At 38.9% G+C, this 925,384-nt stretch overlaps 3 protein-coding genes across 4 annotated transcripts; 1 reads left to right on the forward strand and 2 right to left on the reverse strand.

Moving 5' to 3' along the window:
• Nucleotides 1–102,507: 102,507 nt before the first annotated feature.
• Nucleotides 102,508–300,303, reverse strand: ecd (ecdysoneless). The gene is made up of 13 exons (XM_067136676.2): nucleotides 300,056–300,303; nucleotides 272,937–273,054; nucleotides 241,229–241,316; nucleotides 240,968–241,134; nucleotides 224,337–224,478; nucleotides 215,904–216,083; nucleotides 194,147–194,284; nucleotides 165,632–165,818; nucleotides 134,574–134,745; nucleotides 134,284–134,468; nucleotides 119,306–119,407; nucleotides 118,261–118,397; nucleotides 102,508–102,959 (listed from the first exon to the last, which is right to left on the reverse strand). Exons 1-13 carry the CDS (start codon nucleotides 300,294–300,296, stop codon nucleotides 102,753–102,755), a joined length of 2,064 nt encoding a protein of 687 aa, XP_066992777.2. The 5' UTR covers nucleotides 300,297–300,303; the 3' UTR covers nucleotides 102,508–102,752.
• A 296-nt stretch (nucleotides 300,304–300,599) lies between these two features.
• Nucleotides 300,600–656,090, forward strand: oxt (Xylosyltransferase oxt). The gene is made up of 16 exons (XM_067136675.2): nucleotides 300,600–300,785; nucleotides 300,991–301,408; nucleotides 326,016–326,172; nucleotides 354,475–354,617; nucleotides 383,493–383,653; nucleotides 426,381–426,580; nucleotides 446,580–446,877; nucleotides 469,665–469,841; nucleotides 472,458–472,563; nucleotides 490,768–490,967; nucleotides 514,395–514,520; nucleotides 532,159–532,371; nucleotides 549,164–549,318; nucleotides 566,749–566,916; nucleotides 636,965–637,123; nucleotides 655,780–656,090. Exons 1-16 carry the CDS (start codon nucleotides 300,600–300,602, stop codon nucleotides 655,784–655,786), a joined length of 2,874 nt encoding a protein of 957 aa, XP_066992776.2. The 3' UTR covers nucleotides 655,787–656,090.
• Nucleotides 656,091–736,147: 80,057 nt separating this feature from the next.
• Nucleotides 736,148–789,085, reverse strand: LOC136857775 (uncharacterized). Of its 2 annotated transcripts, XM_067136679.2 has the most exons (6): nucleotides 787,935–789,085; nucleotides 786,161–786,377; nucleotides 769,227–769,359; nucleotides 755,964–756,102; nucleotides 737,131–737,234; nucleotides 736,149–736,273 (listed from the first exon to the last, which is right to left on the reverse strand). In XM_067136679.2, exons 1-5 carry the CDS (start codon nucleotides 788,842–788,844, stop codon nucleotides 737,212–737,214), a joined length of 1,422 nt encoding a protein of 473 aa, XP_066992780.1. In that variant the 5' UTR covers nucleotides 788,845–789,085; the 3' UTR covers nucleotides 736,149–736,273; nucleotides 737,131–737,211. The 2 variants fall into 2 exon arrangements, with proteins under 2 accessions (XP_066992781.1, XP_066992780.1); XM_067136680.2 differs by lacking the exon at nucleotides 737,131–737,234 and having other exon boundaries at nucleotides 736,148–736,273.
• Nucleotides 789,086–925,384: the final 136,299 nt, after the last annotated feature.

Below are 925,384 nucleotides of genomic sequence, written 5' to 3' on the forward strand. Positions count from 1 at the left end.
TCGGGGTCGCTGAGATGAATGGTGACACATCGGATATTTTTTGTCCAAGACGGCCCCCTTTTTGGTTGGGAGAGACGGGGAGTGAGATGTTAAAATAATCGAAAATAGTGCCGAATCCATAGTTTACGAGGTGTGTTCAAAAAAAGACCGAACTGTGGCTAGAAAAACTTTATTATGTAGCTTACATCATTTCACAGACTGTCCCCTTCAAAATAGTCCCCTGCACTATCAACAGCGTGTTGCCAACGTTTCTTCCACTTTTGGAATGCTTCCTAGAATGCACTTTCTTTGATGACGCGAAGTTGCCTCGTCGCATTCTCCTTGATCTCTTCAATGTCTTGGAAACGATGTCCTTTCAAGGTGGTTTTCAATTTGGGGAATAAGAAAAAGTCTGCTGGAGCCAAGTCGGGAGAATAGGGCGGATGGGGCACAACAGAAATTTGGTGTTTTGCCCGATAACTGCGGACCGAGAGAGAGGCATGTGCTGGCGCATTGTCATGGTGCAACATCAAGGATTTGTTTTCCCAGAGTTCAGGCCTCTTCCTGCGCACAGGATCTCTCAAATGCGTTAAAACATTCTGGTACAGTTCTTTGTTCACTGTCTGGCCTCGGGGTACAAACTCGTGATGGACAATGCGGTTTGCGCGCAATTTACAAAGTTCGGTCTTTTTTTGAACACACCTCGTATGGGGTCGCTAAGATGAATAGTAACACTTCCGTTTTTCTAAGTCCAAGGTCAGCCCCCTTTTGGGTGGGGATAAGAGGAAGTGAGATATAAAAATAATCGAAAGTAATTCCAAATTCCAAGGTAGGCCATTCGCGCTCACAGCGCTATCATTGGTTGATCGCGCATGACGTAGCCGGAAGGGCTAGAAGCGCGCGCCTGAATTGTCTGCATGCAGCATAAACCTCGATAATTAGGTAAAATAAGTTCAATTTCTTATAAATAATTAAAAGGTTGACATTATTGTAATAAAGTGGTACTTTATATACCACCTGCAATCACTGAAATAATACTGTTTATAGAAAAACAGAAGAAACTCTGAGTAATTACATCTTAAAATCCGGCCATAAGAACAATACATACATAGAAACACTGGAATATTTATTGGCTTAGTTGTATTTAAAACTCACGTTTTGATGACTTACGAAGTTGTTGAAGAAGCTGAAGCTGACAACAGTCGACACTTTTTCGCTGAATACTTCTTCATAGCATGTATATGATGGTTTTTTTTTTGAGGTGACGTATTCTAATAAAAGTCCTAGTTCTGATTTACAGTGGTATGATATTCTCGTCAAGTTCTGGAAATTCAGATTTAATTATATAAATCAAAGTCTGCATTACTCTTTCATATTCAGAAATATAAATACCGTGAAAAGTGCCAAACAGTACATCAAACTACATAACTTTTTGATACCATTCTTCGGTTGGACGAGTAAGGCCTCCTTTTGAAATGATTGATAACCAGTCGTGAGGCACTTCCTGTGGCAAGGCAATCATTTCACCTTTATCACCCAAGCTGTCATCAGCAGAGTGACATTCGAATGCCAAGTAGCCTGTAAAATAATTAATTGCATCCTGGTTTACGTCTTCAGTATCGAAGCCCTGGCTCAAGTCTTCCATCCTTAACAACTCTAACGTTTCTTCCTGTTCATCTACGGGTACATGTGTTAACGGCCCCTCAAAAACTTCTATACATAGTTCATTGCTTACGAAGCTAAAGAACTCTTCCTACTTATCAGCATCAGAATGAAAAATACCCTATCACTCGGCATTGAATTATTTTCAGCTTCCACTGATACACTACAGGAGAGAGGAATTTCATTACTCCCTGTGAGTAAAGAAGTCGAATTCTTTTAAAAACTTCAAAAGGGAAAATTCTCCAAGCAGTCTTGGTTTAATATGGCAATTAAAATATAAGACATATTTGCATGTTTCATGTCTTCAAAAAGTCCTAAGAGAGGGTTTATAGATATTACGAACCCCTTCTGAAACGGAAGTAAAGTATTCGGTTTACCAAATCTCACTTGTGTAAACACCTCCAGAAAAAACTTAAGAGTATTTTCCTGGCTCCTTAAGTTTAAGCCGTATCCATTCCTAAGGGGAGTCTTTTCATCTTTAGGCGCCCTGGAGTTCAAAATGTCGAAGGTGTCATTGACTAGCTCGATAAAGTTGCTTTCAGCGTCATTTGTTTAAAGTATACCGCACTGCCAGAGCTATGCGCCTGGAAAATAACTGCGCAGCCATTCTCACATTCTGACGGGATTTGCCTGTTAAACTCAGATGAGCCCCATTAATAAGATATGTAGCTGATAGGTCCCCTGTTTGAGTTTGTAATATGTGTTCTATTGTCTTCTGAAATACTGAACCATCAGCTAACGTCAAACCTTCATCTAAAAAGTGGTTTCGCAAAAATTTCAAGAGGTGGGGTACATCACAGAACACCCACACCTTCCTTTTACCATCCAATGGATTGGTAAAAAAGCTCTTGTCCTTGTGTACGCTTAGTTCCTTCCACACTTTGGCATTCCACCCCCCCCCCCAATGTCAAAGTTACTGCGACAAACTGAATGTCACAAGCCTCAAGTTTACTAATTATGTTTCTTAACAACTCTGACGACATTGTAACGTCGAAATCATAAAAAACCTGGACGTTGCAATGAGGCCATAGCATGAGGTCATCAGATGAATCGTATGAAATACGTCGGTCTATATTCATCTCATCAAATGTCAAAACCGTAATCTGTTCAGACTCCTTGTAATCTACTGCGCTGACTTTCAAACAATATAGCACCACTGTTAAAATTCCGGGCCTAAATTTAAAGCGCTGAATCCATTTTTGTAAGGTTGACCGACATGGTAACCGAATGTTCCGGTTCCTCGAATAATAATATGCTTTTTTCTGGAAAGCTATCTAAATGACAACGCATTTGCTATGTCCTCCGAGGACCATTTCACTCCTTTATTGCCTCCCAAGAGACATCGAATCTGCCCTGGCGTAAAACATTTTACCGAGCTCGATAGCTGCAGTCGCTTAAGTGCGGCCAGTATCCAGTATTCGGGAGATAGTAGGTTCGAACCCCACTGTCGGCAGCCCTGAAAATGGTTTTCCGTGGTTTCCTATTTTCACATCAGGCAAATGCTGGGGCTGTACCTTAATTAAGGCCACGGCCGCTTCCTTCCCATTCCAAGCCCTTCCCTGTCCCATCGTCGCGATAAGACCTACCTGTGTCGGTGCGACGTAAAGCAACTATTAAAAAAAATAGCGTAAAACATTTGGACAGAATCTTAACTACTTCCTCACTGTGTGCACTCTTCTTCACTTTCGCGGAAACGGTTGCTGTAGTCTTTTTTTTTGAGATTAGATACCTAGGTCCCTTGAGCTTCCTTGGAGCAGCGTCCCTTCGTCTTAAAATCACGTTTTCCTTTTCCAAAATCTCCACCCGCTTACGGAGTTTTAACATCTCCTCATTTTGAAGCGATTCAGTGCTAGTCGCTTTTCAACTTTCCGTTTTTTGGTGACAAAGTCGAATATCGACCGCGCCCGCTTCTTCACGTTCCTAACTTCGTGACACAAATCACTATCACTGGAAATCTGTAAAATGAAGATAAACCTTTATGAGCGTCCACGTTTTAAACAGATATAACATCGAAACTACGATCGGTAAGTAAAATAAGCCTAACTACTTAACGCTCGAATATATATGAATAGTTGTAAGTTAATATACTGTCGTAACTCGGTGTTTTAACATAAAACTTTCTGCTGGCAAACAACAGAACAAAGTAAAAACATTCAAAAAATTGTTCCAGTACCAGGAATCAAACCCAAGCCTTTTAAACGAAAGTCAGCTACCCTGGCCGGTATACAATACCGTAGCACAACAGAATCAGTTTATTCATACTTCCACGTCGCTGGTCAAATTTATTACGATTTATTAAATATTGTATTTATTAAATATTAAATAGGGCATATTATTAAATATTGTATGAAAAGCAGTAGACAGATGGGCCTACCTGCTCTGCTGTTTGGCTGGGAACGGTGCTAGTGGTCAAACACGAAGCCTTATCACCATGCCAATTTGCAATGTACAGAGACGGAACAGCATCTGAATAGAAGAATTTTCTCTGCGGTAATCCCAGTAGTTCATTTCTCAAGTCTCGTTCATAATCCTCTTGACGAAAATATGTGGAACATACTCTGGCATTATCAGGATTAAATTTGTCACTTCGCGTACAGCGCAACACCCACACTCGCCTAATCTCCTCACGTTTTGGAAATCTGTGGTATGAAGGCCGGTTTCCACTGATTAACATTTAACAACAACATATTAAATGATAAAAGTGTTAAATGTTAACTGGTGACACCATCAACATGTTAAATGTTGAATACTGTTTCATTTAACATTGTGTCCACACTTAATAAACATGTTAAACTTGACTTTCTTTGTTTATATATAGGTAGTTCATCATATCAATTTGCGGTAATATATTTAGGTGGTGTCTAGTATTTTCAAACAAGGACAATGGACTCAGATGAAGAGGATTTGGCCTTTGGTATTGCCACTGTTGCTTCTTGTTGTGATTTAGAAATGCAGTTTTATTACACACATTTCCTCCTCTCATCCTGCTCATTGCTTCAAAAGCGAACCTCTTTGAAGTATAAACTTCGTCCGCTCCCGCCCCCCGACTTCCGACTTTTCTTATTTTTTTTTTCAATACTCGACTGTACTGGGAGCGGAGGGACGCTAGATTTTTTCGATGAACTCACAGGAATAATAATATATAATTTAAAGTTCCTGGAAATTGTCGGCTTTCTTCGCTTTATCTCTGTATTCCTTTGATGAGACATCCCACAAACAAGGCCTTTCTATTATGTCATTACTTAAGTCCGAAGTAATCTTGTTCCACTCCATTTTTTACTATAAATTTTAGTACAGTGCAGAGAGAACGACACGCGTGCGCGTACTGGTACTGCATTTGTAGCTTATAACAAAGAGAATGAGTGTTGTGGAGTGTTGTAACTATAATCCTACTTCACGAGAAGCACGGCGTTTGCGTCGTTTGGCCAAATACTTTAATACACCAATACCGGACAGCTCTATCTCAACAGCATTGAGTCGATTGCGAACAGCGATGGTGGTGACATCTAGCGTGTTGGTGTGAACTGCATACTCGTCTATGCTACAGTTGAGAGGAATGCACTACACTCATTGGAAATATTTTTGTTAAAATAATAAATTGAATAACCATAATAATTAAGAATGGCATTTTAAAATATGAAATGCCTCTTTCCATAAACCTCCAAACGAGTATTATGTTAGCCGTGCCTTTCGCTATGTCTTGAAAATTAAAAGCAGCATTTGTTTGAGGATCCAACCATCCTCTGGGGGAAATATTTAACAACTACCTACTCTCTCCAGTTTTTTCTAGATTCGCGAAGGACGTTGTATGGACTTAGCCCAGTTTTGCCGCCGGATGCCTTTCCTACCACCGATCGTATATGGAGGGATATATATTCACTACCTCGTGTTTCTGTGGTTGTTTCTCGTGTGATGTGTTGTATATATTTGAAGATGCGTATGAATACGAACACAAACCCGTAGCCCCCGATCTACAGGAATGAACAGACGCGAATAAAATCTCCGACTCAGTCGGGACTCGTACAAGGGTCCTCTGAACCGAAGGCCAGTACGCTGACCTTTCCGTGGTGGTGATTATTATTAAGAGGAAGTACAACTGGCCAGCCATCCTCTAATAACACTAATCAGAAGGGAAATGGAAGAGATCCAACACTCCGAAGAATGAAGGTATCATAAAAACGGGGGGCACGAAGCGCTAACCATTCAGCCAAAGCGCAAGATCGGGCAGATAACTTAACAACGTCCATGATTTATTACAATTTTGGGAAAGAGAAGCTGTAATTAAGGAACAGGAGTTCTGATCCCTTATTTTGACTTTCTTATTCTTATTCTTATTCTTCTTTGATACGGCCAATCTTCCCGAATGCTACAGAAGAACTCAGCTCACGCTGCTCTCTCGTTTTTGCTGTACTTTGAATTTTCTATTTTACCTCTGAAGACAGAAATACATAATATGTATAATACATTGGAGTTACGGTGAGTGAACTAGGATGTTCTTGACAAGGAAGAAGTGTTCAGAATTTCCTAAAGTCTCTTTCACAATTTTATGCATGAAGCATTACCATACACACGTATTAAATTAGTTGGACTGGTGCTCAAGCCTATGCCTGTAATACACTGAAATAATTGTCTTGCCCGCTTCTGTGGTGTAGTGGTTCATGTCATTAGCTAATACCCCCGGAGGCTGTAACGATCACTCACCTATTTTCGGCTACCGTCATCTGGAACTCCATCTATGTTCATATACTCGCCGCTACTTCACTCATCTAACCGGCCTTGGACTTTCTCTGCTGCCTCGCCGTGCATCCGTCCTGGTGAACTGCTGAATACACACTGAGTCTCCTCTGGGTTACGTCATCCGCTACGTCAGTGTCCGATATTTCTCGACGTTTTGTGTACTTTTCTCCGGAACTTCCTGCAGCGATATAAAGGCTTCCCCAACATACTCGGTCTTCAGTCCAGCACTGATTCCGAGTGTGGTTGGAGGGTCGTCTGAGGACTTCCCAGTATTTGCTGGGAAGCTCCACTTCTTTTATTTGCTGTATTGGGTGAGCAACAGAGTATTTATTTTATAATTACCACTATTATTCTTCTCCTATGGATTTTGGAGTTATCTTCATTGCTGTGGCCTGTTTTCTTTTAAGCCTGATATGAGTGATATTTTTCCTTAACAAATGAACATCGAGTAATATGCAATTTCAAGAGTTGGTGAGTGATTGAACTTGTGGCCTGGACGGTACAACTTATCACATAAAACTGTTCCTGCATTTGGCAATGTTTATACTCAGGCGACTCCCATTATTGTGATCCCCGTCCTTGGTCCTTCCCGTGCCTTTCTTCTCCCTTTGTTTACCTTTTTGGAAATCTGTGTCCATATTCTCCGAGGCTTATAGGTTACCATGTTCATTTGATTAGTCACATATTATAACTTATAAATGGTCTAGGGATTCTATTCTAATGAACGTCATTCACGATGAGTGTTTTCTTTTGTGTGTCAGGTTACAAAATTTTGAGTTGTAAAATTTAAAATTGATTTTCTTTGTAGAAACAATGTACTGTTTTGATTAACCTTTTTTCTTCTTATTATTACATCCACTAACCTCCAATTGGTCCCAGCTCTTTTCTCCTTGAACGTCTTGTCAAAGAATCTTAATCAACCAATACGTTGTTGCTATAAATCGTCACAAAATGGTAGCAGAGTAACTCACCTGATTTATTTACTGTTATCTTTTTTCAATTTTTCTCTTTTTTTTACTCTTTGTTACTGTGCTCTCTTTTTCAACATGGCAACTTTTTCCGATAATTTTCCATTAAATTATTCTGATAATTCTTTACATTTACCCCCGATTTCCCGGTCTCTACCTAATCCACCTTGTGCGGATTTAATTACTTTTGATGACACTTCGCCCTCAGAACCTTCATCCACCATTTGTTCGTCTTCGCATTCTAACTCTTCAGACTTATTTGATCAAGACCTAAAACCAAAACTTCCAAGTACCACTTATCATTTAAATCCTGAATCTTCTAGGCCACTCACCTCATCGCCTATTTCTCCAAATCCACTCATTTCCACTTTAAATTTAGAGATTATTAAACAGTCATTAACACAAGTTCCTCCTTTAACTGATACAAATCCTCGAAATTTAACTATATGGCTATTTTTTGTCCGTAAATTTCTTAAAATTAACCTTGCCCCATTTTCTCAACTCATTCGTTTATTAACGTCTAAAACTACTGGACATTTAACGAATTTTTGGCTTGAAAATATGGCACATTTTCAGGATTGGGCTCAATTTCGCACATGTCTCCATAATTACATTCTACCTTATGAGGTACGTCATACATTGAGTTTGGAATTTGTCCGCCGTCATCAACGTACTGACGAACCTGTACACGATTATTTAGACTCACTTTTAGTGATGTTCTTAATATCGCTAATAATCCATCGGACTTAATTTCAATTGTTACATTTTATGCTGTGCCTTCTTTCCGACAACTTCTTCAGATACATTCTCCCCCTACCTCTTTGCTACAATTGTATACCGCAGCACAAGCTCATACGACTTACTCGTATGCAGGTATTTCCTACTATGCTCGTGTACCACCACCAGTCTTACCTTCTGCTACTACCTCTCCCCCGGTGTCATTATCATTACCAATATCTCGTTCTGTTACAGTCAGTAAACCTATTATTTGTTACCGCTGTAGAGTTACAGGACATACAGCTAAATTTTGTGCCTCCCTCATCTCGGGAAACGCCCCCAACCCCCGTCCGTAGGCAGTGGACGCGTTCAAGTGGCAAATCTGCCTAATCAAATACATGCTTTTCATCACGACACCTTTACCACTCGGCAACCATTTCGATCTTCTTACACTAAACCGAGCGTAAAATATGATTCTCACATGTTTTGCTCATTACCCAGAACTTCACATATTGTAGTCTTGCTCCACAATATTCCTACTATTGCACTTTTAGATTCTGGTTCAACGACTTCGTTAATTAGTTTAGAACTTTTCCAATATCTTCAGACTATTTTTTCTCATCTTCAACTTTCTCACTCTTCCCTTCGTTGTACTTCTGCATCAAATAATCTACTTCAGACCCTTGGCCAAGTCAAGCTCAACTTAAAAATTCAACATTTTTCGTGGACCTATTCTTTTAATGTTGTAGAAAATTATCATATCCATTAATTCTAGGATATGATTTTCTTCGTCATACTGGATTGGTACTTGATTCCTTTTCTTCCTCTATTCGTTTCACCTTTTCGGATATTAGGATTCCATTAGTGAATTGTTCTGATTTCCCTCTTTCACATCTTCCTTCGGTTCGTAAGGACTATGTGTATTGTAATCGTTCTCAATCTGCCCAACTTGATAATTTGTTAGTTGAATTTTCTGATGTTGCAACCTCTAAACTTGGAACCGTTTCCAATTTTCAAGCTCATATTGATCTCACTGATACCACGCCCGTTCGATCTCCCCCGTATCATTTGAGTCCGCGCAGAATGAAAATTCTTAATCAACTTGTAGAGAAAATGCTGGTTGATGATACCATCGTACCTTCCACTTCGGACTATGCCTCTCCCGCGTTCATTGTTGATAAACCTGATGGGTCCTTTCGTTTTGTAGTTGATTATCGTAAAATTAATTCTAAGATCCTCTACGATGCTTACCCCATGCCTAAAGTTCAAACTGCGTTTCAACATTTTTCCAACGCACAGTATTTTTCCCTTTTAGATTTCAATTCGGCCTATAATCAAATACCCTTAGATAATAGTAGCTCTAAGTATACTGACTTTATTACTCCTACCGGGCTGTATCAATTCACTAAAGTACCTTTCGGATTAAACCTTGGCTCACAAATTATGCAAAGATTTGTTGACAATCTTTTTTCTGACATAAAATATCAGTATCTATTTCCATATGTGGATGATCTTTTGATTTATAGTCCTGATTTTGACACTCATATTAAACATCTTCGTGAAGTACTCTCTCATTTACGTTCTGTTAATCTTACCGTCAATCCTTCTAAAATTATTTTAGCTCAGACTACCATTAAATTTTTGGGCCATATTCTGTCCAATAATGACATTTCTGTTGATCCGGATCGGGTTTCTGCAGTTGATCGTATTCCTCCACCGAAAAAATTGAAGCACTTGCGAACATTCTAAGGTATGGTTGGTTTTTATAGTAAATTTATCCCTCACTATTCTCACATATCTGAGCTACTTAATTTACTTAAACGAAAAGGCATGAAATTTCACTGGGGAGAACAGCAACAAACTGCATTTATTTCTCTCAAATCTGCCTTAACAAAAGCCCCTGTTCTTCAAATACCTGACTTTGATTTACCCTTTGAAGTTTTTACGGACGCCTCTGACGTTGCTGTTGGAGGAGTCTTAAATCAAAACCGAGACGGTAAACTTCTTCCTATTGCTTATTTTAGTCGCTTGCTTTCGCCTACTGAACGTAGGTATTCTGTTTATGAAAGGGAAGCATTAGCGTTAATCCTCACTATTGAGTATTTTTCGGAATACCTTGACCATCGGCAATTTCTTGTTCAAACAGATAATCAGGCCTTATCCTGGCTACTGAACAATGCCCCTAAAATAGGCAGGACCGGTCGATGGCTGCTCCGCCTTTCTCGTTTTAAGTTTTCTGTAAAATTCGTTTCAGGTTATCAAAATTCAGTCGCTGATGCTCTTTCTCGCCTTTTTGACCAATCTCCCTCTTCAAATTTAGATCAACTTCCTTCTTATGAAATCAATGCGATTTCTTCTCTTATTGATTTTCCATTATCTTTTGACACTTGTCATCAGCATCAATCTACCGATTCTTACTGTAAAGATATTAAGATTTCTCTTTCTGCTACTAACTATGATGGACCTTTTCGGATCCATAATGAATTGCTAGTTTTTAAACCAACTCCTAAATCAACCCCTAGAGTAGTCATTCCTTCCCCTTTACGTTCGATGCTGTTTCAGTATTATCATGGGTCTCCTACAGGGGGACACTTTGGGCGCGCTAAAACTTATTCTCGGTTGGCATCTCAATTCTTTTGGCCCAATATGCGTAAGGATGTCTTCACTTGGGTTAAATCTTATACTTTATGCCAAAACACAAAGCCCAGAACGCATTGTCCTTTGGTGCTCATTCCGCCATACCTTCTACTTATCCTGCTGAGAGGTATTATATTGATGTTGTCGTACCTATCACTAAATCTTCCCACGGCAATGCATATATTTATACTCTGCTTTATGGTTTCTCTAAATTTTTGATTTTCCGTCCGTTGCGTACGCTTTCTGCTCAGACTATTATTCGGCTTTTGAATGACCAAATTTTCCCTATTATTGGTCTACCGAAATACCTAGTTTCGGATAACGCTACCATTTTTACCTCACAATCCTTTTACAACTTTTGCTTTATGAATGGTATTAACAAGGTCTTTACCTCCCCCTACCATCCTCAAGCCAACTTTGTCGAACGATATCATAGAAATTTGAAAGTTCTATTGTCCATTTTTCATTCCGAAGATCAACGCCATTGGGATTCTGAATTACCTGCCTTTGCGCTAGCACTTAATTCTGCCATCAATAACTCCACCTCTTTTTCCCCGGCGAAATTGTTTTTGGGTAGAGATTTGCAAACTCCTTTAGATTTAACATGGGATCTACCTTCTTTGCTCCTTTGCCCCCCTAATCAAGTCACTCAAGCGGAGTGGAAAAGGGCCTTAACTAAATTGCACCAGGCACGGGAGGTCCATCGACGGGTTCACGACAGTGGGCACCGTCCATCAAAATTTAAACTTTTAGATAAAGTACTGTTAAAGAACCATCCTCAAAGTTCCGCGAGTGATCATATATCTGCTAAACTTTGCCCTCGGTGGACAGGCCCTTTTTCAATCATTCGCTTCTCTACTCCGGTTTCTGTATTATTAAAGGATGCAAATGATCCTTCCATTGTTAAAAAGTCCCATGTTTCGCAGTTGAAACAGTATTTTCAGTAATTTCTTTCTTTTTCTTTTCTCTTTTGCTCTACCCAGTGACCCTTCAACCCCACCTGGGTCAACTGGACTCTCCCATCCTGGTGAACATTAGGGAATGTTCCCCTTCTTTTGTTTTATTTTTTATATATTATGTAAAAAAAATGACCCTAGACCATATTGTGTTTGTTTATTGTAATTTTTTAATACCCCTCCCTTCCTTGTGCCTTTATTATTTGTTTATTTAAACTTTGTTTCTTGCCGAGTCTGCTTTTGTTCCAGCACCTCTTTTTCTTCCTTCCTCTTCGCCCGTCGCCATTCGTCGGGTCCATCTTGATTTCAGGAATCCTTCGGATTCCTGGCCGGCGGGGGAATATGTAACGATCACTCACCTATTTTCGGCTACCGTCATCTGGAACTCCATCTATGTTCATATACTCGCCGATACTTCATTCATCTAACCAGCCTTGGACTTTCTCTGCTGCCTCGCCGTGCATCCGTCCTGGTGAACTGCTGAATACACACTGAGTCTCCTCTGGGTTACGTCATCCGCTACGTCAGTGTCCGATATTTCTCGACGTTTTGTGTACTTTTCTCCGGAACTTCCTGCAGCGATATAAAGGCTTCCCCAACATACTCGGTCTTCAGTCCAGCACTGATTCCGAGTGTGGTTGGAGGGTCGTCTGAGGACTTCCCAGTATTTGCTGGGAAGCTCCACTTCTTTTATTTGCTGTATTGGGTGAGCAACAGAGTATTTATTTTATAATTACCACTATTATTCTTCTCCTATGGATTTTGGAGTTATCTTCATTGCTGTGGCCTGTTTTCTTTTAAGCCTGATATGAGTGATATTTTTCCTTAACAAATGAACATCGAGTAATATGCAATTTCAAGAGTTGGTGAGTGATTGAACTTGTGGCCTGGACGGTACAACTTATCACATAAAACTGTTCCTGCATTTGGCAATGTTTATACTCAGGCGACTCCCATTATTGTGATCCCCGTCCTTGGTCCTTCCCGTGCCTTTCTTCTCCCTTTGTTTACCTTTTTGGAAATCTGTGTCCATATTCTCCGAGGCTTATAGGTTACCATGTTCATTTGATTAGTCACATATTATAACTTGTAAATGGTCTAGGGATTCTATTCTAATGTACATCATTCACGATGAGTGTTTTCTTTTGTGTGTCAGGTTACAAAATTTTGAGTTGTAAAATTTAAAATTGATTTTCTTTGTAGAAACAATATACTGTTTTGATTAACCTTTTTTCTTCTTATTATTACATCCACTAACCTCCAATTGGTCCCAGCTATTTTCTCCTTGAACGTCTTGTCAAAGAATCTTAATCAACCAATACGTTGTTGCTATAAATCGTCACAAGGTCCGAGTTCGATTCCAGGCTCTGTCACGAAAATGAAAAGTGGTACGAGGGCTGGAACGGCGTCCTCTCAGCCTCGGGAGGTCACCTGAGTAGAGGTGGGTTCGATTCCCACCTCAGCCATCCTGGAAGTGGCCATCCTTCTCCAGGCAAATGCCGGGATGGTAAATAACTTAAGGCCACGGCCGTTTCCTTCCCTCTTCCTTGTCTATCCCTTCCAATCTCCCTATGCCCCCGCAAGACCCCTGATCTGCATAGCAGGTGAAGCCGCCTGGGCGAGGTACTGGACATCCTCCCCAGTTATATCCCCGACCCAGATTCTGAAGCTCCAGGACACTGCCCTTGAAGCGGTAGAAGTAGGATCCATGGCTGAGTCCGAGGGAAAAACCGACCACGGATGGTAAACTGATAAAGAAGAAGAAGAATTTTCTTACGCCGGGCTGAGTGGCTCAGACGGTTGATACGATGGCCTTCTGATCCAAATTGGCAGGTTCGATCCTGGCTCAGTCCGGTGGTATTTGAAGGTGCTCAAATACGTCAGCCTCGTGTATGTAGATTTACTGGCATGTAAGAGAATTCCTGGGGGACTATATTCCGGCACCTCGGCGTCTCCCAAAACCGTAAAATTTCTTAGTGGGACGTAAAGAAAATTAATATTATTATTATTATCTTACAGTAAAAGAATGACTGGTTTCGAAACTCATGGCCTTTAATTTTCAATTTCAAAACTATCGCGATTGTGAAATTTATGGTACTGTTTAACAATGTGGACCCTCAAGTTTGAGTATACTAGAGTTCCATATACGTTAATATTATTGTTTTTACGTCCCACTAACATTTCAGTAGAGTATTTGATTGATTTGCTTAATATAAGGGTCATAGAATGTAACTCAACACAGATGCGAGGTCATAACTTTGTTAATACTTGCTGTCCTTATCAGTTCCCATGCCCATTAGCTTGTGGGTAATTTGTTCAGCGCATAACACTTTTCTTGGTATATAACTGCAATGTAAGATTATTTAGTGACAAACACTGATACATTATAAACAACACGGCAGTGCGCCAAGAATCATAAAGATGACAATATGTTACTGATGAGTTGGTCACACCAAGCCAAGTAGGTAGCAGCACTATCGACTTTCTCACTGAAAACAGCAAGCTGTCCGGTATTATGTTTGGCTATCTGTTGACATGGAAACGGCAAGGAAGTTGCCGAAGATGTGCCAAAATCTCACGGACAACGAATTGACTTGACATGTTTTCCACTTGGAGCGGAAAACACGCCAAAATGTTAAAAGTGTTAACCTCAATTTCTGAGTTAACATGCAAAGTCAACTGGAAGACACATGGCCAACTCGAAATTCCGGCCTGCTACACATGACAGTTCCATAGTGAAGACGTCAGATTTTTAGTGCCGCGATGTCCAGGTACGAGTCTTGTTTACATGGTGGTTTCGTAGCACGTTGTTGTTATTTCAACGTTATTAGAGGCGTTCGTTCGTGTTCAAGAGTGATAACTGCATGAAAACGCATCAGTACAGGATGTATTTTCAGCAGTAGTATGTGTTAAATATTATAGCATTCTAATTTGAGCAGTCTGATGTTAGGAAGTATAGCTAGGTTAGGTGAACCCACTGAGCTATTATTAATTGTCTAAAGTTTATTATTTTATGATTATTATTATAATGTGTTAGTGTAGTGTATGATCCTCTCTGCAAAATGGGACGAACGTGTAGTGTGCCTGGATGTACATCCAATTACCGTTCAAATAAAGAGGTGGATATCTCAACATTTGCGTTTCCTAGCGATAAGGAGAAGCGAGCTAAATGGATTCATGCTATACACCGAGCTAATTTTGAACCCAGTAAATATGCCTGTGTCTGTATTAAAAAATTTCCGAAAATCACATAATTCGAGTTGATACTGCAAAACGACCAGATGGTTCCGTTTTAAGTGTACCTAGGGTAAAGCCAAAATTAACTGACGATGCTGTGTCAACTATATTTCCTGGGCAGCCTTCATATATGTCTCAACCAACACCTGCCAAACGAAAATTGCCAGAAAAAAAGGAGAGAGGATATTTTGAAGAATGACGAACGACATGGTGTGAAGGAGACAAGATATCAAATTATGAGGACTTGTTGGGTAAGTTAACAACCCTAAATGTACTTGAGTTTTCTACCAAAATTGATGTCGATAAAGTTTTATTTTACAAGCTTCAAACCAGAGACATTCCGACTGTCGAGGTATCTGTTACAATTTTCAAGGACTTAAGTGTGCAAGTTTGCTTAAATGGTTGCAAGATTCCTTCTAAAAAAATATAGCTGGCTTTTAGGAGATTGTCTACTGTGCACCACATGTTCAGCACTTTAGTGTTTACTAAGTCATTTGAATGCTTTTGGTTACTCGTCTACATCACGGGATACAGTTAACAAGTTAAATAATATGTGCTTAACTCTACATGACTGTATTAGTGAGTTATTCAATTTATTCAGTGATGACACGTTGCCACTTGCTCAAAAACTCCAGTTTTTAAAAGAGCAACTTGAATTCAGTGTGTCTAAAGAAAGGAAGTATTCATCAGAGACTTTTTTGTGGGCATCTTCAATATTTTTTTCATTTCCTGGTGCATATATTCAATTGAGAAATTCAGGTGTTTTGACATTACCTCATCCTTCCTACTTAAGAAGATTAGGTGCTGATATGAAGAGTGAAGCAGGGTTGAAGGACTCTCAAGTAAATTGTCTTAAAGAAAAAGCAAAATGTTTAAAACCACATGAAAAAATTTTCAATGTTCTTTTTGATGAAATTCACATAATACAGAGAGTGACATACAGAGGGGGTCGTTTAGAAGGTTTTTCAGAAAACAATGACATTGCTACTAAAATTCAAGCATTCGAGTTAACTTCTTTATTTTCTACAAATGAGGACATTATTGCATTATATCCTGTAAAAACTTTACAGGCAGAAGAATTAAGAGTTAAGGAAATTAACACTACAGGTACCGGTACTGAAAGAGTTACATGAATGTGGATTTGTTGTTTTGTCACTGATATGTGATAATAACAGAATGAACCGTAACACATTTAAGCTGCTTTGTGATGGTACTATTACACCATGTATTGACAATCCTTTTAATCCAACAGAAAAATATTTCTGTTATTTGATACAGTGCACCTATTGAAGAGTGTTAGAAATAATAGGCTAAACCAGGGTAATGAAGAACAGAGCTTCATTTTTCCATACATTGAAGACACCAGGGTAGTTCTAAGTGCTAATTTGAAGGATTTAAAAGTTCTTCATTTTTCAGAAGAAAGAACTTTAGTGAAGTTATCACCAACTTTGTCAAAGAAGGTCTTGTATCCCTCAAATATTGAATGCCAGAATGTCTCACTGGCTGTCCGTCTTTTTGATGAGAAGAACATTGTGGCTTTGCAGACATTTTTTAAGGATCATTGCATTGTGGGTACAGCAGAATTCATAAAGACTGTCCTCACATGGTGGAAAATTGTCAATGTAGGAACCCCAAAAGCAGGAAAACAACTTAGAGATCCATTACGGGAGCTAATTCGAAGTGCTGAAGGTGAAAGTGTGTTATTTCTTAAGAAGTTTGTAGAATTTCTGGAGTTGTGGCAAAGTTTGAGTGAACAAACATCTTCTAAGCATACACGGAAATTAACCCAGGAATATTTTTCGCATTAAGGCATACATCAGAAACTCTCATTAGATTGACTGAATATGTATTTAGAACATTTCAAGACTGCAAATATTTGCTGTTAAGGAAATTTCAGACTGACGCACTTGAAGCCAGATTTGGTCAATACAGGCAAATGTGTGGCTCCTGTTACCATGTCTCTGTTTCTCGAGTGCTTGTTTCAGAAAAAAATTAAAATTATAAGTGTTTTAAAGTTGAAGTCCTCATCATACGGAGAATTCTCATTGAGAGACTTTTCCTTACAAGGAGATCTAAATGAATCCGTGAAGGAAGTTTCATACAATGAAGATCTAAATTTGGCTATCACTAAATCCAGGGACTTAGAAATTGATTTCAATGCTGCATCAGTATTGCTTTACGAAGCAGGGTACATTTCAGAATGTTTATTGAGAAATGTCAAAGGATGTGCTGATTGTAAAACACTTATTACTTTGGACAAAGAATTGTGAACAGTACGACTGAATGATGAAACAAATTCATTACTTGCTAAACCTGAGCAGAGGGGGTTGAAACAGCCTACAGATTTAGTTTTTCAGATTGCTGTGGAGGGCCACACCTTATCTCAGATCTTGATATCTGATTTTGATGATGCCTTTTTGAACACTGGAAATCACAGGGACGTTTTTACAAACCTTTTGAAAATGAAAATTGAAGAAACTGGCAATTACTATGATAAGAGTGTGTGTGTGTGTGTGTGTGTGTGTGTGTGTGTGTGTGTGTGTGTGTGTGTGTGTGTGTGTGTGTGTGTGTGGTATAGAGTTCATTAGTATTGTGTCCATGATCTGCCACAATTTGAGAAACATTTTTAGTAACAATTACACTATGGAGTCTTGGTTGTAGGCAGCTCCACATCGTTCATAAATAAACCAGCCCTCATGGATAATAAGATTTATTTACACCACACACAGTTTTAGTACACCTTTGCATGTGAGATAGGTTACACTGATTACACCAACAAGACACAAACAGGCGTGATGGTCATGCTCACTCCACGCAGCCGAATGACGCTAGTTTAGCAAGCTATACCCTGATGCAATGTTGCATCGTGCACAAGGGTGCGTTCTGTATGTGGGGCGAGTTCATTCTTCCTGATGCCGCCACATCACATCCCCCCCCCCCCACGGAGAAGGAAAGTTCACAAATCGAATGGACGGGCAAAGCGAACTCTGCGTCCTGATCGTGTTGTGTACTTTCTGGGTGGTGATGACGCATTAGGTAAGTCAGGTGTAAAAGAAGTGCTAGGTTGACCGGATGAAATGGGGGTAGCAGATGTGTCAGGTGTGTTGGTGCGGGTAGGAAGAGCAAGGTTTGTTTCTATGTATGCAGGTTTAACACGGTCTGTACTCACTACTACTTCTTTGTTTCCGATCATTAGCGTCAACGTCTTCTCATTACGGCTGACTACAGGGTAAGGACCAGAGTATGGGGGTTGCAAGGGAGGCTTCACATGATCAACTCTCAGGAAAACATGGGAGGCAGTTGCCAAGTCTTTGAAGACGAATATTTTCTCTTGACTATGGCGGGAGGCAGGAACAGGTCTTAGTTCGGCCATTACCTTCCTTAGGTGATTTACAAAATCCGCAGAGTCAAGTGGAGTAGGAGAACTGGGCGAAGAAGTAACCATTTCTCCAGGGAGGCGTAGAGGCTCCCCAAAAACTAGTTCGGCAGGGGAAGCTTTCAGATCTTCCTTTAGAACCGCACGCATGCCAAGTAACACTAGGGGTAAGGCTTTTATCCACGTTGCACTATGACACATCAGAGAAGCTTTTAGCTGTCTATGAAGACGCTCCACCATACCGTTAGCGGATGGGTGGTAGCTGGTTGTACGGATTTTTGTTGTACCAAATTGTGTCATAAGTCTGCGAAAGAGTGTAGACTCGAATTGTCTTCCTTGGTCAGTAGTTATACGAGTTGGGAGACCAAATCGGGAGATCCAACCACTTATTAGCGTATCGGCTGTTTCTTCAGCAGTGATGCTGCGCATCGGCCATGCCTCTGGCCAGCGAGTAAATCTGTCAACAGCAGTGAGGATATAATTATAGCCTTCGCAGACAGGCAGTGGACCAACAATATCCAAGTGAATGTGGCTGAAACGGCCTGTGGGTGCTCCGAAATTCCCCAAAGGAGGTATATTATGCCTCGTCACTTTATTGCGTTGACAGGACAAACAAGCACGAGTCCAGGCACGAGTGTCTTTCTGAATAGATGGCCAAACAAATCTATCTGAGACTAGACGAGAGGTGGCTCGAATACCTGGGTGGCTTAAGTTATGGAGCTTGTCAAAGAACTTGCGTCGAAAAGGAAGTGTCAGGAACGGACGAGGTTTTCCTGTTGATGTATCGCATACAATGGTAGTCGTGGTGCCCGGAAGGGTTACTTTTTCTAATGTCAGCGACGTACCACCATGCAATAAGTCTTTGAGTTCGTCATCGTCCGCTTGGGATCGAGCCAGCGCAGCGTAGTCATCTTCTAGTGAGATGGCTTCAACACGAGACATTGTATCGGCGACAATGTTATTTGCTCCCTTTATATGCTGAATATCAGTTGTGAACTGGGATATGAAGGACAGCTGATTTAGTTGGGCTGGGGGTAGTTTTTCTCTGCGTTGAGAAAATGCATAAAGCAGAGGCTTGTGGTCCGTATATATGGTGCATTGTTGTGCTTCCAGTATATAGCGGAAATGCTGGACAGCCTCGTACACAGCTAACAGTTCCCTGTAATAGGCCGGCCACGTTGTTTGACGCGCTGAAAGCTTCTTACTGAAAAATGCTAGGGGCTGCCAATGGTGTCCAAATTTCTGTTGCAAACACGCTCCAACTTGAGTATTTGATGCATCGGTAAAGAGACCTAGAGGCGCATCTGGCAATGGATGAGCGAGTTGAGTGGTTTGCGCTAGGCTTTCTTTGCATTCGTGGAAAGCACGTTGCAATTCTGGAGTCCAGGGGACAGGTTTAGAACCCTTAAGCTTAGAATTGGCTAGGACGTTCACCAACGGCGCCTGCAATTCAGCCGCATGTGGTAGGAAACGTCTGTAGAAGTTGACCATGCCCAGGAACCGGCGGAGGCCCTGGACAGTCTTCGGTAGAGGGTATTCCAAGAGAGACTGGATTCTCTCTGGTGGAGGTTTTGTACCGTCCTTTGAGAGCCGATAGCCCAAGAAGGTCACCTCACTTGCACCTAATACGCACTTGGATGGATTTATGACTACAACGTAATCAGCTAATCTCTGGAAAAGTATGCGGAGATGGTGCATATGCTCTTCAGCATCCCGTGAGAACACCAGGATAACGTCGATATACGGGAAACAGAAGTTTAAATCTCTAGTGACCTCATCCATAAAACGCTGGAAAGTTTGTCCAGCATTTCGTAACCCAAACGACATATAGGGAAATTCAAACAGCCCAAAAGGGGTTGTTATGGCAGTTTTGCAAATGTCACTGGGGTGAATTGGAATCTGTTGGTAGGCCTTGATAAGGTCAAATGTACTGAAAATGGTTGACCCAGCAATGTTATGGCAAAAATCTCCTATGTGTCGTACCGGGTAGCGGTCGTGTATTGTCCTTGCATTCAATGCCCGGTAATCGCCACATGGACGCCATGAGTTGTCCCGCTTAGGTGCAAGGTGCAAGGGTGAGGACCAGGGACTATTAGAAGGTCTCGCTGTACCACACCTTACCATGTCCTCGAATTCTTTCTTCGCTATCTGCAATTTTTGGGGTCCTAGACGACGAGGTCGACAAGAGACTGGTGGGCCTTTGGTTGTCCTAATGTGATGTACAGTATTGTGTTTAATATCACGTTGGATCCCAGGTGGGCGAGTAATGGACTGAAACTCAGCGAGCAACATGCTGAAAGGTGAGTCGTTGGATACTGCAGCAGTCTTTACGCTGGCCTGTTCGATAGAAGCTACAGATGCCTTAACGTGTAGGCCGGTGGTGCCGTCGAGGAGGCATCTGTTACGGCAGTCAGGGAGTAAGTTATAGTAAGCCAGAAAATCAGAACCAATGATGGCTGTGCTAACATCAGCAATGACAAATTGCCAACGAAAGTCACGACGTAAACCAAGGTTGAGGTTCATGGAAAGGCTACCATATGTCCTGATTGTACTACCGTTTGCAGCGCTCAGCTCATACCCAGAAGCTTTGCAAGTGCTTCCCAGAAGCTTACGCGGGAAACAGCAAAGGTCAGATCCGGTGTCAATCAGAAATTTTGCTTTGGTATTCTGATCAAAAATAAATAGACGGCGGCCCGATGTAGAACAGACAGTTGCCGTCTTCACTGGCTGTTCGTTCCGTTGTACGCCTGCCAGGAACAGGGGCTAGTACATTTTACAGCTTTATCTTGGAACTTTTTGTGGTACCAACAAAGCCGGCTCTGTGGAGTAAGGGAACGGTCACGGCTTTTAGATCTCCTTTTACTGTGACTCCTGCCTTGGGGCTGGTTACGGGCCAGGGCATCGACTTTACGTGTCAATTCCTCCATCTGGGCAGCTAAAGTATTCGGCGCAGCTGTAGCATGTACGGCCAAGTGGCTATATGGTGGTGTGACAGTAGGTGAAAGTTCCAAGATCTTGTCTGCAAGCTCTGCTATATCAGCTAGAGGCATTAACTGGGCCGCTAATATAGCCTGCAAGTGCTGGGGTAGTCGACGCATGAAAAGTTGTTTTAATATACTTTCGTCATGAAGTGAGCTACCGGCTAATGACTTTAAGTGACGTAAAAATTGTGATGGTTTCCTATCGCCGAGTTCTTCGTCACCAAGAAGTTGGCGAACTCGTTGCTCTTCGGATACGGAAAGACGACGGACTAGTTCAGATTTTAGTTTTTCGTAACGTCCTGTGGTAGGAGGGTTAATGACAATGTCTTCTACCTCGGCTATGACATTGGTGTCAAGCTGTGAAATTACATTATCAAATTTAATCTGGTCGGTCGTGATGCCTGCGAGCCTGAATTGAGTCTCAACCTGGGCGAACCAAACAGTTGGTCTGTCATACCAAAACGGTGGTAGCTTTGCAGAGATTTTGGCAACTTGGCCAACATTGCTAGATGTAGCATCGGTACCAGTAGACTCATGCTCCTGGAGCCGGGCTAGTAATGCTTCGTTCTGCTCTTGCAAAGGCTTCGTCAAAGCAATAAGTTGTTGGAGTTGGTTCTGCAAGTTGTTATTTTGTTCCTCCAAAGCTTTTAATCGATCCTCTGCCATAATCAAGATGGGTACACAATACAAGGGCAAGGAGAAAAAGAATTCTGAAAATACCGGACAAGGTGACAAAGAAGTAGTCAGAGGTACGATGTGTAGTTGTGTGTGTAAGTGAATGAAGATGTGAGGATGAGCAACACAAGCACAAATTTACAAATGGTTTGAAACAATCTTATAGGTTAGCTGGAAAAGAAATATTATGCAGGTAGGCCTAGCATATGATAAGAGATTCACAAACATATAAACTATAAGTTAACAAAATAATCTTGCAGATGTTACACACTGATTTTGGTTATAAATGAAAATATTAAGCATAAACCGTGGGTTCCAATGTCCATTTTAAGTCTTGAGGAATGTCCATATATAGTGCAACTGTATGTTACACCTGTAATGTAACAACTTAGAAACCACTAAAAGGCACGATTACGATTTATATATATATATATATAGTACAACACTTCAAGCAGTAGTAATGCATGAGAAGTAGGTTATTTTTAAGTAATTTTACTTGTTTGAACAGCAAATAAAGTAGGCCTATATTGTATTGTATTGTATTGTATTGTATTTTATTTCGTCCAACTGATCATACAGTGATATGGGACACGTCAATAATCATATTTACAGTAACAAAGGATAAAACAGTAATATACATGCCATGATAAATAAAGAGAAATATACAATGTGGTAAAGAGGCACAGATTTAAAAAAAAAAAGTGATACATAAGTTAATTTTCAAGAGCTAAGTATTCTTCAATAGAATAAAAACAATGGTTAGAAACAAATTTGAATAATTCTTTCTTAAATTTTGAACATGGTTTTATCTGCTTAATGTAGTCTGGTAATTTATTAAATAAATGTACTCCTGCATAACTCAAACTTGATTCATATAGCTTAGTTTTGTGTGGTTCTATGTGCAGACTGTGTTTATTTCTAGTATTATACCTATGTACATCAGAGTTTATGGTGTAGCTGTTTACATTCTCCTTCATATATACAAGTGTATGGAAGATATAAAGGCTAGGCAATGGTAAAATAAAATAAAGTTTAAAGTATTTCTTGCAGCTTGTCCTCCTGCCGACACCGGCCATTCCTCTAATTATTTTCTTTTGTAACTTAAAGATGACTTCGCTATATCGTGAATTCCCCCAGTAAATGATTCCATAGGTTAGTATGGGATGGACATATGCAAAATACATAATTTGGCAAGCCTTTAAATTAAAACTATTTTTCAAAGATATTATCATGAAATAAATTCTACTAAGCTTTTTCCCTATAAACTCTGTATGTTTATCCCAGGTTAATGATTCATCCATCCACAAGCCAAGAAACTTTGTTGATGATGAGTACTCAATTATGGTCTCTCCAAATGATATTGGACTAACTTCCATATTGAAATTAATCTTATGGTGAAATCTAATCACAGAAGTTTTCTGTTTACTTAAAATTAATTTATTATCTTCAAGCCAGCTCAGGATATTACTCACTATATTGCCTGCCTTCAATTCCAACCCTTCAGAACTTTCATCAGCTACAAAAACAGTAATATCATCTGCAAACAAAGTTAATTGCACTCCTTGAATTTCATCAACAATTTGGACGATATCATTAATAAATACTAAAAATAATAATGGTCCTAAAACTGACCCCTGTGGAACACCATGATCTATGTTTCTGGCACAGGAATACACATTCTTAATTACATTTTTGCTCAAATCAGTACCGGTATATGATATTTCAACAATCTGTCTTCTATCCCCTAAAAATGATTTGAACCAGTCATAAGCCATTCCCCGAACTCCATACATGTATAACTTTTCTAAAAGCAAGCTGTGGTCAATTATATCAAAAGCTTTTGTTAAGTCCAAGAAAATACCTAAACATGCACCCTTCCCATCTAGTGTGTCATATATCCGTTCAATAAAGTTAATGAATGCTGTGGTAGTTGATCTATTTTTACGAAAGCCATTCTGGCAACCAGCTAATATATTATGCTGCTCTAAGAATGATAACAGTCTATCGTACATAATTCTTTCCAGTATTTTGGAGAATACAGAGGGGAGGCAGACAGGCCTATAGTTACCAGAATCTTCTTCACTACCCTTTTTATGTATCGGAACAACTTTGGTTACCTTGAATTTGTCTGGAAATTTACCAGTGGTTAGTGACAAATTTATCAAGTAACAGAGAGGCTTGATTATGTATTGGTAACAGCATTTAATAAGGTAGTTTGAATAACCATCTAATCCAGAAGACTTCTTTTTACCCATCTGTTTTATTACCTTATCTATCTCTTGCTCAGTCACAGGAGTAAGAAACATGGATGATACATTCCTGTGAACTGTATTCAAGTTTGTTCTTGTCACTGATGTTTGAAAATTTTCTGTTAACCTCAGAACTGCTTCTATAAAATAGTTACTAAATATTTCTGCAACTTCTTCTGGATCACTGATTTCTTTCCCTGCATCTGTAAGAGTAATATTATTTTTTAATGGAACTAGAGTACCTTTCTCCCTTTTTATAATGTTCCACATACATTTATTGTGGAGTAGTCTGTATCTTAGGCCTCAACTCGCAAAAAGAGAACAAGAAAATTGCACAGAAGATTGCTGGATTACGTACATCAATTTAACACCAAGATTGTAACTATGGTTATAAAACTAGGTACTGTCCATTGTAGGCCTATACATTTCTTTTTGATGTTCGTACAACTTCACAACGAATTTATGTTGTGAATAATTTGCAATATTCCGTAACAAGTAAAACGTAGGTTATATACATACAAGTTTTTAGATGATGTGATGCGTTCTTGAGGATTAGCAGATGCGGCGTAACAGAGAGAAGTGGCGTAAAGTTGCCGCGTGCGGACTGAAGCGATGCGTATCACCGACGGCCGTTAGGATTCTGGCGACTGTTTTTGTCGTTTGTCGAATTGGTTTCATGCTCGGAAGAGGTGGTAGTTCCAATGAAGTAAACAGTCTAATGCCTCTTTGAAATAAAGTGTGGTAACATACCGTGATCTGTGGTGAAGCACGTGGTCCAAGATAGGTTATGGTATGAGCGTGTTCTCCATACTCGGGGTCACCATTTATGGAGTCTTGGTTGTAGGCAGCTCCACATCGTTCATAAATAAACCAGCCCTCATGGATAATAAGATTTATTTACACCACACACAGTTTTAGTACACCTTTGCATGTGAGATAGGTTACACTGATTACACCAACAAGACACAAACAGGCGTGATGCTCATGCTCACTCCACGCAGCCGAATGACGCTAGTTTAGCAAGCTATACCCTGATGCAATGTTGCATCGTGCACAAGGGTGCGTTCTGTATGTGGGGCGAGTTCATTCTTCCTGATGCCGCCACAACTCAAAAATAATTAACAACACTGTGCGCACAAACAAGCATAAAATAATGACATTTTAGAGACAACAGTTCGCCTGGTGAGCATCAAATGTTTTATTATGGAGGTCTACATGTTAATTCAGGCCTTGATATCTGATTCAAAGCTCCACTTTTAAACAGTGGAAATCATAGGGATGTTTCTTTCAATGTTTTGATAATGAAGGTTGAAAAACCTGATAATTTCTGTGACAAGTGTGGGTGTGTTAATGAGTGTTGTGTCCAAGATCTGTCATATCATGGCAAATACTTTTCCTAACTGTCATTCATAAATAATTAATAACATTATGTGCTCAAGTGTAATATAATGGCATTTCAGAGACAGCAACAGTTTGTCGAGTGACCATCATACTACTTTTCAAATTGTGGAAAGCTACACATTAACTCAGACCTTGATATCTCATTCAGTAATAATTGTAGGGATGTTTCTTTCAATGTTTTTATAATGGGAGTTGAAAAACCTGGTAATTTCTGTGACAAGTGTGGGTATGTTAATGAGTGTTGTGTCCAAGATCTGTCATATCATGGCAAATACTTTTCCTAACTGTCATTCATAAATAATTAATAACATTATGTGCTCAAGTGTAATATAATGGCATTTCAGAGACAGCAACAGTTTGTCGAGTGACCATCATACTACTTTTCAAATTGTGGAAAGCTACACATTAACTCAGACCTTGATATCTCATTCAGTAATAATTGTAGGGATGTTTCTTTCAATGTTTTGATAATGGAAGTTGAAAACCTGGTAATTTCTGTGACAAGTGTGGGTGTGAGCTGCAGAATTAATGAGTGTTGTGTCCAAGATCAATCATATCATGACAAGTACTTTTCCTAACTGTCATTCATAAATAATTAACAACAGTTTGTGCTCAAGTGTAATATACCGTAATGGCATTTTAGAGACAGCAACAGTTTGCCGAGTGACCATCATACTACTTTTCAAATTGTGGAAAGCTAGACGTTAACTCAGACCTTGATATCTCATTCAGTAATATTTGTAGGGATGTTTCTTTCAATGTCCTGATAATGGAAGTTGAAAAACCTGGTAATTTCTGTGACAAGTGTGGGTGTGAGCTGCAGAATTAATGAGTGTTGTGTCCAAGATCTATCATATCATGGCAAATACTTTTCCTGACTGTCATTCAAAAATAATTAATGACACTTTGTGCTCAAATGTAATAAAATGGCATTTTAGAGACAGCAACAGTTTGCCGAGTGATCATCATACTACTTTTCAAATTGTGGAAAGCTAGACGTTAACTCAGACCTTGATATCTTATTCAGTAATAATTGTAGGGATGTTTCTTTCAATGTTTTGATAATGGAAGTTGAAAATCCTGTGCAAAGTGTGGGTGTGTGCTGCTGAGTTAATGAGTGTTGTGACCAAGATCTGTCGTATTTTGGAAAATACGTTTTGTAACTTATTCATGTGCTCAGACAAGCATAAAAGAATGACATTGTTTGAGAGAAAACAATTCGCCTAGTCACCATCATTATACAGTCCAGGTGAGTAGCCTTCCGTCCAACATTTTACAATATGTGATATAATACACTGAGTGTATATATTTGTGTATTCGTATGTATTCTTTTGATAGTGTTTCTTCGATGTTATGTGTTTATAGGCTTATTATTGCATTTTCTTTGTCACATGATGATAAAAAGTATCGTATCAACAATATAGGAATTACACGCGACGATGCAGAGTGAACACTATACGCGTGACGTCACAAGTCTTGGTAGCAGTCCTCTATATATCTAGATGGCCGTGAAAGGCACAATCACAATATACATGTCAATTGTAACATGTTAAATTGAACATGTTGGTGTTAAATGTTAATCAGTGGAGACCGGCCTTAAGACACCAGTTGTTTTCAATCCCCAATTAGTAAATTGCTATTTGCTTTACGTCGCACCGACACAGATAGGTCTTATGGCGACGATAATTAGTAAATTGTGCCATAGCACAATTAACTTTATATTTAAAAACCTTACTCATCTTCAACACAACAATCAATACAATACGGAAAATGTTACAAGACTGCGTACCGCAAAATAGACCTATACTGAAAGCGAGTTCCTTATCGTTCACCGCAACAGCTGCCGACAGGAGACCTCCATGTGACGTCAGCATGAGGCGATGCTACGCTGAAAGCAAAGCGCGCGAGCAGGGAATGAGCCCCCCGGCAAATCCGCAGATTTCGGGGTCGCTGAGATGAATAGTAACACTCCGGATTTTTTCTATAAAGTCCACGTTCAGCCCCCTTTTGGGGTGGGGCAAGGAGGAGTAAGGAATAAAATAATCTAAAAGATTGTCACAACCACAGTTTTCGCGGTTGCTAAGAATAATAATAACACTCCGGATTTGTTTAATGTCCAAGTTCAGCTCCCTTTGACATATGGGTGAGAAAGTCTGAAACAACAAAATGACCAAAATGACCGAGATTATCGAGGAATGTGTGTATTTTTCAGCGTATCTGTCAACTAAATTTGGTACAAGCATTACTTACTATATGTGAAAAACGCTTCTGATGCAAGACACCCCTCGAAACCGCTTAGGAGGGGGTGAAATATAAATAAAATTAAAAAGGACCGATATGATTGTCGAATCCATAGATTTGAGGTCTACTGGAGAGATTTTAACCAAAATTGGTACACTTATGACTTACTACCAGGAGCCAGGGGTTATCACAAACTTAGCGCCCCTAGGGGTAGGTGTTGGAGGGGGTGATATACAAAAATTATCGAAAATGATGTCGAATTTATAATTTTCGGGGTCGCTGAAATGAATAGTGACACTCCAGATGTCCTTTAAGTCGAAGTTGTTGCGCATTTTCAGCCCACATGTGCATAGGGATGAGAAGGAATGAAAAGGAAAATGTCCAATTGATAAAAATTACGCATGTATGTGTGTTTCTTCCAGAATGGCACTCATCCAGTAGTCTATTGGTACTCATATGACATACTGTCTGAAAGAAATACTTTTGGAAGAAAACATCCCTAGCACTGCTATGGGAGGGGGTGAAATACAAAAATGAGCGAAAACGACTGGTAATCTCGAATCCATATTTACTTGATCGCTGAGCCTAACTGTGGCACACTGGATGCTGCTTAAGATATACTTCAGCCGCAATCAGAATTGAGGGTGAGAAAGGGTGAGAATTGTAAAAATAACTGAGGTTATGGATGTGTCGGTTTGTTCCAGAATAGTTCTCAACGAAACGTGTTACACATATGACATACCATCTGGAAAAATATGGTGATGAAACATTTCAACCCCCACTACGAGTGGGAATGAGAGGGGATGGCATGCAAAAACAATGGAAAATAACCTATAGTAATGTCGAATCCATTCTTTATGTGACGCTGAGATGAAATGTGGCAATCTGGATACCGTCTAAGTCCATTGAGATGGGGATCTGAGACCGGCTTAAAACAGAATAGTATAAACTAACCGAGATTAGTGTTGAATTCACTGCTTTTGGGGGTGGCAAGGCGGATTGGTGACATTAAATAGGGATGTATCATGCAAAACTTGTCCGCTAGGCAGCGTAATGGTAATACCCGGTATGCGCTTTCCGCTGCTCGATTGTTTTACATGAGACCTATATGGCGTATTCCTACATTTTTGATCATCGAAACTAAATTATTGATTTAAATGGGTGAAAATGGAGTTACCATATTCTGCTAATGTTTTTAACAAGACGGGCAAAGATATAGGTGCAATGACGATTGCAGATTCGGAAGCAGAATTGAAAAAAAGGGGCGGGAGAATATCCGTAAAAAATCAAGAGTTGATTGAAAGGTAAGGACTAAATGCAGCAACTCCTTCTTTTAGCGTTTTTGTTAAGGTTGTATTCCTTACGTACAAATAGCATTTTGAAAACATTCCAAAGACGGTATTTCTCTTTTCTTTGCAGGTTAGAATGGCATATAAGCAAAGACATTGGTGTAACAGCAGTGATTGGGGCAACTTCCAGTACGACTGAAATTCATTTCCATGCAGCGCACGAGTTTCCGGATCTTGTTTCGGACCATAAGACATATAAAGATTTCAGATTTGGAATTAATGAATTATTTCGTGTTCAGGAAGTCTGAAACTGATGGTGCTCCAGTGTCAAATTATAGGTCACTGTGTGATTCAGGGTACCGTACCGCACACGGTGTTATGGCTGTTTTCCTACTTCTATACCTTCTTGCTCTCGGAGTTATTTCTAAGGTACCGGTGCCACACCATTAAAACATCAAAGGTAGGTACAGCGTTCTCCTTAAGTCTTCATCTTTCGCCTAAAATTATAGATATAGGTCATATTAACTTTTCAGAATGTCACTACCTTATGATAAAATTATTTCTAAATTAGTACTAATTAGCTTACATACCAGTGTCAGTAATTACATAATCATCAACTGTAAAATGTTTCGAGCAAACCTTGATATTAGGAGTCACATTTTTATTTCGTAGGTCCTGCCTACGAATCGCATGCAACCACCTTTTACGAAAAGTATCCTGCTTAGGAAATTGATGGTATGAATCCTATGGACCTTGATTTTGGGACATTGGGACACAGCAATAGCCAGGCATCACAATTTTCTTGTTGCCTTTGTTGTCGCAACGATGTATTAAATATTTAACTTCATCATTTAACTAGGTAACTTCCATTAAAAACACGTACAAGCAAATGACGATCGACAAGCGCATACCGGGTACTGCTCGTGAGACATCTGTCGGTAGTGTTTCAGTACATCCCTATTACAGTTGAAATCATGTACAACGTACATAAAGTGCAACGAGTAAAACTATATAGTTATCACATTACTTTCTTGACATAATCAATTTTTTTGCAGTCAATTCAAGCTTCCAAAAGGACGAAGTGTTACTCCAAAATATTAAATAATCTGGAACTAGAAATCAAGCACGTCAAAATAACTCTATAAAGCTACACTATAGATCATAAAATATAAATCAACACGTCAAAAAGGAATTCTGTAAAAACTCACTTCACACATAACTGTAAATAAAAAAATAAATTTAAATATTGAAAAACTAACCGCACAACGACGGGAACTACAGCTAGTAGGTTATAAAGATAATAGCGGAAAGTAGGCATGAAAACTTGCGATAGCGACTATGGCTCACTCTGGAGGTTCGCAGTGTAGAAGTAAAGCTGGGCATCAACTGCTGTGAAGTAATTCAGTGGCAAATGTTAGTAATATTTGATTGATTACAGAAAATATGGCTAGAATAGGCAATATTTGCCTTATACATGGTTGCAATAATTACAGAGGGCCATGTGCGTCAAAGTCTATAAACAGATGTTTGAAAAATGAAGAAATTTAAGCACGATATTATACGTTTGGTTAGTTTTATGTTTACACTTTTTCAGTTTATATAGAATGAATACTTGAATTTGCGACAGTAGACAGTAGTAGAAAGTGATGTACTGTTTGATATTACTGATTTTATTAGATGCAAGCAATGGGTTATTCGGAGCAGACGAGCAGACATGGATGATATATTAAAAAGAGTTGGACCAGAACATTTGAACAAAAGTTCTGTTGTATGTTCAGATCATTTTGTACAAGTATTTATTAAGTCAGGAGTATTTCATTAAAACTTCAGCCGTATTCACTCAACATTAGTACCATGGTTACCGCTTGCATCGCCAATATCTACGCGGTATGACTGTCCTAAGTTTATGTCTCGCAGATGACTCGCAGACGATGTGATCAAGTGAAGCAAAGCACTACCAACTACTCTACTTAGGAATTAGACCATCAGTGAGAAAAGGGAGTCAGGGAGCGTAAGCCCACAGGTTAGAGCCGCGAGGAACCCTTAGGCCTCTAATTACGTGGGGAAACACCATTAGTCTGCATCGGTTAGGGTAGGGCCTGGACAAGAGAGTGGCTTTTTTACTTCGCGGGTTGGCAACGCTATGTGCTTCTAATCACAAATAGCAATGACGTAACAACGCATTTTACGACAGCCAATAGCAATGCGCGTAGCGATTCCAGTGCTACTCTTCGTTAGGTTATAGAAGTAAATGTACATTTGAGGGTGGGTTGGCGGATCCCTGGACATGGCCATGGACATATCTCTTCACTAAAATGCATTCCACGTACCGGTAAGTTCTGCGTGCTTTATTCTACATCACCTCCTTACAAAACTTGCTTGAATAGGCTGAACTTTTACCATTATTTCGAACATATTAGAATTTGAGATTATGTAACCTTTATAAGATAGCTTTATTATTTTAAAATTTTAATTAATCTTGCCAGACTTTGGCATTGATCTATCCCCTCAGTTTTGCCATCTGCGACGGAAATCAATTCCAGGAGAAGCCCAAAGAAAAGGAAGAGAGAAGAAGAACAGGAGTCAGAAATAACAGTGGGTAGTGAAATTGAAGTGGTGAGTACCGTAATGACACTTTCAAAGTTAGGGAGAATGCACAAAGTATTCACAAATGGCAAAAAAGTTCAGAGCATTGAAAAAATCAGTGTCCAGATATAAGAAACAGAATTGTGTGTTGAAATCTAGGCTAAGTAGTTTAAATCATACGAAAATGAGAAGTAAAACTACAGAAAATAATATTATTAATGATTGTGAAGGAAATATTTGTAGTGATGTAGCAGATAACTTTATAAAACTCCAGGCTATACTTAAGGACAGAAAGGCTCAGAGGAGGAGATACTCAGATAAAGATAAGAATTTTGCTTTGGCTATGCATTTCTCTTCTCGAAAATCATACCGGTTCTTCCAGACATACTTTTGCTTAACTACTACTCGGTCATTGAGAAGTTGACTACAAAATTCAGAGGTAAAGCCTGGTATGACTGGCATGGTTCTTGATTTGTTACAAATTAAGTGTGAAAATATGAAACCCCAAGAAAAAGTCGTATCTGTGGTAATCGATGAAATGTCTCTTAAGTGTCTGATGACCTGTAGTACTCCAAATGATTTGTTCGAAAGGTTTGTAGGCATAGGTACAGAAATCTTGTCTGACTTAAATGTCACTGAAAGGGAGTTATATAATTAGCATATGGTCATAATGCTTTAAAGGTCTGTGCCACAATTTCAAGCACATTATAGGTTATTATTTGACCAGAGATGGCATGTCAGGGCAGATAATTAAGATATGTTAATTAATGCATTAGTGAAAATTCAGGGCACTGAACTACTACCCAAGATTGTAGTTTGTGATAAAGGGGAAAACAATGTTAAAATGAGCAAAAATTCTGGGTGTCAGTTCAGACAAACCATATATTGAAATACTGTAAATGATGAAAAAATATACTATTTTTCTATGATGCCCCTCACTTGATAAATCACTGAGAAACAATCTAAAGAAGTATGATTTCAATGTGGGAGGGGAAATTTTAGCTGGTCTCATATTGAAGAGTTTTTTTAAAAAAGATTCAACTATTATGCACAGAGTAGCCCCAAAATTAACAGATAAAGGTATATCACTTTCCTATATTTCACCAATGAGAGTGTGTTTAGCGGTTCAGACTTTGAGTCATTCTGTTACTTGTGGCTTAAATGTGCATGCTAAATTTAATTCTCTACCACCTCTGCAGCTATTACAGCTGATTTCATTGCAATGTGTGACATATTATTTGACATCTTCAGTTCCTCAAAATGTAGTAGCCCTAAGCGGTATTGAAAACGTCTTTGCAGTAATTCTAATAATTTAGGAAAATTGGTAGAAATTGAAAAATGTCTAAGGCATATCATTGTGTTAAGCAGAGGTGCTGATAGTAAACACTACCCAATATGTATTCAGTTTTGGATAGATAATATCACTTCTCTTAAGCTTTTGTTGTTAGAATTGAAGGAGTTATTTGATTTTCTATTCTCTTCACTTTACGCTAAAAACAAATTGTGGCAATGTAATATCATCTATAATGTCCTAAAGCATCATAATATTCTGGTTCTGGAGATTTCTAAGTCAGGGTGTAGTTATATTATTATAGCTGTTTACAATCCATTCACTTCAAACTGGACACAGGTATGTGATGACATAGAAATAATTCTCAACAAAATAAAACATAGAAATATAATTGTTGTTGGTGACTTTGACATAAATTTACTCTCAAATGCAGTATTAACTAATGAATATAAATCGTTCATGCAGAGCTATGGCCTTAAAAACTGTAACACAATATACCCTACCAGGCTGACTTCGAACAATTCACTAATCGACCACTTTCTATGCAGCATAAAACTTAATAACTGGTCTGTAGATAACATAATTGATGATATGAGTGACCATAATCTCTTGCTCTTTAGTTTAGATATTTCAAAAACATCTAATTATAGGCCTACTCCCAGTGAGCCAAAACGACACTCACATAAACGTATAGATTATGAAAGGGCTAGATCATATTTTGAGCAACACCAATTCCAGTGGGTAGATGTTGGGGGCATAAATGCTTCATATGCTGCTTTAACCAGATACATTCAAAGTGGTCTTGACTATGCATCGACAGTTAGAAAATTTCATCATCAAAATGCAAACACCATTCTGAATGCATGGTGCACACCAGAACTTGCATCACTCTGCAGGCATAAAGCACTTCTCTACAGTAAATTGAGAAAACACCCACACAACAGTATAATTAAAGAAGAATATAAAAGTTACTGCAATAGAGTTACAACCCTGAAAAGGACTCTCAAGAAGTCGTACTATGATAATCAATTTAAAAACAATCTACACAACACTAAACACACCTGGCAACTCATAAACGAAGTTCTTGGTAAGCCTTCAAAGTCAACAATCAATATTGCACGTATCAAGCTAGGGAATGAATGTTTTGAAGACAAAAATGACATTTGTAATGCCCTGAATAATAATTTTATCTCAGTCCCTGCCACACTATCTTCAAATATTATTCCAAATCCTGAACATACTGCTACAATCAATAATCATCCTAATTCCCTTTTCCTAGAACCATGTTCTCCAGAAAAAGTGTCCACAATAATCAATTCCCTCAAACATGCTCGCTCAGTTGCTAGTGATGGTATTTCCAGTAAACTTCTCAAAATCTGTAATCGAGCACTCTCTGGTCCAATATCTGAATTTATCAACTGCTCTTTGGCAAAAGGCATTGTCCCTGATTCATTAAAGATCTCTAGAGTGGTTCCTATACACAAACAGAATGATAGATCCGACCCTGGAAACTACCGACCCATCTCAGTACCACCTGAATTATCTAAAATCTTAGAAACTGTTGTCAAAGTTAGGCTTATTAGTTACCTCGAAAAATGCAATTATTTTTCCAGATTTCATTATGGCTTCAGAGAAAAGGCTGGGGTGAATCCTGCCTTAATGGACATTATAATTGAGCTTTAAAATTATATTGATAAAGGTTACAAGACTGCTGGGCTGTTTATTGATTTAAAAAAGGCTTTTGATACTGTTAGTCATGAACTTATGATATACAAACTGGAAAAGGCAGGTGTGAGAGGTCCCTCGCTGCTCTAGTTTAAGGATTTCTTATCAAATCGACAACAATATGTCCAGATTGATATGAATAAAAGTGAGCTACAAAAGAGCTGCTTTGGTGTACCACACGGTTCCATATTGGGTCCAATCTTGTTTCTTATATATATTAATGACATAGACCTGTGTTCTTTTAAGTGTAAAATATCACTTTTGGCAGATGATACTTCCCTGTTCTATTCATCAAATTCTGAAGATGAAATAGTTGCAGATATCCAGCATGACTGTTATATCTTAGATGAATGGCTGAGAAAAATTCTTCTAACAGCCAATTACTCAAAAACTGTCTGTATGATGTTCGATAAATCACAAAATGACCTAAATGCAACTACAAATATATTATTTGGCACTACGAAGTTGAAATGGGTTAAAGAAGTTAAATATCTTGGACTAATAATTGATAGCGCCCTCTCCTGGACACCTCATATATTAAACGTAAAAAGTAAAATCTCTGTCTTGGTTGGTATCATTGGCAAGAATAAGTACCTACTAACAATTGACACTCTTCGTCTAATTTATTTCACAGTGATACAATCTCGACATTCTTACTTGTGTTTCATTTGGGGCAAAGCAACACAAAATAACTTAAATACTTTGGAGGTCTTACAAAACAGAGTTATTAGATTTATGTATGGATTTCATCAACTATATTCTCGAAATAAAATGTACTCTGAAACAAATATATTACCTCTTAAGAAATTAATCTCATTAAACGCATCACTTCTTATTCATAAAGTCTTGCATAATAAAATGTTCAACAACTCTGAATTTCCTAAAGTCACTGACATCCATTCATATAAGACAAGGCAAAAAATAAATTACATGTTCATCAAATTTATACAACAAGGTTTGGCACTAAGGGAGTGCAACACTTACTAATATCTGAATATAACAGCATTCCTGACATTATAGCGATCATCTCTAAAACCGTGCCATTTCGTAATAAGCTTAAGAAGTACCTGTTAGGCACTATGAATGTGTAACAGTTATTTCTCTGATATTTTCATTTCCAAATCTTAAAAGTCAAAAAGTTGTTCGTCCTGTATTGTTACTGTGATAATAATCCACTTAGTATAATCCTGTCCATTAGGTAAATTGTGATAATTAAAGTATATGTAAAACCACTGTTATTACTCTTTCACTTTTAGACCTTATGCGCCATTGTTGTGATTATCTATGTATTGTTCCTCTTGACAGAGCTCTTGCTCTCTGGAACCCTATTGATCAATCAAATAAATAAATAAAAGATTGTCTTGAAATGCACCTGCCAATGTCAGGGGTAAAGGGGGCAATGATGTCACTCTATATGCATCTAAATTTCGCAGTGCATTAAGAACTGTTATGATAAATAACATACTATCCCCTCCACAGGATAGCAATTGTGAGTCTGATGCTGCAGGATTCCTAACCAAATACAATTATTTGAAAATGAGATACAATATCAATGACACATTAAATATTAGTGATAAGAGACCTAACTGTAATGAACATGTATTTGCTGAACATAACAGGCTCACGCCCAAAATACATGTTCACATAAATCCATACTAGCATAAGCAAGCTACATAGTGCCTAAAATAAAATAGAATATAATAAAGGCTATCTTATGGGCCCTGCTCAACCGTTAATGGCGATACCAGAGGCCATGACAAGAGGCAAATAATAACAATAGTGAAATAAACGGAAAAATAAACAGAAAATGAACAAAACATAATAATAATAATAATAATAATAATAATAATAATAATAATAATAATAATAATAATAATAATAATAATAATAATAATAATAATAATAATCAAACGAAAGGAAACAAGATACTCCTTGGAGATGCCATGAGGTTCATCGGATACTCCGGAATCGTGACCCAAAGGGGAGGGTCACCTCAGTAGTCATCCTCAGCCTCTGCATGCCACATCCAACGTCTCCCCTGGATATTCATATTGCCTTTTCAGAATATGCAATTTAAATAAAATAGAATTAAATGACATAATAAAGTTGAAATAAAATAAACGGCATCATGAATGTTAAAGACTTCCTTGACCCTCCTGAATAAACACACAATCCTTTGCACATTCCATTGCTTCTACCATCCTTCTACTTGACCCACTCTGGCTTGCTGAGTCCAGACTTATGTTACATCACCCGCCGCGTATGTGTACCTCATTCTGCTCTCGTTGCAACTTTATCCTTGTACTACTTCTCTGATACTACTCGTAATATTTAACCATGCTTGAACTCATTTAAATACCAAGCCATTCTGCACATTGAATTTTGCCATCACGTCTACCATACCAAAATTTAAATAACACAATCATTCTTTATACAGTATACCACCACATATTAAATTCACTATTCATGTCAAACACAGTTAACATACAGATAACATAAAATTGCCATCAATTTGCCAATCTCATAAAAATGCCATCAAAGTTCCCAATCACATACCGTCAACTTCATCTCTTATACATCATACATTCCAATCTCATACCTCTCACTCACCTTTCATAATCCATCTTCTCTACACTATTCACTATTCTTCTCAAACATCATTATCAACTACACTCTACCCTCAACTCCTCATTCAAATCAAACCATTCACCAAATTAAATTATGCACTCTTAGCCACAATCAACCTCATACACACCATACTTTTCAAATAAAATTAATCTACTTCCAACTCACTTAACTTCGACCCCAAACTCACCATACTTTTCAAATATTACCAATCAGGAATATACCCCTTTCACAACACTAACGCCTTTATCAACCATACATAATACTTCATTAAACTTCAAATACAGATCACCTACTCCATCTCTCTTACCTTCGACCCCAAAATCGCCACACGTTTACATTACTATCAATCAGAAACCATACATCATTATAATTCCTCAGTTGCCGAGATCCACTCACTTCTATCGATCACCAACCACATCAACACTAGCTCTCTTATCAACTATACATAATACTTCATTATACACTCTTACAAAGATCCATTCACCGTCTTTCACTACCTCCCTTATCATTCAGACATAATACCACATTACAATTACTCTCCTGCCATAATAAAATACCTTATCACTTATCACTAACAACACCATCTAATGCCTCTCTTTACTTAACTTCCGTTACTACACCCTCATCTTTATTATCTTTCTTACTCCACAGCCCTTTTAGACTCATACTTCTTCATTTCCTAAGGGCACCTCCTTTGCTAGGTGACAATTGTACCTTTCCCTTCCGCAACATCTCTCTTATATCTTTACTTGAATCCTCAATAATTCTGTTCTCACTTATTGCCTCTCTAAACTATCCTTAAGACGCTCCCTAAAAACTCTCGACATAGCACTACTGTAGCTCCATCTTGCAAACCAAGAACGTCTTCTCCGGAACATCTTTCTGGAACCTGACTTTCCTCCACTCTCACTCCCATACCTTCTTCCATTCCCTTCAGTTTGGACATAGACGAACTCCGCGTCCGTTTTCCGTTGGTAACAACTAGTGTCTGTCCCCTGATATGCGCTCAAATCCTTTGCAGCCTTGCTCTCACTCGATGTTTCCTTAGAATCTTGTACTTCTCGTACTCTTCTCTTCCCATGTCCCTTTTAATCCACATTTTATTACCCTGTAGATTCCCGGCATTCTTCACCACTACATCAGCCATCAGCGTGGATATCAACGTCACCTTTATTGGTCTACTCCCCCTTCTTCCGCCTACTATCACAACATCGTCTATATCTACCTCGCTGAAGTTTTAGATTTTATGTTGCAAGATGGCAACCACTTTATAAATGATCTCCACTTTAGATTCTGTCTTTTCTTACTTCATACGATTGATAAATATGGATTTTTCACTACGTTTTCGGCTAGTTCACTGTTTTAATTTCCTCACCTCCTCTTCCAAGATCTTTATCTTCTCCCTCAAAGATACGACTTCCTTTTCACTGCGTTCCATATCTGCTCTCGTTTCCTTCATGATCTCCTGGAATCATTGCCTCGTCTTCTCGTGTTCCTAAGGTTGCTCCTGCAACAACCTTCCAAACGAGCAGAACTCCTCTATTACTTCATTAACTATTTTCCTTATAACTTCAACGTCCTCCCAGCTCATATTACCACTGCTCGAGGGGCTAGGTTTTATTCTATTGCCCGAATCATCATCAACATTGCGACCACCACCGCCGCCAACAACTCCACCTTCAGACCTAACTTCACTTTACCTTCATTCCTTCTGGCTGCTCTCTTCCTTATACTACTTTGCCCTATTCCTACAGTGACCCTAAACTTCTCCACACCGAACATTTTCCTAGTCACACTCCAGTTGACCTTTCCGCTCCCCTCTCAACTCCACTCTTTACGACCACCACACTCGCCACAGTACGACCGCTCGCGTTACTAGGGGTATCTTAAGCCCACGTGGTTAATCTCCTGCTGATAGTAAGTAATAAGTGTACCAAGTTTGGTTCTAATCGCTCCAGTAGTCTTGAAAACTATGAATTCGGCAGCATTATTGGTTGTTTTAAGTTACATTTCCCCCTTCCCTAGGGGCTTTACGGGTGCTCTTCCCCCAATGCATTTTTCACGGATAGGAATTACTATTTGTACCAAATTTAGTTAACAACTAAATTTCGGGTTCAACACCCCCGAAAACATAAACTGACAAATTTTGAGAGAGGGTTAAAATTTGAAAATTTTCGGTCGAGTACAAAGGTCATTAACGAATAATAATGAACCAAAAGTTAATAATGTACATTTGTCTAAATATTCAGATCAAAATACGTATTGTTATATTATGTGATTGTTGTGTGATGTGACCTGTTATGTAGTTCTTTTCTCAGATGCAGAATGCAAAGGGAGATGGAAACATCTCAGGGGAGGTTGGCAAGATACATGAAAAAACGCAGAGGAAATAAAGCAAAGAAGTCGTACTACTTGTGGGAGGTAATGCAGTTCGTTGTACCTTATATGAAATCTGGTTCTTTCCCACAAGTGAATCAACCACATGATGATGATGATGATCATGATGATGATGATACGACACCAGCTGAACACAGCAGACAAGATGAAGAAGACTCAATGAGTGAGGGAAAATCGATCGACGACACTGACCCACTGACACCATTAACAATGAGCGAAACCTCTCCTACAGGAAGTGCAAAACGTCCTTACAAATTTAGTAAAGCCCTACTGATGACTATGAGAAAATGATTTCTGAATATAGTGCTAGCAAAACGGAGACAAAGTAGAACAAACCCGATCTTGATTTCTTCAAAAGCATTTTGTAGACATTCCTAAATTTAACCCTTCCAAAAAAGAAAATATGAAACAAGAGTCCTTCACAATATTGAGGAACTGCCATCTGAACATGACAACACCCCTACGGGAAGAGACAATGAAGAACATGTTCCACCACACGTTAATGTATGCCCTAACCAATATATGCCAATTGCTAATGAATCACAGGACCAGCCTCCGCAATTCTGCAACCTACAATCCTTCTGTGAACAGTTTTTATAGCGATACCTTTACCAATAAACAACGCTGTGGAAAATATTCCTAAGTGATGTTTTCAGTTTTGAGCTATATTCACACTATTCATGGGAAAATACAGCTACTTACCTCAGAAATATCAGTAGTCTTTCTTTCGCACATAAACACAACAGATAATTTGCATCCCGACAACTCAGTGAGGGTTCCTTGAGATCAAACAACTTGTTAAAGGACGAAATCTCCATTTTATAATACGTCGGGAACTTTAATGGATGGTTCTGTAATTACTGAGACAAAATAGCAGAGCTATGCTCTTCAGCATTATCCCAGTATGGATGCTGCCATAAACGAGTCCTTCTTTGTGTTCGTCTCCTTCTGAAAGCACAAACCAGAATTATAATTTCGTCGTTTAAAGAGTCGGATGATTGATTATTCATTTCTTAGACTCACGTACTAAACTAATAAGAGATAACGGATATAACAGAAGGTGCAATTGGCACGTGCATCTTTGGTATGAAAGCCCTTTCATCAAGATGCAAGACGCAAGATGCATTCAGCATGAGTGCAGGATGATCGTCTGTGTGAAAGGCGCCTTAAGCACTGGAGAAGCAGAATTAATCTCATTATGTCAAGCTACTGAAAATTCTATGTTCTTGAAAAACTGTTGGTAGACTTAAATATTAATACAGGGTGTATAAAAATATTTGAAGAATATCAGAGTACAATAAAGATTGTAAATTATTCAGGTCAGAAGCGAATGAAGCACACAGACATTAAGTATAACTTTGTAAAACATCAAGTGGAAAAGAAGCATGTATACTGTATGTGGAATATACTGAAACGGACAAGCAACTAACTGATATGTTGAGTAAGCCTGTAAACTATGTAGTAGTAGTAAGAGTAGTAGTAGTAGTAGTAGTAGTAGTAGTAGTAGTAGTAGACAATATTTATTTTTTCCCAGATCCACATTACATGACCTTAATGATCTATAACGGAGAAAAATAACAATGTCTAACCTTATCAACTTACGTTCAATAAATTTACATTTGCTGAAATATAAACAGCTAATAGACAAGTGAAAATAAATTCCCATGAAATCATCGATAGACACTGTCAAATTTCCCACGGTCACCTCCTTTTAGGAGATCCGTTAACCGTGGAAATACGAACTCTGTGTGAACACAAAACAAAATGGCTCAAATGGCATAAAATAAGGTAAAATAAAATAAAATAACGGCAGATCGGCACATGGCGCTTGGCCATCCATATGTAGGGGTAATATCCTCCCGTTCCTGTCCTGACTGACACACCAAGTCATTTGACATGCCACTCATACATGTAAACACGCGACCCATTACAACTTGCTGAGGACGTCCAACGTTGAAACACCTGCTGAATCAGTGTCCACTATTATTCTAATGTATCTGCCTAATATATTGTTCTACTTCCATTACTTACTATGACATTAACTAACTACTAGCCATTTAAGAAATTACAACCTAAATCCACCAGTACAATCCAGTACTACACTCTTTACCAACCATAATAATCATCACACTCTTTAATCATACTATATATTGTATTCTAATTGTAAACAAACGAATCAAGCCAAACTCCGCATTAAAATATACTCCACTACTTTCATTTCCGTCTCATAACAAGCAAAACTCCACCAAGCCAATACAGCTTCACAATTCCCATCCATAAACCAACACGCACAGAACCCTCCTCTCACCTTATACCACTGCTTAAAATTCAATACAATACAATTCAATTATAAAATCGAACATACTTACAATTCAATACCATTCAATTATCAAACATGACAACCTTGCGTTAACATCTGCCAACTTAATTACGAACAGACTATTAAAATAACAATCCCTCAATTCACAATTCACTCAACTCACCTTCCAGTTTAATACTTCTCTCCCTCGTCAGACCAGACTCCACATATCTACCACGTACAATTCAATTATCAAACCTGCCCATCTTCCTTTATTTATACTCACATTACGTTATCCATCCATCTTTGACCATACTCACTCTTAGCAACAATCATTCAAAATACCGACACATACCACCAAATCATCCTCTTATAGTATAGTATAGTATAATAATTTATTGAACTTTACAGCCATTTAGCCCAGATACATGTTCACGATGCCAGATTACATGCACAAATAATAATAATAATAATAATAATAATAATAATAATAATAATAATAATAATAATAATAATAATAATAATAATAATAATAATAATAATAATAATGGTGTCTTAAATGGGACCTTAAAAGCAAAACACAAACGAAACGGAAACACGAGTCTCCTTGGACATGCCATGAAACGTGACACCCCATATTGAGTGTCACCACAGTAGTTATCCTCAGGCCCTACATGCTACTTCCATCGTCTCCACTGAATTAATAAAAACAAGATGATAATAATAATAATAATAATAATAATAATAATAATAATAATAATAATAATAATAATAATAATAATAATAATAATAATAATAATAATAATAATAATAATAATAATCAAATGACATTACTACTGTCCGGCCGTGTCATCCCCCCTGGTGAGAAAAGGAGCCGCCCTCCCAGTTATGACACGCACGGCCCAACCCATGGGGCCCAAAGGGCAGACCCCAATATCCCCTCCCAGCTGACAGTGAAAATTTCTCATCATTCCATTTTTAACCGGACACATGTGGCGGAAATCCATCTCCTCATGTGCCCCGCATCCCTCCTCTCTCAACATATATCTCAGTCATTCTTTTCCAGACTCACTGCATACATTTGGGATAGGCCCGTCCTACCCCGTCCTCTTACGGTTATGTCCTGCCCTCCCCCTTTCCATCCCTCCCTACCATCTCTTATCATACATAAGACTCTAAATAGTGAGAAATGAGCACATGTCAAATGATTGCAAATAAATGCAACTTGGTGTTGTCCAACTTCTGAACATTCATCTGACTAAGCCAGCTCCATGCTGACCAAGTCAAAACATTAAAACCCGCTAAGTGAACATACTATCCTACATTTGCTGGCCTCCTTTCTGTTCAAATACCATACTATCTGAGCGATTAAGTAAGCAAATCTTGCTCTTCCGAATCCTGATAATTTCGACACTTATATCTCTTATCTCTAACCAACGACGTGAGCATCCAATACCCTTCACTTTCTTTATACAGAGTATCTTTTACTGAACATAAAAGTTTATTCAAGTTCCTTCATTGCTCCATTGTTTCACAATCCGTACTAAAATTTTTCTCTCATCGTTCTGACTACACATCTCCCGTATACATATTAATCCGTGAGTCTAGAAGGGTTTTCCTCGGTAGTTATTCCGTAGGATTTTTCACCCTTTCTTTTTATATATTGGGCAAGTAGTCCCAGTTTCACAAAATCTAAGTACTTGGGCACCATTAAAGATCCTGTTAAATAATGTAACTATTCCCTCCATCTGGCCATTTTTATTATTCAAATATTTAGAAAATAAATAGTTGATGCCGTTACTCCTACCTGGCGACCTACACCTAAGTTTATCACCGGGCGAGTGTGAGCTTGCATCCGGGAGATAGTAGGTTCGAATCCCACTATCGGCAGCCCTGAAGATGGTTTTCCGTGGTTTTCCATTTTCACACCAGCAAATGCTGGGGCTGTACCTTAATTAAGGACACGGCCGCTTACTTCCAACTCCTAGGCCTTTCCTATCGCATCGTGAACATAAGACCTATCTGTGTCGGTGCGACGTAACGTCCCTAACAAAAAACCTAAGTTTATCTAACACCTCCTGTACTTCCTCTATTGGCATTTCCTTATCTAGTTCGTCTATACTTATTTCCATATTCCCCATATGACCTGCCCCTTTCTCTATACCGGGCGAGTTGGCCGTGCGCGTACAGGCGCGCGGCTGTGAGCTTGCATCCGGGAGATAGTAGGTTCGAATCCCACTATCGGCAGCCCTGAAAATGGTTTTCCGTGGTTTCCCATTTTTCACACCAGGCAAATGCTGGGGCTATACCTGAATTAACGCCACGGCCGCTTCCTTCCAACTCCCAGGCCTTTCCTATCCCATCACCGCCATAAGACCTATCTGTGTCGGTGCGACGTAAAGCCCCTAGCAAAAAAAACCTTTCTCTATACCCCCATTAGTCTCTTTCTCCTAATAACTCACTGAAGTATGATACCCATTGATTATAATCGATATTTGGTTTGTCGTATCTCTTACCTCCCTTGTTAATTATATTTATTCTTTCCCAAATTCACTCCGTTTGGTTCATCCTGCATTACATATCTATTAGCTCAGATTATTCCTTCATCCATAACTTCTTCCTCTCCGCAATTTTAAGTTTGTACAATTTTCTTAATCTACAAAAATTTCTCCTTGTTTAATCCTTTTACTCTTTACTCTTTTAACGCTCACATCACCGCCCTTCTAAGTACCTCCTCACATTCCTTGTCATACCAACTTCCATCATTTACCTTTTTTCTTCTGCTCTCTTGATCTATCCGCACCACTCTCTTCATTGGATATTCAATTAACTCCAGTGCTCTATCAATGTTCTTCTCCCTCAGCGCTACTTCCCATCCTCATTCAATAAATTGAATCTCATAAAGCCGTATAGTTCATGTTTTCTATTCTCTGTCTATTTGACGTAATTTCTACGCCTCTCTGTTGAAATTATTGTTTCTCCCACCATTAATTTCTCTTTCCATCCCCCTAATCTTATCCATACCGGTGCATGATGCGACAAAATCCAATCCCCCGCCGTTATTCTTTTAATTTTCTCTAACATATCTTCCGAGTTCAGTACTATGTCAATAAGACTACTCCCCTGTTCGGTACTATAGATCAAATTTCCTTCTTTTTCACCCTCCCAACAACCATTTAAAGCGAAAAACTTCCCGACTTCGCAGAATTCCAGGAGTTCTCCCCCATAACTATTAATTACTTAATTCCTTTTTTGCTATTTGTTTTACGTCGCACCGACACAGATATGTCTTATGGTGACGATGGGATAGGAAAGGTCTAGGAATGGGAAGGAAGCGGCCGTGGTCTTAATTAAGGTACAGCCCCAGCATTTGCCTGGTGTGAAAATGGGAAACCACGGAAAACCATCTTCAGGGATGCCGACAGTGGGGTTCGAACCCACCATCTCCCGATTACTGGATACTGGCCGCACTTAAGCGACTGCAGCTATCGAGCTCGGTACTTAATTCTTACTTCTTTCTTTTCTTATTAACATGTCGTCTTCTTTACTCTACAGTTGACTTCGCTCACCAACTCTGGTGTTCTAACCTCCAAATAAGAATATTACATCCTCTTCTTATTCCCTCAAATAATACTCGTTTCTACTACTAACTCCTCAAAAACGTCTCATTAGCATATAAGGATCCCTTGGGGTGAAAGTAGGCAAAGGCCATACACACTTGTTTCTCTCTCACTTCCCATGTTAAATCTTAACCAAAAACGTCTTCCAAATCGCTCTAAGTATCTTCTACTAATCCACTGATCCCTTATTTAATTGTCACCACAATTCCTCCGGGATAACGCCTTTTATTATGCAATATTTTCCTTGGCATATGCCTCACTGTAATCTCCCAAGTTATTTCCTTACCTACCCCTAGCCCATGTTTCCGATAGTGCTACAATGTCAAACATTCTAGTATATTTTTCACTTTTATATTACTTTTTGCCAAAAAGACCTTCGATGATTACGCCTACTTTCCAGTCTAGATATTGCTGTTTCTCCCTACCTTCTCTACTTCCCTCTTTACTTTTGCTTATCGTCACTCTCTCCTTCTACCTCCATTCCACCGTACTTTTTGGTACGCTCTTTCCTTTCCTTTTCCCCTATACCTTTGTATTTCTTACCTCACAGTTCCTTGAGGCTCCTGCTTCTCCCTTTCATCACAGTCTCACGTCCTTTCTTATCGTCCCTCGAACTATCACACACCAAATCTGAATTTTCCTGATGAGCACTATTAACCACCACTTCCTGATCTCAAGAACTCGAATTTGAACCCTCTCTACACCGCACTGTACAGTCCATTTGTCTTGGCTCTTCGTAAGTCCTTATCACGTTCCCTCGCTCTTCTTGGATAACATACTGCACTCTCTCATGCGGTGATATTAGGCCCCCTTCATGCTTGAGATCCTCCTTCATAATTTTCAATTTTTCAACCGTCCAAGCACGCCAACATTTACCGTTAGAAACAACCTATTTTTGCTCCTTTATATATCCTCTGAGCCCCTCCAAACCGGCCCTCCCTAAATGTTTCCTACGAATTCTCAAATTCTCGCTACCTTCTCTTCCCAATTCTCTCTTAACCCAAAGTTGTAAGTTACTTCCCTTCCTTTTTACTATATCCGAAATTATGTTAGATAATAACTTCACTTTGACTGGTCTGTGACCTTTCACTTTTCCTACCCTCATAATATCGTCAATGTCTACTTCGCTAAAATTGATTTTCATTTTGTTTTGGATGACATCCACCACTTTGAATATAATGTCCACTTTCTTCTCGCTCTCTTCTTCCTGCAATCCGTATATGAAAACGCATTTTTCATCCTCTCTTGACTGGTGATTTCCGACTCCTTCTTCAAGATAAAGACTTCATTTACCAGAATTTTTACTTTTTTCTCAACCTTTCAATTTCATTCTCATCGCTTCCTACCTTTTTTACTAAGTCTCTCATTTTCTCTTGAAACCATACCTTCATATTTTCGAATGCCTTCATTTGGTCTTCCATCATCTCCTTTAACCTCTCGAAACAGTCGTTCTCTTTATGTACTTCACTCACCACCTCACTCCACGCCGCCTATGACTAGTAGCACGGTGATAAAAGTCGCTACCAGTAGCACCCCACCCAAGTACCCTTGCACACCTTTATTTGCTAGCCGCCACGGAGTCTTCTTCAGCCTTCGCTGCCAGATCCCGATCGCCGATCTGTATTGCTCAATTCCTACCATGCCTATTAGCAATCGCCAATCCACACGTCGACACCTGTCGCTGGCTTCCTCTTGACTGTCATCCTCTTATACAATTAACTATCCCAATTCATCACATTTCAACTTTATCTTGATTAGCAAACATTCAATATACGAACAGTCTTAGCAACCGCCTCTCAAAATCATACTGAACCCATAATTCTACGGTGAGAAAAATATTTTTTTCAATATTTATTTGATATCAAGAAGCTACTTTTATGTTTGAGGGCAGCCATGTTGCGCTCCTAAGAGCCCCGATGTCGCGTGGGAAGGATCTCACGGCAAGTTCGTGAAATACCGGGACACCTCGGTGGAACTCGAGTGCCCGACAATTCTTTAAATTCATGGAATTCTACATAACGAGGGATTTTGGCAATACAGCAAATAAAGAAATAAATAAGTCAAATTATTCGTACACCCTACGTGAAGACAGAGCCCCCAGGGAAAAACTTAAATGCAGTTAAACCTAAGTACATGTCAGTATCAGATCAGCGAACCAGCTACACGTGCCAAGGTCAGGGGATGAGGAAAACGCGCGAAACGCACGGGCAGAAATAATTTATTTCCCCTGTTGTGAGTGTGGTAAAATTATAAGATTAACATCTAAAATAAGTGCAAGCTTGTCCGGAGTTCTGGGACAAGTCTCATCAAAATCCGTCTATTAGACGCAAAATTAGCAGATTACACAATCAAGCCTCATAGTGGGGATAGCGTCCCTTCTGAGATTATAAAAGAAACCCCCCCACCGTAGATTTTTCAGTGTCGATCTGGAACTTGAAGCCGCGGGAGCTTGTGCCCGTCGTCATTGGAAATTCGCGCCAGATTGATCGACAAATAATTAAATACATGTCCGTGGCTAAGGTCCACATACTCGGTTAAGAAGAGAAAGTGATTGGAAAAGTTCTGAACGTTTGCCGACGAACTAGAAAAGTGTAGGCTGGTTGAAATATACACAGCAGGTTTTATTTATATCATCTCATGTAAGCTTGAAAGTGAAGAGGGTTTGAGGAAGCTATTCAGAGTAGTTCTGCTCCCCTTTATCTGTTGAACACCTGTTTTATTGGAGTAACGGAGAGAGACAACTCTGGGAACGAGTCAGATAGTTGTAGTCGACTGCAGAACGAGGGAAGTTCGTGGTTCAAATTACAGAGAAAGTGCCTGATTTATGTGTTAATTTTAATATCGTGTGTGAGAAGGGTAGTGTTTGTAAGAGTGAGATTTTGGAAATGAAAATGTTATCTGTGAAAATGTACGGCTAAGCACGAGGTCTGCTGGTGACGATATGACCAGAATGCTGGGAATGGTACCATGTGCAGGTCTGTCTATATTTATATTATGTTGTAGTTAGTTTAAATTGTTCTGTCCCAACAAAATTTTCAAGATGATTGTCGGGTTGATATTCGTAATTATCAGGCGAAAGGTGTTGTAATTTTTGGTCAGCGTGTGAAAATTTCAGTGTGTAAATTTCATGTCAAGAACGGTAAAATGCGACGCTTAAAATTTTGGTGTTAAATTTTCGATGAGATATTGTCCAAAGCGTGGATTTTTGGAAAGTTATAAGTGTAAATTAGTCGTGGCGAATATCTTAATCTCAAATGTCAGTTGAATTCAGATATGTTTGTCGATAATAATAATAATAATAATAATAATAATAATAATAATAATAATAATAATAATAATAATAATGTCTACCGCGGGATAAAGAAATTTCTCTATGTTAAAATTGCATTTAACCAGCATATTTAATTTTTTTAGGATCGCAGGCATATTTAGGTAATTTCAGTGAAATTTGATAGAGTTACCGTTACTAATGGGAAGGAAATTTTGAGACATCGTGTATATCAATGATACGAAAAGTCGCTGTGTGCTCTTGGATTCTCGAGGTCTGAAAGTCGTAATAATAGTAAAGTAAGAGATGTGTTTAATAATGGTTGTTTTCACCAGCGGATTGAATTATGAAAAAGGGTCTTGGAAATATAAGAGAAAGGGATTGAGAGCGACGAATTTATATGTATGTGGATATGAGAGAGATGGATGAAATGAAGCTTGGATTTTAAGTGATACCGCTGGAATAAAGCGAGGAGAAGGAGTTTGAGACAAACTATATTTTTGCAGAGGAAGTATTTAGGAAACAGGCTGTGTTGAGGCAGGCTGTATTGTTTTCCGCAATCAATCCGAATTTGAGACGACTACTGTGTGAAGCACCGTAAATTTACAGAAAGATCCCAAGTGAAAACGATTCTAGTAAAAGGTTAAAATCTTGGTAGTAAACGTCCAGTGATTTTGTTACGTAAAGCCTGTATGAATATTAAAATGATGCGACCTCAAGGATAAAAGAGCACTTTGGACACACGGTTGGTGTTGTATTGAATTTGTTCACTGGATAGGTCATTGATAAAAGTACTTGGAATTGATGATAGGCGATTTGAGAGTTTCGTTTGCGGTAGTGATGATTATTATTTTGTAGGCATCCAATAAATGGTAAACGTGTGTTGGGAAATTTTATTTGCTTCCCTAAAACTTCAGTGCACAGGCTGAGATTGTGTTCGAGGCGGAGAATTGTTCGTCACGTATGTTCACTTTCGAGTTCACGTATTATAACGATATAGAGACTTACTGTAATTTTCGACTTGCATTCATTTGATAGTAAGCGACGTGTTCCGGTGTATGTTATTTGTCTGACCAGATTTAGTATTAAATGTCGGAGTTGTTTGAAATTGCTAGTTCGCCTGATATGTTAAGGGATGCGTGGTACGACCCACTTTGACGCCCGACGATAGATTTAGGACGTCACATGTTATCCTTGGTGTCACTGATGATGAGACGTCCTAGTTCACGCCCGACGATAGAATTTGGAAGGTATCATGTACATAGTGATTAGTGTTAGGATGTACAGATTTCAAGTGAGCCCGACGATAGGTCTGGGATGTCAGCTGTACATACTCAAGTCTCAGTTTAGATGTTTCTTTTGTTTTTTTTTGTTGTTGAAGTGGCCTGGACGAAGGTAGCATCTACAGTATGATATGATTCATGAAGAGGGTCAATGCGTAGCTCTCCATTGAGATAACGGGACCGCTATCAGCGAATGAGGGTTGTCCAAATGTTGGATATCGGCCCGATATAGATTACATATTTTTACTGTGGTTCTCCGTGCGTGTTAAGCTTTAATGACTTCGAGATGTTAATTTATTTTACGGACTTTATTGTTTCCTCGTTTTGACGTCCGTTTCGTTTGATAGTGTGCATATTGACACTTAGTGTATTAATGTGAGATTTGAGTTGCGAATGCGGTTTCGATTCGTCAGCCAGTAACAATATTTTATTTTCAATCTTGTCGTACTGTCATTTTATTCATAGTTGAAGTAATTAGGTATCACTTTATAAGTAGTGTGTTGGGACAGACAATAAATAGATAGATCTGTACTGGTAGCATTGTTTTTTCAAGGGAAAGAATTCCTTAAAGCTGTAGTAAATTTTAGCGTGGACTGGTAATTTTATTAAGCATAACAAACCCGTTTCTAACCTGAAAATCGGTTCAATAATAATATTTTTCAAGTGACTTTCCACTTTTTAATTAACTTCAGTGTTTGGCATTTCTTCTAAATGCATGATTAGTAAGTGTTTCCTGCATTTCGCAGTTTTGTTCCTTTAGAACGACATAACGTTAGGTCCTCACGGATCCTGTTGTTGTTGGTTCCTTCCGAACAGCTGTTTTGGGTGATGCACATTTAGCATCGGGATTATCTTATCACTTAAGGGCGTCATGAATGACAAATACATGGTGGGATTTTATTTCAATTGTAAATTATGCTGTTAATTCGTAGTGAACACCATGCTTTCACATAATATTTCGCAACCTATCCAAAGCAACTGATAGTCAGTTTGGTTCGATTAAGGGTCCATTCGGCGGGTGTTCCGTATCCGTTAAGGGTATTCGACTGGTGGATAACCTTAATTGAGAGAAAATCAGGCGTTCTACTTGTTGAAAGTCAGATTTTCCACGGATCGTGTGGATTAACTCTCAGTTCTCGTTTGGAATAATAGGTGCCCGGTTTTCAGGTCTCCCTTTTTCAATTTTTCAGTTTCGCTGTCCACTAATATATTAACTTCTCCGAAGCAAATCTTCGATATTGTAAGAAACTAATCAACGCTATGTAATGTGACTGTGTTTGAAACGTTCAAAAATCAATAATTTATAATTTTTTTATTTTGCAAGAATGCATATTAAATTAATGGTGTTATCGTGCTATTTCAATTTAATAAAAGTTAGTAAGCACATTTTTGCTCCTCATTTCAAGTAGTTTGGCTCTCTTCTGAACCCCATCGTTTGGATAAGATCGTGACCGAATTTATTCCCGCAACGACCCATGATTTAAGAGTTCTAGATTGTTCTACTGTAGCAGCCGTGGCCGACCAACGATGGAATGGTAAGTTCAAGGGTTCAATACTTTCACTTATAATTCAAATCTGCTTAACTATAATCACACCTACCAATATTACACTTAACCACTATTTTTACTATACATTTTAAATCGCATTAACAAGCACACTCCCCCACCTACTAATTTCCACAAACTCTTAACAAACCAGACAATCTTTCCCTATTTACAATCACTCCAAATATACACCAAAGATCACCCCGCCAACTCCACTCTCCATCCAGCTTAATCCTTAAATCTACTTATCTATAATCACTCCTAACAAAATAACACTTAACAACTAAATTCACTATATATTTCAAATCCAATTCACCCTGAATTTCAAATCCTCACAGTCACTATACCTTCCTCTTTCTTAACCAACCGAACCACTTTCTTTATATTACCACCATGTCTTCATCCACTATTCCGTTACTTACTTATTACATTTACTTGACTTTTACTTCTTGTAACTATGCCCTCATCATTTCTTTTCATTACCCACAGATCCCTTAAGCTCCTGCTCCTCCCTTTGTTCATAAACAGTGCTATTCTCTCCCTGTCTGACCATTCCTTTTCACTCTGCAGTCCATTCCTTCACTGTGTTCACCTCTTTGCTTTTCCCCTTCCCTGGCTCTGTCCACAGCTGCCTCCTTACACATTTGCATTCTCACCCTGTTGGACACACTGCTCTTTCCTTTTCATTATGTGCGACCACTCTCTCACTATGTTCATCTCCCTGCCTTTTCTCACACAATTTCCTATTTCCCTTGGTTCTTTAATTATAACCATGTCCGTCTTTCCCGACATTGCTTTCTATAACTTGCCATTCTCCCACTCTCTTCCCCATCAGTTCATCTTGCTTCAAATTCGCTTCTAATTCCCGTAATTTATTCACTGTCCAAAACCTGGTCCATTGGCCATTGGTTAGCACTAATTCTTGACACCTAAATATGAGCTCTTAATCCTTGAAGTCTGGCCCTCACTAAATGTTTCTTAAATGTTTTTATATTCTTAATCCCTCCTCTTCCAATATCTCCCTTAATCCAAATTTTTGTACTCTGTAGATTACCCGCGTTCCTCATTACTATTTCCGCCATTAGGGTGGATAACTGCTTTACGTTTATCGGCCTTTTACCATGTGATTTCCCTATCCTTTCCACGTCGTCTACATCAACTTCACTGAAGTTAATTTTAATTCTGTTTTGGATGACTTCCACAAATTTGTAAATTTTCACCACTTTGTTCTCTCCTTTTTCTTCTGGCACACCATATATAAATAAGCATTTCTTCCTGCGTTCATGGGTACTGTCTTCTATTTCTGCCTTCAGCTTCACCACCTCTTCTTCCATATTCCCTATTTTCTACTTGAGTGACACAACTTCCCTCTCGTTGCTTCCCCCTTTGGTCATTATTTCGTCTGTTTTTCCCTGGATCCATAGCCTCATATGTTCGAACACTTTCACATATTCATGAAAAATATTTTTAATCTGTTCAAATGGGCATACTTCTTATACAACTTCCTTCACCCCCTCCTTATGATCTCCACATCTTCCCAATTCATATTGCCCATAGAAGTCGGACTGTGGCTTACTTTCACGCCCCCTATAACTAGCAGAACCATAATCACCGCTACCGCCAATATAATCTCACCCCCCAGTCTTATTTCCACTTTACCTCCGTCTCTTTTGGCTGCTTCCTTCTTCCCTGCCACCTTCGAATAACTACCAGATATGGTTCCACACCAATCACCTCCCACTTAACTCTCGTCTTCCCTATTGCACTCCCTGCTCACACTCCACTCCCGTTCTACCCGCACACTCGACCAAGCACGCCTGCACCCGATGCGTGTTTAGGCTAAGTAAACTATGTAATTCTTGACAATTGTATGAAAGTTCTTGTTGTGTTAAAATGTTGAGAAGTTCAGGTTATCAAAAACGTAAATGAGTTTAACATTGAGAGGGGAATGTCAGGGATCAACGTTTCCTCACATTTTGTAATCGTTGATAGCAGCGTTTATTCTGTGATTATCTATATACTCTTTGGGGTTGATCAGCTCTGTCCCACTTATTAATGTGAGTCAGTTGTATGATGTACCAGTTGGAAATATGTAGCAGTAGGATGGAAGTTGTACAAGAAGTCAAGATATAGTAAGCTGAGTACTAACAGAGTGAACGTGAAAAGAGATGTACTTCGTAGTATGGCTTTTGATGTTGAATAAGACCAGTCTTTTAACTTATAAGGGTATCGTGGTTATGCCACTTCTCGCATGGCCCGATAGTTCCCCTAGAGTACAGGGATGTCCGACTCGTTGGCTGAATGGTCAGGGTAATGGCCTTCGGTTCAGGGGGTCCCGGGTTCGATTCCCGGACGGGTCGGTGATTTTAACCTTCATTGGTTAATTCCAATGGCCAGGGAGCTGGGTGTTTGTGCTGTCCCCAACATCCCTGCAACTCACATACCACACATAACACCATCCTCCACCACAGTAACACGCAGTTATCTACACATGGCAGATGCCGCCCACTCTCATCGGAAAGTCTGCCTTACAAGAGCTGCACTCGGCTAGAAATAGCCACACGAAATTATTATAGCACAGGGACATGATTTTGCTCACTCCGAAAATATGATTTTGAGTTTAATCAAAATCCACTTTATTTGCAAATGAGGTGTCTACCTCGGTGGCAAATAGTACACTAAAATACATTATTGTCAAGCACTAAATTTTAAATTATCAAGAGAAGGACATTTTCCTAGGATACAATATTATACCATTTACACTAACAATTTTTTCTATTAAACACACAGCTCATCTTTAACAAATTATTATTGTTTACAAAATTCTACTTATAATATCTCCTGTACTTATAAACATAGTCAACTCATATACAGTATTTGGAATTACTTCAAATAATACTACACAACTGGTATAAGATTAACATTTTCATTGTATTTATTTACTTATTTTTACCCATTTTGGAACTTAAGTAGCATAACGACGTGCTGCGTCCTAACCAGAGCCCATTTTGCCACCATTTATCAGAGTTCCTGAAGGGCCTTCACAGCTACCGTAGCGGTCCCAGGGCCCTCGAAGTCCCCACTGTACTTCACCCCTACAGGCAGTCCCCTACTTTGGCAGTCCAAACTCCTTAGACCAGGGGAAGGAATTAATTTATTCACACACTTTTTTTATTTACAATAACCTGCACTGGTCGAATGCTCTCTAACACTTCATTTATTTTCTCTGTTGCTGTTTATTCTCTTCTTGAATATCTGTACAGATTTTGGAAAAGGATCAAACACTACCCCTGGTAAACTGTTCCACTCCTTCACACCCTTCCCAATGAATGAAAATTTACCCCAATCGCTTCTGCTAAAATTCCTTCTAATTTTATATTTGTGGTCAGTCCTGCCGATATAATTATTTTCCAACTGAAGCCTCTCACGGATATCTCCCCATGCTTCTTTTCCTGTATAGGCTCTATATAATCCTATAAGTCTAGTTTTCTCCCTTCTCTTACTTAAAGTTTCCCACCCAAGTTCCTCTAACATTTCTGATACACAACACTTTCTTCTGAAATCCCCTGTTACAAATCTTGCTGCTTTCCTCTGCACACTATCTATTTCTTTTATGAGGTATTCTTGGTGAGGATTCCAAACACTGTTTGCATATTCCAATAATGGACGAACCATACTCAAGTAACTTTTCTCTTTTAATTCTTTGTTGCATCCTTTAAGTAGCCTCATTATGACATGTAACGATCTGTATGCTTTCCCAACAATGTCATCAATATGACCCTTCCAGTGCATATTACTTTCAAATCTCACACCTAAGTATTGGCACTTGCCATCTTTTGGGATAACTACCTCATCTAAAGTATTTTCAAATTCAGTTTTAAAGCTCCTGTTTGTAAAAGCTGTAACAGTTGATTTGCCTCCATTAACCTTCATATTATTTTCTTCAACCCATTGTTGGATACTCTCAAGGTCCCTTTGTAATTCTAAACAATCCTCAATGTTATTTATTTCCCTATAAACAATTATGTCATTTGCATACAATTTTATTTTTGATGTTATACTATTCCCTAAATCATTTGCGTGTATTACGGAAAGTAACGGACCGATTATACTACCCTGTGCAATTCCCATCCAAACTTTCCCTTCCTGCAATACATTATTGTATAACTTACAGGCGAGAGAAAATCAGGTAAATTTTAGGCCAAAGGCTTCACGAAAGCAACTGAAAACTCTCCTGCCATCCGTTCAGAAGGCTGTAAAACATTATTCCAAAGATATTACTATACCCGAGAAAAATTTCGGCAATCGCAAATGAACACTGCAACTGAACGAAAATTTATCGGTCGATCAAGTTTTGGGCAAGCGCGTGCAGCTCGAGAATGTCTCGGACGTGCCAATAAATAGATGTATGAGTGATTCCGATTTGAATTTCAGAAATTACATAGCATGAAATAGTTGTAATTTCTACTGAATTTGTGTGTGGATTGTGTTCAGTGAAGGTCCTATTTTCATTAATAATGATATGATTCGTTCCACTTTTCGAAAACTATCGATTACTATCGATAGTAGAGCTTATAATATCGGAAAATATCTCTGGCGATTACTATCGATAATTTGCCCCCTCTAGTTCAAACACTTCAAAACGAGCGTGGTGTAACTAACAACGAGATACAACGGCTCAGATCTGAAAATAAAGAGCTCCAGCAATACATTCGCATATATAACCTCGAAATTCATGGGCTGCCTATGGTTATCAAGGAGAAGCCTGTCCAAAACGTGAAAGATGTTGCCAAGTGTCTAGGAGTAGACATAAACACCAATGACATTAACACGCGCCACAGACTTCCTCAGAAAAAAGGAACTACCGCCCCCTGTGTAGGAAAAATTTTGCAGTCGCTTGAAGAAACAAATACTAACAGCAAAGAGAAGCAAACTAAGGAGGAGTGTAAAATTTATGTTAAAACGGACGACAAAGAAGGACTAGGTGTAATAACAGCACGGATGACATCAGCAAACTTCAATCCGAAATAACGAACAATACATCTTACCAAGACAATGGAAGCCGTATTAGCATCAACTAGAAACAACATCTCTGTGGACATTCAAGATGGCCTTGGCGGTAAAACGCCGATGACGACAGGGACGATGTCGACAGACCACACTATCTACACTATGCCTACGACTGTAGGGAATTAAAATTTGTGAGTGTGCATGACTGCACTATTAATAGTAATAACATTCTTCCTGACTGTAATAAGATACAAATACTGTATATTAACAGTAGAAGTGTTAAAAATTAGCTAGACGAATTAGAAATTCTGCTCCATATCTTACGAGAAGTCGATGTCTAGTGTATATCCGAAACCTCGGTTAAAAGTAACGAGGCCAAATATTACAATTTAAGTAACTACTCATGTTTGTTTGTTCACAGAGACACACAAGGGGGTGGTGAGTCAGGGATATTTATCCATAAAAAGTGGAAATTTATAATACTAAATAAATGTGAAATGAAACATAGCTTAATCTTGGTTGAGATTTGGGGAGACATCTTAGATGGTAATTCCAATTCAGATAGTCTGCATATAATTGGAGGATACAATCCTGTGAGAGGCAATTCAACGCCATTTTTATCATCTTTGGAGAATTTCCTTTCTCAGACTAAAATACTCCTTTTTTATTGGTGATACAAATATTAACACTTTTACTGAATATCATTTAAAAAAGCAGTTTATAAATAACCTTTCATGCTATGGATTCACACTGTGTAGCAAAATTTATCCAACACGTACGACTGACAAAACATCAACTCTTCTGTATCATGTAGCAGTTAACACAGATAAAATATATTTCACAATTTCGAATGTAGATAATGACATAAGTGATCATAACTTCCTTATCACAGATACTGTATGGCCACATAAGAAAACCTATATTCAAAACAACACTTTGACTTTACCCTTAAAATGCATGTATAAAATTAATTTAAAAAACACTAATATCCTGTTAGAGAATGCAAGACATTCTGCCCAGGAAATTAAGATGAAGCACATTAACAACTCCCTTAGTATTCAAATATAGGCAATCATCATACCATAAAGCAGAAAAACGCATTCCAAACAAATGTTGCAACTCCCTGGATAACATTTGAATTGAGAAAACTCGTTAAGCGTCGGAACACTTTTCACTCTAAACTAAAGTTTGGGCAACACAAAGATAATATTCCCTTGAGAGAGGAGTACATTAAATGTAGAAATTCAGTAACATTCCTAAATAGAAAACTTAAGACAAATTATTATTCGGAAAAATTAAACGTGTATGATAAAAATCATAAAAAACGTGGGAAATCTTGAATGAAATAATATTATAACAAAAAGCGCAGCTCAGAAATTGCAAAACTCTGTGAATAGGGAACGTGGTAATTGATGATAAACAAGAAATTGCTAATGAATTCAATAAGTATTTAACATGCATAGCCGTTAATCTTGCATCTCAGATAACTACACATGATATCACAGATCTGAATAGTAACCGCCAGGTTGAATCCATTTTTTAATATCCAACAGATAACATGGAAGTCAAATGTATAATTAAGAATTTTAAAAGTAAAAAATGTTGTGGAGTTGATCGGATTACAGCTACTATTGTCAAAAGTTTGATGAACAGCTAATAATTAAGCTTCTTACATTAATTAAAGAATCCATGGCAATTGGGGTCGTACCGCAGGCTCTAAAATTGCTAGTCATCCCGATTATCAAAGGAGGGAACACTAGTAATGCAGGGGCTATATCCTATGTCCATACTATCCATCTTTTTCAAAATATTGGAGAGCATTATAAAGGTAAGATGAATGGCTTGTGTTAAAAAAACAGACATTTTTATCGATCCCAGTATGGTTTCAGGGAGAATTCCATCACAGAACTCGCAATTACTGATCTTGTGTCGATGCTTCAGGAAAGCGTTGAGGGTATCCAGATTGCGGCCGGATTGTTTATTGATCTAGCTAAAGCTTTTGACACGGTAAATCACGCAATTCTCTTACCCACATTAGAATATGCTGGAATTCGTCGTGTTGCATTAGAGTGGTCCCGCAGCTACCTTAGTGGAAGAAAGCAATTTGTTTCCGACAATCGCTATCAGAGCACGGACAAAGAGGTGAATTGTGGGGTTCCACAAGTGTCTATCTTGGGCCCTATATTGTTCCTGATGTACATAAATGATATAGATATTCTGAATTTAAAGTGTAAAATTATGCTTTACACTGATGATACAAATGTATTTTACACTGCTAACAAAGTGGACTCGGTGATCAATAATATGCAAGAAGACATCATCGCATAAACAAGTGGCTCAGTTTCAATAAATTAACTATGAACGGCAATAAAACTAAATATATGATAACAACTAAGCCGAGTATAAAAAATATTAATCATTCCAAGATATATATTTTCAACACGTAAACATGTGAGGTCGATCACTTTAAATATCTGGATCTAATAATAGATAAACATTTAAGCTGGGTAGAGCATGTTGACTACATTGCAAAAAATAGCTCCAGTATCTGGGCTTTTGAAAAGATTAAAATATATTGTCCGTAGGAAAGTTCTACTTACAGTATATTACTCAATTATTCACAGTCACTTACAGTATCTAAACGTAATTTGGTCTCGTTGCAGAAAGACAGTCCTTCATGAACTTATGGTAATACAAAAATTAGAGAAATCAAAATATCTATAATGTTCCTTTTGGCAAACCCCCTCGAGTTCTATACGCTAAAGGTAAAATTATGCCCTTATCTATATGCACTGCTTTAGATCATCAATATTAATTCTCACAATTAAACTAAACAGTGTCCTGCACGATAGTAACTACACACTGAATTCAGACATTCATAATTATAATACACGACAAACTGGTGACATTGCTCACTTTCATATACACTCATATAAGTATGGTAAATGTAGCTTTAAGTTCTCAGCCATTCAATCAGATAATCATCTTCCAAGAGATTTAAAATCAGTTTCCAATCTGCCATCTTTCAAAATTAAATTAAAGAATGTGCTATGTAATCAGTACGGTACCTAAGTAAGTAGACGACTTTCTTGATAAGACTTTGTGTAATGGTAACGTAAAGGATATATTTAGAGTAACGTGCAATATAGCAAATTTATGTATTTATTTGCAGCCAATGTACACTGACTGACAGAGCAAATGCAACACCAAGAAGGAGTGGTTCGAAATGGATGAAAGTTGGGGAAAAACAGAGACGGCACGGACGAATAATTGATGTTTATTTCAAACCGATATGCAGGTTACACAATGCGCACGGCATCGATTCAGTAGGATGTAGGACCACCGCGAGCGGCGATGCACGCAGAAACACGTCGAGGTACAGAGTCAATAAGAGTGCGGATGGTGTCCTGAGGGATGGTTCTCCATTCTCTGTCAACCATTTGCCACAGTTGGTCGTCCGTACGAGGCTGGGGCAGAGTTTGCAAACGGCGTCCAATGAGATCCCACACGTGTTCGATTGGTGAGAGATCCGGAGAGTACGCTGGCCACGGAAGCATCTGTACACCTCGTAGAGCCTGTTGGGAGATGCGAGCAGTGTGTGGGCGGGCATTATCCTGCTGAAACAGAGCATTGGGCAGCCCCTGAAGGTACGGGAGTGCCACCGGCCGCAGCACATGCTGCACGTAGCGGTGGGCATTTAACGTGCCTTGAATACGCACTAGAGGTGACGTGGAATCATACGCAATAGCGCCCCAAACCATGATGCCGCGTTGTCTAGCGGTAGGGCGCTCCACAGTTACTGCCGGATTTGACCTTTCTCCACGCCGACGCCACACTCGTCTGCGGTGACTATCACTGACAGAACAGAAGCGTGACTCATCGGAGAACACGACGTTCCACCAGTCCCTCATCCAAGTCGCTCTAGCCCGGCACCATGCCAGGCGTGCACGTCTATGCTGTGGAGTCAATGGTAGTCTTCTGAGCGGACGCCGGGAGTGCAGGCCTCCTTCAACCAATCGACGGGAAATTGTTCTGGTCGATATTGGAACAGCCAGGGTGTCTTGCACATGCTGAAGAATGGCGGTTGACGTGGCGTGCGGGGCTGCCACCGCTTGGCGTCGGATGCGCCGATCCTCGCGTGCTGACGTCACTCGGGCGGCGCCTGGACCCCTCGCACGTGCCACATGTCCCTGCGCCAACCATCTTCGCCACAGGCGCTGCACCGTGGACACATCCCTATGGGTATCGGCTGCGATTTGACGAAGCGACCAACCTGCCCTTCTCAGCCCGATCACCATACCCCTCGTAAAGTCGTCTGTCTGCTGGAAATGCCTCCGTTGACGGCGGCCTGGCATTCTTAGCTATACACGTGTCCTGTGGCACACGACAACACGTTCTACAATGACTGTCGGCTGAGAAATCACGGTACGAAGTGGGCCATTCGCCAACGCCGTGTCCCATTTATCGTTCGCTACGTGCGCAGCACAGCGGCGCATTTCACATCATGAGCATACCTCAGTGACGTCAGTCTACCCTGCAATTGGCATAAAGTTCTGACCACTCCTTCTTGGTGTTGCATTTGCTCTGTCAGTCAGTGTATATGTATTATATTAATTTTAGACGCTAAACAATTTGTATTTTACAATTCCTGTATATGAGTCTTTGGCTCGTTGGAATTAATTAATGAATTAAAATAAAATAATAAAAAATCGAACGTCATATGCACCCACCAATCTTACGTGTTCGATCTGTATAGGAAAGGAGTGTTCCCTGCTTTGACTAGCGGCATAACCGCAATGTAAACACAGCCAGTGCCTGCGCCCCATATTACTTCAGTCGTGTTTGCCCTGTTATAGTGTGCGGAGTGTAGCCTCCTAGACCGACTGGAAGCAGGCCAGACACAGGCCGAAGTCGCCGCATCCATGAATGTGCCACAAAGTGCCATTTCCAGGCTTGGGAGACGATTTCGAGACACAGCGGATGTTAGTCGTAGGCCAGTTCCAGGTCGACCAAGGGTAACCCCCCTACAGCAGGGCCAATATCTGGCCTTAACCACCCGATGAAATCGAAATGCACCTGGAAGACAATTGTCGGCTGTGCTTGCAGCCGTCTCAGGGGTTGCCGTTTCCCGGCAAACTGTGTACCGGAGGCTCAGCACAAAAGGGCTGTTTGCCCGACGTCCAGCGGTGTGCGTTCCGCTCACTCCAACACAGAGACGGGCACGTTTACTGTGGAGCCGTCAATATCGAAATTTGACCTTGAATGAATGGGGGTATATGCTCTTCACAGATGAATCTCGCTTCGGTTTTCTGAACGATTCCATCCGCACATTAATCTGGAGAGAACCGGGTAAGAGGTGCAACCACAGGAACATCGTGGAACGGAACCAGAATGGTGGTGGTGGCGTCATTGTGTGGGGCGGCATCTTGTGGAATGGTCGTACGGACCTGCACATCTTCATTGGCGGTCCGGGGAACACTGTTACGCTCGACATACAGGGCTGAGGTACTGGGAACACATGTTTGACTATTCAGAGGTACGGTTGGTCCAGACTTCGTCTTAATGGAATTTAATGCCTGACCGCACAGCGCTGCTCTGGTGGATGAATTTCTGGCTGGAGAAAACATTCATCGCATGGACTGGCCAGCGAGGTGTGCGGATCTGAATCCTGTAGAACATGCCTGGAATGCATTGGGGAGGCGAATTGCACCCGTCAGCCTCAACCAAGGACCCTCCAAGTCCTTCGCATTGCCCTTTCGGAGAAATGGGGTCGACTGCCACAAGAGCTCTTGGAACATTTGATAGAGAGCATGCCACTTCGCTGCGAAGCACGTGTGGCCATTACGGGTAACCATACACCCTATTAACAGCATATTTTGTTGTGGAAGACAACCAAATTTTGTTAGTTGTTTTCAAAGGCGTACCTTAGCTAGCAGAACCGTCCTGACACTGTTTTTTTTTAAAAAAGTTGTGTGACATGGTGAGTGATTCAGCGTCCGTTTGTTCAGCAATCCGTCTGACATTCCTATCAGGCCGTATGGCCTCGTTTAGTGACTATGCTTAATTTTGGACACTAATGAATTAAAAAGAAGGGGAACCAGAATGCTGCTCTGAGGAAGGCTTCTTTGACTCCTGCTTCTCCTGCGTTGACACTGAAATTCAACGTAAAATCATTGATTTTTTAGAAGAGTGAAAACAATTCTGGTGGGCTTGAAATCCATTGAATGCATGTCAAATTTGGAAGGTAATTTCCTGTTGTACAGTATCGTAAGATTTATATAGGTCAACAACTGCAACTCGTATGATCTTTGTTGTTGTTTGAGTCATCAGTCGATAGACTGGTTTGATGCAAACCAAACCAAACCAAACCAAACCAAACCAAACCAAACCAAACCAATACAAACCAAACCAAACCAAACCAAACCAAACCAAACCAAACCAAACCAAACCAAACCAAACCAAACCAAACCAAACCAAACCAAACCAAACCAAACCAAACCAAACCAAACCAAACCAAACCAAACCAAACCAAACCAAACCAAACCAAACCAAACCAAAATGTTTTATCTGCAAACGAGGTGCATCTTCGGTGGCAAATGATACACAAATGTACACGTGTTCTCAACAACTAAATTTTAAATTAAAAAGAAGAGAAGACATTTTTCCTAAATACAGTATTATACAACTTACAATTGAATCAGTCATTTAAGAAAGGGCACATGTCCGCAAACGCAACTTTTCAGGAGGAGCAAAAACTGATTAACAGTGGAAGAGGTTCATCCCATGACAAGACCTGCCATAAGGCAGAATACCTAGATAGATAGATAAAAACTGATTTAAAAGCTAGTCTTGCTAGTTACGTTATATGTATGTATTTTGTCCGTTAGTGTTAACGGTCGTGGATAGGTTACGTTATAAAATATGGAATAAAGATGAAGGACTTATCGGTAATTGGCAGAAGAAAAAAATGGTTATATGCCCTTTCTAAAATGATGGCTGAATGAAAATCTGTTTTGGAGCAAAAACACTTTGTTTATTCAGATAATTTAGGCACACTGTGTCGTTGTTCTACAATAATAAACATTTGAATTATGACAGTTAATCAGAATCATCGTCAGTCACACGAACAGTTGGCCATGCAAGTATTTCGTGGAAAATGTCTTTGTACTCCCCCGGAATGTACACTTCTAGACGCTTTAGGATATTCATCTTATTCCTGTCAATAGGGATTGGTTCGTCGTAGGCTAGTTCGTTAGGAAGCTGAACGTTGCTGTCTAGATGCAAACGGAAGGTATGTTCAATAAGGCCATTGATGAACTCTTTTGTCCGCACGGTTCCCGGAAAATTGGAAGAGTAAAGAAAGTGCTTGAATGATGCTGGCTGGAAACGAATTTTCAAGTTAGTAGGCACTCCTCTTCCTCGAGATTCATCGGACAACCTTCCCGACTTATAAAATTTTGGCCACCATGCAGTAAAGTTAAGAATACCACTCGTCTCTACCAGAATGATGGTGAACTTGTCATGACGTTTAGTTGCCCGTAAGATGATTTCACAATATTGTTTCACATCATACATTCGATCAATTTATTAACACCTCATTTTATGATAGCAAAGTCTCTATCACAGGCATTGCACGAGTGCCCTCGCATAGGGAAGTAATGGTGAATGGTTTCAAATCGCTTAATGTCAACAAGTGCTGCCCATAATCCGATCACTGTATGATTTTTCTTCTGCCCTACAGCGCCATCAGAGAACAGTCGATGTTATTTTACACTCTTTGGTACACATGTTTGGATATAGTCTAACAAAAAAACTACGCAATTCATTGGCACTTTTACGAGCTTTACCTTCGTGGTAAACATAAGGCACTGACGAATTTGTTTGCATATTGTGAATGCCAAACGTGTTCACCCAAAGCTGTCGCATGTAGAATATGCCCTGCACTGGTATTTTTGGCAGGGGAAGGTTTTGACAGTAATCAAAACACAGTCCTATTATTTCTGGATTACTCTTGCATTCTAATGCAGTTTTCTTCAGACAGAACAGGCAGATGTTCCTTCCGGTAAGCAAAGAAGTCATTCAAGAAAGGGCACTTATCCAGGGACATGTGCCCCAGTCGCAAAACTACTTGGAGTCATTTGAGGCAATGCCTACCCTACGAAATACGATTAAACATAAATATCGTAACAAATTTATCTGCTGTTGTTATTGTGTTAAATCAACAATAATCTCTTTTATATGTGCTACATGATTACAGCAGATGATGTGCTTCGCTGATCGCCCCGCTAGATGGCGACAGCAGACCACTTGTTCTGACTGGGAGGCAGTCTGTAAGTTGTCTCACCCAGGTTTTTTTGTTTTGTTTCCCTTCAGTCAGCTTGACGACTGGCGCGGGGTGGTGGAGGGAAGGTAGGTTTACCGCCCACACTCCTCTCACCGCAAAGTCTAGACCCCAGAGAGGCAAGTCTCATGTGTTATTTGAGTGCGTAGTAATTCCCAGCGCGAAGGTGACAATGAAGTAGCGGTACCCTATTGTTAAGTGTGTGCATTTCTTTGGAATTAGTGGGAAATCCGTGCATTAGGTTATTTTGTTATTTTTTTTGCTAGGGGCTTTACGTCGCACCGACACAGATAGGTTTGTGGCGACGATGGGATAGGAAAGGCCTAGGAGTTGGAAGGAAACGGCCGTGGCCTTAATTAAGGTACAGCCCCAGCATTTGCCTGGTGTGAAAATGGGAAACCACGGAAAACCATCTTCAGGGCTGCCGATAGTGGGATTCGAACCTACTATCTCCCGGATGCAAGCTCAAAGCCGCGCGCCTCTACGCGCACGGCCAACTCGCCCGGTCATTAGGTTATTGGCTTTATTTGTAACAATTCTAACATGGACTGTTAGTTGCGTAAAACGAGAACTTAACGAGTCTTTTGAACTCTTCAAAATGTAAACCGTTCTCATCTTGGGCTTACGAAGAGAAATGTGAGGCTAAATACAAAAGAAGTATGCCTAATCTGGTTATTAACTTATTAATTATTTTGATGGTAAAGTAGCGAGAAAATTTCAATTTTTCTTGGTATACAAGATATTCGTGGTTAACAGCCTATTCCAAAACCAAGAACCTTTTTTCGTTACACGTGCGTGTTGTTTGGTGGTGACACCTTAATTATGCAAATGGAAATACGGTTTGACGATTTTGAAAGCATCCGGTCTGTTGAGCTGTTACATCGAAATCAGTTGATAGTTGTCCAACTCGATGGCTGAACAGTCAGCGTTCTGGCCTTCGGTTCAGAGGGTCCCGGGTTCGATTCCCGGCCAGGTCGGGGATTTTAACCTTAATTGGTTAATTCCAATGGCACGGGGGCTGGGTGTTGTGTTGTCTTCATCATAATTTCATCACGACGCGCAGGTCGCCTACGGGTGTCAATTAGAAAGACCTGCACCTGGCGAGCCGAACCCGTCCTGGGATATCCCGGCACTAAAAGCCATACGACATTTCATTTTTGAGTTCATAGATTACATAGAGAGCTTCCCTGCTATTAAACTGAGCAGTCTTATAAACATTTATCCCTTTTTAATAGGGAAAGATTGGAAAATGGATTGATTAACATTTATTCTGATATAGAAAAATATTTGTCCCCTCAAAAAATTACATTATGTTGTCCTCAATGACCTTGAACCAGTGTATGAGGAAGTATCAAATTGATTCATTTAATATTAACATTTCCCTTACCGGGCAAGTTGGCCGTGCGGTTAGGCGCGCGCGGCTGTGAGCTTGCATCCGGGAGATAGTGGGTTCGAATCCCAATGTCGGCAGCCCTGAAGATGATTTTCCATGGTTTCCCATTTTCACACCATGCAAATGCTGGGGCTGTACCTTAATTAAGGCCACGACTACTTCCTTACAACTCCTAGGCCTTTCCTATCCCATCGTCGCCATAAGACCTATCTGTGTCGATGCGACGTAAAGCCGCTAGCAAAAAACTTTTCCTGTGGACACGGCTTCCTCTGTAAGGAGTATGATCACTCTGAAGAGGATAAAACAATTAGCGGCCTGTATCCAGTAATCAGGAGATAGTGGGTTCGAACCCCACTGTCGGCAGCCCTGAAGATGGCTTTCCGTGGTTTCCCATTTTCACACCAGACAAATGCTGGGACTGTACCTTAAGTAAGGCCATGGCCGTTTCCTTCCCATTCCTAAGCCTTTCCTATCGCATCTTACAACCAAGAAAACTCTACTTATGGAACTCCTCGAAAAGAAACTTCAAGGTAAGATTTCCTGCCTACCCATTATTTAACTAATAGCTTCGCCACTGATGTGCCCTTTCTTAAATGGCTTCCAAACAACACCCAAATGAACCTTAAATATCAGCATGTTACTGGCTGGATAAGTGACCTTTCTTTTATGACAACTTGCGCTCGGATGAAAGGAATGTTAATCTGAAAAAACGAAAACCGGCAATTCGGACAGGTGCCCTTTCTTAAATGACTGATTCAATTACAATTTAATTACAAGGAACCATAAAAGTGAAGTAATGATTTGAAGTGATATTTTCTTCTCATTGATACTGTTCTTACAGTACCTTCATGCCTACAGATATATACAAAACACACAAGCCAGCAACTTTATACTTTTATGTGACTGGTTATATGATCACATCCTTGAGACCTCGAGTTCTTCTTGGAATCCAAACCTAAGTAACATGACTTTCCCTGTAAGTAAATCACATGTTCATTGAACACAGTTACAATTGTCACCTTCGCCACAGTCATGTGATTTGGCTATAACAACCCTGTGTGAAGTGTTTTAAAGCATACATGACCTATAGAAGTGGTACTATGAGTATCATTATTTCCCACCTATGTGCATTTTGTGCAGGTATATCGTGCATTAATCAAACACACAAGAAGCCAGCAACTTTATACTTTTATGTGACTGGTTATATGATCACACCCTTGAGACCTCGAGTTCTTCTTGGAATCCAAACCCAAGTAACATGACTTTCCCTGTAAGTAAATCACATGTTCATTGAACATTTAACATGTGATATGATTGTGATGTGTGAAATTGTGTTTCTGATACTTTCGAAAAATGTTCACATTAACATTAAAGTTCAAATTTTACTTGGCCAGCAAATTGTCTAACTGTTGTGCTGAATATGCATACCGATGTACTATATTCAAGACATTTCTTACAACTTATAACAACATTCACCTAAATATGCTTATAAACATACCTACTGAATGAAACTGCAGTTACAGGTTGGCTTCTATTCCACTGTCTTCTACATTTGTTGAGGAAATTTTTCTGTGCTTAATGTTAAAGTTAAGAATGTGATACTTCAGCTTAATATTATTTCATACATTGCTGGCCACTTTTCATTTCTGTGTTTCATAGTAGTAATAATGCATTTCTGTATCCTTATTTTGTTTGTATCAATATTTGCCAGTTCTGAAATCTTATATTTTCTGTTTGAGCACACCTGAGGGGCTGGAAGCAGAATGATTCTATAACAATGTATTTCTATATATTTCATGTGTCAGTGCATTTAATTCTGTTATTTTTATTTTCATGTGGTACTTGGATATTGATGTGATACCCCATGCTCTTGCATTTGCTGTGCGCTGCTGTCTTGCTTTTGAAGGGATTTCTTATTTGTTATAAGATCAGCTTTGTGTTAATATGTCATTCATTCAAGTTAAAGCTGCTTTGAGGTGTGAGGTCATGTTCCCAATAACATAGTATGCCATACGAACTAGGGGCATCAGATCATTATTTACAACATAGTAAGTACTTGAAAATAAAAATACATGAATGACAATGTATTGGGCATGGACATAATAGAACTGCATTATAATCGACGGGCGGGGGGGGGGAAGGTATAAGGAGCGGTTGGGGGATCTTTAAGCATAACCGGATGTGCGTCACTGCGGGGGATTTTACTTCTCTGAGCTATCTGTTGATAGTAATACTAAGGTATTGCACACTGTGGCGCCATCTCTTATCGCGGACATAAACTTCTAGCGCCTAATGTCTTGGTACCGAAATTCATCATTGAGTTACATCTCTATTTTATCCTCTTTGGACCAAAGACAAGCACGCTAACCATTTATCGATGGTTTCGGACTACCTACCTGTAATGGTAGGGAAGGGGATGCAGGTAGGGAAAAAGCGTTATGTATCAGCTAATGGATGCCAAGGACATGAAGATGGGTTTTTTCTTACGTATGCCAATTTAAATAATAATTTACTTTAATTAGGTAATACTAATTTACATTATTTGATAGTATATTATTAGTATGTAATTGAATCAAGTCTGCAGATTACTTGGTGAACATTTGGTCGCGGATGAGAATGAATGTGGTTCTTGAAACATGTATGACAGCTCAATTAATATGAATTAAATAGTTTTTATTAGTATTGATAAGGTAGACACACAACATCACTAGCGATTTTTCGGTGTTGTGATTATTAGACTAAAAGCACAACGGTTCTGTAGTAACATATTAAACACACATAGGTCGTTAACAAATTCAATAACAAAGCAACTAGAAAAAGGAGTTAACTGTAAACCTGATGATTGTCGTACACTTGCCAGATTCACAGCAGATGTTGAAAATGTTTACTGAAAGTTTCAAGCATAGGGGAATGTGTTTACATTTATTGTCAAAAACTTTCACCAACGTTTCACCACACACAGTGTTCACAAAATTGGTTATGGCTACTTTCAATTCCACAATTGTTCTGCGAGTAGAGTGGAAAAATGAGGAAAGTCAGGAGGTGAGAAATTAGGACTAAGTGGTGGCCAAAGCCCTCATGAAATTTTGTGTTCCCCAAATATATCAATTAAAAACTGCACAGAGCGATTGGACATACGAGCTGTGGCTTCATCTTGTTGGAAAAATGAGCCCATAATTTCAGTTTCATTCATTTCCACATTGAACGGGTGTACGATTCATTACAGTAAACTTCTGAATCTACTGTGCTGTTAAAAATGACCAGCCCAATAAATCGTGCATGTAAGATTGCAATCCACAAACCAATCTTTTGAGAAATAATTTGTGTTTCACGAATTGCATGTGAATTTTCAGATGTCCAGAATCGGGTATTTTGACTGTTTTTGTAACCCGTTACGTGAAACAAAGCTTCATTGGTAAAAAATGTTCTGAAAACTCAACAAATTAAAAAACATTCCACCACTTTAATAATCCCTGATTTTTCTTACATAAAAAGAGCAATCTATTTAAAAACAGTACAGGTTTTATTTCCTTTTGAAAACATCTTCAGTCGTGTTCATAGTTCAAGATTAAAATACTGTACACACAAAGTACAGGTTTCATACATACGCATAATTAACAACACATTGTTAAGGATATCTTGTTCATAAAAACATGTTACATGTGAAATTCACTTTATCTCTCATCATACAATTTTCTAAAGTATGACGTATTATAACTATATACAACTATTCAGGAAAAGAGCATTCAGCAGGTCACTTGCTGCGAATGGAAATGGAACGTTTCTTAATTCGGCCAAAATGGACCAACTGTGTTTGAATTGAAAGAGCAACTCCATGTGCAGTTGTATCCGAATCTGGAAAAAGGAGAGCATAATTAAGTATCCGAAAACAGCGAGACAAACTAATTGTTATATGAGGTGAACGGTTAAGATTACTCACCCCGTGTCACATCCCATAGCTAACTCACACCTGATAACCTGCTGCACACACAGCAGACTTCCTTCTACGAAGGTAATACCAAAAATAAGGTCTATTTTTTATAAATACATAGACCTATTTATTTCTACAATGGTTTACATCATTTTACAGACTGAACATTTAGCTATTTTTCTATATAATCACCACTTCGGTTGATGTTTTTTGTAGACACTGTGACAGTTTCTGTATGCCCATGTCATACCAGCTCGCCGCCATGCTATTCAGGAAGTTGTGAACCTCATCTTTCACCTCGTAGTCGGTGCTGAATCGCTTTCCAGCCAAATGTTCTTTCAACTTAGGGAACAAGTAATAGTCACTGGGCGCCAAGTCGAGACTATAGGGTTGGTGGGTGATGATGTTCCAGTGAAGCTGTTGCAGGAGAGCAATGGTTTGCCGGGAGTTCCATTTTCAACGGCTGCCAAGTCAAGACTGAGTGCCTCAGCGCATCCTGCGCATGTTTATATGCGAGCGCGGGAAACACACTTCACAATGTTGGGACCAAGAGCCACATGAACAGAGTTCTGTACTTATAAACAAATAGGAGACCTTCTATTTGGCATTACCCTTGTAGCATTATATCTGTGTGAGCCAGCGGGCCTGTTTGCACGGTAGGAGGAGGGGAATTAACGGAAAAAGGAGGGAGCGGTGGGGAAATGCTCCGTCCAAGAGGGAAAATTCTTCCTTTTGTAAAATATTTTGCTATTAACGTCAAATTTAATAAGGGAGGAATTGATTCAAAGAAAGGATTCCTATTATCTGAACAGTCATTCAATTATGTATGTTGTTATAAAACTGATCAAGAAAGATGTGCAGGTTCTCCGTTGCATTCAAGAGGTATCCTTTCTTTATTCTCTTTATGACCTTCAAAACTTGTTCTGAGAGTAAAATTTATGTCCTGTCTCTACCATGTGGGTGCTCATGAGGGAGAATTTCCAATGTTTGCTGGCATTTACATGCTCATGTATCTAGATGCAAAGACTCGCCCTGTCTGACCAAAGTACGAGGCCCCGCAACTAGCACATTTAACTTGCGCATAGTGACAGCACCGACCAAGTCTTCATGAACATATTGCGCGTGCGTACAGGCTTCGGAAAAGTTCGTGGACTGTGCCAGCTCTCGGAAACTTTCCTATGACTGCTCATGAATAGCTGTCTTCCCGCGTGCACAGACTTTTCGGAAAAGTTCGTGCGGACTGTACCACCCCTCGGAAACTTCCATATTACTAAACGTGTATGGTTCTTTTCTTGCGGGCGTGTTTAAATGTGTTTTATCACTTGTGTTCTAATCAAGAACAGTAATAGTGCCAGGTCACGGAAACATTCGTATTGTTATCTTTCTGTGTTGATGTAATGAAATGAAATGGCGTATGGCTTTCAGTGCCGGGAGTGTCCGAGGACATGTTTGGCTCGCCAGGTGCAGGTCTTTTGATTTGACTCCCGTAAGCGACCTCCACGTCGTGATGAGAATGAAATGATGATGAAGGCAACACCTAGGCTACACCCACCCCCTGTGCCAGCGAAATTAGCCAATGATGGTTAAATTTCCTAACCCTGCAGGAAACCAAGCCCGGGACCCCAATGGCCAAAGGCCAGCACGCTCTCCATTTAGCCATGGAGCCGGACTGTGTTGGTGTGTTTGTGTATGTTACATGTGTTCAACCACTTGTGTTCTAATGAACGACAGTAATTATGTTCGTTTGTAGTGTTTGTGGTCGTGAATACGAACTCGAGAAGAGCTTGCGATCGCATGAAAAAGTGCTATCCTTCATTTGGCGTCTACATTTAGGAGAGAGAATGGGGAAAGTAGCTGCCTGTGTGAATTATGTGACAAATGTTTTTATCAGCTGTCAAATCTTCGTCATCAAAAGCAATACCATTCAGACATTTTTTCAGGTCCCAATAAAAGCATTAAATGCAGTATATGTTATTTTGCCTGTTCTGTGAGGGCAGATATAATTGCTCATTTTGAATATCGATATGATATTAAGTTGAGGTGTGAAGAAAAGCAGTTCCCGTCTTCTATAGACTTCACATGTTGGAAGGAATCGGTAGAAAAGGATCCAAAAGCTTCATTTATGAGAACCAGAGTTGTGAACATTTCCAGGGATGCAATAAAAAATACACTTACCATTGTCATCGTTCTGGTAATTACAATTCGAAATCTAAAGGAGAAAGACACCTAAAAATCCAAGGCAGCTGCAACATAAATGGTTATTGCCCAGCTAGCATTCAGATGAGAATGACAGCAGGTGACGCGTGCACGGGAAATACGAACTACACACCTAGATTATCACTGTGAATTAGTCCATTTGCCTTTGACACAGAAAGAACGAGAACAAATTGCATCAAAAATTGATGTCCGCATTCCTATGAGCACAATTTAAAAACAGTTCGAAGTTCCATATGTGATCAATTAGAAATACTGCACTTACTTTCTCAAAAGGATTTACAGAGTATTGAATGGAGTTTCAATCTAAGCTGTAGTATAATGCGACATCAGGACGACGGAATAAGTGTGAATGCGTGGGTGCACGCCATGCAGGATTCTGACAATTCTTGTATGCTATTCTATAAGCCACAATCCGAAGGAAATAGAGGGCTTAATAGAGATGACTTCTTCTTGTTGCTTATGAACGACACGCAGAGACGTATGTTGGAGAAGTATGGACGCGACTGTTTGTGCATGGGTAGTACGCAAGGTTTGAATAGTTATGGTTTTTAGTTTCACAGTACTCGTACTCGATAACCTGAGACAAGGATTTCGTTGCGCATTTATGCTTTCTAACATAATATATCAAACTGTGTCGACACTCTTTTAAAATCACATTTTCCAGCGAATTCCTGGTGTGAAGTTATGGGGCCTCCCAGGAAAGGATTGTTTTGTGCCTGACATTGAATGGAGTTTCAATCTAAGCTGTAGTAAAATGCGACATTAGGACGAAACAGGAAACTAACAGATAAAACTCACAAAAATAAAGAGAAGTGTAAAGCAGGAAGAAATGTACAAACTCGTCCGAACAATAATACAGGAATGGGACCCTGACACATTTCCAATTCTTTCAAATAAAGGACTGAAAATTGTGAATAAAGATCATGATACTGCCGAATTCGGAAATTATTTTCCGAGATCCTTTGTTCCCTGTAAAGAGTTGTGGGCTTACTGCTACAGAGTACGCACAGGGTTAAGTACAAATACGCATCTCGAAAGAATGCACGGAACACTAAAGCACAACTATCTCCAAGGAAAAAATGTGAAGCGTCTACACAAAGCTTTACATGCCATTATTACTTTCATCTAAGATAAACGGATTGATCGCTTAGCGATTCTCCATAAAGGGAAAGTAACATCTGAGCTGTCAGAAGCAACGAGGTACATACTAAGCGATTCAGAGCCAGTGTCGCTGGTTCAGGGAACAAAAAATGTCTGTCCACAGATATTTTTTCTACATGGAAATATCAGCGAAAATCTAAAAATAAAATGTGCAAAACTACTCTGGAGGAAAGTAATATTATTGCTCCAAACATTGCCCTTCAGGCACGATGTTCAACACAGGAGGAAACGTAAATATTAATGTAATTTTTTGCGGGTGTGTTTGTTATTTGGCTTGCATCCCATTTTTATTGTACTGTTATCGTTATCGCACATAATCCGATAGGAAAATTATTTAAGACAGACAAATATAGAATCACGCGTGATTTTTATTATTTAAATGGGAAAATGATTCCATGTGGACAATGTAAGTGCTTCGAGAGTTAAAGCAGGAATATTTTGCCACTGCTTTTGAACCTTCTGTCAATGCATCTAAAATCTGCGAGTATAAAAGTGTACATATTATTTAACAAGGATTGTTTTCTCTACATTTGTATGGAGTATTTGGTAAGCGTTATGCTGTAAAGTTGTTTTGACATTTCATGTTCGGGATTTTAAAGTTCCACAGATCATACTGTCCATTCAATCCCCTCCGACCACTCGCCCTTCCTGTAGCTCCTACGGGTGACTAGACTTCTTGCCCCCTCGTGTGTGCTTCTACAATTGTAGGGGACTAACCCTGGTTACCCTCTTCAATTAAAGATCCTCTTCGTGGTGAGGGGGACTAGTAGCTCCTTTCTTGCGATGCCGAATGGAGCCCCATTGGGTAACCGTTCGGTATACAAGGAGGAGGAAGCTAAAGCACCGCCTAACCCTAAGGTGTAATGCGACCCGTGCCGATGGGGTGCATGGCACATGGGAGATGTGTCTTGAACGGAGCCTTCGAGATACTTGGCGCCCTCTCGAAGTAAGTAGCCTTACCCAGGTATGCGGGGCCCTGCCTGGGCGGACATATATTTCGCTAGCTACTCGTGGGACTTGAATGAATACCGTAGCCATCCATAAACCGGAGAGCTCTTTTGGGGCCTCCGAGAGAAACATTAGTACAACAACAACCGAAGGGGACTCTTCGGAGATACCCTCGGATAGTTCATCTTCGACAGTTAGAGGGTTCACTCAAGAGGTGGGCAATCTACAGGTCCAGAAGAAGAAACAGCGCTCTGGCGCTGAGAAGAGGAGATATAAGAAGGCCTTAAAGGCCCGGGAGCAGGCCAAAGAGGGCTTAACTCCCGGAGCTGAGGGGCCTTCTAATACTACGACAGTAACAACTGTGGGGGGGATCCAATGGGCACAAGAGGCGGGACCCTGAAAAGGGCTCTGCTTCTAGGGCACAGAGGACCCCACCCACCAAGATGCCAGCGGGGAAACGACTTCTGTCGGGGGCAACCCCAGAAGAAGACCTGCAGACCCGCAAAAAACCCAAGGTGGAATATGCCAGGATAGCTAAAGCTGGGATCAGGATGGCATAGTACATGTAGGATATACTGACCAGCAGCTAACCGAGAAACAGGTGGAATCTGTGGAAGAGGCTATCACCAATCTGATAGACGAGCTTCCGGAGCAGGGGCCCATTAAGCTTCAGTTCCTGGATTGCTATCTGTCGAGAGGTGCGGCCGTCATTATAGCAGAGAACGACGAGACTGTAGCATGGCTTTCCAGTCTTGTTACAGGTATACAACCGTGGGAAGGAGCCAGGCTCACAATTGTGGGCATGGATAAACTTCTTTCCTACAAGAGAGTCATGGTCTGGATACCAGGACAACCAAGGACAATAACGTCCTTTTGGGAAGAATGGCACGCCAGAACCATGGCTTAAATCCCACCAGCTAGAGGGTCTACGACCGCAAGGAGGAGAAGAGAGGTGTCCAACTTGTGGTCAGCATGGACTCCAGAGACGTGGAGAAAGTGGTGGGGAAGAAGATCTTTTGCGGGGTGCATGTGGCTACCTTCACCTTGGTGGATGGCAAGCGTGACAAGCAGAGGACCAACCCCACCACAGACAATACCGAGACCAACAGGGGCGAAGAGCGAGAGCCCGGACAGGAACCTGGGCCAGCCAAGACTCATCGCGGGAGACGGAGCAGCACGTTCCGGAGACCGCATAAGGTAAAGTATTGCATGAAGGTAAGAATGATTACTTTCATACAAGCAAATAAACAACATTGCATAGCGGCCTCTAGGGCACTTATCAGAAGTATCCAGAAGGGCAGGTTTTCGGTCGCCCTGATACAAGAACCCTGGCTTAGACAAGGGCATACCATGGGACTAAAATGAGCAGGTTTCACTTTATTCAGTGGAATAGCAGAGGAGAAGCCTAGAGCATGTATACTAGTTAAAGATCACAACGCCTGGGCTATACCAGGCTTCATTACTAGAGTCCTGGTAGTAGTCCTAGTGAGATATGAAGAGGGCAGACAGCCAAAAGACTTGGTTGTCTGCTCTGCATATTTCCCAGGAGACTCTGAATCTCCACCCCCGCCGGAGGAGTTCAAGAGACTGGTGATATACTGTAGGAAACAAGGATTAAACCTCATATAGGATGTGACGCCAATGCTCATCACAGCATTTGGGGAAGTAAATATACAAACCGAAGGGGAGAGCACCTCATGGAATTTCTATGTACAACTGATCTTGAGATCATGAACATTGGTGATACCCCTACCTTCATTAATAATAGGAGTGAGGGAATCATAGATCTTACCCTGGGTTCCATGGGAATCATACAGGAATTTAAAGACTGGAAGGTTTCTTTGGAGCCTTCCTTGTCAGATCATAGACACATTGTGTTTTATATAGAGGGCTCCCTCGAGATCCCGTCTTATAGAAACCCTAGACGAACCGATTGGACGTCTTTTAGGGAGGACGTGAGGAGGGGACTGGAGGGAGGACCCTCAAATATAATTAAAAACAAAGAGGAGCTGGAGCTCAGTGTGAGTTTTCTCACACGGACACTGGTTTTCTCTTATGAATTAAACTGTCCTATTGTTAAGGCAAAAAGAGTAACAGGAAGCTTCAAGAGGAATAGTTATCTTGAACACCTGAGAAGAAATACACGAAGGCTCTGGAATAAATACAGGGAACTTCAGTATCAAGAAAGCCTAGATTCTTACAAAGAATCACAAAGAAGGTACAATTCAGAAGTCAAAAAGGCTTCTAGGAAATCTTGGAGACAGTTTTGTGACTCCATTGAAAGTCAACATGAAGCGGCAAGGCTTCATAAAATTTTAACCTTGGATAGAAGGGCAAGGCTGGGCTCACTGGAGTCGCCTTCGGGTGGATACACATCTACAGACAGGGAGACCCTGAACTTACTGCTTGATGCCCACTTTCCAGGTTCGGTAGTCACGAATAGTGAGGTAGAATCGAGCGGATCCTTCAGACCCGATAAAAGCGGCTGGAAGGAAGCCGCAGAGATTGTTACCCCAAGAAGGGTTAAGTGGGCATTAGAATCCTTTGCCCCTTACAAAAGCCCAGGTGTGGATGGGAACTTCCCGGCACCTTCAGGAAGCGGGGGGGGAGGGGTCCTTATACCATACCTGGTCAGAATCTTTAGAGCCTGTCTCACTATGGGGGTACGTGTACTCCTTGTGGCGTCAGGCGAAGGTGGTGTATATACCTAAACCCGGAAGGTCTTCATATACTAGACCTAAGGATTATAGACCCATTAATCTAACGTCTTTTCTACTTAAGACCTTGGAAAGACTGGTGGATAGACATATCAGGGAGAAAGTATTGAGACTCCCCTGCATTCTCATCAACATGCATATCAACCAGGGAAGTCGGTTGAGACGGCACTACACCAGCTAGTTTCTAGGCTGGAGAGTGCCTTGGATCAGCAACAACTTGCTATGGTTGTATTCCTAGATATAGAAGGGGCCCTTAACTATACATCTTTGGGCTCCATAGAACGTAGTCTAGAGAGAAGAAGAGTGAGGAGCATGCTCATACAATGGATTATGGCCTCACTGCAGGGCCGTCAAGTTCTGTTTACCCTCAACGCTGTAATGTTGAGAGCTAATATAGACAGGGGGTGTCCACAGGGAGGAGTATTATCACTAACATTATGGTGTCTGGTAGTGGATGAACTACTTACCAGGTTAAATGTTGGAGGAATATACGCCCAAGGCTATGCAGATGACATAAGCCTGATGGCGGTAGGAAATTTCCCCAGCACGGTTTCCGAGCTCGTACAGAGCTCTCTACGTAGGGTGGAAAGATGGCGCCACGAGGCAGACTTGTTGGTTAATCCCGATAAGACGGAGCTCGTGGTATTTACCAGGAGGAGGAGGCTAGACGGACTGTCACATCCTTTCCTATTTGGGAAAAAATTAGTTAAGACAACCTCAGTTAAGTACCTAGGGGTAATCCTTGAGGCAAGACTGAGTTGGAAGAAACATATAGATTATAAGGTGGATAAGGCTCGCAAGATTATGTGGGCCTGTCGCAGGGTCGGCGGGAAGACTTGGGGCCTAAGACCTAAGGTGGTCCAGTGGCTCTATATCTCTATTGTACGGCCCACGATCACCTAAGCATCTTTAGTCTGGTGGCCAGGTTCGGAGAGTAAAACTGTGACCACCAAGTTAAACAGTGTCCAAAGACTTGCGTGTCTAGGAATAACAGGGGCACTGGATACTACACCATTATGTGCAATGGAGGCCATCCTAGGTTTTCCCCTTACATTTATATGTTAAGGTAATAGCGGGAATGAGTGCCTATCGCCTTTGGTCACTCGGAGGATGGTTCTTCAAAAACCCGAATAGAGGTCATGCCTCTATTCTTACAAGGCTTTACCAGACTTGCCCTATGACAATGATGATCGGGGATCTGATGAAGCCTAGCTTTAACTTGAATTATAAATTTACAGTGGTGATACCCACAAGGGAGGAGTGGGCCGCGGATGCTGGGGCCCGTCTTAAGTCTGGGGGCTGTACATGGTACACAGATGGCTCGCGGACGGAGACGGGCACAGGCGCCGGGGTCTGGGGGCCTAAGACAAGGCTCTCCCTTCCTATGGGTAAATATGCTACTGTTTTCCAGGCCGAAGTATACGCAATACTAGCCTGTGCTGTATATATATGGAATATGCCTGGACACAGAAGACGCAACACTATTTGCAGTGATAGCCAGGTAGCGTTAAAAGCACTATGTGCAGTTAAAACAACATCAAAACTGGCATGGGAATGCCAAAGGATGTTAGATCAGCTGTGTGAATTTAGCTCGGTTACCCTATTATGGGTCCCTGGGCACACATGTATCAGTGGAAATGAAGAAGCTGACAAACTAGCGAAACAAGGCTCAAAAGGTTCTTTCAGAGGACCAGAGCCCTTCCTGGGAGTGTCACTCCGAAACGTGAGACTGGTAATATCCCAGTGGACAAACCAGTCTCACTTAGATATTTGGAAGAGGTTAACTATAGCAAGGCAGGCACGTGAACTTATCAAAGGGCCTAGCCAAAGTTATAAAAAGGTCCTAATGAATTTGAATAGGACCAGAATGAGAATGGTAGTTGGGCTGTTAACAGGCCACAATACCTTACAGACACACCTACACATCATGAAAATCACCCAGGATCCGATGTGTAGAAGATGCGGTGAGGAGGAGGAGACCTCCGCGCATGTGTTATGTCAGTGCGAGACTCTTGCAAGCACTAGACATCGATACCTTGGCTCACATTTTGTAAGCCTGGAAGACATCAGGAATGTCAATATCCGGACACTGGTATCCTTTATAGGAGCACTAGGGCTGGACTAGGCAAACCCGTTTAAGGGGCACAAATGGTCTTCATAGACCTACGTGTGGAGCTTTGCGAAGACAGGGCTCACCCATTTCTTATCTATCTATACTTCTTCTTCTTCTTGAAATGTTGTGTTGGGCTCTCTTTTATTTCTGTCCAGTCAATATTCTTGAGAGAATTGTAGAACACTTTATAGTTAGCATGTATACAAATAGATAAACAAATGGGAGCACTGCGTTATACACAAGAAAGAAAACAGTGAACTGTGAAGACGGATACACACTATGGACTTGATAAACTCGTAAAGCGGCAACTGTATAGGATACAAGGGAGACGAGTAACAGAATGAGCACTGAGCCGCTCCAGAAGCAAATATGAAAACTATCATGTTTGGTAAATAGTCACCATAAAAAAAACCGAGCAGGTTGTGTACACAAAGAAAGTCAGGAGCGTACCGACACAAACAGTTGAAAGATTAATATTGTATAGAGTTATACAGTGAGGTTGGAGTCATCAAGAAAGGTGTTAAATATAAAAATTGCAGTGGGTGTCAGGTTATACAGTAGAGAAAACAAGAAACGCTAGTAGGCAAGGAAAATTTATGTTTTACAAGGCGGTATAAAACACGTCGTCGGAATGATATAACGGACAATGGAAAAAATATGATTGGCATCTCCATAGGGGTTACCACATTCACAAAAGGGGTGAGTTGTCACATGAAATCGGTATTTATATTGCGGAGTAAGGACATGATTAAATCGTAGGCGGATAATAGCGGTAATATGTCGACTGGAGTCTGACCTGTCATAGCACGGTTGTAGAGGAATACGAGGTTGCAGTTGATAGTACGATCTTCCTTTGTAGTTTGCAGTAATGTTCCATTCTGATTGCCATTCAGAGTGGGTCTTGTCTTTGACATGTATGGGATAATCTGTGGGGGGAATAGCTATAGGAGAGGCAGGAAGCGGAAGACGTGCTGCTTGCTTTGTGTAAGTATGTGCCTGTTCATTGCAAAAGTTCCCAAATGCACAGGCACCCTGACGAACATGAGATATACATTTGAATGATCGAGTGTATAAAAACGATGTTTTACGCTATATCGGCACCTACCAATTGTATGAAAGTGAGGTGGAGGAGAGTGATTGTAATACACTCACAGAATGAGAGTAAATAGTTGCTTTTGCAAAAGCGTGTTGTTTAATATAAAGAGCTTGGCGTATTGCAAAAAGTTCAGCAGAATAAATAGAAAAGTTGTTAGGTAATCTAAATTGTTGGGCAAACTGAGTTTGAGCCCATCCGATAACTCAGAGCCATCTGTGTATACATTGACAGTACTTTCGAAGGTGGAAACACGTAATGGTTTCGGAAATTATGCCTGTGAGCAATGCTGGTGTGCAACGCGGCAGTAATTAGAGGCAGTAGGGAAGGTATATAAGAACGATGAATGAAACATTAAGAAAAGGAGTAATACGGCAGGATATGCGTGCGCAAAAGAACATCCCGGTATCCATGTAAATGATCATATGCTTGGCATAGTGCCGCATTTTTTTAGTACGATGATGGTGAAGAGTGGAAAGTTCATACAGGAGTTGGAATTTTGGCATGAGGGGAGTACCTATGATGGCAAATTTCTTTAATAGTTATTTATTAATTAACATAAGTCGTATTTTTAGAGGTGGATCGCCAGCTTCCACAAGTAAAGCGTTAGTGGGCGTTGTGGGAAGAGCTCCGAGACAGATGCGCAGAACATTGGGTCGTATTTAGATGCTCTAAAGTAGTATTCGAAGCTATATCTAAAACATGGGCACCATAGTCCATATAGGAACGGAGGGCAGCCTTATATCAGGAAAGAACAGTAACGGGACCCGCTCCCAATTTCGGCGTGTGATAGTTCGGAGGACATTTAAATAAGCAGTAGCTTTAGTGTGTAAATGTTTAATATGGCGAATTAGTTTATGGTCTAAATATAATCAAAGACATTTATAATGGGTACAGATAGGGATAGAATACGTATCGAAATTAAGAGGGTTCCAGTTATAATTACGACGATGGGTAAAGATCATAGTTGAGCATTTGGATGTTGCAAGTTGAAGGCCATGGGAGTCCAACCACGATGTAGCCTCGCTCATAAGTTGCGACATTCGCTCTCGGCATATACAGGGTTATTCACCTAACATGTTACACGGAAATAACTCCTAAACCATTAAAGATATCGGCATTCTGTTTTCATATTCGTAAATGGTACACAGAGTTTTATAAAATAACGTGCTACTTAGTCTCACGGGGTGATTAATAACCGAGATATTGATATTAACTCCATATTTTTAAATGGAACGGCACAAATTCATACAGCTGGCCTAAAAGTTCAACTACGTACAAGTTCAAATATGCAAGTATTTTCAAAATAGGACAATTACTTTTTGAGGTATAAATAAGAACAGCACGCGCGGTTTTGCATGCCGCATCTGACGGCGTGAAGTCGGGCAAGGACATATTGACGCGCAAGCAGTTTCGCGGGAGTGAGTTAAGCCTCAGAATGGATACCAGGCATGTAAGCACCTCGTACATATGTGATGGGTTTGCAAAGTGTGTATGACAGGTGAACTAATGACAGGACAGGTAGGGTTGATGTGTTTAAAAGGAATAAAGTAAGTACTTTGCGTTGAAAGGAACATAACGAAAACTATCCCACTGTCGGCAGCCCTGAAGATGGTTTTCCATTTTCGTGTAGCCGCATGTGCTTGGGTGTGTGTGTGCGTACTGTATGTCTGTTAGAATGTGTCTGATAACCTGTGTTATTGTGGTGTCTGTAGTACTGTGCTGTAATTCCGGTGACGAATTGGGACGGAGACGGCTGTTGTCGTAAGTAATCAACCATCCCGACATTTGCCTGGAGTAGCGGTGGGAAACCACGCAAACATTTCCAGGATAGCCGAGATGGGTACCGTACCCACCACTTCCCCGTTTTGCCTCACGAGGCTGAGTGTACACCGTTCCAGCCCTCCAACCAGAAGTAAATTGCTTATCAGAGCCGGGAATTGAGCCCGGACCACCGCGGCGACAGCTACGAATGCTAGCCGCTACACGTGATTAAGAAACTCGGCAGGCTGCGAAGAAGAGTGGCTGTTTGTTGTTATTTCATTTCCGGGGCTTTGACATCGTGGTCATGTAGTCCCGTTTGCTTGTGTGTGTGTGTGTGTGTAATACAAAGCGTACCTCGTTTTGTGCTGGGTTATTTCAGGCGAAGGTACAGTGTTACCAATGCTGGATTACTTGGGTTGGGGTAGGTTAGACATTAGGAGACAAACAGCTCGACTTATTATGTGGAATGTTCAGAGCTGATCGTGGTGGGGTGACAGCAACACTATTATCTATTTATTTATTTTACACGCGTTAATCTCCGCGGAGCTCAAGCGCGTCTGTAGTAGCGTGCATTCAGGAGAGCGCAGGTTCGAGTCCTGCCTCGCCCAACCTGAAAGTGATTTTCATGGTGTCCCATGTTCAACACCAGGCAAATGCCGGATGGGTGCCTTTGGGATAGGCCATGGCCGACGTCCTTTCCAAATTCTTCCCATTCCATCAGTGGGAAAAGACGCTAAACTGAGCGCAACCTATTAGACATGGATGTTACGGTACATCACATTATGTTTACAGTACATGCCTGGTATCCATTCTGAGGCTGAACTCACTCCCAGGAAACTGCTTGCGCGTCAATATGTCCCTGCCCGACTTCACGCCGTCAGATGCGGCATACAAAACCGCGCATGCTGTTCTTATTTATATCTCAGAAAGTAATTGTCCGATTTTGAAAATTCTTACATATTTGAACTTGTATGCAGTTGAACTTTTAGGCCAGGTGTATGAATTCCATTAAAAATATGGAGTTAGTATCAACATCTCGGGTATAAATCACCCCATGAGACTAAGTAGCACGTTATTTTATAAGACTCGGGGCATCATTTACGAATATGAAACCAGAATGTGTACCGGGAGAGTTAGCCGTGCGCGTAGAGGCGTGCGGCTGTGAGCTTGCATCCGGGAGATAGTAGGTTCGAATCCCACTATCGGCAGCCCTGAAGATGGTTTTCCGTGGTTTCCCATTTTCACACCAGGCAAATGCTGGGGCTGTACCTTAATTAAGGCCACGGCCGCTTCCTTCCAACTCCTAGGCCTTTCCTATCCCATCGTCGCCATAAGACCTGTCTGTGTCGGTGCGACGTAAAGCCCCTAGCAAAAAAAAAAAAAAAAAAACCAGAATGCCGATATCTTTAATGGTTTAGAAGTTATTTCCATGTAACATGTTACGTGAATAACCCTGTATATCTACGTTGTCGTGAGATAGGTAAAGAACATAGTCATCAGCGTACGATATTATGCGGGCGGATTGCGTTATTAACCTGTCAAAATCGCTCATATAAAAAGCAAAAAGCATTCCACTGAAAATGTCTCCTTGCGGTAAGCTGTTCGACGACTGCCGACTGGAAAGAGGGTGTTGAGACGATTTTATTATAAGATTACAGTATGTAAGTAATTGTTGTAAAATTGAAATATAGCCAGGTGGGAAACGCTTTTAAAGAGAGACAATCCAATATCATATGTAACGGAATAGAGTCATATGCTCCTTTAATATCAAGAAAAGTGGCTACGGTACTGTGGCGACGTGTCTTGGCCAAAAGTAGATCGAGTACAAAGGTGTTTACAGCATCTTGAGTGCTACGTCCTTTAAGAAACGCATATTGGTTTTTGGGTACCAGTTTATGGTACACTAGCACCCATAGAAATCTCTGTAGTAATATTTTAAGGAATGTTTTCCTCATACACGAACGTAATACAATTCCACGGTAACTGTTAAAATCAGAGGTTATCTTATTCGGTTTGAGGATTGGCACAAGGAAGAAGTCGTTCCATCGGTAGGGCACTTTCGAGTGTAGATAATAATATGGTGTTATAGTGATTTAGAATCACTTGTTTCGCTGTGGGAGGTAACAAGTGAAGCATGCTGTAGGTAATATAACCAGGGCCGGGTGCGGACTGAGATGTAGGGATAATTGCTTCAAATTCAGAGAGTGTAATGGGTTTTAATAACACAGAAGAATAACTAGTAGAATCACCTTGTGGAAAGGTACGACATAGTCTGGTGTGTGAGAGCGAAGGAACTGCTCAAGCACATCAGGCGGTATTATCGCACATGTTGGGGAACACGTGTAAGCGATCGAACAGCATTCCAGAGTTGCGTAACCGGAGTGGATGTTGCGAGTGATGAAATAAATTTCCTCCATACTTCCCGTCTCTTGATATTTAAAAACTCGGCGGGAATACACATTACGGTGTTTTAATGCGAAATAGTTATGAGGCGATGTTTTTTTCGATACAGTCGAAATAATCTTTTGCGCTTTTGTATAATCATCGCAAACGACAAGGTTGCCGTGGTGGATGGGTTTTAATGACCTTAAAAGGGTGATCGATATTGATATAGTGAAATAAGATATGAAGGAGGGAATCATACGTTAACCTATTAGATGGCATTAAAAAAAGTTGAGTCTCTAGAAAGTGACGGAAGGGGGTCGCGACAAAATTGTTAAGCGAACGTACATTACTGTCTCTTAGTTTGTGAAGAGCATGAGACACATGGTGATTATCTCCCATAAGTTGTATGAGAACTCCGCCACTAGGAATGACTCGGATTTCCTAGTGCCGGTCCCAAGCCCGGTAAAGGAGGAGGGTCAATGGCTGGTTGTTGAGTCTTGGGGGTTGCACTGATGTCGAGTAAGTGCTGCCATTAAAACTCAAGAAATGCTTTAGTTGACAGTCCATCTGTCAATGTAACCAGCAAATCCTACCCCTCATGGGGATGGGTGAGGGCGAGTACCTGGCGCCTTAAAACTGGGTCCCTAGGCTAAGGTATGGTAACCCCTACAGAAGAGTCCCTGGTCCTCCAGGTTGGGGGTTGTGCGAAGGGCTGGTAACTCTTCCACTTAAAAACTTACCTCACTCATAAATCTCAGATGAATAACCGGACGGATTCTATGATGGCAACAAAGGCAAGATCAAAGGCCAAACAATTTGGAATTAGAGATACATTAAAGTTGGGAACTTGGAACGTGAGAGGCATAAAAGGAAAAGAAGAAGAACTGGATAGAGAGCTGGCTAGGAAAGAAATCAATGTTGCTGTAATTACTGAGACAAAAAAGAAATTACAAGCAACAAAAGAAATTGATAAATACACTATGATTTATAGCGGAGTTACACAGGATAAAAGAGCTGCAGCAGGAGTCGCAATATTAATAGACAGGAAGTGGAAAAACAAAATAGAAAGCTACACCATTATAAATGAAAGGATTTTGGTGCTGAGGTTGAAGGTAGAGAGAGGGAAATTAACCTTGGTAGCCGTGTATGCTCCTGAAGAAAACAAACAGGAAGAATCTGAACAGTTTTATGAAGTTCTTCAATCAGTGTTGGATAACATATGTAAAAGTGACTTTGTTGTTCTGGCTGGTGATCTCAATGCTCGAGTAGGAAACAAACCAATTGCAGAAATAGTGGGAAATAAAGGTGAACCAACTTTGAATGAAAATGGTAAATTATTGATAGAATTTTCATCCTATAATCAATTAAAAATTACTAACACCTTCTTTGAGAAGAAAGATATAACTTACATAAATTCACATGGACTGCAAGAGGACAGCGATCAATTATTGACTATATAATGGTCAATAAAAAGTTAGGCCCAGATGTAACAGATGTCAGAGTACATAGAGGCAGCGATTTATATACAGATCATTATCTGGTCATTGTAAAAATCAGAATTCTTGCTAAATGGAGGAAAAGGCTGAATAGAAATATACACAGAAACCAAGAGATCTATAAGGTATATTTACTACAGGATGATGGAATAAAATACTTATATCAAAATCGGCTGCAACAGTATTTAGGTCAGATTCCGACAAGTACTGATATTAACAAAGAATGGGAATTCATAACCTCAGCAATCCAGAGGGCAGCAGATGAAGCCATTGGAGTGAAGAAGAAATTTAGGAGAAAAACTGGGCTTAAAATATGGAATAAAGAAATTTCAGAAGCTGTCAAGCAAAAACAAATATTATACCTGAAAATGATACAGCATCGAACCCCACAAAATGAGAAAGAATATAAAAACAGCAGGAACAAGGTCAAGTTACTAACGAGAAAACTCAAGCAAGAATCATGGGATAGGTTAATAAACTCAATAGAGGATGATATCCATGGTAGACAAGAGATGGCATATAAGTTAATGAAGCACCTCAGCAGTGATGAAAGAGAAACTGCTAATATAAATGTAATCGAAGAAGAATCGTGGATACAACACTACAAAGAATTGTGGTATAACGGAGAGTATGGAGAGAGTCAGGAAGATCAAGATATAGATATCGACATTGAAGGAATTGACCTAATAGATATAGAAGAACTTAATACTGTTCTGAAATCTTTCAAAAATAGAAAAGCACCAGTGTTAGACAACATAAATATGGAGTTGTTAAAATATGGTGGGATCATTCTTAAATTTAGAATGTTACATTTAATTAATCTTTGTTGGAAAAGAAGAAATATACCCGAAGAATGGAGAAAAGCTAAAATAATATCACTTTTCAAGAAAGGAAATCAAAGTTTCTGCAGTAACTATCGAGGAATAAGTTTATTAAATGTTGGCTATAAAATATATGCTAAAATAATAAATAATAGACTTAAAATCATTGCACACAATCTCTTATTGGAAGAATAATGTGGATTTAGGAAAGGCAGATCCTGTACAGATAATATATTTAGCCTCAAACAGATACTGGAGAAGAGAAGAGAATTTAACTTGAATACTTATGTCGCTTTTGTCGACTATGAAAAGGCTTTTGATAGGGTAGATAGAGAACAGTTATGGAATATAATGGTGAAAAATGGATACCCTAAACATCTTATTCAAGTTATCCAAAGTCTGTACAAAAGGACGAGAATTGTGTTAGATTTAGGATACAAACTAACGGAAGAAATATTAATTAATCAAGGTGTATGTCAGGGATGCAGCCTCTCTCCAACACTATTCAATATATATAGATGAAGTAATCAGAAATTGGAAACGAATTGTGCACTCTGGAATAAAATTGAACACAAACACATACATAAATACTATGCTCTTTGCAGATGACCAATTTATCCTGCAGGATGATGAAGATAAACTCCAGAAATCAATACATCAGTTAAACACCATTTGTAAAAGTTATAATCTTCGGCTATCCAGAACAAAAACCAAAGTTATGGCATGGCAAGGGAAATATCCTATCAGAGCGAAGATAGTAATCGACAATCAACCAGTAGAACAAGTCACAAATTTTAAGTACCTTGGTTGTGAAATATCTTTTAATGATGATGACGAGGTGAAGAAGAAGCTTCATCGATTTCAATATATGTGTGGGACAATTCGCCGAACACTGAAAGGAAAAGTAAGAGAAGATACTCAACTTAAATTCTATAAGACTTATGGCTGTAGCAACTTTGCTATATGGAAGTGAGACATGGGTAGATAAAATAAGCTATAGGAATAAAATACAATCATCTGAAATGAGATTCCTAAGATCAGTGAAAGGATACTCCCTAAAAGATAAAATATGAAATGAAGAGATAAGACAAAAATTAAATATATTCTCAATGAATGAAAGAATATTCCAAAACAGGATAAATTGGAAAAACTACGTTCTGAGGATGGATAACAACAGAATCCCAAAACTTGCCCCGGAATACCATCCTACAGGAAGAAGAGATATTGGTCGTCCTATGAAGAGATGGAATGAAATCTGAGGTCTGAACAGGCTATTAGCCTAATCCATGAAGAGGAAGTAAGTAAGTAAGTTGTATGAGTTGTATAAGTTTATTGGTAATATCATTTTGTATATGGATACGTTGGCGTTGGATATTGTCTAAAGAGGGTGGGTGTGACACAAGCTCTGATATACTGCGAGCTCCCAAAGCAGGAGGTCCGGATGGGGCAGCTGAATGGGAAGTGGACGGCATATAAAGGGATTGAGAAACTGATGCCAGGGGAACACGGATTAGATTTAAATAACCATCTCGGTCATATCCTGGGACAGGTAGAGGCCTAGGTTGATGGGTAACAATTTGAGTGAATTTGCATTTTCTTGGTTGTTCTACAGGAATAGGAGATGTAGTCCGAGGTAGAGGGGGAAAGTGTTGCTGATGCCACTGAGAAGAATAACTTGGGGGTTAAAGCTTAGATAAAGCATCAGGAGATATTCTCAGTGCTCATGATTTTCTTGATCCGGAGCTGATATTGTTCGGGACATGTGGCCAAATACTTTAATACACTAGTACCGGACGGCTCTATTTCAACAGCATTGAGTGGAGTGCGAACAGCGAAGGTGGCGACACCAACATACTTGTCTATGCTACCGTTGAGAGGAATGCACTACACACAGTGGAAATATTTTTGTTAAAATAATTGAATAATAATAATAATAATAATAATTAAGAATGAAATTTTAAAATATGAAATGCCTTCTTCATAAACCTCCAAACGAGCATTATGTTAGCCGTGCCTTTCGCTATGTCTTAAAAATTATAAAGCAGAATCTGTTTGAGTATCCACCCAGCCTCTGGGGGAAAATATTTAACAACTACTCTCTCCTCTTCTTTCTAGCCTTTTCACAATTACCGAGCGCAGGATTTTGTATGAACTTAAACTAGTTTTCCGGCCGGATGCCTTTCCCAACAGCAATCATATGTGGAGGGATATGTACCGTACTCGCTATTGCGTGTTTCCGTGGTTGTTTTTCATATGATGTGTTGTGTATACCTGAAGATACGTATGAACATGAACACAAACCCGTAGCCGTCGATCTACAGGAATTAACAGACGCAATTAAAATCTCTGATTCAGCCGGTAATCGTACCAAGGTCCTCTGAACCGAAGGCCAGTACGCTGACCATTCTGTGGTGGTGATTATTTTAAGAGGAAGTACAACTGACCAGCCATCCTTCATTAACACTAATCAGAAGGGAAATGGAAAAGGTCCAACACTTCGAAGAATGAAGGTATCATAAAAGGGGGAGGGGGAGGGCACGAAGCACTAACCATTCAGCCAAAGCGCCAGAGGGGGCAGATAACTTAACAACATCCATGATTTATTAAGATTTTGGGAAAGAGAAGCATTAAGGAACAGGAGTTTTGGTCCATTATTTTGACTTCTTCTCCTTCGGTACGGCCGATCTTCCCAAACTCTACAGTGGAACTCACCTCACGCTATCTCGCTTTTGCTAGACTTTGAATTTTCTGTTTTACCTCTGAAGACAGGAATACATTATATATATATAGCACATATTGGGGTTACGTGTGTGAACTACGATGTTCCTGACAAGGAAGAAGTGTTCAGAATTTCCTAAAGTCTCTTTCACAAATTTATGCATGAAGAATTACCATACACACGTATTAAATTAGTTGGACCTTTTAGCATCCTACATTCAAGCCTATGCCAATCATACACTGAAATAATTTTCTTACGCTGGGCTGAATGGCTCAGGTGCGATGGCCTTCTGATCCAAATTTGGAAGGTTCGATCCTGGCTCAGTCTGATTGTATTTGAAGGTGCTCAAATACGTCAGCCTCGTGTAGGTAGATTTACTGGCATATATTCCAGCACCTCGGCGTCTCTAAAAACCGTAAAGTACTTAGTGGGACGTAAAGAAAATTATTATTATTATTTTCTTACAGTAAAAGAAAAGGTGACTGGATCTGAAACTCATGGCCTTTAATTTTCAATTTCAAGACTACTACGATAACCATTACGCCACAGGCCCACAAGTTTTCGATTGTGAAATTTATGGCACTGTTTAACAATGTGGACCCTCAAGTTTGAGTATACCAGAGTTCCATATTTGTTAATATTATTGGTTTTACATCCCACTAACATTTCAGTAGAGTATTTGATTGATTTTCTTAATATAAGGGGCATAGAATGAAAACTCAACACAGATATGAGGTCATTACATTTTTTAATACTTGCAGTCCTTACCAGTTCCCATGCCCATTATCTTGCTGGGTAATTTGTTCAGCGGATAACACTTTTCTTGGAATATAACTGCAATGTAAGATTATTTAGTGACAAACACTGATACATTATAAACAACACGGCAGTGCGCCAAGAATCATACAGATGGCAATATGTTATTGAAGAGTTGGTCACACCAAGCCATGTAGATAGCAGCACTATCGGCTTTCTCGCTGAAAACAGCAAGCTGTCCGGTATTGTCATATTAAAGTATTTGATGTGGCATTACCAGTCAGATGGGGGCCTTGACAATGAACACATTTAAAGAATGTTTCTGTACAGTCTTCAGTAGAATGGGAGTGTGAGCAACGTCCACATCTGGTGGTATTAGCGACAATTCTTGTCTCTGTGTCCATACCTTTGGCACTTGTGGCAGAGAATAGGAACAAAAATAAAAGGTTCAACCTCCATATAAACACCGTCCAAGGGAACATATTGAGGTAGGTAGCGACTGTCCACGAAATACCACTTTAACGGAGCCCATGGGTAGATATTTGGTATCACCTTGTTGTGTGATATGACGGTTGAGGTGTTTGACAGATTTGACCGGGATTGCTGATTTTAAGTTTTTTAAACTGTCTGTAAGTGTTTTTTCAGCATCACGGATGATACCCACATGTATAATATTGGAACTTGGTATAAATGCTTTAACTTGAAGAGTAGTTAGCAGAGGATTATTTAAGAAGTCATTGGCTCGCACAGCATATGAGAATTCAATCTGAAGGCAGTTACGTCCTTTGCAAGTTAAGGATTTTGCATGTCAATTATTTTCATGAAATTTGCGCCCCCAAAGCCATCGGGTGCAAATTACTAATATGCTATATGCTGTGGAGTGGTGGATTTTACATATACAATATATAGGCCATAGTGGGTACTTGGATACATTTCAGGTACAACAGGAGTTGAATCAGAGCGGTTTGGATCGTTGGCTCCTGCCATGTTTTGAGAATTAGAATTGGATAATTGAGCTTGATTAGATAGTGAGTCATCATCATCATCCATACGGATTTCTATTTCCCGTTCAACCTGTAGCTGTGACGGATCAGGTGATTCATGACCCCCACTAGGCTCAGCCATGTCACACTCACTACGCTGCACTCAACTGTATGTCACCAGCAACCGCACACACTATACAAAACAACCGTTCCGATCCGCTGTCAAGCAGCAGCTCTTCCGACCACCCGCCCTTCTTGTAACTCTTACAGCTGAAAAGATGCTGCTGAAGCACATGCGCAAAATGAGGTGAAGACATGATCAGTGCTGTCTCTAGGCGCAAGTGCACAATTATGTCTGTATACTTATCTTTCTTTAAGTTAACGCTATTGTGATTGAAAAAATGTTGGATATGGTGTGGTGTGGTGTGGTGTGGTGTGGTTTCAGACCACAGAGAGGTTGTCAGGTTCAGATTTTCAGTATGCGACCAGTAATTGAAAATTGCTACGAGAGGAATAGGCAGTTATGTTTATGTTTCGTAGATCTAAAGAAAGCATATGACAGGGTACTGAGGGAAAAGATGTTCGCTATACTGGGGGACTATGGAATTAAAGGTAGATTATTGAAATCAATTAAAGGCATTTATGTTGACAATTGGGCTTCAGTGAGAATTGATGGTAGAATGAGTTCTTGGTTCAGGGTACTTACAGGAGTTAGACAAGGCTGTAATCTTTCACCTTTGCTGTTCATAGTTTACATGGACCATCTGCTGAAAAGTATAAAATGGCAGAGAGAGATTCAGTTAGGTGGAAATGTAGTAAGCAGTCTGGCCTATGCTGACGACTTGGTCTTAATGGCAGATTGTGCTGAAAGCCTGCAGTCTAATATCTTGGAACTTGAAAATAGGTACAATGAGTATGGTATGAAAATTAGCCTTTCACTGACTAAATTGATGTCAGTAGGTAAGAAATTCAACAGAACTGAATGTCAGATTGGTGATACGAAGCTAGAACAGGTCGATAATTTCAAGTATTTAGGTTGTGTGTTCTTCCAGGATGGTAATATAGTAAGTGAGATTGAATCAAGGTGTCGTAAAGCTAATGCAGTGAGCTCGCAGTTGCGATCAACAGTATTCTGTAAGAAGGAAGTCAGCTGCCAGACAAAACTATCTTTACATGGGTCTGTTTTCAGACCAACTTTGCTTTACGGGAGTGAAAGCTGGGTGGACTCAGGATATCTTATTCATAAAAGACATGAAAGTAGCAAGAATGGTTGCTGGTACAAACAGGTGTGAACAATGGCAGGAGGGTACTTGGAATGAGGAGATAAAGGCTAATTTAGGAATGAATTCGATGAAGTTGTACGCATAAACCGGCTTCGGCGGTGGGGTCATGTGAGGCGAATGGAGGAGGATAGGTTACCTAGGAGAATAATGGACACTTTTGTGGAGGGTAAGAGAAGTAGAGGTAGACCAACATGAAGATGGTTAGACTCAGTTTCTAACGATTTAAAGATAAGAGGTACAGAACTAAATGAGGCCACAACACTAGTTGCAAATCGAGGATTGTGGCAACATTTAGTAAATCCACAGAGGCTTGCAGACTGAATGCTGAAAGCCATAACAGTCTATAATGATAATGTATGTAGTATGTATGTATGTATGTATGGTATTCATTATCATCTTCATTTCCCGTTTCCAGCTTTCCGGGTCGGGTTGTGAATCAAGGACCTCCATCGTTGCCTGTCTCTCCACAAATCTTCTCCTTTAAGTACATCTTCTGGTTTTCCTCCCGTCTTCTCTATGCACTCCCACAGTGAATATGTCCACCTCTTTCAGGGCCTTCCTTGTGGTCTCTTTCCTGTTAACTTCTCTGAAAAAGCTTTTTTTGGCACTCTTTCTTTTCCCATTCTCATCATAAGCCCATACGACTTTAACTTTGTTGTTTCTATCCTGTCTTGAAGTTTCAAGATCCCTGTCCTTCTCCTTATCTATTCATTTCTAATTTTATCCTTTCTGGTCTTGCCCTCAATACCTCTTAGGAATTTCATCTCCGCTGCCTGTATTCTACTGTCCTCTTGTTTTATTGTAGTCTACGATCCAGCTGCATAGGTTAGTATGGGTTCATAATAGGTTGAATATAATACTTTCTTACATTTCTTCTGGACATCTTGGTTCCACAAAATACCCCTTATACTCTGGTAGAAGCTGTTTACTTGTTGTATTCTTTTCCCAATTTCCTCGGTTATTTTTCCATCTTCTGTGATTACACTCCCGAAGTACTTGAAACTTTTGTGGGTGGAATATGCCACCTGAAAGTTTCTTTTCTCAAACAATTTAGCTACCTGTGTAATCGCAGGATTATTGAACGAAAAAAACAACAACAAAAAACCAAAACCAGCTTTTTATGCTTGTCGGGGGTCTATTTTTTAAAAAGCTTCCTTTTTTACTTCACTTACAATTTTGTTGATGAAACATGCATCAAAACCATTAAAATTGGCTATGTTGCTTATATATTTCAGTTCTTTCAGAGGTTCGTCACAAGAAAGGAGTAATGTGAAAGCGCGATATACCAAACTCTAGTAAGCCACTTTCTTGTGGCCGGCTGGATGTACAGAGTTACTATTAATTGTAACGGGTGAATGTGTCGATTTCCTATGGACAATGTAGACAAAATTCTTCTGGTCTCTTGTAACCGTGACAACTAAGAAATTTACGCAATTGTTCACTTCATCTTTGACAGTGAACTTGATGTTTTTATCTAAAGAGTTAAGGTGTCGGAGAACATCAGAGCTATTATTCCTTCTCCGATCAATGATGATGAACGTGTCAATATGTCGTAATCAGATCTCCAGGCCCTGCACCTGTCCGATAATTTTCATATTTTCTGAGAAGTCTCAGAAAATATTGGCCAAACTCCTGGAGGCCGGAGCCCCCATCTGATGATAAATTTTGTGATTAAATGTAAAATAATTGTTACTTAAGACGAAGTTTAAAATGCTGATAAAACTTTCTATTTCTAATTTGCTTACGTCATCTTGCCAAGGACTACGCCTGTGTGTCTTTCCACAATATGGGCAGGATCTGCCCTCTGCCCTTGCTGCCGCCAAACACGCACATGAGGGTCATCGGAGGTTATGGAGAAGCGGGACTCATCGCTGAACATGATCCCACGCCAGTTGTCCTCTGTCCGTGTGTCCTGGGCAAGGCACCAATCCAAACGCAGGCGTTGGTGTTCTGGTATCAATGGCAACCGAAACATAGGGCGGTAGGATCCTAATCTGGCGTATGCGAGTCGCGGGACGCTGTGCGGGAACTCGCAGGATGTTGAAAATTGGGATGATTATTCCTTTTTGCAAATCCTCAGGGACGTCTTTGTTCTCCCAGAAAATCCTGAGAACTCGATATGTCCACCGCAGGCCTACAGCTCCAGTTGCCTTTATCATCATCTCCACTGAAATTTCATTTATTTCCACAGTTTTTCCATTCTTCATCTTTCTTACTGCCATTTCAATTTCATTCATTGTAATTTCTTTATACATTTCTTCATTAACTATTTGCCTTTCCTGGTGGTCCATTGAATGACTGTCATTAGTTCTCGTGTTCAGCAACTTCTGAAAATACTCTTTCCATCTATTTCTTATTTCTTCTGGCTTTGTTAATATTATGCTGCCTTCATCCTTCACAAATTTGGTGTTTACCTGATCTCTCTTTTTGTTTCTTAAGATACCATACAATAATTTCTTGCTGCCCTGCATATCATCTCTCAATTTCTGTGTGAATAAGGCCCAGCTTATCCTCTTTTCTTCCTCCACTACTTTCTTGGCCAAATTCTTTGCCTCCACATACTTTCTTCAGTCTTAGATGTCTTCCATGTCATTTTCTTTTTTTCACTTTAATCTTTACCCTATCATTCCACCAGTGTGTGTCTTTCACATTTCCTGATGTTCTACCAAATACCTTCTCTGCACATCCAACCAGCGCTTCCTTAAATCTTTTCCATTCATCTTCAACATTCTCCACCTCCGTCCTGGGTACTAAGGGTATTATTTACCTTTGAAACTCTTCTTGTATGCTTTTCTCCTTCAACTTCCATACTTTAATCCTTTTCTTTCTTAATGGGGGTTTTTCAATCTTTCCCACTTTTAATTCTCCTACCACCACTCTATGATCTCCACCAAAGGCTTCTTCAGGTATGGCTGTAACATCAAAAAGGTTCTTCCGGTGTTCTTTCTCGATGATTATATAATCAATCATGGCCTTTGTTCGTCTGTCCCCCCAACCATACCTTGTAATCTATGACTGTTCTTCCTAAATCAGGTGTTTCCAACAATCATTTGGTTCCTCATGCAAAAATCCATCAACAACTCGCCTTCTGGATTTACTTTTCCATATCCAAAGGGCCCCACAACATCTTCCTTTCCTTGTCTTTCCATTCCAACTTGTGGATTTAGATCTCCCATCAATGGCACTTCCTTATCTTCTGTCTGTCTCTCCACTTCCTCTAAAAAGTCCTCTAGATGTTCATTTATGCAACCCGTTTCTGGGGCATACACTGAAATAGATCTCTCATGCTGTTTTCAAACTGGAGTTTCATCACCATCATCCTATCGCTGACGCATTTGGTAGATTCCACATGTTCTTGAATTTCTTTTCTAAGTATAATGGCCACTCCATTTTCTGCTTCCATTCCTTCGCTGTAATACACCCTGTATCGTTCTTTCAGAGGAATCTCTCCTGTACCCCTCTTCATGGTCTCACATAGTCCAAGTATGGCTATTATCTTTTTCTTTCGTGAAGTCAACCAGTTCTTTTGTCTTTCCCATCAGCGTTAGGACATTTACTGTCACAATCTTGATGTAGTTTGGTGCTGATTACCCACTTCTCACAGTTTCCCCAGCACCCAAAAGAGCTCTGCGTCGCTTTTAGCAGGGGACGGCCTTTTCCGAGGCACCGTATCTGCTTTATCCATATAGGCTATTGTTACGATGGGCTCACCACACCCAAAGGCATTTTATATCTACTGCCAGGTTCAAAATTAGGCTGCCCCCAACATGGAGACAGACACCTTTCCTAGCTGCTCCTCCGGAGTACAGACGGTACGGGTTTGCCGCTTCTGCCATCTCTACCGCACCAAAGTTTATCTTCTCCACCATAGATGAAGTTGAGGACTACCCCCATAACCCAGGGCAAGGACCCTCCATATTTATGACCCCAGGAGAGAGGGTGTACCAGTATTTTAAAGCCCCCAGGAATTGCGCCATCTGTTGGTCCGTGGGTTGTATTGGGATTTCAACCAACCCTACATACTGTAGGGCCTCTATCCGCCACCTGGGGATGCGCTCTGTAGGGGTCAGGTTCCCCTGGTTACTTTTGGAAGTTAACCTCACCCAGAAAGGCTGAGGTTACTACTACTACTACTATTACTACTAAAACATTTTCTTTCAGTCCCTGAAGGAGACAGTGGGCCTCCTAGACGGTTACGCCATCTCTCAAGGAAATGTTATGAGAATGTGAGGGGGTTGGTGGCCGTGGCCTATACCTGGAACTATCCTGGCATTTGCCTTAGTGCAGGAGAATGGAAAACCATTATCAGGACAGCAGACGTTGGGTACCAGCCCCTCTCCGCCTCCTGAATACAGAGGTGTAGAGCCACGGACCAGCTGTGGCCATTTGTGGGCCGAGACCCACTCTGCATCTGCTGACATTAAATGGAGAAAGTATTTGGAACGATATCACTGATGACAAGTTTAAGAGCGAGTGATGGAGCACAACACCAGTTAACATGGTTAGACGTGAAGTCTGAGCTGAAGAACATAAGAAATGGCAGGTTCCCACGGTTTGATAACCTCACTGCTGAGATGATAAAAGGCAGCTGGAGCACAAGGTGGTACAGTGGTTGTATAGAGTACTTTCTGTCATCTAGAAAGAGAACAGCATACTAGAGGGCTGGATGTAAGTTACAACAACAACAACAACAACAACAACAATAATCGTATGGCCTCAGCTACCATGTGCAGACATTTCGATTTGACGCCATCTGGCTGCCTGCTCGTCAATTTTGACGTTCCGTTTTACTCTAGGCCCATTAGATGGCAGACTGAGTAAAACGAAACTCTCTTGGGCGTATATGGCTGAGATTTTATGAATTTTGTCGGGTAAATACCAAATGTATCACCAGAGATCTTTTACATGCCAACATCGTACGACATGGAGTGTCGAATGGACTTTTTTCCGCCCTTCAAAAATCCGACTACCTCTGCCGGGTTTGAATCCTCTATCTTGGGATCCGGAGGCCGACACTCTACCACGGATCCACAGAGGCAGCTTAAAGTTACCATTATCCCCCTGTATAAAAAGGGAAACAGGAAGAAATTTGGAAATAGGGGCATCACTTTACTTTCTCACTGACTTCTGGAGAAGACAATTAGAAGAAAAATCAGGAATATAGTAGATCTTTATTGCAGGAGCAATACAGGTTCATGAAGAGCTGAAGCACTACAGACCTGGTATTTGCCATCGGAATGCTAATAGAAAAGCACTGGGAATATGGTAAGAAAGTGATGCTTTATATGGACATAAAAAAGGCATACAGCAGTGTGTCTAGTGATATAATCTGGACATGTTTAGAAGGTATAGGTGTGCTAAACATCCTGATTGATAAAGATGATCTATTAAAAATGCTTTAGCTGTGTCCAAGCATAGGATGGAAGATCAGGTTGGCTTGAAACCAAAAGATGAGTCCAGCAAAGAAGAGCCCTGTCACTACTCATATTCATCATTGACATCGACTGGATCATAAAATCCATCAAAGAACATTGCAAAGAGCCTAACACTAATATTTGTAGATGAATTTTTCTTTTTTTTTACAACTGTGCTTTATGTAGCACAAACACAGATAGGTCTTATGGCGACGATGGAATACGAAAAGGCTAGAAGTGGGAAGGAAGCAGCCGTGGCCTTAATTAAGATGTGAAAATGGGAAACCAGGGAAAACCATTTTCAGGGCTGCCGACAGTGGGGTTTGAACCCACTATCTCCCAGATGCAAGCTCATAGCTGCACACTCCTAATCAAATGGCCAACTCGCCCGGCAGATGATGCTTTGATCTGGGGAGATTTTTTTTTCCAATTACCTTTACGTCGCACTGACACAGATAGGTCTTATGACGACTATGGGATGGGAAAGGTCTAGGAGTGGGAAGGAATCGGCCATGGCCTTAATTACGGTACAGCCCCAGCATTTGCCTGGTGTGAAAATGGGAAACCACGGAAAACCATCTTCAGGGCTGCCGACAGTGGGTTTCAAACCCACTATCTCCCGGATGCAAGCAGAAATACAGGGGAAACTAAATCTTTGTAATGGAAAGTTTAAAGAATATGGACTACACATTAGTAAAACAAAAACTATTAAAATGACTATCAACAGGAAAGGCACTTAAACATTTTTCTAGAGGGAATTCTGTTACAATCTGGTTCTAACTTTTAATACTTTGGAAGTATCATAACAATCTTCTTATTATTCTACCACCACTGCTTTTCCCACACTTATCGGGTTGCGTGTGCGAACTGTGTCGCACATGTGGATTTGACCCTGTTTCATGGCCAAATGCCCTTCCTGACACCAACCCTGTATGGAGGGATGTAATCACTATTGAATGTTTTTGTGGAGGTTGGTAGTGTAGTATGTTGTCTTAATATGAAGAGGAAAGTGCTGGGACAAACACAAACACCCAATCCCCGAGCCAGAAGAATTAATCATTTGTGACCCGTCCTGGCCGGGAATCAAACCCGCGACCCTTTGAACCGAAGGCCTCAATGCTAACAATTCAGCCATGGAGTCGGACTTCAAAAGATAACACAATAAACCAAGAAGTACTTAACAGCATTCAGAAAGATTCTCAATTTTCTTATTTTCAAGTGAGAAAATTACTCTGGGATGATAAAATACCCCAGAAAGCAAAATTTTTTCATACCTACTTCATTCCAATTCTGATCTAAGGACTTGAAACATCTACCCTACATAACAAGGCTAATAGTAAAATCCAGTCAACAGAAATTCATCAGAACAATGAACCAAAAGACTAGGAAAGACAAGATTAGAAATGAAGCAAACAGAAAGAAAGCTGGCATGAAAATATCAGTTACCAAGCTTTTAGGAATATGCAAGCTACGAAGGTCTGGACACTTATGAGAATGGACAGTATGAGAACAGCAAGGAATGACTTTGACAGAAGTGACTGGCCAGTAGAGAAGCCAAGGAATCGATGGATAGACAGTGAAATCTGAGGTTAGTACGAGGAATGTCAAATGGGAAGACACAGAGGAACAGAAACTATACACTGACAGGAAGAAGTGACGAGTGCTTATTCATCACACCTGGGAAACTGGAGCTGGAAAATGATGATGATGATGATGATGATGATGATGATGATACCCTTTTTATCAACCCAGCTATATCTTGTAATTATCCCTTTCAGACCTGAAAGAAAACTGCCCGTGTGAATTTTTGTTTATACGCCAAAAACTGACTAAAATGCTCTTAAATACATATATTTTTAGTTTATTCCACTAAATGAAAATTAACATCTGAGAAAAAGCACCCAAACAACTGTGCAGGTCAGGATTTAATTCACTACTTACAAAAAAGAAAAATTACCTCAGTGCATGGTGAATATACATATGTACATTATCAGATGTTCTATTTTACAGTGTGGAATAACTTAAAACAATTAACACAAGTATACATTACATTTTCTACAATGAGGACGAGTTTTGCTCTTACAGCCCTTTTGGTGGCAGCACCTTGTCATCAGACCTGAAAGAAAACTGGAGGTGTGAATTTTTGTTTGTACATCAAAAATTTACTAAAATGCTCTCAAATACACATGTTTACAGTTTATTTTACAAAATAAGAATTACTGTCTGAAAAAACAGCACCCACACAACTGTGTATGTCAGGACTTAATTTACCAATTTTCAAAAAAAAAAAAAAAATCAGCTCAGTACATGTGAATATAATTTTAAACAATTAAATTCTTATACATTACATTTCTCACGTAGAGTACGAGTTCTGCTTTCACAGTCTTTTGGTGGCAGCACCCAGCACTCCCTCATGCATTGTCTGTAGGGAAACCTAGCCCGCACAATTGTGCATATCAACATTCAAAACCTTATGGTATTACGTACGATGTTGTAAGCTCACAATTTACGTTCGCTAAACAATTTACGCACTTTATTGATTACATTCTGATATTCAGTAAAGCTTCTAGATTAATATGAATGGAACAAATAAATACTTACTTTTGGCATTACTGCTTTCACCATCCTGCCGATTAACTGTGTTTTTAAACTCTTCTTCCTGCCCCCTGGTAGTCAAGCGGTAAATAAAAACAACCAAAGTACATGCTACGTGTCCCGCACAATCATTGCAGTCCGGTCTAACGCCAAGAAAATGTCAAATAAGCTCAGACATAAATAAAATACGAACCCGCACAATTGTGCGTACACGGTCTGAAAGGATTATGGGAGTCCCTTTTCTTGAACCAAGTATTACTCACTATCAGATTGTTTCTCATGCATAGGTCTAGCATATTTTCTCTATCTTCATTTCTATTTCCCATTCCATGAGGGCCCAGAGTGGATTCACATCCTGTTTGTTGTGAACCAACTTGTGAATTAGTAACAGCCATTACAATTAGATTTTTCATACTTGGTGTGTTCTTTCAAGTTATTAAGGAAGTTGGCCTTTTCCTCTTTTGAGCATCCTACATGTGGGACACAGACTTAGATCAAACTAAATTTTCTTTTCTCCTAAGTTCAGAGATAACTTAAATATCCTTTTGCTAACAAACTCAACGAGACTACAAGCATGTATGTCTTTATTTGTTAACAATCCCACTCCGTTCTTAGACTCTACTTCATTTCCAGACCAGTAGAGACTTAGTCCAGTCTGATACTTGTTTTCCTAGTTTTCTTTCACTTCGTTCCACTCATCCCATGCTCAGAAATTTCCTCCTTTCCATGAAGATAACCAGCTCATCACTTTTGTTTTTCAATGTCAGGATATTTAACATGCTTGGCTTATTGGTATTTTATTAGGTTAGAGTCTACCAGTGGGGACAACAACATTTCAGACAGTTGTCCTAATGTAAACCTTCCTACATGTGTAATTTTGTGCAGTAACCTAAGAGTGGTTTTTCTTAATATACTGAAAACAATTAAAATACCAGTAAATAACTTAATAATTGTTCATACTTCAATAGATCACAATTTAAACTCCTCCATTTATTTTCAAACAGTTGCAAGAAATGAAATTCATATTTCAAACTATTCTTTGTCCACTTTAGGTATTGCACACAAATATGCTTATTCAGAAGTTCAAATCTTCACACTGTTGTCATATGCAATGCCCAACACTGTACGTCTGAACACACAACATTGACAGGATGGAGCATGAGACTACACGCCCAGTAAATCACAATTCTTTCTTTGGCGGAGGTACACACACCATATTTACATCAGGATTAAACACTCGTGAAAAACAGCATAACATGCCTTGCAGTTTTCCTTGCATGAGATTTTCAACTGAATTTAGCATCTCCATCCACATTTTGGCAACAAATTATTCCTTATTCCCACTTGATCCCTGGCTCAATACTTTGGGCTCAGCAACACTGTGGTAACAGAGCCAACTTCCATTATTTTCTGTGTCATATGTATTGTTAACATATACCCATAACTAGTCCATGACACATGAAAGACTATGAAAAATATCAGAATGATATCTAAGCAATATTTCTAAATCATAATCCATCTGTAACTTACACTTGTTGGCACTCAAATCAATGCTTTATTCTCGAGTATGGGGAGGGAAAACTAGGAAGGTACACAAGCTAGAGAACTGACAACAGAATACTAAACTCTTCCATAACCTTTACTGTAAATATTTCACTTGTCTAGTGTACAACAAAGAGAAGAAGAAACAGTTCTGAGAAGTGTTAAGCACTGAAAGCAAAAGAAATAATTTGAGCAAACTTACCACAAAAAGTGGATAGGGGTTATTTAAAATATGATACTGTACAGTGATGTCCAGCATCTCTTAAATTTCCTCTTAAGAGATCAAGTCCTCCCAGCAACTCATATTCAATGATATGACACTTCTCAAGATTCAGTACTTTCAATGGATGATGGATCTGGATCCAGTCTGACTCCCATTGGACCCAGTAAATTACTGGCCGGTCCAGCTTCACCCATCTGAGCTTGATAAGATGCCATAATATTTTTCAAGGCATTCATATCAATGTCTACAGGTTTGAAGTTCTCTATGTCATCAAAACTATCTTCTTCCATGGGCTTTCCACCTGCAACCTAACATTTTTCAAGGAAAAAGTAAACATATATTAACCAAGAATGATAAAGATAACAAAATGTCAAGTATGTAAATTGCAGGATGTTAATACTGACAATTCAGCTACAAACAGACAAATAATGTTTCAAGTATATGTCCCACAAAGAGAAAAAAAAAAAAAAATTGTAATAGGTACACAAGAAAAGGAAGTAGTGCTTATCGGACATGTAAATATACAAATGGGAAGATAGAGTAATTGAAGAGAAAGGGGTTTTCGGACCTATGAATAAAGCAGTAAAAATACGTAAGTGAATAAGTCATTTGACTTTTTGTCAGAAGAGCCAGCTGATTCAGAGAGAGAAACAATCACATTAGCAGGCATATTTTGATTATACATCCTTAGTTGTGATTAATAGCAGAACTTACACTTAATACTGTACAGATATTACTGCAATGAAGTAAGGTAGGGTCCACCCATTGAATACAAGTTCAATATAAACTTCTTAACATGAAAGCCCGAGTATACTCGGGGTTTTATATATTTATAAAAAATAAAATTGCGAGTATACTCGGGAATGTCGCACATTGATCGGTCTCTAATTTAAAAGCCTGAATATACTCGCTTCTTGTTGTTTCTCAATACTTCCGCCAGATGTTTATGAAATTATTACTTTAGGGTCCTATTTTTGCCAACAAATGTCTCTGACTTAACCGTAGTGGATGTCGGTGACTCAGGCAGTTCATTTTCGCGGCTTTCCCGAATGTTGCTATCTAAGTGTAGTTAGGTGAAAATGGAGAGTGAAGAAGAGTTTGACTTCAAGTTTAGCGAGTCTGATAGTTCTGAAGAAGTTTTTGAGGACAGTTCAGAAGAAGAAAGTGGTAGTTCTAGTTCATCTGATTCTAATATTGCAAGTGCCAGACAGCGGTGTGAAACTGATACTTCCGGAACACTACCACCTGCCTCACCATGTTTTCCTTTCAAGGCTAATCCTGAAATACATTTCCAGCCGTGTTGTGAGGATGTTATGCACTATATTAGTCAGTTCACTGACGATGATTTTATAGATATTTTGGTGATATGCAAGACAGACTAATGCCCCAGAATGGAAGGACACAACAATTGATGAAATTATATTTTTATCACGCTGACAATACTGCAAAGCATTGTAAAGAAACCTACATATTATCAAATGTATTGGTCCAAGACACCTATATTAGATACACCCATATGTAGTCAACTTCTTCCTTTTCCAAGATTTCTTAACTTGAAGAGGTACCTACATTTTTCGGACAATAGTACGTACGTTGCAGAAAATCATCCACAACCTAAACTAAACAAAATATGGCCTATCCTGAATCACATGTCTATTAAATTTGGAACTGTGTGTACCCCGGAAAGGGATGAGACAATTGACGAAAGCTTACTGCTGTATAAAGGACGATTGGGCTGGGTCCAATATCTGCCTCTCAAGAGAGCCAAATTCGGTATCAATACATTCATGCTGTGTGAGTCAGCTACAGGTTATGTTTAGTCCCTGCTCATATACACGGGCAAGGGCTCTAAATTTGATGATAACTACAAACATCTACCCATGTCATCACAAGTTGTAATGACACTGATGAAACCCCTGCTGAATAAGGGGTACTGTCTAACTGTGGATAACTATTACAGTTCTCCCCAACTGGCTGACATTCTGATTACCAATCGCACAGATATGTTAGGCACTGTACGCCCCAATAGAGCAGATATGCCTCCAAATTTCCAGAGCACATAACTCAAGAAGGGCGAGATTGCAGCATTCCAGCGAGATAAACTGACTGCAATAAAATGGAAAGACAAGAGAGATGTCTGCATCCTATCTACCATCCATAATGCAGAAATGGAAAGACGCGGAGGACGGAAAAAGAAAGTTGTGAAACCTAAATCTGTGTTCGCGTATAACGAAACAATGGGGGGTGTTGATAAAGTAGATCAACACACTGCTACTAACCCTCTGCCATGGAAGAGAGGAAAAAAGTTTTATAAGAAGATATTTTTTCACCTCATGGAACTAGCAGTATGGAATGCTTTTGTCCTCTTCAAAAAACATGGAGGAAGGACGAATGCTCTTGACTTTCGTGTGGCTGTCGTTGAGAAAATGACTGCACATCATCATAGAGAGGAATTTTCTCCAAAAGCAGTCAACAAAAGCAACCCCAATGCGACTTATTGGCCGCCGTTTTCCTTCGGTGATTCCTCTGACGGATAAGAAGCAAAACCCAACAAGGATGTGTAGGATGTGTAGCAGTGTGTGCAATGCTAGAGGGAAGAAGGCACGGAGGGAATCCAGGTACATGTGTAAGGAGTGCGATGTAGCATTGTGTGTTGATCCTTGTTTTAGGACATTTCACACAGCCACAAACATATGAACAGTATTGAGTGTTATGTTGTATTACTTGCCATCTGTTTAGTGCTGTGTTATTTATTTTAGAATCCGTAAAAAATATCACGAGTATACTCGGGATTTTAAAACAGGAACTTTTTGGTGGCTTATATTTCACTGTTAAGTTCGAAAAATGTATTTTCATTGCTACCACTGTCATTAATTTTCAATAAATAGCCCAATTTAACAATGAAAGAATTAGGTAAAAAAAGATCACAATTTTGTAAATAATTGGTATGTTAAGAGGTTAATAAAATATATTATATTTTGGTGCTAGTTTCAACCAACGGAGAAGTCATCCCCGGCCACTGACAAATTGGCAAGATCCAGATTAATAAGAAATATTAAAATATGAATGAAGGAAAATAGCTAAAGAATGGTTTAAACACATTTAAAATAAGATGACAAAAATAATCTGACAGAGATTATGCGTCAATTAAATGATGAAACTATAAGACAAAAACTATGGACTCCACTGTCCATTTTGAGTCTTCATAATGACCATGTAAAGCAATTGCATGTCAAGAAATTACAATATAACATTCAAAAAACATCCTCTCGGCTGTTATTCTTGGCTTTCTAGACAGGGGTCGCTATCTCACCATCAGATAGCTCCTCAATTCTAATCGCGAAGGCCGAGTGGACTGTGAACCAGCCCTCAGATCCAGTTAAATCTAATCTGCAGCCTCCGGGTAAGAGGCAGGCACGCTACCCCTACACCACGGGGCCGACTTACTTATAACTTACAATTTAAAAAATTACGGATTTCAGTTACTGTTTCATTCTTACCCGGTCTCTAAAGCCCAGAATAATGGCCGAGGGGATGCGTCATGCTGACCACATGGCCCCTCGTAATCTCCAGGCCTTTGGGGTGAGCAGCGGTCACTGGGCAGGCCAAAGTCCTTTCAAGAGCGTGAAGTGCCGTGGGTGTGTGTGTTTCATTCTTATAACCGTTTTATTTTCAACCGGAATAATTTATTCATCATCATCGTCTCTGGTCTGTTCGATGCCACAGTTCTACAAACTTGTACGGTGTATTCCTTACAAATTGGACGGTTATATGTCGTACACTTCGTGACTGTGTAACGATTTTTCTTTCTTGGGCACAAGTAACATCTTTGCCTTCCAATAAGAAATTCTGTTCCCTGTGGACCTGCTTCCTGTAGCAGCTCATCCATTCTCCTTTTTATTTACTGCCATAGTGAAACTGGCAAGTAGTCCATTGTTGCTCTTCTGACCATAAGGGGTTTACGGTGTTCAGTGCTGAGAGTCTTCAGGTAAACTCTTCTTGGGCCCACATACCCTAAGTAACAAATAGCTGTTCAAGGCTTCAATATCTAATAGGGTAAATTAAATGGCATATGGCTTTTAGTGCCGGGAATGTCGGAGAGGACATGTTCGGCTCGCCGGGTGTAGGTCTTCTGAATTGATGCTGCATCATGATGAGGATGAAATGATGAAAACAACAAATACACCCAGCCCCCATGCCAACGAAATTAACCAAAGATGGTTAAAATTCTCGACCTTGTCGGGAATCGAACCCCGGACCTCTGTGACCAAAGGCCAGCACGCTAACCATTTAGCTATGGAGCCGGACTCTATAGGGTGAAAAACAGCCTAAGTGGCCACCTATTTGTTTTTCTCGCAGTTGTATGCAGTACTGCCGTAAGTTCTGTCTGTAAAATCTGAACGCACTGTAGTATGGTAATTGTGAATGAAGAAGCGTAGCAACGCTGTATATCATTGTTCAAAAGGTCACCTTCACAACTCCGCCAGAAACCGGCTTGCAGTGTGCCAACAGCAGGCAGCAGTGAAAGATGGAGTGGGGTGTGTATGAGTATTGTATCGCTGTATTTGCATTATTTAGTTGCGGAAAGTGAGCTAAGGAAATTTTTTCCACGTTGAAACCTTTCTGGTATCAATGAAAAATTTGTGTTTCAGACAAACAGCACGGTTTGAACAAATGGGCGCAACTGTTGATCGCGTCAGATCGGGCCATCCTAGGTGCGTGAAGTTGTGAATGCTGTTCATACAAGGATTTGACGATGCTTTACGTAATGTAATAGACAAGAAAAATGTTCCACCGATCAATACATTTATTGTGAATGAATTATTGCACTAGTACCGGTTTCGGCCTATCTTGGCCATCATCAGCTAGCACACAAATTTATAGTCATTAGACAAAATTACAAAGATGTTACGTTAGAGCATCTGGATGTCTAATGAAAAATGGAAGTAAAATATATTGCAGTATGTTGCATTAAAATATCTCTGATTAGAAGTGGTGATGGTTATAATAAACTAAAACCTATTGATTGAGCATGGACATGAGTACATAAACACATTAAAATATATATGCCACATCATAAGACACTAAAAAATATAGCACATTAAACACATTAAAACATGGTATATTTAAAAACGTCTATTAAAATTTGAGTTCATGTTGTGTTGCATTCATTCTTCAATCCTCTTGTAGTTCTTGTGTTGATTAAGTTGTATTAGGTGAATATCGAAATTTTTCTCTCTTTTTTTTTTTTTTTTTTTTTTTGCTAGTTGTTTTACGTCGCACCGACACAGATAGGTCTTACGGTGACCATGGGACAGGAAAGGGCTAGGAGTGGGAAGGAAGCGGCCGTGGCCTTAATTAAGGTACAGCCCCAGCATTTGCCTGGTGTGAAAATGGTAAACCACGGAAAACCATTTTCAGGGCTGCCAACAGTGGTGTTCGAACCTACTATCTCCCGAATACTGGATACTAATTAAAAGAAATAAGTTTCATAATGATAGATCCGTATTGAACTGTGATTACAATAGAGTAAAATAATATATTATTATTGGTCCACCTTTTCAATACAAAATGAAAATTACATAGGGACTAGTTTCGACCTAGTAATAGGTCATCATCAGCCTGAAGTAAGTCAAAGATCGAAGAAAACATAAACAATGTAAACACAAGTACAGTCTCTTTAAAGGTACATACCAAGTGGGAAGTTGAGTAGAGATATATGAAAAATAATAACTCATCCAAATTGACGAAGCACTGAGCGGAATTTATGTAAAGTTCGGTGCGCCGTATATTATAAAAGACCACTGTGCACTAAATGATGCAATAAAGAAGAATAGTAGGTTGAATGCTGGCTTCTTCTTAGCTGTTGTATAATCGTCTATCAATACCTTATAAAACACGACGTAAATTTCTTCGATTATACAACAGTTAAGAAGAAGCCAGCATTCAACCTACTATTCTTCTTTATTGCATCATTTAGTGCACAGTGGTCTTTTATAATATACGGCGCACCGAACTTTACATAAATTCCGCTCAGTGCTTCGTCAATTTGGATGAGTAATTATTTTTCATATATCTCTACTCAACTTCCCACTTGGTATGTACCTTTAAAGAGACTGTACTTGTGTTTACATTGTTTATGTTTTCTTCGATCTTTGACTTACTTCAGGCTGATGATGACCTATTACTAGGTCGAAACTAGTCCCTATGTAATTTTCATTTTGTATTGAAAAGGTGGACCAATAATAATATATTATTTTACTCTATTGTACTGGATACTGGCCGCACTTAAGCGACTGCAGCTATCGAGCTCGGTGAAAATGTTCTATGGCTGATATACTTTGTATTGGTATGTTATAAGAACTCTTGTCACTAAAATTTGAAAATTGAGTACTGTGCAATTCAACTGTTGATGTAGTTAGGTAAGATTTATATATACACAGCAAGATAGGGTTTAATTTTAGAGCAGTTGGTGGTGACACCTCTCTCGTCTATGCACGTTGTGTGGTTGTTATTGTTGTTGCTGTGGAGGTTGTGTACCGATATGTACAGAAAAGAAACTTATAAATAATAATGCTTTACGTAAACAAACAATTTTGTCTCGTGAAATTAATATATCTCCACGAACTATGTCACATATTTTGAAGGATGATTTACGTGTTGGTACATATAAAAGATACACAAGGCATTTACTAACTGAAAAATTAAAGGAGTTATGCCGGGTTTGATCCAAGAGCCAGTATACATCCTATTCACAGATGAATAAATATTCACTGTGGAAGAGTTGTTTAACAAGCAAAACGATCATTTGTACGCACAGTCCTTCAAGGAAGCAAGAGAGAAAGTTCCATGTGTGCAGCGCGGACATCACCCTGCTTCTGTCATGGTATGGTGGGCAGTTTCCTGGTGGGGAGCATCAGAGGTGCATTTCTGTGAAAGGGAAGAAAGACTTCTGATGATATCTACCCGACAATGTTGGCAAAGTTGATAACACGTTTCAGTTCAAAACTGTTTGAAAAGAAATAGTGGATATTTTTCAGCAGGATAGTGCTCCTGCATACAAAGCAAAAAAAGATACAGCAGTGGTCCGCAAACAATGCCCCATGGTTTCAATACTGCTGTTGACTGGCTTAGTGGAATTCCGGTCCTCAATCTATTGGATTGTTCTCTGTGGCAGAAGCTTGAGGCAATAGCATGTCAAAAACGGCATTGCAATATTGAGATGTTAAAATATTCAATCACGTCAGCTGTCAAAAAAAAAAATTCCATTGGGCACGATTCAAGCAGCTATTGATGAGTGGCCTCAACGTCTTCACCGCTGTGTTGCAGCACGTGGTGATCATTTAGAATAAGAGTACATTCATTCTGTAGCATTTTCTGTGTTTTTTAAAGAATATATGTACATTAATGGGCTTGCGTAGTTTTATTTAGTAGTTATATGCATTGAAAGTTCTGACAGACCTTGTGGCAGTCCTGTGTATATAGGCTTTTTAAGCCATATACAGCATCAGCATCTCCTTTTATTAAGTTTAAGAAGGTGATGACCTTAGGCTTAAGCTTCTCGTCTGTAGTCTCGTCAATGGACTCACCCCCCAGTGCAACGTCGAAAGCATAAGAACATTCCTAGACGGGCACTTCTTAGAAACATAAGATACTAGTAGGATACCCTGTTCATGGACAAACATAGTGGTATATAAAGGGCCATTTGTTGTCAAGAAAAAACAGGAGGTATCTCCGCCTTATTTTTCCTGGGAGTTCCCATTAGAGTTAAGCCTTTCTGTTTCAAGTCTACAACAATAGGCACTTACGTGAAGTAATTGTCAGTTGTGATGTTTCTTCCAGTATGTTTAATCAGTTGAACCAAATGTTTAATGACTGCAGCAGCAGAGTTCTCCATTTCGTAAGGGCCAACCAGTTGTTGTATAACATACAACTTCCATGTTGTAAGTGTAGAATATCTGATCACTGAATAAAGAGAACACTTTCAGGCCATATTTGGCTGGCGTTTTATGGCATGAACTGTTCAAACCCACACTTTCCCAGAATGATTCTAGCACCTCATCGACCGTTAGGTACTCATGAGGTGTGTAATGTTCCTGGCATTAAGCTGCAAATTCATCACCAGGCAAGTTGGCCGTACGGTTAGGAGCGCGCAGCTGTGAGCTTGCATCCGGGAGATAGTGGGTTCGAACCCCACTATCGGCAGCCCTGAAGATGGTTTTATGTAGTTTCCCATTCTCACACCAGGCAAATGCTGGGGCTGTACCTGAATTAAAGCCACGGTTGCTTCCTTCCCATTCCTCGGCCTTTTCTGTCTCATCGTTGCCGTAAGACCTATCTGTGTCGGTGCGACGCAGAAAAGAAGCCAATTTGTCTTGTTTCACTCTTTCTTCTCTTGTATGTACATTATCGAAATGAAGAGCACGAATAAGAAGATGAAAATGCCTCAGGGGCATAGTTTTGCAGAAAAGATCATACAGTGCCATCTTTTACCCAAAAATCCTATGCATTTGTATAGGGCCTTTTAAAATTGTAGTCAAATAAAGAAGAACGAAAAGAGCCAAGAGGCATTCCTTATCAGTGTCCTTGATGTCTCTTTCTCGTTAGTATTTGCTCCTTATCTGCGCCACTTTAATGTCTGTCATCAAAACCATATCCTGTAAAGTTTTCGGGCGAAAGAATAAATTCCAGGACCCAAGTAGTGATCTGACAAGCTTTGTATTTCCTTTCATGCCTGGTAACTTACAAATGAGGATGATATATCTTGCCTTTGATGTGCCGGGTGCACAATGGATGTCCCACGCCGTGCAGTTGTCCTTTCCAATATAATGCGGCACTGGTGCATGTTGTTCCTCTTCCAGCTCTTCTCCTGATACCTCTGAATCAGTATTATGATCACTGTTTTCTACAGGGTCCCTCTCACCCTCACTTTCACTGTCATAAGCACACCAAATTGTGCCAAATCACTTTCACCAACCATATTTCTTACTTGCTTTAGTTCCTGTTCCACTTCATCCATCCATTGAAGGATTTGCTGTTTTTGTGGATCAGCCATTGAATAACTACAAAATGTTTAAAACATTTTAAAGATTCAACACATCACTAGTGAAAGTATACCCTAGCAATTAAAACAATACATTGGAGATACATTATTGTGTTCTAATAAAATAGTAACACTAGTGGTCACGTGCTGAGGAAATCCCTCACTGAGTGCATTGCATACTAATGAAAAGCTTAGAAGACATTTACATACAGTTGGATCAAAGAACGAATCCCAATTACAACATAAATGAAATAACAGAGAATGCAAATATGCTATGGAACATATCATACGCAATTCCTGGATTTGAATCACCATTATATTTTAACTTAATCCGACTTTAGACTGTACATAAAAAAGATTTTATTTCTATGTGTGTGTTCATATGGCTTGAAAGCATGGTGCTCAAGATACTATTAACACATTGGAGATGCCGCTAGTAGAAATTACAGGCTTATTATTTCATTGCTGCTGACAGAGCTCGGGGAATCTACGGGCACATTTTCACTGTAGCTAAAAAATAGTAGCTGCTGTTTCAGCGAGCTGCGACTTCACTACAACAGTGTTGAAAGCTTCTTTAAGCATACAATGTACTAGTTATGAGCATAAGTCGGGAGCTCTTCTTTCAAGGCATTGATAACACAGCCACATTCCTACATAACCTGGGGATGTGACATCACTGAGTCTCAGCTGTGAAATGGACGGTAAACTACGTACAGTACATGCGGACAGGAAGAGTGCGTGTTCGAGAGGCAGGCTTGTTCGTGTAATTCTTGTGAATATTTAGCATGTTCAATTCAAGTGTACGAAATTTCGACTATGAATTCATGATGGATGTTCTTATGGAAGACACAAGTTCTGAAAATGATGATGATAACAATTACACACTAAGTAAACATGATGATACTGGCACTTCAGGGAAGTAAATGTAGATAATGAGCAAATTTCAAATTGGTGTGAACTGTAACATAGTTTTATACCACTTCCTGAAGTGGGTTCTCTAATACTGTTTTATACCACTTCCTAAAAATGTAAGTGTTTTCCGTGTACAGATGACAACCTACAGCAACTCGAATGCAACCCCGTCGTCAAACAACTAAAAGTGGGAAAGCAAATTACTGGTCGTAAACAAGGATACCGGTGCAATTGACCAATTAGGTTAGAATCTGCATTAGTGTGTTTCAGTAGATGTGTCCAAAATATTAGACAGATTTCAAAATATTAATCGAACTGGCGGCCATAGCTGCGTATGATTATTTTTCCTTTGTTAAACATATTATCTTCATAAATTTATATTTTAAAATTTCTGCACTATTATGATAATTTTTTTTTTTTTTTTTTTTTTTTGCTAGGGGTTTTACGTCGCACCGACACAGATAGGTCTTATGGCGACGATGGGATAGGAAAGGCCTAGGAGTTGGAAGGAAGCGGCCGTGGCCTTAATTAAGGTACAGCCCCAGCATTTGCCTGGTGTGAAAATGGGAAACCACGGAAAACCATCTTCAGGGCTGCCGATAGTGGGATTCGAACCTACTATCTCCCGGATGCAAGCTCACAGCCGCGCGCCTCTACGCGCACGGCCAACTCGCCCGGTATTATGATAATTAAAACTCATTTTTATGTACAAGAAAGTGTGATCTTTCTAAATATTCCAAAATTTGTTATAATCATGGCTTACCCTAGCATTGAAAACATTTCAAAAACCATTACAAATCCTGCAATTTCTGGAGGGTAGCACATTAAAATATGGCCGTCTCCAATGTTTTAAGCCTAGACTTCAACCATTTAAAAACTATATTTGTAATAATAATTTTAAGTGTTATCCTTGTAATTTTATGCTAGATGTTTTTAAGGAATTAATGATATCCTCATAGGAGACAAAAATGTATTCCACAAAAATAATACATAAATGTATGATACAAAAGGTGATGAATAGGTGGACCTTTTCACTTCAGAATTAACATCAATTACAAATTATACCACAATGAATTGGATCACTTATTACAAGCCTTCTTTTTCAACTAGACATCTCCCTCAGCCTAATATTACATCAAATAACGTCAAGGATATGTCATGATAACCACAATTACGTCAACCGACTCAGTGTTTCACAATAAGTCTATTTCTCTATATAACTATTCGGTGCTGTTTTATAATCTGTAATCATGCCTTTCAGACTGTTTTTTGAATGTTATATTGTAATATCTTGACATGCAATTGTTATATATGGACATTATCAAGACTCATGGTAGCAGGTAGGGACCTATGGAGGCAGCCCTACCCAGGGAGTGGCATAACTTCTTTCTTTCTTGCTACCTCCGCAGTTTAACACGAGGGAAATGTCCAACTCTTTAGTTATGTAACCAGCTTTTCTAAAATTTAAGTTCTTCCGACTAACGTAAAAACTTCATAAAATCTTTAACTGTAAACCGGGGATAGAGAGTGAAGTACCTTCTCAAGCTCCCCTTCATCTTGGTTTGAGGTGACTACGTTTTTATAACTGTTTTTCATTCTGTAATCTGGTAAAGTAATTTCTATACGAGTCACCTCTGTAGTTTGGGAATAGCCCCTGTTTCATCGGTCTAGATCCCCTTAGGTTGTTTTAGTGTTCATATCTAGGAGTGCAAGTATACGCCTCCATTCAGTTTGTGTTTCGGGCCATTTACTTAACCTGTTCTTTTCCGCAAAGGCCCTGTAGGTTGCGTACAAGATACCCCTGTTTCAAATTGTAAGTTGGGCCATGGAAGGCCAGAGACTGTACGATTTTTTATATTGGCTCGAGGAGGCTGAAAGGAAACGGAGAGCCGGTTAGCTCTTTCTAAAATTTTGTAAATGTAAAGTGTGTCTCTGGGAGGCTAGATATTGCAAATTTAAGAGCAAGTGCTCTTTGAATTAGGGGATTTCTGCCCTTTACTTAAGTTATCCTTTTTTGAATTGTAAATTTAAGCTGGGAGCTCAAGAATTGTAAAGCGAGGGGCTTGAAGCCCAGGACCTGTTGAATTCACTAATATTGTATTTTCCTTGACTTGTTCCAAAATTGCTAATTGTACCTGTTATATTGTTATTTGTTGATTTTTGAAATTCTAAAGAAATATAACCTTTGTTAAAGTTTTAAATTAATTCTGAGACTGTAGTTAGACCCATTCAAGCCCGCACCTTCTTTAACCTCTTTCTGCTCCACGGGTATCCCCGTAACAATTACAATGGGGTCACCACTCCGAAGGTGATTTATTAATGACTGATAAATGCTATGAAACGATAATGGAGAGTGTTGCTGGAATGAAGGATGACAGGGAAAACCAGAGTACCCGGCGAAAAACCTGTCCCACCTCTACTTTGTCCAGCACAAATCTCACATGGAGTGACCGGGATTTAAACCACGGTATCCAGCGGTGAGAGGCCGACGCGCTGCCGTCTGAGCCACGGAGGCTCTCTTATTTCTTATGGCCTCTATTTGTTCTTCAAGCTCATAAAGGTTATGAAAATTATTTCCACCCCCCTCTACAGAGGACAAATACCTGCGTAAAACATCCACTGCTGCACTTGCATCAGCACTGGTAGACATCACTTCACTGTCTTCCACTGCTTCATCAATGTCAGTGGTGGGAGACTCGGCTGCTGTTTGCTCAGCAACCAACTCCTCCACACTTCTTTCCTCTGCAGTGATCACAGAATAATCTACCCGAAGAAAATCAGTAGTGCAGTCTGACTGCAATATTATCCATTCCTCCTCCGTGTCACGATAGAATGTGTCTTCCGGAATGTGCAGGGGTAGCTTTCCGTACATTCTTTCACTTCGGTGTGTCGACAGTGTGCTTCATAGCTGCTAAGTTCGAGTGAAATCGTAATTCTTTTGTATTCAGCGTTTTAAGGAACGCCGCAATATCACGTAACAGGGAGTGTGCAGAGAAGCAGAACCCGCGAACACTGGCGATGCCGACAGTTGGCGAAAAAGCGTGGCTCATAACTATAATCAATTCGTACGCACCGAACAATACTGTCAATGCCAATGAAACTACATTGTTTTTTTTTTATGCCTAGGCAAAACGGACGTTTTTAAAGGAGATGCGATCACTGTATTGTGTTGCAATGCAGACGGGAGCGAAAGACTTCCTCCTCTCGTCATAGGAAAGCTCGATAAGCCACGATGTTTTAAGGGCGTTGGGTACTTTCCGTGCAAGTACAAGGCATCTAAAAATGCAAAAAGTAAAGCACTTGCACAGGAGAGCCAGCATAATTTGTCCTCATCTTTGAATCGTGTTTTTTTTCTTTCGTTGCGTGAGGTTATGGTTGCCACCGAGTTATCCAAGTGCATTATTTGAATACTGTAAATGCACCTTGTTGGATATATTTTGGACATTTTTCCCCATGGCTTTTGAAAGGTTTATACTGTGAATCAATGTTAGTTGCATGCAGTAACGGGTCTTGAATATTTTGTCACGCAGCAAGGGTTGGCATTTCTGAAGCACGAGTTGGCAGTTAATTCGAAATCACATAATTCGAAGTAAGATTTTTTCATCCCAAAGAGTTTGAATTAACGAGGTTTTACTGTACCACAAAACTAACATCAGTGTTCACCGGTGTGTCTCTTACAATTGTATACATTTCATGAAAAGAATTATCCACCACCGGTCGTGTTAATATCTGAGTAAAAAGAGACCGTGTGTGAAAAGTGTTTTAGACGTGGAGTGTGACAATTTGAAGGAGACAATGAACGCACCCATGGCAACGTCTTCGCTGTTGACTTTGCGCGTAATGCACCGGATGTGTTACGCCACGGTGCTTCGTGTCTTCCATCAACTCATTGTCAGTGTTCAAGATGAGATCTCAGTGGAAGATAACTTCACAAACCAGATTCAATGTCTTGTGCTCCTCCAATATGACGGGAATATCACCAAAGTGGTCGCACTTGAGCAACCGATCAGCTTGCACGGCAGTGCGAATCTTTAGTAACGAACTACTGTTGTGCATTTTTTTCTTTCAGATCCTCCAGTTCGCCGTAGACACCTTCTATGTGCCTACTAAACAAAATAGACTTTACCAGCTTGAAATCACTCCCATCAGTTCTGGTAGCAACCAGAAAACTAGGAAAGCTGGATCCCATTCCTTCACGCTGTGCTTATTTCCAGGGGGTTGAACACCTCAGGAATCAATCAGGGACCTTTGTAGCCAAACCCAGCAGCCAAGGCAATACCCACCTGGTCGTAGCAGGTATTACCTGGGGTCTGATGTTGTACTATGCCTGGCAATGAGCATTAACACTCCCTTCCACAAATCACCCACAATGGCATGTATCCCATAGCGTGTACAGAGTAATAAATATAGATTTTTAAAAAAAATTAATAATAATATGTCCTTTTGGCATTTGGCTGTGCGGGGACCTGTGTTGTCAGGCGGATATTACTGCACAGGAACGTGGCGCTCCCAACCACAAGATTACTGGGCGGTCATGAGTGGGCTTTCGGGAGTAATCGCACATGTAAGAGGCCCATCTCTGAGCAGCACGCACATCAAGAATTTCAAACTGGTCTACAACTAACCCTCAAAAAAAAAAAAGAGGGGGGCCGATGGCCACATGACCCTTTTAGTCGTCTTTTTACGACAGACAGGGATTACCTGTGAATGTATTCAGCCCCTCCCATCCACAGGGGGTCAAACACAATTATATAGATGTTGATTCCCATAGGGAACCTGAAATATTTGTCCTGAATGAGTAAATTTATAATACGAATATAATGGTCCATTATTGGACATTATAAATTTTCCAGCTAACTCATTCTTGGTTGCCTGCGTTTCGCCCCCATGTGCTAAGTTGGGCTCATCAGTTGGTACTTAGCACTCCCAGCAAGACACATGGCTAGCGCATACCGTGGAGGCCACTGCACAGGCTACTTGAAGCCACCAGCCGTGCCAATGTACTATGAGAGACTGTCTCATTTCCAGTGTTCCCTATGGGAATCAACATCTATATCATCTGATGGCCAGGCAAGCATCAATTTCTGGAAATGAGACAAGGTCTCTCATATTGCATTGGCACTGCTGGTGGCTTCAAGTAGCCTATGCAGTAGCCTCCACAGTATGTGCTACCCATGTGTCTTGGTGGGTGTGCTAAGTACCAACTGATGAGCCCAACTTGGCACATGGGGGCAAAACATAGGCAACTAAAAATGAGTTATATGGAAAATTTATAACGTCCAATAACGGACCATTATATTGGTATTATAAACACATAATACCAAACTGCAATCCATGTCCATGTCTAGGTCGCCCCTTTTAGTTGCCTCTTATGACAGGCAGGGGATACCGGGGGTGCATTCTACATCTGCGTTCCCCACCCGCAGGGGGTAAAGAAAAAGTCATGTGATATGATCAATAATACAGTATTCTGCAACAATATAGTTCATAGTCCTGTAACTGCTTTGAAAATGAGAGTGGATCTAATGTTAACTGCAACAAAAAATATTTAACTTCATATATTAAAAAATCAAACTTAAACAAAGTATATAACAAATTCATAATTTTTACATCTGTCCCACAAAGAAAAATGACCAGAGAAGAATGAAAGTTACCTCTTTTTCGTCCTTTGTTTTGCTGGAGTGTATTTTTTCAAAACTCTTGCCTAAAGTTGAACTTGCCAACTCCCGATCCATTTGATCCATGTACTGCTTCAGTTCAGATTCTGGTTCTTTACTCTTCTTTCCTTTTCCTGAACAAAAATATTTTCTTTCAATCCCTTGTAAAAACAAGGCAATGAAAAAGATAATGACAATGAAGGCAACAAATGAATGCGCGCGCGCACGCACGCACACACGCACACACAGAGTCACACTCTCTCTCTTGCTATATTCTCCACAATATCATTGGAAATGAACAATATTGTACTGCAGTTAGCTTCAACATTCTTTTGGAGAAAAGGTTTAAGTACAAATGAGCAACGAAATATGTAAGGAGGAAAGAAAAGGGGTAGTTTTTACCAAAACAACATCAAATTTCATGGACAGAAACACCTGAATTGTCCTTCTCATTCATGAAAATAACTTCCTGACTCCTACAATAGTGGAAGATGGCAACAGAGGTTAAAATCCAGATCTTCTGTTTGTGAGCAATAGAACTGTTGCATGTTCCAGAGTTAGTTCTGCCAGTAGCCTGGTCATCTTAGCCCCAAAAGGCAGTACAGATGTGGTTTACAAGGAAGTACTGAAGTAAATGAGACTCTCTACATGAACAAAGCTGCGAATAACAGCTAGTCATCAATATGTAAACGAAGAGTTTTAAAATTCTTTGGACACGCTATGTGATGTCGGAATGACAGCATAGAAAAACTGATCATCCTTGGAAATGTTCCCGGGAAGAGACATTGTGTATGAGTTCCCAATCGAAGGTCAAATATTATCAAGAATGTAACTGTGTTGTACATCTTTGGCGTAGCATGTCTGGCTGAAGACAGCAAGAGATGGAGAAAACTGAACAACAGCTTTCAGAGAGATCACAATCCTTCAGAATTAAGGGAATGATGAGAGAGAGAGGGATTAAGAAAAAATGTACTATAGTTGTTCATTCACTATAGGCACTTGGAGATATGGGGAGAAAAGAAAAATATTTTTTGTAATATACCTTGTTTCAGCTGGTCAAGATCCATGTCGACTTCATCCTCATACGAACTCATATCAGAACCGTCAGATTCTAAATCCCAACTGTCTTCTGGAACAACAAAATCTGAAGCAAAACAAAATGAGTATTCTGTACTTCAAGTTTCTGTATGAATAGTAATACCATAGAAATTACACAAAAAACTTATAGCTATACATGCACAGCCATTAGAACTTACTGACTACCTGGGAACTGTGAGATCAAAGTTACAGGAAAATTATGCTTATATTCACCATCGTTGTTTTATAATTCTAAGTTTTCTTTTCCACTATGTCTTGCTGAGATATGTTCTGTTGTTAAGGAAGTCCTCTAGTGCCCTGTCCTGATCAGCAAGGTTCATCTTTATGATGTTCATCCTGTGGTTCTTAGTCTTCTCACCATACGTTACACATGCTTCTCCAAGTTAACATAAACTGTCATTGCTGGCTCCATCCTCATTACATGCCCAAACCACCTCAATCTAGATATGCTGAGCCAATTTAACAATAACATTTCAATCCCAAGCTTCCTTTCTCACCATGTTATTCCTTAATTTGTTCAGTTTTGTTTTTTGAATTGTGGATCTCAGGAACTTCATCTCAGATGCCTGTAACCTTGATGAGTCCTTCTTAGAGACGATGCACGTTTCAATACCGTATGTTAAGATTGGTATGAAGTATTGATTGAACATCACTAGCTTTGTTTTTCTTAGTTCTTTAGGGTCAAAAGGGGATTACAACACGTAACTTGCTGGTAAAACTGAGAGCTCTTCTGCACTCTATTCCCCACCTTCTTTGTTGCTAATGTGTCCTGAGATTTTACACTGCTGAGGTATGAAAAGTTTTGCATACTTTCCAGCAGATGGTTTCCTAGGATGATGTTTGCAGGTTGTCCCTCTCTGTTTATTGTCATCGCTACTGTTCTGGCTTAACTCACCCTGAGATTGAATTCCTAGACCTTAACCTTCCATTCATCGAGTCTCAACTGTACCTATTCCTCAGTTTCTCCCAGATCATGAAATCATCAGTAAAAGTCATTGCATTCAATTCACCAGAGGCTTTTTTGATGTTCTTCATTGTGTCATTCATGATGGTGATAACCAATAATAAGAATAGTCCACTGTCTTGCTGGATTCCACTTTTGGTCTGGAAGAAGAATGAATTTCAGTCACCAAATCGCACACAGCTGGTACAGAGCTCATAAAGCACCTGAACTCACCAGCCAGTACAGCACATTTCTCTTTCTCAGGTATTCCCATATACTTTCCCTTGTAATGCTGACATATGCAGTCTCAATATCCAGGAATACCATGAACAGATCTTTGCCTTTCTCCCAATATTTCTCCATTGATATACAGACACTGAATATTAGGCCTGTTTTGGACCTATTAGCCCTGCAGCCATATTGTTTCTCTTCTAAATGTGACACTAATATGCTCTCTATGATCTTCACAAGAATTTTATTCCCATGAAAACAGGAGTGTTACTCCCTGGTAGTTGGAGCATTTTTGGCAATCTCCCTTCTTAAACAGGGGGATAATGACACCCTTGCTCCAATCAGCAAGTATCTCGTCATCTTTCCACACTGCACTGAGCAACCTTTGTAGCCACTGTAAACCCTGGAATCCTGCTGCTTTAATCATGCCTGTGTTGATTTCCTTGATTCCTGGGGTATTTCCCTTGCAGCTTCATCTTAAATTCTGCTTCTGTTTCTGCCCATGTAATGGGAGGTACCTTGGCGTATGTTTCAGTAGCAGGTTCTTTTGTTCTCTGATCTGTTTCTGACCCGTTCAATAAGTGGTCTAAATGATTCTTCAGAACCTCTCTGATGTCCTCTTCTTTTCTGGCCAGGTTTCCATCTGAATCCTGAATTTCTTCGGTGGTTACGACTGCATTCCTTTTGTTTTGATCACTAAACAATATATATATATATTTTTTACAATTTGCTTTACGTCGCACCAACACAGATAGGTCTTATGGCGACGATGGGATAGGAAAAGGATAGGAATGGGATGGAAGCAGACGTGGCTTTAATAAAGGTACAGCCCCAGCATTTGCCTGGTGTGAAAATGGGAAACCATGGGAAAACATCTTCAAGGCTGCAGAAAGTGGGATTTGAACCTGCTATCTTCCGAATGCAAGCTCACAGCTGCGTGACCCTAACCACATAGCCAACTCACTCGGTAAAACAATAGTTTCACATTGCCTCTACTGTCTTCCTCTGATTTTTTAGTCAAGTTCTCCTCTTTGAGTACCCTTTTAACTCTCAATTTCTTATTCCAGTAAACTTGTTTGAGGTCTCTGATCTCCTTGTCCCTTACCTGAATCTCTCTCTCTCTCTCTCTCTCCATTTTATGATGTGTTCCTTTTCTTTATTGAGGATTTCACTCTTTCATTTCACCAGGGTATCTTTTTTCCCTTACTCTCATACTTGTCTTACCACAAAACTCAATTATTTCCTTTATCACACTGTCATTAAATCCGTGCTACTGTACCTCACTGCAGTCCACTACTTCTGTAGGTAATTGTCCTCTTATATGGTTCTAATAGTCAGCCCTCTTTCCAATCTGTTATAAATCCCACACTTCAATCTTAGGTCATTTCCTAGTTGCTATCTTTGATATATTAATGTTTTCCAGATCTGTTACTAATAAACGGTAGTCGCTATTGAGGTTCTCACTTGAAATCTAGGATGGTTGCTCAGTTGAAACAATAATCACCACAACCACTCACTTGGAAACACCTTGGCATCAGTCACAATTCTACTTCTTTCTTTATCTGTAATGATACAGTCAATGACTGTCTTGCTCTGTCCATCCCAGCATTATTGGGTAATCTTGTGACTGACTCATATGTTGAACTAACTGTTTTTACTACTAAACAGTTTCTTACGCAGAAGTTCTAGAGATGTTCCCCTTCTGAATTCATTCTCCCACACCCATGCGGTCCCATCACCTTCTCATGGTAATTCCTGTCTCTCCCGAGATGTGCACCGAGGTCCCCAATGATGATAGCCCTCTCTTCACTGATTATGTCTTCTAGGTCTTCCAGAAACTTGTTCCTTTTATCTTGAATGCAATACGTTTGGAGGACATACCTCAGTGTCAGTGTCAGCTTTCCTTATTCTAGGTGAACTGTTGTCTTTATAATCCTCTCACTGATGTATTGGATTTCTGTAAGACCATCAAAGACTTTTGTCAATACCAATCCCACTCCACTTCTTAACTCTCTGTTGTTAGCATTCCAGTAGAGGGTATTGTCCTTCCTCAACTTCTTCACTTTACCTTTCCATATAGCTTCACTCAGTTCTAGGATTGGTAAGTTTCCCTCTCTCCATGATACCCACTAACTCTTCACATTTCCTAGTCAAACTCCATACTCCATTGTCCCTATTTAAGTGTGTTGTCTTCTATGTTGCTGCATACTCACAAGGTGTAGTCTATTATCAGGCTGTAAGCAATCATACCATATATCCCTTAGCCTTTATCAGTCCCCTGCCACACCTGCAAGGCAGCACAGCCTCATGTTAAATGTATACGTTATTTCTCATACAAAGGCTTCAACAAGCCCCTTAAGGGTGAACTCTTCCGTCCATAACTATTGATTCTTCCTTAGTTTGTCGGGTTTGGTAAATGACCCCCATACCTGGGCCACACAATCTCAGGTAGCACTATCTACTGATGCATATGGTACCAGGATGTATGAAGCATGTTTTTTAAGTAAATACAATTTTGATATAGAAAAAAGGTAATGCAATTTTTTTAAACAATTATTTTTTTATTACATGTAAGCCTGTGCCTTAAACTACTTCTCAACGTAAGTTCCAAACATATTAAGGTACTTGTCATACCGTGAAACCAGCTTCTGAATTCAATCCTCATAGAAATCAGCCGCCTAATGTGCCAGCCACTACAGCACGATCATATTCAGGTCAACATCATAATCATCATCATGGCATTGACCTCCTAAATGCTCTTTTACTGGGCGAGTTGGCCATGTGGGTATGGACGCACAGCTATGAGCTTGCATCCGGGAGATAGCGAGTTCGAGCCCCAATGTCGGCAGCCCTGAAGGTGGTTTTCTGTGGTTTCTCATTTTCACACCAGGCAAATGCAGGGGCTGTACCTTAATTAAGGCCACAGCTGCCTCCTTCCCACTCCTAGGCCTTTCCTATCTCGTCGTCACCGTAAGACCTATCTGTGCCGGTGCGAAGTAAAGCCAATTCTAAAAAAAGCTTTTCTAAGTGGAGTAACAAGTGGTGGTAGTCACTAGGGCTAGGCCAGGACTATTCAGAGGATGATCAAATTGTTCCCAACCAAATGAAGAGATGAGGTCTTAAGGTTGATTAGTCGTGTGAGCTTGCGCACTGCCACGAAGCAAAAGAATCCCCCTTATGAGAATACCATGCCATTTATTTTGGATTGCATGAAGGAGTTTACGTAAGGTCTCATACTGTGTAACCCCGGTGTAAAAAATCCACGAGCAACACATCCTGCCTATCCCAAAACACAGTGCACATGAGTTTGCAAGCTGAAATTGTTTGCTGCACTTTACTTTCTCGGATGATGTTGAGCGTCTTCATTCCATGGATTGCTGTTTTGGTTATGCCATAACATAAGCCACCCATGTTTCATCGCCAGTGACAATTCGCCTTAGGAATGCATCACCGTCATTACTGTACCGATCAAAAAAAATCAAAGCACTGCCTATGCGCACTTGCTTTTGTGTACCTCTGTCAGCATCCTCGGTACCCAGCGTAAACACGACTTCCGATAATGTAAGCATCCAGACACAATTTCATAAAGAACACTCCTTAAAATTTCAGGCAACTCAATTTAATGATGAAATGGCCTCCTTTAAATGCTCCAACCCATTTTCTTACCATTCCTTCACTCAAAGTGTGTTCTCCATACACTTCACTAATCTGCTGATGAATTTCAAAAGCTTTCATGTGTTTCGCATTTAGAAAAAGAATCACAGCGTGTACTTCACACTCGGTTGGGAGTGTTGTCGGAGGCATTTTTAGTATTGTATGTGCAAAATGTAAATACGGGCGAATGCTCCCGTAATGGTGTCTGTAGCTAGCCTACAGATGTACGTACTGAGCGCGCATGCTCTGAATGACGAGATAAAAACCCGGAGATAAAAATATATTTTTACCTAATGAATGGATTTTCATGAAACTGTGGGAATGTCACCTACATAAAAGTAGAAATATCACGGAAATTTCATTCATAAACAGTTAATAGTTTTTCCAAAAAATATTGAATTCTTTTTGAAATTTTTAATTCCATTTTTTTCATGAAATTTAATTAACATGTTAATGTAAATTTGTAATTAGGTAGATAATACATCTTTTAAAAGCACTACGTATTGATTTTTCTGTACATAATTTATATAAGGAGATATATTGTACTAAAGTTTGTGTAACTTTTACGTTCTAAAATTTAGGACTTAAGAATCCTTACTACTTGAAAAAATTCTGCAATCAAAAATTCCATATGCGGGTTTCTTAATATAGTTTTGATACATACACCATGCAAATTTTGTTACAATTGGCTGTATATTATGGGAGAAAAATGGGATTTAAGTGTAAAAATTACAATTAGCAGGAAAATTAAATCAAAGTTCAAGTGACGTTTTCTTCCTGATTCATTACCTAAAAGTCACCAGAACCGTATGTTTTTCCTTCCCTTCCTTTCTTAGCAGCTTCTGTACAAATACTGGTAACTCTGAAAGCTTGTCTCCTTTTCCCCTTCTCCAAAGAACAGAAAATGATTCGCCTGCATTTTGTTTTTCACAATGCTATCTTCTCTGAGTCGAAGTTATGGGGATTATAGTTTTTGTCGTGTCATGATTGTTGGGTATAGGTGCAGGACTTACATGGTCTGAAGTTGATGCGACACTCTCCTGATGAGAACAATCTGATTCCGGTAACATTTCATGACCTCTTGTCCCCAATTTCTTCAATGGAGACTCCTGTCCGGTAATAGCTGATCCCCATCTCTTTCCAATCAAAAGTTCAGCAATTCGTCGCTTAGTTAAGGCTGATTTATGTTTATGCATATTGTTTATTCCCTTGAATACAAGCTATCAATTATTACAGCACACTGTCTTTCAATAATAACAGTATCTTGATACGCCACTACAAGATGTTACTTGCGAGCGTACTTCACAAAAGCAGAGACTGGCTACCACCGCAGAACCCACAAAAAAGATTAAACGTACAAGAATAATAAAACTTATAGTTGTCAGCACTATTGTAGTACCATCAGGAATACCAATACAAGCATAAAATGACAGTCGAGTATTGAAATATTAGTCCAAAACAGGCTTTATAAATTCATTCCGAAATATGGTAGATCTTACAGTACTGAGCTCGATAGCTGCAGTCGCTTAAATGCGGCCAGTATCCAGTATTCGGGAGATAGTAGGTTCAAACCCCACTGTCGGCAGCCCTGAAAATGGTTTTCCGTGGTTTCCCATTTTCACACCAGGCAAATGCTGGGGCTGTACCTTAATTAAGGCCACGGCTGCTTCCTTCCCATTCCTAGCCCTTTCCTGTCCCATCATTGCCATAAGACCTATCTGTGTCGGTGCGACGTAAAGCAACTAGCCAAAAATATCTTACAGCTTGAATCTGTATAAATATGTCAGGAGAAGGCAGGGGGGGGGGGGGGTTGCTTTTGACCCATCCCATAGATGTGTAATTGCAATGAACAGGCACATTTATTATTTTAAAAGAGCTAAAAAGAGTATTACACAATATGTTATGCCACCGTTTACTGTAATTGTACCGCAGATTTAACAAGTACTACAATGAAATAGTAGGCTACCATATTTAGGCTATCCTTGAACAACTCAATAAAAATGAACAGATCCATAGTAAAAACTTTTGAAAGACTAACGTAATGAAATTCAAATCACTGGCTAATTATAACACCATTACACCGGACAATTGAGCAGCTGCCATACATAGTCTACATTATACCTCCCAAGAGGATATCGTAAATGTTGTCAACAAGGTTGGGTTTACAAAAAGCACAACTTCTTTATTTGCTTCACATGTAAAATTACAATATTTACACTAACAAAACTGAAAGTTATCTCGAAGCAAATTGAACTATGAATTTGGAGAAAGAGTCTGTCTTTGTACACTATATACACGTTGGAGTATTCACATTCACTACTATTTCGGAAAGATAGTCTTTGTGACCTGAAAAGTTCTTGATAGTCGAAAACTATCAGAAGCACTGACGTAAATATCTCAAGAGAGTACTTCCTTGTTGAAGTGTCTGAGTTCATTAACGTAAGTTCAATGACTGAAGAGTTCCTACTTAGCGAAACTAAGTCGATAATGGGAGCTAGCATTAGCTAGGGAATGATAGTGGCATATAATGGTAAGACTGGGCATGGACAGCGGAATAGGCAAGAGGAGCGGTGACCCGAGGTGAGACCTCTTACTGCCAGAAATTCAGTCCACCTGGCCGAAGCACATTTTCAAGAGGAGTAGCCTCCGTGCTCGACGTAGGGTGTATTCTGGAGCTGGAAACCGGGGTCAGTGGGCGTCTGGACAGGCTAGGAGCTCCTTTATATAGCACACACGACGTTCCAGGCACGCGCACTGAGGGCTGCGCGTCGAGGCTCGAAGAATAACACACTGGCACGCATATAGCTGGCTGGCGGATCGAGAAGGGAGCGACGGACATACAACAGTAAACATTTAAAAAATGTAATACCGGGCGAGTTGGCCGTGCGCGTAGAGGCGCGCGGCTGTGAGCTTGCATCCGGGAGATAGCAGGTTCGAATCCCACTATCGGCAGCCCTGAAGATGGTTTTCCGTGGTTTCCCATTTTCACACCAGGCAAATGCTGGGGCTGTACCTTAATTAAGGCCACGGCCACTTCCTTCCAACTCCTAGGCCTTTCCTATCCCATCGTCGCCATAAGACCTATCTGTGTCGGTGCGACGTTAAGCCCCTAGCAAAAAAAAAAAAAAAAGTAATTAAAAGGAACTCTGACAATCTAAACATACCAAATGACAAATTAATATGTTATATATTTACATGGAGAAACACTAACCGAGAGACTAATTTTAGTACCCTAATAAAAAGGTTATCCTTAAAATAAAATTATGTAATTAAAGGGATAGTGACAAATTAAAAAGAACAATGGCAGATTAACATGTTACATATTTACATGGAATGAGAGCCTAATTTTAGTACGGTACCATAAATAGGATATCCGAAAAATAAAATTAATTAATTAAAAGGAACTGTGGCATATTAAAAATAACAAAGGCAGATTAACATACTACATATTTAAATGGAGAAACATTAACTGGGAGACCATTTTAGGAGAAAGCCTATTGTGTCTGTCTGATATCAATTGTCCATTTTTTGATAAAACCCTTTCACAAGGCATGGAAGTTGAAGGTATTGCCAGTCTTCTTGTTTACTATCTCAAATAGTCTTGGGTAGATAAATTGTCTCTCTTTCCACCACAAGAGAGGGTCTCCTGTCCTTGTGAGTGTTGGTTCCTGGAGGTATTTGTCTAATTCAATAATCCCTGCTGCAGTAGGATTCCTGTTTGTTGTGAGGTATTCTACTTTGGCATCGAATTTTCTCTAAATTCTTGATGAGCTGGTAGGGAGGACTGGTGTGCAGGAATCGGCATTTTCACCCCTTCTCTTGGAAATGACCACTTTGCTGGCTTCTGCAAATACTCTCATAGGTTGCCCTATAACACACCTTTTTTGAACCCTTGTCTCTTGAAACGAGTGTCGAGAAGTGTGCTTATGAAATACAAAATCTCTTCTTCAACTGGTCCTTCAGAACATTGACCGTTGCCCTGGTTGTGGAAGGCAAATTTGGGTCTAGTTCTAGTGTATGTATTTCAAAAAGCAGTTCGTCAACGAACAGGATCACTTTCAAAATTTTCATGGCCTTTTCTGAACTCGTTTCCATTGTCACTTCCTCAAACACTTTCAAAATTTCACGACTTCTGAATAACAGTCCAATCTTCATTGGTTAAATTGTCCAGTCTGGGGTTGAGTAACGCCAAAGCTGCAAGGACAGGTTCTTTCAAAGCCAGAATTCTTTGGAACATTTCTAGAGTTGAATTCCACCTCGTTGGCACATCTTGCTTTAATTTTAAACCTTCAAAACCCATCTGTTTCTGAAGGCTCACAAGTCTAGCAGTTGCCTGGGGACTCCTCTTGAAATATTCAACTATGGACTTCACTTTGCCAGTTACTGTTTGGATTTCTTCTTTAGCAGCCTGTATAACTAAATTCAATGAATGTACAAAGTACGGAATATGCCTGTACCCACACTTCCTTACAGCAGCTTTCATATTCGGCGTGTTATCCGTCACTACAGTTGCTATCTCATCGCTGACACCCCACTGCTGAAGTACGCGTTGAATTTCACTAGCCAAATTATCTGTAGTATGACTATCACTGTACTCAAAACACTCAAGTAAACAACACTTCAGTTCATATGCACTATTAATGAAATGGGCTGTAATGGCAAGGTAGCACTGATTACTCACTGAAGTCCAACCATCCATAGTAAGCCCGAGGATGTTGATGCCTTGTAAGTCTGCACAAACTTTTTGCAGTTGCTCATTGTGCATCAGGGGAAATTAGTGGACAATGTCTTATGGCTAGGTAGAGCGTATGAAGGATTGAGCATCCTCACAAACTCCCTGAACTCACCATCTTCGAAAATAGACAGTGGCTGGTACTCCCTAGCAATCATTTTAACTAACTGTCTAACTGATTTACTTTACTTACAGGGAGACGTTTGATAACGAAGTCTGTTACTCTTGCTTGGGTTACTCGCATAGGTGCCCCTGAAGTTCTTTAACTTCCAGCTCCACCGGAAGTTTCAGGAGGTCCTGCCGTTGTGCTTGATGTAGAAGCGGCAGGCTTGTCAATATCAATAGCAGATGAACTGCCCATTCTTGTATGAGCTGTCACTTGAGGTTGTGTTGTCACTTGCCCACTAAGTTCTATTCTGCAGTGTTTGTGTTTAAGGTGTCTGGCTAAATTACTTGTTGAACCCGATTTGAATGACAGAAGTGAATGACAGTGTCCACATTTTGCTTTTCCAGGGGCTACTTACGCAGAAGATAACCAAATATTACTACGTTTTTGCGACCAACTCTCCATTGTGGTATAGTATTCCAATCACTTTCATACAACTGCGGTTTCCCCATCAACCCACTATCATGTGACCTAGAGGAAAGTTTGCCGACTGCCAAATAATTGGAATTAAAAGCCATTGTGTTTATTTTAATAAGTGGCCTATATTATGAAACATAAGATATTATCATAGCAATATGTCCTTATATGTGATTCAAATAAATCTGCTCTTCATTAATTTCAGCAAATTTACAGAGTATGAAAGAGAGTAGAGAGTTTCTTTAGACCTTTTTTTTTTTTTTCGTTGACTTTATTTGATGAACGAACTAGCTATGAAAATATATTTTTGTTAGTTTTACTGAATTGTACTTGCGGAAGACAGTCGGTCATGTGCCCATTCATTTAGTTCAAGGGGTGAAAGTAAAAACAATGGGGGTAAACTCCCTATGTATATTTGCCAGGAATCCCTATATTATTAAGTCTACTAAAGAAAAACAGTCACCGAGCGAGTGGCTGCACGATTTGATTCACGTAGCTGTCAGCTTGTACTCGGGAGATAGTGGGTTTTAACTCCAGTGTCAGCAGCTCTGCTACCTTCCTACTCCTAGCCCTTTCCTACCCCACCGTCGCCACAAGACCTACCTGAGTCGGTGCGACGTAAAGAAAATTGTATTTTTTTTAAAGACAGTCAGATGCTTTACTATCTAACGCAATGACTTATTGGCGGTAATGCATTACTTAAAAATAATAATAAGAATAATGTTTGAATCGAAATATTCAATAATAACCACTTTTTCGGTTTTCGGAGACGTCGAGGTGCCGAAATTTTGTCCCGCAAGTGTTCTTTTACGTGCAAGTAAATCTACTGCCACAAGGCACCTTCAAATATCCCCCGACTGAACCAAGATCGAACCTGCCAAGTTGGGGTCAGAAGGCCAGCGCCTCAACCATATGAGCCAGTCAGCCCGGCAATGCATTGTTGTGCTTTTTTAAAGTCTTCGGTTATTTACTGTTCCTGCCGAAATCGACCATGATCCATTTGAGGATGACATTATATTCATAGTCTTACATGCGGGTGCAGATTTGTTTCCTATCATTTCACTGCCTACTACAGAGAGTGAGTGACCTGCCTAAGACTGCCATCTAGTGAGTAGCTTGTGAACTTAATGAATATCATAAGAACAATCGAAGTTCGAAACACCGTACATAGCAGCTGCTTTGTCACTGTCAGTGGATCACGTTTAGATATTTTAAAATTATTTCTTCACAAAAATATTAAAAGTAAAGAACTGATGGTGAGCTGCTGTAATATTCACTTTTGATTTGCCACAAAAATGTACAATCTACTATAAATTTCAAATTCGATTGTCGTATAGTTCTGAATGGTAGCTTTGAAGAATGTATGTTACTTTCTCAAAATCACCGTAATGTACATTGCATAGGCAATTCCTAACCCACTTAAGTTTGAGAAAGATTAGTCGCACAGTGGTGTAGCATTTTTCGACTGTAACTTCTAAAAAAAGGATATTACTCTTGTTAAAATGTTAGTGATTACCTTGAATATTTCATTTCTTGTAAGTTGTAAATCAGTAGCAGTTATAAAGAACATAACGAAATGGTTCATCTCATTCTGTGGCTTTGCTTTTGGCTCTCAGTCACGTGGTAATGGAATGAACGAATCATGGTGAATCATTCAAATGAATCGGTTCTTCTAAATGAATCTGATTCCCCATCTCTACATTAGACTGCTGCAAAAACTTAGTTTATTAGATTTTTCTACTTCAAACACTTCAGCAGCATTGTTTTCATTCTTATTTCCTACAAACATAAAATTAAACATTTGACACATAATTCATTTATTTTTATAATGTACTCAGATTATTCAGTAAAGCATTTTCAATTATCTTCTTACTTCTAATTGATGTTATTTTTCCACTGAAAATTTCCAGGCATGTGTAAAGTTACCCCTTGTGAGGCTGTATAGCCAAATATCTTGATAAGTACTGGTCTGTGTAAAGTAACCCCATGGGTGGCGTAACTTTACATATCCGTTTTTTTTTTTTTTTTTTTAATGTCTTAGGGATAGTTTGCATTCATTGTGACATTATATTCTTGTGTAAGTACCCTTAAAGCATACATAAACATGTTTCAATAAATTTGACAACATATCACAACAAAGAAATAAACAAATAAATGCATATAGATATAGTACACTCTTACTTCCTTAGTTAAATAAACTTCCTTTGAAAAATTGGTCTTGGCTTGAATAATGTCCTGCATTTAGAATGTTTGCTTTTTTTGCTACTGGTCTAAAGTCGCACTAACACATCAATGGTTTCTGATGACAGAAGGATGGGAAACGGCTATGACTGGGAAGGTGGCAGCAGTTGTCTTAATTAACCCTCCGTTACACGCGCCGCGGAGTGAGAGTCCGCACTTTACTATTCTTTGGTATCATAGGCCGAAAATGCAAGGCAGAACGGGCTGCCTTCTTGTAGATTCCTTCTGCAACAATACAAAGGCCGTGACGGCGTGAGAATGTCTGAGTAATCGCCGAGGTGTTGATTACGGAAGTTTATATTGTCAACTGCAGACTTGCGGAGTCTGAGTCCGCAGGCATGTATTGGTGAGTTGTTAATCTTACTCTTTTGGTAAGTCATCCATTCTTCCGTTACTATTTATTATAAAATTATATACTTTTATTACCTACAAGTGTAGTAGTGGGCTCATTTTTATTTTCTACTTGTGATTATTTACAGTGGGATGAACACGATATTACAAAATGAGCTATGAATAATTATTTTACGTCCTCTTTCCAAGGAGTTGGTGTGATTTATTCCGAGAGTTATGGATCAAATCGAGCAGTCATTGGACGACAATGAAGTTGGTGCAAGTGATGATAGTGATCGGGATGTCGTAAACAATAGTGATCATAATTCTGAGAGCAAACAATCCACGTACGAAGAGGACGTGACTGAAAGTGAGCAGCATGGAATATATGTTGGAAAGGACGGGGCCGAATGAAATCATCGCCCTACAATAGAAGGGTCAGGCAACATGAACATAATATTATAAAACACTCGCCTGGAGTAGTAGGAGTTGCCATGAATACTGAGACGCCAGTAGAAGCTCTGCAATTGTTATTTACCGACGAAATGCTACAATAAATCGTAACATGCACAAATCGCTATATATACCCTTGTGTTATACAAGTCGAGAAAAGACAAAGTTGTATTGGTTCTATCTACTTTCCATGAAGACCATTCTATTGATGACGATTCAGATGGATCAAAACCCTCAATGATTACCTTCTATAATGACACGAAATAGAGCGTTGATAAAGTGGATGAAATGAAATGCATTTACTCCACGGCAAGAACATCACGACGTCGCGACTTCTTCCGTGCGATATACATCAAGTAATAGAATGTAACGAATACAATTTTATTCCAAGGAGTAAATTAATAACCAATTATTGTTAATTTACAATTAGTTTTGCTATGTCCTGTGAAATGAAATGTCGTATGGCTTTTAGTGCCGGGATATTCCAGGACGGGTTCGGCTCACCAGGTGCAGGTCTTTCTATTTGACTCCCGTAGGCGACCTGCACATCGTGATGAGGATGAAATGATGATGAAGACAACACATACACCCAGCCCCCGTGCCATTGGAATTAACCAATTAAGGTTAAAATCCCCGACCTGGCCGGGAATCGAACCCGGGACCCTCTGAACCGAAGGCCAAGTTCAGCCAACGAGTCGGAAGTCCTGTGATTTGCAGTTGATAACTTCTAATTTATCCTAAAGGACTGAAATGTTCTTGTAAATGTGGATTGTATACACATTTATCAATATAAATAAAATCAAAGTAAAGTAATTACAATGTAAGACAGATTGACAAAAGAGAGAAATAAGGAATTCCTGAAAAAAGAATTGAAATGAAAGGAATGGAAGCTTACAAACAATCGTGGACAGTCAGTCCGCACGCGTGTAGTGGTGTTATAACAGAGCGCGCGTTTAATGGAGGGTTAAAGTACACCCCCAGCAATTGCTTGGTGTGAAAATGGGAAACCATAGAAAACCAACTTCAGGGCTGCATTAAGAAAATTTGTTCAAGGAAAGAATATACAGTATATATGATAATTTTATAGGAATTCAATGGAATAAAATTCTTAAAGTTTCCAGTCACTGAATCCTCTATATTCCTGTAATTTGATTTTAGGAAAGCAAATAGTCTTGCAGTTTCATGCAATTTCGTGCAAATATGCTTACAGCCAAGAGTACCGAGTGAGTTGGTTGTGTGGTTAGGAGCACGCAGCTATGAGCTTGCATTCGGGAGATAGCGGGTTTGAACCTCACTGTCGGCAGCCCCGAACATGGTTTTCTGTGGTTTCCCATTTTTACACCGGGCAAATGCTGGTGCTGTACAATAATTAAGGCCACGGCTCCTTCCTCCCCACTCCTGGCCCTTTTCTATACCATCATCACCATAAGAACTATCTGTGTCGGTGTGACTTAAAGCAAATTGTAAAAAAACAGCCATCAGGTTTTCATGGAATTCAAACTACAAAGATGTGACTATTCACTTCAAAATTTCCACATGCAAAGACTGTGACTGCAACCATCCTGGTGAGAAGCTAGCAACAATGTTACTCAGCAACCACATCCCAGAAAGTAGCCCAGATTTGACTAATACTTGCATATATTTCACATACACTGAGGAGAAAATCACAAAAAAAAAAAACACCCCACAATATGTTAGTGTAAATTTACTGGTTTAAAATGCCAACTTTAAAAATAAGTAGTAATGAAGTGTCACCTAAAATATTTTGAACTGCACACGTGAAATATTCAGGATCAAAATGTATTTTATTTCCTGAAGTAGATACACTTTCATCATCGGAGTGCCTTACAACATCTGAAATTGATGACTTCCCCTTGTGCAGTTTGATTCCTCTCTTGGGCCTAACAGGAGGAGTATCCTTATTGAGGGATTCATCAGGACTGGAAAGAAAAATCATATCAATGCAACAACGAATGAATGAATTAATGAATGAATGAATTAATTAATTAATCAACTGATAAGAAAAAAAGAGAAAATATCAATACCTTGGATATTCAGCTCCCTCTACGCCAGATATATGGTCCAAGAATTTGGCAAGATGTGCTGATATGTTGGTTGAATCAGAACTGCTACTTACAGTTGTGAACTGTCTCTTTCCATATCGCTGCTCCAGCATCATATCCAGATCTCTGGGGCAGAGTTCAAGCCAGGATTCATCTAAAACACAGTATCAGCTTTAGAAGACTTTGCAATAAATGAGTAAGTTGTTCTTAAGAGGAATGAATAATAAACTTCACGAAATACAAGGAAGTAAACTGATTTTATCCCTTTTTAATTTTTTATTTTTAGGATATGAGAGATTCATGTATGTATGTATGTATGTATGTATGTATGTATGTATGTACAAATGACAGGCTATGTGATAATTTGATTTTTTTAAAAATGGATAATTCTAGGAGCTTAAGTTTAAATAAGGTGCAGTAGTCCACTCCTATTCTCTACTTACAAAATCTTTGTCATAAGATATTCGTAAATTTCAACCACAAGCTAGGCTATTGTTCCAAAACCTCAAAATTACCTTTATGCAATAGAAACTTGCATCTAACTGAAGACAAAAGTACCAACATATCATCAATGTGTCAACCATAAAAACTGTAAGTACTGAGGCAATAAATAACAAATTGAACACGTAATCACATTCTGAGCACATAATTCAGTGAAATACACACACCGGCATGAAAAATGCAACACGTAATAAATGCTGAAGAAATAATGTGTAACTATTTAATTAAGGTTTAGCACTATTTAAACAGGTTACATTGTTGGCTTTGTTTTTTGAGCAAACAATGAAGTCTGGACTGTTTATTGTACTAGCTTCTTTTGCTTGTGCAACCTGGAACACATGGCAAGGGATGTGAGGCTGTTGAAGCACTTGTCTGTTGTAGTGTTGTGTTGTACCCCTTTCAATCACATAAGTTTCTACGATGTTTGTCATTATCATCAATTTTCTGTATTAAACATGCTGTTAAGCCCTGAAGATGCTGCAAAAGCTGTTGCTTTGGTGGAAAATAGTCATAGAATGCATTACATTGTAGAAGTGTTGAGAACTACACCTTCCATGATTTCTAGAACTGTAAAAAGATATACAGGGAAACTGGAGACTACTCAAGGAGACCAGGAGATGATCACTTCTTAATGGCTTCAAGTTCTCTGCAACAGGCACACTGCCACCATTGAAGCATGAAACTGACCCCACCAAATTTGAGGGGTCAATGTTTAGGGAAAGATATTCCCAAGGCATACTCCCATGTAGGATGCTTTTTCACGGTGGTTTTCTGATGGTGTGAGCAGGAATCAATATGACTGTGAGGATGAATTTGGTCTTCATGGAACATGGAAACATTACCACACATCTGTATGTTGAGGGAATACTTCTGGATCATGTTGTGCCTTAGCTCCATTTACTACCGATGGTTTCACATTAATGCAGGACAATGCATGCCCACAAGTTGGGAGATGTGTGCAACAGTTTCTGGACGAAGCAGAGAATCGCGTTATGGTTTGAAGTGAATTCTGTATTTAAATTCAAGGGAGGGGATGTTCCATCTGATCAATACACAAAGGTATAAATTCACATATTTTACACTTAAAACACTGGTACTAATTTTGACCCAGAGGTGGGTCATCCTCAGCTAGATTAATAACAATAATAGTTGTTACCATCTTTACGTGGAACAGAGAGATGAAAGAAGGTGCTGGCCTGAATGGGTCTATCTACAACAGTTAAAAGATTAATTTAAGACTTAAAAAATTAAGGTTATATTTTTTTCAGATATTAAATTTTAATAAGACATTTCGCTTGGAGACAGAACAAGATTTCAGGTACAGAGCTAGTTTCATACAAAGTAGAATAAAAAACCCAGATAAACCAAGAAATGGTTATTTACAATTTGAGCTTCAAGCTCCCAATTTACTGAAGTCCCTATATCACTACTGTTGCGTTTAGCTAGATAGGCAAGGAGACGAATCTCCCAATTTCTTTTACAGGATATTTAAATCACACAATTTTCAAGAGCACCTTTTGCTCCAAAGGTTGCAACGCGCACACACGCACGCACGCACGCTCCAGACACACCCTCTACTTTTTATTGGACAATCGAAAAGTTACAAGAAGCATGTGATTGGCTGATAATTAAATACACAAAATTTCTGATTGGCCAGACTCCAAAGCTGGCGGGATGAGTTAGAAATGTTGCAAACTTTGAAATATCAAAAACAAAGAATAATTGATTCAGTTTAGAAAACCTATAAATACAAAATTTCTTTAAATTTTTAGTAGTTCTACTTTACACCAAAGTGCATGACATCAGTTTTTTAATAAAGACATCTATGGAGAAAAGTCCTAATTTCTTGAAATAGTTGTTGCAAACTTTATGTGTTAGATAGCGTTCTTCAAGGCGCTTCATTTAAATACATGGGGCTGAGGTGTACCTCCCAGTACAATATTAATAATCCTTAAAAACTAAAGAAGCACTCTTCAAGGTAGTTCAAAAATATACAATATCACAATTTGTTGCTCTCTATAAAATATTCCCTTGGCTAGTAAAACAGGACTTAATATGCACCAGAAAATTATGAAATGTCCTTCACAAATTATATAAGCATTTATGCTTATACTGAATGCAAGAACTATAATATTTATTTAGCAGATACAGTTCATTACATTATTGTAGGATAGTTCATCCGAGGGAACATCCTTTAGATGAATAAACACTGATGGTGAAAATGAGAGATAGTTGTAGATTAAGGAATAGTCAATACATGTTGTAGCTATTTCATATCTGGATTGAAATAAGTCAAAGGATATCTGGAAAGAAAGAGATAAAATTAAAGAATACCGTGTCAAATAGAAATCTGATTATAAAGGATCAACGTTTTAACTTCCTCTGTCGGTTTTGTGTAATCTTGTTACCAGTGGCTGTGTTTGTGGTGTGAGTGTTATTTACTGCTCGAGGCAAGCTGTTGTCTGGATTGCGAAAGGGAGGGAAGGGAGAGGAAGAGGGGAAGCAGACAGAGGCTGGCAAGAGCATATAATGCATTGATTAACAAACTTTTCAGAATAACATTTAGCAATGAACAGGACAGATGTATTAAATAAAATATTTATTTCCTCTGTTATCTCTTTCAGATTGTGGTTCGGATTAGTATATTGATACTCAATATTCCTTGAGAATATTAAGCAAAGTGCCTCTTAAGTGCAATCTTGAGAATTTTAAAATCCTGTCAATGGAACTGAAACTGTGATTAAAATCGGCCATATCTTGTCCCATTGCAGAAGAGGTTATTATTTATTTACCACAAATCATACAGATTTTATGGATGATCTAGTGAAAAATGGCACTGTTTTAAGACATTGGTTTGTCAAGGTAATGACCCGTAATGAGTATCAAAACTCCTTCCCACTTGACCTATGTAGCTCGCTTCACAGTAAGAACACTTTAGTCTGTAAATACCGGAATTGTAGTATTTATTAGTGTTATTGACTGATATTTGAATGATGAAAAATGGAGGTTATTTGAAGTTTTGAAGGCTATTTTAAGTTTTTAAAATTATTGATGTGGAGGATACTGTTGTTATTGAAAGTAAATGTTAAGAATTCGTTTTTAGATTTAATTTCTTTAGTATAAAGTACAAGTCTTAGGGAATGGTGTAAATACGGGTGCTGTTACATAATTGCTTATGGGTTGTTTAAATTGGACTTGGGTTTAAGTTTGACCTTAAAAATTAATTTGTTGACAAAATATCTACTACAACCATTACTCCTAGCTATTGTATGGATGCTGTTTAATTCTTATTAAGATTTATATGGGATAATAGGATATTAAACGCTCTATAAATCATGTTTTAATATGTAGCCCTTTATTGGGAATTAGGGTCTGTTGAGTCCCATTTTATGGTATGATCTGGGTAGATTTTCTGTAAATGTTAAAGGACAAATAGTTATCATATCTGGTTATTGTTAGAGCCCTACACGGATATCCACAAAGTTACTGTCTTGGCAGATGCAAACTGTATGGCAGTGCGGATAATTTTGCTGATAATATTTACAACATCAAGTTTATTAATTTTCACTCAGGTATACACCTAGTTGTGCTTGTCGTTAGGTGACGCTTGACAGTGGTATGGGAGAACTGTGATATATATATATAAAGCCTCGAGACCATAAAGCCGTAAATCTGACGTAAGCCCAACTGGCTCCTGCCCGCAATTAATGAAAGGAAGGAACAACGTTCAATATGCTGGTAATTGTCACAAGAGAAAATCCCTCATAAACCTGTGACTGTGGGGGTCTGATGCCAGGTATCAATCAATCAATCAATCAATCAATCAATCAATCAATCAATCAATCAATCAATCAATCAATCAATCAATCAATCAAGAAAGATCTGCATTTAGGGCAGTTGCCCAGGTGGCAGATTCCCTATCTGTTGCTTTCCTAGCCTTTTCCTAAATGATTTCAAAGAAATTGGAAATTTATTGAACGTCTGCCTTGGTAAGTTATTCCAATCCCTAACTCCCCTTCCTATAAATGAATATTTGCCCCAGTTTGTCCTCTTGAATTCCAACTTTATCTTCATATTGTGATCTTTCCTACTTTTATAAACACCACTCAAACTTATTCGTCTACTAATGTCATTCCAAGCCATCTCTCCGCTGACAGCTCGAAACATACCATTTATAATACCAATATAAATGGTCCGTTATTGGACATTATAAATTTTCAAGCTAACTCATTCTTGGTTGCCAGCGTTTCGCCCTCGTGTGCTAGGGTGGGCTCATCAGTTGGTACCTAGCACACCTACCAATACGCTGGCTAGTGCATACCGTGGAGGCCACTGCGTAGGCTAACTGGAGCCACCGGCAGTGCCAATGCACTAAGAGACTTTGTCTCATTATCAAAAATTGATGCCTGCTTGGCCATCGGATGATATAGATGTTGATTCCCATAGGGAATCTGAAATGTTTGTCCTGAATGAGTAAATTTATAATACCAATCTAAATGGTCCGTTATTGGACATTGTAAATTTTCCAGCTAACTCATTCTTGGTTGCCAGCGTTTCCCCCTCGTGTGCTAGGGTGGGCTCATCAGTTGGTACCTAGCACACCTACCAATACGCTGGCTAGTGCATACCGTGGAGGCCACTGCGTAGGCTAATTGGAGCCACCGGCAGTGCCAATGCACTAAGAGACTTTGTCTCATTATAAAAAATTGATGCCTGCTTGGCCATCGGATGATATAGATGTTGATTCCCATAGGGAATCTGAAATGTTTGTCCTGAATGAGTAAATTTATAATACCAATATAAATGGTCCGTTATTGGACATTATAAATTATAAATTAGGTACCAACTGATGAGCCCACCCTAGCACACGAGGGTGAAACGCTGGCAACCAAGAATGAGTTAGCTGGAAAATTTATAATGTCCAATAACGGACCATTTATATTGGTATTATAAATTTACTCATTCAGGACAAACATTTCAGATTCCCTATGGGAATCAACATCTATATCATCCGATGGCCAAGCAGGCATCAATTTTTTATAATGAGACAAAGTCTCTTAGTGCATTGGCACTGCCGGTGGCTCCAATTAGCCTACGCAGTGGCCTCCACGGTATGCACTAGCCAGCGTATTGGTAGGTGTGCTAGGTACCAACTGATGAGCCCACCCTAGCACACGAGGGCGAAACGCTGGCAACCAAGAATGAGTTAGCTGGAAAATTTATAATGTGCAATAACGGACCATTTAGATTGGTATTATAAATTTACTCATTCAGGACAAACATTTCAGATTCCCTATGGGAATCAACATCTATATCATCCGATGGCCAAGCAGGCATCAATTTTTGATAATGAGACAAAGTCTCTTAGTGCATTGGCACTGCCGGTGGCTCCAGTTAGCCTACGCAGTGGCCTCCATGATATGCACTAGCCAGCGTATTGGTAGGTGTGCTAGGTACCAACTGATGAGCCCACCCTAGCACACGAGGGCGAAACGCTGGCAACCAAGAATGAGTTAGCTGGAAAATTTATAATGTCCAATAACGGACCATTTATATTGGTATTATAAATTTACTCATTCAGGACAAACATTTCAGATTCCCTATGGGAATCAACATCTATAACATACCATTTAGTCGAGCAGCTTTTCTTCTTTCTCTCAATACTTCCCAACCCAAACTTTGCAACATTTTTGTAACACTACTCTTTTGTCGGAAATCACCCAGAACAAATCGAGCTGCTTTTCTTTGGATTTTTTCCAGTTCTTGAATCAGGTAATCCTGGTGAGGGTCCCATACACTGGAACCATACTCTAGTTGGGGTCTTACTAGACACTTATATGCCCTCTCCTTTACATCCTTACTACAACCCCTAAACACCCTCATAACCATGTGCAGAGATCTGTACCCTTTATTTACAATTCCATTTATGTGATTACCCCAATGAAGATATTTCCTTATATTAACACCTACATACTTACAATGATCCCCAAAAGGAACTTGCACCCCATCAACGCAGTAATTAAAACTGAGAGGACTTTTCCTATTTGTGAAACTCACAACCTGATTTTTAACCCCGTTTATCAACATACCATTGCCTGCTGTCCATCTCACAACATTTTCAAGGTCATGTTGCAGTTGCTCACAATCTTTTAACTTATCACTCTATAGAGAATAACATCATCTGCAAAAAGCCTTACCTCCGATTCCACTCCTTTACTCATATCGTTTATATATATAAGAAAACATAAAGGTCTGATAATACTGCCTTGAGGAATTTCCCTCTTAATTATTACAGGGTCAGATAAAGCTTCACCTACTCTAATTCTCTGAGATCTATTTTCTAGAAATATAGCAACCCATTCAGTCACTCTTTTGTCTAGTCCAATTGCACTCATCTTTGCCAGTAGTCTCCCATGATCCACCCTATCAAATGCTTTAGACAGGTCAATCGCGATACAGTCCATTTGACCTCCAGAATCCAAGATATCTGCTATATCTTGCTGAAATCCTACAAGTTGAGCTTCAGTGGAATAACCTTTCCTAAAACCAAATTGCCTTCTATAGAACCAGTTATTAATTTCACAAACATGTCTAATATAATCAGAAAGAATGCCTTCCTAAAGCTTACATATGATGCATGTCAAACTTACTGGCCTGTAATTTTCAGCTTTATGCCTATCACCCTTTCCTTTATACATAGGGGCTACAATAGCAACTCTCCATATATCTGGTATAGCTCCTCCGACCAAACAATAATCAAATAAGTACTTCAGATATGTTACTATATCCCAACCCATTGTCTTTAGTATATCTCCAGAAATCTGATCAATTCCAGCTGCTTTTCCAGTTTTCAACTTTTGTATCTTATTGTAAATGTCATTTTTATCATATGTAAATAATATTACTTCTATTGTATTGTATTACTGTATTATATTAACAGATCTATCCATTTCAATACCTTTGGTGTCATATACCGTAGTTAATATTTACAATATCAGCAAATAACATTTCGCGGATGCGGATAACCATTTGCGGATGCAGATGAAGGAAGTGCGGATGTGGATAATATTTCGTATACCTGTGGAGGGCTCTAGTTATTGTTACATCAAGATAGTTCAATGAATGGTTTGATTCTAACTCAGGGTTCCCAGCCAGAAAGTCATACTTATTTCCCTGACCAAAATATTGTATTTCCCAGACAAAAATTTGGCATTTGCACAATTTTTAACAGCCTCCTCTACCCCCATTAGGTGTCCAACACACACCTGTACACAATATGTATTACTCAAATAGGAAATACAACATTTTGAATAGAAGAATACATTCAATTTAATAATGGTCTGTCAGATAATAAACTTATTAATGAACACACAATGATTTTTAAAAAAAAGAGAAAATGCAGCACAACAACAAGGTTGCAAACAAATTTTTCTGGTTTCAAGTAGGTATATTTTATCTTCAATTCTGGCTTCACATTCTTGTGACTGCATTCTTTTAACTTTATTTGTCTTCCAACTTCCTTATTTCATCACTTATTCTTCATTTCTCAGCTTTTCTTCTGTCCTCTTCTTCGACTTTCAAGCGTGCCTTCTCCAAATAAATCCTGGTATTTCTTATGAACACATCTCACCGATAACATTCTATGATTAACTGGCACGCATCTGACACCTCCACAGTACAAAATGGAATCATACACTTGTCTTTGTGCTATAATTGACTTTTCATGCATGTTTTCTATGAACATTGATTTATTTATAAAAAAAGCCACTCTCCACTGCAGCATTTCCATGAGAAAGTATAAGAAAGCTTTATTACTTGCCTAAGTTCACTATACTGTTTGTTTTCTGCTAAAATGCCAACAAAGAAAATGTCTAAACCCACACTATCATCAGATATTGAGATATATTCTTTGAATATAGTTTCCAAAGCTTTCTTTGATTTAGAACACAGAGAAATGTATTGTGCTTTAGCCCTATCAGCCACATTTTCAGTTATTCTGTTATCTTCATGCAACACTTCCAAGACACATTCCATTCGGGTCTGACTAAGACTTGGTTACTGATATACTATATATGTGGGTTCAAACTCGAAAGACCTTTCACTAATCTATACTTTAAAGGACTCTTATCCAACAGTTTTGTCACAACTGTGAGTAATATTTTCTGACATTCATGTTTCAAACCAAGAATTTTAGTTCTTTCAAGTACCTTTTTCATACTAAATCCAACATCAACTTTACCTACCTCAACTAAATTTGGTGGGTCCTGTAGATCAAGCAAAATCACACTCCTAATATAAATGGCATTTGTCATTTAACTACGCTTGACAAAGCTATTCATCAAACTTCTTAATAGTTCATTCAGATAGGAGTACAAAAATGGAGCAAGCAGTTTGTTACTTTGAAATTGCCTGAGAAAAGGCTCACATTCCAAAGAAATGGTTTTGAAAAATTCTAGTTTGCATTTTATTAAAGGGTCTTGGATTTGTTCTTTAACTCTTTGCCATCCCTAACGCTCAAGAGCGCTCTAATATCATCACCCGCCTGCCGTGCTGAATGCTCCACAGCGCTCATCACATTCACGTTCATTAGAAGTGAGTTGAGAGAGATATTGAAGGGTCTTGTGAAACCATACTGTATTCCCTTGACTCAGCAAGCTGTCAGGACCTTGTTGACAGCATTTAATGTGTATATTTCCTCATTAAATTAATGAACTTCATTGTTTGTCTGTATTGAACCAAGATTAAAACTTTCATTATAATTTTGGGTCCACCTTATTAAATACATAAAAATTGTTGCGTAGATGTAATTACCACATATATTTATGTGATTGTCAATTTTTTCTACAAACTTCTATCAGCTGATGATGACGCAGTGGGGCGTTGAAACTAGTACTGACTGAAATATATGTTGTAATTACATCCACGCAACAATTTTTATGTATTGAATACGGTGGACCCAAAATTATAATAAAAGTCGTATATTTCCCAAGCAGACCTATAAACATTGTCTTTAGTTAGAGATTATTCTTGTTCAAGTTCACACCATGTCGTCTAATCGAATCGCGGAATGGTATAGAAAGATTCTTATGCTGTCAACAAATTCACATTCTGTGAATGATGGTAAAGCGAAATGAAAAACCGGTAAAGGCAATGAAGAAACAGAAATTGCATGTCCTCGTGCTGTCATAAATTGCACAAAACATATGGGTGGCATGGAAATCAGTGATCAGAAAAGAGACTACTACGGGATTTGGCGATCGTCTAAAATATGGCTGAAATTTATTTTTCATTTTGTGATCAATGTGTGTGTGTTGTGAACAGTTTCATTCTTTATGATATGAGTAACCGAACTGCCCTCACAGATCATGGAAACAGACAGCTGAACTTCCGTCGCAACTTGGTGCAACAGCTAATCGGGTACTTCATGTCTCGCAAACGTATGAGCAGGAAAAGAAGTTTACCCGATGGCTGTCCATCCCCCAAATGATTTAATTCTCTTGTGAAGATACCTGGTCATGCCAAAGTGTGTGCTTTGTGTTTAAATATGAAAAACAGGGCCGTTCCTGGGAGAGGCAAACAAATAACATTCAAATGCATGCAGTGCGATCTACCACTGTGCAGGACAGGGTGATTTTTGGAATACCATCCCAGTGAATAAATTGTGGATATACAAAATTAGGGTGCATACACATTTTTATGCACTAATATTTTAGGAATGAAATGCAAAATGAACTACATTTATATCTTTATTCGTTTGACTTCTAGCTATTTTCTTTTAAAGGGTGGTATTTATGCTGCTGTGCCTACTGGCATTTAAAGGACTATGTCAGAAAGCACGGTAATTATGGCTGGGCATCTGCCTTTGAAGGGGGAACGGCAAAGGGTTAATATTTTTACAGGACTTGATTTCTGGGAACTTAGCATTTGCAACATATGCCTTGATATGATGAAATACTTCTAAGGCTCATTCCAGACAATGAACATTTTCAAGGCATAGTACTGTTCAATACTTCAGTGGGAACACTGTACTACCAGTCACTGCAGTGAATTGGGCCCAGCGAGCTGGTAAGTCTTTGAATAAATAATACATGTTACGCAGGAATTAATTAAGCTCCCAATTTACAGTCATTAAACCTGTTTTAACAGCTCCATTGATGACATGCAAACCACACATTCCCAGATTCAATAACTTTCTCCTATCAGAATTTTCTGTCTCCATTTTCACTTCAAGCTTCCGGAGAAAGCTCAAGATCACATTAGGCCCATCCATTGCGACCTGCAACAAGTTTTTTCTTTGAAGAGGTTGCAGTCCATGATTAAAATTCTGCAGCAGATCTTGGGGCAGTAGCACGACCCAGAAAAACACTGTTCCAATATCTAGAAACCACTTTATGAGTGTTGATATAAAAAGAAATCTGACAATGAGATCCATTTGTCCTTGTTGTGTTACTTTATTTAGTGACTCATAAAAAGAAAACTACATAGTCCACACAAGTTTTCAAACTGTTTGTTAATAACTCACTGAAATGTGGTGCAATACCATGATTAATTACATAGGAACACTTATTTTCACCAAAGGTGAATTTTGATGCAAGTGCACTATCTGGGAACCTAAGTTTAAATGTATCACGTATATCTGAACATGAACTCCTCTTGTATTTACGAGCAACAACTTTTAATGCCCATAAAATTCCTGCCTTGGCTACTTCATCGTCATTAACATACTAGCTGTTACCCACGGCTTCACTCGCGAGGATTTCTTAAGTTGATAAAAATTCATTGTTCCTCGGTACTGCATTAAGACATTATTTGAAAATCTCTAAAGTATAAAAACTCGCCGAAAAATTGCATTTCATTTACGCCAGAACCTCTTTGTAAACCACGTTTGTGGCATTGCCTTTTGGGGCTAAATTGACCAAGCTACTGCCAGAGCTAAATCTGGAACATGCGACATGGAACTCTACATGTGAGTAACAGTATAAACAAATGGGGGTTTCTTTATTTCTACAGGAGATTACAAATACCAATTTGCATGCCTGTAACATGTTAAGTTTATGAGATATACTGTAGATATACTAATTTTAAAAACTACCGAGTTCCGGTTTCGATTCCGGGCTGGGCTGGATATTTTAATCGCGTGTGATTAATTCTTCTGGCTCGAGGACTGGTTGTTCGTGTTTGACCTAACACTCTCCGCTTCATATTCATTCAACAACACCACATTACCAACCACAACAGGAATATGCAATAGTAATGACATGCCTACACATATGGTTGGTGTCAGGAAGAGCATCCAGTCGTAAAACAGCATCCAATCCACATCTGCGACACAGTTCGCACTGGTGTGGGAAAACCGGTAGGAGAGAAGAAGATACTCATTTTAAAATATCACCTGCTTTTAAAAAAAATTTCACCCCCTTAAGTGGATTTTCCAGAAAAAGTGTGTTCATTTAAAAAAAAAAGAGATTGCAAGTACGGCCTACCAATTTTAACGTCTGTAACATCTTCTCTTTCTGAGATATATGTATCCTTATATAAAGAATTCAACTCCTTCCTCACTTCTTTTCAACCTTCACCCCTTAAGTGGATTTTCTGAAAACAAAAGTTTGTGTTCTTTTATTTTAAAGGAGATTCCAAATACCAATTTTTATGTCTGTAACAATCTTACTGCTGTAAGCATACTGCAGCTGATGTTGCCATGGTTACGGCAGTTCATTTCTTTATCCGATTCCTAGAGCAGGGGTAGTGTGGTGCCAATATCTCAATAACAGTTGGTTTTAGGGCCTTAAAACATGGTTTTTGGGCCCACAGGGCTCACCGAGTTTTGTTCTTTGCATCGAGGGGCTTAAAATGAGCTTTATCTTGTCTTTGTACGACAAATTCAATATTTCCCCTATATTAGCCTAGTATTTTTATATCTCCCCCCATCCCCCCCCCCCATCAAATTGTTTTGAAAATAAAATATAACCTATAGCCTATAGCTATAAAATCGGTCCAGTAGTTTCTGAGATTAGCCATTACATACAAACAAACTTTACCTCTTTATATATTAGTACAGAAGAAATAGCACACAGTACTGACTCTCCATTTTCTATCCCTGCCTCAGTCTTTATTATTCCTGTTGAACTAACTCATGGTTTGACAGTGGTATTATCAAGAGATCCATGTCCAATGTCTACATTTCTTGTTTCTGTTGAACTAGTGCTAGGTTTGACAAAAAATTATGACAATGATGGCTGTCTTGATTTAATATTCTGAAGCTGAGTGTGTTTTGGTTCAGTTCTATGTGAACGAATCACCTGGTGCCCCAAATTGCTAAGTTTAAACTTCTTTCTGCACACATTACAGTAGGCTTCCAATTTGTTATCCAGTACATCATTGAGCCAAATTACAAACTCTGGATTAAGGGTTGAATCCAGCCACCAATAGTTGAAAGTTGTTTTTCTTGCCATCTGATGCATAGGCCTAATCTGAAACAAAACAAAAGCATGTTAATTGTACACAAAAACTATATCGAAGTACACATACATTTATCTCAGCAATGTAAGGATACCTTGTTGTGATAAAAATAAACTTGTACAGCTTGGTAGGGCCACAGCCGCCACATACGATTCAGTATTTGAACAAACTCATCTTGTTTTAATGCTGCCATAGCCCGAAACATGTACAATTTCAATTTTCAAAAATTAAAATTCAACTTACCTCATCAATTGATCACTTTTCCTCGCTTCCAAGGAATCACAGGTTGCAGTTTGTCATCAGTATGAATTACCTGACATATAACAAATTTGAGTCAATTTCCTTGACACACGTCAATTTTTAAATGACTTCCCTGATTTTCCCTGACGATTCTGTAATTCCCTGATAATCCCTGACTTTCTAGTTTCTGGGAACCCTGTAACTCCATAGTGAACTTTATATGTGGATCTTTTTTTTTTTTTGCTAGGGGCTTTACGTCGCACCGACACAGATAGGTCTTATGGCGACGATGGGATAGGAAATGCCTAGGAGTTGGAAGGAAGCGGCCGTGGCCTTAATTAAGGTACAGCCCCAGCATTTGCCTGGTGTGAAAATGGGAAACCACGGAAAACCATTTTCAGGGCTGCCGATAGTGGGATTCGAACCTACTATCTCCCGGATGCAAGCTCACAGCTGTGCGCCTCTACACGCACGGCCAACTCGCCCGGTATATGTGGATCTAACGTGTTAAGTGTTCATCTAATACAGCAAAGACATCATCTACATATCTAGTCCTAATTTATTTATTTACGTAGTTTACGCCCACATTGAAGCACTTAAATCAATCCATATTCACTACAGCCTTCACAATATTAGTTGTAATGTTTTCTCAACTTCCTCTTCTCTTCCCAGAACTTCATTTTTTTGACCTGGCCGCCCTCTCTTCATTTGTAATGGTGTACTGTTTTCGTTTGAATGTTTTTAATTTTAGTCCTGTATCTCTACTTCTCAGAATCCTGTTCTCTTTTCTCTCTGCAATTTGTTTCATTGTTATATTCAGCTCTTCTAAATCACTCTGGACCTCAACGAACTAGTTGTTCTTGGTTTTACTTTTCCAAAAGAAACTGAATATTTGTTTCAGTAGTCTGGTCTCTGGTAGTCTTACCGATGCAAAATTGGGAGGTTGTGGGTTCGGATCCCACTGGTATCCGGTTGGCCATTTTTCTTCTGTACTTAACATTTCTTCAACACGCACTAAATGTACGTAACATGACCTAACAGGTTGAAAGTCGACTATGATTACAATGCGGTCGTGAAAATTCAATATTCATAGTTAATCTACATTATTCGTACATGTTCCGAGAAATTTATACTATTCTCTTCATCACCATTATCATAAAAACCTTTAAAACATCCTTATAGAAAGTTAAAATTAATGCTATAATATATTCTTGATGATGATGATGCTTGTTGTATAAAGGGGCCTAACATCTAGGTCACCTGCCCCTTAAATTCTTCTTAATGATGACATTTTCAGGATATAATTCCTTACAATAGAGCCAAACTAATGTATTATTAAGGTCCACCTTTTCAATACAAAATATACAGAGTTTAAATTACATAAATGATTAGGGACTAGTTTCGACCTAATAGTAGGTCATCATCATCAGCCTAAAGCAAAATTAAAACATAAATACCAAAGAAATTAATCAATGTAAAGACATATAAGGTCTCGTAAATGTACATACCATATGAGATATTGAGAAAATATAGAGATGTGCAGCACTATGTTAAAAAATACCTCTGTGACAGAGATTCATAAAAAGTCCAGTGCACATTAAAAAGATGTTAAAGATTGGAATCCTTGAGTTGCTGGATAAGGAGATTAGTATATGCTGGCTCCTTTAAGATGCTGTTATCCAACTGAAGAACAACAGAGCCGAAGTCACGTTGTTTATTTACGATTTAAGTCCAGTGCGCCGTACAGCATTAAAAGTTGTTAGGGATGGAAATCTTTCAGTTGTAGGTCAAGGAATTCATTATATGCTGGCTCCTTAAATGTGCTGTTATACATTCGAAGAACAACTGAGACGAAGTTACATCGTTTTTCAAGATATTCATAGATGTAAAAACACACGGATGCTAGAAAGGCTCTTCTGTTTTCTGGAACTTGACGGGAGGGGATTGTTGCATGCGGAGGCTTAAGAATCCAGATGTGCTACACTATGTTAAAAAATAGAGATCCATAAAAAATCCAGGGCGCTGTATAAAAGTAAAAAGTTCTAAAAGCAATCCTTAAGCTGCTGGTCATGGAAATCGAAAATGGCTGGCTTCCAAGCGATGCTGCTGTTCATTCAGAGATCAATTGAAATTGTAGTAACATTGTCTACCCAAGATGGTTGTAACCTTTATATATATGTGGATGCGAAGTATGATGCTAGAAGAAACTTTTTCTGTTTCTAGAATCTTGAAGGACGATGGATGTTACGTGAGGGGGGTTAATATATATGGAGTTAAATAAAGGTGGATAGAAATTCGGAGTTCAATGCGGACCATATATCGTCGTCGTTCAGGCAGAATTCACTAAGCCAGAAATCTTACTTCTGAGTTATAGCTGTTTTAATGTTTAATCAACTCCTAAAATCAGTTTTGCATTATTAGTTAGCATTAACATGTTTTTTGGTGTTGGTGCCACTATTACTTCAACTTACTTCCATAATTTCACTATTTTTGCAAATCTGAAGTACCAAATTTAAAGGAAATCTAATAATTTTTTGACTTAGTGACTTCTGCCGGGAAAGGAAGGAACCTCTTCGTAGGTTGTTATAAAGACAAAAATAAAAAGTACTGGCTCACAATAAATGTGTAGGTGCATGAAATTATTTCTTTGAACTATTTCTAATAACTACACAGTATGATTCAGAGAATGAAAGTGTGACAATAAAAAAAAATTTAAAACACTCATGTCAGTAAATCAGTAAACCTTTCTGACGGTTATGTGTCATGTTTCAATCATTTTCATTAGCTTCACACTAACTTTCACTGTCAACACTTGGTTCGGGATTTCGATCCCTCACTGCACCTGAATGGGGTAAGGAGCGGTACCATGCTTCAAATTCTGTTGGAATAATTCCCTTATTGCAGAGACTAATAAGATCCTTGTACTTATGTTCTGATATAGGGAAAGTAGTTTTGTAAGCCTTCTGAAGGGCGATCTCGGCCGAAAGTATTTATCTCAGAGTATCTTCTAGAATGACCATATCAATATTTGAGAAAACCCGGTGCATCCCTTTTAAATCTCAAGCACTTTACTTTCAACCAGTTTACTTTATTTCCATCACGGTCCTTGGTTTTGTAACCCATACAAAGGGCAATAGGTAAGTTTTGCGATGTGAGTGAACGCTTCAGACTTTTTGAAAATAATTTTCACCACACTCAATACACTTCTCCATATGTCGAAACCAGTCACTGAACCAACTCTGCCACTTTTCTTCGGTTACATTTTCACACTCTTGTTTCCATGCTGCCAGAAGCTCCTCGTCGGATGCAAAACGCCACCCTTTCAGCTTCATCTTCACTTCTGGGAAGAGTGCGAAGTCACATGAGGCAAGATCAGGACTGTATAGAGGGTGACCAAGCACAGTCAACCCTGATCTGGCAAGAAAATCTATTGTTACATTAGCACGATGTGCTGGAGCATTATCGTGATGCAAGAGCAAAGTGTTGAGCCGTGAGCTTAGACGGAGCTGTTTGAGAGCCTGGATGACCTGAGGCAGACAAGTCTCACTGTACCACTTCGCAGTAACTGTCCTGTGTGTTTCTAGCACAACCTGAGTCAGTATGCCCTGTTTAGTGAAGAATACTGCAATCATCCTTTTCTTCAGTGACCTTGACTTTCGCACAGTCACAGGAGTACCTTCATCTTCAAACAGCCACACCATGTTCTGGGATTTTGTTGGGACATCGTAATAATAAAGGTAAGTTTCGTCACCTGTAACGATGCTATTGACATTACGCGAAGTTCCATTTTCAAACTGCTTTAGCATTTTTCGGCACCATTTCACTCGATGTACCCTTTGTTCCTCTGAAAGTGAATGGGGCACCCAAAGGGAACAAACCTTTCTAACATGGAGATGGTAGTGTAGAATTGAAAGAATAGCTGGTGCAGGGATGTGGAGGGTCTCTTCTACCTGCAGATATGTCAACCGCCTCTCTTGCTGCAACATTTTCCTCACAGCTTCAAAGGCTTTTTAATGCTGTACGGCGCACTGGACTTTAATCGTAAATAAACGACGTGACTTCGGCTCAGTTGTTCTTCAATTGGATAACAGCATCTTAAAGGAGCCAGCATATACTAATCTCCTTATCAAGCAACTCAAGGATTCCTATCTTTAACATCTTTATAATGCGCACTGCACTTTTTATGAATCTCTGTCATGGAGTTATTTTTTATCATAGTGCTGCATGAGAGAAACCTCCTAGTAGGGTGTATTTGCATGTGATATTGTTATACATCCGTGTCTCTCCTGGGCAACAGACTACGACTTTTTCCTAGACGGCTGATTCTCTTACTCCAGAAGTACCAAGATCAATTTCAATGGTTAATAAAATCCACAAATGGTCCTTTTCAGGACCAAAGCTGACAGTTGTATCAGTTAACACAGAAAGCATAACATCAAACAAGGGAACCCTGTTACAACAACTTTGCCAAAAAAAAACAAGTGTGACATTCTCTTTGTTCAAGAAACTCACAGAAGTAGCGACCAAAGACGACAAAGAGTATTAGGAATGCGTTTGGTAGCCGAGAGACCGCATGAAAACTATGGTAGTGCTATATTCACAAGGCCAGAGTTGAACGTAATATCTACCTCATCTACAGACAACAATGATATAGAAATCTTAACAGTGGAGCTATCGAAATGCATCATAACATCTGTCTATAAGCCACCGAGCGTTCCATTCCACTTTACTGATTCAGATGTACGGCAACAGGAGAAGGTTCGTGTCATTGTGGGCGATTTCAACAGCCATAGCTGCTTATGGAGATATAGAGAGGACAATGAAGATGGTGAAGCTGCGATTACATGGTCAGAATCTAGTCAACTGTCCTTAATACAAGACAGTAAACTTCCCGCTTCTTTCAACAGTCGTCGGTGGAGACGTGAATACAACCCAGATCTCATTTTTGTCAGCGATGCTATATCACAGCAGTGTGTGAAGTCTGTGAACCTGTACCCAACACACAACACAGATGCAGCAGTTCATCCACAATCTGTGCCATTCAGAAGGCAGTACAACTTTAAGAAAGATGATTGGTTGAAGTACACAAAGCGCTTAGATGAAATGGTAGCAGACATCGAACCTGTTTCAGAAGTATATAATGATGTGTTCATCGATGCTGTGCAAGAATGCTCTTGCATGTCAATCCCAAGAGGCTGTAGGTCTCAGTAAATACAGGGTCTAGATGCCAGTACAGTAGATAAATTAAATGAATACCTACTGCTCTATGAAGAAAATCCCTTCAGTGAGGACACTATTCAGGTTGGTCAACAACTAATCCAGTCCATGGGTGAAGTTAAGTTGATGGAAGAACTAAATATGGCAAGAAACAGCAGAGAAGCTTGGAAGCTACTTAGACATCTGAACAATGACCCCACGAAAAGTCATCTACATAGCAACATTACTTCCAACCAGATAGCTCAATCAACTCCTAATAAATGGCAAAACAGATAAGTGAAAAAGACCACCAAAACTTCAAAGAAATATCGAACAAGAAACACCAGTCTGTCCAATCCCTTCACTATGAACGACCTGGAAAAAGCCATAAAAATGAGCAAAACTAGCAAGGCAGCCGGTCTAGATAACATGCGTATGGAGCAGATATAACACTTTGGGAATGCTACCAAACATTGGATCCTACAGCTTTTCAATAATTGTCTGGAACAATGTCAAATCCCTAAAATCGGGAGGAAGACTAAGGTGGTTGCAATCCTGAAACCTGGTAAGCAGCCCACGGATCCAAAGAATTTCAGACCAATATCACTCCTGTGCCATCTATATAAAATTTTTGAAAGAATGCTTCTGAACCGTATAACACCAGTGGTCAAACCTCTTCTAATCCCAGAGCAGGCTGGATTTAGACCAGGAAGGAACTGCTGTACACAGATCCTTAATCTGACACAGCACATAGAAGACGGATTTCAGCTTGGTGATATTACTGGAGTGGCTACTGTTGATCTCTCTTCAGCATATGATACTGTACAACACCAGATAGTTCTAAGGAAGTTTTACCATCTTACTATAGATTTCAGGCTCACAATGATTATTGCCACGCTGTTGCAGAACTGACGTTTCTTTGTTGAATTCCAAGGACAGCGGAGTAGATGGAGAATACAGAAGAACGGTCTCTCACAAGTCAGTGTCCTAGCACCAATGCTATTTAACATATATACCAACAACCAACCTCTTCCAACTCACACAAGGAGCTTCCTGCCCTGGCAACTCAGAGTAAAAACTTTGAGCAACTGGAACAAAACCTTACTGCTGCTTTGAAGATGCTCTCATATTATTATGAGGAATATCACCTCAAGCCAAGCTCATCGAAAACTAATGTGTGCGCCTTTCATTTAAAGAAAAAAGCAGCCCCAAGGAAGCTGCGTGTGAATTGGAAAGGAATGGAGCTAGAACACAGCAATACTTCAGTTTACCTTGGTGTTACCCTGGATTGTTCGCTGACCTTCGCCACACACTGCACTAAACTCAAGGCAAAAGTTTCATCACGAAACTGCCTATTGCGTAAGGTAACTGATTCTGGATGGGGTGCCCATCCCCAGACAGTAAGAACAACTGCCCTAGCACTCTGGTACTCTGCTGCTGAATATGCTAGTCCCGTGTGGTACAAATCAGCTCACACACAGAAAGTCGACATTGCCTTGAATGAAACCTGCAGGCTAATCAGAGGCTGATAGGAAAACTTAAAACGGTCCACCTTTTCAATACAAAAATGTTATAGTTTATTTATAACATGTATTTGCACTTGGAACTAGTTTCAACGCTGTTTTGCGTCATCATCAGCCAAAATGTGGGAAATAGGCCAGCATGTAGGCATTTATATTACACAAGGCGTTACATTAAACAATACACATCTTACAAGGAGATAAAAACAGGGACGAATATAGAAACAAATGAATCGTTGAGAAAGCAAAAGTTATACATATTAAAAATAACCTTAACCACACATCTTGCAGTGCGAAAGTGTTCTTCTTGAATGATTCCTGAATATAAAACACATGCGCACACATTTCTGAAGAGCCAGCAGGCAGGACAAAGTAAAGTGAAACCTTAAGAGTTCTTCTGAGAAGAGTTCATCATTTTTTCTATGTTCCGACTAACTAATGAAGTCTCCCTTGAGTTCCTGATAAACACACACAACAGGAAATTCTCCTTCACTCTCAACAATAGCTATAAAGACCAACGGTAAAATTTCATTTTAAATATTGTGCAGAGACGTGAAAGCATGATCTTGAACATGATATAACTCCTTCATATAACCCAATTTTTTACACAAGGTGTTGCATTAAATAATACACATCTTACGAGGAGATAAAAACAGGGACGAATGTAGAAACACATGCATCGTTGAGAAAGCAAAAGTTATACATATTAAAAATAAGCTTAACCACACAACTTGCAGTGCGAAAATATTTGCCTTGAATGATTCCTGAATACAAAATGCACGCGCACACACTTCTAAAGAGCCAGCAGGCAGGAAAAAGTAAGATGAAACCTTAAGAGTTCTTTTGAGAAGAGTTCATCATTCTTTCTATGTTCCGACTAACTAATGAAGTCTCCCTTGAGTTCCTGATAAACATACACAACAGGAAATTAAACAATACACATCTTACAAGGAGATAAAAACAGGGAAAGTTATACATTAAAAATAACCTTAACCACACATCTTGTATTGCGAAAATATTCGTCTTGAATGATTCCTGAATACAAAACGCACGCGCACACATTTCTAAAGAGCCAGCAGGCAGGAAAAAGTAAGGTGAAACCTTAAGAGTTCTTCTGAGAAGAGTTCGTCATTCTTTCTATGTTCCGACTAACTAATGAAGTCTCCCTTGAGTTCCTGATAAACATACACAACAGGAAATTCTCCTTAACTCTCAACAATAGCTATAAAAGACCAACGGTAAATTGTATTTTAAATACTGTGCAGAGATGTGGAAGCATGATCTTGAACATGATATAACTTCTTCATTTAACCACCTTTGAGAGTCTCTCTCTCTATATTACATAGCTTCATTAACACACCATTCTGTAGATGCACAAAATAATCTTGTAATCTTCACAGGTCCGGTATTCAGCTCGACAAGAAATACGTTGTTGAGAGTTCGGAGGTTGACTGTGCCAGTATTTGTGGTGTATTGTTGCAGCGTTACGTGTAGGGTGGGCGCAGGTTTCTATGATGTTTATTGCGGGACATGAGGCGGTAAAGCTATGGCGCGAGATGAAGAGGAACAGAGCGTGTTGGATAGTTTAGGTCTGGGGAGGGTGAAAGTGTGTGGCGTGACAAAGTATTATGCATAATCTGAAAGACAGATCTGTTTTTCGGGATATTCATGTTTTTGAAAAATTCAATGAGAAAGTCGAATAGGATCTTTGGTTTCTCTGAGATATCATTTAAGTTTAGGTTGGGATTGAAATATTGGTCTAAATGAATATAGAGGTTTTCAGTGACGTCTAGGAAAGAACCTTTGTTTATAAAAATCGAAAAACCTTTACAAAAAATTCAGTAGCTGTGTTGAAAGCGTTATTGTCTTATATTACTATAAAATTCAATTCTTGTTTATGCTGTTTATAAACAAAGGTTCTTTCCTAGACGTCACTGAAAACCTCTATATTCATTTAGACCAATATTTCAATCCCAACCTAAACTTAAATGATATCTCAGAGAAACCAAAGATCCTATTCGACTTCCTCATTGAATTTTTCAAAAACATGAATATCCCGAAAAACAGATCTGTCTTTCAGATTATGCATAATACTTTGTCACGCTACACACTTTCACCCTCCCCAGACCTAAACTATCCAACACGCTCTGTTCCTCTTCATCTCGCGCCATAGCTTTACCGCCTCATGTCCCGCAATAAACATCATAGAAACCTGCGCCCACCCTACACGTAACGCTGCAACAATACACCACAAATACTGGCACAGTCAACCTCCAAACTCTCAACAACGTATTTCTTGTCGAGCTGAATACCGGACCTGTGAAGATTACAAGATTATTTTGTGCATCTACAGAATGGTGTGTTAATGAAGCTATGTAATATAGAGAGAGAGACTTTCAAAGGTGGTTAAATGAAGAAGTTATATCATGTTCAAGATCATGCTTCCACATCTCTGCACAGTATTTAAAATACAATTTACCGTTGGTCTTTTATAGCTATTGTTGAGAGTTAAGGAGAATTTCCTGTTGTGTATGTTTATCAGGAACTCAAGGGAGACTTCATTAGTTAGTCGGAACATAGAAAGAATGACGAACTCTTCTCAGAAGAACTCTTAAGGTTTCACTTTACTTTTTCCTGCCTGCTGGCTCTTCAGAAATGTGTGCGTGTGTGTTTTGTATTCAGGAATCATTCAAGACGAATATTTTCGCAATACAAGATGTGTGGTTAAGGTTATTTTTAATATGTATAACTTTCCCTGTTTTTATCTCCTTGTAAGATGTGTATTGTTTAATTTCCTGTTGTGTATGTTTATCAGGAACTCAAGGGAGACTTCATTAGTTAGTCGGAACATAGAAAGAATGATGAACTCTTCTCAAAAGAACTCTTAAGGTTTCATCTTACTTTTTCCTGCCTGCTGGCTCTTTAGAAGTGTGTGCGTGTGCATTTTGTATTCAGGAATCATTCAAGGCAAATATTTTCGCACTGCAAATTGTGTGGTTAAGCTTATTTTTAATATGTATAACTTTTGCTTTCTCAACGATGCATGTGTTTCTACATTCGTCCCTGTTTTTATCTCCTCGTAAGATGTGTATTAACTTATTTAATGCAACACCTTGTGTAAAAAATTGGGTTATATGAAGGAGTTATATCATGTTCAAGATCATGCTTTCACGCCTCTGCACAATATTTAAAATGAAATTTTACCGTTGGTCTTTATAGCTATTGTTGAGAGTGAAGGAGAATTTCCTGTTGTGTATGTTTATCAGGAACTCAAGGGAGACTTCATTAGTTAGTCGGAACATAGAAAAAATGATGAACTCTTCTCAGAAGAACTCTTAAGGTTTCACTTTACTTTGTCCTGCCTGCTGGCTCTTCAGAAATGTGTGCGCGTGTGTTTTATATTCAGGAATCATTCAAGAAGAACACTTTCGCACTGCAAGATGTGTGGTTAAGGTTATTTTTAATATGTATAACTTTTGCTTTCTCAACGATTCATTTGTTTCTATATTCGTCCCTGTTTTTATCTCCTTGTAAGATGTGTATTGTTTAATGTAACGCCTTGTGTAATATAAATGCCTACATGCTGGCCTATTTCCCACATTTTGGCTGATGATGACGCAAAACAGCATTGAAACTAGTTCCAAGTGCAAATACATGTTATAAATAAACTATAACATTTTTGTATTGAAAAGGTGGACCGTTTTAAGTTTTCCTATCATCCATTCTCAGTCCAATACGGACAAAAATGAAATTTTTAGGTTTAAATAATCACAGGCTGTTTAAAACCAACACCCACACAGAAGTTGTATTCACTGGCAGGTATAGCCCCACCTGATATCAGACGTGAGGTGGCCGCTAATATCGAAAGGCAAAATGTTTACAGCATCTCAGCCCATCCCCTTCATGAACATCAGCAACCACCAGCTTGACTGAAGTCCAGAAAGAGTCTTCAGTCTTCTGCTCCACTTGATTCTGACCCAAAAATGGCCAGGGTTAAGCTATGGAAACAAAGGTACCCAGACCATCCGGAACGTGTTGAAATTGAAGAAAAGTTGCCACCTGGTCACGAAGAGGGATGGTGTATATGGTAGTCGTTAAACAGACTATGGACCGGCGTTGCAAGATCTAAGGATAATCTTATGAAATGGGGCATCGTGCATGATGGGGACTCATTGTGCGAATGTGGAGAGGAACAAACTTCTAGGCATCTCTTGCACTGTCCTCTATGCCCAGATTCATGTACAGGGTTGGAATTGGCACTGGCTGGAAACAATGCCATCAATGTAGCCAAATACTGGTCACAACTTGTGTAAATAATGTATATATAGTATAGATATTTTCATGTAATACTTGCTTTCTCCTTTTTGATTTTTATGTACTGTATGTTCTTCCATTTGTTATACTTCATATGTAAATTTTTCAAATTTTTCAAGTGCTTCATTCATAACTATATACGATTAATTTGTTCATGTACATTTTCATATTCAGTAAATATATTCAGTATCTCTTTCTTGTATATGTTGGTACCCCTGACATGAATAAATAAAATCTCTATAATTCTTTTCTCAATATCCCACATGGTATGTACATTTACGAGACCTTATGTGTCTTTACATTGTTTAATTTCTTTGATATTTATGTTTTAATTTTGCTTTAGGCTGATGATGACCTACTATTAGGTCGAAACTAGTACCTAATCATTTATGTAATTTAAACTCTGTACATTTTGTATTGAAAAGGTGGACCTTAATAATAAATTAGTTTAACTCTATTGTAATCATAGTTCAATACGGATCTATCACAATGAAACTTATTTAATATACTGTAATTCCTTAAATGTTCTTGAAATTAACATTTGAAAAAAAACACACTTAAAAGTTTGTGTAATCCAGCACCAATATGTTGTGGAAAATCAGAAGATTGTGAATGTATTAAGATATATAGTAGAAAATGGTTGATGTCATTAAAAATCTTATAGGTCGGCTATAATAAATCGAAAAACCTTTACAAAAAATTCAGTAGCTGTGTTGAAAGCGTTATTGTCTTATATTACTATAAAATTCAATTCTTGTTTATGCTGTACCTTTTAACAAGCTTAAAGATGTGTAATAGAGTGACCCCATTTTGTGATGATGTTGACCAGAAATAAAAACAATGCGGATCCAAAAGTCCCTGCTGTAACATTAAATTTGTGAAAGTCTGCCACGTTGTGTGACGTTCTTATTTATTGTAGTGTGGCAGCAAGATGTGTGTCGGTCTGCAGCCAGACACACACTGAAAAGTAGTTATTATCAAGAGTAAATTTAACTATAATTAGCAATTCTTCTATTTTCAAGGTGCTTAACTTACTATGTTTTTTTCAAATTTATTTATGGTTTCTACAACTGGAATATTTGGAGACATATTAATGATGTCGTAAGAAATTAAAGAACCATAGTGTTAAACTTTTAAGTTTTTAGTGATGATGTAAAATTCAATGTAATTTTTTACGTTTTCTTAGAAAATAAGATGATGTGTCATTTTAAAGTTTTTTTGAATGAACTGTGAGATTCTATAGATGGGAGTGGGTCTGAAATTTACTATGGATCTCATAGGAATGTCGGCCTTGTTTGAACTGGGAAATGCCTTGGCTGTTGGAAGTCTCGGGTGCATTATAACTAACTTGGATGTTTCCTGTAAGGAGAAAGTTAATATTTTTCAGCTTTATTTTAAGGTTCTTTTGGATTCTGTTAAAAGGATCTTTATTAATAATACTGAATGTGGTTAACTGTAAGAAAGGGCCAGAAGCCCTAATTCCACCACAGATAATAAAGGCTTTTATCTATCTGATAAAATTGTTGAGTTCTATTTATACATTCTTGTTTATCCATGATAATGTTCGTGCTCCCTTTGTCAGCTTTAGTTATGATGATGTTAGCTTTAATCTTTTCCTTGAGATCTAATAGATGATTGTTATTGGTGATGCTGCTGTTATTTTTAAGATCATGAATATAATGTGTTAATCAATTTTTAAATTTCTAATTTCATTCTGATGTTTGATTGGGAGTTTATTGATGGCTAATTCAGTTGTGATGTTTATTGTAATAAGATTATTAAACAATGCAGTATCCGTCCAGTTACAGTATGTTTTGGTCCCTTGCTTAATATGTTGAGTTTCGCTTCATTACACGTGGTGTTGGAAAGGTTCTTAGCTGGAGGGTGAAACTGCATGGTTTTATCATCAGAAATGGGGCTGATATGATTAACATGGATAGAATAGGATTGAGATTGTTAAAGATCAGTTACCGTAAATCTTAAAAAAGTTGGGAGTTAGATTATTAGGTAAACATTCTTTCAAAAATGCAATATTTGTTGTTTTAGATTTTAAGTTTAAATACTGATAGGCTTTTTTGCCTGGTTGGCTTTGATATGATATGATATGATATATGATATGATATAAGTTTCGTAGTGATGATTCCTTAATTCAATATTTAAATTCAAGGGAAGGGATGTTCCACTTGATCAATACACACAGATATAAATTCAAATCTTATACTTAACACATTAAAACTCTAGTAATAGTTTCAACCTTGAGGTGAGTCATCCTCAGCTAGATGAATAAATAATCCTTAAAAACTATTGTTTCACTCTTTAAGGTACTTTAAAAATATAAAATATCACAGTTTGTTACCATCCACAAAATGTTCACAAGGTCAAACATAAACCCAAGTCCAACTTAGCTAAAGAAATTAAATCTAAAAACAAATTTTCAACATTTACTTTCAATAATAACAGTATCCATCACATAACTAATTTATTTTAAAAATGTAATTTTAAAATAGCCTTCATAACTTCTAATAACTCCTCCATTTTTCTTAATTCAAAGTCAGTCATTAACCCTAATAAATATAACAATTTATGTATTTAAGTGTTCAAACTGCGAAGCAAGTGCGTAGGTCAAATGGGCAGGAGTTTTAATACTCGTTACCTTGGCACACCAATGCCATAAAACACAACTGACCGGGCGAGTTGGCCATGCGGGTAGGAGCATGCAGCTGTGAGCTCGCATCCGGGAGATAGTGGGTTCGAACCCCACTGTTGGCAGCCCTGAAGATGGTTTTCCGTGGTTTCCCATTTTCACACCAGGCAAATGCTGGAGCTGTAACTTAATTAAGGTCATGACCGCTTCCTTCCCATTCCTAGGCCTTCCTGCCTCATCGTCACCACAAGACCTATATGTTTCGGTGGAGGGGAAAAAAAAAAAAAGAGAAACCTGCTTCTCTGCAATGGGTAACATATGGCCGATTTTAATCACAATTTCTGTTTCACTGAACAGGATTTTCAAATTCTCAATATTATAAAAAAAAGGGCACGCTTCATACAATTAGATCCATATGCTAACCCAAACCACAATCTGAACAGGATGACAGAGAAAAAAAATATTTTATTTAATACATCTGTCCCATTAATTACTAAATGTTATTCCAAAAAGTTTGTTAATCAATGCAATATACACTCTCGCTAACCTCCATCTGCTTCCCCTCTTCCTCTCTCCCCCCAACCCCCCATCCCTTCCCTCTCGCAATCCAGACAACACCTCGCCTCGAGCAGTGCTCCACAGATACAGCCGCTGGGAGCAAAACTACATGAAACCAAAAGAGTAAGTTTAAATGTTGATCTTTTTTAATCAGATTTCCACTTGATATGGCATTCTTTAATTTAAAAGTTAGAATGTCTTCTAGTATGAAGAATACATAGCAGCGTGTAGAAGAGTAATTTTATTAGCAACAAGTTACTTTAAAAACAAGAAGTGGAAATACTCCTGAAGAAAAATATCAATTCATAGGACTCTTCATATTTTATCCAAATATGTTTTTGATCCAATTTGTTAATTATGTAGTGTTTTAAGACCCATTCCTTATGTTAATTTCAATTTGTACAAAAGGAATGCAGCTGATGATGTCCACATAAGGATGAAACATGTCTTGCAAAAATTACGAGATTATAGCAATAAAATAATCAAAGGATTATTTGTTGTGGTGAAAAGTGTACCTTTAGCATAATTTTCTTATTATAATAGACATTCACTGTGGACCAAAAAAAATGAGATCCATAACATGTAAAAGATCCGCCTTGCCAACATTTTCAGTTACATACATACATTATAGACTGTTGTGACTTTCAGTGTTCTGTCTTCAGGCCTCTGTGAATTTACTAAATGCTGCCACAATCCTCTATTTTTAACTAGTTCTGTGGCCTCATTTAGTTCTATCTCTCTATCTGTAAATCATTAGAAACTGAGTCTAACCATCGTCGTCTTGGTTTCCCTCTACTACTCTTACTCTTCGTAACAGAGTCCATTATTCTCAAAGGTAACATATCATCCTAAATTTGCCTCACATGACCCCACCACCAAAGTCGGTTTATGCATACAGCTCCATCCATTGAGTTCATTCTTAACTTAGTCTCTATTTCCTCATTTCGAGTATCCCCCCGTCATTGTTCCCACCTGTTTGTACCAGCAATCATTCTTGCTACTTTCATGCCTGTTACTTCTAACTTAGGAGTAAGATATCCTGAACCGTGCGAGTTGGCCGTGCAGCTGCGAGCTTGCATCCGGGAGATTGTGAGTTCGAATCCCACTGTCGGCAGCCCTGAAGATACCGAGCTGGATAGCTGCAGTCGCTTAAATGCGGCCCGTATGCAGTATTCGGGAGATAGTGGGTTCGAACCCCACTGTCGGCAGCCCTGAAGATGGTTTTCCGTGGTTTCCCATTTTCACACCAGGCAAATTCTGGGGCTGTACCTTAATTAAGACCACGGCCGTTTCCTTCCCACTCCTAGCCTTTTCCTATCCCATCGTCGCCATAAGACCTGTCTGTGTCGGTGCGACATAAAGCCGCTAGCAAGAAAAGTATCCTGAGCCCACCCAGCTTTCTCTCCCATAAAGCAAAGTTGGTCTGAAAACAGACTGATGTAAAGACAGTTTTGTCTGGGACCTGACTTCCCTCTTACAGAACACTGTTGATCACAACTGTGAGCTCACTGTTTTAACTTCACTGCACCTTGATTCAATCTCACTTACTATACTACCATCCTGGGAGAACACAGTCCTAAATATTTGAAATTATCTACCTGTTCCAGCTTTGTATCCCCAATGTGACATTTAATTCTCTTGGACTTCTTACCTACTGACATCAATTTAGTCTTAGAAAGGCTAATTCTCATACCATACTCATAGCACCAATTTTCAACTTCCAACATATTAGAATGCAGGCTTTTGGCACCATCTGCCATTAAGACGAAGTTGTCAGCATACACCAGACTGCTTACTACATCTTCACCTAACTGAATACTTCCCTGCCACTTAATACCTTTCAGCAGATGATCCAAGTAAATTATGAACTGTGAATGAACCTTATTCATTCATAAAAAATCATACATGTTTCGAGAACAATAAATGTTCCCTTCATCACTGACCATACAAATTTATTTCAACTGTAGTAAACTTTCTCTTTATCAGCAACCATATAAATTAATTTCAATTCAATTCAATTGAAATAAATCTTTAGGATCGCTGATGAAGAGAATATTTATTGTTCGCAAAACATATACAAGTTTTTATGAATAAATAAGGTTCATTAACAGAAAGTGTAATGACAAGGAGGTTCTTAGCAGCATACTATTTTAAACAGTTTTCAATGAGATTATACAAGACAATACAGGAATAAACAGCACCTATTATGGTCAAATTTATGAACAGTCTCTATACTTTTACATTTTTCACTCATCCAATCCTGTCTGGCTTTTCTAATTTGATTATGAATCTGCCAATATTGATCCGTGTTGAATTTAACACTTCTGTGTTCCTCCATCAAATCCAGTATGTGTTCTGTCATCCATTTCTTCTTCTTAGTTCTACTGTCTGGCTGAAGGTTTATTTACTTTCTTTCTGGAGAGTGAGTTTCATTTCCTTCCATTAATTCTCTACCTATTTACATTCAATACTAGTTACTTTATTTTGTCACTGAGTTCATGAAAGAGTTGTTTTATTTGACAGTTCTTTTTCTTACATCTATGCTGCTCGAATGTTTGTTTCTATGCAAAATGTTTGATCTCATTTGAGCATCCACTTACTCGTGTAGGGCTGCTTGCTTCCATATTTCCTCTCTGACTTCCCTTGGTCAACTTTTGATCCCTTCCAAGCCTGGTGGTGAGGTGTGCTTAGTTGAATTCTTTCATTTTCACGCTCTTCATGGCCCTTCTCTTGCTACCATCATTCTTTGACAGGTCAGAACTCTTTCATTTTTCTTCCGATAAATTATAAGAGGGGATAGTTAACTAGTTGTACTTCTGCTTAACACTAAAATCACCATCAATCACCACATGTTTCAGAGTAATCATCAAAAGCTATGTAGTATTTATTATTCATGTCTCTGAACAATTCAAATTTTAAGTAACTGCCTGCCCTTACCACTTACCATTTTCCTTCCAATTATTCCAGTCTTATAAACAATATATTTTCTCAATATTCCATAGAGAGAAATTAATACCATTTTGTTTAAACGCAGAATAATAATTTCACAAAGAAACAGGTAGGCAGAGCACTGCGCTTCAGTCTCTAAAAGGAAATTATAGACCTGGTGGAAGAGAAATGAAGCACTTTCTCAAATGAACTGGTCTTGTAAAGCAAGAAGTACTGTGAATGTAATGCTGGAAAGTTTCCATAAGCTGAAGACTGCTTCAATAAATTAAATTTTACAACAGTTCAGTTTCTCAACATGCCATACTTCAAAGATAGAAAATAAATGAAGTACAGAACATAAAATTAGCCTCAAAATATTTTAAAGTTAAAAAAAAAAAAAAAAAAAAATTAAAAGCATAGTTCTTGGCGTACTTTTAAAAGGTGAGTGTATTACATGCCATGATAGGAAGACTGACTTCCAATTACAGATAAAGAAACCATGTTGTATAATTTGTCTAGGCTAACAATTATTCTTGTAAATTTAATGAGTAGTCATTAAAGAATAGACCATTATACATGAAACGTGTGAGAAGAAATATAAGAAGCAGCAGGATAACTTTGAAATTCTTAGAGTTTACCTACAACATAGTGTCAGGCATACTGTATGTTTGAAGACTTACCATCAGGAGCTGGAATATCTTCTTGTGTTTTCTTTAGTTCTTCAAGATCATACTCTAGAGAACTCAGCAGTGACAGTACCTCTTGACCAACAGATGGTTCATGTTGGATGGAATACCGGTGTCCAAGATAATATTCTTTTGCTTTCTCGAGAAGAGAATTGTAATCTTTCGAGCCTTCTAGAAAATCCTATTAAAATACAAGGAGCGATTAGAACACTGAAGTGGACATGAAAATCTAAGCTCACCAGACAAAAACTTAATCACACTAGTGAGCACGCACAGATGGGTCGTTAAGCCTGTACAGATGGCACAATGAACGAATCCCGTGTTCAATTGCACGCGCACTGCCTCTCCATGAGCATAAGACAGTAGCAATCAGTGAGACATTGATGTTTCAAGCGGACGGTGTACGTCAACATGGGTAGATGGAATGTGGTGGTGGTGGTGGTGGTGGTGATTATTGTTTTAAAAGGAAGTACAACTAGGCAACCATCCTCTATATAACACTAATCAGAGAGAAAAATTGGAATGGATCCGACACTTCGAAAAATGAAGGCATTGACCAAAGAGAGACAAGGGCCACCCCGAAGGGCATGAAAACGAAAGACTCCCTAAGCCTCAAGTGCTCGAATTACCGTTGGGGTCGGAAAAGAACAAGAGATGACCAATGGAGGTCAGATAGAATAAATGAAAGAGGGGAGCCTGCCAGAAATAAGTGGAAGCAATGCCATGACTCATCTGAGAGCCCTGTGGTTGCCAACCCAGCTCCAAAGCTAAGAGCCCCTGGGGCTTCCTTTAGTCGCCTCTTACGACAGGTAGGGAATACTGTGGGTGTTATTCTACCACCCCCATACACAGCGGGAGTTAGATGTAAGGATGTGACAGAGTGGCAAAAAGAGGCAATCATGTCTGTGCCCATGGCTATATGGTGTGTGAAGTTGCTGAATTGTTGGTGTTCGCAGCGGACTGTTCAACTTGACTACAAGCAGTGGTGTACTACATGTGGCCATGAAACATGATGTCAGAATTGTGGTTGGGAAAAGATCCTGACTGAAAGGGACTGGAGACGCGTTTCACGGCTTGTGAATCAAAATTGCTTCCAAACCCAACAGGAATTGTTGCAGCTAGTGAATGAAGGTCCATCCTAACCTGTAAGCAAGAGAACACTGCGATGGGAACCTCATGCAATGAACATTTGGAGTTGGTCACCACGCAAGAGGTCATTGCTCACACAGGCATATAAAGCTGCGCGTCTTCAATGGGTCAGAAATCATTGAATGTGGACAGTAGCTGCTGGCGGAATGTAATGGGTGTGATGAATCATGTTTTTGTCTGTATTCCAATGATGCACGTCGTCGAGTGCACCAAGGGCCAAATGAAGCAATTCAAGCCGGAGGTGGGTCCGTGATGTAGTGATAGGCAATGTTCTCGCTCGAGACTTTCGAGACTGACGTCGCAGATCTCGAGACTTTTGCGAGAATCTCGAGACCGATCCTCCTGTAGTGCAAGCTTTACGACGCACCAGAAACTACGACTGTAAACTTGATAGTATATCATTGGCAGTTATTGCGTGAAATAACATTCTCATATGAAAACGTGTGAGCCAATACATTTTGTCAAAAGCCTGGAAAAGTTCTGCATGTTCAACTATAAACCCCTTAACATCATTAACGAAAGTGAAAGCCGAATATCAGTATCTTAAACTATTCACGGCTCATTTGAGGTAGACATCTTAGCTGAATAACCCTGCATAATTTGTGAATAACTGTAGATAGGATGTACACCTACTTGGATAGTAGAGGCGTGCATTATTCGAACTTGAGACGAGGAGATTTGCTTTGCTACATATGCAACTCTCATTACACATGAGTGGAACGTGTAATCTAAAATGCTCGACTTCGCTGCAATTCTTTCAGCAGGGGTGATGGGCAACGCTCTCGAGACCGATTCTCGTGTTCTGCGAGCTATGCGACGCGACGTCCCAGTAACTACGAGTGTAGGCTTGATAGTTATCAGCAGCAGTTCTCATAAGCAAATGTGTGTGACAATAAATTTTGTCAAAAGCCTAGGAAAGTACTGCATGTTGAACTATGAGCTCCTTAATACCATCAACACAAGTGAAGACAGAATGCCAGTATCTTAAACTGTTCACGAGTTATTTCAGGTGGACTTCTTAGCTGAATGACCCGTATAATTTGTTAATAACTGTTATTAGGATGTAAACCTGCCTGGATGCCTCACAATCATTGTCGGCAGCATAGCTTCTTGTGATTCAGACCGGGCCGGAGGTGTTCTGTGACTATTCCTCTTCATTTATATTATGTGGTTTTAAGTGTTGGATCATCCCAAAAGTATTTCTGACTTCTTTTGAATAAACAACATTGCGACATAATCGATATCCACGACTTACAGTACGTTGCGTTTTGGACATCGTCTTCAAGTTGTCGCGTACAACAAGTACAATTTCACATTGCACCGTCATATATCGAAGTACCTAATTATGACGGGAATACTCTATAATATTGTAAGGAATTGTTTCCTTCGTCACCAAAATATCGGTAAACACAAGCAGTGGTCATAATATGATATCGAATGTGGGGTCTGATAATGATGTACGCCTACCTGTTGAAAGAATTGGAGCAAACTCAAGCATTTTAGATTACACATTCCACTCATGCGTAATGGTGGTGTCATATGCAGCAGGGTGCATCTTGCCTCGTCTCGAGTTCGAATAATGCATGCCTCTAGTATCCAGGTAGGTGTAACTACAGTAGCCGTCAATGTCTGTACTTAGCCTTTTCATTCATATACTTACCACTGCATACAATGCCAAAATGCGTATCCTTTACAATTATGTTATACTGTGTGAAAATAGACCTTGGTAGAAATGAACGCCCTAGTCGCTTGTTGACACGTATTTATGAAATGGAGAAGGCCCATGGTTGGCTATTCGCATTCTTGGCAGAAACAACATTCAACTCCAACTACCTGTAGGCCTACGGCATGCTGCTCGCCGCACAATGCAGGGACAACGTTGTCGAGATCTCTCGAAATTTATCGCGAGAAATAGTGCCTGCGCTAGTCTCGCGAAATCCCGAGAAATCTTGAGACCTAGTCTCAGACTGCCCATCACTACCGTGATGTTTTGGGGGCATTTTTTGTAACATGGATTGGGCCTGCCCACTGAGGTGAGCACCAACATGAACCAGCATGTTTATTTAAACATTCTGGATGATCAGGTGTTGCCTTTCAGTCAACATCTGCATGATGTGTATGCTATTGATACCCCGATTTTTCAAGATGACAACAGCCAAGTTCATCGGACTGGACGCAAATGTAACTGGTTTTATGAACACTCCTATTACATCTCGATTAGCCTGCAAAATCACCTAACTTGAACTCCATTGAAAATTGGTGGGACAGGTTGGAACAGTGGGTAAAACGCCAACATTAACATCCCAGCAATGTAGTGGAATTGTGCGATCAAATCCTGGATCAAAACCTGGATGTGACGTACCTACACAACCTTGTGCAATCACTTCCTAACCGAATCCAGGCGGTTATCAAGGCCAGTGGTGGAGTTACACGGTATTAAAGGATACTTGTAATTAATTCTCCGACGGTGACTAATTTTTTACTCTAGGACACTAATTAGTTTATTAATAATATCACCTATTCAATACATATCACATAGCTGTGCCAAAATGTGGGGAAATTTACACATATTGAGATCAATCATTTCTTTGTTTAAGGTACTAAAAAAGACGCCATGAGGTCACATTTTGTTCAAACTCTGGGAAAATGATCTACGTTAAAAATGAATATACACATTTGTACTTTTGGCCCTTACTTAATGAGTAGGGCCCAGATACATATGCACTCAAAACTCCAAAAATATGCATGCACATATGCACTAAAAATATTGAAAATATGCACGAATATATGCAATTAAAATAAAACAAAATATACTTACAAAATGCATTATTTAATTTCAACTCAGTGTTAAATTGATAAACATGATTCATTCCTTGCAAATGATGCACGGCAGTAGGTTACCTATAGTTTTTTCAATGTTTTCAGGAATCAATGACTTTCTGCTGTCGGACAGAATTTATATGCTGAAAATGATTGTTCTTCGTCGACAGACGTAACTGGGCAATACTTGTACACTGGCACTGACTGCTCGGAATATTCTTCTGGCATAGACTGCCTGATTCCACTTATGTAGTTGCTTATGGACTGAATCTTCTTCAGGCCTGGGTTTGAGTCCAACACCGCACTGAGTTTCCTTTTAACTTTTTCTACAGTTTCACCACGGACACCATTTAAAGAACTAATGGGCGTTTTGAATTAACTGAAGCGATTCGTGCAGGGGTGCACCGCGAGTTTCTAGGCCCTTAATCGCTTCGAAAGTAACGAATCATGCACATGGATGTAACTGATATATTTATATACAGTTTCAGATTCAAATGCACACTTTGCTTCACGAACACACGCAGTATGACTATTATCAATACTTTTAACTACACCTTTCACTTGATTAAAGTTCTCCTGGTAGAACGATATTGCAGATAACCAAGTTCCCTATCTTGTTAGAACAGGTTTCGGCAGAAGAGAAATCTGAGGAAGAGGAGTTTTGTACAACTGTACACGAGCTGGTGCTTTTAGAAACAGATTTTTTTCCACTTGAAAATACTTTCTTGACAGATGGAAAGAGAGTACGTATCTTTTCTGCATATATGATGCCATCCATGGGCCAAACATGTGACACTAATACGATTTGGGAAAATACTCTAAGAGATTTACCAGCTTTCATCATATCTGAAGATGCATCTGTGACTAAAGGCGCACTTTGTAACCATCACTCTCCAATTCACTAGACCACAGAAAGCGCAGGGAATCTTTACCAAATCTTGCAACTGTAGTGTGGTTGGATTTTTCTAGCACTTTGCACGAAAGTAAATTATGTCTAGAAGAACCTGACAAACCTAATTTACTCACTATGAAGCTTGCAATGTATTGACAACACGAATTGGTTGTTTCATCTACTGATATCCAGACACAGTTATCTCCTATATCAGATCGTATTGAATCCACGACAGAACCATGCATTGAAAGTAAACAGTTCTTCATGAGGGTACATTCATCTGGTATCCCTTGATTAGCACAATACTTTTCAAGAAACAAACGTAGATGTGGATTATTCAACCTTCATATAAAAGTTTTACAACTATCAACGGAAAATGTACTAACTTGATATAGATGCTGATTCCCAAAGGGAATCTGAAATATTTGTTCCGAATGAGTAAATTTATATTACCAATATACTGTAAATGGTCCGTTATTGGACATTATAAATTTTCCAGCTAACTCATTCCTAGTTGCCAGCGTTTTGCCCCCGTGTGCTAGGCTGGGTTCATCAGTTGGTACCTAGTACACCTACCAAGACGCTGGCTAGTGCATACCGTGGAGGCTACTGTGTAGGCTAATTGTAGCCACCGGAAGTGCCAATGCACTATGAGAGACTTAGTCTCATTACTAAAAATTGATGCCTGCTTGGCTATCAGATGATATAGATGTTGATTCCCATAGGGAATCTGAAATATTTGTTCCGAATGAGTAAATTTATGATACCAATATAAATGGTCCGCTATTGGACATTATAAATTTTCTAGCTAACTCATTCCTGGTTGCCAGCGTTTCTCCCCCATGTGCTATGCTGGGCTCATCAATTGGTACCTAGTACACCTACCAAGACGCTGGCTAGTGCATACCGTGGAGGCCACTGCGTAGGCTAACTGGAGCCACCGGCAGTGCCAATGCACTATGAGAGACTTTGTCATTATTAAAAATTGATGCCTCACACATAAGACGAAAATATATTTGTATAGGCACTAACGTTCAAAATATGCACTAACATTAAAATATGCATTTTTAAATAATCCAGGCCCTATCAATGAGAAAATCGCCCTTTACATTTAACAGCCTGTATAGGTGTTGGTAATTTGGGTGTTAGTTCCTGCTGCTTGGCTTGTCTAGTGGTCAACATCCCTGACTTAGAGATTAGCAAAATTGTGCCTGTTACCTGCTTTAGTGGTCACAAACTTGCCGTGTTTGTTTTGCAGAGCCCATGCCAACTGCCAGGCAAACTGATTCTACCAGAGTTTGTTTCACTTGGCTGATTCACTGCAAGTGTTAACAATCACCACAGATATGTGTTTGTGTGTACTTGTTTGCTGTGCATTGCTATTTTTATTTCATATCAAGTGTTTGTTTCTCCATATTAATATAATTTTAAATAATAAAATATTATAAATAAATATTCTCTGGCAAACCAAAAACAGGCACAGCCAGAAAACATTTTGAGGCAACCTCTGAGGCTCTATACCTTAGCTGTAACTATGAGATTGACAAAGATCAATCTCACCATTATCTTCAACTTACTAGCATGATGGCAACGTCAGTTAATGATACTACTACCCCAGGCCCCAGTATTCATACTAGGTTTTCTCGGTCATCGGATTCTGGGGGACCGAGAACATCATGCGCGAATGTATCGGAGCTTCCCAAATCTCTTCGCCCAAAGGAAAACATTTTATTGGCACTTTAAACATCAACATGCTTCACAAAATTGGAAAGTTGAAGCACTTAACAGACACATTAGACCAACTCAACATCCAAATTCTGGCACTCCAAGAAACTAGGTACAGTGACGAAAATCATTTTGAATCAGGAAACTATAGAATTTATAAAGGTAAACCAGCTACCCTCCTCCCTAACAAAATATTACAATTTGGCACTGGTTTTGCAGCGAGAAAAAATATCACAAATTCGGTATTATACTTGACATCTCCTTCTGAAAGAATTTCACTAATGACAATCAAATCAGGAAACAAAGCTTATACACTAATCAATGCACATGCACCTATAAACAATTACAATCATAAAGACCCACAGAAGGTAGATGACTTCTGGGAATTACTAGAAGAAACTAAGCCAAAATTCCAAAACATCATGTCAAAATTCTGCTGGGGGCAAAGAGAAGAAATTTAGGACCACTTTAGGACTTTACCCTGCTCACAAAAGAACCAATAAAAATGGAGAATGTTTAATTGGCTTCTGCGAGAATTTCGATCTAAAATTGATGCCAACCCATTTCCTGGCACTTCCACAAAAGAAAATGACATGGAGATCCCCGAACATGCATTTAGGAGAATTTCAACTAGACCATGTGGCTATTTCCAAGAAAAACCAAAAAGAAATTATGAACGTTAAAGTCAAAAAGGGAATTATTGACTCCAACCACCACCTATCTCTTGTTAAAGTAAAGTTTCAACCCAACAGGAAGAAAACCAAAACAATCAGAAATCTAAGAATCGACCCTGAATTTCTGAGACAGAACTCAGACAATTTCCTTGCGAATATATCCAATGATGCTCCTTCAAACTGGCTAGAACTCAAGGACACACTCTTGAAAGCTTCACAAAACATCAGCAACCCCTCCAAGGAAACGCAAACACAGGTGGTGGAATGACACCTGTGACAAGGCCATAGAAGTCAGAATTAGGTCCTGGCTAAACTGGAGTTCCCATAAAACTGATCAAAATCGTGATGAATTCTTCAAAACACAGAAACAAACCACACAAATCATCAGATCTGAAAAACGAAAATATGATCAAAACAGACTGGCAGAAATAGAAGAAGATTTCAAGAAAAACAATACACGGAACTTCTACAGAACATTCAGAGAAGAATTATCCAATTATCAGGCACCTAGTCTCTGTTTCAAACGTACAGATGAGACTTTGGAAACAAGTAATAAGGGAAATTGTGAACTCCTAGCAAACCATTTCATGGAACTTTTAAACTGTGAATCTCCGAAAGAACAATTCACCTATGAAAAACCAACACGTAATCCAGATTCAGAACCCCCCACATTACAAGAAGTCAAACAAATAATCAGAGATTTAAAAGACAACAAAGCACCAGGAGAAGATGGAATAATCGCTGAAATGTTGAAAATTGGTGGTGACAAACTGGTCCAGATTATTCAAAAAATCTTACAGGACATCTGGTTTTCTGAAGAAATTCCGGAGGATTGGAAATGTGCATTGATTCACCCACTTCACAAGAAAGGAGACAAATCAGATATTAATAACTACAGAGGAATTTCTCCCCTCTCATTCGTATATAAAATCTTCTCTAAAGCTCTACTTAATAGATTAGAGAAACAAACAGACCACCTGATTGGAGATTATCAGGCTGGATTCCGAAAAGGGAGATCCTGCGCAGAACAAATCCTAAACCTAAAAACCATACTACAGATTCGCAAAACCAAACAAACAGTAATCACCTTTGTTGACTTCAAAAAAGCGTATGATTCCATAGATCGGCAGACTCTGTTCAACATACTAGAGGAATTTCAAGTCGACAGGAAAACGAGGGAATTGATTAAACAAACTCTGACCAACACAATATCAAAAGTTAAGTTCTTGGGAGAAATTACTGAACCGTTCGAAATCAGAACTGGTGTCCGACAGGGAGATGGACTATCCCCACTACTATTCAATTTAGTTTTGGAAAAAGTGATTTGTGAATGGAGAAAAGAAACTAAAGGTATAAACATTGGCAGACTTCTTAAAGACAAAATTCACCTTGACTGCTTAGCTTTCGCAGATGACCTTGCGATCCTTTCGAACAACAGACAATAAGAAATCCGATCCATAGAAAAATTGAATGAAATAGCCACAAAAACCGGACTTCAAATTTCATTTGAAAAGACGCAGCTTATGGAAGGAACTAAATCAAGATTCGACAATCAACCATTAATCACCAGTTGTGGAATAATTTCCCAAATAGATAAATTCAAGTATCTAGGTGAAATTATTCATCCAGAAGGGTTAAATCAGGAAGCTAACAAAGAAAGAACTGCTAAACTGCAAAGGGCTTACAAAATCACACGGAACAGATACAACAAAAGATGTATATCAAAAAATGCAAAATTACGACACTACAATACAGTCATCAAACCAGAGGCACTTTATGCATCTGAAACACTGATCATTGGCGGCAGGTCACAAATGAAAAGCATTGAGAAACAAGAGAGGAAAATTCTCAGAAAAATCCTAGGACCAAAGTTCGAAAATGGAATTTGGATGAAAAAGAAACCACACAAAATTTTTCAATTCACAGAAAAAATCACAGATACCATCGGAAATAGACGACTAAAATTCTACAGACACCTACACAGAATGGATAACAACAGGCTGACAAAGAAAATTCTAAATCTAGCTCTATCCCTGAAAATCCGCAACAATTGGTTAGCAGAAATTCATGAAGATCTACAAGAAATGGGTATTGAGGACGAAACCATTAAAGATAGAATGAAATTTAGAAGCTTAGTAAACAAACATAAATTTGCAGAGAAACCAACAAGAAAAAATACAGGCTGGACAGAAACACGCAGAAAGGAACACAGTGAAAAAATGAAGAGAGATTGGGAAGAAAAGAAGAAGAAACATTGTGCAAAATAAGTTCAAACGCGCTCCGCAGTTGGGCACAACGAATCAAAAAAAAAAAAAAAGAGCCCTAATTTTCCCTAACCTTATTCTGATGTAAATTATTATTACTGTTGGTGTTTCTTTCATTGACCAGAATTAATATAAATTCCTCTTTAAAAAACTATCATTGCCTCTAAATGCTTTAAGATTATGAAATCTTCAACATTTTAGTAGCCAGGATTATGACAAAACAGTAAGTAAAATATACAGTACACATTGTAAAACAAAGGAATATATGCAACACCCTTTCCCCAATTAATCAATATCAGATGTAAGAATAAATAAATAAGAACATGTTTTCACTTCTGAAGTGGGAATTAGTAGATCCAATTTACTATCATATCCCATACTCAATCAGATGATAATAATAATAATAATAATAATAATAATAATAATAATAATAATAATAATAATAATAATAATAGTAATACCATGAGTTACGCTCCCTCGCCATTCATTTCTGTTTTCGGCTTTATTTATTTGCCCAGATCGATCTCTCTGTGTGTGTGTGTGTGTGTGTGTGTGTGTGTGTGTGTGTATTTTATATTTATGTACTGTATGCATTATTTTTCCTTGTTCCTTAATAAAATGTATTTCGTCCCTTCCCCCTTTATGACCCCAGGGAAAAATGAAATTATTTCCGCCCTGGTGGATTTTTCCATCTTAACGTTGGTAAGCATTCCTCCGATCTTCACACCCGTCTCGTTGCTTCCCCGCCTCGCCCCGCTTCTCCCGCGAGGGAGGGGCGTGGCGCGTATTGACAGAGGTCACTGCCTCTTGTAGAGAGTTGTTCAGATCGCTCGGTGCAAGCAAGCTGTCTGGTCGAAAAGCGGCTGGTCTCTGCTCATTTCATCTGCGGGTGTGGAGGTAGGGAGAATGTTCGTCAACCTTCTTTGGGCTGAGAAAAGGGAGTTACTTTAACTTTGGGAATGTAATGTACTTGTTACGCTGCAAGGAGAGGCTATGGGCCTCATTGATTGGAAAGAGTAAGCTTCCTGAAGGAATGTTAATGAATGAGACTTGTTTTTAATGTAATTCGTCACATTGTGTTTTATGGACATTGCTTACGAGGTTGAGCCTTGGTTTTTCTAGTATAATCAGATTTGTTGGTTGGGCAGTTAGTATAATTTTGCCCTCATTGAGGTTGAATTTGTATGTGGCCTAAAGCCCCTGAAGTTGTTGAATATTTGAGAATTGGGTTGTGATATACTCCTGTCATGTTATGAAAAGAATAGTGGAGATTTTGTATTATATAAGGGCAGGTCCCCCCCCCCCCATTGAAACGAAGTTTATTCTTGTTGGAATGCTTTGCAGTAATAAATATTTAGCATAGCAGATGGCCTCGGTTTTCGCTGACTTCACTACCGCCCCTCTCTCTTTTTTTTTACGTGACTGGTAAATGGCTCTGATCTTAAAGCCCGCACCTTCCTTAATTCTACTTCCGCTGCCAATTCTTGATGCAGCAGTCTGGTAGCAGAGCGTTTATTTGAGCTCCTACCAGTGTTTTCGGGCAAATTTGAGTGTGCGAGGTCTATCTCGGTTACGGTGTTCCCCATTCAGCTTGGTGGCCGGAGATATTTGCACTATGGCTACTTGAGACGTGGCTTACCCTGGGTATCTTCGAAAAGAGGAGCTATTATACGAATTATTAATTCGTAATTTAGAGTCTAAAGGAACAGTTAAAGTGGACGAGCTATTACTGCAAACAAATTTAGGCAAAGTCATCGTAGTGCCCAAGTTCTCTGAGACTGAGGCTGCAAGTTCGGCATCCCTTATGCAGGCCAATTTAACTGACAGATCCTCAGTTATGGATTTTCTAGAAAACGATGTAGCATCCCTCCATCGATTAAAACGAGTACAAAGGCGTCAAACCCATTACGTTCATCGGACGGAAGATTTACTTTCCTTAGAATTAAAGGAGGAATTAGCAAGTCAAGTTGGAGCTTTAAAAGACAAGGCTGTCCAACTTTTAGGAAAGGTTGAGGCTTGGTTAACCACACTCTCCGTTAAATCTAAACCTGTTATTCTTTCTGTCAATCGGGTTGAGGAGGAATCGAATAAGGGTATTTGTAATTTTGAGTCGGATGGGCCGCAAGGCTTGTTGGAGTCGCAGCAATGTTCCTTACCTAGGATTCTTCCCCAGGCTAATTCCCCAGTTCAACAATCAATCTGGCCTTCTGTGAACTTGCCCTTTTCTAGTATCCCTCACCCATTAAATAGCATGTTGAAAAACGTTCCTCGTTATTCGGTAAACCTTCAATTAGTGTTGGAAGTTTCTTTTTAAATAAAGACGCTATTCTCAATCATTCAAAATTAATTAAAGAGGTAAAAAACAAAGTAAAAGATAACAACATAATAGTAATTAAAGCCGATAAAGGAGGGACTACTGTTTTAATAGATAAGAAAGATTACATTGAAAAAACAGAAGAATTTTTCACAAATGAAACTTTCACAATAGTCAATAAAGACCCCACAATAAGAATCCAACGAAATTTAAAAACACTATTAAAGAATTCCACATTTTTACTAAATGAACAAGAACAGCAAAAACTAATCCTTATGAACCCTAAAACCCCCACAGCCAGAGCATTGCCTAAATTACATAAGAAAAACACACCCATACGCCCAATCATCAACTGTAGAAGTAGTCCGACATATAAAACCTCAAAATATATCCACTATTTTCTAAAAAGACATTACACGTTCAACAATAAATCCCCCTTAAAAAATTCAATAGACTTCTGCGAAATTTTAAAAAAATTCACCTTACTACCAAATCACATTATGTGCTCTTTTGACATTACTAATATGTATTCTAATGTACCAACAAAGGAAACTGTAAATATTATCAAAGACAACCTCGCAAAACACAGCAACCTCAGCAAGCTTGAGTTAGAAGAATTCATAAAAATCCTAAATTTTGTGCTAAAAAACAACTATTTCACCTTTAATGGTAAAATTTACCACCAAGATGGCCTAGCTATGGGTGATCCCTTATCAGGCATCTTAGCTGACATCTATTTAGATTCTTTAGAACATCATAAAATAATAAATAAAATAAAAGGCCTTAGCTTATGGCTTAGGTATGTAGACGACACATTCGTAATAATCAATAAAGATCTCAATAACAGTACCAATATTTTAAATTATTTAAACAACCTAGACCAAAATATTAAATTCACCAAGGAAGATGAAGTCAGTGGATCCTTAAATTTCCTAGATCTCACTGTAACTCATATTAATGGCAACTTCGATTTTAAAATTTACAGAAAACCTACTCACACCCCATTAACAATCAAAAGTACTTCTTTACATCCTAACTCCCATAAATTGGCCACATTTCACAGTTTAATTTACAGAGCTTTAAAAATCCCTCTCACACCCAAGAACCTTCAAACAGAACTAAATTATATAAAGGATTTAGCAAAAATCAATGGATATAAACCTGAAATGATTAACCGTTTAATAAATAAGGTCAAATTCAAATTAACAACAAACCTCATCCCTGACAAACCCAAAAAATCCAAATTCGTTACCTTCACCTACAACAATCCAAATGTTCACCAGATCTTGAACCCAATAAAAAACAAAAATACCAGCATAGCTTTTAGAACAACAAACACTAACCAAAAATTATTTTTTAATCACAACACAGTCAATTCAAGCAAAAACATTTACTCAGGATCAGGCATATACAGGCTCACATGCACGCAATGCAACGCCTCTTATATTGGTCAAACAGGCCGGAGTTTTCAAACTAGGTACTTAGAACACTATAATGCCATTAAGCACAATAAATTTTCAGCAATGAGCTCCCATATGAAAGAAACAGGACATCACTTCACAACAATAGAAAGAGACCTCACAATTATTAAAAGAGTAGACAAAGGAAAGTTGATGAATGAACTTGAAACCATCTATATATATTTTTGGACCAACACTACAACAAAAATCTAAACCTCAATGATTTAATTGAAGTCAAGAATCCATTATACGAAAGTTTACCCAAATTATTGCAAACTCTAAATTCAAAACATAACTACATTCTTAAAAATCTTAAGTTAACTTCTAGAACCTCCACTACTTTAACTAACTTGACTCCCTTCATGCCCGCCCCCACAATTCTCCCGCAACCCAACACGACTCCCTCCCTGTCCGACCATGTAAATCTCTCGCAACCAACAACACATAAATTTAACGCTCCGCCTACCCCCTCCCCTCAACCACACCCTCCTCCGCCAATCTCACATCGATACAATACCAGAAGTACAAATGTCAGTCATTCAACGCTACCATAGCAACTGCATTAACAGTCAAAGAAATAAATGAACCTACACATAACGTTATTTTTCTTCAACTAACCTTTCCATAACTGATTTACATCTTCACAGACGAAAGGGTAAGTGTTTTTATACATTTTCCATGTTTTACCTTTCTTTAAACCCACTTTCTCTTCAAAAATACCTTCCTAAGCATTCACTCTCCTCTTGTTACAGACTTCACACCAAAGAGCTCTATCAACGTCGATAAACCTTCGACTTTCGTCCTTCAAATAAGATAAATACATCGATAGACAACCGAATGCTTTTTCCTTACTCCCACAATTATGTAAGGAAGACTGTTATCTTATCATAACACATTCGACTTTCACTCCTTCAGCCAGTTAAATAGACTATAGGCAGCTGAACAGCCATTTAAGAGATCTGTTATCTTATCACAACATACGATATTGACATCTGTAACAGTGTATCAGCTTTGCTTTTTCTTATCATCTTCAAGGAGGCACATTTCTGTTTTATTATAAAGACTGAGCTGTTTACTGCCCTACCCCAACAAGTTTTTCAACGCTCCGGAAAGTATATTCATGTGAACTTATGACATGCAGCTTGATACTGCAATTTTAGCCAAGGACATTCTAATATTTTGTATGTTTAGACTGACACCTATAATGATATCCTCTTTTTATGGCTTGTAAGAGCAATCAGGATCCTGATTTTTCACCATACAGGTTTGAATTTGAGGCTGATGATGCCCTTAATATGGGCGAAACATGTCCCTTAACATTTTATAATAATATTTAATTTCTAAAAAGATCTCTTTGTATTGAATAGGTGGATATATAAATAAACACTTGTAACATACTTTGTATTTACGTACATTTCAATACGGACCTAACATGAGAATTATAACATGTAATGTAATAGGAGTGCTTTCCAATAAAATAGTCAATGCCATTTCTGATCAGTTGTCACTTCAGCAGTTTCATGCTCATTTGCTTACTCATTTTATTCCGACTAGGGCTCTCAACTCTTTAGTGCTGAAATTTTATTTCAGGGTTCAACGCTCAGATGAGCCATTAACTGAATTTATTTCTGATGTCAAATTTTACACCAATGTGTTTGTGTTATATTATACTAAGGAGGAGATCGTTCTTACGATCGTAGAGGGCATTTCCCCGTCATATTGCTCCTGTCTCTGCTTTGCTACCCAACCTCATAGTTTCGCGGAGCTTGAAGCGATGGTGGTATCTGCCGAAGGTGTTCGCCATGTGGACTCGCTTCGTGTTACTAGCTTGCCAACCCCCGTTGATTCTAATGTGAGGGAGTCTTCGGTTGCTTGTAAGCCTAACTTGTTAAGAAAGTGTTATAATTGCGGTGCCTCCGATCATTTGCGTAATAAATGTCCCTCTCGGTCTCGTAACAGTCAGGGTGTTAGCGCCGGTCCTAGGGTAGAGGTTCCGTCTAAAACTAGTAATATTATATGTTTTTGGTGTGGAGTCGCCGGTCATCTCACGCGGCATTGTGTCACCCCTTCAAATAGTTCTTGACTATAGCAGGAGGTCGTTCAGGACAATGGTGTTGAATCACCTTCCCCTGTTGACTATCGAAAATCTTGTTCGTTTGGTGAACCTTCTCCCATTTGCCCCGCGGGTTGTTTAGGGATATCCACGGAATTTAAAGGTTTGAGTCCCTTGGTTGAGGTTGAAATAAATAATGAGCCTGTCTCGGCCCTTCTTGATTCTGGCAGTGTAGTGTCATTCATTAGTGAAAGATGGTTCGCTTTGCATAAAGCTGCCTGCAAACTTTCCGATTTATCTCCGGTTTCGCTTTCCTTTGTGTCAGCTAATTCTTCCAGAATTGAGGTTCTGGGAGTGGTAAAACGTAAAATTTGGGTTTCCGTTTCACTTGGAAATTTCCTTTGTATGTTGCGAGTAAATTACCGTATTCTGTCATTCTTGGTTCAAATTTCTTTGATTATACTGGTTTGGTGTTAGACATACAGGAACGTTCATGTTGGTTCAAGTTTTCTCAGATGACTCAAATCCCTTTGCATATTGGTAATTCTGCTTCAGCGTTGTCAGCATCGCCGCCTCAGGACGGAGTGGTGTCAGATCTTAGCCATTTGACTGAGGATTAGGGAGTTGTGTGAGGCCTACCCGGATGTGTTTACTGAGAAATTGGGGATGATGAATATCTTAGAGTATAAGATAGAGGTTACGGATTCTGTTCCTGTCAGGTTTCCACCATACCGCTTATCTCCTCCAAAAATGCAGGCATTAAAAGAGATCATTAACAAAATGCTTGAGGAAGGGATAATCCAGCCCTCTACCTCGGCTTACTCTTCTTCCATTCTTCTCGTGCCCAAGCCCCAGGGAGGTTACAGGCCTGTGCTGGATTACAGGGCTCTTAATCGTAAGGCGGTCTTGCAGTCGGTCCCGCTCCCGGATTTACATACGTGTTTCTCACAGTTAAAGAGGGCTAGGTACTTCACCGTCTTGAATCTCAATCAAGCTTATTACTAGATTCCGCTCGCGGAGGAGTCTCGTCATCTTACGGCCTTCGCGACGGACTGGAACCTTTATGAATTTTGCCGCCTCACTTTCGGCATTTTGACGGGTGCTGCCGTCCTCACAAGACTCCTTGATCAGTTGTTTTCCGACAATAAGTTTGACTATCTCTATCGTTACCTTGATGATGTAGTCGTATATTCGGAGACATTTGAGGATCATCTCCAGCACTTCAATGAAGCATTGTCGCACCTGAGGAAGGCTGGCTTGACAGTCAAGTTATCAAGGTGTTGTTCGCCAAACCCCAGATGTCTTTTTTGGGGCATATTGTATCTTCTAGTGGTGTCTCGGTTGATTAGTCCCGGACTCAGGCCATTCAGGATTTTCCTCCTCCACAGGACGTGAAAGGGGTTGGCTGCTTTGTCGGAATGGTTAACTTCTTCCGAAAGTTCGTGCCAAATTTTGCCAGTCGGGCGACGCCTCTTAATGCACTCTGGCATAAGGGAGTAAGGTTTCAGTGGGGAGCTTCTCAGCAGGCTGCTTTTGATGACCTCAAGCTAGCCATTTCCAACGCTCCGGTTTTGGCCATGCCAGATTTTACTAAGGTCTTCATTGTAAACCGATGCTTCTTCGTTAGCTGTCGCAGCCGTCTTGCTCCAGGATTCTGAGTTAGGGGGGTGCCCTGTTGCTTACACTTCGCGCGCTCTTACGCCTCTTGAGGCTAAATACTCTGTGTACGAGCTTGAGGGGTTGGCTGTTCTTTTTGCTCTAGAATGCTTTCGTATGTCCCTAGAGCACGTTAAGTTCGAGCTTGAAACTGACGAGGCGTTAAGTTGGGTGCTTGGGAAACCATGGAAAACTGGTCGTTTGGCTATAAGCATTCCGCCTTTCAGTTTAACGTCTGTCATATTCGGGGTTCTGAAAATGTTGTAGCGGATACCCTCAGCCATGTTTTCTGATCAACCTATTCTAGATGAGGAGCCCTGCCTCTCCGAGTCCTTATTCTCATTACCTTTGGTTGGAGCGATTTTATCTGACACCCCTTTCTTGTAACACAACATAGGCAAATTTCAATTGGAAGATCCAGTCTTGGCACCTATCGTGCAAGACTTGAAGGATGGGAAAATCGTCAATCCTTACGTACTGAGGAACAGAGTTCTTTGTTGCCCTTCCCATCATGATCGTAAGATGAAGGTCGTAATTCCATCAGTGTTAGTACCTATGATCTTTAAATACTTCCATGAAACTCCCTTTGCAAGTCATCAGGGAGCATTTAAAACAAGGGAAAAGATCAGAGAATATTTTATCTGGAAGGGAATGGACGGAGAAGTTCGTGAACTTATGAAGGCGTGTAAGATTTGTAGGATTAGTAAGCCATTTATTAATTCCCAGGTTGGGTTGTTGTCTTCTACGCAAGCTACCCGTCCCATACAACGTCTGTATATCAATTTCGCAGGACCTCTTCCGAGATCGAAGACTGAATCTAATAGGTTTATTTTGGTGTGCGTTGATGGCTTCACTCGTTTTTCGTGGTTATTTCCGACGAGGATGGCCAACGCTGAGACAATTAATAGGTGTTTGAAAACTATATTTTCATTATTTGGTCCTAGTCAGTATTTGGTTTCGGACAATGCTAAAGCTTTCACCTCTAATCTATTCAAGAAGTTCTGTTTTAGCCTTTCGATTTCTCACGTCACAACTTCCCCTTAATATCCTCAGCCTTCGTACGCAGAGAGAGTTAACAGGAATTTACGTTCTGCCCTTATCGCCTTCCATCACCACGATATTCAGAGGTGGGACACCTCCTTACCGTGGCTCGCTTATGCATTCAACTCCGCTGTGCATGAGGCGCACCGGTTTTCCCCTTTTTCCCCTCATGTTTACGATTGTTCCAAACTCCCCGCTTTCTAATTTATGGCATATTAATGACTTGTTGCCCGAAAGGGTGGATCCCCTTAACATCCGGGCTAATTGGAAGAAAGCTAAGGAGAATCTTCAGGCTTCTTATCAAGGTAAAAGGAGCGCTATGATAAGGGACGTCAGCCTACCAGCCTGGCCGTCGGAGATGATGTATTTATTAAGAATTTCGTTCCCTCTTCTGGGAAGCTGGCTGCCCGGTTCTGCGGTCCTTTCCAGATTCTTGATTTCCTTACCCCGGTCACCCTGTTGGTGAGGGACCCTGCGACGGAGGGAGTTTTTCGCGTCCATCTTTTGCAGGTTCAATCCGCTCAATGAGTTTTCTCTGCTTTGATTCGTTGGCGAGAACCTGTGCAGTCTGTTATGTTAATTTCTGTGGGGGTGTGTTTCCCCTATTGGTTTACTAACTCCTCCATTTGGTGGGGGGTTATATCTTTCTTAGTCTGTAAGTTTTTTTAATTTGCTATGTGAGCCCTCCAGCAGCCCTACCTTGCCTTCGGCCTCCACACCCGGTGCGCCAGCCTGGGTCGTTTCCTTCCATCTCGACCCTTTGACCTTATCGGCTTTTGAGAGACAAAACTGCTAGCCTTAAATGTCTGTTTCAGCATTATGGAGTTTCCACCTTCGCCCGTCGCTCCGTGAGAAGGGCCCCTCATGCAGGCGTCTTGGCGTGCGCTGACTCCCTCGGCCATCCTGCTGGGCAGTTCTTCTGCATGTTCTGTGCTGGCCAGCATCCGCCGCCAGTTGTTGCACGTATCTTCCATCTGGCTTTCTGCATGTTGGTGTGGCTATTTGCCGCGCGCTCGGCATTTTCACTGATTTTGAGCCATGCCCGCTTGTCTCATGTTGGACTTGGAAGCCGGTACCTCGCCCGGCGATTGTATTGGAACCCATTCTAATCTTGCAATTGAGACATCCATTCTGGGATCTTGGCTCTTATGGACTTTCTTTCATCGCCTACTCATCAAGCAACATATGTGTATCAATCTAAATTATTGTTAAGCAAGTTGATGTTTGTGTATCGCAAGGAAGGACTCTTTCTTCAAGAGTTTTCAAGTGTGAAGCAAACGGTTATTTATCTATCGCAAGAATTAACTTTTTCATCAAGAGCTCTCATGTGCAAGAAATAAACTTTCCCAACCTGGTTGGGGACTAAGGTAGGGAGGTCTGTACCATGAGTTAAGCTCCCTCGCCGTTCATTTCTGTTTTCGGCTTTATTTATTTACCCAGATCGATCTGTGTGTGTGTATTTTATATTTATGTACTATATGTATTATTTTTCCTCGTTCCTTAATAAAATGTATTTCGTCCCTTCCCCCTTTATGACCCCAGGGAAAAATGAAATTATTTCCGCCCTGGTGGATTTTTCCATCTTAACGTTGGCAAGCGTTCCTCCGATTTTCACACCCGTCTCGTTGCTTCCCCGCCTCACCCCGCTTCTCCCGAGAGGGAGGGGCGTGGTGCGTATTGACAGAGGTCAGTGCCTCTTGTAAAGAATTGTTCAGATCGCTCGGTGCAAGCAAGCTGTCTGGTCGAAAAGCGGCTGGTCTCCGCTCATTTCATCTGCGGGTGTGGAGGTAGGGAGAATGTTCGTCAACCTTCTTTGGGCTGAGAAAAGGGAGTTACTTTAACCTTGAGAAGGTAATGTATTTGTTACGCTGCTAGGAGAGGCTACGGGCCTCACTGATTGGAAAGAGTAAGCTCCCTGAAGGAATGTTAATGAATGAGACTTGTTTTTAATGTAATTCGTCATATTGTGTTTTATGGACATTGCTTACGAGGCTGAGCCTCGGTTTTTCTGGTATAATCAGATTTGTTGGTTGAGCAGTTAGTATAATTTTGCCCTCGTTGATGTTGAATTTGTATGTGGCCTAAAACCCCTGAAGTTGTTTAATATTTGAGAATTGGGTTGTGATATACTCCTGTCGTGTTATGAAAAGAATAGTGGAGATTTTGTATTATGTAAGGGCAGGTGTCCCCCCCCCCCCCGCATTGGAACGAAGTTTATTCTTGTTGGAATGCTTTGCAGTAATAAATATTTAGCATAGCAGATGGCCTCGGTTTTCGCGGACTTCACTACCGCACCCCCCTCTCTTTTTTTTTTTACGCGACTGGTAAATGGCTCTGATCTTAAAGCCTGCACCTTCCTTAATTCCACTTGCGCTGCCAATTCTCGGTGCAATAATAATAATAATAATAATAATAATAATAATAATAATAATAATAATAATAATAATAATATACAATTGAAACTCAAAGGTGACGTCAGAGTCGATTAGTAATACTCGTCAACTGGTATTTTTTTTTTTTTTTTGCTAGGGGTTTTACGTCGCACCGACACAGATAGGTCTTATGGCGACGATGGGATAGGAAAGGCCTAGGAGTTGGAAGGAAGCGGCCGTGGCCTTAATTAAGGTACAGCCCCAGCATTTGCCTGGTGTGAAAATGGGAAACCACGGAAAAACATTTTCAGGGCTGCCGATAGTGGGATTCAAACCTACTATCTCCCGGATGCAAGCTCACAGCCGCGCGCCTCTACACGCACGGCCAACTCGCCCGGTCAACTGGTATTCTGTGAATACAAATCGAAATGAAAAAAGGTCATGTTTCTGTAATAAATGCGTAAATAACGTGATCGATAGCAGTAAATAACTCTTTAGAAATAAAGGCTGAAGTAAACAATTGCTGAATTGTAATGCTATGTACATAAATTAAGTAAGAATATGGTATACCTCATAATAATAAGAGTGGATGACTGATTTTGGATGTTAATTTATTCAGAAAAACATTGTTAGAACATTTCTGCAGGGGACAAGGAAAGAGAATGTATTAAACGATGGACGATACCTAATACCGTGATCACTGGACTGCCTGGACAGGGAAACACTCCGAGTTCACGTCATCAGCTCTGCCGTACAGGTAGCGATAAGCATATTGACAAAGACAGAAGAGTGAGAGGGATGGCTAAGTGTGACTGACTGGCTAGGAATGTGGCCTTGGAGCAGGGGTTGTGCAGCTTCTTCTTGTACTGTCAAGTACGAAGTGCCATAACAGCAATTGGTACAATCCTGATATTTAATGCAGGCACATCCACGGAACACCCAAACTTCATGTCGTGTATGTGCCGTATGTCTTTGTGACGTCAGAAATTAACACGAGTTATGTGCGGGGAGTTTTTCCCCTGCAATTTCAATGTTAAAAATGGGGTACGAGATATTCACGGTAGCGAGTTATATGCGAGCAAATACGGTATCTCATTCTGTGTGTTACTAAGTTATGTGCTAAATTTGTTTTTACTGATAAATTAGGACTTTATTTTGTGTTCTTTTATAAAAGTTTCCTTTCTTTCCTTTAATGTGTTTTTATAACCATGTGTATAGTTTAGTATTATAGAGTGTATGTGATATGTGTAATATATTGTTAACTATATGTACATAACACATGGTTTGACAGAACAGCACGCTTCATAGCCTGAGTCACACCACATAATAATAAAGCTTTACAACTCGGGAAAGTTACAAAAACAACATAATCAAAACATTAAGAAACACACAAAATGTCGACTGCTTTGTTTAACCTTGATTCCTCACTGAGGTAGCTGCTTTGACTTATTAAACAAATGCTACACGCTACAATTCACACTCACACTAGGCAACCAATGTATTGATTATAGTTATTGTTCTCCACACAATTGCCAAAAGGAGTGCGCAAAATATTACAAACATTTTGAGTCATTCTGCTCAACAAAAGGGAAGCATGTAATATATTCCAACCAATAACTTGTAGGATCAAGATTATTCCTTATCACAGGACTTTAAAATGCGAGTGTATTTTAGGGGAAATAGTAAAATCAAGAAAATCTAAGTACAAGGAAACGTTTATGTTAATTATACAGACTTGCATTTTATTACGTAAGGTTGGGGAAAACGTAAAATCCGACAACGTAAATTCAACGTTTTAATGTATTTCACTGTCCTAGTCATCTCTGACAGTTGTGCTCCTTCAGCCTAACACCCTTGTTGCATTTTGTGGTACCTATGTACACGTGGCTGCAGCTACAACGGACTCTATAGACTCCTACGGACATGCGAGGGTTATGCTGCCTTTTGGTGACCTCAGGAAGTGTTGAATATTCCTTTATCTGTCGTAGGTACGACATCATAATTGGTGTAAAACCTTCAATTATTATGTTTAATATATTTTAATTATAGTTTATTTAATGCTAAATTATCTTTTATTAAAGGTTAAACATGACTAGTACATGGTTTCTCTGTAAATATGTAGTATAAAATTGTATAGCCTCAAATACGTATTGTGTATAAGTTTAACCACAAAATCCCTGTAGTCGAAAGCGGTACAAAATTCCATAATGTTCGTATGTTAGACTTATTGTGCTATAATTTGGTACAGATGAAGGGTTCTGGAAACTTACTGTAAGGTTTTATTATCCAGATACATGTAGAGACATTACGAATGTTGTAGATGTTTCCATATAGATTAGTAAATAGTCAATGAATGTTCGAGTACCCATTCGATTAGCTGGTCGATCAATGTTTCGAGTGTGTTCCTTTAGAGTGTTGTAAGAACTCTTCTAGAAGTCGATCATTCTAGATGGTTGATCGAATGGTATATATATCGAGCTGTCAGTCAGTGAGGATGGTTCAGTTCTTAGTTCTTAGGACTCAGGCAAGTGATGGTCTGGGAGTAACTGTTGGGCTCCGAGGCAGAGTCTGAGTATTGGACTCGAGTGAGTGAGGCGGTGAATACAAGAGAGTGCATGTTATAGTGCACGAGTCAGTGTTGTTGATATCTGTACTGGTCGGAATCGACTTCAGGGTACTTCGCTATTAAGTGTTGTATATAGTGTCATTTGCGACTGTATAATTGAATGTTGTGGCGTACAGTAAAAACAAGTAATTTATACAAGGAAGTGAACGTGTTCTTGTGTGATATTTATTTACGTCAAATAAAATCGCATCGCAGAACGATATATCAACGGCCAGTATACAGTTTTAATGTCATGTGACTTATGCAGTCCCTCTATGCAAAATGATACTTTCCTCAAGTATGCATTTTTCTGTCTTTCAAAAATCCACTGGGTTTGAACTCTGCCATCCTGGAATCTGGAGAGGTCGACTCACACAGACTGATTCACAAAGGTACGAAGGTAATCCCAAAAATAAGATCTATTGGTTTATAAATACATAGACCTGTTTATTTCTACAATGGTTTACATCATTTTACAGCTTGAATATTTAGCTATTTTTCTACATAATAACCATTTCAGTTAATGCATTTTTGTAGACGCTGCAACAGTTTTTGTATGCCCATGTCATACCAGCTTGCCTCCATGCTGTTCAGGGAGTTATGAGCGGCCTCAGGAACCAAAGTGCAGAGATCATCCAGGGTGATCAGCTGATCTTCACGCATGATTTGCTCAATCTTCACGAGTGTCTCGACGGAAAATGATGGTCTCCTGCTCCTTTGTTCATTTGCCATGAATTTCAGTCTGACCGGCTGCAAACTCTCGACACCACTTACGAACATTTTTAACATCCATGCACGACTCACCATTCACTTCCGTCAATTGGCGATGGATTTCAATCCCTTCAGTACCTTTCGCGTTAAAAAACCGAATAACTGCGTGCACTTCGCACTTGGTGGTAACATCTAACGGGAGCTCCACTCTCAACGGCTGCCAAGCCAAGACTGAGTGCCTTGTGAACTACGTACAAATTTATCATTGTATTAGAGTTTTAATTATTTCAGAAACATTTTTATGATAAACTGTAAACTTTATCTCACACACATCATCTTCCAACATATCTTAAAATAATCTTTAACCAGGTACCTGGTAAAAAATAAGGTTTTGATACTGACTGAAGATGCCTCATAAGAAGAGGCGAAACATGTCTCATTATATCTTAACAATGTTTTAACTCATATGCTAACATTCTGTATTGTATTGAATAGGTGACAAAATAATAAACATTTTCTTATATACATTATAATTGAACAGGCAGTATCAAACTGTAACCCATGGAAAGGGGAGATCCTAAAGGTGGCAGATGCAAAAAAGGTGCTGAACACGACCAAGGTCATCACCATGTTCCCACCCCCTTTTGACAAGATGAAAGTGGAGGATGTTTAGTACGATACCAAACTTCTAACACAAGAGTAGAGAGTGCTGAATGGCACTTCAATCGACAAGACAAGAAGGACAGTCGTTTTAGCCCTTGGTGAAAGAGACTTTGAAGAGCTCAAAAAGAGAAGCTTTTAAGGCTAAGCTCGGACTTGGGCAGATCAAGTTTCAGGTCATCAGGGGAAAAACGAAACCCAATGTTGATAAAGCTGGAGCTGAAGGTTTTTCAGCCAATCTTCAGCATAAAAAAGCAGCTGTGGCCAGCTTCGCCAGGAAGATCAAGCCCGGGGCTATTGACGTGGCCCCCTTATTCAAGAGCCTTGGGTAGTCAAGGGCAGAGTAGCAGGACTGGCAGAATCTGGAGGTAAGCTGATGTACGATACATTGGAAAACATGTCTTCTTGTGAACAAGGAACTAAAATGTCGTATGTTGCAGGAACACTGTTCACGGGACTTCACCGTTGCCAAGATTAAACTTGGAAATTGACAGGGACCCAGCGAAATAACCATAGGCCTGCATATCTCCCATATGACTCAACTAATCTGCCCCCATCAGAAGAAGTTGAGAACCTAATTTGCAATGCAAAGAGGAAAGGCAAACACCTAGTCCTTGGAGCAGATGCAAATTCACACCACACGGCATGGGGCAGCACAAACTGCAGTGCAAGAGGTGAGCCTTTACTAGAGTTTATTACTGGAACTGAGTTGACTACACTAAACCTAGGAAACAAGCCTACATTTATAAATAAAAATCATACAACGGTAACAGACTACGCTAAGCACTACGCATATTGCAAACTTTATTAAAGACTAGAAGGTGCTGGAGGAACCATCATTGGCAGACCACCAGCACATCCAATTTGCAATAGATGCGAGATTATGTGGGATTGAGATGTACAGAGACCCAAAAAGAACTGGGATAGATACAGAGAAGTTCTAGGGAAGGCTGTACAAAAAATTCCAACTAACGTGAGAGGCCAGAAAGAACTGGATGAGGCAGTGGAACTATTAGAAGAGGCCATTACAGACTCATTCTATGACAACTGTCCTCTCAAAGAAAAGAAAAACACCAAACAAGTAAGGTGGTGGAACAACAAACTAGCCAAAATGATAAAAAGGGTTAGGATGTTGTATAGAATATCATCTAGAAATGGTATGTGGGACGTATATCATAGGAAACTCACTGAGTATAACCTAGAGATACAGAAAGCAAAAAGAAAATCTTGGAGACTGTTCTGTGAGAAAGTGGAATCACACACTGAAACAACAAGGCTCCAGAAGGTTCTGAAAGCAACCCATATAAATCAAGTGGGGATACTGACACAGGAGAGACCAGATGGGTCATTTACTCAGGCAGGGAGGGACATGCTGGAGATACTAATGGCGTGTCACTTTCCTGAGGCTGAGGGGATGACATAAGAAGTGACGGTTGAAACAGAGACCGGAGCTTGAAGAGCAGACTGGAACTGTGCCAACAGAATAATAAAACATAACCATGTAAAATGGGCAATCGACACGTTTCATCCTATAAAGACTCCGGGGCCAGATGAGATACTTGTGATACTCCTACAGGAAGGACAGGAGATGCTCGTCAATGCCCTGATGGACCTTTTCAGAGTTAGTCTAGCTTTAGGGTATGTGCCGAAATCATGGTCTGAAGCTAAACCAGTATTCATACCTAAGCCTGGAAGGGCAAATTATGCCCAAGCCAAAGCATACAGACCATTATGTTTAACCTCCTTCATGCTGAAAGCAATGCAGAAAATTCTGGATAAATTTATCAGAAAACGGTGCAACTGAACTCAACATTACATGAAAATCAGTTTGCATATAGATCTGGCAGATCCACTGAAGTAGCACTCCACCAGTTGGTTTGTAAACTCGAGGAAAGCTTAGAATATAAAGAAATTCCACTGGCAACATTTCTAGATATAGATCGAGCCATCGGCAATACAACCTATGACTCTATGATCAAAGCATTGGAAAAGAGCAAGGTGAATAAAACCGTTGTCAAATGGATTAAATCCATGTTAGGTGGAAGATAAAAGCAACCCTGTTTGAAGAAATTCTGATGGTTAGGGCCACTGAGGCTGTGCTCAGGGAGGAGTTCTTTCGCCTCTGCTGTGGAACCGTGTGGTGAAAAAAATCAAAGCTATGCTCAACAAACAGGGTTTTTATATACAAGGATACGCAGATGACCTAGTGATTGTGGTACGAGGTAAGGTGATGAGTGTTATCGAGGACCTCAGGCAAAGATCACTTAACCATGTGGAGAACTGGTGTCGGGAAGAACAACTATCAGTCAACCCGAATAAGATAACTCGGGTCCCTTTTACGAAGCTATTTGGACATATATATATATATATGGAAGAACAGGCATTGCACCTAGGTGTAGTATTAGATAAAAATCTAACCTGGAATCCACATATAGAAAGGAACATAACCTGGGCCAAGAACTTGCTGTATGCATGTAAAAGAGCCGTTGGGAAGAAATGGGGCCTAAGATCATCAATGGTAATGTGCATATACACAATGATCATTAGACCGTTGATGGCCTATGCTGCAATCATCTGGTGGCAGGAAGTAAGTCAAGGAAAAGTCAGCAGTAGATTGGATAGCCTACAGAGAATGGCATGCATAGCCATAACTGGGGCTATGAGAACTGCGCTGACAGAAGTCTTGAATACTTTACTAGACCTCACATCACTATGTAATTTCATAAAAGGACAGGCTAGAATTATTTCATATACAGTAGATTGGCACAATCAGAGTGCTGGAATGCACAAAGACCCAATCTACGACACTGTACAATGAACAGAGTAATAACAGACGAAGTTCTACACATGACTTCTGATCATATGATACCAAAGTACAACTTTGAAAAACCGTTTGAAACCCAGGTAATAAAAGAAAAGACTGGGATATCAACAAATGGAATATTGAAAAAGAAGACATAGTGTGGTGGACTGATGGCTCAAAGACTGGGGATGGCACAGGAGGGATCAATGGGGGACGACCTGAGAGATCAATCCAGATGAGCCTGGGCAAACACACTTCAGTCTTCCAAGCTGAAGTGATAGCTATCACAACATGTCTTGAAGAAAATCTGAAAATGAACTATATAAATAAGAACATTTTCATTTTTACGGACAGCCAAGTGGCCACTAAGGCACTAGAAGCAGTCCGGATAATATCCAGAATTGTCTGGTATTGCCATTCACTTCTCCTGAAGCTCTCGAATTACAACATTGTGAAAATAATATGGGTACCAGGGCATGCAGGTACAGAAGGAAATAAAAAAGGCAGATAAACTGGCCAGGAAAGGGGCAGAAACATATTTTGTATGCCCAGAACATGTAAGAAGGATTTCCTATGGACAAGTCCGACACTACATAGGAAAATGGGTACAAAAGAAACAAACGGAGAACTGGAAAAAATACTCCAGGATGCAGGCTTGCACAGGAGCTGATAAAAGGACAAAACAAGAAGCATACTAAAGAACGGTTGAAACTCAGCAGAGAAAATATAAGATGGGTAGTAGGACTGTTGACAGGACACTGCCATCTGAAAAACCACCTACACAGAATTGGAGTAATAAGAGACAATATATGTAGAAAATGCAATGAAGCAGAGGAATCAGCTGAACACATACTTTTCAAATGTGAGGCACTGGGTAGAATCAGACTCTCCACTCTAGGACTACCATGCGAGGAGAGAGGAAAAAAAATCCAAAAAGACCCAATAAAAACAACCTGCAGCTTTGTGAAGGGAGCGGGTATATCTAGGTGGGAATGAAGGAAAAACATGGTAGCAAAAGATCTTAAGAAATCGACGCTAATTAGGAACTAATATTTAGAGGTCCCATGAAGAAAAGAATAAAAAGGAGAGGGGATATTATGCAAATCATAGCAATACACAAGTAAATGTGCTATTAAGTTTGTGGAAAGAATTTCAGTGAAACATGGCCACTTCAATAAACTTGAAGTTTCTATACAATATACAGGGGGGGGGGGGAAAGAAAAAATTCACATAGAAATATACAATATTCCATTCACTTAACTATCATCAATGAATATCATTAGTGTAAGCGACTATTTAATATTTAATACCTGGAAATATCCCTTTTTCTTGAGACTCGTCAGATATTTACACCAACCTGGTTCACATGAAAAGTCTGCTTCAGTGGGAGAATTATCATCCTTTGGCTTAGGCTTGGCTTGTGCGACCAAAATCTCAAAGCCACATGCCTGTGGGAAATGAAATTTAAATGATTCAAGTAGTAATAAACAGAATGTTACAAAAATAGTGTAATATAAACAGATATCGATTCTCGTGTGATACTGATCAAACAATGTAAAAGGAAGTTCATCTATTCAAGAGAAGACAACCAGGAAAATATAATAACTAGCAGTCATTACAAAGTACACAGACCATAAAATAAAGAACAGAAAAATTACTTAGGAAAAAACCCACACACACTAAAATTGAAGATTAAATGTAAATTAAGAAGTAATCCAAAAAATAACATAGCTGCAATGGTACTCAACATAAAGATTATAATTTTATGACACTGTGGCAAAAATTCACACTTTTCAAACCAATTTTGAGACAATGACTGCTGTAGGTAAAATGTCTACACTTTTTCTGAAGTTTTCTCAAAATGATTGTTAACTTTCTGCCCATTAACCTTTACTGTAAATGATGTTTATGCACACAACTTAAGTACACACTTAAATAACAGAAAGAAAAACTCAGTATCTGGTGTGTCCCCCTTATGGCCTCCATTCTCTCAGGCAAGGCCTCAGTTAAGTTTCTGAAGAGTCTCTGGTCCATTCCTTTTGCAGTGCCTTCATCAGATCAACTAATATCTCAGGAACAGGATTCTGGTCTTGGATTCTTCTGCCTAACTTACCTCAAAAATATTTTATGGGATTTAAATCAGGGCTACGTGCTGGCTAGTTGAGTCAAACAAAAGCATCAAGATGCATGATACTCAACAAGCTATACAAGGACCAGCATTGTCGTGCACGAATAGGTACCGTAGAGCTGCAAGGATAGCACAGAGTTATGTTTACATGCTACAGGTTTCCATTACACAAAAAAGAAACTGCTCATTATTAACTATGGATGCAGAGCCTACTTTTGCCTTTGAAACATCTCTGTAAATAACTACTGAAGCTGGATACTGGCCAACAACAGACAGGAAGAGCCTCCCATAAACGGAGGGGTCCGTGTTCACCTTAGGCCTGATATGCAGATCCAGGATGATATCAGATCGTCGAATTAATAATGGAAGTATCTTACTTGGTTGTCTAACAAGACAAGAAACTGAAGGTATATAAAACGACCTGTAAATGATATCCAAGTGTATACCAACCGGTTGCATTGCTTGTGGATAAGCAGCATACTGCTGACGGTTTGCACTGTCAAATACGCAGGGATAGCTTGGGTGACATGGTATCTGTCGCAAATTTTCAGCAAAGGACAATATTATTTTTTGGTGCCTCAGGTGTAAAGGCAGCACACAAGATTCAGTGAGCAGACTAGCAATGGGGCTTGAACGGAACGCACATGCTGTGGTGGATATTATTCATTTTTACAAGGACGCTTGGCATTGTTCATCCATATGCTGCACTGCCATAGTCTAACCTGGATATACTGTATGCGCCTATAAAATTGTACGAGCACCATGCGGTCTGTCCCTTGGAATTTCCATTGATGTGGGACTGAAAGGATGCCATACCGCCATGTGGTGTATGAGTCTTTTTTAAAATCAAAGTAAACACCCACCGAATACTGTTTTTGGAGAAATGTGTCCTGGATAGAACTCTTCAGGCGTACCAAGTTGTCAGTGGTGGAGCGGGAAGCGCAAAAACCATAGTGGTACTCGGACAAAAGTAATCTTTTCTCCAAGCACCACACAAGTTGGCGATTCACCATTCCCTCAAACAGTTCACACAGACAGTTTGAGAGACAAATAGGTCTGTAACGTCCTACTTAGGATCTTTGTCAGGCCTGAGGAGAGGAATTACCTCTATCCAGATTCAGTTGAACACCCCAAGAAGACATAAAAGGCTATCCTCGATGAGGTGTTTCAACAACTAGTTATGGACATTATCTCGTCTAGGAGCAAAGCGCCAATTCTCCGTGCATTTCCCGACTTTCTGCCTCCTGCTTCAGAGCCAGGAAATCAGGACGGTAATTTCCAGAACCAGACACATCTATGAAATACATTGCTAGATGCTTAGCAATCGTGGGTGGATCAGTGACAATACAGCCTGCAATGGAAATTCCCAGTAATGAGGATGGTCCTTGTACTCCCGAAAAATATCAAAGATTAGTCAACACTTGAGATGAGGTGCATGTGACCTCATGAACGACACATATCTTTCCCATGAAGCTTTCTTACTCTGTGGAGTGTTGATTGTTACAGTGCAAGACTCTTTCAGAAGACTTAGAAAAGTGTATCACCAACAGGAAACTAAGAGTTGAAGGTGAACTAGTTAACTGGCTGACAATGAGATGAATCAGGATTGAGAAGGCTGAACAATTCACTATCAAATTTGAAACTACTTTCTTCACAGAAATGCCTTTTGGAAAAATTAATATCTGTGAAAAATGGAAACCTAGAAAGCCTAGCTAATGTTCCACAATATATCCTTTATAGCACATCGAGACTGATCTGCATCGCAAAGTGAAGGATATAATGGACCTCTTGAAGTTTATACCTCCTATTCATCACCACTATTATAAAAACTTAAGGACTGCAAGAGATGAACCTGTCAGTGATGACTGCATCATGTATGCAGAATAGAGGCAAAGAATAATGTATTTGTATTTTAGGCACTTTTTATGTGTATTTTAAGTACTACTTAATGACTTACAATAATACTAGTGCATTGTTCATGTAAAAGGGTTTTGTTTGTGCATATTTGTTTAATAAAATGACTTGTATACATACCACTCAGAATACTCTGTCAAAACTTTCAGTTGGCAATGTGACTAACTTCATAGAAAGTGGCTTTCTTAGGGGGGACAGAGACATTGAAATGTTTTTATATATTTATAAAGTGCCGAATACATAACTTTAATTGTAAGAATATAAATGGGTGTATTGTAAATATGCTGAAAAATAAACTGAGTTTTTTTACAGTTCAATAACTTCAACTGTTTGTACTGAAGATTTGTATTTGATGGAGTTAGTCGGCTTGGCTTCTGAACGCCTCGTATGATATACAGATCTATAGGGAGGATCAATTTATGCAAGTTTAAAAGTGCATGTTTCTATTTTTAAATGATAATACTCATTGATCTTAATGTTACCATCGGAAATACATCTCAGGAGCAAGTAGAAGACACCTCCCGTCTTGGAAGTATCCTCGTGATATACTGTACTTTCGAGAAGGATGCAAAAAACAGAATCTGCACTGCTCATGTGGCTTTTGGATGTTTTTTCCCCCCCTCACATTTTTATGAATAAAGATCTAAGGACATTCACCAAACTGATGTATCAAACTGTTGTGGTTTAACATTATTGTATGGATGTGAAACCTGGACCTTCTTACCACCATGACATCAAAAAACTGGAATTGCTTTCACCAGCAAAAGATATGAACCATTATGAACATCAGACTGGAGGATTATGAAACTAGTATGTCAGTTCTTGAAAGAGCACAGATGAATAGCATAGAAGCCTCCATCATCTACCACCAGCTCAGATGGCCTGGTCAAATCCAACATATGAATGACAACTGACTCCTTCGACAAGTCTTGCAGTGAACTTACCAATGGCAAGAGGCCTTGTGGTGGTCATCTGAAGTACTACAAATATATGCTCAAGAAGACCATGATAACGTAAAGCATAAATCCAAGAAACTGGCATGCTCAAGGAGAAGACCACACTTACTGGTGCACAAATGCCTCAGCTGGCGTTCTACAATATGAAGAAGTATTCAAAAGAGAAGGAATAGTGGCTAGTGAAACATGGAAATTTTGTCAAATTCATCTACACCCTCCACCTTCTATCAAGTGCAACTTGTGTACAAGCATGTTCTATACAATAATTAGATTAGCAGACATGCCAACTTTCAAAAGTAAATGCCAGGCTGAGTGGCTCAGACAGCCTTATGACCCCAACTTGACAGGTTCGATCCTGGCTCAGTACGGTGGTATTTGAAGGTGCTCAAATACGTCAGCCTCGGGTTGGTACATTTACTGGCACGTAAAGGACTAAATTCCGGCACCTCGGCGCCTCCAAAAACCTTGAAAATGCAGTTAGTGGGACGTAAAGCAAATAACATTATTATTATTATTATTATTATTATTATTATTATTATTATTATTATTATTATTATTATTGCACTTGCCTTGTTGAACTGATTTTAAGGTTAAAGGTTTCTCCAAAGTAACTGGGTTTCCGTCTTTGTGACTGCTAAAAATCCTTTCATATTCTGCATTGCTATTTAGAAATGATAAAATAAAAACATCACCTTAGAGATGTCATTCTGTCATATTTAAGGACACTATCAGCTGATTTCATGTGAACTACCAATGCCCAAGAACATGACTTCTTCCTTTTGCCAGGTCTGTTTCTTCGAGCTGAAGGTTACAGGAATGGGAGTGGGGAATATCAGTTTCTTTATCTAAATGTTCCGTTTCACTGGTCAGATGTTCGGAAACTTGTTAATGAAAAATCTAAGGCTACAAAATGATACACTACTTATAGCAGAATTATTTGCAACTTCTGCATTAATTAAAACATCTTTGAATGGAAATTTGTGTACCATGTAGTCACATGATGAAGAGAAACACTTTCTAACAGACTTAAAGAATATGCACTTTACCTCAGACTTCAAAGTGTTCACTAAGACAAACGCAGAGTTCCCTATCATCAGATCACAATCATCCTTTTGATTTGCTGGAGTATAATAATCAACATCAAGGAGAGAGGAGGAGCTTTTAATAATGTGTGGTTTCACAAACCTTGCCATCACGTTCTTCAATAGTTCCTCTCAAACTGACCTCAATAAGTCGATGTGTGGCATACTTGACTGAAGAGCTACGCTTGGATTCTCAAAGATATCCATAAAACTTGAGAGACAAAGGCAAAAAGATTTATGTAAATTTGATGAACGTAACATAAATAGTTGTTCATCACGTGACACTGCATGGCTCTTCACTTTTTTTTTAGTGAAACTGATGACCGGGTTTTCCTTTTAACTGAGGAGTGTGATGAAATGTTATGACAATGCTTCCACCATTTCAGACAAACAAGACACATCTGCACTTACACTGTGCTTAGGAATTGTGTTAAGTCTTCAAAGTTCCATCTGAGAATCCTTACTCACAATTTTTCTCCTGAATAAAGCAACCAAAGGGTCCCACTCCAGCAAAATCCTATCTAAACACCTTCTTAGTGATAACCATCGAGTAGGCATATGCTTCAGAATTTTCCTGATCTCTGTGTTGTGTAAAGTCTAAAATTCTCTGAACTTTTCTTTCCTCTTTGCACTCCTTTCCAGATAATAAAATATATCAATTATACTTTCATCTACATTTACGGGCAAGCACGCTGCACATTTCTTGGTAGCAAGATTAATTAGGTGACAAGAGCAGCCTACGATGATTATGTTACTATTTTCCCACTTCAAACATCCAGCCACAACATCCTTTAATCCTACCATTACTGAAGCACTATCAGCACCAAGAGCTGGAGAGTTAATGGAATGCGGAATTTCTGAAAAGTTCAGAGCTAAATATTGGCAATGTTAGCTCCAGTAGCATCCCCCTTCTAAACTAGGCCGATAGAGTAGACAAGTTGAATTTCATTGACTTCAGGCCTAAAAAAGTTACAACAATAGGATATATTTTCAAGTCGCTTTTATTGCTACCATCAGTACCAACAGAAAATGCATTCACCTACAAATGTGATACAATTTTCACTTTTTTTCCATGCTCATTTCTGTAATGATAGCCGCTGTCTTCTTTCTAGCACACCCATATCGTTTAGCGATTTCTGAATCAGGAAACGTTTTAATACCAATATAAATGGTCTGTTATTGGACATTATAAATTTTCCAGCTAACTCATTCCTGGTTGCCAGCGTTTCACCCCAGTGTGCTAAGTTGGGCTCATCAGTTGGTAAATAGCATACCCACCAAGACACATGGCTATTGCATACCGTGGAGGCCATGCGTCTTGGTAGGTGTGCTATTTACCAACTGATGAGCCCAACTTAGCACACTGGGGCAAAACGTTGGTAACCAGGAATGAGTTAGCTGGAAAATTTATAGTGTCCAATACGAACCACTGATATTGGTATTATAAATTTACACATTCGGAAAAAATATTTCAGGTTCCCTATGGGAATCAATATCTCTATCATCTGATGACCAGGCAGGCATCAATTTTTGGTAATGAGACAAAGTCTCTCATAGTGCATTGGCACTGCCGGTGGCTCCAAACAGCCTACGCAGTGGCCTCCACAGTATGTATTAGCCATGCATCTTGGTGCGTGCAGTAATTACCAACTGATGAGCCCAACTTAACACACAGGGGCAAAACGCTGCCAACCAGCACTTTAAAACATTGCACCATATTTCTTTCCTGACATTTTGGAGAAAACAAATATTAACCCTTTGACTTTCAAGCTCTCAGCTGATGAATGTGTGAAAACTGTCAGCCCTATTTACCCCACTATGCACACATTTCTTTTAAAATTACATGGAAGGCATACCAATAAAGATATCAACATGAATGTTTGTAAACTTATAGAGTATATACCACTTATTATCACTGCATGTAAGTCATGTTCCTAAACCAGAAGGGTTCAATTAAAAAATATAACAAATGCAGAAATTAAGTTTCAGATTTTGAAATTTATAGTGGAGAGTCGGGCGACTGGAGTGGGACATTGATGATGATAATGATGATTGATGACAATGATGAAATAATTCTGAGAAATGGTTTTCAATGCAGAAATTTGTGACTGATATTGGTAGAAAGGTTATTTTATTGTGTACTAGCATGATAAATATCAAGATTCTATGACCATTAGATCCAAGTATAGATTAAATTGTATAAAGTGATGTATCATTGAAAAAAGTCTGCCATTTTATATAAAATACACATTTCTTACTGGACGTGCTGGATTATTATCATCGTTATCTACACTTTCTAATTCAGACAAAGTAACATCACTTTAATAATTGCCAAGATATTCAGTGATATTGTCAGCTAAATGAACTCTCTTCACCATGTCACATGTGATAAATAACTAGCCCTAACCTAAGTAGGTAAAAATGGTTGTTTGATCTTGTGTTGACTTGTCCAAATTTATTACAGAACTATTTAAAATAGTTTTACTTGAGTCCGTCTTGTCAATACACCTTATAATGACACCTTGTTTTGCCATACATGTTTCGGGAAAAACATCCATTCTGGATGGCAAAATAAATAGTTTTCTATCATAAGGTGTATTGACAAGGCAGACTCAAGTAAAACTATTTTAAATAGTTCTGTAATAAATTTAGGCTATATTTAATACTTCGCTTACTATATGCACCTAATTACCTAAGAAAAGCTTTTAATTAATGAACTAGCAAATAAATTAAATATAATGCATATGATACTGCTTGGTTTCACTATATAATCAGAATCATCGACAAAAACAGAGAGAAATGCTCGCATGTTTGCCTCCAACTGACATAAAGAAGACACTGAACTCCAGTGAGCACATGTTTTAAACTCAAAGAATATCAATAAATACGGATAGTCGGAAGTTCCTGCAGTGTATAACGTGAGTTAAAACTGTGCTCTTCTTATCCCGTGCATAATGCTATCTGGCATGAAAATAACAAAATAATAACAACAAAGGCCAGTAACTATGGATCATTACCATGTCAGTTTTCACAGGAACCGTGGGTACCGATAGATCGTTACCTTGAAAGCATAAGGGTTAAGACATACAACACGAGCACTTATGCAGGTCCTGCCCTGGGTAGAAGTCTATGGTGTGTTACTTCCAAGGTTAGGTTAGTCGCTTGCGACTTCCACTTCCTATTCCTTTCGCACTCAGCGCGCCGATCTATCGGCTCGAGAGGTTATAAGTAACTAATCTCATTTTGCTCCGTATTGAAGATACAATAAGTAAAATTCTTTCAAGAATAAAATTACTGTGTCCACCTATTCAATAAAATTGTATTTTGTAGTGATTAAATCCTACATGAATTATAAACACTAGTTAGGAACATGTTTTGCCCTAATTTTGGGCATCTTCAGCCTAATACTAATCTCAACGTAAGTCTTAAATCTATTAAACATTGGAACTTAATACTAAATACAATGGTTTTTTGCTAAAAATAAAAATAAATAATTTTTTTTTTACAAAAGTTGTGCTTTAGGTGATATTTACATAGTTTACAATATGTACATTAATTAAAAGCCAGAATTTGTGAACAAGGAAGCAACTAAATTATTTTTATTTTACAATGACTAGAAAAATCCAAAGTATGGATGAAAGTTTATGCAAATGTGTTCATAATGACTAGAGATTGCATTTGCATAAACATGTTGTGACATTAATTTGTGCAACAGTTTATCATTGTATTGAATAGGTGGAACATCTCTCTTTTTAGCACTGTGATTCTCATTACTCCGTTGTTCCACGTGCTTGCGTCATCTTTTTATCATAATGGCTAGGCAATATTCAAGGCCGATATCCTTTTAGATGATTCAGACAGTAATAATGACAATCTTTTACCGAAAGTGACTCCCGTTATGTGGGAAGTGACACAGTCACAGCTGCTCACCATGCATCGGCCATCAATGACAGTTACGTGTACAGTGAATAAATTTGTGCCATGCTTCATGAGTGAATTGCAGCATTTAAAGATAAAAACTTCATTGTTCCGTATTGAAATTATTGATGTTAAAAATTAAATAATTGAAAAGGAGGTCTGACACCAGACTCAGAGTGGGATGTGTCAGACCCTACCCACTGACGCTGTGACGCTTGTTTTTGACATTTTTGACATGCTTTATGGTGAAAAATATTTAATTCCCTCCATGGGAATTTAGAATTTTCCAAGAGGAGCTCTTGGCGAGAGCCATCTTACTATTTTGACTGGCGACGGGAGAATTTCTCTCCTCCAGGTGATGAGTCTATTGCCCCCCCCCATAAGGTAAGCACTTGGCTATTTTATTTCTTGGGTAGTAATCTTCAAATGTAGTGTTCTGTTTTATTTCTCTTTAAAGCCGGAGCATACCCGCTTTTCTCTCTGTCGCCAAATTTAATTTCACATGACTTAGCACTTGTGGCTAGTCACATCACGTTTGTTTAGAGGCAGCTCCTTTTTTCCTTTCTTTTCTTAAATTGCGTTAAAACGTAAAATTTTCAATTTCCATTTTCTTTGGTTGTAAATGTAAATCGTAAATTTCCCCCTCAGGGCTGCCTCTAGTAAATCCATGTCCACTTAGCATACTCTCATTTAGGACAAGCTCCTTATTCAGAAGTGTTTTTGAAAAGGTTGCCTCCTAGAAGGGCTCTGTACTAAGATGTTTATTATTCAAATTGAATCACCACTGATTTAGCTTCATCAGCACTGACAATACCTTTTCACCCCCTGGGTATGGTCCTACCACTTCCCAATTCTGTTCCTTAGTCGTCATGTTGCTCAACCTGATCGTTACAGATTGTTTTTCTCTTGCGTTAAATGTGCGTCTGTTTTACATTTTGTTTGATCGCATCTTAAACATTTTTAGTCTGGCTCATTACTATTATAATTTTATTTTTATTATTATTATTATTATTATTATTATTATTATTTGTTCATTTGTGTTTCTGTATTGATGTATGCAACCGAAGGAGGTTACATAATGGTAGCACAGCGTGGTTGCTGAAGAAGGGAAATTGATGGTGATTATAACCTAAAAGCAATCGTTTAATATTCTGATAAGTACTGTACTTACTTACCTGAATTCACGTTTATCTCTCGAACAGCTGAAGTGTCTGTTGAAAACAGCTGAGCATTTGACCCACTGCGAGTTGTGCACACCCTACCCCGTAAAAGTTACTCGTGTCGTGATCTTGTTCTTCTTCCAGATGACGTAAATTGTAGTATTGTGTGTTATATACTGATCATCGTGTTCAGGTCAAGTTTTAGCATGGAGGCTCATTAGGTTTTCTGAAACATCTGTTTTGATAAATTGCGGCAATAATTTTGAGGTTAATGTTCGTAAATTTTCGTCTATTTCTTCGAGTGTTTTTCGGTTTGTAAATCTTGTGTTTCGGCAAATTATTTTTTAAAGTTTTGTTTCTTGTCACCGGTTGTGTTTTATTTGTTACTATTCTACGTGTGTGATATTCTAAAATTATTTTTGATATCCTATTTTAGCTCGGTACGTATTTAAATTTGCGGTCATGCGGTGCTGTGTTTGGTCTTTTGCTGTATGTGGGTTCGTTTCCGAGTAGGTATGGGACTATTTGGGATGATTCCCAGCCAGTTACTAAATTTGACAATCAGATTAGAGAGTATGGGATCTCTTAATCTGAGTGAAAATTCCCTAGTTTGTGTATTGAGCGTTTCCATCGTGTAAGGTGTCTTGTTTGTTTGTCACATTATTGTCATTTACCCGTGTATTCCTATACTTGCTAGGGAGGGTACTACGAGAGCTGAGATAGTCTTGTAAGGTGAAACATGCTCACCATATTAATAGTCCAGCATCCGCTGAGGCCATTTTTGCAAATTTCGACGGGTTACAGACCTGCACTTGTGCTCATGACATGTTTGAAAACTGGTGCATCTGGTATGAGATTCCTCGTAATCTTTTTCTTGGTATTAGGTGACTAGATGGAAAATGATGTCCCTTGGTATTGTAAATTATTACTAGGAAGATTTTCTTCAAATGTTCATTTCGGTGTCATTATGCTGAGCAATTAATTTCGGTTAAATTCATAGTTGGTTTGCGGGTCACTAAGATTTTGTTTCGGTTATTTTAATTTCATCACCAAAACTTTGTAGTAATATTTTGTAGGAAGAATTCTTCAATTAATTTTCCTGTTTTATTCTTGTTTTGTTCGATTTGCTCAGTGTTAAATTTTTGTTCATTTCTGGTTTTGTGTCTTCTAAATTTATTTACTCAGTTTGCCAGAGTATGGGATCTCGTGGGCTGAGTAAGTTTTCAAAATTGGGTAACCCTGCTGTATCTGTTCTTCCACTTTTGTAAATATTGTAAATGTCATGTGTGTTTGTCTTGGGTGCCTTGGGAAGGCACTTGTGTGTACTGAGACTTAGGGCTTAAGGTGCTGAGAGGCTATTCCTCTCCTGGGAGTACGATATTGGCCCTAAGAGTCTCATTGTCGTGTGATGGAGTCAGTGTTGAGGTCGTTTTTGCCTTTTACCATTGGTTGGTAATGCTGATTCAGGGGTCACTGCACTTGTGTTTCGTGAGCGTTCTTGTGTCGTGTGTTTAAGGACAGATGGGCTCGGTAGCCTTGTGTCGTCCTGTTATCTGATAATCTCTGGTGTGAAGGTGTTACTTGTGCCTTTTTATTGCTTATATCAGTGAGTTGGATTTCTGTATGCGCACTCTTCCATTGCTTTCGTTTTTCATTTTGGAGTTTCTGTTGGTAAATTTAATGTGATCTTAAATTCTGTATTCCTGGCTTAATTGCATCTCAATTTGACTGGCGTGATACGCAATGTATTATCTGTGTTAAGATCTTATCAATGAGTACGACACGGTATATGAATAGTGACTTCTAACCTCATTTAATTGAATATTGTAGCAAGGTTGCAAGCTAACGTAATTAGTTATTTCCCTGTTTTGTGATCCCTTGCAACTTCCTGAACTTTTCCTTTTAATTGTCTTTTTCCCTTCATGTGGGGCGACTAAGTACAGTAGAACCTCGATAATTCAAAATTGGTTAATTCAAAATCTCACCTAATTCGAAGCAGCTCTCGTTCCCGGAAGCATGAGGCATGGTTTTGCATGTTATTTAAATCGTTTAATTCGAAATACGCATAATTCGTAATTCGAAGAACAATGTCAGTCCCGTTACCGAAATTCAGACTTTTAATTCGAAACTGCCTTTACATTTTGAAAAAAAATATACTATTTTACAGAGTAATTTAAATTAAAAATTTCTCCGCGTCATGAAAGAACACGTCTTCCGGAACATGAAGGGGTAACTTTGCGCACTTTCTCCTATTTGGGCGTGTCTACAGTGTGCTTCATATCTGCTATGTTCGAGCGGAATCGTAATTATTTTGTATTCGGAGTTTTTAGGAACGCCATAATTCACAATATCACGTAGCAAGCAGTGTGCGGAGAGGTAGAATCCGCGAACTTTGGCGATGCAGACAGTTGGCGAAAAAGCGTGGCTTATAGCCTATAAACTATTCGTACACACAAATAGTGTCAATGCCAATGAAACTACATTGTTCGTTTGTTTTATTTTTTAAAATGCTCAGGCCAAATGGACTTATGGTTTTAAAGGAGAGAATTGCCAGCCGGCAAATGTACTTTGTTGCTATGCAGTGCACAGTGCACACGGAAGCGAGAGACTTCCTTTCCCTGTCATAGGAAAGTTCTAAAAGCCACGATGTTGAAGAGCGTCGGGCACTTTCCATGCCAGTACAAGGCATCTAAAAATGCAGACAGTACAGTAGGCCTAATCCAAAATATAAAGCATTTGCACAGGGGAGCCAGCATAAGTTTTCCTCGTCTTTGAATCGTGTTTTCTTCCTTTCATTGCGTGAGGTTATGTTTGTCATTGTTTTATACAAGAGCATTATCCGAATAATGTAAATGCACCTTGTTGGATAAATTTTTGAAATAGTGTTTGCCATGGCATTTGAAAAGTTTAAACTGAGAATCAAGGTGATTGCATACATTAATGGGTCTTAGAAATGCCATGGCGGGAAATCGTACAAGGATAGTCACTGTACTGTTGTTGTAATGTCGACGGAAGCTGTATTTGACGGAAGCGAGAGACTTTCTCCCCTCATCATAGGAAAGTTCGATAAGTCGCGATGTTTTAAGGACATCGGGTACATTTCGTGCAAGCACAAGGCATCGAAAATGCATACAGTACAGTAATCCAATTAATAAAGCACTTGCACAGGGGAGCCAGTATAGATTTCTCCTCGTCTTTGAATTATGTTTTCTTTCTTTTGATTTTATTGCGTGAGGTTATGTTTGCCGGCAAGTTATCCAAGTGCATTATTTGAATACTGTAAATGCACCTTGTTGTATACATTTGGAAATAGTTTTTTCCATTATATTTGAGAGCTTTAAACAGTGAATCAAGGTTAAATGCCTGCAGTAATGGGTCTTAGAATATACTGTTAGGCCGCAAGGGTTGGCATTTCCGAAGAACGTGTTGGCGGTTAATTCGAAATCACATAATTCGAAGTCCGATTTTTGCGCCCCAACGACTTCGAATTAACAAGGTTTTACTGTATGTACACAATAATTTAATGTAGTTATTTTCTGGTGTCAGGTACAGTGACTCTATATGTACAGTGTGGCCAAGGCCAGTCCAGCCGGCATGTTTTTGCCAAGTACTCAATCAGCTGATAGATGAAGGAGAGTGATATTATTATTATTATTATTTATTATTTCAATAAAGAATAGACTAGGTCAACGTTTTAAGATGTTATTTATTTTGCTTATGCTGTATGTATATAGGCCTATCAGTATTTGTTATATTCAGAGCCTGACTACCAGCCGTAAAACTTCAAAATTTAGAGTTATACGTGGTATAGGCCTACAAGTCACTATTATTGAAGAGGTTAGAAATTCTGCGATGGTAGCTAGGCCTATATAGTAAAATAGTATAGTCATTGTCTTGAATAATGTATGTGATGTATGTGATGACTGTAAATTTAGCCTACATTTAATTTTTTCTATTTGCTTTACGTCGCACTGACACTGATAGGTCTTATGGCGACGATGGGACAGAAAAGGCCTAGGAATGGTAAGGAAGCGGCCGTGGCCTTAATTAAGGTACACCCCCAGCATTTGCCTGGTGTGAAAATGGGAAACCACGGAAAACCATATTCAAGGCTGCCGACAGTAGGGTTCAAACCCGCTATCTCCCGGATGCAAGCTCACATCTGCGCGACCCTATCCGCACGGCCAACTCGCCTGTTTATTTAAATTTAAGAAAATTATAACATTACCACATATCAGGTTACATAGTTTTACATATAAGAATACACAACGCAGTATCATAAAACTATACATAGAAATTTACTTTTTATATATGACTTATCGGTATGTACATAATCTGAACACACACAGAAAAGAAAATAATATGACTAGTTAACCGATGGGTAGACAAAATTGTATTACCTAGCTCCATATTTATGTTAACATAATATAAGTTAACATAATATACTGTACCATTTTACTCGTGGTACTAATAGAAATAATAGCGAAAACCTGCTACTCTTTAGTGGCGAAAACAAGCAACTGCCATGGTCCCTGGCTTGTGTATAGTTGTCCTTTAATGATGGCTACGGTTCAATCCCTGCAACGAGGAATTAAATATTAGTATCACTATACAACAAGCCTAACGTCTGAGAAAATACTACTTGTTGCTCGGTGAAAACAAGCAGTTGTTATGGTCCCGGTGTACTTGTATTCAGGACTCAATTATCGACCACCCGCTGTTCGATTTCCGTGATGTGCGACTACTTCTGTGCCCCGGTTCGGTTAGTACTGGTAGATATCCGCTGTATTTTAAATATTCTATTTGCTACTATCGGTTTTGCTAATGCACTGTTATCAATACCTTCTTCTTTTTCTACCGTTCTTCCCACAACTGAGGGGTTGTGGATGAGAACTGCGTCACACATGTGGATTTGGTCCTGTTTAGCGGCTGGATGGTATTACTGACGCAAATCATATATAGAGGGATGTAATCACTATTGCGTGTTTCTGTGGTGATTTGTGGTGTGGTATGTTGTCTGAGTATGAAGAGGAGAGTGTTGGGACAAACGCTAACACCCAGTCCCCAAGCCCGACATATTAAAATACCCCACCCGGCCGGGAATCGAACCCGGGACACTCTGAACCGAAGGGCAGTACACTGACCATTCAACTACGGAGTCGGACTATTATTTTTATCATTATAATGTACGGGAAAACTCAACTGGATGCTAGGCGGCACTTATAACCATGTCCTTTAATAGATGAATAGCCATAAAAGTTTGAATTCGAGAATATATCAATCATAATACCTCATACGGTGAAAATGAATGAGACTTACAGTATATGATCGGAAGTGACATTTCCTGTGAGTTTTGTTAAGTACAGGTTTCAGATAAAACAGATATTTTCTGGGATACTTGAAAATTTGTAAAAAATAATATAATCGTGAACATCTCTGTTATTTACCTTACACAGTAAAATCGCACAAAACGTAAAATGTCGGAAATTATATTCTAAACAACTTTCCTTATGTACAGGTTTTCGATGCGGCGAATATTAATGGAGAAATCTGACATTTACTGTCTTGGCCTCTATAAAATTACTAACCCATTTTGTTGTTATTGTTACCATTATAACGCATGAAACAACTCTACTCGGTGTTGGGAGCGTCTTATAACATGCTGAAAACAATCAATTGCCTAATTTAATTTTAAAAACCTTTCCTGAATTGTTTCTACAACCATACGCATAACAGCGTGGCGTAATTTTCTTCAAAACTCAGACCTCAGAAATACGTAAATTCACACACATTTCTTAACTAATAATACTAAATAATCTTCCGTGTTTAATAAGAACATATTTTCGGTGTATTAAGGTTAAAACAGGTAGCCTGTACTTCGCTGAAATTGCATAATGAGTGATCTTACGCTGTGCTGAATAGATACGTTTAAATCAGTTGACGGGACATTTTGCTAAAACATGGCGGAGCCAATCAGAATGAAGTACTCTTGGCCACACAGTACATATAGAGTCACTGTAGTGTCAGGGTAAACTCCGGTAGAATTTTCTTTAGTTTTTCACTTTTTTTTATTTTCTTTATTTGAAATTATTATAGTGCTTGCCTCAGGGGAGGGGGGGGCTAATGTAGTCCCAAGTTTGTGGGGGGGATCTTCCAATGCAGGTCGTGGAGACACTAGTTAGGTGCCTCGAAGCTCCTGTCCACCAGGGTGGACTGAGCTTTTGGAATTCCCCGTCTGCTGCATATGAATTTATGTTGCAGTGGCCGGAGGAGGCTGCAATCCCTGTTTCTTCCTGTCCTATCTAGAGGAGAGGTACGTTATGTCTTGGGCTCTGCCGTTCTATACTAGAACCCAGTGGCCAGATGTCCAGGTGACGACAACCATTTCCTACCTGACAACCTGATGTGCCTAGTTGAGGGGCACCTTCTACGTTTTGGTGCTTTTCGTCCAATACCAGATGTCCAGGGGATGATAACCATTTCCTACCTGACAACCTCATGTGCCTAACTGAGGGGCACCTTCTATATTTTGGTGACTATCGTCCAATACTAGTTGTCCAGATAACGACAGTTGCATATTTACCAGACAATACTTGACGTGCCTATTGGTGGGGCACATCATCATATGTTTTGGACATGTCATCCAACGCCGCAACCAGATGTCTTGTTGACGCCAGTCATGCTAGACTGCACGATTTCGCTATTTCGTTGGTTCAAAGTATGGATGAACCGCATGACTACTTGCTTGTGAACCCAGTTTGAACTGAATTAATGTGGAGGGTGGTGACATCGGCCGAGTCGTCAGTCATATGGTCAGTACTAACCAGTGGTCAGCAGCAAATCCTACCATGTAAATAAAGTACGAACTGAAAATCTAATGCAGAAGATACCTTTGTTATTGTTTTCCACAGTGCTGTATTTTATTTTCAGTGGACATAATAGTGACAATCTGATTTTTTGAAAATTTGATATCTTTTTCACAGTGCTGTATTTTATTGCAGTTTTCTGTTGACACCAAAAATGGAATTTTAATTTTTTGAAACCCAATGCAGAAACTGGACTGCTAATAAACTGTAATAAAATAATTTTTATCGAGCTATGCTCGAATTTTAGGGCGGGGAGGATGTAGTGATTGTAAAATATTTAGCTGGACTTCGAAGATTGAACTGTGGGGAATCTTGTATGTTCATGTGTTTATTTATTATATTTTTTTTTTTAATGTCATCTGTGTGTAAAGATATCTAGGATTATTTCGTTACGGCACTACTTCAAAATTGTTTGGGTATTATTAAAAATTTTATTAGGTCTTAGGAACATCTAAAGGTAAGATGAAAATCTTGTTAGGCACACGGTGGTGCACGGCGCCACATCTGGTAGGATGCTTCAAGGATTTTCTGGTTGCAACTTCTCAAAGCCATATGTGGTATTTTGTAAGCATTTTTTTTCTTGGCCTTCATTGGGCATAATAAGACTATTTGCGACTGGCAAACGCAAGAAATGCGGGGTGCTAATTGGTTGTTTCACGATTTCACACATTTCCGGCAGAGGAGCTCTTACTAAATTTTACACTATTGGCGAGAGCCAAGCGGATCCAAGCCGTCCTACTATTTTGACTGCCGACGGGAGAAGTTCTCTCCTCCAGTTGATGGGTCTATTGCCCTCCCCACCTATAAGGTAAGCACTTGGCTATTTTATTTTTCGGATAGTAATCTTCAAATGTAGTGTTCTGTTTATTTCTCTTTAAAGCCGAAGCTTGCCCGCTTTTCTCTCTGTCGCCAAATTTAATTTCACATGACTTAGCACTTGCGGCTAGTCACATCACGTTTGTTTGGAGGCAGTTCCCTTTTCCTTTGTTTTCTTAAATTGCGTTAAAATGTAAAATTTCCAATTTCCTTTTTCTTTGGTTGTAAATGTAAATTGTAAATTCCCCCCTCGGGGCTGCCTCTAGTAATTCCGTGTTCTCTTAACATACTCTCATTCAGGACAAGCTCCTTATTCAGAAATGTTTTTGAAAAGGTTGCCTCGTAGAAGGGCTCTGTACTAAGATGTTTATTATTCAAACTGAATCAACACTGATTTAGCTTCATCAGCACTGACAATACCTTTTCACCGCCTGGGTATGGTCCTACCGCTTCCCAATTCTGTTCCTTAGTCGTCATGTTGCTCAACCTGATCGTTACTGTTTGTTTTTTTCTTGTGCTAAATGTGCGTCTGTTTTAGATTTTGTTTGATTGCGTCTTACACATTTTTAGTCTGGCTCATTATTATTATTATTATTATTATTATTATTATTATTATCATCATCATCATCATTTGTTCCTTTGTGTTTCTGTATTAATGTATGCAACCAAAGGAGGTTACAGCACGGGAGTTCAAAATAATACGAAAATTACTGAAACTGCTCTGAAAATCGGGGAATCGGTCCCGGCGATTGGGAAGAACGATGGAAAATCGGGAGTCTCCCGCTTAAATCGGGAGACTTGGCACGTCTGGACTAGCAAGTCATCAATAGCACCGTCACATATGAACAAAAGGAACAGGTACGAAACATATACTCAGACATAAGAATCGGCCGATGATGAATAGCCAATCCATAAATTGTGTTTTATGAATGCTTGTATAAACTAGTGTGCCAACACTTTGGTAAAGTCATGCCCTGCCACTGAGAAGAATAGGGGTTACCCGGAACAATGATGGACTCAACCATGGAGGCAAGATTAGCTTTACTACTGCCAATAAAATATTTTTGTGAACTCCAGGGTCATTACAGATAATTTCATTAAAAACTTCTTGTATATTCTGTCACATACTGGATACGAGAAGGTTTTGTAAAATTTGGTAACAAAATAATTTAAAGGTAAAAGATGAGGAACTCTATAAAGCCACAAATCCAGTTGCAAATAAAAGATTGTGGAGGCTCTTAGTCAATTTACAGATATGAGCAGATTGAATGCTGAAAGGCATTACAGTCTATAATGAAGATGGTTGGATGGACACTTAAACAGATCCTGATTGAGGACACAGCACATACTTTCAATAATATATAAGTAATAATAATAATAATAACGTAAATGTTTCCACCTTTTCAATACAATATATTCACAAAATTACAAAATTATACGGTACTAGTTTCGACCCATCTAGGGGTCATCATCAGCCGTATTGGAGCAAAGATCATTTGTGGCGAAATCCTAAGACAATATTATTTTAAAGAATAACAAGTGAAATGAGATGTTATGGTAATAGTTAATAATACAAGGAATATACATACTAAGAGGTTTTTAACAAAGAATAAAGTATAAATGGGGTGTTGTAAAAATTATAATCATGGAAATCAGTAAGTTCTTGTATTGAAATGAAATATGGCTTAGGAAGAGGGCTTAAGGTGGGGCTGAAGGGTGCGGGAGAAAGTGTAATTGTCTTGGAAAAGTACCTTTGATTAAATTTGGGATTGAGTTTAGGTTGGCTGCATTATTGTTTCTGAGGAAAGTGATAAATAGATCGAAGAGTATGTTGGGTTTCTCTGAGATTTCATTGAGATTGTGACTGGCATTAAAGTATTGGTCTAGGTGTATGTAGTAATTTTCCATTATGTTCAGTAAAGGGCCCTTGTTTGCTAATACGAGGATGTCCATGTCTTGTTCAATATTGGTGAAATTATGGTTATAATCTTGCATGTGTTGGCCGATGGCTGAAAACTTGTTGTATTTTATTGCGTTAGTGTGCTCGTGGTATCTGATAATGAAGTTTCTCCCGGTTTGGCCGATGTAGGTTTTTTTACAGGTGGTACATTTGATCCTATAAACTCCTGATTTTAAAAAACAGCTGGTCTTGTTGATGTGTGAAGTATTGTATAAAACATTCATGTTCTTATTGTTGGTTTTGAAGGCTATTTTAACGCCTTGTTTCTTAAAGATGTTGGTTAACTTGTAGATATCATTGTTGAACGTGAAGGTGGAAAATGTTAGAGGTTTGGTTATTTCTTTTTTGAGGGTAGTTTTTGGGCGATGTTTGTGTTTATTGATTATCCTTTCTATAAAATGATTGCTGAAGCCGTTGAATTTTGCGATTCCGCGGATTGTGTTGAGTTCGTTTTTTAGATCTTTATTGGACATAGGTATGCTGAAGGCTCGGTGAACTAGGCTGTTGTATGTGGCTCGTTTGTGGGACTGGGGGTGCACTGAATCTTGGCGAATGGTGGAGGCTGTTTGAGTGGGTTTTCTGAAAATTTTATAACTGAAAGAATCTGAGTTTCTAGTGATGGTTAAATCTAGAAAGTTGATTTTTTGATTTGATTCGGATTCTAGTGTGAATTTGATATGAGGATCAATATTGTTGAGTCTTAAGAGGGTGGTGGGTGCGTTAATTGATTTCTCATTCATGATTACAAAGACATCGTCGACATATCTGGCCCAAAAGAGAATGTTTTCGAATTCGTTGTCAATTTTGGTGTATTCGAGGAAGTCCAGGTATATTTCTGCTAAGATACCTGAGGCCGGTGACCCCATTGCCAAACCATTTTGTTGATATATGACATTGTCAAAAGTGAAGAAGTTATTGTCGATGATAAGTTTTAATATTGTGATAAAGTCTTGTATCTCTAGTTTGCTTAAGTGGCTGTTTTTGTTTAAATTGTTTATAATTATCGGAATTAATTTTGATACTTGTATGCTTGGGTACATGTTTACAATATCGAAAGAGTGGATGGAGTGATCCGGTTGCAAATTGAACTTGTTTAGTTTTTCTACTAGCTCAGATGTGTTTTTAATAGACTTTTTGGATAAGAATTGATAATTTTTTCTTAAGAAACATTGGATGAATTGTGATATTCTGTATAAGGGGCTCGGTCTATAGTTGATAATTGGCCGGATGGGAATTCCGGTTTTGTGAATTTTGGGAAGAGCTTTAGCAGTGGGGAGTCCTGGGTTCATATGTATGAGTTTGGATTTTTCCTGTTCGGTAAATAAAAATGAAGTGTTTTTAAGAGTTTGTTTAAGTAGTTTTTGAATTTTTTGGGTGGGGTCTTTTTTGATTATGGAAAATGAGCTGTCTGTGAAAAAGTTTCTTGTTTTTTCAATATATGCTTTTTTATCCATGATAACTGTTGCATTGCCTTTGTCAGCTTTGGTTACGATGAGTTCGTTGTCTTTAATTTTCTTCTTGAGGGCGTATATGCGCTTTTGTTCAGCAATTTTTTCTTTATTATTGAGGTTATTTGCGGGGTTGGTTAAATTGTGGAGGATATCAGTCAGTTTCCTTTTAACATCGGTTCTCACCTCATTTTGCGTGTCTTCCGGCATTTTGCTGATGGCTAGCTCTGATTCTGTGATCATAGTAGCGGCTATGTTGAGGCTGTTCAAGTTTGGCCAGTTGTGTTTCGGTCCTTTGGATAAAGTTAAGTGTTCACTTTCATTTAAGGGCGTGTTAGATAGATTTACAACAGCTGGATGAAACTGCGTACGATCGAACGTGTTACTATTGGAGTTTCTAGTTTGTTGGTTATGTAGTTGGCAGTTTTTTAGCCTGTTGAGTTTATTCTCCAAATTTGACTGTTTTTTGGCTAGTTCGTAGAATAATTTGTTCTCTACTTCTTGATAGAATAGTGTCCATTGTGCGTTTGAAAGTAGTTTAGTCGCTGCGAGGTGAGTGTCGTATAATTTCTGATTCAAAAAATATTTCTTCCTGTACAAGAATTTAATTTCGTCTCTTAACCATATTTTGTTTGTTTTGTTTTGAGTTTTGATGGTTTGAGGTGAAGTCCGATGTTTCTTTTTATTGCTTCTTAGAAAATTAGGTGTCAAGTTAAGTGATATACATTGCTTTAGGATAGGTACTCTACAAAATTCGATCATAAGAGGAGACCAACAGAATAAAAATGTAAGTATAAATAATGACTGAAAAGAACTCACCAGTTTAACACCAAGATTATGAGCTTTGAAGTCTGGACTGTTCACTGGTGGCATGTTCCAACCAGTACGGCGATCAGGAATATACTTGTGATGTGTTATCATAGCATACAAACACTTAGTAAACGTAACACAAGTTAATACTCTATTTTCTGGAGGAAAATAACGCATTGCTCGACAAGCCTGGGGACAAACAAAATGAGAAGGCATTACAATAATATCTAGCCCTATAAGAACAGATTCTAAAGAACTAAATACAGGGTGGAAGGTAATTGCTCGACCAAATTAACATAAGTAATAGATCTTGCGGAGAGAACCACAATGTTGCAAGTTTAAGGCCAGAAGCTTGCACTGTTCTTGAGGAAAGTCGTGTTCATGGAATTGCAAGAATTTCAACGCAGTGAGTGGCAGTAGCTACTAATGAGGCTGCCGAGATATAAAGTAAGTGTTTAAACCGGTTGCCGCCTGCTGTTGTATCTTCAAGGTCGAATGAGCACTGTCAATATAAACAACAATAACATGCATATCATCTTCCCAAAGGAATGACTAGCACTAGTGCATCGACGAAGATTTGTATCAGTACAGAACTTCACACTTTAAACTTAACAAGCGTAATGAACGTTCACTAACTAATCAAGAATATGGCATTAAGTGTAACTTGGCCTATTACAATAATGATGATGATGATGATGATGATTCCTATCCATTATTTGTACCCTGAAGGTGAAAACAGAAAACAATGGAACACTATATTCAAGACGGCTCGCAGTGGGACTCAAACCAATCTCTACGTGATTGCAGCAAACTCGCTGGAATACATCAGGTTGGCCAGCCCGTTAAAAAATAATACCATAATGAGAACACACTGTCCGGCTGCATAGCTGAATGGCCTTCCATCCCTCAAGCCATGGGTTCGATTCCTATCCAGGACAGGGATTATTACATTAACAAGTGCATTCCTACAGCTTGGGGACACAGGGTTTCTGTTGTCTTCAACACTTGTACGCAGCACACAAGACATGACAATCACTACAACCAACAACATATTAACACACAGAATTTCTCCTCTAATGGTTGGTATCAAGAAGGGCATCCGGCCACTAAACTCAATCTTCTACAACCCCTTACCCCGCAAGAAAAACGAAATAAGATGGGCTATAATAGAAAAAATCCCAGTGGCATCACTGCTTGCTTCTTACCAAGGCAGTCCGGATTTGATTCCCAGCCAATATATGTGGGATTTACAAAAGGAAATATGTTCTATGGGCCAGATTCCACATAAAAAATGGAAGTCCCATGGCTTATGATAACAAAAATAAAGGTTACGTAAAACTCAGGTGTAGTTTACCTGTTTAAAAAATTGTGAACACAACAGCAAAACATTTGTGTACCTTTTAGAGAGTGATACACTCAACCAGATTGGTTGTGGGAAATGGTGCACATTGTTGCAGCAGGCGTTTGAAATGTCCACCATTGGCAGAAATACTGTATAATACTGTATAACCCCAAATACCACCCGCCACCGAATAAGACCCGCACCCTAAATTTAAGACAGCAAAATACGAAAAAAATAAAAAACATATATACCTATTTAATTTTCTTCAAATATACCACAAATATATATTCAAACAGCTTACAATGAATAAAATCATCACAAAAATCGTAAATAAAATCGGTCCAATACTCAGATTATTCACAATTCACCGTAGCCATCTAAAGTCTCACCAAAGGAACTTTCGTTGCTGGCATTTTTCCACAAATAGTCGTCCTCACTACCATCCACTGAATTTGAAATTCTGCATTTCTTAAAGCTTTTGGACACTAGATTGTTGGGAATGTGTGCCCATGCGGTCTTGATCCAGCTGCATATTAGTCCCACTTCAGGCCTCTTCACTTGTCCGGTTGGCGTTAACGCGTGATCACCATCAGACATCCATTTGGTGTACAACTGTTTCATTGCAGTTTTGAAAGGCCGGTTCACGCACACATCCAACGACTGCAGAATAGAAGCGAGTCCTCCGGGAATTATCGCAAGATCGGTTTTTTCCTTTCCCCCAACATATCTTTTACGGCATCAGTTGTATGTCCTCGGCAACTGTCCAACACAAGCAGGTTTCGTTTTTGTAACAAAGCTCCCGGGCGATGCTGCCATACGCACTTCACCCAACCCTCAACTAATGAACTGTCCATCCAGCCGGGCTCGTGTTCTAACAATAACACCAGACGGTAAGTTTCCTTTCGGAAGCGTTTTCCTTTTCAGAACCATATATGGAGGGGGTTTTTGGTTCCATCCGCTAACACGCACAACATTACCGTGCATCGTTGCTTTTCGTTACCACCTATTCTGATGGTTACACTTTAGAACCCTTCGTATCCAACTGTATTTTCCAATGCCATTTCAAAATAGACAGGTGTCTGGTCAGCATTCCCAATTTGAGACAGCAAAGAAGAATTTTGCTTCCTAAAATGAATAATGTGACACTGAAAGGCCGTTCATATTTCTTCACATGCCCCAGGGAAACATTGCGAAATAGACGTATGTCTCCGAATGCACAATCCCTTTCTCTGATAAAAGTTTCGGATTAATCCGTTGCTTGGAGTAAAACCCTGTGTTTTGAGTTCTTTTGAGATCTCTAGTGCTTCCAATTGACATATTTCACTAGAAACACCATATCGTAACTCACGTTTATCTATCACAAATTTGTGGAGTCGTTCTTCAAATTTCCAGAAACACTGCACTCTGCCCGCGGAACGCTCTGCGATCGCCGTTCCTTTTTTTTTTTTTAGGTTTCCTTCTTCTCCTGCCAATCACAATTACATCTTCTTCTTCTTCTTTTTATGATGCAGTCTCCCTCTGAAGGTTGGCGATCCAATTGTTATGATTACACGCGAAATGGCAGCACAGAAGATTTATATCAACGCATGTCCATACCACCGCCGCAAGTCTTTCAGCCAGGAATTTCTCCGTCTTCCCACAGATCTTTTCCCATCAATCTTCCCTTGAATGATCAGTCGGAGAAGTTCGTATCGTTCACCTCTCATGATGTGCCTGAGGTAGCTGAGCTTACGCTCCTTGATGGTTATGAGAAGCTCTTTCTTCTCGTTCAAGATGTTGAGGACTTCTTCAGTTGTTTTCTTTTCTATCTACCCAAGATATTCGGAGTATTCTTCTGTATAAGTACATTTCAAAATATTCAATCCGCTTCTCCAATAAAGGGCTACGCGTCCACCCTTCGAAACCATACAGAAGGACAGGAAAGACATAACAACATAGCATTCGAACTCTGAGATGGAGTTTGAGTTCTCGGCTGGTGAATAAGGTTCTCATGGTATTGAATATATTTTTTGCTTGTCCAATCCTGGATAAGATTTCACATTTTGAATCACAATGCTGGTTCACTAGAGTTCCAAGATATTTGATGGAAGATACTTGTTGAATGATGATGATGTTGATGTAAAGGGAGGCCTGTTTTGGTGTTTTCAAGAATACAATCAGCTTGGTCTTGTTAATATTCAAGGATAAACCGTAGGTTTCACTGGTCCTCACGATGTTGTTTATAATGATTTGAAGATCACTAGAGTTGCTGGCTAACACAATCGTGTCATCAGCAAATCAGATGTTAATAATGACATAACCATTAATCTTGCTACCTAGATCAACATCTTCCATAGCCTCTCTGAACACAGCTTCAGAGTAGATGTTGAAAAGGAGTGGGGACAGGACACATCCCTGGCGGACACCTCTTCGTATAGCTATGTTCTCAATAGTAGTTCCGTTGATTCCAGTACAGATGGGTAATGATACGAAGATCACCAACATCTACACCAGTAGATTTTAAAATCTCAACAAGTTTTGCAAGAGATACGCAATCAAAAGCTTTTCGGTAGTCGATGGAACAAGCGTGCACATCTACATTCATATCTAGGCATCTCTGGGTCAAAACATTCAACGAGAAAAGAGCCTCACGAGTACCCAGCCCATTCCTAAAGCCAAACTGAGTATGTCCAACTTGGCATTCGCATTTGAGGTAGATTCGAGTGTGGATGATATGCAGAAATACCTTTAGCACATGGGACATAAGGCTGATCATACGATAATCATCACAATGTGATGCACTAGCCTTTTTAGGTATGGTGACAAAACTAGATCTTAGCCAGTCAGATGGAATTCTACCAGATTTATATATTACGTTGAATAATGTTAGCAGCTCTAGTCCTCTGCCATGGCCTTCAGCAATGAGTTTGAGAGTTTCTGCATGTATCTTGTTCGGACCTACAGCTTTTCCATTCTTCTGGAGTTTGATAGCATACAGTACTTCCTCTTGGGTTATATTTGGACTTGTTTTGCTGCCTTCGCCAATAAAAGGAGGTTTGTCTGGCCATACATCACTAAATAGTTTTTCAACATATTCTTTCCAACACTTCAACTTGTTTTCGACTCCTACCAAAAAGGTGTCATTGGCATCCCTCAGTATAGCTATACATGGCTTGTGATATTTCCCTACAAGTTCCTTGATCTTCTTGTGGAGATTAAACAAGTCATGTTCCTCTTGGAGAAGTTCTATTTCTCTGCATCTCTCCATGAACCATAGTTCTTTTGCTTCCCTACACTTCCTGCTCACTGTCCTGTTTAGTTCTTAGTATTGGACTTTGCTTACATGTTTCACTTTCCGTCATCAATATCGCACTTTCTGCCAACGGCAAGATTTCCATATATTTCAGCTTAGCTTACAACTTTGGTAAGTTTCTCACGCACAGTAAATGACCAGAGATGCCATTTTGAATCCATCGCTTACTAGTGAGACAACACTTTCACGGGACAGATACGGAACTCGAATGTGAGCGAGGTAGACTTCTGTAACCAACAGTCTCGACTCTCGCAAAGTATGATATCCTGGGAGATCAGCTATTCGCACACCTAGCATGCCAGCAACACTTGTGAAATAAAAGACGATCGAGCATCCGCAGCAGCAGTTTTCATATTTACCGCATATTTACCCATATTCTTTGATTTACCGTATTTCATTACCTTATATTTCGCGTTTACATGCCACTGAAACTGTACTGAGAAAAAATCGATCTTGTTTTCTAGAACACAATAAGACCTGAATGCCCAACTGCATGTGGTATATTGAGTATGGTAACCGTATTAAAATATATTTCAATACTCCATGTAAACATAGTAAATATTTACGTGAATAAACGGCTTGAATGTGACCTGCACCCAAGATTTAGAACGAATATTTTTGGGAAAAAAAGTGCGGATGGTATTCGGGACTATACGCTACATGCTTAGCACCTTCTGAGTAAATTCTCTTGAACTCGTCTCAGTCCTTCGTGGTTTTGACTGATGCCCTGAGCAGCTCCCAAGAAATGTTCCCAGAACTCTTGGAGGGTTTCCATTTCTCTACAATACACGTTAGATTTAATTACTCCCAAAAGAAGTAATCTAGGGGGATTGTTAAGGATAGGTGACATCCAAGTGGCGGCGCATTGCATTGATAATGTGCGGGTGTGCTCTATCATGTTGGAACAACATGTGCTGCTGGGTATGGGGTGGAAAATCATATAGTAGTAGTACAGTGCCTTCCAGAAACTGTAGATACGCCAGTCTATGACGTAATACTACAGGTCCTGTAATACTGCCTTTCAACATCACTGTCTACACAAAAATGTAAAACAAAACCTGGTGGTGGGAACATCTCATACAGGACTGTTCTCCGTCCACACGAGTTGTGAAAATTGAAGATGCCATTTCTCGTAAATGAGGCCTCATCTGTAAACAAGATATGATTCACAAAGTCTTTGGGTTGACGATGGGCCCATTAACAGCAGTGCATGTGTAGCGCTTAATCTCTCACCGATAGGCGCTAAACACACTACAGATGTACGGATATTGCCGGTCTTCCCGTAATGATTGTAGGGAGGTCCAATGGGACACTTGTACCACTGCCGCGATTTTCTGAATACTCCTACTGGGATCCTCTGTACGATGATCACGTCAAGCACCAGCTTCATACCTGGGCATGACATTTCCGGTGTCGGTTATTCTCTGTATAACTGCTATAATCATATGCCAATATGGAGCCCTTCTTTGTGGAAACTGTACAGCATACATCTCCGCAGCTGCATGAGAATTCTGTTCTACTTCGTAGTAAATTAAGATCCTGTTCAAATATTCCCTCGATTTGAACTGTGCCATGGTTAAGCTAAGCAGTATGTGTTCACTACCTACACACTTAGCCATGTCTGGATTATAAACATTATGTCACAGGTCGCCCCTCCCTTCTGAACAAGGCTGCCGTCCATGCGCACAGTCCAGTTCATCAAAGCTGCATGCCACACGTTCTCTGCTACCATTCAAGGCACAACTTGAAATGTTTTTACTGCTGAACGCATTGAGATACAGAACCAACCAATAAGCATTTGTTTCTGTTCTGGCACTTATTCCTAGGTGTTTGTACACTCCACTGTCTTGCATTTCAAGCCATTAACCCTTTCCATCACTGATTTCATTGTATTATAGTGTAACAGTGCAAGTGATCCTCTCTCTAAGATCCATTACTTGTGTTAATTTGATGCATCAGTTAGCTTACACCTTGCATATAGCATGGAAAAAATATAATTCATGAAGAAAAGAAAACGCTGCTCTAGACAACACATATACCTAGTCTTCTCATTTAGACAATAATAGTTGCACAAATGAACATGTTCATCAGCTCCAAAAAAAAAAAAAAGATTCTTTACTACCATCAATAAAATATTTTTGTGAATTCCATGGTCATTAACACGTTTCCTGCTATTGTTGCACTGTTAGAATTAAATGCGAGTGCATCACAAGTCACCAATGTCTCATTATTTCACTTTTTAATTGAGTTGCTGTTGTTACTGCTTTATATACAAGGCTCAGAAAATACCGTTGTTCAAACTCATATACCTGACATGTGTGAGGTTAAGTCTGATAATCTGTGTTAATATCATATACGTAACAATGCATAGCTAATTAGCTACGATTTCAAAGATAGGACGGCAAAGGCGTGTCCTACATCCTACATGTTAGGCATCATCCTCTACAGAAGATGGTAAGAAGTCAGATTTCTTTAGTACTAATATATGACTCATCCCAGAAATATGAAGAAAAATCATCATCATCATGAATTCCCCAGAGAAATAAAAAATAAGAGGAATTCATTGATTTGTTAAATATATGTGAATGTAGAAACAAAATTAACAAACACATTCAACTAAAGATGAAACATATACCGGTATGACAGAAGCGGTAATGGCAGTTAAAAAAATGAAAGAGTTGTAGAATTAGATGATGTTGGAGTAGATAATAAATACAGCCAGATCTCTGATAATGTGCAGATATAAATATTGCTTGAGATTGCAAAGAAAGGGAAACAAGCTCCAGAAAATAGGCAAAATGTAAAAAGAACAATTAAAGAGAATTTGAAAATGTAACAACAGAAGAACATTTTGGGTTTAGAAGTGGATAACATCAAAGCAGATTTTCATTGAGAGAAAATATGGAAACAGATTGGGAATAGGGTATGGACATAATAATGATTTACTGATTTGCAAGAAAGTTTCAAGAATAGTTTGATGTAATAAATGGAAAGAACAATGGTGCATGCCAGCAGTAAAAAAAGGCATGGATGATAAGAATGAAGAGAGGAGGAAAAATATCAGTAAAAATTACGAAGATCTTGAAGAAGTAGAAAGTGTATTAATGGAGAATTCAAGACTGGATTAGATATCAGTGTTTTCTATCAGTGAGTATAAAATCAAATTTGGAAGATTTCCACTTCTGAAGAAGCACAAGCCCTTAGGCGTACTCAAAACTGAGTACCTGATTCATTCCTGGGGGCCCAGGTGGCTGGGTATAGGGCTAACTACTCTATCCCATACAGTGCTGAGGTTATGGATAGTGGAAGCCTTTACCTTTCACTCCTTCAGGGGCCTCATGGTCTGTACAGAGAACTAACATGATATACACAGGCAGTCTGGCTAGTGAAAGATGATGAAAAACAGAAGTAGGAAGATAAAATGAAATTTCTAAAGTAGAAAATAAAAAATTAGGCAGAAACTGTGATAAAATGAAGACATGATAGATGATTTGGTCATATAAAATAGAAGACTGAACAGGGGGGTGCCAAATCTAACCATGAAATTACAAATGAAAGGTAAGAAATGCTGAGGAAGACCTATACGACAATACGTGGATTTAGTAAAAAAAAAAAAACAAAAAAAAAAAAAACAATATAAGGTAACAAAGTTACTAAGTGGACAAGAACAAGGTGAAAAGATGGACAGTGGTGGAGAGATGAGAGGAATTAATGAAGATGATAATGACGATGATCTACTGCAATGAGAGGTTAACAAATGAACTATTGAGAGTAATTTTATTTTTTGATAACTAAATCAATTTATTACCTTCATATCTATAGGGTCTCTATTGCAGAAGGCTAAAACTGCAGGAGCTATTAGACTTGGTTTCGCCTTCAATAATGCAGCAACTGCAACTGGAACATATGCAGTTGCTCGATGCAGAAGTTCTGTAATCTTCCCAGGATACCTAGAAAAAAGGAGGGGATAAAAAGAAATATTAAACAAATATCTGAAGGAAAAATCAGCTTCTTTTAAAGGTATACTATACTACTAATATTATGCCTGTAAGGAACATCACACAACAGCAATAATCAGTATATTACCCTACCTTCTCACCGATTTAAATTCAAAAGAGGATATGAGCTTGCATACAGCAACAGCCCTACTCCATTTAAGCACAGAATACAAGTTAGGAAACAGATTACAGGCAGCAAGATACTGAATTAGGCAAGCCATGAAATAATGTGTGTAATAATTAGAGGCCTTATTTTTTGGTAATAGCAATACACACACATTTTTTTCATATCTTCTTTCTTGCCTATATATGACCTTGTAGGTAATTAAAGCCCTGTATTTTAGCAAAATGAACTCGCAAAATATTGCAAAATCTGATTTACTGTAAGAATTGCGCAAATAATCACGAAAAATGCAAAATAGGACCAGAAAAGCTCCCCAATAAATGTTGAAATGCTTCTGAGAACTTGGCTATTGTAGTTTCCTTCTCAGTTGCTTGATAGGCTGTATATTCTATACAGAAACGTACACAAAGTGATGGGCACTGTGTATTGGAAGTATGTGTATTCAGTTCTGGAATCTCTATGACAATCAATAAAAATCGGTACATGTTATCGATTACAGCAAATGGTGTTGTGATCGTAGCAAGATCGGTCGTAGATACAGCAGTGTGCATTATGCTCTTTGGCAGTGAGTTCGCTACTGGCAAATCTCCAGCATTTAAATATAAAAATGCGGAAAACTAAAGTCACAACTCTTTTCTTCCATGGCCGAGGAATACAACAGTGAGGCATTCTATATATCTGATGCTGCTAGAAAGATTCCAATGTGTAAGTACTGTAATGTTCGTATTACGTGGAAACGGAAAGACATGTGCGATAAACACTGCAGAGGATCAGACACACACAAAAAGAAGGCGAATGAAGCCAAATGAACATAATTCTAAGCGGCAAATAATAATTGACGATACTTTACACATCACAAAGAAGTTGAAAAGTGACAGAGAGCAGTTAGTAATACACACAACAAAAGCATTCATGCAAGCCAGCATCCCTACAGAAAAAATGGATAACTCTGGCATGAGTACATGGATGATTACAAAAGGAAAGATAAATAATGCTGTCTTTCTTGTAAAATACCACGGTATTAGTAGGCCTATTGTAAATAAATCGCCTGGTGGAGTAGTAATAATGTTTTTGTCACACTAACTACTTTTACGGTTTTCGGAGACACTGAGATGCCGAAATGTTGTCCCGCAGGAGATCTTTTACATGCCAGTAAAACTAGTGACACGACGCTGACGTATTTGAGCACCTTCAAATACCATCGGACTGAACCTGCCAACTTGGGCTCAGAAAGCCAGCGGCTTAACCGTCTGAGCTACTCATTCCTGGTCGGGCAGCACCAACATATCCATGAAAATCTTCCAGGGCTATATAGCTTTGCAAAATGCAGTGAAAGCACATCTGGTACAAGAGAAGCAAGAAGACCTTGTTAGTGAAGTTTTAGAAGGTTTGAAAGAAGACCACAGTAAATTTGCATCCCAGTGTTTGCAAGCATTATAGTTTCCAACGTCTAATGTGGTCAACGAAAGGGGCTTCTCTGCTTACACAAAGATACTTTCTGTCACAAAACTCTGCATCCTGATAATGTTAAAACCATGCTTACTATGTAGACAAGTAATTCAAAATGTGAAAAAATGTAAGCTATGTATAAATTCATATTACAGGGCAGATCACCTAACTTCATTTCGACGTATCAGTGCTTTATATACCGGTATTTATTTCTATAACATTTTTTATATTTAGTTGTTCTAGGATTTAATAACACTTTAATATATTACAAGAGTTCACTTTAAAACCTCTAATCACAAAATTAGTTAGATTTACTCCACACTATAAGGAAGATATCACAAGAAACATCGATCACTATGACAATTTATTTCACGAAATACCTACCGAAATAGTGTCAGTTTTAACACCAAAATCAACAGTTTTATTTCACCAAAAAATAATGCCTTTAGTAATAATGAATGTTGTTTCATGCAGCACCTTTTTGTTTCATGTTCAAGCAGAGTGTCAAAGGTCAAGGAGTGATCTAAGGCCAAACCTGGATATTTTTAGGTAAAGCAAAGTTCTAGCTCTCTACCTTCATACTTTATCTTGAGCTTCCTCCTTGCCTCCTTGTTAGATGGGAACACAGACTTGAGCCTTGAAGGGGTTGGGTTGAGTCAGTTCTTTTTGTAAAAGCCAGTGTTCAAACAATGCAGAAGGTTTTTTGTTTGCTAGTGGTCTAATGTCGCACTAACACAAAGGTTTTCAGCGTTGCAAGGAAGGAGGAAAACTAAGATTGCGAGGGTAGTTGTTGTGGCATTAATTAAGGTACAGCCCCAGCACTTCCCTGGTGTGAAAATGGAAAACCACGGAAAACCATCTTCATGGCTGCCGACTGTGGGATATGAATCCACCATCTCCTAAATGCAACAAAGCAATAGTAAGAGCCTTGTATACCTTTCCAAACTTTCTGCTCTGTGCTGTCAAACAAAGTTCAATATAGGTAAATCTCTTGGTGGTGGTAGGTTGTTTGTAAGCATATACAGTATATTTTGAACAGCAGTGATGAGAGCCCACTGCCCTGTAATTGGCTATTTCATTGATTTCTCCATCAATACCTGTTATGGGGAAAAGAAGGGAAAACCATATTTTTTTAAAAATGCATCCAATTCGATTCCTGTCTGAAAAATATGAATGTGAGATTGTGTAAGAATGAGCACCAAGGTGGGAACTGTAATTTAGTAACATGATTTTTACACAAAAGGCTGAATACAGATAAGTCAACCTGGAAAAGGAAAATACAGAAAGAAAGAAAATCGAACTCAAATGACAATACAAAATTAGACAAGTTTTATGAAACAATGAGTGATGTAGTAGTTGGGCTCAACAGCCAGGATGGTACTATATAGTGATAGTGGGTCATTTCAATGCAAGAACTGGAAATAGAACCGAAGGATATGAGAAGTTAATGAGTACACATGGTGAAGATTTGACAGCTAATAGAAACTGGAAGTGTTGACTGCACTTCTATGCTATTATGTTGTCTGTCAAGTCACCAGCCAGAAGGCTGGTTAGATCTTCAAATAGCATCACAAAGGTCAAGTAAAAGGAACCATAAAAAACTGATAGTGTTGTCATTGTGAAGCGTATTAAACAAGATGAGGAGTGAGGTAGTTTGCCATTGCTTCCCTCACTCAGCCAGACACAAATGACTATGAACATCACCTTTCATAACATCCAGACACACTAGTCGTGTTCCAAATGGCATTATTTAGCACTGCCCATTTCTCAGTAGCCTCCACTCTGTGACAGCTGTAAATAAGACAGATTTCCGGGAAAGCAACATTCTACTCTGGCCTGTGCAAATGGATCGATACAAAAATACTGCCTTCATCATGAAATAGACACACCTAGATAATGACATTAGCAGCTGCTTATTCACTCTTCAAACATAAGGCACTTAAATACTATACACGGGAGGGAACAGGTACCAGATCAAACTACCTGGTGTGATGCCAAGGATCGCACGACAGTTCCAGATGTAACAGCTGAGAGGACAGAACAAAGATGGAGTACAGCAAGTTCAAAAAATATTGTTAAGGAAAATGAACTCAGAATTTGAACATGGATTTGTACTAATTCAATCACCCATTTTCAATCAATAACATACACGGGTTCAGTTCGACTCTTGCTATGGTACATTCTGGCGTCCCACAGGGCAGTGTCCTAGGTCCGCTTCTTTTTGTTTTATTTATTGACGATCTCATTAATACTATATCCTCCTTTTCTTGTGAAATTCTACTATTTGCAGATGACTGTAAAATATTCAAATAAATAAATTCATTATCAGACGTAAACTCCTTACAGAGTGGGCTTAACTCACTCTCTGAATGGTGCTCCACATGGCGTCTTAAGCCTAATCGTACGAAGTGTTCCTCTATTTCGATCATGCTTCGTAAATCCCCGATTCTCAGTAAATACTCCCTCCTCGGTAACCCGCTCCCATCTCTAACAGAACAAAATGACTTAGGAGTGTTGTTTGGCAGCAAATTGTTATTTTTCCCCCATATACAAAAGATAACCTCACGAGCAATGTCACTTCTCGGTTTGTTGTATAGATTTTCTGACATCACCGATGTCCACGCCCTCCGAGCCTACTATGTATCTTGCATCCTAATCAGATACTAGATAAGTTAAACCTTCGCCCATTATCTAGTCGCAGGAAAGTAGCCAACCTTAGATTCCTATATAACGCTGTTAACGGTTTATTTTGTTCTCCCGAACCTGCATCCTTCTTTTCCTTACATGTTCCAACTCGCAAAACCAGGACTAATCTGCCCCTTCATATTCCGTATTCCCGCCTCTCTCTCTCTCTCTCTCTCTCTCGTTCAGAGAAGTTTATTTATCTGCATACCAACCCTCCTTAACTCTTTATCTTCTGACAGGAACTTGGATGTTTTTTCTTCGTATGCCTCCTTTAATCAATTCTTCCTTAACTTAACCTAGTTCATTTTCTTCATATTCCTTTTTTTTCTCTTCTCATTGCTATCTTCTCTTTTGTACATAATATTCATTTATTTATTTTTTTACTGTACTATACCATTACTTATGTGTTATATCTGTATTTATCTTACTGTGCCTAGATATAAGTTCTTCTTCGTTTTACGTTCAATCTTTCCTCGTTTCTTTTGCTTTTATATTTTGTTCTTAATTGTTGTGTCTCTATTGTTATTTTTTAATTTTTTCCCCTATTTTTATCATTAGATGTTTTTTCCTCATTGATCTTCCACTTATTTTTTTATGTTTGCCTTGTGCTACTCCAGTGTAAATATATTTTTCCTTTGTGGAACTTTGTAATTCGGCTTCTCGCTGTTTTGGTTTCCCAAATAACTAACTAACTAACTAACTAACTAACTAACTAACTAACTAACTAACTAACTAACGAACTAACTAACTAATGAACTAACTAAACAAACAAACAAACAAACAAACAAACAAACATATATGCTAGCTGCTTCCCGCAGTTTCAATTGCGTGGATTTCATAATCTGATGAAAGTAACTGTTCCTCGGTACTGCACTAAGACGCCTTTGTAAACACCCCCCCCCCCCCTTTTTGCTAGTGGCTTTACGTCGCACCGACACAGATAGGTCTTATGACGACAACGGGATAGGAAAGGCCTAGGAGTTGGAAGGAAGCCCCGTGGCCTTAATTAATGTACAGACCCAGCATTTTCCTGGTGTGAAAATGGGAAACCACGGAAAACCATCTTCAGGGCTGCCGACAGTTGGATTCAAACTCACTATCTCCCGGATGCAAGCTCACATTACATGTTGCAAATCTCATGTTACGGTCCTATTTAAATGTACTTAAAGTCAAATAATAATTCTAGATTATTCCACGTGTTCAATATTTAAGAGTTTTAAAATTTAAATTTAAGAAATAGTTCTTAACATATTAGATATAGGGACATGTTTCACCCATAATGAGGGCATCATCAGCCTAAAAATCTCATACCTGAAAGAAAGATAGATCAGAATCCTGATTGTTCTTGTACCTAAATAAGAGGATACTGTTTCAGGTACAAATGTGTATAAAATGACTAGCAAGTAGAATATAGTAGTTATAAGTACTCTTACGACAAAGTCTTATACCGTAATCAATTCTTATTGTAGATCTTTATGAATGTCTCGTTTTTTAAAATGTGGTAACAAGTGGTTACTTTACAAAGGTGAAAAATGAGAGTATCTTCCTAAATCAATTCAATAAATATTCCGTCATTAGACGGTGAAAAATGAGAGTATCTTCCTAAATCAATTCAATAAATATTCCGTCATTAGACGGAGTAAACAAATTCAAATATGTTTCGGCTCGTTTGAGCCATCTTCAGTGAAAAATGAGGGGAGTACATAATATAAGTTGAAAAAATGCTAAAAAACATAATGAAGGAGCAAATGAAAAAACAAACAAAAGAGAGCCTAGAAGGAAACAAAATTAGCACAAATATACAATATTTACATCAATATGCAGAGCAAAAAACAACTCACTGCGACAAAATTCAGTGAAAAGGTGTTAATTTAAAATAATAATAGAAACTAAAAACTGTGTTAACCTAAGAAAACAAGGGAATGAAAAACAAATGATGCCGGCATCAAGACTGATTTTACTTAAGTTTACTACAGGTTGGTGAAAATCATTAGGCCTTGTGTTATTTGGGGTGTTATGTTTGCTAAGCGTTGTTTTTGTTTTTGAAAGAGCATTCCATTTCTTGTCAAGTGTGTTTTGTTTCTCTAACAAGGTGAGGTTAAGTTTGTTAGAGACGTGTAGTTGAAAGGACGTCCATTTGAGGGGGCAAAGTAGAGTGGAAACTTCTAAATGAGTTTCATATAGTTTGTGGTTCAGGAGAGATTTCTTTTTATGGAGAAATTTGATTTCCTCTTTAATCCAGATTTCATCGGTTTTAAGCTGAGTCGCGCGAGTTTTTGCTGTGTTTTGTATGAGTTTTCTTGGTAAATTTTAGAAAATTGGGGGTTACGTTATTAATCAAGCATTTTTTCAAAAAACGTAAGTCTTGCCCTAATTTGGCGACCTTTATTTTGAGATTGCAATAAGGGTTAGCTTTCTTGCTTGCCTGGATGGCATTTCCATTACAAGATATTAGAATCATTCCGTAATGACGGTTTTCACTTTACAAAGGTGAAAAATTAGAGTATCCTTAGTACGCTTAGCAAACATAACACTCCAAATAACATAGGGCCTAAAGATTTTCACCAACCTGTAGTAAACTTAAGTAAAATCAGTCTTGATGCCGGCATCATTTCTTTTTCATTCCTTTGTTTTCTTAGGTTAACACAGTTTTTAGTTTCTATTATTATTTTAAATTAACACCTTTTCACTGAATTTTGTCGCAGTGAGTTGTTTTTTGCTCTGCATACTGATGTAAATATTGTATATTTGCGCTAATTTTGTTTCCGTCTAGGCTCTCTTTTGTTTGTTTTTTCATTTGCTCCTTCATTATGTTTTTAAGCATTTTTTCAACTTATATTATGTACTCCCCCCATTTTTCACTGAAGATGGCTCAAACGAGCCGAAACATGTTTGAATTTGTTTACTCCGTCTAATAACGGAATATTTATTGTATTGAATTAGGAGGATACTCTCATTTTTCAACTTTGTAAAGTGAAAACCGTCAATACGGAATGATTCTAATATCTTGTAACAAGTGGTTAGTTAAAAGTTCAAAAAGAATACATAAATTGCTGCGCTGAAATAACACTTGGTAAATATGGTGCCTTATTCTGGAGATGGCGTAAGGAGCTTATAATAGGTTAATATTTAGGATAAAAGTCATTCTTAGCGGTAGTAAGTTGTTAATTTTATATGACAAGACAATACGACTAACTTCTTGAAGCACTTAGGAGCGAGGACAAGTACTCGTCAGAAACGTAGCTATTTTTATAATTAGCTCTACTCAACCTTGCACATTTTCCTTTCGACTTTTAATACAAAAAGCTACAACCACGTCTACGAGCTTTAGTGGCTAAGATGACCAGGCTACTGGCAGAGCTAACTCTGGAACATGCAACATAGAACTGTAGTCTACATGTGAGAAACAGTCTTTTCTCAAGTCGAAAACCAAAAATATGCCTTTCTTTATTTTTAAAGGAGATTCCAAATACCCATATCCATGTCTAAAACATCTCCAGTTTTAGATATATAAGTATCCCCATAAAAATAATTCAACCCCTTTATCAGTCCTTCTCCCCTCTCCCTCTCACCCCACCTTAGTGGATTTTCCAAAAACAAAAAATACATGTTCCCATAGGACATTTCAAGTACCAATTTTCACGTCACTACTATGTTAAGTTTTTGAGATAATAAATATAATTATTTTTTTAAAAATCACCTGGTTTTTCTTCTTTTCACACCTTAAGTGGATTTCCGAAAACAATAAAAGGCGTGTTTGTTTATTTTTAAAGGAGATTCCAAATACAAATGTTAATGTCTGCAACATATGAAGTCTTTGAGATATAAGTATCCCCATTAAAGAATTCAACCCCTTTAGGATTCCTTTTCACCCCCCCCCCCTCCCATCTTATGCGCATTTTCTGAAAATGTGACGGAAAATCCAAAAAATCTTCTCTTAGTGAGCACCTACATTGCAATATAAATGTATCCCCAAAATTTCATTCCTTTATGTCCAAGTTAGTTTTGGCTCAGTGATGATCAGTCAGTCGGTCAGTCAGGACTAAATGTTATATATATATATATATATATATATACTCTTCATTATAGATTGTTATGCCTTTCAGCATTCAGTCTGCAAGCCTCTGAGAATTAACATTACACTTCCACAATCCTCTATTTGTAACTAGCTCTTTGGCCTCATTTACTTCCATACCTCTATCTTTAAGTCATTAGAAACTGAGCCTGACCATCATTGTTTTGATCTCTATTTCTTTTACCCTACATGAGTGTGTCCATTATTCTCCTAGGTAACCTATCCTCCTTCATTCACCTCACACAACCCCACGTCCAAAGCCAGTTTATGCATACCACTTCATCAAATTCATTCTCAACTTAACCTTCATCTCCTCGTTCCAAGAACCCCCCTGCCATTGATCCCACCTGTATGTGCAAGTGATCATTCTCCTTGCTTTCATGTCTGTTAGTTTTTACTTATGAACAAGAAATCCCTAGTCTACCCAGCTTTCACTTCCATACAGCAAAGTTGGTCTGAAAACTGTCCCGTGTAAATGTAGTTTCATCGTGGAGCTAACTACTTTCTTGCAGAATACTGCTGATCATAACTATGAGCTCACTCCATTAATTTGCTGCACCTTGATTCAAGTCTCAGTATACTACCATCCTGGGAGAATACATATACATCCTAAATACAAGATATGATCTACCTGTTCCAGTTCTGTGTTCCCAACCTGACATTCAATCCTCTTAGATTTCTTCCCTACTGAAATCATTTTAATCTTGGATATGCTAATCTTCATATAATAATACTCAGCTTTTCAGCACAGTCTACCATCAGCATAGGCCGAACTACTTACTCCCTCCCTGCCACTTTATGCCTTTCAGCAGATGATCCATGTAAACTATGAACAACAAATGTGAAAGATTACGACCTTATCTAACTCGTGGAAGTACCTTGAATCAAGAACTCATTCTACAATCAATCCTCACTGTAGCCCAATTGTTGACAAACACTTTCAACCGTTTCTAATAATCTATCCTTAATCCCATAATAACATCTTTTCTCTCAGTAATCCCTAATTTGATTTCTGTACATCTACAAAACAAATGTAACTCTCTATTCCTCTCGTAACATTTTTCAATAACCTGGTGCCTACAGAAAATCTGATCCTAAGAGCCTCTCTGTGGTCTGAAACCACAATGGATTACATCTAACTTATTCTCAATCACTGATTGTACCTTCCCTTTCAAAATTCCAGTGAACACCTTGCCTGATATACTGATCAATGAAATATTGTACCTCGATAGTTGTTGCAATCCTCCCTGTCCCCTTTCTTAGAGATAAGTGCAATTACTGCTTTCGTCCAATCACAAGGTACCATACTAGAGTTTCCATGCTAACCTTATTACTTTGCGAAGCCGTTTCATTCCTTTCTTTCTTTCCACTATACTTCATCATTTCAAGTCTATCCCTGCTGCTTCATGACAATGAAATTTATTTACCACACTTTCCAGTTTTTTAAGGGTAATTTCACAAACATCACTGTCTTCCTGTGCCTACATGGCTCAGGCAGCAGCGTCACTCCATGTGAGATTTGTGCTGGAAGAAGTGGAGTACTCTGGTTTTCCCTGTAGTTTTTAATTCCCGCAACACCACTCTCCAATATCTTTTCATTTTATTTCATCTGTCAGTCATTAATCATTGCCTCAGAGAAGCGTGATAGGCTTCAGCAGCCAGCAGTATTCCTATCCTTGTCGCTAGATGGTAGCTTCATTCATTCCTTTCCTGACACAGTTGAATGACTGGAAACAGGCTGTGGATTTTTATTTTCATTTTTACTGCTTCCTCCCCATGAGCTTGGTTGTTCCTTTTATGTTGAGAAGATTTTCAAAATATTCCTTCCACCTGTTCAGTGATAACCTGGGATCTACTATGAGTTCACTTGAATTACCCAAAACACTTTTCATTCTCCCCTCCCTTTCTAAGATTCTTTATTAGTGTTCAGAAAGGTTTCTCTGCTGCTTCCAGGTTATTACGGATATCTTCCCACAACTTCTTCCTGGAAACAACATGATTTGTCTCGCTGTTTCTTTCAACTGCATACAATTCCCTGTCTGCATCAGTCCTTATTTGGAGCCATTTTTAATGTGACTTCTTTTTACGTTGACAAGTTGACCTCACTTCAACCTTCCACCAAGACTTTTTTGCTTTTTCCAATCTTTACACAGTTATTTCTAGGCATTTGTATCACTTTCTACTACAACATCCCTGTATGCCACCCATTCTCTTCCCATATCCTGATCCTGCTTACTGTCTACTGTTTGGAACTTTTTACCTATCGTATCCATGTACTTTTAATTTCTTCGTCCTGGAGATTCTCTACCCTAATTCGTCTGCAGATAGATTTCAATTTCTCTATTCTAGGCCTCAAAAAATTCCCAGAATACCTGCCCATTCCAAACAGTTTTCCTGACTTCAAAGTTGGTTATGATATAGTCTATTATGGATCTGCTGCCCCTACCCTTTATTTGCTTTACATGCCACTAACTACTTTTATGCTTTTCGGAGGCGCCAAGGTACTGGAATTTAGTTCCGAAGGAATTCTTTTACGTGCCACGTAAATCTACCGACATGATGCTAATGTATTTAAGCACCTTCAAATATCACCAGACTGAGTCAGATTCCAACCTGCCATGTTGGGGTCAGAAGGCTTAGTGCCTCATTCGCCTGAGCCTCATTCGCCTGAGCCACTCAGCCCGGCACAGTGAATAGCCTTATGCTTGAAAAATGTAACACCATACTCCATACTCCCACCTCATAGCATAACAGTTAACACTACTAGCTGTTATTCTCTGAGGCCCAGATTCGATTCCCAGTACTGCCAGAAATTTAAGAATCTGGTCATCTGGTAACTCTTCTGTACCTCTTTTACCTTCTGTAGACAAATCACAACGTTGTTTTCTGTGTAAACCTGTTGCTCATCTACACCATACATGCCCTAGGCAGCAATCCCCTAAACATAGCAGTGGTAATGCCGGTTCTCAGCCCCTTGTAGGAAGTCAGTGGGCATGCGCATTTATTTTCTCACTGTCCTACACTTCAAAGAAATCGAATCCAATCATCTGATGGTGAAATGGTGAACCAAGCAACAAGAGTTGACTAGGCAAACCATCATGTAACAGAGTAGCAGGAAAATTGATCCTGAAGAGATAAATCATAATCAGCCAATGCTCATTCCTAAAACGGAAGGTTATTCTGACCATTCAAGTTTGTTTGAATGCCATTCATTGGTGTTTCCTGATTATTTGCAACAATGGAATTGTGTTATGGCTTTTCATCCACCTAAATTGACCTATTTGAGTTTGGAAGTGCGTAAGGTACCCATGTCTGTCCTAACTGATTCTGGGAGCGTAGTGTCTGAAATTTTTTTAACTATATGAATTGCTGAAGTGTTGCAGCAAGTTTAATAGACTAGACTGTGTATCTTCTATGTATGTGACTGTGGATGAAAGCAAGTTGTATTCTTGGAAGATTTAGAGTTTCTATATGTATTGGTTCCTTTCCTTCAAAGTTCAGTTTAGTGGTTGTTAAAGGGTTACGCTGTGCAATCGTACTAGGGGCCAATTCCTCGTGCAATCTGAGCTCATTCTTAATTTAGCCGCATTATATATTCACTTTCTGTTTAGAATGAATCTTAAGGTCACTGTGTTCTCTCAATACTCTCGCAATGGGAATGTCAGGTGTAATAAGCACCTGTTGTTGTCCATTGAAGTTGCTCTGCCTGATTGACCATACCTGTCATCTGAACAAGCAGAGTCTAGTGTATTCACAGACTGTGTAAGGAATTTTCCTAAATCCTGATGGATCAGCTTGGATTAACTAACCTCCTGAAGTACAAAATTGACGTTACCAATCATTCCTCTGTAAAACAACCGCCGGTATCAGCCCCATCCAAAACAAAAGTCCTCAGGGAGCAAATCCAGACTATGTTAGATCAAGGTGCAATCAGAACATTCACACCTACACATTTGTCACCAGTATTTCCTCTTCCTAGGCCACAAGGTGGATTTCGTACTGCGATTTATTATTCAGATTCTGAACCAGAATATTGTTATTGAATCTGTCATGTACAGTAATGCCAAAGCCTTCACTTCAGTGTATCTGAATTAAGCTTACCACCAAATACCTCCTGCTGAGGAATGTAAGCATTTAACAGCCGACTGGAATTTTAAAAATTCAAATGTGTTCCTTCCAATCTTGTTACTAGTGCTTCTATGTTATGTTCTTTGTTGGACAAAATTCCTTTGGACAACAAGTTTAAGTTTGTTTTCCAATACCTTGACGACCTCATCATATATAGCAAGAATTTTGATCACTATGTTAATCATCTTTGAGATCAGGGATGCACAAAAAGGATATGGGAGTGGTCAGGTGGCGCTGTTGTCGATGTGTAGTATACATTCGACGGTCATCCAGTTGGGAGTGGTGTTGCTGTGTGGCACTGAAGTGAAGAGTGTCTCTTTCATCGCTCTAAAGCATGTTTTGAAAAGGTGATCAGCATTTGTGGATTAAAATCGAGGTTGCCTGTGGCAAGAATGCATCAGAATGTTACAGAGGATTAAGTGAAGCCTGTGGCGAGAATGCATTACCGTATAAGATGGTTGCGTGATGGGTCAAGGCGTCTAGTGCGGCTCAAAATGAGACTGCAGATTTTACACCGCACAGGTTGGCCGTCCATTCTTCAAGATAAGATGGACATCGTGAGTGGTTTCGATTCTGTGGACCATGGATAGCCTGGCCTGTCCGGGAATTATCCACAGACGTTGGTCTCAGTCATCAAACAATATGCCACATACTGATGAAATGTTTTAACTTGAGGAAAATTGCATCCCGTTAGGTTCAACATCAACTGACCGACGTGCAGAAATGGCACCAGTATGCACTGGCTGGCATCCACCTGGACAGATACCGCAACAAAGGAGATGCATTTCTGCAATGTACCGCCGCCACTGGTGAGACGTGGGCATGACCCTATGAGCCTAAATTACAGCATCAATCGAATGAATGGCACCATCCAGGTTTGCCACTTTCACAAAAATTTTGACAGGAACCCAGTCAGGTGAAGCTTATGCTGACTGTGACATATGACTACGAGGGTGTTATTCTTACACATGCTGTGCCTGAAAAACAAACCATCATATTGCCGATTTCTGGAGCGATATCTGCGTCCAGCTATGCAACGCAAGCATCCACATATATTGCAAGACATTTGACCTATCGTATATGACAATGAACGTTGTCATGTTGCATACAATGTCAAGCTCTTATTGCGACAGTGGCATTGGGAGGTCTTCGAACATCCTCCGTACATGCCAGACATGAGTCCTTGTAACTTCAACCCGTTTCCAAAGTTTAAGGACCCCTACAAGGTGCAGATTTCCTGACATGGTATCTGTACTCCACATAGTAGGGCACTCCATTATTGTCATCAACTAGAATGCCTTGCCAACAGTCCCCAATGGCTTCCCAACATTTGGCAAAAGGTAACAGACTTTGCGGGTGACTATACTGAACGAATGTAAAGGAACTGTACGTGTTAGTTCATTAAATATTGCATTCTATCAATATTGGCACTACTTTTTTTACAGCCCTTGTATAAAGTCTTATAACATAACTTATCATAAAATATGTATTAAAAGCTAGTGGGTAAAATATCATGTAATGACAGTAACATATTGTGAATAAAAATTATTAGGTCGAAGAATGAAAAAATATAAATTAACATGTTGAAAACAAAGTAATCATAATATACTGTAGTGGTATGGGTGTGTGTATTCAATGTCTACTCATTGACCAGTGGAGTATATTATGATTGTTTTTAACATAATTTATATTTTCTTCACTCTTAGGCCTATTTATACAAAATTACATGGACCTATTCCCAGACACCTTCTACAGTTCTGAATAATAATTTCTGTGTCACCTTTTCAATTCCGTACTGACTATATACAAGATAGCCACAAAATTACAGCAACATTACTTAAGAAACAAAAATTTCAGTAGATGGAGAGATTAATTTTTATTCACAAGATTTTACTGCACTAACTTTTAATACATATTTTATTTTATATAAGACATTGTGGACATACATTCAATAATATACACTAACATTAAATGCCTTTTCCAATGCTGACGATGGCTCAATGATTTATTTAAATATGATATGTTAATCAAATAACAGGCCTATATAAGATTACATTATGTAGTATTGCCGTATTGACGATCAATATAGTGTAAAAATAAAAGCTAAAGTTTTCCACCTATTCAATACTGTTTGTTGTAACCTTTAAAAAATATTACATATATTTGTTGAAACTAGTTTTGGTCTTACCAGAGACCATTATCAGTCAAAATCAAAGTTAACTGATGATCTAGTGGAAGAAGAGAAGGTTGAAGTTGTTAATTCTATTTTAGAACTACCCGAGTTGTTTCAGGGGTTGTGCAAACATCAAGGTAAAGATGAAACTCTGACATAATACAGCAAATTTCTGATGGAGAAGTGAAACCACATGTCATCAAAGATGGTGTGTTTTGTTGTTCTTGCTACAATCGTAAACTGAAGGTCGTTCTTCCATCTGCTTTGGTACCTATAATTTTCAAATATTTTCATATTTCTTGTATGGGTGGTCATTTTAGCATCTTTAAGACCGAAACTACAATTAGAAATTATGTTATATGAAAGGGTATGGATGGAGATATTTCAAAGTATATTCAATCTTTTAGTCTGTTCCTTAAGCCAGCTCAGAATATCCAAATAGGTTTTCTATCTTCTGAACAAGCTACTCGTCCCATGAAGCTTTTCATGGACCATGTAGGACCTTCCCTCATTCTAGGTCAGACAAAAGATATGTGCTAGTTTGTACTGATGCATTTTCCTGTTTCACTGATTGTTTTCCATGTGTGATACCACAACAAAAAGTATTGTCTTGGGTTTGAAACAGATTTTTAGGAAAGTCTGGTCCTTCCCAGGACCTGGTATTTGAATTCTTGCTAGAGGCTTTACGTCGCACCGACACAGATAGGTCTTATGGCGACGATGGGATAGGAAAGGCCTAGGATTTGGAAGGAAGCGGCCGTGGCCTTAATTAAGGTACAGCCCCAGCATTTGCCTGGTGTGAAAATGGGAAACCACGGAAAACCATCTTCAGGGCTGCCGATAGTGGGATTCGAACCTACTATCTCCCGGATGCAAGCTCACAGCCGCGCGCCTCTACGCGCACGGCCAACTCGCCCGGTTTATTTGAATTCAAGAGGTTCTGCTTTCCTCTAGGTATAACTTCTCCACACTCCAAATTTCTCATATGCATGTTTTAATTGCAATTTGAGCTCAGCGCCAACGGCTTACCACTCGAATGATCGATCTCATTGGGATTTTACCTAGCAATAGTTGTCCTTGGCATTTATTTCCTCTAAGCATGAATCACATGGGCAAAAGCCTGTCAAGTTTAGGTTTGCACTGTCTCCTAATCCACACTTAGCCTATCTCTAGTCAATTAATGACCTTTTGCCAGAGGTTATTGAGCAGCCTCCTATTTGAGAAACTTGGGCTAGAGCCTACTGCAACCTTCTTGCTTCTCACGCTCGTGTGAAGCATTATTATAATAAGGATTGCAAAACTGGTAATTTCAAGTTTGGAGATTCAGTCTTCTTGAGAGTTCTAAGGCCAACCATTAGGCTGCGAAACTTGCTTCCTGATTTTGAGGTCCGCAAAAATTATTAAGTATTTTACTCCTGTCATTGGTGGTTCGGGTATTTATCACGCCTTCAATACCTACGCTGAACCTAAAACCTACTCTGAAATCATTCACCAATATATGTTGTACATCTAGATACTGGTGCAGGATTCCCAGGAAATGCCTCAAAAGGATTACTGAAACAGTTACATAGGTGGCAACTGTTCACTTCAGAAGATCAAAATCAACCAAAGAAGTCAACCATTAAGACTTCTAAATACCTGTATGCATTTAACATTACTATAGTTTAAAGAGAAGTACACAAAGTATTCTAAAGTTTATGTCAGTCACTTCATCCATCAATCAGCAAGCCAGAAGGATTTAAATAGCAGAATGCTACACGAGAAAACATTTTCAAACTGTAATATTTAAATTAATTATATTTTATACCCTTTAATCCTTTCTTGAATAGTTCTTTGTATGGCCTGGTTTGCTTCCGTATGTTTTGGGTCTCTATGAATTTGTTCCAAGGCTTCTTCTACAGTCAGAGAAGGGATTTTATCAACATTCAGCTGTGATGGAGGGATGATATGAACAGCTCCTTTGTACAGGTAAACCTGAAAAAACAAGAACAGCTATATTCCAAAGATATACAGTACTACATACAAGAAATCTCACAAATATTGCAGAAAAAAGAAAATATCTACATACCCTTCGTTCGCAAGTTTCAGGGGTTGCCCAAGAAGGAAGAAACTCAGCTGCCTCAATGAGAAGAAACTCCCCATCTGAATCGATAACTCTGAAATATTTATAAAAAGTTTATGAACAGATTCTAATTGCAATAAAAATGACAGAACTGAAAATATTCAGCAAAGATCCTGACTGATTCAAAGGAGAGAAAGCACTACCTTTGAGAACTGACAAAACGCCTACACAGCTATCAACCACCACTTGAATATGTATGATTCCAATAATACTAGAAACAATTCTTAATTAGGTTTACTAGTCTATCTGTGGAAAGAACTTCATTTTCACGACTGAATCTCTCTCAAGTGAGGAGATCAACATATCAGGTTTAATATTGAGAGGTAAAGCTTGCACAATTACATGACAGCTGTGGCTGAATTTAATGGGAAGCATGAGTGCGTGTCTCTCAGGAGTTCCTCAGGCCACACTTATCCATTCCATTGCGCTGAGCCAGAACGCCAGACAGCTGCTGCTGGAGTAGGCAAGCTGTTGTACAGAAGAGGTTTGTCACAAGCGTTTGCATTTTGATGAGAAAAGGAAATCAAGTAGAGTAAATGCCTGTAATCAGCGCTATGTCCTCATCACACTATAAATCATATAATACAAAGAATATTCCCACAACTCCCACATAATCGTACATCCCTCACTTGAACGGACAATTATTCATAATTACATTTCCATTTTATACTGTGCTTAATAGAGGATGAATCACTTTGAGATTTAACCTGGTGCAATTCATATTCTCCTGTACCACAATTGGTAATGCAGCTACAAAATCGTGAATATTATATGCAACAGGAGTCTGGAATGTTTGGAGACATCCTTTGGAAAATTTGCTGTAATAAGTTTCGGCGACTACATTTATATCTTCACTAAGAAAATTTTCCAACGAAAAGTTAATTCTTAATAGTAGTAACAGTAATCCATTGCTATTTCACGGCAAATATACAGTATAGTGAGATGTTATCCTAGTCATTTGTAATGAGGGTCTCTAATGAAATTATCATATAGAAATCTTTGTTAAGAGAGTACACTGTTTGTGTGTTCTTAAATTTTAGAAAAACCTCTATTCATATGAAAGATAAATGGTCAATTATAGCCAGTATGAACTTTAATGGAAATCGAACCTCCTGTAACAGGCTCATTTTACAAAGATGGAAGAATGTACTGTACAATTTACAGAATAGCAAAAGAAAATGTATCTAGTATAGGCTACTATTCCCTGCAGCTACAATCACCTTCCATTTCCAATTTATATTTTTTCTGAAAGTGGAAAGTTTTATTTCCCACCACACAAGGTCCATTGCTTAACATTACGTTAGAAATGCGGCAATCATATACTACAGAGTCCGCCAGAAAAATGTATACACTTCTTTTGGAACAAAAATTATTTATTAATTTATTATTATATATTTCAAATATTGATCACACAGGTAGAAGTGTCTTCAGTAAAGCATATGGTTTATATTAGATTTTCAAAATTGTCACCATTGGCTGCCAGACAGATAGCAGGACAACAAGTGGCTGCTGCAACTACGTAGGTCAATGTTGCAATTGAGACTGCTACACATGCTGCAGTAATCTCCTGGCAAAAGGCCTCTAGTAAACGCAGCTTACGTTGAAACAGTAGACTTGATCTTCACAGTTCCCCACAGTTAAAATCCATACGGGTAAAATCTGGCGACCGTGAGGGGAACTCATGGATCCTCTTCGTCCAATCCAATGTTCCTGCAGATTGTCATCCAGGAAATTTCGTACTGCTACATGGGAATGTGGTGGCGCCCCGTCCTGTTGGTAGAAGACATCATCATCAGCTCTCCATAAACTGCATGTACAGCTCGTAAAATTTATGTGCACAACATTTCCAAGTACACTTCTCCAGCGACAGTACCATCAAATAAAAGGGGTCCTACTAAACCCCTAGATGACAGTCCACACCAGAAATTAATCCCTGGTAAATTGACCGCCTTGTCCACATGAACATGCAGATTTTCCAGTGCCCAGTAGACACAGATATGTCGATTCACTGTTCCATGAAGTTTAAACTCCACCTCATCAGACCACACTACCTTCGTCAGAAAGTGTTCATCTTGACTTACCATTTGAAAAATTGCAGTCAACGATCAGGATCGTCATCATTAAGCACATGCAGCAATCGTGGGACGTTAACTTTCCAATTAGTGCCATACAAAATTTGTTGTACACTTGTACTGCTAATCCCAACTTCCTGTGCACATTGCATAGCAGACTTCTGTGGAGAAATAGCAAGCCTTTCCAACACGAGAGCCGATGAAGCAGGACTAGTAGCTGCACACGTTCTTCCCGATCTTTCTTTGTGAATATCACAAATCGTTCCACGTGTCTCAAACTTATCAGTCATCATCACCATCATTTTACAGTTCCAGTTTCCTGGGTACTGTTGGCGAGTCTCTTCCATTCTGTCTTATTGAGATACATTCTGTTGTTAATGACGTCCTCAAGTGTCCTTCCCCGGTTTGCAATGTCCATCTTTACAATGTCCATCCAGTGGGTTCTTGGTCTTCCCACCATCCGTTTCCCTGCAAAATGTCGCTCCAAGTTAACAAATGCTGTCCAGGTTGACTCCATCCTCATTACATGAACAAACCACCTCAGTCTGGACATGCTGATCAGATCTAACAATGAAGTAACAATCCCAGCTTCCTTCCTAACCACATCATTCCTCAACTTGTCCAGTTTGGTTTCTTGAATTGTGGACCTAAGGATGCCTGCAACCTTGATGAGTCTTCCTTAGTGAGGGTGCAGGTTTCAATACCAAAGGTTGAGATTGGTATAAAATACTGATTGAACATCACCAGCTTTGATTTTGTTGGTACTTTGGGATCCCAGAGGAATGTTCGTACTCGCTGGTAAAAGTGAGAGCTCTTCTGCACTCTATTTGCCAACTCCTTTGTGGCTAGTGCATCTCGAGATATTACACTGCCGATGTATGTAAAGGTTTCCACACTTTCTAGTGGATGGTTTTCTAGCAGCATGATGTTCACTGGTCGTCACTCTCTATTGCCGTCACAACTGTTTTGAGTTCGCTTATCTTGAGACTGAACTCCTGGAACTTAATCTTCCATTCATTGAGTCTCGACTGTACCTGTTCCTCAGTTTCACCCCAGATCATAACATCATCAGCAAATGCCATTGCATTTGGTTCATCAGAGGTTTTCTTGATGTTCTTCATTATGTCATCCATGATGTTGAAAATAATGGGGATAGTGCACTGCCTTGCTGGTCTCCACTTTCGGTCTTGAACCAGGATAGATGTCCGTCACCCAATCGCACACAGGTGGTACAGTTCTCATACAGCATCTGAACTTTCCTCACCAGTCCCTCTGGCACATTCCTTTTTTCTCAGGCATTTCCGTATCTTCTCTCTTGTAATGCTGTCATATATCTGGTCAATGTCGAGGAAAACCATAAACAGATCTTTGCCTTTTTCTTAATATTTTTCCATTAACATATGGACACTGAAGATTAGGTCTATTGTGGACCTGCTAGGCCTGAAGCCATACTGCTCTTCTTCAAATTGTGGCTCTAAGATGACTCGCAATCCGCTCTCTAAGATTTTCTCAAGAATCTTTAACCCATGAGATAGGAGTGTTATTCCCCGGCAGTTGGAGCATTTTCGGTGAATTCCTATCTTAAACAGGGGGATAATGACACACTTGCTCCAATCAGTAGGTATCTTGCCATCTTTCCAAACTGCATTGAGCACTCTATGTAGCCACTGTAAACCCTGGACTCCTGCTGCTTTAATCATGTCTGTGCTGACTTCATCGATTCTTGGGGATTTCCCTTGAGGCATCTTCTTAAGGGCTGCTTCTGTTTCTGCCCATGTAATGGGAGGTACCTCTGTGCAGGTTTCAACAGCTCGTTCTTTTGTTCTCTGATCTGCTTCTGTCCTGTTCAACAGGTGATCAAAATGATTCCTCAGAACCTCTCTGATGCCCTCTTCTTTCCTGGCCAGATTTCTATTAGGATCCTCACTTGCTTTGATGGTTTCAACTGAATTTCTTTTGTTTTTGATCACTCTGAACAAAAGTTTCACATTGCCTCTGCTGTCTTCCTTCAGTTTTTGAGTAAATTTCTCCCAGCACTTTATCTTCTCCTCTTCTACTAATCTTTTAACTCTCAATTTCTTGTCCCGGTAAACTTGCTCGAGGTGTTTGATCTTCCCCTCGTACCCTTACCTGTTCAGCTTGGATTTCTCTCATCTCATTCTTTTTGTGGCATGTTCCTTTCCTTTAGTGAGGGTCTTACTCTCTCATTCCACCAGGGTGTTTCTTTTCCCCTTACTCTCACACTTGTCTTCCCGCAAACCTCTATTGCGTCTTTTATCAAGGTGTTTTTAAATCTTGTCCACTCTACCTCACGACTCTCCACTTCTTCCGTAGGCAGTTGTCCTCTTATACGGTCCCGATAGTCTGTCCTTTGTCCAATCTGTTGTAGTTCCCACACCTTAATCTTAGGTAATTTCCTGGTTGTTATCTTTGGTACTTTAATGTCTTTCAGATCTACTACTAATAACCAGTGGTCGCTATTGAGGTTCTCACTTGGAATCACCCTGACATCAGTCACACGTCTACTTCTTTCTTTATCTGTAATGACGTAGTCAATGACCGTCTTGCTCTATCCATCCCAGCTGTAACGGGTAATCCTGTGACTGACTCTTTTGTTAAACCAACTGTTTTTTACTACCAAACAGTTTCTTTTGCAGAAGTCTAGGAGATGTTCGCCTTCCGAATTCCTTTTCCCGAAGCCATGTGGTCCCATCACCTTCTCATAGCCATTTCTGTCTGTCCTGAGCTGTGCGTTGAGGTCCCGATGACGATTGCCCTCTCTTCACCGATGATCCCTTGAAGGTCTTCAAGAAACTTGTTCTTTTCATCTTGATTGCAACCCGCCTGAGGGGCATACACTTGCACCAAATACTTTAATAAACCAATACCGGACAACTCTATCTCAACAGCATTGACTGGTGTGCGAACAGCAACGGTGGTGACATCTAGCGTGTTGGTGTGAACTGCATACTTGTCTATGCTACACTTGATGCATCTACACTCATTGATAATATTTTTGTTAAAATAACTGAACAATAATAACAATTAAGGATGAAATGTTAAAATATGAAATGCCTCCCGCATAAACCTCCAAACGAGCATTATGTTAGCCGTGCATTTCGCTATGTCTTAAAAATTAAAAGCAGAATTTCTATGATGATCCACCCAGAGTCTGGGAGGAATATTTAACAACTACTCTTTCCTCTTCTTTCTAGCCTTTTCCCAATTACCTGGCACAGCACTTTGTATGCGGCCGGATGCCTTTCCTAATACCAATCACATATGGAGAGATATATATTCACTATTGCGTGTTTCTGTGGTTGTTTTTCGTGTAATGTGTTGCATATGAATACAAACACAAACCCGTAGCCCCCAATCTCCAGGAATTAGAGACGCGATTAAAATCTCAGACTCAGCCGGTAATCGTACTAAGGCTCTCTCAGCCGAAGACCAGTATGCTGACCATTCCGTGGTGATGATTACTGTTTCAAGAGGAAGTACAATTGGTCAACCATCCTCCATTAACACTAATCAGAAGGGAAATGGAAGAGGTCCAACACTCCGAAGAATGAAGATATCACAGAAACACACACACAAAAGAAGGGCCACGAAGCACTAACCATTCAGCCAAAGCACCAAAGGGGGCAGATAACTTAACGACAACCATGATTTATTAAGATTTCGGGAAAGAGAAGCTGCAATTAAGGAACAGGAGTTTTGTCCCTTATTTTGACTTCTTCTTCTACTTCTTCTTTGGTACGGTCGTCCTTCCCAAACTATACAGCGGAACTCACCTTACATTGGTATCTCGCTTTTGCTGTACTTAAAATTTTCTGTTTCACCTCTATACATAACCTGTATCTATATATAAAACACATATTAGGCTTACGTGAGTGAACTACGATGTTCCTGACAAGGAGGAAGTGTTCAGAATTTCCCAAAGTCTCTCTCACAAATTTACGCATGAAGAATTACCATACACACGCATTAAATTACGCGGACTGGTGGTCACCCCTATTTCAATAATACACTGAAATAATTTTCTTACGCCGGGCTGAGAGGCTCAGACGGTGGAGGCGCTGGCCTTCTGATCCGAATTTGGCAGGTTCGATCCTGGCTCAGTCCGGTGGTATTTGAAGGTGCTCAAATACGTCAGCCTCGTGTAGGTAGATTTACTGGCACATAAAATAATTCCTGCTTGACTAAATTCCAGCACCTCCGAAAACTGTAACAGTAGTTAGTGGGAGATAAAGAACATTATTATTATTATTATTTTCTTACAGTAAAAGAATGACTGGATTCGAAACTCATGGCCTTCAATTTAAAGACTGCTGCGATAACCATTATGATACAGGCCCCCAAGTTTTCTATTGTGAAATTTATGGTACTGTTTAACATGTGGGTCCTCAAGTTTGAGTGTACATAAGTTCAATATTTGTTAATATTATTGGTTTTACTCTAATGAAATCTGAGTGGGACGCATTCGATTGAATTTTTTAATATAAGGGGTATAGAATGTAACCTCAACACAGATGCGAGGTCATTACTTCTTTTTAATACTTGTGGTCCCATGCTATTATCTTGCTGGGTAAGTGTTCAGAATTTCCTAAAGTCTCTCTCACAAATTTATGCATGAAGAATTACCATACACACGCATTAAATTAGGCGGACTGGTGCTCACCCCTATTTCAATAATACACTGAAATAATTTTCTTACGCAGGGCTGAGAGGTCCTCAACTCTTTCCTCCCTTTACCTTTCCATTTAGTTTCACTCAGTCCTACGATAGATATTTTCCTTCTCTCCATGACATCCACTAACTCTTCACATCTCCCAGTCAAACTCAGTACACTGATAGTTCCAATTCGAGTGTGTTGTCTTCTTCGGGGTTGTTGCACAATCGCAAGGCTTGGCCTATCATCAGGCAGTAAGCCACCATACCTGGCGTGGGTCTGCGGGTGCTGTTGTCTACTCCGAGTTCTTTGTTTGCATCCCTTAGCCTTTAGCAGTCCCCTACCACATCCGCAAGGCAGCAGCTTCCAGCTGAATAGTCAAGCATACTCCAAACATTTTGTTTTTTTACTATTAATACAATGCGGACCGGTCCCGAGACAATTCGTGTTTGCCTGGCTGAGCGTTGCGGACCGGTCCCGAGTTATATCGTGTTAGCAGCAGACTGAAGTTTAGTGCTATCTTTTGAGATATACCGGAACTATTTGGAGGTCAAGGGTCATAGAACTCTGTTATGCATGGTTCTACACAATCGACAGTCGCATTTCTTTTCGATTATTCTTCATATCATAGATTTTCTTTGCATTTCTTGACAACATGTTTACAAAGTTCGAAGAGCCATGCAAGATGGCAGCGCCCAGCGATCGCACGCGTTTAGATAAGGATGAAATTATTTGCGAATTATGTGCCGATACAGGCTTCGAATATCCAAGTGATGCTGAATATTTAGAATTCGATGATGACATATCTTCTAGCGGAAATGTTTCAAGTGATGACGAGGATATAGCCTTATCTTCAAGGTGTGGAACTCAAGTGGCGCAGAACGAGTCTGATAATTGTGTTACGGGTGTAAATATTCTAAATCTTGTAAATAATGTAGTGTTTTCCAACAACTGGGTTATGGACAACAGTGAATCTAGGCTAGAGGATTTTGAAGGTGCTTCTGTTATAAAGGTATGGCCTAATGAATCTGGAAACATAGGACAAGTAGCAGGACTTATGTTTGGTGAGGGATTTTTTCAACATGTAGCAGAGCAGACAAACTTATACTATGAGCAGAATTCACATTCTCATAACGTATCCCCTAAAACACCAAAGTGGACTAATGTCACTAGCAGGGAAAATAAGAAAATATTGCTCTGGGTATACTGATAGGACAGGTGAAGAAATCATGTCTGAAAGATTACTGGCCAACCGATCCCCTAATAGAAAACCCCATATTTCCGGAAACTATGAGCCAAAATAGATTTCAACAAATACTCATCTACCTGCACTTCAACAACTATTCAGGAAGGCCACCATAAAAACACAGCGGTCCTTCAAAAGCTAGTGAAGTTCTAACAGTTTATTTGAATGCATACACTCCAGCTTGGAGGTAGTTAGAAATTGGCCGGGAACAGGACTGTGCATGAGGTGAAGGGCACCCGGTCTGCAATGTGTTAGGATGCAAGTATCAACACCTTTTGGGCGAAAGACCATATTACATCCCACTGGTACTTCAGAACAATTAACATTGTCAATTTCCCAATACATTATGATAAGGAGTCCACACATTTTTCTGGCGGACTCTCTATATTTTATTCAAATCCTGAGTAACTATGAAACCTTGACACAAGAATTCTGTTGTTGCTTTGCAAATAATTTACAAAAATTAACAACACATTAATGATTAGAGCTCGCCTGATAATGTCAAGACCTAAGGCTGGTGTTCTTCAATCCAAGCCATGTCAACTTCACTTTCACTATCAAAGGTGTTTTCTGACTTGCTGCTTGACAAATCTTGCTACCACTGCTGCTGTTAATCATATTAAATATTAGGCGCTCAATTTCAGGTTCCAGAAAGCCTTGCGACTGTATATATCGTTCCTCAATCTCTCTGACATGATGGCATACCGGACCCCACTCTTCTGCCCCCATTTCAGAAAATCTCTGAACGCAAAGATATCTTACATCACCTAGCTTGAAGGTTGTGTTTTGCTGTGCCACCCATTGTTTCACATCACCCCAAATTTTTTCGATGCTGTTCAAATCTGGATGATAAGCTGACAAGCAAAGAACAGTGCGCCCATATTTATGTAAAAGATGCTCCAGAATATATATAGCTCTTAGCTTGAGGCTTGTTGATATAAGTTCATAAAGTTTAGTCTTGAACATATCATCTCCCTAAGGAATCTTGTGCTGTGTCAGTCAGTTTTGCATTTCCTGTTGCGAGCATTAGATGTAGGAAATTTCTCATGATAGGATGCATTATCTATCACAAGAACAGATTTCAGAGGCAAGTTTGGCAAAAGCATTTCATGTAGTTCGTGGCATTGATATCTTGATGGTAATTGCCGGATGTCAGATTTAATTTAAATATCAAGAGGTCATTCGGAATTCATAGCCGGCATGAACAATAATAAGGCACTGTCCCTTCGATATCTGTGATTCAAGGTCCTCTGTAGGACTTGTGGTGTCACACCAGGCCTTCGGTGCTGTATGGGGGTTGTAAATATAGGTTTCATCACTGTAAATTATAGAGCAGCCCTCCTGACGATACCTAATAACAGAACGATTATATAGATATTGATTCCCATAGGGAACCTGAAATATTTGTCCCGAATGAGTAAATTTATAATACCAATATAAATGGTCCCTTATTGGACATTATAAATTTTCCAGCTAACTCATTCCTGGTTGCCAGTGTTTTGCCCCAGTGTGCTAAGTTGGGCTCATCAGTTGGTAAATAGCACACCCACCAAGATGCACGGCTAGTGCATACCGTGGAGGCCACTGCGTAGGCTACTTAGAGCCACCGGCAGTGCCAACGCACTTGAGAGACTTTGTCTCATTACCAAAAATTGATGCCTGCCTGGCTATCAGATAATACAGATGTTGATTCCCATAGGAAACCTGAAATATTTGTCCCGAGTGAACGCGAAACACTGGCAACCAGGAATGAGTTAGCTGGAAAATTTATGATGTCCAATAACGGACGATTTATATTGGTATAATAACAGAACGCAAAAGTGTGATTCATACACTGCCATTATTATATGTTCAATTAGAAAACACCTATCGGTTTGTACCCTTTTCCACTGAAATACAAGTTCTTTGAAAATTCTGTTTTAGCACTTACACTGCCATTCATTTTTTTCAGTTTATCTACACAGATATCTTGATTGTCCTTTATTCAATGCACATGTCAAGATCATCTAATCCAGTACAGGGGGGTTATTTGTTATTTGTTACTGCAAGGTGTACTGTATGATGCCAATGTTCCAGCCTGGACCTGTAGCATGTGTTTCTTCCTGGACTTCACGGAGCATGAATTTACACCAGTTGCAGCACACATACGCATGCGTGCGCACTCTCTGGAATGATAAATTTGTTTTCATCGGCTTCTTTCTGCATGTACTGTAAAATTAAACCCTATTTCTAGACCTGAGAACAAAGAGTTTTTCTGTACACTTTTGAAAGGACAGGAGGCACACACAAGGGACGATCGATCGACTTGGCCTCTCGATTGGAGTAGATCAAACTCGAAGGTTCGGTTAACGCTTACAAACACACATGGACATGTCTACAACATTCCTAGTATCACTACTATTTCGCAGAAGCCAACATGTAACTTTCAGTCAACACAAAGTGCATTGTTAGGGTGTGTTATCGCTACGCTTGCCAAGATTAATTATCGACTGTGCACACAGCCATGCTGCTCTGATCAAAATAAGGTGGCCAGAGGGAGGTGCGCCATAGATGAAGGATCATCGGCTAGTAGAAAAAAGAAAAGCAGAGCTGTCATTTAACAGCATGGGCTCTCTCTACATTTAACAGTCAGGACTGTCAAATATTTACACGCTAATCTCTCAATTAGTTCTGGTTTAATGAAATCACAAAATGTTTCATTCTCAATGCTATTTTATTTTGGTGTACATAAATATCACACGAGATACGTTCACTTCCTTACATAAAACCACTTTATGGATGCTATGTCTAGTCCTTAACAACACACAGTTATACACAATTATACACAACAATACACTATTAACCCCTTAAGCAGGAAGCTTGGTACACACTAGCTCACTCCCAGGTGGGGAGCGATTTCCCTGATTGAAGAAAATATTTAATTACTTGATTAAAAACAATCTTAGACTAAAATGAACTATTGAAGTGCCCAAAGAGAAATATTTATGGTACTTGAATATAATGTATTTAATTGTTGAAAAATTTGATTATTTTAATTTTTCAATACTTTGTGCAAAAACGTACTAAGTGCTTTCACACTGTGAAATCGAGATTGCTTCCTCCTAACAGCAAAGCTCTAATTTTCGTTTATACAGTAACTTTCACCTGAATAGTTTAGGCAGTTTACTATCAATCTCTACCTGTAAATAAATGTTTCTGCATATGTAAATTGTAGATTTACAAAGTTTACATGTACTTGAAAGATGTACAATGGAATAAATTATAACACTCACAAAATTTTCTGTTATGTTGGTTAGCGCTTTCGAGGGATCAAGTTTATATCGCCTCCCTACAATTCATAAGTGACATAAACGGACTATATTACACTACAATACACGTAATATTTACAGTATTTACAGTATTCACACTGTTATGTCTTTTACAGCTGTTCATTATGATACACACGGAAGCAGAGGTGCCAACCTTTGAAGTGGATTATCAGTAATCGTCCTCCGCCCCCGAGAAGAATTTCGAGTCAAGTCCAAAGCATGCTCCTTCCTTGTCGATAATGACACCCCCTTTGTCCTTCCCTCTAGCAATCTATTCGAAAGTATACCATATTACACAATAACATGTGCACACAACCTGTCAGTTCTGTGATAGGTTGTTTCTCACGCAGCAGCTGCTTTTCAGCGTAGTTTTTCTTTAAGCATCCTTCCCACTGTGATGGTATTTTCGTCCTCTGAACCATAAGCGATTCCAGTGCTGATGTGCTTAATGTAGGCCTTACTTCTTTCCAGGTACACTTAACACAGCAAAAACGACATTACTGAAGGATTTATAGTGGAGAAGGGCAGCGCCTGAGCTCCTTCATTCACAATGAATTTTACAGCGCTTGTGGGTAGCAAAGGAAGTCACGATCGAATAAGTATCGTTGCCAACTCACAAGCATTGAAACGAGGACGATTTAGGAGAAAGGCTCGAAAGGATTGAACATTTTTCCTTTTATTTTTACCGTTCAAAATTATTTTTTCGTGATGTCTGCTTTTCCGTAATAATTTCCCCTTTGACCGTAATTCCGTAATCGTGAGGTGAAATCCGTAATTATTACGGACAATCCGTAATAGTTGGCACCTCTGCGGAAGCAGGTCATGTTATATAACCTGTCTCGCTTTTGCATAATTTATATAATTCCTTTCCGAAACGTTAATAGTTTTCTTGTTATTTAAACTTTCCACCCTTTCTATACCAAGAGGTTGTCATCAATTCACACTTTGCCATCAGCTTCCGAAAATGTTGCTAACAGGTGGTCAAACACTGGATTTATCTCGTATATTTTGGGAGGAAGTTGTGCATTATTCACCTCATTGTCAGAGATATGTAAAAAGCTGTGGAGGTAAATCTAATAATAATAATAATAATAATAATAATAATAATAATAATAATAATAATAATGTTATTGGCTTCACGTCCCACTAACAACTTTTATGGTTTTCGGAGACACTGAGGTGCTGGAATTTAGTCCCGCAGGAGTTCTTTTGCACGACAGTAAATCTACTGACAAGAGGCCGACGTATTTGAGCCCCTTCAAATACCACCGGTCTGAGCCAGAATCGAACCTGCCAAGTTGGGGTCAGGAGGCTGGCCAGGCAACTCAATCTGGTGAGAAAACAATCTCTTCTGTGTCATCAGCTCATAGAAAATAGGCGTAGTGAAAAAGCGATTGCGAGAAATAGTGTCTTAATTTAGGTTTCTCTAAAATCCCCTGCGGCAACAGTATGGCCATAAGAAGCTTTATTTCATCCTTATTTGCCCGGACACGGTCTTGATCTCAATTCCTTCTTTTCGCCTTGCTTAACTGGGTTTTATGTGCGATTTCCTGCTCGGTATCTTTTGTCTGTTCAGCATGTTCTGGCATATCTCGTCATAAAAAACTAATTAAAATATTTCGCTCAGTTTTGTTTTCCCTAAAAACTCTCTCTTTACATCATGATGGAAATTTGGATCAAAGCGGGGATTTCTTTGTTCATTTTCAGTATAAGCTGACGAAGAACTTGCAATGCTTGGATTGTAATCAGTAATATCATCACAACTGTCACTGTCATGATCGCTACTTGAACTGGAATCGAACACGAGTTGTCTCTTTTGCGGCTGCTGAACATTCGCATCAGCTACGCCCAAACCCTGTATATTCGAACTTGCAGTACTTATTCCAAGTAATTTCCTGTCACTTACAAATTCCTCTTCAGCAGAACTTACTTCACTAATATCACAATTCTCCCCACTAAATTCCAACATTTCGTTTATCATGACCCGTAAATCATCTTCATGTAACAGTGGGGGCCGGTAATTCGTTATAGTTATTTTGGCGGGAAAAAATGTAAGAAAAAGGATCGAATAGAACCCTGGTCTCAGCAGTTTGGACGGAAATCATGAAATATGACTGTATTACCGATGCGTACGATAATAAAATGTTGTGTAACTCGCGATAAACACACACTCCAGTCGTGAAGGAAGAACTCAAGACTGGGGATAATAAATCAGGTCACAGTTCTAAAATGTCATCAGAGAGGTCTGTTCAGTGTCATAAACTCTAGAAATCCCTTCTACAACAAATTTATTACATCCAAGGGATGATTAGGCAATGAACTAAAGCTTCAGCGCGGAGCTATTAGGCCTAAGGTCGTTCTTGCCCGGAGTCAGCTGCGTTCTTTATGTTGTAACTCATGGATAACACATTGGTATTGGGAGAACATAGTTGAAAAACACATCAGAGGGCAGACTCATCCAGAATACACTGCTGAAAAGGAAACAAACCTCTGCAGGCAGGCAACTGAGAAAAAAAATGATTTGAATCGGCAGATTTATCTGCGTTCCCCACCGAGCAAGCTACTTGTACCCGCGGATCTTGCGGTAAAGTCAATAAAGATATCAACAAGTCTGTACAATGGTTACCGGTATTCACTTTGTCATCACAAGGCAAGATTGACAATCCTCTTATGCAAGCTGATTCCGACAAATACAGATATTGACTCACTCTAACCTACACTCTACATTCTCTTACTGCACCGTCTCTCTCTGCCACTATCTCATTGACTGACTTCACCACGGAGTCCAACTAACTCTGAGTTCAGCACCAAACACTGGCTCCACCACAGAGCCCAACACTCGCTCTGAGTCCAACATTTACTGATTGTCAGCCTGTCAGCTCAATATATATAATGTTCGACAAACAGTCGAAAACTATCGACTTCTGTAAATGTTCTTGCAAACCAAGTTGCAACACACTAAATGGATCACACAAGGGACGATCGATTGACCGGCCTCTCGACTGGAGTAGATCAAACTCGAATGTTCGGTTACTGCTTACAAACACTACCTACTTTTCTAGCGGCAGGTTAACAAGAGCGAGGAATAAGGAGGAATAAGGCAACATCCACCTTTACGACACTGTGCCATACAACCAAGGCCATACCATCATTCAACATTTACTGCAACAAAAACAATAACAGCTACATTTTCAATAACAAAGCAGATGTTATAAAACAACGAAGGATGTTCCCCCAACTCCTCAGTAAATTGTTTCAACTCCAAATTGTCTTAACATCGGCACTTTACAAGATTGTCAATTTTTATACATGTTTTTATCCTTAATCGATGATTCGACTATGAATATTTTAACATTTTTTAACAAATGTTCTTATATCCACAGCAAAAAATAAGAACTTCAGAGTATTCCTTAACTTCAAAGTTTTTATTTATCTTAAAACTCTGTTCAACAATGTACAAACGCACTACGGTTATCTGTGACCTGGATCCTAGGACATTCTTTAAATTTGAATGTGTTTTTATAACATATAACCCATGTCAACGATTTTAAACGTATTTAAAGGCAGATTTCATGTTGATTATTGTTTTCTTTTGATTTATTTATTTACTGTGAACTGATGATGATTCCAGGGGAATTGAAACCGGTTTTTCACTTAATGAATGTTATGTATTATAGTGTGTTGAATGGTGGAACAACCCTCAATTGATTCCTATTACAGTACAACCTGTGATAATAAAGTTTGGTGAATGAAGTCAGAACGGTCAATCCGGCAAAACTGGCGACACGCAACGCTGCACGTGCGTAGCAGCAGGTTTTGACCACCTGCTCCCAACGTTGTTCAGTTGAGCATCGTGTGTGTGTGACGTGTAAGACCTGTTTGACACAGTGCATGTTTAGTGCATTGTTCTGAACTGTGAACAGGAACATGAACGACCAAAAGATCAATGTACAGTCTTGTTTTAAGCTTGGCAAGACACCAAAAGAAACGCCTGCGAAGCTGGTACGTGTTTATGAAGATCAAGCACTGTCCTTGAAGTGTGTGTACAAGTGGTTTGCCTGTTTTCGAGGAGGCCGGGAAAGTGTCGCTGACAACCCCCGTAGCGGAAGACCGGCGACCGCCGTCAGAGACTAAAACATTGAGAAAGTGAGGACATTAATCACGAACGATCGGAGATTAACTGTGCGCAGGATAGCAGATGAACTGCAGATTACCCTGAATACGTGCAACAAATCGTTACCCAGAAGTTAGGGAAGAGGAAAACGTGTTCTCGTCTTGTGCCACATTACTTGACTGACGATCAGAAGCAGTCATGTTTAGAGGCTTCACAGGATTTTGTCGAAACGGCAGATGCGACACCAAATTTCTTGAACTGTATCGTCACTGAGGATGAAACCTGGTGTCTCAGGTATGACCCTGAAACAAAACGGCAAAGCATGGAATGGTGTTCTCCGGGATCCCCTCGTCGGAAAAAGGTCCGAGCCGAAAAGTCACGCATCAAAACGATGCTCATCACCGTTTTTGATTGTTAAGGCATTGTCCACAAGGAATTTCGACCCGAGGGAACGATGTTGAATGCTGCATTGTACAATGAAATTCTGACCCGTTTCATGAAACGTCTACGCAGGGTACGGCCCCAGTACGCACAACAAGGTTCATGGTTTTTTTTGTCCATGACAACGCTCGCCCACACACAGCCAATATCGTCAAACAGTTCACGGCAAAAAAAAAAAGGGTGGTGCAACTTGAACATTCCCCATACTCGCCAGGGTTTGATACATCCCACTCTGATGAGTCTAGTGTCAGACCTAAGATGAAACGCTGGTTGATAGAGTGAAAAAAAAAAAAAAAAAAAAAAAAAGGCCTACATCAGATCTCAATCCTCCAGACTCCTTCATATTCCCATGACTCAAACTCGCTTTGAAAGGAAAAAGATTTGACGATATTGCTGACATCCAATGAAACGTGACAAGGCTTTTGAACACCATCCCAAAGTAAGCTTTCTTGCAAAGTTTTCAGGATATGTACCGCCGATCTCAGCAGTGCAAGTTATGGGAGGGGACTATTTTGAAGGACAGTAAGGTCACTGTCGTGCATTGTTCATTTATGTTGATAGTACAGGACTACTCAACGAACTTTATTGACACAGGTTGTATATCAAATAATTCTGGTAAGGGTCCCATATGCTGGAACCATACTCTAATTGAATCGGACATTTCAGAAACAACACGTTACATTTTCTTAGTTTTGAGAATTAAAAAAAGAAACACCTTTCCATTTGAGTAAAACTTAAAATACTGACACTAACAAATTATATATGGTAAACAGGTGTGTTTTAGATCTACTTGTGAAAATATTTTCAAGTTGATTCGAACACCCACATTTAAATAATAAAAGAAGTGCACATATGCTATTTCTGCAGTAATGTGGTGATTCCCATACATTTTGACAGTTTATATTGTACCCATATAAATGGTACCTTACGGGAATGAAAGGATACTTGGTTTAACTGGCATTTTATTCATGCATACGCGCAGACCAGTTAACAGCTGAAAGGCAGGGCGTCCCACTGAGAGAAATGTGAGCCGGAAATGGGTCGAGCGGTCAAGGACATGTGGGCAACGTCACAGCGATGTGCTAATGTCATGCGAAAAGTTTGGGGAAGGGGGTGCCAGAATTCTAGAATGATCCGTACTCTCGTAAGAGGGAATAAATCACAGTTAAGCTGAAATCTCGACCAATAATAACTAATTGCGAGATTACGTCACTTTACTAGTTCATTGGTCGAGAGGTGTAATGTTAAGATGATGCGAAGGAATGAATATTCTTCTTTCTTTTTCCCCTCTCTGAAGAAGTAAGAAGATGTGAAGGGATGAACATTCTCTTTCTGAAACAGTCTAGATGATACAACTTCGTCTTGTATACTACATCTGGAAACTTCAAATACGTCTACGTAATCTTATGGACTTTGTCTATAAATGTCTTATGAGTTCGTATTGTAGCTTCGAGTTTAAATTTCATTCTATGATTGATTTTGTGTGGAGTACTTCGTTCTGAAGTAAACTTGGGACATTTCAAGTTGTAGAGAAGAAATTATTATTTCACGAGTGAACTTGTGAATCCGCTGAACATGAAGTCGTGCGTAAGTCAGCTAGAGACAACTTCAAGCAGTTTATGGTGAGAGTTATGCAATTGTAGGACATTGAATCAAGATATTAGCTAGGAGTTATACATACTGGACATTATTCCAAGGTGAACATTAACTTCTAACATTAACCTATAAGTCCCCTTTTATAAAAATGTAGCACCAATTATCTTAAAGTTTTGTGTAAACTGAATCTTAAAAAACTTTGAATGATATGTGACTAGATTAACAATGAGCCGAGGACAATAACTTCTATTTCACTATCTTAAAAGTCTAACACCATATTTCTTTTTCATGAGAATATTTGTATGCAAGTCTTCTTGATGAACATTCCCCGAGTCTTGAAGTAAATGATGCAAAAGTTAAGAACTTCAATCAAAAACATTTTGTTTTACCATTCATTGAAAAAGATTGGTCGTTAAAATAGCTTAACCAGTCTTAAGACGTAACAAATTATAAATCTAAGTAGAACATGAAGGAACTTCAAACTCCATTTTTACATGGTAAAATGCATGTCTTCTTTAACTTAAGAAAATTGTGGCTGGAGTCGGTCTACGTCTTCTCTAACATCTGGTTACATACGTCATAACGCGCTGCCAGAGGTCCCATTTTGAATCAAGAACATCGTTTAGCACCCTGGGGAAAACACGGCGTCCGCCTCATTTTCATGCAAAAACTTGCTATAGAATACTTAGTAGACCGACTCCAGCTCATTCTCCTAGAGATAGAAACTGTAAGTTCAATTCCATGAATTTCTCCTTCAAAGACTTTGGCATGATAGCACAGATTCGTTGTTTGCTTCATCAACTTCTGCAAAGTTTTAAACGGCGAGATGCTTTCTACCCCATCTACATCCAATGATGGAGAAAAAACCACGCCTTGAGCTTTTTTGGGTGCGGGGTTACCTCTTGTATAAGAGCCAAATCGATAGCCTCGGACTTGAACTTCCTGACGAAATTGGCCACAGCTGATTTTTTATGTTGTAGAACTTTCAGTACTATCCCCTCCAACACTAGGTTTTGTTTTCCCCTTAATTGCTTGAAATTTGATCTGCTCACATCTAAGCTTGGCCTTAAGGCCTTGAGCTCTTCAAAATCTCTTTGATTAAGGGCCAAAACAATTGTCCTTTCTGTGTCATGAGTAGTTGTTGCATTCAGTACTCTCCACTCTTTTGTCGGAAGTTTGGTACCATCTGATGTATCCTGACAAGTACATCATCAACCTTCATCTTGTCAAATGGAGGAGGAAGTTTGGTGATGACCTTTGTAGTATTCAGCACCTTCTTGGCTTCTGCCACCTCCAAATTCTCCCCTTTCCAAGGGTTGCAATTGGCCACTGTCTATTCCAGCCAGCTTTTAGTTTCTCGATTTGCACAGATCAGTACCATTGCTCCACTTTCCAGCCTTGGAGACTCGAGGAAGCCTGGAAGGCATCCGCCCGACAGTGGTTTCATTTGCGCTATCAGACCAGATGAAAGTTCCTTCAAGTCTTCCTCCTTCAGTTTCCCGTGTGGAAAGGTTTTAGGTATTATTGCTACATTGAATGCAGTTAGACTTTCCGAAAAGACATGACCATCTCTTCTTTCTGTTTCTTGGCGGGCGGTTTTGTAGCCGAACTTGATGGCATACTATTTCCTGACCTTGGCCTTTTGGGCGTTGTTGGAGGAATAGCCTCTCGCCGATCCCTCCGTCCAAGTTCCAGCTGCTATTTTGACTTCCTTCCTCGCTCCCTTCCGTTCCTTGTAATATGAACTGTTGCGACATGGTCTGTCGATATGATATCTGTTGATTTTCGATGCAGAAATCTTCAGTTCTGTCTCTACGGACGTTCCTGGTTTGCTTTTGGTAGCAGTCTGCTCTACTGGAGCTTCTGTTGCCATTTCTTGTTTTGAGTCGGTGACAGCCTGTCCAATTGGGACTTCTGTCTCTATTTTTTCATCTTGGGCTTGCTCCTGGATTAGCTCTACTGGAGCTTCCATGGCTTCCCTTGATGTCGAAATTTTTGAAATTGGTTCTTTATAAGCATCCATATTTCAACCAATCATAGAGGTTTTCGCCCCTTCTAGGGTCCTGAGCATCGTTCTCACCATCTGTGGTGAAGCATACAGCCAGACATTGTACTCCTGCAATTCAGGTTCTCCATAGCAGAAACCACGCCTCTCAGTCATCCATCCCCTCGCCCGAACCTAGCCAGGTTTGTTCCCCCTTCAGTAGGCCTACACACGTGGTCTCCACTTGGCATTATCATGACAGAGTTCACAGCCATGCCTTTTCCCCTAGGTTGGGATTGCCCTTTTCCCAACCCGCGGCTCGTCCAGGCTACGTAGAGCAAAGTGATGTCTTGGTTCCAGCACCCCGCAGTGAGCCTTCACCTCAATCACCAGCCCCACTTCACCTGAACCACTGTATCACCCATGTGGAGGAACCATGGATGCCTCTCTAGCATGTGTGGGTGAGTAATAAGTATAGATAAAAAATAATATGTCCTTCTGGCAATCAGTTGTGCAGGGACCTGCGTTGTCAGGTGGATACTACTACTGAGTACATGGCGCTCCCATCCGATTGGACTGGGGTATACAATCTGGGCTTTTGTGTGTAATTGCACATGTAAGGGAACCCTCCGCAAAAAGCACACACATAAAATTTTGATACGGTCTACAACTAACCCTCAAGAGAAAAAGAAAAATAAAGACAGGACCGATGGTCACATGATCCTTTTAGTTGCCTTCTACGACAGGCAGGGATTACCTGTGGATGTATTCAGACCCTCTATGCAAAGGGGTTACAATACATGGTACCAACGCCACAATCCATTTCCGCGCCTAGGTCGCCTCTTACAGCAGGCAGGGGATATCATGGGTGTATTCTTCGTTTATGTCCCCCATTCACACGGGGTAGTCCGGCTCAAATCATTGATTTACAGGTGTCATCTGCCCCGTTGTACTGTCTGGCACAGAGTTCTGGGCATCAACAATGGATAGCAAGAGCTCTCCGCATAGTGAATGCTCTGTTGGATACTACGTATCTCTCTTCATGACCATACAATGAATGATACCATTCGGAAGGAGTTCAGATTGTCACCAATTACCGAAAAGATGACAGAAAGCAGACTTTGCTGAAATGGACATGTCCTAAGGGTGGTACCCTCCACCATCGCCAAAACCACTTACCGCCAGGAAATCAAAGGCTACCGACTACATGGGCAGCCGAAGCAGGACACTATCAATGCTGATATGGAAATCGTAGGCCTGAACTCTCAAGATGCACTTGACTGAACAAAGTGGCATGCCAAGATCTGAAAAGCGGGCCTTGTATGTGTGGGAATATGCTAGGATGATGAAGTCATTTTTGTCTGAATTTTACTTTTAATTTATCAATTGGGTGAACAGTATGACTTTAAAAAAAATAAAAACATCTATGAATAAAATCCATAAATCAGATAATCTAAACACAAATTATTGTATAACCAAAATTAAAGTATTTTGATGATGATGATTGTTGTTTAAAGGGGCCTAGGTCTTCGGCCCATTAAAGTATTTTATCATCAAAATGTTTGGAAAACATAAGCAGTGCTTACCTAACCTCCATCTCGTACGTAATGAAATGAACAATATTGCTCACTTTAATGACAAATAAGTGTATGCCGTAAGTACTACATGTATATTTTCTTTGTCACAATACTGTAATTCATTGTTTCCGGGAAAAGTCGCCAAAATATGGCGAATTCTGAGGGCAGGGTGTCGAACTTGAGAGATAACATACCCCCCCCCCAAATAAGCACATGGTAACCTTGTGCTATTCATTCGTTTAATAGCCCAAATCATTTAAATCTAGCTGACCTAAGTCGTTCCTCCATCGATTCATTTAGACCTAGGTTAGATCAGATCTCGTCATTTTTCACGTGATGCCGTGTCTTTTGGAGGGCAGTTCTAAGAAATTTCATTTCATATGCTTGAATCCTACTACAATCATTTGATGTGTGTGTGTGCAGCTTTCCAGAGGATATATAAGGATGGGAATGAAATATGACTTGTACAGGATCATTTTTCTTCTTTGTTGGACTTTCTCATCCCATAGTAGGTGTCTAGCGATACCGTAAAAGTTAGAGCCTTTGGTTACTCTGTTATTTCTATCTCAGCTCTATTATTACTAGCCATTATGCTTCCCAAGGTGTACTACTTCAACTTGGTGGTCCTGTATTTATATGTTGCATTTTGTATTCTGTCTGTTGATTTTCAATGCTACTGTTTTTGATGGGTTCAATTTCATTCCTTAACTCCAATTTTTATTAATTACAAGGCAATAGCATTATTAAAACATACTAATTTGTATATTTTATGTCAGAGAACATGTATGGTTTACAAAACAAGATAAGTACTAGTAGGTCCTTTCTGTGTGTATGTAAGTAAGCAGTTATATGGCACAGGAGGTCTGAAACCAGACCAGTGTATAAACATGAGTAGTTTTGTTCAGGAGCTGACTGCCTTCTTACAGATACTATTGATTGCACATGCAAGCACATTGCACTAGGTTTGCTGCACTTAAATTCAATGTTGCTTACTATACTGCCATCCTGGGGGAATACACATCCTAAATACCCACTTGAAATCATCTACCTGTTCAAGTTTTGTATTCCCAACCTGATATTCAATTCTCTTATAGGTTTTTTCCCTACTGGCAACACTTTAGTCTTGAAAAGACTTTCTTTCATGCCATACTCATTGAATATTATTTTAAGCTGCAAGATATTAGATTGTACGGTTTCAGTAGACCAATGATATAGATGTTGATTCCCATTGGGGAATTTGTAGTGTCCAATAACGGACCATTTATATTGGCATTCAGTAGACTAAGTTGTCCGCATACGATAAACTGCTTACTACAGTTCTACCTAACTGAATCCCTCCCTGCCACCTTATAACTTTGTAACTTAGCCTTTATCTCCTCATTCCAAGCACTCTCCTGCCATTGATCATACCCACTTGAACCAGCAATCATTCTCACTACTTGTATGTCTGTTACTTGTAACTTATTAATAACATACAGGCCTACTGAGGGCATCAAGGTAGACCCATTCTTTTATTTCTTGTGCTGTAGATCCATGTAAACAATGAAAAATGCTGTAGATCCATGTAAACAATGAAAAACAAAGGTGAAAAATTCATTTGTAACTATTTTGACAGGTGTTTCTACAAAACAAAAAACTGCATTTTGTGTGACGTAATATTAAGGGGATATGATGGCAGAAAATGTATTTATTCAAAATATATTCATATGTAGAGTTACATGCTTGTAAATAAAAGGGTGCGTAGATTAATTACCCTGTAAGTTAATCCGAGATCTTACAAGAGCCATGCACCCTACTCTGTCAAACATTATTTTATATAATCAGTATTTACAAACAATTTTGACAGGCAATGTAAGATATAGCAAAATGAAATAATTTACCACCTGAGCAACAGCCCTAAATAACATTCTACTGTAGACGGTCAATAATATTTAATTGTTAGAAAGGCACTTCAAAAAATAGAAGGCAAGGTGCTTGTTATTAGCATCTATTATTGTTTTGCAGTGTTTGGTACTCATTTTCGGAGAAACTGAAGGCAAAGTTTTCATTTTCCTTCAAATGATTCATAAGGAAAATTATTTCAGGATGGATAGACAGGCTTGGTAGTGTTCAAATCAGTAAAGAAGATACATGTGCTTTGTGGAAAAATTTGTCACTCTGTACCAAGGAGTTTACCAGTAACTTGGATGGAAGTGCAGAATATAGATTAATAGGTTTATTACTGCCAAGTGAGCAATTAGATCAGCTTGCCAGTGCAAAGTTTGGAGAGACAGTAGTTTATGCATAGTGATGAGGATAATAAACAAGACCTTACGTGTAATTTACATCTAGTTGTGACAAGTATCAGTCTGTTACACTGCCAACTTACTCATTAGAACAATATTCCAGGAGCTTTTCCTATAGTTATTAAGCTAGTGTACAGAGCACTAGCCTCACCTGAACTCCTCAAGAAATGTATACATATGTGAATACACAGAACCCTAACGAGAATTTACTTTGGAAGAGATGTCCATAGACAACCTTTCTTCACAGCCATTTGGTAAAATGAGCTGCTTTTGAAACTGCTGTAGTCTTCAATGATATAAATTAAGACAGGATTGTCATTCCTGCAAAGTTTGGATTTGGACCTGGATTCTTTGGAGAAAAGACAGTACAGAAATTCAGCAACATGCTTGTCATGAAAGCAATATGCTACTATTCTGAACATGGCACAATAACAAAGAAAAGGAGAGGCAACACGAGATTTGCAGAGATCATGAGGGAGAGAAACAGCGTAAGGAACTCCACTGCTTTTCCTATTTTTCCCCCCTCATTTTCACAATATTCAGAAGATATGTGCATTTCTTTTTCTTTCAAAATTATTTACAGGATTGTAATGAAACTTGACACACTATTTCTACCTTAGGTAATGTTAATTTTGACTGGAAGCATTTCTTGATATGCCCATTATTTTGGTAGATGGGGTCTCACCAATTGGTATGAAAAATAAATAAATAAATAAATAAATAAATAAATAAAAAGCTGTTGACCTCCATCTAATAAACACCTCAAAATATCATTTGAAAAGAGTAATTATATCCCAAGAACCAGCATCATTAAAAAAAAAGCATAAATGGTATTAGTCTTATATTTGAAGTACAATGAGCCACTGTTATGAGGCTTTTGTTGGAATTTTCACCCTGTCAAGAATTCTGACTGTAGTGCTCTATGAATGGCATCACATATAATGGGAACAAATCCACTGATGTATTGTGAGCAATCCTAAATGTGTAAGATGCAGACATGTATGAGTCACCAATGTCCAGAAACCTGTAGGCCTAAATAAATATATTTCCACTGTTCATTGTAGTACCTTCAAATTGAAGACAAGGATGGAAGAAGGGCGTAACTCAAAAAACACTCTTTTGAGATAAATGAGTTTAAAGAATTACAATATCAAACACTTTTCTCAGAAATACAAAATTGTGGTATATTATACTTAACTACATTCTTGATTATTTCATAATATGTACATCAAAAATATTTATACATTTTTTGGTTTGTTGTCAATTTTGTATTTTGGAGTTACGCCCTTATTCCATTTTCAAGAAACATTTTCATTGAATTAATGTTTTTTACATTGTTGGAAGCATGTAGACAAGTTTTACAGGTTAGAACATTTGACAGGGCACAACATATTATTAGGGGAGCCACTATATCGAGAATTTCCTTCTCCCACAGATTCAGCTCTCCGGAAAATATTTTCAAACCATGCACGTGCACCTGCGCATACGAAGCTTACTAAATTTTTTACAACTTTTAATTTTCTGGGTTCAATACCTACGCGAGGGACTGGAAAGTTATCCAAATTATCTTACAGACCATATATCCTTCAATAACTGAAACTTGTCATGAAACGTAATATTATAATTCTGGCTTCCTGATACAGTTCCTTCAGGAGAGTGACATAATATGACATACTTAGGAATTGAAAACTGAAGTCCTTTTCTTTGTGGTGTTGCAAATGACAGTGGGCTGAGAACGGCAGATCATTCTGATAGTAAGGATTTAGTATCCGAATCATCTGAGGTTTCATTTGGTAAATATTCACTGTCATCTGCTGAAATATCAGATGTTTCTCCTCCTGACATTACTCCTGCGTCAGCTGTTTCGAGTCTGATGAGTGATGATTGCTGGATCGCCCTAAGTCAGCATTGGAGCGTATTTTAAGTCGGACATGAGTAATATTTGGAAGAACGGCGCAACTCAATATAGCACATCACACGCCATCTATTGACACTACCGATAAGCCATTTAGGTAGTATCTAGAAGAGCCTCCAAGGAATGTATATACGTAATTTACCGAATAACGCCACAACCTGACTTAAGCCCTTCTTCCATCCATGTCTTCAATTATGAATTCAAATTGATGTACATAAATGCATCCAGTGTTTTCAGTCCTTTTTTATCAATACTTTATTGCTTGTTGTTTAAAGGGGCCTAACATCGAAGGTCATCGGCCCCAATACTTTATTAGCAACCTGTAGAATGCAAAGAAATGTACCTGCCACTAATCTTTTATTTGATATATTTTGCCATGGGCATAGTTGTTTCAGAGGTGAACATCACTTCTAACTTTAAACCTTAAAAAATTGTTGTGAATAATGAATTTAACGATACTATCAGCCTTTCCTCAAAACATATACTTTTTCTGTAATTTGTTTTGTCTGATGTCTATTGGTGACTTCACTTTTTGCAGTAATTCCTTATAAGTAGGGCTCGGAATCAAGCATATTAGCATATTTTTTTCCCTGAATAGTACACATTGAAAGAAGCCTTTCGGTGGTATTTTCATCTCTCTGGGACCAACAGAATTTAAATTTATCCAGCATATAAATGCATAAAACAGCGATTTTCAGAATAGAAGCATATAAATGCATATTCTTGTGGTTTTCGTCTAAATAGTTTGTTTTTCTTTGAATCCCCCCCCCCCCCCCCCCCCGAATTCTGGCCTTGACCATCCTTACGGTTCGAAAACAGAAATAAGTATTGAAAATTCTATCTGGTGCGAATAATAGAACCACAGGTTTTTAATCTTTAACGAGGTCATTCACACACCCTAATTGTCCTCTGCCGGATTACAGTGCGACTCGTCAGATAAATTCTGAAGTCACAAGCATCCTTTCACTTTGAAATGTGAGGTATTTTAGTGGTGTGCCTATTTTCGAAACCAGTATTGTTAAGGTAGCTTTTCCCATGAAGTGGTGGAAGATCCGACCCGGTTAAGTGAAGTTTCTGCATTCTACTCTCAGTTCTCAGTTCGTAATTGTATCCATACGTACCTATCGAGTTCTTGTGATTTCTAAGTACGCGATGTCTAATGTCAAGGAATCTCTGAGGGTTTTACTCCGACGATGTGCAAAGGAAGACCCTGACTCGCTTTCTACTGACGGAAAAATTCTTTTCTGCAAAATGTGCGAAAAAGACGTAAGTTCTTACTGACATTTTCACATCTGTATAAGTACATTTTTGTTCATTTATTTTTCGAGCGTTTTGCCAAAGAAGAATAAGTACAGTCTGGCTATAATTTCAATGCATTCTACACATGCTCAGTGAAGACTCTGATAGTTAAATATCTCTTACAGTCGTATGACATGTCAGAGACCCATTACTGAACAGTTCACCCTTCATTTTATGCATTCCTGATCCAGGCTTGCTGTGGCCAACCTTTTCAGATGAGGAGGTAAACAAAGTACTCGCACTGGTGACTGACACTGTTTACTACATGATTAAGGCTGGAACGAGCCTCAAGCTTCTCTAACCGAAGATGTTACTTGTCTTGCCCATGCAATGCACAGAGTTGCTGAGGAGCTGCGCGAAAAATCGTCCAGCGTCAACAGCGTCATTTCTTCAGTGAAGAAAGTTTTCGTCAAGGCTCCTTCTCGCGTCTGTGCCTTCAAGACAATGCATCCAGAGCTGCCTTTACCTCACAATCACATACTGACGCGATGGGGAACTTGGATCTTGGCTGCCTTGTATTACGCTGAAAATCATAGGGAAATTGAAGAGGTAAGACTATTTGAAATGTTTAAATTCTTCTCATTTTCAAGGTTTTCTCTATCATTCTTTTCATGCCTTTTATGTTTACTTCATCATACGGCGCCTAATTTTGTAATTTTCTCAGTTATTCTCCTCGGCTAATGATTTTCAATTATATTTTTTCCAGGTGAGGAGGTGGACAGCAAGTACATCGCGGAAGCTAAGGCTGCTTTTAAAATGAAGGGCTTGATGCCATCCTTGACTTTCATAAAAGCCTACATGGGCGCAATTCCTGAGGCCATCCTAAGGTTGGAATCACGAGGGATGGAGTTGGTTGAAGTGGTCGCTACAATACAAGGAGTCATTCGAGAAGCCGACTCGTGGCCTGGAGAGACTGGGAAAACCACGAAACAAAAATTGGAGTTCGTGCTGGCTCGAAATCCCGGTTGGAGTGCAGTGTTGGACTTGGAGAGGATGCTGCGTGGGGAGTCTGCACCGTCAGATGATTTTCTGAACTACGCTGCACAAGAAGCAGCATCATTCAAGTATATACCTCTCGCGTCAGTTGACGTTGAGAGATCGTTCTCATCAATGATACTTTCATTCAAAAGCGAAAACATAGGAAAAATTCTTGTTGTACAGACCAATGCAGATCTACTTCACTGACTCGCCTAATTCTGAACATTTTGTAAATGAACTTTTAAACTGTAACTTTTATAAGAAAACTCCTCGTATATATACTTGAAAATTGAATTTGAGTATATCACAGTATATCATACATACAATAGGGAACGTGCATGATCCGGGGTTTTAATTAAAAATATGCTAATCTGATTCAAAATTGCATGCAGAATTCAAAAATGTGATCAGAATGTACAAATAATAACTCCAAACATGATAAAAATCTACGTAAATGTCACGTCACGCAAGTACGAGATCTCATTGGCCTGACGTCATCGTACAGGTTGACTGAATTAGCAGACGAAGTAACACATAGTGTGCTGTGAGAAGCAGGATACACTTCGCGTATTTCTACTTTACGTTAGTGTCTAGTATGGTTAAATTCGAGGTCTATACATTGAATAATAATCTGAGTGGTATATTTTAGACTTAAAATGAATCCTGCCCAGACAGTGAGGCAGAAAACTTATAAATGGTGTAGAGTTCCGATGTGCAATAGCACATCGCATACCATACCAAACAAATTGTTTATAAACGTTCCAAAGACGCTAAAACTAGGGAGAAATGGATTTTGGCGAGCTGGAGAAATGCTGGTGATATATCGGAAAAGTCTACAGTATATTTTTTTGAAGATTTTAACGTAAGATGAATTTGTTTGAATTTTCAAATCACTTTTCCATGTCAGCTGTTCTAGTGGCAAAACTTTAAATTTTAATGTATGATGCTTTCCGTGGTTTCCCATTTTCACACCAGGCAAATGCTGAGGCTGTACCTAAGGCCACGGCCGCTTTGTTCCCATTCCTAGGCCTTTCCTGTCCCATCGTCACCATAAGACCTATATGTGACGGTGTGACGTAAAGCAAACAGAAAAAAAAAAAAGTAAAAGTCACAGCACCCAAAGACATTCCTGTATTGAGCGACTAAAATGTCACCAGGACACTTTTCTTTCCTGATATGCTCAGCTTGTTAAAAGCCAAATGTAATTAATGTTATTGGCTTCACGCCCCGCTAACTACTTCTACGATTTTCGGAGACGCCGATGTGCAGGAATTTAGTCCTGCAGGAGTTATTTTACGTGCCAGTAAATCTACCGACACGAGGCTGACGTATTTGAGCACCTTCAACTACCACCGGACTGAACCAAGATCGAACCTGCCAAGTTGGGGTCAGAAGGCCAGCACCTCAACAGTCTGAACCACTCAGCCCGACTTGTGAAAACTAGATGAAGTCATATTTATCTTTATCATGTTTAACTTTTTCCCTCCACAAGGATATTTAATTCTCTTTCATGGGCCCCGAAAGTGGGTAGGCCAGTTGTCCCAACCATAAATATATATATTTTTGGGAATGATAGATTATAGCCCTATAGTACTATGATCTTTCTTTCTTTCCTTCTTTCTTTCTTTCTTAATCAGTTTATCCTTCAGGGTTGGTTTTCTCTCGGACTCAGCGAGGGATTTCACCTCTACCACTTCAAGGGCAGTGTCCTGGAACGTGAGAATTTGAGTATGGTGATGCAACTGGTGAGGAGGGTCATTACCTCGCCCAGGCGGCCTCACCTGTTATGCTCAACAGGGGCCTTGTTGGAGGATGGGAGGATCGGAAGGGATAGACAAGGAAGAGGGAAGGAAACGCCCGTGGCCTTAGGTGCCTGGAGGAGAAGTAGGAAAATACGAAAAACCACTTCGAGGATGGCTGAGGTGGGATTCGAAACCCTTCTACTCAGCTGACCTCCCGAGGCTGAGTAGATCCCGTTCCAGCCCTCGTACTATTTGTTTTCAACTTTCATGGCAGAGCCGGGAATCGAAACCGGGCCTCCGGGAGTAGCACACATTAACCACTACACCACAGAAGCGGACTAGTACTATAATGCAACCTATATGTTTATGTTAGTGCTGAAATCCGATTTCTTACTGCTGAAAGCCCTAAAATGTAATGTTATTCTTTAATAGGGGAATCAGTCTAGAAGGAAATGTTGAAAGTGATGTGATATCTATCCAGGTTCGTTGTTATCCTAATACTATGGGTTACAGTACATTGCACGTATATAAAAGACGCCACTTACAAACTTGCTTGTTATCCGCGAATTTCTGCGGCCACAAAAGTCACTATTTTTCAAGAATGATGACATTTACACATGATAGATTGTCTGATTGTGCTGTTTTGAACCTTTCTTCTGTCATTTTGAAGTTATTCGCGATCATGAATAATAAACAATCGGCTTTTAGCAACGGCTGATGCACAACGGCTGGTAGAGCTCCATGCGGTACTGGATCGTGACGTCACAGCGCGCCGCTTACGTCAGAGGCCGTTTCACTCGCCTTGCGGAAAGGCACTATTAAATATTTTTTTAATGGTAGAAAACAAGGCAACATACCACAATGTAATACGTTTACGTACTATTTCATTGGTGTACTTTTCAAAAAAAATATTTTTGAAAATGATGCATGTTCCCAATTAGAAAATAAAGCTCGTATGTAAAGATATGTTATTCGTTTCACTTTCCTTTCTATAGTTTTTAACGGTGTTTTTCGAGCATATTATGAACATTTAATCACATATAATGGGTTTCTCGAGCATATCTATGGAGCATATAACTTTTTTTAAAAAATCATATCTAACATATAACACATGGTTTTCGAGTATATATGTAGATTTTATCGAGCATATCGATCCGATCCCTACTTATAAGTATTGGTGGACATTCGGTACTGGTTCCAGAATTTTTCTTCGTCATTCCACAACTACAAAGGCACACGTTGGTGGAATTCTCCAAGGCTCTTGCGTTTAGGGAAAATTTGCCGTGTTCACTGTGATCATCTGGTTCTTTCCTTTCTCCTAATATATTCATACATTAGAATATTATCTTCACCTGCACTATCGTTTTCACAATGCATTCTTTTCTGCTCGTGAATATGAATACGTCTGTAGCTTGTACAGTACTGGGCGGGAGTATCAGCTGTTTCCGTGCAGTCGATCCCTCTTGATCGATGACCAGTGTGACAAGGCAAATGAATTTAGTCGTTAGTACTCGATGGCAGTTGGTTGCTCTTGATGGTTTTATGCTCTGTGTGACAGGGGGCTTAAAAACTTTCATCCTATTTCATTGCTCAAAATAAAACTCAGCATCAACTGCCATTTTTCACTGTGTCACAATGAGTTTCCAGAGCAAGTCACAACGATAATTTTGAGAACCATTATACAGGCATGAACTTGGCACTGGAACTAACTAAAGGTCAGTTCATATACTGTAGTTTATTCATGAACTTTTGTATGTTCCCTTCAATAAGTGGGGATATACAGCAACCCTGGCTATGGAAACACTATGCATAGGCTACTGACAATTCACTGGTGTTGGCAAGTAGCTGTTTTTCAGCCACAGTAGGTAGAAACTTACTCATACTCTAGCTGGATGTCATCCCAAAATAGGTTACAGGAAGAAATAAGGATTAAGGTCAGGTGAGTTTGTTTCCAAGATTAGTGCCTCCATCTTTGAATTATCTGAACCAATTTAATGTTGTTCTGATACTGACTCCTACCTCACATATCCATTCAGATTCACACCCTTAAACTTTTCTCCAAATGAATCCGAGAGGCACTTGAATTCTGTCATTTTGCGCATTCCTAAAAATACAACAAATATAAACAAATTGTTTATTGCCTAGCAATACAAAGACAAATGAACAGAACATGTAAAGGAAAGTAATTTTCAGCCATGTATTGTCTTTTGGTTGAACAATGTACTATTATGTACTTGACACAACCTAATAGCTGAAAGCCTACTTTAAGTATAATGCAGTTATGTACAAAGAGATCATTAAACCAAAATGTTCAATGTTAAGTCAACATAACTAATATCCCTTTTATTGAAGTTGCTGTGTTACAAAAAGATGTTGTAAATATACATGACAAGGAACCAACATTAAATCTTAAATCTCCCCTCACCTCACAATTAATCCATCAATTTCCAACGTTAACTGCCACAGTAAATAAACAAGGAACCATTCATCTTCTATGTTATCTCCAAAATGTGAAACGCCATAAAGATGTGATGGTAAGGAATCTAGAAGAAAAGCAAAATAATATTACAAATATATCAATAAGATGTTCATATTAATTACACTTACAATTGTAAATTTTAAGCTATTTGAATAAATTAGGTCTGGAGAAATTGCAGAGAGTTTCCTTAGAGATGCGTATACTGTCAATGCAGACATTGAAGATCCACAACCTGTATCCAGTTTCAACTGGGTCAGGAACGGAATGAATGAAGCCCCATCTAATGGCGAGGATAGGAACTGTGCTGGCTACCGAAGCCTGTAGCACTCCTCTGGGGCTTTGATAATGACCGACAGATGAAATGAAATGATATTGGAGAGTGTTGATGGAATAAAAGATGACAGAGAAAACCAGAGTACACGGAGAAAAACCTGTCCTGTCTCCGCTTTGTCCAATACAAATCTTACATGGAGCGACCAGGATATGAACCATGGAAACCAGTGGCGAGAGGTTGCCACACTGCCGCCTGAGCCACATAGGCTTTTTTAACGCAGACACCATGAACCTACTTAACTACACTGGCGTAGCAGGGGGAGAGGTGGTACTCCCACGTGGCGCGTCCCAGGTGGTGGATAAGGGGTCCTAACCGGCTTGCGGGTGGTGGTGAACTTGAGAGAAAGTAGCTCTCGCGGACCAAACACACATCCCCTGTGAGTGGGGGGTGCAGGCAAAGAATACACCCACAGTACACCTGCCTCTAGTAAGAGGCGACTAAAAGGAGCTACCAAGGAATGACTGAATTAGAACCATGAGACTACTTGTAATTAGTACCCTCATGCGGGGAACACCACAGGTCGCTTTTACTTGCGCGTAGTACCACTATGTTAGGTACACAATATGTTTGTGATTTGTAGCGAGTGTGTGAATCAGGGTGAGTTTTACAAGTACCTGTGACTAGTATCACTATATGAACGACACCATGGGCCTGCCTTGCCTATAAATAATACCCATTATGTGAGGAAGACCACGGGATAGTACAAGTCCCTGTAATTAGTATATCTATGTGAGGAACATCGTAGGTTTGCGTTGCCTGTAAATGGCGCCACAATGTGAGAAACATTATAGGTCTGAGTTATATGTGCGCATTACATTACCTGTGAGTGGAATACCACAAGTCTACGCTACTTTTGATTAGTACAGCAACATGAAAAATAGCATGGTTCTACTTTTCTAGCGATAAGTACCATTATGAGGGACCGATGACCTGGATTTTGGACCCCTAGACTACAAGCATCATCGATTCAGGATTGTGCTTTAGAAAGCAGTCCCTTGGTCAGTAATACTATTGTTTAATGCTAATTTCTGGGAATGTAGGACATTACGGGTCGGATCCACTGATTGTTTAAAATTCATATCCATTCATTCTTCGTCATCATGTTTTGAATTCTGGTCAGTGAAAGATTTTGGATTTTTAAATTGTCATTACATTTTTTCTCATTTCATACCATTAGAGGCCGATGACCTACATGTTACGACACATTAAACAACAAGCATTGTCATCAACATCAATGCAGACACTATACTACTGAAATATTCCACGTTCAATATTCACAATTAGGGACATCAACTAGATTTTGTACCCACTCAACATACTATAGAGCGTATTCTTGAGTTCTGTATTCAATTTTATTTTATTTGTGGTGTCTTCTGTTGTAAGGCCTGTTTCCTTCAGATTCTCCCTTACTTCTCTGATCCATTTACATCCTGTTGTGGTATTTTTTGAGGTAAGATTGTGTTGTACTAGTTGTTTCAGAAGTCTCTAATACTGCATTCTCATGATATGTCCAATGAATCCCAGTCTCCTCTTACGCATAGTATCTGTAATGGGTTCTAACTCTTTGTACATGACTTGGTTAGGTATTATCCACACTGTCCATATTTCTGGTATTTTTTGTTGATGCAGGTTCTTCCGATCCTCCTTTCACTTTTCTGATGTCTGCCATTGTTTGATTGTTTATTCAGGTGAAAAAGTGCTTCTGCTGCATATGTAGCTTGTAGCTTCTGGTTTTATAACTGTGTTGTAGTGTTTTATTTTTGCATTTATTGATAGACATTTCTTTTTGTACATGTCCCATGTTAATTTTTGCGCTTTAACTAATCTATTTGTTCTTGTATGGACTGAGATTTTTTAATTTTTTGCTATTTGCTTTACGTCGCACCGACACAGATAGGTCTTATGGCGACGATGGGATAGGATAGGCCTAGGAACTGGAAGGAGGCGGCCGTGGCCTTAATTAAGGTACAGCCCCGGCATTTGCCTGGTCTGAAAATGGGAAACCACGGAAAACCATCTTCAGGGCTGCCGACAGTGGGGCTCGAACCCACTATCTCCCGATTACTGGATACTGGCCGCACTTAAGCGACTGCAGCTATCGAGCTCGGTATTTTTTAATTTAGGTTATGTGTTATTACTTCTCCAAGATACTTAAATTGAGTTACTATTTTGATTTTATTATCATTTATGGTAACTTCTTTTAGTTGTGTTGATTTTTGGCACATAATTTCTGTTTTTTCAAATGATATTTTGAGGCCAATTTTGTTTGCAATGTTTTGAAGCTCTGATATCTGGGTTTTTGCTTCTTTTATATCAACTGATAGTAATGCTAAATCGTCGACGAATCCCAGGCGATTCGTTTTGATTTTTCAGCCAAATTTATTTTTGGGGACATTTCCTAAACCACTCCCTCATTACTGAATGATAAGAATTTTATTTGGTCCGTACTGAACTGAGATTACAATTAAAATACAAATATATTGTGGTTCCACTTCTTCATACAAGAAAACTTATTAATGCAAGGTTACATTATAAGTCAATCACAACTGGGACCAGTTTCGACCTCTAGTCAGTCATCTTCAGCCTGTCGTTCAAAAAGTGCAAGGTAAAAGTTCACTGGCGTAGAAAACAAACTTTTTTCAACTGATGAAAGTTCAAAATCGTATAAGAAAGATGCATTAGGTATTCAAAGGTCTTTTAAATATTTCAAAAGGTGCAAGGTTAAAAATTTCACTAGCAAATAACAGATGTAGAAAACACTTTTTCACAAGATAAAAGTTCAAATCGCATAAAAAAGATGTACTGGGTATTCAAAGTTTTTATAAATCTTGATGTGGAGATAAATAATTATCTCGATGTTGGATCTTGTAGTCATATGTTCTATAGATCTACATCATAGCTGAGAAGATTGAATAATGGTCTCCCTCAAGGCTCAGTCTTGGCTCTTCTCCTGTTCAATCTGTATACATCAGATTTGCCAGAAAATCCAGAAAATTTTGCTATGCCGATGATATAGCTTTAGCTACAAGTCATAGTAACCTGAAAGAGACCGAGAACATTTTAACTGATGACCTTTCCATTCTTAGTGACTTTTTTCGGAAACGGAGACACTAACCAAACACCAGCAAAACTGAGCTGTCCTGCTTTCATTTCCACGGATATCTTTCGTTTTTCTGCACTATTCCTTTTTTTTTTTTTTGGAGGCTTTCCTCACATCATCTATAGGCAGCTGTGATATTGTTCAAGAGTGCTTGGGTTATTGGTATTTTCTGGATGATTTCATAGAATCTTATTGCATTTTGAACCGTACGTTGTACAACTGTGTTCATGTAGATTTTCAACATACATTTTTATTTATTGAAAAACCACTCTTGACAGAAACATTTCCATGAGAAAATATTAGACCAAGTTTAATAAATTGCCACAGTTCCTGATATTTTATGTTCCCCATCAATAAGTCCGAATAAAAGTCATGAAGTCTTGCAGATGAACTTGTATTTTCTAAATAAGTTTTGAAATATTGCTCAAATGTAATGTGTGGTTCACAACAAAGACTACTGTACTGTGTTTTAGCTTTTTCAGCAAAAACATCAGAAATTCTGTTAGCAGTGTACAATGATTCTAATAATATGTTAACTCTGTTTTCCTTGTTTTGATTGACTGAATATTATGTTGGGTTCCAAAGATGACAAACCTTGTACAGTTCTGTACTTAGGCCTAATAGGACATTTTCCTAATAATTTTTCAGTGACTTTGATCAGTATAGTTTGTTAAGTTTGACACTCTAATCTGAACTTTTGAATATCAGTTTCCTTTGCTTTAGTTTAAAAAGCTTTTTGGTTTGGAAAACGATATCAATATTTTTCAAGTCACGGTAGTTGAGCTTATCTTTTAAGACCAAGAAGAAGAGAGCAGATGTAATAAAAGGTAGTTTCACACTTCTTATGAACCTCTCCAACAAACTATGTAAAATGATCTGTAAATATATAAACAAAAACCGGAGTTAGTAGATCCGAAGTTGGATATTTTCTTAGAAATGGTTCACATTCTAGGGAGATGTTTTTGAAAAATGCCTCTTTGCACTTGATGAAACTGCCTTTGTTTGTTCTGAAATATTTCTTAATGATTTTGTATTCAAAACTTATCTTGAATCAATGAATTTCTTAACACTATCAAAAATGTTAAGTCTGTCACTACAAGCCACATTATCTAACCATCTAGTGGTACAGTATTTTAAAGGAAATACTGTATTGCCAGCAAGAGTGGTATATTCTGCACGGTGGGCAGGAGAATCATTGAAAATGTAATGTGCATCTCGCAAAAAGTCATGCACATTCCACTTTGCAGCTAGCAGACCAGACCCAATTGCTCCATTTATCACATGTAGCCCATAAACTCCAATGTTAATAAGTTCTTTCCCATCAGGATTCTCTTAATTCTATCTTCTTTTTCATAAAACTCAAATTAACATTTGGGTCATCCATTGAAACTTGAAGAATTTTTTTTTTTTGCTTTTGCCCAAAAAAACACTAGGTTTGCTCAAACATGAACGGGAACAGTTTGCAAACTGGCTGACGCATGCGCAGTATGGAAAGAGCATTCCAACAAACTTCAAACTCAAACGAGGACCAGGTTGTTCCAACAGACTATGGACCGTTCATGAACCAGTTTGCAGACTGGCAAAGCAGTTCGTGCTCCAGAACAAGAACTGTTAATCAGTGACATGCGCAGTACATCAAAATAACTGTGAGCTGTGCATTGTGGTCCATAGCTGTCACTCGGTGAAGCGTGAACAGCTGATCGGTCATCACCTAGTGCGAGCAGAGGACACGTTACACGTACAGTTAAATAGAAGCACGACGTTGTTACATATACAGTAAAAGTTACAGAGTTAAAGAGTCATTTGACTGCACACTAAGAGACACGAGAATGATGCATGACGATTTTGAAGGCGATTCCGATGATGATCTTATGAACTTGGACTCCAGTGGAGATGACCTAGGGATATATTACAATATCCCAAAAGCGAAAAATGAAGATTATTTAGGCAAGTTATTACAATTTTTTTTTTACTTGTCTGAAATTATGTTTAAATGATATTTATTTTCACTACATGTAACTCATAATGTAATAACCAAAATCCGTTTTTTTTTTTTTTTTTCCCCTCCCTCTCTCTCTGCCTATAGAAGAAACAGTACCTCTCAATGAAAATCAAATGTTCAAGGAGCATTTTCGCGTCAGTAGGGAGACATACATACATTCATTATCCTTATAGACTGTTATGCTTTTCAGCGTTCAATCTGCATGCCTCTGTGAATTTACTAAACATCGCCACAATCCTCTATTTGCAACTAGTGCTGTGGCCTCATTTAGTTCGATACCTCTTATCTTTAAATCGTTAGAAACTGAGTCTAACCATCATCGTCTTGGTCTCCCTCTACTTCTCTTACCCTCCATAACAGAGTCCATTATTCTCCTAGGTAACCTATCCTCCTCCATTCGCCGCATATGACCCCACCACCGAAGCTGGTTAATGCGTACAGCTTCACCCATCGAGTTCATTCCTAAATTAGCCTTTATCTCCTCATTCTGAGTACCCTCCTGCCATTGTTCCCACCCGTTTGTACCAGCAATCATTCTTGCTACTTTCATGTCTGTTACTTCTAACTTATGAATAAGATATCCTGACACCAGCCACCTTTTGCACCCGTAAAACAAAGTTGGTGTGAAAACAGACCGATGTAAAGATAGTTTCGTCTGGGAGCTGACCTTCTTCCAGAATACTGTTGATCGCAACTGCGAGCTCACTGCATTAGCTTTATAACACCTTGATTCAATCTCATTTACTATATTACCATCCTGGGAGAACACACAACCTAAATACTTGAAATTATTGACCTCTTCTAGCTTTGTGTCACCAATCTGACATTCAATTCTGTTCAGTTTCTTACCTACTGACATCAATTTAGTCTTCAAGAGGCTAATTTTCATACCATACTCATTGCACCTATTTTCAAGTTCGAAGATATTAGACTGCAGGCTTTCGGCAGAATCTGCCATTAAGACCAAGTTTTCAGCATTAGCCAGACTGCTTACTACATTTCCACCCAACTGAATCCCTCCCTGCAATTTTATACCTTTCAGCAGACGATTCATATAAACTACGAACAACAAAGGTGAAAGATTACAGCTTTGTCTAACCCCTGTAACTACCCTGAACCAAGAACTCATTCTACCATCAATTCTCACTGAAGCCCAGTTATCAACATAAATGCCTTTGATTGATTTTAATAATCTACCTTTAATTCCATAGTCCCCCAGTATGGCGAACATCTTTTCCCTCAGTACCCTATCATATGCTTTCTCTAGATCTACGAAACAAACACAACTGCCTATACCTCTCGTAGCATTTTTCAATTACCTGGCGCATACTGAAAATCTGATCCTGACAGCCCTCTGTGGTCTGAAACCACACTGGTTTTCATCCAACTTCCTCTTAACTACTGATCGCACCCTCCCTTTCAAGATGCCAGTGAATACTTTGCCAGGTATACTAATCAATGAGATACCTCGATAGTTATTGCAATCCATCCTGTTCCCTTGTTTATAGATAGGCGCAATTACTGCCTTTGTCCAATCTGCAGGTACCTTACCAACACTCCATATTAATCTTACTACTCTATGAAGCCATTTCATCCCCGCCTTCCCACTATACTTCACCATTATTCCTGCTGCGTTATGGCAATGGAGTTTATTTACTATCCTTTCCACTTCCTCATGCGTAATTTCACCAACATCATTTTCCTCCTCCTCACGAGCTTAGCTGTTTCCAGCACCACCAGGAAGATATCTTTTTACGTTGAGAAGATGTTCAAAATATTCCCTCCACCTCTCCAGTGATTCCCTGGGATCTATTATGAGTTCACCTGAATTATTCAAAACACTGTTCATTTCCTTTTTCCCTCCCTTCCTAAGATTCTTTATTACTGTCCAGAAAGGTTCCCTGCTGCTTGACCTAGCCTTTCCTGGTTATTACCAAAATCATCCCATGACTTCTTTTTGGATTCAACAACTATTTGCTTCGCTCTGTTTCTTTCAACTATGTAAAACTCCCTGTCTGCCTCAGCCCTTGTTTGGAGCCATTTCTGATAAGCCTTCTTTTTACGTTTACAAGCTGCTCTCACTTCATCATTCCACCAAGATGTTCACCTTTTCCCATCTTTACACACAGTTGTTCTTCGGTATTCCCTTGCTGTTTCTACTACAGCATCTCTGTGTGCCACCCATTCTCCTTCTATATCCTGAACCTGCTTACTGTCTACTGTTCAAAACTTCTCACTAATCCATATACCATATACTTCTGTCTAATTTCCTCGTCCTGGAGATTTTCTACCCTTATTCGTTTGCAGGCAGATTTCACTTTCTCTACCCTAGGCCTAGAGATACTTAGTTCACTACAGATCAGATAGTGGTCTGTATCATCGAAAAATCCATGGAAAACTCGTACATTTCCTGAATTCAAAGTCGGTTAAGATGTAGTCTATTATGGATCTGGTACCCCTAGCCTCCCATGTGTAGCAGTGAATAGCCTTATGCTTGAAGAATGTATTCGTAACTGCTAAACCCATACTAGCACAGAAGTCCAGCAAACGCTTCCCATTCCCATTAGCTTCCATATCTTCCCCACATTTACCAATCACCCTTTCATACCTTTCAGTTCTATTTCCAACTCTCGCATTGAAATCGCCTATTAGCACTATTCTATCCTTGCTGTTGACCCTGACAACGATGTCACTCAATGCTTCATAAAACTTGTCAACTTCATCCTCATCTGCACCCTCACATGGTGCATACAATGAGACAATTCTCATCCTAATTCCTCCAACTGACAAATCTAACCACATCATTCGCTCATTTACGTGCCTAACAGAAACTATGTTGCGTGCAATGGTATTCCAGATAAACAGCCCTACCCCATACTCTGCCCTTCCCTTTCTAACACCCGTCAAGTACACTTTATAATCTCCTATCTCTTCCTCGTTATCTCCACTTAACCGAATATCGCTTACACCTAGCACATCCAGATGCATCCTCTTTGCTGACTCAGCCAGTTCTACCTTTTTTCTTCCATAAGCCCCATTAATATTGATAGCTCACCATCGAATTCTATTTCGTTCACCAAGTTGTTTCCAAGGAGTCCCTCGCCTGTCAAATAGGAGTGGGACTCCGTTATTCCCATAGGTACAAGGCTTGCTTAAAATGTTCTGAGCTCGGTAAATTCATGAAGCATGATGCTACCCTACTTATACACAGTCCAAGTGAGGATCTCTCCTCTAACGGGTTATGGACCACCGGTGGATTGTATAGTCCTAGCTGCCTGAGTACAAGGAGGGCCATGAGTCAGAATATGTCTGAGATGCCTACTCCCATTCCATAGAAACTGGCATCCTGACTCTCACGACCACTTACTAGGTCACTCAGCCGTTGCCCATGGCTCACGAACTAGGACGTGACTACAGTAACCCACACCATGAACCATTCAGTAGGGAGATACTGGAAAATATTGCAGAAAGGTATGAGTGACCAATATGGAAACTTTCTGCACCGAGTCAGGTTTGTCTGCAGCTGCAATAATAATAATAATAATAATAATAATAATAATAATAATAATAATGACAGTAATAATAATTATTATAATAATCATTAACTGTTGCTTTTCCAATATAGGTTCTCATTTTCCTATGGTTTATTAGGCATCAGACTGCAAGTTTCCAGGATGTTGCAGATCGGTTTGACATTTTTCTGAGCTCTCTGCATAGAATTGTCAAACGTTTGACTGTCTTCATTAGCAACTTATCTCCACAAGTGATCACTCGGCCTACTGAAGAAGAGAAAGTACATATTGAGCAGCATTTCAGGGAAAGGGGATTTCCAGGTGTCATTGGTGCCATAGATGGCTGTCATATTGAAACTGATAAACCTGCAAATGATCCAGGCTTCTACATAAATAGAAAAGGACACTATTCGATACAGGTATATTTTATTTATCAACATATGTTTTCATAGTAAACCACTGTTATTATTATTAATAATGAATGTTTATATAATGGGAGAGCAGTTGATTATTTACAGTATTTTTAATTTTCAGATGCAAGCTGTTTGTGACCACAGGCGAAAATTTTTGGATGTGTTTACTGGCGTATCCTGGTTCTGTGCATGATAGCAGAGTATTTAGAAATTCACCTCTTGGCAATAATTTAGAAGAAAAATGTGGTCAGTATTTTCTTTTAGGTGACAGTGGCTATCCTCTGAAGAAAAACCTACTAACCCCCTTCAGAGACAGAGACCAATTGAACGAACATCAGGTTAATTACAATGTGAGACTGGCTAAAAGTCTTTTGGTATACTAAAACAAAAAATTCAGGCAACTGTATCATGTAAAATTGAGAGATATACAACTCACTGCACATTTGATTAGGGCAGCTTGTGAGGGATTTGTGTTCAATGAAGATGTCGGGGTTAATGTAATTCCTCAAGTTCAGTTCCATTCGGAGGATGAGGAGGACTTAAATGACGACAGGGATGCAGCAATGATAAGAGAAAACATAGCTCTCAGATTGTAGAACTGTATTGTTCTGCATGTAGGGCTGTTGCCTAGTTATCAGTCCCTCTATCAATTGTTTACGTAGTCTTTTCTTAAATGATGTCAAAAAATGTGCAGAAATGAACATTTCCCTTAATAAATGATTTCATTCCTCTACCTGTAAATTAATATTTGCCCCCAATTGTTCCTGTTAATTCCAATTTTATTTTCATATTATCATATTTCCTACCTTTAAAAACTCCACACAAGGTTATTTGTCTGCTGATGTCACTCCACATCATCCTTTCACTGACACCTGGGAACATACCGCTTATCTTAAGCAGTTTGTCTCCTCACTCGCAAGTCTTCCAGCCCAAAAATAGTGTTTTAAATAAGGAAATGTTGATATTTTATCTGCGTAAGGGAAGAGAATTTTTATTTGTAACATACATACATCTTCATTATAGACTGTTATGCCTTGCAACATTCCATCTGCAAGCCTTTGTGAATATACAGCACTAAATGCTTCCACAATCCTCTATTTGTAGCTAGCCTCTGTGTCCTCATTTAGTTCCATACATCTCATCTTTAAATCATAGGAAACAAGTCTCACCATCGTTGTCTTGGTCACCCTGTACGTCTCTTAACCTCCATGATTGAGTCCATTATTATCCTAGGTAACCTATCCTCCCCTATTCGCCTTACGTGACTACTGCAGAAGCCAGTTTATGCTTACAGCTTCATCACAGGAGTTCATTGTTAACACAGCCTTTATGTCTTCATTGTAAAAATCCTCCTGCCATTGTCTCTGCCTGTTTGTACCAGTGAACATTCTCGCTATTTTCATGAGTTACTTGTAACTTATGAATAAGATTTCCTGGGTCCAGTCAGCCTTCACTCCCATAAGCAAAGCTGGTCTGAAAACAGATTGGTGTAAAGATAGTTTCGTCTGGGAGCTGACTTCTTTCTTACAAAATACTGTTGATCGCAACTGCAAACTTCCTGCATTTGCTTTGCTGCACCTTCATTCATTCTCACTTACTAGATATACTACCATCCCGGGAGAATACGCATCCCAAATTCTTGAAATGATCTACCTATTCCAGCTTTGTATCCCCAACCTAACATTCAGTTCTCTTAGATTTCTTCGCTACTGACATCTGTTTAGTCTTGGAAAGGCTAATTTCCATATCATACTCATTGCACCTATTAAGTTCCAACATATTAGACTGGAGGCTTTCAGCACAATCTGACAAAGATCCTGTTGTCAGCATAGGCTGCTCACTTCATTTCAACTTAACTGAATCCCTCCCAGCCACTTTATACCTTTCAGCAGATGATCCATGTAAACAATGAAGAACAGAGGTGAATGATTACAGCCTTGTCTAATCCCTGCAAGTACCTTGAACCAAGAACTCTTTCTACCATAATTCACTGCAGGCCAACTGAAATCCCATTGATTGCTTTCAGTAATCTACCCATAATCCCCTAGTACAGATAACATCCTTTCCCTCATATGCCTTTTCTAGGTCTATGAAACATAATTGTCTATTTCTCTCGTAGAATTTTTCAGTTACCTGATGCATACTGAAAATCGGATCCTGACATGCCCTTGGTGATCTGAAATTACATTGGATTTCTACTAACTTGCTCTCAACCACTGATCACACGCTCCCTTCCAAAATGCCAGTTAACACCTTGCCAGGTATACAGTTCAATGAAATACCTTGATAGTTGTTGCAATTCTTCCTGTTGCTTGCAGGTAAATTAAATTTTTGCTTTTGTCCAATCAAAAGTTCCCTTACTAACATTCCAAGCTGATCTTATTACTCTATGAAGCCATTTCATCCCTGCCTTCCCACAATACTTCACCAGTTCAGGTATAATTTCATCCATTCTTGCTGTTTTAAGGCAATAGAATTTACCATTCTTTCTACGTTCTCAACCATAATTTCACTGACATCATTGTCCTCCTTCCCTTGAGCTTGGTTGTTTGCGACGTCAAGAGAAACATATCCTTATATGCTGAGATGATGATGAAAATATTCCTTCCATCTATCCAGTGATTCCATTTGATCTACTACGAGTTCACCTGATTTACCCAGAACACTTTTCATTTCATTTTCCACCTCGAATATTTTTTATTATTGTCTAGAAAGGTCTCCTTGCAGCTTCACCTAGCTTCTTCAGATTATTACCAAAATCTTCCCATGAATTCATCTTTCATTCAACAATTATTTGTTTTGCTCTGTTTCTTCCACCTAAGTACAATTCTCAGTCTGCATCAGTCCTTGTTTGAAGCCATTTCTGATATGCCTTCCTTTTATATTTACAGGCTGCTTTCAGTTCATCATTCCACCAAGATGATTGATTGCTTTTCCTATTATTACACACAGTTGTTCCTGGGTATTCCCTTGCTGTTTCTACTACATTATCCCTGTATGCCACCCATTTTCTTTCTGTGTGCTGAACCTGCTTACTATCTATTGTTCAGATGTTTTCACTGGTCATATCCATGAACTTGTGCCTAATTTCCTCATCCTGGAGATTTTCTACACTTATTTGTCTGCAGACAGATTTTGTTTTCTCTATCCTAGACCTGGAGATACTTAGTTCACTACAGATCATGTAGTGCTCTGTCTCATCAAAAAATCCTCAGATTATTCGCACATTCCTAACATATTTCCTGAGTTCATAGTTAGTTATGATATATATATATACTGTTATAGATCTGGTACCTCTACCGTCCCATGTGTAGCAGTGAATACCCTTACGACTGAAGAATGTATTCATAACTGCTAATCCCATACTAGTACAGAAGTCCAGCAAACACCTGAGCCATGCTAATATGGCATGTTCATAATGATGATGTTTCCCATATTGCAAAGAGCTTGTATCGGCTTCACCTCAATTGACTTAAGTGTTTCCATGATTGTACCAGAGAGGGCAGCTCCCTCGGTCATGAGTACTGAAGATCATTCTTTCGGCGAGACAGTAGTTTTATCTCCTTGGAGCGATTCTTTGCTTTGTTAGGAATATAAACATGGACCCCACGCAGATTGGCATTTTTATGCTATAAATGGGTCTTTAAAAGATTTAAACTCGACCCATACTACCATCCTTCCTTTACTTTTGACGACGACTAATATATCGGGTATGGTAATCCTCGTATTTATATTATTTCTACGGTTAAATTGTACTATTCGCCTCTGTTAATGATGGCCGATTGATATGCGTCCTTGTGTTCTATAGCGAGAATGGGCTGTGTGTCTCTGGTTGACGTGATCGTGATGTGTTCATAGTTGGGTCTCTGATTGATTTTATTTACGTGCACTACTTTGTAAAGTATTTCGCCATCAATAAATGTATGCCCTGCATGTCGACAGGAGATCCATCGTTTCCACAGTTTCCAGTTCAGGGCTGCATATGGCCTTTCCTAGTTGTGGTCCACGCCGCGCATCTTCCGACGTCTGTGTTTTATGGTGAAGTAGAGTGTCGGTAAGGGAGGGAGTGCGGCTCGCACCTCCCTTTTCTATTAACTTCCATATCTTGCCCACATATACTCATCACCTTGTCATATCCTTCATTTCTATTTCCAACTCACACATTGGAAATGCCCATTAGCACTAACCTATCCTTAATGTTGACCCTCACTATGATGTCATTCACTGCTTCATGAAACTAACCAATATTTTGTGGATAATGTTATACCATATACACTAATAAATAAGTTACAGGATTGTGAGCGACTACCAAAAGACCTCAACAATGTTGTGAGATGAACAGCACTTCATGGTATGATGATAAACGGGATAAAAAGGTAAACAATTGATAGATAATCTGCTGCTTGGCAAAAGCCCTAAATGTAAATAAGTGATAGATGATTTATCCTCAGCTGCACCCTCACATGGTAAAACAGACTGAGACAACTCTCATCCTAATTTCTCCAATAGCCAAATCTACATACATTATCATTTGCATATATACCTGCCTAAGAGATACTACTATTTCCGATGTGCAGTCCTATCCTACAGTCTGCCCTTTGCTCTTTAACACTCGTTGAGATCATTTTATTATATCCTACTTATTTCTAGTTATCTCCCCCTACCTGAATATCATTAACTCCTAAAACATGCAGACAGTATTCTCTTTACTGACTCAGACGTTTCTATTTTCTTTCTTTCATAAGCCCTATTAATATTGATAGCTCCCCACTGAATTCCATTTTGTTCGCCAAGTGGTTTCCAAGCAGTCCCTCGCCTATCAAATGGAAGTGGAACTCGGTTACTCCCACAGTTCCGAGGCTTGCTTAAAACGTTCTGATAGTGGTGGTGGTGATTATTGTTTTAAGAGAAAGTACAACTAGGTAATCATCCCCTATATAACAATAATCAGGGAGAAAATATCAAAGGGATCCAGCACTTTGAAAAATTATAGTATCAGCCAAAGAAAGATAAGGGCCACAAAGGGGGTGAAAATTAAATACCATCTAGGCCTCGATACCTAATACTGTTGGGGTTTGAAAAGAACAAGAGTTAACCAAGGGAGGTCGGATAGGATAGATGAAAGTGAGGAGCTTGGTCCAAGTAAGTGGAAGCAATGCCAGGACTCAGCTAAGAGCCCCATAGGAGCCAACTCATACTCCCAAGTTCAGATCCCCCGGGGCCTCTTATAGTTGCCTCTTACACCAAGCAAGTGATGCCGTGGATGTTATTCTACCGCCCCCACCCACAGTGAAAGGTTCTGAGTGTCCTCAGTAAAAATTCAGTGAAGCAGGATACTTCTTTACTTGCGCAATGTCCCATTGATAATCTGTTGCCACCTGTGCACAAGGAGGACATGACTCAGAATATGTCCAACTTGCCTACTTCTATTCCATAGCAACTGGTATCCCAGTTCTCAGGACCATTTACTAGGCCACTCAGTTGTTGCCCATGGTTCACAATGTACGACACGACTACATTAACCCACTGTAATAGACAAGAAAAATGTTCCACCGATCAATACATTTATTATAACATACCAATACAAAGTATATCAGCCACAGAACATTCTCGATATTCAACTTAATCAACACAAGAACTACAAGAGGATTGAAGAATGAATGCAACGCAACATGAACTCAAATTTTAATAGACGTTTTTAAAATATAGGCCAACCATGTTTTAATGTGTTTAATGTGCTATATTTTTTAGTGTCTTATGATGTGGCATATATATTTTAATATGTTTATGTACTCATGTCCATGCTCAATCAATAGGTTTTAGTTTATTCTAACCATCACCACTTTTAATCAGAGATATTTTAACGCAACATACTGCAATATATTTTACTTCCATTTTTCATTAGACATCCGGATGCTCTTACGTAACATCTTTGTCATTTTGTCCTATGACTGTAAATTTGTGTACTAGCTGATGATGGCCAAGATAGGTCGAAAACGGTACTAGTGCAATAATTCATTCACAATAAATGTATTGATCGGTGGAACATTTTCTTGTCTATTACATTGAATCCAATCAATACGGAATATGAAACTTATAAATAATAATACATTAACCCACACCATAAACCATCTTTTTATGTTATGAGGATATTAAAATAGTCTTAAGAGAGACTGCAAAATGAAAGAAAATAAATGTTCTGTACATTGAGAGTACTGGAATAATGTAAATAATGCATGTAATATATTGAAACAGAAACATTAATTTCATCCCATCATTTAATTGTATGTAGTATCTTCATCAGTGTTTACATTTCATATTAAGTTGTAGTATAAGTTATTTCTGTATAATGTATAAATATTAAACAGTAACACTATTATACGCGAACCTTTTCTTGAGCCCGATTTTTACGGGGTGAGGAGTAGGGAGGGAGTGCTGCCGGTTCCGTTTATACGGCAAACTGGATGGAAATGAAATATGAATTGAATCGATAATATGACCGATCGATATGAATTTTCTAAACATTTATTAACTTACGCCAACAACTGTGTCACACGTAAATTATTTAACATTATATAACATTTCTCGATGCGAATCCTGTTCCTAGCATGACTTATAAGTTTGGCTTTGCCGTGTAAACAACAACGGTACTACTGTACTTTGTAAAGTGTACGCCAGATGGTAAATGCAGCACGGGTGAAGTTTAAGAAAGCGGAGATTGTTATTAGTGGAATACTGTGTAGGAGGGATACTGACTGGAGGGTGATTGGGGATTTAAATGAGACTATGGAGTGGGTATGTGGGAAACTGGGAGTGAAATTTCTAGATCCTAATGGGTGGATAGGAGATAGGGATCTGCGCTCGGATGGCCTTCATTTAAACCGCAGTGGTACGTATAAGTTAGGAAATTTGTTTGGAAGGGTAATAGGGAGGTACATTCAGGGAAACGGGATGGCCTAGGGAGTAGTGATAAGGGAACAGGGAACTGGAAATCAAGTAGGGATGACATAAAATTGTTAGTGTTGAACTGTAGAAGTATTGTAAAGAAAGGAATAGAATTAAGTGATTTAATAGATATATATTTACCAGATATTGTAATAGGAGTTGAATCATGGCTGAGAAATGATATAATGGATGCAGAAATTTTCTCACGGCACTGGAGTGTGTATACAATAATAAAGTTTTATTATGAATCCACCTGTTCAATACAATATAATGTTGTTACATTTAAAATAACTTCATTAGTTAAAAAGTTATATATGGGACATGTTTCGCTCCCTTATAGAGCATCATCAGCCAAATCTGAATCTCAAATAATTGTTATTTACGTAAATAAAGACTTAAGAACTATTAGAACATTTTTGACAAACTTAAAACTTATTCTATTAGAAAATCATAAAATATAAAATCTTTGTATACATGGCTTAATTACATGTGCTTAATAGGAAGATACATTAAAATTATGGAAAAGAGAGTACTAAAATATAAAATAAATAATATATATATCATGTCTAAAATCCTAGAAAGACGTGAAGATCAATCTTAGGAGCTAAAATTTGAGGATTTTCTTAGCAATGAGATCTGGTAAAAAATATATTTATCCCTTGTGGATAAGAGTCTATAAAGATTCAAATTTATCGTCAATTTGATGATTGAACTTATAACAGGATAAATGTTGGTCTTCAAGAAATTTAAATGCTTGTTGTCATGTGACCTCGGCGAATGCTGTTGAAAAGATATGTTCTTATAGATGTCAATGACCGTTCGTTGAACTAATGGATTTGATAAGGTGATTGAAAGGGACGTAAATCAACGTTATATTGAAAGCTGCTGCTTGGTTTATCTTGTTGAATGTCTGTAACAAGAAAAGGAATCTTGTAAGTAATCGGAATTTGTGTTGCTAGTTAAGAGTGTGCTTCTAGAAACTTCACTTACCCCTCCAATTGCTGTTTGTCGGTTTGGTGTTGTCCGAGGTTATGTGGTGACTGTCTGTTCTGTGTCTACTCCTTGTGTTGTAAGAGTGAGGTGGTGGGGGTTGAGGGGGGGGAGTAGGGGTAGGAGGAGAAATGTTTGTGGGTGTGGTTTTGGAGGGGGAATATCTAGTAGGAGCGCAGGGAGGGGTTGAGTTCTTTAATGATGGATGATTATTAGTTGTTTTGGGAATGAAAACTTTGGCAAAATTACTTTTTTCTAGATTAAGCGTCTTTAAGAGTTTCGGTAATTGTTCGTGTAACGGATTTCTTATTTCAATTTTGTCATTTAAATTTTTTTCCTTATTGAAATACTGGTCTAAGTGGATATAAATATTTTCTAATTCTGTCATTAGTTTACCTTTTTCTATCTTCTTTATAATTTTTAGGTCTTTCTCTATGGTTGTAAATTGGTGACCTGACTCTCTCATGTGAGCACTCATCGCAGAATGTTTGTCGCAGAATGTTTGTTGTGCTTTGTAGCATTAACGTGTTCTAAGTATCTTGTGAGAAAGTTACGGCCAGTTTGGCCAACATATGAACATTTACATTCTACACATGTTAATCTATAGATGCCAGAACTTAGATAAGGGTTCTTGTTGGAATTTATACTATTGTGGTTGAAAAAAATGTTTCTGTTTGTATTTTGTGTTTTGAATGCTACATTCACATCTCGTTTTTTGATAGGATTAGTTATTTGAAAAATGGCTGGATTGGTGAATGTAAATGTTGCGAATTTGGACTGCTTAGTTTTTTCGGGAGTAAGATTAGTTACTAACTTTTGTTTTACTTTATTGATGATCCGATTGACTATATTTATTTTATATCCATTAATTGAGGCCAGGTCTTTTATAAAATTGAGTTCCTTTTTTAAGTTACTCTCTGAAAGGGGGATTTTGAAAGCTCTATAAACTAAACTGTAAAAAGCCGCCTGTTTATGTGATTTTGGGTGAAGAGAATCATTTTTTATCGTTAGAGGAGCGTATGATGGTTTTCTAAATATTTGAAATTCAAAACTATCTCTTATTCGTGTTACATTAATATCCAGGAAGTTTGAGTTGTTAGTTTCATCTTCTTTGGTGAATTTTATATTTGGGTCAATATTATTTAAGAAAGGATTTTTTCACTATCATTTTTTTGGCTATCTATTATGACAAAGGTGTCGTCTACATACCTGATCCAAAGGCAAAGTCCATTTATTTTTGTGTTTATTTTGTTTTGCTCCAAATGATCCATATATATGTCTGCCAGTATGCCCGACGTGGGGTCTCCCATTGCTAGGCATGTTTGATGGTAAATCTTTTTATTAAATGTGAAGTAATTATTGTTTAATACAAATTTCAGTAGGTTTACGAATTCATCTATTTCACATCTACTTAATTTACTGTATGTAAGGAGATTGTGTTTAATGATATTGATGGTTTCTTTAACCGGTATATTTGGATACATGTTGGTTACGTCGAATGAAACCATTTTATGTTGTGGTTGTAAATTGAATTTTCCTAGTTTATTACAAAATTCTATAGAATTTTTGATTGTTGATTCGTTGTTAAATTTGTAATGTCTTTTGAGGAAATAGTGTATAAATTTGGATGTTTTATACGTGGGACTATTTCTACTGTTTATTATAGGACGTATGGGTACGTTGGGTTTATGTAATTTGGGCAATGTAATAGTTCTTAAGTCTTTATTTACGTAAATAACAATTATTTGAGATTCAGATTTGGTTGATGATGCTCTATAAGGGAGCGAAACATGTCCCATATATAACTTTTTAACTAATGAAGTTATTTTAAATGTAACAACATTATATTGTATTGAACAGGTGGATTCATAATAAAACTTTATTATTGTATATCAACAGATTTCAATACGGATTAAAACATGAGATTAGTCACTTGCACTGGAGTGTGTATCGTAGAGATAGGATAGGAAAGGTGGGAGGGGGAGTTTTCCTTCTGGTGAAAGAAGAATTTGTAAGCTACGAAAAAGTTAAAGATGAGACACATGAAATTCTAGGTGTAAGGCTCATTTCTAAAGATAATAGGCAACTTGATATATTTGGAGTGTACAGATCGGGAAAGGGTAGCAGTGATGCGGATTCGGAATTATTTGATAGGATAGTCAGCTATGTGGGAAACGACATGGAAAGAAATGTGATTGTAGCGGGAGATCTCAATTTGCCAGATGTCAATTGGGAAGGAAATGCGAACGACAGGAAGCATGACCAACAAATGGCAAATAAGTTAATATGGGAAGGACAGCTCATTCAGAAAGTGATGGAACCAACCAGAGGGAAAAATATTTTGGATGTGGTGCTGATAAAACCAGATGAGCTCTATAGGGAAACTGAAGTAATAGATGGTATTAGTGATCATGAAGCTGTTTTTGTGGTAGTTAAAAATAAATGTGATAGAAAGGAAGGTCTTAAAAGTAAGACTGTTAGGCAGTACCATATTGCTGATAAAGCAGGTATGAGGCAGTTTCTAAAAAGTAACTATGATCGGTGGAAAACGGTAAATAAAAATGTAAACAGACTCTGGGATGGGTTTAAAGAAATTGTTGAGGAATGCGAAAACAGGTTTGTACCTTTAAGGGTGGTAAGGAATGGTAAAGACCCACCTTATTATAATAGAGAAATAAAGAGACTAAGAAGGAGGTGCAGACTGGAAAGAAATAGAGTTAGAAATGGCTGTGGAAGTAAGGAGAAATTGAAGGAACTTACTAGAAAATTGAATCTAGCAAAGAAGGCAGCTAAGGATAACATGATGGCAAGCATAATTGGCAGTCATACAAATTTTAGTGAAAAATGGAAGGGTATGTATAGGTATTTTAAGGCAGAAACAGGTTCCAAGAAGGACATTTCAGGAATAATTAATGAACAAGGGGAGTGTGTATGTGAGGATCTTCAAAAGGCAGAAGTATTCAGTCAGCAGCATGTAAAGATTGTTGGTTACAAGGATAATGTCGAGATAGAGGAAGAAAAGATTGTTGGTTACAAGGATAATGTCGAGATAGAGGAAGAGACTAAAGCCAAAGAAGTAATAAAATTTACATATGATAAAAATGACATTTACAATAAGATACAAAAGTTGAAAACTAAAAAAGCGGCTGGAATTGATCAGATTTCTGGGATATACTAAAGACAATGGGTTGGGATATAGTACCATATCTGAAGTACTTATTTGATTATTGTTTGGCCGAAGGAGCTATACCAGATGAATGAAGAGTTGCTATAGTAGCCCCTGTGTATAAAGGAAAGGGTGATAGACATAAAGCTGAAAATTACAGGCCAGTAAGTTTGACATGCATTGTATGTAAGCTTTGGGAAGGCATTCTTTCTGATTATATTAGACATGTTTGTGAAATTAATAACTGGTTCGATAGAAGGCAATTCGGTTTTAGGAAAGGTTATTCCACTGAAGCTCAACTTGTAGGATTCCAGCAAGATATAGCAGATATCTTGACTGTATCGCGATTGACCTGTCTAAAGCATTTGATAGGGTGGATCATGGGAGACTACTGGCAAAAATGAGTGCAATTGGACTAGACAAAAGAGTGACTGAATGGGTTGCTATATCTCTAGAAAATAGATCTCAGAGAGTTAGAGTAGGTGAAGCTTTGTCTGACCCTGTAATAGTTGAGAGGGGAGTTCCTCAGGGCAGTGTTATCGGACCTTTATGTTTTCTTATATATATAAATGATATGAGTAAAGGAGTGGAATCGGAGGTAAGGCTTTTTGCGGATGATGTTATTCTCTATAGAGTGATAAATAAGTTACAAGATTGTGAGCAACTGCAACATGACCTCGAAAATATTGTGAGATGGACAGCAGGCAATGGTATGTTGATAAACGGGGCTAAAAGTCAGGTTGTGAGTTTCACAAATAGGAAAAGTCCTCTCGGTTTTAATTACTGCGTTGATGGGGTGAAAGTCCCTTTTGGGGATCATTGTAAGTATCTAGGTGTTAATATAAGGAAAGATCTTCACTGGGGTAATCACATAAATGGGATTGTAAATAAAGGGTACCGATCTCTACACATGGTTATGAGGGTGTTTAGGGGTTGTAGTAAGGATGTAAAGGAGAGTGCATATAAGTCTCTGGTAAGACCCCAACTAGAGTATGGTTCCAGTGTATGGGACCCTCACCAGGATTACCTGATTCAAGAACTGGAAAAAATCCAAAGAAAAGCAGCTCGATTTGTTCTGGGTGATTTCCGACAAAAGAGTAGCGTTACTAAAATGTTGCAATGTTTGGGTTGGGAAGAACTGAGAGAAAGAAGAAGAGCTGCTCGACTAAGTGGTATGTTCCGAGCTGTCAGCGGAGAGATGGCGTGGATTGACATTAGTAGACGAATAGGTTTGAATGGCGTCTATAAAAGTAGGAAGGATCACAATATGAAGATAAAGTTCGAATTCAAGAGGACAAACTGGGGCAAATATTCATTTATAGGAAGGGGAGTTAGGGATTGGAATAACTTGCCAAGGGAGATGTTCAATAAATTTTCAATTTCTTTGAAATCATTTCGGAAAAGGCTAGGAAAGCAACAGATAGGGAATCTGCCACCTGGGCGACTGCCCTAAATGCAGATCAGTATTGATTGAGATGCATAAGCGATTCATAGTTTGTGTTTCAAATGTTGCCAATATGAATGTCGAAGATAACCGAGGTCTACCGATTCAGCACTAGGGATCTCAGGGCTCACGAGAAGGTTCGCGTATAGTACACAGTATATGGTTTGCAGAAGATAAACCAAACCTTTTACTTTAACATGGAACATATCAGAAAGAAAAGAAAAAAAAAAAAAAAAAAACCACAATCCACTGTCAACTTACTTCAAATTTGAAGGTAATAATTTAGCACAATGACCTATTGGGATCCTGATCCCAATGGATGAAATTTATACAATGTATTTCCCTGATGCAATCTTTTATAATTATGTGACATTTAATATTATTATTCAACCACTACACTTGATTTGTCCATTTACTGGTTTGCATAGCTTACCGTACATTTCTTTCATACTTATTCATTTTCAGTTGACATTTATTGGCTGCACACCTTATTTTACTTTTATACCAATGAAATTTGCCTTTGACAGTGATATGTATTTTCATGGAATGCACGTTAATCTCACTTCAGTGTACAAAATCATAAAAGTGCTCTTGTTTAATGGGTAACAGTTCCTTAGAAATTATACTACTCTTTTAGGTATATAATGCTTGATAACTTTTATTTTAATCACCTGTAGTGACAGATTTTCGAAAGGAGGGAAGTAGGAAGCGAGGTGGAGTTTAATTGATTAACCTGTCTGACAGAAACTCATTACTGATTTGAAGAAGGATTTTGTAATTAACCAAACTGCAATATTCATGTAATGTTATGTTACATAATTGTTTTGCTGTCGACTTTAAACAGCACAGTTTATTGACACTTTCATGTACATTTATAGTACTAGAATGATTTAAGTAATGTTATATATTGAATTAGAAACATTAATTTCATCCTATTAATTAAGTTAATTACATATAGTAACTTCATCAGTATTTAGATTTCATATTTAGTTGTAATATTTCTAATTAATGTATAAATATTAAAAATAACAATATATAGTGTATGGATTCTGGAGGAGAAACCAGACCTTGTCGATTTTAAACAGTTACTTTAACGTGGAACATACCAGAAAAGAAAAATCTGTTAACTTACTTCAAATTTGAACATGTACAAACCATAAACACTTTCCAATCAAGCACAATGTAAAGAAAAGACAACAAGAGACAATAAGCAACATTTCACAAAGTGCAGGATTTATGAAAGAGCTTGAATTGTCTTCTATTCGAGAATGAATATGTTTATGTTGAAGTGCTATATATTTGTATTATATTTACATATTTAATAAAGGTACGTTTATTTGGAAGATAGTTATTTGTAAACTGTCCCCAATTCCTTTTTAAGTGTGTCTTGGAAAACGTAATGAGAGTATGGGAAGAAAAGCTGAAACAGTAACCCACCATAAGGCGAGTCAGCTTGACATGTGGTGTTTGTATCACTGGAAAAGCATTCTTTCGGATTAGACATATTAGTAAACCTCCTAACTGGTTTGACAGAAGGCAGTTCATGCTTAGAAAAGGTTATTGCAGTGAAGCTCAACTTGTTGGATTCCAGCAAGTTATAGCAGATATTTTAGGTTCAGGTGGTCAAATGGACTGTATTGCTACTGACTTATCACAGGCTTCTTATAGGGTATATCATGGGAGTAGTAATGAAAATGAGGGCTACTGAATTAGACAAAAGACTGGTTGATGGGTGGATAAATTTCTAGAACAGAAAACTCAGAGAATTAGAGTAGGTTATCTGATCCTGTAGGCCCTAATGATTAAGAGGAGGGTCCCACAGGACAATATTATTGGAACTTTGTTTTCTTATATACATAAATGATATGAGTAAAGAACTGGGACCGAGCAAGTGGCCTCGTGGTTTGCGTCACACAGCTGTGAACTTGCATTCGTAAGATAGAGGGTTCGAACCCTACTGTAGGCAGGCCTGAAAATGTGTTTCCATGGTTTCCCATTTTCATACCAGGCAGAGCTGGGGCTGAACCTTAATTAAGGCCACAGCTGCTTCCATACCACTCCTAGCCCTTTCCTATTCTATCATCGTCATTAAGACATGTCAATTCTTGAATCCGCAGTTATAAAAGTCTCTGTCAGCACACATAGGTCTGAGTCTCTAAATACACTGGTTGGCATATTATATATTACACTCCTTAACCCTTCAACATTCCAGTTCATTACTCTTATGTTTTCATTGCCGTCCTCTGTATTTACAGGGCGCATGAAATGGCCAACAGATCATGTTGGCTGGCCAGGGATATTCATCGTACACTTTATCAATTTCCTTCCATGGAATGCGTATGAACGCCCTACTTGTGTTCGTGTTGCTTACCATGTTGCAGGTGATTTTGCCAATGATCCCATTTTCCTGTAGATTTTCTACCAAAGCCTGTGTGGTCGTATTTGGGCAGAGTCTGCCTACGGATATCCAGCCATTCTTCTCAGCTGTTTGAAGTTTGTTTTCTCCTTGTCTAGTTCCTTTGATTAGTTTTAGTTTTTCTTTGTTTATGGCACTATTTTCCTTCTTTGCTATTGTCCATCCTTCCTTTGAGTCTTTGTTCATGCATAGCCCCCTGGACACCATAGCTGCCATATACACATGTTGCACTAGCGATGGTAGTGTCCTGTATTGATGTACAGTTCGTCATATTTGAAAGGCCCCGCTTGTACCTTTCTAAGGTGTGTCGTATGGTTGCCTCGCTTCCATCTTCATATATTGTTACCATCTTAATTTGCTCTTTCCCCTGGTTTTTATTCCTTCGCACTGCCTTCTGCCTGTTTATTGTCTTCATCTGTAGTTTATCTCTCTTTTTTATCTTTGCCATTAACCTGACTTGCATTGTACAGTTTGAATTTTGACTTGTTTTCTTTGCTTGGAGGGTAGTTCTGGTTCCCTGTATGATTGATTCCGTTTATATCACCTGCCTGGGTACAGATCTTGGTTACAATCAGGCTCAGTTTTTCCATAAGCCCCTGTTGACATATTCAGTGAACACATCAAACAATCCTCACAATTACTGATGGACATCACTAGGTCTACTGAACAAATGCTTGGAATTAGGAAAGATCCCTGACAGCTGGAGGAACTCGATAGTTAAAAGGCAGCGGTAAATGTGAACCAAATTTTTAAAAAGATTCAGAAATGGAGAACAATATTGTAGCATGCTGGCAGGGTAAATAAGTAAATAAATGAGTACAGAACCTGGTAGCATCCTATTCTAAGATTTATTAACTTAGCACTACAATTACAGATTTACACACACACGCTCACAGACGATAGCCGAGATTACAACTTACGCAAGTACACTCACACGGTTCGCATTCTCTCTCTTAGTTTCTCATCTTCCATCTACAATGACACACACACACACACACACACAGACTCATCGATTATGTACACTACACTCACTAGCGCTGTCACGGTCCACGGCCTACACGTCAATCTTGCAGGTCGGGATAGTATCCACTGTTCACTCAATTCGCCGAACCCCGTTCGCAGTCCGCACATGTTGGCACCCAGTGTTCCCTTCGCGCTGCTCTAGAACACTCCAGGTTCTCCTCCAGCAGCCAGCCTCAAGGGACACACACACACACACACACACACACACACACACATCATCAGGGAAACAGGAACGAGCCCTCGGCTGCAACAGGCAGATGCTCCATCAGGCTGCACTCTCCCAGGCCATCACTAACTGCGTTCCAGCGAACTCAATCTCGCTCTCACTCACTAACTCCGTCTCTCACTGACTGACTCTCCAAGTTACTCTTCTCCTTATATACCTGCTCTGGGCCTTCCAGAACAGTCCGGATGCTAGATGTATCCAGGAACCTTGCGAGATAGAAGACTCCAGATTAATAGTTGAGTAATTTCCGTCGTCCTCTGCTGTGAGACCGCAGATGGAGGCGAGAGGGCCGGCCTAGCACCAAGTGTTGCTCGTGATTGGCGCACACAAACGTAAGGGGGGTGGGGCCGATACGATGATGCCCCGGACGCTATAACCATTACAATATGTTAAAAACTTTCACCAAATTAATTACTAATAGGCTCACACAAGAAACCGGAAACCTGATTCCAGAGGGAAAATTCAGGTTCCGAAAACATAAGGAATGTACAGCAACTATCAAATGGAATACCTATGAACTTATTTTACACCAAAATATTGCAAACCTTGACAAGTGGTACTGAAATCATCTGACCTAAGCTAACACTAAACAACATCTGCACTATAGAGAAAGTAAAGGCTCACTTTCTGGAAACTACTCTTGGCTTGCCTAAATTCACTCCCTCAAGATTGCTGTATGAACTGACAAGTGAAACGTTCCTTATAGAAAATCTCAAGGTAAGGTATTTCTCCCATCCACTCATAACTTGATAAAGGTGCTCAATAAGAGGTGAAGAAAGGGAAGAGGGTTATGGAGTGATTTCTACTGGACAGATGCCATGATGACTACAGTCTGGAAACAAGCTAATAACAGTCTTGGACACTTTGTAACATGCTTCGCAGTCCATGGATTTCAAGATATGTTCAAACAAGCGATTTTACGAAACGTGCCCCGACTGCATCTATGATCTGTGCAACAAAGGTTGTGATCAGTACCAGGTAACAGTCTGTAAACAAGGAGTAGGCTCACTATCAAAATTGTGCTCAGAATAGTAAGTAGCCTACCTTTTGCACATCGTGAGCAATGCTTGTTAATTATTATCTGGTCATTGGCTGCAATTATCTTACATATATTTCCGATAAACTTATAATAATACCACCCCATACTTTTGATAAGCTTTCTTAATGACAAATGTGAGGTACACAGAACCTGTAACATAGTCTGACAGAATTTTGCAAGTTCCAAACACAAAATACTCTAGTGAAACACAAGAGAAATTCCGATCTACAATTGAAGGACTGAATTTCAATACATCAATTCGTCTACTATGTTATATTATTCGTAGCAGAGGTAGGAACATTATTTCCTTTCAAGAAATACAATGGATATACTGAACTCAAAACACTCGTTCTTCACTTTCATAAAATTAATACGAACTTCAAACATAGCAACTCAAACAACACTGGCCAAAATATATTACGCAAACAGTCCATTACAATACATGTAAAACATACCTGCGTTGTCGAAGTCAACTGACAAGGGCGTATTAGCAACCACCTTAGGGGTGATATTGAAACCATCCTTTTGCCATATATAATCGCGAGAATATTTGTAAACAATATTGTATATCTGTGAGGAAATTCTTTCGAGAACTTGTTCCACTCCTTCATTTGCGTTAACACCGTTTACTTCCTTTGGAAATAGAAAATATCTCACACAGTCCTCCTCTTGCACAGTTTCAAGTACTCCGGCCATAGCTAAACAAAACAGAAGTCACCCAAAGACTCAAAACAAAAGAGACTACGATCGATGCTTGATGTTTAGTAGATGTCAAATTACGAGTTTAGAAACATCCAAACTGTAATGCTGTATGCAAAATTGTGTTAATCTAGAAATCTAATTATAATTGTATATAGTTAGTATTGATTCTCTTTCTGGAAACAATATCCAATAAGATATTCTGTATTTTCTTCCCGAAAGAATACTGATATAATTTGACTAGTCCAATATTCCAAAGGAGTATATAACATAACTATATTCTGTGACATCGTTTAAAATATGGCTCCGACAAGGACTCTTGACAGTAGATGGGTTCGTAGATACCGTATATTTTTCATTGTAGGTAGTATCATATTAAGTATCCAAGTCTTCCTCGCTTATAAATATTTCCCCATCGATTCTGAAGGAGAAGAAACTCTACAAGAACAAAGGGGTATTTCAGGGAAAGATGACGTGAATTTAGAGGTTGGTGTTTTTTAATACTTTTTTTTTCTAGAGGATATTTTAAATAATGTTATCTCCCTTTCGGAATTTAATAACATAAAATTCCTTATTTTGCCATTAGTCTCCAATAGGTAGAGGAGTTAGTACAATGCTGATGAAAGTTACTGAATTGGTTATGTGATTAATGTAAACCGTGATTGTATTTTGATAATTTGGGTTATTTCAGGTAGTAAATGAAGATCCTAATGGAGGAGTATCATCAAGAAGATTTAAAGAAAGTTATTTAGTAGTAGACGATGAAGATAGTCCAAGCAATAGTAATCCTGTGAATGGTCTCTATAACAAACACAAAGTTCCTCCTGACAAATATGATCCTTTGTCAGATGGTAGACACAATGCAGCTGAAAAAGTGCCTCAACGAACAAGCAGTAAAAGTGGGGGGTCATTTGGGGTGAATCGAACTAGTTTAAGGTTAGAAGAGTTAGATTTTGTGCCTATGTGTGATATTGTTGCCAAGGAAGCGATATCAGCAATCCACCGTGCAAAGACACAACGATGTAAACAGGAAATTGTGAATATTACGTGCCTTATACAGCAAAATCAGCTGTACCCTCAGCATCTTCCCAATTCATGCCCATCATTAGGTAAGTCGGTAGAAATTCAGTAAGACTTACATTACTTTCCTAGCATTATAAGGATGTAATATGTTGGAAATCTTAAGTGGAATACCTTGTGGAGGAGCGATGTGTTCACTGCGACAGTTAAGAACCCACCCGCCATCCCCCAGAAGTAATTTTGCTTTTGTAACCTAATATAAGTTATCATGCGCCATAGTCCATCACCTAAGTACGTACCAGCATTTCCATTGGGTGAGACACTATGGGATATGACGTCACTCCTAGCAATGAAGTAAGTGAATTCCGTTACCAAACCACGCACAAGAAATACACAAGTGCACAGTAAATCCACAGACCAATGGAGGTGTCACACGGGATACTAGAGGCCTAGGGCCGCTTTGCGGCTTCTGACCTGGCGGCTTACGCCCCCAGACCCCCTTTTCTTCATCCAGACCAATGGCCTTACCAATCCAGACCAATGGCTTTGCCACTGACCAGTGATCTAACCAGTTCATATCAATGGCTTTGTCACTAACCTACCCTAACCAATCCAGGCCAATGGAGGTCTCACGCGGGATACTAGAGGCATAGGGCTGCTTCGCGGTTTCTAACCTGGGGGCTTACGCCCCCAGACCCCCTTTCCTTGATCCAGACCAATGGCTTTGTCACTGACCAATGGTCTAACCAATCCAGACCAATTGCTTGGTCACTAACCTACTGTAACGAGATTCGTAATTAAAAGTAACGCCGCTGCACTAGGACTAGTTCTTTACATGAACAATTGGCAGCTCTGTCCACCACACGATCAAGTCCTTCGCGAGCGAGAGAGAAACAAATGACAGTGCAATCGCGCCTGGATGTGTGGCGCTGGAAAATGTAAGCTGTTCTGAACTTTTGCCGGTAAGTCTAAAACTCTGGTGACATAAGTGGGTGTATTGCCAAAACATAGAGTAGCTTTAAGTTTCATTGTTTGTATAGGCGTTTTACTAAATGAATAATACTATTACAAAATGAATGAGTTGACTTTATGTAGAATAAGGTACATGTCATATAACAGAAAATATTTGGTTCCTCGCATCTTCAACAACATAAATCATTATTTTATGAATTTCTTTTTGACTGCTCACTGATCGGGCATTTTCTATTACAGAAGAATTAAATCAAAATAAATCATGTCGGTATTTTCCGGGCTTGTAGGCAGTGGTCCAGGAACATGTGATGGTCCCGACGTGTCACCGAAGACTGCGTTCAGAATTATCAAGAGTTCCGACTGACTTCTGTAGTTGTGAAGCTCTCAGTGGAATGCAGTGGTGTTGCAATTCCACCTCATTATATAGTGCAGACTATGGTGCATTGCACGCCTATTAGTCCGCCATGCTGGAGGGGCGGTCGCTGTTTGGCTGTTCTTTGGCCAATGATTGAAGCTCTAAGGAGCCGAATGTACCTTGACCTGCCTTGGAGGAGACAGACAACTGACACCCGTTGCTATTTCTGGTCTGCCGCAACCATTGTGTCCTCCAGGATTTAAGGCTTTCAGGACTGGAAAGCAGGCTTTATTTACCCGTTCAGATTCCTCCTTATGGTTGAAGCTATTGGTGTGCTTCAGGATTTCAATGGCTTCCCTTTGTAGCTGGGCATAAGATACAGTAGGTGACAGTACTTTCGTGTTGCTGTACTGTATGTCATGGCCTGCTAGCAGCGAGTGTTCAGCAACTGATGATCTTTCTGCTTGTCCCAGCTGGCTATATCTCTTATGCTCCTTCAGTAGTGTGGTGATGCTGCGTTATGTATTGCCTATGTATACACAGCCACAGCTGCAAGGGATCTTGTAGACTTGTGCTTGTCTTTAGCAAACCTAAGTATAGGCAAAACTGGTTAGGGCATTTTTGTGGGGACCAAAAAAAAAAGTCATAAAGAGGGAACGTGCTAATAAATGAAAAACAATTTTGCTGTTAAATTTCAAAGTTAGGTTTGAACATAAAAATAATTATGATGAAAACATTGAAGCAAGTGTTTACAATTATAATTAATGAAATAAATAAAGGAATAATACATTTTAAAAACACCAACATAGTAAAAGATCAAGGAAAAACGTTCATAGTAAATCAAACTATACACATTGCTTACAATTATATTTAAAGTTGTCATAGGAGAGTCCAACATCTGGGTGATTTGCACACTTTTAATAAATTTAATTTTTGATCATCTGTAAACTGTCTAGCTTTCTTCTCCGTAACTGAATGTCCTGAAAACCACTATAAGTACACTAGGCCTAATTTACATACTTTGTTGCACAATTCATTTACGAACATAAAATTAAGCACCAACATGTCAGACGCAAGGAGAATTGGGACTGATGCTCACTGCAGCTGTAGGCTGACCCGCAACTGTGCTCCGGGGCCTCTACCAAATCCTTACCCAGGCCAGTTGTTGTTGGCCCATTATGGGCGCAAGATGGCTGGGAACGCTAATTTAAATTTCTTATGGTGAGAGTTACAAACTTACTAAAGAGTTACGTAAATGTGCTATCCAGTGTTCTTTAGCATGTATTTAATAAGATACGGCCTGGGACTTTGGAATAACGGTGTAATAACCAAGGAAACGTGCTAGAGAGGGATGTATTATCCAATTTCGACTGTAGTTCCTGGATTTTTTCATTGGCCTATACAGTCGAAACTGGTTAAGACGTCCTTCTCTAAAACCTGGAGAGCACATTTACGTTACTCTTTAGTACATTCGTAACTCCCGTCATAAGAAATTTAAATTAGCATTAGGATTTGGTAAAGAACTTAATTTCATGGCCACGGAGCGTGGTTGCGTGTCAGCCTACAGCTGCAGGGAGCATCAGTCCCAAGCCAGTCTTATTCTCTTCGCGCTTGACGTGTTATGTTTGTGAGGCGTCTTTCAGACGGCGCGGGTTCGACCCGCTTCCGCACTTAGCCGCCGGTCTGCCTAGGCCTAAACCAAGAACTGATTGTTCAAACAGAATCTTTCAGGTAATGTTGAGGCAGAGAGTAACACGCGCGGGAGAAATGTTTGAGCGGGCAGACTGTGGTGAGTCGCTGCCCCATGCCCACAGTTACTTGTTATTTGACATTAGTTTTTATGCATGTCGTCATACACAGTGGATCGACTGTGCTCGCGACATCAGTACTGCGACCTGCATCAGTACCTGATAGTGTACCTACAAGAAAGCTGGAAAGTATTTAGACGATAAACAAGAGTAGGGCCAATCTCACTCATTTGATATTTCTTATTTTCTTTCTCATTTTCAATTTAAAAGTCATTCATGTGCATTTTTTCTTTTCCTGTGTGATTTGCACCGGTTGTTATAGAAACTGAAATAGACATTGAGAACATAATAACTTTAATGTCGGAAATACCAGTGGTCTCGTGTTTGGGAAAGCATGATATAATTATTTTAGATCCGTTATTGAGAGAGTATCCTCAAAATTGTACCCATCTCCTTCTCCAACAAAATTTGAAGGACACAGCATGCTTGAATTATTTTTGTATTTTCTTAATTGTAGAAGGTTAACGAAGACTATGGTGGTCCATATTTATTACCCACAATGAAAAGTGTGTTGAAAAGGATCTGCTGGAAAGCGCGGGGAGTTTTGCACCGCTCGACCCGCTGTGTGTGTGTGAGAGTCAGGGAAAGCGGGCACCGTACACCTGCACATAGACACAGGTGCAGTTTACTCCCACGGCGTCTGATATAGAGGCCTGAGTGACTTTTGTGATAACGTATATAAATTAGGCCTACTATAGTTATGTGTGTAACAACGTACGTAAATTAGGCCTACTATACTTATACAGCTGACATGTTGGCGCTTAATTTTATGTTCATAAGTGAATTGTGTAACAACGTACACAAATTAGGCCTAGGCCTACTCTATTTATGCCTAGTGGTTTGCAGGACATTCAGTTATGGAGAAGAGGAAAGCTATTCTCCAGACCACCTTTTGAGCAGATTAAAGCGGAAGTGACGTCATTGTCTCGTCACACTCGCTGTGGTTGCCAAATGAGCCGGCGCGTGATTCAGTGTTGTACTCCACCACTATAATACAGCACAGCTCACGGATTGAACCTCGAATGAATTTAAAATAATTAATACATTACCGTATGCATGCTAGAATCCCATACAGTTTTTTAACGGCTTACATCTTTAAACAATTCGTTTACTGAATTACATTTTAAATGCGAAAACCTACAATCTGTTTTCCAGTCAATGACCGGGTCAGGGATGGAATAAATGAAGCCCCATCTTGCGGCGAGGACAGGAATTGAGCCGGCTGCCGAAACCTGTTTCACTCCTCTGGGGCAATGATTAATGACTGACAGATGTAATTAAATGATACTGGAGAGTGATGCTGGAATGAAAGATGACAGGGAAAACCGGAGTACCCAGAGAAAAACTTGTCCTGCCTCCGTTTTGTCCAGCTCAAATCTCACATGGAGTGACCGGGATTTGAACCACGGAACCCAGCGTTGAGAGGCCGACGCGCTGCCACCTGAGCCACGGAGGCTTTCACAATTTTAATGTACTAACTACAATTTCACAGTACAATTTCAATAAATTAGTTATTACAAATATATTTTTATAAAAGTATTCTTCTTCTTCTTAATCTGTTTACCCTCCAGGGTTGGCTTTTCCCTCGGACTCTGCGAGGGATCTCACCTCTACCGCCTCAAGGGCAGTGTCCTGGAGTTTCAGACTTTGGGTCAGGGGATACAACTGGGGAGAATGACCAGTACCTCGCCAGGCGGCCTCTCCTGCTATGCTGAACAGGGGCCTTGTGGAGGGATGTGAAGATTGGATGGGATAGACAAGGAAGAGGGAAGGAAGCGGCCATGGCCTTAAGTGAGGTACCATCCCGGCATTTGCCTGGAGGAGAAGTGAGAAACCACGGAAAACCATTTCGAGGATGGCTGAGGTGGGAATCGAACACACCTCTACTCAGTTGACCTCCCGAGGCTGAGTGGACCCCGTTCCAGCCCTCGTACCATTTTTCAAATTTCGTGGCAGAGCCGGGAATCGAACCCGGACCTCCAGGGGTGGCAGCTAACCACTACACCACAGAGGCGGACTATAAAATATTATTACATATTATTATTATTATTATTATCATTATTATCAATATACAGTATATATATTTATATAATGTGTTATTATTCACTATTAGTATCTAAATATATGGCCTGATTTCTGATTGAAATGAGCTGCTACTCACGGGCGATTTATGAAAAAGGGAGAGAAGAGTGGATTATGTATTATGGGCCTACTCGTACTGGAATTAACTTGGAACTGACAGATGAAGTTGGGGATCCAGGCGAAAACCTGTCCCACCTCCGCTTTGTCCAGTACAATTTCAATAAATTAGCTATTTCAAATATATTTTTATAAAAATATTATTACATATTATTATTATTATTATTATGCAGAAGGTTTCAGCGTCATCTTACGTTGTGCTGCAGTAATTAATCTGTGTCGCTATCGAGTGGCTGCACACTCAAGTCGGAATCAGAACCGGGGTCAGCACACGAGGTAAACTAATCCCGCCGTCAATACTATTCGCTCGGAAATGCTTATAAACAGACAGAATCATATTTCTCTCGCCGGAAGTAAAAATCTTGCGTTTCTTCTTCAACTGATAACAGTCTGGTGAATTTTTGTTCGGATCCATTGCACAATAATATCCAGTAACGTGTAAGAAGAAACCTGCAAACGTACAAGAGACTACAAGAATTATGAATTAGCACACAATACGAACATACACTGTTTTTGTAAAAGCGAAGCACACTGATAAAATTCTCTCACTGCTGTTTTAAACAGACTGTGATTGAAACTGCGCCCACGTGTTCAGGACATCCACTGAGTAAGTATGGCAGCTCCGCATTGACTGCACCATTGCCAAATCTCGCTCTGAGTAGCGCACCCCCCTTGCCCCCTCACCTACCGTGTGACAACACCGAAGGTGCTACCCCTGTCGCCCCCGCCATCCCCTGGTCTATACACTCACTTCCGCTTTAGTCTGCTCAAAAGGTGGTCCGGAGAATAGACAGTTCATAGATGATGAAAAATTAAAGTTTATTGAGAAAGTAGATGCTAAACCACACATGAAACCTGTGCAAATCGCCCAGATGTTGGACTTTCCTGTTACAACTTTAAATATAATTGTAAGAGATGGCTGCGACATGCATAATTTGTTTCTAAGAATGTTTTTCCTTGATGTTTTACTATCTTGGTGTTCTTAAAATGTACTGGATTTCTTGATTTATTTCATTAATTATAAACACTTGTTTCTTTGTTTTCATTGTAATAATTTTTATGTTCAAACCTAACCTTAAATTTAACAGTGAATTTGTTTTTCATTTTTTAGCACTTTCTTTTTATGAAGTTATTTTTTTTCGGTCCCCACAAAACCATCCTAAAAAGTTTTGGCTGTATATGGTTTTTACCGTATGGGACTCCAGTAGCCTCCCTATTCTGTCAGTTGTCTTCCCAATATACGGCAGAAAGGCTTTAGCTGCCAGCCGCTCCTCTTCTTTCTCTCTCTGGTTGTTGGACGTCTGGATTGGAGTGTGCACTGGATGTCTGTATGACTGTACCCGTTAGCGAGTAGGGCCATATTGAGGTGGCTGATCTCCTCATTTAAGTGCTGAGGTTGACAAATTTTCCTTGCACGGTCATCTAGCGTCTTAATCACTCCGTAATTGTGTTGTGGGTGGTGGTTGGACGTCTTCTGACGATAGCGGTCTGTGTGGTTCGGCTTACGGTACACTGTGTGTCCCTCGTTTAAATGGGCCGTCTTCATTACCGTACCAGAACATCGAGGAAAGGGAGTTTTCCTTTGTTTTCTGTATCCATAGTAAACTGAATATTGGTATTTAATACTGTTCAGATGCTGTAGTTGTTCCTGTCCTTGGCTCCAGATTACAAAGGTGTCGTCTACGTAGTGAAGCTACACGTTAGGTTTCAGTGGTGCAGTCTCAAGAACTGTTTGTTTAAACTTTTCCATAAAGAAATTGTGATCACCGGACTCACAGGACTGCCCATGGTGATACCGTCGATTTGTCCGCTAATTTTCACCCTAGATTAATTGACAGATCAGGCACTACCTTTTCAAAGAATGGAATAAATCTGCTAGAGAAAGGTCTAAAATTCAATTGCCAGGAATGCCATAACGAAAACAACATAAAACAGCTCATCACTGACGTAGAAATTGCTTGCGACAAAATACCCTCTTCACAAAGAGAAACAATAAAACGTAGCCACCAATGAAGCCCTAAAAATAATCGCACAAGAAAATTCCACCAAACAACCAAATTGTGCCACTCAATACTCAGCTTTAAAAACAGTTGAGAACAAAATTAAAAATGACAACCTTATCGTCACAAAAGCAGATAAAGGTAACACAATAGTCATAATGAAGAAAGAGGAGTACATAGAAAAAACAGTAGAATTTATCAACAACAACGGTATTCAAGAATTACAACGCGGTCCTTCAAATAAATTTCAAAACGAAATAAAACAAGCTATCAAGGAAACAGACTTTATTTTCACAAAACAAGAAAAAGAAAGCCTCACCATCATAAATCCCATACTCCCCACACTAAGAGCCCTCCCCAAAATACACAAACAGTCGTGTCCCATTAGAACAATAGTAAATTTTAAAGATGTGCCAAGTTACAATTTAAGCAAGCAACTCAACCTAATAATAAAAGAGAAAATTTCACTTAAGGAAGACAGATCAATTAAAAACAGCCTAGAACTAACTAAATTAAAGAACTAAATAAACTTAAAATAACAGAGAGCACACGTATGATATCATTTGACATCACTAATATTACAGGTCGTTATCCTCATGGTTGTTCCGTATTGAATGATGATATTCACAGCAATTATAATAAGTATTATTTCTTGTCCACCTATTCAGTACAAATCACCTTTATTGGTGTTTGCACTTTCATACAATTAATTGTATGAAAGTGTAAACACCAACGAAAGTAATTGTATGAAAGTGTTTAAACACCAATAAAAGTGATTTGTATTGAATAGGTGGACAAGAAATACTTCTCATTATAATTGCTGTGAATCACTAACATTTACACCAACATATCAATAGATGAATCCATTAACATTATCAAAAATCTTCTTGAAGAAAAACTTTTCTACAAGAAACCAAAGAAATGATTAGCCTTCTTAGAATAACACTACACCAAAATTGCTTTGCATTCAATGACAAAATCTATTGCCAAAAAGATGGGTTAGACATGGGCTTACCATTATTAGGTCTAATGGCAAACATTTTCCTGAATAACTTTGAAAACATCTTCATAATGGGCCAGCATTCAAAAGGAATCCTACACTGGAGCAGATACGTGGATGACGTCATATGCATATATGATAATGACATCACTAATGTACACCAATTATTAAACACACTAAATTCTTTACACAAGTCCATTAGTTTCACAATGGAGCCAGAAACTAACAAGAAAATAAACTATTTAGACATTGCAATCAACAGGAATAATGATAACCTATCTTACAATGTAGGCTATACAGAAAGCCCACTCGGACGTTGCACACTATTGACAACAAATCGAACCATCCATACACACACAAAATAGCAGGACTGAATACACTATTTCCATACTGATGAGCACAACGGATTTCAATGAAGAGATACAAATCATTGAACAAATCGTGAAAGAAAACAACCACCCTCCAGGAACAGTAGATAAACTATTAAATAAACATAAGAAAAATAGCCAGAAAACCACCACACATGTTGTTGTTTGAGTCATCAGTCCATAGACTGGTTTGATGCAGCTCTCCTTGCCACCCTATCCTGTGCTAACCTTTTCATTTCTACGTAACTACTGCATCCTACATCTGCTCTAATCTGCTTGTCATATTCATACCTTGGTCTACCCCTACTGTTCTTACCACCTACACTTCCTTCAAAAACCAACTGAACAAGTCCTGGGTATCTTAAGATGTGTCCTATCATTCTATCTCTTCTTCTCATCAAATTTAGCCATATCGATCTTCTCTCGCCAATTCAATTCAGTATCTCTTCATTTGTGATTCGATCTATCCATCTCACCTTCAGCATTCTTCTGTAACACCACATTTCAAAAGCTTCTATTCTCTTTCTTTCTGAGCTAGTTATCGTCCATGTTTCACTTCCATACAATGCCACGCTCCACACAAAAGTCTTCAAAAACATCTTTCTAATTCCTATATCAATGTTTGAAGTGAGCAGATTTCTTTTCTTAAGAAATCTCTTCCTTGCTTGTGCTAATCTGCATTTTATGTCCTCCTTACTTCTGCCATCGTTAGTTATTTTACTGCCCAAGTAACAATATTCATCTACTTCCTTTAAGACTTCATTTCCTAATTTAATATTCCCTGCATTACCTGCCTTCATTCGACTGCACTCCATTACTTTTGTTTTGGACTTATTTATTTTCATCTTGTATTCCTTACCCAAGACTTCATCCTTACCATTCAGCAGCTTCTTGATATCATCTGCAGTCTCAGATAAAATAACATCATCGGCAAATCTCAGTGTTTTGATTTCCTCTCCTTGGATTGTGATTCCCTTTCCAAATTCCTCTTTGATTTCCTTTACTGCCTGTTCTCTATAAACATTGAAAAGGAGGGGCGACAAACTGCAGCCTTGCCTCACTCCTTTGTGGATTGCTGCTTCGTTTTCAAAGCCCTCGATTCTCATCACTGCACACTGCTTTTTATACAGATTGTAGATAATTCTTCGTTCTCGGTATTTGGTCCCAATCACCTTCAGAATCTTAAATAGCTTGGTCCAATCAACATTACATGTGATAAATATCATTCTTGATCCGTATTGATGATACTTGAATGGAATAATATCAATAAGTTAATTTATTGAATTTACCACCTAATCAATACAAAATGTCATACTTTAGTTGGTTTACTTTGGCATATTAATTAAAATGGTACATGTTTCGCCTTGAATTCAGGCATCATCAGCCATTATCTTAACTTAAAAATAGAAATAGGCATCTGATTTATATATACATGAAATAAAATTAAAAAACCTTGGAGAGACTAAAATTACAATTAACATATAGTAAAAGAATTAAAGTTAAGTTGGTTATAAAGATATTACAATGAGTCAGTAAAATTACAATTGGTGAAAGTAATGGTAATATGACATTAGAAGGTTTCTATTATGATTAAAAAGAAAGAACAAAGCAACAGTTTGTCATAAACGAGTGATAGGATTGCTAAAAATTATGTTGGCCGACCAGCGGTTACAACGAAAATGACAATGATGGTCGTATTTAATAAAAATGTAGCTTAAAATAATAGTGAAATACGGTCATATGACCGTCAATACTTGTTGACTAGAGATAAATCGAAAGTCAATGGCATATGGTGATATGGTTCATTTAATAAGAATACGAAGTTGAATGATGTTTAAATAGGGCCTTTATGGACCATCTCAATTTGTGCAAATACTTCAGTGTTCTTAAGAATGTGTGGATGATTGACATTCGAGTCGATACAGAAGTGTTACAGTTGAATCATTAGACTAAGAGAGGGTAGTTTGTTACGTTATTACGTTATTAAACACTTCACACCTGTCAGCACCGGCTTTCTTGAGGTATAACAACATTCTGCCAAAAATCGGATGGGACTTCTCCTGTCTCATACATCTTACATGCTAAATGGAATAGCCTTGCCATGCTGGTTTCTCGTAAGGCAGTCAGTAATTCAGAGGGAATGTCATCAATTCCAGCTGCCTTGTTCCTATTTAGGTCACTCACAGCTCTGTCAAACTCAGACCTCAAAATTGGGTCTCTCATTTTATCAGCATCAACAGCCTCTTCTTGTTCCAGAACCAAATTATCTACATCTTCACTTTGATACAACTGTTGGATATGTTCCTGCCGTCTTTCTGCTTTGTTTTCTTTCCCTAGAACTGCCTTTCCATCTGAGCTCTTAATATTCATACTCCTAGATCTCCTTTCTCCAAAGGTTTCCTTGATTTTACCGTATGCTGCATCTACCTTTCCTAGGACCATACAACCTTCGACATCCTTCCATTTCTCCTTCAGCCAGTCTTCCTTAGCTACCTTGCACTTTCTATCCACTTCATTCTTTAATCGCCTGTATTTTTTTCTGCCCTCTTAATTTCTAGCATTCCTTTTATTTTCGTCGTTCATCAGTCAAGTCTGGTATCTCCTGAGTTATCTACTGATTCTTAGTTGATCTTTTCTTCCTTCCTAACATTTCTTCAGCAGCCCTGCTGACTTCATTTTACATGACTATCCAATCCACTCTTCCTCTATTGTGTTTCCTTCAGCCTTTTTATTTAGTCCTTTTGCAACATTTTCCTTGAAACAATCCCTCATGCTCTTTTATTTCAAATTGTCTAGATCCCATCATTTTGCATTCTTTCCTTTCTTCAATTTCTTCAGCTTCAGATGGCATTTCATGTCCAGCAAGTTGTGGTCAGAGTCCACGTCTGCTCCTGGGAAGGTTTTGCAATCCAACACCTGGTTTCTGAATCTCTGCCTAATCATAATGAAGTCTATTTGATACCTTCCAGTGTCTCCAGGTCTCGTCCACGTATAAAGCCGTCGTTTGTGGTGTTTGAACCAAGTATTGGCAAGGACTAACTTATGACCAGTGCAGAATTCAACCAGCCGACTTCCTCTTTCGTTTCTTTGTCCCAATCCGAATTCTCCTACTGTATTACCTTCTTCCTTGGCCTACCACTACATTCCAGGCTCCCATCACAATTAGATTCTCGTCACCTTTTACATATTATATTAAATCTTCTAGGCCTATCTCTTCATATGTTAATTTCCTCATCATATGCTGAGCTAGTAGGCATATAGACCTGCACTATTGTGGTAGGCATTGGATATGAATCTGTCTTGACGACAATAATTCTTTCACTATGCTGGTCGTAGTAGCTTACCTGCTGCCCTATTTTCTTATTCATTATTAAACCAACTCCTGCATTTCCTCTGTTTAATTTTGTGTTGATAATTCGGTAGTTGCCTGACCAAAAATCCTGTTCTTCCTGCCAGTGTACATCACTTATACCAACTACACATGACTTTAGTCTATCCATCTCCCTATTCAGATTCTCTAATCTACTACAACGGTTCAAGCTTCTAACATTCCACGCTCCGACTCGTGGAATGTCATTATCCATCTTCCTGTTGATCGCCCCCTCTCGTGTAGTCCCCACCCGGAGATCCAAATGGGGGACTAGTTTACCTCCGGAATATTTTACCCGGGAGGAAGCCATCATCAGTACATCATTCATACAGAGAGAGCTGCATGTCCTCGGTAGTTAGGTAGGCTACGGCTGTAGTTTCCCGTTGCTTTCAGCCGTGTAGCAGTATCAACACAGCTAAGCCATGTTGATTATTATTACAAGGCCATATCAGTCAATCATCTAGACTGCTGCCCTTGCAACTTCCGAAAGGCTGCTACCCCACTTTCGATGAACCATTCCTTAGTCTGGTCTCTCAACAGATACCCATCCGATATGGTTGCACCTGCGGCTTGGCTATCTGCTTCATTGGGACACGCAAGCCTCCCCACCGCGGCAAGGTCACATGGTTCGCAGGGGAGGCCACCACACATAACAAAGAAAAATACGTTAACGAGAACACATACAAAGTAGCTAATACTTCAAGAATCAAGGTGTAAAAGTAGCCTTTAGAATGAACAACACACTACAGAGATGCATCAGCAAGTGCAACCTAAACAATAAAGACCCTTTGTCAAAGTCTGGAGTATATGAACTCAAGTGCCAAGAACCTAACTGTAGTGCCACATATATAGGTCAAACGAAAAGTAATTTCCTCACAAGATACAAAGAACACAAAAACACGATCAGATATAATTGGCATTCAGCCTTCGGGGAGCACCATTTCAGACATCAACACAGATGTAAAAATTTTGCACATTGAAAATAAAAGTAAATCTTTTTGAATATAAAGGAAGGAATATAAATCTACATCACAAAAAATGCTAATGTAACTAACCTAAATAACCATACACACTTAAAAAATTCCCTGCTCTTCTCTCTACTCGCACAACATCTGGACAACACATACTCATTAAATTAGTTTTTATCATAATAATAACATTATGGTTAGTCTCTATTTCAATTCCTTACCTTATTCATCCAAAATCATTAATTTACATTCATCCATGTTACATAAAAGTACATTTTAATATGAAGTAGGTCAATAACCTTCTCTCCCCTCTCCAGTGTTGATAGAAGGTTCCACAGCGCTCCATTCGCTCTGCCCTGCTTCCCCCTCCCCTCTGACGGTACAGTATACTCAATTTTATCATCCAATAGGAGAGATCCACAAGTCCCCTCCCATGCTTCCTCTCCGCGAGCAGTGTGCTTTACCCAAAACTTTCCATGACCACAGTCTTGAAATAGTGTTTGGTGACAACGGACTTAGCGTCGGCAGTCTAGATAAATACGTAAATTTTTCATTATATTAATACTTGTAAATTTATTTTTTGTCATTACTGCTTCATGGTATCACTAAACTCTCCATCATTGACTGGTTTACGCAACGTAAACAATACTGTACATATATAAGCAAGTTTTATGTGATTTGATAGAATCTGAGGATGTTCTTGTAGAATGAAACATGTCATTCTGTCTCTGTATAATAGTGTGTATTTTTACGGGTATGTTTATAGTGTTGTAATTTATATTGTAATTGCTGTTTGTTTGACAGACTGAAAAGTTTTCGTTAAATTCAACCACCAAGCAGCCTGAAGATCTGGACGAAGAGATTTTCATTTTCCCTCAAGCGGATTATTCAGTTGATAATCAATCGTCATTCATCTGCGTTTAGGGCTGTCGCCCAGATGACAGATTCCCTATCAGTCGTTTACCTATTTGGTAATTTATCAAATAAGTAGGTGACCTGCATAATTCACAAAGACAGAAATGTGCGTATGAAGAAGGTAGCACCCGGACAGGAACTGAGTGTGTGAAGTTTTATATAGGACTCTGTGTACAATGTTCATAAGCAGTAATGTTCACTGCCTAATTGTGTATACGGTATTTCAGATTGCTGTCTCCATTCCTTGTAATATATTAGTTTGTTGGAATAGATTTGGTAAGTTTCTGCACAAGATTGAACTTGTCTGTGTGTTTTTGAAAAAATGCAATCATCAGTTTGTAGTAAATTTATTCAGTATATTATAAATCATGGAGATTATTGCCTAATGCAGTGGTTTATACTGAAAGTGAATCTATAATAGATACGATGAGACAAAGAAGAATGCCTTTTTCTGTCATCTTTCTAGATTAAATGATAATAGGATAATAAAACAACTATTTAATTACTTTTTGAAAAGTAAAACAAAAACTAATTGGATTAAAGAAGTTCAGAATGATTTAGGAAAGCTGGATATTACAATGAAACAAATTGAAAATAGAGAAGAAAAAAGGATTCTCAAGAACAAACAAATAAGATTGTCATTAAAAACTGTACAACACAAACAATATGTCATATCTGATGAAGAAAGGGCAGCCAGGTCAGCCAGAATGAAGAGGTTTTGGGAAAGGAAGATGATGATGCAAGCTAAATCTTCAGTTAATTCTTTGTTAACGTAAATGTATTTGGGTTTGATTTAAGTGCTTCAATGTGGGCGTAAACTATGTAAATAATAAATAAATAATATTATAAATCATAATAATAACAATAATACCCTTTCTACTTACAAATATAACACACTGAGTAAATGCTAGCCAAGTTCTTCCCATACTGCAACAGCTAAGGGTGCATTGCATCTATTGACTACAGGAGCATGTAGCGGTGCTGTACGGCACCTGCCTGTTTCTTGCAAACAGGGGTACCGTGTGACACAAAATAAAAATTTCACAAGAGTAATTATTAGGTACAAACATGAAGACAAAAAAGGATTTTGCAGGAGAAAAAGTTCAGGTGTTCAAGGGTTAATGCAAGCATATCACATCTCCCACTTTCCGTCAGTTGATTTTGAATTGCATCTCTGAGGGAACTGTAACCAGCCCAGATTTTATTTTGTGAAAGAATTGATGCACCAAACAGTTTCTCAAGCTCACTTGCTTTCCTGTTATTCAAGGTAGTTTTAGAATGCAATGCTTGAGAAATTGTGACAAAATTATTGCAGTTAGGGTCTTTGACTTCAAAGTCCTGTAGCTAGCATTTTGAAGAATGAGCTGCTTTAGTCAAAATGTCTTTGTATGCATCTTTCCCTAAAAGAGTGAGCTTCACCAAGGCATTGTTAGTTGTTGCAGAAAAATTCCAGTCACAAATTGCTGAAAATGTTACCTCAAGATTATGTTTGGGGTACTCCAAATGAGAGGTTGGATACTGAGATCCCTCATGCTCAGTAAGAAGCTCTACAATCTCAACTGCATGATCCTCTATAACCATTTATAATATTTCATAAGAGAGGGTCATATTTGGAGCACTGTCACTGACAAAAGACTTTCACTGCATCAAATGGTACATTGTAGGTTCACAGTGCATCCAGGATAGCACAGGAGCAGTTTTTAGCATTTCGTGCTTCAAGATAATTCACTGCAGCTTCCTTTCAGACTTGGCTGGAACTTGGAAAATAATTACAAAAACAAACGCCCCATTCTGTCAGTAGTTTCATCGCACAGGGTGTTTATTTTCCTCCCAGCTACAGTTCTGTCCTCAGTCTGTGGTGATCAGGGGAAACTTCTAGAAAAATTAAAGAATATTTTTTTAGAATTTCATAGACTTAATATTACAACAAAAGAATCTAGCAATATTTACAGAAAACATAACACCCCAGTCTGTCAGTAGTGGTGCTGCTTTGGTAACCGGGAGACACCAATTCCAACATGGCAGATTGAAAGAAGGAATGGTCCTTGAACTAAAATAAACCAAGGTATTGAATCCTGGGCCAAAACTTGGTGTCTCATAGGGAGATTGCTAAGGTGGTGGCCTATGAGCTGCTTTTACTAATACACCTAATCTGATCTGTCGTTTCCATTTAGTTTGTCCAGACCATAACCTAACGTGCCACTGCTATTTGGTTTCTTCTGATCACAACTTCCAGCTATCATATAACAGTTCTGTTCATTGTGTCTGTTCACTGTATTGTTGTGTAAATAGGCCCTGGACCCAAAGTAATACCAGTGGGACTTTTTAGTTACCTCGTAAATAAGTTCCTTCTCGCGTAGAGTTCATTCGAAAACTCTGTAATCCATGCTCATAAGTCGTAACACTTGATTTTCAAACTTTCTGAAAAGTGATCTTTGGAAGTTTGCCGGTGTTTGCAGCTGTCCAAATACTCCACAGTACTGTAGATGTCCGTTTTCTTTGAGATTGAGATGGACGAGCGACAGCGATAGAATCTTCTGGTTGCTTTGTTACATTTTTTTCACTATTAATATCATTTACAGTACTGTCCTTTTCCCACACAACTCTGCAATTACAACATTTGCAAAACACGGTCATTGAATCTGCGGCATGTAAACCTTCATTTTAATATTGCTGAGCACTCTCATGGGTATTTATAGCCATGCACCCCGTAACCTCAACGATTAATGCAGATTTATTCTCTTCCCCTTTTGCACAACGGAGTTCAAACAAGAATGACAGGAAGTCAGGAATGACACACATCTCACGTCTTGTCGTGTGTCAATATAGCTTTTCAGTGATAATCAGTAGGAAAGTTGTATGAAACCAGAAATTCAGGAGGAAAACAAGACCAACTATTTTCCTCAAGTCCAACTACAATTGTAGGTTGTCGTTGGTCTTGAGGAATATGGCGCACATCTTGCGTTTGTAGATGTCGTTTATCAGCAGTAATCGATAAAACTTCATATGACTGTTGTATAAATCGATTATGAATCGATCAACTCAATACTAAGTGATAGTGTATGTGTGTTCAGTCTTCAGCCCGAAGGCTGGTTGGATCCTCAACAGCTCTGCCATCAGCTGTCATAGATGGCCTAGGCATCACTGAAGAGGCATACTAGGGAAATGAGGAGTGAGGTAGTTTCCCGTTGCTTTCCTCACCGAGCCAGAAGTTGCTATTACATATCAGTCTGCCAAGCCCACTGAAATGCATGCACCAACCGACCCTATGAGCAACATTTTCATACCATTCATAGCAAGGACTGGCTGCAGAAGGAATGCCATTACTAGCATCACTCATACCTCAGTCACTTTCATATTGTCAAAGCCAAAGATAAGACAGAGACAGATCAATGAAAGTAACAAAATTGTCTAGCCCATACCAGAAGATATAGTGCACTGTGAACACTACGTCCCGCCAGCAAAGGCATTAAGTGATAGTAATGGTTGAAAATAGTTTTGGATATTTTTCTGCTGATAAACATGGTTTTCGTTACAAAATAACACATTTACAATGAATTAGCTACAAAATCGCAAGTATTTGCTCATTTCACATTATTCGCATTTTCAATTGAAATTCACATTAAAATTCATGGCTGTCGCAAAATGCAAAATCTTCCAATACCTAATTATCAGGTACAAATATTCACACATGCCTGAAATGCCTTCTTACAGTCGCTCTAAAGGATTCCAGTGTTTTTTTGACAATTGAATATATTTTCCTTAGAGGATGTTCTACTGCATAGATTAGGTTTCATGTTTCTCTGATCTGTGTAGGAATTTATGAATTTAATACATCTGTCAGAGAGTTGAAATTTCTCATGAAATTTTCAGTTGTTTTCCTACCTTCTAAACCCTCTGAATTAATGCTCTAATAAAAACGTATCCCATTAGTGACAGGTCTACTGTATAGCTGAAATGCCAATGTAACGTGATTTCATCGGAATAAGTTTGGATCCAAATTGGCAGATGTGAGTTTAGAATAAGCTTTCTTACCAGAGAATTTGGGAGATATATCACATCCGTAAACTTGCCTATAAAAAAAGTAATCGCCATCATTACCATTGCAGTATGCCACTTTGTCATGGAAATGATTTAAATATCCAGAGAATTTGGGAGATATATCACATCCGTAAACTTGCCTATAAAAAAAGTAATCGCCATCATTACCATTGCAGTATGCCACTTTGTCATGGAAATGATTTAAATATGCACTGAGTGGCCAAAAGTCACAGGAAGGAGTGTCCCATTAGAAAATGTGCTGCGTATGACCCCTGAGCGTTGTGGCTAGCTGCAGCATAGCTGAGCAATCTGTCACAGACACCAGTGTCTGAATTTACCTGTAAACTCCGCAATGCTATGACCCGTGCACCGTGCCGTGATCATCCCACGTTCAAAGTCGGTTAACTTGCGATGTGTTGCCGTTTTCACGACGCTGATGTCTGTGACGAACTGCTCAGCTACGCAGCTGCTAGCCGCAACGCTCAGGGGTCGTACACAACACAGTTCTTTCAGACCATCTGCATCCCTTTCTGGTCCTAGAGTACCCTGATTGAGATCCATGTTTTAACAGGACAATGCGCCATGTCATCACTGTGGTAGCTCGCAGGTGATTGCAGGAGCACTCCAGTGAAGTTACGGCCATGGATTGGTCCTCCAGATCCCCTGATCTTAATTCAGTTGAGCATTTATGGTATGCTGTCGATGCTGGTGTATGCTCCGTGCACCCTACACCATATATACAAGACCAGCTGTGGGTAGCAGTGCAAGATGCGTGGGTCCAGATTCTCCCAGAACGATTCAAACACCTTTTAAAGTCGATGCCTCACTGTATTGCTGCCATTTTGAAGGCTCACGGAGGATCAACTCATTAACATCACATTTAGTGCCTTTCCATGACTTTTGGCCACTCAGTGTATATGGTGTCTCTGAAAATTAAGATAATTTTCTAATTTAGTCGTCTGGCCTTGGTATTGAGTACTTGAGGTGTCTTATGTTACCGGATATTCTTAAGCATTTCCATAACGTCTTATTAAATTGGCTACCGCCTGATATGAAACCAATAATTCTAACACTTTACGAGGACCTGGATGTGAATTGTTAATATTACAGTATGTCACCAGAGGTAGCGGTCTGTCTTTGGGCTAAATCCAGTTACAAAAGAGACAAGAAAATTAGAGCATGATTTGCCAATAAATCCTTGTTCTCCTCAGGAGTAGGCCTAAAATTTTCTAGCCACCCAGTTTCACCGTAAGACTTGCAGCTGAATTTCTTCCTGAATTTTAACTTCATCGACATTCAGCATTTGGACTGGTTAATTCTCCTCTCTTTCACTACAAAAACAATTTTGCTCAGACTGTTGTAGCACGATCATTTATGCCATAAAGAAATTCAAGGCCCTTTCACAAATTTTCATAAGTGAGCCTCAAAAGGCAAAGACAGAAATTCATGATTAAAGCAGTGCCTTTTGGGAGACCTATTTTTAAAACTAGTGGATACAAGAAAATCTCACTCTCGTTCCTTTTTTTAATTTTTTCAGTTGGCATTTTGTTAACATTGTATCGACTTCCATTTTCTGCTTTTGCTGAGAGAGGTCAAGTTTTGTTTGTATGAAGCTAGTCTTTAATTTTACATCCAAAATCTATTTTTTTGAAGTAAATGTATCCTACCTTTATGGATTTGAAAAAGGCCTATGACAGAGTGCTATGGGATCTGATTCGATGGGCCTTTAAAGCAGAAAAATGTTCCACATTCATACATCACCATCCTTCAAGATACGTATGATAAATGTCAAACATCTGTGCACATTTCATATGGCTTCACAGAAAATTTTTCAGCTAAAGTGGATCTGGATTAGGGATCTGCATTGAGCCCATACATCTTCATAATGATCATTAATAAATTGTCCAAGCACATCCAGAAAGAAGCCACATGGAATATGTTATTTGCTGGTGGCAAACATAATGAGTGTTCTTCAAGATAAATTTTTACCGGGTGAGTTGGCCGTGCTGTTAGGGATGTGCGTCCGGGAGATAGTGGGTTTGAACCTCACTGTCGGCAGCCCTGAAGATGGTTTCCCATTTTCACACCAGGCAAATGCTGGGGCTGTACCTTAAATAAGGCCACGGCCGTCTTCCTTCCCACTCCTAGCCCTTTCGTATCCCATAATCGTCATAAGACCTATCTGTATCGGTTAATAAGCAAGTTATTAAAAAAAAAAAAAAAAAAAAAAAAAAAAACTGCAAGAATGTATTGGAGGAAAATGGGTTATAGATCAGCGGAGCTAAAACAGGGGTATATGCACTGCAGTTTTTTGATAGGTGGCCAAATAAGTGCAGGACTGCTTCTGGACCATAAGTTTATTCAAAGTAGTACCTTCAATTATCTGGATCTGTGGTGCAGGCTGGTGGAGACATTGGTAGGGATGTTGCCAACTGGATAAAATGCAGATGGTCAAAGTGGCAGGCAGCAGCAGGATTTCTGTGCGACAGGAATCTGCCTCTCCACCTTAAAGGCAAAATACATATAACTTAATGCGCTCAGCCATATTATAAAACAAACCAACCCCATGGCACTACAGCCCTTGAAGAGCCTTGGCCTACCAAGCGACCGCTGCTCAGCCCGAAGACCTGCAGATTCCGAGGTGTCGTGTGGTCAGCACGACAAATCCTCTCGGCCGTTATTCTTGGCTCTCTAGATCAGGGCCGCCATCTCACCATCAGATAGCTCCTCAATTCTAATCACGTAGGCTGAGTGAACCTCGAACCAGCCCTCAGGTCCAGGTAAAAATCCCTGACCTGGCCGGGAATCGAATCTGGGGCCCCCGGGTAAGAGGCGGGCACGCTACCCCTACACCACGGGGCCGGCATTCAGCCATATTATACGGCTCTAAATTTTAGGCTACAGCAAGAACAGATGAACAGAAACTCCATGTTGCAGAAATGCGTATGTTAAGATGAGCTCGTGGAGTAACTCAACTGGATAAAATTATATGAACCTAGATGATACAGTCCAATTAAGGGACCGAAAATGGCCAGATTTGTCAAATCTTATTTGCCTCATCTATAAGGGTAACTCCCATTGAGAGGAAGATTCAAGAAAATCAAATAAATGGTACATGTATCTCCGAAGACGATCTGAAGATTATGTCGCACGCATTGAATCGACCAGCTAGAGGTGGAGGGAAATCCAGTGATCAGACGACTGAAAATGAGATGGGAAGTTCATGTTTCAAAAGACCTGACACAATACTACATATCCAAGGATAGGTTCGAAGGCAGTATTGGAAGAGTGACCAGGAAAGCCGTCTCCCAGATGATTGGGAGAATGGCTAGGGAGAAGTAATATATTCTAGCTTTAGCAATGTTCAGTTTATTGTGTGTTCTGATCAAATTACATTTCTGATTATTTAATCTCTTCTTAAACAAAGTAATTTGTTATTTTTCTAGCATTTACAACATCATGCTTATCTTCATCTGCCACGCTTGTGAGCTTTTCACCACATTTTAATTAGGGTTTTTATTACTGAATAGGACTGCTGGGTGGAAATACCAGTATCGAAAGAAAAATATGTCTGCAAGGATTGTCTTTTCACAGGAGAGTTCATTTTCTTAACGGTCTTTGAGAAATGTCTTACAAGGGGAGGTCACTATGTCCACATCACCAATTTTGTTCAGACTTTGTAGGTTGGTAGTACTACATCACAAAAACACACTGGTAAAGTAGTAGCACGCAACTCTCAAACATTTCTGTAAAAAGCGATTTTGAAAATGTTGAGAAAAGTTACCATAGGTTTATCATGCCAAGTACCATCAAGTGAGAGACTGTGGTGCGGTGGTCGAGTGGTTAAGGTTCTCCACTTCAGTTATGAAGATGTTGAGTTCGAGTAACGCTGCTAGCAGCTTTTTACACCCCTCCCCCTTTCTTCCCTTTTTCATATATTACAAATTTTTCTTCTTCTATTACTGTCAAAATAGATTTAACAATGTTATTTCCCAATAATTTGGCCTCTTCTGTAATCTCTACAGAGTTGCCGGGATCCAGTAAGAGATTTATACAAATAAGGTGCTCGACGTAAGCCATGGTCCTTTTCAACTGTTTATTTGTTGTTTGCTCCCCCGGGAAATCGTTTGCACTTTGCTTAGCTTCACATTCAAAAACACGTCCTTCGAACATAATTGAACATGCGAGATCTCCATGCCGATCAAACTTGTAATCAGCACGTCTGGTTACATCTCACACAACCGTTACACGACACAACGCGGTCAGACATTCACTAACTGCTGCTCTCATTTGCAACACGAGGAAAAAGGGGGAAGGGAAAAAGTTGAGACGAGTGTGACTCGAACTCGCCATCTTCATAACTGAAGTGGAAAACCTTAACCACTCAACCACCGAGCCACATTCTTGCTTGATGGTACCTGCAATGCTAAACCTCTCGTTACTTTTCTCAACATTTTCAAAATTGCTTTTTTTGGAAATTTTTGAGAGTTGTGTGCTACTACTTTGCCAGTGTTTTTGTGATGTAGTACTACTAACCTACAAAGTTTGAACAAAATCGGTGATGTGGACATCGTGACCTCCCCTTGTTAGATAGGTTAGGAATGATATGGGGGACTGCTTCTGGCTTTAATTTTCACCACTGTCTTGGAATATCTACTCCTTCACCATTCATCAAGAATGAGTGTACTTTTACGAAGAAGATATTGTACTAATTAATATCATGCACAAATTAAGAGTCGGTTTTCTGGCCTTTCTAGATATAGCAAAAGAAAAGAGATAAAGAGTTGCTGTCTTTACATCTACATCTGGATTTTTTAAAACAAGGACATGTTACAATACCTACTTTTCCCACATTGCTCTCTTCAAACCAAGAAATAAGGTGACAATTACACTGTCTAGAAGTTTTCACATTGCCAGTGAATAGCAACAAAACAATTAACGATTATTATGAAAACTTGAGATAACTGTGACCGCATACTTGTGGCAATACAGCGGAAGCTCAATTTAATGTAGTTGTTGGAGGAGATGCTTTACCCCATGTACCACGTCTTCATTTGATGTTGGCTGTCATCAGGGCAATCTGGGACAAGATGGGGGGGGGGGGCTACAAGAGAACCCAATTTTACAAAAGACACTGTATACCTAAAATATGTGTAAAATTATGTGTAATATTGGTAGACTGAAGAACCTAACAGTTATATATTAAAAAAAAAAAAAAAATACATAAATTTTACATTCCATTCTTCACAAGATCAATTACGTTCAATTTCTCATTTTCAGAGTACGCTTTTATTTTTTGTGATATCACAACACCTGCACTAAACTCAAGACTTAACAAAGAGATTGTCTGACAAAAGCTAAAAACCAACACTGTCACTTGTTTTGCAAGTGTGGGTGCAGGCAAACTAATTCAAGTTGTTGAGGCAGGTGGGGAAAGGTCATCTCAACTTCCCCCTTTGTACACAAAAGCTTGGCCAATTGGTCATGTCCTGTTATTGCTATGAATAGACTGATAAGCAATTTCTAAAACTCCATCCAGTCCTCCCTTGAAGTTCTGTTCAGCGCAGAGTCTGTAACAGTTATAGATTGTAATGCAGAATCCCCCCTATGTAGTTCATTACTACATTTTTAAAAATAATTTCATTAATGATTTTTTTTTTCCCGGTGGCATACTTCGTACTGCGTTCAACCCTAATCCGCAGTTAATCAGGCCAGATTTAACTGGGCTTCCACTGTGCTAGCATACTGATGTCTGAGGCGACTGTGCTGTCGCTGTGTGGTGAGCGCATGACTCTTCAGTTTGCTTACGGGTAGAAGTGCTATTATTATTATTATTATTATTATTATTATTATTATTATTATTATTATTATTATTATTATTATTATATGTTGTGCCTTCAGATTTGATTAGTGTGTTCATAAACCTGGTATATTATTATATGAAGGTGCTACATGAAGAGATTGTTCAGCCTCAGTGGCATGTAAATTATCAATAAATTAAATTTTCTCTCTCACACACACACACACACACACACACACACCTTTAACCAGCAATGCTGTGTGTGAAGAAACTAAATATGTTCTGAAACTCCACACAGTGTGTGCGTTCATATCTATCATGCTAATTTTACTTGTATAGTGCAAACTGTATAAAATTCAGTGCGTAGATTCCCCTGTACATCCAAGGAATGCTTGAAAACGTGTGTTGTGACAAAAGAGTAAAAAATGTATGAAAAATCTATGTGCAGATTATAACAGTGTGTATGATTTGTTACCAGATAACACAGAATCACAATTTTATGCTTAGTCACAGGGTCTGAATTGATGGTACACCAAAATTGACATAAGAAGACAAAGGGACTATTACAAATGCAACTGAATTACTACAGGGAAAACCACAATTTAAAACCTATTCTTTTGTGAAATATGTGCAGGAAGAGTACTTTCAAAACATGAAAGTTAATATTTCACATGGAGAGTGTGTTTTATAGGCGTACCTCACTGAAATTATTTAAAATGGCATTTATCCTTTTACAATTCCCTTTCTCATTTTTAAAACCAAATTGTCTCCTATTGTGATATGGCCAGTACTTCTTTCTGCTCATTTGCTGAGGTTTTGAATCTTAAGTTGTTGTGTTATTAATATATTTTTCTTCATTGTATACTATTTCGTTTATTATATCCAACTGTTCTCTTGCAGGTTATACTGCAGGAAAATCGCTAGGTTGTTATCGCGACGAGAAAACCTTTCGTTTACTGTCTGGTTACTATGCAAATTTGAAAACTACAAATTCACCACAACACTGCATCAATATGTGCCTTCAATCTGGTTTCCCTTATGCTGGTGTACAATATTCGTAAGTATGTTGCAACATATGTAAAACATTTTTAAAACATGTTTTTTTGTTGTTTTTTCTTTTCAAATAGACTTGGGCTGAACTGATAAGACACTCTCATTAGAAAGTTCTAACTGTATTCTTGGACAGTCTATGGACAAGAGTTCATGGTTGAACTAAGATCTGTGTAGAAATAGTATGAAATTCTATACAATCTCTTGAACTTACATACCTGTATCTTAAATGCTGGCAATCTTATTTTTTAAATTATGATTTTGTTAGAATATTCTAGCTTATTTTTAAGGGGTCATCCTCCAAAGCTAATTGCAACATATGCATCACCTTATGTAGGTTTAGATTATAGGTTCTCGCAGCCTAATAATGATTTTATACAGTCGTTGCTACTAGTAAGAAGTGAGATTTTTAAAATACTTCCTCTTAATCATGTCTTAAGTGTAGTAGGGTCATTTTTCATTAGCTGTTGTGTAGTCATTGTCAGTATACGATCTAAGAGTTCGTGCACTCCAGTAGCATGGTTTTGTTGTTCTTGTCTAAATTCAGTACTGGTTAGTCTCACGTTTATGAATACTTACCAGTTTATTCCAAAGTAACACATCTAAGAAGGCTTCCTATTCTCTGGGGACACCATGGCCTTGATGTCATCATAAGAGCTTGTGTGCTTGTTGATCCCAAGGGCTGTGCCAGATAAGGTTTACCTGTGCTATATTAGCCTTGGAGTAGAGCCAGACTAAAGATATGTCTCCTAAGTTATATTTTTCTTCATTTCTATTTCTTCCCTTTCTATCCTAAACTCCTAAAATTTCACTTCTCTTTCCATCTAGCAAGCCTCTCTGTATCAGGATAGTATGATTTTGTGTATGTGTGTCCGTGCATGTGTGCAGGTTTCATCCTCCCGCAGTCACGAGTTTCAGATTGCGGTGATGTGATGAATGGCTAGTAGGTGAGTAGTTGCTAATGGCTCACCTCCAGATAACAGGCGCCATCTGAAGTATTTAGCTTTACCTTGACACTGGGGCACTCGTAAGCAATACCATATTTCACTACATAATCATCACCACCATGTAATCGTCGCATCCTTTATTTTCGATATAAAAATCAGATTTAAAAATTTCATCGCATAATCGTCGCATGTTCAGAATTTGTTCTTCAAGCCACTTAAAAGTTAAACGAAACGGCATAATTGCATATGAAATTCTTTATTCATTTCATTCACTTAATTCCTCTTGTTCCCACTGGAACATAGGACATCCGTGAAAGTTCTCCATTGTGGTTGTCGGCTTGCCAATGCTTTAACTTTCTTCCAAGTCTTCCCTACTTCAAGGGCCTTCTCCTCTACAGTCCTCCTCCATGTCTTCCTAGGATGACCTCTCTTCTGTGCACCGTGCGCTCCTTTCCAATGCTGTGTGTTCTATAGATCCCGCTGCCTTTCTCAAAGTATGATTTTTCCATTTCCTCCTCTTGATTTCCACTGCGACTGGAACTTGGTTTGTTGCTCTCCATAGTTCGTCATTGGATAAAATTTCAGGCCATCTGGTGTTTATGATGCGTCATAAGCAGCGGTTTATACATGTCTGCAAGAGATTGGTGATAGTTCGTGTAACCTTCCAAGTTTCACATGCATATAGAAGGACTGATTTAATATTTGGATTTAAAATTTGTATTTTCGTCTTCCTTGAAATGTTGTTATTCTTCCACACTATGTACAGTTGCATGAAATCTCCATTTGCTTTCCTTTTTCTGGCTCTCACATCGTCTTCTACCCCTCCTTCTCTTGTCACTACACTTCGCAAGTAGGTAAATGTTTTAACCTCTTCAATCTCTTCTCTTGCCACAAACAATCTTTCATCAATTTTAGCATTTACTCTCATTTCCTTGGTCTTAACAACATTTATATTGAGTCCTGCAGCCTCTGCTTCCTTCCGTAATCCTTCTAACTTGTGTTTCATATTACTAATTCTTGAAGACAAAAGAAAAATACCATCTGCAAATTATAAATCTTCCAGTTCCCATTCCCCATTGATTATGAAACCACCGAGATCGATAGCTGCAGTCACTTAAGTGCGGCCAGTATCCAGTATTCGGGAGATAGTAGGTTCGAACCCCACTATCGGCAGCCCTGAAGATGGTTTTCCGTGGTTTCCCATTTTCACACCAGGCGAATGCTGGGGCTGTACCTTAATTAAGGCCACGGCCGCTTCCTTCCCACTCCTAGCCCTTTCCTGTCCCATCGTCGCCATAAGACCTATCTGTGTCGGTGCGACGTAAAGCAACTAGCAAAAAAAAAAAAAAAAAAAAAAAAAAAAAAATAATTATGAAACCTCCCAAAAAAGAATTGAAGAGGAATAACACTGTTGTATTCCTCTTTCCCTTCTACCCAATATTTTTCTTATGACATTATCGAGCACCACTTATAAAGATTGTTGGTGAAAGAATGCATCCCTGGCGAACTCCACTTGTGACATTCGCATAATCTGTGAGCTTTTTCTCATGTACTACTTTGTATCTGTACCCTTTCTACATTTCCTTCATGAGATTCAAGATCTTATTCAGTATTCCATATTTCACCAAGGTCTTCCACTATACAGTCCTGTTTACTGAATCAAATTCTCTTTCGAAGTTTATGAATGTCAAATACAATGTGCCCTGTCATTCCATACTTTTCTCTAGAAATGTTCTTAGCGTATTTATTAAATCAACACAGCTGTGCTGTCTACTGAAACCAGCTTGTTCTTTTCAAAGACGCAGCCCACTTGAGTCCTTTACTCTGTTTAGATATTTCTATAGAGAATTTTACATGGTATGCTCAGTAGTGTTATTCCTCTCCATTTTTTTTTGGGGGGGGGGGGTTCATAATCAAGCCCTCTTTCCAATCAGATGGAATTTTCTCTTTCCATATTTTTCCCAACAATAGTAGGAGCAAATTAAGATTTCTTTTAAAAGATAATACCCATCTCCCATAATCTCAAAAACACAGTTCAGGGAGAAGGTATTGTTTATTGTAATCTTTTCTTATTTTTGATACATGCAGTATACAAATATTGATATCCTTTAGCATAGTTATACATTTAAAAAATAAAAAATAGAAATAAAGTAGTGTCAGGAAAAATCATAAATCAATTCTAACACATAAATTATTTAGGAATTGAACAGAAAACAAATGTTAGAAAAAATTATTTTAATAAATGGAACTTTAAAAGCAAAGCACAAACGAAAAGGAAACATGAGACTCCTTGGACATGCCACGAGGTCCATCGGACACTCCGGAAACGTGACACCCCAAAGTGAAGGTCACCACAGTAATCATCCTCAGTCCCTGCATACCACATCCAACGTCTCCACTGAATATTAATAGTCTTTTCAGAACATGCAATTTAAATAGAATGAGGCGGTTCATAGTTTATATGCTATAAATATAATCTGCGTATCTAATAATTCTATACTTCAACAAAGTTATATTATGTAGGTTACGTTGGGCACAATTCTGTCACTAACTAGCATGCATCAATTCGTACCTGTATCAATTTATTTCTCCACATTCCCTTAACAGTGTTGAAGAATTTAGCAATTCTTCCCGGGTGCAACCACTCTCTGTTCAATAACTTTACAATGGTATGCAATTGAGTATCATTGTCAATTTTCCTCCTATCCTCCTCATCCATAAATTTTTCCCTTATTTCCCTTGTCTCTAAACAATCCTTGATAAGGTGTGCTCATCCCATTTCTTTAGAACATAATAAACTTGTGTTATCATCCTTGTTCTTCCTGTATGCTTTATTTGTGTGTATTCCCATTAGCCACCATATTATTCCCCTCATTTTCCTTTTTGTTATATTATCTACATTTATCCTCAGTCTCCCAATTACATTACAAAATTCCGCTAGTGACCTTTTATTTTTACACTGTGAAACAATTTCTGAATTTTCAATGTCTTTCACTCTTCAGACTATTTTTTTACATATTCTTTGCTGCTCTAAGCAAGCCCTTTCCCAGTAGTACCCCATTCCTACCGTTTCCAAAATATTCTTTACCCCGTCCACCCAGCATCCTTGGATCTGATATTTCATTTGGTGTTGGTAGGCTATCTGTAACATTTTGCCTCCTGCTCCTATCTTCAATCTTAACCAATACTTAATTATCTTTGTAACAATATCTCCCTGAAGACTTACATCATTGCATATCATTCTTACACCACAGTTGGCTGTACAATTGGGTAGTCCCATTGTTATTTTGGAAAATTTACTTGTGATTACCTGAAGTGTAGAAACTTTTACTTCAACTCCCCAGATCTCTGCTCCGTACAATACCTTTTCTTTTCAGTAATTTATCATTTCATTTATACTACTTTGCATACTTGCAGGAGTCAGTGTGACTAGGAGGATATAGTCTGCAAAAATGAGGTCCACAATATTCTGATTCTCAAGACTTGGGTAAACTCCCTACGTAAATCCTTTCGATTGAAATATATCATTTATGAAGAGCAAAAACAGTATAAGGGACAACTTACATCCCTGTTTCAGCCATACTTTGGAGAATATCTCCCAAATTACTTTACCCTCCTTAACTTTAATTGAGCACTTAACTGAGTATATGCTTTCCACCAATCTGATCATTTTGTGTGACATCCCTATTCTTCCCATCTTTGCCACAACAGCCCCTCTAATCACAGAATCAAAAGCTTTTTCCAAATCAATAGTAGTGATGTACAATTTTTCTCCTTTCTTTTTTACATATTTATCCAATATTGTTCTCACCACAAATATATTGTCAGATGTTCTCATCCCTTCTCTGAAACCCGACTGGAGTCTCTCCAATATTGAGCCCCCCTATGACCATTTCATAATCCTTTTTGTTAGCACCCCTGTGTATATTTTACTTAAGGCATTTAGCAATGTTATGCCTCTATAACTATTTGATTTTGATTTCTCTCCTTCTTATAAATTGGGCAAATCACTCCCTCTTGTCAAGATTTCAGAAATTCTCCCCCTTCAAATATTTTATTAAATAATTTAACAATGTTTTGTAGCATACGTCTGTTCTTCACCAATTGTTTCCAAAATCCGCTTGATATCCCCAAAATAGCTCCTGCATTCCCTTTCTTAGCTTTCTCTAAGACCTCTCTTACTTCTTCTACCGATATTTCCGTATCTAACGAAGGTACAGTATATCCCAATTCTCCTGCTTGTCCACTCCCTTCTATTTTAGGTCTCCATCTGTCTTCACCTCCTAATAATTTCTTATAGTACTCCACCCAGTCAGCATGACTTATTTCAGTTTGCCAAGCAGCTTCCTGCTTACCGCATAATCACCTAATCGTACTCCACACTTTCCTACTTTTGTTACGCTTAGAATTTCTATTCAGCTCAGCAACCCTTTGCTGCTGCCATTTAGATTTTGCTATATACATTTCTCTATATTCTTTCTTCTTAGTGCAGAATTCCATTCTCTGATTGTCTCCCCCTTGTTTTTTGTACGCCTTTAGTGCTTTCATTACTTCAAAATTTTTATGTCTACAGTCATGATTGTACCACCCCTTCTCCATTTTCCTCATCGCCTCCTTTACCCGCATCTTCTCTCCCGCCACTTTAATGGTGTGTTCTAGTAATTTTACTGCCCTGCCCATCTGATTATTCTCAATCATTAAGTCTATTCCAGTTTTCACTATTTTACATATTTCTCCTTCATAATAATTCAGAAACTCTTTCCCTAGCTCCTCCTTTCACCTGTATTTTGCAATTGGTCTTTCTTTACAATTTCTCGTACAATTCGTTAACGCACTACCTTCTATATATTCTATTGTGATAATAATTGGTAAGTGGTGTGGCTCTCCCCAGTCCTGAACCTTCATACTCTTAATCATAGGTAAGGCATTCCATGAACATACTACCATATCAATCACACTGCCCCTTGTCTCTTATATATGTTAAGTTCCCCATTTCATCACCACACCACCTCCCATTTAAAATATATAGTTCTTCAGTACCACACAATTCTAATAATTTTTCACCATTTTTATTAAATCCCTTATCTTGACTTATTCTCCTATGAATACATCTGCATCTTTGTAATACAACGACCTATGGTCCGCGACCCTGGCATTGAAGTCTCCCATCAATACAATGGCTACATCCTCAAAAAGATTCTGTATCCTATTCATTGCCAGTGCTAACTCATCAAAAGAGTGTTTTTTTGTAAATGGAGAGGCTTCGGGCGAGTTGTAAACGAACAAATCTCACTCACTCTCTCCAGAAAATTTTGCTTTTAATCAAATCGTGTTCTATTTTTTTTTTTTACCTCCTCCCTGACCAAAGTCATTATATCAACAAGGTATCTACCGCTTCGCAACCTCTTTTGTTTTTCCTTGGAATAGACTGTAAATTCTTCTACTGTGTTGAGTTGACTGATAGGGCCACTTGGTGTCAAGTCTCGCAATGCGTATGTGCGAGACTGTAAATTCTTCTACTTTACTTCCCGGAGCCATCCAGCTTTCTACACAAGCAAGTATCTGTTAGCCTCCCATTAATTCTCTAAAAGATTCATTCCCTAATTTAGTCATAAAACCTTCAGTATTCACACACCCTTGCTTACACCCACTTCATCTGCTATCATTCGTAAGGACAGTTGCCGATCATTCGCAAGCATCTGTCGCACTCGTTCGATGTTGTCTGGAGATGTGCCTGTGTGTGGTGGACCTGAATGCGGCTCATCCTCAACACCTTCCTTTCCATCTCGAAAACGTTTAAACAAATCAAAAACACACTTTTTACTCGCTGCTTGAGCTTGATAAACTTGCACTAACATTGCGTGTGTTTCCGTTGCCGTTTTACCTAGGTGGAAGCAAAACGTCATGTTAACACATTGCTCCGTTTTGCACTGTACAATGACACGAGTCCTCACACTGACTCCGTGCGAAGTGTTGCAGCATTCAACTCTGTTTAACTGTGTTGAGTTGACTGATAGGGCCACTTGGTGTCAAGTCTCGCAATGCGTATGGGCGAGACTGTAAATTCTTCTACTTTACTTCCCGGAGCCATCCAGCTTTCTACACAAGCAAGTATCTGTTAGCCTCCCATTAATTCTCTAAAAGATTCATTCCCTAATTTAGTCATAAAACCTTCAGTATTCACACACCCTATTTTCAAATCTACAACCTGTGTCTGAAAAGTTCGGTGAATGGTCTCATGAAATAAAGACAACGTAAGTTACACACAAAACTCCTTTACAGGCCTTCAAAGTAATCTCCGTTAGCTACAGCACACTTTTGACACCGACTGTAAAGCTGCTGGAAGCTGGCAGCAAACGCTTCTTTTGGAATCTCCCAGAGAACCCTTGTCAGGCGTTGTTGGATACCTGCTACACTGTCGAACCGGTGGCCTTTCAGGGCTAATTTAAGATGGGGGAACAAAAAAAAATCTGCCGGCGCCAAATCCGGAGAATATGGAGGGTGTGGAAGAACAGTCACTTGGCGTTCAGCGAGAAACTGGGTCACGCGGATTGCGGTGTGTGAACGGTCATTGTCGTAGAGGAGCTTCCACTGTCCACTCCTGTACAGTCCAAGCCGAACCCATCCGATGCGTTGCAGTAGCCGTTTCAAAACTCCTTCATTGAATTCCGCATTGACAGGTGTACCCTGAGGTACAATTCATGATGAATGACACCATTGCTGTCAAAAAAAAGTGATCAGCATTGTCTTAATCTTGGACTTTGTGCGCCGACTTTTCTTGGGAGGCGGAGAAGACGCTGAACACCTCGCCATTGACTGTCTTGTGGTCTCCGGATCATACTGGTAGCACCACGACTTGTCTCCTTTAATGATGGTTTTCAACACTTCCGGATTTTGGTCACAAAGGTCAATGAAATCTCCCAAAGTTTCCATCCGAGTTTGCTTCTGCTCGTCTGTCAGGTTGTGTGGTACAAACCGGGCACAAATCTTCCGCTTTTTCAAATGTTCGTGAACAATGGTCCTTACAATGTCCTTGCTTACACCCACTTCATCTGCTATCATTCGTAAGGACAGTTGCCGATCATTCGCAAGCATCTGTCGCACTCGTTCGATGTTGTCTGGAGATGTGCCTGTGTGTGGTGGACCTGAATGCAGCTCATCCTCAACACCTTCCTTTCCATCTCAAAAACGTTTAAACAAGTCAAAAACACACTTTTTACTCACTGCTTGAGCTTGATAAACTTGCACTAACATTGCGTGTGTTTCCGTTGCCGTTTTACCTAGGTGGAAGCAAAACGTCATGTTAACACATTGCTCCGTTTTGCACTGTACAATGACACGAGTCCTCACACTGACTCCGTGCGAAGTGTTGCAGCGTTCAACTCTGTTTAACTGTGTTGAGTTGACTGATAGGGCCACTTGGTGTCAAGTCTCGCAATGCGTATGTGCGAGCGCATCGTCCGAACTAGCACGGTGTACAAACTAGGCGACCATTCACCGAACTTTTCAGACACAGGTTGTAGTTATTGTTTCTTCCCCTGCATTTCACTTAGAGTGCCAATCATACCCCTCGTAACCCTGGTTACTCCTAGTTCACTAGAATTCTCCTCTAGTGCACTCATCCTTTCCTTCTCACAAACTTCATTTGAATTACCTTTCTTTGGCCAGAAGTCCTTCAGGCTCATCCGTCTACGTTTGGGCGATACGTCCTTACTTCCAATCTCTGTCCTCTCCTCCTGCTGAAGGTCGACATGGCTGTTCTCCCTGCTGATGTCTTCCGAGTGAGCAGTTTGATTCACTTCCTCGTTTGATGTACTTGCCGCTGCTAAACTGGCTGAGCTCAGCTGTCCGCTACGTTCACATTCTTCCTCGGCCATCGTCCTCTCGGTGTTGCCGCCTATCTCCTTTAGCTGATCCACTGACCACTTTCCATCACCCACCACTAATTGATTTCCTCTTATATAGGCGATGAAACCAGAACGCCAAGCTTGACCCATATGGAACTGGAGGAGTTTTTGGCTCCTAAATTATTCTCTCTCCATTTCCTGTTTTTTCCATATTCTCCCATCTTTCAAGTGCTGCATGCTATCCAAGATCTTCTTCGCCATTATGGTTGAAACAAGCCTCACTCTCACTGGTCGCTTACCATTTCTCTTTCCTAGTTGCTGAACATTGTCTATATCAGCTTCCCTGCTGCTTATCTTCAGACTTCCATTTATTAGCTCTAGTACTTTAGCTACTGTATCTTCTCTGGGATCCTCCGGTAGCCCGTATATAAAGATGTTTTTCTAATGGGTTTCCTGCTGGAGTTTTTTCCTTGCCATCTCAATTCTTTGATCTCATCTTCCATTCTCTTCACCTTATCCTTCAAACTTGCTATTTCCTTATTGTTCTGGAACACCAGTTCTGTTACCTTTATTAGTTCCTCTTTCATAGAGTCCTTTATTACTCTCAGTTCACTGGCTTGTTACCAGAGAAGCTCTCTTGTTTGTTCTGCTTGGCCCTTGACAATTTCTCTTATCTTCTCCATCTCTTCCCATCCAACTGCATTGGCAGGACCAGGTCCGGGGTTCATCTCTACCCCTCCAATGACTAGGAGCACTGTCATCACTGAAGCTGCCCTAAGAATCGAAACAAGTCCCATTTGCTGTCTGGCACTGTATTCCGTATTATCCCTTGCTGCCCTGTCTCTACTGTGCCAACGACCTATCGTCACCCAGTACTGTTCAGTCGAAATCACCAAGTCAGCACTCGCTCAATGCACAACCTTCCTCTTTTGAATAGGAACAAATTAATGGTGGCCTCTTCATTCACTTTTAGTATTTCTGGATCTATACCTGCTACTTTACCATTTTTTAATTGTTTCAATGCTAACCTAACTTCATGCCTTGTTTGGGGATCTCGCTTTATTCTTGACTCCTCCTTATCTAAGCCTTCATTTACTTCTTGCATTTCCTGCTCATTTCCATCGTCTTTGTTTAAAATTTCTGAAAAATTCTCTTGCCGTCTTCTTAATTGTTCTTCTTGTGATAACATATTTCCTTGCTTATCCGTCACTGGTTTACTCTTCCTATAACCTCGTGATAACTTCCTTGTAATGTAAAGTTATTTCGTATCACCCTTCTTCTCAGCTTCCTCTGCAATTTATGCCTGCTGGTCAGTCCATCTTCTTTTATTGCTTCTCACACTCCTTTTAACCATTTTGTCAATTTCCGAATATTTCCTTTGGGCTTCTGACTTACGCTGTCTTGCTCTGCTTTGATTTACAATAGCTTCTGCCTCTTTTCGTTTTTCAATTATGTCCCATGTTTCCTTAGACATCGAGTCTATCTGTTGATAGCTTCGATAACCAATTACTTTTTCACACATTTGTATATAAGTGTTCTTAACATTTTCTCAAGTTCTTTCCATACTCAACTCTGTCTCGAGATTTGAAAGGACTTTCAAACCGATTTTTCAACTCCAAACTAAATTCTTTCCTTCTGTTTTCATTGTTTAACCTCCATATGTTGAATCTCTTTATTCTAGTTGCAAACTTCCTTGATGCAATAATAGTTAATTAATTAATGTTGTATGGTCCACCTTTTTCAATACTATATTATGCAATATTCTTGAATTACATTACTAAACTAGGGACTAGTTTCGACCTGGGCTGGCCATCGTTAGCCGTAATGTAATACATCTAATAACTAAACAGATGTAAAAACACACAATTAACATGAAAACTACTGTACAAACACACAATTAACATTAAAATCTGGAATGAACTAAGTGTAAAATCTGAAAAATAAGGGAATATGTGGGTAGGTGTTTGGAATGGGGTTGTGTGTTTACGTATGTTTGTGGGGATCTTGTTTAACAGTATGATGATACTTAGTGGATGGAGATTGTACGGTAAAGTTAATGGTAAGTGGACTATTGGAGATGTGTAAAGTGTTGGGACTTTATAAGAACAAGGGTGGGTTAATGGGGAGAGATGAGTCAGAATGTAAAGGAGGCTTGGTTAATAGTATGATGATATTCAGTGGGTGGAGTTTGTATGGTAAATTTAACAGTAAGTGAAGTGCTGGTGATGTGTACAGAGTGAAGAAGGTAGAATTCGAGCCTGGAGGTTAAGTAAGACCAAGTGATAACAAAAAGCATTGGGTTAACGAGTTTGTTGAGCAGGTAAATGATATGGTAAGTTGGAAATGTAGACGCCTTACTGATTGCGATATTGCAGGATAGTATGAAATTGTTGTCATTTGGTGTGCTTGAATCCAGAGAAAGTGGGTCAAGGAACAAGGAATGCGAAGTAAGCAGCTGTGTAAACAAGAACATGAGCTGAATCTGTTGCAACGCGAAGTCAGCGCTTCTCGCAGCAACTATCTGTTGTGACGGTCATGTGGTGAATACAAGGACAGGGTGGGGTAGATTAGTCGTTTTGTATCAAATTAGTATATATAGATTCTTTTTTATTATTATTATTATTATTATTATCAATGCTCCTGAATAAGATTTGGAGTGGCCAACCCTGAAGGCGTTTAATCTTCACCCCTAGTAAATTTCTTTACTAGTTCGCATACGATGATAAACGACGACGCAGATGTCACTACCCCAGGGAGTATCCAATCTCCCGTCACCAATGGTGGCGCATTCAGGCCTTCGGATTCTGGGGAGCCTGACCTCATCGTGCGGGGAAAGTCGGAGTTCCCCAATATCACCAACCTATTGAGACCCAAAACTGTCACATACTTTGGAACTATCAATATTCAAACCCTCTGTAAGACCGAAAAACTCAAGCAATTGACCGACATCCTGCATAAGCGCAAAATTGCAATAACAGCAGTCCAAGAAACCCGATTTACTGATGATGTGGCTTTTGAGTCAGAAGGTTATAGAGTAATCAAGGGGAAACCAGCGTCTAAGAACACACATGGCTCCAGTGTTTTTGGTACAGCTTTTTTAGTACGACGTGATATAATGGATTCTGTCATTGGATTTACATCAGCTAGCGAACGCATCTCTGTGTTTTCTCTAAGATGTGGCAACAAGGGATACTCTATTGTAAATGCACATGCTCCAGTTAATGATGACAATAAGAAGAACCCTGAAAAGACCCAAAGTTTCTGGCAGATGCTAGAAGACGAGATCGGTAAGATCCCCGGTCACCATGTCAAAATACTCGTAGGTGACCTCAACGCTCAACTGGGAAAAGAACGACAGTACCAAGATATACTGGGGCCTTACACAGAACATAGATGAACAAACACCAACGGCAAGCGCTTAATTGAACTGTGTAGATTATATCAGTTGAAGATCATGTCCACAGTTTACCCCAGAAACCCAAAATACCAGACCACCTGGCAATCACCGAACGCAGCTATAGGATCATTTCAAATCGATCATGTTGCAATCAGTGTAAAATGCAGGAAAGAGATCATGAATGTCAGAGTTCGTAAAGGTTGGAATGTTGATTCTGACCATTTCTTCACACAAATAAAGACCAGATTACTGCCCAAACGAAATATACCTTCTACCACAGTTCCACTAAGGATTGATCCCCAATTCCTGTCGGAGAATAAAGAACGTTTTGCAACTGACATCTTGCAGAAAGATATGAAAGACTGGAACCAACTGAAGTCCACCATATGCGAAACGACCAATAACCTCGGATAACCTCGAAGGAAGAGACGACATAGATGGTGGAATACTGAATGCGATCTTGCAGTTGATGAGCGCGCCGCAGCGTGGACGAAGTGGTACTCGACTAAACGAAAGGAAGACTGGGAAAATTTCAGAATGATGCGGAAACTGTCGAGTAAGACCATCAGACGTGTGAAAAGATCTTACGATCGGTCAAGACTGGAGAAGTTAGATGAAGAATTCAAAATGTACAACACCAGGAACTTTTATCGGGCCTTCAAAGAGGAACTCTCGGGTTATAAACCACAATGTCTTCACTTTAAGAATACGGACGGGGAGTTGGTCACCTGTAACCGCCGGAACGTGGAACTTTTGGCAAACTACTTTGAGCAGCTGCTCAATTGCGAAGAGCCCACAGAAAGATTACCTGTTGAAGACCCTCCAGAGATACACCTCCCATCTAACCCACCAACAAAGCAGCAAGTTGCTAATGCCATCAGACATATTAAGAACTGCAAGGCACGCGGGGAAGATGCCATCATTGCGGAAGCTCTAAAAGCAGGTGGAAATACGATCACAGAGGCCATACACCAGATCTTGATCGACTGCTGGGAGACTGGCAGGATCCCTGATGACTGGAAATCAGCTATCATACACCCTTTACATAAAAAAGGTGACTGCAGTGATGTCAACAACTACCGAGGGATATCTCTGCTGTCAGTAGCATACAAAGTGCTGTCAAGGATTTTACTGGACAATGTAGAAAGCCAATGTGATCGAACGATTGGTGAATATCAAGGAGGATTTCGGCGGGGAAGGTCCTGTACCGAGCAGATCTTCAACCTAAAAACCATTCTCCAACTAAAACAAGTAAGGAGTATGAACATCGCTGTGGTTTTCGTCGACTTTAAAAAAGCTTATGATTCCATCGACCGCCAGACACTCTTCTCCGTACTGCAAGAACGAGGTGTTGATTACAACACACGCACCCTCATCCAACAGACTCTTACGGATACAACATCTAAGGTGAAGTTCAGGGGAGAACTATCTCGGAGTTTCAAGATAAAAACTGGAGTACGACAGGGTGATGGCCTCTCACCCATTCTGTTTAATCTAGTGCTTGATAAAGTCATCAAGAACTGGGAATGTACACTGAGGAATCTAGAAATCAAACCAGTTACCATTGGAGCCGGGACCCGAAAGATTGAGATCAGGTGCCTAGCATTCGCAGATGACATTGCAATCCTAACCAACAACTCTAAGGATGCTGTCATTGCTATTGAAGCCCTGCACGAGATAGCGGTGAGGGCAGGTTTACACATATCATACGACAAAACTAAGTACTTTGAGACTCGGCATCCTGGAAACCCCCCTTTGACGACCATAACCCCTTTGACGACCATACATGGTGTTAAAAATTAAATGATTGAAAAGGAGGTTCAACCTATTCAATACTTAAAAGAAAGAAATGCAGTAATCACATTCCTATTTAAATGGGACCGGTTTCGACCTTAGTCCAGGTCATCATCAGCCGTAAAAACATGTACAATGTTTATGAATATAGAGAGGTCAGTTTCACACTTTGATAGGCACAAAGACACGACACCACATTCTGTCATACACAAAGTCACAACACTATCAACTAATATACGAAGATCAAAAATAACTTGAAGTCGCAGACGAATAGATTTGTAGTAGAAAGCCGCCAGCTCTTGGTGATCAGCGCGGCACATTCAAGGTCATGCGCTGCGGTCGGACGCCAAAGTAGAGTGGAGAATGTTTTGAAGGTCTAGAATTTGTCACGGTATAATCATTGATGGTTATGAATTTCATGTTTTTGGTCCGTATTGAACAATATATAAGTAATAATAATAATAACTTAAATGTTTCCACCTTTTCAATACAATATATTCACAAATTTACAAAATTATACGGTACTAGTTTCGACCCATCTAGGGGTCATCATCAGCCGTATTGAAGCAAAGATCATTTGTGGCGAAATCCTAAGACAATATTATTTTAAAGAATAACAAGTGAAATGAGATGTTATGGTAATAGTTAATAATACAAGGAATATACATAATAAGAGGTTTTTAACAAAGAATAAAGTATAAATGGGGTGTTGTAAAAATTATAATCATGGAAATCAGTAAGTTCTTGTATTGAAATGAAATATGGCTTAGGAAGAGGGCACCCTTCAGCCCCACCTTAAGCCCTCTTCCTAAGCCATATTTCATTTCAATACAAGAACTTACTGATTTCCATGATTATAATTTTTACAACACCCCATTTATACTTTATTCTTTGTTAAAAACCTCTTATTATGTATATTCCTTGTATTATTAACTATTACCATAACATCTCATTTCACTTGTTATTCTTTAAAATAATATTGTCTTAGGATTTCGCCACAAATGATCTTTGCTTCAATACGGCTGATGATGACCCCTAGATGGGTCGAAACTAGTACCGTATAATTTTGTAAATTTGTGAATATATTGTATTGAAAAGGTGGAAACATTTAAGTTATTATTATTATTACGGTATAATCAGTATAAGTTCTTGGCACGAGTACAAGTACTCATTCAATTATACTGATTTGTGTCGTATATTTATATACGTACTTAACTTCCCGCAACAGTATTATTTTATTAAAAAACAAAATATTTCCACAAACACACCAAAAAAACAAAATAAAACTTAAATTCTCACGCACGCTTGTGTACAGAACAGTACTCACATCACTCACAAACACATGTATCTGTACATCTGAAAATAGGACATTCATTTCGATGTTACCAGTGACAAGAACAAATATTAACTTTTTTTCGTGAATTAGATTCTCAGTGACGCATTTTGTTGCCGCTTGCCTATGTTCTGATACACTGGTTACAAGGCTTTGAAAGCTTTAGCAGTAGACAAGTGTGCGCAGTGGCGGTATTTTCCAGCAACGTTGCCGACAACCGATAACTTACAGCCTTACATATTTCAAATGGGAACTCATAATATCACTGGTGAATAAATTGTACATCGTTTTGCGACTAAGTTGTCAAACTGCAAATCGTGCTATTTTTCATTGGACTTTTTTCAGGTTCTCGAATCAAGTCATTTTTGTGAGGTTCCCGTACATTGGAACCATACTCTAATTGTTATGTGTTGTACGTACAGCGGTATCATTTATTTATATGTTTGATTTATACTGTTTTAATTATTTTTATGTGTATATGCGAGTATTACATGCACCTAACACTTACATTAAATACAATTTAGTTATAAATTACTTTTTTGAGTAATACTAATATTGGTATTAAAAATTCTTCACGTAATGGTCACACCCTACATTTTTTCCGAAAATTTTGGTGTAAAAGGTATGATGAATTTGCGGTGAAATACAGTAAGTTTCATAGTGATTGGTATTGAAATGCAATTACAAATTAAAAGCTAAAAATGGTTCCACCTATTCAATACTTTGTTAGTAATATAAGAGCTAAATTATTTTGGGACTGGTTTCGACCTCATGTGGTCATCTTCAGCCAGAAATTTTATAAAAATTGTCAAGTCATGACATAAAAACATACAATGGATAAGTGTTAAAATGTTCTTTTACACAGTAAAAAGATTAAGTTCACTATCTTGCTTGCTAAATGTAAGGAGAAGCAAGAGAGGGGGAGAGAGAGAGTAGGGAGACAGCAATGGGAGTGCAGTGAGGCATTGTGAGTTGAGTACGGGTCGTTCCAAAGTAAGCTTTTACCTATAAAAATCAACCCTTTTAACGTAGTGAATGCGTTATATAATCACTTTATAGGATATAATTTCCAGCTCTCCATTTTAACCAAAGAAGATGGAGACAATGTTACAGCATTTAGTAGATATATTAGAGTCTGAGAATGTAATGGGACCTCATGGATATGCTGAAATATAGAAGGTGAACATCTTGACTTCTCTGTGAGGAATGGGTTGGTGGCGAAATATGGTTGGTTCAAGAAGAGACCCCCCCCCTGTGGGTGGGGGACACAAACGAAGAATTCACCCACAGTATCCCCTGCCGGAAGAGGTGACTAAAAAGGGCGAACATGGGCTGATCAAATTAGAACCATGAAACTACTTGTGATTAGTACCACCACGCAGGGAGCACCATGGGTCGCTTTTACTTGCGCGTAGTACCACTATGTTAGGTACCCGATAGGTTTGTGATTATTAGCAACAGAGTACGTTGGCGGCTTCTACAGTACGTACCCCTATATGCACAACACCATGGGATTAGCGACACCATGGTTCTGCCTTGCCTATGCTTAGTACGCACTATGTGAGGAACACTACGGGATAGTGTGGGTCCCTGTGGTTAGTCCACTTTTGTGAGGAACGCCATCGGTTTGCGTTGCCTGTAAATAGCGCTGCAGTGTGCGAAACACCATAGGTCTGTGTTACATGTGCGAATTTCATTACCTCTCAATAGTACCCTAATGTGTGGAATACTGCGAGTCATACCGCAACATGACAAATAGCATGGTTCTATTTTCCTAGCGATAAGTACCATTTTGAGGGGCCGATGACCTGGATTTTGGACTTGTTTCGATTACAAGCATCATCGGTTCAGTATTGTGCTCTGGTCACAGTCCCTTGGTCAGTAATACTATTATTTAACACTAGTTTCTAGGAATGTAGGGCCTTGAGGGTCGGATCCACTGATTGTTTTAACTTCATAGGAAAATGCCAAAAATCAAAGCACGGGAACACCAGAAAACAGATAAGAGAACTGAGTGTCAGAACAGGATAAACACCCTGTTACCAAGAGATGAAAGGAAAAATGGAGAGGCAGAATGGACCAGACTAAGGGACACATTGGTTAAGGAAGCAACAGAAGATTGTGGAAAGACAAGTATGAAAATGAGGGAGAAGGAAACACTGTGGTGGAACGAAAGAGGAGAGCAGCAATCGGGGAAAGAAATCTCTTGCAGAAAGAAAGGGATTGGGAAAAAAATAAACCAGATCTTACTAGAGATGAGGCAAAGATCAGAAACGCCCCTTGTGTGTGGGGGACGCAGACGAAGAATACACCCACGGTATCCCCTGCCTGTCATAAGAGGTTACTAAAAGGGACGACCGAGATGGGATTGTATTAGAACGATGAAACTACTTGTGATTAGTACCACCACGCGGGGAACACCATGGGTTGCTTTACTTGCGTGTAGTCCCACTATGTTAGATACCAAATAGGTTTGTGATTAGTAGAAACTGAGTGTGTTGCCGGCTTCTACAGTACCTGTGATTAGTACCACTTTAGGAGCGACACCATGGTTCTGGCTTGCCTATGATTAGTACCCACTATATGAGGAACACCACGGGATAGTGCGGGTCCCTGTGGTTAGTACACGTATGTGATGAACACCATAGGTTTGCGTTGCCTGTACATGGCACCGCAATGTGTGAAACACCATAGGTCTGTATTACATGTGCGAATTTCCTTACCTGTGAGTAGTACCATACTGTGTGGAATGCCGCGAGTCTACGCTACTTTTTGTTAGTACCGCAACATGACAAATACCATGGTTCTACTTTCCTAGCGATAAGTACCATTATGAGGGCCGATGACTTGGATTTTGGACCCCTTTAGACTAAAAGCATCATTGATTCGGTATTATGCTCTAGACGCAGTCCCTTTAGTCAGTAATACTATTGTTTCACGTCAGTTTCTGTGAATGCGAGACATTGCGGGTCGGATCCACTGATTGTTTTAAATTCACATCCATTCATTCATTCTTCGTCATCATATTTTGAATTCTTCTCAATTCTCAATCCTAAGATTGGTTGTTAGCAATTCGTCTTCTCCATTCTCTCTAATCCGCTGATCTCTTCATTTCCACATATGAACCTGTTCCTACGTCATCTCTGATCTGTCTTGAATATTGCAGTCTAGGTCTTCCTCTTTTACCTTGAATCATTCCTTCCATGACATTAACTATGAAACCATTGTGCCTATAGAAATGGCCAATTAATTGGTCTCTTCTCTTTCTTATTGTTGCTAAAAAGGATCTTTTTTTCACCTATTCATCTAAGAACTTCTTCATTGGTGAGTTTTGCTGTCCATGAGATCTTTTCCATCCTCCTCCAGCACCACATCTCAAATGCTTCCAGACGTTTCTTATCGCCTGCACTAATAGTCCAGTTTCTGAACCATACAAGGCCACACTTCAGACAAAGCACTTAATAAATCTCTTCTTGGTCTCCACATTTAAATTCCTTGATGTAAGTAGTATCCTTTTCTTGCTTGGGAAATTCTATTCTTTATGTCGACTGAACTTTTGCCAACTGGAGTGATTTTACTTCCTAAGTAGGTAGAGACATTTACTTGCCTTAATTGTATATCATTAATTCTGATGTCGACTGCAATATGCTGGTGGTTGCATACCATAATTTCGGTCTCTTTTGTATTAATTTTCATGTTATACTTATCTCACAATATCTTATTCATTCTTATTAATGCACTTTGTAGTTTCTCTTCATTGTCCTCTATGACAACTATGTCATCAGCAAATCTTATCATTTTTATTTCTGCTCCATTTATCTTTATCCCTTCCATATCTTCTTTACATTCCTCAATGTCTTTCTCAGTATACAGGTTGAACAGCACTGGTGACAAATTACATCCCTGTCGTACCCCTTTCTTTATATAAGCTTCACCATTTATGTTTATGGAAAGACCATGGCATGGAATATATTCACTCTGAAACTGGAGTAAGACACCAGAGGCAATAAGAAACTACTGTATAGTGTTATCAGAGGTAAAAGGAAACCAATGAATACCGTAAAGGCACTTGAAGATGAAAATGGAAATCTAGTTAGGACAGAAACTGACATGAGAGAAGTCCTGAAGAACCATTTTGACCACCTACTGAATAGACCAGTTCAAGAACAAATTACAGAACCAGAAATCCAAGACTATAATGAGGAACCTCCCATCAACTGGACAGAAACTGAGACAGCCTTAAAATCTATGCCTAAAAGAAAATCTTCAGGTGCAGATGAAGTGAATGCGGACATAATAAAGGCAGCAGGCATCCAGGGTATACAGTGGCTGCATAGAGTACTAAATGCCATATGGACAGGCAACAAAATACCTGCAGATTGGAGCAAGTGTGTTATAATTCCCATATTTAAGAAATGTAGCAGACGGAAACCCACCAGCTATAGAGGAATAACACTGCTGTCTCATGGGCTAAAAATTACAGAGAACATCATAGAAAGGAGATTGAGAACCATCATTAAACCACACTTACAGGAGGAGCGATATGAATCCAGAAGTAGCAGATCAACAATAGATCTAATTTTTAGCACCTGCATGCTGATGGAAGAGTATTGGGAGAAAGACAAGAACCTGGTCTTTGTATTCCTGGATATAAAAAAGGCCTATGGTAATGTTATAAGAGATAAGATCTGGGAGTGCCTGAGGAAAAGAAATGTGCCTGAAGGACTGGTAAGGAAAATTCAGATGTTGTACAAAGACTGTACTAGCTGTGTACAAATTGGGGAAGGTCGATCATCATGGTTTGAGACCAAGAGTGGAGTTCAACAAGGAAGTGCACTGTCCCCACTGCATTTTCTGGTGGAGACACCCCATTCTACCTCAACCATGACTATAAATTAAAGGAAAAATAAAAATTAAATTCTGTAACATCATTAAATATCATTCAGTAGAAGAAAATATTCATTGTAGGCCTAGTATAATTACCACTAATTGATCCTTCCTCCATTTCATTGTCAGTTGATGCTCCATAAGCTTACAGTGATATGTTGCATTATCCATTACAATAATACAAAGTCCTATATTTCTTAATCCTACGATTAATTGTGTTTCCACCCACATCTGAAATTTCTCTCTGTTCATAGCACCATGATAATCTTGATTTCTCTTCAAGTTTGTGGCAAATATCAAATCAGCACCTGTAAGAATTTTAAGTTTTAGAATGAAGTTATTTCTTTTAGGGCCGGTTGTATAAACATAGCTGATCTGAGATCAATTTTGATTTGAGATCAGATAGTGATCCTTTCCAAGGTGCTCGTTGTGTTGTATAACGTTGATCTCGGATCTCATGATCCAGATCAACTTTGATCCGTCTTCATAGAATTTTGCTTGGTAACGACGTAAACAGCGTGGGAAATTCGTACTAATCAGGAGTTTGTTGGTAGTAAAGACACGTTATTTCCCTAGCAAAAGTTTTCTATAGCGAGAACTGGTTAGCAAACATGTACACAGTCATTTCAATCAGATTCAGCATGTAATAATCTCTCATAATATGAATATATCTGATCTAATAATGTAAAAGTTATATTTCCCCTTCTTTCTTTTTCACAGTACGCAGGCATGATCTTAAATTTCACCTTGATCGTTGTCGTCAGTAAAATTGTACAAATACATCACATTGACCAAACAGATCACTTTTCACCGATCCAGAACACAAGTGTAAACAAAAATAATACTGATATAAATGAAAAACGTGCATGGCACAACTTGATCAACACGAAAAAGGTTACAAACTGCAGTCTTCAATAACCAAAAGAAAAAAGCCATACACTACACTTTTCATTAGTAGTTCCCTAATGTACTCCTCGAACTGAGGATTTGTATTTCTTAATAACTACAACGGACTAGTCATTTGAGATGTTTTACTTACACTGACCACGCAATATGCATTGATAAAAATACTCTCGTAATTGCTGACGTGATGTCCACAGATAAGAAGGTAACATAAACTACAGCTCCCTGCAAGATTTTTAATTAAAGAAGTCCAGATGTGTTATGTTTATTGTGAGTCTATGAGACCTCACATCACCGGTTAAAAGATGTAATAACATTTAAAAAAATCATTATTTATTATTCAGCATATAGTACAAATGTAAATATTAATGGTAAATACTCCATAATTTCAGATTGGGCATTCACTAACCGTTGTTGGAACTCATGATTCAAAGCTTGACGAAAGAAATCTTAACATTATAGCTGCACTGAAAAATCAATTTGAGTCTGTTGAAAATCCATTTGATTTGAGTTCTATTTTGACGATTCATTTCCCATATTGGAAGATATATCTACAGTTGAGGCGTCATGCTCCGAGGAGATTGTAACCGTAACAGCTGGGACAGATTGACTCGATACCAGTGGAATCAGTGACTAAAGCCAGTGATAACGTGGATGTAAACGTACTGACCGAAATATTGTCAACTCCAGCAGACCCAAGCACGTTAAAACTACAATGAATGACTGTAAATATATTATAGTCAGTTCATTATCACTTGATAATGTTTACGAAACTGATTTGTTGGAATCATTTCTAACATAGAGGTGACTGCAGCACTAACTGCAGTTAGCAGTCATTGCGCAGATAACTCTGAAGAAGCCGATAACTGTTGTTTCAGAAACTCATTTTAAACGTCCGGTATCACCATGTTAAATCACTGATAACTACGCATCTACAGATAACTGTCATTCCAGAAACCGGCCATAAAACACTGAAACGTCGGAGTAAGTGGCTGGTTTCTATTCGATCGTCTCGTTAGAGAGTCTCGAAGTCTACCTTCCATAACCTCAACAGTGTGTTTTGTTAGACGGAATCACATTTTAACCCTCCAGTAATCGCGCTGAGTTTTGTCACGCCAGTGCTCGCGTGGGGTAAAATATAACCCCATTCTTTCATGTATATTTACTGTAACTTAAAAATGAAATTATGCTCTTTTCATGACTCACCTGACTATAGGCCCTCCAAATAAATAAAACACAATGTAACTCCCATTATTGCCATTAATATATTCACCATAAAGAAAATATGTATCTTCCATAACTTCAAAGCTGAAAATCTCGTTCATAATAACACTTGAGCTCTTCTAGTCTTAAAAACTAGAACTATGAAAATCAATTGCACTTCATTACTATTTGAACACTGACGTTTAGTCTCTTTTAGTCACATTCGGTTTTCTTGTTGAGGCATCCTTCACACACGGTACATAAATGGTTTTGGCACACATACATTTCACACAGCACACAAGAGTTTCTGCTTATTCTGTCCCGACTTCTAGGACATACAGCACATCGTCCGGATTATCCTGGTGTTTTTCTCTTCAAGGATGGAGTGAGAGAGGTCTGGGAAATTTCTTCCTTACCATTTGAACTCATTTGCAAGGTTTTCACTCTGATACTGCGAGGCAAACTTGCGCTCTTTTCATCCACCGCGTCTAAGGCCCCCTATGTTTCGTTGTAGAAAGTGTTTATAATCGGCTTCATTTGATCTCCAGTGCTCTCATCTATTTGGTCATCGTGAAACATTGTTGTCACCAGTAACACCGCCTTGTTTTTCTTCGGCCTGTACGCCACAAGAGTGCTGTCACTACAAAATACAAACTTGCTACTCCTTATTATTTGTCCCTTCTTTAGTAATCATATGGAATTTCCCTCTTATTGTACCTGAGGGTTCCACAAATGGTTATTCCTTTTCGCAGAAGGTCATATGCCAGTGGAAAGCTTGTGTACCAGTTGTCACTTGGAAGATTGCGACCTGTACACAAAAGCAGCTCTAATAATCTCATGACAATGTCTGTAGGGTGGTTGGACAGTTGAAATAGACTGTCAGGCTGTTTCCCTGAGTATATTTCCATGTTCAATACATAGAATGTTCGAGCATCAGAAAGTGCTAATACTTTTAAGCCATACTTTCCGGGCTTATTAGGCAAGTACTGTGTGAATGGGCAACGTCCCCTAAACTTCTGTAATTGCTCATCAGTAGTGACGTACTCCCCAACTGAATAGCATGATTTACAGTTTTCTACAAAGATTTCCAACATTTTCTTAATTGCAGCCACTTTGTCAATTTGACGTTGATTATTTCGATCTCGGACATCATCAAATCTGAGACACCGTAGCAAAAAGTGGAATCGGTTGTAAGACATTGTGTTGTGGAAAATTTCAACACCAAACCCAGTGGTGTCCCACAAATCAGATAATAATAGAAGACCAATTAGGGGTCTTACTTCCTCTTCTCATGTTGGTTTGCCATCTGTCTCGTGAAAAATTTGTCTGTCCCTATTCTTTGTATGAAAATATTTTTAGAAGAAACTATTATTCGTATAATGCTGTCATCAATAAAAATAATTAACAATATCGCTGGATCCATAACGCCACGTGTTTTCAGCCTAGAGCCAGGCAAGTACGATGAAACTTTGTTGTGAGCACGAGTACGAGTGTTTTTAGGAGGCACTACGGTGCTCCATTTAGTCTCACCATCACGTCCATATATGTAGTTTTGGCAGGGCCTGTTTGAACCGTTGTCATTTTCACTCCCTGATGTATTGGCACAGTCCTCTTCGTAAGTCACTAACATCCTATTCTGAGAGTGAATCATGCTCTGATGTTTCTATATTGTCCTCTTCACCGTCATCTTCTTAATCTGCTAATTCTTCATCAGATAATTCAGAAAGGAGTTGACGAATTTGTTCCCGGTCCTTGCTAATATTCCCGGCTATATCACGACTCGTATTTACCGTCTACACTACAGTAACTAGTCATTCTCACAATACACACACACACACACACACACACACACAAGAATGAAAATTAACAAAACATGAGTCTACCAATTTACTAACGGCAATGCTCGAATGGGGCAATATGTTACCCCAGTCAACTTTGTGTCACTGCCAGGAACACACAAAGACTTATGACAGACAGCTCGGGTTGTGCCACACACATTATCCTTGAAAGGTACACAACAGCCCAGTGTACAGTCCATGACAGAAAAAAATCTGCAGCCGTTTTCCAAAGGTTGGGGTAATGTAATACCCCGCTCGAGTAGTGGAGGGTTAAAAGCTTTGTTGCTAAGTTCTAAGAATGGGTTTCCTCTCTCTTGGAATAATTCTTCATTATTGTCATCTGAAGAAAAATCTGAGAAGTCAGACATGTAATTCAAAGACAGAATTGCGATAAAATCCCTACATCAGATTAAATACCGGTAATAATGCAAAACGTATTCTTTATTTTCTTACCATGATTATTGTTACAGCACTATTTTTCACTACAAAAGCCTTCTTCTTTTCATGTTGATAAATGCGGCCTACAATACTAGAACACTACTAGTGGCGAAAAGCCTGTGACAAGGGAAAAACACCAATGAAATTTAAAGCTTTAGAAACAGCAGCATTCTCAATATTTTCTCAATCTAGCGGTCCCTTTCTTGATTATTGTTTCATAATGTTGGCTGGTGTCTTGCCTTATTATAAAGGGTCGGAAGGGCCGCGATATAAAATTGAGAAGCTGTGTTAGGTAGAAGACAGATGCATAGTAAACTGTACGTGATCTAGTGGAAACCGTCAATGAAGTTCTAATCTGTAATGGAAAAATGAGGTTGTGTGAGAAACGTGGGGTGATAAGTAAAAATGAGAAGACAACCACCTGCTAAACACTGTAGGTTTAAGCTTTCTTCACACCCATTCTACACTTTTTACTTATCAAACCACGTTTCTCACACAACCTCATTTTTCCATTACAGATTAGAACTTCATTGACGGTTTCCACTAGATCACTTACAGTTTACTATGCATCTGTCTTCTACCTAACACAGCTTCTCAATTTTATATCGCAGCCCTTCCGACCCTTTATAATAAGGCAAGACACCAGCCAACATTATGAAACAATAATCAAGAAAGGGACCGCTAGATTGAGAAGATATTGAGAATGCTGCTGTTTCTAAAGCTTGAAATTTCATTGGTGTTTTTTCCTTGTCACAGGCTTTTCGCCTGCACGTTATATCAGGCTTGGTTTCTCAAAAATGTTTGCTCCCGCTCCCCTCCTGACCAATTTAATGTGATGGGTTTCTACAAGGATGATTTTCGACAGTGATTTCAACCTGTTTTGTTATTGTTACTAAACAACATTTTTGTAATCTATGAGGTCCACAACCTCACCATGTGCTACTATTGTTCATTTCCATCTGCATCATTTGTTTTTTCATTCCTTTGTTTTCTTAGGTTAACACAGTTTTTAGTTTCAATTATTATTTTAAATTAACACCTTTTCACTGAATTTTGTCGCAGTGAGTTGTTTTTTGCTCCGCATATTGATGTAAATATACAATAGTGCTAATTTTGTTTCCATCTAGGCTCTCTTTTGTTAGTGTTTTCATTTGCTCCTTCATTATGTTTTTTTAAGCATTTTTTCAACTTATATTATGTAAATTATTTCAAACTCCCCTCATTTTTCACTGAAGATGGCTCAAACGAGCCGAAACATGTTTGAATTTGTTTACTCCGTCTAATGACGGAATATTTATTGTATTGAATTAGGAGGATACTCTCATTTTTTACCTTTGTAAAGTCAGTATTGGACGAAAAAGGACCGTAATTAATAAAATGATGTGTTCATCATTTCACACAAACTATGTTATTAAATGCATTATTTGAACATGACATGGTTCTACTTACCTGGTATTAGCCAAATAGATTTACAATCCCACAGAAAATGAAAATATGCTTTAAATATACTCGCAAATGTACCACTAGTGACTTTAATAAGAGTACTGCAGTGGCAATTTTATAATTCAGGCAACAACCATGACAGAATGTTGCCAACGTGCCAGAGTAACGGTAACTGTAAGATGTCGTATCGGCAAGTAGGGTTCCTAAACTATATGGTTAGCGACACTGAAGAAAAACCAACAGTAAGAAAAGTAACTATAAATCACTACCTTTACATTACCGGGGAGAAAGAGTAAGGTTGTACCCTTAGTGTACGGACTTACGTGCTTAGGAGTATACAAAGTTAAATCTCTAGTAGACAAGCTTCAGGAAAATTTTCAGAATGCTTTAACCCTTGGGAGAAATGTTGTAATAGACGAGTCTATGGTGCTGTGGAGGAGAAGATTGCTTTTCAGGCAGTATATTCCGAACAAGTCGCATAAGTATGGAATTAAACTCTACAATGTGTATACACTTGCTGTAAGAGTTTATCAAGGGAAAGATGATGAATTACAAGGGACAGGTCACACTGAAGTACTCGTCATGGAAATGTGTGAACCATTGTTGGGAAAATTTGCATGTTGCTCGCTGAAAATTTTTATACAAGTGTTCCATTGGCACAGATTCTATTGGACAAGGAAACTCTTCACTGTAGAACAATTCGTCCCAATAAAAGTGGTCCCCCCAAAGATACGGTTAATAAGCGTCTTAAAGGGTGGGGGGGATTTGTAGAGTGGAGAATGGAAAAGGAGTCAAAATAATGAAGTTGATGGACAAGACGAGAGTCTTGATGATGTTCACTGTACCTGATTATGGTGATAATCTGGAAGATACCAGAAAAGGAACAGGAAAGGAGATCCAATTTTGAAGCTGAAATCCATGTTGCACTACAAGATCAAAATGAGTGTTGATCTTGGTGACCAAATGTCGTCACATTACAACCCATTGAGAAAGGGTGTCAAATGGTGGAGAAAAATTGTTATTGAACTTTTCCTGGGAATTTCAGTTGTAAATGCCTGGATCCTACACTCCAAGTACGGTTCTGGAAAGAAAAAGAATCTTGCTGTCATTTCAAGGATTCTCTTGCCTTCTCTCTATGACAGTACAGTACTGCTACATCTTGTACACCTCTAAAGAGGAACAGGACACATGCACACGCTGGGCAAAGTGGAAGGACCAGCTAGCAAAATGTGACCACACTGCACAATGTGCTACAAGAAATTACTTGCACAGCATGGTAAGAAAACTGTCAACAACAAAACAAAGAAGGTGGTGACATTCTGTGCAGTGTGTCCCAAGAGCAACAAAAATGTGTATCGAGTGCTTCAGTGAAACTCATGTGAAAAAGTGCCAGTGAATATGTAAAATGCAACAGTGACAGTTTTTGTGTTATATTTATTCTGAAAATCGGTAATTTTGCTTGGTGACTTTTCTTTTAAAAAAGGCAAGTGATGTTACATTTTTGTTCCGTTTTAACTGTAAATAGCTGTTTCATTTTCTTTGGTATCTAGTAAATATTGTTTTTAATTTATGTTATTTTTCTTTTGTGATATTATTTTGTTGTTAAGTATAATATGAAAATAATTAACATAAGCCTATCATATTCCCATAGAAACAGATCAATGAACGAAAAACTAACATTTACTTTTGGGGTCATTTCTGGATCATGCACTTCTTGAATTGGACAGCTATAGCAGAGGTAAATACGTTGGAATGTCTCCTCAACAGTAACGCACACAGGTGCACCAGCAGTCAAATTCATCAGGTCACCGGTGACCCAAACCAGTAATAACTAAAGGCAGCATCGGGTCACTGGTGGGCTGATATGACGTAAAATTAAGTTATCAAAATTCAGTGTCTCAGGGAACATGTTAAACAATATTAAACTTTAGCGGCTATTGTATATTTCGTAGACGATGTACACACATGACTGACCACCGAAGCAGTGAATTGACAACAGTATGGAAGATATGCGTGTGGTATGGGCCTTACCACTCAAGAAATCCTAGAAAGGACCAAATGGCAAAAAAGTTACCGAATAGCGGACTCCGTTTGATGGTAAAAATGCTGGAGAGGAAGAGAGAGAGAGAGAGAGAGGAAGTTCTTGTTTCTTCATTAACCTTGTATTTCAGACTCGCTGTTTAATTAGAAGTTTTGTCTTGCTTCAATCTCTTCTTCCATTTGTTCAATTATGAATCTGTATGTATTTATTGATACCAAGTTTGGTTCTGATTTTTTAGAACCGAATGTTTCTGTGGAAATGATGAGCCTCCGTCCACATCACGCCTCCCTGATTCATCTTGCAATATGAAGTGCCCAGCTGACCCCAGGGAAGCCTGTGGAGGCTATTTTACAATCAATGTCTATGAAACGGGCATTGCCAGTGAGTATTTAAAAATGTTTTGATTTGTGCTTTTATGGCCTGGAGTACTAGATGCAAGTCTTTTGGATGTATGCAATATGAAATAAGATATTAATTTACTTCCGAGGAAGCAGAGAAAATGTCAAGATTTCTAACAGGTTTTCATATCACATGCCACAAACCCAAAAGGCCATCATTATGTCTGCTTATTGTTTGTTGTTTAATAGTGTACTGTGAGACTGTACGGTAGTGGATTATCTGTAAAACCTGTGCATAGCGTAGAATTCATGGGACAGAAAATATATGCTTCCAGCTGATCGTCAGTAATAGTCTGTGTTTAAACTGTCAAGACTAGAGTGACTGATAAAATACTGTTTACTTGCTTGTAGGAAGTTGTGTATTTACTATCATATAAGGAGATACATACATTTCAGACATCTGCCTATAAAATAATTCTGTTAGGTCATCAGCCCAGAGGCTGAGTAAACACTTAACAAATGTTATTCTACAGTTTGTCTAAAGTGTGTCTAAAATGTGCCTCAGAGATAATAATTATGAAAGTTTAAGTCAGAGGAAGTCCAGCCCCACGGTGTAGGGGGCAACATGCCCGCCTGTCAGCCGGCGGCCCCAGGTTCGATTCCCGGCCAGGTCGGTTTTTAATTGTAATGATTAATATCCCTGGCCTGGGGACTGGGTGTTTGTGACGTCCTTAATCTTCCTTTCCTCACACACAACATTCCACACTACCCCCATTCCAATTACACACAGGTTCATACAATACGGTGCCAGTAGGGGCAAAAGATCTACATGGGTCGACATCCCAAACAAATAGCATTTTTTTTTAAGTCGGAGGAACAAACAGACTATGTATTATTACTGATAATAACTCTATTATTGAACAATTTGTTTATTGCTCACAGAGAATTGTTGGCTGTAAAGATAAGTGAAAAAGAGCTGTTGGAAAGAATGCAACATTGAATTTGTTCAGCTAATTCAGAAAAAGGAAAGGATGAAAATGATATGACATTTTTTTATCATCATCATAATTTCTCCAACTTCGGTTTGCTGGGTGTGATATGAATGCTTGCCACTTTCTCCTATCTTCATACTGTTTTTGTGGCGGTTATTGGGCGCTTAACACATTGACTCCCGTAGACGCCTTAAGGCATTTAAGAGCAGCCTCTGTGTGGGACTGTATCCGAATTTGGCGTTAAATTTGTACAAAGTCGTAGTTTGTGTTGAAAACCATTGATGACATGTAAATGAACAGTCCCTCACCTTGACTACCTGAACAGATGGTGCATTCCAAAGTCTTCTTTCTTTTTTCTTTGAGTAAACACGGACCTTTGCCAGTCGTATTCTTGTGAAGGTGTGTAGTGAAGTGAGTTATTGTGTCACAATAAGATGACGAGTTGCAAACACAGTATACTAAGTGAGGAAATTGAAGATATAGTACTAAATGATGATTCTGGTAATGAACTCATCCCTGATTTCAGTGATAGCGAAAGCAATTTCGATGATGATACATCAGAGTATGGGCAAAGTGGAATTGAGCACATTCAAATAACTTCTTGCACGCCTGCAATCAAGTTCACTGGCCAGGTAGGATTAAATGTTGACATAAAAAATAGCAACGAAATCGCCTTTGGTCAATTTATTTGTAAATGACTATTTCCTTGACTATGCATGCCATCAGAAAAATCTTTACGCAAAACAAGTTATTAGTACAGCACCGCGCTCATTCGCTAGATATTCTATTTTTCAGTCGTGGAAAACGGTCGACATCAATGAGATCAAAAGTCTTTAGGACTGATGTTTGTAACTGAAATAATTCAAAAACCAGATCTGAAAATGTACTAGACAGAGGACATTGTTCTTGGCTTGCAAATTTTTTTGGAAACCATGTCACAAACCCAGTTCGAAAACGTATCGTCATTCTTGCACTTTAGCGACAGCAGTCATTATAAGGGGAATCCTGATAGCCTATACGCAAAAAAAAAAAAAAAAAAAAAAAAAGTGATATATACAAACCTCAAAAATCTTCAACGCCCAAATTATTCTTCTTGAATTCTTCCTTCAACAGCTAAGTGCATTAATTTATGCTTTTTATGCATTATCCAAAACTTTTACAACAATTTTGTCTTTTTCACATTTATAGTGTCAAACCACTGTGTTTTCATGACTTTTTTTACCAATTTCTGTGAACTATCAGATACATTGTGCAACTCGCGATTTGGCTGATGATGACCTTAAGAAAAAAGGTCGAAACTACGCTAGAGTCCCGTTAATCCGAAAGTCTGGTTGATCCGAACTGAAATATTCAAGTTTTTAAAAAAAATTCTCCTTATTGAAATGAAAGAACATATTATAGAATGATTTACTTGCATTTTATTAGTCACATTTTACTAGAATATCTTAATGTAAACATAATTACACATCATAAATCATCAATCACTGGTCTTTGCAAAGTCTGTTAGTTTCATTTGCCATAGTGATTGGAACCTACTCGAAGATGCAGTGTTCAACCAGCGTCTCATAAACATCACGTCAGTGGGCGTAGCAGCAGAGTGTTGCTCGACGTAGCGTACGGCAAGTTCTAAGGCGGCCGCGGCATCTGAACGTGACACTAGTTGTGGTCTTCTTCGTCGTCACTCTGTTCCTCATAAACTCCAGATTCTTTCTCCACCATAGCTACAATTTCTTCGTCTGTTTGTAATTGATGACAGTCAGCTTCCATCCACTCACTAATGTCATTTTCATCGGCTTTCTCACACCCAGGAAGTAGTTGAACAATTTCAAGGAGATTGACATTTGCAGATGCTTCCGCTGGACTCTCGATGAATGCGAGACTCGGCAACAATTTCTCCCATGTTTTCCCTCATGAAGTGCTCACTGACACCCTCCCATGTCTCTACTGCCCAGTATACCACGTCCTTTACATTCACGTTCTTCAGTTGTTGAAGAATAGTAAGTGAACTGTCGTTCTCAATCACGTACCTAAGAAGTTTACGTTTATAGACAAGTTTTACATTTTGCAGAACGCCCTGGTCCATTGGGTGCAATATCGACGTACCATTAGGAGGCAAGAAAATTGCTCTTATTTCACCGCAAATTAATTCACTCACTGCTGGGTGCGATGAAGCATTGTCAATTAAAAGCAATGCCCGAGAAGGCAAACCACTTATTACACTAAAACTTTTTACTGAGGGAACAAACTGTTTTTCAAAACATTCCTTGAAAAGTTGTGCATTCATCGATGCCTTTCTTTGATTTCTGTAGTAAACTGGAAGAGTGTTCATGTTACAGTTTTTAAATGCCCTTGGTTTTGCTGACTTTCCGATAACCATTAGGGGCAATTTATTTGTTCCTGCAACAGTACTGCACGCTAATAATAATAATAATAATAATAATAATAATAATAATAATAATAATAATAATAATAATAATAATAATAATAATAATAATAACAACAATCATATGGCCTCAGCTACCGTGTGCAGACATTTCAATTTGACACCATCTGGCTGTCTACTCGTCAATTTCAACGTTGCCTTTTTACTCTAGGCCCACTAGATGGCAGACCGAGTAAACAAAAAAAATTTACTACATGCTAATACAGTAACACGTTCCTTACTCATCTTAAACCCAGGTGCACGAGATTCCTCCACAGACGCAAGGCTTTTACTGGGAAGGGCCTTGAAATTTAAACCTGTTTCATCGTCGTTATACACTTGTTATGGTGAATAATTTCCTGATGCTACCAAGTCATTAAATTCCCTGATGTAATCTTCTGCAGCGGCATGATCACCTGATAACTGTTCTCCTGTTATTGTTAACTGATGTATTCTATGCCTTTCCTTCCATCGAACCATCCAGTAATGGCAGTGAATGAAACATCTCCATTCAATAATGTATTTAACTGATGCACCTTTTCTTGAACAAGAGGTCCACTTAACGGAGTACCTTTTTGCCTCTCCTGTGAAACCCATAAATAAAGCGCTTCATCAAGTTTATCGAATTTGGACACTTTTGATGTTTGGTGGATTTTAAGGATCTCTGTTGACGATGCTTTTCAAAACTGTTTGATTTTAGAAAAGTTTCTCTTCCAGTCGGAAATCGTAGTTTTTCCAATACCAAACTCGACAGATAATTTTGATGCACTGTCATCCTTATCCAACTGCTTCAGCACTTCAGGTTTTTCTTTAAGGGTACAAGACCTGTGCTTTCGTTTCCTTGCCATTTTCAAGCCTTAACTTAATCGAATTTATCATAGTATAGTGCTGCTAACAAGCTGAGACAAAGCCAGCAGCTAACTGCGGAGGCAGTATCACCCAGAGACATTTACAACTGTGGCGTGCTGCTGTGAGTCACGTGTTCACGTTCTGCGGCACTACCACTGAGAGAGCGGCAGAACTATTAAATAAACATCACAAGCAGCTCTTCGCATCCCGAGCACAATGCAAAATTGTAACCTGCTACAGTATTTTAGCAGTTTTAGGAGACAATTTTTAACCTAGTTTTAGTCATTTTCTCCTCTATGGGTTCTTAACTACCCTACTGTAATTATATATAGTATTTTGTTAATGTAACCATAAAGAATGGACATTTCAAATTACAGTATGTACTGTATTGTATTGTAGAAACTATTTTCGTCAGGCGGTTGAGGCGCTGGCCTTCTGACCCCAGCTTGGCAGGTTCGATCCTGGCTCAGTCCGGTGGTATTTGAAGAACATCAGCAATAGCCCTCTGTTATTCAGCAGCAGAATACGCCTGCCCTGTCTGGTGTAGATCTAGTCATGCTAATCAAGTGGATGTCGCCTTAAATGAAACCTGCAGACTCATTACAGGATGTTTGAGATCTACACCACTTGATAAAGTGTATTGTCTAGCAGGTATCCCACCTCCAGATATCCGCCGTGAGTGTGCATCCAGACTGGAGAAATCTAAAGCACTGAACCTGATGACCCATACTTTAAATGGGTACCATCCAGCAACCCAACGGCTCAAATCAAGGAAAAGCTTTCTCCATACAACTGAAAGCCTCACTGAATCACCATCGAACTTTAGAGTGAATTCATGACGTTCCAGATCTAGCCACCTTGCAGGATGGATGACGCCTTCCGAAAGACTTCCTCCAGGCCACGAGGAAAGCTGGTCAACATGGAAGATGCTCAACACGTTGCGTTCAGGACTTGGAAGAACAAAGACCAACATGAGAAAGTGGGGTTTTGTCTGTGACTCCACTATATGTGAATGTGGTGAAGAACAGACAATGAGCCATCTCCTTGTTTGTAACTTGTGTCCAACTACTTGCACTCTCCAGAATGTGATGGACGCTACCAAGGAAGCATGTAAATTAGCCGCTTACTGGTCACACCACATTTAATTAATTTTGTATTTATGGAGAGCTTAAATCACATCGTTACCTGCCATCATCAGAAATGATTAATGATTATAGTACCAGATTTGTTATTGTCCTGTTATTATTATTGTAAGTATAATGTATGTTTCTGACACGATTAAATAAATAAATAAATAAATAAATAAATAAAATTTGAAGGTGCTCAAATACGTCAGCCTCATGTAAGTAGATTTACTGGCACGTAAAAGAACTCCTACGGTAGAAAATCCCGGCACCTAGGTGTCTCCGGAAACCATAAAAGTAATTAGGAGACGTAAAAACAGTATTATTATTATTGGAAAATATTTTCCGCCTAATCCGAACAGACTCCGGTCCCAATTAGTTTGGATTAACGATACTCTACTGTAGTTCCAATAAATGTTTCTTCAGTAATGTAACCCACATTACTTGATTTTGTATTGAAAAGGTGGAAATATTTTACTCTTAATTTTTAATTTAATTGTATACAAAATTAGGCCGATTCTCAAAAGGCTCAGTGACCAGTTTTCAGTTGTGTACACTCCAGATTGGAAAATCGGCCTTGATGAAGAAGTGCTAGCTAGGAGGAGCCGCTTGCGTTTCAGAGTTCTTAATCCAGGAAAAATTACCATGTATGGGATTTTGGTAAGGATGGTGTGTGAATCCCCTGCAGGGTACATATGTAAGTTGAAAATCTATGACACAAGTAGCATAAGCATGCAGGACACTATATTTGACTTATTTGATCCCTACCTTGGGCAGGGGTATACAGTGTACATGGACAATTTTTACAATAATGTAGGCTTAGCCAAGGAACTGCGTGAACAATAAACGGCTGTATGTGGGTCAATAAGACAGAATTCAGTGAAAGGCAGAAGTTGAAAACAGGAGAAATGACTTTCGATAGGGACAATGAAGTACTGCTATGTTCATGGAAGGACAAAAAAGTAATTACCGTGGTTTCAACTGTACATTCTGCAGAATTGGCTGAAGTACCGAACAGGTTTGGGAAAATAAAATTGAAACCTGTAAGCATTATTGATTATAAACAGTTTATGCATGGAGTGGATACAGCCGATCAGTATTTGGCAATGTTCCATTCATGCAAAAAACTGTAAAGTGGCCGGGAAAAAAAATGTTTTTCTACATTTTGCAGTGTACATTTTTTAATTAATTCAGGCTTTTTCCAAAAATCCAGTAACTCAAAAATAACTTTCCTGGCATTCAGGCAGGCAATATTGCGCCGTTCCCGCGTCCAGGCATGGACACAAGAGATCCTGACTAGCTCTAAATTCAATTAATCCGGTGACTGAGTTTTACGGGTGTGAGTTCCGTAATAGAAGAACGTCCAGGTCGATTAATGGTAGTTTCTAACTAACGCAGAAAGACTTCTCTTACTCGTATCTAGTTAGATACCATACTCTTATTAGCTCTTAGAGAAATTGTCCTCGCTTGAAACTACTACAGTCTTACAACTAATTCTTATTCTAAGAACACAGAGAAAGAGTGTTTAGGTTTCACTATTCCATATTTATTTTAAATATAAAGTCAAATATTCAAGAAAATTATCTCAAATTTTTACCAATGAAATAGTTCTTGAAATGAGTGACTCACTGTCAACCCTATAGTCTATATCCGTCAACAACATTTCAGAAAAATTACATCTTCCAAATTCATCCTAAATAAATGTCTTCTCGGATCATATTATTTCCTTTCATAAGCCCATTGATCTCCAAAATCATAAATTATTAGAATAAATTCTATGTAACATCTGGGAAACTTTTGAAAAAGCTATGTTTTCCTTCGTATACAACTCACTCACAAAGTTGGGCGAATAATAAAATAAATTAATGTGAATACAGATAATGGTATTTACATGTGCCATACTGGCAAGAAAATAAACATTAAAATCAAGTATACTGAGAATATAGGATACATCCTCAAAGAAGAAAAATAAAAATTGTATTAACTACTATTTACAGAATTTCTAGTGATACTCTCTTGAAAAAATAAAGAAACGCTAGTAGAATTGCCGAGTTAATGTTCAGTCAAGAAATGGAGTTCAAGTTGTCTGAATCAATTATTCTTGGGATAAGCATTAGATTCTGTTAGTTATCACCTATTCCTTACTCTATAAACTGTCACATTACTTAATTTTCACTGACTGTTTGTCTAGATGCAGGTTTAAAATTCTCAATAAAGGCTATCACAAAGCTCTTCTTCCTTTGATTTGACAAGTACTCTCTTGTATGTTTTACATTTTAAACATTCACTTCCGCCTACTTAGTTGCCTCTTAGACGCTCATATTTCCTTGTGTCACACATCATAAGCTAAGCTACGTCCATTGTAAGTTGTAATCACCCTACAAGTAACGTTATCGCAAGATTTAATTTATGAACTTAAGGTAAAATGACCTTAGCTTATTGATTATCAGACTACGTGCGTACATGGTTGCAAAAAAAACGTCACCACACATATCATATGTAGCTATCATAACACATACTATCAACGGAAAATCTACTTGGTCAGATGACACTATCTCCGACTAAAAAAAAACAATAATTCTCCCTTGAAATTCTATGTCACCAGTGATCAGCCTATTAGGTTGAAATTTGTCCAGAAATAAAGTTATACATCGTGAGAGTTTTCAAGTTCATCCTAAGTAAATCAGTGAAGGCTCAAATCTTATCTTGAGTACATATATGATTCTCTAGGTAATCCTAACATGGATAAAAAACATTGCACTACTCGTCTCGAGATCATATCCTAAGCTATGTACAATGCGTATGATCCAGAATTATTACATGGAATTGGCGAGAATTCTGTGACACTCTCCGAAACATCATTTGAAATGACTAGATCTCACTTCGCACAACTATGACTATTTCTCTCTCGAAGAAAACAATAAATACCACCATCATAAATCATTAACATCCTTATATCATATCTATGACGCGTTAATTAATACTCATATTTCATATATAACAACTCTTTCACTTCATCATATGTAAATCACTACCTTAACTTGCACATCAACGTGCCGTGACATTCATAAAATGCCTACTTTACTTACTACTGTCATAGTGCCAAATTTAACATGAACTTGGAGTAGTCTACTGCCATATTCCTTCATAAAACACATCCTATATACGATCTCGAACTGATTGACATTGATTAAATTAGGACACACAGGTATTAATGCCAACTTCACTCTTTACTCAACACTGGTAATAATAATAACTCTAGCTATCTCTCCTCACATTATCACTGGAAAACATTACGATCGGAAAATCACTTGGTGACCACGCCTACAAGTGGAATTGACATACCATATGGATGAATACCTACTTCCAATCACATCAGCTAGACGTTTATCTTCGCACTGTCTTCGCACAAAACAAACATCAACATGCAATAAAAGAAATAATATACTCTTACTTACGAAAACGACTTAGATAATGGACTTAGCTTTGCTCAAGATGGTCTCGATGTTTCCTCATCTCCGGTCATCTGAGATTAGGATCTCGTCATCTGGTTCCTCCACAAGTGGTCGGGTACATCGTAGCTTCTCAACACTGATCACTGGTCATCCGGGACAGCTAACATCGTATCGCCTTGTCAAGATCCAAGCAGCATTGCCTTGCTTCCTTACAGACCCATGGTGGAGACTCGTGCGTATGAAACAGAACAATAATAGAATATTTGATTCATTGCTGACATCTTCCAATTAATATATCTCTTGCGTTGCTCAGATTGCATAGATTTCGTTAGGGTACAGTTGATCCAATAAACTAGTTCCAAATCGACTAAGACAGATGTTCTGTATATATTCCAATTTGAAAATAAATTTCTTTCCGCTATCTTTTTGTTGGTGTAAATGCACTCAACAACTGATCAGTAGGTGTCCTTCAACATTAAACAGTATCGGGAAAATTTTATTGAAGCCCTGTGCCACTTCGTGGCGTAGTTCTACTGTAGTCTATTTATCTCTTTTTTTTTTACGTATTTAATCTTCCGCGCAACGATTCAATCTTGATATCAGCTGATTGGCGTGTAGTCGCGAATTATCTTTCGTTTCCAACTTATAATCTTTAGCTCCGCTGGATAATCCCTTTCAATCTAGTCTTGAGTCTTCTTACAGCTTCGAGTTCAGATTATATAATAAGTGATGAGCACATTTTTCTTGAATAATGGTTTTAAATAATGTCCATTTGTCATTTTTTTCAGCGCCTTCTATACGCGGTTATTTCCGTAATCGACCGACGAAAGGACTTACATTTCGGCCCGTACTGACGTTAAATGCATTTTATTTGACATTTTGATCGCACAATATGTAGAAACTTCTTACAAGACAGTGACCATGAAGATCCATCAGGAGCCGTGAGTATTTCTTTGTCACTGATCCCATCTCAGTCTTCTCTAGGCTCATCAGCATCTATGTGTAGTCCACTGGTGCATCCCCCTAAGCGAACTCCGGCTAATGATCCACCATTTCGACTTGATGTGAAAATAAAAAAAAGATGTGCTTCATAAATTCCCAGGCATGAAATCGGACAATTTCCCAACTAGATGGTGCAGAGTGTGCGCGAAAAGCAACGTCCGGCTTGAAACCCGGTGGTTCTGTGGAAAGTGTGGTGTGCCTCTCCATCTAGGAAAATGTCAAACCCGGTACCATATCCTCAAGCACTACTAGTAATAATCCTCAAGGTATGTTGACATTTTCAATGTTGTACCTACAATTGTTTTTATACAGTGACATTTAATGTAAAATAGTGCACTATAGACATGATGGGGTTTAAAAAGGCTGGGCTGGAGGTTTAAATCACCTACTGAGGAGGTGGTAGTCAACGTGTTAACATAGCAATTATAAAAGAAAGAAAATTTAAAACTCTAAATAAAATTTAAATTCATTAAAACCATATAAAATCAAAATTAAACGATGTAAAATATTTGGCTAAATAAATGTGGATAGTGGAAGGAACCCTATGAGGTTATGGAGTGAAGATCAAAATTAAACGATGTAAAATATTTGGCTAAATAAATGTGGATAGTGGAAGGAACCCTATGAGGTTATGGAGTGAAGTACTTTTGTGGCCGAAGAATAATTTAGTTAATACCTATTTATTATTTTAAAAACGTCAAAGAAAAGGAAATAAAGAACACTACCAGTAACATAAACACAAAATAGAAATAAGAACTGGGATAAAATTAAGTTGCAGTTTTACAATCTTGCCGGTACTAGTCTAGAAGGGAAATACTTTTGAAGCAGTTGTAAAGGCAAATATGTCCAGTGCAGAGTGTGTTGATATTCAAAGAAAATTACAAGTTGAAAATGTGAAGTAACCTCCTTCACAAAATAAGAAATGCAGGCATAGGAAATCAATTTAAAATAAAACAGATTTACTGAGGTCAAGCTTGGAGAGAAATTTGATCTTAAGTTACAAAACTGTTTGAAAAACCTTTCCCTGTGCCAACGTGAAGATGTAAAACCTCTTTACACCATCATAAATTACAATTGATTCTGATAGAAAGATTGACGTGTAAACTCCCTAACTTCTTATTTTATACATTTTAGTATACCGTCCTTTTCCCTTATCTTTATTTTTATTCTGAATTTTTTCATGTGAGCTATGGTGTTAAGGGGTTTCTCTACCTGTTGAAACTGTCCAGGTACTTAAACTTTTCAAAAGAAACCCAAAAATGGGATTTTATTAAAAATAGTCTCTGCAGACAATTTCTTTTAACGCTGTACAACAGTCATCCATTTGGCTTATATTCCTAGAAAACGGGAATTTTATAAGTTTGGTCTCTGACCATCGGTGGATTTACAAAGCAAGTGGACTGGGACGTGTTTGAAATTAATGCTCTTTTCATTGCCGTAACATGGCTTTTATTCTGGTTGAATATTTGAAGATGGTGCATTATTACAAGATGCAAGAATAAAAAAATTAAGTACTTGTACTGCTGTTCTGAGTAATTATACGTCAAGTAGCTCCAAACATATCCATTGCACAATTTGCAAAGCATTCCTTAAACTATTCTTTCATGGCTTTTCTGCAACAATACCATAATTTCTGTCCTCATTCCGTGGATCAGCAGATCCACTAAACGACTTAACGAACTTCACAGCATGTGGTTTAAATACTTCATCAGGGGATTTTTTAATATCATCAGGTTTCTTTAGCTGAATTATGGTTGCTTGTTGTTTGCTTTACATTCAGGGATTATCGGCTTCATATTAGATTATAAGATGCGGCAGTACGCTGGCATCATCCCACTCATTGTTTCATCTACAGTAACTTTATTCACATGCCGACTATTAAACTTGGAATGTTAATACTTTGCAATGCAAAATCTCTTTGTCTTTTGTTATGCTGTATTTAAAGTATGTCTTGAAATCTCCTTTGAAATCAATAACTTCCGTTCCTAAGCACTGTGCAGGCAATTTCTTCTTTATTACATCCACCCGTCCTTCGTTTGGTGACAGCAGCGCTATGCAAGATGGAAGGTGAGTTCAAGAAACTCCCTAGTCCTGGACTTGGATTCTCTTGAAATGACTTTAACATACACGGCAGTAAAGTGCAAATTTTGGCCATTTTTCTCGTCGGTGAATGCGATCTGTTTCATACAACAATGTGCCGTGAAAAACCCATTTTGGTAAAAAATATGGACTTTAGATGTTTCTACCACTAGGTCCACATTACTACCCATTAACGCTACTTCTGTTGTACTCTTCATTATTTGAAATTTTTCTCCTCTTAAATGTGTCTCTTTTTTCTTTCTTTCTTTTTTTTTTCTTTTTTGAAAGTGTTACCGTACTACTTAAATTCTTACATTATTGAATTGTCCTCCTCCTGCTCCTCCCCATATACCCGTAACATAATAAGTACAGGAGAGATATGTGATTTGGCCCAGTCTTTAATCTCTATTTTATTTACCATTTCTAGAATATCTCCTGTACACACAACCATATCAATAGCACTACCTCCTTGCATTGTAATATGTGTGTACCTCTATGTGTTGTAATATATGTTGGCTTTCCTGTTCCACTCCTCCGCCACCATCCATTCAGAATATATAGATTTTCTGTAGAACATAGTTGTAATAGTTTATCTTCATATATATTCCATTTTTTATCCTGAATTCTTCTACTCCCTGTTATTAGCTCCATCCCTTCTTTATTATAGTCTGGGATTGACTCCCCAATTCATACATTCCAATCTCCCATCATAATTCCTGCTTCTTGAAAGTTACCTCTAAGTTAATTTCTTCTATAAAATAAACAATTCCTGTTCATGTGTGGTGACCCTAATGGACGATTATGTAGGAACCATATTATTTGTTTGTTTGTTTATTTATTTATTTATTTATTTATTTATTTATTTATTTATTTATTTATTTATTTATTTATTGTTAAGCTACCTAAATCTGACAAAGTATACCATAACACTTAAATATTAAATACATGTTTAACCATGATTTTTTAATTTTTTTTTTGTAGTCATTACTTTTCGTATGCAGTGTTATGAAGGTGATTTCTTTTTTTGCTAATGTCTTTACGTTGCACCGACACATATAGGTCTTATGGCGACGATTGGTTAGGGAAGGCCTAGGAGGTGGAAGGAAGTGGCCATGGCCTTAATTAAGGTTAATTATTATTTAATTATTATTTTATCTGTGAGATTACTATTATTTTGTTATAATTATTATTCAGTTCCATTATGCATTGCTTGTCGCTTGCGTATTTGTAATTGAGCGTATGCATATATACATATATGTAGATTAACATTAAATACCTGTACAGTGAGAGTTTTGATATATCAGATGTGGATGTGACGTTGTTATATTTTGCACTACTGGCGATTCTGCCAAGTCATTGCTACGTCATGGCTATGTCATCGTGAGCTTTTAGCAATGCGCTCAGAGACTCAGCTGCCCCAGGGGATTTCACCATTACATGCAACAGTTTGAGGCGTTGTGGGAGTATGTCATTGTTATTTCTGGAGATTACGTAGCTGTGTCAACCAACGTCTGTAAAAGGTGGATGCATATTGTAGCGTCAGTCATTAGTTAAACGGAAGCTGAACAGTGAAGAAGTCTACGAGATGAAGAGGCCTCAGTCGGTCAGTCAACGAGTGGGAACGAGAGATGGAGAAGACTCGGTGAGCCATTAATCATTGGTCATTGAGAGAGTGAGGCCAAAGTTGGTCCGTCACTTAGTTGAAGACACGGACGCAAGGGCTTACCATGGAGTCAGAGAGGGAGACCACCTGCTATGAGGTAATACCATATTGACTTACAAAGAAGTCAGATGATATGGAGAAGAAGCAGTCACAAGGATGTGTCACTAAGTTAGGCGTGACACATCTACAGTAAACACCAGATCAAAGGAATACGTTGTAATTACACTCAAAAGTGTTGAAGGTACAGTCAAGTGAATCAGTGAGGGAAATATTTCGTATAAATTGTTAAATGTCCGGTCAAGAAGAATTCAAATTCATGCCTAGCTTTCTTTCAGTTGCAATGTCATAATTTCATATTCTCATCTGTTTTATCGCAACAAGACTCACTATTTTTTATATATTATTTAAAGAATATATTTTGTTCTATCAAACAAATTCATAGTTTTATTTCAATGACAGTAAAATATCTTAACCTCAAAATTAATGGGGAAACCGAACGCCAATCTCCTTTTCCCAGAACTTATATGGTATGTTGTCAAAAGTAAGCTTATTACCCCACACCCTAGAGATAGTCAAGATTGTCATTCTATTATTGCTGCACTGAGTGGTAGCTGGCGCCCTTCAAATAACGTATGTGTTAGTAAGCAGGTAACAAGTAAGTGTGAGTACAAGGTCCGACGAGTGTGTATTTTTATTTAATGAATGTTCATTTTCATAATTTTCGTGTTAAATGCAGATATTCAGATTTTTCAAGTTAAATGTAGTTATATATGTTTGTAAATTCAGTAAAAGTGCTGGGAACATTACAATGCAAAATTAAATTTGGCAAATGGGAGAAATTTCGGCAAACTCCGAAGGTAAAGCAGATTAAATTAAAGCTACATTTGAAACTTGAAAATCTGAATTAATAAGGAGATAGTGCTTACCTTGGAGAGCCGGGGACCCATCAGGTGGCGAAGACAACTTCACCCATTGCCAGTCGAACTACACATTAGAGGGAACGAGCTTGGCTATGGCCAAGTGGCCATAGCCAGAAGTGGCAAAATCGCGAAACAACCAATGAGCGCGTCCGCATTTCTAGCATTCACCAATAGCAAATGGTTTTATTATGGCCAATGAGGGCCCAGAAAAAACTACTGACAAAATACCACGCATAGCTTTGAGAAATCTCCATACTAATGCAACCGGAAATTCCTCGAAGCATCGTACAAGCCTTACACGTCCAAGTACACTATGTCTGAAAAGTTATAAAAACCCTGTTTTTACGGACAACATGATTTATACATAAAATCACCAAAAACCAATACCCTAAAGTAAGTTTTAAAATTTTCTTTAAAACATACATACAAAAAAAAAGCAAGACATTTTTCATTTAAACACACATGAAAAAAAACCTCTTTTTAAAATATTACACTTTGAAGTCCAAGAAATAAACATGAACATACAAAGATAACGTACGGTACTTCTTTTCTTCCCACAGTCCAAATTTTTTTTCCAGAGTTCGATAAATATTTCTTACAATCATGACAGTTTCAATGTTAAACTGCCATTGATGATATGGTAATAACTTGCGAGGAGCAGACCATAAGATCTGCAAAGAATTACAGACAGGAGATTAAAAGGAAGAGAATTCCCCAAGACCATCTTGTAGTGAGGCAAGCATCTGCCTTGAAAACCTGAGGCTGTTTATGGAAGGTTCAGCCAGTGTGCCTCAGAACACATGGGAGGCAATGTGGGAAATTGAGAGGTTTATACTTCAAAGCAGTAAAAACCTGAAACAGTCAATCCTGTACAATTTCTTTTCCAAGTAGGAGCCTATACTTTTGTGTTTGGAAATGTATTTAAAGTCTAATGCAGTACGGAATTTACATAATGTACAGTTACCATCTACCGTTGTATTGTTCGTAATATTTATTCTTATCTCTTGTGCAAGGTTTTATATAATATATTCCCTTCTCTGAACAAGTATTTTTATATTACGGTATGTTCAATTATTTTACTTTATCTCTAAAAATATGTCATGATAATCAAACATTTATATTGTGGCTTCCTTTTGGCAGCCCTTATATGTCGGCCTATTTCGGTATTGTTCACAAACAAGGAAATGTGTTGACTCTGTGTTTCACATGTATTTCAAAGTACAGAATAAGTTTTCGGGCATTACCCCTTTTAAGAAGTTTCCTGCTTAAGTTTTTCTCTTTTTTTTTTTTTTTTTTTTGGTTCCCTTGAAAAACTTCTTAATAGAGTTTTTCACTGAGCTTGTTAACGAAATATGAGTAAAAATAAATGTTTTACACAACCTTTTCAATTTTAATGCTCTCATTAGTACAGTACTCGATCTGGACCTGGCTCTGTATCCATTTTAATTGACTTTATTGCTAGTATAACATCCTGTTGGCTGACTGAAGAGTCGTAGGGATCATTTGTCAGTTGTTCACTGCTGCTGGTAATATATTCGTTGTAATTCCTCCGAATGTTGTTTTCCTGCAAAACCTTGCTGAAAATGCTTCGTATAATTTATTATTAGTTATTTTACACTGTTTACTGGACCCATTTTTAAACCAGTACGTACAATTTGCCGTCTGGTTAGAGAAGTCAAATTGAGCTTTCTGGTACTGATAATTTCCTCACCTTTTTACCCCAAAGCCTTTTGGAGGATCTAGTAGGATTAATGGAATATAGTCCGGCTCCATGACTGTCGGATTTTTTATTATGGACATTCGAGTTTAGGCTTTAATTGCAAACAAACCAATAGGCCTATTGCATTGCGAGTTATACCGTTATTTTCCTTGTTTAATTCTACATTAGTGTATATAAGACACATTATTTTTTATGTTCATTAAATATTTTTTATATGTGGTTGTAATAAATATTGCCCGGGTTTTTGGCTTCTTCTCTAGGAAGCGCTCACTTAGGAATATGTACAAGGAAAACTACTTGTCTGAGGGTAGTGAAATTTTTATATGTTATAACCACATGTATTTTTAGTGTAATACTCAAGTTAGAATTTTTTTCAACCACCCCGAAAAAAGCTCTTATTTTTCTAAAGCAACTCTTTCTCAGCCCAGGATAAACGTACAGCAGCAAACGTGGGCTTGTTTTGAAGCACTCAGATTATCAGAAACTACAACAACTGTAACCCTACAATGTGGTACCGAATTTATGAAGAGTAATATTGAAACGAGGTTTTGTGTACGCCGGACCGTGCGATTAACAGCAGGCCGGGTGGTGAAATCTGGTGCAGTGTTGCCGTGTTCAGTAGCAATCACGTGCGCAACGAACACAGCTTTTCATTCACTTTCAACCTTTAATTTTATTTCGTCTTATAAATTCCACTTCCCATCACCTTTTCTCATAAGGGCTTTGGACCTTCAATGGCAGATTTAAAAGTGGTTGACTTCCTAATTTAGAAATATCACTGTGCAATTTTACAAGAGTTATTTGGATTATTATTTACATATATTTACAATATTTAGTTCTATCAATTTTCTTCGTCTGAAAAATCACTGTGTTCCAATGAATCTGTGCTGCTGTCATTCATGTTGATTATGACTGGCTCAAAATAAGGGTCATTTTCAGACAGTCCAACTTTTTCCCAGTAGTGGTCTTCAGTTTTCTTAGCATGTTTAATACATTGTTTCCAGAGTTCAGGGATCATGGTCCGTAAGGCTTCTCGGCATAAAGCGTTAATTGCTTCCATACCTCTACCATTTTCTAATATGTTAGCTGTATTTGTTTTTGCTATTTTCCCTTTTATGTAAGCCCAAATGAGCTCGATTGGATTAAGCTCGCAATGGGCCACTGGTAACCAAACAAGCTGTACATCTGGTCGAAGTCGTTTAGTTAGTTATTCCATCTTCTTTACCGGTGGTAGTGAAATATTCTTTGATTTTTTTTTTTTTCTTTACGTCGCACCGACAGATAGGTCTTGAAGGTTGAAAGTAAACGAAAAGTTGTATTCATTGCGCGTGATTGCTACTGAACACAGCAACACTGCGCCCGATTTCACCACCCGGCCTGCTGTTAATCGCATGGTCTGGCATACACAAAACCTCCTTTCAATATTACTCTTCATAAATTCAGTACCACACTGTAGGGTTACAGTTGTTGTAGTTTCTGATAACCATGACTGAGTGCTTCAAAACAAGCCCACGTTTGCTGCTGTACGTTTATCCTGGGCTGAGAAAGAGTTGCTTTAGAAAAATAAGAGCTTTTTTCGGGGTGGTTGAAAAAAATTCTAACTTGAGTATTACACTAAAAATACATGTGGTTATAACATATAAAAATTTCACTACCATCAGACAAGTAGTTTTCCTTGTACATATTCCTAAGTGAACGCTTCCTACAGAAGAAGCCAAAAACCTGGGCAATATTTATTACAACCACATTTAAAAAATATTTAATGAACGTCGAAAATAATGTGTCTTATATACACTAATGTAGAATTAAACAAGCAAAATATCGGTATAACTCACAATGCAATAGGCCTATTGGTTTGTTTGTAATTAAAGCCTAAACTCGAATGTCCATAATAAAAAATCTGACAGTAAATGGTTAGCATGCTGGCTTTTGGTCACAGGGGTCCCGAGTTCAATTCCTGGCAGGGTCAGGAAGTCATAATTGGTCAATTCCACTGGCACGGGGTCTGGGTGTGTGTGTCATCTTCATTATCGTTTCATCTTCATCATGATGTGCAGGTCGCCTACGGGAGTCATATCAAAAGACCTGCATTTGGCGAGCCAAACTTCTCCTTGGACACTCCTGGCACTAAAAGCCATATGCCATTTCAATTCACTGGAATCTTAGTCATTTCTTTTGTTTTCCAAAATTATTCCTGCTTTTCGAACTTGTTAAAACTTTGTAGGTGGGTGTTTAGGTTCTGACAAAAGTGTGATGGATTGTGCTAGGAATTCAGTACAGTAAATGCTTCAACCTTCTGTCCATATACATCCATTTCAAGATTCTTCATGAATGTATTCTGCCATTTCTCCAGTACAGTGTTGAGTAGTAATTCGGTTGATCTCGCTTTGAATCTTAATTGGCAAATCAGCATTAGCTTCACTATCATCATTTAATGGTGTAGATGTTAGCTGTCACATGGAACGCAACATTCTCCGTATGCTAAAATGGGTGAGCCTTACTAATGTGGATGTTAACCAATGGGAATTGTTTACCGCAGATAGGGTATGGAGTGGTTGTTTTTTTTTCACTTTGAGGTGGTGTTAATCCTGGAATGTAATAGAATTACGTCGTGTTGCTTGATAATTCTGAAGTGGCACACTATTGTTGACAAAATATCGCTTGAGATAGTTAAAACCCTGAAATAACCTCAAAAACTATCAGTAACACTGGCAGGAAGATATCTACTTGACTTGGACTACAGTTGCGAGGGTAACACTTTCTATAAATTCACCAAATATTCCATAATGAAGTGTTTGCATCAAATCAGCTTTTTTTTTTTTTTCTTTTTTTTTTTTTTTCAGATGTACTTATGGTAAAGAATATAAATGACTTCATCAGCAAGAATATAAACAAAAGCTCCCTGCCAACCAACACATTGGACATAAGAATACTCACTAACCAAAATATATCGCATATCTGTATATTCACAAAATATATTCACACTACCTGTTACCCACGGCTTCGCTGGTGAAGTTTTCGTAATTTAACGAAAGTTAATTGTTTCTCGGTACTGCACTAAGACATTATCTGAAAAGCCCTCAAGTATAAAAACTCACCAAAAAATGGTATTTCATTTACTCCAGAACCTCTTTGTAAACCACGTTTGTGGCATTGCCTTTAGCGGATAAGATGACCAGGCTACTGGCAGGGCTAAATCTGGAAAATACAACATGGAACTCTACATGTGAGAAACAGTCCTCCTTTTAGTCAAAAAGTAGAAAAGGGTTTCTTTATTTCCAAAGGAGATTACAAATACCAATTTTCACACCTGTGACATGTAAAGTTTATGAAATATAATGTAGATATACTCATTTTCCAAACTGCCCCACTCCTTGGCTGAGTGTTCAGTGTTGAGGCCTTCGGTTCACAGGGTTCCGGTTTAGATTCCGGGCTGGGTCAGGGATTTTAATTGTGTGTGATTATTTCTTCTGGCTCAAGGACAGGTTGTTTGTGTTTGTCCCTACACTCTCCTCTTCATATTCACTCAACACACCACATTACCAACCACAACAGGAATACACAATAGTAATTATGTACCTACAAATAGGGTTGGCATCAGAAGGGGATCTCTCCTCTTCATATTCACTCAACACACTACATTACCAACCACAACAGGAATACACAATAGTAATTATGTCCCTACAAATAGGGCTGGCGTCAGAAGGGCATCCAGCCGCAAAACAGTGTCATATCCATATGTGCGACACAGTTCGCACCCGCAACCCCACAGGTGTGGCAAAACTGGTAGAAGAGGAAGATACTCATTTTAAAAATGCACCTGCTTTTTTATTCACCCCTTAAGTGGATTTTCCAAAAAGGAAAGTGTGTTCACTAATTTCTAAAAAAAAAAAAAGAGAGATTCCAAGTAGGGCCTACCAATTTTAACGTCTGTAACATCTTCAATTTTTGAGATATATTTATCCTCATATAAAGAATTCAACTCCTTCCTCACTTCTTTTCACCTCCCCACCCTCACCCTGAAAACAAAAATTTGTGATATTTTATTTTAAAGGAGATTCCAAATACCAAATTTTATGTCTGTAACGTTAAATTTTTGTGATATATTGTAGATAATCTCGCTGCTGTAGAATCCTGGAGCTGACGTTGCCATGGTTACGGTAGTTCATTTCTTTATTCGATTCCTAGAGCGGGTGTAGTGTGGTGTCAATATCTCCATAACGGTTGGTTTTAGCACCTTAAAACATGGTTTTCGGGCCCATAGGGCTTAACAAATTTTGTTCTTTGTGTCAAAGGGCTTAAATTGAGCTTTTTCTCGTCCTTATGACAAATTTGATATTTCACCTATATTAGCCTATTATTTGTATATATTTCCCTGCCCCCCCCCCCCCCCCCTCGTCAAATTGTTTTGAACATAAAATGCAGCCCATGTCCCTCAGGGATAATGTATATTCACATTAGTGAAATAATTTTTAGAATTGGTCCAGTAGTTCCTGAGATTAGTCAGTACATAAAACAAACTTTACCTCTTTAATTATTAGTATAGATAATCTCACTGCTGTAAGTAAGAATACTGGAGCTGACGTTGCCATGGTTACGGCAGTTCATTTCTTTATCTAATTCCTAGAGCAGCCAATATCTCCATAACGGTTGGTTTTAGGGCCTTAAAACATGGTTTTCGAGCCCATAGGGCTTACCGAGTTTTGCTCTTTGCGTCAAGGGGCTAAAAATAAGCTTTGTCTCATCCTTGTACGACAAATTCGATTTTGCCCATATTAGCCTATTATTTTAATATCTCCCCCCGTCCCCGTCCCCCCTTCGAATTGTTTTGAAAATTAAATCAGCCCATGTTACTCACTGGCAATGTAGCTTTCTATACGTGAAGTAATTTTTAAAATCGGTTCAGTAGTTTTTGAGTCTATCCGTTACAAACAAATATACAAATTTTTCCTCTTTATAATATTAGTATAGATAAGCACTTATTAAAACCAGTCATATCCATATCTTGCAAAAAAAAAATGTTAAAAATATTTTAATATATGGATATCAAGTCAGGTTGCTTGTTTTCATCAAACGCCTTCTATAAATGTAATCAAGAAATTTTGAAATGCCCTTTTAGGTGGTTGAGCATATGCTACCTTGTTTTGCAAGTTCAGGTCATAGTAATTATGCTAAATGCGCAAGAATATACCTTCAAGAAATGTGGGAACTAAACACAACAAATCCAGAACTGTACAAAATGCTGAATAAAGGCCATTTTATTGTACGAAGAAAGGACGGGAAGTGGTCTGGTGTTTGGAGCGATGTGTACTGTTCATTGAGCAAACGCTCACAAAATGCAGTAAAAGTCGTTCTGCTATTACTCGTGAAGGAGGAATGACTGAAAGTCAGTGTTGCAACTTGGATTTTGAGCTATTCTAAATGCAGTGGAGTAACATGTGCAATGAGTTTGCTGAACAGTGTTTCTTGTATTGGTAGTGAACAACTTATTGATTTCATTGATTCAAGGATGGCCAGATAATGCAATTCTTTTTATAGATCACAATCCATTTATTGCTTCTTCAAATGATTTATAAAATGTTTTAAACAAGTAGAAAATGCTGACATTATTGAAAGAAACATCCAAGATAAACTCACTAGCAAACTTTTCAAAGATGATATTTTATTGAAATCAGACCAAGTATTGAGAAAAGGGATGATTATTATTTCTGGTGAGACTCACCATGTAGACTCAGTTCTTTTAACACAGAGATTGCTTGCTGGTATTTCCTTGAATAATCATGCTCAAGATACAAGGGAGTTTTTCAATTACGAGTTATCCACTCTACCAACTTCATTATTTGACCATAGTACCAAGCAAATGAGAAAAACTGATAAATCATCATAGCATGAATGTCAATGAATTTAAACGGTCTCATTCCCAGCTAAGTGCTTCCTATGTTCCTGATGGAGGTGCATTAATTCACCAGTTACCATGGTCTGCTTCTGCAACATTTGGCAGTGTCATAAGGCAAAACGAATCGTACGTCAACAGAAGGTTGACAATAGGTTTTGATGGGTATGAGAAACCAAATATAAAAGATATGGAGCATAGCTTCTGCCTGAAGCAGTCATCTGTTGTAGTCTTTGATGAAAATTTGCCTGTGATCATTAAGAAAAACAAATTTCTTTAATTCAACAAACAAGTAATTCTTTATCAATATAATGAAAAATGAAAATCCACAGCCTGTTTCCAGTCATTCGACCGGGTCAGGAATGGATAGGAAATGTGCCGGCTGCCGAAGCCTGTTGCACTCCTCCGGGGCAATGATAAATGACTAACAGATGAAATGAAATGTTAATGGAGAGTGTTGCTGGAATGAAAGATGACAGGTAAAACTGGAGTACCCAGAGAAAAACCAGTCCCGCCTCCTCTTTGTCCACCACAAATCTCACATGGAGTGACTGGGATTTGAACCATGGTATCCAGCGCTGAGAGGCTGGTGCGCTGCTACATGAGCAACGGAGGCTCCGCTTTATCAATATACTGAGGAGTTATTTTCAAGGAAGAAGTCATTCCACCATTCATGCAGAAGGTGATGCAGACACACTAATCATCAAAGAAGTTTCAAACATAGCCCAGGAAAAAACAACGCACTGTAGTAGGTGATGATACTGATAGTTTGATCGTACTGCTATATCATTCTTCTAAAAAAAAATTTCAATGTAGCCTGCCACAAAATCAGATGATGTTCGTGACATTTAAGCCATGCAACGATCTGTTGGTGTGGAGGCTTGCGAAACTTTACCTTTTATTCACGCTTTTACAGGGTGTGATATTTCATAAATCACTTGGAGAAACAGTAAGTGGATTGTGATTAGTAAAAAATTGCATTATCTTTTTCCTATCTTCAAAATCTCTGGCTGTCCTTACATCAGTTAAATCAGTATGTTGTTCACTACCAATACATGAAACATTGGTCAGCAAACTCATTGTTCATGTTACTTCACTGCATATAGAATGGCTCATAATCCAAGTTTTTATTTATTGTTATCATTAACAAATACATTGCAATTGGGAAACCTCCCAGTGGCAATGATCACTTACAGTAGTTAAAACAAAATTTCTAAACGATGACAACAAAAATACTACAACAAGAGTACAACAAGCAGTTCCATGGAAAGAAATACTACTAGTTTAACATTCTAAATCCAAAATCATCATATTCAAATTCACAAAGTTGCACATTGACTTTGTCAATCCTCTTCCATGAGTTATACCAGAATGACTTTTAGTGCATTTCATGAGCATTTGTTCAATATTTATATCAGTCCAAACACAAGACCAAATCCTGTCCTTTCTTTGTACAGTAAAATGGCCCTTATTCAGCAATTTGTAGAGTTCTGGATTCGTTGTTTTTAGTTCCCGTATTTCTTGAAGGTATATTCTTGCGCATGTAGAATAATTACTATGACCTTAACTCGCAAAAAAAAAATTAAAAAAAAAAAAGGCAGCATATGCTCAACCACCTATAAGGGCATTTCGAAATTTCTTGATCACTCAGGGTTATGTACATATACTTTTTTCATCATTTCTCCTGCTACTTCATTTTTGTAGCCTAAACATTTTACTCTTAAAAATCAATATCATATTCTTTTTTCAGCATGAAATTTCCTGTAATTGATAACGCATTTGATTTTATATGACTTTTTCTTAATTTTTTATATATTTCAAGATGGCAGACAAAAGACACGTTTTTCTGCAACAGTGTGGATGTTTTTAGTACGTTGATTAGGAGCATGTTACCTACCATTTACAACAAGAATCATTTTTGTTGCAATTAGATTCATCTCTGGGTGTTTTTTCTCTAATTTCTACTGCGCTAAAACATACACTGAGATGTTTTTACCATTTTCAAACTGCATCCTTATTACCATCGTCCTGTCGCTAACATAATTTTACACACTTTTCCATTATATCCTTTTTCATTGTCATTGCTACTCCAATTTTAGGTTTAGGTCCTCCGTTGTACAACAGCCTGTATCCATTTCTAAGTATCATATCTCACATCTCCAGGTATGGCTATATCTTTCTTTTTTCATGAAGTCGGGTTCTTCTATCTTACTGTTCAGCATCATGACATTAACCATTTTCCAGTTTTAATGTTATTTGCTAGTGGTTGCCCACTTCTCACAGCTCTCCCAGCGCCCAAGGAGCTTAGCGCATCACTTCGAGAGGACACCCAAACCTTTTCTGAGGTAATATATTTACATTCTGGTTGAATTATATAATTTATTTTTATTGTATTTACAAGCTGCCGCTAAAAACAAGGTAAAAATAAAATTTTCTGTACATATTATTTTTGGACTTGTGCACATTATAAGGCAAAAAAAAGTAATGTTACCTAATGCTGTGTCTTATGTGCTCTACTTGTTCCATGGGCTAATAGGAACTGACATCCATAAATAAAGACTGCTGCTGAACTTCAACAGTGCATTGTTGTTGACTATTATAAAGATGTGAATGATGTTTTATTAAAGGAACAACAATGTTAATAAGACAGTGAGTTCAGGCTTAAGTTGGTAAACCTTTGATTTCAAAATCAAATCAAATCAAAATCCCTTTATTTGCAAATGAGGTGTCTACCTCGGTGGCAAATGGTACACTAAAATACATTATTGTCAAGCACTAAATTTTAAATTAACAAGAGAAGAAAAAAAAAATTCTAGAATACAATAATATACAATTTATGCTAACAATTTTTTTCTATTAAACAAACAGATCATCCTTAATAAATTTATAATTTTTACAAAATTCTACTTATATCTCCAATACTTACACAAAATTCTACTTATAATATCTCCTATACTTACAAACATAGTCAACTCATATACAGTATGTGGAATTACTTCAAATAATACTATGCAACTGATATAAGATTAAAATTTACATTGCATTTATTTACTCTTTTTTTTTTTTAATTTTTTTTTTTTACCCATTTTGGAACCTAAGTAGCATAACGACCTGCTGCGTCTTAACCAGAGCCCTCTTTTGCCACCACTTTTCAGAGTTCCTGAAGGGCCTTCACAGCTACCGTAGCGGTCCCAGGGCCCTCGAAGTCCCCACTGTACTTCACCCCTACAGGCAGACCCCTACTTTGGCTGTCCAAACTCCATGGACCAGGGGATGGAATTATTATTTTTTTTTAACACACATTTTTTATTTACAATAGCCTGCACTGATCGAATGCCCTCTAACATTTCATTTATTTTCCCTGTTGCTGTTTATTCTCTTCTTGAATACCTGTACATATTTTGAAAAGGATCAAACACTTCCCCTGGTAAACTGTTCCACTCCTTCACGCCCTTCCCAATGAATGAAAATTTACCCCTGTCGCTTCTGCTAAAATTCCTTCTAATTTTATACTTGTGGTCAGTTCTGCCAATATAATTATTTTCCAACTGAAGCCTCTCATGGATTTCTTCCCATGCTTCTTCTCCTGTATAGGCTCTATATAATCCTATAAGTTTAGTTTTCTCCCTTCTCTTACTTAAAGTTTCCCACCCAAGTTCCTCTAACATTTCTGATACACTACTGTTTCTCCTGAAATCCCCTGTTACAAATCTTGCTGCTTTCCTCTGCACACTATCTATTTCTTTTATTAGGTATTCTTGGTGAGGATCCCAAACACTGTTTGCATATTCCAATAATGGACGAACCATACTTAAGTAACTTTTTTCTTTTAATTCTTTATTGCATCCTTTAAGTAGCCTCATTATGACATGTAACGATCTGTATGCTTTCCCAACAATGTCATCAATATGACCCTTCCAGTGCAAATTACTTTCAAATCTCACACCTAAGTATTTGCACTTGCCATCTTTTGGGATAACTACCTCATCTAAAGTATATTCAAATTCAGTTTTAAAGCTCCTGTTTGTAAAAGTTGTAACAGTTGATTTGCCTCCATTAACCTTCATATTATTTTCTTCAACCCACTGTTGGATACTTTCAAGGTCCCTTTGTAATTTTGAACAATCCTCAATGTTATTTATTTCCCTATAAACAATTATATCATCTGCATACAATCTTATTTTTGATGTTATATTGTTCCCTAAATCATTTGTGTATATTAAGAAAAGTAACGGACCGATTATACTACCCTGTGCGATTCCCTTCCAAACTTTCTCTTCCTGTGATATATTATTTCCTACTTTGTCTTTCTGAACCCTTGAATTTAGAAATGTTCTTATCCAACATGTAACCCTTACGTCCAATCCTATTTCCTCCAGTTTTTTTAATAATATTCCATGTTCCACTCTATCAAAGGCTTTGGAAAGATCTATGGCTAAGCAATCTAACTGGCCTCCTGAATCCAACTGATCTGATATGTCCTGCTGAAATCCCACCAGTTGTGCCTCACAAGAAAATTTCTTTCTAAATCCATACTGGCTCCTCATGAACCAATTTTTATCATCACATATCCCTCTGATGTACTTTGCTATTAAACTTTCCAGTATTTTACAAACTATACTGGTCAGGCTGATTGGTCTGTAGTTCTCTGGTTTCCTTTTATCACCCTTTCCTTTATAAATTGGTATAATTATAGATTCCTTCCGTTCCTTTGGTATTACACTATTATTTATGACATAGTCAAAGAGAAATTTTAAATAAGGCACTATGTACCACCCCATTGTCTTTAATACCTCCCTAGTAATTTGATCACTTCCTGCTGCTTTTCCTTGCTGAAGCAGTTGGATTTCTCTGAAAATATCTTCATTTGTGAATGAGAAGCTTCTTGTTTCCCTATGTGTCTCTCCCTCTCTATCTTCTGTTACTGTTTCCAACTCCTGACAATCTTCTACTGAATCTCTGAATTCCCTACTAAATAGATTTGCTTTCTCAGTATCTGTTGAATAGTGTTCACCCCCTTCTCCCATCATTGTAGGAATTTGGATTCCTTTTCCTTTTTGATTCCTTATATATGAATACATCTTTTTCCATTTCCCTTTGTGGTCATTACCCTCTTGAAATATGCCATTCATATATTTCTCTTTTGCTTCCTTTTTCACTCTATTCAGTTCCCACATTAGCTGTTTTCTAGTTTCTCTATTCTCCCTGCCCTCTTTGATTTTCCTGTTTACTATTCTACATTTTCTTTTTAATTTCCTTATTTTCCTTGTATAATAAACAGGGTCTGAGGTCATTTTACCCTTCTTAACAGGTACAAATTTCTTCTCTCCTTCCTAAATGATTCCTTTAAATTTAGCCCAAAGTGTATCCACATTACTCCCTTCACTTATCCAACAACTGAATTGTGATTTAAGGTAAGTCCCAAATTCATCAACTTTAGATTTTCTGTATAATTTCTTGTCTTGTGTGACCCTCTTATTAAGCATTTTTTGGTACAGGTCCTACATCCATTATTACAGCCTTATGGTCACCTATTCCTTCAATTACCTCAGTTTTATCAACAATTTGCCATGGTGTAACCAAGAATACATCTAGCAAGTTGTTGAGACGAGTTGGTTCTTGTACTACTTGTGTAAATCCTCCCTCCCAAATTAACTTATTTGCCAGTTTCTGTTCATGGGCTTTACTTGCAGCTCCATTCCATTCAACTTCAGGCAAGTTTAGATCTCCCCCAATTATTACCATATCATTATTATTGTTTCTATGAGTATAATCTATTATTTTCTCAAATATTTCTATGTCTTTTTCCTCTCTTCCAGGCCTATATGTTCCTATAATTCCCACCTCCTTCATATTATTACAAACTTAATTTTATCCCTAATATTTCATCCCTTTCATCGGTAAACCATTCATGTGAACAATAAGTTTCCTTCACCAGAATAAACACCCCCCCCACCCTTTTTATCTCCTTGGTCTCTACGATAGACTTCTCTCATCCATGATCCTACTCCTATCACCACATCGGTCTCATAAGATTCCATCAATGTGCTGAATTTTATTTGTTTATTTACTACACTCTGACAGTTTACCAAGAGCAATCTCAGACCCCCTTCCTCCCTAAAACTTGACTGTTGTAATTGGGTAACATTTGACTCATGTGTTGAGAACGTCCCTAGAACCCAGATCTTTGTACATAGATCTTGATTTAAGGATCTGGGTTTTCTGGCAAGTTTCCCTGTATATGCCAATTTAGTGGTATGGGTTTTCTTAAGTGCATATTAGTTTGCAAATCTCTGTTGATAATTGTAGCAATTTGTCTACAGAGAGTTGCTTTTCCATTACCATTCAGATGTAACCCATGCCTAGTGAACATTTGCCTGCCAAGACCTAAAGTATCTACTACATATACATTTCTAAAACTCTTACTTAATCTCTTGATTTTTATATTTACATCATATACAGCTTTGTTCACACACGAGTCTTCTATAAGGTCATACCTGGGTGGCACATTAACTACAATTACTTTTGAGTCAGGTAGTTTCGAAATCTTACCTCTGAGGGTCGTAATTAGTTCCCCGCCTTCATTTGCAGCAATATCATTTGTACCACAAGAGATAGTTTTCTTTTATTTCAAGGATAAAAGGAGAGCAACATAGCAAATGACTACATTGTTACTCTTACGTGGACTAAAGTTCAATATCACAGTGAATTGAAAGAACATGACGTTCAGTTATACTTGCAGCTTAAGGTTTAAACTCTAATAAATATTTCACTAGTAAGTATATAATTTTTGTTGTAGAATTCACACCTCAAGTGCCAAGGGAGAGCCCAGAGCCAGGGGAATCTCCTGTCAGAATTGCCTTCCTCCTGACTTTAAATGGTCGGGCACTGCGTCAGGTACATCGCCTCATCAAAGCCCTGTTCCATAGGGATCACTACTTCTACATCCATGTAGATGCTGTAAGTATTTCATTATTTCCAGTAATACATTTTATTTTGATATTTCCTTTATTTCAACGGAACCTAAAAAAAAAAACAAGGAACAAAAAAATGGGTCCACCTATTCAATACAAAAACAATGCTATAATATTAATTACAACATTGAATTATTAAATGGAACCAGTTTCAGCGCTGATTCCACATCATCTTCAGCCAAAAAACTTTGAAAACGGACATTGACATATTTAAAATAAACATACAAAACAATGCACAGTACACGTGAATATATAATAATCTTGTTAATGATTGAATGGGTTGAGATTGAAATGATTAAGCATGATGTGAGATCACTTCTGTCAACACTAGTTTAAAATTAATAAAAATATAACACCATTCCTTAAATCACTGCTTAATCGTGGTTGTAACTTGATGTTTTGGGTTCAAATTTGCACCACCAAAGTTCGATGTACAAAAAGAGTTTGTGTCAATGTTCAAAGAACAAGTACATGTCTTCTATGGACGAGGCATACGAAAACAAAACACAAGACCAAAATGGCCGTATTGAGTGGTTAGATGGCTTGAGTTTAAAATAAGTATGGCCTAATATAATACTGAGTGAAAATAATCTTAAGGAACTTAAGTCCAAATTCAAAATTCAGTTTCAAAATACTGAGTATGTACCAGTTTTAAAATATATACCGTATTTTCTCGCGTAATAGACCCCCCCCCTTTTTTTTTACCGAGTTCGATAGCTTCAGTCGCTTAAGTGCGGCCAGTATCCATTATTCGGGAGATAGTGGGTTCGAACCCCACTGTCGGCAGCCCTGAAAATGGTTTTTTGTGGTTTCCCATTTTCACACCAGGCAAATTCCGGGGTTGTACCTTAATTAAGGCCTAGGCCGCTTCCTTCCCACTCCTAGTCCTTTCCTGTCCCATCATCGCTATAAGACCTATCTGTGTCAATGCGACATAAAACAAGGTGTTAAAAAAAAAAGAAAAAAGAAATAAAGACCCTTCCCCCCCATTTCTACAGCCAAAAATAGTAAAGGGGGGTCCAATATGCGATAACCTCTAAATTTTGTGCAGCGAACACATGACTTCGAGGCTATAAAGAGCTATAAATTGTACGTGTAAACATTCTGTACTATTATTTAACAAACTTGGAATGTATTTAAGTTATACTGGCTATTTTCGTCGGAAGGCAGTATTTCTAAACGTAAAAAGACAGTGCATGGTGAACACGACTTTTAGACCTACGGTACATGTAAAAGTCTGTTTTAGTTACTCATATTACGTCACTCGTTAAATCTCATTAATTCCTCTGGTGAGGTTGTCGTCATGAAGGGCATACAGCCGTAAAAAGTCACTACGAAGATTCGGCTCACTTCATACTCAACCCCGTAGAACAACGGGATAAGGGTATCGTGTTATCATATAATTAAATATTGATACAAAATAACTTAATTGGCCAGTCATTTGTTTCTGTCAGTTCAGCAGTAGGCCTACCACACAGTAAACCTGATCACTGCTTTCATTTGAATTATCGCCTTGCGCCGCCAACTTCCCTGCCCTGCTACCGGCGTGTCGGAATTCCTAGTGACGCCATCTCGTCAGTCGCGTCAGCCATGCTTAATTTTCTTTGAGCCATGCAATGCAATCGAGAGCATACTATGTCCCGTCTTTTTGAACCTTTTAAAAATCATTTCGTTCCCGACTATAGAGTCTAAACAGTGTGAATCTATTCCCAAATGGTTTCTGGAGATGGTCTCTAATATTCCCAGTTGGTGTATATGTAGCAGAAGCTACTCCTTCCGAATAAAGCCATCTGTAGAAGGCATGCCAAACCGGTGTTCTGTGTGCCAAACTATCAGCTGATAACTAGCGTATGTTACGAGTTGTACTTCCGAATGTAATACATAGTAACTGGAAATATTCTTTTGATAACTGCGGCTGTTGGAACACAGACCCCTATTTTTAAGTACATTTCATGCTTGTTCTCTACATTTATCGCATCAGGATTTTATAAACTGCTGTCCATGAGATAAGACAGACCTCGTTGTTTAGGTTAGGTATATTATCGCCCTGATGGTGCCAAAAGTTCCTCGACGGAAAGAATAAAAATAAATAACAGGCAAATATACCACATTAATGAATATCTACAGGTGTGGCGGTAATGCGTTTTATTATCATAATGTTTAATTTTGTATGTTCGTTGTCTCTTCTTTTTATTAACGCATACCCTAGTATGTTTTGTTTGACGTCTCCGAAAATTGTTAAAAGTACGTGGGGACATAAAATTATTATTATTATTATTATTATTATTATTATTATTATTATTATTATTATTATTATTATTATTATTATTATTATTATTATTATTATTTGTTTGGTACGTTGGCGAGTAAAACAATCGTTTTTAATTGGATAGCTTTTATCACGTTTTAAACTTACTTCTCTCCAAATATATACCTATATTGGCCCGAGTTACGAGATATTAAACAACCACTTTGTTAATGATCTCGCCTGCTGTATAAATAGCAATAACCACGAATGCGTGAATATTTCTCAACTAAAGTAAACTCGTTCCCTCATCCCTAGGTGGTACAGCTCTTTTTAGACACACCCCCAGTGGAGGGGAGTTACATGTACCTCTTTTCCGCATATCAACCTTCCTGCCATTCGTAAATCTCTAGCACTACAGTACCGGGAATCGAAGTCAGACTCCCGAGAACAGCAACTAATTGTGCTAACCATTACGCTGGCGGACATTAACTAAAAAACAGACATATAGCATGACTGATGCATGCTTGCAATGCGCGGGTCGGACACGAAGCTAGGCCTATTCACCTATTTGTGCAACGTAATCAGAGCTGCAAAGACTTGTACCCACTTCGAAGCGGAATCGTTGTTCTTCTCTGACGAATTACGTTGGGGGGGGGGGGGTCTTATATGCAAGATTTATTTTTTTCATTTTCTTCATCTTGAAAAGCCAGGAGGGATCTAACACACGAGTAAGTAGGTATTATGTTCCTTCTTAAAACACGACGTAACACTTTTAAGCCTGAAAGGAACTTCGAGATTCCAAGTTCAACTTTGCGTTAACAATTTTATAGTGTGAGATGACTTATGTCCATTTTTGAAGGTAAGAAAAATGTCTTCTCTAATTGAAAACTCCCGTTGACGAAACTTTCGCTGAAGTTGGCCTGGATGAAACATTCTTTCACGAGTTTTAAATTTTACTGTAACTTGTAAGAGTTAGGCAAAAAGGACACCATTTTTTCCCCAGGGTACTAGGAGATATTCTTAGTTCAATATGGGACCTCTGGCAGCATGTGTAGATGTATGTTAGAGAAGACACTCTTATTTCAAGGAAACCTTAAAAAAAAAAAAAAAAAAAAAAAAGTTCCACCTGTTCAATACAAAACAATGCTGTAATATTAATTGCAACATTTAATTATTAAATGGAACCGGTTAAAACTCGGAGAGTGTTTCATCCACGCGAACTTCAGCCAAAGTTTTGTCAACGGTTGTTTTCAAATAGAGAAGACTTTTTTTTTTTACCTTCGAAAATTGACATAAGTCATCTCACACTTTAAAATTGTTAACGCAGTCTGGCTCCATGGCTAAATGGTTAGCATGCTGGCCTTTTTTCACAGGGGTCTCGGGTTCGATTCCCGGCAGGGTCGGAAATTTTAACCATCATTGGTTAATTTTGCTGGCACGGGGGCTGGGTGTATGTGTCGTCTTCATCATCATTTCATTCTCATCATGACGCGCAGATCGCCTACGGGAGTCAAATCAAAAGACCTGCACCTGGTGAGCCAAACTTGTCCTCGGACACTCCCGGCACTAAAAGCCATATGCCATTTCATTTTTTATTTTCATTAACGCGAAGTAGAACTTGAAATCTCTAAGTTCCTTTTAGGTTTTGTTACGTCATGTTTTAAGAAGGTACGTATGTTCAGTCTTCAGCCCTAAGGCTGGTTGGATCCTTAACAGCTCTGCCATCAGCTGTCATAGATGGCCTAGGCATCACTGAAGAGGCGTACAAGGGAAATGAGGAGTAAGCTAGTTTCCCGTTGCTTTCCTCACCGAGCCAGCAGTTGCTATTACATATAAGTCTGCCAAGCCCACTAAAATGCATCCACCACCCGACCCTATGAGCAACGTTTTCACACCATTCGTAGCAGGGACTGGCTGCACAAGGAATGGCATTACTAGCATCACTCATACCTCAGTCACTTTCATATTGTCAAAGCCAAGGATAAGACAGAGACAGATCAATGAAAGTAACAAAATTGCTCTAGCCTATACCAGAAGACATAGTGCACTGTAAACACTAGGTCCTGCCAGCAAAGGCATTTAAGAAGGAACATAATATATATATTTTTAAACTGGTACATACTCAAGTATTTTGAAACTGAATTTTGAATTTGGACTTAAGTTTCTTACAATTTTATAACTTGACAATTCAAGACTTGATGAAATTTCCTTAAGATTATTTTCACTCAGTATTATATTAGGCCATACTTATTTTAAATCTCAATCCATCTAACCACTCAATACGGCCATTTTGGTCTTGTGTTTTGTTTTCATATGTCTCATCCATATAAGACATGTACTTGTTATTTGAACATTGACACAAACTCTTTTTGTACATTGAACTTGGGTGACACAAATTTGAACCCAGAACATCAAGTTACTATCAAGATTAAGCAGTGATTTAAGGAATGGTGTTATATTTTTATTAATTTTAAACGTGTTGTAAGAAGTGATCTCACATCACGCTTAATCATTTCAATCTCAACCCATTCAATCATTAACAAGATTATTATATATTCATGTGTACTGTGCATTGTTTTGTATGTTTATTTTAAATATGTCAATGTCCGTTTTCAAAGTTTTTTGGCTGAAGATGACGAGGAATAAGCGTTGAAACCGATTCCATTTAATAATTCGATGTTGTAATTAATATTATAGCATTGTTTTGTATTGAATAGGTGGACCCATTATTTCGTTCCTATTTTATTCTCAGTTCAATATGGATATATAATGAAGTTTTTAAACTTGAACCTAAATGCAAGATAATGTCACCAATTAATTGTCATCGCAGTCTTCACTGTCACAGCAGCAACAATTTTAGGTACTGTTCTGAATTTTTACTAAGGATATTATGTACTCAGCTCAGGTTGCAAATTAGGTTTCCTACTGTACACTTACCTGCATTTCCTATCGAGTATCCACGAGACATTAGACTCTTTCACATTTGACATAAAGTACTGCGACAACGATATAACACTGACAGTTCATGATAATTTTGAAGCATTGGTATTTTACTGATTTTCTTATGACAACAGGAACCTACTGTACAAGCCAGTAACTTTTACAGCATGAGGGAGTAGTTATTTACACAACTGCCAAAGAAAGTGATGTTTTACATTATGAGTGAGATATTTACGAGTGATGTAAACTTACTGCTGTAGTGGCTGTTGGGTACAATATTTTATTTCATACTGTGGTGAATTTACTTATTTTAAATTAAATGAATTTAATTATAGATAAGTTAGATTCATCACATCGTGCATTGTCCATGTTTGATCCATGTATCGGCATTTTGTTTTGTTGTTCATATTTTTGCTATGAAAGATATAAGACATAGAGTTGTAATAAAACGTACAAATTGAGGTTATTTGAAGCAGCAAACTGTCCAATAAGCTACAAGAGTTGTAAACATGATTCTCTGGTCCTGGATTAATGAAAGATTTATGATATGCAGTGATATATGTGATATTTATCTATTGGTATACATTAGTCAGTATTGTGACGGTGACAGTTTACTTGAACTCGTTATGCAGAGATTCCTTCGTTTTGTTTTTTTTTTTTTAATTTTTTTTTTTTTTTAAAGAGAAATACGGAACTACTGTGCCACAATCAGGCAGAGAAACAATTCAACGAGGTTAAATTTGGTGTTCCTTGTTTCATGGTCTGACTATTTGTGGTTACATTACTGTAAAGCAGAGTTCAACCAGTCAGAGACTATTTGTAATGGAACAATGCAGAAAGTAATTACAGTATACAGTAAAGTGTCATTTTCCGTTCTCTTCCCCTCAGATTGCAAATGTACCCTCAGAAAGGCAGTTGAAATATACTTCATCTATATTGTAAATATGGACAAGTTTATATAATTTGAGAAATGCTGACGATTAATCCACATCTTTATTGCAAAATTGTCTGATGCAGCACACTCTCTGGCTAGCTCTTTGACCACTAGCTTGTGATGCTTGAAATGGAGAATCAAGCATTGTTGATGAATCATGATTCACACAGAATGGACATAAAATTCTTGCAAAAATTGTCATACTCGATGCCTAGCTGGATTTCAAAGGCATCCTTTACCATGAGCTACTCCCTCATAGTCAGATCAGATCGTCTGCTACGAAGCAGTTCCTCGTGTCAATTTTTATGTTTTTTAATTTTGTTACATAAAAGCAAGTGCTCTTACAGATGGTGAACACCTCATAACTCAGAAAAAAATTGTTCCATTTCAAAAAAGTATAGCAAGTGATACCTTGTATGTATTTTCAAACAGAAGTGAAGTCAACAACTGCAATAACTTGTATGTGTTGTGTCGATGCGGATACATAAAAATATCTTGTAACTCAGTTTTGGTGGTGCACTTTGTGGGATTATATTAGCATATTGTTGTTGTGCTGTTATTATACACATTGGGTTTCCCTGAAGATTGAAGTAAAACTCTTTTGAACTGTTGTTCCAGGTAACTTTATATGTCTTTACTTATGAATGCGTGCAAGGGCGTTGGTGTAATATAGGCCTACATTTAACATACCTTACGGTAATTTGTAAGAATTAGTTGCACGTCAATAAATATTATTCATAGTTTAGACAGATACGGTACTGGTATATCATCATGTTATTCTTTAACATGGCTAAAATCTGTGTTGTTTGCTTTTAGGATGGAATGGGATTCATCTTTGTTCGATCTGTCAGATGAAGATGAAATTATCCATCTTCTAAATCCTCTTAAAGCCAGTGGCCTCAATATTAAAGAATACACTGTTCAACAATGATATTTTTACATGAAGGAAAATACCCGATCTTTATAGATTGATACGCTGAATTCAAAAATTACAAATTATTGTTTTTTAGCTCCTGTTTTTTTACATAAAGGAAAGTACCCAATCTCTCTAGATTTTGATGCGATTTCATACGCTTTCATGCTATATGAAGTTTGTTACTTCCTTATTTCTGTTTTTTAGCTCTTTTTTTTAAATTTCAGGAATGGCAATGAATGCTGTATTTGTTTCACGCAGTTATAAGATACACACATTGCAATGTGATGCGACGACCTTGACAACACACTATGATATAACGAATGGTGAACACGTGCTCCACATGATATTATGTCATAGTTTTGTTTCTTGCTAACACAGTCTGAGATTGCTTGCCTTCTGGAGTGCTGCATTGTGTATTGTGATGGCAAGTTTCTGAGTTACTGTATGGAATCAAAACTGCGGTTATAATGCCCTGGAAATGTGTTAATAACCCCAGTAATTTTTGTTATATTTGTGGAGATGTAATTTTTGATTGAAGGAAGCGAACATTGTAAGAAGCAGTGAAAAAAGCTCATTTCCTATATTTCGAGTGCCTTGTTGGGACCATTCATAAGTATGGGCTCCTCTTGTTTGTTGTACAACATGTTCATCAACTCAAAATGCATGGATGAAAGGAAAAACATTTCCATGCGTTTTGCACTGCTGGCTACTTGGCGTGAACCTACAAACCATGCAACAAATTACTACTCCTGCTTGGTGCCTCTGCTAAGTAAAGGATTTAACAAGAGAAAAGAAGAGTATCATGCAGTATCCTAATATACCAAGTGTGATACGACCCGTGCTTCACGGAGTGGATCTTCCAGTTCCAGGTCCTCAAGCAGCCACAACTATGTACTTTTCTAGTGACAGTGAAGATGAAGACCAGTCAGATACATGCTATCCTTCCACATCTAATGATCCCACCTTTAAACAAACATCTAGTGAAATGCACAAAATCATGCAAAGTGAACTCAGTGATCTTGTTAGAGACTTGGACCTTCCAAAACATAAAGCTGAATTATTAGCTTCTCTTTTAATGGAATGGAATCTTTTGGAAGATAAAGCTCGAGTATGTACTTTTCCTCAACATCAAAGGCCACTCGAAAGATTTTTCAACACAACAAATGAAATGACATACTGTACGGATGTTGAAAGGTAGATGCAAAAACTCAATATCTTATACGAACAGGGCAATTGGAGACTTTTCATAAGATGGTTCAAAAACTAATTTGAAAGCCGTGCTAGTACATAAGGGCAACATGCTTCATTCCATCCCAGTAGCATATGAAGCCCTAACAAAGGAATGTTACTTCCTGATGAGAAATATTTTAAACAGCATCGACTAAGTGGCTCGTATGTGCTTATTTAAAAGTCCTCGGTATGCTTACATGCATACAAGGTGGGTACACTAAGTACTGTTGCTACATTTGTGAGTGGGACAGTCATGCTAAGGATTTACATTACTAACAGAACGACTGGCCACGACGACAAGCTTTATTACCTGGCAAGAAAAATGTCTCATGGGAGCCACTTGTAAATCCCAGTAGTCCTGTTACTACCACTACACGTGAGGCTAATATTGATAAAGTCATTTGCAAAAACAGTGAAAAAGAACGAGTGAGCATTTGAATACTTGCATGAAAAATTCTGTGGACTGAGTGCTGGGATGATCAAGCAAGGAGTATTCATTGGTCCACAAATGCATAAGGTCCTTGAATACCAGCAAATCGAGTGTATTCTCAGTCCTGATAAGCTAAAATGTGGCAGTGCTTTCCGAAAGTTATGTCATTCTTCGTGGGCAATAGGAGGACTCAAAATGATATTGAACTTGTGAATGACCTTATATGTGCCTTTGAGAAACTGAAATGCAGCATGTCACTGAAAATGCACTTCATTGACTCATGTATCAAAGTTTTCCGTGAAGATTGTGGGACATTCAGTGATGAACATTGTGAAATATTTTGCCAAGAAATCACTGTAATGGAACATCGATGCTAAGGGCGATTCAGTGCTTCAGTGTTGGCAGATTTCTGTTGGAATTTGCAGAAAGACTCGCATCTTTCCCCATAAGCGGCAGGCGAAGTGAAAACACGTATTGTAAACAAGGTAGCTGTTAATAGTGTATCTTTAATGTAACTAAATTGACTGTAGCATTTCATGCACTTACACTGAAGCACGTTGATTTATTTTTTCACATGATTTGTGAATAGATTACACTTTATGAATTTGGATCGTTAGTTTGCATTGCAAAAACTAGAGCCTATCTGGCAAAAATTATTTGATATTGTGGAATCAGCAACCCTTAAATTGTATAAATCCATTTAGATATTCTTGCCATTAAATTTTTTTGAATAAAATATGAAAAATATATGTATTAGTATTTCAGTAAAAATATAAAATTCAACACCCTAAATCTAAAACTCTGGAGCCATTCTAGAAAAATGGACTCCATATTTATGATTGGTGCCTCGAATTAAGCCCAAAACCACTGCCAGATATTTGGTAAGTAAATTTGTGTTGGACAGTGCTACGCTTGTTAGATTGGCCTATTATTTGCTTGCATATAACTCACACTTTTTCGACCAAAAACAAGTATGAACATGTTCGGTGCATGATATATGCGGGGATTTGTGTGTAAAAGGTCGTATTCCTGAAAAAACGTAAAATTTGCATTAGACTATTGAAACAAGACAACTGGCATACTTACCCTATTCATTGTCGCTACCTTCAATCTCCAAGCTATTCTCGCATGCATCATTCTGGTCACCATCCCATACTACATCATATTGATTTGTGTCCAACGCATTTACGATTCCTGTCTCCAAGAAACTCTTCACAATAACGTCTGTCAACACCATAACCCATGCCCGCATAACCCATTCACACGAGTTCAGCTGACCGCCTCTTTATTTTGCCTGCTGGTGTCAGCTCATGCTCCCCTCCTGCCATCCATTTGGCGTACAATTTACGTATGTTGTCCTTGAAGGGCTTGTTGAGAGAAACGTCTAAGGGCTGTAGGCAATGTGTGAGTCCACCAGGAATTACGAGATCAGCTTTCATTTACTGAAGACGTTTCTTCGTGTCTTCCACCAAGTGTCAGCGGATACTGTCCCACACTAGCATTGCTGGGCGTCAAAGCAGTGCCCCTCGCCATGCTCCCCACACCATGTGGATCCAGTCCTGGACAAGAGCTGTATCCATTCATCCTTTCTCTTGAACCCGCACATGAATGCCTGTGGGAAAATTCGCTTTAGGCACTTTTCTTCCATCTGCGGTTATTGCTAGCATGACAGTGCAACACCGTTTTTTATACCGAGTTGTACGTACAAGCACGCTAGATTCTCCCATCTTGTTAATGGTGGTGTTGCATGGCACGTCTAAGTTTATCAGGGTTTGATCTGCATTGCCAATTTGAGATAAGATGTAATTGTTTTTCTTCCACATTGCTATCATATGGCAGTGAAAATCTATGATTTTGTCGCTGAAAACCTGATTGAATCAAACTATTCATGAAGCCGACTTACCGCAACGGCTGTGTACTTGGCGCGGCGACTGCAGCACAATGAGTGTGTCAGCTAGTGTCGTGTGCTATATGATGAAGCGCTAAGGAAGGGGAAGTAGGGACGGCAAGGGGAATGTTTCTGGAACGTTGACACTGTAGGAGAGGGTCCGGGGGCGTTGTGGACGAAGACAGTAGTATGAAAAACTGTTACGTAGAGTTCGAAAGACGGACAAATTTTCTGGAATTCTTAGCTTGCAAAGTAATAGAATCAAGCAATTGTATAATACTTCGGGTTTCTCTGAAATTTCATTCAAATTTAGGTTAGCGTTATAATACTGGTCTAAATGTATTAGACACGCTTCTGTAATGTCAAGCCTCAGTCTCTTAGGTAGTGTTTCCAAGATCTCAAGATCGTGATCTATGTCTGTGAATTTATGTTTGTATTCATGGACATGTTGGCCTACGGCTGAAAATCTATTATATTTCACGGCGTTGAGGTGTTCTTGATATCTGACATTAAAGCTACGTCCAGTTTACCCTATATATCCGCTTCTACAATTTTTGCATTCGAACCTACATACACCTGATTTAGAGTATGGGTTGACCTTATTGACAGCTGATGCATTATGTAAAACTTATGTATTTCTGTCTGTTTTGAACGCAATCCTAATATTGCGTTTCTTGAAAATATTCGTAACACTATAAACCTCTTTATTGAACGTGAAGGTCTCGATTTCTTTTTCTTCTGGTTTGTCTTTAGACAGGGTTCTCTGAGGGCGATATTTAAATTTAATTATTCTCTCTATAAATCGGTCTGTTACTTTTCTTAATATACGCAAATGATTTAGGGAACAATATAACATCAAAAATAAGATTGTATGCAGATGACATAATTGTTTATAGGGAAATAAACAACATTGAGGATTGTTCAGAATTACAAAGGGACCTTGAAAGTTTCCAACAATGGGTTGAAGAAAATAATATGAAGGTTAATGGAGGCAAATCAACTGTTACAACTTTTACAAACAGGAGCTTTAAAACTGAATTTGAATATACTTTAGATGAGGTAGTTATCCCAAAAGATGGCAAGTGCAAATACTTAGGTGTGAGATTTGAAAGTAATTTGCACTGGAAGGGTCATATTGATGACATTGTTGGGAAAGCATACAGATCGTTACATGTCATAATGAGGCTACTTAAAGGATGCAACAAAGAATTAAAAGAAAAAAGTTACTTAAGTATGGTTCGTCCATTATTGGAATATGCAAACAGTGTTTGGGATCCTCACCAAGAATACCTAATAAAAGAAATAGATAGTGTGCAGAGGAAAGCAGCAAGATTTGTAACAGGGGATTTCAGGAGAAACAGTAGTGTATCAGAAATGTTAGAGGAACTTGGGTGGGAAACTTTAAGTAAGAGAAGGGAGAAAACTAGACTTATAGGATTATATAGAGCCTATACAGGAGAAGAAGCATGGGGAGATATCCGTGAGAGGCTTCAGTTGGAATATAATTATATTGGCAGGACTGACCACAAGTATAAAATTAGAAGGAATTTTAGCAGAAGCGATTGGGGTAAATTTTCATTCATTGGGAAGGGCATGAAGGAGTGGAACAGTTTACCAGGGGAAGTGTTTGATCCTTTTCAAAATCTGTACAGGTATTCAAGAAGAGAATAAACAGCAACAGGGAAAATAAATGAAATGTTAGAGGGCATTCGACCAGTGCAGGTTATTGTAAATAAAAAAATGTGTGTGAATAAATTAATTCCATCCCCTGGTCTAAGGTGTTTGGACTGCCAAAGTAGGGGACTGCCTGTAGGGGTGAAGTACAGTGGGGACTTCGAGGGCCCTGGGACCGCTACGGTAGCTGTGAAGGCCCTTCAGGAACTCTGAAAAGTGGTGGCAAAAGGGGCTCTGGTTAAGATGCAGCAGGTCGTTATGCTACTTAGGATCCAGAATAGGTTTAAAAAAAAAAAAAAAAGTAAATAAATAAATGCAATGTAAATATTAATCTTATACCAGTTGTATAGTATCATTTGAAGTAATTCCACATACTGTATATCAGTTGACTATATTTGTAAGTAGTACAGGAGATGTCATAAGTAGAATTTTGTAAACAATATAAATTTATTAAGGATGAGGTGTGTGTTTAATAGAAAACATTGTTAGCGTAAATTGTATAATATTGTATTATAGGAAAATTTTCTTCTCTTGTTAATTTAATATTTAGTGCTTGACAATAATGTATTTTAGTGTACCATTTGCCACCGAGGTAGACACCTCATTTGCAAATAAAGAGATTTTAATTTGATTTGAAAATTCCCTTTAAAGCCATTAGCCTTAGCCATAGATCGAATAATGTTCAGTTCCTTGTCCAAGTCTCGTTTGGATATTGGTACGCTAAATGCGCGATTAACCAAGCTCTTATAGGTCGCGCGTTTATGAGCTACGGGGGTGTAACAAATCCTGTCGTATTGTAACTGACGTTTGTGTGGGCTTCCTGTAAATGCTAAAAGAAAATGATGCCTATTGATCTTTAAGTCCAGATAATTAATGGATTTTTCTATTTCAGATTCCAAAGTCAATTTTATATCAGTATCTATTGTGTTGAGATTATTCAGAGTGGTAGAGGCGTTGGATATGCGTTCATCCAGAATAACAAAAGCATCATCTACATACCTGGACCAAAATAGAACATTCTTAAATTTGTCATTGTTAATTATTTGCACACGACACGAGCAGACACACTCGTTGTGCTGCAGTCGCCGCACCAAGTACACTTTGTCGCTGAAATCGCTTGGCTTTCTCTGACAGAGAGATGTTCGCCTTCGCAGACACAATCCCTGTCGTGTCATGATTCTGTGGATCCAACGTTGGCTCACTTTCAGATCCGAACAGCTGATTCCTTCTTTAATCGCTTTGTGCCTGCGCGCTTTGAAATGTAGCATCTTGTGCAAGATACTAAAGCCATCATTTTGCAACTCTGTAACATAATGAAGCAACTCGTCTTCCAGCTCAGGAAACTTACCCGTTTTCGGCCCTCTGAATGCCTTACGTGTTTGGTTGGTGGTTTGTAGCACAGCTTTCTATTTACGACAGTAACAAAGACTGAATTCTCGACCAACAGCTCTGTTGCCATGGCTGAGTGTGACTGACTGGCTAGGAATGCAGCCTTGGGGCGGGGGTTTGCGATTTAGGTACTTTTGTTACAACAACTAACCTCAGCCATTTTGCAGGTAGAAAGAAATGCAGCTTCTTCTTGCGCTGTCATATACAAAGTATCATAACAGTAATTGGTACAGTCCTGATATTTAATGTAGGCATGTCCACGGAATACCCAAACTTCATTTCGTGTATGTGCGTATGTCTTTATGACGTCAGAAATTTGGCTATAAGGTACAAAGAAGATGTTAATGCAGTCAAACATAAAAGATATTCGGCAATGGGAAAACATATGGTTGAAAAAATTCATAAATTTACAGACATTTCTAATGACATGAAATTATTACATTTGGCCAAAAAGGGAAAATTAATGACTCTGTTGGAAAGTTTAGAAATGTATCTTACACAAATAAATAATTTTGAATCAAGTTTAAATGAGAGAAGTGCAGAGGATAACCCACTGTATAGACTAGCATATGATCATTTAAGGAACAAAAAGAAGAAAAAAGGATAACTTGAAGTTCTTAAATTTATATAAGTGAATCATTTGTTGCAGAAACAGCACTTCTCCACTTTTTGACACTACATGAGTTATTAATACTGCCATGATTAAGGGCTACCATTTTGTGCAGAAAAAACACTTCTACCATATATCTCTGCCTGTCAGTCGCAAATGAAAGTTTCCGTTTCGTGCAGAAAGAACACATCCTGGAGAGGTGTTGCTTTACTTCAAACCAGCCCGCTTCACAAAGTAGTACTTATGGAAGACATTCTTCAAGAAGTCAGTTGTTTCACTTGAGTTGCTAGGAAGAGGTGTGAAAAGAGATGCAAAAGTCACGTTTCATATAAATCCATTTATGGAGTTTTAGTATGAGACAAATCATGTCTTAGGAAAATACTGTATTGATGGACTGTGCGTTCATACTTTCAAGTTGCTTATTTCTGCAAACCGTCTCCCTGTGTTACCAACTAGACTTGCTTATCCACAAGGCTGTGTTCCATTAAATGAAAATAAATTAGCAGACATAAAGAAGTTGGAATCTTACATACCAGAAGAACACCATGAGTTTTATAATGAACTGTTTGCATAGACAACATCAGCGCAATAGAAGTGAGAAGCATTGTTCAAAGATAAGAGACTTTCATGTTACTTGTATTATATTGTGTTGTTTTGTTTTATATATATTTTGAAATTTGGAAAGGGACATAAAAGGAGTATTCTTCTGTTTATTTTTCTATACAATGTGGTCTAATCATAATATTTGCAAATGAGTAAGTCTTACAAATAACTATTAAATAATGGGTTTAAACACTGTATTTCCTCAGTACAAAAAAAATCCTTTTGAAATTGAAATGACATTAAAATCAATGTTACCCTTCCTTATATTCTCATTAATAGTGTTTGTTGCAGAAACAGCATGTCTCCACCATTTTCAACAAAGTCTGTAAAAGAATGTATTGGACTAATTCATACAAACAACCCATCTGTCATAGTCATTTCAACAGTAGAATAAACATAATAAATATCGGAAGGATAGAAATGACATTACACACTACAGACAGTTTTTCCTGTTTTCTGAACAATTTGGTACGTTGGAGAAGTGTCGTTTCTGAAACAAACAATTCAAGTGTTCTCATTCAGGTCAACGAAATTTTATGTATTGATCATTTTTGTAATATTTCATAAGTTTTCTTTATTCATTGATATGGTGTATTAGGACACCATACTTCTTTGAATTGTAAAAACAAAAGAGTAGTGTTATATTGTTTTATTCTTTGAACTGACCAGTGATGAAGGGAATGGTTGACTTCCCAAAACATGTATGGTTAAATAAATAGTTTTCTTTCACTAATAAGTGTATTGACAAGGTGAATTCAAATAATACTATTTTAAATAGTTCTGTAATACATTCAGAAATTAATGCGAGTTATGTGCGGGGAGTTTTTTTTCCTGCAATTTCAATGTTAAAAATGGGGTACGAGATGTACAAGGTGGTGAGTTATATGTGAGCTAATACAGTATGTATTTGTACAGTATGTGAAGAACATAAAAGTTTCGATAACTTCCAAACCTGAGCTAATCTAGATTTTTAATTGTATTTTCAACTTCAGCACACTCAAATCCATGTAAAAAAAAACAAACACATTTTGGCCTTTGAAAAAGAAAAGGTTAAAATTTGTTGTCTGGTGATATCGGAGATTGGAAAGTGATGTTTGTAAGCTGGAGGTACTCGCGAGTGAATGAGAAGCAATGGGTATGATATTATTAACCTCTGGGACAGACCTACAACAAGACCAGTTACAGCCTCTCTCTAGTGAACAAATTCTACCTCTACTTAATGGAAATGAAGACTTGGTAATTGAAATGGATGGGTAAGGGAATGGTATACAGAGTGTAGATTCCAATTTCAACTCTGCAAAGTTTATTGCTACTCAAGAATGTTACGATGAGTGTGACACCGGCAATATGAACATCCATCAGGATGGTGATATTAATAAGCAAGTTAATCCAAATGCCAGTACTCATTCGTACATTGAAAATTCTCTCGGTGCTACCGAAGAAGATAATACAGATGATTCTATCGACAATGACATTCAGAGTGACCAAATATTACCTCTTACACTGTTTATCCTCCAGGCATTGTACTTGTTATTGGTAGGCCGGGTGGAAGGCTTGCATCAGATTTTGCTTTTTGCTTGATTGACTATTTGAGTAAAAATTGTATGGATGCCAAAAATGTAATAATTTGGAGTGACAGCTTTGAACATCAAAACAAAAATACTGTGCTTGCAAATGCCTTACTCGAGTTTGAAGTGAAACATAATATTGAAATAGAGTAAAAGTATTTGGTGAAAGGGCACACTCACTTGGAAGTAGGCTATGTCCATGCTATGATTAAACTCAAACTCCATCAGGTTATACAGTTGTGACAAAGGAGGCCCAAAGCATGTCTTTCCATCTTGAAGCAAAATTTATTTCGTATGATGTCTTTTTGAACTATGCAAATCCAAATCTTCAAAGATACTCTTTTATTCAACCTGGACTTTGTGTATCAGATTCCACTGTCAGAGACTTGAAGGATTTAAATTTCAGTCCCTCAGAAATCATACGCTACTAGCTTCATTTTTCCGATCAACTCTGTGATCTCCCATGACAGACAAAGAAAACCACCTGTGAATTATATTACAGATGAATGAAAGCAGATTGAAAATTCCGTCTTTGAAATATCATCTTCAACAACTAAAGGAAGTTCTACAAAAAAATATACATTCCTTCTATGACAATGAAATGAATGACTATGAAATATCATCTTCAACCGCTAAAGGAAGTTCTACAAAAAAAACATACATTCCTTCGATGACAATTTTCCACATTTGATTGGAGGAAAACTTGTCAGACCATTGAGTTAAATAATGTTGATTCATTTTGAAGAACAAATTGAATGGGCATTCATAGCAGGTCATTTTTAATTAATTCAGTGCCAAATCTGTGTATGTATATATATGTTTTGGTGCAGTGTGTACTTCACTGATCTCTTAAATCAATGGAATATAATGTCATGGTTTGATATTCCATGGAAATGCTCAAAGAAGTTCTGTACGGTAGATATACCACTTCATTTTACCTGTTTTGAAAGCGATCTGATGTTATTTCAGCTTTGTTGGAGTGGAAGATTTTTCCCGCTAACGTGTAGCCATCATGGCGTCTTGAAGCATACATTCATCTCTTGTTGACAAAGAAATGGAATGTTTCCTCATAAATAGTGATCCCAGAGAGCTGTATTTTGATAATGAAGATGGAAAATATATAGGGGACGATATTGAATTACTACAAGAAAGTGCGAGACAAAGTAGTAATGGTGAATCTCATGCGGAATTGTCATCCCCTCCTTGAATAAATTCTTCTTTCCCCAAATGTTAATGAATTTGATAATACCCGTTCTCGATCAACAATGTTTTTATTATATTTCAGTAATAATATCACTGAGTGGAGTAGCCATGCATGTTAATATGCTACGGCTATGGAGCCCAAGCTCTGCATTCGGCAGGCGAGAGGGTTCAACCCCCACCGTCAGCTGTCTTGAGATTTTTTTTGTGGTTTCCCTTTTGCACTCCCAAGCGATTGCCGGGACAGTTCCTATTCGTAAGCTACAGCCGATACCTTCCACTTCCTGGACATATACTGTAATTTTGAATCATATAATGGGAAAATTGTAAAATATACCTGAACAAATATTTTGTGTAATTTACCCTGGATATTTGCACACCAAAAGTCCAGATAATAAGGACTGTTGTTTAGGTTGACATAACTTAAAGTGATTTTATGTAGTACAGTAGTAACAGTGCAGTTACTAGAATAATAACTTTTGATTTTCTCTAATAACCTGGCGTAGGGACGTGACGCCCTTATTGCCAAGTATCTCTCTTGGTGTTGTAGACAGTCACTAACTTCCCCTTTTCTACTAATATGGTTTTCCATTTCCGCTCCCTTTTCCTTTATTATTTTTTTTTAATTTTTTATTTTTTGCATTACTCAAGTATTCATAGGTTATAAACTTCATGGTTCTGATCCGTATTGTATTGTATTGTATTGTAAGTACAATTCATAATAATTCATAATTGAATTATTAATGATTAGATGTTCTGTGTATATAAATTAATACTTGAAATATTCTCAATGATGGGCATACTCAAGAAGTTAGAACCTAGTTTATTTTCAAATTTAATCATAATTCCATTCCAATTTTTTAATGTCAATTTGTATATATTTGTTTCATTTGTTTTATATCAATTGTGTGCATGTACATTTGTTTAGTTATTAGATGTTTTACATTAAGGCTGAAGATGGCCAGCCCCGGCCAAAACTAGTCCCTAATTAATTAATGTAATTTAGAATATTACATATTATAGTCTTGAAAGGTGGACCATTACTACATTAATTTAATAATTATATTGTACTTACAATTCAATACGGATCAGAACCATGAAGTTTATAACCTGTGAATACTTAAGTACTGCAAAAAAAAATTTGAAAAATAAATAAATAAATAATAATAATAATAATAATAATAATAAATTTATTCAGTTAGTTTTTAAGTCCATGTTACATCCAATGATTCTACACATTTGTATACACACTTCTTGCACACCATTTACGGTACGAGGACCGCCTCCATCTAGTCCATCATTGTTTGCAAGTCCTCCGTCCACAACTCGGTATCCAAGTTGCCTCGTCTGAAGTCGATTAGCACACTCTCACATGTTCTTTTTAGTACAATGGTCTGTAGGTAGGCCTGTAGCTGTTTGCTCACTTCCAATTTGTCCATGTGCTTCTTGAACAAGTTGGTAACTAGCCCGCCCACGTTATTACCACGGGGACCATCGTCACCTTGGCCCCATTATACATAAGTGAGAGTTCGTTGGCTAGCATCTCGTACTTTCTTCCTTTAGTGGTTTCAGTCTGTTTTAGGATATTTTTGTTTGTGATTCCAACTTCAATTAATAGGATTTCATTCTTTACAAGGTCATGTATCATCAGATCCGGTTTATTGTGTTCAATGCGAAGCTCAGTCTGTATGATGACGTCTGACTTTATTCTAATCCGCTGATTGGATATGACATTTTCAACTTTATAGTTCTTTATTTTCTTAGAATTATTCAGCCCATACTTTTTGGTGAACATTAAATGCAAGCATCTGACAACATCATTGTGGCGTTTCTTGTAGTCCAAATTAAGCATTCGTCCACATTGTGTTTCCAGGTGATCTAGTGTCTTATTGCCCTGGTTGCAGTGTGGGCACCTCTGGAATATACTCCCATGACTAAAGAAGATGTTTCTGTCTTGTATCTTACAGAACATTCATTCTTCCTGTGGAGATATATTCCCCCTCATTAGCCATAACGATGACTGTTTTACGTCAACAAATTTCTCCTGTTCACGGAACAATGTGGAATGCATTGACTTAGCCATGATTCGATTCATTCGCATCTGTTTTTGTTTCTGCTTAACTACTTTTACCGTGACATCGTTTCCTTCCTCAATTAGGTACTTCCGTTTCAAATGTTCTTCAATCAGTCCAAGATGGGTTGCATTTCTTCTTTCACTTTCTGCGATAAACTTCGTTCTTGTGTTTGTTGCCAAATATTTACATAGTTCTAGTAAAATCAATTCGGCCTTCTCAGAAATATTTGTAGTCCTCTTCCTAACTCGTGTCTTTTCAGGTACAGTCGTTCTATATTACCTGCTGTTCTGACAATATTATGCTCTCTCAAGATTCCTCTCACCTTCAGATCAATGTTGTTAAATTCTTCGTGCTCGTACGGGATCAGGCCAATATAATAGTTAATAGTTGACAATGCATACTCATTTATTGCTGCAAACAGGTTTCTCGCGTTCAACTTTGTTTGGCATACATTTGTTACCCGTGATTCGATCTTGTTGGCTATGATAACTTTATTCTCAGGTTTAATTACATTTCTCGAGTCTTCTAATATTCCTAGGTATTTGTATCCTTCCACGTCATTTACCTTCTCTCCAAAGATATGGTTCGAATTGATATTGTAGCGACTTTTGCTGATTGATTGTAAAACCCATGTTGTTGAGACATTGATTCGTCCACTGGCTCAGCTCGTTCAATGTCTGCACATCTTTGGCGAACAATTTAATGTCCGATGAAAATGAGGTGGTTGCACTCAATTCTTCCATGTTCATCTGCTTGGATCTTCTCGCAGTTCTTATTTAAAATTCTGCTTAACTATTCCATAGCAATTACGAACAACTTGGGTGATAGAGCATCTCCTTGTAATATTCCTCTATTTATTTTCACGTCACCGACCACTTTATTTCCACATATTAATGTTGTTCTCTGTTTGTCAAGTGTTCTATTGACAAATTTAATGATGTTTTCTGGCATATGTATCTTCCGTAGGCATTCAATTAGGTATTCATGTGACAACGAATCATATGCTTTCTGAATGTCCACCCAAGCAGTACACAATTTATTATTGTACTTTTCGTTTATGGTTTTGCTTATAAGTGCTTGTTCCTTAGCGCCTTGACATCGGTTGCGTGTTCCCATTTGATTACTTGAGATAATATTGTTCACGTCACAGAAATCATTGACTATTACCGCGAACACTTTGCTGATTAATTTGAATAAATTTGAAAGGCATGTAATTGGCCTCAGGAGCTGCGGTATGTTTGCATTCGGGACTTTCGGAATCAAATATGTTATCCCAGCATAAAGCTCTTCATCGATCAAGTCTGGGTTTTGGATTATTTCGTGGATTAGTTGTTCTAACCTCTCATGTAGTGCATACATCCTCTTAATAAATTATATACAAAATCAGGTCCTGTTGCTTTCCAGTTCGCAAGGTACTTTATACACCTGGATATGACCTCTTTTATCTTATCTCTATCCATGTCTACCTCCACTTCCGCTGGACTTAGTTCTTGGATCAGTTGTTCATAATCTTGTCTTTCATCATATTGCCAAATTGTAGTCCAAAAGTGTTTGGTTTCTTCAAGATTAATATCTTCACTTAATGTAAATCTGTCGCCTTCAGGGTCACGATAGAAGGTCTTCCTATTAAACTCAAACTTTCGGTTTGTGTTCCTAGATGCTATACGATTTTCAGCTATAACTATCTTCTTCTTGTAAATAGCTATTTTCTCAAGAATCGTATCACGCATCTTCTGAATATCACTACTCTTGTTTGAATGAATTCGATTTTCTCTACACATTCTAATTAACTCTTTACTTGCTCTTTCATTTGGGCAGTGGGCATAAATTATTTCCAATTTTCTATTAAATTTGTTGATCTTGGCTTCGATAGAGCTTTTCCAGCCAGGTACCTTCTTTTATTTAGATGTCACCATCTCATACGTCTGTTGGCATGCATACAACACATCATTCATTTCGGCGATCGTGGTTATTTCCTGTTATACTCGTTCCGATTTTATGATTTCATTCATCATTTCGAATATTTCTTGATTTATTTCCTGGCTAAATATTTTCTTAGTTCTTGTTTTTGCCTCTTTCTTCTTACAGTATTCATCAATATTTGTCAATAACATTCGTTTCACTTTGAGTAACAAGTCTGTGTGCTTCACCATAGATGGCATTTGTATTGCATTATTTTCTTTGAGGTTATCCTTTTCACATGTATTAATATTCTGACTCTTGTGTCTGAATCGATTGTATAAATTCCTGACATCAATTTGACAAGCTCCTTGGTCAAAGCATTGTTGAAACTCTTTGGTTATTTTCGGCCACCATCCTCGGGGTATCCTGCTAAACCGTGCATCAATCATCTGCTGCAATCTTTCGATCCATTTTACTTTGTCGCATTCTTTAATCTCATTGACTAATGTTACAAATATAAGCTCTTTGTTTTGTGCTTCTGCCGTCTCGACCATGTTTGGGTCATCTTCCCCCTCTCCCTCACCTTGTTGCACAGCTGTAGATAGGATAATTAGGTCGGTATCTCGCGAGATATCGTTTGATTCTTTCAGATTATTCGATGCTCAGAGTAACCGTTTGATTTTGATCACGCGTGATTGTGTTAGTAGATGTTTCCATTTATCACCAGAACATTACGCGAACGACCCACATTAGCACTAGGTGTATAACTGCGCTCTAGTGTTGTTTCCTCACAGCTCAAGTGATAGTACCACAAAATTATTGCTCCAATACGCCTTTAGCGGTGATCTTGTGAACTACTTATTACGTTTTGATGTTGTCTAAGCTTCAAACCTAACTCTTATTCGGTTTAGGTTAAGTACCTTCATGCAACCGTAGTTCGTGATTCTTAATGACACTAAACATTTAATAATAATAATAATAATAATAATAAAGGAAAAGGGAACGGAAATGGAAAACCGTATTAGTACAAAAGGGGAAGTTAGTGACTGTCTACAACACCAAGAGAGATATTGGGCAATGAGGGCGTCACGTCCCGACGCCGGGTTATTAGAGAAAATCAAAAGTTATTATTCTAGTAACTGCACTGTTACAGGTTTTTCTCTCGGTATTCTGGTTTTCCCTGACATCTTTCATTCCAGCAACACTCTCCACTATCATTTCATCTGTCATTCATTAATAATTGCCCCAGAGGAGTGCGACAGGCTTTGGCAGCCGGCACAATTCCTGTCCTCGGTGCTAGATGGGGGCTTTATTCATTCCATTCCATAATTATATTACTTAAGTATAATAACAATGGATGCATTATATTATATTGCTATACTTCAAGTAGCCTATATTATGTACGTTTTTTGTTTTAGAAACAAAAAACGTACATTGGTGTTTCAGTTATTTTTCAGAGACAGTGAGTAAAATAAGAGGAAAGACTTCTTTCAAAGATGACTGGTTGCACAGAACAATAAATTAAGATTGGAATTGGCTTCAGAGAGTGGAAAGTGATAGCTATAAAAGGTATTGCTCCTTCTTTAGGACTAGTTTTGATATTAGCAACATGGGGGTGTCTTCAGTTCGATCTCATGCCAAAGGCAAAAGGCACATTGAAAGAGTAAACGCTTCAAGTTCCAGCAAAAATCTTCCACATGATACCTGTTCCTGTGAATGCTGCTCCATCAACTACAAACTCTTTTCCAGTGAAAGCTGAACTTTGTAAAGTGCTAACTTCAGTTGTTAATGATAAGCATACTTGTGTTGTGCCTAGAAGCACTCTTAACAATTTTATCATCAAGGATGAAGCTATTACTGCAGAAATATTGTGGGCTATTACTCAAGTTGTGACCCATTCTTCTGCTAGAAGTTTTGTCATTTGTAGTAGATATTTTTAAAATCATGATTCCTGACAGCAAAATTGTGAAGAAATTCAGGTTGCACAAGGATAAACTTGGATACCTAGTTACATATGGACTGAATCCATACTTCCAAAAATAATTGACAAACTTGGTTAAAGAGTGTCCATGCTTTCGTATATCTTTTGATGAATATTCACAGCCTGTTTCCAGTCATGCGACCAGGTCAGGAATGGAATGAAGCCCCCATCTAGCTCTGAGGTTAGGAATTGAGGAGCGTTTTTTTTTTTTTTTTTTTTTTTTCAAAACTCGATAAATGCAAAAATTTTCGAAATTGAGTTATGCATGCTAATGTTATCAGTTTGACCCTGCTCACCATCCTGTGCAATCATCCTTTGCATAAGTCGATATTTGCCGTGTATAGAAGTGGTTGAAATCACTAGGTTTTTGCAAAATTCGATATATGCTCTTGGAGAGTTAAAGCAAAACTCGATAAATGCAGTTAACTATTAATCACGTGGCATTCTCATGGATAATCGGAAGTGTTATTCTGTGGAACAATGGAACGCTGGACTCCTTTATTGAAAGGATGTATTCTTTGAACTGCATGCCACATGTTCCCGCGATTAGCCCTCATTGTCGTCTACAGAATAAAACTCACTTCTTGAGAAGTTTTAAGCAAGTTACTGCGTTAGGAACTATTTCACTCTACAACAGTATGAATAATGAATCTGAAGATTCTGAAGCTGGCGTGCCGGTTCAGGAATGTGTCGGTGGAAGAAAGTCTAGATACAAGAAGAGAGTACCTGGAAAGCTGGCTAGAACTAAAAACAAACCTAATATTAAATGCATTCATGGACTCAGACTTGCCCACAAGTACAGAAGCTAAAACGATGAAATAATGCAAAGCTGCTGAACTCTGCTACGAAGATATCACAGAATTCCATCATCATGTGACTTCTTTAAACAAGATCGATCAAGACAAGTTTCTTTTGAAGTATATGCACATTTCCACATCTCAGTGCAGAGTAGTGAACATTGAAAGTGCTAGGAAGAAGAAAACTGTTTCTGTGAAGTACAGCGTTAGGAAAAAACTGGTGAAATACTTCCTGTCTGTGCTGCAACTTTTCAAGGAATTTCTGGCATGTCAAAGGACAGATTATCTTATCTGGCTAGTAGGTTTCATCATACTGGGATGTTACCTAAGGAAAATCGAGCTGGTAACAGTACAGGCAAGGAACACAAGGACATAATGGTTGCCATTAAGAATCACATCAAAAGGTATAAATACAGAGAGAGCCATCATGGCAGAGGAAAGTCTAAGAGAGGATATTTACCGCCATATCTCTCAGTCAATAAGATGTGGAAGACATTCTGTGTAGAAAGGAAAAGTTCTGGATTGAAACTGTGCTCGCTGTCAAAATACAAGTATATATTCTATAAGTGTTTCAATCTGTCATTCAAAACTCCTCACACTGATACCTGCTCCACTTGTAAAATTAGTCTGATGAAAATACAGAAACATGCCTAGAAAAGAAGAATGAACTGAGGACAAGTTATAGATTGCATAAACTTTGTGCAAAGCGGTTTTATCAAATAATGAAAGAAGAAAACCCAGGTGTCATTAAGATATGTTTTGACATGTAACAGAATCAACCAATTCCAAAGTTATCAGTGAGAGGTTTTCTATGCTAGACAAGTGTGGTTATACAATCTCTGCATCATGATTCACTAAAAGGAGCAAAGAAAGGAAGACATATTTTTCTATACTTGGCTAGAAACAGAATCTTCAAGAGATTGCAACCAAGTTGCTTCGGCTTTATTGGACTTTCTTTTTAACCTGGAAAAGAAACTGCACAAAGATAGCCCTACCACGATACATTTATTCTCAGACTCTTGTAGCAGCCAAAACAAAAACAGTGTCATCCTGGCCACACTTACTGCTTTCTTGGAAAAAAGCACATTATTCAGTAATGTTCTACATTTCTTCCCTATTCAAGGACACAGCTACATTGCTCCAGGCAGTGTGTTCGCTAGAATTGAGAAATCTTACAGAAGACAGGAAAACATACTGTCTCCCAAACAATACTATGATATCTTAGAGAAGCATGGCACCCTTAAAATTCTGAGCAGGGACTGGGAAATCAAAGATCTAAAAGAATTCACAGAAGGTACTACGAGCTAGGTTGCCATTTAAAATGAATAGTCAACGTGTTATCACATATAATAAGAGACATAAGAGTCTCTGTATCAGTACAGGATACGTACTTCGCATACCCAGTGGAAGTTGAAGTTCTGAAAATGAAATCCAGCCATGAAGTATTGCTAAAATCCTCTGTTTTACCAAAGAAAAATATGGTGAGCAAAGAAAAGAAGAAGGATGTTCAAGCTCTGTTGAAGTTTTTTGAAATACCGGATGATGTTGTGGATTTCTACAGGATCGTGTAGCCTTCTGATGGCTAAGTGTTTTGATGAGTTCTTAAATATTGAGTAGACTTTATTTTGTAAGACTTTAATTTAACCTCTGTGATATTAATGTGTTCATTCATTACAATAGGATTGATATTATAGGTTAATACCTTATTTTGTTTTATGTTACACTGCTTGATGCTCAGTATATTAGAATCTAATAATATTATGTGATATTACAATACCAAGTAGCCTATATTAAAAAATGTATGACAATGGAGCTCAGAAATAAATAAATAAATACATAAATAAATAAATAAATAAATAAATAAATAAATAAATAAATAAATAAATTTTCAAAAAATATTATTCACAAAATAACAAAAATGAAAATAAGTGAATAATTCCATAAACAAAAGTATATCATTTAGTTAGGGTATTAATGTGAAGTTCCATTTTACCAGAATATTTGCATATATCGACTTTTGAAAAAACTTGAGAAAATTATCTTCTAATCTTACCTCATCCACCTTAATTTTCAACAAGTTCTATTCAGACATCGTGCTTGTCTCTATTGGAACCAACATCGACGAAAATTTGAAATGTTTCATGCCTATGCTTCTAAGTGGAAATAAAAAAACACATTTCCTGAAAAATGTTGTTTGCTACAAATGTCGAGTTTTGAAAAAACGCTCCTCAATAGTGCCAGCTACCAAAGCCTGTCGCACTCCTCTGGGCAATTATTAATGAATGACAGATGAAATGATAGTGGAAAGTGTTGCTGGAATGAAAGATGTCAGGGAAAACCAGATTACCCAGAGAAAAACCTGTCCCACCTCCGCTTTGTCCAGCACAAATCTCGCATGGAGTGACCAGGATTTGAATCATGGAACCCAGCGGTGAGAGGCCAGTGCGCTGGCACCTGAGCCATGGAGGCTACCTGTATTTCTTTTGATGAAAGTTTAAATTCTGTCGCTCAGAAGGGTCAGATGGCTGTTAGATTTTGGGATGAAAACTTAGTTCAAACAAGATATCTTACATCTACATTTTTAGGTCATGCTACTGCTGAGGTCATTCTGATTAGGGTTGGGCAGACCGGAACATTCACTTGTTCCGCAACATTAGGAAATTGAGGCGGAATGCTTCGGTACAGAGTGCCGAGACACGGGACACAGGGCACAGGACTGTAACTGCGTCCTAGAGAGAACTTCGAGAGGCAACAGGACATGCTCCGCTTCAGCTGGAATGTGCCTGAACCGAACGTGCTGTGCCAAGACCGCACTAGATAGATTAGTTGGCCTTGGCTGTGTCTGCCTGTCGATACCGGCTGTGTGCCGCCCTGTGTTAGAGTGTCAACATTTTTTCATCCAGTTATATCTTTAATTCCAAAGCGATGACCCGTATTTACTTGGGCTTAAAAGTTTCCTTAAAGTCCAAATTAATTTTTAACATCAATCCCCGAGAAAGTGTTGAGGGAAATTTTCGAGATATTGAAGAAAGTAAATGGAAGTTGAGAGGGAAGGAATTCGAAGTGCAGAGAGCACATTGGGACGCAGGCGAAGCAGCTAAAGCAGTGCAGCGCAGAGCAGATTTTTGTAATCCACACAAATCATTGCACCATCGCAAGTTGACAGACACGGCAGGACAGAGCAGAGCTGGCCGGTTCTGCACGTACTTCCGCCTACCACGCGATGTCTTCGAAACACAGTTTCCTGCGCACGTGTCACGCAGTTAAGAAATGGAGGAGAAAATTACCACAGCCATTCAGTCTCGCCATGTTTTGTAGGTACTATGTGAATCATGTGGACTGCAATGCAGTATGTATGTATGTATGTATGTTCGTGAGAAAATGGCTGAACAGAATTTAATTAAAATCGGTGTGTAAATTCGGGGAATAAGGCACTACAGTCCAGGCTATAAATCATTTTATTCACGCTGCGTAACAACGTAGTTTAGAGAAAGGCCTAAAATGTAATCCACCGAGCAAGTGGCCGTGCGGTTAGGGTCGCGCATCTGTGAGCTTGCATTCGGGAGATAGTGGGTTCGAACCCCACTGTCGGCAGCCCTGAAGATGGTTTTCCGTGGTTTCCTATTTTCACACTAGGCAAATGCTGGGGCTGTACCTTAATTAAGGCCACGCCCGCTACCTTCCCAATCTTCCACCCTTCTTCCGTCGCCGAAAACCTTCGATATGTTAGTGCGACGTTAAACAAAAGCATGTAATCTTCATATATCTATGAAACAATCCATGAACCAAGTTCTCGCAACATATAGAATTTAAGACAAAGTTGTAATGTTGATTATGGAGAGCATCATCGCCGACTCCGTCGCCGTCATCCATCATCACATTTATGTGAAGAGATAAATACGGAAAATCATTTATCATGTCTTGTCAAATATAATTGCAAACGCGTTCACAACAGATTGTGAATGTTGATTGATTTTAGTATCTTGTGTCTTGTGACAACTAGATGAAAATCTAGCAGTACATTTGTAAATACATATTTTTCCCCCTCTCCCACTGTGATCCTATTAATGAATTTACCATGCAAGTTGGTCGTGCGGTTAGGATCGCCTTGCTATGAGCTTGCATTCGGGAGATAGGGGGTTCGAACCCCTCTGTCGGCAACCGTGAAGATAGTTTTCCGTGGTTTCCCATTTTCACACCAGGCTAATGCTGGGGGTGGGGGCTGTACCTTAATTAAGGCCTCGGTCGCTTACTTCCCATTCCTAGCCCTTTCCTATTCCATCGTTGCCATAAGACCTATCTGTGTCGGTGCGACGTAAAAAATATAAAAAATAATCATGAATTAAATTCTTTGCTTAGTCCATATGAACGCCGAATATCGGTAACATAGAAATATTGTTCAGTCTTGTAAACTGGCGAAGGTGGTTGTTTTTATTGCGATTGTCTTAAGCTGAATAACCGCGTTGCCATCAGCACAAGGGAAATTGTGAAGATGACTAACAAAATGAGAAAAATCGCGAATGCTTGAAGAAAAAGAAAAAAGAGCCTCTTTATACTGGATGCCCCAGTATCACAGAGTCTAAAGAAAACATGTTATTTCTGAAAACCGACGAGAGCCTGCGTGGCAATGTGCGCTCACGTCCACTTCGCAATTTCGTAAGGTTCGCGGTGTTCTGCTCTGCTCTTCCCTGCTCTGCGGCCAACTGCTTCTCAATGTGCGCCCGGCCTAACAGCAGGAAAGTACAACAATGTATTCATCCAGTTATATTTTTAATTCCAAAGCGACGATCCATATTTTTCTTGGGCTTAAAAGTTTCCTTAAAGTCCAAATTAATGTTTAACGTCAATCCCTGAGAAAGTGTTGAGGGAAATTTTCGAGATAGTCTATTAATTACTCACTAATTACTCACAATACAGGCCAATACATTCAACTGGTGAAAATATTCTTGAATTGGTTACTTTTAAACACCTGCACTGCCATTGTAACCGTGTTATGAGTATTTTATATTGACCAGAAAAATCTTAACCTAATAGCAGCCTTTAACGTGATTATTGGGCGCGAATTTCAGTGTTCCGACTGTTCGTTCACGTTCCCTGCAGCTTTATGCTGGACCATGGCCATAACCACACACAGGCACACACCACACAGCTCGTTCCATACAGGCACACTCCCAGTTCCCACTGGCGCAGAGCATGTAATGTTGCCTCTCGAAGTTCTCTCTACACTGCGCAGTTGCAGTCCCGCGTCCCGTGCGCCCGCTGCACAGTTCAGCTAGTAGGCGAAGGGCAGTGCATAGCGGCGCTTCTGATGGGACAGCGAGTCAGTGTCTCCGGCTCGCTTGAGAATGTTTCGGAACAATTGACACTCGGTGTTCTGGAACAGCGGAACGTAACTGTGCACCGGCACCTTGTGCCGAAACAGGGACATAGTGCCCAACCCTAATTCTGATGACATTTTTGAAAAACTTGAAAGACACTGGTTTGGATGCGAAAATGATGCCACAAGTATCAGTGGACGGGCCGAACGTAAAACTGAAGTTTTTGAAAAATCTAAAGAAGTACTTAGGTGATTCACCTTCAGATCCGGAGCTGTTGGATTTTGGTACCTGCTCCTTGCATACTGTTCATAGTGCATATAAAATAGCACACAACAACTCTGAATGGAACATTCACAGATTTTGGCACTCTCTATATTACTACTTCAAGGACTTTCCAAGTAAACGTGCAGATTACAAACGCGTAACAGGATCGCATCTCTTTCCTCTGAAGTTCTGCTCTACCAGATGGGTCAAAAACTCAAAAGTTATTGAAAGAGCTGTAGAAATGCTGCCACATATTGAGAAGTATGTTGATGCTTTTGAGGAAAACCTCCTGCATCAGAAAACTTTTGAATTAGAAGAAGTTTTGTAAAAAGTGATCTGCTCCCAGCACAGTTAGAATTCATGCATTGTGTTTCCCTTGATCTGGAACAGTATCTCTCTAAGTATCAGAGTAATCATCTTCTTTTGCCTTTTATGTTCTTTGATCTAAATACTATGCTTGAACACCTGTTGGAAGAAGTGTAAAGAACCAGATTTTAGAGTCAGCAAATACTAGTAAGAAACTTCTCCTGATTGATTTGAAGAAAACTGAAAAGCTCAAGCCTTTCCATGCTGTTGGCATTGGATTTGCAGCCTCAGCAGCTTTAAAAGGAAAGGGAATAAAAGATGTGAAAGTTCTTCAGTTCTATGGAGACTGCAGAAAATATCTTATTGATTTTTTATGAAGATTTTTGTCAAAAGCTCTCTTCCTTTCAAGTTTGTTAGAGGTGCTAGCTGCTTCAATCCTGCAGTTATGACCAATTTGTCTATGGGGACCTGCATTAGAAGTTCTTATTGAGACAAAACAATTATCTCCTATGGAAGCTGATGTTGCAAAACGAGACTGCTTAGATTTCTCATCAAAGAAAGATGTTGTGAAGTATCTCAAGAAGTTTGATCCCAAAACCGATCGATTGGATGATTTTCTTAGCACCGCCTATTTTCAACACAATGTTTCTAATGAACTGATCCACTTCACACAAAAAGTGCTTGTTTTGTTTCACAGCAACGCTGCTGTAGAACGAGGTTTTTCAATAAACAAAGAATGCCTAGTAGAGAATCTTCATGAAAATTGCTTGATTGCACAGCGTCTGGAGTATAATGCACTATCTACAGCTGGTAGAGTATTAGCTGTCAGTGTCTTAAAGAAGATGATCCCCGCAGCCAAAAATGCATCAACATTGATAAATGAAGCTTTAGAAAAGTATAAAAGAATACAGATAACATTGCAGCCAATAGAAAGTTAGGAGCAGAAGAAATAAAACATATAGAATTGAAGAAACAATGTATTATGCAGAGTGCTAAGGAGGAGACAGAAGAACTGGGGTTCGTTTTGGCCTAAAAACACTCAGTGGATCAAGCTCTTACATTTCAGCTCTTAACAATTCAAATTGGTTGATTCTGAGGAAAGTTATGAGAGTAAGTTCAATTCGACATCTCATTTCTTCAATATCTTTTCTCATTAAAACAATCATATCTTTTGTTCTAATTAAGGTACGCAGTTCGTTTTGGTCTAAAACACTTAGTGGATTAAGCGCTTTCTTTTGAGGTAATGACTACTTAAATTGGTAGATTCTGAGAAAAGTTATGAGTACATTTGTCTCCATGACAAAGAACTTTGAAGGACTTTTTAACAGTTCGGCGCGTAGTGTTGTTCCAAGGAACATTTAATTCAATTTCTTTGTGTGATGTATTTTCAAGTGTTTTGTTGACATATTATTATATTCTATTACCACAGCAGATCATGTGCTTTATTTCATTCATTCGAAACTTTGCAAATACATCAGTGAGGATAGTAACGAACAACACCATACTTTGTGCGTTGCGGTCGGAGCCAGCGGGAAACTGCTAGTTTTCTAATTAAAGAGATTTAAAAGCAATGGGTGGAGTAGAGGGCTGTGAAGGGAGTTGGGAGGCCCCGTAAAAAAATGTTAAAAAATTGTTTGTATTTTAAAAAATCAAGCCTAACTGAATTTAGTTAAAAAATTTGAAATCAAGGGTGTAATTCTTCCTAAAGGACTTAGAAAAATCCATAGCATTTGGTACTGGAATGTTGCTGATGGTTATACTGAATATACTGGAAATATACTGGAATTTTGAAAATGGAATGCAGTAGACACCCTGATATTTATTATCTTCTCAATTGAGGTTTGCATCAGGATGGGCATCTGGCCATAAAAATATACTGTAAAATATCTCACTTCATCCCTGACTCCATGTTGGGCTGCAGGGCTAAGGGGATGATATGCATTCCCTTAAAGTATCAGTAAACAATTACCTGTAAAAGTGTTTCTTCCTTAAAAAAAACCCAGCCCAGAGAGTTCGCCTGGTCATCAAAACTCGGCAGTGAAAAGGTTAACTAATTTCCACTTCCATATTCATAACCAAATATTATTGCAAGCAGTTACTGTGCTTTTAGTGAAAATTGAATTTCTACACAGTATTTAACTATTTAGTAATCCCTAATTCTAAAACCTGTTAACTCCATGTTTGACAAAATTATTTGTGATTATACCGCACAAGCTTTTTTTTTTTTTTCCTTTGAAGTATTCATTTCTTAATAAAATAGATTACGGCATAATTAAAGGTGAGAAGCCAGAGGATAAGTTTTACTGAAATGAAGAGCAATACCAAAGCCTTGAGAGAGACAGGAGAAAAATGGAGTCTGGTAACTGAAATTGAAAAACAGAAAATAAAATAGACATGATACTGTATAGGCTTTTGGGCTTATGCCTTGTCAAGGCCAAAAGCCTATACAGTATCGTGTCTATAAGTACAGGCTGTGAAAGCATCAATGACAACAGAAAATAAAATGTATTGGTCACTTTCTGCGGCATGAGGAGTTTCTTTGTAACATTATTGAAGGAAGAATTGCCAGGACAAAAGTAAGAGCATAACCCAGAGTGTCTTGTTTCAAGAACCTGCTTCTGAGGATGTACTGCAAGACCTACACTGAGTTGAAAATGCTGGCTCAAGATAGACATCTATGGCTGCGGCGACAAGAATACGATGATGATGATGATTAAAGGCCTAAAAGGTGCAGTAACAATATCACATTCACCTACCTGCTGTGGGTGGGGGATGCAAATGAAGAATACACCCATGTTAGCCCCTGCTTGTTATAAGAGGCAACTAAAAGGGGTGACCTACGCATGGAAATGGATTGTGGCTTTGGTACCATGTGTTGTACCCCCTGTTGACGGGAGGGGCTGAATACATCCTTGTGTAACCCTGTTGTAGAAGGCGACTCAAAGGGCCGTGTGGCTATATGCCCCCTCTTTATTTTTTCTTGAGGGTTAGTTGTAGACTAAATCAAGATTCTTGAGATGCATGCTGCTTGTGGATGGGCCTTTTATGTGTGCGATTACGCTCGAAAGCCCAGCGGTATCCCAAAAGTCCAGTCGGGTGGAAGCACCATTTACCCAGCAGTATTATCTGCCTAACAACGCAGGTCCACGTACAGTGAATGCCAGAAGAATATATTGTATTTAAAAAAAAAAAAATTTTTTTAATGTATACTATCACTTTGTACAGGCTATGGGGCGCATGCTATTGCGGGTCATTTGAGGAAGGGAGTCCTAGTGCTCATTGCCTCAATCAGCCCATATTTGGAATTGTCCAACATTGGACCTTGGGCGATACCAGCTATGACCAGGTGGGTATTACCTTGGCAGCTTGGTTCGGCTACAGAGGCCCTTGATCAGAGTGGGTAGCATTCGGGGAGGATGTTTCCGGGCTTGGCTGGAAACAAACGTCTATAGTCTGCCCAAGGTGGTCCACCCACGAAGTCACAGATTCCCTCAGGGGGTGGGGGGGGGGCAACCCCCTGAGAAAAAGCATAGGATGAAGTCATGGGATCCAGCTTCCTTAGGTTCCTGGTTGCTACCAGAGCCGATAGGCAAGATTTTAAGCAGGTGAAGTCTATCTTGTTCAGTAGACACATAGGTGTCTATGGCAAACTAGAAGGCTTAAAGATGATGTGCAACGGTAGCTTGTTATTGAAGACGCGCACTGCAGTTCAGGCTGATCAGTTGCTCAGCGCATTCACCTTGGCGAAATCCCTGTCAAAGTGGAAAAAGCTAAAATCCTTGAATCTGGTTTGTTGCGATGTGAGGGTGTACATCCCACCTCCCATGCAGTGCTATCAGTGCCAAAAATGATAATGTATACAAATATATATATGTATGTATTGTACTGGTTACGACCTGCACATGCCGTATTTTTTTATAATTAATTGTATTCAATCATCACGCAAGATATTCAGAGCAAACTTGGTTTGTTTACGTTCGGAGGAATGAGCAGGCGAGCCAGGGACAGCTCTCTCTCTCTCTCTCTCTCTCTCTCTCTCTCTCTCTCTCTCTCTGTGTGTGTGTGTGTGTGTGTGTGTGTGTGTGTGTGTGTGTGTGTGTGTGTGTGTGTGTGTGTGTGTGTGTGTGTGTGTGTGTGTGTGTGTGTGAGACGTGGCTGCAGGGGCAGGATAGACTACCCGCCTGACGCGCCACTGTAGCCTGCTTGAACTGGTATGTTCTGGATATGAATGTCACACCTTCACGAACATTCGATTGAAAAAATTTCAAAACTTCTCTAATAATTATCGCAGCGACTTGAGTGATACGTCATTTTGAAGAGAATAACATATACGTCTCAAATTGTGAATCTCAGGGAAATCCGTCAAGGGATTTGCGAGATAACCAGCCCCAAGGGATCACGTTATATGATGACGTAGGAGCCCCCAAATCGAATATAAGGAGAGCTCACTTTACCCAGATCAGTCATAGCTGAGTGTTCAGCCTGACTCTCCACGCTGCCATGTTCGTCGAAGTGCTGACAGTCTCTTCGAATATTTAAAGTCTTCATGTGGGACTTAAAACTCTGACAGTCGTGTTGAACTTATCAATTGTGCACATGTGAACTCGAATGTATAACAAAATCTTTATAATGGACATTGAGTCTATCAGTCAAGTTGAACTTGTAATTTTTGCGAGTGATGAAGAACAAATTATTCAAAGTCTTTATTTGAACTTATAAATTTTGTGTGTGTGGGAACTCTGATTATGACAAGTCATGTATTGGACTTAAGTGACAACAGTTCCGTTGAACTATGTTCTGTGCGCTTGTAGAAACTTCTTGATATAACTTACTTTCGTTCGTGTAGAACTGAGTTCATTACCACGTTGCCTGTGTGAAACTTAATCACCGAACCAATATTAATTTAAATGTGACACTACTGCAATATTCTAGGAACTGTGATATTTTTTCTTTACATTTCAGTCAGCATAATTTCGTAGACATGAGTATTTATGAGTGTTCGAACTTTCCCATGAATGTTACTGCAAATGATTACCGTGATAAAAGAATAATCGTGTGCTGCGACACAAGTATTTCACTGTGAATTCAAACTGTGTTTTTATTTTATCCAATTCAAATAGAACTTTGTATTATTCTTCTGAACAGTGTGGAAATTATTTGTGTGTGACTGACAGCAGTATCTTTGATAAACTCTCGAACAGTCACCTATTTTATTCAATGTCAAGTGTGCCTAACAACGAACTGTGCTTGCATGACTGACAGCAGTGTCTTTGATAAACTCTAGAGCAGTCATACATTTCTTTCAATGTCAAGTGCTAATTTATTTAGTGGAAAATCACCACGAACTGTGCCAAGTGCATGAACAATTTTGTTTCATTATTTCTATTCATGAACTGTGCTTTATTTTCTTCCAATTTCGATGCTACTCGCATCTACATCTTTAGTGAACTTTTGAATTCTATCTACAAGATTAAGAGTGAATTCGACGGCATATCCCAACCATATTAAATGAAACAGTGCTGTTAAACCAAAATGTCGGGGGACTGTGTAATTCTGGACACTCGTATAAGTTATGTGACGAGTGATTACCCCGCAGTATCGTTGGAGATCATCGGAGAACGTCGTAGAACGTCGGAGATCATCGGAGAACGTCGTAGAACGTCGGAGATCGTCCAGAACATCGAAAGTTCAAGACTCAAACCCATATCAAACCGACTTGGGTGTTCCAGCCTTATCTCAACGAAGTATTGGCAACTTCCAGAACGTGTTCCAGCCCCGTTCAGCCTGGTGAACTGGGAGCACAGATCATCAAAAGGTGATGTTGAAGACAGCGACTATCAACAGTAAGGTGATGTGCACTTTAAAATGCATTTCCTGAATAAAAAACTATTATTCAATCTAATTCAAATTTTTCTTGTATATAGGACCCTGCCTCCTGTACCAAGCCCTAGCTAGTAACCACCCAGTATTGCCCTGAGAACTACTTCATGCTAACTTTAAAGTTAAATCATAAAGTCGGGCTCTTTTACTGGTACAGAGAGTATATATCTTGTAATTATGTATATAACAGTTTATGCTTGCTGTTCATGTATATTTAATCTTTGTATTGTTTTGTGTATGTTACCATACGCTAATAATAATGCCAAAGATCAGGCACATAGTATGTCGTTCGAATCAGTCTGTGTTTAGTACAAGTGGAAGAGGAGCTCATGATGTAGAAGAGTGCAGGTGCACTAACTGCCTTGGTCTTCATTCTGCTTGAGTTCGGAACTGTCTGGTTTATCTCAGTGAACAGAAGATCCAGGAGATCAAGACTCTGGATGGTCTCACCTATAAGGAAGTGCACCAGAAATTTAATTCCACAAATACACCTGCAAAAACACTAGATTACAGCATGATAGAACAGTGTCTACCAGGGTCATTATTTGCTTCACCATTACCTATGAAGATCGCTGCACCCAAGGTGGCTGTTGCTCCTGTGAGTAAAGCCATGAAGAGTTAAAGCTCAAAGATGTAGACTACCCAACCTTCGACCACAAAGAAGTGTGTTCTCGCTGGGAATCCTAAGGTGGCACAGCAGTAGAAGAATAAGTTTTCTTTTTTTTCCCCCAAGAGGTCAGTGAAAATGGTGTACCCAAGCCGGCGAAGGTGGCTTCATCAACGGGGGCTGGGTATCCATCTCCCAGCCCATCTAAACACGAAAAGAAGGCAGAGAAGAAGGATGTCCTTCCAGGTGCTCCCCAACTCCTCTTGTGAAAGAGGAATCATGCCCTCCATCTGGAGGGTATGTGTCAGTGCCAGCAGATAGGCCTGCTTGAAAACCTAGGCACTCCCGTCGTAGGAAGAAATCCAGCAGCCGAAAAGCGTCGAAGGTGATCTCGGCGTTAGTCACCTCGTCCACTGATTTGGGGAGGGACGTCAAGCATTCATCTAACATCCCCAGATGTAGATGTTGACGTTGGTGTTAGCTTATAAGAAGCATGATGCTTTTAAATCTTAACACTATTTTTAGCAGTCCACACTACTGCTTTGTTACGGTGAAATTGTAATGGTTATGACAGTCATCTTACTGAGCCACGCTAGCTAATTAGTCAATTCATGGAGTGTATATTCTGTATTCAAGAAACAAATCTCAGACCAGGATATCATTCATTCTTGAAAAATTTTCGTCTATATTCGACCGAATGAGATTATGCTAACTGGGCTTCTGGTGGTGTTGGTATTTTTGTTCGTTCTGATATCTACAGCAAAGAGGTTCCACTAAGAACCCTGCTGGAGGCAGTAGCGGTATGTGTCATAGCTATCTGTCATAGCAACAGTTTGTAATGTTTATTTTCCACCAGGCCAGCCTCTTGTAAATGATTTAATTGATCTTAGAGATCAGTTTCCACCTCCTTTCTGCTTATTGGATGATTTTTAATGCCTATCACCCATTATGGGGCTCAGAAATGCCATCTCCCAGAGGAAGGGAGTTGGAAATGTTAATAGGAGAGTTGTATTTTAACTACAGGGGAACCAACACATTTGAGTGCAATGAACACTACCTTCTCGCACATTGATGTTAGTCTATGCAGCAATGCGCTCACTCTCCTGTTTTGGTGGGGTGTACACGATGACCTCTGTGACAGTGACCATTTCCCCATTATTCTTACTTTATTGAAACAGAAAGCCATCGAGGCTCCCCCCCCCCCCCTATCCTTGATGTATTTTTAAATGTGCTGATTGGCCAGAGTTCACATCACTAGTCACCTTTAATGACAGGAATAGTTGGAGCATAGACGATGATATAAATATCATACAAGTTATGCTTGCTGCTGCTAAGGAGTCTATTCCATCCTTTTCTGCGTCTTCTTGGCAAAAACTCATTCCTTCGTGGAACGAAGAAATTACAGCAGCAAATAGAGAATGACGATGTGCTCATAAATGCTATCATAGGCAGCCTACTTTGGCCAACTTGGTAACATATAAAAAACTTTGCGCTAAGGTGCGAGTTCTTATTCAACAAAGAAAGCAAGCTTCTTGGGAAAGATATGTATCGTCCATGGCGTCACATACATTGTCATCACAAATGTCTACTAAACTTCTATGCATTTCAGGAATACAAGGAGTATCGTTAATACCAGGAATTTCCATTGCAGGCTGTATCATCTCTGATCCACCCTTGATTGCTGATCATCTAGTATGTCACTTCGCAGATGTGTCTGGTTCTGTGAATTACCGTTATGATTTCCTGACTCTGAAGCGGGAGGCTGAACATCATCATCTTAAGTTTGCTACTGAAGCTTCAGGGGCTATCTGCCCTTTACGGAGTGGAAACTCCACAGCGCCTTGGCACTTTGCAAGGACACGGGTTCCAGACCACCACCAGAACACCTCAACGAGGATATCTCCTTGAGGTGTTCAACCGAATCTGGATAGAGGATGAGTTTCTGTCACAGATGGAATAGTAATTCCTCTCGTCAAGCCTGACAAAAATCCTCAGTATGCAGGAAGTTACAGACCTATTTGCCTTACTAACTATCTGTGTAAACTATTTGAGAGGATGGTAAATTGCCGATCTTTGTAATGTTTGGAGAAAAGAGGACTTTTGTCCAAGTAACTGCCATTTGGTAGGTTCTCTGACTTAGACAGGGCCTATGACATCATATGGTGATGTGGCATCCTTTCAGTCCTGCATCAGTGGAGATTCCTAGGTAACTTGCCGGTTTTTATTGCAAATTTTTAGTTTCTCCGTCTATTCAGTGTCCGAGTAGGGAGGGCATATTCACAGTATCATGTTTTCAGGAAAATAGACTCCCACAGGGATCGGTTCTGTGTCACTCTGTTCGTGATTGCCATACACGGTATTGTCGGTGCTGCTGGTTCAGTAGTGATACTGTCGCTATATGCAGACTTTTGTTCTGCATTATAGCTCACCAAGTATGGCAGTCACAGAGCGACAATTACAGCAAGCTATTAGGAGAGGGGAACAGCAGTCCTAAGAACGTGGTTTTTTGTTTTCAACTACAAAGACCTCTGTTGGTCACTTATGCCAGAAGCGCATTCTTCACCCCCATCCTGAGCTTTATATAAGGGGTGTCGCACTTCCTGTAGTTGACATGTACTGATTCTTGGGCTTCTTTTTGATACTAAATTATATTATTGTGGGAGTCACACGTGCGTCAGTTAAAACCCAAATGTGCTAAGAAGCTGAATATTTTGAAGTTTGTTAGCGGCAGTACTTCGTGGGGAGGGGGGCAGACCGCACAGTGCACCTATGATTTTATAGGCACATGTTTTATCCATGTTAAACTACAGCAGTGTAGCTTATGCATCAGCTAGGCTAAACATCCTTGCTAAACTGAATAGGATTCACCACAGCGGAGTTCGGTTGGCAACGGGAGCATTCCGTACAACCCCTATTCCTAGCCTAGCCTCGTCTCTGAATCTTATGTGCCGCCTTTACACCTGAAGCGCCAACAGATACTTTTGTCCTATGCTGCAAATTTGCGACAGATGCCATTTCACCCAAGCTATCCCTGTGTATTCCACAGTGAAAACTGTCGGGTGTACGCTCTTATCCATGAGCAAAGCAGCCGGTTGGTATACACTTGGTTAGCAGTCACAGATTGATGTACTTTCTGTTCGTTGTCTTGTCAGACAACCATGTAGGACCATGTAAGGTACCATCATGGTTACAACAACAACCTGAAATAATCCTCGATCTGCACACTAGCCCAAAGGAGAACAGGAGGCTCTTCCTGTTCGTTGTTGGCTGGTATCCGGATTGAGCGGTAGTTTATATGGATGGTTCGAGGGCAGAAGTGAATGTAGGCTGTACGTTTGTTGTCGATAATAACAGTTCCCTTTTTCCTCTACTGGAAACCTGCAGTGTACACACAGCAGAGCTCTATGCTCTCCTTGAAGCTCTGTAATACGTACTGTCCAATGAACGCCGGTACTTTCTGACTCATTGAGCTCGTTGCAATCTATTGATGGATGTTTCCAGAGGCACCCTCTGGCAGCAGATCCAGGACCTGCTGGCGGGGTTTTGGAATGCTAGCACGGGAATCACATCCTTGTGGCTCCCAAGCCACATAAGTGTAGAGGGAAATGAGTTAGCTGATAGGGCTGCCAAGGAGGTGGTCACATTGCCTCTGTCGGCTTACAAAGTTCCAGTGATGTTCACTTCTCAGATGAGACATTTGGTTATGTCCCATTGGGAGATTGAGTGGCAGGCCACCCTTCTCCCAAATAAGCTGAGATTGATAAAAGGAACTGCAAACCCTTTGGATTTCTTGTAGAGAAGCAATGGTATTATGTCTTCGGATCGGTTACAGTACCGGTATGGTAACACATTCCTACTTACCGAAGGTAGAAGCTACCCTTGGTGTGTACTTGCAGCAGTCATCTTACCATGGTTCACATCCGTACGGAGTGCGAAGACCTAGCCAATCTGCTCTGTAGTCTAAAACTTTTGAGTACCATTTCTGTCATCCTACAAGATGACGAGCAGTCAGCGGACCTTGTCATCCGTTTTATGAGGGATAGTGGCCTGTTTTATTGTGTATGAAAGTGTGTTTTCTGTCTGCTTTTATACTTTATTTTATTGTCAACTATTTATTATTCTATTGCCTCTGTTTTAGTTTGTTTAAATATTGCAACTACTTGGCAAAATTGAAACATTGAAACACGAAATGAATAAATGGTTACTAGAATAAAATATAAATAATGAAATTGGGCGCCATCTGCAAAATATTTATAGGAATAATTCACCCTGTAGAGCGTGAAAGAACTCCTTCTCCCAAGGCAACGATCATCTGGCTGACAAGGCTCCAAACTTGCTTCATTACATTATCTGCTACTATTTAACATGGAAAATAAATATGGGTAGCATGCCAGGTTTTTCCTTACTCCACCAATAAAATATTTGCTTCAAGTTTCACCACTAGAAGTTACTCCTGAAACAAAATAAAACAAAACATACACCAACAGTTATCATCATGTGATGAGACCAACTTGTTTTGCTACTTACAAAAATAAACATCTACTGTACAAACATCTATAATTTAAAAAGAAAAGAAAAACTGTACATCGTTCTGAAGACCATGCTTCAAATTAATGGTATCCTACAGTTAAGGCAACTGTCCATTCTTAACCTTATATGCATTAGCATAATATCACTGTGGAATCTATTTATCCCAGGCTATAACTCTATGTTAAAACAAACCCAGTCACCTCACTATACTCTGTTAAAAATTCTGTGGACTAGATGCAAGACGAATGGCACATCAGATCAATCAAAGAGCGACCAAGTGCTGAACCCTTGGCCTACAATTTCTTCTAGCATTAATCAGTTCTGTGTACAACACACTATCTCCAAATTACACCTATAAAACCCTACACAGTGTGCATTTCTGTGGAGAGGAATAATCCAGAGTCTTAGGTACAAAAGAACACTATTTAGCATCTTCCACCGACTGCTCACCAGGAACTTGTAATTACTGAGGAATGCCCTCATCATGACTCCATAATGGTACAGTAATGCATCCGTGAAGAACTCGTACAGCAAAGACTTCCTAATGGTAATAACCATGAACGGCAACCACAATGGTCATAAACAGAAATAGTAGTAAACTCATTGCACACGTCCACACATATGTATAAGCTTCCTCCATGTGACCTATGTCTGAAAAAGTCCACTGGAAACAATGCTCCAGCTGCAACATCTTCAAGCATCTCTTTGTTAACGCAACCTCATTCAAAATTGGAGCTTTTGGATTGGTTACAGAGCTGCCGATCCGCATAGTGAATTTGCATGTTTGTCCACATTGATGCATTACCATCTTCAGCATACACTTCCCGGCTGTACCCCGGGTTTCTAAATCACTTGTTGCAAAACTTTTAACCAACTTCACCAGTCTATACCAATATAGTCACTGAAAGACTTAAGTTATCATTTTGTTAATCAACATTTATGGTTTTTTTATCACTGTTATGTGTATCAAAAGAAAATGTAGAGCATAAATATTTCATACTGACTGTACTTTCCCAAGAAAGTCTTGGGGTAGGTACTGTAGCTTGTATTAACTCCAATTTTGAAATACCTTATCTTTTTTTTTTACTAGTCGTCAGCAGTGTTAGTAAGCTGTTGTGACTCTGTATAAATGAACGATAAAGAAAGTGTTAAAATCACAGAAAAACTAACATGATTAGGATAGTTTCACTACTGAGAGAGAGAGAGAGAGAGAGGAGTAGTAGTAGTAGTAGTAGCAGTAGTAGGTGCTGAAAATCAGGCCTGCTAGCCTCTGAATCCTAATACTCTTAACACTGTACCTCAACATCCCTCCTCATTCCTCTGTTCTCACATTTTGTCAAGTTCATAGGTTACATTGCTCTCATGTATTATTTTACATATTTGATATAATTATCATAATGACATGGATTTATCTTATTTGTAGAGACAAGACTACTTATTCCGGGAGCTGTTGCCATTAGAAAATGCCTTTTCCAACATTCATATTGCTCGCAGACGTTATGTTACGATATGGGGAGGGGCATCTCTCCTTCAGATGTTGTTATCCTCCATGAGTGAGCTGTTGAAGATGGACTGGCACTGGGATTTTATTATCAACCTGAGTGAATCCGATTTCCCTGTCAAGTAAGTCACTGTAGAGAATTGGGTTTTGCTGATATATATTTCTTGCTCAAAAGAGACTTGGTGGTGATGTTGGTGGGGTGGGCAGATTGATCTTAAGTCAGGACCTTGATTGAGTTTTTTGGCTTTTTAAACTGAAATTTTTATTTACCTTTGTGTTTTTCAAGATAAGTCTGGGAAAGGTCATGTTGTTCCTCGCATCCTTCCTACTTTTCCTTATGTATTAAAAGCATAACTTGCTGTATGTTCTTATATAGACCACATCATGTTTATGATATTTTAATCTCAGAATATCAGATACACAATATAAGAAATATCGAGGTTAAGGTTGAGATAATTCTTTGCATTGTGAATTATCTGTGTTAGTACCCTAGCATTAATTGCTTATGAGATGAAGTATATTGTAAAAGTATGAAATACAGTACTCTTTAAAATCTATCTCAGCCCCAAAATGTGGGGCATCATCTATACTAATATATAAAGAGGTAAAGTTTGTTTGTATGTAATGGCTGATCTCAGGAACTACTGGACCGATTCTTTTTTTTTTTTGCTAGGGGCTTTACGTCGCACCGACACAGATAGGTCTTATGGCGACGATGGGATAGGAACGGCCTAGGAGTTGGAAGGAAGCGGCCGTGGCCTTAATTAAGGTACAGCCCCAGCATTTGCCTGGTGTGAAAATGGGAAACCACGGAAAACCATTTTCAGGGCTGCCGATAGTGGGATTCGAACCTACTATCTCCCGGATGCAAGCTCACAGCCGCGCGCCTCTACGCGCACGGCCAACTCGCCCGGTCCGATTCTTTTTATTCTTAAAACAATTCAAAGGGGAGCAATGGTGTGGAGATGTAAAAATAATAGACTAATATAGGCAAAATATTGAATATGTCGTACAAGGACGAGACAAAGCTCGTTTTAAGTCTCTTGACGCAAAAAACAAATCTCTGAAAGCCCTACGGGCCCGAAAACCATGTTCTAAGCCCCTAAAACGAACGATTATAGAAATATTGACACCACACTACCCTTGTTCTAGGAATCTGATAAACAGCCATAACCGTGGCAATGTCAGCTGCAGGATTCTACAGTAGGGAGATTATGCATGTGCGTTTGGGCATAGCTGCCAACTAAAATTGATAGACATATGGCTTACTATCTGGAAAAAATATACTGTTGTGTAAGACGCTCACAGGACTCCTTTGGGTAGGGATGGAAAGTAGATGAAGTATAAAAATAATAGAAAACAACCTATATTAATGTAGAATCCATAGTTTTTGGGGTCGCTGAGGTGAATATTCACAATCCAGATATAATTTAAGTCCAAGATCAGCCTCATTGGCATGGCGGTGAGAAGGGATGGAAAAGAATATGTCCAAAATGATTGAGATTAGGGATGAAAGTATGTATATTCTAGCATAGCTCTCAACCAAACTTGGTACACATACGACTTACTATCTGAAGAAAAGAAAATTTTTAAAAAAAGAAGAAAAAAAAAAGAAAAAATGATGACTGTGGGGGCAAGACTCCCCTAGCACCCAGATATTAATGTTGAATCCATAGTTTTCAAGGTCCCCGAGAGGAACTGTGACAATCTGGATGCCGTATAAGTCATAGTTCAGCCCCAGTCGGAATGTCCAATATGACCAAAATTATGGATGTATGCGTGCATGCTAAAGCATAGCTCTCAAGCAAACTTGGTACACATACGACTTACTCTCTGTGGAGGGGATGACATGCAGAAAATGGGTATTGGGCCTGTCGAAAAGTACTGTCAACATAACAAAAGTTACAGAGAAAAAAATTTCTGATCATTTATGTCGTATACAATTTTACCATACCGACTATGATAATTGAATTAATGAATTTAGACTTCTGTTGCATAGTCCATATCAGCCCCGATCATCGCTAACATGGAAATATGGTTGTGTCGTATTCACTGGCAATGGTTTTCGTCATGATTGTTTTAAGGTGTAAAAACTGCATGGTCATCGGTCCATCTCGACAAGAAAAATTGTGAAGATGATTTTTAAAAATTAAGAAATCGTAAAGGAATGATCTCTTGAAGAATAAGACAAGAAGGAGTGATGACTGAAGAAAATTCAAAGAAAATCAGCATGTTAAGATGGGGAATGAGGCACTACAATGTAGGCTATAAATAATTTTATTCACGTTAAGTGAAATGGTACTTTAGGGGAAGGCCTAATGTTTCATTCTTAAATATCTATGTTATTACCTGCCAAGTTGGGCTCAGAAGGCTAGCAACTGAATTACCAACATCTTTTAAACGCTTACAGTTTCCAGTGAAGATGTCACTTGCCATCACAATAAATAAGTCACAGGGACAAACATTCTCACTTGTGAGAATCGACTTGAGGAAGGAGTGGTTTTCACATGGACAGTTGTGTGTCTGCTTATCTCGAGTTGGATCATGCGAAAGGCAGTATCATATCTTGATGCCAGACATCTACAGAGAAGCATTCATATAATATACTTACTTATTCTGTTGGGAAATTTAAGCCCATCGAAATTATTTAATGCCACTCTTTGTTCATGTCTCCAATGATACTACATCAAGCATTGTATGCAAAGAAGCTTAATAAGTCAGAAATAAATTCCACTGCTAGTAATAAATACACTCTTCCTATGACAGTGACTATTATCTCAAGCTCTGTTCAAGTAGATTTTAGATTTTACTTTTTAAATAAATGAATTAATAAATACATAAATAAATAAATATGAAGTGTTACAGCAAAGATTGTTGCATGGATATATTTTATGTTGTAATCTTACAATATACTAAATACAGTTGAACCTGACTTATACATATATCAAGGGGAAGAGAAAAAACTACTTGTAACTCAGAATTACTTAGAAATCAGACTTACACAATACATTACATATTTACTAAAAAAAACCAATGGAATAGACCTGCATGTGTAAATCCTTGCAAATAATAAATACATTAAGACAGAAAATATTATTTTGAACTTGGTCCAGCTTTAAAGAAATCAGATAATTTGGCTTGCTCCATTTTCTTGCATTAAGAGTATAAACCTCCTTTTGCAAGCGAAGTAATGAATTCAAAGCATTTTCATTACAACTTTTCACACTGATGTAATGCCTACACACACATACTGCATTTAACACTTCACTCAGTTCAGGTGTTTAAGAATTCAAGTCGTTATCTCCATCTCCATCACTATCGCTTGTAGCTGGTCCATCACCACTGCGTTGTTGGCATACGTCAGTAATAATCTCTTCATCCGGTTGTTGTCCACATACAGCCAGATTATCATCAAAATGCACAAAAGTATCGAATTCTACACACTCTGGTAGCGTTAGCTCATTGCCAGACAAAACTTCGTCCCCATAATCATCATTAGAGGCAGTCTCATCTAGTAAGACACCAGCTTTGCGGAAACAGTTACTGATTGTGGAGGATGACACCTGCTTCCAGGCAGCTGAAATAAGGTCCATTGCTTGTAGCAAATTAATGGAGAGAGGTTCATTTCCTGCATCACGCAGTGTTATTAAATATTGAACCAGCATTTTTCTATAATGCACTTTGAAATTTGCAATGATGCCCAAATCAAGCAGTTGTAGAACACTGGTACAGTTAAGAGGGAAAAATTCCACTCGGACATTCTCCAGAACGATTTGAGGTGGATGTGCTGCACATCGATCCATAATAAGAAGTATCTTCTTTTGTTTCTGTTTTATTTTAATGTCCAGTTTTTCAACCACTGTTCCATTAAAAGCATAGTCATCTAAGAATTTCTGTTGGATTCATATTCCGTAGGTTTTGTTTTTGCACCCTTAAAACACCTCGGATTCTTCGATTTTCCTATCACAATTGGAGGAAGTTTGTCAGATCCATCTGCATTGGTGGCAAGGACTGTTACACGAATTTTACTTTTCTTCCCTCCATGGCATGGGTCACCTTTTTCAGCTAATGTTTTATTAGGAAGGAGATTGTAGAACAGGCCTCATCACAATTGTAGTTGTTTGGAGGCTGGTAATCACGATACCTGGCAGAACCTCTTCTTTCCAGTGTTGCACCATGACATCGTCCACAGCTTTTGAGTCACTGCAAATTGTTCTCCCTGTGATTTCTTGATGATCTTTAAATCCTTGCAACCACCTGATGAAGCCTTGAAATCAGCAGTGATACTCATCATTTTAGCTAAATCTATCGCCTTTGCCTTCGGTATGTTGCCACTAATTGGTAGAGCTACGGTCCGCTTATGCTGGAACAATGTGAAAAGTACTTTCTCCAAATCTACGTACCTTCCGCGGTATAAGCAGTTCCTAAGTCTGAAGCAATTTCAGTTTTAGTTTGGTGTGGATTAGCGTCCACTTCTCGTATACATTTTTCTTTTTCATCTAGGGTATAACTTTTCCTGTTCTCCATGGCTAATCAAAAGCAACTGAATGACAAAACGACTGTTCAACAGTAAACACCAGATGCCGGCAACGTGGACATTTTTGTTCCCATGAGAAAAATTCTCATATTCAAACAAATTTACTGTATTCTCTTTTGTTTCCGCACCAAAACCGCCCACTTTGCTTGTAATATATCTTAATCTTTGGCGGCTTTGTGGAGGTAAAAAATGACGAAGGTAGAGGAGCGAGATTGAGAGCGAAGAGGAATCGCTCGCTTGGCCTTTGTTAAGCTGCCAGTAAGTGAGGGTCAACAATGTCATTCGACAAACTCTTTGTGTTCTGTTTCAGCAACGAAACCCGACCGCTCTACTTCCGCCTATGCCGACCAAGTCGAAACGTCGCAAATACAGTAGTTTCTTCTAAAAAAGCAGGTGCTCATTACAATTACGCAAAAGTCAGTTATATTTCACTGACACTTAATATGTATAACAGCGAATTACGTATAAACGGATTACGTATAAATAAGGTTTAATTAACACGCTTTTAAATTACATTTTGCCGGGACCTAAAGGAAATTACGTACAAATGCGAATTACGCAGAACAGAGTTACGTATAAAGCAGGTTCAACTGTATTATAATATTTATCATCAATGACTAGAGGCATGAAAATATCACATCTACAATAAATGCGATGAAAATAAAAAGCAAAATTGTAATAAGGTACACCTCTTTCAGGCCAGTTCCATTATTGGAAATTAATGCTATACTCAGATATTGCAGCAAAAGAACTGTATTTTCAATGAAATAAAAGCAATTTTGAGGAATGCTTAGTATTTTGACATAGAACACATCTAGTTTCGGAACCGTACTTGGGCAGTGAGAATTACAAAATCATGACATTTTAAAAATTGAAGTAACTTCTAGGCAACACATACAATGACAGTGTCTGATACCTCACTGTAAAGAGAAATAACCAAACTACCCAGAAGCAAGAGACTGACATCCGTGTGACATATACAGGAGATGCAGTATTGTTGCGATATTGTACTACACTAAAATTGCCATGAAAAGTGGCCAACAATTAGTGTAGCTATGGACTCCGGTGTGATAGCACCTACTTAATGTGAGGTGTTGTGTGATTTGTCTCGGCGAGTTCTACATGTAAGCTATATGGCGAAAAAAGAAGTTGGACATTGTGGTGCCAAGAAGTGCAAAAAAAGTCTTTCTTTTGCAAATTTATTGTGACATATGGACAATAAATGAGATTGAAGGGATCACAAATGTTTTCAGGAGGATAAAGTGACTTCTCAGAATTCCAAAAAGTCCAAGATCGTCAATAACAAGCATAAAAAATCTTATCATGACAGTCCCAAATTTACAGTGTCCAAGCATCATGAGGCAGGTTCAACGCTCCTGGAGCTTCAGCCGAGTACATCTAGTGTCCCACTGACAGAAAAATGTCTATATCTTACTAACTAGATACTTCATTTCGATAATACATCTTACACAGTATGCAGTCCTATTCTACATCAAAACTTGCAGGTGTGTTCCCTATACGGCCCCGTTCAAACTTTTAAATTAACTTTGAAAAGATGGTGGAAGAAGCTGGAAGGGAGTTAGTGACTGTCGTACTAAATCATTAGGAAAAGTGAAACAAGCGTTAAACTCAAGAAGTAAAATGGACAGAACATCAAAGGAAGAGGCCATAAAATCGGCGAGTGAGATGAACGATCTATTAAATAGAATTCGTGGCATGTTTTCGGGCTTGGAACTCACAATAAAGAAAGTTATATCAACGGAAGACAGAAGCACTCACGCTTATATAGTGAAAAACTAGCGCATTCTCTCGGTGGACAGAGGAGCTATCACGCTCAGGCAAACCCACTACTCAGCCCCTCTGCGACACCTAGCGGCCCCATCAGCAAGCCTCTACTTCCCTCATCATAAAACCGGTTGACCCAAGCATGAATAGACATGAAATAAAACAGCTGATTAAGGAATCCATAGACCCCAAGGCACTGAAAGTTGGTATTCACAGGAAGAAAAATTTAGTGAACATTAAGCTGCTACTCGAGTGCAACAATAATTCGGATTGTGAAGTTTTAGAACACCTGAAGAAGAAACTTCCAACAGAACTCCTCAAATTCGTCCCCAATAATATAGGCAACTCCGAAATAAAAGACATCATCATTCAGCAGAACAACTTGACTCACCTGAAAGAACCAACACTGAAAGCAAGATTTACAAAAGCAAAATTTGATGACTCCAGGCATATTGTTGCTGAAGTGAATCCAGATTTAAGGAGAGAATTGATTGTACTCCAAAGAATCAAACTAATCTGGAACATGTACGGAGTTGAAGACTTCATAATGGTCACTAGATGCTTTAAATGTGTAGGATTTGGACACACTTCTAAATTCTGCTCCAACCAGCAAAAGTGTTCAGAATGTACCGGTGACCATCACTGGAAAGATTGTGATAACCCACGAATTCAAATCTGTGCTAACTGCATCAGAGCCAGTTCATTCATACAAAACAACAGGAAACTCGACATAAACCACAGTGCCTTTAACCAAGAATGTAAATACTCACCACTGCAAAGCTGTTATGGAGCATTTATCATTATTTTTAAATCACAACAATGTTGACATATTATTCAACCAAGAACCCTATTGTTATAATGGAATACCTTGTATCATTCCTTCAAATTACACATCCTACTACATCACATCTAATAACAACTCTAGGGCCTGCATTCTCGTCGAAAGCAATATCTCACATAATTTTATTCTACTTCACAGTTTCTCCACTGCTGTTAATGTTATCATTGCTTTGTCAGGCAATCAAGATATTTACATTGCCAGTTCATAGCTGCCTCTGTATGATACACTACAGCAAGATCTCTCACCCATACAAGTCTTCTGAATTTCATGCTCTCAGCAAACTTCATCTGGGGTCTAGACTCCAACTGTAAGCATAGTTTCTGGTTCAGCCCAATCACAGATGCTAGGGGCAGAATACTTGTGGAATTTCTTTCTACGAACAGTCTGATCACAGTAAATGGAAAGGATGGTCCCACATTCTCTGGTGCTCAGGGGGATAGTTGGATTGATATCACTGTCACATCTACCAACTTAGCTCACAGAATTCTGAACTGGCACGTCAGTGAAGAAGACACTTCTTTGGATCATAACCTTATGTCCTTTGAATGATCTACTCACACCTCCTATAGAAACTTAATTCGTCAAGTCAGCAGCTCTACTAGACAATTCACCACGCAAGTGGAAACTGGAAATGATTCCAACATAAAATCAGTCAAATTGGCAATCTATAGATGATGCAACTAATTAATGTTAACACAAGAATACACCTGGAAGACACTCTTGTATCCATATGGCAACAACTTAATGAAATAAATAAGATCCGTTTCACACCTTTCTTACCAACAAATAATTTCCAGCCTTGGTGGTCTCCTCAGTTAATTGCCCTCAGGAAACAAGTTAATGCAGCAAAAAAGAAGATTGAACACTTAAAATTATATATGAAAATAGATTTCAAACCCTCAGAAACCAATACAAATTGGAGTTAAAGTAAAACATGTACAGAGAACTTCAAAGAATCTCTTTGGAAAATTTACAAGGGTAATAAAACAGGTTTCACCAAACTTATACCTTCAACTACTTTAACCCTAACAGATGGATCCTCAACCTTGTCAGAGATAGACACAGCAAAGGCACTGCTCGAAAAATTATTTCCGGATGATGTCTCGGATTTTGATAATGATGAACAACAGAACATCAGATTGATAAACTCGAACTTTAGGGCTCCTAACACACAACCAGAACTTGAATTTGTAGACCATGAAGTAGAGGATATTATAGCCAAAATTAACAAAAAAAGTTCCGAGGACCTGATGAAATTGATGGAACAATATTAAAAGTATACACAATACCCTACCAAATTTTTGGAAAACTATTTTCAATAATTGCTTGCATTTGGGATGCTTCCCTAAAATATGGAAAAATGCTAACGTAATAGCAATTCCTAAAGCAGGCAGAAGAAAACTGCAGTCAGTAGCACGATACTGAGGGATCAGCTTACTATCAATCCTTGGTAAATGTCCGGAAAAACTATCTATGGAGAGGTTAAACTACTTTTTTCAAGCCAGTGGGCAGGTACCATCACAACAATACGGATTCACAGCAAGAAGATCCACTACAGATGCAATAAAAGCAGTGTCAGATTTCGTTCACCATTGTAAAAGACTTGGACTGAAAATCTGTCTTCTTGCTCTAGATTTTGTAGGTGCTTTTGACAATGCATGGCACCCTAGTATTCTAGTTCGCTTACGGGAACAAAACTGCCCTTCAAACATTTTTAACATCATTAAGGACTTCTTACAAGATAGCACAGCCCACTTCACCCTAGGAAAGACTTCCACCTCAAAAGCCATCACCAAAGGATGTCCCCAAGGTTTGGTCGCTGGTCGCACTCTATGGAACCTAATCATTAGCGGCTTAATCGTACAGCTACCAAATGAGACTGATCTGGAGATAGTTGTTTATGCCGATGATGTTATGCTCATGTTCAGAGGTCCTTCTCATTCTCCTATCCTCTCCACGCTTCAGACAGCCCTCAAAATCGTGCGGGATTGGTGTGAAAAACACAAACTTGAAATATCTAAGGGAAAGTCAGCACTAATGCCAATGGATATCAGGAAGAAGGAAGAATATACCAGTCATCCTTCAGTTACAGCGTGGGATCTCAACGTTGTGTCAGAAATGAAGTATTTGGGAGTAATGTTGGACAGCAAAATGGACTGTTACCTGCACATGCAATACCTGGACATTAAAATAATGCAAATCCGGAACAACTTGGTCAGATGTTTCAAAGCGACTTGGGGCATGTCTTATCATGATTTGATGACGATATACAATCGTGCTACTCTACCCATCCTATTGTATGCCGCAGAAGTATGGAGCATCTCCATATAAAAAAGAGCCAGTTGAAATTGTAACAAATCCAAAGATATTTTCTGACATTTGCAACAAAGGCATACAGAACAGTCTCCAACAATGCTTTGTAAGTTATAGCCTGCACAGTGCCCAAAGATGCAGCCATTCTTTTAGATAACGACATCAAAGCCATCTCTAGAGGTCAACCCACAAAGGCAGTAGTTCCTTCTCTGAATCATATAAACATAAATACTTCAGGAGCTGTCAATAAAGCAGACGTCCTTATCTTCACAGACGGATCGAAAACGCAAAACCACGTCGGAACAGGAATGGTAATGTAGATGTTGATTCCCATAGGGAATCAGAAATAATTGTTCCGAATGAGTAAATTTATAATACCAATATAAATGGTCCATTATTGGACATTATAAATTTTCCAGCTAACTCATTCCTGGTTGCCAGCGTTTCGCCCCCGTGTGCTAGGCTGGGCTCATCAGTTGGTACCTAGCACACCCACCAAGACGCTGGATAGTGCATACCGTGGAGGCCACTGCGTAGGCTAATTGTAGCCACCGGCAGTGCCAATGCACTATGAGAGACATTGTCTCATTATCAAAAATTGATGCCTACTTGGCCATCAGATGATGTAGATGTTGATTCCCATAGGGGATCAGAAATAATTGTTCCGAATGAGTAAATTTATAATACCAATATAAATGGTCAATTGTTGGACATTATAAATTTTCCAGCTAACTCATTCCTGGTTGCCAGCGTTTCGCCCCCGTGTGCTAGGCTGGGCTCATCAGTTGGTACCTAGCACACCCACCAAGACGCTGGATAGTGCATACCGTGGAGGCCACTGCGTAGGCTAATTGTAGCCACCGGCAGTGCCAATGCACTATGAGAGACATGGTCTCATTATCAAAAATTGATGCCTACTTGGCCATCAGATGATGTAGATGTTGATTCCCATAGGGAATCAGAAATAATTGTTCCGAATGAGTAAATTTATAATACCAATATAAATGGTCCATTATTGGACATTATAAATTTTCCAGCTAACTCATTCCTGGTTGCCAGCGTTTCGCCCCCGTGTGCTAGGCTGGGCTCATCAGTTGGTACCTAGCACACCCACCAAGACGCTGGATAGTGCATACCGTGGAGGCCACTGCGTAGGCTAATTGTAGCCACCAGCAGTGCCAATGCACTACGAGAGACATTGTCTCATTATCAAAAATTGATGCCTACTTGGCCATCAGATGATGTAGATGTTGATTCCCATAGGGAATCAGAAATAATTGTTCCGAATGAGTAAATTTATAATACCAATATAAATGGTCCATTATTGGACATTATAAATTTTCCAGCTAACTCATTCCTGGTTGCCAGCGTTTCTTCCCCGTGTGCTAGGCTGGGCTCGTCAGTTGGTACCTAGCACACCCACCAAGACGCTGGATAGTGCATACCGTGGAGGCCACTGCGTAGGCTAATTGTAGCCACCGACAGTGCCAATGCACTACGAGAGACATTGTCTCATTATCAAAAATTGATGCCTACTTGGCCATCAGATGATGTAGATGTTGATTCCCATAGGGAATCAGAAATAATTGTTCCGAATGAGTAAATTTATAATACCAATATAAATGGTCCATTATTGGACATTATAAATTTTCCAGCTAACTCATTCCTGGTTGCCAGCGTTTCGCCCCCATGTGTTAGGCTGGGCTCATCAGTTGGTACCTAGCACACCCACCAAGACGCTGGATAGTGCATACCGTGGAGGCCACTGCGTAGGCTAATTGTAGCCACCGGCAGTGCCAATGCACTACGAGAGACATTGTCTCATTATCAAAAATTGATGCCTACTTGGCCATCAGATGATGTAGATGTTGATTCCCATAGGGAATCAGAAATAATTGTTCCGAATGGGAGTTCATGCCATAAGAGAACATTCAAAATTGCATCCTGAGCATGCCTGATCAAATCACAGCTGTAACTGAGGCTAGAGTTTTTAATACCCGTTACTGAGGAAATGAAAATGTGTTGAAAATATGTGAACAAATGGAATGCTTATGAAACAGTGCAGAGCTCCAGGTTTTGACATTTCCAAATTTGTGTTGGTGGATTGTTATTGTCACTGTTATGGAGTTTCCGTGTTACAGAGAGAGGTGAAAGAAGGTGCTGGTTGGAATGGGTCTATCTACGATATCAAAGATTAACTTAAAACTTTAAAAATAAAGGTTATATTTCTTTTCAAATCTCAAACTTAACAAACTTTTCACTTAAACAAGGTTATAGGTACAAATAGCATTTTGGTACAAGAAGGAAAATCCAAGGGTTGAAAATTACAATTGCTGAGCTTCCAGCTCCAAATTTACAAGTTTACAATATTGCAAATATTGTGTTTAGTTAGATGAGGCGAGAAATATCCCAATTCTAGAGCACTTTGCTCCAAAGGTTCCAAATATGGCCTTCCAAAGGCCCCACTCAAAATTACACAAAAACCAGAAAGAGTTTACAAGCTCTTTGAATTCAACAAAGGAGACTGACTCCCAATTTTTTTACAGCCTACTCAAGGCAACATTACACAAAACCGTACAATCTCTGGCCTCTCTAGGCACAACCTACAATTTACAATTTTTGTACACAGGGGTATATATTACCCAAACTACTGGGCCTTCGTGGAAAGAAGAGCAGGTTAAATTACTGGCCCAAACACAAAATGGATGAAGGCATACACTTGCACTCCTAGAAAACCAAGTATAAAACCCTAATTGGCTCGCGGCCCGATGATACAGAGGCTAATCCCAAGCTACTGAAGTAACTAGAATGAAGGTTAATGTAATGCATTACAGGAAAAGAAATAGTTATAAAATTGTAGTTATTTCAAGATAAATTGAAGGGGAACTCAAGAGGGTAACGCACTCTCTATCCCCGATTTACAGTTTAAGAGTTTATGAAATTTTACATTAGCAAGAAGTAATTTACATTTTAGAAATCAAACAGTTACATAGTTCAAGTTTAGAAACTTCCCCTCGGATAAATTGTTGGAGATAGCTACAGAGATAGAAAACTGGTGGCCATTACCTGGGCTGGTGTACTGCCTGCCGAATAATGAGGCACCCTGCTTCCTGTATTAACCCACACACACACACACACACACACACACACACACACACACACACACACACACACACACACACACACACAGTAATTCAACGATCAGTAAGACAAGGTATCTTGAAAAGCCGCAGCTTATATACCTGAGGGGACGGTTTAAGAAGGCTCTGGACTAAATCCGGACACACCCTCTCATTTTTATTGAATAGTTTTCAAACTTAAAAGAAGCCTGTGATAGGCTGAAAAATAAATACAAAATTTTCTAATTGGCCAGATTCAAAAGCTGGCGGGGTGAGAAGGAAGTGTTGCAAACCTTGAAATAACAAAATAAATCAACATTTACTTGAGAAAACATAAGAACACAATACTTCTTTAAATCACTAGTTCTTCCACCGTGCACCAGAGTGCAAGACCACAGTTTTTGTAAGGACATCTATGAAGAAAAGTTTGAACTTCTTGTTGTACACCAAAACAAAATAAAATAAATAAATCCCGTCAGTTTAGGCAACTTCAAAATAACACATTACTCTGTTATTTATGAGTGACATCTTCTAGTCAATGTCCCAACTTCATTCAGTAGCTGTTTCACATTTTCTTTGATAGATAGAGTTCCTTAAGGCGCTTCTTTTAAATGCACAGAATTGAGGTGTACCATCCTGGTACAGTTCCGATCAATAATGTTTCTCAGTTCATCGTCGTCATGAGCTGAAACTTTTCAAGTGGGCTATTTAATTTTAAATATATTGCCGTTTTGTTGTAATGTCATAATATTTTATTTTACCAGGTTTCAAATAGACTAACATTAAATTTTATCTGAAAAATGTAGTGTTTCGCTTTTTTGCTGGTGAGTTTAGTAAGAACATGTTTTATTGAAGCAAATACAAGTATCATTCCAACCACTTAGGTTTTCAGACATTTTTCATATGCAATAAATATTTGTGGCATTGACCATAACACTCTATGTCCCATACTTGAAACAACCAAAAAATACGTTTTAAGCTTTTGCCTTTCTAATGCTATGAAAATACCCTGAACCTTTGATGTTGTTGTACAGTCTCATCTAACTCCCCTTTCTCTGCCAACTGATGGATGTTACTCACAATAACTGATATTGGGAAAGGAAATGAAATGAAATTCCTGAAGTAATCATTCTTTTAAATTTTATTTATCTACAGTATATATTTAAAAAATGTATGAAAACTAAAGTCAGTCAGCCCGGCCATTCTATCCGGTCGATTAAACTGAAAGGTATTCATGCACAGATTTGTTATCAAGTACTATAAATCACTTAATTTCCGCCAAAATTCAAATTATTTGAATTTTCAATTTTTTGGCTCTTTGAAGCAATCATATCTTTGGTTCTAATTGAGGTACAGAGTTCATTTTGGCGTAAGAACACTCAGCGGATCAAGTTCTTTCATTTCAGCTCTTAACTATTCAAATTGGTTGATTCTGAAGAAAGTTATCAGTGCACATTGAACTTGACGTCTCCTTTCTTCAACATTTTTTTCTTATTGAAGCAATCATATCTTTCGTTTTAATTGAGGTACGCAGTTTGTTTGGTCCAAAAACACTCAGTGGATCAAGTGCTTTCTTTTGAGGAATTAACTACTTAAATTGGTAGATTCTGAGAAAAGTTATGAGTACATTTGTCTCCATGACGAAGATCTTTGAAGGACTTTTTAACAGTTTGGCACGTAGTGTTGTTCCAAGGAACGTTTACTCAGCCATCTTGGGAAGGAACTCCCACCATTGTATATTCAAGGAGCAAAAAGCCCAGCGCATAGTGTCAGCCGCCTTGGGAAGGAACTCCCGCCATTGCATATTCAAACAGCAAACAGCTTGACGCGTAATGTTCTTCCAAGGAACGTGTACTCGGCCACCTTGGGGAGTGAGAAATTTTGTTGTTAACATGGACTGTAAGATGCTTTTTTACATGTAGACATAAACATTCCATTTTTGAGAGTCATTTCACTTGTTTTAATTATGGTGTTGGATGTATGAAAAAACGGAAATTATTAAAAAAAAGGAAGTCCAGACATTGCATATTCAAAGAGCAATGAGTTGTCTAGCTCCTCATATGCTGACTTTGAAAGAAGGTGCTATTGTAATGCCCCTTAGGAATTTCAATGCAACTAAGGGATCACTGAACGGGATGAGGCTAATAGTTAGAAAAATGTACGACAATAACATAGATTTAGAAGTTCTAACTGGTGTAAACAGTGGGGAGCGAATACTACTACTTCGCGTAGATTTGTCACCATCGGACACTACAATGCCCTTCTCTTTTAAACGATGGCAATTTCCTATTACATTAGTGTTTTGTATTACGATTAACAAAGCACAGGGTCAAACGCTTCATCGAGTTGGAATCTATTTGCCTGATCCTGTTTTTAGCCACGGACAGTTGTATGTTGCTTTATCCCGAGGGAAAACCTTTAAAGATGTAAAAGTAGAAATTAAACCTATGGGTCTACGCACAGCGAACATTGTCTGGAAGGAAGTGTAGTGAAATAAATGTTATAAACTATTACATAATGTCGTTATTTTTTTAATTCTAATAATCCAAAATAATGCTGCATTTATTTATTTATTTATTTATTTATTTATTTATTTATTTATTTATTTATTTATTTATTTATACTGAACAAGACTAATTAATTAGTGCCCTGTTCAGTGACAAAGTTAGGGGTTTAGGCCCACTTTTACACTTAACCAAATTATGCTTACACTCTAAGATTAAATAATACATTAATTAAAATGATTAAAATTAAAATACAGTTAATAGGATTAAAACTGAACTTAAGTAAATAATTAGGTGAATGTACTCCCCTTTCTCTGCCAACTGATAGATATTATTCACAATAACTGACATATGGTACTCTACTGTAAGTTAAATTCACAACTTAAACCTTAAACCATAGCGTATCGAAGAGGAAGTCCGCCGTCTTCTCCGTTCACCCGTAGAGAGCTCAAGAGGTTGGTGGGACACCCGCTTGGTGGCAGCACAGGCGATTGCGATGTCAACAGAGACCCTTGGCCATTAGCCCGCGTTATATTTGCCTTCAGATGTAGTAATTTTTATTGCTCATTATTGTCGCTGTCAGAGATGTTTCGACAGTTTGCATTATTAGTGTATTCACGATTGAGTTGTGTGAGAAGTGTTATGTTTTAAATACCTCGGTCTTTGTCGCTATTGTGCTATAAGGCAACGTATATCAGTGCGGGAGGAAACTATCACATCATGCCCTCATGTTTTGTACCCGGCTGCAGATCTGAGATATGACCGATCGTCTTCAGGTAGGTATTTCTTTAGGCCCCCTAAAGAGAGTGGTGTTTTACTGAAATGGGAGAAGGCTATCCATAGAAAAGACCGAAAATTAACTCATAACTGTTTCGTTTGTGACATTCATTTTTGCAATGACTTTCTAGTAAAAGTAGACTCGTTTACGGTGAATGGTGAAAGAGTAGAGATACCAAGACAGCGCTGGAAATTAAAACCAGAAGCATTTCCTGACATATTTCCTAATCTACCCAAGTATATTTCTAAGGCAGTTAAGAAACGCAACTCCCTCACGAATAGGCAATCCACACGAAGAGATTTCTCTAATAAAAGCCCTGAACAGATCGTAAATATCAGTGATAGTGATCAACCTGTATGCTCAGTAGTTGAAGATAGCTCTAATGTCGCAGATGCTAGGGAAAACAATTGCGCTATTAAAGAAGAGATTGAAGAATCAGAAACATAATTTCATTAGAACGCAAAATCAACTCAATGTCGCTAAAGCTAAGATGCATTTGCTTGAAAAAGACATTTGTGATATAAAATCAAAGAGAAATTTCACTGAATCAAAACAATTCGGTTCTCTCAGCAAAAAACAGAAAATTATAGTCGATACAATGTTAAAGAAATGTCAAGCGAAAAGTAAAAAAAGGAATGAGATATAGTGATGAATTTCTTCTTGATGCACTTCTTTTAAAAATAAAGTCTCCCAAGGGTTATTGGCACTGTTTAAATCGTGACTTGCTGCCTTTGCCTTCTGAATCCCGCTTGAGAAATTTGGTGAAGGGCCTAAAATGTTCGTACGGCATAAATGAGCATGCTACCGCTGCCATAGCAGATTTTTTTAATGGAAAGGAGGAACATGAACGCTTGGGGATGTTGATATTTGACGAGGTGAAGTTACGAGAAGAAATTCGCTTTAACTCGGAATCGTTGCAAGTGAATGGTTTTGTTGATTTGGGGAAATTTACTGAAGATAAAAGCAAGGGTTAGTTGGCAAATCGTGCTCTAGTTTTTATGTTTGTTCCTTTTCTATATAACTGGATACAACCCATAGCGATATATGCTAGCCGGAATGCCACCCTTGGTGATATAATTGCAAACATTCTCATTCAAGTCATCATACAATTAGAGCAAGTAGGTGTCCAAATCATTGGTTTCACATCAGATGGTAGCCAGTCGAATAAAAAGTTGTGGAAATGCTTAGGAATATCTGGTAACATAAAGAATCTGAAGTGTTATATTTCCAATCCAGCTGACTCCAGCAGAAAATTATGGGCATTATCAGACGCACCACATATATTTAAGTGTGTAAGAAATCATTTTCATGACAAAGGACAGGTTAATTATAATGGCAATATTGTTGATTATTCATTCTACAGAAAAGTTTACGAATGTGACTCGTCTCCTGAATTTTCCGGATTGAAAGTTTGCTACAAACTGACCTCTGCCCACTTGGATCCTAATTCGTTTCAGCGAATGAGTGTAAGACTGGCATTTCAACTATTCAGTAGATCAGTCGCTAATGGTATAGCATTCTATCAGGGTATTAAAACACAGGGTATAGAAGACAGTAAACAAACGGAAATTTTTACAAGCGATTTAAACTGTCTGATTGACGTATTAAATTCGTCTATTCCCACTCAAGCACTGTATAAAGGATCACAGGCACATGAAACATTAATTAAATGGCAGAATGTTCTCAGAGATACTCAAAATTCATTCGCTTCACAAAGGACACTGGAGTCCTTAAGAGTTACCGTGGAAAGTACCTTAAAAGTGTCTGAATATTTGTGGGAACACAATTATAGCTATGCTTTGCCAGGAAAATTTAATCAAGATCCCCCAGAACGTCATTTTGGTATCCTGCGATCTCTAAGTTGTGATGATCATCCATCCACTATTGACTTTCTACATCTACACACGTTGCAGTCTATTTGCGTACTGTCTAACTTGCCTTATCGTCTGGCGGAAACTGTGAGTGCAGAGCTGAATCCCCATTGACGTCTCTTGTTAATCAAATGCATATTCTTGCAAGAGGAATTGAAAGTAAAAATCGTGCAGTGAAGAGACAAGCTGTAGATGAAATCAGGGAAAAAATTGTGAACATCGAAAATGACATTCAAATACCAGACTGGGAAAACAGTTTACCTGAGTTAAGTGAGCGGAATTGTAACATAGAGTACTTAGTGTATCATTTAGCCGGATATATAGTGAGGAATATTTCAAAAGTGATTCAGTGTGATTTATATCGTCCTTTCTTTTTCGGCAAACCGACTGATAGTGTGCCTGCTTCGCTAACACTAATTAAAGATTACGGCTCAATGCAAAGCACCACATATCTCACGTATGCGTTGGAAAGTGTTTATAATGTGTTGTTGCAAGTGGAAAATGTTGTTGCGGAAAAGCTATCGTGTATGGATAGTTTATGGGGTGATACTTTCTTCAAGTGCTTGGATAAAATTAGATGTTATTAAAGTGAAGTCATCGCAGTTGGTCTGCTGTGAAGATCATGTGCTGTGTTTGCTACCAAAACTCGTATTTCACTACTTGAAATGTCGATTCTTCTTCCGCACGAAGGAGATAAGAAGGGAGCTGGTTACTTCGAAGGCAGCGAAATCATCCCGGAAATATTCCAAAGTGTCCAGCAGATGAAATCATTTTCAAACGTAAGTTGCATGCTTGAGTTTCTTAGTAGATTTTGAAGTAGTAGTCCCGATAATGCCTTTGTTATCCTCTCGCTCAGACATCACTGTGGATGGCAGTGCCATCTGTGCGGCGGTCCACCGTAACTCGTGAAGACGTCGCACTTCCTCTTCGATGCGCTATGCTTAAACTTTAACCCCCTTTTTTCACTGAAGATGGCTCAAACGAGTCAAAACATGTTTGACTTTTATTACTCCATCTAATGATGGAGATATGTATTGTATATATTGAATAGGAGGGCACATTAAATTTTCCTTTGTAAAGATAATTATTCTGTAAAAACAAGACCTGAGCAGTGAATACAATAGGGATATATTACTTGGAAAATCATTGTTACACAGTCACAATAATTCACTTTGGTCATATATTTTAAAAAGCCATTTTTTCTTATTTTATAATATTTTTCCATAAATTTAAGGGCATTTTCAGTAATATTCTTTAAGTCAACATCATCGGCACAATAATAATAATAATAATAAGAAGAAGAAGAAGAAGAAGAACATTAACACATTCACTTTACAGCTATAATTAAACATTATTCCGTACATCTTGCAACAAATGTAGCTAATTCTCATGCACACATTGACTATAACCATTCAGTCACAAGCGACCGTAAATGTTGACAACGACCTGTTGTCTCTGACCTAGGCTGGTAGGGAATTCCATAATTTAGCCCTGGTCCCCACAAATGAGCTGTTAACTTTATTTCTGCAGTGTACAAAAATAAAAGGAGCCCAAATGGGTATTTAGGTCATGGAAAGATGATTGAAAGGTGAATTAGAAGAAATATACAATGGCTGGTTTTCAGCTAACAGTCTAACACTGTCATTAAAATGTGTAGCTGCCAACATCAGAGGGCCTGGTAGTATGGGGCTATATGAGCATCATAAATATGATGTTACAAATACATCTCAGGCAGGAGTTCAGTGTTTGTTCCAGAGTTGTCAGCTAAAACAACATGATAATAATCAGTAATTATAAGATTTGTACAGGGTTGAAGAAGGTGCCCAAGATAACTTAAAATAAAACACACTCAAGATAGAGATACAGTAAAATTAGTATTTAAGTGCTTCTATTGCACCTGTATTCAGATGCCGCCTGGTTAGGGCAATGATTCCTTCTCCTTTCTTCAAATTCTCATTCATTATAATGTTCCAGGTTTATTTGAATAGTTTTGTGTGTTAACCAATATTTTTTACTTAGAAATGTACTTCTTCTCTGCTAAGATAATTTTATTTTTTGTGTAACTGGCAATATAGAATGACCCTGAAGAAAAGCTCAGACAATCTGGTTTTGAGTTAGAAATTGCCCTTTTATCCATATTCAAGAAACATGAAACATACATGCACAAATCTCAATTTGTAAAGATGTTTAGATGGTTGTAAATGTAACAAATTCCATTGTATACAATTGGTATTGTTTTTACTTCATATGGTCAGATAAAATTAAAGTCTAGATTAGTAAAATGTATATAAAAGTGCTTATATTGCTTCTGTATTTGCATGCTCATTACCTGTCCTTTTTTCTACCTAATATGAACATGCTTTTCATTAATAGAACTAATGCTCAGTTGGTGGATTTCCTAACGGCCAACAAGGAACGTAACTTTGTCAAGTCTCATGGGCGTGAGGTGCAGCGATTCATCCAGAAACAAGGCCTTGACAAAACCTTTGTGGAATGTGATGCTCACATGTGGAGAACTGGAGATCGTCGTCTGCCATGGGGTGTGCAGATAGATGGAGGAAGTGATTGGGTTGCACTGTCAAGACCTTTTGTAACTTATGTTACAGACAAAAAGGATCCCCTTGTGAAGGGACTCATTGCTGTCTTTAGACACACACTCCTCCCAGCTGAGGTAAGTCCCATTTCAACATTAGGGACACAACTTGAAACTTAACCATTAACTCATTGTCATCATTCCCCTTTTCAGATGCAGCCAGATTAGGGCAATATGATTCCCCTCCATTTCATTCTAGTTTCCCTTTCTGCAATTTCTCATCCATAAGTGTTCCAGTCCAGGTCCCATTGCTTTATGCTGTTCCTAATCAGGACCATCCATCAAAATCTGGGTCTTACGTAACCTCTCTTCCCTTTTATTTGTAATTCCATAGCTTTGATTTGGCATTACTTTGCCATTCATCTATTTATTATGTCCATATCAACCTGATCTTGTCATTTTATCACTCAACCATTCCACCTTTATTTTTATTTTTTATTTTTTTTGGAAACTCTCACTTTCTCAAACGCATGCGCTCTGCTCATGCACGTATGCACACACATGCTGTTTAGCTCTCTTTGGTCTTGATACAAGTTCATCATTGCAACGGCCATTAAATATGTATGAAATTTGAGAAAGTAGAACAAAAAAAAGAAAGCATATAGATAATTTGAAGGAAAGGGTGGTGAACAAAAGTTTCAAGGAGTGTGTGTTTAAAAATTAACTGTAAGGAGTAAATTACTCAATAGCTGAAGATCACACAGGCTTAAGAGTTAAGTATGCCTAATAATAAAAATATACATAAGAAAAGTAAGACCTGTTAGAAATTGGTGTATAACTCTGTAGGTACTGTCCCTTTTCTATGGCAGTCTGCCCCAAGCTAGTAAGCCGATCCCAGGCGTGCTCAGTTCGACTTCCAGTAAAAGTAATTAATTATACCTTGGATTTTTGATGGGGAAATGTTTTCTAGGTAAACTGTGGGTAGAAATGATAATAGGCAGAACAGGACGTACAGTTGAGGAAATTTTTATTTACAAAATCAAACAAAAAATGTGAAAAATGCCATCACTCATACACATGATGTGAATAAAAACGTTAAACTAGTCTCAAAATATAGAGTTCTTCTTGAAATTAAATTGATAAAACTTACACTGGGTGCCGACACAATATTTAATCACTTCAAAATTGGGCTTGTGTGCTTACCGGCCTCCTGGCTCATTTTGTTTGTTTATTCAACTTTAAGAATGAGTACGCCTCTTTCCTGCACACTTGATATTGCAGTAGAGACCCTAACCTTACACATTATTTAATATGCTTCGGGGGAAATTCCTATACTACCTGTACACACAAATCAGAGGTGTACCCTACTATTTACAACTCACACTGGAGGAACTACAAGAAATGAATGAAACATGGATCAAAACCACACAAAAATGAGTCGCATGAAATAAAAAGCAGAGACAAATTGAAGAGCATCACGTCATATTTTCTGTTCAAAACAATAGGCATGTGTCATTCGTGCTAATTCTCACACACAATATTTTAATGGCAAGATACCACACCATTATCGACTAAAATTTTAAGCTACTCGCTTCCTATTCAACGTTGGCTCCTGAAAATAAGTACATGACACAAATATAAATAATATCAGGTTTCCTACCCATGAGGGCAATTCATATAACTACATCGCACTATTAAAATCTCAGCAGAAACAATACTAAGGTGACATGAGCAAAATATGTATCAGCCACTTGCAAGAACTGTCCTTGGTGGTAGGCACAAAATAAATTACTCTTGGCTGACAACTGGCAGAATAACAATGGAGCTCCAGGTTCCTAATGCAACAAACCCTCACGGTTCGTAGTCAATACGCTCACTGCAAACAAATCTACCCAAGGCAAATCACACAAATCAATCCCGTAATGCTTTTCCTGAGGAACACCTTCCCCTAAATTCAACAATAATAATATTTCCCTGTCCTAAGATTGCGTAAAATGACATAAAAATAGACTATGGTGACATTCATCTCCTATTCTACAGAAGTTCGGTGAGACCATCTCAAAATCACACTCGTGCACACTAAATTAAATTCAAATAAATGACCTACTCTGCTTTAATTCAAATTGAAGACTGAAATTAATCCGTAAATTACTCATTTTTATCCATAAACCCGGAAAGTTACTGAACTAACTTGTATCACTCTCCCCACGGGAAAATAATAATAATAATAGTAGTAGTAGTAATTTTCAAAATGTCCGAACCCCACAATCTGATCCTTGAACATGAAATTTCATCTCCAATAGTTAAGAAACAATAGTTCCATAATACAGTATGCCGACATGATCACAATGCCACAAAATAAACCATATTCACACTTAGAAGATGAAAGGGTTAACACTATCATTGGTATAGATCACAACTCCACAAACATGCATTTCACTCACGCCGTCATGCATATTAATAAGAAAATATGGCTGCATGTCCTTCTGCCCTTCAAATCCCATTAATCTGACTAACCTTTACCTCTTAATGATGGTAATCTTACTTCCCTTCCGTTACACTTTATCCTGAGATGCAGTCTTGCATCTCAATACAATCAAAGAAATATAAAACAGGAAACACCACTAAAAGAAAGAAGTAATTACGATTTACTCTACTCACTCAGCTAAGAAAATAAAATAAAGGGAAAACTAGGACTCCATGCATTAGTCAACATTTAATGTACAATATTCAAAATTTATCCGGAAGACTACCCTAGAAACCAGTTTACGGTGACCAGTGCGGCTACTACATTACATTACATAACTGTTGTTCAAAACAACGAATTGTCAATTATAAAACACCATAAGTTTTAACATATGATTTTAATTGGACTTCATGATTCATATCATGTTCACGCCGCACCATTTCAACATTGAAGATTGACAAGACGCCATCACACCGCATCACAGGATACAAAGACTTTGCATTTACTTATTTTAATGTGTCCTCGCCTTATTTTTAATGTTATGTATTTGTATTTGTGACTGAAGATGTTCTGTAAGAGGACGAAACATGTTTCACGAGTGTAATTTAATGTAGTCTTTTTAATAAAGACAATTACAGCATTGTAAAGGTGGAATTATAAAATCCAAATTTTCACAAGTTGATACTGTGACAATACGGGCTCTAATATGAAATTTATAACGTGCAATAGGAGATATCCAGCTGTGATTTTGCTGCAATGGCATGTGAAGCAAAACTATACAGAGTGGCCAGGTTTGTTAGACAAGAGCCACCTGGTAGGAAACCATGCTGGTTGGTTGAGATATAGGGTGAGGTGAATGCGAGGAGATGCTGTTGTACATTTTTTTCAAACATAAAGGATAGTGTGGGAAGAATATAAATTGGTCGTTAAGATGAAACATTAAATTTGTTTGCCTTTTTTAAGTAGTGGAACAATATTTGCCTGTTTCCAGGTCTTAGGAAAGTAGCCTGTTGCAAAACATCTGTTAAATTATTTAGAGAGAGGGACACAAAGGTTGCTGGCAGTATTTTTCAAGAAAAGAGGACCTATAGAGTCAGGACCAGTAGCTTTTTTTGATACAAAGAGTTTGAAGAAGATTATAAACTTTGCTTGGAGTGGTAGTTAAGCTCGATAGGGTTCTGTTTGAAACTCTACTTACGGGAGGATATGGTCGTTTTGTGAGGGAGGGGAGAAGTTAGAGAAGAAGTATCTGTTGAACAGTTCATTGCGATCAGCGCCGTTTGCTGTCGTATTGTTGTGCTTCACTTTGACAGAAATCCGTTCCGTCTTTCTCCTTGTGTTAATGAGACTCCAGTAGCACTTAGGATTGCTCCGGATGTTTTCAGTGACTGTGTCTACATGTGTCTTGTAGTCTCTTCTGACCATAAACCCTGCATTGCGGCGGATGTTAACGAAGGTATTGTGAGTGTGTGGGTTAGGGAAGTCTTTACAGAGTCGCCAAGTTCTCTTCTTATTATTTAATATCAGTCTGTTATCTTGTGATATCCAGTGTTAATATATGCTGGTAGTAGCCTGTTATGCAGGTACAAAGTCTTTAATTTCAGCTTGCAATCATTCATACAGCAGGTCAAGAGCAGACTTAATGTCAGCTATTTTGAAAAGGCTCCAGGGAAGACATTCCAGAGCACAACAAATTGCCGGCCAGTTGGCGCGGTGCCAGATGTAGGTAGGGTGGGAGGGCGTCCTGCTGTGGGGCTTTGGAGAGGGGTGGAGTAGGAGGAATGTAGCATCGAGGGACTGGTGGTCGCAGAGGAAAAGGTTTCTGCCTGGGGTTGTTGTTTTAGGGGAGCAGGACTGGAAGTAGAGAGAGAAGTTTGCATATTACTAACCACAGGTGAATTGTTGTCCTGCTGCTAGAAATGTGTTCTAATTATTTATTTGAAGAGGATGTTTATATTTACTGAAATTTAATTGAAGTTGCTGTTGGGATTATTTCTCCTCCCTCCACCTTCTTTTCTACCTCTCCTCAATAGAAGCTACTCTCAGCAGCCACTAAAAGGTATTCAGTCCAGTGTAAGTTTGCCTGCAGAGCAGAGCCAAGCAGATGGGGCTAGCAGGGAATAAATAATAATATCTTTATGTATATTTCTTGATATTCATCCTCTTGTTTATTCTCCAAGGTTTTTTAGTATACACATTTTCCTTGTTATTTCATTTTAGACTCCTCTATCAAGTTCAGGAAATACAAAATTCATTCATAGAATCTGCATTATGGTTTAACTTCAAGCTCTGGTTCGATTACATTTATATTTCTACCCACAGACAAAGTTTTCTAAGATAATTTCGTCATTGCATACTTTCTGTTAAGATGTGTTCACCAGTCTATCAGTTCCCGGCAGATGTGCCAAGTTGACTGCTGACAAGCAGAACTGATAGCTACAATTTCTTATGTTACCATTTGTTTTCCCGTGCAGCAACAGTCTTGAGGTATGCATGGTACATTTCAATTTTAATGTGTAATCAGTGTCTGGATCAAGAGTGTATTTTATGACATCAGTAAGGATTTTGTCTATACAACAGCATTTATATATTTCATACTCGTATTAAGAGGAACAGTAGGTGTGGGTATCCACCCGTTTGGAAAACCGGGGAAACTGGGAAATGTCAGGGAATTCGATAAAAGACGGGAAAACTGTGGAAAAAATTCTGGAAATTCGTTCTTCTGCCAGATGAAATGGACATACCGTATTTATCTATTAATAGAAGCACATTTTTCAGTTTTTATAACATTAATCTAAGGCATATCTTTTATACCAGGAATATTGTAAAGAAAACTGAATAAACATTTTTAAAAAACCAAGTGTGATCTCGAATGTGAAGTAACCAATAGCATCAATAGCTATTTGGATAGCCTATAGCAAGCAGTAGCGACTATGATCGATTGATTGATCGATCAAATTTTCAATGTTTTGATCTGCTTACTATTGAATATTGTGTGTCGTTGGGGAATTGCGAGGCCTATATTTCGTTCTCAGTTTTCTAGTCGCTTAAATATATGGCTTCCACAGCGAAATATGCATATAGACAAAATTCCACAACCCAACAGATGACTGTGTTTGTTTACTATGTAATGACGTGTGGGATAGTCACTGCCTTGAAAAATGTAAAAACAGACAAAAAACACTGAATGCAGAAAGTATGAAATTAGCTTAAACTTAACTCATTTGAGTGCTCATTATTATTATTATTGTTATTGTTATTATTATTAAATGTGCTGATGTAGGTAAACCTTGTGTGAATGTGTAATGCATCGTGACACCGTTCGGGCCGTGCCATGTTGAGTTTCTAACCTATCTTTCATGCAAGGTGTTCAGAAGTTTGAGGTATGACTAGTAGCTTGTAATATCACGTGTAATTTTGTGAATACAGAACAAGATTTAAAATTAAGTGTCATCACATTGTAAGATGAAAGTTGTTTGTTGGTTTGAAGTTTTTGAGTTTGTGAAGTATGATTGTATATATTCTGTCTTGATTCAGACGATCCCAAGCTGCCATTCATATCGATTTATAGAGATTGAGTGCAATCTCGAAACCTGGCTGCCCACTGTATTGTCTACAATACATCACCACGTGGCAGCCACGTGGTTAAGCTACCTGGCTCGGTGTGTGCAGTATCGGTTTAATAGTCTTCAGTGTTCATTCATTCATTCATTCATTCATTCATTCATTCATTTAATTAGCTTCCATAGACTGTACAATTACATATTTTGAAATATGCCAACAATATAGGAGTTGGCAAGTGATTTCCTAATACTACAATAATGAACATTTTGATAAAGAAGAAAAGCAGAAACACCAAATACCTCAATGTTAATATTAATAACTACGGCTCAGATCGATATGGTCGATAAAATCTCCAGATATGCTCGAAAACCATGTGTTATATGTTCAATGGATATGCTCGAAAAACCTATTATATGCTCCATAGATATGCTCGAAAAACCCATTATATGCTCCATAGATATGCTCGAAAAAACATTATATGCGGTTAAATATGCAGAATATGCTCGAAAAACCCCATTAAAAACTATAGGAAGGAAAGTGAAACGAAAAAACCAATAACATATCTTTATATACGAGCTTTATTTTCTAATTATATGTATGATACACTGCGATATACTCGCATTCATGTTTCAAGTATATATATGAGAAGTTTTCTTATAAAAGTTACAGTTTAAAAGTTCATTTACAAGATGTTCAGAATTAGGCGAGTCATTCAAGTAGGTCTGCATTGCTCTGTACAACAAGAATTTTTTCTATGTTTTCAGTTTTGAATGATTTTCTTAAATCAGTCAATAAAAGTTTCAATGATGAGAACGATCTTTCGACGTCAACTGACACGAGAGGTAAAATACTTGAATGATGCTGCTTCTTGTGCAGAGTAGTTCGGAAAATCCTTTGACGTATGTCTCAAATATTATTACAATATTATAAGCCCACCTGTTCAATACAATACAATATGATCCACTATTTCATATGGTCAAAAAAATTTATACATAATACATAAAAGTCAATGGTACATGTTTCACCCTCCTTACGGGCATCATCATCAGCCTATATCAATCTTAAAAATAATACATGTAGAGTCATTCTAATCTTATAAATTATAGGTTAAATGTTGAAAATGATTTCGTAAAACATTATACAATAACATCTAAAACAACGATAATGCACCAAAGTATGTTAAAAGAAAGTAAATTAACAGTTTTGAAGATTAAAACGTGATTAAACATGAAATTTTGAGAGTTTAAAACTAAAATGGATCCTTTTTTTTAATATCATTAAGACTGATGGCCTTGAGTGTAAACACAATCATCAAAGGGGGATCCTTTGACGGTGCAAACTCGCCACGCAGCATCCTCTCCAAGTCCAACGCTGCACTCCAACCGGGATTTCGAGCCAGCACGAACTCCAGTTTTTGTTTCACGGTTTACCCAGTCTCTCCAGGCCACGAGTCGGCTTCTTGGATGACTCCTTGTATTGTAGCGACCACTTCAACCATCTCCATCCCTCGCGATTCCAACTTTAGGATGGCCTTAAGAATGACGCTCATGTAGGCTTTTATGAAAGTCAAGGATGGCATCAAGCCCTTCATTTTAAAAGCAGCCTTAGCTTTCGTGATGTACTTGCTGTCCGCCTCATCAAACGTATTGATCACCTGGAAAAAATATAAATGAAAAACATTAGCCGAGGAGAATAACTGAGAAAATTACAAAATTAGGCGCCGTATGATGGAGTAAAGATAAAAGATATGAAAAGAATGATAGAGAAAACCTCGAAAATGAGAAGATTTTAAACATTTCAACTAGTCTTACCTCTTCAGTTGCCCTATGATTTTCAGCGTAATACAAGGCAGCCAATATCCAAGTTCCCCATCGACCGAGCTCAATAGCTGCAGTCGCTTAAGTGCAGCCAGTATCCAGTATTTGGGAGATAGTAGGTTCGAACCCCACTGTTGGCAGCCCTGAAAATGGTTTTCCGTGGTTTCCCATTTTCACACCAGGCAAATGTTGGGGCTGTACCTTAATTAAGGCCACGGCCGCTTCCTTCCCACTCCTAGCCCTTTCCTGTCCCATCGTTGCCATAACACCTATCTGTATCGGTGCGACGTAAAACAACTAGCAAAAAAAAAAAAAAAAAAAAAAAAAATCCCCATCGCGTCAGTATGGGCTCGGGGGGTAAAGGGAGCTCTGGATGCATCGTCTTGAAGGCATGGACGTGAGAAGGAACCTGATTACAGACTATCCACTTCATATCCGTATCGATAATGTAATCCAATTAATTAATGAAGAAAAGGTTCCACCTAATCGATACTTTCTCTTTTATTTAGCCTTAGGCTATATAAAAATACATTAAAAATAATCACAGAACATGTTTTGAATGCATTGCATTCATCATCAGCTGTTTACAATTGGCTTAGGTAAAAATAGCTTAAAGAAGATATCGTGATTTACATTAAACATATAAACATTAAAAAGCAGGTGTTAGTAGAACGCATGTAGGTGGGGGTGGGTTGGAAGGAGAGGGTGCATTGAAGGCGGTTGTTAATAGAACACTAAACGTAATATTAAAAAACACTTATTGGGCTAAAAAGACTTAGGTTCACTATAAATCTTGTGAGTTCTTTCAATAAAAGAACTTGCTACTGAAAACTTGTAGAATCTTTGGTAAAATGCTCCTGTTGAGTTGTTTGTAAAATGTTTGTCTTCTTAAGCCTCAGGCATACTAGCAAACATATATTTGGATTACCTGGAACATTCCTATATCGTAGACCATATCAAAGGGCTTGATTTGTGGGTACGCTATGTTGATGACACATATGCTATAATTGAGAAGGATCTTAATGATAGTCTTAGCATTTTGCACACTTTGAACACCTTAGATCATAATACACAGTTTACCGTTAAAGAAGAAGAAAACAACGGTTCGATCAATTTTTTAGACGTTACTACAACTGAAAAAGACAACCAGTTTCACTTTGGAATTTATAGAAAACCTACATTCACTCCAACTACGATTCATAACAATTCTGTACACCCCGATTTACAGAAAAAATCCGTGTATCACAGCTTCATTAACAGGGCCTTTGAAATCCCGTTAAATAACAAAGAGAGGAACAAAGAACTAGCCTTTATCCGACAACAGGCCCTCATTAACGGTTTTAGTCTAAAAACTATTAACGGGTTAATTACTAAACGTAAACGCAAACTACAAACAAATTTAACAAAATCAGAGCAAACAAAAAAGTACATAAGGTTCACCTTCAACAACCCTAATATTTATGCAATCACTAATTTATTTAAAAAACACGATATCAAAGTAGCGTTCTCAACAAACATAAGTTTTTCAACCATAATACGGTTAATAGGAACAGTGAAGAGTGCTTCCAGGATTCAGGTGTTTACAAATTGATATGCAACCAGTGCAAGGCCACATACATAGGGCAATCAGGATGCAATTTCACAATAAGGTACCTAGAACACGTCAGTGCAGAGAAACATAGAAGGTTCTCCGCAATGGGAGTACATATGAGTGAAACAGGCCATAGATTTACTTACTTACTTACTTACTGGTCGGCGCTACAGTCCTTGTAGGTCCTTGGCCTCCTTTATCACCTGCCTCCATTCATCTCGGTCCTCAGCTTTTCTTCTCCAACGTTTAACTCCTAACTTTCTAAGGTCATCCTCAACATCATCAATCCACCTTTTCCTGGGTCTTCCTCTTCTCCTCCTTCCATCAAGTTTCCCTATAAACACCTTTTTTACGGTGCAGGTTTCTGCCATTCTCTGAACATGACCGGCCCACCTAATTCTTCCCTGCTTAATTTTAGCAACAATATCTGGCTGGCCAAACAGTCCTTGCAGCTCTACATTTGTCCTCATTCTCCACCCATCCTGCTCTCTTACTGCACCGAATATCTTTCTCAATATCTTCCTTTCCCACCGTAACAACCACTGTTCTTCTCTGGAGGTCATCACCCAGCATTCTGAGCCATACATAACTATTGGTCTTAGTACTGTTGTGTATATTTTAATTTTTGTATTCCTGCTGACATTCCTGGATTTAAACATATTTTGCAAGGCGTAAAAGCATCGGTTTCCACTTGTTATCCTCTCCTGTATTTCCACGGAGGTTTTATTGTCCTCTGTTATTATAGAGCCTAGATATTTGAAAGATGTGACTCTTTGATATTCCTTCCCATTTAATCTTACTGGGGTCCTTCCTCTTACTCCCTCTGTATCTCCCATCTTCATATATTTTGTTTTGTTTATATTCACTTCTAGTCCTAGGTCCCGTGCTTTCCCTTCTAATACTGAGTAGCTCTCTTCAAGAGCTCTTTCATTTCTTGCAATTATTGCTACATCATCAGCATATGCTATCACTTGTACTAATCTGTTCAAAATGGTTCCCCCTGGGTTGATGGGCAATTCACGGATTACTTTTTCCAATGCTAGGTTAAAAAGAAGTGTGGAAAGTACATCTCCCTGTCTTAGTCCTCTCTCCACTAAAAACTCCTCTGACAGATCTTGCTCCACTCTCACCTTGCATACCGTTGTTTTCAAAGTCATTTCTGTTAATCTAATCAATTTCCTTGGGATTCCAAATTCTTTCATAATCTTGTAAATTTTACCCCTATCTAGACTGTCATATGCCTGTTTAAAATCAACATACAGCTGATGTAGCTGTTTGTCATATTCATAAAATTTCTCTAGCACTTGTCGTAATATAAATATCTGATCCAGAGTAGAGCGATGTTTTCTAAAACCTGCTTGGTAATCCCCTAATATTCTTTCCATCCATAATTCCAATCTTAAGGCTAGTACCTTACCAAAAACCTTGTACGTTCCATCCAGCAAGGTGATCCCTCGATAATTTCCACATACTGCCTTATCTCCCTTTTTATGTAATGGGTAAATTATACCCAATGTCCAATCCTTGGGTATTTCCTCCTTTGTCCAAACCTCCTTAATCAATTCATAAACAGCCATTTCTATTCCCTCTCCCCCATATCTCAACAGCTCTGACTCCATTCCATCTTCACCTGGGGCTCTATTATTCTTTAATGCATTAATTGCAGCTTTGACCTCTTCTAAGTCTGGCTCTTTTACTGATTCCTCTTCCAATTCTCTTTCTTCCCCATCAACATTTATATTTTCCTCCTCTCTATCATCTTCATTATTTCCATTGAGTAACTCGTAAAAATACTCCTGCCATCTTCCAAGCACTTTGCTTTTATCACCCAGAAGGTTTCCATCTTTATCCTTGAAGAAAACAGCTCTTGGTTGAAACCCTCTCTTAATGTCTTTTGTTCTTTCATAGAACTTTCGTACCTCGTTTCTATCCTTCATTTCATCCAGTTCTTCGATTCTCTTTCTTTCAAAAGCTCTTTTCTTATATCTACATATCTTATCTGCTCTTCTTCGTTTCTCTCTATACTCTTCTACTGTTTGTCTTGTTCTCCTTTGAAGCATTCTGTTCCTAGCATCATTCCTCTCTTGGATTAATGTTGAACATTCCTCATCAAACCATTCTGCTCTCTTTACCAATTTCTTCTTTCCCAAGGTACTATCTGCAACTTCACTGATAGTTGTTTTCAGTATCTCCCATTTATCTTCCACTTCTCCTTTCTCCCATAATTCCCTTTTTATTGCCAAAGATTCAGCTATTTTCTTTTTGTATTTCTCTTGCAATTCCTCATTTTTTAGTCCTTCAATATTGTGCTTTGCCTTTCTTGTTACTTTTTCCGTTCTTGCCAAATCTATTTTTTGTCTGTACTTGACTCTAACAAGATAGTGGTCTGTATCTGCATCAGCACCTCTGCAGCTTCTAACATCCATAATATCTGATGCATGTCGCCTGTCTATGATAACATGGTCTATTTGATTTCTTGTCACACCATCTGGTGAAATCCAGGTCTCCTTGTGAATGTTTTTCCTAGGATGCCAAGTACTTTTAATTATCATCTGCTTTTCACTCACAAAATCAATCAATCTCAATCCGTTATCATTACTTACTTCATGCAGGCTTTCTTTCCCTACTAAGTGTCTGTACACTTCTTCTCTTCCAATTTTTGCATTTAAATCTCCAAGGATAATTTTTACATCATGCCTTTGAACTTTATTAATTTCTTCCTCCAATTTGGTATAAAATGCATCTTTCTTCTCATCTTCTGCCTCCTCAGTAGGGGCGTACACACAAAACACAGTTACGTTGAAGAATTTTGCCCTAATTCTCACAGAGCACATCCTATCATTGATTGGAGTAAAGTTGATCACGCTTTGCTTTACTGACTTATGTATGAGGAATCCTGTGCCATTACTGCCTGCTTTTTCTCCACTGTACATCAAAATATGTTGTCCAGACATCATCATCCCTTGCCCTTTCCATCTTAGTTCCTGTAGAGCTGCTATTTTCACTCCATACTTATCCATTTCATTCCTTAATACTTTTAACTTGCCAGGTCTCTTCAATGTCTTAACATTCCACGTTGCTAATATATTATCATTTTTCCTTCTCTTTAGCCGTTTTTCTCGCCGGTTCGTCACCAAGTTTTCCAGTCCTGCATTATTCATTCTTAAGGTATCCGTAACAGTTGGTTTTTTTACGAGGTAGGGGAGTTAACCCTACGCTCAACCCCCAACCTGGAGGACCAGGGTATCACTCTTAGTCTGGATCATCACCTTAGACCTGTCCGGCTTGGGTGGCCCTACCAGGAGCAGATGCTCCCGCCGGCATAGCTCTAAGGATCATTTGACCACGCAAGCCTCCAATAAACACCCGGCAAAATATATTTTGCCTTCGTCAAGGTGGTGATACCTTCGGGAGGAGGCCATAGATTTACAAATATTAAACATGACCTAGTAATTCTCAATAGACTGAACAAGGGAAGACTAATGAACAGTCTAGAAAGCATTCATATATTTTTAGACAAGTCAATTAATGGGGACAAGAATTTAAATGAAATAAATGAGCTGAGAAACCCCTTATTCGAATACTTATTAAGATACATGGAGTTACTACGAAGGAATCAAACACGCCCAGTGAACGCACTAAGCAATCACGAGGCCGATACGTCACGGACAGTAACCACCTCCCCGCCCGAAACAGTAAATGACGACATGTCCTCGCTACCCCCCCTCCCTCCTAACCGAGTTAGCTCACAGACCACAGTACACCGCTACAACACAAGGTCGAAGATAGCTGAAACAAACCTATTCCTGCAGCACGGGAAGTAAAGTAAACAAACAGGACAAGGGTAAGTTCATATTTCCATACCTTCTAACACTAACAGCCTCCCTAGCCATTATGTTTCTAGACGACCAAAACTAATTAACGTAATCTTTTTATGCCGGTTACAGGTCGTAATACAGACGATCCAATTTTTAACAAGTTTTTTAAACACCATACAGCAGACTTCATTCATCAACAAGCCACACCTTTCCACCTAATTAGAGACAAGTGACGGGAAGAAAACCAAACGCTGTTTTAAGAAGACAAACATTTTACAGACAACTCAACAGGAGCATTTTACCAAAGATTCTACAAGTTTTCAGTAGCAAGTGCTTTTATTGAAAGAACTCACAAGATTTATAGTGAACCTAAGTCTTTTTAGCCCAATAAGTGTTTTTTAATATTAAGTTTAGTGTTCTATTAACAACCGCCTTCAATGCACCCTCCCCTTCCAACCCCCCCCTCCCACCTACATGCGTTCTACTAACATCTGCTTTTTAATGTTTATATGTTTAATGTAAATCACGATATCTTCTTTAAGCTATTTTTACCTAAGCCAGTTGTAAACAGCTGATGATGAATGCAATGCATTCGAAACATGTTCTGTGATTATTTTTAATGTATTTTTATATAGCCTAAGGCTAAATAAAAGAGGAAGTATCAATTAGGTGGAACCTTTTCTTCACTGAGGAAATGACGCTGTTCACGCTGGGCGATTTTTCGCTCAGCTCCTCAGCAACTCTGTGCATTGCATGGGCAAGACAAGTAACATGTTAACATCTTCGGGTAGAGAAGCTTGAAGCTCTTCCCAGCCTTAATCATGTAGGGAGCAGCGGCAGTCACCGATGCGAGTACTTTGTTTACCTCCTCATCTGAAAAGTTTGGCCACAGCAACCCTGAAACAGGAATGCATAAAATGAAGGGTGAACCGTTCAGTTAATGGGATTCTGACATGTCGTACGACTGTAAGAGATATTTAACTTTTTTTGCTAGTTGCTTTACGTCGCACCGACACAGATAGGTCTTATGGTGACGATGGGACAGGGAAGGGCTAGGAGTGGGAAGGAAGCGGCCGTGGCCTTAATTAAAGTACAGCCCCAGCATTTGCCTGGTGTGAAAATGGGAAACCACGGAAAACCATTTTCAGGGCTGCCGACAGTGGGGTTCGAACCTACTATCTCCCGAATACTGGACACTGGCCGCACTTAAGCGACTACAGCTATCGAGCTTGGTAGGGTATTTAACTATCAGAACTATCAGAGTCTTCACTGAGCATACGTAGAATGCATTGAAATTATAGCCAGACTGTACTTATTCTTCTTTGGCAAAATGCTCAAAAAATAAATTAACAAAAATATACTTGTGCAGAGCTGCTTGCGCTCTTCGCACAATAGTACCATGGTTTGTCACATCTAGCTCCCTGCACAGAATTAGGTGGCCCTTCCCCGGTTCACTGGGACTGAGTTTTCCAACAATAACGTTGGCCATGTATCTTCCACAGCTGTCTGTGGTCTCGTCGATAGATAACCAAATTGGGGGCTCCCATTGTCGTCCCTGATTGCGTGTAGAACCTGGAGAATAAAGTACCTGAATGAATATTCTTCGTGGAATGAAGGTATTATCGAGAGATTACCTTCATTACGACAGAGCCAGATCCATGTTAAAATTACTTCTAAATTGTTTAAACGAGAATGCGGAATACGCCAATCGTGCATGAATTCCTACCTTTTCATACTCTGAAGAAACGTAATTTTTGCATAGGATCGACTCATGACGCAACTCTCTTCCTGCAAAGTCCTTGAAGAGAGCTCTAATCTCAGCATGTTCGACCTTGTAGAGGGGTATGTTGGTGGCACTTTAAAACGCCCTACAAACTCTGGAAGAGAACTCGTCCGAGTGCTGTTGCTGATTGAACAAAGGTTGTATCAGCACTTGTTTCTTCGATTTCCATTTTTTAAATTCTTCAACTTTTGCTGCGTGCCCACTTGTGGCTTTATGTTGAGAAAATTGAAAACCCTTCGAAATCTTGATCTGAAAATAAATAGGTAGGTACGCATAAGTGAGAAAAAAATACATTGAATGAACAAAAATTAAGCTTTGTGGACTATGAAATTATTTTCAAATATTGCAGTAGAAATACGAGCACCCTCTCAACGATCCCATGAAAAACCAGCAAATCCAAATGTCAATTTCCGTCTCGGAAATGTAAAATCTGAGGATCTAACAGGTCTACACTCCGAATTCTTAGACTTCTCTCTACTTACCTAGTAGGTAGGCACCGTATGCTGCACATACGGCTTACTTGAAATTTCAACCGTTTGACCAGTAATATCTTTAAGAACGTAGATGTGAAAATGTCAATAAGAACTTACCTCTTTTTCGCACATTTTGCAGAAAAGAATCTTCCCGCCAGTAGAAAATGAACAGGGTCTTCCTTTGCACATCGTCGGAGTAAAACACTCAGAGATTCCTTAACTTTTGGCATCGCGTACTTGGATATCACAAGAACTCGATAGGTACATACGGATACGATTACGAACTGAGAACTGAGAGTAGAATGCAGAAACTTCACTTGACCGGGTCGGATCTTCCACCACTTCATGGGAAAAGCCACTTAAACAATACTGGTTCCCAAAATAGGCACACCACTAAAATACTTCACATTTCAAAGTGAAGGGATGCTTGGGGCTTCCAGAGCTTATCTGACGATTCGCACTCTAATCCAGCAGAGGCCAATTAGGGCGTGTGAATGACCTCACTAAAGGTTAAAAACCTGCGGTTCTATTATTCGCACCAGATAGGCACGTTCAATGACTTTTGAATTTTCAAGCCATCTTATAGCGCAGTATTTCAAAGGAAATACATTTGAACCTGAATAATGTGTATAATAACCACATCTTGCAGGAACGTAGCAAAACAAGAAGTAATAATTTTGTGTGGTTTTTTTCTAGCCGGGAGCAGCCTTTGTAAGGCAGACCCTCCGATGAGGGTGGGCGGCATCTGCCATGCATAGGTAACTGCATGTTATTTTGGTGGAGGATAGTGTCATGTGTGGTGTGTGAGTTGCAGGGATGTTGGGGACAGCACAAAGACCCAGCCCTCGGACCAGTGGAATTAACCAATTAAGGTTAAAATCCCCGCCCGGCCGGGAATCGAACCCAGGAACCTCTGAAACGAAGGCCCGTACACAGCCTATGAGTCGGACAAAACAAGAAGGGAAGAGCACGTAGAAACTCTACAATATTCCACTGGGTTTCTTTTACTGGCATTTTATATGAATTGTGCACAGTATGCAAGCCACAAGGTCCAATGTTCACCAAAATAGGAGCATCTGGATCATCATATAATAAATTACCGATATTCTGAAGGAATTTTTATTAATATTTGGACCATCCATTGAAATTTGTAAGAGTTTTTTTAGACTGAATCCTTGCAGTGCTTGCAAAAAACCATTTAACAAATTGTAGGAGGTAGAGTGGCCAACAAACACGGAATCAAAATAAGAAGTGCATACCTCATTAGTATCAGTATTGAAACAACGAACTACAAAATCCATTTGGCCCATCTGAGAAACTTTATTCAGTGTCTTCAGAACCAACGGTGAAATGTGTGCACTTACTACACATCTCAAGAACTTGTTTATGTAAATAGGGAGCCAAACTCTGAGTGATTGTATATGCAACTTTCGTTCTGTGCAGTTGAACTTTTGAAGCGATTTCAGAGTCTGGAAACATTACTGGGATCAAACATACACTAGCTTCACTGGCACGTAAAGAATGGTGTTGCATGACAGTATGCATGCACCATATAATCTCAGCTTTGGTTACTTGCTCTCTTGAAAGATAATTCTGTAGACATCTTGCCCCTGGTGAACCTTCTTTAATGGAAGAAGAAGAAGAATCAGTGGAGTCATATGTGATAGAGTTCGTTGTGGTAGCTGTAGTAGGCAGAGGAGAATTTGTGTTTTGCAGCCAGGGTATTAAGACCGCTTTGTTGCTGTAAGAATTAGAAGAAAAGAAGTAGAGGGTGATGGCAGAAGCTCGACAGTCGTTGGTGGCTGTAGACGAAGAAATTTCTTCGATAAAGCAGTAATGGTAATCAATTTTTTAAAAAAATCTTAAAGTGAATTTAGACTAAATTTAACTTCCAAGTTTTAAAATTTAACATGCACATTAATTGCTTATTTATTTTTTCTATGTTAAGCTTTGAAAATGTATTTTAATATTACTGTCATAGCTGGAAACTTCCTTTATAATTTTATTTTTTGTTGTTGTGTGTCAGGGAAAAAACTGGTTTTTATGTCTGGAAAACAGGGAAATGTCAGGGAATTTCAAAATTTGGATTTGATGGACTCCCTGTAGGTGTCAAGACAAAGAAAGACATTAAAAATTTATTTTCTCCATTTTAAATGTTTTAATATCCACATGTGTATCTTTTTGGATTGGAATTTTTAACTATGATATACTGTCAGTTGTAGCCGAGGATGTTCTCGAAGGAGGACGGAACATGAACTTAATTGATATGACCGAATTCCATTTAAATTTAATGGATATCACCTGGTTTTGAAAAGTTGGACCAGTACTCTTAAAAAGTGTATTCTCAAGTTATATGTCAATACAGACGTAATTTTGAAGTTCATTACATGACAAAGAAAGATCACAGCAATAGAGACAGCTGATGGGAATATAGTTCACAATATGAGAGGCATCAGGAATGCAGTGAAACAGTATTTTGATAGGCTCCTTAATGGACCTGACAAATTGTGTGACCAGAAAGAAAGTAAAAGAGCAACAGAGAAGGACATACCAGTCACATGGGTAGAAGTTGAGCGAGCCATTCATAAGATGAAAAGTAGTGAGTCAGCTGGAGTGGATGATATTACTGCTGATAAGATTAAAGCTGCTGGTATACGTGGGATACAATAGTTGTGCAGAGTCCTTAGAGCAATATGGAATAATAACGAAGTGCCAGAAGGGGTGATAGTTGCTGTTTTCAAGAAGGGGAATAGGAGGAAAAGTGAAAATTGCAAAGGAATAACTCTTCTCTTCCATGGCCTTAAAATTATGGAGAAGATCATTGAAGCCAGAGCGAGCAATTCTAGAGCCCATCTTAGGGTTGGCAGGAGCACAACAAATTTTATATTTGTCTTGAGGATGTTGACAGAAAAATATTGTGAAAGAGGAAAAGACCTATTTATTGTGTTTATGGACCATGAAAAGGCATATGATTTAGTCCTTAGATCAGTCATTTGGAAGAGTCTCATAAAAATTGGAATACCTGAGTACCTCATCAGCAAAATTCAAATGTTGTGTACCTATTGCTGAAGTTGTGTCCATGTTGGAGATGGATACTCTGAATGGTTTGATACAACTAGGAAGTGCTCTCTCACCTCTTCTATTCATAGCAGTTATGGATACCATTCCGCAAGATGTATACGGAGTAGGAAATTGAGAACTACAGGCTTTGGTATTTGCAGGTAATGTAGCAGTATGGGACGATGTGGAGGAGGGAGTACAAATCCAACTTAATCTATGGAAAATTAAATTTGGAAAGTATGGAATGAAAGTGAGCACAATGAAAACTGTGACAATGAAAATTAGGAGGGAGAATTCTTACTGCAACCTACAAGTGCACGACAGACAGGTTGAAATAGTAAATCAGTTCAGATATCTAAGTAGCATGATGGCCAGAAATGTTAGGGCAGAGCCAGAAATACTGAACAGAATAACCAAAGTTTCTACCATCTTGTTCACAACTCACTATGGGATAGGAATGTTCCTCAAAAAACAAAAATCACCCTATACAAGTCATATCTCATTCCCATTCTGACATGTACACAGGTGATTCAAGTGAAGACTATCTGTGCGCAGCTCCCTATGCCATAACTACTGTACCTATTATTATATGCAAATCTCACTCCCCAGTTTCCCAGATTCCACTCCATAATATTTAAATCCCCAATCATTCTCCATTCACTATCCCTCCTGTGTATTATCCCACTGATAATATTCTCCACTCCTGTTGCCATGACCATATCCCACACAACTCTCAACTTTGTTGTTACCTATTCCTGCTTGCCTTACGTTGTTGGTAATATTGTGAAAAACGATTACCTTTTCCGTAATTCCCTTCTACTCTTGTCAACTTCTGCCCTAACTGCCCTAACCTAATTCCTGGATAAGACTGTAACTTGGTTCCCTTTCCTCGATGCACTTTCTCTGCAGGCCTAACTATGACGTTGGCCATGACCAGAGCCTCACCCCACCCACCTCATTAGATCCCCTCCCTTCCTGGTCTTCCTTATCTTCCCTGATGACTGCAGAACCTACTTCCCCTCTTTTGTTTCTCCCTCTCATAACCCTGTCCCACCTCCTTCCTATCATCTACTCTGCATTCCTTTTCCTACCTTTTTTTTCTTCTTACCTCCCCCTTTCTGCAACACTTTCCTCTCCAAAATATTCTCTCTGTTCTAGCTGCAGTGACTCATACATATTCCTCACCAACAGCTTTCCTGAAATCTTCCTCAGTCTAGAACTCTTTTAGCTGTCAATTTCCTCCTCCCTGAAACATTAACCCACTTGTCTTCTACAACTACTTCCCTTCCTTCCCCTCCCTCTTGTATACCTATACATTGTTTGAGGGAGACCTCCCTTCATTCCTATCCTCCATTAGAAGCCTAATTATCGTCGCCATAAGATCTATCTGTGTCGGCGCGACTTAAAGCCACTAGCAAAAAAAAAAATCCCTAAGCGAGCGAGTTGGCTGTGCGGTTACGAGCGCACAGCTGTGAGCCTGCATTTGGGAGATACTGAGTTCGGACCCCACTGTTGGCAACCCCGAAGATGGTTTTCCATGGTTTCTTATTTTGACACCAGGCAAATACTGTGATTTTTTTTTTTTTTTTTTTTTTTTAAAGCAGCCTAATTCTCTCCCTTCATACACACTCCCCCCCATGTCTGCTCAATGCAGCATCCGTAGATCTGCATTCATCAGCCATTCTGTAATCTTAATCTTTAAAATATCAACTAAAATAATGTATTCTTTGAATTTAAAACAACAAAGGAAAGAACTATTGTATACTACACAAGGATTACACAACAATTAAGCAAGCAAGATGATCCGTTGATCACCTCGAATAAGGGTGTCCGCACATTCCAACTTTGCAGGCGTCATAGCTGTGTGTGGCCGACCGGCAAGTGGGAGATCAGGCAGGTTTGAATAATTAGTTATTTGCTTAACGTCCCATTAATTACTTTCAAGGTTTTTCAGAGATGCTACAGGAGTTACTTTACGTGCCAGTAAATCTACCGACACAAGGCTGATGTATTTGAGCACCTTCAAGTACCACCGGAATAAGCCAGGATTGAACCTGCCAAGTTGGGGTCAGAAGGCCAGTACTTCAACCATCTGAGCCACTCAGCACGGCAGACAGGTTTGCTTGACCTTGTAGTTATGATGAAACACGCCTCATCCAACGACTCACCGTGCTTTTGTCCACTGTCAGGTCTCCATAGACATTCTGCAAGCACCTATGAATATCTGTGATGCCCTGGTTTTCCGCCATAAGAAACTCAATAACTGCTCTCTGTTTGGTATGCACCTCCATTACAAACGCCAATTTGAAGGCTAGTTATAGCGCTGCCACCTATCGGAAATGAATGAAACTCTACGAGACGAAGCAGGAATATTCAGAGATGTCCCAAATAAAATTCCAATTAAAAAAAACTGAAAACTGGCCAAGATATAAAATGTGTTGTATTATATATTGAACACCCCTTGTTAAAACCTGTAATTCTTCTGAATGCTTGAAGTTAAGTCAGCACTGCATAGGAAGGAATTCATCCTCACAGCACCATAAACAACTTTTAAAATGTTGGATTTTATAATGTAAGGGACTTTGATTACACTGTATAACCAAAAAAAAAAAAATGACGCACCAGGGAGGAATTGTCTGATGGCGATAAAAATCAGTGGATGTGAGAAACAGACATAGAAAAACAAACAATCAAAAGTGCAGCACAATCGAATGATTTATTGCAGAGTTAGAGCGCAGCAAAGTGAGGACGTCATTAAGGTGTTGGTCCATCCCTGGCCCAGATGCAAGCTGTCTCTCGATGTGGCATAGACTGATAAAGTTACCGGATGGTGTCCTGCGGAATTTCGTGCCAAATGGTCTCCAACTGTTGGGCTAAATCGGCGACATTCTGGGATGTTCGCAATCGCCTTCCCATGACATCCCAAATGTGCTCTATGGAAGAGAGATCCAGTGACCGAGCTGGCCAAGGAAGGATAGGGCAAGCTTGAAGACAGTTCATAGCAACACATGCCGTTTGTGGCCGGGCATTATGCTGTTGGAAAGTAAGGCCTGGATGTCGCTGAAGGAACGGTAACACAACCGGCCGTAGAATGTCAGTGGACTTCAGTGGACTGTTCTTCCTCATATACTCTACAGCCTTGATCTCATGCCTTCTGACTTTCATCTGTTTGACCTAATGAAGGATGCACTCTGTGGATGATGGGGATGTTATCGGTGCAGCATGACGTTGGCGTTGGCTCCGACATCGAACAGTCGAGTGGTGCCATGTAGGCATACAGGCCCTCGCATTACGGCGGCACAAGACCGTAGTATTGAACAGAGAATATGTATTGTAGCAAAAGGATTGGGGAATAACATGGTGTATTTGAATCCTCAATAAAACCAACCTTGTTTTAGAAACAAAATGTGTTGCATTATATATTGAACTCCCTTCGTATATACTGTACCTGACTAATGACGTCTTATAAAGAGTGCAAGACAGATTGCTTCTGGCTGAAGAACTTGATCACTTTTATTCATCCTTGATCTTAGGACTGAATCTTACGACATTTACATGGAGATATTAAGGAAAGCATCATTGTCATTATGTCAACCAAGTCTAAGGGCAATCCAGTGCCAGTTTATTGTAATTAATTATTTTAAAATCTTTTCTTGGGGAGGGGTTGGAGGATACGTAACAGCTACACCATCCTCACCCATCCTAATGTGGTTGTCAGGGAAGAACAGATGCTTCCATTCTGCTTTAACAATGTGACCAATTAATAACAGTTATTATACATGCTTCGTTCTTGGAAAAAAGGTTTTCTATTTTCTCCATGTTTGAAGTAGGCCCTACTGTGATCTAGGCGATTATTCCAGAATAATCTCAAGACTATTTCTTTGAGCCAATCATAATTCGGATATACTGTAGCATCCCTCATAGTCCTTAATGCCCACTCAAGTGTACGCTCTGTAGACCTGCATTCCTCAGCTATTTTTTAAACTTCATCTTCTCCTCGCTTTTATAACTTTGTCCAAAATCTGTCTTGGGCAAGGTGGGGTGAATACTGAGAAGATTTCTTGTAAAGAACTACTCCATAAGGAGGAATCCAGTAATGATTTCCTATGTTAGATTTTTTTCTAATTAATAACTGTGAAATGGTGTAATGACTTTTTAAGGAGTAGTAGATAAGGAGGGTATATCACAGCACTGAAGTTGAAAGTTACTAATTTCATTTAAGATGTAAGTTCCTTGAACTGAATCATAAATATTCCAAAACTGCTGAGCTGATGAGCTTAATGAAAATAATAATGCTGTATTAAGTTTGGATTTCTTTTTTCTGGTAAATTATATTGCTTTTTCTTTTCTAGACATTCTTCCATACGGCACTGAGGAACTCTGAATTCTGTAACTCATATGTAGACAACAATTTGCATGTGACAAATTGGAAACGTCGGTTGGGTTGTAAATGCCAGTACAAACATGTGGTGGATTGGTGTGGATGCAGTCCCAATGATTTTAAGCCTGATGATTGGCCACGTTTACAGGTAATGCTTCATCAAAATATCTATATATCTTCCCATTTTATGATTATGGCTAAAAATTTGTGCAGTTATTGCAAGTTTTGTGTAGATTTCTTTAAAATGTAATCCTATCTTGAAATTCGAATAGTTGCAATTTAGATATCCACAATTACATACATTAATAAACCAAAACGTTGTTATAAATTTTTCAGCTACTTATTGATGTACACAATTGTAAATGTATAACAATTTTCTCAAAGCAGTGTTTCTCCATTGATCAGCTTTTGGATAAATTATTAACAATTTCAAAATTGTGTAGTGGAAGGCAGCCATGCAGGTTATATGCCATATTTACCTACTTATCGTACAGTTTGTTGCATAGCATATATTTGTGTACCTTATTTGAAGAAATCTATATTATAATTATTATTTCTTTCATTCAGTGGTTACAGTAATGAACTGAGATAGTTGTAATTGTATCAACAAAAATCTTTTATCATGACAAGTTTTCTTTGTTACGCTAAAATTAATTTAGAAATATGTGCACTGTAGAGAGTTGATTGTGATTACTTTTTCTTTTCCACTATCTTCAGATTTGAAATTCTTAGCTTTTGTCTTTTGTCCCATCTTGTTTTACAAATCGTTTGTAAGTTTTTTTGCTTTTTCTAGTCATGATGTAATACTTTCTTCTCATTGCATTGTTTCTCTTCTTATGCTGCAAATGATGTAACCTTTCTTTCTCCCCCATCTTTCTTAAAGAAGCTTATGTTACTGTGTGGGGAGAGGGAGTGATCTATAAACTACTCCAAGTGATACTATGCTTGAGCCTGGCTTACCTTGCCCGCAGCATGTTGAGTCAAACCCGCTCTCTGTACAGTAGCTTAATATCTAAGATCAGGTTCTGATTTCTTTATATTATCAGGTACTGGTCAGCGTCAAAGTTAACCTCCCTAAAACTTCTAACATCCATTAAATTAGATAAATGCCTTGCATCTCTAAGGAAGTGGGTCCACTACTAAGTTTTTTGGTGAAGAAAGTTTGTCACTCTAATCTCATTATTACTGAACTCATTATTCTGGTTGTTTTCCAAAAGCAAATTTGTAAATATCTTCCTTTTCAATATTCATATCTCCAGTTATTACTTCACCATCCCCTCTTCAGGTTATTCTTGATACTCTTCAGGTATTCTCTAAGCAGAGCATTCATCTGCATAGATCTGGTGGGAGAATGTGGTTTAATACTGGGAACCTCTTAGCATAGTATTACTAAGATGAACATATATTCTCTTCACAGGAGGACTAACTTAGTTATTCGAAGTGAGACACAGTGTTCAGCAACAGAGTAAACTAAGGCAATTGCTGAACAGCAGAGTGGAGTGGTGTAGGAACTCCAAGTGGTACCACAAATATTCTGGAGGATGTTATTCTGTGTTTTGAGTTTTACAGCAGTCTTTCTCAGATGTTCATTAAAGTCATACACCCAGGTAATTTGAGGGTGTCTACTGTGTTTCAGGAACATGATACCAAAGAAAACTGCAAGATTCTTCCTAGCAATCCTGTTGTTCAGACGGAAACAAGAAACTTCAGTTTTACTTATACTGCATTGTAGTCTCCACTTCTTGAAACAATTTTCTAAGGCAGTGAGATAATTTGTTAGTGTATCTTGTAATCATCAGTCGTCATCAATTCCTGTTTTCCAGCTGACATCAGGTGGGGGGAATATGTTTCCTCTCCACTTTGTTCTCTATCTCAACCATTCCTCATACAACACACTGTTCCAGTCAAGGTTCCATTGTCCTATGCTGTTCTTCTGAGTCCATCCATCATAATCTTGGTCTCTCTCTTCCTTGTCATCTGTCTTTTCAGTGCTTGGCTTGGTGTCAGTCTTTCTTCTTTCATCTGCTTGACATCCTAACCACCTCAATCTGTTCTCTTCCAATTTGTCATTTAGTTTTTGCACATTTAGCTCTTTTTCTTTGCATTTCTCACTCTGTCCCTCCTTGTATGGTCTTCTGTACCATACTCCTCAGGAATTTCATTCAGCTGCCTATACTCTAATCTCATCTCTCTGATACATTGTCCAGGTTTCTGCTGCACATGTCATTATAAATAATATCCCTTGTACATTACTTCTTCAGCCTTCATTGGCACATCTTTATTCCATATTAATCTCTGTACTTGGTGGTGAAAGGCGCCCCCGAGTTGTATCATCCTACTAATTTCCATATCCAGCCCTCCATTTCTGTCAGTTCACTTCCCAAGTACTTGAAGTGTTCTACTATTTGTGGTTCCTAGTCTCCAATTTTTTGTAGCTCCTTTTCCCTTTTTTTTTACTTTCACTACTCATCACCATTGTCTTGCTCTTCTCTACATTGATCCTCAAACCCCATTCTTCAGTCCTTCTATTCAGTACATTCAACTGTTGTTGTACCTTCTCCTGATTTTCTCCCCAGATCACATTATCATCCGCAAACATTATTACATTCATCGAATATACAATATTCTTTTAAATTAAACAAAAAATTTGATGTCAATTTAGTGGTCCCTCATTGTCAGTTTGTAATTGCAATTTTAACTCTCTCAAAAAGCCTTAACAAAATGCTTCTTTTCAAGTTAATATATTATTTTCATTATGTTTCAGGGTACTGAAGGTCGACAGCTGTTCTTTGCTCGGAAGTTTGAGCCCATAATTAATCAAGCTATTGTTGATCAAGTGGAAGAATGGCTGTATGGCCCATATCCAATTAGTAAGTAAGGTGCTATGCTAATTGGTTAAGTTACTTATTCTCAGGTGTGGTGGGAAGAAAATTTCTCTTTTAATCTTGTATTGATATTGCTCCTTTAATCTTGTATAGAGGTATCTTGAATAGAAGCAACTTGTTTCCTTAACTGAGTTTTGAATGTGGCTGGGCAATTGATTCACCTGAGGAAATTCTTCCATAAAATTTGGGAAAGTGTTGCAAGATTTGGAGGTAGTTCATAGAATTCAACACTGGGGACTTCAAGATAGAACACTTAGTGGACTCTGGAAGATCTTCAGAAGTGGATAATTATCTCATAAAGCCACTTTTTAAGACCAATCCAAAAATAACTCGGGAGGTGGACATACTGAAGATTGCCGGGCATGTGTTCATGAGCATTTAATGAACCTTGAGTAATTTTTGTATCCCAAACAGCTTAATATGAACTGCTTGATTCTGTATTTCATGTATAAAATGTTGCCAAAAAAAAAAGTGAAAATGTAATATTGAAAAGAGCTTACATAAAGCAAACTTAAAATGGAACATTTGTGCAATAACAATCTGTGTCAGGGTGAGTTTCAGTTCTTTACTATGAGTTATGGAAATAAAAATGCAGGAGAGCTACTACTAGATTTTTGTGAAAGGAATGATTAATAGTAGGCAATACATGGTTCACAAAGAAGATCAGCCAAAAAAATAACTAGATATGGGTAGGGACAAAGGAGAACAAAAACGACGATTGATTTGATTTTAGTTGAGAGAGAGAAACGCATACAATTAGAAGATGTGACAGCTATTTTGAAGGAGGCCATAAAATTGTAGTAGCTAAATTAAGACTTGGTAAAATAGTGAAATTAAAAGAGAGAGGAGAATGAAAAATAAAGGTAAGGGAATTAAAGGAAAAGGGAGAATAAGAGAAGTTCCAAGAAGAACTGAAAAAATAAATTCCCAAAGGAGAGGTTGGCAGTGTTGAAGAGGAATGGGCCAAGTTCAAACAAGGAATGGTGAAATGTGCAGAAGACGCAGAGTATCAGGGGGCAAAAGAAGGAAAAGGAGGCACCCTGGTGGAATAACAAAGTAACAGGTGCAGTTAAACAAAAACAAAAACCTTGGAAGAGCTAGATTGGAGATAGAAATACGTGGAGTAGGCAAAACTATCATGAAGCAGGAAAGCATGTCAGAAGATTGTACTGGAAGAGAAACAGAAGTGCTGGGATAATTTCATAGAAACTTTGCGACAGGATGTTAAAGGAAGTGAGAAAGTGTTTAATGGATTGGTTAAAAGCAAAGTAAACAGGAGAGAAGATACAAGAATTTTAAGGACAGATAAGATACAGGACAAATTTTGACACAAAGAGAGGATATTCTCCAGCAATGGGAGGAGTATTTTGCTAAATTACTTAATATCAAATTCAAAGAACTGGAGGAAGTGGAGGAACATGAAGAAATGGTAGAAGAAAAACCAAAATGAAGATATAACAATGTTGGAAATAGAAAGGGCTGTAAAAAAGATGAGGAGTGGCAAAACATCAGGAGTGAATGAGGTGGCTACAGAGATGTTGAAGGCAGTAGGACCAGTAGCATTACATTTGATAGAGAGATTATTTTGAGTGATATGGAAGAGAAATGAAGTACTGGACGAAGGGTCTGATAATCCCAGTATTCAAGAAGGGTGGTAAGAATGAATGTAGCAATATAGGGGAATTGCTCTCATTTCACATGTAGCAAAGTTCTTTGAGAGGATATTGGAGGGAAGACTGAGGATGCCAGTAGGAAAGGAAATGGTGGAAGAACAGTATGGATTTAGAAGAGAGAGATCAACTTTTGATCTAATTTTTTGCATTAAGGAACATGATGGAGAAGATGGAAGTTCAGGAAAGATTTAGTGATTACATTTATAGATATTGAGGAGTCATATGACAGTGTACCACAGCAACTGGTCTGGGATGCATTGATAAAAAAGAAGGTAGGCAGAGCAGGAGTACAAGTTACCAAAGCCATCCATGTATGAAAAGTGTGTAAATCGTGAGAAGACCAATATAGAACAAACAAACTGGTTCAATGTAGAAACAGGACTTTGACAAGGGAGTGTATTTATAAGCTATAAATTTCATTTTTGTTCCACTGAACTGCAATTATAGGAATAAATTGACAAGAGGGTCTACGTTTTCAATACAATATACCGTATTTCACGGCATAATCGTCGCCACCGCGTAATCGTCGCATCCTTTATTTTCAATACAAAAATCGGACTTTAAACCTTTAATTACATAATCGTCGCACGTCCAAATTTTGTTCACTAATCTGGTTAAAAGGTAAATGGAACTGCAACGTAAGTTGCACATGAATGCGCAATTTAAATACGTGTATTGGTTTATGGGCAATTTGGCAACACAGTCACGTTTGCGACATGTTGCACAACGTATAAATAAATAATACCGGTATATGTACGACGCATGGCTTACCGGTAGGCTATCGGCAGTTTGACGACGTGGTCGCGAGACAGTGTACTATTTATTCACCACCTACGTATTATGAGTTCCCATTTGAAATACGTAAGGCTGTAAGTTATCGCTTATCGGCAACGTCGCCAGGAAATACCGGGTAGGTAGGTTGAGTGGACCTCGAACCAGCCCTCAGATACAGGTAAAATTCCCTGACCCGGCCGTGAATTGAACCCGAGGCCTCCGTGTAAGAGGCAAGCACGCTACCCCTACACCATGGGGCCGGCTCCTGTGTTATTGCGCACGAAGTGAAATCCAAGACGATAACGCAGATTTCCACGGAATTATTCAGCTCACGGTCAGCCGAATTATTTACGATGTCTCAGTTGTCATCGCTAGACTCTTATCTTACTACTACGTCATAAGTGTCCGGGCATGGGATGAAAACTTTTATCCAAGCAGTCAAGATAATTATTATCCAATGCTATTAAAGTTTTATTTTATAAACTCGTCAGTAATGTAATGTAAAATCATCAATAACTGGGAAGAAATATTAACCTAATTACCGTATGTTTAAAAGAAATTGAAAAAAATGAATGTTTGTTACTGACGTCTCGGAATACAGTCAACTATACAGTAGATCTACACCGCGCTAGCTCGAGCTCCGGTTTGCGAGCTTTGCGCAAGCGCAGTAGTGTGTCGCAACCAACGAGCTAAACTGATAAATTGCTGCATGCTTCCTTGCTGCCTAACAGTATTGGCTGCTCTGGAATGGACAGATCACAGATGCATTTATTTATTTCAGATTTACGTGATTACTGTAGACATGTGTGCGTGAGAATTTAAGTTTTTAATTTGTGTTTGGGGTGTTTGCAGAAATAATTTGTTTTAATAGTGAACAATTACGGAAAGTCATTTACCGTATATCGCAAAACATTAACGTGTGAAGCATTTATAAGCGGTTATGGGTAAATATAGAAACTATTCTGCGGGCTTCAAGCTAAGCGTAATTGCCTTCGCTGAACAGCACGGGAACAGAGCTGCAGAAAGAAAATTTTCAGTGAGTGAAAAGTTGGTGCGTGATTGGCGGAAAGTAAAAAACAAGCTAAAAAGCACAAACCCTTCTAGACGCGCGTTTAGAGGTCCTAAAACAGGGAAGTTTCCTATAATTGATGAAGAAGTGTTTAGGTACATCAGTGAAATACGTAACAATGGCTGCAGTGTATCATATGAAATGTTACAAATTAAGGGACAGGAGGTAGCGCGCAAACACAACATACCGGTAACTCAGTTTAAGGCGACTCGTGGGTGGATTAAGGGGTTCATGCGACGACACAATCTGTCAGTGCGAAGGAGAACAACACTAAGCCAAAAGTTGCCTGCTGATTACACGGACAAGATTGTAAATTTTCACCGATTTGTCGTACGTTTGCGCAAGGAAACTTTGTACTTGCTTTCTCAAATCGGTAATGCCGATCAGACTCCAATCTTTTTTGATATGCCTCGCAACAGCACTATTGCGCTAAAAGGATCACGGAGTGTATTAATGAAAACCAGCGGTAGTGAAAAGTTGCGATGCACGGCAATGCTAACCATTACAGCTGATGGGAGAAAGTTGCCACCTTACATCATTTTCAAGAGGAAAACGATGCCTAAGAATATACAGTTTCCCCGTGGAATTCATGTACGAGTGCAACCAAAGGGTTGGATGGACGTAGAACTCACGCTGGACTGGGTTAAAACTGTGTGGAATAGAAGACCTGGTGCACTACTAAAACAACCAGCTCTGCTTGTTTTAGATAGTTTCCGAGGTCACCTCGTGAACGAAGTGAAGGAAATTCTCACTACAAATAAGACACGACAGATAATCATTCCTGGTGGCCTAACATCTGCTTTGCAGCCACTAGACGTATGTGTACCCTTTAAAGACCACTTACGTCGATTTTACAACGAGTGGATGATGAGCGGCGATCAGCAATTGACGCCCGCCGGAAATATCAGGCGTCCACCCTTGGACTTGTTATGCTCGTGGGTGAAGAAGAGTTGGGATCTTATACCACCTGAACTAGTCTCCAAGAGCTTCAAAAGGACTGGGATTTCGAATGCACTAGACGGTTCCGAAGATGACGCAGTGTGGCAGGGAGACGAAGAATCTGATACTGGTATTAACAGAGGCGAGGACGGCTCATCAGATAGCGAAACCTGCGATAGCGACACCGAAGATTTGGAATAAATTGCGTACGGGTAAGTCCGCATTTCACAACAAAGCGATAATTTTTTGCAAGTGTAATATTTTAACTTTAATACTCAAATTAATGACAATTAACTTAATACATTCATTTTTATTTTCAGGTTGGAAAAACGTTCGCCGAATTGTTGCGAAAAATTATGAATTTTGTTTTAGACTATTTTAATTATTTTGATGTATAAACGCGAGTATTACGTGCATCTTAAATTTGTATCAAATACAATTTAGTTATAAATACATTTTTTGAGTAATACAAATACTGGTATTAAATATTCATCGTATAATGGTCGCACCCTACAATTTTTTCGAAAATTTTGGTATAAAAAGTGCGACGATTATGCCGTGAAATACGGTATGTAGCAGAGAGATAATTCGATTTCCTAAACTGCAAGACAAGATAGAACAAGTAAGCTGAAATTGTGTGGACACAGGATGAGAATGGAAGAGGATGGAGTTCCCAAAGCAAGTATTTACAGAGAAAATAATAGGAGTAAGACAACGAGGATGGCCCAGAAAGAGGGATGATCACAGTTATGGATGAAATCCACAAGAGTGTACTACAAAAAATGGGAGGCAGGGTGACAAAGGCCTTACTCTGCAGACGACATAGTAATATGGGTAGAAGATGAAATGGAAGTATAAGAACAAGTTAATGCATGGAATTGGGAGATAGTGGAATATGTAATGAAAATAAGTGTAGAGAAGACAGTAGCGATGACGAGAGATAATACAGAAGGAAGGGGGAATATTGAAGTAAATGGAAGACCATTAGAAGTTGTGGAAAACTTCAAATATTTGGGGAGTATACTTGGAGAAGATGGGAAAATTAACAAAGAAATTGTAAAGAGAATTCAATAAGCCAATGGGTTTTACCTGTTTATGAGAGGTATACTGTGGAACTGGAACGTCCCAGAGAAATGCGAGAAAATTCTGTACTCGGTGTATTACACACCAATCTTGACATACGCAGCAGGCACATGGACAACAAAATCCAAGCAGCCGAGATAAAATGTCTTTTATGTGTCTTTTATCACTTGTAGGAAGCTGCTCAGTGTTCATTATATACTGGAATGCCTTACCACAGCCACCATAATCATCAGACTTTACATAGTACGGCTTTAACTTGTTTCAGTCCGTACAGAATTCTTTAATGTGAAAATAATTTTGTGAGCTCTGTAATGTAAGAAAAGTACTTTCATTCTTTACTTCCAAACCAGCCCAATTCTAATGAATGTCTTCTTCTTCTTCTTTTTGTCGTTTGGGCCTACTGAGGACCACGGGGCTCGTTTCGACTCCTTGAATGGAAATTCTGTTTTTTTCTTCGCCCAGAAAGCTTTCATCTTATGGCTGTGTGCTTGTTTCCTTTCCTCTGTCCACTTCGGTCGGGTGGTGCCTGTACTCTGTCTGCTGGTGAGAAACTCTGGAAAGACACCTTGAAAGGTCAACTGCCGGAATAATACACGATCCTGTATGGTTTGTTCTGAAATCCCCAGCTGTTCTAAGTCGGACTTCACTGTGGTGATCCATTTATTTTTGGACGCTTTCCCTCTGCCTGTAGTGGTAAAGATTTTGCTGGTAAGTCTGTAAGTACTCATACGAGTCAAATGCCCATAGAAAGTCAATCGCCTCTTCCTCATAGATGTAACTATGTCTTCTTGATGATCATAGATCTCATTGTTGTGCATTATACTGTAAGTACCATCCCCTTCTCTTATTGGTCCTGAAATCTTCCTTAGTATTTTTCGTTCCTTGAGCTCTAGCTTCCTCAGTGGACCTTTTCTGTTCATCAGAAGACACTCGGAGGCGTACAGTACGGACGGTCTTACTACTGAATTGTAATGTTGGGGTTCAAGATTCTTAGAGAGGCACTTGGATGTATAGATGCTCTGACAGGTATGGTAGATCCTTTCCAACTTGGTGCATCTGGTGTCTATTGCTAATGTCTCATTCTCGGTTGCTGAAATCCACTCCCCTAGGTACTTCACTGCAGGAACCTTACGAATGGTGGTGTTTTCCAATGGCATAGTAGGTGGGACTCCCTTTATGTTAGTCATGAACTCAGTTTTCTTTATATTGACCCTCAAGCCGGTTTTAGCTGCTATGGTATAGAGGCTCTATAGCTGGTGAGTAGCTTCTTCTGTGTTGTTGGCTAATAAGGTAAGGTCGTCGGCAAAGGCCAGGCAAGGTACACTGAGATTATCTTTCTTGTAGCCAATTTTCAGTCCACTTCCTGGAGGTAATGTGGCAGTCCATTCCCTAATAATCTTCTCTAGAACACAATTAAAAAGAATGCAAGAAATTCCATCACCTTGTCTAACTCCCGTTTGGATAGGGAAACTCTCTGAGAGCTCACCTCTAAACTTTACTTTGGAGGTGGTGTTCTTCAGCGTAGCCTGGATTAGTCTGGTGGTCTTGAGGTTCTGTATCTGCTCTGTGCATGATCTATTTGCGCAAAAACCGGCCTGATATTCACCTAATTGGGAATCCAGTTGACTGACCACTCTGGTTTGCAGGGCTTTAGAAAAGATCTTGTACGTAACCGAGGTCTATCTTACTACCTTTCTTGTGTAGAGGATGGATCACCGCTGAGATCCATTCCTCAGGTAAGGTCTCCTTTGCCCAAATATCCTCTATGATCTGATGGATGCTTTGTATGGATTGTTCGTCAGCATGTTTCCACATCTCCGCTACTATACCATTTTCACCTGAGGCCTTGTTGTTCTTTAGGCTCTTGATAATCTCCCTTATTTCTTCAATGGTTGGCGGTGTGGAGTCTCAGTTTCTGGAAAGAGGCTCAGAGAATGTGAGTCTCTCTTTAGGTTCCTCTGTATTGAGGAGCTGTTTGAAATACCCTGCAAGAGTATTGGTACAATCCTTGTTGTTGAACTGAAGCTTCCCATCAGGTCCACGAAGATGAAGGGTGGGAGCTGTGTACTTCGTTGTCTGTCTTCTGAGTTCCCTGTTGAAATCTCTTGAGTTGTGCCTCTTAAAGTCCTCTTCCACCTGTTGTATTAGAGCCTTGTTATGGTTCCTCTTAGCCTGTCGTACTATACTGGCAGTTATTTTCCTTCGAGTAAGGAAGGCCTGGTAGTTAGCCTCATTTTTGCATTGGTTCCTTGTGACCCAGGCTCTGCGTCTATCTTCTATAGCGTGGTCACATGTAGTGGTCCACCATGGATGTTTTCCTTTGTTGGACGAGGCAGGCATGGTCTTCTGAGCAGCATCCAGTAGAGCTTTTTGTAGGTTGGGCCAGCCTTGCTTCTGTGTGTTTTCTTTCAGAGTGACTTTGAAATCACAGTCTTCATCACTCAGTCAGAGGATGTTGAACTTCGGTATTTTAGCCTTTCTGCCGACATTCGGTGGCCTCCTCAGTGGTTGTAGGATGGTTTTTACCAGAGATAGGTAATGGTCCGAATCTAAGTTAGCACCCCTCAGCACCTTGACATTCTGAATCTCATTGTGATGCTTTTTGTCCATGGCTACATGGTCTGTCTGGAATTCACCTAGTAGTGGATTTGGGCTCTTCCATGTCTTCGCCTTCCTAGGCAGGTGTTTGAAGGCAGTTGATTTTAGGACAAGACCATATTTGTCACAAAGGTCTATAAGACGTTCTCTGTTCTTATTTGTCCTCTTATGCGCTGGGTAGAGGCCCACTATCCTGCGATATTTTTTCTCCTTTCCTACCTGTGCATTGAAATCGCCCATCAGTATGGTGGTATGATGTTGTGGGATCTTGTCCAGGGCTTCTTCTAGAATGCTCCAGTATTGTTCAACTGCTTCCAGGTCATTTCTATTTGTGTCGTTTGGGGGTGCATGGAAGTTCACTATGGTATATGCCCTATTGCGGAATCTCAAAGATATTGAGGAGGTCCTACCATTGGGTGAAGTGAACCCTATTATGTGATCAATCATGCTATGATGAACAGCAAAGCCAGTGCCAAGATGTGGGACTGTCTTCATCACCCTGATGTCTGGTTTCCCCTTGTATATTCTGTATCCTTGGGATTCAAATGCATCTTCGTCTGTGAATCGTGTTTCTTGTAGTGCTGCAATCTTGATGTTATATTTGTTCAGCACGTCTAGAGTCTGTTTAAGTTTACCAGTCTTTAGCAGCGAGTTGATGTTCACTGTAGCCAAGTAGATAATATTTCTCTTTCTTTTCTGCTGTTGTTTGCATGGTGAAGTACATGAAGGTGCAGGCTCCCCAGAATCCGATGACCTGCTTGCCCCATCACAAGTGGGGGTGGATTTGTTACCACCTGGGGTATTCTTTGTATTAATGTTTCCTTTCATATTGAGTCCAACGAGTATGTAGATGAGGCCACCCTAGCGGGTGGACGGTTTGTCTACTCAAGGTTGTTAGCCCTGAGGAGAAAAAAATGAAGGGACCCGACACCTCGAAAAATGAAGGTATCTCCCAAAGAAAGACAAGGGCCACGAAGGGCATGAAAATGAAAGACTCCCTAGCCCTAGGAAACCTAATAGCGTCGGAGTCGGAAAAGAACAAGAATTGACCAAGGAAGGTCGGATAGGACAGATGAAAGTGAGGAGCCTGGCACAAGTAAGTGGAAGCAATGCCAGGACTCGGCTAAGGGCCCTGTGGTCGCCAATCCACGTTCCAAATTTCATAGCCCCTGGGGCCCGTTTTAGTCGCCTCTTCCGTCAGACAGGGGATACCGTGGGTGTTATTCTACTGCCCCCACCCACAGGGGGATTCTTATGAATGTAATATTAAAGTAATGGAAAAATGGTGTGAAGTTATGGAAAAAGTGGAGGGAACTTGAAATTATATTATTTTCTTAAAGGTAAAAAATGTGTTTCATTTTTACCCAGTAAAATCTTCAGAAATTAGTGATGTACTATGGCAAAAGAAAGGTTTCAGGATAAAAAGAAAAGAGAAAAAATTATTCAACTAAACAGAAGGAAATGAAAGAATTTATTTGGAAATGGAAGCAAAATAAACAGAGATGTTAAAAAAGGAATGTGGGAGAATCAAGTCAGTACTATAAACATTGACATGAAAAATTGAAACAAGATGGGCAAAATAGTGATTTACAGTGGCATCTGGTTGAGAAAAGGGAGCAAATAAATGTAATCTGGAAGGATTATTTTGAAATATCTTCTGAATCCAGCAAAAATTTGTGATGAAGAAGAATGCAGAGGGAGTAATAAGAACAGATGTGTGGAGAGAACACATCAGGGAATGTTATTAAATTAAAAGGTACAACAAAAGGAGAGAGACCACAATCAGAGAATAGAATATGCAGAGATGATAATCTACTAGAGAAATTAGTACACACTGGCTATACAGAATAAAGCTGGTAGTGTCAAATGAGAATACTATCTCCGAGGCTCTGAAGAAATTCACTCTTGCATCAGTCTTCAAGAAATAAGACAGAAAATAATGCCAGAACTATTGTGGCATCTGTCATCAATATTGGAAAAGAGAATATAAAGAATTGAAAGTGATCTAAGTGGGGAACAATATGGCTGTGGCAGAAAGATTGTTGTTGACCTTATATTTGCATTAGTGACACACTGAGTATCGCGGACGAAGAACCCAAGAATAACGGCCGAGAGGATTCATTGTGCCGACCACACACCTCGTAATCTGCAAGCCTTCAGGCTGAGCAGCAGTCGCTTGAGAGGCCAAGACCTTTCGGGGCTGTTTCGCTGTGGGGGGTGGGGGTGCACTGTGAATATGAAGAAGATCTGGACATAAAAGTAGTCTGTAGAAGTAGAGTAGTGTACAAGAAGCATTAAGAGCAAAGGCAGTGAACTGTAAAAAAACTACAAAGGTCAAATGTATGTGTGATAGAAGCAACAGTTGGTATAAGATAGAATGGAGAAAACCAGATGATTTCAACAAAATAAAGAATAATGTACATCAGTTATCCTAACAGTGTAGTAGTGACTGCAAAAATCACTAACAGAATACAGAATTTTTATCATCTTGTGAGAAAACTTCTTTGGGATAAGCAAGTTCCATTACGATCAAGATTAATACTCTACAGGACCTTCTTTGTACGATTTACCACATACAGTCTAGAAAGCCTGCATCCAAACCAATAGAAATATCAGTTAACTGCAAGCAATGGAAATGAAGTTCTTAAGAGCTGATTCAGAGAACAAGGAGGGACAAAATAAGTCAGGACAAGATATGCCATCTTGTCCAAGTGAAACAACCCCTTAATTTCATTTGTGTTGAAGCCAGTCTGAAATGGAGTGGTCATCTCAAAAGAATGGACCCACAAAGAACAGCTAGATTGTGGTTTGAGAAGGAACTCTGAAGGAAAAGATCAATAGGTCGGCGAAGGTTGATCAGATTAGAAGTGATCTACTGTAGCTGGACGAGGTCTTGATTTGCAGCAGGTTATGGAAGAAGACACCTACATGTACAGAAGTAAATGGAGAGCACCTGTCCACTGCACCCAGGGAACTGGAGGTGGTTCAGGATGATGATGATGATGATGATGATGATGATGATGGTTTTGCATCCCACTAACTACTTTTATGGTTTTCTGAAATGCCGACATACCAGAATTTCACCCTATATAAATTATTTATGTGCCAGTAAATCTACCAACATGAGGCTGACATATTTAAGCACCTTCAGTACTACTGAACCGGAATTGAATCTGCCAACTTGAGCTCAGAAAGCCAGCGCTCTACTCAGCCCATCAAAATAAAAATCTTAACAGGGAAGTGTCTTCTTATCTCAGTTCAGTTAAATATTCTGATTTTTTGTGCAATTGGAGAAAAGTATTAACTCCTCTACTTTGAAGTAGTGATGGGCAGACACTGACTGGGTCTCAAGACTTCACGCAACTAGCGCAAGCACATGTTTCTCACGAGAAATGTTGAGATATCTCGGGTACATTGTCCCCACATTATGCAGCGAGCAGCGTGTTGTAGGCCTGCAGAGAGGTGGAGCTTAATGCCGTTTGTGCCGAGTATGCGAGTAGCTAACCATGGGCCTTCTCCATTCCATAAATGCATGTCAACAAGCAACTAGGCCATTAGTTTCTACCGAAGTCTATTATTGATGCAATATAGCATAATTATAAAACATATCATATTTTAACAACAAACACTAATGGAACATTTTAACATGGTGCAATGCATCTAATAATTTTAGAGCGTGATATAATTTAGTCGTATTTTACATGTTGTGCACATAGTTCATCCCAAATGTTTTTAACACTTTTTAATGTCATTTGTGTGTGTTTGTACATTTGTTTTAGATATTAGATGTGTTTGTACAGCTTTGCATTAAGGCTGATGATGGCCAGCCAAGGTTGAAACTAGTTTCTAGATTAGAAATGTAATGTAAACATTGCATCATATAGTATTGAAAAGGTGAACCATTACAACATAAGCTTAGTTGTTATTATTATAGTGCTTGTGTTTGTCGACATTATGGTGACAAAGGGAATAATTCCTTACGTTGTTAGAGTATTTGCATCATAATTAAGTACAGTACTTTGGCATATAACTGTGCAGTATGTTATTGTGTCTAATTGTACGCGATATCACAATGTCCGAAATGCAACGTATGTCGTGAACGTGAGATTTTGAAGAGATGCCACATAGCACAGTCTACTGTGTTGCATGTTCAAAAGAACTGAAATACGTCAGCAGAAATACTTCTGGGATGATCTGGCACTTTAAAACACACAATATCATAGAAGGAAAATCATCTCAAAGAACACCTCCAGCACATTCTGCATCACAGAAAGCTACCCTGTTGACAACAATATTGCGAGGTATCCAAGTAGGTGTACATCCTATCTGCATACTGTATTATATCTGTCCGAATCCTTGGATGAATGGTTAGCATTCTTGTCTTCAGCTCAGAGGGCGATGGGTTTGATTACCTGCAGTGTCAAGGATTTTAACATTAATTGATCAATTCCTCTGGATGTTTGTGACACCTTCAACATTAGATGTTGTCTCAAGTAGGGCCTCATGCTCGCAAATGCGCTGGTTGGCCATAGGCGTCAACTTGAAAGACCTGCACCAAGCCTCTTTGGAGGCAATGGACCATTATAAATATTTAATAAGTATAAGTTATTTGGACAGGTAACTGGTAGGGACGCTCTTAGAGGCAGCCCTGCCCAGGGAGTGGCGTCCCTGCCTATGTGAGTCCCAGAACACACTGACCCGGTGTGTAACATCTGGTAAAGGGTCGAACTCAGGGTAGCAAGTGAAGACCTCAACGGCAGCAAAAGCGGAGAATATGATTTGGTACGGTGGAGCTGGCAGAGGAGGCAACTCATTCTTCTGGGGATAGTACAGATGGAACCCACTGCCTTGTGGGATGAGAAGGGACCTCAAAGGCTAAGGGAGTAAACCCCGAAAGAATTTTCAATCACATTAGGCCTAGCAAGCCAGTGAAAGAGCTTATTTGTAGTTGCATTCAAAACACATACGAGCCTCGGAATGCATTTATCAACTAAATTAAGAGCAGACTCATGTCAGGGATGATGGTTTATGGCCTGATGATAGACAGGGTCTTACAAAAATGCAAAAATCCTGGAGGAGACTAACACAGATTGGGACCATCACCTTACTCAGTCTCACAGGAAAATTTGAAGAACTAGTGGACCTCAAAGGAGGAAATTAATGATACTGGGGCTGAGTGAAACCAAATGGAGAGAGAAAAGAATGAAGAAATTAAGAAAACAGTATACACTGTATTGGCATGGAAATGATAAAGAGATCAGGAATGGTGTTGGTTTCATCATGAGTAAAGATCTAAAAGGAGTCGCTGACATTCAGTATGTTGGTGAGATAATAATAAAGGTGACTGTGCATTTAGGGAAAGAAAAACTAACTTTGGTACAGGTGTATGCATCTCAAACTGGATGTTGTCAAGAGGATAAGAACCAGTTTCGTGATGATTTGGAAAAAGTTATTAGTAAAGAGAGAGTAATCGTTATAGGAGATCTGAATGCACAGATTGGGACAGATATAACAGGATATGAGAACGTAATGGGACCTCATAGATATGGTGGAAGAAATATAGATGGTGAACATCTCCTTGACTTCTGTATGAGGAATGGGTTGGTGGTGAAAAATAGTTGGTTCAAGAAGAGACAGAGCCATAAGATAACACGATACAGTTGGGGTGGACTACAAAAGACTGTAATTAATTATGTCATCTCAGATGAAGAAAGGAGCAGAATGGTAACAGATATCAGAGTAATACCCAGTGAGAGCCTTGACAGTGACCATCGTCTATTAGTAGCGGACCTGAGAAACTTTTATGTGCCAAAAGTACCGAACAGGAAAATGCCAAAAATCAAAGTGTGGGAACTCCAGAAAACAGATAAGAAAACTGAGTATCAGAACCGGATAAAAACCCTATTTCCAAGAGATGAAGGTAAAAATGGAGAAGCAGAATGGACCAGACTAAGGGACTCATTGGTTAAGGTATCAACTGAAGTTTGTGGAAAGACAAGTATCAAAACAAAGGAGCAGGAAACACCGTGGTGGAATGAAAGAGTGAGAGCAACAATCAGGGAAAGAAATCTCTTGCAGAAAGAAATGGATCCGGAGAAAAATAAACCGGATCTTACTAGAGATGAGGCAAAGATCAGAAACCTTGAACAGTTATACCGAAACAAGAAACTGGATGTTAAAAGAACAGTTACAGAAGAAAAGACCAAGGCATGGAATATATTCATTCAGAAACTGGAGGAAGACAGCAGAGGCAATAAGAAACTACTGTATAGTGTTGTCAGAGGTAAAAGGAAACCAATGAATACCATAAAGGCACTTGAAGATGAAAATGGAAATCTGGTTAGGACAGAAAGTGACATAAGGGAAGTCCTGAAGAACCATTTCGATCACCTACTGAATAGACCAGTTCAAGAACAAAATACAGAACCAGAAATCCAAGCCTACAATGAGGAAACTCCCATCACCTAGACAGAAACTGAGACAGCCTTAAAATCTATGCCTAAAGGACAATCTTCAGGTGCAGATGAAGTGAATGCAGACATGATAAAGGCAGCAGGCATCCAGCGTATACAATGGCTGCACAGAGTACTAAATGCTATATGGACAGACAACAAAATACCTGCAGATTGGAGCAAGGGCATTATAATTCCCCTATTTAAGAAAGGCAGCAGACCCACCAACTATAGAGGAATAACACTGCTATCTCATGGGCTAAAAATTCTAGAGAAGATCATAGAAAGGAAATTGAGAACCATCATTGAACCATGCTTAGAGGAGGAGCAATATGGATTCAGAAGTAACAGATCAACAATAGATCTAATTTTTAGCACCAGCATGCTGATGGAAAAGTATTGGGAGAAAGGCAAGAACCTGGTCATTGTATTCCTGGATATAGAAAAGGCCTATGATAGTGTTATAAGAGATAAGATCTGGGAGTGCCTGAGGAAAAGAAATGTGCCTGAAGGACTGATAAGGAAAATTCAGATGTGCAAAGATTGTACTAGCTGTGTACAAATTGGGGAAGGTCGATCATCATGGTTTGAGACCAAGAGTGGAGTTCAACAGGGAAGTGCACTGTCCCCACTATTGTTCATCACTGTTATGGACAATATAATGAAGAACGTCGAGGAAAAGTTGTGTGAACTGAATGTAGTGGCCTTTGCTGATGATATCATGATTTGGGGTGAAACAGAAGAGAAAGTACAGACCAGACTCGATGTATGGAAGTCCCAGTTCCAGGAATATAAGCTCAATATCAGCGAGACCAAGACAATGGTGATGGCAGTCAACAGAGAAGGGCGTCCAGCAAGTGTAAAACTAGGAGACCACCAGCTAGAGTGTGTGGGTAGTTTTCCTTACCTTGGAAGTGTAATCTCCAGTGATAATTTGGTCAGAAAGGAAATTACAGAGTGCAAAAGGGATCAGAATTCTACCAACAAGTAAGAATACTTTTATGGGATGACATGATTCCAAAACCAGCCAAATTGATGATGTTTAACAGCTATTTAATACCAATATTGACCTATGGTATTGAAGCATGCACCCTCACAAGAAGAGATTCATCAAGACTGCAGGCATCAGAGAAGAAATTTCTTAGATCCACCATCCAGAAGATGAAGATGGACAAGTTAAGAAATGAGGAGGTGAGGAAAGAAGCCAGAATAAAGACATACCTGTTAGACCGAATCAGCACATCCAGACTACGGTGGTACGGGCATGTGATGAGGATGGAACCTACAAGAACAGTCAGAATAAGTTGAAAAACAGGCGGAAGGGAAAAGACCTGCAGGAAGACCTAAAACCCGATGTATGGACATGATCAAAGTTGATCTAGTTACCAGGGGATGGACAGAGGATGATGTTCTCCATGACAAGTTTTATATGGACAGGAAGAAGTGGAAGAGGCTTATAAACAGTACCCTGGAACCTGGAACTGTGCAATGATTTTGATGATGATGATGATGATGATGATGAATTATTTAGACAATCACGTGGTGTGTGGCAAAATAATGGAATCTCCAAAGAGAGATTATTACTTGGTAGGTTGTTGGAACTCTATGTATCTGGTTGTAGTGACTCGGTCATTATTATGCATCATGTAAGGGTTCCTAGCAGCTGCACTCCAATGTTGTCGTCATTAAAAGACTTTAATTGCATGTCAGTGGTGGCTCATGGTCATGTCCGTGAGCACCTCTTTATACAGTACCGGCAGTATGCTACAGTCTGTAGTGCTCCCATGAAGGGTGCTAAATCCCTTTCCAGGATCTGATTTATATCAAGTTTGTAAACATCATAGCTTTTCATAGAAAATAACTGTAACCAGTAAAATTATTTACTACACCTAGGTACACAAATATTTATGTGTTCAAGTATATGATCTGAAGACCATCCCAAAAAGAAATCCTGAATGCGCCCCTGGTTACTGCGTGCCATGTAGTTACAGGCGTATGGAGAGGGTGAGAAAACAAAATAATGACCTTTCGTTGCATTTTGTTTGTTTATTCAGAGCATAACCAGTGACGGCAACAGTTCAATGCAGTGTTCGTCCAGATGGTGACAAAAGATTTCCAACCCCTGTCCATTGTCAACAATACTGGACTCCATAATTTTCTAACACTTATGGATCTCAAAATATAACATTCCAAGTAGGAATTAAAACAACTTGTTAAGGAAGCTTATGAACAGGTATAGAAACATGTTCGTAATGAAGTAGCTGTCGCAGCACATGCTTCTTTGACCACCAACATGTGGACATCAGTGAACTGCGAATCTTAAATGACCATAACAAGTCGCTGTATCGATACCGAATGGCTCTTGCAGAGTCTCTCTCTAGAAACATACTGATTTCCCCTTCTTGTTTTTTCCTTTTACAATTTGCTGTACGTCACACCGACACAGATAGGTCTTCTGGCGACGATGGGATATGAGAGGGGTAGGAGTGGGAAGGAAGCAGCCTTGGCCTTAATTAAGGTACAGCCCCAGCATTTGTCTGGTGTGAAAATGGGGAAACCACAAAAAACCATCTTTAGGTTTACTGACTGGGGTTCGAACCCACTATCTCCTGAATGCAAGCTGACAGCTACATGACCCAAACCGCACAGCCACTTGCTCGATAGCTGGAAAAGTAGTGTCATTTGTTACAGACAGTGCTGCCAACATGATGGCTGCTATGCAGTTGGTCCTTAGCAGAGGTGAGGGTGTGCAACACGGATCATGCGTGGCACACACACTCAATATAGCTGTAAAACAACCTCTTGTGAGCAATGAAGTCTTATCAGCCAAAAGGGTAAAAGCAAGAAAAATAGCCATGTAGCTGCACTACTAAGGAGAAACTAACAGACACACAAAAACACTGCATTTAGTTGGGCCTCAGTTCTTTAGTAGTATGTGATTGGTTCGTTAATGCTGCAAATTAATATCATCATAACCAAACAGGGCATAAACAACAGCATTGTAATAGTGAAGAGAAGGCTGATCTTTAATGTTCATTAGTTTCTTTTTACTGAAACATTTACATGATTACATGATATAAAATTTGTTCAGTTTTGATGCTTTGTTTTATGTAATACACTGAAGTAAGTTGCTCATACTATATATTACACATTTTCTAATATTCAGTCATCAGTTCTAAACATTGTTCATGGTTATATGAGAATAATGATGCTGAACTCTGCTTTTGCCAAAATTTATCAGAATACGTATTTCCACATGAGAATATTACTTCATGCCATAACCACTTGTTATTACGGGGACGTCACACAGATCACAGCACAGGAGAATTGGTTTCAGCGATCTTGCGAGAGTCTCGAGATCTGTGATGTCAGTCTCGCGTGAGAGCATTGCCCTTCACTACTTTGAAGTACCTTGTATTGAATACCAAATTGAATTATATAAATAATGATGAATTGTATTATACTATCTGTAGTTTTAGATCTGAATAAATTATGTTCTTAACATGTTTAGCTCTATAGCGTATGTGTTTAATAGAATTAGTTTTATATTCTGTGGTATTGCTAAAACAGCAGAATATAACTCCTGCATTGTTTCCTGCAGGTGTGCCAAATCTAGATAGCTATTGGCAGAGTGTGTACCATCATGCTGACCTGAGTCCTCCTGCTGATGATGCTCTCATCACACTCGCCTTCAGCTTGGCTCGCCTTGCTTCCAAGACTCTTAGCATTAACAGCAGTTGCCCATTTGAAGTCACCAATTTGATGGAAGTAACATCATATCACCAACATGATGTTTATAAAGTAAGAACATTGAATGTGTGTCATTCCATCTTTCATATTGATTGAAATTAACGCCCTACCACTTATGTCCAAAAAGAATTGCTGTTCTTTAAAATAAAATTCCTTAGTTAACATCTATGTAACATTGGAAGGAATATTTGTAAAAGGAATTAAGGCCACCACACACAGAAAGCTAGGCTAAGCTATGCTAAGCTATGCGGTGTTGTGAAAAATATCGCTCCCAATGCATTTAAGCACGATGACACACGCAGGCCGCTATGCTAAGCTATCCTATGCCAAGCTAAGCTAAGCTACACAGATCGCTAGGCAGGTGATTTTCTTGGCTATAGCTGGTCTGGCGCATGCGCTTTTCATTTCTGAGCAGTTGGTCTGGCGGCTCTCGTGTGTGTTTAGTCGTGTCGTGTGAGTCTCTTCTGGTAGCACTTCGATATTTTAATACAATGGACAATGGGCCAAAAGAAGAACGACTAATTGATGACGTGAAATGATATCCCGAGCTTTATGATACATCATCAAATTACTACAGACTTGATAAGAAAGGAAAACTGTTGTCAGGAAATAAGTTCAGTACTTCAAATTGATTGTAAGTAGGCTATCATTTATAAATTAGCTATATAATCACAATTTTGACAGTTCTAATTGTTTGAGAAGAATACTTTTTTCACATGGCTTTACACACATTATTTACAATTTAGAAGATACAGTTGAAGCGCCTGTTCTACGACTGTATGCCATATTCTTAAATATTCTTAAATATATCAACAGTTACTAAGAACAAGAAAGGTAAAATAATAGCATATATTCTTTTAGGTAAATGACTTAAAAACTTATGAAAAAGACTGAGGGACTGTTTTAAACTTATGAAAAAGACTGAGGGACTGTTTTAGGGTGGCACGAATGAGACAAAAAGGGAGTAAAAGTAGACAGGAAGGGAAAAAATGAAGGAGTGGAGATTCCACAAACAAATGGAATTCCTTCTGCTTTATATTTCTACAAGAAAGTGAGCTGTTATTTTAATGCACGCAGTATGACTAATACCAGTATTTAAAATATTTTTAAAATATTAAAAATTGATGATATAAGTGAATGTATATGTTGAGTATATTATAATTTAAAATGCATGGAATTCATTTGAGGTTATAAGCAAATAAGAACGTTTCGATTTGTTGTTTTGCAGCTAAGACATTATAAACATTACACTAAAAAAATGAACAACATGAATAATTGCGTGTGAAGCACAAGGACTAGGACAGTTCAATGTGCTCCATAAACAGATCTCTGTGTGTCATTTCATAATATACTTTTGGATGTGTATTGATAGCTTAATTTTCCTTACAGCATACATCCAAACATTGACAGGCAGGAAACATATCAACGTCAAGAGATAACCGAAGTAGCCACCCAGATATCTGCGAGAGTCCGGAATGTGATGACCTACACTCCCTATCACATATATCTGATTCATCGTCTGTTCCGTCCGACTCATTGGCTGAATGGTCAGCGTACTGGCCTTCGGTTCAGAGTGTCGCGGGTTCGATTCCCGGCCGGGTCGGGGATTTTAACCCTCATTGGTTAATTCCATTGGCCCGGGGACTGGGTGTATGTGCTGTCCCCAACATCTCTGCAACACACACACCACACATAACACTATCCACCACCACAATGACACGCAGTTACCTACACATGGCAGATGCTGCCCACCCTCGTCTGAGGGTCTGCCTTACAGGGTTGCACTCGGCTAGAAATAGCCACACGAAATTATTTACTATCATCTGTTTCGTCCGCCTCCACACCTACACAGTCTCAGCCAGTCGAACCCCTTCGAAACAAAAAAAATCATGCCACCGAGCAGTAGTGCAGAGAGCAATTGATTATTTACATCAGCGAGACAATAAAAGTGCTGCCTAGCATAGTTTAGCTTAGCTTTTTATTCGTGTTATAGCACACCACAGCTTGGCATTGCTTAGCGTAGCATAGTGTAGCGTAGCTTAGCTTAGCTTTCTGTGTGTGGTGGCCTTTATCATCCGAGATAAGAATCTGGGAAGGAAGGTGAAAATGTTTGTTTGTTTGTTTGTTTGTTTGTTTGTTTGTTTGTTTGTTTATTTATTTATTTATTTATTTATTTATTTATTTATTTTTTTATTTTTTTATTTTTTTAATTCGTTAGGGCCATCTATGGACCACGGTGCTTGTGTTTTAGCTGTTTCTTGAAGTCATCGTCGTTGTTTGCCACAATTGGTGTTCTTAGCGGCTGGTTTGGCAGCTGTTTTCTTGTTGGTACCTCGAGCTTTCCTGATGGCCCAGTAGTCCTTCATTTTCCGGCTAAATTCAATCTTACGTTCCTCAGACCATTTCCTGGTCTCGTCTTTTGGTCTGTGGGTAACTTCTGTGAGGGATGTTACAAAGGATTTAGTTTTAAGAGTTGTATGATAGTTACTCCGATCAGCTATGTCGTTTTCATTTATGTGGAGTTCCGAAAGGTCCTTCTCCACTTGCTTCATCCACACGAACCCAGTAGCTTTGCCCTTGTTAGCAGCCTTGAAGATCCTATGAGATAATCTATTTGAGTCCATTCTGGATAGGTGTCCGTAAAAAGCCAGTCGCCTTCTTCTGATGGCATCTATGAGATTTTCTTGGTGTTTATATAGCTCACGATTTGGTTGATACCATCGGCTTCCATCTGGTAAAATTCTTGGTCCCACTATCCGTCTCAGGAACTTTCTTTCTTGTACCTCGAGGGCTCTTAGTGGGGTCTTCTTAGTTAAATATAGACACTCTGCTGCATAGAGGACTGACGGTCTGATTACTGCATTGTAGTGTCTTAGTTTGACATTCATCGACAGATTTTTTGAAGCATACAGCTTTCTACAGGCATGGTAAGCCTTATCTAGTTTGAGTCTCCTGTGTTCAAGAGCCATTGTTTCGCTGAGGTCCTCTGAGAACCATTCCCCAAGGTACTTTACACTTTTGACTCTCTTGATGTAGATATTATCACTGACTCTCATCTTTCCAGGGGCATCTTTGATGTTAGTAACAAACTCGGTCTTTCCTATGTTGATCAAAAGACCCGTTTTAGCCGCTATTGAGTGCAGTGTTTGGAGCTGAGTAGTAGCCTCCTGTATGTCATTTGCCAATAAAGTCAGATCGTCTGCAAAGGCTAGGCATGGTATCCTCAGGTTGTCTGCTTTAATCCCCATCCGTAATCCAGTGTTCTCTGGAAGGAATCTCATCCACTCTCTAATTATCTTTTCCAGAACGCAGTTAAATAATATACATGAGATGCCATCTCCTTGTCTCACCCCTGTTTTAATGGCGAAACTCTCCGAGAGTTGTCCTCTAAACTTTACTCTGGCTGTGGTATTGTGCAAGGTTGCTTGCACCAGCCTGTTGATCTTGTCGTTAAGTCCTAGTTCTCTTAATGTATTGTAAAGAGTAATTCTATCTACTGAGTCGTATGCTTTCTGGAAGTCGACAAATTTATTTATTTATTTATTTATTTATTTATTTATTTATTTATTTATTTATTTATTTATTTATTTATTTATTTATTTATTTATTTATTTATTTATTTATTTATTTATTTATTTATTTATTTATTTATTTATTTATTTATTTATTTATTTATTTATTTATTTATTTATTTATTTATTTATTTATTTATTTATTTATTTATTTATTTATTTATTTATTTATTTATTTATTTATTTATTTATTTATTTATTTATTTATTTATTTATTTATTTATTTATTTATTTATTTATTTATTTATTTATTTATTTATTTATTTATTTATTTATTTATTTATTTATTTATTTATTTATTTATTTATTTATTTATTTATTTATTTATTTATTTATTTATTTATTTATTTATTTATTTATTTATTTATTTATTTATTTATTTATTTATTTATTTATTTATTTATTTATTTATTTATTTATTTATTTATTTATTTATTTATTTATTTATTTATTTATTTATTTATTTATTTATTTATTTATTTATTTATTTATTTATTTATTTATTTATTTATTTATTTATTTATTTATTTATTTATTTATTTATTTATTTATTTATTTATTTATTTATTTATTTATTTATTTATTTATTTATTTATTTATTTATTTATTTATTTATTTATTTATTTATTTATTTATTTATTTATTTATTTATTTATTTATTTATTTATTTATTTATTTATTTATTTATTTATTTATTTATTTATTTATTTATTTATTTATTTATTTATTTATTTATTTATTTATTTATTTATTTATTTATTTATTTATTTATTTATTTATTTATTTATTTATTTATTTATTTATTTATTTATTTATTTATTTATTTATTTATTTATTTATTTATTTATTTATTTATTTATTTATTTATTTATTTATTTATTTATTTATTTATTTATTTATTTATTTATTTATTTATTTATTTATTTATTTATTTATTTATTTATTTATTTATTTATTTATTTATTTATTTATTTATTTATTTATTTATTTATTTATTTATTTATTTATTTATTTATTTATTTATTTATTTATTTATTTATTTATTTATTTATTTATTTATTTATTTATTTATTTATTTATTTATTTATTTATTTATTTATTTATTTATTTATTTATTTATTTATTTATTTATTTATTTATTTATTTATTTATTTATTTATTTATTTATTTGGCTTTGTGCCAGGTGTGTCAGTTTGTGTTTGGCTTGCCTGGTGCAGGTCTTCCTCATTCAATGGAAAAATCACCGTCAAGAGTTATATGCCCTCACTCCACATAGACACTGCGGAGAGGTTTTGAATTAAATCCAGGCTTTTGGTGCGCAATCTAGTGATTAGAAATTGTATACCACCACCTCTCCTACCCTGTTGCCCGACTTTCTGATGGTGGAGAATTTTTCCCTAACGGGATGTGAACTGGTTAACTACTGTGCCTGACAATGTAGACTGGAAGCCCTAACGATAATGGCCACCAGGCAGGCTCGTAAACATAATGGCAGGCTAGCATGGGAAGAGGGAGCATCAGAAGGAAGGGGTAAGGATAAACATAAATGATTTATACTCGTACACTTATTGTTATATTTCCATTATTTAAATGAACTTACTGGATTCTTTTTCTCATAAGTTTGCTCTGTGTTTCATGTCTTATACCTACTTTATTCGTCTTCTTTTCTTTTGTCTCTCCCTTTTCTTATGCAGTAAAACCTCAGTAGAACGCTCTGCAAGGGATTGCATATACAGTAACTGTGTACTAACCAGGACCCTGTATTAAGCAGCAGACAACCAACTGTATGTACGGTATTACTAGGGTTACAAACTGTTGAAAACTTCAGTCGATAACAAAACTGTACATATTGCACCGGTAAATGTTCCACAGTTAATAGAGCATGAGAAGGATCTTAGGGGTGTATGGTGTTTATTGGAGCATGTAGAGAGAGGGGCCTATCTTTTGAATAATTTAAAATGGCTAGCTTTATTGACATAAAGTACTGAAGTTTATTTTCCCTTGGTTTCACTGATCTCACTGGAGAATGGCAATGATAGTATTTCAAGGTCAATTTCAAATATTTCTTTCCTGTGAAAAATTTATTTCTTGATGTAATAACTCAAAGTATTTTAATATGATTGAATATTAAACTTGAATAATAGTCTTTCCTTGATGTTAAAATACTGCAAGAAATTGATAAGCACTTCGAATATTAATGAAAGTAATGTTTTGATGATGATGATGATGATGATGATGATGCTTATGCTTATTTTAAGGGGCCTAACATCGAAAGTAAAGTTTTAGAGTTAATTCCTGAAGTAAAGAAAGTACACAAAATTATTGCCTTAAAAGTCTTTCTGTAATATGAACAATTTCATTGTTTGTGATTGTTCAATTGATCCTTAAAACTACACCGGCTTTAAATGTTTTATGTTCCACATTTTTCAGAAAGAAAGTCAATTGTGGACTGTTAAAGCAATTCACTTGATGAAAGTGACGGTTTAAATTAGCACTGGGTTCATATCACCTGAATGTCTAAGCTGGAAATTATTGATACTGCACTGCTGTCACCACCATAGGCCCATTGCAGCATGAACCCTCGCTGATCTATAAAACCAGAGAACCATAGACCACGCTTCCTCAATGTTATCATGTTCCAGAAGACGAAAGTTCATGTCACCCACAGCAGCCATTCATAAGGCATAATATGAATGCTAATTTAGATCACTGTCAGGATTTCACACTTTCAGTTAAGTAAGATAGGATGTCTATACAAAACGCATGAAAGTTCAACTGGCTTTATGGCTTTGACCGATCTACACAGTTCACTTGTTATATTGGAAAATGTTTAAAGTATTGGAGAACTCTATCTCACTGTTTAAAGTGTACAAGTATGTCGGAAATGTCACACAGTTTGTTATGCACAAATGTGTAAAATGTCTTTTAAGTTCACGAAGTAGAAGTTTATCGTGACATAGTATTGCTTACTTTCTGTTTAAACTTAAGTTTCACTTGGAAAATAAGGGAAAGCTTTTCCTAAATAATTAAATACTGTCTCTGGAAAACAATTACAATTGGTAGGTCTGAGACTAAGTTCCTGAAATGCACTTTCGGAAAGAACCAAAAGTTCATTTACGATCGCACTAATTCTATTTACAAGTATATTTCATGTCACAATACTATACGACACATGGTTTGCAGTTCATTAATGTTCAAATATCTTAACACACTCTCGTATTTGAAATATAACACCATGTATGTCGGTAAATGTTTAAGTGTTCGTAAGATACGGAAATAAACTACGTCCCTTAACTTTAGATTTCAATCGTAAGATGAATCTAAGTGTTTGTGGAACATGAAATATACTAAGTCTTTACTGGAGACTTCAATAATATGCTCCCAAGGCAAAGTCTTTGAGAATTGTATAATATTGTTTAAGTCCATCTAGAGCTGTGCTTACTTTAAAGATATGTCACGCACTGGATTCAGCCCATACTTCTGAGTTTAAACTCGCAGTCACCTTAATATCACATGTTTCACAGCGCATAACTCTCACGTGCTCGCCAGCTGACCAGCATGGTCACTGCAAGTAAAGGCTGGCTGAAGAGTGACCGAATTCCTCCTGGCCACCTGTTCCTTTATATACAAATCCGGCTAGGAATGAGTCACATGGTACATGAAAAATGTTGTTTCTTCTTGCCTTAATAACTTTCTTATTACTAGGTAGATTTTCCCTACACTTGGTATTTGAGAGTCTTAAAACATGTGCTGCAAGGTGGTGTACTCCGCTTCCTTCAACCTTTCTTTCTAGGCATGTGCGTGGTGTACTTGTGCCAGGAATTCACTTTACATGTCCGTACCATGTTAGTCTGGAAGTCCTTAGCTTCTCTTCTATCAAGTCCACTTCCAGTTCCATTCTGAAGTCATTATTCCTTACATGGTCCTTGCTTGTTTTTTGGAAGGTAGTTTGTAGAAACTTCATTTCACATGCTTGCAATTTTCCAATTTCTATCTCTTTCAGTGTACATGTTTCTAGACAGTATGTGAAAATGGTTGCAAAGTATGACTTATACAGAGTCATTTTGGTTCTCATGGGCACTTTCTTATATCAAAGTAGATATCTTATGAGATTGTAGAAGTTGGAACTGCTAGCCACTCTTTATCTGCAGTACCCATGATGGAAATCATACTCAAGAGGTATTTGAATACCTGTATACATTGAATGTTTTCACCTTCAAGCTTTATGTAGCAGCCAGTATCTTTCCCACACATTGTCAGTCCAACAGCTTTTGTTGTGCTAACTTTCATCTAATACTGTTGTGTTGCTACCCATTCATCCAGCCTAGTTTGTACCTGTACCTCTGTCTCTCCCCAGATGGCTACATCATCAGCAAGCACCAATGTGTGTAGTTCTCCATCGGGTTCTCTTTTCAGATTTTTAAAAATACTGCCCATGACTGTATTAAATAGCAGTGGTGTGCACTCCCTTGTTGGACATGTTGTGTGGTATTAAATCATTCTGAATGGCCATCCCCAGCACGCACATAGCTGCTACAGTTGTACAGCATCTGGACCTTGCCTGTGAGATATTCAGGGACTCCCCATTCTCTGGGCCACTTCCATATGACTGGTTTAGGCACACTATTGTATGCCTTTTCTAGATCTAATATCTAGATCAATATCCTTAAGGTGAAGATCAGGTCCATTGTTCTTCTATTGGTTCTAAGTCCATGCTGTTCTTCTTCCAAGACAGGTTCTATCACTGCTTGCACTCTGGTATGAATTTTTTCCATTATTTTCAGACCATGGGAGAGAAGTGTGATACACCTATTGTTTACACACCTTTTTTCTGCATCATTTGTTAAATAAAGGGATAATACGGTAATACCTTTTGTCCAGTCCTCTGAAACCCAATTTTCACACCATATTGCTCTCAAATTTCTGTATAGCCACTGCACTCCAGGTATACCTGCCGCTTGATCATATAGCAATAACTTAATCGATCCTACGTGACTTTTTTTTTTTTTTTAGCACTTTCCACCTCAGACTGAGTAATTGGAACGTCATCTGTCCTCAAATTTTTTTCCTCAAATTCTTCAGTAGTTTCTCTCTCATTCAGGAGTATATCAAAATAGGTATTCATTTCATTTCCAATTTCCTTTTTGCTCCTGACTACATCCCCACTTATTTCCAGTGCTGTGATGTCCTCTTTGTCAGATCTCTTGCTCTTTTAACTAGGCTATACAGCATATTCATGTTTCCTTTACTATCTTTCTGTAGTTTTGGGGTAAATTCACTCCAGCTCTTCTCTTCTCTTCTCTTCTCTCACAATCCCTTTTACTTCTAATTTTCTATTTCAGTATTCTTGGTCTAGCTTTTGTTTTTTCTCATCTCTCAGTTGACTGTTATCGCTATTTCTGGCTCTTTCAATATCGTCGACATCCTACACTTTCTTGGCCTCATTTAGTAAAATAGTAAATTAACCCCAGCTCTTCTCTTCTCTCACAATCCCTTTTACTTCTAATTTCCTATTTCAGTATTTTTGGTCTAGCTTTTGTTTTTTCTCATCTCTCAATTGACTGTTGTTGCTATTTCTGGCTCTTTCAATATCCTCGACATCTACACTTTCTTGGCCTCATTTAGTTTTTCTGTCGCTTCTTTTACTCTGTCATTCAACCAGAATGTCCTTTAGCATGTTCTTCTGCACTACGAGAGAAACTAGTTTTAAAGTTATTCCATTCCACATCAGTACAACTGGACTCTTGACACTGGTAACTTGCTTTTGATCATTTCTTGGAACTTCTGTTTACAGTCCTCTTCCTTTAGCTTCCAGTCTTTAATCCTTGGTATCCTTGGTCTTGTCTTCTGCACTTGGATTCCTATTACATCAGCCACCAGAAGCTTATGGTCACTGTCAAGACATTCACTAGGAATAGCTTTCACATCTCGCACTCATTTTCTACACCTTAGGTCGGTTATCATGTAATCTATTATCGACTTATAGCTACCATCCCAGCTGTACAGTGTTATTTTATGACTTTCATTGTTTCTTCTGGAACCATGTGTTCTTTATCAGCAAGTTATTCCTTAAGCACAAATCAAGAAGTTCTCCTTCCATGTTCCTTGTCCCATATCCAAGAGGCCCCATGAAATGAAACGGCATGTGGCTTTTAGTGCCAGGAGGTGTCAGAGGACTTCGGCTCGCCAGGTGCAGGTCTTTTGATTTGACAGCCGTAGGCGACCTGCATGTCATGATTAGGATGAAATGATGATGAAGACGATGCATACACCCACCCCGCATGCCAGCGGATTTAACCAATGATTGTTAAAATTCCCGGCAGTTCCCGACTCTGCCGGGAATCAAACCCAGGACCCCTGTGACTAAAGGCCAGCATGCTAACCATTTAGCCATGGAGCCAGACAGAGGCCCCATAATCCCTTTACATCCAGTTGTATCTACTCCTACCTGGGCATTACGGTCACCCATTAGTAATAGGTTCTCTTCATTTATACTGCCCTCTAGTTGTTGGGATTCGGGAGATAGTAGGTTCGAACCCCACTGTCGGCAGCCCTGAAAATGGTTTCCCGTGGTTTCCCATTTTCACACCAGGCAAATGCTGGGGCTGTACCTTAATTAAGGCCACGGCCGCTTCCTTCCCACTCCTAGCTCTTTCCTATCCCATCGTCGCCGTAAGATGCATCTGTGTCGGTGCGACGTAAAGCAACTAGCAAAAAAAAAAACTAGTTGTTGGAGGAAGTTCAACTTTTTGTCTTCACTCCAACCCTTCTGAGGGGCAGAGACCTGCATAACTCTTATATATTTTCCCTTCAAACACACCTTTGCTTTAATAATTCTCTCATTAATGAAAGTAACATCAGAAATGCTCGTAACAATGGATACTCAAGAAAATTCATTAATAGAATGATAAAGTTAAAAATGAACCAAAAACAACTTTGGTTAAAGATTGAAAGCAGTTCTGACTTTTCTAAATAAGCATTCATATCAACTGGCTAAATTTGTCAGGAGGAGGAACATCGATATCACATACAAAACCGATAATATTACTAATAAGATCATTTTCAATTGAGATGAAATTGAGAATAAATGTATACTATTTAATACATCAGTAATTTATAAATTAACTTGCCAAACATGTAGGCAGCGATACATAGGACAGTCTGGAAGGAGTTTGGCTGTAAGGTACAAAGAACATGTTAATGTGGTCAAAGCATAAAAGATATTTGGCAATGGCGGAGCATATGGTTGAAAAGAATCATATATTTACAGATATTTCTAATGACGTTTGACAGACTCAAGACGATACTGCACGCTCTCTAGCGGTTGTTGTAACGTCTATGTATGTGTTTATGTAGAGTCTGAGTCTGGGGGATTGTTAATAAAAGGAGACTAGCTTGTAATAAACACGGTGTTGTTACTCCACAATTTTGGTGCCGAAACCCGGGAAAATATTGAGAGTTCACACGAACCACGAATACCATCGGCTTCCGAAACTTATTTGGTCGTTTCTGTGAGGTGAAGGCAGTTATGTTAAGTTCACTTCTTAAGAATTATTGAAAAGGGTAAATCACTAGCCTTACTTCATCACGTTTAGCCTCAACACGACGGGTAAGTACAAGCCTCACCCTCTTTCTTAGTCAAATATAATACTTACTGGCATTCAAGTAGGGCTTGGCTCAATAGTTGTTTTTCCCTTTGGTACCGTAATGATTGGTCTAGGTACGCGTTTAGTTGTATGAATGCTTGAACCCCATCATTTGATTCCGAAGGTGCCATTTTGTGACAGAGAAGACTTGATACCACAAATCCACGCTAGTCATCTTGGCTGGTGCTGCCATCTGTCACTTCTCTAGGAACTAAACCTAATACGAAGATTCATCGTTTCTACTCTAAATTACGTACAAGCGAGAATCGAGCATCAACATGACCGAAATTGTAGGGGATCTTTCAAAATTAAAACTTAAACGGATAACTCATCGAGCAAATGCCACACGCTTCATAAATCAAATACGTTCGATCATTCCACACCTGTTGACGAAATAGAGCATTTCAGTGAACGTTTACGCGAAGCTTTGGACAACGTACTCGCCTTAGATGGTTCCATTCAAGATCTGCTCGGTGACGTAGAATACAATGCAGATACAATAGCAATTGAAGAGTACACAGACAAAAGCAAACGAGCCATTAGAAGGGCGAAACATCTTTTGGAGCAGAGTCAAGTTGGAAATAGCACAAATGTCACTACCCAATCTTCTTCAGGTCCAACGGTTCACAACGTTGTCCCAGAAGTCAGGTTACCAACGATAAAACTACAATCTTTCACGGGAAAGATCGAGGAATGGTCCCAGTTTTGGGAGCAATTTGAGGCATCCATAGACAGAAATCCATCAGTTTCTGCCATAAATAAACATATCTTTCTGCGCGGATACTTCGAAGGGGAGCCAAAGCGGCTACTCGACGGGATAGCTGTTACAAGCGACACATACAAACAAACTAAGCAGATTCTGATATCATGCTATGGGGATAAAAATAGAATTATCCAATCACATCTAGATTTCTTAGAAAATCTTGAGGTTGCAGCTTCAGAGAGCCCGGAAATACTAAATAATACGTACATCAAATGTCACAGGCGAGCATTAGGAGAGGACGTGGACTTATACGGAAGGATACTCACTCCTAAGCTACTGCGTGCCTTTCCAGAAGACATCTCTCGCCGTTGGCTCATTCACACCAAAAGACACAACACACAAGAAGGGAATCTCTCGAGACTAATGGAATTCCTTAATGAAGAGGTCGAAGGAGCTATCAACACACAAAAAATACGGGGAGATCTTTTTCCTGCAACACCTTACATACCTACAGCCGCCGCTTTTCAGGTGAACACAACAGCAAATAATGCTGCAAGAAGAAGCAAGCGAGAAACGGCACCGTTTTGTGTGTATTGTGAAAATGAAGGGCACTGGGGCCAAGACTGTCAACAAATACAAGACTCCAAGGTTAGAACTGATAAACTTGATACGGCAAAATGTTGTTTCCTGTGTCTCAGGAAAGGTCACAATAAGGATAAGTGTTTCAAACGAGGAAAGGCATCCTGCAACCAGTGTAAGGGACTCCATCACGTATCTATCTGCAGTAAAGCAGACACCCTGCCTTCTTCCGTCGGCAAAATAGAAGTCACCGCTTCTAACTTCACATACCGTCAGACTATTCGCACGTGGATCAAAGGACCGGCAGGAAAACTGAAACTTACCCGTTGTGTCCTGGACGCTGGTAGTCGGTCTAGCTTTATTCATCATTCTCCGATAGATTCATTGGAACTCAACGTTAATCATAGCCAGACATTGGAGTTAACCACCTTTGAATCACCTTCTAGGACTTTAACTTCAAGAAGGAACGCCTCATTTGAAATGATGGGATTTTTGACTAATGCTCGTATTTCCGTTCGTGCTTTCGAAAGTCACAACCAATGCCACCGCATGACATAGCGGTCCTGGCTTCACTCAACAAAAACTAGTAGATCTGTAAGACAAAAGAGAACTTCCGATAGAAGCTCTCATAGGCGCAGACCACTACTGGAAGATTGTGACTATGAAACAACCAATGAGAGTATCCCATTCTCTTGTTCTACTGCGTACTATATTTGGATACGGAAACAGATTCGGCGTTACAGTCCACCAGATAATGGTCCATCATGTTTCATTTGCTGTAGATGAAATCTCCGATGACAGTGTACGTCAATTTTGGGAATTGGAAACCATCGGCATTAAGGAACATCAAGGGCGAGCACTGTTACCCAAGGATCACGCCATTCTCCAAGATTTCCATAACACCTACGGTAAGGAAGATGGAAGGAGAGTTGTCTCGCTGCCTAGGAAAGAGGGCGTTCTCTTTTCCTCCAACTTCACCACAGCAGAAAGGCGATTCTCATCATTAGAAAATAGACTACAAAGTAATGATGAGCTCAAGTCCACTTACCATAAACACGTTAGATTATATACGGAGAGATCAAGTAGAGGCTGTTCCTCACAACAACTGTTCAGGGGATGTGTTTTAACTACCCCACCACATTGTGAAGAAATCCAACGTGAGTAGCACAAAATACAGTTGTCTTTGATGCATCCTCCCACTAAACAGACTCTCCATCACTGAACGACGCGCTGGAAATGGGCCCTAACCTGTTACCGGAAATTCTAGGTACATTGTTAAGATTTAGAAAACACTCCAAGGCAATTGTATGCGACGGCCAGCAAGCATTCCTACAATTAACAATCAACGAGGATGATAGAGATCTTACGAGATTTCTATGGTATCGTGTCGAGTGGAGGGAGGACGGAACCTGTGACACATCAAACAAGCTGATATCCTATCGCTTTAAACGCTTGCCCGTTGGACTGACATCTAGTCCATTCCTCCTGTCGGCCACTATAAGGGAAACTGCCACACTGAATCGGGACAGATGTAGAGTTGCATCAGAGCTAGTTAACAAATCTATGTTTATGGACGACTTCACTCCAAATGTTAATGATGACTCAAAAGTAATCACTATATATCAGGAACTCACCACGCTCTTACAACAGATTAAACTCCCACTCTCCAAGTGGGCAACTAACTCGGAACCGTTAAAGACGTTATGGCACAAGGAAAGGCTGGAGGAAAGAAGAGTGACATCCGTTCTGGGAGTAGACTGGAATACTGTTGAAGATTGTCTCTTCACCAACAAGGAGAAGATTGCTAGCGATCTTATGCACAAACCAGGAACCAAGTGTTGGTGGTGTGCGATAACCAATAGTTAGTCAACTGTAGTGCACGGCAGTAGTGGTAATGTACATACGATACTGATATAATATAGTATAGAATTAGTAAATATATATATAGTTTAAGCATCAAAGTCGTAGAAGAAGAAGCACAAATAATAATAATAATAATAATAATAATAATAATAATAATAATAATAATAATAATGATTGAACGATGGAAATGCGCAATAAGAAGGAGCTGGGCCAAGAAATGAAAGAATATAGGAACAAGAGAAAACCAAAGATTAACAATATAAATAAGATATATTTAACAATAAATAAATAAATAATGAAACATTTTGCAACAAGATAATAAATCGAAGACAAAAGTTAGATAGATAGTGAATTATATAGAGGAAACCTGAGAAGATAAGAAAAATTTGCCACATTTACAATATAGATTATAAGAAATGTATCCAAAAACCTTATACAAAGCGTACAATGAAGAATATAAAAGCTGAATTAAAAAAGGAGCAAAACCTGAAAGAAAAGAAATGCGAAAGGAAGGGAAAGGGGAAGTGGGGTAAGGAATCGAACTGGGGAAAGAATTTTCTTTGCCGGGTGTGTTTATGCTGCGGGATCTGTTATTATGATATAATACAAAGTAGCATACGTCCTAGGAGGCGGATGATGAGATTACAATTTTTACATTGTCCGTAGCGCAGTTCGGGATTGAAAGATTTTTGCAGAAATAAAGTCTTGCATATGTGATTTGAAAATACAAACTTAAGCTGGTGGAAGTAAAATTCAGCTGTTGCAGATGGTCCAATAGAAAATTTAATGTCCAAATAAATTAATGATAAGTCTTGCTCACCAAATTACTTGAAGAAATAACAGTCCAGATGGAAGTGACATTATACAACGTAGCACAGTTATTTTGGTGCTCCACCACTCCGAGACGAAGGCAGACTCGATTTTTGGAACAGCGGAATGGGAATATATAGCAGTACAGAAAGATCAAGAGAAGTAAAGAGGCTGAAAGCCAACAAGTTCCAGAAGCATCATTATCACGTGTCCAATAGATAAGCACCAGCGCGCACACACGACGGAGAAGGCGAAGCATGGAGAGGATGATGTCAGAGTCACGTGATGAGTTGAGTAGCCAGACCACAGGTGAGCGGAGTAGTTTAATGCGTGGAGCAGCGGCGACGTGATCGGAGAAAAGGCAGCATGCAAGGTAGGGAATATACATAGTATAAGCGGAGATCGTAACACAAGAGAAACATTCTTCGTGCCACCGCCCAGTTGTATGATCCTCTTGGACTTTTCACACCAGTAGGAATTGTTGCTAAATTAATCTTTCAGGACATCTGGCTTAGAGTTTTAACTTGGGAGGACTTACTACCTCCGGATATAGCAAAGGATTGGCATTCATGGATTAGCAAACTTCACTTCTTGTCATCTATAAACATCCCCAGGTGGATCGGCATGGGGCAGACAAATGATGAATTACATGTGCACATATTCTGTGATGCCTCTGAGAGGGCATACGGAGCAATTATTTATGTGACGTCAACATGGGACTATACTACACCCGCTCGCATAGTTTGCAGCAAAAACAGACTATCATTAGTGAAGAAGATGACGCTTCCAAGAGTTGCTCGCCGCACTTATAGGCACTCTCCTCCGGCGCTATTTTTTGGAGGAAACAGGTTTTGACCTCAACAGGGCCACTCAGTGGAGCGATTCTACAGTGACCTTGGGATGAATAAAAAACGACCCAAACAAATGGAAGACCTTCGTTGCCAATCGTGTAACAGAGATAATTAGCCACACAACTCCAAGCCAATGGCGACACTGTCCTGGAGACCAAAACCCTGCAGATTATCTCACGCGAGGTATAGACGCAGACCAGCTACTATCCTTAGAAATGTGGTGGTGTGGTCCCTGCTGGCTTACTCACAGCGACATTTGGCCACCTGACATAACAATGGAACACCTGCCACTTCCAGAGATCAGAAAGCTGCCAAATGTGTTCGTAATCACCACTACTGAACCCGTCCTAGATGTACTAAGGTTCAGCGCTTACTGGAAACTACTACATGTCACAGCATGGGTATTTCGATTCATCCAAGCTCTTAAAGATAAAACAACCCGTTCTAACACATTGCCAGCCGCAGAATTGCAAACCGCCCGAACATACTAGATCAAAAACGTCCAGTGAGAAAAATTTCCTGCCGAGATAAGCGCGGTGCAGCGAGGTGTACAGCTACCCAATACATCTAAACTTGCATGCTTCAACCCCTTCATGGATGATGGCCTCCACGGTATGCACTAGCCTTGCGTCTTGGGAGGTGTGCTAAGTCCCAACTGACGAGCCCAACTTAGCACATGAGGGCGAAACGCAGGCAACCAAGAATGAGTTAGCTGGAAAATTTATAATGCCCAATAACGGACCATTATATTGGTATTATAAAATTACTCATTCAGGACAAATATTTTAAGTTCCCTATGGGAATCAACATCTATATCAATTGACTCCCGTAGGCGACATGCGCGTCGTGATGAGAATGAAATGATGATGAAGACGACACATACGCCCAGCCCCCGTGCCAGCAAAATTAACCAATGATGGTTAAAATTCCCGACCCTGCCGGGAATCGAACCCGGGACCCCTGTGACTAAAGGCCAGCATGCTAACCATTTAGCCATGGAACCGGACAGAAGTGCACTTCAAGCGGCCAACAAGCCTCGCAAAGCATTTCGCGGACCAAAAAAGCGGCAAGTTTCCGCAGGTAGAAGATTATCTGCTTAAATATGTGATTTTGTTACACAATGTTGCATAAGCCATTTCTCCCGAAATGCTGTATTTTAAAGAATGAGAAATAGTCGCGCCACATAGGATCAGTGTCTCGAATTTGAAAGTTAGCCGAGGCTTGATTAATTTTACGAAGAGAAATGGACTTTCTCTTCGACGAAGAACAACATTATGCCAAAAAATGACGACTTCAACCATTTTTATCACTTTGTGATTGAGAAGCATAAAGTGAAGGAATATTTTATCTCCCTTATAGGAACAGCAGGTCAGACGCTAATCAGTTTCCATAAGCCACAAAGTTGAACAATCTATATGAAAGGAACATACAGTGTTATTGTATGCGCTACCGGAAGCAAAAAACAACGATGTATTGGTACTGCAATGCTTTCTGTAACAGGTGATGGCAGAAAGCTTGCACCTTACATTGTTCTAAAACGAAAAACAATTCCTAAAGCAAAATTTCCGCAAGTGATCCGAGTTCGTATTCAAGAGAAAGGGTGGATAGACACGTCACTCGTACAAGATTAGATACGAATGGTTTGGGGTAATGTAGCAGAGTGCCTCCTCCGATGCCCGGCCCTTCTCGTGTTGGACAGTTTTTTTTTGCCAGTATGTCATTCAGGTCGTATTGTCATCTCGTTATGAGAAGAATATAATCTAATGTCGGTACTTCAAACCCACATGTCTAACTTACCTGATGTACCCTATTTGACTTTTCAGAAGAAATTTTACGCCAAATGGCGATAACCGCAGATGAGTTGAGCCAGTTGTGTTTATATTATATTTGATGTATCTTTTAAATGTAAATGAATTGTAAATAAGTTTTGAATATCTGAATTCGTTGAATATTTTACGCATCCAAAGTTTTTGCCTGTATTTTTCGTCAAAGAAAGTGCATTAATTACGCGAGAAAATACGGTATTATGCATTTTGTTGTGTGTGTCGATGTGCCATAAATATTATTATTCGTGAAATGAAAACCTACAACCTGTTTTCCAGTGATTGACCGGGTCAGGGATGTAATGAATGAATCATATATAGGCTATTATTACGATGGGGTCACCACTCCCAAAGTGATATATTAATGAATGATAGATGCTACGAAATGAGAATGGAGAGTGTTGCTGGAATGAAAGATGACAGGGAAAACCGGAGTACCCGGAGAAAAGCCTGTCCCGCCTCCGCTTTGTCCAGCACAAATCTCACATGGAATGACCGGGATTTGAACCACGGTATCCAGCGGTGAGAGGCCGACGCGCTGCCGTCTGAGCCACGGAGGCTCTGTTATTATTCGTATGTTTCTTAAATGAGAGTGATAAGGTACATTTTCTTGTGACCATTTTTATTTTTTCTTAGTTTAAGATTTTAAATTTAATGGTCAATTCGCATTGTAACTGTAGATATGTATGCCTTTTATCGTGACCTATTTTCACTTTTCACGTAGACTGTGGTGAAATATATGTGATGAAATCCAAGAATTAAAAAAATATTCCTATTTTTGGTTGGCAGGTATGGTTAAACAAAAGAAAATATTATATTGTTTTTATTCTTTGATTAGACTTCACTGATGAAGGGAATGTACTATGATCCTGAAACATGTATGAATAAATAATTTTCTATTATAAAAGTGTATTCTGGCTAAACATTTCAACAAGCTTTTAAATTGTTAGGAACCTACAGAACTCCATTTGGACACCAACACCCCGATAAAAACATCACTAGAGAACATCAATCCCCTCACAATAAAGGAAGTCTACCAAGCTCTGAATAAATTAAAAAACTACAAAGCGCCAGGAAAAGATCAGACCTTTGCGGAAATCTGGAAATATGCAGGAACATCAGCAAAAGTTGCCCTCCATCAACAACTTGTCTCAATCTGGATTAAAGAAGAACTACCAGAACACTGGACAACAGCCCTCATTCATCCACTGCACAAAAAAGGAGACAAAACTGACCCTAATAACTATAGGGGAATCTTGCACCTAGACATAACATACAAAATATTTTCAATAATCATCCTTAATAGTATAAATGTACAACTTGAGAAAGAACTAGGAGAATATCAAGGAGGTTTCAGACCCTGGAGGAGCTGTCCTGATCAGATCATGAGTCTTAAGTTGATAATGGACTATAACAGGAGAAGAAACAGAGATATGGTGATAACATTTCTAGATTTCAAGAAAGCTTATGATTGCATCCATAGAGAATCTCTGTTTAAAATTTTAAGACACCTTGGACTACACCCCAAATTAATAAACATGATAAAATTGACTCTCACCAACACCAAAAGTGAAGTTTATGGGTGAAACATCAGAGACATTTGAAATTAAAACTGGACTACGGCAGGGAGATGGACTCTCACCACTATTATTTAACTGTGCTCTTGAAATGCTAATGAGGGAATGGTTTAGGAAATGTCCCCCCAAAATAAAGATTGGCCGAAAAATCAAAACAAATTGCCTGGGTTTTGCTGACGATTTAGCATTACTAGCAGTGGACATAAAAGAAGCAAAAACCAAGATATCAGAACTTCAAAACATTGCAAATAAAATTGGCCTCAAAATATCATTTGAAAAAAAGAGAAATTATGCCCCAAAAACCAACACAGCTAAAAGAAGTCACCATAAATGGTAATAAAATCAAAATAGTAACTCAATTTAAATATCTTGGAGAAGTAATAACACATAACCTAAATGAAAAAATCTGAATCCAAATAAGAACAAATAGATTAGCTAAAGCACAAAAATTAACATGGGATATCTACAAAAAGAAATGTCTATCAATAAATACAAAAATAAAACACTATAACACAGTTATAAAACTGGAAGCTACATATGCAGCAGAAACACTCTTTTACCTGAATAAACAATCAAAGACTGACAGACTTCAGAAAATTGAAAGGAGGATTGGAAGAGCCTGCATCAACAAAAAATACCAGAAAAATGGACAGTGGCGGTTAATACCTAACAAAGTCGTGGAACCCATTACAGGTACTATGCGTAAGAGGAGACTGGGATTCTTTGGACATATCATGAGGATGCAGGATTCAAGACTTCTGAAACAACTAGAACAACACAATCTCGTCTCAAAAAATACCACAACAGGATGTAAATGGATCAGAGAAGTAAGAGAGGATCTGAAGGAAATAGGCCTTACAACAGAAGACACCACAAATAAGATAAAATTGAATACAAAACTCAAGAATACAAACCTCCGCTTTACCCTTATACAAAACAAACCAACAACACGCACATTTTCAACTGAGGAAACGGCACGAAGATCGGAGCGTCTGAAGAAGTACTGGGAGGACCGCATAGCCTGAAAAATCCCTTCAAAGAGACCTGAACGACGGACTGACTAAAGTGATCCTATGTGGTCATAAAAGAAGAAGAAGAAGAGAAAATGTATTGACAAGGTGGACCAAGCACAAACTATTTGAAATAGCTTTTAATAGCATCAGAAATGCAGTCACTGTCTTTGTCAAGAACTTGCTTCTGTCTTATTTCCACAGAGTACAGTTTGTATGTATCATTCATATTAAAAATTAAATAATTGAAAAAGAGGTTCAACCTATTCAATACATAAGAGAAAGAAATGTAGTGATTACATTCTTTTTTAATAGTAACTATAAATGGGACCGGTTTTGACCCTAGTCCAGGTCATCGTCAGCCGTAAAAACATGTAAAACAATGCACATGAAAAAGAAAAAGAAAAAGATTAAGTGAACTCTGGATCGGTATAAGATGAAACATAAATTAACGATGGGGGTAGAAATTGTGAGTCACTTAAAAGAAAACAGTACGTAAAATTAAGAATGGTAGTAAGGCACACGCAATGATAGGCGAAGTCTCACAATGTTTATGAATATTGGAGAACGGTCAAATGGGTCAGTTTCCACACTCTGTTTTCATTTGTTTTCCGATATTGCGCTTTTTACTATATTTTTTTCTCTTTACAATTGTTTTTTCAAGTCAACTGTTTTCCAAGAACTTAGCAGGAGCACAAGTACTAATTCAATTATACTGATTTGCGTTGTATATTTCTATATATACGTACTTAACTTCCCGCAACCGAGACAAATACTGGACCTTCAGGATATTCTCCATCCTACTTTGGCGTTCGAGACTGCGGCGCATGACCTTGAATGTGCCGCGCTGATCACCGGGAGCTGGCGGTTTGCTTCTACAAATCTATTCGTCTGCGACTTCAAGTTATTTATGATCTTCATATATTATTTGATAGTGTTGTGACTTTGTGCCTGACAGAGAAAACTTGACCTGTAAAGGAAAGGGCCATTTCAATGCAAGTTAAACTCAAACATTACAACGTGGTGATTGAACCCAAATGTCTTTATGGAAGTGAAAGCCACCAAGTTCCTGGAAAGGCTGGTTTGAGAGAAGCTGAGAAGTTTGAGAGGAAGATCGTTCGAAAGATCGTGGCTGAACATTACAGGTTGCAAGGATGGGAGGAACTATATCAGAAAATCGAACAACTGATAGAATCTACGAGAAGCGACAGCTCAAGTTCTATGGCACCTATTTAGAATGGACAACAAGCGGTTGACTAAGAAACTTTTTACCATACTGTACTCTATAAGACGTAACACATGTGATAAGTGGTTCAGGGAGGTCAGGAAGGATCTGAAAAACTTGGGCAAAATCATGAAGACATTGTTAACAGAACCAAGTACCAACTCCTGATCATTAAATTCAAGGGCTTTCGTGAAGAAGTATAACAGGACAGTGGAAAGGAGACGGGCTGCGGAGAGAGAATTCATCGATACTGGGCAGCAAAGAATGCTGCTAAAAATATGTAGGCCTAAATGTGGCTTATTGTGGCCTTTAATGGCCGTAAACCTCAAAACAAAGAAAAAAACAACAAAAACTTCCCAACCTATCAAATCTCGGTATCGTATTATTGTATGGGTACAAAATCTTTTTTTAAAATTAATTTTCAAATTCATCCTTTTAATAAATAATTTTTATTTTCACATTATTTGTTCAGAGAGGATAGTTACCTAGTTGTACTTCCTCTTAAATCAATAATCACCAGCACTACTTCTACACTGTAACTGTTTCACAAGGAAGTAAAGATAAAATCGAAAAGGCTAAGTAGGACTCTCATAGTCTTGTAGTTGGAAGTGATCGATAAAATATTAGAATGACCGTGGTATCAATCTGTGGTTTCAAAATTTAGAGTTGATCATTTTGTTTGGAATTTTCCAAATAAAATAGCACATTTAGAATTTTCTATAAAATTGCGTTGATAATTTGTCACACTTTTGATTTAATTTCTCATAATTTATATTCAATTCTAATACCTGTATTTATGGGTATTGCAAATACTATATTTTCAGGTCCTTTTACTTTGCAATGTGTAAAATCTTGATGTCCAGTTGATTGCATCTTTAACATGGCCTCCTCTGTTTTATTCATTCAGTGTGATCTGTAAATAGCTGGAGAACTCTGTTTTTTGCTCAATACCATTACCTGATTTGTTGTCAGATGCAGTGATTTTTCCCTTATTAGTGATTGATGAGACTTTACTTTTGTAGGTACCAGTATTCATTATTGATTAGTTCAGCGTAATCTACTCAGCAAGAACATATCAGAATCACAATGTATGGGAACGCAGCTATTCATTTTTAGACAGTAGGTCCAACAGCTAACCTTGAACGTTCCCTTGTGAAATTTCTGTATACTGTAGAATTTCTGCTTTGACATTGTGATATTCTGAATTTAGATTTGTGCCAAAGGCAAAAGTTGTTTAAATGTAACACACTTAAACCTATCAGTATATTGTACCAGCACAGAATGGAATTTCTGAAAAACAAACTAAAACAAACCATTCACATATGTTGGAATTTTAGATCTGTCATTATTATTATTGTCCGACTCGGCTGAATGGTCAGCGCACTGACCTTCAGTTCAGAGGGTCCCGGGTTCGATTCCCGGCCGGGTCAGGGATTTTAACTTTCATTGGTTAATTCCAGTGGCTTGGGGGCTGTGTGTTTGTGCTGTCCCCAACATCCCTGCAACTCACACACCCCACATAATAATATCCTCCACCACAATAACACACAGTTACCTATAAATGGCAGATGCCGCCCACCCTCAGTCGGAGGGTCTACCTTGCATGGATTGCACTCAGCTAGAAATAGCCACACAAAATTATTATTATTATTATTATTGTTGTTGTTGTTGTTGTTGTTGCTGTTGTTGTTGTTGTTGTTGTTGTTGTTGTTGTTGTTATTATTATTATTATTATGGCCTATTTTTCTATCTCTGCATCCTTATTTGAAGTTATTTGCCAGATTTTATAACACTGTTTCTTTTGTTTCTCTGTTCTCAGGGCTCATTAATCCATTATGAAGTAAGCTTTGGGGATAATGAAAAGAAGTTTTATCTGGAGACCTGGGTTAATCCGAAACATCATGTTTCCGTCGTAAATACCGGAGGACCTTTGGAACGATTAAAGGTACTCTTTAGAAATAGTTTTTTTTTTTTTCCTTCATTAATTTCATTATGTGCAAGTAGCTGATAATTAGATTGTGTACTTATTTTAGAAATATGTAGGTATTTACTCTGTTACCTTTCCCTCCCTTAACATGAAAACAACCGGGCGAGTTGGCCGTGCGCGTAGAGGCGTGCGGCTGTGAGCTTGCATCCGGGAGATGGTAGGTTCGAATCCCACTATCGGCAGCCCTGAAGATGGTTTTCCGTGGTTTCCCATTTTCACACCAGGCAAATGCTGGGGCTGTACCTTAATTAAGGCCACGGCCGCTTCCTTCCAACTCCTAGGCCTTTCCTATCCCATCGTCGCCATAAGACCTATCTGTGTCGGTGCGACGTAAAGCCCCTAGCAAAAAAAAAACAAAACTTGAAAACAAGAATTTAATAGACAAGACTATTTTGTGCGATACGTCACTTCTTATTGTATGTTTCGAACTGCTCTATAGTGGTAACAATAATAATAAAAATAATCATAGTCGTATAGCCTCTGGTGCTGTATGCAGACATTTTAATTTGACGTCGTCTGGCTGTCTGCTTGTCAGTTTCGATGATCCTCCATTTTACCTTACGCTTACTAGATGGCAGAGTAAACTGAATATCTCTTGGATGTCTATGATCAATGAATTTTAATGAATTTTGTTGGGTGAACACCAAATGTGTCACCAAAGATCTTTTACATGCCGATATTGTACGACATTGACTGTCGAATGGACGTTTTTCTGCCGTTCAAAAATCCAACTACCTCTGCCAGGTTTGAACTTACTATCTCAGGATCTGGAACCCGACACTCTACCACTGATCCACAGAGGCAACTAGTGGTAATCAAGGAAATTACCAATTTGCTGAAACTAGCCTATTATATTGGTACTATTTGCATTGATATGTTGCTTTATATTGCATTTAAATTGAAGAGAGTTTCCATAGTTGTCAGTTGCTTCTTTAGTGTACTACATACTTTCACAGTTATGCGATGTGTATTGTGTTTGGTTTACTGTGGCAGTCTTATATTCACTTCTATTTTAGTGTATTTTTCCTAGTTTATATTTTTAGTTTAGAATATTGTTTGGTGTAGAATAGTATTTAGCACAGTTATAGAATCATATAGTATTCAAGAATAAATTAGCTGAAGAAGCAAGTTAGTTTTTAAGTCTGTCTTTTTTTGAGCACGTGTTAGATATTACTATGAGACGTTCGGAAGTAGTTCCAGCAATGATGTTGGCAAGAAAAAATATATAGGACAAGGGGCTTCACTGAGAAGACCGCTTGAGTGATTGTTTGTAACATGCAGAAGCATTTTCTAGTGGTTCAAAAATGAGTGGTATGTTACTGTTGCAGAGCAGCTGTAATTCCTTTGGAAGTCATCTGTATGCCAAATTATTCCCCCTTTGTATAGTTACTAGGTACTGTGAGTACTTTTTTTTGTGTGTGTGTTTTTTTATGCTAGGTTTTGTTGTGTGTACATTGCATACACATCAGCTGCATGCGCTCTCGCAATCTGGTGGTTCCAACCAACTAGTTAGTGACCTGTCACATCGGAAGTAAGGTACGTCATATTATACTACGGTACTCATTTATCTGTAACAAACAGAAATGGTCTGAAATAAGTTGTGAATTTCCCTTCACCTAAAGTAAATATAATTTTTCTCTTGTCTCCTCTTAGTTGAGTGACAGCATTTGAATAAGATCATGTTTGCAGATGCAAATTCTTGTCATTTGTCTCATGTTGTATGACCTATTGGATAACATACGTGTTGGAAAAATAATTCTACATCCACTAAAGTATTGGCTTTATAACTGATATTTATAGATCAATTTTGTCCTTGATTGAATATGTGATGCAGTTTTGGTATTCTCCCACATTGAAAGCAGGAAGTAACTTCAGAAAACATTTTTTCTCCTGCTTTATAATGCTCAGAATTTAATAGATCCAGAATTTGATGAATTTGATTAGGATAGTGCAGTATCATTCCCTGAATCCTTTTATAAACTGACTTGGGGAAGGGTTCCCATTCTCAAAAAATTAACGACTGAGGCAAGTTCAGTAATATTAGATGCTACAATGCACAGAGGCTCACCAGCTGCTTTCCCATACAACTCAGGGACATTTCCACTCCCAGATGAAGAGACCTTTCTCCTCCCCCTCCTCCTCCTCCTCCACTTTAGTCTCCCTCTTGCTCACATTCCTTCTACTGTATCTGGATCTCCTTTGTATGCTTCAGTATCCCTCCCTCCCTCCCACCCTTCCTTCCTTCCTTCCTTCCTTCCTTCCTTCCTTCCTTCCTTCAGTGGCCTGGATGTTTCTCCTCGCTTTTTCTCAGTGTCCAAGTCTCCTCGGGATATGTCTGTATTGGGCAGTAGTACGTCTTATACGTCACCTCTTTACACTAATTGGTGCTTCCTTCCTCTGCACCGGGTTTCTCACACTCTGGTAGAATGCATTTCCCTGTTGAATCCTTTTATAGATCTCCATGTCTAGCCCTGCATCCTGCATCAGTTTGCTACCAAAGTACTGTATTTTAAGCTCTCCACAATTTCAAGGTTTTTCTCACCTAATTTTTATAATTCCTTTCTCTTCCCGTTCTCCTCTAGTCAACACCATTGTCACACTGATTGTGATTCCATCATTTTCAATAATCTCGCTCATCATGTCAATTTACCCTTGTACCTCTGTCTTTGCTCCACACACCACATTATCATCTGTGAACAGCATTTACCTTCAGCTCCCTATCCTCTTTTTTTTCTTCTTCACATTTTCATTGATGACCATTTATGAATAACATTGGTGACAGCATACTTCCGTATCTAGTTGTTTGACCGAGATGAAATTACTGTATGTTCACGATCTAACCTTACCTCTGGTGGTCGCATATAATAACCACATAATAAAGTACACTTTTGGAGGACCACTTAAATGCCATTAAGAAAATACCGTTTGTAAAAAATAAAGAGCACACAAGTCACTGATTTATTCAGTTATACTTGAACTAAAACACACCATTACTGTATGTACTGCCTGTACATATACAATTATACATTCACACATATGAGGTAAGCCCTGACACTAAAAACCACTATAAATATTATTTACACTTGAAAAGACGTAACTAAAATTGTGCCAATGGTTTGGCTGAACTTAAAAATGTTAGCACTGTTGTGCTATTACAAAATTTCATGAGACTGTTGTCTCCGCGTTACTCGCGGCATGACTGTCGCGCTTCTCCCACCCTCTAGCCAGTCACTCGCGCCAGAAAACAGTCCCAGAAGCGAAGTGCTGCTCTCTATACACAACTTCATCAACAAATACATTATATAAATGAAATACTACAATATTGTTAAGTTAAAACACAAATAAATGATATAATTACTTAAATGTAATTGTTAATGCGATATGTGCAGTAACATACCGGCCCACTTAAAATGTGCTCGCATTTTACATTTACAAAATAAATCCAATAATAATTAAATTAAATACCCTGAAAATAAAACAAGTAGTGCATTGAGTTCTGTCTGAGGAAAAAAAAAAAAAAAAACTGTCAAGGCAAAGATAAATACATATGCACAAATACACAAGAAAATGTTGATGAAGCACTACACTGAGGTTACTAGTCAATTGGGAGTGGGTATAATTTGCGCACAGGTCTCCTATAAACTCCTGAGGGTGTACGGACATCGACTCTCACCAATCCGTCCTTGCCTGGGAATGTTTGCTCAATAATGCCTAATCTCCAGTCCAATGGTGGAATGTTGTCATCCTTAATTAGGACAACAGTTCCTGTAGATACACTGGGTTGTGCTAACCTCCATTTCATGCGTTGCTGGAAGCTGCCCAGATAGTCAAAAATGTTCCAAAAATGTCCCTTCAGCTTTTGAAGATGATTCCACCTGGAAAGCCTTGGTCGTGTGCTGCGTCTGCATTACGTTATCGCCCGCCCACTCTGAGACAGTCAGTTTTTATATCATTCTGGTAATTGCGAGTAAATTGCATTCCAAGTGTTAACCCAGCAACGCCGTGCAGTACTGTATAGTACCAGTGCTCCTTACTTCAGATTTTCTCATACTGATCATTACTCACGGCGCAAATCTGGCAACTCCGCTTTAGAATGTCAAGGTGATACTCCCTACAATGCCTGAAATCAACAGAGAGTTTTATTTGAGTGTTTGTTTGCGGCAACAACTGCTTGGAATTTAAGATCATGTTGAAAGGAATAAAAATGACTGCCCGTCTACGGTAAGTTGCTTTATTTTGTTTATATATTTTGACAATACAATTTTGTATCGTGTGGTTTATTATCTTGAAATATCAGTCGATGATTTGAAATAACAAGCAATTGGTTAGCATATCTGTGTTAGCTGTTATGATATTAATTATTGTGTTGGTACCGTATGGTACCGCACAGCGCTTACCATACCTCTCCGTTCCTTTTCTCCTCCTTGTTTCTAAGAAGGATTATAAAGAAATAATTCATACTGTAGTTGCAAATAATGATATACAGTGGAACCTTGGATTGCGAGCATAATTTGTTCCGGCAACATGCTCGTAATCCAAATCGCTCGTATATCAAAGCAAATTTTCCCATAAGAAACTATTGAAACTCGGATGATACGTCCACAACACAAGCCCACAAAAACATTTATTCGCATAACATTTCTAAAACAAAATATAACGTAAAACAATTAAATTGCACTTTACCTTACAATAGAATCATTGTTGGTGTGAAGGAATCTCAGTTGAAGTGAGAGACTTTTCCTCCTCCTCATCCTCGGACGAGATCTCCATAACCTCCTCCTGTTGTAGACGTAGACTTGTTATAAAATCTCGCGATATCAACCACTCGCATACCTCGTTCGTGTTTTTCGATCATTTCCTTCTTAAATTCCATTGTAATCATCTCCTTCGTCCGACCGAATTCCTTTTTAGCCTTCTTTTCGTTCACAGGGCCCATCGTTGCGGAACAGTTATATCACTAATGACAGAAACAAAACATGTACACTCATACGGTGTTGATTATGCGAGCGAGGCACGCCAACTGAAGTCCAGCGCGGGAAATGATTACACACACTTTCCCAGGAAAGAGAGTGGCAGGGGGAGGGGAAAACAAAGGCACAGGGGAGGTGGAAACGTACGTACACATGACGCTCGTATTGCAAAACCTCACTCACTTATCAAGTTACAATTTATTTAAAATGTTTGCTCGTCTTGCAAAACACTCATAGACCAAGTTACTCGCAATCCGAGGTTCCACTGTATGTGTCATTCGACTGTATAATTGTAGTTTTACTGACACACAACACACGTGGAGAACGCGATGTATCACGTCCAATGATACGTGAACTTCATTTGAGTGGCTTGATGCTTGAGGAGGTGATAACATGTTATTGGAGAAGAGGATACTGATGCAGAAGCCATATACATTGAACCACCGGAATGTTATGTATTACGGTATCTGATGAAGATCCGACTGAAGAAATTGAAGGGGGTCTCGCAGATAACCTTACGGGAGGTGAATTCCGAGTACCAGCTGAAGTAGTACTGAAACAGCAAATTACGCACAGGAGTAGAGAATCCATCTCCAATAATGATACATGGCCCGCGGAAAGAGAGAAATAATCTCCTCGTCCACCAGCTATCTGGATGGCGGATAACCTAGTTCCCACAACAATCCACTTCCCTAGTGTGAAATTTTCCACTTTTCGAAATATGATGCTGACCGAAATATTTTTGAGTTTTATTTTGACGATGAAATTGTGAATTCCTTGTTCTCTGAAGCCATCAAGTATGCACTTTTAAAAAATGAAGAAGATCGTAAAGTAACCCCGAAGAAATGAAAATATTCGTCATCATTTTACTTCTAAGTGGCTATGTGGAAATGCCATCAGAAATAGGAAGGTGCTAAATATTTAACACTATACTGTATAAATATCTGGGTGGTATTTTGAAAAATCAATACAGTTGTTCACACTTCTTTTCTTTTTAGAGTATCTGACACTTTGAGATTCAATGCTGTACATCACTAAATCGCTCCAACAAACTAACGCTGGCGCTGCGAGGCCGCACAGAATGCGTCAAGTGTAGCGTGGGCTTCTGTGTAAGCTAACTTTTTGCCGCTCCAAACTAGTGAAAAAAGGGAATAGGTGACTAAAAACTGAAGTCTATAGTAGTATAATTTCAATTTCCTAAAGATATGTCTGTTCTGATCTAATGTTATTTTCCGGAATTCCCAAAGGAATGTCACAAATGAACCTATAAACACCATTTGTTCCTTTGTTTATTGCTAAGTAATTTGTAAGCAATATTCTGTAACAATATTAAGTATTAACCAGGCCCTCATTTAGAAACCAATCACCTAAGTTTTTGAAAAATGACTTTTAAATGTTCTCTAGTATGTAAATACTGGGAATAATAATTAAAAATTAAAAAATCAAAACTTGAAAAGTCCGGCATTCCCGGGTTAAAAAGCTGACTCGGAAGGTCTTGTTCCCACTTTAATTGAAAAGTCCAGAGTTCTTGCATAAAGACCTTGTATGAGAGAATAACTGGACCCAGTAAGCCCAGAGGGTCAAAAATTGCAGCAATAGTTGGAAGCACACTTCTCTTGGTTGCATGGAAAACCTTTTTAACACTTATGTCGAATTGAAATTGGTCCGTAGAAGGGAGCCAGAGCATTCCCAATGTTCTTACTGTGTCTGCATTGTCGAGTTGAAGTAGTGATTTGGTTTCTCTATTTTCTTCTGGTATTTTTGACATGACCTTACTGCTGTTAGAACACCATTTCTTAAGTTCAAATCCTCCTCTTAACAGTAATGTCTCTAATTATTGCTGTAAGCGAATGACTTCGGATTCAGTATTGGCTTCGGTTAGGAGGTCATCAACATAAAAATCCTTTCTAAGGACAGCTGCTGCTTGTGGAAATTCCTTTGACTCTTCATCTGCTAACTGTTCCAAACATCACAGCGAGAAAGGGAGCACTTGCCGTTCCGTAAGTAACTGTCGTGAGTTCATAACACTGGAGTGATTCGGTGCTAGTGTTTCTCCATAGTATTCGTTGTAGTTTCATGTCCTCGTCGTCATCTTGAATTTTTTGTTATATTTGTAATATCTGCGACAAGAGCAATCTTGTGTGATCTGAAACGTAGTACTATAGAATGCAGGTTGTCTTGTATGGTAGGACCTACGAGTAACTTATCATTCAAAGATACGCCATTGTCAGTTTTAGCAGACGCATCAAAGACAACACGAGATTTAGTGCAGGTACTTGTCGGTTTGAATACAGCATGATGTGGCATGAAGTATCCTCCATCTTCGGTGCACGTGGGTACTGGTTTCATGTGGCCAAGTTTCAGATACTCTTAACCTGTTAACGCCATGCGTGTCCATATGATCACGGCCTGCATTCTTTCATTTAGATTGCTCTCAGTGCTTTGTATAGCTCTGGAATTGATTGCTGACTGTGTAGATCAATTCAAGAAGCATTTGGCAACTGTGTGCGAGCATATTATTACGTGATACATATCGACTCATTGTTTCAGCGCACTTTTGTTTCATGTCATTGTTACAGCAGCTGAATCATGATGGCGCGCTTCAAGTAAGTTTGATATTTCACATATATTTATGTTTAGATTACACAACTCATATGCTTAACAAGTTTGGGAGTGATCTATGTTCACATTATGATGCAGTTAATTTACATTTAACAGTAAATATTACTCCCGTAGGCACTTAAAACATTGCGTGATCGTATGATCACGCTAGGCGCTTGTGTTAGCTATTCACCCTGTGTGTGTATTTGATAGTGGACATTATGCTACCTGTTACGATTACTGTTATACATCAATTTTCATTGAACAACTTTATTCGATTTACGGTCATCTATTCTACATTTAAATAAATTGTGACTTGTTAACATATATGCAGCTACAAAACCTTGTTTCCCTTTTTACAGGGACATTACACTCCAAGAAGTATTAAATATTCTTGAATCGGACAAACCAATTGGAGATGTTAACAGCATTTTTATTGAACCTCCGGAAGCTAATATTCACTCCGACAAAGATTCAGGAGATTAAGATGGTGGTGGTTTGGTTGATAACCTCACAGGTCACCAGCTTTCAAGTAAGGCAGAAATTGTACTCGCTGGCAACGATTGTATAGGAGGCGCAGATGACGATCCCGTTTCAGCAGGCATTTTAGATCAGTCATCTAGCAAGAAAACTAAACTTCAAAGAATAAATCCTGTGTGGAGTAAGGATGACAACCGAGATTCAGTTGGCATATTCCTGGAAGCCGATTTTTCCACCTTATCTGGCAAATCTGCTACTGAGTGCTTTGAACTAATTTTTGACAACGAAGTGATATTCAAGAATCAAGCAAGTTTGCCTTGTTTAAGAATTGTGACAACCCAAAAATATCTAAGGAGAAATTAAAAGTATTTCTTGCTGTGCTAATTCTTTCTGGTTACAACAATGTGCCTAGCAAACGATCGCATTGGGAAGCAGCGGATGATGTACGTAATAAACTTGTTGTAAATGCTATGAGAAGAGACCGCTTTCTGGAAATTTGTTGCTTCAATCATTGCGCGGATAATACTCAACCTGATATGAATGATAAAATGTGGAAATTACGACTTCTTATAAACATCCTGAAGAAAAGATTCCTTGCGAATTTCCGGCCCGAAAAGGATTTAGATTTTAACAAATACATGGTGGAATATTATGGTAGGCACAGCTGCAAACAATTCATCCACGAAAAGCCCATCCACTTTGGTTATAAGGTCTGGTGTTTGAACACTCCCTCGGGCTATCTCATAAATTTTGACATATATCAAGGAAAGAATCCCCATGGTAATACTGAATATGAGCAACGATTTGGTAAGTGTGTGCTCCAATGGTACTGATGCTGGAATAACTACCTGATGATATGTCACACTTACCCTTTTAACTATATTTTTATAATCTTTTTACTGGAATGGCACTTTTGGCTCATCTAAAACATTACGGATATGGCGCTACAGGAACCATCCGAGAGAATAGTATTCCCAAAGACTGCTCGAACACACCTTCAAATGAAATGAAGAGACAGGCTCATGGGACATACGACATAGCAACGAACTTGGAGGGTATAAGTATTGTTCAGTGGGTTGATAACTCCGTGGTTACCATAACATCAACATGCCATGGTGTTAAACCAGTTTCTAAGGTAACACGATACTCCCAGGCAGAGAAGAGGAAAGTGCGTATAAACCGGCCGGCTGTGTTTGGAGCTTACAACAGTGGAATGGGTGGAACAGATAGGATGGACCAGAATGTGTCATACTACAGAGTAGGCATACGTGGAAAGAAATGGTGGTGGTCGCTATTCACATGGCTCCTGGACGTATCCATTCACAATTCATGGTTACTGCTAAGGAAGTCTGGATGTGACTTGTCACATCTAGAATTTTGTCGCCACATGGTGCAAACATATCTACATAAGTTCAAAATAACACCAGTAGGAAGAGGCCGCCCCATCACCTCAAGATACAGTATCCAGCAGAGTAGTGTCACTGACGACGTACGACTTGACGGGATTGGACACCTCATAGCGACCTGCACTCGACAATGCTGTACTGGTAAGGAATGCTCCAGTACTGTTCGCACCGAGTGCATAAAATGTAATGTTGGACTCTGTGTTCCATGCTTTGTCCTATTTCATACAGTGTGAAGCATACAGTTCTTATATTTGTTCCTATTCGGTAATTTCTGTGAATTAGATTACTTGAATGTAATATATTACGAATATCTTGAGACTTTCATTGCTTTATTTATGTATGTACATATTGTAATTAATGTATATTCTTCATAAATTATCATCTTTAGTTTATTTTAGTGTATTTTGTTCATAATTTATCAATATCAATACATAAAATCTATAAATACTAAAGAAATTCTATACAGACTGAAATGCTAACACATCCTCCTAGCATGATCATATGAACACGCCTCCTAACAACGAAACCGTGAAAAGTATGAGCTTAATGTTTTGTAGTTATGTTATACTATGGACCTGAAGTGATTTAGATGAATTTCAAAGAAAACGGATGAAAATAATTACGGCGGTAAAGGGTTAATTTGAGATCACGTTTAAGTTTCTTCTCAATTCTGTAGAATCTCACTACTGCCTGTGGGTATGAATTCCCTAACTGCGATGAGGTCTGTTTAAGTGGTAGTCGAACTTGGAACCTTCCTGTAGCATCTCGCATTGTGTTCTTGGTGAAGTGTTCTTCGCAATCTCTTTGTTCTTTGGTGACTGGTGACATATTCAGTTCTGTTTCCCAGAATCTTTTAAGCTGTGTGTCTAATTGATCTACCTGGATGAATAGTGATGTTGCATTTTCCCTGTGGTGGTGTTGTATGGGTGCCTGGCCAGCTATTACCCAACCCAGTTTCATATTCTGCAATGTTGGAGACCCATCACGAGTTTTCTTGCCCTCCAATATAACCTTAAAGAATATGTCTCCACAGAGTAGCAAATCGATCTTGCTTGGCATGTGGAAATTTCTGTCGGCATATTTTATATTGGTGGGTAGATTTCATCTTGAAATGTCGATTTTTCTACTTGGCAAATTGTTTGTAATCTTTGGTAGCACTAAACACTGGCATCTATATTGAATTGGCTGACCACAGATTTCAAATGCACTGTAATGCAGTGTGAGGTTTGAACCCCTGCACCGTTAATTCCAGTTACTGGTGTAAAGTGTTTTTGTTTTCTGACACGTAATAATTGAGCTAGTTCTTCGCTCACGAAATTCGTTTGAGAAGCTGAATCCAAAAGACATCTAGCCTCGTGCATATTACCGTGAATGTCCTTAATCTTGACTATCGCTGTTGATATTGAGACTGTACAGATCGGATTCCTTGACAGCGCAGTGAGTAACATCTGTTGAACGGGTTGTGTGATTAGCTACTGCCTGGCACGAGCTGTGTTCCCTCTCTGTTTCCTGTGATCTAAGCATTGGCCTGCTGCGGTCACGTCTGGTGTCATCATGCAATAGTGAATTATGATATTTTCCGCACATCTTGTACGAGTTGGCACTGATCGACATTATGATTATTGCCCAAGCAGTTGAAGCATAATTTATAATCTCTCGCAACATTATGCCTCTCATGGACATTGAATCTTTTGAAGGACTCACACTTATATAGGTAATGTGAGCCCTTTCAGAGTACACATTGTTAATTAACACTAGCATGCACATTGCTTACTTGATGTTTTGGTATAGTTCTAATTGACTGTTTAATCTGTTGAACTTGAGTACCTGGCTTGATTGCCTCAAGTGCTAAACATCTCTTTTCTAAAAATGTCCACAACCCCTCCAGAGATTCTAACTCAGAACCTGAAGTGTGTATTTCCCATGCCTTCCTAGTCGCTGGGTCTAGTTTGTTGATTAACAATATAATAATAAATCTTGAATTGAAACATCTAAGTCATGGGCCTGTAATGCCTTTACGTTGGCCTAACTTGTGTTTATAGCCTCTCTGAGGGAATTGGCATTCTCTTTCTGGATTGAGTCTTGTTCTAATAACCATTTAATGTGAATTGACGAAATTAATTTGTTGGAAACCTATCTATTAACCTTTGCCAAACTATGCTGTAGTTTTCAGCAGATAGAGGGAGAACTTGGTGCAATTGAAAGAGGTTCGTTTCTTAAACTGCTGATTAAGTAGTGAAATTTATGAATATTGTGCAAATCTTGATTGTTATGGATCATAGATACAAAAGAATCGTGAAATCCTCTCCAGTTTTCATACTCGCCTCCAAATGGTTTCAGTGTAATAGTAGGTAATTTGATGTGGGACCCATTGTAATTATTGGTTACTGAGATATTCCCTTGACTGGAGTGTCTGGAAAGATCTGTTAGTTCATGCTGGGTGATTATTCTGTCTATGTTGACTTTTATCTGATGATATGTGCCTTCAAATAATTCTCTATCCGCTTCGTAAGTTTCATCCTCCTCACTGATTTCTAACTGGGATTGAATGTCCTCATACTTTTGTTTTAATTCCTCTAAACTTTCTTAACGAGAGATAATAGCCACAATTCCCTGCTGACTGTTAAACCCATCTACGAAGTTTTTAATACGTGTCATGCTGCCCTTTATTACACCTCGTTTGCGTATTAGAATTTTAATACTCTCTCTGCCATAATGAAGGGATAGGAATAAAGATCTGAATTGGATCTGACCTTGTAAGGTGTGTGAAATAGTTGTCATCAAGGAGCCATCTTGACATGACTCAGGGTTGCTACTGTCAACAGTCCACAGGTTGTACGTTCCACAGCGCGGAAGGTTTGACCAGCGCGGTTGGCAGCTCTGATTTAGCAGCGTGAGATCGCGCATAAATCAGCCACGTGGTGAGTTGCGTCATGACTTGCACCACGATACATCACACAGTATTATCGTCATAATCCAGTCACTGTAAATGCACTAGACTGTTGTCTCCACATGTTACTTGCAGCATGTCTGTCGCGTTTCTCCTGTCCCTAGCCAGTCACTCGTGCCAGAAAACAGTCCTGAAAGTGAAGTGCTGCCCTCTTTACACAACTTCATCAACAAATACATTATATAAATGAAATATTACAATATTGTTAAGTTAAAAGACAAATAAATTATATAATTACTTAAATATAATTGTTAATGCGATATGTGCAGTAACAATAGTTTCATTCCAAAACCATGAATGCATGTATGACTGTAAAAGCCATTTATATTAAACACAGTATTGTATGAAATTGAACATAAGGAATCCAAAAATCAGACCCGTGGTGCAGGGGTAGCGTGCCTGCCTCTTACCCGGAGGACCTGGGTTCGATTCCCGGCCAGGTCAGGGATTCTAGTATTTGCCATCTCCATAAAGTATAAAAGTAGTTCGTCTGTTTCTTTTCTTTCTGTACTCTATTCATGCATACTTGCACACTATATATATTCGTATGGCAAGGGGATGCATTACAAACCATCGCTGACATATGACAGGTAAACGAACAAACAAATAATCGCTCATATACTGATTTAATTGTTGAAACTACTGAATATACAAACAAATAATCACTTCCATATCATAGTTTAAAAGTACTAAATATACAAACGAATAATCTCTTAACATGTAATAGTTAAAAGTACTGCAGTAAATATACAAAATTGACACTGTTATTAAGATGTGAAGAAGAGGTGACAATGCATCTGGTGGGTACTAAATAGGGGTGAGTAGTGAGTCAGAGGTGGATATCCAGAGATGTCAACCAGTTTAGGCTTCTTAGGTAGATGCATGCTAGTCGTGAATGGTTCCCTCAAATCTCCTCAGCGGGCATTCCGTGACTATATTTTGAATGATTTGAGGTGTGTCACCACAGTCACGGCTCTCTTACTCCCCATTTATGCTACCATAACCTATATCTGTTATGATTTGTTTGCCCTCGGTTCATTGATGTCCAAATCTTTTGCAGTAAGTCAAAACCAGTGGGAGCTCTACAAGGATCAGACATTAACCCTAGGTGGTCAGAGTTCATCGTAACCCATTCTTCATGCAGAGCTCGATCCATACTGTACTGGAATTCAAGTAGCCTCTCACCTAGCTTCCATGAGGAATTTATAGATTGTAATCTCCCTTTGATACTGATGCATACAGTCCTGGTGTAGCAGATGACATGGATTTTCACAATATTTCTGTCATTTACTTTTTAAGGCTTTTTGCTCATGAAGATGAGGAGGATAAATTTTGGATGAAACAGGAAACTAGTTCCGGTGTGACCGGACGAGTTGGCAGTGCGGTTAGGAGCAATCAGCTGTGAGCTCGCATTCAGGAGAAGAGGGCTCGAACCCCACTCTCGGCAGCCCTGAAGATGGTTTTCCGTGGTTTCCCATTTTCACACCCGGAAATGCTGGGGCTGTACCATGGCTGCTTCCTTCCCATTCCTAGGCCTTTCCTGTCCCATCATCACCATAAAACCTATTGTGTCGGTGCGGCGTAGAGCAGATAGCAAAAAAAAAAAATGTTCTGGTGTGTGGATTTCATGGTGCTGGATTCTGTCCTTATTTTTTCATTCAGCTGGGTGTCAACTTTTCTTGTGTGGATGCTATTGAACCATGTAGGACTGCATTATTCTGCAACAGGATAAACTAAGTCAAAGCCTGCTGTTCTTAGGACCGTTGCATTTGCTCCCCAATGTGTACCACTAGACTTGTGCAGGATGACATTTCTTGTTTTAACCTTCGCTGCTGTTCTGCATAGAGTTTCCTTGTATGTCAGAGAACAGTCTAATACTTCACCAGGGTTATACCATAGTAGTTCTGACTTTTTCTTCTGGTACTTCTTTCCTCATTCTACACTACCCGCATCATCCTGTATAGCCACTGGGTACTTGCTTCCCCTGCAGCTCTTATCATCTCCACACTTAACTCATCCACTCCTGGTGCTTTATCCAGTTTCATCCTCTTCATGATAATAATATTAATAATTATTATTATATTTGCTTTACGTCCCACTAACTACACTTTTACGGTTTTCGGAGACGCCGAGGTCATCCTCCACTTCTGCTTAGATTAAATCCTCCATTTTCTCACACCTGTCATTAATTTCCTCAATATGATCTTGCTTAATCCAACCACATTCAGGAGGTCCTCAGAGTATTCCTTCCAGATTAGTTTAATTTCCTCCTTTTTCGCCACTAGGTTACAGTTTTTTTATGCTCTATTCTATCCACTTTACTCAGCTTACTCTTGCTTTCATTTCTCACTATTCCATACAGTATTTTGAGATTGCCTTTGCTATCTTCCTCCATCATCTGTGTCCACCGGGCGAGTTAACCATGGTTAGGGGCGCATACCTGTGAGCTTACATTCGGGAGATAGTGGGTTTTGTAACTATTGCAAGCTTTTGAAAATATGAAACGAATAAACGGTGACTAAAATAAGTGTAAATACCAAGACTGGGCACCACCTGTAAAACAATTACAGGAATATATAACGATATAGAGCAATGAGTAACTCCCTCTCTCAAGGCGATGGTCATCAGGCTGACGAAGCTCCAGACTTACTTTATAACCTTACCTGTTTACCCCTGAAATTAGATTTGGGTAGCATGCCAGGTTCATCCATACTCTACTGATAAAAGATTCACTGCAAGTTTCCTTCCATGACTTTACTCCCAAAATAAATAAAAATATATATAAATTACCTCAATATTTACCGGGCGAGTTGGCCATGCGCGTAGAGGCGTGCGGCTGTGAGCTTGCATCTGGGAGATAGTAGGTTCGAATCCCACTATCGGCAGCCCTGAAAATGGTTTTCCGTGGTTTCCCATTTTCACACCAGGCAAATGCTGGGGCTGTACCTTAATTAAGGCCACGGCCGCTTCCTTCCAACTCCTAGGCCTTTCCTATCCCATCGTCGCCATAAGACCTATCTGTGTCGGTGCGACGTAAAGCCCATAGCAAAAAAAAAAAAAAATTACCTCAATAATCATCACTTGATGAGACCAGCACTTGTTCGCCGTTTACAAAGGGCAAATATACAGACCACTAAAAACCACATACAAAAATAAATCATTTGACGAGACCAACTCGTGTTTGTCGCTTACAAGGTCTAATCACAAACATCTACAAACCACCAAGATGAAGAAAGGAACATCACTTTACGAGACCAACTCGTGTTTGCCGCTTACAAGGTCTAATTACAAACGTCTACATTCCACCAACATGAAGAAAGAAACATCACTTTACGAGACCAACTTGTGTTTACCGTTTACAAGGCAAATTACAAACCACTAAAAACACCAATTTAAAAAAAATCACTTAACGAGACCAACTCGTGTTTGCCGCATATAAAGGCAAATTACAAACATCTTCAAACCACCATAAAATTATTTTCACTATTTACATTTATCATACCTTCAGCTAAGAGTCGCACTACACTCTACTGTTGCAGAAGATAAGCCTAATCTGGTAAAGAAAAGTACGACGACTTTCTCTACGTACGGATGCAACCTTCTTTACGAAGAGCATCCCTAACCTTATTTACACACTTCTTCATCGACGTCTTGGATCCTTACCGATTGCTGCACCGGTTAGTGTCACGCCTCACGTTTCTCCCACCCAAACAGCATGCTCGGCCGACGATGAATTACTTTATGAAGAAATGTAGACTTGTTCAAGCTGAACAATAGAAGATCGCATTGGAAACTGCGCAAAATATGTAGCTCCCGCGCACCGGTCCGAATGAGACACACAGAATCGGCATCAGAATTAGAATCATAGTCAGAATCAGCATTAGAATCATAGTCAGAATCAGCATTAGAATGACTTGCCGCACACGTGTACAGGCTTATATAGGCTTGCTACACGTGGTTATAGCGTCCAGAAAAGTTTACTGGTAGCAACGCTCTCACAGGAACATCTTCACGCGTCACTCAGTCAACCCAACCTCGCTTAAAACAAAGCCCTCGTATCGGCTATTGAGTGTCTAATGTGACATGAACGTCCACTCACGTATATCCACATTGATCCACTCCAATTCTTCAGCCTATACCACCTGGCGTACCCCGTGTTTCCAAGCCACTTTGTTGCAACACATTCAACAGACTTCAACCATCCTTCCCGATATAGTCGCAGTTCTCCCGGTTGCACAATCCTTACGGCTAGGCCATATTTACAGACTCTTACCCAAACGGAAATTTATACAAAATATAATGATGCACATATGCAATATTCCCTAACTACACATTCTTCTTATAATATTACGTTTTTACATTCTAAATAAACAAAATGAAATGATACTAGTTTCGGTCTGGCTAGAGACCATCATGAGTCAAAATCGTTAAAGTTAAGGAAAGACATGAATTATAATAGAATATTTAAAATTTATGAAACAAGCGTGTGTTGCTGATATTTGGTGCAAGACAAGTGAAGATCTGAATGATAAAACTCATCACGACCACACATCTTGTGGAAGTTCTCAAAGTTTTCTTCCAGGAACTTCAGGAACTTACACAAGATGTGTGATCATGATGAGTGATTCAAATCTTTACTTGTCTTGCACCGAATATCAGCAGCACACGCTTGTTTCATAAATTTTAAATGTTATCTATTATAATTCATGTTTTGCCTTAATCTTAATGATTTTGACTGATGATGATGGTCTCTAGCAAGACCGAAACTAGTATCAAATATATAACTATTTTTTAGGTTATAATAAATAGTATTGAATAGGCGGAAACCTTTTAGCTATTGTTTTACAGTATAAAGTGCTTATAGATAGTAAACATGTAGTGTTGCATTTTAGGATTATCAATAATATTGTAAAAGCTCAAAACATTGACATTTAATTATGGTCAAACAAAAACAGCCATATGCATCTTGACTATAATGGTGATTCAGACGCTTGTTTCATAAACATACTGCCGTCTGAATAAATGCCATTATAGGCTTGTTACATAATATACTATTAATGTTCCATGTAGTACACATGTATACTGCAGGCAGCAAACAGAAAGTTTGATCTTTCCATCAGGGTTCATCTCATTTTCTGGAAAGAACAGTAATTATATGTTGGAATAAGGATTAATATGCTTTGTTTCAGACATTTCACGTTAGTTCCGACTACGATCAGAAGGAGCAGATATCACGCAATTTTTTGCGTGTGCTTGGTCCCTTTTCGGAACCTGTGCTGGTCTATCAGTTGAATCCAGTTCCTTCTGGGAGTAATCTAGCTGTAAATGTTACTTTCATGTGGATTGATCCTGCTGGGCAGTTGGCTGATGCGACTGATGTTCATTTGGAAGAGAATATCCTAGTAAGTATTAAATTAGAGTACAACATTTGGTTTATTGATGAATTTAGAGTAAAACTCCTTTCATTGACAACACTCGTCTCTTAGTATTTCTTTGGAAGAATCAGGAGGAATGTTATTTTTAGCAAATATAGAATGAAGAAGGAAAAAAAAAAGAATAAAAGGGGCAAGTCCTCGAAGTTTGTAAAAGACTAAAAGATAGAAACACTGTGAGATGGAAGGAAATGAAAAATAGTAAGTAAAGGTCATTTGTAGTATCTTTTTTAAGTTCCTAATAATAGATGTGTATAAATAAAATACACTTATGATTGTCATAACTACACTTCAGATTTGAGGCAAATGCCTATTTAGTTGCTTCATGGGGCTGTGGGAAATAATTGCAGTTGTTTATGAATCATTAAAAATTAGGCCTAGTGAAAGCATGTAATGCAGAAAATGTTCTAAAAGTGTGCTTGACATCTGTTTTAATGCTTTTTTGCCTAGAATTATCAAAAACAAGTAATTTTTAAAATTAATATAATTTTGTTGTTGTTTCGGGTCACTAGTCCATAGACTGGTTTGGTGCAATTCTCCATGCCACCCTATCCTATGCTAACCATTTCATTTAAACCCAACTACTACATCCTACTTCCACTCCAAATCTGCTTTTCGTATTATTAATACCTTGGTCTAACCCTACCATTCTTACTGCCTACACTTCATTCAAAAACCAGCTGAACAAGTCCTGGGTGTCTTAAGACATATCCTTTCATTCCCTCTCTTCTTCTGGTCACATTTAAGCTAATCAGTCTACTCTGACCAATTTGATTCAGTATCTCTTCATTCATAATTTGATTTACCCATCTCATCTTCAGCGTTTTTCTGTGTAAGACCAAATTTCAAAAGCTTTTGTTCTTTCTTCCTGAGCTAATAATCATCCATGTTAAACTTCCATACATTGCCATGCTCCAGACAAATGTCTTGAAAAACATCTTTCTAATTTCTATATCAATATTCGAAGTAAGCAAATTTCTTTTCTTAGGAAAGACCTTCTTTGCTTGTGCTAGTCTATATTTTAAATCCTCCTTACTTCTGCCATCGTTAGCAATTTTACTACCCAAGTAATAATATTCATCTACTTCTTATAAGGTTTTATTTCCTAATCTAATATTCTCTGCATCACCTGGCTTTGACTGCACGCCATTACTTTTGTTTCGCCTTATTTATTTTCATCTTGTACTACTTCTTCAAGACTCCGTCCATTCCATTAAGCAATTTCTCCAGATCTTTTGTAAACTCGGATAGAATAACAATATCATCAGCAAATCTCAAGGTTTTGATTTCCTCTCCTTGAATTGAGATTCCTTTTCCAAATTCCTATTTGATTTCCTGTAAAAGAGGGGTCAAACTGCAACCTTGTCTTCTCCTCTCTGGATTGCTGCTTCTTTTTCAAAGCCCTCTATTCTTATCACAGCAGACTTATTTTTGACCAGATTGTAGATAAATCTTCTTTCTCGGTATCTAAACCCAATCACCTTCCGAATCTCAAATAGCTTGGTTCAATCAACATTATCAAATACCTTTTCTAGTTCTAAAAACAATATGTACGTGGGCTTGTTCTCATTTATTTGATCCTCTAAGATATATAAAATCAGGATTGGTTCACATGTTCCTACATTTCTTCTGAAGTCAAACTGATCTTCTAGCTCTGCTTCAACTTGTCTTTCCATTTTTTTATAGATAGTACGTGTTGACATTTGGCAGGTGTAAGATACTAAACTAAAGGTGCAGTAGCTTGCACACTTTCAGCACCTGCTTTATTTGGAATGGGTACAACAGTGTTCTAAAATCAGTTGGCACTTCTCATGTATCATATATCTTGCACACTAAATGGAATAACCTCGCCATGGTGATTTCTCCAAAGGCAGTCAGTATGTCATCAATTCCAGGTACCTTGTTCCTATAGGTCTCTCAAAGCTCTGTCAAATTCTGATCTCAAATTTGGGTCTTCCATTTCATCAGCATCAACAGCCTCTTCTTGTTCCAGACCTTATCATCTACTTCTTTCCCATGATACAACTGTTGGATATGTTCCTGCCATCTTCCTGCCTTGTCTTCTTTCCCAAGAAGTGGTTTTCCATCTGAGTTCTTCATATTCATACACCTAGTTTTCTGCTCTCCAAGTTTCCTTGTTTTTCTGTATGCAGAATCTACTTTTTCTATGACCATAAATAACATCCTCAACATCCCTGCACGTCTCTTTCAGCCATTCTTGCTTAGCTGTCCTGCACTTCATTTTTTTAATCACCTGTATTCTTTCCTGCCCTAGTCATTTTTTGCATTCTTGTACTTTCGCCGTTCAGCGGTCAGGTTTACTATTTCCTGAATTGCTCCTTGATCTTTACTTTCTTTCCAATCTTTCTTCAGTAGCTCTACTGATTTCATTCTTCAAGACTGTCTATTCTTCATCTATTGTGTTTCCTTCAGCCTTTTCATTTAGTCCTTGTGCTACATGTTCCTTGAAACAACATTCTCTTCTTTCACCCCCTGTAGGTGGGGGACGCAGACAAAGAATACACCCACGGTATCCCCTGCCTGTCTTAAGAGGCAACTAAAAGGGGCGATCAAGGTATGATGAAATTAGAATCATGAGACTACTTGTGATTAGTACCATTTTGTGAGGAACACCATAGGTCGACATTACTTGTGATTAGTACCATGTGATAAACACCATGGATCTACGTTACCTAGGAGTGGTATCCTTATGTGAAGAACACCACGGGTATGGACATTGCCTATGGTTAGCACCATCGTGTGTATCCCATCGAGGTGGGGGTTCAGGCACTCGGCTGCATGGACTGATGTCCATGCTGCTCTGGAATGTGTTGGTTCCACTGTGTTCAGAATGGGTCTGCATTACCTATGAGTAGTACGACTATATGAAGAACGCCACAGGACTACGTTGCTTCTGATTAGTACTACTATGTGAGGAATATCATGGGTTTGGCTGTTGATCGTGATTACTACCACTATGTGAGGAACACCATGAGTCTGCATTACCTGAGTGTAGTACCATTATGTGAGGAAAACCATAGGTCTGTATTACCTGCGGTGGGACAGTACTTGAATTTGGGAGTGAGTGTAGGTGTTAAACATTCTGGTAAATCCACATTATCAGTACCAGTCAAGTATTTGTTTATAGCTCCCATGATGTTGTAACTCGGATTTCGTTTAAGGACATCACAATATTTTTTGCAGATGGAATCCGAGGTTTCCTGGCATACCTTCCAGATCATGCTTCACGTTATCCATAAAGCTCAGTGAATCACCAAGACGCAACCTACGTGTTTCTAGCTTCTTGACTGATTCTAGCTGGAATGATTTGGAAGTGTGTCTTGCTAAGTGCCAGTTGCCTTTGAACCATTTCATTGCTGAAAGAGTTCACAGCATTAACTACTTTACAATTTCTTGAAGAGTGCTTGTGTAACATGTTAAAATATGCATAATAAAAGTCAGAAACATGCACAATAAATCCAAAATTTGAAATGTTATGGAACCTTATTGGCCAGGGTTGGATACCACCACATCCCAAGGCTTACAATATCCTAATGGATATATGAACAACGCCCCCCACCCCCATCCCCCTTTGAGAGTCCATCCGCGGTCCGTATGCACTTTCCTCTGCTGTATCTTCCAGCTTCTTCAGGTGGTGGAACATCTTCGGCTAAAAGGAACTTAATATACCTTAAAGATCTACAATGCAGAGGAAAATAATAAAGGATGTGATACTACAATCTTCCTGCTTTTTGTTAATAGAGCACTAACCATTTGCTGAGATTTGGTTTTTTTTTTTTTTTTTTTTTCTGTTATCACCCTAAATGTAGAGTATACCTCATTCATGTCTACCCTAATTTTGTAGCTAGTAATGAATGCACTTCTGACTAATACATTTTTTGACCTACTCTCCATCACGACATTATGGAGAAGACACAATACAGATACGCTCAGACTAAAATCAAAACGTACTCGGAATGGTCAACTATACAACCTTAAACATGGATACTCACAAAAATAGTGAGCACACACACACACAAAATAGAAAACAGATTTTTGGTCCGGGACACGAACCAACATCTACAAACAACAAATCAAAGAAAAAGTTTGGAAGAAAGGAACTTCCTCAAAACAAACAGAATACAGAAATATAGTAGACTTAATTTATGCATCATTTCCTTGGTACTGCAAAACAAACAAAACAAGAATAAACATGTGACTGTATTGTTGAAATAAAAGTGTGCGGTGATGTTCCTGGCTTCGCCCTGGACTTGAACTGACCGTCATCAGACTGGAAGAAAAATCCTATCTAAGCAGTTTATGGGTTTGAAATAAATTTATGTAAATCCGACATTACAGAGCTGGCTAGCTAGCAGTGCTCTCTTTTAAATGTTAAATAAAATAAACCTGCATTCTAAAATTGGATACAAAAAGTTTTTTAACTTAGTGTCTGGTCGACTCGCAGCATGGAGGTCATACTACCCTCATTCGAGTTGGCTGAGATCAACTGGATCTCTAAAGTCTCCCCCATATAAACAAGTCACTCTTGTAGAAAATATATTCTTGCCTTCCACTAAATATTCATCTGATAGACACTTCTCGTTCCGAAATTAACTTCGGGGATCCTTTAGCAAGACATCTTAATCTGCTAGACTAAATCAGTAAGATCATATTGTCTCTCCGCATGACATTATTCTTTAAACACCTGTTCATAAATATATCTAGATCCTTAGTTTGTATCTTGTAGAATGCATCTCTAGCAGAATAAAAGGAAAAACCCTCATCTTCAAAACGCTACCTCAAATTCATAAAAAGGATCAAATATAAATTCAAATAGACATGATACTGTATAGGCTCCTCCATGGTGATCATTGAGAATCCTGGGTTCATAGCTCTGGCCTTGATCATGGTCATCAGCCAAGCTGGCTGGCTGGATGACTGTTTTGGGACTCGCTTCTCTTAAATAAGGACAGACTAAACTGGCAGAGAAGGGATGTTTTGTTCCCCCCCCCCCCCAACTAGAATACAGTATCATGTCTATAAGTACGGTTCATGAAAGCGTCAATGGCAACATAAATTTAAATCTTTATCCGCGTTTGGGAATATTACGTTAACAAGGATTAACACACATTTAACAGATCCTATCTACTTGGGAATGGTGAACATTCGATTCCAGGCGAAGCACACTTCAGCAGATATCAGCAATAGTCACATCTAACCACACGCATGCACAAGTACATTTATAACTGAGTGCTTGTCTACTCTCAAACTTCAGATCTCATAACATGCAAATTTATCTAGTGATGCTCCCTGAGACACAAACAAACTGTCTCTCTTTATCAAGCACTCAACTATTCTTACGATGTTCTCAACTAACATTCCCTTCCTCACACCAAATAACTGATATCAAAACACTCAGAAAAACAAATATATTAAATCTAATTACTTTACTTTACCCCAGGGACATTATAAAAATCTAATCTAACCGTATGCATGACTTGCTCCAGTCGTAATATATTAAAATTCAATCAGTCGGTCTGGCTATAACCGCATTTTACCTTTAAGCTATTTTATCTATATTTATGTACAAAAACATACCCTCATCACATTTACTACTACTACTACTACTACTACTACTACTACTACTACATAACATCAAGGGGTACTTACAGTGGTGATACAGTTGCTATTGTCCAAGCCCTGGAAAAGGCCCGTAGAATCATTACTCCTCCATGGTGATCACTGAGAATCCTGGGTTCATAGCTTTGGCCTCAATCATGGTCATCAGCCAAGCTGACTGACTGACTGACTGACTGACTGAGAAGGGATGTTTTGTTCCCCACCCAACTTGCATATCTCAGGATCCGAACGTTGTGGGAGGTCAGTGATGCGATTCCTGTGCAGCCCTAAGCCTACCAGGACCAATAATAACAAGCAGAATTTAATCCTTTCATTAATTACGGGGATATCATTGATATCATAGTGACGCTCCTTTCAACACACCCTTTTTGTTTTTGGTTTCGTAGCTAGTGTACTGACGCATACCTTGTCGTCTATGGCGCACTTTTAAGTAATACAGAAGAACCTCGTTTATCTGGATTAAGTGGGACCGGAACTGATCTGGATTATCGAAAATCCGGATAATCCAGAAGAAAAAAAACAAATAACAAATACAGTACATATTATCTAATCTATTAACATAAGTTGTACAGTAATACCTTTTTTCAGTATTTATTGTACAAAAATATATAACACTTCACACATTTACGACTGTTTTCTTCTTCTTTCTTAATCTGTTTACCCTCCAGAGTTGGCTTTTCCCTCGGACTCAGCAAGGGATTCCACCTCTGCCGCCTCAAGGGCATTGTCCTGGAGTATGAAACATTGGATCGGGGGATACAACCGTAGAGGATGATCAGTACCTCGCCCAGGCGGCCTCACCTGCTATGCTGAACCATAGGCCTTGCGGGGCGATAGGAAGATTGGAAAGGATAGACAAGGAAGAGGGAAGGAAGCGTTGCATTGTTGCCTCTCCATGAGTCATTGGTTCTTCTGATCGAGCGCCGGTTTCATTTTCAAATTCACCATCAGTGAATTAATAGGGTGTTGCATTCAGAAGAGCGTGGGTTCAAATTCCATCTCGATCGTCCTGGGAATGGTTTTCCACATATTGCCATTCTCAGTTCCAGGTGAACGCCGGGATGGTACCTTTGATAGACCGTGGCCAAATTACTTCCAGTTCCTGTCCTCAACTATCCTTGGCGGAAAAGATATGAGTTGACGCCATAAAAGAAACACTGTACAAGTAAAATTTTTTTTTCGATCCGGATTAATGAGGGGCAGATAAACAAGGTTCTTGTGAACTGAATTACAATAACCCTTGATTATTTTAACTGAAGTCTAAAATGCACAGGTCTGAATTGCCGAACTTTTACGCATTAATTTTTGCAGTAATCTTGGAATATTCAGTCTCAAATCAAGTTATCAAGTTGGCACTAACTGTATTTCGGCCATTTTTGTGGTGGGGCGATTGAAATTGGTCTTCCCACTGTGTTCTTTTATGAACTGGATGACACATTTCTTAGCATCATCAAGCCACAAAGTGCTTGAGACTCGGCTGGGTTTATGCTGCGCAAACAGAAACATAAAGAAAACTAGAACACATCTTGAATTCCTTGTCCATTTACCTATATGGTTACAGTATGCACTAATCTGAGATATATCCAAATATGCTTATACAGTACAATATATGCACTATTAAACTTAATAATTTGTCCAATTTCACCTTCAGACGTGCTTCCTTGCCGGTTTTAGAGGTCTATATTGGCAAACAAAATATACATTTGCATACAAATCTGATGTCTACTTATGATGTAGCACAATGTCTGGTCTAAACTTGGTATCCCATCTGGCGTACATTTTGCAGTAACATAGTAGTTCAGAAACCCAAGACTGACACACCTCCTGCCCTCTGAAATGATAAATTGTGTAAGTTTCTTTCTTGTCATAATTTTTTCTCTTAGTAGCTCTCGTCATTGGCTGGTTTTGTACTAATGCATTCATCGCACAATTCTCCACAGTCTGAAATACACTGAAAGACTGCTTCGGTAACGGAAATGTTTGAAGCAGACAGGATGTTTATGAAACTTATTATCTTTATTAAGAGCGCCCAGCTAGGGTTTATTTATCATATGATATCCAAATCATTTTATCTTATGCGCAGCTGTAAGCGAGTAAGTGTGTGGAGCCTCGCTTACGATGCCGAAAAGTGGTCCCTTCTTAGTATTAAATAAACCTCATGTTTTAGCAGTGATTATTGTCAGAGGGCTTTTAAATTCATGCAGTGAGTAGATGACGGTCTAAGCAATACATAGGTATCAAAAACGAAAATTTAACGTGTTACTCCCTTGAGTGGTTTTTTAGAATTATTTTGTGAACTGTTGTTCGAGAAGTGGTCTCTTTTCTTATACATGAACACATATTCTGTCAGAGATGTCTGAAATCTGTTGCATCCTCCAGGCTGTAACTCTCAGCAATTGGAAAGTATCTGTGTCTGTTTTACCGTTGTATTTTTCGGTTGGTCTAAGATTTATTTTATGTTTTGCATTTCAACTGTTGCCAAAGGATGCTGAGGCATGACTATTTTACTAGCAATTTCTTGTCTAATTTTGTTCAGGATGATATCAGGAATTAAGTTTTTGCTCACAATTGGCGTTCTTTGATTAGCTATCTGTTCTGATGATGATGATGATGATGATGATGATGATGATGGTGATGTTGTGGTGATGATGATATTTATTTACGGTAGTGGTTAGGGTATACACCTATTCATGGTGGACCTCAGTTTGAATTAAAATTAAATTAGTGAAGACTATACATTCTGAATCATACTACAGATTTCACAGGAGAAAAAAAAATTCACATTAAGCAGCAAGTAGATGGCACTGGGCACATGGCTATTAATAAATTAAAAAATCCAAAATGAAACCCTGTTGGCTCATACTTTTAGAAGTTCAGCATTGACTAATAATTTCAGTTCAGATCTTTGCAGGGTGTTTATTGCAGCTTATATTCTATGGGATGCTACAAAATCAGGTTTTCTGTAAATTTCTGAAAAAGTGTTGTCAAAATCCCGTCCCATCTTAGTCCGGACCTGACTGCTGGCTGTTGAGGAGGAGAACGGAGATTCCTGCATTTAGGTCAGTGTCAACGAGAGAACAGATACTTGCAAAAGATATACTGCAAATATTAGTTGTAAAATGCAAATAATTTGCATAAAAATAAACTGCAAATAATTTGGTCAAGTCAGTAATAATAATAATAATAATAATAATAATAATAATAATAATAATAATAATAATGCAGGTAGGGACCCTCTCCGGAGGCAGCCCTACCCAGGGAGTGGCGCCCCTGCCTATGCGAGTCCCAGAGCACACTGACCCGATGTGTATCATCTGGTAAGGGACCCAGCTCAGGGTTACGAGTGAAGACCTCAACGGAATCTACAGCGGAGAAGTTGAACTTTGGAACGGTGGAGATTGCGGAAGAGGCAGCCCAGTACTCAGGGAATAGTATGAGTACACTATTTATCAGCAGCGTTTGTCTCCCATGTTAGGGGCGGCTGCAACAGTCTCGAAGGCGGAAGAGGAATCTTAGCTCCCAATGGCAATGAGAGCGGAAGAACCTAATGGAGTAAACCATGAAAATATAATCATTTCGGACTAACAATCCAATCTTACTTTGGAAAGCTAATTCCTTCCTTCACAAATCACAACTTCATTTGCAAGATGGAAATGTTGCCGAAAGAAAGCACTACCCCAGGTGGCAGCTCAGCAGAGAAATCCACCATTGCACTATGCAATGCAACGGGACCTAGGATTCCGGGGAGTCCCAACATCTGCGAAAAAGACGAGTCGGAGTGTCTTGAATCACCTTCCGAACTCAAATTCAAGAACTATTTCATTGAAACAATAAACGTCAGTTGCCTTACCAGAGTCGGAAAACAAAAAGAACTAGAAAAGCTTTTGAAAAAAAAATCAAATCCAGATCCTAGCTGTACAGGAGACAAAATTCCTGGAAGAAAACATCATAGACATCAACCAATACAGAATATTCAAAGCAAAGGCGGCGATTAGAACAACCACCAACATGCCTCTGCTTAAACAAGAAGGTAGTAAACAATGTCACAGACTTCACATCAAAATCTGAAAGATTGTTTCTACTAACTATTAAATGCAAGAATAAGAGGTACACTCTCATCAACTGTCATGCCCCGATCAACGAAGGCAACAAGAAGAACCCACAGAAAGTTGATGACTTCTGGGATCTTCTGGAAACTGAAATCACCCGGATACCCAAGAGCAACGTAAAAATCCTGCTGGGAGACTTCAACGCACAGATTGAGGAGAATGAAGTACAGAGACATTGTAGGGGAATATCCAGCACATAAGAGGACAAACAAGAATGGGGAAAGGCTCATTGGACTCTGCAAAGCTTTTCAGTTGAAACTTATGTCAACACACTTCAAGAAACTCCCAAGAAAATCAAAGACATGGGTATCTTCGAATCCCGAACTAGGGGAATTCCAATTGGATCCCGTAGCGATAACAAGGAAAAACTCAAAGGAGGTGTTGAACGTCAAAGTGATTAGGAATGGTGAATTCGATTCAGACCACTCTCTCTCCAAAGTTAAAATCCGTTTTCTCCCAATAGGACAAAAGAGAGATCCACCTAAAATAATGAGATACAACACAAACGAAATGAACATCACTGAAGACATCATTAGAAACTTCAGGGACGAAATCCGGACCAGCAGAAAGGGGAACTGGCAAGAACTATGCAGGGAAACAATGAAGCTGCAAAGAAAACAGGCTAGGAGGAAAAGAGAAATATGGTGGAATGAAGAGTGCGAGGAAGCTCTCATGGAGAGGTCCGAGAAATGGAGAAAATGGAAATGCTCCAGAGGAAAGGAACACATGGAACAATTCAGGCAAAAGAGGAAAGAAACATCCAGGATATTTCGAAGGACTAAATGATTATTTGAAAGAGCTCAACTGGAAGAAATCCAGACCGACTTTATCAAGAACAATTCCAGAGACTTTTATCAGACCTTCAAGAGAAAACTCAAACGATACCAAGCGCCAAGTTTGAGCTTCAGAAACAAACGGGCTAAAATCGGACTGAACAACTAAGAAAACTGTGAGATATTAGCCAGATACTTCCACACTCTCTTGAATTGTCCTTCCCCAACCTCTAAACTAGAATTTCCAGACATACCAGAGAATTCAGAAGATGACGAACCACCAACAAAGGAAGAAGTCAAGGAAGCTCTTGAAAACCTCGGAAACAACAGGGCAAGTGGAGAGGACTCAATAACGGCAGAAATGTTGAAATGGGCAGAACCGGAAATCTTAGATGATATTCACCAAATTATCAAGGAAATCTGGGAGAAGGAGACAATCTCAGAAGAATGGAAAACAGCACTTATCCTTCCGCTGCATAAGAAAGGGGACAAACAGGATGTTAACAAATATAGGGGCGTGTCCCTCCTCCCGATCGCCTATAAAATTCTCTCAAAACTGCTTCTTAATAGAATAGAAGCAAATCTGGACCAACAACTAGGGGAATACCAAGCAGGGTTTAGGAAAGGCCACTCCTGTATCGAACAAATATTCAACCTGAAGTCAGTACTCCATCACAGAATGTTGAGTGGTAAGAAAATTGTGGTGTCATTTATAGACTTCAAAAAAGCCTTCTATTCGGTGGATAGAGAGACTTTGGATAAGATCATTAGGGAATTTGGAGTCAAAACCAAACTGGCAAATATAATCAAAGAGACCCTAACAGGCACAACCTCCAAGGTAAAATTCTTCGGGCATCTCTCACAATCATTTGAAATCAAGACAGGCGTGAGGCAAGGGGATGGACTATCCCCACTCCTATTCAACTGTGTCCTAGAAAAGATAGTGAGAATATGGAACTCAGAACATCAAGGGATAATCCCGATCTGTCTAGGGAGAAAATCAGGTGGGATTAAAGTCAACTGCTTGACTTTTGGTGACGACTTTGCTATACTATCAGAAAGTCCAGGTGTCGCACCCCATCCAGATGAACCTCTCTGAAAGAATTGCCAGCCAGACAGGACTGAGGATCTCAGCAGAAAAGACCAAATTCATGATACTCCCACGTGGCGCGTCGCAGGTGGCGGATAGGGTTTCCTAACCGGCTTGCCGGCGGACTTGAGGGAAATAAAATACCTCTCGCGGACCAAACACACTACCCCCTGCGGGTGGGGGACGCACATGTAGAATACACCTGCGGTATCCCCTGCCTGTTGTAAGAGGCGACTACAAGGGGCGACCAAGGGATGATTGAATTAGAACCATGAAACTACTCTTGATTCGTACCATCATGCGGGGAACACCATGGGTTGGATGTACTTGCGAGTAGTATCACTAAATTGGTACGAAATAGGTTTGTGATTAGTTGCAGTAAAAAGCCTGGCCTGGTGGATTCCAGTACCCATGCGTTCTACAGCTAGGTGAGGAATCTTACCGGTTTGCGTTGGCTATGAGTGGTGCCATTGTGTGAGAAACACCATAGGTCTGCGTTCCCTGTACGAATTGCAATGCTTGTGAGTAGTACCATCTTGTGTGGACCACCGTGAGTCTTCGCTACTTTTGATCAGTACCCCAAAATGACAAATACCATGGTTCTACTTTACTCGCGATATGTACTATTCTGTGGAGCCTTAGACGTGAATTTAGCACCCATTCAGACATCAAGCGTCATTGTGCTTTATAAATGGTCCCTTGGTCAGTAATACTCTAATTAACTACCTTCTTTTTGAGCCTGATCCACTGTTTGTTTGTTTGCTTGCTTTTGTTTTTTTGTAGGGTTCATGTCCATCCATTCATTCTTCATGACAATTTTTTTTAATATTTTATTTTGGTCTGTGGATGAATTTGAATTTTTTGTTATTTCATTTCGTACCATTAGGGGCCGATGACCTTGATGTTAGGCCCCTTTAAACAACAAGCATCATCATCATCATCATCATCATCATCATCATACAATACAATTTTAAAAGTTAGGACATTGTCCTTATCAAAATTGTTAACATGAAATTAACATATTAGATGGTACATGTTTTGCCTATCAATAGTAGGCATCATCAGCCATACTTTTCACCTTAGGATAGATCAGGTACCTGATTGGAAATTATTTATGAGTGCTGTTAAAACCTATGTCATTTAAAATGTATTGGAGATTGTTAAACAACTATTACAATATAAAATGTAGTATGCTGTTACTTGACAATATTTGTGATAATATTGGAGTCTAAAACATGATAATCATTTGAGGATTATGACATATTAAAAGATATTACAATAAAGATAAAAATAAAACACATTCCATTTAGTTGTCAGATGGCGTATTATTAAAAACTTATGGTAAGTTGAGCAATGGTAATGGTCGTTGGTTCTTGAAGTTAATAAATATTGATTTTCATTCATTTGCTTATAAATTTTGAAGAATTTTCATATGGCCTGGTTCCTTTTGAGATAATAGTAGTTGGAAATGTTGGTGCCGTAGGCTATATTGAAGTCTTTGTAGACGTCATTAGACCATCTTCTTTGATGTGGTAAGAGTTTGTTGCTTTGCTGTTGGGCGTGTTGAGGTGAGCGTGTTAGTTATTCATGGTTATTCATTAAATTTTCAAATTAACTCTTTCATTACAGAACTCATCATATCTTTGGCCAATCCCCGAATGACAACAACGTTTCCTTCCAACTAATACCCATTACAAACTATTGATAGGCGAAACATGTACCATCTAATATGTTAATTTCATGTTAACAATTTTGATAAGGACAATGTCTTAATTTTTAAAATTGTATTGTATTGAATAGGTGGATGAATAATAAAACATACAAGTGTTATTTAATACAAATATTTTCAGTACGGACCCAGAAATGAATTTTATCACATGTAACATCAAGAATGGACCAAAATTCCTGGAAACAGAGATAGGACAGGTAGAAATGGTCAAGTATTTCAAGTAACTTGGTGAGACGATACAGGAGAATGGACTAGAAAAAGCTGCAGTGGAAGATCAGATCTCAAAAATGGAGAGAGCATACAACTCGACAAAAAATATCTACAATAAGAAGTGCTTATCTTGGAATTCCAAATTAAAACATTACAGCACCGTGGTCCAAACAGAATGCCTGTATGCCAGTGAATGCCTGTCCATGAACTACAAGCTGGAGAAGCTAGAGGTCCTGGAAAGAAGAATCCTCAGAAAAATTATGGGAGCTGTCCAAACTGAAAGCGGATGGAAACTTCGGAGTAACAAAGAAGTTTACGAAAAGGTGGAAAGAATCTGAGACCATGAAGAAAAGAACGCTGGTGTTTCTTGAACATCTATACAGAATGAATGCAAACAGACTTACCAAACAGATATTTGATTACTTTTGGAGAAAAAAGACCACTACAGCATGTATTAAGGAAACGAAGAAGGATATGGAAAGGATAAACATCTTGGAAGACCAGTTGTTAGAAAGGAATACGTTTAGGAACATACTGAAGAATTTGGAAGGTGTTCAAGCTGCAGGAAGAACTAGGAAGACCGGAAGAACCTGGACAGATGAACAACGGAAGCAGGCCAGCGAACGCATGAAGGAGTATTGGACACAGAGAAAACTCCGCTCAAAGAGAAAGAAATGAAGTTGTAGCGTGATCCGTAGTGGTCCATTCGCTTGTAATAAAAAAATAATAATACGCCTTCAGAGAACTCCACAAAGTCAATGACCAGTTCGTTGCCTTTATTATGAATGAAAGTTTGCAGTTATTCCCTGGTGGTGTTGTTGAGAGTAAGGTTCTTCTTTTCTGCACAGACCCTGCCTCCTGTACAATCTAAGCCACTACTCTTCTGAAAACATTCCTTTTTTTTTTTTACGTCGCACCAACACAGATAGGTCTTATGGCAACGATGGAACAGGGAGGGAAGCGGCCGTGGCCTTAATTAAGGTACAGCCCCATCATTTGCCTGGTGTGAAAATGGGAAACCATGGAAAACCATTTTCAGGGCTGCCGACAGTGGGGTTCGAACCTACTATCTCCCAAATACTGGATACCGGCCGCACTTAAGTGACTGCAGCTACTATCAGGCTCGGTAAAAAAACATTCTACCCTGGCCTAATACATGTTACCTGTTTAGCACATACCTTGCACCAGATCTCGGAAATCATAGGGAATAAATTTCTGTCACTCATCTCCAATATGAAGAAATTTTTTTGTAAAGCTCCATCCCACAAGGATAAACTTTCTTCTTCCTCCTGAACCTCTTCTAACCTGCTGGGACACCGGGATAAAGGCAGTGTTATATTATGTTGAACTCTGGGATGGCTTTGCTTGCTGTGGTAAGAGAGCTTCCTACTGAGAGTACAGCTTGTGTTTTATCTACAAATGAACTGTTGAAAAATCCAATAATGAAATACGGTCCTGTGTGCATCAAGACAACTTCATTCTTGCCCTTAACAATAGTGATTCCGGAATGCAAAAGAAAACCTTTGTTGGAGCAGGTGTCTGTGGTGCAAGAAGCCAAGGTGAAAATTAGTGCCTCTAAAGGAGAAGTTGAGGACAAAGTAAAGTGCAAGTGGGAGAGTGTGATGTAAAAAAAATCACAGGCTGTAATGGGGTCCGTGATAAATGTTTTTGTGGGGGAAGGTTGCTGTAAAAATACATAATTTCCTGCATAATTTTTAAAAATTGCCTAATTTAATTTTCTTTGCTACATTTTAAGATGCCAGAAATGTCACACTGTCATGTCTAAAATTTTAAAAAATAGTGCCTTATTTAATAATTTTGTGACTCATTTTAGGTGTTTAAAAAGTCACTCTTTCATGGCTAAAACTGCTGTTGGAGCACAGGCCTTCTTCAGCTGCCCCTAACCTGGGAACAGACACTGCTTGATGGGTTCCAGTGTCATTCCCTACACTGAGGAGATCATTACCTCACATAAGAGAACTCATCCGCTCGAAACCATTGGTCCTCCTATTAGGGGATCTAGTTATTTCTCGCCACCCAATACTCAGCACAGAATCACTGGCTGTATTACCGTAGCAGGCTTGATGGCTAGACAGGACTGGCCTGTCATTTTCTTAACAATTGGTTTAAAAGACATAAATTTGTGTGTCACAAATTCATAAAGGTGTAATTTATAAGTACAATATTTTAGCTGTGTTATTTCTAGGATTACTTCATAATTTACTTTGAATAATTTTAATCATTTTTTAGTAATCATGGTGGAATTTCCTTTTTTGCTGGTCAGTTTAGTATGGAATTCATAGCAGATTTAGGAATAAAACCAAGGCTAACAGGGCAAAAAAGCTTCAGAGCTGATCCTTACCCATGATTTTGGTCACACTCATCAGTGGTATCCTGACTTCCAGCTTCCCTTGTATTTATTTCCATACCAAGACATTTAACCCGAAGACAGGTGGATAGAATCAGGACAAATGTAGGGATTGAACATTGTGGATGGAAGGAACAAAAGAGAGTTGAAATGAAACGTAAAATTATAAATGTATGTATGTTTAGTCCTCAGCCCAAAGGCTGGTTGGATCCTCAACAGCTCTCTCATCAGCTGTCATAGATGGCCTAGGCATCACTGAAGAGGCGTACTAGGGAAATGAGGAGTAAGGTAGTTTCCCATTGCTTTCCTCACTGAACCAGATGTTGCTATTACATAAAAAGGAAAATCTCCACAACTTGTCACACTACTATGTTTATCTCTTCAATACCAGTTCTTTCAGACCCTTTTCTTTTCAGTCCCCCAACAAGCTTGTTTCTGCTTCTCAGCTTAAGTTTGCATTTATTGAAGAGTCATTCTTGAGAGATCTTTGATCTCTAAGTATAAAATGTAGGGTAAGATGAGGGCTGAATAAAAACACACACAAAAAGAAACAAAAGAACAAAGTTGGGGGAGTTAGAACATGTGGAACATAAACAGAGAAAGAGAAGAGAACTCAAAGGGTATTAACTATTTGTATATTTATATAATGTGTATAATCTGTGATGTGAATGATTTTTAAATGTGTCTGCCTTCAGGGTGTGAATCTGCAAGCATGATAACTTAGCTGTTTAGCCACAGACAGTAGTTGTCCTTAAAATACTTCTAAAATTAAACCACTTTATTACATGTATCCCATTATCCAGCTTATTCTGAAAATTTGAACAGTGAAATTATATGTTTCAGCTGAACTCGGTGAAGCCTATGTTACATGAGCCCTTGCTACCTGGTGTGTGGGAAGTCAAACTTGTGTACAACGGCTCTCTATTTGGTGATACCCACTTTCTGGTGACTCCTTTACAGTTTGTTTCGGGGACACAAGTCACTCATCAACAGGCAGGGTACTTATTTAATTTTCTACTTTTTGTGCCATTATTATGTTAAACATACACTTGGGTTACATGATATTAGTTCTCATTATAAACATTATGGATTATGGAATCAATGATTCATTGATTGTTGTAAGGAAGACCTACGTTATTGTGAGTGTAAAATTCAGACACTGCATTTAAAATTCTTATTGAGTTGAATCACAGGATGCTGATCATATGTTTTGAGTGATTGTAATAATTGTCAAATTAGAGTGTAACTTCCAAGTCTCAAAAAGAAATTATCCTATTTCATAGAAGGATATATTTGTTCCTGATTATTCTCTGCCGTGAAGAAACAGGTGTATACACAGATGGGCAGTTGAATTTGAGATACCCGGCTAGTTGCGTGTAGCCCCTGCTTTCGCCCAGACAAGAATGGCAATGCACCATGACAGCGACTCCACAAGATACTGGAAGCGTGGGAAGTTACACTATTCCATGAGCACTGCACAGCTTCACATAATGCAGAGATATTGTTCAGAACAAGATCAACAGCGTGCACATCTCTCTTGACAACATCCTAGATGTGCTCAATGGAATTGAGATTGTGTGACTTTACGGACCAGGGAAGCATCATCATACCTGTGGAGTACTTGCCGAACCAAGAGTGACTGGACGGTGTTTTGTCTTGCTGTATGTACAGTTCTCTTGCAGTGTGCTAGAGGTGAACAAATGGGTGGACATGATCTGACTGCAGGTTTGGTTTGTCGGTGAGGACATTGTCAGATTTACCAGGGGTCCCATTTCATACCACATGAGAACAGTGCCCATATGATGATACAAACTCATCTGTCCTGAACTGTACCCAGCTGAGAAGAGAATCTATTGCCTCAAGTACTCAGTGACTCATTCGTACCATGCCATTGGTGTGTACAAAGTGGTACCACAACTCATTTTTTTCCAGACGATCTTCCTCTATGCTTTGAGAGTTCAGTGGTGGGGTTCCTTTGCGAATTTCATTCCTTGTGCCTTGTGATATGCGATACACAGTGGTACCCAGTGGGATAGTGGCTTCTGCACCTCATTGCAAGGAGGTGGTCCTGGATGTTATGGCTACTAACACTTTGTGTTGTTATCCAGCATTGAATTAATGAGTAATATGTTGCACTGATCTGTGTGCTCTTGCCATTCAATTCAGTCAATGGTGACCCCTGTCAACATGCTGTACTCATTGCCAGTTGACCGTGGTGGTAGTGGTTTTTCTCGAATCTGTGTACTCGTGGTACACCCTGCACCCAGGACCTGCACAACTTCAGAGATGAAATAGCCCATACATATGGCATTGACACACTAGCTGTTATCAGATGTGCCAGGGTCTCGTGTTCTACCAATCCTGTGCTCGCCTGTTACTCACATGGCCAGTACAAGGTCCGATAGTCATGCACCATGCCAAACTATTACATTCGCCGGGCTGACTACAGTGCCATTTTACCAAAACTGCAATTCTCTAATTCAATTGCTTGTAATTATTATCACAGCCTATCAGGAGTACCGTAGAATTAAATTGCCGAGTGTATTGTTTGGTCAAGTTCAGATGCAAGGCCGCACTAAAAGTGTAGGAGTATCATGTACAAAACAACCAGGCTGAGTGTATCATATGGTTGAGTGTTGAACTTCTGAATCCAAGTTGATGGGTTTGGTCCCAGCTTAGTCCGATGATATTTAAAGCTGAAAAAATTTATATTTACCAGCACATAAAAGAACTCCGGCTTGACAAAATTTTTGGCACCTCTAAAAAGTTAGTTCAGTGGGACATAAAGCTGATAACATTATTAATAGTGCACTTATCCTTGATCTCCAGGTTATCAGTCACTGACCCTGAAGACCACTCGCTGCCTTAAGAAGTTGTCTCTGTCCATCTGCTGCTCCTCCGACCCAATTTTCGATGACGTCCAAGTCTTTTTCCAGTTCACCCCACTATCACAGCCTTGGTAAATGGCAGAAAAAGGGGTAAAATAAATAATGCTGAACTGACCAATAGCATTGTCTCATCTTCTATTTTGAATAGCACTTCAGTATTGGCCACAGTGATCATCACAAATGTGCCAAGCAACACATTTGGGATAGAGACCAAGCCAGTCTTATTGTCTTTAGTGTGGCATTTCAATTGGCAATTATTTGCTCAGACATAGGGTTGCCGTATGTCCTGAAAAAGCGGGTTTGTCCTTAATTTGAACATGTGTCACGACGTCCTGACTGAATTTTAAAAAATCCCTAATTGTCCTGAATTTTAAAAATCAGAGCAAATTATTTAAAATTTTGCTTAAATGTTTTTGAAAGGGAGTGGAATTTTTTTGGTTGGTCATACTGAAGAAAAGTCTGGTGTCATTACCTGACGTTGTCATGGTAACAGGCTTGATCTACGCTAATGCTATCTACTTCCGCCCGGGAGTAACGTGTTGAATAATAATGAAAATTACTTTGTATCCATGTTAGCTAGTAATAAATAGGTTCATTTTTTAAAGCAATATGAATCCAGTGAGCAATATATTGCTTAAATTGGCTCAGTTCTATTTCTTTTTACCTGGCCATAATGAATGCGTGGAAAGAAGTTTTTCCTTAATGAATTCACAATGGACACATGACAGAAATAGACTGAAAGTAGAATCTGTTAAAGCAATATTACTGAATACAATTTTAAAGAAATATCTTGGCAGGAATTTTGTGATTACATTTAAAAAAATGATGAGTTGCTAAAAAGTGTGTCAAGTTTGGAAAAATATTATTGTCATCAGCATCAGTGCACTTCTGTGTCATAAATATCTTTAAGCAAAGGTAAATAAATTGTGTTTTCAGTTTTCACTTATCCGTGTTATTGAGAAATGAGTAATTCCATGTGAGCTGTCCCATCTGTTACTTAAAAATCTGTGTGAATAACATTATATATTATATAATTTTGGAGTGGGCTGTAAAGTAGGTGTTTTACATAAAGTATGATTTCTTATTATTTCTCTATTTGATTTTTAACATTAACATCATGTATAAAGTGTGTCTTTTTGTAGAGGACGGGACAGTTCATATAGAATTACCCAAATACACTCGTTGGAACCATAGACGCCGACTTTTGGTCTTGAGCACGGGGGCAAGGATGAAAATATCAAATATTCTTACGGGAGCAAAAACATGATTGCGTCCCCGTACCGCTATACGAATGGGAGCAAGTGCTCCCGTGGAGTCGGTGCCTATGGTTGGAACTTGTCGATGTTGGTGTCCTGAATTTCATACTCAACCTTCTGGCAACCCTACGCAGACAGTATGTTGATATGGTATTCATTCCAGTAGTTGTCCCTCTGATGGCAATCATTCTCAGCAGGATGTTTCAGGACTCTACCCACACTCTCACTGCATGTATCTTAATTAAATTTACCATGTTACTACAAGTTTACAGTGACCTTCCAAGTCCCCAGACCTAGGAACGACTCTCCTTAACCACACCGAAATGTGGAAGAAGTGATCCTAGCAATACAGTAATCTTGGATTTCAACTGTGCAGGTAGTGATCAAAGACCTAATCGACTCCATACCTTGAAGATTTCAGCATTGTGTTGCAACCAAAGTGGCCCTGTGCTAACTTTTGTCCAAATATGAGTACAGAGAAACTGCAAAGTGTAATAATCGCATCACTGCCCAATTCTCGTTCTGCACGTTCAGTTGTAACTTCTCTGTCTTGCCCTTTCACGGTATTGGCAATTACCATTCTGAACAGATTGTTTTTGTTTGTTTTTGTTGTCTTTTTACTTACAAATTGACGCTCTCTAGGAAATCATACCTTAAGGTGTGTAACAAAAAACCTCAAGGGAAAAAGGTGAGAAGGGTGAGGAAAAACTGATTTTTAGATTTGAACAGCATCTGTTAGCCTGATTCTTGAACTAGATGATGAAAGCAGTTATAGTGATACCAATATACGGATGTCTCAAACGAACCTTGGAAACAGTTTGTGCATTCTAACATTGTTTACATTGTTGTCTTTTTACTTAAATATGTGGCACTCTAGGAAACCATACCTTAAGGTAGGTGACAAAATTTGACACTACAAGGGAAAAAGGTGAGGAGGGTGAGAAAAACTGATGTTTAGATTTGAACATCATCTTTTAGCCTGATTCTTGAAGTAGATGATGAAGCAATGATAGTGATATCACTATATGGAGAAGTCTCGGACGAACCTTGGAAACAGGTTGTGCATTCTAACAAAACCATACCTTAAGTCACAATTGAAAAATAACATTGGCGACTTAAAGTATGCTTTCTTCAATGATGTTCCTGTATCATCTTCTTGTTCCAAAACCTATATACCGTATTTATGCCAATAATCCCCGCAAGGATTTTTTTAAAATCTTGAGGCACGAAATTGCGGTGCAGGTTTTATTTGCGTCAAGGTTGGTAACACGTTCCTGGGTGTACAGTTATGTGTAACTGCAGATGGAAGAAAACGATCTCCATATGTCATATTTAAATAGAAAACAATGCTGACTTTTAATTTAAAACTGCCTTTACATTTTTAAAAATAGTATTTTACAGAGTAATTTAAATTTAAAATTTCTCTACGTCACGATAGAATGCATCTTCCGGAATGTGCAGGGGTATCTTTCCGCACTTTCACTCACTTTGGTGTGTCAACAGTGTGTTTCGTGGTTTCTAGTTCGAGTGAAATAGTAATTCTTTTGTATTCAGCATTTTAAGGAACGCCGTAGTATCAGGCATTGTGCGGAGAAGCAGAATCCTCCAGCACAGGAATTGCCGGCAGTTGACGAAAAAGTGTGGCTCATAATTACTGTATAATCAGTTCGTATGCAACGAACAAATTGTCACTGCCAATGAAACAGCTTTTTTTTTTGCCTGGCCCAAACAGACTTTTTAAAAGGTGATGGGTTCACTGTACTGTGTTGCAAGGCAGACGGAAGCGAAAGACTTCCTTTCCTCATCATAGGAAAGTGCAATAACCCACGATGTTTTAAGGGCGTCAGGTACTTTCTGTGCAAGTATAAGGCATCTAAAAATGCAAACAGTACAGTAATCCAAAAACTAAAGCACTTGCACAGGGGACCAGCATAATTTTTCTTCGTATTTGAATTGTGCTTTTTTTTCTTTTCCATTTCGTGAGGTTATGTTTTCAGTGATTTATCCAAGTGCATTATTTGAATAATGTAAATATACCTTCTAGGATTCATTTGAGAAATCATTCTTTTCATGGTATTTGAAAGGTTTAAACTGTGAATGAAATTGATTGCATGCGTTAATGGGTCTTAGAATACTTTGGAATTGCTCAGCAGAAGTGCCATGGCGGGAAATTGTACAAGTATAAAGTTACTGTCCTGTGTTGCAATGCAGACGGAAGCGAGGGACTTCCTACTTCCTGCCATTGTCATAGGAATGATCGATAAACTACGATCTTTTAAGGGCATCGGGTACTTTCCATGCAAGTACAAGGTATCTAAAATGCATACAGTACAGAAATTCTGTGAATAAAGTACTAGCACAGGGGAGCCAGCATAGACTTCTCCTCGTCTTTGAATTTTTTTTTCGTTGCTTGAGGTTATGTTTGCCAGTTAGTTATCCAAGTGCATTATTTGAGTACTGAAATGCATCTTGTTGGATACATCAAATCAAATCAAAATCTCTTTATTTGCAAATGAGGTGTCTACCTCGGTGGCAAATGGTACACTAAAATACATTATTGTCAAGCACTAAATATTAAATTAACAAGAGAGTAAAATTTTCCTATAATACAATATTATATAATTTACGCTAACAATTTTTCTATTAAACACACAGCTCATCCTTAATAAATTTACATTGTTTACAAAATTCTACTTATAATATCTCCTGTACTACTTACAAATATAGTCAACTGATATACAGTATGTGGAATTACTTCAAATTATACTGTACAACTGGTATAAGATTAAAATTTACATTGCATTTATTTACTTTTTCTTTTCTTTACCCATTCTGGAACCTAACTAGCATAACGACCTGCTGCGTCTTAACCAAAGCCCCTTTTACCACCACTTTTCAGAGTTGCTGAAGGGCCTTCACAGCTACCGTAGCGGTCCCAGGGCCCTCGAAGTCCCCACTGTACTTCACCCCTACAGGCAGTCCCCTACTTTGGCTGTCCAAACTCCTTAGACCACGGGATGGAATTAATTTATTCACACACATTTTTTATTTACATTAACCTGCACTGGTTGAATGCCCTCTAACATTTATTTTCTCTGTTGGTGTTTATTTTTTTTTTGAATATCTGTACAGATTTTGGAAAAGGATCAAACACTACCCCTGGTAAACTGTTCCACTCCTTCACATCCTTCCCAATAAATGAAAATTTACCCCAATCGCTTCTGCTAAAATCCCTTCTAATTTTATATTTGTGGTCAGTCCTGCCGATATAATTATTTTCTAACTGAAGCCTCTCATGGATATCTCCCCATGCTTCTTCTCCTGTATAGGCTCTATATAATCCTATAAGTCTAGTTTTCTCCCTTCTCTTACTTAAAGTTTCCCACCCTAGTTCCTTTAACATTTCTGATACACTACTCTTTCTCCTGAAATCCCCTGTTACAAATCTTGCTGCTTTCCTCTGCACACTATCTATTTCTTTTATTAGGTATTCTTGGTGAGGATTCCAAACACTGTTTGCATATTCCAATAATGGACAAACCATACTTAAGTAACTTTTCTCTTTTAATTCTTTGTTGCATCCTTTAAGTAGCCTCATTATGACATGTAACGATCTGTATGCTTTCCCAACAATGTCATCCACATGACCCTTCCAGTACAAATTACTTTCAAATCTTACACCTAAGTATTTGCACTTGTCATCTTTTGGGATAACTACCCCATCCAAAGTATAGTCAAATTCAGTTTTAAAACTCTTGTTTGTAAATGTTGTAACAGTTCATTTGCCTCCATTAACCTTCATGTTATTCACTTCAACCCATTGTTGGATACTCTCAAGGTCCCTTTGTAATTCTGAACAATCCTCAATGTTATTTATTTCCCTATAAACAATTATGTCATCTGCATACAATCTTATTTTTGATGTTATATTGTTCCCTAAATCATTTACGTATATTAAGAAAAGTAACGGACCAATTATACTACCCTGTGCAATTCCCTTCCAAACTTTCTCTTCCTGCGATACGTTAATTCCTACTTTGACTTTCTGAACCCTTGAATTTAGAAATGTTTTTACCCAACGTGTAACCCTTACGTCCAATCCTATTCCCTCCAATTTCTTTAATAATATTCCATGATCCTCTCTATCAAAGGCTTTGGAAAGATCTATGGCTATGCAATCTAACTGGCCTTCTGAATCCAATTGATCTGATATGTCCTGCTGAAATCCCACCAGTTGTGCCTCACAAGAAAATTTCTTTCTAAATCCATACTGGCTCCTCATGAACCAATTTTTATCATCACATATCTCTCTGATGTACTTTGATATTAAACTCTCCAGTATTTTACAAACTGTACTGGTCAGGCTGATTGGTCTGTAGTTCTCTGGTTTCCTTTTTATCACCCTTTCCTTTATAAATTGGTATTATTACAGATTCCTTCCATTCCTTTGGTATTACACTATTATTTATGACATAGTCAAAGAGAAATTTTAAATAAGGCACTATGTACCACCCCATTGTCTTTATCACCTCCCCAATAATTTGATCACTTCCTGCTGCTTTTCCTTGCTGAAGCAGTTGGATTTCTCTGAAAATATCTTAATTTGTGAATGAGAAATTTCTTGTTTCCCTCTGTGTCTCTCCCTCTGTATCTTCTGTTTCAGTTTCCAACTTCTGACGATCATCTACTGAATATCTGAATTCCCTACTAAAGAGGTTTGCTTTCTCAGTATCTGTTAAAAATTGTTCACCCCCTTCCCCCACCATTGTAGGAATTTGTATTCCTCTTTCTTTTTTTTTTTTTTTTTTTTTTTTTTTTTAATATATGAATACAGCTTTTACCATTTCCTTTTGTGGTCATTACGCTCTTGAAGTATGCCATTCATATAATTCTCTTTTGCTTCCTTTTTCACTCTATTCAGTTCCCTCATTAGCTGTTTTCTACTTTCTCTACTCTCCCTACCTTCTTTGATTTTCCTGTTTACTATTCCACATTTTCTTTTTCATTTTCTTATTTCCCTTGTATAATAAACAGGGTCTGAGGTCATTTTTCCCTTCTTAACAGGTACAAATCTCTTCTCTCCTTCCCAAATGATTCCTGTGAATTTAGCCCAAAGTGTTTCCACATTACTCCCTTCACTTATCCAACAACTGAATTGTGATTTAAGGTAAGTCCCAAATTCATCAACTTTAGTTTTTCTGTACAATTTCTTGTCTTGTGTGACCCTCTTATTAAGCCTTTTTGGTACCAGTCCCACATCCATTATTACAGCCTTATGGTCACCTATTCCTTCAATTACCTCAGTTTTATCAACAATTTCCCATGGTTTAACCAAGAATACGTCTAGTAAGTTATTGAGACGAGTCGGTTCTTGTACTACTTGTGTAAATCCTCCCTCCCAAATTAACTTATTTGCCAGTTTCTGTTCATGGGCTTCACTTGCAGCTCCATTCCATTCAACCTCAGGCAAGTTTAGATCTCCCCCAAAAATTACCACATCATTATTATTGTTTTTATGAGGATAATCTATTATTTTCTCAAATATTTCCATGTCTCTTTCCTCTCTTCCAGGCCTGTATGTTCCTATAATTCCCACCTCCTTCATATTATCACAAATTAATTTTATCCCTAATATTTCATCCCTTTCATCGGTAAACCATTCATGTGAACAATAAGTTTCCTTCACCAGAATAAACACCCCCTCTCTTTTTATCTCCTCCGTCTCTACGATTTTGGAAATAGTTCTTTTCCATGACATTTGAAAGGTTTAAACTGTGAAGCTTTGTTAATTACATGCAGTAATGGATCTTAGAAAATTTTGTGACGCGGCAGGGGTTGGCATTTCTGAACTACGAGTTGGCCAGTTAATTCTAAATCACGTAATTCAAAGTTCTTTTTTCGCGTCCCAGTGACTTGGAACTAACAAGATTTTTCTGTATCGCAAAACTAACATCCGAGTTCGCCGGTGTGTCTGTTTCAAGTGTTTACATTGCACGAAAAGAATTATCCACCATGTTAATACCCGCGTAAAAAGAGACCGCGTGTGAAAAAACGTTTTAGACGTGGAGTGTGACTAATTTGTAAGTAATTTAGGAGAGAATTCTAGTTATGCAAGAGACAGTGAATCGATATACAGGGAATCGAGCTTATTTCAAGTTCAGATTAGTGAAATACCTGGGCCTACCTGCTAATTTTCATGGCAAATCTTTTATAGCAGTGATAATGTATTTTTATCATCTCAAATATGTTCAGGCCAAGCAGCTATATCCGTAAATGTACACATTCATATTTGTGTAAAGACAAAATTTTTATTTATGCCTTTGTTACTCTTTCCATGAAAGGCATTTTAGTTCATTTCATTTTTTTTCAAAATGAGCCTGCCTTAAATTAGGGTGTGGGGGTTATTTGCATAAATATGGTGTATAAAATACAAGTTTTGTCTGTATATTGCTCAGAATTAAAAGGAATGGCATTTCTATATTGCTCATGTCCACAGTAAAAAGGAAATGCAATTTTTAACCTTCCATCGTATCTGTGTATGTAGATACAATATGTGCATCATGAGAAAATGTCTGAATAAAATGTAATGAAAATTGGTATCCAAATTCGGAGAATAAGACATTATAATCTTGGGTATAAATAATTTTATTCACACTGGGTGAAATGGTAGTTTTGGGGAAGGGCTAAAAATTAATTCTCAAACATCTGTGTTATTAGTGATCCTATCAAATAAATACTACATAACAAAAGAATAACATTTCTGATCTTTTATGTTTTATACAGTTTTACCGTACTGGCTGTGAAAACAGAAATATTCGTGAATTTAGATTTACTGCTTGGTCCATGTCAATGCCGGGCACCTCATGGAAATATTGTTTAGTCATGTTAACTAGCGATGGTGGTGATTTTTGTCATGCTTGTCTTAAGTTGATAAACCGCATGGTCTGCAGCCCTTAACGACTAGTAAAATTTTGAAGATGACTATCAAAATGAGAAAAAAAATTCCTGAATGAATGATTGTTTGAAGAATAGGACAAGAGGGACTCCACATCGAAACTCACCAAAAGTGCATTATGTTGAAAGGTTATGGTTGACAGTTGTTGACAAAATACCGAGAGTCCCTGACGTATAATTCAGTACATCCTATGTGTGGCTGAAGCAATTTGCTTAGGTATTTAGCCAGAGCATACGTAAGAGAACCTATCACACTAACAATAGGTCTGAAGGGAACATCTTTTTTATGGATTGTCCTTAGTGGCTAATTACTTGATGGAGCATTTTGAGGAGGCTACTGCTTCGGCGCCTGTCAAACCTATGATATGGTGGAGGTATGTTGATGATGCATTTGTGGTCTGGACAGAAGGTCCTGAGAAACTTTATCTATTTCTAAACCACCTAAATCAGCAACATCCTTCAATTCAATTCACTATGGAGATGGAGTCGGACAGATGCCTTCCTTGCTTGGATGTTCTAGTAAGAAAGAAACCGGACGACTTCTTAGGACATACCGTCTATCGTAAGCTTACACACACAAATCGCTATCTTCATGCAGATTCTCACCACCATCCAGCACAAAAACAAGGCTTCTCACGGCACTCACCAAGAGGGCGAGCCAAATTTGTGAGCCATCAAATATCCAGGTGGAGATGGACACACTCAAAGTCACGTACAAGGGTAATGGTTACAGCGATTTGCAGATCAATAGAGCCCTGCATCCCAGAGAAACGACCAAGCAAAGCTCACAGAAGGAAGAAGTGAAGGGAACTGCCTACTTTCCTTACATTCACAACATCACAGATCGAATTGCCAAGGTCCTCCGCAAGCACAATATAAAAACCGTGTTTGGCACTGCCACTAAAATTACTCACAGTCCGAGTAAAACCAAGGACAAACTGTCCCCACTTTTACATCCTGGGGTATACAAAATTCCCTGTACTTGCGGTAAGGTATACATCGGCCAAACATGCTGGTCCATTGGTACCCGTATCAAGGAACATGAACTTAATATTCGTCTCAACCAGCCAGACAAATCGGCAAATGCTGTATCGTCGGGTCATGATGTCAGGTTCCAAGATGCTCGAGCTCTTACCCACACTAGACACTACAGGTCCAGGATTATACGGGTAGCTGTGGAAATACGTAGAAATCCTATCAATCAACAGGGACACTGGCTACCAATTAAGTAATGCCTGGTTGCCAGCCATTAAGGATTTACATAGGTAGTTCCCTTCCCTGTCCCTTCACTATTGTTATATTGTCTCCGTGTTTTCCAAATTCGTACGTTCCTCATCGCCAGATGTTTCATTCCAGGCTTGTGTCAATATCATACACCTGTCAATGTTGTATGTTACATACACATGTTATGTGACCCTCTTAGACTGATTTTTGATGGTTCGGTCAGCTTCCGCTTCGAATGCTAGCGCTGTGCCATGTCCGGGGAGCCATCTGGTACTGAATGAACGTACCATTTCCACTTCTATTTTAACGTCTAAATTTCAAAAAGTCTTTGTTTAAGAAGCCTTTCTTGTGGACAGTCGAGATATTCTTCTGATGATGCAGAGTAGAGTTCCCTGCAAAACATAAAAAATTTGACCTTATTTTCTTGACACGGCATTAGCCCAAAAGCCTATACCGTACCATGGTTCTAGCTTGCTTGTGATTAGTACCCGCTATATGAGGAACACCACGGGATAGTCCGGGTTCCTGTGGTTAGTCCACATATGTGATGAACACCATAAGTTTTCGTTGCCTGTAAATGGCACCGCAATGTGCGAAACACCATAGGTCTGTATTACATGTGCGAATTTCATTACCTGTGAGTAGTACCATAATGTGTGGAATACCGCGAGTCTATGCTACTTTTGATTAGTACTGCAACATGACAAATGCCATGGTTCTACTTTCCTAGTGATAAGTACCATTATGAGGGGCTGATGACTTGGATTTTGAACTCCTTTAGACTACAAGCATCATTGATTCAGTATTATGCTATAGAAGCAGTCCCTTGGTCAGTAATATTATTGTTTTACGTCAGTTTCTGTGAATGTGGGGCATTGCGGGTCAGATCCACTGATTGCTTTAAATTCATATCCATCCATTCATTCTTCATCCTCGCGTTTTGAACTCTGTCAGTGGAGGATTTTGGACTTTTAATTTGTCATTACATTTCGTCTCATTTAGTACCATTAGGGGCCGATGACCTCAAAGTTAGGCCCCTTTAAACAACAAGCATCATCATCATCAGTTATTTTAATACACTACGGTGATATTCCTTTAACCAGTGAAACAGTCAGATTTTCTTAAGTCCTTAAAATACGGGGTCTTTCATAAAGAATGGACCAATTTCGAAGGCTTATTGCGCCGTACTCAAGCCATGCAGCGGAACGAATCGCATATCGTTACGAAGGGCGTGGCCTCACATTTCTATTAGTAATCAGTTGAGTGCGCAGCACGTTCCTCCCCTCCCTGCCCCCCCGCCTCTACTCCATTCAAACTGCACAGCAGTGAGCTCACTCAATTGCCACGTGAGTCTACCAATGGCAACACCTCAGCACAAAGCGTTCTTTGTTGTTGCGTTTGCACGGACCGGGTCTGTGTTCTGCGGTGATACGCAAGTTCCGGAGGTGATTTAACGACGACGCGTACAGGCCCTCTCCCAAGATCATCCGGCGGTGGTTCCAACAGTTCCAGGAAACAGGATGTTTGTGTAAAGGAAGAAGCCCTGGTCAAACTGCACAGTCAGAAGGAAATGTGAGGAGAATCCATGAGACGTTTACTCGGAGCCCCAGGAAATCCATATCTCAAGGTCGCTGTCAGCTTCAAGTAAGCAGTACCGGTATCTGGCGTGTCCTGAAAAGACACCTACACATGAAACCGTACAGACTTCAGCTGGTTCAGGCACTGAGATGTGTTGACAAGGGGCAACGGATGGAATTCTGTGCTGGGATGCTGAACATGGAAAATGATGAATACACCTTTTGACGCCTCATTTTTAGTCATTCAAGTTTAAAAACATGTTTATTCCGTATTGAACCGAGAATCTAATGGAAACAAGAGAGGTCCACCTATTCTATACCATATAATGTTGTAAGAAAAATTATAATATTTCGATGCTGGTGTGGATCATCATCAGCCAAAAATAAGAAAAATATACATAGACAAAGTTACAATAAACAATGCATAAAGTACATACAAATTATACAGAACTGGCAAGACCTAATTAAAAACGGGATCCATAAACATTAACCTATGACCTACACTTAAAAAATAGCACCAACCGTCTTAAAACTATGAATATACGCCCTCTTGATAAAAGTCCTGTGAATCTAAAAACATTACACCATGTGCGAGCAGATTAAATTTGAGGACAAAAACCAATGCTTCACTATCATAAAAGTCCAAGAGCATAATTTTAATTTTGTAAGAACATATGTATAAAAGGTTTTCTTGCTAAAACATTCACTGAGTATTAGAGTAACTGGTGCAAGAATTAAGAAACCATTTTTCTATTGGTTAAAAATGGCTGTCATTAAAATAACACAACCAGTCAAAAGACGTAACAACTTCCTATTTTGCGTGATAAAACATATGTCTTCTCTAACTTAGCCGCTTTCTTTAAGTATTAGATAGCAAGATCTTTTTAATGAAAAATTGGCGGACGCCGTGTTTCCAGGGTACTGTTCTCGGTTCAAACTAGGACCTGAAGCAAACAAAAAAAAAAAAAGAATGTCAAAAAAGGCTTTTTTTTTAAATCTTGTAGTAAAAATTTTACGTGAATAAGAGACTCAGAGACGTTAGGGAAGACACTGAGAGCCGCAAGACACCATGACCAATGCACCCGCGTTGGAGGGGAAGGGAGGGGGAAGCAGAACAAGGGAGGCACTGAGAAGGAGTAGGAGGGGCCCGGAGCCAAAGGCAATGAAGGGAAGAGGGAGGGGAATTATGCAGGGCAATGTGGCGAGAGGGCGTGGCGTGAGAACTTTTTTTGTATGCTATGAAAAACTAATTTGCTATTGGAAGCTTTTCTGAGTCTGAAAAACGCTATCAAAAAAATTGAACAATACTCTTGGTTTCTCAGAAATATCATTAAGATTCAAACCAGCATTAAAGTATTGATCCAGGTGAATAAAGCAGCTCTCAGTGATGTCAAGCAAAGTACCTTTATTAATAACCTGTAAAACTGTGAGATCCTGATCAATGCTAGTAAAATTGTGTTGAAAATCTTTCATATGCTGCCCCATTGCTGAAAGCCTGTTGTACCTAACGGCATTAACGTGTTCCGCGTATCTAATTTTAAAGTTACACCCTGTTTGTCCAAGATAAGAACTGCTGCAGTCATGGCAGCATAATCTGTATACTCCAGAACTATGAAAAACATTATTTCTATTTAATGAAGTGGAGTTATGCAGGATGTCAATACTTCTATTATTAGTTCTGTAAGAAATCTTAGTGTTATGTTTTTTAAAGATGTTGGTGATGCTGTGTATTTTATTTGTAAAGGTAAAAGTTGAAAAATTATTAACTTTGGGTTTTTCTCTCGAAAGGGTGGTATTAGGACGGTACTTAAACTTGTTAACAATTCTATCAATGAAAGCATTCTTAAAACCATAGTTTCTAGCTATCACCCGGATTAAATTTAATTCTTTATTCAGATTCTTTTTTGACATAGGATCTCTAAAGGCTCTGTCAACAAGACTATTATATGTGGCATTTTTATGGGCCTGAGGATGGGAAGAATCGTTCCTGATGGTGATAGCAGTCTGAGTACGCTTTCTATAGATATTCTATGAAAAGGAAGAAAGTGAACGAGTAACCGTTAGGTCCAAAAAATTCAAACGATTATTATTCTCGGATTCTAAGGTAAACTTTATATTCTGATCTAAACTGTTAAGATTGTCAAGAGTAGCTTTTGCATCTGTGGACCGTTCATCTAGAATTACGAAGGTATCATCCACAAATCTGGCCCAGAAATAAATATTACTGAAGGTTAAATTTTTGCTTATAGCATTATTTTCTAAGTGGTCTATGTAAATCTCTGCCAAAATCCCGGAGGCTGGTGACCCCATGGCCAGACCATTCTGCTTATAAATAGTATTATCAAAAGTAAAGTAATTATTATTAATTAGCAAGTTAAGAAGACTCATAAAATTTAAAACTTTCAGTTTACTTAGTTGACTATTGGCAAGAAGATTCTTCTTGATGATAGGAAGAAGTTCCTTGGTACTTATACTGGGAAACATGTTAACTATATCGAAAGAATTCATAGTGTGATAAGGACGAAGAACAAAACTATCCAATTTATTTATTAATTCCGTGGTGTTCTTAATCGAGTTGTTCGAAGAAAACTTGTAATTTTTAGCAAGAAACGTTTGAATAAACTGCGCTAGCTTGTAAAGAGGACTGGGCCTGTAATTTATAATAGATCGAATGAGGACACCGGCCTTGTGAATCTTGGGAAGTGATCTTGCTGTCGGCAAACTCGGGTTCATGGTTATTAACTTTTGTTTTTCTTGTTCCATAAAAAGGAAGGAAGGAATCCTTCAGGATTTGTTTTAGCTGTCTTTGAATGATTTGTGTAAGGTCCTTCTTTATAATTGAAAAAGAATCATTATTAAAAAAGGCTTTGGTTTTCTGTGTATACTCCGTTTTATCCATAACTATGGTAGTATTGCCCTTATCAGCTTTTGTGATAAGGTTATTAGCAGATACCTTTCTCTTGAGGTCCTGAATTTTCTTATTTACTTTATAAGGATCTGTATTATTATTATTATTATTATTATTATTATTATTAGGGGCTAATGCACGTTTATCAGAAAGAAAAGGTTTTTCAAGTTGCTTTTTAACATCAAATCTGACTTCTTGAGATCATGTGGCATTTTACTAATAGCCATCTCTGACTCAATGACAAGTTTTGTAACCGTATTAACGGGATTTGAACATGGCCAGTTGTGCTTAGGACCTTTTTCGAGAATAGCCCTTTCATCCTCATCCAAGGTTATGTTGGAGAAATTGATCAAAGGAGGGTGGAACTGAGCCAAAAGACCGTTTTCAGGTTCTCGATTTCCAGTCTGTTTAACCGAATTAACTTTGTCTAAAAGTACTTCAAGTTTTTTGTCCAGTGTGGACTGTTTTGTGGCTAGTATATCTGATAACTTAGCAAAAACTTGTTCTTGAAATAAGTTCCACTGGGCTTCAGTAAGTAAAACAGTAGCTCTGAGGCGAGACTCATATAAACGGTAATTGAGGAAAGATTTCTTCCGATAAAGCAGTGACAAAGCAACCTTTCATATCAGTGGCTGTGTCAATCGTCACAATGTTCGGATTTGGTGAACCGAATACCCACATGCTACAATCGAGCATGAACGGAATTCTCCCAAGGTAAATGTTTTCTGTGCGGTTAGTAATGTCAGGGTTTATGGCCCTTTCTTCTTCAACACCAACACTATTACAGCAAAAAGCTATCTCGCAATTTTACGGACCCGGCTCTTCCCTTTGCTGCAAACACACTCATGCTACTTCATTTTCCAACAAGATGGAGCCCCGCCCCATTGGAGCTTACCAGTGCGAGCATTTCTGAATGAAACAGTTCCTCAACGGTGGATTGGTCGACACACTTCTACGGATTGTGCTCTACTCGCATGGCCTCCCAGATCCCCAGACCTCACTCCTTGCGACTTCTTCCTGTGGGGATACGTCAAGGACAAAGTTTATGTTCCGCCACTACCCACTACATTGGATGGCCTTCAAAAGCGGATAACATGTGTGATCAACTCAGTGGATTGTGATATGCTGCAACGTGTTTGGGAGTAATTATCCTATCGCCTTGATGTGGTCCGTGCTGCTGGTGGTGGAGAACTAAACTTGAACGTCAGTCAAACATATGTCTTAGGTTTAATCTTGTACTACTGACTGTTGGGAATATATAGCTTGATGAAATTGGATCATTCTTTATTAAAGACCATGTATTATCAGAGTACTATACCCTATTTTCCATTCTGTTTTCTTCAAACTCAATAAATTCTATCTTATAACTTCAAAGTTTCACAAAGTGACCAATTTTTAAGCTAGAGACTTCTGGTTTCCACAAAAATGGTAACAAATTTACCTTGCTATCAAAATAAAAAATAAATAAAAAATGAGATTTGTGACTTAAGGTATGGTTTCCTGGAGTGTGTCATATATAGGCTGCAAATAGGTTAATGAAGTAAAATATTGCTTTTCTTTATTTCTGTTCCTTTTAAGTTCCAGTATTTTATGATCTGCAGTAGAGAATTTTTCTTTCTAGATTTCTCCACAATGGCCCTGGCATGCTTTTTAGTGGCCATGATTTTGCTGACTGGGAAAGACTGTTGGGAAGTCAAGTGGACAGGAGTGCCTTGCAGAGAAAGGCTGTGCTCAACTCGAGGCGTTTTGGGCTAGACCTCAGGGAATGGATAGACAGTTTAAGCTCAAGGTATCAAAACTTGAAGTAGTTACCTTTTTTTCTCTTTCTCTTGGCTCTATTATTGATAAATTATTATGTTCAAACATCTTCTGAAATCTTCAGAGCCACGTTGTTCAGTGGATAATCATAACCGATGGATACCTGATGTCTGGTGAGAGATGGTGTCCTAAGAATAGGAGCCATAAATTCAGACATCACTATGTTGAAGCTTTATAAAAAGGTAATTTTCAGAGAACTCTGCTCAGACCTTAGAAGAAAGAAGATTATGCCAATCTGTCTGATCACACAAGTAAAACATGATCAAGAATTGTTTTGTTTTTATGCTTGGCTCATCAATTAATGTGCTTACGACCATTGTCTCTGATAGTTTGTAAAATGACTGGCACTTGTTTCCTGTTACGTTACTGATATTACTTGGTTAGCCTGTCATTTCTAGGCACTGTCTGTAATTACGTTGGCTTTCTTGACTGTTTTTTTGTCTATTCCACCATCATAGAGAAACGGCAAGATAGATCTCAACCAAATTTCATATTTAGAGTATATTCATCCAGGAGCAGGTTTTGATCATCATTTCACAGTTCCAGTTCTCCGGGTACTGTTAATGAGCCTCCTCCATTCCATTCTATTCATGTACGTCGTCTTCTCCAGGTTTTGATATGCATATGATTTTAACATCGCAGAATAGACAGGGGGCTTTATAGTGAGATCGAACAAGTTACTTGATATTTCCTCATATGCTATTGATTTTCTTTCAAATCTGTAGGCTATATGTGAAACATGCCTTCATTTTAAGTATTTTTTGTTATCTACATAATTTTGCTTACTCTTCAAATTACAGAAAAAATTACTATTCTCCCCTATAACTCTGTGTTTCTTTCAGTTTGCTTTGATGTTAATTGTGACTAGCTGTAGTCACAGACAGACAATGAACCTACCAGTTACCATGGCAACGTCTCTGGCTGCTTGCCAGCAGGGAAGTAACATAATGCCATTTTTGTCATCATTCCTGTAGACATATGGTTATTTGTTGGGTAGAAAGCGAGAGGGACATCAAAATATGTCATTCTTTCAAAATCCAACAGAAGACTAACAAAATTTGGTTAAAGAATGAGATTAGTTTTTTATATAAGAAAAATATAAGAAAATATATAATATAATATAATATAATATAAGAAAAATCTTTCTTAATAATACGTTATATGAAACTCACCTTGCAACAGCTAACTTACTCTCAGGCATCCAATGGAACCTTTTCCAAGTCCAAGTCAACAATAGATTAATTTGTTATCAAAGAAACAAGTAATCTTGGAGGGGAAATTTAACACACTAAAAAAACAATTCGACACCATCTAAGAGTCAGGTCAAAGAAACTAAACTACCCGAGAAAGCAGTTGAACAGTTCCACCCTTCAGTTGTTAATTTATCTAAGACAGCTTTAAATGATGAAGATAAAATTCAATTCAGTGACTAATTAGGTCCGCATCAATTCTCTCACTGAACTAAAATAGTGCAGTGGCCAGTGGTATTTCCTAATGGGTGATAATAGGAAGTTGTGTGGTATTTGGAATGCCAGGTTTTGCAATAGGAAGGCTGCTATTTGACATCTTTATTTTGAAGTGCATCCAGGACTACGTAGTATACACGCGTCAAATACACAAACATCCTCCCCCACTTTGAACGAAAATAAGTTAGGATACATAAATTATGCAGGGGCATTAATTATGTGAGAAAATTCAGTATATATACTAAACAGATTCAGAAAATAGAGTTTTGCTATAAAAATTTGTACTGTATTGTTAAAATATTAAAGAAATTTTATACACAAGCATTCTTTCATGCTTTAACCATTTTCCCACATATTCACCATGGACATTTAGAAACTTGTCATACTTGAAGACCAGCTTAAGTATTCCCTTGTTATAGAAAATTTCCACCTGTTGTTTTAAACAACCTGTGATAGCATCCTTAACGCTCTTGTCAATGTCCAATTGTTTTCCCAGTGAGGTGCTCCTTCATCTATAGAAACAGGTTAAAATTTGATAGTCGACGTCTGGACTGTAGAGCAGGTATGAAAGTCTCCCAGTGAAATTCATGCAGTGAGTCTTACATCTTCCTGGCAGTGTAGGATTGAGACTTTTCATGGAGAAGAATAATTCTGCATCAGACCCTGCCTCTGTTTTGGTTTTGAGTTGCTAAATGAATACTTCTCAGAGTAGCACAGTAGGCATCAGCATTAATGGTGGTGTTTCTAGGCATGAATTCAATGAGTAAAATTCATTTGAGGTCACAGAAAACAAATGTCTTCAGTTTCTCCAGTGATTCGGTGACCCTTTTTTCCTCTCTCAAAATCTGTATTTCATTCATCTCATGACAATTTGGCTGAACTCGTTACCATAATGTTGATAATGCAATGCAGAACCCGTTCTTTCAGCTTTATGGCATCTGCAAGCAGCTGTGATACCCACATTAAGTACAATATGCTGTACTGCAAATGTTCAGTTGGAATTTCAAGCACAAACATATGAGACACTTCTAGATATTTTGCACGCATCTTGCTAATCGTACGGTGCAAATTCTCTCGAATGATGTTATGAGCCTTTTTTTTTTTTTTTTTTTTTTCATCCTTGATGATAGGATGGCGACTGATGTCAGGGTCTTGTTCTATCTTTTTGAACTCTATCTGCCACCTGCTAACACTGACCTTATTCATCACATGTTCTCCATAGACTGCAAAAAGTCCCTCATCAGCATTCAAAAAACGAATAACTGATCTAACTTCACATTCAGCAGAATTATCATGTTAATTTTTAAAGATCGCTACACTCAACAACTGAATTTGTTATAAACCAACAAATTCACCAGGCTAATGTTTAAATCATGTGAGACAGATGGCAATACCTCAGCTGTTGACTTAGTATCCTCAAACACTCCTTGTTTTCTGAATAGCTCAGATACATACGAACCTCAGTTATACATTTTCAAAGCGAGAATGCTAAATTAATGTATATATGAGGAAACGTGAAAGTTAATTTTGTTAGGGAACTGGAACTGCATTATTACATGATTACTCACACTAACGTATAAGAAAGCAATAAATGAAACACACACTACAGTAATTAAAGTACAGTACCTGCACAGAGGACCAGAACTGTACACTGGTTTTTAAAAAATCTTCAATATTTCTTTGCTCCATTGATTTTTCCTCACAATCATATACTAGTCGGTTATATAAATGTGCACAGCGATAATGTGTTCAATAAATGCATGGAGCGTCGACATCTACTGTCGCCTCGCTTAACACATTGTCAGTGGCAACACTTTTAATCGCAGGTAGTGTCAAAAAGATTATCTCCAAAGAATTCGATGGGATTAGATGATGTCAATTTTCTCTCTGTGACTCTCATATCCTCAAGACTGTATAACATTTAAGTAAGTACAGTAAAAGTCCGCTATAGCAAGTACGACATATAACGAGAACCCCGTTATAACAACACCTTTTGTTCGTCCCTTCAAAATTCCTATATTAAACTGTGTATTATCCTACGTTTACAGCAAGAGCCCTATCACCGACGCATCCATTATTACAAGCGATAATGCGTGCTCGATTTATTTCCGTTGCCGATATTTATGCACCCAGTCATTATACTGCATGCGAGCGATCATCTTTGGTACCGTATCGTTTTCTCGCTATCCCCACCAGTGAGCTCTCTCGTCGTCATTCGAAAGCAATGTCGGAGTCGATTAGTAATACCCCTCGACTGTTCTTCTGCAAGGAAAATGAAAGAGGAGAACATGTTTTCGTAATAAATGCGTAAATAACGTGCCCAATAACCGTTGTTAACTCGTTAAAGATAAAGGCTGAATAAACGATCGCTTAATTTTAATGCTAAATACCGCAATTAAGTAAGAATGAGATAGGCCTACACCTCATGATATGGCAGAGTGCGTCATTGATTATGAGGTTAGTTTGTATTTTCTCGCATCCATTAAATTACGAAAAGGCTATTATCATGTAAATTTATAGCGAGAAAGTTATAATTTCTCTACTGGCGCTTCAAGTATGTTTTCAGCATACATGCAGTACAGATAAGTTAGGATAGGTGACCCTATTTGAATAACAAAACTGAAACGTTTGCCACAAAATGCGATCGATAATCTTCGGTACGGTATAGTTTTCGCGCTTTGTGCATTTGCGAGCTCTCTCGTCAACATTCAAAGGCGATATTAGAGTCGATTAATAATACCCGTCGACTGCTGTTCTCTAATGAAAATTCGAAATGAAAGATAACATGTTTTCGTAATAAATGCGTAAATAACGTGGCCAATAGCAGTTGTTAACTCGTTAAAAATAAAGGCCGAAGTAAACGATCTCTTAATTTTAATGGTATACCATATACTGAAATTAAGTAAGAATGTGATACACCTCAAGATATGGCAGGGTACATCACTGATGTCAGAGGATAGTGTATATTTTCTGTCGTCTAGTTAAATTTTGGAAAGCTATTCCCATGTCAATTTTTAGTGAGAAGGTTATCATTTCTCTACATGCATTTCTAATAGGTTTTCATGATACATATACGGTTAGGTTAGGTGATGCCGTTTGAAGAAGAAAACTGAAAGGTTTGCCACAGAAGCCTCTAGAGTGATGCCATATTTCTCCGAATCCAAAACGACGTTTTTTCTCAGAATCTCGTCTGAAAAATCAGGGGTCGTTTTGCATTCGCGGCCTGATGGTAGTGATCACCACTGGCAAGAAAATATGGCATAGACCTAACTAAAGCCAATATTCGGCATTACCGTGAGTCAAAGATAGCTTAAAAATGCATACTGCACAAAAATACAAGAGCGGAATTGCCATACCGCGGCGCAATAAACTCGTTCGTTGACTTTCAAAGTCCACGATTAAGACCTATACATTGCTAGCCGCTGTAGTTGGCCAAATCCGGCAAGCAAGACGTGCGTGTAGTGGCAGCCAGTTATATCTGACGCTGAGTGAGTCTGTGATTAAGACCTATACATTGCTAGCCACTGTAGTCGGCCGAATCCAGCAAGCAAGTCGTGCGTAACCACGCTGTTTCCCCCCCACCGCATGCACAAAAAAACTCGTTGACAATAAATGACCGCCTATTTATCATACATCGCTAGCCGTGGCGACCGGTTGTACAGTGCCTATGTGTAACGTCACTGGATCTTGGGAAATAGTGAAGAGAGAATGACATTCTGTTATCCTCTACGAAAATGTTTCTCATATCTGCAGAATGGCATCAAAACATGCGAGCCTTCGAATTCTTAGAAAGGCCATGGCTACTCAGTAACAGAGTTATAACGCGTCTGCTGTACCTGACGCTTACTAAAATTAAGTTTTATAGACGGCAGGAATATTTTCATGATGGATCGTCGCATTGTAAAGATACGTGGGACAGATATTGCCAGAAAATTTTCAACGGGTTCTCGTCGATGTTATGATGCCAATTTTAATGGCTATTAAACACTCCGAAATGTATAATAATTGTGCAGCCGCAAGAAAATATGGCATAGACCTAACTAAAGCCAATATTCAGCATTACCGTGAGTCAAAGATAGCTTAAAAATGCGTACTGCACAAAAAAATGCATTCAGTGGCCTACAACGAGTACACTTTAAAGAAGTCGAAGATGAAATTGTGAGGCATGTGCACAAAAATGCAAGGGCGGAATTGCCATACCGCGGTGCAATAAACTCGTTCGTTGACTTTCAAAGTCCACGATTAATAATAATAATAATCGTATGGCCTCAGCTACCGTTTGCAGACATTTCGATTTGACGCCATCTGGCTGTCTGCTCGTCAATTTCGACGTTCCGGTTTACTCTGTCTGCCATCTAGCGGACCTAGAGTAAACCGGATCTCTCTTGGGCATCTATGGCTGAGATTTAATTAATTTTGTCAGGTAAATACCAAATGTATCACCAGAGATCTTTTACATGCCGACATCGTACGACATGGAGTGTCGATTGGACTTTTTTCCACCCTTCAAAAATCCGACTACCTCTGCCGGGTTTGAACCCGCTATCTTGGGATCCGGAGGCCGACACTCTACCACGGATCCACAGAGGCAGCGAGTCCACGATTAAGACCTATACATTGCTAGCTGCTGTAGTTGGCCGAATCCGGCAAGCAAGACGTGCACGTAGTGGCAGCCAGTTATATCTGATGCTGAGTGAAAGTAACAGTTTTATAGTAAGAAAGAATATTTTCCTGATGGATCATCGTATTGTAGAGATACGTGGAATGTGTATTGCCGGCAAATTTTCAATGAGTTCCCTTCGATATTATGATGCCAATTTTAAGTTAATAGTTATTAATTGTACAGCCGCAAAAAAAATACGGTATAACTAAAGCCAATGTTAGGCATCTACAAATAGTCTAAAAATGCGTACTGTATAAGGAAGACATTCATATGATTTGAGGAAGCACGTTTTAAGCCTGATTACTTTTTTTAAAGGGAAAAGTGGGGGTCGCCTTGGATTCGGAGAAAAACGGTAATATATATTTTTCAGAATGAAATTGAACACGCTTTCACGTAGTGTCGGATTTCAAAAAACAACAAACAAGTAAGCCGTAGTGTGGATATTATCCATGAAAACGCAAGTTTTGAACAAACTGATTGCCATTTCATACTGATTTTAATGTCTATGGGGGTTTTCCTGACTTTTACCAAAAATCGGATATAACGTCAATTCGCTATAGCGAGTAAATTTTTCGCCGTTATGAATTCTCGCTGTAACGGACTTCTACTGTAGTAAATTAATGTTTGTTCATGACAACCACACAAATGTGACATATTAATAAGAAAACCTATAACCAAAGGACGTATAATTGGGCTAAATATTAATGGACAAAATTCGGTGCTTAAAACATGTAGCATATAACTGCGAAAAACGTAGAAGTCAATAATATATAAATGAGGTTCAACTGTATATTATAAGGGTGTCCCTCAATTGGGTACAAAAATATGTAACATAGCGGTAGGAAGTTGCCCTTACAATTGAGTGCTAAATAAGTGCAGGTTAAGTTGGGTGCTTGATCAACGTACATAAAGAGGGATCAGTCATGTGCATCACACAGTATACCAAACATCTGTGGGTGACAACACTCATACACTTGGGTTCAATGAACAGGTTACCTTATTGTAACAATAGTCTCGTCGGTGTAAATTACAAAGTATCCACTTAACACGTTCCCTGCGGCAGTGAATTTCAATGACTTAATGTTACGTCGTATCGGCCCACCGGTGACCCGATGCTGCCTTTAGTTATTATCGGTTCGGGTCACCGGTGACCTGACGAATTTGACTTTGTTTACTTCCTAGTATGAAATCCTAAACAATGCAAGTGCACTTGTTGTGTGCGTTATTGTTGAGGAGACATTCCAGCGTATTTACCTGTGCGACAGTGTTCCGATTCAACAATTGCGTGAAACAGAAATGACCCCGGAAATAATTGGGTCACCGTTGGGCCGATCAAAACTAGCAGTATGCCTCGATCCTTTACTTCAATTGGAACACTATGTTGCCATTAGTTAACAGCAATTCGTAACTAGGACGTAGTTACTTACTTCGCAATTCTGGGAAGTTCGCACCGACGGATAAGAGTAACATTTTTCGGGGCACATGGTGACCCGAACCGCACGGAACGTAATATAGGCCCACCCCAGTGCTGTCCTAACCCTCTTTCTTTTCTGTGCCGCCGGTGTGTCAGAATGTGAAAGCTCCGTACCTAAAAAGGACGTGAAATTGCTTGTAAATATTATATACGGAAGATAGTAAATATGTCAATAACTATTCCAATAACTCCAATAACTCCAATAACCTCTATTGGCTTTCCTAAGAGCAATGTAGAAAGCAGATATCAGAAGGGTGGTACTCCTTAAACAACAGTCTACGATCTGCGGGCAGCAACACTCTAGGCTTCATTCACCGTAACCGCGCTAAGCGATTCCCGCGTAAAAATATAGGTCAGACAACAATCGGGACTCAGGGTGACCCGAAGCGATATGAATCGAAGATGAAAAAACTTCCTTCGGGTCACCGGTGGGCCGATGAAAACTAGCAGTATGCCTCGATCCTTTACTTCAATTGGAACACTATGTTGCCATTAGTTAACAGAAATTCGTAACTAGGACGTAGTTACTTACTTCGCAATTCTGGGAAGTTCGCACCGACGGATAAGAATAACATGTTTCGGGGCACATGGTGACCCGAACCGCACGGAACGTGTTAATGCATGTTGTGTCTACTAACATGATTGCCACCATAATTTCATAGTTTTATCCACTCTTATAAATTATGCACATGACCATATCAAAATAAATATAAATATTCCCTTTGCGGCTCCAGCTAGTCAGATGACCTTAATCGTCAGATTGGTAGGTTCCACGACTAGGCCTGAGACAGAAAGGTGTCTCATGCAGTGACAATTTTCAAGTACAAATTCATACAAATAAATCGTGATACTTGGCAGCAACACAAAAAAATTTGGTGAAATGTGAAAGGGATTTCTCATGGCCAAATTATCATTGTTATGGATCCAACAAGACAACAAAATGGATCCTGTAACTATCAATAAAATTGGAAATCATCTCAAAGATGTATAACACAAATCAGAAGTCACCATATCAATGAGATAAATAAACCACATACATCAAAGGTATGTTTGCAGAATACAATCAACACATGTGACATGGATCAAACTTCCTAGAAAGGACAAAAGTAGATCCCAAAATAAAATCCCATTTTACTCCACAGCCACATTTCAAATAAAAGTTTATCTCGGGATCGCTCATTCCGGGTAAGCTGAAATTGGCTAAGCTACCATGCAGTAATCTACTCATTAACTACCTGGGTCTGGATCTCTGGATCAGCAACAACACAAAGTACCTGTAACGCATAACTACACTGGGGCAGAAAATCCCTACGTTGCTTCCTACATTATCCGTTTCCAATGGTTTATATCAAAGATTCAATCTATCCGTCTTGACCATCTCAGTTCCTTATTAATGATAAATGGCTGAGAAGTCTTTCTGTATTCAAAATGTCATCACTATCTGCATATCTCATATTAATAAGAAGATACAATATTCTCAAACCATATGTCAATACAAGTGACTCCATGAAGACATGGATCTCATCAACTATCATAATATTATTCTATATAAAAATTCTTACTCATTAACAAATCGAAGCATATCGCAGGCAAGCACAGTACTCAAAATGACACAATGCCCCAAAGTTGCTATTTTAAGTGTCCTCACTCGATATTATACCTTTCCATATAAATCTATGTGAATAACATCTGCATATCATGACCACTCAGGAGATCTCATGAGCTTAAAATTATCCCGAAATAAAATGTTACAAAGATGTAACTCTCAAGAAAATGTACATACATACATACATACATACATACATAGCTTAAATTGAAGATTAGCCTCTCCTAGAATGTATTCGTTGTAGATGAAACTATTATCTCATTCACATTCCCAATGATTTTGATATGTTCTACACTGAATTAAATAAGGAAAACAAATACACACATATTGCTTCTCTACATCCTGAAAAGAAACCAACTACAAATAAAATGAATTAATGACTTGGTCTTATAACTGAACCTCCTCCAGGATCAGGTGTCAAAGCACGTTCCTTCATGGTTGACGTCCTGGCCCTAGGTGTTCACATCATGTTAACGTCTTGCAGGTACCTTTGAAATTCCATGGATAACACTTTCAAAGCTCCCCTGACACACTGGAAACATATGATATCCATTACGAACTGTTTCACTCAACCAAATATAAATATGCCCGATTAAAGATCACTGTGAATGTAAATTTATATTCCACTTTAAGAAACAAGCATAAGTACAACTCGAATGTTAAATCGTATTCTGCTAAATGCAGCACTGTTCTGAACATGCATTCAAATTAGCATGAGTAAATTTCACCATATGCCAATAATGGAACGTGACAGTGAGTTCATTAGGTCGCATTCCGAGCCGTCTTTTAAGATCTGTGCGGTAACACATCTACCTGACGAATTATGAAATACTCGGAGTTCTAGTGGTATAGATGAAATTTAAAAAATCAACTAATAGCGAGGTTTCACTTACTGCTGCCTTCGCACCATGTCAGTCTTTTTGTGTCTTATATCCTTATGTGCTGAGTACATTCGTCAATATTATATAGGTATGACTTCAAAATAATGCTGATGTGAAATCATCATACCCAGTGGATTATTTTGTTGCTCCATAATTTCATTATGTTGTCATTATTTGCATTAATACAATTGCCAGTTTGACAGGTATCAATATTTGTAGTAGTAATAATATAAATGAGAAGGTAATTTTCAAAACCTCACATGTTCACTTTTGAAATACTTGAGATAACACTATTATCATATTTGTCTTGTTAAACTGTGTGAGGTTTTAAATGAAAAATGTAGCAAAACCTCTCATGTTCTTAAATTTAAATGCAAAAACAGAAGACTAAAAGCAGAAGCTCACATGCCCTGTGTCTTAGTTATTGCAAAATCCCACATGTACGGCCAACCAATCACAGGCATCCATTTTAGTCACGTGATTGGGAAGATGTTTACATTCGTCTCTAGTGAGTGTTAGTTGTTGTTTGAGGTTAGGTGTGTTGATGGTTCTTTGTGTGAAGTATGAATTTCATTGATAATTGTTTCATAAAATGGTTGATGGTGACATTTTAGTTTTAGTCAGTGAAGCAAATGAGGGTTCCAGGAAGAAACGAAAAAGAACTATGGGTGAAGCTGCGAAGAAAGCGAAATGCGGTCTTCCATTTGGCAGTGGTTTATTTGTCCCTTGTAACCATAATAACAAAACATTGAAATGTTGTAAGGTGAGGTCCAAAGATGCCATCGATTTCAGGGAGAAACTGTATAGCCTAGAAGACAAACAACATCAGGATGAATATGTAAGTCGACATATATCAACCTCAAGTAAAAAGACATCGCCCTCGCCAGTCTGCCAAAGGCCTAGGTTTCGTCTTACCACAAAAAGAAAAGCCTCACAACTTTACTGCCAGCTATAAGTTTCCAACATCAAAAGGTGAGCGTGTTCTTACTGTTTGCAAAAAGTTTTTTTCTACATTTGACAAAGTTTTCGTCAGATAGAGTGAAGCAAAGTTCTAAACTCTTAAGTGTAGAAAGCCATTTAAAGAGTGCAGAGGAGGCGATCGGGTGAGCCATAAGTCTACATTGAATAAAGAGTCTGTCCAAAAGTTCATAGGTAGTTTACAGGGTTAGAAAAGTCATTATAACCATAAAAAGTCTAAGAAGATCTATTTACACTGTGACCTTTCTGTTAGAAAGCTTTGGACAATCTATAATAGCACATCAGCAGATCCAAACCTTCAGGTTAAGGTTTCTTTGTTCCAAAAAATATTTTGCTCCAAGTTTAATATTGCATTTAGATATCCAGCTAGTGATGTTTGTAGCTATTGTCCTATGCTAAGTAACAAATTAAAATTAGCAACTGCATTTGAAAAACAAAAGCTTATTACAGAAAAACAAATTCATAAATTGAGAGCTAAGGCTTTCTACGACCTCCTGCAACAACCTGCTGGAGATGATGAGTTGAAATTATGTTTCGATATGCAACAGGTTCAACCTTTACCTCGCACAGCAGTACAGCAAGCCTTTTACTCCTGACAATTAGGGTTCTACAATGTGTGTGTGATGGACATTAAAATGCAAAAACCATATCATTTTATTTGGACCGAGGACCAGGCAGGTCGTGGGTCTACTGAGGAGTCTCTTGACTTTTCTAAACAATCAAGGGAAAAAAAAACGTATTAGCCTATTCAGCAATGGCTGCATCGTACAAAATAAAAATAATCACATTTTCCATGCCGTGATGTATTTCTTAGCTCAGCATAGTGGTAGTGTGTGCCAGGTATCTCACATTTCCAGTAAGAGGTCGTTCATTTTTACCAGCGGATAGAGTGTTTGGTACAATAGAAAAGAATTTGAGAACTGGGCCTACCATAGTTGACAAGGAAGAATATTTTGAACTGTATGGAAAGGTTGGAGAAGTCAAAAAACTTAGTTGTGACTAGGAATTATTTGATACAAAAAGCCTCACCAACAGCCTGAAAAATTAGGAATTAGTAATAAAAAAAGAATCATAGTTAGCAGGTCAGCTGAAAAGGGACAAATTAAAATTGTGGTGAAGAGCCATGAATTTTACTGGTTTGAGGATGATGCAATTTAAAAAAAGGTTGCAAATGGAACAGTATATTAAAATCTTCACTGAATAACATTCCTCTTGTTCACCGAATAAGTGCTGCGAAAAAAAGGACATTGCTGAACTTCTTAAGATTTTATATGGTAAATATTGGACAGAAGATGAGAGCTTATCGTGGTACAAGAAAGTATGTTTTGATGACCCTGAATCCAATGATGAAGATGATACTATTGAATGTGATGGTTTAGAAGATGACTGTGCGATTCATGTTTGAAATTTCAAGTAAAAAGGTGCTCTATTCTGTCTATTCTATAAGAACTATCATTCATTTATTGTTTTACATTGTTCAGATGGTTTTTTATTTTACACATAATGCTACTAAACATGTTTTGTTTACCAGCATAAGTCAGTCTTACTGGAAAATATTTTACATAGTTACGAACCAAAAACACACATGTCCATGAGTGAATGAAGCAAAACCCCACAAACTATCCCTATTTCATGCAAAACTGCACATGTCCAAATTTTAAATATTGTTTTAACCTTGTATATATATTTTGATGTGTAAACAGCAGTTTATTTACATGTTAGTGATATAAAAAATTGAATGAGTCTGAGCAAAAAAATTTTCACCAATGGTTTACGATATTACCATTTTTTTCTTTATACTGGAAAGTTCGATGACTTGGACATGTGAGGTTTTGAAAATTACCTCCTCAAATATTCCTTTCTTAAAATGAATTTCCATATCTCATCAGACCACACACTGTTCCATGTTAATCTTGGATGAGGGAAAATGTCACAATATGTGTTAGTAGGGAACAGAATTTTATGTAAATACATTTTTTAAATACAAATTTTTCAATAATTCTGCTATAAATACATAAATTGCTATTGTTTGTTATTCTAATTTTTTAATTGAATCCAAAAACTTGTAAAAAAGATATTGTGGATATTAATGAAAACACAATAAAATGAATTTCCTTCTTAAATGTATTGCATCATGACATTGACTCGTGTTAGGCTAATGCGGGGGTTTCATCCTCCTAACCAGATGCCCTTCCTAACATCAGTCTAGCCCAGGGGTTCTTGCGTATACATAGGCTGTTATGGGACTAACCCTGGGGGAAAGCTGCACTAGGGCTCTCGAGGAAGGATAGTCGCTCAAAGCTAAAAGCATAATCATGATGAGATGTAGATAAACATAGAATTTTGTTATAACCTTTGTTATCCTGTTAGAAGTACCCCTGTGGATGGGGGTCGCAAATGAAGAATACACCCACGGTATCCCCTGTCTGTCGTAAGAGGCGACTGAAAGGGACCCCAGGGGCTCTCAACTTGGGAGCGTGGGTTGGCAACCATGGGGCTCGTAGCTGAGTCCTGGCATTGCTTCCACTTATGCCAGGCTCCTCACTTTCATCTATCCTGTTTGACCTCCCTTGGTCAACTCTTGTTATTTTCCGACCCCCACGGTATTAGAGTATTTGAGGCCTAGGGAGTCTTTCATTTTCACACCCTCCGTTGCCCTTGCCTTCTTCGTCCATTACTTCATTTTTCGAAGTGACGGATCCCTACCTTTTCTTCTTCTTTCTCTTTGTCTACCCCCTGTGGGTGGGGGACGCAGACGAAGAATACATCCACGGTATCCCCTGCTTGTCGTAAGAGGAGACAAAAATGGGCGATCAAGGGATGATTGCATCCAAACCATGAAACTACTTGTGATTAGTACCATCATGCGGGGAATACCATGGGTCGCCTTTACTTGCGAGTAGTACCACTCTATTAGGTACTCAATAGTTTTGTGATTCGTAGCAGCAGAGCGGGGTTCACTGTGGGTTTCCAGTACCTGTGATTAATACCACTAAATTCGGAACACCACGGTCTTACATTGCCCGTGATTAGTACCATTAAGTGAGAAACACCACAGGTCTGGGCGTTGCCTGCGGTTAGTAACACAATATAAGCAACACCGTGGGTCTTCATTGCCTATGATTAGTACCCACCGTACGCGGAACACCATGGTAATACCGGCGCCCAAGATTAGTACACCTAGGTGAGGAACACTATGGGTTTGCATTGCCTATGAGATTCGCCATTATGTGCGAAACACCAGAGGTCTGCATTACTTGTACGACGTAAAATACTTGTGAGTAGTACCATAATGTTTGGAACACCATGAGTTTACGCTACCTTTGATTAGTACCGCAACCTGAGAAATACCATGGTTCTCCTTTACTAGCGATAAGTGCCATTATGAGGGACCATTGACATGGATATTACACTCCTTTAGCCAGCAAGCATCATCGATTCAGGATTGTGCTTTGGCAACAGTCCCTTGGTCCGTAATATTGTTTCTGGTCAGGTGACGCATTGTGGGTCGGATCTACTGATTGTTTTAAATTCATACTCATTCATTCATTCTTCATCATCATGTTTTCAATTCTGGTTAGTGGGTGAATTTTTTACTTTTAAATTGTCATTGCATTTCGTCTCATTTTGTACCATTAGGGGCTGATGACCTAGATGTTAGGCCCCTCTAAACAACAAGCATCATCATCATCACCACTTGTTAGAAGTAATAAATTTCATTCAGTGTAGGATTGCAAAATGCTGAACCAAAAAATAATTCATGCTACACACATGCTAAGGAATGGAACCCAACGGTCACGTCATATCAGAAGCCGTCCTTTTGGCCTTCTGATATGACGTGACCATTGGGTTCCATTCCCTAGCATGTGTGGTAGCATGAATTCTTTTTCCGTTCAGCATTTTGCTATCCTACACTGAATGAACTTTATTACTTCTAACATTATAACAGAGTTAGGTTATAACAACATTCTATGTGTATCCACATCTCGCTGATTATGCTTTTAGCTTGGAGTGACTATCCTTCCTCGAGAGCCCTAGTGCAGTTCTCCGCCAGGGTTAGTCCCATAAGAGCCTATGTATATACAACAGCCCTGTGCTAGACTAATGTTAGGAAGAGCATCTGGTTAGGAGGATGAAATCCCTGCATTAGCCTAATACATAAAAAGCCCTAGCACAACTCTCCCCAAGTTAGTGCTGTAAACCCCATGTATCACCACTAGCTCCTGTGCTAGACTAAAGTTATGAAGGGTAGCTGGTTAGAAGCATGAGCAATAGCCCAGCTCCTTAAAGTTTGTCTAATATAACCAATGTACAGCAGCTATCTTGCCTAGTAGCTCCTGCCTCAGTTCCTAAAAGTTAGGCGATAAAACTAATAAGGTCATAAGTTACAAGTTATGAGCCCCAAAGGTAGCTCTCTAGAGTTCGGTCCATGAGAATACACTGTAGCAGTCATCTTGCATAGTAGCCCTTGCCTCAGTTCTCGAATTTCAGGCTGATAAAACTAATAGGTCATAAATTACAAGTTGTGAGCCCCTGAGGCAGGTCTCTAGTTAGGTCTATACAAATAGAGTATAGCAGTCATCTTGCATGGTAGCCTTTGCCTCAGTTCTCGAATGTCAGGCTAATCAAACGATTAGGTGACAAGTTACAAGTTGTGAGCCCCTGAGGAAGCTCTGTAGAGTTAGGCCATTAAGAACAATGTATCGCCATTAGCTCCTGCATGCTAAATCTATCCCCTCCCTTTCTTTCCTCTGGAGCTCGATCCGTCAGCACAAAAGTCTTCATTATGTAGCTTACGGTGTGTTTGGTCATTCCAAGGATACCTAAGAAAGCTTTCTGCCATACAGGTATAATTTCAGGACCCGTTTAACATGGAATTTCATTTGGAATTGCTTTGTTGCATGTTGTCCATTCTTACGGTGATGCCTAGAAATTGGAATCGCAGAACTGTACTTCATTAGAAGTGCATCTTGCTTCAGCTTATTATTGCTATGGTGGAATACCCCATGGAATGTTTGGATGTCTTTCTTTGTTAATTTACAGCACCGGAGTGCTTCTGTGTTGTGGCCACACTTAGGATATTCTGGCAACAGTTTAGAGGAATACCTACAAAGAAGTGAAATTACATAATATTATTAACTGTAAATATAAAATCATACACATACCTTGCAATACTTTATGTAATTCTGGAGAATTTATTGCAAACTAGAAAATAGAACGAACCTCAAACTCTTGGCTACATTTCTTTTCTACGTCTTTGGTTGTGACGGTGTTCTCCTTGCCTTCCTTGGTGATACTGGAGACACTGGTAAATCCATTTTGGAATGCTCTTATATTCACATTAACATACAACAATTGAAGCGCAATCACTAATTAAGCACACAAATGAAAAAACGCACAAGAACATCAACATATGTTCACCCGATCTCTGCGAGTACAGCAGCTGACTGTGTTATGTGATACCGGTTCTGTTCCATGATTGACAGTGATGGAGAATGCTATCTTGGCAGTGTAACATTGTCTGGAAATTGCCGTGTTTGCTATCAATCCATAAGTTTCTCCTTTCGTAAAATAGGGAGAAAGTCAAGTATGCTATCGAACATTTGAGGACATGGAAGATAATGCTTTGAACTATTATTATCCACTGTCTGCTCAATTTCCTCCGAGGAATTTGACTCCTTGAAAAGGGCATTTCTCGGAAATGGATACACCATCACTGCTATTTCTAAGGCCATGTATGCGCGACAGGAAAAGTTTCATAACCTTAATGTTAGAGTATCTACGTATCTACCATATTCAGGGAACAACTGATTGCTTATCCAGGATTTTCCACAAATGGAATATTAAGACCATATTTGGAACGTGCACAAAGGTAAAACAACTTCTTGGACTTGCTAATGATTGGATACCCAAACTACAACATCCTGGTGTCTACAAGATTTCATGGACTTATGGTGAACTTTACCTTGAACAGACCTCAAGATCGGCATCTACATGCATCAAAGAAGATGACAGATGCATTAGACTTAACCAACCAGATAAGTCGACACTAACAGATCATGCCCTGTCGCCTAGCCATGATGTCATGTTCAAAGATACCAAAGTACTAGCTCAAGTGAAACACAGTGGTTCTGGGATTGTTAGAGAAGCAATAGAAATGTCTTTGTAATTTCAATAGAGATACAGTGGAACCTCGATTATCCGTTCCCGGGAAATACGTTTTCCCGGAATATGCGTTCAAATTACGTGGTCCCGCGAGCATCGTAATTAAATCACGTTGTAAAAGTCCCGCATTATCCGTTCCTCGAAGAAACAATTTCCCGGATCAACCGTCCAGAAATTCCAGTCCCATCAACGCTAAATCCTCGATCAATCGTTTTTTAATAAACTGTATCTCACGAAAGGACGGCTATGGCATATTTATGGATCTTGGCGTTAACGCCCCGTCACTGCGATAATTAAAGCAAGTACTGTACCCGTACTGGAAAAGCGATCGGCGGTGAACTTGCATAAGGGACCACCTTATCATCGCATTCGGGTGGTATTGTTTAGAGAATCTCGGAAAATCATAAAGCAGAAAGTGGCCACAACAATAATTGCAAGGAGACACGGCGCATTCGACAGCTCTGCTTGAAGACGGAACGAGTTTCGTCGAATGTTCGCACTTATAAAACGTCCATATTATGTCCAGGGTTAGATGTTTATATTTTTACATTTTTTTCGTTCGTACTGCCGAAGAGGTTTTCGGCACTTTGCTCAGGGCACTGCAGAGTAACTGGGCTTTCAGGCAGGAATCGAAACTGCTCCTTCTTAAAACAAATTCAGTATTTTTGATATTATCCTACATGATTATGTTAGCGAGACCAAAACAGATGTTGCACCTTACATAAAAAATTAAAAAAAGAAAGCCATGGGAGGTTTTGGGATTGCCTATTACTGTAAGACTGGAAATTTTACGTTTTCGTGTTAAAATACCAAAAAACCGCAGTCGTTTTATTTGCGCACGTTACATTTTAAATGGTTGGTATCATTTCAAACTCGTACTGACATGTGCAGCGAGCGCGCTTTACAGATGACCTCAAGGTCACGAATAACCGTAATTTCTGAAGTTTTGATATTTCTTTTATCTTTCCAATTTGATTGGATTTGTGACGCGCAGAATTGAATATAATGCATTCGAGAACTTTTAAGAATTGATACTTACATTTGAAACCATGTTTTCGAGTTCAACATAACTTTTAAAAAGTCGATGTAGACCTAATTTGCGCGGTACGAGATTTTCAGAAACTGACTACGAACAGTATACCGGGGACCAAATTACAATGAAAGATTAAGAAATGAACGGGTTTCGCTATCATTTTGGGTGCTTTTGTATCTAATGTGCTTTATTTTATTAGATGAGAGAATTAAAAACTACTTGTGGTCGATTGTCGTTTGGCTTGGCGTTATTAGATTTTTCGAAGAGTTTGGCTAGGCTAATCAAAGTTGCTGAACTGAAAGTTGTTTTCACGGGAAACTGACGAAGATTCCCCTGTAAAACTGAATATAAAGTCTCGAGATTTTGAACTCGCGTATCGGTAATTAATGCGGTTTCGCGGTCTAACATGCCCGCCTCCCATCCAGAGGGCCCGGGTTCGATTGCGACAAGGTCAGGCAATTTTACCTGGATATAAGTGTGATTCCAGGTCCACTCAGCCTACGTGATTACCTTTAATTGTGCAGCTATCTAATGGTGAGATGGCGACCCCGATCTACAGAGCGAGGAATATCGGCCGAGGGGATTCGTCGCACTGACCATGTGCACCTCGTAATCTGCAGGCCTTCGGGCTGAACAGCGGTCGCTTGGCAGGCAAAGTCCCACTGGGGCTGTAGTTTGGTTTGGTTTAGGAGTTTTTGTAAGATTATAATTATACATATTTCATTTTTGTGATGTTTAGCCAAATTGTTGATGGTTTTCATTCATTCCCGGATGTTCCGTTTTCCCGTGTTGTACGTTTTATTTTCATGGTCCCTCGAAAAACGGAGAATCGAGGTTCCACTGTACAGGTTACGTCCTTACCACAGCTTGGTTCCTGGTAGTTGCTTCACTTAGAGATCAACAATAGTGTGCAGCACAGAGAGCACATCATGACGACCAGTTCTGTTTTGTTCGTCAATTGTCCATATAAAACGTCAACGCCTTTTTCATATTTTGTATAATTTCTTCCACACACTGTACCCCAAAAAGAATATGAGTATTAATGGACTTGTTGACTGAAAGAGTTAATGAGGTGCATGACACTGAGAAAGGAATTCACTCACTCAATAGCCCCAAAGTAAAAGCTGTTAACAGAAATTTTGAAAGTATGTTTCAGAACAACTATGGATTTCATATTGCATAAAACTGCCAAAGTTTTGGAATGGCAAGGTCAGTGACAATCCCTCTATGAAATTTGCAAGACAATCTCCTTGTGATGTTAAACGGTCCATCTGTTGGTATTGCACCCTACTCAGGTCCGAACGGGTCACAAATAACTCCCGACAGGTCGATGTAATCCCAGGGTATTTCGTTCAATGAGAAAAATCTTTAAATTTTCCATACGGTTTCACTTTACGTGGGATCAGATTGAGAAAAGTTGAGCTATACGCAATAGTATTTGAATGATCGTCATTAACCAATGCTAATGTTAAAACTTCGCCACTGTCTGCGCTCATATTTACGCAATCTATCAGTGAATCAACTTACAAACTAAGATTAAGAATTAACTATCACTAAAAATTAACACTAACAGAATTATATAAAAAGAAATAAGGAACCACATTTGTTTAACTAGAGAAATGCCCTAAAGAAACGAGAACTATTTTGGGAATGAGCTACAATTATCACTACATAGAATAAGTTATTCAAAAATCGTAAGTTAAAGTCAGCGCTGGCTTATTAGAAACAAAGATATAGCATTACATAACTTGAATTGTTTCTGAAATGAAATCAAAATTCAGAATTACTGTCCATGACTATTCTTGAGACATTATATGTATCACTGGTATACGTTCTCCAGCTGCAATCATTACATCATTATGAAAATTCTAAGTTTCTTCTTAAAATGACATCACCACTAAACAATAAAATCTGAACTCAATCAAACGGATATCATTTTGGAAAATTATTCAGTAACAATTGACGTGCTAAGGCTTTAGACCCCTAATGCCTGCTAAATCCAGCTCCTAATATATCATCTTCCTATCTAGTAACCTTTCAGAAAATTCTAATTCAACTATTCAACATTTTAAAATAATTAATCTTCCTATTCTATCCACATACTTCTTAATTCATATATATCTGGCTCAATATGCATTTATACATCGTATTCTCATAATCCTACCTTGCAAGTTATTTCATTCGTATCTGCAGTGAGAATATCTCAATAGTATGCTTCATGTCTACTTAACTATATATGTATAATATGTCATTTATCTCGCATTTCATACGTTTCGAGAATGTGTCACACAACTCATATACTTCCATCATAACAGCTGTCTTGACATTACATCACCTTCTAAATCTCGGCTAAATATAAATATTCACAACCCATACCTTATATCTGGTCAATCCCGCAGTGTACTTCCTGTTAATTATTCGCATCGTTTCATTAGATCCATACCTTCCACATATAACGTTTATCTTCCTCCTATATATACCTTGTAATTACCACAAAACGCAATATAATACTTCATATCACTTCATATAACTTCTTATTACCTTGCCCGACAATCAATTATTATTATCTCAACTACTCAATGTTAACTCTTACTTCACATGACCTTCAACACATACCTTGCAATTACTGATATTATAGCTTTCTTAAATACGTCAATACGTGTTTCCCATATTCAATTCCTTTCAATAAAATCACGATGCATAACCTTACATATGTTACTAGTGCTACTAATAATAATATCGCACACCGGGCGAGTTGGCCATGCGCGTAGAGGCGCGCGGCTGTGAGCTTGCATCCGGGAGATAGTAGGTTCAAATCCCACTATCGGCAGCCCTGAAGATGGTTTTCCGTGGTTTCCCATTTTCACACCAGGCAAATGCTGGGGCTGTACCTTAATTAAGGCCACGGCCGCTTCCTTCCAACTCCTAGGCCTTTCCTATCCCATCGTCGCCATTAGACCTATCTGTGTCGGTGCGACGTAAAGCCCCTAGCAAAAAAAAAAATATATATATATCGCTCTTCAAGGAGTACTTGATTTCCATCATTCTCTTCTGACACGCAGTGCATCTGTGACATAATCTTTAGATACATACATCGCAAGATTTATCGATATCCTTCAACTTATGATAATTTTTAGCAATCAGCTGTTATGTTGTGTCATTCCTAAACGTATTCTCGACTACTTCATTGAATTATTTGCTCAAACACGGTGATCCAAGCGCGAGATATACATATAATTCTACACTGCCTTAATATAGCATTAATATCTCAAATATCACACACTTCATTGCATATTATCACTTGCACACTTAAATATTATAATTTCTAACCGCTATTCAATTCCACTGCATATGCCAAAAATAATATTACTTAAGAATTATGATACTAATTGTAAGCACTTAGCTCGTCTCTCGTAACTCCGATGTCAGTTGTTCTCCTTCAGCCGGTCACATGGCTAGTTTTGCGGTCTGGATCTGAGGTTGGGATGGACTCCTCCTCCCATTCAGAACTGGTCTTGGTAGGCAATATCCATCTCTCATCTCGGGTAGGTCATCATTCCGGATGATACCTCTCTCCAGGTCGGTCCATCTTGAATGCTTAGCAGTTCATCATCTTCTTCATAAGGCTGCCAACAAAGTTAAACATTTCCAAAGAGTACATAGTCATTTTAAAATTCTTATCAGAATAATATTTCTCTCATTATTCTTCTTAACGTTCTTCGGCGTTATATTTGGCTAACTCTTTATAATTGCGTATAATATATCTTTTGTATCTTGTTCCGAGAAAATCTTTAGATTCAGCTTAATTATTCTTCAGAATTATTTTCTTTTCAGCTTCTCCGCCAATAAAATAACTTTTTCTCAATCCTTTTCTTCTTTTGCAGTTCATACAGTACTTCCCTCCAGTATCGTTGGTCTTGCGCCTCAGGTTCCCAATGAGCATATTTAATTTAGGCTCCGCTTATCTGGACGTATTTTATCTATTCACTGAGTTTCTATGGGTAAATTATCCCGTTTTCTTAATCAATCTAGTTTTTCTTTATGAATTTCCGCTGAAATCTAGTCAAACTTCGTCCTTTTTGCAGTGCAATCGCAATCCACGTTTTGTCTCTGCGAGTTCAATTTTTCAAGTTTTTTTTTATAATAATCTCTTCTATTCTTTTTTTTTTTTTTTTTTAACAATCTACTTGACCTTTCACTGTCCTGCACTGCCTTCGGTATACATTCATTCCCAGTTAGACATGGCCTCCTATTATATCTCGATATCATGACTTCATTGTGTATTCCTTTAGCTTGAGTGGGCCATACCTTCCTCCGGCTCCATCTTTGAAAACGTCTAGAAAATGCAACGGGCACAGTATCGTGCATTGATACAAAATAACTAAAACCGGTTTGTGATGGAACACTTGGAGAAAGTCTTCAGTGTTCACTGCAACAGCAAACTATTTTAACCCATCACTGTCTTAACATGACTGGTTAGTGACTTGGTACAGTACATACTTGAGATTTTGTAATACTGAAACAAAATATGTAAAGTTTTTTAATGCTTATTTTCTGTTTTTGCTACATAATGTAGCAGGAACAATTAGGCATGAGGTTTATTCTTTTCATTGAACTTAAAAGGTTGATTCCCTATCATTTTTCTTGATAATGATTTCTATACTGAAAATGGCTAGCTTTAGTTGAAGTTATCAAAAGTAAAGTATTTATCATGCACATAGGCTTGTTAAAATGATGAACTTTACTCCAAGTCTTTAGAATTATTCTTAAATGAAAATAAAATATATCTTAAGGTAACGAATTCTTCTGACAATGTCTCTCTTGAAATAAGTTTATTTAGTGAATGGAAATAAATAAAATATTTGATCACTTGTAACATGAATTCTGTTTTTGAGTTTATAGCACTCGAGACGCAAATCTATTCTTATAGTTTACCTAAATTTAACACTGAGATTCGCAAAATTGTGAAAGTAGAAAATAAAGTTTGTCTTGTAAAGTTCAATCTTGACCTTTAAACAATTGCGTTAAACCCAAATGATTCTAGTTCAAGTTTATAGTATTCGTCGAGCTACCCACTCCAAAATCACTGATTTTACTGTTCCACAAATGAAAAGTTAGTCTGATGGAACTACAAAGTTTTTAAAGCACTTATATCACCTGTATTACTGGAACACTGGACTGGATTGGAGAACATGTAGTTCAGCGAACCACACGTTGAGTTCCCTGTAGTCGGATGTCGTGATGTCCACCATGGTGCCACGTTTGATTCCCTTGTCGAGCCACTATCCGATGTCCCACGTCGAACCACAATCCGATGTCCCTCGTTGACAGGTGTAGATAATTGCAATAGGCACTCGTCAGAATTTATCGTACTGTATTCAAAATATACTTGTAGAACACGAAAAAGTCCAACTGACTATCTTTAACTTCAGGAGTGTCCTATTTTAATATGGCACATTATTTAGTAAAGTGCATACGAGTAGGGTATTTCATCACTGGTAGCATATTTCAAGATTTTTGTACTAGAAATCATTTACACTATAAATTGAGGATAATTATGTCCACCTTTTCAATACAAAAACAATGTGACGTCATTTACACATCACATATTTATTACCTTTTCAAACATAGGGACCGGTTTCGGCATTATTTGTATGCCATCATCAGCCATAGGAAACTTTGTGACAAGGACTAAGTACAATATTAACATAACTTACAACATACATATAATATATATATAAAATAAAAATAAAATAAAATAATATATAAAAATTGAACATATTCTTACATGACTATTAAAATTTGGTGTACACCATAAAACCTTAGATTAAAATTGGTAGCATATTTTATGCGACATATTATGACTTATTTCCTTTATACAATTATTTGACTAAAGTTAAAGCTTTTTGTCAGTTTTTATAAATATTACAAAATGTTAATTGAGCATCCAGATAACAATTTTCAATCTTTAAAAACTTTTATAACTACTAGGCGTTAAAGATAATAGTGCATTTGTTTGGTCAAAAATACTAAATTGACATGCATTAAAATGAAATCGCCTACTGTCAGATTGGAAAACAGTGACCTATTAGTACTAGGTATGGGGATAAGTTACATTATAAGTCTTTAGTAATTCTATATCTTGCGTTAATATAGTTTGGTTATTTAATAATAAGTCGAATAAAATGATAAATTCGGCTGATATTTTAAACTTTAAAACATTAATTGTCCATTATAGAGGTCCCTTTTTCAGTGAAGATATATAGTGAGCAAAACAGTTATTCTTAGAATTGATTATATGTTCACTCTGTTTTAGGTGGATTTTGGATTGAATAAATTTCTTATTTCGTAATATAATGTCGTTGAGCAATGTTCGTATATGTAATATTCCGTCTTTTATGCTAATGTTCTTAAAATGTAGATCGACTTGATAGAAGTGGACTGGTGAACCGGAATTTCTTGGACCATTACATTCGAGGTCTTTGAGGTTCTAGAAATATCTCGATCCAAGACGGACCTAAGAAGAGAGATATATATACTATGTATTAGCGTAAGAATAACTAGGTTTAATAGGCATTATTTTCGTTTAAGTAGAAACTCACCTTAAGCACTATGTTGTCGAGAATGAAATAAGAAATTTATTCAATCCAAAATCCACCTAAAACAGAGTGAACATATAATCAATTCTAAGAATAACTGGTTTGCTCACTATATATCTTCACTGAAAAAGGGACCTCTATAATGGACAATTATTAATGTTTAAAATATCAGCCGAATTTATCATTTTATTCGACTTGTTATTAAATAACCAAACTATATTAACACAAGATATAGAATTACTAAAGACTTATAATGTAACTTATCCCCATACCTAGTACAAATAGGTCACTGTTTTCCAATCTGAGACAGTAGGCGATTTCATTTTAATGCATGTCAATTTACTATTTTTGACCAAACAAATGCACTATTATCTTTAACGCCTAGTAGTTATAAAAGATTTTAAAGATTGAAAATTTTTATCTGGATGCTCAATTAACATTTTGTAATATTTATAAAAACTGACAAAAAGCTTTAACTTTAGTCAAATAATTGTATAAAGGAAATAAGTCATAATTTGTCGCATAAAATATGCTACCAATTTTAATCTAAGGTTTTATGGTGTACACCAAATTTTAATAGTCATGTAAGAATATGTTCAATTTTTATATATTATATATATATGTATGTTGTAAGTTATGTTAATATTGTACTTAGGCCTTGTCACAAAGTTTCCTATGGCTGATGATGGCATACAAATAATGCCGAAACCGGTCCCAATGTTTGAAAAGGTAATAAATATGTGATGTGTTAATGACGTCACATTGTTTTTGTATCAAAAAGGTGGACATAATTATCCTCAATTTATAGTGTAAATCTAGATTCAATACGGACCAAAATGAAGTTCTTAACTTTAAATAGAAATCATTTGTTCGTAATACACCTACGTCTGTCGTCTGTAATCAATATCACTCGGATATCACAGTCTATTTATAGCCCAGTTCAATTGTCTGTAAATCATGTCACTCAGAAATTACAGGCTATTGAAAGCATAGTTCATTAGGAATAATTATGAGTGTCCTTAATTGGGAACGAAATCAAATTTATAAGTAGTGTCACTAGGAGTTTGTTAATAAAATTGTATTTTACAAATGTCATTGCAAACATCAAATTTCACTTTAGGTAATTTTACAAATGTCTGCACGCAATGACAGAGTCTACTCATGAAGAAGAATTGTAAGTCTCTTAATATTCAGAAGTATTAACACACGACGATAAAGTCCATTCATGACTACAACAGTCTCTAAAATTCAGAGTTTGAATGTGGAAGAAAGAAAGAATGTAACTCAATGTCTCACACTCGCCACGAATGTATCACCATTCCACAGTCTTTAAATGTACACGTTAAAGTACGATTGCGACCAGTCTATTTTAGAGGACTAAGTAGTCTGTAATTTTCTAAGAAGTGTTCTTAATCCATACGTGATTGTTAGTATTAAAAAGCTTTTAGTAACTTCTTGTCACTGACGTCTTAAACTGTGGTTAGAAATAAAAAGTTGATAACTACAACCATCGTAGGTCACTATGTTATTAAAAAGTTTCTAAGTGTCGTATCACTCACTGAATTCTCACAAGTCTGTTTTGAAGATCCTTCGCGTACCGTACTAAGTTTGATGTTGAGTATAAATTTATTCTCACCAGCCTGCATATGCTACAGCTGTGAGTGCTGAACTTAAACTACTACTGACCCTGTCAATGCGGCTCTCCTTTTATATCCACTAGCCGGGCTATCACCTGTGCCTTGTGGAAAATTGCATTTCTATCTCATTGAATATCTTCCAATTCCACAGGTTGATTTTCACCAAATTTACAGGGGTTTACGTTTAAAGTATGGGCTACAAGGTGATGTAGTTTTTAAATTGAAATTCCAATGGGTTTAGGTTTTAGAAAATGTTCTGGCAATTTCTAGATCGCCACGCCTTGTTCACGTGCTATTACATCATCAGTGATGCAGAACAGGTGATGTGTACTGCATGCTGAATGCTTGGCCATGCCATGCCGTTGAGAACCTAAACTCTGGCCATCCTGTTACAAATATCGGACTTTAGAATTTGTTCCAGGTGACCAATGGTTCTTGGTACAATAAGAAAATAAATATTTCAAGATTTTAGCTTGTATAAATCCTTTCCGTACATATCAGTAAAAACAGCTTTCAATTTTCAATAGCAATGCCTATGACAAAACTTCGGAAAGATTTGCTTGACTGCCAGGCTGAGTGGCTCAGGCAGTTGAGGCGCTGGCCTTCTGACCCCAACTTGGCAGGTTCAATCCTGGCTCAGTCTGGTGTTATTTGAAGGTACTCATGTAGGTAGATTTACTGGCACATTTCCAGGATTAAATTCTGGCATCTTGGCGTTTCCGAAAATCTTAAAAGTAGTTAGTGGGACATAAAGCAAATAACATTATTATTAGTAGCTTGACTGCATTTTACTCATAATAGTACAACTGAACTGTTGCAAACTTCCAGTTCCATGAAAGTACTTGCCTGGATGTACAAGGAAGACACGGGGTTTATTGCATGAATTTTATTGGGAAACACACCATAGAGTCTAAAAATGGCTCCAATAAATTTTCATCTGTTCATGTAGATTAAGAAGCATTTGCTAGAAAATGATTTTATGTTAATGAGGATGTAAAGGATGTTACCACGAAGTGGTTGAAATAAGAGGCAGTAACTTTGTAGACAAGGATATACTGAACTTGAGGTACAGGTGCCTAAATGTCCATGGCAACTAACTTATATTGAGAAGTAGGTTAAAGTGTGAGAAAACTTTCGTATTCAAATTCTTTAAGATTTTTACAATAAATATTTGTATGGTTAAGTGTTCTTTAATTCACAAAATACCTTCACATGGTGATATCCCAAAGTTTGTTCCCGAAGTCACGCATAAAGCATCCGTAACTAGATAGTTGTAAGATTCTTTTGTAGAACAGTACTCTTCACAGAAGATTTTTTGGATTATAATTTAAAGCTTTCTTGCTGTTTGTAGTTTAGTGTGAATTTCTGTTTGTGACCACTATTCACTAAAGACAAATGGTCACTATAAGTGTGTCTGGTTTCTTTTATCTGATTTCAGGACATACAAATTTCCAGATTACTTGAAGATCCTAGAGATGGTACCTATCCTCAAAACCTTACTGATTCCTATCCCTCACTGTGGTAAGCTATAGAAATATATCTGCTCCTCGGAGGTCTAAGGCACTATGACCAATTTTTGTCAAATTCACTTTTTACGATAGTTTTCCCCTCTGTGTTATGCACTTTCTGGTGATATAAAACACAATGTTCAGAGCCATATAATAACAAACATTTGCCTTGTTAAAATAACACTGTGTCTCGTGTTGTTCAGAGGCATACTGCATTATGTAGACATGCATTCGTATGCCTCTGCAATTCTTCGAACTCCATGTGGATATAGTGTTGTATGCTTCACATGTACTGGATATTTCAGAAAGCACACAAAATGGTGCTTATTCTTTGATTCTTTCAATCAGTTGTTGATGTGTTGATTATTGATATTTCGTTGAATTGGTATGAAGAAGAACAAGAGATGAATTCAGGGCAAATGTCTCAAGCTAGAAGAATAATGAACATGATTTTGAAAGCTAATGATATATTTGCTGCAGGTAAATATACAGTACTATAAACAGCAGTGTGTATTATACTGCATAACCTATGCCATAATGCAGTAGCTTCTATACAGGCTGAAAGTCGAATAAAACTTCTAACAGGCAAGTACTGTTATTATCTAAATGTGATTAATATTTACTTGTCTTTGGTTGCAGATTCTCTAGTAAGTACGTCCAGGGAACAGATTGAAGTACATGAACGGGTACTGGAAAAGGATGTACCACTGAGCAGTGATGAAGTTGATGGCTCTGATGTAGATAAAGAATATGTGCCTTTGAGTGGAGGAGCTTCTGATTCAGATGTGGAAGAAGTGAATAATTCATCCAGTCATTTTATAGCCCGTTTCAATAAAAAGAAATGATGACAGATCAGGTTGATTAAAGGTACTTCTCTATTATTGTACAGTAAATAATGAAAGAATTTTAATATGTAAATACATTGGCTATTTCTAACACATGCTGAAAAAATCTGCCATGGGGCTTGGTGGAACCTGATCAGAGAGGTTAACGTATTCCGGTGATAAAACTTCTGATGCTACCATGCAAAATATTTCATCCTTCCTGACTTATGACAGACACTGGAGTAGAGAGAGATTTGAGGAAAAAGATACTTAGGACCAAAGTTGAATATTGAGAAAATATTTGAGGTTCTGTATACAGAACAACATTGAATCAACATTTGTAGCTAATAAATGGCTCTTTTCCAACATGTTCAGTTTATCATTCAAGTCACCAGAAGTGGATAATTGCGACACTTTTTACTCTTTCATTTGCTCAATTAAAGGGTGATCTGAGTCGCTCACAAAAAAATGCTGGCGAAAGTTGCTTATGACTTGGATATTGCAGAGTCCAAAACTCGATATGAAATTAAAAGTAAGGACACTACCTTCTCAAAAGAGAATCCCAAACACAAAATTTCAGCAGGTGACCTCCACAAGTGTTCAGTAATGCCTTTAATAACAAGCACCGTAAGTTTTTATAAACTCAAACTGTGGACACCAAATTTCAAAATGTATGACTCTTCTAATGAAACTGTTCATTGCGTGATGTGGGATGAATCAATAGGAGATTGAGGTGGGAATGAAATAGTGTCGCCAATATTGAAATGGGCTGGCGGTGTCATTCCGGACTCAGATGTGGACGAAATAACATTGGACAGATAATTGCTATGGGCAAAATATGAATATGGCTGTTATAATTTGCTTTTTGTCAAATTGTAGAAGTACCCTAAAATTAAGTGTATAAATCAATAATTTTTTTGAAGGGTCCTTCTCACATGGAAGTTGATACTATTCATGCCGCTATTGAAAGAGCAAAAGAAAAAAATGTATTTTAACACAATTAGTACGGCAATGTTCCAGCAAATATGTTGTTCAAAATATGAACTTGAAGACGTCAAGGGATTTAAATTGCTGTATTTAGTTTCAAATTCCCTTTTTGTGATAAGAAAAGTGGATGTTGATAAACAACCAGTTCTCATTTTACAAGCGGTACACTTTTGAGTTAAGCAAGAAAGCATTGGAGGTGCATTTTTTCAGGACAGTGTTGGACGAGTTCAGGAAGGTTGTTCTAAGAAGATACACCAGGCAGAACACTGTCCGTCCAACAGGTCTAGACCCTGTTAGGAATTCACCAAAACCTATCACCAACCTGAAATACGGTGACTTAATATCCCTACTGCTATATGTACCTTCAATTTGCCATGCATTTTATAAAAACTTGAGACGCACCCGTTCTAACGGGAATTACGTAGGTGATGATAATAATGTTGATGATCATCAGTCATGGTTAAAAATGTACATAATGGACTGTTGCTTTGTTTTTTATATTGAAAAATAGGATCATATTTGTTTGTGATATGAATTTTTACTAGTACTACTTTTCCCAAAACAATATGAGTGTGTTCAATTATGTTTAGGTCATTGTGTATTATTTCATGCGCTGTAACTAATATTATCAGTAATAAACTTTATGAGAATTGCAAATCGTATTCTTGTCAACCTTAACTCCTTTAACCCATTCCGCCACAGTAACGGGTAAAACCGTCAAGAGTTCCGCGTTCATTAACATGCAATGACGGATAAAACCATCACCGTGTACTCAAGTCAGAAATACGTCTAACCATTGATTTCTTTCGATTGTGATGATGTACTTTAGAATGACGTTCCTAGATAGTGCTAACATGTTTACAGGGGAAAGAATTCTGCAATTTCCTCTTGATGGTGGTGATGAAGATACCTCAGAATTATGTGATAGTCGTTTTAGCAGTGATAGTGCGTCTAAGAATTGTTATATCCGAAGACCATTTCGTCAATGTATATTTTTCTTCTAAAGTTGATCATCTTGTTCATGAAATAAATGCTGCTGAGCAAGAAGTTGTGTAAACATCGTGAGGAGAAAGAGGAAAGAATTCTGCAATTTCCTCTTGATAGTGGTGATGAAGATACTTCAGAATTATGTGATAGTCGTTTTAGCAGTGATAGTGCGTCTGAGAATTGTCACTCCGCTCTTGAAAATGGTAGCGAGGATGAAGATAACTCTGTACGTAACCTCACCATATCAAACAATTGGAACTGGAATTTGGCCAGTACCTAATGTTCCGAAAGGCAATTCAGGTATGTAAAAGGGTCCAAGAAATTGTACTTCTACTTGCTGGATGTGACATTTTAGAATTCTAGCTACATACATGACATGCTGAGCACGAGGAAAAAAGAGAACGAGCCTCTCATCATTCCGAGTCAACATTGCAGAGCTAATTCTGGAAGATGTCACCCTTCCTGATTACGCCAGTAGAGGATGTTCATCTCAGATAGCACACCAGTGAGACTACAGAGAAGGCATGGGGTCATTTTTCTGAGAAGAATATTCCTACAGGAATTAATCAGCCCCATCAAGGAGATGTAAAGTTTGTTTTGATCGTGGAATCTGGAAGGAATCTTGCTTCGAGTGCAACAAATGCAAAATTGCCCCCCGCGTTGATGGATGTTTCAAGATGTATCATAGCCTAAAAGAGTTCAATTAATTGTAGGAAGTTAAACTGTAACCCAAAATGTTGTCGGTTTGATGCAGTATGCTTTTGTAACCATTTTAGCAACCATAACTTAAAATGTAAAATAATCGCATTTCAAAGTACATTTTTCAACAAAAATAATTGCATGGCAATGGGTTAATATCACAAATCTAATGCCATGTCCTGAAAGTTCCAAAATGAAATACAAGCATAGAACACCATGTCCATTAAAAACCAAAGAAGGACCATGGAAACTTTTAACAAATATTTTGAATGAAAATGAACTTTACGCTAAAACCAATGTTGTTTCCAAAATTCAGATATTTTCAGGAATAAATAGTGGAGTAATTATGCCAGTTCTGTTTTTTTAACATAGTATCTCGTACCTCCAACGTACAAATCTAGAAAGATTCAGAAAAGGTATTTTTTAAAATTTATTTTTCAGTTTTAAAATGACATATCTGTACAGACTTGAAAAGTTAACTGATTTGCATCTTTGCAATGATTGTTGCTATGCAATTGCTCTGATGATAATTACATCAATTCTTGGTCATTGAAATCTCCAACTTTCCTTGCACTGAAGTCTCTTTTGCTCTCCTCCACCTTTTCAGCTGTTAGATGAAAAGATTGATACGAGGGCGACCCCGTGTGGGTGGCGGACGCAGACGAAGAATACACCTACGGTACCCCCTACCTGTCGTAAGAGGCAACTAAAACGGGTGACCAAGGGATGATTATATTAGAACCATGACACTCCTTGTGATTAGTACCACCACGCGGCAAACAACATGGGTCACTTTTCCTTGCGCCTAGTACCACAATGTTGGGTACCAAATAGGTTTTTGATTAGTAGCAAACGAGAGCGTGACAGCTTTTACAGTACCTGTGATTAGTAGCACTATATGAGCGACACCATGGGATGACGGAGCCCATGGTTCTGTCCTACCTATGATTAGTACCCACTATATGAGGAACACCACGGGATAGTACGAGTTCCTGTGGTTATTACACTTAGGTGATGAACACCATAGGTTTGCGTTGCCTGTCAATGGCGCCGCAATGTGCGAAATGCAGTAGGTCTGTAATACATGTGCAAATTTCATGACCTGTTAGTAGTACCATAATATGTGGAATACCGCGAGTCTATGCTACTCTTGCTTAGTACCGCAACATGACAAATACCATGGTTCTACTTTTCTAGCGATAAGAACCATTATGAAGGGCCGATGACGTGGATTTTGGACTCCTTTCGACTACGAGTATCATCGATTCAGTATTGTGCTATAGAAGCAGTCCCATGGTCGGTAATACTATTGTTTTATGCCAGCTTCTGTGCATGTGAGGCACTGTGGGTCGGTTCCACTGATCGTTTTAAATTCCCATCCATCCGTCCGTCCATCCACCCATTGTCCTCACGTTTTGAATTGTGGTCAGTTGAGGATTTTGTGTTTTTAATTTTTCATTTCATCTCATTTCGTACCATTAGGGGCCAATGAGCTAGATGTTAGGTCCCTTTAAACAAGCATCATCATCGATACAAGGGCGAATCAAAAAGTTAAGTTACACTAGCTCGCCGTGAGAGCACGCTGTGTGTCGTGACTGTTCAATGTAGAGCTAGCTACAGTAACTGTTGACTTGTCCGATAGGAAGGTTGGTGTAGTATCCCATCGTGTTGTGTGTGTCTAGGCTCAATGGCGCATTAACTAGATGTTCACTCCAAATTGGAGGTGCGTGCAATGATCAGATTTCTCAATTGCACAGACATTCATCATGAAATCATTGTATATGGTGAGCGTGCAATTTCTTGCCCAAGTATTGTAAAGTGGTGTAAGCAATTCAATGCCGGATGCACGGATCTCACGGACGAATATCGTGAAGGCAGGCCCGCAATGTCCGGTACCGTTGCATATGTTGACCGTATGGATGGGATCATTAGAGAGAATCGGCGCATAACACTGCACGAAATTGCCAGCATGCTGAACATTTCGTATGGGGCAGTGTGTTCTCCATTGTTTAACCATTACCTTGGATTTTGTAAACTGGGGGGGGTCCCACGTCTGCTCACCGATGTTCGCAAGGGACTATGTTTCCAATCATAATTGGCATTTTTGCAACGGTATTCTGTGGAGGGCAACGAGTTTCTGCGGCGAATCATCAGAGGGGATGAAACGTGTCTCCACCACTTCACCCCCGAAACAAAGAGAACATCGATGGAATGGGTACACACCATATCACCACCACGAAAGAAGGCCAAGGTCCAACCTTCAGCAGGAAAGATAATGGCGACGATAAACCAGTTGCGTAAGGCAATTAAAGAAAAGCGGCGGGGAAAATTGTGCGCCGGGTGTGATTTTCGTGCACGATAACGCAACACTTCACGCAGCCCACCAAATGTCCGATCTGCTGTACCGATTTAAGTGGTAGGTGTGGCAGCATCCTCCATACAATCGAGACGTAGCGCCATGCGATTATCATGTGTTCGGTAAACTGAAATAGGATCTCAGTGGACCACGATTCCAAAACAATGTGGAGGTGAAAGCAGCAGTCTCCAGGTGGTTACATAGCGCTGGAGGTGATTTCTACGCATCCGGAATTGAAAAGTTGGTTGACCGTTCTGAGAAATATCTACAGTCTCTTGGAAAAGTGAACTTACTTTGTATGTTGTCATAACCGTGTTGCCTATGTGTAGGTGGTTTCATACTGTAAATGGCCATAACTTGGAAGTGTAACTTACTTTTTGATTCACCCTCGTATATGGCATTGTTGAGTCATAATAGACATAAAATAAACTAAGTAATAATAATAATAACTTAAATGTTTCCACCTTTTCAATACAATATATTCACAAATTTACAAAATTATACGGTACTAGTTTCGACCCATCTAGGGGTCATCATCAGCCGTATTGGAGCAAAGATCATTTGTGGCGAAATCCTAAGACAATATTATTTTAAAGAATAACAAGTGAAATGAGATGTTATGGTAATAGTTAATAATACAAGGAATATACATAATAAGAGGTTTTTAACAAAGAATAAAGTATAAATGGGGTGTTGTAAAAATTATAATCATGGAAATCAGTAAGTTCTTGTATTGAAATGAAATATGGCTTAGGAAGAGGGCTTAAGGTGGGGTAGAAGGGTGCGGGAGAAAGTGTAATTGTCTTGGAAAAGTACCTTTGATTAAATTTAGGATTGAGTTTAGGTTGGCTGCATTATTGTTTCTGAGGAAAGTGATAAATAGATCGAAGAGTATGTTTGGTTTCTCTGAGATTTCATTGAGATTGTGACTGGCATTAAAGTATTGGTCTAGGTGTATGTAGTAATTTTCCATTATGTTCAGTAAAGGGCCCTTGTTTGCTAATACGAGGATGTCCATGTCTTGTTCAATATTGGTGAAATTATGGTTATAATCTTGCATGTGTTGGCCGATGGCTGAAAACTTGTTGTATTTTATTGCGTTAGTGTGCTCGTGGTATCTGATAATGAAGTTTCTCCCGGTTTGCCCGATGTAGGTTTTTTTACAGGTGGTACATTTGATCCTATAAACTCCTGATTTTAAAAAACTGCTGGTCTTGTTGATGTGTGAAGTATTGTATAAAACATTCATGTTCTTATTGTTGGTTTTGAAGGCTATTTTAACGCCTTGTTTCTTAAAGATGTTGGTTAACTTGTAGATATCATTGTTGAACGTGAAGGTGGAAAATGTTAGAGGTTTGGTTATTTCTTTTTTGAGGGTAGTTTTTGGGCGATGTTTGTGTTTATTGATTATCCTTTCTATAAAATGATTGCTGAAGCCGTTGAATTTTGCGATTCCGCGGATTGTGTTGAGTTCGTTTTTTAGATCTTTATTGGACATAGGTATGCTGAAGGCTCGGTGAACTAGGCTGTTGTATGTGGCTCGTTTGTGGGACTGGGGGTGCACTGAATCTTGGCGAATGGTGGAGGCTGTTTGAGTGGGTTTTCTGAAAATAACCATCAATAAAATAAACTCACCAGACAAAAAATTAGTCATCCCTGGAGAAATCATTACAAGCATCATTTAATACCGTGTAACTCCGCCTCTGGACTTGATAACCTCATGGATTCGGTTAGGAAGTGAGTCTGCAAGGTTGTGCAGTAACACCGCATCCAGGCTAAGCCACTCGCTGAGGATTTGATCGTGCATTTCCACCAAATTGTGGGGATGCTGATGTCTGTGATTTACCCGCTGTTCCAACATGTCCCACAAATTTTCAATGGGCTTCAAGTCAGGTGAATTTGCAGCCCAATCGAGATGTGATAGGGTGAAGGATTGTTCATAAAATCACATACGCATCCAGCCCGATGAACTTGGCAGTTGTCATCTTGAAAAATCGGGGTATCAATAACATGCTCATCATGCAGATGCTGACTGAAAGGCAACACTTGATCATCCAGAATGTTTAAATTAACATGCTGGTTCATGTTAGTGGTCACCTCAGTGGGCGGGCCCAATTCATGATAAAAAGGACACCCCTAAAACATCACAGACCCACCTCTGGCTTGAACCTGACCTTACACACATCCAGGATGAAATGCTTCATTTGAACTTCAATGCACATGACAACATGCTTAATTGGAATACAGGCAACTTCATGCACCACATGGCTATAGGCACGGCCAAACACGATTGTCCGATTTTACCACTCTGTCACATCCTTACATCTACCCATGTTGACGTACACTGTCCGCTTGAAATGTCAATGTCTCACTGATCGCTACTGCCTTATGCTCATATAGAGGCAGTGCGTGTGAGGTTGAGTTCGCTGAGCCATCTGTACAGGCTTAATTATGCATCTGTGCATGCACATTAGAGTGACTAATTTTTTTGTTCAGTGAGCTTATTAAAGCCATTGTAACAGTGCTGATGGCTTGATACGCTTCATAAATGATTGAGATTTATGGTCATCATTTTAAAATGACATGTCATTTCATGCCTCCTATAAGTTCGGAATACAACTGTTTGTATCAGTAATGTAAACCAATTCTATTCTGTTAGATATGATAGTATTGTCCTTAACTATAATTAAGGTATGGATCATAATTGTATCAACTTATTGAATATGAATTACTGGGGTCAAAAATACAACTCTGTACACATTACATTTTTCCACATTTTTAAATATTCTTCCATGGTTTTACTCCTCCAAGTAACGTGAAGCACTGTAGAGATGTTAACTGCAGAATTCAGTACTTTGATATAGAAGGACGTTCTTCTTGAAATAACTCTTCTTTTCCCTGGCTGTATATGTGCCCGCAGTGTGGGCAATCCTGAATATCACTCGGGGCCAGCTCTTCTGATCTGTGGAGAGTGTTCCCTCCCCTTCCGCATCTTGGTAACAGGGATGTCCTTCCTCCTTAAAGTGGTTTCACCTGTTCACCACCATGTTGCACTTGGGCTCCTCGGCCTCTTTTGGGTTATGTGATGGCAAGAGCTTTCTGTATAGGATAATCTTTATCGCAGCACTTTACATGCCCATGTAAGTAAAGTTCTCTCTCCACCAGTTTCTCACCAATAGCGGTGATTTTTTTAAGAACTTTTCATGTGTTCATTACATACAGTCGGTTTCAGTAACACGCTCAGACCACCGCAGCATTCACAGCTCTGTGGTGTGCATTTGCTAATCCTGTTTCTTCTGCATTACCCAGCATTCTGAGCCATATATGAGGGGAGGTCTGACAATTATTTTGTAAACTTTACCTTTAAGCTTTATGGACATCTGTCTGTTGCACAAGACACCTTCGCCATTTCATCCATCTAACATTGATATGATGTTTGACCTAGTCGTTGATTGTGGTATCATTGGTAACGACACAGCTGAAGTAACTGACCCTGTCATTCATCATCAGTGGTTCACCAGCTGGGAAGACAGTGTTGTGTGGGCCTGACAGTTGTGGCTCTGTTTAGTTGCAGAACATGTATTCTGTCTTCTTATGGCCGATCCTAAGTCTGTCTCTCTCCAGCTATAGTCTTCATTATTCTATCTACATTTAAAAAATACCTAGTTTGGTAGTTAAATCCCATTCTTCAGACTGATTAATAGAAACATCACTCCTGGGCTTCCTGATATTAGCAGTGAGCAATATTGTAATGTTGATGACAACTGTATCAGGCCCCTTGTATATTGTACTTTTCTGAGCTAGTTGGCTATGCAGTTAGGGTCACGCAGCTGTGAGCTTGCATTGAGGAGATGGTAGGTTCAAATCCCACCGTCAGTAGCCCTGAAGATGATTTCCATGGTTTCCCATTTTCTCACCAGGCAAATTCTGGGGCTGTACCTTACCATTAAGTTCCTAGCTGTTACCTTCCCAATCCTGGCCTTTTCCTATCCTTTCATCGCTGAAAACATTCAGTGTGCTAGTGAGACGATAAACCAGTAGCAAAAAGAATTCACCACCACCATTGTCATTTCCCATTATCCAGCTGTAGCCAGGTAGTGGCAAATATGGTTCCTCTCCACTTTCTTCGGTCTTTCCACCACTCCGCCTCCAACACTGTGTCCCAGTCAGGTTTCTTTCTCTAATACTGCATTGGATTGTGTCGTATCTCAATCATGGTTGCCCGCAGCCTCTCCTTCCTAGCATTTGCATTTCCATCACTTTTTTTGGCATTCTGTCATTCATTCGCTTTACATGCCCAAACCATTGTAGTCAGCTCTATTCTGTCTATTCTGTCATTCATTTTTTTCAGTCCAATTTCTTCCCAGATTTTCTCATACCTTATTTTGTCACTTCTACACTTCTGTATCATACTCCTCAAGAACTTCATTTCGGCTCCCTGTATTCAACTCTCATCCTTCTTTGTCATTGTCCAAGTTTCTGCTCCATAAGTTGTTATGGGTACGTAATACATCTTGTACAAAGTTTTCTTTGCTTCCATTGGCACATCTTTGTCCCATAACATGTTTCTTACACTATGATAGAAATAGCTTCCAGCTTGAATCCTCTTATTAATTTCAGCATCAGTCGAGCCTTCTCCATTAATTCACTCCCCAGGTTTGTGAAAGTCTCCACTACATCCAGGGGCTTGTCTGCAAGTCTAATCTGACCTTTCTCTTATTTCTCCCCTCTAGTCTACACTTATTTTCAATCCACATTCTTCAATCTTCCCATTCACTACATCCAACTCTTCTTGTACATACATGTCCTATTCTCTCCACGTCACAATATCATCTGCAAATAACAACATGTTCATTTCTCTTCCTCCATATGCTGCTTTTGCTGCTCTCATGGTGTCATCCATTACTATTGTAAACAGAATTGGACCGAGCTTGATAGCTGCAGTCGCTTAAGTGTGACCAGTATTCGGGAGATAGTGGGTTCGAACCCCACTGTCGGCAGCCCTGAAGATGGTTTTCCGTGGTTTCCCATTTTCACACCAGGCAAATGCTGGGGCTGCACCTTAAGTAAGTCCACGGATGCTATCTTCCCACTCCTAGCCCTTTCCCGTCCCATCATCGACATAAGTCCTATCTGTGTCAATGCGACGTAAAGCAACTGATAAAAAAAAAACACAGAATTGGCGATACGAACACTTCCCTGTCTCAGCCCACTAGTGATTTTGAACCAACTTCTCCTGCCAACGTGTGTTTGCACGCAACTACAACATTCCCTGTACATTGCCATGATCATTATTATTAATCCCTGTCCAATTCTTTTTTGCACCAGACTGTCCCAAACTTTAGTCCTGGGGACACTGTCGTATACCTTCTTAATGTCAATGAATGTCATCATCGTATCATTCCCATACTACCATTGCTTTTCCATTAGTTGTCTCAAAATGAAAATTGGCTCAATTGTTGACCTTCCACTTCTGAAACCAAACTGATTTTTCCTATGTATGATTTTCAACCCTCAACCTTATCCTACTTTCCAGTATCGTCTCCATGATCTTAGCTACATGGGATATCAGAGTAATTCCTCTGTAGTTCTTTAATACTTTCTTATTGTCTTTCTTGAAAATTGGGATGATTATTCCTTTTTGTCAATCCTCAGGGACCTCTTCATCCTCCCACACACTGAGTTCGATAGCTGCAGTCGCTTAAGTGCGGCCAGTATCCAGTAATCGGGAGATAGTGGGTTCGAGCCCCACTCTCGGCAGCCCTGAAGATGGTTTTCTGTGGTTTCCCATTTTCACACCAGGCAAATGCTGCGGCTGTACCTTAATTAAGGCCACGGCCGCTTCCTTCCAGTTCCTAGGCCTTTCCTATCCTATCGTCACCATAAGACTTATCTGTGTCGGTGCGACGTAAAGCAAAAGAAAAAAAAAAAAATAGCATCCTCCCAGACAATCCTGAGAACTCGATATGTCCACTGCAGGCCTACAGCTCCAGTTGCCTTTATCATCTCCACCGAAAGTGCTTCTATTCCAGCAGTTTTTCCATTCTTCATCTTTCTTATTGCCATTTCAATTTCATTCATTGTAATTTCTTTATCCATTTCTTCATCAACTAGTTGCCTTTCCTGGTGGTCCGTTGAATGACTGTCATTAGTTCTATTGTTCAGCAACTTCTGAAAATACTTGCTCCATCTATTTATTATTTCTTCTGGTTGTGTTAATATTATGCCACCTTCATCCGTTACAAATCTGGTGTTTACTTGATCTCTCTTTTTGTTTCTTAAGATACCATACAATAATTTCTTGCTGACCTGTATATTATCTCTCAATTTCTGTGTGAATAAGGCCCAGCTTTTCCTCTTTTCTTCCTCCACTACTTTCTTGGCCAAATTCTTTGCCTCCACATATTTTCTTCTACTTTCTTCAGTCTTAGATGTTTTCCATGCTTTCCATGCCATTTTCTTTTCCTTCACTTTAATCTTTACCCTATCATTCCACCAATGTGTGTCACTTTGTCTTTCACATTTTCTGATGTTCTATCACATACCTTTTCTGCACATCCAACCATTGCTTCCTTAAATCTTCAACATTCCCCATCCCTGTCCTGAGTACCGAGGGTATTATTTCCCTTTGAAATTCTTCTTGTATGCTTTTCTCCTTAAACTTCCATACTTTAATTCTTTTCTATCTTCTTAATGGGGGTTTTTCAGTCCCACTTTTAGTTTTCCTATCATAAGTCTATGATCTCCACCAAAGGCTTCTTCAGGCATGGCTGTAACATCTAAAAGGTTCTTCCGGTGTTTTTTCTCTATGATTATATAATCAGTCATGGTCTTTGTTCATCTATCTCCCCAAGCATACCTTGTAATCTTCAGACTGTTCTTCTTCCTAAACCAGGTGTTTCCAACAATCATTTGGTTCCTCATGCAAATTACCATCACCAACTCCCCTTCTGGATTTACATTTCCACATCCAAAGGGCCCTACAACACCTTCTTTTCCAACTTGTGCATTTAGATCTCCCATCAATAGCACTTCCTTATCTTCTATATGTCTCTCCACTTCCTCTAAAAAGTCCTCTAGATGTTCATCTATGTAACCCATTTGTGGGGCATACAACTGAAGTAGATCTTTCATGCCATTTTCAAACTGGTGTCTCATCACCATCATCCTGTCACTGATGCATTTTGTAGATTCCACATATTCTTGGATTTCTTTTCTTGCTTCAGGTCCCCCACTGTAATACAGCCTGTATCCTTCTTTCAGATAAATTTCTCCCGTACTCCTCTTCTTGGTCTCACACAGTCCAAGTAGGGCTATTTTTTTTTTTTTTCCATGAAGTCAGCCAGTTCTTCTGTCTTTCCCATCAGTGTCAAGACATTTACTGTCGCAATCTTGAAGTATTTTGGTGCTGGTTACCCACTTATCACAGTTCCCCCAACACCCAAAGGGCTGCACATCGCTTGCAGGGGATGCCCTATCCTTTTTCCGAGGCAGCATATCTGCTTTATCCATATAGTCTATTGTTACAATGGGCTCGCCACCCAAAAGCATTTTATACCTATTGCCAGGTTCAAAATTAGGCTGCCCTTAACATGGAGACAGACGCCTTTCGTAGCCGCTCCTCTGGAGTACAGACGCTACGAGTTTTCCCGTTCCGCCATCTCCACCGTACCAAAGTTCATCTTCTCCGCCGTAGATGCCGTTGAGGACTTCACCCATAACCCAGAGCAAGGGCCCTCCATATTTATAACCCCTGGAGAGAGGGTGTCCCAGTATTTTAAAGCCCCCCAGGAATTGGGCTACCTGTTGGTCTGCGGGTTGTATTGGGTATTTCAACCAGTCATACATACTGTAGGGGCCCCCTGTCTCCACTTGGGGGCGCACTCTGTAGAATTATTTTATTTAAGTACACTGATCAGCCAGAACATTATGACCACCTACCTATTTTCGATATAAACCTCTCCAGGCGATAGCAGCATCACCTGACGAGGAATGACTGCTGGTCAGACACACGCACGGTGCATGTAGTATCAGTGAGCGTGCTGTCTGTGTGTAGAACAGGAAAGGCGCATGATCTATCTGAGTTTGACCTAGGGCAAATTGTGATGGCCCGGAGACTTGGCACGAGCATTTTGGAAACTGCATAACTTGTCGGGTGTTCAAGGAGTACTGAGGTGAGTGTCTTCTACAAGTGGCGAAATCAAGGTGAAACCATTCCAAACATTGAGGGGTTTGGGCAGCCACCCCTCATTACAGATGTTGGACATCATAGGCTGGGCAAACTGGTAAAACAGGACAGGTGGCAAACTGTCGAAGAACTAACATCAGACTTCAATGCTGGGCAGAGTTCAAGTGTGTCTGAACATACAATGCACCAAACACTCCTAAGGATGAACCTCCGCAGCCAACCACCCACGCATGTGCCAATGTTAACACCATAACATCGGTAACTACAACTGAAATGGGAACGTGACCATCGTCACTGGACGTTGGTGCAGTGGCAAAGCGTTGCATGGTCTGATGAATCCCGATACCTTGTTCATCATGCCAAATGGGAGGGTGCGAATCAGTTTTCTTCCAAGGGAACAGCCCCTTGACACCTGTACTGCGGGATAGAGACAAGCTGGCGGTGGCTCAGTTATGCTCTGAGGAGCTGGGGCTGTGCCTTAATTAAGGCCACGGCCGCTTCCTTCCCACTCCTAGGCCTTTCCTTTCCCATCGTCGGCATAAGACCTATCTGTGTCGGTGCGACATAAAGCTAATTGCATAACATTCCATACTTCTAAACAGTGTTAAAGTCTACAGTCAAATGAGTAAATGTTGCTGATGTTTTGAGACAATTTTGGAAGCCATATTCCATGTAATTTACTTGATCACAAAATTACTGCGAGGTATTTACTTAACTTGCTGTATTCAAACGTGTTCCTGCACAGTATCACTGATTCTAGTGTAAAGTAGCCTTTTAAAAAAGTCATTTCTACTACAGAGCAAAGTACCAGTAATTATTCTATAATTTTTAGGTTTATTTACATCTGTCTTTGGCTTTAATAGAGGCCGATGACCTACATGGTAGGCCCCTTTAAACAACAAGCATCATCATCATCATCATCATTATTATATTTAATAAGCAGTTTTTCTCTCTTAAATTCTGATGGTAGTTTACCTTAATATATTAGGAATTCTGAATGAACTCCATCTGTTTCAGGAACTTTACCAGGCTAACAATCTGTGAAACATATGTCTGTCCTTGAAGAGGCACGAATTTTATTAGTGTTGAATATGGCTTTTTATTCCAAAGCAAATAATTCATGTGTAATATTTCAGGCATGTTTCTTCATTGATAAAATTCATGAAGTCAGAATTATATGAGCTTTTTTTTTCTTTCAAATATTAAGTTGGGTTAATTTTTTTTAATTTAGGCATGCTGATCCCAACTTCCTGAGAAGGCTCCAAGCTGTATGGTTGGAGTAAGTTCAGGGCTTGGACACTTCCTATCCATTTTATCTCCAATTAGCAGCCAAGCTTGTGACAAGTTTGCCTGAAGAAGTGATTTTTTTTTTTCTGTTTCTTGATTAATAGCACTGGTCTAACACTTGGACTGTTTACAATGAAAGAACTCCTTATTTTGGAAGTGCATCTGTAAATCACACTTGGGCAGCTAAATAGGGTTTTTTTTGGTCGGTGGGGAAAAAGGGAGGATATTGAGAAGTTAATACTTAGCAGTTCAGGATATTAGGCTACTGATAAGGATTACTCTCAGGATCGAATAACAAAACCGCACCAAGATTCAGTTATGGGCCTTTTATTTACCCCAGACTCCAGACTGATGTTCATTGCCCTCAGGTCAGCTTCAACTTCATTACTCCATTTGTTACAAGGCCTTCCCCGTTGCAGTCTTTTAACTATTCAGCATTTAGCTACTTTTCTTGGCATACGATTTTCCCCCATCCATTCTACATGTTCAAACCATCTCATTCTCTGTGCTTAATTTCACTCTATCCTGATCTAGTATATTTTGTATTTCAGCATTTGTTCTTATACTCCAACCATTCTGGTCTTGAATTGGGCCATATATTTGTCGAATAATCTTTCTTTCAAATATTTTTAACTTGTTTCTGTCATCAGCTAAAAGATTCTAGGCTTCTGAGCCATATATATATATAATTTATTAAACACATTGTGTACGAAATTAGCATCATTTGCATAGTGTAACAAAGTCAATGTCCTGTCTTTGCACTCAGTGATATACGTGTTTCATGGTCCTCCACATATGGTGCACTGACATCTGTCGGTGGGGCTGTGGTATCCCTTGGTTGAACATATTTGATGATGTACTCCGTGGGCTGCTACTCTTGTATATAAATGGCGCAGTTGGTAGTTGGCCTTTTTTCCATTCGTTGCTTGTCATCGCTGGGGTACTGAGAAGTCCGGGATTGATGTCCCTCACTTTCTGTCGCCTGTCTTCTAGGAATCTGGTGCTTTGCGGTGTTGGTATCAGATTATGAGCTTTCATCAGGTCTTCTATAAAGAAGGTTGTGTCTGCCAGGATATAAGTTATTCTGTTTTGCATGTATTTTGAGACACAGAGCATTCTTTTCAGGTAGGCTGTTTTAATTCCCTCTAATTGCTTTAGATTTGATTATGTGAGGTGGTTCCATATAAGCTGTATGCCGTATGAGGCAATGGGAGCAATCTTTATGTCTAATAGTCTCAGGGCTGTTATGACGGATAGTAGATTCAGTTTCTCGATCTGAAAAGTCGCCTTTATTGCTCTTACAGCTCTGTCTTCAGTGTGCTTGGAAAAGGCATGTCCTGTCACTTGCGGTGTGAGTCCTAGGTACTTGTAGCTTTTGACTATATCTAGTACTTCTTCCCCGCAAGTGAATCTATCAGTGTTCTCCAAATTTCCTCCTTTTCTGAATTTCATTATTTTTGTCTTTTCCCTATTTATAACTAGGTCATTTTCTTGGGACCACTCTTCCAATTTGTTTATGGCTTCTTGCAGCGGCTCTCTTCTTTCTGAGAGCAGGATCATGTCATCAGCGTACAACCACATCCTCACTTCTTCTGTTTGTATCCTTTGTATCACATCATGGGTAAGTACGTTAAACATAATGGGGCTTATAGGATCTCCCTGCAGTACTCCGTTTGTTTGCTAGATTCCTTTGGATTGGATTAGGCCATCGTGGATTCTGATTGTATTTTCTTGGAGGATGCTTGCTATGAACTTAAAGATCTGACTTTCTTCGTCTAACACAGTATTCTATCCCTGTTCATCCCGTCAAAAGCTTGTTTGTAACCAACGAATGCTGCATATGCATGGCCTTTGGGTTTAGCCAGGGCTTCGCTTATGAATTGGAGTACATGTCCCACCGCTTGTATAGTTGATCTTCCGGGAGTAAAGCCGTAATGTTTCCGAGGTATAACTGCCATTATGTTGTCATGGATCTTTTTAAGTAAAATGTTGTTCGTTATCTTGAATGGTGCACATTCCAGGGCTATCCCTCTGTAGGATTCTGGGGTGTTCTGTTGTCCTTTCCCTTTGTAGATCACCTTGACCATCGATTCTCTCCATACTGCAGGGGTGTCCACGATTTCTAGGCACTTGTTGTATAGGGCTGTCCATAACTTAATGGTATATATCATTGATCCTTTAATCAGCTCATTCGAGATATTGTCTGGGCCAGCTGCCTTTCGAGGTTTGCTCTTTTCAATTGCTTGTCAAACTTCGTCTTCTGTTATTCTTTCTTCTTCCGTTAGTGGGGTACTTCCTTTGGCATGGTATTGCATTTTCTTCTTCTGAAGTATATTTCCAAAATGGTTTTGCCATATTGTCATTGAGATACTTGGGGTCACCTTGGTTCTCCGTGGCTCTAGGACTTTGTAGGGTTTTGCTTCTGCTTCTCGTATTAATTCTTCTTCTTTGGTCTGAGTATACTGTTGTTTCTTAGCCTTCAGGAGCGAGGTATATCTCATTCTCGCATGTACATAGTTGAGCCTTAGAGCGTCGTCGTTCGTGTCTATCTTTTTCAGGTCATTCAGTTTTTCCAGGACAAGGTTCCGTGCTGTGTAGCATTCACTGTCGAACCAGGGTTTGTTTTTCCTCTTTGTCGGTTTTGGGGATACAGACTGCATCAGAGATTCAGTTAAGTTCCTCAGTGCAAGATCAATGTTGCCCATTTCTATTGTGTTCAATATTTCTTCCACGTTTATGTTCTGAACTAGTAGATCGGGAACTATTTTTCTTGGCCTCCATCGCTGCTCATTTTGTGTGGTTCTCTCCGTTGATATTATCTGGAATTCTGCTCTTACTGGGAAATGTTTCCTTTTAAGTATGCCTGCTGACTCTGTGGTGGTAGTTATGGTTTTGAGCTTTAGGTCGTTTCCTCAGTAGAATAAAAGGTCTATAGTGCTTGAGCCGTTGTGGGAGATGTATGTTTTATCCTGTGCTTCGTTGCTGAGGATGAAGCCTTCCTCTTCCAGTATTTCAAATAGTGCCTCTGATTTGTCTTTCGTTCTGTCTATTCGGCAGTATATTATTCTGAGCCATGTATCACTACAGGTCTTATAAGGCTCTTATATATCTTTAGTTTTTCAGGTCTAAACAATAAGCAAGACTGAAATAATGTAAGATATGCATTATAGGCCCTGTTTCCAGCTATTTTCCATTATTTATCTTATTACTTATTTTATTATTGTTAGTCAACATGGTTCCTAAATATTCAAAACTTCATACATTCTCAAAATGATGACCATTTATAATCGTATTATCTTGATTTCCTTTACCCTCTATAGCCATCATATGCATGTACTTGGATTTGCTGTCATTTACCTCTAATCCCATCCCTTTTCCTGCTTGCTTCATTTTAAGAAACATTCGCTTCAGATATCTATTATTCCTGGTCATTAACATCATCTGCATACGCATACATTTGTTTAGATTTATACACATTACTTCCGGTATCCATAATTTTTTGAAGGACTTGATCAATTGCCGGATTAAACAGAGTGGCAGAAGGTGCATCACCTTGTCTGACTCCTCTATTAAGTGCAAACTCATTTCCAATTCTTCCGTCCACCATCGCCTTTGCCCTAACTTCTCTTTAAATAATTCTTAATCCTCTAATCAGTTTTTGGGGTATTCCTATTAATATCCATATATACATATAGTTTATCCTTGTGCATACTATCAAAAGCTTGTCTGCAATCTACAAACGTACACTATGTCGATCTAAATTATTACAAAATATTAGATTCTTCCATATTGACGGTTTTCATTTTACATAAGTAAAATTAAGTGTATCCTTCTAATTCAATACATCATATAATTCCATAATTAGATGGAGTAATCAAATTCAAACATGTTTCGACTTGTTTGAGCCATTTTCAGTGAAAAGGGGGGAGGGGGGTTGAAGTAATTTACATAATACAAGCTAAAAATGTGTGCCAAGAAACATAATGAAGGAACAAATGAAAAAACAAAAGAGAGACATGACAGAAATGCGCACTATCAATCATATCTGATTCCAAACTGAGGACTTTACCTTTGTAAAGTGATCTATATTATGCTTGTAGCATTTTTCCATTATTTGACGGCACAAATATTTGATTTACTGTGCTCCTATTTTGCCTGGAGCCACATTGCGCTTCATACAGTATCTCTTCAGCATATGAAGTCCAGTGTTGCAATCGAACATTTGAAAATACTTTGTAAATAATATTCATTAACTTGTGAAATCCTTACATCAAATGTTCCACCTTTACAATACTGTGAATATTTATTGATAAGACTACATCAAAATATATTAATGAAACATGTTTCATCCTGCTTTTGAGACATCTTCAGTCATAAACAAGAACCATTAACTCCTCAGCATAGTGGATTTAAATGCCCAGTCATCTCTGTGCTGTGGGAGCAGTTCTGAGCGCGGTATTCAAACTTTCTCAGATTCGTGCGAGACTTTATTCAAAGCAACACATCTTTGGTACTATTTTATGGATTTCAATAAAACATTCACATGCATGTTTAGACAACTCCATTCTTTTGGAAAATATGATTCTATCTTACCTTAAATAGTTGTTAGTTGTGAAACAGAACGTCTTGAAGCATCACTCAATGCAGAGACCCGCTTCGCAGTCTGGACACCAAAACACTGTCTCTCCCTGAATTTCCTATTTGCAGCACACGATGTAATCAGATAAATTTTGAAAAGTTTGGAAGGTCCCTGATATGTATCAAGTGCCTCATTGTTACTGAAATGCATAAAATTACTAATTGATTCAAATATATCCATTGAAATAACAGACCCAAAAATTGGCATAGACAGAATAGAGCTTTTAGAAAAATAGACTCGTAGCGTAGGCTTTTGTATTAAGCCATTAATATATAAAGAGTAATCACAACGTATATCTCGTCCTTCGTGAGTGGTTTACAATCCTGCATTCTGGAACGAAGTGGTAGTAAGCCCCTAGATTGGATTCTTTGCTCAGCACGAGCTATTAGTTCCACTAACTCGTCTGTAAAGAACATCTTAAAAACCGTCACACCATCAAATTCCCCACCTGCTTCATTCTGAGTTCCTGAGTTCCCTATAAACTGTTCTATTTGACCCACGTAATTTTAGACGTTTTCCCATCAAAATGTGTTAGCCGTGACGTGCAGATTGCCATTCTGCGCACTATCAATCATATCTGATTCCGAACTGAGGACTTCACGTACAGCGATGTCATCCACATCACGCAAATCACCATCTGAATCTAACAAACTTTTGTCCGAACCACTCAACTGCTCTAAAACATCCTCTATTTCCACACTCGATAACCCGCACTTCCTTGTAGAAGCTGTCCCCGCTCATGACCAACGGAATGCAAGACAGCATGTGATAAGGAAAAAGGATGGGGGGGAAAAACAGTCTTAACAGAGCCCTGATTAGATAAAATTTATGATTATGTTGACAGTCAGGTTTTTCTCTGAGAGGAAATATAGGTATAATGCAAGAAGTGTGCATAGTAGTCACCAGATAGCAGAGAAAAACAGTGCTTGCCCCTGGTGGCAGAGATAAACATTCCTTGAAATATCACTCGAATTTCAGTGACAAAACACTATCAAAATACAGATCAAGGTATATCATTCGAAAACTCAAACCTTCCGCTTCAAGGAGAAATTAGTTAAAACACAAACAGCTTCAATCGTGACTCCTAGATTGCAGTAGTGTACACGCGTGTACCATGTGAGCAGTGCTTGTCACTCCACCGCACACAATATTCACTGCATGACGAATAGTGTTCAGCACTCCACGCTGACAGGTTAAAAATATAGGACATGATAGGACCATTAGATAAAAAGTCTTTGCATCTTGTTGCAGTGCGGTGTGTTGACGTTTTGTCAATAAAACCTTGGTAATATATTGAATGAGTCTTAAAACTGACATGAACATGAATATGATGCAAATCACAACGTCCAAATGTTACACAGGTTAATATACCACTGTGCCCGTGGATTTCACAGACTTAATGTAACACAAGTGTTTTTTTTTTTTTGCTAGTTGCTTTACGTTGCACCGACACAGATAGGTCTAATGGCGACGATGGGACAGGGAAGGGCTAGGAGTGGAAAGGAAGCGGCCGTGGCCTTAATTAAGGTACAACCCCAGCATTTGCCTGGAGTGAAAATGGGAAACCACAGAAAACCATCTTCAGGGCTGCCTACAGTGGGGTTCGAACCTACTATCTCCCGAATACTGGATACTGGCCGCACTTAAGCGACTGCAGCTATCGAGCTCGGTAACACAAGTGGTGAGGAGGTGATAAGTGTGACAGTGATACATTAACCTGTGCAACATTTGGATGTTGTAATTTATATCATATTCATGTTCATGTCAGTTTTAAGACTTGTTCAATATATTACCAAGGTTTTATTGAAGACATCCCAACATGACACATTGCAACAAGATGCAAAGGCTTTTTATCTAATGGTTCTATCATGTCCTTACTAAATTTTATTGGTTGTTGTTTGTGACTGAAGATATCTCGAAAGCAAGGTGAAACATGTCTCATTAATATATTTTAATGTAGTCTTATCAATAAAGACGATTCATAGTATTGTAAAAGTGGAACATTTGATGTAAGGATTCACAAGTTAATACTTAACGACAATACAGGCTCAAATATGAAATTTATCATGTGTAATAAATAATATTAAGTAAAGTAATTCTCCGATAATTAATGCATTCATACTTATTTCTTTTCTTGTGTATTGGGAAAATTATTCCTATGGTTCACTCATCAGGTATCCATTCTTTTTTCCATATCTTAATAATCAGCTCATATGTATCTTATAGCACTTTTTTTTTACTGCAGTTTTTAATCAGTTAACTTGTTATTCCATCTTCTGCTGCTTTATGGTTATTCATTTTGCAATAGCATTTTCTAATCTTTCAATGTGGGGGAATTTATAAATTGTTCTGACCCTATGTGCTCCATCTGCCTTTTACTTTCTCCGAGTCTTCCATTAACATGTTTATTTACCTCCGGTAGCAATGTAATGGGGGAAATGTTATAGCAAGTATCATTAATATTTATAAAGGGGTTTAATCACTGTGGACACTTATCAGGTTGACGAGCTCAGTTGCCAAAATACCACACAAGCATAAAGATCGACAGCCATATAGACACAGAGAAGTGTGTGACGCCCCCAACTTATGAACTGCAGGAATGATGATAACAACAACAATTACCAAAGAAGAGATTTCTCATATAGCTTGGCCCCAAGCTTGATGTAAATGAAACCAAACTTGAATATCAAGTACTATAATAATATACACATAGTTGGTAGCAGTGGCGGCGCGTGACTTTTACAGTAAGGGAAGCACATATCATAAACTAGGAAGATGTATAAAATAAATATAATAACTCACATTATCTTGTGCTATTTGAATGTTAATTCCATCCGCCTCTCCTTCTTGACGAATTCTTCTATGACAAGGCTGTAGAATTCTTCTTCATTCTTTGATGACTTCAATTTTAGTAACGTCTTCTCAATCGACAGTAAAGATAAGTTCGAGAGTCTCTGTGGTCCCTGTGTGTTTCTGCAGTAGGTGTGGATTCTCCGAAGTGCCGAAAATGAACGTTCGGCACTAGCACTGGACACTGAAAACACAGGAAAACTTTTCTTCGTGTTCCTTTGATCAACTAACTGTAAAAATGTTAATTTCTCGAGTGCATGGAATCGAACTTCTAGTTGGGTATGTATATTGTCATATATCTCGCAATATATGCGACGGTAGTGTGAATTTATGTTGCAGGTTTCATTTTGACGTAGCCTCTTCTTTGGCAGCTCGCAGCTCTCTTGACATTTGTTCCATACTCTTTCAAATTCATTTCTTTTTCCTTGAGTGATACTTTTTGTTTCCCCTACTTTGGCAATGCAGAAATTTACATCCAGTGCTTTCGTTTGAAGAATTTCAAAGAGAGAATCGGTTAAGCAAAATATCTCGCTGAAAACTAATAAAATGAAATTGAACTGGAATTCTGAGAGAACACTGTTAAAACCTCGAGCTTCATGATACATTTGACTATCCCATTGCTCTGGATTATCAAGGATATTCTCGAACAACTGAACTAATTCTTCTTTTTGTTCACGAACTGTTTCAAAAAGTCTTCCGTTTTAATTCCATTGTGTTGGACACACTTTAGGAAATCGTCTCTTGACTTCTTTATCTAATGCAGCAGTTCTCTTCGTCGAATTAGAAAAGAAAGAGGCCAAGCTACTCAGAGTCATGAAGAATATTTTACATTCCTTTATATTAGAAGTTGTCTGTATAAGAACAAGGTTCAGTCTGTGAGCAAAACAATGTATGAATATAGCGTCGGGATATTTGTTTTTTTACTCTTTTCTGTAAACCACTGAGGTCTCCTGACATCACTGCGGCTCCATCGTAACATTGAGCGACTAGTTTAGAACCACAGTTGAACTCGTCCATTATGTGGAACACGTGATCTGCAAGAGCAGGAGCACTGCGATCGGCGCTTACGTCGGTAAATCCAAGAAATCGCTCCTGTACTTCTCCATCAGCAGACGTGAACCTAACAACAGTTGAAAGTTGGGAATTGGCAGAAATATCAGTAGTTTCATCAATAATAATCGCCATGAATGGTGACTGTGATATTTCTTTCTTTATTTCGGCCAATAACACACTGGCTACTCCGTCAATTAAATCATTTTGTATTTGATGTGAAAGACCTGTGAACACCGTTGCTTTCTCCAAATGATTTGCCAGTGTGTCATCATACTTGCTCAGCAGTGTTATGAGTTCTATATAATTTCCACGATTTAAGGAACTTTTATCTTCTGCATGTGCTCTGAAAGGAAGTTCTTGTCTTGCAAGATACATTACAACGTCAATCAGTCGTTGGATCACCTTTCTATTCTGTTTTACCAACTCGTTATGTTTTATTGTCTCCAGTTTACGCTGCTGATCGAGTTGCAAATCTATTCTGGTCGTTCCGAAAGTTGTTAACAGAATTTCAGCTCGGATATGTGTTTGTGAATGCTGATGACGCTGGGATGCTTTAAGCAAGTTACTCATATCATCGAAGCCTACACTGTTCCACACCCCCTTTTCATTTGAAAATAGAACGCAAGGCCAACAGTAGAGTTTTGATGTTTTTTGACAACCACATAACCAGCCTATTTTTCCATACTGCTCTGTATTAAAGTGTCGAACACATTTCGTTTTAGTTTTTACACCCGGTAAATCAGACATTGGCCTGCCACCGGAAATTATATTACTCTTCTCTTGAAAAGCCCTCAAACTCATGCCCTGGATTAAGAGAGATTCTAATACGCATCCACATCCGCCTCCGCTCCCCTCACTCGCGTTGACAGTTGCCATGCTTCAGAGACTCAAAGTGGGGAATGAGCACAGTCAATGCATTCCCTTCTAAGCCGGCAGAATCGCAGTAGTTCCTTTAATTTACATGTGCGCACGTAAATTTGGTGTAATTTTCACAAATAACACAAAGTAAATTAAATGGTACAACTCACAGTACGATATTTCACTTCAGTTGGAAACACAAGCACAATTAAATCTTTTTCTCACAAGTTTTATCACAATTATCACATACAAATATTCTCGAATGGAATGAGTAGTCAGATGCATTCCCCACGAAGCTTGCCGAACCCAAACGAATAATTACGAAGGGACCAGAGTGAAGCCAAGGTCGAGTCTGGCAAGCCACTTGCTGACGAGCGGCCATGATGTGAGAGTCACGCGAGCTCATGGAGACAGACGTATGTTTGCAGCTCTCAACTGTCCGTGCACACTGTCACGTTAAAATAAAGTTAATTATATATTATAGCAAACGACACAAAACTTTAAATAAATACTGGTTGCAATAACATGCTTAATTTTTTTTTGTGTAATATTTTTTAAGGGAATGACTCATTCCCTTCATTCCATTGAATAACCGCCCCTGGTTGGTAGTGACATAAAGGACAGTTACTCGGCATAGTCCAAGACCAGAAAGTAAATGGAAGTGCGGACATATGGGTAGAGCTTCGAAAGTGGAGAGTACTAAAATAATAGTGTAGTCTTAAATATAATATGATATACCAGCATGTTTTATTTAAGATCATTTACCAAAGAGAAAAGAAACATTCCAATGCAGTAAGGTATTGAAAATGAATATATATTAACAACATCAACCGTAAGGCTATTCACTGCTTCACATGGGAGGGTAGGGGCACCAGATCCATAATAGACTATATCATAACCGACTTTGAAGTCAGGAAATCTGTCAGGAATGTGAGGGTATTCCGGGGATTTTTTGATGATAGTGAACTAAGTATCTCTAGGCCTAGGATAGAGAAAGTGAAATCTTTCTGTAGACGGATAAGGGTAGAAAATCTCCAGAATGAGCAAATTAGACAGAAGTACATGGATATGATTAGTTAAAATTTCCAAACAGTGGACAGTAAGCAGGTTCAGGATACAGAAGGGGAATGGGTGGCATACAGGGATGCTCAGGTAGAAATAGCAAGGGAATGTCTAGGAATGACTGTTTGAAAGGATGGAAAAAGGGGAACATCTTGGTGGAATGATAGAGAGCAACTTGTAAACATAAAAAGGTGTATCAGAAAGGGCTCCAAACAAGGACTAATGCAGACAGGGAATTAATTGTATGTTAAGGAAAGAAACAAAGCGAAACAAATGGTTGTTGAATCCAAGAAGAAGTCATGGGAAGATTTTGGTAATAACTTGGAAAGGCTAGGTCAAGCAGCAGGGAAACCTTTCTGGACAGTAATAAAGAATCTTAGGAAGGGAGGGAAAAAGGAAATGAATAGTTTTGGGTAAATCAGGTGAACTCATAATAGATCCCAGGGAATCACTTGAGAGGTGGAAGGAATATTTTGAAAATCTTCTCGATGTAAAAGGGTATCTTCCTTGTAATGTCATAAACAACTGAGCTCATGGTGAGGACAATGATGTTGGTGAAATTAATCTTGATGAAGTGGAAAGGATGGTAAATAAACTCCATTGTCATAAAGCAGCAGGAATAGATGAAATTAGACCTGAAATAGTGAAGTATAGTGGAAAGACAGGGATAAAATGGCTTCACAGAGTAATAAGATTAGCATGGAGTGTTAGTAAGGTGCCTTCATATTGGACAAAAGCAGTAATTGTATCTATAAGCAAGAGAACTGGAAGAATTGCTAGAGCTATCAAGGGTCGCCATGCCGCACAGCCCACACAAGTCAACACAGCGAGCTTCAAGAGAGAGTGGAATATCACGCCGTTCAGTTCAAAGAATGTTACACAGTGCCCTTCTATTGTACCTGTACAAAATGACTGTACTACACAAGCTAACAGATCTTTACAGGCAGAAGAGATTGCAGTACGCCTTATGGACTCGAGATAAAGATGAAGTACTGTTTAACACTTGGTTCTCTGATGAAGCCTATTTTAATCTCAATGGGGCAGTTAATAAACAAAATGTGCGGTTTTGGGCTACAGAAAAACCAGACATTATTAATGAAAAAATCACGCGTGGGGAAAAAGAGAGAGAGAGAGAGAGAGAGAGAGAGAGAGAGAGAGAGAGAGAGAGAGTGTGTGTGTGTGTGTGTGTGGGGGGGGGGGGGTAGCTCTGTCAAGTCATGGGTTAATTGGACCATTTTTCTTCAGCCAGACAGTTAATGCATAGCGATACAAGGACATGCTGGAGAATGAATTCATGCCTGAATTTCTCGCTACAGAACTCCCTATTCATACGCAGTGGTTTATGCAAGATCGTGCAACACCTCACACAGCTAACGATGTTCTTGAGTTTTTGAGAAGAGTATTTGGTGATCATGTAATGTCTCATCGTTACCCACAGTACAACAATAATGACGTATTCTTCTGTCCTCCTTTAAGCCCAGATTTAAATCCTTGTGATTTATGGGGCTATTTGAAAAGTAAATCTCTTCGCTTCAAGATCTCAAAGCCACGTGGAAATGCGTGCTCGGATTGTGCAGCTCTGCAGTGAAATTCATGAAGACCTGTGCCGCAAAGTCGTCAGAAACATGTGTACTCGTCTCAGAGAGGTTGTCTGCTGCAGTGGAGGCCACATTGAACATGTGATATAGTGAAATATATTTCCAGGGTCCAAGCTACCTGTGTCTAAACTTTCATTAGTGTTTTGTGAAAAATAAAATTGTTATTCTAAAATTAAATGTGTCAGCTATTCGTGTGCCACTCTGTAGTTTCTAGAAGTGCTTATACCTCATTTGCTTCTTCCACGGAGAAAGTTTAATGCACACAAACATAACATCACTCACAGAAATGTGATAGGCACAGGAATACTGCAGCAGCTCTTTCTCCAACAGGCCCAGGAAATCTTCTCCGAAGAGTATGGGCTCAAGGTTGAATAAATAGTGATTGGAGAAGAGGCATGGTGTATACAAACATACATACACATGTGCAAAAGCACGGAAGAATGCACTGGACATTGGAAGAACATAGTAGAATTATCAATGTGACGTCACAGGCTACGATAAATGCATCAGCAGAAATAGTGATGGCTGAGTGGTTGTGAGATTAAGAAGCAATGCAGTCCGGAGAAGAAAAAATATAAAATAAAACTAAATGGGCAGATGACTATAGTATGCCCGGCCGGTGAGTAGTGTCCATTTCACTTTTTAGAGAGTTCTTGGAAGTATAATATACTAACAATTTGTTGGTTGTTTTGATCCACCTTTTCAATACAAATTACAGTTTGTGTTGCTAAGTTGTAATGTTACAACACTAATTTACCAGGACATGTTTCGCTTTTATTCACAAGCATCATCAGCCTATACAATTGCCTCAAGGTTTGTCATATTTGGATTGTTGTTACAAATTTCATTACATTGAATGTAAATCTAAATTCAGTGATAACAATATTTAAAACATAAGAATAATATACACATTAAAAATTATGACAATATGATTTGCAGTGTTAAAATGGAGTAACTCTTAATTCTAAAACACATTGACGTCCAAAACACAGTTTTTACAATTTGAAAAATTGGCTAAAAATTGTTTGCAATGTTAAAATAAAATTGATTCAACTATAATTTGGCATTCAAATTTGAGTCATAAATATAAATATTGGATGTTAATATATAGGAGCCATAGTTTCTGAAGTGCGTTGGTTTCTAGAATACAGTAACATTTCAGTATTGAGAATTTTAGTTAAGAATTGTGTTCTCTAAATAATGTTATTTAAAAAGACTGTAATTTTGCATCATGCGTGATTAGAGTCATGATGATAATCTAGAATTGAAGTCTTGGGTTTGTTGGAAATTGGCTTCTAGATTTGATGAGGCTTGCTGCTGCAGTTTGGCAATTTGATCAGAGGAAGTATTGACATATTTAATTCTTGTTTGTAGCGACCAGACTCTCCGTTCGAAGTTGATTGTTTTGATGTAAGTTATGGCTAGAAGCGGCTTCAATCCAAATTTTGAGTATCTGATTATGTTTCTTTCGATTTATAGAATGGAAGAAGCATCTGGAACAAATGGAAATGAACTTAAGTAATATTGTGTGTGTGTTGTGCTTGTAATGTGAGTGTTGATGTTGCATTATCACTTACCCCTTTGTCTGCTGCTACAGAATCTTGTGGACCTTATTGCGTTACTGTGACTATTGTCTGTTGTGGTTCTACTTCTTGTGTTGTACGTATGAAAGAGCTGTTGTGAAGGGCAGGTAGGGGGTTGAGGGGAAGAGATGTTGGGCGGGGCGTTTGCTATTGACGTGCTATGTGGTAGGGAATTCTTATCTGTTGTCGAGGTGGGGTAGAAGACGATCCTGCAGGCGGGGCGTTAAGCTTTGGCGTGTTATGTGGAGGGGGACTTTTTTGCGTTGCCGAAATGGTTTCAGTTGTGAGTGTATTTAGATTAAATATTTTTAAGAATTTGCTTTTATCTGATTTGAGATTTCGTAATAATGTTGGCAACTGCTCTATTAATGGACTTTTTATTTCGACCGCGTCATTCAAGTTTTTTCCTTTATTAAAGTATTGATCCAAATAAATATATATGTTTTCGAACTCTGTCATTTCCTTCCCCTTTTCGATTCTTTTGATTATTGTAAGGTCTTTGTCTATTGAGGTGTAATGATGGCCGGTTTCTTTCATATGATTACTCATTGCGGAGTATTTATTGTGTTTTAAGGCGTTAAAGTGTTCCATGTATCTGGTTAGGAAACTGCGTCCAGTTTGGCCAACATATGAAGATTTACACTGTGCGCATGTTAGTCTGTATATTCTGGAGCCTTGAAATTTGTTATTGTAGGCATTTACTGTGTTATGGTTTTAAAAAATTTTGTTAGTGTTATATGTTTTAAAGGCTATTTGCACATCCCGTTTTTTTGAGTGGGTTTGCTATTTGGTGAATCTTTGAACTGGTGTAAGTGAAGGTTGCGTATTTGGATTTTTTAGTCTTTTCCGGTGCGAGGTTTGTGGCTATTTTGAGCTTAATTTGTTGATGATTCGATTTACTATGTCTGCTTTATATCCATTGGCTAGTGCTAGTTCTTTTATAAAATTTATTTCCTTTGTAAAATTCGCAGGTGATAAGGGTATTTGGTAGGCTCTGTAGACCATACTGAAAAAGATTGCTTGTTTGTGGGATTTGGGGTGGAGTGAGTCATTTCTTATTGTTATTGGCGTGTGTGTTGGTTTTCTGTATATCTGATAATCAAATTTGGATTTTTAGCGTGTTACAGTAACATCTAGATAATTCAATCCCTGTTGTTTAAAAATTCAAGGATTTTTTTTGCTGTTATTTTTTCGGTTGTCTGTTATTACAAATGTATCGTCAACAAATCTCAGCCAAAGACAGATTCCTTCTATGTTTGGTTTAATTATGCTATGTTTTATGTTATCCATATAAATATCTGCTAATATTCCTGAGCTGGGGTCACCCATGGCTAAACTTAATTGGTGGTAAATTTTATTGTTAAAGGTGAAATAGTTATTTAATACGAATTTAAGTAGTGTAATAAATTCATCTACTTCTAGCTTACTTAAGTTGCTATATTTGGAAAGGTTTGAGTTAATAATTTCGATTGTTTCTTTAATGGGGATATTTGAATATATATTGGAAATGTCAAACGAGCTCATTCTATGGTGGGGTTGTAAGTTGAAGTTTTTAATCTTTCGCAAAATTCAATTGAGTTTTTAATTGAGGAGTTACTCTGGAACTTATAATGCGTTTTGAGGAACTGATGTATAAATTTTGATATTTTATATGTTGGGCTATTTCTGCTGTTTATAATTGGTCGAATGGGTGTATTGTTTTTGTGTACCTTAGGTAGTGCCTTTGCCTTGGGTAATGTTGGGTTCATGTTGACCATTTTTTGTTGTTCTTGCTCGTTAAATAAACAAATTGAATTTTTAAGGATTGTTTTTAGATTCCTTTGAATTCAAGAGACCGGGTCTTTATTTACTATAGTGTAAGATTCATTAGAAAAGAATTCTTCGTTTTTTTATGTAGTCACTTTTATTTACTAGGACTATTGTTTCGCCTTTATCTGCCTTAGTCACGATAATGTTGTTATCTTTTATTTTTGTCTTTAAATCTTTTATTTGTTTTAGGGGGGTCTGGTCGGAATTAGTTTTCATTTCTTTTACTAAACTTGGGAGTTTCCTTTATATTCATATTTAATGTCATTTTGTATTTCTGCCGGCAGTTTCCCTATATTTGCTTCAGATTCCGCTATTGTGATAGTTAATTCTTCCATTTTGTACGGGTTAGGCCAATTGAACTTAGTTCCACATAGCATGTCAATAGCAAACGCCCCGCCCAACATCTCTTCCCCTCAACCCCCTACCCGCCCTTCACAACAGCTCTTTCATACGTACAACACAAGAAGTAGAACCACAGCAGACAGTAGTCACAGTAACGCAATAAGGTCCACAAGATTCTGTAGCAGCAGACAAAGGGGTAAGTGATAATGCAACATCAACACTCACATTAAAGCACAACACACACACAATATTACTTAAGTTCATTTCCATTTGTTCCAGATGCTTCTTCCATTCTATAAATCGAAAGAAACATAATCAGATACTCAAAATTTGGATTGAAGCCGCTTCTAGCCATAACTTACATCAAAACAATCAACTTCGAACGGAGAGTCTGGTCGCTACAAACAAGAATTAAATATGTCAATACTTCCTCTGATCAAATTGCCAAACTGCAGCAGCAAGCCTCATCAAATCTAGAAGCCAATTTCCAACAAACCCAAGACTTCAATTCTAGATTATCATCATGACTCTAATCACGCATGATGCAAAATTACAGTCTTTTTAAATAACATTATTTAGAGAACACAATTCTTAACTAAAATTCTCAATACTGAAATGTTATTGTATTCTAGAAACCAACGCACTTCAGAAACTATGGCTCCTATATATTAACATCCAATATTTATATTTATGACTCAAATTTGAATGCCAAATTATAGTTGAATCAATTTTATTTTAACATTGCAAACAATTTTTAGCCAAATTTTCAAATTGTAAAAACTGTGTTTTGGACTTCAATGTGTTTTAGAATTAAGAGTTACTCCATTTTAACATTGCAAATCATATTGTCATAATTTTTAATGTGTATATTATTCTTATGTTTTAAATATTGTTATCACTGAAATTAGATTTACATTCAATGTAATGAAATTTGTAACAACAATCCAAATATGACAAACCTTGAGGCAATTGTATAGGCTGATGATGCTTGTGAATAAAAGCGAAACATGTCCTGGTAAATTAGTGTTGTAACATTACAACTTAGCAACACAAACTGTAATTTGTATTGAAAAGGTGGATCAAAACAACCAACAAATTGTTAGTATATCATAGCATAGTTCAATACGGGTCTAATAATGAGATTAGTTACATGTAAATTCTTGGAAGTATTCGGTCCATCTTTCACTTATTTCTTCTTCATTCTGTAAAAGCTTACCTTTTTTATTATTAGTCACTCAGTCTTGTTTTATACACCTTCCTGCAGTAATTAATTTCATTATAGAATTCCTTTGTCTTCTTCTGGAAACTTTGTGTCTCTATACACTCTAGCTTTTTCTTGAGCATCTCTTTTTTCTCTTCCTCTTACGGATGTTATTAGCTTCTTATCTGCATTTCCCTACTCAAGTTCGTTTCTCTCTGTAGCATTTTTGTTCTTGCCATATTCTTCCTTCCATTCACTTCGTCATGCTCGGCATCAAACCAATTATTTCTTTTCGTACTGGCTATACCCAGGGTTTCTTGTGTTGTACATTGTATGGACCTTTGCACTTTTGACCACCATTCCTCTATTCCAGATGCTTGTTCAATCATCTGCAAAGTATTGTTCATTTTTTATTGGAATTCTTGCTTTTTCTCTAATTATTGTAGTTTTTCCAGATTCTATTTCCTTCTTTTAGCAGATTATCTCCTGTATCCTACTGCCAATTTTTGTCTTACTATTGCTTTTACTAAATAATGATCAGAATCATAGTTTGGCCCTCTGCATGTCTTTACATTAATAATGGATGTCTCATGCCTTACTGTCACTAAGACATGATCTATTTGATTCACTGTGATTCCTGGCATCTTCCACGTTCAGTAATCATGTCATGCCTTGGCACTTCTTCAAGTTGTTGTACTAACTCATCATAAATTTGTTCCTTCCTTTCTTCATCTGCATGTTCATTCACTGCATGTGCTGATACGACAGTTACGTTCCTAAACTTCCCCGTAATCCAAAGCTTAAATATTTTATCTGAAATAGGCTCAAATCGTATTACTCTCTTCATTTTCCATGTACTATAAATCCCATGAAGAATTGTCCTGTTCTTTCTTCTGGCCCACTCTAAAAGAGGCTATAATCTTTGTTTTCAGTATATCCTTGCCCCCTTTGTCTTATTTTCTGAATCGCTACTAGGTCATATCCAAATCTTTTTGTTTCATTCACTATTTCTTGAATTTTTCCCTCCTATTTCTTGAATTTTTCCCAGTTTCAACATTGTTCTTACATTCGATGTCGCCATATTTACATCCGCTTTCCGTACTCGTATCCTTTTCCTATGGCTTAATCGTCCTTGATTTCGTTTGGTTTTTCTCGTTGAAGTCTTCTGAACAATGCTGTGTTTATAAGGTGAGTCTGTTAAACCCACGCTCAACCATTGGATGGGGACATTGATTTTGGAGCGTCCTACGCCTAGACAGGTTGCCTTCATCACGGCTAAGAAGTCCTATCTACCCCAAAGTATGTCCTCTTCTAATTAATCGCAGTGAGGATGGGTTTCCTCGTCCACAGTTTATTCCATTCCGAAGGTCTCATTCACCGCTGGATCTGCCGTTAAGGTCTTTATCTGTAACCCTGGGCTTGGGTTCCACGTTATACCCCTTGTGCCTGGGTCTCCCTCTGAACTCAGACATCCTTTTACACCGGCCTACTGGAGTAATGGATGTCTACCCCCACAAGTGGATGCGCCAGGCAAGGATTACTCAAATGGAAGATAGTGAAGGTGGCCCTATTTCCCTTAAGCCTGGTTAATGGTTCTGTATATGAAAGAAAATAAAGAGGCTAAGAAATTGTAGTCCTGTACAAACATTATGTGTTTAATTTGCATAAGAAGGTCAAAGAAGTAACGTGTATCTTCAAAACTCAACCATACACTCAACAACTGAATGCAGCCAATAGACTGATTTCCAGTGAGGAGGAAGCAGAGAAAGAATGAGTGTACTATGTTCAAGGTCTATTTGATGAAGGAAGAAACCCAGTTTCACCATTAGGCCCAATAAGTACAGTGTCTGATCCTGAAAGTATGATCAGTGAAGAACATAGGGTTGTGACTTTATTAAAAACTGGAGAAGCAGCAGGTCCAGATAATAATAATAATAATCGTATGGCCTCAGCTACCGTCTGCAGACATTTCAATTTGACGCCATCTGGCTGTCTGCTCGTCAATTTAGACGTTCCGTTTTACTCTAGGCCCCCACTAGATGGCAGACCGAGTAAACCGAAACTCTCTTGGGCGTCTATGGCTGAGATTTAATTAATTTTGTCGGGTAAACACCAAATGTGTCACCAGAGATCTTTTACATGCCGACATCTTACGACATGGAGTGTCGAATGGACTTTTTTCCGCCCTTCAAAAATCCGACTACCTCTGCCGGGTTTGAACCCGCTATCTTGGGATCCGGAGGCCGACACTCTACCGCTGATCCACAGAGGCAGCTAGGTCCAGATGATATTCACCGTGCAATTCTAAAATTACTTCATGAAAATAGTGTTAGATTACTAACCAAGATTTCTAGTACTATATAAAGGACAGGATACATCCCACAAGAATAGCTTAAATCAGTTCTAATCCCCATTCCTAAAAAGCCAAATGCCTCTAGATGTAGCCAATACTGGCCCATTAGTCTCACTAGTCAAATTCTTAAATTGTAAGATAATACATTTCAGAATTCATCAAAAATGTGAATTGGACATAGGTGATGAACGATTTGGTTTCCATAATGGCTTTAGGACACGTGAGGCCTTGTTCTGGCCATTGACACTTCTACAGAATTGTAGAGACCAGTCTTCTAAAGATGTACATTATATATCTGCTTCACTGATTATGCCCGAACATTCAGTTGTGTCAAACTTTCCGAACTCCTGCAAATTTTGAATACATTCATCAAAAAGCTGTATGATCATCAAGAAGCTTCCGTGAGAACATTGCCAGGATCAAACAGGACGTGCGGAAGGATGTGTTTTATCTTCCCTGCTGTTTAATCTCTACTCTGAGTAGATCTTCCAAGCTGCTCTTCAAGAAGCAGAAGGTGAAGTAAATGGCAGGTTGATCAACACTTTGAGGTATGCGGATGATACTGTCATCTTGGCTGATAGTACTGAAGGTCTTCAGTATCTGGTAGACAGATCGTAGAAGGGGATAAACCTTAACTCAGAATCAACACCGACAAGACAAAGGTGGTGGTCATTACTAGAACTCATAACATGCATATTCTTATGAACTTTTATGAGGAACAAGTTAAACAAGTACCTTGGCAGCTGGATTACTGAGGACTTGGATTTAGAGATCCATATATAAATAGAAATGGCTTGTGCTAGCTTTCCAAAAATGACGAATCTACTGTGTGACATAAGCCTCAGCTTGGAGACACATCGTGACTTTGTCAGATGCTATGTACAGTATATTCAGTGCATCTGTACAGTGCTGAAGCATGGACTCTGAAATGTAACACCATCAGGAAATGTGGGTTTTCCAAAGGATGTTACAGATCTCGTAGACTGACTACGTATCCAATGTTGTACTCAGGTGCATGAGGAGGGAACAAATGCTGGTGTGTACAATAAAGAAAAGAAAGACCTTGGGTACATTATGAGGAATGATAAGTACAACGTACTAAAATTGGTTCTATATGGTAAAATTGATGAACATAGAGGTCGCGGTTGAAGGAAACACTCTTGGCTGAGGAACTTACGGGAGTGGACAAAACGAGATTCGAGCAGACTGGTGAGGACAGCCGAATATTGTTCAGACTTCTTTGCCAGTGTGGCCAACTTTCAGTACTGGAGAAGGCACTAAAAGAAGAACACTGTGAAAGAAAACCTACATAAAATTGTAGATTGTCATTTAGTCTACTACACTCCTAGCAATATTCATTGTGTAGCATTTTCAGAAGCACCCGTTTAGATCAAAAGTCAGCATCAGAATCACTACTATTTGCTTGTAAATATTGATACATGCCACCATGCTGCTGTAAAACATAATATTCCATGAGTAATATATTTTCAGTGATTAAACATCTTAGACAAAACAAATGAATCATAGATAACACCACTAATTGGGGGGGTAGCTTTCATTACTGGCATAACTTCAAAGTTTCATAAAACTTTATTGATAATTTGAAGAGAGACTGTGGAATTACATCCTGTCATATAACTGTGCTCCAAACGAAGAATAATATTCAAAAGAGAAAGAGCAGAAACATTTATGACTGAAGTTAATGAACACATTGAAAATATTCAAATAGAATATGTCTGGAGCTGTGCTTAGAGCTAGTTTGAGTATGAGATTTCATACAAAACTTATCCAGAAAAGGAGCGAAAGATACCGAAAGGATAGTGCAGTCGCATAATAGCATGGCACACAGCTACAATGGACGGCTGTTGCAAGAAAAACAGTGAGAATTTAGACCTTGTCTTTGAGAAATTGAACAAAAATGTTTTGTTTTTGTGGAAGAAAGTGTGGACGGAAAGATAACCGAAAGACATCTTAAAAACTTTTCTGCATTTTTATTATACATCTGTCTTGCAAGTCACTCTTATTTTGTGATTAATACTTCAGGAGGCCTCCAGGGGAAAATATATTAGTTTAAAAGTAATTCCACCAAAAACTACAAACTATGTTCAACTCCATAGAGGATTACTTTTTTTAGGCAGGAAAAACTTACACAAAGACTACATTAAACTAACTACATTTTAACAAGCTACAGCCACAAGTACTGATAAGTACTGATTCTGAAAATGCATTCTGTTATCAGCAGTCAGCTGCCTACAGAGGAACAAGAGACTAATGCTTTGTTACAAATGGCTTCCAAATTTTACCAGGTGCTGAATTTCAAATGTGTCTTTGATTTGACTTTCATCATGTAATGTTCTTGTTTTTTCATGAGTGTGCATTCTGTAGTGCACTGTTGCATTGATTAATTATGTATTTTACAGTAATAGTTATTACTCTGCTCATTTTATACAACACTCTCATATGTATTACCGTACTTTTGGAACACTTGCACACACCGTTAATTCATAATGAAGTTATAGAAGTTAACACTCCTATGTACATAATTATTTCCATCTAAATCCACCGTTAAAGCTTTAAAGGGGCATTTGTTATAAGAAAAACCCTGTTGGTCAACTGCAGAGTTGTCAAAGAAATGACCAAGTGAGTTGGCTACCTTCTCAATTTAGTTCTTATAATTACACTTCAGTACGGAACAAAAATGAAATTTATAGCTTATTGTGACATTTATTCAGATCCTACAAGAATTTGCAAGGGCATTCGCCAAAGATGCTTACCAGGTTTTCTTCAGTATTTTTGCTGTTGCAATCCTAAATGAGGCCTTGGGAAGAACAAACATTGGTCTAATAACAGGTTGATTTGTACATACACTGCAATTGCGTATGATCAAACAATCCTAACAGGTAGTCCTAGTACCCTCAAAAGGATGATCCGACGAATACATGAAATGTCCGAGGAATGTGGAATGAAAATCAATACAACAAAGACAAAAGTTATGTCAGTAAGTAAATCAAAGAAAGACGTGAACATTTTCATTCACAGTGAGACACTTGAACAAGTATTTTCCTTCAAATACTTGGGAAGAATAATGTCTGAGGATGGCTAATGACAACAAGATGTCAGGGTGCAGGTTGAAATGGAAAGAGCAGTGTTTTACAAATACCAGAAAATGCTTACCAACAGCACGCTGAGACTTGAGCTCGGGAAAAGATTTGTCAAGGTATTTGTTTGGTCGGAGGGGTTAGGGCCGCTTCACACTAGGCAACAGGAATCGGCGACCAGAATCGGCTACAGAGTAGTTCAGGTGAATTCCGTGTCGCCGTGCAGTAGCCGGCCGCGCTACTTAGCCACCTTCCCCGGCCTAGTGACAGTTTTTATAACGAGTTCTCAGGCAGAGGAGTGTCTCTTGCTGCTCTTATTATTGAAGAAAAGAAAGAATGAAAGCTTTGTAAGTTTTTCTTATAGTTACCGGTACTTCACTTTTCTGTGTAGACTACTGAGAAGACGGTACTATAGTTGATCGTACAGCCTCATTTTGAAAATTGTTGGTTGATTCCCTTCAACCTTCATTTTAAAAGTAAAATCAAGAACGCTCACAACAAGGTGCCTTAAATATCGTTCTCTCCACAACTTAATAATAAAAAATTTCCTGCCTGCCCTCGTATTGGCAAAATCTTCTCCATTATCTTTCTATTCTGCCGGACATTTCCCCAATCGAGGTCTGCATCTGACCCAATTTTACGGAGCGATGTATTTACTATTGCGTGTGGTGTGTATAGACGAACAAAAGCATCCAGTCCCTGAGGCAGTGGCACCATACGAGATTAAAATCCCCGACCGAGCAAACGGCCGCACGGTTTGTGCCACGGAGCTATCATCTTGCGTTCGTGAGTTCGAACTCCACTGTAGGGAGTCCTGAGGAAGGTTATCCGTGGTTTCCCATTTTCACACCAGGCAAATGCTAGGGCTGTACTTTAATTAAGGGCACAGTCTCTTCCTTCCCACTCGTATCCCTTTCCTGTACCCTCGTCGCCATTAGACGTATGTGTCGGTGCTACCTAAAGCAAATTTTAAAAATCCCTGACTCGTTCGGGAATCGAACCAGGGCCCTCTGGACAGAAGGATGCTGTGCTGAGCATACAGCTAAGAAAGGTCGGACAGCAAAGTCTCATTTATATTGAACATTTAATAAAAGTGTTGTCGCTTATATTTGTAATATTTTAATTACAAAGCTCGTTCCTTTCCTGGGATGTTCTTTCTTTAAAGTCGCTGAAAAACTGTGGCATTACTTCATACCATGTATTTCTCTTCTCAGCTTCATTACTATAGCCTATTCGTCCCAGTTTAAGTTCCAGATGGACGCTGCTCAGTTTATATAATTAAATCATTCATACTGAATGTAACATATTTATTTAGTACAGTTTGTAATATTCTGAAACGCAGTACAAAACGGGAAGGAACTTGAAATGCACAATGACACTGAAGGGTGTTTTGAATAGAACGCAAAGAGGACGAGTAGCTGGGCTACACAGTTGCCTAGTGTGAAGACTCCAATACAAAACAATGGTTCACCAGCTGTCGCCAGCCCGGGTTGCGAAATCTGCCTCCGCGACCGATAGCAGAAGTGAGCTACTGCAAGGTCGGTCGCCGAGCTTCTTTCTGTAGCTCAGCTACTGAGTCGCCCAGTGTGAAGAGCTCCATTTAAAACAATGTTTCACAAGCACGGGCGGCTGGTCGCCGATTCCAGTCGCCTAGTGTGAAGCGGCCCTTATACTGTGGAGAAATGCGTTGCAGGTGCCTGTTCAAGATTCCCTGGACAGATCAAGTCACAAATGTGGATAAACTCAGTTGAATTGGTGAAGACAGAGTACTTATTTTACATCTCTATGAAAGACAGTTTGCCTGGATTGGGCGCACACCGTGACACGGGATACTAAGAGACATAGTGGAAGGTAGACTGGAGGCTAAGAAACAGTGAGGAAGGTCACGGCACACTTTAGCCTAATTCACACGGGGATAGTTTACGGGAGTCAAGTACTTGAAGCCAATACTTTTAATCAGACAGGGAAACGCATGCTAACTGTCTTTAGAAAAGCGTGTAAATTTCAGTGGTTTAATATTATAATTCACTAGTAACGGTCTTTGAATTTGCATTCAATTTATTGAAGTGAAGATGCCAGCTGCAAAATACAAGCATGTGTACAGCTAATTTGTGTATTATTATTGCGTGAATTATAAAAGTAATGTAAAAATAAGAAGAATAGAGAAACTTGGGTTAAAGGATTGATAAGTAGAAGGGCTTTGCATGGTGTATCTAACAACTTGTTGAAAGAACTATTGGAAGAGGACTTGTTAGCTTATAGGAACCATAAAATTTCATATTGTTCATAAAATAATGTCGATAAACTGCAATATTTAGTTTGTATTCTACTTATTATTAGGAGCATTCATTATTATATGCCAACAAATATACTAAAAATCTTCAGAAAAATTCATGTGCTCTGTTTTCAAGTTGATTCACCTACAAGTCAGGATTCAGACATGACAGGAAAGTGGACGCAAAAGTTGCCAGCTCAGCAACTCAAATTTACTTGCAAGGAAAGTTACAACTTGACTGTACTGACTTAACCATACATGGAAAGTTGAAGGAAAGTTGACTTGCTTCAAGTACAGTACTTGACTCCAGTAAACTATATCCTTGTGAATTAGCCTTTTCATAGACCAGTTGAAGCAAGAAGTGGGAGTTCTCACTTTTGGATAGGTAAAGAAGAGGGCTCTCAGTCATGAGAACTGGAGGACTGCCATCAGAGGAGCAAACCAGCCGTACGGCTGATACACTATGGATGGATGGACATTATACATTCATATAGTAGCTTGCTTGTCATTCACTCTCGCTTTTAAATGCAAACAGAATATTTATATGGACAAACAGATTTGTTGGTGGATAATATATGAGTGACTGGGCGACCGTGCAGTTAGGAGTGCACAGCTGTGAGCTTGCATCCAGGAAATAAGGGGTTTGAATCCCACTGTCGGCAGCCCTGAAGATGGTTTTCCTTGGTTTCCCATTTTCACACCAAGCAAATGCTGGGGCTGTAACCTATTTAAGGCCACAGCCGTGTCCTTCCAAAGCCCTTTCCTATCCCATCGTCGCCATAAGACCTTTCTGTGTTGGTGCGACGTAAAGCCACTAGCAATATATGAATGCAGGAAGTTGTCGCAAGGAAGTGTTAACAGCTTGAAATGCCAGACAGGTGACAGTTCTACTACTACTACTACTACTACTACTACTACTACTACTACTACTACTACTACTACTACTACTACTACTACTACTACTACTAGCTTAATGTTTTGGGCTCAACTTGTATGAATTTGCAATCGAGAATTGTCACTTAACACATACATACCTAAACACATCTTACTCTGTTCCCTTCTTCCCTCACTTTCTCAACCCACCAAGACCACAAGCTGGGAATTGGGACAGAAATTGGTGTGTGCATAATTAGTGTCTGCCATAGCCGCACCAAACATGTCTCCCGACAGATCACAGTGGATACAGTGTTCTCCTCGATTCATTTTCATTATTGATGATATTTTTTTACTTTTCATTGAAATGCATTGTGGAATATTGCTACTGAAATGTCAAAGACTAAACGTGTTTTTGTTCCACAGACAAAAATTTCAAATTCACGATTGGCATTTAGTATGTTAAATTCTGCGACTTATTTAGAAAATAATGTTTTCGGCGCAACTTGTATGAATTTGCAATCAGAATTGTCACTTAAACATGTGCACCTAAACACATCTTACTCTATTCCCTTCTTCCCTCACTTTCTCAACCCACCAAGACCACAAGCTGGGAATCGGACAGAAAATTCTAGTTTGCCCAATAGTGAAAATTTGTTACTCATAATTACAGTGTCTTATAGTTTCTGTATTTGTTTTTGTTAATTATGCTCAAGACTATTGTTCAGTTGCTGTCTTAGAAATTCATTCACATCGCTAACAATGTATACTTTTTTCTGTGAGTAATATACCTTCAGGTATTACACAGTACACATTAGGTTGGCTAACTGTAGGAATTACATTCTTCAGCAGAATTCAAAAACTTCTACGTGCAGGCTCCTTTTGTAACTAATTGCTGATTTGATTTGCTAAGAGTTGCTAGGAGTTGACTTCCAAGAAACTTCTGCCATAATTTGAAGAAAAATATCACCTCTGTGGTCCAAGGTCATCTTGTAATACACACAAATATTTCTGTACGTTATTTATTGTGATGATATATAAATTGTTCTTTTGTTTATAGTAGGTAAATTAATTTATTTATTTTCAGATATTACACCATAGTGTCTACCTGTGCAATGTCGCAAAGTCAACATTTCTGCCCTGCTCTCCATCTGGAACTTTGTAAGGAGACTTCATGGAGCTCACTTTCCCTTGACCCAAAGTCCAGTATAGGAGCTATCAATCTAACAACAGGACGCCTCAATAGGTGGGTCCATGTGTTTACTCTCTTTGTATAGCATAGCTTTCATTGCAATCTTGAAGGAGAACAATATGATTTAGAGTGAAAAGCTTGCAGAGCTGTATGTCCTGTTCTCTTGATTTGAAAAAAAATGTAATACAAATAATTCTTTGGATTAATAGTTAAGTCATTAATTATGTGCATTTTTTTTTTAGGTATATGTGGCTGCCATCTCAGTTTAGTGGATAATCCTAAGCTTAATCTATCGAGTATTTTCTCGATCTATCAAAAAAGGGAATGATGGTTTTGAACCCATTTTATGTCCAGTCTTGCCCAGCACTAACATTTTAATGTCATCCCTACTTTACTTCCGGATCCCTGTATCTTTATCACCTCTCCCTAGACCATCCCATTTCCCTGAATGTACCTCCCTTCTAAACAAATTTCCTAACTTGTATGTACCACTGCGGTTTAAGTGAAGGCCATCTGAGCGCAGATCCTTATCTCCTACCCACCCATTAGGATCTAGAAATCTCACTCCCAGTTTCCCACATACCCACTCCATAGTCTCATTTAAATCCCCAATCACCTAGCAGTGAGTATCCCTCCTGCACACTATTCCACTGAAACAATCTCTGCTTCCTTAAACTTCACCCGTGCTGTGCTGCATTTACCAGATCCCACACATCCCCGACTATGTTGGTACTTATACCTGCTTGCTTTACGTTGTTGCTACCAACGTGAAACACTACCACCTTCTCCTTTCCTTCCTCCTTCTCTTCTACTTTCCTCAACATCTGCCTTAACCTAATTCCTGGTTAACACTCTACCCTGTTTACCTTTCCTCCACATACTTTCCCCACATGTCTAACAATGGAATCCCCCATAACCAGAACCTCAACCCTACCCACCTTATTTGATCCCCTCCCCTCCCGGTCAGCCTTATCTTTCCTCACTGCTGCAGAAGCTACTTCCTCCTCCCTTTTCTCCCGCCATGACCCTGTTTCACCTGTCTTTTCCTATTCTCTGTCCTACATTTTCCTTTCCTCCTACTTTCACACTTCTCAGCAACAGTTCCCTGTTCCCCATTTTCCCTCTTGTTATTCTACCTGCAGTGACTCGTACCGATTTCTCACAGACACCTGTCCTGAATTCTGATCCTGAATAGTGCCCTTAGCCTGCAATCTTCTTCCCCTTAAAACATTAGACCATCTGTCTTCTACAGTTTCCCCCTTTCCTTCCCATCTCTCCTTTTCACTTACGGTATCCTGTACATTGTTTGAGGGAGGCCTACTTTCCTTCTTATCCTCTGAGAGAATCCTAATTATCTCCCTCAAACTCTCCAACTCCTCCCTCGTACTCCTTAATGTTGGCCACACTCACAGTTCCTACACTTGCACTCCTTAGCCATTCTTCACGGAATAATGAAAAGAAAAGGAAAAATAATTTATTCTGTCCAAAATAAAAATGTAAGGAATGAAATATTGTCTAGGATAGTACACAAAGATCACATGACAATAAGGTAATGAATATGGGCTACTATTACACTACAGTACTACTTAGTTGTACTAAATGTTTATCGTACAACACCCTAACAGGATGAAAACTGCTGTTAATTACTGAAAACCAAACAGAATACACAAGAATTATACAATTGTAAACTGCCTTAATTACAACTACAGAATTCTAGTAAATGAGTTATTACAGATACTACAGATACTATACTATACAAATACTTCACAGTAATAGAATAAGCACACTAATTTCTAAGAAGATACTACAGTACACTACAACAATTTTAAACTACGTTCCAATGTATCCTAATTGCAACAGGTTATTACTGGTATTACAAACAGAAATTACAATTAAAGTTTGAAATTCTCAAGAACTACTCAAAGATTACCAACAAAGCTAAATGCATAGACAGATTATTATTAGTACTATTTTATCCCACTATGCTCTAATAGAAATTAAAACTGCCATTTGGTTAAATGCTGAAGGAGCAAGATGGCTACCATACACAAAGATACACACGAATATACCGAGCGAGGTAATATCTAACATACCGTATCTACTCTACAGTTCTTAACTGAAACTTCACCAGGGTAAAATTAAGTGTATCCTCCTAATTCAATACATCATATATACATCTAATGATGGAGTAATCAAATTCAGGCGTGCTTCGACTTGTTTGAGCCATCTTCATTAAAAAAAGGGGGGGGTTGAAGTAATTTACATAATATAAGCTAAAAATGTGCCAAAAAACATAATGAAGGAACAAATGAAAAAACAAAAGAGAGACATGATGGAAATAAAAACAGTACAATATACAGTATTTGCATTATCATATTGAGCAATAAACAACTCGCTGCGATAAAATTCACTGAAAACAGGGGTTAATACAAAACATAATTGAATCTAAAAACTGTGTTAACCTATGAAGAAAAGAAATGAAAACAAATCGTACAGATGGAAATTAACAATAGGTGCACCTAGCGAGGTTGCGGACCTCGTAGTCTACAAAATTTTTATTTTATAACAATTCAAAACAAGATGAAATCACTGTGTCGAAAATTCAGGTCGAAAGTCTGCCTTTGTAGAAACACCATCACATTGAATGGCTAGAAGGGGAGCGGGAGCAAAAAAGTTTGAGAAACCAAGCCTGAGATAACATGCAGGTGAAATACATGTGACAAGTGATGGAAAAATGCTGATGAAATTTAAAACTTTAGAACAGCAGCATTCTCTATTTCTTCTCAATCTAGCGGTCCCGTTCTCGATTATTGTTTCACAATTTTGGCTGGTTTGTTTGCCTTGTTTTAAAAGGTTGGGAGGGCCGCGACAAAAATTGAGAAGCTGTGTTAGAGAATATGACAGATGCGTGGTAAACTGTAAGTGACCATAGTGGAAAACCGTCAATGAAGTTCCAATCTGTAATGGAAAAAATGAGGTTGTATGAGAAACTTGGGCTGATAAGTAAAAGGTGTACAATGGGTGTGAAGAAAGCTTTAAACTTACGGTGTTTAGAAGGTGGTTGTCCTCTCAAAATGGCCTGGCCTTCTCAAAGTTAACAGTCCCATTCGTATGATTGAGTCTGTTGTTGGCTCAGCTGTGTTTGCGAGGATGGAAAGAGCGGAGGGGGAAGGGGTGGTGCAGAGCTGGCGGGAAGAGGGTGGGGAGGGGGGAGTGGTGGTGAGTTGGAGAGATGGAGGCGGGGTTTGTTTATATTATGGATGTTCTGACAAATATGTGGAATGAATGTTTCAAGTAGAATGTTCTTTTTTTTTTTTTTTTTTTTTTTGATTTCATTTAATTTGTGTGAGGCGTTCATATACTGATCTAAATCGATGTGGATGCTCTCGGGAATGTTGAGTAAGGTGCATTTTTTCTCATAATGCAAGATCTTAAGATCTTTATCTATTGAAGTGCATTCATGGCTGGATGCTTTATGATGTTCACTCATAGCTGAAAAATTGTCAGTTGTCAATTTCACTGAGAGCTAGACGCGTGTAAGTGTGCTCCGCAACTCACCTGCCTAAATCGCAAGACAACCAGCAAATCATAATCGCAGGTGAATGTAATTTGAAAGTTTAGGATACAAACTCATCATGTGTGCAACTATGACCCTCAAAGAAGTGAAGGAACGAATTACAGGCTTCGAAAAGCAAATGGCTCAATTCCAATCGCGCCTGGAGGAAGCCATGTCTGCTCCCACCGGCAGTGCTACTAATCCCAGCGATATTCTGACTGTGCTTCAAGCCTTTTGAAATTTCATTTGTGCTGAACTCTCTGTTCTGAAAGACAATGTCGCTGATATCGAGAAACGACTAGAAATTCAGGAGGCTCGGAGCGACAAAGCGGAGCAGTACAGTAGGCGTAATTGTCTCCTTCTGCATGGAGTGAGTGAGACGCCTAATGAGGACATCTATGGAAAGGTCATTCAAACTTTGTGTGATAAACTGACTGTCGAACTGTCCATGGACTCCATCGATCGCACTCATCGACTGGGACGGCAACGTAGATTGACTGCTAATGTGGTGACTGAGGGTAATCGGCCTATCATAATAAAATTCCTCCGCTACCACCAGCGGGATCAAGTTTGGCGCTCTAAGCGACAGCTGAAAGGCTCCAAACTACTCATAACTGAATCCCTCACTAGGCTGAGAAAGGACGTTTTGAACAAGGCATGAGACACTTTTGGATTGCGCAACACATACAGCCAAGATGGAAGGATAATACTTCACGTATCCGGCAAGAAATTCCAAGTGAACTCGCTCGTGGAATTACAATCATTAATCAGGCAATATGGTGAAAGCAACATATTAACATTGTGCATTCTATGTAGTTTATTTATTTTTAATTTAGTACATGTGAATGTTTGTGTTTTTGTGAATCAGCTGGTCACTGTATGTATGAGGAAATTAAGGTAAGCCGCATGTTTTACATTCCTTTAGCATGCTTGAGTTGCGAAGTGCTATTGAAAGTCCACCTCCTTGCTCCCTCCCTCACCACTCAGCACTCCTCTGTAAGACAGACCTCTCTCTCTCCCTTCACAGCCCTTTCACTGGAACGTACGTCTGGAAGGCCTCTGACCATTCCTCAACACTTTCTCCTTTCTATTCTACCCAATACCATTTTAGAGAAGGAACTGATGTCATTTAATTGCTCCCTGTTGTATGTGCATGTCAATAGCCAATCCATCATTGCTCACCTCGACGAACTGAAGACAGTATTTGAAGACAGTCCAATTCATGTTGCTGCTGTAAGCGAGAGTTGGCTCTGTACTTTGATCCCTTCAAGCATGGTTGACATATCGGGCTATGATATTCACAGGCATGATCGGATGAATAGACAAGGTGGTGGGGTTGCCCTATATTGTAAATGCTCAAGAGTAGAGTTGTTCACACGTCTACTCCTGCTGTAAAAACAGCCCCTGAATATATGTTTGTAGAGGTGCTTGTCAATTCTGTAAAAGTACTTGGAGGTGTAGTATATAGGCCTCCTGAAGCAGTGCGAAACTTCCATGACATAGAAGACAGCTTACTGAGACTGCTACCATCATACGAGCACGTGATACTTTTTGGAGACTTTAATACAAATTTATTAACCCAGAACAATGACGCCTTACGACTACAAAATATTTCTAAATCCTGGGACTTGACTATATTGCCCCTTAAACCACGTCCATACTTCCACTATTTCCGCTGATACATTCATAGACCTAGTAATAACAAATAACTCCCAAAAATCTTTCACCACAGTCAAGTATCTGTTCCTGTCATATCTGAACATGACCTCATATACTTAGCATACTCTCTTCGTGTGCCGAAGTGCTGAGCGAAATATGTAACTTTTAGAGACTTTAAAAGAATGAATTTAGTACAATTGAAACAAGATGCACAACTCTGCCCCTGGTATGACATAATGATGAAGAGTGACATTGACGAGAAAGTGGAAATATTTAATTCCCATTTACATGAATTGAACAACAAACATGCACCAAAGTGTAATGTGTGAATAACATGTCCACCCTGTCCTTGACTGACTACTGATGTTAAGACTATGATGAAAGAACAAGGCGCACTACACAGATGCTATAAGCAGACTCAACTAGCTGACATACATGAGCAGTACTATGTTCTTCAAAACTGAATTAAGCGTGTAATTCGTAATAAAAAATTTAATTATTTCCAGCATTTAAACAAAAACATTAACACTGGTTCCACATGACGACAACTTCAGTCACTGGGTATTGGCAAAACCACTTGCTAAGCATACTGATCCTGAGATTTCCTTTGATGAATTAAATACATATATCTCCACGGAACGTCTCTCTCCTGACACAACGACAGTACAAAACACCATTGACAATATATTAAGGCAGCAATCTCCAGTCCGTCCTGTATTTGAATTTGATACCATTACAGAACATGAAGTAAGAAGGGAAGTTATTTCAGTTAAATCTCACGCAACAGGAGCTGATGAAATTCCCATTTCATTCATGACTTACTTAGTCGACATAATATTGCCCATTATTACGCATTTACTTAATACCTGCCTTACTTCAGGCAATATCCCAATTAAATGGAAAGATGCACTTATTGTGCCTGTCCCAAAAAACTCTCCTGCAAGTAATACATCTGACTACTGACCTGTCTGCATCCTCACAGCACTTTTTTAGGTTCTGTAGAAGATAATGCATAAACAAATAGTTAAATACTTGAAAAAACATTCTGTACTTGATCCCTTACAGTCTGGTTTTAAGAAAGGACACAGTACTGCAACAACACTATTCAAAATCACAGATGACATTAGATGGGCTATGGACGAACGAAAACTGACTATACTTATCCTTCTAGACTTCAACATTGTGTTTGACACTGTAAATATAGACATATTGTTAGCTAAGTTACAAAAACTTCACATGGCTCATTCTGCTATTCAGCTCTTGGGCTCATACCTCAAAAATAGACGACAGCGAGTTGTATCAAACATGAAGACTACAGAATGGAGGACTAAGCTATCTGGTGTTCCCCAAGGGTCTATTCTTGGACCTCTTTTATTCTTAATCTATATTAATGACATTTCTCCTCATCTGAATGACTGCAACTATCATCTTTATGCTAACGATCTTCGGATATACTCACACTTTAAAGTCTCCGACATTGACAAAGCAATCCACCATATGAACTCAACTTTAAATTCAATTAGCTCGTATGCTAAAGAGAACTGCCTATTAATTAACCCAAAGAAAATGCAAGCAATCATAATAGAACAATCTAGGCTTTTAAATACGCTAAACATCACACAGCAGCCTAATCTCATGCTCTATGGTGAAGCTATACCTTTTCAGAAGTCTGTAAAAAACCTAGGCGTTGTCATAAATGACACATTAAACTGGAATGACCATATAACAAGTGTCTGCAGAGGGGTATATGCATCTCTTCACCCCCTAAAAATGAAACAATCCATTCTTCCACACAGCATGAAAATAAAACTTATTCAAACTCTCATTTTTCCAATAATTTATTACTGCGATATCGTATTAACCGATGCAACTGTAGAACAAACTATGAAACTTCAAAGGGCTATGAACTCTTGCATACAATTTATAGTTTCTTTGAACTTTAGGACACATATTTCCCCTTATTATGAGAAGCTATCCTGGCTGAAAATCGATCAACTAAGAAATTTACATACTGCGACACTAATTTTCGACTTATGAATGAATCTACACCTGAATACCTATCCTCACATTTTAACTTCCTCTCATCTATCCATGGACATAATACCAGTTCGACTTCTACCCTTATGATACCGGTTAATCATTCATCTGCATACAGCCACTCTTGCCACGTGTCTGGGGCAAGGCTATGGAACACTCTCCCTGTCAGTATACATAATAGCACTTAAATAGTCTCATTTAAACGGTCTTGTTGAGATTTCCTCTTAAATACGTGATCAGCTTGTATGAATGTTAGTGTGTTTGAGTGCAAGTATGATTTAGAGCTATTGTTAGGTGATGCAGATAGGCTAGATAATATTAATCATTAAAAATAACTATTATAATCTGTTATAATATTACTCCATTAATTTAGGTTTTTCCTAGATACTGTTAATGTTATTTTTCCAAGTTATGTGACTCTGTACTGTATGTTGTGGTTAAGTGTAAGAGAGGGCCGTGAGCCCTAACTTCGCCACATACAAAGGCATAAAATAAATAAATAAATAAATAAATAAAAACGATTATATTTGAGAGCGTTGCGATGTTCGGCGTATCTTATGACAAAATTGTGGCCTGTTTGACCTATATAGCTAGAATTACAGGATTGGCATTCTAATTTGTAAACTCCGAAGTTCAAATATCTATTATTAATGTTATTGTTTGTTATTGTTGACAGTGTGTGGATTGAAGATGAGTTTGGAGTTGGTGTGGGAAGTTCTATATGCTATTTTGATACTGTGTTTTTTTTTAATATTAGATATTTCGTAAATGCTACTATTATTGAAAGTGAATGTGGAAAACTTTTCTTTAGGAGCAGAATCTTTTTCTAGGGTAGTCTTGGGCCTGCTCTTATATCTACTGATGATTCTGCTGATGAAGGTTCTACTGAAACCATTGTGTTCTGCAATATTGTAAATAGTATTAACCCTTATCACTCGTCTGTCGAGTGAGGACCGACATTACGATATTTCTGTTCCAGTCGCACGTCGGGGGAGACCCAACATGACATTTTATCGCCCACCGCTCGTCTGCCGTCTCTTAGCCGAAAAAATACACGATGATATACTGTACTGCCATCTTTTGGTTCCGCGTGGAATTTTGTAGAATCCAGATGCTATTTGACAGTCAGTCAAAAATCTATTATTTAGACGGCAGTGTAGCCGTCAGCTGTCCTCTCACGCACACGAATGTGCTCTTCTGGTCATATATATGTTGTATAGTCTGCGCACCTTTCAGCGATATTTCTTTGTACGGGGTTGAGGCGTAAGGAGGGAGTTCTCCCGGTTCCGGTAATGGAAATGAAATGAAATCTGAATTTAATCGATAATATGATCGATCGATATGAATATTCTAAACCTGTATTATCTTAAGCCAACAACTGTGTCATACACACCATAACATTTCTCGATGCGAATCTTGTTCGTAGCATGAATTCTATACTTTGGCTTTGCTGTGTAAATAACAACCGTACTAATATGTAAAGTGTATGCCAGATGTCGCACAGCGATGCATAATGTATAATATAACTATTTAAAATAGTTTATTTGAATCCGCCTTGATCAATATACTCATTAAATGAAAGAAAAACTATTTATTAAACCAAACATGTTTTGGGAAATCTCAACCATTCCCTTCCTCAGTGGTCAGATCAAAGAACAAAACAATATCACACAATCTTTTGTTTTACAATTTAAAGAAGTATTGTCCTAATACACCATATCAAAGAGTAAAAAGAAATGTTATAAAAATGATCAATACATAAAATTTTGGTTGAACTGAATGAGAATACTATATAAATTTAGGATCTTCAAATTTTTCTTCTTTTTACTCCTTAAATGATCATATGCTAGTCTATACAGTGGGTTATCTTCTGCACTTCTGTCATTTAAACTTGATTCAAAATTATTTTTTTGTGTAAGGTAAATTTCTAAATTTTCCAAAACATTCAATAATTTTCCCTTTTTGGCCAAATGTAATAATTTCATGTCATTGGAAATGTCAGTAAATTTATGATTTATTTCAATCATATGTTCTACCATTGCCAAATATTTACCTTACACCAAAAAAAAAAAAAAAATTTGAATCAAGTTTAAATGAGAGAAGTGCAGAAGATAACCCACTGTATAGACTAGCATATGATCATTTAAGGAGCAAAAAGAAGAAAAGAAGAAAATCTTGAACATCCTAAATATATAGTATTCTCATTCAGTTCAACCAAAATTTTATGTATTGATCATTTTTATAATATTTCTTTTTACTCTTTGATATGGTGTATTAGGACAATACTTTTTTAAATTGTAAAACAAAAGATTGTGTGATATTGTTTTGTTCTTTGATCTGACCACTGAGGAAGGGACTGGTTGAGACTTCCCAAAACATGTTTTGGTTTAATAAATAGTTTTTCTTTCATTTAATGAGTGTATTGATCAAGGCGGATTCAAATAAACTATTTTAAATAGTTATATTATACATTCAGACTAGTCAACACGGACCAAACACAATATTAACCTATCATGGTTAAGTTTGTTAACAGCGATGCATAAGCGATTCAGAGTTTGTGTTTCAAAGGTGCCAGTACTAATCTCGAAGATACCCGAGGTACACTGATTCAGCACTAGGGTGTCCATGTATCACTTAAAAGGTGCGCGTACTATATATGTCAGGCAACGCACGAAACCACAGTAATTTCGCACCTCTGCTCCTAATGAATATATCTAATAGCATTTCACGATGCCTAAAAGTGAACTGAAGATGGTCTGTTTGTGTACCGTAACCCAACATGTACCTGATGCTGACGGCTGGCACAATTATAAATCAACAGATTCTGATTTCAAGAAATCGCCGTTTACAGTGGTTTTAGCCTACAAACTACCGCAAGGTATGAAACCACAGACTGAATAGAGTTTTTCAATTGATTTTTAGCGATAATTTGTGCACTGAAATTATTAATGAAACCGATCGGTATGTGATTAATAATAATGCAAAATAATTTGTCTTAAATTCCACATATTGCTTTTATTTGCTCCAGTATAGCTTGCTCTAAACGTGTATAGCTTAACTACATCATTTAAAAGCAAGTGCTTTCTCCAAAATCGTGAAAGATGAATACAGGTCAAATAAGATAAAAATGTACTTTTAAAATACGAGTAGTAGAGACAACACAGAGAACTTTAATTCGAGGGGTAAGGGTTAATTTCTTTTTTGTAATTCTTGCAAGATAAAGTAACAGTTAATACTCTGAGGACCATGGTACTGTAAGCTGCTTTCTTATGTATGTCTGGGTGCACAGAGGTTTGGTGGATGGTATTGATGGTGTGGGTGGGTTTCCTGTATATATTAAAGGATAAAGTGTTGTTGCTGTTGCGCATAATGGTTAAGTCCAGGTAATTAAGGGCATTATTGTTTTCTGACTCTATGGTGAATTTTATATCTGGGTCAATGGAGTTGAGAAATTCAAGTACTGTGTTGCTTTTAGTAACGTGGGAAGACCATGGGGTCACCAGCTTCAGGAATCCTTGCGGATATTTACATCGATCATTTAGAACATTCTCACATCACTGGTAAGATTAATGGCATTCAACACTGGACACACTTTGTAGATGACACTTTGTTATTTTAGACTCACTGAGTTCATCTTGTTTTGAATTGTTATATAACCAAAATTTTGTAGACTAAGAGGTCTGCAACCTCGCTATGTGCACTTATTGTTCGTTTCCGTCTGTATCATTTGTTTTAATTTCTTTTCTTCTTAGGTTAAAACAGTTCTTAGATTCAATTATGTTTTGTATTAACCCTTGTTTTCACTGAATTTTATCGCAGCGAGTATGATAATGTAAATATTGTATATTGTGCTGTTTTTATTTCCAACATGTCTCGCCTTTGTTTTTTCATTTATTCCTTCATTATGTTTTATGGCACATTTTTAGCTTGTGTTATGTAAATTACTTCACACACACACACACACACACACACACACACACACACACACACACACATCCTTTTTCACTGAAGATGGCTCAAAAGAGTCGAAACATATTTGAATTTGATTACTCCATCTAATGGTGGAATTATATGATGTATTGAATTAGGAGGATACACTTAATTTTACCTTTGTAAAGTGAAAACTGTCAGTATGGAATGATTCTAGTATCTTGTTATCTTAACTGAAATGCAGTTATGTTGTTTTTACAGCTGGTGGATTACTATTACCGGTATTTTTCCCACTACATAGGACGGGGAATGAAAGTGTCCTTAAATGCTGAAAAATAAGAGGTTGACTACAATAATTTCTCTAAAATACTGTTGTTGAAACTACACCAGGGACTTCAATTGCAATTATTGTGATATAGGAATTTGATTATTAACTTTTACTCGAATTATCAAAGGTGCAAAGTACGAAGTATGGATGGGGACTTGGAACTACCAAATTATCGGAGTACAGTAATCAGCTGATTCTTGTATTATTGTTTACTCAGCTACCCTCTACTCTTTGATCTCATTGGAATGCAGCAAACAAACTTCAGTAATCCAAAGACTGTTGAGTAACTCAACAGTGAAATACCGTCTATTCTCTTTAACTTCTTTATTTTTAAATAGAGGTTTATAGGCGTATCATGTTATTTAATTGAATAAGTTATTACCTTTGTGATAGTTTGATTTGGAGGTCACAGAATCAGTTGTCTTGATTATGTTGTCCTACTAGGTAAAGCCTGTATTCTATAGTATTTCAAATTATGTTCATTACTTACCGGTATTTATTGCATAATGAAATTCCTGTTGCCACCGTTCAGGATCAAAGCTAAAGAATAATGATGTATTGAACCCTATTGGTCATTGTTATAGAGGCATGATTTTAGCCTGTGGTATCACGGACAATCAAGACCACCCTGAAGAACCTTAGAGATCCTTGTATTTTAATTTATTGCCTGGGAGAAGTTGAGTGGTGCAGTGCTCGTGGGAATGGAACAGCTAAATAATTAGGAAATCTCTGGAAACTCATAAGACAAATTTATGACCCCACGCCAAGCGAGTTAACACATTGCGGACCGGTCCCGAGAAAACTCGTGTTTGCCTAGCTGAGCGTTGCAGACCGGTCCCGAGTTATCTCGTGTTAGCAGCAGACCCAGCAGACTGAACTTTAGTGCTATCTTTTGAGATATACGGGAACTATTTGGAGGTCAAGGGTGATAGAACTCTGTTACGTATGGTTCTACACAATCGATAGTCGCATTTGTTTTCGAGTATTCTTCATATCGTAGATTTTCTTTGCATTTCTTGACAACATGTTTACAAAGTTCGAAGAGCCATGCAAGATGGCAGCGCCTAGCGATCGCACGTGTTTACACAAAGATGAAATTATTCACGAATTATGTGCTGATACAGGCTCCGAATATTAAGTGATGCTGAGTGTTTAGAGTTTGACGATGAAATATCTTCTAACGGAAATGTTTCAAGTGATGACGAGGCAAGGTGTGGAACTCGTGTAGCGCAGAACGAGTCGTAAGTTATATTTGTGTTACGGGTGTAAATATTCTAAATATTGTAAATAATGCAGTTTTTTTATGACGACTGGGTTATGGACAACAGTGAACCTAGGTTAGAGGATTGTGAAGGTGCTCCTGGTATAAAGGTATGGCCTAATGAATCTGGAAACATAGGACAAGTAGCAGGACTTATGTTTGGTGAGGAATTTTTTCAGTATGTAGCTGAAAAGACAAACTTACACTACGAACAGAAATCACATTCTCATAACTTATCCCCTAAAACACTAAAGTGGACTAATGTCACTAGCAGGGAAATTAAAATATTAATCCTCTGTGTATATTGATACGGCAGGTGAAGAAATCATGTCTGAAAGATTACTGGCCAACCGATCCCCTAATAAAAAGACCAATATTTCCGAAAACTATGAGCCGAAATAGATTTCAAGAAATACCCTGCATTTCAACAATTATTCAGGAAGGCCAATAGAAAAATACACACTAGTCCTTCAAAAGCTATTGAAGTTCTGACAGTTTATTTGTATGCATGCACTCCAGCTTAGAGGTAGTTAGAAAGTGGCCGGGAACAGGGCTGTGCATGGGGCGAACGGCACCCGGTCCGCAATGTGTTAATTTAGATGCAGGACGCTAAACCCTTTACAAAAGGTGGCGTGTCAACAAAGATTTGGAGCGAAAAGGAAATTAATTTATATCTTAAAGCACAGAAGAAATGCATTTAATCTGAGAAGGAAATTGCAACCTCCATAAAAGGAGCAAAATTTTGATATGCGACTTGGGCATAACTAAAAGTGCATATGCGAGATAAGTACTTGGCGCGCTTCTTGCAATGAGACCGTCGGAGGGAGAATATCGCGGGGAAATACGTAGCTTGGGCACGCGAGACGTGTTATAAATATGCAGCGGTGGAGCACTCGAGACCGCACTGCGACTGCGACGGTGTGATACTACTCCAGGAGGACATCGTGAATGAGATCTAAGCGGCGAGCTGTTAACATCCAGCACGACCTACCAGGGAATAGAATTTCCCTTCACGTATACGTGAGAAACATCGCAGAGAACGAGAGAGAAGCACAGCAAGCTGTAGCAACGGAGCAGCTATCGAGACAACCGAGCATCGACGCGGGGACTCCAGGAAGGCGGAGCTCACCACAATACCGGAAGAGACTGGACGACCTTCGCGGAAGCTGTTGAAGAATCATTCACCAGCCAGCATGGACCCAGCGATCTACATAACTTTGCAGATGGCAATGTCATCTGTCAACATGTACTAAACATCAGGGTTCCATAGAGAGCCGCCTCACAATGTCATCGGTACTCCCAGGTCAGACAGATCCAATTAATTATTAGCATGGACTAGATTAATATTAAAATTCAAGGTGGCGTCAGCCACGACAGTTATGTAAATAATGGTTTGTATAGGATAGGTATGCACAGACCTCGAACTCTGGACGGTAGATATGGTTGTATAATTTTATATTTTCACCTTGTATTATGTTTGTTTCTGTTCGCGGCATCTTTTATGCATTGGTCACGTTAGCTAGGTCTTTTTGCCAGACACGGGATTTCAGAAGCAGAGGATTTTTATTTCTTTGGTTATTGTACGTAAGTTTTTCATACTGGAGACAGACTCCTTGATTTGCACAGGTTGGCATGGCTGGAGGTGTTAGACATGGTGCGAGTGCTTCTTATGCACGGTAGAGAGAGCTAATCGCACGCATGAACGTTATATGACTGAGTGCTGTTGAGATGATGAATAATTTTGGTAGTGCCGGGGAATTGAACCCAGGCGTCATGATGAAAAGCCATAGGGAGGCAAAGAATATGAGAGTTATATGAATGAGTGCTGTTGATCTGATGAATAATTTTGGTAGTGCCAGGGAATTGAACCCAGGTGTCATGATGAATAGCCCTATGGAGGCAAAGTATGTGAGAGTAATATGTATGTCCAAGCCCTATGAAGGCAGTTATGTTATGAGGAGATCATTTCAGCACTAAGAGGTTAGATGTGTGTTTATGTAAGGGGGTAAGAAGTCCCTGTAGTTGAACAGCTGTGCGGAGTGTAGGATGGCGGGGATAAACACTCAGCCAGGTGATTTGTGCGAGGCAAGGCAGTCGAGTGTGACGTCATTGATGGGAAGATTTGGTCTCTGTCTGTGTGTTTGTTTTGTTTTCAAGTTCTTAGCGGGGAGTCGCCCTCGGCTTGTGACCTTGAAGATAGCGGCCTGTTAGGACCGCAGTTCGTTTGTTTGGTTTATATTTTCTTGTCTACTTAATCTCGCCACATGTTTATTTCGCCACGTATTGTTGGAGCGGGGATATTTATGGGTTTATTGATAAGTGTGTGTACGTTAGTTATGTTGGACTGTGAGCTTTCATCCAGTCCCAGTCTTGTACTGTAAAGCTTTGATTATGGTAGCGCATGGGTTCGAGGTCATGTGACGCAACATTTTTACGCACAGGAGATTGCTTTTTGATTTTTCCTTTTGCCCAAATAGTTCTCTTATCTTCCTATTTCGACTTATTCTGTTATTCCACCCTTGTTCCAGCCCGGCAGACCGATGGTTTTGTGACGAGGAGGTTCCCAGCGATATCAGATTGGAATATATCAGATATTCAAACTCTTTGTATATTTGATTTTGGATTTAAATTTTTGTAATAAATTCATCACCTTATTTTATGAATGCAGCTTGGTTTCTCGTATTTTGTCCATTTTTATTTTAGATTATTCTTACCTGTTATGTCACATTAAGTGCGGCCAGTATCCAGTATTCGGGAGATAGTAGGTTCGAACCCCACTGTCGGCAGCCCTGAGGATGGTTTTCCGTGGTTTCCCATTTTCACACCAGGCAAATGCTGGGGCTGTACCTTAATTAAGGCCATGGCCGCTTCCTTCCCAGTCCTAGCCCTTTCCTGTCCCATCGTCGCCATAAGACATATGTGTCGGTGCGACGTAAAGCCAATAGCAAAAAAAAAAAAAAAGTTATGTCACATATTCTGTTGGATATCGTAATTTCCCCTTTTGTTTCCATTGTATCCCTGAGATGTGCGTGACTGAGTTGCTGTGCGAGGATATGTGTTCAGGTAAGACTATGTGCACAAGCTCACGATTGTGGGAGTTTTTTCACTACTGTGCTCTGGGTTCGAGACCGGTATTCGCCTGGCCGGAACCACAGGGCCCTGTAGGGCACAGTATATTCAAGCAACTGCAATTAACTTTCACTCTTTCACAGTAGTGAAATAATGATATTAAAGTAGTATGCCATGTTATTTCCAAAGGTAAAAAGAGAATAGAACAAAAGGAAGAAAGATGCATGTTTTGAGTTTTTTGGAAGCAAATGTACTGTTTGATAGTTTAGATGCTACAAGTACCTTGTATTGACAAAGATTCAGAAAACTTCCTCTTTTTATACAATCTTTTCATTGATAATGTGCTATAGTGATAATTTATTTAGGCAGATCCCCAGATGTAGGGATAGCATGCTTGCCAGTGACATATGCTGGTATCAAGACGTGGGCTACCACTAGACTTAGGTTACCCATTTTCGACAGTGGTTTAGGGTTATTAATTTCATGTTGTTGGTCCGTATTGAACTGAGAATAATATATGAATAGTAACACAGTAAAGGTTTCCACCTATTCAATACTAATATGTATTTACAATATTATAAATTACATGGAACTAGTTTCGACCCACCTAGGGGTCATCATCAGCCATATTAAAGCATACATGAGTTTTGTCGAATCCTAAAACATGTTATTTTTAACTGTAATAATCTTATGGATTTATAATTTATAAAGTGAAGTGTGGTAATGAGATGAGAAATGTTAGTATGGTACAGGTGAGTAGTAATTAATAATAATAATACGAGGAATATATATACAAGGAAGTTTGGAACAAAGTACAAATGGGGTGCTTAGTGTTGTAAAAATATAAACTCATGAATATCAGTAGTCCTCGTACTAAAGAATACAATGTAAAATAACACATATAAACATATATACAAGTATGTACAAAGTCTGTAGAGTAAAAAGTGATACTCTTTTAATGCCGAGTCGGCTTGACACTGATCAGCTTAAGCAGAGAAATTAGGCATTTGGTGTATTAAAGCTGTGTTGACCGGCTGCGTTGTTGATTGTTGGACATGAAGTTATTTTTGAATTTCTGGTTAAGAAGAAGGTGGATACTGCGCGTGGATATATTAATTCTCAGTTCTGGGCAGAAACCAAATTGGACCTGTTAAAATGGAGAAAGCCAGTAAAAAACAAAAAAACACGGAGATAGGAAAAGGTTAACATAAAGTGAAAGGACGCTTACGTCGCGCTGCAGTGTGTGTAGTATTGCTGATGGTGTGCGACTGGTGGCGGGAAGAGAAGTGTGGGCAGAGAGGAGGGCAGGCGCGTGCGGGTTAGGAGGGGGTTAGGAAGAGTGGGGGCGGCTTGTGGCGAGGGGGGGGGGGGGGCCTTAAGGCAGGGCTGAAGGGTGCGGGAACGTGGTTTAGGGAACGTCAAGCCTCAAGCATTTTGAACTGCAGCCAATAGCCAAGAGAAAAGCCTGCTGTGTTGTCAAGGCTGCTTCACAAGCTACTGCCCTGGCCTCTGCCACTGTCAGTACTCAACACCTGATCAATCGAGTTGGTAGCCTAAGATTTAGCAAATTGAAGTCCAGCTTTGAAGCTAAGTGGATAGAATGCTTGCCTTTGGTCCGACAGTTCCGGTTCAATTTCCAGAATCAAACCCTCATACTGTTAATTCCCCTGGGTTGGGGACTGGGTGTTTGACTTCTTCGCCATTCATTTTATCCTCATTAGGTTACCACCAAGCCTATACAGATGCCATGCACCATTATTATTATTATTATTATTATTATTATTATTATTATTATTATTATTATTATTATTATTATTATTATTATTATTATCTTCATAATCGTTAAATAACAATGTTGAATTTTACAGCGGTCATACCCATCGTTAACTGGTTAATTATCTTCCTCGGATGATCAGCGGTGGTGTCCGACCCATGATCACGGGTTTGATTCCAGCCAACAAAAGCAAACACCAACCTGAAAGATTGCATTTCATTTTAGCAGATCTACCTATAAAAATAAAACCATATTACTCCTATAACAGCCAGGCCTGCAGTGTCTTCCTACAAGGATGTAGAAGTAAACGGGAGTGAAATACCAGCACTCTGTTATGTATATAATTAAGTCAGAAGGATGAGGTGAGGATGTATATAAGATGTTTAACGCATGGTTGATAGTTAATAGTGGCGATCTGACGGACCGAAGCCTAGCACACCTATCCCCCCGCCCGGTCCCCGCGCCGGTAGGCATACAGCAGCAAGCTGCGTGAGGCGAGTTGAGGGGAGCGGGACGAGAGTCTGGGCTGCAGTATCAGTCTCCGAAACCTTGTTCTCAGAAATACGTTGCTTAAAATATTATGTGCTTTAGATTTCCATCGCTCGCATTTGAGGTTTGGGCTTAATTGATAGCCTTGATAGCCCTCAGTATATGCCACTGATGCTTGCATCTTACCCAGAGGCTTGGATTCAATTCCTGGGCAATGCAAGGGTTTTAATTCTGTACTGAAGGCTGGAATGGGGTTCATTCAGTCTTGTGGGACCAACTGAGGAGTTGTCTGACACAAAAGGCAGCAGAACCTGTCATGAAAACTAAGCAATTCAGCTGAGGATGTTGGCATACTGACCACGTGGCATTCCATTATCTGCACGCCATCTGGGTAGGAAGTAGCCATCTTGGCAGATCTTTAATGTGCTGCATTTGCCATGGTTGTTTGTATTTTGTTTCTTTGAATAATTTATTTAAAAGCTAAATAGTTGCAGAATCATTTAGGATTATATAACTTACTGTACAAATAAATGTTTTGAATATTTATGGTGTGTTTATATCCATTGGGATATTTTTCATATATTACATATTACATTTTTTTTTTCAGGTGGTGAAAAGCTGTGCTGTGAAAACAAATACTCAAAATGCCATACAAAATTAGTGTGGTAAAACTCAACTCCTCATTATATTAATGCAATATTCTCAATGTGGTTAGTCTTAAGGAACTGTCACTGCAACAGAAGAATAATTTTCTTGACATAAGTCTTTTTTATTATGACAATGCTAGTATACTCTTTTATATGACTCAATATGCATGTTTAATATGTGTGAATAGAATGATGTTAGTATGCTGGGACAAGGACAAGACTGCTGTAAACATAGAAAATACGTATGCCAAATACAGTACTTCAGATTCTTGTTTGTGGTAGAAATCGTCAAAGTACCATATTTAGATTTATTTTTGTTTGCCAAAGAGTTATACTTATTTTTTATAATCAAGAGGGAAGTAGAGAGAACAGTATTTCTCATAAGATCAATTCCGTATAGAGCATCGTAATTTTGGATTGGTGGTTGGATTTGGGTTATATGTGGTGATCATCTCAATTGTTCTTGGTTCATGTAAAAAATGTTTTTTTGTACTTCCCGTCGATCCTTTATGTTTAACTACTGGAGTGAGTGAATGAGTGTGTGCATGTGTGCACGCCCTTTAGTCCCATTTCCTGATACAGGGTCAGGGATGATGCTAGATGCATCATGGCCCGATGCCCTTCCTGATGCCAAGCTCATTTGAGGAGCTAATGTAGATGAAATGAATCTTTGTTAGAGGCACCTGTTTCTGGTGAAAACTTTTGCCTAACTTTGTCATTTTTTTAAAGTTTTTAGTATATTTTTTAACTTTATTTTTTCAGTAATTTTGCTAAATTTTATTTCCACATTTCGGCAAGAAAAGCTAAACCATCGATAGTTGATAGCACATTTTTTGCAGTAAAACATCATGTATTATTTGTCCATATGTATACTCATGGTCAGAAGAATTTTAGTTGAAAAGAAAATGGGTAATAGATTTTGATACCAATATAAATAATCCGTTATTGGACATTAATAAATTTTCCAGCTAACTCATTCCTGGTTGCCAGCGTTTCACCCCCGTGTGCTAGGCTGGGCTTATCAGTTGGTACCTAGCACTCCTACCAAGACTCATGGCTAGTGCATACCGTGGAGGCCACTGCATAGGTTAAATGTAGCCACCGGGAGTGCCAATGCACTATGAGAGACTTTGTCTCGCTACAAAAAATTGATGCCTGCTTGGCTATCAGATGATACAGATGTTGATTCCCATAGGGAATCTGAAATATTTGTTCCGAATGAGTAAATTTATAATACCAGTATAAATGGTCCGTTATTGGACATTATAAATTTTTGCAGCTAACTCATTCCTGGTTGCCAGCGTTCCCTATGGGAATCAACATCTATATCATCTGATGGCCAAGCAGGCATCAATTTTTTGTAGTGAGACAAAGTCTCTCATAGTGCATTGCCACTGCCGGTGGCTACAATTAGCCTACGCAGTGGCCTCCACGGTATGCACTAGCCATGCATCTTGGTAGGTGTGCTAAGTACCAATTGATGAGCCCAGCCTAGCACACAGGGGCGAAATGCTGGCAACCAGGAATGAGTTAGCTGTAAAATTTATAATGTCCAATAACGGACCATTTATATTGGTATTATAAATTTACTCATTCGGAAGAAATATATCAGATTTCCTATGGGAATCAACATCTATATCATATTAGATTTTGGCCAACACTGAAGATAGAGAAACAGCAAGCGGGGCAACATCACCTGTTCATCTTCGAATGGATGTGACTTGTGACATCACGCTCTCACAAGTCGCACCTACTCAATTGGTATTTTCTTGTGAACTGATTAAGATGTTTTTATGATTGAACTTTCTGGCTATACTGGCTTTTCCTAATCGCGGAAAATACGGTAATTGTGTAGAAATATGCATGATGTAATCCAGCTGCAATACGTTTGACATATACTGTAAGTGTTTGATCAGCACTTATAATAACTCCATAAAAACAGCTTTTAAAACACCCTTTCATTATAATTTGTTGTTATTATTATTATTATTATTATTATTATTATTATTATTATTATTATGATTATGATTATTATTATTATTATTATTATTATTATTATTATTATTATTATTATTATTATTATTATTATTATAGCAGTTCACGAAAAGAAAAGATTGATCTACTTAGTGCGTTTTTACCTGTGGACAACTTCTGGACCTGTAATGTATTTGGAGCAATATAGCAATAACACACAGCATCAAATACTCCACCCATTTGAATACTAATCATGATCAGTCTTTGCATAAATACAGATATCTTGTGTAATTCAGTGTTTCCTAGCTGCTAAAATATCAGTTGCATACTGACATTGATCTGCTTCAGGTAAAAACCCGTCTTCACTTCCGATCTGGAAAATTATTTAACGTTTTCCTGCTCCTGATGTTGTCCTAAAACCTCCTTGCCATCCGTAAATTTCCTGTATGTGACCTCTGTACTGGTTATAGTTCTCAAAACTGTTGCTCAGAGCATCCATAACATTTTCTTGCCATTCATACTTCATTGTATGATTCTGGCCTCACCATATTTCATCGGTATAAAAGATCTTGTATCCTCCAGTGTGTGCCAAAAAATCCTTTACTCTTTTTCAGACTCCGTAGCTGAACGGTGAGTGTGTGTTGGTTTTTAGATAGAAGGATTCGATTACTGGCCAGGTCATTCAAATTTATCTTCACTTGGGGCTAAGTGATAGGGCTCATTCGAAGTGTATGCTCTCTTCATCGTATCAGTAGTAATGGTGGGATACGTTCAACTTTTGAAATATCTTGTATTTAAAGTTCTGGGTGATGTGTGAGGAAATACCACTCTTCGTCATCTAGCATATTATTCCCTTATTCCACTTTCTCACCCCCACAACACAACACAACACAACACAACACAACACAACACAACCCATTCATTTTGAAATAGCTGTACATGACTCAGAGCTGATACAGAGCAGTGTGGAGTTCAGTTGGTGCAGCAAATAGGCCAACTGGACAACACCACTTGGCTGATATGTTGCTTTCTTCTATCAAAACCACTGAATTAAATATAAATCAATATGAAATCAACAGTTGCATGCAGGCAAAAATCAGTTTTAATTTTAGCCTGACATTCTCCTGAGTCATGAGCTTCTTAACAAACCAAATTTGTATGGCTATGATCCCCCAGTAATGAGAAAATGTTGTTTCACAAAATTTGCAACAACCTTTTTTTTTTTTTTTTTTTCACAAATATTAGATGAAATAAAAACAGATCAACAGTAAGATTAAGACATTAACTAAAACCAAACCAAACCCCATGGCACTACAGCCCTTGAAGGACCTTGGCCTACCAAGCGACTGCTGCTCAACCCGAAGGCCTGCAGATTATGAGGTGTTGTGTGGTCAGCACGATGAATCCTCTCGGCCGTTATTCTTGGCTTTCTAGACTGGGGACGCTATCTCACCGTCAGATAGCTCCTTAATTCTAATCACATAGGCTGAGTGGACCTCGAACCAGCCCTCAGGTCCAGGTAAAAATCCCTGACCTGGCCGGCAATCGAACCCGGGGCCTCCGGTTAAGAGGCAGGCATGCTACCCCTACACCACGGGGCCAGCTCAAGACATTAACTGGGTACAATAAAAATGTCTACTCCACATAATTAAACGTAGAATAAAATAAGCTAAATTTTGGTGTAGCTTGTTTCTATGTGGGACAAAGGATTAACTTCTTATTAACGTATTAACTCAGGTCCCTGTACTTTTTGCCACAACAGTAGAGACCTCAGCCCATCAGTGAGTGCATTAACAGTCTGCCAGAATCTTCATTCTGCTGGCATCCATCACCGAAGGCCTGACAGAAAGGGAGTCCTTAAATCAGAGTACCGAGAATTACTTGTGGCTTCCTGCCTCCAGTATCTCCCAGTGCCACAAGACTTCTGATATTCTGTTATATGGTGCAATGAGAAGGTTTTCTCATCAGATGCCGATGGCAGGGTATCACTGTGGTGACCTGACAAGACATACTGCTCTCCTCAACATATTGTTACTAAAGCACAGAGTGGAAGATTCAGCATGGGCTTTTGTGGGAGGTTAAGTGCCAGTTGAATAGGAGAGTTAGTGAAAGTCTCATCTGGGATGGACTCTGAAGAATATACTCAAATTCTAGGAGAGTGCATACTCCACAGAAGATATGCCTATCATCTGTCTAGTCCACAACAATAGCAGCGTGCATACATCACACACCTATCCCATCATCGCCATAAGACCTATCTGTGTCGATACGACATAAAGCAGCTTGCAAAAAAAAAAAAAAACTCTTTGAATCTCTCACATATTTTACAAAGTAATTTTTTTTACAACAAATTCAAAATAAGCTTGAGGTCGATTGTTGACTTCGATTATGTCTGAAATAGATCAGATCTTATACTCAGATGATACTCAAATACTCAGGATGCCCTGAAAGAAATAATTCTCAAAAATGAATTTCATAACTCATTAAATTAAATTGTAGGTCCTCTTGGCCTATACAACAAAATAATCAGCCTCGAAATACTTAATTTGAGTACACTGACTCGGACCACATTGAAATAAATTCAAATTTGACGCTACACTATTGATGTCCAAAAAACTAATTCCATTAAATAATTTCAAATATTTACGGAATATTTATATTATTTACAGATTATCTGGTCAACATTAAATTTAAATATTAATTTATTTGATCTAAGAATAAATTGAGATGGTTTGGACATGTTGTGAGGATGCAGGAGGGAAGGATACGAAAACAAGTGTTGGAGGCCCAAAGCAAGATGGATGAACTCTGTCAAGAGTAGTATAAGAAAAAGAAGACTGGACTGGATTACAATTTACTGAAGAGGAGTGATGGAAGGAGAGGCAACAGTAGAAAGTGCCATCAACACCCCGACCTGGCAGGAGCTGGCTGGACAAGGGGAAATGAAAATGATGAAATGATGATGATAAAATTATTTGACCTAATTCATCATCACAAAGTCGTTAACTAAGATATCACTCTCATTAACTTATTAATTACCTTGCTGAGTTGAATTATTCCTTAAAAATCCTAACACTGAAGCTTCCAATCTGATTCCATTATAATTGACTTTAAATCTGTCGCAACATTACATTTTACAAGATCTTATATTTACATATTGTTTGTGTCTTATTTAAGATCAGTAATCTGTTACATTTTCGTATTATTTGTTGTTATTATCTGCTGGTACTTCCTCTTTTCCTAGAATATATTACGATCTTATGTTTTAACTAAATAAATGATTTGACTATTAAATCAGTCCTGAGCTAAATTTGCTGTGTGTAAAAAATATTCCAGCAGAAAACAAAGAAATACACTGGCAACGCTGAAATGATTTTCCATCATAATGAACATGAGGTTAAACCACAATCCACAAGATATCACATCACATCACTTAAACATAGACATGGCGAAATATTTCTGACTACAGATGTAGAGCAATATGTTTCTGTTGATGAACAAATGTTACCATTTAGCGGTAAGTGATCAGCAATGTTAAAGGCAAGCCTTGTCTGTGGGGAGTTAAAAAACTTTTTATTATGCAGCAAAAGTGGAATGGCATATGATTTCCTTCTATATCAAGGGGTGTCACCTGAGCGAAATGAAGGTCATTTGAAGAAAATTGGATTGGGAGCAGCCATTGTCCTAAAACTAACAAAATGCTTAGGTGAGGGTCTTTTTTTTTTTTTTACAACTACAGTCATTTTCTTCATATCTTTTCCTTCCAATTTTGAAAAGTAAGATGATTTTTGTGCATGCACTGCAGAGAATGAAAAGGAAAAAGAAAGAGCAGTTATCTAATGCTAAGGCTAGGTGCTTCCCTAGACCTAAGCACCAGTTGATATCCAGCTACAGAATCTCTAAGAGCAAGAGAGTGGTATGATGGGAGTAAAGGTTTAAGAACTTAAATTTGAAACAGTCATCAAATGTTGTTTGATGGTGCTGGGTGTGAAAGAGGACAGGAAGAACTATGGTATGGATTTTGCAGTTACTGTAATGGCTTTATATTTGTTTGGCTAGAGTAATGGTAGTTTAGTTAAAAAGCTGGGCAGAGTCTGAATTGGAGCTAGTAAATGATGTCAGACAAGTGCAGTCAGGGTGACCTTATACGGGGTAAGACTCGTTAGACAAGTGCAGTCAGGACGACCTTATATGGGGTAAGACTTGTATATAATACACGTAAAATTGTTTTTGGTACCATACATACCGAGCAAGTGGCCATGCGGTTAGGGTTGCGCAGCTGTGAGCTTGCATTCGGGTGATAGTGGGTTCGAACCCCCCTGTTTGCAGACCTGAAGGTGGTTACCTTAATTAAGGCCCATGACCACTTCCTTCCCACTGCTAGCCCTTTCCTATCCCATCATCACCATAAGACCTTTCTATTTCAGTGCGACGTAACACAAAGTTGTAAGAAAAAAAAAAAATCGTATATTTGAGTACATATTTTCAGGATTCTTGTTAAATTGTTATATTCACTTGTTACGGGATGGAGTAGACTGTACAGCCAGCAACTCAACGCAGAGTGTTGGGCGGCGTTGGAATAACCTGACTCTCTAAAGAGGCCAGCAGCTTCAGGTAGAGGGGCTCATTTAGGTGCGTGTTGGTCCCCCAGTGTAGGAAATGCAGTTGAAATCCAGCATGCACCATCTGTCCTCCAGGTTAGGGGGCAGCTGCGAAAGGCATCTGTTCTCGGGTTTAGAGGCAGGCTCATTGAAACTGGGCATTTAGGTATAAAATGCCTTCGGCAGTGGTGAGCACACCATCATAATAACCTATATGAAGCATCAAAGTGGATCAGGACAAAATAATGAGCATCTGTAGTGTCTCCAGAGAAGATGCAAGAAGTGGATGGAGGTCATTGATCGATTGCCCAACCTGTGAACTTCCTGAACAAGGGTGATGGAAGGAGAAGATTATAGATGATTAAATGAAGTTTCAGTTCTGTAATTTTTCACACATAGCTTTTGTTTGTACATCAGCATTCAACCATTAGCAGCTCATTAAGCTTGCCTGGTTACATAATTCCACTTGTATGTATTTTTCTGTAACAGGTATGGGTGTAGTACTATACATTCATAAGGGTAAAAATATTTTTAAATTTAACTCAAACATGATTACAAACTCTGCAAATACAGAATTTGTAGGTGTTTCTCTTATTCTTTTACTCTCCATATAGCAAGTCCCAAAGCAGACACTGCAATGAAGGCCAGTTTCATTTAAAAAGTTTTGGAGATGTGTGTTTTTCTTCATCTTTTGTTGTTTTGTCTGTTACTGTACCCATCACAGTCTGTTATAATCTTCTGAATGTATGACTCTTCCTTCAGCAGCTCCATGTCTTGACAGCAAATATCAATTCTGCAGATCATGAACTACTTTACAGGATATTTTTAGAATAGATGTCTGCAGAGTTTTGACGTACAAGTACAATTGGTCATTCTTAAGTATAATCTGAATTTAAAACTTGTACTTTTCTTTTGATTTGTTCAGCAGATTGGAATTTTGTCATATCAATTTGGGGGTAGAGAAAATATGGACAAAATTATTATTTCATATGGCAGAAGGATACAAGTTTACAAACAGTGAAAAAGAATAAAATGTACAACTATATACATATTTGAGTAATCTTAAAACATACAGAATGAGACTTAGATCACATGATGTAGTGGTGCCAAAGTTGAATGTCCAACATGCTTAACCATTTTACAGCTTCTTAGTGGCCTCATGGATGTCCTGCATTGTTCTGTTGAACCTCCTGAGTGGGCAGTCCATAGTGATATGCTGGAGAGTCTAGGGCATGTCTGCACAGTCACAGTAAGGTTTCTCAGTTACCTTCCACTTACATTGCCAGTATTGACATCTGCTATGTTGGGTTCTTATTTGATTTAATGATGTCCCAGTGGCGGCTCGTTTGGGAGGCGCTAAGGTGCGTGCCCCCCACGGGGTTCCACTAAATTCGGAAATTTTAATCTTAAATGTTAACAAGGGAAATATTTTACGTACTATAAGATTATAAGGACGCGAGTGGTACTGTACTGCGGCACGATACGCTGCTGGCCCCGCGCAGGAGGGCGCTCTCTCATAGCGGACCAAATACTCCGAGTCTCGCTTGACTGGCCTTGAGGGAGCCAATCAGAGGCGCAGTAGAGATGTGCTGTTCTACGGAGATTCCGGCGCGTTTCTGCCGCAGCCTATTGTTGCAGCCAACCTACCCGAAACACTGGTGATCTGATTTCGATTTAATAGGGGTCAGTTTATGCCATTTCTCTCCTAAAACTAGGGACTATTTTACTGAGGCACTTACCTGAGTTAAATGTGCCGGTATATATTTAAAATAGTCTTGTAATTTTTAGGATTATTAACTAACGAAACTAGTAACGACTGTAACTACTGTCTCCTCGCACTTGACTCATGTTGGCCATACTCACTTGGAGAGCGCGATGTTTAACTTCGTGTTGATGAATGATCTCGTGAGGTGACTATGCCAAGGTGAAATTAGGAGAAAGGTTGTGATTTATATGTAGGCGTAGTGTTATGTTTGCACTTCGTACGGTATGATTACCGTTGAACATATTAAAGTACTAACGTTTTCTTCTCTTTCTATCGAGAAGAAAGTCGAACTGGAGGAGTGTTTTAGGCCGACACCAGACTTCTTGTTGAAAAAACCGGAGACCAAGAAAAATGAAAATAGGGCTTTCCAAAGACAAATTAATTTTCCTGACGTATATAACAAGAACTCGCGGATATGTGGAAGTGATATCCCAGAAACCTTTTACTGCTTTCCTTGTCTGCTATTCTCCCGTTCTAGGAAAGGAGAAAAATGGGTCACCACAGGGATGGTATCATTAGTACCATGGACTTTGAAATGCTTGGTGAAGTCAATGTCGTGTCTTGTTTGAGTGATCACTACAGTGAAACTATTCGTAAACATAACTCGATCGTGGACAAGAACAGGCAAATACGATTATTATTATTATTATTATTATTATTATTATTATTATTATTATTATTATTATTATTATTATTATTATTCAATAATTATTATTATTATTATGTATTATATTATTATTATTATTATTATTATTATATTATTATATAATTATTATTCAATAATAATAATAATAATAATAGTAATAATAATGATAATAATAATAATGTATGTGTATGTATGTTCAGTGGTGGTGGTGATTATTGTTTTAAGAGGAAGTACGACTAGGCAACCATCCTCTATATAACACTAATCAGAGGGAAAAATGGAAGGGATCCGACACTTCGAAAAATGAAGATATCGGTCAAAGAAAGACAAGGGCCACGAAGGGCGTGAAAATGAAAGACTCCCTAGCCCTCGCAAACCTAATAGCGTCGGGGTAGGAAAAGAACAAGAGTTGACCAAGAGAGTTCAGACAGGATAGATGAAAGTGAGGAGCCTGGCACAAGTAAGTGGAAGCAATGTCAGGACTCAGCTGAGGACCCCGTGGTCGCCAACCCATGCTCCAAAGTTCAGAGCACTTGGGGCCCCTTTTAGTCGCCTCTTACGACAGGCAGGGGAAACCGTGGGTGTTATTCTACCGCCCCCACCCACAGGGGGATGTATGTTCAGTCTTCAGCCCTAAGGCTGGTTGGATCCTCAACAGCTCTGCCATCAGCTGTCATAGATGGCCTAGGCATCACTGAAGAGGCATACTAGGGAAATGAAGAGTGAGGTACAGTAGTTTCCCGTTGCTTTCCTCACTGAGTCAGAAGTTGCTGTTACATATCAGTCTGCCAAGCCCACTGAAATGCACGCACAAACCGACCCTATGAGCAACATTTTCACACCATTCATATCAGGGACTGGCTGCAGAAGGAATGGCATTACTAGCATCGCTCATACCTCAGTCACTTTCATATTGTCAAAGCCAAGGATAAGACAGAGACAGTTCAATGAAAGTAACAAAATTGCTCTAGCCCATACCAGAAGACATAGTGCACTGTAAACTCTAGGTCCTGCCAGTAAAGGCATATAATAATAATAATAATAATAATAATAATAATAATAATAATAATAATAATAATAATATTAATAATAATATTCAAAACAATTGCATATGCATTGCACCGTATAGTGTTCGAAGTGTGTATCTTGATAACATGGTTTGAAGAACTTGAGATAATTGTGCAATTATGAAACTAAGGTGCGCCCCCCACTGCTGATATCCACGAGCCGCCACTGTGATGTCCAGATTTTTCTGGGTAGGTTGAAGCCAGGATGACGGTTAACTGGATCCAGGATTAAGCCTAGTTTAGGTTTGAAGAGAACCACGTATTGTGCCATGTTTGATTCACATTAAATTCATCTTGGATGAGTCTCTCACCTAGTACCCATGATGGTTTCCTTGAATTTAACCTGAGGCATTAATGTGAGCAGTCCTGATGTATTGGCTGGAGAAAATTTTTCACGGCATTTAAGCCATTCTTTATTTTCAGTGCCATTTGTCTTCTAAGATAATGGGGAGGAATGTTAGAAAGTTCTAGTAGCCATTCCAAGTGTAGACTGGATGGTCCCTGATATAGTCCTCATTGTATCATTCAACTGAGTGTCGATCTTCTTTGTGTGAGCACTATGAAGCCATACTGGACTGCAATATTCAGCTGCTGGGTAAACTAAAGCAAAAGCTGTTATTCTTAAGGTAGATGCAGTTGAACTCCAGCCTGTTCCTGAGAGTTTTTGTAAGATGATGTGAGTTTTGACCTTTGCAGATGTTCTGTTGAGATGTTCCTTATAGGTCAATGATTGATCCAATACAGTGCCTAGATATTTAGGATGAGGATTTAATTTCAGTAGCTGTCCATTGAATTGTACTTTGAGGGGTATAAGTTGCTTGCTTATTGTTCAAGTGAAAGCAGGTGACTTCAGTTTTGGATATGTTTGTTTTCAATCGCCAAGTAGTGAAGAACTTATTAAGTTTGAGGAGATTATCTGTAAGGGTAACTTCAGCTATTCTAAACTCACGGGACTGTACAGTTATAGCAAGGTCGTCAGCATATATAAACTTTCTAGCATTTGTGGAAGGTAGGTCTGCCATCTATAAGTTTAAGAGCAACAGGGCAAGGGCTGAGCCGTGCTGTAATCCATTGTTTAGTCTGTAAGACCTACTTATATTACCATTTAGATGCACTTCATACATTCTGTTGGATAGCATGTTGTTCAGTGGTGTGGTGAGGGACTTACAAAGAATTATTTTCAGGAATTTCAGGATCATTGCCTTAAGCCAAACAGTGTCATATGCTGATGTTACATCCACAAACACAGCAACGGTCTTCTTCCGTTCTTGAAATCCTTTCTCAATGTGGGTGGTAAGAGCTATCACCTGATGAGAGCGGGTGCGGTTTGGTCTAAAGCCAGCTTGTTCTATTGGTATGAGCTGTAAGATATTGAGTGAGATTCTATTGTAAAGGATTCTCTCTAGGAGTTTGTAACATACACTCAGGAGGGCATTTGGTATGTAATCTTCTGGACTGTGTCCACTTTTCCCTAACTTGAGGATTGCTACTATTTTGGTTCTTTTGAGTATAACCAGGCGAGTTGGCCATGCGGTTAGGGACGCGCAGCTGTGAGCTCGCATCCGGGAGATAGTGGGTTCGAACCCCACTGTGGCAGCCCTGAAGATGGTTTTCCGTGGTTTCCCATTTTCACACCAGGCAAATGCTGGGGCTGTACCTTAATTAAGGCTATGGCCGCTTCCTTTCCATTCCTAGGCTTTTCCTGTCCAATCATCGCCATAAGACCCATCTGTGTCAGTGCGACGTAAAGCAAATAGCTTTTGAGTATAGACAAGAGTCTCCCATCCTGTAACATGTTGCTGTAAAATATGGCAAGCCATTTAATTGTACATGGGTCAAAATGCATTAGAAATTCTGGATATATTCCATCGAGCCCAGCTGCATTCCCTGGCTTAATTTCTTTTAATGCTGTCGAGATCTCATCGGCTGTGAATTCTAATGAGAATGGAGAGGCTGTTTCAGCATGAGACAACCTGGACCTTAGTTCTAGCTGTATTTTTTTAAAAATCTTTTTTCTTATCATTATCAGCAAGTTTTCTTGTCAGGCCAACTAACCTAATTGCCACCTTGTCTGCCTTTATCTTGGAGCCCTTACTGCTGAATTTTGGTGTGCTGCTACCTAGTTTTCTTAAAAAGTGGCATTATTTTTCTGCTCGAATGTTGGAAGTTCATGTTTTCCCTGAGATCATTCCATTTCTCTTTCCTGACTTTATCCAGGGATTGTAATAATTCATCAGCTACCTCCTGGTCATTACTGGGTTTATAACCTTCAAATAGTTCATTATATTTTGGGTGTTGTCCAGGGATGTATTCTTTCCTGTATCCTCTTGGAATATGCTTTGGGTGCCGTCCAGGGATGTATTCTTTTTCTGTATCCTCTTGGAATATGCTTTTTTATTATAGCATATATTAGTCTTACAAAATGCTCATATTTTTTGTATTTTTAGGGAGTATCCACTGAATGATGTGCTCCATTTCACTTGTATATTTATGCTAGTTGCCTTTGGCAAAGTTCCATCATGGCAGTGGGACTGATCTCATGACAGGAAACTCTAGGCCAGGGATGGCTAACCTTTTCCAACAAGTGTGCCATTTTAAGTCTGGTTTATTATTCTCAACTGTTAACTGTGCCACTTGTTATTTTCCTTTAAGTAATGGCTACAACATACAACACCCCTCCCCTACCATAACTTCCTTTCTAAATTCCCAATTAAGTTTCATAATAAGTTATTTATGTAATTTATTTACTAATTTATTTATTTATTAGATATATATCTTTTAAGTTCATTTGATTGCATGTTCCATGGTCGTATTTTGAAAATACTGCAGAAAATACATTTTTAAATACGTAAGTTTTGTGAATACCTATTATTATTATTTGTAAATAAATAATAAGCTCCCACTGTAACGCACTTTGTCATTAAATATTATTACCGGGTGAATTGGCTACGCTGTCTGGGGCGTGCAGCTGTGAGCTTGCACCTTGGAGATAGTGGGTTCGATCCCCACAGTCGGCAGCCCTGAAGACGATTTTCCGTGGTTTCCCATTTACACACCAGGCAAATGCTGGGACTGTATCTCAATTAAGGCACGGTGGTTTCCTTCCCACTCATAAGCTTTTCCTATCCCATCGTCGCCATGAGACCTATATCTGTTTCGGTGTGATGTAAAACAAATTGTAAAAATATAAATATTATTAGATATAAAAATCAAAAGTACAGTACTAATATTGCCAATGGACTTCACTTCCTCCATTAACTTCATTATCTTCACATGTTGTCGTAGTTCGTATTATACCCACCCCCTACCCCGATAGGCTCCGGCATGAGATCTACAGGGCGTTAACGGGTGGAAAATATAATAAAATAGGCGCTTATCTAACATTACCTTAATGGCATACAGGGTAGGAGAAATGGGGCATACTTAAATACAATGAAAACATGATCAAATTAAAGTTTAAATTAATACAAGCGGTTTATTAGACCTTGATGACGATGGGAATGACGCATCTATATTCAGAAATGAATTACATTAATTATTAACAATTGTTGTGGTTTATTATCGACTTGTAGTCGTGTGTGATGGATCCGAGTATTGTTTATCGCAAAGCGATTTGCCATGACGTGATACGAATGGAAACATTTACCACAAACACTGAGCCTATATGACATCATTAACAAATGAAATTAACATTCATGCAACAAGTCTGAGCGATCCCTATACTAAAAACACACAATTATTTCCCAACGAAATACCATTAAAGAAACTATACAAATGTTGAACAAGCACCCGGGTTTGAACCGACCCTCAGTTGAATGCAAATTCGCCGCGCCGATGGATTAGAACCATCGCCGACGCTAATTATAGTCGCAACATGTTACATAAACAACATAGAGAATCACATTTTATATACAATGAACACGTGATGCACCCCGTTCTTGATTTCAGCATTGTGGAATACCAATGCCGGCATATGGAACTGAACTGACAACTCCTTGGGATGAAAGTAGGACACTGAAATCCCTAGCTAAATTATACTCAAATGAATAACAACAGTAATCTTAACAAATACTAGTACCAATCACCGTGTCATTTATTAGCGAAAACTTCATTCTGGCGTGTTGAATATTTCCCATTATTAGTTGATCCATACAGGGCTTCCTTTCTTAGCTCAGGTCCCCTTTCTACCAAGGCGGACACACACAAAAAAGAACACGTCTGTTAGCAAGGTCAGGCGTATCCACCCCCTACCACGGCGGTCAATAGCCTCGGCTTTCACAGGCATAACAAGCCCTTTCTTTAACAAAATCGCCTCATCCCGAGGTACGTTCACAATAAACTGAGGTCTATTCCTCATTAAGCAAATTGCATCGACTTCCAACAAATCACCTCGATTCAACACACATTTTTTTCATGACTCAATCATGACTTCACAACACGACACCGGTTTTTATGATATCAATATTCGTACGATTCCTGTCATTACAATTTTTATTATTATTATTATTATTATTATTATTATTATTATTATTATTATTATTATTATTATTATTATTATTATTGCTGGATTCATCATTACACTATCTTCTTATGTAATTTACCTGGTAATTAAATCATACTGAGTCATCATACCAAAACTTCCTCGTAATTACGATGTAATTAAATAACCCAACGGCAATTAATTCGTAATTAAACCTTGATCAACCTATGATTAACACATAATTAATTTCTAATTAAATCATCACATGGTAATACAATAATGAATTAAATATTCACATGCTAATCAGCTCAATCAAATACTCACACTGTAATTAGCTTCTAATTAAATATTCACACAGTGATTAACCCAATTAAATATTCACACAGTGATTAACTCAATTAAATATTCATGCTGTAATTAACTTAATTAAATATTCACATGGTAATTAACTCAGTTAACCTTGTAGGTAAATTATGATAAACGTGATCAAATAATCCAGCTTAAATTGTAACACTCCCTAGCTAAATATTTCAAAGGAGGCCTGGGGCATCAGTTCCATGTATATTTCTCGTGACTCTGGGGTCTGACATTGCATACTTTTATTATTTATCAGTCATGCATTTATTGATACAGGATCAACTACAGCCTAGCTTAAATTATCCTGAATTTACTGAATACTAGTCTCCAGACGCCTTACTGGACACAAGTCTCCCAAAATCAACTAAGTAAATCTTCTACCGCATGCAAACCTATTAGAATATTGTCACAATTATTTACAGTTAAATCACTCAGACCTGTTATTAATTAAATTAAATAAGAAATAAAAGCTATGTGCTCCATTTCGGCACTTCAACGTTTAAATTAAGTTATCCCTAACATGATAGCATCAGCTTATGATAAATAATTCCCATCCCCCCCTAATCAGGCCATATAATATGAAAAATACTCATCTCCATCACATGATGACACGTTGTCAGCTCAGGAAATCCATTTCAGGTTTTAGGGTTGACCCATTGGCACCATAGCAATTACTGGTGACACCATTCTTCCTTCAGGATGGAAGTCCATAGTTCCTGGTTGATGAAGCCGCTGGCAGTAATCCTAGGCACACAACACGTCACTATTTATTTCAAATCTGTTTAGTTGCGTTCAGCGTGCACGTCCGGCCACGATTTCGGATATTACTTCGTAATCTGCGGTTCAGTATCGGATTCTGTGTACCTCTCAGCCACTCTACCTTTAATACTACTTGATACAATAGTGTCGTAATAATAATAATAATAATAATAATAATAAAAAATAATATTACGTTCCGCGCTGAAAGTTCGTGACACGTCACAGTTTATTTTAAAGTTTAATTACTGGCATCATTTACACCAAATCTATGCAAACTTTGTATGAATTACACTATTTCACCTGGAATTTAAGTTTAAAGTCACTTAAACAATGGATCAATTGGGAGCTTAACTAAACATAGCTCTGCTCGTGGTAAGCTGAGATTCTCGAATGACGCGCTTCCCTCTCGGCAGTGCTTTTTACAAGGAGGCAATTTCCCCTTCGCTAAATCTGCATACAGCCTATCCACGGCTCACTAGAGGTTTAATAGTACGACTATCAGGTGACCAGTATTCACCTGATGCGATTGAGACATATCCGTACGATTATTCTTCGTAGGATCTCCTGTAATTAATTAAAGTCTGTCCAGCTTCCCCTTCCACGAAAGGGTGAACTCCCATATCAAGGAGGCGTGATGACACTAAACAGATGGCCCCCGGTACTTTTCCACACAGAAACAACACATTATTCTTTCTTCATCTGAAAGTTATCGAGTAAGAGGACATTAGGCACTCTAAATAAATGTCCCAGTGACAGTTATCTCTTTTAAATCAGGAGACAACTCCAGAATTCGGATTTCATTAATTTTTACATCGTAGATAATTAAGTTGGCTAGTCTGAATTCAAGATGGTTTCCATATTTCGTTTCGAAAAAGTTTGCTTCCCCTCATTCTCCTAGTCGTGGGGAAGGGATGTCTTCTCTCGAGTTACGTCATGGTGAATCCCCGATTGCAGCCCCGCCCGAGTTTAGGTGGGCTTGACTTCTGCCGTGGGTTCCAGCTACACAAAGGAAGATATTGCGCAATAGCTTGCAAGTAATGAAATCCTGTAGAATAAATTTAAAAAAGACTCATTTTTCCTGTCTTAACGATATGGTAGTTTTGGTTTTATTCCCTCAAAGATCATTGCATCTGTAATTTCAAAGACCAGTATTAACCAGAGGTCCTTGGGTCATGCCCCTGTCGGGTGCAGTATGCTCAACAATTAAACTAATTTCTACCTCATCACATTTCTGCAAGGAAATAAAAAAACAGCTATCCTTGCTTGTAAAGTCACATCCATGCTTTCATCAAAACATACTGCATATATCTGGGAGTTATCCAAATTAGTTTTGAATTGCTCCGAAACTTCTTCACTCATTCTTATTATTCTATCCTTCACAACAGTTCAGCTGGCTGGCATTCCTTTCATTCTTTTAATTATTTGTTGTTTGTTAGGGAAGTTTTTAAATAATGTGTCGGACATCAATAAAGAAGTTTATTTCAAGAACTCACCATCAGAAAGCGGTTCCCCATGCATGCTCTACTATGCAGTGAGACAGATGGAAACAGCCGCACTGATATTATTCCATGGCCGGAAAGATGATACAAAAAACTACTGTAGGTTGTTTTGTGTAATGTTTGATATTTTGTGACACGAACTCTCTTCTTTCTTCATTTGGCATGGAACAAACATTTGAATGAGTAGTCTCAAAATGGCGCTTTACATAAATGTGAGGAATACAACTACTTTCAAACAGAGGCATCTTTCTATCAGACCGAATTCCCTTGTCCACTGATCTTGATAAATCCGGTCACTACGTTTGTTATGTTTCTGTTCTTTCCGGCTCTGAAAACATGTTTGCGAGGTCCGTATACAAAACCACCAGAAAAAGACACTCTTATCCACACTTGACGTTCGGACCTATCAGTGTAGCAGTATTGCCATATTGCATGTCCGGATAGTATTTAGATTTTCGATATATATTTCTTACACGTGAAACATTATTGTCTGCGGTACAAGACATATATTAAAGCATTATTATGTTCATGTGGTGTGCCACCAAAATCGTGTTCGTGTGTCACCTAGCGACACGCATGGCATAGGTTCACCATCCCTGCTCTAGGCCAACTTTGACAAGTACTGGTCTGTGCTGACTTCGAGGTAAATTACTCGGAACTTTCCTGTTGCAGTTAAGGGGCCTTCCATGTAAATCTTTTGAAACAAAACGCATTTCAGAGTTATAGTTCTTATCCCACATACATGACGAAAAGGTCATCAACATCTGTCCATTCGGATACATGTTGACCATCTCTGTAAGTAGATTTGTAACCCCAGTTGGTGTTCTGGCTGTTTAAATCACGACGATAACTGTTGGATATTTTAGATGATCTCATTCGAGGTGCCGTGGTGGTGGTGGTGGTGGTGGTGGTATTTGTTTTAAGAGGAAGTACAAGTGGGCAATCATCCTTTACTAACAATAATCAGAGGGAAAAATGGAAGGAGTCCGACACTTCAAAAAATGAGAGCCACAAATGGCGTGAAAATGAGACTCCCTAGGTCTCCGGAACCTAATACTGTTGGAGTCAGAAAAGAATAAGAATTGACCAAGGAAGGTTGGACAGGATAGACAAAAGTGAGGAGCCTGGCACAAATAAGTGGAAGTGGCAATGCCAGGGCTCAGCTAAGGGCCCACGGGGGGGGGGGGGGGGGGGGTGTTGGTCCCTTGGAAGATGGGAGTTCCTACAGTTCTAAGGATGGGGGAGAATATTAACCAGTGCTTACCCAATATTTCAGATACAGGCTCTTTATCTGGGGTGATGGGTTTAGAAAGAGAGTATTCTACTGTCAGAGATTAAATTAGCATGTTTGATTCTGGCTCAGTCCAGCATTATGTACTTAATGGCGCTGAAATACCAGTTTCATATCTACAGATTTACCGGTACATGAAAGAAATTCTTCAAGACAAAATTCTTGCACCTTGGCTTGTACGAAAAACTGTAAAAGTTGTTTCTGGAATATAAAAGCACTATTATTAAAGGCCCCTTGTGATTGGCTACCTACGAACAGTGGGCCAATAGATTACAGACTGATAATCATGTTTCTTTTTTTCCCCCCTTATAGCCAGCCTTGAGGCATAGGGATAGCATGCTGCCTCTTATTTTTATTTGTTCACAAAGTTTAAGATGCAGCAACATTGAGCATTTCTTACTTTTACTGTGAACAGATGATTTAGCAAATATAAACTGTGATAATAAGATATAACAACAACAAAAGGCTCCACTTTTGAAGTACCAGTAATTTAATCCTGGACTAAGGGCTGCAACAGGCCTCACAAGTTCAGTTCAAGCCATCTCATATGAGAGGAAGTGGACCCAGCACCCTTGACGGTCCAAGGCTCTTAATGGGCTGTATATGTCACAGGATTTAACAGCTCAGGCTTTCATGGCCAGAATCTCAATGAATACAGCGGATATTTTCCAGGCTTCCAGGTGTTTGAATTGGGTTGGTAGCTCCCATCATTTCACTGGAAACTAGGCTTTTCAAGAAGACCACTCTCTCCGAAGAGCAATAACAGAATAGCAGACTGAATGTGTGGCTACGTGCTTCCAGTAAATAAATATTTGTATGGTGGTGGCTTGCATGCCAATGGGATCAGTGCTAGTTGCTTGACTGTGGTGGCTGCAATCACTAGTTGGTCATACTTTACCTTAGCTGTTCCCTGCTCCTGCATTCACGTAGTTGTTTTTATATTGGTTGTTTTGAGCATAGGCATTCAGGCTTTGTACCTGTTTGGTTCCTTCCTATTGAAATTATGAGTTTACTTGAAACTTTCTGTACCTACCCATTGTAACCAAGTATGGTAACATTCTGTGGTGGTGAATATATCCGTGACTGTCCAGATGTGTGTGTTCATTTACCAATGACTTCTCAGTCTGTCCTAGTTCGCTGTGTCAGTTGTGTTCCTCGAGTCTGGTGATGATGCGGCACTTTTATCATACCTGTGTATATGTGGCTACACTGCACGGGATCCTGTAGACTCTTGCAGGTGTGGATTTGAGGTCCATTTGCTCCAACTTTTCCATGTAAAAGTCTGCTTTATCACAAGTTATTTCCTGTGGAACAACAGCTTCACAATTAAGGGGGTTGCTATAGGTAGTTCTCTAATCCTAATTATTGCCAGCTTTTACATGGAAAAATTTAAGTGGCCATTGAAACTCTGTCACATAACCTGAAAACCTGGCTATCGATGTAGACAGCAGATTTGTAGTTTGAGCCACAGAGAGAAAGGTTTCTACTTCATTTAAATAGCCTCGACTCCAACAGACCGCTACTTCCAGAAGGCTTCTAACCACCCAAGGCAGAAATACAAGAAAGTCAAGGCGCAGCCACCTGAAGAGAATGTATGAACTGTGTCATGTAGGGGTGGAGTGGGCACTGTCACCTGAATATCAGTGAGTAGAGCTACAAGGAAATACAGCAACCATGGCATCCCAGATGTAAAGCATCCACAGAGCAGAAGAAATAAAAGCTGCTGGTTGCAGCCATCTTGCCATATGTGAGGAAAGAACAGACACACAATCAAGATTTGGAACCTCCTGAGATCTGTAAAGAAAAAGACAAGCACGCAGGAGTTTGTACGATCCCTGCATCTGTGACCAAGTCTACATAGGTATGACAAAACACAGTATTGGTCAAGGAGCACAATCGACACAGCCAACTGATATATACTAAGAAATCATCGATAGCTGTACACACTGTACTGGACGGCCACAAAATACACTGCAGGGACATGGGCATACTCTCGACAAGAGGAATCTATAGACATTTTCACACATTTCAATTGTATCTATAGGAAGGAAGAAACCAAACGTGTGAGCAGTGCCTGGATACCTAACCTCAAAAAGCTAAGATAAAGAAACTAAGTGTACACAGGAGTAGAAAACTGCTAGGGGGAAATATAACCAACCAACGACCGGCAATAAACCACAGTTTACCAACCAGCGCTGCCCCCTCAGCATAGCAAAAGCCTAAACTGTGCAGAAATCGGCAGTGTGCAGCTTCAGGTTTTATGACAAGAATTCTTTATAATGGTCCACCTGTTCAATACAAATGATGACTATCCACTTGAATCTAAATGGTAACTTGTACTCATTTTTAATATGACTACATACAGTATATGTTTTGATCCTTACTAGGTCATCTTCAGCTAATAAACAGTTAAGAAAAATGTCTTAAAATTGATCAAATTTGTTTAACAAGAGACATGATGAAATTAAATTTTGAAAAACATAACACATTAAAAATTATTTTTTTTAAAGCAACATGCAGTGTCTTTCTTTGTCTTGAATGTCTCTTCTTAACCATGATGATAAATACTGAGTGTGTAGGCCACTTATAAGAACCATTGCTAATTAAAAGATCAGGAATAGGCTGGAGGAAAACTTCTCTTTTTTTCCATTTTTTTCTCAAGGTTGGACCCAAGTACCTGACAGAGTGCTTTTTAACAATGAAAACATCAAGGTGGAACAATGAATATGTCATCTAGGGGTGTCGACTTAATATTATAGCTTTCCTATGATTTAATAAAGTACCGAGCAAGTGGCTCTGCAGTTTGAGTCACGTACCTAATCAGGTGGCATTCAGGAGATAGTGGATTTGATCCCCACTTTCAGCAGCCCTGAAGATAGTCTTCTGTGGTTTCCCATTTTCACACCAGGCAAATGCTGGGCCTGTACCATAATTAAGGCCACAGTCACTTCCTTCCCACTCCTAACCCTCTCCTATCCCATCACCATAAGACCTGTGTATGTCGGTGCAACATAAAGCCGATTGTAAGGGGAAAAAAAGAAAAATAAACAATACTCTAACAAATAAATAGCAAGAGTGAAAAAAACAAGTTGGGTAAGTGATAATCACCCCTTAAAAAATTATTCATTCCTCCATTACTGTTCGACATATAAAATAATAATTTCACAGGTTGGTCGCTTCAACGTCTTAGATATTAAATCAGATATGGTTTAAAACATTCAAATTCTTCCATACGAAGTTCAAGTGAGTGGTAGATTATAAAATAATTAATCATTCCCCAAAACCATTTGACGTACAAATTGAGGACGTATTTTACAGGCTCAGCTGACAGTGGACTCTCCATAATGTAAAACTATGAATAATAACTTTCATATTAAAGTCGTAGTGAAGCACGGGTATCTTGCTACTCTTGGCATAATTTGGGACTATTTTTTTCTAGGTTTATTAATATTGAGTCTTCTGGGGATTATTATTTGCAGGATAGTGTAGACTGAAATTGTTTGAGAAATGTTGGATGTTTGGGAACTGTATGTAATAGAACAATGTCCTCGTTTTTTACTCCTAATTAGTTTGATGTTATATTGGGAAAGACTGTAAATGAAGTTAAATCTGAAGTGAAAAATATAGCAGTTGCAGTAGGCTTACAACCAGGGAAAGGAAAATTCAAAGAAGAGTGATGTAGCATTTGATAAAACTACAGGTATGGTTCAGTATGTTATATCCTGTGTTTTATTTACAAATTCTTCAGACCAGTCTTTGATAGAAGTAACAGGGTTTACGGGACCATTTAAACTTGAAAAATTTTAAGAAACAAATCAAATGTTTACAACACAGAAACTGAGTGGCAGCTTGTAATACAGCATTGTTTCCAGAAGCATTGTCTCTGGCCATGTGTGTAAAAAATTCTAATATCATCATCATTATTATTTATATTTCCCCTTGTCCAGCTCCTGCCAGGTTGGGGTGTTGATGGCACTTCTCCACTGTTGCCTCTCCTTCCACCACTCCTCGTCAGTAATTGTATTCCAGTCCAGACTTCTTTTTCTTATACTGTTCTTGACAGATTCCATCCATCTCTCGGCCTCCCCTTAGCCCTCTTCCCTTCTATCTACTCCTCCAACACTTGTTTTGGTATCCTTCCTTCCTGCATCCTCATAACATGTCCAGAACATCTCAATTTATTCTTCTTCATCCTATCGCTCGGTTTTTCTACCCTTTCCTCTTTTCTGACATCAACATTTCTTACTCTCTCTCCTTGTCTTCTCTACTATACTTCTCAGGAACTTCACCTCGTTGCACAGTGGGTAATTTCTAGCATCCAGCCGGTCAAAAATAATATTTTCAACCCTTGTCTTTGGTGCGCATTTTCTGTGAGTCGTGTTTATAAGACTCTTGGGTACAATAATTAAGTATTGAAAAGTCGCGCTGTCTGCTTATCTATTCTCACTGAAGGCCTAAAGTGGCTCTCCTCCGTTAGGGCATCATATTCTGGCGAGGCGAGCGCGCAGTTATGATTATGTGAGCGCTCAGTAAAGACGTCAGAACTAAATATTTCTTTATCTTGCAATTTGATTATATTACATGAAGGTATGTATTTTTATATAGTATGTAGCATTTCCTGAAAATTACTATATTGTTGTCCGAAATATGCACTTAAAATTCAGGTACACGGTGTCCAAGCCCTATCTAATTATACAAATTCGAGCTGACTTTCAAAATGGATTGCCTTTGATTTCCGCAATGAAAGTATTTTGGATGAGTTATCTATACTTCAAAGAATAGAAAACTGTGACTTTTTGCTGCGACCATGAGAGTAATTAATTTTTTTCAGAAGCCATGTACTCTGTAACGCGGAGGTCGATTTTCAAGCTGTTGAGGAACAGCAGGGAATATAAGCGGAATGATGATATTGCGAATGTTGTAATTGAACATTTAGGCTTCGAGGATTGTTCCGAGGATATATCCAAGTCAATAAGGAAATCTGTCAGTATTTTGTGTGCTAAAATTCGATCACGCTGGACAAAATATGGTAGAAAAAGGGACAAATTGCTGAAGTACAATAACAGTTGGTTCGAGCAGAGAATGAGCCGTGCAGAAGGACGTGCATCACAACAATGTCAGAACGAGCCTGCCATTAGCCTACTATAGCTCATTCCATGTTCAGAAAACAGTATTGCTTTTATGACAACAGGGTTGCCATATCGAACGCTCCGCTTAAAGCCATCACGGGAAAACGGCGGCACATACATTTGTGAAATTCAGTATGTAAGTTCAAGACAAGAGGCTGAAGAAACTAAGCTAAAAATTACTTTTATGAGCTGAAAGGGACGTGGGGTTTACAGGGACTACTTTCGGTTCGTACAGAATCGGGTAAACTACGGCACATAAGAAACCTCAGCACTGAAATATAAGGCAAAGTGCGAGAGAAAATAGACAAATAATTTTTATGGACTTGAGGGGCAGGCGATGTATTTAATTGCATTTAATAAATTTATCCAGACAATAAAAGCTAGAAAACAGACGCAGTAAATAAATACTGCAGATGACTACAAAAGATCACAGTATTAATGTTAAAGAAATAAATCACACACGTAGGCTTATCTCATAACTCTCATTCAACACAATACATTTACGCACTGATTTAAAGCCTAAAATACACACGCAATAAATAAATACTGTAGATGACTTCACTACAGAAGTTCAGGGAGGAAACGCGTCTATTGGTTGATATCCGAAGCAAAGTGTTGGCAATACCAATGATGGAAACCGCTAGAAGATTCTTATGAGAGGCTTCCACTTCTGCGGATTTCACTGGAGTAGATATAAATTTAATAAACCATCTACGTGCCATCATAGAAACTCTTTCGTGTGGGTATGCCATTGATAAAGTAACATTGGCATGTACGCAAAGGAAACTATACAATTATACTTACAAAAATTCTAATCGTACTACATGCCTGTAACTTTGCACGAACTCTTGGGTCATGGCACTGTATTATACCTATTGGACACCTCTCCGAGGAAGCCCAGGAGACCAGGAATAAAGATAATAGGAAACCTTCCAGAAAGACACAAATACTGACCTTTTCCATAGGCTGCTTATATCATCGGACCCTTATATTACCAGCTTAGGGAAATCAAAGAGGAGGAAGTTGATTTCGCTTTCACGAGAAGTGCTCAACTTACTGTCTGAGCCTCCTGTAGGTTCTGCTGAAGGAGATAATGAAAGTGACGATAGCGATTCTGATGTAACTGCATCTAATGAATAAATTTTTTGGCAAGTACATGTATTCCCACATCTGTTTTTAAACATTCTAAACAGCAAGTCCCACTATTAACATCTATTTAATTTCTTAAAGCTATAACGAAAAATTATTAAAATTACAAAGATTACTACTATTCCTGGCGTAGTAATTTGTTCTTTGTACTTGATTGACCACACGCTTAATTATCTCCAATAATAGCAGTTACATACTAAGTTTTATGTAAATCGGTCCATTAGTTTCCTAGATACGATTTTTGGCCGGCTAGATTCCTGAAATTACGCACTGAGCGTTGGCCTGAATTTTACTCTTATTTCTTGCTGTCAAAGTCCAAGTCTCCGATGCATACGTTAATGTAGGTGTATAATACATCTTGTACATTATCTCTTTACATTTCATAGGAACTTCTCTGTTCCACACCAGGTTCCTTACATTCTGGTAGAACGTATTTCCTGCTTGTACCCTTCTGCTGATCTCCTTATCCAACCTTGCATCTTGCAGTATTTCACTTCCCAAATATTTTAAGTATTCAACAACCTCAAAGTTTTGTCCCCCGATACTAACGATTCTTTTTCCTTCTCTTTCTCCCCTTGTCATAAGCCTCTAGTTGGATTTGCACTTCTGTATTTTTACTCTCGAGATCACAATGTCATTTGTAAACAACATTTTCATATCTCTTTTATATACTGTATCTTGCCTTTGTTTCCCTTATAATTTCATCCATAACCATTATAAACATAAGTGAAGAAAAATACACTTCCCTGTTTAAGTCCAGTTTGGTTACTAAACTAAACTGTTCTCCCCACTGGAGTCTGGATACAACTGGAACAATTCTTATACATTGCTTTCACTAGTTTCCTTGATTGCCTTCCACATCCTTTTCTTTCCAGGGTTTCCCACACCTTTTCTCTATTAATACTATTGTATGCCTTCTCTAGATCAAGGAATACCATCACCATATCTTTTCCATATTCCCACTGTTTTTCCACCTCTGCCATTGCAATATCACTCTCCATTTCTTGATCGTCCTCATCTACCGCTACACTCTCTTCTGCATCATTTCTCACATTTAGGAGTTTATAGAAATAATTTTTCCACTTTTTTTATCTGCTCTAGGTCTGTTTTTACATCTCCACTCTCTTTCTTCACTTGTTTTGTGTAATTTTTTAAATTTTCTCTTATTTTTTATCAATCCAGACAACATCCTTTTTCCACCATTTATATCCTGTTCCAACTCTTTTGTGAATCTCTCCCAACATTTTTTTTCTTTTCCTCATTTACCACTTTTTTTACACTTACATTTAATATCCTGACTTTCTTTCCTGTCTCTGTTCCATTCTTGCCATGCTTTCTTCTTTTGTCTAACAACCTGCTTCACTTTTTTTATTCCACCAAGGTGTCTCCTTCAATCCATTGATTGGTTGGCCACAACACTGGTTGCAAATCGAAGATTGTGGCGACGTTTAGTAAATTCACAGAGGCTTGCAGACTGAACGTTGAAAGGCATAACAGTCTATAATGATAATGTATGTATGTATGGTGTCTCCTTTTCAATCACTCTCGCTGAAGTTCTGGCACAAATCTTCTCTGCACAGCTACAAACGTGTTCTTAAATTTGGACCTTTTTTCCTCTACACTTTCTATTCCTGATATAGGGATGTGCTATTTTTATTCCTCCTGAATTCTATTATTTTTTAATTTCCATACTACTGGGTGAGTTGTTCTTGCGGTTAGGGGCGCACAGTTGTGAGCTTACATCCACGAGATAGTGGCTTTGAACCCCACTGTCGACAGCCCTGGAAGTGGTTTTCCGTGGTTTCCCATTTTCACACCAGATAAATGCTGAGGCTGTACCTTAATTAAGGCCACAGCCGCCTCCTTCCCACTCCTAGGCCTTTCCTATCCCATCATCATCTTAAGACCTATCTGTGTTGGTGTGACGTAAAGCAAAATTGTAAGAAAAGAATAATAATGATTTCCATACTTTTATTTTCCTGTCTTATTTCTTTTACTCCCACAATTTTACCTATTTTGAATTTTGCTACCACTACTCTGTGTTCTCCATCAAACGCCTCACCTGGTAGTACTGTTACATCCATTAACTGTTTACGATTTATTTTCTCAATCAAAAATAATCAGTACTGGTAACCATTTGACTGCCAAAGACCAATTAGTACAACCTTATAAAACTGATCTAACATAATTTTACCTTGCCATTCCATGCTTTTACACTGACATAGTACCTGCTTACCTGCACCTTTTAACTGTTAGTATACCAACAGTAATTACCGTGCATTGCATAAATGAGCAAACTGCTAAATACAGATATCGATGGCTTGCTTCTAAAACTTTGTATGTTCCAATGCTCTTCCTATCCATTATATTCCTTAAGACTGGTCACGCCTCCCAGCCACATGTGCATATGCAGCCCCTCAGAACAATTTTTGTTGTGTTCATTTTCTTATGGTTATGTGTAAAGGAAGGTGAACCTTAAATACATTATACTGTAGGAGTGTGTAAATTCGTTTGCAAACAACATCCCTACAACATGGTATGGTAAGGTCTATTTTCCTTCATATATTAGCACAGGAAAATGAACACAACAAAAATTATTCTGATGGACTGCATATAAATATGTGACTGGGAGGCGTGACCAGTCTTAAGGAATATAATGTGTAGGAAGAGCATTAGGACATACGAGATTTAGAAGTAAGCCATCGATATAGGGCACAATTATTTTTCTTCCTATATATTTTTAGTACTGTTTTTATCTTATATAATATTGTATTTATGTACTGTGAATTATGAGTGTGCACACGACTGGTTGAATGAAGTGAGTACAAGTTGAATCATGACTCTGATACCACTCCAGACTATTGAAAATTACCCCCTTGGATGTCGAATGCCCATACAAGGGAAGTAGGATAAAGGACTTGTCGTGTTTCTTGTAACATTATATATTACATTTGCAGTATATTCAGCATCAAAAATGATTGTAAGATGTGTATAAAAAGTGTTTGTGTGTCCAGTTATGACTCAAAAGTTATATATTTTCATTGTCTTAAAAATGCTGAGTGTAAAATTTCACAATCAAAATTCCCTCTCTTTTTAAAAACTATTTGAATACAAGCTAGTTCATTACACTCTCCATTAAGAAGTATAATTAACTCTCTCTTTAGATAAGTTGACAGAAGGCTAATCCAATAATTCTGTGTTACTGTAAATTTAAAGTTGGCTGTTTATCTACTACAGCAGCCAAAAGGCTTTCAGTTCTCTGTGTTCTTTCATAGCGCTCATACAATACTTGTCAGTTTCCCTTTTGGTTTAATTTTTTGGTGTTGTATACATAATAGTTAGAGATATTTACTTATGTATATTTTAAATGACATGTTTATTTTAAGATGATATAATTTCTTAATTCTTCCTCTTGTCTTTTACGGTATATTGTGAGGTAGAAGTATGAATGTAATATTGCATTTAAGCGTATAATATGTGTTCTATTTTCTTGTGTTTGGCATGTGGCAGTTCCATTGACTTGCTGTTTAACACATTGTTTATTGCATTGACATTAATAATGTTTCATTGTGATAAAAAGTTTTGCTGGTGCTCATTCTAGCATTATTGTAAATAGATATTTAACTCCCCAAACAACCACTTTGTTCATATACATTGTGTACAGTATTTTCAGGTAGATGATATAAATTGGGAGTGATGACTTACTATGTAAGTTATATCATTATTGTGATTATTGAAACTATTCACTCAAGACTTGAGACTTTTTATATTTGTAGTAAATAATAAAGTAGGGCATTATGTACAAATTGTTTTTATTATATAGTGCTGTAACATTGTTACCTATTGCTTGAAGTTTGTCTTTATCAAGCTATATCTTGTAATAAAACTCTACTTTCAAAGACATACATCATCTACTGTTCATATCTTCAGTTTTTACCCTTTCCTTTATGTACACTAACGTGCAGAAATTCAGGATGATGTAGGCTAGTGTATTTTCTTAGCATAACAAACTTCACTCAAAAGGCCATCGGATGATAATGAATTACTTTACATGATGTCCCCATGATCCATGCCATACCACTGATGTAGAATGGAGTAGTAAAGTGACAGTGCAAAGTGTGGTTACCCTAGACAGCGACTTGCGGAGTATATTTGGTTGCTATGCTGAGAAGATGGTCCACATGTTCTTGGGTTATGAAGTATCAATCACTCTTGCACCAAAGCCACATGGACGTGCCTGATATCTCCTATATTATGATGCCCAAGTACGTACTTGATAAGGAACAAGATCAAGGATAGAAGTCAGCCAATCCAAACGAGTAATATATTTGGTTAAACAAGGAACTATTGAGACTGATAAGAAAACAAAAGAGATAATATAAAAAGCAGAAATATCCATCATAACTTGCATGACAAAAATACAGACCCACTCGTAACTACATGAAAAACAAAACTCACGAGTCCTTGATAAAACCTCCTCTAGTACCAAGAGATGTAGAAATTATTGAAAAAAAAAACTCTGGCAACACTGCATACAAGTCCTTTCTAGTAAATGGGGGTTACATACCCAAGCCAGCAGATGTAGTATTGGTCTCCAGTGAAAAATTTGAAGTAAACCTTTCCGTAGTACAATCAGCTAGAGATATGTACATAGCAAATACTCGCATACCACCCTTACCATTCATCACTTGCCAATCTGTTCTTCACTGAAGTGAACGAGTTAGCAAGTTTGAAGAAAATATGATCCCATACTACTAACTGACCTGATGAAATTCCCAGCTGTACAGTATGCTCTTGGAATGTGCTGAGGCTGAGACACTGTCTTCTGTGATCTCTTCAACTTCTTGCTCCGTTATGGAAAACTATCTCCAGACTGGAAGTATGCAGTATGAAGTAGAGCATTTAAGGAGGCAGTTGTATAATAGACTACTATTGTGCAATATCTCCCACATCTCATGTATGTAAATGTAGGGAATGATTTGTAGCTTGTAGTATAGTCATTTGGACTAATCTAGGACAAAAGGTACTTTTTTGTTTTAATGTTGATCACTCTGAATTCTCCAAGATAGAATTCCCGCACTCGCATCGTTTGCATATGTGCCCTTTGCATTTTCGGACGTGTTCCAAAATGGCGCCTAGAAAAGGTATAGACCACTCAAACTAAAGAGAATATGCAACGAAGTCTTAACATTTAGATACAATAGGAGGCCATGACTAACTTGGAACGACACTATTTCAAAGGCGGTGCAGAACAGAGCAAGGTCAAGCGAATCGTTTAAAAAAAAAAACCAAGTAAAATAGAATAGATTATTGTAAAGACTTACTTGAAAAACTGAACTCGAGAGGACAAGAGGTGAATTGCTGTTGCTTTGTAGAAATAAGGAGATTGTCAAGATGTGGCAGTAATCCTGAAGGAAAACTATCATAATTTAGAAGAAGACGGCAAAACAACCTGCAGAAATACTGTGGAGGATATAAATACAGCGAAATATAAGAGAATTTATTTAAATACATATACTGATAGACCCGAGGCGCAGGATCAGCGATACTTCGGAAAACGTAAATTGGAAGCCGCAAGAAGAGGAAAGGATAGGAGAGAATTACTGCATTAAAGGAAAAGTCGAGGAAGGAGTAACATTTTTGAAAATAAATAATCTAAATTTGAAGATTTTCGCAAGACAAGGTGAAAATATCTTACACGGACTTAGAGAATTGGTCGATTATAACGCAAAAGAAGACTAAAAGAATAGCTTAAAAGAAATATTATTCTAACAAGGATCTAAAATGAATATTTAATTCTCGGAAATATTTGATTTTATTGGCAGTTATTCCAAGAAGATGATCTGCTAAGCATCCAGATGGACCAACCTGGAGGGAGATATCATCCGAACAGCTGAACCTACCCGAGATGAGAGGAGGAATTCGCCCAGCCGAACCAACCTAAGATGAGATAAGGAGCCCAGCCGAATCTCGAACCATGGCCAATGAACCAGCGATGTGACGAGCAGAAGGAGAGCAACTGGCGGCTGATATGATGAAAGACGAGCTAAGTGTTTATAATAAGTAATATAATTCTTCATTTATCTAGGCATATGTGTTAGAATAGAATATACTACGTGTGAAATATTTAAGTGTGCAAGTGAAACAGTGAAGTGAAGTGCATTACATTTAAGCTGCTAATGTTATATTAAGTCAGTGTAGAATTTTAGATAGATCTCGTGAAGTATGATTATGTATGAACAGGTGATTCAATGAGGTAGTTGAGAATACAAGTAGGAAGAAGAGTAATATAACAGCTGATTGCAAAGATTGTCATATGATGAATAATATCTATGAATCTTGCGAGACCATTCAGTCAAAGATTACGTCACAGGTGGATCGCGTGTGGGAAGTGATTAGATAGAGTCGAGTTATTCCCTGTAAAGTAATATTGTTAAATGCACAAATACGGTATTTAAGGTTATGCATCGTAATTTTTGGAAGAGAATTGACCAATGTAAAGGAGTATTTACGTACAGAAGAATGTTATGTCTCAGTAGTTGCAAATATTATGAAGAAGGTTATGAGTGATGAGAATAGATATTGAGAAAGTTGAGATGGAATTAATTGAAGGTTGTATAAAGTAATAAGAAGTTTTATGAGTTGATTTGAGTATTATAATGTGTGTCGTGGTAGTTATGAGACATATATATGGATGATAGACGTTAAATATGAATGGTATTGAATCAGTTAGACAATGCAAGTAAGTTACTGGAAAAGAAATACAACGCGGGAGTGACTTGAAATAAGGTATGGATGGTGAATATTTGTATATAGCCTAGCTGAGATTTGAGAAGTGATGTAGTAACGAATACAGCTGTTGATATATAGATATATGAACTTTGTGGCGTATTCTCATAATAGGAGAAATGTGAGGTAGGCAAGCCGATATATATAGTAGAGCCGACGTATAAACATAGTACCGAGATATCATACCGCAGATACTTGTTGAAATTACTTGCACACATGATATGTTTGAGAAAAATTTAACGAATGAACGCATATCGAGCCAAATTGCAATTAAGAATTATATAGATAGGATAGGGAGATAGATTATTTTATATTTAGAGTATTGTTTTATAATTCAGGCTAAAATTTTAAATGAGAAGATAGTAGATTAGGAGCCGTGATTTAAGAGGCAGTAGGGATGGAAACCTTAGCACGTCAGTCGTCATAATACAGTTTTTCAGAATGATATGCTACATTAATGAATTCATATTTCATGACTTAAAATTGTATAAATTATAAGGAGGAATTCCAAATTTATCTTAATTCTAATGTAATTGTGTCACATTGATGCATGTGAATGATTAATTTAATTTTTCAAGGATGGTTATAGATAATTTGATTTCATTTCAGAAATATTGAATTCATAATATCATGTTATTTTATTAATAAGCCAGCGCTGACTTAAATATTGAATTTTGCGAATTATTAATTTTGAATAACAATTGTGGAAGTTTGTAATGATACTAGTTCTCATTTCTTTCGAGTTTTTCTTAGTTTAATAAATATGTTTCTTCATCATTTTATAATTCAGTGAGTGATAATTTCTAGTAGTAGTTTGTAGATTGACTTAGTTTGTAAAGTTGTTTTTCATGTGATTTGCATTAAGAGATTGCGGTCGGTGATGAATTTACAGTTTTATGCGGAAGGATGGAGACGTTCATCGGTGATTATCGCGTACGGTCACTACGTCTTTCTCGGAATTCACGTAACGCCTAACCTACAGAAAAATAAAATATTTTTCTTATTTGATGAGATACCCTGAGATTACATCTGACTGTCGGGAATTGATAGCTGTGTCGTACCTGGACGCGGGAAGGGCTCACATACAAGACAAATTCCCACACCAGTTTTTGCATGTTAATCTTGTATTTCTAAAGAAAGATTTAAGTTAACAATGGTCTTGGTTGCTAGCTTCATTGTAGCTTTTACTATTGCTACAGGAACATCTAACTGAGCATAGATATTAGAAGAGTCTAGCTGCTGGTAGTTATGGTCTACCGTTTGTCCTGTTGTGTTGAAAAGTAGCCATGAAGGTTCAGTGGAGTTTATCCCTACACCTTCCACTCTGTATAATTTTCTATGAATCTGTGAATTGATGTGGCAGTTAAAGCCATTATGGCTGGGAAATTATCATACCACAAAGCTGAGGAGTATTTTCAGGGGCTACGATCGACCTTACAGAAAAAGGTAAACCCGCACAGACTCCAAAGCAATTAGAGCACCACCTGCCCTAGACAGTGAAGAGGAAGAAATGCTGGTGCATGGTATCCTCTCACTTCAAATGATACACAGTATATTGTAAAAGGATACCTTGACGGCAGGAAGAAAGGAGAAACTATTTACTCAGAATCCTTTAGATGTCAAATGGGCAAGGTTCTTATTGACAAAGCATGCTAACATTCTCTCAGTTTGTCTGAGAATATTGAGATCTCATGCTGAAGTCAGCTCGGAGTCTGTGAGGGAAGTTTTTGTTAATTTGCAACCTACTCTAGAAAATATCCCATGCAAAAATGTCAAACTTGAGTGATGTTTCCAGGAAGAAACTTGTGTTAACAGAGGCATCAAGCATTTGGAGAAGGTAATGGACTTTTCCGAGACAAATATTCCTGTCATGATGTGTGTGAGTGGAGATGGAATCTACTGCCTCCATACATCTTGTGCAAGGCTGAGCAATGTGGAATACCTGTCAAGAAGGTAGCCCACCCGGCACCATACACAACAGGATTGATTGACATTAAATGGGGTAGGAGTGGCTCCACATATTCAATCAGAGCACCGCCTGCCAGTAGCGTAGCCAGGATTTCAGTTTGGGGGTTTGATAGGTGATAGGTGTCCAAACTTCCAGAATTTAGGTGGTGTAGAATATCTACAAAAAGGAAATGAGTGTCCTTGGATCCAGTAAGAGTGGCGGATTCGTATGGATTCCGGAAGCTAAAAGTAATCTTCTTCTTCTTCCCCGCTTTTCCCACACCCGTGGGGTCGCGGGTGCGAACTGTGTCGCACATGTGGATTTGGCCCTATTTTACGCCCGGATGTCCTTCCCGACGCCAACCCTATATGGAGGGATGTAATCACTGTTGTGTCTTTCTTTGGTGATTGCTAGTATAGTATGTTGTCTGAATATGAACAGGAAAGTGTTGGGACAAACACCCAGTCCCCAAGCCAGAAGAATTAATCAGACGCGATTAAAATCCCCGAACCGCCCAGGAATCGAACCCGGCACCCTCTGAACCGAAGGCCTCAATACTGATCATTCAGCCAATGAGTCGGACTCCGGAAGCTAATATTAATTTACATTATACATAAAATGCTTAATAAAAGGGGTACCATTGAGCTCGATAGCTGCAGTCACTTAAGTGCGGCTAGTATCCAGTAATCGGGAGATAGTGGGTTCGAACACCACTGTCGGCAGCCCTGAAGATGGTTTTCCGTGGTTTCCCATTTTCACATCAGGCAAATGCTGGGGCTATACCTTAATTAAGGCCACGGCCGCTTCCTTCCCGTTCCTAGGCCTTTCCTCTCCAATCGTCGCCATAAGACCTGTCTGTGTCGGTGCGACGTAAAGCAAATAGCAAGAAGAAAAAAAGGGTGGTACCTCTGTTACTCCCATCCCAACATAACTGCAGCATTTCATATATTCCGAGTACAAGTGAAATGAATGCAAGAATAAACAGTTTGAGTAAAGATACAATATTCTGATTTAGAATTAATACGGTAATGTTATTATAATAATGGTCATGTGATAAGCAATAAAGAAGTGACATTTTATACAAATAATGTGGCAAAGAAATACACACACACGTCGAGTACAGGTTTCTTGCCCTTCTTGTCCATGGCTAGATGATGAAGCCAAGAGAATGATGGCCCACCATGACTCGTTATTTCAACATTATATACAAACCCTAGATGATGCAGACTTTGAATCTTACAGCATCTTAAGAAATCGCACAAAGCAGTTAATCAGAAATAAAAAATGTATATATTTCCGGAATTTAGCTAACAACTTAAATTTTAATCACACATGGGACCAACTTAGAGCTCTGGGAATAGGAAAACGTCAACAGAGACAGACAACTCCTGACATTCTACTTGACGAACTGAACGATTACTTTAGTAGAATAAATATTCAACCTACCCCAATTAACTGCACCGACTCACCGCCCTCCCCTCCAGCCAATCCACCATTCACATTTTACAGTGTCACAGAAAATCAGGTAAAAAGGCTTTGTACTCGATTAAATCAAAGACTACAGGTGTAGATGATATTCCTATTACTTTTATACATAGCATTATGGGTGTTGTCCTGCCTATACTGATGCACATACTGAACTATTGTTCACTAAACGGAACTTTCCCTCCTGTCTGGAAAACGTCCAATATTATACCGGTCCCTAAGAGTTTAGACGCACAATCACCCTCTGACCATCGTCCTATGTCCATACTCCCTACGCTTTCTAAAGCTTTTGAATTTAGTATACGAGCAAGTTCTGGAATACCTTATAAAAATGCTCTTTTAACCCTTTGCAATCTCGATTTAAGAAGGGTCACAGTACCGCGACAGCACTTTTGAAGGTTACTGAAGACATTAAAATCGCTATGTACAAACGACTGCTCACTATACACTATCCTTCTTGACTTCAGTATCGCCCTTGACACTATAGTAATTCCGACTATGAAAAAATGGAACTGATAAATTTTGACCTGGTTGCGCTTAAAGTTTATAGTACTTATTTGAGCAACCGTCAACAGCGTATAATAGTAAACGACAAAGTCTCTAAATGGAAAATGAAACTTAGTGTTGCCCTGCAGGGCAGTATTCCACGGCCCCTAATTTTCTGTATTTATACCAATGACATACCATCTGTGACAGGAAATAAAACACACCACCTCTATGCTGACGATCTTCAAATATATCTTGTGCTATTTGCTTTATGTCGCACCGACACAGATAGGTCTTATGGTGACGATGGGATAGGAAAGGCCTAGAAGTTGGAAGGAAACTGCCATGGCCTTAATTAAGGTACAGCCCCAGGATTTGCCTGTTATGAAAATGGGAAACCACGGAAAACCATCTTCAGGGCTGCCGACAGTGGAGCACGAACCCACTATCTCCGGATTACTGGACACTGGCCGCACTTAAGCGACTGCAGCTATCGAGCTTGGTACAAATACATCGACACTGCAAGACAAGATATTAACAATGACCTCCGACGACACAGTGTATATGATAAAGATGTTGATTCCCATAGGGAATCTGAAATATTTGTTCTGAATGAGTAAATTTATCATACCAATATTAATGGTCCATTATTGGACATTATAAATTTTCCAGCTAACTCATTCCTGGTTGCCGGCGTTTCTCCCTCGCGTGCTAGGCTGGGCTCATCAATTGGTATATAGCATACCTACCAAGACGCCGGCTAGTGCATACCGTGGAGGCCACTGCGTACGCTAATTGTAGCCACCGGCAGTGCCAATGCATTATGAGAGACTTTGTCTCATTATAAAAAATTGATGCCTGCCTGGCCATCAGATGATATAGATGTTGATTCCCATAGGGAAATTGAAATATTTGTTCCGAATGAGTAAATTTATAATACCAATATTAATGGTCCGTTATTGGACATTATAAATTTTCCAGCTAACTCATTCCTGGTTGCCGGCGTTTCGCCCTCGTGTGCTATGCTGGGCTCATCAGTTGGTACCTAGCACACCTACCAAGACGCCGGCTAGTGCATACCGTGGAGGCCACTGCGTAGGCTAATTGTAGCCACTGGCAGTGCCAATGCACTATGAGAGACTTTGTCTCATTATCAAAAATTGATGCCTGCCTGGCCATCAGATGATTTAGATGTTGATTCCCATAGGGAATCTCAAATATTTGTTCCAAATGAGTAAATTTATAGTACCAATATTAATGGTCCATTATTGGACATCATAAATTTTCCAGCTAACTCATTCCTGGTTGCCGGCATTGCGCCCTCGTATGCTAGGCTGGGCTCATCAGTTGGTACCTAGCACACCTACCAAGACGCCGGCTAGTGCATACCGTGGAGGCAACTGCGTAGGCTAATTGTAGCCACCGGCAGTGCCAATGTACTATGAGAGACTTTGTCTCATTATCAAGAATTGATACCTGCCTGGCCATCAGATGATAAGAATCTGAAATATTTGTTCCGAATGAGTAAATTTAAAATACCAATATTAATGGTCCGGTCTTTGACATTATAAATTATCCAACTAACTCATTCCTGGTTGCCACCATTTCGCCCTCGTGTGCTGGGCTGGGCTCATCAGTTGGTACCTAGCACACCTACCAAGACGCCGGCTAGTGCATACCGTGGAGGCCACTGTGTAGGCTAATTGTAGCCACCGGCAGTGCCAATGCACTATGAGAGACTTTGTCTCATTATCAAAAAATGATGCCTGCCTGGCCATCAGATGATATAGATGTTGATTCCCATAGGGAATCTGAAATATTTGTTCCGAATTAGTAAATTTATAATACCAATATTAATGGTCCATTATTGGACATTATAAATTTTTTCCAGCTAACTCATTCCTGGTTGTCGGCATTTCGCCCTTGTGTGCTAGGCTGGGCTCATCAGTTGGTACCTAGCACACCTACCAAGACACCGGCTAGTGCATACCGTGGAGGCCACTGCGTACGCTAATTGTAGCCATCGGCAGTGCCAATGCATTATGAGAGACTTTGTCTCATTATAAAAAAATGATGCCTGCCTGGCCATCAGATGATATAGATGTTGATTCCCATAGGGAAATTGAAATATTTGTTCTTAATGAGTAAATTTATAATACCAATATTAATGGTCCGTTATTTGACATTATAAATTTTCCAGCTAACTCATTCCTGGTTGCCGGCGTTTCGCCCTCGTGTGCTATGCTGGGCTCATCAGTTGGTACCTAGCACACCTACCAAGACGCCGGCTAGTGCATACCGTGGAGGCCACTGCGTAGGCTAATTGTAGCCACTGGCAGTGCCAATGCACTATGAGAGACTTTGTCTCATTATCAAAAATTGATGCCTGCCTGGCCATCAGATGATATAGATGTTGATTCCCATAGAAAATCTGAATAATTTTTTCCGAATGAGTAAATTTATAATACCAATATTAATGGTCCATTATTGGACATTATAAATTTTCCAGCTAACTCATTCGGCGTCTTGGTAGGTGTGCTAGGTACCAACTGATGAGCCCAGCCTAGCACACGAGGGCGAAACGCCGGCAGCCAGGAATTTACTCATTCAGAACAAATATTTCAGATTCCCTATGGGAATCAACATCTATATCATCTGATGGCCAGGCAGGCATCAATTTTTGATGATGAGACAAAGTCTCTCATAGTGCATTGGCACTAGCCAGCGTCTTGGTAGGTGTGTTAGGTAGCAACTGATGAGCCCAGCCTAGCACACGAGGGCGAAACGCCGGCAACCAGGAATGAGTTAGCTGGAAAATTTATAATGTCCAATAATGGACCATTAATATTGGTATTATAAATTTACTCATTCGGAACAAATATTTCAGATTCCCTATTGGAATCAACATCTATATCATCTGATGGCCAGGCAGGCATCAATTTTTGATAATGAGACCAAGTGTCTCATAGTGCATTGACACTGCCGGTGGCTACAATTAGCCTACGCAGTGGCCTCCACGGTATGAACTAGCCAGCGTCTTGGTAGGTGTGCTAGGTACCAACTGATGAGCCCAGCCTAGCACACGAGAGCGAAATGCCGGCAACCAGGAATGAGTTAGCTGGAAAATTTATAATGTCCAATAATGGTCCATTAAATTTGGTATTATAAATGTACTCATTCGGAACAAATATTTCAGATTCCCTATTGGAATCAACATGTATATCATCTGATGGCCAGGCAGGCATCAATTTTTGATAATGAGACCAAGTGTCTCATAGTACATTGGCACTGCCGGTGGCTGCAATTAGCCTACACAATGGCCTCCATGGTATGCACTAGCCGGCATCTTGGTAGGTGTGCTAGGTACTAACTGATGAGCCCAGCCTAGTACACGAGAGCGAAACGCCGGCAACCAGGAATGAGTTAGCTGGAAAATTTATAATGTCCAATAATGGACCATTAATATTGGTATTATAAATTTACTCATTCGGAACAAATATTTCAGATTCCCTATTGGAATCAACATCTATATCATCTGATGGCCAGGCAGGCATCAATTTTTGATAATGAGACAAAGTCTCTCAGTGCATTGGCACTGCCGGTGGCTACAATTAGCCTACGCAGTGGCCTCCACGGTATGCACTAGCCGGCATCTTGGTAGGTGTGCTAGGTACCAACTGATGAGCCCAGCCTAGCACACGAAGGCGAAACGCCGGCAACCAGGAATGAGTTAGCTGGAAAATTTATAATATCCAATAACGGACCATTAATATTGGTATTATAAATTTACTCATTCGGAACAAATATTTCAGATTCATATCATCTGATGGCCAGGCAGGCATCAATTTTTGATAATGAGACAAAGTCTCATATAGTGCATTGGCACTGCCGGTGGCTACAATTACCCTACGCCTTGGCCTCCATGGTATGTACTAGCCGGCGTCTTGGTAGGTGTGCTAGGTACCAACTGATGAGCCCAGCTTAGCACACGAGGGCGAAACACCGGCAACCAGGAACGAGTTAGCTGGAAAATTTATAATGTCCAATAACGGACCATTAATATTGGTCTTATGACTCAGTGTATATGTGCAACAAAACTCTCTGATACTAAACTGCACAAAATCTCAGGCAATCATAATTGGATCACGAAAATTACTGAGCTGCTCAAACAACGTCGCAATCCCGCCTATCCTACTGAATGGTTACATTATTCCTTACAGTAAAACAGTTACAAATCTCGGCATAATGATGAATGAAACAGTTGATTGGCCTGATCACACGAAAGAAATACGTAAAAAGATTTTTGGAGCTCTTCACCTTCTTAAGCAGCAGAGGGATGTATTTCCATTTGAGCTACACGCCAAACTAATAAAGACACTCATTCTCCCTATTCTTGATTATTGTAACGTTGTTTTAGTTGACATGACGAGAGAATAGAAACTTACATTTCAACGAGCACTGAATTCCTGCCTGCGAATTACTTACAATATCGGGTACGATATTCATATCACCCCATACTATCTGGATGTCTCATGGCTGATGTCTGATAAACGTCGGTAGCTACACACTTTAACGATGGTGTTTAGAGTGGTAGCTGAAAATCAGCCACTGTATATTTCTTCTAAATTCATCTTTTTATCATGATTTCACAACTTAAATACACGTTCTACATTCATTCTTTCTATTCCACTGCACCGCACAAATAAAATGAATAGATCATTTGTGGTGACTGTCGCCAGATTATGGAATACCCTGCCAGCTCAGGTCAGCCATCTCACCGTCAGATAGCTCCTCAATTATAAACACGTGGGCTGAATGTACCTCGAACCAGTAGCTTTTTTTTAAATCACGATTTAAGGTCACCTGCCAAGACTACCTGCTTCGGACAGCTGACTGACTGGTTGAAATATGAATGTGTGCGTGCCTGAGGATTAGTCATTTTTAAGGGTTTTTAATATTAATTAGTTTTAATGTTAATTTAGTTAGTAATTTATTTAAATTTACTTTCAATTCTATCAATTTATGTAGTTTTAACTATTTGAAGTATCTCAGTATTTTATTTAAGATTCTGAATAGTATGTGGTCAAGTGTACCAAGGGGCCTGGAGCCCTAACTTCGCCACTGTACAGAAGGCACTAATAAATAAACAAACAAACAAATAAATAAATACATAAATATAGAATGTAAAGCGTATGGGTATAGATACGTATTTTGTTAGTTGGTATAGAAAAATACACGTCACAACATATGCAAGGTAGGGTTTACCTTGTCCTATTAGTTTCCCTCGTGGTTAGGGCCACACAACTGTGAGCTTGCATCCGGGAGATAATGAATTCGAACCCCACTGTCGGCAGCCCTGAAAATGGTTTCCCATTTTCACACCAAGCAAATGCTGAGGCTGTACCTTAATTATTAAGGCCACGGCCTCTTCCTTCCCACTCCTAGGCCTTTCCTGTTTCTCCGTCGCCATAAGACCTATCTGTGTCGGTGTGACGTAAAGCAAATTGTTAATTACTTTCCCTGGCAAGCTTGGGATACAGAATATAGTACCGTGGTATAAAGTTACAGTTTTGTGACGCTAATATTCATATATATAATTTTTATTAACGTGTCAGAAACCAACGGCATGGAGCTGTTGCCATTTCAACACCGTTTTAAGGGCCACACCGACCCAAGCCGGGATTTGGACCTGCAAACTCGGACTCAGAAGGATAGCGACTCAACCAACTGAGCTATATGACAAGGAGGCTTTGTGATTATTGTCATAAATAGATGCAGTTAGTATTTTTACAAAGGTTTTACGAGGAGCATTTATTAAGGCATACGTTTTCCAACTGTCCTAAATGCACGAGGCTGGACAGAAGAACTAGCTGGAAGCTAAAGAGGCTTGCAGGGGTGTCGCTACCTTCTCTGTTCACTTTTGGAAACCAAACTCCATGGCGTAACAGCCCTGAAGGGCCAGCGCCTACCAAGCAACTGCTGTTCAGCCCGGAGGCCTGCAGATTACAAGGTTTCGTGTGGTCAGCACGAAGAATCTTCTCCGCCGTTATTCTTGGCTTTCTAGACCGGGGCCGCCATCTCACCGTCAGATAGCTCCTCAATTATAAACACGTGGGCTGAGTGTACCTCGAACCAGCCCTCAGATCCAGGTAAAAATCCCTGACATTGCCGGGAATCGAGCCCGGGGCCTCCGGTAAGAGGCAGACATGCTTGCGTACACCGCGGGGCCAGCTGGTTACTTTTAGGTCCCCTTATTTTAGAATTTGACTTAAGGCATCCTTCATTCGATTCCCGGCACTGGCAGAGTTAAGAAAGGCATGGGATGGGGAAGATACAGCCTTGTTTTTGGGTGCATTAGAATTGTCTTTGAGTCCCCTGTAATCGAAATATCTACGACCTAGAAGGTAGTCACCTTCACAGGGTGTAGTACCAAAGTGGCTCCTTTTTATAAGAAGACAAATTAAATGAAGATTCTACTTCCTCACAAACAAAGAACAATATTACCAATTTTACGAACAGTTTCAATAATGCAGCTGGTTTATGTTAAGAGTACAGAAGCTATGATTGTACATGGTAACAATCAAAACCATCAATACCTACTGAAGATCCGTCACCGCACCCGGTAGGACCGGCTTTCTTTTCATATCCAACGGGCAAGTTGGCCGTGCGGTTGGGGCGCACAGCTGTGTGCTTGCTTCCGGAAGATAATGGGTTCAAACCCCACTGTCGGCTGCCTTAAGATGGTTATCCGTGATTTCCCATTTTCACACCACGCAAATGCTGGGGCTGTACCTTAAGTAAGGCCACGGCCGCTTTCTTCCCATTCTTAGCCCTTTCCTTTCCCATCGTCGCCATAAAACCTACAGTGCGATGTAAAGCAAATTCTAAATAAAAATTTAAAAATCTTTTCACAACCCCTTCCAAGGAAAAGTTGTATCCACGCTACTAGCCTGAAATTATTTTTTGGGTATGCCAGTGCATCCACTCACCATTTAAGGTACAAGATAAGCCCAAAGAATTGCTGGATACTCAAAATACACCACCATAAATGATGCGATTATGGCTCAAAAGTATAAAGAAAGGTAAGGGACGGGATCTAGTGTTTTAACTAGAATCCGTATCAATAGAACGTGACTTCCATTTTAAAAATGTTTCATGCATCGACTGCGAATCAAGCCTGGGCCGTCCTGATGAGAAGATAGAACCATTGGAACTGAGTTATCATGCCCACCAATTACAAAATAATTACCCGTACTTTTAATGGTGCCATTTGAGGTTCCAATCCGTTCCCGGGCATTTGACAAAATATATAGGCCTACCTATCGAACTTAGGCACGCATCAGCAATTGTCTTGCTACTGTTAGAATTTTTTTTAAACTTATTCATAACTTACCAAGGATGCACATAGTTGTGACTTCTCAGTGATAAAACGGTCCCTCTTCAAAAAGAGTTGCTTATATGGCACAAAATGAGGAACTAAGTGCAGCTCACAATCCTGTCACAGTCTTCCCAATGCTGCAACTTAAACACAGCACATCTCTCAACCACGGCACAATCCAAGGATCCCTAGGACATTGCTGTTTACGGGAACCGATGTGCAAAAGCTGACACGATGTTGTAAGTTTGCAACTGTTTCTAGCCGTGGCACCCGTTATATTGGTGATCACTTTCTGGCCCCCTACTGAGTAATCCCTTGCTAATTGCCCCTTTCCTCATGTCTTGACATTTGTCAACACACGGTTACATTCCCAATACTGAGGCCTCTACAGGAAAATATCCCCGCGCATCTCCAATCCTAAGTGTTTTCCTTTCATTCAAGCAGTACACATATGGAGAATTATGTATGGCCGTACTGAGCCTTGCTAGTAGATTCTTTGTCGCTATGTTAATTTAACATTTCGGCGTAAGGTATTAAGTTGTTCATACCGAACATAAAACAGATGATACAGATGTTGATTCCCACAGGGAATCTGTAATATTTGTTCCGAATGAGTAAATTTATATTAGCAATATAAATGGTCCGTTATTGGACATTATAAATTTTCCAGCTAACTCATTCCTGGTTGCCAGCGTTTCGCCCCCGTGTGCTAGGCTGGGCTCATCAGTTGGTACCTAGCACACCTACCAAGACGCATGGCTAGTGCATACCATGGAGGCCACTGCGTAGGCTAATTGTAGCCACCGGCAGTGCCAATGCACTATGAGACATTCTGTCTCACTACTAAAAATTGATGCCTGCTTGGCCATCAAATGATACAGATGTTGATTCCCATCTTCTTCTGGTTCCCATCCGTTCCGGATGTTGGCAACCATCTTGGCTGTGCTCGTCCTATCACTTGCGGCTCGGAAAAGCTCTGTAGATGTTATAGAGGTTCACATTCTGATGTTCTTAAGCCAGGATATTCTTCTTCGGCCAACGCTTCTTTTTCCTGGAATTTTTCCTTGCAGGATGGTCTGAAGGAGGTTGTATCCGCTGTTGTTCCGCATGATGTGTCCCAGGTACTGGATCTTTCTTGTTTTTACGGTGGTCAATACTTCTTTCTCTTTCTTCATTCTTCATAGAATCTCGACATTTGTGACATGCAATGTCCACGGTATTCTTAACATTCGATATAGATGTGGATTCCCATAGGGAATCTGAAATATTTGTTCCGAATGAGTAAATTTATAATACCAATATAAATGGTCCGTTATTGGACATTATAAATTTCAAGCCAACTCATTCCTGGTTGCCAGTGTTTCACCCCCGTGTGCTAGGCTGGGCTCTTCAGTTGGTACCTAGCGCACCTACCAAGACGCTGGCCAGTGCATACCGTGGAGGCCACTGCGTAGGCTAATTGTAGCCACCGGCAGTGCCAATGCACTATAAGAGACTTTGTCCCATTATTAAAAATTGATACCTGCTTGGCCACCAGATGATATAGATGTGGATTCCCATAGGGAATCTGAAATATTTGTTCCGAATGAGTAAATTTATAATACCAATATAAATGGTCCATTATTGGACATTATAAATTTCAAGCCAACTCATTCCTGGTTGCCAGCGTTTCGCCCCTTTGTGCTAGGCTGGGCTCTTCAGTTGGTACCTAGCACATCTACCAAGACGCTGGCCAGTGCATACCGTGGAGGCCACTGCGTAGGCTAATTGTAGCCACCGGCAGTGCCAATGCACTATGAGACATTCTGTCTCACTACTAAAAATTGATGCCTGCTTGGCCATCAAATGATACAGATGTTGATTCCCATCTTCTTCTGGTTCCTATCCGTTCCAGATGTTGGCAACCATCTTGGCTGTGCTCGTCCTGTCACTTGCGGCTCGAAAAAGCTCTGTAGATGTTATAAAGGTCCACATTCTGATGTTCTTTAGCCAGGATATTCTTCTTCGGCCAACGCTTCTTTTTCCTGGAATTTTTCCTTGCAGGATGGTCTGAAGGAGGTTGTATCTGCTGTTGTTCCGCATGATGTATCCCAGGTACTGGATCTTTCTTGCTTTCACGGTGGTCAATACTTCTTTCTCTTTCTTCATTCTTCATAGAATCTCGACATTTGTGATATGCAATGTCCACGGTATTCTTAACATTCGATATAGATGTGGATTCCCATAGGGAATCTGAAATAATTGTTCCGAATGAGTAAATTTATAATACCAATATAAATGGTCCGTTATTGGACATTATAAATTTCAAGCCAACTCATTCCTGGTTGCCAGCGTTTCGCCCCCGTGTGCTAGGCTGGGCTCTTCAGTTGGTACCTAGCACACCTACCAAGACGCTGGCCAGTGCATACCGTGGAGGCCACTGCGTAGGCTAATTGTAGCCACCGGCAGTGCCAATGCACTATAAGAGACTTTGTCCCATTATTAAAAATTGATACCTGCTTGGCCACCAGATGATATAGATGTGGATTCCCATACGGAATCTGAAATATTTGTTCCGAATGAGTAAATTTATAATACCAATGTAAATGGTCCCTTATTGGACATTATAAATTTCAAGCCAACTCATTCCTGGTTACCAGCGTTTCGCCCCCGTGTGCTAGGCTGGGCCCTTCAGTTGGTACCTAGCATACCTACCAAGACGCTGGCCAGTGCATACCGTGGAGGCCACTGCGTAGGCTAATTGTAGCCACCGGCAGTGCCAATGCACTATAAGAGCCTTTGTCCCATTATCAAAAATTGATACCTGCTTGGCCACCAGATGATATAGATGTGGATTCCCATAGGGAATCTGAAATATTTGTTCCGAATGAGTAAATTTATAATACCAATATAAATGGTCCGTTATTGGACTTTATAAATTTCAAGCCAACTCATTCCTGGTTGCCAGCGTTTCGCCCCCGTGTGCTAGGCTGGGCTCTTCAGTTGGTACCTAGCACACCTACCAAGACGCTGGCCAGTGCACACCGTGGAGGCCACTGCGTAGGCTAATTGTAGCCACCGGCAGTGCCAATGCACTATAAGAGCCTTTGTCCCATTATTAAAAATTGATACCTGCTTGGCCACCAGATGATATAGATGTGGATTCCCATAGGGAATCTGAAATATTTGTTCCGAATGAGTAAATTTATAATACCAATATAAATGGTCCGTTATTGGACATTATAAATTTCAAGCCAACTCATTCCTGGTTGCCAGCGTTTCGCCCCCGTGTGCTAGGCTGGGCTCTTCAGTTGGTACCTAGCACACCTACCAAGACGCTGGCCAGTGCACACCGTGGAGGCCACTGCATAGGCTGATTGTAGCCACTGGCAGTGCCAATGCACCATAAGAGACTTTGTCCCATTATTAAAAATTGATACCTGCTTGGCCACCAGATGATATAGATGTGGATTCCCATAGGGAATCTGAAATATTTGTTCCGAATGAGTAAATTTATAATACCAATATAAATGGTCCGTTATTGGACATTATAAATTTCAAGCCAACTCATTCCTGGTTGCCAGCGTTTTGCCCCCGTGTGCCAGGCTGGGCTCTTCAGTTGGTACCTAGCACACCTACCAAGACGCTGGCCAGTGCATTCCGTGGAGGCCACTGCGTAGGCTAATTGTAGCCACCGGCAGTGCCAATGCACTATAAGAGACTTTGTCCCATTATTAAAAATTGATACCTGCTTGGCCACCAGATGATATAGATGTGGATTCCCATAGGTAATTAGCCTACGCAGTGGCCTCCATGGTATGCACTGGCCAGCGTCATGGTAGGTGTGCTAGGTACCAACTGAAGAGCCCAGCCTAGCACACAGGTGCGAAACGCTGGCAACCAGGAATGAGTTGGCTTGAAATTTATAACCAATAACGGACCATTTATATTGGTATTATAAATTTACTCATTCGGAACAAATATTCCAGATTCCGTTTGGGAATCCACATCTATATCATCTGGTGGCCAAGCAGGTATCAATTTTTAATAATGGGACAAAGTCTCTTATAGTGCATTGGCACTGCCGGTGGCTACAATTAGCCTACACAGTGGCCTCCACGGTATGCACTGGCCAGCGTCTTGCTAGGTGTGCTAGGTACCAACTGAAGAGCCCAGCCTAGCACACGTGGGCGAAACGCTGGTAACCAGGAATGAGTTGGCTTGAAATTTATAATGTCCAATAACGGACCATTTATATTGGTATTATAAATTTACTCATTCGGAACAAATATTTCAGATTCCCTATGGGAATCCACATCTATATCATCTGGTGGCCAAGCAGGTATCAATTTTTAATAATGGGACAAAGTCTCTTATGGTGCATTGGCACTGCCGGTGGCTACAATTAGCCTACGCAGTGGCCTCCACAGTATGCACTGGCCAGCGTCTTGGTAGGTGTGCTAGGTACCAACTGAAGAGCCCAGCCTAGCACACGGGGGCGAAACACTGGCAACCAGGAATGAGTTGGCTTGAAATTTATAATGTCCAATAACGGACCATTTATATTGGTATTCTTAACATTCTTCTATATAGCCACATCTCAAAAGCCTCCAAGCGTTTACCCAGTGATTCTGTCAGAGTCCATGTTTCAACACCATAGAAGAGAGTGGAGAACACATAGCAGCGTAGAAGTCTGATCTTCGTCGACATTTCTAACCCGTGGTTCTTAAACCGATTGCCCATCTTATTGAAAAGCAGTCCTGGCTTTTCCAATTCGGGTTTCATCTCATCAGAAAGATCCCATTGGTCATTTATGGTGGTACCGAGATATGTGTATTTATGGGCTTGTTCAATGTTGTTCTGGCCTATCTTAAGATGACATGTAAGAACCTTGTTTTCATTTTTTTCTTGTCACCGGTTGGTGGGACGGAGAACTGAAACTACAGTGTGTTTGGAAATGTAAATTTTAATTTTTTTATTTGTCTGAAGGATTTTAATTTTTTGCAACTCTGGACTCTACTGGAATTTTATGTAACGGCAAGAAATATTGAACTGTATGAACATTGCAACATGCAAAAGTGTTTTGAAGTGATTTTTTTTCAAATGTAGTTTTTATGTAATCTGATGTAAAATTTGTAAGGTGATTTATTTTGGAGCATCCTGTACCTGTACCACACGTGTGGTTTCCTATGATGAAATTTTGGTGTTGTAATCGTAATGTTCCAGAACTTGTGCAATTGCTAACGATGTTAAAATGACCATATATGGTCACGAGATTTCCTATTGGCAAAAAGGTCCAGGAATCTAGGGTAAGTTTGATCTTATTGGTTGATTGTAATCGGGCCATTTCCGGTCTTCCTACCGGCTTGGGAAAAATGATGCGTGAGCTCGGCGTCAATTTTCATCCGACCGCCCAAGCGAGCGTTCGCGCTCGAGGGCTACTACCCTCAGGAGCTCCATCTTTCCGCGGTAAGTGTTATTTCAGTGTTTTTGCAATGTTATTCTCAATGTTTTCCGGTTTCGTTTCATTTAGTTTAATTCCTTTTGTGTTTCATTATTTCTTCGCTTAATGTCATCTTAAAAGTTTAATTTGATGTGTCCAAGTTTACCCTAGGTTCCAATTGCCGTACTTTCAATTCTTTCATCCATTATATACTTTCGCTTTAAACTATACCTTTGATGTAGCATCCCCTTCATTGTTAAATCAAATTTTATGTTAAGGTACTTAAGTATGTCTTGTTTCCGTGTCGTGGAACTGTATTTTGTAAAACCTTCTTGTCATTTTTAATATAGTTGAGCTAGAGGGTGTTTCTTGTAAGTCTTTTCTTCATACGTTCCCATGGACCTCATAGATAGGGCTTCCCAGCACGTTCCACTATCCTGTCTTAGTTGTCATTTTTAGGCCTGTAAGTGTTCCCTGTATTTGGTTTATATGAATTCTCCGCCACTGCGTCATTTTCCTATCTCATTATCATTATTATTTCTATATTATAATTATCTCATTATTATTATTATTATTATTATTATTATTATGTTATTTACTATTTCTAGTATTATTTTTATTTATGTAAACGCTCGAAGTCCTACGGTTACATTTGGTAGCAGAGCGTGGTTATGTAAGGAGCGAAGACTTACAATGATCATTCTCGGCTAACTTTTCTAAAATTAATTTTAAATCTTTTAAGTTTGTATATAGGCCTAGGTTGTAAGTGTTCCGTGTGTTTTCTTAATTCCCGCTTTTGTTTTTCATGATTCTTGCGCGAGTTAATCTCACCACGTGTTTTTCGTTCCGCGATGTGCAGTCTTGTGTTACTGTGTTTCTCTTGTAATTAACGGTTGGAGGAAATGGTGTGTCACTATTTGTAACAAGTTTTTGGTTTCGTTAATTTCAATAAATTTTCCTGTGTGGCAAGATTTCGCTTGACCACGTGTTTTGTAGTAAAGTGATATCTTCACATTTCGTGTGCTTTGTTCGCTTTCCGAAAGTCTTCTTTGATAAATTTCAATATGTTTGATTGTGTCTAGTTTTCTTCCATTTGTGTTCCGATTGGAGCATTTGTGTAATTTCCGGTTGTTTTAAACTGCGTCGTAATATCGTGTTAAGTTTTGTCTCGATACTGTAATTGGTACTGTATTCCCGTGTTTGAATTCATGTTATGTCTTGAACAGCTGAAGTGTGTTGAAAACAGCTGAGCGTTTGACCAACTGCGAAGTGCACACCCTACATCCTTAATAAACTTATCGAGTGTCGCGTTCTGCTTGTTTTCCTTCTGATGATGATGAAGATGCTTGTTGTTTAAAGGGGCCTAACATTGAAGGTCATTGGCCCCTGTTTTCCTTCTAGACCACGTAAATTGTAGTGTGAATTGTCACAGTGATCATTGTGTTCTGGTTAAATTTAGCACGGAGTTTCCTTAGTTTTTCTGTAATTTTTGTTTTGGTAAATTTTCGGTAACAATTTTAAGGTTATGTTGTGAATTTTCATCTATTTCTTCGAGTGTTTTCCTGTTCGAAAAATATCGTGTTTCGGCAAATTATTTTCTAAATTTTGTTTCTTGTCGCCTGGTATGTTAGATTTAGTACTGTAACCGCTAGGCGGATTAACATTCTTTACCCGATACCTCCATTTTCTTACTCGTCGTTGGGCAGCCTAGTTTGACGAAATGGAGTTGCTCAGCGGATACCTCAGGGTTTACTTATGGCAAGTAAGACATGTAATCTTACTGTAGAATTCGCTTTACGTGAGTTCAAGAGAATTCCAACTCACGGGTGACACCTATCGTTACTCACGACATAATAATAATCATCGCCGACAACCTTATCAGAGTATTGACTTCGAGAGAACTTACCATGGTTAAATGAACACTTAATTACACGGTACCTTTCTTAGCCATTAATTAACTTACAAACTAGACAGTAATTAAAGAATTCATGACACCAGCAATTATAGAGAAATAACAAGATATTTATTAATAAAATATTAAATCATTAAATTACCATATTATGCGTCGCATTATTTAAAATTAACTGAAAATAAGTGTGAGAATGAGTCAGCGCTGGCTCGTATAAATAAACGAAAAATAATATTCAGTATTTTAAATTATTAAAACGATCAGTTCCTTTGTGAAGTAGAAATTAAATATTACACACTTACAATAGATCACTGGACACATTTGAGGTCCACCTCGCAATTGGAATGTAGTATAACATCGACACAATTAACTAGTTCCGATAGTTCACTTTCTTTAGTCTGATTTTACCAGTCTCACTTGGATACAATATCCAGCCGAAATGCATCTCAAATACACTAATAAGTTAAGTCTGAATAACTTGGAATACATTTAAGTAGTTATGAATAAATTAAAGGAAAACGAAAAATAGATCTGAGTATATTAAGATAAGTTCGAGTGAAAATCCGAAGTCATGATTTTGTTGCATCGATCTCGTTATGCATGGAAAACTTCTTACGAACTAAGGCATTCTTTCCTAGTGCCTGGTAAATACGGCTCCTACTCTAGCCTTTCCCTAGCTGAAGTTCGTTAAAGAAATATACGTTCAAAACGGAGAATATCAATCGATCTAGCTATCTAACTAATTTTCAACATAATCTTTGGCTGTCTTACACATGTCCTTTTAGGTTCAATGTCCCTTTCTTTAGTTATTTTTCAATAACATTCAACTACAATGCAAGCTACCTTTCTCTCATGCAGTTACTATGAAGTGCTATGCCGCGAGGTTTAGAAAACATAATCTCATGTATATCGGTGTCGTAATGCATCTGGTTAACTACAGCTATTCAAAGAATCGTAGTATTCTAATGTTCATTATCATCATCTACACTGACATACGATTACGTCACGAGCATATATCTATAATAGTAAATCCAGTTCGTACCTTGGCTTGTGTAGCTCCAGCGGTGTGGGCACTCTTACGCAAATAAATCATAAAATAATCTTGTTGTGTGGCATATCTTAACTTGCAGGTACACGATGGTCCTGCATCGCGTAAAACCATCTCAAATCACTATACATAACTCGAATCTTCCATCCAATTACCATAATCATATTCTTATTACAACATCCATTTAATATTAACACCGTAGCCTCCATAATAATATATCGCGTTCCCAACATCACGACTACGTCTAAATACCACACTGTTTCTTAATAACATTTACAAATCGCAGATTCTCATTACCTACGGACGAGTTCATTGCCCTTTCTATGAACCAAACAATGCGTAATTCCATTTGTTTCTTTCTACACCGCGCACAACCATTCGTGACGTCAACTTTAAGCATTACTTCAATGAAATCTCTATAATCTCCCAGTATGTCATTTCAATCAGCTGTTTCACATTTCTCTTCAAACCTCAAGCTTCCTACAAGTATTCTGGTCGATATAGCATAAACTATTGCTATATTACTAAATCGTAACTACGAACTTAATTATCTCACACATCGTTGGTAATCCTCACTTGCATTGCGATATTTATCGGTCTACAATTAGCCCATCGGCACATACCTAAGGTACATGTGTAGGCAAACCAAAATTATGCAACAAAATATTATGAATGACTTAGCTCGCTCATGGTTGTCCCTGGTCCAGCTGTTCCGTTCCCATTGGATGTAGTTGGGTCTTCGGTTCGGTCACGGGTTAGACATCTGGTACGTCATCCGCTCTTCGTTCTGGAAGTACTATCTGGATTCCCGTTGCCTTCCTTCGTCATGGATCGGTCGGATGGTTACCCGTCGCCTTCCTCGTCATTGCCTGGTCGTAAGGTAAGATGAATTGTTCCCAGGTCGGTCCATCATGTGAATTTAGCACATCATCTTGATCATCTTCTTGTCAGTCTCAAAGTTGAAGATTATATTGCAGTATACAGCCATTTATGCTATTCTTCTCTGACGTCTTTAATCCTTAATTTTATTTATTTTTATTTTTTCTTCGTAGTTGTTCGACGTATCTGCAATTTCGTATGTAACGACTTCAGTACGTTTATTTTCGTCTGAACTGCTTTTGAATCTAGACGAAAACTTAATCTTTATTTTTATTCAATCGTTGAAATATTTCTTTCTTATGCGCGATCCTTTGCTTCTGCTCAAGGATTATTCCGCTGACGGTGATTGCGTCCGCTCTCGTCGTGAAAATTCAAGATGAAGATTTTTTAATAATAATGTTTTTTCTATTTTTTTAAAAACAATACTGTAGACCGTCCACTGTCCGTTTTACTCGAATACTTGACCATTCCGTGACGTATATGGCCCTCTGAGTCATCATAACAGGTGACTATTCCTTGATTGCAATAGATTACATGGCCCATACCTTCGGTCGGCGCCATTTTGTAATCTGTCGTGGACGTGCGAACGGGCACATTTATTGCTCCCCGTCACGGACATAATATATTGGTCACAATATATTTTCCTTTCTTAAACTCGAATCATAAATGTGCCTTCGCATCTTATACATATTCATTGTCGTATAACGACAGGCTAATCGATTTTAAGATATCGACCGGTTATTATCGCTCCTGATTTAGAGATGTTCTTTGCTATACTCGACTGTGCTTATATAATCAGCTGATTCTTTCCTTAAATAAACATAATAAATCAAAGTTTCAAATGACTTGAGGATGCGAATTTGATATTGGTATGTAGCTTATACATTCTTGGCCCTTTTGTTCTTCTAGTTCTGTTGTTTCATTAGTCTCATTTTCTTGGTAATAAGGCTTGATGTTACAAGCATTGTGTACATTACGGTACTTTCCATTCATGCTTGCTAATTCGTATGCATTGTTTCCTAGCACACGCTCAACTTTATATGCACCATTGTATAATGGTAGGAACTTCGCACATACTCTATTCGGTGCATTAGACATTGGTACTGTTTTAATTAATACAAGATCACCTCGTTTGTATGGTACATGGAATTTCTTATTTTGCATCCTCTTTAATCGTTTCCGTGACTGTTCCTGTAGTTTTTCCTTTATCATAGACTCTATTTGCTGTTGACCTGGCTTCCTTTCCAAGGGCATAGTAAATATTCTGTCCCAACTCCTTTCAGGATGTATATTCTTGTGAGCTACGCTGGGAATCTGTCCGATGGATTGGTTAATGGTATTATTCAAGCTCTTTTCTATAATACTTAATATATCCACCCATTTCCAATGCTGTTGGTTGCAGTATATTCTGCCGAACTTGGCGATTTCCCTCATGTATCTTTCTACAGGGTTCGCTTCTGGGTGTCGTACCGAACACATCGTATGTCTGATACCTTCATTTTTCATTCGCTCGCGGAATATTTCAGATGTAAACTGTGTTCCCCTATCTATGAGCATTTTTTCTGGCTTACCCATCTCAGGAAAAACCTTATCCACTAGAGCCCGTATGACTTGTTTAACATTGGCTCTCTGTATAGCTTGAAGTGAGATGTACTTGAAAAATATGTCAACAACCACTAGTATGTATCTTTTTTCTCTCTTTGCGGTCGGTAGCTTGCCAAAGATATCTACCGCATATATCTCGTGCGATCTTGATGGAATGATTGACACTGGTTTATGTCCGCATACATAGTTGTGTTTAACACGCTGGCATATGTTACAAGTTTTAACTAGGTTCCTGACAGATTTTCGTAGTCCCTTCCAAGTGAATTTTTCCTTTAACGTACTGATCACTTTGTCTATGCCTGCATGTCCCGAGGTGTTATGGGTGTGCCAAATCAGTTCTTTTTGCAATACTTGTGGTATTATAATCCTTCTCTTTCGGTCAACTCGGCCCATAATTTTGATCAGTATTCCATCTACAATCTCATAACTGTTCTTCCATTCAGATTCCGGTTCCTTCTCTGTTAACCTGTCGATGATATGTTTTAATTCCTTGTCAGACTCCTGGAATTCCCTTAGGTTTTCGAGCTTTCTCAGTAGTTCATGCTCTCGAATATCTAACTCGATCTCTAAGATGTGTTCTTCTTGTTCTGGAGGGTTCCTATTCAATGCGTCAGCTAAGATGTTTTGTTTACTACTGCAATGCTCTATCTTCAAGTCAAATTGCTGCGTGTACAACATCCAGCGCGTTATCCTCTCGCTTACCATGACTGCCTTTAATCGAAAAGTTTACGCTTTATGGTCAGTTCTTATGGTCACTGGGTATCCATAAATGATCCTTCTCCACTGTTTTAGCGCGTGGATTATCGCTAGAAGTTCAAGTTCTGTGGTAGTGTAGTGCATTTCATGTTTCCTTAATTTCCTGCTGGTGAATGCCAGATATGTTCTTTTCTGGTCTTCTTCGTTTTCCTGATACAAGCATGCGCCTACACCGATACTCGATGCATCTGCCTGAATTATAAATCTTTTCTCATAGTCTGGATATCCCAGTTTTATGCTCTGCTTCATCATTTCTCTCATCTTATTGAAAGCCTGTTCAGCCTCGTCGTTCCACTTCCACTTGTTATTAGCTCTTAATAAATTGTGCAGTGGTGCGGCTGTCTCAGTATATCCCTCACAGTGGTCTGAGAAAAATCCCGTCATTCCTAGGAATTGTCTGACGTGCTTGACCTTTGTCGGCCGAGGAAACTCGCAAATAGCTTTAATCTTGACAGGGTTAGGTCTTATTCCCTCGCCATCGATTATGTGTCCGACAAAAAGTACTTGGCTTTGGCAAAATCGTGACTTCGAGATATTTATTTTGAAACCAGTTTTCTGCAGATTTTTGAGCAATTTTTCTAGGTTAATGCAATGCTCTTCAAAAGTGGAACTTCCGAAAACTATGTCGTCGATATAACAGTTAATAAATTCCTTCACTTCGCTAGTAAGGCTTCTGTCCAATGCTCTTACCAGAACGGCAGAACTATTCTTTAATCCGAATGGAAGACGCCAGTAGGCATACGTCTGGTTGTTGAACATAAACCCGGTTAACAACCGTGACCTTTCCTCGAGGACAATGTGATGGAAAGAGGCCGTGCAGTCCATGGTCGTAAAGTACCTCTGACCTCGAAATTTCTTTACTACCTCCTTGATCGTAGGAGCCCTATTATATTCAGGAATTAGCCTTCCGTTGATACCACGAGCGTCTAGGCACACTCTCAGTTTCCCGTTGTTTTTCCTTACAATTACGATCGGGTTCACGTAGGGTGTGGTGGTCTTCATGATTATTCCATCGTCTAACATTTGCTGGATAATCGTCTTCACTTCGCTGAAGTACTTCTCCGGTACGTCATATACTTTGCCCTTGTACGGAGTCCAGTCATTCACTATTATCTTGTACTTGAAGTTCGGTATTTGCCCTGGTTTATCATCGAAAACGTCGATATATTTATTGATAATTCCGTACAGTACTCGTTTTCCTTCTGATGGTACGTCGGCTTGAGCAAGTGCCTCCCAGATCTCTGTTTTTTCATTATTTTCTTCCTCCATGGTTATGATTTCTTCGATCCTATTTGCCATTTCGATGTCTAATTGCTGCTCATCGTCTTTCTCTACCAAGACTGGATCCTCTTTACTTAATAAGTCGACTTCCTTTCCCTCAATCTTCAGGTATTCCTCAGGCTGTAACGTATCATTAAGTTGGATCGTTTCTACTATTTTATTCCCATTATTCTCTCTGATAGGGAATCGAATTTCATAACGTTCCATATCTATAGTCATTTGGGAAGCCATCATGAAGTCTATTCCGAATATTATACTGTATTTTATCTTCTTCATTACCAGAAATGGGTGTTCGAACTCGTGTCTGCCCATTCTTATTGTTAGAAATGCTCGAGTCTTGCATTCTACCGATTTATCTGGTATGACACCCCTGATCTTAACTCCAGATACGGGTATTATTGGTATTTCCATTCTCTTTGACAATTCTTGAAATAACGCATTTGACATGACACTGATGCTGGCTCCGGAATCAACCAAACAATATATCTTGATATCTGCTACCCTAACTAGTATTACTGGCAATTTAAATACTGGTTCCTTGGTGTCGCATGTCTCATCTCGAACCAAGTCTTCAGGTCGGATGTCCCAGTGATCAAATTGTGTTATTATCCAACTGCGAATTTTGATAAAGTTTTTGTTTTCCTGACTATTTACATCTACCTGCTGAGTTACTGTTCCATCGGCGTTTTTTTTTTCGATGGCTCGGAATCGGTCGTACCCCTTTGCGTATTATTTTCTCTCCATCTCTCCTCTTCTCTTTTCCTCTTGTAATCTTGGAGCTCGAGACTATCTGCTCCTTCGAGGTCTCCATTGATGTCTTTGTCTCTAATGGCATCCTCCCACCGGGTCTTATTTTGCCTTTGCTCTCTCAGCTCTTGTATGTATCTTTTGTTTTCTTCATTTCTGTTATATTCATTGGGCCGTCGTTTTTCATTATACCATCTTCTGTTTCTAGGATACGGTTGGCTCCTATTTCTATTATAACGAATGATATTCCTGTATTGTTGGTTACTTCTGTTATCTCTTGGTTCCCATCTCGCAGGTTGCTCTCCGCTGCATCGACAACAATGTCTTTTTCGTGCTTTATCTTGAGTGTTAAAATGATTCTCCGTCCTGTCTTGATCAGACTTGCTCACTCTACCACTCGTGCTTTCATGGCTCATGGTGTTGATCGCCTCTACTTGCCTAATATTTCTGGGATTTCTTTCTACCAGGCATGATGAAGTCATATCAATCTGCCTCAGCCGTTTTTCCATGTCTATAGCGGTCTGTATATCCGTGGCGGCTAACAACCTCTGCACCTCTAACGGTAGTTGTCTCTGTATAGTCTTGATCGCCTCTAACTCACTCGGTGCGCAATCTAGGTCTTGGAAACGGTGAAACTGGTAAGAAAAGAAATCGGAGTAGCGTGTTTGCCCTGCATTAGAAAATTCCCTAGAGTAGAGCTCCAATCTCAACTGCTGTTGTATTTCTGAGTCCCAGAATTTTCTCAGAAAAGCAGCTTTGAATTCATCGTAAGTGTGAAAGCTGTATTTAAATGCTCGAAACCATATATTCGGTTCTCATCTAAGTGCTTCTCGATTATGCGTAATTTCTTATCCTCCTGTATTCTCCCTTCCCTAAAGTATTCCTCGATATCTCTAAGGAATTGTTTGGGAGAGGTCTTCGCTGAGCCGTCGAAGTGTTTGGGTCGATCATCATAATTCTTAATGATGTTAATAATGGGAGTGCTATCACTCTGGTTGCTTCCGTTCATCATTTCCGTATCTCGCCTGTTCGAGTCGATTATTACTGAAGGTGTGTTTTCTCTTTCTTGTACTTGTGTTTCCATAACTCTTTGCCGTTCGCTTGAGTTCGAAAATACGGATTTCGCCGATTGGTTTTCTACCCTCATCTCCTGAAGTTCTTTCCTTATTTGCTTCACTTCCTCATCGGTCTTCTCTATCTTCCGCTCAGAATCAGCCTTATCACTTTCTATTTTCTCCTTCAGTTCGTTTATTTTGTCAGCTACCTGGTCTGAAGCACGATTAAATTTTCCTACTAAGTCTTGTTATTTAAGGCTTAGTCCTTCCATGCCCTTCGCTATTTCATTTATCTTCTCTTCTTCTAACCTCTTCATAGTTTCCTGCCCTTCTGTTACCCTTTTCTTTATTTCGTTTACTTCTTCCCATTTCTTCTCATTACTGCTTTTGATTTCCTCCAGCTTGTTAGTCAGTTTGGCAATTTCTTCATCCACCTGTGCTGTGATGATATTCGGATTCTGTGCCACTTCTGCTCTCATTCTGTTTATCTCCTCTCGCATCTCTTTATTTTTATTTTCCATTGTTTCGGTCAATTAGGCACGCAAACCTTGCATTTCATTTCTAACTCCAAAAAATTCTTCAGTCATCTTTTCCTCTTTCCCTTTTAATTCTTGAATCATCCCTTTATGTTCGCTTTCTATTCTGCTAACGATTTCCTCCATAGTCTCCTTTTGCTTCAGTTGCCACTCTTCCTGTTTCTTGTCCAAGTCCTGTATTAGTTCGTGGCGTTCTTTTCTCCTTTCTTCAACTTGCTTCTCATATAATTCCTGTATCTCCTTTTCTCTATCCTCAACCTGTTTATGTTGCCATTCTTCTAATCTTCGTTCCTTTTCTGCTCGTCTTCTTTCCTTCTCCTCTTCCTGCCTTTTCCTTTCATTCTCACGTTCTTGTTTCTCTCTCCGTCTTTCTTCTTCCTGCCTTTTCTCCTTCTCTTCGCGTTCCTTTCTCTCCTTCTGTTTTCCTTTTCGCGTTCCTTTTTCTCTTTCAGTTTTTCTTCTTCCCGCTTCCTCTCCTTTTCTTCGCGTTCTTTTTTTCTTTCTGTTTTTCTTCTTCCTGCTTTTTCAAATATTCTAGGAACCATATCGGGGTCCCCTCATGTCTTTCCTGTATTTCTCTCATTTCTTCTTCCTGTCCCCTTCTGGTCTGTACTCTTCCTTGCATCGCCATTTTCCGTTAAATGTAATTCTATTTAGTATGCTTTCTCTAAATTCCTAACAGTTTCTCTATTTTCCTAAGGTTCTCTAAGTTTCCTAGCAATTCTCTAAGTTCACAGGATATAAACACACACACACATATATATATATAACACAATCCACAATTTCTTAATCTACTTATGCTAAAATAGTCTCTTATGTCACTATTGTGCACTAGCTTAAAGTTTCTTGTTTCCAATCACTTATGATATGGATGGACCTTGCTGGAGAACAGCATCATCTTACCAGGTAGACCATGAACAACTAGACCATGAGTTCGGATTTTATCATTTTGAGTTCACTCCGGAACTGATCTCAAGGAAGAAAATAAATTATTACTATGTGTCATCTAACCAACATTCAATATTCACAAGCCTACGTAGTCTTTAACATGTGCAGTATTCATTAAAAATAACTTAAAATTAACTTATTATTAACATGAGCAGAAAAAAATAAACATTTGACAGTTCTCATTTACTCCTCAACATTGACCATTTCATCTGATATAACTGTATACTCATATATTACACCTACTTCACTTTCACTAACTCTCGTCATATGACTTGCAAATGTTACAATCCTCATAAATCCTTTCCATACAATACCTCTACATATTACTATCTATGTTGATCAAGACTATCTATACTTATTGTATTCCATTATAATACGTTCCCACGGTATCTTCTCTTCTCGCCTGCAGTATGGGAGCTAGCTAAATATACTGATATTCAATCTCTTTCTTGACGATCCCGCGGTGTCTTTCTCTTCTGCGCCACATTGGAGATCAATTAAATGTAAGCACTTATTGGCGCTCCTTTATTTTCCTTTCTCGGGTATTCCTCTTTAACCATCCACGTTGGAACGATAATTAATGTAATGGTCCCGCGGTGTCTTTCTCTTCTGGTCAATGTTGGTGTGGTAATTAAATGTATCATATTCCCACGGTGTCTTTCTCTTCTGGTCAACGTTGATACGGCAGTTAAATGTATTACACTCCCGCGGTGTCTTTCTCTTCTGGCCCACGTTGGTGCGACAATTAAATGTAACCGCTAGGCGGATTAACATTCTTTACCCGATACCTCCATTTTCTTACTCGTCGTTGGGCAGCCTAGTTTGACGAAATGGAGTCGCTCAGCGGATACCTCAGGGTTTACTTATGGCAAGTAAGACATGTAATCTTACTGTAGAATTCGCTTTACGTGAGTTCAAGAGAATTCCAACTCACGGGTGACACCTATCGTTACTCACGACATTATAATAATCATCGCCGACAACCTTATCAGAGTATTGACTTCGAGGGAACTTACCATGGTTAAATGAACACTTAATTACACGGTACCTTTCTTAGCCATTAATTAACTTACAAACTAGACAGTAATTAAAGAATTCAGGACACCAGCAATTATAGAAAAATAACAAGATATTTATTAATAAAATATTAAATCATTAAATTACCATATTATGCGTCGCATTATTTAAAATTAACTGAAAATAAGTGTGAGAATGAGTCAGCGCTGGCTCGTATAAACAAACGAAAAATAATATTCAGTATTTTAAATTATTAAAACGATCAGTTCCTTTGTGAAGTAGAAATTAAATATTACACACTTACAATAGATCACTGGACACATTTGAGGTCCACCTCGCAATTGGAATGTAGTATAACATCGACACAATTAACTAGTTCCGATAGTTCACTTTCTTTAGTCTGATTTTACCAGTCTCACTTGGATACAATATCCAGCCGAAATGCATCTCAAATACACTAATAAGTTAAGTCTGAATAACTTGGAATACATTTAAGTAGTTATGAATAAATTAAAGGAAAACGAAAAATAGATCTGAGTATATTAAGATAAGTTCGAGTGAAAATCCGAAGTCATGATTTTGTTGCATCGATCTCGTTATGCATGGAAAACTTCTTACGAACTAAGGCATTCTTTCCTAGTGCCTGGTAAATACGGCTCCTACTCTAGCTTTTCCCTAGGAGTGGTGGTGGTGATTATTGTTTTAAGAGGAAGTACAACTAGGCAACCATCCTCTATTTAACACTAATCAGAGGGAAACAAGGAAGGGGTCCAACACTTCGAAAAATGAAGTTATCGGCCAAAGAAAGGCAAGGGCCACGAAGGGCGTGAAAATGAAAGACTCCCTAGCCCTCGCAAACCTAATAGCGTCGGGGTCGGAAAAGAACAAGAGTTGACCAAGGGAGGTCGGATAGGATAGATGAAAGTGAGGAGCCTGGCACAAGTAAGTGGAAGTAATGCCAGGACTCGGCTAAAGGCCCCGTGGTCGCCAATCCACGCTCCAAAGTTCAGAGCCCCTGGGGCCCCTTTTAGTCGCCTCTTACGACAGGCAGGGGTTACCGTGGGTGTTATTCTACCGCCCCCACCCACAGGGGGATAGCCTTTCCCTAGCTGAAGTTCGTTAAAGAAATATACGTTCAAAACGGAGAATATCAATCGATCTAGCTATCTAACTAATTTTCAACATAATCTTTGGCTGTCTTACACATGTCCTTTTAGGTTCAATGTCCCTTTCTTTAGTTATTTTTCAATAACATTCAACTACAATGCAAGCTACCTTTCTCTCATGCAGTTACTATGAAGTGCTATGCCACGAGGTTTAGAAAACAAAATCTCATGTATATCGGTGTCGTAATGCATCTGGTTAACTACAGCTATTCAAAGAATCGTAGTATTCTAATGTTCATTATAATCATCTACACTGCCATACGATTACGTCACGAGCATATATCTATAATAGTAAATCCAGTTCGTACCTTGGCTTGTGTAGCTCCAGCGGTGTGGGCACTCTTACGCAAATAAATCATAAAATAATCTTGTTGTGTGGCATATCTTAACTTGCAGGTACACGATGGTCCTGCATCGCGTAAAACCATCTCAAATCACTATACATAACTCGAATCTTCCATCCAATTACCATAATCATATTCTTATTACAACATCCATTTAATATTAACACCGTAGCCTCCATAATAATATATCGCGTTCCCAACATTACGACTACGTCTAAATACCACACTGTTTCTTAATAACATTTACAAATCGCAGATTCTCATTACCTACGGACGAGTTCATTGCCCTTTCTATGAACCAAACAATGCGTAATTCCATTTGTTTCTTTCTACACCGCGCACAACCATTCGTGACGTCAACTTTAAGCATTACTTCAATGAAATCTCTATAATCTCCCAGTATGTCATTTCAATCAGCTGTTTCACATTTCTCTTCAAACCTCAAGCTTCCTACAAGTATTCTGGTCGATATAGCATAAACTATTGCTATATTACTAAATCGTAACTACGAACTTAATTATCTCACACATCGTTGGTAATCCTCACTTGCATTGCGATATTTATCGGTCTACAATTAGCCCATCGGCACATACCTAAGGTACATGTGTAGGCAAACCAAAATTATGCAACAAAATATTATGAATGACTTAGCTCGCTCATGGTTGTCCCTGGTCCAGCTGTTCCGTTCCCATTGGATGTAGTTGGGTCTTCGGTTCGGTCACGGGTTAGACATCTGGTACGTCATCCGCTCCTTCGTTCTGGAAGTACTATCTGGATTCCCGTTGCCTTCCTTCGTCATGGATCGGTCGGATGGTTACCCGTCGCCTTCCTCGTCATTGCCTGGTCGTAAGGTAAGATGAATTGTTCCCAGGTCGGTCCATCATGTGAATTTAGCACATCATCTTGATCATCTTCTTGTCAGTCTCAAAGTTGAAGATTATATTGCAGTATACAGCCATTTATGCTATTCTTCTCTGACGTCTTTAATCCTTAATTTATTTATTTTTATTTTTTCTTCGTAGTTGTTCGACGTATCTGCAATTTCGTATGTAACGACTTCAGTACGTTTATTTTCGTCTGAACTGCTTTTGAATCTAGACGAAAACTTAATCTTTATTTTTATTCAATCGTTGAAATATTTCTTTCTTATGCGCGATCCTTTGCTTCTGCTCAAGGATTATTCCGCTGACGGTGATTGCGTCCGCTCTCGTTGTCGTGAAAATTCAAGATGAAGATTTTTTAATAATAATGTTTTTTCTATTTTTTTTTAAACAATACTGTAGACCGTCCACTGTCCGTTTTACTCGAATACTTGACCATTCCGTGACGTATATGGCCCTCTGAGTCATCATAACAGGCGACTATTCCTTGATTGCAATAGATTACATGGCCCATACCTTCGGTCGGCGCCATTTTGTAATCTGTCGTGGACGTGCGAACGGGCACAGTACTATTCTATGTGTGTGATCTTCTAAAGTAATTTTACGTTGTATTTTAGCTCAGTATATATTTAAATTTCCGGTCATGTGTTGTTTTTGGTCTTTTGCTGGATCTTTGTTCGTTTCCAAGTAGGTATGGGACTATTTTGGTGATTGTTTCCCAACTAGCTGCTAATTTCGAAAGTTTCCTAGTTTGTTTGGTGCTTTTCCATCGTGTAAGTGTCTGTTTCCTTGTCACGTATAGTTATTTACCCGTGTATTCCTATATTTGCTAGGGAGGATTCTATGAGGACTTGGATAGGCTCATAGGGTGACACGTTTTCACCATATCTTTAGACCAGGTACCGGTAATGCTGAGGCTCATTTTGGGCAAAATTTGACGGGTTACGGATCTGCACTTGTGCTCGTGACATGTTCGAAATCTAGTGTAGCTGGTATGAGATTCCTCGTAATCTTTTTCTTGGTATTAGGTGCCTAGATGGAAAATGATGTCCCTTGTTATTGTAGAATGAATACTAGGAAGATTTTCTGCAAATGTTCATTTTGGTGTCCTTATGCTGAGCTATAAATTGTTGTTAAATTCATAGTAGGTCTGCAGATGGCCAAGATTTTATTTCTGTTATTTTAAATTTGTCTCTGGTGAAATTTTGAGGGTATTGTAATTTAGCTAAGCCATTCAGTTAATTTTTCTGCTTGTTTTGTCTTGTTCGGTTTTATCTATATTAAAAATTTCTTGCATTACGGGTTCGTGTCTTCTAAATTTATGTACTCAGTTTGTAGAAGTATGGGATTCTGTATACTGAGTACGGTTCTAAATTTGTAGCTGTGCTGTATCTGTCCTACGATTTTGAATATAATTGTGCCTTGGGTTGGGATATATGTGTGTGTGTACTGAGACTTAGAGCTTTAGGTGCTGAGAGGCCATTCCTCTCTTAGGAGTACGATATTGGCCCTAAGAGTCTCATTGTCGTGTGATAAGTTCAAGGGTACTTGAGGTCATGTTCTGATGTTCTGTCCTTTTATTTTGTGGGTACTTCTTGATGTGTCATAGCACGGGTGTTTTTGTGTATGTATGTGTACTGTGTTTGTATGTCATGTGATGAGAGTCAGTATTGAGGTCGTCCGTGCCTTTTACCATTCGTTGGTTATGCTGATTCAGGGATCGTCGCACTTGTTTTGGTGGTTTGGTGTTGTTTGTGTGTATGTCGAAGGACAGATAAGCTTGGTAGTCTTGTGTGTCATGCAGTTATCTGGTAATCTCTGGTATGAAGGTTGTACTTGTACCTTTTTTTATTTCTTATATCAGTGAGTTGGATGTCTGCATGTGCACTCTCGCATCGCTTTGGTTTTTCATTTTTGAGTTCCTGTTGATAAAGTAATATGATTTTCATTTGGTATTCCTGGCTTTATTGTGCCTTAATTTGACTGGTGTGACACGTAATACGTAATGTGAGTTTATCTATGTAAAAATTTCATGAGTACATGACATGGTAAATAAATAGTGACTTACTATTCAATTCATTGAAAGTGGTTGCAAGCTAACATAATTAATTATTTCTCGGTTTCGAGTTCCCTTGTAACATTCTAAATTCTTCCTTTTATTAGTTTCGTTCTGTTCCTTAATGTTGGGTGATTAAGAATGCACACGGTAACTTAATTTGGTAGTTATAAGGAATTAGTTGTAAGCAAATTTTAATTAATTGGTGCGTACCATTTTATGGGTTTTATAGTTAATAATTTAGTTAAGTCATGTTAGTTGTAATGGGAAGGGTTATTTATAATCATGTTAGATATAATTTAATGTAATGTCTGTTGGGGTAAGTTTAGAAGTTTATTCATGGTTAGTTAGGGATTTTATTATGTTTTTGGCACTAGGGTAAACTCTGGCAAATTTTCTTTTAGTTTTTTTAATTTTCCTAAATTTTGAAATTCTGAAATAGCACTTGCCAGGAGGGCTGGGGTTTCCCAGAAACATGAGAGGGAATCTCCCTAAGGAGGCTTGTTATTGTTAATGAAAAAACACCAAAATCCCACCCTCGGAACTCAACTGTTAGTTCTTCGATAGTTCAGGCCAGTGGCCTAAGTTCTTCAGTTCCAAATTTCTGCTGCGTATGTTTATGTTCCAGTTACCGCTATGTCACTGACTTTTCGACCTGGGATATCTATTTGGAGTCTGCAACGCACCTATTGGCCACTAATGTCTGATGGTGGAATGGAAAGCTGTTTAATAGTGGCAGTAGTCTGTGCTGTGCCACCTACCTTCGCCAGTTATGGACCTGTTCACTAAGTTGGGTGGGCTGTGCCGAGGCTGTAAGTGAGCAATGGTTGGACTGCAATAGGGATGGAGACGTTGGCAACGGCCACGGTCAGCGACTTCGTTTGACAGCGATACCAACGCTCTATTTGTTTTTGCCTGTAAGGACGTTCCTGAAGAGAACGAAGATAGAAAGGCGCTATGGTGCAATTTGTGGCGTTGAGAGAATCTTCAAATCTCCATTAAGCCTCCCTTTTAAGTTCATTTAAATTTTGTTATTTTCTGTAATTATTTGTCGAGCAGAGCTCGACGTTGGGAGGAGGAGAATGTCACCGGTTGGTGGTACGGAGAACTGAAACTACAGTGTGTTTGGAAATGTAAATTTTAATTTTTTTATTTGTCTGAAGGATTTAATTTTTTGCAACTCTGGACTCTACTGGAATTTTATGTAACGGCAAGAAATATTGAACTGTATGAACATTGCAACATGCAAAAGTGTTTTGAAGTGATTTTGTTTAAATGTAATTTTTATGTAATCTGATGTAAAATTTGTAAGGTGATTTATTTTGGAGCATCCTGTACCTGTACCACACGTGTGGTTTCCTATGATGAAATTTTGGTGTTGTAATCGTAATGTTCCAGAACTTGTGCAATTGCTAACGATGTTAAAATGACCATATATGGTCACGAGATTTCCTATTGGCAAAAAGGTCAAGGAATCTAGGGTAAGTTTGATCTTATTGGTTGATTGTAATCGGGCCATTTCCGGTCTTCCTACCGGCTTGGGAAAAATGATGCGTGAGCTCGGCGTCAATTTCCATCCGACCGCCCAAGCGAGCGTTCGCGCTCGAGGGCTACTACCCTCAGGAGCTCCATCTTTCCGCGGTAAGTGTTATTTCAGTGTTTTTGCAATGTTATTCTCAATGTTTTCCGGTTTCGTTTCATTTAGTTTAATTCCTTTTGTGTTTCATTCTTTCTTCGCTTAATGTCATCTTAAAAGTTTAATTTGATGTGTCCGAGTTTACCCTAGGTTCCAATTGCCGTACTTTCAATTCTTTCATCCATTATATACTTTCGCTTTAAACTATACCTTTAATGTAGCATCCCCTTCATTGTTAAATCAAATTTTATGTTAAGTTACTTAAGTATGTCTTGTTTCCGTGTCGTGGAACTGTATTTTGTAAAACCTTCTTGTCATTTTTAATATAGTTGAGCTAGAGGGTGTTTCTTGTAAGTCTTTTCTTCATACGTTCCCATGGACCTCATAGATAGGGCTTCCCAGCACGTTCCACTATCCTGTCTTAGTTGTCATTTTTAGGCCTGTAAGTGTTCCCTGTATTTGGTTTATATGAATTCTCCGCCACTGCGTCATTTTCCTATCTCATTATCATTATTATTTCTATATTATTATTATCTCATTATTATTATGTTATTTACTATTTCTAGTATTATTTTTATTTATGTACACGCTCGAAGTCCTACGGTTACATTTTTTAGTATTGACATCTAGACCATATTCAGAGCTCTTTTGTGTAAGTCTATCTACAAGGTACTGTAAACTATCCTCACTATCAGAAAAGGCGACTGTGTCGTCGGCATATCGGATGTTGTTGATATATTTGCCGTTTAAGAGCACTCCCATCTCCACTTCATCAAGAGCTTCCTTAAAGATGCATTCTGAATAGATGTTGAAAATCAGTGGGGATAATATACAACCCTGCCGTACACCTCGTAGAATGTCTGTGTCCTCCGTATTTGTCCAACCTCACAGAAGCTGACTGGTTCCAATATAAGTTTACTATTATACGCAGGTCCTTGTCATCCAAACCAATGCTTTTTAAGATTTCTACGATCTTCTGGTGTTTTACTCTGTCGAAAGCCTTCTGGTAATCAATAAAACAGGCATAAATGTTGCAATTCACGTCTTTGCACCTTTGAAACAGCACCTGGATACAAAACAATGCTTCACGCGTACCAAATGCATTTCTGAAACCAAATTGTGTAGGAGAAATTTGTTCTTCACAGATCTTGTATATTCTTCGGTGAATGATCCTCAGAAATATCTTTAGTAAGTGACTCATGAGGCTGATGGTCCTGTACCCACCACTGGGTTTTTTGGGCAATGTAATAAATTCAGATTTAAGCCAATCCCATGGAATGCAACCAGAGTCATAGATGTCGTTGAATAATGCAGTCAACCATTTTAAATTATCTTCACAGAGAAGCTTTAAAATTTCGGAATTTACATTGTCAAGGCCAGGTGATTTACCACCTTTCATTCCATTTATCACAGTTTGTACTTCTTCCATCAGAATTCTAGGTCCACTTTCGCAGTTTACTTCAGGAGGTTCAGGACGATTGTCATAAAATAATTGTTCTACGTATGTTTTCCATGTGTGTTTTAGCTCCTCTTGTCCAACGATTATTTTCCCTTCACTATTCACCAACCTGTTCCTTGTTCTTGATTTGTATTTCCCAGTCACCTCTCTGACTTTTCAGTGAACATTGAAACTGTCATGCTTCAGTTGTAATTCCTCTATTTCACTGCACTGTTCCTGTATTTCTGTTTCCTTAGCTTCTCGTATCCGTTTCCTGATCTCCTTATTGATATTCCTGTATTCATCAGGGTTACTTTTCACTCTCCTCCTTCTGTCCATCATTTCAAGTATTTCTTCGGTCATCCACGACTTCTTTTTGGTCACATTAGGTTTCAAATGCTCCTCTTTAACGGATTCCACTATAGAGTTTATTCTTTTAATTTTCTCTTCAGTGCACAAGTTACCTGACAGAGACGTAAGTTCATTATTGAGATGGACTCCTGCATTTTCTCTTATGGAAGGTTCTTTCAATTTTCGGATATCATACATTTTGACTCTTTTCTTCTGAAATCTTTTCATTTTGATTTTAAAGACACCAACTAGGGGGACGTGGTCTGAGTTAATGTCAGCACCTGGATATGTTGTCATTGAAATACAGCTATTCTATACCTTTGATTTATCAAGACATAATCAATCTGATTCCGGGTAACAATTTCATCTGAATCTCCTGGGGATTTCCAGGTATAGAGACGTCTGGGTGGTAGTGTGAAGAATGTGTTGGTTATTACAAATTTCCATTCTCCTGCAAATGCACTAAGTACTTCGCCTCTCTCATTTCTTTCACCAAGTCCATAGGGACCTATAATGTCGCCGTCAGATCCCCTTCCAATCTTGGCATTAAAATCACCCATGATTATAGTAAGATCTTTCTTCAATAGTTGTTGTAAAACACCTGTGATTTGGGAGTAAAATTCTGCAACTTCTTCATCACTATGGTCTGTTGTTGGAGCATAGACCTGAATAATGTTCAGCTGTGCAGGTAGAGCACTTATTTGAAGCAACATTACTCTCTCCAAAACAGGTACAAAATTGGTGAAACACTCTGCGATTGTTTTCGATACTATAAATCCTACTCCAGACTGATACTGTCCATTAGATGTTCCTGAGTAGTAAACTCTGTGTTCATTAATGTTACAGGAACCTGAACCTGGCCATCGCATTTCACTTACTCCCATAATCTTAATGTCCATTCTTTCCATTTCTTGGATTGCACTGTTTATTTTACCAGCCTGAGCCATCGTCTTCACATTCCATGTGCTTATCTTTATACTATTATTCAATAATAACATCGTCTTTGTTGCAGCATTGATCAAAACTATCCCCCCCGAACTTGAAACTTCGGAACATTTGTTTTTGAACACAACCATGATGTGTAACTAGAGAAATACACTGAATGACAGAGCAAATGCAACACCAAGAAGGAGTGGTCAGAACTTTATCCCTTTCAGACCTGAAAGAAAACTGGAGGTGTGAATTTTTGTTTGTAAGTCAAGAACTGACTAAAATGCTCCTCAATACACATATTAATAGTTTATTTTACAAAATAAAAACTAACATCCGAAAAACAGGACCCACACAAGTGTGCGTATCAAAATTCAAAACCTTGTTGTATCACGTACGATGGTGTAGCTTCAAAATTTACGTTCACTAACCAATGTACACACTTCATTGAATATATTTCGGTATTCAGTAAAGCTTCTAGATTAATATAAACGCAGTAAATAAATACTTACTTTCGGCACTACTGCTTCCTGCCATCTCGCCGATCAACTGTGCTTTTTAAACTCTTCTTCCTTCGCCCTGGCAGTCAAGCGCATACTAAAATCAATTGAAATACACGCCACGTGTCCTGCACAATCACTGCAGTCCGGTGTAGCGCCGAAAAAACATCAAATACGGTCAGGGATAACTAAAATACGAACCCGCACAATTGTGCGTACTCGGTCTGAAAGGGTTATGCCAATTGCAGGGTAGACTGACGTCACTGAGGTATGCTCATGATGTGAAATGCGCCGCTGTGCTGCGCACGTAGCGAACGATAAATGGGACACGGCGTTGGCGAATGGCCCACTTCGTACCGTGATTTCTCAGCCGACAGTCATTGTAGAACATGTTGTCGTGTGCCACAGGACACGTGTATAGCCGTCAACGGAGGCATTTCCAGCAGACAGACGACTTTACGAGGGGTATGGTGATCGGGCTGAGAAGGGCAGGTTGGTCGCTTCGTCAAATCGCAGCCGATACCCATAGGGATGTGTCCACGGTGCAGCGCCTGTGGCGAAAATGGTTGGCACAGGGACATGTGGCACGTGCGAGGGGTCCAGGCGCAGCCCAAGTGACGTCAGCACGCGAGGATCGGCGCATCCGCCGCCAAGCGGTGGCAGCCCCGTACGCCATGTCAACTGCCATTCTTCAGCATGTGCAAGACACCCTGGCTGTTCCAATATCGACCAGAACAATTTCCCGTCGATTGGTTGAAGGAGGCCTGCACTCCCGGCGTCCGCTCAGAAGACTACCATTGACTCCACAGCATAGACGTGCATGCCTGGCATGGTGCCGGGCTAGAGTGACTTGGATGAGGGAATGGCGGAATGTCGTGTTCTCCAATGAGTCACGCTTCTGTTCTGTCAGTGATAGTCACCGCAGACGAGTGTGGCGTCGGCGTGGAGAAAGGTCAAATCCGGCAGTAACTGTGGAGCGCCCTACCGCTAGACAACGCGGCATCATGGTTTGGGGCGCTATTGCGTATGATTCCACGTCACCTCTAGTGCGTATTCAAGGCACGTTAAATGCCCACCGTTACGTTCAGCATGTGCTGCGGCCGGTGGCACTCCCGTACCTTCAGGGGCTGCCCAATGCTCTGTTTCAGCAGGATAATGCCCGCCCACACACTGCTCGCATCTCCCAACAGGCTCTACGAGGTGTACAGATGCTTCCGTGGCCAGCGTACTCTCCGGATCTCTCACCAATCGAACACGTGTGGGATCTCATTGGACGCCGTTTGCAAACTCTGCCCCAGCCTCGTACGGACGACCAACTGTGGCAAATGGTTGACAGAGAATGGAGAACCATCCCTCAGGACACCATCCGCACTCTTATTGACTCTGTACCTTGACGTGTTTCTGCGTGCATCGCCGCTCGCGGTGGTCCTACATCCTACTGAGTCGATGCCATGCGCATTGTGTAACCTGCATATCGGTTTGAAATAAACATCAATTATTCGTCCGTGCCGTCTCTGTTTTTTCTCCAACTTTCATCCCTTTCGAACCACTCCTTCTTGGTGTTGTATTTGCTCTGTCAGTCAGTGTACATTTGGATCTTGAATACAGTAGTTGCTTTCTGCATTCCCATGCCATTGGCTAACCAGTAGCTCATCCGCCTTTAGAGGCGATTTCTTACCCCTTGGACAAGAGAGTGCCCAAATCTTCCACCAAAAAAAAGGCGGTTGGAATGTGATGGAAGTTTATCTCCTTATCCCGGGAGATATTTGGTTCCTGCATTAATCAATCGCTAATGTATTTATTTATGTACCCGGAGGACAAGTGTAGGGTAATGTTAGGTAAAAAACCTGCGGACGTTGAGCAACATTGTTCCCGCAATCAGAAGTGTAGACTCTGTGTCTTAGGATCATCGGGAAGGCCATACATCTTAGAGGTTTACGAAGCCGTACATAGTATCTATCTTCTCCATGACTACCGTGATATTGGTGGCAAATCAACAAAATGGCTGACACTTAAGGCAAGAATGTAACCTATTGGTATTACAAATCTGGTCTGTCCAGTCCAAGCCTTTTAATTTTTAACTTCTCCTGATAGGTTAATATTTCGCTGGTTAAAATTACGTGAACTGAATTAATTTCCTCTTACACAAAGCATACCATGGTTACAAACCGAGAAGCAAAACACAACACTCAAATAAATTTCACTTTAAAAATTTTCCAATCACAAGGTAAAGCAAAATTCTTCCCACAATTATGAACACCTGTTCACAATGAGCTAGAAAATGCCTATTCAGAATTACTAGCGGAATCTGTCTGTAATGTAATGCAATAGTAGCTCCTGGGTGGCTGTGGCTAACCACAATAGGGGAGGTGGCTGACCCTTATGGTCAACTGTAATACTGCCACTGGTTTGAGGGTGGCTCTAGTCGGCAAGGCACGTACCTTACCGTGCTCCTCACTAATGGGAATATCAGTGCATAAACCATGACGTCATCTGCTTTGCATATTCGTATAGTCTTCAGCACAATAGTGCATTATCCAGTGTGCTCGCTGCAGTGTCAGTCAAAACGAACAACTGTCGGTGTAATGGAGCTTCGATATAAGTCGAATGCTTTCGATCAATTGCCGAAATCAGGTTGAAAGAAAGGAAAGTTTTAAATTATCCATGAATGCGTAAAGATATATTAAAACTGGGTGTTCACGTGCTCATGTGCTCCTGAGAGCCCACCGCCACGGCGTAGAAGCCAATGGTATTCTTAATCACAGTTCCCTCATATAGAATGGTTGTCTTGTGAGCTCATAGGTTAGTCTCGAAGGAGCACTTTTCTCCAGGCAGAGAACTTTTTTAAGATATATGGCCTTCACTCTTTCTAGTGTAGCTAGGTTATCCTTCGATAGGCTTTCCCAGATAATATCTAAGCCATATGTTACGGTGGGGTCTGTTTGTACGTAGACTTATTTTTCTCTTAGCAGCATGTAAGTTATTAGGAACACTCTGCCATCTGTTGAATATATCTGGAAGCTGGGAAAGGTTAGGGAATCAAAGAGTATCTAGCAGGAAATAGTATTCTTCCATCATCAGAGGAAGTGTATACTCTCAGTTTGGACAGGCAGTAATCATGATATAGATGTTGATTCCCTTAGGGAACCTGAAATATTTGTCCCGAATGAGGTAGTGATCAAACATGGCTAGATGCAATGACATTACCAAGTATGAAAATCACATATATCAACATTTTCATGAAAGTGTCCTCGCTTAACAACCTGCTAAGTACAGAATGTATTGCAGGTTAGGGTAAGCCTTCGCCTGCAATTATTGGAATGATGTCCGGCTCCATGGCTAAATGGTTAGTGTGCTGGCCTTTGGTCACAGAGGTCCTGGGTTCGATTACCGGCAGGGTCGGGAATTTTAACCATAATTGGTTAATTGCGCTGGCACAGGGGCTGGGTGTGACGTCATCATCATCATTTCATCTTCATCACGATGCGCAGGTTGCCTACGGGTGTCAATTCAAAAGACCTACACCTGGCAAGCTGAACTTGTCCACGGACACTCCAGGCACTAAAAGCCATACGCCATTTAATTTTTTATTGGAGTGATCATTTAATGATTTGATTTCATGATTACTCAGTCGCTGAACTCAGAGACCTAGCAATGTCTCCTGATTCACTGGGAGGTAATTCCGGAGAGAATAAAACAAAAATAAACAAATCGGTCCAGTTAAACGGGCAGACATATTTGCCAAAGCTGTTTTTAGTAAACTCTTTTAATAGATAATGTTAATGGTTTTACATTCCAGTAACTACACTTGCAGTTTTTGGAGGAACGAAAAAATCCGTTGGAATGTATTTCTGTAACAATGCAATAAAAGCATTTGTTCTCCAGATTAGGGGTAGCCTCACTGAAACCTGGCAGCTAGGTATTAAATGCCTTTGAGTGTCGTGAGCCCATCATTGTGACGTTATGACAGTATCAATATATTTAATATGGGAACAAACTCTATTTATGAAACCGTATAATTAAATTACGTGTCTGTATGGCATGGCTCATCTTAAAGGATAAGAGGCATAGAACATTTGACTAAGTTTCTCCTGCTCATTACATATAAGACTATTGTAGTACATCGTCATCGTGTTATTTTGAAACATTTCTCCGTGTTGACAGCAAGTGTTGTGCATGAGACGGCAAAGCGAACTCTTACGCCCTCTATCAGTTACTTATGTAACTAAAATTGTGTACGGACTCGATCTCCAGAGCGCACAATGATCGCTAGACATTACCACTACCACATGAGCTACTTCGGAAAGCGGCTTTCCGCTGTTAAGACTAAAGGAAAACGGACGCTGGAAGCCATGTCCTCCCTCTCATCTTGCGAGATGAGGCTCAACTCAATTGGAATTGGTTAGACCTGTTTTGAGTATCCTGTTTGGGGATTAGTCTTTATATATATATCAGTATCTGTTTTAAACAAATTATAATATCTAAGATAGCGTAGTATGAATTTTGTTTGGTGACGATGGTTATGGGTGCGTGGGTCAGCATGGGTAAAATGCTATTGTATATCTCTTCACGACTGTAAGTACCTTATTTTATTATTTGTTGGCAGAGTCATATTATCCTTTATTTGTCATTGTGAATTTGCTGTGCAAATTTTTGTGAATTTTCGGTTTATGTTCTACTCATTTCCCCTCTGATATATTTTATTCTGCTCGTTTTGTGTGTATTTTTCATGATATTATTTCCTTGATGCATGTGTTGTTGCTATTACTAATTTATTGCTGGTCGTTGCTATGTTATCCTTTATCTTCATCTGTTTACCCTCCAGGGTCGGTTTTTCACTCTGACTCAGCAAGGGATCCCACCTCTACCACTACAAGGGCAGTGTCCTCGAGCTTCAGACTCTTGGTCGGGGGATACAACTGGGGAGGATGACCTGTACCTCACCTGCTATGCTGAACAGGGGCCTTGTGGGGGGATGGGAAGTTTGGAAGGGATAGACAAGGAAGAGGGAAGGAAGCGGCCGTGACCTTAAGTTAGGTACCATCCCAGCATTTACCTGGAGAAGTGGGAAACCACTTCGAAGCTGGCTGAGGAGGGAATCGAACCCCCCTCTACTCAGTTGACCTCCCAAGGCTGAGTGGACCCCGTTTGTACTGAATAATTAGCGATTTATACGAAATAAACAACCTCTTTATTGACAGTCGCCATTACATCCAAAGCATAAACAACAATTCTCTTCTCCCTGATCTTACAACACACACATTGATCTCCTATATATCGATAGTACAGTATATCACTCCCTTTTTTTTTTTTACTTTAAATCATAGCCTGACAAAAATCCTGGGGGTTTCCTCTCCCGTTGACTTCGCCTCGGTCCCGATTCTTGGCTCCCTTCTTCTTCTTCTTTCTCTCTGGTTGATATTCTTCTTCTTCTGGTTCCTCTGGTTGCTCTTTCACACTCTCCGACTCGTCCTCAGACAACAGCTCATGAAAAGGCCGGAAGAAGGTAGAGTTGTGAGTTATTTGTCTACCATCCAAAGTCTCTACTGTCACAGCACTGCCATTCTTCTTGACGACTTTCAAGGGTGTTGGTCCAAATGTGGTTGAAAATTTGTTTACTTTGGGGTTACGTATCAAAACCTTGTCGCCCTCTGATAATTTTTCTCAGCCCCCACGTCTAATGTCCGCATATTCTCCCTTTTTAAACTTTTGAATAAGGTCTCGTTCCACCACCTCTTCTAATAATTTTTCTGTTTTGTATGGGGCCAGACCGGGAATTTTGTCCCTCAATTTTCTGTTAAAAAATAACTCCGCCGGACTAACCCCTGTAGTCTGGTGCTCATGGTTCCGGTACATCAGTAGGTACTTGTTTAGTTCTAACTCCCAATCTAATTTCACGGCATTGGCAATCTGTAGTCGTTGAGTTATCCCTGGGTTCAGTCTTTCCACTGTGCCATTTGCTTGTGGGTGTAACGGGGTAACTCTGTGATGAATTCCACACTGTTGCAGGTAATTTTCCGTCTCTGCACTGACGAAGTTCGTGCCGCTATCTGTTGAGAGAACCTCAGGATACCCGTATCTTGCAAAAATACCATCTAGGGCCTTTATTATGCTTTTAGAGTCAGAACTACTTAGTTTTGTTACTTCTATGAAACAGCTAAAATAACACTAGCCAACATGATTTTGCGGTAACATAGAAAATATGTAATTCTTATGGAAATCGCTGCCCTGATTCCGAAATTGATGCTATTTTTTTCCTATCACGTCTAGTTTTGATGAAATTTGGTGTTTTCGTATCTGGATGAATTCTTAAGATGTAATGTTGAGAGATGTTCTCGCGCAACTTTTTTTAGAATACAATTATGTGATTTGATTTGTTATTGTTTGCATTTTATTATAGGTTTATTGCTGTCTAAATTTTCATTTTGTAGTTGGGGATTTCCTGGTAAATTCATAACAAACTCCCCCAGATACACAACAGACCGCGAGGTATGTAGGATTGAAGATAAGACAGTTGAGAGTTTGTCTTTCATCTTAGACCACTTGAATAAACAGACGTGTTAAAAGCTCCAGCCCTTATGCAATGTTTATGATGGACTGATAAAGCAGTTTCCTTTCAAAGAGAACAGTCCGACAGTATTATACTCAAGAAGATGAACTTGTATTTTGTACGGATGTTTCAAATCTTCTACGTTGATTGGGAGAGAAAGAGTATGATCCTAGTAACTGGCGTGTTTTTATTGACTCTTCCAAAATAAGTTTAAAGGCTGTTTTGCTTCATAATACAAATGTTCTGGCATCCATCCACTTGCACACTCCACAAAAATGTCTGAAACATACGAGACCTTAAAGTTGGTGCTTGAAAAAATTAAATATCATGAGCATGGGTGGCAAATTTGCGGTGATTTGAAGATCATTGGATTGTTGCTGGGACAACAAAAAGGCTATACAAAATTTCCCTGTTTCCTATGCAAATGGGATAGCAGAGCACGGGATAAACATAGGGATACAGTGAATTGGACAGAAAGGAAACAACTACAACCAGAATCCAAAAATGTCTTAAATGCAAGTCTTATTGACCGTGAAAAAATTCTACTTCCACCCATGCACATCAAATTTGGATTGATGAAACTGTATGTCGAGGCATTAGATAAAAGTAGCCTATGCTTCCAATATTTATCCACTAAATTTCCCTCATTATTAGATGCAAAAATCAAAGAAGGCGTATTTGATGGACCACAGATTCGTAAACAGATGAAGGATAAAATTTTCACAGACACGATGACCAAAATTGAGAAAGAGGCATGGAACGCATTCAAAGATGTAGTGACTAAATTCCTTGGCAACATTAAGGACCCTTAATACAAAGAAATTGTAAGGAAAATGTTGGTAAAGTTTAAGGAACTTGGTTGTAATACGAGCCTTAAGCTTCATTTCTTAGCTTCGCATCTGGATTATTTCCCTCTAAATTTAGGTGCTGTCAGTGAAGTACAAGGTGAAAGGTTTCACCAGGATCTCAAAGATGCAGAACAACGCTATCAGGGACGTTGGGATGTGAATATGATGGCCGATTACTGTTGGTCGATTGCACGAGACGACCCTTCTAGAGACCATTCAAGAACTTCAAAAACCCGGAAATTCCACGGAAAACGGGAAAAGACGGAGGTGTGAATCTAACCAGCACATAAGTAACAAAACTATGTATGTTTAACCATGTAATTTTTATTCAAGGTACGGTTATATTAATTTAAAAGCAACTGTACAGTCGAAACTAAATAGGCGCTTTATGCTTCAGTTTCACAAATTTCAATATACATTAAAAATATAATACATACTATCTACTTGCTTACAAAGCAGCATTTATGTGTATTCAATGCATGCAAAATATGATTACGTTTTGCAAGTTGAAATTTACATTAATGCATCAAATTTAATCAATACTAAGTATCAACAATTTTACGTAAGAACAAAATAATATTTTGTAAAATTGCAACCAAACCAGACGTGATTCACCAAAACTAATTTTTTTCTCGAATTCTGCGTTAAGAAATTCATAAAACTCACCTAGTTTCGTTTTTACCACACAAAAAAAGTTTTATTTTGCAGGCTAGTGTAATCTATCACGATCAATAGTTGTACCCCATTAGGGAAAGGACCCAGAATATCAGCAACTATTCGTTCCCAAGGCTTTTTAGGAATTACTGTCAGAGATATTTTTTCAGGCTTCTCGGGTTTACTGGTAATCTGACAACCCAGACATGTTCTCACTGTCTGTTCCGCTGCTTTGTCCATTCCAGGCCACCATACTTTAGATCTGAGTCTGTTTTTCATTTCCAAAATTCCCGGATGACCCTCGTGTGCCAAACTAAGGACCCTAGTTTGTAAACTTTTCGGAATTACCAACTTAGTTTCTTTCAGTAATATATTGTCCATGATGCATAATTGCGACATCATCGTCCGAAATGGAAGGAGGTCAACGTCATTACGATCCCAACACCCTGTTTGTAAATGTGACCGGACCTTTTTCAGAGTGGGTTCAATTTTTGAAGCTTCATCTATTTCTTCCAAAGATAATGCAACTGGTGCCAAATACGTAGCCAAGTGCATCAGATAATTGTCCTTCTTGGCTTCACCGATTGAATTCTCACTTAACCGTGATAAAGGATCTGCTATGTTATTTTTCCCCTTTACATACTTAACTTGGAAGTCTAAAGATTGGAGTTTCAGAAGCCAATGTTCAGTTCTCGCGCAGGGTTTTGATCTCGGTCCAAAAATTACCTCTAGTGGTTTATGGTCCGTATACAGGCAAAACTGCTTACAATTCTCTTCTCCCTGATCTTACAACACACACATCGATCTCCTATATATCGATAGTACAGTCCACCGTTCCAGCCCTCGTACCACTTTTCAAATTTCGTGGCAGAGCCGGGAGTCGAACCCGGGCCTCCAGCGGTGGCAGCTAATCACACTAACCACTACACCACAGAGGCGGACTGTGTTATCCTTGCCCGTGTTAATTTTCATTTTGTCATACCGTTCTGGTTTAACTATTCATTTCGTTGGTTTCAACTCCGTAATGATAGTGTGTTGACCTATGCGCTGCGTAATCACCATTTGTCACTCTTAATGTTTCCTTCTTCTTCTTCTTAGGTAATATATTAATTTTTAAAATTATTATTAATAATAATTTCTTTTTTGCTAGTTGCTTTACGTTGCACCGACACAGAGAGGTTTTTTGGCGACGATGGGACAGGAAAGGGCTAGGAGTGGGAAGGAAGCAGCCGTGGCCTTAATTAAGGTACAGCCCCAGCATTTGCCTGGTATGAAAATGGGAAACCACGAAAAACCATTTTCAGGGCTGCCGATAGTGGGGTTCGAATTTACTATCTCCCGAATACAATAATTTATTTTAGCCCAATAAAGTTTATGTCTCCCTTTTATGTCAATAGCTTTCAGTTTATTAGAACTTCATATTAAGTACCAGATTTCTGTTCCTATACATATAGAAGTAAATTCTGGGACGTACAAAATTTTAAGTTGGTTTTATTTCAAGTTTATAATTTTAAAATGTAATATTCTCAAGAAAATATTAATTTAACATATACAGTATTGTTTGGTAAAGTTTTAGGCAATTCCTCCATGGAGGGTTTTCTAACGTTCAGTATCATTATTTTTCTTCACATTGTTGTATTATCGTATCTATGCCTTGACCAATTACATGACTGTGTCATTGTTGTCTTACCTGGGGATTTCTTCTGGTTCTTGCGTGGCGTCGCTAAACTGTTTTGGTCCTGACGGGAGATCGTGTTTGATTCTTGGTGTATATTGACGCATTGGGTTACCTGACCTGACTTGTTCTTGATTTTACTGACTATGAATATTAATTTTCTTGGTTTTCTTATCTGTTGGATTTTAATTAGGATTTGAGTTAAATTTATTTATGTTAATATTATTCTAATTTTGGGCCGGCTAATGTGTTACCAAACATTTTTCGTAGGGATATTTTTATTGTTTTAATTTTGTGTGATGTGTTATGGAACTATGTTTTCCGACCATGTTTCTGGTGTAAGATTCCTCCACTAGGGATTGTCCTAGGATATTCAACGTCAGTTCCTTGATTTGTACGGGTAAAAAAAATTTAAGTTAGTTTAAGAAGCTCCTTACATAGTCTATTTAGTAAACTGAAAATATTTATTTCTTGTAAACCTGCTATATTTTTGTTAATTTTTTTACTAAGTTAGGTAATGGTGCACAATTTTATTTGTTGAGAGAAGATTTATTCAAATTATTATGTTTATTTTAATTTCATTCCTTTACTTATACAGTTTGCAAGATTTTATTAACATTATTACTGTTCTGTTTATTTGGATTCTAAAATTTTCCTCATTTTTCAGAAGTTTTAAAAAATTTCAAATGTTATTTAATTTTTTTTTTAAATATTAATAATAAGTTACTTATATTTTAAAATTTTTATTTTATTTTACAATGAAATTGAATGATTTTCAAATTTCCACTTATTTACCAAAATAGATTCATCTTAAAAATTTTATTTGTAATTTTTAAAATCTTAATTATAACTTTATTACCTTGAAAATTGGCGTTATTTTTTGATACCTGTCTCAGCATTTCCCGGGGATCTTAGACCCCTTTTTTAAAGGGGATAGGCCTTACTGCGCTGCTGGTTGCTTCCACTTATGTATGGTAAGTTATTCACCTGAAGTACTGTACTGTTTCATTGTTTGTTTTTCTGTCCTTGTCGTGCGAGTTACCCTATGGCGTTGTCTAGCCTAACGTCAATCTTTGTCATCTCAGGGTGGCGTTGCATCATAATAGCCTATTTGAAGCATCAAAGTGGATCAGAACAAAGATCTAAAGGGTACCCCAGAAGCAACATGCATCTCTTGTGGCTCCAGGCAGATGGGAGAAATCAATGGAGGTCAATGAACCACAGCCCAACCCAGGAGATCCCTGGATAAGGGCGATGTAGGAAGAAGAAGAATGCAATAAAAAACAAAAAATGTACTGTAGTAAACAGGCATTTATTCACGGTATAAAAATCTTTAAATTAGAATGACAGAAAAACTGTAGGATCATCAGACTTCTTCATCTTTTTCACCACAGGCATCAGGTGAATGTTATTCCTATCCTGCCAAAAGAAGAAAAAAAAGGATTGACCACAGCCTATTCTTGATTATATAGTATATATAGAAAATAAAAATTAAAAAAACAGAGAAAGGATCTTGGAATACAATTTTAAAAGGCCTTGAGAGGATACTGTTTGGTCTACTACGTCCAGTAATCCTAAAACAGTTATTTGTAATATAACATAATGACTTGAAATTCTACAATAGATCAGTAATTCTACAATAGGTCAGTAATAAAATCAACCCTGAAATTAATAAGAGACTAAGTAGAGGTACAACATTTTATCATCAAGTCAGAGAGCTTTTATGGGATGACAAAGTACCCAAGAGAACGAAATTAACATTATATAAACAGTATTTCATACCAACTGTAACATACGGACTAGAAACACTGGTAACTAATAAGAGACAAGATAGTAAGATCCAAGCAGTAGAAATGAAATTTTGCAAGAACATCGGTTAAAAAGACAGAAGAGATAGAATTCAAAATATTAAAATCGGAGAACAGCTAAATATAGAACCGTTAGTACAGAACATACAGAAAGCAAGACTGAGATGTAAAAAGAATGGGAAAGGAACGGGTAGCAAGAAGGGAATTGGAAAGAGAAGTAAAGGGAAAGAGACCAGTTGGAAGACCGAGAAGAAGGTGGATGGACCAGATTTGGAAGGACATTAGAGAAGCCGGACTGGATGTGGCGAAAGTAATGGAGCAGGAAAAGTTGAAGGACAGAAAGTAGTGGAGGAGGCTTGATAACCACACCTGAGCGACTGGAGTGGGACATCGATGATGATGATGATGATAATATCAGACTCATTAACAGTGATATTTAGCAGTGTTCCTTTAAGACACATCACTTACCTGTACTCTCTACACTGTGAAATAAATTGAGGAACTTGAAACTCCTTACAGAGAATCATAATTGAAACACAGAAGACCATTTTATCCAGGAACAACGTCTAAACCTGCAAGTAAAGCAACGAACATGTGCCAATGGTACAAAAAATTCAGTGAATTAATTCTACTAAATTCTTTCCTATCAGAGAATGTCTCAATATGAATTTACATAATAAGTTTACAGTAAAATATATATTTAGACAGATATTTTTTTATTAGTGAGAGAAAAAGAATGATAATTCACATGAAATAGTCCTGGATCATCATTCACTGTTTCACAAAGGATTCTCATTATATTCCATGCTAGAACCTGATTACTCACATGTACTGTACTCCATGTTTATATCTTATTTCTTTGTAAATTTCAAGGGTTAGAGAAGTGTTTATACACTAGTGCCACATATTTGTGAGATTTAAATACCTCTGATAACGTGTGTTGTCATCTTAACTGCAGTAGTTATAAAACAGTAATTGTTAGGGCCGAAGGATGAGACTGATATATCAAGAACTTATTCTGATTTTCTATACATACTGTAACAAGTTGGCAGATTAGTAGATGAATAAATAACCGACTAGTAGCTTCTACACTAAGATTTATTAACTAGTTACTAAAGCTGCACATTACACACAGGTTTACTGAGAACACAACTTATACTTGTAGTATAGGACACATAGTTACACAGTTCGCCCACTCTCCCTCTTAGTTTCTCACTTGTGTTAGCACTACAGATTATTCTTACAAGCTATATGTCACACAGTTCACGTACACATGCACTTGCACCCTAGGGCAGTTCACTGTACTACAGAAGCAACTGCACACTACACAGTTCGTGCGCCTAAACACAGTCTTATATTCACACACAGGATAGTCTTAGTTCTTTAGCTCCCACATCGCACAGTCTCACCTTCCCCGTATGTCCACGCTCTAGCACGCTAGTCCGACAGTCATGGTAGTTCACGCACTTCACAGCACTGTCCTTAGCTGCACTTTCATGTCACGATTCCTGGCAGTCACTCACTGACTGAGCTCATGACTGAACGGCTCACACACGCTGACCCTGCCCTGCTATAGGTTGAAATGGCAGACAGAGAGGCCAAGCCTGTGGCAATACTATATAATCAAGAATAGGTTCTGAACAACAGACACTCGGCCTTCTGCGAACACATCTATGACAATGCCTACCACTTCACAGACAACAGAATGGATCTTAAAATATTACACATTGAACATAATAGGAAATCATCACATATAAAGGAAGCAATAGAAATGCATATTGTGGAAAGAAAAAAAAAAACCAGAATAACCTCAAAGATCACACACACACATATCTAAAAGATTTCCCACTATTCATTCTATGAAATTAAATCGGTAAAGGACGACAATTTAAATAATTAAATTATATAATTTATTAATTCACTAATGCTCATTGATCGGCAGGGTAGGAGATGTGGTGGTGTACAATTTCTAATCACTAGATTGAATGCCAAAAGCCTTTCCGCAGTGCTCATATGGAGTGAAGGTACATGATACTGCTGGTGGGGATTCGGCCGTCAGATTGAAATATAAAGCCTTCAGCAGACCCCTTGGTGCTATTCGACAGGAGGAGGCTATGTGCCGGTATCAGATTTCAATCTTTCCATATATACTATAATATACTATACTATAATATTGTCGCTTAGGAAACAAAAACTCATATCCCACAATGCTCTTCCTGCCCATTATTTTCTCGGCCATATATGGTTATACAGTCCATCAAAAAAAAGTTCAATGTGTTAATTTTCCTGAACAGTTACATCACACAGTTCACGTACACATGCACTTGCACCCTAGGGCAGTTCACCATACACTGTATTGCAGAAAAGGCTGCACACTACAGTATACAGTTCGCGTGTCTGAACACAGTCTTACATTCATGAACTTTAAATGCATTATATTGTAGGAGTGTGTAAATACGTCATGCAAACGTACATTCCTACAATACGGTATGGTAAAGTTCATTCTCCTCTATTCTCCTTTATTTTGACATTGTATGTATTCATACAGTACAGTGATGATTTCATGAATGTCCAACATTTGTTCCGTTTCTCTACAGGGTCGGGTATGGAGTGAGATGAATCTTCATGATATAGATGTTTTTGGTAATGAGACATAGCTCTCATAGTGCATTGGCACTGCTGGTGGCTTCAGGTAGCTTATGCAGTGGCCTCCACGGTATGCACTAGCCTCGCGTCTTGGGAGGTGTGCTAAGTCCCAACTGACAAGCCCAACTTAGCACACGAGGGCGAAACGCAGGCAACCAAGAATGAGTTAGCTGGAAAATTTATAATGTCCAATAATGGACCATTATATTGGTATTATGAATCTTCATAGCGAGGTTTTACAACTGGATGCCCGTAGGCAGCTTCATCAGCGGAGTTAATGAGGTGAAATGAATGGCATGATATATGACAGTAGGAAGGAAGAGGGCGAAACCCAGTGCTGGCACATAACCCACTCTTGAATAGCCCAAAGGGGTCTACCTAAGGCTGAACGTCCCCATTCAACAGACAAATCACCATCCTATGCCCTCCCTCAATATGAACACTGCGAAGAGGTTTGGAATTGAATCCAGGCTTTTGGCACGCTATCTGGTGATCAGAAATTGTATGCCACTACCTCTCCTACCCTGCCAGCCAACATTCTTATCGTGGAATTTTTTTTGGGAACCGGCTAACCATAGTGTCAGACCGTACAGACTTCACTCCTTAATGATCATGGCCACCGGGCGGGCTTAATAGCCTATACTCACCATCTTGACATTAAAATTTATTTTTCTGAGCATATGGCTTTTAGTGCCGGGAGTGTCTGAGGACAAGTCTGGCTTGCCAGTTCTGTAGCTTCTTTTCCCAGTTAACCCCGTGGGAGTGAGCTCCTTGTACCATTGTGTAAAGGAGTTGTCTGTGGGTGTAGGTGTAATTGTAAAGACTATGAATGAGAAGCAGATGACCATGGTCTTGGGAAAGGTACCATCCGAGAATTTTCCTGGAGTTTAATTTGCAGAAAACCATTTCAAGGATGGCCAACAGGGGATTCGAACCCACCTGTCTCCCAAATGCAGAGCTAGCAGTCATAACTAGCTGTGCTGCAACCCACTAAGCCAACCTGTTTAGTACCATTTTCATATTGTCAAACAAGACTGAAGAAGCAGCCAAGTTCTTAAAGAACACATGACGCTGAACTATTTGAGCCCATTCAAATACCACTGAACTGAGCCAGGATCAAACCCATCAACTTGAGCTCAGAAGGCCAGTGCTCTATAGTCTGAGCTAATCAGCACTGATATGTGATTAAAACTGAGGAACTGTCCGACTGTGAGATGGCAGCCCTGGTCTACAAATCCAAGAATAACGTCCAAGAGGATTCATTACATAATTATGTAAGTGAACTGTAAGTGAACATGAAGCTGTTTCTGTCGTAGTTAAAAATAAATGTACCGAGCTCGATAGCTGCAGTCGCTTAAGTGCGGCGAGTATCCAGTAATCGGAAGATAGTGGGTTCGAGTCCCACTGTCGGCAGCCTTGAAGATGGTTTTCCGTGGTTTCCCATTTTCACACCAGGCAAATGCCGGGACTGTACCATAATTAAGGCCACGGCCGCTTCCTTCCAACTCCTAGGCCTTTCCTATCCCATCGTCATAAGACCTATCTGTGTCAGTGCGACGTAAAGCAAATAGCAAAAAAAAAAAAATTTCTTTAAAAATATATGTGACAGAAAGGAATGTCATAAAAGTAGGACTATTAGGCAATATTATATGGTTGATAGGGGAGGCATGGGGAAATGTAAAAATCAAAACAATTATGATTAATGGAAAATGGTAAATAAAAATGTAAACACCCTTTGGGAAGGGTTTAAAGCACTTGCTGAGGACTGTGAAATTAGGTATGTAACTTTAAAAGTGGTAAGGAATGGTAAGGATCCATTATATTACAACAGGGAATTAAAGAGATTTAGAAGAAAGTGCAGATTAGAAGGAAATAGAGATAGGAATGGTTGTCGAGTAAGGAAAGATTGAAGGAGCGTACTAGGAATTTGAATTCAGTAAAAAAAGTCAGCTAAGGATAAGATGAAGCAAACATAACTGGCAGCCATACAAACTTAGGGAGCAATGGAAGGATATGTATAGATACTTTAAGGCAGAAACTGGTTCCAGGAAGAATATTCCAGGGATCCTTAATGAACAAGGGGTGTGTATATGTGAGCCCTTGCAGAAGGCAAGAGTATTAAGTTGGTTGCATATAAGAATAATATCCAGACAGAGGAAGCAACTAATACTGGTGGATTACTGAAATTTACCTTTGATAATAAAGATATTTTTCAAGATACAGAAGTTAAAAGCCAGAAAAGCAGCTGGGTTTGACAAGATTTCTGGGAATATATTAAAGGCAATGGGTTGGGATATAGTGCTATATCTGAAATACAGTAAAACCTTGTTCAGATGTTTCTGCAGAGAACAAAGAAAAAGAAGGTGTTAAGCAAGAAAATGTATTATTGAAGACACGAATAAAAACTATCCAACAGGGATATGGAAATACGAGATCCGATTTTTTCCGACCTGACGGCATTTTACAACGTGTATCCACGGGTACAGTGAAAACTATATCATTTCTAAAGATGACAAGAAAATATTAGGTGTGAAAAACCGAGAGAACAAACATTTGCACAGGGGGCCGTGAAAATATCAAGTATTATTGCAGACCAAATTCTTTCTAAAACAAATGGTGGTCGAAGCCATTTATTTTGGACCAGTGGGTTATAAAACATTACTGGCAGTTTTCCGCTGGCTCCACCCGCAATGTACAAAGTATGGTGTTGTTCGTTACTATCCTCACGGATGTATTTGCAATGTTTCGAGTTAATCAAATAAAGCACATGATCTGTTGTGGTAATAGAATGTAATAATATGTCAACAAAACACTTGAAAATACATCACACAAAGAAATTGAATTAAACGTTCCTTGGAACAACACTACCGCCGAACTGTTAAAAAGTCCTTCAAAGATCTTCGTCATGGACACAAATGTACGCATAACGGTTCTCAGAATCTACCAATTTAAGTAGTTATTACCTCAAAAGAAAGTGCTTGATCCACCGAGTGTTTTTAGACCAAAACAAACTGCGTACTTCAATTAGAACAAAAGATATGATAGCTTCAATGAGAAAAAATGTTGAAGAAATGAGACATCGAATTGAATGTGCACTCATAACTTTCCTCAGAATCAACCAATTTGAACAGTTAAGAGCTGAAATGAAAGAGCTTGATCCACTGAGTGTTCTTAGGCCAAAACAAACTCCATACCTCAATTAGAACCAAAGATATGATTGCTTCAGAGAGACAAAATATTGAAAAAATCAAATAATTTGAGGAAGGCGGAAGTTAAGTGATTTATAGTACCTGATGACAAATCTGTGCATGAAAACCTTTCAGTTTAAAAAAAAATAAAGGAAATCGACCAGATAGAATGGCCGGACTGACTGACTTTAGTATTCATAAATTTTATTAATACTGTATATAGATTTTCTGGTCACACTCTGCTAAGAATGAATTGGAAGTTACACTCAACCACGTGTGACTGTGACTCTGGTCGCCATTTTGAATGCGACAAAACTTTTATTCGACCAACTCGAATGATCTACTCAAAAGATGTGGATGCCAGTCCATTTTCTGATAGATTTTAATTTTGTCTTCATTAATAAGGAAGTTCACAACTTTTTTCGAATCCACAACTAGGCTGTCACAAGACAAGTATGCACCATGCTAGTCAACTTCACAAGATTATGTTCCTAATACAGATGTAGGCTATCAGGCGACAAATATTCGCTACCCTTTGCCGTACCATTCAACACAAAATAAATTTCTAATTTCTGAATGGAATGCAAAATACAAGCACAAACAGGGTCACTGTGTTATTCAGCAATCTTGCCGCTAACTGGCAAGCAAACCTGAACATTCCTGAGGCTAACGCTTGCTCCCGGAAGGTGCAAGTTACAGAGACTTACAGTAATTGAAACTCTTCCACCTTTTTGATACTTTTTATTTGCTTTTTAGCAAATTAATTAATTATAAACAGTACATGTTTCATTCTCACTTGAGAACATCTTCAGCTGTTGTTAAGCTTAGGTGAATCACTAAGTTTCTGAGTACCATAAACCGGGGTTACTTTGCACCGTTTCCTTGTCGGAAATTTGTTTCCAGCCAGTATATAATACTTACAATTTGAATTTTTAGATGGTATTTATTTAACACATTCAAATATGAAATTCTTTTTTAATTTTATAATGTATAAAAATTTGGTGCAAAGTTACCTATAGGGAGGGGTTACTTTGCACCACTATTACATTGCTACTGATTTATGAGAGATGGTGCAATGTTTGTCTCTCTAAGTGTTACATTGCACCATAAACTTGTAAATATAATCAAAAGATACATTATCAGGGTCAGGAAAATGACAACACGAGCTCAAATATTGCTTTAAATTGTAAATCAGAAATTTTTTTATTGGAGAAATACAAAAAATATCAATATAAAGAGACACTGTTTGAAAATTAATTAGAGATCTGTTAATGAGAATTTGAGACACAAATGAGTCTTGTCAAAAATCACACGAACCATTTCATGTCAAGTTCTGGAACGGAATATAAGCCTCTCCTCGATACTTGTTTGGCAGGATTTATTCCTCCAAGTACATCATCCCATTTACATTCCTTAATGTCATCCTTTACTGGCCATTTCCATGATTTGCATGACCTTTGCATAGCCTTGATAACTGCACTGTCTTCTTTTATCTCCAGTATTTTTCCAGGAAATATTTCACTTTCATACTGAAACACAATAAACTCCTTGCAAATCCTCAGGACCGATTTCCAAACTTCCTTATGGACATTTTCTTCCTTTTCACTCACACTAAAATTGATTTCAGAGTCTGATGATTCTTGGATTGTAAGGTTGTTGTTAATATCTTCAGAATCCTTTACAATATGTTTCAGGTCGAATGTGTAAATTGGGAACCCAAAATTACTCATTTGTATAACACAGTCAACAAATGCTTTCTCTTCTTCAAATGAAAACAATGTAGGTTTGCCTGGCTTCTTGAAGTGTTTGCCCTTCAATTTGTGATTAATGGTCCTCCTGGGGATTTTAAAACAAGTTTCTGCTTCTATCTGGTTCATCGTTCCGCTTCTCACTGCCTGAAGACACTCTTGCATTACATGTTCCGAGTAGTTACGATACGGTCTGGCGCCTTTGGTGTGTTTGTATACCCTCGACGTGACTAAAATGAGTAACAAAACAAATTCAAGTAATTTATTTGCAATAAAATATATAAATGATACATTTTAATCCTTTAGAAAGTTTCTCTAAGGAAAATAATGCCATTTTAGTTAAGAAATTCTAATTTTGGTTACTGGTGCAAAGTAACCCCGATTCAATCTCAAATTTCTCTTGGTTAATATAATGATTCTATTACCATTTACCTCTTATATCAGCTGTACAAACTAAATCACAAAGTCTAAGTGAATAAATAAGGTGCAGTTTGACATATAACTCACCTTCTTGTTGTGCACACTGACCGTGATGAAAGATAATTAACTTCACTTATATTTTAATCACTTACTGAACACGTTCACTAGTTACGATACAAAAGTGCCATAAACATAAAGCATGACCGTGAACAGGGACTAAAATAATGTATACGTCTGCCATCTATTGGCGTAAGCAAAGAACGAACTGATTGGATTCTCTCAAACGCCACTGGAGCGCCGCTAAAAGTTTTCCAAAAATGGTGCAAAGTTACACCTAAGGTGCAAAGTAACCCCGGTTTACGGTACATTATTTTCAGGTACATTGTTCCTCTTAAAAACTATTTGAATATAAATTAAATTAAAATGATGTTAAAACATTGTGGGGATTAATGGGTTGATGAAATGAGACAGGATGAATACATAGTTAGCCTACTTAAAAAACTATCTATTCATTGGAATAGTTGTTAAAAGTTTCAAGTCTGTTACACTAAAAATATCTGTTTGTCTTCCAGTTAAAAGTTTTTTTTTTTTAAATGACTGACTTCTTGACACTGTTCTAATTATTGTTGAATGTTCATTCCTTTCACTCCTTCCAATCATCATCATCATCATTTCCCTTTATCCAGCTGTAGCCGGGTAGGGGCAAATATGGTTCCGCTCCACTTTCTTCGGTCTTTCCACTACTCCTCCTCCAACACTGTGTCCCAGTCCAGGTTTCTTTCTATAATGCTGCGTTGGATGGTATCCTTCCATCTCAATCGTGGTCGTCCACGGCCTCTCCTTCCTTGGATTTGCATTTCCATCACCTTTTTTGGCATTCTTTCGTCACTCATTCGCTTTATGTGCCCAAACCATCTTAGTCGGCTCTTCTCTATTCTATCATTCATTTTTTCCACTCCAATTTCTTCCCGGATTTTCTCATTCCTTATTTTGTCTCTTCTACTCTTCTGTATCATACTCCTCAAGAATTTCATTTCGGCCGCCTGTATTCGACTCTCATCCTTCTTTGTCGTTGTCCAAGTTTCTGCTCCGTAAGTTGTTATGGGTACGTAATACATCTTGTACATAGTATCCTTTGCTTCCATTGGCACATCTTTGTCCCATAACATATTTCTTACACTATGATAGAAACAACTTCCAGCTTGAATCCTTTTACTAATCTCAGCATCCAGTCGAGCATTCTCCATTAATTCACTCCCCAGGTATTTAAACGTTTCCACTACTTCCAGGTGCTTGTCTGCAAGTCTAATCTGACCTTTCCCTTCTTTCTCCCCTCTAGTCATAACAAGAGTTTTACTCTTTTCTCCACTTATTTTCAATCCACATTCTTCAATCTTCCCATTCACCACATTCAACTGTTCTTGAACCTTCCTGTCGTCTTCTCCCCAAATCACAATATCATCTGCAAATAACATCATGTTCATTTCTCTTCCTCCATATGCTGCTTTTGCTGTTCTCATGATGTCATCCATGACTATTGTAAACAGGATTGGTGATAGAACACTTCCCTGTCTCAGCCCACTAGTTATTTTGAACCAACTTGTCCTGCCAACTTGTGTTAGCATGCAACTAAAACATTCCTTATACAATGCCATGATCATTTTTATTAATCCCTGTCCAATTCCTTTTTGCACCAGACTGTCCCAAACTTTCGTCCTAGGGACACTGTCATATGCCTTTTCAATATCAATGAATGTCATCACCATATCATTCCCGTACTCCCAATGCTTTTCCATTAGTTGTCTCATAATGAAAATGGGTTCTATTGTTGACCTTCCACTTCTGAAACCAAACTGATTTTCCTGTATCTGATTCTCAACCCTCAACCTTATTCTACTTTCCAGTATCCTTTCCATTATCTTAGCAACATGGGATATTAGAGTAATTCCCCTGTAGTTCTTCAAAACTTTCTTATCACCTTTCTTGAAAATTGGGATGATTATTCCTTTTTGCCAATCCTCAGGGACCTCCTTATTCTCCCAGACATTCCTGAGAACCCGATATGTTTTCTATCATGAAGTTCACTCCTTCCAAGTTGGCTGTTAATTATTTTGAGCTTGCTTAATGTGCCCTAAATTGAGTCTAATGCGGAACTATGAAGCTGATTACCGCTCAATTTTTGAGAAGGGAGCTTCGTCTCAATTTCTTACTGTTGTTAAACTCCAATTCTACTGAGTTTTTTAAGTAGGCTAACTATGTATTCATCCTGTCTCATTTCATCAACCCATTAACCCCCACATTGTTTTAACATCATTTTAATTTAATTTATATTCAAATAGTTTTGAAGAGGAACAATGTACCTGAAAATAATGTACACAGAAACTTAGCGATTCACCTAAGCTTAACAACAGCTGAAGATATTCTCAAGTGAGAACGAAACATGTACTGTTTATAATTAATTAATTTGCTAAAAAACAAATTAAAAGTCAAAAAGGTGGAAGATTTTCAATTACTGTAAGTCTCTGTGATTAGAATTTGATATGGAAAATGAAGCTGAATACTTGCAAAAGGTGCAAGTTATCCTGTGAAGTTCAGGAATCAATGCCTTTTCCCTTTATCATGTAACTGTGGCGAGGCTCTTTCTTACCCGAGTTGGAAATCACGTTTCTTTCACAAGGGATGACAAATAACATTTTCAGACCTAGGAAAAATGTGATCGTACTAAACAGTAATAGCAAAAATTCGTGACGCGATAAGTGAGGTTTTTAACATAAATTTAATATGAAAAGAATCGCTACTTTGAATTTATGACACGTTAAGCGAGTAAACATGTTAATGAGGTTTCACTGTACTTACTTGATTACAGTTTGCATGAACGAGTGATACCAAATGAATGGAAAGTTGCAGTGTGCAAGGGATAAACATTAAGCAGATAAGTACAGGCTAGTCAGCTTGGTGTGTTTTCTGTAAGCACTGGGAAAGCATTCTTTCTGATTATATTAGACCTGTCTGCTAAATTACTAACTGGTTTGATGGAAGACAGTTTGGGTTTAAGAAAGGTTATTCCAGTGAAGTTCAACTTGCAGGATTCCAGCAAGTTAATAGCAGATATTTTAGATTCAGAAGGTCAAATGGACTGTATGAATATTGACCTATCTAATGCTTTTGATAGGGTAGAGCATGGGAGATTACTATTAAAAAATGAGGGCTACTGTACTAGACAAAAGAGTGATTGAATGGGTGGCTACATTTCTAGAAAACAGAACTCAGAGAATTAGAGTAGGTGAGGTGTTATCTGATCCTGTAATGACTAGGAGGGGGTCCCACAGGGCAATATTATTGAACCTTTATATTTTCTTATATATATAAATGATAAAGTAAAGAACTGGAATCACAGATAAGGCCATTTGCAGATGATGTTATACTGTGTAGAGTAATTACAGGATTGTGAGAGACTACAAAAAGACCCAGACAGTGAGATGGACAATGGACAATGGTATGATTGTGAACAGGATGAAAAGTCAGGTTGTAAGTTTCACCAAGAGGAAAGGTCCTCTAAGCTTTAACTACTGTGTTGATGGAGTGATAGTACATCATAGGCGATCACTGTAAGTACATGGATGTTAATATAAGGAATAATTTAACTTTAAAGTCATAGTTGTGGCCTTTTTAGCTTCCTGCAAAAAGTCTTGAGAAAATGTTTTGTCACAACAGGGACCAGAATTCCTTGCCTTCACAGTTAAAAAGAACAATCGTATCAAAGAATGCTATCGTAGACTTGCCTACGACCAAGACCGAGCATACTTTGACCCACGCAAACAATCGATTGTACGGAAGTGGAGCGATTATAGAATGTTAACGTTTCAAATTTTTGTCTGTGAAGTAGTAAAATGACACCGTCCATCCGTAAAACCGTAAAATGCTGCAATTTCCGTAAATTTTACGGATAAACCATAAAAGTTGGCAGTTGTAGTAAGGATGTAAAGGAAAGGGTTATATGTCTCTGGTAAGATCCCAAGAGTATGGTTCCAGTGTATGGGACTCACTCCAGGACTACTTGATATGAAAACCAGAAAAGATCTAAAGGAAAGCAGAACGATTTGTTCTGGGTGATTACCAACAAAGGAGTAGAGTAACGAAAATGTTTTAATTTTGGGCTGGGAAGACTTGGTAGTAAGGAGACGAGATGCTCGACTAAGTGGTATGTTCTGAACTGTCAGTTGAGAGATGGCATGGAATGACTTCAGTAGACGAATACGTTTGGGCGGAGCTTTTTAAAAGTGATGATGATGATGCTTGTTGTTTTGAGGGGCCTAACATCTAGGTCATCGGCCCCTGATGGTACGAAATGAGACGAAATGCAGTGACAAAATAAAAATCCAAAATACTCCACTGACCAGAATTCAAAGCGCGAGGACGAAAAATTAACGGATGGATATGAATTTAAAGCAATCAGCGGAGTCGACCCGCAATGCCTCAGTCTCAGAAACTGACGGAAAACAATAGTAATACTGACCAAGGGACTACTTCTATAGCTCAAAATACTGAATTGATGATGCTTGCAAGCTAAAGGGGTCCAAAATATAGGTCATCAGATTCTCATAATGGTACTTATCGCTTGGAAAGTAGAACCATGGTATTTGTCATGGTGCGGTACTAATCAAAAGTATCGTAGACTCATGGTATTCCACACATTATGGTACTACTCACATGTAATGAAATTTGCACATGAAATACAGACCTATGGGGTTTCGGACATGGCGGCGCCATTTACAGGCAACACAAACCTATGGTTTTCATCACATAAGTGTACTAACCATAGGGACTCGTACTATCCCGTGGTGTTCCGTGTATAGTAGGTACTAATCATAGGCAAGCCAGAACCCTGGTGTCGCTCATATAGTGCTACTAATCACAGGTACCGTAAAAGCCTGACCGTGCAGTGCTCCTGCGTGCTACAAATCACAAACCTATATGGTACCTAACATAGTGGTACTATGCCCAAGGAATAGAGACCCATGGTGTTCCCCGCGTGGTGGTACTAATCACAAGTAGTTTCATGGTTCTTATCCAATCATCCCTTGGTCGCCCCTTTTAGTCGCCTCTTACGACAGGCAGGGGATACCGTGGGTGTATTCTTCGTCTGCGTCTGCCACCCACAGAGGGTTGTGTGTTTGGTCCACGAGAGGTATTTTATTTCCCTCAAGTCCGCCGGCAAACTGGTTAGGACAGCTCTATCTGCCACCTGGGATGCACCATGTGGGAGTATCACCTCTCCTCCTGCTACGCCAGCGTAGTAGGTTCGTGGCTTTTTAAAAATAGGAAAGATCATAATATGAAGATAAAGTTGGAATTCAAGAGGACAAATTGGAGCAAGAAAATGCTAGGTAAACAACTGATAGGGAATCTGCCACCTGGGCGATTGTCCTAAATGCAGATCATTGATAATGGATTGATAAGGTACGATATTAGAGTTTCTGGAGCCTGTGTCACTGGGACGACCTCAGAAACTTGTGTATGCTTACACAAATTCATTGAAGTGTGTAGCTTCTGAAATTGATCGGCATCTGTTAATTACTACAAACAACAGTAAGTATCCATCACTAAAGGAAAGGAGTCATATTTTCTCATGTACCTTTATTTCAGTTTTAGCTCTGTTACAATATATGTTCAAATGAAAGGTGGTGGTGGTGATTAAAGCTTTAAGAGGAAGTACAACTGGGGTGGCGGTGGGGGTGGGGGGGCAACTTTCTATTAGTATGTTTCTTTTTTAGGTAGATGTGTGTTGATGAAATATGTATGAGAGGATAATTTTGAAATGTGTATGCAGGGATAAAGTTAAAAGAGAATACAGCAAGTATTCAAGCTCTAAGTTTTCTCAATTGTGAAATTACCAGCATTTCATCCCAGTGTGGCAGCAGGCTCGTCAGTTGGATTGCCACACCTTTCCAAGACACTAGCAGCTAGTGCGGCACCACTGCAAGCCACCTTTGTAGGACAATACAATGATGGAGCACTAGGGAAGGTATGTACCTCCACTTGTCCAAGATAAGTTTTTTAACACGCGAGAGGTCACACCTGCGGCAATTTGTCGCACTTTTAAATATTTGTTAATAATTTTGTTGCTAGCCGCTGTAGGGCTTAGGGCTTAGGGCTCTCATTTCATCCCTCCCCTCCCTCTCTCTCGCCTGACGTTGATTATCGTCAGTGAATTGCCTGCTGGAGTAGTTTAAGTTTTCTTTCACTCTCGCATCTGCCACGGCATATTGCCTTCATGCGACCCCTCGCGTAGTGCATTCTTACATGACTGCATTTCCAAGAAAGTTTCTTAAGTAAAGTTCATGAGGTTTATGGTGGCTTTCAGCGAAGTGTGGTGCCGTAGTTTTATCCTGAATTGTACTAAATCATTCACTGAAATGTACAAATGGAAACGTTGCGGCGATTTGCTCACACGCGACCTCTCGCGCTCTTTAAAAACTCTCGTAACTTTACCAGATTTTGCGACAAAATTCATTATTTTTTTTACATTTAGAAAATATTGTTACTGGGTAATTATGTTAGTACTAGTCGAAAGGCAGTTACACAGGGTACATATTAATATTTTTATCAGAGCGTTCACCACCAAAGGAAAATAGCAGCTCATTAAAATATGAAGCGTGAGCAATTTGCCTTCGCGCGACCTCTCGCATTCTAAAACGGGTGCGACCTCTCGCGTGTTAAGTAAGTACCAACATATTTCAAACAAACATTATTTTGAAGACATTTTACGGATTCCACGTACCTAAAGCTACTTCTCCACATAGTCCCCACCATTACTAAAGCACTTGTAACCGGGCACCAATTTTTGTACGCTTTCATCATAGAATGATGATGCCTGTGATGAGAACCATCCAAAGCAGAGAGAGTGACAAAACTGAATACCATCTGTCCTTATGAACTTGTGCTTAAACCGTACACAGCAAATCAACTTTGGTAAAGACGGTCGTGCACAAGTTGAAGATTTTCACTGAACATTCAAACCCATTTCCTCACCATTCCATCCATCATTGCACCCATCCAAAGCAGAGAGAGTGACAAAACTGAATACCATCTGTCCTTATGAACTTGTGCTTAAACCGTACACAGCAAATCAACTTTGGTAAAGACGGTCGTGCACAAGTTGAAGATTTTCACTGAACATTCAAACCCATTTCCTCACCATTCCATCCATCATTGCACTTTCTCCGTACACCTCACAAACTTAGCGATGAATAGACAAGATATAGGCTTTTGGGCTTATACCATGTCAAGGAAATAAAGTGAAATTCTTTACGTTTCGCAGAGAAATGCTCTGCGTCATCAGAAGAAAATCTCAACTGTCCTCGAGAATGGAATTTCACTTTATTTTCTTGACACAGCATAAGCCCAAAAGCCTATATCATGTCTATAAGTACGGGCCGTGAAAGCATAATGGCAACATTAGCGATGAATGTTAGTTGGGTTAACCCTTACCCCTCGAATTAAAGTTCTCTGTGTTGTCTCTACTATTCGTATTTTAAATGTGAATTTTTATCTTATATGACCTGTGTTCATCTTTCACGATTTTGGAGGTAGCATTTGCTTTTAAATGATGAATTTAGGCTATACACATTTTAAGTAAGCTATACTGGAGCAAATAAAAGCAATATGTGCAATTTAAGACAAATTATTTTGCATTATCATTATTTTTATTATTACTATTACTATCGTTATCACATACCGATTGGTTTCGTTAATTATTTCAATGAACAAATTATCGGTAAAAAGCAATTAAAAACTCTATTCAGTCTCTGGTTTCATACCTCACGGTAGATTTTTGGCTAAATGGCGATTTCTTGAAATCGGGATCAGTTGATTTATAATTGTGCCAGCCGTCAGCATCAGGCACATGTTGGGTTACGGTTCACAAGCCGAACATCGCCAGTTCACTTTTAGGGTACAAGGAATGTGAATAGGTGCGAAAATACTGTGGTTTTGTGTGTTACCCGACATATACAACATTGAACAGTAATACCAATATAAATGGTCCGTTATTGGACATTATAAATTTTCCAGCTAGCTCATTCTTGGTTGCCAGCGTTTCGCCCTCATGTGCTAGGGTGGGCTCATCAGTTGGTACCTAGCACACTTACCAATACGCTGGCTAGTGCATACCGTGGAGGCCACTGCGTAGGCTAACTGGAGCCACCGGCAGTGCCAATGCACTAAGAGTGTCTCATCACTAAAAATTGATGCCTGCTTGGCCATCAGATGATATAGATGTTGATTCCCATAGGGAATCTGAAATATTTGTCCTGAATGAGCAAATTTATAATACCAATATAAATGGTCCGTTATTGGACATTATAAATTTTCCAGCTAGCTCATTCTTGGTTGCCAGCGTTTCGCCCTCATGTGCTAGGGTGGGCTCATCAGTTGGTACCTAGCACACTTACCAATACGCTGGCTAGTGCATACCGTGGAGGCCACTGCGTAGGCTAACTGGAGCCACCGGCAGTGCCAATGCACTAAGAGACTTTGTCTCATCACTAAAAATTGATGCCTGCTTGGCCATCAGATGATATAGATGTTGATTCCCATAGGGAATCTGAAATATTTGTCCTGAATGAGCAAATTTATAATACCAATATAAATGGTCCGTTATTGGACATTATAAATTTTCCAGCTAGCTCATTCTTGGTTGCCAGCGTTTCGCCCTCATGTGCTAGGGTGGGCTCATCAGTTGGTACCTAGCACACTTACCAATATGCTGGCTAGTGCATACCGTGGAGGCCACTGCGTAGGCTAACTGGAGCCACCGGCAGTGCCAATGCACTAAGAGACTTTGTCTCATCACTAAAAATTGATGCCTGCTTGGCCATCAGATGATATAGATGTTGATTCCCATAGGGAATCTGAAATATTTGTCCTGAATGAGCAACTTTATAATACCAATATAAATGGTCCGTTATTGGACATTATAAATTTTCCAGCTAGCTCATTCTTGGTTGCCAGCGTTTCGCCCTCATGTGCTAGGGTGGGCTCATCAGTTGGTACCTAGCACACTTACCAATACGCTGGCTAGTGCATACCGTGGAGGCCACTGCGTAGGCTAACTGGAGCCACCGGCAGTGCCAATGCACTAAGAGACTTTGTCTCATCACTAAAAATTGATGCCTGCTTGGCCATCAGATGATATAGATGTTGATTCCCATAGGGAATCTGAAATATTTGTCCTGAATGAGCAAATTTATAATACCAATATAAATGGTCCGTTATTGGACATTATAAATTTTCCAGCTAGCTCATTCTTGGTTGCCAGCGTTTCGCCCTCATGTGCTAGGGTGGGCTCATCAGTTGGTACCTAGCACACTTACCAATACGCTGGCTAGTGCATACCGTGGAGGCCACTGCGTAGGCTAACTGGAGCCACCGGCAGTGCCAATGCACTAAGAGACTTTGTCTCATCACTAAAAATTGATGCCTGCTTGGCCATCAGATGATATAGATGTTGATTCCCATAGGGAATCTGAAATATTTGTCCTGAATGGACAACTGATGAGCCCACCCTAGCACATGAGGGCGAAACGCTGGCAACCAAGAATGAGCTAGCTGGAAAATTTATAATGTCCAATAACGGACCATTTATATTGGTATTATAAATTTGCTCATTCAGGACAAATATTTCAGATTCCCTATGGGAATCAACATCTATATCATCTGATGGCCAAGCAGGCATCAATTTTTAGTGATGAGACAAAGTCTCTTAGTGCATTGGCACTGCCGGTGGCTCCAGTTAGCCTACGCAGTGGCCTCCACGGTATGCGCTAGCCAGCGTATTGGTAAGTGTGCTAGGTACCAACTGATGAGCCCACCCTAGCACATGAGGGCGAAACGCTGGCAACCAAGAATGAGCTAGCTGGAAAATTTATAATGTCCAATAACGGACCATCTATATTGGTATTATAAATTTGCTCATTCAGGACAAATATTTCAGATTCCCTATGGGAATCAACATCTATATCATCTGATGGCCAAGCAGGCATCAATTTTTAGTGATGAGACAAAGTCTCTTAGTGCATTGGCACTGCCGGTGGCTCCAGTTAGCCTACGCAGTGGCCTCCACGGTATGCACTAGCCAGCGTATTGGTAAGTGTGCTAGGTACCAACTGATGAGCCCACCCTAGCACATGAGGGCGAAACGCTGGCAACCACGAATGAGCTAGCTGGAAAATTTATAATGTCCAATAACGGACCATTTATATTGGTATTATAAATTTGCTCATTCAGGACAAATATTTCAGATTCCCTATGGGAATCAACATCTATATCATCTGATGGCCAAGCAGGCATCAATTTTTAGTGATGAGACAAAGTCTCTTAGTGCATTGGCACTGCCGGTGGCTCCAGTTAGCCTACGCAGTGGCCTCCACGGTATGCACTAGCCAGCGTATTGGTAAGTGTGCTAGGTACCAACTGATGAGCCCACCCTAGCACATGAGGGCGAAACGCTGGCAACCAAGAATGAGCTAGCTGGAAAATTTATAATGTCCAATAACGGACCATTTATATTGGTATTATAAATTTGCTCATTCAGGACAAATATTTCAGATTCCCTATGGGAATCAACATCTATATCATTGAACAGTAAACTATGTATGACTATAAGAGCACATGGAGACCATGTTTGTTTACTATCGCTCGACCTTTCGAGTGCGTGAGTGGACAGCTGACGGTTACACTGCCCTCTAAATAATAGATTATTGACTGATTGTCAAATAATATCTGGATTCTACAAAGTTCCACGCTGAACCAAAAGATGGCAGTACAGTATAGCATCGTTTATTTTGTCGGCTAAGAAACGGCAGACGAGCGGTGGGCGATAAAATGTCATGTTGGGTCTCGCCCGACATGCGACCGGAACGGGAATATCGTAATGTCGGGCCTCACCCGACAGACGAGTGGTAAAGGTTAAAGGTTTCATGCATTCAAGAAATGAATCACGGACCATACCTGTCATTTGGCATGTTAATCTATTGTCTTGAACATTTTAAACATTCACAAAATGGCCACACTATGTGAATATCTCCAACATTGCACGTGGAGTGTCAAGAGATAAAAGAAGTCACTGCGCATTCCTAACATCGCAATCGCAGTGCTACATACTGGAAATATACAGAAATGGTACTTACTAAAAACATGTGCCTCGTATAAATGCCTTCCTTTAGCTAATATTAAGGAATTTATTGCATATTACAGCCATCAACCTAGATTTAAGGGTAAGTTCTGAAGCCTATCTCACCTTGGTTTTGTAGCATCCAGTACTTCTGGAGACGAACAAGCCATGCCTCCCAATACTTATTACAGTCTGCAACATTTAATTTGAAGGTGTTTGCTGGGGAACCATCCGAATATGCCACCACAACAAGCCCTCCTTTTACCTACAAGAGAAAAGCAACAACATAGAGCCTCTTATCATTTAAATAATTTTAAAAAAAGTACCACTATGAAATGTATCACAAGTGATACATAAAGATCTTCAATGATGAGCGACTGAATAAGGGATACCTACAGTTTTGACGAAATGGCTCTATGGTCGATCTGGCAAATGTAACAGTATGGCATAGTATGTAGCTGTATTGTCGTCACACCTCATACTCACTATATAACAACTGAGCAAAGGATTTATAAGAAATGAGATCGCAGTACATTTGATCATGGCCAGATTGTTGGTGCCAGACGTATGGGCTACTTCATCTCAGAAGTTGTACAGGCACTGGGCTCTGAATGGGCCAATGTGTCAAGAGCGTACCATGGGTACATGGATTCGAGCAAAATCATCGCCACCCTGGTCGACTGCCATAGTGTTCAATGTGTTGAGGAATGTGATCACCGTCAGCTGAGAGATAAGAGCAGATAGACAGGTCACAGTACTGCATATCACTTGCAGATGCAATGTTGGACAACAATGAAGTGTAAGCAGCCATACCATTAAGAACCAACTCCTCGCAGTGATGTACAGAAGCCACTACCCCATTAAGGAACCTCTGCTCACAGCACATAACAAAGCATGAATACGTACATGGCCAAAGGAACACCACCATTCGACTCTCGAAGCATGATAAAAGGTTGCTTGGACAGGCAAGTCGAGATATGAAGTAGGTATAAGCTGATGGTAGGGTAAAGTGCATTGCCAAGCACATGGAGCAGCAGGCTACTGGTGGTAGTATCCTCACATGGGGACTGTTCACATAGGATGCAATGGGATCTCTCATACATCAACCAACGTCCCTCACCGGTGAAACAGTAGAGGAACATGCTGTCAGATTATGTCCACCCATTTGTTTACCTCCAGCATTCTGTAGATATGTATCTGCAGCAAGACAGTGCACTGACCCATTGTTCCTGAATTGAGGCCAATTGGTTCCATGAACACTGGATGGTCATGAGGATGCTCGCTTGGTCACCAAAGTCATCTTACCTCAATGCTGCTGAGCACATCCAGGATGTATAAACAGCTTGCACCATGATCCCAACAATCTCTCTCTTTTTTTTTTTGCTAGTTGCTTTACATCGCACCGACACAGATAGGTCTTACGGCGACGAGGGGACAGGAAAGGCCTCAGAATGGGAAGGAAGCGGCCGTAGCCTTAATTAAGGTACACCCCCAGCATTTGCCTGGTGTGAAGATGGGAAACCACGGAAAACCATCTTCAGGGCTGCCGACAGTGGGGTTCGAACCCACTATCTCCCGGATGCGAGCTCACAGCCGCGCGCTCCTAACCGCACGACCAACTCGCCCGGTCCCAACAATCTCTGTACATTATGGGACTGTGCAGTAGTCGTGGGTTTATATAGCTCCCCAATGCTTCCAGTGCCTTCATGCAATGTCAAATCGCCTCAGTCATCAGGGTGAAAGCAGGTGCTGCACATTACAAGCCACATATTTCTAATTCAACTGCTCATCAGCGTAATCCTCTAAATATTAAAACCATGAAGCTGTTAGGGTTTTGGTCATTGCCCCCAGTAGGACACAAGAGAACTGATAGATACTGATCCTTACTATCATGTTTAAATTCGTTCTGCACTTGTCTTGTCGATTTTACGTTCTAAACTTCTGTACAGTGTTGTGAAGAATGGAATAAAAGGTTGCAGGAGTTGGATATAACTAATTTTCATTAATGGTTCACTTAACAATGATTAGGCTTAGAAATCTAGAATATGCTTAAACAACAACAACAACAATAATAATAATAATAATAATAATAATAATAATAATAATTCTGAGTAAGTGGTCACGCGGTTTGAGTCATGTAGCTATCAACTTTCACTCGGTTTGTCGGCAGCCCTGAAGATGGTTTTCCTTGGTTTCCCATTTTCATGCCAGACAAATGTCGGGGCTGTACCTTAATTATGGCTACAGCTGTTTCCTTCCCACACCTAGCCCTTTCCTATCCCATCATTGCCATAAGACTTATCTGTGTCAGTGCGACAGGACTCCTTTTCTAAATTTGCTAACGACAAGGTGTCAATCGCGGCAAATAAAAAACAAGAAGTTTTAGACAAAAAATGGACTTTTCTTAAAGAACCAAAAACTAAGTATAGATAAGAAAAGTGTTTTTCCACCAATCAATACACAATTTATTTTAAATAGATTAAACTAGTACCGGTTTCGGCTCTTTAACGGCCATCATCAGCTAGTACATGATTTGTTTCCAGCCATTAGACAATTCACAAGTTGTTATTGTATTAGACATCCGGATGTCTAATGGGGGATGGAAATGTATACAGTAGCATGTAATTAAAATATCAGTAGTCAAGGTAAAACGTTACAATAAGTTAGAACATGAGTATGTAGGACATATTAAAACATATGGGTCATAATATAAAACACTTAAAAAGTTTTAACACATTAAAATTTGGTAAGTATAGGTAGACACTGTTAAAAAAAATTTTAGTTCATGTTACATAGGTTCCATTCTTTTATCTTCTGTGTAGTTCCTTTGCTTTTATTATGTTGATTTTAGCTGTGTATGGTAATCTTCGAGAAAGTTCTGGAGCTGGTATGCGTCATATTGATATGGACCTTTGTCATGAAGAAATTTTTTATATTGTGTTATATATTCCAACTTGTGATGTACTCTGGTAAGTTTTAATATAGTAAACAGCAGGTCTTGAGTTTGAATTAGAAGTAGTTGGTGGCAACACCTCTCTCGTGTACGTTTGTGGTTGTAGTCTGTAAAGATAAGGTAATATAAGTATACCGGTGGTGTGTGTATGAAGGAATGCCTGGTGTGTGTATGGAAAGAGTACTTACTTTAGTTGTTGTGGAAGTCTTGTGCCGATGTGTTTGAAGGCTCGTTGTGTTCTACTGCGAGTGCGTCTGGGGCTCATATTAGCTGTGGAGGGGGCTGTAGGTGGAGGGGAAGAAGGAGTGGCCGTTGGGGAAGTAGGGGCGGGGTTGGGCTTGTGATTCGTTGGTTTGTTGGAGCGTGTGTTTACTATTTTGAGGTAATCATTCTTTAATGCCGGAATGGTTTTGTCAAAAATGATGCTGGTTTTTTCAGTAATATCATTAATGTTATGATTGGGGTTAGCGTATTGGTCTAAACAAATGTAGAAATCTTCGGTTATGTTGAGCAGTGGGCCCTTGGAGTTTATGTTTAGTATCGTCATGTTGTTATTGATGTTTGTGAAACTATGCTTGGATTCTTCTACATGTTGGCCTATTGATGAGAAATGGTTATGTTTTACTGCATTTATATGTTCATTGTAGCGGATGGTGAAGTTTCTGCCTGTACGTCCTATGTAACTTGTGTCACAGTTGTTACATTTGATACGGTAGACACCTGATTGGTTGTATTTATTGTTATTATTGACTGTTTTAGTGTTATGTATAATGTTGGTACTATTGTGTGTGGTTTTGAATGCTATTTTCATGTTGTGCTTCTTGAAAATATTAGTTATAATATATATATGGGTGTTGTTAAAGGTAAATAGGGCATAGTCTTTTTTGGGTTTGGTTGTTTTTGCTAATTTAGTTTTAGGTTGTGATTTTATTTTCTGAATGATTTTGTTGACCATTTCTTTGCTGCTTTGCTGAATCCAAGCATAGTTTCACAAACATCAATAACGACATGACGATACTAAACATAAACTCCAAGGGCCCACTGCTCAACATAACCGAAGATTTCTACATTTGTTTAGACCAATACGCTAACCCCAATCATAACATTAATGATATTACTGAAAAAACCAGCATCATTTTTGACAAAGCCATTCCGGCATTAAAGAATGATTACCTCAAAATAGTAAACACATGCTCCAACAAACTAACGAATCACAAGCCCGACCCCGCCCCTACTTCCCCAACGGCCACTCCTTCTTCCCCTCCACCTACATCCCCCTCCACAGCTAATATGAGCCCCAGACGCACTCGCAGTAGAACACAACAAGCCTTCAAACACATTGGCACAAGACTTCCACAACAACTAAAGTAAGTACTCTTTCCATACACACACCAGGCATTCCTTCATACACACACCACCGGTATACTTATATTACCTTATCTTTACAGACTACAACCACAAACGTACACGAGAGAGGTGTTGCCACCAACTACTTCTAATTCAAACTCAAGACCTGCTGTTTACTATATTAAAACTTACCAGAGTACACCACAAGTTGGAATATATAACACAATATAAAAAATTTCTTCATGACAAAGGTCCATATCAATATGACGCATACCAGCCTCAGAACTTTCTCGAAGATTACCATACACAGCTAAAATCAACATAACATAAAAGCAAAGGAACTACACAGAAGATAGAAGAATGGAACCTATGTAACATGAACTAAAAAATTTTTTAACAAGTGTCTACCTATACTTACCAAATTTTAATATGTTAAAACTTTTTAAGTGTTTTATATTATGACCCATATGTTTTAATATGTCCTACATACTCATGTTCTAACTTATTGTAACTTTTTACCTTGACTACTGATATTTTAATTACATGCTACTGTATACATTTCCATCCCCCATTAGACATCCGGATGTCTAATACAATAACAACTTGTGAATTGTCTAATGGCTGGAAACAAATCATGCACTAGCTGATGATGGCCATTAAAGAGCCGAAACCGGTACTAGTTTAATCTATTTAAAATAAATTGTGTATTGATTGGTGGAAAAACACTTTTCTTATCTATACTTTGAATCTGTCAATACGGAAAATGAAATTTATAAATAATAATCAAAAACTAAATTCGTCAAATCTTCCAAAACCACAGGAACACCCTTTCTCCAAATCAAAGTTGTTACAAACACTGTGAATTTGTCCAACACTAACTTTTCAAACACTGAAATGGATCTTTTGAACAGAGGTTTCAAATTCAACTGGCCCAACCTTAATAAAATTGACGATCTGATGACCAACATTGCCGAAATCGAATCAAATATTTCAAAACTTCCCATAGAACACCGTAATGAGGTTAAATACGAAATTCAAAAGAAGCTCCCGTTACTAACCAGTGAAATAAATTCCAAGCCTTCTTTAAATCTTAACAAGCAAATAATTGAAGTAAAGAACAAAATCAGAAACAATAATATAATAGTCACAAAAGCTGACAAAGGCTCTACAAGAGTATTATTGAACAAAAATGAATATATTAGTAAAAGTGAAGACTTCTTTTCCTCCAATAACTACAAACTAATTGACAGGGATCCCACTTTAAAGATCCAGCGTGGTTTAAAAAATGTGCTCAAAAATTTATCTTTTCTCTTTCAAGAGCATGAGCAACAAAAACTCACCATTATGAATCGCAGGTTACCTACTGCTAAAGCCTTACCAAAAATACATAAAAAAGAGGTCCCAATGCGCCCTATTATAAACTGTCGAAATAGTCCCACCTACAAGGTTTCTAAATGTTTACACCATTTTTTAAAGAACCATTATAAGTTCAATAATGATGCCTATGTCAAAAATCCAGTTGATTTTTGTAATAAACTTTCTGAATTTAAGTTACATGACAATCATGTCATGGTTTCATATGATGTCACCAATATGTATACTAGTATACCAGTAAATGAAACCATTAGTTTAATAGAAACTAACCTTTTGAAACATAACACTATAAGCAAATGTGAAATAGATGAACTGATCAACTTGCTAAAATTTTTAGTAAAAAATAACTTCTTTACATTCAATAACAAAATTTACCAACAGAAGGGACTAGTGATGGCGACCCGATATCTGGAATCCTTGCTAACATTTTTATGGATCACCTTGAGACTAACAAGATAATCAATAAAATAAATGGTCTATAGCTTTGGCTAAGATCGTCAATGACACATACTTGCCGTCATCGACACACATCGCAATAATAGTGACAACATTTTAAAGACCCTTAATGACCTTGACCACAATATCAGGTTCACTAAGGAAGACGAAATCAACAAGTCTTTAAACTTCCTGGACTTAATCTTGACCAGAGCCAGTGATAATTTTATTTTCCAAATTTACAGAAAGCCCTCCACTGCTCCTTTGACAATAAAGAATGAGTCTTTACGTCCTCAATCTCATAAACAAGCAACTTTCTACAGTTTAGTTCATCGAGCATTAAATGTTCCACTATCCCCTTCTAACCAGAAAAAAGAGTTTGAATACATAAAAGAACTTGCAAAACTTAACGGCTATAAACCTAACCTGATCAATAAAATTATTGGTAAAATAAAATAAAAAATACTACAAATTTAATTCCAGATAAGCCCAAAAGAATAAACACGGCCACCTTCACCTTCACTAACCCTGCCATATACAGCATTACTAACCCATTTAGGAAGCACATCATCAGAATCGCCTACCGAACTCGCAACACTAATCGGAATATATTCTTTAATTCCAACTTGGTAAATACTTCTCAGGACAAATTTTCGAACTCTGGTATTTACAGACTCAAATGCCCCCAGTGTGAATTTTCTTATATCGGACAAACTGGCCGCAGTTTTAGAACTAGATACTTGGAACATTATAATGCCTTAAAGCATAAAAAGTACTCTGCCATGAGCAACCACATGAGGGATTCTGGCCACAATTATTCTACAATTGATCAGGACCTCCACATTATAAAATATGTAAATAAAAGCAGCTTAATGACTGGATTCAAAAATACATACATTTTCTTGGATCAACATTTTAACAATAATAATTTAAATGATGTCCCTGAGAACAACAGCCCATTAATTGAACAAGTCCCCAAGTTACTCACTAATTTCAATATAAATCATAACAATTTCACAAAAATCTTCAATTATAAACTTTTAAATACCCCTCCGGTCGTCATAACAGATTCCACCTTACCCCCTCCCCATAATACAACTCCGCCGCCAGCTTCCAGCACTCTCATTGTTGCGCCTTCCCCTCCCGTCCCAACTCACTCTCCACCTAAGCAAGCACACAGATACAACACACGCAGCAACGGGCATACGTTTAACAGATCCCCTCAAACGGCTAATGTCTCCAGTCAATGCTCATCCAACATAAGAGGTAAGCGATCTTAGACTCCCATTTTGAACACCCTATCTTCAAGGCCCAAGTACATCTTTTTCCTTTTTCCATTTTTCAGACTTCAGTACACGCACTTTGCATCTTATTTTTCCAGTTTGATCCTGAACTCCCAGTAAAAATGAAGACACCTCTCATTCAGCTTTTGTTTTGGATGAAGTGGATATTGGCCTCTACCTTATAAGCGGCTTCAGGCGTGATCAATCCTGTTTGAAGTGTTCCTACTCCACGTCTGCTACAATATGTGATTTCTCTTGCCCGACTCACGTATCTATAGAAGAGTGAGATTTAATTATTTCTTCATTAAAAAGAATATAATAATTTTTGTTATGTATGAACATTCTTATTAACTGACTGGTAGCAATGAGTTTGATTATTACACTACCAGCTCTGTGTTGTACCTTATGTTTTTAACCTCTGGCAACACGATTACGTGTTTTTTTTCACTTAGCCATGATGAACACTCTTATATATTTTCACTCTTGTTTTATGTTTGAACATTTCTGATTGACTGACTGGTAGCAATGATATCCTAATGATTTTAATGATTTCACTACCAGCTCTGTATTGTACTTTCTGTTTTTATCCTCTGTTTCAACACGATTGTGTGTTTTTCTCTTAACCATGTTGTAACATTCTATGTTTTTTTCACACTAGTTTTAAGCCTATTTGATTTTGTAAATGTAAATGCTGATTCTTAGGGTACCATATATTTTAAGGATACTAGGTTCGGGGCCCTGACCTAACTTTAGGCTAAGATTTATTTCGGCTGATGATGCTTACGACAGTTAAGCAAAACATGTTCCATCTTACAACGCCTGGTGTAATGTTTATTTCCTAAATATAAGGGAAGTTAAGTATTGGAAAGGTGGTGTTAACTATTATTCTTGTTTTAATGTTCATAATCTGATGTCCAATACAGTCTACAATGAGATTTATTGATTGTAATAAAACAAATTGTGTTAAAAAAAGTTTCAAGTACCTGAAAAGTATCACAAAGGGAAGTGGAAGACATAAAGAAATAATCTACGTGGAAGATGAGTAGGAGCAATCCTGAAAAGTGTCAGAAACCTAGTTTAGAACAAAGATGTCCGTCAGAGAAGCAAAAGAGTGATACACAGGTCATACTATGTACCCATTCTGATGCATGCAGCAGAAAATTGGGTAATAAGGCAGAGAGCAATGACTAGGATACAGGCAAGTGAAATGAAATTTCTGAGAAGCAGGATAGTAGTGACAAGAATTGATAAGATGAGAAATGAGAAAGTTAGAGATATAGTATAGAAATGAAATGGAAATGGCGTATGGCTTTTAGTGCCACGAGTGTCCGAGGACAAGTTCGGCTCGCCAGGTGCACGTCTTTTGATTTGACTGCCGTGGGCGACCTGCGCGTCGTGATGAGAATGAAATGATGATGAAGACCAATTAAGGTTAAAATTTCCGACCCTGCCAGGAATCGAACCCGGGACTCCTATGATTAAAGGCCAGCACACTAACCATTTAGCCAGGGAGCCGGACAGAGATAGTAAAAGAAGAGCCACTACAGAACAAGATAGAAGCATCTAGACTTATATGGTATGGATACATGAAGAGAATGACAGAGGAAAGGATACCCAGGAGAATGCACGAAATGGAGAAAACAGGAAAAAGACCAAGAGGAAGACCAAGAGAGAGGTGGATAAAAGGAGTGGAAGAGTGTGTACAGAGAAGAGGAGAGGACTGGGCAAGAATGAAGAGGGAGAGGTGGTGGAAAAACAAGAGGAGATGGAGAAGTTTATGTTCCAAGCAGACCTGGCCTACAGCTGGAAACTGCATATGATAATGATGATGATAATAATAATAATAATTGTACCGGGCGGTACACCTCCACACCGTTTATTTAAAAGTTGCGCCAGTTAATACTCCTCTTCTGGAGGAAGTCTGAACTTTATCTACGGGCTTAATTTCCAAATTTCTCAGAAGATGTCACCACATGGAAAATTTTGAGTTTTTGAACTGTGTCACTTTTGATGTGTTTTTGTTTCGCTTGAAGTAAGAAGTGTGAACTTTCTCTTCTAGAGGACACTACTGAAGATCAACAATAGTGCGACCTAGTGCGAAATCAAAGAACTATTTTGTTGGAGAAATTTTTATTTCAAGAGTTTGTTCTTTGTTAAATTTCCTTCTATCATTGTTTAAGTTGGCTGTATACCCCTCTTTTTCCCCCTAGTTTGGATCTAGCCAATCCCGAATTTCTTTAATTAATTTTCCACCAATAATGTGTTTCTTTTCCTCTATGTAGGGGTTTCTTTTCCCGAACCAATAAAAACTTTGAGGGAGGGTGTTTTATTTCCCCTAACGCCTAGAATCTTCCGCGAGAGGTTATAAACTGCTGATTTTGGGGTCTCCGGGCCACTTCTGTTCCATCTTTCAGTGTATTAAGTACATAGCAGGAGGCGGGAAGCGCCTCTTTCTTCTTCAGCCGTTCACCCCCAGGTAATGGCCTATTAATTACTTCTTTTCTTGCTAGGTCGGTAGTTTAACACTCGCGGCGGGTTCGAAGCATTTCCATCATGTAACCTTTCCTAAAATGTAATTACTCTTTTCATCTTTTTGGTAAAGCTACATATTGGGATAGAGAGTGCTAACCCTCTCGAGCTCCCACTCACATTTGTTTTGAGGTGAACTTATTTTCTCAAACTATTCTTCGTTTATGTAATGTAAAGTGTTCTTCTCTAAGTCACCTCTGTAGTATGGGATTAGCCCCTGCGTTAGTGGCCCAGAGCCAGAATAGGTTTTAAAAACAAAGTGTATTAGGAGTGCAAGTTCGCCTCCTCTCAAGTTGTATTTTAGAGGTCATGTATTAATCTTTTCTCACCTAATAGACCTCAGTAGGTTGGGTATTTTACCCCTGTGTATATGTCCTTTGAGGACAACTTGAAAGTTGAGTTTGGTGTGGCCTGGGAGAGGCTTAACTTTAAGAGCGAGTGGCTCTTTTCTAAAACTGAGAGTTGTATGCCTCGAGCAGGCTTTGCTGTGTAATTTGGAGCAAGGGCTCCAGGGTTTGATTGGGGTCTTCTGCCCCTTTTGTTGAAATTGGTATATCGTAAAGTTGAGCTAGTTGCTCAAGAATTGTGTTTTCAGGGCTCGAAGCCCAAATTCTTTAATCCCTGTAATTGTACATTTCAAGTTGTATTTCGGCTACTAAGTACCTGTTCTATTTGTTGTTACCTAATTTTGAAAAGAAAATATAACCTTGTTAAATTTTAAAATTTAATTTCTCTTTAGTAGCTTGAGACCTATTCACCACCCAGCACCTTCTTTCATGCTTAACTACCACAAAAACTCGGTAACAATAATAATAATAATAATAATAATAATAATAATCGTATGGCCTCAGCTACCGTGTGCAGACATTTCGATTTGACGCCATCTGGCTGCCTGCTCGTCAATTTCGACGTTCCATTTTACTCTAGGCCCACTAGACGGCAGAGTAAACCGGATATCTCTTGGGCGTCTATGGCTGAGATTTAATTAATTTTGTCGGGTAAATACCAAATGTATCACCAGAGATCTTTTACATGCCGACATTGTATGACATGGAGTGTTGAGTGGACTTTTATCAGCCCTTCAAAAATCCGACTACCTCTGCCGGGTTTGAACCCGCTATCTTGGGATCCAGAGGCCGACACTCTACCACGTATCCACAGAGGCAGCACTGCATATGATGATGATGATGATGAACTTCCATACCATTAGGGAAGAATTTTTTTAAACTTCTTTTACAATTGGCTTTATGTTGCACCGACACAGATGAGTCTTATGGCGCCGATGGGGTAGGAAAGGGCTAAGAGTTGGAAGGAAGCGGCTGTGGCCAAAGGTACAACCCAGCATTTGCCTGGTGTGAAAATGGGAAACTACGCAAAATCATCTTCGAGGCTGCCGACAGTGGGGTTTGAACCCACTATCAATAACAATGTTATTGGCTTTATGTCCCACTAACTGCTTTTATGGTTTTCAGAGCCACTGAGGAGCTGGAATTTAGTCCGATAGGAGTTCTTTTAGGTGCCAATAAATCTACCAACATGAGGCTGACGTATTTGAGTCCTTTTAAATACCACCTGACTGAACCAGGATGGAACCTGCCAAACTGAGGTCAGAAGGCCAGCGCCTCAACCATCTGAGCCACTCAGCCTAGTGCTCTAGTTGTCTTTAGGTTGGCTCTATGGTGTGGTGCGCTCACCAGATGTATAATCGTGTGAGAATCTGTCAGCACCTACTGGACCATCGTGCTACGGAAGATGAAACATTTCTGAAATGGATCATCGCTGGAGATGAAACATGGGTTCACCACTTAGAACCAGACAGCAAACGTCAGAGCATGGAATGGAAGCATACTGGATCCCCAATCAAAAAGAAATCCAAGAGTCAACCTTCTGCAGGAAAAGTGATGCGCACAGTGTTGAGACTCTCAGGGCCAATCCTGGAACATTACTCGGAAACGGAGGAAATAGTAAACAGTAAATGTTACAGTGATATGCTGGTAAACAAGCTGAAACCTGCAATTTGCAACAAACATAGAGGTTGATTGTTGGAAGGAGTTCTTTTGTTGCATGACAATGCGCATCCACATACCGTCGCTCACACTTTTCAGATGCTGTGTTTCAAGGTGTTGGAGCATCCTGTGTACAGTCCCAATCTCACTCCATTGGATTACCATCTGTTGGGTCTACTCAAAAATGGTCTAAGAGACCGTCGATTCAGCTCTGATCAACAGGTGAAGGAAGCAGTGCACGCGTGGCTTGTTGAGCAAACCAAAAACCTTTTTCTGCAGAGGGTATTAGAAAGCTTGTGAAACAGAGGACTAAGTGCATTGAAAAGCAGGGTGACTATGTTGAGAAATGATATCAATAAAAAATGTGTACTTTTTTGTAATAAATTATAAACATTGATTGCTGATACTTATTGACTTGCCCTCGTAATTAACAAGTGTACCTTCGCTTATCAAGCAACGTGTGTTACTTTCACCTCTGGGTAATGTAATCATTTGGCCCATTTGAGGGCAATGTGTAAATTGTATTCCTGGGATCATGACCCGTACTATATTTTGTTAAAAGGACTTGTGGGGTTGAGACCCTTGACTTGTAAATTCTGTAGATGAAATTAACTGGGTCTGAGACCCACCTAGTAAAGTGTAACAGAAGCAATGGCTTCCTTTCTAATGGGTATTTAATACATCCCTTTCTAAATGTCCTATATTAAACCCTTACATAAAAGCACATAAGACTTAATTCTTCTGTAAGTGTACATTGTTATTTCAATATTTAAAGTTTATTCGCCTCTTCCACTCTGTGCTCGACGGAAATCACAGTACACTTCGTAAAAATATTATTATTACTCTTGAAGATCAAAGTATTTAGAAATCTTCAATGCTTTTTTTACTATTTACTTTGCGTCGCACCAACACAGTTCGCTAGGAGTGGGAAGGAAGCGGCCATGGCCTTTGCCTGGTGCGAAAACTGGAAACCACAGAAAACCATCTTCAGGGCTGTTGACAGTGGGGTTCGAACCCACTATCTCCCAGATGCAAGCTCAGAGCTCTGCGCCCCTAACCGCACGGCAAACTTGCCCAGTAAAATCTTCCATGGTGAGATATATATATATTTAACTAATTTTCACTACTGTTATAATGGTAAATGAATTACTTTATTGAAACACTTTCAAGCACATTCTAGACAGTTGTCCTCAGCAACATCAAAAAAAGTGTTTGAAAGAGCTCCAATGAGGTAAACAAAATAATACAGTAATTCCACTTAAAAAGAATACAAAACAATTCTGATCTAACATAAAATGTATTTAAATAAGGATGAAATACCCTCTCACAATGATGACCATCATGCAATACAAATATATACAGACTTGCAGATAAATATTACTCCAAATGTAGCAATATTTACTGATTAGCCATTACCACACTTGAACTTCCATGCTAACATGAGGACAGTAAGTGTACTAACCTTTAGATGATAGTTCTCATCATAATTCATAGCTCCAAGGTATGCACACAGCTGAACAGGGGCATCGTAAGTATTGGCTAATTCAGGCTTTTTACGGTCAGATCTCTTCCATTCAATAATAACCGGCTTCCCACTAAAGAAACAACAAAATAATAATATACAAAGCAAATATATGAATAAGACTACTGTACAGAAGAAGGTAGGTAAGCCTAGAAGAAAATGAGACAACACAAGCACTCACAATTTGGTGAGTAGTATCTAATTTTATTTCTGATTATTTGTTAGAAGCATCATTTCATCTAACATCTCAAATATTCAACTGATGGTACCAATTCATTTAATACAAATCTTCTATTGTTGTTCATAACCCATGGGTCTGTTAATGACTACATCCTTCCTAGTTAGTTCAATATTTTTGTACCGCAATTACCACAGACAAAAGACAACCTTAACAAGAAGCTTATAACGAAATGTACATCTGGAGTAAGAGTCTGAATCTTTATTCAGGATAATGAGAGGGCATTCGACACGATACATGACACAGCACTGCAAGGTCATAGAGATGCTCCACAAAATCGGTATGGACACTAACAATTTACAAATAATTATTTTATATTGAAAGAAATTGCAGGCACATATAGGAAATATATTATTTCCGAACTTGTGGATGATACAGACAGGCCAGTAATTAACAGACAGGAAATTTTGAATACCTGGGAATCTTATTTGACAGAACTTTTCTGTGGTCAGAGAAAATATGAAACAATGTATGGGTTATGTGATGGCCCCTCTAACCTTAAATCAGAAGTACAGTATGTGATAAATGCTGCAAAAAATAAGAAATCACCTGGTCCTGGTAATATTCCTGCAGAACTCCTGAAGATTATCGAAGACAACATCCAGCATCTGGTAAAGTTATTCAATGCCATCTATGACATTAGACACATCCCTCCAGACTGGTTGAAATCTGTGTTCATTACATTATTTAAAAAAAAAAAAGCAAAGGGCACTGAGATGTAGTGCAAGGAAGTTTAGTTGTCCACCTAGTCAATACAATTATATTTTTTTACAATCTAAAATTGCAAAAAAAGATTCCATAATTAGTGATCAGTGCTACAAAGTTCCCATTCTTACGGTCTACACTTCCTTCACCAACTGAACAAGTCCTGGGTATCTTAAGATGTGTCCTGTCATACTACCTCTTCTTCTGGTCAAATTTAACCAAATCCATCTCCTCTCACTAATTCGATTATCTCTTCAATCGTGATTCGATCCATCCATCTCACCTACAGCATTCTTCTGTAACATCACATTTCAAAAGCTTCTATTCTTTCTTTCTGAGCTAGTTATCATCCATCTTTCATTTCCATACATTTCCAAGCTCCAGGCGAAAGTCTTCAAAAACGTCTTTCTAATTCTTATATCAATGTTAGAAGTGAGGAAATTTCTTTTCTTAAGAAAGGACTTCCTTGTTTGTGCTAGTCTGCATTTTATGTCCTTCTTACTTCTGCCATCATTAGTTATTTTACTACCCAAGTAACAGTATTCAACCACTTCCTTTAAGACCAAACATATGGCTTCTGATTGAGATACCGTAGCTAAATAAAATTCGGAAAATTCAATCGTCAAAACTACCAGTGTTTCGTCCCAGTGCGGCATCAGTTAGATACCGCACCTTTCCAAGACACCGGCCGGCTAGCACGCTGGATCTCCCCTAGTACGTTGGCACTGCATTGTGCTTATCACAAGATAGCTTGCAGTGGTGTCACTACTGGCGTGCTAGCCGGCCAGTGTCTTGGGAAGGTGCGGTATCCAGCTAATCAGCCCATGCTGCACTGGGGCGAAACACTGGTATTTTTGACGATTGAGTTTCCTTAATTTTATTTAGCTATCACAATCGGAAGCCATATCTTTGGTCATACTAGCCCGGGAGGGCATATAAGCAAGTGGAGATGTAATTCTCCCCTAATACATCAACACTGAGTTGTGTTTATCACAAGATAGCTTGCAGTGGTGTCGATACCGGTGTGCTAGCCGGCCAGTGTCTGCGGTATCTAACTGATGAGCCCATACTACACTGGGGTGAAACAGTGGTATTTTTGATGACTGAGTTTCCTGAATTTTATTTAACTTCCTAAGATTTCAGTTCCTAATATAGTATTTTCTGCATCATCTAACTTCATTCAACTGCATTCCATTACTTTTGTTTTGGACATACTGTATTTATTTTCATCTTGTACTCCTTCTCCAAGACTGTACATACCATTCAGAAATGGATCCAGATCTTTTGCAGACTCAGATAAAATAACAAAATCATCAAAAAAAACCCAGAGTTTTGATTTCCTCTCTTTGGATTGTGATTCCCTTTCCAAATGAATTTTTTATTTTCTTTGCCATCTATTCTATACAAACACTGAAAAGGAAAGGGAACACACTGCAGCCTTGCCTCACTCCTTTCTGGATTGCTGATTCTTTTTTCAAAGCCCTTGATTCTTATTACTGCAGACTGATTTTTGTACAGATTATAGATAATTCTTCTTTCTCAGTATCTGATCCCGGTCAACTTCATAATCACAAATAGCTTGATCCAATCAACGTTACCGAATGCCTTTTCTAGATCGACGAACGCTATGTACGTGGGCTTGTCCACCTTGATTCAATCCTCTAAGATAAGAAGTAAAGTCAGGATTTCTTCACATGTTCCTACATTTCTTCTGAAACCAAACTGATCATCTCCCAACTCTGCTTCAACTTGTCTTTCCATTATTCTGTAAATACCGGTGATACATGTTACAATTCTGCAGGCGTGATATATACTAAACTAATGGTGCGGTAGTTTTCAAGCTTGTCAGCACATGGTGATATTTTATTTTTTAATAAGTTTAAAAACATTCTGTCTAAAATCAGGTGGAATTTCACTTGTATCAAAAAAGATAATCTATAACAAGTTCATGAAGAAATGCAAACAAGGTCTGGATGAACCACAGTTTGGTATAAGGGGATCACTGTTTGCTTTGAATATTTTGTTCCAAAACTGCCCGGACCAGCAGCAGGAGGTGTTTTGCTTGATTCATAGACTATGAAAAAGAATCTGATAGAGTTCAACATTCAAAACTCATCCTATAGCTCAAAAGAGTAGGAATTGACAGCAAGGATATCAGGACAGTAGAACATTTTTACCGCAGACAGATAGCTACTGTCCATATCAGCAACAAGTCAACTTCTGAGGTAGCTATCCAATGCAAAGTAAGGCAAGCTGTTACAGACCAAATTTAAAAAAATAAAACATTGGAAAATCAGCAAGAAGGCATAAAAGTCAATGGTGCCCTTAACAATACATACAGCAAGCAAAAAAAGGGAATGAAAATAAATGTTAATAAGACAAAGTTTATAATCTTTGGCAAAAATGTTCGTCCCAATGCCAAGTTATTCTTAGGCAACAGACAGACTGAGAGAGTGAACAACTTTAAATACCTGGGAGCTACAATACAATAACTGAACATTTATATCCTGAAATGGAAATCCGACAAAGAACAGCAATGACAAGAAATGCCTCTACAAAAATGAAGTCCCTCCTTAGTAATGAAAACATACCTAAATCTAAAAATAAGGCAGAGGATGGTCAAAGCTTATGCATGATCTGTTTACTATATGGTGCAGAAACATGGACCCTCAAGAACACCTTATTAAATGCCTAGAAACCTTTGAAATGTAGGTCCATCGTGCAATGTTAAAGATTTCAGGGTTGCTCGGCTAACAAATGAGGAAGTGCTGAATACTGCATGCAAAAGCTAGTAGAGAATTCATGACTACAATAAAATGCAGAAAGAATTTTCCTTCAGCCACTTACTAAGGAATGACAGCTACCAGATCTTACAGCAGCAATTAAAAGGCAAAACTGAGAGTTGAAGAAGTGTAGGAACAAGGAGTACATTGTGGATAAGAAACATCAAAGAGTGGCCTGAATTTCTAGCACTGAAGAGCTATTCCAATTGGCAGCAGATTGCAATGTCCTCACCATAGTGATAGCCAACATCAGGGGAATCTGACATGGCACAGAAGAAGATATAGGAACCAAACAGCAGAAGTCTGGATTGGAAATATAAATGCTTCAAGACATTCAAACTCAGAGGGGTGTTCACCAGGGATGTATCCTTTCCTCATTCTCATTCCAATTTAACTCTGGCAAGCTCTTCAAAACAGCCTTAGAAGAGAAGTGGAGGTGAAAGACAATGGAACAATGGAATTCCTATCATGACATCCTGTTATGTAAATGGTAGGATTATATTGGCTAATACTATTGAACACCTTTAATTACTGTAAAATGGAACTGCAGCTGCTAGACAATCTATGAGGCTCATTATCATCAACAAATAAAACATGAGCTTCAGCCATCCAGAAATATGCACTAGTATCTCTGGAATTCAATGGAACACCAATACAATGTGTCATCAAGTTTAAATACCAGCGAACTATATCCGAAGATATGAATCCACACAGAGAAATAAAATGCTGTAAAATGAAGTACAGTACTGGTAGTTTGAGCGACATTCATTGATAATTAAAAATGGTTTGTGACCTCTACAGGTCTTTCAGGTTGATGTCATATAGGCGACTTGTGTGACTGTGAGATGGAGCCTTTCGTGTGATGAATTCTAATGCTGAAGATGGCACACACACCCAGCCCCGAGCCATAGGAATTAACCCATGAAGGTTAAAATCCCCAACCCGGCCCGGAATCAAACCCACGGTCTCTCGGACCAAATGCCAGCATGCTAACCATTTAGCCACATGGCCAGACATAGATAACTTAACCTGAAAGGAAGGAGAATGAGGAGGACTGTCTGTCAACAATGTCTTTCCAGTTCCAAGTAATAAAAAGTCCAGTATCATTCAATGGTAACAATTAATGTAATTCTTGCAAGATGTGATTATTGTTTCAAGAGGAAGTACAACTGGGCAATCATTTTCTATTAACACTAATCAGAGGGAAAAAATGAAATAGGTCCAACACCAGAAAATGAGGGTAAAAGGAAAGGGAAGGGCTACGAAGGGCATGAAAATGAAAGACTCCCTCGGACTCAAAAACCTAATATCGTTGGGGTCGGAAAAGAACAGAGTTGAGCAAGGGAGGTCAGATAGGAAAGATAAAAGTTAGGAGCCTGACTACAGTGGAAGCAATGCCAGACTCAGCTAGGGGAACCGTGGTAGCCAATCCATGCTCACAAGATGAGATAGTCTGGTCCAGTCGCCTCTTAAGGCAGACAGGGTACAGTATACCGTAGATGTTATTCTACTGCCCCCATCCACAGGAGGCTAGTGGCATCAGGCCAGCCAGCTTCTAAAGTTGTTATAAGCCAAGAATGGTGAAATACCAGGTAGAAATGGGAATGTTGTGTTGTGTTACCACCACCAATATTGCCTACATCTTCAACATTAATTAGATCCATTACCTAAGATCTAGCCAAAAGCCTGGATTCAAATCCAAACCTATCCACAGTGTTCACATGGTGATTCGACTGTCGAATTTGGATGTTACACCCTGAGCAGAACTCATTGTGTTATTCAACAGGAGTAGACTATATGCCGAAACCGTGTTTCAGCTTATCCCTACCTCATTGTCATTATTATCCCATACCCAGACTTTCTCAAATGTACCAAAGTGTCAATAATGGATTTCTACATTAGCACTCAAAATAATCTCATTCATAAACTCTGCAGCACCAACTGGAGAACAAGAGGAGATACAATTCAAACTTCTGCGATCAGCTTAGTGTTCTCAGTGGCTGAGTATTGTTCTCCGGTGTGGATGAATAGCTCTCATATAAAGAAGATAAGATACTCAGCTCAATATAGCAATGAGAACCATATCTGGATGCATAATAACTCCAATATATTAGCTCAAACACTCAGCCATATAACCCCTTCTGCATTAAAAAGACAAGATGTACTACTAAAAGAATATTTGAAAATAACGAACAATCCCAAACTTCCAATTCATGATGACACTCCGCATTTGACAATAAACCAGCTTCGTTCCAGAAATCCACCCCTAGGACTAGCCCACCTGCTTGCTGATAATAACTTCAACATTGAAGCTAAGTGGCATGACCTTTGGACCGAGTGTGTTCCATCTCAAGTGCGTGACCTTATCGATCCCACACAGAATCCCGTAGGCTTTGAACTTTGAAGAAATATGTGGAAAAGCCTCAACCGCATCCGAACAGGACGTGTAGTATGTGTGTACAACCTACACAGTGGGATAAGCAGTCAAGCCCAAACTGTGATTGTGGAGCACCATATCAAACCATCCACCATATCATCGAGGAGTGCAATTTGAGAGCCTACACAGGTGATCCGAGACTTTTTCTCTGCTACACCATGATCACTTGAGTGGATAGCTAGACTGGACGTTAAGCTCTAACATCATTTTGTTTTGTGTCATTCCAGTAATATGTATTTTATTATATGTATGTTGTTATTTATTATTTTCTTATCTTCTTATTCTTGGTTCAAGCTTGTTCAACTGTTGGGCTTTGATCTTTGCCCAGGACTGACACATTTTCTGCCGGTGTAACTCCTTTCTTTCATTTGTCCAAGGGGTACCTTTCTTCCGAGGTTTTTCCTGAAATCCATGGACTTCTTTCAGGGTATGTCATACAGACTGTCTCTCTTGAAGATTTGATATTCCCCAGTTCTTTAATGTCCTTCTCAGTTTCTGTCAGCCAAGTGGTACGAATCTTCTTGTTCTTCCAGAAGATGATCAGGCGATTGGTCAGTGTTTTGGGAGGCACTCTTACTATATGGCCATAGAAAGCTACTCTCCTTCTCCTAGCACGATCAGAGAGCCTCTCCTTTTGTTTCGTAGAGCTTGGAATTGTGCCGCCTACGGAATTCCTCACCTTCCTTTACCCGATCTTTTATTATTTGTATTTATAGTAGTATGTATATATGTGCTAAATAAAATAATTAATACTAATATTCTTTAAATCACTATGACAATGATTTATTGTTGAACAGTATCCTCCTTATTCAATACCTTATGGTTAATGTGAATTTAAAAAACTTCAATTTCACATTCGTCACAACTATACATGTTTCTATCCTAATTGGATCTTCAGTAGATTGCTAAAATTGATATTACATATTGTAGTTTAAAAATTTAAAACTGACGAGAGAATGATGTTATGAATGTTAAAATGTTCTCATTAAGAAAAAATTCATCTTTTTGACTCTGGCAAATGGGAGTGAGATGCGTCGTTGCAATCCATCTAGCAACATTAACATAAAGACTCGGCAAGTTTGAGTACTCTAGCCTCTTTCACTTCAACTCCAAGCACATAACCTACAAGAGGTGCCCCTGTTAAGCCGAGCAACCCAGTGGAAGGTTTGGGTACCCAACCCCAGCTTGAAACTGGGTCGGCGAGCCAATCAGTGCGTGAGGATCACCAATCCATCATTGAAGCAGGCGTGGTGATTAAGCTTCACACTAAGTCAAATGATGAAAGAGGTAAAATATTCCCACAATCTGATTTCCGGGTGGGAGCAGCTTTGAAGTCTCAGAAACAAAAGATCTAGTACAAAGAAACCTCAAATATTCAATGTCTGTACCTATAACTGTTGCTCACTGCTAGGTAATGACAAACAAGAAGAACTTGAGAAGATCAACTGGAGTATTGTTGGTCTAAGTGAAATATTTCAGAAAAGAGAAAACTGTCTCCTCTTAAAATCTAGACATTTGTTTTATTTCTGTGGTGAGCCAGAAGGAAAACTGAACAGGAACATCACTGACAAGGTCCGGCTCCATGGCTGAATGGTTAGCATGCTGGCCTTTAGTCACAGGGGTCCCGGGTTCGATTCCCGGCAGGGTTGGGAATTTTAACCATAATTAGTTAATTTTGCTGGCACGGGGGCTGGGTGTATGTGTCGTCTTCATCATCGTTTCATCCTCATCACGACGTGCAGGTCGCCTACGGGAGTCAAATCAAAAGACCTGCAACTGGCGAGCCGAACTTGTCCTCGGACACTCCCGGCACTAAAAGCCAAAAGCCATTTCCTTTCACTGACAAGATATCTGTATTAGAATGAGTATCAAGCAGAATAGCTTGACTGGTTCTGAATGTGTCAAAAAGGTACAAAGTGCAGATTGTGTAAGTTTATGCTCCCACTTCAAGCCATTCAGATGAAGAAGTTGAGTCCTTTTATGAGAGTCTTGAAATAATCTGTGGAAAAGGAAGAGATGAGATTGTCATTTCCAACTAATTACTGGCGATTTTAATGCAAAAGCCGGCAACTATAAACTTAGTACAATTCACTAACTTCATCGTGTAGATCCGTATTGATACAGTTAAAACTAAGAAACACTTAAATTTTGGTCCACCCAATCAATACACAACACTTTACAAGTGAACTATTTAATTAAAAATATTTTTATAAAATCTTTTATCTTATAAAATCTTATAAAATATTATTCAATATTTTGAAATATTTTTAATTAAATAGTTCACTTATAAAGTTATGTGTATTGATTGGGTGGACCAAAACCTAACATTGTTTCTTAGTTTTTTTTTATCTATAAACTGGGCGACTCAGCAGTGGGCAACTATGGGATTGATGACAGGAACAACAGAGGAGAGAGACTAGTCTAATTTGCAGAATATACAAACATGCCAATAATGAACATGTTCTTCAAAAAGCATCCTAACTGCAAAACAATTCAAGGGAGGGGGCAACGGGGGAGACATAAAAAAAAATAGACTAATATAGGCAAAATATCAAATTTGTTGTACAAGGATGAGACAAAGCTCATTTTAAGCCCCTTGACACAAAAAACAAAACATGGTAAGTCCTACAGACCCGAAAACTATGTTTTAAGGCCCTAAAACCAACCATTATGGAGATATTGGCACCACACTAACCCCTGCTCTAGGAATCGGATAAAGAAATGAACTGCCATAACCATGGCAACGTCAGCTCCAGGATTCTACAGCAACGAGATTATGCATGTAAGTTTCCGCATAGTTGTCAACCAAAACTGGTACACATAACTTACTATCGGAAAAAATATACTGTTGTGTAAGACACTCATAGCACTCTTTTGGGCAGGTATGGTACGGGAGGTGAAGTATAAAAATTATATATATATTGAACCCATGACCTTTGTGCCCTAAGAACATTATGCATAAATTGACAATTTAATTAGAAGTTCGATTCTTGATAGAATGGATATGACACGTGACGAGGGGATGATTACCTTCGGTCCACGCTCTGGGATACGTGACGTCAGTTGCACGTGTCAACGGCGGAAGAATCTTAAGTCAGTTTTGTGAACTATTTCAAAGCGCGTGTGTATGGCGTGCCCCAAGCCAAGTCAAAAAAATATAGTGCCTATCAAAGGAGGTCAATTATCCCACAAATCGAACCCGTATAAATTTTAAATGTCCATGAACACTACCGCCAGAAATGTAGCAAGTATGTAGTCACTTTCAAAACTCTTGTAATTACAGTTTAGTTAAGTCAGAAAATTTATAGAAAATTTCTTGGCGACAAAGGGAGATGCCCGAAGAGAGGGGGTAACTGGTATAAATATGAAGGGACGCCATGACGAAGTCTCCTTCTCCTGCATTTTATGGTATGAAGCAGACGATAAAGTGTTGAGCTGCTCTGTGAAATCAAACAACAAAAGTAGACTAAGTTCAACCGCAGATTTTAGCCATTGTGGCTGGGGTCTTGACTCCATGGGGAGATAGTTTCTTGAGTGGAAATAATTGTACCAGATAGGACGGTCAAAGTACTGAATAAATTCTCAAGTGATAAATAATGTAATTCGTGTGCGGAAGTAATTACAGTCCATCGTGTGCGCTCAAAGAAAAAAAAAGTGAAGGGCATTTCTTTCTTTTTTATGCTTTATTCCAGGAAACCTGAAGAAATATAATAATCTGTAAAGCCACGAATGTAAAAATGGCTAAATAAAAATGCCAGGGTCGCAGGTGAGCCCTATGACGAACACTGGTGTGACTACATAAGGTATGTGACTTTCCATCTTACTACCTATTATATATATTGTTTCATGATCTCTAAATGTATATTTGAATGGGGTATATACGATGCAGTGGTCACCCCTATATGGTTTTTTTCTGTAAATGTTAGAATACGACTAAAAGAGTCATTTTTTTTAAATTTTCTACTTGGATAAATTTTTGAAGTCTTGCGAGTACCGTATAATGTTATAAAAAGTTATTGAATAGGGTTTCGAAGTGATATCACGTCCAATGTAGATCGTCATTTCCGTGTGTTTACAGTCTATTTGTGATGTCAAATTAAGATGTTCATTCGACGTAAAATTTTTCTGTCTGAAATTTTGACGTAAATAATATAGAAATCCATGGTTACTCATTTTCAATCGAGTGGAAGCACGCTGTCGGGTGAGAGTCTAGTGTGTTGAATTTGGTCACGGAGCGAAACGTTTTTCAAGGCCCATTTTAAACTGTGTCTGACTGACAATAAAAAAGATCTAGTAAAAATTTTCAGTCGTTTTTTTGTGAAAATCAAGTTATTAAAAATACGAAATCCTTTTATGCGAAGTTGTTCATTATTAATGCATTGTGCGTATTAGTCGTCATGAATTCTAGTAAGGATTTTATTCCAGTTCTTTGTCGGTAATTATATGGCGAGTGGGGAAACAGAGGTTAGTTTTGTCGTATGAGTCGAGACGAGATTTGTGAATCAGGGTGTAGACCTGTCAATGAAGCCGGGACATGGAAGCCCGAGGAATATTTTATAATGTTGGGAATGGAAAGAAATATATAGAAATCCATAGCGGTATTAATTTGCGACGCATATATTTATTGTGGGCATCTTGAAGCATAATCTGTGCATTTTGTTGGTTAGAATATCGTATTTGTTTAATTATGTTGGAGGAGTTTAAAAGGGAGCATTTTGAGAAGCCTGTCAGGTAGAATGAAACAGGTGTTACATGTCACTGCCAAGTGAACTTGGGGGCGAGAGGCCTCAGCTGATAGAGGAACACACACAGTGGGGATATAACGGGACATGCGTGGAATTGAGATTGTATTTCTCGGCTGGGGAGAACGTTAAATGTTGGATTTAGTTGAAATTTTCATCCGGTAATAACCTGAGTATTATTGAATACTGTAAATTTTGTTTAATTGGGGACGTAATGAACATTTGAAACCACGAACTTCGAGTATAATGAACAAGAGTAACCAAATTCAGGGTTGTCCAAAATATAGAGCGATGGTAGTGATAATTGTTTGTCTGTGAGGGGTGCGCAAACTTTATAAAAATGTTATGACGAGATATGACATCGTAATTATATGGCGAGTTGCTTTTGGTTTGTACTCAATTATTAGGATATCCAAGTGTTAATAATGGCTAGGATTAGATTAGATTTAAAGTGTGAGATCATGAGACAAGATATATAACTGGATATGAATTATGTAACAATTCTTTCCCAATCAGATAAACATCACAGGATTGAATTTACATCACAGCTGCGTAGGAATTTGTGAAGAAACCAGAGTCCGCGGAGATAGAAATTGTTGTTCTTTAAGATTTCATTAAATCATTTAAATTTATTTCATTATTAAATTCAGTGAAACCGCATTTTGAAATAACTTTAATCAAGCGAATAACTTGGAGATGCATTCTGAAAATCTTAGTTTGTTTTCTGGGGAATATTTAAATGGTAAAGTAATATTTAAGGGGACATATCCGAAGGAAATGGATTTTACTGCCACAAAGTTTGTGAGCATTGCTATTGTTGTAATTATTTAACTTTGATTGATTGAGCAGTGAATGTGCTGGGGATAGTAAAGTGGAAACTTTGGTCATCAACCGATGTAATTTAATTGTGTTTAGCCTTCAGCCTAGAAACTTGGACGGTCAGGGGGTCATCAACCTCAGTGACTTAGATTAGGGCCATATGCCACTGTAGCATCATTTTCCTTGCGGTCATCATCCACAATGACTTTAAAGCAACTTAGATGTTTAGATATCGGTCCATGACATAGACGCAGGTCACATCGATTCAATTAAGGGTCCATGTTGTATAACCACTGTGTGGCACACACCGATTGGACTGCCTTAATTATACCCAGAGTCCAGAGTTCGTGTACGAGGACTGGACCATAACGAATCACTATGATGGTACATGTGGTCTCACATGGAAGCCGAATTTAAGGATTTCCAGACTTTCTTTTCTTTAATAAAAAATGAGACAATGGTTTCTAGTAAGAATGCCCATCAGGCAGACACGTCAAAGGCTCACCAGTGTTCTAACCTTATATGTATAAAATGATTGTGGTGTCCAGTGGACACGTGTAATTTCAGTAATACCGTTGAGATATCAGAATGCTTCAGAATTTCCTAAATAAATTGGAATCTTTTAAACAGACCTTTCATTCAAAGTAGATAGATTAGAATTACTGAACCCTACCTTTACCTCAGCAAGTGACGAAGAACCCGATACGACCCAAGAGACAGATCTCATGAACTTTGCTGATAGGTAAGAAAGGTAGGTATCCCTAAATATGGACCTAAAGGGTTCAATATATAAATGGCATTATTTGTATGTATGCATGTATTACATTTCCTCCTCAACCACTGGAGCGATTTCAACCAAATTTGGTACACTTATGACTTAGTATCGGGAGACAAACCACGGGGGCGGGGGTAGAGGGGGACAAGTTATAAAAAAAATCTAAAATAGTATTGAATCCACAGTTTTCGGGGTCATGAGATGAACAGTGACACTCCGAATTTTTTAAAGTCCAAGTTCAGCCCCCTTTGGAATGGGGAGCGAGGGGGAGTGAGATATAAAAATAATCGAAAATAGTGTTGAATCCAATCTCCCGAATGCAAGCTCACAGCTACGCGACCCTAACCGCACGGCCAACTTGCTCGGTAATTTCTTATCCACACCATACCAGACTACCCACAATATTATCAACATCTTGCTTCAATGAAAAACAGGAGGGCAAATTTTCAATTCAAGAGTAACTGTGCCAGGCAGCATGGCTCAGACGGTTGAGGCGCTGGCCTTCAGGTGGCATTTGAAGGTCCTCAAATACGTCAGCCTCATGTCAGTAGATTTACTGGCACGTAAAAGAACTCCTGTGGGACTAAATTCCAGCACCTTGGCATCTTCAAAAACCGTAAAAAAGGGGGATGTAAAACCAATAACATTATTATTAAGAGTAACTGTAGTTAGAATGTATAATTAGCCTCTTATTTTGTGTTGTAATTGCCAGATATATTTCAGTTTCAGTAGGAATGTAGTTAATTACTTAACGATAATAGTTTCTTGTTATTTCTGCAAGCTTCTTACATAAAAATGTGACATTGAAAATGTTGGTGCAACACCCAGCTTCAGATACCACCAGCTGCCACTGCTTGTATTTCTGAGCCTATTTATTATAGTGGGTTTACCAATTTAATATGCATATACCTCTATCCACAAGTTTCCTCTTTTGGCCCAGTATCTTGGAGAAACCCTGCTTTCTATTGAATTTGATTAAGTCATCATTTGGTAACATATTGATTTACCCGTAAAATATATATGAACACAACGTGACACATGGAAGCCGTCACACAATGTTAATCTGGGAAGGAAAGCTGAATCAGAAAGTTAAAAATAAATGCGACAGAAAGGAAGGTTGTAAAAATAGGACTACTGATAAGACAGGAATGAGGATTTTTTAAAAGTAATTATGATTGGTGGAAAATGGTAAATAAAAATGTAAATAGCATATGGGATGAGATTAAATCACAGTTGAGGAGTGTGAAAACAGATATGTACTTTTATAAGTGGTGAGGAATGGAAATGTTTGGAAGACCTCAAGGTGCCAAAGTACCTGATTAACACAGTGAAGATGCTATACCAGAATTGTTACAGTTGTGTTCAGATAGGCAGTGGACAATCAAAACAGTTTGAGACAAAAAGAGGTGCCCAACAAGGAAGTGCCCTATCATCACTCTTGTTCATAAACAGAAACTGAAGTACTGACTGAATGCATGAAACAATATGTTCAATACCTTTGACCTGAAGGAGAGTAAAACACTGTAGAAATGGCTATCAACAGGGAAGGAACAAACACAAATCCCTGTCTGGAAGGAACCAAAATCAAAACAATTTCTCAGAACTTCAGAAGCACAATCTCTAAAGACAATACTGTCAAGTAGAAAATTCTCAGCAGAACACAGAAAGCATCAAGCTTTTACAATCAAGTCAGAAACTGACTCTGGAACTGCAAAATATCACAAAAAGCAAAAACAACCATGTACCTCACCTACTTCATACCAATTCTCACATATGGTTTAGAGACATGAACTCTAAAAAATAAATATAGCAGAATTCAGGCAACAGAAATGAAATTAATTGGAACTATGAATCAAACCACTAGAGGGGATAAAATCAGGAATTAAATAAATAGCAAGATAGCTAGTATTGAGGTTTCTATTACCAGTGTAATAAAGAAGTGCAGACTTCAGTGGTATGGGCACATTATCACAATCAACTGCATAAGACTTGCTAGAAAATACTTTGATCTTGCTGTCCAAGGGAAAAGACCAAGGAGAAGGAAAAGGAAATGCTGGACAGAGACAATAAAATCAGATGTCTCAGATCGGAAGACGTCCTGGAACAGAAGAGGTATGGAGACAGGAGGAAATGGCGAGCGCTTGTACACTAAACCCAGGAAACTGATGTTGGAAAATGATGATGATGATGATGATGATGAAGGAATTGTAAAGACCCGCTATATTACAACAGAGAGATAGACTAAGAAAGAGGTGCAGGTTAGAAATAAATAAGAATTAAAAATGGTTGCAGAAGTAAAGAGAGATTGAAGTAGCTTAGTAAGTAATTTAATTTAGCAAAAAAAAGTCAGCTAAGGGTAACATGATGGCAAGTATAATTGGCAGTCATACGAATTTTAGGGGGAAATGGAAGGGTACTGTAATGCCATAGGGAATCTGAAATATTTGTCCCAAATGAGTAAATTTATAATACCAATATAAATGGTCTGTTATTGGACATTATAAATTTTTCAGCTAACTCATTCCTGGTTGCCAGCATTTCGCCCTAGTGTGCTAAGTTGCGCTCATCAGTTGGTAAATAGCACACCCACCAAGACGCATGGCTAGTGCATACCATGGAGGCCAGGCCACTGCGTAGGCTAATTGAAGCCAACGGCAGTGCCAATGCACTATGAGAGACTTTGTCTCATTACCAAAAACTGATGCCTGCCTAGCCATCAGATGCCATAGGGAACCTGAAATATTTGTCCTGAATAAGTAAATTTATAATACCAATATACAATAAATGGTCCGTTATTGGACATTATAAATTTTCCAGCTAACTCATTCCTGGTTGCCAGTGTTTTGCCCTAGTTTGCTAAGTTGGGCTCATCAGTTGGTAAATAGCACACACACAAAGATGCTTGGCTAGTGCATACCGTGGAGACCACTGCGTAGACTAATTGGAGCCACCGGCAGTGCCAATGCACTATGAGAGACTTCGTCTCCTTACCAAAAACTGATGCCTGCTTGGCCATCAGATGCCATAAACTGAAATATTTGTCCTGAATGAGTATGCATTAATCACTTATGATAAAGCAATTTATAAAATGATACAAAAGTTGAAAACTAGAAAAACAGGTGGAACTTATAAGATATCTGGACATATACTAAACGCAATGGGTTGGGATCCAGTACCATATCTGAAGTACCTTATTGTTTGCATGAAGGAGTTATACCAAATGAATGGAGAATTACTACAGGCCTACTAGTGCCTCTGTACAAAGGAAAGGGTAATAGCTACAAATTTAGATTCAGGAAGTTGAATAGACTGAATCACTACTGACCTACCAAGGCTTTTGATAACATAGGGTCATGGTACATAGAGATGAGGGCTACTGGACTAGACAAAAGTGTGACTGAGTGGGTGGCTAAATATCTAGAAAAGAGATCTCAGAGAATTAGAGAAGGTGAATCTTTATACGACCCCGTGATGATAAGGAGAGGTATTCCATAAGACCGCGTTTAGGACCTTTATGTTTTCTTATATCTAAAAATGTTACAAGTAAAGATGATGTTATACTGTATAGAGAAATAAATAAGATACAAGGTTGCAAAATAGACAGTAGACAAGTGGTACGATGGTGAACGGGGTTGAAAAGTCAGGTTGTAAGTTTCACCAAGAGGCAAAGTCCTCTTCGTTTTAATTAGTGTTGATTGAATGGAAGTACATCACGGGGATCACTGTATGTAACTATGTGTTAATATAAGGAATGAACTTCATTGGTGTAATCATGTTAATGGGGTTGTAAATAAAAGTTACAGATCTCTTCATATGGTTATGAGGGTATTTAGGGGTTATAATAAGGATGTAGAGGGAATTTAAGTCACTGGTAAGGCCCCAATTAGCGTATTGTTCCATGCATGGGGCCTTATCAGGATTACATAATCAAGAACTGAAGAGCAGCACAATTTGTCTGGGTGATTTCCGACAATAGTGTAAAAAAAATGTTTCAAACTTTGGGCGGGGAAGATATGGGAGTAAGAAGACAAGCTGCTCAACTAGGTGGTATTTTCTGAGCTGTCAGTGGAGAGATGGTGTGGAATGACATTTGAATAAGATTGGAGTTTTTAAAAACAGGAAAGATATCATAAAATGAAAATAAGATTGTACGGTAATTCAGGAGGACAAATTGGGGCAAATATTCATTGATAAGATGGGAATTAGGGATTGGAATAATTTACCAAGGGAAATGTTCAATAAATTTCAAAGTTCTCTGAAATCATTTAAGAAAAGACTTGTAAACAACTGATAGGAAATCTCTCATCTGGGCAACAGCCCTAAATCAGATCAGTAGTAATAGATTAGGTTATCTAGAGTTAAGATCAAAACAAACCAATACTGCGCTACACAATCAATGACACCACGATACTTGAGATATGGGTGTACCACGTGGCTCTCGAGCACCCTGACGTCAGTTAAGTCAGGCAACACATAACGAACACTCTCCCAGCAGCCTTCTATGCTTGGCTCCAAATCCAAATCTACTGCAGGTGAACCTGATAAGAAGCTCTGCACTGCAGCATGGAACTTACTCCCCTGATCCAAGAGATCTGAAAATATATGCAAATAATTATGAATGACACGCATTTCACTAAATAAATTGGGAAGATGAAAATTCCCTTTCACATAAGGGTAACAGGTCTACAATTTGGACAATACATTTTAGGCTGGTAGCCTATACTGCCAAGTGATGTCAGATAACCACTCTTACTATAGGTTCTATACTTGTGTAGTGAAAGTCATTGAAAAATCTGAATCTGGCTTGGGAAATTATATCCAGGACTTTCAGTCAAGGATTTACTTCAGAAAAAGCCACTGTAATATATTATATCACATGCATACTGAGGGTATAAGAAATCAAATGACTTTGTTTTGGCCCCACAGAGCTTCAGAACTAATGGCTAAACACAGAGTATTCAACTTTGCTGAAAACTATTTCCCTGAAAGTTAATTAGCTCCACAATTAATAATAAAATCGGGTAATAATAGTCACATGACCTCAGCTACTGTGAGCAAGTATTTTGATTTAATGCCACTTAGGCAATTTTGACATTCGTTTTTGCTCTACAAGATGGCTGAGAAACCAGAATTTTGTAGGGTGATCCATTCCTAAACTTTAACTGACATTTTTAGGTTAACATGCATATGTAAGCAGACATCTTGTGATTGCTAGCATTGTACGACAGCCTATAAACTTTCTTCCATACTTCAAAAATTCAGTTACCTATAAGGTTTGAACCTGCAAAATAGAGATTCAGAGGCTGAAACCAACTAACCAACCAACCCATCCACCCACCCTATCGATTGTTTAACTAGCTTTATCTTGCACATTTTCAAAGAAGTTGGAAATTTATTGAACATTTTCCTTTATAATTTATTCCGATCCCTTCCTTCTCGTCCTATAAATGAATATTTGCCCCAATTTGTCCTCTTGAATTCCAACTTTATCTGCATACTGTGATCTCTCGCACTTTTAAATGCCCCACTCAAACTTATTCATCTACTTATGTCATTTCACTCCACTGAGCTCGAAACATACCACATAAGAACTTTATTTTATTTAAATGAAATTTGTTAATTCTAACATACCACATAGTCGAGCATCTCTTCTCTTTACTCCCAAGTCTTCCCGGCCCAAAGTCTACAACATTTTCGTAACACTATTCCTCTGTCGGAAACCACCCAGAGCAAACTGTAAGTTTACTGCTCTTCTTTGAATTTTTTCCAGTTCCCGTATCAAGTAGTCCTGGTGAGGGTCCCATACTCTAAATGCGATCTTACCAGAGACTTATACACCCTCTCCTACTATGTGGAGGATCAAACCAGCCCTCAGGCTGAATAACCAACATACAACAACCTACTACTGATGCACAGAGTGAGAAAGTTTTATAGTTAAGCTCAAGTAATAGTTTGAAAGAAATACAGTGAACTTTTAAAAAAAGAGAAATTTAAGGAGTAGGTCTATGAAGTATTGTGTCAGCAGATTACAAATGGAGAGTGCAATTCTAGGTATTTAAATATTTGTATGGATGCAAGTTTCTGCACCCTTATGATGATATGGCATGCCAGACAATAGGTTTAGAAATATACACACACACACAACTTGCCTTTCTGAAATGCAGCAAATCCTTCACACCCAAGTTGCAAAATCATCTTCTGTTTCCATCTCTCCAGTGCAGAACGAGAGCTCTCCGACATAGTGGCATTTAAGATCTTTGTCACTGATGGATAGAAAAAACTTTTATTTTTACAGCTGTTTCCGTCATCAGCAGATATATGTAGCAAATTTGTGTCACTATCTGACCAATCTAAAAGGTTTCTCTTATTGTTTTGCAGAGGGAAAGTGGTGATATGTCTAATAATAATAGCAGGAAACTTAACTGGATTGGTCTTTTGATCTTGGCACTTCTCAAAAAACCCTAATTCATTAACATTAAACTGACTTACGTCTTCAGACACATTAGCAAGTGCAAGACGAGCAGAACGGTCACCTTTACCGATTGGGTTTTCTGTAGTAGGATAGTTAGGCCTACATAAAACTCTTGTCTCAGACGAAGACAAATTTACAATACAACCGACTTCACGTTTGGCATTTCCCTTAAATTCTGGATACACGGAAACTGTTTCAGCGTGTGTTGATCGTGGGACAGTTTCTTTCTCTTGCTTTAAATTAGGGTTCTTCCAGTTAACACGTAGCGTAATAGTCCTTTTCGGAGAAGATGCCTTCCACCACCATAATTCCGAGGAGAAATCGGATTTGATATCTGACTGAAAAGCATTAGTATTTAAAGTCTTGAGTGTTTTCTTTCGTTTCTGTTTTCGTGTTTCAAGTAGCTTTCCAAACAAGGCCTTGTTTTCTTTATTTAACTGCTTAATGTCCTTACCCGTATCTGATAAAACACTTTTCGAATAGTTTTTCACAGTTCTAACAACACAAGACCGAAAAGACCGCTTTGTTATAATATGCACTAATTTCATTTCGATACTGTGTCCAATACCAGGAAGACACTGAAACATAACCTTTAAAAAAAGTGCGTAACACCGGTCCACTAAAACCCAAAATGTTTTACGTTTCTCTACGTTTCCGCGATATGATCATTTATAAACTCGGGAAGTTCAACTTCTCATAAAGATGACTTCAACTCAAAGCTATACTATTGTATTAGTATAAGGCCCACGAGAGTTGGAGTCTGACGTTTCTCACCACCATCGGAAAAAAAAACAAAAATGCTCAAAAATAGCCCGTTGCTATGGCAATGATAACAGCGATCCCAGTAGATGCCACACAACGACATGAAAGATATAGACTGCTATCTGCCGACCCTCTTTGAATCACTTTGAACTTCTGGCAGCCATGACACTTGTAGGCAAAACAAACGACAAGTGTCATGGCAGAGTGACGGTACTTGTATAGACGTATACGTTAAATTCGTTATTCTTTGTGTTTCATGCAATAAAACCGGCCTTAGTTATGATAAAAATCTTTTTAAAATACATATATTAAATGTACAGTAGAATTTGTGTGATGACAGTGTTTAACGAATGTGAATAATTCATTTGTGGTTATGTGACAATAGACTGTTGGTTGTAAGGCAGCTCCAGATTCCTGTAATTAACAATATTTAATGAAATAATGTTGAATGCTCAAAGTAAGTAGGGGTTACGGTACACAAGCCAACCATCGCCAGTTCACTCGTAAGTGCCGTGAAATGCTGTTAGATATGTTCATTAGGGAACAGTTTGCTAGGATATGTCAGGTGTTAGCCCATATAAAAATGTAAACTAACAAAACCTCAAACTAATACAATAGGATGAAATATCTGATCATCTTGTAGGTACTGAACGCAAATATACAAAATTAATACACCATAAACCATATTACAAACACAACTTCTGTTAAAAATATCACTTCATAATTGACATAATTCTGTACTCTGAACCTAACTAAAATAATTGTACAAATATACACCATATTTTACACTGTGGTCTCTATATATACCGTATACAAGCAGGCCTATTCAAAAGTAGATTATAAATGCCATCTCCATAATATTTCAGAAACAACTTGCTATGATACCGTGTCGGCTGTAGCCTATATAAAAATGTAAACAAACAAACAAACTACTTCTAGTATAGTACAATGAAATGTTTAATCCTCTTGTAGATTTTTAACACAAATATACAAAAGTAATATACCTTAAACAATATTATAAGCACAATTTATGTTGAAAATATCACTTTATAACTGACATAATGATATACTGTTTTGTAAGTGCCTACCTACTGCAGAACCTCCAAGTACAGTTGAGACAGTTCCTGATCATAATAAAAAACTAAAACTAAAATAATTGTACAAATATACACCATATTTTATACTTTGGTATCTACATACACACACAAATAGGCCTATATAAATGTAAGGGGTTTAACTTAACATCAGATTATTAACGGCTAGTTCAGTTAAGTACAAATCAGATAATTAAAACTAATACAATATCTCAAATGAACCATCATTTCGATTTCCCCCTGTGGTTGGGGGTCGCAGATTTAGAATACATGGTATCCCCTGTCTGTTATAAGAGCCCACTAAAGGGGGCGACCAAGGGATGATATTAAACCCATGTGATTACTTGTGATTAGTACCATTATGTGCAGAATACCATGGGTCGACGTTACTTGCGACTAGTACCACCTCGCGAGGTCTACGTTACAAAGAAGCAGTACCATTATCCGAGAAACACTACAGGTCTGGGTGTTGTTTCTGATAAGTGTCATCGCGTGCATTCCACCAGTCGGTCCCACTGTGTTCAGAATGGGACTGTGTTACCTATAAGTAGTACCACGTTATAAGGAACACCATGGGTCTGCGTTGCCCATTATGTGAGGAACACGATGGATTTGTGTTGCTTGTGGGCATTACCATAATGTGATACACCATGGATCTAAATTGCCTATGATTGGTACCACTATGTGAGCAATACCATGGTTCTGCATTGCTTGTGAGTAGAACCCTTATGTGCAAAACACCATAGGTTTGTGTTACCTGTGAGTGGAACCATTATGTGTGACATACTATGAGTCTACATTACTTGTGATTAGTACCCACCAGTATAATAATATGAAATTTAGTGCCCATGATAGTACCATGAGCCTACGATACCTGTGATTAGTACCACTATAGGAGGAACAACATAGTCCTGCTTTACCATTAATTAGTTTCCTTAGATGTGAAGGGAAGTCAAACTTTGAGGGTACAGCATTGTCCTTCAGGTATTTTCTGTCATTAGCATACCTGAAAAACATAAACAGATTTGAATTAATATTGTTTATATGCTGTATTTTACTAATCTTTGATGCCAGTTAGAGCAGTAATGAAAGAAAAATGTCATGGCACTTCAATTCTATCCCTGTTGGAATCTCAGTTTACTGGTTTCTCTGATCATAACTGAAGTGATCACTGTGGTGGCTCAGTTGTTAAAATGCCTGCTTAGGTTAAAGCTGCTGTCAAACATAGTTACCAGGTTCAGGATCTTATCAGAGATTTTCCCCTGCCCCTTTTTGATAAGTGTCTGGTAAGTAATAGGTAAACTGTTTCACCATTAAGGCATTCACCTCACTATCACTGACTTTAATCCTGTGAAAGACCTAGCAGTTACAACAGGAGCTTAAAGTTAAATTCATTAATTCATAAATGAAGAGTTTGACTTCCAGATTTAATTTCTCTATTTTACATGTTAGGCTCCACATATTGGAGGAGCTAAGCATATTTCCCCTAATAAGAGTTTATATTGCTGTAGGCTAATAATAATTTTTACCTGAAACCTGAAGGTATAAAGTGATCTGAATATAATCTGCTTGCATTGGTTGGCTCCCAATGGTCTCTCCTTACTGCAATCAACCATTTCTTTAACAAAGGTGTATTGTTCAAAGGAAACCTTGAAGGAAAAAAATGTGTCATGATTAGAATGGCCTATGGGATATGGAATTGTGTTTAGGCCTAAACTGGAATAACATCGCAAATACCGGTACCTAATTGCTCATACATACTTGTGAAATGTAACGTTAATCCCTTTCTGATGGCTATTGGTGCAGTTAAATGTTGCGCACGACGTGGGCATCTTGAAAAATAAAAACTCGTATTTTTACAACATACTACTGTTCATCTTCTTCAAACCAAACGGCCGCCAGATTTTGTGGGCTTATTTCATTAAAAGTCTTTTAATTATTAATGTCAACAGTGTCTTCAAAACGTTTGGACTCGCTATTTTTAAATAGGACTTGATTTTTGCAACGAAAATAACCACATCTACTCATGAACTGATAATACGACTGAGGCTAAAGTGACACGCGGCTTGGCCAGTCTCAAAGTGTCAAGTTCTCTTGCCTACAACTGTCATGGTGGCCGTAGTTCACTGAGCTTCAGACAGGGGCGCTGTAACGAGTATGTTTAGCAGTCTATATATCTCACCGCCGTCTCGATCCTCCTATACTGCCTGCTCTATGAGAGCCTTTTTGCGACTACGCTGCGACAAAATTTCTCCGCTAGATGGCAGACATAGACGCACAATGGTCTAAACTTATTCTAATGACGACAGCCTACAAAACACTATGCAGTATGATCATATGTTCACTGAAGCTCGTAAATTACATCAGTAATATTAAATATCGGCAATATTACCTGCACGAAGTCGCAGTTGGCCTCTTCATGCACAATTTAAATATTTTCCTGGACGAAGGCTTGGAGTGGTACCGTACTTTCTGTGTTCTTGCCAACGCAATATCAAATGATAGAGGTCTTACGAATTGGTTAGGATAATATCACTAACATTTTGCTGAAGTTCTTTGACCTCACACTGTAATAAAACACATTCTGAAAGTTTTTTTAAATATTTGTTTTACGTCGCACCGATACAGATGGGTCTTATGGCGATGATGGGATAGTAAAGGCCTAGGAATGGGAAGGAAGCGGCCGTGGCCTTAATTAAGGTACAGCCCAGAATTTGCCTGGTGTGAAAATGGGAAACCACGGAAAACCAACTTCAGAGCTGCCGACCATCGGGTTCGAACCCACTATCTCCCGGATGCAAGCTCATAGCTGCGCGCTCCTAACCGCACGGCCAACTCGCCCGGTATTCTGAAAGGGAAGACGTCGCAAGTCCTCGTATTACGCTCATACGCTTGAAGGACTGCGACAATAGGGCACATCAGTTTAAACGAACTCCTGGAGATGCTTCACCAGAGCAACAAAACTAGGTTTTGGGTATGGAACTCCTCCTCTGTCCTGATGTATAATCAGTTCCATTTAGAGGTGTCGAAGTTCTAGGCAGTGAGATGTTGCTGACACAAATGTCACACTCCATCCTCTCTTCAACAACACGAACCTAGTACCCGCAATTTAGGATTTGATTTCCTGTTTCTAGTTTGATTGGAATATTATCGTCTGAATATCTGAGGTTGTCCAAAATGTCTAAACATGATGGCGTTTTGTGATTGTCCGTCACAATTTTTATCACAAGAAATCCACTATCCTCCACGGCTTTAATCACCTTCTGGAAAAAATCCACAGCCTCTTTCCAGTCATTCGACCGGGCCAGGAATGGAATGAATAGAGCCCCCATCTAGCAAGGAGGATAGGAAGTGTGCCGGCTGGCGAAGCCTTTCGCACCCCTCCAGGGCAATGATTAATGAATGACAGATGAAATGAAATGATATTCGAGAGTGTTTCTGGAATTAAATATGACAGGGAAAATCGGAGTATCCGGAGAAAAACCTGTCCCGCCTCCGCTTTGTCCAGCACAAATCTCACATGGAGTGACCGGGATTTGAACCACATAACGCAGCGGTGAGAGGCCGGCGTCTACCGCCTGAGCCGCGGAGGCTCCATCAAATTCTGAAATAAGGTGTAAAGGCACAGATGCGAGAGTAATCTGAGGATATCCAATTACTTCCTTCATTAGGTCCTTGCCTAGATAAAGCCGACTGCCGCTTTTCTCTCAATTCTCTTCTAGACTGTATTTCACGGAGTCGTATATTTTCTGGCTGCGAACAACCTTGCCGAGATTGGCAACATGGTATACAACAGTTGAATATTTCGGGGAAAGAATCTGAAGTTTCAGCTCTATGAAAAATATACCTTGCACGAACGGAAAGAAACAAGTACCAACACCATAAAGTCACTTTTGAAATATCTATAAACATAACATGATTAATTCATTTCACAGTTCTATTCAAAATATATCTTGTACGAACGAAAGTGACCAGACACGTTTACTCTTGTACAAAATAACTCAGGTTTTCACACACATTCATGCACCAATAATACAGTGCTACACCTACACTGACAGCGAAGATTGTGCGTCTACTGCTGCACTCTTACGGCGATTTGGAGAACTATTGGTAGTCGCGCCTTCCTGTGTTAAACTAGTGACATAGAGCAGGCAGTATAAGAGGATCGAGACGGCGGTGATATATCTTTAATGTCGTTGATGCCACACATATAAAAAGAAACTTCTTCTTCTTCTTCTTTGTTTGTTCTTGGACTCTGCGCAGCGCACTACGTCCAGTCACTGGGTTGTTTTAAACTTCACCAATCAAAAGTTTCTGTTACAAAAAGGGATAGATTTGAGGGTAGTTGGAAACGGAAGTACACACTAGTGTATTGGGAGAGGTTGTGTAGGAAAGAGACATGAGGAATATTCGAGGCGTCTAATACTACAGATATGTACAGCAGAACAAGTTGACATGTGTTAGGTTGCAGGGATTTAGCACGGGGACACAGGGTTCTACATCTTCACGCCAGTGTGATCTATCACGGCGATTTACTACTATAGACATACATGACCAGATCACAAATAAGGGAGGCAGGATCGTACAGATTAAATCAGGATATTACATGCGTGAAAAAAGTTAGTCAGTAACTCAGCTAAGCGAACTGTCGGATGGTATACTAAACAAGAAATAGTGAGAGGAAGTTGAAATCCGAGTGATAGTAAAGTGGAAATGAGATGTTGTTGCTGTCGGGGATATTTCTCACATTGAAACAAAATATGATTTATAGTGCCGACATAGTGACCACAAGTACACAAGCTGTTTTCCTTAATCTGTAAACGATACAGATGTTCCGGTGTACAGGCATGATTCAAGCGAAGTCTGACTAGAGTAGTGATATGACGTCGAGTGTACTTTCCTTTTGCGAACCATGGTTTAATAGCAATGTTATTTTGAATATTGTAGAAATGTTTACCTTTAAATTGTGCAGATTGACGCCAATGTTCGTTCCACTTTTCTCGGAGAAATTTCTGACAAATTGTCCATACATCATTGTGTGGGAGTGCAATATGGTAGCGTAGGCCTTGTCCATCAGCTGCCTCATTGGCCAGTTTATCGGCCATGACATTGCCTGTTATGCCAGAATGTCCTGGCACCCAGGTAAATAATACGGAACGATTTAGTATAGTTAGATCATACAATAGTTGTCTTAGATTTTCTATATACCAATTGTCCGCCTTTGTAGGATTTTCTAATGCTTGAAGAACACTGAGAGAATCTGTACAGATGAGGGCCTTTTGGATCGTAGAATGTTTAATATATATTAACACTTGACGAACTGCAAATATTTCAGCTGTGTAGATGGATGCGTATTGGGGTAAGATGAATTGTTTGGATAATTGCAGCAGAGGGGAATAAAAAGCAGCTCCTACGACGGATGTGTCTTGATGTTTTGAGCCATCAGTATAAAAGGGAATGTATTGATTATATTGATCTATAATAATTTTGAATGACTTAGTTGCTATCAGTCTGTTTAAATTCTCGGAGATACTGGAATCATCGAATTTTGTACGGATGATATTAGGTAACTGTATAGTCGCAGGAAACATGATAGAGTACTTAGAGTGAGTTCTTGTTTGAACAACGTGAGGTCGTAAATATATAAACTGAACATAAGCCCACAGGAGTGCCGGATATTTGTGTTGTACTACAGGTCCATTTCCAAAATATCCAGATAATAACTGCAGCTTGGGAAGAATCGGATGATGATATCGGGCCATTTTCTTGAGAAGATATTTAGTAGCGACATGTTTGCGTCGTAAATGTAACGGTGGTTCGGTAATTTCAGCTAGTAAAGCATTTGTAGGAGTCGAATTCATTGAACCTGTAATCAGTCGAGCAGCTTTGTACTGTACTTTGTCTAATCGCTGTTTCTGATCCAACGAAGCCATATCTATAAACTGACTACCGTAGTCAAAAACAGACCTGATAATGTTTTTATATACAGTTAAAAGGGCAGCTGGGTCAGCTCCCAAGGTTCTGTTCGTTAAGGATCTTAATACATGTAGCTTTTGTTCCGTTTTGCGACAGATCTCTGCAATATGATTTTTCCACGATAGTTTATTATCAATCGTTACCCCTAGATACTTAACGGTTTCTTTGACGGAGATTTCCTGTTCACAGCATCTAATGGGAGACTTATCATATATACGTTTGTGGGTAAATATGAGAATTGAACTTTTTGCCGGTGCTATCTCTAAACCATTTTGTATCATCCATGTCTGCAGGAATTCTAAAGTCTTCTCTAGAGTAAGACGACATTCTTCTATGGTATTTTGAGTGCAGTAGATTACTATATCATCGGCATATTGCAGTATCCGAGCCGTTTTGACAAATTCCTTTTCAAGATCCGCAGTATACAACATATACATAATCGGACTTAAAATGTCCCCTTGTGGAAGCCCAACGGATACAGAGCGGCAATTGCTTTGATGAGCGATTTGAGGGAGACTTACGCGTCGATACGTATATAATTGTCCTAAGATATTAAGCAACGTGGAAGGAAAATCCATAGTACTTAGTTTCTGGAGTAGGATGGGAATATGAACATTGTCATAAGCACCTTTAATATCTAAAAAGGCAGCCATAACGTGTTGTTTTCTGGATTTTGCTAACAATATATCGACTAATAAGATATTCAAAGCATCTGTCGTGCTGCGGTCTTTGAGGAATGCAAACTGGTACTTCGGTAGTAATTCATAATATTCTAGAGCCCACATTATTCTGTTGAGTAAGATCTTTTGAAACAGTTTCCGAATACAAGAACTTAGACAAATTCCTCTGTAACTAGTTGGATCATATTTCGGTTTACCAGGTTTCTTGATAGGTATTAATACGAAATAGTTCCACTCCATAGGTATAGTACCAAATTCCAAGATATAGTCAAATTTGTGAAGGAGGATATTCTTAGCTTGTGGGGGTAAACTTTTAAGCATATGATAGGATATATAATCCAATCCTGGGGAAGTGGTTTTCGTATGATATAAAGCAACATCGAATTCCGATGGGATGATAGGTCGCAGCAAGGTTTGAAATTTATGCGTAATACCAGTTATCGGATATTGGAGCTGAGGTACGACATAATTAGGAGTTAGAGTTTGATAAAATTGAAGGAGAGTCGTACTATCCCAGTCGTTATGGGGTGGATTATTGCGGTTGGAGTTGCATAAATTTCGAATTGCAGACCAGACGTCTTGAAGAGGAGTTTGCCTATTTAATGAAGTTGTGAACATTTTCCAAGCCAATCGTCGTTTCTCATTGAATAATTTTTGGATCTGGGCGGCTATTTTCTTGTATTGAAGATAAGACGCCATTGTCCCGTCATGCCGGAATTTCCTTAAAGCATTTTTTCGACGCTGTACACATGCCGAACATTCTTCATCCCACCAACGAACGTGTGGGGAATATTGAGACGGGTATTTAATTTCAGGTGGATGGAACGTGTCTAAATACAGCGTTATAATATTTAGTAATGTCTGGTATTGATCATTATTCCCTTCGTTATCGACAAGGGACAAGTTATCCTGAATATACCTTTGAAATAAGGAAGTATCCATATGTTTCATTTGTCGTACATTCTTCGGAAATTTTTGTGGCTTTCGGAGCTCGGTTGATGTGATAGTAATAAAAATAGGAAAATGATCACTTTGGTGGGTATCATTCCCTGTTTGCCACAAAAGCTTATGAGCCAAATCAATAGTTGCAATAGTCAGATCGACAGCACTGGGATTAGTATTGGGCGCAGTGATCCGTGTTGGTGATCCATCATTCAAAATTGTAAGAGGGGATTTATTTATGATGTTCTCGATATCCCGGCCTTTTTTGCAGCAAGAAACACTTCCCCAAATTGGATTATGGGCATTGTAATCGCCCCCAATAATAGTGGACGTGTGGAATTGTGCGAAGAAATTCTTCCATTGGTCATATGTCGGTCTAATTTTAGGAGGACAATATAAGGAAACGACGGTTAAATTATTGATAGTAATTGCGATTGTTTGAACATTGGGAATTTCATATTTGATCTCTCTGACTTGGAAATCGATACTATTTTTAATAAGGATACACACACCATTCGCAACATAACCATCTAAACGTATGACATTGAAACCAGTGACTCGGAAGTGATAGTTTCGTTTGAGCCATGTTTCACTAAGGATAACGATTTGTGGATCAAAAACTTGTATAATCTGAATTAACTCGTGTTTCTTGTTTAAAATACTCCGACAGTTCCACTGCAAAATTCTCATTTTTAGTGATGTGTTAATAGAGTAATAACTTCATCGTGTAAAACTTTAAGTAAATGACGCCACTGAACATCCTGTCCCATTTGATTCATTATGAAGTCAAATTTTTTCGATAATGCTTGAAATTTCCCTTCAGACTGAATGCGTACATTAGAAGATTCACCCTTCTTAGAGACAGAAGCCTCAGGAACACAGCTCCCAGAACGGACTTGGTCTGTACTAGTAGAACTATGAATTTGGGGTACATTCCCAGAGTTAGAAAGTAACTGAGATCTGATTGCCGGAATAGATTGTTGGTCTCGTGGAGGGTCCCTTATCAAATTCATGTAGTTACTTCTATCGAAACCTGGTCTACATGGTTTTCGGGGTGGACTAGTTACAATAGCAGAAAACTTCCTTTTACGAGGGGTTAATGGGTCAGACGTACTAGAAGAAGGTACCAACGAGGGGAAATGTTGCGGTAATGTTAAAGGATTAAAATCCTGTTCCAAAGGAGCAAAATAATTTTTTACTTCCAAGAAGGACTTATTCTCAACACTCATGATCCGTTTAATTTCCTTCTGTCTCTGATGTTCGGTACACCTTTCATCCCCTGCCGGATGATTTCCGTCACAATGGATGCATTTCACCAATGTCTGTGTACACTCCTGGGTGTTATGAGTTAATGCACATTTCCCGCAGCGAGGTTCCCTAGCTCTGCAATTTGTCGATGGATGGCCATATCTTTGGCATTTACGACAAATGAGAGGTGCAAAAATGAATGCTTGGACTTCCAGAATGACATTAAAGATGGAAACGGTCTTTGGTAGTTGTTGAGATTGAAAGATGACCTTTACCGTACCGGTAGGGATGTATTCGGTCTTACCCTCTTTGGACGATCTGCGATTCATTCTTTGAACCTTGATCACTGGGTATGGGGAATCAATGTACTGTAATAGTTCAGTCTCTGATATAGTTGTATCTACCCCCCGCACCAGACCTACTCTGTGGATATTGGAGGAAGGTACAAAGGCCTTCAAGCGTTTCTCTTCAAGAATCGGGTTGGAAAGAAAATTATTGGCATCCTTTCGAGTGCTAAAAGTAATTTGAATTCGATTTCGGCCCTTTTTATGAATGGCTTTGATGTTGGGAATCTGCCGTTCATAAAAAAGTCTGCCTAAAGCCATCGGGTGTAGGTATCCTATTTTTTTTCAGGATCATCCGATTCGACATAGACAATATACGGCCCTATGTGCATGTCTGAATAAGTGTTGGGTTTATCATTGTGAGACACTGTAGTATTATTAGTGTTAGGAGTTGTAACTCTGTCTCTATCCATAACTTCTTGATTAGGTATATCTTTATCCACAATCATCCATTCTAAAGAAACTTGTTCCAGGATTAGGTTTTCTTTCGATACCGGAATCGAATCTGGAGGTCTACCCAAACCACCACCTCCACTATCTAGAGACATCCCTTAAAACTATGCACTCTATTACTTATCTATAGGTAGCCAGTGACAGGACGTAGTCGCTTCACACACTCCGAACAGTTCAGCACCAGGCAAGAACAGCGAACACTATCAACGATCTGCTTCAGTTGAATGCTCGCACGACACTGAGCCCTGCTCTCAGTCGCTTTTGTGATTTAATTCGGTGATACCAAATACAGTAGAGACAATACGCGACACTCAGGGAGATATCGAGGGACAGCAATTGGAGCTCTCTCTAGCGGATTGACCTGAGAACTTCTGATTCTGTCATAAGAGCACGTGCATTTGTGCGTGAAGTTGTTGGTATTATTTATGCGTTTTCAGTGAGTTGACATAATTAAATAGTAGCGTGTGACACTCCCTGATATCTCCTCTCGGCATGAGGGGAAAGGTATGTGCTGTGTTTGGCTGCAGTAACTATGAAGTACGGTGTTCAGTCACGCAGTGATAGTGGTACGGTACACTACTCTACTTGTGCGAGTTAGCGGTGCGCGTTTGTGGTAACCACTTGTGTTTTCGTTCACGTGTGGTGCGGGAGTGACAAGCAATGTAGACCGACAGTGGAGGAACGTCGGCGGTAACCGGGAATTCCTTACGAGTGGAGCGTGAAATTGTAGTACCTATGGAAGAGGAACCCATAACCAATTCATCCAGTAATACGACACGACAGCAAGGTTCTCAGTCCACTGAGTCTGATGTACAGAGGCGTAATACCGAAGTGGTAGACCGTTCTAATTCTGAACAATCTCACAATCAATCCGAGGCGTCCCAAGTGGCTTCTACCCCGGAATATTATAATCGTTTTCATCATTGACCTTTCTTTGTATTTGTTGAATCCATAAACGAGCAAAACATCGCCAATTTACACCCTATGGCACTTGGTCGCCGATTTTATGAAACCAAACTCAATGTCAAATCGATCCAACGTAAAGGACGTAATCGACTACAAGTTACCTTTCATACGGCTTCTCAAGAAAACGCCTTTCTGAGTAATCCTATGCTTGAAACCCTCAAAATTAAAGCGTACATTCCATCATCGCAAGTGTTAAGAGTAGGCATTATTCGTGGAGTTGAAAAAGGTTTATCGAATGAGGACATACTACAGTACCTGGAATCCGAGGCACCAGTTAAAAGCGTGCAACGACTTCATCGCCGTGCAATTCAAGATGGGGAAACCCAATACCTGCCTACGGGTTCAGTAAAAATTGTTTTCAGATCACAAACATTACCCTCCCATGTCGCCTTATATAAGGTGTACATGGAAGTTGAACCTTATATCTTTTCACCCATTCGCTGCCGCAAATGCCAGCGATATGGCCATACAATTCGACAATGTCAAGCGAAAAATGCTCGTTGTGGGAAATGTGCGCAACAACATGAAACCCAGGCATGCACGGAGCAATTTACGCAATATGCGTACTGTAAAAAAAAACATGTCACAGGTTCATCTATTTGTCCCGAACATAAATATCAGGTCACCATTAAAAAATTAATGAGTACTGAACACATATCTTTTCCCGAAGCTAAAGCCCGCATCGCCCTTCCCATTTATCATTCCGAGCAACAAGACCTTCAATTCCCTCCTCTATCGTCAAATCCCCCATCCCCTTCGACTCCCAACCCGCGTAAGCGTAAGTTCACCCAAGTAATCATGCAATCTCCCCGTCCTACACCCGAACCCGGTTTCGACCGTCAAGGATACATGGCCATTCTGCGAAACGAACCTTCAGTTCCAGTACATTCGCTTCCGTCAACGAGTGCCATGCAACAACCTCTGCCACTAGCATATCCCTCAAGTGCACCCACATCTGCTAGGCAGCAACCCTCTACAACCCTTCAAGATATACATTATCCTCCTTCCAAGGAACGCCTTCAACAAGAAATCCAGCAATTGCTGGTAATGTTAATTCAAAGTATGGGTCACGAGCCTCAACTTCACCATGTATTATATAAGCTACGAGACTCTATCATGAACATACTAGCATGATTACTTTACTCCAATGGAATTGTCGAAGTGCCGCCTCAAAAAGACATGAGTTACAAATTTTGCTGAATGAAACACGAGCTCATTTTATCTGTTTACAAGAAACGTGGTTTCAACCACATTTCATTTTTCGATTACGAGGTTATCAAGTTTTCCGACATGATGGTAACGGCTTTGATGGAGTTGCCACATGTGTTCATACTTCCTTATCAGTTACACATTTCTCTTTACAATATATCATCCCGCACACTTATGCTGTAGGAATAGTACACCATAATACCTGTTTCATCAACATCTATTGCCCTCCCCACATTTACAATACTCAGAATCAATGGACGCATTTTATCCAACAATTTGACACATTTTCCCATCTTTTTCTTCTCGCTGATTTTAATTGCCACCACACTGAATGGGGATGTATGGTGGATACAATCAAAGGTTCCAATTTACTTACTACTTCAACTCATCAGAATTTGTTTCTTTTAAATGACGGCTCCCCGACCCGTTTAACTCCGCCTGGATCTCCACCCAGCGCAGTAGACCTTACCTTCTGCCGCACCACTATGGCCCCTGTCACCACCTGGCATACATTATCTGATACTCACACTAGTGACCATTTCCCAATTCTCATCACATATGGTATTCACCCACCACATTCCCAGTTTCAGACACCCTCCTGTATAAGTAACGTCCGATCTTATAAAAACTTCAATGTTTCTAACTATCAATCATACCTCAATTATATCTTGCAGCAGAAACATAAATCCCCTCTTTCCTTTTCCCTCTTACTCCCTTATTTAACACAATATTTAAACATGTTTCATCCGTGCCGACCATTAAAAGTGACGACCCATCCACAGGAATACGAACTAAAACGGTGGGACAAAGAATGTCACGATCTTATTCATAAGCGCAAACAATTATTCAAACAATATCGCCAATCGATGACGCAGCAGCATTATTTTCAATTGCGAAATCATATTGCGAAAACAAAGCTCGTCTTTAATGCAAAAAAGCGAAAAGCTTGGCAATCTTTTATTTCTCAATTACTCCACAGCTTCCAGCAACGAAATTTTGGAACGCGATCCGCATGATCACGAGAACTTTCCAATACCAAACATCTTTTGCTTATCCGCGACAAGTTCTAGAAGATTTTTTATACACCCTTGCCCCTGTTACCGTAAATCCATTCTTTCTACCCACCTCACAGAATAATTCTTGTTCTTTTATTTCCCTTTTGAATCCAATTACATATAATGAATTACACTCTGTATTATGTACCGTCAATAGCTCATCACCAGGACCTGATGCAATTACTTATCAAATGCTCAAGGCCTTACCCCCCCATGTCCAAATTTATTTACTCAAATATTATAATAGTATTTTAGAAACATTACATGTACCAGCATCATGGAACGAGTTTTTCATCACACCCATCCTGAAACCAACAAAACGACCTACTGAACCTGACAATTTCCGAGGCATAGTTCTGGGATCGTGTATACGCAAAGTTTTTTGTAAAATCCTTATGAAACGAATGGCGTGGGTATTGGAATATCACTCGCTATTACCCAAGTATCAGTTTGCCTTTCGACGGGGTAATAGTACACAAGTCCCTATCATTATTTTCTTACTCGACATCTTATTAGCAAAATGGCGGAAACAATCTATCGTAGCAGTCTTTTTGGATATTAAAGGTGCCTATGATGCTGTGTTATTGCATATTCTCTGGGAGAAATTATTTAGTGCTGAATTCCCCATCCAATTCATTTCTGTTTTAAATCAACTATTTACTAACCGCCGGCTAACTATTAAATCTCCCCAACACACAATTGATAGCCGTTACACATCACAAGGTTTACCACAGGGATCGATACTCAGTGGAATTTTGTTTGCCCTTTACATGAAAGAGCTCGAATCTCTTGTGCTACCACACGCCCGTATTCTAGCTTACGCGGATGATTATGTTATTTATTGTGCTGACTCCCACATTGACCTTTGTAGAGACACAATATCTCGGGTTTTAAGTTTAGTCTTTCAGTGGCTAACGGCCCATGGACTTTCCCTTTCTATACCTAAATGTGCAGCGATGATCTTTACACATAAACGAACCTTTGATAAAAGCCCTATTAACTTTGACACCTATAGCATTCCCTTGGTTTCACAACACTTATATTTAGGAATATATATCGATCAAAAACTCACATGGCAAACTCATATACGACACCTTATTAAGAAATCTGATCGTTATATCACCATTTTACGAACGGTAACGAAACGTGCATGGGGTGCTGACCCCTTGTCAGCACTACAGCTATATCATGCAACCATTCGGTCCATACTTGATTATAGCGCCCATATTATTGATTTAACCTCTAAACATAGTTTATTAGCGTTGGATCGTCTCCAATATTCAGCACTACGTATCAGTGTGGGTGCCCTCCGCACAACACCATCTAATGCTTTATTAGTAGAAACTACCTAAGAACCACTGTACATTCGCAGGATAAAACTCTCCCAAGAATTCCTACTTAAACATATTAGTAGAACGAACTCCCTTATTGTCCCTAAATTACAATTATTATATGAATATTATCAACAGCGTCCTCCTCCCAATCATCGGTATCCCGCCATATATATGGCTTACGCTGAAATCCACCATCTTACTGAGACTATATTTCGTACACCACGTGTTAATACGTATTCATACCACTATGATATTCAAACATTCCGTCCTTCTATTATCATTGCCCCTTCTGATGCATCAAACCAATCAATGTCTGCACCTTATCCCACATTATATGCTCATAAGAAATTTAAAAGTCCCATAACTACACCAGATTACCACCTATTTACCGATGGGTCAAAATCAAATACTGGAGTCGGAGCAGCATTTTACGATCCACAACTACTCATTAGCTTTAAATATCCGTTACCTAATAATTTAACTATTTTTACAGCAGAATTATATGCCATATACCAAGCCCTCGTATATGTTCAACAGTTGCAATCCCAAAAAATAAATATATTCAGCGATTCTCAAAGTGTTTTACAAGCTCTGCATTCACTCGCCCCTCATACAAATACATATGTCTACGAAGTCAAGTCTCTTCTATTTCAACTTGAAACATCCGGTTTTGTTATAACGCTAATATGGATTAAAGGGCATAATCGGCACGTAGGCAACGATATGGCCGATATAGCAGCGAAAGACGCCAGTGCAGATACCGCGAATATATTACAAATCAAAATTCCGATTCCCGACTTCTTTCCACATATCAAAACTGCAGCTCAACACACATGGTGCACACAATGGCGATTATCTGCTCGTACGAAAGGCCAACATTACTATCAAATTCAACCGAGTATTCCCACTCTGCCGTGGTTTGCAAATGGTACGTATACACGACGTTACATTACCAATATTATCCGACTACGTTTTAATCATGCCTTAACCCCAGTATATTTAACTCGATTTCACATTACGATCGACCCAACTTGTTCCTGTGGAGAATCTGAGGGCGATAGTGACCACCTGTTTTTTCATTGCCCCCAATATGCACATCACCAGACCATTTTAATGCAGAAATTACTCAAAGTTCAAGTATCTTTCCCTACACGACTTTCAGTATTGTTGCACCAACCTTCGCCTACGATCATTACTATTTTAAACGAGTACCTTGATAACACTCACATCAAACTGTAATTATGATTTAGTTTTTCAGTTGTTTTGTTCCGACATGTTTGTGAGGTGGCACTTCTAAATGTCCATGGTGAGCAGATACTGTCTCAAGGTTTTTATTACTTTCCGATCTTGTACAGTGTAACACGTTACTCCTATTCCAGCTTACTAAGTTCTTTGTGTCCCTGCTCAGTACCGAATGTAATACCTCCATGAACCTCCTCATACCCGATATAATTTTTCTTCTTTAAGTGCATCTATCTACGTGTGATCATGCTAAAATCGGGCATTAGTGATGTAATCGTGTGCTTTTGGTGATATAAGTGTAATATATTAATGATCTTGTGACTGGGAAAGAATTTTTTGAATCCCAAATAAATATCCGCAAGACAAGACAAGACAACTATGAAGTAGAGAAAAATCCGCGGTCTTTCTTCCGTTCCCCTCGTGACAAGAAAATGTAAGTAATATTGTGTTTGCATATATATTATTCCAGTGACAAAGAGATGTTTATAGTACTTGATAATCTTCTGACCTGCTCGACCCAATATTTTAACTGGCTTAAAATATAATAAGCATAGTTTATTGTATAGTGCAGCAGTTAACCTTCAATACCGATGTGTGGTAGGTGTGATCTGTGGGTTTGATTTAATTCAGGAAAATACATATGCATATGAGTGTGGCTGGTTGTGTTCCAAGTTACCCCATTTGGAACGCCGTAATGCGTTGCCAAGCACTGAAGAAAATATGGGTGATTTAAGAAATGTACATATTTTGTTGAAACAATCTGATGATGCAAATTTGCTTACCCTAGTGTAATAGTATTTTGGCAAGTATTGCTTATAGGGATAATTTGAATGTTTTTGAGGCCAAAATTATAGATTTTCTTTCTGTTAATAGGCTTCAAGTTAAAAGGAAAATTGTCCAGCTTTTAATGTAAATTCATTGAATCGTGTGTGTAAGGAATGTGCCGATATTTTTGTTGACAATTGTTTGAATACAGTGGCGGCTCGTGGCTGTAAAGTATGGTGAAGAGCTATTACCCGTTCGGTTTCGAGTGACAGATTTAGGAACTTCTTTCTTTCTTTCTTTCTTTTTTTCATTCTTAATCTGCTTACCCTCCAGGGTTGGTCCGCCAGGATTGGTTTTTCCCTAGGACTCGGTGAGGGATTCCACCTCTACCGTCCTGGAGCTTCAGACTCTGGGTCGGGGGATACAACTGGGGAGGACGACCAGTACCTCGCCAAGGTGGCCTCACCTGCTATGCTGAACAGGGGCCTTGATGGGGGATGGGAAGATTTGAAGGGATAGACAAAGAAGAGGGAAGGATGCGGCCGTGGCCTTAAGTTAGGTACCATCCCGGCATTTTCCTGGAGGAGAGTGTGAAACCACGGATGGCTGAGGTGGGAATCTACTCAGTTGATCTCCCGACGCTGTGTGGACCCCGTTCCAGCCCTCGTACCACTTTTCAAATTTCGTGGCAGAGCCGGGAATCGAACCCGGGCCTCCGGGGTGTCAGCTAATCACACTAACCACTACACCACAGAGGAGGACAAGATTTAGGAACTACGTGTTGTTTTTGGTTGTTTTGTACTCGTACCTGGCGGAGGCTCCAGCACGTGACCACGATTTATTGAATTTAATGTTTCGTCATGACCACGAAACGCTAGTTCTTGCTTACTTAAATAGAGCACTGCATCAATTACAAACTGAAGGAAAAGCCTATTTAAATGTACATTTTCACTGAACTGTACAATTACAATATACAGTTTGGCATTTTCCTTCAGGACATCAGAGATCGTATTTTGGTTTGATTCCAATGTCTTGAAATCTAGCTGCCGTATTTTATGTTCTGCAGAGTCTGAGTGCTTATGTAAAGAACGTGTTATGTTCAAAAGGGCTGAAAATCCTTCTTTATTCCAAACGTTATTTTTATTGATAAAAGGCAAGCAGGCCCAACAAAACAACTTCTGTAGAGCTGGAGAGGAGCACAACCATAGAAATTCCTTAAACCACGATCGTTTGAAACTAAGATTGTAAGATTTACCGGAATATTTCAGTTTTTGTGTTGCACAAATTTGCAGTGATTCAGTAGGGCGATCAAAACGTAGAACTTCATTCTGATCTTCGTTTTTCCAACGTGAAAATGGTGTTTCTAATGAAATACACACTGTCATAAACAGGATACATGTTTAAATAAAACAGCACAACACTACGAATGAACCACGATGCGTTAGTACTCGTACTTTCCACAGGATGACGCAGCGAAGACAAAACATTCCGATCTTCCCGCAACTTCACTTGTACATTTCGCACTGAGTTGAGTACGCGGGTGACGTCACGATTGTCATGGCAACCGCCAAGGCCAAGCGGCACTTGGGAGGTAAAGCCAGCTGCTGAATCTCTCGTCTTCACTCAAGCTCACACTCCGTACTGTGGGTGGCCAACAGCCGGCGCTTTCGTGAGTTTCCCTGGTTCTCATCAAGTAATGCGAACTCCTGGTGCTCCAAACGCCGTACAAAAAACATTTTCTTTCCGTAAAACCAACAAATGTCATCAGAAAAGTAAATTTAAAGAAATCATTCTGGTAAAAATAAATGGTGAAGTGGCACTTCACCTACTTCACTGAAAAGCCGCCCCTGTAATTGAATATGATGATGCAATGCTTTTAAATAAAAAATCTAGCCGTGAACGTACAGGCAGGAATTCTAAAGCTATAAAAGTAATGCATAAATGAAAGATCAAGCCCTTTCACAGCAGTCCATTTCACATCTTGATTATATGTCTAATTTCCGTCTGTAAATAATAACCTGTTAAATAATTCTTCATTCGTATTATCCAGAATTGCTTTAGCATCTTTGGAGTTAATATATTAGTAACATTTTCTTTCTAGACGTAATTTATTTATCAATTTCCGTATATACATTTCCATTGATATTTGAATTTAGCACGAATTTTCAGGTCAAGCCACTAGGAGCGCCACTTGCTACTTGTCTTCCATTTTAACAAGGCTAAATCCGAAAGTGTCGCGTATTGTCCACTTTATTTGGTGTTGCTGAGCTGTGCTAGTTGTTGCTGCTTTATGTATTTACATGTTTGCCATCCTGAATGTTATTATCGTTGTTAGTTTCATTTTGTAAGTTAATAAGTGGCTAGTTGTACAGTTAATATTCTGAATTGAACACGTGCATTTATTCAGGTTATTGAGAAAAACTGATAATTTTGTTGACGATTATGAAACGCATATTTATCGGCAATGAAGTCTTCTGTCTTAAATGCTGGAATTATTATCACGAGCTTAGGAACAGGTTAAAATTTATCCAATTGCATTAGGCCTACATATTACATTAAGAACTAAGTTGGTATAAAAGGGTGATATGTCGCATATTGAGGTAACTAAGGCAAACATACTTCGCAGTTACTGCTTTCGCCGCTCCAATATCAGATTCGTACTCTCCTGGGCTCATATGCAGGAGTTAAGAACCGTATTACTCGCACACATTTTAGTGAGAGATTGACATCCTAGTGCTGAATCGGTCGACCTCGGCAATCTTCGTGATTCGTATTGGCAATATTTGGAACACAAACTATGAATCGCTTATGCTTCGGTGTGCGACATTTGGCGTACAATTTACGTACTAGTACTGTTGTTGTTTACACAGCAAAGCCAAACTATAGAATTCATGCTAGGAACAAGAATCGCATCGAGAAATGTCATAAAATGTTATATAATGTGCGTGTGACACAGTTGGTTTATAATAATAAAGGTTTAAAAAATTCATAATGTGCCATTTCACTGTGTACAAAGGTTTATTCGGAGCAAAAATTGCGGCTATGTCGTACGAACGCCAGACATAGAACGTCAACGTGTGCTTGAATGATAAGAGAATGATTACTCCCGCCAGGTAAAAGAAGGGAAGAAATTACAGAAGGCGGTGAAAAAAGATGACATCGAGATATTGTTAAAATATGCTTATTGAAAGAAAAAAGTTTGTTGAGGAATACACAGGACTTTTGGAGGAAGACTGATTGAGAAGAGGAAAATAGATAAGAGGTGGAGATAAACAATAAAAAAAACATCTTCACAAGCAATATAAGTCATCGGCGAGATGAATTTGTGACATTTCTTAATATAAAGCTACACAATTTAATTGGCAGAGTACCGTAGTACTGCGTCACGGGAGACCAGCAAGAACTTGTATACAACGAAAGGAATTCAATATTAAGAAGACGCAGAAGAATAATAATTGTTGCGCAAAGAAATAGAAAGAATTATATTGCGGTTTATTAGGGATGTACTGAAACACTACTGATAGATGTCTCACGAGTAGTACTCGGTATGCGCTTTTCGACTGTCATTTGTCTGTATGTGTTTTTAATGGAAGTTACCTAGTTAAATGATGTAGTTAAATATTTAATATATCGTTACGACAACAAATACAACAAGAAAATGGTGATGTCTAAATATTGCTGTGATCCAGTGACCCAAAATCAAGGTCGACCGTATTCATACCGTCAATTTCCTAAGCAGGATACTTTCCGTAAAAGGTGGTTGCATGCGATTCGTATGCAGGACCTACGAAATAAAAATGTGACTCCTAATATCAAGGTCTGCTCGAAACACTTTACAGTTGAATATTATGCCATTACTGAAACAGGTAAGTCAGCTAATTAATACTAATTGAGAAATAATTTTATAGTAAGGTAGTGAGTGACATTCTGCGGAGTTGATATGATCTATTTCAATAATTTTAGGCGAAAGACGAAGACTTAAGTAGAACGCTGTACCTTTGATATTTTTATTGTGTGGCACCGGTTCCTTGGAAATAACTCCCACAGCAAGAAGATATAGAAGTAGGGAAACAACCATAACAACGTGTGCTGTACCCTGAATCACACAGTGACCTATAATTTGACACTGGAGCACGATCAATTTCAGACTTCCAAACGTTCCCGACAGGCTAATGTGATGCCGTGAACCCAGAGACCACATGTCCTAATCAACTGGACATATGACAGCTGCAACGAGAGCGGGAGGAAAAGATAAGTCTTGACAGTCTTCTAGTAAGTAGTTTAGATATTTGTTACTTGGAAAGTGCCATTTATATTTGCATTGTTTACTCGAAAGTGCTATTTTTAAGTGTCCTATAAGTGATGTTACGTGAATGGTTATCTGAATTCACAGTATCAGAGGTTAGTAGGTAATCTTCTAACATGCAAGGCAAATCCATTCATATAGGAAGTGATTATCCAGTGATAACTTATTTTCTCTTTGCGTACGTAATGTTGCCCTTGGTGAAGGAAAGGAGGTTAGTTCATGTAAATGCGATATTAAGCCATATTGTGTTTGACATTAGGTGTATGATAATGCATACATAATCAAGCTGAGGTAAGATATGATCATGGAAATGTTGTTATAACATCGTTGCAAAACATAACGAGATAATTTATGGAGTTCGAAGAAAGTTTGAGAATAAAATAGGACATTTGATGGATGAATAACGGCGAGGATGTAATGTGCGTCAAGTTAAGATGAACTGTGATGTTGTTACAGTATTAAGATGAGACATGAGGCGTTTTATATGAAGTAAATGAATTGTATAGGAAGAATAGTAATATGGTGCGCGTAATGATGATGATGATGATGATGATGATGATGATGATGATGATGATTATTATTATTATTATTATTATTATTATTATTATTATTATTATTATTATTATTATTATTATTATTATTATTATTATTATTATTATTATTATTACATCGCAAATGAAGAGATAGATAGTTTCTAGAAATGAAATGAGGCCAATTGATGCTATTCGACATAAATAATAATATAATTGATTCTCAAACATATGTTAATCTTTCAGGAAGCTTTATACAATGTCAGTTACAATCCAAATATCGTATCTAACTTAGCAGCTAATTCTACGATAATCGAAAATGATTCCACACATAGATGATACTAGGAATGCAACTTATGTCTGTAGAATTTCCTAGCCATAGGTATTTTTTACTCTGGTAAACTAAGCTCAGATGTTTATTTACTTACATCATATGATATCACTGGTAAATTCATAATTAAAGGTTGATGATAACAGTTAGAGTCTTCTCACAAACCCGATTGCCTAATATTTAATTGAATTAGTTTAGATGCTTGTTAGATGTGAGTGATAGCTTGAATAGTAGGACACATATAACGTCTGAACTGGCACTTATATATATTTCTTTTGAAATTAGTATTTCTTTAACGAGCAACTTGATTAATAATTATAATACTATTTTGGTTATTTATATTAAATAGAAGAATGACTTAGAGAGTTATCTTTTCATCACTGCCTACGAGATACTGTATCGAAAACTCAGAAAAGTTAGACAGGTGAAATGCTTGGGACACTTGGAAAGAATGTTTTCTCTGATAATTGATATCCCTGGTAACTGAATGTGATAATTACTAGCAAAATGAGTTTATCATACCTCGAATTAAGTTGGGAAATAATTAATTGAATCGAGATAACGTTTGTAGGAACAGAGGTATTTAGTGCTTGTTGGTAGAAATTGGGAGTAGTAATAATTATTTAAATTTTGTAACAAGTAATTCAGTTGGTCTTCAGTAAATTACGTTTTCTAGGTTAAGTAGGCTAGCTAGGTGCACCTTGTTTCGAATTTAGGTTTAGGTAATACTTTAGGTAACAATATTAACTTTAAAAATATTTGTAAATATCTGTAGATTCGTTGGTTGTACTTACAAAGGCAGATTATCATAAGGAATAGTACCGTAACTTCTGCAGCAACTTCTCCGGTATTTCGTATAGATATACGTTCAAACTATCGCGAAGGTAATAATTTACTACATTAAAAAACACGATACGCCTGTAAACTTCCATTTAAAAAGAGATTACACGGTAATAGTTAACAGTCGTATTGTTATTGATTATTGTCGCTCCTCATATTCAAATATTGCATTGTTGGCTACAGTCGTGAACAAAGGGTGTAGTGTAGTCAAGTAAATATAAATAAAAATCAGCTGACCTTGTATTCCATTCATTTGTACTTCTGAGTAGGTAGTTAGTATCTGTAATTTATATTTCGCTCCCTCGATCTTTCAGTATTTATGAGCGGTTAGCTAATAATAATAAAGTTCATATATCCCAGTAATTGCAGTTCAAGTCCCTGGAGTAGTAGTAGTAGTAGTAGTTTTGATAGAAATATTTGAGAAATTATTGTAGACAACCTCGTATTTTTCAGTAGGCCTAATTAAGGACACGTTTTTTCTTTTTCTCCGTCCCGTGGAGTAGGGAAAATAATAGTGATCCACCAGCTGTAATAATCACATAACCACATTTCAGTAGAATTGTAGTGAAGATAAGGTATACTATATTAGATAGTATCTTGCCAGTTATATTCGTGTTTTTCTTCGTGTACGGCAATCATTTGATACTTAAGCATTTAACCAAACGCAGTGTAGTGTAGTGTAGATACATTGTAGTATAGATACATTGTAGTATAGATACAGTACATTTAGATAGTGCCGTATCTTGCGTGCTATATTCGTGTGTTATCTTTCGTGTATATCTATTAGACCGTAATACTAATAATAATTTGTCTAAGCATTTAGCTTCGTTGGTAATCTTTGAGTACAGTAGTTCTTGCAAATTTCATTTCTGTTGTGCTTAGTAGTGACATACGGTACGGTACCGGTATCGTAATTAGGATACGTCTGAAAGTAGTTTAAAAATTACTGTAGTGTACAGTAGTATACGAGTAATATCCTATTAGAATTTAGTGTGCTTATTTTATTATTGTAAAATATTTGTGTAGTACTGGTGTGGTAGAGGTATCCGTAGAAACTCTTACTAAAATATTGTTGAAATTAGGATAGGCTTAATTGCATTTTGGAACTGTGTAGTTCTTGTGTATTACTTTCGATATTCAGTAATTAACAGCAGCTTTTATCCTGTTAGGGGTTGTAGGATAAAAAAATAGACCACGACTAAGTAGTATTGTAGTGTAGACGTATATTAATTACCTTATTGTTGTGTACTATCCCAGACAATATATCCCTCCGTTCATTAATTTTTTTTTGCAAATAAGTTATTTTATTTTTTAATTTAAAATTTTCCCTCCGTAAAGAATGGCTAAGGAACGCGAGTGTACTTATTGTGGGTGTGGTGAGGCATTGAGGGGTATGAGGGAGGAGTTGGAAAGTTTGAGGGAGATAATTAGGATTCTCACAGAAGACGGGAAGGAAGATAGGACTCCCTCAAACAATGTACAGGTTACAGTAGCTGTACAAGAGGGAGGGGAAGGAAAGGGAGGAGTTGTAGAAGACAGGTGGTCTAATGTTCTAAGGGGAAGGAGATTGCAGGCCAAGGGCTCTATTCAGGATCAGAATTCAGGACAGGTGTCTGTGCGAAATCGGTACGAGTCACTCCAGGTAGAACAACAGAGGGAAGATGAGGGACAGGGAACTGTTGCTGAGATGCGTGGAAGTAGGAGGAAGGGAAAAGGTAGGAAAGGGAAATGTAGAGTAGAGGATAGGAAAAGACTGGTGGAACAGGGTCATGGGAAGGAGAAAAGGGAGGAGGAAGTAGCTTCTGCAGCTATCAGGAAAGATAGGGCTGACCAGGAGGGGAGGGGATCAAATGAGGTGGGTAGGGTTGAGGCTCTGGTCATGGGGGATTCCATCGTTAGACACGTGGGGAAAGTGTGTGGAGGAAAGGGAACCAGGGTAGAATGTTATCCAGGAATTAGGTTGAGGTAGATGTTGAGGAAAGTAGAAGAGAGGGAGGAGGGGAAGGAGAAGGTGGTAGTGTTTCACGTTGGTACCAACAACGTAAGGCAAGCTGATATAAGTACCAACATAGTTGGAGATGTGTGGGATCTGGTAAATGCAGCACGGGTGAAGTTTAAGAAAGCGGAGGTTGTTATTAGTGGAATACTGTGTAGGAGGGATACTGACTGGAGGGTGATTGGGGATTTAAATGAGACTATGGAGTGGGTATGTGGGAAACTGGGAGTGAAATTTCTAGATCCTAATGGGTGGATAGGAGAAAGGGATCTGCGCTCGGATGGCCTTCATTTAAACCGCAGTGGTACGTATTAGGAAATTTGTTTGGAAGGGTAATAGGGAGGTACATTCAGGGAAACGGGATGGCCTAGGGAGCGGTGACAAGGGAACAGGGAACTGGAAATCAAGTAGGGATGACATAAAATTGTTAGTGTTGAACTGTAGAAGTATTGTAAAGAAAGGAATAGAATTAAGTAATTTAATAGATATATATTTACCAGATATTGTAATAGGAGTTGAATCATGGCTGAGAAATGATATAATGGATGCAGACATTTTCTCACGGCACTGGAGTGTGTATCGTAGAGATAGGATAGGAAAGGTGGGAGGGGGAGTTTTCATTCTGGTGAAAGAAGAATTTGTAAGCTACGAAAAAGTTAAAGATGAGACACATGAAATTCTAGGTGTAAGGCTCATTTCTAAAGATAATAGGCAACTTGATATATTTGGAGTGTACAGATCGGGAAAGGGTAGCACTGATGCGGATTCGGAATTATTTGATAGGATAGTCAGCTATGTGGGAAACGACATGGAAAGAAATGTGATTGTAGCGGGAGATCTGAATTTGCCAGATGTCAATTGGGAAGGAAATGCGAACGACAGGAAGCATGACCAACAAATGGCAAATAAGTTAATATGGGAAGGACAGCTGATTCAGAAAGTGATGGAACTAACCAGAGGGAAAAATATTTTGGATGTGGTGCTGATAAAACCAGATGAGCTCTATAGGGAAACTGAAGTAATAGATGGTATTAGTGATCATGAAGCTGTTTTTGTGGTAGTTAAAAATAAATGTGATAGAAAGGAAGGTCTTAAAAGTAGGACTGTTAGGCAGTACCATATGGCTGATAAAGCAGGTATGAGGCAGTTTCTAAAAAGTAAATATGATTGGTGGAAAACGGTAAATAAAAATGTAAACAGACTCTGGGATGGGTTTAAAGAAATTGTTGAGGAATGCGAAAACAGGTTTGTACCTTTAAGGGTGGTAAGGAATGGTAAAGACCCACCTTATTATAATAGAGAAATAAAGAGACTAAGAAGGAGGTGCAGACTGGAAAGAAACAGAGTTAGAAATGGCTGTGGAAGTAAGGAGAAATTGAAGGAACTTACTAGAAAATTGAATCTAGCAATGAAGGCAGCTAAGGATAACATGATGGCAAGCATAATTGGCAGTCATAAAAATTTTAGTGAAAAATGGAAGGGTATGTATAGGTATTTTAAGGCAGAAACAGGTTCCAAGAAGGACATTCCAGGAATAATTAATGAACAAGGTTAGTGTGTATGTGAGGATCTTCAAAAGGCAGAAGTATTCAGTCAGCAGTATGTAAAGATTGTTGGTTACAAGGATAATGTCGAGATAGAGGAAGAGACTAAGGCCAAAGAAGTAATAAAATTTACGTATGATAACAATGACATTTACAATAAGATACAAAAGTTGAAAACTAGAAAAGCGGCTGGAATTGATCAGATTTCTGGGGATATACTAAAGACAATGGGTTGGGATATAGTACCATATCTGAAGTACTTATTTGATTATTGTGTGGCCGAAGGAGCTATACCAGATGAATGGAGAGTTGCTATAGTAGCCCCTGTGTATAAAGGAAAGGGTGATATACATAAAGCTGAAAATTACAGGCCAGTAAGTTTGACATGCATTGTATGTAAGCTTTGGGAAGGCATTCTTTCTGATTATATTAGAAATGTTTGTGAAATTAATAACTGGTTCGATAGAAGGCAATTCGGTTTTAGGAAAGGTTATTCCACTGAAGCTCAACTTGTAGGATTCCAGCAAGATATAGCAGATATCTTGGATTCTGGAGGTCAAATGGACTGTATCGCGATTGACATGTCTAAAGCATTTGATAGGGTGAATCATGGGAGACTACTGGCAAAAATGAGTGCAATTGGACTAGACAAAAGAGTGACTGAATGGGTTGCTATATTTCTAGAAAATAGATCTCAGAGAGTTAGAGTAGGTGAAGCTTTGTCTGACCCTGTAATATTTGAGAGGGGAGTTCCTCAGGGCAGTGTTATCGGACCTTTATGTTTTCTTATATATATAAATGATATGAGTAAAGGAGTGGAATCGGAGGTAAGGCTTTTTGCGGATAATGTTATTCTCTATAGAATGATAAATAAGTTACAAGATTGTGAGCAACTGCAACGTGACCTCGAAAATATTGTGAGATGGACAGCAGGCAATGGTATGTTGATAAACGGGGCTAAAAGTCAGGTTGTGAGTTTTACAAATAGGAAAAGTCCTCTCAGTTTTAATTACTGCGTTGATGGGGTGAAAGTTCCTTTTGGGGATCATTGTAAGTATCTAGGTGTTAATATAAGGAAAGATCTTCACTGGGGTAATCACATAAATGGGATTGTAAATAAAGGGTACCGATCTCTGCACATGGTTATGAGGGTGTTTAGGGGTTGTAGTAAGGATGTAAAGGAGAGTGCATATAAATCTCTGGTAAGACCCCAACTAGAGTGTGGTTCCAATGTATGGGACCCTCACCAAGATTACCTGATTCAAGAACTGGAGAAAATCTAAAGAAAAGCAGCTCGATTTGTTCTGGGTGATTTCCGACAAAAGAGTAGCGTTACAAAAATGTTGCAATATTTGGGTTGGGAAGAATTGAGAGAAAGAAGAAGAGCTGCTCGACTAAGTGGTATGTTCCGAGCTGTCAGCGGAGAGATGGCGTGGAATGACATTAGTAGACGAATAGGTTTGAATGGCGTCTATAAAAGTAGGAAAGATCACAATATGAAGATAAAGTTGGAATTCAAGAGGACAAACTGGGGCAAATATTCATTTATAGGAAGGGGAGTTAGGGATTGGAATAACTTACCAAGGGAGATGTTCAATAAATTTCCAATTTCTTTGAAATCATTTCGGAAAAGGCTAGGAAAACAACAGATAGGGAATCTGCCACCTGGGCGACTGCCCTAAATGCAGATCAGTATTGATTGAAAATTATGTAATGTTGGAAGAAGGTTGTAAACGTGATCCTGATTTTATATTTTTGAATGTAAATATTTTGCGTCAGACATTTTCAAACTACTCCCAATCATAGGTGTAATGTTTGATTTTTCTTCTTGTTAATTACTTGGAGGCCTCCAAATTTAAAATACTTTTAAAGAATTTGATGAGATGAATTATTATTCATTTCTTTAATGGTATTTCAACGCACTTCAATATATTTTTCAAGATTTCATTCATTATTTTTAATAAATAGTATTGTTAAAAACTGCTAATTCTTTCAATGACTTACTAGATTATGGACTTAGTTTGTAAGTAAACATAGATTAAGAATTGTGCTACTTTATTTGGATATGAACCGGTTTCGCGATTTGGAGACGTCCGTTTGCGTAGGTTTGTCCATCCGATGGTTTACCACAACGGTGTTTTCTCTACTTTCGGGACTCATAGCGCAGAATTTTTCGTTATATTTTGGAAATTGACATTGTCTTCAAGCTAGCCTGGATCTCACGCGACCTTACCTGGACGCGGGACGGCGCAATATCGATCGATCACATTATCGTTTCAATTCAGATTTCATTTCCATTCCGTTGGCTGTATTATCGGAACCGGGAGAGCTACCTCCTTACTGTTCAATCCCGTACACAAACCGGTCACTAAAAGGTGTGCGAGTAATATACATTATTTCAACAACCAAAGGCAGTCGACTAAGACTCCACATTCCATATTTACTCTTTCCTTAGAGTGCGTGCAATAGCTTTCTCCCAGCACGTAGTTACCGTTATTGGTTCTCACTGTAACACTTTCACCCTTCATGACTAAACCTTCCTACTTTCTACATGATTTATCATATTGTTTTATCATTTGCTTTCTTTTATGGTAGAGTATCTCATATTGTTGGATGCGCTAGCGATTGGTTGGCTGTTCCATGAGCTCTGTATTATCTTCGTGATAAAGTGGTTAATGATAGTAAAAATTTAGCAAATTTGTTTTGTGTGTGATGCCATACATTTAGTTCCACAAATATTGATGTTTAGTGTTTGTATGTAGTAATTGAGATTAGTAGTATTTATTTACAATGTTTACACTGTGTAGACCCCTAGGCGTTCGCTAGATTACAAGATGTAATTTAGGACTGCGTGAAGAGGAAATATTTTTAAATATTATTATTAAAATACCAGTAGGTTTTTTGATAATATACTTACAAAGACGGGATATTAAAAGAGACGTAACTTCGGCAGCGGTTATATCAGGCAATTAACAGGGTATTTCAAATAGCAGTTCAACTGTTCCACCTATCACGAAGGTAATGACTTCTTTAAATATTACGCTACTAATGAAAAATAATCTTTAAAGAAGGGATTTCATCAGAATATACAGTACCGGTATTTCACTGACGAAAAAGTTAACAGTCGTTCTTGCGAATTTCAAACTTTAGGAGTAATTGCAATTTTTTATTGATTATTGTCGCACTTCGTATTCAAATACTTCATTGTTGGCTACAGTCGTGAACAAAGGGTGTAGTGTAGTCAAGGAAATATAAACAAAAATCAGCTGATTCTTGTATTCCAATCATTTGTAATTCTGGGTAGGCAGTTAAAGTATCCGGAATTTATATTTCGTACGCTCGATCTTTCAATACTTATGAGTGGTTAGCTAATAATAATCAAGTTCCTATATCCCAATAATTGCAATTCAAGTCCGTGGTGTAGTTTTGACATAAGTATATTTAAGAAATTATTGTAGAAAATCTCATATTTTTCAGCATTTAAGGACGCTTTTATTCTCCGTCCTTCGGAGCAGGGAAAGTAATAGTAATCCACCATCTGTAATAATTACATAACCATATTTCAGCTGAAAATTGTAGTGTAGATACGGTACATTAGATAGTACCTTGCCTGTTATATTCGTGTGTACCTTTGTGTACAGTAACCCTTTCGATACTTTAGCATTTAACCAAACGGCAGTTTTAATTTCTATTAGAGCATAGGAGGATAAAGTAGTATCAATAATTATCTGTCTACGCGTTTAACTTTGTTGGTAATCCTTGAGTAGTTCTTGCGAATTTCAAACTTTAGGCGTAATTGCAATTTTCATTTCTATTAGTACTTAGTAATTAGGACACGTCTGAACGTAGTTTAAAAATTATTGTACAACTTATTAGAAATGAGAGTGCTTATTCTATTATTTTGAGTAGTCTTGCGAATTTCAAACTTTTTGCTTTTTGCTTTACGTCGCATCGACACAGATAGATCTTGTGGCGGCGAGGGGACGGGAAAGGTCTAGGAATGGGAAGGTACAGCCCCAGCATTTGCCTGGTGTGGAAATGGGAAACCACGGAAAACCATTTTCAGGGCTGCCGACAGTGTGTTCGAACTCGCTATCTCTCGGATGCGAGGTCACGGATGCGCGCTCCTAACCGCACACTTAACTCGCCCGGTAATTTCAAACTTTAATTGTAATTAATTGTAATTTCCTTTTCAGTTCGTGCTTAGTAATACGTCTGAACGTAGTTTAAAATTATTGTAGTGTATTATACACTTAAGAAAATGGAAATTGCAACAACATGAAGGCATTGGTCGTTTGTGTTGATTTTCAAGATATGGAATAATGCCATGTAGGTATGTAAACGATCAAAGTTTCGGACCCATTGGATTGTTGCTACAGGTCTCCCCACGTGATTAGTCGCGGAGGAATCAACTCCAGTATACGGATTCTGGTGTAGCGTAGTTGACTTGCAGTTGGTGCAATGAAGTGTTCCCCGTCAAACATGCCTCGACGACAGAGAACAACTGTCGCCATTTGAGAGGGCTCGGATAATTGGGCTGTGTGAGGCTGGATTATCGCTAAGGACTGTCGCTTCTCGTGTTGGCCGACAGGCATCTACGGTACAACGTGTATGGCAGCAGTGGTCAAATGAAGGTACCCACACTCGTAGACCTGGCACAGGCCCAGCGCGACAGACAACTGTGAGAGAGGATCGCCGCATCATTCGGATGGCCCGGATGGAACCCCATGCAACAGCAGCGCAAATTCCAGCAGCTGTGGCACCCCACGTTACACAACAAACAGTTGGTAATCGCCTGCGTGCAGCTGGCTTACGAGCCCGTGTCCCTGCAGAAGGTGTTCCATTGGCCCCACAACAGCGACGTGTAAGGCTGGCCTGGTATCGAGAAACAGCGACGTGGGTCGACCAATGGGATAGGGTCGTCTTTATTGATGAATCGCGCTTCTGTCTTGCCCGCAGTGATCGCCGGAATCGTGTGCGCCGACATACCGGGGAGAAGGGACGCCCAGATTTTATTGTCAAGAGGCACACAGGGTCAACACCAAGCATTATGTTCTGGGGAACTATTGGCTTTAATGTGAAATCACAATTAGTGCTTGTTGAGGGCACTATGACTGGTCGACAGTACATTGATAGGGTTCTCAATCCAGTGGTTGTCCCTATGATGGCGAACATTGCTAATGGGATGTTTCAGCAGGACAATGCCCGGCTTCACACTGCACGCATCTCCAGAGAAGCTCTCCATGACATCACAACCTTAGAATGGCCCGCTAGGTCCCCGGACCTCAGTCCTATTGAGAATGTGTGGAACATGATGGGTCGACAACTGGCCAACCGTCCTCAGCAACCCACAACTCTGGAACAACTGACCCGTGCAGTGCAGCAAGCATGGGCCACAATTCCTCAGGCAGACATCCAAGGCCTTATTGACTCCATGCCTCGACGAATTCATCAATATATTGCAGCTCGTGGTGGGCACATCCAGTACTGATTGTTGTCCAAACTTGCGGTCAGAGGGACCTGAAAGTGTAATCATCGAAGCACAACCGAACACTCGTTCTGCATGTTCAATTGCAGCAATGTAGCACCACTCCTTCTGGGTGCTGCAATTTCCATTTTCCTCAGTGTAGTATCTTATTAGAATTTAGTGTGTTAATTCTATTGCTGTGAAATATTTGTGCAGTACCTGTGGTTCTTGTAGTAACTCTCTTACTAGAATTCTCTAATAGTAATTAGGGTAGACTTAACTGCAGTTTAGACTTGTGTAATTCTTGTGTATTATTTTCCGTTTTCAGTAATTAATAGCAATTTTCATCCTGTTAGGGTGTTGTAGGAAAAAATTCGTACGGTAGAACTAACTAGTATTGTAGTGTAGTAGTAGCAGCCTATATTAATTACCTTATATTAGTGTGATCTGTATGAACTATCCTAGACAATATTTCTTTCCCTTAATTTTTTTGCACAGAATAAGTTATTTTGTTTTTCCTTTTCCTTTCATTATTCAGTACAGAATGGATAAGGAGTTCAAGTGTAGGAACTGTGGATGTGGGTAAGCATTAAGGAGTATGAGGGAGGAGTTGGAGAGTTTGAGCGAGATAACTGGGATTCTCTTAGAGGACAGGAATGAAAGTAGGTCTCTCTCAAACAATTTACAGGATACAATAGGTATAAAAGAGGGATGGGAAATAAAAGGGGAATTGTAGAAGACAGATGGTCTAATGTTTTAAGGGAAGGAGATTGAGCAATCGGTATGAGTCACTGCTGGTAGAACAACCGCGGGAAGATGAGGAACAGGGTACTGTTGCTGCGAAGTGTGGAAGTAGGAGGAAGGGAAAAGTTAGGAATGGGAAATGTGGAGTAGTGTACAGGAAAAGACAGGTGGAACAGGGTCATGGGAGGGAGAAAAGGGAGGAGGAAGTAGCTTCTGCAACTGTCAGGAAAGATAGGGCTGACCAGGAGGAGAGGGGATCAAATGATGTGGGTAGGGTTGAGGCTCTGGTCATGGGAGATTCCATTGTTAGACATGTGGTGAGAGTGTGTGAAGGAAAGGAAACCAGGGTAGAATGTTATGCAGGAATTAGATTGAGGCAGACGTTGAGGAAAGTAGAAGAGAACAAGGAGGGAAAGGAGAACGTGGCAGTGTTCTACGTTGGTGCTAACAACGTAAGACAAGCAGGTATAAGTACCAACATAGCTCGCGATGTGTAGGATCTAGTAAAAGCAGCACGGGTGAAGTGTAAGGAAGCGGAGATTGTTATCAGTGGAATAGTGTTTCGGAGGGATACTGACTGGAAGGTGATCGTGCATATAAATGAGACTATGAAGTGGGTATGTGGGAAGTTGGGAGTGATATTTCTAGATTCTAATGCGTGGGTAGGAGATAGGGATCTGCGCTCAGATGGCCGTCACTTAAACCACAGTGGTAAATATAAGTTAGGAAATTTGTTTAAAAGGGATATATGGAGGTACATTCAGGGAAACCGGGTGGCCTAGTGAGCGGTGACAAGGGAACAGGGAACCCGAATTCAAGTAGGGATGACAACATTTTAGTGCTGAACTGTAGAAGTATTGCAAAGACAGGAACAGATGATGCTGATTCAGCTATGTGGTAAACGGTATGGAAAGAAACGTGATTGTAGCGGGTGATCTCAATTTAACAATTGTCTGTTGGGAAGGTAATGTGAACGACAGGAAGCACGACCTACAAATGGCAAATAAGTTAATATGAGAAGGACATCTGATCGAGAAAGTGAATAAACCAACTAGAGGGAAGAATACTCTGGATGTGGTGCTGGTAAAACGAGATAAGCTCTATAGAGAATACTAAGTAATAAATTGTATTATTCATCACGCAGCCGTTTTTGTCTTAGTTAAAATAAATGTGAAAGAAAGGAAGGTATTAATACACTGACTGACAGAGCAAATGCAACACCAAGAAGGAGTGGTTCGAAAGGGATGAAAGTTGGGGAAAAAACAGAGACGGCACGGACGAATAATTGATGATTATTTCAAACCGATATGCAGGTTACACAATACGCACGGCATCGACTCAGTAGGATGTAGGACCACCGCGAGCGGCGATGCACGCAGAAATACGTCGAGGTACAGAGTCAATAAGAGTGCGGATGGTGTCCTGAGGGATGGTTCTCCATTCTCTGTCAACCATTTGCCACAGTTGGTCGTCCGTACGAGGCTGGGGCAGAGTTTGCAAACGGCGTCCAATGAGATCCCACACGTGTTCGATTGGTGAGAGATCCGGAGAGTACGCTGGCCACGGAAGCATCTGTACACCTCGTAGAGCCTGTTGGGAGATGCGAGCAGTGTGTGGGCGGGCATTATCCTGCTGAAACAGCATTGGACAGCCCCTGAAGGTACGGGAGTGCCACCGGCCGCAGCACATGCTGCACGTAGCGGTGGGCATTTAACGTGCCTTGAATACGCACTAGAGGTGACGTGGAATCATACGCAATAGCGCCCCAAACCATGATGCCGCACTGTCTAGCGGTAGGGCGCTCCACAGTTACTTCCGGATTTGACCTTTCTCCACGCCGACGCCACACTCCTCTGCGGTGACTATCACTGACAGAACAGAAGCGTGACTCATCGAAGAACACGACGTTCCGCCATTCCCTCATCCAAGTCGCTCTAGCCCGGCACCATGCCAGGCGTGTACGTCTATGCTGTGGAGTCAATGGTAGTCTTCTGAGCGGACGCCGGGAGTGCAGGCCTACTTCAACCAATCGACGGGAAATTGTTCTGGTCGATATTGGAACAGCCAGGATGTCTTGCACATGCTGAAGAATGGCGGTTGACGTGGCGTGCGGGGCTGCCACCGCTTGGCGGCGGATGCGCCGATCCTCGCGTGCTGACGTCACTCGGGCTGCGCCTGGACCCCTCGCACGTGCCACATGTCCCTACGCCAACCATCTTCCCCACAGGCGCTGCACCGTGGACACATCCCTATGGGTATCGGTTGCGATTTGACGAAGCGACCAACCTGCCCTTCTCAGCCCGATCACCATACCCCTCGTAAAGTCGTCTGTCTGCTGGAAATGCCTCCGTTGACGGCGGCCTGGCATTCTTAGCTATACACGTGTCCTGTGGCACACGACAACACGTTCTACAATGACTGTCGGCTGAGAAATCACGGTACGAAGTGGGCTATTCGCCAACGCCGTGTCCCATTTATCGTTCGCTACGTGCGCAGCACAGCGGCGCATTTCACATCATGAACATACCTCAGTGACGTCAGTCTACCCTGCAATTGGCATAAAGTTCTGACCACTCCTTCTTGGTGTTGCATTTGCTCTGTCAGTCAGTGTATTAGGACTATTATGCAGTATATATGGCTGATAAAACAGACATGAAGGATTTTTAAGAAGTAACCATGATCGGTGGAAAACGGTATATAAAGTTGTGAACAGATCTGGGATCGATTTAAAGCAATAGTTGAGGAATGTGAAAATAGGTTTGTACCTTTAAAGGTGGTAAGGTGGAAGGAAATAGATTTAGAAATGGCTGTGGAAGTAAGGAGAAATATAAGGAACTTACTGTGAAATAGAATCTAGCAAAGAAGTCAGCTAAGGATAACGTGATGGCAGACATAATTGGCGGTCATACAATTTTGGTGAAAAATGGAAGAGTATATACTTTAAGGCAGAAACAGGTCCCAAGAAGGACATTCCAGAAATCATTAATGAACAAGGAGAGAGTGTATGTGAGGATCTTCAAAAGGCAGAAGCATTCAGTCAGCAGTATGTAAAGATTGTTGGTTAAAAGGATAATGTCCAGACAGAGGGGTGACTGATACTAAAGAAGTATAAATTTTACATATGGCAACAATGATATTTACAGTAAGATATAAAAGTTGAAAACTAGAAACTAGCTGGAATTGATAGGATTTAGCGGGATATACAGAAGACAATAGATTGGGATATTTATTTATTTATTTATTTATTTATTTATTTATTTATTTATTTATTTATTTATTTATTTATTTATTTATTTATTTATTTATTTATTTATTTATTTATTTATTTATTTATTTATTTATTTATTTATTTATTTATTTATTTATTTATTTATTTATTTATTTATTTATTTATTTATTTATTTATTTATTTATTTATTTATTTATTTATTTATTTAGCACACTACAGGACTATTGTCCCTATTACAGTGGCTACTACATTGTATAGACCAAGTCAATAAAATATTAAAATAAACAAGCATGCATAAAATAGTAGAGTATACCCTATAGTAGGTAATTGGCGTTTGCCATTAGTCGCATGGCTACTCATAACATAACGAAATTTAGACATATAAGAGTAATAGCTCCCGCCAGTGGTGTTAAACCCTGGCGTGAGGAAATACATTATGGTTAGGGACAAGATGAAATATCTAATATGATAAGAGTGGTTATCATGAATCGAGTGGCTACTCCCGATTCCGAAGGTATGAGCAGACTCAAGGTGGAATAAGTAGCACAGCATTATGCAGACTAATGACTGTTGTTTGCTCATCTGTTTTGTGCGCGCTGCTAGCCGACATATTATTGTGATGTACTACTGTCGCTTGGTCCCGATATCACGTAACCTTGTGCTGAGTGCGCTAGTCCCCTTTTTGCTGACTCTGGTCTGCCTCCTAATCATTTAAATACCGATTTGATTGTTCAATTGATTCATCACTATTTACACCTGCGCAATCTTCTGAATACACTTTCTTTTCACTCAGGTAACTCACGGCACTTAGATATTTGTTCAAATAGTTTTCACCGGTCCACTCCTTAATTAACCAAACATTAACTCTTGGATTATCCTTTTGCTTGCACAACGCTATTTGCTTTTCACTTAAAAACGTCTTTCTCCAACCCTCCGTTTTCTCATATTCCCAAACCAGATGTAGATCGTCCACCTTCTTTTCACATATGATACATACTGGTGTCTTTTCTCTTGATCCAACCCTTATTCTTATGCAGCCCCATTAACCACCAAATCAATCCCCTTTCCACTTATTATTTCCAAACTTTTTATACTAACCTTAAAGACTTGGAGTACCTTGTAAAATACGCTCAGAGAAACTCTCTTGCCGCATTCCTCTAACAACCCTTGCGTTTTGATGTCCTTAATTCTGGCTGTCATCACTCTCTGGCCCCTGCTCCCTTTGCATGTCTGCGTCCAGATATAACCTAATCCTATCATCTCCACTTAGGTTTTAATTAATATCAACCAACTGTCTGTGTACATACACTTTTCCTGCTGCTTAAAGGCTTCCTGGACCACTGCGCCACCCTGTCCTCTCCTAAATCTCATCAGATAGTTTAGAACCCTCCGAGCGCAATCCATTTCTATGTATTCACTACATAACAATGCCACCCCCACTTTCGCTGTAGTTGAGGTAACCTCTTACATATTTTACTAAACTTATATGAGACTTGGATTAACAAATCCCTTTTTATCCATCCCTAAATTTCTGCCCCATACAGTACTTTACTCATCACTCGTCTTGTACACCAGTCTCAGTATCCTATAGCTCATCCCCGGGAATTTTGAAATTCAAATTTTAACCATAGAAATTGCTTCCACCCCTGTCCACATTGCCTTCTTGATATGATCTTCTCACCTCCCCCCTTCTGTTTAGTACCACTCCTAAGTAATCTATCTTGTCTACTTCTTCTATGTAGTCTCCATGTAACTTCCATTTCCTTTTCACTTTTCGTCTCTTAACTTTATAGTTAATACCTCAGATTTGTTGTAGTTAAATCTTAATACCTACTTCTTTGCGAATTTCGATATCTTGTCCAACTCTTTTGGAGACCACCCCTTGACAAAGCCATTATTATGACATCATCTGCAAAAATCAAGCGCGGTATCTCTAGATTGTTCATGACCGGCACTGCCCATTTTTCTCTACCATCCCCTTCCAAAATGTCGTTAATGAAGAGTAGCAATAGCAGCGCCGAAAGTTTACAACCTTGTTTTAGCTCCTTATTACAGTCTATGGGCTGACTGATTAAATTCTATCTTACGCAGCATAGGACCTTCCTATATAACGCATCTTTCGCTCGTATCATTTTCCTAAGACCCCTAACCTACCTATTTTTCTACCAGTGCTTTTCTGCTAACCGTATCGGAGGCTTTATCGAAGTCAATGTCCGCTAGATACACGTAACCTCTTTCACTCTTCAGTATCATCCTGACTGTCATAATATTGTCTATGGTTTGTCTTCCCTTTCGGTATCCTCCTTGGAATATTGATATTATTGATTATCTTTCTTTCCGGCTCGAAAACCTATTAGCCCAAACCCCTGCATAAATCTTACGCAGCGAGTCCAGTAACGTTATTCCTCGTAGTTACTTGGTGCATTCTTGCTTCCTTTCTTTTTGTAAATTGGGCAGATGATAACGCTTTCCCATTCTTTTGATATGGTGCCGCTATCAAAGATCCTTTTGAATAGTTTAACTATTCTCTCCCTAATTTGCCTGTAATTCCATACTTTTCCCAACATAAAAGTTTTATTCCGTACCTTCCCCACGCCGATTTGTTCTTAAGTTTACCTAATACCTCTTGTATTTCTTCTGAAGACATATCTTTGTCTATTTCGTATATACTATTTTCTAAATTACTCCAGGTGTTCGTCGTCCTGTTCTCACATTTCCATCTATCCCTGGAGCCTAACAAGCTCTTGAAGTATGTTACCTATTGGTCATAGACGATTACAGCTTTCTCAGCCCTTTTCCCTCCTCTGTTAATTCGGTTTATTCTTTCCCATACTCTCTCTGCTTGGTTTAATTTGTAATCCCTATTAATCGCCTCTGTTTGTTCTGTAATCTATTACTTCTTGCTGTCATCAGTTTTCTTTTTTTTATTCTTTCCTTAACCTACAGAAAGCTTCCATATCCTCCCTATCTCCACTTAGCGTATATTTTTTTTAAAGCCTTTAGGACTTGCCCCCTTAGTATCTTGCAATCTTTATCGTACCACCCATCCATTACATTCATCCCCCGATCCCTTCCTTTCCCCATCCGTGCCGCCCTCCTTATATAATACTCAATTAGTTCTAATTCCCTATCTAAATTATGTTTCTCTAATGCTGCTTCCCACCCACATTTTATTAGCTGCATCTCCTGCTTCAGAATGTCCTCTAAATCTCTGTGTGACTTCTCTGTCCATATATACTTAGAATAGCTTCTGCCCCTCTCTTCAACACTATTTTAAGCCGTCCTTTCTTCCCCTATATTCCTTTCTAACCATATCCCTATCGGTGCGTGGTGTGACTCTATCCAGTCTGCTATTTCAATCCTTCTAATTTTCCTTAGTATATCTCCCGAACACAACACTAAGTCAATCACACTTCCCCCATTACCTGTTTTATGTCAGCTACCCTTCTTTTCCCCCTCCAAAAAGCCATTTAGAATATACGATTTTCCTGCCTCACAGAACTCCAGTTTCTTTCCTTACCTTTGCTTCTTTCTACCCTTAAATCAACTTCCTCTTCTTTGTAGAACATTGGGAATAGTTCCCCTATCTTGGCGTTCCAATCACCCAGCAGTAATATCCCATCTTCCTCGAAATTTTCCCTCATCATACTGACTTCCAAGAGTAGCTCTACCAGCAGTTTATCATTCGCGTACGGAGATCCCTTGGGGTGACAATATACACACGCTATACATATCTTCGTTCCTTCCTTTATTTCTTTCTTTCTTTCTTTCTTTCTTTCTTTTCCCTCCCCTCTTCTTATATTTTATATCTTAACCATAATACTTTATCTAGATCATTCTCAATTTCTTTCACCAACTTAATTTCTTCTTTAATTAATACTACTATTCCCCCAGGCGCTCGACACTTCTCCTTATGTTTTCTCCTTGCTTTACATTTAACTTGACCCCCCCATCTTATCTCCATACCCGGTTGTATCCAAGTCTCCAGTAATGCAACAATGTCATAACTTTCAACTACCTTTATCACCGCATTATTGTTTTTTTGCCTAACAAGCCTTCTATATTTATGAATCCTACTTTCCATTCTAGTCATGGCTTACTCTCACTTCCTCCTCCGTTGCTCTCCTTATTCTTACTTCTCGTCGTCATTAGACTCTCGCCCTCTGCCTCTCGCCCTTCATATCTTGACGACTTAGGGCGCTCTTTCTTATCTATATCCTTTGTACCTTTGTTTTTCTTACCCCACAGGTCTTTTAAACTCCTACTTCTTCCCCTCAACACAATGCCTCTCCCAGTTTTATCTTCCTTCGAACCACTTCCTTCATTAATATGCCTTTGCCCCCTTTGTTCTGAATGAAGAGCTTTTTATTAGTGCCATCTGCCGCCCCTACCACCTGTGAACATGCTATTCGTTCCATGCTTCACTACACACTTACCCCTTCGTTATATTCAATTCTTGTCTCGCTTCCTTGCTCCAATCGATCGGCCGTCTGTCTTCTGTCTTGCCTTGAAGCCAGGTCCTCTTCTTTCATGTTCTCTTCCGTAACTTTCAACTCTGGAACGGTCCAGGAACGCCTCCAATTTCTGTCGGACACCCACAGCCGTTGTCCACTAATATATGCTTTTAAGCCCTGCGCTCTTGCTCTTCCTTGATGCCTCCTCAACATTTTTAGGAATGCACTTTCCTCTGTCCCCATGTCTCTCTGAATGCAAATATTCTTTCCTTGCAGATTACTTGCGTTTCTTAGCATTATGTCCGCCATTGTGGTAGATATCAGTTGCACTTTTAATGGCCTCCTCCCTTTCACTTTCCCTACTCTTCCTACGTCATCGATGTCTACCTCACTGACATTCATTTTCATAATGTTTTGTATAATGTCCACGACTTTGTAGATTGCTTTTATCTTCGCTTCTGCCCCCTCTTCTTGCACTCCATATATGAAAACACATTTCTTACTCCTCTTCCGATTTATGCCTGCCACCTCGCTCTTCAGTAGTACCACCTCTTCTTCAAGACTTGTGATTTTTCTTTTAGCCCCTGAACCTCTTTCTCGTTTCTTCCTGTCGTCGCCTCTTTTGCCTTGGTGCTTTTCATCCAATCTCTAAGTTCCTCTTGCCCCTTACTCATAACCTCCAACTTCTCCATTACCTTTTCCATTAAATCTCTTTTCAACACCTCCCGAATCTCCCCTATATCTTCCCAATTTAGACTACCTTTCGGCCGGGGTTTAATTCTACCCTCCCCCCTATCACCAGCAGCACTGCTGTCGCCGCCGCTAACATTAATGCTTCTCCAAACTTCCCTTTTCCCTCCTTATTTGCCGTCTTCCCCGTAGCTGTCTCCCACCTTCCCAGCCAGCTCCCTATAGCCATAGCCATCCGGTACTGCTCTATTCGCACCGCGTCTCACTGCACTCCTCTCCCCACACGCCTGCACTCGTTGCTGGTTGACATAAGACTGCTGAGGTTGGGATATAGTGCCATATCTGAAGTACTTATTTGATTATTGTTTGCATGAAGGAGCTATACCAAATGAATGGAAACCTGCTATAGTAGCCTCTGTGTATAAAGGAAAGGGTGATAGACATAAAGCTAAAAATGATAGGCCAGTAAGTTTGACATGCATTTCACGTCAGCTTTGGGAAAGCATTATTTCTGATTATATTAGACATGTTTTCGAAATTAATAACTGGTTTAATAGAAGGCAGTTTGGGTTTAGGAAAGGTTATTCCACTGAAGTCCAACTTGTAGGATTCCAGGAAGATATAGCCGATATCTTGGATTCAAGAGGTCAAATGGACTGTATCGCGATTGACCTACCTAAGGCATTTGTTATGGTAGATCATGGGAGACTACTGGCAAAATGAGTGCAACTGGACTAGACAAAAGAGTGACTGAATGGATTGCTATATTTCTAGAAAAGAGAACTCAGAGAATTAGAGTAGATTAATCTTTATCTGTCCCTGTAATAATTAAGGGGGGAATTCCTTAAGGCAGTATTATTGGACCTTTATGTTTTCTTATATATATCAATGATATGTGCAAGGAAATGTAATCAAAGATGAGGCTTTTTCAGATGATGTGATTATGTACAGAGAAATAAATGAGTTACAAGATTGTGAGCAACTGCAAATGATCTCGGTAATGTTGTGAGATGGACAGTAGGCAATGGTATGATGTTAACGTTGTTAAAAGTCAGGTTGTGAGTTTCACAAAAAGTCCTCTCAGTTTTAACTATTGCGTTGATGGGGTGAAAGTTTCTTTCGGAGATCATTGTAAGTACCTAGGTGTTAGTATAAGGCAACAAGGAAAATCTTCATTAGGGTAATCACATAAATATGATTGTAAGTAAAGGATACAAATCACTCCATATGAATATGAGGGTGTTTACGGGTTATAGTAAAGATGCAAAGAAGAGGGCATATACGTATCTGGTAAGGCCCCAACTAGAGTAAGGTTCCAGTGTATGGGACCCTCACCAGGATTACTTGATTCAAGAACTGGAAAAATCTAAGGAAATGCAGCTCGACTTGTTCTAGGTGATTGCCGACAAAAGAGTAGTAGCGTTACAAAAATGTTTGGCATGGGAAGTCCTGGAAGAAATCCCCCTGTGGGTGGGGGCGGTAGAATAACACCCACGGTATCCCCTGCCTGTCGTAAGAGGCGACTAAAAGGGGCCTCAGGGGCTCTGAAATTTGGAGCGTGGGTTGGCGACCACGGGGCCCTCAGCTGAGTCCTGGCATTGCTTCCACTTACTTGTGCCAGGCTCCTCACTTTCATCTATCCTATCCGACCTCCCTTGGTCAACTCTTGTTCTTTTCCGACCCCGACGCTATTAGGTTTGCGAGGGCTAGGGAGTCTTTCATTTTCACGCCCTTCGTGGCCCTTGTCTTCCTTTGGCCGATATCTTCATTTTTCGAAGTGTCGGATCCCTTCTATTTTTTCCCTCTGATTAGTGTTATATAGAGGATGGTTGCCTAGTTGTACTTCCTCTTAAAACAATAATCACCACCACCACCTGGAAGAAAGGAGGCGAGCTGCACGACTAAGTGCTATGTTCCGAACTGTCAGTGAAGTGATAGTGTGGAATAACATCAGTAGACGAATAAGTTTCAGTGGTGTCTTTAAAAGTAGGAAAGATCACAATATGAAGATAAGGCTGGAGTTCAAGAGGACAAATCTGGGCAAATATTGGTTTATAGGAAGGGGAGTTAGGGATTGGAATAACTTACCAAGGGAGATGAACAGCAAAATAATTTCCAATTTCTTTGCAGTCATTTAAGAAAAGGCTAGGAAAACAACAGATGGGGATTCTGCCACCTGGGCGACTGCCCTAAATGCCGATCAGTAGCAATTGAAACAGATTGTAATATTTCTCTGGAGAACTTTGTTGTTCTCAGTTGGAGGGCATTGTATGGCTTTTCCTTGGCCTGTTACAGAAATATCCTCTCTTGTGCTTTGAGATATTCTTTCCTTCCAACTTTTTCGGATTTCTTTGTAAGTCTTCCTTTTATCTGCGTACAGAAATTTTGATTCAACTGTGTTTATCCTCAAAGTTTTGAGTAACGCCTGCAGAGCGGCTTTCCTGGCATTATAACAGGTTGCGTTGAACCATGGTTTAGATCTCGGATTTGAAGTGCGACGTTCAATTACTTCCAATAGAGTTGTTTCTAACCGGAGGAGAGTACCATCTGGATCAGGGTCTGGTTCTTTAACAATGCTTTGATTGTGTATTTTTTCGCTTGTAATTTCATGACGTCCAGTTTCCTTGGTGACGTATTTTGTGGTGGCGAGGAATTGGTTTATTTTGCAATTGATGTCGAAAACGATCTCTACTGGTAGATGCTTCCTTGTTGGCAAGTTCTTCTTTATGCCCTAATATATTACGTGGAGGTTTTTGTAGTTTGTGAACACCAGGCCTATTGCGCTTCCCCCATTATGAGAGATATGTTAGTTACGTCCTCGCATTCATGTGAGAAAGGCCCTCCTCTTCTAAACACACCAAAACATCTCTTGATTTGGGGTCGTCTTTATGGACTCTGCAATTCAGGTCCCCTGCTAAAATGAATCGTACGTTTTCCTTTATTACGCTGAATGCATTGTTTAATTCATCGATGATGTAAATTTCTTTGAATTCTGCTTGAAAGCAAACGGCTACTATATTAAACATAGACAGGCCCAGTACTATGATATTGCTAGTTTTCACTGGGATATTATATGGACAGAATATTGGTTTCACCGTGCAGGTATTGTCACCTTTAGGTCTTCCTAGAGGTTCCTAAGATGCAAATATGTGCGCGTTGTAAGATCTTTGTGTCTTACGAAGATTACAATGTCATAGTCACTCATAAAGTCCGTTGGAGTAACGGTTCTACATACTTCAGGCCTTCTATATTCCACAGCAGTAGTTTGTGCATTTTGGCTTTAGACGAGTGAGGCGCCTTCGTATCTGATCTGTCTTCGGGAGGAGCAAAATCACCGTGCCAGTACTCCTTTAGGTCAAAAATTCAGGAGTTGAATTTGCACGTAGGAATGTAAAAGGTATTCCTATTTTAAATGCTTTTTCCCTCCTAATGTTGCAAGCTCTTCGCATTCTATATTTGTTGTGATCTTTTTATTGTAAGAAATCTTTTTATGTTTTCTGTAAAAGTTGATTTTTGAATCTCCCTGAATAAAACCAAGCACTTTTTAGCTGCTTGAAGGTCTTCTTCATTTGCGATAGTGCCGATCACTGATTCTCTCTATTGTCCTCTTCTTCCAGGTCATGTTTCTGTAGATCTATGACTGTCAGCTACTTGAAGGTCTTCCTCATTTGCGTTAGTGCTGATCACTGACACTTTATAAACAGTGCCAAATATATGAATATCAGTAACACCACGGTGGACAATCAAACTGCATACAACAATCTACTAAAGAATAGTGTAACTCTTGAAAATAAGAGACACCCATTTAAATGGAAAGTTATTAACCCTAATAAAGTCTGAAAAATAGTCTCAGAACTAAATTCTTCAAACTCTGAAGACTACTATGGCATAAGTAATTTTATTCTAAAACAAATTATTGACATAATAATCCCTTTAACTCGCCTCATCAATTGGGTACTACCTGAGGGGACTTTCGCAGACTGTCTAAAAATTACAGTTACAATTCCTGTGTTTAAGAATGGAGATGTTATGGATCCAGGCAGTTATTGACCCATTTCAATTGTTCCAAACATATCTAAGATAATAGAACATTGTGTAAGGGAACAACTATCTGTATATTTTGAAAAGTATAATTTAATAAATGCTGCACAGTTTGGGTTCAGGACAAATAAATCCACCATTAAAGCCTTAGAAGCTTATGTGGCTGAATTAATTCAAGGCTTTGAGTCTCACCACATTACATGTGCTACACTGTTAGACCTCAGCAAAGCTTTGATTCAGTACAGCACAATATATTAGTAAGTAAGCTTAGCTACTATGGCGTGAAAGATGTCGAGTTATTATTAATTGCATCCTATCTTAATGACAGGTATCAAATTGTACTGGTAGAAAATCAACGATCTAGGGCTCTCAAAGTAAAAACAGGAGTGGTTTAGGGTTCAGTTATAGGAACTTTCCACTTCCTTGTGTATAATGATATTGTTAGTTATTTACCCTGTAGGTCAGTGCTCTATGCAGATGATATTACTATCATAACAAGCAAGAGAGACTTAAAATATGTTGAGGAAGAAAGGATAGAAATGCTGCATAAATCATCATCCTGGTTGCAGGCAAATAAACTTATCCTAAATAATAACAAGACAGAAGTGATCTACTTTAATTTAATTAATTCAGGTCTGGGTAATAATGATCAAAATTCTGTCAAATTATTGGAATTGTATCTGGATTGTAAATTAACCTGGAACACACACGCGCAAAAGTTATGTACAATACTGGCTAGAGTGATATTTTTGCTTCGCAGACTCAAAGGATCAGTTAGTAGTAGTCAGATGATGAATGCATACTATGCCATCTTCCACTCACACTTATCATATGGTACCATGTTACGGGGTAACTCAACCGGGGGTCAAGATGTGTTCAAGTGGCAAAAGAAGGCAAATAGATGTATTAAAGGTAAGGCCATAAGGGAGTCATGTAGACCTATGTTCCAAGACCTTGCAATTATGACTCTTCCCTCATTATACATTTATTATAGTATACTCAATACTAAAGAAAATCTCATCGACCTAACAACTCGCAGAAATGTATATTCATATGGCACATGTCGTTAGACAGTGAAAGAAGACACCAAACAATGGTTACCACAATGTTCCTTACGGGATCCGCCGTCTTTAAACCCATCTGTTGTTTTCCTAGCCGGAGTCAACCTCACTAAACGACATCTACCATTCTGAACCTTATAACATTCCTTGTCCTAATTATTTTGCCAAAATTTAATCCATTTGAATGTGATCAGTACTTAATTTTTTATGACATCTTCCACAATCTTACTATGGCCTGATAAAATTTCATAATTTATCCTACCATGATCACGTAATGTTTTCCAATATTATCTGCTGTTTTTATAACGAATCTTTCTCTTTTGTGCATATCTGACATCTGTTATCCATTACTTTGTGGTTCGTTATTCCGTTATATAATCGATTTCACGTTGGTATGTTAATTTTTCTTTATAATTGGTGCCACGTATATCAGTTTTAATACGTTTCATGCCCCATGTTGTTTTCTTTTCCCACGTTGGGCGCCAAATTTCCTTTTTTAGGGGCTTTACGTCGCACCGACACAGATAGGTCTTATGGCGACGATGGGATAGGAAAGGCCTAGGAGTTGGAAGGAAGCGGCCGTGGCCTTAATTAAGGTAGAGTCCCAGCATTTGCCTGGTGTGAAAATGGGAAACCACGGAAAACCATTTTCAGGGCTGCCGATAGTGGGATTCGAACCTACTATCTCCCGGATGCAAGTTCACAGCCGCGCGCCTCTACGCGCACGGCCAACTCGCCCAGTGCCAAATTATCTATACGCCCCCGTCCAGGAAAGCTGATGTTAAGGTATCAGTGTTCATTTTTTTCGTGCTTTACTATTCCTTTTTTCGTAAATATTTTCGAGTGCTTGTGGGGTTCAAACAAGGCTGATACACTATGTAAATTTGTCTGTCATCGGAGTTGATGGACGTCGCCATCTGACGTGTCGTGAAATTGCAAAAAACTGGATAATTCTACATCTTAAATCTAACTTGATCTTTATTACTACGGAAATCATCAATAACACATCACAATAACCTCAATTGATGTCATTTGTTCATGAAAGTAAGAATTAAGCAGATGAGAAAGGTAAAATATGAGAATTAAGTTTAAAATTTGATTAATATTCATTCTTCTCATATGTAATAATCATCTGTGCTCATATAATTGGCATCAGTTATGCTATTTGGCTTCTTGGCTCTCCTATCTTTCACTATTTTTACAATATATCACAATTAAAATGGATTGTTAATTATATCCAATAAAATATCCATTTAAAATATATAAATTGCATCTTGATATGGGAAATTGTTGGTTGTATTGATCTGAAGGATCATTCTGCTCATTATCATATCGTTTGTTGTTCAAGAATCAACTAAATGGCAACACTTTTCCTTATTTTATATTAACTTTCCTTAGGACGAGTTTTGTCAACAAAGGGTTGATATTTTATTTCGTAGCATTTCAGTATAAGCTTCTGAAAAAGATAAGTTTCTCACTCGACGGCACAAGTCTGCTTCTATTCAAGTTAAATTTAACATGTTTACCATCATCATACTTTATATCAATTCATTTTAACGTAAGTAATCATTGGGTGTCTAACAGGATGATAAAATTCACAAATATGACCAAATATATTAATAAATAACCTAATGTGCGAGTTATTCTAAGTTTCTTGCCTAGAGAAAATCATTTTTGAAGACACTATGTATTATCCACTCTCAGTTATACTTATCACACAATACGTTAGTAAATTACCCATGCTAATCTCCATTATGCCATCATTATTTGGGAAAAATTGGATTTTAAAATAGTAATATTAAGTAAAAATATTCAATTTATTATTCTTATAAGTATTCCTTTTTGATGATCTCGACCTACAATCATGACATTCCATAAGTTAATGTATGTATTACCACGTCACCATTAATCTAGGATATGGATTCACAGACAATATACTGCTACTGTATAAGAAACATATATGCTCCTGTTATGCGTCAATATTCCTTTCCTTACTCTTCAAATAAATAATTTATATCTCATATCTCGTCATAGTATTACATATTCACTCAACAAATTCTGCATTCACAACATATAACATTGTTATGTTTTCATCATAGCACATTTTAGCTTATATCAATTCATATTCCTTCATATATTTCAACTACATATAACTTGTATGACGCTCAAATAACCTTATTTCCATTTACTCGCAGTATCGGACCATTATCCTATCAAATCACGTTAACATGCTTTCTATATGCCATTATTTCCATATATAATGCATATCCTTATTTATTACGGTAACATATAACCTCTACACTTCATAATATAACTTGGCATTGCGTACCGAAGATCCTCGAATTATCCCACTTATTAACATTTCACATACGGTACAGTATATTATGGCTAATCGGGACCATAGAGTTAGTAAATAATACACTAGAGGTAGCATTGGCGCTGCAGTCGCGTGCGAAGTTGAAAGAGCGCGCTGTTTGGCAAAAGCTGATTTGTTTGGCACTGTCAGTACTGGAGCTTCCCGCTAAATTTAAGTATATACTTCTCTGAAGGAAAATGCCAGTCTCCTGTGCAGCTTATGGCTGCATAGAGAGGTTCATAAAGGGCAGTGGCGTATCATTTCACAGGTACGTTTCCTTGAAATTCATTTCCGTGCGTATAAAATAATACGTTACATGACACTTATTGTCATGTGAATTGGCCTACGTAGGCTGACAATGACTGATTCCCCTGTCGGCGTGAATGAATTTCTTTGGATCTTTCCTTGAAGACTGAAATTAATGTTTTAGGAAATATAAAGGATGACATTTTCCTTTCACTGAAAGCGAATATGCAGAAAAATACCGAGCAAGTGGCTGTAGGCTTTAGGTCACATAGCTGTCAGCTTGCATTCAGGAGATAGTGGGTTTGAACCCTACTGTCGGGAGCCCTGAAGATGGTTTCCAATTTTTACACGAGGCAAATGCTGGGGCTGTACCCTAATTAAGGCCACAGTCGTTTCCTTCCCACTCCTACCCCTTTCCGATCCCATAGTCGCCGTAAGACCTGTGTGTGTCGGTGCGACATAAAGCAAATTGGTACAAAAAAGAAAATAAGAAAAGATGTACATGATAGCCTGGAATTGTGCTTCGTTTTTCATTTCTGTGTATATTTATAGCATTAAAAGCTACTGAATATATTTTCTGTATATACAGTTTGTTGTTTTCCCTTCGTACAATACGTGTAGCAGTCCTCATTCATACGTTACCAGATTTTAAAATATAGAGACTATTATAGATGTCCTGCACCGTGTGAACATCTGAATCCTTTACTTTCATCAATATTATTCCCTGAAAAGTCATATAGAGATATAAGCATAATAAATTATTGACCAAGCGAGTTTACCGCGCGGTTAGGGCCACGCAGCTGTAAGCTTGCTTTCGGGAAATAGTGGGTTCAAACCCCACAGTCGGCAGCCCCGAAGATGGTTTTCCGTGGTTTCCCATTTTCACACCAGGTAAATGCCGAGGATGTACCTTAATTAAGCACACGGGCGCTTCCTTCCCACTCCTAGTCTTTTCCTATCCCATCGTCGCCATAAGGACTATCTGTGTCGGTGCGATGTTAAACAAATTGTAAAAATTATTATAAGTATTTTTTCGGTTCTCTTCAATCATTTAAGTTACCACTCTCCCTTTCCATTAACGGAAATCATTTTATAAGTTAAAATCTTAAAGCGATTCATGCATTTCAGGAAAAACTAAATAAAAACTCCATAATAGTATGAAACCACAACCGAGTGTCGTATTTCCACTTGTAATCGCGTTTAGAAAACATCGACAATAATAATAATAATAATAATAATAATAATAATAATAATAATAATAATAATAATAATAATAATAATCAGAAAATGAAATCATACTGGGCCAAGAAAAAGCAGAAGACCTTAACTAAGAGTTAAGACGAGCTCCGTGGTCCCTAGTAGGCCAAAACGAATAATAATAATAATAATAATAATAATAATAATAATAATAATAATAATAATAATAATAATAATAATAATGTCTTTACGTCCCACTACCTACTTACACGGTTTTCGGAGACGCTGAGGTGTCAGATTTTTTCTCACGGGAGTTCTTTCATGTGCCAGTAAATTTATCTGCAAGAGGCTGACATATTTGAGCATCTTCAAGTATCATCGGGCTGAGCCAGGCTCAAACCTGCCAACTTGGGTTTAGAAAGCCAGCGTCTAAACCAGTGATAACAATATTTTGCCTACTTTACCCCAAAATCTCGCCAACGCTTTTAGGCCTAAAAACTCGCTCATCCGCTTCGTACAAGAGAGGACATTTTCGACCGTTGAGCAGAACTATACCAAAGTCCTGGTCATTTACACAAAAGATAGCGAAATATACGTGCCCTCCTTCTAAATCTATGTTGTTAGAAGACTTAATATGAACAGTATATTGATTTTGTGTTTCTTAACTGCACCTGAACACCGTGCTCTTTTATCACGCATTTCTCTTGTATTTATGCTTTTAGGGCTTTCTTTCTTACTGGAGAGAAGCATCGCAAGTATACTGTAATATCTGAGAATGTTTACATGTAAGAATTTTAAACCATATCTGTATCCACACAGTTTTAAAAGTCCTTTATTTACATTGATGAGTATAGCGGAGTGAGCTTTTTGCCAAACAGCTGAGATTTCAACATGCTCCGCTGGCTACAGCGATTCTCTCGTAGACGGTGGCGCCAATGCTACCTCTAGTGTATAATTTACTAACTCTATGGTTAGAACACTATTAACACTTTATTACACTTCCTAACTTGGGTTTGTCTTATATTTGGAGAAGACTACTTATTCCCTTATATCACTGTCATAATCACTTGTGAGAACATAATGTAATTGAAGTCATTCTGAAGACTCTAAACACATATCTATCAATGTAGGTTTTAACTACAGACATCCTCACCTTGTTATTATTTGCCCATACACATGATTAAATCATATTATTAGCTAACCTCTTTAGTTTCCGTCGCTTTCCGGAATGATGTTTATCATTCGGTCATCCTCTACAGCTCGGGATTCTAGTCATTTTGCTTGACCACCATCGTTGGTGTAATCGTGGGCAAGGAGTCATCTCAGCCATGTCGATCCAGTTCGGAATCATCCAGAGAGACGACTCTCTGTCTTCTTAGTAAGCTATGGTGTGCTTCAAAACCTCGAGTGAGAATACAGAATACAATGATATCAGCTGTGCCATTATAACAGTTTCAGAGCCTTCTAATATGAAATATATAAGTGGTTTCCGCTTAATATAACTATGTATACTAGCAATGTTTCTATTAAATCTCCAATATGTCTGCAGATACTTAAATTTATTTTAGTAAAGAATGGCTTTAATAGTTGTTCATCGTCTCTAGTGCGGTATACTGAATGTTACTTTTTGAAATCACGGCCTTGTCGTTGCTCTTTTTTGTTTGCGCTGTGAATCAGTTTGTGTGGCGTATTTTATTACTTTACGCGTATTTGTTAAATCTTATAATATCTTCTTGTGCTGTAGGCTTATATATGTCCTATAAACAGCCTTTTCTTATTTCCTTCATCGTTTCTGGGAATATGACGCGATTTTTCTACTTCTTCTTCAGAATACGTCCATGTACTTGAGTTAGGCTCTAATTTGTATTTTTAAACAGTGTCGTTCTTAACCATTTGAATAACTATTTTTGGTCTTGGTCACAGCCACCACGATTTTATTCATTCCGAATTTGCGTTACTCTCAATTCCCTGATAAATGTAATTTATTTATTGTGTATAACTTCATTACTAGTAATCGCGTCCATCTAATTCGATTGAGCTTATTTGCTGGACACAATGCCAGCCACTTAAGCAAAACTGTGGATAGGATAATAATATTTAGAGGAGGTAGTACATTTTCAGAAATGAATACATTAATATTCAATCAAACTCACCAGTTCAAAGCAAGGCCTAAATTTCTCCTTAAACTGCACTACAAACTTCGCTTCTCTTTAGTTGAAGTGACTGCATGATGCTACCGAATTCAAGATGTTATATACGGCAGCGCGTTCCGCTTAAGTAGAGCGGGCCCATTTAATATAATGAACATAAAAATGACAGATGAGTAGATGTAATTATGTTCCTTTCATCTGTTTAACTATTGTTTATTAAACTAAATCTCCGCTTGCATTAACTTAGGAGGAACTACACGGATGTGAAACGATACAGTCCACCATTGGGGTTAATTTAGTTGGGCGTTTATTTTCATTGTTATCTCAATAGTCCTAGAAACTACATAATATCTACTGTTAGAGCCGCAAAGCGCCCTCAGGCCTCCAGTTTCCTGTGGAAACACCATTGGCCTAGACTACTTAGGATAGGGCCTGGACAAGCAAAGCGTTTCTGGAGGCGTAAGCCCCCAGGTTAGGGCCGCGAATCGGACTTATGCCTCTAGTTTCCTGTAGAAACATCATTGGTCTAGACCAGTTAGGATAGGGCCTGGACAGCACCAGTGATATGGGGACAAGCAAAGGGGTTCTGGAAGCGTAAACCTCCAGGATAGTGCCGCGAAGCGGCCTTAGGCCTGCAGTTTCATGTGGAAACACCATTGTTTTGGACTGGTTATGATAGGACCTAGACGACACCGGTGATATGGGGACAGGTAAAGGGGTTCTGAAATCGTAAGCACCCAGGTTAGGGCCGGGAAGGGGCCTTGGGCCTCCAGTTTTCTGTTGAAACACCTTTGTTCTGGACTGGTTATGGTAGGTCCTGGACAACAGAGGTGATATGGGGACAAGCAAAGATGTTCTGGAAGCGTAAGCCCCCACTTTAGAGCTGCGAAGCGACATTAGGCCTCTAGTTTCATGTGGAAATACCCTTGGTCTAGACTGGTTAGGGTAGGGCCTGGACAACACCAGTGATATGGGGACAGAAAAGGGGTTCTGGAGGCGTAAGGCCCGAGGTTATATTCGCGAAGCGGCCTTTGGCCTCCAAGTTCCTATGGAAACACTATTGTTCAGGACTGGTTGAGTTAAGGTCTGCACAAGACGATTTGTCTGGATAGGTTAGAATAGGGCCTGGGCAACACTAGTGATATGGGGATATGCTAAGGGGGTCTGGAGGCGTATGCCCGCAGGTTAAAGCTGCGAATCGGCATTGGACCTCTGGTTTCCTGCGGAAACACGGTTGGTCTGACAGATTAGGAAAGGGACTGAACAAGACTATTGGTCTGGCATTAGTATAGCGCATTCTAAGTAAGCTAGTCAATTACAAGTTCCTTCCGAATTTCTTCCTGATAGAAATTGCAGCGCATTCTTTTAAGGTCCATATCATAATATTCCAGTTACTTATTCTACATTGTTTCCTGCACATATTCCATTTAATTGTGATTTTTTCTGCCTGGGTTAGTAACGGAATTTCATTACCATGCTTGATGGTTAACTAAAGCAAGAAGTACAGCTGTTTAGCCCCATGGCTAAATAGTTAGACCGGACGAGTTGGCCGTGCGGTCAGAAGCGCGAAGCTGTGAGCTTGCATCCGGGAGATAGTGGGTTCTAATCCCACTGTCGGCAGCCCTGAAGATGGTTTTCCGTTGTTTCCATTTTCATACCAGGCATATGCTGGGGCTGTACCTTAATTAAGGCCACGGCCGCTTCCTTCTAGCTCCCAGGCCTTTCCTATCCCATTGTCGTCATAATACCTATCTGTGTCGGTGCGACGTAAAGCCACTAGCAAAAAATTTAAGAGTACTGGCCTTAGGTCAAGAGGATCCCGGGTTCGATTACTGGTCGGGTCGGGGATTTTTACTTTCATTCGTTAATTCCTATGGTTGTTTTTGACATTACGATTCATCTTAGGTAGGACCCAATTCTCACAGACGCGCAGGTTGCCCACAGGTTGTCAACTCGAAAGAACTCCACGAGGCCCCACCAGAGGCCACACGACATTATATATATACGGTATACTGCACAGCTTGTAATTGCGATAATAAATGTAGGATATTCGAATTAGAAAGAGAAAGCTGAGGAGAGAAACAATTTCACATGTAGAAAGTACAGTTCAACCAGGACGAATAAAAATGAATAGTGTGACGACTCCCTCTGAATCACATGTTAACAGACATGGTGTACATGTTCTCCGGCACTTGCAGCGCTGCCGTACATAAAAGTCCAAGTACGCACGCTTTTTGTCGGTTTAATGTGGAAGTGTGTCAACAGTTTGTGGTCTTTTTTCGGTAGTTTTATACGTTCTTCAGTTTTATACGTACAAAATATCTGGCTTTAACTTTTCGTGAACTGAAAAGAGAAAAAGATTAAGCATTTGAGAAGCAGGGCGTATAATTTGATATATGCATCCATTCACCAACGCATGTAAATTTGTGAACAATTTGCTATGTCCCGGGTTGCAAGGCGGATTACGATAAATATTCGAATGAAAAACGGTATTTTTTCATGCCCAAAAGATCACACTCTATTCTCAAATTGGTCGAAGGCTATCCCACGTCAAGATCTGCCTTTAAGTGATAATACCCTTCACATCATTTTTCAGTCAGATTAGAGCCATGGCTAAAGTTGTTGTCAAAGAGAATGTCAAAATCATAAGTAGAGCCCAGGAAAAAACTACAGCAAACGTACCTTTGTTCAGCCACTATTATCAAGTTCAGAAGATGAACAAATAGTTCTTCACCAGTTCAGAAACGGATCTTATTCATCACTTCTGTGGGGATACTGTTCAACATGCAAGCAAAGTGACAGCTTTTACAACATATATTGCTTCTCTGCAAAACAATACAGAGGAATCCGGCTCCATGGCTAAATGTTTAGCGTGCTGGCCTTTCGTCACAGGGGTTTCGGGTTCGATTTCCGATAGGGAATTAACCAGAATTAGTTAATTTTGCTGGCACGGGGCCGGGTGTACGCGTCATCTTTACATTCTCATCACGACGCGCAGGTAGCCTACGGGGGTCAAATCAAAATATCTGCATCTGGCGAGCCAACTTGTCCTCGGACACTCGCGGCACTAAAAGCCATAGGCCATTTTATTTAATACAGAGGCGGCAAAAGGCAGTCCGTTTTCAGTCCTAACAAGTCTACCAGAATATAGTAACTCACCCAACTATCCCATTTACCCATAGAATTAATTATTTATATTTTCTCATGTACAGTAGAGGAAGTTGTGAGAAATTTTAGTGTACAAGAAACATTATGGGGAGAAATATTTCAAGAATGCCTGGATAGTTTCCCTCCAATTACTGTTTCTCATGGACTTGGGTGCTGTATTGAACATTGCTTAGGACTTGGTGCCAAAATTAATTTTCCATTACAATACGATGCCGATTTTATTTCCGAGTAAAAGAAGTAAAGAATGAAATGCAGGCTCGTACGACCGCAAAACATACCCGGAAAATGGCAAAAGTGTCCAGTTTACTTACTGATGGAGTGGAGTGCTGGCAAAATTCATTAAGCTAAGTATGTTCATATATTTTAAAGTAGTTATATAGGAATTAAATGAGTATGCCACACCGGTATGTAACAATCATATGTATGCCTGCAGAGTTATAATATGTTTATATTACGTAGCATGTATACTAACAGTTGAACCAACACCTCCTAGATATATAAGGCCCCACAATTGTTCTGGGAATATACTGTGACGTTAGGATCGGGAGGCAAGCTTGAACCTTTCCAGTAATAACACAGAATGAGTTTGGCCATGTCACGCTAAAATTAGAAGAGTTTTAATTCGTTTAATGGTGCCAATTGCTAACACCGTTGTACGTAATGGTACTGATGTGTTGCGTACTCAACTGTAAGGAGAATTCCGACGGTGATAACGAAGTGCATGCATTAAGTTTACGAAAGACGAGGTTATGCGGCAGATATGTTTACGTGCAATTCCAAGACAAGACTACAGATTTACTAATAACTCAATGGTGAGTAACTATTATTATTACATTCTCACACAATCATAATGAGTATGGGCCTATGACGCATTTAACTACACACAACAGCAGGTGATATGTAGGCATATTTTCTCTTCAATGATATAAGTTTATGCTAGCCCACAATCATGGGATATATTATTTCAATGGTATTTTTATTATTATTATTATACGCATTAAAACATGCCACCTACAAGAGCTGCTGGTGTAGGCCGATTCACTCTGTAAATGCACGAATTTCGTTCACGGTGAAACATTATTTTACAGGTATGCTAAAGACATTTCAAAGTCTGTGATATTTTATGGGATGTAACTGGTACTGATCCTCAGAAAAACTTTTAACATCTCCTCTTCCAAGACCATGACTGTCAGAGACTGCAGTGGCTTATATCTTTCCTAACTGCCCATCATATTTATAGTCACATTCTGGCAGGTGAGGAGAAGAACCAGGCAAAAATGTAGAATGGAAAGAGGAGCAATAAACAGAGCCACTGAAGATAGTACATATCTCACTTACAGAATTTCAATCCACAATTTTACACAGCTGAAAAGTAGAATAAACATGTTGTTACCTGATGGTTGTTGTACTGTGATGAAGGGAACGTAAGTAATTTTTCTGTATGTCGATACATCAAGGCAATCATACCGCATGGCATATGTAATCATCTTATAGGACATGAGCTTTATTCTAAACGGGCTTTATTAAAGTATAAAATATTTCTAATATATATATGTGGACAAAATTACTAATACAAATGCGGTATATTCTTTAGTTAGAAAACATCATAGCTGCATCACAAGGAATGAGTGTAACAATGTGTAGAAAGATTCAAGAAATAAGTTAATTCTAGTCCTAGTTGGTGAATTGAACACCGAGGATGATGTCCCCACAGTTAATTTAATAGTCATAGTTAAAACATTTATTAGTTCATAAAGGAGTATGTGTATGATTTTCTTGTTATTTGTTGAACCTTCTGTCTGATATCTCCTCATGTTTACAAATTTATGGCCGACCCCGTGGTGAAGGTATATAATGCCTGCCTCATACCCGGAGGCCCCGGATTCGATTCCCCGGCCAAGTCAAGGATTTTTACCTAGATCTGAGGGCGGGTTCAAAGTCCAATCAGCCTGCGTGATTACATTTGCGAGCTATCTGACGGTGAGATAGCGGCCCAGGTCTAGAAAGCCAAGAATAGCGGCTGAGAGGATTCGTCCTGCCGAACACAAGACACCTCGTAATCTGTGGGCCTTCGGGCTGAGCAGGGCCAAGGCCAAGCCCTTCAGGCTGTTGCGCTGTGCAATTTTTACAAATTTATGAGACAGTAGCAATTTAATGTTGCCACATGTCAATAATTTTAAAAGAGTAGTCTCCAGTCTGAATGGTAGTCTAATATTAGGACAGAAACTTACATACTTTCTGGAATACATAAAACATTAAGCTCAAGGTTTTTGAACAGAACGACAAATTGGTAACATCGGTGGTAGGTGAAATTCTCATTAAACCATACATGAACTTAGAGGGAGGAAATACTGCAAATACTACCATTGATGCTACATCAGCTTAGATGTTAGGCCTATGCTAATATTATACGTACTAGTTTTCTTTTAAGATCATGTAATGCCTATTCAAATTGAAATATGTTTGTAACATCCTGTTGTGCTGTTAGAAATTCGGCCTAAGTAAGTTAACATTGCAAAATGCTGTCAGGTTTTACAACTGTTTGCTTTTTTCTTTAATGGCAGAGTCAATAAAGTACGGTAATAACGACAGTATAATTCAATATCCTTTAAATTTGAAACGCTATTTGTTAGTAAATAAATTATTCCATTGGCAAAAAATATTAAAATCATGTCTGTGTTTAACCATGTTCCGCATTTCTCTGCATTGCCATCGCCTCCTTAGCGTGACGCTGTTGTTAGGCCTTATTATCTAGGAGGTGTTGACTTTGGTCCTATTTCTAGCTCGTTTGTTTCAGTGCATTTAACCAAATACTTTAATAGACAATACCGGACAGCTTGCTGTTTACTGCGAGAAAGTCGATAGTGCTGCTACCTACATGGGTTGGTGTGACCAACTCTTCAATAACGTATTGCCATCTGTATGATTCTTGGCGCACTGCCGTGTTCTTTGTAATGTGTCAGTGTTTGTCACTAAATAATCTTAGATTGTATCTATATTACGGGAAAAGTGTTATGCGCTGAACAAATTACCTAGCAAGGTAATGGGCATGCGAACTGATAATGACCGCAAGTATTAAAAAAGTAATAACCTCTCATCTGTGTTGAGGTTACATTCTATTCTATGCACCTTATATTAATAAAATCAATCAAAAACTCTACTGAAATGTTAGCGGGATGTAAAACCAATAATGTTAACAAATATTAAATTCTAGTATATTCAAACTTGAGGATCTACATTGTTAAAGAATACCTAACATAAATTTCACAGTCGAAAACTTGTGGGCTTGTAGCATAATGGTTATCGCGGTAGTCTTTAAATTGAAAATTGGAGGCCATGAGTTTCGAATCCAGTCACCTTTTTACTATAAGCAAATAATAATAATAATAATAATAATAATAATAATAATAATAATAATAATAATAATAATAATAATAATAATAATAATAATAATAATAATAATAATAATAATTTTCTTTACTTCCAACCAAGTACTTTTACGGTTTTCGGAGACGCCAAAGTGCCGGAATATAGTCTCGCAGGAATTCCTTTATATGCCAGTAAATCTACCTACACGAGGCTGACGTATTTGAGCACCATCAAATACCATCGGACTGAGCCAGGATCGAACCTGCCAAATTTGGACCAGAAGGCCATCGCATCTACCGTCTGAACCACTCAGTCCGGCGTAAGAAAATTATTTCAGTGTATTATTGGCATAGGTTTGGGCACCAGTCCAACTAATTTAATACGTGTATATGGTCATTCTTCATGCATACATTTGTGAAAGAGACCTTAGGAAATTGTGAACATTTCTTCCTTGTCAGGAACATCGTAGTTCACTCACGTAACCCCAATAAGTGTTACCGGTATATACATTATGTATTTCTGTCTTCAGAGGTAAAACAGTAAATTCAAAGTAGAGCAAAAGCGAGATAGCAGCGTGAGGTGAGTTTCCCTGTAGAGATCGGCAAGATCGGCCATACCGAAGAAGGCATAATAATGGACCAAAACTCCTGTTCCTTAATTACAATTTCTCTTTCCCAAAATCTTAAAAAATCATGGATGTTGTTAAGTTATCTACCCCTTCTGAAAAGTTAGCACTTCGTGCCCGCCCCCCCCCCCAACTTCATTCTTCGGAGTGTTGGTCCGCTTCCATGTCCATTCTGATTAGTGTTAATAGAGCATGGCTGGCCAGTTGTACTTCCTCTCAAAATAATCACTACCACCACGGGTTGGATTGTTGGGTGCACTTGTGAGCGGTTGGTTGAGAGAGCTCTTGCACTATTGTAGTGATTAAGTAGTTAAAACCTATTGTAATAGATTAATTTTGTGTGTTTGTGATTCTTTCAGTGCTATATATATATACATCTTATTAGTGCTTGTTGGTAGAAATTGGGAGTAGTGATATTTATTTAAATTTTATAACAAGTACGGTAATTTAGCTGGTGTTCAGTAAATTACGTTTTCTAGGTTAAGTAGGATAGCTAGGTATACCTTGTTTCGAATTTGGGTTTAGGAAATACTTTTGGTAATAATATTTGTAAACATCTGTAGGTTCGTTGGTATAATACTTAAGGCAGATTATCATAAGGAATAGTACCTCAACTTCCGCCGAAATTTTCCGGCATTTCGTATAGATATCCATTCAAAATATCACGAAGGTAATCATTTATTAAATTAAATTAAAAAACACGATACGCCTGTAAACTTCGATTTAAAAAGAAATTTAAAGAGATTACACGGTAGTTTCACTGGATAATTACGGTACTTAACAGTCTTTGGATTGTTGACGATTGGTAATGCCGCACATTCCGACGAGATCAAAGAGTACGGGCTGCATGCACATGGTGGTTGTGTAAACAAATACCAAATTAGCTGATCACTTTATTCCGGTAATTTGTAGCCAAAGGTCCCGGCATACTTTGTACAGGACTTTGCACCTTCATTCATATATCGATTAAAATTTAATAATTCAATTCCTATAGGGCCTATCGTAATAATATTGCAGTTCAAGCCCCTGGCGTACTTTTGACAGAAATTATTGCAGACAACCTCTTATTTTTTCGGCATTTAAGGACTCTTACATTCCCCGTCCCGCATAGTAGGGTAATAATAGTAATACACCAGCGGTAAAATTCATATAACCACATTTCAGTTTAGAAGTGTAGTGCAGACATGGTATATTTAGATAGTACAGCATCATACCTGCTATATTCGTGTGTATCTTTGTGTGTGTATCTATTAAAGCATAGTACTAATAATAATCTGTCTTCGCATTTTAGCTTCGTTGGTAATCTTTGAATACAGTAGTTCGTGCAAATTTCAAAATTGCCATTTTAATTTCTGTTTGTGCTTAGTAGTGACATACGGTACCGGTATTGTAATTAGGATACGTCTAAACGTAGTCAAAAATTATTGTAGTGTACTGTACAGTAGTATACGAGTAACATCTTATTAGAAATTAACGTGCTTATTTTATTATTGTAAATTTTTTGTGTAGTATAGTAGAGGTATCTGTAGAAACATCTTACTAATATTCTGTTGTTGTAATTAGTAGAGGCTTAACTGCAGTATTGAATTGTGTACTTCTTGTGCATTCCTTTCCGCATTCAGTAATTAACAGCAGTTTTTATCTATTAGGGTGTTGAGGGATAAAAATAGAATACGACTAAGTAGTATTGTAGTGTAGTAGTATATTAATTACCTTATTGTCGTGTGATTTTTGAGTACTATCCTAGACAATATTTCTTTTCGTTCAATTTGTTTTTTCAAGAAATAACTTATTTTATTTTTCCTTTTCTTTTCATTTTTCCGTAAAGAATGGCTAAAGAGTGCAAGTGTAGGAACTGTGGGTGTGGCGAGGCATTGCGGGGTATGAGGGAGGAGTTGGAGAGTTTGAGGGAGATAATTAGGATTCTCACAGAAGACAGGAAGGAAGGTAGGCCTCTCTCAAACAATGTACAGGTTACAGCAGGTGTAAAAGTGTGATGGGAAGGGAAGGAGGAACTGTAGAAGACATATGCTCTTATGTTCTAAGGGGAAGGAGATTACAGGCTACGGGCTCTATTGAGGATCAGAATTCAGGACAGGTGTCTGTGAAAAATCGGTACGAGCCACTCCAGGTAGAGCAACAGAGGGAAGATGAGGAACAGGGAACTATTGCTGAGATGTGTGGAAGTAGGAGGAAGGGAAAAGGTAGAAAAGGGAAATGTAGAGTAGAGGATAGGAAAAGTCAGGTTGAAGAGGGTCATGCAGGGAGGGGGGAGAAAAGGGAGGAGGAAGTAGCTTCTTCAGCTATCAGGAAAGATAGGGTTGACAAGGAGGGGAGGGGATCAAAGGAGGTGGGTAGAGTTTAGGCTCTGGTCATAGGGGATTCCATCGTTAGACACATAGGGAAACTGTGTGGAGGAAAGGGTACCAGGGTAGAGTGTTATCCAGGAATTAGGTTGAGGCAGATATTGAGAAAAGTAGAAGAGGAAAAGGGGAAGGAGAAGGTGGTAGTTTTTCACGTTGGTACCAACAACGTAAGGCAAGCTAATGTAAGTACCAACATAGTTAGGTATGTGTGGGATCTGGTAAATGCAGCACGGGTGTTTAAGAAAGCGGAGATTGTTATCAGCGGAATACTGTGTAGGAAGGATACTGAGTGGAGGGTGATTGGGGATATAAATGAGATTATGGAGTGGGTATGTGGGAAACTGGGAGTGAAATTTCTAGACCCTAATTGGTGGATAGGAGATAGGGATCTGCGCTCAGATGGCTTTCACTTAAACCGCAGTGGTACGTGTTAGTTAGGAAATTTGTTTAGAAAGTTAATAGGGACGCACATTCAGGGAAACGGGGTTGTCTAGGGAGCGGTGATGAGGGTACAGAGATCTGGAAGTCAAGTAGCGATGACATGAAAATGTTCGTGTTGAACTGTAGAAGTATTGTAAAGAAAGGAATATAATTAAGTAATTTAATATATATATATGTATTGAACCCATGACCTTTGTGCGCTAAGAACTTTAAATCTTAAAGTTACCACATGAGGCCCCATGCTGAGTGTAATAAGAAGCTCGAACATATTATTTTATATCGCAGAGGCGACACGAGGCAGGAATATGGCTGCTTTCTTTCCCACGTTATGAGATGTGACGTCATCCACGCGTGTCAATGGTGGATGGATACAGCAGAAAGTTTAGGTTGAATAAGTATATCTAAGGAAAAGAATTAGTAGTGAACGCAGTATAATGAGGGTCCTGTATTTATCTATAAGACAATTGGTCTTTAGTAAGACAGATTTGAGACTGCTAAGCCATTCTGTGGATATGCCAATGAGAGACGCGCGTGTCTATTTTATCCATGCCAAGTCGTCAGAAAATAGTGCCTATAAAATGAGGTCATTTAACCAGTTATTTTAGTATGAGATAATTTTAAATGTTTGTGAACACTGTCGATAGCAAGCTATGGCTCATTCCACGTTAAGAAAACAGTATTGCTCTTACGGACCAACAACGAGTGAACATACCCCAGCTGAGACACCTGTAATTCCTCGTGATTAAGGGATATTATACTGTATTTTGTAATGCATTATGAAAGGTAGATGAAAAGGATGAGTCATTTTTGCCCGTGCGATATTAAAATAACTGTATAACATTATTTTTCATAAATACATTCGTAGGGAGTAAGTACAATGGCGGAAACAGCCATCGCTTCGTTGCCTTGCTTCATTTGCCTTCTATGTTGCTCTGGTACAAACATCTGTGAACCGCGGGCAGCTCCCTTCTGTAGTGAATTCACGTACAATGTTTCTTTATTGCATGTTTGTTTTAGGCTGTACATCGGTGCGTACTTTTCTTGTGTTAAGTGATAGTTATGGGATAAGCCTGTGCGTGTGATTTCTTCCTTTTAACATTAATACCGTGATTTCTTTTGTAGAGATATCGTTTAAGGTATTTATTTGTTGCGTGTGTTTTTCAACCTTTATATCAGTGTGGAGGTCTAATTGTATTCTGGTGAGTGAGTGTTATGTGATTAGCCTAAGTGTGTGATTTGTTTCTTTTAACATTAATAGTGATTTATTTGCATTATGGGCGAGAACGTCCATAAAAATAAGCAGGAAGGGATACTTAGGAAGAACAAAAAAAACTGTGCTTAACGTACTTAATTACCTTTCTCGAAAGAATCCAGATAAAAATCTCAGCTGGCTGGTTAAAGAAACTGCTGAAGTAACAGGCATTTTTGAGAGTACTGTTTATAAAATGCGATCAGCAGCCACTGCAGGACCTTTGGATTCTCCGATTAAAACAAGGGAACGTGAAGCACCATGGAAAGACAGCAGGTCAGTCAAGTTCAATGATTTTGTTCGCAGTGGTGTAAGGCGTAAGGCGCACGAGCTTTTCCTTAAAAACCACCCTCCAACCCTGCAGCAAGTCCTACAATCTGTAAATAATAAGGATCTTCCCGAGTTCAAAAGAACAACTTAGTATCGTTTGTTGAAAGACACGGGTTTCCAGTACGAAAAGAAAGAGAATTCAGCTCGTTTGATGGAAAGAGAGGACATTATATCTTGGCGTCAAAAGTATCTATCAACAGTTAAGAAATATAGAGAAGAGGGAAGGAACATCGTTTACACTGATGAGTCGTGGGTTAACACAGGGCACAATGTTGTGAAAGAATGGAAAGATGAGACCATTCAACTCCACGGGATGCTTTTCTGATGGACTCTCTTGCGAGTTTAGGTCACCTACAGGTCGTGGTCCACGGTTCGCGTTATTTCATGCCGGTAACGAGAATGGGTTCGTGCCAGCGGCGAAGTACGTGTTTCAGCGCAAGAAGAATACGGCAGATGCTAACGACGAAATTGACGGTGATTGTTATGAGGAGTATTTTTAAAAACGTCTACTACAGAACCTGCCGCCAAACTCTGTCATTGTTCTTGACAGTGCCTCCTATTACAGCCGCAAGAAAGAATCTCTGCCTACGAAAGCAGGGAGAAAAGAGAACCTGCGGTCATGGCTTCGAGAACGTGGTGTAGTGTATGATGAGAACATGCTGAAAAAAGACTTGATGTCCCTCGTAAAGAGTGTGCGATGGAAATACGATCGCCACAGGATCGATGAACTGGCAAGAGAAAGTAGTGTCACGGTTCTTCGTTTATCGCCTTACCATTGTGAGATGAACCCTACTGAACTTGTTTGGGCGCAAGAGAAGCACTATGTTGCGATGAACACCACCACCTTCAAAACAAGGCAAATGGAAAGACCCATCGGTGAAGGTTTCCTACGGGTGTCTACGGAAACCTGGGCGAACCACGTGAAACACGTGAATGATATTGAAGCGGACATGTGGAAATCTGATTTGATCCAGGACGAAATGGAGCCCTTCATCATTGCTGTCGGCAGCGAATCTTCGTCCGATTCAGAATGACGGAAGACTTCAGCCTGCAGCAGCAAGGAAGTAATATTCGGTGAGTACCATGAAGTTCTTGTCTATAAGCTTTAAGACAGCGGGGGTAGGAAAAGGGAGAGTGCATGCCGAGCTGGGATTGGCTGAAACGGGAGGCGTGTATTGGTTGCCATAGTAACTGCCACCTCTTACTACCACGCTGAGAGCTGTCAGAACACGCACATTGTTTTAATAGCACTATAATGGCAGATATTTTACTTTGGTTGTATATTGCACAGTATTTGTATTATTTTCGTTCTGTACAAAGTTGTTGTCCGCCTCTGTGGTGTAGTGGTTAGCGTGATTAGCTGCCACCCTCGGAGGTCCGGGTTCGATTCCCAGCTCTGCCACGAAATTTGAAAAGTGGTACGAGGGCTGGAACGGGGTCCACTCAGCCTCGGGAGGTCAACTGAGTAGAGGTGGGTTCGATTCCCACCTCAGCCATACTCGAAGTGGTTTTCCGTGGTTTCCCACTTCTCCTCCAGGCGAATGCCGGGATGGTACCTAACTTAAGGCCACGGCCGCTTCCTTCCCTCTTCCTTGCCTCTCCCATCCGATCTTCCCATCCCTCCACAAGGCCCCTGTTCAGCATAGCAGGTGAGTCCGCCTGGGCGAGGTACTGGTCATTCTCCCCAGTTGTATCCCACGACCAAGAGTCTGAAGCTCCAGGACACTGCCCTTGAGGCGGTAGAGGTGGGATCCCTCGCCGAGTCCGAGGGAAAACCGAACCTGGATGGTAAACAAATGATGATGATGATGATGATGATGACAGAAGTTGTTACTGAAGATTTTGATGCTGTGGTGTGCAGCGATAATTCATTGCATAACTTGTACTGATACAAAAATTTGCCATGTGTTTTACTGTGCTTGGTTTTGTTATTTAGCTGTTCTTTCTTAAGCGCATTTTAATTACCGCTCTTTTCTTTAAGAGCGTATTTAATTTTTACTATTATCTTGTGCTAAGCGATACGACAGCACAGTAGTACCCCGCGTTGCCTGGGGATATATAATAATAATAATAATAATAATAATAATAATAATAATAATAATAATAATAATAATAATAATAATAATAAAAATAATAATAATAATAATAATTCCTTCACGTCCCATTAACTACTTTTACGGATTTCGGAGACGCACCCTTCGAACCCATAACAAATATTTGTCTATTTTTTCCGACGATTTACCTTACACTTCAATGCTGAGGTTTTTTATGTGCCGTAGTTTATCTCTGATTCTGTACAAACAAAAAATAGCCCCTATGAACTCCTTGTCCCCTTTTAGTTCATAGACATTATTTGCAGCATAGTTTATTCCGCTTGTTATCTTGAAGTTAAATATTGAATTTCATAGATTTATCGTGCCGCCGTTTCTCCGTGATTGTGTTGCGCAGAGCCGTCCGACATTGCAACCCTGTTATCATAAGAGCAATACTGTATTCTTAACGTGGAATGAACCATAGCAAATACTTTGTTACACTAAGTCGGAAAAATTACGCAGATTTTCTTGGCGGCAAAGGAAAAATGCCTGAGAGAGTGGATAGAGTCTATAAAATTAGAGGGGACGCCATCTTGAAATTCCCTGCATTGGTATCATTGAACGGTTCAGTAAATCGATCGTCAAGAAGTAGACTAAGTCCAACAAACATAGATTTGGCCGATGTGGCCGGGGTCTTGACTCCATGTGGAGATAGTTTTTCATTGCAGAAGCAATCTGATAAAAAGATGGTCAAGATACCGAAGTAGTATTTGTGAAGTTGTAATATTATGTTGTAAAGAAAGTAATTCGTGTGTCGGTAACAAATACAATCAGTCGAGTGCGATCAACAAAGACACCGAGTGAAGGGCATTTTTTATGCTTTGTCTTTCAGGAAAGAAACATGAATAAAAACCAATGTGAAGTCAGAAATGTATAAATGGCTAAATAAAAATGATAGAGAGTCATTGATGAGCCTAAAATGGAAGCTGACGTGCAGTTAAGGTATACGAAATGCCATCTTACCGCCTATTATATCTTGTTTCATGATGTCAAAATTATATGTATTTGTAATGGGTAGTTACGACGCAGTTTGTTTTATTTTCTGCCTGGAAACAATTTTAAAGTGCCGTGTAACATGATGTAAAAGTTATTAATGAGGGTTAAGAAGTGATATCACGTCCAAAGTAGGCCATTTTTCCTGATTTTATTGCCTATATTTTTGTGGTGTCTAATTAAGATGTTTTTATATGACGTAAATTTTTTGTTTGAATTTATGGAGGTGGCGCAACATATCCGTGGTTACCCAGTTTCAATCGGGTGTAAGCGTGCTGTCGTGCTGAATAAAGCAGATCAGTGAATATCTGTCACGATGAGTAATGCTATTTTATGTCCGTTTAAACTGTGTCCAATTGACAATAAATAACAGTAAAGTTTGTTCGTCATTTTTAGAAAATCCTGTTTTTTTAAATACGAGGTCATGTTATGCGAAGTTGTTCATTATTAAAGAATTGTGCGTAATTTATGCGTCGTGGATTCTAAGGATTTTTATTCCATTTCTTTTTGTCAGTGAGAATCGTCGAGTTTGGGGCAAGAGGTTAGATTTGCCGTATGAGTTGAGATAGGATTTGCGAATCAGGTGATTGGAGGCCTGTAATGATGCCTGGATTTTATGAGCCCGAGGAAGATATTTGTATAATGTTTGGGATGGGAAAGTGTAAGAGAATCCACGCAAGTGTTAATTTGCGACGTGTACAATTATTGAAGGCCATTTAAAAGTAAAATCTATGTGCATATCTGTTTGGTCAGGAATATCGTATTTTAATTCTATTTGCGAAGTCGGAGATTTCATACTTGGAGGACCAGTTAAGTGTGAAGGACAGATATTTTATATCAAAGCTGACAGCAAGAATGGTCGCTTGTTTCCAATGCCGCCAGCTGATCGAGGGTGGCAGTTCGAAGATAACGGGAGTTGTGCTGCGGGTTACGTGTTGAAAGTGAGATTGCATTCTTTAGAACGGAGATCATTAATGTGCACGAACTAGTTGAATTTTCATCCGGGAGTAACGTGTAGGTTATTAGGTACTGTGAATTTGCTTAACTGACATCTGAATGTGTATTTGAAACCAGAAAGTTAGACTATAATGAGCGAAGTTAGCCAATTTCAGGGTTGTCCAAAATATAGAGTGATGGTAGTGATGACTGATTTATTTTTGAGGGGTGCACAAAACTTTAGGAAATGTCATGATGAGATATGACATCGTATTTGGCTTACATTGTACGGCGAGTTACTTATGCAGATTTTGGTTTTGTACTTAATTATTAGGGTTATCCAAGTATTAATAATTGTATTAGATTAAACTTAAAGTGTGATGACATGAAACGAGATATAATACTGGAAATTATGTAAATTTTCTTCCAGCTGCACGATTCTAACGACGATAAACTATTGTAACAATGAAAAATATAACTACGTCAGTATTTGAGTAGGGCCTTATTAAAGAAACCATTCGTCCGCGGAGATAGAATTTGTTGTTAATTAAGATTAAACGTAAAAAGAAGGCTTATAAGAAATGGCTCCAAACAAGGGCTGAGGCAGATAGGGAGTTGTATGTAGATGAAAGAAACAGAGCGAAACAAATAATTGTTGAATCCAAAAAGAAGTCATGGGAAGATTTTAGTAACAACCTGGAAAGGCTAGGTCAAGCAGCAGGGAAACCTTTCTGGACAATAATAAAGAATCTTAGGAAGGGAGGGAAAAAGGAAATGAACAGTGTTTTGAGTAATTCAGGTGAACTCATAATAGATCCCAGGGAATCACTGGAGAGGTGGAGGGAATATTTTGAACATCTTCTCAATGTAAAAGGAAATCAATCATCCTGGTGGTGTTGTGAACAGCGAAGCTCAAGGGGAGGAGGAAAATGATGTTGGTGAAATTATGCTTGAGGAAGTGGAAAGGATGGTAAAGAAAGTCCATTGTCATAAGGCAGCAGGAATAGATGAAATTTGACCTGAAATGGTGAAGTATAGTGGGAAGGCAGGGATGAAATGGCTTCATAGAGTAGTAAAATTAGCGTGGAGTGTTGGTAAGGTACCTTCAGATTGGGCATAAGCAGTAATTGCCCCTATCTATAAGCAAGGGAACAGGAAGGATTGCAACAACTATCGAGGTATCTCACTGATTAGTATACCAGGCAAAGTATTCACTGGCATCTTGGAAGGGAGGGTGCGATCAGTCGTTGAAAGGAAGTTGGATGAAAACCAGTGTGGTTTCAGACCACAGAGAGGCTGTCAGGATCAGATTTTCAGTATGCGCCAGGTAATTGAAAAATGCTACGAGAGGAATAGGCAGTTGTGTTTATGTTTCGTAGATCTAGAGAAAGCATATGACAGGGTACCGAGGGAAAAGATGTTCACCATACTGGGGGAATATGGAATTAAAGGCAGATTATTAAAAGCAATCAAAGGCATTTATGTTGACAATTGGGCTTCAGTGAGAATTGATGGCAGAATGAGTTCTTGGTTCAGGGTACTTACAGGGGTTAGACAAGGCTGTAATCTTTCACCTTTGCGGTTTGTAGTTTACATGGATCATCTGCTGAAGGGTATAAAATGGCAGGGAGGGATTCAATTAGGTGGAAATGTAGTAAGCAGTCTGGCCTATGCTGACGACTTGGTCTTAATGGCAGATTGTGCCGAAAGCCTACAGTCTAATATCGTGGAACTTGAAAATAGGTGCAATGATTATGGTATGAAAATTAGCCTCTCGAAGACTAAATTGATGTCAGTAGGTAAGAAATTCAACAGAATTGAATGTCAGATTGGTGATACAAAGCTGGAACAGGTCGATAATTTCAAGTATATAGGTTGTGTGTTCTCCCAGGATGGCAATATAGTAAGTGAGATTGAATCAAGGTGCCGTAAAGCTAATGCAGTGAGCTCGCAGCTGCGATCGACTGTATTCTGTAAGAAGGAAGTCAGCTCCCTGACGAAACTATCTTTACATCGGTCTGTTTTCACACCAACTTTGCTTTACGGGAGCGAAAGCTGGGTGGACTCAGGATATCTTATTCATAAGTTAGAAGTAACAGACATGAAAGTAGCAAGAATGATTGCTGGTACAAACAGGTGGGAACAATGGCAGGAGGGTACTCGGAATGAGGAGATAAGGCTAATTTAGGAATGAACTCGATGGATGAAGCTGTGCGCATAAACCGGCATCGGTGGTGGGGTCATGTGAGGCGAATGGAGGAGGATAGGTTACCTAGGAGAAAAATGGACTCTGCTATGGAGGGTAAGAGAAGTAGAGGTAGACCAAGACGACGATGGTTAGACTCGGTTTCTAACGATTTAAAGATAAGACGTATAGAACTAAATGAGGCCACAACACTAGTTGCAAATCGAGGATTGTGGCGACGTTTAGTAAATTCTCAGAGGCTTGCAGACTGAACGCTGAAAGGCATAACAGTCTATAATGATAATGTATGTATGTATGTATTAAGATTAATTAAATCATTTAAATTTATTAAATTCTGTGGAAACCGTATTTGTAAAATAACTTAAACGCAAGTAAATAACTTGAATGTGCGTTCTGGAAATTTTAGTTTATTTTTTTGGTGGGAAAGTTCAAATGTTATCTTAACGCTTAAGGGGACATATCCGAAGGTAATGGATTTTACTGCCACAAAGTATTGTGAGCGTTGTTGTTGTTATATTATTTGACTTTGATTGATTGAGCATTAAATATGCTGTGATCAGTAAAATGGAAACCTTGGTCATCAACCGACATAACTTAATTGTGTTTAGCCTTTAGCTTAGAAACTTGGATGGTCATGGGTCATCAAGCTCAGTGAATTAGATTAAGGCCATATGCCACTGTAGCATCATTTTCCTTGCGGTCATCATCCACAATGACTTTAAAGTAACTTATGAGTTTAGATGTCGGTCCATGACATAGTCGCAGGTCACATCGATTCAATTAAGGGTCCATGCCGTACAACCACTGTGTGGCACACACCGATTGGACTGCCTTAATTATACCCAGAGTTCAGAGTTCGTGTTACGAGGGCTGGGCCATCACGAATCATTATGATGGCACATGCAGTCTCACATGGAGGACGAATTTAAGGATTTCCAGATTTTCTTTTCTTCATTCATAATACGTGACAATGGTTTCTAGTAAGGATGCGCATCAGACAGTTAAGTCAAAAAGCTCAAACCAGTATTCTGCTCCTCTATGTTAAATTATTGTGGCATCAAATGGACTAGACTGAGTCCAAATTATCTTGATTTTTAATATTTTCCATCGTGATTTCATGAATAAATACAAATATTTTGTGAATAGACCTTTCATTTGAGTAGATGGATCAGGATTACTAAACCCTACCTTTTACCTCAGCAAGTGCCGAATAACCCAAGAGAAAAATTGCTGATAGGTAAGGAAGGTAGGTATACTTCATAGTGGCCCAAGTGTTCAGTATTTACCAGATACTGTTATAGGAGTTAAATCATGACTGAGAAATGATATAATGGATGCAGACATTTTCTCACGGAACTGGAGTGTGTATCGTAGAGATAGGATAGGAGTGGTGGGAGGGGGAGTATTCATTCTGGTGAAAGAAGAATTTGTAAGCTACGAGAAAGTTAAAGACGAGAAACATGAAATTCTTGGTGTAAGGCTCATTTCTAAAGATAATAGGCAACTTGATGTCTTTGGAGTGTACAGACCGGGAGATCTGAATTTACCAAATGTCAATTGGGAAGGAAATGCGAACGACAGAAAGCATGACCAACTAATGACAAATAAGCTAATATGGGAAGAAGAGCTAATTCCGAAAATGACGGAACCATCTAGAGTGAAAAATATCCTGGATGTGGTGCTGATAAAATCAGATGAGCTTTATAGAGAAACCGAAGTAACAGATTGTATTAGTGATCACGAAGCGGTTTGTCATCGTTAAAAATAAATGTGATAGAAAGGAAGGTTATAGAAGTAGGACTATTAGGAGTACCATATGGCTGATAAAGCAAGCATGAGGCAGTTTCTAAGAAGTGACACAGGTGTAGAAACTCTTGGAGGCGGAAAATGTTTGTAGAAGGTTTTATTTGTAAATTTTTTAAAGCAGTACTTACTGCATGATCTGGAGCATTATGCTAGAATATTTTATTCGTATTCCATTTAGCTACCTAACCTGTACAGTGTAAAAATATTTTTCTAACATATGGCGGTTGTAACTAGTAGATTAGAGTCTAACCTAGTCAGCGTTCGGTGAGAAACTTGCTGAGTTGAGGTGCCGATAGAGCCGGTGTGGAGTGTGACCGGTGAGTGGAAAAGTAAGACGGGAGGGAAGAGTAAGATGATTGGTGTGGATCAATATCGTGTAGCTATTGGAAGATGGCAGGGGAGGTGGAAAAAGGAAACAGTTAGAAATACACTGACTGACAGAGCAAATGCAACACCAAGAAGGAGTGGTCAGAACTTTATGCCAACTGCAGGGTAGACTGACGTCACTGAAGTATGCTCATGATGTGAAATGCGCCGCTGTGCTGCGCACGTAGCGAACGATAAATGGGACACGGCGTTGGCGAATGGCCCACGTGGTACCGTGATTTCTCAGCCGACAATCATTGTAGAACGTGTTGTCGTGTGCCACAGGACACGTGTATAGCTAAGAATGCCAGGCCGCCGTCAATGGAGGCATTTCCAGCAGACAGACGACTTTACGAGGGGTATGGTGATCGGGCTGAGAAGGGCAGGTTGGTCGCTTCGTCAAATCGCAACCGATACCCATAGGGATGTGTCCACGGTGCAGCGCCTGTGGCGAAGATGGTTGGCGCTGGGACATGTGGCACGTGCGAGGGGTCCAGGCGCAGCCCGAGTGACGTCAGCACGCGAGGATCGGCGCATCCGCCGCCAAGCGGTGAGAGCCCCGCACGCCACGTCAACCACCATTCTTCAGCATGTGCAAGACACCCTGGCTGTTCCAATATCGACCAGAACAATTTCCCGTCGATTGGTTGAAGGAGGCCTGCACTCCCGGCGTCCGCTCAGAAGACTACCATTGACTCCACAGCATAGACGTGCACGCCTGGCATGGTGCCGGGCTAGAGCGACTTGGATGAGGGAATGGCGGAACGTCGTGTTCTCCGATGAGTCACGCTTCTGTTCTGTCAGTGATAGTCACCGCAGACGAGTGTGGCGTCGGCGTGGAGAAAGGTCAAATCCGGCAGTAACTGTGGAGCGCCCTACCGCTAGACAACGCGGCATCATGGTTTGGGGCGCTATTGCGTATGATTCCACGTCACCTCTAGCGCGTATTCAAGGCACGTTAAATGCCCACCGCTACGTGCAGCATGTGCTGCGGCCGGTGGCACTCCTGTACCTTCAGGGGCTGCCCAATGCACTGTTTCAGCAGGATAATGCCCGCCCACACACTGCTCGCATCTCCCAACAGGCTCTACGAGGTGTACAGATGCTTCCGTGGCCAGCGTACTCTCCGGATCTTTCACCAATCGAACACGTGTGGGATCTCATTGGACGCCGTTTGCAAACTCTGCCCCAGCCTCGTACGGACGACCAACTGTGGCAAATGGTTGACAGAGAATGGAGAACCATCCCTCAGGACACCATCCACACTCTTATTGACTCTGTACCTCGACGTGTTTCTGCGTGCATCGCCGCTCGCGGTGGTCCTACATCCTACTGAGTCGATGCCGTACGCATTGTGTAACCTGCATATCGGTTTGAAATAAACATCAATTATTCGTCCGTGCCGTCTCTGTTTTTTCCCCAACTTTCATCCCTTTCGAACCACTCCTTCTTGGTGTTGCATTTGCTCTGTCAGTCAGTGTAAATAAGGTAAAGTGGAAACAAGAATGATGGGCGAGATTATATTGTACTTATGGTGATTATGGTACTGTTAACCATAGGAGGTGTCGAGGTGAACCCCGGCCTGACTTCCAGTGGCAACATGAACTGGGAAGACGTGGAGGTTATAAGAAGAGTGGTGAAATAAGTGGTGGAAGAAGTATGTCCGTTTGAGCAGATTAAAAATATGATGAAAGAACAAATGAAAGAATTTGACATATGAGGCGTTGGATTCAGGGAAAAACAGACGAGACAATGAATAAAGTGGAAATCAGCGAGAGAGAAATGATATCACTCAAGGCAAAAATAAAGGAGATGGAAGAATAGGTGGTGAAGCTGAAAGCAGAAATTGAAGACAGCAACCGAGAACGCAGGAAGAAATGTTTATTTATATATGGAGTGCCGGAAGACAAAGGGGAAGACAAAGTGCTGACAACCTACAAAGTTGTAAAAGTTATTCAGAAAAGGATGAAAATTAACTTTAGTGAAGTTGATATTGATGATGTGGAAAGGATAGGTAAAAACGGGGTGATAGGCCAATAAAACTGAAGTTGTTTTCCACCCTGATGGCGGAAGTAGTGATAAGAGGCGCAGATAAAATACGTAGCACAAAAATTTGGATTAAAAGAGACATGGGAAGAGAAGGGGTAAAGAATATAAACACTCTGAAAAAACATTTAATTAAGGCTAAAATACAAGTGTTGAGAGCCTTCATTAAGGGACAAAAACAAGTAGTATCCTATGGACTATGGACCAGAGTGTGGACAGCGAAGAAATTACAGGAAATGGAAGAGAATAGGAAGGACGAAGGGGTAGTGGGGAAAAGTGTTGAAGAAAGGCAAGTCAGAGACAGTAAAGTGTGTGAAGACGGACCTGGAGACAAAGAAAGAACCAAAGAAAATGAGACACTGGACCCAAGCTCGCAGTAAAAAGAATTTAACTTGACAGAAGCTATTTCCAAATTGATCGATGAAGGAGTTAGAGAGGTAACAGCTGAGATGAGGAGGGAGATAAGGAAGGAAACCAGAGAGAGCTGGGCATTAATTAACGAGCCGAAGACGAAGGCCTGTGTGAGAGAAGAAAGGAAGATACAGGAAGTTATTTTGGGGGCGGAAACACAAGATGTGACAAGAGCACACAAAGGAAGTGAAAATACGGCTGGAAGGCAGGAAGAAGAAGCAAGAGGTACCCTGGCGAAAGGGAGAAGTCTGAGCCTAAGGGAGATATGGGGTAAGAAGAACAAATTGGACGAAGGTATAGTGACAAGAAGCAAAAAAGGCAATCTGCATTAGAAAGTAAATTCGTGTACACATGAGAATAGCGGAGTTAGTGTGTTTTTCGTAACTATGACAAGAATGAGTAAATAGTTAAATTCGTAGGCGTTAAAGTGTCAAGTGAATGAGGAAGAGAGAGATTGTAAATTGGATAGGTGGTAAAGATAAAGCTAATATGTGGAGATCGTTGGTTTATGAGCTGAGGATCCAAGTTAATGGTGAGTGAATAAGATTTTTTTTGCTAGTTGCTTTACGTCGCACCGACACAGATAGGTCTTATGGCGACGATGGGACAGGAAAGGGCTAGGAGTTGGAAGGATGCGGCCGTGGCCTTAATTAAGGTACAGCCCCAGCATTTGCCTGGTGTGAAAATGGGAAACCAAGGAAAACCATTTTCAGGGCTGCCGACAGTGGGGTTCGAACCTACTATCTCCCGAATACTGGATACTGGCCGCATTTAAGCGACTGCAGCTATCGAGCTCGATAAATATGATTTCAGTTAATGTGGTGAGTGGTCTGGTTTCTAAAGATAATAAATATAGTGAGACAATAGAGTTCAAATAGTGGTCATCATTAACGAAACGTAAGGTGAACAATTTGCACACCGGCACTGCAGTGGAGGAAATACGAAGCCAGGTTTGCAACTTAAGTAGAAATACAGAGAGGTCAGTGTTCAAGAAAGACTATGCTGAGTGCGAACCCGGCCGGAAGTGATATACTCTTTGTTTAAAGTGTAGATGCATATCTGACACAACATCGTACTCTACATAGCAATATGTTACCAGTTTAGCTTTTCATTGCCATACTGTCATACTGTCTTGTTTAAAGTGCAGATGCAAATCTGACACAACATCGTACCCTATATAGCAATATGCTACCAGTTTAGTTTCTCATTGCCATACTGTCATACTATCTTGTTTTAAAGTGCAGTTGCAAATCTGACACAACATCGTACTCTACACAGCAATATGTTACCAGTTTAGCTTCTCATTACCATACTGCCATACTGTTTTATACTAGGGACAACAGACCATTCTGCCTCGTTGCCAGTTGATTTATTATTTACATCAATATTTTTTCCCTTGCTTTGGTGTCAGTTATATTTATTTTACAGGAATTATTATATGTGTATATTAGATTAAGCTGCCTAGGTTGGGCAATATTATTTTTCTCCCTAATAGATCAATAAGGCTTCAAAGCTGTAGATCGGAGGAAAATAAAGACTTTACTTACTAGTAGATTACATTTCCATATCAGCTGGAACAGTCCAGAAAGTTTGTGACGTGCACCTTTTGAACAGGGCGTGTTAGCCTTTGTTAGTTATGCATTCTAGAAGTATGTTCTTACTATTCTGGAAATGGAAGATTCGCGATCGTATGTGTTCAAGAAAGTGGTTTAAACATCGTGACCGAAGAAAGAGTTATGATTGGCGAATTCAGGCAAGCTCCTGCGTTCTGATTGGCTACTCCAAGGCCAGGGTTCCCTTTTTAAAGGGAGCTAGGCAGCATTTCGTGGTCTGTCTTAAGCCTGTCTGTCTTTGGTCTGCCGTAGTTTTGACGTCGTCGGAGACTCCTAGCTTTCAGGATGGGCGGCCTCAGGGTAAGTACGGTTGTTTACAGTCCTGTTTTAATTTGCATTTAATTTTCGTTAAAGTATCGCACAGGAGACTGCCCTAATCACCACTCTATTAAACTGACGTTATGGAAAGGTACGTTTAACTTCAATCTAAATTGTAATTGTATATTGCGTTTCTTCTTACCTTCAAGATTGTATGGCATTCGCTTGACTCTTTTGAACTTATAGGAAGCTCTTGTCAAGGAACATCTAATTTGTTTGTCTCAAGGAACATGGAATTTGTAGTTTACAGGCTGTGTATCGGTATTTTTCGCATTGCTGAACTTGTTCGTAATTTATTTTTAAGGTCCATTTTGCAAATAATATTTCTTCAAAATCAAAGATCACCGTTGATTTTTCCGAAAACCGCAACCTAGACATCTCCATGCCCTTGGTAGGTTCCCTGTACCGTTACACATTCCTTGTTCGTTACCGTTTGTTGCCCTCACTGATATTTTCTTGTGCTGTCTTCGCCGCAGTTTCTTTACATGATCATGGTGTATATAGCGTTTAAGGTACCTCGTAATTTGATTTACTTTCCTCCCTTTAACTGTGTTTGTGTGACCGCTGAAGTAACGGTTACATATTGCAATATAGTACGATATCTGAAGTACTTATTTGATTACTGTTTGGTTGAAGGAGCTATACCAAATAACCCGAACGCGCACCCTCATACACTGGTGTAGCCAAAGGGGGGGGGGCAGTGCCCCCCCCCCCAAATATTTCCTGAAACTAGACCGAGGATCAGCCGTTGTTTTACGTACGGTACGAACAACTTAAAAACGTACGCCGAAATGTTAAGTTAACGGAGCGACAAGAATCTACTAGCCGGGCTCAATAGGGCCATACATAAATCTCCATATTTGTACTGCTTGAATGAAAGGAAGACATTTAGGATTGTGATGCGCGGGGATATTTCCCTGTAGAGGCCTCAGTATTGAGAATGTAACCGTGTGTTGACAAATGTCAAGACATGAAGAAAGGGGCAATTAGCAAGGGATTACTCAGTAGGGGGCAGAAACTTGACCACCGAGATAACGGGGGGGGGGCACGTCCAGAAACAGTTGCAAGCTTACAACATCGTGTCAGCTTTTGCATATCGGTTCCACGAAACAACAATGTCCTAGGGATCCTCGGGTTGTACCGTGGTTGAGAGATGTGCTGTGTTTAAGTTGCAGTGTTGGGCAGACTCTGACAGGATTGTGAGCTGCACGCAAATACAGTAGAGACAATACGCGACACTCACGGATTTCGCCTTGCTAAAACGGGAGACAATTCGACGGTGGCGCTCCTAGTGACTTGACCTGAACAAATCGCGCTAAATTCAAATATCAGTGGAAATGTATATACGGAAATGGATAAATAAATTACGACTAGAAAGAAAGTGGTATTGAGATATTAACTTCGAAGTTGCTAAAGCAATTCTGGATAAATGAATGAAGAATTATTTAAAAGGTTCTTATTCAAAGACTGAAATTAGACACATAAACAAGATATGAAATGGGCTGCTGTGAAATGGCTTGATCTTTCATTTATGCATTACTCTTTTAGCTTTAGCATTCCTGCCTGAACTTTTACGGTTGGATTTGTCTTTTTTCTCATTTAAAAAACATTGTATGATCACACTAAGACACTTGTCAATAAAAATATCGGCACATTCCTTACACACATATAAAATTCCGGCTTTAATCTGAGAAGAGGGAGTAAAGAAAGAAAAGTATGAAAATGTTGTCGATAGTGATGCTTTGAGGAATATTTACGTACAATTAGAGTAAAAATGTAACATACCCTTGGCTGTATAGTCTAGGAGTTTTAAAGTCGCTGGCCTGGAAATGATCTGAACAGATCTTATAATTCTTATATAAGCGTAACGTCCCTTCTTTCTTGTACACCTTATCCCAATCACTTCTGTGACATTTCAAAACCCACAGATCACACCTACAACAACACATCGGTATTGAGCGTTAACTGCTGCACTATACAATAAAATATGCGTATTACATTTTATGCCAGTTAAAATATGGGTCGAGCAGGTCAAAAGATTATGAAGTACTATAAAAATCTCTGTCACTGGAAGAATATATATGCAAACACAATATTACTTACATGTTCTTGTCACGAGGGAACCTGAAGAACGACCGCGCATTTTTCTCTACTTCGTAATTACTGCAGCCAAACACAGCACACACCTTTCCCCTCAAGTTGAGAGGAGATATCAAGGAATGACACACGCTACTATTTAATTATGCCAACTCACTGAAAACGCATAAATAAAAAACTTCACACAAAAAACACGTGCTCTTATGAGAGAATCAGCACTGTTCAGGTCTATCCGCTAGAGTGAGCTCCAATAGCTGTCCCTCGATATCTCGCTCAGTGTCGCGTATTGTCTCTGCTGTATTTGCTGCACGTTAGTTCCTCATTTTGTGCCATATAAGTAACTTTTTTTTGAAGAGGGACCGTTTTGTCACTGAGAAGCCAACACTATGTGCATCCTCGGTAAGTTATGAAAAAGTTTTTATTTATTTTTACAGTAGCAAGACAATCGCGGAGTCGAGCCTAAGTTCGATAGGTAGGCCTATATATTTTGCCAAATGCCCGGGGACTGATTGGAACCTCAAATGGCACCATCAAAAGTGCGGGTAACTATTTTGTAATTGGCGGGCGTGATAACTCAGTTCCAATGGTTCTATCTTCTCATCAGGACGGCCCAGGCTTGAATCGCGGTCGATACATGAAACATTTTTAAAATGGGAAGTCACGTTCTACTGATACGGATTCTACTTAAAACACTAGATCCCGTCCCTTACCTTTCCTTACACTTTTGAGCCAGAACCGCATCATTTATGGTGGCGTATTTTGAGTACCCAACTATTCTTCGGACTTACCTTGTACCTTAAATGGTGAGTGGATGCAGTGGCATACCCACAAAATAATTTCAGGCCAGTAGTGTGGATACAACTTTTCCTTGGAAGGGGTTGTGGAAAGATTTTTTATTTTTTATTTAGAATTTGCTTTACGTCGCACCGTATGTCTTATGGCGCCGATGGGAAAGGAAAGGGCTGAGAGTGGGAAGAAGCGGCCGTGGCCTTAATTAAGGTACAGCCCCAGCATTTTCCTGGTGTGAAAATGGGAAACCACAGAAAACCATCTTTAGGGCTGCTGATAGTGGTGTTTGAACCCACTATCTCCCGGATGCAAGCACACAGCTGTGCGCCCCTAACCGTACGGCCAACTCGCCCGGTGGATATAAAAAGAAAGCTGGTCCTACCGAGTGCGATGACGGATCTTCAGTAGATATTGTTGGTTTTGATTGTTACCATACAATTATAGCTTCTGTACTCTTAACATACACCGGCTGCATTATTGAAACTGTTCGTAAAATTGATAATATCGTTCTTCGTCTGTGAGGAAGTAGAATCTTTATTTAATTTGTCTTCTTAAAAAAGGAACCACTTTGGTAGTACACTCCGTGAAGGTGACTACCTTCCAGGCCGTAGATATTTCGATTACGGGAGACTCAAGGAAAACCCTACTGCACCCAAAAACAAGGTTGTATTCTCCCCATCCCATGCCTTTCTTAACTCTGTCAGTGTCGGGAATCGAATGCAGGATGCCTTAAGTCAAATTCGAATATAAGGAGACCTAAAAATAACCATCCGGCCCCACGGTGTAGGGGTAGCGTGCCTGCCTCTTACCGGAGGCCCCGGGTTCGATTCCCGGCCAGGTCAAGGACTTTTACGTGGATCTGAGGGCTGGTACGAGGTACACTCAGCCCACGTGTTTATAATTGAGGAGCTATCTGACAGTGAGATGGCGGCCCCGGTCTAGAAAGCCAAAAATAACGGTGGAGAGGATTCGTCGAGCTGACCACAAGACACCTCGTAATCTGCAGGCCTCGGGGCTGAACAGCCGTCGCTTGGTAGGCGATGGCGCTGCGGGGCTGCTACTTCATGGAGTTTGGTTTAGAAAAGCGAACAGAGAAGGAAGCGACACTCCTGCATGGCTCCTTAGCTTCCAGCTAGTTCTTCTGTCCGGCCTCGTGCATTTAGGACAGTAAGAAAACGTACGCCTTAATAAATGCTCCTCATAAAACCTTTGTAAAAATACTAACTGCATCTATTCATAACAATAATCACAAACGCCTTCTTTTCATGTGGCTCAGTAGGTTGTGTCTCTGTCCTTCTGAGTCCGAGTTCGCAGGTTCAAATCCCGGCTTGGATCGGTAACCCTTAAAACGGTGTTGAAATGGCAACAGCTCAGTGTCGTTGGTTTCTGACACGTTTATAAAAACTATACATACGAATATTAGCGTCACAAAAATCGAACTTTATACTACTATATTCTGTATCCCAGGCTTGTGAGGAAAGTAATTAACAATTTACTTTACGTCGCACTGCCACAGATAGGTCTTATGGCGACGGTGGGATAGGAAAGGCTTAGAAGTGGGAAGGAAGCGGCCGTGGCCTTAATTAAGGTACAGCTCCAGCATTTGCTTGGTGTGAAAATTGGAAACCACGGGAAAACATTTTCAGGGCTGCCGACAGTGGGGTTCGAATCCACCTCCCGGATGCAAGCTCACAGCTGCGTGGCCCTAACCGCGTTGGAAACTAATAGGACAAGGTAAACCCTACATAGCATGTGTTGTAACGCGTATTTTTCATTACCAACTAACAAAAGAACTATACCCATACGCTTTACATTATATATTTATTTGTTTGTTTATTTGTTTATTTATTTATTAGTGCCTTCAGTACAGTGGCGAAGTTAGGGCTCCAGGCCCTCTCGTACACTTAACCACATACTAATCAGAATCTTAAATAAAATACTGAGATACTTAAAATAGTTAAAACTGCATAAATTAATAGAATTGAAAATAAATTTAAATACATTACTTACTAAATTAATATTAAAAACTCTTAAAAAATGGCTAATCCTCAGGAACGCACACATTCATACTTCAACCATTCAGTCAGCTGTCCTCAGCAGGTAGTCTCGGCAGGTGATCTTAAATCGTGATTTAAAAAAGCTAGTTTCTCTGACCTGAACTGGCAGGGAATTACATAATCTGGTGACAGTCACCACAAATTATCTATTAATTTTATTTGTGCGGTGCAGTGAAATAGAAAGAATGAATCTAGAACGTGTATTTAAGTTGTGAAATGATGATAAAAAGATGAATTTAGAAGAAATATACATTGGCTGACCTACAGCTACCACTCTGATCACCATCGTTAAAGTGTGTAGCTGCCGACGTTTATCAGACATCAGCCATGAGACAGCCTGTTAGTATGGAGTGATATGAACATCGTACCCGATATTGTAAATAAATCGCAGGCAGGAATTCAGTGCTCTTTGAAGTTTAAGTGTTTCTTCTCTCGTCATATCAACTAAAACGACGTCACAATAATCAAGAATAGGGAGAATGAGTGTCTGTATTCGTTTGGCCTGTATCTCAAATGGAAATACATCCCTCTGCCGTTTAAGAGGGTGAAGAACTCCAAAAATCTTTTTACGTATTTGTTTCGTGTGATCACACCAATCAACTGCTGCATTCATCATTACGCCGGGATTTTAAACCGTTTTACTGTAGGAAATAATTCAGTAGGATAGGCGGGATTGCGACATTGTTTGAGTAGCTCAGTAATTTTCGTGATCCAATTATAATTGTCTGAGTATTTTTGCAGTTTAGTATAAAAGAGCTTCGTTGTGCATATACAGTACACTGAGTCGTCGGAGGTCCCTGTTAATATCTTCTTTTCTTGCAGTGTCGATATATTTGAAGATCGTCAGCACAGAGGTCATGCGTGTTATTTCCTGTCGCAGATGGTATGTCATTGATAAAAATACAGAAAATTAGGGGCCGTCCGTAGAATACTTAAGATGCGGTTAGATTCGAAGTCTGTCATCTAGGGTTTGTTTATAATGTCGAAATAACGAGTCGCGGTGGGCCATCATTCTCTCGCCTTTATCATCTAGCCATGGACAAGAAGGGCGAGAAACCTATATTCGACGCGCGTGTGTGTGTATCTTTGTCGCATTATTTGTATAAAATGTCACTTCTTTATTGCTTATCACATGACCATTATTATAATACATTACCGTATTTATTCTAAACCAGAATATTGCATCCTTACTCAAACTGTTTATTCTTGCATTCATTTCACTTGTACTCGGAATATATGAAATGCTGCAGTTATGTTGGGAAGGGAGTAGCAGATGTAGCCGGGGGACGGGGGGGAGGGGGGGTCGTACAAGCAAGTCCAGACACCCCAGGAGTTTTAACGAATGTACTTTAGTGAGCATTTTATATATAATGTGCATTAATATTAGCTTACGGAGTCCGACTCATTGACTGAATGATCAGTATTGAGGCCTTCGGTTAAGACAGTTCTGGGTTCGATTCCCGGCTGGTCGGGGATTTTAATCGCGTCTGATTAATTCTTCTGGCTGGGGACTAGGTGTTTGTCCCAACATATTCATATTCAGACAACATACTACACTACCAACCACCAATGAAACACACAACACTGATTACATCCCTCTATACAGGGTTGGCGCCGGGAAAGACATCCGGCCGTAAAACAGGGCCAAATCCACATGTGCGACACAGTTCGCACCCGCGACCCCACAGATATGGGAAAAGAAGAGGAGGAAGAAGAAGAAGAAGAAGAAGAAGAAGAAGAAGAAAAAATTACTATTGGCTCCGGAATCCGCACGAATCCACCACTTTTACTTGGATCCAAGGACACCCATTTCCTTTTTCGGTATTCTACACCACCTAAACTATGGAAGTTTGGACACCTATCAAAATAAAATTCTGGATGAATGAGCCCCCCCAAACTGAAATCCTGGCTACGCTACTGCCCTCATATATCACTTCTTCTCATAGAACAATCATTTAAGGCATTACAACTACTGTATTCTTTAGAATAAAATTTCACATACAAAAGAAACTTACTTGAGACGGTCACACATCTGTTTCTCACGAGACAAAAGCGCAGACTGCCCAGGCGTGACGTTTCCACACCATATATTAGCTCAGAAGTTTCCCCCTCTCATATTTCCCACATACATTATTCTCGGTATATTAGAAATGTAATAGTGATATAATCAAGTGACCAGTGATCTTATAATATGGTCAAGACTCGCTCGGACGAAATCTGATCGCAGAACTCCCAGTGATGAGGAGCTTGAACAGATTTATAGCTTTAGCTATATTATTAATAATAAAGGACATTATTAGGGGTACTACGGACTTCGGTGAAGCAGGGACTGTTTGGACTTGTTTGTCTGTTCTGGAAATATTGATATATATTATGCCTGACAAGGAAGAAGCAAAAATAGTTTGTAGAAGGACTGATCCACACTGGTGGAAAAGAATCCATACACAAAGAAGAGGTTGTGCTAGATTAACGAACGTTGGTAGGCGTGTTTATACATCTCAAACATGACGTTGACTTAAATTCCCCCAAATCGCATTAGCATGGCGCTAGTAGCGGCCCCATACCGTTCCACATCAGGTTTGCTTCAGATACGGTCTGTACTGCGCGACAGCGTTAGTTACTTGTGCGATTCGACGGAGTGGCTGTGAGTGGGTCAAGAATGGCCAGTATGAACAGCTTACTGCAATTGAACGAGGTCGTATAATAGGGCTACATGAAGGTGGAATTTCCTTCTGCGCAATTGCAGAAGGACTTGGGAGGAATGTCTCCACTGTGTATGCGTACTGGCAGCAGTGGTTATGAGAAGGTACGTTCGCAAGAAGACGGGAATCCGGACGTCCCCGTGGTACCACCGAGAGTGAGGATCGCCGTATTCGATCTATGGCTGTGGCGCAGCGGACTGCGTCTGCGACAGAAATTCGAGCGGCAGTTGGCGCCAAAGTGACGCAACGAAATGTTCGATATCGGCTACTTGAAGGACAGCTCTGGGCTAGACGCTGCGCGGCGTGCATTCCACTTATATCAAACCACCGCCGTCTGCGACTTTAGAGGTGTCAAGCCGAGTTCATTGGAGGATGGAGTGGAGGTCCGGTGTGTTTTCCAATGAAAGCCAGTTCTGCCTTGTTGCCAGTGATGGCCGTGTGTTGGTTAGGAGGCCAGGTGAGCGCCTGCATTACACCTGTCTGCGCCGTCGACACACTAGACATACACCGGGAGTCTCTGGCGAGCAATTTCCTGTGACAGCTGGAGCACTCTCGTGGTTATCCCTCGCACCCTGACTGCAGATGTGTACGTCCGTCTGGTGATTCGACCTGTTGTGCAGCCATTCATGATCATCATTCCCGGGGTTCTTTTCCAACAGTATAATGCCGGCCTCCATGCCGCTCCTGTAACCCAACGTACTCTACAGAGTGTCGACATGTTGCCTTGGCCTACTCGATCCCCTGATCTGTCCCCAATCGAGCACGTATGGGACATCATTGGATGAAAACTCCATTGTAATTCACAATCTGCATTAACCGTCCCTGTATTGACCGACTAAGTGTAAGAGGCATGGAACTCCATCCCACAAGCTGACATCCGGCAAATGTACGACACAATTCATTCACATTTGCATGCCTGCATTCAACAGTCAGGCAGTTAAACCGGTCATTAATGGACCAGCATGGCTCATTTGCGATGGCTTTTCTCGCGCAGATATTAACCTGTAGTCTTGTACATTTAATCAATTAAATATGTTACTTCGACAAATATATTGCCAACATTTCCGTATTCTACATTCCTTATTCCATGGTGTCTGGATATTTTTTTTCATCAGTGTAGTTGCATCTGTAAGGAAATTCACAGAAAAAAGCAGTCACAGCTTCTATCTGAGTGAATTTGTTGTCACGGATGAGTACAGTATATCTATATAGACTTGAGAGCCTCCCATGCTCGGCTGCATATTGGGCACTATGTTCTTTCCATTCCCTCCTACCACATGCAAGTGCTTCAGCATCTTCCCATGTGAAGCACAACACATCTAGATCTCGAGCAAGTGTTCTGATCCACGTGATTCATTTGTCCAAATAAGCCTGCCAAATTACTACCACCATTGGTTAACAACTCTAGTTTCCGGGTACTGTTAGTAACCTATGACTCTGCTTTATTCTTACACAACTTGTTGTTTGTGACATCATCCATTGTCATTCCTCTAGGTACAATGCCAATCTTAAATCCATCCATCCATCCATCCATCCATCCGCCCGTCCGTCCGTCCGTCCGTCCGTCCATCCCTCCATCCGTCCGTCCGTCCATCCCTCCATCCATCCATCCATCCATCCATCCATCCATCCATCCATCCATCCATCCATCCATCCATCCATCCATCCATCCATCCATCCGCATGGAGGGCTATCACCCTGGTGGCAGATTCACTATCAATTTTCTACCTAGCCTTTTCTTAAAAGCTTTCAAAGAACTTGGAATTTTATAGAATATTTCCCTTGATAATGTATTCCAGTCCCTTACTCCCCGCGATATGAATGGACATTTGCCATAATTTGTCCTCTTGAATTCCAAGATTATCTTCATGTATGTGATCTTCCCAATTTTTTAAAACACCACTCAAACTTATTCGTCTACTAATATTATTCCACGCTATCTCTCCACTAACAGTTCGAAACATACGACATAGTCGAGCATTTCATCTCCTTACTCCGTCCGGCTCTGTAGCGTAACGGTTATGTTATTAGCTGCCGTCATCGGGGGCCCGGGTTCGATTCCCGGTACTGCTAGAAATTTAGAACTGGCAGGATGGCTGGTATGTGGTTGAAATGGTACATGCAGCTCACCTCCAATGGGGGTGTGCCTGAAAAGAGCTGCACCACATCTGGATGATGACACGAGTTTACTTACTATCTCCTTACTCCCAAGCCTTCCCAGCCTGAAGTTTTCAGTATTTTTATACCACTGCACCTTTGTCGGAAATCGCCCAGAACAAATCGTGCTGCTTTCCCTTAGTTCTTTTCCAGGTCTCGTATCAAATAGTCCTGGTGCGGGTCCCATACACTGGAACCATACTCTAATTGGGGTCTTAACAAAAACTTTATGCCCTCACGTTTACATCATTACTACAACCCCTAAATAGTCCCATAACCATGTGAAAAGATCTGTAACCTTTCATAAAAACCTCATTAATATGATTACCCAATGAAGATTATTCCTTATATTAACACCAAAGTACTTAAGTATTCCCTATGAGGTACTAACATCCGATCAACACAGTGATTAAAACTGAAAGGACGTTTCCACTTGTTGAAACAACTTGATTTTTCATTCATCAGCGTACCATCATCAACTGTCCATCTCACGATGTTGTCTAGGTCCGCCTGAAATCGTTCATAATCCTGTAACTAATTTACCACCCTATATAGTATAACATCATCCGGAAATAGCCTCACCTGTGGTTCAAATTCTTTACTCATATCATTTATACATATAGGGAGGTCCAACAGCCCCTTGCGATCCAATTTTATACATCCCTTCACTTTTACTACAATTCTGAAATACATCGGTCCCTCTCCCTAAACCAGGGTGATGTAACGAGATGTGTGTTTATGGGCTAGAAGACAACAAGCATCGTGAGCGCCACTACTAATTCATTATGGGTACCTCGAATGAAGCCGTAAAACGAGTACAGATACGCAGAACACGTACTTTAAAACAGGAGGTGGAGGCACAGACCGGGATGACGGTATTCTATAGGCTGATAAGTGGGCGCCGTAGATCAAGTGTCGCAGTAGCTCACATGGCAAGAGGGCGGAGAGTATGTGTAGTGGCAAGTGCTCGAGGTAGGAGCTTCGAAATCCTACATAAGATAAGGTAACATAAGATAAGTGATGTCTGCCGACAATGAATAGTTACATAAGATAAGGTAAGGTTGCATACTTGATAGCTTCCAAGGACTGATTTGTTTATTTGACCCTGTAAAATACCGCATGTATCGTTGCATTGAGCATGGTGCTGTGTAAGACGAGGATGAGGAGTTAATGGTCTGTGGCCAGCTAGTGCGTGGTACATGTTCCAAGGTTCGGAGACCACAGGTAGGGCAAATTATGTCCCATTGTAACGGTAACAACATGCAATGGCAGGTAAGTATGTAGCTGTGCGAACTCCCTTCCTTCGAAGTAATTCACAACACAAAGTTTATTCACTGTCTTGAGATGTGTTAAAGCGACGAGTACGTGGATATGTAACTTATGTACGGAGAAACTAGACAGAATGAATATCAGGCACAACGCCTGTACCAAGAACGTTATCCGGATAGATGACAACCGACGGGCATCACATTTCGAAGTGCGGAAAGACGCCTGCCGCATACTGCACCCCTGGGAAGGACACGGCCTGTTCGAGATCATCCAGTGATGCCAGCCGACAATGAATAGGTCGTGTTTGACGCTATGCGGCGTAACCCTCATAGCAGCACACGGGCCATTGCACAGGAGACGAACATCAGCCGATAGTGTATTATGCGGATATTTCATACCCACCGGTTTCACCCATACCATCTGAGTAGTATAATGGGAGAGTTCTGCCGCCTCCTCCCGCGGGAAATTTGAATTCTGGCGGGAAATTCGAATTTTGGCGCGAGATTTGAATTTGTAAACAAATCCACGTGCTTTTTGACAGCTGTCATCGACAACAACGCATCGCTAACCTCACTGCTGCCATCTTGACGGGCCTAAACCTCAGTAGGGCCAACTTAACCTAACTAGCGCGAGGTAAACAAAGCCACGTGTTTTTTGACAGCCACGCGCTTTTTGACAGCTGCCATCGACAACAACGCATCGCTAACCTCAGTACCGCCATCTTGACGGGCCTAAACCTCAGTAGTACCAACTTAACCTAACTAGCGCGAGGTAAACAAAGCCACGTGTTTTTTGACAGCCACGTGCTTTTTGACAGACAACAACGCATCGCTAACCTCAGTACTGCCATCTTGACGGGCCTAAACCTCAGTAGTACCAACGTAACCTAACTAGCGTGTGGTAAACAAAGCCACGTGCTTTTTGACAGCCACGTGCTTTTTTGACAGCTGTCATCCGCCATCTTTAAACTACAGAGTACTGTACTGCACTCTTTATCGTAGTAGATGTAAAATTCGTCACCTGTCATCGGCAGTGCTGCCATCTTGGCGGGCCTAAACCTTAGTGCTACCAACTTAACCTCACTAGCTCGAGATAAACAAATCCACGTGCTTTTCTGACAGCTGTCATCCGCCATCTTTAATCTATAGAGCACAGTGCTGCCCTCTTTAGCTACTTACCTTTGAAATGTGGTGGCGGATAATTTGAAAAATGCTTTTTGACAGCAGCCATCTTGCATCGCAAACCTCAGTGCTGCCCTCTTTAGCTAGATACCTGTGGTGGCAGACAATTCCACGTGACAGCAGCCATCTTTGAGCACAGTGCTGCCCCTCTTTGTGGCGGCGGGAAATTCCACGTGCTCTTGTTTGGAAACAAATTCACGTGCTATTTTCTGACAGCTGTAATCCGCCATCTTGCATCACAAACCTCAGTGCTACACTCTTTAGCTAGATACATTTGAAATGTGGTGGCGGCAAATTCTACATGCTCTTGTTTGGAAACAAACCTATGTGCTTTTCTAACAGCTATCATCCGCCATCTTTAATCCAGAGAGAACCGAGCTGCCCTCTTTAGCTACTTACCTTTGAAATGTGGTGGCGGCAAATTCCACGTCCTCTTGTTTGGAAACAAACCCATGTGCTTTTTTGACAGCTATCATCCGCCATCTTTAATCCAGAGAGAACAGTGCTGCACTCTTTAGTTGAAATGTGGTGGCGGCAAATTCCACGTGCTCTTGTTTGGAAACAAACCTATGCGCTTTTTTGACAGCTATCATCCGCCATCTTTAATCCAGAGAGCACCGTGCTGCCCTCTTTAGCTACTTACCTATGAAATGTGGTGGCGGCAAATTCTACGTGCTCTTGTTTGGAAACAAATTCTACTCGCTCTTCAGCTGTCATCCACCATCTTTAATCCAGAGAGAACAGTGCTGCACTCTTTAGTTGAAATGTGGTGGCGGCAAATTCCACGTGCTCTTGGTTGGAAACAAACCCATGTGCTTTTCTAACAGCTGTCATCCACCATCTTTAATCCAGAGAGAACAGTGCTGCACTCTTTAGTTGAAATGTGGTGGTGGCAAATTCCACGTGCTCTTGTTTGGAAACAAACCTATGCGCTTTTCTGACAGCTGTCATCCGCCATCTTTAATCCAGAGAGAACAGTGCCGCACTCTATGTGGTGACGGCAAATTCCACGTGCTCTTGTTTGGAAACAAATTCTACTCGCTATTCAGCTGTCATCCACCATCTTTAATCAAGAGAGCACCGTGCTGCCCTCTTTGTGGTGGCGGATAATTTGAAAAATTCTTTTGACAAGCAGCCATCTTTAATCCAGAGAGAACAGTGCTGCCCTCTTTAGCTACTTACCTTTGAGGCGGTTAATTTGACAAATTCTATTTAACAAGCTGCCATCCTTAATGAAAAGAGCATCGTGGTGCTATCTTGCGGGTAAATTTTACGTCACAGCTGTCATCCACAACCTTGCATTGCTAACCTTAGTGATGCCCTCTTTAGCTACTTACCTTTGAAAAAAAATCTATTTGACAAGCTGTCACCCGCCATCTTGCATCGCAAACCTCAGTGCTGCACTCTATGTGGTGGCAGATAATTTGAAAAAATCTTTTTGACAAGCAGCCATCTTTAATCAACAGAGCACCGTGCTGCCATCTTTAGCTACCGCCATCTTACATCGCTTACCTCGCTGCTGCACTCTTTAGTTGAAATGTGGTGGCGGTAAATTCGAACAAGTTTAATCACGCATCGGGAAAGCTAGAGTAAGCACGTGCTGCAGTGATGACGTCATCATGCATGTTTAGACTTGTCCGTTTTCTTAAGAGTAAGTCGGTGTAAAGGAATGTGGTAGCGGTAAATTCGAACAAGTTTAAACATGCATCGGGAAAGCTAGAGTAAGCACGTGCTGTTGTGATGACGTCATTGTGCATGTTTAGACCTGATCGTTTTTCTTAAGAGTAAGTCGGTGTAAAGCAATGCAATAAGTACAACATTTTTTGAATGCGATCAAATATTTATTCACAAATGTACTACAACAGTGTTCGTTTTTGCTGCTGACAAGGTTGGTGTGCTTCCTAACAACGTATGCTTCTGAAATGCCTCCTGCAACATTCAAATTAAACAAAGCATTTAGAAATATATTATACTAAGTATGTTATGCTTTACAGAGAAGATCATATACTTCTTACCTTGCTGTTATTCCTTTTCGGAATCATCATCATCATCATCATGAGGTACTAGAGAAAGTTCATTCATACACTGTGTACAGTGTTCAATCCTCGGATTTGGTCCATCCCAATCATCACCATTTTCTCCTCGATGCTTGTAATGTCGTTCACAAGTTCTGCATAAAGTTACTTCGATCGACATCTTACTGTGTAGAGGAAGGATGTCCCAAAAATTATGTACGTAAGAGGCAGCGTACGTATATAAAAATCCTGGTGGTAAGTATTGAATAAGATGTTTCGGCATCGACGATCTACGTTTATAGAACATCTTAATAGCCTCACTCACTCGTGAAAGATAAATAAGATGTTGCGTATGAGCATGCAAACAGCATGCACATTTACAGTTTTGTTCCATAGCGTACGATGTCGAAGCACACACTAATGAAAATGATAAAGATCTATTCTTATTTATAGTCTCGTAACAATATTCGTTAGCGGATGGTAAGTAACATCACTCATATGAATAATAAGACAATAGGCTGCTGTGTTAGCAGGAATGTTTTCAGATGTTTCAAATTCTAAACGAATATCAACTGGAGATTATTTTATAGATTCTTCCTGATAAGAGCAGTCTATAACTACAATCGGAGCTTTATTTTTAAATTCTTGAGGTGTAAATAGCGGACGATCTTCTTTCTGATAATACGAAGATTGAAATTTACAAAACATGTCATAGAGCATCCCAAACTTATTTTTCTCAAAGTTAATGTCGATGTTTTCGTAGGGATACGTAATTCCGTTGAGATATAGTCTAACGTGTCTTAATTTACAGTGATCAAACAGTGAGCTATCTTTTTCGTGATTGAATTTACGATTAGTTTGAAATCCAAAAATAATGTACAAGGGCTTCTCAGTAAAACGTGATGTTTTAACAGCCCAGCTATGCTTGTTTGTAGGTGGTAACACAGGATATTCATGCTGCTCCCAACTTCTAAAACGTATAGGTAATGGTGTATCATTTTCTGCAATCTTGAGCAATCGAAGTTTTTCACGATCAGATAAGGTTACATGTGGAATCCGCCACAGTATACGATGCAGTGTTATTTTCGATTCTACTGGTGTTTCTACTGCTTTAAGAGAATTGTAATCACTTCGATCACGGATTAGAATAAGCTCTTGTTTTGTGTTGATTATAATACGTGTAAAGTCTTCTGCGAATCCAAAGTATGTTTCAGTGATAACATACCCGTAAAAGTTCCATCCTCATTAATCATCCAGTTGTTAGTAGCTTTTGGACACCATCCAGCCATCCGCAAAAGATTACTTTCTTCATCACAGAAAGAAGGGTAGAGTTTCATTGCACTTGTGATACCAACATTCTTCGTTCGATCTATTTCAACATTATTTACTTCATATCGCGCTTCAGAAAAGAGAAAAGCTAGAGCATGGTTGTTTAGTTGTGAAGTGCTTGGTCCACTTCCATCAGACTTTTCTAGTCGTCCTTCAATATAGAGGTAGCTTTCGTGTGGTAAGGTGTAAACATCTTGTTGATTAATAATAAAATGAATTTCATCATTGTTATTTAATCCAAACGTGAAAGGTTGATAGGAATGAAGCTCACTTCGTACTACACCTTCACGACTTTCTACTGTATTCGTAATGTCTAGCATTTCTTTCATTCTGTTGTAGTAGTGTATATCCTAAATCTTGGAGTATCTGCTTATGGGTATCTGTTAGCTCGATGAGTCTCTGCACACATGTAGTATGTCTTCGGAATGTACACCGTGTTTTATAGATGGTTTTCATACTGGTTTAAGATGTAGTTTGTAAGCTACGTACGCGTGTTGATCTAAATGAATAAGCTGATTATGTTTATTTACAAGTCTAAGAGTAATGTTGCTAATGTGTTTTACAGACACAGGACTACTGCTGGTTTCTCACAAATAGTATATCCACGTTCCTCTGTAACAATAAAGTCGTGCAGGACGTGCGAAGGTTGTAGATTACTATTCAAGTCTGTAATAATATTACAAGTAATGTTCACATTATAATCATCGAAGAGTTTTATAGGTTGATCAGACTCGTAACGTACGTTCGGTAGGAGCTCCCTCGATGAAAATCCAAGCAGTGGTCCAATCGAATCAGGTTGTGATTTGAAGTCAATCTTAAATGATGATTCAATAACACATTTATGTGTAATGTTGCTTATAGTGATTGAGAACTTGTAATTATGATTACTAAAATTATCTTCCCCAAACTGATCAATTAACGTACTTTCAATATAGTCGTGAATATCGTCTACTGTATAACTACCTGAGTGTAGTGTTAGCACATACTCATCGTAATAGAACTTGTTTAAACCATCACGCACATTATAGATTTTATTGTAGCTTTCAAACGATACTAGTCCAAGACTATGCGGCTGATAACCAAGTTCGATTGGTGGATTAAAATAGACGGTTGTTTCAGGTCCTTCTCCACGTACAGCAAACGTTCTTTCACTGTTCGTCATCACGTAGACACTAATGCACTTTCTCTACTGTCTGGGTTTGATATAAGAACATAAGACATAATCGTCCGCACATGCGTGTATTAAAGTTTTGCACACGGTTTTTATTGTAAACAATGTCTGCACTGCTTCCGAAATAACGTATGAGCTCAAAAGGAGGAGGTAAATCTCCATAGCTATCAAAATACCATACTTTAGATTTACGTTTTACATAAGCAACGTAATGAGTTCCAGGTCCACGACTGTCGTCCAAGTTAATTACGGCACTTTCACGTTCACGTGGGCGCGCTGGTAGTTGATCGCGCATATACACTCCTCGAAAATAATGAATTCCTAGTTGTTTAGCAAACGTAAAAACTTCATCATGCGTTAGAGCTCGATATGGCAGTGCATTCAGTAGACGTTTTTTGGAGAAATGTAGATACCAAGCCCTTTCTTGTATGGCGCTAGCTTCATGTTCACACCTTTGCCTCGTAACGCAATTGCCTCCATCGTCTTGTTATGACGTTGACTCTCTTTCAACTGTTGTTTCGCTTCTTCTACAGCTTTGACAGTTCTCGCTACAGCACTAGCACCACCTAGCAATGACCCTAAAGCTGCTAAGCCAGCAAACAGCGCAGGAAGAAATCCTCCTCGTTTTGGTACAGGAATAATTCGTGCACGTTTACTAAATATTGCTCTGCACTTTGGAAAAATTCTCGCTCTTGCTACGCGTAACGCTTTAGTAATAGCTACACGAGGATTGTATTCCTCTCGAATAGCTTTTTGAGCGGCCTTTATAACATCTTTCCATCCAACAGTTTTTACTTTCTTCTTCTTCATGTCGTTTGGATATCGTTGTTTCACCATGCTGGACACGACTTTACTAGTCAAGAGCAAATCATAAACTAACCGTTGCCTCTTGTTTCGTTTAATATATATATTACTATTACGTACTTTATGATTCAGTTATCATGAAGATTATAAAGCAGCAAGACACGCTACCTGTTACCGACATTGTACCACATCTCTTACCTAGTTCTAGTACAACTACAAGAAAACGTCATGGAACGTTGTTTCCTTTTACTGTTCGATGTATATCAGGTCCGTCGGGATGCGGTAAAACAAATCTTTTACTCACACTTATTACTTCTGTAAATGGTGTACGCTTCGAGAATATTTACGTTTTCGCAAAGTCACTCTATCAGCCGCTATATACTATTCTACAAACTGTAATGCACGATCTAGTTAAAGATGGAATAAGATATTTCAAATTTAATTCACATGAGCAAGTACCATCACCAGACGATGTGCTTCCTAATTCTCTTATGATCTTTGATGATGTCGCAACAGAACAGCAAAACGTTATTCGTGCATTCTTTAGTATGGGTCGGCATAAATATGTTGATTGCATCTATTTGTGTCAAACCTGTTCTCGTGTGCCTAAGCAGTTGATACGCGACAACGCAAATGTTATTGTGCTTTTTCGGCAAGATGAGCGCAACATGCGACATGTGTATAACGATCATGTTAACACTGATATGACATTCGATGACTTTAAACGTATGTGTGCTAAATGTTGGTCATTACACCGTTACAGCTTTTTAGTTATTGATAAAGAAAGTGATGTACAGCATGGACGATATCGCATGGGTTTCGATCATTTTATATGCATTAACACAGAATTACAGTAACTACTTGATTAAAAACCATCATCATGTTAACATCTAGCAAGGAGATCACAAAACATATCATCCAAGCTCGAAACAATATTCGACGGAAATTTAAAGAGCTTAAGCGTATTCAAGCAGACACGGATTTATTTTTAAAAACACAACTAAGTACACCACTCAAAGAAATTTTTAATTCTACTTCATTACCGCAGTCTACTTCAAGTTTTGCTTCTATGCAAACATCATATCATAAAGAGAAGCATGAAGAAGAAAAGCACGAAGAAGATACGGAAGAGAAGAAGCAGGATGTAGATCAAGAAGAGGAAGATAAGGAAGAAGGAGAAGAAGAACTTAACGATACATCACCATCTAAGCGGGTTGAGTTTTTAACTACAGATGTTATTGCTGAAACACCTACTACATCGACGCAAAATCTACCATCTTTGTCTGAGGTTATGATTACACCAGAGTATCGCAATCAGTTTAGAACTTTTATTCAAGATACCTCTTTGCACCTTATATAGAAAAACTTTTTACAGGACAAACTGACACTACCTACGGTATTCGCTACGAAGATGACTGTTTCCGGATAGGAAATTCAAATGTTAAGATTAATAGCAACAAACTCATTGTAAAAGGTGTTACCTATAAACCTACGAAAGGACGCTTAGAACTTCTTTTCTCACGAATACCTGACAAGGATATAATTTTACAAGATGATCTTAAAAATATAAAGTAATACTTTTTGCTACTGACGCAACACGACGTAATTACAAGAGAACAGAAGCTGTAAATGCGAATAAGAGTTACAAGTATCGTGAGTTTATTTCTAAGCTGTTTCCGACTGCACGTAGTCTAGACGTTATCTACAAGCCTTTGTTGCCGTATGTGGATGTAAGATACTGGAATGACCCAAACTTACTCGTTGAACGATTACAACTTTTAAGAGCATCGCAAGAGGCTGGTCACACTGGTCACGGATCAGAAATTCTAGAAATAGAAAGAGAACTACGTTATGCCGGTATTATTTTGTAATGGCTCGTCAAGAGAAGATCTCACCTGTAAAGGTAAACATCGCACATGAGTTACATAAACCAGCACGTCGCACCTACTGTCGCAGACGCGTTATTACACGAGAAAAAGATGATCTCTGGCAAGCAGACTTAGTAGAAATGATTCCATATGCTTCTAGTAATAAGGGGTATAAGTATCTACTTACTGTTATCGATGTGTACTCGAAGTTTGCTTTTGCACAACCCGTGCGTTCTAAAACAGCAGCTCAAGTTAAAGAAGCATTTAAACATATTGTTGAAGAATCGAAACGCTGCCCAAGGCTTCTTCAAACTGATCAAGGTAAAGAGTTTTACAACAAGGATTTTTCTTCTTACCTCAAGTTACTTGGCATTCAACACTACTCTACGTTCAGCAATCTCAAGGCAAGTGTTGTAGAACGCTTTAATCGTACACTCAAAACAATGATGTGGCGAGAATTTACAGCGCAAGGTTCATATCGTTGGATTGATCTGCTACCTAGACTTTTATCTACCTACAACTATACACCTCATCGCACTATCGGAACAAAGCCACGTCTTGTTACAAAGAATACACCTCGTATAAATGCTATTCATCTAGTAATTAAAACAGCTGATCCACGTCGTCATCGCTTTAAAGAAGGTGATTTTGTTCGCATCAGCAAACACAAGTCTATCTTTGCAAAAGGATACACACCTAACTGGAGCACTGAAATTTTTCAAATCAGAAGTGTTAAGCTTACTAATCCAGTTACGTATTTACTTCGCGATCTCAGAGGACAGCCTATTGAAGGAGGATTCTACATCGAAGAACTGCAGAAAACAAAATATCCTGATCACTATTTAGTTGAACGTGTTATTCAACGTCGTGGCAATAAACTGTATGTTAAATGGCTTGGTTTTAATGACAGCTTTAATCCATGGATTAATAAAGAGGATGTACTTTAAATCTTATGTGTGTTTTCTTTTAATCCTCTACGTTTCCTTTCTTCTAAGTCACTAGGACATGCTGTAGGATTAAACAACACCTGTAATATGTTTTGACAATTCATATTTATTTTAGAATATATATATATACATTTTTATCCTTTGTTTATTTTACTGTCTTTGTCACTCAGTTCTCGTTTTATTGCACCAACAACGACAAGTGCTGCTATCTTCTGAGCAGCTAAAGCACTAGGTAATAACACACACACACAGCATAACTTTACGAAGCAGATTTTAACAGCTACACGACATACTCTATGCAGGCAGCATGTAACTACATGTCAGGCGAACGTGTTCTAGGGCCGCAGGGGAGATGAAGCACGAAGAAAAGAAGATCAATCACTCTATTGATGAGTCCACGCCAAACATGCTTCCTCATCTTTCTCCCAGCACGTTTCTTCACCTTTTCCTTGTTTACTCTCTCCACAGCCATGATAAGTGTTTATAAGCGAAGACAACTCGTTAGTTTTAGGTCCGTGATACAGTTTAATTAGTTGACATGTACGGCACTGTCTCACAGAAGGTCTTCTACCTAAACTCACGTGTTCATGATGTAAACTACACGTTTGAAGCTCTGACAAAACAGGATCTTGAGTCCACTCACGAGGCACCTTATCCCAAATCTTCTTTACAGCATTCGCAGCTACATTAACCAAAAATGCCTTTGGTAATGCATTTAACTCTTCTTCTGTAAAAGTGTTTAGTTTCTTTTTGCATGCATAAAACTTTACGATCGCCTTTTCAACTGCGTTACACTTAGTATCTGTTAGAAATGACATAATGTCTTTACTCTAGAAATGTTTCTTTTACACTAAGGTTATTTCGACACTGCAGTTTACATATGTTGTTCACTTCCCGGCATGCACTGCGACACAACCAATCAAAGAGCATGCATACATGTTGTAAAGACTGTTTACTTGTTTCTCTACTATGCTCTTTCGGAAGAGTTTTAAATGATGGGCACCCCAATTCATGCATGTCGATAACTTCACACGATGGTAGTAGAAAATCACGCAACCATTCTTTCTTTTCACAACCCTTTAAAAGAACAAGATCTGCTCTTGACAAATGTGCATTCATCATTAAAGGTAGAAAACGATAAGGTATTCCTTTTTCTTCCCACTTCAAACCTAAATTGTTTTCAATCCACTGAGTCTGCTTTTATCTTCATCTGTTTGCAAACAGTAAGGGAACGGTGGACTAAATACTAAACTAACAAGTTTTGGTGCCCACAACAGACTGCAATCTAACACAGCCACCTCTTTAAACACAAATATGTTTCCGTTTACTTTAAAGCCTTGCACATCAACTATTAATGTTTTCGTCATGTTTGCACTCCACTCTCTATCACTGTTTCTCGAAGACTAAAGCTTTTAGTCAACGAACGGGTTTAAACATGCACAATAACGTCATCACTGCAGCACATGCAAACTCTTGTTTTTATGATGCATACTTATTGCATTCCTTACACCGACTTACTCTTAAGAAAACGGACAAGTCTAAACATGCATGATGACGTCATCACTGCAGCACGTGCTTACTCTAGCTTTCCCGATGCGTGATTAAACTTGTTCGAATTTACCGCCACCACATTTCAACTAAAGAGTGCAGCAGCGAGGTAAGCGATGTAAGATGGCGGTAGCTAAAGATGGCAGCACGGTGCTCTGTTGATTAAAGATGGCTGCTTGTCAAAAAGATTTTTTCAAATTATCTGCCACCACATAGAGTGCAGCACTGAGGTTTGAGATGCAAGATGGCGGGTGACAGCTTGTCAAATAGATTTTTTTTCAAAGGTAAGTAGCTAAAGAGGGCAGCACTAAGGTTAGCAAGGCAAGATGGTGGATGACAGCTGTGACGTAAAATTTACCCGCAAGATAGCACCACGATGCTCTTTTCATTAAAGATGGCAGCTTGTTAAATAGAATTTGTCAAATTAACCGCCTCAAAGGTAAGTAGCTAAAGAGGGCAGCACTGTTCTCTCTGGATTAAAGATGGCTGCTTGTCGAAAATAATTTTTCAAATTAACCGCCTCAAAAGTAAGTAGCTAAAGAGGGCAGCACTGTTCTCTCTGGATTAAAGATGGCTGCTTGTCGAAAAGAATTTTTCAAATTATCCGCCACCACAAAGAGGGCAGCACGGTGCTCTCTTGATTAAAGATGGTGGATGACAGCTGAAGAGCGAGTAGAATTTGTTTCCAAACAAGAGCACGTGGAATTTGCCGTCACCACATAGAGTGCAGCACTGTTCTCTCTGGATTAAAGATGGCGGATGACAGCTGTCAGAAAAGCGCATAGGTTTGTTTCCAAACAAGAGCACGTGGAATTTGCCACCACCACATTTCAACTAAAGAGTGCAGCACTGCTTTCTCTGGATTAAAGAAGGTGGATGACAGCTGTCAGAAAAGCACACGGGTTTGTTTGCAACCAAGAGCACGTGGAATTTGCCGCCACCACATTTCAACTAAAGAGTGCAGCACTGTTCTCTCTGGATTAAAGATGGTGGATGACAGCTGAAGAGCGAGTAGAATTTGTTTCAAACAAGAGCACGTAGAATTTGCCGCCACCACATTTCATAGGTAAGTAGCTAAAGAGGGCAGCACGGTGCTCTCTGGATTAAAGATGGCGGATGATAGCTGTCAAAAAAGCGCATAGGTTTGTTTCCAAACAAGAGCACGTGGAATTTGCCGCCACCACATTTCAACTAAAGAGTGCAGCACTGTTCTCTCTGGATTAAAGATGGCGGATGAAAGCTGTCAAAAAAGCACATGGGTTTGTTTCCAAACAAGAGGACGTGGAATTTGCCGCCACCACATTTCAAAGGTAAGTAGCTAAAGAGGGCAGCACGGTTCTCTCTGGATTAAAGATGGCGGATGATAGCTGTCAGAAAAGCACATAGGTTTGTTTCCAAACAAGAGCATGTAGAATTTGCCGCCACCACATTTCAAATGTATCTAGCTAAAGAGTGTAGCACTGAGGTTTGTGATGCAAGATGGCGGATTACAGCTGTCAGAAAATAGCACGTGAATTTGTTTCCAAACAAGAGCACGTGGAATTTCCCGCCGCCACAAAGAGGGGCAGCACTGTGCTCAAAGATGGCTGCTGTCACGTGGAATTGTCTGCCACCACAGGTATCTAGCTAAAGAGGGCAGCACTGAGGTTTGCGATGCAAGATGGCTGCTGTCAAAAAGCATTTTTCAAATTATCCGCCACCACATTTCAAAGGTAAGTAGCTAAAGAGGGCAGCACTGTGCTCTATAGATTAAAGATGGCGGATGACAGCTGTCAGAAAAGCACGTGGATTTGTTTATCTCGAGCTAGTGAGGTTAAGTTGGTAGCACTAAGGTTTAGGCCCGCCAAGATGGCAGCACTGCCGATGACAGGTGACGAATTTTACATCTACTACGATAAAGAGGGCAGCACAGTACTCTGTAGTTTAAAGATGGCGGATGGCAGCTGTCAAAAAGCACGTGGCTTTGTTTACCACACGCTAGTTAGGTTAAGTTGGTACTACTGAGGTTTAGGCCCGTCAAGATGGCAGTACTGAGGTTAGCGATGCGTTGTTGTCTGTCAAAAAGCACGTGGCTGTCAAAAAACACGTGGCTTTGTTTACCTCGCGCTAGTTAGGTTAAGTTGGCACTACTGAGGTTTAGGCCCGTCAAGATGGCAGTACTGAGGTTAGCGATGCGTTGTTGTCTGTCAAAAAGCACGAGGCTGTCAAAAACACGTGGCTTTGTTTACCTCACGCTAGTTAGGTTAAGTTGGCACTACTGAGGTTTAGGCCCGTCAAGATGGCAGCAGTGAGGTTAGCGATGCGTTGTTGTCGATGACAGCTGTCAAAAAGCACGTGGCTTTGTTTACACATTCAAATCTCGCGCCAAAATTCGAATTTCCCGCCAGAATTCAAATTTCCCGCGGGAGGAGGCGGCAGAACTCTCCCATTATACTACTCATCTGTACTTACTTCAGGAGCTCCATGGTTATGATTTTGATTCCCGGGTGGCGTTCTGTCTGGATCCTACAGTATGTGGGCACTGTTCCTGCACGAAGCACGATTTCACCACAATGGAACCGTTAATTGCCATAATATGCATTACTGGAGTGTGGATAATTCCCATTTGGTGCGACTGACAGCTTTTCAGGTACAGTGGGGCGTGAATGTATGGTGTGGAATCATGGGTGATCACCTAATCGGGCCCCATTTCTTTGAAGGCCAGGTGACCAGCCAACGCTATCTGCGGTTTCTCCAAAATGAACTACCACCATTTCTGGAACATGTGCCACTCCTTCACCACTGCATGATGTAGTTTGAACATGACGGAGCTCCACCGCACGCGGCAGTGGTCATCTGAAACCATTTGCATGCGACGAATACTGCTAAACGGATAGGAATGGGAGGACCTGTCCCCTGGCCCGCCAGATCGCCCGATCTTACGCCCATGGCATTTTTTTTCTGTGGGGCCATGTAAGACAACTGGTGTATGGACAGGAGCCAGCCAGTCCTTTTCTTCTTAGACATCTCATCACCGAGGCACGCCGATCCGTTTCGCCAGACGGTCCCTATAACATCGCGCGCAGCTCTGTATCGACCACGGAGGTCGTCAGCTCGAGCAAGTGCTGCGATAAAGGACGTGGATAACTGAAACCCTGGCACATGTTTCCTAGCCTCTATCAACCAAGCTCCATACCAACGGCCCTTTTCAGGGCCAAATAAACAAATCAGTCTGTGAAAAATACCGGTATTAAGTATACAACCTTACCACATCCCAGGCAACTGGCTGTTAAAAATAGTTGCATGGGACTTGAATCTTCTAACTCTCGAGCACTGACAACTATCACACATCCTACCACACGTTGGCCATGTGAGCTACTGCGACACTTGAACTACGGCGCCCACTTCCCAGCCTACAGAGTACCGTGTTCCCAATCTGTGCGTCCATCTCCTGTTTCGAAGTACGTGTTCTGCGTATCTGTACTCGTTTTACGGGTTAATTCGAGGTACCAATAATGAATTAATAGTGGCGCTCACGATCCCCGCTGTCTTCTAGCCCGTTAACACACCTCTCGTTATATTACCCCGGTTTAGGGAGAGGGACCAATGTCTTTTTTAAGTGTAGTAAAAGTGAAGGGATGCATAAAACTGGATCGCAAGGGGCTGGTGGACAACTTGGTATAAGAAAACATACTGTAAAGGTCCAATAATACTGCCCTACAGAATCCCTTCTTAATCACTACAGGATCAGATAACACTTCAACTACTTTAATTAACATTCTATTTTCTAGACATTCAGCCATTCATTCAACCACCCTTTGGTTTAGTCCAATAGCCCTCATTTTCATCAGTAATCGCCCATGATCGACTCGATCAAGGCCCTTGCATAGGTCAACAGCGATACAATCCACTTGACTTCCTGATTCCTTGCTGGAGTCCTAAAAGTTGAGCTCTACTGGAATAAACTTTCCTTTTCTTGCTAGTTGCTTTACGTCGCACCGACAGATAAGTCTTATGGCGACGATGGGATAGGGAAAGCCTAGGAGTGGGAAGGAAGCGGCCGTGGTCTTAATTAAGGTACAGCCCCAGCATTTGCCTGGTGTGAAAATGGTAAACCAGGGGCCGATGGTCTTGGACGTTAGGCCCCATTAAACAACAAGTATCAAAATGGTAAACCACGGAAAACCATCTTCAGGGCTGCCGACAGTGGGATTCGAGCCCACTATCTCTCGGATGCAAGCTCACAGTTGCGCGACTCTACCCGCACGGCCAACTCGCCCGGTAATATCCTCTCCTAAACCCAAATTGCCTTCTATCAAACCAGTTATGCAAATTATGCAAATGTATCTAATTTGATCAGAAAGAATGCTTTCCCAGAGCTTACAAACACCACTTGTCAAGCTGACTGGTCTGTATTTATTTATGTGATTTATGTTTGTCACCATTTCCCTTGTACACTGGGGCCACTTTTGCAACTTTCCATTCATTTGGTATTGCTCCTTCGTGCAAACAGTAATCAAATAAGTATTTCAGATATGGAACTATATCCCAGCCCATAGCCTTTGACAATGTATATCCCCAGAAATCTTACTCCAGCTGCTTTTCTAGCTTTCAAAATTTTGTATCGTTTTGTAAATTACTTTACCACAGGTAAATTTCAGTAATTCACCAGTATTAGTCGCATTATCTATTTGAACTTCTGTTTATATCGAACTATCTTTGCATACTGCTGACTGAATACCTGTAAGTCCTCAAATATACATTCCCCTTGTTCATTAATGACCCCTGGAATGTCCTTCCTGGTACCAATTTCTGCCTTAAAGTACCTATGCATATGCTTCCATTGCTCCCTGAAATGCATATGGCTGGCAACTATTTTTGTGGCTGCCTGACCGAGGCGGTAAAAGCATGCTCGGTTCATCCGGAAGGACGTTGGTTCGAATCCCCGTCAGGAGGTCGTAAAATTTAAGAAACGAGATTTATACTTCCGAAGGTGCACATGGCTCTGAGGCTTACTCAGCCTTCACCAAAACTGAGTACCTGATTAACTCCTGGGGGCAAAGACGGCCGGACGTAGAGCTAACCACTCTACCCCACTAAGTTCCGAGATTAAGGATAGTGGAAGCCTTTACCTTCAACCCCTCCAGCGGCCATCACGGCCTGTGTGGAGTTACTTGTAAATGTACGGAGATGACTGTGCTTTGCTCTCTGCCAACTGAATTTGCCACAATGTTAAATTTAGCTGATTTTTTTTGCTAAATTTAATTTCCTAGTAAGGTACTTCAATCACACCATACTCCTGCAACCATTCCTAACTATTTCTTTATAATCTGCACTTCCTTCCTAATATCTTTATTTCGCTGTTATAATACAATGGGTCCTTACCATTCCTTACTAATTTAATGGACGTATCTGTTTTCAAACTCCTCAGCAATTGTTTTAAACCCATCCCATAGGCTGTTTACATTTTTATTTACCATTTTCCATTAATCATAATATTGCTTTTTAAACATTTTCCTGTGTCTCTCTTATCACCCATACGGTATTGCCTTATAGTCCTACTTTTATGACATTCCTGTCTAACACATTTATTTTTAACTACGACAAACACAGCTTCATGATAAGTTATATCATCCATCACTTCAATTTCTTTATAGAGCTCATCTGGTTTTATCAGCATCACGTCTAGAATATTTTCCCCTCTAACTGGCTCCATCACTTTCCAATCCACCCGTCCTTCCCATATTAACTTTTTCACCATTTGTTGTCAGGATTTCTGTCGTTCGCATTCTCTTCCCAGTTAACATCTGGCATGTTCAGATCACCCGTAAAGAAACCATTTGGCTGTATATGACGGAAACAACTGAGCATGTCACCACACACTTTTTTAATGATAATCGAGAAAGACGACACGGCTAGACATGACGTTTGTTCAGATGTGTGTGCATATATTCTTTGAAGAATAGCTACAAAAATGATTCTACTTGAAAATACTTCATGTCAGACGTTGGTGCAGTTTTCTGGCAAGTGGATCGCATAAACAAATGTAACTTACCAATAGACGTAATACGAATGTCGATCAAGTATGAACGAGAGTTTGGTTCCTGAACATCAACAGTTGGTAGGACGGGCCCCGCGTTTCTCCTATGCTTAGGCGGAACCGTTAGGAGTGGAGAGAGCGTGCTGTTAGATATTTCCCGCCATTTCATCAGTAACGCTCGCGATGTCAGAGCAACAGGTATGCCCCTCCACTGTGTAACGCATGTGCACATTGCATTTTCTGGCATGTTATAACATGGCGTCAAAGTAGATGTATAGCCCACGCAAGACGGAGTTATGAAAAATGAACTATGATTCAAAAGCTCACATGGGGCCGAGATCGGAGGAAGAGAGCATAAGGCTGTGTAAGAAAAGAATATTGAAATGTCAAATGGGTTGTTTAAAAGAAACAAGACAAAATTATTATATTATTACACAACTAAATTGCCGTGAGACTGGATGGCCACCGAAGACATTAGCTGCGTATAATGAAAGAGATTAGCCAGATTCAAGTAAAGGATACTAGAAATGCTTGTTGAGAGAGGAAGATACAACGTAGTATTATATGTTCAGTTCAAAATAACTGAATTGAAGCTTAAAATAAGACAAAATAAGCGAGGCAAGTGGTCAGACAAGGACCGTAACATCGAAGGCTATTGAAATTAGAAATCGGTAGATAGAGTGAAATCAAGAATTTTATCAAGAAGACAAAATTAAGAGATTCAAGAGCATCAGAGAACGGAATTATCTGAAATCCATACAAAAATTAAGGCAGAATTAATACTGGAAATATACTGATCCCAGTGTTAAATGTTTTTAAAGTAGTCAGCTCAATAAGCAAGCATATAAGAAGAGCATTGACAAAATATTTTTAACTACCGGTGGCGTTGATATGAACTTTTACATATCGGGATTTTATTTTGTTGAACTTAGCGCAAGAAAGAAGAATATGAATGTGTGTTGCTAAATCCGCACTGGACCGACCTGGAGATGGGTTTGTCACCGGCCAACCAACCAACCAACCTTATGAAGGAGTGGACACCAACTGATCCGTGGGTTCCAGCCGGCCAAGGACAGCAGTTGTAGCTCAGAAGACTACTAAAACGTCATAAAACAGAGAATGACAAGCTAAGTTTACTAAATTATGGTTCTTAATTAAGTTACGATGTAGTAATCTCACGAAATTGATTGCTATTGTGGTGTATTTAAGATGTCAAGTGATTCAGTGAAGTGCAATTTCTGAAATGAGCTTTCAAAGTTAAGTTATATTAAAATCGATTTATCTCGAAGAAGTGACCGTGTATATATTGAGTGTAATATGACAGCTATGGAATTTATGACTATTTGCGAGAATGAGTATGGATTCAACACAGCAAAATTAAAGTATATATGTGAGTGATGGATTTCTTAAATGGATTAGGAATCCGAACATGCTTGTTGGTCATCGTAATGATATATGGAAAGGATATGTTGATGGTATGAACTATTCCTTATCGATGTTAAACGTGAAGAAGTATCGCAGTATACTAGATGGTTAAATGTTATTCTGAGAGATGAAATGTGGTCCAGTGAAGCGAATACAGATTCAATGAATTTTAATATTTATTTATTTTATTTTCCTCCAGATCTACAGCGCATGACCTTAATTACGTATAACGGAGAAAAATAACAATGTATAACCTTATCAGGATATGCTCAATCAAATTGCATTTGCTGAAGACAAACAAACCAAAATAGATTTCCATGAAATCATCGACAGACACTGTCATAAAGGCCCACGGTCATCTCCTTTTCGGGTATCCGTTATCCGTGGGAGTACGACAGCTGTGTGAACACAAAACAAAATGGCATACATGGCATAAAATAACGTAAAATAAAATAAAGTACACGGCAGAACGGCACGGGGCGCTTGGCCATCCATATGGAAGGACAATGTCCTCCCATTCCTTTCCTGGCTGACCCAGCAAGTCATTACACAATCCACTCCTACATGTCAATACGCGAACCATTACAACTTGCTAAGCCAGACCAACGTTGAAACATCCGCTGAGTCAGTGTCCTCTATTTCTCTCATGTATCTTCCTAATATATAGTTCTACTTCCATTACTCACTATGACATCATTTTCGAACTACTTGCCATTTAAATAATTGCAAGCTAAATCCACCAATATAATATAATATTACACTCTTTACCAACCATTGTAATCACCACTCTTAATCATACTAAATCTTCTACTCTAATTGAAAACAAACGTATCACGCCAAACTCCACATTAAAATATATTCCACTACTTTCTTTTCCGTCTCATAACAAGCCAAACTCCATCAAGTCAATACCTCTACATAATTCCCATCCATAAACCATAACGCAAAAATTTATCCTCTCAACTTATACCACCACTTACAATACAATACTGTACCGGGAGGTACACCTCAACTCCGCACATTCAAAAGAAGCGCCTGGAAGAACTAACTATTCAACAAAATGTGAAACTGCTACTACAGGAAGTTGGAGCAGTAATCAGAAGATGTCACTACTGAATAATTGAGAAGTTTGTCAGTTCTAAGTTTCCTAAACTAATTGGATTTATTTGGTTTGTTTTTGCAGTACAACAAAAATATTGGACATTTCTCCACAGATGTCACTACCAAAAACTGTGGCCATGCACTCTGGTGCAAGGTAATAGAAGATGTTATTGAAAGAAATTTTGTGTTTATGAGTTTTCTCAAGTAAATTAACTTTTATTTGTTTTTGTATATATTTCAAAGTTTGCAACACTGCTTTCTCATTCCGCCAGTTTTGAATCTGGCCAACAGGATTTTTCTGTAATTATTTTTCAGCCTATCACAGGCTTCTTGTTCGTAACTTCTGAATTTGCCAATAAAATTGAGAGGGTTTTCCCAGAACCCTCTAGAACCGTCCCCGCGGGTATACAGGATGAAGCGAAATTCGCGCACTCGGGCGTCGCAGCGCGACTCATCACATGCCAGCAATAAAAAATATCTCTCACAAAAGTTCGTCCTGCGAGTATATCCGGGAGAAAAAGGACGTTGAAGAGTGGCAATCTCCCAACACTGTAACCAAATGTAGGTTAACTATCTCTGTCAGCACATGTTAGTCGTGCTGTACAGTTGGTGCAGTGGATAGAGTTTTGGGTTAGTATGCAGGAGGTCGAGGGGTCGATCCTGGGTTACCCTACATCTGGTTACAGTGTTGCCAGATTGCCACTCTTCAACGCTCTTTTTCTGCCGGATATACTCGCAGGACAATCTTTTGTGAGACATTTATTGCTGGCATGTGATGAGTCGCCTTGCGTCGCCCGAGTGCAAGAATTTAGTTTCACCCTGTATAAGCGGAGGCTTTGCTGGCTACCTTGTCCAATTGATCGTCTTCTTTCTGAATGTGTGTGTTAAGATAGGAGGTGGGGAACCTCATTCTTCGGCAGGCAGAACAACAGCCACCAATATATCTTTCTAGCTGTCTCCGCTAATTTACCCGAGGAGAAGGTCCGAATTTCTTAACTATGTAACCAAACTTTTCTAAAATGTAAATTTTCGTTCGACTAATGTAAAATTTCATAGTCTTTAACTGTAAATAGGGGATAAAGAGTGCGTTACCCTCTCGAATTCCCTTTCAACTTGTTTTGAGGTGACTACGATTTCGTAACTGTTTTCTTTCCTGTAAGGTATTGTACCGGGAACAGCTGTACGGAAATACACTTAAGAAATTGGAAATTGCAACACCATGAAGGCATTGGTCGCTTGTGTTGATTTTCAAGATTTTGAACGATGGCATATAGGTATGTAAACGATCAAAGTTTCAGACCCATTGTATTGTTGCTACAGGTCTCCCCACGTGATTGGTCGCGGAGGAATCAACTTCAGTATACGGACTCTTGGTGTAGCGTAGCTGACTTGCAGTCTGTGCAGTGAAGTGTTCCCCGTCAAACATGCCTTGACGACAGAGAAGAGCACGCTATCAACAACTGTCGCCGTTTGAGAGGGCTCGGATAATTGGGCTGTGTGAGGCTGGATTATCGCTAAGGACTGTCGCTGTATGTGTTGGCCGACAGGCATCTACGGTACAACGTGTATGGCAGCAGTGGTCAAATGAAGGTGCCCACACTCGTAGACCTGGCACAGGCCCAGAGCGACGGACAAGTGTGAGAGTATCGCCGCATCATTCGTATGGCCAGGATGGAATCCCATGCAACAGCAGCGCAAATTCGAGCAGCAGTGCCACCCCACGTTACATAACAAACAGTTTGTAATCGCCTGCTTGCAGCTGGCTTACGAACCCGTGTTCCTGAAGAAGGTGTTCCATTGACCCCATAACAGCGACGTGCAAGGCTGGCCTGGTATCGAGAAAGATCGACGTGGGTCGACGAATGGCATAGGGTCGTCTTTAATGATGAATCGCGCTTCTGTCTTGCCCGCAATGATCGCCGGAGTCGGGTACGCCGACATACCGGGGATAGGGGCCGCCCAGATCTTATTGCCGAGAGGCACACAGGGCCAACACCAAGCGTTATGGTCTGGGGAGCTATTGGCTTTAATGTGAAATCACAATTAGTGCTTGTTGAGGGCACTATGACTGCTCGACAGTACGTTGATAGGGTACTCAATCCAGTGGTTGTCTCTATGATGGCGAACATTGCTAATGGGATGTTTCAGCAGGACAATGCCCGGGTTCACACTGTACGCATCTCCAGAGAAGCTCTCCACGACATCACAACCTTAGAATGGCCCGCCAGATCCCCGGACCTCAGTCCTATTGAGAATGTGTGGGACATGATCGACAAATGGCCAACCGTCCTCAGCCACCCACAACTCTGGAACAAGTGACCTATGCAGTGCAGCAAGCATGGGCCACAATTCCTCAGGAAGCGATCCAGGGCCTTATTGACTCCATGCCTCGACGAATTCATCAATGTATTGCAGCTCGTTGTGGGCACATCGTGTATTGATTGTTGTCGAAACTTGCGGTCAGAGGGACCTGAAAGTGAATCATCGAATCACAACCGAACACTCGTCATGCATGTTCAACTGCAGCAATGTAGCACCACTCCTTCTGGGTGTTGCAATTTCCATTTTCTTCAGTTTAAGTCCCCGCAATTAAAATTTAAAACTTCGCGCTACGCGCCGGCTCAGCAGCAGAAGACGGTCAGGGACAGAGAGCAACCTGTGCGTGTGACGTAGAGCGGGTTGACGTCACAGCCTGCTTCCCCGTGACACAGAGAGAGCCTACGTCAGTATGGAATGTTCCAACGGTTTCTTCGGTTAATAACCTTCCTCACAGTAATAGTTGGATAAAATCAACCAAATCATCATGTAGCCCCGTATTTCATCTCCATCCTTACAAGGCTTGGTAAAAATCCGGCAAGAGACTACGAAGTTGTTGAGCGAAATGTAAAGACATATTTTGGCTTGGATCGTGTATAAATTGAAAGCTGCTTCCCTCAGCAGAACAGTGTGTGTCACAGTGTGTGTGTGGAGTTGGTGCGACGAGCACCGAGAGATCGGCTCGTGGGGGACCGCGACGCTACGCGAGTGATAGTCGCATTTCGCCGAGTTGAAGACTTAAACTCCACATTCGAACTTATAAATATTTCCGCAATTTGCAAGTGATAGTCTTATTTTGCCAAGTCTCCGACTTAAACTTTATAATACTGTGTGTGGACTTGAAAATTTCCAGTGATTCACGAGTGATAGAATCTAGCCTCATTTAAGACTGATTTAAACGTCAATAGTGATTTATTCGGGACGATGTTTCAAACTTACATTTCTTACGAGTGTTCATAACCCATGATTGATGAAACAATCCGAACAGTGATAAATTGTGAACGATATTCGCCTTGCCAACTAATTGAAATATTCCGCAGATTGTGTGTGTCAGAACTTTTCAGTCTGTGACAAGTGATTAATTAATGAATTAATTTCAATCTATGACGGTGTCATCCGACTTATAGAAATCGTGGAATTTTCCAATTTATCTCGTGCATTCAGAGTGGACATTGGACTGTGATCAGTTCCAATCCGTGTACTACGCATTTAATTGAACTGTGAGTAAATGATGGACTGTGAACGCTTATTTGAACTGTGCATTCGCTGTAGACAATGAGCTGTGTGTTAATGGCTGACTGTGGATATCTTTTTATTTAGACCGTGCATTCTTGGTAGGCACTGAACTGTGTTTAGAGATGGAACACGTAATTGAACTTTGCATTCATGGTAGACATTAGACTGTGTTTAAGGTGTACATTTACCATGAAATTAAACTGCCTACTCATAAGCAATGAACTGTGAATTTAAACTATGGATTTTCAATAGACAGTATTTTTTGTGTGTGATCAAACCACGGACTGTGGAAGAGTGAAATCCATTTAATTTCATTTCAAATTAATGAATCAAATCGGTTTACAAGTTAAACATTTTCTTTTCAAGTGACTGAGTTAAAATTGCACGTGACCCTAAACAAATATTTCGTGTGTGATAATTTCAAACTGTTTCAAGTATCACATTTTTTCTTTAATCAATTTTATTGACATTTGATTACGTTACACTACGAGTGACTCTTTCGTTCAAGACTCAAATCTGTTATTCAAGAAATTCTTTCCGTGTCCCAGGTGCTAATGTGTACAGTCATAAGTCATTTTTCGTGCAACGAAATCTCAATGTTCACATTACTACGTTATCCCGATCTTCTGGACGTCGTATGGCTATTTCAGAATTTCTAGAATTTCCATCGTGGGAGAAATCGTGGTTCCATGGTACCAAGAGGAGACTGATGGCAGTACGAGAGCAGCCGGATTTCGAGTACATCACCAGCCTGGATAAGGAAAGGATCATTTCCTGCCTATTTGCTGTATGAAGGTGATATAATTTTGAACTTTGTTAATAAATTCAGAACTTTAAAGTGTACGCCTTCATTCAGTTTGTGTTCGGGCCATTTATTTAACCTCTTCTTTTCCCACAAAGACCAAGTAGGTTGGATAATAGATAGATACCCCTGTGTAAAATAAATTTTGTATAGTGTGCGTAGAGGCGCCAGAGATCATGAAGTTTTGTGTAATGTTGCCTTAAGGGGCTGTTAAAGTTTGGTTAATGTTGGAGAGAATGTAAACTCCTAAGCTTACTGTAATACTGAGGGGTGTCTTTGGAAGGCCGGTTTTTGTAATCCTTGGAGCAAGTGCTCTTATACTGGGATATTCCTGTCCTTGTCTAAACAGAGATTTTTACAAATTTTATAAGACTGGATCTTGGAGCTCAAGACTTGTAACTCTGGGGCTTGAAGCCCAAAATCGTTAAATTCCCTTTTCTGGGGTTCTCAATTTTAAACCCCAAATTTGTTGTTGTTTCACTAAGTGAAAGATTGTGAGATTTTTATAATATAACCTTTATTTAAAATTTAATTAATTTTGATATCGTAGTTAGACCCATTCAAGCCCACACCTTCTTTCACCTCTCTGCGATCCACAAAAAACACGGTAACAAGTGGTAGCAGAGCGTGGTTGGATGGGTCTGAAGTAAGCCCTTTTTGACGGCTAAACATAGAATCCGCGCCGAACTCTAAGAATTTTCTTGGCTGCTGGGAATTTTTCTCTAAATTAGTAGCTTTCTGTCATCATGTCTGGTCCTCGCGAGGTTCTCGCTCCTGGGTACTTGCGTAAGGAGGAATTGATTTATGAACTCCTCATGAGAAAGGTCCAATCTGGAGACACGGTTGTGGCAGATATCGCCAAACTTAAAGAATCACTATTGCTATTGCCTATTTGTATCCGTCTTTGGTGAAAAGGAAACTGATGAGGCTCTATCCACCATCACTGACAACACCACCGAACTAGCATCTGTAGTGAGTAGTAAGCGATTCATCTGCTAACCAACTTAAGAGAGTACAGGCTAGACTGTTTCATTTTTATAACAAGGCTAGGGACCTCTCGGAAGTTGAAAGATCATGCGGAGGAGGCTAGTAATTTGGTTGACCATCTGTCACAAATGTCAAATAGAGTTAGTCAATTGTTGAAGGGACAGCTGCTCCCAAAACGGACAGAGTCCCTTTAGTAAATCTGCCTACTGTGGAGGATTCTTCTAAAGCTGTAGAAAGTAGAAAATCGGTAGCAACTCAACAAACTTCGGCCCCATCGGAAACTGAGTCTGGTCATCGAGACCAATTCCACCTTTCGTTTTGAACAATGCTGTATATGAGACCTCCCAACCCTCTATGCCGTCACCCGGGTTCAGTAGTTTGTCCCATCTATTGGCTATGTTGCAGAAGGGCATTGCTAAATTTTCAGTTAACTCCACTGACGAAGTCATTTCATTCCTCAGGTTCTTAGTTGAATTTCAAGATCACGCACTACTGTTTTCTCTCTCTCGGATATTACAAATCATGTATCCATATTCCGTAGGCGTTCTCTCAGACAAAATAGTTAAGGCCATAGCCGATAGATCATCCATAGAAGACTTCCACGCCCATCTGTTGGCGAACTTTATTCCAGCTACGGCAAAGTCACCTTTGATACAAAAGTTTTATTTCAGGGTACAGCGACTGGATGAGATTCTTGGGGATTCTATCCAAGACATTAAATTTTACACCAGGGTGTTCCCCCTCCATTTTCCGGAAGACCAAATAGTGCAAACTATTGTCGAAGGCATCTCTCCGCCCTATACGTCTTACTTATGTTTTGCGTCTCGTCCCCAAACTTTTGCAGAATTAGAGGCTATGGCTGTATCAGCTGAAGGAGTAAGGTATGCCGACACCTTATGAGTCGCTAAGGAGCTCCCTCCGTCTTCGGCCTCCACCTCGCCGAACTTTCACCACCCGTAAATGCTATGCTTGTGGGTCAATGGAACATTTGCGCAATAGGTGCCCATTGATAAAATCGAGTGGGACAAAGAACGGAGCAGGGTCATCTCAAGGCTGTTTAAAATGTGACTCGTTTACTCACCCAGCCCAAAACTGCACTAATGTCAATAGCACCCCATCCTGCTCAACTTCTGGCGCAACCTCCGCGCTCTCCATAATAGAAAGTGACTAGTGTCATCGGCTGAGTCGGCATGTTCATCTTCCCAAGGCTCAGCCTCTGTTGAACCCAGTGAAAGCACTGGTAAGGGTAAAGGTTCTTCTAATTTATCGTTTGAAGGAACCAAATAATGCCTCAGAATTGCAGTGGAGTCCCCCACACAGTGGGTAATTTCTAGCATCCAGCCGGCCAAAAATGATATATTCAACCCTTGTCTTTGGTGCGCATTTTCTGTTAGTCGTGTTTATAAGACTCTTAAGTACAGTAATTAAGTAATGAAAAGCCGCGCTGTCTGATTATCTAATCTCACCGAAGGCCTAAAGTGGCTCTCCTCCCTTAGGGCATCATAATCTGGCGAGGAGAGCGCGCAGATATTATTATGTGAGGGCCCAGTAAAGACGTCAGAACTAAATATTTCTCTAGCTTGCCATGTGATTATATTAGATAAAGGTATGCATTTTATACAACATGTAGCATTTTCTGAAAATGACTATATTGTTGTCCGGAATGTGCACTTAAAATTCAGGTACAGGGTGTCCAAGCGCTATCTAATTATACAAATCTGAGCTGATTTTCAAAAAGGATATCCTTTGATTTCCGCAATGAAAGCCTTTTGGATGAGTTATCTATACTTTAATGAATAGAAAACTGTGACTTTTTGCTGCGACCAGGCGCGACCACGGGAGTAATTAATTTTTTTCAGAAGCCATGTACTCTCTAACCCGGGGGTCGGTTTTCGAGCTGTTGAGGAACAGCAGGGAATATAAGCGGAACGATGATATTGCGAATGTTGTAACTGAACATTTAGGCTTTTAGGATTGTTTTGAGGATATATCCAAGTCAATAAGGAAATCTGTCAGTATTTTGTGTGCTAAAATTCGATCACGCTGGACAAAATATACCGTAGTAGAAAAAGGGACAAATGGTTGAAGTACAAGAAAAGTTGGTTCGAGCAGAGAATGAGCCTTGCAGAAGGACGTGCATCACAACAATGTCAAGATGAGGCTGTCAGTACTATAGCTCATTCCATGTTAAGAAAACAGTATTGCTCTTATGACAACAGCGTTGCCATATCGAATGGCTCCGCTCAACGCCATCATGGGAAAACGGCGGCACATAAATTTGTGAAATTCAGTATGTAAGTTCAAGACAAAAGGCTGAAGAAACTAAGCTACAAGTTATTTTTATGAACTAAAGGGGACGTGAGGTTTACAGGGGCCACTTTTGGTTTGTACAGAATCAGAGGTAAACTACGGTACATAAGAAACCTTAGCACTGAAATATAAGGCAAATTGCGAGAGAAAATAGACAAATAATTTTATGGGCTCGAGGGGCGGGGGTGTATTTAATTGCATTTAATAAATTTATCCAGACAAAAACTAGAAAACAGACGCAATAAATAAATAAATAAATAAATACTGCAGATGACTACAAACGATCACGGTATTAATGTTAAAGAAATAAATCACACACGTAGGCTTTTCGCATAACCCTCATTCAACACAATACATTTACGCACTGATTTAAAGCCTAAAATACACATGCAATAAATAAATACTGTAGATGACTTCATTACAAAAGTTCAGGGAGGAAACGCGTCTATTGGTTGATATCCGAATTAACGTGCTGGCAATACCAATGATCGAAACCGCTAGAAGATTCTTCAGAGAGGCTTCCACTTCTGCGGATATTACTGAAGTAGATATAAATTTAATAAACCATCTACGTGCCATCGTAGAAACTCTTTCGTGTGGGTATGCCGTTGAGAAGTGACATTTGGCATGTACGCAAAGGAAACTATACAATTGTGCTTAAATACAAATCGTACTACATGCCTGTCACTTTGCACAAACTCTTGGGTCATGGAGAGGTCATTAGGCACTGTATTATACCTATTGGACAACTCTCCGAGGAAGCCCATGAGACCAGGAATAAAGATAATAGGAAACCTTCCAGAAAGACACAAATACACGGACCCTTATATTACCAGCTTAGGGAAATCAAGGAGGAGGAAGTTGATTCCGCTTTCACGAGAAGTGCTCAACTTACTGTCTGAGCCTCCTGTATCTGGTTCTGCCGAAGGAGATAATGACAGTGACGATAGCGATTCTGATGCAACTGCATTTAATGAATAAATTGTTTGGCAAGTACATGTATTCCTGTATCTGTTTTTAAACATTCTAAACAGCATGTCCCACTATTAACATCTATTTAATTTCTTAAAACTATAACGAAAAATGATTAAAATTACAAAGATTACTAATTATATTCCTGATGTAGTAATGTGTTCTTTGTACTTCATTGACCACACACTTAATTATCTCCAATAATAACAGTTACATACTAAGTTTTATGTAAATCGGTCCATTAGTTTCCGAGATACGATTTTTGGCCGGCAAGATTCCTGAAATTACGCACTGTGCCCCGCTTGTGTGCCATTCCTTAAAACTGAAGTGAACTGTGAACCTGTAACTGCTCTATTAGACACACGGAGCGTGTGTCCCATTATTTTGGCTGAATGGTATTCGACATTAAAAACTGTTTGTAAGTTTCCCGCCTACTGTTCGTCTTCCGTCCAATGCGTTTCGGCTAACTCTTCTCCATTAGAAATTTTAGGTAGCATCTTTACTAAAATTCGTATTTTCAAATTTATCTGGAGAATAAAATTGTTTGTGGATGAACACTTATCTTGCTCTGATTTAATGTCTTCTACTGGTGTGGTGCTCGACATTCAGAGAAAGTCGTGCACCTTCAAATTTACTAATAATTGTAAGCTTCCACTGTTAAAATGTAATTCTGTGTCATATTCATTTGTTTCACCCACCCAGGGTGAGATGATGTTAGCTCGTAGACATCTACCTGAGGCTGAAGGTATTCGTAAATTGTGTCAGTCTTTTCCTGATGTATTCTCTGATACTCTTGGTGTTACCGACCTTCTCGAATACAAGATTGAGGTTACGGATTCAATTCCAGTTCGGTTTCAGCCTTATAGGCTATCTCCACCCAAAATGAAGGCTCTTAAGGAGATCATCGATCGAATGCTAAATGATGGTATAATTCGACCTTCAAAGTCGGCGTATTCATCGCCCTTTTTTCTTGTGCCGAAACCCCAAGGTGGCTTCAGGCCTGTGATTGACTACAGGGCCCTAAACCGCAAGGTGGTGTTACAATCTGTGCCCCTTCCTGATCTTCTCTTGTTTTTTGCGCTTTCGGAAAGCTAATTTTTCTACCATTCTTGATCTTAATCAGGCGTATAAACACATTCTTCTAGCTGAAGAATCGAAACATCTAACAGCTTTTGCCACGGACTGGAACTTGTATGAGTACAACCACTTGCCTTTCGGGCTCCCCACGGGGGCAGGTGTTCTTACTAGACTGCTAGATAGGGTCTTCTCGGACATTAAATTTGAATACTTGTATCATTATTTTAATGTCGTCGTATTTTCTGAGACCTCGATCATCTAAAGGAAGTACTCAATCGCCTTCGTAAGGCTGGGTTGACAGTCATGTTATCCAAGGTAGCGTTTGCTAAGCCTTCTATGTCGTTCTTAGGGCATAATGTGTCGCCCAATTGTGTTTCCATTAATCATACTACAACACAGGCCGTCCGTGATTTCAAAACTCCTAAGGACATCAAAGGTATTGCCAGGTTCATAGGCATGGTGAATTTCTTCTGGAAATTTATTCCTAATTTCGCTAACAGAGCGACGCCCTTGAATTTACTCCGTAGGAAATGCATTAAATTTGAATGGGGGCCGTCTCAGCAAGCCTTCTTCGAAGATCTGAAATTAGCCCTTTGTAACGCCCCTGTCCTAGCAATGCGAGATTTTTCGAAGAAATTCATTGTCCAAACAGACGCCTCGTCATCGGCGGTTGCTGCTGTCCTTCAGGAAACTGAACTCGGAAGGCGACCCATCGCCTATGCTTCTAGGACATTACGGCTCAAGAGGTCAAATATTCCATCTATGAACTTGAGGGTTTGGCAGTTTTGTTTGCTCTAGAGAAATTCCGTCTTTATTTGGAACATGTCAAATTTCATTTGGAAACGGATAACCAAGCCTTAAGTTGGGTATTAGCTAGGCCGCGTCGTACTGGTCGTATAGTCCGCTGGGCCATCCGGATTACTGCCTTCCAGTTTGATGTGAGGCATATTCGAGGATCTGAAAATGTTGTTGCGGATGGACTAAGCCGCATGATTTCTCATCAGGTGGAGACCACCGAACTATAAGATAGTTCTTTTCCAACGCCCATACATTCGGGCATTAATGCCAATCTAACTGATGCCCCCATGTTATTTCGTGATATTGAAAAATGTCAACGTGAAGATCCTGTGCTGGCTCCTATTATGGAAACCCTTTCTTCAGGGGAACATGTACCTTATGTGTTGAGAAACGGGGGTTTGTGTTGTCCGTCGAGTCATGATCAAAAGGTGAACGTAGTGGTTCCAGCCGTGCTTGTGCCTATGATCTTCAAGTACTACCATGAGACTCCATTAGGGGGGCATTTAGGCATCTTCAAAACTCGGGAAAAAATCCGAGAAATGTTCATTTGGAAAGGTATGGACGGCGAAATTAGAGAAATGGTAAAAGCTTGTAAATCTTGCTTGCTTAGTAAACCCACCTTGTCCACTAAGCTAGGTCTATTGTCTTCTCATCAAGCGTCTCGCCCCATGGAACGCCTATGTAATTTATTTTATGAAATACTTCCTCTCATGCAGAGGCTGCCTTGTGACAAAGTATACTTTTACATTTATATTTAGAAGAGAAATAGATATTCTGTACTTGAGAAATGTTGAAGGTAACCTAATTGTAACAGTGATTTCTTAGAATTATCAGTGAGCCCCTTAAGGCTATGGTGGCAATCTCCCGTAACGTTGTAGCTGGCAGAGACATCTGTTTCCAGAAATTAGCAGCAAAAGCGGGAATCGTTCCCCTTGCTCCAATCATCAGACCTACTATGTCGATTTCCTCTAACTGGTATTTCCCCCTGTAGTAAGGAATTGTTGGTAAGTATATATTCCTCTTCTCTAGGTTAACATCTGAGGGCTGTGACTTATGGCTTTCAAAGCGAATTGTGGGGTCGATGATGTAACCTCTCTTCTTATTCTTGAAAGCAATGATGTCAATCCTTCTGTGGCTTCCGTTGTTCGCTAAGCCAAGAACCTCTTCAAATACCTGGAAACCATGCTCTTTTAGCGTCGCCGCAATTAACGAGTGGATGTTATGATGACACATATTCCTTAAAAGTTCACCATGAGGACAAGATCCCAGAACATGCACAAGAGTTTCAATCTCCTTGAGGCAGCGCCTACAAAGGGAATTGTTCTGAGATCTTCCTGGTACCGATCTAACTGCTGAAATGTTTGCTGTCATCTTAATTGCTTCACGCCATTCACTACATGATAAGCCTTGATGGTCTCGAATCCAGGAGTTGGCAGGAGTGTATTCATTTTACAAACATATACCTCTTCCTTTCTGCTGTAAGTTGCACCACTCACTGAATGCCCTTTCTCTCAGTACTCTTCTCACTTTCCTGGCATCTGTTATCTCTAGGCGTGGATGTAGTAAACTGTCGGATGGAGGGACAAAGGAGAACACAAATAAATTTATTATGGTGTGTGTAGATGGTTTCACTAGATTTTCCTGGTTATTTCCGACTAAGCTGGCCACCGCTCAGTCTACTATTTCTTGTTTGAATACCATATTTGCTTCTTTTGGCCCCTGTCAATATATAGTTTTTGATAATGCTAAGGCATTCACATCTAAATTAATCTGTAAATTTTGCTCTGACCTGTCTATCTTACATGTAACAACTTCGGCTTATTACTCTCAACCGTCTCTGGCTGAGAGGGTCAATCATAATCTTAGATCTGCTTTAATTGCATTTTATCATGAAGATCATTCCAGGTGGGATACTTCCCTGCATTGGCTGGCTTTTGCTTTAAATTCGGCGGTTCATGAATCCCATAAGTTCACTCCAGCTTCTCTCGTGTTTAAATTTGTTCCTAGAACGCTGTTCTCTAATCTTTGGTCACTTAATTACATATTACCAGAGATAATAGATCCCGATAATCTTAGAGATCTATGGAAGAAGGCTAAACACAACTTAAAGGCTTCCCATGAAAAGGTTAGAGAAATATATGATCGTGGACGGAGGCCCACCAATCTATAGGTCGGAGATCAAGTCATGGTTAAAAATTTTGTTCCTGCGGGCAAGCTTGCCCCCAGATTCCATGGGCCATGCTTCATTCTAGATTTTCTGACACCAGTTACATTATTGGTCAGCTCTTGTGGGTGAAGTGAACTTCCGAAAGTAACCGGGAAAACCACACCCATACAGAGCGCATCCCCAGGTGGTGGATAAGGGGCTCCTATAGTATGTTGGGCTGGTGAAATACCCAATACAAACCGCAGACCAACAGGTAGCCCAAACCCTGGGGGCTTTAAAATACTGGGACACCCTCTCTCCAGGGGCCATAAATATAGAGGGTTATGGGTGAAGTCCTCAACGCCATCTACAGCAGATAAAATGAACTTCAGCACAGTGGAGATGGCGGAAGGGGCAAATCCGTACCGTCTGTACTCCAGAGGAGCAGCTACGAAAGGCGTTTGTCTCCATGTTAGGGGCAGCCTAATTTTGAACCTGGCAGGAGGTATAAAATGCCTTTGGGTGTGGCAAGTCCATTCTAACAATAGCCTATATGGATAAAGCAGATATGGTGCCTTGGAAAAGGTTAGGGCGTCTCCTGCTAAAGCGGCGCGCAGCTCTTTGGGTGCTAGGGGAACCGTGAGAAGTGGGCAACCAGCACCAAACTACATCAAGATTGTGACAGTAAATTTCCTGACACTGACAGGAAAGACAGAATAACTGGTTGACTTAATGAAAGAAAAATATATAGCCATACTTGGAATGTGTGAGACCAAGAAGAGGGGTACGGGAAAGATTCCTCTGAAAGAAGGATACAGGCTGTACTGAACCATATAGTCATATGCATAATTTTAATAATTTTCTTAACACTATGGGATTTATTAAGTGCTTTGTCTGGAGTCTGGCCTTGTATGGTTCAGAAACGTGGACTATTAGTGCATATGATAAGAAATGTCTGGAAGTATTTGAGATGTGGTGCTGGAGGAGGAGGGAAAAGATCTCATGGACAGCAAAACTCACCATAGAAGAAGTTCTTCAACGAATAGGTGAAAAAAGATCCTTTTTAGCAACAATAAGAAAGAGAAGAGACCAATTAACTGGCCATCTCTATAGGCACAATGGTTCCATAGTTAATGTCATGGAAGGAATGATTCAACGTAAAAGAGGAAGACCTAGACTGCAATATTCAAGACAGATCAGAGATGACGTAGGAACAGGCTCATACGTGGAAATGAAGAGATTAGCGGATTACAGAGAAGAGTGGAGAAAACGAATTGCTGCCAACCAATCTTAGGATTGAGAATTGAGAACAGTGTGGGCTTATTGCGCAACATGGTTTTGTGTGGGAGTCTGTTGGAAGATGGTTAGATATGGTACCGGACCACGCCAGCACAAAGGGAACAGCCAGTACAGAGTTTCATGCAACAATTTTCTTTTAAATTTGAACGTTGTTGTTGGGAACCGCAGCAGCACTCTTTGTCCAGCAGGTTACGAACTCAGCCAATCGCGAGCTAGTAGGACGACTCTGCGAGCTGCCGAACCGCGATAGCAGGATAACCAACTTTCTAACTGCATGTTTGAACTAGTATTATTTATGAAAATAATCTGTCATTGTGCTGATATTCCACAGTTCTGATATGTCCATAAAGGAAAATGTAATTTTTCTGGTGCCTACTTAAGGCCAAGGTGTATATTTCGCATTATCAACGGCTACTCATTCAAACTGAACCAGCCGCTCAACTGCCACTCTAATCATCAAAAAGGAGTCCCCGTCTTTGAATGAAAGTGGTAGAGTCTTTATAACAATGAGTAACAGGGAAGCGTCACCTCACTCTTAGACTGAATCTCATGCCGCTTGGTCAATCGCTCGCCGAGACCATAATTAGCAGAGGACGCTTTGTTTTGATGTCTGAAAACTGAGCTAGTGTTACTTATTAGAGACTAGTACAATTATAACTGTGTTTATCTGTGGCACAATGTATGTGCAGTGTTTAAATTTGATCCGGGAGTGATATCAGTATGAGCATAATAAGAAAGTTACCTCTATCTGTAATGGTCATTAAAGTAACGCCAAGTGCGAGAGTGGCGCATAATTATCTGATGCTGTAAGGACGGTACATGAATGCTGTTATTCGGTGCCACCTATAACCGCAGATAATTCACATTAAGGCATAACGACTATAACTGTTCACGTGCGAGAACATTCGCATCCGTATGTGTTGCAGTGCCGCGCCAAGGACTGATTGCGTCCGGGCCAAGATGCCCTTAAATTAATGGTGAGCGGAACGGACTAATTTTTGCGTGTAGGCTGTAGTCAATTAACGGCCAAGCATTAAGGGCGCGATCTTAAACACGTGTGTTACTAGCGGTGAAGAAGAAGTGCCTAAATCCACTGTTTTTCAGGAGCAACACCAACCAGAAGTATGGAGGCAGCGCCAAGGGTCGATGGAGTGACTTCCCACATCCTGGAAACTGACGTGTTGTTGGCCTAAGTTCGTGGCGAAGCTGTGGCCATGTAATCATCACGAGTGTTGAGTCCATCGCAAGCTAAGCTTTTGTCATTTTTTAGCATGCCTGGGGTGATAGTTATACATTAGTTTAGATCTGTTGTAAATAAATACTTTAAAGTTAATTTTCAACCAGACGGCACAGATGTTTCAATTCAATTTAAATGTAAATGTGTCCTGGCTGATGCATGCTTTACTTTTTTTGTTACATTTTTCAGTTAGTTGGATGGGTTTAAGGGAATGCCAGTGTAGATATAGGAGTGTTTTGTGTGTTTTAGTGTATTCCATTGTGTGGTCATTATGGAAGTTACGGTCATTATTTACATAGACTACATGCCGTTAATTATGTATGGGAAATCAGTTTATAGTTGTAGTTTTTATTTTATATTTTTTTAAATCATGTATGGAAATTTCAGATGTGGCCGTGAAACAGAGTCGAGGAGAAACTCAACGTTGTTTAGTTAGAGTCTTTACTACTCCAGGGAAGCATGACTAACAGGATTAACGAACAGCTGACTGGCCGAATAAGATGCCAGAAGAGTATGTAAAGATAGATGAATTCTAACCTGGGACTGGTAAATATAAGCCGTGAGAAATCATGAGTGTGATTATGTATAATTTAAGGGATGCTGAGACATTTGAAGAAGGCTAGAATTGCCATAGTCATGAGCTGAGGAGGGTCGAGAACCCATATACTGCCAAATGCGAGGACCGAGTTGGTCTCAGGATTTATTGAAATTGATGTGTATATATTCAAACGAAAGAGGCTGAAGCCCGTAGTGACATGCTATTATTTATGTCTGTGTACTGAGATCACAGGTCATTTTATGTAAGATACAGTAATTGAACTGTGAATATTGTGGAATTATCCCTGTCTTTGAATGACAGTTAGAAGGTAGCAACGAGTGTCTCTCGTGAAAAGTTGAGCGAACCAGCGCAAGGACATTTCTTTGTAGAGTGTTAGCTGTACCATTATCGATGTTCTCCCCAGACAATTAGGAATATTTACAGGACTTAGCTGTTTGTGACAGTGAAAGTATCCCAGAATTGATATCCCTTGTGTCTTACCTCAGGACGCAAGCTATGTGTCTGCCTGCAGGGGGGATCCCAATGATCACATGTGGAGATTTTGTGCGTATTCATATTTTTATTTACAGGTCCCATACGTGGCATTTTATTTATATGTGTTTTCAAGTCTTTATGGCTTGAATTATGATTGTGTGAGATTCGATGGCTGATATTTGTTTTTCTTTTTTTATATACACGTCGATGTAATCAGCATTGTATTAGATTATTTTTGTGTGTTTAATTAGCTCGATAGCTAAGTAGAGGTCACTGGATATTCATACCAGTCAATTTGCGTGCGGATGGTCGCACTTTAGAGTCTGTGTAATTATAAGTACAGCAAGGACTAGCATTGTAATTGAATTGTTTTTATTATTAATAATGTAAATACGAATATATTGGATCAATTACTAGTGTGATTAACTATTCACCGAAGATATGTAGAGACACTTATCCAAGCGCATCCCAATGGGATTATGACATAAAAGCGAAGTTTGCGTCGACTCAATTGAAATAAATGTAATCATCCAAAGTCACTCCCTAGTTGTGTGTTTCATTATTAGGGCCGAGTCCCATGTGTATAAATCTTTGTGTTAATAATATGGACACGTGCGCGGCACATATTTTTAAAATTTTATTTGGCCATCAGGCTTATGTTTTGATATTTCGTAGTGTTAGTGAGCTATGTTAATGTCTTAGATTAATAAATCCATTTTACCCAATTTCTTTCTCTTATTCATGAGATTTATGTCCCTGTATTCCTGTCATTGTACCTTGATATTTACCTCTTGGAGTGATTAGATTAATTAGCTTTGCCCATATTTTAAAATCGAACGGTAATCATGCGCTCTTCCGCGACTAGCCCGGGTTATTTTGAAGACAGGTATGGTACAGTACTACAGCGGAGAACCTGAAGCAAAAAATGGAATAACCATCATACTTACTGTAGAAAATAAATCCAAGAATACTTGGAATCTACAAAATGCGTCAGCAATAGGATGATGGTGATGAGACTCCAGTTTGAAAATGGCATGAAAGATTTTTTTCAGTTGTATGCCCCACAAATGTGTTGCATAGATGAACATCTAGAGGACTTTTTAGAGGAAGTGGAGAGACAGATAGAAGATAAGGAAGTGCTATTGATGGGAGATCTAAATGCACAAGTTGGAATGGAAAAACAAGGAAGATATTGTAGGGCCCTTTGGATATGGAAATGTAAATCCAGAAGGCGAGTTTTTGGTGGATTTTTGCATGAGGAACCAAATGATTGCTGAAATCACCTGGTTTAGGAAGAAGAACAGTCAGAAGATTACAAGGTATGGTTGGGGAGACAGACGAACAAAGACCATGATTGATTATATAATCATCGAGAAAGAACACCGGAAGAACCTTTTAGATGTTACAGCCGTGCCTGAGGAAGCCTTTGGTGGAGATCATTGAGTTGTGATAGGAAAACTGAACGTGGGAAAGATTGAAAAACCCCCCTCCATTAAGAAGAGAGAAAAGAATTAAAGTATGAAAGTTGAAGGAGAAAAGCATACAAGAAGAATTTCAAAAGGAAATAATACCCTTGGTACCCAGGATGGAATGTTGAAGATGAATGGAAAAGATTTAAGGAAGCACTGACTGGATATGCAGAAAAGGTATATGGTAGAACATCAGAAAATGTGAAAGACAAAGAGAGACACTGGTGGAATGATAGGGTAAAGATTAAAGTGAAGGAAAAAAAAAAAAATGACATGGAAAGAATGGAAGATATCTAAGACTGAAGAAAGTAGAAGAAAATAGGAAATGCTGGACCTTATTCACACAGCAATGATATGCGGGGCAGCAAGAAATTATTGTAATGGTATCTTAAGAAACAAAGAGATTGAGTAAACACCAGATTTGTGAAGGATAAAGGTGGTATAATATTAACAAAGCCAGAAGAAATAAGAAATAGATGGAGAGAGTTTTCAGAAGTTGCCGAACAAAGAACTAATGACAGTCATTCAATGGACCACCAGGAAAGGCAATTAGTTGATGAAGAAATGGATAAAGAAATTACAATGAATGAAATTGAAATGGCAGTAAGAAAAATGAAGAATGGAAAAACTGCTGCAACAGATGAAATTTCAGTGGAGATGATAAAGGCAGCTTAAGCTGTAGGCCTACAGTGGACATACTGATTTCTCAGGATTGTCTGGGAGAATAAGAAAGTTCTTGAGGATTGGCAAAAAGGAATAATCATCCCAATTTTCAAGAAAGGCGATAAGAAAGTATTGAAGAACTACAGGGGAATTATTCTTGCTATCCCATGTTGCTCAGATAATGGAGAGGATACTGGAAAGTAGGATAAGATTGTTTTTATTTTTGCTAATGGCTTTACGTCGAAGGCCTGGGAGTAGGAAGGAAGCGGCTGTGGCCTTAACTGAGGTGCAGCCCCAGCATAGGATAAGGTTGAGGGTTGAAAATCACATACAGGAAAAACAGTTTGGTTTCAGAAGTGGAAGGTCAACAATAGAGCCCATTTTCATTTTGAGACACTAATGGAAAAGCAATGGGTGTATGGAAATGATGACATTCATTGACACTGAACAGGCATATGACAGTGTCCCCAGGACTAAAGTTTGGGACAATCCAGTGCAAAAAGGAATTGGACCGGGATTAATAAAAATGATCATGGCAATGTACAAGAAATGTTCTTGTTGCGTGCGAACAAGTTGGCAGGACAAGTTGGTTCAAAATCACTAGTGGGCTGAGACAGGAAAGTGTTCTATTGCCAATCCTGTTTACAATAGTAATGGATGACGTCATGAGAACAGCAAAAGCAGCATATGGTGGAAGATAAATGAACATGTTATTTGCAGATGATATTGTGATTTGGGGAGAAGAGGACATGAATGTTCAAGAACAGCTAGATGTGTTGAATAGGAAGATTGAAGAATGTGGATTGGAAATAAGTGTAATAAGTGTTATGACTAGAGGGGAGAAAGAAAGGAAAGGTCAGATGAGACTTGCAGAGAAGCCCTGGAAGTAGTGGAGATGTTCAAATACCTGGGGAGTGAATTAATGGAGAATGCTCGACTGGATGTTCAAATAAGAGGATTCAAGCTGGAAGCTAATTCTCTCATAGTGTAAGAAACATGTTATGGGATAAAGATATGCTAATGGAAGCAAAGGAAACTATGTACAAGATGTATTATGTAACTATAACAACTTGCAGAGCAGAAACTTGGGCAATGATAAAGAAGGATGAGAGTCGAATACAGGCAGCCGAAATGAAGTTCTTGAGGAGTATGATACAGAAGAGTAGAAGAGACAAAATAAGGAATGAGAAAATCTGGGAAGAAATTGGAGTGGAAAAAATGAATGATAGAATAGAGAAGAGCCGATTAAGATGATTTGGGCACATAAAGCGAATGAGTGATGAAATAATGCCAAACAAGGTGATGGAAATGCAAATGCAAGGAAGGAGAGGCCGCGGACGACCATGATCGAGATGGAAGGACACAATCCAACGCAGTATTAGAGAAAGAAACCTGGATTGGGACATAGTGTTGGAGGAGGAGTGGTGGAAAGACCGAAGAAAGTGGAGAGGAACCATATTTGCCCCTACCCGGCAACAGTTGGATAATGGGAAATGATGATGATGATGATGATGATGATGATCACTCATAATAATCTATATATCCAATGTAATCCAAATGGTTCTGCTGCTTTATCATCTCTGTAGCCACCTCACCCACACATGATGCTTTGCCACTTTTCATTTTCTTTATAGCTCCTTCTATTTGCAACATTGTTATATCTACCATTTTGGTTTCCTTTCACTATTTCCTCTTCATGTTCCTCTTCCTCCACTTCTTTGAATTTGGTATTAAATAACTGAGCAAAATACTCCTCCCATTGCTGGATAATATCCTCTATGTGTCAAAATTTGTCCTGTATCTGTCCTGACAAATTTTGTATCTTCTCTCCTGCTTACTTTGCTCTTAACCAATCCATGCAATACTTTCTTACTTCCCTTAACATCCTCTCACAAGGTTTCCTTCAAGTTTTGCCAGCTCTTCTGTTTCTTTTCCTGTACAATCTTCTGACATGCTTTCTTTGCTTCACGATACTTTTGCCAACTCTCCATATTTCTGCCTCCTGTCCAGCTCTTCCATGCTTTTTGTTTTACTTTCATAGCATCCCTTATTAAGTTATTCCACCAGGGTGGTTTCCTTTTCCTTCTTTTTCCCTGATACTCTACAACATGTATCCTCTGCACATTTCACCATTCCTTGTTTGAAATTGACCTATTCCTCTTGAAGACTGCCAACCTCACCTTTAGAAATTTGTTTCTTTTCAGATCTTCTTGGAACTTCTTTAGTGCTCCCTTTTCCATTAATTTCCACACCTTTATTTATCTTTCTCTTGTCACTTTTAATTTCACTATTTTACAAAGTCTTAATTTATCTGCTACAATTTTATGGTTTCCTTTCAAAAGTTTCTCTTGGCATAGCTGTCACATCTTCCAATTGTCTGTGTTGCTCTCTCAATTAAAATCAGATCAATAATTGTTTTTGTTCTCCTTTGTCCCCATCCATATCTACTTTTTGGCTGTTCTTCTTTCTGAACCATGTACTGCCTAATATTAATCCATTCCTCTCACAATAATCTAGTAGTAGCTCTCCTTCTGCATTTTTATTTCCATAATTGAAAGGACTAATTACTGTATTTCTTCTTTACCTTGCCTGTCTGTTCCTCTGTGGGCATTCGTGTCTCTCATTATCACCACTTATTTGTTCAGCTCCATGGCTAAATGGTTAGCATGCTGGCCTTTGGTCACAGGGGTCCCGGGTTCGATTCCCGGTAGGGTCGGGAATTTTAACCAGCATTTGTTAAATTCTCTGGCACGGGGGCTGGGTGTATGTGTCGTCATCATCATCATCATCATCAACATGATGCGCAGGTCGCCTACGGGGGTCAAATCGAAAGACCTGCACATGGCGAGCCGAACATGTCCTCGCACACTCCCAGCACTAAAAGACATACGCCATTTAATTTACCACTTTTTTTATCTTCATTGCACTTCTCCATTCTTCCAAGAAATCTTTAGACTCTCTTTGACATTACCTGTCTGAGGTGCATGAACTATACCGGGTAGAGCTTCTCTATGTACTGTAAGTCTTCCCTCACAATAAAACCTACTAAATTATTGCAGTTTGTATCTCCACTCCAAAGCAAACTGAAACCCCTTCCTCAATCTCTTCTGTCCCTTGCCTTTCCACTTGGTTTCACTAAGTTCCAACAATGCAATGTCCTTCTTTTCCATATATTCTATTAATTCCTCTGTCTCGCCATTTTGGGTCAAAATATTTATGGTTGCAATTTTCATCACTGGTTGACCACTATTCACAGCTCCCCAGGACGAGAACACCAGGAACTGCGAGTCGCTATTGGGGGATTCGCTAACCATTTCCAAGGCCTTGACTCGCTCTCAATATTGTCATATATTAGTATGATGGACTCGTCACACCCAAAGTCATTTTATACAGGGTGTCCACCAAATCCAGATTTTACAATTCCCTGACATTTCCCTGTTTTCCCGACATAAAAACCAGTTTTTTCCCTGACACATGATGACAAAAAACATAATTATAAAGGAAGTGTCAGTAATATTAAAATACATTTTTAAAACTTAACATCCAAAAAAATAAATGAGCAACTAATGTACATATTAAAACTTGGAAGTTTAATTAAGTCTGATTAAATTCACTTTAAGTTCTTTTTTTAACATGTATTACCATTACTGCTTCAGCGAAGAAACTTCTTTGTAGCCACCAACGACTCGAGTTACTGCCATCACCCTCCACTTCTTTTCTTCTAATTCTTTCAGCAACAAAGCGGCCTTTTTCTTATTTTTTGCAAAGAATCTACTTCCAATATTTCACGTTTCTCCTTTAGATTTTGAACATACAAAGCATGAACACTCCTTGCAGCATGGAGCATGTTATTAATGGAGACCTTTTCAATTCCACCAGGGTTTGGGATAGAATCATATATTATTCTTTGTGCTACAAGGGATACTTGTAGCATGTTCTCTACTATAATTTCTTTATTAACAGGAAAACCACATTCAAGTGAACCATTTCTATGAAACAATATTAGTATCATTTTGAGAAATGATGCCAACTTTTCTGTTTTCAAATTTACTATTGGAAGAACAGTGCGAAGCCAAAAGTGATCTAACCTCTCGTCTTTAGAATACAAAGAATTCACTTCTTTCAAAGTATCATTCTCACAAACAGAAGTGAACTCCCTTTGTACATGAATGGCTTCATTACCCGAGATCCATTTGTTTTCAACAAAGGCATTTAAAGCTATCCTTAGCAGTCTGCTGCTTAGAGGCTACTTGGCTACACTTAGATCGAAACAAGAAATTAATTTAGTCAGTTTATATGCTAGCGGTGAGCAGATGTGGCCAACAGCTGGAAACTGCAGATGATGACGATATGCCAGCGGTGACCTTTCCAGTAACTATTTGCACAAAGCTACCATTCCTCTTAGACAATCTGTGCAAAACACTAATATATCTCTATCATTTAATCCAGGATTGCCACGAAGTGCTGCTTTAGCAGCATAACCTATGTCAATTTTAGATGCAGGCAGAAGATTTTCTTCACTGTCTAAATACGTTTTAGGAGATCTGAAGACTGCAGTGACTCAGACTTAACAAACCTTGTCATGATATTTATCATCAATGAAAGATTCATAAAGGAGTGATGCAAATGGGAGATCTGTCAGAAACTTTTAGGAATGGTTCCAAATCTCCAACAAGTGATGATAAAAATGACAACTTGGCCTTAAGAACCTTATCTTTAAGTGAAGTTGATACTATTTTGAAGCTGTTACAGCTTGGGATTTTCTTGTCTCTGTTCCTTCCACATATTTTTCGACATTAGGTAGGATATCTATAGCATGTTCAATGACTTGAAAATTTTCAAGCCATCTTATAGCACAATATTTCAAAGGAAATATGTTTGAACCTGAATAATGTATATAATCAGCATGACTTGCAGGAGCGTAGCAAAACAAGAAGTGAAGAGCACGAAGAAATTCTGCAATATTCCACTGGGTTTCTTTTACTGCCATTTTATATGAATTGTGCACACTATACAAGCCACAAGATCCAATGTTCAACAAAATAGGAACATCTAGGTCATCTAATAAATTACCAAAATCCTGAAGGAATTTTTTATTAACATTTGGACCATCCACTGAAATTTGTAATTTTTTTTTTAGATAGAGTCCTTGCTGTGCTTGCAAAAACCATTTAACAAATCTGAGGAGGTAGAGTGAACAAGAAACATGGAATCAAAATAAGAAGTGCATACTTCATTAGTATCAGGATTGAAACAATGGACTACAAGATCCATTTGGCCTATCTGAGAAACTTTATTCAGTGACTCGTCAAATCCAACGGTGAAATGTGTGCACTTACTACCCATCTCAAGAACTTGTTTATGGAAATAGAGAGCCAAACCATGAGTGATTGTATATGCAACTTTTGTTCTGTGCAGTTGAACTTTCGAAGCTGTTTCAGAGTCTGGAAACATTACTGGAAAAAACTGAGAACGCAATATAGGTCTAATTCATCGAGCTCACCATTCCCCAACAACACAGAATATTCAATAGTAAGCAGATCAAAACATTGAAAATTCGATCGATAAATCATATAGCTATTGATATTTCACTAGCCTGCAAAATAAAACTTTTTTTGTGCGATAGAAACGAAACTAGGTGGGTTTTGTGAATTTCTTAACGCAGAATTCGAGAGAAAAAAATAGTTTTGGCGAATCACGTCTGGTTTGGTGGCAATTTTACAAAATATTATTTTGTTCTTACGTAAAATTGTTGATACTTAGTATTGATTAAATTTGATGTATTAATGTAAATTTCAGCTTGCAAAACGTAATCATATTTTGCATGCATTGAATACACATAAATGCTGCTTTGTAAGCAAGTAGATAGTATGTATTATATTTTAAATGTATATTGAAGTTTGTGAAACTGAAGCATAAAGCGCCTATTTAGTTTCGACTGTACAGTTGCTTTTAAATTAATATAACCGTATCTTGAATAAAAATTACATGGTTAAACATACATAGTTTTGTGACTTATGTGCTGGTTAGATTCACACCTCCGTCTTTTCCCGTTTTCCGTGGAATTTCCGGGTTTTTGAAGTTCTTGAATGGTCTCTAGAAGGGTCGTCTCGTGCAATCGACCAACAGTAATCGGCCATCATATTCACATCCCAACGTCCCTGATAGCGTCGTTCTGCATCTTTGAGATCCTGGTGAAACCTTTCACCTTGTTCTTCACCGACAGGTCCTAAATTTAGAGGGAAATAATCCAGATGCGAAGCTAAGAAATGAAGCTTAAGGCTCGTATTACAACCGAGTTCCTTAAACTTTACCAACATTTTCCTTACAATTTCTTTGTATTGAAAGGAATTGTATTGCCAAGGAATTTAGTCACTACATCTTTGAATGCGTTCCATGCCTGCTTCTCAATTTTGGTCATCGTGTCTGTGAAAATTTTATTCTTCATCTGTTTACGAATCTGTGGTCCATCAAATACGTCTTCCTTGATTTTTGCATCTAATAATGAGGGAAATTTAGTGGATAAATATTGGAAGCATAGGCTACTTTTATCTAATGCCTCGACATACAGTTTCACCAATCCAAATTTGATGTGCAAGTGTGGAAGTAGAATTTTTTCACGGTCAATAAGACTTACATTCAAGACATTTTTGGATTCTGGTTGTAGTTGTTTCCTTTCTGTCCAATTCACTGTATCCCAATGTTTATCCCGTGCCCTGCTATCCCATTCGCATAGGAAACAGGGAAATTTTGTATAGCCTTTTTGCTGTCCCAGCAACAATGCAATGATCTTCAAATCACCGCAAATTTGCCACCCATGCTCATGATATTTAATTTTTTCAAGCACCAACTTTAAGGTCTCGTATGTTTCAGAAATTTTTGTGGAGTGTGCAAGTGGGCGGATGCCAGAACATTTGTATTATGAAGCAAAACAGCCTTTAAACTTATTTTGGAAGAGTCAATAAAAACACGCAGTCACTAGGATCATACTCTTTCTCTCCCAATCGACGTAGAAGATTTGAAACATCCGTACAAAATACAAGTTCATCTTCTTGAGTATAATACTTTCGGACTGTTATCTTTGAAAGGAAACTGCTTTATCAATCCATCCTAAACATTGCATAAGGGCTGGGGCTTTTAATATGTCTGATTATTCAAGTGGTCTAAAATGAAAGACACACTCTCAACTGTCTTATCTTCAATCCTACATACCTCGCGGTCTATCGCGTATCTGGGGGAGTTTGTTATGAATTTACCAGGAAATCCCCAACTACAAAATGAAAATTTAGACAGCGATAAACCTGTAATAAAATGCAAACAATAACAAATCAAATCACATAATTGTATTCTAAAAAAAGTTGCGCGAGAACATCTCTCAACATTACATCTTACGAATTCATGCAGATACTAAAACACCAAAATGCGACAAAACTAGACGTGATAGGAAAAAAATAGCATCATTTTCGGAATCAGGGAAACGATTTCCATAAGAATGACATATTTTCTATTTTACCGCAAAATCATGTTGGCAAGTGTTATAGATTACTTCACATTCGAGATCACGCTTTAACTTTTCATTAAAATTTATTCCTGGCATAAAAGACATACCCTAGATTAATGTTATAAAAACTGAAAAATGTGTTTGTATTACACGGATAAATAAGGTATGTCCTTTTTATCTGGCAGAAGAATGAATTTCCAGATTTTTTCCTGAATTCCCTGACATTTCCAGGTTTTCCTGTTAATTATCGAATTTCCTGACATTTCCCTGTTTCCCAGGTTTTCCATACGGGTGGACACCCTGTTATAGCTACTGCCAGAATTCTTTTAGGTCACCCCTAACATGGTGTGCAGATGGTGCTAGATGGACTTTTATGGTATTACGTCCACCAAGGGGCCATCAGCCCTCCTAAAGAGCCTCATCTGCCCAAAGCCATTACCCTCTTTAGATTATATTCTTGTTTATCCCCAAGACCAAGGCTGCCCCCTTCCACCTTTTCTGCTGTAGATCCCGTTGAGGTCTTCACTCATAACTCTGAGCTGGGACCCTCACCAGACGTTACACTCTTGGTCAGGTCTGGGACTCACAGGCAGTGGCGCCACTCCCTGGTAGGGTTGCCTCCGAAGACTGTCCCTACCTATATTGCACACAACTAAGCTTTGATTCAGGCAGGTATGGGAGGGTCTTTATCCATTGTATTGTAGGTAAGCAGTATTGAAGAGAGAAAGCGCGTGTGCCCGAGCGAGTGCACAAACAAAACAGACCTTATATTGGAGCATCACCTATTTTGTTCCCTTACTACTCCAAGAGAGAAAGACTCCACTTGATAACATAGTCTACCCTTGCTTATTGTACGGGGGATCTGCACAGTAGAGACAGTAAAGATGTTTTTTTTTTTTTTTTTTTTTTTTTAATTTCCAGAACATGTTGAGAAAGGAGTAACTGGGAAGAGTTAAAAAAAAAAGTAATTATGATCAGAGGAAACTGGTAAATAAAAGTATAAAAGTGTAAACAGCCTATGGAATGAATTTAAGGCAACTGTTGAGGAGTGTGAAAAGAGGTAAGTACCTTTAAAGGCAGTATGGAATGGTAAAGACCCACTATATTAACACAGAAATAAACAGATTAAGAAGGAGTTGCAGGTTACAAAGGAACAGAGTCAGATATGTTTATGAAAGTAAGGAGGGATTGAAGGAACTTAGGAGGAAATTGAATTCAGCAAAGAAGTCAGGTAAGGATAACATGTTGGCAAATAAAATTGACATACACATGAATTTTAGAGAAAAATGGAAAGGTATGTTTATGTACTTCAAGGCAGAAACAGGTTCTAGGAAGGACATTCAGAGAATCATTAAGGAACAGGAGGTGTGTATATACTACAGAAGGCAGTAGGTTGAGGGGGGAGGGGGGAGGATGATAATACTAGGCAGGTACTGTAATTTACCTTTGATAATAAACATATTTGCAAAACAAAAAAAAGATATAAAAGTTGAAAACTAGCAAAGCAACTGGAAATACTAAGATTTCTGAGGAAATACTAAAGGCAATGGGTTGGGATATAGTACCATACCTGAAATAATTTACTGTTGGTATGAAGAATGGAGAATTTCTATAGTAGCAGCTGTGTACAAAGGAAAGGATAATAAACATAAACCAGATGATTACAGGCTTGTCAGCTTGATATATATCATATGTAGGCTACGGGAAAGCACTCTTTCTGATTACTGCATACTGACACACTTGCAAAATTACTAACTGGTTTCAAAGAAGCCAGCCTGGGTTTAGAAAAGGTCCAGTGAAGCTCAACTTGTAGGATTCCAGCAAGATATAGCAGCTATTTTACATTCAGAAAACAAATGGACTGAATCACTATTGACCTACCCAAGGCTTCTGATGAGGTAGATCATGGGAGACTACTGACAAAAATGATGGATATCTGACATGAAAAAAGAGTGATTCAATGTGTGGCTAGATTTTTAGAGAACGGAATTCATAGAATTAGAGTATGTTAAGCATGATCTGATCTTGAAATGATTAGGGGAGGAGTTCTCAAACAGCAGTATTATTGAACCTTTATGTTTTCTTATATATATAAATGATATGAAGCCAGGCTGAGCGGCTTAGATGGTTGAAGCACTGGCCTTCTGACCCCAACTTGGCAGGTTTGATCCTGGCTCAGTCCGGTACTATTTGAAGGTGCTCAAATACTTCAGCCTCGTGTCGGTACATTTACTGCAGAACTAAATTTTGGCACCTTGGCGTCTCTGAAAACCGTAAAAGTAGTTAGTGGGATGTAAAGCAAATAAAATTATTATTATTATTTATTAAATTATATGAGTAAAGAACTGGAATCATAGACAAGACATTCTGTAGATGATGTTAAACTGTATAAAGTAATAAATGTTACAGGATTGCGAACGACTTCAAAAAGACGTCAACAAATTTGTGAGATGGACAGCAGACAATGATGTGATGGTAAACAGGGTTAGCTGGCTCGAGTCCTGTTGGTGGTTTTTTAAAACGTTTTACCATGTGAATGTTAAGTGGCAGGGTAGAAGAGGTGGTGGTATACAATTTCTAATCTCTAGATTGCATGCCAAATGCTTGGGTTTAATTTCAAACCTCTCTGCAGGGCTCAAATGGAGAGAGGGCATATGATGCTATTATTAATATTATTACCTTATGGCACTACACACATTTTCCACAAGTCTATTAAAATATAATCATAATACCTAGACAGATACAAAAACAATGATAAAACACTGAGGCAATCTATAATTCGAAAGATGACCCAAAATAACGTAGACTGCCGAGCACTGAAGCTGTCAAATTCTTACACAGGCCTGGAGAATGCCCTTCTTTCACACTCAGAGACAATATGATGGATTGTCTGCTCCACCTCACCACAACTGCAAGCCCCATTTGAGAAGCAAAAAATATCAGAATAGACCCCCGCTCAAGTCCCCCCAAATGGCCGTTGCCTCCATACAACAATTATCAATTTGATAATTATCAATAAAATAAAAAAATAAACCTACTAATCTACTCAAAGATTCCAAAATGAAAGAAAATGATGTCACATTCACCTTTAACAATGATAAGATCTATCAAATTACGAACATCTTTAAAAAAAAAAAAAATTTAACATAGCTTCCAGAACAGCTGATAACAATTCCACTATTCTTTATAACCATCAAAGCATTCACAGTAACAG

Source organism: Anabrus simplex, chromosome 1 (genome assembly GCF_040414725.1).
Source record: "Anabrus simplex isolate iqAnaSimp1 chromosome 1, ASM4041472v1, whole genome shotgun sequence".
Taxonomy (NCBI): domain Eukaryota; kingdom Metazoa; phylum Arthropoda; class Insecta; order Orthoptera; family Tettigoniidae; genus Anabrus; species Anabrus simplex.

Coding starts and splice junctions, on each gene's coding strand:
- ecd (XM_067136676.2), bottom strand. CDS start 300,296: ATGGCCGGAGTACTTGAAACTGTGCAAGAGGAGGACTGTGTGAGATAT. Junction 241,317..272,936: donor ATTGATGGATTAATTGTGAG/GTGAGGGGAGAT, acceptor TAAATATTTCAG/AGTTATCGATTCAGATGGGG. Junction 134,469..134,573: donor GAGGGAGCTGAATATCCAAG/GTATTGATATTT, acceptor TTTTCTTTCCAG/TCCTGATGAATCCCTCAATA.
- oxt (XM_067136675.2), top strand. CDS start 300,600: ATGGCTCCGACAAGGACTCTTGACAGTAGATGGGTTCGTAGATACCGT. Junction 469,842..472,457: donor ATGATTGGCCACGTTTACAG/GTAATGCTTCAT, acceptor ATTATGTTTCAG/GGTACTGAAGGTCGACAGCT. Junction 514,521..532,158: donor GACCTTTGGAACGATTAAAG/GTACTCTTTAGA, acceptor GCTTTGTTTCAG/ACATTTCACGTTAGTTCCGA.
- LOC136857775 (XM_067136679.2), bottom strand. CDS start 788,844: ATGTTTCAGTGTCTTCCTGGTATTGGACACAGTATCGAAATGAAATTA. Junction 786,378..787,934: donor ATTTGCTGCATTTCAGAAAG/GCAAGTTGTGTG, acceptor ATATATTTTCAG/ATCTCTTGGATCAGGGGAGT. Junction 737,235..755,963: donor CTGGATGCTACAAAACCAAG/GTGAGATAGGCT, acceptor CTTTACTTGCAG/GTTTAGACGTTGTTCCTGGA.